General features: G+C 39.1%; 6 protein-coding genes and 4 long non-coding RNA genes across 34 annotated transcripts; 6 read left to right on the top strand and 4 right to left on the bottom strand.

Moving 5' to 3' along the window:
• Positions 1 to 7,225: 7,225 nt before the first annotated feature.
• On the bottom strand, positions 7,226 to 354,834 carry ZSWIM6 (zinc finger SWIM-type containing 6). 8 transcript variants are annotated; one of them, XM_085002300.1, is made up of 18 exons: positions 354,521 to 354,834; positions 332,669 to 332,779; positions 328,929 to 329,210; positions 295,024 to 295,081; positions 292,753 to 292,875; positions 80,092 to 80,448; positions 60,738 to 60,886; positions 58,792 to 58,942; positions 30,495 to 30,674; positions 25,374 to 25,550; positions 24,957 to 25,103; positions 22,765 to 22,911; positions 21,475 to 21,735; positions 17,432 to 17,567; positions 14,377 to 14,534; positions 13,552 to 13,715; positions 11,722 to 11,803; positions 7,226 to 9,962 (listed from the first exon to the last, which is right to left on the bottom strand). In XM_085002300.1, the coding sequence occupies exons 6-18, from the start codon at positions 80,219 to 80,221 to the stop codon at positions 9,100 to 9,102; spliced, it is 2,745 nt and encodes a 914-aa protein (XP_084858426.1). In that variant the 5' UTR covers positions 80,222 to 80,448; positions 292,753 to 292,875; positions 295,024 to 295,081; positions 328,929 to 329,210; positions 332,669 to 332,779; positions 354,521 to 354,834; the 3' UTR covers positions 7,226 to 9,099. The 8 variants fall into 8 exon arrangements, with proteins under 8 accessions (XP_084858426.1, XP_084858425.1, XP_084858427.1 ...); XM_085002299.1 differs by having other exon boundaries at positions 332,729 to 332,779; XM_085002301.1 differs by lacking the exon at positions 328,929 to 329,210 and having other exon boundaries at positions 332,729 to 332,779.
• A 144-nt stretch (positions 354,835 to 354,978) lies between these two features.
• Positions 354,979 to 361,506, top strand: SMIM15 (small integral membrane protein 15). 6 transcript variants are annotated; one of them, XR_014831381.1, is made up of 4 exons: positions 355,017 to 355,468; positions 356,168 to 356,307; positions 357,400 to 360,721; positions 360,873 to 361,506. XR_014831381.1 is itself a non-coding variant. In XM_085002336.1 (2 exons), the coding sequence occupies exon 2, from the start codon at positions 357,412 to 357,414 to the stop codon at positions 357,634 to 357,636; it is 225 nt and encodes a 74-aa protein (XP_084858462.1). In that variant the 5' UTR covers positions 356,167 to 356,307; positions 357,400 to 357,411; the 3' UTR covers positions 357,637 to 359,175. The 6 variants fall into 6 exon arrangements, 1 of the variants encoding a protein (XP_084858462.1); XR_014831383.1 differs by lacking the exon at positions 360,873 to 361,506 and having other exon boundaries at positions 354,979 to 355,017; positions 357,400 to 359,175; XR_014831380.1 differs by lacking the exon at positions 360,873 to 361,506 and having other exon boundaries at positions 355,017 to 355,225; positions 357,400 to 359,175.
• Positions 361,507 to 362,737: 1,231 nt separating this feature from the next.
• NDUFAF2 (NADH:ubiquinone oxidoreductase complex assembly factor 2) lies at positions 362,738 to 549,177 on the bottom strand. 2 transcript variants are annotated; one of them, XM_021077006.2, is made up of 4 exons: positions 548,985 to 549,177; positions 441,343 to 441,432; positions 404,233 to 404,273; positions 362,738 to 363,076 (listed from the first exon to the last, which is right to left on the bottom strand). In XM_021077006.2, the coding sequence occupies exons 1-4, from the start codon at positions 549,109 to 549,111 to the stop codon at positions 362,825 to 362,827; spliced, it is 510 nt and encodes a 169-aa protein (XP_020932665.1). In that variant the 5' UTR covers positions 549,112 to 549,177; the 3' UTR covers positions 362,738 to 362,824. The 2 variants fall into 2 exon arrangements, with proteins under 2 accessions (XP_020932665.1, XP_084858461.1); XM_085002335.1 differs by lacking the exon at positions 404,233 to 404,273.
• Positions 496,369 to 504,700, top strand: LOC146395573 (uncharacterized). Its single transcript, XR_014831398.1, has 2 exons — positions 496,369 to 499,836; positions 503,523 to 504,700. It is a non-coding gene; the product is annotated as an uncharacterized LOC146395573 (long non-coding RNA).
• Positions 521,122 to 525,861, bottom strand: LOC146395572 (uncharacterized). The gene is made up of 2 exons (XR_014831393.1): positions 524,372 to 525,861; positions 521,122 to 523,876 (listed from the first exon to the last, which is right to left on the bottom strand). It is a non-coding gene; the product is annotated as an uncharacterized LOC146395572 (long non-coding RNA).
• Positions 531,921 to 535,722, bottom strand: LOC146395571 (uncharacterized). Its single transcript, XR_014831395.1, has 2 exons — positions 534,441 to 535,722; positions 531,921 to 533,051 (listed from the first exon to the last, which is right to left on the bottom strand). It is a non-coding gene; the product is annotated as an uncharacterized LOC146395571 (long non-coding RNA).
• A 123-nt stretch (positions 549,178 to 549,300) lies between the features above and the next one.
• On the top strand, positions 549,301 to 615,742 carry ERCC8 (ERCC excision repair 8, CSA ubiquitin ligase complex subunit). 3 transcript variants are annotated; one of them, XR_014831379.1, is made up of 13 exons: positions 549,301 to 549,431; positions 564,460 to 564,555; positions 567,840 to 567,941; positions 569,960 to 570,083; positions 584,910 to 584,991; positions 586,019 to 586,087; positions 588,060 to 588,126; positions 591,980 to 592,080; positions 593,833 to 593,957; positions 597,272 to 597,468; positions 599,224 to 599,421; positions 608,732 to 608,812; positions 614,594 to 615,742. XR_014831379.1 is itself a non-coding variant. In XM_003133989.7 (12 exons), the coding sequence occupies exons 1-12, from the start codon at positions 549,355 to 549,357 to the stop codon at positions 614,660 to 614,662; spliced, it is 1,191 nt and encodes a 396-aa protein (XP_003134037.3). In that variant the 5' UTR covers positions 549,301 to 549,354; the 3' UTR covers positions 614,663 to 615,742. The 3 variants fall into 3 exon arrangements, 2 of the variants coding, with proteins under 2 accessions (XP_003134037.3, XP_020932662.1); XM_003133989.7 differs by lacking the exon at positions 597,272 to 597,468; XM_021077003.2 differs by lacking the exons at positions 567,840 to 567,941; positions 597,272 to 597,468.
• Positions 615,743 to 639,927: 24,185 nt separating this feature from the next.
• Positions 639,928 to 731,957, top strand: ELOVL7 (ELOVL fatty acid elongase 7). 3 transcript variants are annotated; one of them, XM_085002333.1, is made up of 8 exons: positions 639,928 to 639,983; positions 695,318 to 695,415; positions 710,097 to 710,287; positions 713,144 to 713,224; positions 715,166 to 715,222; positions 717,690 to 717,795; positions 726,255 to 726,391; positions 729,347 to 731,957. In XM_085002333.1, exons 2-8 carry the CDS (start codon positions 695,352 to 695,354, stop codon positions 729,362 to 729,364), a joined length of 654 nt encoding a protein of 217 aa, XP_084858459.1. In that variant the 5' UTR covers positions 639,928 to 639,983; positions 695,318 to 695,351; the 3' UTR covers positions 729,365 to 731,957. The 3 variants fall into 3 exon arrangements, with proteins under 3 accessions (XP_084858459.1, XP_084858458.1, XP_020932767.1); XM_085002332.1 differs by having other exon boundaries at positions 729,026 to 731,957; XM_021077108.2 differs by having other exon boundaries at positions 728,872 to 731,957.
• Positions 700,925 to 705,473, top strand: LOC146395570 (uncharacterized). Its single transcript, XR_014831396.1, has 2 exons — positions 700,925 to 704,399; positions 704,711 to 705,473. It is a non-coding gene; the product is annotated as an uncharacterized LOC146395570 (long non-coding RNA).
• A 30,314-nt stretch (positions 731,958 to 762,271) lies between the features above and the next one.
• Positions 762,272 to 853,627, top strand: DEPDC1B (DEP domain containing 1B). Of its 8 annotated transcripts, none has more exons than XR_014831377.1 (11): positions 762,272 to 762,371; positions 773,269 to 773,534; positions 795,549 to 795,684; positions 803,608 to 803,735; positions 805,795 to 805,925; positions 808,473 to 808,520; positions 814,008 to 814,148; positions 842,213 to 842,379; positions 845,831 to 848,493; positions 849,138 to 851,165; positions 852,646 to 853,627. XR_014831377.1 is itself a non-coding variant. In XM_085002330.1 (11 exons), the coding sequence occupies exons 3-11, from the start codon at positions 795,682 to 795,684 to the stop codon at positions 852,805 to 852,807; spliced, it is 1,143 nt and encodes a 380-aa protein (XP_084858456.1). In that variant the 5' UTR covers positions 762,272 to 762,371; positions 773,357 to 773,534; positions 795,549 to 795,681; the 3' UTR covers positions 852,808 to 853,627. The 8 variants fall into 8 exon arrangements, 4 of the variants coding, with proteins under 4 accessions (XP_084858456.1, XP_013838145.3, XP_003134035.6 ...); XR_014831375.1 differs by having other exon boundaries at positions 845,831 to 848,502; XR_014831376.1 differs by having other exon boundaries at positions 845,831 to 848,505.
• The last annotated feature ends 1,066 nt before the right edge of the window (positions 853,628 to 854,693 follow it).

Genomic DNA, 854,693 nt, shown 5'->3' with positions numbered 1-854,693 from the left:
AAGGCTGGTTTGGTGTACTGAATTCTTTTAGCTTTAGCTTGTATCCATCAAATACGAGTGAGAGACTTGCTGGGTGGAGTATTCTTATTTGTATGTTTTTCCCTTTCATCGCTTTAAATATATTGTGCCACTCCCTTCTGGCTTGCAGTTCTGCTAAAAAATCAGTTGATAGCCTTATGGGAATTCCTTTGTATGTTATTATTTTTGCTTTATCCTTGCTGCTGTTAATATTTTCTCTTTAATTTTTGTCATTTTGATTACAGTGTATCTTGATGTGTTCCTCTTTGGGTTTATCCTCTGTAGGACTCTCTGTGCTTCCTGGACTTGGTTGACTATTTCCTTTCCCATGTTATGGAAATTTTCAACTATTGTCTCTTCAAATATTTTCTCAGGCCCTCTCTCTCTCTTCTCCCTCTGGGACCCCTATAGTACAAATATTAGTATGCTTAATGTTGTCCCAGAGGTCTCTTAAACTGTCCTAATTTCTTTTCATTCTCTTTTTGTTTAGTAGGAGTGATTTTCACTACCTTGTCTTCTAGCTCACTGATCTGTATCTTCTGTATCATTTTCTTTAATATTGATTCCTTCTAGTAAATTTTTCATTTCAGTTACTGTAATCTTCTCTGTTTGGTTTTTCTTTATGCTTACTAATCCTTTGTTTAAAATTTCTAACTTCTTGCTTCTTCTAACTTTCTGAGTTCCTTGATTGTCTTTACAGTCATTCCTCTGAACACTTTCTTGGGTAGATTTTCTAACTCCACTTCAATTAATTCCTCTGGGGTTTTATCTTGTTCCTTCATTGGAACATACTCACCTCCCACCTCATTTTGTCTAAATTTCTATTTATATTTTTATGCATGTGGTTGGTTATTTACATTTCTTGAATTTGGAGAAGTGATCCTCTGTAGGAGATGTCCTATGTGTCCCAGTGGTGTATTCTCATCTCATTACCCAAGCTTTATGCTCTAGGGGTTCCCCCTAAGAGGGTTGCATGTGTTCTTCTATTGTGATAGGCTAACTATGTGGGTGGTCTTGTAGGCTTGGTTGACCCCTAGTCTGGTTGATTGCCAGGCCCTGCCTTGCAAGGCTACTGCAGGCTGCTGTTTAGTGGGGCCTGGATGTGGACTCTGGGATAGTGCTGGCTCACTAGTAAGTGGAAACAGCCTACCCCAAACTCTGGGGCCATTACCAACCCACTAGCAGGTGAAGCCAGAACCTAGAGTTAGTGCTAAATGACTTGCTGGCAGAGCTAGCCCCTGGGCTGCAGGGCCCAGGGATCCCAGATCTCATTTCAGATTATTAGTGGGGATGTGTTGGTTCCTGATACAGTTGGGTGTAGGGCCCATGGTGTCCCAAAGGTTGTGTGGGCCTGTTGGTGGGCAGGGTCAAAGTCTAACTGGTTCCAGAATAAAGTCTGGCCTGCTGCAGACTTGGTTTGTAGGCTGCATGATCATAATTTTCTTGCTTCTGGTATCTGTCCCCTGGTGGGTAAGACTGGTCTAGAGGCTTGGTCTGGCTTCCTGGCAAGAGAGTCTAGTGTCTGCCCATTGGTGGGTGGAGCTGGGTCTTGGCCCTTTGGTGGGTAGGACCATGTCTAGAGCCACATCTGGAGGTGGCTGTGGGCTCAGGAAGCCTTTAGGCAGCTTGTCTGATGATGGGAAGGTCTGTGTCCCCACCTTGTTAGTTGTTTGGCATTAGAAGTCCCAGCATGGGCACCTATTGGGTAGGGCCAGTTCTTGGTCTAATGAGCCAAGATGGCACCTGGCACCAGCTTGGTTCATATTGATGAATGTTCCCAATATGTCTAAAGCCATTGTCTTTTTCCTCAGTGTGAGCTGCAGATACCCCTCATCTCTCTAAACTTTCCAAGATACAGTAGGTCTGGCCCAGGATCCTATCAAATTTGGGTCCCAGTGCACATGAGATTTTGTGTGCACTCTTTAAGAGTAAAGTCTCTATTTCCCCCAGTCCTCTGGAGTTTCTATGATTAAGCCCCACTGGCTTTCAAAGTCAAATATTCTGGGGGTATCTCTTCCCCATGCTGTATCCCTGGTCGGGGGAGACTGACATGGGGCTCAGAACTCTCACTCCTGCGGGAGAACTTCTGCAATGTAATTATTCTCCAGTTTGTAGGTCTCCCACCTGGGGAGTATGGGTTTTGATAATGTTGCAACTGGGCCCCTCCTGCCCATCTTGTTGTGGTTCCTTCCCTATGTCTTTAGTTGTAAAAAATCTCCTCTGGTTGCAATCATTATTGTGATTGCTATGGTGATAATAACCAAAACTATACGATAGAACCAAAGGATGCTTGCACTGGTTCCTGACATTGTTTTGGTATCTGTAAATATGCACATTGTACCATTCTAAAATTGAAGCAATGTTTAAATAGTTCTAAAGTATATTTCATATTTTCTACATTCTGTATTACTTAAAGGATTGTATTTACAAGGTAGCAGCCCATTTCAAAACCACCATGGAGGAAAAGCAAAATTCCTTGCGTATAGTTCTGTTAGAAGGTTCCACATTCTTTAAGTTGGGGTTTATCACTAGATCTGAAGGTTTGTCCTGATTGTTAACACACAGAGAAAAACTTGGCAATTTGTTTTGAAAAGCAATTTTTTTGTTTTCATATTTCTCCCTATCTAGAGTAGGAAGCTGTTTTCAGTTTGGCTCAGATGCAAAGAGAAGAAAGAGGCTTTCTTCCTTTTCGATTTTAGAACGGGGTTACCTGTGCAGGAGTGATTATATCACAAGACTTATGAACACAAATTGTCAAACATGCCTCACGTTTTACAGTAGGTATGGTCATTTAGGAAGTAACATTTTTCACTACTCTTTCAACTTTTCTGTATGATTGAAAATTTCAGAAAAATAAATTGGGAAAAGAGTTCCCATCATGGCTCAGTGGTTAACAAACCCGACTAGTATCCAAGAGGATGCAGGTTTGATCCCTGACCTTACTCAGTGGGTTAAGGATCCGGCATTGCTGTGAGCTGTGGTGTAGGTTGCAGACACAACTCTGATCCCATGTTGCTGTGGCTATGGTGTAGGCTGATAGCCATAGCCCCAATTTGTCCCTAGCTTGGGAGCCTCCATATGCCATGGGTGCAGCCCTAAAAAGACAAAAGACACCCCCCCCAAAAAAAAAGAGAAAAGAAAGAAAAGTTGGGAAAAGAAAAACAAACAAAAAAATAAATAAATAAAAATTGGGAGGAATAAGTTCCTTATCTGACTTTCAAGCAACTCTATTCTCCCAAATGTTGAAAGTTTTACATTATTGTCAAAGATAGCACAGGGCAGGAGAAAGTCAAAATATTCATAAGGCAGTTATATTTATAAGGCTGCCTGTCAGTGGGCTATTACATTTCCTGACATAGAAGACACCAAAAATGATGTTTGGAAAGTTGAAAAGAAATCTCTTTTCTCTGGAATCCCACACTTCAATAAATAGGAGCCCCCATTTGGCCATGTCTGTGACCTCTGACCTTTCCTATTATGTTAGGGGCCATGTTATAAGGGAGTTCTTCTTGGGATTTTCCAAACTGGAACTAAGAGAAGATAGTCCTTCTCTTGTGGACAGCTGTGACATGAGAGGACCAGAAGCTTGTTTTCTCTCTGTGGTGAAAGTATTTTGAGAGCATAGAGCCAATACATAGGGAACAAAAATAAGAAGCACCCAGAGGACTGAGTACTAGAAAAAGCCACCAATTAGAGGCCAGGGAGATGAGAAAGGACTGGCAAAATATATGTTACAGTCATAATTCAATCAGGGAGATGAACATTTTTATAGGATCCTCTATTTTGGATCAAATTATCTTCATTTACTCCCTGATCTTTCTACTGAACTTACTCCTACTTGAAAGCTCCATTTGGGTGTCTTAGAGGTATCTCGAATTTAGTGTGTTCAGAACTGAACTCCTGATCTTCCTTCCAAAAATTTGTTCCCTGGCATCTTCTCCATTTCAGTTCCTGGCAACTCCTTCCTTCCAGTTGACTCGAGTTCAAACATTTGGAGTCATTTTTGATGCCTCTTTCTCACATAACCACATCTAACATCAGGGGTTAGCTCAACCTTGCCAGATATACAGACTCTAACCAACCACTTGTCACCATGTCCATTGACACCAAACTGCATTTTTTCTTGCTTGGATTACTAGAATATTCTGCTTCCTAATCTGTCCCTCAGCTTAATCCTGCCCTCCTAACCACATGGCTTCTCATTTCACTTATAAGCCAGATCATACGATTCTTCTTTCTACCTTGGATCCTTCAAATACATAGTAAAAATCTTTATGACTTCAAGCCCTCATAGCAATAAAAAGTAGTTTTTATTCAATTCTAACTTAACTCCTCCTTAACCTTATCTGCTCTCTCTCTCTGCCCATCTCATTGTCCCCCACCCAATTCTATCCCAACCACGGTCCCTTTCCTTTGTGGATCTCAGACAAGGCAAGCACACCCCCACACTTCTACCTTGGGGATTAGCATTTGCTGTTCCTTTTGCAGCAAAAACATCTGCTAGATGTCAGCATGGTCAGCTCCCTCCCTTACTTCTTTCAGGCATAGTTCTTCCTATCTCACCACACAAGAGTCTTCTCTGGTCATTCTACCTAAAGTAGCACCTCTTCCTCTGCTTTTCCCTATATCACATATTAGCAGCTAATACATTATTTGTTTTTCTCTAATTTAAAATATATACTCTATGAGAATGGGCATTTGTGTGTGTGTGTGTGTGTGTGTGTGCGCATTACTTGTCCTCTTAGCATCTATCACATAGCAGGCACCCAAAAGATGTTTTCTGAATGAACCATTCAGAATCCTTCTAATACAACTCAAATTTCATTTCCTTTTACCCAAACTAGCTTGAATCCATCCTCATACGGTATAAAAAGTTCATCTTAAACTTTACCTCACTCACAATTTCTTTCACTAAAATTAATCAGATTACATGATAATTTTTCCCTACATATTCCTATCTTTTGACCACTTATTAATTCCTACAATAGCTGCCACTTAACAATTTTTTCCAGCAATTTGGAAAAAGCTCTGTTCTCCTTTGCTACTATATTGCTATATTGTACTACTATAATATTGTGACTACAGTGATTTAATAATTTTTATTCAGCTGACTTAATATTTGAAAGTCATGAAACATTCATTTTCCCCTGAAACTATAGCCTCTGTTCTCAAACGAAATCAGAAATCAAGTGCAGTGAAATGCAGAATTCTATAGTCCAGGCTTCAGTTAGGAACATATTCTCCTACCTTTGAATTATTTAAGCTCGTCACCTCTTCCATTTCTTCTTTCTGCTATTCAAATTTTAACACTATTAGAGCTTTTTCTAGCACTGGCTCACTTGAAGGTTAAGAAAATACATACATTATCAAATCAGTTTGTCTACTTGACCACAGTCCTAACCAAGGAATTGAAGTCATGGTGGTTCAAGAATATTGGCTAAACTGTGGACGAGAAAGTAGTGAGGTCACCTGCCTGACATCCTTGGTCTCCATCTCCTTTATAAAGGCCCACGATAACTTTAAAACTTCTCAGCAAAGATGGTCAACAAACACCAGCTTAATTTTTTCTTTTTTCTTTTTGTCTTTTTGCCATTTCTTGGGCCACTCCCACGGCATATGGAGGCTCCCAGGCTAGGGGTCCAGTCGGAACTGTAGCTGCTGGCGTACGCCAGAGCCACAGCAATGCGGGATCCAAGCCGTGTCTGCAGACTACACCCACAGCTCACGGCAACGCCGGATCATTAACCCACTGAGCAAGGGCAGGAATCGAACCCGCAACCTCATGGTTCCTAGTCGGATTCGTTAACTACTGCGGGAACTCCCCAGCTTAATTTTCCATCAGCAAAGATCTCAAAGTCTTTACTGCTGCAAGTCACCTTTGTTCTTTTGATGCTGCTCTCCTGACTATTTAGTGTCCCCTTCACTATGATACATCCCATCTAATAGACCCAGAAGAATTTACATTTACACTTGGGCAGTATCAACTTTCTAAAAAGTGAGAATAACTTACAAAAAAGAACCAATCCTCATACCACTTTATATAGATTTTTTTAAAAAAATTTTTGCTTAGCACTAATGTGATCTTTGTATGTCATCATGGACCCATTTATTTTAACTTCCATGTATTGACCTTGCCTCTAGCCATTTAAGACTGGATGTCAAAGAGAAACTTTTAAAGTATTTCAAGGGATTGAATATTCTGAAAACTGTAGCTTTAAAAAACCTATTTTTCAGTACTCTGGGTGTACATCCACACACTGAAAGCAGAGTATCAGAGATGTTTGCACATCTGTGTTCACAGCAGCACTATTCACAAGAGCCTACAGGTGAAAGCAACTCAAATATCCATTGACAGATCAATAAGCAAAACATGGTATTATATACAATGGAATACAATGCAGCTTTAAAAAGGAAATCCTCTCATGCTACAACAGGGATGAACCTTGAGGGTACCATCAGTGAAATTAGCCAGTCATAAGAGGATAAATACTGTAATAATTCCATTTACATGAGGTCTCTAAAAGCAATCAAATTTACAGAAATGGAGAGCAGAATGGTGGTCACCAGGGTCTGGGGGATGGGGGAACAGGTTGTTTAATGGGTGTAAAATTTATTTCTGCAAGATGGGGAAGTTCTGAAGATCTTTTTCACAACAACGTAAATATATTCAACACTACTGAACTATACACTTAAAAATGGTTAAGGTGGTACATTTTATGATGTGGTTTTTACTACACACACAATGTATTTGTATCATTTTGCATTTAGGTTTTTGGAGGAGATGGGCTGGGATAGATGTTATATGCTAAAATGTACATGTAGCATTTACCCCTTGAACTGCAACATCCTTTTAAACCGCACACACAAAACCTCTCATAAACTTAAGCATTTATTAAACTATCAAGTACTGTGAATCTTATAGTTTATTAGGGAGGAATGACCAAGTGCACAGAGTGAAGAAAAACTGGCTAGTCTGTCTTATATTTTATCTTTGTGATTATCTGATTTATGTCTGTCTTCTCCACTAAGCAGACAGTAAGCTTCAGTGTCTGGTTTTATCCACCATTTTATGTCCAGGGCCTAGGAAACAGTAAATGAATATCTACTGAATGAATGAATATGGTATTAATAAACATTTGGAGATGTGGTAACACCCATAGTCACTAAATTCAAGTGTAATTAGAGATATATCATAAAGGAGGCAGAATCAACTTTCAAAAAACTAATTTTAATCAAAACAAAAATTGTTGATCATTAACAAGTTTATAAAACAGTGATTTTAGTTACATAAATAAATTGATATCAGTGTATCAAATCTTAATTACTTTCAACTTCATGAGCATGTTTACATGAGTGATGAAGTACAACCTTTTTTTTTTCTTTTTACCTATTATAATAAATAAAATGGAGCACATGAAATAGTTCTTCTAAACAAAAATACCTACAAACATACCTCTAGCATGTTCTCTAATGAAGGGAACAAGAGACACTGGACAACTTTTGCACCAAAACATAAAAATTGCTTTAAAAAGCACAAGGTTACAGAACCATCAGCTAAAGGAAAGACACTATACTGTAACCAAAGTTGGTATTTAATAATATAATGAACAGTTTGGTAGTTAGATCTCCAGTTTGGTTATTTTAAAGCATTAAGACAAGGCAAGATAGAAGGCTGCTTTTGTTTTGAGTAATTCTAGAGAAAATAAAATATATTTAAAAAAAAGAAAGAAAAACTGAAAAGTAGAACAGTCATACCTACACAACTTTCTGTCCTGCACAAAGTCAAAATACCTATGCAGAATAGATATATAATATATATAATGTTATTTGTGCACAAAGGTTAGCTTATTATTAGCTCACTGCAAAGGCGTAATGTATCATATGTCAATTGTTTTGGAAAACATTTTGCGTTTTGTGTCAAAAGGATATTTCTTTTAAGTTTCCTAGGCTAGGAGGCACGAACCCCAAATTCCGGCATACTGTATATTCTTAATGCTAAGGCTTGCTGCTCTGGCTGTGTGTTTTGTTGTCCCTCTTTATTCTAGTGCCTGTTACAAGCATGTGTGGTGTAGTGGTTGTTGTTGGTGGTGGTATGTGTCTTGTGTCTGTGTGTATACATATATATATGTATACATAAATTGTATAAATATATATACATATATAATTTCTCCCAATAGATCTCAGTCCAACCATGCAATCCAAAAGGTGGCTCTGCATAGATGCCCAGCATGAAGTTCACCGCCTGAGCCAACCCTGAAGCAAGGCGCACTTTTAGTCCTTCTGATAGGTTTTCTCTCCATTGTTTTTTTGTTTTTGTTTAAAACCAAGCTACTGCAGCTTCAAGTATTTTGCATTACATAGAATATTTTTATAAATTAGTTAATGTTATATTTTCAATATTCAGACATATACTATAATATATATACAGTACAATAAATGCTCTCATTCTTTTTTTAATTTTTTTTTTTTGATAAATCCCTGAGAATGTATGTTGACAGTCGCTAAGTTTCCACATGCACAAGCATTGTGTGCCATGCTTCTGGACGAACAGCACTGCAAAGCCACGTGGGTCAGCCTTTTAACTATTAGTATTTCATTTTGTTGGTTTGTTTAAATATGCTGAAAATGCAAAGATGAGTTACAAAGGAGTAAAGCTGAATCCATTCGAGGTACTTATCACAGGATGGAGGTGTTTTGTTTGGTTTTTAAAGCCATTTCAATTATTTTTTTTGAGGCTGTGAACGTATACAGAAAACAGGAGAGCTATGTGGACTTTTGCCACTTGACAACATATACTCAGTGTAAACCAAACCTTTTAACCTCTCTCTCATACAAAACCAAAAGAAAAAAAAATTAAAAAGCATAATAAAACAAAAGAAAAAAAAGGAAGAAAAAGGGAAAAAAATTAAAAACACACAAACTTTCACAACATGACAATTTAGTCTGCAAACGCAATATAACTATACACATATAATACCGGTGTGGCTCTGTTCTTTAAGTTAAAAAGGGTACAAAGGCAGGCTCAAGTAAAAACGAACTGTCCCTCCCTCCCCACCCCCACCCCCACTCATACAAGTTCTATCAACCAAACCTCTCCCGAACCAACATCATCAGTTTCTTTTTGCCTTTGTAGATTTGTTTCAGGTTGTCGATAAACTGTGTAAACTGAATGTGTCCATCATGCGCCATTAAGAAGGTCTCTCGGGCCTTGCTGAGGAACTCTATGAACTCACTATAGTGCCGAGGACTGATGTGTGTGAGCCGTGAGTGCGTCGTGTTGATGTAGGCCCCGATCGTGGCATCCAAGAGTTGCCGCAAGGGGGCTTTGTCCAGTGACATGAGCTTACCAGAGTTCCTCCTTCCATGAAGTCCCACCATGCCAGGAGTGGTCAGAGTGCATCTGCGCAAAATGTCTGACAGTACCGTGGCACACTTGACACTCTTGACCACCAGAGGTATTATAGCTGCAAGCTCATTTTTACCAAGGGAGTGGCTAAGTGCACAGGCCCACAAAACGTCATTAATGGCAGGGTGTGTGTCCTGATTGTAGCTCAGGTTGAGATGGGTCATGGCCAGGGTGGCCAGCTTGTAGGCCCTCATGGGATACCCGCGGTGCTCCATGTACCGTGCTATCGTAAAGAGCTGGGTGTAGCTCATGCCGGTTGTAGCAGCGTCGAGAACAATTTGGTACGCCGTCTCAAAAGCTATGTGATCCTTTTCACACAAGGTCAGGGCAGAGAGGGCACAGTTCTGAGGGTCCTTCATGGCGCACTGCAATGCAAGTGTCCGCGCGCTGCTGGCCAGCTTTTCCTGCTGGTGGCAGTCCAGGTGGAGGCGGACGATGGTGCTGTTGGACATCACGGTGGTCGCAACAATACTTGTGGCTTCAGTGGGAGTAAAGAGCGTAAACCAGCTCTGCATGATGCTGTCCAGGGCATAAACACCTGCAAGAAACAGAGAAGCCCTATTACTGACGAGAGGCTGCCCAGAGGTCTTGCCTTATTTCTACTTTGTAATCAGTGCTTACATTGTTAACCATCACAGGACATGAGCTAGACCAGAAAATCCTGTAAGGTAATGTGCCTGGGAGCAACCTTTTAGAATAAGGTTATTATAGATTGTTATTCAGTGAAATGCCTGAAAGGAACATGAACTTCCCGTAATAAAGAACTAATCCTCTCGGTAGCTGGTATTTGCACTGTGCTGCTGCTTGCTTGCCATTTCAGACAATGGCTTTTTGCTAATGAGTTCTAGTTCACTGGGGCCTTCTGTCAGTTACCCACTACGGAATCTGAGTCACAAAAGCTACAACCCTGACCAAAATAGGGAAATTTTATGTGGTGTGTGTGTAAGTGTAAACAATACAAAATGATTAAACAAAAAGCAGCCAGAAAATTTGACCTATAATCAAGAAAAAAAGTCAACAGAAGCAGACGTAGAGATGACCCAGATGTTTGAAATGGATGACATGGTTTAAGTACACAGACCCAATATGCCTCAGCTATAGGAAAATCCTAAATATGAGCAATTTAAAGAGCAGGTACTAAATCTAAGAGAAATTAGGCCTATGTGTTTGTGCAGGGGTAGGGGAGTTATGCAGCAGATCTTGAACTGGTATTATGTTGCTTTACTAAAGCATCACCTTAGTAATATAAACATTTTTATATTTAGACCAATTTCCCTTTTTCCAAAATAACAAACCATTATAGATGAATAAAAGTAACAAGGAAAATGCTTTTACAGTATCTGCTGTGCCTGTCTTTTAGATAAACACCGAGGCATCATCAGTGTCTTCTCAGCAAGAGTGTGTACTCTTTTCTGATGCAAATAGGAAGACAACAGTTTAACCAACATTTATTTTAGACAGCCATCATTTTGTTTGCATTCACACTCTTGCTGGGAATATATGGGGTTTTTTTCAGTTCTGATTTACTGCTGGCGAGGGGAAATAGTTGGTTGATGGGTTTCACCAACTGCATCCTATGGTCAACCAGGGGATCTTCTTACAGGTACTACAAATTCTCACACATCTGAAAGCTCACATAAACCACACCCAGTGGTCATTTCTCTTGCTGGATACCATGACTAATGCCCTTAAGATGATGGGGAAAAAACTCAGTGCAATTAGATAACTTTATATCATCTTCATTCAAGTGCCCTGAACCACTAAAGCCATAGTCCCAAGCTAATTTCAAAGATGGTTTCCAACTAACCAAAGATTCACTCTGGAACTGTTTAATATAAAACTGTAAACTTGATTATCACAAAAAGTTACTAGAACACCTTAAGAATGACAGAACAATTGAATACAAAGCGCTTACTCCCTGACTTATTCCATTTTAACTAAGAGGTTGGAGGGAGTTCCCTGGTGGCCTAGTGGTTAAGGATTTGGCATTGTCATTGCTACGGCTTGAGGAGTTTGAGCCCTGGCCCAGGAACTTCTGCATGTTGTGGGTGTGGCAAAAAAAAAAAAAAAAAAAAAAGTAGGAGTCCCACAAATGTGAAAGTAACAATGCAAATGTTTATAATTGAAGGTTGGAGTTTGGGGTTGGGGGAAGGGAGAGCCTGTAGATTATTAGAAGGGGCAGGAGCACTGGAGAAGTCAAGGTAAAAGAGTGAAAATGTTCTTGTATGTATCTGGAAATGGCAAATTAAATCTGACCACAAGACACCTGGTCAAGCTTCTCGTCAGATTTTACCTACCCACTTCAGTAGCACACGTTACCAGCCACCTCACCATCTCCCGCCGTCGCCAGTTTAAGGTTGACAGTGTCATTCGCATAACCTATAAAAACAGGATGACAAAATTTGGGTGGAAGATTATCCTGAGTCAATGGGAAAATAAAACAATTCATTCCAGGTGTAAATTACTAAGCATACTCCCTATGACCAGGAAGGTGATCTGGAGCAAAGCTCTGCATATGAATTTGGATCTGTCCACGGCTCCCCTTGCTGGCCATGCACCAGCCTGGGAGGCAGGAAGTCCTAGTGGGTCAACTGACCAGATGGGCCCATTAAACACAGTCCATGCCTTCTTCTCCTCCCCAGCTTTAACATTCCATGGTTCTGACCTAGAACCCTGAGCTGGCAAAGAAGTTTTTAAAAAAAAAAAAAAAATTGTTTTAGTCATTCCTTCAATCTCTGGTTGTTTTTTTCCCTGGCAATTAAGAGATAACTGCAGGTCTATGGCAGGAAATCACTTCTGGCATCATTAATAATCTGATTTTGTTTTTCATTTTCTAATAAGAGATTCCAAGATAAAATTAGCCATCTCTTCCTGCTTCTCTCATTTTTAAAGATTCAGAACATCTAGGGATGAAATGCCCCTAAAGCCTTGTAAAGCCCTGTGGGAGTTCTTCCCAGGTTCTAGGAAGAATGAGGCAGGGTGTAATCTCTCAGTAACCCAAAATTTATCAAAGAAATTTGCCAAAATTCCAAATAACCAAAAAACTCATGTTAATGCCTCTTTCAGAGGCAAATGATAACAAAAATAAGCCAAATAATAAGAATTTCTTTTTTCAAAGAAACTTCTAAAATGTCATTGAATAGGCATTCCCTGGTGGCCTTGTGATTAAGGATTTGGTATTGTCACTGCTATGGATTGGGTTTGACCCCTGGCCCAGGAACTTCTGCATACCCTGGATAGAAAAAAGAAATTAAAAAATAAAATAGTCATCATATAGCTTAAATGCAGTCTCCCATCCTTCTATTGTACAGTAGTATATATGGAAAGTGCATATTCTTATTATCTAATTCTTTATTAACCACTGTAAGGAGAATTCATAACTAGAAAATCATATTAATCATCCAGGGCATTCTAGTCCTCATACTTTAGGAAATTAGAAGATGACAATTGCTTTCCCTGCTTTCTTTTGTAGGGGGTGATTACAAATGATAATAGAGATTCCCTGAGAAAAGTAGAAATACAAACTTCTCAGTTTATGCCTCATACAGTAATGTTTTCAGACATTATAAGGCAACAAATATCTATCTGCATGATTAACTCAAAATGTCCTGGTAACTTGTCAAAACAGGCTTGCTGAAACTGGACCCTGGCCCAATCCATCTTCCTTTACCTAATTTTCTCAGGGTTAGAAAAAAGGGAGCTGGAATTGTCCTTCTGTTATGAAAATGCAAACATCAATAAAAATCCATACTACTCCTAAAAATTTAACCCTAACAAATGAACCTTTATTATATATGAGGACTTGATTTATATCTCTTGCTAGTAAACATTCTTCTTTAATCATTAAAGGAGAAACAGTGATGTTAAGGCTCTAATGCAGAAGATGATTTTTTATTGAAGACACAAGTTGGGCTTGTAAATGTACAGTCCTGCACATCAGGCAGCAGGCTGGTTCAGCTGGGAATGACCACAGCTGGGAAATACGGTGCTCTCCTGAAGTCTAACAGATCTGTGCACCAAAGAGTCATGTACCAGCACTGAAAGAATTCAAACAATCAGCAACAACCCTAGGATGGTGCCTTTATTTAGCAGTCCTGGTGCCCCAGGAAAGACCACCAGTCATATACCTGCAGGCCCAGCTCCAGAGACACTTTCAAAAGTGTGATGTCTGGCAAACTGTCCATGAGAGTTGCTATTTTAAATGCATCTTGGGCAAGCTTGAAGATGTGGGATGAGGAGTGAATGTTTTTCTGGATGGATTCTAATACTGTTTCCAGCCTCCGAACATCGCCTGCAATGAACAAGGGGAAACCAAATCAAAGCAAAGCAAGGCAAATCAAAATGAACAAAAAAAAACCTCACACACATAACCACACACACACACACACACACACACAAACACACCCCCGTACATGCACACACAGGGAATAAAAAAAAAGGGAACAAAACATAGAGCACAAGTTAATTTACATGAAATGTTCACATATGGCACAGATGTTACAACTAAGTGTCCTAAGGTTATGAATGCCTGTGAATCTTGGCTTCACAAAAAAAGATACACTGAGACATACGCTCAATGACTAAAAGCACATGTGAATCAGAACCAGCATGAGACAGACAGCAAAAAGCTCTTGGTTCCTACTTATGTATTTCTGGTGAATATTCCAGGGAGAAAAAAAATTTAACCCATCTTTTTAATTTGCTTCTGAAGCTCATCCACCATTTACATGGCATGGTAACTAAAACTCTGCCAGCAGCAAGTTTAATGATACAGTTAAATGAGGAAAATGCCAGCTCAAATGAGTGGCACTTGTTTTACCTCATAAGCTAACATCTAAAGAAAAAGATCCTTACAACATTTGCACTACTATAGAAAATTTGATAGAAAACATGACCCTTTAAAGAAAAAAAGGCAAACAAAATAATCATGAATTCTCAGAACAACTCAGTACCTTTGGCTGCAGTTAGCATGGTGGACGCCAGCTCACACTGCTGGGATTCAATGTGGCTTAGAGTGAACCAACGAGGGTATCGGTTGGGAACAACTGACGCAATGTGGTGGGGGCGGGTGAGGTCTCCTGTTGGAGCAGTAGATTCCAATACTAGCAACCTGTAATGACAAGACAAGGCAAGTGGCTCTTAGCACGTGTCCATCACCTTGGCCACAGGGACTGGCCAGAGGCCAGAGGAGTGGGTAGTTTCTAGAAGAGACTGTTCAGGTCACGGTGAAAGAAGTGCTGGGACATCTACACTCTGCTTTCTGGAGCTAAAGTTACCTCATTAATTGCTCATTACTCAAACCAAGGATATTTCCTTTTGTTAGCATCATTCAGAAAATGGCAATATTCAAGGAAATTAAGAAATGTAATGATGGAGAGGTTTGAAACACAGGTCTTAATTTTTACCTACTGTCAAAGTTCTCAATCTTATCACTCATTAAAAATAAAAATCAAAAAACTGATACTGAAGTGGATATTTAAGACTGAGGTTACAACAGAGATCAGTAGACAGCTGAGACAAATAAGCTTATTAAAGCAAAATAAAAGGGGAAGTAAAATAAAAATTACTTCTTTTCCATATATTCATACTTTCTGTAGAAGTTGTTCCGTATTACTTCAGAAAGTTGTAGTCAGAATATGTTCTATCAATCATACCAGAGAGGATGAATGCAAATAATCCCAGTATCTGTCCCTTGACAGTATCACATAAATTCAGCATGATTTCTTATTTCAATCTATTTTTAAGAATATGTTGACAAACAAAGAACAATTATTGAAAGAAAGCACAGGCTTAGCGGTCTCTTCCAAATCTAAACACCAAAGAGATTAGTCGAGTAGCTACAACTGCAATTAATTCCTTTACAATCATCAAAGCATTTGACTTTCACTTAAGTACACCAGTGTTGGGACTACAAAATAAGAGCTGGGGACCAGGGGAAATTAGCAGGCTCAGGGTGTGATGTGGGGCTTGGGGCCCCATCCAAGAGCAATTGTTGCTCTGGTAAGCTAAATGCCTCAGTCCCTTTTTCTTTTATCTAGGGATAAAGAGATGTTAGCAGTAGATGGTGGCAATCAAGTAAGAAGAATTTTAGTGGGGTTGTTAGTTATTAGCTCTTTAAAAAACCCAGAATGTCCTTGTTTTCACAGGCAGATCCTTCCAGAGCTGCTGTAGAGGAGACTAATCAACTTCCCTGGAAAGATAAGAAAATGACTATGAAAACGCCCTTCCCTCAGCACACTTCATGGTCTAGAAAGACTAAGAAGCAAGTAAGCTGTCTCTTTTCCTTCCTGGTCCCCTAGCTGCCTTGAGATGCCCTGAGTTCACGCCACTTACCATCCACAGCAGTCTTTTGGCTGGGGGCATGAGGCAGGTAGAAGAGAAGAGGTGGAAACCAATTCCGGGGAGCCATGCTACTATCTCCCATGAACAAGCTGCCTTGGCAGTAACCAAGGGCAAACATAAATGAGTTTCTGAGTGTTAGAAAAGCAAACATCCTCACCTGACAGATACCTTCACTTAAAGCCAGAACCAGAGAGAAACTTTATGCTATTTTACCCTTAAACTTTATAGTAGTCATATCAGAAGCATCTCGTGGCATCATAACATTAGCATCCTTTCCTTTGCCACAGGAGCAGAATTCTTATGATTTGAGTAAAGCATCTGTCTTATCTGACAACTTCTATTTTAGCTCTCCAAAATGGGAAGAGGAACTTATAAATTTACGCTCTAAGACACAAACCAAGTATACTAAGTAATTTCATGGGTTACCTTTACTTTTGTTAGTTATTTGTTTTTTAGTATTTTAAAAATAGACAAGAGAGAACTTTTAAGGTTTCTCTATAGGTTAATATGATTCCATGTTGCCAAGGAAAGCACGTCAAATTAGTCATATTAAAGGATGTCAGCCTCAATACACAATGACACACAGGTATACACACACACACTCGATCACTGTGTAAAAAAGAGTTCTCCTGAGATCGATAAGCTATATTTATACAAGCAAGGAATTGTTTTTGAATCCACTACACTGGTTGCAGACATAGTATGATGAAAAGCTTCTGTGAAATCAAACTATTCTCCAGAACCTCAAGCTTTTAGGTATGTACATGGTTTGTCTTTAGGTGGCACTTAACAGGGTCTAATGTGCACTTTATCAATGACTGTATTAATTAAAAAAAAAAAAAAAACAGAAAAAAGGAAAAAAATTCGTATTTTAAAAAAAGGTGGATATTCCTTTCAGGTCCTTAAAATTTAGAAGGCTACATATAAGACTGAAAGATGTAAACCTGAATTCATTAAAAAAATTCACCTAGAACAAATTCGTGATAAAAATAATCATTTGGTGAATTGACTTTAAAAACGGTGAAAACAGGCAGAGAACAACATATTCTAACTGTATTACTGAAAAGGACTAAGGAGGAGACAGACACAGAGCAGAGGAGAGCAGATCCTGGAAGATCCCCATATAAGTAATGCCTTCAAATACTAGATACAGCTCCCATTTTCTCTCGTTCTCCAGTTGAGCACAAAGGTTTTTCGGTGCTGAATGGCCTTCCTGCACTACTGATGGAACGTGTAAATAAGTGGATGTGAAGGACTTCCTCATTTATTACATTCAGTGTAAATATGTATTATTTACCACTGTTTTAAAAATCTATTTTTTTTTCCAAAACAATTATTTAAGAAGGTTTCAACTGTTGCTGCCCTGTGGTTAAACTCGACCTGAAATTGTTCTCTATTCCCAAATTCTAGCCTTATGTAAAAGAAGGATGAAACCACCATGAGTATTAGTGTGACAGCGGTCGAGGAGAGAATTCTTACTTTAAAACGAAAGCCAAACAAAACAACAAACCACCACCATCACAACCCAAGAAGCATGAATAAATAGTTTCCTTAGGCTTTCTGCTGCCTATAAGAAACAAGAATGAGTAAGAAATCAGTTAACAGCCATTTTTTCCAGTGGGGAATTTGGATTGCCCCTGCCCGGCTGGGCTGTGAAATACGTACCGCATTGCTCTCAGTGCAATTTTGTATGCCAATTCAGCATCATGAGGTAGGAGAGAGGTGAAGAGATACTTGGCAAATGTGTGCATTGGAACACTCTCCCGATGGATTATTTCGCCTAAACCACTATACGGTCCAGCTGTAGGAAGAGAACATACACCTTTTACACTCCTAAAAAAGGAACTGACTTTGTGTATACTTTATTTTTTTTTGCTTTTTAGGGCCACACCTGCAGCATTCGGACATTCTCAGGCTAAGGATCAAATTGGAGCTGCAAGCTCCTGACCTACGCCACAGCCACAGTAATGTAGGATCCGAGCCAAATCGGCAACCTACACCACAGCTCTTGGCAATGCTGCATCCTTAACCCACTGAGAGGGGCCAGGGATCGAACCTACATCCTCAGGGATACTAGTCCGGTTCACTACTGCTAAGCCACAACAAGAACTCCCTAATTTAAATTTTTGATATAAAGTTATAACCAATACTAATCTAGTTATGAATATAATCTAAATGACCCAGTAGAAATGAAGATGATTCTTAGTCAAAAATGATTCAATAGAATATAATATCCAATACCAAATTCACTTCAGAAATACTCAATTCCTTGTACCACAGCTAAACGGACAATCAATCTTGCTGTGGCTGTGGTGTAGGCCGGCAGCTGTAGCTCTAATTTGACCCCTAGCCTGGGATCTGCCATATGCCATGAGTGCGGCCCTTAAAGGGGGGGAGGGCACATAAATAAATAAATAAACTTCTGAAGCAGGAAACCTGACTGAATTTAATAAAGACCCTCTTTCAATGTGTGATAATCTGAGCATCCAGATTTTCAAATGCACAGATGACTCTACAGCTTAACTCTGGAACCTGCTCCAGACCCAATCAGTCTTAGGGGCACAGATAAAGCAGGTTCCAGAAGAGTGTGCTCTGTCTCTTGGGGAGGTATGAGGAGGACTCTAAACCACAAACCTCAATACAAAGACTTTATTTGGGCTTCCAAAGACCAATTTTAAAAGCAAAATTACATTTAAGATGTCAAAATCCATTTCTTAGTAGTTTAAGACAGCCATGGTGGCAGAGCTGACTTCCCCTGTGTACTTTCTGAATGTTACCCTAAGAAGGGCAATATAGACTTTTAAAATAAATTTTGAAAGGAAACCACTGTGGTTAGTTCAACTACTTTCCGCTTAGGTGCTTTGAGGTTTAGTTACTGTAAAGTGTTTAATAAATTAGTTTCCATGTCACCTTTGGGTAACATCTGTTTCATGAAGTCTAGAATTATGAACCATGACACTACTGCTCAAAGGACATAATACATTTGTTTTCTGTGAGAAAAATCAGTCTGGTGAAGAGTTTAGAATACAAGAAATGCAGCTCAGAAGAAATGATGAGAAGAGTTACTGAAGCAGGCAATGTGTAGGACTATGATACATTTTAGGTCATTTTAATAGAAGTTGTTTTTGCATTTCATTGTTCTAATTAGTATTTTTTATTTGTTCCTTATTTAAGTACTTTGAAAGTACAAACAACTTATTTTTTTATGTAGACAGACTAAAATCCATCCCATATTTCAAATTTTACCAATCTATTAATCTTTCTTTGTTGTTGCTGTTAGGACATTTAGTGATCTGATGTTCTTCAGAAGTTGAAGCACCATTACAGTTTTACCTGTCATTCATATAATGAGGCCAAACTATTTATTATACACTAAATGTTTATCCTTCCCACCAAATTTCTATGTTAAAGCCCTAACTTCCAATGTGACTATTTGAAAATAGGGCCTTTATGGAGGCAGTGAAGGTTAATGAGGTCACGAGGGCCCTGATGTGGCCCAACAGAGTATGTCCTATAAAAAGAGACATCAGAAAGACTGCTCCCTCTGTCTCCTTTGTGAGTGTACAGGGTGAAGGCGGCCATCTACAAGGCAGGAAGAAGGTCCTCACCAGAAACTCAATTAGCCAGCATCTTGAACCTGAGCATCTGGGCCTCCAGAACTGTGGGAAATAAATTTCTTTTGTTTAAGCCACCTAATCTATAGTATCTTTTTATGGCACCCTGAGCAGACTAAGACACTGACTCTATTGTTTTATTAAGGTCTAATTATAGTAACCTTGAATATTATCCATCTTCATTTCTCCTCTATTTCCTTTCAGTGTTTCCCTTAAACCATCCAGTTTTCTTTTTGTACTCTTCAGGAAAAGCCAGGATATATAACCAACATAATGACACATCCCAACAAGCAAAACATTCAGTCAGGTATCAGAATTATTTGTAAATTAAGAATCAGTGTAATCCTTGAACTCCAGTGTACTGATAATGAAAAACTGAAATTTGGTATCTAAGTTCCCCAGAGGTGCTTTTCCAATATGCCAAATGATCCATTATGCCTGAAGTGACTGACACTCAGCAACAATACAGGGTTATTGCTTCCGCTATTTCAGATACCTGAGTCTGCTAACTAATTTGCCCCTAAAATTTACAAGGAGTAAATGCATAAAGAACTTGGTGTGCCAGTGCAGTCATCTCAATCATGAAGTGCTTATCTTTCAGAGTTTATAGAAATGGTCCCCTGGCTTCCCCGTGGACTTCTTCCTGTTCTGTGCCACCCACTCCTTGTAAGCCTAGAAAGGGTGGGAGAGAGGAGGCTGGGAAGAGTCAGTGGAACTCCTTATCGGGCACAGTTCTCACTAAAATGTTTAATGGGAAGGTATGGACTAATTAAAGACTAAGGTAAGTTTAAAAATACTCATATGAGTAATGAACATGGAGACATTTTAAAAAAGCAAGTGATAAACAGATATCAGACACTATCAACTTTGAAAAGCACACATCCTCTTCTTTCAGGATAATGAAAATCAAAAGTTAGTTACCAAGAGTTACTGAGAGCCAGCATAAAAAAGTTCATGGCTAATGATACTACTTACAGCAAAAGGAATTATATGAGAGGAAATGAAAACAGTAATGAAAGAATCAGGATAACCTGAAATTTGCCAAGACAGGCTTTTATCTTTAGAAGAAAAAAACAAAAATCAAAAAAACTTCAGGAGAGTGCTTCAAAAAATTATTAGGAATTTTTACCAAAATTAACTATGCATGTTATTCGGGAGAACATTTTCCATTTAAGATGCACTTCTAAAACACATAAATGTATAACATATTTGATGAAAATATTTTTTCAAATAAATCTTTAGCTCTGGAAAAATAAAAGAGGGCTTTGGGGAATGCTATTTTCTCTAAGTCTCTTCCCTAAATAACACATATAAGATACTATATATCACAGAGAACTCCACAGTAATAACACAAATGCACTTGAAAGACAGAAGCAATTTAAAAAATTTGACATCACCTAAGTCTGTGTAAAAGATTAGGCTATCACGTTAGTTATACTTATTTTTTTTCAAGAAGAAAATTTTTTTTTCAAAGCAATGCCAGCCAAAATTTGTTAGGCCCTTTAGCTCCTGACCTTATAAAAAAAACTAGACTTTGCCTTAGTGATGCTATGATTCTATGAAACTTTTAACTTGATGAATCTATACCTAATGAATTCTCTGAAATAATCAGTGCTGTCTTTGGTGCTTTGTTAGCACGTGCAAATGACATATTCAAAATCCAGATGTCATGTAACAGCCAATAACATGGAGGATGCCAACCAATTTCCATTTTATTACTTAACCAATCAAGCAAAGAGGAATATGGCTATCAGCAATAACTCACTAAATATCAAACTTGCATTTACCTCAGGAACAACACAGGCTAAATAAAACATCCTTTCAAAGCTTGTGGCATTTAAATGGGGCTCATTTCTAACAGGTCATCTTACATGACCACCTAAATCAAATGATAAATGATTTTTTTAAATTAAATGATCCTGTTTTTTTATTAAATGATCCTATTTTTGGGAAATGGAACATGCCAATGTACTCAGTGACCATACCAATCAAGATAACTACCATATTAAAGGCATTCAAATAGTACTTTCAACATAAAAGTTTAGTGCTTAAATAAAATGGACTAAACATGTGGAAAAGTTCTTATCATACTACCTTCTAATAGGAAGACTGCTTGCTTGCGAAAAATTTTCACCAGTGTGTCATCCAATTCAATTTCCTGAAGCTTGGAAATGAGTTGCTCCTCATTTCGGCAAACCTTCTCCTGGGTGTACAGCCCATCAGGCATGATACGCTGCTGTCCCAGTCCTATCAGGGCTACTTCCACAGCTAGCGTTAAATAGGATTCCCCTTCTTCTAGGAATTTGTGTGCAGGTAGATGCTGGTATTCCAGAGACTTGCACTGTCCCATATTCTCTGTCACAAAAGAAATCAGAGTTCAGAAACTGCTTTTGCAGGTACTCTGACCTGATAGTTATTACAATTATTTATTTTACCCCATACTCTTAAAATTCTCAACTTAATTCCAAGAAGGCCAGAAAACCATGTTTCTTAAAGTATACAGTTTTCTAATATCTTTTAAAAAACTGATCATGAATAAATATGTATGTTATAGGGGATAAAATATTATATTTTTCTCTCCTTAAAAAATGAATCACCAAAGAAAACTGTAAATCTAAGAAGAGATACTAAGAATACTTAAGAGTGAAAAAATTTTAAACAGGAGTAAAACTGCATGCAACAGTTACCAGTTTTTCAAAGCCCAGCATTAAAAAATTTTTCAGTATTTTTAACACAATGTTATTATCATTTATTATAAAAACAATAGAGAACACAACATATGTAACCCAAGATCATGGTCCTTTTGGTATCAAAGAGTCATCAGTTATCACAAGAGGATGATCCTTTAAGCATTCTCTCATCTCTGATGAGGTGTGTTCCTATTAGACATTTTTAACAAACTTCAACTGTCAAACTCCCAAGGAAAGTGAATTCAGAGTCATAACTTCCACTCTCCTAAGAGAGTTTGGGTCACCCAGAAACCATAAAGACAACCACCATAGGAGAAATTCTGGAGGGTCAAGATAAGTAATCCTCCAAGCTTTCCCTGCCATGGGACAGAAAAGGGACAATCCTTCTTCCCTTCCACATGATGTATGTCCTAATTTCTTCTGATGGGAAATAGTCGTAAATGCAGATAAACTCTTAGATGCATAATCACTGACTAGAAGGAAATAAATATTTTTAGGTTCTTGACACATGCTGACAACTCTCAACTCTAAGACTTTCCCCCATTTTTAAAGGTCTGCCTGAAAAGTGTGAGGGTATCCATTTCCTTGCTCTCTTGTTAACTGCTAGTCATAAAACAAACTGAAGAAAAACAATGACCAATACCAATTCAGGGTTTAGGGGAAAAAAGCATGAGACAAATGTCAATGGTTTTACCTGTAAAATCTGAGAACACTGAGAAGCTTTCATCATCAGTGCGGCAGGCTTCCATAAGGCTGCTGAAAAGAGTACCCACAGGATCCAGGGGGTGTCCAACCCAGCCCTCCAGATTGGTTATTGAGGTTATGCTTTTATGGGGTAGCTCTGTGGAAGAAAAGGGAATTGAGACATGGAGAGAAGTAGAGGGCAGAGAGGCTTTACCCTTTAAGAGCAGCATCTTGACAAATTAATACTAAAGTCAGTTCAAAATTCCTCTTTAATCAAAAAATAAGGATATATATTATTCCCAACTTATGAACTATTTTAAGTTCTAAACGTTCATCTGTAAGTCAGTATAAATGGTACTAACTTCCCAGGACAGCTCTCAAACATCTATTTAATTCATGTGTCCAGGGTACTAGGGTAACATTATTACTTACATTAAAAGATCATGTTGTATGAGGAAAAATGAATGCCAAATTTTCACCTGAGAAGCTAAGGACAACTCCCCTCATCTCCTAGGAGTGGCTTTGGGGAGAACTGAGAAGTCCCCTTGGAATTCACATTGGATAGCTAACTCTAAAACTATACTAAGGAGATATTTTCATAGTCACTGCTCAATAGGTCATCTAAAAGGGAGTCTAGAAGGCAACTGTAGCCTGGGTCAGACATGGACTCCCCTATGAATATTATTAAATTACTCCCCTCTCACCTTATAAAAATCTCCCTAAATGTGGATCTACAAGCCAATTAAAAGAGGACCTTTGTCACAAAGGAGAACTACAGCAGAAAATAATATATAATTTGGTTGAAATATATCCTTTTCATTTTCTTGGCCATAGATTGTGTGTTTAGGGAAAGGGAGATCTCAGAAAAATTTTCCAAATGACTAAGCAACCTGTTTTTCAAATACATCTAGCAGCCTGTGATGATTAGATGAATATGAAGACTTATATACCCAATGTCAGGGGGTATCACATTCTAATCCCATCTGAGTTCCCCCTTCTTTGATTCAAATGTGAACTTTGGAATTTTCTTTCATCATATAAAAGATAATGTTAGTTAACATTTATAATACTTCAAATATAGAGGGTATTAAGAATTAGAACAAATATCTCGCTCCAACCTCCACTCTACTTCTGCAACTTTTGATAATTTGCAGCTGTACCCTAGGTGTGTGTAAAATTACCCAAAGAAAAAAACAAAAACATAACCAAAAAAAACCAAAAACCAAAAACCAAAACAAAACAAAAAAACAAAAAACCACCATAGCAAATAAAAATACTTCTCCCTGAATGAGAAATAAAATTCCAGAGTAAAAACAAAACAAATCTACCAAAGAAACATAAAAAGATTTATACCTACAGAAGAAAAAGAAGTACACACATTCATCAGAAAAGGCATACATATTTCTTTTTTCTGATCAGGGCCTTATACATGTCAATACAACCCTTCTGCAATTATTATTACTCAGTAATGCTTGTATAAAATTTAAAAGTTTAATAAACTGAGATAAAGGAGAATTAAATGTGTTCTCTAAGTTAACAGCTCATCAAATGTTACTTACAGAATTTGAAAAACCCAGGAGTTCTGTTTGATTATTCTAAATACATACCATGTCCTGATGTACAAATCACTATAATTAAAATGTTTTGTTCTACGTGCTTCCACACTATGTCAGGCCTGGCTTTCAGTGCTTTTCAGGAATTAACCAGTTTAATCTTTTCAACAAGTCTAAGAGACAGATCCTCAAGTGAGCCTCATTCCATAGATGAGGTCAAGTCAATGCCTAAGGTCTCCCAACTGGGAACTCTTGCCAGGATTTAAACACAGGTGGTCTATCCCCAGAGCCCTTACTGTCAGAACTAAAATGCTCTTTCACAAAATGAATTATTTGCTTAATTTGCATGTTAGATAATTCAGACATACTAACCCAAACAGTAAGAAAACAAAAATGAAAACTCTCCCTTAAAAAATTAACTAACCTAAGAAACTTGTTGAAAAATCATATTTCTTAAAACATTCAACATTTAGGAAAAATGCCTAAAATTTTTCACAATTCAGCTATTTAATATTTCAAATGAGTGGTGAGTAAAGCAATTTCCATGGCCTAATTTTAAAAAGCTCTCTCTCTCCAAGGAGGATAAAGCCTAATGACATCATCACCAAGAATCCCATTCCAGTGGAAATAAACTCCTTCACACAGTCACCTTTTTTTTGAGTTCGGAACATTTCCAACTGTTTCTGTTGCTGTCGTCTTAACGTGTTAACAATGGCTATTGCCAGTCTCAGTGCTTCTCTGGGGTACCCATGAGAACGTAATGCATCCACTCGTGCACAGGCTGTAGGAACATGTTCTAAAACAGAAAGTTGGGGGACAGGGAGTTGCCATTGTGAGATAGAACTTTAAAAACAGGATCCAACAGTGAGATGTTTTTCCCAAAAATACTATTAAAAAGACACAAGAAACGATTCCTGAACTTGGATTTGAAAGAAAAACTCCTACTGCCAAGCATTCATCCATCTCCCATTGAATCCCTCAACTCTCCACCTCCCACTTCAATAATGCTATAGAAACTAAACAAAGAAGTAAGTCATGGAAATGTCTTTCCGGTTTGGCCACTTACCATGCCAGAGGGGCCACCCTCGGGAGTCAAAGAGGGAGTTTTCAGTGTCGTCATGGTAACAGTAGTTGGTGTATAGGTCACTGCTGATAATGTGCTGCAAGTGGCTATCCTGCCAGTGGAGATCGCATGCCTCGATGGCTCGGGTGAACACTGTCCGATGTGGCCTGCTCGGTGAATCTGTTTTTTCCACAATTTAGAAAGTCGTGTCAGCTATTATTCACATGTGAATAAATCAGTCATACCATTCTGTGGCCAGATGTTCATGAACACACCCACACACACTGTCCTGCACCCCCTAAGCAGAAGAATGAAGAATGACTACTCTTATGTCCTAAGTACTAGGAGGCAAGTCAGCCCAAAGAGCCACCATTCACTCACTTGTTTTATCAAACACAAACACTCTGCAGCCATCAAAGCTAAGGTTAAAGGCATCCTGCAAAAAGAATTGTCAAGTCTAGTTTTCATGCCAAATACACTCGAAGGAGGCACTCGGCAAAAAACACATGAAAACTCACTGCTCCCCACTTCTGAGGTGCTGTGGTGGGCTGCCCTGATCGGATCAACAGCTCTCACAAACACTATGCAAGAGATGAAACACCAGCCATGGAACCTTTCAGGAAGATGCAATCAGCCTTTAAAAATATGCAGAAGGGTTGTGCTTTTGGTTGTATTTTTTAACTATATTGTGCGGTTTTGCACAATTAAAACTATTATGCTTCTTGGGATATAATGATCAAATGCCACTTTATATCCCAAGGGGCATAAATGCATATATTTAACATTTCACAAAGCCACACAACATAGCTACAAAACAAACCAGTGCACTTACCTTGCCCCTACAGGCTGCCTCCTGACTCCTGTGCAGGTTCCATGACTGGTGTGATGTCCCCAGCATAGTGTATGCTGGGGCATCACAAAAGAGCAGAAGCATATACTCCGAAGAGGATTCAAGTTTCAGGACCTGACGGAGAAAAGAAATGTTTGGGGAATCAAGGATATTCTTACCCCAGGTTCTGGAATTATTCAGTTCCTCTGGAAAACATGGTTCAAATTCTATCTGCACTCCCATCCCTTGTTTCCTCACTTCAGACTTACCTTCCTCTGTGGCACAAACCTTAGAGAGCCTCAACTTAAAATCAGGGTAACAAACTATTTTTATTTATGTGTGCCTCACTTAGTTCAAGAATCACCCCTCACTGTTCTGAGGCTTAACTAAATGAGAAGCAAAATGTGGAGCTTCCTTAGTTGGTAAAGTTTCATCTTCCTGTCCCTGGAGCTCTGGCTATACACAGACATAAAGGAAATCATAAAAGTCAAAACACAACAGAATCAAGAAGCACTCTGAGAACTCATCTAGTCCAACCTCTATATTCTGCTGATGGAACTGAAAATTGAGAGAAGTAAAGTGACTTGCCAAGGTCACATGGCCAGGCAACGGCAGTCAAGATCAAAACACAGATATCCTCACTCCAAATTCAGCTATGTCAGCTCTTCTGAAAGGCCTCTGAATGGTCTTTAACAGAAAGAGAGACGTTACTTCAGCTTGGTCTCAGGTGGACTGAGACATCTGTATCTGAATGGCAGAGATATCAAAATGCATGGATGACAGATAATATGAGAGGCATAAATACTGTTGTATCTGTTCTGGCTCCCATCCAGATTTCTTGTTAGCAGCAGACAGATATACACTTTGCAAATGGGAAGAGTGGGTCCTATATTTAATGGCCTTTTGAACCTACCAGGGCTTTTTGCAGAGTAGAATAAATAAACCCATAGCCAATAAGAAACTGGTTCCATGACTTCTTACAGTCAATCAATCAAATATTCCAAACTTCAAACCTCACACAATTATTTTCAAATGGCTTTGTCACAAATCATGGAAATAGACTCTAAGACTAAAAGGAGACTTTAAAAGAGCAACTCAGTATTATGTATGTATTAAAAGAATGAAAATTCTACCTGTCTATTTGATACACTGTGGTACTGAAAATAAAAGCAAGCAGTAGAGTATGATTCCATTCAAAAAATTAAAATATTAATTTTTCATGTTTTTATGTGACTATATGATCACAGAGAAACACAATGGACAAACACTGGGCTTTTAACAGTGGTTAGCTCTAAGAGACCAGTAAGACCAAATGTAACAAAAAAGATTAAATACAAATTATATATAATATTTAATGATACTAATGGTATCTTAATATTTAAATGAGGAGTTCCCATCGTGGCTCAGCGGTCAGCGAACCCAACAAGCATCCATAAGGATGTGGGTTCGATTCCTGGCCTTGCTCAATGGGTTAAGGATCCAGTGTTGCCATGAGCTGTGGTGTAGGTCACAGACGTGGCTTGGATCTAGTGTTGCTGTGGCTGTGGTGTAGGCTGCCAGCTACAGATCCGATTGGACCCCTAGCCTGGTAACCTCCATGTGCAGTGACTGCAGCCCTAAAAGACAAAAGGACCACAACCAACAAAATAATAATAATATTTAATGAAAATGTAAGATATAAAGCTCCATAGCAGCATAAGAAACAAAAAATAATTATGTACATACACAATGACTAAAAAGATACACTAACAAAAAGTGATTTGATTAACTATCAAAATCATGGTCAATTTTTATCTTAAATCTCTGTGGGTTTATTTTTGCAATAACATGGAAAAAGAGATAATCTTAAATTGTTAAAATGATAAATACAGGAACTTAGAAAAAATTTTAAATAAAGTGTATGTATTAATACACCCTACCTTTTCAAAGGGTATAGATTCTAATGTTGATGTGAGTTAATGCCAACAAATACTCTCAGCCAAGACAGGGCCTGATTTGCGTCTCATATTCACCCCAATGTGCAAACACACAATTCTGCCTGTCAACTGTACCACATGCATATTCTGCCCAGCTGCATGGTTTCTAGGCTCTGCAGGTCACCAAAGTCTCTCCCCTAGCTAGTCTGCCCAGTCCTCCAACAAAGCATTGCAGGCTGAGCACCAGAGCGCCTCTGTAGGAATGTCTCTTCTGACAGCCCCTGTGGAGGATATGGGTATTCTGCTAAAAGCTGGAGTCCTGGTGCCTGCAGGCACAACAACTATAAATATTGCCCTTATAAACTAGTCCTGACTTCATAACCCTGGGCCAAACCATAAATGAAATGAACTGTTTCATCTGGAGGCTGGACCACTACTCTCTTAAGGGTTTTCTAAAACCTATGGAATATTTACGTTTAACTGAGGGAAAGTAACCAAATAATGAAAGTAAAGTATAAAAAACTTTAGGATGGAAGTTGCAAAGGGGGGGGGGGGGTAAAAAAGAGAAACTTCTAAATATTATGAAGTTAAAAAGAGATTGAAGATACTGCCAGCGCAGACGTAAGCATGCCCTTGCCTAGCAATGGAAGAGAATAAATGTTGAACTGTTAAACTAGAAAATTCTGAGCTTCTGGAAAAAAACTTGGGGTGTAAGAGACAGATTTATTTTTTTGACGTTATTAAATAATATCATCATGGACAATAAAGATACGACAGATTTCAAATACTGAATTCCCAAGGCAAATATCTCCAGACAAAAGAGTGCCAGACAATCATCTTTCCCAAGTCCTGAAACTTCTTTTTGATTGGACAAGTCCCTATGGAGTAATATACACCATTTTCTCTCTTCGTAGAGACTGAAAACACAGTGCTAACACTACATTTCATATTCAGCATACTGTCCAGTTCTTTCTTAGGAGCACCAGCTCCAGATGGGGCCACCACACACACAAAGACAGTCTTGATTCCTGAATCCTTCTGATGTCATTTGACTCCCACCATGCACCTATCATAACTTTATTTTTTTGATTTTAGGGCCACACATGCAGCATATGGAAGTTCCCAGGGTAGCGGTCCAATTGGAGGTGTAGCCACAGGCCGTTGCTACAGCCACAGCAATGTGGAATCCCAGCTGTGTCTGTGACCTGCACCACAGCTCACCACAACACCAGATCCTCAGCCCACTTGAGTGAGGCCAGGGATTGAACCTTCGTCCTCATGGATACTAGTCGGGTTCGTTACCACTGAGCCACAACAGGAATTCCTATCATAACTTTAAAGTCTTTCATATTTTCTCAAAAAAAGTGGGGAGCACAAAATCACACAAAAATTCTGACATAGTTAGCGAAGGAAATTTTTATTTTCAAGGGTTAACTACTTTAAGGATTCAGATCTGAAAGAGAAGAAAAAACTGCGTAGAAGCTAGAGAGTAAAATGGGGGCAAGGAAGGATTTTTTTAAGATGAGAGAGACTTGAGCTAAATGAGTGGGTCCAATAAAAAGGGAGAAGCTGAAAAAGAAAAAAACAGTATAGAAATGAGAGACAGAGGTTCTTTTTTCTTTGCTTTTCTTTGGCCATGCCTGAGGCATGTGGAAATTCCCAGACCAGGGATCAAACCTGAGCCACAGCAGCGACCTGAGCCACGGCAGTGGCAACAGTGGATCCTTAACCCACTGAACCACCACAGAATTCTGAGAGACAGAGGTTCTTAATAGGATATATGGAAATGTCTGGGAACATTTGTTTGTTATTCAAAGACTGGAGGGCACATTTAACCTATAGTAAGTGGGAATAAGTATGCTAGACAGTCTTTTACAATAAATAATTTTCCTGGCCTGAATGCTAGCATCACCCCATGCCCCTACAGCCCAGTCACAGACTGTTTACTTGCTATATTTTAAAACTAAGAGTTTTTAACCGATTAATTGCACAGTAGCCCAAATATGAATTGACCAACAGATATTTTTTAAAAAATGCAGCTCCTCAAACCTCCCAATATTTTGCCTTACAAAATAATATACTAACTCCTATTCCATGATTTAAAAAAAATTCAAAGTAAATGATTAATAGGCAATTTTAACAAATACAAATACAAGTAAGTATTATAGCCATCTTCACTCTGAGAATATGAAAAAAAATTACACAAACGTCTTACATAAAAATTACACACACGCATTCAACAGTCAAAACATATTAAGTCCCTGAGTTATAGTAAGTTCTTAAGTGAGTTAAATAATTTTCCCAAATTATTAATCACTATTATTAATATATATGCACAATTAGGTAGATACAAAGTGATCAGACTATCACTAGACTCACCTTGGTTGGCATTTGCACCCTGAGGCAAAGCATTGGTTAAGTTGGGTAATTCACTGCCATGATTTCCATCTTCCCAAGGACAGACATCAACACCATTCCACTTTTTTAGCTGTTTTAACCAACTGGATTTCTGCTCCAACTTACAGTGGGGATTTAAAACTATACACATCCACAGGGCACCTAATTTAAAGGGAGAGAGGGAATAAAATTTTTCAAAATTTTACAAATATCCAATTCCAAGAGCTAGTGATAAACCACTTCAAAATGGACCCAAGTCTGCCACTTTTATAACTCAATTCTCCCTTAGTCAAAGCAACAAAGCTCTATACAGAGCTTAATGAAAGAAGGACAACAGAGTCCAAATTTGAACCAAAAATCCAAACACAGTTACACATAAAGATGAAAGCTATTTCAAATGCTAAATGTAATCACCTTCCTACTTGTGTGACATTTTCAATGAAAGTCAATAAAGAATAATACAACCTTAAGGACCAATTTGTTACTTTAATTCACAAGCAGATTTTTTATTCATTGATGCCACAACAAACCACTCTAACTGGTTCTTCCCTGCAAAAATTATATTTACTTTTGGAGTTCCCGTCATGGCACAGTGGAAATGAATTCAACTAGGAACCAAGAAGTTGCAGGTTCGATCCCTGGCCTTGCTCAGTGGGTTAAGGATCCAGCGTTGCCAAGAGCTGTGGTGTAGGTCGCAGTCGTGGCTCAGATCCCACGTTGCTGTGGCTGTCGCTGTGGCTGGCAGCTGTAGCTCCGATTAGACCCCTAGCCTGGGAACCTCCATATGCTGCAGGTGCAGCTCTAAAATAAATAAATGAATAAATAAATAAATTTACTTCTAAGATTATCTTTTTACAATAAAATCATAAAGGCATAAAACAGACTCAAGCCATTTTCCAGCCTCCTTATAAGCATTTCAAACTTTATTATGCTTATTAATTAGTATGCATATCTATATATCAATAGATCTTTTAAAAATAAAATTTATTTAAACATACATCCTTAAATGATTTAAGCAGGACCTAACCTTCATATAAATGAAATTACTAAATTTATTTCTTTTTATTAATGAAATCACTAAACATTTATCAAACCTACAGACCAGGAAAAAATATCCACAAATGTTGCAACTGACAAGGGCTTTTAATATCTAAAATAAACAGCTCATTCAGCTTGATGTCCAAAAAACCCCAAACCCAATCAAAAAACGGGAAGAAGATCTAAATGGACATTTCTCCAAAGAAGACAAACAGACCAACAGGCACATGCAAAGATGCTAAACATCACTAATTACTAGAGAAATGCAAATCGAAATCACAATGAGGCATCATCTAATAGCCAGAATAGCCATTATCAAAAAGTCTACACATAATAAATACTGGAAAGAGGGTGGAGAAAAAAGAACCTTCCCACACTACTGGTGGGAATGTAAATTGGTGCAGTCACAACAGTGAATAGTATAGAAGTTCCTTAAAAAACTTAAAACACAGTTACCCTATGATCCAGCAATCCCACTCACTCCTGGGCATATACCCAGAAAAGGCAAAGAGACACATGCACCCTAATGTTCACTGCAGCACTATTTACAATAGCCAAGACTTGGAAACAACCTAAGTGTCCACCAACTGATAAATGGATAAAGAAGATGTGGGTGCATGTGTGTTTGTCTGTGTGTGTGTGTAATATCAGCCCATCAAAAAGAATGAAATCATGACATTTGCAGCAACATGGATGGACCTTGAGATTATCATACTAAGTGAAGTAAGTAACTCAAAGACAAATATTATATGATAGCACTAATATGTAGTATCTAAAAAATAATAGAAATGAATTTACAAACCAGAAACAGACATAGAAAAACCAAAGGGGAAAGGGGGGAAGAAGGGATAAAAAGGAATATGGGATTAACAGATATACACTACCATATATCAAATAGATAAACAACATGGATTTAGTATATAGCACAGGGAACTACATTCAATATCTTGTAATAACCTATAATGGAAAAGAACTGAAAATAAGAATATACATATTCTTTTTATTTTTCCTCCTTTTTTTCCTGCCCCATGGCGTATGGAGTTCCTGGGCCAGGGATCAGATTTGAGCTGCAGTTGCAACCCATAGCCACAGTTGAAGCAACAGATCTTTTAACCCATTGCTCCAGGCCAAGGATCAAACCTATGTCTGGTGCTGCAGAGACACTGCCAAACCTGTTGTGTCACAGGGTTTATATATATATATATATATATATATATATATATATCACTTTGCTGCATACTGAGAACTAATACAATATTATAAATTAACTATATTTCAATTTTTAAAAGTTCCTTGTTTTTCAAAAGAAAATCCATAATGAATTCAGAATGCATAACTCATAATTTGAATAATCAAGGTACTGATAAAATTTATCATTCCTTTCTACATTCTTCAAAAAGGTAATTAATTCAAGCAAACAATTCACAAGTTTAAAAAGTTCAAGTTTTACTTTAGTAATTTCAAAACAAGACAGATACCAGCACTTAAAAGCCACTTACAAACTTTTTCTTTGAAAAGGTCTGTATATGTATCTGTGTGTATTTTAATCTGTTGTGTTAACCAAGTGAAGAATAAAGGTAAGAATGGTCAGTTTATGATTTGCTTGTCCAAAAAAGATGCTTTACATTCTTCTACTAGAGAATCTGGTATTTTACGTATCAAATACTGTTTACCCACAAAAAACAAAGATGGCCACAACCTAAGCCAGAAATATTTACAGTTTACATTTCCATATTTTAAAATGCCAATTAGAAACAAGATGTGATTAGTCAAGACAGAGTTAAAGCCCATTATGGCTTATCTTTCCACATAACTACAACTAAAACCAGACAAAATACAAAATGCAGGAATCTGAGGACTATGAAAACAAGCAAGCAGATGAGGGAGATAAAACTTGAAGTAAGCCCTATGGGAGTGAATTTCCTATTAATTTTCCCCCTCTCTTCTCTCCTGGCTTGCATGTAAGATTAGCCTTGCTTGGGGAATTACTATGTAGAAAGCATATGGAGCAAAAACTTGAGAGAAACCTCATCTATCTACCTGGTGAGAAGACTGATAATGGGGAACCCCTGCCACTACAAAGGTGAGGGGGGAATCCCTGGATATTTTGCACAAAAGCATGTACAAGTACTGGTCACATATCACATGCCTGAGACAGACCCAAGGCAACGTAATCAAAGCTTTGAAAATTTAGTATACTGACATCACTCAAAGAAGGTAAATAAAACTTATGATTGAATCTATCCTGGTTGACTGTATGATTTAAAAAAATTATAATAGAACCTAGGGTCTTACAATACAACATTCAAAATGACCAGGATCCAAAATTACTTGGCTTACAAAGAAATGAAACCAGTTCTCGAAGGGGAAAAAAGAAAAACAACAATGGACCAGATGTTAGAATTACCAGAGACTTTATGCAACTATTATAATTACGTTCCATGAGATAAACACTAATGAAAGAAGTGAATATTAACTATGAAAAAAAGTAAACAGAAATGTTACAACTGAAAAAACAGTATCTGAAATTAAAAATTCACTGGATAGGATTAATAGTAGAATGGTTATGAAAGAGGTAAAAGTCAATAATTTGAAGATAGAAATGATCTCATCTGAAGAACAGAGAATAATAATCAGAAGAAAATGAACAGAGCCTTAAGACAGGTGGGAAGTATCAAAAAGGAACATTTGTATCATTGGAGTTCTGAAAGAAGATGAGACATAGGTACAGAAAAAAAACTTGAAGGAAATAATGACTGAAAACGTCTCAAAATTGAAGATATGAATTTACAGATCTAAAAAGCTGAGCTAACCACAAAAAACATAAATAAAAACATACCTAGCATCATAATCGAATCACTGAAAACAAAAGATAGAAAAAAATTTTTGCAAGTACTCAGAGAAAAATAAAATACTTTATAAAGAAGGTGACTCAGAGTTCCCATTGTGGTGCAGCAGAAATGAATCCAACTAGGAACGATGAGGTTGCAGGTTTGATCCCTGGCCTCACTCAGTGGGTTAAGGATCTGGCATTGTCATAAGCTGTGGTGCAGGTCGCAGATATGGCTTGGATCCCGAGTTGCTGTGGCTGTGGTATAGGCCAGCAGCTATAGTTCTGATTAGATCCCTAGCCTGGGAACCTCCAAGTGCGGCCTTAAAAAGCAAAAACTATATATATATATATATATATAAAGAAAGAAAGAAGAAGAAGATGACTCAAATAATTAGTGATTTTTCATCAGAAATTATGGAGGAGAGAAGACAGTGGGACAAGACTTGGCAAAAATATCATTCATGAATGATGGTGAAATGAAGGCATTCTCAGATCAGGAAACACAACATATATTGTCAAGAGACCTATGCTAAAAGAAGTTCTTCAGGCTGAAGAGAAATTATATCAGAGGCAAACTTGAAAACTACAGGAATAAAGGAAGAGCAACAGAAATGATAAATGTCTGAGTAAACGTAATAAACTATTTTTGTCCTTTAAAGTTCTTTAATATGACTACTGAAAGCAAAAAAAGCTTGAACATTGTCTTGTGGTGTTTTACGTGTGTGTGGAGATGTAATACACATGAAACCTGTAACACAAAGGAAGGAGAGTAAAAGGGCTTATGTGGTTGTTAGAGTCTACATTCTACTTGAAGTGGTAAAATATTAACTCAAAATAGATTAAGGTTAGGTATATTTCTTACAATACTGAAACCATTAAAAAATATACAGAGATACAAATAAAAAGGACAATAGATAAATACTAAAAAAAAATTTAAATAATCCAAAGAAGGAAAAGAGAAGGCAAAGAGGATAAATAGAAAAAAATGATTAAATGGTAGACTTAAATTCAAGCACGTCAATAATTATAGTAAATGAAAATGGTCTAAACATACCAATTAAAAAAGATGGTAAAATCAGATTAAAAAACAAGACCCACCTCTATGCTATGTATAAGAAACCCACTTCAAATATAATGACAGAGATAAATTAAATAGAAAAAGATAGGAAAAGATATACCATGCAAACACTTTAAAAATAAAAGCTAGATTGGCCATATGATTATCAGGCAACATAGACTCTGGAACAAGGAATAATATCAGACCAGATAAAGTGAAACCATAACGTGATAAAAGAGTCAGTTCTCTGAAAGATCTAACAATCTTAAATGAGTAGATGCACCCAATATCAAGACTTCAAAATATATGAAGCAAAAACTGACAGCTAAAAGTAGAAATAGACAAATCCACAATTATATTTAGAGATCTCAATACTCCTTTCTCAATAACTGACAGAACGAGTAGACAGAAAATTAGCCAGGATAAAGAATACCTAAAACAACACTACCAACCAATTCAATCTGACATTCACAGTCCGCTCTATTTAACATCAGTAGAAAAAACAAAACAAAACCAAAGCTTACACTTTCTAAAATGCACAAGGAACATTTACCAAGATATTTCATATTCTGGGTCACATAACAAACTTTGACAAATATATAAGAAGTGAAATCATAAGCATGTTCTCAGATTCAGGAAAATTAAACTAGAAATCAATAACAGGAAAACGTGGAAATTCCCAAATATCTAGGAATTAAACAACACATTTTGTACTGAATGAAAATGCAAATAAGAACACACCAAAATTTGTGTTCTACAGCTAAAAAATATTAAGAAAGTTTATAGTATTAAATGCTTATATTGGAAAAGGAAAGATTCAAATCAATAATCTAAATACCCACCTTAAGCTAGAAAAAGAATGAGAAACCAAAGCCAAAAGCAAGGAGGAGTTTCTATTGTGGCTCAGTAGGTTAAGAACCTGATGTAGTCTCTATGAGGATATGGGTTCAATCCCTGGCCTCGATCAGTGGGTTAAGGATCTGTCATTGCACAACCTAAGGGGTAGGTGGCAGAGAGAGCTTGGAGCTGGTGTTGCTATGGATGTGGCAAGGCCTACAGCTGCAGCTCCAATTCAACCCCTAGCCCAGGAACTTCCATGTGCCACAGGTGTGACCATAAGGAAAAAAAACAAAAAACAAAAAAAAAACAAAAAAAAAACAAAAAAAACCAAAAAAAAACTAAAGAAAGCAGAAGGAAGAATATAACATACCAGAAATCAATAAAATGGAAAGCCACCCTTCCAAATTTTTAAATAACATCAAAAGATAGTTCTTTTTTTAAGGCTAGTTCTTTAAAAAAAATGAATAAAGCTATAATCAGACTGACTCCCCAAATAGAAGACAAAATATCAGTATCATGAAATAAAAAAGGGCACATCATTATAGATCCTAAAAGCATTTAAAAGGCTGATAAGGGAATACTATGAACAACTTTATGCCCATAAATTCTACAACTTAGATGAAATGGACAAATTCCTTGAAAACTACCAACTTGCACAGTTCTCTCAAGAAGAAATAGTAACCTGAATAGCTTTAAATTTATCTAAGAAATTAAATCTGCAGTTAAAAATCTCTAATAATGCAACTCCAGGTGTTTCCCTGGAAAACTGTGCCAAGAGTTAAAGAACGAAATAACACTAATACTATATACATCTTTTGGGAAAAAGATGAAAATGGTTTTCATGAGGCCAGAATTAATCTGACAACAAAATCAGGTAAGAAACATTACAAGTAAATATAATTACATATCAAAGCAGAGCACCTCAACAAAATACTAGCAAATCCAATTAAGAAATATATTAAAAAACAAAACAAAACAAAAAACCAGACCACAACCAAGTAGGGTTTATTTCAGGAATGTAAGGCTTGATCAACGTTAAAAATCAGTGTAACTCACTACATCAACAGACTAAGGAAGAAGACCCATTTGATCATTTCAACAGATGTAGAAAAAGCAAGTGACAAAATTCAACATTCCTTCATAATAAATAAAACTCTCAACAAATCAGGAATAGAAGATAACTTAATCTGATAAAGGTTATCTGCAAAACAAAAAAGCAAGCAAAAAGACACCCCCCCCAAAACCTGCAGTTAACATCATAATGGCAAGACTGTATGTTTTTCCTGTAATTTAAAGACAAGGCAAAGATGTCTGCTTTACTAATCCTACTCAGCATCACACTGGTAATTTTAGCCAGGCCAGTAAAGCAAGAAAAGAAGACCAATGGCATAGATTTGCAGACAACAAACTTACAAAAAAGCTCTTAAAAACTGATTAGTAAGTTTGGCAAGGTCATATGATACAAGTTCAAAGCAAGAAACCAAATGTGCATCTATTGCTAAATTGAACAATTACAGATCAAAATTTACTCCCCAAGCACCATTTATATTATTACAGAAAAACACAAAACACTTTGTTATAAATTCACATGTACAGAGTCTCTGCTAAAAACTACGAAACACCAACAAATCAAGGACAATCCTAAAAAGCAGATGGGAAACCTCAAAACTGTTAAGATGTCAATTCTCCCCAAAATGATCTCTGTATGTATTCAATACTACTTTACTCAAAAACCTAAAAGGCATCTGTGTACATATTGACCAAAAATAAATACAGAATAACCAAAACAATTTTAAAGAAAGACAAAGTTGTAAGACTCCTAGTACCTGATTTTGAGACTTTCTATAAAAGTTAAGAGTAATCAAGACAGTGCATGATTTGTGAAAGAACAGGCACATGGATCAATGACATAAATTAGAGAGCTCAGAAACAGACCTAAACAGATATGGTCGATTCAAAGTTCAAAGTCAATCCAACGGAGAAAAGATAAATCTTTTCAACAACTAATGCTATAACAATTGGATATTTATAGAAAAAATGGGAACTTAAGTCTGTAATATAGTTATTTAAAGGTTAACTGAATTAGCTTATTTTAAAATACTAACTCAAAATGGATCATATAGACAAATCACTGACTGAAAGAAAATATGTGCAAATCATACATCTGACAAAGAACCTGTATCTAGAATATGTAAAGCCTTCTCAGAACTCATCAAGAAAATGAACAACTCTATTAAAAATGCACAAAAAATCTGGAAAGATACTTCACTAAGGAAGATATACAAATGGCAAACTGCTGACGAAAACATGCTCAACATCACTAATCATTATGAAAATGAAAATGGAAACTGTTTGCAGATGACATGATACTATATACAAAAAATCCTGAAGATAGCATCAGGAAACTATTAGAGCTCATCAACGAATTCAGTAAAGTTGTAGGACACAAAGTTAATAAAAAGAAATCTGTTGCATTTCTATATACTAACAATGAACTACTAGAAAGATAAATTAAGGAAAAAATCCTATTTACCACTGCATCAAAAAGAATAAAATTCCTAGAAATAAGCCTACCTAAAGAGGTAAAAGACCTGTACTTGAAAAACTATAAGACACTGTTAAAAGTAATTGAAGACAACACAAACATATGGAAAGACAGACCATGTACTTGGACTGGAAGAATTAGTATCGTCAAAATGACTACACCACCTAAGGCAATATAGAGATTCAATGCAAATCCCTATCACAATATCAATGGCTTTTGCATGGAAACACAAAAGCCAACCCCCAAAGTATCCCAAAAGACAAAATAATTTCAAGAAAGAAGAACAAAAAGCAGGAGAAATAAGATAACTTTACCAGGCTTTAGATTTTGGACTGATAGACAACCTAACAACACACAAAACAGTTACATGTTAGTAATTAAATGAAATCTAATGAATACTATAGATTGGATCAAAAACTGGCATTTCAGGGGTTCGGTGGCTCAGTAGGTTGATGTGGCCTTTGTCACTGTTGTGACACAGGTTCAATCCCTGGCTAGGGAACTTCCACGTGTCACAGTCACGGCCAAAAAAAAAGCTGCTCTGAAAGATGTGCTCTAACACTAGTAGTTTCATTATCAGGTTGTTAGTAATACCAAGGTTCTGTGTAAACGGGCAGCCAAGTAAATTAATGACACATAAGATGATATAAATGTCTATCCAAAATAAGTGATTTATCTTCAATGTGTCTATTTTATAATTCAGTATTCTATATTTCAGTCCACCTGTGTGAACAATATTTTGAAAATTAGCTTAAAAATACACCATGCCAACCAAAAGCTAAACTAGAGCTAACTTTTAGATGTAGAAATAATATACCCTAATGTTAAGTATCTCAAATCTATTTTTTCCACAAATTTTTTCTTCCTTTTAAAGATATGAATGCCCAATACAAAGTTTTAAAAACAATTAAAAACTAAATTTATACTAAGCACTAGCTCTTTTGAAGTAACTCAAAGATAAAATTAGGAAAATACTAACCAATGTATATAATGCTGAAGGACTGATTGATTTGCATATAAATAACTTGACAATGTGATAAGGAACTAGTGAGTTTCACCTTCACTTGTTGAGAAATCAGTTTATAGAAGCTAGCACAATACTGACAAAAGCATATAATTCTACTTTTTAAAAAGTTCTTTTGAGGAAAGAAATGTAGGAGCACCAATTACAACTTCAATTAAATAATCATTATTATCACTAATAGTCACTATTTCTTGGGTGCCTATTATGTGCTATAGGCACTATATTTAAGGCTTTAAAAACATTTCTTCATTAATTCATTACAATCCTCCTCCATGATCAGAAATAATACTTGCACTTTAAAGATGATAAAACTAAAATGCAAAAAGATTACTGTCCTTAGAAACAAGACCCTAAATATTCTTGGAAACTTTAAACAATGACTTCTACTACTTGAGGAAAACTTAAGCATGAAACTAGATTTTCCTGCTTACATTTATCCAATTAGAAAATTTCCACTGCAGAATGAGACAAAAATCTCAAAGCCAAGCCTTTATTAATTTGCCCATAACATTCTTTTATTGCTCACCTCCCTAAAGAGAGGTTTCATCTTGAAAGGATGTTCTTAATATTAGATTCAAGTTCGGAGCTATAATAGATATGGTCTTTTATCTTAACAGTCACCATTACAAAAGCTGTAATTAGCTTTAATAACCAAGTTAACCAAATTGAGTAAGTCATTCTCCAAATTTTATTAATTCAGAGTCCCACTTTGGGTATTTATCTTCTTCCCCTCCAACATGCTCCTGAAACATTTGTAGCTTTAAAAATAAAGCTCTTTGATGATCAAACATGTCATTCTGTTATCCTTCAGAAATATTAACCCTTTTTAAAGGACTCAAGCAAAAATACGAGAGAATACACCTAGCAGAGGACCTAGCATCTAGAAAGGTGTTACTGGTTCTTTCACTTAATTATTTTCTATGAATTACAATGAAAACAAATTCAATACTTTTAAATTGCTTTCCTAGCTTCAATGCCTCAAATATATAAAGGCAATTATCAAATCACTGGTGTGTGCATCATTCAGTTTCTGAATTATCCATGGCACATTTCAGCTCTAGTCTAGTTTTTTCTCCACCTAAAAACACTTTTACTCTTTCTTCCACTGCTCCACCTCATCTGCACTCAGTGATTTCAGCAAGAATATGCACTATAACATACAAGCCAAAGCAAAGCAAAACTAGGAAGGCAACTCCCCTGGGATGAAGAGGGAAAAACAAACAACACATTTTTTTTGCACAAGATGGAATGGTTCCAATCCACTCAGTGGTTGTAAATCTATTCACATCCTATACATGACCAAACAGGCAAAGAAACATGGGCAGAATCACACAGAGGCAGAAGGTAAATCATCACAAAGGCCCTTTTCGTGGCTTCTGCATTCTACCAGTCACACTGCCAATGAACAAGCACCCACACTCCCAGGAACTGTAGGAAACAAGAATTAATGATTTTTATACGTCCTGAAGGCCAGGCTTTTCCATTAAACATTTTGATGTACAAATTAGCACCATTTCGCCCTACATACCCAATGTTTTACATTTCCAACTAGAAGAAAGATTTGATCAACAAGCGCTGATCTAGGAAGGACAAGATATGGATTACCAGGCACAAGACCTCAGGCAAGGCCACTTAATCTGTGGTGGCAGTTTCTGATTTAAGCAATAGGGATAATAATTCTTGCCTAACTCACTGGGCTGTTTACATTTCAGTAAGGTAATACGTGCAGAGATGTTTTGAAAACGTAGTTTCGCGCAGCAAGAAAAAGTGCACTCCAGCAAACTCAGGTGTAGAAGACCTTGATGTTGAGGAAACTGAGACTCAAAAGGTAAAAACAGGATTGGAGGACTCAACTTGTAAATGATTATCTGAATACCCTTATAAATATTTTTACATTTAATAAAATAATACAATTAAAAAGCATAGTAAACAAAATATCAGTGACATTAAACACTTAGGCTAGTAATAATAAAAAGTCTAATAATAATAAAAAAGGTTCTTGTACAATCGATTTCCAGTTGCTATATGTTTTTAGCTAGAAACATCTTTAAGTCTCTCCTTTTACCTTGGTTTCAGTGATAGGCTTTTAAATGTGTTTTGTCTTTCCGTAGGCTTCCCAGGCCCACAAACGCTTAGAGGTCTGAGATGCTTTGGGTAATTCTATCCTTACCTACTTGCATAGAAGAGGCATTTCTCAAACTCATCCCAACCCTCAGGATTATATAACATTTTCCCTGCCCACAGTAACTTCACACCAAAGGATGGGCACGACTGCAGTGCTGAAGCCTGTGCACACTCTTCCTTCAGCCTCCCATCTCCTCCTCTCCCACCTTAGCATCTCCACCAAAGCTTCTAGTCTACTGTTCACTCTGCCTCCCTTTTTAATATCAATGCCCAGGAGTCTACAGTCTTCTAAAGGAACTCAAGAGTTAATAGAACCCAAATTCTTATTTTTGGAGGGGCAAAATCCAGCAGTCAAACCAGGTGAAATCTGGAATAAGGAGAATATGAAGGTGAGGAAAAAAATACCCTAAAATATTAAAAATGGGGATGTAGAATACTCTCCATCTCTAGATGTTTCACACTACTCTGGGGCTGTTTCACACTACTCTAGGGCTGTTTCACACTACTCTAGGGCTGTTTCACACCATTTCCTAATAATTCATAATCAGTTCCAACAAACATCTGACTTAGTCCCACATAACAGATAAAGTTATCTGAAATAACAGAACTTAATTTTTACACATTAATCTATTCTAAACTAATAGAAACATTTGGTATTTAGAAAATAACCATTAGAAGAAGTATGAAGTATTGTCAGATACATAACCACTGCTCTGGTTATCTATTACTACGTAAAACAAAAACAAAAACTATCCTAAACCTACTGCCTTCATGTAACAATGTACCCCTGTATCTCATGATTCTGTAGTTGGGAAATTCTCTCCTCATTACTGTCCACTGCCCTGATAAATGGCCTCTCCATGTGGAGGGTGTGGGCTTTCTCATAGTATAGAAGCTTTAGAATAGCCAGACTTTTTACATGAAAAATCAGGACCCCAGGGGTAAAACCTTCTAAGAGACAATAGATACTGCCAGTCACTTAAGGCTTGGCCCCAGAAACTGACCCATCATTTACTTTGTCATATTCTGTTGCTCAAACTTCTATAAAAATGAGAACAGAGACCCCACATCTTAATGAAAGAGCAGCAAAGTCTCTGTGGCCATTGTAATCTATTACAATTACCAGGAAATAATATAAATCTGCTAGATTACAAAACAGAAAACTAAGGTATTTTACCACTGGGTGTGAGAACCAAACAAGCCACTCAACAAATGAGAAGAACTCTAAGTCGAACACAAAACAGAAAAGTCATTATGAAAACTTAACAGCATAAAAGTTATCCCAACACATTCTGTAATATTAAGGGCTGATATGTATGTTAATTTCTATCCCTTCAAGGAAAATCCTAACAATATCATGTTATTTATACATGTTAGGTTTCTTTTTAAACTTTTTAAATGTCTGTCTTTAGGGTACAAAGATCACTTCATCTAGTTCAGCTAACATATTTCTAAAAGTGAATGGCATCTGTATTTATCCACTTGACAACAAACGATACCATTTATTGAATATACTTCACACTAACCCCATGTGAAGTGTTTTATATACATCATCACATTTCACACCCACTGAAGGACTCACTTTACAGATAGGGAATCTAAGGTTCAGGGACAAGTAGAAATGCTGTGCTATAGGGAGCCAGAGAGTCCTCTTGTGGCATAGGAGGTTATGCATCTGGCACTGTCACCACAATGGCTTGGGTCGCTGCTGTGGCACGGGTTTGATACCTGGTCTGGGTACTTGGCATGCTGTGGGTGTGGCCAAAAATAAAATAAAGATGGTAGCTAGGATCTGTTACCTGGGCCCATGTTCCCCTCAAACCAATATTCTTAAACACTCTGGAGTTTATTAGCCTTCTGCCTAGATACCTGGTCAAAAAGTAGCTCTGTAAGTTAGGATTCATATGTGAAATTAACCTACAGGAACTCCACAATTAATTATTTTAGTCTTTTGACAGAATCATTGTTCCATTCCTTATATTTTAGCAGTGTAAGACCAATGGTATATTATTGTTGAAAATTATGAGGTAGTCTTAAATGTACAACAAATAAACCTTGTACTTTATTTAACCATCTATTCATATGTACTTAAAACATGCCATATTCATGTGTGCATATGCATATATATATATAATATATATATGCATATCCAACAAAAACCTATACAGGTCCATCTAAAAAGATCTAATTAAACAAATGAAAATTCTGCATTTTTCAGGATGACAGGCAGAGCAAATAAGTAACTTCAGTGCAGATTAAAACAGCAGACAGGAGTTCCCATTGTGGCTCAGTGATAATGAACCCCACTAATATTCACAATATTGACCCCGCTCAGTGGGTTAAAGATCTGGTGTTGCCATGGGCTGAGTGATCTCGTGTCACTGTGGCTGTGGCATAGGTCAGCATCCATAGCTCTGATTTGACCCCTGGCCTGGTAACTTTGACCTTTCGTGAGTGCAGCCCTAAAAAGAAAAAAAAAGAAAAAAAAAAAAAAAACCAGCAAAAAAAACCAGCAAACAAATGCTCAACCCGCAATTCATGATTGATTATTCAAGTCAGAAGAAATCTGCTTTCTCTAAAAATATGATGATGTACTACTATGAGGTCTGTTAGAGTGGAGTCACATCAGCATTTCTGGGATAATACACTTGTGTGTAGACTGAGTGTGCTCTTTGCTTGCTGGGTGTTTTTCTGGGTGGAGCATTATGATTTGTGACTGAATAAATCAGCTGGCCATTCTCTATCTATTCCTGTTTCCCAGAGTCAATAAAATTTGTTTTCAAAGTTCTTTCCACTTCATGTGTTTTTGTTAATATGCAAATCAATTCAGTAATTAATATAAAAGCTAGGCATTTTCTATAAAAGACACTCTGGAATTTTTGATAAAGGTTGATGTTCTCCCTATTTTCCAGAGATACTGTAAGGCTATTGGTGAGAGTACAGGCGCAGTGGGAAGTGGGAGACAGATGGGTAGGGCAACCAACACTACATTCTATAAAGGTGAGACTAAGAAAAGCCAGTGATTCCCTTTTCTTTTGTCTCAAAGGTGGAAAATGAAGGCTGTTATATGGAAAATTTAATTTCTACTTTTTAATATTATGTTTATTTTTATGAAATAGTAGCAGGCAAAGTAAAACAATCACTTTTAGTACTTCCCAGGGTTCCACAGTTATAAAACAATTCATAATATTTATTATATTTATTTTTGTTCTCAGAGGCTATTATAAGAGGCTAGAATTTCATGCATGATCCAATTAACTAATTATACTTATTTAGAGGCCATGAAATGCATAATTGCAGTCACAAATAGGACATCACTGGCATAATTAGTTGTGCTAGCTAAACTACAGTCACAAAATTTCTTGGGTCACACCACACAAAAAATTGTGGCCCTGATTATAGTATTGTTCTCAGTGCAATTCAGTCTTACTATGTTCGTAACCCATGTTTTGAAAGTAAGTGTAACTGGTGAAAACATTCTCTTCACTTCAAATTTTGATGCTAGTTCCTCATTCACTAAAATCCTTCTGAGGAAATTTTAAAATAAAGCCTTAGGGATACTGTGAAGAGAGTTTTTGAGATCACTTAGATTAAGCAGGGGTAACTCTCAGCAAAGGGGCACACCATCAGTTATCATTTAACCAGGCTCTGAGAAAAGACTGAAGTAGAATAACCATCTTTTTGTGGTCAAGAAGGAAAATAAACGACAGATGTTCTAAAACAGCTAACTGGTATCTTGGATGTTTCTTTCAAACAAACCTGTGGCCCCCATCTAATTAACATGCAGCCTTTCCACCCAATCTGACTTGTCAGTGCTGTTGGGCCAACATGCACAACTCATTGAAAACAACCTGACTTCCTTAGGAACCAGGTTCTACAGGAAATGACCAGACACAGCTCCTCCACCACTCACCACCTTTCTTTTTAAGGGAAGGAGGAAATGCAAGACAGAACACATAAAAAGGAGAAAAAAAGACACAATGACAATGTCTTAGTCTGAGACACAAAAAGGGCAGTCAACAGCAAGAAGGCATGTGAACCGTGGTAACCTGCAAGAGCACTTCCCACGTGCTTTGCCTGGCTGCTTATCTTAACTGTCTTCATAAATAGTTCCATGATTTGGGAGTTCCCATCATGGTGCAGTGGTTAATGAATCCGACTAGGAACCATGAGGTTGTGGGTTCAATCCCTGGCCTTGCTCAGTGGGCTAAGGATCCGGCATTGCCGTAAGCTGTGGTGTAGGTCACAGATACGGCTTGGATCCCGAGTTGCTGTGGCTCTGGCAAAGGCCGGCAGCTACAGTTCTGATTCGACCCCTAGCCTGGGAACCTCCATATGCTGCGGGAGCGGCCCTAGAAAAGGCAAAAAGACCAAAAAAAAAAGTTCCATGATTTGTCTAATAGTCATGACTTCAAGTCTCCATAAATCTAGTTCTGAAAATACTCTTTAGGTCTTCAGGATGCCTCTCGCCTACAAACTTCCCATTGGGCCCACTTTCCCAACATAAATAAAAGACTTGGAATGAAAAAGAGTTGTAAATTATCTGAATTATTTTAGACCTCATGAATCCACATTAGGCCATTTTACAGATAAGGAAACTGGGCTTCTACCTAGGATAAGGAACTTGTCCAGGGCTACACAGTAAAGATGAGGATCAGAATCCATACTTACAGCGCATCTGGCTCCAATAACCCTGTTTTTTATGAGATAATTATAGGCTCTAAAAACTAAAATAATCCTGTTTATAGATAGAGCTTATCTCCATTTGGCTCTCTGAAAAAACATGTCCAGTTAAAGCAGGATATTTACTTTTGAATAGATATCATAAACTGATATAAAATAGTAACATAAAATGTAGGATTTATCCTTAACCTCACTTCTTCAGTTGTCTTACTTGGGCTGATTTTTATTTTTCACTCACTCATTCTGCTTTCTAAGTAAATCATAAGCTTCCCAATGGCAGTGCCTATCACAGGGCACTGTGAACAGCAGGCTCCTCTTAATTTACCTCCTGTTCTGGTAAGACATTCTACTGTCCATCATTACAGACAGGTGCTTCCCTGAGCCACTGGAACAACCTTTCTTTCACTTACCATGGAGAACCAATTTAGAATAAAAGATAATCAGCAGTCCTACCAAACAAAAATAACTGAACTTACCAATGGTTATGATTATAGAATATTGAAAATAGGTAAATACTTCAGTACTATTGTTGTGTAAGAACCCCAAGGAAAAGCATTTACAGTATTCTGTCTTATTGGAACTGCAATCTTATTCATAAAAACAATTTCCTTTTTTTTTCTTTTTAGGGCCGCACCTGTGGCATATGGAAGTTCCCAGGCTAGGGGTCAAATTGGTGTTACAGCTGCAGGCCTACGCCACAGCCACAACCACAATGGATACAAGCAAGCCACGACTGCGACCTATACCACAGCTCATGGCATCACTAGATCCCAACCCTCTGAGCAAGGCCAGGGATAGAACCCCACGTCTTCATGGATACTAGTTGGCTTTGTTATTGCTGAGCCACAAGGGGCAAATGCTTTTTTTCCCCCCCATAAAAAAAAATTTCTTAATATTCTGACTTTTCTACAGAGTTCAGAAGGAATCTGTAATGGATACTGAGTTTCCTGGAGAACAGAATGTTTCATTGTGCTCTAATTCATTCTATTACTGAATTAAACTTTGATGTATTAGTCTTGACAAGTGCTTCATGCTGATTGTATTGTGTATGATAGTATAATCACTCCCCATGCATTTCCCACTGGCTGGCTGATTAATGCAATAGATTACCTGCAGCACTGATGGCAAGGGGGAATCATTGGCCTTCTGTACCCTAAACTGTTTATATTTCAGTGTGCGTGTGTGTGTGTGTGTGTACATGCTTGTGTTCCTGAGTACACAGGCATCCATGAAGATTCACCTGTTCATAGGCAGAGAAGGCAGGAAAAGCCAGAAGGGTAGGAAAAGAAAACTGAGTACACAGTCAAGATCAATGTCTTTCAATCATCATATTCAGTGCACTAAAATTGTTCCCTTTTCAATGCTCCCAAACGGATGTCTAGCATTACATTTCAATTATTCAATCACTTTCATTCACAAATATTTACTAAGCACCAACTCTATGCCAGACATGTTTTTCTTCTCTATTAGAAAACTAACTTTAAAAAATAGATCACTTTCGGTGTTCTAAATAGTGGAAAAGAAGGAAAAATGTGGGGCGAGATTATCAAAGGGACAATAATACAAGGATGAACAAGGATGGCCATGAAATTAGCTTAAATGCCCCCAGAAGACAGGAACTAACAAGAAGACTAATAATATTAAATACAGTGAGTGGTTTAACAGTTTCAAAGCAAAAACAAAAACAAAAACAAAAACCCAAAAAAAAACAAAAAAACCTCTCAGATTACTTGGTCTACACAGCATTTTAATGTTTAGCAAAGAGCATTTTTTGTGTATGATCAATATGTATAGTGAAGAGGTTGCTGAATATACTAATCTCATCGGTGTGTGTATGTGTGTGTGTGTGTATGGATGGAGGGGGAGGGGTGAAATCACACTTCTGTGCTCTTGATAGCATTTTGAAAGCGTTCCTCCTCACAGAATTTTCTCTCAGTTCTAAGCTTGTATTTGACTCATGAGGCCTGTTTAAGCTCCGCCCATCTAACCCCCTCATCCCTTCCTCATCCACAAAGGAAGACTAAGGCTTCCAACCCAAGCCATTTTCAAGGTTGTTAATCTCTTAAGTCTGAATCCTAATTTATGAATGATTTCCACTCTCTCCTCCAGGTTTGCTGAAGCTAACTCTGAAATTTACTAAAGTACCCCAGAATGAAAGGGGCTGGGAAGCACGATCTGAGGTCAACAAGGTTTAGCTGGTCATAGTTCAAAATTACAGATTTAGATTTCTATTTCAAAAGTTATCTTTGCAACAGAAGGCACAGAGTTGAGCGAGTTAGCCACATTTTGTACCAACACTGCTATCACTACTCCTGGCTAGTCATCTCTAGATCAGAGCCTGAGAAAATAGCCCTAAGACCAGTTACTAATTCATCCAAGCAATTGAATGTCAGAAGGCACCTGTATTTTACAGAGTCATATTTCTATTTCAACTTGGAATTTTAAAATTGAATACTAAAAACATTAATGCAATCATAAGACAAGCTTACAACAGCCTCACAAAAATTCACATGCTGCAAGTCATTTACCAGCCTACCCTCCCCCTCAAATATCTAAGAAGTTATTCATATAAATAAAGTCATTCTTAGGTATATCTCTAAGACGAGTAGCTATTTAAAAGCCTAGTGAAGAGAGTCATTATCAAGCATGTATTTTTAATCTCAAAATCCTTTGTTCTAAAGAAATCTTAGAAAACCTAGTGTGTAAAGTGGTAAAAGTCACTCTACTGGGAATGAGAAGGACCTGCCTCCTCCCACCACCCTCTTCCTCCTCACCCCACCACTGGGGCTCTGTTAGGCGGTGTCTGAACCCCTGTCTAAGGGACAACCATTATTCCTTTCTTTGGGGTTTCCCCTCACTTCATCAGCTCATGTAAGTTTAAATGAACTATGACAACATCTGCCAAGCACCTTGCTAGGTGCCGGCACACGTAGAGAACAGCCCAAGTGGCTGCTTCAGTCTTCCCTTGGCTTCCACTTCTTTCATTCTAGCTCCTGGCATCCTTGATTTCCTGTGACGCTCTTGGGAATCGCAGATGGCTTAAGAGGCTTCTCAAACCTCGTTAGTTTTTGTATGTTGCTACTTCAGGATAAAAAATGGTGAAAGGAAATGATCTCTGGCCTTTCTTCATTTTCACCCCCTCACTCCTCCTACTCTCTACCATGACGGCAGTCTCTAGAGATCCACATTCTACCAAGGAGACTCCCCCAGCCAGATTTTCCTTTGGTGGCAGTTTCTTGAGGGCAAGTATAATACCAACTCTTAGGAAGTGGGATAAGTAAGGAGAGAACATTTTTGAAATTGCTGTGAGGAAGAAAAAGGACAAATTATGCCAACGCTATGACATTCCTATTAGCCACGAATGTGAAAACAGAATCTGCTACTAATAGACTCAGAAATAGAAACGAAACATAAAAGAAAGTAACTGAAATGTATTATTGGTACAAATGATGCTACCAGAACACTACATATATAATACGTAGAACACTAATGTGTACTACATCTTAACTTGTAGTAGTATCTTCATGGTCTGTATTTAGAAGAGTTTTTAAAAAACACACAAGGGGATTATCTCCAAGTATTGTCACAAATTATCCAATTGTATACCTAAATAATTTAGACAAGAAATATCATTAAGAGTCTCCAATTGGTTAATAAAGTCAAATCATCTGTAAAGATCTCTCTTTTTTAAGATCTCTTTTAATCCAAAAATCTACTGTTTTCTATGAACATGTATTTTTAAATGTTTTTCTTTATTTCTACTCTTTCCCACACAGGGTATTGAGTGGATAATTAAACCCTAGCATTTGCAGTCAAGAGAAGGATGGTTGATAGTATTACACAGCAAGTATTTATCATAGATTTGCCCACTGTATAGAAATATGCATTCTCTCTTTCGGTTAACTTCTGACCCAAACTGGAAATTACTCCGCCATCTTAAAGCAGCAGAGAATAAACTCCTCTTCCCATTCCCACAGTGGAGCAGAACTTAGAGGCCTCTAACCCCAAGAACACAGAGGTCTCAGTTTTAAGAGACAGAAGGCAGTAGGCCCACACAACAGAGAAAGAAACCAGGCCCCTGGCAATGAGAACCCAGCAGCAGATAGACATTCTGAGAACAGTGCTGGAGGGAAGCAAAGCCTCCTGAGCAACACAATTGACAAAGCCTCTGTATTTAGAGGGAGCTCTGAATAAAGAAGGGAAAAGCAGAGGCTGAGCATACACTCTCATTCCAGAGCAGGACCACCCAGTCCATATGCAGGAGGGGTCTGCAGAGCCTATAGACCACACGAGGTAAACACAGGCCAGGACAAAAACAGTGACCTAAGGGTTTTCACTGGCTCCGTAACAAAAGGGACTGGAAAATGAGACCAAAATCTCCATGTATCCCATCTGCAGTATGTGGTATCTTTATTTTATGATATGCTTATTATATAATACATTTATATAATACAATTCTCAATCAATAGCATGTATTTAATTCTTCTACATAACCGTGTTTTTTTCAGAGTCTGAAGTTAGAGAGTCCTCGTGAACACAGATGGGCAACTAGACAAGGTAAGCTCTGCTGACAACTGCAGGACTGTGGGATCATGGGCAGGCATACCAGGCTAGGTAGCACTTACAGGGTTTATTGTCATTCAGGTGAGCTTCACTTTACCCCTGCTTCCCTCTGAGTAGAGAGACTGCCAGGCAGAGAGGCATATTACAGTCTTTTAAAATAAACAAGGATGGTGTCTAGTTTGGTGGTCACTAGAATCAGATTCCTGCTCTGCTGGGAACTTAGGTAAGTTATTTGATTTCCCTGTGTCTTGGTTTTCTTGGCTGTAAAATTGGGGCTAATGACTGTACCTATCCCACTAAGCTGTTTTAAGAATTAAGGAAAATAAAGCATGAATTAATTTGCTTAGCATAGTGCCTGTAAATAAGCGTTAGCATCTGTGTCATGTGTAGTAGCTGGACAAAAATGGGAAATAAAACAAAGCAAAAATCCAGACCTGTGATGTCTACTATCTCTCTCTCTCTCCTTTTTAAGTAAAAACCAAGAGTAACAAGTTTGGATGAAAATTGTAAAGACAACATTTTGAATAATGAGTTTAAACCCTTTTATCCTCCCCCTTCGCCCCACTGAGCTCCCTGTCTTTGTTCGTGTTATTCCTTCTTTCTGGAGTAGTCTCACTACTTCTTCCCTACAACTCATCTCCATAAATATCCGTAAAACCATGTTAAGTTCAGTCCATACAAATATTTGTACTAACACGTGACTATATTACTCTATTAAAGTGCTCCTCAGTTCATTCACACCTATTCTAATTTCTCATGTCTCCTGATGTTGCATTTCTCTACTTACTCCATACTCCTAGTACCTTTATCCATCAATGATAAATTTTAATACATCTATTCATCCTGACATAGCAAGTGCTAAATACGCAGTGATAGAGAAACCATAAGACTTCCAGAAAAAAAAGGGTTATCAGGAAGGCATCAAAATGCTGTAAGTGATAAAGGTGTATTCTCCTTGTGTCCAGGGAAGACAAACTGGTAGGTGACAGGTGATCCCTGATATGTGGTTCATTAGAATTACATACTACACTTAGAGCTTTTTGCAAGTCTGTACTGACATCTTTTTGGTGCAAGAGGGCTTTGGAAATTGCAGTTTCCTCCGTGGCACTACTAAAGAGGTATATAGGGTAAACTACGTTGCCACCATCAACTTCAAAATGTTGCAGGGCTGGGTTTGTGTTTACCACATAAATTAAGTAAGAGCTTAAAATAGTGGAGGAATTACTAAGCCTACTGCTTTTGGAGATGTAAGATGGCATTTCCCAGAAATTTCTCCACAGTTACCTCCAAAGCAGAACCTTTACAATCTTGTTTCTGGCTGTGCACAAAGGCCCTCCTAAGTTACTTAGAGCGCAAATTTGAATGTGTGACATAAGCATGTTTCTTCCTTATTCAAGAATAATGTGAGTGGGTGCAAAAGAGGCCACGAGATGACTACCTGTATCTGGAATGTTAGCTGGAATAGGGTTCTAGGTCCACAGAGAGGTAATTTTTAGTACTTTGCAATAGATGTGGTCCCAGTGGATGCGCCAAGTTCTCTACTGCTAAATTGTAGATTTATCCTATTTCAAACTCCCTGAATTGTTATAGTGATTCAATTTATCCAGTACCCTATCCAGGAATACTATAGATGTTACTTAATAACAGTATACAAGGAATGCAAACTAGAAAGAAACATCTAACTATGGCTATTTCTGCTCATACACAATTAGGTATCTAGATCAAAAGCTTTGAAAAGAACTCAGAGATACACCACTTGTTACTCTGAACTGAGTGAACACAGCTCAGAGCAGCAAGGCTCTTGCGGGACAGCCCAGCTTCTTGCTGAGAAACAAAGTTAACATGCTAGAAGGCAAAACACATGACTCAGTTCAAAGGAAAAGTATTTAAAATTTGGGGGAAAAACATATTATGTTATACATGCTATGAAAATAAAATTTTAAGAATTTTTCTCTGTGCTAAAACTTTAATTAATTCTTATTTAACTGTTTCCTCTAATGACATTCATTTTAATTAGGTTTTAATAGACTGGCAGCCACAACCTATAGTTTTATGAAGCAAAGTAAAATTATGGTCTAGGAAGACATTTAAGGAAAAAGACCCATCCACAGAGATGAGAGGTTACAATATATCCCCTCATCCCTAAAGACCTCCACAGTAATTAAGTTGCTGAACAGACAGCCATTATGGCTAACAGTAGGTGTGCTTGCCACCAATCAGCACTGGGTGTTCCTTGAAATCCAAGGGTTATTTCTGGGATCTGCTTTCCAGAAAATTTGCATGGATATTTTTTCCCCCACACAACTGAAGAAGTGTGTACTCTAGAGCTCTACTAAAGATGTGTAGCCTCTACCAAATATGCAGTCTCTATCAGTGTAATGGGCTTTCTGTCTTAAGATACTAATATGTACATGTTCTTATAGCTGATCATGATTCAACAACATTCATCTTGAGAAGACTGCCATATGTTTGGGGAAATGAACATCATGTAGAGAAAGTAAAATTGATATATGAAACACTGAACATATGAAAAACTGATTCACATACAAGGTAAGTGTATCTGCAAATGAGATGCACTAAATAGGATCTTAATAGTATGCATCTATTTCTATTTCATACTACATTATGAAAATCAAGGAGTAAATCACAAAAATTAACACAGACCAAATGAATATCATAGGCATTTATTTTAGCAAAGAACTGAGCATAACCATCCCTTTGTTAGTCAGAGGATGGGGAAATGAAAACTGGGCCTGTTGCTACCTCAAATAAGTTTGTATATATTTATTGGAAAGAAATAGTTAAATGAATCTATGTTATTTTTAAGACTAATTTTGAAACATCAGCACTTAAATTTTAATAAATCATATATACTCAGAAAATTGTAAATCTTGGGGAGGGGGATAGTTGATCCTTTGAAAAAAATAAAATTTTGTAATCTGGCTGACAATCTGATGCCTCCAAATCCCTCTGCCAAGAAACAGTTACTTGGCTAAGACACTTACTTGTACACTTTCATCAGATTAAGGCTTTCATGCCAGGAATTTTTTTTCTCTTGGTGTATTGGCCATTGCCAGAAACGTACCCATCGAATCCACCGGTGCTAAGGAGTTAAGCATCTGAGATTTAATTTAACAGTTTCAGCTTTATTAAGCTGTCACAGAGCGGCCCTACTTTGATAACAGTAGCTACTCCAATTATGGCTTGGTTTAGGGTTGACAAGTATAATGATTCATTCGTGGCACATGAGAAGCAATAAAAGGTTGTTTTGCATTACAGCTTTAAAAATGTGGGCACTTTTTTCATTTAATTTGTCACTTAGCTTTTGCTAAGAGGACATTTAAATTGCAGTAAAAGGCAAATGGGGCTTTTAGTTTAAATGTAATCCCCATATTTAAATGATCTGTAATGGCACAGTGTTGGAGTGGGAACACTATTGTCTCACAGTGGGTCCTGATGGTGACATGTGACATTTGTATTCAGGTCCTGTATTATCCATGTGGCTAAAGGGCTTCCAATTTCATTTCACAGCCAGAAGCCTGCAGAAAACACCAATTAACTTGCAGATCCCATTTGCCGACAAAACTCAGCCTCTTCTCAATGTCTGGCATCTGGCAGTGCTCAGCATTTAATTCCAAAGCAGAGCCTTGAAGCAATGTGAGCCCTGTGCAGGGGCACAAAGTCAAATTCCCCCATTTTCTTAAGAAGCAAAATTCTTTCCTTTTGTAGTCCAGAAGCAACTTTCAGTTAATTTTTTTGGCGAATGAATACTATAGCTTTTGTTACTCATACATGAGATTCTTCACAGAACTTAGATCTTATTAAAATGAGAAGTGACCTCTGTGCATCATCAGAGTATGTAGGAGAATTTAGAGCAGTCTAGTAATGACTGGATGGGGGGCAGGGAGGGTAACTTGTGAAAAAGGAAAATACATATGTATTCTTCATTCCAGACTGAAATAAAAAAATTTGTATAAGGCCTGGCCCATAACTAGAAAGGTAGTCCATCAGAGGGTATAACTGAAATCAGCTAGCTGGTGGAAACTTTCACCTAATGAAAGTTAATACTTTGGAATGAGGGTTAAGGTACATAATTTTCAAAGCCAACATGCAAAAGTGAAATATGACTAATGAATTAAATGCAAACATTGAAAATTTTATTTAACTATAGCATTTGTACTTTTTATTGGTAACCCAAAAATTAAGTCAGTATTTTCTTCCTAATTAGCTATTTGTCCTTCTAAGCCTCTTTAAGTACAAAAGCTCTGTAAACTTTATTATTTTAATATTAATCCAACAATTTTTCCTTAAATGATTCTCTTCATTACAGTATCTTAATGCTAGTCCTTTTTATTTTTCACTGCCATAAACCAATTAGTCAAGTCAATACTGTAGAGTTACAAAATTGAGGAGGCTTTACTTATAAAAGTAAATCACTCAGTATTATATAAAAATTTTTCTTTCGATATACTGAAAAGATCCACTCGGGTACAGAATGATTTAAATTCTGATTGAGGAAAACAGCTGCTAACCATTATTTCAGGTGACCCAAGGAAAGTACTAAGATGAAGTTATTACAAGATACTTAATAAAAATACTAGGGCAAGAGGTCAACAAATATCTAACAATTGGCAAATAGCAGACACACATGTTAAAAACAAACAAAAAACAAACAAGAGCTGTCATCCATAGCCCAGTTCCTGAATATACATCTTATTAATGAAAAGGAAACTCTGATGCCCAATTCTTTTATCAGCTTGCTGTACAATCCTAGGTTACACTATATCATTTTGTGGGCATTTCCTAACCTCCTCGGACTTCAGTTTCCTTATCTGTAAACAGTTCATCTCAAAGTTTCCTTCCAAGTATTATAATCACGTAGTATCTTCACATACAACAGTCTCCTCTAAACTAGACCTGACATGGAATCAATACGTGATGTAGTCCCTGGCTAGCCAAGAGGAAGACAGAAGGTGAAAGTACAAAGGGTTCTACTATTCAATTTCACTGAAACTAGGATCTTCTCATAAATATATCCAGAACATAAAATAAATATAGGCACGACAAAGTATTTGCCAAAAATTCCATTTGTCACATCCAGATTTCTTAACAGTCAAGATAACAAATACATTATTAATTCCCTAGCAATGAGCATTCAGTAAGAAGAGCATCCCCCCAAATATCCTGGGTAAACATATTTACTGTACCTCTCATTTTTTCAACCACTTCCTATATTTATATCTTTACCACCAGGGATTTGGGAGGCGATAAAAACTGGAGTTTGCAGAGTTCCCGTCATGCCTCAGTGGCAACGAATCCAACTAGGAACCATGAGGTTGCCTCATTCAGAGGGTTAAGGATCTGGCATTGCTGTGAGCTGGGGTGTAGGTTGCAGATGTGGCTAAGATTCTGCGTTGCTGTGGCTGTGGTGTAGGCCAGCAGTTGTAGCTCCAAATTGACCCCTAGCCTGGGAGCCTCCATATGCCACAGGTGTGGCCCTAAAAAGCAAAAATAAATTAAGTAAAAATAAATAAAATTTTTAAAAAAATTAGAGTTTGCTTCTTGAGAAAGAAAAATAGAGCTGGAGGAATGAGGCTCCTTGACTTCAGACCATACTACAAAGCTATGGTCCTCAAAACTGTATGGTACTGACCCCCCAAAAAACCAGACATAATGATCAAATGAAACAGATCAATGAAACAGGATACAAAACCCAGAGATAAACCCACATACTTATAGCCAATTACTCTATGACAAAGGAGGCAAGAATATAAAACGGAGAAAAGACAGCCTCTTCAGTAAGTGGTGCTGGGAAAACTGGACAGCTACATGTAAAAGAATGAAATTAGAACACTCTCTAATACCATACACAAAAACAAACTCAAAATGGGTTAAAGACCTAAACATAAGGCTGGATACTATAAAACCACTAGAGGAAAACATAGGCAGAACACCCTTTGACATAAATTGCAGCAATATCTTTTTTGGATCCACCTCCTAGAGTAACGAAAATAAAAATAATAATAAACAAATGAGAACTAATTAAATACAAAAGCTTTTGCACAGCAAAGGAAACCATAAAAAAAAAAAAAAAAAAAAAAAAGAAAAGACAACCCACAGAATGGGAACAAATCTTTGTAAACAAAGCAACTGACAAGGGATTAATCTCCAAAATATATGAACATCTCATCAGCTTTACATCAAAAAAAATCAAACAACCCAATTAAAAAATGGTCAGAATTTCTGAACAGACATTTCTCCAAAGAAGAAAGACGGATGACCAAAAAGCACATGAACAGATGCTCAACATCACTGATTATTAGAGAAATGCAAATCAAAACTACAGTGACGTATCACCTCACACCAGTCAGAATGGCCATCATCAAAAAGTCTACACACAAATGCTGGAGAGGGTGTGGAGAAAAGGGAACCCTCCTACACTGTTGGTAGGAAAGTAAACCGGTAAAAACACTAAGAGGTGCCTTTAAAAAACTAAATATAGAACTACCACATAATCTAGCAATCCCACTCCTGGGCATATTTCTGGGGGGGGGGGGGGACACGATTTGAAAAAATACAAGTTCACTGCAGTACTATTTATAATAGCCAAGACATGGAAGCAACCTAAATGTTCCATCAACAGAGGAATGGATAATGATGTTGTACATATATATAATGGACCATTGGCCATAGAAAAGAGTGAAATGCCATTTGCAGTAACTGGGACGGACCTACAGATTATCGCATAAGTGAAGTAAATCAGACAGAGAAAGACAGGTATCACATGTGGAATCTAATAAAAATGATACAAAATAACTTATTTACAAAACAGAAATGGACTCAAAGATTCTGAAACTATATTCATGGTTACCAATGGGGAAACAGTGGGAGGAGGGATAAATTAGGAGGTTGGGATTGACATATACACACAACTATATATAAAATAGATAATCAGTAAGGACCTACTGTATAGCACAGGGAAATCTGTATTCTGTAATAACCTACATGGGAAAAGAATGTGAAAAAGAATGGATATATGTATAACTGACTAACTTTGCTGTACACCTAAAACCAACACAACATTGTAAGTCAACTATATTTCAATAAAATTATCTTTTCCATTATGACAATCAACAGTGCATCTAAGACTGTAACAGCCAAAAAAATAAAATGAATATTCAAGCTACTTTTAACGTAAGCAAAAGGGAAAAACAGCCAAATTTTAGCTGTACTGAGTACAGTATTATTCTAGAAATAAGTAATCAGTTCTATTACACCAAATACCTATTTTAAAATAGAGCTTTTCCCTCCAAATATTTAAAGGCAAATCCTCCGCTTCCTTTCCTCAAGATCAGATGATTCCTCCAAAACACTGCCAAGATTGTTTCCTGAAAATGCCGGCCCAAGTCCTCATTCTTCCCAGTCCTCTAACCAGAGTATAATGGCAACAAGTTCACCTAAGAGCTGCAGCTCTCTCTTTAGCAATACTCTGACCATGTTCTTTAAAGCATTCAATCATGGTCTTTATCCATACACAACTCAATGGCAATCCATCGGGAAATTTATACTTACCCAGCTCATCCCAGAGCTGCCTATATTTGTCAGTCATTGCAGTGCCTTGTTGCCTCCAAAGTGACAGACGAGGGTCAGCCATGAATTGCTCTGTTATCAAAGTCAACATCCGGGCCCCATTTGAGTCCCTCATCTTCAACATCTCCCGCACCTAGTGGGGAAAAAAAAGAGACCTTCAGAAAAACATTTAAAAAATAAATAAATAAACAGCAATACTTAGACAGACCACTTTGTTTCTCTGGGTAAGCAAAGAGGGGTGGTGGTGGTGGTGAAGTCTTGACACCATCTGTCTTAAACAAAAAAGCTGTTAAAAAGAATTCTCGGTTCTAAATGGCAATTTAATCAGAGACTCGATTGTTAATTTTTTTAAGTTATGTTTTAGAATCCACATGAGGTCAAGAAATTTGCAAACCTTGCCAAATCCTCCCCAAAAAATGTTTTTCCAGCCTACAGAAAAATAATACCAAAACAAACAAAACAAATCAATGGGCACCTTCCTGACTCCCCAACTGACTGCACTTACCACCAGAGTGGCAGAGTTCAAAGCAGTATACTAAGAACTCTTCAGGGATCTTCTAAATTGATCTGACAATGTTTATAATACTAGCATCCATCCTTCAGATTTTTAAAAAAGCTTTATTGAGACATAATTCACATAACATACAATTCCCCAACTTAAACTGTACAATTCAGTGGTTTTTACTGTATTCAAGTACAAGTTGTACAAGTCCTTCACTATTTTCAGTAAATTTGTAATTTCAATGGATTCTGTCTCACTGAAGGTTTCATCATAAAGAGTAGCAGCATACTTCTATTCATTCAGATGGGATTACTTCTGCAATGGTTAACAGGAAATAGGGCTTTAGGTTCAAGAACTCTCTTGCTCCAAATGAACAATTCTTGAAGCACAATCACAACCACCAGCCTAGTAAGTTAACCCAGCCTCTCTGCTGGAACCTTAAGCTCTGTCCATTATTCTTCTGTTACATTTCCCAAATAAGTGACAAAGCCAGAAAACAAACACAAGGCTAAGCTGTTCTACAGGAAATCCTAAACAAATCCTAAAGTGTCTACTGCTATGTGTTCAACAAATAAGAATGCCAGCTGAACACCATCCTCCAATTTGAATACATTACCTATAATGTAATGTAGTATATTTAATATTACTTAAAAAGCATTTATCGAGTATTTAGAAATGTGTGCTACTTAAAAGTTGTGAATAAAGCAAAAGACACAGCTTCTGATGACACTGGACTTATAACAAAGATAACTTTTTTCCTTAGGCCATCAAACTTAGATGATGAAAATTAACATCTACCAAGGTCCAAGTACTGTTAGACACCATTATCTTTAAATACCATAATCACAACTTGAAGGGATATGTTATTCTCAGCTAATTTTATAGATGAGGAAGCTGATTTAAGTAACTTGCCAAGATTCCTACACTCAGTAAGATTTAGAACTGAGATTTAAACCCAGGTCCATATGACACCAAAGTTTATGTGCTTGAAACTAATTTAAAGAGAGTAACATTATTAAGCTAAATACATAAAGCACATCTTTAGGAATGTATTCGAAGTTACATTTTTACTTGGGAAAAGTAACTAGAAAAAGAAAAACTTGAAAAGATGGCATTTAAGTAACACAGAGCTATTTTGTTTCTAATATTAAGCAGTTTTTCAAATCGTATAAAATGCCACCATTTTATTAATAAGAATTGAGAAAGAAAAAAATGGTCCATATCTTCTCTAAGGACACCTATGTAAATTAACGCTTGCATTGAAACACAGAAGTCTCTATTGGCTGATTATAACTTAAGTCTATTCTTAAAAAATAAATAAGAATTTAAAAAGAAGCCTTTATCCTACTATAAACATGATTATATACAGATACTTTCTATATATGTATATATGTTAAATATTTCTTTAAAAATAAAACAATCATACCTTTGCAAAGAGCAAATTAAGCTGCTTCCCTGATCCGTGGTACCCGCCCTGGGAAAGGAATAGTTTAACCTGTTCTTGAACCTGCTCTTCATCTAAGTGCCAGCAGTTTTCATCATCTATACTAGCACCTGCTGTTGGATCAGGAGCACCTAGAAATAGAAAGAAAAAATAACACATATGCTACATAAAAACTCTGTGCTAAGAGGGCTCTCCTAAGAGACTTGAATAGAATTAAGATGCTTACTTTTTGCCTAAAAATTTTTTAATCAATATACATACAATGTATGACCAAAACTAAATGTAAAAATTATTCTTTTACTTCCAAGACTTTGCTGATTTGTACTAATCCAAAAGATGATGACTTTGGAGCTATTTCCTTTTTTTAAGATCAGAGACTATACCTTTGGAGAAGAGTTTACAGGTTCTCTAAAGAATAAAAAAGTCACAAAAATGACTCATTGTAAATACATGATGTTTATAAAGCTCTACTGTATAGGACATATTAGGAAAATGTTTTCCAAAGACGTTAGAAAAAATATGAAACCAAGTAAACTGAGCAGAGTATTTCCCTTTACTATGTTAATTCAAGAAGCTTTCACCATTATCTGCTGCTGTATAAACTACATGCTGACATAAGTCTTCAGCTGCAGAAAACCTAAGATTAAAAAGGGAAATTAAGCCACATGGGAACAGGCAGTGCAGCTGTTGTACTAAACCAGGTTGTAGTATCACCTTGCCAAACTGCATAAATATTTTATTGCTGAAGTACACACAAATGATAACAGCTATGTAACAAGCTCTGTGTGTAGACTACCTTAGATATTAAAAAATTACCCAGATATTTAGGCAGGTGAAAATTAAGTTTCATTACTGATTAAGAAAATAAAATAAATAGTATTTTAAGGACTAAGATTCATAAGTAATACAAAAACTAAATCTAAAACCTCTTATCAATAGTGTTTCATCTCCTTATCAACTCTCAAAAAATAATTTGTGGGTGTGATTCTACACTTCTTTTCTTTCAGTGATCCAATGCAGACTCAGCTGGCCAAGGAAATAATCACTAACATCTGTAGAACCAGGGTGCATTAGTCCCTAAGAGGAAGGCAATGGGTCTGTGAAACTCACTAGAAAAGTGCACATTCATTCATTCAGCCAGCATGTTTACTAAGTGCCCTGTGCCAGACTTGGTGATGGAATGAGGTCAAAACAGAATTCCTGTCTTTACAGAATATATCATCTAGTTCAATGACTTTCAAACTTTTTTGACTAATACCCACAATAAGAAATATAGTTTACATCGTGCCCAATATACCCGTGTATCTCGACACTTATATGATCACATCTCTCCATTAAACTGAAGCAAAAGTATGATGAAAAAATTCCCTTACTGTAAGTGAAGAGGTCTGATATTTTCTATACTATTTTATTTTTTTAAAAAAAGAATTGTCATAATTTTTAAACTGCTTTCATAAGGCATAATGGGTTACAATCCACTATGTGAAATGTTGTTTTAAGTGTGTGAGATAAATGTCAATGTAATAATCACACATACAAACACACCATGATAAATGAATTAATTATTCATTGAAATAGACAAAGTGCCAGGAGACTGTATCAGAGAGTCCTGACTTGGCCCTGAATTGGCAGAGTAAGCATACCTTGAGGAAATGGAATTTGAGCTGAGATCTGCCATAAGTAGATTAGAAATTAATTAAAGGCAAGAAAAGAAAGCACTGGGTCTGTATGTGAGACAACAAGCTTGGGCTGAGGTCTCAGGGAGAAACGAACATGGTACATGGATGAAACAAAAGACAGTCTATGTCCATGAAACTCAAAAGTAGGGGATGAGGGAGAAGAGCAATACAAGACAACCCCGGAGAAGAGAAGAAAGGCCTGAGAGCCCTGACAAGAGAGAATCCTAGCTTTTCTCCCTAAAAGTAATGAATGGGAATTCATGGCAATGTTACCCAAAGTGGAAGAATGGAATACTCTAGATAGTAAAAGATGTTCTGGCCTTTTGTACATCAATTTCAACATTCCTCCCATGGAATATGATGCAGCCATAAAAATGAATATGAAAATTCTTTAGGTACCACAATAGAAAGAAATCCAGGATATACTGTTGAGTGAAGAAAAGCATACACATTATGCACATTTTATGTAAAAAATGAAGATTTCAAAAGTGCTTATGTAGTAAATAAAACCATAAAAACGTAAAAAGCAAAGAAAAGCATTTATGTTAGTATTTCCTTACATATGCATAAAATACCTTAGAAGAGTATTTAAAATGAGTAACCTATTTACATGAGGGAAGAAGGTTCTTCACTGAATACCATTTTCATACTTTCAAAATTTTGGAACCACATGAATATATTCACGTATCTAAAAATAACTCTAAAGTGTGGAGGATGGATTGGGGAGAAAAAATGTTTAAGAGTAGAACAATGAGGGTGATATTTTGATGGTCTGTACAAAGGATGATAATGGTAGCTTAAAAACAGCAGTGAAGAAAGAAACAATACAAACAAACAAAAAAAGCAGTGCGGGAGTTCCCGTCGTGGCGCAGTGGTTGACGAATCCAACTAGGAACCATGAGGTTGCGGGTTCGGTCCCTGCCCTTGCTCAGTGGGTTAACGATCCGGTGTTGCCGTGAGCTGTGGTGTAGGTTGCAGGTGCGGCTCGGATCCCGCGTTGCTGTGGCTCTGGCGTAGGCCGGGGGCTACAGCTCTGATTGGACCCCTAGCCTGGGAACCTCCATATGCCGAGGGAGCGGCCCAAAAAGAAATAGCAAAAAAGACAAAAAAAAAAAAAAAAAAAAAAAGCAGTGCAGACAGAAATGGAGAACCTGACAGAAGTTTAGGATATAAAAAAAAAGCAACAGAACTTAGTGAAGTAGATATATGCAGTATTTGAGATAATATGGCCAAGAGAAACGTGGATTTCTGGATTAAACAACTGGATGAAATCATGGACAGCTCAGTGACTGATACACAGACTGCCAGAGTGGGACCATGTTTAGGGGTGGGAGGAGCAGTGTTAAGATCTTGAGTTCAGGAGTTCCCGTTGTGGCGCAGTGGTTAACGAATCCGACTAGGAACCATGACGTTGCGGGTTCGGTCCCTGCCCTTGCTCAGTGGGTTAACGATCCGGCGTTGCCGTGAGCTGTGGTGTAGGTTGCAGATGCGGCTCGGATCCCGCGTTGCTGTGGCTCTGGCGTAGGCCGGTGGCTACGGCTCCGATTCAACCCCTAGCCTGGGAACCTCCATATGCCGGGGGAGCGGCCCAAGAAATAGCAACAACAACAACAACAAAGACAAAAGACAAAAAAAAAATAAAAAGATCTTGAGTTCAGCTTTGGATGTGGCGAATCTGAAGTGCCTTTGAGATAGCCAGGCAACAAGAGGGAAAAGGATTTCAAGTAGGGAGCTACATATGTTATGGGAAGCAGTACAGGGTAAAAAGAGCATTGAAGATTGAGCCCTAAGGAAGATCAACATTTAAAGGCAGGGCAAGAGAATGAGGAAGAATGGCAATGGGAATGAGAGGACTCTTAGGAAGGGCTGGGGAGACTGGCTCTTCCAGAAGGCAGAGAATGCTGTTACAAGTAGGCACTAGGCAAGGAGGTAGATATTTAAGTTCCCAAAGAGCAAGGATTGTATTTGCCTTGTTCACCACTGCTTCCTAACATCAAGCCAGTGTTTGCCTCTATCAGGCAATCAAGTACTGGGGGTAGGGGGGGAAGAGAGGAGAAAGGCACATATACATCCTCCCTTCACCCCTACTGAGAAAAGGAATCCTATCAAAAAGGAACCATTCTTAAAGCATCCTCATGTACGTTATTTCATTTTCTTCTCACAATGTCCCCTGGAGGTAAGAACAGCTCATGATCCCCTTTCTATAGGAGAAAACAGGTTCAGGGTGGTTATGACTTATATACTACAGCCACACTGACAAATCCAATCTCCCAATTCTCTCCTCTGCTGTAGAATATATCCCAGAACCTTGGAACTAAAGTTGAACCCTGACTGCATCAAGGCACTAGTTATCAACTCTAAATCAAAGATAAATTTAAGGAAGGATGCTAGGATCTGTTAGCATGTTTTTTTCTTTCACAGGACAATGTGAGGACACAATGTTGTAAAGAGTTATTTAACTACTGCAGTTACTTCTGTATTCCACAAGGATAGAGAGATCCTAGTCCAGCTCATCCCCTTGATTTTAGGGCAAGACAGACACAGATACACAGACAAATATGCAACTGCACAAAGCCAGCTAAAGATTCGTTATCTAAATGCATTCTCTTTGTAGGGCAAAATTCTGACAAGCTATAGATTATCTTCTCTCATTGTTCCTTCCGATGAACTGAACTCAATAAATCTGCTATGAATCTTCACAGTGGTTATTTCTCCCAATTTTTATGATTTTTTAGTTGCTCTCTGTTGGGCACTAAGGGTCAAGGTCTAAAAGGAGTCCTGCCCCAAAAAGACCCTGATAGGCATTCACTGTCTCTGTCCTGTGGCATCAGGGATGCCATGCTACCCTTCTAGGCTTGTGTCAGAGCCCTGTGAGACTTGGAGTTTGTTTGCCACATAAATATCCAAATACTTTAAATAGGTTTGAGTTTGGTTTGGAGACTGGGAGAAAATCCTAGTGTTCTCCTTGGCCTGAAGTTGCAAAGGGGATTGACAGACACTCTCAAAAACTTCAGAATACATTCTCTCTCTTTTTTGGTCATATTAAGAGGCCAAAGTACAAGAAAGAATAATCCAGGAGCCACTTTTATTTCACTTAAATTATACAATGGGTTTTTTCTTAAAATATAATAGGCTTTAAAACACTGTATTTTTAAAATTCCTTTAATGGATCATTTAATTCACAAATACATACATTTTTTGTTCTTACCCAACTGGTGAGACATCTAACAGCAAAACAAAACAAATAAAACAAGCAAAAAAAAAATAATAATAATAGCAAAAAAGATATCTAATAGCAAAAAAAGAGGGAGAGTTCCCACTGTGCCACAGTGGGTTAAGAATCTGACTATTCAGCAGCTTGGGTCGCTGCGGAGGTGCAGGTTCACTCCCCAACCCAGCAGTGGGTAATGGACCCAGCATTGCTGCAGTAAGCAGCACAGGTCACAGCTGCGGCTTAGATTCAAGCCCTGGCCTGAGAACTTCCATATGCTGTGGGTGTGGCCATTAAAAAAAGTATAAATATATGAATCATATTTCTTGAGTTTTTAAGAAACTTATGTTTTTTGTTTTTTGTTTTTTTTGTCTTTTTAGGGCCGCACCTGCAGAATATGGAGATTCCCAGGCTAGGGGTCTAATTAGAGCTGTAGCCACCGGCCTACACCAGAGCTACAGTAACTCCAGATCCAAGCTGCGTCTGCAACCTACACCACAGTTCACAGCAATGCCAGATCCTTAACCCACTGAGCGAGGCCAGGGATAGAACCCACAACCTCATGGTCCCTAGTCAGATTTGTTTCCACTGTGCCACGACAGGAACTCCAGAAACTTACGTTTTTTGTTGTAAATTAGATATCAGAATTAACTCATTTTCTGAGAGTATAGGGAAAGACGAGGCAATGCAGAGGGTAAATGGCCCACAGACAATATTTTACTGCAAATAATCTAAAAAAGTCTACACAGGAGTTGAGAAGATGTACGGAATTCCCTAATCCTCGATCAGAAGACTTCAGGTCTAAGTACAGTCTGTGTCCTTCAGCAAATCACTCAAGCCTCCATTTCTTCAACCCTTAAACTTCTATAATGTAGGAATAAAAAACTAAACAAGTAATAAAAATTAGAAATCTTTTCATGTGACTATATAGAAAACATCCTTAGTCATAAGAATGTAAGCAAAGATAATTAGTTGATAAGTAAAACAAATTGACTCTAAACACAACATTTTAGGAATAAAGACACATACACTATACATTATAGACTGGAAACTAATGTCTACAACAACAACCCCCTCAAAAGAGTAAATTCATTTATTAAACTTTAGTGCTAAAATTTAAACACTTTACTCCTACCATGACTTGATTACGAGCATTTAAGTGCTGTCTAAACCTTTTATAAAATGCACATTTGCAAAATGTCTTTCTACTTGCTAATGGCTGTCTATAGTCAAAGACAAACCCCTAAGCATTTAGCTTGGAGAAAGGTAAGCAAAGAGAAACATAATTCATGTATTTATATATTTGCTGTTAGACATTCCCCCGGTTGGGTAGGAACCAGAATCTGTGTATGTAAATTAAATGGTCCATTGAAGTATTTTAAAACCTATAATATTTTTTATCCTTATTTATATTTATAATTTTAAATGCTATAATTTTTACAACCGTACAATTAATCTTTGTGAGCATTTTATTACTAAAACTTAATTTTTCAAAGTTTCAAGCCTTCAGGGAAAGTGAAATTATCTGCTGAAAAAGTGAAACAGTTTAATTTTCCCAGCTAGGGATGTGTGAATTTGATTTACCCTCCTACCTTGGCTACATAATGCCATAGGAGGAGATCAAACAAGTATTTACGAACATAAAAGACTACTGCCCAAGTCTTTAGCTTTCCCTGTCTGCTACTTGATTTGGTTTTGATTTATTTTTTTTTTACCCCAATACGAAAACTCTTACCTCAGCAGTTCTCAAAATTAGGAGTATATCAAAACTTCTGAGGCACACGGTGAAAAACAGATGTTTAGATAACACTTTAGACCTACTCAATCAGAATCTCTGCCGCAAAAAAATGGTAGGGGGAGTGGGGGTGGGAAATGACACGAATTTGGAGAGAATCTCAAATATGGTGGCACATTCTAGATCTTCATATTGAAAAGTATGAAGACTCCTAAGGCATCAAACAGATGCCTCTCCAGTAGCTTACTGAAGCAATTTAAGACATACTGACTGAGATATCTTATCACAGAAAGTCACTTCTAAGCATTAGGAAACATCAAATCTTGATGTTTTTAAACTGAGATATTAAGACATGTTCATAACTGGCTTATCCTATGTTTGGTATATGGAATTATTCACTTTTGGGTTCCAGTGGGGAACTTAATGCTTTCTCTTCTCTTAATCTGCTGGAAAACAAATTCAAACAAGAAGTGAAAGGCTTTAGTTAACATCTTCCTCATTAACTGTGACCCAACTACTTTAGTAATTGTCCAAATAATGCTTTAACAACACTTGTATTTATGTAGCAGTGGGGTTTTTGTGTGTGTTGTTGTTAAAATTAAATTGTCAAATTCAGTCTATTATGGCAGAATGCAGGCAGCAGATGTCTACACTGCAGAGGTGATTAATTCAGCCTCTCTTGCAGGATGTATAGAAGAACGACATCTCCTACAGTTTTAGAGCCTGCTGTTGGAGTGGAAACATGAAGTCTGTGGCTTACAAAGACACCAGTACACCTGTCTTACAAGCTGAAGGCAAAATCCTGACATCAACCATTGGCACCAAGAGCGAAAGGGCAAGACAGCAAACTTCAGTGATTCAGACTCAGGAAAAAAAAAATCTTTCTCTGGTAAGGACAAGAATTAGAAGACCATTGAAAAATAATATGCATGGAATAAACATACAATTGAGAAAAGTAAATTTTATTCTTACTTAAATCCCCATTTCAAGGCAATATTAATACCTTCATTTCAATGTACAATTTTGTGGTAGTTGAAACAGCTAGATTCTCAATCCCCTATTCTCAAAGAGCAGTCCATGTAATTCTACTGCCATGATACAATGTGGCATCCTCTCCAAGAGCTGTTAAGAGGACAACTTGTTTTTCTCATCCTGGAGGCTATTCTTCGATTGACAGAGAGTCCTTGCATGCAGCATGCCCTGCTCCTGTAACAAGCCACCTTCCCGTTAGCTAAATCTCAAGGAAATAAATAAGTAGCACTGTAATCAGGATGTGTCTCAGGGAATTCAAATAGCCTTGTCAGGGTTTATAGCCCCTCCTCTATTATTTTCCTCTCACCTGACTTTATTACTCTTTTCTTATTATCATTTAATTTACTTCAGAAGTTCAAAAATATACTTACTCATGTACAAAGATAATCACATATTTATATGGATAAAACGCAATAAATTATTTGTACATTCACCAAATGCTCATGTAAAAAATGAAGAGTATAATAAGCACAGACCACCTAACAAGCTATTTTCCATTACTTAGCTAACAAGTATATTAATGTATTAGCAATCACTTGGTACAAAAATATAAATATTTAAATGCAAAGTCCTCAGAAGGTCTCATTTTTACATAATCTGACTCTTTAGATTTATTAAGAGATCTATTATGTTTGCAAGGTTGAAGAATAGTTTGCTCAGATTATTTTTTTTTTTGTCTTTTTGCTATTTCTTGGGCCGCTCCTGCGGCATATGGAGGTTCCCATGCTAGGGGTCGAATCAGAGCTGTAGCCTCCGGCCTACGCCAGAGCCACAGCAACGCGGGATCCGAGCCGCATCTGCAACCTACACCACAGCTCAAGGCAACGCCGGATCGTTAACCCACTGAGCAAGGGCAGGGACCGAACCCGCAACCTCATGGATCCTAGTCGGATTCGTTAACCACTGCGCCATGACGGGAACTCCCCAAATGGTAAGTTTTTTTTTTTTTTTTTGCTATTTCTTTGGGCCGCTCCCGCGGCATATAGAGGTTCCCAGGCTAGGGGTCGAATTGGAGCTGTGGCCCCCCGGCCTAAGCCAGAGCCACAGCAACGCAGGATCCGAGCCATGTCTACAACCTACACCACATTGAGCAAGGGCAGGGATCGAACCCGCAACCTCATGGTTCCTAGTCGGATTCGTTAACCACTGTGCCATGACGGGAACTCCTGCTCAGATTATTTTTAAAAATTTTCTTAAAAAAGAAACAGTTCACAAATATTTTCCTCAACTATCTACCACTGCATGCTGAAGACTCACGTCAACTGCCACATCACAATGATGGAGATAAAAGTAACCCAAATTTACCCCCTTTTAACTCCTGACTTTATGAAATATGCACTTTTTATTGACTATGTTTTACAAATAACAAAACTGAGCCCTGAAGACCCTGAAGAGATTCAGGTCCTTGCCTGTAGTAAAAGAGCTAGAAAGCAAAGAGACCAGTATTCTAACGTAGGCTGTCTAACTTCTAAGCTCTTAAACACTCTGAACACTCTTAACAGTGGAAGGTATGAGAACCACAGTCAGGGAGATGGGAATAGTAAGCCCATCTAGCTGACATGGAGAGACTTAGGGTCAGTAAAGGAGAGAGGGATGGTGAAGAAACTGATCACATTTGGTAACAATTCTTCCAAAATTAGGATAGTTGAGGTAGTGTCAGAGATGACTATAGGGTATAAGGGAAGGCTTTGGAGATGAAAGGATAAAGGGCTGCTTCTACATCACCTTATCAAATACCTGATGGGCCAGAGACATGACTCCTCCCAATTAAGAGACATAAGTAGGAGTTCCCCTCGTGGCTAGTGGTTAACGAATCCGACTAGGAACCATGAGGTTGCGGGTTTGATCACTGGCCTCACTCAGTGGGTTAAGGATCCGGTGTTGCCGTGAGCTGTGGTGTAGGTCGCAGACATGGCTTGGATCCCGCGTTGCTGTGGCTCTGGCGTAGGCTGGCAGCTACAGCTCCAATTAGACCCCTAGCCTGGGAACCTCCATATGTCATGGGTGTGGCCCTAAAAACACACAAAAAAATTTAAAAACTTAAAAAAATGAGACATAAGTACTAAGAATACTTCTCTTTTTGCTAAAATGAAATGTTTTTTTTTCATGAGAAGATGATAGTGTGTACATGACAATTTTTAGAAGAAATTTAAATCATATTATGGAAAAATTCTCCAAAGAAGACATATGGATGGCCAGCAGGCACATAAAAACCTGCTCAACATCACTAATTATCAGAGAAAAGCAAATCAAAAACTACAATGAGGTACCACTTCACACCAGTAAGAATAGCCATCATTAATAAGTCTACAAATAACAAATGCCAGAGAGGGTGTGGAGAAAAGGGAATCCTCCTACACTGCTGATGGGAATATAAACTGGTACAACCACTGTGGAAAACAATATGGAGGTACCTCAGAAAACTAAAGACAGAACATATGATCCAGCAATCCCACTCTGGAGTAGGTATCCAGACACAACTACGATTTAAAAAGATACATGCACCTGTATCTTCATATCAGCATTATTCACAAAAGCCAAGACATGGAAACAACCTAGATGTCCAATGATAGATGAATGGATTAAGAAGATATGATACATATATACAATGAGATACTACTCAGCCATTACAAAGAACAAGATAATGCCATGTGCAGCAACGTGGATGCAATGAGAGACTCTTCATACTAAGTGAAGTAAGTCAGAAAGAGAAAGACAAATACTATATAATATCACTTATATGTGGAATCTAAAATGTGGCACAGGAGTTCCTGTTGTGGCGCAGTGGTTAACGAATCCGACTAGGAACCATGAGGTTGTGGGTTCGGTCCCTGCCCTTGCTCAGTGGGTTAACAATCCGGCGTTGCCGTGAGCTGTAGTGTAGGTTGCAGACTCGGCTCGGATCCCGAGTTGCTGTGGCTCTGGTGTAGGCCAGTGGCTACAGCTCCGATTGGACCCCTAGCCTGGGAACCTCCATATGCTGCAGGAGCGGCCCAAGAAATAGCAAAAAAAGACAAAAAAATAAAATAAAATAAAATGTGGCACAAATGAACCGATCTGCAGAACAGAAACAGACTCATAGACATGGAGAACAGACTTGTAGTTGCCAAGGTGGAGGGCAAGGGAGTAGAATGGACTGGGAGGTCAGGGTTAGCAGATGCAAACTCTTACATTTAGAATGGATAAGCAATGAGGTCCTACTGTATTCAATCTCTTGTAATAGCACATGATGGAAGACAATATGAGAAAAGCAATGTGTATTTATATATGCATGACTGGCTCACTTTGCTGTACTGCAGAAATGGACGCAACACTGTAAATCAACTATACTTTTAAACTTTTTAAATAAATTTAAAAAATAAAATAAAACTTGAGTAAAACTTGTAATTTTGGAGGGAAATTTGGCAGTAATTACCAAACCCAAAAAGCTAAAACCAGTTATTTTACCACTTATACTACTAAGAACCTGTTACTCAAAGTCACTTGCACAAAGTCACACATACACAAAGAATGGTCACAGAAGTACTGCATAAAGTAGGAAAAAAATGAAAATGCCACGATATTCAGTAGGTTAATGGTTAAATATATTCATACTATGGAATACTACACAATATTTAAAACAGTTAACAGACCTATTTGCACTAATATGAGAAGAGATTCAGGATATATTGAGAAAAAAGAAAACTGCAAAAAAAAAATGTTTCCCAAAGAGTTTTTTAAAATTACATACACATGTGTGCACACAAAAAAATCAACAACAAAAAGCTGTCTCAAAGACTACAAACCACACTGTTAGCAGTAGTTGCCTTGGTGGAATAAGGGAGCTATTGGAGACTAAGGGGAGAGCTAAGGGAGAAGCCAAGGAGGCTTGTCTTTTTATCTTCACGTATTTCTATACAACTATACGATTTATTTTTATTTTTATTTATTTTTTTGGTCTTTTTGCCTTTTCTAGGGCCACTTCCCGTGGCATATGGAGGTTCCCAGGCTAGGGGTCCAGTCAGAGCTGTAGCCACTGGCCTATGCCAGAGCCACAGCAATGCAGGATCAGAGCTTCGTCTGCAACCTACACCACAGCTCATGGCAACGCTGGATCCTTAACCCACTGAAAGAGGCCAGGGATTGAACCTGCAACCTCATGGCTCCTAGTCAGATTCATTAACCATTGAGCCACGACGGGAACTCCCTATACATTATTTTCAACATGCAATCTCCTTTTTTTTTTTACTTTGAAGTTTCACACGACTGTACACTGAGATACATATTTAAAGCAACTTCTATTCTCTACTATAGGTTTGCTAATTATATTGCTCACCAGTAGGCCATACTTTTGTTTTACCAAAAGTCAATGCCAGAATGTTCTACAATAGAAAGGATAATGTTTATAACCAAATCATCTCCCTAGGATAACTGCAAAAACTGGTTGCTAATGCAAGCCTGATTACAATGAACATGATCATCACAGGGAAATAAAATGAAGGGAGATATGACATGAGGCCTCTATCAATGACTCCAACTGTCACTCACTGCTAGATCTGGAGCATGTATGTGTACAGGAATAAATCTCCAAGTTCCTACTAAGAACAAAGTGGAATTAAAAAAAATGATACTGCTACTTTTTTTGTAGTTGATTTACAATACTATAACAGCTTTAGGTGTACAGCATAGTGGTTCAGTATTTTTACAGATTATACTCCATTAAAAGTTATTACATGATAATGGCTATAATTCACTGTGCCATATAATATATCCTTATTGTTTATCTGTTTCATGCATAGTAGTTTATACCACTTACTCCCATATTCTAAACTTGCCCCTCTCCTCTTCCCTCTCCCCTCTGGTAACACTAGTTTGTTTTCTATATCTGTAAGCCTGTTTCTGTTTGCTACATACATTTGTTCGTATTATTTTTTTAAGGTCCACATATAAGTGATATCACAGAGTATTTGTCTTTCTTGTCAAATTATTTCAGTAAGCATAACAGGCTCTAGGTTCATCCACGTTGCTGCAAATGCAAAATTTCATTCTTTTCTATGGCTGAGTACTATACCATTGTATATATAAATACCACTTCTTTAATCATTCATCTGTTGATGACAACTGGGTTGCTGCCACATCATGACTATTCTAAATAAACAGTACTGCTATGAACACTGGGGTGCACCTGTCTTTTCAAATTAGTGTTTTTTTCATTTTTTCTGGATATACAGCCAGGAGTGGATCATATGATACCTCTATTTTCAGTTTTTTGCAGAACCTCCACATTGTTTTCCACAGCATCTGCACCAATTTACATTACCACCAACAATACATGAGAGGGTTCCCTTTTCTCCACATCTCTCCAACATTTGTTCTCTCTAGACTTTTTGATAATAGCTTTTTTTTTTTTTTTTTTCAAATGGCCAAACCCTCAGCATATGGAAGTTCCTGGCCAGGGACTGAATCCAAGCTGCAGCTGTGACTTACATCACAGCTCTGGCAACACAAAATCCTTTCACCTACTACATCAGGCCAGGGAACAACCCACACCTCCACAGCAACCCAAGCTGCTATAGTCAGATTCTTAACTCACTGTGCCACAGAGGGAAATTCAATGATAGCCATTCTGACAGATGTGAGGTGATATCTCATTGTTGTTTTAATTTGCATTTCTCTTTTTGTATGCCATCTGTATGTCTTCTTTGGAAAAATGCCTATTCAGGTCCTTGCATTTTTTGACTGGGTTTTTTATATATTTTTTGATACTGAGTTGTATGAGCTGTTCATAGATTTTGTATATTAACCTTTTGTCAGTTACATCATTTACAAATATTTTCTCCTATTCCATAGGAAGAATTATCGTTTTGTTGATAGTTTCTTTTGCTATGCAAAAGTTTTTAAGTTTAATTAGGGCATTTGTTTATTTTTGCTTTTATTCCTTTTGTCATAGAAGACAGATCCAAAAAAAAATTGCTACAATTTATATCAAAGAGTGTTCTGCCTATGTTTTCCTCTAACAATTTTACAGTATCCAGCCTTACATTTAGATCTTTAATCCATTTTGAGTTTATTTTTGCATGTAGTATAATGTTCTGATTTCATTCTTTTACATGTAGTTGTCCAGTTTTTCCAGCACCACTAATTGAAGAGGCTGTCTTTTCTCCATTTTATATTCTTGCCTCTCTGTCATAGATTAATTGACCATAGGTGTGTAGGTTTATCTCTGGGTTTTCTATCCTGTTCCATTGATCTTTTTGTTTGTTTTTGTGCCAGTACTACACAGTTTTGATGACTGTAACTTTGTAGTATGGTCTGAAGTCAGGGAGCCTCATTTCTCCAAGCTCTGTTCTTTCTCAAGATTGCTTTGGCTATTCTGGGTATTTTGTATTTCCATACAAATTAAAAATTTTTCTTTGTTCTAGTTCTGTAAAGTGCCATTGGTAATTTAATAGGCATTGTACTGAGAAGATGATACAGTATCTTGCTTAGAAAAGAAAAAGTCAGTTGGCTCACAGAATAACTATTTGTACTTGGCATACACTTCAAAGATTTGACTCTAGGTAATAAGAGTGTGTTTGTTTGGATACCCCAATATAAGATAAAACTCTATCTTGTCTTTAATATTTTACATACATACATATTATATCATTTAAATTTTTCCAACACTGTTAGTGAGGGTTATGAGCATTTTAAATGAGAAAAAAATGAGTCTTAACCAGGGTCAAACAGGTAATACACAGCAGAGACAATACTGGACTCTAAGGCCTCCAGATTTCAAATTCAATGTCCTGTCCCTATACCACAATTTATAAATTTATAATACAGCTCCTTTAATAAGAAGTGTAAAGAATCAAAAAAGGCTGAGTTGAATTAACCAAGAGAGTAGGTTAGCAATTAGAAATCAACACATTTCTAGATAAATATTTAGCAAGGACAAAAGCCTCTTTTCTAAGAATATGGAAGCTAGAAAGTTTTATTATAAAACAAGACAAACAATTTTTCTTATGAAAGCAAAACTACAACTGGCAATCTCCTTGGGCCAGGCCATTAACATTAATTAACTATCTTTGATCCACTATTTAGCATACAATGATTGATTTTATTCTAATAATAATTACATGGGAAGTTTTATGAAAACAAAATGAAATGTAAAAACTGACAAGGACTGAACTATTATGATGACTAAGTCTATATTCCAACTACTTTCACTCAATCTGTGACTCTGTTTAAGTCACTAACCCATTCTTAGTTTCTCCGTCTAGCAACTATTAGAGTTACATATAAGTTTGCAATATCTAGTTAACAAAGAAATTGTAAGAAACAAGATGCCTGAAACAGATCTGAAAAAACTTTTAATTCCTCAGCATAAAATTCTTTTAAAAATAATATATTTCAAAATAGTAAGTAAAGCAACTAATAGAATTTTAAGAAGCATTATGATAAGTTCATGAGGCAAAAGAAAAACTTACAGTTTCATATAGTTTGTATTTACTTAAAAACTTTATTATGACTTTCTTTTAAAAAGGATTTAGATAAACTAAATCTCATTCTCTTTAAGATACCTATGAAGAAAATCTAAATCCTATTCATCTAGCAAGGTAAAAGTGATGCTTTTCCTTACAGAGAAATAAATTCTTTCCAATATTCATGTTCAAGACATTTTTCTCAAAGAAAAAAATGCATCCACAAAACCATAGAAGAAAATACCGCTTTAAAAATGAGTTATAAGGAAAAAAATCAGCTAGAGAATGCTTAATGCTAGAGAGGTCTGAAGGCAGGTGGGACAACATAGTCAAATAACTGCAAAACATTTTTAATCCCACCCCCTACCAAGTCATCGATCTAACAGTTAAAATAAGACCCTCCAGGGAGCAGATTTCCCATTTCATCACTTAAGGTCATGGCCTGCTTTCTACCTCTCTTCTTTTTCACCATTTGTCACACTAGAATGGAAGGCAGTAAGGCAGCTTGTGTAATTGGCCCATTTCCAAGCTAGGAACAAATCTGATGATAAATTAAGTGGAGAAAAAGCTGGCAGGGTAAAACTGCTCAAGTTCACTGCTCTTGTGAAGCTGTTCTCATACAAAAGGTATCTGAAAATCATGGTAAGTCTAAAGCTAACTTGTATTGTCCTTGATATCTCCTTAGACATCTTTTTCTTCTAATTTTAGAAAATCTGAAAGACATATGTCATGTGAACACCTTGTCACATCCAACTTTAGATTATTTAATTAGTCCTACTATTTAAATACAGAAATGGGTTTAAAAAGCTTTTAGATAAGAAACTTTGGGGGCTTCAAAAGGAAGACAAATGCAAAACAAACAACTGATTGTTGATGTAGACCTCTGGTTAAACTTAAAACCAAAAGAAAAAAGTGACCTTAATGAATTACAAGAATTTTTTAGAAAGGAAAAAGAGAGAGTGCATAGAAGTTTGAAGAAATGGGGAGTTCCTATTGTGGCACAGTAGGTTAAGAATCCAACTGCATCAGCTTGGGTCGCTGCAGAGGTGTGGGTTTAATCCCTGGCCTAGCACAGTGGGTTAAGCATCCAACATTACCGCACAGATCACAGCTTTGAGGAGTTCCTGCCGTGGCTCAGTGGTTAACGAATCCAACTAGGAACCATGAGGCTGTGGGTTTGAACTCTGGCCTCTCTCAGTGGGTTAAGGATCTGGCGTTGCCGTGAGCTGTCGTGTAGGTCGCAGATGCAGCTCTGATCCTGCATTGCTGTGGCTCTGGCATAGGCTGGTGGTCACAGCTCCAAAATTAAACCCCTAGCCTGAGAATCTCCATATGCCGTGGGTGCAGCCCCAGAGAAAGACAAAAAAAAAAAGAAAAATCACACCTTTGACTCAGATTCAATCCCTGGCCTGGGAACTGGCATATGCCACAGGTACAGCCATTAAAAAAAAATTTTTTTTTTTTTTTGAGGAGATGGCATATCCTATTTTCTTCCTTCACTGAACAATTTAATAAAAAGTCACAAGTAGGCTTCTGAGAAATCTCTGAATGACAGCTGGTCTGAATTTTCACAAGGCAACATCATTGGGGCAGATGATATGACAGAGCAGAAGCCTACTTAAGAAGTCCTTGAGTGCATGTGCTTTTGGTGGGTCTAATGTACTGCTGTGGCAGAGCTGTTTACGATCCTGTTATTTAACCCTGGCTAACTCTTATCAAGTAAAATGCTATACATACCTTATAACAGCTACTTTTAATAAGGCTGAGCCCCAATATGCGGAGCCTAGAAGAAATATGGTTATGTGGATTTTCCCATGACATAAAAGACATGTTAAAAGTATCATCCGGCACCAGGAGACTTGTAAAAGAATGTTCACAGCAACTCTATTGAAAACAAGGTTCATCAACAGTGTTATGGACAAATAAACCATGAATACTCTACAGAGCTGTGCCATTCAATATGGTAGTCATTAGCCATGCAGCTACTGAACACTTAGGTGTGGCTAGAGTTTGATTTGAGATGTGCTGTAAGTATAAAACAGATACCAGATTTTCAAAGACTTAATATGAAAAAGAAGTAAAATATGTTACTATTTTTGTTGAATTGATATTTATGAATTTTGCACCATTTAATGAATATTGTTGAACTGATTTTTAGACACATTGAGATACATAAAATATTATTTTTACTTCTTTTTAAATGAAGCCAACAGGATATTTTAAATTATTCATATAGCTCACACTGCATTTCTTTTTTTTTTTTTTTTGCTTTTTAATACACTATTTCTATTGAACAGTGCTTTAGAGCAATGAAAATAAATGAACCAAGGGTATATGAAATGATGTGTAAATCTTATAAACATGATTTTGAGTGAAGAAAGTCAGATAAATAATTTTTAAAATTCGGTAAGACTAAACCAGTGATTAATGATGTCTACATCAAAATACAAACCACCAAGGCAGTGATTACCATGGGGTAATCAGGCCGTCATTACCATGGGGAACAGGAATGAGCTTGTGATGGACTAGGAGGGGGCATGTGGAACCCAGCGCTAAGAATGCTCTATTTCTTGGCCTGAGTGTTGGTTTACTTTGCTAATCTGAACATTCGTATTTTACGCACTTTAATTTGTTACAATCTCACAATTTTAAAAGTTTTTAAGAAATGATCTTAAACTGTGAACATTTATATTTACCATATGAAGGACTCTGAAGAAAGCCTAAAAGGATACAGCTGAGTATCTAGTCCTATATGTTAAATCATTATAACTAAAGAAATGTAAGAATATTACATACAGCTGCTTAGTCAAAACCGTGTTACATTCTTCAACTTCTTAAAAAAAATTTTTTTTTTTAATTTTCCCACTGTATAGCAAGGGGGTCAGGTTATCCTTACATGTATACATTACAATTACAGTTTTTCCCCCACCCTTTCTTCTGTTGCAACATGAGTTAAAAATATTTTAAAAATTATGTCTAAATGTCTTAAAAGCACAGGAGCCTATAATTTAACAATACTATTAATTCTATATTAATGTACTATCTGAAATCAGTGTGGATATATTTCTGAAAATTTTCACATATATTCTTGTGAGTTAACATATTTGCAATTCACAAAATAAATAGGTGATACATGCATTTACACAAGAGATAACATGTTCAGCATATAAAAGATTTGAAAGAAACCCTTTGAAATGTCTTATATACAGTAACAGTCATATCCTAAACTCTCTCTAAACAAATTGTAATATTTTTCCAAGAATAAGATATTTTCTTTCTTTCCTCCCTTCCTTTTCTTTTTTTTGTCTTTAGGGCGGTACCCACAGCATACAGAGGTTTCCAGGCTAAGGTTGAATCAGAACTGTAGCTGCTGGCCTACACCACAGCCACAGCAACGTGGGACCTGAGCTGTGTCTGTGACCTACACCACAGCTCACAGCAATGCCAGATCCTTAACCCACTGATCAAGGTCAGTGATCTAACCTACGTCCTCAAGGTTACTAGTCAGATTGATTTCCACTGAGCCAGGACAGGAACTCATATTAAGATATTTTCTCTTTTTTTGTCGTTTTAGGGCCGAACCTGCATATGGAAGTTTCCAGGCTAGGGGTCTAATTGGAGCTGTAGCTGCCAGCCACAGCCACAACCACGCCAGATCCAAGCCCCGTCTGCGACCTACTCCGCAGCTCATGGCAATGCCAGATCCTTAACCCACTGAGCGAAGCCAGGGATCGAACCCGCAATCTCATGGTTCCTAGTTGGATTTGCCTCCGCTGTGCCACGAGGGGAACTCCGATATTTTCTTAATATAACACATCATATCAGAAACCTCCTTCCTTGGAACATACATCTTTAAAAAAAATGAAAAAAAATTCTGAATATGCACAAGCCAGTTTACTGACAACAGAGGGTAAAAGTGAATTAAATGACTAAGTAAGTGTTTACAATTAACTAACATTGAGTATTTGATGAAATTTTACAAAGTATCAAAGTATAAGAGCCAAGCATTAAAAAAATGAGATTTTCATTTGAGCACAAAAGGTTTGATATCTAGTAAATGCACAAAACATGTCAAAAGAAATGTTTTAGGATGTGAAACTAAACTTAAACTCTCAGCTACCTAAGAGCAACACTGATGACTTAATTCATATTTATCTCATTTTTATGCAGAAAAATCAAATTTATAAAAGAAAAACAACCCAGAGACACAATCTAAAGAATGAATGTCTATACTCACCATGAACTTGGTTGATTTCTGAATTCTGGGAAAGAATTTCATCTGCTAATTTTTGAGCAGTTGGCAAAACTTCTGTGTGGTGCACTGTGATCAAATACTGTACAAACTTTTGAAGCTGGTCTCTATTCATTTGAAAGAGAGTCTCTGAAATGGGAAGATGCAATTTGACCTGATCTGGCTTGCGGATGCGGTATAAAGACAATGCCACAACATGGGCACAATAAAATATGTCCTTATTTCCACAGCTGCAGGTCACTGAGGTAATCTTGCAACGATCAAAGCTGATGGCCACGTTGCAAACAGTTTCTGGCTCCGATTGTATTGCAGGTTCTGTTACTGTGCCACTCAAGTGGAAACCTATGTGAAAGAAAGGGAAGAGAGAGTTCAGCTTCTGTATTTAGATGCTAGAAAATATTTTAATTCTTTGAAACATTCAGTACTTGACAGCAGCAAGAAAAAATATGACAGCTTTTATTTTCAAATAAAAACATTCAGTCCATTCAAAGCTTCCTCTCCTTGTACCTTGAAAGTAAAAAATAAATGGTATTCAACAGACATGCTGAAATATTTTACACAGCCATACAGAAATACTTGTTGAAGTATTTTACACAACCATACAGAAATACTTTTGCAATACCATCACACACACACACACATCATACCTATACCTAGATAACAATGCTGATAAACCATCAATAGTCTATGGCATATCTGACCAAAATCCCCTAGGATCAATAGTTTTCTTTTCCATCTCCCAATCCTATCCCTTTTCAAAAAAATATTTTAAAAGAGTAGGCCTGCTTGGCTTTCTTTTCCACAAACTTCTCCCCTCCTTCCACTTTTATTCCAGGCAGTCCCAGTATAGCAATGTCTCTGAACAGTGTGTGCTGGTGGAACTGCAAAGCCCACCAAATCTCATGCATACCACAGCAGAAGTAGCTCACAATGAGTAAAGCTTCACAGATGTAAGGCTGTTAATGTTAAACAAGCTCGCATGCACACATGATCACCAAACCACCAAGTGGCAAGAGGCACTGCAAACCTTGTAGCTTAAACTTAGGACCACCCAAGAATCTTCCCCAACCTCCCTGACCAATAGAATTCGACCACAGCTTATACGGATCCAGAAATGAAACACTCAACCCCCAAAGGTAGCAATTCTCTCTTTGATAGCTCTGGCTCTAGCTCATAGCCAACTGAAAACTGCTTCCCATGCCACTGCCACCAGTCAGTCCTGTCCTGTCTGGCCAGGGCATAAGTCCTTCTCACTCCTTCTCCCTAACCTTCTCACAAATTTTGGGGGGCATACCCATTTATTTCTGCCTACTCTCTCTGAAAGCCACATGTAGAAGCCAGTGATAAACATTAAGAGGAAGCTCTTTGGAAACTTCTAGGCCACAAATTTACCTCAGGATTTAAAGTACCTGACAGAAACTTGAATGTTACAAATGTAATGAAGTCTCTGACCCTCACCCCCGCCTTCTACTATCTATGCTACTGAATGAAATTGACCTAGCAGGCCACTATTTCTCCAGATTCTCCTTCATTCACAAAGAGAAGGATTTTTACCATGTGGAAACTCTGGATAGTGTGCTGCATTTAAGAGCTGCAGAGATGTGACATGAGAATGACAACCAGATGATGCCTAGAGTTCACATACAGGGCATCTGAACCCCACTTACAGTCTCCTTCAATGGGGGAGTTCCTTCAGGCCAGGGAATTGGAAGAAACATTATTCAACTTATAATAAATCTTTCAGAATAATATGACTTCATCTTGGTAATTTATATTTCAGTAACATAGTAGAAAGAGAAAAGAGCTATAGTATCTTTTTACCAAATTAATCAATTTTAAATGTGCATTCCCAAAAATCAAGTTACCATTATTGCTTCACAATAAAAAATTCTGAGAACTGTAATATAATAACCTTTGGTGTTCTTCAGGATTATCCCTGTTCCCAAATGGATATTCTAGTCTCTCCCATCTCTTTTGGTCAAGAAGTTTTGTGTTTTGTTTTTTTGGGGTTTTTTTTGAAAACTACAATTAAAGACACATAGGAAATGTAATCACATTAAAAAAATTTTAAGTATTTTCTCATGAGGAAAAAGTAATATAATAAGTAAATACCCAAGAGAATTTCAGAAATGAAAAATAAGAGCAGTTTTGCCTTATATACACGAGTGCACTAAAAGCTTACAATAATTAAAAACCCATGGGACAGGCACACATTAAGGACCCCCCCCCAAAAAAAATAGCCCTTAAAGTTTTCCAAGTATATTCTGCACATTTAGTGCAAAGGATCTATTTTCCACTTGTCACATATACACGTGTACAAAGAAACTAGTTGTCACTATAGGAAGATAGTTATCATAAACTAACCATTTATAAAATTGATCCCTCACAGCTTAACACTATTTTATTTCTCCTTACCAACTAAGTCAATATCTTTGTCTCTCACCAAAGGGATACTGGAGAACTTCCCCAATCACAGGCAAAGGAGTATCAGAAAGATCAGACTTGGTAGTTATTTAGTCTACAAAGCTATAGTGCAAACAGGTATTTCAAAAGAGACTGATTTAACTATTAAAGAGGACCTCAGCAAAACCTCAAACAGTTTTCCAAAACTGACTTTCTTCACTCATGTGAGGTATACAAGTCAGGACTAAAGTACAATGCATCCTGCTTTCATACAGTTATGCCTGGGGAAAACCCCACATAATAGCCAATTTCGTTACACTGAATATTTACTACTCTCATAAAATTTTTTTTAAAGTAAACTATATTGTGAGCTCCAAAGAAATTTAATTCAAAAGATATGTGAAGGCACCAATAAACACATTCATGTCTTATAATGTATACTTCATTAGTATGATACCATCAAAGATGAAGGCATTTCATTAATGTTCATTTTCCAAGTAATTCTACGTTTTAAGTACCCAAACTCCCTTATATTCCATTTCTGTGGGAGTTATTTCCAAATGCTTCAAGTTCTACCCTGCCTTCCTAATCAGCTGACAATTTAGGGTGTTACCAAGTGAGTGAAACAGTACTCCCTGTAACAGACAACTGCAGGTGGCAGTATCTTTTAAAGGGACTCTTTTGGCTACTTCCCCCCCCCACCCGCCCACTATCAGCTATCACAATGATACCTCTCCTCTACTGCTACCCTTTTTCATAGAAAATTATTTACCCTCAGGTCAGCTGCATCTCTAATTTGACTAGCTTTGTGGCAGCTACTGAATAATCAGAGGCCTCCTTGGGGAATTTACCCCTTATTTTTAGATTGGTATAGTTGAAGCTGCTAGAGGTAAAAAGGCTTTCCTTTGGACAAGAAAACTACATACACACTTAAGAGGACAGAAGGTATATTACTTTTTAAGACAACACAATATTGAGTCAATATGTAAGAGGTCCATCAAGCCTCATGTCAGGATTGTGTGGTCAAGAATTTCTGCCTCTCTGATTTGAGAAAACTTCTTGGAAATTCCCACAACCACTCTCTCTGGGTTCAAAATCATACAGAGCACCCACAGAAGAAACAAGGAGAATATTCTTCCTTCGAAGATCCCTAGAGGATTATAACATTCTCCCCCTCCCCAACTCTCTCCTCACCACCCCACAATGTTCTTATCCCTTAGGTATGGGTGACTTGAAACAAAATAATGTTCCTGTGAATGGACTGTCAAAGAGTTCTAACAATCCCGGACGACCACCTCTTCTGGGGCTGTAAATGCAAAATCCTCTGAGATAGTCAGCTATTCTATATGACAGACCTGAGGACACAAAAAGGGCTGCACTCTGTGGTAAAACATGAATAATGGGAGTTCCTATCATGGTACAGTGGCAATGAATCTGACTAGGAACCATGAGGTAGTTTGCTCAGGGGGTTAAGGAGCTGTGGTGTAAGTCACAGACGCGGCTCGGAACTGGCGTTGCTGTGGCTGTGGTGTAGGTCAGTGGCTGTAGCTCTGATTAGACCCCTAGCCTGGGAACCTCCATATGCTGCCAGTAGGGCCCTAAAAAGACAAAAAAAAAAAAGAAAAAAAAAAAAAGAAAAGAAAAAAAGAAAAGAGAATTAACTTCTATTTTCATACAACTAAAACTGAAGTACATAAATCTTTTCTTATAAATGTACTTTATTTGACTTTACAAAATATAAGCTGGCAAAGATAGTTAATCCCTAAAAGCAAACCTCACAGGGCAATTATACTGTTTTGTCATCAGGCCACCACAGAGCCCAATATGACGCTAGTATTCACATTCTCAATCTGCAGGAACTAAAGGAAAACAAAGCAAAAACCAAGGCACAGTATTGTATAAGCCTTCGTAACAGACTTTGATTTGGATCAGGTTTTGTTTGTCCACTTAAATGCTGTGTGATCTTGGTATGCTATTTAACCTCTCTGAGACTTGCTCTATTCTTGTGCAAAAATGTGGCTACAAATACCTCCTAAGGTTGTTTTGGGGATTAAAATGAAACAACATATGTAAAGCACCTGGCACATAGTAAAAGTGCTCATTAAATTTTATTTCCCTCTCCTTCCCTTCCCAGCTGAAGAAACAGGGGAGGGGTGCTGGATACATTCCCTTCATCCATAGCACTGCCACTGGAATCTTGGGGCAAGTGGGTCTCGCTCTTGAAGTGACATGGAAAACAAGCATAAAAGAGTGTTACCTTCACATACAGAGAACCAGAAAATTTTAGGGGAAAGATATTTCTAGCAACCGTAGATATTTCTAAAATATTATAATGCAATGAGTCTCAAAGCACGGTCCAGGGATACCCAGAGGTCCCCAAGAGCCTTTCAGGGGAGTCCACAAGACCAAAACTCTTTCCTGTTTGCACCTGGACCTTGGTCAGTAGTTTATAAGACTCAGCAGAGAAACATTGAACAGGCAATTTTCTCACGTATGAAAACACAACTAAATCGTCTACATTAATTTCACATTAATGAGGATTAATTAAGATTTTCTTTTTTTTAAGATTTCTAGAAAGCAAATACAAAATTCTTCACTGGTGTTCTAAAATAAGCTTTCCTTGAAAGCAGATTTTCTGCATTTAAGATTAGATTTCAGCTGCATTTTAAAGATAACAAGGAGACCCATGATATCAGACTGGAGAAACAAGTGTTTTAAAATACACAAAGAATTTCTAAAGGTTGCCCGTTTTGTGCATACATGCATATGTACTCAGTTAACTGAAAAATGGTTACAAACTGAAAGCATTAGAAAATGTCTAGCTAAAATAAACTGGTAGACATGAAATAAATACACACTAAAAACTACTTCTTTCGGGGCACATTCTTTTCAGAAAAATATGTACCCTGTGCATGAGGTGCTCAAGTAACATATTCTTTGTTGAAAAAGAATTTAACAGAAGCACTGGTGTAGCACTTACACAAATACATCTTTCACCCTTTTCCTAAATAAAAAGACCCCCCGAGGAAATTAAAGGCAGAAACCAAAGCAATGTAATGTTATGGCTGAAAGAATGGCAAGGGTTGAAAGAGGTTTCTTGTAAGTTTTTAAAGCTAAATCTAAAGATGCAAAAGTGTTAACATTTAACACTCTCGTAACAAAGAATTCATTGGTTAACTAAACTCAATGCACTGGTTAAACACATAGTAACTAATACCTGATTATATGCCCTGATATAAAATATATGAGTTCATCACTGCCCCCCAAAACTCAACTTTCACCTTTCCTAACTGAGAACCACTGCATACGATCCGACATACCATGTTGCAGTTACAGATTTTAAAAACTAAAAGTTTTAATTCAAACCCAGCGTAATTTCCAGATCAGCAGTATAGACATGTTAATGGCCCAAGATACAGGCAGTAAACTCAGCTCAAAACCACCTTGTCTAAAATATGATATTCTTTCTTCAACTACATAATTTTCTCAAAGGGAAATTCTAAATTAAAGAAACTGAATCCTGTGAGCTGACTAATTAAATCCTCTAGCCCTAATTTCTAATACTAAGCTTAAACAGCTTAGAGAAAGACATTAGGAGATTTCGCCAGCGATCATTAATGAAGCAGTTTCCACCTTTCAGAAAAATTATTTTTTAAAGGAAAACCTTTATTTTGAAGTCCACCTTAAAAATACCTATTTGGAACAGCTTCACTCCTACACTTCATTAATATTTGAGAGAAAGACAATGGCAAATTAATGCAAAGATCAGACTGTAAACCTCAGCACACCATATAAACAACATAAAAATTTACGGAGCATGCACTGGATAGGCCCAACCAAGAGTTCCCAGAGGCATTCTGTTCAGTATTGGTTTTGTTTTCTTGTTAATGTAGATTCTCATACTACTTCATACAAGGATCCATATGGTCTAGGAATAACTGTGTTAGGTATGAATGGCATTAGACAGTTATTTAAAATTATTTCTGGGGAAAAAAAGACATTTATCCACTAATTTAGCCACCTGTAATTGGCACCTATAAAGAAAATGTGTTAGAATAAGAAGAAAAAAAAAAAAGATAAACCAGAAACAGGAGTTGCTGTTGTAGCTCAAAGGCGACTAGAATCCACAAGTACACGAGTTCCATTCGTGGCCCCAGTGGGTTAAAGATCCAACATTGCTGTGAGCTGCAGTGTAGGTCGCAGATGAGGCTTGGATCCTCGTTGTGGTGGCTGTGGCGTAGGCCGGCAGCTGTGGCTCTAACTTGACCCCTAACCTGGGAACTTCCATATGCCAAGGGTGCAGCCCTAAAAAGACAAAAAACAACAAAAACATCACTTCGTTTCATCCCTTGAAGTACGTAAGGGCTCCACCACCATCCCCACCATCATTACCATCAAGTAATTTTCCAGAATTTATTTCTGTATTTTAACATGCATATTTGAGGGAAACAACCATTGCCCAGCCCCGGATTCTGGGTGGGCTGAGGTGGGGGCGGGGGGGGGGGGTGATAAACAAATTAGGTAGAATTTGAGTTATGTGTACAACTATAAAGCCACAAAGTGCTTAGGAATTTAAATTATTTGCCCCAATTTTTAAATTCCACTTTCTCTAATGCCAACCTTCTCTAACGTAAGCAAAGCAGTTCCAGATTTCCACCCTTCTTAAAGATCAGATCAGCTAGGCTCCCTTGCCCCATCTGTAGAGACCCCAATGCTGCCCTACAATTCAGAGCTCCCTCCTCTACCCCTCCCTCATTTGGCCTCTACCCTGGGTCCCCAACTTCTGAAGTGCAGATTAAGTTTATTTCAGCCCTTTGGTGTCCAAACACCAACCCCTAGCACCTCTACACACCTTTGTCTTACTTCCCCTAAAGGGGAAGGGGACGGAAGATCCTTTTACCTGTTTATTTCCTGTGAGGCTTTCAGAAAAACAACCTTCAGAAATGCTTGGCTATTTGCTTTAGGAGCTGAAGTAAAGGAACTCTGGAAACTAATTCTTTTTACCAGAGTCAAGGAGTAAGGAGAAAAGTGTGCTCAGACCCCAGAAGGGACAATGCAGGCCTCAGTCAAATTCCCCCACTCACACCCTGGAGCCCCAGCTTGACCCTTCAACTTTAAAAACTAAAGACTATTTCTAAGAGTCACCTCTCTCTTATACTAAGTTAAGGAAGCAGAGGTCTGTGACATCATCTGGGCAGCAGAGTTCTTCTGTAGCACTCTTGTCACAGAGGACTGTCCTGGAGGAAACACTCAAGAAGCATTTGTTAGATGCAAGAACGCACAAGCCTCTGACACTCATGGTGTGTGGAACACACAGCTCTGTGTTTCTCAGACTGGAAGGTGCATCAGAATCACATGGAGGGCTTGTTATACTACAGATTGCAGGGCCCCACCCCAACATCCCAGGTGATGCTGCTACTTGTTCAGGGATCACTGACCTCAGATGATTAGAATTCTGCCTAAACAAGGCTTTTCCGTAAAAAAAAAAAAAAAAAAAAAAAATATATATATATATATATATATATATATATATATACACACACACTTAACTAAACTTAGTAAATAGAATAGTAAAGAATATCTAACTTTAACTGTGATATAAAAAATGTATATATTCCTAGCTTACCATTATAATCTAAATGCTCCCTATAACCAAGAGGTCAGAGATGAGATATTAAACTGGTCCGAGCATTAAGAAAAATAAATGAAAAAAATTATAATAAAATGTATTACTCTCATAATTGTTAATACTTATAGCTATTTAAAAGTAAACATCCTGATCATTATACAACCACAGATGTGATAAATTCATTTGAGTAATTAAAAAAATTTTAAAAAGTAAACCAACCTATTTAAAGTAAACCTTCATTAAAATTTAAATTAAAATATCAAAAATTTTAAATGGTCTGAGAGTATTCACTTTTACAAAGAGACTGTTTTACAATGTCCCATGGGATCCCTCATAACTGAAACTTCCCTGTGTATTCAAAACAATCCAATTAATGAGGGAAAAATATTGGCAACTATTTTAGTAACACATTATTTGCCTAAGGCAAAACGTACCCTATATAAGAAAGTCAGAGGCAACCGAATATGCAGTATAACACGATGTGAGGCAGAATTTAGAGACTTAGAACCTTCCAAAATAAGATTTTTTTTTTAATTCCAATACATCTCAGTTAAATAACTTTAGGCAAGCAACAGCCTTGATTTTCTCATCTATAAAAAGGGATTACTAATATCTTGCAGGACTGCTAAGAACTGACAATGTATATAAACTACCACAAGGATTCCTTTTATGGAATGCCTGCTATCATCACTGTAACAGAAATGTCGGAGTTCCCGTCATAGTGCAGTGGTTAACGAATCCGACTAGGAACCATGACGTTGCGGGTTCGATCCCTGGCCTCGCTCAGTGGGTTGAGGATCTGGCGTTGCTGTGAGCTGTGATGTAGGTCGCAAATGCAGCTCGGATCCCACATTGCTGTGGCCCTGGTGTAGGCCAGTGGCTACAGCTCTGATTAGACCCTTAGCTTGGGAACCTCCACATGCCCCGAGAGCAGCCCTAGAAATGGCAAAAAGACCAAAAAAAAAAAAAAAAAAAGAAATGCCACATGCTCTTGGAAGCATGGCATTTCCAACATGTGCAGTAAAACCCTAGTCCGTTAGGGTAAGTGCACATGTTGTTGTAAATGCCAAGCTCCAGGAACACACTAGCATTTCTGTTAAATTAATGGACAGGGTTGGATGTTGTTGCAGTAACTTTATTCTAACATATTCACACTTCCAAATTAATGGAATTGCTATGATTTCAAAAATTTGTTCCCATTTTACATAGCACATTCTTAAAATGTGATTTGATTCCAAACAGAAGTAAAAAGCAAGGAACTCAGACAACTTAACATTGTCTCAAATAATTTTGTTTCCCTAATGTTTCACTCCTAACTTTCATGATCTCTCTACTAAAATATAAAACATCTTTTTATCCCGTAAGTTTACCTTCCACATCAAGATATGTAAAATTATTTTTACAGCTCAACATTATCTTGTCACTGAGCTGGAGATTAATTGAAAGTCGGATGCAACAGTAAGCAACTTGCAGTTCTTGTTGTGGAAGAAAAAGTGACCAATGCTTTTTGTTTAGGCAATTTATGTTCTAACAAGCCAAGTGAAGTCAGAGCTCTTGCTCGCCCACAAAGACTCTCAAGGAAGACTAGACCTGTCAGAGCTGTAAGTATTGTTATTTCCCTGCCTGTGGAGATCCAGCTGAGAAGAAAATCCTCTGTTCTAAGAGCGTATCTTCAAGAACAACAAGGTAGACATACTGATACTTTGCCTAAGAGGTATGTTTTTTTCTTAAATACACAGTGATAAAAGAGAAGCAAAGGGACAGGTCATCTGTTCAAAATGTGGGTGAAACTTACTAAGACATTCTCACCCATATCTTGGAGCAATGCAATTACAGATGATTATTTTCTTTGTTTTGGTTAATGTAGGGGAAGTATATTTTCTAATATTTCTACAATGAACAGAAATTACTCATAAGAAAAAAAAGTGCTTTGGCTAAAATGGGAAAAGTGTTCCAAGTCTTCCTGAGTAAAGAATTTGCCACATAACTGACGTCCAGCACACATTCTGCAAGCCTGGCAATGACCACACACCAAGTTCAAACACTGATGGTCATCAATGCCATCTATGCAGCTCTGTCCAACTTACTGGCCCAGCCTACTTTGCCAACAGGACACTCCCAGAATCTCTTTAGGTCACGGATGCTCAGCCCTCCTTTGGCTCAGCCACACTCCAGAGAAGAAGATGGACTATAGCACTCAAATAAGACCAGGCAGGGAGAGACTAGGCACCTGGTTCTAACTTCAGCCATTATTAAATGTTAGTCCCATGAGCAAGTTACTTATTACTATCTATTTCTAGTTCCCTCTTTTTCCCTCATGTATTAAATAAAGGAAAGAGATTATATAAGATGATTTCTTAAAAAGGACATATATAGGCAGCAATAATGGACAACATGAAGGGTGGTAGTTACCACACCCATTCACACAAGACCTTTGACCTGCTCGGGCTGCTACAGAATTGAAGCAATGGTCATCTCAAAGGGCTTGGAAGCTATGGTTCAGAGAAGGGGAGAAAGGATAGATACCACTATAGCTCCAGTCACGTATACGTTACTGGCATGTGGGGAGAATTTTTTAAAGCTCTGAAATTTAATATAAAAGCAAGGAAATGTTTAATTTTTATCCACATAGTTTCTAGCCATGTATCTCTTACTATGATTCTTAAGGAATATCTTTATGTTGCATTTCATATCTAAAATCTAAATCTAATTTTAGGAGTTCCCATTATGGCTCAGCAGTAATGACCCAACTAGTATCCATGAGGACTCAGGTTTGATCCTTGGCCTCACTCAGTGGGTTAAAGGATCCAGCATTGCCGTAAAAAGTGGTGTAGGTCGCAGACGAAGCTTGGATCTGGCGTTACTATGGCTGTGATGCAGGAGAGCAGCTACAGCTCTGATTCCACCCCTAGCGTAGGAGCTTCCATATGCCTCGGGTGTGCCCTTAAAAAGACCAAAAAAAAAAGGAAAGGAAAAAAAATCTAACTTTAAAATCTCTTATTGCAAAACTCTAGGTGGTTTATGTATGTAAAACATATAAAATACAGAGTAATATAAACACAAAAGAAATCCCAGTAAAAATGAAATGAAGCGAATGGATGAGATCACACTGTCTACCCTGCCTTCACCACCTAAATGGCTGTATTCTTTCCTTTATGATCCATTAAATATTATGAACATGAGTGGCTAACCACTCAATAACCACTTTGCTAATCCCTTAACTTCATAACAGGTAATATACAAGCATCCATGAATAACACAAGGGTTCCATTTCTCAGAAGTCACTGGATTCCTGAGCAACTGACAGCTAAGAAGTCAGATCAGAGGTGGATTCCAGAAATAAAAAAGAGAAACAGTACAAATCTCCATTTCCCAAATTGAGTTCTACGTATGTTAACAGGTATTTATCAAAAGTGGGGAGGGGATGTGGTTCCTAGAGTCATGTAAGTTTGGATTAAGTTGCATCCAGCACCACCCTTCTGGAGGTTCAGAATCCACATCAGAATGGTATTAGCTCTAATAACTGATACAGTAAAGGGACTCCTGTCTGAACTTTGCTTACTAGAACTTTAGTAAAAGAGATGAAAAAAACCTAAACGTTCAAGATGAACAGTAGGGTTGGTAAACAACGAAAGGTTTAAGAGTTTAGAAATCATAAATCAGGGAATTCCCATCATGGCTCAGTGATTAATGAATCCGACTAGGAACTGTGAGGTTGCAGATTCAATCCCTGGCCTTGCTCAGTGGGTTGAGGATCAGGCATTGCCATGAGCTGTGGTGTAGGTCACAGACATAGCTCAGATCCCGCATTGCTGTGGCTCTGGCGTAGACAGGCGGCTGCAGCTCTGATTAGACCCCTAGCCTGGGAACCTCCCCCTCTAGGAACCCCCTCTAGGGATCCCAGCAGCCCTAGAAAAGGCAAAAAGGCCAATAAAAAAAAAAAAAAAGAAATCATAAATCAGCATGGGCCAACTGACTAGCTTTTTATGACTTTTCTCTAGGAGTTTAAGCCCACATGGACATGTGTGGCTTAAAAGCTGGAGCTGCCTTGTCATCAATATCTCCTATCTACCAATAAATAACCAATATTTATTAGGAAAAATAAGCCTATTATTGTAAATTGATCTTCTTATAATGCAGTGCAAAAGAAAATACACCAGTGTTGTTATCTGTACCATAATTATAGTTAAAAGTTCATCTGGCATTATCTCAACTGGAAATATCTGTTGATATTTGATTATCCAGATTGCCATATACTCTTTACTCACAATAGCCAAGAAAAGTGTTTATAAGGAGTTCTCTGATGGCTTAGCAGTTAAAGACTTGGCATTGACGCTGCTGTGGCTCAGATTTGATTTGAGGCCCAGGAGCTTCTGCACGCTGCAGTAAGGTCAAAAAGAAGAAGAAGAAGAAGAAGAAGAAGAAGAAGAAGAAGAAGAAGAAGAAGAAGAAGAAGAAGAAGAAGAAGAAGAAGAAGAAGAAGAAGAGTGTTTACAATATTTTACCTCCAAATCCTCAAAACCTAAGTGGCAAGGCTCAAATATCTTTTTAAAAGAGAACCTGAGAGAGTGTAACATGCAGATCTTGCATTAGAGCTTATTTAATAACACAAAGAAAGAGAAACAGTACATGATGTCCTATGAACCAAGGACTGATGAGATCCTGGTGGCAGTATTTATAAGTACCTAGAATATTGCCTTGCATAACACATGCTCAGTATTTATTGACTGAGAGAATGAATGAAAAAAGTAAAAATTTTAATTTAGCAGAGGTTAAATAAAATCTGAATATTCTACCAAATTCTAGCATGAATTTGAAGCTACAAGATAGAAAAATCTGAAAATAAATGATCTATGTACCTTAGCCAGCAAGTATATGTGAAGGAGTAACGAGAATTTAACTTTTATTGTAGATAATAACCCTGTTTAAGTGTGACTTTTTCAAAATCTCACAAAAATGCCACTAATAATAAATACACACTACTTTAAAAAGCAATTTGGTTTTATTTATTTCTTTTGAAAGTAAAGTATTTATAATGTAAACGAACAGATATATTCCATTTTAGCCCAGCAGAGTACTGGCCTCTCTTCAAAATTTTCCTTTCAATATCAAGTAATTATTAAATAAAGCTATTCAAGAATAATGATGATCTGGGAGTCCCCATTGTGGTGCAGCAGAAACAAATCCAACGAGAATCTATGAGGATGCAGGTTTGATAACCCTGCCTCACCCAGTGGGTTGGGGAATCTGATGTTGCCATGAGCTGTGGTGTAGGTTGCAGATGCAGCTCAGATCCATTGCTGTAGCTCTGGTGTAGGCTGGCAGCTGTAGCTCCAATTTGACCCCTAGCCTGGGAACTTTCATATACTTCGGGTGAGGCCCTGGGGAAAAAAAAAGAATAATGATGACCTGATGTTATACCAAACTTCAGGATATAAACAAATACAGTTCAAATAATTAAAAATAGATAAGAGAACTCCAAATCCAAATTTGGGACTACTGTTCATTTTAAACAAGAAATATAAACCCAAATGACTTCAAATATGAAAGAGTGCTAATCAAGTTGCAATTTATGTATATAGTGGCTTAGCATGTGTTGCAGAATCAAAATAATGTGCCTGAGGATTGTCAATATAACGGAATAAGAACTGACCTGGGAAAGAGAAGTAAGCTTTAATCCCAGCTCTGTTACTAATTAGCTGTTTGACCTTGAATCTTCAGTTTCATTTTCTTATCTGTAAAAGGAGGCTAAAGGGACTAGATCAGTAGTCCCTAACCTTTTTTTGGGGAGGTGGGGATGGGCTAAATCCATTGACAACCCTGAAAAGGGGCAATAAATGCTTCCCCCCAAACTTGCATAAAATTATGCAGAATATTTCATAGTTTAGCATTTGTTATCTACCTATTTATTTATTTAGGTTAAAGGCATCCTTGTAGATCTCCCAATTCTCTAAACACTTTAGATTCTAAACGAAGCAAAAGCAACCAAAATATATATACTCATATTCAAAATATATTAAAAAAAAACCTAGACTCTGCCTCAAAGTATTTTTTTCTTTGGTTTAAAATGGACTTTCAATTTTAGAGCATTTATGCTCTAAAATTGGGTTGTGATGATAATTGTACAACTATAAATGTAATAAAATTCATTGAGTTATAAAAAAATGTCAAATCAGAAAAAAAAGTGAACTTTCAAGTGCTTTTTAAACAGAATTTAATGTTTTTAAAAGGTATATTCATTTTATTTCTAAGATGTTTAAATGCCTATCCAAGTATTCACCTATTTGGAGACACCATATTTATCTAATAAGTCCAAGAGACTATGTTATCCATTCTTGAGAAAAGGGGACTAACAGCCCACATCATTAACACTGGGCATCAAATGACGAAACAAGAATAATTCTTTTTTTTTTTTTTTTGTCATTTTACCTTTTCTTGAGCTGCTCCTGTGGCATATGGAGGTTCCCTGGCTAGGGGTCTAATCGGAGCTGTAGCCACCAGCCTACGCCACAGCCACAGCAATGCAAGATCCAAGCCCCGTCTTCGACCCACACCGGAGCTCACAGCTTTGCAGCTCACGGCCATGCCAGATAGTTAACTCACTGAGCAAGGCCAGGGATCGAACACCCGCAACCTCGTGGTTCCTAGTCAGATTCATTAACCACTGTGCCACGACAGGAACTCCGAATCAAGAATAATTCTAGAACAGGTTTTTAACGGCAATTAAAGGAGACTACATGATGAGAAATAACTGGCAGTACACACATGACCAAATGACTGATTACTACTCTGTTTCATCATAAAGATAACATACATATTAAATGCAGATAAAAATATACTAATTCAACAACATAAGGGACTAGTAAAAAGATATGTGGTCTACTTCTTTAATTAATGAGAATTATTTTTATAAAAAGCTACTTCAATTCCCTAAAATACAGGAGAAAATTGACAGAACAGTGTGAACCAGCTACAACGGGGGAAAAAATCATTAAATAAAAAAAAGAAAGAAAAAATAAATAAATTGAGTATATAGAGTCAAGGTAAACTCCACATTTTAAAGCAAAAATAAAAACCCTGAGAAAAAGGAACTGTGTGGCTAGTTTTCAGGCTTTTGAATTTTGAGGGAAAAAGCATATGGCCATATATTATAAACCAAGCACATTAGCTTAACAAATGTTTTGTATCATTCAACCTAATTTTTCTAGCTGAATGTGAACCCTGCTACTTGAGACAAATAAATTTGCCTCTTTTCTCTTACTTAGAAAGGTAGTCAGAAACTGGAAGAGGTCTCATCTCCAACAGAAATTTATTTCCCTGCTTCAGAAAACCTATAAATGTTAGGATTATAAAATATGGCAGAGACAGAGGACTAAGACAAGATGCATGACAGCTACCACAATCTCTTTAACTGCTCTATCTGGTCCTTCGTTTTCATTTTTCTCTCTCCTAGCATTTGATCTTTCAAATTCTTTCCACACTTTCCACCTTTACCAAACACATTTATACCTTGCCTCATTCCCTTATCCTTCACTCCACTCTCAATATTACCTTTCTATGCATATACACAGCAGGAGGAAATTCATTAGAAAAAGCTATGTGGCACCTATATTCTCTAGCAACTCCAAACTCTACCCAGACCATTTATAAACTAACTCTAGAGACATGTGCAATTATGCTGGGCTAAGAATAAACTTTTTTTCTTTTGTGGACAGCTCTACAGGTCTACCAGAAACACAAGTCTAAGTTCACACTTTTTTTTTTTTTTTTGGTCTTTTTGTCTTTTAGGGGCACACCCGTGGCAGATGGAGGTTCCCAGGCTAGGGGTCCGTTCAGAGCTATGGCCACCAACCTACTTCAGAGCCACAGCTCGTCTGCAACTCACACCACAGCTCACAGCAATGCCAGATCCTTAACACACTGAGAGAGGCCAATGATCGAACCCATGTCCTCATGGATGCTAGTCGGATTCGTCAACCGCTGAGCCATGACAAGAACTCCTAATTTTACGTATTTTTTTTAAAAAAAATCAAAATTCAGCATTTTATTAAAGAAGTTAAAAAATCTAGGCAAGCCAAGAATATTAGCCTTAAAATAATTTCTAAAAACCTAAGGAATTCCACTTCATTCTGATGGTTCTTTCTCAGACATATTTTTGTCTTTTCCTAAATAAATATATGAAAATTACAGTTACACTTTCTTTTTGAGGTCCCTGATATATCAAATCTTTCTGTGAAACTGAATTCTCCTGATATAACAATGACAGTCATACTAATGATATAATTTTTAGGGAAGAAAATCAGAAGTGAAAGGTTGATACCTTAAGGGAATACTAAGCTGGTATAATCAGATTAAAGGAGGATCTAATTTCAGGATCCTGACTTCACTTAAAACAGTAGTACTGCATACTCAAAAAATTTGGCTCTTAGTAATTCCTTTTATTTTATTTTAAATTTTGGTTCTTAGTAATTCTTAAGAACAAAAGGTTCAGCCTGAAAACTGAGGGAAGATTTATTTCTGATACCAGCATGTTCATTTTAATAGGTTGATGAAAATCTTTGAAAAATGCATCAACACTTCCCCAGCTTTATAAACATTATCAAAAAAATCTAATTTAAACACTTACTTGATGACTCAAGGTTATCATGATAAACATTCACTATATTATGTCCTCCCAGCAATGCCCTCAACAGACTGGCTTAGCTAGATTATTGGCCTTTTAGTTAAAGAACTCCTGCACTGTTCTGATGGCCGAGAACCAGTCTGCTCTTTTTCTCTCTCCTTCCTTGCAGAAGTCAAAACCCTCTTCTCATGCTGACATTTTGCTTAATAGTGACATCCCCTCCTAGTTCTAAGATGCTGGTTTACATCTTCTAGGACTTTGGAAACTAGCTAGCCATCATTTTTAGAGCTGTATAAAAATGAGGTCTGAGCAGAGGCTTAAGGTTTTCTACTCTAAACCTTAAGCCTTACTTTCTACTCATAGTAGAAACTCATAGTAGAGTTTTAAGTGCTTACATAGTAAAACTTACATAGTAAAACTCATAGTAGAGTTTTAAGGGCTTACATTTGAGTCAGGGGATATTTGGTGTATTTAGCTTTGGTAGCTTCAAGGGCTCTTCTTTTGTCCTTAATTCATTGTTCTCAATTATATCCCAGATAGGAAGTAAAAATTTAGAGAAAAATGAATAAATTACTTTCCAAATTTTCCACAAAAGTGGCATGAGCTTGACAAGATAAATTTACTTCTCATTACTAGAAATAAGTGACATGGTAACACATCTGATTACTTTAATCACTACTGCCAACATAAACAAGAAAATTACCTGTTACCATATGAATCTTAACTTTCAGACATTAAAAAAAAAGGCTTTTAAGATAAATATATTTTAGTCTAATAGGAGAAGGCTGTAGATTTTTTCAAGAAAAACACTATTTAAAAAACACAAGGCATACCCAAGTCTAGGATTCTAAATACCATTCTCCAATAAAAGAAACCCAAGCTTTTTGGATAAACAGCTGATTCTAGGTCTGGAATGAAGAAAATACTGATGCCAGAAAGGAGGTGCTTAGGGGAGGGAGTTGGGATGGACAGGGAATTTTGGATTAGTAGATGCAATCTATTGCATTTTGAGTGGATCGGCAATGAGATCCTGCTGTATAGCACAGGGAACTGTATCTAATCACTTGTGATGGAATATGATAGAGGATAATGTGAGAAAACATAAATCAACTACAATAAAAAAATAAAAATAAAAAAATAAGGGAACTGTCCCCTTCGGCCAAGATGTAACTATCTGAGCACCAAAATAAATTAGTATTTAGTACATTAGTACTGGATTATAAATCAAGAAATAAAATATCTGTGAGCCCATACTGACACAAATAAATTACTGAATGAATGAATAAATAAATGCAGAAGGGACACATCTTCCCTACAGAAGAATTTCAATTAATAATGTAGAGGGATAAGAGAAATAAATTATCACCATTAAAACACCAAAATAATATTTGCTGCAGGCTAAGACATACTGATGAATGATAAAATTCATAAGTAAAGCTTTAAAGAGAAACAGAATATCTGCGGAGGCTCAGAGAGTCTCACCTCCAGATATCTAACTTAATTTTCTGATGCTCCTCCTTCTGGGAGGTGAAGCTTAATTCTCCCTTGAGTGTGTACTGGTCTTTAGCAATTCCCTTCTCCCGAAAAGTAAAAAACAGTGGCCTTATAGTGGAGAAACCTGTTAGATAACCACCTTAAGCAAGTGATCATGGTTAGCATAACCAAGAGTAAGTCAAGGTGGTATCATGTTGCCCATGAAACAATGCAATGAGAAGCGCACATTACTACTTCTGTAATATTTCTGCAAAAAATGCATGGCCTCAATCTAATCACAAGAAAAGCATCACACAACTCAAATTAAGGGACATTCTGCAAAAATACTTGCCCAGTTTTCTCCCAAAGTGTCAAGGTCATGAAAGATAAAGACAGACCAATGAACTGTCACAAATTAGAAGACTAAGGAAACATAACTAAATCAAACATGGTATCCCAGACTGGGTGCTCAAAAAGGAAATTAGCAGAAATGCTGGGGAAATCTGAATAAAGACTATAGTTTAGTTAATATTATTGGACCAATGTTAATTTTTTTTAGTTCTGATAAAAGTACCATGGTTGTACAAGATGTTAACACCAGGAGAGGCTAGGCCTGTGAAAGCTCTCTCTGTTATCTTTTCATTTTTCTGTAAATCCGAAATTACTTCAAAATAAAATTTTTTTAAAAAAAGAATCTGATATGGTTACTTAATTACTTAGTATGGTTACTTAGCCCTTAGCAAACAGGTAAAAAATTAAGCTACAAAGATCATTTTAGCTGCTTTAAGGTGAATTTCTAATGCTTCATTTTAAAGATAAAGAGGATCTGTCAAAGCAAGAGAAAGGGTAGGAGGATGCTAGACAAATACCAGCACATATGTACCAGGAGACATACACAATAATTCAGCAGCTTTGTAATATAAAACTGGAAATTCAAATATCCAGCGGCAGCAGACTGAATAAGCTGTAACATACTTATATAGTAGAACACTTTACAGTTATGAAAATGAATGGACCTTAATCATTTCTGGTTTTTCTTTCTTTTAATTGAGGTGTAACTGATATATAATACTGCATTAGTCTCATGTATATAACACATTTATTCCATATTTGTTTACACTGAGAAATGATCACAATAAGTCTGTTATTTAACACCCATAAACATTCATACTTATAAAAATTTTTTATTGTGATGTGCCCTCTTAACATCCACTCTTCTAACAACTCTCAAATATGCAATACAGGATTAATAACTACAGTTACTGGGCTGTACATTACATCCACATCATCCATTTATTTTTGGAAGTTCATACCTTTTTGCCACAATTTTACCAACCTTCTTTCTTTTGTCTTTTGAGGCCACACCTAAAAAGTGGAAGTTCCCAGGCTATGGGTCAAATCAGAGCTATAGCTGGTGGCCTACGCCACAGCCATAGCAACGCCAGATCTAAGCTGCATCTATGACCTACACCACAGCTCTCAGTAACGCTGGGTCCTTTACCCACTAAGCGGGGCCAGGGATCAAACTCAAGTTCCCATGGATACTAGATGGGTTTGTTACGGCTGAGACACAACAGGAACTCCCAATTTTACCAACATTTGACCAGATGTCTGTATCTATGAGCTTGGGTTTTACTTTGTTTCATATTCTACATACAGACGAGATCATATGGTATTTCTCTTTCTCTGTCTGACTTTTTTAACTTAGCGTACACGCCCTGAAGTTGTCGCAAATGGTTAGGATTTCATTCTATTTTATGGCCAAACAATATTCCATTGCATATTTTCTTAATCTGTATATCCATTGATGGACACTTACTTAGGTTATTTCCATATCTTGCCTGTTACACATAATTCTATATAATGAACACAGGATTGCAGATGTCTCTGTGAGATAGTGATTTCATATTCTTTGCATATATAGCCAGGAAAGAGATAGCTGGGTCATATGGTGATTCCATTTTTTATTTTTACTTTTTGTCTTTTTAGGGCTGCACTCACTCACTGCATTTGGAAGTTCCCAGGCTAGGGGTCAAACTGGAGATGTAGGTGCCAGCCTACACCATAGCCACAGCAATGTAGGATCCAAGCTGCATCTGTGACCTGCACCACAGCTCATGGCAATGCTGGATACTTAACCCATTAAGCAAGGCCAGGAATTAAACCCATGTTCTCATGGATACTAGCCAGGTTCATTACTGCTGAGCCACAGTGGGAACTCCCTATTTTTAAATTTTGATGAACCTTCTTCATAGCAGCTGCACCAATTCCCACTCACAGTGCATAAGGGTTCCCTTTTCTCCATATCCTTGTCAACATTTGTTATTTCCTGTCTTTTTGATAAAAACCATTATATTATATGTAAGGTGATATCTCACTGTGGCTTTGATTTGCATTTTCCTGGTGATTAATGATGTTGAACATTTTTCACATGCCCGTTGGCCATGCGTATGTCTTCTTTGAAAAAAATGTCTATTCAGGAAGCAGGATCAAGACAGCAGAGGATTAAGACCTGGCACTCACCTTCTCCCACAAACACATGAAAAAAAAACCCATCTACATGTAGAACAATTCATATAGAACATCTATTGAATGCTGGCAGAAAATCTTAAACCTCCAAAAAAGGGCAAAAAACCCAACACATAACTGGGTAGAACAAAAGGGGGGGAAAAAGAGAGAGAAAACAATCAGGACAGGACTAGCACTCCTGACAGGGAGCTGTGAAAGAAGAAAGGAACCCACACCCTGGGAAGCCACCTAATTGACAGAAAGATCAGTCAAGATGGAAGGACCTCAAAGCCTTGGATAAAAGCACAGCAGTGGGACTGAGGAGGGCAAAGCAGAGAGACAGCCTCACAGAGCACTGGTACTACCAACGACTGAAATGCTCAGAAGGATGCTGGCCAATGAGACTCAAGCTCTGGAGGTAAGTTCAGGGAGAATACTAGGGTTGGCTGTGGAGAGACAGCCTGAGGGGCTAGTGAGTGGTGAGCCAAGGGCTAGGGAGCAAAGCGCCACAGTGAGGCAATCTGGGAGGAGGCCTGGGCTGGCAGGAGAAACAAGGCACCACTGTTGGGGAGGGCAAGAGGAGAAGGGGCAGACCACCAGAGGAATACCTTTCTCTGCCCACTCCCAGATGCTTGGAAGGCAGGGCCATGAGCAGTGAAGTGCCTCCTGTGTGGGCTAAGCATGATGGGGCAACTCTTGCATGATCTAAAGGTGGTGGAGGCAAACCAGCCAGAGATGGGCATGGACCACCACCACCACTAGGGGTCTGTGAACTGACACCACCTGCAACCCCAGTCACCTCAGAGGTTGGCATAGAGGAGGGCACTGCAACCAAGCATCACCCTTTGTTGCTTTTACTCCCCTGGAACACGCATGCTCTGCCATTGTCAGGGCACTGACTGGGCACTGCCTATACCTGCCTGAGAGTCACTGCCACTTTCCAGGGTCCTGCAAATATGAGCAGCCTGCACCACCTTCCAATGGGTCTTTGCCACTGTCAAAGTCCCAGCAATCAGGCACTGGCTATTAGCCCTACCCATTGCCTCCATACCCCTGGAAGTACACACAGCACGCTATCAAGGGGATAACAGCCTGCAGACAGTAAGGAAAGGGCGAGCAAGCATCCAAACCAAAAGCAGCCCTCATGTCAAAAGTAAATATAAGCCCTCAGAAAGTATCCAGGGCCACTCTCGCATATACACAGACCTCCAAGGCTATGGAAGTTGTTTTCCTAAACTCACAGAATAAGAAAAATATACATAAGCAAAGTGAAGACGCTCAGGAACCATTCCCACGTAAAAAGAACAGGAGAATTCTGCTGAAGGAGCAAACAATGAAACAGATCTCTGCAATCCAACAGACACTGAGTTCAAAAAACAGATAGTGAAAATACTGAAGAAATTAAGAGTGAAGAGTGGATATGAACAGTAGTGCAAATTACTTTAGAGAGGAACTAGAAAATGTAAGGAGGAGCCAAGAAAAATTAGAAAATTCATTTGTAGAGATGCAAGCTGAGTTAAAGGCAATGAAGAACAGAATGAATAATGCACAGGAACAAATTAGTGACTTGGAAGAGAGTAATGGAAATCACCCAATCAGGACAGTAGACAGAAAACCAAATGAAGAAAACATGGAAGCAATATAAGAGATCCATGGGATAATATAAAGCGTGCCAATCTACATCTAATAGAGGGTCCAGAAGGATAAAAAAAGAAAAAGGGATTGAAAATATATTTGAATAAATTATGGCTGAAAACTTTCCAAATCTAAAGAAACAGATATCAAGACACAGAAAGCACAGAGGGCCCCAAACAAGTTGAACCCAAACACCAACACCCATAATAAAAATGGCAAAAGTTAAAGAGAGAATTCCAAAGGCAGAAAGAGAAAAACAAAGAATTAATTACAAGGGAACCCCATAGGGCTATCAGCTAATTTCTCCACAGAAACACTAGAGGCCAGAAAAGAGTGGCAAGATATATTCAAAGTTTTAAAAGGGAAAAATCTGCAGCCTAGAATACTCTACCCAGCAAGAATATCACTTAAAATAGAAGGAGAAATAAAACAATGTAATACTCAAAGGAGAAAAGCTGAAAGCATTCCTGCTAAAATCTGGAACAAGACAAGGATGCCTACTCTCACCATTTTTATTCGGCATATTACTGGAAGTTCTAGGCACATCAATCTCACAAACAAAAGAAATAAAAGGTAACCAAACTGGAAGAGTAGAGATAAAACTGTCACTGTATGCAGATGACATGATACTATATATAGAAAAGCCTAGGAGTCAACCCAAAAAATTGATCAAGGAATTCAGCAAAGTAGCAGGATACAAGATTTAACATTCAGGTATCAGTTGCATTTCTGTATACCAACAATGAAATATTAGAAAAGGAATACAAAAATACCTTTTAAAATTGCACACCCCATATTAAATACCTAGGAATAAACCTAACCAAGGAGGTCAAAGACTTATATGCTGACAACTATAAAACATTAATCAAGGAAATTAAAGAGGATTCAAAGAAATGGAAAGATATTCCATGCTCCTGGATTGGAAGAATTAATATTGTTAAAATGGCCATACTACCCAAAGCAATCTACAGATTCAATGCAATCCCTATCAAATTACCCATGACATTTTTCACAGAACTAGAACAAACAATCCAAAAACTTACGTGGAACCACAAAAGACCCAGAATTGCCAAAGCAATCCTGAGGAACAAAAACCAAGTGGGAAGCATAATTCTCCCAGACTTCAGGCAATATTACAAAGCTACAGTAATCAACACAGTGTGGTACTGGTACAAAACAGACATACAGACCAATGAAACAGAATAGAGAAACCAGAAATAAACCCAGACACCTGTGGACAATTAATCTTCAACAAAGGTGGCAAGAATATAAAATGGGAAAAAGTCTCTTCAGCAAGTGGTAACAGGAAAACTAGGCAGCTGCATGTAAATCAATGAAACTAGAACACACTCTCACACCATGCACAAAAATAAACTCAAAATGGCTTACAGCCTTAAAAATAAGACAAGACATCATCAAACTCCTAGAAGAGAACGTAGGTAAAACATCCTCTGGCATCAATCGCACAAATGTTTTCTTAGGTTGGTCTCCCAAAGCAATAGAAATAAAAACAAAAAACAAAAAACCACTGGGACCTCGTCAATCTTACAAGTTTTGCACAGCAAAGGAAACCCTTAAAACAAAACAGCAACAACAAAAACTCCAAAAAGACAACCTATGGAATGGGAGAAAATAATTTCAAACAATGTAACCAACAAGGGCTTAATCTCCAAAACATACAAACAACTCACACAACACAAAAGCAAAAAATCAAACTACCCAATTGAAAAATGGGCAGAAGACCTGAACAGGCATTTCGCCAAAGAAGATATACAGATGGTCAACAGGCACATGAAAAAAAAAAAAAAAAGCTCACATCGCTAATTATTAGAGAAATGCCAATCAAAACTACAATGAGGTAGCACCTCACACTGGCCAGAATGGCCATCATTAGTAAGTCCACAAATAACAAATGCTGGAATGGGTGTGGAGAAAAGGGAACCCTCCTACACTGTTAGTGGGAATGTAAATTAGTACAACCACTATGGATAACAATAGGAGGTACCTCAGGAAACTAAATATAGAACTACCATGTGATCCAGCAATCCCACTCCTGGCATATACCTTGACAAAACTTTCACTGAAAAAGATACATACACCCCTGTGTTCACTGCAGTACTATTCACAACAGCCAAGACATGGAAACAACCTAAACGTCCAATGACAAATGAATGGATTAAGAAGATGTGGTATGCATACACAATGGAATACTACTCAACCCTAAAGGAGAACAAAATAATGCCATCTGCAGCAACATGGATGGGATTAAAGACCCTCATACTAAGTGAAATAAGATAGAAAGAGAAAGACAAATACCACATTATATCATTTATATTTGCAATCGAATACACAGCACAAATGAACCTATTCTATAGAAAAGAAACAAACTCATGGACATGGAGAACAGACCTGTGGTTCTGGGATGGGAGTGGAGTGTGACTGACTTAAGAGTTTGGGGTAGGTGGATGCAAACTATTGTATTTGGAGTGGAAAAGCAATGAGATCCTGCTGTATAGCCCAGAAAATGATATGTAATCACTTGTGATGGAACATAATGGAGGATAATGTCACAAAAAGAATATATATATATGTATAACTGGGTCATTCTGCTGTCCAGCAGAAATTGACAGAACGTTTTAAGTCAACTATAATAAAAAAAATTTTTTTTAAGGTCTATTTAGACTTTCTGCCCATTTTTAAATCAGATTTTTTTTTTTTTTTTTGCTATTGGGATATGAGTTCTTTCTATATTTTCTATATTAACCCCTTATCAGATAGATATGTGATTTATTAACATTCTCTCCCATTCAGTAGGTTTCCCTTTCATTTTGTTGATTTCCTTTGGTATGCAGAAGCTTTTCAGTTGATGTTGGTCCTACTTGTTTATTTTTGCTTTTGTTGCCATTGCTTTTGGAGTCAGATTCAATAATCATCACAAAGACTGAGGTCAAGGAACAAACGTATGTTTTCTTCTGAGAGTTCTATGGTTCAGGCCTAACATATAAGACTTTGATCCATTTTGAGTTAATTTTTGTTTATCATGTAAGATATTGGTCCAGTTTATTCAAGAGACTGTCCTTTTCCCTGTATATATTCTTGGCTCCTTTGTTATAAATTAATTGACCATATGTGTGGGTTCCCTATGCTGTTTCATTAATCTGTTTGTCTATTTTTATGCTAATATCATACTGTTTTGATTACTACAGCTTTGCAATATAGTTTAAAACCAGGTAATGTGACACCTCCAACTTTTTCTCTCAGGATTGCTCTGGCTATTTGGTCTCTTGTGGTTCCACACCTATCTAGAGGTTTGTTTTTTTTTTTTTTAACCTCTATTTCAGTAAAAAAATGTAATCACATCTGTTTTAATGAATCTCAAATACAATACTTCAGAGAGGAAAAACTAAAAAAAGGCAAGTTACAGTATATAAAGAAGTAGGTAGAACATTAAATGGGAAAATTTTTAAGGCAAGGAAATGGTTAATACAAAACTCAGGGTGCTTGATAATTTCTGCTGGCGGTAGGAAGTAGGAAATGAAATAAAGGTGTCTGGGAAGAGCACACAAAGTGTTCCAAAAGCCCCAGTAATGATATATTTTTAAGGTGAATAGTAGGCAGACAAATGTTCCTTGTACTGTTTTGCTTTGTAACTCACAAACGTATATATCTACTACACATTTTAATTACAAAAGGTGTGAGGAGGAAGTTTATCTTTTAACAGATACCATATCCTGCCCACTAAACATAATTCATTAGGCACTGAAACCTTTTTAATTTCTACTAAATTCCAAACTTAAAAGGTTACATTCAACTTTTTTTGGATTTAAAAACAGCAATTTCTTAAAAACTACTGAGAAAGTATGTCACCTATTTGCATCCTACAATGTAAAGCAAATTTAGTCAATGAAGTCCATTATTAACTGGGATGTCTATCTTCTTTCATTTAAAAGGAAAGAACCAAACCTTTCCATTATCTCTGTTGCCCTCCTGAGATAAAGTATTTTCCTTTCACAAAAACAAGAAGTTTATGTATGCTCAGAAAGATAATAAGGAGAAACTCACTTGAGTTACCACCACATAATTCTGAACACCCAGCCAGACCAAAGTTAACTCAGTACTCTAATTTAAATGTCTTTAGATTTTGAAGTATTTTCTGCATCTCGTTTTTCAAACGCTCCAAGTTAGTAATAAAATGTCCTCAAAATAAATTTGGGGTTAAGTATTAAATTAAAGAAAATATACTCCTAGAGTAATTGCCATAGGTTAGTTATCACACCTGGGTATAAAATACAATATAAAAAGTCAAGTATACAAAAGTCAATATAAATTAAAAATTTAACTTTTTAATTATGTCCGTGATCAGTAATAATAAAAGTAGGTTTGTTCTAAATACAAAACACAAAAGTGTCCCTAAGCCCAATAGCCAGACCTAAATATAGTGCTCCTAAGAGAAGCAATTGGCCAAAATCCATCATTATGACAAGACTGAGCTATAAGACATTAAAAGGCTGCCTATAAAGACCTAGTTTTAGTCAGCATTACTCTATTTTCTTAATATAAAGTTAACTCTAAGTTTACTATATCCATACTCAGTGAGAAATATTTGATTCCACGTGAAAATAACCATTTACTTATGCTGCTTTCTACTCAAGTTCTGATTTCAAGAAGAGAAAAACAAAAATCCCCAAACACCAAGAGAGTACAAAGATAACCAAGGTAGGTAAAGCTTAAAAAAACACATTTCCTTTCATGGGAGGATTTTATTGCAATGTGAAATTTTGTTTTTGAAAAACTATAAAGTTGAAAAATTAAGGTCACTGGAGGCATTAAAATAATAAAAACAACTTATAGGAAGTTTTATTACTTCCTACAAGTCTCTTGCTATTGGAATAACAATCTTCAAATAATGTATTTAAAATAGGATTATCATTTAAAATACAAGTTGGATTTAAAAAAATAATAACCTAGTTACTCTGTCAATCTAAATTACTCTGACATTTGTACCTTGATTTCCTGAATCTAACTAAAACATTCCTGCCATTATGCCAACTTCCTAGTCAGGCTCTTTGAAAGGACTAAGGAAGCTCAAGTTCCCCCAGCTGAACAAGAGCCAAAACTCAAACCATTGCCTCTTCTGTGCAGTTGTAAGCAGTTAACACTCAGGATAAATCACTCCTAAATCAAAGCAGCCTTTATGGATCACAATGACAACAACCACACTAGCCAGACGGTCAGTCTTCAGGAATCAGGACATACTTTTTGAGGTAACAGGAGCTTCAAACTACAGTCTCTGGAAACAGACTTCTTGGAACCACATTATCCTTAAATAAATAAACCTCAATTGAATGAAGTAAAACTACAGATAAAGTATAAAAAATACACTTGACTACTTAAGTGTTCCAAAAATGACCAATGGCAAATGTTCCTGAGGCTCATTCTCCTATTCTCATTTATTTCTCCCTTGAATGCAGGATTTTCTTTGCCCCAAGCTTTACCTTCATGAATCATTTGCTCAGTTCATGGGTATTTTCTTTGTATACTATTTACTACTTTGGATTCTTGTAAATATTTAGTAACAACAATAATAATCAACTGATTATGCAGGTCAAGCACAGATAGTTCAGAGAGAGTGCACGGCACCAGGAAGTGATAAAATCTACAACGGACCTGTAACTGTCAGAGGGCTTTATTAACCCACTTACGTGAAATATGTCATGATGGTAATTTAGTAGAGTGCACAGCAAAACTTAAGCAGCCTTTATTTGGCATATCAGTTACTTATTTTTTAAAATAAATTATACAAATGAGAAATCACTTAAAGAAAGAGTACACTGAGTCTCTGGGATGCATTTCCATTTTGTCCCACTCCTTCCCCTTCCCAGTAGAATGGGAAGGCTAATGGGTCAAAAATCAAACTACCTATAGTCATCCATTTTTACCACCTTCAGTGACAACCCACCTCACACTTAGGGAAAAGAAGAATTTGAAGAAATCACTATTTCCCCCCTCACCTTTCTACTGCTACCAGATTGTTGGAGGGGAAAGGTGAGTGGAAAGATAATCCAGGAAGGAGGGAGAAAAATAAGGGACTGAGGATGTTAGAAGCTAGGAGGCTTCTGGATTGCTACTAGGTTCAGAGTTTCTTTGTAGAATAGGGGTATTATTAATTTGGAACACATAATATTTCTAAAAATAAGCTGTTCTTTCATTCTATTGACATATTTAGCAGAATCTGTCCAAAACGCTTAGCACCCTAGCCCAACTCTGTGTGCCTTTCTGGTTAAGCTGGCAGTGAGGTAACCAATTTATATTTCCACTCAACCTTCCTTTTACTGCCCGAATCACACCTGGAGATCGATCAGGGGACAGGTGTTTCACTCAGACTGCCTTCCCATCTGCTTCACACCTGTTACTCCTCTAAAACATTCACATTTATAAAGAGGAAAAGAGTATGAAAGGAATGGAGTGGATTCCCCACAAGCTTTGTACAGTTAGCATCATCATCCATCCCAACTATGCTAGGAACATGAATCTTGGAACTATGACAACAAAATCTCATATGAACTGAGACTGCTACTTCTACAAACCAAATTAGTAAACATCTTTTGAGATGCAGACTGTATTCATTCATTCATTCGCTTTTTTAAGGCCACCATGTTTGGTATATGTAAGTTCCTGGGCTAGGGGTGGAATCAGAGCTGCAGCTGCCCATTTACACCACAGCCACAATAATGAGGATCCAAGTCACATCTGCGACCTACACTGCAGCTCATAACAACATTGGATCCTTAACCCACTGAGCAGGGCTAGAGATCGAACCCTCATCCTCATGGATACCCATTGGGTTTTGTAACCTGCTGAGCCACAATGGGAACTCCCCAGATTGGCATAATTTAACCAGAGGAGAGTTATGACATGGTATAAATGGCCTTATTCAAACCCAGGCTATTAAAAACAATCAAATAAGAAAGCATTAAAACTCAAGAAATTTAAGAAAGTTAATTAAAATTCAGCTTGGGTGAACCAGAATGAGAAACCAATGCGACTGAAAAGAAAGTGAGTATATCCTATGGGTACTGGTGCTATTTTCTGATCTGTTGTTCTACTCAATTATTGGGATTGACCTAAAACTTTACAAAACAACAGGAACCAACCTTCTTAGATGTAAACGCCAAAAAGAAATCTTACAGGATGACCAATGGGATGCAAAGGGGAAAAGAAGATGATGCTCTGATTACAAAGACTACCAGTGTGACATTGCTGCCATTTTATGAGGTTTCCCAACACACTCCCCTAGAAGGTGGGATTCCAGGTAAATAATGTCTAACTATCCTGTATATATCTATTACTCTCTATTCTAATCTCTAATTTTCTCAGACTACTTCACTATTTCTAGTCAAGGCTAGTCTCACTCAACTTCACTCCCAACTATGTAATTTAGCCTTACCAGTTTTGACTTCCACATAACAAACCTTGCCACCATAGACACATACAAGTATATACTGCTTGGTTCAATGCTTGCTGCTTTTACTATCTCCAACTGCATCAGAGCAAAGCCAGTATATGCCCCTCTGAAATTACAGATTTCTCAAACAATTTTTTCAGAATGCCTACCAACACCTCTATCACCTCTCCTTCTCTAAATAGAAACTTTTTTTGTTCACATACACTATCTCATTTACTAGAGAATCATGGGATTTAGTAAAATAAACATAAAGTTTCATAACCAGTTTAATGAAGTAATACTGCCATTCAACAAACTATGGAGAATCAGTGAATGCGAAGAAAACTATTTTTTAACCTTTTACTGAAGAATAGTTAATTTGCAATGTTGTGTTAGTTTCAGATGTATGGCAAAGTGATTCAGTTTTACACATATATATATATTAAATACATAGTTTGTTCCTATTAATTCCCTACCCCTATCTTGCTCCTCCCCCTTCAGAACATGACACTCTGAAAATTAATTTCTAATCTGTGATCTCATTTGATCCACATATCCACATATACAAAGAAAAAACACTGGTAGCAATCAATAGCCAAGAACTGTTAGGAGCTTTTATGTTTAAAAATTTTACGACTCAATAAAACATATACTACTTCCCTCCCAGTTACAGATACGGAGCTATGGTGCTGATGTGCTAAATGCTAGGTTCATCTGACTCTGCTGCACCATGTTGCCTTCAATCTTGCTTCATCAGATAAATTTTTTAAACCATAGTTACAATAAATATGAGAAGACTGAGCTGTGGCATATTCAAACCTTGGCATATAGAAACTATGAAAAAGTCTGGACCTGAGCATGATCCTAACAGGATTATCCCATCTCCTCATCCAGCCCCAGCCTACAGATGAGCTCTGCTGTGTGGCCCTGAATGAGTTTACCCAATCAGGCCTGAGGTTCCCATATGTAAAGGATGGGAGGAAAACTAGATGATCTTTAAGGTTATGTTCACTCCCTGAATGGAATATTCACAACTGTACAGATTAATTTTTTAACAAATATGTGAAACATATAGGGGAGGGCTGGAAATCACCACCCTATAAAGCAAGGACTAAGTTTATTAAGTCTTATATGCCCTTTGACACAGATAATTGCACTTAAGCATTTAATAAGTGGCTATGAATGATGAAAAGTGAAATGACTAGTTCATGAAACTGTTTACATCCAGGAGGGGTCTTTGAGGTGAGTCTACCTAATACCAAACTGACTGAAAGAAAAAAAGTCATAGGTAGTTATAGGTATGGGTATTTTAGTGATTAAAAAAAAAAAAAAAAAAGACAGGAAAGGCTAAGAATTTTAAATTTGGAATCACAGCATAAATGGCAACACAATTTTAACTTTCACACATAATATAATCTCATGTAGATTATCCATAATCTAACATAACATAAACCCTTCAGCTCATGCAATTTCCTCTGCTAAATATGCCCCTTCTCTCTTTAGAAGTCCTAGTCATCTGTATGACTTATTTCAATCCATTCGTCCCAGTGAAAGACCACCACTACCTAGAACATCACCACTCATCAAATACACAAAAAAACTAATTGTTCTCTCTTTTGTGCACCAAAGTACTTTCTGCAAATTGTTATTACAGCCTCTTATCACACAACACTATGGTGAATTGTTTATATGCCTATCTGTCCCAGTGGACAGTAAGCTGTTTTATTCATCTTTGTGTCCCCAGTAACCTACCAGGACCAGGCACATGGCTGGCCCGCATTAAATGTTAACTGAATTGAAGAGAAAATTTCCTATTCACTCAACAAACATAGCTTTGGCCCTGAACATCCCAAACATTCACAGTCCTGTTTTGCTAACACTAGATGTAAAAGCAAGCTCCAAGCACCCTATAAATTCAGTTCCTAGAGGCCTGTGAGGAAAAAGTATTTTAAAAAGTAGGTTTTAAAAAGCCTTCGTACTTCTTATGGATTTGTGTGCTAAGAAAAGGTAGGTTGTATGTCCCAGTATCTTTTCTTTTTTCTTTTTTTTTTTTGCTTTTTTAGGCCCGCGCCCATGGCATATGGAGGTTCCCAGGCTAGGGGAGCTGTAGCTGCCAGCCTACACCACAGCCATAGCAATGCCAGATCCGAGCCATGTCTGTGACCTACACCACAGCTCACGGCAACACCAGATCCTTAACCTACTGGGCGAAGCCAGGAATCGAACCCACAACGTCATGGTTCCTAGTCGGATTTGTTTCTGCTACGCCACAAAAGGAACTCCCCCAGCATTTCTCTGCTAATTGTTCTAATATTCAGTAATACAGTAATATTCTAATATATATAAGTAAATATTCTAATATTCAATAATATAGTAAGTAATATAGTAATGCTCTGCTTACTGTTCTAATATTCATGACATTCTTTCTCCTACCTAGGAAGATAAGGGGGATTGATAATGTGAAATATCCACAACCTCCCCATTACCTCATCTCCTACTATACAGAGTCAGTACTTCCTTCCTACATACATCCTCTACCCCCATAATGAAAAGCACCTAAGAGACTGACATTTTCCTATTTCACACAAAATCTGAAAAGATATCTGGGCCTCATGCCACATAATTGTGAATTTTTCAAACAAAATTACCCTACCAAATCAGTCATCTTTCTTCTTCCATTAGGAAAGAGATTAAAATAGAATTACACTTAGAATGTAAACTCAACATTTTAAAACCACTAAACTTTTTGTATCCTTAATATACTCTAGCTCTCCCCCACCACCTTGTCTTTATAGCATTAAACAAAACTATGGCATGCTTTCTACTCTCAAAGATCTTTTCCATGTTCTCCAATTTATTAAAGATTTTTCCAATTACCAGAGTAAAACACTAAGTCACTATTTGGCATTTCACGCATATTCCTGAAATCCAAATGAGACTGAAAGGACATCAGAACTATATGTTAGCTACACATAACTAACCCCACCGTATTCTCATGAGAAAATCAAATCCTAGAATATCTGACTTTTTAAAAATCAGCAATGCTCAAAGTCCTTCAAAAGTCTTTTTACATTGGGACAAATCACTTAGAAATAATAGTTTGTCCTTATCTAGTAAAGGTGAAGCTATGGGCACTCTATGACAATTCATTAGTAGGCATACGTATACTAAAGAAATGTGTGTACATATATACCAAGATACGTATGAAGGAACTCTTAGCATCATTGTTAATGATATCCACAAACTGGAAGTAATCACAAATGTCCACCAACGGTAGAATGAATACATAAAGTATGGCAGAGGCATGAAATACATTATTATACAGCAATGAGAATGCTATAAGCAACCACACAGATGAATCACATAATGTTGAATAAAAGCAGCACAAATGCATAAAGTATAATTCCATAACTATCTATTCAACTGTAGCCATATGTTTTATGGTATTGGTCCATGTGTATTTCATACTTCACAATAAAAAAGCAGACATTTAGCTTAAAAACTCTAGTCTCCACACACACACACAAAATCCTTATTTTCATTTTAGTTGAAGGATTTTTAAGTCTATCTTTCCACTAGACCATAAACTGCTTAAGGGTGAAGACTGACTTCATTCATTTGGGGGATTCTAGAACATTACGGTATACAGCAAATGCTCAACAAATATTGACTGGAAAGATGGATGGAAGAATTATGGACACAGGGAAATCTCAAATGACAAGGAAATCTCTATGAGGCAGAAGAATCAAAGTCATCTTCCTTTCCTGTATATAGTCAAAGGCTAGTTTTAAAAGTCAGCTCCAAATTTCAACTAGTTAAAATACATTCTCAAATGCTTATTTCCAATAAATGGCTCCATTGGACATAAGATAGTTTTAGCACATATATTATCAAAAGTGCAAGCTATTTTTGAGCTTAGTTTAGTAGCCAAATTCTGATTTTTTCCTTCTGCAATACAACTGCCAGATTCCCAGTTGTCTAACCATATTAATAATTCCTTAATTTAAACACAAAAACACATGCACAACTCTCTTTATGAATTTACCCCCAAGAGTTCTAAAATGTTTCTCCATTAAAAAGCATATCTCAGCACATCCTGCTGTTCTCAGAGCTGGAATGCCTTCCTCCTCCTAGTTTCCCAGTCAGTCTCCTATGAACCATAGGACTGAAATTAGCTATTCATTACATGTGAAGGAGCGCTGGCTAGAGCAGAACCCTGCAGAGAAAGACTGCTATTTTACACGTCAATTTCAGAACCAAAGCATCTGCTACCTTACTAATATGTATATTTAATGTCTCTGCATAATGTGCAGAATTATATGCTGTTCATTGCCTGTTTGTTCTGATATTAGGTGCTCTTAAGTAGCATTATTTTAAATTATTCTCTTTGAAAAATGTGGGACTTTTTATTAGGTCTCTTCCCAGGTGTTGTCTGTAACACGGCCCAAATGAACAGCATACTGAATAATGAAGACCAAAAAATCATTAATCAGAGTAAGATAACTAAATATGACAAGTTTCTGGCCTGCAATTACTAGTAATTTACTTCATATCATGGGCTCCCGACTCCTTGATATAGTTTTACATTAGGATACAGGGTAGGGTTGAGGGGGTGTTAAATTATTAACAGCTGTTGGTAAACCTAGACTATTAGAATTGCTTTTATGGAAAATCTGTACACTCATGTTAAAAACCATATTTCTAGCATTCCTCTCTCTCTCATCAGCAATTAATTACACACTAAAGATACAAGGTTTTTTGGGTAAATTATGGTGATACATGTCATTGAATAAGACACTGAATGGGGTGGGGGTGGGGAAGAGCTTTACGCTATAAGGTCCTCATACCATAAATTACAATTGCTTTTATTCATTAACTTTCATACTCAGCAAGAAGTTGAGAATGTTCAATATTTAAGAACCACAATAGATAGTAATCAAGCCTAAGTGACACTAGATGTACAATAATGAACTAATGCATGTGTCAACAGAGTTAGAAGTAACACACTGGTATAATAATCTGGATTGCTTTATCACAGTTAGTATTGCTGTGACTAATGATGTGCTCAGATTAATAAAGTTCTACTTTTATAAGTCATCCACATTGGTTAGTGAATACTCCTTTTAGTCACAGAAGGCAACTAGTGTACTTTGTTTTTTTTTATGTAGTTGGATGCTAGATAGAGGCTTGTTGATGTGATGTAGAACAGTGACCATGTGAGGTGCACACAGTAAATGATGGGCACTGTACCATTTGACTTTTACTCACAAGTCTAAAACATGAGGCCTAAAAACTTTAAAATAATAATATATTTCTCAGATGCGTAAGTTTAGATTCTAATACTCCAAGAAAATAAATTTACAAGTGCATGTCCATGACCACCCACTCCACACCATCTTTTACAAGCTCCCAAGGGTGCTCCAGAGAAAGAGGGTTATCTATGTGTTCTATCACAATGCCTAATACCTAATAATGATGATTCAATACATACTTATTGTGAATGCATGCACATGAATGCTAGAAATAAGTAATATGAGAAATAGTAGGAACTATCAAACAAACCCACTGAAGGAGACAGAACCTATAATCACATCAGCAAAGAGGTGGTAGTGACCAGGGCTTCCATGAATAAGTTAGCTCACAGTCCGACTAATATCAGGATCTGAAACCATAGAAAGTTCATGTATTTGGTGAATAGTATAGCACCTACCTAGCAAAGGTCTTAACAAATAAACCATAACGACAATACAAATGTAGGAGGAAAAAAATACAACTGGAGGAAATATTCTCCACTACTACCAACCTGTAAAATTTAAGATTACTACTACTACTGTATCGCTTAGTTAAAACACAGGTCAGCTGATGTCCAAACTGCCACGAACATCTCATTTGCTGAAAGCGGTGACTAAAATTTTTTAATATAATTAGTTGCTCATCTTAGATATACATACTGAACTGCAGACCAGAAAAAAACTTTAACTGATGATATCCCATGTTTAATCAGCATTTCAAAACACAAAATTAAGTTCTCTGTCATCAAAATCACTACAAACCAACAATCTGAGAAAATATGTCAGCTTATTTAATCAACAATTATTTAAAAATATAATCCTAACAGTTATTTAAAATGTGCATAACTACATTTGCAATAGTTATCCTAATTTAAAGCAAAAGCACATCTGTTTATGAGTAAGTAAATATAATCTGACAGCAATTTGGAACATCTTATCAGAAGGAATCAACTGCAAGCTTAATAAGCATTATTTGTATTCCACATAATACTCTATTTGTTCTTTCTAGCCACTGCAGTAATAAAACACACTCAAACTCATTTACTGTGCACTAAATCCAATATACCTAGGCAAAACACTGAAAATTCCATTTGGATGGTTCCCAGCCCATATAGCCCAACTTTTTAAAGTATTACCACCATCTGGTTACTAGTCTGTATTTACCAAAACAGTAGCTGTGCACACATTTCTGTAGCAGCTGTGGTCAAAATTTTTAAATCAATCCATTTGGCTAAATGAAAACTTTTCAAGGGAAAAACAAATACAGTATTTTGAATATATATATATATTTAAAATAAATTCCATTTCTGGTTTTAATAACATTTCCCAAGGACAAAAACAGTAAAAATGTAAGTGGTATTTGAGACATTAACTTAATTATTTATATTTTCAATCATTTATCAAACGATAGAAGGTCCATGGAAGTTAAATGAATCATTCGGCCAGTTAGTAACTGGATTCTGTACAGAATACAGGTATCCCCTGGTGTCCAAAACAAGGATCTTTTCACTAAATTGTTCCAACCAAATCCTGGGTCCTTAGGAATAGAATTTTGTCAAAGGAATATACCATTTAATAAATTCAAGTTAAAATTATTTTAAGCATTTTCATAAAATAGCTCATCACAAACTATGAAACCTGACATTTGTTTCAGAACTGTGGTAAGAACTTAAAATGATCTGTGAAATTTATCAGAATTTTAATTTTACAAACTTTTCCCTTTCTTTTTCGCATCCTCCTTCAACCCCTACCATAAAAATTAAGTCTACATACCAATCACATTACTCTGGTCAAGAAGTTAAGCTATTACTTTAGCTCTAAAGGTAACTTCTTAGTTTCTACATATACCCTAATGTTTACCTTTCTATTATAACAATATGCCACACTGCATGCTTCTTTGTAAATAGAAACCCTTTTCATAATTAGAACTATCAAACTTCCAAATGACCCCCTTCTCCCTAAGAAACAAACCTAATCTCCAAATATAAATTAATATAGAAATTTTCTCTGCATTGCTTAGGGGGAATAAAAGGCAATAAGCCAAATGTACTCTATATAAATCTTTTGTTGTTACAGTACTAGCAATTTCTCTAATTACACTTAAGAAAAACAAATTTTCAGGACATAATAGAAACTGTTTTAAACTTATATGGGTTAATGAGCCACTAGCTTTGCTTTGACAAAAATGAACTGTTTCCTTCTTTCTTCCTTTTTCATCATATCTAAGATGAAAAAGTAAACTAACAAACAACCCACAAAAAACAAAAAATGTGTTCTACACTTCAACATGGAATATTACACTTTCAAGGGAAGTAACTGGACATTAAATTATTTGGGGGTAAGGGTACAAAGGGGTGGCTTATATTTACAGGTGGACTCTTTTTCATGTTGTTGGCTTCGTGATTTCCTGGTCATTTATTTTAGAACATGACAACCCAGTGAAAAACCACCGAAATTAAAACTTTGACCTACTTCTTTACATCATGTCCAGGAAAAGAAGAGTTTAGTATCACTGGACAACAACTAAAATAAGCTGGTGGTAAGCTAACATAATTACTGAGACAAATGTGCAACCGGGTTTTACACATCCATCATTCAACAGGTGCCTCTCAACAAATATCCTCGTACAGAGTTGGTAATAGAGCAGGACAAGTAGTATTATTCCCATTTGACAGATAAACTCATGAAGGTTATATGACACACCAGAGGCCAAGATTAGTAAGCCAGCTGTGAAGGTATGATGAAAACACCCCCTCTGGTGCCAAGACCAGCAACCAATCCAAAATACTCCCTCAGTTCATTTCTCTAGTTTCAGTTAATCTGCAACAAGAATAATAAAAAGCAATGTGCAAGAGCTCACTCTGCTCACCTACTATTTTCGATCTTCCTTTCTCTTTCTCTGCTCCAACACTCTAGGAACTCTTTGGCTTTGTTTGAGCCCAATATCAGCCTGAGAAGCCAGGCGTGCACTATACACATTTGTAGATTCTACAAGCTGAAGCCTATGGTTCATTTTGCACAGGTGGTCAGGATTCCACTTAACCACTGTGTGTATACAATTCTTCCTAAATTCAAACCTAGCAGACTGAAGTTGAATTTAATGTTTTGGAGAAGAAGGGAAGCAAAATTGTTTTGAAATTCTCTGTGAAAAACAGCCTGTTGTATTAGAACAAACAGCAGCTTGTTTCTATCATTCCTTTGTTTGACAAGTCTGGGCTGGCTAGAAAGGTCATTTATGCCTCAAAGCATCAAATTAACATTTGAAGACATGAATTTTAAAAATGGCTATTTGCTTCTGTTCTATGAATGGCTAATGTAGTTCAGAAAAACAGAAAGGATAAAAAACCCTCTACAGCCTTAGCCAAGTCCCAAAAAAGACTTCAAAACAATAACAAAAACAGAAAAGGGAAACCAAAACTTTCCTACAGCAAACTAAGCACAGATTTTATGTCCACATCAACATATGCTGACTATATCTTAATTAAGCCTTGTTCTTTAACAGAAGAATTAAGAAGGTAGATGAAATCATCAAACTTACAAGCAATAAATACAGAGGAAAAAAATCACTATTACCCTAAGACGGCTTTTGAAAAATCATAAAGTTTTTCCCTCTCCTCCATAACCCTTCTGTCCAAACATGAGCAATGGCTGCACAGAATAAACTCTTAATTTACTTAGCAATATCTTGGTTCAAGCACATCTTTTTTTCTTAGGTTCCTGTATTATTTTCCCAATACAAGTCTATGTCACTCTATATTTGAAAACCATCATTACCAACTACATACTCAACTAGATAAATTCTTATTCAACATGAGAAAAATATCTTGGTTCCACTGGAAAGATCGAGTGATGTGAAGTCTGAAATTCACTGTACAACCTTACAAAAGTGATTCATTTTCATTAGAGCTTGTTTTCCACAGATGTATATATACTAGGAATACCACAAACCAGTTTCTATAATATTATAATATTTAAAATTAGTATGTAATTTAATAATATAGACATAATGGGAAACAAAATTGAGAAATAATATTTCCTGAAATATTATAGAAAATTTTGACAAAATTTTTAAAATGAGGAAAATTATAAAACATCAATGTAACAATTCAAAATAATCTTTAAAATGCAAATTTCTTTTAAAATAACTACCTTATCTAGAAATATTCTATTATAATATAAAGTTAGTTCATAAAATCATGTCTCAATGATGCTGCTTCCTTAAGCCACTTCCCATCACTCCTTTTCTCACTGCTTAACTCCTTGCAATCTGGCTTCCATTCCAAGGATTCTCTCGGGAGTAATTAATTAATGATCTCATAAATGCAGAACACAGAGGCCTCTTCTCGGGCCTCATTCTCCTTGACCTTTCTGCATCATCTGCCACTACTCTATAAAATCCTTTCACTAGGATTCTACAATACTGCATTGGCATGATTCTCCATGAACCTCTCAAATATCTCTTCTCAGTATAATTCATTTATCATTCATGGATCTAACTGATCCTAAATCTGAGTGCCCTTCCTGTAGACTGGTCCCAAGTTTCAAATCCAAGGGGTGCCATTCACACAAATGACAATGTGATTGGTACCCAATGGAGTATAGCAACGGAGTGGCCCTGTCTTTGGCTGTCCTTAGGCCTTTCCACAGATGACATCCATTCATTCCCACACCTTCCTTCCAAACACACACATAGACACACATCCCAAGTCTGTACCTTCATCTCTGTTTTCTTTTGAAGACCAGTATCTCTCTGCCCAAGTGTCTGCTAGCTCTCTCCCTGTGGACAACACATACTTACGTTCAGGAGAACCTTATGCAACTTATTTCCTGTCAAAACCAGCACCACTTACAGGCCATGTCAGACTCCTTCATTTTCTTCATCTTGGCCACAGCAGATCTTTCCAAGGCCTTCCTCTACATTTTCTGTTGTATCTACTGCCTCACCTTAATTCCCAATCCCCTTTTTCTAAAACAGGCTTCTCCTCTCACCTTAACAGATGAGGCCCCCACCTCCACCATCCTGCCACTCCAACTCCAGACTGCCACTAAAACACAAGTAGGAGCACTACATTCATACCCTGTTAAGACTAAAAATATATGCTACCCTGAGTCTATATTCTGTACTGTGACTATATTCTGTACGAAAATTGAGGGCCTAGCGACTACAGATCCATTTCTTTCACTCTCCTTCCTAAGTTCTCCACTCTAAGTTTTACTCCCATTTTATAAATGTTGTCTATAATAAATCCAGAAAACTCATAAATTTCTCCATTAAATCCCACAGAAAGAATTACTATAACAAGATAATACGAAACAAGTTGACTTTAATGTATACTGTTAATTAACCACGTCAGTGTACACATTTCCAATTAAAAGCAGATGATTAGTTCAACTATTTTTAAGTTTGCTTTTTTTACAATAAATTTCAATTTAAAAAAAAAAGCAAGATAGTCATTCCACTTGATCAAGGCAAGAAGCACATCATTAATTTCTCTGTGACAAACTCTACCCCCTTGCATGAGCAGTACTTCATTCAACAGATCAGAAGATTAAAAGGAGGCATCAATAAAGGTCTCAAAATCTGCACTTCAAATGAGTGGTAACACTTGACTGTCCCACCTCAGTCACTAACAAGGGTTGTTTTTAACTGATGTGTCCCAGCCCTCTCAAAACATAAAATAATAAAGGTGAAACCTCAAAAATGAAGTATCTTTTTCTTTAATAGTATACTGAGAATTAGTTTTAACACAGTAGCAAGGGGCCTGTAGTAAGTCATGCACAATATTTCCTCTCCCTCTCCTCATGACTAAGAGTAACACAATCAGCCAAAATGAGAGGTATAGGTCACAGTCTTTAAAAAGCACAAAACTACCCAGAAAACAAACAAGCAAAGACCATCACTGAGATCCAATCAGAAAAAAATTATTTTAAAGCAGAAAACCTAAGAAGCAGAGCAAAAGACTTTACAACAATATATGGACATTTAATGAAACTGGACCGTGTTCTCCACCCTTTCAAATATTTCTGGCATCTCTGTAATTTGGAAGATGAAACAGCTTAAGAGAACCACCAAAATGGCTTTTAAAACTCAGGAAAATGAGTTCCCGTTGTGGTGCAGTGAAAACGAATCCGAACAGGAACCATGAGGTTGCAGGTCTGATCCCTGGCCTCGCTCAGTGGGTTAAGGATCTGGCGTTGCTGTGAGCTGTGCTGTAGGTCGCAGATTCGGCTAGGATCCCAAGTTGCTATGGCTATGGTGTAGGTCGGCAGCTGTAGCTCCAATTAGACCCCTAGCCTGGGAACCTACATATGCCACAGGTGTGGCCGTAAAATGACACAAGACCAAAATAAAACAAAACCTCAGGAAAACAACTAGAGAACTAATTTCAGTTATAAGATTCAAACCAGGCCAAATGCTTAGTCTTAACCATGCCTGTGTCTTACTCCTAACAAATGTCTTATAAGTTCCTTGCCAGAAACTTAGAGATTAAGAAAGTTCTATGTAAATTAGAGCTCTCTTATACACTGCCCATTGCAGATGTAAAGTCTTCTGCGGTGCCCCTTCCACTGATAATGTTAAAATCTAACGGGATCATACCTCAGCCATCCAAGAGCCATCGTCAACGTGCAGAGAAACTACGGAAACCATCTTCAGTAGCTAGAAAAGGAACTCTCAATATGGCAAGGTGGTATGGACAATAACATTCCATTTTTATGAAAAGAGTCAGAAAGAATCATTGCAAATACAAGAAGTTTAACGATTTAAGAATTTTATTAAAATAAAATTGATTACTATTAGAAAAGAAACATATACACCAGAATGCATACAAACACCAAACTTAAAAAAATATAAACAATCGTATAAACATTTTTGTAATCACTGCAGAAAGATTAGCTCCATTATGAATCATCAACAGATATTAGGTCTAGGGAGAGGTTTTGATGAAGAGCAGGGTATTTTCATGGTCTTGAAGCATCTCCCCAGAGATCACTTACTAGTTCCAAGGGAAAAAAAATAGTAATAAATATAGAAGAAATTAGAAAACACTTTGACCAAGGGATGATCACAATTAATATTACCAATGAGGGGCAGATGGGTTTCATATGCCTCCAAATGTACCCTGAGAAGGACACATTACTTATGCAGCATTCTGGTAGGGAATACATAACCTGAATCTTATCATAAGAGAATATCAGAAAAATACTAAAATAAGAAATGTTCCATTAGAAAAAGGAGAAGACTCTAACTCTTTAAAAATGCCAATTATCATAAAAGATAAAGTCTTTGAAAATATTCCAGTTTAAAGAAGGTTAGAAACAATTGTAATACCTGATCTAGACTGAATCCCATTACTGAAGGAGGTAAAAAAAAATAATAATATAAAGAATATTACTGAATCAAGTGATAAAATTGGAATATAGACAGAAAATTAGTTAAAAGTTCTCATCAAAATTAAATTTACATAAGATGACATCTGTACTGTCTCTACTGAGGTTTTTTAAGAGACTATCCTCATGAAACTCTCATGTGGTTCGTAAAAAACACTGGGGGTGAGGGGGAGACAGAGATAGAGATAAAGCAAACTGACTAAAATGTTAAGTGAATACAGGCAAAAAAATTACAGGTATTATTATTAATGCACAATTTTTCCATAAGTTTGAAATTATCACATTTTTAAAAATTAATAGTAGAAAGTTTACATTCATCACTCCAGTATTCTGCCACTTAATCTGGTAAATATAGTGTTTGAATTTAAAAAGCATCGTGAAAACAAGACTTTATCATATCATAATCTTAATAGCCTTACATATTACATAATGACCTGAATAGCCTTACTATGTCAGAGAAGGGGTACCTGTGTCAAAGGTTTTAAAAGCAGCCTCCACATTTCCTTCTTTATTATTATTTTTTTCTTTCTCAGCCACACCTACAATATATGGAAGTTCCCCGGCCAAGGATCAAATCCAGCCCACAGCTGTGGCAATTCCAGCTGGATCCTTAACCCATTGCACCACAGTGGAAACTCCCAGCCTCCACATTTCTACAGCTAAAAGTAAAAGAGCAGATCTATGAGTCATAAATATATAGTAACAAAATAAAAAGAAAGAGCTATTGTGTTCACATCACCCCACTGTTTAAAACCTCCAAGTATCTGCCTATTTCTTACTAGGCAGAAGGCCCTAGCTCAGCATACAAAGCCCCTTAAAATCTGGGGAAGCTTTATCTCTTCAGATTTACCATCTGCTACCACAAGCCCCCAATACACACATCTTCAACATTCTAGCCATGCTTATTATAAGCCCTGTGCCTTTGCACATGCTGTTTCCTCTGCCTAGAATGATCTTCTCTGATGACCTCTTTTTGATGTACTCTTCCTCATGCTTTCTGATTAAAGCTTAAATGCCACTGCCTCTATCAACCTTTTCCTGACTTTCCCAACAAGAGTAAGTCTTACTCTGCTCCCTCAAAATTGTGTCCCCATTCCTGGGTGTATGAGGATTTCTCTTTCCCTGAATTTCCCCATAACTAGAACATCAGGTCTCTCAGAGCAGGAACCTTGGTCTAGAAATGCAGTGTCTTCCAAGCACAGTGCTCCATAAATGCAGACTAGATGACTAAATTAACCTCTCTGACTAGGACAGGTTCAACATTAAACAAGAGCTAACACTTGGAATGCTTATTTTATATCAGATACTACAAGAAAAAGTACTCTGCAAATATCAACTTACTCATCACAACAATTCTAAGAGGACGGCTTTCATTTGTTTTAACCTCCCTGAAATTGGGATATATCAATGATATAATGTATTACAGCATTTTTTCTTTCTTTCACATTAAGAAAAAAAAGATGCATTTTATAATCAATGGTCTTAATTTTGATAAAATATGGTATTATTCCTAGATATTCCGTCATATTTATAGATGAAGAGAATGAGGCACCAACGAAAAATTAATTAACTTGCTGAAAGTTGCAGAGAGCAGTCAAGATTCAATCTGAAACAAAATGACTCTAGAATCCACTCTTGACTCCACTTCTCCCTAATAAGAGTGATCCCATAGCATGAATGGACTACTGGCACCAGAGCTGGGACAAATCCAAAAGTAAGGCTTGATATTTGAAGTTACCAGGATCCTGGGAAATGGCCAGGAGGAAGCTCAAGATTAGAGGCAGTGAATTAAAATGGATCTTGAAATGCCTGAGAGAGGCATTTGAGTTCTTGTCAGCATCTATTCTCTCTGGGGAAGGTCTGGGTCTGAGTCCTGGTTCCTCCTCTATTGCAACCTTAGGAGATATTCTCCTCATCTTTATTTTCTACCTTAGCTTTGTCCTGAAGTTCCCAATGACTATAATCATAATTCTCTCAGAGCTAGTAATTACCAAAAGATGACCTAATTAAGCCCTCTGCCTTATATCTTAATCCCTGTAATATCATCTCTGGTAAGTAGTTATCTAGCCTCAGCTCAAACACTTAAGCAGTTCCTTTTATTTTTAGAAAGATGGAAAAAGATACTCCTTATAATAAAGTTCATCTCCTTCTAACTTCAAGCCCTAGTCCTACATCTGCCCTCAGAATCTGCATAGCAAGTTTTTAACTCTTCTTCTTCACGACAACCCCTGTCTTTCTTTGAAAACTATAGTCCTAAGGTAACAACACATCCACACCCTGCCTGCTTCAAAAATTTGCCATCACTGGAAGTAATAGGCAGTAACAGCAAGTGGTAGTGAAAACAAGCAAAGTGCTAAGAAAATAGAGAAAGGGAAGCTCCTTTGTGGGGGACAGAGGGTGAGGGCCAGGGAAGGAGTAAAAGTTCACAGAGCAGGTGGCCTTGAGGGGTAAAATGTTGTCAGCCAATTTCAAAATTCAGTATCACACTGAGGGAAAAATTTCATAAAAACAAAAAGCTGAACTTTAAAACATACTGAAATGTTTTTGGTTTCCAACATTTTTGCTTTTTTGTTTTACGATTCTAGGCAGAAGGCTCACTGGTTTGTACAATTTGTGCAGTGCTAAATGCATAGATAACCATCCTACTGACAGTGGAATTTAGAGTTGGAATAAACAAAGTGAAACTTACCATCTATGTGGTACCACCTGATTCGTGGCAATATCACTTGCTAAAGATTTTGCTAAGGTACTTCGTTTCTATCCATCTAAGGTAAGAAACTAGCACACATGCAGTCTTTGTAACTGCTTCTTAATAATCAGTGGCCAAGTCATTCTAGTCTAATATATACCTCCCTACGCACTACCCACTGCACTCCCCATCAGCCTTTGTTTCACTGGAACTTATTTGACCCACTATTATAACATGGATAAGTGCCTAATGCTACTAATCGGAGACCAGAAAAAAAATACATATACCAAAAGCTGCCATACTGAGAACATTTAAAAACCTTGTAAGTGATCCTTTCTTTCATCTCATGTTAAATGAGTCACTTACTGGTCCAAGAGCAAGTGAAATGTCTATAATATTGCTGTATTGTCAGAACTTTTAGATATACATTCTATAAAAGGCTGGGACATTTATGATTTTGTAAATACTTTATTTCATTTCATTTCATTTTCTGTCTTTTTAGGGCTGCACCCGCAGCATATCGAAGTTCCCAGGCTAAGGAGTAGAATCAGAGCTGCAGCTGCCAGCCTATACCGCAGCCACCCCAACATGAGATCCGAGCAGTGTCTGTGACCTATACCACAGCTCATGGCAACGCTGGATTCTTAACCCACTAAGCAAGACCAGGGAGCAAACTCACATCCTTATGGATACTAATTGGGTTCGTTACCACTGAGCCACAACAGGAACTCCAATTTTGTAAGTCTTTAACATGCTCCCTAATTTAGACAATTTGGTGATCTCTCCTAAAGCTCATGTTGACTCCTGTATACGATCTAGTTTTCTATCAATCACTTCAGTATGCCTTCTAAGCAAGAATAACAAAATTTAAAGATTACCATTGCAAATTAACACCACTGGTGCTTACAGTTCCTACAGACCATAAAAATACTGGTATAGACTTCACAATTACACAGTAATTTCCAATTCACTTGACACAACAATCTTGTGAGATACAATCTTTACTTTCAAGTGAAGAAACTTAAATTCAAAGATATCAAATGAGTAGCCCAAGTCCCCAGAGCCAGTAAGGAGTAAAGCTGGATCTCAACTTCTGATTGCAATTTACAGGATCTTTCTATTAATAAAACTATGGCTAGCTGCACACCTAAGTCTATCCCACATCATCCTATTACCTCTTGCATGTTCTCTTCTATAATGAATCCAACCAGATGGCAGTGGGTATATACTATCATTTTCCTGAGGAGCTTTCAGAGAGGCTTGGAGTAAGTGGATGCAGAATGATACCCCAGGTCCATGCTATCTGATAGAACCTTCTACAATGATGCTTTACACATGAGCTATTTAACACAGTGGCCAACCACATGTGGTTACAGAGCACATATTAAAGGCATAACTGAGAAACTGAACTTTTAATGTTATTTTTTTTCCCTTTTTATGGCCACACCTGCAGCATATGGAAGTGCCTGGGCTACAGGTCGAATTGGCAATACAGCTGCCAGCCCTACACCACAGCTGCAGCAACACTGGATCAAACCTGCATCTGTGACCTACACCAAAGCTTACAGCAACAAGGCCAGGGATAGAATCCACATCCTCATGGATACTAGTTGTGTTCGTTATCACTCAGCCACAATGGGAACTCCTAGTTTAGTAATCTAAATCTGTGCAAAGTAGATAATCATGCTTACTAAGCAGGACCCTGTAGCAGAGATAGGCAGTGAGCTCCTGGTGAACTGAATCCTTTTCATTTCTACAACTGTGTTCCAAGTTTATTTCACCTAATCCATAGGCCAATGTTAAAAAAGGTAAGCACTCTCTTTGACTCCTTCTGTCCATTCTTGTCATTCATTCTCTTCACACCTGTTCACTTCCCTCAGCTTCTGTTCTTTCATGGACTTTGGGCTTTGTGTTCTTCTAGTCTTAGTAACTTATATTTGATAATCCATCATTTCACTTAATTCTGTTTTGTAATCCAAGGGTGGCAGCAGACAAGTGCTAGTGGGCTATGTGAGGTCAAAGGAGGCAGAAGAGCTAAACACTCATAGAGATGGACCTACAGGGATCAAACCCTTAGTCTCACTGGCATGAGGTTCCTAATCACCTGGCTAAAAGGCCTACCTACCTACTGGTCACTCATCACTTGTGAAAGAATCAAGAAACAGGATGGCGATCAAAGGTATATATAAGCTCTGACAGGTATATAATCAGCCAAGAGGAAGATCAAAAGCAGCATGATAATCAGAGGCTGAGGCTGCTGGAAATTGCTGCTGGAGTATCTAAAATTCTTATTAACATTTTCAAGGAGTTTTATAGTTTCTGGAGGGAAAAGAAACCTCTCTATATGAAGAGAGGTTTCACTAGTAGGGAAATCTCAAAGGTAACCAGAATTGGCTCATCTTAAGAAAGGCTCCATGATGTGTCAGCAGGTAGAACAGCAAGCACTGTGAGAACCAAGTCTTTCCACTTCCTTTCTATTCTATTCCTTCTCAGCATTTGGACTCACTGTTCTATAAGCTTCTGTGCAGCACTTACTTCCATCTCCCTTTTTGCCCCCAGTGATTCCTAGGATGTGCATTCTTCTCTACCCAACCTACATGTAAGAAGGTTAGACACAGATTATGACCTATGCTTTTGATTTTACAATAAAATCAGACTGCTAGTATTTTATGCCCTGATAAGCTTATCTTGAATAACTTAAGCTCCCATTACCCTTCATTGGTAAATTTTTTATGAGGGCTTTTACCCTTAAAGTTCCTACTTAGTTAAAACACAAAGCAAAAAAAGAAAAAAAGAAAGAAAAAAGCAAAAGAAAAGAAAGAAAAGAAAAAGAAAGAAACAAAAATTCTAAAGACACAACTATTCCTTCTGAGGTAGAGTACAGCATATATTTCAACTGACTTGAGCTCGTCTAGCAACACAAACTGAAAGATGGCTTTCAGGTGACTAGTGATACTATCTTCTAACTGTGATCTTTGTGAGTTGTCGAGGAATAGGGCTCAGATCCTTTACGTGGCCAATCCCAGTTCTCACTTAATATCCATCCCAACACACAAACATACTCTTAAATAGGAATCAGTAAGTCCTTCTACCTTAAATAGTCCTGTGCCCTGCATTAAAATAACACTCGCTTCCTAACACAAAAGACCTCTAAACTAACTTATATACTCCATACATTTCAACTTCTAAAGTAACAAGCAAAAGCCTATTTGAGCTCTACCACATTAACTTCTCTGTTTACCATATTACTCCAGAAAAGCCTGCAGAAACGCAGAACAGTTAGTGCTGTGTTCCAGCCATAGAGAACAGTGAATGAGAGCATTGGAGCCAGTGAAACCTGGGTTCAAGTTCCAACTTTGGAATTTGTTAGCAGCTGTGTATCTTTGAGCAAGTAAAAACCTCCCAGCAACCTACTTTCCTCATTTATAAAAGTACCTCATATGTTCAAATACCATCTATTTCACAACCTTTCTTTAAGGATTAAGGTTTGAATAAAATAACACAGAGATAGGGATTAGCACAGTGCATGGCACTAGGGTTCAAGCTCTATTATCCTATGACCCTATTTGCTGTATTCCCAGCTTCAAGCAAGTCTTATTTTGGACTAAACTCAGCATTTTCAATCCAGTTATACAGAATGAGGTATCTCAGCTCCTTAAGAGAAAAGTGCCAAATGAAGCATTATTTGTTCTGCTCCATGGCCACAAATATATTAAGTAGCTCTATCATAAATGTACAACTAGTTTTAAGGAGGATCATAAGAAAATGTCTGGACACAGCAGTGCCAGAAAAGCAAGTCAAGGGCAGGTTCTACTATGTGTAAGTTAGTGGCATCATTTACAGAAATGAAAAATAATTTAAAAAACTACCAACTTTCCAGCCTTCTAATAAAGAAACGTACTTAGATTGAAACAAGGTCCTGATTTTAACACTATTCCAAAAACAAACCTGTACACTATTTTTCATTTTCATAAACAAGTCAGCTGGAAAGTCTCTATATTTTTAATTTTCTATATTTTATTATTTTATTGTATGATGCACTTTTCTTTAAGCTATGCAAAATCCCTAAAGAAAAAAGAATATAAAAATAAGCAAAGAAATACTTAAAAATCGATTACTCATAAGAGGTATTGAGTGCTCCCTCTTCTGAAACATACACAGCCTTATTTACCTTCCAATCATATTTAATGAGCATAGTAAGTTCCTTCATGCTGAGCCCTTCAGTTCAAGGATTGTTTGTTGTTTGTAACTACTACAAAACATTTCCTCTTCCACAGAGGAAACAGAAGTCTCCTCCTCTAATGTATTTCAGTCTCAGTTAAAAAGACGCCCCAACAAGTACAGTTAAAATGCTGTATCTTCACATTTTAAAAGCATAACTAATTCTATAGTGCAAAAGAGAAAAGAATTTCAGTCACTCTACCTATCTGACCTCTTTGTTGAATAGCTCAAACTTAGGTGCAAATCCAAATCCAATATTTTTCTCCTCTTCACCCACCCCATCCAATCCCAACATTAAATGCTACTAATCTGTTCACTTTCTCCACTTCCACTGACCCACACTACTCCAAGCTAAGTCTTGCTTCCACTCCTGCCCTTTCGAATCTATTCTCCACACTGCAACTGGGGGTGATCTGCCACTAAGAATAAAAGCCAACTCCGTACCATGCCCTAGAAACACCTCACAGGATCTTGCCCTGCCTATTTCTCTTAACAATCAGGCACTGATTTCCTTTCATCTCTAGTTCACCATCCACACAGGGTTCCTTTCAATTCCTTGCATACATCAGTCCTTCCCCCTTCAGGAACTTTCTTTAGACATACTTAATTATCTCTAATTTCTAACAGACTACCAAGATAATGCTAATTTCCTTTAGATTGCAAGAGAATTGCTTTTATTCAGCCATATGTACCCAGCAACTGACATACAGTTTGGCACACATAAGGTGTTTAAAAAAAAAAATCTGGGGAGTTCCCATCGTGGCACAGTGGTTAACGAATCCGACTGGGAACCATGACGTGGCGGGTTCGGTCCCTGCCCTTGCTCAGTGGGTTAACGATCCAGCGTTGCCGTGAGCTGTGGTGTAGGTTGCAGACGCGGCTCGGATCCTGCGTTGCTGTGGCTCTGGCGTAGGTCGGTGGCTACAGCTCCGATTCAACCCCTGGCCTGGGAACCCCCATATGCCGCGGGAGCGGCCCAAGAAATAGCAACAACAACAACAACAAAAAGACAAAAGACAAAAAAAAAAAAAAAAAAAAATCTGCAAAGAGTTCCCTGGTGGCTCAGAGGGTTTAAGAATCTGGCATTGTTGCTGCTGTGGTGTGGGTTCAACCCCTGACCCCAGAACTGCTGCACGCTGCAGGAGCAGCCAAAAAAAAAAAAAATTGAGAAAAGGATGAGTGAATGGAAACACAAAATGTTTTCTTTCTTTTTTAAGGCCACACCTGTGGAACATGGAAGCTCCTGGGCTAGGGGTTGAATTGGAGCTGCAGTTGAGCGCTATGCCGCAGCAACACTGAGGCCTATATCACAGCCACAGCAACATGGGATCTGAGCCACATCAGCAATTTATGCCGCAGCTTGTAGCAACACTGGATCCTTAATCCACTGAGCAAGGCCAGGGATGGAATCCACATCCTCACAGACACTGTGTCAGGGTCTTAACCTGCTGAGCCACAGTGGAAACTCCAGAAGATAAATTTTAATGTCAAACCCATTCAACGGTAAAATGGGAAGCCATACAAGAAACCAGCATCAATGAGAGGAAATCACAATAAACCATTTTAAATTTAATATTCAAGATGGACACTCATAGAAAACAGATTCTTCAGCAATGCTTTTAGAAACAAAAATAGAGCTTAACAGAAGACTTTTGAAAACCGAGCACGATGTGCCTCTTTTCTGGTTTTGACAATCTGTTTTCACTGCTGAACTTTCTTCAATTCTATCTTAAAAGAAGCCAAGAAGTAGCCAAAAAAAGGAATATGCAATTAGTTAAAACACTAACCAGAACTAAGACACAAATGTGCTGCCAGCTGCTCCAAATAACAAATAATAAACACTTTCACATCACTAATTCCTGATATGCAAGGAAACAGGAGGGAAAAATTCTAAATTCAAGCTCTGAAACATACTGAAACTATAATACTATGCCTGAGCCATCAGCCTTCATAGGATCAAATCAAAGCTATTGCTTTCCCTAACCCCATTCCAAATAAACAAGATGCTAGATCTAATATATGGTAGTTGAAATTCCCAGCTACCCAATACAGTCCTATTCCTGCATGTAAAGTAGCTCAACATTCTCTCTCCAGTGAGGTTTTTCTATTTTAATCATGAGGTTTCATGTGTGGGTGCCCCAGCCTCAATCCCCTAAAGTTCATTGAAAACAGTAATAAAGTATCTACATGTTTTGCCCAAATTTTCAAACCATCTAATAGAAATAAAAGTTGACTAAGGGTAAGCTACAAGGTTAATAAACATTCTTTGGGCAGGAGAAGGGCTGGAACTGAGTCAACTCTGTGTGATCTGTTGTTTATCACAGAATATAGGTCCAAATATGTGGAAAAGCATTTCTTTTCATTTGGAGTGTTGATTTGAAGGTTAATGTTATTTGCTTCTTTCCCTATTTTTCCACTATTTATTTTTGATATAATTGATGAAAAATTTTAAAACTGGGAAATATCAACAGAGAGGAACATTTAATGCAAGTCACCCACTCCGGAAAAATGGCAAGGGTATATATAAGTGCAGTTTCCTTAATAGTATGGATAATTATAAAAATTATAAATTAAAAAAACTGTCCTTCCTGCCATGAAAAAAAAAAAATCAACTCTGTGGTTATATTAGTTATTTGCAGTTGTTCAATAGTCCCTGCTATAATGTTTAATTGAATAACATAATAATTACAAATGTATTTGCAGATAGTATCTTTTAAAACATAGGTTAACTAAACAAAAGAAAAATATTCTCACTAAAGACAAGGTTGAAACTTCCTGAAATACAGTATTTGGGCAGCAAAAACACACTGTAGTTTTGGGTAAAAGCTTCCAATTAAGTTCCTTCTTTACTAACACAAGACTTCTGGGCAGCAGTTTTTGCCATGGTCCAATCCTTTATAACCCCAAATGTGCTCACCTTAGTTGATATTAAAAAGAGCTTAAAAAGCAGACTATTAATAACTAAGTTATACTTTTCTTCTACAGGGTCCAAATATAGACTCAATAACAAGACAGAAGCATTTACTCTGTATTTTGAAAAGGTTTTATCTTATTAGAAATGACAACTACTTCTGCAAAAACAAAGAAAGGAAACTCTAATTCAAAATCCATATTCAAATCACTCATGTCCTCACTCCCAGAGCACAGGGCAGAGCCAGTGAGGACTTCACATCAATGGTGCTAGGTTGCTTTACATGAGCAGGGAGCATTCATGTTAGGTCTTAATTTCTTCAGCTGTCTTATTCCTAGGGAACCCAATCATACTTGATCACTATGCAGAATTTTTTTTTTTTTTTTTAATGCTTTGACAGTAGGCTTTTTCACCTTGCGTCCCCTTATGGGAGAACTAATTAAAAGCATTTCTCCCTGGAGAAATCAAGATACAGTGAGGTCAAAACTGAGTGAACAACGGCATATGATTGGTGACTAATAATTCACAACCTCTGCCCTAAATCAATGTTCAATACACCAAATATTCCTGTTGGAAATTCCATGTTAAATGAAATAACCTTAATGTCTGGACCCAATATAAAAGGATAGTTTATAGTTCTTCATAATTTTATTATTATTCTGCACTAAGTATATTATTGCCAAAGTTATCTAAGTAAAAAACACAAGTAAAAAAACACAAGTTCTTAAGTCTAGCCTGATGCTTTAAAGAAAATAAATCAATTATAATACTATTCACAAACTCAGAACACTCTTGAATTCTATGAAATTGTCAATTCAGGCCTGAACATGTTGTCTTTTGCCAAAAAAGGTCCAGGTTTTTTGTTGTTTTGTTTCTTCCTGGTCTACAGGCTGACTTAATCTTAGCCAGGCTGCTACACATATGTGCAATTATAGTGACCAACTCCAGAAGGTAAGTGCAATCAATGCCTAAAGAAATGATCAAGATCATGCATAAGTGGCTTAACAAGGACAAACAAGCATAAGGCTCATGGACTAAAACCTCCATCCCTGAAACACACAAATCCAGTCTATTAAATTATCTATACCAGATAACTTCAGTAGTCACTCAAGTCTTCCTTTATTGGACTGATCAAGCAACAAAGTTTTCCATGAAATGTAATGGCTCTGTTTTAGACCCTTGTTTATAAACTTGTATTGTACTCCATGTTCACCCCCCACACCACTCACCTCCCCACGTACAAAAGGCTAATAAACTTGCTTTCCTGACTATAACTCACATTAACTGTGAACCAGAAGATTGACAAAAACCCTTGGAAATGACCAAGCAAAGTGATCTAATTAATAAATAGTCGAGGAAAACGCATGTTTTTAAAAATAAAATTAACCGTATGAAAACAGGAAACAAGAAGGGAAATGCAGCTTTAAATGTGACCTTTGTAAGTTGTCCCCAGAAAAAAGCCCACATTTTTCTCTGGGGGCTGAAGAATCAGCAGCAGTAACTCAAACCTACTGTGCCCATAGGTGGTTTTAATAGAGCTGTACTCGATATTGGCAGTTATTGACAACATTTCTTCTTGACGTTCTTTTTAGAGAATTGCGTTCGACAGTTTTTACAATTTTTTCTCATACCAATTCTGAAATGAAATGGACTTTCGGCAAGAAAAATCCAGAACCTCTTACCCAGCAAAAATCATCTCTCTAGCCCCGCCTCCATTAAGCATCACCATAGTTTATACTCTCTCCCTCCCTGAAATAAAAACAGCCCGCGAAATTTGACAATCTGATATATGTTATAAATATTTAACTTTATGCTTATACTTACTATTCAAACTGAAGAAATAGAGAGCCTTGGCTTTCAAAAACGATAGAAAAGAAAGTGTTCCACCTTTTTTACAAGGAAAATATATAATCATAATTTAATATTCATTAAGGAACCTCAAACCAGCGCGCCGCCCCGCCCCCGCTGTATCACTAACACACATGCGTTCCGCCCCGCGCCGTCAGTCACATACAAGCCCCGCCCTCCCGCGTGCCGTCAGTCCTGGCTCTGGCCTGAGGCTGAACCGGCGGCGCTGACGTCAGCTGGCGACCGAGGCCGCATTCCTAAACAGTTCAGACAAACCCACTGGTGGGAAGCTTAGAAAGCCCTCAGCTGTAGTGAAGAAAGCAAAGGCTTGGCCGACAGCCAGACTCCTGAGCTCAGCATTTTGTAATGCACTTCCTTTTTACTTAACAGCTTGCATAATACTTTTAACCCTTCCTTTACCTGCATCACACCTTTAACCCCTTCGCTTCCCAGTTGAAGTTCAAAGCAAACTTCCAAACTCTATCATCCACAGGATTTTAATGTATTCTGCCCAAATCACAAATGACTGATTTTTAATATTGCTGAAGAGGCAATTTAATTAAACATATGTTCCCCTCAAACCGCGCACTTTTTTCCCGGTAGAGCAATGCTACTTTTCAAGTAAGGAAACTAAACTATTTCATTAAAACAATATATTTTATTGTTCAATTTTTTTCAAGACTCTTCCTTCATAAGTTCTCTCTCAGAACTTACTTTTTCAAAAGATAATTACCTTCAAAAATACAAACAGAAAAGTACAAAAAGTACATGCTGTGACAAAACTCTCCCTCCAACTCTTCCCAAGTCATCCAGTTCTCACTCCATGAAAACTAATGTGACTTATTTCCCTTGTATTCACTCAGGAGTAGTTTAGTTATATATAAGAAAATACACATATACTCTATTTTCTCCTTTTTTGCACAAATGGTAAACATGTGCTGCTTTCTCCGTTGTCTTTCTTTTTCAAAACTGCAAGGAATCCCACAATTTACAGTAATTACCAGACCCCCATACATGAGCATTTAGGCCATTTCTAATTTTTCTGCTAAAGCCACAGTGAAAATCGTGTATGTCCATTTTCCTAGAATATATTCCTAAATTAAGATTTGCTAGGTCAAAGCAAATACGTATTTGCAATTTTGAGCAGTGCCTACATACAAACCGCCACTCCACTGGAAGTGTATCTCTTACCCGCCTACCAGCAGTGCATGAGGATTCTATATCCCTAACACTGTCTCCTGAATGAAGAGCCTCTCCTTTATTTCATAGCAGTTCCAGATCCCAGATCTTTTGCCAGGCCATTGTTACTAAGCTTCTTTATTTTTTGAAAACAGATCTGTGGGGAAAAAATGGTATCTCAGTGTAGTTTTAATTTACATTTCTCATGTGAATGAAGTTGAGCATCTTTAAATATAATAAAAAGTCATTTGTATTTCCCTGTGAACTACTAAAATCATCACTTTTGCCCATTTTTTTGTTAGACTGTTGTCATTTTCTTACTATTTTGTAGGTAGCCTTTCTCAATGTTTAGGAAAGTAGCCTCTTGTCTGTGATGAGAGTTTGAAGGAACATTTTTATACATGAAGGAAATTTAGCCTTTTGTCTGTGGTATGAGCTGCAAAAAATATTTTCCAGTTAAGTGAATTTGGTAGTTTCTGTCATACAAAAATTTAGGGATTTTTATGTCGATGAACTGCTATCAATCTAGTCTTAAGGCTTCTGATTATTATTATATTATGAAAGACATGACTTTCATTCCCCATGCAGTTTATAAAAGAATACTCCTGAGGTTTCTTCTAACTTACTATGTTTTCAGTTTTACATTTTAGTATTTGGAGTTTGTACTTTGTTTTTTCCTAGATGGATATTCACTAGTCCCAGCACTGTCTATTGAATAATCGCTTTCCTCACTGATTTGAAATGCTGCCTTTATTATATTTACTAGATAATTTTATGCGAGTTGGGTTCACAGGATTTTTCTGCTGCATTTATCATCACTGATATTTATTTATTTATTTATTTATTTATTTTTGTCTTTTTAGGGCCACACTTGCAGCATATGGAAGTTCCAGGGCTAGGTTTCCAATCAGAGCTGTAGTTGCTGGCCACAGCCACAGCCAAAGCAACACCAGATCCAAGCTGTGTCTGGGAACTAGACCATAGCTCACAGTTACGCTGGATCCTTAGTCCAGTGAGCGAGACCAGGGATTGAACCTGTGTTCTCATGGATTCTAGTCAGATTTCATTTCCACTGAGCCACGAAGGGAACTCCCATTTTTAAATATGGAAAAAGTAAAATATGTTTTGTATAGACAACAAGATCCAGTTTCAATAAATACATCTCAAGATTTGAGTTTTGCCTATTTTTAAACCAAACTAATCCTTTTCAGAAATTCTGGGTTAAATTAAAGCATAACATCATGTTGCTACATTTCAAAACTTATACTACAATAGTATCTAATGTGATTTCAAAGTAATTGGCTCTTTGACAAATGAGCACAAGGGACATTTTTAGGAGTGATTTAAAAGTTCTAGAACTGGGAGTTCCCACTGTGGCTCAGCAGGTTAAGAACCCAAAATAGTCTCAGTGAGGATGCGGGTTCAATCCTCTGGCCTCACTTGGTGGGTTAAGGATCCTATGTTGCTGCAAGCTGCGGCATAGGTCACAGATACAGCTCAAATCCCAGTCTTGCTGTGATTGTGGTGTACACCAGCAGCTGCAGCTCCAACTCGACCCCCTAGCCCAGGGAACTTTCATATGCCGGGAAAAAAAAAAGCTAGAACTGTAATGTAATGTATTTATGGTTGCAAAGTCAAATAAGCTTACTAAAAATTATTAAATTATACATACACAATGAGTGATTTTTTTGTAAGTTAATTGTACCTCAAAAAAGCAATTAAAATATAATTAAGGGCAAAACAAAAAAAAAAGTAATTGGCTTTTTGAAAATAAATATCCATTCAGAAACACTCCTCTTGACCAATTACGGCAAGTACTTTTAGTCTTCATAAACACTTCAGATAATAACCATAAAGATTTTGTGTTGAAAACATTGTTAAAGCAAAATTCTGATACTGACTTTGACATTTAATATACCCTTTAAATAACATTTTTTAAAGAAAAGTGAATGATGAATGAGGATGAACTAGTCCTTTCAACTAGTTTTTGTCCTCCTTTCCATATCTGTTAGAGAATATTATGCTAGTTGTCTATGAAATTCTTAGGTTTTACATTTACGTAAGCTATCATACTGATAAACAATTATTCTATTAAGGATACAAGTTATTAAGCATACGCATGATTTGAACTTTAAGGAAATGTTAAAAGACAGTTATATGCTGGAGTTTCCTTGTGGCTCAGTGGGTAAGGATCTGGCATTGTCACTGCTGTGGCACGGGTTCAGTCCCTGACCTGGAAACTTCCACATGCTGCAAGCATGGCCAAAAAAAAAAGAGATAGTAATATGCAACAATTATCAGTCGCTGAAAACAAAGTAGAATCTACTGTTTTGAAAACAGAACCTCGGAGTCCCCATCATGGCTCAGTGGTTAATGAATCTGACTAGGAACCATGAGGTTGCGTGTTCGATCCCTGGCCTCGCTCAGTGGGTTAAGGATCCAGCGCTGCCATGAGCTGTAGTGTAGGTTGCAGACGGGGTTCGGATGCTGTGTTGCTGTGGCTCTGGCGTAGGCTGGTGGCTACAGCTCCAATCCGACCCCTAGCCTGGGAACCTCCATATGCCACAGGAGCGGCCCAAGAAATGGCAAAAAGACCAAAAACAAAAACAAAACAAAACAAAAAAAAACCTCATCAGGTGAGGCACCCTAAAGGGATAGGAAGATGACAGAGACCTTCAGATCTAAGGTTAAAAAAAAAACCAGTATGTCTCTGGTGGAGGGGAGGGCAGGAAGCAAGGAAGAAGAGGAGAATATAGATCTGCCAAAGCAAGGAGTAGCCCCAAGCCTTGAGAGGCAGAAGGTACTAAGGCAGTTCAGGCTGTCCTTGGGATGATGAGGCTATCGTTTATTTCACAGTCATCCCAGGTCCCAGTCCTCTCAGTAAAGACCTACCACAGAGTCACAGGACCACAAACTACATGTCAAGATAAAGCCTTTAAAGGTATTTTCTTTGTGTGATATACCTGCATGTAGTATACAGTTTTTAAAATTCTTAAATATTAACTCAAAAGCTTTACCCTTCTAAGATATGGTGCTACAATTATATTTACAAAGTTATTATTGTAAACTCTGAACCCATTTCCCTATTAAAAACTATGATACTCAGGATAAAGTACAAACAGAAATTAGTTTACAGCTCCTGACACTCTGCCCCTAATCTACTCTTCTACTCTTTTCTTTCAAGGAGCTTATACTTTGGCCCCAAGGGAGCAAGGCCTGCTACTTCTCAAACATGCCTGTTGACTTTGCTCATATTTTCCTGTATCTGGAATACCCTTCCAACAACAGAGAATACCAATCTCTAAACTCATTTCTTCTCCTGTATTTTAAAGGCTCAGCTCAAATGCCACCTTCTCTGTAATTCCTTCCCCCTCGGAGGAGTCAGCCCCTCATAAATTCTATAACCTCTCCAATATGATGACAATGATGGTAATGAAGAATGTTAAAGAGAAATGTCATCAAAATACAGGCTTGCCCTTTTTTAACATAAAAATGTGATACATACAGAAAAGTCATTAAAATATAAATATCCTCATTAATAAATGATGATAAAGGAAAAATACATGTTTAGAATTCTCATATTAATATGAATATGAAAGAAACTAAGGAAACCTCATACACCACTAAAAAGATGGACCATTATAAAGAAAAACAATGTAGATCCTCTTTTCTAAAAAATACATTTAGACACACCTTTTATGTGAACAATATGTATTTTTTCTTAGTCTCATACTGGGAGAGGGGTGAGGATGTCAGCTTACCTATGACATCTTCAAGTGCAGCTTTCCATTCACTTACAAGTTAAAAGGAGTATAAAAGAAGACAAAGTGAATATCCTTTAAATATGGCACTATAAAAACCAACCCCACAACAGGATGATTTCAAGTTAAGCTGAAGTGCTCTCTCTCACTCCTTGAAGCTTTGGCTGTCAGTTCATGAATCCCTGTACCTGTGTCCCTATCTGCCATGTTGTAAGCCCCACTGTTAAACTCCTTATGTTATTGACTCCTCCTATGACTTAGAACTCAGAACTCCTAGGTACCTAAGGTATACGCATATCTAACAGTTCTCAAATCAAACTGGGCATCAAAAACACCTGCATAACTCAAGAAACATATGAACTCTAAGGACTCAAGCCCCAGACTTCCTGAAGCACAATAACTGATAGCAGAATCTATTGTTTTTAAAAAAAAAAAAAACCAAAAAACTCCTAGATCTGATGTATAAAGAAGCAGTTTGGAAAAAAAAGAGAAGATGGGGCAGGGCCATGAAGGAGGATAAAAGAGATGGTGAAAATCCCTCTCCTCTCTTGGATTTAATGTCTCTCTCCTGTGTTTCCCCTGAAAAAAGAAGAGATTGCTACTGCAAGAAAAGAACAACAAAAACAAGAGTTGCAGGAATGGTGACTTTCTCTTGAAAACAGGAGTTTAAATAGCAACTTTCTCTTAAAAGCCCATCTGCCCTTGTCTACCTTAAAGTCTGCTACCTTTGGTTCAACAAATATGAACCAAAAAGAACAAAACAGGAGGGGGAGTTTCCCCGCAAGGGGTATAGCCAGAGAGGAGGTGGACACATTATAAGCTTTCAGAGAGTGTGGGGGTGGGGGGAAGCCCTTTGAGGTTTTCCATCTGCCCAAATTTATGCCGTTATTTGCCTAAAGACTAGAAAATACATAAAATTCAGTCAAAGGGAGCAAGAAAAAATGTAATCATTTAAATAATTCAACTGACAAATAAGAAAATAAAGAGGTAGGGGTCCTGCAGCATTAAAAATACTTTTCAAAAATCTCCCAAAGTGGCTATAAAAGACACTTTATGAGACCATCTAATTCATCTCTTAGTAGACAAGACTACAGTCAATAGTATCCAGGAAAGATACTGGAAAATATACTTTAGAGGCTAAATTTCCACATAATTTAATTGTCCTCACTGTCAAAAAGATTATTTAAATACCAGGAAGCTCACAAGATTGGAAACTAAGAACTAAGCATTAAAACCTGCTTCCTCTTATGACAAACACATCTTACACTTGCCAAAAAAGTTTCAACTCTTATGCAAAGAAGTCTGAGTATGTATTGTTTCGTAGGATTCCGGAATCTTGTCTGCATGCATATTTTTCCCTTCTGATTTTATTCAAAAGATTCTCTTTTCTTTTCCAAGTGTACTTTCTAAGTCTGAAGACAAAGTGTTCCTTTTCCATGGCTCCTCCTCCCCGGCCTCCATGTGATGAAGCACCCATGCGAAAACTAAAGGAGGTATAAGGCTCAAAGTGATCTTACTTGTTAACTTGTGAAAGACTGAAGCTGCCAGCTGCATATGGATTAGAATGGTCCTGTTTACAATGGCTCCCTGCTCTATATCAAGAAAAATGGGACTGACTACATGGCACATGGTTTAGAAATCCCAGGCCATTTTTCACATTCTAGTTTTTTATTTTTATGGACAACACCATAGCTTTAATAGCTTCAAAGAAGGTCTGAACCTTAAAAACTCTAGATTTTTGGTAAAATAAAAACCATGCCCCACTGAATAATCACTAAATCGTAAATTACTGCCTCAACTGGAGGCTTTTAAAATTAAGTCCTGCTGATGGTTTCATGACTTTAAGAACTAGAAAGATTTACTGCAAGAAAGATACCAAAGACATGTGTCCTCAATTAAGCCTGAAATCTTTGTTTCCTCTAAATCAGATGTGCAAACTTGGCAAGCAACAGCATTTATAAACAGTACATTATTCCTGGTGCAATGCACAATTATCCCCTTAATTTTATCATGGGATCACAGAGTTAAATTCCTGCATTTCCCCCTATTATCTAAGTATACAACATAAGAGCAGGGATTTTTGTTTATCTCATTTCTATATCCCTAGGGCCTATCACACATTATATGTTCAAATCACTACTGATTAATGAATATTGCCTAATTAAAATATACACAAAAGTGAAGTTAGAGAATTTCTCTCATTTGTTAAATATAAGACTCAATTATATATACAGTGAAGTATAAATCAGAAATTACACCCAACAATGCAAATTCTAAATCTGCCCATAGAAACCAAGTGACTATTACTGCCAAAATTATAACTCTAAATTTCCTAAGTTGGATGCAATTGGATATTTAACCTTTAAGGTGAAAAACTTTATGTTTTAATAAAACTGAATCCTATTAGAGTTCCAATTTCCATGTGTACCCCCTAGAGCACTGTAATCTAGAGGCCATACTGTACAGTATCTTGTTCTATACAGAAAGTTAATCATTAAAAGCACCTTCATTTGGAGAGCTTCTGGACACAGCATTTCCTACATTAAAAAATGGAATCACTGGAGATTCCGCTATATACTGCTCCTAAAATCTATGCTGCAAAAGTTTAAGTTTATACTTCAAATGATAAAATAAAGCTTTATATAAATTAAGAGCCAAATATAACTAAGGCAAAATTCCAATGATAACTGATATAATGGCAAAACTCAACTTTATTTTTAAAAGTTCTATTTTAACTAATAATTAAAATTTCAAGTATTTATATATACATCTTCAAAATCATTCTCACAAGTCCTTCATTTCCCCAAATGTACTTATAATTGATATAGTCATCTTTTCTAACTTCACAAATAAGATTCTGTAACTCAAGAGTATGTGTTCTATTATTGCTTAATATTTGACACAAAAGAGTATCTCAAACACAAGAAATATCTACTAATTGCTATCATAACTCGAGATGTACATGTTCCATTAAAGGATATTTTAAGAATGACAGAATAATAGGATAGTCCTTGAATTTTGTCCCATCTTTATAAGACCTCTGAGATGCTTTTCCAATCTCTTCTTTTACCCTTGGAGCTGGGGTGACAACAAGGATAGTGGGTATCACTGTGGTAGTATATACTTAAGCATACAGGTATGTGCTTACTTGGGGGAGGAAGAAAAGGAGAAGGACCAAAAAATTGATAGAAGGGAGAGATGAGACTGGTCTTGGGGATTCATAATATGCGTGGCTTAATAGGACATTTAGGCAGTGATATTATTTTGTAAATACAATGCTAGAGCTTCTTTTGTAATATATTAAACTAAGGTCAAATACATTGATGTAACTAAGGAAATTATATTACAAAGTACAGTATAAGCTACAAAGTAAAAAATATGCAGATGTGGCCTATTCTATGTAACTATCTCCATGTCAAACTCTAGTACTTCTATTCAGGCAGATCAATAGAGAATTTATGTGGTATTTTCGATGTAGTAACATCCTATTACATACTCATAACTTATGTTTTTTACCAGCTATTCTTCTGGTAAATTTTATTCTGATTTTTAACCTACCTCATTATACATCCTTTATTTTCCAAAAAAAAAAAAAAAAAAAAAAAAGTTGTTTGCAAGATACTGCATTGCTCAAACTACCTAGAATAAGATTTCAGTATATTCTTCTTGTAAATTGCGTTTTAAACCTTACCTCCCCATGGAATATACTTAAACTGTCTAAAGCTAGTCTTTGGAAAAACTGTAATGTGTATTTATAATGGTACTTCTGGGAGAACACTGGAAACCTTAACATAAGAGATTTTCTCCTTCTGCTGTTCTACCAGCTCCCCTTGTTTAGCACTCAGTGCTGGGCACTCCATTCCAGAGGTCAGGAAACTATGGGGAGACTGAATGAAAAGAAAGGATGGGGGCTAGGGAGCAATTATTAGAGATCACCAAAGTAAAAGCTAACTAAAACACAGTAACTGTGAAAAAAGCTAGCACTGGGAGTCCAAATGTATGCAAAAGTAAGAACTTATAAATATAGAAGGGTCAAGATAAAAGACAAATTAATGAGAAATTCAAGGCTTCAAACCAAGACAATTATATCTAACCATGTTTAACACATTGTCAGCTGGAGTCTGGAACCACTCTTAAGGTTCTCTACAAGTCAAACATAAAGAGTAGAAAGACCCTTGCAGGAGTTCCCGTCGTGGCGCAGTGGTTAACGAATCCGACTAGGAACCATGAGGTGGTGGGTTCGGTCCCTGCCCTTGCTCAGTGGGTTAACGATCCGGCGTTGCCATGAGCTGTGGTGTAGGTTGCAGACGCGGCTCGGATCCCGTGTTGCTGTGGCTCTGGCGTAGGCCGGTGGCTACAGCTCCGATTCAACCCCTAGTCTGGGAACCTCCATATGCCGTGGGAGCGGCCCAAGAAATAGCAATAGCAACAACAACAACAACAACAACAACAACAACAACAAAAAAAGACCAAAAAAACAAAAAAACAAAAAAAAAAAAGAAAGACCCTTGCAGGAAGCCATAAGAGGCTATATTTGACTTCACCTAGTCAACGTTTTCATCAACAGATAGATTTGGGTTGGACTCAAAGGCAGGATCAGTGAGAGCAAGGAGACAACAACCTGTGGGGCTCTCTAATACCCAGGGAAGACAGAAAATTCAAAAGGATTTAGCAGTCCAGAGCAAGGGACAGATATAAAATAACTTTCAAAAAGAAAGATAAACATAAAGTACAGCCCTGGAACTAAAAATGTAAGCTGTTCATCTGTAACATAAAGCCTTACTTATGAGCAATTCATAAGAAAAACAATAACAAAGGCGACAGTTACACAGATGCTCAAATCAGGACATGACTATCTATAAACCAACCAAAACATCAACTGGGGCTTTATTAATGAAACCACAATTTTTAAAACTTAGCATGCCCTATGCTGGTCATATCCTATTTCAAGTACTATATGCTCTTCTGAGGACCAGATTTTAAAACTGGCAGTGAAAAACTGGAACATTTCAGGCAAACTAACATGATTATAGAGGGCATGAAACTACATCAAAGAAGGACAGCAGACAAAGCTTTCGCAGCATAACCTGGAAAAGAATCAACATAACTCTTATTCAGTATGTGAAGATTTGTCATGTAAAAGATGGAAAATATAGAATTAGGACTACTGGAGGACTAGGAATTCACATAATCCACTTAACATTAAGTTGTTCAAACATGCCCTGAAAATCAGTAATTCTGCATCTCTAGAAGAGAAGGCAAGTCAATGAATGAATCAGCCAAACAGATTTGCATGACAAGCTGCCAAGGATGCTTCAAGGATGTCTACCTATGCTCTTAAGGAAGGGTGCACAAACTATTTCCAACCCATAACCCTGGAAATCATCTAAAGCCACTGACTATATAGACGGAAAAAGTGAAACCAGACAAGGGAACTGCCTTGCTCCAGTATCATAATCATAAAACAGCAAAGCCAGCAGCCAATTTTCTGGACTCCCCTGATGCATGTTCTTCATTCTGTTCCATCTTCTCACTTTAAGTATCAGGCCATTTTAACCTTCATCCACAGAGAAAACATTCTCTTCTTAAAAGTTCATTCAGACTTGGGAAGTAGGGGGTTTGAAGAACCAATTACCTTGTTCAGGACAAATGATTTTACTTGTTTTTCACTTCTTTCTGTAATCTATTAAGTTACTCAAATAGTCCAGAAAGCACCAATCCTTAGTGTACATGGATCTTGTACATGTTTTCCCACTAAGAATTCAGCTCTGACGGCTTTGCAACAAGAGGATTCAGGTCATTCAGGCTCCAAAGAGAAAGGCTTCAGTGCTTTAACTTTTCACCCAATTCAGTAAGTGATGATAGATTCTAGAAAAAGCAAAAGAGGATTTTATTTTTCCCCTCAGTGAAAAAGACAGAGCGGAATGTGCACTTGCAGAGAAAGAGTAGGTCTCAGTGTGTAAGAGAAAATGGAACGCCAATATCAGTAATTTCCTCAATCCAGTAGCATATAATAAAGATTTAATCCGCAATCAGGCAAACTCAATGGTTTCAATCAAAACACATTTTCAAATAATAGTTGCTGACTGTTTTTCCAAAAAACCATACAACTTACTCTCTTTCAGCCTCTTAAACTGCCATTCAGCCACAGAAGCCAAGTCATCCTTCCTTTTCTCACAACCAGCACCCTAATGACACTAGTCCACAAATTCAGCTTGTTCTCTAACTCAAAAAATTATTCTCAAGATTAAAATCCCACATGAGTTCCCATCATGACTCAGCAGTTAACGAATCTGACCAGCATCCATTATGATGTGGGTTCGATTCCTGGTCGCTCAGTGGGTTGGGGAATCTGGCGTTGCCATGAGCTATGGTGCAAGCTGCAGATGCGGCTCGCATCCTGCATTGCTGTGGCGGTGGTGTAGGCCAGCAGCTACAGCTCCAATTTGACCCCTAGCCTGGAAACCTCCATATGCCCCCACCCCAAAAAAAAGATGAAAATCACACAATACTTGGTTTCATCATAAAAGTCACAATCTTAAAAAAACCTCTACCAAGACTGACCATGTGCCAGATGCTGTACAGCGCATCAAACGGAACCATGGAAAAGGGGTGGGACCCATGTCCATTCAGGAGTTTCACAGGTACCAGATGGCACCTGTGAAATACTATAAATACTGCTGAGATGCTATTTTATAATCAGAGGCTAAAACTGCAGCAAGAGGGACTAAGTGTAAACATGAAAATGAACTTCCTCTGTTGTGAAGGTAAACTAGAAGGCCTCTAACAGTTATAGTAACAATGGCTAAATCTTTACTGCTTTCTATACTAGGCACTGGAATCAAACTCCTTCTCTTTTCCTTCTCAGTATATTAAGTGGATTTGGACTGCAGAACACATTCTCCACACCTGAAGTTAGTGAGATAAACAAGCAGCAAGGACTCTGTCCCCTTCAGATGTAACCTCACAACAGCTTGGCTGTCACTGATGGACTACTAGTGCCACAGTGCCATAGTCCATAGTCCCTGGAGGACTCCTGCTGCCAAGTTCAAGATGCACAGCGTATGAACAACAAAACAAACTGCCATTATCCTCCTGAAATGTGGATTTAGTCACAACTGCCACCTTCCAGAGGACTTCACTGATTCCCCAATATAACACTCAAGGCAAATCTGATTAAGATCAAATTTGTCAATAGTAAATCCAACGTACCTAAATTTTTCTAAGTTAAGAAAAATTGTGATTACTGGTCTATACAAACACATTTTTGTAGGATAATTTAAAATATATATTACATACAATTGAGGTAATAGTTCATGGGGGAGGGTACATTCTAAACTACTTTAATGTTTTTTAGATTAAGTCTAAATCAATGTCCAAAACTGAATAACCTTATTATTTTGGTTTTGGGGTTTTTTTATTTGTTTTGTTTTGGCCAGGCCAGGGATCAAACCCAAGCCACTGCAGTGACCTGAGCCACAGCAGTGACAACGCTGAATCCTTAACCTGCTGAGCCACGAGGGAACTCCTAACCTGGTTATTTGGCACCACAAACAAACTCAGATATTGACAATAAGGCAACAAATCAAAAGACTCAGGTTTTATTTAATTCCAGATATCCTCATATACTTACTATTAAGTAAATCATGAGTAAGTCATTAACCTCTCTGAGAAACCCTTCCCTAACCTGTAAACAATATTTTTTAAATACCCTAAAGGGCAAATTTATGGATATTTATACTGTTCCCAAGAAGTTAATTATCTGCGTTCAAAAATTTAATAAGGAATATTTGGAAAACATGAGATAATTTATTTAAAGCTTTCCCTCTCTCCCTCACAAAAATCCCTGTTTTCAAATTTTTATTCAACAGCAATTTTCAGTAAAAATTTTATTCAGCAATCTTCAGTAAAAATTTTAACCAAAACCTAGAATTTGTAAATATCTAATTAGTTTGTGAATGTAGACTTTTTCTTTTCCTTACAACTATTTAAACTATGCTAATGTGAAGTTAAAGTATGCTATTTTGCTAAAACAAACTAAAAAAATCTGACACCTAACACTGCCTTCTTACATTTGTACAGCATTCTGCAAGCTAAATAAAAATGTTCATTCACATTTGAATTAAAACATTCAATTCTCTCTCACACACACACACACACACACACACACACACACACACACACACACACACACAAAAACCATAAAAGGTCAGGAGGGTTAAGAGTTATCAGAATAATTTTGCAAAAGAAGATGAAGTGACAGAGGTAAATAAGACATCCAGGGCAGACACCTCAAAGTGATGAAGACACAAGTGGAAGGCTAGGCCTTCCGGTCCGCATTGCCCAAGATCAAGTCTGCCTCCCAATACCAGACTGTACCTTTTGACCTCAGTGTTATGTGGCAGACTTGCAAAGAAGCACAAACTTGCCCAAATTTTTTGTTACCAAGCAATACACTGATTTAGAACGCCTAAACCATCACCTACGCCCTCAAAAAACATATATAAAGCTTAATAAGATATTCAAGTTGACAGCCCACTGACACCCCCCCAAGTAAAGCCATTTTCTTTACTTCACTGAATAATTTATAAAGAAGTAAATTCTCTGAGAACACTTTAATATCAGATTACTAATGTAGTCCATGACCTATTGAGTCTTACTTGCAAAACTTTGCTTAAAAAGGTCAAGTGAATAGAATATTTTAACTTACAAATTAGAAGTTCTGAATCTTAATCTCTCCAGATAGATTTTTTTAAAAAGATTTTTAACCAAGTGTTTTTCAATTTTTGAAATTCACTTTGTTTTAAAGTAAGGTTTTTTGAAATATCGATTAAGTTTTTACTGAGTTATAACCATGTGTCTAGTCCTATGCTCATTTAATCAATTGAAAACATTGATTTTTATTTTAACTCTGATATTGCTTAACTCAGTATTCAAAGATGACATTCTGGCAGGTCTGTATCTGTGTGCAGGTATATAGAGAGGGGGAGAGAATCAATGCACAGCAAATGGTCTTACTGCACTGCAGAGCCTGCCATCTGTCCTGCACCGTGCTGTCAGGCAAGGCCGTGCAAGGACACACCCTGTGCCAACTCCACCAGACAGGACTACCTGCAGAGAAGGTTTTTCAGCACTAAGCAGTTATACCACCTCTCTGAAATGTTGTCCCCTTTATTAAAGAAGTTCTCCTGGTCATCTTATAGGCCATGATGGCCTTGCTGAAATGTTGAGTGACATTATAAACATACTCCCTCTGGTATTAATGTTTAGAACATCCTTAACTCATAAATGGGATTTTATGACTCCATGAAAACAGCACAATAGGCTTTCATTTGCTCTTCATTACTGTGCCCATGAATCAAGGCCAATTAAACCTCATGATGGCATTCCACCATCACTAGAAGAGCAAGTCCAACTCCTCATCCTGGCACACAAGGTCCACCGTAGTCTGGCCTGCCTCTACCATCTCTCTTCCCCATCACTCCCAGCCTGCCTTTCTCTAACACTTGATGCTAGTCATGGCAACAGTGCAGAATCTGAATCACAAAAGGGAGATGACTGTTTCATACCCCCACACTTCTGCATGAGCTTTATCTACTGCCTAAAATGTATTTCCACAACCCCTCCTCTAACTAACCCCCTCTTCCCCACTCTCCTAACAGTATTTGCCTGTCCAGTTCCTCTGATTTCCTACCATTAGTTCCAAGCTTCCTCTTCTCTTCTAGAAGCCTTCACAGATCCTCCTCATACATACAACTTAGAGGGCATTTAATACATTGTCAATAAAGTTACATGCCTTAAGGCTGTCTTACTCTTCTTCCCAGTGAGCTTCAAGCAGACAGGGAAGAGGCCTAAGCTCTGCATTCCTAGTACTCAACTAGTGCAGGCACAAATCAAATGTCAGAACGGAGAGCGGACCAATACTGCTCAGTAGCTCAAGGCTTGGCTATCCCAGGGAACTCTTCCAAAGCAGAAGTGCTAGGGCCCAAGCAATCAGTTCCTGGCTGACTCCCTCACCACCAGCCCTGGAGAAGACACTGAGGGAGCAGGCCCAGAGATGAGGACACACTTCCCCAAGGAAGAGCACTACATGTGGGCTATGCCAGGCAGAGACAAGTGAGGGGGCAGTCACTCCACCCACACTTCCATCAACTGAAGGAGTGCAATTTTCTAATCTTAGAAGTTTGCTTTTATTTCACTTTATATGTGCCCTTGTCTTCTACACTGAGCAGTAAATTGCTGCTTTGTCACAGAAATTAATCTAATCCAGTGGAACACGGACATAAAATAATAGCCTCAAACTAAAAAGAGTCCTTACCTATCCTAATGCCAATTAGTCAACAACTTCTCTATCCTACCCCTGTAACTGGAACATTCCATAAACTGTGACAATGCTTGCTTTTTTTTTTTTGTCTTTTTGCCTTTTCTAGGGCCGCTCCCACAGCATAGGGAGGTTCCCAGGCTAGAGGTCTAATCAGAGCTATAGCCCTGGCCTACACCAGAGCCAGAGCAACACAGGATCCGAGCCGCATCCGTGACCTACACCACAGCTTACGGCAACGCCGGATCCTTAACCCACTGAGCAAGGCCAGGAATCAGACCTGCAACCTCATGGTTCCTAGTCAGATTCGTTAACCACTGCACCACGACAGGAATTCCAATGCTTGCTTTTATTTTATACATCATAAAGTAAGATTGGTTATCTTGTTTGAGAGCTCCCTACAGATTAAAAACACTTGAAAAATAAATAAATAAATAAATAAATAAAAGTATCACATTTGAGAAAAGATTTGTATAAGGAAGAAGACCAAAAAAACTATTAAAAAAAATAGGCCCACCAACCCCAAAGTCCAGCAGTCAGACTATTTGGCCCTATATGTCGGGATGCTCAGTACATTCAACCTGAGCACAGTTCAGATTCTTAAAGGCAAAAATTGTCAGCTTTCTGGGAATGCTGTGCACAAAATTATACATTTCTTGATACTCTGCCATAGCCAAAGTATAATTATATTAAAATGAAATACTGGCAATTTCAGTTACACAAGTTTGCCCCTAGAATACAAGAGTGTAAGATGAACAGGGCAATATGCTTAGTGCAGCACTGTTCACAATAGTGAAAAACTGAACACTAACTACCTATTAAAATGGTACTGAGAAACAGATTATAATCCATACATAAAAGGGAACACAATTCAGCTATTTTAAAAGATCATATTCAGAGGTCCCTGGTGATTCAGTGAGTTAAGGATCTGGTGTTGCCACTGTTGTAGTACAAGTTCAATCCCTGCCCCAGGAAGTTCTGCATGCCACAGATGTGGTCAAAAACTAAACAAAACAAAAAATAAATAAAAAAATAAAAGCTCATATTCATTAACCTGGGAAAATACCACAACAAAGTATTATGTGAAAAATAAACGTTGGTAAATAGCATGTGTGATACAACTTCGCTCATATTACACTCAAGTGCACGTCTACGCTTGCATATATGCACATGGGCATGCTTGCAAGCCAATTTCCAAACTGTTCCCAGTGATCATTCCTATATAATCAAACTGTTAATCGTGATTCTGGCTTTGTCACAATTTTCTATACCGTCTGAATTCTCTACAGAAACACAGATCTTGTATATGAGAAAAAAATTACTTTTGAAAAATACATTCCCGCATGTGCATATACATCTTAAACACTGTTTTTGCTTTGTTTTTTATGGCCACACCTGCGGCATATGGAAGTTCCCAGGCCAGGGACTGAATCCAAGCCATAGTTGGGACCTATGCCGCAGCTGTGGCAATGCTAGATGTGGCAACCCACAATGCAGCTGTGGCAACCCACTGTGCCTGGTTGGGGATTGAACCCATGCTTCCACAGCGACGCAAGCTGCTGCAGTCGGATTCTTAACCCACAGTGGGAACTCCTATCAAACACTGCTACAGAGGATAAAAGAAAAGGGAGAAAAAGGCAAGTAGGTGCATGTATGTAGCTAGTAGCTAGCCTGGATGCAATCACCATGCTTTCCATCTACCTGCTGCAATAGAGAAATCAGCAAATGGCTATATACTCATCACTACAAATTCATCAATACTACTGAGTAGAAAATTAAAGCTCAACTACTTCTACACACAAGGATATCTTGCACATAGTTCCAAATCATCCAAACAATTTCAAACAGTTTCTTAGTTTTATCTGGAAGAAGTACTTCATCAAATTTTCAGTGATAAAAAACACAGTGGCGTAATTTGCAACAACCAGGGATGGACCTAGAGATTATAATACTGAGTGAAGTAAGTCAGAGAAAGAAAAATATCATATGATAAATCACTTATATGTGGATCTAATAAAAAATGATACAAAAGAACTTGTTTAAAAAACGGAAACAAACTCACAGACCTCAAAACCAATCTTATGGTTACCATAGGTGAAACCACTGCAGGGAGGAAAGAATTAGGAGGGTGGGAATAACATATACACACTACTGAATAAAACAGATTAACGAGGAGTTCCCGTCGTGGCTCAGTGGTTGACGAGCCTGACTGGCATCCATGGGGATACAGGTTGGATTCCTGGACTTGATCTGGAGTTGCCGTGAGCTGTGGTGTAGGTCAAGGATGTGATCTGGATTTGGCACTGCTGTGGCTGTGGCGTAGGCCAGCGGCTACAACTCTGATTCAAACCTTAGCCTGGGAACCTCCATATGTTGTAGGTGTGGCCCTAAAAAGCAAAAAAAAAAAAAAAAAAAAAAAAAAAAAGACAAAAATAAAAAATAAAACAGATTATTGAGATCCTACTGTATAGCAGAAGAAAATCTAGTTACTAGTTTGTAATAATCTATATGGGAAAAAAGAATGGATATATTTACATGTATGACTGATTCACTTTGCTGTATACCTGAAACTAATACAACACTGTAAGTCGACTAGACTCTAATAAAATTAAATTTTAAAAAACCCCACAGCGGCATAAATCAACTATATGTCAATAAAAAATTAAAAATAAAAAAACACAATGTATCTCAATCACCGAGGGAAGTAACAATATCGCAGGAAAATATATGCAAAATGTAAGTGGCCCTAGTTGAACAGCCAAAGAGCCTTGGCCTAAGAAGTTTTGAAAATACATTTTCTAAGATTGCCCCAACTGACAATGCTCATTCACAAAATTTTATCACGTGTGGGCTCTCCAAAGCATGAGGCAAAGACAAGGGGAGGAAAAGAAACACTGGGCATAAGAATTTACGTTTTCACTCAGAAAAAAATTTTGAAAAACATAAAAGACACAAAAAACTTTGTTATAAGCTCAGGTTGGTTGGTTGGTTGGTTTGTTTGTCTTTCTGTCTTTTTAGGGCTGCACCAGAGGCATATGGAAGTTCCCAGGCTAGGGGTCCAACTGGAGCTATAGCAGCCGGCCTATGCCACAGCCACATCAACTTGGGATTCGAGCCACATCTGCAACCTACACCCCAGCTCATGGCAACACAGGATCCTTAACCCACTGAGCAAGGCCAGGGTCGAACCCACATCCTCATGGATGCTAGTCAGGTTCGTTAACCACTGAGCCACGATGGGAACTCCAAGCTCAGGTTTAATAAGGAGGGAGGAATAAGGTATCTGAAAATATTTAAGCTAAAAAAAAAAAAAACCTGTGGTTTAGGCACAATGCTAGTCACATTATTTCTGAATTCTAATAATTTTCCTCCTTATAAAAGCCATAAAGATAGAGAAATGTTTGTGAGAGTAACCTTCTTAGTCAAAATGAATAGCCCTAGATTGGGGGGGGGGGGCTAAAATATGGTTAAAAAAAAAATTTCTAAACTATCATACCCTCTTCATTACAGCAGACTAGATGCCCTAGAATTCTTTGAGGAAGGCCAGACACACCTTCCAGTAGATTGATAGGCTGGCAGGCAGGCTGGCTAGCAGAGTCAAGGAAAGGAGATAGGAAATGAAGATGAAGAAAGGGAGCTCTGTAGAAAATGATAGACGAAAAAGAAAGAAAGAAAAATTCAACTCTGCCTCATTCTGCCAGTGCCCTTAAGAAAGGTCATTAATGACATATTCTCATTATAGAAACCCCTCAGATTGGCCCAACACGTGCTTTTTTTGGTTTCTAGATCAAAAACTACATACACTATTATCAAAGTTAGTGTGGTAAAGAAATTATTTTTGGAGTTCCCATCATGGCTTAGCGGAAACAAATCTGACTAGTATTCATGAGGACACAGGTTCGATGCCTGGTCTCGCTCAGTGGGTTAAGGATCTGGCATTGCCGTGAGCTGTGGTCACAGATGCAGCTCGGATCTGGCGTTACTATGGCTGTGGCACAGGCTGGCAGCTCTAGCTCCAATTTGACCCCTAGCCTGTGAACCTCCATATGCAGTGGGTGTGGCCCTAAAAAGACAACAACAACAACAAAAAAAAAAAAAAAAAAGAAAGAAATTATTCTTAGCCTACTATGTCTGCATCAATATACATCTGTGGCGGGGAGTTCCCATTGTGGCTCAGTGGTTAACGAATCCGACTAGGAACCATGAGGTTGCGGGTTCGATCCCTGGCCTTGCTCAGTGGGTTAAGGATCCGGCACTGCCGTGAGTGTGGTGTAGGTTGCAGAATTGGCTCGGATCCCGCGTTGTTGTGACTCTGGCATCGTCCGGCAGCTACAGCTCTGACTCGACCCCTAGCCTGGGAACCTCCATATGCCATGGGAGCAGCCCAAGAAATGGCAAAAAGACAAAAAAAAAAAAAAGATAAGTCTGTGTCCCTATAACCTCTAATGACAACACTGACTTGCTGCACAAAAGACTAATACAGATGCAGAACAGACAGATATAGAATGGAATTAAATGTCAAAACTATATTCTGAGACTCTTCAACTGGGTTATTTTCCTCCACAAGATAGTTTCCAAATGCATTTAGTCTTTGAATCAATGCAGACTTTATTTCCCTAACTTCTCCAAAGAGTTGCAGCATTCTTAAAGTTTTAAGAAAAGTACACTTCCACTTCAGTACACAAGTGTGGTACCACGACAAATCTCACGTGAGGAGGGCCTTCCTCAAAGGAGTAGCCTGATTAGGTGGGAGGAGTTCCCCAGAGCAGGAGCCTCAAGGACCGGAGAACAGACCATGGTTTCACTGACAGATGGTGACTTTCATCATCTTTTGTCTGTTCTCTCATTTCTTCTCCCCAAATGAGTGTCCCATTATGCCATGATGCAGATCTTCAAGTGACAAAGAATAAACACTGACCTAGAATGATTTAAAAGATAAGTTAAAGGCAGTCTTTTTTGCTGACTTCAGACCAAATTCAGAATTTCCCCAACTTCAATTGTGAAATTGCTAATTTCACAAATATTCCTACTTCTATGTAAAACAATATTGATTTCCATTTTAAGGTTTCCTGGTACCAAAAATAGCCAAAGTCACAATTCTAACACAAGAAAACTTAAAGCCTCTCAGTTACTACACAGCAAAGTGGTTAAGGCCATAAATGTTTTAGGCCACAGAGTGGGCTCAAATTCCAACTCTTTCATTTACCAGATGTGTGACAGTGGGCAAGTTACCAAATGTCTGTACCTGAGCTTTCTTAGGTATCTCTTAATTTAAATAAATTAATATAGGGAGTTCCTGTGGTGGCTCATTGGAAATTAATCTGACTAGGAACCATGAGGTTGCGGGGTTCGATCCCTGGCCTCATCCACTGGGTTAAGGATCTGGCATTGTCGTAAGCTATGGTATAGGTCGCAGACGCGGCTCGGATCCCACGTTGCTGTGGCTATGGTGCAGGCCGGCAGCTATAGCTCCAATTAGACCCCTAGCCTGGGAACCTCCATATGCCACAGGAGCAGTCCTAAAAAGCAAAAAAAAATTAATCAATTAATATATGTAAAGTTCTTAGCCCACAATATGCAGCACTTAATAATAATGACTCTTACTATTATTACTATCATCATCATCATCCAGAAGGTTTGCCATGAGTACTTCAACAGACCCTTTCCCAGAACAAGACTGTCACCTCTAAAGCATTCCAAATATTTCCCAATTTGAAGAGATAGCATATATCCAAAATGTTTCTTACATCTGAAAAAACATTCTGGTACGTAACTTTTTAGCTCAGAGTGGTCTTTCAAGGAGTTACACCCATTAAGTAAAGAAGTAAAATGTGAACTGTTTCGTCTTCCATCTTTCAAGAAGAAAAAAGATAGTTCAGAAGTAAAGTTTTGAAATGAACTGTTCCCTTTTGCATCCTTCAAAGAGGAAAAGGAAAAGGAAGAGATAGTTTGGGAGACAGTTTTGTTTTGTTTTGCAAAGGGTAACTCTGACAGGCCATTAATTCAAACTAATCTTAATGAAGTTCTTCTCCTTTACAGTTCTAGGGTATAGACTGTTACAAGTACCAAATTACCTAAAAAGCACTTTCCTACTACGTAACTTTTATAGCTGAATCTCACAAGTGCAGTTTTATCCTTTTTCTCTATCTCCCACATTTAAAATATTTCATTACTTTTAATACTGCAGGAATGGTAATTAAAATAATATTAAATTTCTCCAGTGTGAGGTATGGAAGAGAACAGGGAATAAACATGATCTTGGTTTTCAGGCAACTTATGTAAATATGCTGTCTTGAGGGATAACAGATTCACTATACTTATTATTGATATTACCCATTTGCTGATTTGGGGAAAGTATAGTTTCTCCCAAAAGCAGATGACCTCTCTATTGCAGAAAGTTGTTTTGGATACAAACAGCTACCACCAGAGAAGTACAATCTCAATAATCAGAACAAGCCTCTTTGAACTCTACATAGTTGGCACTATCAATATAATAAATAGAACAATAAAAGCAAATGCTTTCTTAATAAGTCTTAGCAACTAGAGATAAAGGGATCTGCTGTAACTGAATCAAATAGAGAGCATTTGGCAAGAGTCAATGGGTAAAGAGCCTCAAGAACAAATCATAATTTTGTTGTGATACAAAATACAAGAAAATGAGAGCTAGCAATATTCTTTGAGAGACTAAGATATTCAAAGACATGAAAAATATTTTTCAAATCCACACAAAGGGGTTCTAAAACAAGAAAATCTATTAACCCACAAGTTGTTGGATTATTTTTCCTTCAGAATAACAAAATATATTCCTGATTAGCCACACTCCAATTTCCAGCTGCCTTTACATTTGTGCACTTTGTCAAAGCCCTAATTCTATAACAAAGTCCTTTGTCTTACTCAAACTCCAGCTCAGCTCACCTTACTGGAAAGGCTCTTGTGGCTTTGTCAGCTGTGCCCATGATAAGCAGCTGGGAAGTATGGAAACAACATTAACCATAGACTGAAAGAGTGTGAACATGGAGTTTTTTACCATTTGTGGCAGGAAAGGTTATAAAAAATGTAAATCCAAAAGAAAATGAAATTTAAAAGACTATTCATTGCTCCACACTTGCTCAGAAAAAGCTTTACAATCACCAATCTGAGTAAATTAGCCCCAGCTCAACTAAAGGAAATATTAATCCTTGTTTAAACAGAAGGGGGGAGAAAACCTACCAAGGCACAAAGGCAAAGACAAAATCACTCAGAAGCAGGAAGAGAAATGTCCACTGATGTACTGGGGATAAACCAAAGGTCTCTCAGAGGTCTGTGTTTCCCTGATGTAGTAACTTAAACAAACGGCAAAACTCAAGGCAGATAAACATCAATCTGGAATGTAAGCAGGAGAGCTTTTCACAACTTCAAAGCCTAAGAATGTGTTCTCAATTAGTATGGAGTAAATGAAAGCCAAATGCAGATTAGGCCTCAAATATTTCCCATCTTAGCTTGAGATTTTCCCATCTTAGCTTGAGATTTTTCCCATCTTTAGCTGGCCACAATTCCACTGTTCCCATGATCTCCTATGCCTAACTTGTGCCCACCACTCCAAGTGTTATAGCTATCAGGAGGGTTCTCTCCTGAGTGTGAGTGCAAACTCCATATCTGGAGCCATCAGTAAATTATATCCAAGCAGGAATCAATAGTCTGTGATATCTGCTTCTATTTGAAAGACAAGGAAAAGAATGTATATATACATATGTATGACTGGGTCACTCTGCTGTACAACAGAAACTGACAGAACATTGTAAATCAACTATACTTTAATGAAAGAAAGGAAAGAAAGGAAAGGAAAGGAAGGAAGGAAGGAAACGAAGGAAAGGAAGAAAAGGAAAGAAGGAAGAAAAGAAAAGAAAGGAAAGAAAGAAAAGAAAAGAAAAGAAAAGAAAAGAAAGAAAGAAAGAAAGAAAGAAAGAAAGAAAAAGAAAGAAAGAGGGCCCAGCTGGTGTCTGCTCCATAAAACCCTGGAGAAGTGGGCATGATTCCCAAAACTAGCAGGGTTACGCAGAGCCCTCTGCCCCTGGGGCACAGGGGCTGAGAGCAGGTTCCCAAAACACCAAGATCCTAGTGGACTGTCAATGGTGGAGAAAGTACACTGCTGGGCCTGGTTTATGTGAGAGAGTAAATGCTGTACAGAACATGTCCACTCACCATGAAACAATGAAGGAGGAAAAGAGCATTAACCCTAATAAAGCCCCAATGCTCTGGCTTAAATATGAGACATGTATTACCTCAATTAATGCAACTAAGGCCAAGAGAAGTTTAAAAAACTTGCCTAGGTCACAAAGGCCATCAGGGTTACAACTAGAATCCAAACTCAGATCTACCTAACTACAAAGCAAGTGTTCTATCAAATAATAATGCCTTCTACTGTTTTTTCATCATCATGTTTCCCCCAAATAGTTAGGCTTCTACTGCAGGTATCTATAAAGGTGGTTTAAAACTCAAAAGAGGAGTTCCTTGTGGCACAGAGGGTTAAGGAAGGATTCAGCACTGGCACTGCAGCCACTTGGGTCGCTGCTGTGGCATAGGTTCAGTCTCTGGCCTGGAAAATTCACATGCCATGGAAGTGGCAAAAAAAAAAAACCTCAAAAGAAAACTGCGCATTTCCACAACGGCTTGAGAGAACTCCTTTAAACATTAAAATATTTCTATTTTTACGACTTTCAAGGAAAATCTTTCTCAAAATATGTAACAGTTTACTTAAACAGAATATACGGAGTTCCCGTTGTGGCGCAGTGGTTAACGAATCCGACCAGGAACCATGAGGTTGCGGGTTCGGTCCCTGCCCTTGCTCAGTGGGTTAACCATCCGGCGTTGCCGTGAGCTGTGGTGTAGGTTGCAGACGCGGCTCGGATCCCGCGTTGCTGTGCCTCTGGCGTAGGCCGGTGGCTACAGCTCCGATTCAACCCCTAGCCTGGGAACCTCCATATGCTGCGGGAGCGGCCCAAGAAATAGCAACAACAACAACAGCAGCAAAAAGACAAAAGACAAAAGACAAAAAAAAAAAAAAAAAAAGAATATACCAGAGTTCCCACTGGGGCTCAGCAGAAACAAATCTGACTAGTATCCATGAGGATGCAGGTTCAATCCTTGGCCTTGCTCAGTGGGTTAAGGATCTGGCACTGACGTGAGCTCCAACAAGATCACAGACATGACTTGAATCCAGCGCTGCTGTGGCTATGGTGCAGGCCAGCGGCTACAGCTCCGATTCCAGTAAAATGTGTTACACTGTGTCCATAGTGTTCTATCAATTGGGAGGAGAGACTGCACTCATCTTAGAGGGGGCCACACAGAGACCACCTAGTCAAATTCCAAGACTGCAGGATCCTCCTCATAAGGTATGACCAAGGCTAAAATGTTAATGATATGAAAAGAAAGCTATCTGCATATAGCTCACTGGATCTAAAATTTATTTAAGATCCACTAACATTTGAGTTTCATTCCAGCAGATTAAACCATAGCCAAATTGCTCACCTATCAATCTTAACGTTTCCTAAATCCAATAATCTTGTAAATTCAGATTCAACTATACAATATTAAAGGAACTGTTCATAAAGTTTTGTAGGGTGATAGTATTCTTTCACACTATTTGAATCTTCTTTCCTCCCTGTCCCAACTCACAGAGCTATGTATACTTTTCACTGCGATACCTATTCTAAAAACCTGTCAGTTTGGAAGACTTTTTAATCAATAAAAATCAGACATTCTCTGTTTTAACAAAGAAAGCAACATTTTGACACTGAAATTCTGATCCTGAACTGAAAGAAAAAATTTTTTTGCATTTTAGGGCCACACCGCCAGCATATGGAAGTTTTCAGGCCAGGGGTCGAATACAAGTTGTTGCAGCTGCTGGCCTACACCACAGCCACAGCAAAGCAGGATCTGAGCTGTGTCTGTGACCTACACCACAGCTCAGGGCAATGCCGCATCCTTAACCCACTGAGCAAGGCCAGGGATAGAACCCATATCCTCATGAATACTAGTTGGGTTCGTAACCCACTGAGCCACAATGGGAACTCCCCGGAAAAAAATTTTAAGTGGCACTGAAGTAGTAGTTTTCCTCAGAAACATTAGTGACTTTTGTATCATGTTTTTATTTTTCTAAATGAGGTAGTACTTACCAATCCCAAAGGCATTAGCATGTATAAGGAAAAGGGGTTTTTATTTTATTGAAGTACAGTTGGTTTACATTGTTGTGTTAATTTCTCCTGCAGAGCAAAGAGATTCAATTATACATATATATTTTTTCATATTCTTTCCATTATGGATTATTACAAGGAAACTGAATATAGTTTCCTGTGCTTGTATAGTAGGACCTTGTTGTTAAGAAAAAGTTCTTATACGTCAATTGGCACCAGATTAAAATAAGAAATGTTAAAATAATATTACGTGCTAGAGTTATTAACCTTTCCAGGACTTCATGTGGTCAAAACAAGATTAAGATTTCAATTATGACTCTATCCAGTTGGTACAGTGAAAAGAAAGCCAGCCACAGCACCCTCCACTCCCATCATCTGCCCCTCTTTATTCTCCCACCATCCTAAATTTAAGGTGCAGCTCCAAGCTGCCTAGAAGACCTTGACCCTAATGAGAGGGGACTGCTTTTTAGCTGCCTGGTCTCTGTGTTTACTGAACAGTTGTTTTAGTACTATGCCTGAAACACGAAAGGAAAAGAAATCATAAACAGAAAGAAAACATATAGTGTGTGAAACAAAAATACATACATACATAAGATAAACTTTTTTAAAATAGTGAGTTATGTTTTCAAATAATATGCTCAATTGATGAACACACCATCTTCCCTGTGTGTTCAAACTTTTTGGAAACACTATATTTACTCAACTTCTTTCAGATTAAGAACTTGATTCATTCCTCTGAATTTAGAGAAACTTCAACTGGAAAGGTTTTTGAAGATTAAAGAAAATTATACCAAACATGTTATTTGAAAGTTAAACATGCTGTTTAAAAATAAGTCTAGCTTACATTTCCTGACTTTTTGGACACTTTGTATTTCAATTCACTGAACTGAATTAACTCCCTTCATTTCCCCACTCCCCCCAAGCACCAAATTAAATTTCTCTCTCTACTGAAGGCATCATAATTTCACTGCTTATGGTGTAACACTTTTAGGAAACTGAAAAAAAAGTTGTTAAAGAGAGGCTTATTGACTCCATTAGAGCCCAGTTAATTTTGCCACGGATTTCTAACTAAAGACAAGTACTTAACCATAGATGAAACTATCTATGTTGAGATTATGGATGCTGATGGGAGTGCCCAAACCGAGGCAGTAGGGTACTCACATAATTTTTTTACAAAAATAACAGAAAAGTTTAGATGAATGAAAAGGATTATCCTTCTCTGCTCCCAAATATAAAAGACATGTATTCTGGCTATTTTATCACCAAATTACTGAAAGCTATGAGTAGAAAGAGGGAGAATGTGCCTAAGAAAGTATGCAGGACCAACCTCCACCAGCCACACTTGTCTGTCAGATGAACACGATGCTACTTAGTCTTGGTTGCATTCATTTGGAATAGACCAGCTTTTGGCCTGCATTCCAGTTCTCATTTTCCTAGCATATCTATATTACTCTATTTTCTATTCCTCAACAAAGAACAAAAAGTCAAACAGGTGAACCTTTGCTAGTGTAACACATGTTAACTATAACCAACTTCATCTGTTATATCAAGAAAGATTGTCTACATTCCACTTCTACATGAAAAGCCCTAATGAATTTTACATTTGTCTTGAACAGACTACATTACATGTATCCACAGAGTAAACTATATAATGCACTGAAATGGAGGGATCTATTAACTCCATACTGCAAGAATACTTCAATTACTGAAGAAGAAAAAAAGTCCTTCTCCTGGCATTCAAAAAGTTACCTACGCAGAGTTCCAGCTGAAAAGGGGGGGGCGGTAATCACTCCAATGACCAAACAGTAATATATTGTACTTTAGTTTTCCACAGCCAAGAGGCCACATGTCACAAACTAAAACAAAATAAACTACAGACAACTGCTCACCAATGAGACATGTGTGTGCGTGCCTTCCCTTACATTTTGAGATTAAGCCATGACATGCATCACAATTTAGTTACTTTGAGCTCTTCAGAACAGATATAAAGTAAATTCAGTACCATCATATACAAAATAAAAATTTAGAAATGATTTACACTTTAAAAAAAATTTTTCAGGGGAGTTCCCGTCGTGGCGCAGTGGTTAACGAATCCGACTAGGAACCATGAGGTTGCGGGTTCGATCCCTGCCCTTGCTCAGTGGGTTAACCATCCGGCGTTGCCGTGAGCTGTGGTGTAGGTTGCAGACGCGGCTCGGATCCCGTGTTGCTGTGGCTCTGGCGTAGGCCGGTGGCTACAGCTCCGATTCAACCCCTAGTCTGGGAACCTCCATATGCCGTGGGAGCGGCCCAAGAAATAGCAACAACAACAACAACAAAAAAGACAAAAGACAAAAAAAAAAAAAAAAAAAAAAAAAATTTCAGGAGTTCCCATTGTGGCTCAGATGGATAGGAATCTGACTAGTATCCACAAGGATGCAGATCTGATCCCTGGCCTCGTTCAGTGGGTTAAGGATCCAGCATTGATGCAAGATGCAGTGTAGGTCACAAATGTGGCTCAGATTCAGGGTTGCCATGGCTGTGGTGTAGGCCTGCAGCCGCAGTTTCAATTTGACCCCTGGCCCAGAAACTTCCATATGCTGCAGGTGTGGCCATAAAAAGAAACAAACAAACAAAAGAATACATGAAGGAGTTTATGATTGCAATTAACAATTCCAAACTAGGTATTAGTAATCACTGAGACAAAAACCAAAGAGAGCAAAAGTCATTACCAAAGAAGACTCAATGGTCAAGGCACAGGAGTATAATCTCCCTACCTGGCTTACATTTTCCACATTCCCACCTCCTTACCTGACTCCTAGAAAAGACTCTCAGACTATATACATGATGTTGACCTTAATGCAATACACTCAATATTCTCAGTTTTGTCAAGATGTAAGTTCTTAGAATTGTGAACTAGTACTAGTTTTCAACACCTAGATTTAAATATGGTGAAAAAACCATTCTAAAGATCTGTTAGCAACATTTTCTGAAGCTGTACTACTGGAAAAGAGTACATGACTACAGCTGATGGTCCAAATCCTGAGAATAATTCAAAGCTTATATCAAATCTAGTGTGAGAATAGTGATAAACAGAACAGAACAGTTCCAAGGCTATTCGGAGCCACAAAGAATAGGCAAAAAAGCCTTTTTCTCATCTTAAATATCATACAAAGAGACTTAAATTTTGTTTACTATCAGATGTAGCTTGGCGTTTGCAATGCTAATAGTCATTTTTCAAAGTAAGCTCACACTTTTAGTTCCTTCTAAATAGTAATAACTGATCTCCTACCTACTCTAAGACTCAAACATGCAAATAATGTCAAGCTGCACATAAGCATACTTTCACATTCAGAGTACTACCAAAATAGAAAACTTTTGAGGGGAGTGTTTATTTTCTTTGGAAGGTACTGTATATAGGAAGATTCATTCTGCTTTGTTCTGGTTTTCACTTGATGCTCTATAAAGAGTAGATCCAAAATATAATTTATTCCTTGTTAAAGACATCCCTCAGAAGGCAAAAACCAGAGAGAGTCATTTTTCTGAAATGCACTAGAAGAAAAGGGGGGCTTCAATTATTTGTTGTATCAAATTCTTTGTCTCCATACAGTTATCAACTCAGAACTAGTCAAAGGACCCTATGGAAAAATGAAACTGTAAAAGGAAATGGATTGCTAGACCACAAGTAAATCCCTACAATTTTAAGGTGAAAGTCTACTTCTGGGCAGTCATTTAGACAATAAAGATTTAAAAGAAAAAAGAAGTAATAAAACATACTTCACAAATCCAAAAGATTGTTCCCAGGATAGAAAAGGAATTCCCTTTACAAGGTCTAGCTCAAGAAATTGCAGTAAGAAATAGAAACATTTCTGAATTTATAAATGAGATACAGACCTAATGTTAACTTCCAAATAGTTCTTTATTTACCTTTCTAATTTTTATGATTATTTAAAAATGAAAAAATTTGAAAGTGTATGTTTGCCCTTGCCTCTCCCAAGCCAATTTAAGATTATAATTTTCTTGTGAATCTGTCCAAAGATGTTACATGCATATATAAGCAAGGCAGAAATGTTTGCATATTTATTCTCAAATGGAAGAATGACACACATTATTATACATCTTTTGTTTAACAAATATCTACACCATTCCTTACTAGTATAGCTTCCTCATTCTTTTTACAACGACACAGTAGTCCATTATATGAACAGACCATAATTTATTTAACCAGTCTTCTATAATGAATATTTAGGTTGTTTCCAGTGTTTTGCTACTATAAACAGTGCTTCAATAAACTACTGCATTTCAATTTAGCATAAGACATATTCCCGGATGTGGAACTGGGTCAAAGTGGTCTGGGGATTTATTCTTCTTATGGATACTGTTAAATTATCCTCCATAAAAACTGTTTCAATTTATATTTCCACCAGCAATGTATGAAGGAGCGTCCATCTTCACACCCAGGCTAATAATGTGTTAAATTTTTATTTTATTTTTATCAGTGTGATAGTTTTTTTTTAATGGCATATGATGCAATTTTAATATGCATTTCTCCTACAAATAGAGCACTTAATTTTTTTAATTTTGTTTTTGAAGTATAGTTGATGTACAATACTATATAAGTAACTGAGCACTTCTAGATTTAGATTTAGAGCCACCGGTATCTCATTTCTATGAAATCTTTATATATATATCCTTTGCCCATTTTTCTACTGAATTGTTGGTCTTTTTATTATTTTGTAGAAATTTTTTACACATGAAGGAAATTAGTCCATTATCTTTGATGAGTTGCAAATGTGTTTCAACTTGTCTTTTTCTTGCCTTAGTTTTTGATATGCAGAAACTTTTATTTTTTAAGTCTAATTTATGAATCTTTTTCTTTCATTGCTTCAGAATTTTATGTCAAAGTTAGAAAAACTTTCTCCATTCTAAATTATAAAAATTTTCTCCCCTTAATTTAGTTCTATTTCTTGTTTTTAAACTTAAAATTTGATCCAGTTAAAATCCATTCTGGTAGAGGTATGAATTATAGATCCAATTTATTTTTTTTCCAGATGGTTCCCAGTTATCCCAACACCATTTACTGAATGCATTTCATTACTCATTTAAAAATGTCAATCTCATCATGTCCCTTTCCAGGCTTAATATTTTATTCCACTGACCTATAGATCTATGTGTGTGCCTTCACTACAGTTTTAATTAATGTAGCTTAATAATATCTTTCAAAATCTTATACGGTTGTTCCTACCTCGCATTACTTTTCTTTTTCAGAGTGTTCCTATTATTGTATGAATGTTTCTATACTAATTTTAGCATTGTTTTATGAAGCCAAAAAAACTGTTAGTATTTTTTTCAACTGGGGTCATTTTCAATTTACATACAAGCTTCGGGAGCTTACTTACCTTTAAGTAACAACCCTAATATCTAGCAATTTTGTTCCACTGAGTACAAATGGTGTGATTCATGACTTAGCTAAAGCAAGCCTATTTCATATTATTATGTCTCCAATCACATGACAATGGTTTTCCTGAGAGGTAATAATCGTGTTTGGCATTAACCTTCCTCCTGCAGCCAGAAGGATTATATGAAAAATATATGAATGTGATAAGTACTATTAAAAGAGACTGAGTTTATCCATAAATTAAATATAAATAAAAATAACTTCATGGTCACCATGTTTTCTTAAAATGAAAGCTAAAGACACAGGAGTCCTCTCTCTACAAATGACGCAGACTAGATTCTAAGCAATCTTTTCCTCTGGGCCCATCACTCCTATCTTAACGGTTTATTTTATGGGCTATTTATTTTTTATTTTTTTTCTTTTTCAGCCCCACCAGCAGCATATGGAAGTTCTCAGGCCAAGGATCATATTTGAGCTGCAGATGCAGCAACACTGGATCCTTAATCCACTGTGCTGGGCCAGGGTTTGAAACCAGGCCACCACAGAGACAACTCCAGATCCTTACCTCACTGTGCCACAACAGGAATTCCTGGACTATTTCCTAATTTTTAATTCAAAGGACATTCTAAATTGAAAAATCATGTCCATTCTACCCCCAACATTCCTATAGAACTGTTACCACATGTACAGTAACTTTTATCATCACATAGATGGAAGCACACAGAATGGGAGCAAAAAGTTGAAAAAAAATATTTTAATCAATATTACAATTTAAAAACAGCTTATCATACACTGATATCAAGTTCCTGTTGATATACATAAAAGTATAAGTTCAAAGAAGACTGGACTTACCAGAGAGGTAAGAGAAAAACCAGGAGAGCTTGGGTTTATGAAACTCAAATCTGTGACTGAGTGGTCAGATGAGCTGAGTGTTGTTAAGCTTTCAAATTAGATGAAGAATGAGAAGAGCCCACTGCAGTAGTAACACTGGTATCCTTAATAGGGACAGCTTCAGAGTGCAGGAGGTTGAAGAGTGAAGTGGGAGGGAAGAAACAGTGTGAACACTCTTTCAAGAAACTTGAATATGGGGGTGCTGGGGGGGTGGCGACAGTCACCGAAGAAAAGAATTGAAGGGGAAAGCCCAGTGTGTCAAAGGAGGATTTTTAAGGTGGAAAAGATTTCCTAATGTTTAAATGGTATTTATGGACACTAAGAGTAAGACAAATAATTCCTTCCTTCCCATAATGGCCCAAAATTAATTTAGGAAACAAACTGGAATAATGCTCATTTCTGAGGATGGTCTTATGGAAGTGAGAAATCTCAGCCATCCATAAATGGAATTCATTTGCTCCTAAATATAATCTCTAGTAAATCAACAACAAAAAAAATTTAACGTCTTTCTAAAAAATCAGCCAGAAACTTCTTTCATACAGACACAAGAAATTTCTTAAGTGTGATCTGCTTACATTTAAATCATAACAGAACTTTAGTATGCTCACATCAAAATACAAAATGGAATTCAAAGTTCATATGCCTAATGTTCAACTATTAATTTATAAACTCTGAATTAATCTCAAAATAATCAGGTGAGGGAGAATAATCTGTGAATCCAATAGGTCAACTTACTGATTCTTCTGCAAATTAAAGGTTTTACAGATGTCTTGAAATGAAAAGAAACGATTACATGAATAGTTTGGTTATTTACACCCCCTGAGGCTCATACACAGCACACCTAATGGTTTTGCCTTGAGGCAAAGATTTAACAGATTGCCCTCCTAATTGCTCCCTGGACACACTGTACACAAGGCCAGGTGATTCTGAGGTGCAGGTTCCTATATAAAACTCATCTTAAAAAAAAAAATCAAAGGTATATATCTTACCAACTATCTCTGAACAAATAAAATTGTTTATAATACCCAAAACCTAATAAATCACTATGCCAAACACTAGCCAGTATACCTAATACATTCTGTCCTGGTTCTCTCTAAAATAAAAGTAATTTAACTAAAGCCATGAACCTATTATTTAGCAACAATATTATTCCAACAAACTGCTGAACATTTAGCTGTATTAGCTGTACTACAAATACAACGATAATTACAATTCCAAACATGAGAAATTTCACTCCTGAACACTGTCTGTTATGTGTTAAGCACAGACACTTGGGAAAGTCATCAGTTTTAAAAGAGCTTAAAATATAAAATAAAATCTAGGTAGAATAAGGAGATAAAAGAATTTTTTAAACTAGAAAAAAACAGAACTGAGTATTAAATCTCTGGAAAGGTGAGGAAAATCCTTTAAATTTAGAAAAGAAATTCCAGTGGGGAAAAAAGTTCAAATTCCTAAAAAAAATTTTTAACTTTTCCAAATGCCCCCAAATGGCAATTAAAATCTCAGCTAGGTGCCAGCACCTGCCCACATTCCCATTCCTGGGGCAGATGCAAGGTATGGACTGGGCCCTCTTCTCTCTAGAATACATGTTCTCCACCACTATGCCCCTTATCTGACCTTCACCAACAGGTGAAGAAGACAGGAATAAAATTCATAAAATAGGAAACGTGACAAATAGGAAAACATATGTGAAAATATTTAATTTCCTAAGTAACCCAAATTTTTCACATTAAAACAGGTAACCTGTTTTTGGCAAATTTTTAGTAAATTGACAAAAATATTTAAACTATGGTAATATTTAGAATTGGTAAGAGGCATGTGAAATTGATAGGCAAATTGACATTGTGTATACAGAGCCATAAAAACATCCCCATGCCCTTTGGCCAACAGTTCCTTCTTCTGGAAGTTCTACACTAAGGAAAAAAAAATATATATATGGGCAGAGTAGAGAGGGGGTGCTCACTGAACATGTGCAAAGATCCTCATCTGACAATTATTTACAAAATGAAAACTTAGAAACAATCTATTTCTCCAAAATAAGAGCAAAGTCATGTAAAATATGATAAATCCATTGGTTTATTACATATGATTACTATAAATAATTATAAAATGTTTATAACATGAAAAATGCTTTTCATTAAATGTCAAATCAAAAAGAGCTGTATATAAAGACATGATTTTGGAAACCCCTTTTTTTTTCCCTTTCTTTTTAGGTCTGCATCTGTGGTATGTGGAACTTCCAGGGCTAGTGGTTAAATCAGAGCTGCAGCTGCTGGCCTATGCCAGAGCCACAGACAACACCAGATCCGAGCAGTGACCTACAATGCAGCTTGCAGCAACACTGGATCCTTAACCTACTGAGCGAGGCCAGGGATCAAACTCGTATCCTCATGGATACTTAGTCAGGCTCTTAACCCACTGACCCACAACAGGAACTCCTAGAAACCTTTGTGTGTGTGTGTGTGTGTGTCTTTTTGTCTTTTTCCAGGGCCACACCCACAGCACATGCAGGTTCCCTGGCTAGGGGTCTGATCAGAGATGTAGCTGCCGTCCTACACCACAGCCATGCAACATGGGATCCAAGCCACCTCTGTGACCTACACCACAGCTCATGGCAACACCAGATCCTTAGCCCACTGAGCAAGGCCAGGGATCGAACCCGCAATCTTATGGTTCCAAGTCGGATTCGTTAACCACTGAGCCACAACGGGAACTTCAGAAACCCTTTTTTAAAGCAAAGAAAAATTACAAAAAGGAAAAACACTAAAACTGTGACTGTGGTTCGTTATGACAATGATTTTTCCATTTTTAAATATTTTCATAATGTGATTTAATTACTTGCATTATTTTAATAAAGCTTTGAAAAATGGATGGTTCATGGAGCACCTGCAAATTTAAAATATAAGAAGAGGAATTTGAATTTTTTTGACATTTTTTTCCAAAAGTGAAAAATAACTGTCGAATAATATATCCCAAATAATTTGTTCTACATGATCCAAATTTTAATGTATAGAAACTGCAAAAAAAAAAAAATTCATTGTGAACTTACTTAGGGCCTTAGAAGTTATTTCATTAGTTATTTTATTTTAAATGCAACTGGAAAGCCATTACGCTGTTTTATCACCTGATTTATGCTACAGCCTCCATTTTCTAGTCTTTTAGTAAAATCTGGCATCCTAAATGCTTAACAAAATCTTTGATGGAAAAGGAAGAACCATTTACACCATCTGACTTTTGCTTAATCTAAAAAATAACTTCATAAAAAGGGGAAAAACTAATATCCCCTAAGTCAGGAAAATCAAAAGCCACCAGTCAGGTAAGCAGACATACATAAGGCTATCCAAGTCCAAAGATACCTATTTTTGTAAGATACTAAAATGCTTATGAAAGAATTGGGTGGGCTACCCAAAGGACCAAAGCAAAAAAGTTCAGCCAAACCTGTAAGTCACCTAGGCCTAGTGCCAGGAAGACTCAATTCCAGCCAACCATAAAGCCCATACTTACTACAAAAGATGGTGAGGATTTTTTTTTTTTTTTTTTTTTTTGGTCTTTTTGCTATTTCTTGGGCCGCTTCTGCGGCATATGGAGGTTCCCAGGCTAGGGGTCAAATCGGAGCTGTAGCCACCGGCCTACGCCAGAGCCACAGCAACGCGGGATCCGAGCCGCATCTGCAACCTACACCACAGCTCACGGCAACGCCAGATCCTTAACCCACTGAGCAAGGGCAGGGACCGAACCCACAACCTCATGGTTCCTAGTCGGATTCGTTAACCACTGCGCCACGACGGGAACTCCTGTGAGAATTTTTTCACTTAGCTATTATATACTACAGTGGTTAACACAGAATGCTCATTTACTACCATGTTAAAAGATGTACTTGAGTTTAATCCAATGATGAAATTATTTCATCCTGAAATAGTAACTTGGATTTCATTTACCTATGATCCAAAACCTATTTGGTTGTTAACATGAGATACATTTTACAATAGCGAGTAAGAGATTTAGCTCACCAGGTCTGCCACGTTTACTACTAAAACCACTGGGTCTTTAGGTCTTAGAACAATACAGGAATCTATATCCAGGACCCAAGGAAGTAATCATACATCATTAAAACCACCAACAAACATTTGTATACCACTTATGGTTTAAAAAAGGCATCATACAAATTACTACATTTAGAATGTGTAAGCAATAAGGTCCTACTGTACAGCACAGGGAACTATATCCAATCTCTTGAGATAGAACATGATGGAAGACAGTATGAGAAAAAGAATGTATGCATATATATGAATGACTGGGTCACTATGTTGTACAGCAGAAACTGACACAACACTGTAAATCAACTATACATACTATAAAAAGGGGGGCATCATATATAAAATATTATTTGATAACTAAAATGTATCTAGACCTTTCTTCATCGCTTTCTTTATACCACGTTGCTTCCTTCACACATTATATGCCACCTCACACTCAAACCAGTGTTTTAAATTAAGCAAAGCAGGTATTATTACACCACCATAGATGATGAGACTAAGACTCAGAAAGCTTATGTGATTTTCCAAATACACATACATGTTAAATGGAAAAGCAGAAACTATACTTTGGGCAAAGTACATTCTCACCTCCCGCTCTTCCGCATGCCAGATCTCCATCAGAGTACTGACCAGCTTGCACCTTGTGCAGACAATGTGATCAAAGGAAAATGATATGGTGGCATCCCAAACATACATCCTTTTCTGGGTAGTCAGCCAGCAGTAAGTATTGTTTCATCTACTGACACACATAATAGAAAACCCACAGTTCTTTACCCAAAGGGCAAACTGATAATTCAAAAGGTAAGCTTCAGGAGTTCCTGTTGTAGCGCAGCGGAAACAAATCTGACTAGGAACCATGAGTTTGCGGGTCTGATCCCTGGCCTTGCTCAGTGGGTTAAGGATCCAGCATTGCCATGAGCTGTGGTGTAGGTCGAAGACACGGCTTAGATCTGGCATTGCTGTGGCTGGCAGCTGTAGCTCCGATTAGACACCCTAGCCAGGGAATCTCCATATGCCAGTGTGGCCCTAAAAGGACAAAAGACCAAAAAAAAAAAAAAGGTAAGCTTCCCACTGAGCCAAAGCCCAAACTTTTATTTTTTTAGGAATTTATTTAAAAGTTCAGGGGCAAACACCATACAGGAATATCAAAGGCAGACTTTTCAAGGGTTTTGTTTCTACTTCTTTTCTGCTATTTACATCAAACAAAACAATAATTCAGTATCTAAAATGATAATGCCAATTATCTTACTTTAAATGATGACCGTTTTAAGCATTAACAATTCTAAAATATTTTAACTGAGTAAAATGTTTCTAGAATTTATTAAACATCTATCTTCTTAAATATATATGGGAGTTCCTATCATGGCTCAGTAGTTAACGAATCTGACTAGGAACAAGGCAGGTTTGGTCCCAGGCCTTGTTCAGTGAGTTAAAGGATCTGGCAAGCTATGAGCTGTGGTGTAGGTTGAAGACTTGGCTCAGACCTGGCATTGCTGTAGCTCTGGCATAGGCCGGCGGCTACAGCTCTGATTCAACCCCTAGCCTGGGAACCTCCATATGCCACAGGTGCGGCCCTCAAAAGACAAAATAATTAGTTAAAAAAATATATATATATATATATATGTGTGTGTATATATAGAATTACTGGTGTATCTACTATAAATCATTATTGTATTTTATACAAAATATAGTAGCTAATATTTTTGAGCTCTTAAGCAGATGCTGTGCACTGGGCTAGCTTCATAGTCTCACTGGATCCTCACAATAACCCTATGAAATTACAAACAACTTTAAAATCTACTTTATAAATGTGGAAATGAGGGCATTGAACATCAGTTAACAAATCAGGGAGTGAACATTAGTTAACAAATCAGGGAGTTCCTGTTGTGGCTCAACAGCTTAAGAATCTGACCAGTATCCACAGGTTCTATCCCTGGCCTAACTCAGTGGTTTAAAGGATCCAGTATTACATGAGCTATGGTGTAGGTCACAGACATGGCTCGGATCCTACGTGGCTGTGGCAATTGTGTAGGCCGGCAGCTGCAGCTCCAGTTGGACCCTTATCCTGGGAACTTCTATTTGCCTTGGGTGCAGCCCAAAAAAAGACAAAAAAATTTAAAAAGTGACAGAAGTTGGATCTGAAGCTAGAAAGTATAACCACTACCTTGCCGCCCAATTCTCTTGTAGGGGTTGGCGCTAATGGGAAAGGCACGGACTCTGGAATTTAATTCTCTGGGTTAAAAAACTAGCTCCTGCACTTACTGATGAATCTTGGAAAAACCAGAGAAAATCTGTTTCACTTTTCTCAGACACAAAAGGAATGTAAGTGATATAGTAGTTCTTGCATCACAGAACTGTTATGAGGAAAATATGTAATGGCTAGTAAACAGCAACTGGCTCAAAATGAGGACTCAAAAAAAGTTAGTAAGCAATAACACAGTGTTCCTCCAAGGAACAGTGAGGTGTTTGGGGCTTTGGTCCCACACCATATGGCCTCAAACTGCTCTTGCTGGGTTCTCAGATCTTTTTTTCTTTTTTAAGGTTTTATTTTCTCAAGCTATAACTTTCTTAAGCTGGCACTCCTGGATGCTGATGTACCTGTATGGGGCATCCCCTTTCCTTCCCCTACTTCTACACCTCTTTCAAATATGCTATACCTAGAAGACTAAATAGTTAAGACTTTCTAAAATGATTTCTAAGTAAGAATATCCAGATTGTGAAGAAGGATCCAGGCTCTCTCTAGTTAGTTAAGAGGAAAACTTTAGTGAATGGACTTTGCAACATCTGGTTTGGGGTTTTCAGGGTTCTTTTTGCCTATTCAGTTCTTTGTCAGTTTTCAAGAGTGTTAAGGATACCATACATTTTAGACCTACAGATAAATGTGATCTTGCTGGAACATACTAGAATACAGCACTACTACTATTCTGTCAAATCAGATATACAAAGAAAGGGGCTGCAAGCGAATACATCAAATTGCTCAAAAAGCCTTTATAAGCAAAAACAATCTTTTTCCTCGGGCTAACTACCTAAGGGCTAGTAGAGGTTAAGAAGTGACAGCTAATACAAGATAGGGTTTGAGATGTGAGGCACTTTGTGGGACAGGATTTAAGGCAGCACACAGACACCCTCACTTTAGATACTTTTGCCAACTTAACTGCTAAATGTGGTGGTTCAATAACAATTTTTCTCCAAACTCTGCCAATTCAATGCTATGCGCGCATGCTCTCCTGCTCTCTAGCCAAGCAGTAAAGACAACTGACTTCAACTTTCCATGATGAGCCTATTAGTCAAACAAGTACCAAAAACCCCTGTTAGAAGAGAACACAATCACACTATTCACTGTAAATCACATCTTCACTAGACGAAAACAAAGGCACACAAGGAAGAGTGAAATGGAGGTATCAAAATGTATTTGAGATGCCTCAAAAAATAGAAGAAAAGCTGTCAAATCTGAAACAAAGTTTAGAAATATTCTCTTCTTACCAAAGCAACTCCATCAAGCACTGCTGCATTTCTGCCATTTCCAAACATGTCTCAAATTTCAGCAAGTCATTCATTCCCTACCCAAGAAGCTGGTTTACAAACTACATATATATATAGGAACAAATTTATATTTTTAACCTCCAAAGCCTTCTTATTCCAATGTTTATGAACATGATATTCCACACTGGAACTTCTTAAATAATCAAGTTCACTGACATAATTGATGAAATATGTTACAAAGCCAAAAGGCGACAAAACATATGGATTGGGGTGAGCAAACTTTTCTGTGAAGGGGATTTTTCCGCTGAAGGCTTTGCAGTCCATAAAGTGTCTCCCACATTACTCAACTCTGCCTTTGTACCACAAGAGCAGCCATAGACAATAGGTAAACTAATGAGGATGGAAATACTCCACTAAAATTTTATTTTTGGACTCTGAAATCTGAATTTCATACCATTTTCACATATCAACACATTATTCTTTTGACTTCTTTCCAACTATTAAAATAATGTAAAAGTCATCCTGGGAGTTCCCGTCGTGGCGCAGCGGAAATGAATCCAACTAGGAACCATGAGGTTGCAGGTTCCATCTGTGGCTTCGCTTAGTGGGTTAAGGATCTGGCATTGCCGTGAGCTGTGGTGTAGGTGGCAGACATGGCTCGGATCCTGCGTTGCTGTGGCTGTGGCGTGGGCTGACAGCTGTAGCTCCGACTGGACCCCTAGCCTGGGAACCTCCATATGCCGAGGGTGCAGCCCTGAAAGGCAAAAAAAAAAGTCATTTTTAGTTTACAGGCTCCACAAAAACGGGTGGCAGGCCAGGTTTGCCTGAAGAGTCATAATTTTCTGAGCCCTGATATGATTTACTCTAAAATTTTAAAATGGAAATACAAAAAAACTCCACCTCAAAACTGTAATTTTGAGATTAGGTTCCCTTCCCTTTGAACCTGGAGGGGGTTGTGGGATAGTCTATAGGTTAAACAATGTGCTACTATGCTTCTGAAACAGAAAACATACAGACCATTTAAAAATCCAAATTTCTAAAGTTAATACCAAAATGTTAAATAAGAGAGTGTATCTTTTTAATAAGCTTTAAACATATTTTAGTTTCCCTCAGGAATAATTCAAACCTCTGCAGTGTTCATATTATTAGTGAAGTATTTTTAGGTCCATCCTAGCATAGCTAGGGTCTGCCCCACCACCTACAAGTCAAATAATGATTAAGTCACAGTGCCAAATGTGAATTTCCACAGCATCATAAAAGCTATTTCCTGAAGCTTCACTGGAATACATGTTGTATTGGGTCTAAAATACGAAAATACTCTTAAGATCAGAGATGAGGCTTTGAGAACATTGGATTAGTCAACCTTCTGTGAGCTTAGCAGAAGCGTGCAAGGTTAAGTACCTATAAGATCTTATTACAGGGGAGCCTTCTTAGCGATGCTATACAAATTTGGTACTATATAATCCAACAATTTACACATGTCAATAGATGACTGACAGTATCCTCACCAATTCTAAATAATAAATAATTCAGAATAACAAAAAGCTTGCTCTGATTCCATAGTGACTCTTAGGTAGGACAGTCCATACAACTGGTATTGTTGCCTGAAATTAACGTTTTCCATTTGGTTGGCCTCAAAGAGCTCCGATCAACTGCATTCCCTGTTTGCAGTGTCTCCTGTGGTGTGGAGAGAGGAGGATGTAGTCAAAAATAGAGAAAATTCCTCATTTTAGCAACTTCGCTCAAACAGGTGTCAGAAATCTGCTAACCAGATAATTAATGGGGAAAAAAAAAAAAAAAAGAACTTTCTATCTTGAACCTCAGAGGAAAAAGAGGCAAACTGAAACCAGACTGACTTCCTTCAGTTTTTGAAAATAAGTGATTCACTGGAAACATACATATTTTGTTTGAGGATACCAAAATATCTTAAGTCAGCATTTGGGAGAAAAAATATATATGGGCCAGACATTTGTTTCAGACCTGGGAATTCTGATTGGTTTCATTTCAAAAAATGTTTAAGTCATTAGTATTTCCATTTATCCACATCTTGCTTAGAAAGAAAAAGGGCAAAAATGTCATTTCTTAGGAGGGTCATCCAGCTAGTAGTTGGATTATCAGTGACCTAGATAAGAGTAGAAACAGTCCAAGAAATTTTGGCTTCCTGATACAGAGGAAAGCAAGGAATCTGTTCATCCTTTCATCCTATAATTATTTATTGTACTCTAAATATTTATGGGCTCCAAATATGTGGGCAGGCTCCCCACAACATGAAACATCTTAAACATCTACAGTGACTCAAGAACAGTGCTTATCAAAGAGTGGTTCACAACCCCACTAACAGAGACCAATGTTGTGGGTCACAAACAACATATTTTAATGAAATGAAATGATACTTTTGAAAAAACCAGCAAGTATGACATGTTTTAAGAGTAACTGCTGTCTTGTAAAACTTTTTAGTCTCTTTTATAGTAACGTATTTGTGTACTGGGTTGTGGCATAAAGTTTCTTACTTTAAGGAGGAGGGGTGGGGGGGCTGTAGTCTAAAAATAGCTTGAAATACCTGCCAGACATAAGTAGACATATGAGGCAAATAAGGAAGTAATCAGGATGACAGACTTGGAAATAAAAACTGGGAAGCCATCATCATTTGGTAGCTTAGAAAGTTTTAGGGTAGTTGACATCCTCTATGAAAAAGGCACGAGGTAGAAGAAAAGAGTCCAGCCTCAAACCCTGGAGGCATCAACATTTAGAGCTTGGATAGAGGAAGAATCAATCTAAACCAAATGAAACCATGGCCAGAGAGGCAAGAAGAAAACCAGGGAGCGGAGGTTCCCCCTGTAGGCTACTTCTGATGCAGGGAAAGCCAGTAAAATTAAAAGTTAAAAAAGAGGACTCTCTCTTTCAATTTCCCAATATTCAAAAGTAAGATGTGAAAGAGGGGTTCGCCTTGTGGGTCAGTGGGTTAAGAACCTGACATAATGTTGAGGATAGTGTGAGGATGCGGGTTCGATGCCTGGCCTTGCTCAGTCCATGAAGGATCCAGTGTTGCCACAAGCTACGGTGAAGGTAGCAAATGCAGCTCAGATCCCACGTTGCTATGGCTGTGGCATAGGCCAGCAGCTACAGATACGATTCAACTCCTGGCCTGGGAACTTCCTTATGCCACAGATGCAGTTGTAAAAATAAAAAAAAATTTTAAAATGATATGAATGAGGAAAAGCTGTAGGATGATTATGAGTAAAGAAGGTAAAACAAATAGATGCTACCAAGCCTGGAAAGGTACTTATTCCGCTGATACATACATACCCAGGAATACTTGCTCAGTATTTTACGGTGGGTACTGTATACCAAGAGAGGACAATGGTTTGCATTTAAACCTCCTAGCTGAATGTTTGAAGACAACTTGTGGGTGAATCACATGACAGTTAATCATTTTAGGGTTGTCCATTGGCTTTCTAAGTTGTCAAATCACACTGCAATAATTCTTATCTTCAAAATATATTTTTACTATCTTCTTGCAAATCTCACATTAAATCCCCTTTAAGGAAAGAAGGGATTCTTAATAATTTGGAAACAAATGTTCTCAACAGGAAGTATAAGGGAATAATAAGGTTGCCCTTTGTTTAGACTGGAGTTGTTCCAAAGCTATTATCCTGAGCCCCTGTCAATAAAAGCCCCAGCCTCTAATGTTCTGGCAGCAGCCTCATTTGGAGGTAATGGGGCTTTTTTGAAACTCACAGGAAGATCTATCACAGTGACTACTTTAACCTTCTTTGCCTTACTTCATAACTTCTAGAAATCGCATGTTAGTACTCCTGGTCTTTATAAAACAGAACATTTCCTAGAATGAGATGGCAACTTCCTTTTTCTATATTAAAAGCAACTACTGCTAGGGATAACTAGTTTGAGATAGAATCAGACTGATGGTAGTGAAATGGACCTTAAAAATTATCTTGCCCAGTTCCTTTATTTAATAGATAAGAAAGTGGGTACTTGTCCAGGCTGTCTTGAGGAAAGAACCTGGCTATCAGAGCAAACCAGATGGTTTCAACCCTAGTTCTATTACTGGTTCATCACAGAAGTCAGGATCTTCATTGTAAAATAAGAGTGATAACAACAATCAATCTCACACAGGAGAATTTAAATGAAACAATACATTTAAGGCACTCAGCATAGTGTGGACAACATAGTATGTACTCAAAATGAGTACTTCTCAGCGTTCCTTGGTGGCCTAGAAGTTAAAGACATGATGATGTGAGCCACTGCTGTGGCAAGGGTTCGATCCCTGGCCTGGGAACTTCTGCATGCCTTGGGTGCAGTCAAAAAAAAAAAAAAAAAAATGAGTCTCCCTCCCTTAGTTCCCATTCACTTTTCCTCTCTGCATAAGAGAGAGCACAAATTGGGACACTACTCTTATTCCTCTGTGACTTCAAGCACACAAAAGAAAAAGGCCACAGAATTGCATCCTTGATGCTTTTGTTCTGATTTAAACATGAAATTAACATTAAGTAGCTTCTTATAATATATTGAAACCCAAATTCAAGCCAAGAGATGGCAACAGTTTAAGGAATGGGAAGATCAAGAAGAAGGAGCCTTAGTGAGGTAAGAGGAAAATGGAGCAAGTCAGTGTCACAGAGGTCAAAGTTGGAATTCTATACAAATGAATGTCAGTACCAAAAGCCAGAAATAGATTAAGGAGAAACAGACACTGAAATAACTCATTGCACTGGCTACAAAACCAGTAGTGATCATGAAAAGAGAGGTTCCAGAAGTATAGGTGAAAAACTAAAGATAATAAGAGGTACCAAAAGAAAAGTAAGTGCAGGAGAAATGAAATCAATGGAAACAGCTGCTCATACAAAGTAACTGGCAATAAGAAGAAAAATCAAACAATAACTGTGTGAAGTAAAGATCAAAGTACAGAAGCTAAGAACACAGACTCTGAAGCCAGTCTATCTAGAGTCACATCCCAAGTCTGCCAGTTGTTGCTGTGTGACCTTAGAAGAATGAGTTACCGGCTCCATGCCTCAGTTTTCATACCAAGGATAGTAAGGATAAAAACAGTACCCACTGTGCTGGTTTTTCTGTCTGGGCTCATCTGGTGTCTATATTAAAAGGGACTAGAACTCTATAAACTGTATTTTCCAAACTCTGTTGCCAACTAGCTTCCCACTGGGTATTGCCCATGGGAAACAATGAAAGGAGATTACAAGGTGAGAGAAAGAAAAAGGTCTTCTGTTTCCTGTTTCCGGTGGTAACTCCAAAAGTAGCAGACAACCACAGGCTCCAGCAGCTTCTGTGGGGCTCCAAAGCAGTAGAACCAGAGAAGATCTCCAGAAAATCTGCAGAGTAGGCAATTTATGCAGCAGCTCTCTGACATCTGAGCACAATCTCCTCCCCTTTTTTGCTCTTTCAACATTCACCTACGCACTCACACACATTCTAAACACACACGCATTCTCCTTTTTTGTTCCAACATCCACCCCCACCAAAAGTCTTTCCAATTAACACTGCGACCAATTCCCTGCATTAAATCCTTCTGTGCTTAAAACATGAAGTGCTTTTTATTTTCCTGATTGCGCACTAACTGATAACACCTACTTCTTATTGCTGTTGTGAAAATGTTTTTCTAAAAAGTAAAAGCTTGGAGCAAGTACCTGGCCACTAGAAGGCATTTTATAAATGTTACTAATTGTTACACTCTGCAAGGATCTTAAAATCCATGTCTGAAATCAAGCTCCTTACCCTGCATAGAGACTTTATTTCTGAAAATGGTTCCATCATCCTTTCCTTCATTCAGGCTCCAAATCTGAGTCACCTTTCAGCTCACCAATAAGCACAATCTTGTCAGTTCTCACTGCAGGGAGCCCTCCAAATCTCCGTTCCCCAGCTGCAAGCCTTTATTATTCCTTATTGAGCCTGGATCAATGTTTTTCCCTCCTCAAGGATTTATCTGCTTGCAGGCTCCTGTTCATACTACACTGCCCCAGGAGGATTATTACAGAGGGAAGAGGGGAAGTGTTAGATCTTGTCACTACCAGTGGTGCCCAAGGTTGCTAGCCCATTCAGTGCCATAAAGGCCTTCTTGAAGTTAGCCCCTGGATATTTTCTTAACAGTAGCTCCTGAAATACTTCTTCCTATTTGCATCCCCAAATCCTATACCCCAACCACATCAGAAATCCTTGGCATTCCCCCAAACTCTCTCTGCCCTTTGGTTCCTCCATACCTTTCTTTGCACAAGATAATTCCTCTGGAGAGAATGCCTTCCATGCCCCAGAGTCCTTGTTAGATCCCTTCCACCTCAAGCAGAACTAATCTAATGATTCCCTAGCATTTAACCAGCCCAATACTATTACTTAGCACTACATGCTTGTGTTGTAAGTTGTAAGTATTGAGTTCCTCAAGAAATTAGGATCCATTACCCCTTTCATGTGCTCCATACAGTAAAGCTTCCCAGTAGGAGAGTTGAAAGTTGTGAGATATTGATACCTCAGCTCAAGAACAAGCAAGTAGGGCTACTGGCCCTCAAAACAGTGGTCATCACCCACTAGCCCACTGACAGTTCTTCTACAGTTACAAATCTCCTACCCCAGTCTACTGTACAGAGTATTATTTTCTGTGTGGTATGAAGTGAAAGAGGTTGGAATCACTGCTCCATAGCATCCAGTTCAGCACTCTGCACACCAAACAATAGCTCTGGTCCTCCACTAGACCTCATGAAACAGAACTCTTGCTCCATTTCCAAGCTTTTACTGGCAGCATTCCCTACTTATAAAAACTTACAAGTAAAATGAAAACTATACCAGTTCCCCACTTACCTACACTTTTTTCTTAATTTGGGGGATGGGAATACAAGAAAGTTAGAAAATGAAAGTACAGATCGTTCAAATGCTAGAAAAAGATATATTCTAGACACATTTGCATTCATAAATATTAAATTTTATTTTGGATCATAAAAACACATAATTGGATTCCAAGACAGTCTGTCAATTGGAATTCAGAAGAGAGTTCCCCTCAAGGGGGAAAACTGTGGGTAGCTTCAGAGCATCCGTTTGATATAAATAGTATAAAACAATACCGTTTCAAATAACAGCAGTTAAATACTGATGTCTGAGAAGAAATTAATTCAGAAGGACTAGGAAATGCATAACTTGGAAAAATTCTGAGAGATCTTCAGGATCCTTTCAAGAGCCTAAAAGGTTCAAGACACTATTTCTAACTTTACTTAGAAACTCTACAACTTATATTCTCCTTGTCAGAGACCTGTCATTATAATTACCCTTCTCCCATCAGCCATGCATTAATTATAATTCAACAACAAAAAAGAAAGAGAACACTGGACAATTTAGAGGGAAAAATACATAAACACCGGAGCAAAGAGGACATACAAAAAAGGAGAATTAAGCTTTAGGCAACGAATGAAAGGGAACATATGAAAAGAAAAACATTCAAGGTGTTCCTGGAAAAGTCCGCAGAGAAACTAATGAAACAAACCGCACAGCTACCACAAGGTGGCACTAACAACCAAGGACAGCTTGGTAACTCCTCAAATAGGAAGAGTAAGGTTAAAATCGGTCCTGGAGTAAACAGATAATAAAAAGTTTTACAAATGTTTAAGGTAACAGTCCCCAAACTCACAGATGCTGGCTCATGAAAAGACTAGCCAACAGTGAAATAATAAAAGGACAGTTTCATTTTTATAAAGCTATGATCTTTTTATAAAGATTGTCCTATGGAGGAGTTCCAGTCATGGCTCAGCAGTTAACAAACCCGACTAGTATCCATGAGGACACGGGTTCAACCCCAGGCCTCACTCAGTGGGTTAAGGATCCAGCATTGCCGTGAGCTGTGGTGTAGGTTGCAGAGGCAACTCAGATCTGGCACTGCTGTGGTTGTGGCATAGGCCGGGGCTGTAGCTCTGATTGGACCCCTAGCCCGGGAACCTCCATATGCCGCTGGTGCAGCCATAAAAAAGAGAGAAAAAAAATTGTCCTATGGAGTTCCCGTTATGGCTCAATAGGTTAAGAACCCAACATAGTGTCCATGAGAATGCAGGTTTGATCCCTGGCCTCACTCAGTGGGTTGAGGATCTGGTATTGCTGCAAGCTGCAGTATAGGTGGCAGATGCAGCTCAGATCTGGCATTGTTACGGCTGTGGCATACGCCTGAAGCTGCTGCTCAGATGCAACTCCTAGCCCTGGAACTTCTATATGCTGCAGGTACAGCCCTAAAAAGAGAGAGAGGGAAAAATAAAAAGGAGATTGTCCTATGAAACTAGAACACACCCTCACACCATACACAAAAATAAACTGAAAATGGTTTAAAGATTTAAACATTAAGACATGACACCATAAAACGCCTAGAAAATAACACAGGCAAAATATTTCCTGACATAAACCATACAAACATTTTCTTAGTTCAGTCTCTCAAGCCAAAAGAAACAAAAGCAAAAATAAACCAATGGGACCTAATCAAACTTTCAAGCTTTTGCACAGCAGAGGGAATCATAAACAAAAAGACAACCTACAGAATGGAAGAAAATAGTTGCAAACAATGGAACCAACCAAAGTTTTATCTCCAAAATATACTAGCAACTCCTAAAACTCAACAACAACAACAAAAACAAACAACCCAATTGAAAAATGAGCACAAGATTAAATAGACATTTTCCCAAAGAAGATAGACAGCCAGAAGGCACATGAAAAAAATGCTCAACATCAGTAATTATTGGAGAAATGCAAATCAAACTACAATGAGGCACCACCTTACACCAGTCAGAACGGCCATCAATAATAAGTCTACAAATAACAAATGCTGGAGAGGGTGTGGAGAAAAGGGAACCCTTCTATACTGTTGGTGGGAATGTAAACTGGTGTAACCACTCTGGAAAACAGTATGGAGGTTGCTCAGAAAACTAAACATAGAACTATCGGCAATGCCACTTCTGGGCAAAAATCCTGGCAAAACTATAATTCAAAAAGATTCATGCATCCGTATAGTCATAGTAGCACTATTCAAAATAGCAAGACCTGGAAGCAGCCTAAATGTCCATCAACAGATGAATGGATTAAGAAGATGTGGGGAGTTCGTGTTGTGGTGCAGCAGAAACAAATTCTACTAGTATCCATGAGGATGCAGGTTTGATCCCTGGCATTGCTCAGAAGGTAGGGATCTAGCATTGCCATGAGCTGAGGTTAGGTCCAGACGCAGCTTGGATCCTTAGGTGCTGTGGCTGTAATGTAGGTCAGCAGCTATAGCTCTGGTTCAACCCCTAGCCTGGGAATTTCCATATGCCATGCGTGGTGCCCTAAAAAGCAAAAAAAAAAAAAGCAAAAAAAAAAAAAGAAGAAAGAAAGAAAGAAAGAAAGAAAGGAAGGAAGGAAGGAAGAAAGATGTAGTACATATCTACAATGGAATACTACTCAGCCATAAAAAAGAACAAAATAATGCCATATGCAGCAACATGGATGCAACTAGAGAGCATACTAAGTTAAGCGGGGTAAATCAAAAAGAGAAAGACAGGGAGTTCCAATTTTGGCGCAGTGGAAACAAATCCAGCTAGTATCCTTGAGGATGCAGGTTTGATCCCTGGCCTTGCTCAGCAGGTCCAGGATCTAGCATTGCTATGAGCTGTGGTGTTGTTTGCAGACAAAGCTCAGAACTGGCACTGCTGTGGTTGTGGGGTAGGCCAGCAGCTGTAGCCTGGATTTGACCCTTAGCCTGGGAACTTCCATATGCCGTGGGTGGGGTCCTAAAAAGCAAAAAAAAAAAAGGCCAGGCTTAGGAGTTTTTTTAAAAAAGAGAGAGAGAGAGAAAAGATAAATACCATATGATATCACTTATATGTGGAATATAAAATGTGGCACAAATGAACCTATCCACAAAACAGAAATAGACTCAAAGAATAACTCTTTCTCCTGAGCTTCATGAGTGGGTACTATTCTTTTCCTACCTCACCATCCTATCCTGCTGTCTCAGTTCCCCCGCTACCTGTGTTAATAACCAAACCCCCTGAACTGAATTCCTATTTTTAAAACTTAGGAGTGGTTTCCCTCTTCCTGGATGGGCCCTACTTAGTACATTAAGCCAGGAGTTTTGCATGTATCAGAATCATTTGAGGGGCTTATTAAACCCCAGATGCTAGGCCCCATCTCTAGAGTTTCCCGGTCAGTGTACCTGGAGTGAAGCCCAAGAATGTGCATTTTTAAGAAATTCCCAGGTAATGCTGATGCTACTGAACCAGGGACCACATTTCTAGAAAACAGACAAAACATAGAATTGGCCATCTTATGTTTGTCTACTTTTCCATTTGACAATAAAATCCAAAAGACACTGTAAAAATAAAGGAAATTCCACCCTTCTGTCTTCATATGAAAAAAAAAAAAAAATCAAACCTTTGAGATAGTTTACTTACATTATTTCAGAGCCCCATAGGTTTCTAAGGAATACTTTGCAAAGGTAAATATAAATTTAGCATTTACTGTATACCTTACCTGTAAATTAAAATCTCAATCTTAAATATCAGAACCAATCTACTGAACTTTTCTATAAAGATAAAACTGATTTAGACTCAGATCATTGGCCAATGAAGTCTCAAACCTAGAAAACAATCAGCTGGCAGATAGTTCTTCTACCTTAGAAATTAAATAACAGTCCTAAATAATTGAAGGGGAATTAAAGCACAATGTCTTGGAATCAAGGTTTAGGAATCACTATTTGATGTTTAGATTTATATCAGCAAGAAGTTAAAATCAAGTATGTAAGCAAATCATAGCTGAAATGTGTACACACACACCAAAAAAAAAACCAAAAAAATACCAGAAGAAAACTTACAAGACCAAAAAGTCTACAGACCAGCATTAATAGAAAAAAGTGAGCCACACATGTAATTTTAAATTTTCTAGTAAAAAAATATTTTTTAAAAAAGGTGAAACTGATTTTAATACATTCCATTTAACCCAAAATACCCAAAATATCATTTCAACAAATTTTTAATGATATATTTTACGTTCTTTTCATTGCATTGTCTTCAAATTCGGTTACATGTGTTGCATTTCCAGCACATGGCAATCAGGCTAGCCACATTTCAAATGCTGTCACATCAGACAACACAAATATAGATGAATAGAAATTCACCAGTCTCTTTATGGTATATACTGATACTTAAGTAGTAGTATCCTAAAATATTGATCCTTAACATAGTGGCAGTGTTCTAGTATGCTGTTTTCACAAATTACCTGTGAATTATATTTTTTAAAAATGTAAAGCTTTAAAGGTTTGTACCGATGTCAGACACTTAGTTACAAAAGTATGTTAAGATTTGGCTTCTGCAGCCTACTATGCATTTAAAAAAAAAAAAAAAAAAAAAAAAAAAAAAAAAAAGCCTCTCAAGGGAGTAACATTGTAAACAGGTAAGCTACCATCACCACTATTTTACTTAGAGTCCCAAAGCTGGCAGACTCTCAACTCACCTTTCTCTAGCCCAAGGGAAACCCAAGCAGCCACTACAGGCCTCCACTGGTCCCGAAGCTAAGGAATTCTCATCTCCTGGGTTTGTGAACAGGGAGCTAAGTTATAACTAACAACCAAATCCCCAACCTGAAGTGTATATGGTCCTTTGATGGGAAAAACTGATGTAACTTCATCATTTTACTCTATTCAACGGCAGCAGAGTTAACACAATGGGGCTAGCAGAATTGTGATAAACAAAAAATGTCAGTCACTTTTTTCAATGTGATTAAAACATTATTTTAACACTGAAATAAAAATAGAATAGACAAATCAGCTTGAGATACTACCTTTAATTCTTCATGATCCACAGAATGAGACCAGGCAGATAACTTGTACACAAAATCGAAAGTTTAAATAGACTACAAAAAGTTTTTATTTTTAGGAGGAAGCCAGAGTGCAACATTTATTGCCTTTAATTAATATAACTGATGATCAAAATAAGAGCCTAAGAATGGAGCATGTAACAAGTCTCTGAGTACAGAGGTGGACCATAAATCATAAACATGGTACTTTGAGAAACTCCCTAAATTTTCCTTAATATTTGAAATTCATAGTTTGACACCAATTTACTATAGGAATCTAGTAAAGTATGAATTTAAATTATACCCTAAAGAAATGCAAGGAGATTGAAATGGTGCCTCTAATATCAAACAATCTCTGAGCCCCTAAAAATAATGGACTGTTCCTTCACTTATCAAAAAATATTTTCTTTTATACATAAAACTCTTGCAGTAAGCATAAGTGCACTTGTGCGTATGTGCAAGAGTAGTGAGATAATTACATATCTTTAGGGGTTAAGTACACCTGATGTCACATCACACTTTAGGCATACAGTTATTTCATTTTGAACCATTCACTCTAGAGAGTAATTACTCATCCTATAACTTGGCGATAAAAAGCAGAGCTATTCAGCATTTCAGCAATTACACAGCACTGGTGGACTTTCATATGAAAGTGCTAAAATTAGGACCAGCTATATATAAATTTGCTAAACTTTTTAACTTGTGACCAGCCCACATAGTAAGCTACAACTGCTGCAGACACAGCTAAACATAGAATAAAAGTTGAACCCACAAGCCATTCACTAACTCAAGAAGAGAATATGGTGCCAGCAGGAATGAAGTCAGAAGGCAAATCTAATAATCCATGTCTTTCTATCTTTTATTAGACAGTCAGGTTGCACACCCTTACAATGCCTATTCCCAACTGAAAAAATTAAGGTCTTTGTATCTCAGACTAGTGGATTAAATAGCCTCTAGAAATGTTCCTTTACACAGTTTTCATAGTTACACACAGGAGGGAATAGAAGAGAAAGACCTTGGATGTTGTCTGGAAAGATGTATCTCATCTTACCTCGCATGCAAATGGATAAGTTTCCTAAAACGAAAGGCAAGAAATATTTTAAGGCTTGCTCTAAGAGTTAGACATGTACTCAGGCTATAACTTAGTAAGTAAGATGAGAATGTCCCCAGTACTTTAGCAAACTACTAAATCTCTCCATCAACAGAGCTAACACAACCCACTAGCACCTGGAACTGCCTTCCAGTAATGGTGCTGTGTGCACTTCAGCAGCCCCACACAGCTAAAGCACCTCCTACATAAACTGCCCCCAAATCTCCCACTAAAATGAAGGAACTGATAAAAGAGAAAATGGTAATTGTTTCAAGCCAAAATATTAATGTTATCAAATAAGGAGATTAAAACTTTTTTTAAAAAGCTCAGCAAAGAAGAAAAGTCAAGTGAGTACTGTATCAACTCCAAGAAGCAAGAAGGTACTACGGATCATACATCCATTACTACTATCATAGAGGGAAAAATAAAACAGTACATTCCAGAAATCATGGAATACTTTTCAAAGGTTGGAGCTGATTTTGAATGGTGTTACAGACCAAGGAGGTCTCTGAATGGTTTCCTTTGTGCACATGCAGGCAAAGAACTGCCTGGCAATACCGAGAAAGAAGATGGGACAATGAAAAAAATCGCACTTGAGAGGCCGTCTAGCACAGACCCACTGGGTGTTCCTCGACAAATAACTTAGCATTTCAAGTCTATTTCTTCAGCCACAGAATGAAAAGAATACCTTCTTCCCAAAGTTGTTATGAGGGCTGGAAACAATGCTTGTAAAGCACAGAGCTGGTAGTCAAAAGTGGTAGATATTACAAGCTGCAACTATATAAAACAGCAAATGAACACATATTTCAAAGAGAGTTTAGCCCCCATCCCAACCCAAATGAGATAACTGAAAAAAGTTCAAGTTTGTCCAAGATCACTTTAATGGGATAGAAATAAATTTATATGACACTTGATTGATATTTCCTACATGCATCATTCTAGCCGGCTCCTTTTGAGTTCGATTAACATGCATAATCAAAGATTAACATGACAAAAAAAATGAAAGAGAAAAATTCAAGCATAGTCAAGAATACACAGAGTAACAAATAGAAAAAGATACTGAAGGCAGACCCACTGTATGGCCCAAGCGACCCTGCACAGGAGCTATGTTCAAGGCCAGTGCCCTGCCCATCATGATGATCAGCTGTTCCTATGCAAGAGAACTGACCTACATATGTGGGTGAGAGTCTCCTGCTCTAATTACACACCCTACCATCCTCTCAAAAGCTTTGGCTGTTCGGTTTTTTCCCAGATTATCAAATGACAAATTCATGAATTTCTCAATTCATGTTATATAAACCTACATACCAATACAACTGATCTTGATAAGAGAGCTTCTCAAACTCTTCTAAGGAAGTCCCTCTAACAGCATAAACAAATGAAAAAGTACCTTTGGATAGTCTGGGAGTGGCCCAAAGAGGCCACAAACACAAACTTAGACTGTTTTTCAAACTGACATACTTTGTAGGATAAGTATGAGGTAGATGGTAGAGAGAACCATTGAGTAAAAGCACTAAATCTTCCTGGAGAGTCAGAAAAATATTTCCCAAGTAAAACACCACTGCCTTCACACATTTATTCAACAAATTTTTTCTGAGAGTCAACTATGTGCAAAGGGTTGTATTATTAGGAGGGGTGAATATAAAAATACATACATAAAGGCATACACAATTTAATGGGGAATACAATCCAAAACCACAAAGGAATCTATGATTAGTGTTACAAAGGAGAGAACCCTTTGCCAGGAACTTTCTCTACGCTAAGTTGAAAATTAGGCATGAATCAGGCAAAGAAGAGTACTCTAAGCAGAAAAAAGAATACAGGCAAGGGCAGCTGAAAGGCAAGAGAGAACAGTGTGCAAAAGGTAGCTGAGGGTCCAGACTAGATCGTGCTAGACCTTGCACATCCATGAATGACTTTAGTCTTCTAAGTAAAGGGAAGTCACTGAAGGTTCTGCACAGGGAGAATACCGACAACACCATCCTGTATCACAATCTTGTATCATAAGAGCTGGTCCCTGCTTGCTAAGTTTACAAGCTGATAGTAACACTCTTAAAAAAAGCCCATCTTACTCATGCATGTGTATATACACATAGAAAGAGCATACATTATAAAAATAGGGAATTCTCATTGTGGCTCAGCAGTTAACAAACCTGACTAAGATCCGGGAGGATGTGGGTTTGATCCTGGGCCTTGCTCAGTGGGTTAAGGATCTGGCAGAGCCGTGAGCTGTGGTGTAGGTCACAGATGCGGCTCAGATCTGGCATTGCTGCAGCTGTGGTGTAGGCTGCAGCTGTAGCTCCAATTTGACCCCTAGCCTGGGAACTTCCATGTACCACAGGTGTGGCCCTAAAAATGAAAAGAAAAAAAAATTTTCTTTCTCTGATTACAAAATCAATATACAATAATTGCAGAGTTTGGGGGAAATAGAAAAAGCTAGAAGAAAATTACAATAAATGGAGAAAATTAGGTAAAAACCAGAGCATAAGAGAATTTATTTTCCTCTTGTGTAACTATTTAGAGTTCAAGGACTTTCATGTATTGCCATATAGGTCTCTTACAGCCTCATGATAGAGGTGACAGAGGTGTAATTATTTCCATCTTATAAGGACTCAAGGAAATCCCGAGCCAGGAAGAGATCTGCCTAAGGGTAAACGGTAGTAAAGATAAGACCCAGGGAAAAGGATTCTAGTCTCCTGATGGGTCAGGCATCTACTTCAGCTCATGGCCATGTGATCAGTAAATGGTACACACACTCACAGAAGTGTCTAACTGCAAATACCTAAAATGAGCAGTACCCATAAACATCAATCAAAAGAAATGTGTAAAACAGATTTGTATCATTAATACAAACATATGCTCAAGCACTAAATATCAAATAATGAAAGGAAAATTTACATATCTTTAAGTTAACAAAAAGTAGGGGGGGAATCAAACCCATGGAGATCAAGAATCTTTTCATTAATTGCTTCCTTTTGGTATGAATTAGAACACAGAGCAAAATCATCTATTTCCTATCTGAAAGAGTGGAGCCCACTCATGAAGACGAAAGGTAAGCCAAAGGTCTACTTTCAGTCCCCAACAACTCTTCTTTCCCTTCCTTCCTATCTCCCTACACACATGCTGTAGCAATGTGTGCATGCAGAGTATAATTTTAAACTGATTTATCTTTCTGGAAAACAAGATATACAACTAGGGTAACCATGTATTTTATCATCTAGCATGGAACATTCATAAGAGTAAAACAGGTTAACTGTTCCTGATTATGCCAGAAAAAAGAGGTATAAGCCAAACCGACAGGGCAAATGGGAACACGAGGTCTTCAAGTATCTGGATCCGTCCCGTTTCATGAGTCAAGTTGGGAGTAACACTCTATTGCTCAATTATTGTTCAAAAAACTGCTTGGTATGTCCCATTTCATGCAAAACTAAGTCTTAAGGATGACTCTCTCCACTTAGCTGTTCTTCTAGGGTTTTGTCTTGTTCCTTCGTCTGGAACATATTTCTCTGCCGTCTCATTTTGTCTAACTTTCTGTTTGTGGTTTCCTTTCTGCAAGCTGCAGGGTTGTAGTCCCTCGTGCTTCTGATGTCTCCCCCTGGTGGGTGAAGTTGATCTAGGGGCTTGCACAGGCTTCCTGATGGGAGGAAATGGTGCCTGCCCACTGGTGGGTGGAGCTGGGTCTTGTCCCTCCGGTGGGCAAGGCCACATCCAGGGGTGTGTTTAGAGCTAACTTTGTGCCCAAGACAACATTGGACATCTGCTGATGGGTGGAGCTGTGTTCTCACCCTGTTGGTTGTTTGGCCTGAGGCTTTCCAACACTGGAGCCTACAGGATGTTGTGTGGGGCCAGGTCTCATTTCCAAAATGGTGACCTCCAGGAGAGCTCATGTCAAAAATGATGATTATTTTCTGGGGCCTCTGCCTCCAGTGTCCTTGCTCCTGCAATGAGCCACAGCAGACTCTTGCCTTCCCAGGAGACCCTCTAAGATGCACAGGTAGGTCTGGCCCACAATCCTATGAAGTCACTGTTTTGCCCTGGGTCCCAGTGCACGTGAAACCCTGTGTGCATCCTTTAAGAATGGAGTCTCCATTTTCCCCAGTCCTGCGGAGCTCTTGTCTTGAAACCCTGCTGGCCTTCCAAACCAAATGCTTTGAGAGCTCCTCCTCTGAATGCCAGACTCCCAGGCTGGGGAACCTGACATGTAGTTCAGAACTCTCACTTCTACGGGAGAACCTCTGAAATATAGTTATTTTCCAGTCTGTAGCCACCCAGTGGGATGGGATTTTCTCACATCACTAAAGCACCCCTCCTACCATCTCGTTGTGCTTCTTCTTTGTCTTTGGGTACAGAATATCTTTTTGGTAGTTTCCAGTCTTTTTTGTCAATGGTTGTTCAGCAGTTAGTTGTGATTTGGTGTCTTTGTGAGAGGAGATGAGCTCAAGTTCTTCTACTCTGCTGTCTTCGAAAGATTACTGGCTTATCACACAAGGATATAAGTCAGGAACAGCCAGATGGAAGAGCATAGAGAAATGTAGGATGGGACACAAAGCTTCCACGCTGTTCTAGGCACTCCCCTCTCCCCAAATCACCACACATTCACCAACCCAAAAGCTCCTAGAAGATTTTCTTATCAAAATTGAGTCTTAAAAAAATTCTACCTCAAGAGAAAGTCATCAGTATTTTGTAGGCCAGTTTAATAAACATTCCTATCAATTAGAGAATGTCTTCCCACAATGTGTAAGATCTTGTGGGGTGTTTAAGTTACATGTGCTTTGCAAGTCATCTGGAAAAAAGCTTTTAAAAAACCAGTTTATATAAAAAGTGAAATATCAAATAAAAGGAAAAGTAATTTCTTAATCCCTCAAAGGTATTTAATACTCAAAGTTATTTTCTTTGGTAACCCTAAAGTACTGTTCTGAACAAGAATGACCAAATTATTTCTTTAGAAGCTGGAATCATCTAACAAATAAACTGCCTTCAGAACAGTTTTTCAGCTGATGCTGTTAATAGGTTAAATAGCTAAAAGGAAAAAAGTCCCCTCAAATAAGAAAAGGAAGAAAGCAATCTTACATGGTATCCGTAAAAGCATACTGGTAATAATAAACCAAGTCTTAAAAACCAACCTTCCCATCTTAAGATCATATTCCTTTCGAAATATCTCCTTAAAGACTAAGTTACAGCAATGCAGATACAGAAAATCAAATATAAATTAAAATTTGGAGCTACTTTTTTCAACTAAGAGAAGTTCACACAGGTACACACACGGAGACATATAAGCTAAGCTTATCATCCTTTCAAAGGACATTTCAATGTCTACTATATACACACTGCAAGAGCACTATTAATAGGTGACTGTCCTGAATTTAAAATTCGCCAGGATTTCTTTTCAATCTAGCAAATTTGTCTCTCAACTCCAAAAAGGGACTTTGTATTTAAATACTCGTGAGTCTCACCCCAAAAACCAAGCTCAGAAATATCTACTCAACAACAGGAAACTTAAAATGAACCCATAACAGTACATGGAAGAATATTTTTCTTTGTTAGCATTTCATATTTGGAGTTTTTTGATAGCTTATTGTTCCCTCTATTAAAGATACATAGAAACCTACAATTCTACACACTTCAATTTCTCCTAAAAACACTTATTTCCTCCAACGTGTACATCAAAGATGAGCGCCACAGCTGTGTTCTCAAGTTTGGAAGAGGCCATGAATCTGACAGGCCAATGTCAATCCCCACAACAACCCCTTGTAAAATGTTAGAAGGTCTACCTACTTGCACTGAAAGAAACTGAGAGTATATGTGAACTTGACATACTACTTTATCTTTTCTTAAAATAGTATGACAGTTCTATATTTCTTAAGTAAGGTTTATTGAAAGAGTCAAGACAAAGAATTTTTTGGATTTATTAACAAATAAGGTTTCTTGAAAGATCTGGGTTCAAAGCTCAATTCTAAATGATTAAAAGGGCAAACCAAAACGAAACAGAAAAGCAGCTGCTCCACAACTATAAAGGATCAAAGAGAGAAACTGCACCTCAAGGAGTAAATTTTTAAAACTAGCTCTTTGGACATGCAGTAGCCAATCCACGCACAGAACCACCAACTGTCACAAATTACATTCTGATTTGAATGTGTTAGGGGGAGAGGAAGGATAAGTAAAAAACACATTATGAGCTACTAAGGCAAAACAGACCTAAAACATACACTGAATTTTGAATAAACTCAGTCACTGGCTCTTACATCACCAATTTGTTTAACACACCTAAAATTATAAATTATGAAAGGAAATTATGATAAATGAGCATGAAAAAGCATGGATGAAATTTAAATCACTGTTGAAACAATTTTTTTTAAATCTTAAAATTTTAAAAGTATTTTCCACAAATTATTAAAATAAAAAGTTTCCAAAACAATTTCCCAATTGCAACAGTACTTATTAAAAGCAAAAATGCAATACTATCCAGTACTTTGGAATTTCCTGCTTTTTAATGAAACAGTTTAGACAAAAAACCTTTTTAATAAGTTGCTAAGAGAGATGTACAAAAACTTCAAAGAAACTGCTCTGACAAGTTTCAGTAAGGAACATCATTTGAGCACTTTGCTTATAAGACTTTAAACAGCACTAGTCAAACTACCTTCTGGTCTTTAGTTTTAGTTAGCTTGTTAAACTGGAGACGACGTCATTCACATGACTCATGCAAATAAAATCTAAATTACATTAAGGATCCATAGGATAGTCACTTACCTACTACCATTAGGTAGATTACAACGTTCCAAGCATCATAATAAATTGTGTGTGTGTGTGAAAACAACACAGTTTTGAGTGCAACTGATAATCAAGTAAATTCTTAAATTCACATGTGCTTTCAAAAGTTTAAAACTCAGTTTGCAAATACAACCCACATAATACTGTCTCTAGGATGTACAGAATCTAGACCTAGATATTGGTATTTCAACCAAAACTCACCTACTACCTACTAAATAGTAAGCCTTTTTTCTTTCTTTTTTTAAAGAAGAGTGGGGTTTTTTGTTTGTTGGTTGGTTTTGTTTTTGCTTTTTAGGGCGGCACTCACAGCATATGCTGGTTCCCAGGAATGGGTTGAACTGGAGCTGTAGTCACTGGCCTACTCCACAGCCAAAGCAATGTCAGATCCAAGCCATGTCTGTGACCAACACCACAGCTCGTAGCAATGCCAGATCCTTAACCCACTAAGCGAGGCCAGGGATCAAACCTGCGTCCTCATGGATGCTAGTCAGATTCGTTTCCACTGAGACACGATGGGAACTCCAATAGTAAGCCTTTCTCAAAAAAAAAAATCTTTTGTGTTTTTTTTAGGGCCACACCCACAGCATATGGAGGTTCCCAGGCTATGGGTCTGGCAACACCAGATCCTTAACTCACTAAGCAAGACCTGGGATCAAACCTGCATCATCATGTATACTAGTCAGATTTGTTTTGGCTGAGCCACAACAGGAGCTCCTAATAAGCCTTTTTATTTGCTAAACATGTTCTTCTAGCATTACCCAAACCTAAACACACACAACTGTGTCAGCAAGAATACTGACAATTGTAGAAAAAACAGTACATGTGTTTTTTTAATGTACAATAATACCTATAATTATATAAACCAATTCAGACTCAACAACTTCAACAAGAATGGTAATTTTAAAGACGCCCAAGGCATTTTAAATCAATCTGGCAAATTTCACACCTCTTGGTGCTGCTACAAAACCAAAATTATTGAGCTACATATAAGTCTGATCTAGTGAGGCAATTCTTAAATCTTTCTTCTTTAAGTCTGATCTAGTGAGGCAATTCTTAAATCTTTCTTCTAAAATAGTTATACTACGATGACTATTAAAAAAAAATCAATGGTTTCTTTGATTGAAACACAATCAAAAAGCACATCCCATTTCAAAAAAGTAGAGGTAAGTGGAATATCATGGCACAGAATATATATGAAAATTAGTTCAGTTCGATAACTGGAAAGTTAAGTTTTTGACATTTACCAAGCAGTCCCCTAACATGCTGGCCCTACGCCATCATGGCCTGGTGCCAACTTGATGTAGGGCCAGGCTAAAAATAGTAGCCCAACAGCAGCTGGAACACCATAGGTCCTTGTGATCTCAGCTTTATGTTCCTAAATCAAGGAAGGTTGAAGGGGAGAGGATAACGGTTGGGAAAGAAAGGAACGGAATACACTCTCTTGGCTAGTATTTCCTACCACTTCACATTCCTTGTCTTTTTCCCTGCCCCTCCCTCCTACTCCTCAGCCCCCACCCCCACGGCCCACCACTCCCCCATGCCCATGAAAGGAAGGGACAGAGAATGGGCAGCAATACAAGGAAGGAAAGAAAGAAAGAAACTGGAGCTCTGAGGTAGGTTAGATTCAGAGACTCTCCCATCTCCTACCCTCAAGTCTCACTTGATTCTACCATCATCGCAAAGCAGTCATTGGTCATTTCAGTCCTCAGCTTTACCACGGTCTAGAGAAAATATAAGACAAAAATTACACAGATGATAATTCTAGGAGAAAAAGAAAAGAGAACTAGAAGATGGTGTCAAGAGATCAAAATCATAAATGCTAAGGAAGCTTGAAGAAAAGCTTTAAAAAAAAAAAAAGTCCTAAAGAAATAAGGTAGGAGTTCCCACTGTGCCTCAGCAATAATGAACCCGACTAGTATCCATGAGGTTGTGGGTTCGATCGCTGGCCTCACTCAGTAGGTTAAGGATCCAGCATTGCTATGAACTGTGGTGTAGGTCAAAGATGTGGCTCAGATCCTGCGTTGCCATGGCTGTGGTGTAGGCCAGCAGCTGTAGCTCTAATTTGACCCCTAGCCTGAGAACTTCCACATGCCACACGTGCAGCCCTAAGAAGTGGAAAAAAAAAAGGAAAGAAGGTAAACAAAGCACTCTGTCCCATATATCTGATTACAAACTTCTGGTATTTGAGTTTTAGAGGTTTATTTTATGACAAATATTTACAAAAATCATGACCATTTTCTTTACAGAAATGAGTTAACATAAAGCAGTAGCAGAAGCAATGGTTCGACATAACCAAATTCTACTGAACTGCCGCCAACTTCTGCTTGCCTTTACCAAAAAGACCAACAGCAACAAGAGAAGAGGCTCTAGGCTCTGCCCTGTAATTACAATGAAATGATAAAATACCTATACTTCATTTATGAATATGCTGATCACTGTCAGCAAACACTAACAGTTACAAGGTAACACATATAGCGTTCTAAATTGTATTAATGTAATTAAGAGAATTTAAATCTTGCTTCTGTGTACTCATTCTATGTACTATCCACTTATGCATATTTTCCGCATAGTATCTTCTAATATTAGAAATCTGACAGCAATTAACAATTAAAAATGCTTTAAGTAAACAGACTGTTAAATAAGGTAAGACCAGGCAGTGAGTCATCTGAATTTTAAGCACACTGGTTTACTAATTGAGCTTCTGATTTATCTTATCAGCTTATTTAGTTAGTAAGGGTTTAAATGTACTGACAGGTTCTACATCCTTCCAACTACCTATCTCTTCTAAGAAAAATCTTTTTATCAGCACAAGAAATAGTGTAATTTTTAGTCATAACATTTGAAAATTACACAAGATATATATACTACATATATACAATTAAATCTAACATTTAAGTTATCCTCTTTCAAAAGTTAAAGATGTCTAATGGATGATGATCGAAATCAACCCAAACAACAATCTTCCAAAGCCGAAATTCATTCACAAAAGGCATTTTTAGAATCAAATTTTAAAAATACATGTTAAAAATCATAGCTCTGATCACAATTTAAAATTCTGGCCACTGTGAAAAATCACTCTAGAAAATAGCAAGAGACTATAAACATAAAGATGAAACTTCCAGAATAGTTAATGAGGATGCATCACATATTACTTAAAGGATAAGAATACCAACCCAAAAGGCTGGGTCTAGCTCCATAATTTGCCAGTCTATGTGACCTTGGACAAAAGTTACTTGCACTTTTCCCCTAGCTTCAGTTTTCTCATCTATAAAATAAGAATAATAAAAAAAAGTCTAACTCAGAGGGGCTGTTAAGAAATATAAAATGCTTGGAGCAGTATCTGGCACATGGTTAAGCACTATGAAAGTGCTGACTGTCATTATTATCACTATTAGTAAATGTTGTTGCAGTAGTATTAAGAGGCTCACCATAAATCATACTCAGCTCAATAAACAAAAACCTCAAATCATACAACGTCTTAAAAAAGTTAGAGATGTTAATAAAGTTTTGAGGTCACATCAATTCCATAAAAAAAAGTGTATCCAGATGTTTCATACATAGTACTATTTGCCAGCAATGAGGGTGGGAGGACACTGACAAAACACTAAAAAACGTACAAAAACTGTCAAACACAGACACTACTGAATAAGTATTCATAAACATAATAAGTTCAGAGCAGATAAATTTCTTACTGGGTACTAACCTCTATTATTCTTCATGAGTATTTTCAATTTTCCATGAATTCTTTATTACAAGGGGGCATGCAAACTATTGTGTATATTCACACCAGTTGTAATAGTTTCATACATACAGCAACCATAACTAACTTTTCCTGAACTTGAATCTCATCAAAGAACATCTCTACCATTTCCAAATGTCTAAACCTGTTACACTTGCACGTACTTAGCAAGCTAGAATCGCTGCTTAACTGAAGCCATTAGAATCCGGCCTGTAACTAAAATGCTACCTAGAAATACTTTTATAACACTCAATGAAATGTTCTCCAAATAATGTCTCCAATAGTACAGCCAATTAACATTCAAAACATGTTTATTCTAATTTCTGAGATTTTATGAAACTTACCAAACATTCCCAGCAAATTAAGAGGCAGCCTGAGATTCCATGTTTAACTTTGCAATTTACTATGTCTCTCTGGATAAATTAGTCAACATGTCTGGGCCTCAGTTTTCTCAACAGCAAAATGCGAGAAGCTGGCATTGATCTCTAGAAATTTCCAGGGTGCAATAATTAGGTAACAGCTATCATGAAAGAGTATTTTGTAAAAATAGCACCTCATCTGTCAGCATGTTTAAGAAGAAATAGAACAGGAGTTCCCGTCGTGGCGCAGTGGTTAACAAATCCGACTAGGAACCATGAGATTGCGGGTTGGGTCCCTGAGCTTGCTCAGTGGGTTAAGGATCCGGCGTTGCCGTGAGCTGTGGTGTAGGTTACAGACACAGCTCGGATCCCGCGTTGCTGCGGCTCTGGTGTAGGCCGGTGGCTACAGCTCCGATTGGACCCCTAGCCTGGGAACCTCCATATGCCGCGGGAGCGGCCCAAGAAATGGCAAAAGACAAAAAAAAAAAAAAAAAAAAAGGAAATAGAACAGTGTACCTGAATACAAGGGTCACTGAAACATGCTTGCAGTAATAATACTCAAATGACACATAGGTTCCATTTATCCCCTTTTTGCTCATCTGTGAACATAAAATTAGTTTCAAATACATAAATAAACATATGAATATATGTAACATATGGGGACAGAAAACTAGTAATCACTTAAGAATTACACAAATATAAAACTCTTAGCATACGCTTTGCAATAGAATTCACTTTCTATCAGCTACAAGTCAATTTTTAAGTTCAAAATGAAAAGGAGATTTTGCACTGCATTCTCTTCAAAGCTTGTCTTGGCTACTACCTTTTCTTTTTTTTTTCTTTTTTGTCTTTTTGTCTTTTTGCCATTTCCTGGGCCGCTCCCTCAGCATGTGGAGGTTCCCAGGCTAGGGGTCGAATCGGAGCTGTAACCGCCAGCCTACGCCAGAGCCACAGCAACACGGGATCCAAGCCTTGTGTGCAACCTACACCACAGCTCACGGCAACGCCGGATCGTTAACCCACTGAGCAAGGGCAGGGACCGAACCCACATCCTCATGGTTCCTAGTGGGATTCGTTAACCACCGAGCCACAATGGGAACTCCTACCTTTTCTAGATTAAAAAATAATAATAAAGGAAGCATCCTATTTTTTAAAGAACTGAAAACCATGTACAAAGCATATTCTTAACAGAACACAAGGCACTGAAAGCAAAAAGTGGAAAGATACTCAGGTTTTTTAAACAAATCTAACCAACATACTTTATTTTTGAGACTCTGGCTAGGATTGAGTAACAAGTCTCTGCATGGGACAAGGCAATGCAAAATATTTCTCCAAATTATCATTTGGTATTGATTTCTCAGAAGGACATGAGTCTTTTCACCTATTTAAAGGAGGAAACAGCTCATGTTTTCTAATTTACAGTAGTCCCCAAACATTTACATTTACATATGTTAAAAATTTAATAAACCAAGAAAATTAAATTAGTTTTTTTGTTGGGAGAAAGTAAGGTTCTTCAAATTAGATGACAGTAATTTGAAAGGTAACTAAAAATGGTTTTGTGGGTTCTACGTAGTTTATTACTATTTTAAAAATAGCTGCCTATAATCTGCTTTGCTTCTAAGATGTTTATACTTACCTAAAATCTGCTTTTCTTTTCTAGGGTATTTGTCCTCTTAAATACGGCAACTGAAAGTTAGCAGCAGTTTAGTGGTTTAATGGTTGCCCCTATAAAAATCTCTAACACAACTTGAGTTTGTTCTACCATATGTATATATGTAAGCTTCTTAATATAAAGGTACCAAATTCATTTTGCATTATCGAAGAAAACTGATTTTCTAACACAAAAACATAAAGCCCATAAGCATTTAGAATTAGTACAGACCCATTTGTAAAATTTTCAAAAGGGACAGCTTTCTTAAAAGCAAACATGTCCTTCTTTCACTGCCATTCTATTTACTGAACATATTACTAGCTGAAATCACACACTCTTTTTTTTTTTTTTTTTTTTGGTCTTTTTGTCTTTTTGCCATTTCTCGGGCCGCTCCTGTGGCATATGGAGGTTCCCAGGCTAGGGGTCGAATCGCAGCTATAGCCGCTGGCCTACACCAGAGCCACAGCAACGCGGGATCCGAGCCGCATCTGCAACCTACACCACAGCTCACGGCAACGCCGGATCGTTAACCCACTGAGCAAGGGCAGGGATCGAACCTGCAACCTCATGGTTCTCAGTCAGATTCGTTAACCACTGCGCCACCATGGGAACTCCTGAAATCACACATTCTTTTTTTTTTTTTTTTTTGTCTTTTGTTGTTGTTGTTATCTCTTGGGCCGCTTCCGCGGCATATGGAGGTTCCCAGGCTAGGGGTCCAATCGGAGCTGTAGCCACCGGCCTACGCCAGAGCCACAGCAACGCGGGATCCGAGCCGCGTCTGCAACCTACACCACAGCTCACGGCAACGCCGGATCGTTAACCTACTGAGCAAGGGCAGGGACCGAACCCGCAACCTCATGGTTCCTAGTCGGATTCGTTAACCACTGCGCCACGACGGGAACTCCCTGAAATCACACATTCTTAAGAAAACTTAATACGAGTCTAAGTAGAGAAGACATGCTAAAAAAAAATACAAGACAAGACATGTTGACCTGCATCTTTCCAAGTGAAGCATTCAGAGTTGGAATCGATAGCAAATGATTACCCATTGTGAAAAGAAAAGAAGTCAGGGATAAACATCTTTAAAATTGTCCAGGACATACTTAAAACAATACTGACCTCAAGATGCAATAATCTGTCTATTAAAGGACACATTCCAGAGCATTGTGCTTTTTTTTTTTTTTTTTTTTTTTTTGGTCTTTTTAGGGCCACACTGCAACATATGGAGGTTCCCAGGCTAGGGGTGGAATTGGAGCTGCAGTTGCCAGCCTACACCACAGCCACAGCAACTCCAGATCCAAGCCATGTCTACGACCTACACCACAGCTCATGGCAATGCCAGATCCTTAACCCACTAAGCAAGACCAGGGATTGAACCTGCATCTTCATGGATACTAGTCAGATTTGTTTCTGTTCAGCCATGATGGGAACTCCCTGATTATTATGAAAAGGAAAGGTATCTGAGTCTTGGATCTGCAGAAAGGCTGAAATTTAATGCACAGTTGAAATAAAATAATGGGGGTAAGCCTTTTTATCCTCAATCCCAGGATGTACTCAAAATACAGGTGTGAGGCAAGAAGTTAAAGACTAAAGCAAGAATATAAATGTTTGCTTAATTCAAATCTGTCATTCCACCTTCCAGTATTGCTAAAATCTTTTGGCTATGGAAAGTATTATCTCCTGAACACTTTAGATTTCTTCACTGGACCAACACTAACCATCAGAGAACTAAGCTATTATCATAACAAATTCCAAGATTTCTTCACCTAAAATTGAAAATTTAAACTCCCTCACAACAATGCTGAGCATATCTGAGATACTCAAATACTTTCAAAAATCAATTATAAGCAACTCAAATATCTCAACTCACAGAAAAATAAAAAATATACATGCAACTAGTTTCAAAATTTCTTTTGTGTAATTTTTCATTAACCGAAAGGCAGAAAAAGTATAGGATCTATTTCAAATTTATTTTAGATCATTACTTTAATATGAAAATACATTCAATGAACTGTACTATCATCAATAAACAAAACACCCAACTCTAAAAGTGCTCTTAGAATCACATCTTTCTATAATAATCTCTGCTCTGTAAAGAAAATCAAAATAATCAAAGGCCAGCAAGTTAGCCCAAAGTAAATTAGCTGATTAAAATTTTAACCATCTTAGGAGTTCCCGTCATGGCACAGTGGTTAACGAATCCGACTAGGAACCATGAGGTTGCGGGTTTGGTCCCTGCCCTTGCTCAGTGGGTTAACGATCCGGCGTTGCCATGAGCTGTGGTGTAGGTTGCAGACGCGGCTCGGATCCCGCGTTGCTGTGGCTCTGGCATAGGCCGGTGGCTACAGCTCCGATTGGACCCCTAGCCTGGGAACCTCCATATGCCACGGGAGCGGCCCAAGAAATAGCAACAACAACAACAACAAAAAAGACAAAAAAAAAAAAAAAAAATTTTAACCATCTTAAATCTAATAATGATCACCTTTTATTGCCTTGCTAATTCTAAATCATGAAATTTTAGGTTATGAATCTTAAAAGACCAAGGGAATGTTTATCAAAGTATTAACAGAACCTCTCTCCCAAAAGTAATCAGCTCCCCCCCACAAAAAGCAGCTCCTTTTAAAACTTAGTTCCCACATTCTCCTACAAAAGACCCTAGTTTCTAATTTTTGTTTAGACATTTCTTTAAATGATTATTTAGTCACAAATAAGGAAACGGTGTTTCAAAACAAAAAAATGTGAGGGCATGCCAGATCTTCACAAAGGGGGAACAGAGACACACAAAGCCGAAAACAAAAAATATGCATTACTTAAAAACAAAAGGATTGAGTTCCTGCTGTGGCACAGCTGGTTAATGATCCAGCTTGTCTCTGTGGCACTGCCAGTTTGATCCCCGGTCTAACGCAGTGGGTTAAAGATCCCATGTCGCTGCAGCTGTGCCATAGGTCACAGATGTGGCTTGGATTCTATCCCTAGCCTGGGAACTTCCATATGCCCCAGGGTCGGCCCTAAAAAAAAAAAAAAGACCAAAAAATAATAATAATAATTTTAAAAATAAAACACATTTAAAATAAAAATAGGGAGTTCCAGCTGTGGCTCAGTGGGTTAAGAACCCAAGATAGTGTTGTCGAAGAGGTAGGTTCAATCCCTGGCCCCATTCAGTGGGTTGAGAACCCAAGATAGTGCCAGTGAGGATGTAGGTTCAATCCCTGGCCTCACTCAGTGGGTTAAGGATCTGGCATTGCCAAAAGCTGCAGGGTAGTTTGCAGATGCAGCTCAGACCCTGTGAGGCTGTGGCTGAGGCATAAGCAGGAGGTGTAGCTCCAATCTGGCCCCTAGTGCAGGAACCTCAATATGCATAGGTTCAGCTGTAAAAATAAAAAATAAATAAATGTTAAAAACACATTTTTGTAAAAAAAAAAAAAGGATATTTTCTAATATTTTTATTACAAAAATATATGCTTCTAGTTTTAAGAAAAATTCAACCATTAAGACAATAAAGTGAAATGTAAAATTTCCCCCAAAACCTTCCCCATCATCTGAATGCCCTTCTCCAGCAATAGTCACTTTTCAATGACTTTGGGTAGCCTTTCAAGGTATGTTTATACACATATATGCAAGACTATCTTTTTTTTTGTTTTAAACAGAAATTGCAGTATACTATATAAACAGTTGACTTGTTTTTAAATGAAATATGCTGGTCACCTCTTCTTGCCAGTATATAAAAACCCATTTCCATTTTTTCATGATTGCCTAGTATTCCACTGAGTATTCATAACCAGCCCCCTTCCAATGGAAATTTAGATCGATTCCAGCTTTTCAGTATTGCAAACCATACTTAAATGAGCACTGCTCACTGTACTGAACATCTTTGTACACTAATATCCATGTATCTATAGGATAAATTCCTAGAATTGACCCAAAAATACTGCACCAGGCATCAGGGAATGCAGCATCTCATCTTCCCACTTCCTCAACCAATTCTGGGTACTGTCTACCCTTAAGTATGCACCAATGTGGCAGATGAAAATGGCATGTCATTTTTATTTGGGTCTCTTTTAGTAAAGATGAACACATTTAATGATTTGCATTTCTTTGTGATGTCTGTTGCCCATTTTTTGCCAGGTTATTCATCTTTTTCCACAATTTTTAGGAGTTCTCTGCCACACTTGGGTCAAACAAGTTGCAAATATTTGCCCCAGTTCATTGCTTAACTAGCTTCATCATGTTTTCAGTCTTACAGAAATTTTGTTTTTAATCAAGTAATTTACATACATTTTTTCCTTTATAATTCAATTTTCAAATTCCTTTAGGAAAGCTCTTTCCCAGGCAAAATTTTTGGGAAAATTTTTTATATGGCTTCTAAATCATTACTTAAATGCTGTCAATAACATTTACATGTTCTTCAGTGATACTCCCTTACAATATATCCTTATTTAACAAAAATAAGCCAACTATGCTTTCTCTAAAACTTCCCATAATCAAGTGATGAACAGTTCTGCACCAATTAAATATTACTTACAACCACTACACCAAAGGTTTAATTATTTTCCTTTAAATTTCTTCTTAAACTCTAGGAGTTGAAAAATAAGCAAGTATGTTTAATTTCTGGGAGGTCCCAATGCTCTGTCCCTTGATCCTTAAATAATCTTCAACAGTACAACTGTAAAATAAAGTCCAACAACTAGACTGTCTGTAGCTGCAATTGAGTAATCTCTACAAAAGTCAATGAATACTTTCTGTACAAACTTGTACTTTTGCAATACTAGAAAACTACTTATGATGCTATCAACACAGTATTCTGACCTTTTCCATTTCAGGTTATGAAGTGAAATGGAGTTCTACCTCAAATCACAAAATTATAAAATAAGCCTCACATTAGTTCCAATTCAAACCACCACTTGGAGCTAAATTAGATGGTTAATCTAGCCACTCTCTCCCTTCTTCATCAAGAAAAGTCCTGGTCATAAATTTTCTATCTCACAGTGCCAGCTGCTAGGCATTCAACAGCCTTCCATCTCTAAGCTGACTGGCACAACAAGTAATACAACTTGGAAGTTAAGGAAACTGCCAGAATTCAGAGGAGGAAAAAAGAACATTTTCCACAATATGTACAGCACTTGTTTAGCTGTAAGTGTTTCTGAACGGGCGGTAAACCTTCAAGCTATATGAGAAGCATCATACTACTTCATATCAACCACTGCCAACTCCATTCAGTGGCCTTCTTCCCCTCTGGGGACTATTCAAAAAGTTACTATTTTCTTTTACAACTCACCCAGGCCTCTTCACCAATGAAAGCAGGCAAAGCCCACGCTGTGTGTCTGTCTCCTAGAGAAGATTGCATCTTTTATTTATCGTCCCTTGGCTTTATTTTCACAGTGAATTCCTGGCTTAAATGCAATCAGCCAAGAAACCCTCCCTATGTGCTCTTCTGTCATTCCTCATTGCTTGCAAGCAGAGTCAAGCACAGAGAGGGAGGGAAAAAAAAAAAAAAAAAAACTCAACACTGCCAGCCAAGCCATAAGAACTCACAAACTCTAGTTTGTTATACTGAGAAACTATGGATGTGTTTCAATCCATTTCAACCAGGCAGAAAACGAAAGGGGGGGGGGGTGATACGCTGTGTAACATGAAAGAATGTTAATTAGATTTTTTTAAAAAATGGATGGATGGATAACCTCAGAAGTTAAATCCTCCTCTAGATTTAGGAAAGGGTATCTCACCTAGAAAAGGCAACACTGGGGGCTGCCTTAGAAATAAATGACCATGCAGAAAATCACATTTGCAGATTGCATTAGAATTCAAATTAACCAGACAGGATTAAAACAAATCTTAATTCTCTCTTGGGGCCCCTACCCAGACCCCCACCCGACTCCCAAAAAGAAAGATAAAAGGAACTGACTAAGGAAAGAAGATTAAATTAAAAATCAGAGACAGTGACGCTTGCAAATCTCGCCCCATTCATTAGGAAAAATGTTCACCACCACAATCTAAATAGACAGCAATATGAGAGGGAGTAGAAAATACACTGCTTGCAATTAGAACAAAAATATGGGGAAAGGGGAGCTTCACTACAGCATTGTTCTTTTCAGTCCAGCTCAAACACCCATGACTATAGCTTTAAAAAAAAAAAAAAAATTGACCAGAAAAACACACTGGAAGGTGGGGGGAGGGGGGAGAACAGAGAAAGCTCTTAAAACTCGGTATTTGAGAAAACTCTCATGGTCTGTCAGAGAAAGGAGGGCTGTGCAGCTTTAAATCACAAGTCCTTCTCTCGCCTTTGTCAAATATCTTCTACTTTACAAGCCCTGAAAAGAAATAGAGACTCTTTTGTTTGGTTTCCCCTTTTCGGAGGTGACAGAAAACTGAAAGGAACACAAATAAACCTGAAAATGAGAACAAAGTGCGAGGTCGTGCCCGGCTGCCAGGCGGTCGCTCCGGGCGGGACGCGGGAGCAGCCTCGGAGCCCCTCCGCCTCGCGCTCCTGCAGCCGCCGGCCGCGAGCCCCGGGCCGTCACTGCTCCCCGCGGCTCGCACGGAGCGCGACCCCCGGCCCCTCGCGCAAAGAGAACTCTGGCGGGAGGAAACCCGGGCATGCCTCGGAAAGGGGAAGAGCCAGCCGCTCCCGGCCCGGCTCGCGCCCTTTAATTCGGGGGGCGTCTTCGGCGGGAGAGATCCCTCAGGAGAGGCGTCCAGCCCGCCGCCCGCGCAGCTCCCACAGGGCAAGGCGCGGAGCGAAGGACATTTAAATCCCGGGGCGACCGGCGGAGCTCGTCCGGGCCAGCCCAGACGCCGCAGCGACCCCTGGAGCGCCGCGGCCGCCAGCCCGTCGAAGCCCTGAGAGGAGCGGCCGCCGAGTGGCATTAAAATGTATTTTCCTCCCCTCAAATCGAGGGGGCGGGGAGGGAGGGGGAGAGGAGAAAGAAAGACGCTCAGCGAGCCACAGACAAGGAAAGAGAGGAGAGAGAGCATAGAGCTCGGCCCGGCCGCCCGCTCGGCACCGGCCGGCATTGTCTGTGCGGCCCGCGCCCCCTCCCCCGCCCCGCACGGCCCCGCCACACACACCCTCCGCCGGAGCCCGGCCGTCCGCCGGTGCCTTTGTCCACATTCACCCCCCAAAACAGGCGAGCAGGGCTCCAGGACGTGCTCCGGGGGAGGAGGGGGAGGAATGGAGGGGACCGGGAGCACCCGACACCCACCCCGCCGACCCCGCGGCGGGGCGCGTCCTGCTGATTCATTTCCCACTCGCGCTGGCCCGTCCGGGGAGACAGGGGGCGGGGAGGGGCGGGGAGGAAATGGGCGCTCCACTCAGGAGGACTGTCCGGGCCGGTGAGGGCACCGGGCGGGGTGCGGGCGCGCGCTGCGCTGAGGGGCTGCCCAGAGGGGAGGGGGCGGGCGCCCCCCTGAGGGACTGACCGACGGACAGACGGCCCCCAGACTGCCCCGTGACTCACCGACTTGCAGGACGTTGTCGACGCAGCCGCTTTCCAGCAGCGCGATGCCCCGGCGGAAGGGCAGCCGTGTCTCATCGCCGCCGTCCGCCGACCCGGCGGCCCCCACCGACGGGGCCCCGGCCCCGGCGGCGGCGGCAGCGGCGGCGGCGGCGGCGGCCGAGGTGGCGGCCGGCGAGGACGAGGAGCCGCCGCCGCCCGCGCCGCCCGCGCCGCCGCCGGGGCCGCCGCTGTCGTCGCCGGGGCCGCCCGCGGCGCCGCCGCCGGTGTTGAAGGACGAGTACATGCAGATCTCCCGCTCGCTGCGGGGGAAGGACCAGTAGACGATGCGGCGCTGCACCGGCTCCGGGATGCGCTCGAAGCGCTCCTCCACGCGCTGGAACGGCCACTTCTCAGCCACCTTGCGCGCAGCGATGTCCAGCAGCGACTCGGGGCTCTGGGTCTTGCCCGGTGGCAGCAGCCCCAACGCTGCGCCGCCCCCGCACACCGCTGCCGCCGCACCGCCCGCCCGCGGGCCCGGCCGACAGGCAGAGCTGTAACCGCCACCCGCTCCTCCGCCGCCGCTGCTGGCCCCGCCGCCGCTGCCGCCGCCGCCGCCGCCGCCGCCCGGCCGGCAGCAGAGCCGTTTCGCGGGAGGAGGCTGCTGTCCGCGCTCCGCCATGACCGCGCCGCTTCTAACCCGACAGCGGAAGTGCCGAGACCCTATAAACGGCACAAGGAAGCGCGACACGCACACGCCGCCGCGACGCCACGCTGCCATCTAGGGCCCGCCGCTCCTTGTATGGGCACAAGAGGCGAGGCCTTCTCCATGACGTCCTGGCTGAGGCGGGGCACCGATAGGGGGACCTAGGGCCAGGGGCGGGCCCTATGCAAATCGCTGGGCTGAAACATAAATAGAGCACTCCGCGGACACCAGGGTAGCGGGGGCGGTGGGGTTGGGTGCCGGTGGGGTTGTGAGAATGTCAGGCTGCTGTGACGCGGAGGGGCGGGGCTCTGGCAGGGTTCCCGCGGGAGGGGGCGGGCCGCCAGGCCTGGCCTAAGGTGGGTGGGTCTTTGCGCCCCTAGCCTACTCAACTTACCCCTCCAATTCCCTGCCATCCTTTGATGTCCTGCAAGTGAGGACGCGCCTCGTGGGTCGCAGCGGGGAGGGAAGGGGAGATAGGAGGTGAGTAAGGAGGAGGTGTCCGAGCTAAATGGAGGGCGGGGCCGGCGGGTCGATGCCCCACCCCCCCATCAGAGCCTGCCCGCCGGGGGAAAAGCCTCTGGGCGGAGGAGGCGCTTTCAAAACAAAGAAATGCGGCGTGGAACCCCGGGGACCGGGGTGGAGAGGAAGGCGGAGGAGGTGCGGCTGAAGCTGCCCGGCCGCCCGCTTCCCCTCCAGTCAGACCGGAGGAACTCCCCCCACCCCCAGCCCAGGCTGCGGCGCCGGAGAAAAGGGAGGAGGCTGCGTTCCGCGGCTGTTTTCCAGTTCACTTTTGCAAACCTAGGCGGAGGAGGAGAGCACCAGCCCCGCTGCCCCTCGTGGCTGCAGTGCACCCAGCCCCGAGCTCCAAGTCCGCTCTGTCTCGGCTCCTGAGCCTGCCAAAGTGTCCGATAAAGCGCAGAGCGCTCCGAACCTGCCCAGTAGCAGTGCGACTTGCGTCCGGAGCCAGCCACAGCCGCCCCGCCCTCGCGCTTCCTCAGCCCCGCGGGCGAGGAAGCCGGCCCGCTCGCCGGCGCGGAGCTGGGGAACTTGAACCGGCCCTTGTCGCCCCCGCGGCCGCGCTGCGGATACACCAGTCCATGCCTGAGAGTGATCGGGCTCGTAGTGGAGGGCACCCGGGGGCAGTGGGTTTAGCAAACACACCTTTGTGAGTACAGACACCACGGGCGGGCGCGCGCGCGCGCGCGCACACACACACACACACACACACACCCTACGGGCCCGAGCGCACAGCCCAGCAACTGCAGACGGCGCGCCCCGGCTGCTCCGCAGCGGACGGCGGCTGCGAGCGCGCTTGGTGCGCACTTGAATCTGACACGCCTCGGCCCCAGGCGTCGGGCTGAGGGGAGCCCTGGCGCTCGGGATGTGCGCCGCGCTCTCTGCCGCCCCGAGCGGCCCATCCTCCAGGGTAAAGGCAGCGTGCAGGGCGGGCGAACAGAGGACACAGCTTGCTGGGGCCAGGGCCAGGGTAGAAGCGGAGAGTCCCAGGCTGAACCAGGAACGCTACGGACGTTGTTTTTCGCACTCAGCAGAGCTCCGTCGAACCTGGGTCCAAGACACAGACTTAATTATCACGTTAGAGACACCCTTACTCTTTGCCCTGCCTTCTGTTTTTGCTGTAAACCATGTCACTGATACTGTCGCTGTTGTAGAAGATAAACCCTATCTTCTTTGACACTCGCATCTTTTAAGGTTATTGGAGGAGAGCCACCTGCCTCCTCGTTGCTTGGATTTAAAGGGGTAAGAGCGCTCCTGAGTTTTAAAAAATCGTCCACTCAGGGCCGGGCCCCGGAGACCTAGAGCTCCACGTCTTGGTTCTTTCCCTCTTCAGGCCTCACCAAGCCCCAGACTGCAGGTTCCCAGGGGACCTGATGCTGGCCGACTTTCCATAGCTGCCTTACTTGTTAGGAAAATTTTGGTGACATTATGTTTTTGTATATCCATCTGGTATTTTTCTGGGCACCTCCTCAATGCTTAGGAAAAGGCCTGGGCAGAAAACTGGAAGAATATCTTTATGGGCAAAAGGGAGGGGGAAGGTTTTTCCTCCAGTTGTTCCATTTCTGGGTTTCTTGAAAAATAAAAAGATTTTAATTTTTAAAAATATAGGTGATAAAAGAAGAAAGTCGAAAAGTAAAATGTGGCTTCTGTTCTATCCTCAAACAGTAATGACAGGATTTAGGTTTGTGTAATATTGTGTAGATTACCAAGCATATTCATACACATACAGGCAGAACCGCTGAACTGGAAAGTTAAAGATGACAAAATTCATACCTCTAGACAGGATAAGTGACTCATTCAAGATCCTGTGAAGTGTCAGTGGAAGAAATTAATTCATATTGCACAGGAAAGTAGACCTCTTTGGCAGTGCCTAATGTTTAGAGATCTTGATTTTGTATTGAACCAAAGAGACTGTATTTAAGGCATCATCCTACACTGGAGGGATTTCATTCAACTCTCTGTTCAAAGATGAATCCAGAGCCACCAACTCAGCCTAACCCAATTTTCCCTCTCTACTAGTCTCTCTCTTTCTCTTATTTATTTATTTATTTATTTATTTATTTATTTATTTTTGTCTTTTCTGTCTTTTTAGGGCCACACCCACAGCATATGGATTTTCCCAGGCTAGGGGTCTAATTGGAGCTGTTGCGACCAGCCTACACCAGAGCCACAGCAACGCCAGTTCCGAGCCATGTCTGCGACCTACACCACAATGCCAGATCCTTAACCCACTGAGCAAGGCCAGGGATTGAATCCAAAACCTCATGGTTCCTAGTCAGATTCGTTTGTGCTGTACCACGAGGGGAACTCCTCTACTAGTCTTTTATAATGAGACTACTCGCTCTGTCTTGAGCTGTCCTCCTCTCTCTGGTTTTCCTGACACTCTTCTGTCCCTTCAGTGTCTCCATCTCATCTTTCTCTGCCTTATTTTTAGGTTTCTTTTCTGCCAAACTGTTTAATGGACACCCTGCCCTGAAGCTTATAGAGGGGTCCTCTTCTCCATTTTTAGTGGCCTGCCCCTTGGAGAGTTTCCACCCAACCCAACTCACAACCGTGGTCTCTGCTTCAGTTCACTTATTTCTTCCTAGTGGCCAGCACCTTTTACCATTGTCACCTGAAACCCAAAATACCATATTTCCCAGAAACCAGGTTCTCTTACTTCCCCTAGATTGTTGTTACTCTTGTCACCTGATCACAGGCCCCCGAGATTTATTCCTCTTCACCTTTGCCTGCAACTCCCATATAGGTTTACTTCCCACATTATCTATCCCAGCCCCTCTCACTCAGTCAGTTATTCTTCCTCTTCACTCTGCACAGCCTCCTCACTGAAATGTCTGTATAACCTTTCCTCCTGCAAATCCTCCTCCACCCAGCTGCTGTGCTTCCTAAAGTGTAATTCTCGTTGTGTCACCCTTCTGCTCATGTCCCTCTAAATGACTCCCTACCACCTACTAGGAAAAGTCCAAATTCAGATATGATCTTGACCAAACCCAAATTTCCAGCCTCATCTTTACTTAAAATCTCACAGAACTTCCAGTTCCTCAACAGGAATTCTATTATGTCCCATCAGGACTTCTCCGTGTTCCTCAGACATCACCCCAACCTTCCCACTCTGCACATTTGTTCAAAACGTTCCTGCTACCTATAACCTCTCTCTCTCTCTTCCCTTGTGACTTGTCAAATTCCTACCCTTTAAGGACTGGCTCAAATGCCACTTCCTCTGGGAAAATCTACCTGGATATGTGATCTCTCACTCCCCAAGCCCCTCTAACATTTTGGATCTTTCTTGTGACATTTATACCGTTTTGCCTAGCATCACAGCTATGTTTACACTTGCTTGAGACATTCATCTTCTCTCTCTTCCCTGGTTAGAAATTCTCAAGGGTTGGGATTACGCCTTAGCCATCTCTGCAGTCCCAAGTGCCTAACACTGCACTGCAAGGCTTCTGTCTCCCCAGAGGTCAGCTGTGCTCACGAGCCAAGGGAGAAGTAAGTGACATTATGTGATCTTTGGCTGATACTTTTGCCACATCTCATTTTTGAGATATTTACAATGGGTTTTTTTTTTTCTAGTGTGTAAAGAAATTATTACTAAATTATAATTGCCCTTTTCAAAGAGGCCCCTACCCTAGGGACCACATCAGGGCTAGAGGCCTCTGGTTATGCTCCAATGTTTACCATTAGGCAATGGTAGGAAATCAAAGTACAGAGAGTCTGCAACTTCCCAAATGCAGTGACTCATCATATCGTATCACACCACACCACATCGGCCAGTGTGGTCAGGAGCTAGGCTCTTAGGCAGACTTCATAAACAGGACTCCCAGATGCTAAACTCATAGCCACAAAGAAGAGAGATGACCCTCTCCCCCAGTACCACACCAAGCACCTTGCCCTTTGCAGTTGAATGCATCAATAGTTGGATAGATAAGGAATTTATTCAAAAGCAACAGTGGAGTCCCAGCCAGACATCTGTCATGGCTCCTTTACCTGTCTTTAATCTAACCATAAAACTTTGAATTAAATTCAGTAGGGATGTATCAAATTCCTAGAGCAGTGGTTTTCTAAGATACCTCCTTAGAATGCCCCAGAGCATAACACACAATTTTGGAGCTGGGAACCAGAAATTAACACTCACTCCCCACATGAGTCTTCTTCACGCTCAAGGTTGAAAACTACCCGTTGGTGACAAGAACTTCACACAGTCCCAGCACTTAAGAGGAGGCCAGCAGAAAGAAAGTGGCTTGGCCTCATCACTATTGCTAGTCACCTCAGCTAATTAAGAGAATGATTTGCCATTAATGGGAAGATTCCAAGGCAGGAGAATCAGGTTAGTTCTAAGGAACCTCAGGTCATTCGAAGATGGACACAAAGTTATTTCCATTTCCATGCTTTTCCTCACACTAAGATATACTTTTATATTATAACCAAAGCCAATTAAGGTTCCTGGGATAAAATTAAGTTGTTTAGAGAGGAAGAAAAACCTAAAATAGAGTAGTTAGCCTATGAATTAGGCATTAGTCTCCCCTTCAGTGGAATGACAGAATTCTATGTGGCTAAAAAAGAGTGAAGAATGAGGTATTGGAGATGACACTTCATCAGGGCAAAGTGTCCAATAACAGGGAAGAGTGCCGAAAGAATCTCCCTGGTCAATCATTTCCACCAAATAGATTACTGGGCAAAATAAAAAGTGGGCAGGTAATGATCAATGCAGAATTCATCAATTTAAAACAATTGGTCCATCTTTGAGGAAGGGGAAAATCTGATCCATTTTAACTTTGTTAAGTTCCAGAAAAATCAAACCACTAATATTTCACTATTATTGTTAAGGGACTGGGTGCAGACACAGTGCTAGGTCCTTTATAAGCAATAACTCATTTGGAGTCTCCCCTCCCCCTAAATAAGAAACAAATAAAGAAGTGGAGGCTCAGGGAAATTCACCAAAGTTTATTTAGCTCTAATCTGGCCAAGCAGGGATTCAAGTTCATCTGTCTAATGATAAAGTGAGAACTTTTCCCATTATCCAGTATTTCCCCAACTTGCTAGATCATAAGAACAGCCCTGTGTACTTGTTTCAAATACAGATTTCCTTTACCTTTCTCCTGGAGAAGGCTACGGTGAGACTTGGAATCTGTTTTTAATGTATGCCCCGGATAATTCTTCAGAATAAGCAAATTGGGAAACATCATAATTCCATGGCCATATTATCACTTAACTATTCCACAGTTTCATTCCTTAAAATTTACCCTTATCGAGTTTTCTATAATTGTAGGAAAGTGTATTCAACCACAGGTCAACCAACCAACCAATCTTTTCCATCTTAGAAATATCTAAGAACAGTGTATTCTCTTAAGACAAAAGCATTCAAAGTTGCAATCCGGAATTTTGAAAAATAAATCATTACATCTTCAACGTATACAAAAAATCAGGTTGGCAATTGCTTATAAATTAATTTGCTTCAAATTTTATAATTTGGACAATAATTCCTCCCTCCAGAGGTAAATGGTGTTAGCTTTTGTTAAATATTAGGTAATCTACTCTTGTTAATTTTTTCACAAAAATATTTTAGTGTAAATATAGTCTGTGTACAATTTCAGTATGTGAAAACTGACCAGAGTATTATTCTGCTATTCATTCCAATCCAAAGTGCAATGGAGAACGTCTCATCAAATGAAACCACCTCAGAACTAAAATGTCTAACAGGCTTCCAACATGGCTTAGAACCTAGTGATAGCCAAAAGAAATAGAAAGTGCTACAATTAATTGTAACTTGTAATCTTTTCCCTTTTTAATAACTGTAACTTTTTCCGTATTTTGTTAAGCTTATCACAAGATAGACACAAGAATACTATTTAATTGAATAACATAAAAATATTTACTTCCATATTTATTTACCTGTGTCAACAATTTTTAACAATTAAAACAATTTTAAACAATTTTAAACAATTAAAAAGCAGCACTATGGAAAAATCATAACAGGAAATGAATGATTTCCTCAAAATTGCATCAGTCTGTCAGTTCACTCTTTACAAATATCTCTGGTAGGTGGCGTGGCAGGACGAAAACACATTTATGATATTAAATGCTACAGTATGAACATATTCTCTAGGGAGACAAAAGATGCTCTGGCATGTACGAATGATGCAGTTCCAGAAAAGAATGTCATCTCCCAAATCATGTGATAAACATAGAGCATGAGCACTTTCCAAAGTGGTCAAACAGTATTTCATTCATTCTTATTCCCATCAGGAGGAAGTAAAGACATACAATTCAGACAACTAAGTAACTTTAGGGGGCACCTTATGCCTAGATGAAGATTTATTTGCATTTAAGAGACAAGCATGAAAATTAAAGTTAAAAATGTGAAAGCCAAACTTATAATGTATTTATTAAGGGCATTTTATCACCTATGATATTTTTAAATAGTCAAGAACTCATTCCTTATCAAGAATAGCATCATGACAATAAAGATATGAAAAGTGTCACTTCCAAAGACTTCGTTCAAACCCAGAATTAAATAACTTGTGAAATGAAGCAGTCTCAGCCAAAGCTGATATGTCAGATATTTTTTCAACCTGAACTCTATATTAACTAACACCTCTACAGACCTAAACTGCAATGAAACCATGGTAATGCAGAACCTTTATAAGAACCATCTTGAGGAGTTCCCATCGTGGCTCAGTGGTTAATAAACCCAGCTAGCATCCATGAGGATGTGGGTTCAATCCCTGGCCTTGCTCAGTGGGTTAAGGATCTGGCATTGCCATGAGCTGTGGTGTGAGTCGAAGACACGGTTCAGATCTGGTATTGCTGTGGCTCTGTAGGCCAGCGGCTACAGCTCCAATTCAACCCCTAGCCTGGGAACCTCCATAAGCTGCGGGTGCAGCCCTAAAAAGACAAAAACACACACACACAAAAAGAACCATCTTGAATTCATGAATAGACAATTTTCCCAAATAACTGTAAATTTGCTGTTGATTACCAAAACTTTTTTTTTTTTTTTTTTTTGCTTTTTAGGGCTGTATTTACAGAACATGGAAGTTCATTCCCAGGCTAAGAGTTGAACTGGAGATGCAGCTGATGGCCTATGCCATAGTCACAGCAATGCCAGACCAGAGCCACATTTGCAACCTACACTGCAGCTTGTGGCAATGCCGGATCCTTAACTGAGCAAGGCCAGGGATCAAATCTGCACCCACATGGATGGCAGTGGTGTGGATATGATGGATACCAGTACCACTGAACCACAACAGGAACTCCCTCAAAACTCTTTTAAAAACCTTAACTCTGTAGTCTAAAATATGACTTCCTTGACTCCTTAAGCATAAGGTCTCACTATAACCATGATGATGTTGTCATGATCCACTAAAGCATGCGAGATGGTTTGTCCATAACTAAAAGCTCCAGATTGCTTTCATTCTTTCTTTCCTTCTTTCTTCTTTCTTTCTTATTTCCATTTTGTTTTTACTTTTTATGTCTTTTTTTCTGCTAATTTTTTTGGGTCTCCTCCTCCACAGCTGTGCTGTTCCTTGTTACTTTTAATTATTGTCATATAACCCCATCCCTCCTCCCATTCTGAATTATTGCATCCCATTTGCTGTGGCTTTGGAACCAAAAAACCCACTTGTTAGAATTACATGTAAAATAAGAATCAACTAAGTTCTTAATTAGAACATACCCTCTGGTTAAAATATACAATCTTTGTCACATTTTTTTGGCTTCTAGCAGACCTCCTGGGTCCCAGGTAAGTCCCAGATAAAGGGGAGATTAGATGATCAAACTCTGGCTTCTGAGGGGCAAATATATGATGATCATTGAAATTCATAATGATGGCTCTGAGATGCTTATTGAATGATCATACATAAAACATCTCAAGTACAATTTAGGTTTGAAGTCTTCATAAAATTACAATCCTTCGAAGCTTGGTGGCTCACATTTGGAATTTATGACAATATCCTGATGGATTTTGGATGAACCAGAAGCTGCCATTCTGAGACCACATATAAGAGGGGCCTGTCATGCATTACTGTTTCAGCTTGAGTTCACCCTGGAGTGAGGCGGGTTAGAGAACAAAATCCTCAACAAGCCTACTCTGTAAGACTCAAGGCTGTACACTGGAATGAGCTGAGTCTTATTCACCTCTCCAGCTGGCCTTGCCCCAAGTTCATTCTGCTCACTCTCTGGGGCTCAGCCAGCACAGGCTGCTCAGGCCTGCTTTCACTTCCTTGAACACTTGAGGCTCACTTCCCCCAGAGCGCCTTTGCCCAAGAGTTCCCACTGCCTGGAATGCTCTCCCTCCCCAGGCCCAGCAATCACTTTCCTCCTACTCAGCTTAATCATACTTCCTTAGGAAGGCCTGGCTGCTCTGACAGGTCAGCTATGCCTATTACACACTCTTGTAGTTAATGTACTTCCTCTAGGAATCCTTCCAGAGTTGTAATTTTTCGTTTAGTTGTGTATAGGACAGACTACCTAGACAATAGTAGGTGCTCAATAAATATTTGTTCATTCCATGGAAGGGAGGGAGCAAGGGCACTTCAGCCAGACTGGCCTCCTCCTTGTTGTTAATATCATGGCCCTCCAAGAGAGCAGTTGCCAACATCTCACTTTCACATGACCACTGCCAAGGCCCATGGGTCTCTCCTTCTCTTTCAAGAATAGAATAAAACTTATTCAACAAACATGTGGCTGCATGCTCTGAAGCTATTACCACTACATTCTGGACATTGTGGCATTATTCCAAGCAAAGAAATAAGAAAATCTTCTCAGACAAATTTCAAAAACCTTGCCATACTGCCATACATGCTCCCTATAATATTTGTCCTTTGTTAATTCTATTTTTCTGGGGTTTGTCTCAAGTTCTGGTAATTTCCATTTTTCTGGTTGCCATGGAGATAATGATCTCTCAGAGATTAAGAGGGGGAAAATATCCACTCTTTGGGGTTTTAGAGTTTCTCCCTTTTTATCAGGTTTGTGAAATGAGAGAATATTTTTTTGGAGGCAATGCTTCTGTGACATCAATAAATATTTTTGTGTCTGTAATGTGCCAATCATTGCTTTCTGCCAGGAATGACCCCACCTCCAAACTGTTGCATCGAAGACATATGTGCCCCTTCCCAGATGTAGCCTCTTGGATTTATCCTTAAGACAAATTCAAATTGCTGAGCATGAACGATTAGCTCTAAGAACCTTTACCTTCTTTCCTCTAAGCACCTTCATAACATTTCTGATATTTTATTAGTTCTTCCTGACACACGGGAAAATTAAGTTACGAAGAACCATAGTATAAACATGGTCAATTTCATTTTTTCTTTCACTATTTCATAGGTAGATAAAAATTTCTTAACTGCCAGAGCAAGAAATAAACATTAGATGTTGCCTTTTTGTTGTTGTTGTTCTATAGTCTTTTTTTTTTTTTTTTTTTTGTCTTTTTGCTATTTCTTTGGGCCGCTCCCGCGGCATATGGAGGTTCCCAGGCTAGGGGTCCAATCGGAGCTGCAGCCACCGGCCTACACCAGAGCCACAGCAACGCAGGATCCGAGCCGCGTCTGCAACCTACACCACAGCTCACGGCAACGCCGGATGGTCAACCCACCGAGCAAGCGCAGGGACCGAACCCTCAACCTCATGGTTCCTAGTCGGATTCGTTAACCACTGCGCCACGACGGGAACTCCCTGTTGGTCTATAGTCTTAATGGCTGTAGTCTGAATAGTTGTTAGGCCTAATAATTAAGTTTTTCATAGAAAACTTGCTCAGTAGTAACTGAAAATTTTGAAAAATCTGGAAAAGGAAGAAAATCATTTACTTGTTTCCTGAAGAGGCAAATATCCTCACACTTTTGTATCTTCTCAGAATGGCTTTATTTCTTTTGGACTTTGAACTTAGAACCTATGTGTGTGTATCTGGCTATATAAGACTTGATTTTTAACACACAGAATATCCTGTGTTGTAATTTTCCATATCTCATGTCACTAGAAAGTTTCTAAGTTCCCTGAAGGACAGATATGGGTGATTCTCTAACACTAACTCCTGCTTTGTTTCTATGTGGTTGCCTGGTCTGCTGCCTCTTCTGAACTATCCAAGGCATCATCCTCCCAGAGAGCATCCATTGGACAGAATGCTCCCCATTACACTTCCCCACCCCATTCTCACTACTTTTCCTTGCCTGAAATTCTGGCGTTAGGAATATCCAGAGGAAGCTTCTACCTTAAAAGTGCATTTGAACAAGGTCAAGTCTCCAGACTGAAGATATCCCTCTCAATTTTCAATTCAACCATTAGAGATTTAGTTCTTTTGGATTTTCATAAGCCCCCTTTAAAAAACATCAATATCTGGAGTTCCTGTTGTGGTACATCGGAAACAAATCCAACTAAGAACTATGAGGTTGCCGGTTCGATCCCTGGCCTCCCTCAGTGGGTTAAGGATCTGGCGTTGCCATGAGCTATGGTGTAGGTCACAGATGTGGCTCGGATCTCGCATTGCTGTGTCTGTAGCTAGGCCGGCAGCTACAGCTCCAATTCAACCCCTAGCCTGGGAACCTCCATATGCGGTGGGTGTAGCCCTAAAAAAGAAAAAAAAGAAAAACGTCAATATCCCCTGAAGGGCAAAGACTTGGTCATTATCAGTGTACAATCCCAAGGGATTAGTTAAATGGACTCAGTGTCAACCCCTCTGCCAATTCCCATAGAAAATTAAATTGAGGACAGGCCCTACAGGGTGGTGCTAATAGGGAGAGGATTGCTAGGGTGCAGGTGGAGGGTGTTGAATGAACTTCACTAATTTCACAATGTTACCTCGGCTTTCACGCTCTTCACCTCATTGCTCTCCTTGAAGTTTCTTTTTTCTTTTTTTTTTCCTTTCCCCCACATTGTTCCACCTTTGTTCCTCTTGCCTAAGTTTATCTGTGTGTGCAAATATCTCTATATATGCCCAGGTCTGTCTTTGTCATGACACCAAATTTTCTAGCAATGTAACCATAAAAAATTAATTCAGACTCCTTGTTGGATGATTTAGGTATTTTCAGCTTCATTAACAGCTAATCACCACACAATGGATTACTCAACCAGGGTTTGCAATATGCCTCCAAGGTGGCTAGACTAACTGGAATGATCATGTAAGGGGACTTCAGGAGGGTATCATATACACACAGCTATTATGTCTTTGTGGGAACATGCATTTGCCTATGAATTGTCTGTGCATGTTCTTGGCAGTTCCTCTTTTTATCCTCTGTACCCCACCCCCACCCCACCCCAGCCTCTGCCAGATCTGCCTTCAGATCCCTCAGTTTCAAAGCCTCCCAGAAAGAGGTGAGAGCTTATTCAGGTCCAACTGCGTCCTGAGAGGAGTGTCCCAATGTGCCCGCAGGTGAAGCAGACAACTGCACCTCAGCAGGGTTCAGAGTCAAGCTGGGAGGTAAAGATGCATAGCTGGAAGGCTTGGAAAGGTGCCACTGGGGACACAGCCAGGTATTTTGCCACCCTCAGAAAATTCTCCTCTTGCCCTGCCCTAAAGGACAAATTAGCCTCACAGAAGCATGACTCTGGAGCTACAGTTTTATGTGGGCTCTTTCTCCAAGCACTGAAAAGACTCTGGTAGGTATGGGGGTTGGTTGGTGTGTAGGTTATGTTGGTATGGGAGACAACAGGACCCTCCCCTGCCTCATAGATCCCCTGCTCCAACACTGGCTTTGACCAACTGACATCAGCTTGGCGGGAGTGACAGCAAATAGGGGTAGGGCACTCGGTGCAAGCCTCTGCCTCCACATGTAGGTTCTGTCTTTGCAGGTCTAGTACAAACCACTAACTCTTGGGACCACATAAAGTGCTCTGTGGGTGAGAACAGCCCTGTTTGCCCTCCATGGGGATCATTGTCAATGGCTGGTATTTGTCAGGTTTGCTAGCAACTTGTCAATAACCATTGTCAGGAGTTGCTAGGGTTGCAGGAGAAAGGTTTCACTTGATTGGCTGAGCAACTGTATTCCATAACCAATCCAAAAGCTGTGCTTGGGGGAGGGGAACTCAATGTGATAGAGCACTATCAAGCACAGGCAGACACATTCTGGGTACTAATAAGGTGTCTGGAAAAATGGAATTATAGTGTGCAGAAGTCCCATGCCCCTTGACAGCTCCAGCCCTGGCATGGTTGCTCTTCAAAAATGTTACAGCCCAAGTTAAAGTCATTCCCACTGATTGGAGGATATCAAGATTTCAAAACAGGGAGTAGCAATTGTAAGGAGGAAGTAAAACTCCTTGCTCATTGTGTTTTACAGCCTTCCTTAGTAAAACTGCTGAATTGTAATTTAAAATATTCCACCCTTTCAAATAAATTAAGTGCAGCCCTTAAAAACAGGAAACGAGAGAGGCGCGCACGTAATGTCAACTAAACACTCACAGACCTAGTACCACAATTCGAAGTCAAAAATCACAACAGTCCTATGAATTCACTTTAGAAGGATGACAACAGGGGTCACCGCTGAGGGAGACGTTATGCTTTTGGCAGTGTATTCTTGAGCTGAAAGCAGAATGCTAATTAGAAAGCAAATGAAAGACAAACATCAGCTAGAAGGGAATTTTGGATCTTGCATGATCATAGATATTCTGAGGTTCAGATAAATCTTATGGTACTAAGGGAAGTTAGAACATACTTGATGGTAGCAGTGGCTGAACTCTCCACTTAGAAAACATAACTGCCAGACAGCCAGATGTTCCTGCAGAACTCTAGTAATATATCAAAAGCAAACAGAATTATCTTGTCTGAAAAGTAAATTAAGTTTCTATACAGGACTGATTTCCCATTCAATTATCGATATAATCACCAAACTTTAGCATTTTTACTGTCAGTTTTTATTCAGTCACAAGGAAAATTTTTTAGTCTTTTTCCATTTCATGTCATGTCTCCCTCTTTGCTCTCAGACCTGTTCCTTTGAAAGATGGAGCAGCTATGCAAGAATACTAGTGGAAGAAAGGAAGGAAGGAAGAGAGGCAAGGAGGGAGGAAGGAAGGGAGGAAAGAAGGAAGCAAGAGGAGGAAGGAAGATACATTAATGTATGTTTCTCATGGGTCCTATCCTCTATTACTCATTTCCCCTTTCCAAGCCAGACTCTTCTGCTCATGAAAGACCCTACATTCAAGCTGAGGAGCTTGAGCTCAGTTTCAGACTGAAACAGTGCTTTGGGATTCTGCACTTTACTTTATATACATTTTGAAGTAGAACAAAATGAGAAAAAATAAGATTCCAAGACTGAGTTTTGGACAGTTTCGCCTTCCACTTCATTGGTATAAAGACGAACATGTATAAGGAGAAAATGATTGTGAAGAAGCCTGGCAACAGGACCACCTTACAGAAAGTATGGCTTCACAACCCTCCCCATCCAACTCCCCCAACTTAACCCACACAGGCCAGTGGGACCTACTAGCTCATTTTGCCAAGATCCTCTGTGTCTTAATGGAGACACTATACTAGCAGGAATCACTATTCTAAAGGGAAGGAAACTGAGTATTTGGGGTTCATTTTGTTTTTGTTATTGTATATGGGATGTTAAATGCAGATATTTGTGCTGTCGGCAACACCTTAGGAAGTGATTTAACCCACTTGCATAGCCAGGTATCATGTGGGTCTGTGACTTTAATTCTATTCATTTCTCCTTTCTGATTATTTCAGTCATGTTTATGTATTAATCACTTAGGGCCTAGCTTTACTTCAGAGGCTCTGAAGTCCTACTTGATTTTTCAAACTCAGAACCTAGCTTTCTCTTATCCTGACCTTATCTGTTCTCTTCAGGAACAGATCCAGAAGGCCAGAAAAAATAACCACCCACATCTACTCTCCACAATCAAGCAACTGGAGGAGGACAGGTGGGCTAGGAAAGTCATTGTTATCTTAGATCCTAGCCTTGCTTGGCAGGTATACCCACATAGTCATCGGTGAGTATTCTCCAGGGTTAGAACTGCCCAGAGCTTTGGAAATTGGTGTTCTCTCTCCACAGTTTATATTTCAAGATAAATTCCAATGAGAATCATATAGTCAGAAGCCAAAATGGTAGGTTATACAGGCCTACTAGATCAATGAAAAACAAAAATCTGACTGCTAATTTCAGCCTACAATTAAACGATAAAGGTCATCCATTTAAGTTTCATCCCTTTCCTTTCTGAATGACAGTCTCCAATAAAGGGAACACAATTTTTAAATAATAAAAAGTAGGAGCAAAAGGCGGGGGATAACCTACAACTAAATAAACAGTTGCAGAACATTAATGATCATGAGAAGAAGGTGAAATCAGAGAGGGAGAGACACTCAAGGGAGTCAACATGGTGTTTGAAAGACCACATTCAGCCAGCACCCTCAAGAAAATGTCTTAGAGAAAGTAGGCCAGAACAACAATGAAGGTAGGGTGAAAAAAATGTGACTTCAGTTTTCAAAATGTTATGTCTGTACTGAGTGTCACTTTGGTCGAAATGAGAAATAAAGGGAGAAACCAAATGGCTTCTCTGACAAGCAGAGGAGTTGGCAAAGAGTCTGGGGTAAAATCTTGGGCAAAGTTTTAGTGTGCAGCCTAAGAACAGGTGGGAAGTATCCCTTCGGCTGGTCTATTTCTCTAATCCTGCTTTTCTCATTTTTCTTGTTGCCTACTAGGCATCTTCAACCTGCTCTTAATTTTACCGCATGCCATTGCTGACACATGGCTCTCTCTGTGAATTTTTTTTTTTTTTTTTTTTTTTTTTGTCTTTTCAGGACTGCACCTGAGGCATATGGAGCTTCCCAGGCTAGAAGCTGAATCAGAGCAGCAGCTGCTGGCCTACACCACACAGCCACAGCTATATGGGATCTGAGCCATGTCTGTGACCTACACCACAGCTCGCAGTAATGCTGGATCCTTAACCCACTGAGAGAGGCCAGGGATCAAACCCATGTTCTCATGGATACCAGTTGGGTTGGTTAACTGCTGAGCCATGACAGGAACTCCTGGACTTTTTTTTTAGGCCTTTCTGGGTAAGATTTCATTCATTCATGCTATACATTCAAACAATTTAAAATGGACTTTTTAAATAACATATGATTAATTTATAATAAAAAGCCATTTACTTATATTATTATTTGTAAAAAGCCATTTGTGGTTCTCGTAAGCAGAAGGGCTGACTTGATTCCACAACAAGGCTGTGACCAGGTGGTTTCATTGGTGGTGACTCTTTCTAGCCATCAAAATGAAAGGTTTGTTATTATCAAGCATAGCGAAAAGGGAGGTCTAGTCTTCGCTTCATTCTCTGGGATGCCCTTGAAAGTGAGTATTGACAGATCATTGGCTTTTCCTTAGTTGTTCACAGTATGTATATAAGTGGACATTTTTTAGGTAAACACAGATATCACAATGAACCAGTGAAGCTTTGAATTTCCACGGGCCTAAATAGATTTTTGGGAACAGCTTTTATTAAGATCAATGTGCTTTGTTTAGGTCAGTGAAAGCCACAACCATAAAAGAAAAATGATACATTGGACTTTGTTGAAATTAAAAACTTCTCATCAAAAGAGGCCATTAAGAAAATGAAAAGACAAGCCATGGACTGGAAGAAAATACTTGTGAAAAAATTTGACAGAAGATTGATATCCACAATGTATAGAGAACTCCTACTCAGTAACGAAGACCAAGAAATTGTTTGAATGGATAGAGGACTTGAATAGATATTTCACTAAATATGTACGAATGGCAAATAATCACATGATGATGATGTGTTGCATGTTCTTAGCCATCAAGAAAGTGGAAATTAAAACCGCAACAAGATATTACCACCCATTCACCAGATGACAATGCTAAATGCAAGCAAAGATGTGGAGAGACTGGAACTCTCCTATATCATTGGTGGGAATATGATATATCTGTTTTGGAAAAGGAATAGCAGTTTCTTTAAAAACTAAACATACATTTACTCTGTGATTTAGCAACTATACAAGTAGGTTTTTCCCAAGGGAAGTGAAAACATATGTCCATAAAAAGCCTTGTGTAAGAATCTTCCCAACAGCTTTATTCACAACAGCCAAAAGCTGCATACATCCCAGGTGTCTAAGAACTGGTGAGTGACCATATACACTGTGGTAGAGTCATGCAGTAGAATACTACTCAGCAATGTGAAGGAATGAACTACTGTCACACAGAACAACGACTCTATCTCAAAAAGAGTATGCTAAGTAAAAAAAAAGTCTTACATGGAACAGTTTATTCTATTTGATTCCATTTTTATATGAAATGCTGGAATAGGTAGAATGAATCTGTGGTGAAAAAATCAAAACAGTAGTTGCCTCTGGAAAGGGAAACAGGGGTGAGGATTGATGGGAAAGTGGGAGGGAAATTTCTGGGGCAACAGTAATGTTCTGTGTCTTGATAGGGCTTTGGGTACACAGGTATACGTTTGTCAAGACTCAGAAAACATACACTTCAGGTTTTATATTTCATGGTATATTAAGTTTACTTTGAAAGAAAAAAAGTAAATATTGAACTGAAGTTTTTAGGTAGAAGTTGGTTCATGCCTGCCATTTACTTTTAAAGGCATGAAAAAGGCAACATGGATTAATGGAGGAGGTATGTATAAATATATGATAAAGCAAGAGTAGCAAAATATTAATGGTAGACTCTACAATTAAATGGTGGGTATATTTTCACTGTAGAATTCTTTCAACTTTGTGAATATTTGGAAATAAATCCATTGCTGGGGGAAAATCAATGTGCCGGTCTTACCCGTGGACCCTCTTCAGTTGTTTGTTAGATCTAAATGTTCCATCTTTTAACATTCATATCAGACTATAAATGCAAAAGGTAAAGGCTTGGGTTTATAAGAATCTCATATCTGACTTCTTTTCTTTTCAAGTCTAGTCTTCATACCTTTTATTTTAGCAGACAAAAGAGGCCAGGAAGTGGTTATTATGAGAGGAAGGGAGGGGGAGAGACCTGTGACCCAAAAAAAAAAAAAAAACCCAAAAACTCCTATTGTAAAATATTGAGTATCAAGAGGAGGCAACCACTTCAGACTTGTAGAATCAAGAAATTAATGAAAGCACCAAGACTGCATCCTTAGAACCACTAGGGAGTGATAATTACAGACAGTATTTCTGGAGCAGACACATAACCTTGATTCCCAGGATACCCCCTAAAGCACTCTAATAGTGTGCTATTTGTGGAAGGTTTTTCCACCTTTAATAACAGAGAAATAATGTTAGAAGGAAAGAAATCCCTTATTTAGCCACTAGGGTGTCATTATTGAGCCCCAGCTGAAGGCCCCTTTAAAAGCGTCCATATGGTAAAAGAACATGTTTCCCCACAAAATCAAAACTGAGTACATCTGAGACTTCTGAACATCCTTTTTTTCTGGGATCTTAAAATGGATTTGTGCATATTTGTGAAAAAAAATTTATGATGTGCTATCTTCCAAAGTGAATGGTTATTTATAATTCATAAAAGACCTGAGCACAGGAAAATTCTTCCCTTTTATTAGCCCTATAAAGTTAGACCAGCTGATCTTTTAGTACATATTAAAGACATCAAGTTCTCCGTATGGTTGAAGTTTCTCTCCTCAAACTGAATGCATAGAGGCAGTGCTACTGAAGCTGTTTTTCAAAAGCTGGTGGGGTCCACGTCTCTTTTGATTAAATGTTAAATAAACAAAAAAATCATTCTCAGAGCTAGTCTCTAAAGACACAGAAGGAAAAATACTTGGAATGCTAAACATGCTTTTTAAATCTTGCACAGCCTTTGTAAAATACGACGGCATATTTTTAAATAAATTTTCTGTTTCCAACGTTTTAACCATCGTCTTCGGACACAGTTGCCACATCACTTCCTTTCAGCTGCCACTGGCTGCCTGTGAGTCATAGCACAGGTTCATGAGCAGAAGTGACTTGGGTCAAGGAGGATGGTCACCAGGGATTTGGACCCATTACAAGGAGTCCTAGTGCCAGGGGCTCCCACCCAGCTGCACCTGCACATCCCTGTCATGATATCACAGAAAGTTATCTCCTTCAAAGAATCCAGCGTTCTAGCTCACCCTACCAGAGTCATGTCCACCTCAATTAGTGGCGTGCCTCAGACCCACATTAGAGAGTTTCACAAAATTTTTAGAGATCTAAGTTCAATCTGAAAATACCCCATGGTTTTGTTTCCTTTGAATTCCCTGCCCTCTAGTATTCCAGATGAGCATTTTAAGCTCTGTTATAGAACTATCAGGAGATAGAAACTCTTTCTGTATCCTGACTTTTAAATACCTTAACTTAAGATATAGATCGCTAACTCCTAAACACAAAAAGCCAACTATAGGATAGGATCCTTCCTTGGTCAGAAAGAATTGTCTCACCTTGCAGGGACAAGGGATGAAGGATTCAAATGCTTTTTGAGCAAATTTTCCACCAACTTATGCTGCCTGACTCAGAAGATAAGAATGAGATCTCAGCCTCTTGACAATATGCCAGCTGCACTGTGTGGTACCAGCAGTGGGAATGGAAAAGGCAATATTTATTCTGAGGGCCCTGACAACATCATCATGAAGTCATTCGTCCAGTCCTAAGTGGTTTGCATTTCCAAGATCCAGAGAGAGAGAGAGAGAGAGAGAGGCCCATGAGCTGTAATTCTAGGCATTTTTTTGCCCTTTCTACCCATACTCTTATACAACATATCTAAGCATTCTTCGGAAAAGCTAGATAGTTGACAAAACCAAATATGCGATATGCTGTCATATGTTTTAGTTTAATACTTTCAGAATTTATTTTCCTGTCACATAAATGAAATCTTTCAAGTTCTTCTTCCTCATCATCTACCGCCCCAAATGCTAAATCATTACATGACAGAAATGTTAATTATCTACTGTGTCATATCCTGCCCTCCCTCCATCCATCCATGCTACAAATATTCCTTGAGTATTTATCATGTGCCAGTCCCTATGGTGAAGATATAGACAATAATTCATAATCTTGTCCTTCAGGAGCTTACAGTCATACCTAAGATGCTCTCCTCTGTGTCTCCTGTGCCTTCATTGAACACAGTTAACTTTCTGCTGTTACAGAACAAGAAAACAGGAGGTCTTACTCTGCCCAGACAATACTCTTAGGTTCATGGACTTTGTCTACCCCACATTCTCTGATCGCTACACACTCTGTCCACTAAAACCCAATGCCCGGTCAGTCGTGAGAGAAATTGATGTTAACTGCAGTGGGAGCAAATTTTAGGACATAGCTTGGATAAGACACAAAATAGTGTCAAACACTCACTTTGCAATTTTAAAATTTAAACAGCCACTGCCAAGTGCAGAGTATTTAATTTTCTCTCCCCTTTCTAGGGTACTGACTGCCCCCCGACCCCCTACCGCCACTTCAAAACTAGACCTTTGGGGTTAAAATACCTCCAGCTGATTCACCCCACCCTACCCTTCAGTACAAGCATCTCTCTGGTCTCCAGAGATAAGCTATTGGGATCCTTCCTTTTAGGAGACCCTAAGTGGGCCTTCCCTACCATCATTCACCAAGCTGTGTCCTTTGAAATACTGTGGTGCTTTTTTTAGAAGGGGAGGGGTACTGAATTGGAAAGAAACCTGGTTTGGGGAGAGGATGCCAAGAAGGCAACCAGAGCTTCCCTTTATGTTGCATCCAGCCAAGCCTCCAACCAACTCTAGGGTTTGTTTATGGCATTTCATAAGCAGACCAGAAAAGCTCCTCTGGCAATATTTCATGACAAAGTTTCTATCCCCCAGGACCAGGCCAGAGCTTCCCAGTCTGCCTGCTGTAGCTCAGCAAGGCTAGGTTCCAAGTACGCAAATGTATTATAGGTGGGTCAAGGTGTGGACCCTGGGTCAGGGGAAGCTGGGGCAGCCAGTTGTGTGAGGCAGGGCTGGGCTGATAAGAGTTCTTGTAGAGAGGTGACCAAATGTGATGCCCCCTCTTTGCCTAAGGGCCAGAAATTCTACTTTGCCCTCAGTCCCGTGTTGACATGAGGTGCAGACACCTGCCCCAATCCTGGAGTTTCATCCTTATCCTCAAAACCACCCAACCATCCAGGCCAGGTTCTCCTCAGCCCTCACTCCTCCTTGCCCTCCACCAAATCTGACCACTTCTGGCTGCTTTTCTGCCCAATGCTTATGACCTTCATTTTGGGTACAACTAGCCCTGGGTGGTCTTCACCCTCAATCCCCTCAGCCGAACAGATTCAACAGAATATAATGACAGCCACTTACATAATTTAAAATTTTCCAGTAGCTACATTTTTAAAGTTTAAATAGGTAAAAAAAAAAATTGCATTCAAATGTTTATTTTAAACAGCTTTATTTAGATATAATTCACATACCATACATTTCATCCATTTGAAGTGTATTTACAGAGTTGTACAACAAGTACCACAATCAATTTTAGAACATTTTCATCACCCCTTAAAGAAACTCCATACCCACTGGCACTCACTTCCCATTGCCCTCCAAAACCCCAGCCCTAAGCAACCAACCATCTACCTTCTATACGTATGGATTTGCCTCTTGGCCATTTCACATAAGTGGAACCTTACAATGGTGGGCTTCTGTGTGTGGCTTCTTTTGCTTAGCATTGTGTTTTCAAGGTCCACTTGTGTTGTGGTATTCACTTTAATCATATATTTTATCTAGTCCAATCTATCCAGAATATCATTTCAACATGTAGTTGATCTTAAATATGATAAATGATGTATTTTGCATTCTTTCTTTTCCCCATAGTAATTCTTTGGGCTCTGGTGCGTATTTTACACTTAGAGCACATCTCAGTCAGAGCAGTAGCCACATGTGGCTAGTGGCCTCTGTGTTGGAAAGCACAGGCCTAGCCAGAGTCCTTTCCACCACTCTCTAAAAACAACAGCTTCCTCTGTTCACCATCACATACCCTCTCCGCCCCACCAGCATGGTCACAGGTGGATTTAGGATTTTAAGGCCAGCCCCACACTTTTCTTCCCTAGTGGAGAGCCTTGAGCTCATGCTTCCATGTGGGCAGTGGCCCCTCAGACCAGAGCCCGCATGCAAATAAGTGGAGCTCACTCTGCCAGTTCACCTTCCTTGACTAGGTGTACGGCTGAATGATGTAACCTGCTAGAATGAAACTTTCTGCTTTCAAAAACTTAACAAAAGAAGCTTTTCTCTTACTTTTTAAAAACAGGTCTGTCATTTCTTCGTTTTCTCCCTGGTACATTTTCCAGCCATTGTTTCGCTAATAATAGCTCTAAGCACACAAATAAAGCTCACTGGTAGTGGTGGGTTTGGGAAATTGCTACAAGCTTCCTCACAGCTTTATCCTGCTCCTGTCAGCCATTTCCCCAAGAAAATGGACATTTAATCAGTGTGAGGCTGCATCTTATTAGTCTTGCTCATCACCTCCTTCCAGGCTCGAGAGAAAAGACAGAAACCTACGGCGCTGCCACCAACTACCCAGGATGCAGGGATTTCACAGGAAGCGAGCTCTTTATGAAAGAAGCACATTATTTATCTCAGTGTGGCTATGTCTACATGGTCATATGCTATTTTCTAAATATCTGTGATTCTTAAGATGGGCACATGGGAATGTTTGTGTAATTGTTTTTTATAAGGAAAAGCTTACAAAATAGGGGTTATTTACTCCACAATATGGAAGATTGAGGGCAGGTTTCATATGCACAAATTTAACAGAGACGTAAGAACAGCAATATCAGTATCTTCCCTGTTTTTCCTCAGAGCAAGAAGGGAGAAAAAGAGCTAAAGTTGCTAGAGAAGGACTTGAGGTTGACTTCAAGAAGGACTTCCTGTCAATATCATCCAAGCTCTGGAGAATCTCAAGAAAGGAGCTTCAGGGTTTTGGTCAACATTCATTCCACCCACATCCACGAAGCACCTTCTGGGCATTTTCTGGTTTGTGTCTAATCAGTCACAGAACTAAAATGAGAAGATTTCACCCAAATGTTTCTCTGGAGACTTTTCCTAACTTGAAGAATTGCTATCTCTCTCTCTCTCTTTTTTTTTTTTTTTTTCTGGCCTACATTTTATCTTATTCTCTGCCATCTGTGAAGGTTCACAGAACCCAGTCCTGGACCCTGCCCCCCTCAAAAAAAAAAAAAAATCCTTAAAATTCAAGAATTGTTCTAAAAGAAGATCTGTCCCACTCCACTAGTTGAGATTCCACCTCTTGGTCAAACAGCCACTACCTATAAGGCAGTGGCATATGCTGAGAAAATCAGGCAGCAGTGGTAGCCAGCTCAGAGGTGTGGGGACTTGCTAAGAACTGGTTTATTCTACCTAACTTCTTTTGCTCAAATGAAACTTTCTTCTCTACAGAAAATGACAGCACCACTGCCATTCTAGGATTCCCTGTGTTAGGCCTCACCCAACAATTGCTGGGCTGTCTATTCAGAACAGTTAAAACAGCCAGTGCCCCAGGGGATGTCATAAAACTTCACTATATTCAGTGACGCCCTGTTCAGTGAAATGTAGAGAACCAAGTCTTCTTTTGCACACCTGGCTATGAATCACTGACTTAGTGTCCTCCACTTGGAATCTGCTTTCCTGATGTAATTAATTTATCCTTCCAGAGATGGAGGTACCTAACCTTTCTTAGGGGATGCAGGTCTAATTTCACATAACTCTGAAATTACTTCAGTTTACACGGCAGTCTTGTGGAATCCAAGCAACTCTATTGCTGTCATTTTAAAATTGTTTGAAACATCTTAATAACCCCCTTTTTTCCTCCTTTTCCTCTTGCTCATTTCCAAATGGAAGGAATTCTTATGAGGTAATAGGGTGGTGGGGAGACAGACAGTTTGCTTTAGCTCCTGCTAGTTATTCCATGTTATGCTTGAGCAGATTATTTGCATCTGGTCCCTATTTGTTAACATCAATGGGCTATGTTTGCATAACTAGATTGAATTAGAAAAAGACTTCCATTTTGAATGGTTAACTTTCTCACACACACACACACACACACACACACACACACACACACACACACACACAGAAAGAAAGAAAGATGGAAAGAAGAAAACATGCCCTAAACTAGAGATATCGGCTTTGGGAACCCTGTACTGGGGGAAAAAAAAAAAATCTCTTAAAGTTAATCACAAAGCATTTCTGGTTTCAATTTCCCCTCTTCTTTTGAAATAAGATCCAGTCCTCCACCTAAAGTAGCTGGGACTTGGCAGGAAGCGGCGTGGCAGACCACCCAAGAATGAGGGGTGTCTGATGTGGAAGGGAAAAGTTAAATGAAAATCTGAAGATGATGTCAAATAGATGAGAATGAGTCATCAATACTCAGCTCCCATTTCCCTCCAGTGAAGATCCCTGTGCTGGTTAATCATCCAGCTAGAAAGGGTTGGGCTAAGTCACTTCCAGTCCATACCTCAGGCTCCAGGCAGTGTACAATTAACCCTTTTGGAAGACCTTCAACACTCTCAGGTTCTTGAGAATCGTTCCTGTCCTATAAACTCCTCAGGCTCTCTTCCATCAACACACCTCCTTTCCTTTTACTCACACACATTTCCTTGTCACTATCTGATGTGTTTTGCCCATTCCAATAAATGATGAAGTTCTTAAAGCCAAACAACATCTCTTGCTCCTCCTGTGTCCCCCCACCCCCAAGCCAAGACCTGGGACAGGGGGGTAACTCAGTCCACATCACTGAGCTTGACTGAGCTACTTGATTTATTATCACTCTGGATCCAAGTGCTCTTTTTTAGATTCCAAGATTCAGGAGAGTGGGGACCTTAATTAGTGAAAAGTGCAAGTGATTTCCTGCCAGAGTCAGCCTCACTGGTAGACAAATGAAGCAACCACACTGTGGGGGGCGGGGATTGTGATTGGAGTGGTCTTAGAAATATCCTTCCACCCTCACCTTCCGAAATTCCACCAAGTGACATCTTTTCACTTAAGGTTTTGATCTTTGTTAAAATACAGATTCCCCTGAGGGAGCAGTAACATGATAAGTTATCGGTGGGGTAGTTTAGAATAGATAAAGGAACAAACTGAGCCTGGGGAAAAGAGAAGAGATATCAGTGGAGGGGAAGTTTGGGTGTCAATTAGCCCCATTCACACTAAAATCTTTTCAATAATATGTGATGGTGGTGTTGATATGAAGAATTATTCTCCTGCCAAAGGCCCAGCCCAACACCTCAGGTGTTGAGTATAAATAAAGATGGGGGACATTTAGAGAATGCTTACGATGTGCCAGACTACGCTCTAAACACTTAACAAATAGTAACTTATTACAACTCCCTGAGGTTAGCTCTGTTATAATCTCAGTTTTATAGATGAGGAAACTGAGGCACAATGGGTCCCAAAGTCACACAGACAGAAAGTGGCAGACCCAGGAAAAGAGTAAGAAGGATTGACACTTTTAAATACTCAAGCTTGCTGTTCTCATGTTGCTTCCCTGATTTTCATCCTCCTCTCAGCCTTGTCAATGGACTTACCTTAGATAAACCTAATGAATCCTAAATATGGAAAACAAAACAAAACAGGCAGCTAAGAGAATAGAAACAGTGGTCTGAGCACGGATGTCTTTCCACAAAGAAGTGTTTTCAAAAAATGGCAACCAAGACTTGCGTTTATGAGGGGGGAGTAGGGGAGGGAGAGGGAGGGGGACAGATTGGGACTCTGGGGTTAGTAGATGAAAACTTGCATTTGAAGTGGATGGGCAATAGGGTCCCACTGTATAGCACGGGGAACTATATCCAATCACTTATGATGGCTCAGGATGGAGGATAATGTGAGAAAAAGAATGCATATATGTGTATAACTGGGTCACTTTGCTGAACAGCATAAATTGGCAGAACATTGTAAATCAACTATAATAAATTTTTTTTTAATGGCAACCAATATGCTGCCATTGAAAACACTTTAAAAAAATGTGATTGTGGAGTTCCCGTCGTGGCGCAGTGGTTAACGAACCCGACTAGGAACCATGAGGTTGCGGGTTCGGTCCCTGCCCTTGCTCAGTGGGTTAACGATCCGGCGTTGCCGTGAGCTGTGGTGTAGGTTGCAGACGCGGCTCGGATCCCGCGTTGCTGTGGCTCTGGCGTAGGCCGGTGGCTACAGCTCCGATTCAACCCCTAGCCTGGGAACCTCCATATGCCGTGAGAGCGGCCCAAGAAAACGGCAAAAAAAAAAAAAAAAAAAAAAAAAAAAAAAATGTGATTGTGATCTAATGCTTTAAAAGTACCCAGGGATTTTTCTAAATTGCAATTTGCTCATCTGGGGTGCTTTCCCCACCCTCCTCCACACTATCAATGAAAGAGAGATGATAACTGGCCACATTTAAATCACTTGACAGGGCCCGGCATCTGTGTATACACATGCTGTTTACAAGACATGTATAAACTTATATACAGGACTCATCCAACAACTTCTTTTCCTTGAGGAGAATGAGTTGAGAAAGTACATCTTGTGTGTCAGAGTAGAGAAGATAGACCCCTTATTCATCTTTAGACTAGAAAAAGAAAATAAGTACTGGCTCCCTGGAATTGGAGGTGGTTGCCCAGTAATTAGAAGGAGACCAAGTAAAAGGAAAAAAGCAGATAAATAGCAGAGTGGGAGGGAGTTGGCACATGCTTTGCTCCCAGTGGGCGCTCGGGTCTGCAGGATTTCATTCGGTGGAAGGGTATGGGATTGGAAAGTGGACTGCTTTGAGGATGCTCTCACAGTAATGCTCTGTGGGTAACACGACTGGGACACCTACGCCCCCGCCAATCTCCAGAGAAGGAATTCCAAGGACAACCTTGCTGCCAAGGGAAGCCAATCTTTAGGGGCAGAGGCTACTAACATTCACCTTTGAGGCAGCTCTTCTCCAAGGTTCTGCTGGGTCCTTCCTGGGAACGGCTCCTTCCCGGCCAGCATAAGAAATCAGCAGCAGAGGCCAACCATCTGGCCTTTCATGCTAAGATCTACAAAATTCCTAAGGAGCCTGAGGTGTTCTTATATGCTGTGTGACTTTAAGATTTTTTAATGATATTCACAAAGTTCACATTAACAAAACAGTTCTTTGAAACATACCTCTTAAACCTTCAAAAATTGTCTTTATAATTTGCAGGCTTTGGATTGATGAATTTCTATGACAAACTATGCAGAGAATTTCCAAAATTTATTCTTTCCTTTCATTATTATCATTAAAGGCCACATTATATGTTCCTATAGATATGTAGTATAGGTTCAAATTGTTGAGATTTTTAGAGGCTTATACCTACCAATAAAGCACTGACACTTACTGTGCTTTACTCTTGCACTAGTAAAACACAAATAGTATATTTTCACTTCGAAAGAAATTTTACTTTCATAATGACCTTGGCCCGCAGTATATCCAGTGCTACAAAAAGCACTGATAGCTGCCTATAGTGGGTATTTTTTGCTTTCTGCCATTCATGCTTAAGAGTAGTGACACCGTAAGGACTCTACAAGCCCCAGTATGTCTATAGTTAACAGAAGTTAGAAGAGTTCTCCTTCATTCTGAAAGGAAAGCGATTTTTCACTTTGAGAATGACAACCCACATTTGGTGATAAGCCCATTATATAAAGGGTTCAGAGATCAACCTTCAGCTTTTCCTTATGGAGAAATGGGGGTGGAGATAAACCTTCATTGATGGGGCAAGGGAAATCCAACTGTTCACGCCTACTCTGGAGAACTTTTGAAATTCCCATGAGGTCTTATTATTAGGTCTGTGTCGAAATGTCAGCTTCTTTCTTGAGGATCTTTAATTATGGATTCATTTCTTTTTTAAAGTACTTTTTTAGGTATTCAGTCCTTATCAGCTTAATCCTAGGGAAGGCTTTGTGTCTCTAATATAGCTGTTGCTGAGTGACACAGCAGCTCTTCCTGTCTCTAACCTGGGCACTCCTGTCACAACCACAGACTCCTGATGAGGTCAGAGATCTCAAAGAGCCCGGTGGCATGAGCAGGGGAGATTTAAAGGTTTATTTCATGGGAATAATTTTTTCTTGCTTGGAGTTTGAAGGGGTTCCTTCTTTGGGAGAATTATAAAGAAGATCACTGACCAGCCTTTGTCTCTCATTCAAGGTATTGCTGTTTGAATACTCATGTTCAGTATCACCTTGATACACAACTCCCAAGGCCTTGAGAAAACTCTGACATATATTGAGGCAGTGCTGATAAAGTGGGTGGGCCAGCCCAGTCATTTGGCTCTGGTCTCTAGCTCAAGAGGATCCCAGATTGTGGCTGCCATTCTGTAGCAAATTCGTGCAGAAAAGCAGAGAGTGTATCACCATCACGTGGATACTAAATTCATCATACTCCCAGCTCTCATGATATCTTCAGGAGCAAGGCCAGATCCAGGAGTGAGGGGCGTAAAACCTGTAAGCTTTTTGGTTCTTTCAGAGGCTCTTGGACAGCCTAAATACATGTTGATGCAGTAGCACTTTGCCAATTCCTACAGCCACAACTGGGTAGAATGTTGTGATATCAGCAGCTGTCAGTTAACAAACCTCTCTCATTGGTAAGGTGCATCGAAGGCCATGACAAGACCAGCAATGACTATTAAGTGTCTCAACAGCAAAATGAGGCATTGTCACCCACGTTGCTGGCCAACTGGTAAGAACCAGGGCTTATGGAGAAACACTGCAGGCCAGAACGAGGAGTGAAGAGATGAGAGACAGCTGATCTCTGGCAGGGCTCTGCATTACCTCGAGGGGAGAGCCAAGCTCTGGCTCTTGGAAGAACTGCTCTCTGCACTTGCAAGCAAAGGCCAGGCACACAGGAAGGGCCCTGGGACTGTGCTCGGGCAAACGTGAAACTCAAGCTCTGAAAGCTAAGCCTCAAATCCAAATATGCTGTTATGCAAAGCGTTCGCAGCTTGGCTCACATTTGATTATCATATGAGGTTACTTGTTGGCATCTGCTGAGTAATTCCCTGGCAAGCCCGTGGCTTGTCAGTGGCATTCCTTCCTAAGTCACAACTGGACCAACGGCCTGGCTCAGGGAGCAGAGGCCAACACTGTGCAAGAGGCCATATTCTCCATGAAACCTACAGCCCACAGTCCTGATTTGCTGATGTCACCATGCCTGCTTTTCCATATTCAAAGATGAGCTGGTAGGCAGTTCCAGTGAGTGTCTGACAGACTCAGGGAAATCTTTTGGGGGTTGCACGTAACTGTTGAAGTGAGGAATATTTGTCTGTCATCAGTTGGATGAGAAAAGTTAAAACTCCTGCCAGAACTTCGGAGGCCTAGGGAGATGGCATCTCTCGCGGGAGCAACATTAGGCCAATTACAACGCTCAGCATTTTCCCAACACTCTGAGTTCAGAGCTCTTTGCGATCCGTTTGTTTCTTTAGCTGAGTTTCTTAAACACACACCGCCCCTTGTAGAGCTCTCTGGGCCTTCACCCAAAAGCTGAAGGATACAAAGAGGAGGAAGAAAAGACAGAGCAGCCGCCTCTACCCAAAGAGAGAAACCAAGCCAAATATTTCAGCGATTCATTATTCTCCAAAAGCTTGTCAATACTTACAATGGGAGAAACGAAGAACAGCCAATATGTGTGGCAATAGAAGACTGGCCGCATACAATATGGAAAAAATAAGCAGTCATTAAAATCATGCTGTAGACTGTAGAAGAAACATTAATGACATGCAAACCTAGAAAGAATATATGATTAAGTAAAGCCAATTATAAGACATTTTGGGCAATATGATTACATTTTGTAAATACATATGTACATTTCTAGATGATATATACATATAGAAAAAAGACTGAAAGAATAAAAGTTAAACTGTTAATAGTGATATTTCTAGGTTGGGGTGGATTATAAGAGATTTTTCTTTCTTCTTTCCTCCAAATTGTCTACACTGAAGATGTTTTTAAATTTTGTTAACATCTTTTTTTTTTTTTTTTTTTTTTTGCCACAGCTTTAGTGGCTGGATGTGGGATCTCAGTTCCCAGACCAAGGATCAAACATGGGCCGCAGCAGTGAAAGAACCAAGACCGAACCACTAGGCCACCAGGGAACTCCCTAATTTTGTTTACATCTTTGTTATTATTATCATTTTATCAAAGAAAATATGCTCACAGCATAAGTTCAAACAATACAGACATGTTTAAAATCCAAAGTAAGATTTCTCTTAATCATGCATATACTACCCTGTATTTTAAATTTTTCCTAGAGTATTTATGCAAAGAATTACATATAGGTCTTCAATTTGCCTTTTTTTCACCTAAAGTATCTGGAACATCTTTCTGGGTATGTGTGAGCACTTTTCTTAGTTTCTTGTAAGGTGATCACCAGGGGCCCTGGCAGGCCAGCAAAGAGTGGGAGCTATAGCCGCAAGCCCACCAGAGTGAGGGTCTCCCCCTTCCTGCCGTAGATAGGCAGGGCAATGAATGGGCACTGAAGTCCCAAGATGTTAGAGCTGAAAAAAAGACTTGAAAGAAGACTTAATTAAACCCATTCCTTAAGTGATGAAGAGATGAATGTCCACAGACCAGAATCCAAGTCTTCTAACTCTGTGTCTAATATTGTTTCTACCATGACACACTGCATAGTATAAAATAGATAATATTAAGTACTTTAAAAAGAGCTCTTGGAGTTACTGTTGTGGCTCAGTGGGTTAAGAACCCAACTAGGCTCCATAAGGATGTGAGTTCAATCCCTGGCCTCGCTTGGTTAAGGATCCAGCGTTGCTGCAAGCTGTGGTGTAGTTCACAAGATGTGGCTTAGATCTGCTGTTGCTGTGGTGGCACAGCAGCTCCAATTGGACCCCTAGCTTGGGAACTTCCATTTGCCGCAAGTACGGCCTAAAAAGAAAAAAATAAAAATAAAGAGCTCTTATCTTGCTAACCTTTTGTTTCAGCCCTTAAGGGAACTGGGGAGGTTCTCCCTTGCATTGTACAAATGATGACACACCAGCTAACCCTTGCTAAGCACTATGTGCCAGGTTCTAAGCTAAGCTATTTGCCTGCGTTACCTCATAGAATTCTCACAAGAGATCTTAGGAGTTTGTCCTCTTATTATATCCATTTTACAGATGAAAAATTTAAGTCTCAGAGAGACTGAGTAATGTCAAATGTTCCACAGCTAAGACATGATGGAGACAAGACTTGAAACCATGGCTAGCCCTAGATCTCTACTTTTAAACGTTACACTCTACTTCCTGCAGGCTTAGCATATAAAGTTGTCACGAAACACACTTTAATTACTCTTTCCCTTTCCCCTTTGTTATTATCCAGTCCTTCTCAAACAAAGCAAAACAGGAATGACATTGGAGAATGCAATTTGGTGTCAGGCAGGGTTCAGGGGCCCCACTCAGTGTTCAGGACTCTGTGCCAAACACTGGGGTAAAAACAAAACAAAACAAAACACCCAGTCCAACCACAGCTATTCTCACAGTTGGCAAGAGTTGCCTGGCACTTTTCCTCTAAGGATCCTGAATGTCCCATACAAGGTGGTAAACTGCTTGCTCCCCAGGTATTTTCATTTCTTATGTAATAGTGCACTCGTTTCAACTTGGCCAGCATGTTAGCACTTGTAGGCAAAGCTGATCTTTTTTTCAATCAGACACACAATGCACACTGAATCATGTGTAGAAGTCCTGTACAATGTTTTTATTGTGAGCAGAGCCCCAAGGGCCTCGTCTTATAATCGTCACATGTGTGTCACCCCCTCAGAGAAAGAGCCTGCCTGATGTTGCTGCATGTGGTCGTCGTGGCACAAGCTGCCAGAGGCTGGGGTGTGCCGTGGGCTGTCACTTCATCCCACCTACCCTGCCCCCCGCATAAGATGGTGGTCAGGACTTTCCCAGACATTTATACTACGGTTTTTTTTTTTATAACTTGTTCACCTTTCTCTCTTTTCTTTTTTCCTTTCTTTCTTTCTTTCTTGGTCTTTTTAGGGCCTCACCCATACATGGAAGTTCCCAGGCTAGGGGTCCAATCAGAGGGGCAGTCACCGACCTATGCTACAGCCACAGCGACGTGGGATCCGAGCCATGTCCGCGACCTACACCACAGCTCACGGTACACCCCAACCAGGATCGTTAAACCTGCATCCTCATGGATCTAGTCAGGTTTGTTACCGCTGAGCCAAGAGGGGAACTCCCACCTTTTTCTCTTTCTTTCCACTCTGAGTTCTCTTCCATCTCTCCCCTCCATGCTTCTGTACACTCCCTGCCTTTTCTATTTTCTGATTTGTTTCCTCTTCTTGTGTCCTAGAAAGCTGCACTACCTCCACTACTTACTGTTCCTTAAAGCACAGAGCTGGTCCCCTTTCTCTTTCTTCCATATTCCCTAGATCCTCATTTGTATTCTCTTCTCACCCAAGTGTCATTTCACCTCCATTCTCTGCTCACCAGCCTCTTGGTCACTGTTATAGCCATTATCAACAGACAGGCTGGAAGAGCTGTCCTGAACATGGGGAGTGCATGGAAAAGATTCAGTGCATGGGCTCAGGGGCCATGGCTGCTTGTGTAAACTTCTCAGCACTGCTATTTACTAACTAGGTGAGCTCGAAGACATCACCAAGCCTCTATAAATCTCATGTTCTCTGTAAGTCAGATGGGGATAATGAAAGCCCTACTTTTTATAATTGCTGGAAGCCCATCATTAGGCTCTATAGCTCTAGGGTTTGGGTTCTAGACCAATTTGCCTTACTAGTTGGGTGATCTTGGCCAAGATACTGAGTTTCTCTCTGCCTCAGTGTCCTGCTTATAAGATGAGAATAATAATAATAGGACCTACTCGATTGGTGGATTGGTTAATAGATGTAAAAACACCTGGCATAGTGCCTGGTATACAGAAGCCTTCCTCCAAAGTTGTCCATTGTGACATTTATTCATGGATGTAGGATGCCTGGATTAGTTGGAGACACTCAAGAGATGGTAGTTATCCACTTGCTGGAGATCTTTGTTCTTCTTGTTCTCTGCTCTTTGGCTGCCCCTCTCCCAGGAAGCCTGATCATGACAATTTTATCTAGAGTCTGTTTTCATAAGAACTCTCCCTGCCTTCTGCACCAAGTGAAATGGACATACAACTAAAGAACTGAAACAGGAAGGGAGTAAAATAGCAAGTTTTTTATGGCAGCTTTGCTTTTGTGCTGATTTTATAGGTGGAACAATGACATCTTCCTCTATAGTTCTGCAAAATGACTTTTGCAAATCATATCATATTTAATTTCTCTCTTTAAATGAGAAACTGTTTATAAAGAGCTTAGAGCAGGGCTTGGAGCCCCATAAATTGTAACTCTTGTTTGTTTTATTCTTGTAAGACTGACCTAGTCACATTATAGGAAGTTTAGAAGAGAAAGAGGAGTTCCCGTCGTGGCGCAGTGGTTAACGAATCCGACTAGGAACCATGAGGTTGCGGGTTCGATCCCTGCCCTTGCTCAGTGGGTCAAGGTTCTGGCGTTGCCGTGAGCTGTGGTGTAGGTCGCAGACGCGGCTCGGATCCCGCGTTGCTGTGGCTCTGGTGTAGGCCGGTGGCTACAGCTCCGATTCAACCCCTAGCCTGGGAACCTCCATATGCCGCGGGAGCGGCCCAAGAAATAGCAACAACAACAACAACAAAAAAGACAAAAAGACAAAAAAAAAAAAAAAAAAAAAAAAAAAAAAAAAAAAAAAAAAAAAAAAAAAAGAAGAGAAAGAAAAGGAGAGGTTCCCGTCATGGCACAGTGGTTAATGAATCTGACTAAGAACAATGAGGTTGCGGGTTTGATCCCTGGCCTTGCTCAGTGGGTTAAGGATCTGGTGTTTCCGTGAACTGTGGTGTAGATTGCAGACGCGGCTTGGATCCCGAGTTGCTGTGTCTCTGGCGTAAGCCGATGGCTATAGCTCCGATTTGACCCCTAGCCTGGGAACTTCCATATGCTGCGGGAGAGGCCCCAGAAAAGGCAAAAAGACAAAAAACAAACAAACAAACAAAAACACTTATTAAGTTTATTTTGTACTCATATTTTAAAGCACTACAAGAACCCATACTTTTTTTAATGGCTAAATCTGCAGTTTATGGAAGTCCCCAGACCAGGTACTGAATCTAAGATATAGATGCAACCTACACCACAGCTATGATCACACCATTACGCTGAGCCAGGGATCAAACCCACACCTATGCAGCGACCCAAACTGCTGCAGTTGGATTCTTAACCCACTGCACTGCATCAGGAACTCCCAAGAACTCATACTTTAAAAGAATCCTATTGAGATAATTTCAGAAAATGAAGATTCTTATATTATTAATACTTATGTTAATAATATAAGGAGTACTTCTTGTATTATTAATTTCTTTAAGATTACAAAAAAAGGATGTACATAGATTTTCTTTGGTAATGTGAGGAAGCCTAGAGTATCATCTCCTGAAGTGACCTCCAGGCCAGAACATTCTCAGCATCCCTTGGCAGATATTCTGAGCATCAGTAACCTTAGTGTCTATATTTCCCAAATAGGATTCATTTGTCATCAACCAACTCAGGGCACAGAATATAGCATCAGATGGCTTCAGAAACACTTGAGTTCACTTTTCTCAGAGGTGAGCCATGGGTGTGGGGTGTTGGTTAAGGCTCATGGATCCCTTTTATGGAAACAGAAGTCACCTCAGTTTACCATCTGTGGGACTTCAGCTTTCCATGCTGTGGGTTCACTTCAAGTGTGGTGAACTCGGGTAGCTCTTCCGATTAGTGGGGCCTTATGTTCTGTGCATTCACTGCCCACCTCCACCCACATTAAAATATTTTTTATTATGGAGCTCCCATTGTGGCTCAGCAGTAATGAACCCCATTAGTATCCATAGGACGCAAGTTCAACCCCTGGCTTCGCTCAGTGGGTTAAGGATCCGGTGGTGCCGTGAGCTGTGGTGTAGGTTGCAGACGTGGCTTCGATCTGGTGTGGCTGTGGCTGTGGCTGTGGCCAGCAGCTATAGCTCCAATTCATCCCCTAGCCTGGGAACTTCCATATGCTGAGGGTGAGGCCCTAAAAAGACAAAAAAAAAAAAAAAAAAAAAAAAAGTATTCTTTATTAAAAGCCACTTAAAGAATTTATTTCATAGGAGGAGAATATGATGACTAAAAAAAAACTTTCAATTTGGAAAAATAATTGAAACTCCTTAGAGTATAATGTCCTAAAGGACAGGAGAACACTGTAACAGCAATAAAATTGTCAGCTCTTAATAATAAGCTGCATTTTCATAGCACTTTGTCATTGGCAAAGCTTTTTTAACAGTCATTAAGTATTTACTCTCATTTACTTATTCTTTCAACACCAGGATCACATTATGACTTTTGTGGTCCCTAGGTACTTTTGTCTTCTTGGGCCCCCTCCTCCATTAAAAAAAAAAATTAAAATAGTTTGATAGATTTTGTGGGTCCTAAAAATTTATTTATTTTTGTCAATATGAGGAAAAATTAAAAATACCTTTTCTACTCTGACAGCTTTTTTTTTTTTTTTTGCTTCTCAGGGCCACTACCTGTGGCATATGGAAGTTCCCAGGCTAGGGGTCAAATAGGAGCTGCAGCTGCCGGCCTACACCACAGCCAGAGTAATGTAGGAATCGAGCCATGTCTGCAACCAATACTGCAGCTCACAGCAATACTGGATCCGTAGTCCACTGAGCAAGGTCAGGGATTGAACCCGCATCCTCATGGATACTAGTTGGGTTTGTAACCCGCTGAGCCACAATGGGAACTCCTTGACAGCTCATTTTTTCCCCCTGATTTTAAGAAAAATTAAAACATTTGCATGGGTCCCTAAAAAACACTGTGTGCCCTGGGCATGGTGGATAGTCAGCCTGCACCACGAGTGGGCTGGGTGTTAGAAATACAAAGATGAACACATGTGGCTCCTGCCTGCCCAAAGGAGCTCAATAGCCTCAGGGAAACTGACCATCAAACAAGCCATTATGATAAATGCTCTTAAACCAGGTTGCAGCTGAAGGCTGTCAACCATCCAACAAGAGCATGGAGGGGACAGCATCCAACTCTAAGGAGATTGAGAAAATGGTTTTGTGGAGGAAGCATTGCTTGAATGACTCTTTAAAGCAGTATTTTTCTGGAGTTCCCGTCGTGGTACAGTGGTTAATGAATCCAACTAGGAACCATGAGGTTGCGGGTTCAATCCCTGGCCTTGCTCAGTGGGTTAAGGATCCAGCGTTGCCGTGAGCTGTGGTGTAGGTCGCAGACACGGCTTGGATCCAGCGTTGCTGTGGCTCTGGTGTAGGCTGGTGGCAACAGCTCCGATTAGATCCCTAGCCTGGGAATCTCCATATGCCTCGGAAGCAGCCCTAGAAAAGGCAAAAAGACCCAAAAAAAAGCAGTATTTTTCAGCAATTTTGTCTTTTTTTTTTTTTTTTTTTTTTTTTTTGTCTTTTTGTTGTTGTTTTTGTTGTTGTTGTTGTTATTGTTGCTATTTCTTGGGCCGCTCCCTCGGCGTATGGAGGTTCCCAGGCTAGGGGTTGAATCGGAGCTGTAGCCACCGGCCTACGCCAGAGCCACAGCAACGCGGGATCCGAGCCGCGTCTGCAACCTACACCACAGCTCACGGCAACGCCGGATCGTTAACCCACTGAGCAAGGGCAGGGACCGAACCCGCAACCTCATGGTTCCTAGTCGGATTCGTTAACTACTGCGCCACGACGGGAACTCCGCAATTTTGTCTTTGATGCCCCGTTTCAAATTTTAGAACTCTAGCTGGTGACTTGAAAAATTAAGACGTGAACATTAGGCCAAAAAAGCAAGTTTCAGAAAACTGAAGAAACTTGCTACTAATCTCAGTAAATGGAGATGTACACAACTTTATATTCTGATCAATACCCAAGATTTATCTTTGCCACAAGCATGGGGACATACGGCTACCTCTGTGTTTGAAGAGTGTCAAGCTGAGCAGCTCCTGTGGTACTGGATGAAGGGAATATAATGGGCTGGGAGGAAGGGTGGGAAGCTCCGGGTGTCTAGCTGGTTACACAGGGAGACCACGTGCCCAATGGGGTGTGAAAAACCTTTCCCTTCTGAATTTAAATTGATGCAGCCACTATGGAAAACAGCATGGAGGATCCTCAAAAAAACTAAAAACAGAGTTGCCATATGATCCAGCAATCCCACTCCTGGGCATATATCCAGACAAAACTATAAATTGAAAAGATACAGGCACCCCTATATTCCTAGCAGTGCTATTTGTAATAGCCAAAACATGGAAACAACCTAAATCTCCACTGACAGATAAATGGATAAAAAAAATGTGACATATATATATATATATATATATATATATATACACACACACACACACATGCATATATACATTTATATATGATGAAATACTGCTCAGCCATTGAAAAGAATGAAATAATGCCATTTGCAGCAAATGGATAGACCTAGAGACTATCATACTAAAGTAAGTCAGAAAGAGAAAGGCAAATACCACATGAAATCACTTATATATGGAATCTAAACTATGACACAAATCAACATATCTATGAAACAAAAACAGACTCATAGAGAACAGACTTGTGGTTGCCAAGGGGGAGGAAAGTGGGGGAGGGAAGGATTGGGAGGTTGGGATTAGCAGAGGCAAACTATTATACATAGGATGGATAAACAACAAAGTTCTACTGTATAGCACAGAGAGCTATATGCAATATCTGGTTATAAACCATAATGGAAAAGGATATGAAAAAGAACATATATAAATGTATTTATGTATAACTGAGTCACTTTTCTGTATAGTAGAAATTAAGACAACATCATAAATCAACTATACATCATTAAAAAAAAAACAAAACCTTTCCCTCCAAACTGTATAGAAGATGACAATCGGGCAGAAAATAATTCTTCTCAATGATAAAGAACAACCAAATGAACCAGATAATGATGATCATCTAGCCTTATTTATGGGGAAAAAATATTTTAGATATTAATCAAATTGGCAACACAATCAGTTTCAAGGTGTTCAAGATACATCAGCCACCAAGTTCCAGTAGTGAAATCTGCCACTCTCAGGATAGCAAGAGCAGACGCTTAGGATGTCCCAAGGGCCACTCTGATAGCTTTATGTTTGCTTTCAATCTTCACAACAAATCTACTGTGTGAGTATTATTATGATTCCCCACTTTTAAAATGAGGGAAATAAGACATAGAAACTAGGTAACCTGCCATAGTAAGTGGCAGAGCTGCGATTCGAATGCAGGATCTACGATTTGTCCTCTCAGTCACCTCATTTCACCATCCATGTGATGCCTGTAGTGCACCTCCTACTGTCTCACATCTGACTGCTGCTGCCTCTGCTCAGTCCCATGTGAGCAGTGCAAAAGGGTTTGCAGAAGTTGTGATCTCTGGGGAACATTCACTTTGACCAGAGGGCGATGGGGAACAACAATGGCTCAATCCCAAGATGGATTTCATACAACTTCTCAGTCCCACAGGATCCAGCAAACTAGTAGTGGTGCCAGGCTTGCCAGATACAGGACGGAATGCCTAGTTCACTTTGAATTTCAGATAAACAACAAATAATTTCTTTTTTTTTTTTTTTTACTAGAAGTACGTCCCAAATATTGCATGGTGTGTATCTATAGTAAAAAATTCTTTGTTGTTTATTGGAAATTCGAAGTTCACTGGGTCTTTTGTTTTATTTTTTGCTAAAACTGACAAACCTAAGCAGTAGCTATCTTGATGACACATGGTTTTACAGGCCTGCTTCCTTCCCTGCCTGACTGCCCCATCTCTCATCCAGCTCCCTGGGATCACAGGCACTATAAGGAACTTGCATGGGAAGCTCTGTCTCAGCCCCAGCTTTCTGGGAATCCAGACTATGACCCAACTGGGCAAGGATTTTGCCAAGCAGATGAGGTAGCCATAATGATCACAGCCATCCTGTGAGACATGCACTGCTATCGGCATCATGACACTCAAGTTACATATAGGGAAACCCATTTGCCAGGACTCCCTCAGCCACTCCAGCTCCACCAGTTTCCTACCAGAAAGGCATGTTTTAGGCTATTCTTGAGAGACAGTGAAGTATTATTGGAATGATCACTAATTGGCTTAAATAATCATTGATTCCTTTAAAGCTACCTCCATTTGTTGAAAGAAACTCTCTTGCTCTCATGTAAAGGAATATAGTGACATCTGCACTGATAGAAATCATTTCTTAGCAGCTGTAACAGCAAGATGCCCAATTTCTCCTGTTTTATGCCAGTTGGAATGATCAAAGTCAAAGCAAAATTTTTCAACCTTAGCTCTTCATAATAAAACTAGGAGCACATTATTATTTTTATATAAATATACATACAACTATACATATTTAACTAAATGTAAATGTATTCATTCTAAAAGCAATGACTGATTACAAAGACACAAATTCAGAAAGCCTTGAAATATACTTGCCTTTGACCCCATTAGAAACTTGATTTCCTTTCTCAGTAACATTTCCTTGTAGATTAACCTCTTAAAAAGGTATACGTATATTTAAATTATCAGTTTGGACAATTAAAGAAAAATAGCAAACACTAGAGAAAACCTGGGCCAAAGCACTTGCACCCAGTGAATTTACACAGGAATGAACCCTCCTTGCAAACTTTGAAATCAAGCAAAGCGAAACCTTGGCAGCAAATAAGCCTAAAATGAGAAAGAAGGTAGTGCTCTGTTCTATATAAACCTTATGAAATAAACCCTTCTTTTTGTTCCTCTTTGTCTGCTGGAATCTTCGTCATGAAGGAAGGAAGCTGCAAGCTTATGGATGTGAGAAAATCTTTTTCAAAGATGTTGCTAGAGTTGCTCCTAGAATCAGCCACCTCTGCAGCTCTGTCCTGTGAGGCTTTTTCTCATGGCAGCCCAGGGAAGCAAATGGATTGGACGGCTGGCTCTGGTTACCTAAGGCTGCCAGCCCAGTCCCCTGGGCCTTCCAAGGCCCCACTTTCCACTTGGCCCATGACCTCTGATCTTGGTCTTGTGGCCAACATGAGAATGGGGGATGCAGGGGGTGTATGTATCAGGCTGCCTGGGTCAAGGCACAAATGAAAGAGTTGGTTGTTTCCCCATCTTGTGCTCACTTGTGAGGTCCTGGGAGCTGTAGAACTGGTATTTCTCCAAAGCCCAGCTGCTCACATGGCCATGTAGACAAGCTGTACCTCCAGCTGTACACGTGTATGTGTGCTGCACGGGAGGCGGCAGTCTGGCTTCAGATCCCAGCTCTGCCCGACTCGCTCTGGGACTTCAGTGAGCCCCTTCGCCTCTCAGGAGCCTCGGTTTTCTCATCTGAGTAACAGGACAGTTGGATCCCCACTGGTGCTTGGGCAGGGGTTGGGGAGTGGGGTGCCGGGCAGGGGGCTGCTGAGGAGGCAGATCCCAGTCATCTCCTATAATCCTCCTCACCACCGCCCACAGAGACAGCTAAAAACATTCCACTTTTTTCTGTCTTCTATTATGTACTTTCATGGAAGATTTTCTTTGAAAAGTTTCTGTTGCTTCTGAAAACCAGCGGAGTAGGCTATCTCTAAATGACCTTCCAAACTTACTATTTTATACTTCCATGATTCCAAAACAAAAGTTCATACTTGGCTTTTTTATAAAGGACTGTGTGCTGCTTGGGAGAGTGAGAAAATTATGAAGTATGTGATGACACGTTTCTGATGCTGAAGATCCTCTTATGCAGCCTCCTCTTGGAGACATATAAAGTTTCCAGGGCCCAAGCCCCCTTCTTTGTCACACCCGATAAAGGTTCACATGTTAATTATTTAGCCACTGGTGCTAACTGGAACAAAGTCTTATAATGAAACTGCCTTGAAAACATTTCCGCGTCACACAAGACTCTGGCAATTTCAACCTATCTTTTCTTCTTTCATATCAGCAGTGATTTTATGGACTGGGCTTAGGCAGTTTAGCAACAAAGGGCATGGGATTGGTGAATTATTCATGTAATCTGCATTTCCTGGTTGCTGTGGATAATTGACAGGTGTCATGTCACCTTTAGCAAACATCCCACAATTAGAGACTACATATCAATGTTTGACTTCGATGTAATGCTCCCTTTCAGAGCTAGTTTCATATTTTATTTACAGCTTGGTGGTGTTTTTAATTTGGCTGCCTATTTCTCTCACTTTCAATTCCAAGCCTTTTTTGCTCCACTTAATATAACCAGGAAAACATTTAAATAATAAGACTCCCCCTCAGTTTGCTAAAGGCAGTCACTCATTGTGGCTGTGTTTTATTCATTCAGCTATTATGCTAGTCGATTTCTTGATTTAAGAAACCTAGGATGAAATGCAGCTGTAAGGAAACCAAGATATAAATCTGTTTTTATGACTTGTTTGGTTCACAGGGAGAAAACTAAAAGCAAATCTTCCCAGGGCCTGACACAAGTTGTAAACTGTGGGGAAAGTTAGCTAGTTAAAGAATGTGACTTAATAGGAGCAAGGGAACATTTCAGATCTCCACCGGAGTGGGAACATTTCTGGCATTAGGAATAAAGCCAAGTTGATTCTCTTGGGCCCAGTGAGAAAAGTTAGGTAGGAAAATAAACCTGGAATTGATCATTCTAAAGACTAGTGCGAGAACACAGCCATAAATTAAACATATTGAACAAATGGAACCTTCGGAATCCTGTAGTCCTACGTTTCCACTTGACCTAACTGGAAACTGAGGCCTAAGGCAGGCAAGGGCTTGCCTACCATCCCAGCGCCAGTTAGTGGAGAAGCTAAAAGCTGGGTCAGCTGATTCCCACTCCAGCACTTTTATCACTCTGCAGTGCCACAGATGCTTCTGGTTACCTCTCAAGTATCCACTCACCTCTTATGCGGCCGTTATTTGCCGTTCCTTGGGAGAATTCACCTTTCCACATTCTCAGTTGTGTGCACTGTGTGGCATTATCTCATGCTGACTCTAGGCAGGGTGAATCCATTTTCTCAAATGGATGCTTCAGGAGTGGCCACGTGACCTAAATCTGACCAGTAAGAGACAGTGATTCCCAGCACTTGTGTTGGTGCTGTTGGAAGAGCATTTTCTGTTCCCCTAATTGGGTTGGATTAGGCTGTGAGGTCTGCAGCTGCTGCAGATATTTTGCTATCTACATGGAAGAGCTGGAGGGAAACATATCATGTGATACCTGAGGGTGAATCCTGCAACACAAAAGCACTGAGCCATGAGAGCAAACCTTGGTTAAGTAAACCTATCATTTGTCTTCTAAACTAGGACTGCTTTGAAAATGAAACAGGACAAGATGAATGCCAAACCAGATAAGATGCATAAACTGGACCATCCTGGGCAAAGAGGACACATGGCCATCCTGCACTATGATGGCAGCACTAGGCCACTAGATTAAGCTGGCACTCTCTTTGATCTTTTCAGTCCAGGTGATGATGAACTCACTTCATTGTTGAAGCCAATTTGAGTCAGGCGTTTTGTAACTTGCACATAATAGTTTTAACTGACACAGATATACTGCTTCCTCTGCTTTCTGAAATTTTGACCTATATCATACCTTAAGCTAGGAATTAAAGGCGTTCATAACATACTTGACCATTTTTTGGGGGGTGGTCTTTTTTTTTTTAAGGGCCACAACCACGGCATATGGAGGTTCCCAGGTCAGAGGTTGAGTTGGAGCTATAGTGCTGGCTTACACCACAGCCACAGCAATGTCAGATCCATGCCGGGTCTGCAACCGAGACCACAGCTCATGGCAATGTAGGATCCTTAACCCACTGAGTGAGGCCAGGGATTGAACATGCGTCCTCATGGATGCTAGTCAGATTCATTTCCACTAAGCCACGATTGGAACACCTATGCTTTACATTTAATAAATGTTAAATTTTTTACTTCAAATAAGTAAAACTATCACTTGCAGAATCTTTATAGAGAACTTCCAAGTTAATTGTCTTATTTACATAGATACCTCTGTGAAATAAACATCACCTATGGTTTGCAGAAGTTAAAAAATTTGCCCAAGTCCCCACAGTTGATGTGGCAGACATTCAGTGGTGACTTTCTGCAGTGGGGGCAGAATGTGACAACAATGAGTTTTAATGTTCGATGGTTTCTGTGGTGTAAGTATACCAATGATGGCCAATTTCAAGGCATCAACCGGACATCACTGGCAAGAGCTGCACTGGCTCTCACAAGCCAGTTACAAAGCCCCACTGCATGGAAAATGAATTCAAGACTTCTGACTCTGTTTCTAAATTCATCCTTTTTCTGTTCTAGATCTTTGGTGCGAGATAGTTCTAAATTGTGCTCTCTCTCTCTCTCTTTTTTTTTTTTTTTTTTTTTTTGTCTTTTTTAATCTAGGGCCACACCCACAGCATATGGAGGTTCCCAGGCTAGGGGTCTAATTGGAGCTACAGCTGCCAACCCACATCAGAGCCACAGCAATGCGGGATCTGAGCCGAATCTGCGACCTACACCACAGCTCACAGCAATGCCGGATCCTTAACCCATGGATCTTTAACCCACTGAGCGAGCCCAGGATTGTACCCAAAACCTCATGGTTCCTTGTCGCATTCGTTAACCACTGAGCCATGACGGAAGTCCCCTGAATTGTGTTCTCTTAACAACAGCAGATGTGCCCCAGGGCTTCGAGGCTTCCAAAGAGATTTCCCCAGAGGAGAATTGCAATGAGCAATCCAACTCAGACCTTGTGTTTCAAGCCTGTCTCCACTAATATCTGCCCTCAGCAGGAACCACCTCTGGGTCTTTAGCATCTGCTTTGCTCCCCACTTGGATGTGGCTGCTTGCCTGCTCCTCACTTCACCTGCTCTGCTTATGCTCATCCTGCAGCTGGATTATGTGACCTGTCTGGACCCTCTGGCCACTATGTGGAATAGAGGCAATAATAGTGAAAGGTCCTGGTTTCCCTTTACCCCTGAGAGAGAAGTCAAGGCCTTGGTCCAGATTCCCTTGGGCTAGATTAGCGACAGCAGCTTTCTGTGCTACTCTGGTCACTGCTGTCAGACCTAAGCCCCCACAGTGAAGGGGACACTCATAAAGCCTGTTCACATTCATGATCTCATTTGAAGGTATTGCTGGAATTGTGTGCCAAATGCTTTACTTCAGCAGAGAGAGCTTGGAGAAGAACTGAGTCACGTGAAAACCTTGATGGCAGCACCTAATTTCCAGTCCTGGGGCTTAGGGGAAATTAGCCAGACTTTGCAGGGCTTGCTTATTAAATTCAAACCTGCTGGTCACAAACAAATGCCACAGTAACTTTTTTTTTTTTTTTTTTTTTTTTTTTTGGATTTTCAGGCCGTACTTGCGGCATATGGAAATTCCCAGGCTAGAGGTCAAATCGGAGCTGCTGCAGGTGCCAGCCTACACTACAGCCACAGCAATGCCAGGTCTGAGCCATGTCTTCGACCTACACCACAGCTCACTGCAACGCCAGATCCTTAACCCACTGAGCAAGGGCAGGGATCGAACCTGTATCTTCATGGATACTAGTTGGGTTCGTTATGGCTAAGCCGCAATGGGAACTCCCAATTCATAAATTATTTAAAGTTATGAACTCTATGTGGCAGGTATCCTAGGCCCAAAGAACGTAAAAATAATAAAAATGAAGAGCATTACATATTTCTAGGGGCTTCAATGTCTGCATGTGTGCACGTCGCTGCGACTCTAATAAATGAAGAACAGTAACGAGCATGATAACCCAAGATGCACAGGTTTAGCAGAACCCCCAAGGCAATTGAGGTTCATCCCTATTCTTCTCTTATAGGAGGTGAAAGGAACAAAAGTTCTCACGATCTCTATAGCAATGTATATCAGTTTGACAATGTTTAAAGGTTAAAAAGATTCAGGTTCCTCACATGTAGAAACAGACCGATATTCCCCCTGGATAAATAGGCCCCTTGTAGGGAACTGAGCCCTAGAAAAGGAAGCCACTCACTCAAGAAACACATTGAGTGGCGCCTGGGGGGGGGGGGGCATGTCTGAGGGAGAAGTAGTGCCAAAAAGCCAGATATTCTACCCAAAGCAATTAGAAAAAGAAAACACTAGTATGCGCAAATATCAGACGGTGGGGCCTCACGGCAGATGAGTTCTACCATTTGTGAGAATATTAAGCAAACTACCAGAGGAAGTTTGGGAATCCTTTCCCATAAATATTTAGGAATTTTTTATATAGTATTTATTTGGAGACAAGAAAATGTGAAAAATTAGCCTTTTCTCTTTGGTTTCTATTAAACTTCTGCTCCTGAATATTTTTCCCTGAGACAATAATTTTTAACTCTTATCAAAAAAAAAAAAAATGAAAATGCCCAAAGTGGTCAAGTAAAAACTTTATAATAAAATGCAAACAGGAAGAAAATGCTTTTGACACATGCTGAAAATCTTGACTGCAAACAACAAAGGCTCTGTCATGTTTTCTTGTGGAAATGAGACGTTTACTAGGAGACTCTATATAGACTGGAAGCAGGTAGGATCCTCGATGAAGAGGGGAGCCCCGTGTCTGGCTCTTCTCTCATCTCTGCCTGGTGGGCCAGCCTAACTTGTCCTCTTCTTCTGAGCAGTTTGACTTCTTTTGGAGTTTCTGCTCCCTCATAACCAGCTTACACATGGCTTTATGGCCTCTCAGGCCCTTTTCTAATCAAGTTCCTTCATTTCCATCTTCTTCATGCTAACGAGCATATCTTGCTGCACTTTAAATTCTTGGAAGATTGAATGTGATGGGCCCAATTCACCTGTTGATGCCAGGTGACAGTGTAGGCCATCTTCTGGCCACTGTAAGGGTTGCCATCAAGCCAGATGCCCACCACTGGTCCAATTCCTTGGTGTAAACGAGGGGTGGGAGGTAAAAGGATGTGGCCAGGGCATTTCTCATCAGAAAGGGCTCAGGCATGAGCATGCTCTGATTGTTATCTCCATTAAAATGTAATGGTTACTGGCTCTCCTTCAGAACTAGCAGAAGTGCTCTTAAAGTGTTCTGCAGCTTACGGGCATGTTTTATTATTTTATTTATTTAGTTATTTATTCATTCCAATCTATCTCCTATCATAAAAGACTTCAGGTGATTTACAAAATCTACATACAAGTATCAAATGGTTGAGAAAGGTAGGCAAATTATTTCCCCATGAATAAGAAAATTAAAAGCTGGGGCAAAATGATGACCACAAACTCCATAGCATTCAACATTGGAAAGTTGCTCAAGATGGGCTTTGAATTTATTTCTAAACCCGAGACCTGCCAAATTTAATAGAAAGTGGGTGAATACAAGTCCTGGCAGTAAGTTTTATTTATAGTCTAACAGGTTACTAGCCAAGCTTGTGGAATCCTGTTCTTCCAAAGAGACAGATTCTCTCTCTTTTTTTTTGATAATTTCTGGGCCACCTTAATGGGGTAGAAGACTCCAGGCTATGTCTCAAAGCTTCTTCTGGCCCTGATCTCATAACAATAGTTATGATTTCACTGAATAAGCAAGACAGCAAATAGTTAAGAAGGCAAGATTTTATGAAGCTAAAGACAACCTCTAATACAACTTCATTCCACTGAAACCTTAGCCCCCAGTCCCCTCCAAAATTGGAGACATAGTTTGAAAGCTGAAAAGGCAGATCATAAAACTCTCATTTCTTTTTTATTGTGCATTGTAAGGCAAGAAATACATAGGAAGCCCGACTTGGTGACTTTTTTGCTGTTTTTTTGGTTTTTTTTTTTTGTTTTTTTTGCCTGTAGCATTTCTGATATCCTCAGATCTTCTGAAACTCTTTATTTACTTTTTTTCTTCTTATTTTGATTATAGAAGAGCAAAAAGTCCTAGAAAGCTTGGTCCTGGCTCATGACAATGGAAGAGCTCTGTCCTGGAGTATCAGACCTGCTGTGCTGGATGAGATGCACTGTGCAAGCTCTAGAAAGTGGAATGGGATGTTCCCTCTCAGACCGGAATTGAGAAACATTCTGTTTAAAATGATAGCTGTCATTTACTATTCATTGAGCAGCCACCATATTCTTAGTGCCATATGAAGCATACATATATACATGATGTTTGAAAAGAGGAAACTAGTTTTTTTATAGGAGCCAGTTACCAGTGATACTTGATTTGGAAAGGGATAGAAGGAATAATTGGTGCTTTACCTTTTGCTAACTGAAAAAAATGCCACATGAGAGGAAAAAAAAAATGCTACATGGATTGCCAAGATGGTGATCCTGAAAAACCATTTACAATATTCAATTAACAATAATTAAGGTACTCAGTATGATGCTCCTTGCTGACTTTCTAAATAGCAAAAATTGGTACTTGGAATTCCCAGTGGATGAGAGAAAAGATAATAAGTACCCAAAATATAAAGACAATCGAAATGAAACCAATTATGACCAAATTATATAACACAAATAGACACACAAGTTGAATTAGGAATATTTAAGGTTTTGACAAGAAATATTAAAAAGAGATATAATAACATTTAGCCATTAATTGATCATCCAATCTAGTTTAGTTCCGGGAAGAGAGCTGGTTTATAAACCCTCAAGTTTTACATGTGTTCATAAGGGACCACAGTTTATTACAACCACCTCATATTTCTAGGAGCTAGTAAAGGCTAATTTTATGTTAATGTAGTTAATAATGAACCATAATTGATTCTATTACCAATAGTCTTAAAAAGACAGTTAGCTAGTCATTTAGGCCGTCTTTCCACAATCACATACTCACAAGATATTAATGCTCATTTGATTTACTATATTCAACTTTGTAATTTTAAACTATTCTCCACCAACTAATTTTCTAAGGCATTAAAGAAGATTCTTCTTTATAGTTTTTCTCACATACTCTTACTACAACTGATTTCTCCACCAATTTCTCCTCCATATATTTGAAATTGTACAATCATCTCCAATAATCCTCCAATATCCAATTAAGGTATAAATCCAGGGTTGCTGGTATATGCTTGTAATGCAGTAAATCTAAAGCATGGGAGACTTGTTAGATTTCACTAATCCAACCTCCCCATTCATATGTGTATATTCATATTTCAAACTGACTAATATTTTAAGTCTAAAAAACTAACACAGTCTGATCTCTAGCAAGGAGAAAAACAATAAAAGTCCTTTTTCAAATCCTCTTCTCTACTCCTCTGTATGTCCAAAACTCTGTTAAGCTCAATTAAATCTTTGCTTTTTAAAACTTAATGAGTATGTTTGAATAAAACCCTCATACTTATTATCAGAGAGCTAAGTCAGCCAGTCCTTTCATATGAAAAAAACTCTAAGGAGTGCATAAATTATGGCTATCATACTGGTGAAAAATGTATATTTGTGTGTGTGTATATACATATAAATGTACATATAAATATAGGTGTATTTATATAAAAATATGTTTTTCAAAAATTTGATCCTACTTTTCTGTGGCCTGCTTTTATTCATTTGATTAATCCTTTGTTCAACATTTAGGATCTTCCAGTTTGCTTGTACATACATCTTTACACACTTATCTGATTGTTTCCTTGGGATGAATTTCTTCAGGTCATATGTTTAAGCCTTCAAATATATATTGACAATTTGCTCTCCAGAAAGGTGGTTTCATTTTGCATTGCCATGGGCTGTGTATCTACGTGTCAAATAACCCACATCCCAGATAGCGCTGATTTTTCCTTATCTGATAGATGAAAAAAGGTATCTGGCTGCCATTTGTATTCTTTGGTTACTGGTAAGGATGAAATGCTTTTGTATTTTAAATAGTCATTTCTCATATTGTAAATTCCCACATCATGTTCTTTGTTCAGTTTTTACCTCGTAAGAATACTGACCTGTTGTTAGTTACATCTACAGTCTTACCAATGCTTTTCCTGGTCGTATTTGTCTCTAAAATTTGTTCACAGTATTTTTTCTATTTTTGTATGCTTGTTTTTAAAAAATAAATACTCCTAGAAGCAGTTTTTAACAAATTGAAAAAATCCACTTGGGAAACCGGTAGACATTTGCCAACTTTTAAAAACAGTTTTTAAATGGCTGTAATTCAGTATGGACTTTGGAATACAGAACCTCTCTTCCAATTCTTTCATCCACGGAGTGTCTCTATGTGAAAAGCACTAAGATAGCCATTGTGGGGTTGGGTGGGTACTAGGATGTTTACACCTGATCCCTGTCTTCAGATCTATGCAAAATAAAGCAACAGCTACACATGGTTCAACACGAGTGAGCATAAGAGGATCTTATGATTGGATCTGGGGGATGGGCCATGCACAGGCATTACAGTTCAGAGTTTTAAAAAATGGTTGTTCAGTGGAACTTGTGGGAAGATGTATGGTTGTTGACGAGCCAGTTGGTTTGCTTCAGTGGCATGACTGGTTTAACTTGGGGATTAGATGAATGTGCCACCCTGAATTATATCCTGTGTCTCCTTTAGGGTATATATCAATTCAGATCCAGTAATGAACTCTCATTTGGAGCAGAGTACAGACCTGACCCTACTAATCCTGGCTATCAGGTTATTTTCTCTATGCAAGTAAAAGCAAGGACCTGATCTAATACACTCTACTAGGAAGAACGTCTGCCGTCCTCTAAGATTTCTATCAAAATCATAGTTTGCCAAGGTGTAAGCTGACTGCAGTCTTTATTGGAGTGTGGATCAGCCAGCTGGCAAGCCCTGGCCACCACTCTCTCCAGGCTAACAGCCAACAACCCAGCACTCCAATCAAGATTTATACCCTCTGCAACATTTATTTAATTTTATTTTTTGAGGCATTCTATTAATTGGGGCCTTTTGCAGAGTCTCAGGCACTTTGAAGTGCCCATTCTCCCATCACTTTCTGGTGAAAATTTATAGTCCTGTCACATGTGTCTTCAGCAAGAAATCTGTACAAAGACTGAAGTTGATTCTTTTTTTTTTCTTTACCTAACTCAACTTAGCAGAAATGAGACAGAGGAACTGTCAGTCATTTCCAAGGATGACAATTTTCACTGCTTGACAATCTTAAACATAAAATTCCAGCTATTTGATGATATGCCTGTGTATGGCCCATCCCCCAGATCCGATGGTAAGTGTTGAACAGCAGGTTTAGGGCCCTTTGCTTAGGCATGATAATTTAGGGAAATAGTTAGCTCATCAAAATTGGCTAGGCGCCCTGTTTTCATATTATCCAGACAGAAGTCACTGAACCACAACTTTGCTGCTTAGAAACAGGCACTAAAAGGGAGGGAGTGGGGGAACTATGAATAGTTAGCCAGTTACCGTATTCAATCATGAAGTGTACTTTACACTCAAGGATAAACTGATACATGTTAAATTATGCCTGAAGAAATGTCTGGAAGAGCGCTCTGGAGATCTGCTGGCTGAACTCTGGTTTTCTCTAGCCAGGTGACCTTTAGTAAGCCCAGGGTTCTTTGAACCAGAGGTTCTCCTCATATGAAAGAGAGTCTGAATCGAAATCTTCCAAGTTCTAAAGCTCCAAGTTTTGAGGACTTAATCAAAAAGCCACATTAATCATCCCTATGTTCAGGTACACCCTACTTTTAAAAAGTCACTCTTTAAAACTGTAAACTTATAATTCATTAAGTAATTACTATCTTTTTGTCTACATAGGTGGTTTAGCAGAGTATATCCTCTGTCTCATCTTAAGATGTTCACAGAGCACAAACACCCACTAGAAAAGATAACAGAGGCCCAGAGTACTACGGAGTTTGGAAAACCAGATGTGACCCTTTCCAGCTCCTTTGACCTAAGGCTAACTCCATGATATCTGGTTGGAGACTGCTAGCTGGGTTTCATGGAGCAATTGGCATTTAATGAGGACCTTAAATGAACAACGAGATTTCCAAAGAGATATGAAATGGAGGAAATTCTAGGCAGAGAGAACAGAATACACAGAGATGCAGACCCAAGAAAGTTTGGGCAATAGTTAAAGAACCCCTGAATTCAAACACCTAGAGACAAGAAATCCAATTTGTTTGCAATCCAAGTTAGAGTATTAATTTATCTTTTCCACAAATATTGATTGAACACCTACTCTGTAGGACACACCATGCTTGTATGTCTTTAGGACAGCTAAAGATGACTCTCAAAGTTCAAATATAGGTTTAAGCTAGACTTTTAAATACTAAAAGAAATATGTGCATATTTGGCACAAAATACAAAGGAGGACAAAGAGCTAAATTAAAAATCACCTACCTTATTTATAGACTTTGAAGGTAATATCTCATCTAGTACGCAGAATCAAAGATATAAATTTGTATGAATACAGAAGCAATCACTGATTAGCTCAAAGCAACATTTAAACCGATCTTTGCAGTGAAAAGGCATTAGAAAAAGCAATCTAAAGAACACCTGTTTAGATGCACTAGCATCAAAAATTAGGTTCTTCAGGGAATGAGGAGTTTTCAGCTGCCTTCATTCCAGTGGGAGGCAATAGAGCTTAGCATTTTTATTACTGTAATCAGGAACATTTAAGGGGGCCAGAGGAAAATATTCACACCCACCTCTTAATCTTGAAGAGGAGGCAGGCAAGTCCCTTAAGCCACTCAATTAGCATGGACTGGGGCTGAGGGAGGAGATTCTGTGCTTGACAATTTCTCTTTAAGAAATCTGAGCCCTAGACTTACCAGTAAAAGATAAACTAATGGCCAGTGTAAACCATGTGACCCAAGAAACCCCAGGCAGTGAATCTGATTGGTGCAAAGGTGGAGGGGGCAGATTTGATGCCTCCACATGACCTCTGGTCTACAGTGGCTGGTGCATCCCCTAGGGGTCAGTTTGAAGGCACTAAAGTTGGCACAGCACAACTCTAGGGAAGGGGAATGTCATTCACAGAGACTATGATAGGAATGTCAAGTGGGAGAGCTTGGCTTCATTCCTGCTGCCCCTCCACAGATGCCTTCCTTATTATAACAGTAACAATAGTAGCTAGTGCCTACTGAGTGCTTACTATGTGCCAGATGCCATGCATTTGATGTGCAAAATCCCATTGAGTCCCATGAGCAGGTAATATTAATATCCCCACTTTGCAAGTAGTAGAGTGATCATACCATAAATTTATTATCCCACCTGAGGCATTTCTGAGAGAGAAAGGAGGTGCTATTGCTAACGACATTGGGACTATAGGTATAAACTGGGGATTACTCAGCTGAACCAGAGTATGTGGTCACCCTGTAGATAAGGGGGCTCAGGGGCAGAGTCAAGGTCAAAGAAACTTTGCAGTGTCAGACTCAAAATGTTTCTATTGAACAGCTTTCATTTTTGGGCCAGGCCTTTCTCAGCTTCAATATTTTTGTCTATTGGAGTTCCCGTCATGGCTCAGCGGAAATGAATCTGACTAGCATCCATGAGGATGCGGGTTGGATCCCTGACCTCCCTCAGTGGGTTAAGGATCCGGAGTTACCATGAGCTGTGGTGTAGGTCACAGACGCGGCTAGGATCACGCGTTGCTGTGGCTGTGGTATAGGCTGGCATCTACAGCTTCAATTCGAGCCGTAGCCTGGGAACTTCCATATGCCACAGGCGCAGCCCTAAAACAACAAAAGACAAAAGACCCCATTTTTGTCTATCAAATGGATGTAATGAAACATCATACAAGGATGTAATTAGAGCAAGGTACCCACACTGTGAGTGGGAGCTTAAAGTACTAGTCACTTCAATCTTCCTTTAGAATCCAGGATTCTTTGGGACCTCAGGCAAGCCCCTTCACTTCTCTGGCCCTCAGTGGCCTCATTCATACAAGAATAGGGTTGGATTAAGGACAAAACACCCATTTCAACTTTGACCTTGTTTCTCTTCTGGTTCCTCTGGATTCCATCTTTGTTCACTCAGAGCAGCAGGAGAATGCCCTTCTCCTCTGCTTTTAGTTCAGAGAAGACACTTCTTTTGTTTATGCCTACTTTCATTCTCTAGTGACTTCTCCAGGAGGTTGAAAATGGTGGCTGTGGGGAGACTTTCTCCCCTATTCTCTTCTTTCCATTGCCTTTGCTTTTGTTGGACCTCCTTATGTAGATCTCTCCTCAATTTGAAATGCCAGGGAGTAAGCTGACAAGCTGGACAAGGAAGCCCACTTGGATCTGGTCAGGTGGAACTTTTCCCTGCAACTTACCACTCTGTCCTTTCTCTGCACTACCAAACATCTGTACTGGGGAAACTATGCCACACATTTTATTCAGAGGTCACACAACAATGTTAATGAAAGGACCATTTTTCTTAAGAATAAATGCTGGAATTGAATTGAGACGAGGTCTTAAACGCCTTAATGAAGCAAACGCAGTGGGAGGTGGGAAGAGGACATAGGGCTTGTAGTGTTGGGTGGCTCCTTGTGATCGCCATAAATCCTTGCAACAGTGCAGCCACCAGAACTGGCAAGAACACTTGGGTGTGCCTTTTTCTTTCCTTCCTCCCTCCCTTCTTCCTTCCTTACTTCAAAGATGTTAACTGAGTACCTACCATGTTATATTCAGAAACTATGTTAGGCCCTGAGGGTTGGAATAAATGAAAAAATAGGCATGGTCTCTGCTTCACAGAGCTTCCACTGCAGTGGTGAGAAAGATGCTAATCTAATAACCACCCACAAAAAAAGTGTCAGATTAGGATTCTAAGAAGTGCCATGGAGGAGAAATACAGGGTGCTATGGAGAGGTTGACCTAGTTCGAGAGGCCAGGCAAGGTTTCCCTAAGGAAGTGATGAGGCTCCGGCCTGAGACGGGAAGGATGAGTTGGTGTTCCGGGCAGAGGAAGCAGCTTGTGTAAAAGCCCTGAGGTGAGAGGAAGCTCAGAGGGTTTGAAGAACCGAAAGAAGGTCAGAGTGTCTGGAGCCCTGAGAACAAGGGGAAAGGGTGCAGGTCGGGGCTGGAGAGGGAGATAGAGCCCAGACCACACTGGGCCCCCGAAGCCTCTATAAGCATTCAGTCTTTTCCTCAGAGCCTCAGAGAACTTCTGCAAGTGTCTTCAGCAGGAAGGTGAAGGATCAGAGTTTATTTGAAAATGATCGCTCCTAGAAAATGGATTCAAACGTGGCAAGAAATGAAGCCAGGACATAACACGGAGTAATGATATTTAATGTTTATGGAAACACAAACCATGGACCAAGTATTATTTTAGGAAATTTATTCACATTATCTCTAATTCTCATACAGACCACAGGCCAGGGTGCTATCATCCCCTCTTTTCACAGATGAGAAGATTGAGACACAAAACAACTGGGCCACTGTTGCCTGGCTAGTAAGTGCTAGAAGCAGGCTATGACCTAGGCAGTCCATCTGTGGAGTCCACTGCTTGACTGGTACAGCACAGAGGCTCCTTCCTGCCTGTGGGCCAGACAGGAGACAGAGCAGGGGTCTGCACCAAACTGTTGGCTGTGGACAGACCCTGGAGCTAGTAAGCAGGAAGAACTGGCAGGACTCAGACCAGCAGTTGGGGTATGGGATGTCCCAGGTTTCTGGGTAGATAAGGTGGGAGGGGATGCAGCTCCAGGTCTAGAGAGCCTTCAAGGGGCCAGGTTTGAGGTGGAGAGCGTGGTTTTGTTGGTAACTTCTTTACAAAACAGCTTTGATAATTCATTGTGAGCACTCAGCATGTTTGCTTGCTTTCTCTTCCTCTTACTGGGAATTCCTGCTAATAACTAACTACTTTAGTTCTCTTCTTTCAAAAGCTAGATCTATGTCATTTTTTTTCTGCTTTATTTATTTATTCAACTTGATGTTTAATTCTTTTAGCTTCTAAAAATTTTACTTCCACTCTGACTGCATTCCTAGAAATTCTGTCTGAAGATTACTTGGATTCACATGTTCATTGATTTTATTCCCCGCTTCCCAGAATTAATTTGAGAAAAAAAGCCATGTTTTCTAGCTTCCAAACACCTTGTCTTCTGCCAACAGCTGGCATTCTTAATCCCGACATTGGTCAGCCTTGAGCCTTGGAATGTATCTATCACTTTATTTCAACAATGCACTTTAGGTATTTACATGTTTAAATTTCTTAAACAATACAAACTCCATTTGTCTATAGCTGCCACTAAAGTACATTTTAAAATACACAGTTATTTAAGTCTTGCCTCAGGATAGTTTTTGGAAAACTTCCTAAAGAACAATCTTTTCACAGATTTCTGGTTCAAACTACTGGACTACAAAGACCAATTTGGCAAGGTTATTCTCTCTCCCTCTCTCCCTCTCTCTCCCCCTCTCTCTTGCTCACTCTCTCTCTCTCTCACACATACACACACACACACTCACAGTTTTAAAAAGGAAGATGAAGTCATCTACTATTGCAAAATTTCTTTCAATTCTAAAATATATCACCAGAGGGACAGTTCTAGCAAATTAGTCAGAATTGTAATTCTAACTCTGTAGGGTACCTCTGGCTAAGCTATTTCCCCCTAGTGATTCCACAAAAGCAGCAAGACTCCATTTATGCTTCTTTGTTAAAATGCATTGTGAAATGGAGGTTGATTATGCTTTCATTAATTCGTGCGGTGATGATTTGGCGCTTACTATGTGCCACAGACTGTAGCAGGGAGCACAGTGATGTTCTAGGAGGGCATAAACTCCACCTTAAATTTCAATCATGTGGAGGAATCAGAACTAAAGAAGCAATTACATTATAGTTTCTGGAGGAAGAAATCTTTAAGCTCAGACTTGAATGATGAGTAGAGTTATTAAGGAGAAGAGAAGAGGAAAAGAGACTTCCAGTCAGAGGGAGCAACGTATTCAAAAGACTCAGAGGTGAACAAGAACAAGGTATTAAAAATTTTGCAAGTTCAGTAGGGCTGGAACTTAGAAACAAGGGGGTGGTTGGTGAATCAGTCATACTGACTTGTCGTGAAGGGCCGTGTAAGCTTGTTAAGGAATTTATCCTGAGGTTAGGAGGAACCCATTAAAAAGGTTACAGCAGTGAGTGTGGAGAATTGATTGAGGAGAAGCTGTTGGAATGACAGAGAAAACAATGGCCTGAACTAGGATAGTAGCTGAAGGAGCAGATTCATAGGGTAACTGGAAGGTTGGTTATGGGAGAGCAGGAGACACAGAAGGTAACAGGATGACTCCCAAGTCTCGGGCTTGGCCCATCAGATGGATGACAGAGACATCCACTAAGAGAGAGAACACTGGGGCTGGGGTGGGTGGAAACAGGTTTTGGCAAGCTGAGGTCGATGTGCCCGTAGGAGAGAGTATATAGTTAGTTAGTTCATTGAAGAATCCAAATTAAAGACATAGACATGGTAACTGAAGTTAACTGAAGGAATAAATGAGCATGCTCAAGAATAGGTGTAGGTGCCCAAAAAGAAATGTCTGATGATTTTAGCAACGCGGAAGTCACTTGTGATTTTGAAGGGGCAAGTTCAGGGGGATAGTGGAGGGAGAAGCCAGGCTGCAGAGTGAGCACGAGGAAGAGAACAGTGTAGACAACGCTCTCAAGACGTTTAACCATAGAAGGGAAAAGAAGGGGCGGGGGAGATGCTGGGGGTGGTTTAAGATCAAGGAGACTCTGGAGAATTTAAATAGCAATGATAAAAATTTGGGAGGACACAGAGGGGCTGAGGGTTCAGCAAAAAGAGGCTTGGTCTTGAAGGAGGCTGGGGAGGGGACTCAGGGACTAGGGAAAAAAAAAAAGAAAATGTGAAAGGGTTTGAAGATGTTCTCACTGAGGATTTTTTTCTGTTAGTGGAAGGCAAGATAAGGTTAAACATGAGAGGGAAGTTTACAGGATAGGAGGGTAGAAGACAATGGAGGTTTGCTATAAAAAAAAAAGAAAATTAAAAAGCGAATATTTTTAAATCAAAAAAGAAACACATGTCATGATTTAGAAATATCGCAGGGTATAGGTTGACCTGTATGTCTGTGCTCAATCCCAGCAGCCCAGCTCTCCAGTCCTTCTTTCTGGAAGCAACCCCAGTGGCCTGTCTCTGAAACCTCCTTTCAGAGATATTCTATGCTCTGCTCTGAACCACACTTTTTCACTTAACATTACATATTGAGGATGGTTTCATAACAGTACAAATAAATCCATCCCATTATTAAATATACTTTCTTTAACCAGTTCTTGTACATACGTCTTGGCTCACAGGAGGAAAAATGCATAGGGACAGAATTGCCCTATAAAGATTTATAGGTCAGGAGTTCCCATTGTGGCACAGTGGTAATGAACCCGACTAGTTTCCATGAGGACCTGGATTCGGTGCCTGGCCTCACTCAGTGGGTTAAAGATCCAGCATTGCCGTGAGCTGTGGTGTAGGTCACAGATGTGGCTGGGATTCCCGAGTTGCTGTGGCTGTGGCTTAGGCCAGAGGTTACAGCTCTGATTTGACCCATAGCCTAGGAACTTCCATTTGCCATGGGTTCACCCTTAAAAAAAAGATTTACAGGTCAGTCTGAGTGGCTATGAGGTGTCCGGATTAAACATCATTTTTGGCTGTCTATGAGGTTGCTTCTGGATGAGGTTGCTTCTGAGTTTGTGGACTCAGTAAAGTAGATCATGCTCCCCAGTGACGGTGGCCCTCATCTTATCCACCAAGGGCCTGAATAGAACCAGAGGGAGAAAGAATTTGTCCTTTTTATCTTGCCTCACTGCCTGACCTGAGACATCCCATCTCCTGCTCTGTGACTGAGATTTACACCATCTGCTTCCTTGGTTCTCAGGCCTTCAGATTTGGACTGAATTACATCACCAGCATTCCTGGGTCTCCAGCTTGTAGACAGCAGGTTGTGGGACTGCTCCATCTCCATAATCGCCTGAGCCAATTCCTCCTAATAAATATATCCTGCTGGTTCTATTTCTCTGGAGAACTCTAATACAATATCCTTGCCTGTTTTTCTGTTGGGTTGTTGGTCTTTTTCCTATTCATTTTTAAGAATGAAGAAGGTTTGCAGGAGGCTCCCTGAAAGACAGGAAAGGGCTTAAGAGGGTTGGTGGTCAGGGCAGCCACCAGGCTCCTCCTTCTCTGCAGCTGAACTGAATGCAGAGCTCTTCAGGCACTCCTCGAATTGAATAGGTTTTCACTAAATTGCCCGTTTGCAGCCCTGGCCTGTGATTTCTTTTTCCAGAAGGATTACAATTCCCTGAGGTTATTGCTGACCAACAAGCCTGCAGTCAAGAGAAGGAAGGAAGGAAGGCCTCCATTCTTTGAGTTCCATTGTCGGCCTGTGAGTGGGTGGGTGAGGGGGAGCTGCTGGAATACTTGAATTGGCCTGGGAAGGGACTTGGGGGCCTCCTTGCTGGGTCTTGATGTTTACTCTGGCCACCAGTTTCCTGTACTTGATCTACCGGGTGTGTCCTTTCAGACCTGGAGGGAAACTACCATGTCAGTTCTGATAGATGCTGGTTTTCTGGACATAGCTCTGATGCCTGCATCCACCTGGCTGCCTTCACACACAGACTGTCTCCTAGGATATCGGCCACTCTCCTGGACCACACACACAGTCCTAGGCCCAAGGGCTCAGGGCAGGGGCTTGAGGAGACTGAAGATGAAGGGGAGGCTGGTGCTTCCTCCTTCTCAGCAGGTAGTTGGCTCTGCTCACCCTTTTGCATTTCCCACAGTTCCACAGATAGATTCAGGGCCTGAAAGGTGTGACAGGCCACTCTAAACCCCTCAATGGGAAGCCATTTGGCTAAGAAAGCACCTTTTCCCAAGCTCCTGGAACTTGGAGCTTCCTGTTACCCATGAAACATCTAAATGGTGTGAATTCTTTTTTAAATTGTCTTATCGCACATACAAATCATACAGTTAAAATGACCTAAGTAATAGAAGGATAGAAACCCATGTTAATCTTTTAGTAGCATTATGTGATGTGCCGGGTGCTGGCTAACAGGCTTTACATACAACACTATAAGGTAGTAAGTATTGTTACCCCGTTTTACAGATGATAAAAATGGGGCTTGGGGTAGTAAAGTAACTTTCCCTAAATCACAGGTCTGATAAGGGGCAAGTCAGGCATTTGAATTTAGCTCTAATGGGGAAATGTGTAAACACAGCTTCAGATGGCCAAGTGCACCCCTGTTCATCCCCCACCAGCTATAGGCAGCTATAGGCAGGGAGGCCCTTATTGACTGGCAACTATTTCATGTTTCTCTCTGCTGTGTAAAAAGAGGCCTGCCTAGGACACTTAAACCCGTCACAGGTTATCAAAAACAGGCCTGCCTTATTGAACAAGAACTTTTTTACCTGAGTCCAGCTAGCCTATCCTGTCTAGTGACCAGGTAAAGGACTTGGGGTGGCTGGATGATTGCTTAAACTCCTGAAATAGTTATGAAAGGGGGCGTTCACATTATAACTCCCAGTATTCAAATGCATCAGGCAGTCTAGCATTTTTCAGCTAAACTTTTATAACCATTGCTTTTAGATTCCATTTCTTTAATGAAAAATAATCTATTGCCCCCACTTCCTACCCAACTCCTTTGCTTGTAAGCAGAGGTTTACACTTAGAATCCTGACATCGGTGGAGCTTTGCCTCTGGGTTAACAGGTGCTGGGGTACAGATCCCTAACCCACAGAATCCTGAGAAGTATATTATTTTCTTTTTCAATCTTCTTGATGCCCAAATGTGCTAAACATGTCCCAATGCAACAGCTGAAAAGGAAATTGAAACAAACAAAAAAATGACACAGCCCCAACCCATGATTTAAAAGGCAACCATTCAAAACCCCAACCCATTATTTAAAAGGCAACCATTCAAAGCATCATTCAAAGAAGATTTTTGTTTGTTGTTTTTTAACCTTGTACTCCATAAAACTTTCTAATGAAAGGATTCATTAAAGTTTTTTTTTTTTTAAGTTTTTACTTTTATTGTTTAGTTTGATGCTAATCAGAAAGTACTACCTTTCTTTATACACACACTTACCAGGGGCATTTACGGAGAGTAAACAACACAGCAATGGGTACATGTTCCCAACGGTAAAGATTACCACAGTCTGTTAACTCCTCCAAAAGAACTGCGATTTTGTGAAATTGTTTCAGTATCTGTTTCCTCTTCCTCTCTAGAACCTAACATTTAGAGAGTTCTTTCAAAATTTCTCAAACCACGAATGGCTTCTCAAATGCTAAAAATGCTGAACGAGTATCTTGATTTTTCAGTGCTCTCTAGTGAGTTTGTAGGTCATTATCATGAGTATCTTTGGGGTTAGGGAGAAATGAAGCTTTTTTACACAGGCAGGGGAAGTGACCCCAGTCATAAATTTTAGTTCCTAATAAAGAAAAGCGCAGCCAGTTGAAGTGGCCCAAATACTCTTTGACATAAATCGCAGCAATATCTTTTCAGATTCACCTCCTAGAGTAATGAAACTAAAAACAAAAATAAACAAATGGGACCTAATTAAACTTAAAAGCTTTTGCACAACAAAGGAAACCATAAACAATACCAAAAGATAACCCACAGAATGGGAGAAAATCTTTGCAAATGAGGCGACTGACAAGGGATTAATCTCCAAAATATATGAACATTTCATGCAGATTTATATCAAAAAAATGAACAACCCAATTAAAAATTGGTCAGAAGATCTGAACAGACAATTTCCAAAGACAGACAGATGACTGAAACATACATGAAAAGATGCTCAACATCACTAATTATTAGTGATATGCAAACCAAAACAACAATGAGGTATTACACCAGTCAGAATGGCCATCACCAAAAAATCTACAAACAATAAATGTTGGAGAGGATGTGGAGAGAAGGGAACCCCCCTACACTGATGGTTGGAATGTAAGCTGGTGCAACCACTATGGAGAACAGTATGGAGATTTCTCAAAAAACTAAAAATAGAGGAGTTCCAGTGGCGAGGTGGAAACGAATCCAACTAGGAATCATGAGGTTGCAGGTTCAATCCCCGGCCTTGCTCAGTGGGTTAAGGATCTGGGCGTTGCCATGAGCTGTGGTGTAGGTCGCAGACACAGCTCTGATTTGACCCCTAACCTGGGAACCTCCATATGCCACGGATGAGGCCCTAAAAAAGCAAAAAGCAAAAAAAAAAAACCACTAAAAATAGACCTACCATATATATAATCCAGCAATCCCACTCTGGGGCATCTACCTAGAGAAAACCATAATTCAAAAAGATACATGAGTGCCAGTGTTCATAGCAGCACTATTCACAATAGCTACAACTTAGAAGCAACCTAAATGTCCACCAACAGAGAACTGGATAAAGAAGATGTGGTACATTTATACAGTGGAATATTTGCCATTAAAAAAAAAATAATGCCATTTGCATCAACATGTATGGACCTAGAAATTATGCTAAGTCAGGCAGAGAAAGACAAACATCGTATGAGATAAGCAATATGTGGAATCCTAAAAAAAAAAAAAAAAAAAAGATACAAAAGAACTTACAAAACAGAAACAAACATAAAGATTTAAAAATCAAAATAATGGCTACCAAAGGGGAAACATCAGTGGGAGGGATAAATTAGGAGACTGGGATTAACATATACACACCACTATACATAAAATAGATAAGTAGCAAGGACCTATGGTGTAGCACAGGGAAATCTACTCAATACCATGTAATAACCTACATGGGAAAAATATAAAAGAATACATATATATCTAGGTATAACTGGTTCACTTTGCTCTACACTTGAAACTAACACAACATTGGTAAGTCAACTTACTTCAATAACATTTTTTAAAAAGAAATGGCCCAAATAAATTACTGTTGAAACAAGCATTGAACAACAAAAACAACAAAAAAACCCAAACCTGGATGGTTGGAATCTAAAAGAGTTGGTACTAATTTACAAAAGACAAGTCAGAGAGGAAGCTGAAATGGGTTGACTTTCCAGGTTGGTATCAGAACGTCTTGGCCACTTCTGTGGGTGCCTATGAGTAAGACAACAGAGACGGTCCACAGGAGGTCCCTATATTTTGAGGAGCACACCTCTGAAAGTCCCCAATTCTTTTTGTGTTTTGTTTTTTTCTCTTAAGGGGGATAGGTGTATAGGGACAAACTAGGAAAAGGACAAGAAGGGAAAATACATTTCCAAGTTAGAGCAAATTTGTAGCATGATATTGTAATGGATGTGAACTGAATTTCATTGGCAACTGCATCCGCAGTCAGAGCAACTAAACAAGGTGACTGCAAGAGGAAAATTCCATTTTCTGCAGTGCCAGGATTAGAGATCAATGGCAACTCCCTGGAAGGCCTGAGAGCTGTTCCCTTGGTTCTCCTTCCTCTCCCACCCTTCCCACCTCCAATCCCTCCCACTGTTAGGCTATCTTGTACTGTGACGTTAAGAAAACCACAACTAAGGAAAATGCCCTCCCTAAGAGGGGCATTATATTGTTAAAGAGGAGCAGACAGGGTCTTTGGAAACAGGTTCAGGTATGAATCTTAGCTCTCCCCCTTAGGGTTTTTATCTGTGGAAAAGGACAACAGAAACTACCATGTGTATTTTTGAGAGAAACTGTGAAGACGTACATAAATGAAGCCTTTTGTGTCAAACTGCCTGAATTCTCATTTTTCTCTGACTACTTTCCAGCTGTGTGACCTCATGTAAGTAAATAACATATATGCCTTAAATACGAGTTTCCTCATTGTAAAAACAATAATACCTACCTTATAGGTTCTTTTAAAGATTCAATGAGGAATTCCCATTGTGGCTCAGCAGATTAAGGACCAGATATTGTCTCTGTGAGGATGTGGGTTCAATCCCTGGCCTTACTCAGTGGGTTAAGGATCCAGCATTGCTGCAAGCTATGGCAGAGGTTGCAGATGTGGCTTGGATCTGGTGTTGCTGTGGCTGTGGCGTAGGCCAGCAGCTGCAGCTCTGATTGGACCCCTAGCCTGGGAACTTCCATATGCCACAGGTAGAGCCATAAAAAGAGAAAAAAAAAGATTCAATGAGATTTTTGATATACTTCTTGCAAATATCTGGCACAAAATAAATGCTTGATAAATGCTAGCTAGCTCTTATTAAATAACATGTGTAAAGTGCTTAGGACTTAGCTGAGAAGGTATGTTCTGTAAGTGGTGAAAGCTATAACTGGTTATATTTTGATAAATCTTCAACTAATCAGGCTAAATGCACAGGCATGTATATCTACTTTTTTTTTTTTTTTTTTTTTTGCCATGCCTGAGGCATGCAGAAGTTCCTGGGCCAGGGATTAAACTCAAGCCAAAGTAGTGATAATGCCAAGTCCTTAACTGCTAGGTCACCAGGGAACTCCCTATATTTACAATTTCTTAATGTCTTATTGAAGTATAATATGCATACAATAAAGTTCAGACACCTTAAATATAAATTTAATTATATTTAGCTCTGTCTTAGGTGATTTAAAAAGCTAGAAGCTTTCTCTGCTGACTCTGACAAGTAGAAGAAAAGAGATTAATTTGCCTAATTAAAAGTTTTGTTCTGGGAGAGAAAAGTGCAACATTCAATATACTTTTTTTTTTTTTTTTTTTTTTGCTTTTTAGGGCCACACCCTTGGCATATGGAAGTTCCCAGGCTAGGGAGGTCCAATTGGAGCTGCAGCTGCCAGCCTATGCCACAGCCACAGCAAGGCCAGATCCAAGCTGAGTCTGTGGCCTACACATCAGAGTTCCTGGCAACGCTGGTTCCTTAACCCGCTGATCAACCCTGCAACCTCATGGTTCCTAGTCAGATTCGTTTCTGCTGCGGATGACAGGAATTCCACGCTTTTTTTTTTTTTAAACCAAAAAAACAGCATACATTTTATTCATATAATTACCCACCATCTTCACTCATATTCCAAAGATTTTCTGGATTCCCTAGAACATTGAAGTTGCTGCCTAGCAGAGGAGATATTCTCATAAAAGTGCCTGTTAGTTTGACATCTGTAGCACCCCTGACTTAGAATCTTAATTTTTTTTTCTTTAATTGATTACATCTTGCAGGAAGTTCAACAGCTTCTCTTGAAAGAACTTGACAGACAGATATTTTGCATGTGAGTGAAGTGTAAACACCAACATCTCTTAGCTTTGAAAATTCTTTATTCTGAAAGATTTGGCTGAATTCACCCATTACAAGCAAATGAAAATTCCTCCTAGCAACTCCTCTACCTGGCAGTTGACATGTTTATTTTGACAATGATTGTAAAGCTCATTCTGATTTCCAAAACATTCAAATGTGAAAAAGCAGGTGTCTTAGAATTGAGGAAACTGTATTTTAATTCTTTGCAACATACATCTCACCAAAAGCAATACAGGTTGTCTGTTTGTAAAGATTAAATTGTACAGGACGTTGTCATTATGACTCTTTTTTTTGGCTTCATTATTGGGAGCTAAGTTGTAATAGGAGCCAGAGATTCAAAGGGAAGTCCTGAGTGTTTTCTCCAATACAAATATTACTTCAAGACAACTTATGTTTCATGCTAATAATCATCATCATTTTGGAGTGATATTATTATCAATTTTTACAGATGGAGAAACTGGAGTTCTGAAAGATCGTTGTTTAGGCTAACTCATCTATAAGGAAGGTCCTGAGAGTTCCCGTTGTGGCTTAGTGGTTAACGAACCCAACTAGCATCTGTGAGGACTCAGGTTTAATCCCTGGCCTTGCTCAGTGGTTAAGGATCTGATGTTGCAGTGAGTTTTGGTGTAGGTTGCAGACATGGCTTGTATCCCGCATTGCTGTGGCTGTGGCTGTGACTATGGCCCATGGCTACAGCTCCGATTCAACCCTTAGCCTGGGAAGTTGTATTTGCCAAGAGTATGGCCCTAAAAAGACCAAAAAAAAAAAAAAAATATATATATATATATATGTATAGAAGGTCCTGAATTTGAACCCGGCTGTCACACTTCGACACCTAGACTCCCTAGACTCTTTTAAGTAGACATAACAACTTTATAAAGTTGTGCTGTGTTAAGTACATTCAGAATATCAAGAATAATTCCAGGAGTTCCCGTTGTGGCTCAGGGGAAACAAACCCGACTAGTATCCATGAAAATGCGGGTTCCATCCTTGGCCTTGCTCAGTGGGTTAGAGATCCAGCACTGCCATGAGCTGTGGTGTAGGTCAGAGACGTGGCTCGGATCTCACATTGCTGTGGCTGTGGCATAGGCTGGCAACTACAGCCATGATTTGACCCCTAGCCTGGGAACTGCCATATGCCGAGAGTAAGACCCTAAAAAAAACAAACAAAAAAAGAATAACTCCAAAGATCTGTTAGGGCAGAGGCAGTGAAAAGAGAGACATAAGTGTTTATATCCATATGTGTAGGTATATATATGTGTGTGTGTCACACACACACCCACACATAAAATTCGTTAGGGAATTTCCTTTCATTGAAGCTGTGTAAAGAGAAAAACCTTACCAGTGTAAACTGTTGGAGAGAAGATTGGATTGAATTAGTGAAAAATATGAATTTGAAATTCATTTTATTTTTGGCCACACCCACCACATGTGGAAGTTCAGGCCAGGGATCGAATCCAGGCCACAGCAACAAATGGAGCAACTGGAGCCAAAGCAGTGACAATGCTGGATTCTTTATCTGCTGAGCCACCAGGGAACTTGAAATTCATCTTAAATAAAATAGATTTTCCTATTTTATTTAATCTATCAAAATAGATTCCTACCCATTCTCTTACTTCATGTTCATAACAACTCCTGAAACTAGGCAAAGTTGGTATCAATTTTATAGGTAAGAAAAATAAGGGCTGAAAAAGTTAAGTGCCTTGCCTATGGTCATAGAGCTATTTAGTGATAAGCCCACACCTCCCTATTCTGCAGGGTGACCTAACAAATTCCTTCTGAATTATCAGATAATTATAGGATAAGAATGATATGTATTCTTGTATTAATTATTCATATATAAGAGATTGCCTGAAGTGCTCCAAGATGTATTTCAAACATTCTCCTTGTAATCTCATTTACATCATTCTTCTGCACTACTTAGCAAGACAGGATTTGCTAAATGAAGGAAAGTTTCTGTCCAGATCACAATCAGGTTGTTATAAATTCCAAATTAATAGAGTCTAAATAAATAAAAGCTTATTATGGGGCTAAAAGCTGATAATGTTATTTGTTTCTGATATCTTTTTCCATTTGCTTCAGCCCCAATTTGTGCATTTTATCTACTGTAATTTTTTGTTTCCTCATTAGAAAAACAGGGCAAGAGAAGCATACCAGGAAAGAATTACTTGTATATGAATAAAACTAATAACCTGAAATTATAGAAGGGGGTGGGGAGGCATCTTTTTGGTAATTTATCATAATGTTTAGTGACAGCAATTTGCAGTAATGAAATAACTAATCTTTACTTGTCCTGGGTATGTGTTATGTTTATCGGTTTATGCTTTACTTACATTTTTTTATTACTCCATTTGTTAAATTATTTAAACTTACAAGCCAACCTCTAACTTATTAATGGTAAGGCAGCCTTCTGAAATGGGAGTCATGTGAATAATTATTTCATCTTTTATCTGTATTTTTAAGGGGCCAAGATATTTTTATCATTTACCCTAGAATTTATAGGGACTAAAAAAGCTCGTGATCATTGACCTCCGGGGACAGGTAACCCAGCTTGAACTTTAAGGACTGTGAGGACTTATCTCTCTAAAATAAACTTTATATAAAAGTCATCTAGGTGGAAATTTGCTTTTCCTCACACTGGGTTTCCTTCCATTTTTAAAAGAGTCCTACGGGATTAAGATGAGTGAGAGACAGGCCAATAGCATGAAAGGCCCAGTGCTCTTAGAGATATTTCTTCTATGATTAAAAAATAATGAATTTTTTTGTTTGCCAGGTGTGAGGAATAAACACTCCTGGATTCCCTCTGTTCTGTCGTTTTCCCTCTAAACTACAAACACACCACAAAGGCTTCTCTGTTCTTTCCCTCAATCGCATTTCTCATTCAGACGTCCTTCCTGTTTGGGGTTCTATTTCTTACTTCCATTCGGTCCTTTTCTTTCCTGTATGGGCTTCTAAGTTAGTTTGTTTTCAGGATTTCTCATATTTTTCTATTTTTGAATTGTTTCTTTCTGCAGGACTATCTCCGTGCCTCACTCCTTTTTCATTTTGCTCCCTGTCTGTTACGTACCTGGCATTATTCATCATCTTCCTTTCTATTTATTTCTCTCCTCCTAGCTCTTATTTCTTTATCTTTGGCCCCTTGTTTCCTCTCCTTGATTCTCCTGTTCCCATCTCAATGCTCTTTGACCTAACATCCTCTTATACCCACTGCTTAAAGCCATTGAAGAAATGCTCCTGAGTAGAATGGAATAGAAAGACTGGAGTTGAAAGAGCATAGAAAGGTGGCCCACTGAACCTGGGAAGGGTGTGTCTAGTTATGTTAACGACTTCCCCATCCTCTTTGGTCCCTGGCCTGTCGGCCGCCAATGTCTGTCTGCATCCCGGCCAGGATGAGGCAGCATAAAGGGAAGGAAGTAAGAGAAAAGGTGAGGGTTTGGGGCCACAGAGACTACGATGAGCTGTTCTTTAAATATTGCAGGGTCAGCATTCGTCTCAGAAACTCTACAAAACAGGACTATATTCAAAGCACAGAACCACTCAGATCAGCTTCCCAGCAGGCTAGACTCTGTATTTTTGCATCTAAGACTGAAGTAAGTATAATCAGAATGTTTCCACTTGACCCTGAATTACTTTAAAACTACCTGTGGGAGGGTGCTAATGCCCACCTCCAGAATAAACATCTTACTTCTCATGACTTGGCTCTGACCCAGCCCCACCCTTGGCATTTTTTATTTTAAAAATATTTCCAGATATATTTATAAATAAATCACACCTCTTAGTACTGCCTTGCTGCCACGCAGTTGTACAGTGGAGGAAAAATCCGTGACAGTTAACACTGTGGAAAGTTTGCTTCTCTCTCAACACTCAGGAAAAAAAGAAAAAAGAAAAAAGGAGAAGCATAATAAGTATTTAAAAGCCAAATGAACAAGAAGCTCAGAGAAAAACAATTTTACCAGCCTAGCAGCAGTAAGACAACCAACTGCACAAACAATGTGACCTTTCTTCCTTCCCCTCGTGCCACCTGGGTGACAACTGACCAAGGAGCATTGTGCAGTCTGGGGCAGCAGGAACCCAGGAGGTGCAGGGACCTTGGGAGCCCCGCTGAGGACCGATGGTGACAGAGTTGACTCCATTTTTCCCTGATCAGGCAGGTGTCAGTTTGTTGATTTTGAAACTGGGTCCCAGGGAAAATAACTTGCTATTCAAATTCTTCAAACGACAACAAACCTAGTCTTTTCACATTTTCTCTTTTGACAAAAGAAGTCTCTCTTTCTTAGGCTGAGGTAAATAGGGAAAAATACCCTAAGTTTGTAACATTGTTTTTAGGATCCTCTCTGAGGTCAGCCCTGGCATCCCTCCCACCCTGGCCTACTCTTGGGACAAAAGAGAGAGGAGCTTTCATTTTAGGACAAATGAAAACAAAGGTTCCGAGCTGAGGCCTTTGTCTAACTCTGCACTAAATGAGGCTGGGTCCCAGGCAGCCAAGAGTCCTTCCTGTAAGACAGCTTCAGGCCCAGGGTGGGTCTGTCCACTCAGGACTGCCATCATGTGGGAGCCTCTTGAATCTGGACTCTCTTTCTGATAACATCTGAGGATATTTTTTCCCCTGGCTTCAAAAAGATCACAAATGAATGAGCTGAGAGTCATATAGTAGAATCACACACACATACACACACACACGAGTTAGGAATAAATTACATTCTGACAAATATACATATAAAAATTATGCACTAGGGTTTCAATTTTAATGCTAATTTTCTCTCTCTAAGGAATTTTTAAAGTAAAATAAAAAGAAATAAGAAACAAAAATAAAACAAGAACAACAACAAAAAAAAATCCTTGTCCAGATAGTGTCTAGTTCCTGGTATTCTTGAGATTTTCAGGTTCTGTTTTACTTGTGGCCCCATGCCTCTGACTTCGATCTCCATGACTGGCATTAGAAGCATCACTGCCCAGTCTCAAGGCTTTCATCCCCTTTGGGGAGCCCTCTTATAGTCTTGTCTCCACTCGCTGAAAGGTCGCACTTTAAAGCAGCTGTGTGCATAGTACTAGCTATTGCACAGAGCCAAGCAGTGGCCCCAATTGGGACAGTGTGCTCTCTGCCAGCCTGGACTGGGCTCTGGACCTTGCCTCTCTGCCCCCTGAGGAGGGAGGGGTTCCTTGGCTCTCTGCCTCCCTTCAGGCCAAGTGTTCCCAGAACAACCCGTCACCTCAATAGTGAAACCATGTGTCCCTATTACTCATTTTGTCATACAAACATCCCATCCTGGAATAGGCTGAGGTTGTGATCCTACTACATTTTCTGACCATTGTTAAGGACATGTGACTAATGCTAGATGTATTAGTTTCTTAGGGTAGCCGTGACAGAGTATCACAAACTGGGTGGATATCTATATAATAAGTAGAAACCTTTTATCTCATAGTTCTGGAGGCCAGAAGTCCAAAAGCAACCTGTTGGCAGGGCCATGCCCCCTCTGAAGGTGCTAAGGAAGGATGTTTCATGCCTCTCCTAGCTCCTTGGTAGTCTCAGGTGTTCCCTGGCTTATAGATGCAGCACTGCAATCTTCTCTCCTCCCATAGCATTCTCCCTGTGTCTACATCTTCTTCTCTCTGTGTCTGTTTCTGTATCCACATTTTCTCATTTTATAAGGACACCAATTGTATTGGATTAAGGCCTACACTGGTGGCCTCATTTTAACTTGATCAAATCTGCAAAAGCCCTGTTTGTAAATTATGTCACATTCTGAGGTTTAGGGGTTAGGACTTCAGCATATCTACTGTGGGACACAGTTCAGCCAATATCAGTAGTCTACCTTGTCATTTAAATATTGTCCCAACTTACTAAAAAGACTACTTCTATTTTGTGGGTCAGCATGTGGAATGTTCTGTAACTAGAATCATAACTAGATTCAAACAAATGGCAAAGAACTGCTGGGTAGGGTCAACAGTTTAGAACGTCTATTTGGCCCCTTCTCCCTGTTGGAGACTGCTCAATCTCTTTGTGTTTCCTTGAATGAAGTGGGAATCTGATCTGTACTTTCAGCTGAGGTTTCTCTTTTCTAAGTTCTCCTCCAACACCGGGACACATCTGAGGAACTCTCACCAGTAACAAAAAAATGTATCCTCATTAGTGATGAAGGGGTGGGAAGTGCTGGAAAATGTGTCAACACAAGTATCAACGGTTGCCCAAGAGTAATTCACACCCATCTATACCATTGTGATATAAGACTGAAAATGACACAAGTGTTTTGAAATTCTGAGATGAAAAGCAATTGAAAAAAGTAGTTGTTGGCATTGGATTGTCATGGCATTTTCTTGATAAAATCAGAGCGTATTTGGGTTAATGAACATCTTGGATTTTCCTAATTTTCTAGACAATAATCATTGTCTAGATACAAGTCTTATCCTCCAGGGCTTACACACTGAGGCAGTAAATCACCTTTCATTCCCATAGCAGTCCTGCCTCACATAAGTTCTCATATGAACCCCCTGGTAGGGTAACCAGATAGGATGAGTAGGTGAGAAAATGAAGTTCAAACTGGGTAGAGGGGGACCCTTTCCAGGTGGTCTCTGGAGGCACCTCAGCTGGCTACTAGCTCCTTGCACAAACTGGTGGCTCACTAAAACATTTATTTACAGGTTGGGCTAGTTTTCAGTGTCTGGTTTGAATGTTCTGTTTTTGATTTCTATTTTCCAGTTTTTCTAGTTGGGTAAGACTTACGTAGATATGTTGGATCAGAGGAGAGATTTCTCACCTACTACAAAGGCTTCACTAGCAGGTGGTATTTAAAAGGGAAATAAGTGAGAGTAAGCCTAGAACAGCCAGGTGAGAGACATAGCCAAACCCTTGTTTTTGCATAGAGTAGACAGGAGCACTTCATGCAAAAGGGAGGGAGAGGACTGAGAGCCTTTCTTTTTTTACTTTTCCTCCCCTTTTGGAAAAATTTATTTTTCTTTTATCAGCACTGTACAGAATTAAATAGTACAGAGGAAGTGAAGTTTTCTGCAATCTTACTACTTCTCCACTCTGCTGGGGGCGGCCGCAATGATGATAGCTCAGGATATTTCCTTCCAGGCTTTTTAACACAAACACTATGTAAGTCTACATCTGTATCTATAAATAAAATCATTAGCAGAGTCATCTCATTCTGATTATTCTGTAATAATATTATTGCCCATATTTTTCCATGTCAAACCATGAAGACGTAACCTATTCTCTTTAAATCAAACTACCTTTCATGTTTCAAATAAAGCAATTCTTGACCAGATTTAAACCACACAGAAAGGTACAAAGTGAAAAGTAAGTCTTACATTCTTTACCCCAGTCCTTTCTTCCAAGGGTAACCACTGTGACGTCTGTCACAGTTTCCCACGTAAACTTCTAGAAAGTATAATTACTAATATTTCCACATATGTACATAAAGAAAACTTTTTTTTTTCTTTTTATGGCTGCATCTGTGGCATATGGAAATTTCCAGGCTAGGGGTCAAATTGGAGCTGCAGCGGCTGGCCTAAGCCACAGTCACAGCAACACCATATCCACCGTATCTGTGACCTACACCCCAGCTTGCAGCAACACTGGCTCCTTAACCCACTGAGAAAGGCCAGGGATCAAACCTGCATCCTTATAGATTCTATGTCAGGTTCTTAACCCACTGAACCACAGTGGGAACTTTCAGAATATTTTTTTCTGTTTGTATTTTGCTTTGTTTATATAGTATATCTTGAAGTTTTAAAGAATCAGTATGTATCGATATACTTCATTCTTTTTAACAAATGTGTAGTATTCCATTACATGAATATACCATTATTTAGTTAATCATGTCTCTATTAATGGACATTTGTTTTAAAATCTTGTACTAAAAAAAAAAAAAAGTGCTAGTATAAACATCCTCATACATACATCTCTCATACAGAATAAAACATAAGTTCTTATTTCTTCACGCTCTCATCAGACCTGGGCATTAGAACTAATTTATCTTTTTACGAAAACTGTTACCAGAATTCCTGCTGTGGCTCAGTGGTAATGAACCTGACTAGTATCCATGAGGACATGGGTTGGACCCGTGGCCCCACTCAGTGGGTTAAAGATCTGGTGATGCCATGAGTTGCAGTATAGGTCACAGATATGGCTCAGATACCACATGGCTGTGGCGTAGGCCAGCAGCTGCAGCTCTGCTTTGACCCCTAGCCTGGGAACTTCCATATGTCATGGGTGTGGGCCTAAAAAAAAAAAGAAAGAACAAAAAAGTTACTCATTTGATTGGTGATGTCTTGCTTCAATTTTTCTTTCTTTCATTATAATGAAATCTAACCCTATTTAATATGATTTGTTACCCTGAATTGTCTGTTCATGACTTTTGCCTGGATGTTTACTGGAATATTTAGCTTTTTCTTACTGATATGTAATGGGAAGATTGTATTCTCATATGAAAACATGCCTAAAGAACTCCAGTGTTGGATTTAAGATTTTTAAAAGCAATTATGACTTATTTATTCATAATTCTCTAATAAAATCAGTAGAAGCCAAGCTAAAGTTTACATCTGTTAAGGTAAAATTTTTTAAATAAAGTGTAAATAGTGTAAAAAGAAGAAAGACATAGGAAAAAAGAAGCTTGTTTTCCAGTGTCTCTTGCTATCTGAGGAGTACTTTTAGGGTGCTAATTTCTAAACTCTATAAATTTTTAAGGAAATTATTCTTACCTACTTAACACTCACTCCTCATAAGCAACTCTTTGCTATCCTAAGATACACATGAATAAAAGTAATAAAATGATCTATGTGAGAGACTTGCACTCATTCTGATTTCTCTCAGTTCAAATTACTGTTTTCTTATCATACTTAAAAACAAGTCCATTTGCAAAGCCAGTGACATCATAACGATCAGAATTGCACTCATTTTCACTCCCTCACACATTTTCCTACTGGATGAGTGGCTTCCTTGTTTAAGTGTGGAATTCACTGATCATAAAGTGGATTTCATCCAGATACAAAATGTGAAAAAATGAACTCATGGGAAATGACCCTTGAAATGCACACCACCCTCAAGGCTTGAAAGGATTTTCTATTTCATCAACTTTAGATGAGCCATAATAATAAAACATAAAATATTATACAGACTAGAAAATCCAGAGCTGCATACCTCATGGTTCTTCCCCAGTCTCGTTTTCTTAGCCTAACTCATTCTCAGCCTTTAAAGCCAGTCCACCTGGTCTCCCCCCAGGAATTGCACCCCTTGGTTGGATGAAGTGTTCCTTCTCTGTGCTTTGAGAATACTCTGTATGCCTCTCTCCTATGACTCACTGTACAGTTTTGAAATGACCTGGGATTTGATGACCAGTTTTGTAGGTCAAGGACCACATGGTGTTCATCTTTGTGTGTCTGCCAGCTTTCATGGACCTTGGCACTTGGTAGGTTCTCAGTAATTACTTGTGTTGGTGTGTTATTGTTAAGACGTTGAATGATGTGGAGAATGGTTTGTTCCAATATTTTTGTTCAACTGTAGCAAACACAGCTGATTGCCCACCTAACAGCCATCACTGACCTTTCTCCCTTTATCCTTGTTGGAGGATCCTTAATTTTGTTTGCAGTTTCACTCTCCACAAAGCTATGTGCTCAGGATGTGACTCCTCTTGCCTGGCTGAGGTGAGAACATCCATGGTGATTGGTCTAGGCAATATCTGCAGTCCCATTCCCCTGGCCTGTGGCCCAATTCCAGCCAATGAGGTCTGAGAGCAAGTCATCTGGGGATCTTTGGGAAAAGGCTCTCCTTTTATTGTAGAGAGATTCATGGGAGGAGACTACCTCTTTTTCTGGTCATTGCTGTATTGCATGGGATATCTGGAACTGTTGCAGGCATTGTGCAACACTAAGGAAACATGTCCAACTTGCTAAAGACTGTAGAGACATCCTCCATGGTGTGGCTGGGCTGGAGTCACCTGCCTGCAGACTTTCACTGAGATATAATTATCCCATGAATGTCTCCTAATAGCACAGCACCACACTAAATAAAAGCAGGGAGAACCCAAAGGGGATTTGGGAGTCCTCTCCTGGGGGAAACAGTGTCAAAATGAAAAGTTAAAAGGAATCAGCTTTCATCTTAGGGTAGAGAAGCCCATGGATAAATCTAGTAGCTATTTTCAAGTTCATGAGGGTTTTATGGATGGAATATCAAACAGTTATTCCCCATGACCTCTGAAGAATTAACTGAAAGAAGAGACTGAATTAAAGCAAAAAAGATTCTGGTTGGATTTAAGGGAGAATTCGCCTGAGGAATGATAACAGTCTGATCCGGGACATTGAAAATGAGAGTCTGTGCCTTTAGAAAAGGACAAGAACAGGAGTTCCCACTGTGGCTCAGTGGGTTAAGAACCTGACTAGCATCCATGAGGACACTGGTTCAGTCCCTTGCCTTGCTCAGTGGGTTAAGGATCCAGCATTGCTGTGAGCTGTGGTATAGGTCACAGACTCAGCTTGGATCCCATGTTGCTGTGGCTGCGGCATAGGCCTCAGGTGTAGTCCCAATTCAATCCCTAGCCCAGGAACTCCCGCATATCTGCAGGTGTGGCCCTAAAAAGAAAAAAAAAAAAAAAGAAGAGAAAAAGAAAGAAAAGGACAAGAATGAAAATCATGAATCTTTGAGCAGTTTTATTATTCACCTACCTAAGGCGATGGGAAGAGCCAAATGACTACCTGAAGTTTGTAATTTTATGCTAATCTAGAGAAGAAAAGCTACTGAAATTTAAGCAGATGAGGAATCAGGTACACATCTCCAAAAGTATCTCCTAGTAAGGTATAAGTTTGATTCAACAAAGCTGGAAATACCTGTTTCATCTCTATCAGGCCAAAATGTCAGCGTGACATCCAGTTTATAATTTACGTTGAATACACATTACTTATCAGGGCTTTGTGATTAGTCACATGCCCTGAACGAGGACATTGCATGAGAAATGCAGCCTCAGGGAAGGAGGATGATTATATTTCTGGAGTGTTTATTAGTAAGGCTGATCCTAATCTGAATCCACTTTTCCATGGAAAAATGTAAAAATGAGTGTTGATTTGGTCAGTTCCTCTGACCATGTCAACACGCTGAAGAAGAACACACAGTATGCAGGTCACCAGGCAGCAGGTGTGGAGCAGCTTGGCTTAGGGCCACCCATTCCTGAGTCCAAGGCCTGGGTTAAGGGAACTACTCAAACAAAGGATATTGCGAGTTGATTTACTAACTGTAAAATTGTGGCATAGATCACAATTAACCTGGGACAATAACTACCTCCCCTTACAACCAATTTTTGCATAAAAGCTAGTATTAGCAAGACTCTTACTTTAACCCCTGAAGCTAATGTAAATACAAAAAAAAAAAAAAACCAACAAAAAAAGACACATTAAAACCAGTTTTAAAAGGCATGTTCTTGTTGATTTGATTTGATTATGTGCACGTCCCCACCTCATTTTACTGAGATTGTTGCTGGGGCATTTCTTTTCCTTTTCAACTTGGTTGGATAAATCCTAAAATGCAGATTCTGTGTACTGAAACTCATTCTTTCACAAATCAAGTGCTCATTCGGTCATACAGGCATGGTCCTACTGAGGCTCCTGAGGGAACAGCATGAGCTGACAGACACCACGGGGAATGTGGGTTCCCTCCCAGCCCTCTTTCTCCTCTTCCCTTGCAGAGTTCTCCACCTCCTCTCCTCTCATCCTCTTTCCTCATGTTTTTGAGAATCCCTTCATGCCCTGCCTAATATTCTGCTGTACTGCACCTTGCATTCTCTGAGGGTCTGGGGAGCCCTGGAAACAGCCTCTGGGTTTTGAAATTCCTGACCTCAGGTAAGGGGCCCACCTGCTTAGGTGCTGGAAGGGGCTGTGTGGGATGCTGCTGTCCAGTCCCCTTCCCTTTACACCTTCCCTCTCCCACCTGACAGTTGTAGAGGATGGAGGGAAGTCTGCAAGGTTAGTTGGTGCAAGTTAGATGGTGTTGTTTGAGGCCTCAATCTTTCCTTTCCACTCCTGGGGTCAAACAATCCTTTCTTTATACAGGAAGTTAACACAGCCTTACATCTTGGCTTTGAGGTCATCCAAACCAGGGTACAAGCCCTATTCTGCCATCAAATATGGGTGTGTCTTTGTACTTAATCTTTAATAACCTTGGTTTATAAAAAGAGGGATAATAATATCTACTTCCAATGTTGTTAGGATTAAGTAATAGCCATTTAAAAAGCACTTATTATTCAGTATCATTATAGAGAAGTAAACCCCCTTTCATGGCAATAAGAAACTTCTAAATACCTGTGATCAAAATATAGGTAATATTTGCCGATTGCACTCCTATCATTTCCTTTCAAAGGAAACCCCAGTCTTGGGCCTATGACCCCAGCAAAACAGCTGCAGAGCTGATGGACCTCATAGTGGGGGACAGAGAAGGGCTATCTTCTCGAGAGTGATTTGAGGCTACAGCAATACTGCATGTAGCACATGCCTCGCTGGGACATGGGGAAGGTTAATGAGATAACATCTAGGTGGAAAGTGCTGAATGTGCTAAATATTATCATGTTGCAATTACCCTGCTACTGGTGCAGGTGTGCCTTTGTCCAGAGTATTCAAGAGCAGGCGGCTCTGAGAGAGAAAGTGGAAGATGAGATGTAATTTAAGTGAGTCAAATATACCTTATCCCAGGAACACTTCAGTGATGTTGGGAACCCCAAAACAGGGAAAGAACTTCAGCCATCATGGTACTGCAACTCAACTGCTTATCTTTCTGGGTTTAGAATTATTTCTGCCACATTTCTGCAGAGCTTCCTAGAGGCCACAGGCAACACGACCACAGTGGACCTGCTTATCAGCCTTGCGACCCAAGGCAACTCCTCTCTAAGCCTTGGTTTCCTCACCTAGAAAACAGGGAAAATAATCCCTATCTATTTCATATGGTCTGAGGCTACACAGCCAAAGTGCTTTGAAAATTATAACGGGATACATAGTAAGGTGAACTATTAGATGGTACTTTCTCTTCTCATTTCTTATCTGGCCAGAACCAATCTTAGGAGATAAAGGTCTCTGACTTTACTTGCACGTTACCAACCATTATACATCACAAATTCTAGCTGAATTTCCACAAGGCTGAATTACGGATTAGGAGCACTGAGAAAAGATGGTAATATTAGTCCTATTTTTAAGGACCAGCTTATCCTTATATGCTATAGTGCTTATAGTTTGTGGATCCACTAAGCCATGCTATTATGCAGAAATAACATTAGTTTCGTAGTTTTTGGTTTTTTGGGGCTTTTTTTTTTTTTGGCCACACCAACAGCATGTAGAAGTTTCCGGGCCAGGGATCAAGCCTGTGCCACAGCAGCAGCTCAAACTGCAGCAGTGACAATGCTGGATCCTTAATCCTCTGAGCCACCAAAGGAACTCCAAATATCAGTTTTTATTTATACAGCACTTGGAATTTTAAAAAACACTTCCATGTATATTATCCCATGGTGTGGTTCAGTGTCCTGTCTGTAGATTTCTGTTCTTCTCAACTAAATCTTTAGCATTATCTGCTTTTCCTCTTACTGTTTTTCAGCACTTTGCCTCTAAAAGAGGCAGAAGCCTGGGGCTTCAAGGATTCAGGGCATGACCCTGGGAGTCTTACTGGATGTGGCCTTGGTGGCATCAGTCATTAAGGAAGTGAAGACAGATCCAAGCGGCCCAGCCTGTCTCATGACCCGGACACAGACAGTCCTGTTCATTGGGAGACAAGCATCCCTCCACGACCTGCGGTTACCACAGCAGTTTCAGGAAAGGCTCCCATGTTCCCAGAGTCTCGGCTGCTGCTTACTGAACAAACCAGCCCCTCAATAATCTTATTGTATGTTTTCAAAATAATTCTCTGTAATGCCCCAAGAATGTCTGAACTTCTGTGTGAACTCACTAGTTTGCATATTTTTCAGCTTATTAGTGGGAATTCCGATAGACAAGGCCCATGACCTTGCCTTTCCATGGATCTCTCGGGTGGGAAGCAAGGGCAGTCTCTCCTGCTGGTGAACTCAAGGGCAGCACCCTCCTGTCTCCTTCTGATTCCCCCTCACACACAATCCAGCCTCTTTCTTCCCTCACCCTCTTCACCACCAATATTAAGAAAAATTAGCTTTGCTTCAGTTACAGTTACTCATTAAAGAATGTCATTAAAGAATGTCACGAGATGCTGTTTCTGAGTTTTCATGAAGCTAGATTCTGGAAAAAGAAAGAGCAGAGATGGTGCTGCCCTTCATGACCTCTGACCCCATACCACTGAGAAGGGAACACTCACTTTCTGATTTCCGGATGGCTACACAGGACCCCATCTCTAATACAGCCTGTTATTCATAACCCCCCGAGATATCACAGGCCCAGATAGATGTGATGTGGCCTGGCCTAGTCCTGTGGAGATGAAGGGAGAGTGGCAGTTAAGCCCTAATTGGAAATGAGATTTGATATTGGAAACTTAAAGTATTAAAAATGCTTTGAATGGGCCTATTTGGAAGTGTATTCAAGTTCATGGAAATATCAGTTCGGGAGATACTGTTATCTTATTTTGTTAGATACAGCTAGAATAATAATAATTTTTTAAAAAGCTATTGAACAAAGTGCTTCCCAATACCTTCACCTAAGCTTTTGCCTTATGTAGCATGATACATTTTGATCTACATACGCAATTCTTCTCTGTGTATTTCCAGGTGAAGGTATCTGTCCCACATATGAAACCAATTGAGTTAGGGACCTACAGCAAGAACAGGGGGTCACAGGTAATTCCCAAAATTTTGCTTACATCATCCATTCACTGATATATTTATTCATTGTTGTTTCAATAAACCTTTACTTATAGCTAATTTTGTGTACAGTACATTGTATGTATGCTCTATACAATGAGAAGATATTAAGTCATTCTGGCCATCAAACAACTGAAAATCATGGTAGGGCAGTGAGAAATTTCCCTCTCATTTTAAACACCATTGCAAGAAATTTCATCACAAGTGTATTATTTAGAACCAAGTGAGGAGTTCCCACAGTGGCTCAGGGGAAATGAATCTAACATCCATGAGGATGCAGGTTCTATCCCTGGCCTCGCTGAGTGGGTTAAGGATCTGGCGTTGCCATGAGCTGTGGTGTAGGTTGCAGGTGTGGCTCGGATCTGGCATTGCTGTGGCTATGGTGTAGGCCAGCAGCTACAGCTCCAATTCAACCCCTAGCCTGGGAAGCTCTATATGCCGCAGGTGCAGCCTTAAAAAGACCAAAAAAAAAAAAAAAAGAAAAAGAAAGAAAAAAGAACCAAGTGACTGCTACAGAAAATGAGGCATGAGAACTGAGAAAGACTAAATCAGAGCAGTTAGAAGCCTTGAAGGATAGAGTGAAGAATTTCAACCATGTTTCCACTTTTCCTTCCCAAGGGAAGGCAGAAGGAACTGTGCTCATATTTCACTACTCCTGGCTCTCCCCAGTGAGAAGTCCAAGGTTTAGTAAAACGCCCAAAAGACTTAGACCCAGAGAGAAGTAGGAGATTCAAGGATGCACAGATGGAGTATCATCATAGCCCAAAGAGTCAGAACTGACTCTTACTTGGAAAGCTAATGCTTTCAACTATTAGCACCTGCTACAGAAAAGGCCTCCAGTAACTATTAACTGAATGAACGAATGATCAAGATGATTCCCAGAACTTCCCTAGTCCCAACTTTCACTGCCTCTTTCCACGTACCCCTGTAGCCTCCTGAAGTGAACAAGGCAGAACTTACCCCACAGGGCTTTGGAAATGACTAGATTTTTGTTAAGTGTTCCTTTCCGGCAGAATGAGACTATGCAGTGAATTTCATATATATATATATATATATATATATATATATATATATATATATATATATATATGATTAAGTTGTTTTTACTCCTTTGCTAGTATGATAAGTGCGATGATGAACATCCTTGTACACATTTTCTTGGGTACCTGAATTAGAAAGTTTCTAGGGTAGGCACCTAGATACATGTTCAGCTTTTCTAGACATTGTCAAATTGTTTTCCAAGGCACCTGTATAGGAGTTCACTTCATGGCTCAGTGGTTAACGAACCTGACTAGGATCCATGAGGATGCAGATTCGATCCCTGACCCTGCTCAGTGGGTTAAGGATTTGGTGTTGCCATGAGCTGTGGTTAGGTTGAAGATGAGGATTGGATCCAAATTGCTGTGACTGTGGCATAGGCTGGCAGCTCCAGCTCCAATTTGACCCCTAGCCTGGGAACCCCCACAGGCTGCGAGTGTGGCCCTAAAAAGCAAGGAAAAAAAAAACTCACCTATACAAATTTACACCCCACAAGCAATGTAAAATAGTTCTTGTTTGCCTACATCCTTAACAGAACTTCATATCATGAATTTTACCAAGATAAGAAGGGTAAAATAACATCTCATCGTTGTTTCTCTGCATTTCCTGATTACTACTGAAGTTGAGTCTGTTCTCTGAAACTTCTATTAGACTCAGGTAAGGTCTTATCTAATCCCTAATCTCTTGGCTTCCTTTTCATACTTTTCATATTTTTGTCTCCCTGTTCTACCTGATGAATAATTTCTTCCAGTTCACTTGTTTTTTTTGGAATCTGTCTACTTTTCTATTTAACCAATGCATTACAGATTTTTTATTTCAACTATAATTTTTTAAGAATTCTGTTTGTTTTGCAAATTTGAAGGATCATTACCTTTAGACTCTTTTTCCTTATGCATTTTTATTTATTTTTATTTTTTTATTTTATTTATTTATTTATTTTTTGTCTTTTTGTCTTTTGTTGTTGTTGTTGTTGCTATTTCTTGGGCCGCTCCCGCGGCATATGGAGGTTCCCAGGCTAGGGGTCGAATTGGAGCTGTAGCCACCGGCCTACGCCAGAGCCACAGCAACTCGGGATCCGAGCCGCATCTGCAACCTACACCACAGCTCACGGCAACGCTGGATCCTTAACCCACTGAGCAAGGGCAGGGACCGAACCCGCAACCTCATGGTTTCTAGTCGGATTCGTCAACCACTGCGCCACGACGGGAACTCCATTTTGTTGTTGTTGTTGTTGTTGTTGTTGCTATTTCTTGGGCCGCTCCCGCGGCATATGGCGGTTCCCAGGCTAGGGGTCCAATCGGAGCTGTAGCCACCGGCCTACGCCAGAGGCACAGCAACGCGGGATCCGAGCCGCATCTGCAACCTACACCACAGCTCACAGCAACGCCGGATCGTTAACCCACTGAGCAAGGGCAGGGACCGAACCCGCAACCTCATGGTTCCTAGTCGGATTCGTTAACCACTGCGCCACGATGGGAACTCCCCTTATGCATTTTTATATTCTCTATTATTATTTTTGCCAGTTAAACATACACTTATTTTATGTATGTCGAATAATGATAATATCCGATGTCATCTGAGGTCTGATTCTTCCATTTTATCTTCTGGATATCCCCCATGGTGTCTTTATCTCTTGTGTGTTTTGTGAATTTTGATGTTTAGGCCAGATTTTCTGATGTTCAACTGTGGGAATTTTTTGAGGCCTGATTTGAAAGTGGGTTACTTCAAAGCATAGAATAGTGCTTTTATTTCTGCCATATGCCTGGAATCACTTAAAACCTGAAACCACTTTAAAACAAAATTTTTGACTTGAGGTTTTTTTGGTTCTCACAGATAACGTAAATTTTGGACCACAAATCCCTGGGTAGATTTGCTTGTGGTTATAAATTTTCAGGAGAGATTCTTCCCCCCTCAACCCAGCACAATGGTCAAGATAAGCAAGTTTTCTTGCTAGCTCTATCTGTGGACTGAATTCATATCTAGTTCACTCTTGTACTGAAGGTGTTGCCCACTGGGATCCCAGCTTTACATGTGGGTTCTCCTGTTAGACTTCACCTTGGTTGGGCCTAAGGCTTGGTCTCCTGCCAGCTTTACCCGCTGGCGTCATCAAGATCTCTGGTTAGCAAGACTCTACTGATGCCTCCATAGAGAAGGCTAAATTCAGAGCACTCTAAACTTTCAAGATTCCTGCTTTCACTTTATTTTCCTCTGAACGAATACTTCTTACTCTCCTACTAGCTCAGTGATGCATTTAAAAATAATTTTTAATTCTGATATTTTATTTCACGTTTTTAGTGGAGGGATGTTCAATTTGCCATACTGATGCAAACAGAAGTCCTATCATATTATTTATTATCATTTTCTGTGTGTTTGTAGTATTTTGTATTAAAAGGAATAACAATTCTGAGAAAAAATCCCAGAAGGAAATAGACCAAAAGAGTGTTAAATAAGAATGGTGAGCTTATTGGTGAATATTCCCTATCTCCATTGTCAGTTCTATGTACCCCTCCAAAAATTAAAGTTGGTAACCAAATGAAAGTCTTAAGAATCATATCTCAAATAGCAGTTCATTTCCATAAACTGAATTGCCAAGTAATTCTTAGCTTATTTTAATCAAGAAAATTCAGAGAGCAAGTATACCCTCCCCCTGAGAAAGATCCAAGAAATGGCTAACACTGAGCATTACTAAATGTAGCAAAACTACTACCCAACTTTAAAATACATAAAATGATCTTATCTAGAACTTGTTCTGGAAGAACTGGATACACATTTTCTCCTTAAAAAATAGTAAGTGAGGAAGTTCCCTTGTGACACAGTGGGTTAAGGATTCAGTGTTGCTGCAGCTATACCATAGGCTACAACTGCAGCATGGGTTTGATCCCTAGTCTGGGGAACTTCTACATGCTGTGGGTACAGCCAAAAAAAAAAAAGGTGATAATTCCAATAAAAACATCTTAGGAATACTAAACTTCAATACTTGCTCATTAGATAGTATAATCCTTTAAAATCTATTTTTGGATCATATATATATATGATCACTTATATATATGGCTTCAGAGTATTTTTTAAGTAAATAATTCAAGTTCATGTAACATTGATAATAGCACCTCAGTCTCCTGAATATTTATGGACTGGCAAACCTGATGTTACCCAAACCTTTCCACATGCCCAGAGAAAACCATCCAGTGAGGTATTTGTCCATGTCACTTAAGACCTCCTCATTAACCTATACTCACCAACAGCAGGTTAACAAATTCTTAAATTGTTTTGCCTATGGTAGGAGAAAATGGTATCTCACTGTGGTCCTTTTACCCCTTTTGAGAGTAGCATAATATTTCATTGTGTGAAAGTAAAATAATCTATTTTTATTTTTTATTTTATTTATTTATTTATTTGTTTGTTTGTTTATTGCTTTTTAGGGCGGCACCTGTGGCATATGGAAGTTCCCAGGCTAGGGGTCTAATTGGAGCTGTAGCCGCCGGCCTACGCCACAGCCACAGCAACGAGGGATCCGAGCCGCATCTGCAACCTACACCACAGCTCACGGCAACGCCGGATCATTAATCCACTGAGCGAGGCCAGGGATCGAACCCGCAACCTCATGATTCCTAGTCGGATTCGTTAACTACTGAGCCACGACGGGAACTCCAAATACTTCTCTGTTAATGGTGTTGTAGATGACTTCCAATTTTTGCTATCATAAACAGTGCTGCAATCAACTTTTTGGTACATATATCTTTATACATGTTCTTTTACATCCTTCGGATAATTCAGTATTTTGCTCCTTGTTGCCAGACTGCCTTACTTTCGGGTAAGCATAAGTCTTGTTCTAGGTAAAGGTTCTAGAAAGAAGCCTCAATTTCTAGATTAAATTTCTAAGACAAAATATTTTCATTTATATTTAAAAATTTTATGTTTTATTACTTGTAAATTAAAGTCTTCCTGCATGCCATTATCTATAGATATAACTTGTTTTTAGGAAAAAATGTAAATATAATAGTCCAAACTTATGAAACAAATAAGGTAGGGAATGACTATCTGCATTACAAAATTATTTTCTTTTTACAAAATGGTACCAATTTAAACTGAAATCACCCTGAAAAGACTTGAAATATGACCAAATTTGCAATCATTCAAGTCATACATAATATATCAAGAACATATCAAGCACACAAAGTGAGGTGTATTTATTTGAACATGATTTAATGAATCTGAGGAGGTTGATTAAATATTTTGCTGGTTTTTGAGAGGTCAGTTGTATACAGTCTAAGAAATCCATGAAGGTTTAACAAATTTAAACTGTAATTTTGTGATATTTTTTCTCTAAAACTCTTGGGTTTTTTTTTGTTTTTTGTTTTTTTTAAAGACTGTGCTTCAAAAGCAGAAAGAATATCCATTTCCCCTCCCTTGTTTGTCAAGCTTCCCAGTGCATGCCAGCCAACAGAGTGGCATATGGCACATAACATGCATAGTCAACCTCCCACCAGCATATTTGCAGAACCAACAGTACATATTGAACTAAACCACACCTCATGTAAAAGACTTTTAATCATCCTTTACTCTTTGGTGTAGGAGAATGGTGGTAGTGGGGGTTGAGGGAGGGAGAGCTGCTAGTTGGCAAGACAGCTGAGGGGAATGGAAATATATCCTTACTGAGGGGGGTGGTGGCCTTCTTATTCATTGGCTCTAATTCCCTCGCCAGACAAATGAAATGACAATGCTGTAGGGCTTAGAAAAACTGGGGCAACTTTGGGGCAGTGGGCGGCTGAGAATTAATGACAGCCTGCCTGGGCCTTTGAGTGGCAGATAAAACACACAGATATACACTTTGCACATTTAACCAGATCCACTCCTCACAGAGTTTCCCAATCTTTTGTCCCAGTCACTCATCTTCTTAAGCCTGATTCAGAAAAATGCATATACCATGTCAAATACTTTTGTTTTTGTAGGAAGACTGTAACATAGATGTTTGAGGGGATAGTTTGGCATTTTCCCAGCACATTCGGGAATCCCTGCCTGCACTCTGACCATAATTAGTGTGTGGCCTTCAGAATGTAGGCCCAGGAGGAAAGAGGCCCACATAGGCCAGGCCCACTTGGCTCTTCCCTCTTTCCCTTCCTCACTTCCGCCCCTCTCCCCCCATCAGGCAGTCCAGCTGTAAACCATGCTTACCAGGTGCCTACTGGTCATCCCTAGAAGGCCACACAAAGTGTTGCACCCAGGGGCTTGTTTGGCACTTTCAGAGTTTATAGCCTCTGGACTAGAAAAGGAATGACCCATTTTATTTTATGAGGTCAGTGGGAAATTAAAGTAATTAGCAGGAAAAGGACTGGACTGGGTGTCAGAAGACCTGGTTTTACTTCCAGCTGGGCCACTACTTAGCCATGTAACCTTGGGCAAGAAACTTAGTCCCTGCAGACCTGTTTTCTTTTTTTTTTTTTTTTTTTTCCCAGCTGAAAAATGAGGTCTGAATGAAGTCATCTGGGGAGTAGAACTGAGCCAAGTGATCAATTTTCTATGTGGGTGGCTGTGCCTATGTGGCTGTGTGTGTATATGTGTAAAGTATGAAAAGATAAACCCAAGAAGATATGGACTGAAGCAACTACAGCACAAACACTCAGAAGTGAAAGTGAGCAGCTGGAATGGTGAGGAGGTGTGTCAAAGGGGAGAAACTTCTTTCCCAATGGCACTGTAAAACAAATTGCCCTAAAACTTTAGTGGTATGAACCGAAAACCAATTTGTTAAAAACGATCTTTTTAAATGATTTTGTGGGTTATGAGTTACGGAAGGGCTTGGCTGCTTTGCTGTCACAAGGCATTTCTCAAGAGGTTGCAGTCAGATGTTGGTGGAGACTGCAACAATCTGAAGGCTCCACTGAGCTGAGTCGTCAACACATCTGGGGACACCCAAGATGGCCTGTCCACATGGCTGGCAGTGGATGCTGGCTGTTGCTGGAAGCTGAGCAGGGCTGTGACCAGAAGGCCTTTCCAGCATGACTTTCTTAGGGGAGATACACTCTATGTGGCAGCAGACTTCTCTCAGAGCAAGTATCCAAAGAAAAGAAAGCAAAACTGGCATGGCTTTTTCAGATCCAGCCTGAAAAGTCACATAGCAACCTTTCTATCATACTTAATTGGTCAAAGCAGTCACTGGCTCATCCTGGTTCAGAGAAGCGTGTGGGGCACTCTTGCTCTTGATGAGAGGATGTTTAAGAATGTTGGGGTCAAGTGCCAAAGTGCCACAGACACCTGACAAGAATGCTCTGATTTTTCTCAGTATCTTTGAAATAAATGCCTTGATAATTTATATAATGTAATCAGCTTTCTGAGATAAGAGGATTCTTGAATAACCTGGTTTGCTGAGTGCTTATGACGTGAATATACTTAAAGAACCACAGCGCTTCTTAAGTAATGTCTATAGCTCCGAATCTGAGATAACTTTAACTTCCATAGCTGTTTGATGTGAATAAAGTTAGCTACCTAACTCCTCAGTGCAAGGAAAAGGCAAAGAGCTGTGAAAAATCAGATAACTAGACTATTATTTCTAGACTGATTGGATGCTTCAGAAACAGGCTTCTGCTCCTGGGAATCGGACAGCTCACTGTGAATATGGGACAATAATGCTACACAACATGTAGGAAAGAGACCCAACTCACCAGGAGTGCCTGGGAGCAGGCTGTGACCAAGGGAAGACACCCCAGAGTAGATCTCAGGTAAAATGTACCCTACCTGGACTTGAGCTCTTCTGAGGCTGGTGGCTGAGAGCAAACACACTTCACGTGCTTCCTTGGTCTAATTTCAAGGATTACTCCTTCCCATCTTGTGCAGCTGCCATCAGACTGATTTTAGTTCCTGGGGATTAAACAGTTTCTGAAGGTTGTTATCACTCCCCTTCAGTGGAGCATATCTTCAAACACCTTCCTGGATAATTACCATGGCCTAGTGATTGGGCAATCACCAGAGTGGCTTCAGACACACACACACACACACACACACACACACACACACACACACACCCCTCCAGCATATTCTTTTGTGTTTGTTTTGTTTTTGCATTTTCAAAGCCCAGCGGTTTCTGAGAGACAGTAGAAGGACAAAATAAAAAGACATATGGTAGTGCTTAAATTATTCCCCCAAAGGGAAAGTGTCCAATATGAAATTATTCCATCTTCCTACTATTCTGGGGTGGGGAGGGAGGCCTTTCAACCAAGAAAATCATAGTATACCCACAATACCCAGAGGAGAACTGAATTATATTATCAACTTCCAAATACAGTCAGCAATATTTTACCAGAAAAGCTGTTTTGCAAAAATTAAACCTCTAATGTTTACACTGGGAAATACCTCCAGTCTTCTCTGCCATCTCCCCCAGTCCTCTGCACACATACCCACCCAACCCCCCACCCACCCACCATACACAAACATACATACACAATCTCTTTTGCTTCCCAGAATTCTTTGTTTGGTTCACCTCTTTTATACTAACATGCGCATAGGTGATTCTGTAGTGAGATGCCCAAATATCTCCAAAAGGAAAGATTACACAAAGTAGAATTCTGTCTCTCATTTTTCAAAATGTTCTAAGAACCGGGAATTCCCGTTGTGGCTCAGTGGTTAATGAATCCAACTAGGAACCACGAGGTTGCGCGTTCGATCCCTGGCCTTCCTCAGTGGGTTAACGATCAGGCATTGCCGTGACCTATGGTGTAGGTCACAGACGAGGCTCGGATCCTGCATTGCTGTGGCTGTGGCATAAGCTGGCGGCTACAGCTCCGATTCAACCCCTAGTCTGGGAACCTCCATATTCCACGGGTGCGGCCCTAGAAAAGACAAAAAAAAAAAAAAAAGATTGTCAGTTTGGGGAGTTCCCGTCGCGGCTCAGTGGTTAACAAATCTGACTAGGAACCATGAGGCTGTGGCTTCCATCCCTGGCCTTGCCCAGTGGGTTAAGGATCCGGCGTTGCTGTGAGCTGTGGTGTAGGCCGGCGGCAACAGCTCCGATTCAACCCCTAGCCTGGGACCCTCCATATGCCGTGGGAGCGGCCCAAGAAATGGCAAAAAGACCGAAAAAAAAAAAAAGTTCTAAGAACCTATAGACTCCTCTGATATGAGCCATGGAACATGGCCAGAAGGAAATCAGCGAGACAATTTTGTGAGATCTTTTTTTAAATTATTCCCCCAACTTGATAACTAGAGGAGGGAGGTGGGGGTTGGGTTTGAGCTTTTTGTTCTTTTACCCAGTTTGTGCAACTTCAGTCCATTTAAGCCAGGCTTATGCATGCTATATAAAGGTTTTATAAACTTTGAGAAGTATTTTTAAACTTCGATTTTAGAAACAAGTGATGCATTCACGGTTCAATATGAAAATACTGTAAAATGTATATATTGAGAGATGTGTCCCCGTCTACTCCAGTCCCTTCCCATCTCACCCCTGCTCCTTATAGGTAAGCACATTGCTAATTTCTTGTGTATCTCTCCGTTGTTCATGCTAACACAAGCAAACGCAAACATGTCCATAATTTCCTCCCCTTCTCATTGTTTTTGAGATGGAATTTAAGAGAGAAAGAACTGGCTTTTTTTGCTCTAGTGGTGGGAACACAGAAGTGGAGAAAACATAATGGGATATCAGAAGGTCTTAAGAATGGAAGTGATTTCTCAGTTATTTTGATTCCCCCAATCACTTTCTTTGACATTACTTCTTTGATTCAATCTATTCTTTGTGCCTCTTGAGTCTTTAAACTTCCAAACTCTACTGTCTACAAAAGGAAGATTTTAGATAATTTATGTAGTTCATCTCTTGCTTAATAACAGAGACTTGTATATGGCATCTCCTTAAGAAAAGAACAAAAAGCACAACAGCATGTTCAGAACAGGGTCCCCTTGAAAACAGCTCCCCTCAACCAGAAGTCTGACCATGGACACTCAAGTGCGGAGGCTCATCATGATCTGAAGGAAGAATATACATTCTGACCCAGAATCTTTTCTGTGTCTTATACGTACCCATGCACAGAGAAAACGAGGGCCTTAGAAACATCTCACTCTTCTGATACTTGGGAGTCTACAAAATTAAACAATTTTGTGGATTTTAGAACAACCACAGGAATATGCAGGTAACCAGATAACTGACATTAGCTATTGTGTGGGACTCTACCAGACCTCAAAAACAAAAAATTTAAAACTCATATTTTAGAAATAAACAAACAACAATGACAACAATCTGTCTTTCGAGCAAGTTGAACATGATAATGATGTAATTTACTATCATTTTTTTGGTATGCAGTATTACATTCCAGTTGAATAAAAGACAAACTAAATTGTGAGTGACATATAGAGTAAGTGATTGCATGGGTCACATCATAACAATTGCTTTACAAGCTGATACTCTCCTAAAGAGTCGTAAGATAGATGAGTTTGGCAAAATCAAATAAAATTTGATTAAGCATTTAAAGAAATCCTTAAGATGACTCATTTATTTTGATTTTTTATTTAAAATGAAATACATATGAACATTTTACAATGTCGTAATAGGACAAAAAAGCATGCAATAAAACTAATCTCCCTCCCACCCCATCGCAGTTTGTCAGGCCTATTCCTCAGATACAACCAACATACCACTTTCTAATGTTTCCCACAGAAATATTCTGCATATTGTAGTACGTAAATCTTTTTTTATTAAAGTATAGTTGATTTACAATATTGTACTAATTTCTGCTGTACAGCAAAGTGATTCGGTTATATATATTACATATATTAACAGTTTTATATACACACACATTCCTTTTACAAAATATTCTTTTACATTATGGTTTATCACAAGATATTGAATATAGTTTCCTGTGGTATACAGTAGGATCTTGTTGTTATCCATTCTATATATTATATTTTGCATCTGCTAACTCCAAATTCCCACTCCATCCCTCCCCCACCCTGCTCTCCCCCTTGGCAACCTTAAGTCTGTTCTCTATGTCTGTGAGTCTATTTCTGTTCTGTAGACAAGTTCATTTATGCCATATTTTAGATTCCACATATAAGTGATATCATATGGTATTTGTATTTATCTATCTGACTCACTTCATTTAGTATGATAATCTCTAGGTCCATCGACATTGCTGCAAATGGCATTGTTTCATTTTTTATGGCTAAGTAATATTCCATTGTGTATATGTACCACATCTTTTTTTAATTTTATTTTTTAAATTATAGTTGATTTACAATGTTCTGTCAATTTCTGCTATACAGCAAAGTGACCCAGATATATATACATATTCACACATTCTTCAATGTACCACATCTTCTTTATCCATTCCTCTGTCGATGGAATTTAGTTTGCTTCCATGTCTTGGCTATTGTGAACAGTGCTGCTGTGAACATTGGGTGCATGTAACTTTTTGAATTATAGTTTTGTCTGGATAAGTATCTCTTTTTTAAAACACAAACAAGAGCATGCCATAAACCTATTCTTTACTTGGCTTTAGTCTCTATCAGCACATGCACACCTATGCTGCCAGATATCTAGCTGAAAGGAAGGACCTCAGGTTATTCAGCCAGGCGCCCAATGTGTGACGATTCCTCTATGATGTGATTAAGAATGTTGGTAAAGTAAAACAAAATCACCTTCTCATGATATCTTTTTGTAAGTGTATTTGTCATACACTGAGTGTTGTCCCCTCTCCTTTTCTGGCATCTGTAAACTCATATGTTCCCCCCAAGTGATCACGTGTTGCCTGATAGCTAGGGCCTGAAAACTGCTCTTTTAAACATTTTGTTTTAGTTTTTTAGTTGTTTCAGGCAGGAGGATAAAATCAAAACCCTGTTATTCCATCTTGGCCAGAAGCAGAAGTGTCATATTTTTTAAACATCGAAGTGTTTCCTAAACTTGGATGTATACAATCATCTGAGCAACTCACTAAAAATGAAGATTCCTTGGCTCCCACCCAGAAATTCTGATTCAGCGGGGCTGGGAATCTGTATTTCTAATCAGTGGCTCAACTAACATAGCCCTGCCATGGACCAGACTGGTTGTTTGGGAACCACTGGCTTTAAGGATGACTGTATTTATTTGTCAGCTATCCTCAAGTGATACCACCATATGGACAGTTTGTTTTTCAGATGAACAAAATAGAAGTAAATGATGAGATAGATTTCTTGCCAGACTTTGAATTACTGAGTTTTTGGAAACATACTGCTGCCTCTGAAGAGTGTCTGAAGGGGCCAGAGTTCTCTTCCAGAGGGACAGCTCCACTTGGCAGGTGACACAACAGACGCAATGAGCTTGAAGGCAGGTTAGAGATGAGGTGGAAGGGGCGCATTTACTTGTCTGCACAGAAAGGGCACAGATCCCAGCAGCTTCAGCTTAAACTCATTTTGGGCAATATTTTTGGCTTGAGTGGTTTTATGCTTTTAGAGTTCCATTTTTAAGCACTGGGCCTGTCCAAACCCACTGAAGCTAAGCTGAAGCGTCCAAGGAAGATGCTGAGTTTCACACTGATCTCTGCTGAGTCTGGAAAAATTTCTCAGATTTGTCCAAACTGCTTTGTTGAGAAACCAAAACAAAAATCACTAATCCCAGTGGGGTTTGTAGGATCCTGTGGTTTTCATCCCAAACTATGGCAAAAGCAATTGTCAGTCATGTGACTTACAAGCCCAAAGGTTTCATTATGAAACCTGAAAGAAACCCACAAACTTCAGTCTTAAAATACACTCCCAAGAGAAAAAGTGGGAAAAAAAAAAAAAAAAAAAAAAGAAGGAAAGAAAGAAAGAAAAAAATCTTCTTAGCGTTGGCCTGGAAGCACAGACTAAGGAAACATGTCCAAACCAAATGTTGTCAGGGCTCACTACATTTAAATCCTAAACTGAATTTTATTCCATTGGGATGACATTGTTTATTAACACTGTAGAAACTGGATTGTCTAGAAAAGTTCAGGAGAGCTGGAGGCTCTCTCTTGTTTGTGCTATGAACAGAACTGGCCTGCTGTTAAGTAAACAAAATTAGTTCAACAACATAAATGATGTTTTATTTTGCCGTATCTCCCTTCCCCTAGGATATGTGGACAATAAATTATGAAAGTACTTATACTTTCTATTTTTTAATATAAAATTTTAGTCATCAAATGTCAGATCCTTTTACAACAATAATTCAAATTCTAAGATACAAAAGAATAACCTAGAGAATTTGTGACATCTGTATATTCTTGTTATCCATCACATTGGGATGTGACAAACTATTTCAAAATGTAGAAGTTTAAGAAATAAGCATTTTACTAAATTTCAGGATTTTTTGGGTTAGGAATTCTGACAGGGCTTAGCTGAGCAATTCTTCTGCTCAATGTGATCATCTGGGTCACCAACTGGTTTTTAGCTGGTGGCTGGTCTCACCTGGAAGATCCAAGACAGCTTCACCCTCATCCCTGGAAAATTGTAGATAGACTGAAAAGCTGGCTCAGCCGGGCACTTCTCCCTCTCCATATAGCCATAGAATCTCTCCACATGCTCCAGAGCTCCCAGAGACCACCTAGGCCTGGAACTGGCACAGCATCACCTCATTGTTCAGAACAGCCATGGGCCAATTTTGATGGGGAGCAGAAACAGACCCCACATTTTTTTTTAATGATTTTAATTTTTTCCATTATAGCTGGTTTACAGTGTTCTGTCAATTTTCTACTGTACAGCAAGGTGACCCAGTCACACATACATATATATATATATATTCTTTTTCTCACATTATCATGCTCCATCACAAGTGACTAGATATAGTTCCCAGTGCTATAAAGCAGGATCTCATTGCTTATCCATTCCAAAGGCAACAGTTTGCATCTATTAAACCTAAATTCCCAGTCCATCCCACTCCCTCTCCCTCCCCCTTGGCAACCACAAGTCTGTTCTCCAAGTCCATGAGTTTCTTCAGACCCCACCTCTTAATGGGAGAAAAGTCAAAGAATTTGTGGCCATCTTTTATCCACTACAATGCAAATACCAGAGTTATTCCTAGAAATTCTGATTTAGTCGGTATGTGGTAGGGTCCAAGATCCTGCTTTTACTTTTTGGCTGCACTCCCAGCATGTGGAAGTTTCAGGGCCAGGGATTGAACCTGTGCCACAGAAGTGACTCAAGCCACAGCAGTGACAACACTAGATCCTTAACCCACTAGGCCACCAACTCCAAGATTCTGCATTTTAGAAAATAACCCAATGAGATTCTGGTGCAAAGAATCCTCATAGCACACTTTGAAAAATGCCACTTTATAAGATGTGATGGAAAGTGTGTTATCGGAGTTCCTGATGTGGCTCAGTGGTTAACAAATCCGACTGGGAACCATGAGGTTGCGGGTTTGATCCCTGGCCTCGCTCAGTGTGTTAAGGATCTGGTGTTGATGCAGCTCGGATCCCACGTTGCTGTGGCTGTGGCGTAGATAGGTGGCTACAGCGCTGATTCGACCCCTAGCCTGGGAACCTCCAGCCCTGAGAAGACAAAAAAAAAAAAAAAAAAGAGAGTGTGTTATAATGAATTTGTCCATCAATTAACAAACATTGACTGATTGTGTGATGTGTGCCCAGAATCTCTTTAGGTGCTGTGGAGAGTAGAAAAGGATCATAAGGAAGAGATCTCAGCCCTGAAGGCGCTCACACTCCTTGAAGCCAGGGTGCAGGGGAGTCTGAATGCCAGGATCCCCTGTGGGAGAAGGCAAAAGGGAGGAGGGGGTAGTACTAAGTGGGTGTGTCACCAAGGTGACTGAGGCAAGCACCTGAAGCAGAACCATGGGAATCAGATCAAAAAGTGTCGCAATGAGTAGGTGGGTAGAATAAATTATGGGGGGAAAGGGAGCTGTTCTCGGAAAAGTTTCTAGACAGAAATAGGGATGGAGCAGAGCAAGGAAGCAGGGGGCATGACAGCTCCTAAGCAGATTTTTCAAAGTGTGATCTTTTTTCGCAGGTGTTTGACAGGACCACTTCCCCTCATCTTTTATTCCTCCCCAATCCTGGCTTTCTTTCTGGTCCTATTTGCCTGTGCTGCTGCTCCTGTTTCAACATGCCAAGCAGCTCAGCTCCAGGACAGGACAGCCAGTTCTCTCAGTAACAACATGGACCTTCAGGGTGGGCTTTTGACTCACCCTGCATATGGCCTCAGCAACCAAATCATCTCTGGATCCTACCCCAGAGCAGACACTGTATGCATGTGTGTGTGAGAATGTGCATGTAAAGGGGTGACTCCTGGGGGAGGCATAGGGTTAGGAAGCCTTCAGGAGCTGGGTCAAGCTATGAAGGGTATAATCGAGGGTCTGAGCACACTGCTGAAAATAATATTGAGAAAGATCATTTGTAATCTAGAGATACATGGGATGAGAGATAACAGCGAAATGAACTTGGTGGCCTCAGACTAGAAGAATGGGTTGGGACAAGTGCTGGAAGAGAAGGCCATCTGTAAACAGGATTATGTTGTAGGATGGCACAGGGGATAAAACCTGGCTACTAAAATGTCTTATTTGGCTGGATAAAAACACTTCATCCCGTGGAAAATAGTCCCTTTTGTCCTGATCAGAGGCTGTGGTCAGCGCTAAGTCTAAGTTTTGAAAAGCCAGTACTAAAAGCCAGGACAAGTAGTAGCCAGGGACGGTGTCAGCAACCAGGCAGGGACCTGGGCACAAAGGGAAGTTCAGTGTTTATGGTGAGCCAGGCAGGAATCAGCCAGGCAAGGAGTCAGAGGATAGGCCGAAAGCAGGCTGGGCAGCCATGGTCTCACAGAACAGGGAGCTCTCTGGGCCAGGGGATGCTCACATACAGGCAGCACAGGGAGACACAGATTTCCAGAAACTGGGTCAGAAAGATAGGCATGGATCACACCTTTTTGTACATGGTCTTATTCCCAGCCACGGCTAGGGCAGGAGGCAATCACAAAGTCAGTCCATGGAGTTCCTGTCATGGCTCAGCAGTTAATGAACCCAACTAGTAAGTATCCATAAGGATTTGGGTTCGATTCCTGGTCTTGCTCAGTGGGTTAAGGATCTGGCATTGCCGTAAGCTGTGGTAAAGGTGGCAGACGCAGCTCGGATCCTGTGTTGCTGTGGCTGTGGGGTAGGCTGGCGGCTGTACCTCTGATTCGACCCCTAGCCTGGGAATCTCCACATGTCACAGGTGCAGCCTTAAAATGACAAAGACAAAAACAAATCAGTCCAGGGCCACTGGGTCCATCTTCAGGACAGGATAGGAAGGGAGGCCTCTGCCAACTAGATGAAGGTGTCCCTCAGGCAAGCAGCTGGTGCTGCTATGAGCTCTAGGGGCCCTTTCCTCCAGGCAAAGGATTCAACCCCCACTGCAGGTTTATCAAGCAACTGCAGTCTGGACTAGCCCTGAGCAGGGCCTTTGTGCAAGGCAGAAAGTACGTAACCATACAAGGTGACCCCAGTGTAGAGGCAGGGATGAGGCTGATTTCTGTCCTGAATGTTTGAATCCACTGGCCAGAATTTGATTTTGTTTTTTTTTTTGGCTAGAATGCCGAACCTGGGCCTGGGATCAAACTTGTGACGCAGCAGCTACCCAAGCAGCTACAGTGACAATGCCAGATCCTTAACCTGCTGCACTACAAAGGAAACTCCCTAGAACTTGTTATTTTTTTTTTAAACCATAAGTCAGGAAACGTTGGGGTTTCTCCGTACCTCATCAGACACAGGGGTGGTAAATAAGTCAGCACCAGAGGGATACAAAACATTAACACCGGGCTAATTGGGAAAACAGGGAGCAAGTGACTAGGTCCAGGGCATCTGGTGCCTACGTACTGTCACGCCAGCCAGCTATCCAGTAAATGGCTGCTTGAATAAGGATGAACTGAGAAAGGCTACTGAAGGCACTGCTGCCAAACATATTGTTCCAGTTGAATGGTAAGCCATGTTCCACACCCTGGCAATTGGAGGACGAAAGCGTCTGCTGAGCTCCTTTTAAGATCAGGAAAATACCACCTCATTGTGGAGTTACTGCTGAAGATTTCAGGACAGTCACATCAAACACACCAGTGCTCTATTTTGCCAGCCACTCCGGGTGGGGGGTGGGGGTGGGGTGGTGTCTTTGACCAAAAAGCTTTTCTTTTGCTAGTCAAATAAAAACCCTTAAAATACCTCTACTTTCTAATTCATCCATCCACCCATTTCCTTATCTGGAGATTCCAGCTTTCCCTGTGAGTGTGTTGGTTCTGGCAAGAGGGCTCTTGACCCGATTTTTTTTTTAGTCGGTCCAACCAGTTAGTTTTGACTTAGGCTAATCTTTTGTTCAGTATTTCTTGAATGCTTGAGGTGTGCCAGACACTGTGCTCAGGGAATGCAGAGATAATTATGACATGGTCCCTCCCTCAAGGAGTCTGTAGCATGGACGGAAGGAGGGACTGCTGGACAATGGCTGCCTACCCAGCACCCATTCCTTCTTTCTTCCTAGCAGAATCCTAACCCTCCTTTCACCTCCCCTAAACACACACACACACACACACACACACACACACACACACACACACACACACAGAGCCTACTTTGGGGATAGAGTGCCAGGAGTGTGAAGCCAGAAACAGAATAAGTTCAGAAGCTGAGTTTAAGGGGAAGGGAAAAGGTCTGTGCTGAGAGTCCACATTGTTACTGGGCGGACTGACTGTCCATCTTGGATCTAACCTGCATGATGAGCTGGGATAGGAGCAGCGCCAGTAACAGAAGAAGGAAAACCAGAGTGTACTTGTGGTTCATTCATTTTCACTGTTTTTAAATATTATATTGCATGAATATACATAACTTATTCATTCATATAGTCAATGGACACTGGGTTATTTCTCTTAAAATTGTGTTTCTTTGAGTTTTTCTTTTTTTGGCTGTGCCCATGGCATGCAGAAGTTCCCAGGCCAGGGATTGAAGCCAAGCCACAGCTGTAACCAGAGCCACAGCAGTGACAACACCAGATCCTTAACCAACTGAGCCACCTGGGAACTCCTGTGGCGAGATGATTTTTGTTATTATAAACATTCTTAAACAGGTCTCCCAGTGCCCATGTGAAAGTTCACATTTAAAGGATAATTCTTTTTCTATGATGGTACCTATTAACATTTCTATCGGCAGTGTGAAAGTGTACCATTTGCTCCACATTCTCATTCATACTTCATTTCATAACACATTTTTTATTTAATTAATTAATTAATTTATTTTGTCTTTTTGCTATTTCTTGGGCCGCTCCTGTGGCATATGGAGGTTCCCAGGCTAAGGATCAAATCGGAGCTGTAGCCACTGGCCTACACCAGAACCACAGCAACGTGGGATCCGAGCCGCGTCTGCAATCTACACCACAGCTCACGGCAACGCCAGATTGTTAATCCACTGAGCAAGGGCAGGGACCGAACCGCAACCTCATGGTTCCTAGTCGGATTCGTTAACCACTGCACCACGATGGGAACTCCCCTTTTTTATTTTAGAAAATCTAATATTTGCCTTAAATTTGATTTTTAATACAAATTGAAATTTGAATTAAAATATGAATTTGAATTTTTCTGATTACTGAAGAGATAAAGCATATTATCATGAATATTGGTCATTTGTGTTTCTGCTTCTATGAAAGCTGATTCAAGCCATTTGCCCATTTTCATTTTGAGATACTTGTATTTTTCTAATTGATTTCTAGGAGTTACTTATCTATTCTGAATAATAATCATCTGTCAGTTGTATTTGTTTCAAATAACTTCTCCCATATTATAATATATTTTCACTTTTTCATAGTGTCTCTTAATGAACAAACGTTCCTCAGTTTTCATGTGAGTAGACTTATCAATGTTTTCTTCGTGGTTTATACTTGTTTGGTCTTTTTAGTAAGTCCTTCCCTATACAAAAGTCATGAAGATACATTTTTCTATTTTATGCTAAAAATGTTAAAGTTTTACTGTATGTATGTCAGTTTAATTCACCTGAGATTGATTGATTATGTGTATGGTGTGAAATAGGGATCCAATTTCACTTGTTTTCCATTTATATAAGCAAGTATCCCAGGACAATTTCTTGAATTACTCTCCCTTTCTCCAAAGATTGCAATGCTACCTCTGTTGTATATTGTTTCCACATGTACAGGTCTGCTTCTGGTTTTTCTATTTTGTTCTTTCATCAGTTTGTTTATTTAGTCTTTCTTTTTTTTTTTTTTTTTGATCATTTTATTTCTTTAAATATTTTATTATTTTTATTATTTTAGGTTTTTATTTTTTTCTATTATAGTTGATTTACATAGTTCTGTCAATTTCTGCTGCACAGCAAAATGACCCAGTCATACTAAATATATGTACATATACATCTATACATGCATATATGCATATTATCTTTCTTACATTATCCTCCATCATGTTCCATAACAAGTGACTAGATATAGTTCACTGTGCTATATAGCAGGATCTCACTGCTTACCCACTCCAAACGCTACAGTTCGCATCTACTACCAATACCCCCTGGCCTTATTTGCCATAACTTTATGAAAAAATGTTGCTATCTGGAAAGGTAATTTTCTAACCTTATTCTTCTTCAAGACTGCTTAACTATTTTTAGGTTGTGCTCATTAATATACACTTAGAATCAATTTGTCAAGTTCTTTGAAAACCTCTGTTGGGATTTTTATTAAAATTGAACTGAGTTTATGGATCAATTTGAGGAAAATTGACATTCTCATAATAGTAAGTTTTCCTATCCATTAAAACAGTGTATCTCAATTTATTTAGGTCTTTTAAAATTGTTTTCATTCACTCAAAATTCAACTGCTCTGTGATGGATACTTACACTGAGGGGCTAAAATCCTTGCCCTGATGGAACATACATTGGGGAGGTAGGGAGAAGACAACAGAAAAAATTAAATAAGCAAAAATAACAAATAAGTAAACTAATAAATGCAAGATCAGAAGTAAGCAAGGAAACCAGCCACCTGCCTGTCTAGGGGCAGACAGAAGAAAAGCAAGTCTGGGAAGTTTCAAACTAGGAGTCTGGGATAGCTGGAGTGGAGACAACAAAGGCAGGAGTTGCAGAAGATAAGGTCAGAAAGGAGACAGGGACCCATTCACATGGGTCAGAGAAAGGCTGGACTGATGAAGCAGGACGTAAGCAGGGAGGCCATACATGGGGCTCCAACAATAATCAGATGAGCTGTGATGGTAGCTTGGACAAGAGTCCTGGCAATGGGGTGGAAAGAAGTGGCCAGTGAGAAGCAGCACCAAGAGGATTTGCTAATGAACTAAATGTGAGGTGGGAGAGGATCCAAAGACTGATTAGTCCAAGAGATATGCCTGAGCAACATGGAGAGATTTTGTTGCCATTTACCAAGATGGGGAAGGATAGGTCAGAGGGATAATATAGGAACTCAAAACTGGGCATGATATGTTTGAGATTTCTAGTAGACAGCTCAGAGGAGGTGCTCTGTGGCCTGCTATTTTTTTTTTTTTTTTTTTTTTTTGGCTGCACCCCGAGGCACGTGAAAATTCCTGGGTCAGGGATCAAACCCCCACCATAGCAGTGACAGTGCTGGATCCTTAACTCACTGCACTACAAGAGAAATCCTCCATGGCCTGGTAAATATAGAAGAATGAAGTTCAGAAGGGAGACTTCAGTGAAGTTATACACTCGGAAGTCACTGAACCAATCAGTCAGAACCCCAGTAAAAAATAATGGCATATACAAATCAGGAATATTTAAGGAAGGTTTAGTTACAGAGGGACTATTTTTAGAGGCATGTGTATATGTAGGGAAACCCAAGGAATTGTGGAAAACTCTGGGTGTTGCAAAAACCTACAAATATGGGAAATAGGAGGCCACAGGAACTGTGAAACAGGTGGGTGGAGACGGGGGTCTTGAGAAGAGACATCTTTAATTAAGAGTCCTTACCCAGCAGAAGCAGAAGGAATAAATACCCCAGTGTCACTCTTCTCTCTCCCCTTAATATCCTGCCACCACACACAATTGTTTATAACCAACCAGAAGCCAGAAGTTAAAGAGTCCTGTTGATAAAATACGTACAAGCCAACCTCCTGAGGCAAAGAATAGGAAGGAGAAAGATGGAGGACAGATCTAGAGGAAAAGAGAGGACACCTGGAGCAAGCTGATAAGATGGTATTTGAAGCAATGAGACTGAACGAGATGACTAGGGAATGCATGTAGACAGAAAGGAGGACAGCTCCAAGGACTGAACTCTGGAACATTCCAATTCTTAGAAGCTGTTTGTTGCTAAAGTATAAAAATAAAATTAGTTTGAATATATTGATCATATTATCAAACTGGCCTGATAAAACCCCAATATTTTGCATACAGTTTGCTTTGGGCTCTCGTGCAGATGGTCATAGCCTCCACAAATATTATCAATCAGGTTTCCTGCTTTTCAATCCTGATGTTTTGCTGTGTTGGTTAGTAACTCCAATATAATGTTGAATATAGAAGTGATGATAATGACTACTATTAGCTTATGAGTAATTTAAAATGGAATGCTTTTAATGTTTTATAATTAATAAAGATCTTTACGGCAGGTTTTTGGTAGGTATTGTTTGTGGATTATGTTTATGTGTTTGTTTTTTCCTTTTTAGGGCCACACCTGTGGCATTTGGAAGTCCCAAAGCTAGGGGTGAATTGGAACTGCAGTTGTGGACCTACTCCACAGCCACAGCAACACCAGATCTGAGCCCACATCTCTGACCTATACTGCAGCTTGCAGCAACACTGGATCCTTAACCCATTTAGCAAGGCCAGGGATCGAACCACATCCTCGCAGATAGTATTTCAGCTTCTTAACCCAACGAGCCATAACAGGAACTCCAATGTGGTTTTTAAAATACTAAACTACTCATCTATTCCCTGGATAATCTCAGCTTGGTCATGATGTAATATATTTCTTTATGTGACTAAAGTCTGAATATTCACAATCTAAGAAGGTGTGATTTATAATGCCCGTTTTTACAGATAAGAAACTGAGACTTATTATGTTTAGAGAAAAACATAATATGCCTAGGTTTATACCCAGTAGATGGCAGAACAGAGTCCAAACTCAGGTCTGTTTGATTCTAAACTTATGCTCTTTCCACTCACTGTCCTCCTTAAGGGCAGATACCAGGTCTTTTCACTATGTCTCAAATGCCCAGGACAGTGCTTACTCAAGAAATTTGTTGAGTGAACATTGAATGGATGCTTCAGGACCCTATAGATTCTTTGAAGTTTCCTTAGCTGTAAAAAAATTAAATAACACTTTTCCCATCTTAGGTATTGGTCACAAACTGATGTTCAATGTAAACAGAAGAAAAGATCTACAGAAGTAGACCTAAAGATAATCTTAGTAGTTCTTTACTACAGTTCTTTAAATTCATCACTGGAAGAATTTTAATCCATTGGAATGGGTTTAAAAGAGGCCAGTAGGAGACAGTCTCTTAAAATGCACCACATCTTCCTTAGTCAATGTTTATACTAGTGTGTTCGTACTCAAACCAAAGAAATCAAAACCACTGATGGTTAAGTCTTCGTTGAAACGTCTTCATTTCTTCAGTACAAAAAAAAAGTGCTATTTCTTAGGCAGATATGTTTTAGAAAGACTGGCAATAAGCCGCTCCAATTAGAAAAAGAAGAATGTGTAAAGACATATCCAAGCAAGGTGTCAAGCAGAAAACCAAGTCACAAAGGCTTTGGGAGGGAAATCCTCCTCCATCCTGCAAGACCCTAGGATGAGCCTCTGTGGCATAAATAAAGCCAGGAGAATTTCTAACATAAAATATTGGCCAAAATAATATGAAGGAGTCAACAACTGTAGCCAAAATAATATTTCACTGCTTGTTGAAAAACAGGCAGGGAAAACTACACTGTCACCTCTTCTGGGAAAAGCAAAAATAAAGTTGTATTTCAACCTTAATTTTCCAGCTTGTGGGCAAAAATAAAAGGAAAATTACTTCTGGGCAATACTGCATGTATTATAGAATAATGAGCCATCTTGGGCAGTTGAGCAAGAAGCAGAGCAACCAATGTTCTTTTCTCTAAAAAAGAATAATGCAGTGAGTTCCTTTAAAATAAACCATAAAAAGAAATGCTACCTCCAAAAGGAGATACAATGATATATACATCAAGAGCCATCTCAGAATGTCATACATCTCTATTGAAGAGACAGTGTGACACCTGGGAATAAATAAGAAGTAGAGCATTTGGGAGGCTGATCTGTTGACACACAGCTCCATCACTGCCTCATGGCCCTTGAAGTTATTTCATGTCAGTCTTCTTCTTTCCTCCCTCCCTCCTCTCCTTCCTTCTTCCTTTCTTCCTTCCTTTCCTCATTCTCCTTTTTTTATGTTTTAAATGTTGATTCATTGAACAATCCAACAAACTTATTTGTGAAGCCAGTTATTAAAATAGTACCAAACATTACTAGGTTTCAAGACTGGCTTCTAAATGCACAGATATGGCCCCCTCTATGACTCTGTGTTGGCAGACTCTAAGATGGTCACCAAGATTTCTGCCCCCAATGTACATGTCCTATAGAATCTCCTCCCCTTGACTGTCAGAAGAACCTGCCAATATAATGGGATATCATTCCCGTAATCGTGCTATGGTATACGACAGAGGGGTTTACAGATGTAATTAAGATGCCTAATCAGTTGATTTTTGGGTTAGTCAAGAGATTATCCTAGGTGGGTGTGACCTAACCAGAAGAGTTTTAAAAAGTGATCAGAGGGATTCTAAGTGAAAGAGATTTCTCCTGATAACCCTGAAGAAGTAAACAACCATGTTGTGAACTGTTTATAGGGGAAGCTGTGTGGTAAGGACCTGAAAGTGACCTCTGAGAACTGAGACGGTTCCTGACCAATGGCCAGCAAAAAGGTGGGGACCTCTCTCCAACAAGTCCAAAGAACTTAATTCTGCCAAACAACCAGTAAGACTGGAAGAGGAACCTAAGCTTCGGATGGGATTGAGCCCTTGTTGACACTTTGATTTCAGCCTGATGAAACCCTGAGCAGAACACCCAGCTAACGCATACCCAGACTTCTGATCCTTGGAAACTATGAGATAATGTCATTTTAAGCCACTAACTTTGTGCAGTGACAGAAAACTAATAAATCTATCCTTGAGCCTTAAAGTTTGATGACAATATCCCTAACCTGAGGTTTTGGGGTATGGTGAGGACTTACTAGGTAAGGTAAGAGAAGAAGCTAATGAGCTCCTTCATTTAGCTGGAAATAGTCTCTACTGTTTTAGTGGAGGGCATGTGATAGTCATTCCTGAGGCTCACCAAGTACTTCTAACTCTCCCTCCATACCCATGACAGCCATGGTGCAGTCCTTGTTAAATGGACCACATACATCATGTTTGTCAGTGTGGATCACTTGGAATGACCAAGGCAGAACTCCCCAAAACTCCCTTTCCCTCTGCTGCAGTCATCATTGTGTTCCTCATAGCCTGTGCCCTAGAGTGAGGATACACAGGCAGAGCCTATCTTGCTAACCCATGCAGTCGCCTATAGAGTGAAAATTAAATCTTATCTGCAAACACTACAACTTTACAGTTGTTTGTTACTGCATCATAACTTAGTCCATGCTCTCACATGGTGAATTATTGAGCCGCATAGCCAAAAAGAACAGCCAGAGAACCGGGCATGAGAAGATAAGAAGACAGGAGAATGCTTAACCTCTTACAGTATTCACATGCCTAAATTAAGAAATAAACAAAGAAAAAACAAAGAACAACAAAAGGGCCTTAAGTGCAAGCAGAAGAGAAGAAACATGAGAACAACAACCATCACTCATCTATGCTGAAAAGCACAAGGATCACAGGATCCATTAAAGTCTGAGAAGGCAGAACCAGTGAAGTGGCCGGCTCTTTACTTTGTGGGGGGGAAAGTGGAGGAAGCACTTCTTAGACAATTCTTGTTAGGATAAAGGCCATCACCAGTCTTTGCGTTTGCATGTTCCCTTAATTTCAAGGGCCTAGAGGACAGTCTTCATACCCTGCTCAGCACGATTGTCAAAAGATAATTTAGAAGGAGTGTATCTACTCAGTGGGAATAAACAATACAAACAAAAGGTCTGATTAAAAAAAAAGTGCTATGATAGTAGAAAAAAATAGATGGGCAGTACAACCCTGTTTTTAGCATCATGTTGATTGGGAGATGTTAATGTTAAACAATCAGTTTGATCAGTTTTAAGTTCCTTTTCAAAAACCATTCAGATGGTTTCTGTGGCAAACACTTATCTTAGATTTTAAAGATAGAGGTTCTGATGAAATGTTCTTTGGGAAATTAACAGAAATTCCATTCCAACAGATTTAGATTTTGAAGATAAAAATATCACTGGCTCTGTGAATAGTGGGATAGTTAAAGCAGACATGTATAAATTAAGCTAACCCTGTGTATATCTTTTCAAAATGTTATTCTGTTCAGACCACATCAATAATGCAGAGCTAAGGAAATGGACTAAGGTATGAAAGAGATATCTTGACCCTAGAGTCAGTGTCTTTGACCAATTATTACAGAAGTAACTAGATTATATTTCTCAAAGTTAAATCCGATCAAAAAGAGACACCACCCAGGAATTTCCTGGTGCACAGTGGGTTAGGGATCTGGCATTTTCACTGCTGTGACTTAGGTCACTGCTGTGACATGACCCCTGGCCCAGGAACTTCTGCATGCTCAGGGCCCGGCCAAAAAGAAAAAGAAAACAAAGAAAAAGACACATAAGATACATCACCAAGAACTAGAGCTTGACACTATTATACTACTTGTGGAACATTTTTCAAGCTGAATATATTATCTATGTCTACATAGTAGGAGGAAATGGAATACTGAGTCAATGACTGGGTATTTTAGGCTATAAGTTTATATTTACAATGAAAGCATAAAGTAATTGTGACAAAATAGGTTGTTAAATTGAATCACCTAAGGTAAATGCTTTAATTCCGTCACCCCACCTTTTTTATAGATGTGTGTCATAGCTTTGGGGAGAGATAAGGATATTGTGGGTGCCTGAATGTTGGACTTAGGTGCCAAGGGACGCACTCCTACTGATAGTCCAAAAGCTATTCTGGGTGCAAAATACTTGCTTGCAAGTCATATGTTCTTCTCACTCCAGTGCTAGGTGATGTTACCAGCATATGGCTTCCATAGACAAGCTGGTTGCTATATTTTTTAGGTTCTATCTATATTTCCTTGGATCTGTGCAATGGAGTCATTTGGATGATGAAAACAAAACAGCTTTCTCTTGAAAGGAATGTCATTCTGCTCTCACAACACAGAGAAGTACACTTAGTGGATATTTAAATGTAAATAAATGCATCGGATTAATGCTCTCGGCACCCAAGAGATACTAAAATAGGCCACTGATGACCTTTCATGCTCCACCTGAAATTGTAAAAAGGCAGCCCAAGAGGTAGTTTGGATCTTTTTAAAGAATCACCACCTTTCTAGAACCAGTTATCCCACTTGGTTTCTCAGTTTTTCCTCTAAATAGCAATGTTGATGCTTTATTAGTTAATCAATAAGACATGATACAGAGCATGGTTATCATAAAATAATCATACCCTGGAGCATTTTGAGGCATGAGCTACTTGCCTCTAATCAGATTGGGTTGAGATTACCTTTGGATAACCACACTCTTGGGAACTGTCTCATTTCTATTATGAGTACATTTTATAATAGGAAAAATGTACATTCCTGTAGGGGGAAAATGAAGTTGGCAGCTTATACCTAGCAATCATTTCAGTTGAGCCGAGAAAAATTCCTCTATTTGAACAAAGTCAAACCGTGCACCGTCTATTCAAGCAATGTCAGAGAAAAGAGGCAGCTCACATGCTACATGGGTAATGCGATACAATGGAGACTGTATTTTACTTTGGCATTGCAAGCTCCAAATTACATGCAAACATTCAAAAGGGGCATTTGAAACTTGGCATGCATGTTTATAAATGGTACATTATGAGTCTGGAGTGGGTTTAGGTGTGTAGGTTACAGTAACAGATGATCTTCAACGTAAAAATGGAACAAAGCCTTTCTTTAACTTCCTACAGAGAAAGATGTTCAACTTTCTGCTTCAATTATAATCCCAGGCACACTGGAGATTCCGTTAAGAGCAATTTCTCCCTATTTCTCCTTATCCTGACCAGCCAAAAATTTTAATCAAATTACACATATTGGAAAGTTAAAGACAGAAAAGCCCAGTGAGCCATGAAATACACTTTACAACAGTGTGCACAGCACTTATCCTATTGGTTTAGAATGGTGGAAAAATCCATTTAAAATGTTAGATGAACATACTGCAGAGATAATAATAAATTCTTAGAGCTGCAGGCTTTTAATCCTATTTTTCTATGCATAGGACTTATATCCAGGAATTTTTAACATGAGATTAAATGATAAAGAAAAAAAAGATGGTGAAAATACTTATATGAATTGTTCTGTGATGGAAGTAAATATTTGTAACTAATAATGAAACTGAGATACAAGAAAGCCAGAAAATATTATTGCCATATTGATAGAATCAAATGTACTATTTATGTTTGTCTTTGGTAGCTATATGGGTCTCAAAATAAACACAAAATTATTTCAGGTTGATCTTCAAGGAGAGATGGTAGACACAATCTTGGGATACCATAGAGAAACAGTCTCATTTATAGACTTGTGACATTATAATTAAAATTAGCTTCTACATGGCAGTACTGCATTTGGTTATGACACCCCTTTTCAATACTGGTTATTTCAAGAGCCTCAGAGTATCTGTCTTGGGTCCAAAAATTGCTTAATGGTCTTACTTATTTGCTCAGAATTGTACTTGATTTCTGCAAAACAGCTAGGACAACTAGGCTCCTGGCTTGAAAGAAATAAGGGCTGGCCAAAAAGAAACCATGTAAGGCTTTTACTCATCTTTTAAAATTCAACTCACAGAACTAGATGAAAGAGTCCATTTTTAATTATTCAGAGAGCAGAAAGGCTCCCTACCTCAGATTTCCCCAAGTTGGCAGATTACTCATATTTTCTACTAAAAGTTTCATTTCGTCTCGCCCAAAGGAGGCCAATAACAGTCTATAAGCAAAGTATGGTGCTACCTTATACATCTCAGAATGAAAGTCAACTGAGGGCTCTGTAGGCGGAGCTAGACTGAAAAAGTCTAGGGAAGCTCCTTTTCTTCTGGCAGCAGTGACTGCTGGACCAGCCTTGCCTTGACTGATGTGGGAATTCTCAGAGGCCTGAATCAAACACTCCTCTTCTCCACATCCCCTGCTCCATTAATTTCCTACCACCTTGACTCTGCCATTACGGTTGAACCGCAACAGTTTTCCCTAAGGTCACTGCATAGTCAAACAAGTGGCTTCCCCAAGGTTCTCCCTGAGTGCTGTCACACTCACCTCTACTAATGACCAGGCTCTTGGATTTCCTTCCTGCTTATGTGACCATTCATTCTGAGTTCCCTCCTAAAGTCTGCTCATCTTTACTTGCTAGATCCCTTTCCCTTCTTAAATAGTAAACCTCTTCTCAAAACCAAGAATGTCTTTGTCCCTTTGCTTTCCTCTTTGGGTAATAAACCCTCTTTTATAGTATCAACTGTGTCAATACCATAAGTTCTACTTTGACTTTTCACCCCTCAACAACTTCTTATCTCTCACTAACACTCAAATCTGAAATGACTGAGGTGCAGAATTTCAAGGTGACTCCCTGTGATTACTGCCCTCTGGTATCCACACCTTTGTATCATCCTCTCTTCCCTTCAGGGCAGGTAGAGCCTGTTACCTGCATCTAGCCAAAGAATACGGCAAAGGTGAAGAGACTGAACAGGTGGAAATAAGGTCCCTAATCAGTTGACTTTGAATTCATCAAAAGGGAAATTATCCTATGTGGGCCTGACCTAAAAGAGGGTGCAGGCTTACCCTAACAGAAGAAATGTGAAGCAAGAGAGACACTCCCTGTTTACCTGAAGAAGCACACAACAATGTTATGAACGGCTTAGGGAGAGCACAGACTCTCGGTGATGAGCCCAGTCCTCTAACTACAAGGAACTGAATTCTGTCAACAATCAGAATGAGTCTGGAAGGGACCTAAGCTCCATATAAAAATGTCAGCCCTGGCTGACAACTTGACTGCAGACAGTAGGACCCTGAGCAGAGGACACAGTTAAATTCTGTCCAGACTCCTGAACCACAGAAGTTGTGTATTTTTTTCCTTCCTTCCTTCCTTTCTTTTCTCCTTTCTCCCTCCTCTCCCTTCTCCTTCTTTTAGGGCCACGTCTGTAGCATATGTAAGTTTCCAGGCTAGGGGTTGAATCACAGCTGCAGCTGCCAGCCTATGCCACAGCTACAGAAATGCCAGATCCAAGCCATTTCTGTGACCTATGCCACAGCTTGTGGCAACGCTGGATCCTTAACACATTGAGTAAAGCCAGGGATCTAACCCACACCTTCACAGACACTATGTTGGGTTCTTAACCTGCTGAGCCACAATGGGAACTCCAAGTGTGTATTGTTTTCATCACTAGGCTGTAGTACTTTGTTTTGCAGCAATAGAAAACTAATATATTTATCTTCTCAATTTCTTCACTATTGTCCTCTCAGGCTCAAATCTATAAAGTTACCTATGACTCTTTCCCTTCATCAGATACAAAAGAGAAAGACTTGTCATTTATTCTTGACCAGTATCTACTGAATTAAAATACATTCCTCTATTGTGTTCAAATTTCTCATTTATTCAGCAAATATTTGCGAGATACTGTGTCCAGCTCTGGTTACACAATGCTGAACAAGGCATAGTTTCTACCCTTAAGCAAAGTTAAATTTAGTGGCCAAAATGAACACTGATCATATAATTGTAAGGTGCTTTGAGAGTTCTGCAGGGACTCTAACATAGTCTGGATGGGGAAGAAGGCAGGAAAGGCCTTATTACCTCAAGCTCGAATTATTGTGCCAGCCCTCTACTGTCTACGCCTATTTCTTATCCCTCCAGGGAGTATACTTATAGTTACCAGGTTTCCCTTTCTCAAAGATACTTTAAACCTAATGGCCTCTGTTTAAGTACTTTCAATGGCTACTAATAATCTCATAGATATCATAAGCAAAATATTAATAAGATTGTGGCAAATGTCAATTGTTCCTTATCTAACAAAAGCCCAGAAAGATTTAAATACTTGACCGAAGCCATAGAAGTAGTAGAAATAGGACTGAATTCCCTGTGAGCTAACTCTGAAACAAATTCTTTTTTCACTATTGCTACTTCTTTTGATATTATAAAAAAATCTAATGAGTATGAAGCTTACAAATGTCATAGATAAATCAGGTACATTCCCCAGAGGAAAACCACATTACCTATTTTTGGTCTACATGCTTAAAGTTAATCAAAGATCAATATTTGGTTATGGAGTTCCTGTCATGGCGCAGTGGAGATGAATCCAACTAGGAACCATGAGGTTGCGGGTTCAATCCCTGGCCTCGCTGAGTGTTAAGGATCCAGCGTTGCCATGAGCTGTGGTGTAGGTCACAGATGTGGCTTGGATCCTGAGTTGCTGTGGCTGTGGCATAGGCTCATGGCTACAGCTCCGATTGGACCCCTAGCCTGGGAACCTCCATATACTGAGTGTGTGGCCCTAAAAAGCAAAAAACAAACAAACAAACAAAAACAAACAAAAAAACTGGTTAATACAGCTGGCCTCATAAGACTGAGACTATAAAATGAGGGTCACATTTACATTTATAACTGGATTACAATAAATCTGAGACTCCTACCTGCTAGAGGAATACAGCAGCAGTGTTGATGTTCCTGGTGCTCCACCCAGCTCGCTTTACTGGTGGCACTCACTACTATGGTTTGGATTTTATTTTAACAAGGCACAGCTCCCCTTTTCTCCAAAGAATTGCTCTTAGAAGCTTCTTCATTTGGAATGCTGTCCCAAGCCTATTTGGGCCAAACTTCAGGCAATGACTGGCTGATACACGCTCACAGAAGACCAGCACCCCTAGCCTCAAGGGGGGACCAGTTGTGAGATGCAATCTACCCTCCAGAACTTTTGTGTGAGGTTTGACTGAAGCTTACCTCCAGCTGAGACCTCACTTTGGGATGCTGTCCTCCCCCTCTTTATCATGCTTCCCTCATGCCCTTCTCCTGAGAACAATCCTCAAATCAATCACTTGAATAAGAATTTTCACTTTGGAGTTCCTGTTGTGGCTCAGTGGTTAATGAATCCGACTGGGAACCATAAGGTTGCAGGTTTGATCTCTGGCCTCACTCAGTGGGTTAAGGATCCAGTGTTGTGGTAGGCTGCGGTGCAGGTCGCAGATGTGGCTCTGGCATTGCTGTGGCTCTGGCATAAGGCTGGTGGCTACAGTTCCAATTAGACCCCTAGCCAGGGAACCTCCATAGGCCGAGGGTGCAGCCCTAGAAAAGACAAAAAGACAAAAAGACAAAAAGACAAAAAAAAAAAAAAAAAAAAAAGAATTTTCACTTCAGGCTCTGCTCTTAGAGAATATATTCCCAAACAATAAACTTATTCAGTGTCCCTCATCTGTTTCTATGAACAACGAAAGGAAGCCTCACCTATGTTAACTAGACAGTCTGTCATGGCAGCATCACAACAAATCTGTCACTTTCCCCTCTCCCATTTAGATGTCCTCACCACTGCCCAGGAATCTGCTTGAATGAACCCCACTATGGTCTCTGCTCAAGGCTCTCACTCTGGGAACAACAATGTCCAAGACAATGATGCTGCTTCTGGATATTCCGTAACAGCTGACTTGACTTCTATACTAATTGGGAGAATGGCCTCTACCTTTACTTTCTAGATACTGGATATTTTCTAAATGTAGACTCCACAGCAGCTCTGCTTGTGTCCAAAGTTTCAGGACCATTATGTCTCTAATCCTGAGGGATCGAACCCATTTCTAGAGGCAGGGAACAAAGCTGACACCATCCTTTTAAAATCTCCTTGCAGTATATGCCCCCAACCAAACACATCCCACTTGTTCCAGCTAAAAAAACAAAGCCCTATGGTGTGCGTGAGTATATAGAGAGAGTGTTGTCTTATACTAGCACCTTCTGGCATCCAGTTCAAAAAACTTTTTTATATTTGGTTTTTATTTTAAGCCTATGTATCAAAGAAACCTCCTTCCTGAAACTATTTTGGATAGAGAACTTCTGTAAAGAAGAACAGATACAACCTGTTTTTAAGAAATTCTTTCATAAAAGTTTTTAAAATGTGTTAAATAGACACAGAATACACTTCCAAAGTATAATTCTTCTAGCTTTACAAAGTTGGTTTTACGTAGGTAAATTCTAGAGTGTTTTCCATTTCTGTTTCACAGAGATTTAACATTTACGATGGCATTTTCTAATATTATAAATATTTTCAAGTATACAGCAAAGCTGGATTGTACAGTATACATCCCTCCACGCATCATCTAGATTCTACCATTTACATATTTCTATACTTGCTTTATCATGTGTCTGTACATCTATCCATTCTTCTATTCACCCATCCATCAAGTTATGGTAGCATTTTAATTATTCTTTAAAAAAATTTTATACTTTGATTTAGACAAGGAAGTCTATATGAAAATAAATTCTCCTGGATATTATCTCTTCAACAATAAAAGTATTGTAAGAAGAGGTCCTTGACAGAGTGGTCTGGCAAAGAACTCTTAAAATATCTTTAAAAACACTAGTTCTGGATGTGAATATTGTTTTAAAGCCCTGGGTAAATTGGTCAGAAAAAAAAATCTCATGGAAAATTGAAAAGAATGCCAGGTGAAGTTTTAAGTAATAATTCTCTAAAGCCTGGCCTGTTTAATTGTCAGTGTGGGAAGCTATTTTTATTTAATCAGTGGTAAATGTGCCTATTCATTAGCACTTGTGTATGAAGTCAGAAACTGAACTTCACTTGCAGTCTTAATGTACTAAATGAAACCATATATTTTAACACAATGATTTACAAAGATCTCAATCACGTCTCCCACATCTACATTTATATGATCTAATCACCCACAAAGTGTTAAATTAGGAGCAATATATTCCATTCTGTGATGTCATTTTTGATTGGGCTCCAAGAACAGACACAGAAGTTTGGTTTAGGAGAAAGCAGACATACATTTTTGTTTCGCTCTTGTAAAAGTAAAATTTGATCATACTGTTACACCCAAAAGAGTTTTATCACTTCAAATAGAATACACAGACAGTTTATTCAAAAAGAGAATTGGCTGATTTATTTATGGATTACAACTTCTATTTCCTTGAGGATGTTCTAAAAGATGGAGTGGTGGTAAAAACCAAATCCCTATATAAAAAGAGAGCAAGTAGATAGCACACCTCAAAACACATGGGTTATATTTACAACCAAACTTGGTGACAAGTTATTTCTATGAACCTCAAGATGTAAGCGGGGTTCAAACCACCCAACAACCACAAGATCTGTCTAGTATCAGGATCTATGGAAGGGGAAGTACAGAAAAGCAATAGGCTATCTGTCAGATGTGAGAACAGGAGATTTCAAAATTGCTTAGAGGAATTCACCGAAAGCACAGCAGGTCAATTTGAAGACAGCAGCTGAAACTGGCAGGACCTTACTTCCATATTGAGTGAATACAAGGTGCACGACAGCATCTGAAGGGGTAGTTAGAGGCTACGAACTTTTGAAAATGATCAGCCAGTACTCCCTTCAGGGCCAGAACCCTATACCGTAGCAAACTGGCTGACAGAAGAATTTACCTTGCCAAGAAGAGGACAGTAGAGATCATGTAAAGGGGTGGTCCAGATAAAAACAGAAGAAAACAAAATCAGGAAATTTAAGAACACAAGTTGTTATATCCTAATGCTTTATGAAAGCAAGAGGGAGCTCTCGGAAATTACAAAAGCTACCTGAACCAAGCCTCCTTCTAAAAGTTAAGGGAAACTCACTTAGAAATAAGCAACATAAAAGTACTGAAGTCAAATACCATACTAAGGTATTATTTCAAAATACAAAATAAGCAGCAGAATAACATCCCTAAATAAGCACCAGAATAACATGGCCAGAAAGACATGCCCATAAAACATATAAAACTTACCCTACTATTTCAAAATGATCTAAAAAGCATCAAGAAAATAAGATATAAAAGAATAACAGATCAAAATTCGAAAAACTAGGTGAGAAAATTCAAGAACGAATTGGAAATGAAGGGAAAATTTATTTTAGAAATGAAGGCTAAACTAGAAGGAACATGAGAATGAACAGAAAACAAAATGCACTAAGAGAAATGGAAAATGAAAGGGAATTTTTTTTTTAAGTGAAAAGAGATGAAAAGTATTTGAGAAAAAGTGACAAATAATGAAAGCAGTCAAAGAAGATGCAATATGTGAACAACAGAAGTTCTTAATGGTAGTTCTGTGGTGGCCAAGTGGTTAAGCATCTGATATTGTCACTGCCATGGCTTGGGTCCTTGCTGGGACACGAATTCAGTTCCTAACCCAAGAATTTCAGCATGCCATGGGCATGGCCAAAAAAAAAAAGTTCTTGATGAATAAAAGCAGAACAAAACAACAGAACAAAAAATACTAAAAACTCTAACTTAAAAATTTCCTAACGTAAACATTTGAAGCTACATTTTAAACTCAACGAACTTGCAATAAAAAGAAAAAATTGGGCATCTAGAACAAAAAGAAAAGAAAATTACATTATAATGGGACATTCTGACAATAACGCTTTAAGTCAAAAGAAAACTGACTAACATATTTAAGACACTCAAGAGAAGAAAATATAAGCCAAAGATATGTTTTTGAGCAATACATACCTTCAGGAACAAAGGGTACTATCACTATGTGAAAACTCAAGGAATGTTCCCATAAATGCTTCCTCAGGAATCACAAGAGAACAAGCTTCAGACAAGAAAAATGATTCAGAGATAGCTAAATAAGAACTGATGATGAGCACTAAATATACAATTACTTGTAGAATTACATAAAGTTGTATGCTCTGACAGTGTAGATAGATATAGTTCAAAGCATAAAAAATGAGGGTGGGTGAGTAGGTAGTAAAAATACTTTATGCCAAAAAAGAACTTGGCATAAAAAGAATTACTGCTTTCAGTAATCACATTTGATGGTGGTAGTATGAGTAACATTAGTATTATTTTATTAATATTAGCAATAAGTATTATTAATATTAATATTATTAGTACTATTATTCTGATACTATTGTGTTACAGTTAGGGTATTATTACAGGACATTCTATCATCTTTTGTACCCAAGATTCATGGTGTGGAAAAAGGAGATACAGGTATAGAAGATATGGGTAATCAGAACTTTTTACCAAGGCTGGGGCAAACCTTGAACATTCTGTCAGAGAGTGAGAAAGCTAACAAAGATCACTAAGGTCATGTCAAAAGGACTCAGGAGGTGACTTAAGGAGGCACCCACTGCCAAAAATGGAACATTTTGAGCTTCCATGAAGCTAAGTATTGTAGTGGATTTAAACCTCAAATCTATTCAATTCATTTGCTTATAATGGTATCTTTAAAAAAAATTACCTCCTCCAGAGGATGACAGAGAACCAATTCATTATCTTGCAAACTGGTAAATTAAGGAAAATCAAGCATTCACCTTGCCTTTCCTATATAAACTGCACTACTAAGTTACCAAATAGTAGATGAAAAGAAGTATCTCTTTTAAAAGTTATTTCAGCTAATAAATGAAAATAAAATCACTGAAGAATAACACCATTTTGCAACCCCAGGAATGAATACATCTAGACAATGGTGACATTACAAAAGAGGGACAAGACAATCACCTGCAATCTTACTAAAGCAATCTAACCTGAGTCTGATCAAGTGTCTGGATGCAATTTGCAGGAAATACAGAAGAGGAATGAATGGAACCATGAAGAAAAATCTAGACTGCTGGAAATACTGCAAGTCAAAATTGCATAGGGCATTTAATGGCTAAACTATGAGGAAATAAAAATCAGTCAAGACTAAACTATAGAGTCTAAGGATGCACACACCTTCAGGAACAAAGGGTACTATCAACATGTGAGAATATCATAAAGGAAACATAAGAGAGAGGATGCTATAGTCAGGAGAGTGGTTACTTCTGGAGGGAGATGCGAGAGCATGAAAGGGCTGGAAAGACACATAGTGGGGCTTTGGGTCTATTTCTTGACCTGGGTAATGATTACAAGGGTATTAATCTTATAATAATTGCCTAAATGATGAGAGGAAACAAGCAGACAATTAGTTACACAAGTCTGGAGTTGTAGGGAGGTGTCAGGGCTGTATCTGGGAGTCAAACAGAATGACATTTACATCTATGGGGCTGAATAAGTTCTACGAAAGTGGTCAGATTTTTAAAAGACTAGCAGCTCCAGGACAGAGCCATGGGAATGTCTGCATTGGGTGTGAAGCAGAGAAATCAGAAAAAAAGATGGATAGTTAATTGGTAAGTGTGGTGTTGGGAAGCTTATGACTCCTTTAAGTCTTCTCAATCCCAAAGTTTACTCCACTCACTGCTTTAATGACAAATCCCACGAAAGCTTCACTGGCTTCACAAAGGTGTAGTCAGACAGTGCCTGCTTCAGGTGGAAACCAGGTACCTCTCCCCCCATTCCTGCCCTGGGGAACTTCTCTGACCCGTGGAGTGGAATCCTCAGGAACCTACTTGATACTTCTGCATGAGCTGGGTCTGGGATGATAGGATGAGTAGGGCCATACTCATGAGCTATGGTGGATGAGATCTGATGGATACATGCTTCCCTTTTTATCCCCTAGGCAGACAGTTCTGAGGAACATTTTGTAAGGCTCTTCAGGATCTTATAAATCAGTGTTTTATGAATCAAGCACTATTGTATCTATAGGCACATATGGGCACAGCCCACTCCCATAACACAATCTTATTTTGGCTTTCTCTCCTTTTCTGTGATCTTTCACTTTAGGTCCCTTGAATCTTTACCCAAATAAACCATCTACACAGAAGTCTTTGCCTCAGATTTAGCTTATGGAGAACTAGTATTTCAGGGAGAGAGGACTCAATTGTGTTGAATTCTGCTGAGAGATGAGGATGCACAGAATGTGGCTAGATGGAATTCCTGGGTGCCCTGGCAAGAGCAGTTTCAGTGGAGTGAGGGGGCAGAAGCTTGACTGGGTGGTCAGTGGGGCTGGCGAGAACAGATATGGAAATAGCACTCTTTCACTGGTCCAAATTCTGTGGACATTTGCTCTCTCAGGGCATTCAACTCAATTGACTGCTCTCTCGTTTTTGAAATATATCACATTTGCCATGTCTGGGGAGAGAAAAATGGGCCAGCAGCTGGAATTATATATAGGGTTGGGGAAAGGCTTTTTAAAAACAGGAGACAGTAGATGACGGGGATGGTGATACTGTAATGCAGAGAGGGGAAAACTCATACAAAAGAGAGAAAACAGAATATTGAGAATGAGAAGGGATAGGATCTTGAGCCCAGGTGCAGGCGTTTGCCTTTCATTCAATGAACTGGAGAGAAGAGAGTTCCCGTCGTGGTTCGGTGGAAACGAACCTGACTAGCATCCATGAGGTCTCAGGTTCCATCCCTGGCCTTGCTAAGTGGGTTAAGGACCCGGTGTTGCCGTGAGCTGTGGTGTAGGTGACAGATGAAGCTTGGATCCCGGGTTGCTGTGGCTGTGGTATAGGCCAGGAGCTACAGCTCCGACTGGACCCCTTGCCTGGGAATCTCCATATGCCATGAGCATGGCTCTAAAAAAGCAAAAAAAAAGGAAGTGGAGAGAAGGCAGAATATAGACAAGTTTGGAGGTAGGTTGGTTTGATGGTTTAGGTGGTGGAGAAATAACAGAACTCATGTCTAAATGCTTCTATTTTCTCAATGAATTATATTGTCAGGTCAAAAGCTGAGGGAGAGCATCAGGGAGTACAGCAAGTTTGAAAAAGAAGAGAAGGGAAATAATTTTGGAAACAGAATATAAACATATTAGGCAAGTGACTGATGAGCTGAACTGAGTGCCCATTTGTTTCGCTGGAGAGACTGCTAACTCATTTCTATCCTATTTTGAAGGCAGTGTGCTTTTTTTAATTTTATTTTTTATTTTAGGACTGCACCCATGGCATATGGAGGTTCCCAAGCTAGGGGTCCAATCAGAGCTGTAGTTGCCAGCCTATGCCATAGCCACAGCAATGGCATATCTGAGCCAGGTCTGTGACCTACACCACAGCTCACAGCAACGCCAGATCCTCAACCGACTGAGCAAGGCCAGGGATTGAATCTGCGTCTTCATGGATGCTGGTCAGATTTGTTTCCACTGAGCCATAACAGGAACTCTGCAGTATGCTTTTTAAGGCCGAAGGTTAGAGCTGGGTACTGTTTATTTCTAAAAACTCTTTATTATCAGTATGGCGGAGTTGGGAAGAAGATCACAAGGAAGAAAAGCAAGACAGAGATCTAGCCTCTCAAACCAAATGCAAGGTGGTGGTAGAAAGGTCAACTGAAGAATGGCTGCCCAAAGACGCATGCTCTAAAGGGGGGGGGGACTATTTAATCTGGGTCACACAATTGGCTCAATCTTATTAAGGTCTATCAAAAAAACCCTGCTGCAAATGCACAGATGATTTTTCAGAACGAGTACACTTAAGAATATATATTTTCCTTCAGACAACACATTAAACAGAATGATAGTTTCCTCCTTTAAACCCCTTAGAAAAATTAAAATTACATGAATTTATTACAGAGGTGGAGGTAAGACATATCAAATAACTTTAGGCTTCCCAAACTATGACCCTAAACAGAGAAGTTAAATAAGTGCCACACTAAGCAGTGACATCATTGTTTCCCTAGTTACCTAATGTGGAGGCAGAAATGAATAAGCTAGATATAAATGCAATATCTAATAGGGTGGGAGTGTTAGAACTTTTTATGGCCATGAGACTGGTAAACCCTGTAACTCAAAATGTGGTCACTCAAAACATGTAACCAAAAGATGTCATGGGGCCTGTCAACTCACTGCACTGGCAAAATATGTTCTATATTCATGTACTTGGGTGGAAGCTGAATGTAGCTGGTTCATTGGCTATACCTAAAATCCTGAATTAGAGCTTTGTGGATATGTCAACACAAAAACACACATATTTTGTATTTTATACAGAGCCAGCAGATAACAAGTATATAGTAAATATCACATGATTTTAAAACATATATGTGCTTATTTATATAATACACATGGTTCATTCCTTTTAGTTAAATGTCTACTCATGTAGATACTCTCCAAAAAGCTGAAACAATCCTACTCCTATCTTGATATGAAACTCTACTTTTCCTGTGTGCTTATTTTAAAATGTAAAAATCAAATAGTCTTTTTTAAAAATGTGATTGTCTTTGACAGTCATCTTACTTACTTTTTAGAGCAACTCTAATAGCTAAACTAGAATGATTATTCCCATTTTAGAGTTGGCAAAACTAAAGTATAGATGGGTTAAATTTCTGTACACACTTGGTTTTTACTGTTGTGATTCAGCATAGTACTTTTGGTTCAGACTGGATGTAAGATCAGTGACCAAAGAAGACAGCTTCTGAATGTTACCTTATCCTACATTCTAGATTCTGGAGAGTTGTATTTAAGCATCAAATTTGATATACAGAAGCTAGAAGATAATATACACTATCTGTGGCTAACAGACACAGTGCCAAAAATTTGGCTTAGGAACTACCAAACATGCCTGAACAAAAATTTATCTTCCATCAAAAGTACAGAATAGAATTTGGAAAATTTGCAGAAATCCTCATTTTCCGCACTATTTTACAGTGGCACATTATTTGGACAATAATTTTTATAATATTCTGTTTATCAAAAAGTAAGTTTTCAATTATTTTAATAGAGCTTTTCCTTTAACCAGAGCAAAATCTTATCTATATTTTCAACTCATGATTCCCAAATAAAAATGTAACCTCTTTTGTGAACTTTTAGGGCTGGGCACTATAGGTTATCAATCTAACAAAATCTTTGCAGATGGACAGCACATACTTTAAAAAGCTTTTTCTTTTCTTTGAAAAAAATCTGCCATGAGGAAAATGGCAAAGAAATTGGCTGAAAAACAACTGGTTGAAATAAAAGACCAACTAATAGAATAAGTTTTATGCAAAACATCTTCAGGCACAAGTTTCCATTATTTTCTACTATATGTTTCTTTTATTTTTACTTAGGTCTGAAATCCTTTTTTATTATTTTTACTATTTAACCAAAGTTAGAGTTCTTTTTTTTTTTTTTTTTTTCCTTTTTCTTTTTAAGGCCACACCTGCGGCATATGGAGGTTCCCAGGCTAAGGGTCTAATCAGAGCTGTTGCTGCTGGCCTATGCCAGAGCCAGAGCAATGCCAGATCTGAGCCACATCTTTCGCTTACACCACAGCTCATGGCAACACTGGATCCTTAACCTACTGAGCGAGGCCAGGGATAGAACCTGGTACCTCATGGTTCCTAGTCAGATTCGTTTCCATTGTGCCATGAGGGGAACTCCCAAAGTTAGAGATTTTTATAAAAAGTTTAAAGAGTCAAGAAGCTTTAAAAACCATACCATAAACTTCATTTCTCACTCCCAATCCCACAACACATCTCCAGGCAATCATTTTGAACTCTTGTAGCATATTCTCTTGTTTACTTTCTTAGTTCCCATTTTAGGCGTTATCTATTGATTTCCCAATACAGAAGATGAGGATCCAGTTATCTCTTGCTCTCTGTGTCTCCACACAAATACATACTTTTAATCCCCAAATTTGGCCCTATCATGATTTCAGTTAGATCACTACTCAGTACTTACACTATTAAATGTTATCACCACATAATAAACTATGATTATATTTTCTTTCTTACATAATTCTTTTTTCTCCCTATCCACAACCAATCCACCTTTCTCCCTCCCTTTATCTAAGTTAACCATGGTCCTGAATCTTTTGTTTGTCATTCCTTTATAAAACTTTATTGCATCTATATGTATTCCTGCATAAAGGATACAGAAGAGTAGTAGATTAAAATTATCTCTGTGGGCCGTATTTAATGGCAAACTTTCTAATTGGGACCAATCTTTTCACTAAGAACGTGCTGAAACGCTTAGCAAAAATATTTTCAAAAATCTGCTTGAAATTATCAAAGAGATAACAAAACAGTAAAAAATAGTGAGAACATTATCAGGGAAAGAAACCTAGAGACGTAAGGAATTTGAGGCTATATTCCTCTCATTCATCTGCTGATTTTGGAAGAGGTGACTAAATAGATGATCAAAGCTTCTTGTAGACATATAAGACCAACAGACCAAACTGGACTTCAGTCTTCACCAATGAGGAGGGTGTTTAGGATATCCTCCAGGTTTTTTAGACTGAGATCATAAATGCTAAATCCTAGGAGTAAAGAATGAGCTGGAAATAGACAAGCCCTCAGAGATGAAGGCTCAGCTGGAATTTTCTCAGCCCTCTAAGGGATTAAGGCAATCCAATATTGCCAATGCCTTTAGCAATCTTCTAGAAAGAAACTCAAATTTTCATTGGAGCAGGACAACCTCATTTTAGACCTCAAAGTATCCGCACAAGCTTTCACATAAAAATGCCTGGCATTCAATAAAAGATAACCAAGCAGGTATTCCCACTGTGGCTCTGCGGTAACAAACCTGACTAGTGTCCATGAAGATGTGGGTTTGATCCCTGGCCCTATTCAGCGTGTTAAGGATCCAGTGTTGCTGTGAGCTGCAGCTCTGATTTGACCTCTAGTCTGGGAACTTTCATATGCTGTGGGTGTGCCCCTGAAAAAAAAGATAACCAATCATATGAAAACATGATGAAAAACAAGAAAAAGTGAAAATAGAGATCAAAATGATAGAATTATCAAAGATAGACTTTAAATTATTACACTTCATATGTTCAAAAAAAATTCTCAAGACAGAATTCTAATAAAGAACTGGAAGCTATAAGAAAGAATAGAAAAATTCTGAAAAGTGAAAACAGTAACTTTTATGAAAACCCCAATGAATAGATCTAACAATAGAATAAAAATAGTTGAAAAGAGAATTAGTGAATTGGAAGACAGATCAGATAAAAACATCCTAAAGGAAGCAATAAAGAAAAAGAGTAAAAAAGAATATATTTTTTTTCTGTTCTTTCTTGTAGCTTGTTCTTTCTGCAAGAAATACAGAAGACATGGGGCGAAGAAGGAAAATTGGACAGAAGTAATATTTGAAGAAATAATGCTTTAATTTTTTTCTAAAAATGATGAAATATGCCAAGCTACAGATTCAGTCATATTATAAATTACATACAAGATAAAATTCACACACATACAGGCCTAGGCATATCAATATAAGTACTAAATACAAGGACAAAGAGAAAGAGAAAAATGACAGATTGTCTTCAAAGGAACATCCAGTTAACAAAAGCAGTGGAAGCTGGAAGACAATGAAACAATATTTTCACAGCACAAAAAAAAAAAAAAAAAAAAAAAAAAAAGAAAGAAAGAAAAGAAAAGAAAAAGAAAAAAAATCCCAGCCTAGAATTCTATTCCCAGAAAAAGCATTATTTAAAAAAGGAAGTAAGATAAACAGATTCTTGGAGAAAAAAATGAGATTAGCTGATGTTCATTAAGCAGAAGGAAAATTATTGCAGTGGAAATTTAGAAATGTAGAGGAATGAAGAGCAAAAAAACAGATAAATACGTGAGTAAACCAGGTCAAAACTGATTGCAGAAAACAACTGTCAAAATGTATTGTGGAGATTAAAATATAGAGATAATTAAAATATATGACAACAATAGAAAACTGTAAGAATGGTAAACAGGATTTTTCAAAAGTCTTTAAATTGTCCAGGAAGAGATAAAAGTGCTAATTTATATTAGACTTTATATATTGATACAAGTTACAATCTCTAGGATAACCACAATAAGTAAAAGAATATACGACTAATAAGTGAACAGAAAGCTGGAGGATTAAAATATTTTAAAATTTTATATAGGAATTCCTGTCGTGGCTCAGTGGTAAACGAATATGACTAGTATCCATAAGGACGTGGGTTCAATCCCTGCCCTTGCTCAGTGGGTTAAGGATCCAGTGTTGCTGTGAGCTGTGGTGTAGGTCACAGATGTGGTTTGGATCCTGTGTTGCTGTGACGTAGACCAGTGCCTACAGCTCTGATTCGACCCCTAGTCTAGGAATCACCATATTCCATGGATGTGGCCCTAAAAAAAAAATAAATAAAATAAATAAAATTTTGTATAAATACATGAGACTGTATGTAATATTTGAGATTTACTTTTTCTAGTTATGATAGAATCACTCTGATTCATCTATATATTTATTTATTTTTTTAAGTGCTTAAACAATCACAGTTTATTCAGCCATTTCCCACTGATGGGTGGCTTTGAGGTAATTTTCAGGTTCTTCCTGAACAATGCTGTGGTGAAACTTCTTATACATTTCTCTTATTATATATATTTAAAACTTTCTGTTTCCTTCTAAAAGGAAATTGCTGGGTCATTCTTCAGTATGTTTTTCTTCCGCTTTGCAAGGTAGTGCCAACACATTTTTCTTTTTTAATCTTACTAGCAATACATAGAAGATTTTGTGAATCTATATCTTATCTGATATTTGCTATTATAAGTCTTTTAAATTTTGCCAATTGTGATCTTGATTTGTATTTTCCTGATCACCATAATTTTGAACATCTCTCTGTATTTATTGGTCATCTGCAATTTACCCTTCTGTGAAATGCTTCTTTATATCCTCTGCCTATTTTTAATTGGGTTATTTGCAGTCCTCTTAATTGACTTTTAGAAGTTCATTTTATATTTTTGATATTATTTGTCATTTGTATATATTGCAAATATTTCCTCAAGAGCTTCACTTTTTTCACTTGCTTTTGATGAGTACAAGTTCTTTCTAATAAGCCCTGCACAACTTATTAGTTTTCTCTAAAATTAACAATGGTCTTTTGGTAGATTTACTTACATTTTTATGGACTTGTTGCTAATTTAATCCAAATTCTTCCCAATGTGTGCAAGTTTCCTCAAGAGATTCAAATTAAGTATTCTATCAATTTAATTTTCCTGAAGAAATCCTTCCTGGAACTTTGCGATCTGTTCCATTCTGGACATGTTGCTTCCTTTCAGGTACTGCTCACAACTTGAGTCTCCATTTAATGCATCCTGGAGACTCGTCGGCTCTATGTTTCTTGGATCTAGGTCTTGCTCTTTCTTACTTCATTTCCATGTTTCGATGGAGCATATCTTCCTGGGAAAAGGGGCAAGGGAAATAAATTTTGAGAGATCTTCATTCTGTCCTCACACTAGATAAAAATGAAGTTTGAAGGCATTGTTTCCTTGTCTTATAGCTTCCATTATTGTATTGTGAGGCATTTGGTACCATTCTGATTCCTGATTCTGTTCCACAGTCCTCTGGAGATTGTAGAATTTTTTTCTCTAGTACTTTGAAATGTCATAGTATGTTGTGGTGTGGGTCTATTTTAGACCACCATGCTGGGTAAGCATGCCTTTCACTTTTAAAAAACTTTCTTGAATTACTTTTGATAATTTCTTTCCCTCCATTTTCTCTGTTTCCTCTTTCTAGAACTATTATTATTTAGGTATTGAATCTTCTGGATTAGTTTTAATAATTTTCTTATTTTTCTCTATTTTTCTGTATCTTTTTCTTTTTATTTTCTGGGAAATTTCCTAAATTCTACCTTCTGTATTTATCTTCTACTTCATCGAAACCCCTTCATCTCTGCTATCATAATTTAAATTTCCAAAACCTTGTTTCTTTGTTCTGTTTTTCTTTTTAGGGCGGCACTTGCGGCAAAAGTTCCCAGGCTAGGGGTCGAATCAGAGCTGCAGCTGCCAGCCTAAGCCACAGCCACAGCCACATGGGATCCAAGCTGCTTCCGTGACCTACTTGAGGCAATGCTGGATCCTTAACCCACTGAATGAGGCCAGAGATTGAACCTGCATTCTGATGGACAGTATGTCAGGTTCTTAACCTGCTAAGCCACAATGGGAACTCTTTTTTTTTTAAACATATCACGTTGTTCTTCATTTGTGAATGTAACAACAATCCTTTTTTTTTTATTATTTAATTTTGGTCATAGCACAGGCTTTCCTTCTCCTTTTGGCATTCTTTTTGTCCACCAAAAGTTGTCCCCCCAAAAGTTGACTAGAAACTCTGTGTGTGGCTTGTAGCTTATTGACTATAGTCTTCATTGTAAGATGATCTAGCTGAGCCTATTCCTTGGGAAATTCCCAATGTCAAGATCTTATTTCTTTTCTCTCCCCGAGAGAAGATTTCTATTTTTCTGCCAGTGGCATGTTGGTTGACAGCCGGCAGTCTGAGACCTGAGAAGGTCAGGAGCAGTTTTTGTGTAAAGTAGGAAAGGAATAAAAGAATAATTGCTTCATTAACACACTGTCAGGGAAGACTTAACCCCATCTTCACCCCTGCCTTCCAGAGATACTTGGGTCTTGGGGGATTTTGCAATGTAAATTGAGTTTCTGTTCAGCTCTCCTCCCTGCCAGTTTAGGACTGCTTTCTCTAGTCCAATACATCAGTACTTACATACTTGCTAGCCTCCAAAATTTTGAGGCTGCTGTCTTTCTTCCTGTTTTCTCTTTTATTTTAGGTTTGTGCCATTAGTTGGAAATTCAACTTAAGCTTGTAAACGATTGTCAGGTCAATTCAACAAGTACATAGAGAGCACCTATCAGATGCCTGGTTCACAGATCCATCACAGCATTAAGGGATCTGTGGGTTTTGGGCTGTTATTAAATTCTGAACTGGAATGACAGATACTTCTCAAGTCTTTACTGTTCTTTCAACCACTGGGCTACTTCTTCCAGCTCTGAGGTATTTTGTTTATTCTCTTATCTCTGATATCATTAGTTCTTTTCATCCTCTATCAGCTGGAAACATTTTTTCTACCTTAAATTTCCTTTTAGATTTATGTAATAACCTATTTTTGAGTCTATGTAAAAATGTCCCCTTTACCAACCTGGAATAAATAGAGAGGATTTTAAACTCTGTCTAGTAAGAAAAATGATTTCCAATTTGTGTTCAAGCTAAAACTGGATCATCTTCCCTACTCCCATCAAACAATGCCATGACTCTTCCTATGTCATAGACCTGGCAATGGTAATTCAGGGCTGTTACAATTAATCACTATACATCAAAATGGTTATAATTTACTAATGTCCACTATATACTAAAATTTTTCATGCTTGGGAAATACTGGGTTCTAAATTCCAGTTTCAGGAGTTCCCATTGTGGCTCAGTGGTAACCAACCTGACTAGTATCGATGAGGATGCGGGTTCAATCCCTGGCCTAGCTCAGTAGGTTAAGGATCCGGCACAGCCTTGAGCTATGGTGTAGGTCGCAGAAGTTGCTCGGATCTGGCAGTGCTATGGCTATGGCCAGCAGCTGCAGCTCCAATTTAACCACTAGCCTGGGAACTTCCATATGCCATGGGTGCTGCCCTAAAAAAACAAAACAAAACAAAAAACCCAAATCTAACAATATAGTAAAAGGATAGTACATCACAACCCAGTGAGAGTTATCCTGGGAATGTAGGGCTGTTTTGACATTAGAAAATCAATAGAATTCATCATGCTAACAAACTAAAAAAGAAAGACACAATCATCTCGAGAGATGCAGAAAAGATATTTGACAAAATCCAACTGAAATCTGCTACCATCCTGTCAAGAGAAGCCTTTGTGGAGAATCACAGTTTTAGAGGGAATAAAATACAGACAACTATCTGTTTTATTTTAGAGGATGTGAAAAGTGGGACTTCCTAGCCATTCTTCTTGCTAACATAAGCTCTAACTTTAATTATCTTTTACTTAGGTTACATTGTGCTACAATTTAACTCAGTGTTTCCAAAACTCTATTCCTTAAAACACTAGCATTGTTTGAAATACAAGGCTCCCCGGAACCTTCAAGACATGTATTAAAGGTTCTAATGGATTCCAGGGAAGAAACCAAGCCCGACTTTTTCTTTCACGTGAATTTCAATCATTGCTGTCCCATCAAGATTAATTATTCCATATTTGCTGGGAAAAGCATTTTATTTTGACCCACCTGTTTATTATTGCTCATATATTATATAATATTTGTAGGCACTCAGAGAAGAGCACGGTTAGAGCAGTCTGGGACAATTTCATGGAAGCTGGGTAGATGTTCTTGACGCTGGGCTGCTGCCAGTAGAGTTTTCTGTAAGCACGACTTTTATCACGCCACTCCTCTGCTCATACACCTTCCTTCATACACATACAGGCCAACTCTTTACCACTACTCTGCAGAGTGGCAATTTTTCTTACCTACCTTTCTAAGTCTTTGCTCATAATATCTTTTAAGTTCATACAAGAATCTAAAATGTTTACACCAGATTAATAAATGCAGTAAGTTTAAAAAATATATTTAAAACCACAGAGGGGATCAGTCAAAAAGATACTTTCACCTGTCTGGTAGAAGCCCTTTACTTCTCTCCATATATCAAGAGAAAGAAATGCAGTAAAAATGAAATTTTCTACTGGTGTGTGCTAACTGCTATGGTTTGAATGTTTGTGTTCCCTCAAAATTTATATTTTGAAATCCAAACCCCTTAGGTGATGACATTAGGAGGTGGGGCCTTTGAGACATGATTAGGTCATGAGGGTGGAGCCTCGTGAATGGAATTAGTGCCATTATAAAAGAGACCCACCTTTCCATGTGAAGTTATAGCAAGTTATAGAAAGTTATGAACCATAAAGTGGACTCTCACCAGACGTCAAATCTGCCAGCACCTTGATCTTGAACTTCTCAGCCTCCAGAACTGTAAAAAATAAGTTTCTGTTGTTTGAAAGCCACATAGTTTATATATTTTGTTAAGTAGCCTGAACAAACTAAGATACGAACACAGTATTTCTTTCTATAAGCATGGAAAACATTTTAAACGGAATTGTGTCCTATACGAGGTAAATCTTCCTAGTTTGAGCAATAAGTCATAAACCAACCATAGAAAAAATAAAATAAAAAGGGAAACCCAGCTGAGCATTTTCCTTTTGTGTGTTTAGGGGATTAGTGACTTTGTTCAAAGTACTGCATTTCTTGGAAGCAAATCGTTTAAATAAGGTAGTAATATATTTAAGAGTATCTTTTGAAAGTTACAATTCCCAAGATAGACACACCAAAAGAATCTTTTTTTTTTTTTTTGCAAAAAGAATGCTAACATGTGTTACAGCAAAGAAGCAAAATGAATCATGGTGTGGGTAGTATGCTGGATTCATAAGAAGCAGTGTTCTCTCCCAGCCTGATACTGGATATGCAATTTTTCTTTTTCTTTTACTTTTTACAACTGCATCTGTGGCATATGGATTTTCCCAGGCCATGGGTTGACTGGGAACTGCAGCTGTGGCGTATGCCACAGCCATGGCAACGCCAGATCTGAGCTGCATCTACACCCAGTCCTTAACCCACTGAGTGAGGCCAGAGATCGAGTGGGTCCTTAACCCACTGAGCTACAATTAAATCACCTTTTCCTTAATAGTTTAAATGGTTCTTGGATGAGTTATAGTGTTCATGTTGACTGCATTTGTATGAACAGGAACAAGACTTCAGTTAATCCAGAACAGTTTGATTCTTCAGCTGAAGCTTTAGAACAAAGCCCATTAAAAAAAACAGGAAGATAACTGAAATCAATTTACCATGATCTGGCCTTAACTGGCAAAATCAGCTAAGGCCTAAAATATATTTAATTTGAAGCACAGGTCTATCATGAGTGATATACTTTCATCTTAGTGTATTGTTCATTTTGTCTTTCATTTCAAAAGGCAAACAAAAGGTCCAAATTATAATTTTAAAAGCCTCAGAAATATACTGCCTGCACTTAGGACATATATGAATTTGGTTAAAAAAAATTATGAAGAAAAAAGATGGACTCACCCACAATATTATTTTCTTATTTTTTCAAGAAAGAGGCTTTCAAAACCAAAGAAGTGGAGCTCTCTCATAACGCAGCAAGTTAAGGATCTGGTGTTGTTACTACAGTGGCTCAGGCTGCTGCTGTGGCACAGGTTTTATCCCTGACCCAGAAACTTCCACATGCCACAGGTGTGGACAAAAAACAAAAACAAACAAACAAAAAAAACCCAGAACATAAAAAGTTTTAAGTTAAACTAATCCACTCTTCTCCCCTTTTGTGGGCCTGACACTTGAAAATTATAACCGTTTGTACAAATAGTTTTACTCCACAGAATATTTATTAAGGCAATGCATAATTAGTGGAGACTTAACATCTTTCCAGCATTGCCATGGTCCCTGTGAAGAACATAAAAGACAAGTGAGATATACTCTCTGCCCTCCAAGGATATTTCATCCTATTAATTTTGGAATTCTAGAACTAGTACCAGGGATAGTTTAAAAACTAAAACATTTTATTTTCTTAATGAAACATAACTTGCAGACATGAATCTTAAGCAAAGATACAATCTTGGATACTCTTTTTTTATTCACCTGGATGGAAATGGCCATCTCTGTGTTCAGGCGGCATCTACAACCTTAGAATAACCAAAAGAATGGTTGTTTTCCTTCATTAGATTACTGGCTCACTGCACTTTCATTTAGAGTAAGTTAGATTCATTGCCCATGGTCACATTTTTAATTTGTATTGACCAGGACTATGTCCAACAGAAACGCATGTCCTCCATGTTCCAACAAGTGCATGTAGTTATATGTCTCTTAATTCCACCTCTGTTATGAATAAGTAGGGTGACCTCAAGTGTGTTTTGTAAACTGTAATTTTTCCTACTCATAAAATGGCAATAATAAAAGTATAGGTTGAGGAAAAAAAAATACATGTCCTGTGCACCAAAAGTGTAAGAATAGTTATGGCAACATTATTTGAAGTTAGGGGCAAACTGTAATCAACCCAGGTGTCTAATATAGCAGAGTAGATACAGGAATTGTGGTACACTTTTACAGCATTTACTACAAAACAATGAAAATCAACAAACCATAGAGGTATTCAACAACATGGGTAACAAATGGAAGAAACAAGACTAAATACATCCAGGATGATTATACTTACATCAAGTTCCCAAACATACATCACTAAACTGTATGGACATATATGGAGTATATGGGCACACACTAAAGTGGCAAGACTATAAAGAAAGCAAGAAATGACTACATAAAAAGTGAGGCTAGGGCTTATTAAGGGAAGAGCGTGAGGAGAGGGTTGTGATTGGGAATAAATTCACAAGACTTCTGATATGCCAGTCAAATTTTTCGAAAGCTTCTAATTCTTCTCTTTCTCATCCTCTATTTCTCTTCTACCTCCTATTCCTCCACTTCTTCCTTCTCCTCTGTCTCCTCTTTCTTTTTCACATGGGCAGCAGTTATAAGGGTTGTATCACTTTTTTATGAGTATGTTATACTTCAAAATAAAATACATTTAAAAAAACCCACAGGTTACTATGCTAAATATTAAATACATACATTCATATATGTGTATACATAATACATACACACATGTGTGTATATAGTGCATACAATTAAACTCTATTGGTTTCAAGGGTAAAAAAGAGTGATTCTGTATTGTGCGACTTCTCTTGTCACCTTCCTCCCCCTGGCATCTGTTGAACACATGCTAAGAGCACACATGCACTTAAAAAATGAAAGAGATGAGATTTAAAAGTACACCAATGGGGAGTTCCCTCTATGGTGCAATAGAAACGAATCTGATCAGTATCTATGAGGATGCCGGTTCAATTCTGGGCCTTACTCAGTGGGTCGCAGATCCACTGTTGCGGTGAGCTATGGTGTAGGTCACAGATGCAACTCGGACCCTGCATTGCTATGGCTGTGGTGTAGGCCAGCAGCTGTAGCTCTGATTCGACTCCTAGCCTGGGAACTTCCATATGCCACAGGTGTGGCCCTAAAAAGCAAAACAAAAGTACACCAATGTGTTATTCCCTATCATGAATGTTACTTTAGAGTCTGAAAGACTTATATGGCTTTTTGGCTGATGGTGGAATTGCACGTATACATTTCTAGTCTCTCCTTTTCTATTGATACAGCTTACTGATATAACTATTCAGAAGCAGTACTTGAGAAAAATGGGTATGTTCCTGTCTTTACAGCTGAGATATAGAAGCTATACTTTGATGTTACACTTAATGGCTTGCCCCTAAGTTTCCTGCTTCTACCAGTAATGTTGATCTAATCTTAAAAAGTCTGCTTCTTTGAAGAAAAAAAAAAAAAAGAAAGAAAGAAAGACAAAAAAAAAAAAAAAAAACAAAAAACCCTGAGTTAACCCAGCCATGTCCACCCATAATACAAGTTATCTGACTTGAGTTAAGCTTTAATAAACCTATTTCCTTCATGCTCTTGACTTAGTTGGGTGTTAGATAATTGTGTTACCCTTTCATCTGCCCTGGATGAAAACTTACAACACCTAAATACTGGTGATAGAATATTCTCAAAGCCTCTTTCAGCAATGATCCCATTACAGATCTTGGTTAATAGACTGACAATATCAAACTCTGGCATGTCATACAAGAAAGAAACTGGGTTGACCAACTACCCACCTATACGCTCCAAGATACATTTTCTAAAAGGAGAACAGAAAAATCTGTATAGCAACTTATTCTCCCCTCTGTGATGATTTTTATTGGATAGGTCCTGGGTTGGTCAAAATCAATTTTACATTTAAGAATACCTGAATCTTGGAGTTCCCATCATGGCCCAGTGGTTAACGAATTCGACTAGGAACCATGAGGTTTCAGGTTTGATCCTGGCCTCGCTCAGTGGGTTAAGGCTCCGGCATTGCCGTGAGCTGTGGTGTAGGTCGAAGAAGTGGCTCGGATCCCAAGTTGCTGTGGCTCTGGTGTAGGCTGGCAGCTACAGCTCCGATTGGACCCCTAGCCTGGGAACCGCCATATGCCATAGGTGTGGCCCTAGAAAAAAAAAAAAAAAAAAAGAGAGACAAAGAATACCTGAATCTGATCTATGCTCTTATAAGTTAAATTTCACTTTTCAAAATCAATACACCACATGTTTCTGACAGAAACAATGTAGAGGGCAATACAGTTCACTCTTGATCTTCCAAAGATTTATCCACAGCATAGCTTATTTCAAGCAAACCTTGATCCGAAGTTTGGTAAAATAACCACGAATTCTGCTCAAGTCACATGTGGTCAACACTCTGTCTAAATATTTAATCCAACATCCAGAATCAAGGCCTTAAAGGCAAAATAATTATTTGCCTCACTGTAGCCTGGCAAAGATAAACACTGAATGAAAATAGGCATCTTGTTTTAGGCTGGTGCTTTATTTCACCCTGAGTTAATAACTCCTCTTGTTCTTTAAATAAGGAGACTAGGAATGCATTCTGCAAAAAGGAAAGGAGAAAGACAGAGATACAGAACAATCTTCCAATGAAGCTGAATTATTCTATCTAAGTTATATCTACATTATAGCTCATTATGTGGCACAAAATTACTATAGGTGAAAGGATATTTCCGTAAATAGAACTACATACATTAAGAACATGATTTAAAAGACATAGACCGTAACTGGTAGCCCTGTTCCCCAATATCACTGCTATAAATGGTGTCGCACTGAATTAGAGTTTCCCAAAATATCACTCACATTCAAATACAAATTCTAAGATATTTTATTTATTTATTTTTCTGTTGTTTTTGCTTTTTAGGGCCACACCTGCAGCATATGGAGATTCCCAGGCTAGGGGTCTAATTGGAGATGTAGCCGCCTGCCTACGCCAGAGCCACAGCAACATGGGATCTGAGCCGAATCTGTGACCTACACCACAGCTCATGGCAATGCTGGATCTTTAACCCACTGAGAGAGGCCAGGGATCGAACCCGCAACCTCATAGCTCCTAGCTGGTTTCGTTAACCACTGGGCCACAACAGGAACTCCAAATTCTATGATATTTTAAAATCAAATCTCATTATGTTGGAAGTAGTTACCATTTATAATGAAATTAAAAAAATAACACATAACTATTTTCATGGAGCAGAAACAAATGTGTTCTGGGATCAAATATAAACTCCATATATTAAAACAGCATTTTAATTGAGGAGGGATAAAAACATTTGTCAGTAACTAGATTTCAAATCCAGGCCTCTTGAGTACATGCCTAGTGTGCTTTCAACATACCACAGCTGTCTTTAGTTTCCTTGATAATGATTTATCCCAAAATCTTCATATGAAAAAAGTCACTTTAGTAAATAACTGCAACATCTCAGGTTTTTTTTTTTTTTTTTTTTTTTTGTCTTTTAGGGCCTCACCTGTGGCATATGGAAGTTCCCTGCCTATGCCAGAGCCACAGCAACACCAGATCCGAACCGCGTCTGTGACCTACACCGCAGCTCATAGCAATGCGGACTCCTCATGGATGTTAGTCAGATTCATTTCCACTGAGCCATGATGGGAACTATCTCAATCTTCCTGTTTTTAATTAGACAGACATGCATTCTCATTTGTTTCTACCACCCCTCACAAATGATTATTTATAGAATAAATCTCAGTTTAAAAAGGTACATTTTCTAAGCAAATTTTTTGCTAGTTTCCACGTGAAAAATATTATGAGAAATTGGAAGAACACAGCCATATGTCTGCTTTTTCTACTCCTCAGGGGCATTCAGTGACCAAAAAGTGATATATACTAAAGCAAGAATAGGATTGAGAGCCTGCACATAATATAGTATAGATGATTTTAATTGAACACTAGACCATAAATTAAGTGTAAATGGTTTCTAATCAAATGTGGTTTAAAATTAATTAAATACTAATAGCAAGAAGCTTAGTTGTTAATTCATTAACGTCAAGATCACACTTACTCAGATAATTTCAACCATCAACTGTGATTTTATTTCCTTTAATTAATCTCTCTCAAGATATATATAAGCATATAGCAAAATAATTATTTTATCAGGGTATGCTATTAGATTTAAAATTTTATAGGTCAGCACGGCAGTTATTTGTACAAATGTTAGTGTTCTGATAAAGGATGTCAACCATGTAAATTCACTTCCTATGAATAAACAGTTGTTATATTTAAAATCAAGCTTCCTTCAGTTTTGGCAGTGATTGCTTAAGTAAGGTGTTGTGTGGCATAGAAAATAAAATTTTAAATACTTTTCTTTGTGTGAAACTGTGTTAAAGAAGGCAAACAAACAATTCTCACTCAATGTGTAACCCTCTCTGAGTTAGATAGGTTAAAGATGGCTAAGTCAAAGAAGGGGTTCTAAAACAATCACTGTGTTTTACAACCAGAGTGTCATAAAACTAAACTGCATAAGAACCTATCAGCATATGAAAATGGAACAGAAAAATCTGAGACACAAAACTGGCTATCAGGAAAAATTTTAACACATAACTTTTTCTTTTTCTTTTTTGTCTTTTGTCCTTTTAGGGCCACACCCGTGGCATATGGAAGTTCCCAGGCTAGGGGTCTAATTGGAGCTGTAGCCTTCGGCCTGTGCCAGAGCCACAGCAACACCATATCTAAGCCACATCTGCAACCTACACCACAGCTCAGGGCAACGCCGGATCCTTAACCCACTGAGCAAGGCCAGGGATCAGACCTGCAACCTCATAGTCCCTAGTTGGGTTAGTTTCCGCTGAGCAACGACAGGAACTCCACATAACAATAACTTAAAAATTGTGCAATCTACTACTGTATATCCATCTGTGGTCTTTAATTGTTAATTGTTCCCTTTCAGTGACTGAATTACCTCTCATGTAGTAGGTTTGCTTAGGCTCAAAGTTGATGGAGTTGATGGAGAAGCTGCACAGCAGAGAACCCCCCCAACCCCACCTAGGGCAGGGAGGGTAGTCTAGGAGAAGCTACAGCTGGTTTTCGTAAAATCACAATGTAGTGGAATTGTCGAGGTTAGTGGTTCCCATCCTTGTCTGCGAATTAGAATCATGCCTGTGTTCCACTTCCAGAAAGTGTGATTTGATTGGTCTGGGGTATGGCCTGGGCGTTGGAATTTTAGAGAGATGTACAGATGATTCTAATGTGTAGACAAATTTGGGAATAACTGATTTATATTCTTTTATGTTTTTATCTTAAATTTTTTTGACAAATTAGATTCATGTCCACTTTCTCATAATTCCTATATTAATCTCATGGCATTTTGGAAAATCCATGGAAGTAATAAGTGTTCTGGAATGTTCTCACAAATGTAAATTCACAGAGATTCAACACCCAAAAGCAAAAGTACTGTACAACATAATTGAATTATTTATCATTGTCCAAAGAAAATAAGAGTTGGAAGAATAAAGGCATAAATGAGCTGAATTTCACAAAATGCTTTTTCATGACAAGAATTACTACTCTTAAGGATTTTTTTCAAATCCAAGTCCTTGAAACTGTTTCCTATCCTAAAACCAGGCAGAAGACTTAGAAATACTGCCCACAGGAATGTGGGCTTAAGTAATGATGTGGATTTGTGTGACCTATTCCAACTTTCCACTTTATCAGATGGAGGAGAGACAGCTGCTGGAATGAGGAATAAGGAATTGGGTCTTACACATGAATAAACCTGTAGAGATACTAAGTTCATTAATGTTCTTGTTGGCAGGAATCAAAGTGACTTAGAGGCAGCCAAGTTGAATTACAGGTTTGATTTACTTGAGCGATACATGCTATGCGGACATCAGCATTTTTTTACACCAGCCTCAAGGCAGGCCTGACAACCAGCGTGCAATTCTTCCTTTCACAGTAAGATCCAGTTGTAGTTCCCTGTGGCTTCCCTGCCTCCTGTGGGGGCATATGAATTGTCTAGATTAGAGAGGAAAGAAAATAGTTTTAAAAGTTAAAAAGTGTCAGTTTATCAATAATGAATAATGGGGATACTAGATATCTTTGCTCCTTAAGAAAGAAAGAAAGAAAGAAAGAAAAAAAAACCAACATAAAAAAAATCCCTATAAGAGTTGAGGAGATTGAAAGCACATGTCACACTGTCAGGAATTCATAAAAAGAACACGTAACTTCACTCTGATATGTGGGATTAACATGCTTTAAACAGACTGAGGTACTGAGCTGAAGGTACTGCTCCTTTGAAATTAAAACAATGACCAGATCATAATGAAGATATGTGGGTGTCACCATCAGAACCTTCCTACCTTATGACACAATGTAATCTGATGTCGGTTCAAAATTCTACTAATAGTTGGGCAAACCAAGGCGTTACTCACATAAGTGGGAAGTGGGGCAAAGGTGCCCAACGAGAAGTATATGATATGAGTGAATGGACAAAAGTCAATGGTAAAAAGCAGGCAATATGGTTCAATTTTAAAGGTTAATTTGGTTTAATGAAATAAAATGCTTTCTAAAAGCCAACATAGCTAATTCTCAAAATCTTCAAGTCTTATTGAAAGTTGACTGCAAATCACCAAAACACAGAGACAAAATAGCAGCTATGTTCTCCATTATTTCCAAATACACAAAATCATCCACAAAGGTGCTATTCTGGCAAGTGACACAGTAATTTGGTGTTCATTTCTCCTGCCAACTGCAACCAGTTGTTTGTTGAATCTTTAAACTTAGGTTTGAAATTGAACTGTTCATTTCCCTATCTTCTGCTTCTGCTTCCCACATATTTGCTGCCAAAGTTACAGTCAATCACCACAATGGCCAAGCCAGAAGCTGGGAGTCATCCCGGCTCCTCCCTCTGCATTTCAGTGCCTACCTCCAAGTCCCATCCATTATGTACACTGAATAGCATAGTAACCCTCTTCTCCAGCCCTTACTCCACCATCATAGGTCATGTCCTCATCCTCACTAGTCTCTGTATCCTAATTTTGTGTGTTCTGTCAACACTCCCCTTACCCTTCTGTTTTGCTTTTTTGTTTTTTCTTCCTGGAGTTGCCAGAAAATAGGCCACTTTAAGGAATTAGGGTAAATTTTGTTTTTAGTGAAGAGCAGGTAGCAGTAAATCTAAAGGTAAAATACCAAGCAAAGTAGGTAAGTTAATGTACTGACTTAAGCTGATCAATCAATTTTAATTTCACTTCACAGTTTATGTATGTATGTATGTATGTATGTATGTATGTCTTTGTATGACTATACCCACGGCATATGGAAGTTCCCAGGCTAGGGGTTGAATCAGAACTGCAGCTGCTGGCCTACACCACAGCCACAGCAACGCCAGAGCCGAGCCATGTCTATAATCTACATCACAGCTCACGGCAATGCCAGATCCCTGACCCACTGAGGCCAGGGATCAAACCTGCATCCTCATGGATACTAGTAAGGCTTGTTAATGCTTTGCCACAATAGGAACATTTTACAGTGAAACGCCAACATTGGACAATTCTGAATACTGATCTTGGTAACAAAAATTTAAGCCTTCTTCAAAGACCGTATCAACACGAAAGATTTCACTTGTCTTTGGACTACTCACCATTTAATGTTAAGATGGTGAACTGAAATTTCTTAACAATATTTAGCAAAACTTGGGAGTTTCTGTTGTGGCTCAGTGGTTAACGAATCCGACTAGGAACCATGAGGTTTCGGATTCGATTCCTGGCCCTGCTCAGTGGGTTAAGGATCCGGCGTTGCCTTGAGCTGTGGTATAGGTCTCAGACTCAGCTCGGATCCCTAGTTGCTGTGGCTGTGTAGGCCGGTGGTTACAGCTCCGATTCGACCCCTAACCTGGGAAACTCCATATGCCTCGGGAGGGGCTCAAGAAATTGCAAAAAAAGACCAAAAAAAAAAACCCCAAAACAATATTTAGTAAAACTCTACAAAGTAATAAAGGCAAAAATAAATGGTGTTAAGGCACAAATGGACTTGCATCCTTGAACCTAATGTTGACAGATCATTTACATGAAACCCTAAATTCTTAATTTATATTCAACTACAGAATGCTATCCCCCCCCCAAATCAACTGGTTTTTGGTGCAGGAAGTGCTAGCCTTCCAGGTTAAGAGTACTGTCTGTGATAGAAACATTTTACTTGAATCATTTCCTAAATATTTGTCCAAAAGTATTAGTAGCTCATAAAACATGATATGATCTTTAAAAGGATATGATCTTAATGCAGGGTTGTAAAAGATGTAACTGAGAAATTTTGCTTTAAGTACTTTGTACATGGGCATAAATGACTTATCACAAACCTATGTAGTTTGCTTTTAGAAAGATAAAACAGCATCATGGAGGAGAAATTTGCCCTTTCTTTTAGCTGAGTTGGCAATTCTCCATGACACGATTATACTAAGACCTGGAAGATAAAGCTATGATCAGCTACTATTACCCAACATAAACAATTCTGGGTCAACCATTGTGAGTTACAGTAGACATGAGGATTAAAGCTAGTGACCTGGACTACCGAAGTCCTTTAACCTTTCATTCCTTGAGTCATGCAATGCTTATGGCCTAGACATGCTTATTTAGGGCTTAAGTTTGAATTTATTAACCTTATTTAAAAGATGGCTTATCAGCTGAGAAGCTGATTGAAAGCAGGTCATCTAAAAATCTAGTAAATTTTCTTTTTTTAAAGGTAGTATGAGTTAGCAAGTCTAAAACTACTTTCCATTTATTCTGGCCTTGAGCAAATGAGTAAATATACTGAGGACAATGGTAATCAACTTCATTTCTGTTGAGGGAGTTACAAATATGAAAAAAAGTAAAGACTAAAAAGTAGGGAAAAATTGGAGTTGAAGGCATCAGTGTAAATTCATAGTTTTTAAACAGATATAGAAATGAATGGATATTTGTATGAATATCTGCCTGGTGAGAGGAACTATAAGCAATGACACACCAGTAGCAATAAGCAAACCTAGCATTCAGATCATGGTTCCTGGATACCATTCTCCATGAAAAGAAAGCAGAGCTCCTTGAAAAAACAGTTGATTCCAGGGCTGGGCAGGGAAAGTATAAGATAAGCTGAGAACATCTGGTTGTACCAAAAAGAAAGGCTCAAAGAATGATGAGGACATGAAACATCTGGGGATCCTGACACACCTGGGACACATTCTTATTGGTCAAATCTAGGACAATGAGAACATCAAAATAAATAACAACAGTAATGGATTTTAATCTGTTAACTAATAAGAGTCCATGAATCCATCTTTTATAAATAAATGAAAGAAGGAGAAAGGAAAACACTTCCTTTTATTACAATGTCAACTAATAAATATAGACGGAGTGAGAGAGTTGGAAAAGTCAAGTCACTCAGTTGGACAGGGACTGCAGGGAGGGATGAGTTAAAGTGTCTAATGGTCAACTGTTCAGTTTCTACAGGGCCCATTCATATGCCAAGAGCTGTTTCTCAACAAGCATACAACAATCTGCTAGAGATGGCATGTCCATGGTTCCAAAATCCCAGGGGCCTTGGTTTTGATTCTTCCACTAGATTTACCATAACATTCCACACTGTATCTTTTCCCACCACTGACATCACAAGGGTCTGCTGGATCATATGGCCAAAGTGTTAGTTAGGGCTGACTGCACCGAAGCCCGGAATTATTGCAGAGACCTTTTCTGTTCTGGGCCCCATTCAAAATTGGCAGCCTTCCATGTCACCTGGTACATGGGCCAGGGCATTATTCCTGTTGCAGAATGTGTTGATTCCAGAAGCAAAAGAGACTGACAAAGTGCCCAACTTCCTTTTTTGTTATAAAGGCAGCAAGAGACAGCAATTTGTCTTTCACTTTAGAGGGGATATCCTGGCAGTCCCCTAACCACTGGATCTCTAAAAACTTTATTGAAGTAGCTGGTCCCTCAATCTACATAGTGCTTATCTCCCATCCTTTTGGAGTGCATGTATCTTACCAATGTCTTCAGCATACTAGCCAATTCTTGTCTGTTCAATCAGCATGATGTTCTCAATATAATGGACCAATGTAGCATTCTGAGGGATATTTAAGTGGTTCACATTTCACTTTACATTATGGTTGAGGACGGAGAGTTAAAATAGCCCCAAGGCAAAACTCAGTCTAAATAAATAGTTAACTGTTCTTTGTGAATGTTAACTGTTTCTGATCCTCTTTTCCACCTGGGATGGAAAAAAACCCATTATTGCCAAATAAATGACAGCCCATGTATCTGAGCTCTTATTAATCTGTTCTAGCAACAAGTCCAGCACAGAACTGCTGCTGTGACCAGGGTCATTACTTGGTTAGGTCAGCAGTAGTCTATAGTCATTTTCCAGGAACCATCCAGTTTCTCCAGGGATCAGACTCATAAATTAAAATAGGATTGGTATTAGCAATCTTGTGTATCCCTTAGGTCTTAAATGGTGGTACTAATCCCCATCATTCCCCTAGGATGCAATATTGTGCTTGATTTACTCTCAGGGCAGCAGTGATGTGGAGTTTTAGAGGGTTCCATTTGGCAATCCCCACTCTAACTCCTACCTCCACCGACCAGGGACCCATTGCAGTAGTTACTCCAAATGCCATAAATATAATTCCAACTGTGTACCTGGGTACTGGGAAATGACCTCTGAGTGGGCCCATGGATCCAGTGGGCCTACTGTGAAACTAACTTTGGCCAGAACATCTGGTCTAGTAGGCTCCCATTCTAACAGGAAGGCTGTGATGTTGCCTTAGATCTCTGAATATAAACACTGGTGCTGATCCTATAGTCAGTAGTCCTCAAAATATCCAATCATTCTTTTCTCAGGGTACAGTCACTCAAATAGATGGCCATAAGAGTCCTTTTGGGGGAATCATCATGTATTTATGTACTTGCCATGGTGTGGTAGTTCTTCTTCCTAGGAACCTATATTCAATTCTGAATCTGAAAATCGCCTTAGGTCTGGGTACCAAGCAAAGGATCATGACTTTTTATTGTAATGACTGCCCTCAGCCTCCTGCTCCTTTATTGCTTTTTATGGTAATAGATGTTAATGAGCACCCTTGTGGACTGCCCATCTATTTTCTCCCTAGGGAGACAATTCTCTATTAGCTGTCTCCACAACTCCTTGTGGGTCAAGCTCTTTTGGCTGCAAGAATGACCTTGCCAGTCATTATGGTAATTGGGGCCTTCTAGCTTCTGGCAGTTAAGCAACAGCACCTGGCCTCTATTTCTTCAGGGCTCTATTATTCCCACGGATGTTAATGAGCCAGCTCTGTGGCTGCTTCTCTTACCTCCATCCATGGCCTGCAAACTCCTACTGATGCTAGTGCCTCTCTCATCACTGTTTTCCTGATGGCCTTGGGTGACTGGCATATCTTCTTGGCACTTTCATGGAGCATAATCCTCTGATGGGTCTTCCATTCTGCATTTGACTTTGCTCAGTCTCTTTATTCCTTCCCCTACTGTCTGCCAGTACCACTCAGACATTTTTCACTTTGCTGAGAAATGGATTTTTTTCTTCCAATTTCTTCGCTTTCCTTCCTTTTTATTCCCCCTCTCCCCCTTTTCTTCTCAGGGCTAAACCTGTAGCTTATGGAAAGGTCCCAGGCTAGGGGTCGAACTGGAGTTGCAGCTGCTGACCTATAACACAGCTACAGCAACACGGAATCTGAGCAGTGTCTATGAGCTACACCACAGCTCATAGCAATGTTGGATCCTTAACCCACTGAGCAAGGCCAGGGATTAAACTCATATCCCCATGGATACTAGTTGGGTTCATAACTTGCTGAGCCACAATGGGAACTCCCCTTTCAGTTTCTTTTCTTTTTCTTTCTTTTTTTCTGACCATGCTCTTGGCACGAGGAAGTTCCCAGGCCAGGAATGAACCTGTGCCACAGGAGTGACCCAAGCTGCTGCAGTGACAATTTGGAATCCTTAACTGCACCACAGGAGCACTCCTTCCACTTTCTAAAAGCCATCCCATTAGCAAGTCTTTCCCAACAACTGGGCACTGACTTAGTTTGAGCTGCTATTATAACAGAAGACCACAGACTGAGTGGCTTAAACATCAACTTTTTTATTTCTCACAGTTCTGAAGGCTGGGAAGTCCAAGATCCAGGTGCTAGCAGATTTGGTGTCTCATGATAGGCCACTTTCTGGTTCATAAACAGCTATCTCTTTGCTGTGTCCTCACACAGTGGAAGGGAGACAGGCGAGCTCCCTGGGGGCCTCTTTATAATCCCATTCATGAGAGCTCCACTCTCCTAACCTCTCTCCCAAAGTTCTCACCTCCAAAATCACATTGGGGATTAGGTTTAAACGTATGAATCTTGAAGAGATACATTCAGTCCATAGTGGGATTCTTAACTAGGGTATCAAATCCCCATACCTAAGAAAGTGCCCCCAAGTCAACAAATTCTTACTCATCTAATCTCACATTCTTGCCTCTTTGAAAAAATACCTTTAAAATCCAATCCCAGGAGTCCTCTCCTAGTTCCTCCCAGTACATGCCACTGAAATAGTGCAATTTTTTTAGGGGAATAGTCTCTTTTCTTCCTCATCAGGCCTAGCAAGTCCCAGGTGGGTTTTGTTGGGACTGACCAATGACTAGATTTGTTTTGGTTAGTTATTGGCTTGGGAGCCAGGAAAGGAGTAGGTCAGCACAGGGGAGGAGGGCTATTGCATTGTGGGCAAGATGCTTCTGCAAATATGCCAGTTCTTACTAGAGAAAGCCTATCTCTGCAAGTCCTGATGGTCCAGAGGGAGTCATAGGAACATTCATCCAGAAGACCCCATCTCATGTTTAGGATCCTAGGTTTCTCTACCTTCATATTACCTGCCTTGGCTACACATTCAATGCTCAAATGTCTCTGGAGCTCTGTAATGCCAATCATTAGCTGGCTTGTCTGCTTGAGATTCAATTGAGTCTTACCCCTCCACTACAGGTGATAAAGTCCCCTTTATAAGCTACCACAGAGGTTCCACAGCTCTCACACTTAGCTATTAAATGCTTGTTAACAGCTCTGGTTCTCATTTTCCTTTAGCAGTACTCTAATTCAACTTCTCAATAAATAGCCGGTTTCACTGTCTTTGTTAGTATTATTCCTCACATATTTTTCAAATACATGTATAATCACACCTACCACAGTTACCCTCCACTTGGACATTGTCTCAAGTCAACATTGGCCGAAACCTTAACAAGTAATCTGCAACACTATGTCAGTGGTGATAAGTGCCCCCACCTACCCACCACCTTAGCATCTTCAGGCCAGGTAATGGATGAGCCTGTTCTGAATCCCAATTTTACCATCCAGGAAGCCAAAATGGGATTAAATGTGTAAGATTTATAGGAAATATCTGAGATGAACACTGGTTCAATTTTTATTATTATCTGATTATTAAAGAGAAGAGAAAACCAATTGATTAAGGTCAATTTTAAAAATCAAGGAAAACTCCAAATTCAAAACCTCCAGAAACTCATCATATGTACCACTATCATTTACTACAGTTCCAGAGAACATATGTGAATCAGAATGGAGTTTCTGGATTTCAGACTGTTTCACTTCCGGACTTAAAGCCTGAAAACATAAACAGTGAACTCAGCAAAAGCAATTTATGAATTCAGGACTAGGATATGTCTCTAAGTGACAGTTTAGGGAACTATATTTATAGCCCGGCACCAGTAAATTTTTGTTCACTTTTAAAACTAGATTCCAAATATACACATTATTATACTGAGGGCTATTAAAGGCACAAACTAGCTTTTAGAATTAGACTTTGGGATGCAATTCCAAACAATAATTTCCTATGTTCCCTAGTTCTGAATGATACGATTATAGTACAAAATTTAAAAATAAACATAAAAATATGAGGTGCTGCAAGAATTTTACTAGTAAATCAAACATCTTTGTAAAGTTCTGGGTTTCAAATACTCGATCTACAGGCAAACTATACTGTGCCTTATTTCAATAGGGACTTGAGATATTTTACTACGTGAACATATACAATAATGATAGGTATAGAATATCTGTCCTAGGAAAAATATATTTAAAAAGAAATGCAAGTATGCAAGTCAGGATGCATGTTAGACATGAATTTCAAATTTGGCTCTTGAGTTTCCTGTCAAGTCAAAGAGCAGCAAATTCTTCCTATCAATAGTGGCTTCCAAATTTTTTTTAGAATTACATTCTTTTTTTTCTTTTCCTTTTTTGGCTGCACCTCAAGATCCTGACCTCTGCGCCAGGCCAGGGGTCAAAACCATACTTGAGCAGCAACCTGAGCCACCAGAGACACAATGCCTTATTAACCTGCTGCACCACAGCAGGAACTCCAAGAATCACATTCCAAAATAACTTACATGGGACTTTTTATACAGAGCACTGTATGACACAAGGACAAGTAACCTGGCAATATCATATAGCAAGTAAGGTTGTCTAATATGGTTACTTTGAGTAGCTTGCTTAGCTGAAGTTGAAATGTATCAAATTAAAATGCTGCTCAGCAAAGGTGATGCTGCTAGAGACAGCTTTTGCAATACACACTGTTTTTTTTCACAATGAAGGATTCCCATACATGGACCAGTTTCCTCAATTGGACAGCAACTCCTATTTAATGGCTTGGAGACCACAGCATAGAAATTAGAGGTGACTTGACATAGTTAATATAATTACATCATTTATGGGTAAGTCTAATATTTGAATTTCTAGATTCAGCAGGAAAGCTTAGTGTCTCTCACAACAGTAACGTAAACCAAGGCTTCAAAAGAATTTACTGGGAATTTTACCCTTCCAAAAGGCTGCCCTCTAATTAAAGGAAATTAGTTTGCTGCATATGCATGTATAGTACATTCTAGAGATAGAGAATTGTAAACAGTTTCGGTATTAAAAAAGCAGAAACACCCAATTTTCAGCATTATCTGAAAAGATTGCTTTTAACTACCCAAAGCAGCAATACATATCACTCATATTGACTGTACTCAAACACACCAAAATGTTTCTAAAACGTCCAGAAAAGGCCATGGGCAGCAAGGAATAATCAGAAGAGAAGCATCTGCTATCTAATCTTTCTTTTGTACTCTGCACTGGGAATCATAATGCTGGGAACTATCTAGAGAGAGCATCCAGTATGCACATTCACTCTTAACACATTTTCAAAGATCCCTATTTAGATCTCTAGTCTAGCCTGTTCTTATCTTAAATCTCAGCACCAACAGTATAGGACTAATTACTTTTATCAGTGAAGATGATGAATCACTATGTCCCTTGAACATTCTTTTACATACTTGAAATCCTTAAGCAACTAGTATTCTTCTTTTAACAAGATAACCACAGTTATTTTTATCTTTCCCCAAATATCTTACTTACTAATCTTTAGACCTGTTCTTACTAGGGCATCTCTTATTATTGTCAGAACATAATACAACAGTTTGGTACTTTAACATGAGCTTCACAAATTCCTGAGATTTAAGATTATTTCTTGATTTGTTCAAACACTTAACAGTTTTATTTGTAGGTGACAATGCCATATCTTGGATTCAATTATTCAAAACAATATTCTAAGTATTGTGGTAACTGATCTCATACAGCTTACATTCTAGTGGGAAAAAATAAACAATAAATCAGTAAATAAGATGTCAGATGGAATTGCTGTGGAAAAAATAAAAGTGATAGGGTTAGAGAGGGCTTTTGTGAGGAGCTATCACCTGATTTGAAACCTCTAGGAAGTTAGTAACCCTGCCAAGATATGAGAATAATGTTCCAAACAATATTTCGCTAAGGTAAGTTTAACTAATTATTTTGATATATACTTGCATGCTTTTGAATTATATTACTTTTCACTGCTTTCTGTTGAATATTTTTGTTCTTATTTTGAAGACAAATTCTATCTTTAAAAAGCTTTTCATTAGCTCTTTAGTTGGTATATTCCATAAAGTTTAAGATGCCTGCACTCTAATTTAATCAGATATTTCATTATATTAGCTAATTATTTAGTTTGGATGTGCTTTTGCCAAATTACATTTAACAATGGGTGAAAAATAATAATACTTAAAAAAAAAGTCTTTGTGTTACTGGTTAGGTCTAAATGAATTTTGCAGAAAATAATAATTTGGTGATGCTTTCTTTGTAGGTAAAATACCCTGAAAGCAAACTGGCAGAGTATGACCCACTCAGATGAGGCTGAAAGGGGGTTGGAAGATGGAGTGAATCACTGATAGGCTGGTCTAATAGTAGTGAAAATGCCCAAGAGAGAAATAGAGACTGACAGACAGGTCTCGTATATGGGATGAAGAAGTAAATCCACTGGCAAGGTTATAGAAAACCTACATCACGCTATCTCTCTGAGACATGCTGCCACCACCTGGGCAAAAGGCAATTTTGAAGAACAGGAAGACTTTAGTTGTAATTAATTAATTAACAACTGTAGGATAAAAAAACATTTTCAATCAGACACAACTTAGAATAGATTTACAAGGAGATCCTGCTGAATAGCATTGAGAACTATGTCCAGACACTCATGTTGCAACAGAACAAAGGGTGGGGAAAAAATGTAATTGTAATGTATACATGTAAGGATAACTTGATCCCCTTGCTGTACAGTGGGAAAATAAAAATAAATAAATAAATTTAAAATCGTGGACAAAAAAAAACAACAAACAAAAAACAAAAAAACATTTTCACTTTATGAAGCCAGAACTTTTGTCTAGTCTTTGGACAATAAAAAAGAGCAGGGGAGTTCCCGTTGTGGTGCAGTAGAAAGGAATCCCACTAGTATCTGAGGATGCAGGTTTGATCCCTGGCTTTGCTCAGTGGGTCACTGATCTCGTGTTGCCGTGAGCTGTGGTCTAGGTCACAGATGCAGCTCAGATCCCGCGCTGCTGCAGCCGTGGGCATAGGCCGGCAGCTGTGGGCATAGGCCGGCAGCTGTGGCTCCAATTCGACCCTATCCTGGGAACTTCCATATGCTGCAGGTGCAACCCTAAAAAGCCAAAAACAAAACAAAACAAAACAAAAAAGCAGGGATTTGGGGGGCCAGATCAGTTTAGAATCCTGCTCTACTTAAGTCTCTGGTTTCTTACCTGTAAAATGGGTATAAGAGCTATCACCCTGCAGTTGTTTACCCTCAGGATTAGTGAAAACAGATGCAAAGCATCTAGTCTACTCAAAAAATAGCTTTTAAAAAATTATTATTCTGCAGTATAATCTTCCAAATATCACTAAAACCTGGCTATTACTTTTTTTTTTTCTTTACATCTAGAAAGTGGGGGACCAGGAGACACTCTGTTCCACAGAACAAAAGGCACCTAGGCTTTAGCCCACACGCCTTTTATTAAGGAAGGTATGTAGGTGAATGGCTATTACTTTTTAGTAACACAAATGTACCTATTAGGAAATACATCTGCATTGTGTTTTATGGAAGGAAAAAACTCACAAAATAAAACTTAGGGAAGAAACCAATTCCATCAAAATACATCAAATATGTGAAGTGTTACTGCAGGGAAATAAGCACAAAACTTTCAGCAGGTAAGAAAGTTCTCAAAATCTTAAGTCAGGTCTAGATTATTATAATAGAATCTTATTCAGGTTTTATTGATTCACAATTTTGAGTCAGAGTGAAATGTACCATTCAAGAGAAAAAGACTTTTAAACAACAAATGAAAGACTAGGACTTACTTTCTTAAGAGGAGAAAACTCAGATATTCATAAGGCTCCATTTTCAAAATATAAATGCAATAGAATAATTGGTGCAGATGGTGCTCATATGCCACAAAGACTTGGTCTTATCCAAAGACAAACCCTCCTTAATAGTGTCAGGTTTAATGTGGATAAAGTTACATAAATAGTAAGATTTTATTTCTTAAAAACAAATACAAGCAGACTTGCCTTGTTTAGAATAACAAGGTACTCTGAAAGACATGTGAGAGAATAGAAACCCAATTAAGTATCTTTCAAATAGAGAATAAGCCCTTAAGAAAACTGGCTAAGATGTTTACACTAAATTTCTTATTCGCTGCTGCTCAAGCCTAAGTCAGAAAAAATGGCCAAAACAGATCCAACAAACAGAATTTCCAAGCTCAAAGAACCTCAGAGATAACTTAGTACCTTTCCACATATAAAAGAGGAAACAGGCTTAGAGTTTTAGAATGACTTATCAGATCAGCAGAGACAAGGTCTGTGAATCTCAACTCATAAGCTAAGGCTCCTCACTCTAAAAAGCAGTCTTCAGTATCTGAGCCGATCTTGATGCCATCTTTTATTAAGGCAACGCAGGTAGCAGTAGGGCGCTCAGCTCTGGCAACCCATATGCTATTCCTGGGCTTGCAGGCTGCCTTAGAACTAGAAGCTAAATAAGTAATTAGAGTATGAAAGCCTGGTTTATACTAGAGCCGAAGAGCTACAGAGGATTCCTTCTCATGTGCCTTTTCTTCAGGTCCAAGACTCCTATGCATTTCTTTTTTTTGTTTGTTTTGTTTTTTTGTTTTTTTGCCATTTCTTGGGCCGCTCCCGCGGCATATGGAGTTTCCCAGGCTAGCGGTCAAATCGGAGCTGTAGCTGCCGGCCTACACCAGAGCCACAGCAACGCGGGTTCCGAGTCGCATCTGCGACCTACACCACAGCTCACGGCCAGATCAATAACCCACTGAGCAAGGGCAGGGATCGAACTGAGACCTCATGGTTCCTAGTTGGATTCGTTAACCACTGCGCCACGACGGGAACTCCCTCCTATGCATTTCATATGGGATGCAGCAGAGCAAACTATTGGGAAGGCAGTAATTAGGGAAACTGTCTAACCACAATTAAAATAACACACATATTGGCCTCTGGAGTGAAGGACGTTAAAAATAAATTATGATCCTCTTCTGGAATTACTATTTGAGCAAGTTTTAAAAAAAAAAAATCACGTAAGATTACCAGCAGCAAGTCAAGTTTTCAATACACAAAATCCAGTGACTGAGTCTGCTTTTTCTGGCTACTACAGGTACAGGCTAGGTCCAAGCAGCACAAGCTTTGAAACCATCATCCAAGTTTTCAAACAAGAATGAGTAAGAAAAAAACTGCTGCTAATACAACATACAAACATTAACATATGCCCAACGAACAGTATTTTAGATCATTAGATTATTTGCCAAAAGACTGTTCCCTGGTAAATAATAGTTACTGTTGTTATACCTAAACTAGTTATACATGTTACAGCTTGCTCCTCAAAGGGAACATTCTATAGTCTTTGAAGAATAAAAACCTGCTTTATTTGGCACACAAGAGTGAAGAGGTCTTGCAACATTTTAAGAAGTAGTCAAACAGAGCAGTTCAGTGCAAGCGATCACAAAATTTGATCACTAACCAAACCAGAGTTAATCTCTCAATTCCTGTAGATTAGAAGACAGTATTAACTTACTCTGCTTGTTTACTTTTGCATCCCTTTGTGTATTGTAAGAACAAGTACCTCTGTGGGAACTCTATGCTCAGACAGCTTAACTATTTATCAAGTTTACTTTGGACAAGTATCGATCATTCTTTTGTGAAATGAGTGAGGTTCTTAAAATAAAACCCTTCTTTACACAGCATGGCTGCATTTTCCCTTAGTAAGAAGGTTCAGTGGATCCACCAAGGGCCGGCTGCTGCTTTGTCTCCTCGATGTGAGGCTTTAATATTGTCCAACTAGAAGATGAGAGGGGCAAAGGGTGGAGTGTGAACCAGAGGGACTCGCTAGAATCCTTCAGGAGTCGCTGTGTGACCCTCACCTTGACTCTGGGCGGTTTGTGGGAACCAACTCCTTTCTTGCTGCAGCTCTTTGGTCGGAGTTTTCGGGGGTCACCGATCTCACCCACCGGGGCCCTCCGCCCACGGCCCGGCTCCTGCAAGGGAGCGGCTGTTGCCCCGCTGACTTCGGGGGCAAAAGTAGGGGCCCCTCAGTGCTTCCAGACCGGCTCTCGGAGGTCGGAACCCACCCGCGCCTCAGGCAGGGGGCCGCCCCTGTAGGAGGCTCGGGTCTTGGGCCCAGAGCCACAGACCAGCAAGGAGCCGCCGCTGGCCCCACGCGGCCTCACCTGCCACTACCCGGAAGCCGGGCGCCGCCCCGCCCTCCCCGCGTCCTCTAAGTCCGGATCTTGGGACCCACAGAGCAATGGCGCAGCCGGAAACTGGCCCCTCGACTTCCTCAGGCCGGATCCAGGCGAAGGCCGGCCTGTGGGCGGGTCGGGAAAGCCGCCGCTTCCGTCTTCCTGCTTCCGGCCTGGCGGTGAGTGGGGAGCAGGGTTAGGAGCTCAACGTTCCGGGCACGATGTAAGGAGGCTGGTGGCGCCAGCTGCCGAGATCTTGCCCCCATGCCCAGCGGTCGCGGATAGTGCGCCCGCTACGCGAGGTGTGGCGGGGACGACCCTGCATACCCGCGGACTGCCCGCTCTGCGAGCCCCGCTGGGCCCGCGCTCCCAGAGGCGGAGGGTCGGGTGAGCTTGGCCCCAGGGGCGGGCGGCCGGGTTGGATCAGGAAGAGTGAGCGAGGGAGACAAGTTCGGACGGCAGTGAGGTGCCATCAGTTGCATCTTTAGGCCCCGCGCGGGTCTGGTACGGAGAGCAAGTCCGGTTGACCCCTTTCGGAAGGTAGAAGAGTAATATTTATTCCTTAAAGTGTAGAGGAGCAGACGTTTGTGTCGAAATTGAGGGGCACCGAAGTTGCGTGTCCTGTGAACGGTAACTCTTCTCTGTGATAATGGCTAAAACTTTGCTAGAACTAGGTCTTTTACTTCCGCTTTCCTTTTATTGCAGAGTTCTTTTGCTTATTTCTGAGTATTGCATTAGTTAATTCATTAGTGGGCTAGAGAAGCTAAAGAAACATATCAGTAGAGCCTAGTTTAGGTGGGAGCGGACGAATTGGGGGGCAGGGGAAGCTAAGACGGTATCTTAGTCACTTTAATGTGTCTTCAGTTGAAAATACGGAGAAATTGTGATAGGATATAATTAAAGCCAACGATGGTAGTTTTATTTAGGTGATGAGATTGTGGGTGATTTGCTTTACTTATCTCTGATAAAGAACACAAATTGTATAATAGAGAGACAAAAAAAAAAAACCTTTAAAGAGTAAGGCAGTATTTGATTTTGCGATTGTATACCTAACCCTGTAAGCAAATAATTGACGTTTTTAGTAAATGTTATTGATCTTATGAGTAAAAAATTTTATTGTTGAAATGAGTAATTTAGTAAAATATTTGATCTCTAGTAATTAGGATTTTCTTAGAGGGCATTTGCAATTGTGTAATTATTTCTTTCTCTAAATTAGAAATAGCTATTAAATGTATATAATGTGCCAGGCAATTTTACATGTCATTTATAAGTTGTATAGAATTATAATTATCCTTAAAGATGTGACTTTAACTTTTTTCTTTTATCTAGTCTTTTCAACCCAACCAGGACATAGAATTTAAGCCTTCTCTCCTAAGTGTATGGTAGAACTAAAGACGACAACTAAGGGTCACCTGACATTGTGATTGGCTGATAATCCCAGGACAACAAAATTACTATTCAAGCATAAGGTAGATGATTTTTTTAATCCCAGGTGAAATTTTAAGTGACTGTATACACACCCATTCCTACCCAGATATTCTAATTCTACACTTTGAATAGAGATGACACAAACCTGAAAGGCTGAAAAGCCTCTGAAGCAAAAGAGAAAAATGTCACTCAAATCCATAACATCCGAATTTGCTAGATGATCCTTCCTTACCAACCCCAAATGGAACAAAATGCATGGCACCTGTAATTTTTTCATTTATTAAATGTGTTCTCATTTACTGAATCATGTCCTTAAAGCTGAAAGAGGTCATAAACTAGCATGTCACACCTTTTGCTTATATCTCTTTATATATGAATGGATATTTCTGTGGTTTTCTCTTTTTTTCCATATTGTAATATTCGAAATGCCCAGGAAATATATTTTATTTTATTTTATTTTCCCTCTGTGGTTTTCTTACTCTCTTGTTTCATTCCTGGTCACACCCATCCATTATCTCCCTTTCACCAAGCATTTCACATACTCTGTGCCTTGTTCTTTGCATACACCAAATTTGATGATTGTGCTTTTGTTAATTAGTACTTAATATGTTCTTGCATACACCAAATTTGATGATTGTGCTTTTGTTAATTAGTACTTAATATGTTCTTTGCATACACCAAATTTGATTATTGTACTTTTGTTAATTAGATTGTACTTTTGTTAATTAGTACTAGGACTATGTCAAAAAAAATGACAAACAGAACTCAGCTGTTTTTTGGAATGAGCACATAAAACTCTAGATTCTTATAAAACTCTGCTGCTAAGTTTGTCTTGAATATAGGAGGCATGTGAGAATGCATAGTCCTTATGACAGATTCCACATGGTTTTTACTTGTACCTCCTATACCGTCACATCTTTTAAGTGTCATTTTTCTGGTTGTCTAGTTGAATTATTTTTTCTTATTGGAAATATTAATTCTTATTAAAATAGTACTAATTGGTACTTTTTAAAAACAAAAAAACTGTTGAGTGATAATGGAATTTTGAGTTAACTGTCTAACTTTTTCAAAATGTGATTAACCATATAGTCTTTTCTCTTGTTGTCCCCCTCCCCCACCCTCCTTTTCTCAAGACCGCTACAAAGATGTTTGATATAAAAGCTTGGGCTGAGTATGTTGTGGAATGGGCTGCAAAGGACCCATATGGCTTCCTTACAACAGTTATTTTGGCCCTTACTCCATTGTTTCTAGCAAGTGCTGTACTGTCCTGGAAATTGGCCAAAATGATCGAGGCCAGGGAAAAGGAGCAAAAGAAGAAACAAAAACGTCAAGAAAATATTGCAAAAGCTAAACGACTAAAAAAAGATTGAAGGAATGAACAAGCTCTGCAACTAGAGGAAAATCGTTTGGAAAATTATGCAGCTCTGGAAGGACCACTAAGGTTTCTTTTCTGGACCTTATGACAGTATTATCTAGTAAACGAAGCCTGAGCATATGGAAGAATCATGTTAGTTCTCACCTGTACTATAGCAACTTTTAGGCTTTGGTGTGGAAGTCTCTTGACAGTTATTGTAAATTGGCATTTATGCTACAAAGTATTTAGTCATTTGTCTTTTTGCAGTTTAAGTACTAAAATGAAAACATCCTGTGGATAAAAATGACTTTAGAACGTGAACTCTATTCAAATAATGGCTTAAAATGGGGTCCTGTTCTGGACAAAGGAAGTTAAAAATGTAAAAATCAGAATTGTCCTAACATGAAAAGTGTGCTTTAGCTGAAAAGAGATAGAGTATATTACTTACATCTTTTATCATAATTGTTTATTTCTTGGAATAGAATCATTTCTGGCTTTCTTAGAGCAAAATAATCAATGAGTATTTCTATTTTCTGCATTTTTTTCATTTTGGCTTTTGAGATACTGGTAATTATTAAACATTCTGCATTTTTTAAAAATCTAATTTTATACAGAATTCTCTTAACTATGTAGTATAACACTTACTGGATATAACAATTTTTGTACTTATGAACACTGCCATTTTCTTAGAAGTGACTTGTTGAGTAGAGTAACACTATGATTTAAAGCTTGCAGTAAAAAGGCCAAACTTGGTAGTACCTTGGAACCAGCTTATTCTCACTTGTGCTAAGTAGAAATGTGAAGTTAAAATGTCTGATCAGGAGTTCCCATCATGGCCCAGCAGTTAATGAACCCGACTAGCATCCACGAGGATGCAGATTCAATCCCTGGCCTCTCTCAGTGAGTTAAGGCATTGCGGTGAGCTGTGGTGTAGGTTGCAGACATGGCTTGGATCCTTCGTTGCTGTGGCATAGGCTGGTGGCTGCAGCTTTGATTGGACCCTTAGCCTGGGAACCTCCATATGCTGCAGGTTCAACCCTAAAAAGACAAAAAAAAAAGTCCGATCAGATAATTTGCTGATTATATAGATAACACTTTTGTTTTTATTTCCATTCTTTGTTAATTTAATTCATGTGGTAGTGATGCCTTATACGTTTTGGTCAAACAGGTTCATGGTGAAAATTAATATTTCAAATTTCTTAGAAGGAATTTTTAAAGAATAACAGTTAAGTCATATTTCATAAATGGTAAAGAAAGGCTTATTTAACATTTGGAAAAATTTTGTTCAGCGTAGTAGTTTTTGGGTAAAAAGGTGTAAATTATGTCAGAATGAGAAGGAGCCTAAAGGCTATTTCCTTTAAATAGTATTACTGGAACTTCTTAACATGGTTTTTATAAATGCATGGTTAATAATTTCATTAGCTGTTGGTAATTAATAGCTCATTAATGTTTTCCTCACCTCTGATAATGAATTTTAAATTACAGAAACTAGTCCAATAGCTTTAATTTAAAAATGAAACTAGATATTGAAATAAATTTGATACTTTTTTATAAAGAGGTTCTGGACTTTGTTTTTTGGGGGAGGGTGATAATAATTCAGTAATTCAAGTTAGATATGTTATAGAAGCTTTTTCAAAGGGCTACAAACTTCATTTATAGATAAGCATACAGTTATTTGACCCTTGAACAACAGGGGCTTAGAATACTGACCTTTGAAGTTAAAAGTCCCCATATAACTCATAGTGGGCCCTCCATATACACATTTCCTTCCTACACACAAGTCCATATCTGCAGTTCCAAGCTTCCTCTGTAGGCACAATTCCTCATCCCCAGATTCCACCAATGCTGGATCATGTACCGAAGTATTTACTACTCAAGAAAATCTGTGTATAAGTGAACCCACACAGTTCAAACCCATGTTGTTCAAGGGTCAACTGTACTTGTAAAAGTGGAGAGCATGTTTCTCCAGTACAATAAAGTAAGGCTCCCTGAAAATGTTTATTGACTGGTTTGAAGAATACTTACTATTATTACTTCCTACTTTCCTAGTAGGAGGAAGGTTGGCACTTTCCTAGTGCTAGTGTAATCAACACATTGCAGCTCTAGGCACTGAAATAATTCAGTATTTATGAATTAGTTATTCAGGTGATCTAGGATATACTTTTTATATTGTGACTGAGATTAAAACAAAACTTAAGAGTTATCTACTAAAGTGGTTCCATTTTTCACTGGAAAAAGGAGGTCCTATTGTGGCACAGCAGAAACGAATCTGACTAATATCTGTGAAGATAGGGGTTCAATCTCTGGCCTCACTCAGTGGGTAGAGGATCCAGTGTTGCTGGTGAGCTGTGGTGTAGGTTGCAGATGTGGCTCAGATCCTGAGTTGCTGTGGCTGTGGCGCAGGCAGCTGTAGCTCTGATTTGACCCTGGGAACTTCCATATGCTGCAGGTGTACTTAAGGTATATATGACACTATTTCAAAATAAGCATTTGAACTTTTGAAATTTAAAAAGCTACATAGGTTTGAAGTTTGTCTTGAAGAGAAGAATAAAAAATTTTTATTTAAAAAAACTTGTAAATGCCTCAAATATAACTTTAAAAAATGAAATATGGGAGTTCTTGTCCTGGCTCAGTGGTTAACGAATCAACTAGGAACCGTGAGGTTGTGAGTTCAATCCCTGGCCTCCATCAGTGGGTTAAGGATCTGGTGTTGCCGTGAGCTGTGGTGTATTGTAGGTCGCAGACGCAGCACGGATCTGGCGTTGCTGTGGCTTTGGCGTAGGCCAGCGGCTAGAGCTCTGATTAGACCCCTAGCCTGGGAACCTCCATGCCACAGGTACAGCCCTGAAAAGACAAAAATAAAAAAAAGAAAGAAAGAAAAAGAAAAAAATATGGTAGGCCAGTGAATATATTATGTAAAACTTTGATTCTGCTTTGCATGTGTCTGGCCTAAAACCCAAGCATGAAAGTATGATTGTTTAGAAAAGCAGTCTTAATTAGGCCAAGATTATATATAGTTCAGTTTTTATGCAGGACTAAGTGTTCTCAGAACTCTGTTGTGATACCACCTAAGAGTTTAACCGGTTATCCTAAAAATATTAGTCTTTTTTTTTTTTTTTTTTTTTTTAAATCTTTTTGACTGCACCCAGGGCATGCGGAAGTTCCTGGGCCAGGGATTGAATCTGTGCCACGGCAGTGACAACACCAGATCCTTATCTTACTGCACCACCTTGGAACTCCTAAAAATATCAGTCTTGAGGAAAGGAATGTGGATGGATTACTATAAACTTCATTCCCACCTCTCACTATCACTTTGATAGGCTCTACTAATAATGGGTGGGCCAATAGTATCATTTTACTATAACAGTTAATTCTTGGCCAAGATTTTCTTTTAAGTAAGACAGGTATTTTAAAATGAAAACCATAAAAATTAAAATTGATGTAAATTCTGTCATAAGATACTTGTGAACACCCTATATGACAGACATTCATAAAAGATACATATAGAATACAATTAATAAGCTAGCAGGAATTTGGTAGTGGAAATATTCTATTCTAGCATGTTAGAATTTACAGTTTGTCCTATAATTTGGAATTTAAGATCTTAATTTACAGTCATTTAAACAACAAATTTTACCTCACAGTCATTTATACAACAAATTTTACCTCTTTTAACATTGCCTAGTGGCTAGTTCCTTTTTGCCTCTTTGGTAAAATGTAATACTAGTTTGTAATGATGTAAAAGAATTATTAAGTTGATATTAACAGGGCTGCTGGAATGTTATTACCATGTAGGGGCTTTTTTGTCACTCAATAAGTATTATAGTGATTACATTTGATTATGTGTCTTAATATAATATTTTATAAAGTATTTTTCTGAACTTTATTTTTTAATCAATTAAAATTTTAACCTATTATGTAAAAATCTTGGAGTTCCCACTGTAGTGCGGCAGGTTACAGATCCAACTTTATCTTGTGGTGGTGTGGGTTTGATCCCTGGCCCTGCACAGTGGGTTAAGGATCTGGCATAGGTCATAGTTGCAACTCAGATTTGATCCCTGGCCCAGGAACTTCCAAATGCCCTGGGTGCGACCATTAAAAAACAAAACAAGGAGTTCCCGTTGTGGTGCAGTGGTTAACGAATCCGACTAGGAACCATGAGGTTGCGGGTTCGATCCCTGCCCTTGCTCAGTGGGTTAAGGATCCGGTGTTGCCGTGAGCTGTGGTGTAGGTTGCAGACATGGCTCAGATCCTGCATTGCTGTGGCTCTGGCGTAGGCCAGCGGCTACAGCTCCGATTCGACCCCTAGCCTGGGAACCTCCATATGCCATGGGCATGGCCCAAGAAATGGCAAAAAGACAAAAACAAATAAACAAACCAAAAAAACCCCTATGTGTTTTTAGGAATTCACTGTTAACACTAAATCAAGGGTTTCTTTATATTATTCCGAGCATTAAAATTTGGGTCATTTATTCAGTACACATATATTGAGTGCCTATTTCAATGCCAAGCACTGTGAGAAGACCTCTATATTAGAATCAGAGCTCCATTAGCAACAAAAACTTGGTTGTGCACTTCAGAAAATATATGACCTTTCAAAAACTTTTGTATATAATGTTTTAATATTATCTGTCTATAATTGTCTTCAATATACAAGCCAGAGGAATCACTTTCTAAGAAGCCTCTCCTATTTTCTATTTTCTCAAAGTAATTTTAAATCTCACAGAGCTATTATTATTGTACCATTTATGTTTACTGTCCTTTCAGATTTTTGTGATCTGTTGTCTTTCTGTTGTCTACTTCTATTGGTCCTAATTCCTCCCTTCAGACTCCAACCACAATCCCACCATAAACTAGCTTTCTCCCATCTACTCATCAAGATCTTTATGGATTTTTTTATTTTGGGTAGTTTCTAAATGATTATTAAGAATCCAAAATGTACAGAGCATTTATAGCTACAAAATACTCCTCAAGGGAGCAATCCAAGAGAGAAACAGAATGAGGACTAAGTCAAGTGAAGGATTTAAGTTTAAAAGGAGTTAGGTTTCTATAGTTCATACCTTCATACTTCTTATGCATACTAAAAGTCAATAAGCTTAATGAAATAGAGAACTGTATAGTTGGAAAATACAAAATAACTTTTTTACTTTTATTTGTTGAAATAGTTACATACATATAAATGAAATGATTTTACCACAGTGCATTCACTGATTGCGGTGCTTGCTGTCTTGTGGCATCCAGGATCCTGGTTGAAAGGTTTTACCAGTGCTGGTGGGAGCCACTGAGGGTTCTTCCTTTCCAAAGTATGGAGCAGAGGCATGTCCTTTAATCTGTGTTTGAACTGGTGAAGCTAAGAGTTCCTTGTGGCTCTCTTCACTAATGAGTTTTTCTTTTTTGTAAAAATCTTTGCTTTTTGTTTGCATTTCTTCTCTATATTTTTCATTCTTTAGTATTTCCTGTATGCATAAATAAATGGAAGAAATCATTAAATTTCTAGTTAGCAGAAAACCCAAACTAAAGGTTTTATAAAAATTAAAAAGCTAGTAAAAAAAATACATGATATTTGCTTTTCATTTAAATAATATATAGGTATGTACAGGGTAAGTCTGAAAAAATTTTGTTATTTGAATTAAACACCCCGTCCTTGTATACTATGACAAAAAGATGGAAAGGATCACAAAATAGAAATATTTACTACACAGTAAGTGAAACAAACCACTTAACGCCAGTTCCCGAGTAGCGCTTTCTTACTGGAAATGTTCCTCAAATCACTGCAAACAATTTGTGCAATGCAGTTCTGTCATTCAGATTTGCTATTCTATTTGTAAGGATCTATACCCCAACAATAAGTCTATTACTGTATTTCACTGAATATAAGACCATCAAATTTAAGATGCATTACTGTCATGTGTACCACTAAAAAAGGCAATTAAACTCCTTCACACACCCTGATTTCAGACATGCTAAAATTTGAAAAGATACACATCTTAAAAACAGATGAAATGTAGTAAGTACATCTTTTTATTGATCCCTTCTTCCTCTTCTATCTTAAAAAATGATTATTTCCAAATGGGTGAAAATTTTAAATGTTCTTTTTGCTTATTTTCTAATTTTTCTTTAAGAATATATAATTTATAACATAAATGAGAACATAACTAATATCTGACAACACTGACAAAAAATAAGTTCTCCCAAGTTATTTTTAATTTCAACATTTAAAACAAGGGCACATCTGGGGATGATTGCAGCCTTTCTGTTTCTAGTGTGAATTTCAAGCAATAATAGTCCTTTAAAAAGGTAACTTCTGATACTTAAAATCACATTTAAAATAATTGTAATGATGAGAAAATATTTCGGGAGGTTACTGTTTTAGAGACTTTTAGTTTTAGATACAAAGAAGAGCAATCTAATGAAATATGTGAGGGAAAGGATATTTATAAATAGTCTTGTAATTTCCACAACATAAATCAATTCCCTATGAGTAGTTTATTAACCACAGTAAGTATGAGTTCAGGAACAGCATCTATGAATGAGGGTGAGAGTAATCAGGCTTTGCCTTTCATACACCCTATAGAATTCTCAAGTAAGGAGATCATATGTCACAAAGAAAATCCCTCTAAGATTCTGGAAATAATGAAAGTAGATGGAAATATTTTTCATTCTGAGGTCATCTCATCTTTACCTCATCTTTATACTCTTTAAGGCCTCTATGAACTGCATGGAAGCTCTTTATCTTGAGCAGAATGAAAAGTTCAGGACTGGGTTGAACTTGCACTGGCAACCTGCCGCAGGTGGCAAGATGCCTCAGAGAAGCTGGTAGGCAGCTCAGCTAGCTTTGGTTTAAGAGGATCAGTCATGTTGTTTTTACAGATTCCAGCTCTACTGTAGTAGTGATGCAGCTAGCATAAGCCTATGCCTTCTCCATAAAAGGAAAGCGAGGGCAGAGAATTGTTCTTTTTTCTCCCTGTCTTCACATAATTTCCCTTTACTCACCATTACTCAGTCAAATCAATTTCTTTCTTATAATGGCTATTTAGGCAAATAAAAAGCCAATCTGAGTATGTTGATTATTTTAATATGAAGATTAAAGATTTCAGAGTTGGAATAACATGGAGACTATTGTTTTTCCTGGAAATTTTTGGTCTTTTTAAAAAAAAAAAAAACTAACACTTACCAGACCCCTGCCAACAGCTTCCAGAAAAATTAAACAGAGCATAAATCATTTATGAAAGGAAATCTAGTTTTGTAAATATTTGGAAGAGATAAAATGGAAGTAGCTAGGTGGAGAAAATAGGAACCTGTGGATTTAAACAGAAGTAATTTTATAACAAAGCCTATTTTACAGCAAAAGTTACTGTAAAGCAAGGAATTTTCCTTACATTATTTCCTTAGAATAATAACACCTTAAGTCTCAACGTGTTTATTAATAAAAACATTGTTTATTTGTATAGGGATAAACCAAGAGTAACTAAGTCTTCACATAAATGTTTATGTGTTTAAAACAAACATTTATCCTTTCACATACCACATTTCTCCCTGTTAATAAATACTTTGACATTAAAAAAATAGTTGTATGGTATTTTATCACTTGCATTATACCATGACTTTATTAAAGACTATCCCTATTGTTGCCTCCAATATTTCACCTTTTCATTTAAAAAATTAGCACTCTGATGACTCTCTACATAGAGTTCTTTAACCTAAATACACATTGTTTCAATCCAAAATCTACCTTTTACTAGCTGTGACACCAAGAAAGTCACTTAACCTTTTTGCAATCTGTTTCTTTATCTGAAAATGGGAATACAATGACCATGTGTAAACATTTATACCTCAAATACTTATATGAATATATCTGTGTGTGTGTGTGAGTGTGTGTGTATGTATATACACACACACTCACACACATATATATACATATATATACTGTTCATATTCTTAGGTCTTTTGAAAGTTTACAGTTAAATACATGGACTCTGAATCAAGACTAACTGTATATGAATCTCAGTTTTGCCTATTACTAGCTGTATGACCCTGTTAATATTGCTTAACCTCTCTGTGTCTCAGCTTCCTCATGTGTAAAATGGAGATTACAATACTGTCTTTAACGGGCTATTGTAAAATCTGGGAAAGAGCTGGTTACAGGATAGTAATAGTATAACAGGACAGGGTACAGGTGGATTTTAAAATAGTGATTATTTATTCTATCCCATTAAAAATAAAGATACCATATATACACAATGGAATACTACTCAGCCATAAAAGAGAATGACATAATGCCATTTGTAGCAACATGGATGGAACTAGTGAGTCTCATACTGAGTGAAATGAGCCAGAAAGACAAAGATAAATACCATATGATGTCACTTATAACTGGAATCTAATATCCAGCACAAATGAACATCTCCTCAGAAAAGAAAATCATGGGCTTGGAGAAAAGACTTGTGGCTGCCTGATGGGAAGGGGAGGGAGTGGGAGGGATCGGGAGCTTGGGCTTATCAGACACAACTTAGAATAGATTTACAAGGAGATCCTGCTGAGTAGCATTGAGAATTTTGTCTGGATACTCATGTTGCAACAGAACAAAGGGTGGGGAAAAAAAATGTAATTGTAATGTATACATGTAAGGATAACCTGATCCCCTTGCTGTACAGTGGGAAAATAAAGTACAATAAAATAAAGATACCAAACTTATATCTCAATACTTAAGCTTTTTTAAGTACTTAAAATTTTAACCCATTAATTTGTGACATACATTGAATAACTATTTGTGTGAAATTTTTGCAAATAAAATCCCCACATCACCTGCTATCCTTATGAAGAATAAAGAAACTCATAATTTTGCCAGAATGAAAAAATATGCAATTTGACATGCTATAGTCTCCAGCAAAGGCAGTAACCATCACCACTGGATTAAGAACAGAGGTGTTACTGGATCATATGATAGATCTTGGGCATCTATCTGGAGAAAACCATAACTCAGAAAGATAATAAATCCCAATGTTCACTGCAGCATTATTTACAACAGCCAAGACATGGAAGCAACCTAAATGTCCAACAACAGAGGAGTAGATAAAGAAGATGTAGTGTATAAATACAAAGGAATATTACTCAGTCATAAAAAAGAATGAAATAGGAAGCAGGAGCAAGATGGTGAAGGAGTAAGATGTGGCACTCACCTTCTCCCACAAAGAAATTAAAAAAAAAATCTACATGTAGAAATTCATACAGAACATCTACTGAATGCTGGCAGAAAACATCAGACCTCCAAAAGGAGCAAGAAAACCTCATATGACTGCGTGGAACAAAAGAAAAAAAAATCAGGATCGGAGTTCCCGTCGTGGCACAGTGGTTAACAAATCCGAATAGGAACCATGAGGTTGCGGGTTCGGTCCCTGCCCTTGCTCAGTGGGTTAACGATCCGGCGTTGCCGTGAGCTGTGGTGTAGGCTGCAGACGCGGCTCGGATCCCGCGTTGCTGTGGCTCTGGTGTAGGCCGGTGGCTACAGCTCCGATTCGACCCCTAGCCTGGGAACCTCCATATGCCGCGGGAGCGGCCCAAGAAATAGCAAACAGACAAAAAAAAAAAAAAAAAAAAAAATCAGGATGGAACCAGCACTCTTGAGAGGGAGCTGTGAAAGAGGAACGAAATCCATACCCTGGGAGCCCACCTAACTGATGTGGACATCAGACAGGGCAGAGGGGGAACCTCAAAGCCTTGGAGAAAAGTGTAGCAGCCACACTGAGGAGGGCAAAGTAGAGAGAGAACCACACAGACCATTGGTACCATTACCCGGGAAGCCACAGCCTGAGACATTTGGGTGGGGAATGAGCTGAGACTTGGGCTATGGAGATCAGTTCCAGGCAGAGGACTAGCCTGGAAATAGCCTGAGGAGGCTAGGGAGTGGTGTACCACAGGCTAGGGAGTAGAGTGCCATAGCTGATGGAGTGTGGGAGGAGGCCTGGGCCTGCCAGAGAAATAAGGTGCCATTTTTGAGGAGGGCAAGACAAGGATAGGCAGGACCACCACAGGAACTTCTTTCTCTCGATGAGCGAGCTCTTGAGCAGTGGGGTACCTCTTGCATGGGCTATGGGGTGCAAACCTTTCAGCCATATCAGACTCCTGCAGTGAGCACAGTGAACCACCACTAAAGGTCCCATGAACAGGCACCATCTGTGGCCCCAGTCACCTGAGGAGTCATTGCCACCATGGAGGGCCCTGGGACAGAGCACCACCTGTTGCCCTCACTCCCCTGAGAATAGACATGCCCCTCTGTTGCTGCTGCCAAGGGTTCTAGGTACCACCCCCACCTCTCTGAGGGTCACTGCCACTGTTCAGGGCACTGCAACCAGGAGCAGCCTGTGTCCCCCCACCCTTCCCATGGGCCCTCACCACTGCCAAGGGCCTGGCAACCAGGCAATGCTACAGGCACTGTCTACTGCCCCCACCTCCCTGGAAGCATGTGCAGGCCATACACTGGCACACCCTCCATCAAGGGGATAATAGTGTGCACACACTGAGGAAAGAGAAAGCAAGCATCCAAACCAAAAGCAGCCCTCACAAGCTACCCAGGGATACCTTCACATATAAATAGCCCTCCAAGACTATGGTAGATAGATGTTTTCCCTAAACTAACAGAATTAGAAAAATATAAGAAAAATCAAGAAGCACAGGAACCATTCCCAGTTAAAAGAACAGGAGAATTCCCCTGAAGGAGCAAATGATGAAACAGACCTCTGCCATTTAACAGACACTGAGTTCAAAAAGGAGGTAATAAAAATACTGAAGGAATTAAGAATGGATATCAACAATGACACAGATTACTTTAAAAAGGAACTAGAAAGTAAAAGGAGGAGCCAAGCCAAATTAGAAAGTTCATTTGCAGAGACAAAATCTGAGTTAAGGCATTGAACAGCAGAATGAATAACAAATTAGTGACTTGGAAGAGAGAATAATGGAACTCACCCAATCAGGAAAGCAGATAGAAAACTGAATTAAAAAAAAGAGAAAGCAATATAAGAGATCTATGGGATAATAGAAAACATGCCAATCTATGCATAATAGGGATTCCAGCAGGAGAAGAAAAAGAAAAAGGGATTGAAAATATATTTGAAGAATTATGACTGAAAACTTTCCAAATCTAAAGAAGAAAACAGATATTCAGATACAGGAAGCATAGAGGGTCCCAAACAAGTTGAACCCAAACAGACCTCCACCAAAACCTATTATAATAAAAATGGCAAAACTTAAAGTTAAGGAAAGGATTCTAATGGCAGCAAGAGAAAAACAAAGAGTTAATTACCTACACAAGGCCATTAGCTGATGGCTTTACATAAACTCCTCAGGCCAGAATAGAGTGACAAGATACAAAGTTCTAAAACGAAAGAATTTTCAGCCTAGAATACTCTACCCAGCAAGACTATCATTTAAAATAGGATAAATAAAGAATTTCTCAAACAAAAACTAAAAGAATACAGCAATACTAAACCCATTCTAAAAGAAGTATTATTTAGATCTCCTCTAAATAGGAAAGAAGTAAGAAGATATAGGATGGAATAATTCACAATTGGAAAGTAATTACTTAAATAAGCCAGTATACAGATCAAAAAAAAAAAAAAAAGAATGAATCCATTTGCAGTAACACGGATGGACCTAGAGATTATCATACTAAGAGAAGTTAGACAGTGAAAGACAAACATCATATGATATCACTTATATGTGGAATCTAATAAAAATGATACAAAATAATTTATTTACAAAGCAGAAACCAACTCACAGATTTCAAAACCAATCTTTGCCATTTTTTTTTTTTTTTTTTTTTTTTTTTTAGGGCTGCACCCTAGGCACATGGAAGTTTGTAGGCTAGGGGTCAAATTGGAACTGCAGGTGCCGGCCTACACCACAGTCACAGCAACACCAGATCTGAGCCACACTGTAGCTCACGGCAACAATGGATCCTTAACCCAATGTGTGGGGCCAGGGATCAAACCCAAGTCCTGATGGATACTAGACAGGTTTATTACCAGTAAGTCACAAAAGGAACTCTTCAAAACCAATCTTAAGGTTACCATAGGTGAAAATGTTGAGGGAAGGAAAGAATTACGAGGGTGGGAATAACATATACACACTACTGTATAAAATAGATGATTAACGAGAACCCACTGCATAACAGCACAGCAAAATCTACTCAACAATTTGTAATAACCTATATGAGAAGAAAATGGATATATTTATATGTATGACTCACTTTTCTATACACCTGAAACTAATACAACTTAGTCATCTATACTCCAATAAAATTAAATTTAAAAAAAGAAGAATTAAACACACACACACCCCAGAGGTGTTAGTAAAACATAATCTATTAGCTTGAAAACAAGATGGAGTTGACTGGTGCCAGACTAGTTCTTCAGCCATAAACAACTAGAAAATTGAACAAAAAATAATAAACTTTTCATATACTAAACAACAGTCAATGCAATACCGTGAGACCCTCTAGAGGAGGGAAACAAATGAGATAAACCCTGTATCACCTCAGCTTTTTGTCTGGAGGCATATTATAGGCTGCTGCACAGGGTAGGAGAACTCAAGCAGAGGTTGGTGATCTTGAGCTAAAGAGATAGAGATGGTTGGTTAGAGAGGCCAAGGAAGCTGGGATTTGTGGGGCAGAGAACCAGAACAAACAGAGAGAGAGAGAGTTCTAGAAACCTGCATAGGAGTCCCCTTGAGTGTTCAGCTGAATATTAAACTGCATGTGGGTAGGGTGAGACTCTACAGGACCAGGAAGATCAATTTCTTGCCAAAGAGTAACTACTTGGGAGCTGTAAACTGAACAACTGCTGCTGCTGGTATGAGACTAAGAGACATTCAAGTTTTAATCAGCCAGAGATGCTTCACCAAACCTACAGGGCATTCAGTAAAAAGACTTTAGAAAAATCACTCCTTAGTTGCTTAACATTAGACGCATTTCAGGTGTTTAGTAGCCAAATGCAATTACTGGAAGGTACATATTGGAAAGTACAATTATAAAACATTTCCATTATTGCAAAACTCCTATTGAACAGTATTTCTCTAGATGCACTTTAACAAAACTTAAGGATAAGCCTCTAAAAGTTTGGGCTGATTCACATGTAAATTAATATACTACAAAATAAAACTCAACATTTTTTAAAGGAGAAAAACAAAACCCAGACAGTAAGCAATAAACTATTTCAATGTTCATTATCCAGTCAAGAAATGAAGAAGGAAAGTGTATCCAAAACCAGTCAACCAGAAACAGACCCAAACATGATAGAAATGATGAAATTAAAAAATAGGGTTTTATCATAACTACTATAAATATGTTCAAAGACTTAAAAAGAAAAATGAACATAAAGAGAAAAGAAAAACTATTAAAAAGAACTAAATGGAACTTATAGGGACAAAAAATATACAAAATACAAAATATAATGGATAGGCTTAATAGCAGATTAGACACTGCAAAAGAAAAGAACAATGAATCTGAAAACAAAACAATGGAAACTATGAAAACTGCAGCGAGAGAGAGAGAGAGAAAGAAAGAGAGAGAGAGAGAAAAAAAAGCTTAAAAACTTAACCATAGCCTCAGTGAGCTGTGGGACAACATTAAGCTGGCTCACATACAGGTAACTGGGAATCAAAAAAAGGGAAGAGAGAGGGAGGAAAACACATAATGACTAAAAAAATATAAAACCAAAGCACATCAAAATAAAATTGCTAAAAACTAATGATAAAGGGAAAATCTTAAAATAAGCTATTTAAAGAATACATATAACAGACAAAGAAATACTACTGAGTTTGCATCAGAAACAATGCAAGGTATAAAACAATGGAATGACTTTAAAATGCTGAAGGAAAATAAAAACTGGAAATTTAGAATCCTATAAACAGTAGAAGTATCCTTTAAAAAATGAAGGTTAGTAATATTTTCAGACCAAAAAAAAAAAAAAGGTTGATTTTGTCATACACACACAAAAACCCTTTATTAAAAGAGTGTTAAAGGAAGTACTTTAGGTTGAAAATTGATATAAGATGGAAACTTAGATTCTACATAAAGGAATGAATAGTGCCAAAAATATCAGAATGAAGGACTTCATTGCAGTCCTAGAAAAATGCTAGATTCTGGGACACTCTGCTAGGTAGTCAATGCCCTGGAACTTTATGTCCACCCACTCCTAACTCCTTGAGCACACGCAAAAATCATCACATTGTGCACTGTAACTACTGCTATAGATTTTGGGGGTTATCATGTTCATATTCCCACCAGAGGGACTTCTCAAGCTTTGCAAAGATATCAGTTACCAGTGAATGGAAGAGAAGTGCAGCCTGAAGGGTAAGAGGACTGTTCTGACCATTTGCAGCCCTCAAATTAATAGCATCAAACTAATGATGCTTCATTCCAGCCCCATTCCCATCTGACAAAGAGTCTTTGGCCACCAAACCTTCTATGTCTTGCACCATTGTCCTGGCTGCCCTGGCCTGGAAAAAAATTTTTTTTTCCATATCCCCAGCCTGAGGAAGTTCCTAGGCAAGGGATCAAATCCATGCTACAAGCAATATCTTAAGCCACTGCAGTGACAATGCCAGATCCTTAGCCCACTGAGCCACATGGGAACTCACTGGCCTGTAATTTGAAGCAGTAAGTCAACAGTGGCCCTTCTCCATTGAAGCTGAGCCATATGGAGTGGACAATCGGAAAGTCATGCATGAAAGAAAAACAAAAAAAGAAGTCATGCATGAGGTCAACTCCTTTCTGAGAAGGTCGCATCAAAGAGTTCCCTTTCAATGAATTGAAAGATATCATTTCAACAAATCTCAGTGAAAAAGAAAAAGAAAAAGAAACCATACTGACAACAGACAAAGCACAAGCTGTACCAAAATCTGATATTTCAGAATTTTCCATAAATATATTGTTTATTGTCCTGACAATCCCTCCCATTTCATCAGACACCAGGGGTGTTCAGTGGGAGCAAATTAGCTTAGGCTTGAATTGCTTATGGAGCCTTAATATTGGGAAAACAGACAAATTCAGCTGTCAAAAGTATTATGTATTAAATGTCTGAGTCTATATATTGTTCTATGTCAAATTACAAAGTACTATAGATTGTGAGGATTACATTTTGAAAAAGATATTTTTTAAAGGAAAAGCTATGGATGCCTTTAAGAAGCTCACCCCTGTATATATAGTGAGTAAAAATTCATGTTATTTATTAATTCAGTGATGAACTCAAGCCCCCTTAAAATTATGGCTCAAGTCATAGATATAGAAAAACTACTGAAGGGGAAAGAAGGGGGGAAGGATAAATTAGGAGACTGGGATTATCATATACACACTACTATATATAAAATAGATTACCAACAAGGACCTACTACATAGCACAGGGAATATAGTCAATATCTTACAATAACCTATAATGGAAAATAATCTGAAAAAAAGATATATATACACATATACATTCAGCTTATAAATGTATGTTCAGCTTATACATATATACACACATATATAATCACTTTGCTATACACCTGATATTAATATAACATTGTAAATCAACTATATTTCAATTAAAAAATAAAAACCACTTTATAAATAAAAATAATTTAAAATTATAAATTAGCAATACATTTGTGGCAAAAGCTTAATGGAAGTATACTTTCCATAACTACTGAATGTAGGAATATAATTTTTCAAAATGCACATAAGATAAAGATACAATGAAAGTCTGGTCTTAGACCAATTTTCTAAAATATTTAAATTACTAAATAGAGTCTCCCTAATCTATACATTTTTCGCCTCTCACTAGACTATGTGCTATATATATAAGATAAACATATTTGACTTTGACAGTTCCATTTTCTCTCCATAAATTAAACTCTGTAATTAATAATTCTTATTTTAATGAATATTAAAAATTTTAAAGTATGAATAAATTGGCTTTGAGTCTTTTAAGAAAAAGCATTTTGAAGACTATAAAAAGATTTAGTAAATATATCATAAGTAAAGACTTGGCATAAAGTACAGTACAGGTCCTCAAACCATAGAGATGTTTGGTTAGTGTAAAATGGTCTCATCCAGAAATTAGCCACTCAGTATATGTCACACACTCCACACCACGATCAACATAATTATTATGGGAATTTGGTTTATATCTGTTTAAAAATGTTCTAAGATGAATGTTCTCTTTATAATGTCAATTTTGTAACATACCAAGAAACAATTCAGACCTATGAAAAGCAGCAGTAGTAATGACTAAACCTGAAAACATTGCAAAATTGTTTAATTAAACTACATTTTCTAGTTCTACAAGTTAAACTGCCAGGATGAAACAAGATGTTAGATCACCTTGTTTCAATATATGAAAGAGAGTAGAGAAAAAAAGGAAGGAGGTGCATAGGTCACCAAAAGATACCCTACGTTCAGACCAAAGGCAACACCTGCTAGATTAGTAATCAAAAATGAATTTAATCTTGCTTGATGGGAGTAGAAGCCAAAAGAGTAAATAAATGAGAGAGCTTGGGTTAGTATGATAGCATTGGGTTGCTAAGAAATCTATTAGAATGAAACACCAACCAAGCAAATTCTGCTTTAACAGAAGCTGCTCCTGCTACGTGTTCTTGCCAATCACTAGTGTGCCTCTGCCAAATCAATGTCACATTTAATTTATTCACATTCAAATCTATTACAAACAGACTTTGATCAATTACAATAATGAACATGTAGGCCGAGTTTTGTTGTTTTGACACGCTTCCTTGAACTCTTCTCCCACATTTTTTCAAAACAGTTCTAATTGCAAGAAGTTGATCTCAATGGCTCTTGTTATTTGAGGGAACAATTGTAAGGTTTGTTTATATTCCTTGCTGGCTAGGAATTTCTGGCTTTGAGTTGTCTTTCTTTGAACTTGAGCCAGATTAATTATTAAATCTTAAAATGTCACTAAAATGAACTAATCACAGAGCACAAGTCATTAACAGTTTTGCAGGTGGTATTTTCCTTAATAACTTCTATATACATAAAAAAAGACCTTTGAGCATAAAGACACAATTATTTAATTGACAAAGGAATTTAGTAGTTAAGCCTTAAGAAAAATAATTAGAATCATTTAATATTAGTCCTATTTAATTGATCTGCCCTGGTGGGAGACAAAAGAAAACCCTTGCTTCCCTGTGTGAGAAGGGAAAAGACCATAATCCCTGGAAGAGAAGGCAATGGCAGGTCTCCATGGCTTCCCAGGCATGGGCTCTGAAAGTGGGAAAGAAATGGCAGAGAGGCTGGAGTATGGAAGAAAAAGGAGGCTCCATCTGTGAATGAATGCTAATATCTAATGAGCTGTTATGTGCCAGATGCTGTAGGGAAAAAAGAGTTCTTTTGTTGGTTGAGAGGAGGTGGGCAAGAATTGAGACACACTGTTACAGAAGCTGCAGCTCCCCCCTTATGGAGTCTTCCCTGAGATTCAAAACTGTCATGGCTGGAGGATTCCCTCCCTAGGACCTGATGCAGGGGTACAATGCAAGGGACAACAGATATACTGGAGCCCTGAAGATATACTCATTCATTCATGCATTTTTCATTCAATAAATATATACTAAGCACCTACAATTCAAAACCCTGGGGGATACAAAGAATAAAACCTGTCTCTGACTCTAATGGAGCTTCTTGGCAGGTGGAGATGATGATAGGCAAAGGTGGTGACTTGCTGCAACATGGACTTCCCCAGGAGTCAAGGTAGGGAGGAGAGCTGGGTTAGCACCAATGGCCAAGTATCAGGCTAATGCTTACAGGGTCTTTCCTACTTTCTCATTGACTCATTTACTGGTTCATTCATACATTGAGAGCCCATTATGTGCCAAGGATACAGAGTTAAAAGACACAATTTTTACTGTGCTCTTAAGGAACTCACAATCTAGGGAAGAGAGGTACAAAATTAATTAAAGTACAATAATGATAAGTTCTGTGATAATATCAAGTAAAGAATGTTATGAGACTACAAAAGAAAAGCTGTTGTTCCTATTATTATCCACAGGGTGGGGAGTAAGGGCTAGAAATGACTTTCTAGAGAAGGTGATGCCTGAGTCTTATTAACAATAGGAATTTACCAGAAAACTGAGAAAAGGGGGCATTCTGGGAAAGGTAAACACAGGTTTAGGTATGGAGGAATACAGCAAATTCAAGATACTGTAAGCTGTTCAGATGGCATGCAGAGGTTCAGAATACACTGAATCTTACAACGCGATGTTAGGACATTTAGATTTTATCTTGAATGCGATGGCAAAATATTCTGACTCTGAAGCAAGAGTAGGATTTCCAGATAAAAGGGTAGAATGCTCAGTTAATTTGAATTTCAGATAAGCAAAAAAAAATTTTTTTAGCGTAAGTATGTCCTAAATATTGCATGGGACATATAATTATTCATTGTTTGTTTGAAATTTAAATGTAACTAGGTGCCTTGTATTTTAATTGCAAAATCTGGCAATCATAGCAGAAGACTTATGTGTTTATACCACATTAAAAAAAAAAAACGACTCTGGCAACTGTCGAAATTGAATTACAGGGAGGTGAGCCTGGAATATAGAAATCAGTTAAACTGTTACTGTTGAAATGCAAATGAGAAATAATGAGGGCAGGAATCAAGGCAATAGCAGTAAGATGGAGAGAAAAAGAAGAAAAAGACAGACTATTAGGATATTCACAAGGAAAAAGATCTTGGTCATCAAGTATGTGGAGGTAAGCAAGGCCAGGACAATTCCCAAGTTTCTGATGATGATGGATAATGACAATAATCGTGGCAGAAAATAGAGAAAAAGAGGAGTTCTGGTTCAGACTTACTGAACGTGAAATGTCTGTAAAATATCTAAGTATTCTGTATTGAATTGTTAGCTCTTCCTTCTTAGCCAAACCTCTGAAGTGCTTCAGGACTTACTTCTAGGCCCCCCTTTTTTTTCCGGCTGTGCCTGTGGCATATGGAAGTTCCTGGGGAATCTAACCTATGCACAACAGCAACCCAAGTCACACCAGATTTCTAACCTGTAGAGTCACCAGGGAACTGCTAGGCCTTCTTCTTGGGGCCTAGGAGTGTACACTCTCTACACTCTGTCCTTAGGTAATCATTTCCATATATCCTGAAGAATCTCCAATTTGTACTTTCTGAGTGCTCTCCAAGCTCCAGAATCATAACGCCAACTATTTAACTGAAGTCTCCACCTGAATCATCTAAGGGGATATTTTATTTTATTTTGTCTTTTTGGAGTCACACTCATGGCATACTGAGGTTCCTAGGCCAGGGGTTGAATTGGAGCTGTGCTATACCACAGCCATAGTAACACAGGATCTGAGCCACATCTGTGTCCTACACCACAGCTCATGGCAATGCCAGATCCTTAATCCACAGAGTGAGGCCAGGGATCAAACCCACAACCTCATGGTTATTAGTCGGATTCATTTCCGCTGCACTACGATGGGAACTCCATCTAATGGATATTTTAAATTAAATATACCTAAGATCAACAAGGCTCAGAGGACTATCTCAGGGTCACACAATTAGCCTAGACTTAAAATGAAGCTTGTGTCTTTACTATCTTCTACTACTTAAAACTGCCTTGCACAGTTCTCATCAAGCCCCAAGCACACTGCACTGTTCCCCTGACACCTGGCAGCTTCGCCTTGTTTCAATTGGGCCCCACCCTATTCCCCTTTCCCTTACATGGTAAGATCCAGACAAGCTCCAAGGTGACTCCCAACTGCACATACACAAAGGGGCCATTCACCTAATTGGTGGCCCTGAAAGTTAACTCTATACTCTCAAAGAAGCCTCTCTGCCATAGCAAAGGCAAACCAGTGGGTAGGCCCTGGGGAGGAGGAAGAGGCTACTGGTACGCCCTCATGGTGAGAAGCAACACTTTAGCCAGCAGCAGCTGAATCTGCCTCCCTACACAACTGCATGCATTTATGAAAACTATTCCTATTTTCCCTTACATCCTACATCACCTAGCACTAAATTCTATCAATTCTTCCTCCAAAATGTATCTTGAATTACACGCTTCTCTCCATCTTTGTTGCCAACGACATTTCTTGCCTAGACTATGATTCAAGAGATCCTTAAAACAAAACCCAAACCTACCCATGACAGACATGGAGATACTCTGATCAGCTACCCCTTTAAGAAAAGGCTTGCTTCCCAGACACAGAAAGCCTGGTGGGCAGGCAGTCTCCAACATACAGCCATACCATGGCTTTCCAACAGATAGACATTTGGGTTGTTTCTAGTCTTTCACTATGCCATATTTACTATTTCTGCATCAAATGGCCCTGTAAATCAGGCCAAACTATATTTTCACCGGATAGTTTTGAGTAGATTTCTAGAAGTTGGATTGCTAAGGAAAGATAAATGCACATATATTTTTCTGTCTCAAAGAGAGTGGGTTTTTGAATGCCCTTTCTACATCCTTTCTTTCCTCCTTTCCCCACACTCAGTGCCTATAATTGGTGTGCAATATATATATGTTGGATTAATTAATTTGGCTCTGTATATGCAATTTACTAATAGCAGATTAACTTTGTATTTTGCAATTGTTTTATAAATCCAAATCCAAACTTCAATAGATAATAATTGCAGACAAATAATATTCTATCACTCATAAAACAAATTCTGATTCTAAATGATTTACAGCCCTTCTCTTCATATGCTGAAAAAGGCTTAATAATTTGAAAAATGAGGAAAGACAGATACAAATTTATTTATACTCTTGGGAGCTTATTCTAGTTTTTAAAAAATCAAGTGTAGTAAAGATGCCTTAGCTTGCTCTTTTGAAAAATAAGAAAAAATTGTCTCTCTCTTTGTGTACCTTTTACCCATCAACAAGTTAAGTATTTGACTTAAAATATACCACCACTTAAATACAAAGCCCCTAAAGTATTAAGAAGAGAGTGTGGTGGTATTAAGAGAAGAAAGTATTAAGATAAAAAAGTTTAATAAAAAAAACAATTATTTTGGACCTAAAATCCTTTTTTTTTTTTCCTAGAGACAGTGTTATAATGATGGTGATAGTCCCTGCCTAATATATATTAAGTAATTTAACCACAGTATTTGCAATAAAAAATACAATGTGATGGAATCACAGTACATTATCCACAGTGACTATGGGTGACTAAGACTTGAAAACAGGCTGCTGACATCTCAGAGCAACAGCTAGAGTGCTTTCCCCAAAGAAGCAAGGGTTCTGTGGGGAGGTAGACGGGTAAGTGACTCTCAGCTACTTCAAATGGAGCTCAGGACTCCACTCCATCCACCTCCAAAGAGTGTCCAAGCATTTCCCTTCCTATTAGGCGACTGCAGAAGGCAGAAATAAGAGGAAAGGCTTGGGAAAGGGTAGGTAATGGTGAGAAGGTGATCATATGGCTAACTAGAAGTGCAGCAGTCAGATAAGCAACCACGACTACACCGGCAATAACAATAACATCCACTTCGGGCAACGTGAGTAGCACCGACAGACAGGCAGAGAGGTCTGCAGCAATTACAACAGGAAGAGAGTGGAACTCCCAGAAGAATATCGGCTGATGAAACCAACTAAAATGACACGGTGGGAAGAAGGGATGGTAAAAGGGAGGAACCACAGTAAAACACCTTTTCTCCTAAGAGGAAAAGGAAAAGACTAGAATATTAATTAGGATTATAGAATGAGTTCTAAAGGTCAGGGAAGCAGGCATAAGCTCAAGTAGCTATCAGTGGTAGCTCAGGAGCCAGGTTTCCTTTAGGTTTTGTGCCAGGAGAAAAAGAAAGGCTCAGGGGGTGTCCCGGCAATGATGGAAACAGGAAAATTAAGAAACAAGGTAGGGTGAGAATTCTCTTCTCATGGCAGCTGGGGAGGGGGAGGGGAGGGCAGCAAAATAGTTATTGACAAATAAGAACAAAGGCAAAAGAAAATCAAGGGTAGAGAAGGAAGGCACTCACCAAGAGATCTTAGCTGGAGCCTCTATTTCACTTTAATTTACATATTCATGGTTGATACGATTATTTTAGATCTTAGAGAAATGGCAGGGGACATGAAGCAGTCTCTGTTCTCATGAGGCTTAAATTTTAGTAGGAAGAAACAAATGATAAACCAACAAATAACACAGCTAGTGAATATCAGCTAACAGGTGGCTGCTTGCTATCGCTATATCTTTCCCATTTAATCAGTCTGTCCTTTGGGTTTACTAAGAAATAGAGAACTTGAAATAGTAAACTACCAAAGGAGTAAACAGAACTTTTAGGCTTTTTTTTTTTTTTTTTTTTTCCTTTTCACGGCCGCACCTGCACATACAGAAGCTCCTAGGCTAGGGGTTGAATGGGAGCTGCAGCTGCCAGCCTATGCCACAGCCACAGCAACACCAGATCTGAGCTGTAGCTGCAACATACACTGCAGCTTGTGGCAATACTGGATCCTTAACCCATTGATGGAGGCCAGGGATTGAACCCGCATCCTCATGGACAATGTGCTGGGTTCTTAACTCACTGAGCCACAACAGGAACACCTCAGCTTCTTTTGAATGTTCTTTTTCCCCTCAAAAATCACTTTCTTTTTTTTTTTTTTTTTTTACAGAATACAACTTGAAACAAATATTGAAATTTAAACAAAAATCCATGAAATAAAAAAATGTAAATCTCTTTTTCTATTTTATTTATTTCTGCTCTGACCTTTATGATTTCTTTCATTCTCCTAGCTTTGTGTGTGTGTGTGTGTGTGTATCACATCTTCTTTATCCATTCATCTACCAGTGGACACTTAGGTAGCTTCCATGTCTTGGCTACTGTAAATAATGCTGCAACAAACACTGGGGTATCTTTTTGAATTAGAGTTTTCTTCAGATATATGCCCAGGAGTGGGATTGCTGGATCATACCGTAATTCTATTTTTAGTTTTTTAAGGAACCTCCATATAGTTTTCCATAGTGGCTGTACCCATTTGTGTTCCCACTAACACTGTAGAAGGGTTCCTTTTCCCCCATGTCCTATCCTGCATTTACTATTTGTAGACTTTTTTTTTTTAATAGCCCTGCCTGCGGAATATGGAAATTCCTGGGCCGGGGTAGAATCAGAGCAGCAGCTGCGGGCCTAAGTCGCAGCCATGACAATGGATCCAAGTGGCATCTGCAGCCTAAGCTGCAGCTTATGGCAACGTCAGATCCTTAACCCACCGAAGCCAGGGATGGAACCTGCATTCTCACAGAGACAATGCCAGGTCCGTAACCAGCTGAGCCATGATGTGAACTCCCTATTTGTAGACTTTTTGATGATGTTCATTCTGACTGGTATGAAATGATACCTCAGGGTAGTTTTGGTTTGCATTTCTCTAATAATTAGCAATGTTGAACATCTTTTCATGTATTTTTGGGCATCTAACTTCTTTGCAGAAATGTCTATTTAGTAGTTGCCATTGTCGCTTAGTGGAATAAGGATCCGGCAATGCCACAAGCTGCGCCACAGGTCTCAGATACAGCTCAGAGCTGGTGTTGCTGTGGCTATGGCACAGGCTACGGCTGCAGGTCTGATTTGACCTCTGGCTTGGACACTTCCATGTGCCATAGGCACAGTCAGAAAAAGAATAAAAGAAAAAAAGAAATGTCTATTTAGATCTTTCCCCCATTTTTAAATTGGGTTGTTTGCTCCTTTAATATTGTATTGCATGAGCTGTTTGTATATTTTGGAGATTAATCCCTTGCTGGTAGCACTGGGATTTTTCTCCCAGTCTGTGTGTGGTCCTTTTGTTTTTCTTTTGTTTTTTTTTTTTTTTTTTTTTGCTGTGCAAAAGCTTTTAAGTTTAACTGGGTCCCATTTATTTCTTTAAAAATTTTTTTAAAAGTATAGTTGATTTACAATGTTGTGCCAATTTCTGCTGTAAAGTGACCCAGTCAATATATATATTTATACACACACACACACACACACAAACACACACATTATTTTTCTCATATTATCTTCCATCATTTTCTATTCCAATAGATTGGATATGATTCCCTGTGCTATGCAGCAGGATCTCATTGCTTATCCATTCTAAATGTAATAGTTTGCATCTACTAATTCCAAACTCCCAGTCCATCCCACTCCTTCCCTACTCATCCTTAGCAACCACAAGTCTGTTTTCTATGCCTGTGAGTCTGTTTCTGTTTTGTAGATAGGTTCATTTGTGCCATATTTGGATCTAAAAAAATACTGTTGCACTTTATATCAAAAAATGTTCTGCCTATGTTTTCCTCTAAGAGTTTTACAGTATCTAGTCTTACATTTAGGTCCTTAATCCATTTTGAGTTAATCTTCTGTATGGTATTAGAGAATGTTCTAATTTAATTTTTTTTCTGTGTAGCTGTCCAGTTTTCCCAGCACCACTTATTGAAGAGAATGCTTTTTCTCCATTGTATGTTCTTGCCTCCTTTATTGTAGATCAATTGACCATAAGTGTGTGGGTTTATTTCTGGGCTTTCTATCATGTTCCATTGATCTCTGAGTCTGTTTCTGTGCCAGTACCAGATTATTTTGATTATTGTAGCTTTGTAGTATAGTTCAAAATCAGGGAGCATGGGGCATGATTCCTCTAGCTCCATTTTTCATTTTCCAGATTATTTTGGCTACTTGGGATCTTTTGTGTTTCCATACAGGTTAAAAAATTTTTTTTTCTATTTGTGTGAAAAATGTCATTGGTAATTTGATAAGGATTGCACTGAATCTTTAGATTACCTTAGGTACTAAGTTCATTTTAACAATACTGATACTTCCAATCCAAGAACATGGTATACCTTTCCATGTATTTGTGCTGTCTTCAATTTCTTTCATCAGTGTTTTATGGTTTTCAGATTATAGGTCTTTTGCCACCTTAGATATTTTTAGTCCTAGTTATTTTATTCTTTTTGCAATAAACTGTGGTGTGATTTGGCAACCACATATAATGCAATTAGTCTGACTTTATGGGGGAGACGATTACTAAACCCTTATGGGTTTAGTAATTATGCTTATTAGTCCTCACTAAATTGTAACTTTTCACTCTTAAGAAGAGAGACTGCCAAAAAACAATTATAAAAAAGATAAAAATACTTTGAACTTTATTTTCCTCTTTAACATTTCACCTTATATTCAATTGTGCAATTCAGAAAAATATTTAATTTTATTATTACCTATTGAAAACTTCATACATTAAGATAAAAAGCATTTTTAACCCAATAAAAGTATTAAAGCATAAATAAATGAAAAACATTTTATTTTTTAATAAAAAAGAAATTAAGCAAACACCTAAATCTGTGGCATTTTTTTCAAGTAAAAAGTATTTCTATATTTTCCATTAGAAATGGATCTTTCAGAGTTTCCACTGTGGCTTAGTGGGTTAAGAACCCAACATAGTATCCATGAAGATGCAGGTTTGATCCCTGGGCTTGCTTAGAGGGTCAAGGATCCTGCTTTGCTGCAAACTGTGGCATCGGCCAGCAGCTGCAGCTCTGATTAAAAGCCTAGCCTGGGAACTTCGATATGCTGTAGGTATAATCACAAAAAGAAAAAAAAAAAAGAAATGGATCTTTCTTTTAGTACTACTTTATTTTGGCTCAGTATATCAAATTTCTAAGTTAATTATATGATTGGATGCACAGGATTTGGCAGTACACTTAATGTAAAATGCATTTATTTACCTATACTATACTACTATGTTATGATGTGTGGGTTATTCATTATCATTGTAGCTAGGCTTTAAGGTTATGTGAGAGCAAAAGAACAAGAATTGGCCCATAACAATGAAACTAGTCATTTCTAAACTTTAAATATGTAAATTACTATTGTTAATATACAACTAGCAATAAGCTGTTTTTTTAAAATATTCAATTAGTTTTTTACAGTTATTAATTAATTAATTAATTTTATTTTATGGCCATATCCACAGCACATTGAAGTTCCTGGGCCAGGGACCGAATCTAAGCCACAGCTAGGACCCATGCCATAACTGTGACAACACCAGATCCCCTAACCCATGTGCTGGGCTGGGGATTGAACCTGTGCCTCTGCAGTGACCAGAGCCACTGCAGTCAGATTCCCAACTGAATGCACCACAGAAGGAACTCTCTACCATTAGTTATTCAGGTTCTTTGCATTTGTATCCAGGGAGGATTTCAGCTGTCCCCTAGAGAGTGTGCTATATTAGAAACCTGACCCACAAGGAGAAGATTTCAAAGTATGTAGATGGGCCTCTTTCAGAGAAATGGGCATTTCTACTTGTTCCCTCTGCAATGAGTCCTAGAGGCCCAGCTGTGGTGCCTACTCCTGCCCATAACAGCTGATTCTTTGTTTGCTGTAGTTTTGTGGGTCTCATGGATACAAATCCCATTGGCTTTAATAGCTATATGTTTTGAGGCCCCATCCCTTAGGTGAGAGTCTTAAAAGTTGGGGTGTTAAATGCGGCATCTAAATGCTTCAGTCCTCAAGGAGAAGCCATGACTTAAAGAGTTCTTTCCCCATTGTATAGCATTGTGACGCGAGCCGGGGGGTGGGGGGGAGGGGGGAGTGGTAGTGGTATTGTTAGACTGTGTAGGGTAGGACAATTTTGATGTAGTGTTTTTTTTTTTGTTTTTTTTTTGGTTTTTTTTTGTCTTTTTTTGCTATTTCTTGGGGCGCTCCCGCGGCATATGGAGGTTCCCAGGCTAGGGGTCCAATCGGAGCTGTAGCCACCAGCCTACGCCAGAGCCACAGCATTGCAGGATCCGAGCCGCGTCTGCAACCTACACCACAGCTCATGGCAACGCCGGATCGTTAACCCACTGAGCAAGGGCAGGGACCGAACCCTCAACCTCCTGGTTACTAGTCGGATTCGTTAACCACTGCGCCACGACGGGATCTCCAATGTAGGTATTTTTTTTATCCACCCTATGTATATGAGCCACTCATCCACTTTCTGGATTCCTTTCAGAAGTAGTTGCTCCATGTTCAATGTGTCCAGGGAGGAGGGGAGTTGGGAACCTCCTATGACTCTTGGGCTGAACCACTGCAACAAGCTTATCTTCCATTTTAATCTGAAGGTCTGAGAATCCTAAGTTCTTTAATTAAACCCAGTTTACTACATCACATGGTATTTCTATTTTTAGACTGTTAAGGAACCTCCATACTGTTGTCCATGATGGTTATATCAGTTTACATTCTCACCAACATTGTAGGAGGGCTCCTTTTTCTCCACACCCTAACATTTATTATTTGTAGACTTTTTGATGATGACCAGGTGTCAGGTGATACCTCACTGCAGTTTTGATTTGCATTTCTCTAATAATTAGTAATGCTGAGTATATTTTTATGTGCTTTTTGGCCATCTGTCTTTCTCCTTTGAAGAAATGTCTATTTAGATCTTCTGCTCATTTTCTGATTGTATTATTTGCTTTCTAAATATTAAGCTGCATAAGCTGTTTTATATATTTTGGAGATTAATCCCTTGATCCAGCAATCCCACTCCTGGGCATATATCCAAAGAAAACCAAAATTCAAAAAAATGTATGCACCCCAATGTTCACAGCAGTGCTAATTACAATAGTCAGGACATGGAAGCAACCCTAAATGTCTTATAGAAATGGATAAACAAGGGGCTGTGGAGAAAAGGGAACCCTCCTGCACTGTTGGTGGGAATGTAAACTGGTACAGCCACTATGGAGAACAGTTTGGAGATACCTTAGAAATCTATACATAGAACTTCCATATGACCCTGCAATCCCACTCTTGGGCATCTATCCGGACAAAGCTCTACTTAAAAGAGACATGTGCACCCACATGTTCATTGCAGCACTATTCACAATAGCCAAGACATGGAAACAACCTAAATGTCCATCGACAGATGATTGGATTCGGAAGATGTGGTATATATACACAATGGAATACTACTCAGCCATAAAAAAGAATGACATAATGCCATTTGCAGCAACATGGATGGAACTAGAGAATCTCATACTGAGTGAAATGAGCCAGAAAGACAAAGACAAATACCATATGATATCACTTATAACTGGAATCTAATATCCAGCACAAATGAACATCTCCTTAGAAAAGAAAATCATGGACTTGGAGAAGAGACTTGTGGCTGCCTGATGGGAGGGGGAGGGAGTGGGAGGGATCGGGAGCTTGGGCTTATCAGACACAACTTAGAATAGATTTACAAGGAGATCCTGCTGAATAGCATTGAGAACTATGTCTAGATACTCATGTTGCAACAGAACAAAGGGTGGGGGAAAAAATGTAATTGTAATGTATACATGTAAGGATAACCTGATCCCCTTGCTGTACAGTGGGAAAATAAAAAAAAAAAAAAAAGAAAAGAAATGGATAAACAAGATGTGGAACATATATACAATGGAATATTATTCAGCCATAAAAAGAATGACATAATTCCATTTGCAGCAACATGGATGGAGCTGGAGATTATCACACTAAGTGAAGTAAGTCAGAGAAAGACAAATATATGATATCATTTATGTGTGGAATGTAAAAAAAAAGATATAGGAGTTCCTGTCATGGAGCAGCAGAAACGAATCCGACTAGGAACCATGAGGTTGCAGGTTTGATCCCTGACCTCGCTCAGGGTTAAGGATCTGGCATTGCCGTGAGCTGTGGTGTAGGTTACAGGCGCGGCTCGGATCTGGCGTTGCTGTGGCTCTGGCATAGATCGGCGGCTCAGCTCCGGTTAGACCCCTAGCCTGGGAACCTCCATATGCCATAGATGCGGCCCTAAAAAGACAAAAGACAAAAAAAAAAAAAAAAAAAAAAAAGAAAGAATGAAAAAGAAAAACAGTGATACAAACAAACTAACTATAAAACAGAAAACACATTCATAAACTTCAAAAACAAACTTAAGGTTACCAAAGGGGAAAGGTGGGAGGGAGGCATAAATTAGGAGTTTAGCACATATGCATTACTATCTAAAAAAAATTTAATCAACAAGGTCCTACTATAGCATAAGGAATTCTACTCAATATTCTGTAATAACCTATATGGGAAAAGAATCTGAAAAAGAACGGGTATATGTATAAATGAATCACTTTGCTGAACACCTGAAAGTAACACATCGTAAATCAACTATACTCCAATATAAAATAAAAATTAAATTAAAAAAGGAAAAAACTCCTGCTGTGACAACATAGACAGTTTAAAATGTAGATTTTATTCTGTTTTAAAATTATTTGTTGGGTTATCTTTTAGACATAGAGGTGCTAATCTTCTAATTAAATATTAAGCAAAATTACTGATGTGGTTCTTGAATTTATCGGTTAGAAAAATTATTTTTTAAGGACTAAATATAGGAAGATGGCATAAAATTTGAATGATTCAAAAAATTTAGAGTTAAAAAGTATTATTTCCCCTCACATATGCCCAGCTACCTAGTTTTCCTCCCAGGAGCAACCACTGTACTCTTCTAGAGATGCTAATACAAGCATACTTTCACGTTTTCCTTGCATTGATAAAACCTGTTGAAGAATACCCAGATTTTTAACATGTAAGGCTCTTGGATAATCAAAGACTAGTCTACTCTACAATTATACATATTGTATTGGCCAAATATAAGGCTTAAGAAGAGAGCTGACTGTATTCAGTGATTAAAATTACGAAGCATCAGAGAGTTTAGGAGTGGGAATGGGAACATTTATAATTCAAAATATGTGTCAACAAAGTCTGCTTATAACTTTCTGATACTGTGGCCAAGTATATAAGATCTGATTCCACCTACCAAGAAGAGTGAACTAAAAATTTTTAATAGAGTATGAAAAGGAAACTAGAAAAACAGAAATATCGAAACAAAGTGAACAAAGTTTGGAGCAAAATATGCCATGAAGCTAAGTAGCACAATCCAAAAGGATATCTATGATGATAGAAATGTTCTAATCTGTGCTTAGAACCAAATAGAACCATATGTCCTTGTAACCATATGTGGCTACTGAGCATTTCATATGTGGTAGCATGACTGAGGAACTAAATTTTAAATTTTATTCAATTATAATTAATGCAAATTGTAATAGCTAAGCTAAGTGGCTAGAGGCCGCTGCACTGGACTAGAGGTTTTGGACTAGACAGGGCTCTGCAGTCTAGACCAAAGATGGGGAATATTAGTAACTATTAGGATAAATTTTAAGATGAAAATTTATGAATTAAAACAATATAAATAAAATTTGAGCATCATTATAAGAGAATAATACATCCAAAATAGAAATTCTTTCACAATTTGGCATTTGAATAAAAATCTTTAGAAAATGGAAACAATACCCATTCAAAGGGTACAGAAGAATAAGTATGTAAAAGGATAATACAAGAAAGAGTAAAAGTTAATTTATATAAACAGTCTTGTTAGATTAACAAGGAAAAGTGTTAATTACCTGATAAAGAGAACATGATAGCACTTTATAAATATTTGTTAAACTGAAATGACTTTTGTGGTGGTTAACAGAGAGCACTTGTTTCCTTAAGGCTACAAATAAAACAGCCTCTACAGTTCCTGTCATAGCGCAGTGGAAATGAATCCGACTAGGAACCATGAGGTTGCACATTCGATCCCTGACCTTGTTCAGTGAGTAAAGGATCTGGCTTTGCTGTGAGCTGTGGTGTCGGCCACAGAAGCGGCTTGGATCTGGCATTGCTGTGGCTATGGCATAGACCGGCAGCTGTAGCTCCAATTCGACCCCTAGCCTGGGAACCTCCATATACCATGCCTGCGGCCCTAAAAAGCAAAAAAATAACAACAATAAACAAATGAAACAGCCTCAAGGTTTTAGATAAATAAGATAATAGATAAATAAGGTTTTAGATACATAAGAGACTAGTATTAAAATAGAATTTCAAGGTACAGTCCCAATCAATGCCCAGTGATGGGTATCATGTGGGCTCTTCCTCATCATGTCCTCTGCACTACCTGTCCTTGGCACTACCTGTCAGATCACTTAGTAGGAAGAAGAACACCGAACTGCCATTCTTAATATCCTTTTTAAAAGTGAAATATTTTTCTGATTATACAGAAATTTTTTCTCTATGAAGCAAATTTAGAAAACACATAAAAGCATAAAGAAGAAAATCAACTCACCACCCAAATAGTCATTATAATTTTGTATTTATATTTCTTTCCAATATTTTTTTTTCCCGCCTTTTCTAGGGCTGCTCCTGTGGCATATAGAGGTTCCCAGGCTAGGGGTCAAATCAGCTGTAGCCGCCAGCCTACACCAGAGCTACAGCAACTCGGGATCCGAACCACATCTGCGACCTACACCACAGCTCACGGCAACGCCGGATCCTTAACCAAGGCCAGGGATCGAACCCGCAACTTCATGGTTCCTAGTTCATGGAATCGTTAACCACTAAGCCATGACGGGAACTCCTCCAATCTTTGTTTTATACAGCAACTCCCGTATTTTAAAATATAACGGAGCCAAGATTATGTGGTATATTTTATAATTTTCCTCTTTTTAAAATTCATTCTCATACAATGTCTTCATAAAGGTAAAGCATATGAATATATAAGTTGGGAAACAGGCTAAGCCAGCTGACTATAGATTCATATTTACACCTTCATTGCTAATTGTGCTAACTTATTTGAACTAAGGTCTCCAAGGTTAATTAGCCTTTCTTTTACTGATAAGCAGTACTTATCAATAAAAGAAAATGTAATTAAATTTTATAAGTATGTGCAAATTTATGTTTTTCATTTCCCAATAAAAATCTGAACTTTTCTCATATTGATAGTTGGTATTAAAGACAGGGAATCTTACCTAAGAAATAACTGTCTTAGAAAATAGAGGTACAAATAAAACACCAATTAATATGCTAATTGTTTCTTGTTTTAAAAAATTCCAAATTATAAAATATACTAATAACTAGAAAAAACAGAATAAAAGATTGATTCAAATTATCATGGCCTAAATTATCACAATCGTATGAGTAGAATTTTCTTCACTGAGTCACATTATTACCTTCCTGACCAGGAATTTGAAGATCAAAATTGCTGAGCATTCAAGACCTACTAGGTTTTAAAGCAAAAAACATAACTAAAACAAATTTATATCATCAAAATATAAAAACTAATTATTATCTGTGATGGTTAGTTTTATGTGTAAACTTGGCTAGGCCATAATATCCAGTTACTAAATTAAACACTAGGTAGAACTGCGAAGGTATTTTGTAGATTCAGTTAATATCTATAATCAGTTGACTTCTTATAAAGGAGATAACCTTTATAATTTGGATGGGCCTCAACCACTCAGTTAAAAAGCCTTAAGAGCAAAACTGAGAGTTCCTTGAGAAAGAAGAAATTCTGTTTCAAGGTGGCAGGGTTTAGCTCTTACCCAAGAGTTTTCAAACTGCTAGCCTGCCCTACAAATTTCTGACTTGCCACCTCCTACTATAGTATAAGCCAATTCTTTAAAATAAATAAATCTCCTACTTACATCTGTACTTAACCTCCCTCTTTCCTTCTCTCCCTTCTTCCCTCTCTTCCTCCCACCAATGCCTCATGCCTTTCTTCTTTAAGTAATGCACATGCTTTGTAGCTCCCTACTACCATCAGTAAGTCAAGTCCATCGCCACTGTACCACTTTAGTACTGAAATCTGCATATCTGACAAGCATCACAGACTAGAACATTTAACAGAACGACCTCAAACATCTCTCTCTCTCTATTCAAGGTATATTCATTTAATCAATCAACCTAAGGATTCAGTTTAAGGATTTGAGGTGGCTTACACATGTATCCACACATGGCCATACACATCTGTGTGCACATGTAAAATAAACATGCTAAAATAATCAAACCATGGGGAAAAGGAGGAAAGTTATCTGATAACACTAAGTGTTAATACAGTTACTGTGATTTAACATTACATTTTACTCTGCACTTCATAACAGCCAGGACAAAAAGCAAAAACTAAACTATATAACCCTTTCTATCTAGTAAGAGAAAACATATTTCTTCGAGAGGAAAAACTTTTTTTCTGGTAAAGACTTCTGTGAAAAATTTGTTTTTAAGAATCCTTAAATAAGACATAAAGAGCAAAATAACTAACAATTTCGCTAACAGTTTTCAAACAGAAGTGAATGTCTTCCAGTCGTTTCACTTACTAATCAAAGGCCCAAAACATAAAAGCTACAGCTTAATGATGAAGTTATAGTTCTGATGATCTTACTTGATACAAGTAGAGATAAAGCATATTCCATCCCCTAGATCTGCACTGTTCAATAGTGGTCACTGGCCACACATGGCTACTGAAAACTTGAAAATGTGACTAATCTGAATAAGATAACCTATAAATGTCGGATTTCCCATCGTGGCTCAGAGGAAATGAATCTGACTAGCATCCATGAGGAAGCAGGTTTGATCCCTGGCCTTGTTCAGTGGGTTAAGGATCCAGTGTTGGTGTGGCAATGGTGTAGGCCAGCAGCTACAGCTCCAGTTCGACCCCCAGCCTGGGAACCTCCATAATGCAGCAGGTACGGCCCTAAAAAGACAAAAAAAAAAAAAAAACAACAACAACAAAAAACCTATAAATTTAAAATAAACACTGGATTTCAAAGATAAGCATTTTTTTTTTTTTTTAGTAGTCACAGCAATGCCAGATCCAGGCTGCATACACCATAGCTCATGGCAATGCTGGATCCATAATCCATAATCCACCGAGGGAGGCCAGGGATAGAACCTGTGTCCTCATGGATCCTAGTCAGATTCGTTTCTGCTTTGCCACAATGGGAACTCCAAGATTAGTATTAAAAATATAAAATACCTCAATAATTTCCATATCGATATCAAGTTGAAATGATAATTTTTTCTGTCCACACCAGTGGCATGTGGAAGTTCTCTGGCCAGGGACTGAACCCATGCTGCAACTGCAGGCTGTGCCATAGCTGCGGCAATGCCACCAGATCCTTAAACTGCACCACAAGGGAACTTCAGAGATGACAATATTTTTACACATTGGGTTAGCTAAATATATTATTAAAAGTAATGTCACTGATTTCTTTAATTTGGGTCTTTATATTTGTGGCTAACATTACATATACGTGTGTGCGTGTATATTTGTTTGTTTTTGTCTGTGCCTGCAGCATATGGAAATTTTTTGGACAGTGGAATTTTGCCACACCTGTGACACATGGAGGTTCCCAGGCTAGGGGTTGAATCAGAGCTACAGCTGCCAGCTATACCACAGCCACATGGGATCCGAGCCGACTCTGCAACCTACACCATAGCTCATGTCAACGCCAGATCCTTAATGGACAGTGGAATTTTTACTGGACAGTGCTGCCTTAGATAGTCCTTCCCAACTTTTTTTTCACAATAGCAAGCAACTAGCCACTAAAGGACTAGAAGTATCAATACCCTGGGCATGTCTTTAACACAGCTCTGGCTCACCAACTGGGAAGTTCTACCCTAGTTCGTTAGAAATAATTTCCCTCAGCTAAGCTTCTGATTTCTGATTTTTTTATAAGATTTCTGATAATCTAAGGTACCCCTCTGCAGAGGATGGTTTGTTAGGAGTATTCGAGATGAAAAGAAGATGCCTACTTCTACTCTCTATTTCTCTTTTTTTGTCTTTTTAGGGCTGCACCTTCAGTATATGGAGGTTCCCAGGCTTGGGTCAAATCTGAGCTGTAGATGCTGGCCTATACCACAGCCACAGCAACGTCAGATCCAAGCTGCGTCTGCAACCTACACCACAGCTCATGGCAACGCTGGATCCTTAACCCACTGATTGAGGCCAGGGGTCAAACCTGCGTCCTCATGGATACTAGTCAGATTCGTTGTTTCTGCTGAGCCACAACAGGGACTCTGCTACTTCTACTTTCTAAAGGACAGGAGCAATAAGGCCACTTTATTATCAAACTTGTTAAGTACAATTAGGATTCCTACTGGAAAACAAAAATTACTGGACTCCTGCATGAGTTAAGCTTTGGGGATGCTTGCAGGTTAACTAAACTGTTCCTAAAAAATTAATCTCAGGATCCCTCAAGTATCTAAGCAACTATTACAAAATGAATTGGCCTGTTGAATGTAATTACTTGGTATTGACCATTTAAATTTTGGGCTCAATTTTGTCTGCTGAAGACAACAATTTTGATTTTTATAAAGCTGATGTTGAATAAGTGATCCCAGGGAAGAGAAGCAAGATACTGGAGGGAATGAAACAGGAGAGGAAAGCCAAAACAAAGGTTCACTCAGGTGCTAGTCAGCGCTCAGGACCTGATATCTGCTGGAAACTTCTGAGGAGTCATGTTGAATGTGTGTGAACTGTCTGCATGTACTTGAACTGTTTGCCCAAAGGACAGAACGAGTAGCACTTATTCATTAACTCCTATCCCTCATGGGTCAAGGGTTACTTGGTATGTTACCTCACACATTTCCAGGTTGGTCCCCATGGGCATTCCATGCCACAGTGTCAAAGCAGAAAGTTAAAGTGACTCTACAGTAGAGTTGTAGTGAGATTCTAGTATGACTGACGTAGCTGCAGTTCTGCTGGAGTAAAAGATAAGCCCAGAGGATGTGGGGGAAGGCTCAAGAGGTGTCTGATACAAGGTTCTTATATGCCTGTCCCTTTTTCCACTGGGACTGAGAATTTAAAATCATCTTGAATTACTAAAAAAAACTTTTCAAAATCCAAACATGTTAAATTGTTCTCAATATTATGGTGGAAAAAATGGCAGCTCTTCAGGCCATACAAGTAGAGAGACAAAAACGTAGTAGAAAATTCCACAATAATTTCTGCAAACATTCAAAATATTATAGTATCATCATCAAATATACAGTAATCTTTTAAAATTAAAAGACGGTTTAAATGAGTATAGATCTTAGAATTATTTCTGTAGAGCTTCACATCAAATTAGAATTCTTAATATACTTTTTTTTTTTTTTTGCTTTTAGGGCCACACCTGCAGCATATGGAAGGAAGTTCCCAGGCTAGGAGTCGAATCAGAGCTATAGCTGCTGGCCTACACCACAGCCACAGCAACGGGGGATCCGAGCCACGTCTGTGACCTACACCACAGCTCATGGCAATGCTGGATCCTTAACACACTGATCGAGGCCAGGGTCGAACCTGCATCCTCATGGATCCTAGTTGGGTTTGTTAACTGCTGAGGCACAAAGGGAATTCTTACACACATTAAATAACAAGTAGACATATAAAATAATAGCAGATCTCATTTAATGCTTAATTTAAGCTAGGCATTGGCTACGTACTTTATGTATACCAGTTTACTAGATTAAAAAACTACTTTCAGGAGTTCCCATTGTGGCTCAGTGGTTAAGGAATCCGACTAGGAACCACGAGGTTGTGAGTTCAATCCCTGGCCTAGCTCAGTGGGTTAGGGATCTGGCGTTGCCGTGAGCTGTGATGTAGGTCAAAGATGTGGCTCGGATCTGGCATGCTGTGGCTGTGGCATAGGCCGGAGGCTACAGCTCCGATTTGACCCCTAGCTTGGGAACCTCCATATGCCGCGAGTGTGGCCCTAGGAAAGACAAAAAAAAAAAAAAAAAAAAAAAAAAAAAGACAAAAACTACTTTTAGGATTAATACTTTTCAACTTCTTAGACTGTGATCTTTAGTGAGTGTATTAGAGTTCTCTAAAGAAAAAGAACTAGTAAGATGTGTATGGGGGAGTTCCCGTTGTGGCGCAGTGGTTAACGAATCCGACTAGGAACCATGAGGTTGCGGGTTCGGTTCCTGCCCTTGCTCAGTGGGCTAACGATCCGGCGTTGCCGTGAGCTGTGGTGTAGGTTGCAGACGCAGCTCGGATCCCGAGTTGCTGTGGCTCTGGCGTAGGCCGGTGGCTACAGCTCCGATTAGACACCTAGCCTGGGAACCTCCATATGCTGCGGGAGCGGCCCAAAGAAATAGCAAAAAAGACAAAAAAAAAAAAAAAAAAAAAAGATGTGTATGGGAATTCCTGCTGTGGCTCAGCAGATTTAAGAACCTGGCATAATGTCCCTAAGGATGCAGGTTCAATCCCTGGCCTCTCTCAGTGGGTTAAGGATCTGTCATTACTACAAACTGTGGCATAGGTCACAGATGTGGCTTGGATCAGGTGTTGCTTGGCTGTGGCATAGGCCTGCAGCTGCAGCTCTGATTTGAGCCCTAGCCAGGGCACTTCCATAAGCCTCAGGTGTGGCCATAAAAAGAAAAAAAGAAAAGATGTGCATGTATGTGTGTGCGTGTGTACATATATGTTATGTCTATACATGGGGGGGGGGAGTAGAGAATCACTGATGTTAAAGAATTGGCTCAAATAATTGTAGAGGCTAGTAAGTCCAGATCTTCATGGTAAGCTGTCAGGCTAGAGACCCAAAGAAGCAGATACTGAAGCTCATGTCCCAAAGCAGTCTACAGGCAAACGCTCTTCTTCCTCAGAATATATTCATCTTTTTTTCTTAAGGTCTTCAACTGATTGAGACCCACCCATGTTACAGAGGATAATCTGTTTTACTCAAAGTCTATGGATTTAATTCTAAAACAAGAATTCTGGAAAACAATACTCCTAGTAAGGTTTTGTGTGCTGGAATTTTCTATTCCATATTATTTGTACTTCATTAAAAAGAAAAAAACTACTTATAACTCACTAAACTGATTTCATAACCCACTAATGCATCACATAAATTGAAAAACCCTGCTCAAGATGACACATACTTTTACACATTTTAGAATACTGGTAAAGAAATGTATCACAGTGACAACAGAATGTGATATTTGAGAAGGAAACTGAGCATATTTGAACACATGAAACACAATGAATATATGTAAATAAGAAAAAATATATAATGCCCAATTCCTTATTACTATAGCAACAATATACAATTGGCAAATGTGAACAGTATTCTACCACTGTCATAATAAATGTTTGAGGATAAAAACCGGCATACCTACAGATACAATAAAATCAGAGGCAATCAACTGTGGCTTAGTATCCTAGAGGGTACATCACCAGTATAATGAAGACAGTTTTCCTATTCACCATTATTCCTCCCATTTAAAGAAATCAAATTACATCTGATAAAAGTGATCAGCAGCAATTTATTTTTCTAAAATTTAGATTGTGAAGACTATCAAAGTAATGAATAAAGAGAAAGTCATAAATTATTTCTGCGAGATAAATGAGAAAAAGTGTGGATTAAAAAAAAGCAAATCCTAATCTCATTTTAACTCCCTTAACCTTTTTCACTCTGGATGTAAGCCCAGTTTTAAAACCTAAATGCGACTTGTCTTAGTGACTGATAATATGACTCAAAGGTTAATTATTCAGAACTAATTCTGTATATTTTTTAATATGCAACCAGTAGGTTATGACAAGTCTCAGAAGAATCTGACCACAAGTAAATCTAAAAACAATAAATAATAGTACTTTATAGGGAGTTCCCGTCGTGGCGCAGTGGTTAACGAATCCGACTAGGAACCATGAGGTTGAGGGTTCGGTCCCTGCCCTTGCTCAGTGGGTTAACGATCTGGCGTTGCCGTGAGCTGTGGTGTAGGTTGCAGACGCGGCTCGGATCCCGCGTTGCTGTGGCTCTGGCGTAGGCCGGTGGCTACAGCTCAGATTCAACCCCTGGCCTGGGAACCTCCATATGCCGAGGGAGCGGCCCAAGAAATAGCAACAACAACAACAACAACAACAAAAAACAGTACTTTATATACAACTTGAAACTTTTGTATTCTGCTTTAAAAGTCAGATAAAGGTCAAAGTAGAAGGAAAAATGTGCTAAGAATAAACTAAGGCCAAACTCAAACCTTGGTTTTGTATAGAAGTATATAAGAAGAATTCCTTTGAGACCGAGAAAAGTGGAAGTCTGGAAATTTGAGATACGACTTTTTAGTAACACCCATCTAAAAATAAATGCTTTGAAGACCAACAGGATTTACAACATAAACTAGCATAAAAATTTCTCACACAATTAATTAGTAAATAAGTACCTACAGTTAAAGATGCTCACTAGCTTAAGAGTACAGAGGAACTCAAAATACTCAAATGATTCACTTTCATTTCTTACCACATTTTTCTAGAGAACCATGGCAAGTTTCTTATTTTCTTGGTTTTTACAAAGTGAGAGGTCAATACCAAAGAAGGTACATATAAAAGGCATCTCTAAGTGTTATGCTATTATGTTTCAAGTGCTTGTTTTTATTCCTTTATTATGATAGTTAAATGAAAATACCAAAATATAAAACAATAAACATACCAAAATCACAATTATGGGCCAATGTATACATGTACTAATTAACTCCTTGTAAAATTAAGAGTTATGCCGCAAGCCATAGGATTTGGGGTAATTTATTACTTATATTAAAATTATTGTTACATTAATTTGTTAATAAAACAAAGGAAAAAACCAAGTAAGGTCATAGTGTATAGGCCAAGCCAGAGAGTCATAAAAGTGCCCAACAATTACTCTGGCAAATAGAAACTTAAGAGCTTCTGGCACGCCTGAATGGGGACAAGTTTGCTTCTTGGTCTGGTTAAAGGTAGTCACAAATGGATTAGGTATGAGGGAGGTCAAATGACTGTCATAAAACTTGGTCCGAAAGGGACCTCTCATTGTGGGTGGTGGTAAACCCATTCAACCACATCTTTTCCTTTGGGGAGTCAGAGAAATGAAAGCAGGTAAATAAAGAATGGTACAGGAGTTCCCGTCGTGGCGCGGTGGTTAATGAATCCGACTAGGAACCATGAGGTTGAGGGTTCGGTCCCTGCCCTTGCTCAGTGGGTTAACGATCCGGCGTTGCCGTGAGCTGTGGTGTAGGTTGCAGACTCAGCTCGGATCCCGAGTTGCTGTGGCTCTGGTGTAGGTCGGCGGCTACAGCTCCGATTAGACCCCTAGCCTGGGAACCTCCATATGCCGCGGGAGCGGCCCAAGCAAAAAAAGAAAAAAAAAAAAAAAAAAAAGAATGGTACATTGATCAAGTTCAGGATGTATTCTTTCCAATCTTGGAAACAAAAGATCTCAGAATGACTATACCACTGAAGACATAATGCTCCTGAGTAAATTTGCAATAAGACCTATTTTATGAAGGCAATGTATAAATTTTTCTTCCTTGCAACTTTGAAGAATCAGACTAATTTAGTTGCATGGAGGGAAAAAATATACTAAGAATAGAATTTACATCCAACCAACCTAAAACAGGTTGGTATGTACAACATACATCTGCTAATAATTTATGCTACCTATTATGTACATACTAGGGGCTTGATAAGTAAATGAATTAATAATAAAACTATATAAGCATTAAGACTTAAAAAAAATTCCGAAAACTAAACCACACTGATTGTTTCTTACACATATTGCTATGCAATTCCTTAAGTAACTTCGGTGTTTCCGAATTTCAAGTATTTCATTTTTCAGTTTATTCTGAGTATCTATCAGCGAGCCAATATGTTCTTTCAGCATATATGATTAAAAGGTTTCATTGCATTCTTTTGAAATGAAATACTTCATGCATATAAATAAATATAGCTAAATAATATAACATATACCCATGTGCCCACCATACTATTTAAGAAATAAGTCAAATATGACCAAAACACTACAGATATGACCCACCATCCAACTTAAGAAATGAAACACTACTGGTATGATCAACCTAAGAAAACACTACAGATATGATTACTATCCAATTTAAGAAAAAAACCCCACTACAGATATGAGCAATAAAATACTGTGACCCTCCCCTCCCCATTCTCCTTCCCTAGTGGCAACAATGACTTAAAATTTCTTGTCTATCATTTATATGCCTTTTTTTTTTTTTTTTTTTGCTTTTTAGGGTCACACCTGTGGCATATGGAAGTTCCCAGCCTAGGGGTCAAATTGGAGCTACAGCTGCCGGCCTATGCCACAGTCACAGCAACTCGGGATCCAAGAATCTGCGTGGTGCACCACAGTTCACGGCAACCCTGGATCCTTAACCCACTGAACAAGGCCAGGGATCAAACCCCCATCCTCATGGATACTAGTTGAGTTTGTTACCACTGAGCCACGAGGGGAACTCCTTCATGCCTATTGTTTATACTTTCACTATATCTTTATATATCCATACACAATATAGCAGTATCTTGAAAAAAAATTTATGTACTTACCTCCTATGTACCACCTAGCATATTTAAGTTGACACTTAAATAATGGCAAAGGATGTTACTTTCCAGTTTATTGTGTATCACATGCATGCTCTAAATATGTTTTTGTCAAAGCCTTGGAGCTGCAGTTTAGCTTATTCAGTTTACGGAAAATATAACCATATAACTTAATTCGCAAAGCCAGTCCTCACTGTCAAATCCAATCAAATAAATCTGACTTACTCTGCCAGAAAAAGTCTAACAATTTTTAATTTCAAATAAATGTGTTAATATGTGTCCACATGACAAATTTCTCACTTGTGAATTTTAATTTTAAGATAGATAAATGGATTGCTGACTAGCTAGGTAGACAGAAAAACCATAAGGCATGGAACTTGCCATGAGTTTGTCGCCTGGATGAAATAATGTGTTTCTCTTTCAATAATGTGTATTGAAGCTTTCTGTTTTGCTCTCAAGGGACTCTCCCTCAGGAGACACTCTCCAATAGTCTCTGTGCTTGGTGACCTGATTTTTAAATTCCAAGGCAATGCCCCATAGTAAGATTTAGGATGGACAAGGGATAAGCTTTTCTTCTGAAGGAGAGATGGTTATAAAATAAGTCAGAAAGGAGAACTGGGAGACCAGAATTCTCAGGCAGATCTTTTTTATTTTTATTTATTTATTTATGGAGGTTTAGCATATGGAGGTTTCCAGGCTAGAGGTCAAATCGGAGCTGTAGCTGCTGGCCTATACCACAGCCACAGCAATGCCAGATCCGAGCTGAGGCTGTGACCTACACCGCAGCTTGTGGCAATGCTAGATCCTTTAAGCCATTAAGCAAGGCCAGGGATCGAACCCATATCATCATGGATACTAATGCGGTTCTTAACTCACTGAGCCACAATGGGAACTTCAAGGTATTTCTTTTTAAGGAAGGACTATATATGGAAAGAGAGAATATGGAAATTAATTGCTTTAAAGCTACTCATACCTGAATATCCCACAGGAAGTTTTTGTATACCCAGGGTACAGATATCCCAACTTGAAAATCACTGATCCATACCAGAGGTTAACAAATTAGGATATAGCTGCTGCTTGTTTTGTAAATGAAGTTATATTGGGCACAGCCACACTCACTGATTTACATATTATCCACAATTACTTTCACACTACAATAGCAGAGTTAAATAGCTGCAATAGAGACTGTCTTACAATGACTTAAATATTTACCATCAGGTGCTCAAAAGAAAAACTTTGCTACCCCTCATCTACAGCACTGTGTATATGTTTTTTCAAATTCTTTGCTTTAAATCAAAGTTATATATTTACATAGTTTGTAGGCCCACATCATCCTCAAAGGGTTATTATGAGCAATAATATTGCCTTCTCCACAGAAGCAATTACTTTATATTCTTTTAGGTGATATTTATCCTTATAGCACAGGCCGAACCACAAAAGTGTTTGACAGTAATCAAGTAGACTTTGCCCTGATCCCTCCATAACATTCTTATGTTATCATTTATTTTTCAGTTTCAAGCATTGTATAATTAACTTCTCATAACTGAAAATAAGGATTTGTATCATCCTTTTTGTGACCTAATAGTCTCAACACAGTTGTAGAACAATATTCAATATTTATGAGTAAACACAATGAATGAGTGAATTATCTGTATACTAGGATTATTTTTCCTTTTCCCACCCAAGTTTTACTTTTCTTGGAGAAAATAAATTGTTTATTTTCCATGTACTTACCTATAATTCAACTTTACATATTCCACATATTATGTGTTCATTTTATCTCTCTATTTTTCAGATTGGTTCCTCTTCTCTCAAATTTGTCTGGAAAACAGTCTCTACTGTTTTTCCTTTCCCAAGAATAAATTAATTAGAAGTTGCCTGTTTTTCAGACTTACACAAAGGGAATTTAATAGTGTCCTTTCTTTTTCTTCAGGAGATTTATCATTGATATAATCCTATTACTTAATATATAGTTCATGTTAAAACTTAAAGAAATATCCCAATATTGTCCTTTATATCTAAGTTTTCTCCCCAATTCAGAATAACATGTCACATTTCGCTGTCATGTTGATCAGTCTTTGTCACTCATTACACTGACATGATTGTTCTGGTATTTCATGAGATGTGTCCCAATTTAGGTTTTCTGGTTGCTTCCTCATGATTAGATTAAGGTTGTGTATTTTAAGAAATACTACATGAATGATGTCTTACTCTTAGAACATCATACAAAGGGAATATGTAATGTCAAGTCTTGGTACAACTTCTGACACCTGGTTAAGGTGGTATTACCAGATTTGCACACACTAAAGTTATCTTTTCTTTAAAGTTATCTTATTGGTAGCATCTTGAAAACAAATTAGTTCCAATAGGTATGTAAGAATAGTGAGGTTGTGGGAGTTCCCATTGTGGCACAGTGTAAACAAATCCGACAAGGAACCATGAGGTTGAGGATTCGATCCCTGGCCTCGCTCAGTGGGTTAAGGATTGGGCATTGCCGTGAGGTGTGGTGTAGTATAAGTCACAGATGCAGCTTGGATCTGGTGTTGCTGTGGCTGTGGCTGTGGTGGAAGCTGGTGGCTATAGCTCTGATTAAACCCCTAGCCTGGTAACCTCCATATGCCGCAGGTGCGGCCCTGAAAAAAAAAAAAAAAAAAAAAAAAAGAGTAGGAGGCTGTTGGCTGTTTCCAATGAGTTGACATAGGCATTAAGCATGCACAAGTGCAATGACCACAAAAAGAGGGACAGCCAGAAATAATGCTCTCTTGTAGTCTTGCCAAACATTTTCTACATACGTGACAAAAAGATCAAACATGAATACCTAGCTTCTGGATCCAGCTGACAATTTGGAGGAATATGGGAACATGTTTAATTACACAAAGAGCATAATGTCAGCAAAATCTAGACTGTGGCAAATTCTAAGTCAAAAAGCCTGGGTTTTTCAACAGATAAAATGTGTAATGAATTTAAAAAGATGGAGGAAAAACATATAAACTGAAAAACATTTAAAACAAATATTATGTTTTTACAAAATGGACAAGATTAGGGAGTTCCCACTCTGGCACAATGGGTTAGGAATCCAAATGCAGTGGCCCAGGTCATGGCAGAGGCACAGGTTCAATTCCCGGCCCAGCACAGTGGGTTAAGGATCTAGCATCATTGCAGCTGTAGCATAGGTCGCAGCTGCAGCTCACATTCAATCCTTGGCTGGGAACTTCCATATGCCGGAACTTATGACCAAAAAAAAAAAAGAGACAAGTCTGTAGTGTACATTTGGGTGATACAATTATTTAAACATGCGGGGAAATGATTACAATGAAAGTCAGCTTCAGGGTTGTTTTTGTGGGGAGAATGGAAGTTGTATTGAGATGGGGCACATGAGTGACTGGCAAAGTTCTATTTCTTGACCTGGATGGAATTTGCCTTATAATAACCCATTAAGCAATACATTAAATTCTTGTGATTTTCTGCATACACATCTTATTTTACAGTAAATAGGTTTTTTTCTCCCTTAATATATCTAGAATCTGGGATTGTGAGTTTACAAGTGTAAGTGGTAGAATGGCATTTGGTGATGATAAGCACTAAGGTGTGGCTATGGAAGTGGTTGTTCACTTGAGGTAAGGATACTAGTGTAAATGAAGTCAAAGAACTAAATGGGGAAGACTGGGGAAGACACTGATGGGAAAAGATGCAAGTCTGGTTCTAATCTCTGCCATCAGTGTGGGAGAGTGCCCTGGAGGTTAGCAAAGACAAAAATTATGAAAAAGCCATGTTTTAAAAACACAAATAGGGGGAGTTCCCGTCATGGCGCAGCAGAAATAACTCCAACTAGTACCCATGAGGATGCGGGTTTGATCCCTGCCTTGCTCAGTGGGTTCAGGATCCTGCACTGGCAGGAGCTGTGGTGTAGGTCACAGATGCAGCTCAGATCCCACATGGCTGTGGCTGTGGCTGTAGCTGCCAGCTGTAGCTCCAGGTCCATCCCTAGTTTGGGACCTTCCATATGCCATAGGTGCAGCCCTAAAAAGCCAAAAAAAAAAAAAAAAAAAAAAACAAAACCCCAAAAAACCCCCAACAAAACCCAAAAAACCCACAAATATGACAGCAAGCATTGTTATGCTTGTTATTCTGCATACCACCAAGACTATGTTTCTAAAGTTTTAATAGCTTTTTTCTTTTTCTTTTTAGGGCCATACTTGTGGTATATGGAAATTCCCAGGCTAGGGATTGAATTGGAGCTGCAGCTGCAGGCCTATACCACAGCCATAGTAACACTGGATCCGAGCTGCAGCTGTGACCTACACCACAGTCTGTGGCAATGCCGGATCCTTACCCACTGAGGGAGACCAGGGATCAGACCCGCATCCTCGTGGATACTACTGGGGTTCTTAACCTGATGAGTCACAATGGGAACTCCTAAAGCTTTAAATAAAAACTCACTTTAGGGAGTTCCCCTTGTGGCTCAGTAAGAAACCCGACTAGTATCCATGAGGACATGGATTCCGATCCCTGGCCTTGCTCAGTGGGTCAAGGATCTGGGGTTGTCATGAGCTGTAATGTAGGTCACAGACATGGCTTGGATCCAGCATTGATATGGCGGTGGCTGTGGTGTAGGCCAGTGGCTGCAGCTCTGGATTCGACCCCTAGTGCAGGAAGTTTCATATGCTGCAGGTGCAGCCCTACAAAAAAGACAAAAAAAAAAATCAACAATTAATTACCAAGTGTTGCCTATTACATGCTAATTATACATTATAAAGTTTCTTCAGATACTTGGTGGCATTAAATTCAAATAAAAATTATAAAATTTTATGTTTTATATAGGGCAAAATAAGCAGAGCACTATTTGGAGAGAACCAAGAGAATCAGTATTTCTCAAACTTTTCCACCAGAGCATCCATTAACAGAACAGAGAACGCCCAGGGGCCAGGGGAAATGTCTTGACACAAGGTACTATAAGTCTAAAAATTCTCTAAAGTGATTTTATTGTTATAAATTTTTATTATTTAATTTAAAATACACAAATTTTGGAGTTCCCGTCATGGCGCAGTGGTTAACGAATCTGACTAGGAACCATGAGGTTGCGGGTTCGGTCCCTGCCCTTGCTCAGTGGGTTAACGATCCTGCGTTGCCGTGAGCTGTGGTGTAGGCTGCAGATGCGGCTCGGATCCCGTGTTGCTGTGGCTCTGGCGTAGGCTGGTGGCTACAGATCCGATTAGATCCCTAGCCTGGGAACCTCCATATGCCGCGGGAGCGGCCCAAGAAATAGCAAAAAAAAAAAAAAAAAAAAAAAAAAAAAAATATATATATATATATATATATACACACACACATACAAATTTTATGTTACATCCCATAATTTGTGTATTTATTTTATTATAAAAGTTTTGAAATTATTTTCTATGAAGTAAAAGTAACACTTTGGAAAGGTGGCATCACATATATTTTGAGGCTTCCTGTATCCCTAACAGGACAAACTCCCAATTGAAAACACAGTACTAGAAACACTTATATGAATATCTTCCCTGTGTATTCTTACCTCCATAGTAGGTGGAGTTTTTCTCGTTCTTCTGATCCAAGCTAGAAAGAAAAATAACATTTAACTCTAAGTTTTCTATACTTTGCACAAAAGTTTTATTCATTTGTGCATGAAAAAAATAGGTATTGAACACCTGTTATATACTGTTTTATGCTCGAGAGATACAACAGGAAACCAAACATGAATTCCCTCCCTTTCCTGTAGCAGATATACTAGTGAAGGGGGTACAAAAAGGAAATATAAAAACAAGCCAGGTGGTGATTTGTGTCACAAAAAATACTTAAGTGTGGGGAAGATGTGGAAGGTATAGTTTCATAACTAAAATCATACCTCAGAATCATCTGAATTCAATTTAGTATATATATTGGTCAAATCATAATACAGTAAACTTCAATGCAATATTAAAATTATATTATCCTGGAAATGTGAATTGATTATTGCTCAATATATAAAGGAATGGATGTAGAAAAATTTTCATTTACAGAATTTCTCTTCTGATAGCTCTAGCAAGCAGTGTATCTCTTAAGTTAGTATCATCAAGCTTTAGCTCTAACATTTGGGAGATAAGCTGCATTGCAGAAAGAGCCCATATTTGTTAAGTGTCTAGTGGACACTGGGCACTGTGCTACATGCTGTATGGCAATAGAAAGGGAGTAGAGCAGCTGCCTCTAGGCAAGTGTATCAGAATTACATGAAGACATGTATATAGTCCTTAGCAGAGCAAAGGCAGATTTTCTGGGTTCAAATCCCAACTTAAGCACTTATTGGCTCTGTTACCTGGGGCAAGTTAATTTTCTAAGCATCAGATTTCCCATCTCTAAAGTATAAATTATAATACTAGTATCTATATTTAGGGTTGTTGTGAAAGCTATATGAAATAATATATATAAACTGTTAGCTTGGTACTTGGCATACAATAAACATTCAAGGCTAAGTTATTACTATTACTATCATTCAATAAGCCTGTATTATCTCTTCTTTTTATAGCTGCATCCATGGCATATGGAAGATCCTGGGCCAGGGACTGAATCTGACCACAGCTGTGGCAACGCTGGATCCTTTAAGCCAGGGATCAAACCCAAGTCTCTGCAGCAACCCAACCCTCTGCAGTCAAATTCTTAACCTACTGTGCCACAGCAGAAACTCCCAATAAACCTGTATTTTTAATAACCAACTAATAAAAGCACGATCAATAATATCTGCTTGGCCTATGAGGATATACAGGAAACTGAGAAAATATACTGTAGGGAATATGGTCTTTGAAAAGTAGAAAACCACTATTTTTTTTCCAGCTTTAGTTGATTCAATCTTCATTACAAAATTGTGATATGCTTATTTTATAGAGAAATTAAACAATTTTCCCAAATATGCAGTAAGTAGTAATGATAGAATTTGAATCCAGATCTGACCCTGTCTCTGGCTCAAAAACCATCCATGCTCTACTAAGCAGTCTCTCAAACTTTAGTAATCAACACTAAACTAGGAAGAGGAAATAGGTCACAACACTAACTACATGTCAGGAAAAAAAAAAAAAAAGAATCACTAATCCATTTTACAGATTTGGAAACTGAGGTTCAGAAAGATTAGGCAACTTGCCTAAACTCCTGTAATTAGTAGCAGACTGAGAATCAAATGCTGGTTGGACTGGCTCTAAAATCCGAGCTCTGCCCATTCACCAGCCACCTGCCTTCTGGCCAGCTAGCTCTACCAGCCCACCTTCTGTCATCCAAGTAATAGTTCCAGGAGCTATCCTTATGACAGGCCCCGGAATGAATGGTTTGGTGTGGGGAGTGGGGAGGAGAGCAACATTCAATTGTAATTAGCTATTTATCTCTGCTCTGTTCTCTCTTGCACTGACCCCATACATGTATTTTTAATACAGACACAGTATTTTGCCTTCTCTAGTCCTGTTTCTGAACTTCCACCCATGTTATTATTACCTGCATTCTACTTCTAGCCACAACTTGCACTGATTTTATATTCCTTGTTAGGCTGGAAGGCTGTCATGCCAAAGGCAGGATGAATCCATGGGAAATTTATTTTTCTACCCGCTAAACACCTCCAAAGGGCAGGTACTTAAATACAGCTACTGAATGAATACTTGCATTATTAAAAATATTCATGATAATGTGATTTTGAAAATCCAGCTCTGTATGATAAAAAAAGACTCCTCTGCATGACTGAGGAAATAAGCAGTTTATGGAATTTTTTAACTGCCTCTTTATAGTCAAAATAAAAGTTATTTATCTTTATTTATGGGCATTTTCCCCCAGGAAAGACTTCTTTCAAAATAATTCACCATGAGCTATATACTTCTAAAAGTTTTAAGGCATAAATCTTCAGTTTTAATTTAGATTAGAAAGTTAGTTCAGGAGTTCCTGTTGTGGCGCAGTGGAAACAAATCCAACAAGCAACCGTGGGGTTGCGGGTTTGATCCCTGGCCTCACTCAGTGGGTTAAGGATCCGGCATTGCTGTGAGCTGTGGTGTAGGTTGCAGATGTGGCTTGGATCCAGTGTTGCTGTGGCTGTGGCATAGGCCAGCAACTGTAGCTCCGATTAGACCCCTAGCTTGGGAACCTCCATATGCTGTGGGTATGGCCCTGAAAAGACAAAAAGATTAAAAAAAAAAAAGAAAGTTCAGAAAAATCAACTTCCAGGACAGGGGTTGGCAAACTATAATAGCTTGTAAGCACAATTCAGCCCCTGAGTTATTTTTTTGTTTGTTTGTTTTAATGGCTGAAAAAAATAACCAATGTAGAAAAATATTTCATGACACATGAAAATTATACAAAATTCAAATTTCAGTGTCTGTAAATAAAATTTTATTGGAACACAATAACATTTATTTACATATTATCTATTACATTTAGTGCTACAACAGCAGAGTTGAGTAGCTGTAACAAAAACCATGTGGTCCACAAAGCCTAAAATATTTATGATCTGATCCTTTGAGGGAAAAGTTAACCTGCCCCTGTCCTAGGGCTACCAAAAGTATAATCCTTTTAGCAATAACTATATTACATGATTCAAAAACACTTTTATAAAATCTAAAATAAAAATCATTATTAATTACTACACTTTTTGCCTGATGATTGCCATGTAGAGTCTTTGAACACTACTGTTGGCATCAGATTATGCTGAAAAAGTGTAATAGTGTGATGCATATTTACTATCACCATGAGAAAAACAACAATCTGTCTTATTGATCAGTCTATAAAACAGCATTTTCATTTCTGTAAGGCTAGAAAAAGAAAAATACTTCTATAGAAGCCAAATAATTTTTTAAATTCCAAGGTAGATTGATAGATTGAGGAAGCTCTGATATGTGTTTTCTAAACCTTACTGGTTTTGTATAAGTTTATAAAATTCATTCATAGACGTAAGAAAGTAATATAACTCAGATAATGTGTTAAATATCACCTAGACTACTCATTTTCAAGAGATACTATTCTCTAGGGAAAGCGATAAGGGCTTCCTTTAGCTTTGTTTTAAACGGCGCAAGTAAAAATAATTTTTATTTGAATAGATAAATGCAACTGCTGAATAATTCTATAATATAATTTACAATATTTATAATTCTACAAAAAACAGATCTTTGAAATGTCATCTTGAAATGATGGTTCATGACCATTACCTGTTACATATTCAATAAAGGTTACAGGTAGAAATTTTCAATGTGATCACTCATTTATATAATCATCCCTTGTTTCCCAATCACTACAGAAAAGGAAATGTCCTGATTAAGGCTGGCAGAGGCTAGGAGGAGGAAGTAACAGAAACAGGCATTAATATCAAATCACTACATGGAGTTCCCATTGTGGCGCAGTAGAAATGAATCTGACTGGGAACCATGAGATTGCAGGTTTGATACTTGGCCCCACTGAGGCCAAGTATCACGGTGTTGCCGTGAGCTGTGGTGTAGGTTGCAGAAGTGGCTAGGATCCTGCATTGCTGTGGCTGTGGTGTAGGCCAGCAGCTGTAGCTCCAATTTGACCCTTAGCCTGGGAACCTTCATACGCCACAGATGCAGCCCTAAAAATAAGCAAAAAAAAAAAAAAAAAAAAGCAAATCACTACATTTTTTTAACCTCAGAACGATTTGGAACTGAACTTCCATTCAATTATAAATTATATAATGATTTTGCCATTACTAACTATACTGTATGGTGGATTCTGTATCAGTCTTCACTGTAATGTAACCATTGTTTGAATGAAATTTAGCAAGATAACTGGACAGTTTATAAGACTTAAGATCCGAGCATTCTTTCATCAATGTTCATTTGCACTCCCATCAGGATGCATGAAATTTTCATTGAACTTTAATATTCTTACTGGAATATAACACACTATAATGAATGTAAAAGTGAACCTGCAAGTTAAAGGTCCCATTAATCAGTAAAAAAGACCAGAAGAAGCCATAGAATACTTCATGAAGCGTACATTCTTCAAAATTCTATAGGCATTTAAAATGGCTAAAACACTTTTAGAAGTATTACCAAAAGGGATTAAGGTAAATGAGACATTTATCACCAGATTCAGTAGGTGACCATTCAGAACTAAAATTATGGATAGGTTATAAACAAGGTGCATCCAAAAGATATATTAGAAATGTGCTATACTAAAGGAAAAGATATTTAAAATGAAACTTCATCTTTCAAAAAATGATCTTTGCTAGTTCTGAGTGCTGACACATCATAAAGAACTAAAAAAAAAAAAGAAATCCACAATTTTATTTTATTATTATTATTTTGCTTTTTAGGGCTGCACCTGCAGCATATGGAAGTTCCCAGCTGCAGCCCTACTCCACAGCAATGTGGGATCTGAACTGCATCTGAGACTGGCACCACTGTTCATTGCAACGCCAGATCCCCAACTGAGTCAGGCCAGGGATCAAAGTTGCATCCTCATGGATACTAGTTGCGTTTGTTACCACTGAGCCACAACAGGAACTCTGAAATTCACAATTTTAAATGTGAAAATTCTTCAAATGATATATTATACAATTAGCTATTTCCTTCCGTTCTTCCTTCCTTCCGTTCTTCCTTCCTTCCTCTCTCTCTCTTCCTTTCTTTCTTGTCTTTTTAGGACCACACCTGTGGCATATGGAAGTTCCCAGGCTAGGGGTGGAATCAGAGCTGTAGCCTCCAGCCTACACCACAGCCATAGGAACGCCAAATCTGTGCAACTTACTCCACACATCATGGCAATACCAGATCCTTAACACACTGAGTGAGGCCAAGGATTGAATCCACGTCCACCTGGATACTAGTCGAGTTCATTACCACTGAGATACAACAGAACTCCCTAAAATGAACTATTTTCCGATTACTGAGCCTTAAGTGTTTCTTAAGGATATTATTAGATTCAGTTGGCATAATTCAGTTAAAAATTTTGTGATGCTCATGGCCATTACTATTCTTTTTTCTTAAGCAACTTTATTAAGGTATAATTTACATACAATACAGTGAAACCATTTCAAGTATCTGACTACATGCAAATGCCCACCTTAATTCATCCACAGCCCCAGTGTGTGATATACTTTGACACTGTTGATTAGTTTTGCCTTATCTATAAATTCATATAACTGGGTTCTTATTGTAAGTACTCTTGCACTTTAGGTTATTTTACTCAACATAATGTTCTTAATCCATGTTATTATGTATAGAAAACAGACTCTGAGGGTAGTCCCCACAACCACCACTTCTTGGTGTTCATGCCTCTATATGATCTCTTTCCCCTTCAGAGAGGACAGGACCTGTGACTTACTACTAATTATGAAAATGTGGCAAAGGTCATGGAATATATGTGATTACATGATTATGTTATATAAGATTATGGCATGTTTCTTGCTGGAGTCTCTTTCCCTTGCTGGCTGTAAGGAAAAAGATGCCCATGTTTGGTCTCATGTGGCAAGAAGCTGCTAGTGACCTTCAGGAAGTTATGGTGGTCTCTGCCATCATTAAGCAGAAAACTGAAGCTCACAGTCTTAAGACCGCAAGGCAATGAATGCTGCCCAAAACCGCATGTGTGGGAAAGTGGATCTTTCCACACTCAAGCATAGAGGTGAGAATGCAGCACTGGCTGACACCTTGATTGCAGACTCAGACCTTAAGCAGAGAACTCAGCAAGGCCATACCTGGACTCCTGAACACAGGAACATGGAAAAAATGTGTGTTGTTTTAAGCTGCTAAATTTGTGGTAATATTAATATGGAGCAATAAAAACAAATACCTTAAGCACAACAGCAGTTTACTCTTTTTATTGCTGGGTGGTATTTCCGCTGTATGGAAAAACAACCAGATGTGTTTAATCCACTCGCTACTTGAGTGGTTTGCATTTTTTGGTTGTTATGAATAAAGCTCCTATGAAAAAAGTGGAGTACAAGTATTTGGGTAGACTTACTTCTTTGTATCTCAGGGTAAACATAAATATAGGAGTTCCCATTGTGGCTTAGCAGAAACTAATCTGACTAGCATCCTTGAGGATGCATGTTCGATCCCTGGCTTCACTCAGTGGGTTAAGGATCCGGCTGTGGTGTAGGTCACAGACATGGCTTGGATCCCCCATTGCTGTGGCTGAGGCACAGGCCAGCAGCTACAGCTCTGATTCAATCCCTAGCTTGGGAACTTCCATATGCTGTGGGTGTGGCCCTAAAAAGACAAAACAAAAACAAAAACTAAATATAGAACTATCATATGATCCAGCAATCCCACTCATGGTAAAAACGAACTACCACATAATCCAGCAATGCCTCTTCTGGATATATGTCCAAAGGAAATGAAATCACAATTTCAAAGAAATATCTATGTTTCCACATTCATCACAGCCTTTTTCACAATAGCCAAGATAGGGAAACAGCCTGGGTCCATTAACATATGAATGGATAAAGAAACTGGGCTGTATGTATATAGAATGAAGTATTATTCAGCCTTAAAAAAAAAAAAAAAGCCATTTGTGACAACACTAGTGTATCTGAAGGACATGAGGCTAAGCAAAACAAGCCAGACACAAAGAAAAATATTGCATGATTTCACTTTTAGGTGGAATGTAAAAAATGTCAAATTCATAAAGGAAGAGAGTAGAATGGTAGTTAACAGGGGAAGAGAGGGGAATAAAAGGGGAGACGTTAATCTTCAAATGTTAAACCAACGTATATTACTGGGATAAACCCCACATGGTCAAAGTATATTACGTTTTTTACATATCATGGGATTCAGTTTGTTATATTTTGTTAGTGAGTTCTCCATCTATGTTTATGTGAGATACTGGTTTGTAGTATTCTTCTATTGTCTCTGGAGGAATTGGTTTCAGGGTAAACTTGGTTTCATAAAATGAATATAAGTTACTCTTTTCTCCACATTTTGGAAACAGTTTGCAGCCCATCCTAAATACATATGAAAAAGAACGTAAATTCTGCAAGTGCCCCAGTGGAGCAATTCTATAAATGTCAATTTGGTCAAGCTGTCTGATATAGTTTTCTTTTAAATCATGACAATTTCTTACTTTTACATGTAGTTTTTAGACCACTTAAATTTACCACAACTATTTTGATAATTAGGTTTTAATCTACAGAAAATTTTATACCTATGTTCACAACAGTATTATTCAATAGCCAACAGATGGATAAAATGCAAACGCCCACTAGTGGATGAATGATAAACAAAATGAGTTATATTTGGTCCTCCATATCCACAGGCTCTGCATCCACAGACTCAACAAACCATGGATCAAACATATCAGGGAAAAAAAAAATTCACAAAGCTCCAAAAAGCAAAACTTGAATATTCCACAAACTAGACAGCATTTACACTGTATTAGGTACCATAAGTAACCTAGAGACGATTTACAGGGTAACTATCATTTGGTAACCATGAGAAGTTGATTCCAGGACTCCCACAGATATCAAAATCCATAGATGTTCAACGCTCTTATATGAAATGGCATGGTATTTGCTTATAACCTACACATATCCACCTGTATACTTTAAATTGTTAGTACATTAGGGAGAGTTCCCATTGTGGCTCAGCAGAAATGAACCTGACTGGTACCCACGAGGATACAGGTTCAATCCCCGGTTTCGTTCAGTGGGTTAAGGATCTTACATTGCCATGAGATGTGGTGTAGGTTGCAGACATGGCTCGGTTCCCTCATTGCTATGGCTGTGGCACAGCCTGGCAGCTGCAACTCTGATTCGACCCCTTGCCTGGGAACTTCCATATGCCACAGGTGTGGCCCTAAAAAAAAAAAAAAAGAAAAAAGAAAAAATTGGAATATAGGGAAGAGAAAAAACAGAAATTGTTTATGTAAAAACAAGCCAAAGTCTACAGTAAACTACAACTGATAAGTGTACTTAGTAAGGTTGTGTAAGGTACCCCATTGATATACAAAATTCAATTGTATTTCTATGTGTTACCAGTGAATAATTTGAAACTGAAATGAAAACCAATCAGTAATAGCCCCTAAAATTAAGAAACACTTATATTTTAATAAAATATGTGCAAGATCTGTAAACTGAAAACTATGAAAACTACCAATGAAAAATGAAAGAAAGACCTAAAGAAACATTCTGTGTTCACAGATTAGAAGACTCACTCCTCTTCAATCTCATGGATAGATTCAATGCATTCCGAATCAAAATACTAGAGGGAATTTTTCCGTAGTAATTGAAAGCTGATACTAAAAATCATATGTAATGACAAAGGGTGCAGACTAAAACAATTTTGAAAAAGAAGTTGGAGGACTCAAATTATCTTATTTCCAGACTTACTACAAAGCTTCAGTAATCAAGACAGTGTGGCACTGGGAAAAGGAGAGACACATATTCATGGATAGAATAGAGAATGCAGAAATGGATCCACAACTGTATAGCCAACTTGATGTTTGACAAAAGTGCAAAGACAATTCAATGGAAAAAAAAATGACAGTTGTTTCAAAAAATAGTCCTCAGGGAGTAATCATAATCCTGAAGGCAGAAAGTATAACGGTGGTTGTCAGGGTTGCTAAGGCAGAAGGAAGAATGGGAAGTTATTGTTTAATAGGTATAGAGTTTCAATTTTATAAGATGTAAAGAGTTATGGAGATGGATGGTAGTGATGGCTTCATAACACTGTGAATATATTTAATACCACTTAACTGTATACTTCAAAATGATTAGGATGATAAGTTTAATGTTATGTGTATTTTAACAAAGTGAAAACAACAGTGCTTCATGGAGTTCTCTGGTGGCCTAGTGGTTAAGGGTCTGGCACTGTCACTGCTGTGGCTCAAGATAAATTCCTAGCCCAGGAACTTTCACATGCCATGAGTGTGGGCAATAAAAATAGTGCCAGAAAAATAAAAATTGAAACTGACGGATATCTACACTACATATAGGATTTAATTCAAAATTAATCATAGATAGGAGTTCCCATGGTGGCATAGTGGTAACAAACCCAACTGGTATCCATGAGGACACAGGTTCAATCCCTAGCCTCGGTCAGTGGGTTAAGGATGTGGCATTGCCCCGAGCTGTGGTGTAGGTCACAGATGCGGCTCAGCTCTGGTATTGCTGTGGCTGTGGCATAGCTCAGTAGCTACAGCTCTGATTTGACCCCTAGCCCGAGAACTTCAATATGCCATGGGTGCTGCCCTAAAAAGACAAAAAAGCCAAAAAAAAAAGAAAAAAAAGAAAAGAAAAGAAACACAGATATAAATGTAAACTCTAAATGCTAAAACTTCTAGAAGAAATTACCAAAGAAAATACTCATGAATTTGAGTTAGGCAAAAACTCCTTACACAACACCAAAACCATGATAATGCACAAGAGGAAAAATGAAAAATTTGACTTCATTAAAATTAAGAATATGTGCTCTTCAAGTGGCACTATGAGGAGAATGAAGCCACAGACTGGGAAAATAATATTTGCAAATCATATATATGGTAAAGGACTTGTATTGAGGACATATAAGAAACAGTTAAAACTAAAGAAATAGGAAAAAAAGCCAACCAAATAAAAGACTTCTGGTCAAAAAGAAGAAGATATACTGATGGCACAGTGGCTCTACTTAACAACTGCTATCAAGTGTAAATGACCCACATGTCTTTCAGCTGGTGAATAAACAAGCTGGTATAGCAATATGATAGAATTCTACTCAACAGTAAAAAGGAATAAACTACTGATTCATGCAAGTCCACAAACGAATCTCAAATGCATTAAGCTAAATAAAAGAAAGCTGCCTTCTGCTTTTAACCAAGAAGTAACAACAGGGACAAATTATATGAAACAGCAATTTTCAAGACAGTGGATATTGAGTAACGAATCCAGTGGGGCCCCTGAAAATATTAAATAAACAAACATTTCCCTTACAACTGCCTCAGCTTACCACTTTCACAGTTTCCAGGTGTGGCACCCTGAGGGGACGAAGCCAAAACCCACCATACTACCTAAATTAATGGAGATGGAGCTGGGAGACTAGGTAGAACAAGGTGATAAAAATTCACAGGATAGAACAGGAGACAGATACACAGAGAGCATACTCTGGATGGAGATGAGCAGAAAACCAAGTATTCAGCAGAGCACTGAGCAGTTCAGGTGAGTGAGGAACTCTAGAGGCCGGGAAGAGAACCGCCTGAAAGGATCAGAGGAATAGGATTTACAGAAGGATTTACACAAGGACAAGAGGAGTTCCCTTGGTGGGATGTCAATTCCCACCACTAAGAATGGAAAACTTTATGACTGATGGAGCAGATTTGTATCAACAATGCAGAACTATTAATCCCAGATTAAACTATGCTCTAGAACCACCTAACAAATCTAAAAAGCCAGCCCGGAAAGGATGAAACTGTTTCTAAGTAACTTAACTATGTCTCAGAACAAAGCTCAAGAATATATATAGGAATATAAAAATATTCAGTATCCAACTAGGCAAAAATTCAAAATGCCTAACATCCAATCAGATATTGCCAAGCAAACAAAGAAGCAAGAAAATATTTCCCATATTGAGGAGGAAAAAAAAAAATCAACTTACCAAAACCAACTGAAAACAGATACAGATGGTAGAATTAGCAGACAAGAACATTAAAACAGTTATAACTGTACCCCATATGTTCAAAAAGCTAAAGGAAAGATTGAACATGTTAAGCAGAGAGAGACCTAGAAGATATAAGGCAGACCAATAACAATCCTATGGGGATGAAGACTATAATGTCTAAAATGAAAAATACCTGGATGGATTAATAGTTATTTGACACTGTAAAAGAAAAGATTAGTGAACTTGAGGATATAGAAAGAGAAACTATGAAAATTGAAACAAAGAGAAAAAAATCTCTACAAGTGAACAGAACATCTATGAGCTGTGACAAAACTTCAAGCAGCCTAACACTGTTAGTGGAGTACCCAAAAGAGAGGACAGAAAGGGATAAAGGGAAATAAAATGTTGGAAAAAAACAGTGGCTAAAATTTTTTTGAATTTGATGGAAACTAAATCCGCAGGTCTAAACAGCTCAAGAAATTTCAAGCACAAGAGAATATATCATGGTACATCATAATCAAACTGCTCAGAACTAGTTTAAAAAAGAAAACCTTAAAAACAATGATAGAAAAAGACATACAATACATACAGAGGGATAAAGATAAGAATTTCAACAGATTTTTCAACAGAAACCAAGTTAGGAAAAAGATTTTTAAACTGCTGAAATCAAAGCAACTATCAACCTAGAACACCACACACCCAGAGAAATATATTTTAAAATATATTTCAGACATATAAAAGCTGGAAGAGTTCAACACCAGCAGATTCACACTTAAAGAAATGTTAATGTCTTATAGACCAAAGGAAATGATTCCAGATGGAAATCTGGGTCCACAAAAAGGAATGAAAAACATTACATTACAAATAGTAACAATATGGATATGTTATGTTTTTCTTATTAATAAAATATCTCTAAGTGATAGTTCATATTTTAAATAAAATAATGATGCATAGTTTGTAAGACATGTACAACTAAAATACATGAAAATAAAAGAAATTGGGAAAAAAGATGATATACTGTTATAAGGTTCTTGTACTCTACGTGAAGTAGAATAGCCACACAAAGAAAGACTCTAGTATGTTGAAGATGATAATCTATAAAATCTAAAGCAACAGGAGTTCCCATTGTGTCACAGCAGAAACGAATCTGACTAGGAACCATGAGGTGGCAGGTTCAATCACTGGCCTTGCTCAGTGGGTTAAGGATCCAGCATTGCCCTGATCTGTGGTGTAGGTCGCAGATGTAGCTTGGATCTGGCGTTGCTGTGGCTGTGGTGTAGGCCAGCAGCTGCAGCTCAGGTTGGACCCCTGGCCTGGGAACCTCCATATGCCATGGGTGCGGCCCTGAAGAGACAAAAAGCCAAAAAAAACAAAAAAACAAAAAAAAACACTAAAGCAACAAACCAAACTAAAATAACAAATTGAAGAAATATAGCTGATAACTCACAAAGGGGAAATATAATTGAACCATAAACAATTCTTAGAACTAGAAGAGGGGAGTGATCAAGATAGCAAAATAAAAGGAAATGGGATGAGACCTGTGCCCCTAGGAGGGTAGCTGTGAACGAGGAAAGATACCCTGGGAAACGTCTTCAAAGGATAGAGATTAGCCAGGACAGATAGGGAGCTCCAGGAGCTCAGAGGAGAGTGTAGCAGCAATCACAACAGAGAAAGAGACCAACACAGATGGTCCTAGTCACCTCACTGCAGTTCCCAACCCAAGACATGTCTCCTGGTGTGCACAGGTACTGACTCCTGAAACTCAGGCTTCACTGGACAGAAATAGTCCAAAGCAGCTGGAGTGTGGCCTGGGCCACAACCCTGCCACAGCATCCTCATTCTCATTCTCAGTGTACTCACAATAGGCACAACTCTGCCTCTATGAGCTCTGGGAACATTCAAGTACCTATGGGCTACTCCTACATGGAGATGGGGCTGAAATCTCAGCTATGTCCTGGAAGCTTTGGAGGATTTACACATCGGTGCTTTTGTAAACATTGTACCTATAGGGCATCCAAGTGGATTACTGATACTCCTATGGCTGGATGGGTCTATTGTTAGCAGCTGTGGGCTTTGCAGGCATACACGTGTATAGGCAGGACTGTAGTCTGGGCTGACCCCATAGGTATCAGTGGTTGGTCCAGATAAGAGAATACATGCAACTATGGCAGTACTTGGTGCCTGACTTTAGTGGATCTGCACCAGTGGGTCTGTGCTGGTGGCTTTGTAAGCATAGCTCCCAAAAGATATCCTGGTTGACTGCCTGCATTTCCACAAGTTAGGTGGTGCCCAGGGCAGTGCCAACAACACTGTACTTTGTGAGCACACCCAATGGGTAACTGGTGACATCACAGAGTGAACTTCCTGGTAGATAGCTCCTGTAAAGGAGTATTCAGTAGATCCAGTCCCACCTAACTCACATCATAGCTCAGAAACAGATCTGGGGATTTCTATTCCAACAACAGGGGAGCAAATGCTGTCCCCAAAAGAGCTGTGAAAACCACAGCGCAATGAAGAGGCCCAGCTAAACATCCAGTGCAGGATCTGGTCACCACCAAAACAACTACATCCCCATCAAGGGGATAATGGACAGTATACAACGAGGAAGAACGTGGCATCCACACTAAAAACAACCTTCACACCAAAAATATTAGACTCATGCAGGCTACGCTAGGATGTTTCCATATAAAAACAGTCTTTCAAGACCACAATAGACGACTGTTTCTCCTAAATTCAGAGTCAGAGAAATATAAGTAGAATAAAGAAGAAAAGGAACAATTCCCAATTAAAAGAAGAAAAATTGCCCAAAAGAACAATGAAACAGTGCTTTCCAGTCTACCAGATCCTGATTTCCAAAAGAAGGTAATAAAAATACTACAGGAATTAAGAAAAGTTATGGATAGACATGCAAATCACTGTAACAAGGAAATAGAAACTATAAAGAGAAGTCAATTAAAATCAAAAAACTCATTTGCCAAGAAAAAAGCCAAGCTAAAGGCAATAAATACCAAATTAAATAATTCAGAAGAACAAATAAGTGATCTGGAAGACAGAATAATGAAAATCATCCAATCAGAACAGCAGAAAGACAAATGAAAAAAATGATGACAATATCAGACCTAAAGTTAATATAAAACAAAAACATTTAATAGATTCACAAAAACCAAAAAGAAAACATAGCTTATTACAAAAGAAAATTATCAAACCACAAAAGAAAAAAACAAATGCAAAAAAGAAAAAGAAAAAAGAAAAATACAAAATAGGAGTTCCTATTGTGGCTCAGCAGTTTAAGAACCCAACAAGCATTCATGAGGATGTGGGTTCAATCCCTGGCCTTGCTGAGTGGGTTAAGGATCTGGCATTACTGCAAGCTGTGGCATAGGTTTCAGATGCAGCTCAGATCCCGCACTGCTGTGGCTGTGGCGTAGGCTGGCAGCTGTAGCATAGGCTGGCAGCTGTAGCTACAATTCAACCCCTAGCCTGGAAACTTCCATATGCCACACATGCAGCCATACCAAAAAAAGAAAGAATACAAAATCAACTGGAAAACAAGGTTTAAAATGGCAATAAATATATATCTTTCAATAACTACCTTAAATGTCAATGGACTAAAGGCTCCAATAATAAAAACACAGAGTGTCAGGTTGAATAATAAAACAAGAGCCTATAATATGTGGCTGACAACTCACTTTAGGGCAAGGGAGACATACAGATTGAAAATAAGGGAATGGAAAAGAAGGACATTTCACACAAACAGAAATGACAAAGCAGGGGTTGCAATATTCACATCAGACAAAACAGACTTTAAAGAAAAGGAACTATATATTGATAAGAGGATCAATACAATAAGAGAATATTAAACTCATTAACATATATGTAGAAGCACCTAAATACATAAAACAAAAACTAAAAAAAATAAAGGACATGGGTACAACCACAATGGACAGCAGGATCGAGCACAATTCCCAATAGCCAAGACATGGAAATAAGCTCAAGGTCCATCAAAAGAGGAATGGATTAGGAAGAGGTGGTACCTATACACAATGGAATACTATTCAACCATAAAAAAGAATTCCCCAAAAGCCACTGGCAGCCAAAGAGAAGGAACTCAAGACTCACACTGAGGGAAAGAAGTCCGAAAGAGAAAGACACATCCCTTGGCACACCCCTCTTACTGGGAGTCTAACAAAGGGCACACATGGCTTTCAACACCAAGGAAAGGCATTGACTGGAAACCAGGCTGGTGGTTGCCAGACTGGAGGGGGAGGGTGTGGGAAGGACTGAGATTGGTGGGGTAAGAGATGCACATGGTTGCATGTGTAGGGGGTAAGCAATGAGATCCTGCTGTATAACACAGTGAACTTATCTCAATTTTTTGGGAACAACATGGAGGCAAATGTGAGAAAAAGAATATCTATATTTATGTATGGCTGGATGACTTTTCTGTTAAAGAGAAACTGAGCATTCGTAATCAGTTATCATGGTAATAAAAAATGATTTAGGGAGTTCCCATCATGACGCAGTGGTTAATGAATCCGACTAGGAACCAAGAGGTTGCAGGTTCGGTCCCCGCCCTTGCTCAGTGGGTTGATGATCTGGCGTTGCTGTGAGCTGTGGTGTAGGTTGCAGACGTGGCTCGGATCCCACGTTGCTGCGGCTCTGGCATAGGCCAGAGGCTACAGCTCCAATTCGATGCCTAGCCTGGGAACCTCCATATGCCACGGAAGCAGCCCAAGAAATAGCAAAAAGACCAAAAAAAAAAAAAAAAAAAAAAAAAGATTTAGGCATTCCTGTCATGGCTCAGTGGTTAGAGAATCTGACTAGGAACCATGAGGTTGCGGGTTCAATCCCTGGCCTTGCTCAGTGGGTTAAGGATCCAGTGTTGCCATGAGCTGTGGTGTAGATTGCAGACACAGCTTGGATCCTGTGTTGCTGTGGCTCTGGCGTAGGCCAGTGGCTACAGCTCCAATTCGACCCCTAGGCTGGGAACCTCCATATGCCATGGGAGCGGCCCAAGAAATGGCAAAAAGAAAAAAAAAAGACAAAAAAAAATTTAAAAAAACATACACATACACAAAACATAAAGGAAGAATTTTTGATGGGATTATAATGATATTAAGAGATTTGAATACCCTACTGACATCAATGGATAGATCTTCCAGAGAGAAAATCAATAAAGCAACAGAAATCCTAAATGACACAATAGAACAGTTAGATTTAATTGCTATTTTCTGGATATTACATTCCAGAATACAACTAGAATATACATTTTTTCCAAGTGCACATGGAACTTTCTCTGAGACAGACTACATACTAGGACACAAGCCTCAACAAATTTAAGAGATAGCATGAAATTAGAAATCAATACAAAGAGAAAGGAGAAGAAAATTACATGGAGATCAAACAACATGCTACTAAAAAAACTAATGGGTCATTAAACCAGAGAAAATTAAAAAATACTTTGAGACAATAAGAATATAACCATATAATATCTATAGAATGTAGCAAAAGCAGTTCTAAGAGGGAAGATCATAGTGGTTCGGGCCTGCCTCAAAAAACAACAAAAATCTCAATTGAGCAATCTAAACTACCACCTAAAAGAATAAGAAAAGAAGAACAAAAACTAAAGTCAGCAAAAGGAAGGAAATAATAAAGATCACAGAGGAAATAAATAGAGATTAAAACTGAGTAGAAAAAATCAATAAAACCAAGAGCTGGTTCTTTGAAAGGTTAAACAAAATTGACAAATATCTGGTTAGGTTCAGGAAAAGAAAAAAGAGAGAGGACCCAAATAAAATAAGAAAGGAAAGAGGAGAAATAAAAACTGATTTCACAGCAATACAAAAAAAAAAAAAAAAGAAAAGAAAATACTATGAACAATAATATGCCGACAAACTGGACAAACTGGACATGTTTTTAGAAACATAATACAGCCCACCAAAACTGAATAAAAAAAGAAATACTTTTTTTCTTTCTCTTTTTACAGCTACACCTGTGACATATTAGACTAGGGATCCACATATTAGACTGTGCAGCTGCAGGCCTATGCCACAGCCATAGCAACACCAGATCTGAGCTGCAACTGCAACCTATGTTGCAGATTGCAGCAATGCTGGATCCTTAACCCACTGAGCAAGGTCAGGGATCAAACTCGTATTCTCATGGACACTATGTCAGGATCTTAACCTCCTGAGCCACAACAGGAACTCCATGTCATTCCAAATCCTATGTTGAAGTCTTAACCCCCAGTACCTAAGACTATGTTTGGAAACAGTCTTTAAAGAGGTAATTAACTTAAAACGAGATCATTAGGACAACTTTTAATCCAATTTGACTAATGTCCGTATAAGAAGAAATGATTAGGACACAGACTTTACATGGATGGAAGACCATGTGAAGACACAGGGAAAAGACTGCCATCTACAAGCCTAAGAGAGAAGCCTCATAGGAAACTAACCATACCACCACCTTCATCTCAGACTTAGAGCATCCAAAATTGTAAAAACATTAATTTCTGTTGTTTAAGCCCCCAAATCTATGGTACTTTGTAATGAGAGTCCTAGAAAACATAGATTCTGAATATTTTTTTTCTATTACTTTTTTAAAAATTGAAGTATAGTTGATTTACAATATATTTAGTTTCTGATAGAGCAAAGTGATTCAGTTTATACATATTTTTTTTCTTATGCTTTTCCATTACAGGTTATTACAAGATATTGAATATAGATCTCTGTGCTATACTTATTGTAGAGGTTATTTGTTTAATATACATAGTTTATATCTGCTAATACCAAACTCCTAATTTATCCCCCCACTTTCCCCTTTGGTAACCATAAGCTTGCTTTTGAAGTCTCTGAGTATCACTCTGTTTTCTTTCTGTCTTTATTATTATTTTTTTTAAACTTTTTAGGGCCACACCTGTGTCATTTCTAAGTTCCCAGGCTAGGGGTTGAATCGGAGCTGCTGGCCTACATACACCACAGCCATAGCAACACCAGATCTGAGCCACATCTATGACCTACACCACAGCTCATGGCAATGCTGGATCCTTAACCCACTGAGTGAGATCAGGGATTGAACCTGCATCCTCAGGAATACTAGTTGGGTTCATTAACCTCTGAGCACTCCTTTTTCTATTTGCTAAATAAGTTCATTTGTATCTTTTGTTTTTTCTTTGTAGGGCTGAGCTAGCAGCACATGGAAATTCCTAGGCTAGGGGTCTAGCCTAGGAATGCAGTGGATTCCATGCAGCGTGGCGCAATGGATCCCGATTGAATGCAGTGGCTTCCATGCAGCGTGGCGCAATGGATCCCGATTGAATGCAGTGGCTTCCATGCAGTGTGGCCCAATGGGGCTGAGCTAGCAGCACATGGAAGGGCTGAGCTAGCAGCACATGGAAGTTCCTAGGCTAGGGGTCAAATCAAAGTTGCAGCTACAGTCCTATGCCACAGCCAGAGCAATGCAGGATCTGAGCAGCATCTGCAACCTATGCTGCAGCTTGTGGAAACATCGGATTGTTAACCCACTGAGTGAGGCCAGGAATTGAACCCACATCCCCATGGAGACTACATCAGGTTCTTAACCTACTGAGTCACAATGTGAACTCCAGAAATAGATAATTTGAACAGACTAATCACTAGGAGTGAAAGAGAATCTGCAAACAAAATAAAACACAAACAAAAACTCCCTGCAGACAAAAGTCAAAAGACCAGATGGGTTTACTGAGGAATTCTACCAAACATACAAAGAACTTATACCAATTCATCTCAAACTCTTCCAAAAGATTTAAGAGGAGGGAACGCTCCTAAAGTCATTCTATAAACCCACCATTGTCCTGATACCAAAACCAGACAAAGACACTACCGAAAAAGAAAATTATAGGCCAATATATTTGATGAACATAAATGAAAAAATTTTCAACAAAATAATAGCAAACTGAATCCAACAATACATAAAAAGGATCATACACCATCATCAAACTGGATTCATTCCAGGGTCACAGTATGGTTCAACATAAGCAAATCAATCACTGTGATACACCACATCCACAAAAATAGACAGAAACCACATGATCATCTCAGTAGATGCAGAGAAAGCATTTGATAAAATTCAGTATCAGTTCAATAAAAAACTCAATAATATGGGTATAGAATAAACATATCTCAACATAATCAAAGTTATTTATAACAAACCCACAGCCAACATAGTACTCAATGGTGAAAAGCTGAAAGTCTTCCTGCTAAAATCTGGAACAAGACAAGGATGCCCAATCTCACTACATTTTTTTTTCATTTTTTTTTTATTACTCAAATGAATTTATCACATCTGTAGTTGTATAATGATCATAACAATTTGATTTTACAGGATTTCCATCCCACAGCCCAAGCACATCCCCCCACCTCCCAAACTGTCTCCTCTGGAGACCGTACGTTTTTCAATGTCTGTGAGTCAGCATCTGTTCTGAAAAGAAGTTCAGTCTGTCCTTTATTCAGATTCCACATGTCAGTGAAGGCATTTGATGTTGGCGTCTCATTGCATGGCTGACTTCACTTAGCATGATAGTTTCTAGGTCCATCCATGTTGCTCAAAATGCCAGTATTTTGTTCTTTTTAATGGCTGAGTAATATTCCATTGTGTATATGTACCACGTCTTCTGGATCCACTCCTCTGTCGATGGACATTTAAGTTGTTTCCATGTCTTGGCTATTGTAAATAGTGCTGCAATGAACATCTGAGTACCTGTGTCTTTGTGGGTCATGATTTTCTCTGGATAGATGCCCAGGAGTGGGATTGCTATATCAAATGGTAGTTCTATTTTTAGTTTTCTGAGGAATCTCCATACTGATATCCACAGTGGTTGCACCAATTGACAATCCCACCAACAGTGTACTAGGGTTCCTTTTTCTCCACACCCTCTCCAGCACTTATTGTTTGTAGACTTTTTGATGTTGGCCATTCTGGCTGGTGTAAGGTGGCACCTCATAGTGGTTTTGATTTACATTTCTCTAATAATGAGTGATGTTGAACATCTTTTCATGTGCTTTTTGGCCATCTGTAAGTCTTCTTTGGAGAACTGTCTGTTTAGATCTTCTGCCTGTTTTTTGATGGGGTTGTTTGTTTTTTTGGTATGGAGCTGCAGAAGGTGTTTATAAGTTTTGGAGATGAATCCCTTGTCAGTCGATTCATTTGCAAATATTCATTGCAACCCATTCTGTGGGTTGTCTTTTCATTTTGTTTTGCTGTGCAGAAACTTTTAAGTTTGATTAGGTCCCATTTGTTTATTTTTGTTTTTATTGTCAATACTCTAAGAGGTGGATCTGAGAAGATGTTGCTGTTATTTATGTGAGAGAGTGTTTGGCCTATGTTTTCCTCTAGGAGTTTTATAGTGTCTGGTTTTATATCTAGGTCTTACATCTAATCCATTTGGAGTTTATTTTTGTGTATGGTGTTAGGGAGTGTTCTAATTTCATTCTTTTCCATGTGGCTGTCCAGGTTTCCCAGCAGCACTTATTGAACAAGCTGTCCTTTCTCCATTGTATCGTCTTGCTTCCTTTGTCATGGATTAGTTGGCTGTAAGTGCATGGGTTTAATTTAATTTAATTCTGGGCTTTCTATCCTGTTCCACTGATCTATATGTCTGTCTTTGTACCAGTACCATGCAGTTTTGATGACTGTTGCTTTGTAGTATAGTCTGAAGTCCAGGAGCCTGATTCCTCCAGCTCCATTTTTCTTTTTCAGGATGGCTTTGGGTATTCTGGGTCTTTTGTACTTCCAAACAAACTTTAAAATATTTTGTTCAAGTTCTGTGAAAAATGTCCTTGGTAATTTGATAGGGATTGCATTCAATCTGTAGATTGCCTTGGGCAGTATAGTCATTTTGATAATATTAACTCTTCCAATCCACGAGCATGGTATGTCTTTCCATCTATTTGTGTCATCTTTGATTTCTTTCATCAGTGGCTTGTTGTTTTCAGAGTACAGGTCTTTTGTGTCTTTAGGTAGGTTTACTCCTAGGTATTTTATTCTTTTGGATGCAATGGTAAACGGGATTGCTTCCCTAATTTCCTTTTCTGCTTTTCCATTGTTAGTATATAGAAACGCTATCGATTTCTGTGTATTGATTTTGTATCCTGCAACTTTGCCAAATTCGTGGATAAGCTCTAACAGTTTTCTGGTAGAGTCTTTAGGATTCTCTGGGTATAGTATCATGTTATCTGCAAATAGGGATAGTTTTACTTCTTCCTTTCCAATTTGGATTCCTTTTATTTCTTTTACTTCTCTTATTGCTGTAGCTAGGACTTCCAGAACTATGTTGAAGAGCAGTGGTGAGAGCAGACAACCTTGTCTTGTTCCTGATCTCAGCGGCAATTCTTTCAGCTTTTCACCATTGAGAATGATGTTCACTGTGGGTTTGTCGTATATGGCCTTTATCATGTTGAGGTAGGTTCCCGTTATGCCCACTTTCTGAAGGGTTTTTATCAGAAATGGGTGTTGGATTTTGTCAAAGGCTTTTTCCGCGTCTATTGAGAGGATCATATGGTTTTTATTCTTCAGTTTGTTAATATGGTGACCACTCTCACTACTTTTATTCAACACAGTTTGGGAGTCCTAGCCACAGCAATCAGACAAGAAAAAGAAATAAAATGTATTCAAGTTGGAAAGAAGAGGTAAAACTGTCACTATATGCACATGACATGATACTATATATAGAAAATAGTAAAGACTTCATACAAAAACTACCAGAACTGACAAAAAAATTCAGCAAGGTAATAGGATACAAGATTAACATACAGAAAACTGTTATATTTCTTTACACTAACAATGCTGTGGCTGTGACACAGGCCTGGAGTTGAAGCTCCAATTCGACACCTAGCCTGGGAACTTCCATGAAAAATAAAAATAAAAATAAATAAAGGAAGTCATTAGAAAAAAAAGACTTCCCCTGCAGCTCACCTAATTACTCACCATTGTCTCTGCAACAGCTCTGGTTTGATCCCTGGCCCAGGAATTTCCATGTGCAGTGGGAGGGCCACATGTTTAAAAGGGCAGGATACAATTCAGTCATAACAACTAAGAATGAAAGAGGTAACATCACATATATCCTGAAGATAATTTTTTTTTTAATTATTTTCCCACTGTACAGCAAGGGGGTCAGGTCATCCTTAGATGTATACATTGCAGTTACAGTTTTTTCCCCCACCCTTTCTTCTGTTGCGACATGAGTATCTAGACATAGTTCTCAATGCTATTCAGCAGGATCTCCTTGTAAATCTATTCTAGGTTGTGTCTGATAAGCCCAAGCTCCCGATCCCTCCCACTCCCTCCCCCTCCCATCAGGCAACCACAAGTCTCTTCTCCAAGTCCATGATTTTCTTTACTGAGGAGATGTTCATTTGTGCTGGATATTAGATTCCAGTTATAAGTGATATCATATGGTATTTGTCTTTGTCTTTCTGGCTCATTTCACTCAGGAGGAGATTCTCTAGTTCCATCCATGTTGCTGCAAATGGCATTATGTCATCCTTTTTTATGGCTGAGTAGTATTCCATTGTGTATATATACCACATCTTCCGATCCAATCATCTGTCGATGGACATTTAGGTTGTTTCCACTTCCTGGCTATTGTGAATAGGGCTGCAATGAACATGCGGGTGCATGTGTCTCTTTTAAGTAGAGCTTTGTCCGGATAGATGCCCAAGAGTGGGATTGCAGGGTCATATGGAAGTTCTATGTATAGATTTCTAAGGTATCTCCAAACTGTTCTCCATAGTGGCTGTACCAGTTGACATTCCCACCAACAGTGCAGGAGGGTTCCCTTTTCTCCCCAGCCCCTCCAGCACTTGTTATTTGTGGATTTATTAATGATGGCCATTCTGACTGGTGTGAGGTGGTATCTCATGGTAGTTTTGATTTGCATTTCTCTTATAATCAGTGATGTTGAGCATTTTTTCATGTGTTTGTTGGCCATCTGTATATCTTCCTTGGAGATATGTCTATTCATGTCTTTTGCCCATTTTTCCATTGATTGATTGGCTTTTTTGCTGTTGAGTTGTATAAGTTGCTTGTATATTCTAGAGATTAAGCCCTTGTCAGTTGCATCATTTGAAACTATTTTCTCCCATTCTGTAAGTTGTCTTTTTGTTTTCTTTTGGGTTTCCTTTGCTGTGCAAAAGCTTTTCAGTTTGATGAGGTCCCATGGGTTTATTTTTGCTCTAATTTCTATTGCTTTGGGAGACTGACCTGAGAAAATATTCATGATGTTGATGTCAGAGAGTGTTTTGCCTATGTTTTCTTCTAGGAGTTTGATGGTGTCCTGTCGTATATTTAAGTCTTTCAGCCATTTTGAGTTTATTTTTGTGCATGGTGTGAGGGTGTGTTCTAGTTTCATTGCTTTGCATGCAGCTGTCCAGGTTTCCCAGCAATGCTTGCTGAATAGACTTTCCTTTTCCCATTTGATGTTCCTGCCTCCCTTGTCAAAGATTAATTGACCATAGGTGTCAGGGTTTATTTCCGGATTCTCTATTCTGTTCCATTGGTCTGTCTGTCTGTTTTGATACCAGTACCACACTGTTTTGATGACTGTGGCTTTGTAGTATTTCTTGAAGTCTGGGAGAGTGATGCCTCCTGCTTGGTTTTTGTTTCTCAGGATTGCTTTGGCGATTCTGGGTCTTTTGTGGTTCCATATAAATGTTTGGATTGTTTGTTCTAGTTCTGTGAAAAATGTCATGGGTAATTTGATAGGGATTGCATTGAATCTGTAGATTGCTTTGGGTAGGATGGCCATTTTCACAATATTGATTTTTCCAATCCAGGAGCATGGAATATCTTTCCATTTCTTTACATCTTCTTTGATTTCTTTGATTAAAGTTTTATAGTTCTCGGCATATGGGTCCTTTACCTCTTTGGTCAGGTGTATTCCGAGGTATTTGATTTTGTGAGGTACAATTTTAAAAGGTATCATTTTTTTATATTCCTTTTCTAATGTTTCATTGCTGGTATACAGAAATGCAACTGACTTCTGAATGTTAATCTTATATCCTGCCACTTTGCTGAATTTATTAATCAGTTCAAGGAGTTTTGGGGTTGAGTCCTTAGGGTTTTCTAGGTATAGTATCATATCATCTGCATACAGTGACAGTTTGATCTCTTCTCTTCCTATATGGATGCCTTTTATTTCTTTTGTTTGTCTAATTGCTGTGGCTAGGACTTCCAAAATTATGTTGAAGAGCAGTGGTGAGAGTGGGCATCCCTGTCTTGTTCCAGATTTGAGTGAGAAGGCTTTCAGTTTTTCCCCATTGAGGATTATATTTGCTGTGGGTTTATCATAAATGGCTTTGATTATATTCAGGAATGTTCCCTCTATACCCACTTTGGCGAGGGTCTTGATCATGAATGGATGTTGAACTTTGTCAAATGCTTTTTCTGCGTCTATTGAGATGATCATATGATTTTTGACCTTTTTTTTGTTAATGTGGTGTATGATGCTGATTGATTTGCATATGTTGAACCATCCTTGTGAACCTGGGATGAACCCAACCTGGTCATGGTGTATAATTTTTTTGATATGTTGTTGGATTTGGTTGGCTAAGATTTTGTTGAGAATTTTTGCATCTATATTCATCAATGATATTGGCCGATAGTTTTCTTTTTTGGTGGTATCTCTGTCTGGTTTTGGAATGAGGGTGATGGTGGCCTCATAGAATGTCTTTGGGAGTATTCCTTCTTCTTCAACCTTTTGAAAGAGTTTAAGGAGGATGGGCACCAATTCCTCTTTATATGTTTGATAAAATTCACCTGTGAAGCCATCTGGTCCTGGACTTTTATTTGTAGGGAGTGATTTTATGGCCTCTTCAATTTCATTTCTAGTGATCGGTCTGTTCAGTTGGTCTGTTTCTGCTTGATTCAGTTTTGGCAAGCTGTAAGATTCTAGAAAATTGTCCATTTCTTCCAGATTGTCAAACTTGTTGCCATACAGTTGTTCATAGTATTCTCTTATGGTTTTTTGTATTTCTGCTGTATCCGTTGTGATTTCTCCTTTTTCATTTATAATTTTGGTTATTTGGGTTCTTTCTCTCCTCTTTTTAGTGAGTCTGGCCAGGGGTTTGTCAATTTTGTTCACCTTTTCAAAGAACCAGCTCTTGGTTTTATTAATTTTCTCTATTGTTTTTTGAAGCTCTATTTTATTGATTTCTTCTTTGATCTTTATAATTTCCTTCCTTCTGCTGACTTTAGGACTTTTTTGTTCTTCTTTTTCTAATTCGTTTAGGTGGAGGGTTAAGTTGTCAATTTGGGATCTTTCTTCTTTTTTGAGAAAGGCCTGGATTGCTATATATTTCCCTCTGAGCACTGCTTTCGCAGCATCCCATAGATTTTGAGAGGTTATGTCTTCATTATCATTTGTTTCAAGGTAGTTTTTAATTTCCTTCTTGATTTCCTCATTGACCCATTGGTTTTTTAGTAGCATGTTGTTTAGTCTCCATGGAGTAGGTTTTTTCTCTTTGCTTTTCCCATGATTGATTTCTAATTTCATGGCATTGTGGTCAGAGAAGATACTTGAGATAATTTCTACGCTCCTAAATTTATTGAGATTCGCTTTGTGTCCCAATATGTGGTCGATTCTTGAGAATGTTCCATAAGCATTTGAGAAGAATGTGTATTCTGCTTTTTTTGGATTTAGTGTCCTGAAGATATCAGTTAAGTCTAACTTTTCTATTGTTTCCTTTAGGATCTCTGTTGCTTTATTGGTTTTCTGTCTAGAGGATCTGTCCATTGATGTGAGGGGGGTATTTAGGTCTCCTACTATGATTGTATTCTCATCAATATCTCCCTTTATGTCTGTTAATATTTGTTGTGTGTATCTGGGTGCTCCTGTATTTGGGGCATATATGTTGACAATAGTAACATCCTCTCCTTGGATGGATCCCTTAATCATTAAATAGTGTCCTTCTTTGTCTTTCTTTATGCCTTTTGTTTTAAAGTCTATTTTGTCTGATATGAGCGTTGCGACTCCTGCTTTTCTGTCATGTCTATTGGCGTGAAATATTTTTCCCCACCCTTTCACTTTCAATCTATATGTATCTTTTGTCCTAAGGTGAGTTTCTTGTAGGCAGCATATTGAAGGTTTTTGCCTTTTTATCCACTCAGCCACTCTGTGTCTTTTGATTGGGGCATTCAGTCCATTGACATTTAAGGTGATAATTGATAGATGATTATTTATTGCCATTTGAACCTCGTGTTCCAGTTGATTCTATGGTTCTCCATTTTTTTTTTTTTTTTTTGGTTGGATGGTCTCCTGTTATTATCTGCTTGAGTGGTTTTTTTTTTTTCATTTTTTGCAAATGCAATATTTGGTTTTGGCTTGTGATTGCCCTGTTTTTTAAGTATGCTAACCCCTTCCCGTAATTGTGTGTTTTAGCCTGATGGTCCTGTAAGTTCAAACACCTCATTACTATATTAAAATTAAGAAGAGAGACATACATATAAACAAAAAGGGTTATTTACCTCCTGACATCCCTTGCCCACATTTTATGGTTTTGATGACTCTTTTTTATTTTTTTCTTTTTAATTTTATTTTGTTTGAAGCATATTCATGATTAAATCGTTTTGCTGGCTTATTCGAGTGACTGCTCTCTGATTGCCGTTTCCTCAGTCCTAGTTCTTCCTCCTCTTCTTCTTTTTTTTTTTCTTTTCTTTTTTCTTCCCTTTCCTTCCTTTCTTTTTGGTTTAGAGAAGCCCTTTCAGTATTTCCTTTAACCTGGGTTTTGTGTTGCTGTATTCTTTAAGTTTTTGTTTGTTGGGAAAAATTTTTATTTCCCCTTCTATTTTAAATGATATTCTTGCTGGATAGAGTATTCTAGGTTGCATATTTTTTCCTTTTAGCACTTTAAATATCTCTTGCCATTCCCTCCTGGACTGTAGTGTTTCTGTAGAGAAATCAGCTGATATTCTTATGGGGGTTCCCTTGTAGGTAACATTCTGTTTTTCTCTTGCTGCCTTGAGGATCCTCTCTTTATCACTAACTTTTGCCATTTTTATTATGATGTGTCTTGGTGTGGGTCTGTTTGGGTTCAGTTTGTTTGGGGCCCTCTGTGCTTCTTGTATCTTGAATCCAGTATCCTTTAGATTTGGGAAGTTTCCAGCAATAATTTCTTCAAATATATTTTCCATTCCCTTATCTTTTTCTACTCCTTCTGGAATTCCTATTATGCGTAGATTGGCTTGCTTTATATTATCCCATAGGTCTCTTATATTGCTTTCCAGTTTTTTGATTCGGTTTTCTGTCTGTTGACCAGATTGAGTGATTTCCATTATTCTATCTTCCATATCACTGATTCGTTCTTCTGCATTATTCATTCTGGTTTTTACTGCCCCTAGTTCAGTTTGCATCTCTGCAAATGAATGTTCTAGTTTTTCTTGGCTCCTCCTTATATTTTCTAGTTCCTTTCTGAGGGTATCTGCATTACTGTTCATACCTTCTCTTAATTCCTTCAGTATTTTCACTATTTCTCTTTTGAACTCCAGGTCTGTCAGACTGCCGAGATCTGTTTCATTGTTGACTGTTTTAGGTGAGTTCTCCTGTTGGTTTGACTGGGAGTGGTTTCTCAGCTTCTTCATCTTGCTTGTTGTTTTCTTTCTCCTGAGGGAGTTGTACTCTCCGTGATCGGGCAGTGTTTGCCTTGTCACTGCCGTGGAATATTTCCTGAGGGCTGGCGTTGTTGGTCAATCTTTTTTGAGGCAGTGTGGCTTTTCTGGAGTGTTGATGGGGCTAACAGTGTTTCTTTGAAGCAAAGGAAGACTTCCTGAGGGCAGACAGGACTGAGAGGTCCACACCGTGATGGTAGCAGATTTCACTTGGCCATGCAGAGCTTGCTCTGGTGTTTTTAGGCTGTGGGGTTCTTGCAGGGGGTTGGCGGTGTTGGGCAGCTGCTTTTTAGGGGTGCATCACCCCCTGGGGGCTGGAGCAGCTATCTGGGGCACTGAGAACCTGAGAGGCTCTTCCCTAGGGCAGCCCAACTCAGAAGGACAGCCTGAGAATGTAGGCGGATCTTTTCACAGTCTGGCTGAGCTTGTTGCAGCTTTTCTGGGCTGCAGGGGGTCCTGCCTGGTGCTGGCAGTCCTATGCAGCTGGTCCACTAGAGCATCCCCTGGGGGCTTGGGCGGGTAGCAGGGCCGTTGGAAACTGAAGAGGCTCCTCCCCGGGGCAACCCGACTCAGAAAAACCGTCTGAGAATTAGGCCGATCTATTCACAGCCTGGCTAAGCTTGTTCTAGCTTTTCTAGGCTGCAGGCCTTTTCTCGGGGGCTGGTGCTGTTTGGTGCTGCTCTGCGGAAGTGTAGCCCCTCCAAAGGGCAAGCAGGCCTGTGCAGGGACAGCCCCTGCGGTGGTAGGCTTCAGGCAATTGTTGAGGCCAGCCCTCCTGGATGGCAGGCAGCCCCAGGTCCCTGAGAGCGTAGGGCGTGGTGGGGGTGGGGGGAGGGGGATGCACTGGGAAGCAGAGTTTTCAGCTAGCTAGCGGGCCTGTAAGCTTGCTGTGGCGTGGGGGGTATTCTATGGGGACCCACCCCTTCTTCTCTCCCCTCCCCAGCACGGGCGCAGACCAGGCTCTTCTCCCAGGTTCCCTCTGATGTGGCTTTCCCCTTCCCCACTCCTGGAGTATTGTCCCCTTCCTCTGCGACAGCTTTGTTTTCTAGTCTCCCAGGCAGTCTCTGCCCTGTCAACTGGTTTCTAGACCTCCCAAGCAGTTTCCGCTCTTCCCCGCCCCCCTAGCCCGGGGACTAATCTCTGGAGCCGAGGTCTCGGTGCCCAGCCCACCCCCCAGGCGTCCCCCGGCCCTTTCTCAGGGATTAACCTTCGGAGGCGAGGTCTCGGTGTTCAGCCCCCACCCAGGCGTCCCCCGGCTCCCTCTCGGGGACTAACCTTCGGCGGCGAGGTCTCGGTGCCCAGCCCCCACCCAGGCGTCCCCCCGCTCCCTCTCGGGGACTAACCTTCGGCGGCGAGGTCTCGGTGCCCAGCCCCCACCCAGGCGTCCCCCCGCTCCCTCTCGGGGACTAACCTTCGGCGGCGAGGTCTCGGTGCCCAGCCCCCACCCAGGCGTCCCCCGGCCCCCTCTCGGGGACTAACCTTCAGAGGCGAGGTCTCGGTGCCCAGCCCCCACCCAGGCGTCTCAATTTTTGGTGACTCTGCCTGTAGTTCAGATGGTCCGTTGGGTTCTTGATCGGCTTTTCCATACTCCAACTTACTGCCACACTCCTCTCTGCATCTGGAGATTCCTCCGGTTCGTTTGATCTTTCGCCCGGTAGGTGACTTTCCAGGGTGCGGGATCCCTTTCTCCTCCGCAGTTCCCTTTCGGGAGCCCCCGTCTCGCTCGGATTCGCCTTCTCTCACTCTCCTCTTTTCTCCTGTTCTGCCCAATAATGTCACGAATTTCTTGCCGTTATTGGAGTTTAGGTTCCTCTGCCAGCGATTGGTTGCTGTTCTGTGCGAGTCATTTATTCTGTAGATGTGCTTTTTTTGTTGTGTTTGTGGGAGAGGGCGAGCGTGTCTTCCTACTCCTCTGCCATCTTGTCCTCTCTGAAGATAATTTTTTAAAATGAGGAAATATTATGGTTGCCTTTATGCCAAAAAAAACCATGGAAACTTAGATTCTTCGGAAAATACAACCTACCAAAGGCTACTCAAGAAAAAAATCAATTAACCTGAATATCCTAATAAAGAAACTGAGCTCGTAGCTAAAAACTCCAAGCTTAGATGGCTTCACTGGTGAGGTCTATCGAATATCTTGAAAAGAATTAATATTACCTCTATACGAACTCTTAACAGAATTTTAAAGAAAGATATGTCCAAACTTATTTCATGAGATTAGAACTACCCTGATACCAAAACCAAGCAAAAACAAGAAAAAAAAAGAATTACTACTAGTATCCCTTAAGAACACAGATATTAAAATTCTAAACAAAATTTTAGATAACCCAATCAGAAATACATAAAAAGAATAAAATATCAGGAACAAGGCAAGACTGTCCATTCTTATCTCTTCTATTAAACAGAAGAGGGGGTTCTAGCCAGTGCAAATAGGTGAGATTAAAACAAATTAAAGACATCCAGGTTGGAAAGAGTTAAGAAAAATGTCTTTAATCACAGGCAACATGATCTTCTATGTAAAAAACCTGATATAACTGACAAAAAAAGCTACTACAATAACTGAGTTTAGCAAAGTCATAGGATATAAGATCAATATTCAAAACCTACTGAATATTTATTTGATAGCAACAAACAGTCAGAAATTAAACTTGAAAAAACATTATCAGAGTTCCCGTTGTGGCTCAAAGGAAGTGAATCTGACTAGTATCCATGATGACACAGGTTCAATCCCTGGCCTCACTCAGTGGGTTAAGGATCTGGCGTTGCCATGAGATGTGGTGTAGGTCGCTGACGTGGCTCAGATCTGATGTTGCTGTGGCTGTGGTGTAGGCCAGTGGCTACAGCTCCAATTTGACCCCTAACCTGGAAACCTCCATATGCCGCGGGCATGGCTCTAAAAAGACAAAAAAAAAAAAAAAGAAAAAACATTGTCATTTACAATAGCATCAAAATATGAAATGTTTAGGGATAAATATGACAAAAGATTGCAATATATGTGGAATGAAAGCTATAAACTTTGATGAAAGACATTAAAGAAAGTCTAAATTAAATGAAGAAATATACATTATCTGGGGGTCAGAAGATTCTCACTAAGATGTCAGTGCTTTGCAAAGTGATCTGTAGATCTAACACAATCCCAACCAAAGTCCCAGGATGGATTTTTGCAGAAATTAACAAAAATGATCCTAAAATCCATATGAAAATGCAAAGGACCTAGAACATTCAAAACAACTTTGAAAAAGAATAATGATGGTGGAGGACTAACAGTACCTGATATCAAGATTTAGAAAGCTATAGTTATTAAGGAACTAAAGCCCTCAGTCCAATAAGTGGAAGATCCTGAAACCAGGCAATAGCCACGCCAGTGAACTTGGAAGATCTTTGTGGCCTACAAAGCTATAGGAATGAGCTTGAAAGCCCCGAGACGAGCCGTGACTGCAGTGAGAGACTCTAAGCCAGAAGATTCACTTAAGCCATGCCTAAAACAAAAGAGATGGATGGGGCCTTAAAAGATACTGAACCCAGCTTTTTAATTTTACAGATGAAAAACAGAGAGATAAATCAATTCCCTCAAAATGACCAAAGTAGTATATAACCATTGGAGGACCAGAGCATAACCTATGACTTCTGATGCTAGGACAAGTAAAGCATCATGCCCTGTACATTATTTTATGAAGGTTATTTTTAAAATTCTTTATTGGGAGTTCTTGTGGCTTAGGAAAAACATATTAAATAATTATTAATAATAATGAAATAATAAAAGTACAAATAACATTTTATACTGAGATACTCATTACTGTGTTAATGATGGACAGGTATGGTCTAATATATCTAAGAGGTAATTCTTACCTGTCTTTATTCTGAAATTTTATTCGTAAATTTTAGTAAGTATATGCGGTAAGCTTAATGCTCCAGTAAAATGAAATACTGGATCAGAACCTTTCTGTCTCTTGCTATTATATTTTACTTTGCATGTATTTTAGGGTTGTCATCAATAATGTTTATTATTGTTTACAAAAAGCAAGCTTCAACTTAGCACAAACAACAAAAAGGGAACAAAATTGGAAGATAAAGTGTCATGTGAATTATGAAGATAAAGCTTTTGAGAGGCTCTAGCATAAGAACTACACATCATGCCATGGACTAAACTTATTAGGTTCTCTGAAACTTGATAAAATTGTTCAGTAGCTAGTACTATATTATCTCCCACCTTTGTCTAAATGTCCTTTATGTTTGGAACCAATTGTTCTGGTATGCTATTCTATGTCTTTCTCTCTCTCTCTCTCTCTCTCTCTCTCTCTTTTTGTTTTTTGTTTTTATGGCTGCACCTGCGACATACAGAATTTCCCAGGTTAGGAGTCAAATCAGAGCTGCAGCTGCAGGCCTAGGCCACAGCCACAGCAACTCCAGATCTGAGCTGCATCTGTGATCTTGAGACAATGCTAGATCCTTAACCCACTGAGTGAGGCCAAGTATCAAATCCACACCCTCACGGAGACTATGTTGGGTTCTTAAACCGCAGAGCCACAAAGGGACTCCTGTTTTTCTTTTGTAAATAGACTATTTTCAGCAAGTCAGCAATGTCTCCAAAATGTCTCTTCCTTATGTACTTACAATTTAAAATGCCATTCACCAAATACTTATTGAGTCCCATTTATTTTGTATTGAGCTAGGCTCTGAGAATATAACAATGAACAAGGTAAAGAGTCTACACTAAAGAATCTTCAAGCCCAGAAAGAGGAAGTAGATGAGTAAACAGGTAATATCCTACAGTGTGTTGTGTTATTCTTGGTGGAGACATAAAGTGAGATGAAAAACAAAACAAAACAAAAAACCCTGCTTAGCACTAGGGGGTGTGGGGTGGGGTCAGAAAAGACTTCCAAAGGACTCCATGTCGACTTTAAAACTTGATGCACAAGTAGGAATTCGCCAGGTCATTATGAGGGAGGCAATACAAAATAATATCAAGAGTAAGGACTCTGGAGACAGATAATTTGAGTTCGAATCTTGACTACAGGTTGCTATTTGTACTTAGGTAGTTATTTCATCTCTGTGCTTCATTTGGAAGAACCAAAAGGGAATTACACAAGTTAGCACCACCACATTTACTGATCTTCCTGCATCTATGATTTTATACTTTTCTGCTATTACTCCTGATGAAGTTTCCATGCTCAGGTCAAAGGCTAATTTTTCCGTAAGTGTGCTACCCCATATTGCTTTCTCAAAGTCTCCCTCTCCTGCATCATTAACGCTTCCTTCTTGATGGGATCTTTCTCATTGCTATCACAAAATTTAGTTACTTCTACTGTCTTTAAAACAAAACAGGAGTTTCTGTCGTGGCGCGGTGGAAACGAATCTGACTAGGAACCATGAGGTTGCGGGTTCAATCCCTGGCCTTGCTCAGTGAGTTAAGGATCCGGTGTTGCCATGAGCTGTGGTGTAGGTCACAGATGTGGCTCCGATCCTGTGTTGCTGTGGCTCTGCTACAGCTCCAATTCGACCCCTAGCCTGGGAACCTCCATATGCCGCTGGTGCAGCCCTAAAATGACAAAAGACAAAAACCAAACAAAACAAAACACAATAACATTCCCCTCCTGACTCCACTTTCCCATCCAAGTATTGCCGCAACACTCTCCTTTCTGTTACAAGTAAACTCCTCATTAGCATTGCCTATACTTATTCTCACCAAATTCTTTCTTGCTATTCTTTTTTCTATCAGGCTTTTGTTCCTAACACTCTACAGAACTATTTTTATCAAGATCACTGACTTTCTGTTCAAAGAATTAATTCTTAGTCCTCATTTGATTAGTTGATCACTTCTTCCTCCCTGACATTTGGCTTCCAGCACATCATACTTTTTCTTTTTTCTCCTGCTTCTCCTCTGGTGGCTCCTTTTTTTGCCTTCATTGTTTCTAAACCTTGCAATAGGCTAGAGGTCAGCCTTTGAACTTCTCATTTTCTATTTACACACAATTCCTTTGTGATCTCAAATCACCTGGCTTTTCAATATCATTTATTTACTGTCAACTCTCAAGTTCTATCTCCAGCCCAAACTTTTCCACTAAATTCTTGGCTTATATACAACTTAATATCTCTTCCTGGATGTCTAATAGGTATCTCAAATTTCACATTTTCAAAATTGATCTCATCTTCCCCCATAATTTGCTCTTCCCCCAGTCTTAACCCTCTCAATGAACAGAAACTCCACTTTTTCAGGTGAGGGCCAAAAATTTAAGAGTCATCACTGACTGCTCTCTTTGTCTCACATTCCACATACAATCTATTGGCAAATCTCATTGGCTCTATTTTTACAAGAGATCCAGAATCCAACTACCACTTTCCACTTCCACTGCTCCTCTGGTCCAAGCCACTATTAGCCCTCGCCTGAATTACTACAAAAGTGTCCTGTCTTCATGTTTTGTTTATGCCTCCCTTGGTCTCTATGCAGCCAGCGTGACCCTATTCAATGTAACTCAAAGCATACAACTCTTCTTTTCAAAACCTTCCAATGGCTTTCAATCTCAGAGTTAAAAGCCAGAGTCCTTACAATGGCCTATAAAGCTCTATGAGACTGGGCATCCTGTTATTTTCTAACTAACCTCATCTATTACTTTCCCTCTGACTCTACTCCAGTCACACTGGTTTCTCTGCTGTTCCTTAAAAACCTGAGCATGCTCCTGCCTCAGGGCTTTTGCACTTGCTCTCCAGGAATGCTCCTCTGCTTCTTATCTGCATGATCAGGTCCTTCTTCTGCCTTTATTCAAAAGTCAACTTCTCAACAAGGCCGTTTCTACACTTGATCTTAGCCAAAAGGCCGAGAAGCAATAAAGGGCATTTCCTTACGCTATTTAAAACTGCAAAACCCTCCCGAACACTCCCTATTCCCTTTCTCTGCTTTATTTTCTGTGACCATTAACATACTATATATATATATTTATCTGATTTACTGTCCTCCCACCCTCCCACCTTCAAACCAGAATGTAAACTTCCATGAATTCAGAGGTCCTCAATAGATGTTTACTAAATAAATGAATACAAGGGCACTCTGTCTAATACATATTGAGGTGGGATACAGCTTGTACCTATACTCTGCTATTAATAATTGACAAATATAATATTCACCTGGACCTGAAAATACTGTGTTTTCTCTTTCCTTCCTGTATACAGTTTATTTATATTTTACTTCACTTTTTTTAGGATTTAGAGTTCTCTCTCTCTCTCTCTTTTTTTTTACATTTAATTGATGTGCAACAATACAAAAATAATTTTAGTTTCGGTGTTTGGTGGATACACTTGTTTTAAGGGTATACCCCACGAGACAGTTAAACCGAATTACTAGATCAGGACAGAGCCAGAAAAAGCATTAGAACTTCATTCTAATTCTCTGAAAGTCTCAAAGGCTGAAAAATGAGTCATTACCTATTTGTTTATTTATAACTTAATTTACCCCATAAACATTTTAATTATATACTATTGTTGGGAAAAAATGATAAAATAGGCTCATTATAAGACAGTGTAAGAATTATTTGAGAATTGCAAACGTAGCTTATAACATTGGAAAGTCTGTTAAAATAAGAAAGCTCAATTAGTCCCAGAAGTTGCTGGTTTATATTTTGTATTTCTTCAAAAAGTTTCTGGTTACATTCTTTTCTTATAGTTCTACCATTTTCATAGCTAATAAGGAAAAATGGAAAAGGTATTTCCAGGGAAATATTTACACTCGCGTGTTGACATAAAAATAACTTAATGCCTATAGCTATTATAAATAAGGCATCATTTTATACCCACCAGGAAGCAAAGGGTATACTAAGGCAGTAAGAAAAAACAGTGTGTAGCTGTATTACCCAGGTAATTTATTTAATCATTCTAGAAGCTAGATTCCCTGTCTATTCAATGGGTGTAACTACAGTGTCCTCCTCATAGGGTTATTGTGATGATTAAAACAGTATAATTATTGTAAAGCAGGCATAATACCAGACATACAGGTAAACACTTGATAAAGGTTAGGCAATATAAAAGTATTGGTATTTTAGTTAAAGTTTTTTTAGTTGCAAATAACAAAAGTTACTCAAGCTAGATTTCATGTATTCAATATACACTTACTGAGCACTTACTGTGTGCCTTCCTATGTGCCAGGCACTAGGCTAAGAGGCAGTAAGCAAAAACGGGAAATTTATAACACAGATATGGGATGGCACCTAGAAGTCAAATGCAGACTTTCAACTGAACTTCATTCAAAAAGCAATGGAACTGGGAGCTGAAAAGCTGCTAAAAACCCAGGAAATATTGACTGTCTTGCTACATGGAGTTCACTCCTGAACAACACAGGCTTGGGGCACTGACTGCCTTGCAGTCAAAAATTCACCTATAACTTTACAGTCAGACTTCTGTATCTGCAGTTCAACATTTGCAGATTCAACCAACCACAGTAAGTACAGCTTGTGCACTAACTGAAAAAAACCTGCATATAAGTGGACCTGCTTCAAACCTGTGTTGTTCAAATGTCAACTGCACTTCTCTTTGCAGACCAGTTTCCATTCTTAGTAGAGCATCTTTTTCTGCAAGGAAGTTTAGACAATGCATTGAAGAAAGCCACCCCCACACTACTAAGTTCCTATGTTACTATCCCAGCCACATAGAAAGACTGCTACTATTTTCTCTTTCTTTTATCTTTTACCTTAATTCCAAAGTCCTCACAGGGATCAAGAGTCTATCCTTTGGAATTCTCATTGTGTCTCAGTGAGAACAAATCTGACTAGCATCCATGAGGATGCAAGTTCGATCCCTGGCCTCGCTCACTGGGTTAAGGATCTGGCGTTGCTGTGAGCTGTGGTGTAGGCCACAGATGCAGCTCAGATCCCGTGTTGCTGTGGCAGTGGTGTAGGCCAGCAGCTATAGCTCCAATTCAATCCCTGGCCTGGGAACCTCCAGATGCCAAAGGTGTAGCCCTGGCCCTAAAAGACCAAAAAAAAAAAAAAAAAAAAAAATCCATCTTTGTTTAAACAGGGGGTCAGCTAACCAGGTCATTGTGAGATGATATCCAAGCTAGTATTATCTAACATTTATAAAAGAGGAAACTAACACTCAGAAGTATGAGTTACTCTCCCATGTTCACATGGGTAGATAGTGTCAGAAATGAAATTCAAACCCTGAGCTTGTGCAAGCGCAGGGCCAGCACATCAAAGTGAGTTCCTCCTTCAATTCTGCATCTAAGTTTTTGTTTGCCTCATGCTAGGCCCAGCTCTGCTAAAGCATCATAGTTCTTTTCAGTATACACATGTTCCCTTACTAAAATGTGGCACCTTTACAACTTTCAAAGAAATGCAAAGTTTAAAAAGCCTTTCATGCATTTAGATTGTAGAAGTTTTTGCAAAGAGAATAAACATGAAATTATATATGTTCTTGATTTTGTATATATACAATTTGCCTTCCAGAAGATATCACTAAAAGCAGAAACTTACCTTCCCATTCTGCTGGGATATCCCCTACTTCATAGTCTATTTCTCTTTTATTTGATGCTTCTACAATTCTTTTCTCTCGAACAGTTTGTCCTATAAAACAAAAGTGATTATTATGTTTTTAAATGAACCCATGACACAATAGTTACTAGAAGAAATATTTTCTCTTTGGATATCGCGCACCTCTACATATGATAAGAGAATTAACAGGAAAAAGAATAAATTCCATTTAGAATTAGATATATTAGAAAAAGCAGTTTTTGAACTACTTCAGAAATTTTAGATTTCCTACCATAGCATACAAAATTAATTTTGTAGAATAAATCTGGATTCTGTGTACAAAAAGAGAAACCAATTAATTTGCAGGCCAATTTTAAAAAATTCTGATAAACAACAGTGTTTAACTCCTTCAAACTCTTGCAAGTATATATATTAGAGGTTCCAGAGACTGTTGCTACTGCCCAAGTGAATCAATATTCATGGCCTCACTATGGAAAACAGTATAGACGTTCCTTAAAAAAACTAGAAATAGAGTTATCATATGATACAGTAATTCTACTGCTGGGAATATATCTGGAAAAGATGAAAACCCTTAATTTGGAGTTCCCGTTATGGCTCAGTGGTTAACGAACCCAACTAATATCTGTGAGGACATGGGTTTGATCCCTAGCCTTACTCAGTGGGTTAAGAATCCGGCATTGCTATGAGCTGTGGTGAAGGCTGCAGATGCAGCTTGGATCTTGCATTGCTGTGGCTGTGGTGTAGGCCAGCAGCTACAACTCTGATTCAACCCCTGCTCTGAGAACCTCCATATGCCACAGGTATGGCCCTAAAAAGACAAAAAAAAAAAAAAAAAAAAACCTCTTAATTTGAAAAGATATATGCACCCCCATGTTCATAGCAGCACTGTTTTTTTTGTTGTTGTTGTTGTTTTTTTAGGGCCGTACCTTCGGCATAGAGAAGTTACCAGGCTACGGGTCAAATCATTTGAGCTGCAGCTGCCACCCTACACCACAGCCACAGCAACAGAGGATCTGAGCTGCATCACTGGCCTACATCACAGCTCACAGCAACACCAGATCCCCAACCCAATGAGCAAGGCCATGGACGAAACCCACATCCTCATGGACACTAGTCAGATTCGTTTCCACTGAGCCACGATGGGAACTCCATTCAAGTTTTATCTTATCCAGTAAACATACAATAAGACAAAGAATTGGCAATAAAGTCCTTAGGTTGTAGGGATAAGAAGTCAACAAAAGCAACCTATAATAAGGATAGCTATATTGCTCTTGCATTAGAGGTTCAACATATATATGTATATTTTTACTCAAATGCTATTTATATACACACATTTAAACACAGCATAATAACAAGAGTTGCCATAAATTTAGCATAAACTAAATTTACTAAAAGTATGTTTACATGGCAATTTTCAAATGTTGGGAAGAGTCAAAATATCTGCGTCTTCATACAATCCTTATCTAAATACCAGGATGTAGGTATGTCTTTTTAGCAATAATAATTATAGAAAACTATCATCTAAAATACAAATGCAGGAGTTCCTGTTGTGGTTCAGCAATAATGAACCCAACTGGTATCCATGAGGACACTGGTTTGATCGCTGGCCTTGCTCAGTGGGTTAAGGATCCAGCATTGCCGTGAGCTGTGGTGTAGGTTGCAGATGCAGCTCAGATCCTGCATTGCCATGGCTGTGGCATAGGCAAGCAGCTACAGCCTTGATTCAACCCCTAGCTTGGTAACTTCCATATGCCGTGGGAGCAGCCCTAAAAAGACAAAAAATTAATTAAATAAATAAATAAATTATAAAATGCAAACAGATGGGCTTTTAAAAGTACATGTGGAGTTCCCATCATGACTTAGCAGAAACAAATCTAACTAGCATCCATGAGGACCCTGGTTTGATCCCTGGCTTTGTTCAGTGGGTTAAGGATCCGGCATTCCTATGAGCTTCGATGTCAGTCGCAGATGTGGCTCAGATTCTGTGTGGCTGTGGTGTAGGCCAGCAGTTGTAGCTCTGATTTGACCCCTAGCCTGGAAACCTCCATATGCCGTGGCTGTGGCCCTAAAAAGAAAAAAAAAAAAAAGTACATGTGTGTTCTATAAGCTTTTAAGTGTATATCAGTAAAGTTTAACACAAGAGAGAGGAACAAAGGTGTACCATTCCCAGCAGCACCACTAAATGCATATATACTACAAATAAGTATATCTATATGTCTGTGATATAAAAGTTAACTTTTTACTCCTATCCTCAAGTCTATAAACTTCATTTAGGGTATCCAAAGAATTTTAAAAATTAAGTCATACCTATTTGCATGTAGATGGGAGGAGAGGAAATAAATTCATGAGTTAGTCACTGATAATTGCTGAAAAAAAAAACCTTTGTTTAAAAAATGATGACACCAAAGGTTTATAAAATACAAGTACACATCTTTAGCAATATAAAATAAGGTCATTAGTTTACTGAATAAATTCTGTGTAATCAGATATGGGCTTTCCTCTCCCAAATAAATTGTTTTAAGACTATTTCATTCTCTGAAATAAATGCTAATCATACAATTTTTATTAATTGGGAATAAAACTTATGCCTCCAACTGAGTAAGAAATTATGCACAGATTGTACACATTTATTCTAAGATGCTTTCATACAAGAGTTGTAATGACGATCCTACTTATAGCAAAACAAAAATTTCCATCTAGTAAATAGAACAAATGTAAGTACTTGTTCAAGAGTCAAAATTTTAGGATCTAATTTACATTTAAAAATTAACTTAATAACAAAAACATGTAATCTAATATATGAATAGGTTTAATAAGTCCTAATATAATAATAAACAATTGACAGTGGTATACTCAATGAGCATTATGCAAAATAATGTGTAATTATTTTACTTAATATTAAACAGTATTAGATTTAATAAAACAGTCAAAAGTATGAATTCAGGTAGATCAAAATCATCAATGGCATAGGGATTTAAAGACTGTGTAAGTAACAATACTATTTCCAAAACTTAAAAAAATTTAAAGCTAGCTGCCATTGAGCTAACTGATCTACGAGAACAGCAGATTTCCTATTCCTTTGTTTAAAAAAATATGGAATCCATTTAGTAGAAAGAAGAGAAAAAGGCAAGATACCCAGGTAGCAGGTATATGACAGGTTTAGGTAAAAAATGGATTTCATCTGTTCTACTGGGTTCTGGAGTATAAGAGTATAAAAACAGTATATAGAGTATGAGAATCCTGGACAGATGGAGTTTCTGCTGTGACACAGTGGCTTAAGGACCCTGTGTTGTCTCTGTGGTGGCTCAGGTTGCTACTGAGGCACAGGTTTGACCCTCAGCCTAGCACAGTGTGAGTTAAAGATACAGCATTGCCCTAGCTATGGCTCAGGAATTCAATATGCTTCGAGTGCAGTCAAAAAAAAAAAAAAGAACCCTGGACACAGACATGAGAAAGAGGAGCCAGAGAAGAGAGTCCTAAACTTTAGTCATTCAAGTGTCAGCTTCGAAATTTTTGTCACACTTTACAGAGTATTATATTTCTGGTATTTTTCTTTAATTTCATTTGCTATTTTCCTTCAGTATTCACTTTTACCTTACCCTTAAAAAACCCATGAAGGCACTGACTTAATATACTAGTTGTATATTGTGTTCAAATATACATAAAATAGGTATATGCCTTAAAAGGGTGATGAGTTGTCTTTATATCCCCTGAAGTCATCTTATAGACTGCATTTTAGAAATCACACTGGTCCACAGAGATAGGCCCAGTAACACATATTGTGAGGCAGGACATAGGAACCAACATCCCAGTAAGAAATTCCTGTGGATGTGAAATGGCTGATGAACACCAAAGTCTCGCTTGGATTGTGTTTACCCTTCATTTAATAAAATTCTGTGTTATATGCAACGATCTTAAGTTTGAAAGAAGCGGGCAGAGATCTTAGAAGTGGGAAGGCAGTGGTACTTGTCTGAGTATATACTTCTGAATAAATATGAAAGCATGTTAATCTTTTATATATTCAAAAAATAAAATTGAATCAACATGGAAGTAAAAGGAAAAAAGGAAATGAGAGTAAACTGAAACAAATAAACCCAACTTTATTTCAGACTAATAATATAACCACACTGAATGGGAAAGAAAAGAACTATGTATCAGGTAACTTATGAACATGGTATCTGCCTATTTCCTAGGCAGGAAAACAACTGAAAATACATCCTGAACTTTCGTTTGTTTGTTTTCTGTAGTAGTGTAGGTGACAGCAACTCTGAAATTATTTTAGATATATTATAGGATTCAGCAAATAAGTGAACATGTTAATGTTATTGGAAACCAGGGTTCTCACTGAGGAAGGACATACACATATGCAATGGGGAAAGGCAAAGAAGAACAATGTGGGTCAGACTGAAAATGGAGATATCAATTACTTATGATAAATAAGATAGACATGTATTTGTACACAGGTATATGTATTTCCATGCATACATGTATATATTCCTGGTTCTATTTGCAGGAAAAGCCTAGAAGCAAAGACCCTAATGGTAATAATGAGTCCTCGAATTCCAATTTTGGTCTCTATGCTGTTATCTACCAAAAGAAACCAGGATTCGTCAGAAAAATGGCAGATTCCAGGCCTAGGGCCAGATGAGTTCAAGATAAGCCTGGAACATCTTGCTGTGCCAGAAAACAAGAGCATTCTCAAAATAATAATAATGATAGTAGGGGCCAGCTTAAAGGGGCTGATATCAGCTAAGTCCAGGATAATTTGAGCACCAAAATAATCCAGGAATTGCAGACCAGCAATTTTCAAAGTGTGATAGGAAGCTCTACAAACACTCTTTTAAGGTATCAGTGAAGCAAACCTATTTTAATAATACTGAGATACAATTTGCCCCTTTCGCTTTGATTTTTTTCATGAATGTATAACGGAGTCTTCCAGAAGTTACATATACATAATACAGTAACATACTGAATGAGGAAATAGATATGAAAAATCCAGCCACATATTAGGGAGGTTTGTAAAGCAAAGCAAAGCTTTTCCCTAAATGTTTCTGTTTTTGAATAGTTATCTCTGATATACATGTATTTTATGGCCACACCTGTAGCTTATGAAAGTGCCTGGGTCAGGGACTGAATCTTAGCCGCAGCTGAGACTCAGAGCTGTGGCAATGCCAGATCCTTTAACCCACTGCACTGAGTCAGGGTTTGAATGCGTGCTTTTGCAGGAATCTCAGCCACCACAATAAGATTGAGCCATGGCATGAACTCCAAAAATATACTCTTTATGAGAATATGCAATGAATTTATTAGGGTTTTGGTTTTTTTTTTTGTTTTTTTTTTTTTTTGCTTTTTAGGGCCACACCTGTGGCATGTGGAGATTCCCAGCCTAGGGGTCTAACCAGAGCTACAGCTGCTAGCCTACACCACAGCCACAGCAATACCAGATCTGAGCCGTATCTGCAACCTACACCACAGCTCACAGCAACACCAGATCCTTAACCCACTGAGCAAGGCCAGGGATCAAAACTGCAACCTCCTTGCTCCTAGTCAAATCCGTCTCCACTGAGCCACAACAGGAACTCCTACTAGGGTTATTTGTAATGAATTAATAAAAACTTTAAAAATTCTGTTTTAGCTTTAATATGACAAATATTAACACAGATCTCATAAACATAGCTCTTTCAATAACTGAAGAATTTAAAGGGAACTGGAACCTGAGATCATAATGCTTAAGAATAAGATACCATGGGGGAAAAAAAAGATTCCATAAAGCCAAACCACCAAAATGTATAGATAAATAGATGGATTAATAAATACACTGAGATAAAAGGGCCCTTGCTTACCACAGTGCTGAGGAGTCAACATGCAACAAGTGCCGGAGCTGGAAAATCATCATTTTGTAACCATCAGGCTAAGGAATGGTTCTGGTAAGAATTATTAATGGAATGGGATTTTGTCCTTTGTTTTTATTTGGAAATAATTTCCTTTTCCTCTATATGCAGAGTGTTATTACACATTTGAAAGCTGAGTTAAGACCTACATAGTAAAAGGATGACTGGATTAGAAACAATAAAATTTCTAATTTGATACCTACAAATAATGCCTTCCTGCAGTCTTAGTGACTTATAGATGAGTAATACAGGTGCCAGTTTGAGGCAGGTGACACCAATGGTCCAGATGAGTGAAACAGCTGACTCAGACATCTCTGCTTCCCTGGAAAGACACCGCTTCTTTCCTAATCCATCTATACAGGCCAGGGCAGATATTTAAGAAGCCTTTAATCTTTAAATTTTGAAGCACTGGGTCAGGATCAAGATGGCAGAGGAGTAAGATGTAAGGAGTAAGACCTTCTCCCATAAACACATCAAAAAAAAAATTCCACCTACTTGTAGAATGATTCACACAAAACATCTACTGAACTCTGGCAGATAACTTAAACCCCCCTAAAGGGCAAGAAACCCTCCAAATAACTAGGCATAACAAAAGGGGAAAAAAAGAAAGAGAAAAAAGGAACTAGGATAGGACTAGCACTCCCAAGAGGGAGCTGTGAAAGAGGAAAGGAACCCACACCCTGGGAAGCCAGCTAACTGATGGGGAGATCAGCTGAGATGAAGGGACCTCAAAGCTTCAGCAAAAAGTACAGCAGCTGGACTGAGGAGGGCAAGGCAGCAAGAGCTGCACAGACCATTAGTACCACTGTCTCTGGACACCACAGCTTGAGACTCTCAGAAGAGGGCTGGGCACTAAGACTCAGGATCTAGAGATCCCAGGGAGAGGATTAGGGCTGACTGTGTGAAGACAGCAGTGTGCCAAGGGCTGGGGAGTGGAGCACCACGGCCAAGGGAACCAGGAAGGATGAGGTCTGGACCCAAAGCAGAAGCAAGGCGCCATTTCTGGGAAAGGCAAGAGGATGAAGGGTGGACCACAATAGGAATATCTTTCTCTGCACACAAGTGGGGTTCTAAGAAGGTGGGGCTATAGATGGTGAGGACCATATGGACATCTTGTGCAGGCTACAGACACCTCTTTACAAGCTACAGGTGGCAGCATCTTCTGTGCAGGCTAAGCATGATAGGGCACATCTTGTGTTGTCTACAAGTGGCGGGGGCAAACCACCACAGTCATCTCAGATTGCAGAGGTGGGTGTGGCCCACTGCCACTAGGGGTCCGTGAAGAAGCACCACCTGCAGCCCCAGTCAACTCAGTGGTCAGCAAAGAGGAGGGAACTGCAATCAAGCACCACCTGTTGTGGCTCTCACTCCCCTGGGAATGCACATGCCCTGCTGCTGCCACTGCCAAATACTCTGGGCTCCTCCTACACCTACCTGAGGGTCACTGCCACTTCCCAGGGACCTGCGACTAGGGGCAGCCTGCACCACTTTCCATGGGTCCTTGACACTGTCAAGGGTCCAGCAATCAGGCACTGGCTACTAGCCCTGCCCACTGCCTCCATATTCCTGGAAGTATGCGTAGCACCTTACCAAGAGGATAAAACTCTGCACACACTGAGGAAAAGGCCAGCAAGCATTCAAACCAAAAGCAGCCCTCATACCAAAAATAAAGAGTAGGGCTTCACAAAATACCCAGGGGTGCTCCCACATACAAATATCTCTCAAAGACTATAGCAGTTGTTTCCCCTAAACTCACAGAATAAGAAAAATATAAGCAAAATGAAGAAGCTCAGGAATCATTCCCACTTAAAAGAACAGGAGAATTCACCCAAAGCAGCAATCGATGAAACCCACCCCTGCAGCCTAACAGACACTGAGTTTAAAAAGGAAAGAGCGGGAGTTCCTGTCATGGCTCAGTGGTTAACGAATCCGACTAGGAACCATGAGGTTGCGGGTTCGATCCCTGGCCTTGCTCAGTGGGTTAATGATCCGGCATTGCCATGAGCTGTGGTGTAGGTCACAGTCTCAGCTCAGATCCGACTTTGCTGTGACTCTGGCGTAGGCTGGCGGCTACAGCTCCGATTCGACCTCTAGCCTGGGAATCTCCACATGCCGAGGGAGCGGCCCAAGAAATGGCAAAAAGACAAAAAAAAAAAAAAAAAAAAAGGAGAGAATGAAAATACTGAAGGAATTAAGGTGAATACAAAGGAATTAAGAGTGGATATGAACAGTAATACAGATTAGTTAAGAAAGGAACTAGAAAATATAAGGAGGAGCCAAGAAAAATTAGAAAATTCATTTGCAGAGATGCAAGCTGAGCTAAAGACACTGAATAATGAATAATGAATAAAGCACAGGAACAAATTAGTGACTTGGAAGAGAGAATAATGGAAATCACCCAATCACGACAGCAGACAGAAAATCAAATAAAAAAACATAAACACAATATAAGAGATCTATGGGATAATATAAAGTGGGCCAATATACGCATAATAGGGATTCCAGAAGAAGAAAAAGGGGATTGAAAATATATTTGAAGAAATTATAGCTGAAAACTTTGCAAATCTAAAGGAAACAGATATCAAGATACAGGAAGCACAGAGGGCCCCAAACAAGTGGAACCCAAACAGACCAACATACTAAGACATATTACAATAAAAAAGGTAAAGATAAGGAGGGAATTATAAAGGCAGCAAGAGAAAAACAAAGTTAATTATTAAGTGAACTCCCATAAGGCTATCAGCTGACTTCTCTACAGAAACACTACAGGCCAGAAGAGAGTGGCAAGATATATTCAAGGTTCTAAAAAGGAAAACCCACAGCCAAGAATACTCTACTCATCAAGAATATGGTTTAAAATAGAAGGAGAAATAAAGAATTGCTCCAGTAAACAAAAACTAAAAGAGAAGAACAATACTATACCCATTCTAAAAGAAATACTGAAAGGGCTCCTCTAAATAAAAAAGAAGTAAGAAGAAACAGAATGGAGAAAATCACAACTGGAAAGTAATAACTTAAATAAGCCAATATACAGATCTAAAAGGAAATAAAAAACTGTTGTGAAAGCAATGATAAACACAAGGAACAGCAAAAGGATAAACATGAAGAAGGTAAAAATGGACATCAAAATCATAAAATGGAAGTCTAGAGTCTTTTTAAAATGTGTTTGAGCCTATATGACTATCAGGCTAAAGCAAGCAGATACAGGAAGGGGTTAACATACTTGAAAAACAGGGCAACCACAAATCAAAACCAAACAATATCATAAAAACTAAAAAGAAGAGGACAAAAGCATAAAATAAAAGGAAATCATCCAACCAAAAAAAAAAAAACAAAAACAAAAAACAAAAAAACAAAAAAACAAAAGGAACAAAGGAGAAACACAGAATCAACTGGAAAAACAAGGTCTAAAATGGCAATAAAGACATATCGATCAATAATTACCTTAAATGTCAATGGAATGAACACTCCAATCAAAAGAGAGAGTGACAGACTGGATTAAAGAACAAACAAACAAACAAAAACCAGAAGCCTACAATATGCTTTCTACAAGATACTCAACTTAAGGCAGAGGACCTACATAAATGGCAAGTGAGGGGATGGAAAAATATTTTATGTGAATGGAAAAGGCAGGAAAGCAGGAGTTGCAATACTCATATCAGACAAGATAGACTTTAAAACAAAGGCCATAAAGAAAGACAAAGAAGGACATTATTTAATGATAAAAGGGTCTATTCAAGAAGAGGATATTACAATCATCAATATATATACCTCTAATATAGGAGCACCCAAATACATACAACAAATACCAGCAGACATAAAAGGAGAAATTTATGGGAACAAAATAATAATAGGAGATTTTAACACCCCGCTCACATCAATGGACAGAGCCTCTAGACAGAAAATCAGTAAGGCAATAGTGATCCTAAATGACACAAAAGAAAAGTTGGACTTGATATATTTAGGAAATTACATCCAAAAAAAAATCTGAATATACATTCTTTTCAAATGCATATGGAACATTCTCAAAGACTGACCACATACTGGAGCATAAAACTAACCTCAACAAATTTAAGAGTACAGAAATTATTTCAACTATCTTCTCTGACCACGATGGCATGAAACTAGAAATCAACCACGGAAAAAGAAATGAGAAAAAAACCAAAAACATAGAATGGACTAAACAACATACTACTAAAAGAACCAATGGGTCAATGAGGAAATCAAAAAGGAAATTAAAAAATGCCTCAAAACAAATCATTAAGAAAACACAACCATTCAAAATCTATGGGATGCCGCAAAAGTGTGTTTAGGAGGAACTTCATAGCAATACAGGCCTTCCTCAAAAGAGAAGAGAAATCTCAAATTGACAACTTAACCTACCACCTAAAAGAATGAGATAAAGAAGAGAAAGCAAAGCCTAAAGTTAGCAGAAGGAAGGAAATCATAAAGATCAGAGAGGAAATCAATAAAATAGAGATTCAAAAAACAATACAAAAAAAATCAACAAAACCAAGAGCTGGTTTTTGAAAGGGTAAACAAAATTGACAAACCTTTGGCCAGAATCACCAAGGAGAGAGAGAAAGAACTCACACAAAATAAGAAATGAAAAAAGGAGAAATCTCCACAGATACTGCAGAAATACAAAAAACCATTAGAGAATACTATAAACAATTATATGCCAACAATTTGACAACCTAGAAGAAATGTACAACTTTCTAGAGACTTACAGCCCGCCAAAACTGAATCAAGAAGAAACAGATCAACTGAACAGACTGATCACTAGAAATGAAATTGAATATGTAATAAAAACACTCCCTACAAACAAAAGTCCAGGACCTGATGTCTTCGCAGGCGAATTCTACCAAACACACAAAGAGGAACTTGTACCCATCTTCCTTAAGCTTTTGCAAAAGGTTGAAGAAGAAGAAACATTCCCAAAGACATTCTATGATGCCACCATCACCCTAATACCAAAACCAGACAAAGATACTACCAAAAAAGGAAAATTATAAGTCAATATCTTTGATGAATGTAGACTCAAAAATTCTCAAGAAAATTTTAGCCAACTGAATCCGACAACATATAAAAAATATCATACACTACAGTTCCTGTTGTGGCACAGTGGTTAACGAATCTGACTGGGAACCATGAGGTTGCGGGTTCGATCCCTGGCCTTGCTCAGTGGGTTAAGGATCCAGTGTTGCCGTGAGCTGTGGTGTGGGTCGCAGACGCGGCTTGATCCAACGTTGCTGTGGCTGTGCCGTAGGCCGGTGGCTACTGCTCCAATTCGACCCCTAGCCTGGGAACCTCCATATGCCGTGGGAGTGGCTCAAGAAAAGGCAAAAAGACAAAAAAAAAAAAAGAATCATATACCATGACCAAGTGGGATTCATCCCAAGTTCACAAGGATGGTTCAACATATGCAAATCAATCAATGTCATATACCACATTAACAAAAGAAAAGTCAAAAACCGCATGATCATCTCAATATATGCAGAAAAAGCATCTGACAAAATCCATTCATGATAAAAACTTTTACCAAAGTGGGTATAAAGGGAACATATCTTAACATAATCAAAGCCATTTATGACAAATCCACAGCCAATATAATACTGAATGGAGAAAAGCTGAAAGCATTCCAGCTAAAATCTGGGACCAGACAAGGATGCCTACTCTCACCACTTTTATTCTACATAGTATTGGAAGTCCTAGCCATAGCAATTAGACAAACAAAAGAAATAAAAGGTATCCAAACTGGAAGAGAAGAGGTAAAATTGTCACTGTACGCAGATGACATGATACTACTTATAGAAAACCCTAAGGACTCAACCCAAAAACTACTTGATCAGCAAAGTAGCAGGATACAAGATTAAAATTCAGTTATCAGTTGCATTTCTGTATACTAACAATGAAATATTAGAAAAGGAATACAAAAATACAATACCTTTTAAAATCGCACACCCCATATTAAATACCTAGGAATAAACCTAACCAAGGAGGTCAAAGACTTATATGTTGAAAACTGTAAAACATTAATCAAGGAAATTAAACAGGATTCAAAGAAATGGAAAGATATTCCATGCTCCTGGATTGGAAGAATTAATATTGTTAAAATGGTCATACTATCCAAAGCAATCTACAGATTCAATGCAATCCCTATCAAATTACCCATGATATTTTTCACAGAACTAGAACAATCAAAAATTTATATGTAACCATAAAAAATCCCGAATTGCCAAAGCAATCCTGAGGAACAAAAATCAAGGAGGAGACATAACTCTCCCACACTTCAGACAATGTTACAAAGCTACAGTAATACACACCGTGTGACACTGGTACCAAAACAGACATACAGACCAATGGAACAGAATAGAGAAACCAGAAATAAGCCCAGACACCTAGGTCCTTCAACAAAGGATATAAAATGGGAAAAAGACAGTTTTTTCAGCAGTTTGTGCTGGGAAAACTGGACAGCTGCATGTAAATGAATGATACTAGAACATACCCTTACACCATGCACAAAAATAAACTTAAAATGGCTTAAAGCCTTGAAAATAAGGCACAACACCATAAAACCCTTAGAAGAGAACGTAGGCAAAACATTCTCTGACATCAACTGGACAAATGTTTTCTAAGGTCAGTCTCCCAAAGCTATAGAAATAAAAACAAAAATAAACCAATGGGACCTAATCTAACTTAAAAGATTTTGCACAGCAAAGGAAACCATAGGGGGAAAAAAAAAAAGACAACATACGGATTGGGAGAAAATAGTTTCAAATGATGCAACTGACAAGAGCCTAATCTCCAAAATATACAAACAACTCATACAACTCAAAGGCAAAAAGACGACCCAATTGAAAAATGGGCAGAAGACCTGAACAGACATTTCTCCAAAGAGGACATATAGATGGCCAACAGGTACAAGAAAAAATGCTCAATGACACTAATTATTAGAGAAATGCAAATCAAAACTATCATGAGGTACCACCATACATTGGTCAGAATGGCCATCATTACTAAGTCTACAAATAACAAATGCTGGAGAGGGTGTGGAGAAAAGGGAACCCTCCTACACTGTTGGTGGGAATATAAACTGGCATAACCACTATGGGAAACTGTATGGAAGTACCTCAGAAAACTAAACATAGAAATACCATATGATCCAGCAATCCCACTCCTGGGCATATATCTGGACAAAGCTTTCACTGAAAAAGATACATGCACCCCTATGTTCACTGCAGCACTATTTACAACAGCCAAGACTTGGAAACAACCTAAATGTCCATTGACACCTGAATGGATTAAGAAGATCTGGTACATACACACAATGGAATACTATTTAGTCATAAAAGAAAACCAAACTAATTCCATTTTCAGCAACAGGGATGGAACTAGAGACTCTCATACAAAGTGAAGTAAGTCAGAAAGAGAAAGATAAATACCATATGATGTCATTTAGATCTGGGATCTAATATATGGCACAAATGAACCTAACTACAGAAAAGAAACAAATTAATGGACATAGAGAACACATTTGTGGTTGCCAAGCAAGGAGGGAGTGGGATGGAGTGGGAGATTGGAGTTAGTATATGCAAACTATTTCATTTGGAGTGGGTAAGCTATGAAGTCCTGCTATATAGCACAAGGAACTATATCTGATCACTTATGATGGAACATGACAGAGGATAATGTGAGAAAAAGAATGTGTGTGTGTGTGTGTGTGTATATACACGTATGTTTGACTGGGCCACTTTGCTGTACAGCAGAAATTGACAGAACATTGTAAAATAACTACAATTAAAAAATTAAAAACAAAATTACATGAAACAAAAATGACAGAACTAATAAAAGAAATGGAAGAATCCATAATAAAAAAAAATTATTTGAAGCAGTGTAACTACAAAATATCTACTACAGTGGAGAAGGAATTTTCTTCCATCGGTACCAAATTAAAGGTGGAAGCCTATATTAGTTGTGACCCACAAGCACATGTAATCTTGGTTAGGGTTTTCAACCAGCTTTTTACTTCCAGCCCAATATTTCTAACTGGTGGGACACCGCAAGGAATGATGAACGGAATTTGGAGGTGACTTGGGCTTGGAAAGAGAGATTGTCTGAGTAAAACAACACATCTCTGAGATCACTATTCCCTTATAAACAAGCAAGATTCAGGCCTTTGATGCCTGACATCAACCCCTGGCTTGGAGGAATGGTAATGAAGTAGGTAGAATGGCCAATTTAAGACCTTTTTGCCTGTCTGATGTCTGGCCCTTTACCCTAGTGGCAGGGATCAGTGAAAATTAGGTTATAATTGTAAATCAGTTAGTGTGGTGATGTATGAAAGGCTGAACTTTGCATACGAAAGGAAGCTTAGAAGTGTCAATGCATAATATATGAAAGCGAGGGCTACTGAAAACCAAAAACCACACTACATATATTAGATTTGGGGACTTAAAACCTTGTTATTCTGCAGTATTGTAAATTTTTTTAAAACATCAATTAAAGTACTAAAACAAGAATTCTTACACTGAAAGCCATTTTTACATAAGACTTAAAGCATAATTTGACTGAAGTTACTCAGATGTAGCCTCCATTTACTAAGCGCCTGCTATGTTCCAGGCAATGTTTAGGTGTCTTTCATATATTATCTCTCATCTTTAAAAACAATCTTTCACAGATTAGGAAAAAGAGGCATAGGGTGATTAGCATATCCAAAAATACATAGCTAAGTAATATAGCCAGTATTTGCACCTAAAGACTTTTCAGACTCTCAAGCATAAGCATTTTCCATTTAAGATTTTAAAATTAGCATTTACAAAGTTTGCACATGGTATTATTACAGATATCCAATTAAAAACTAACATTTTATTCATAACTATCATAAGCTATTATTTTCCCATAATGATCAAATGAGGTATTTCCTCCTTGAAAATGTGATGATTCTATAATTTGACATATTCTACATATATTTATGTGAGCATGGAAGACTATCTCAGCAGGTCTCAGCAGGTAATACTTTTTTTTAAAGCAATTAAAGAGGCCTTCCAGATAAGCTTTCAGAATTTTTAAAACTGCCAACTAGTTCAATGTATTATCTTAAATCTTATTATCTTCTCCATACTTTCCTATTCTTTCCCATAAGGAATCTGTTTCTTCTTAGAAAATCCAAAATTATATAAAAGTGCTTGGTTATTCTAAAATAACTTATATAGTGGTTTAACTTTTCAAGACCCAAATGCTGAAAGGTCTTCAACTATACCCAGAACGGCAGCAGAAAAATACCAACCAGGACCTATTTCTTGTATAAGTGCAAGCATTCTGTGGCAAGTTTACAGCACACCAATATTCTTTTGTTTAAATGCAATTTCACTAATTTTTTAAAAGCCATAAATAAAATTTGTAAAATTTAGTTCTGGAAGTACATATAAAGAACATCACAATTTATATGGAAGGGATGATCAATGAGGACCTGCTGTATAGCGCAGGGAAAGCTACTTAGTGTTCCATGATAAAATGGAAAAGGATATGTATATATGTATGGCTGAATCATTTTGTTGTACAGAAGAAATTAACATTGTAGATCAACTACACTTCAATAAAACTAATTTCTTTAATTTTTAAAAAGAACATTACAATTCAAGAAGATGACCCTACTGCAAATTTGTGTCTGTGCTTTCCATATGAAAAATATAGTCTTCTTCATTGTTTATTTTTTAAAGTTCTATAGTGATATTACATGCAAATAAAAATTTCAAGTTCCAAAAATGTTATTCAACTAACAAATTTATTTTGAAGTCTATTACAATAATCTAGAAAGATTCATAGCCAAAAGTTAAATAGGTTTTCAGGTTCTAGTCCCATATCAAGCACACAAGTCTTAGAAATGTCTAGCATTTTATTTCATTTACTTCCTTTCCATTACCATGGAAATCAAGCATTGAAAATAGCTGTTTTTAGAAATAAATAAAAAATATTTGAACATTAAGTAAAAAAATCATTTATTTTCCAAACTGCAAGGAATTTTCAGTCCTCAGAAGACACGCAGCTGTAATTATACTTGCCTCCCCAACACCCAAAAGGAGGTAATCCTTAAAAAGAAAACTTCCAGGAGCTCCTGTCATGGCTCACCAGTAACAAACCAGACCAGTATCCATGAGGATGTGGGTTTGATCCCTGGCCTGATTCAGTGGGTTAAGGATCTGGTGTTGCCTCGAGCTCTAGGTCACAGATGCAGCTCAGATCCTGCGTTGCTCTGGCTGTGGCACAGACTGGCAGCTGCAGCTCCAATTGGACCCCTAGCCTGGGAACTTCCATATGCTGCAGTGCTACCCTAGAAAGTAAAAAGAAAAAAAGGAAAAAGAGAAAAATTCCAACAACAGGTTCATACTATTTAGTCCATGTAATAATGTGTTCACTCTGAAGAGCTGAAAGCGAAGCAGCCATTTCAGGTTTTGATTGCTATCTAAGAAATCAGAATCTTGAAGTATTTCCTTCATCTAACAGTCTACAATTCTATCTTCAATGCATAAAGTATATTTACGTTGAGAATTTGAGCATTTAAGGAAGTAACACAAAAAACTAACATCAGGTGATTCTGCTAAGATTACATTTGAATTGTTTGAATCATGAGAGATAAGTTCAAGGTCTTTTTTTTTTTTTGTCTTTTTAGGGCTGCACCCGCAGCATATGGAGGGTCCCAGGCTAGGAGTCTAATCGGAGCTGTAGCTGCCGGCCTACACCACAGCCACAGTAACGTCAGATCCTTAACCCACCGAGCTACAAGGCCAGGGATTGAACCCACAATCTCATGGTTCCCAGTTGGATTTGTTTCTGCTGCACCATGACGGGAATAGGTTACAAATCTGACTAGTATCCATTACAATGAGGGTTCAATTCCTGTCCTCTCAGTGGGTTAAGGATATGACATTGCTGTGAGCTGTGGTGTAGGTTGCAGATGTGGCTCAGATTCATATTGCTGTAGCTGTGGTGTAAGCCAGCAGCTGCAGCTCTGATTGAATCCCTAGCCTGGGAACTTCCATGTGCCACTGGTGCGGCACTAAAAAGACAAAAGAAAAAAAAACAGGAAGGAAAATCAAGGGAAGGATTACATTTGGGAGGCCAAATTAAATAAGTTTTAAGGGAATATCATTTAGGGTATACCATATGGAAATTCCAAGTTTTGTGGGAAGGTTTTTTGGCTTTTTAGGGCTGCATTTGTGGCATATGGCGATTCCCAGGCTAGGGGTCTAATCGGAGTTACAGCTGCTGGCTTACACCACAGCCACAGCAATGCCAGATCCTTAACCCACTGAGCAAAACCAGGGATCGAACCCGCAACCTTATGGTTCCTAGTCAGATTCGTTTCCGCTGCGCCACAACGGGAACTCCGAAATTTCAAGTTTTAAAAAGACTACCTTAAAATGAGGAAATTTATGACTGACTGAAAACAAATCTTCATTTTATAGTGAAAGTTGCTAATAAAAGAAAGCAAATTCTGTTATGGTACACCATTAAATAAAAAGGAATAATATTTTCTCCTCTCAAAATTACCAAACATTCATAGTGTGGTATAAACCAATATAATTAAATATTTGATTTTCACTTTGAGAATTGAATTTGAACACTTGGGGCTGTCATTAGAGAGGTAAAAAGAGAAACTGAAGAAATTAACTTTTTAAAATGGCAACTATCACCAGAATTTCAAGAATTATAAAGTTATGCCACTTATAAAGCTTGGGCTTAACTTTATTTTCAGGTTTGAAATGCACACAATGTGGGTGATTATTTGATTAATTTTTCCATCCAAAGAGTTTCATAGAAATCAAGTAGTACTTGGTTATCTATCAAAGATCATAAGAGTCAAGGCCTGCATTGTTAGCTACCATTACTAATTCACAGACTATATAAGTTTTAAACATGGATAATTTTGTGAAAATAAATACAGTACATTTTGTGGTGCATTAGTCTTAATTTTAAAATATACATATTTATTTACTAGTCCATGAAATTACTAATACCCTTCATTATTTTATTTAACTTGATTACCATCAGGCACTACTTATCATTAATGAACCAGAATTTATTCTGATATGGAATAAGACCAAATAATCATCTAAAGAAACATGAAATTCATCAGCTTCATAGGAACTACTAGTATTTGTGAACCAGATTCCTGAGTATAAAAATTGGGCTCAGTTGCTAAGAGGCTGAGGTGTTAATAATTTTCAATCTCTTTTCTTTAAAAAATATCTTCAATAGAGGTTGAATTTATGAAACTGTTCAAAGCAGAGCTTCTCTGGTTGAGGGAGGGGTTCAGAGTACAATTCACTTTTTCTCGTCTCCCCATCCTTGGAGGCAACTTCCTCACAAGGCTGGAGAGCAAACACTCTGAAAATCACTGATTCAGACCAATTACTGCACTTCTAAACTTGCAAAATCCCTCCATGAACATATACTGGCTCTCTAAACAAAAATCATGGTCTTGTAAATAGCAGAAGGACTATCATATTGCTTCTCTCCCTACCCTATCTTTCACATAGTTAATCACTCGATCTGCCAGAAATTCCTAGGTAATCAATCATAAGCCAATGTAGGATATTTCACCAGTTCTATACCCCAGCTCTAACCTTCAGCTATGGAGCTACAGTTTAAGGCGGGAATCTGACTTAAGGTTTGTTTCCAGTGTTTGGAAAGGATGAGTTCAGTGAGAAAACATTCTCTCACTTTGGAGCAAGAAGTCTTGAGGAAGAGACAAAGAACTCATCAGCAAGCCTTCCTGGAGCGGCATTCTCAATACTTCCTTCAGACCCTCAGACCTGTAGGCCCCAGTGAAGGGGGACAGACTGAGGTAGTTTGAGGCCAGTCACTGAAAAGAAAGATAGGAAAGAAATTCCAGCCTGAGGACTTTACTTATAGCACCCCGTTATTTTAGTCACTAGTTTAACCTTTCTCTGTGACAAAACTTTACTGTGGCTAATAACTTAAAAATTAGATTAAATTTTCCTTCATTGTTTACTCCAGTTTCACTGACAGAAAGACAGTCTAATAATTGTAATTTCACCAAGAGAAAGGCTGTAGGAGCATGAAGGGATTGAGTTTGCTAGTCAAGATTCCAATAAAGATCATTCATTCTGCTACTTTTACCTACTTATGCTTTATTTTCCATTGATATTCAAAAATATCAGTCCCAAATAGTGAAGATCTGCAAAATGGCAATATTATTTAAAATGAGTATCTCCAAAAATACTGTGCACGTAAAAGTGATGACTGCGTCTACTCAAGAATATACTGATAATGCATAACAGGGTATCTACCCACAAAAGAATCAAATAATTGGACTTAAAAATTCTTTATTAGTAGTAATTAATGAGAACACAACAATTTTCCTACTTCTTACTATTTCTTTATAAGCTTCCAGCATCCAGAGATCATATAATTTAGTCTAATTTAGCAACATATCAATAACATTATATTAATCATCAATATTATCTGACTTATTTAGGAGATGAGCAGAATTACATTTACTGAGCAACAATTATGTGTATGGTATTTATTTGACACTTTTATTTTTATTCTCTTGTTGAATACTTACAATAATTACCTGAAAGAAAATGCTATGGATGAGGAAAGATGTACTTTGAATTACATAATTTTCACATGAAAATTTAAGAAAATGTACTAGTACCTCCTACAAAAACTGATGTGTAAGCATCATCCACATAAAATCAGGTTCCTGCTACCTCCCTTTTCTTCCCCCCTGGCTTCAACAACCCAGTTTAAAACTACTTTTCATGCACTTCCCACAGCCTCTTTTGGCTTAGAGCCTTAGGGCAACTTAACTATTGTATGACAACTATACCACCTATTGGCTGACACAGGGATTGGAATACGCCAAAATAGCTTCTGCTTCCTTGCTGAAAGACTATGGCATAATTTGGGCTCTTCTTTCCTTCTGCCTTAGTTAAACCCAACTGAAAAAAAAAGCTTCTCATATATAGGTCTCTTTTGTTCTCTTCATCTCTCCTTTTAAAGACCTGTGGAATAATTCACAAATCCCTTTAACCCTCATTTCATCTGAATTTATCTCTATGATGAAAATTACCAGGACTGGAGTTCCCATTGTGGCTCAGCAGAAGCAAATCTGGCTAGTATCCCTGAGGATGCAGGTACCATCCCTGGCCTCGCTCAGGAAGTTAAGGATCTGGCATTGCCAAGAGCTGTGGTGTAGGCTGCAGACACAGCTCAGATCCTGCATTGCTGTGGATGTTGCATAGGTCAGCAGCTCCAGCTCCAATTCGACCCCTAGCCTGGGAACCTCCATATGCCATGGGTGCGGCCCTAAAAGACAGAAAGGCAGATAGACAGACAGACAAAGAAAGAAAATTACCAGGATTATATCTATAACTCTAAGACCACTTAATGAACTCCAATCATGACCTTTTATTTAAAGGAGTGCTCTACTTAGATGTCTTTAAACTTCTGTTACACAGAGTTCCTGTAGTAGATCCTTAGTGTCTAGCCCTTGAAGTTGTCCTATCTTCATGGGAAGCCCTATAAATTCTTATCTGTGGGAATTTTGTGTTGAAGCAAAGGAAACATATAAGACATCCCAAGTTAAGTAATTGATACGAAGTCATTTTTGTTGCTGGTATCAATCAAAGAGCATAGAGTTTTGTCCCTCAGCCTTTGCCCAACATCTCTTCCAATCAGTGTTACGACCTCTAACTACTGTCTACCATCTTTTTACCAATCTTTTATATGTAGAAAATTAGGGGGGAAATTGACAGAGAAATGAATATTACTGAACTTGCTAAATCCCTAATCTATTTTTGCACACTATCCCAAGTCAGTAGCTCTGATCAGAGGATAGCTGTATTCTGAGTAATGTTCAAAATACATATTTTTGTGATTTTTTTTTTTCACAATACCTCAAAAAGATTTTGATTTGGTCAATTCCCAGGAAAGTTTTCCTGACTTTTCAAGCTGTCATAAGCCTTCCTCAAGGACTATCATCTGGAGTATAGAGAAGTAGAAAAATTGATTGGCACAGTATTCGAATTTAGACTCTGCCATAATCTCAAAATGAGACTGTACATTCTATCATAAGAATCTTTGCTAAAGTTTGATTTTAAAATATATTATTCCAAATTACACTAAGATGGTTAATATTTTTTAAAGAAACTGTGAAAACAAAACAAAACAGAAAATAACAAGTGTTGACAAGGATATAGACAAATTGGAAACCTTATGTACTGCTAATGGGAATGTAAAATGGTACAGCTGCTATGGAAAATAGTATGGTGCTCCTCAAAAATATTAAAAATAGAATTATCATATGATCCTACAATTCCACTTCTCAGCATATAAATAATCAAAATAATTGAAACCTGGATCTTGAAGAGATTTTTGTACACCTATGTTCACAGCAGCACTAGTCACAAAGTCAAAAGGTAGAAACAACCCAAGTGTCCATTGACAAATTAATGGGTAAACAACACTGTAGTGTACAGATACAAAGGCATATTATTCAGCCCTCAAAGAAAGGAAATTCTGACACATGCTACAACATGCAAGAACCTTGATAGCATTATGCTAAGTGAAATAAACCATTCACAAAAAGATATGCACTGTACAGTTCTACTTCTATGAGGGAACTATTTTCTATTTCTATATTCATATTCATAGAAATAGAAAACAGAATGATGGTTGCCAGGGACAAATGAGGAAGGAAGGGAATGGAAGTTGTTTAATAGGCATAGAGTTTCAGTTTTCCAAGATGAAAAGAGTTTTGGAGACTGGCTGTATAATAACAGAGATGCACTTAATACAACTAAGCTGTACACTTAAAAACTGTTAAGATGGTAAATTTTATGTGGATTTTAACACAGTTACATATAAATGTGCATGTGTGTGTGTGTGTGTATAAAATTTACAGATTTTGTAGCCCTGTTTTGACAATTTGACAATGTTTCAATTTTGGGCAATTAGAGACTAGTCCTTTCAAAGGAAGAAAATGGACACATTTAAAAGGTCTATAAGTTATCACAGTAATAAGAACAAGCATGTTTTTCTATTTATTTCATTTATAGCATATTCTCCAAGTGAATTACAAACTCCTTATGTATAAACAGTGCCTTCTGCTTGTTTTATTTTATTTTATCTTGAGGGCTGCATCTGCAGCATATGGAAGCTCCCAGACTAGGGGACAAATTGGAGGTGCAGCTACACTACAGCCATAGCAACATACCAGATCTGAGCCACATCTGTGACCTATGCCATAGCTTGCAGCAACACCAGATCCTTGACCCACTGAGCAATGCCAGGGTTCTTAACCTGGTGAGTCACAACAGGAACTTCTTTTTTTTTTTTTTTTTTTTTGTCTTTTTGCTGTTGCTTGGGTCGCTTCTGTGGCATATGGAGGTTCCCAGGCTAGGGGTCCAACTGGAGCTATAGCCACCGGCCTACACCAGAGCCACAGCAACGAGGGATCCGAGCCACGTCTGTGACCTACACCACAGCTCATGGCAATGCTGGATCCTTAACCCACTGAGCAAGGCCAGAGATCGAACCTGCAACCTCATGGTTTCTAGTCGGATTCATTAACCACTGAGCCACGATAGGAACTCCAACAGGAACTTCTTCTGCTTGTTTTATTTGTTTGTTTTTGTTTTCTGGGCCATGCTTGCAACATATGGGAGTTTCCAGGCTAAGGCCAATGAATCAGAGCTATAGTTGCCAGCCCAAGCCACAGCCTTGGCAACACAGGATTCAAGCCAAGTCTGTAAACTACACCACAGCTCATGGCAACATCCACCGAGCAAGTCCAGGGATCAAACCCACATCCTCGTGGATACTAGTCAGATTCGTTTCTGCTGCGCCACAATGGGAACTCTGTTTGTTTCAGATAGCCAATACTTTATGCCAGGCAAATAGAAAGCAATTAATGCTGGCTGACATGAGAATATTTAGGTAATATTGTTACTCATACCTTCAAATTGTCACCATATAATTTTAAAATAAGCTAGAACTTGGAATTCTTTTGTGGTGCAGTGGGTTAAGGATCTGGCATTGTCACTGCAGTGGCTTAGATCACTGCTGTGGTGTGGGTTTGAATCCTGGCCCGAGAGCTTCCATGTGCTGTGGTCATGGCCAAAGAAACAAAACAAAACAAAAAATCTACTTCTTAAAGTTCTTAAAAACCAAAGAATGGGAGTTACCATCGTGGCACAGTGGTTAACGAATCCGACTAGGAACCATGAGGTTGTGGGTTTGATCCCTAGCCTTGCTCAGTGGGTTAAGGATCCGGCGTTGCTGTGAGCTGTGGTGTAGGTCGCAGACACAGCTTGGATCCCACATTGCTGTGGCTCTGGTGTAGGCTGGTGGCTACAGCTCCGATTAGACCCCTAGCCTGGGAACCTCCATATGCCACAGGAGAGGCCCAAGAAATGGCAAAAAGACAAACAAACAAACAAAAAACCCCTAAAGAATGGAAACTTATTCCTTCATCCCTCATTATAGGTTTAAAAATGTCCTTATAAAATATTGTGGAATTAGAAAGAGGTGATGGTTGCACAAGAGTGTGAATGAACTTATTTATGCCACTTAAACTTGGGTCAAGGTCACACAATTTGGTAATAGAGAAAGTAGAATCTAAATTTTGGTCTTTATGACTTCAAAACCTGTATGTGTACCATTTTCTACTACCATGTGGTATCAACAAATATATAACCAAAACAGTTAAACTGCTTTATACAACTAAAATGTAAGTTTAGGTACACTGAATATTTCTCGTCAACAACAAAGTTAGCTATGATGGAGGATAAAAACCCACGTCTTAGTCCTTAAATTCTGCAATACATCAAGTCCTTTTTAGTACTTGATGAGATCCTAAGTGGACTAAAACCAACTTTTCTCTGGAAGTGAGTTTCATTTTTAATCTTTCTTAATAATAGAAACTCTCTGCATCAAGAAAGCCTAGGTTTATAAAAAATTACTATGTCTTCGTGTGACCTATTTGTACCATTTTAGTAAAGGGTTACATGAATATATTGACTCAAATAGAACATAATTAGGGGCTATTATACCACAGGGAAATATTTAATTTTAAAACTGTCAAAGTAAAATCCTTTCTATATCTATTACAAAGAATACAAAATTCTGATACATATCCAAAATGCTTGATTTTTTTTAGATTAATATATATAAGCCTCTTTAACGTACCTTGACTCCCACAGAGAGTTGGTAGGGATGGATAGTTTTAACTTGTATGTTGTGTCAAACACAACTTGAGATGCAACTGCAGAGCTTGAAAAAGTAGACCTGATTGTGAATGTTCTTCTGCCCCCAAGCCCCTCTCATATCATCCATCTTAGTCCACTCTGGTCAGACTTTGGTGTCCTTACAGTCGCAAAGATGATAATTTGCACTGCTTCATTGCCTCTAGCAAAAGGAGGAATAATGTCTAAATCACAAAGAAGAATAAGGACTGACACTTCTCCACTACAATGTCTCCAAGAAAAAAACACAAAAGTTACAGGAAGAATTCTTACTCAGGTATTAGGATGAAGATCAACTTTTCTGAGATTTATAAATAAGGTGAATAGCCCAGGTATAGGGATTGAAGAGAATTGCCTGGGAGATAGCTTTTGACAACACTAACTTCTCCACGTAAACTGTTAAACATTTCCATTACCCCTATCCTTAGGAAAATTCATTTACCCCCCCCCAACAATTATCTTCATTTTGTAATGCTAATGCCTCATTGTTCACTTCATATAAAAACAAAAACTGTCCATACCTTTGAAATAGTTGAAGGCACCCTATCGGATTAAAGAACATCCACATTTTAAACTCAATCTCCCTTTTAAAAAGTCTAATCTGAGTAAGTACTAACCCCAGGATACAAAAATAATTTGACAACTGAGTTATTCTCCAAGAAAAGATATGAATATTTATTTGACTTTTTTTATTTAAAATGGATAAACAAACAAACATATCTCCTCAGCTGAAAGCCATCCAAACATAATTTCAAAACTCTCCAAATTATAAAGGGAAAAAAGAGTCAAGGGAATGAATTTTTAAACTTAGTTCCAGAACATATTAGGAATTAAAAAAAAATTAGAACTGGGTCTTATTCAGTTAAATAAGTTATTCATATTTAAATCCATGATGTGAAAAAGAAATGAATTTATTTGTCAATAAGAATGCTAAGAATGCAATTTTGAAGGAAAAACATGAAAAGAAGCAAGTCTGTCTTGATTTTTTTTAATTCCATGTTTAATAAACTGCTTTGAAAGTAAATTTTCTGGAGTTCCCATCATGGTGCAGCAGAAACAAATCCAACTAGGAACCATGAGGTTGCAGGTTTGATCCCTGGCCTCACTCAGTGGGTTAAGGATTCAGCATTGCCATGAGCTATGGTGTAGATTGCAGATGCAGCTTGGATCTGGCGCTGCTGTGGCTCTGGCGTAGGCTGGCGGCTATAGCTCCAATTAGACCCCTAGCCTGGGAACCTCCATATGCTGCTGGTGTGGCCCTAAAAGGACAAAAGACAAAAAAAAAAAAAAAGAAACTAAATTTTCTTTGTTCTTTTATTCCATCTTCCATGAAATAAGGACTATAAAACCATTGATAAAGTGACTAGAAATGCTTTCCTTGACCAAAGTGAAAGAATATACCCCTACATTAATGCCACAGGCACAGCACCACCAAACACTCCATTTTACTCCTTTTACTTTTCCTGACCTTAATATCTCAGTAGGAAACCCAACTGGGTTGAGTTAGTATTCTGGGAATAGCTGGGTTGATTCTTTTTTAGGCTGTGGGCTCTGTGGCAGGTTATAATCCTACTTGACAAAGACAAAGATCTCATCATGGTTTAAACAACATGAAACATCAGAGAGAAAAAAAGTAACTGTTACATCACTGAGGTTCACAGAGTACACCTAGTGCAAACCATGGGATAAAATTGCTGAGGTCAACCCTCATCTCAAATAGTTATAGTAGGGTTACTTTGTAGGTCTCTACAAATAGCTGAGACTATGAGACTATCTTGGAATGCCTTGACAGCAGCTAACCTTAAAAATGCTAAATAAACTTAGAGGTTTTGTTTGTTTGTTTGTCTACTGCATAGACAAATGGTTAAGAGCACAGATTAAGGAGCCAGACCACATGACTCTGTAATTTACCAGGTTATATTCTTTGGTCTTACTTAACATCCCTGTGCCCTTAGTGTCCCTGTCTATAAAATAGGAAAAATGAGATAAAATATGATAACAGGATAAATTCAGTGACTGTGAAGCACTAAAAATAGTACTTGACCATTATTATTACATATATTAGCTATTACTATAAATTATTCTGTTGGCTGATGATAGTTTAAAAATCACACTAAAAACCAAAAAAGAGTATTCATACTCAACTTAAAGAGAGAACGTTCAGATATCAAATGAGGCCTCCCAACAAGAGTAACACATAAGTTTGTTTTAGTGCTCTCCCTAGGTGTCATGAGACCAGTAAGAGTAGAAGGTTTTGACCAGAGAGTGTAAGATTATGTTTAAGAACTGGCAGTTTTGGAGTTCCTGTCATGGCGCAGCAGAAACGAATCTGACTAGGAACCATGAGGTTGCAGGTTTGATCCCTGGCCTTGCTCAGTGGGTTAAGGATCTGGCATTGCCATGAGCTGTGGTGTAGGTCACAGATGTGGCTTGGATCCCACGTTGCTATGGCTCTGGTATAGGCTAGCAGCTGCAGCTCCGATTCGACCCCTAGCCTGCGAAACTCCATTCTGATTTTGGAGAGCTCCCAGAAACTCAGGGAGCTATTAGGACTCCTCCTGGGGACACAGATTCAGGTGGCAGTCAGTTTGGGGAGTTCTGTTCTATGACGAGGACACTGGTGTTGGCAAGCACTGCTTTAGAGTCCTCCTTCTAGCCTTTTAGTGACAGGGGATTACTCATCCATCAACAGGCCAGCATCAACAAGCTGCACAGGTACCCAACTCCAACCACCAGAAAGCTGGCACAAGCCCCAAGGCCTCTGGTGTCCACAGCCAGTGGTGCTTGGATCCCAGTCCACCCAAAAGAGGGTCAGCAGCCATAGCACAAGGCAGGACTTGGGAGCCAACGAGGCCAGAGGCCAACACCGCCTACAAGCACACCCATAGTAGTCAGTGCTACACAAGGGCCCATGCAGCCCACAAGGAAAGCATCCCTAAAGCAGACAGCTCTGACAACCAGAGGAGAGTGTGATACTGGGCCCCAGAGGATGCCTCCACCCTACCAGATGTCTCCTACAAAAGGTGACTTCTCCAAGATTGGGAAACTTAACCAATACCTAATACACAGAAGTAAACACAGAGAATTGTGCAAAATGAGGAGAAAGAGGAATATGTTTCAAATGAAGCAACGAGACAAAATTCCAGAAAAACTAAGTGAAGTGGAGATAAGCAATCTAGAGTTCAGGGTAATGATCTAAAGACGCTTGATGAACTAGGGAGAATGGATGAATACAGTGAGATGTTTAACAAAGTGTTAGAAGATAAAAAAAATCAGAGCTGAAAAATACAATGACTAAAATAAAAATTAATATTAATATTAGATTAGATGATAAAAAGTAATAATTTATGAACTGGAAGACAGAAGTAAAAATTACCTAAGCTAAAAAGAAAAGAGAAATTTAAAACACTAGGACAGTTTAACAGGCCACTGAGATAACATTAAGCATACTAACATTCACATTATTATAGGTGTGACAGAAGGAGAAAAGAAAGACAAAATGGCAGAGGACGTATTTGAAAAAATAATAGCTGAATAATTCCCTAATCTGGGAAAGGAAGTAGGCAGCCAGGTCCAGGAAACAGAGTCCCAAACAAGATGAATCCAAATAGGTTCACATCAAGACGCATTATAATTAAACTAATAAAAATAAAAAAGACAAGAGAGAATCTTAAAAGTAGCACGAGAAAAGCAAAAAGTTATACACAAGGGAACTGACTTCTAGGCAAAAACTACAGGCTGGGAGTGGCATAACATTGAAAGTAATGAAAATGACTGAAAGTGATGGCACAATATTGAAAGTGATAAAAGGGGAAAACCTACAACCAAGAACATTCTACCTGGCAAGGCTTTCATTCAGATTTGATAGAAAGATCCAAAGTTTTATATGAACGAAGGAAGGGAGGGAGGAAGGAAAGAAAGAATTCCCATCATAGCTCAGTGGTAACAAACTCAACTAGCATCCATGAGGATGCCAGTTCAATCCCTGGCCTTGCTCAGTGGATTGAGGATCGTGCATTGGCCTGAGCTGTGAGTTTTGGTGTAGGTCACAGAGATGGCTCAGATTCCACAATGCTGTGGCTGTAGCACAGGCCGGCAGCTGCAGCTCCAATTTGACCCCTAGCCCAGGAACCTCCACATGCTGCAGTGTGACCCTAAAAAGCACATATACACACAAAAAAAAGTTTTTAGGACAAGCAGCACCAAATCACTTTTACAATAAATTTTAAAGGGAGTTGTTGGAGTTTCCTTTGTGGTTTAGCAGTAACAAACCCAACTAGGATCAATGAGGACATGGGTTCTATCCCTGGCCTCACTTAGTGGGTTAAGGATCCAGTGTTGCTGTGAGCTGTGGTGTAGGCTGGCAGCTACAGCTCTGATTCAACCCCTAGCCTGGGAACCTCCATATGCTGCAGGTGCACCCCTAAAAAAAAATGAATGAATGAATGAATGAATGAATAAAGAGAGTTGTTTAAGTAGAAAAGAAAAAATAAAATTAGAAATAAAAAAAATTGAAAAAGGAAAAATCTAATTGGTGAAGGCAAATATACAGTAAAGGTAGTAGAGCAATGCTTATTAAGATAGTGGGAAGTTTAAAAGGCAAAATTAATAAAATTAAAAGACTACTGTATCCAAAAATAGTAATCAAGGGATACACAAAACAAAACTTGTTAAATATAATGTCAAAATAAATAAATATGCGTTGGAGGGAAAAGTGCAGGGCTGTTAGAATGTGTTCCAACTTAAAAGATCAGCAACTTAAAATAATTATTCACACACACAAACACACCCCTCATGGTAACTACAAATCAAAAATGTATAATAGATATAAACACACAGAAAGGAAAAAAAATCCAAACATAACTCTAAAGACAGTCATCAAATGATAAGGGAAGAAAGCAAAAGAAGAAGAAACAAAAAAGAATATAAAACACTCAGGGAGTTCTCATTGTGGCACAGCAGAAACAAACGTGACTAGGAACCATGACATTGTGGGTTTCATCCCTGGCCTCACTCAGTGGGTTAAGGATCTGGTGTTGCCGTGAGCTGTGGTATAGGTCACAGATGTGGCTTGGATCCAGCATTGCTGTGCCTCTGGCGCAGGCCAGCGGCTACAACTCTGATATGACACCTAACCTGGGAACCTCCATATGCCGCAGGTGCAGACCTAAAAAGACAAAAAAAGAAAACCAACAACAGAAAACAATGAATAAAATGGCAACAGGTTTAGATCTCTCAATGTAAGTGGACTGAATGCTCCAATCAAATGACAGAATGGATGAAGAAACAAAAAAACAACAAACAAAAGTCCAGGACTAGATGCCATTAATAGATGAATGGACAAAAAACATGTGGGATTACACACACACACACACACACACACACACATACACACAGATATCATTCAGCCATAAAAAAAGAATGAAATCTTGTCTTTTGAGGCAACATGGATGGATCTGGAGGTTATTATGCAGAATGAAATAAGTCAAGAGAAAGACCGTATGATTACACTTACATGTGGAATATAAAAAACAAAACAAATGAACAGAAATAAAAGAGAAACAGACTCACAGATACAGAGGGTAAACTTGTGGTTACTAGAGGGAGAAGGATAGAGGAATGAGTGAAATAGGTGAGGGAGATTAAGAGGTACAAACTTCTAGCAATAAAATAAATCAATAAGGTATTTAATGTACAGCATAGGCAATATAGTCAGTATTACTGTAATAACTTTGTAGGGTGACAGGCAGTAACTAGACTTATCATGGTGATCATTTTATAATATATAAAAATACAGAATCACTATGACATACCCTCAAACTATACTTAAATTAAAATTGAAAAAATGTCAAAAGGGAAATAATGTGGATGTAGGGGGAGGGAAACAAATGCAATTGTGGTTACCAAGCACAGGGAATCTCCTTTAATTGGGGTGCAATTAAGGTGCAAAATAGAGTAGAGGAAGCCACCATGTTGCCCACCCTCAATCTACAAAGCATGGGATGAGGTTTATTTGCTAAGCATGCTGAAAGTATTCTCTCTTCACTTTGGTTTTATAAATTACTTTGCCACAAGGTGATCTTGAACTGTGGTAAGTTGATGCTTCTGGTTCCTTTACAATACATACATGTAAACTGTGAACTTTGATTCTTTCCCAGATGTACTATCACTACCCATCCAAGCCTCTCAGAAAAGATTCAATGATAAATAAGAAAATACATAGCAAAATTGATATCAGAGACTACAGTTAAAATATAACTGTAAGAAGTCCAAATGGGAGTTCCCTGGTAGCCTAGCAATTAAGGATTTGGCATTGTCACTGCTGTGACTCATCTCTACTGTGGCTCTGCATGCCACAAGTGCAGCCAAAAAAAGAAGACAAAATGTGCAGAGGAACCCCCCAAATAGACTCTGGGGCCTAGGGAAAGCAAGCCCTTATAGTTTGGCAATACCTTATTTGAAGTTTAATATTTCAGACATAAAGGGATATGACTGGAATTTTTAAAAAATAACCTTGGATTGAGAATATAAATGACAAGAAACACAGAAACTTTAAACAAAAGTGTTGCATAATCTTCTTTTAAAAAATAATTTTAGGGAGCAATAAAATTCCATTAACCAAAGTCAAAAAACCAAGGGAAAAAAAATGGAAAAAGAAAAAAGATGTTTAACCAAATGAAAGTCAAAGGGCTAAATATTTCTAATAATATAGAAATATGCTGAACAAAAAAGGAGTACAGACTTAGAAAACTAGACAAAAGACATTAAAATTTTTTATACAGGAGAAGAGTATATAAATATGCAGATAGATATGAACAACCTAACTAAAAATTAAAGCATAGATAAAAAGAAATTCTATTCCAGAGCTCTTTCCCTACCAAAGTATCTGAAGAAGCCACATGTTCTAGATATTGAAGCTACAACATAGTGGAATCTTTCCATCAGCCTGGTTCTCTGTACGGAACTGACAACATTCTTACCCTAACAGGAGTAGGCAACTGAGAAAGAAACTTCTGTCATGTTAATCCCCTGGGATTTAAACAGTTATTTTTGCAACAGAACAAAGGGTGGGGAAAAAAATGTAATTGTAATGTATACATGTAAGGATAACTTGATCCCCTTGCTGTACAGTGGGAAAATAAAAAATAAGTAAATAAATAAATAGTTATTCTTTCCTGAGGGCACAACTAACTATCCTGACTTGTATAAATAAACCCCAAATTGCAAAATGGTTATTTCAAGGGGTTGAGGAAGGATTTTGATGTCTATATAAAATCTTTTTTTTTACTTTTATAATTAGAAAAAATTAAAAAGTAAAAATGCAATAAAATGCTGACACCCAGAGTTCCTGCTGTGGCTCAGTGGGTTAAGGACCTGACGTTGTCTCTCTGAGGATGCGGGTTTAAGCCCTGGCCTCGCTCAGTGGGTTAAGGATCCAGTGTTGCTACAAGCGGTGGTCTAGGCTGAAGATGTGGCTTGGATCCCGTGTTGCCGTGACTGTGGCATAGGCCACAACTGCAATTCTGATGCAACCCCTGGCCTGGAACTTCCATATGGCTATAAAAAGAAAAAAAAAAAAATACTGACACCCGGAAGTACAAACACTGGTAACAATTCCCTCCAATTTGCATTACATAATTTGGAGAATTACATATTATTTAGGTTAATACCCCTATCTCTAAAAGACTGTCTACAGAGAAGGCATCCTTCTATGCATAAATGGCTGTTGGTAAAGCTTTACTGGACTTAATTACCAACATTCAGGCCCTGAAGATGAGTATTTCCATTAAACACACAGAAGTGGAACGGGTTACACAGAATAACATTCAACAATCAAAAAGAAAGGTCATAAGTTTCACTGGACAAGTAAGTATTTTGATAAAAGAGAGAAATTTACATTAAGAAAGTATCCCAGGAGTTCCTGTCGTGGCAGAGTGGTTAACGAATCTGACTGGGAACCATGAGGTTGTGGATTCGATCCCTGGCCTTGCTCAGTGGGTTAAGGATCCAGCGTTGCCGTGAGCTGTGGTGTAGGTTGCAGACGTGGCTCGGATCCAGCGTTGCTGTGGCTCTGGCGTAGGCTGGCAGCTACAGCTCCGATTAGACCCCTAGCCTGGGAACCTCCATATGCCACGGGAGCATCCCTAGAAAAGGCAAAAAGACAATAAAACAAAAAACAAAACAAACAAAAAAAAAGAAAGTATCCCAGGAGTTCCCACCATGGCACACTGGGTTAAGAACCTGACTTCAGCAGCTTGGATTGCTGTGGAGGTATGGGTTCAATCCCTGACCCAGTACAGTGGGTTAAAGGATCCTGGGTTGTGACGGCTGTGGCTTGGATTCAGTTCCTGGCCCAGGAATTTCCACGTGCTGTGGGTATAGCCATAAAATAAAAAAATTTAAAACAAAAGAAAGTATCCCAATTTGCTGGTAATCAAAATTACTAACTATGAAATGGAAAGTTCTACAATATCCTCCTAGGGTTGTCAAAACTTATGTAACCTATTAATTTGATTTTTCTAGACACAACTATGGAATCAAATTAAACCTAAAGCATTTCATGAAAATATTTCAAGGGCAGTCTTGCAAGGCACGAGTTTCCAGGGAAATCCCTTCCTTCTTCCAACAAATCATTTCAACCAAAAAGACCTCCATTTTTAGTTTTTACCCCACTGGTATGCAACATAATATTTTGTCTGAATAAATGACCTGGAGCTAAACAAATGAAAATTCTTCATCTAAAATTGTGATTGTAGGAGTTCTTGTCATGGTGCAGCGGAAACAAATCCAATTAGGAACCAACCATGAGGTTGCAGGTTCAATCCCTGGCCTTGCTCACTCAGTGAGTTAAGGATCCGGCGTTGCTGTGAAGTGTGGTGTAGGTCACAGACATGGCTCAGATGCTGCAATTCTGTGGCTGTGGCATAGGCCGGCAACTGTAGATCAGATTAGACCCCTAACCTAGGAACCTCCATATGGCTTGGGCGAGCCTCTAAAAAGCAAATACATAAATAAATACATACATACATACATACATACATACATAAAATTGTGATTGTAGGAAGGTAACTGACATTAAAGATTAACCCTCAAAAAAGAATCTGCCACATTAAAGTGTTTATCCTTTGAATACCAAGCAGTTAATTAAAACTAGTAAAGGATTCTAATCACTACAAAGCATACATGACCATAAAAGGTCAAACAAATGAACATATGAGCATACTATATGAGATATTTATGTCCAAGCTTCTATTGTCAATGGAATGATACACTTGATGATCCAAGCTCATCTAATCTAAGAGCCTATACAATTCATTCTTTTTTTTTTTTTTTTGGTCTTTTTAGGGAAACACCTGTGGCATATGGAGGTTCCCAGGCTAGGGGTCAAATCTCAGGCAAGGTGTGGCTGTCAGCCTACACCACAAACACAGCCACTCAGGATCCAAGGCACATCTGTGATCTACACCACAGCTCATGGCAAAGCTGGATTCTTAACCCACTGAGCAAGGCCAGGGATCGAACTCGAAACCTCATGGTTCCTAGTCAGATTCATTTCTGCTGTGCCACAACGGGAACTCCATAACAACTCATTCTTCATAACAGGGAAGCCTGTACATTTTATGGTTCAGTTCATCAGTACTGGAGATACAGAGGAAGGTTCACTGGTAAAGCCAGCCTGAGCTGAACTCAAGAACAGACATTGGGAAGATATAGTTGGGTAAATGGTGAGATTGTTAGTGGGCCTTGTGTTTCAGACAGCAAAGGGTTACCTAAGAGTTCTATTTCATCAAGTCTCACAATAATCAGTAGGTTCCTTTGCGGGAAGATTGCTTTATGGAATAGATGAGAATATTTTGTGGAATAAAACTGCATGTTTGTTGTCCCTAGAGGGCAGAGACTACTTAGACAGACATATCCTACCCACTGGCAGAGGAGCAGATTCAACAGTTGATAGCTGTCAGTATTTTAACAAAGATATCCTCAAAGATAGTAAAACTGCAAAAAATGTAACCAAAGCTAGTCACACAAATTTGGAGTATTCATTTTTATTCTTTATCCTGGGTTTTTACAAAGCACAATGGAGGATAACTCAGGGGAGGTCACCAGGATGCTATGAAATTTAGAAACTACAACTTCTAAAGAAAAGTTAGAACTACAAAGTTAATCTATTAATAGACTCTGAAGGGAGATCAAAGTCATACCATGATTCAAAGGGACAGTACATGGAATCTTTAAGTTGCCAGTACCTGGCAACTTAATAACAGTTGCTCTAGGAGTTCCTGTCATGGCTCAGTGGTTAACCAATCCGACTAGGAACCATGAGGTTTCGGGTTCGGTCCCTGGCCTTGCTCAGTGGATTAAGGATCCGGCATTGCTATGAGCTGTGGTGTGGGCTGCAGATGTGGCTCGGATGTGGCATTGCTGTGGCTCTGGCGCAGGCCAGCAGCTACAGTTCCAAATAGACCCCTAGCCTGGAAACCTCCATATGCCACAGGTGCAGCCCTAGAAAAAAGACAAAACAAAACAAAACAAAAAACAGTTGCTCTATATATTTTCATGACTAATTCATATCAATCTCCAAATGCAACTGTTTTTAAAGTTGGTTTCTGCAAGCAGAATTCACCAGCGTACTTTTAAAAACAGAACTTTCTCTTTACCCACTTTCTTTTCCTCTTTTTCCCTCTCTCCCTTACCTCCCTTTCTTCCTGTAATACATTCACATGGTACAAACATAAAGCATAAAATGGTATACAGTCCAAAAAATCCCTCCCATGCCTATGTCCCACTTGCTAAGTTCTCATCCCTGCACATACACAGAACTGGTAACTCCTCTTTATTAATTTATTCTTCCAGAAATTGTTTTTATGCACAGAGAAGTCAATATAATTGTATGTATATATATGACACACATATACACACATAAAATTTTAGCCCATTTGCTTTCCCACAAATTACTTACTCTACAAACTTTTGGCACTTTTCCTTTTTATTGAGTAACATACATTGGAATTCTTCTCATATTAATACATAAAGTATACTCTTACTATTTTGTACAGCTGCATTCACTAGGTATATATGCCATAATTTATGGTATTAGCTCTCTAATGATGAGCATTTGGGTTAAGAGGAACTTAAATTACAATCGTGGAATTATTTGTTTATAAAGGACCAATACATTTCAAAAAAAAAAAAGGTAAATAATCTCCTATGGTTAAAATAGTACTATCACAGTTAAGGAAAAGCAACAAATAACATAAAAGGGAACCCTAACAAGGCAATCAGCTGGTTTATTATCAGAAACTTTGCAGGCCAGATGGCTGTGGCACAATATACTTAGAGTGATGAAAGGAGAAAACCTATAACCAAGAATACTCTACTCAGCAAGTCTCTCATTCAGATTTGAAGGAAAAATCAAAAGTTTTACAGACAAACAAAAGCAAAGAGAATTCAGCACTACTAAACCAGCTTTACAACAAATACTAAAGGAATTTCTCTAGGTAGAAAAGAAAAGGCCACAACTAGAAACAAAAAAAATCACAAATAAGAAGGCTCACTGATAAAGGCAAACATATAGTAAAGGTAGGAAATCATCCACACACAAATATGATACCAAAATCAGCAACTGTGAGGAGGGTACAAATGCAAGATACTGCATCTACAATTAAGAGACCAGAAACTTAAAACAATCTTGCATATATAGAGACCCCCAAATCAAAACCTCACGGTAATGACAAACCAAAAACCTACAATAGATACACACGCAGTTAAGAAAAAGCATTCCAAGCACAACACTGAAGTCATCAAACCAAAAGAGAACAAGAGAAGAAGGGAAGGAAAAATACCAACAAAAACAAATTCAAAATAATTAGCAAAATGGCAATAAGAACATACATATCAATAATTACCTTAAATGTAAATGGACCAAATACTCCACTGGCTAACAGACTGGCCAACTGGATATAAAATACTAGTACCGGAGTTCCCGTCGTGGCTCATGGTTAACAAATCTGACTAGGAACCATGAGGTTTCAGGTTTGATCCCTGGCCTTGCTCAGTGGGTCAAGGATCTGGCGTTGCTGCGAGCTGTGGTGTAGGTTGCAGACGTGGCTCAGATCCTGCCTTGCTGTGGCTCTGGTGTAGGCCAGCAGCGACAGCTCTGATTCGACCCCTAGCCTGGAAACCTCCATGTGTCACAAGTGCAGCCGTAAAAAGACAAAAGACAAACAAACAAACAAACAAAAACTACTTCTAATTAAAGAGAGACAAAAAATGATACTAGCAAATGGAGAATACATATAAATTGAGATATAAGGATATTATTTACTGACCATTTTCATTTCTTAAAAATTTAGGCAATAAGCCAACCCTTTAGGATTAAAAAATTTTAATTTATACATATCCATTTAGATGTTCTTTTGAAAAATCAGTTCTTTATAAAATACCACGTAACTTTAAATTACATTTTTTAGTCTTTTTACTAAAATTTTAATCTTTATAAATGATCTGTACTCTAGACAAAATTTTGATAATTAAGCAATTGTTTTTTCAACTGTGCTCTATAATGTTAGAACAAAATTGTGACAAACTGGGTATTCTCTGGAGAATTCAGATTGACAGACCTCTAGAAATTTCATTTACTTCAAAATTAACTTCAGATCTTATCTTTCATATGAATGGGATCTAAAAGTGTTAGTAACACTTAGCATACCTTTGCTAACTATAGAAACCTAAGCCTGGTAATTACCTCCCAACTTTTTCCATACAGAATATCCTTATGATTATTTATACTCCTGTCTTCCTCAAATATGAAAATTTAATAAAAAACTAACATGTTTATTCATGAAGAATACATTTGGGAACCTTAAAAAATAAAAGTACCCATACACTTATATGACATATATTTGGGAGATATTGAATGGTGTGCCTGCTAGGGATGACATGGTTTTTCCCTTGAGGACTTCACAGTATCGTGGATAAGATAAATACATACAAATAAGAAGTAAAGTATAGGTTATAGGAGAATGGTTAAAAACACTGTCTTGATTTCCTAGGTTGCCATAACAAAATACCACAAACTGGGTAGCTTAAAACAATAGGAATTTATTCTCTCATAGTTCTGGAGACTAGAAATCCAAAATCAAGAGCCAGGCTCCTTCTGAAGACTCTACAGAGGATTCCATCTTTACCTCTTCTAGTGGTGCTGGCATTTCTAGGCTTGGAGCTTCACCACTCCAGTCTCTCCCTCCATCTTCAGAGAAGGCCTTCTCTGTGGAGTCTCTGTGTGTTCTCTCTTCCTCTTATAAGACACTAGTCATTGGATTTAATGCCCACTCTTAGCTGCTAAGACTCCATTTTAACTAATTACATGTACAAAGTCTATTTAAGGCAAACAGGAACTTCTGCAGGACACTATTCAACCCATTAGATTGACCATGTGTAAAAGAAAAAGCAAAAAACAAAAACAAATTAAAAAAAAATCTTGTCAGACTATGTAAACTTCAGGTTAAACTGTTCTACAATTTATGTTTCAGGGTTGAAGCTAGGGAAAGAGGACAACTTAGCAACTTCCTAAGTTCTTAAAGTAGCTAGGGGTTGTGTAAATCTTCATTTCAACGACAGAACTGAGGTAATTTAGAGTAACCTCCGGAGTTCCCATCGTGGTGCAGTGGTTAACGAATCCAACTAGGAACCATGAGGTTGCAGGTTCGATCTGTCCTTGCTCAGTGGGTTAAGGATCTGGTGTTGCCGTGAGCTGTGGTGTAGGTCGAAGACACAGCTCAGATCCCACATTGCTGTGGCTGTGGCATTGGGCCGGCAGCAACAGCTCTGATTAGACCCCTAGTCTGGGAACTCCATATGCCGGGGGAGCGGCCCTAGAAAAGGCAAAAAAAGGCAAAAAACAAAAAATAAAAGAGTAACCTCCAAGTCCAAGAAAGTTATTCTGTCTTAATCTATTTCAAGAGCCCTTCAAAATTCCATACTGTAGCAAGAAAAATAACAAACCAGGACGAATGTTCCATCATTCCTGCTTGCAGCAGAATATATCTCATCAGAATTAGGGCAAGGCTGGTTTTCTCTTTGATGAGATCCAAGTGAGATGCAACTTGATTTTTATTAAATATATTTATTCATACTTGCCAGAAAGAACAGAAATGTGATTATAATCATTACAATAAAAGAACCAGCTTCCCTATCACCTGAGGGATTCTTAAAGACAACAAATCCCCAAATCACAGTTTGACAAAGAACATCTGAGTTAACTGGCAAAACAGAGGTTAAATATACATTATATCTTTACTTGTACTGTTTACAAAATAGTATTTCTATGGTAGAAAAAAGAACAAAATTATTCACTAACATTCAGTTTGAAAGTTGGGCTTAATTACTATTTTCTAGGAGGTAAATATATTTTCTTTTAATAAAAAAAAAAGATTCATGTCACAACACTCATGATTTCCAGCTCTTTTTGAGAACTATTAAACTATTATCTATTTGTTTTGTGTGCACTTTAAGATGTCTGATAGATGGTATACCTTCTTCAAAAACATGGTTCTTTAGAAAATGAATTCTATAATACACTTGCTACAAACATGGTCTGTTCCCACCCCTTTTTTCAAAAGTAGCTTAAATAATGCAAGTACAAATGCCACTTCTTTAAATATCTGAAGGGTCCTCAGCACTCTGGCATGTGGTAGCTTTGTCCCCAAGCCTTTTTTTTTGTTTTTTTTTTGGGGGGGGGGGCTGTCAGCTGTGAGAAACAGTTTTCTACCAATTACTGTCACAATATGAATAAATTCAAAACTGAAAATATAAGCACTGAATATTTTCAGTAAATTCATCGCAAAGCTACATTAAAATAGGGATTTAACATGTAAACAAGGAATTTAGCAAGTAATAAGGAAGAAGCATCACACTGTATTTTATCTTCTATAAATAAAAACACTATCAGAAGATAAAGAGAAGCATTTAATGCACAGAAGAGAAATGGGCAAATGACAACAAGTGTATGAAACGAAAAGAAAAAGAAGTTACAGATGTGTTGTGAGACATGTTTCCCTAATCTTCTTCCTTGATTGTTGAGAGACATGTTTCTCTAGTTTTCCTTGATTATCTACCAATAGCCCCTCCTCACGTGATCTCATTTAAGAAACGCAATAAAAGCGGTGTGGTTTCTGGAGGCATGGCTCTTGGTCCCTGAGACCTTGAGTACCCTGGGTTCCCACCTTTACTCTCTCTCTCTGTGTCTTCTTATTTTTGTTTCTTGTTGTTTTGTTATTTTTTCCTTAAGTTCCGTAGCACCAGTTCTTCAGCCCCATCCTGCTGAGCTGGCCTCGGCACAGATGCAAAGAAAGCATCAATTAAGAAATATAACTCCTGGAGTTCCCATCATGGCTCAGTGGTTAACCAATCCGACTAGGAACCATGAGGTTGCGGGTTTGATCCCTGGCCTTGCTCAGCAGGTTAAGGATCCAGCATTGCTGTAGATCACAGATGTGGCCTGGATCCCACGTTGCTGTGGCTCTGGCATAGGCAGGTGGCTTCAGCTCCGATTAGACCCCTAGCCTGGGAACCGCATATGCCCACAGAAAGTGGCCTTAGAAAAGGCAAAAAGACAAAAAAAAAAAAAAAAGAAAGAAAGAAAGAAATATAACTCCTAAGAACAGTGTTAGAGTTCTTGCTGGGGTTTTCCCCCTTTTTGAATGTTTAATTATAATCTAGTAATAACTTTTAAAAGATTATATAGCATTTCTTTATTTGACACTAATTTTTTAAAATATATGGCTCTAAACAAACAGTAGGCCAGAAGCTGGTTGCTAACATGATAGTGGTTTGAAAGATGTTAAGAAACATGCTACACAAATTAGCAATGTTTTTAATTATTACTGTTAATAAAACTCAAATAAACAAGATACAGTTGGCTCTTACTCTAGACTGGTTCTGTGACAAAAAATTGGAGGGTGAGGGTTAGTAAAAAATCCTAAATTTACAAGTACAATGAATAAATATACAGTTTGAGTTGGCTACATATATATATATAATCCCAGTGGTCTGGTCCATCAACCTAGTTTGGTCAGAACACTACTCTTCTAGTCCTGAACTACAATCAGTTTGGACACCAATGTGACAAGGTATAATTATTGCCAGGACACATTATTTTAAACTCATTTTTAGAATAGGCATTATGTTGTCCTTTGTGTACACTCACTCACTCTTCTCAAATGTTTTTAATACTTTCTTTGTGATGGTCTGTATACATTATGGATTACAGTTTAACAAACTGACATAGAACTAGATTTGGGCCTGAAAGTCAATTTGTGTCATTACTGACTTCTACCTCTCTCTCTCTGACTTTCTTTCCCTACTTCTTATCACCCATTTTCAAAGTCATATCATCATTTCTTTCCTGTGAATGCCCCTCACAAGTGTGTATCTTTTAAAGACCACGACCTGCCTTTACTTCAGACTAGCACTATGTGCCTGCATCACTGCAGTGGCATTAGCTTCCTAAGCGACTATTTGCACTCTAGGTGATCTTGCATAATACTTACAGAATAATCTCCCTAAAATACCCCTTTAATCATGTCATAACTCTTTTAGAACTATTCAAAGGCTACGACTTACCATTACCTATAGAAGCATTTTCCAAAACATGTTTTACACAATACCAGAGTTTCACAAGATTTTAACATGTTTTAGTTTAAAAAAAAAAAAAATAAATAAGAAAAGGAGTTCCCGTTGTGGCTCAGCTCTGACTAGCATCCCTGAGGACGCAGGTTGGATCCCTTGCTTCACTCAGTGGGTTAGGGATCTGGCTTTGCCGTAAGCTGTGGTGTAGATCACAGACATGGCTTGGTTCCCATATTGCTGTGGCTGTAGTGTAGGCTGGCAACTGCAGCTCCAATTTGACCCCTAGCCTGGGAACCTCCATATGCTGCAGGTGCAGCCCTAAAAAAAGAGAGAGAGAGAGAGAGAGAGAAAGAAAGGAGGGAGGGAGGGAGGGAGGGAAGGAAAGATGGAAGGAAGGAAGGAAGGAAGGAAGGAAGGAAGGAAGGAAGGAAAAGAGAGAAAGAATTTTTCCATGCGGTTTCTGTACAGCAAGATTTTTCAGGGCTTTCAATACACTAAAGACACATTGCATATACTCAAGTGTGAGAAAGTATGCATTTCCCAAATTTATTTCATTACATAATTCTTTTACCCCCCCCAATATCTTGTAATCTCTCCTAGAACACTATGATGGCTTTATCTATCTATCTAGATATCTACTTTTTAAGGGCTGCACTTGCAGCATGTGTAAGTTCCCAGGCTAGGCGATGAATCAGAGCTGCAGCTGCCAGCTTACACCACAGCCACAGCCACAGCAGGGATTGAACTCTCATCCTCATGGATACTATTTGAGTTCTTAACCCAATGAGCCACAAAAGGAAATCCTATGACGGCTTTAAAAAGCATAAACTTTGGGAGTTCTCTTATGGTACAGCAGGCTAAGGATCTGGCATTATTGCTACAGCAGCCTGGGCCACTGCTGTAGTGCATGTTTGATCCCTGACCCAGAAACTTCCACATGCCACAGGGTGTGGCCAAAAATAAATAAATAAAAGCACAAACTTCCTATTTTGCTCTTCTTGACTCTCTAATGTCTGACCTTAAATATTTCTAAACTTATCTCTAACTTCTGTATGAATTTCCACCTTCAACTAACTAGACTCTACACTCACTATACTCTGAACAAGCTATATATATATACACATAACTCTGTCCTCCTGCTTGTCTACAAAAACTCTGTCAATTCTTCATAGCCAGGTTTCAGTTCTTTCACAAAAGTTCCCCTAATAATTCAGAACACAATAGCCTTTTTCTCTTCTGAACTGCACTACTCACACTTCATCTGATGCTCCAAAGGCACTCAATTACTGCTTGAACACAAATCTTCTAAAGATTTGACTTTGAATTTAGTTTTTGTTTGAGGTTCCTTCTCCCTTACTAGAGAGCAAGGTTCTTGAAGGAACAGGCATTATCTTTTGTATGTGTCCCATAGTATTAACACCTTTGCAACGAACAGGGCCTAGAAAGTATTTATCAAACAGATGAAACAAAAATTTTGAGGATAGTGTGCCACTTGTCCCTTTAGAACCAGTCTCCACCTTTCTGCCCTCTGTGGTAGAAAGTTGACCCATATAGATTACATCAAAGGTTCCCTTGCCCTCTGGCTTCTACTGGGATTCAGATATTAGGGAATACCAACAGGAGACTAGAGGGAAGGTGAAGAATGAGGTCAAAGGATTAATTATGTTGATTCACTCCCTGAAAGGTCAAACGGACCTGGCTGTTTCCCTTAGCTCAAGGTCACAACTCCAGGTCCCAGAAACCATTTCTTCTCACCCTTTCAGGCTTGGAAATGGTAAAGACATGCTGCTGTTAGCCCTTCAGTATTACACTCATGGTTTCCCTCCTAGTTCCTGTCCAAAACTTTACATAAACACTTTAGTACCTAATTTGAATGTGCCATCTGTTTCCTGCCTGAATCCCGATACAGGTGGTATACTATATCGTTTGTTTGTTTTAAAAACTACTAGGAATTTCCATTGTGGCTCAGCCTGACTAGTATCCATGAGGATGAAGATTCGATCCCTGGCCTTGCTCAGTGGGTTAAGGGATCCAGCGTTGCCGTGAGCTGCAGTGTACGTTGCAGATGTGGCTTGGATCTGGCGTTGCTGTGGCTGTGGCGTAGGCCAGCAACAGCAGCTCTGATTCAACCCCTAGCCTGGGAACTTCCTTATGCCGCAGGTGTGGTCCTAAAAAGACAAAAAAATAAAAAATACTTACTAGTAAGAACAGGCAACAGCTTTGTTTTGAAAATCTAAAACTAGACATGGGCTATAGTCTACAGTGAGTTTTGGATTATGAGCTACTTGAGGGAAGAAACCATGACTTAATCATCTTTCTATCCAACTCTGTGCTTAGAAAAGTCACATGCACACTGTTGAAAATAAACATTCATCTAACTGAATTTAATCAACTCTGGCAGAGACAGTTCCTGCTCACCAATTATGCACAAGCTCCTCTACATTTTCCAGCACCTCTTGCAGTTAGGTGGGGAACACATGACAGGGTTCTGGCCAGTGGAACATGGACAGAAGCAACAAATGCGTTTTCCAGGCCCAGCCCTTAAAATCATCCCAAGTGAAGCTTGACCTCTCTTCTCCCCTTTTCAACCTTGAATATTTTTTCCAGGTGATGAAAATATAAGATAAATGACAGCTTCCTGATTCAAAAAATAAATTCTTGTGTTAAGCTGCCAAGTTTTATAAGTTACTTATTATTTACCTAATAAAGTTCAAGTATCTTCTACTTACAACATTTTTTGCATTTTTAAATAACTACTGATTTTTAACTTCTATTTGGATATAATAGCTTTGTAATGAATTTGTTAACTATTTCAAGATACAGTGAAGAATAATCATATGCTCTAGACTACACAGTGAATGAAAATAAATGCCTTAGTAATTTATTACTGACAAACAGAAAAAAAAAGCCTGAAGGTATTTTTATTATCTGTTTAGCATTAAGTAAGCCTAAGAATAAAATGACCATAAAATGAGGTGACGATGATCTGAGAAGTTCTACCTCCAGGATGAAACCCAGGAGCAAGTCCATGTTTTTTCCATCCTCTTGGCGTTATAGCAAACAGGAGAGAAGGGGCTGTTCTGTGGTTGAAAAAATAAGGCATAAAAAATGGTCTTTCCAGAAGTTTGGAATATTTTTAGATTATCTGGGTCTTGTCTATGTATGTTTTATATTTTCAGCTTAAAACTAAGCACTTCTTGAAAAATAAGAGAAAAAGAAGGGAACAGAGCTGTCTTGTTCTCTTGCATCTATTAAAAATATACTGCTTTCTCAAGAAACAAGTTAAGCTTTCGAAATTTTTTATGCTCCCAAATGTTTTTAGCAATTTGTGACTATTTAATACTCTTATTTAGTCTAAGGGATATTATCAGAAAAGAACATATTTGTTACCTGCATGTATTTACCCATCCAAAAAAAAAAAAAAAAAAAACCATATATACACAAATTCATACATAAAAGTAGAGAGCCATTTTGTGTCATTTGAGTTTTTAAAATCCCATCTCTTTGAGATTGAGTCTTGCTAGTATGTTTAACTGATTTGAGCGACTGTCCCTGGCTTTGCGTACCTTTTAGAGTTTGAACATGTCATTTTGTTGAATTTTGATGATTATGTTGGAACACATCAGGCCTCCTATCTTGCCATCCATATTTCTTGTGGCTATAGTTATAGAAATTTTTATGAACTTGCTCTTTTATTTTTTTCAATTTTTTAATTTTGCTTTTCTTTTTTTAAAAAAAAAATTATTGTTATTTCCCCAATACGATTTTTCTTTCTACTGTACAGCATGGTGACCCAGTTACACATACATGCATACATTCTTTATTCTCCCATTATCATGCTCCATCATAAGTGACTAGACACAGTTAGTTCTCAGTGCTACACAGCAGGATCTCATTGCTAATCCCTTTTATTATTTATTTATTTATTTTTGCTTTTTTTAGGGCCACACCTGTGGCATATGGAAGTTCCCAGGCTAGGGGCTGAATCAGAGCTGCAGCTGCTGGTCTACACCACAGCCACAACAATGCAGGATCCGAGCCACAGTTGCAACCTACAGCACAGCTCACAGCAATGCTGGATCCTTAACCCACTGAGCAAGGCCAGGGATCAATGGATACTAGCTGAGCCACAATAGGAATTCCTGTACTTGTCCTTTTAAAACACTAACTAGTTAAGACTGCCTTTTTCCATCTCCATCTGTTCATCATCAGGATCAGTACCAGATATACTGTCAGCAATTTTTTTTAGATCTTTCCATTCCTCTTAAAACACAAACAGTTGCCGATTTTTCCTGCAGAGTTTTCTGAAGCTTCCCCCTCTAACGAAAGGGTTAGAATATACATCTAACTCTCTATAGCACAGCTTTCCTTAGCTACCATAAAATCTACATACTGGTTTCTTTCAAGTTTCTACTTTACTGATCAATTTTCTCCTTAATGATCAGAACTAGGCCACAAACAGCAGATGTCTCAGTCTCACTCTCCTTTTGACAAATGAGAACCTCCGCCACCAATCTACCACATAAAACAAATATGTGTGTGTGTATTCAGAGTTAAATATAAAAGAGTTAAATATAAAAGCTTTCCCATGTTCATCTAACCTTTCCCTATTCCTTTTTTTTTTTTCTTTTTTTGATGAGAAGCTTTAAGTCCTCTGAAGTAGTCTTCTTAGTATAGCTCTGGTTTATCCCTATTCTGATTTTTAAAAACACATATGAACCAAAACCCTTTACAAGAATGAAATAATTCTATCTAAGGAGAATTTAAGATTATCATATCCAGAACAATGTGAATTTCTGTTGAACAAATACTAAAATAAATATAATTGTACAAGAAGCATCCTAAGTAGTTCTAGGTTTACTTATTATAAGTACCATTAAATAAAAATGTAAACAATTTTATGATGAAAGTTAAATCTAAATCACAAAATGGGTATCTTATGGAATATAAATTAGTTTTATATCATGAGGAATAATATATAATATAAAGCTCCTACTTGAAATGATGCTTTAATATTTTCTATAGTACTATAATAATTATATACTGGCATAAATAAATGGCATAAAAAATCTACATCACTGTCTTCATATAGTATAATAATTAAGATTCAAAAAACCCAACAAAAAACCAACTTCTTAGAAGTTATCTGTGTGAAAGCACAATGGTTATTTGACGGTTGCTGAGAGGTACTTGTCAATCACATTCATGACTCTCAGATGAGTTGCAGTGGTTGGTAAGCATGATGGATACTATAAAGGGGTCTATCCAAAACTAGTAAGTTTAAAAGAGTAGTCAAAGGAACTAACCAGAAGAAATGATGATGATATTGTAGGCAGCCAGTAAAAGGAGCTAAGGAGATAGAAATGGTAAACCTAAGGCAAAGAATAATGGTAACTAAAGAAGAAATAGGTGTTTGGTAGAATCAGGTTCAGGGAAAATCTTAATGGTCTAGTTTAAAATAAAAAGGTTGTATTATGTAAACTGCTTGACCTTTTGCCAAGAGACCTAATCAGTTATTTGAGGAATTAGAAGTACTTTTCAATATGCTTTCAAGTATGAAAAAAAAATAAATAAAGAGGGAGTTCCCACAGTGGTTCAGGGGTAATGAACCAACTAGTACTCATGAGGACATGGGTTTGATCCCTGGCCTTGCTCAGTAGGTTAAGGATCCCACGTTGCTGTGAGCTGTGGTAGATCACAGACATGGCTCAAGATCCTGCGTTGCTATGGCTACGGTATTGGCCAGCAGCTACAGCTCCCATTCGACCCCTAGACTGGGAACTTTCATATGCCACAGGTGCATCCCTAAAAAGACCACCAAAAAAAAAAAAAAAAAAAAGAGAGAGAGAAAAGAAAAGAAAGAAAAAGAGGAAGAGGAAAACAAAAGTAAATAATTGTTAAACTATTTAGATATCAGAAAATATCTCGGAGTTCCCGTCGTGGCGCAGTGGTTAACGAATCCGACGAGGAACCATGAGGTTGCGGGTTCGGTCCCTGCCCTTGCTCAGTGGGTTAACGATCCGGTGTTGCCGTGAGCTGTGGTGTAGGTTGCAGACGCGGCTCGGATCCTGCGTTGCTGTGGCTCTGGCGTAGGCTGGTGGCTGCAGCTCCGATTGGACCCCTAGCCTGGGAACCTCCATATGCCGTGGGAGCGGCCCAAGAAATAGCAAAAAGACAAAAAAAAAGAAAAAGAAAAAAAAAGAAAAGAAAATATCTCTTACTTATGAATTTAGATTTATTGGGCTTTTAATAAACTAAAAACATTCCACATTTTTAAAATGCTAAGAAAGAGGGAGTTCCTGGTGTAGCTCAGCCATAGCAAACCTGACTAGTATTCATAAGGATGCAGTTTCAATCCCTGGCCTTGCTCACTGAGTTAAGGATCTGATGTTGCCATGATCTGTGGTGTAGGTAGCAGACATGGCTTGGGTCTGGCGTTGCTGTGGCTGTGATGTAGGCCAGCAGCTGCAGCTCTGATTTTGACCCCTAGCCTGGGAACTTCCATATGCCACAGGTGCAGCCCTAAGAAGAATAGAAAAATAAAAATAAAATGCTAAGAAAGAAAATAGTTAAGAAAAAAAAACATGAAAAAAACACAAAGAAACAAAAAACTAATTGGAAAACATAATCAATGATTTTACACTTTTTTTTTTTCCTTTTTTCTTTTTTTTAGGTCTGCACCCGAGACACATGGAGGTTCCCAGGCTAGGGGTCAAATCAAAGCTACAGCTGCCAGCCACAGCCATACCAGATCATTAACCTACTGAGTGAGGCCAGTGATCGAACCCACAACTTCATGGTTCCTAGTCAGATTTGTTTCCGCTGCACCAAGACAGGAACTTCTGATTTTACACATTTTAAAGAATCTAAGAAGCTGATAGATACCTCAAAAGAAAAGTGCTCCAAACTAAATCAATAAAGGACCTAATAAACTCAATAAAGGCTTTAAGAACTGAGGTCTGTTGCTGACAACAGAGCTTGGAAGAATTTCATTCCAAGTCTCAGTTTCTGAACCACACTGTGAATCTCTAATGAATAAGTAGAAAAGCAGCATCTACTTGGATCACATTAACATAGTAAAAATGAGTAAGGTGGGTGATGGGAAGAAAGGGACTCCGAAGGCGAAATAGATTTGGCTACTCTGCATAAGGAACTCCTGACTTAGCTTGAGCATAAGGTTTCCTACTCATCGTGCCCTTTCTGCATATAGTCTCAAAACATATTTGTCAGAATTTTCTTAGATTAATGAATAATATTTTGTCCCTACTATCTATCTAACATAGTGCAGCATATGTCCAAAGGTAACTATATGTGCCCTATTATAAATCCAAATACCTTCATGCTCAATCCTAAGGTAAAAATGTGAAACACCATCTGGCCTTTTATACTTGTGAAGACTGAGTAATCTTTGAGATCCACCATTTAAAGGCATGATCACAGTCAACCAGAGCTTCAACAGGATTTCATTTTCCTTTTTCTGTAGAGTCCAGCTGCTAATTCGGACTACCTCTGTGGTGACTCAGGCTCTTGTGGGATTGCCATTGCTCCCAGTTCCCATAAAGAAGAAATAAAGGCAGAAACCAAAATACACTATAAACATAACCTGGAATGGGTGGCTGTGAAGAAAAGATTGAGCTAGCTGATAGCATAGGGTTATTTCAACATCAAGATTTGAAAATGAAGGGACTGGTTGAGATGAGATGTACTTTGTTTATACTTTAAATCTAAGAATGGGAATACACTTTTGTCTAGTTGTAACAAAGCTTGGCAAATGACAAACAGCTTTCCACCTAACCTGACCTCCATTCACTGGTGCACATTATACAGGAGGGTGAAAACACTTGCCCAGTAAAGTGTCAACAATACTACTCAAAAAAATTTCAGAAGCCAGGCCTAGAATATGTATGGGATTTCAGAGCCAGAAAAAAAAATGCAGAGTAGCCAGCAACAATATGACAAACAGAAGTGTATCTTGATCATAGTATTACCCTAGGTAGGAGAAATACTTGCATAAACCCTCAAAGAAAAACAGTGTCAATGAAAGAACATGTCTGACCTACAAGAGGTAACAAGTTTTTTAAAAATTTAATTTTATTGGAGATAGTTAATTTACATTGTAACAACTTTTTACATTTTTTTTTACCTTTTTTTTTTTTAAATCTTTTTTTTTTTTTTTTTGCCATTTCCTGGGCTGCTCTCGCGGCATATGGAGGTTCCCAGGCTAGGGGTCGAATTGGAGCCATAGCCGCCGGCCTACGCCAGAGCCATAGCAACGCAGGATCCGAGCCGAGTCTGCAACCTACACCACAGCTCACAGCAACGTCGGATCCCTAACCCACTAAGCAAGGCCAGGGATCGAACCCGAAACCTCATGGTTCATAGTCGGATTCATTAACCACTGAGCCACGACGGGAACTCCCATTGTAATAACTTTTAAATGTAGTGAACTCTCACCTGCAATAACAAAGAGAAACCAGTGGTGCAGATAATCCAACAGGCTTGGCAATTAAAGATCTCATACATTTGGTTTTGAAAGCAAGTCTGCTCTCCTACAGTGTGCCAGGAGTGTTACTGAGCGCTGAGGGTCAGAGTGGGTAAAGAATATATAAACAAGTGATGGAATTCCCATAGTGGCTCAGCAATAATGAGCCCAACTAGTATCCATGAAGCTGTGGGTTCAATCCCTGGTCTTACTCAGTGGGTTAAGGACCCAGCATTGCCGTGAGCTGTGGTGTAGGTCACAGACATGGCTCGGATCCCACGTTGCTGTGGCTATGGTGTAGGCCGGCAGCTGTAGTTCTGATATGATCCCTAGATAGGGAACTTCCACATGCCGCAGGTTCGGCCCCCAAAAAAACAAACAAAAAAATGTGTTAAAACCCAACATGGTAAGATTTCTAAAAAGTGATCCATACAGATCTAAAAGGGCACAAGTTCCATTGTTCTTAAGTGCATGCCTAGGGTACACACAAGCTGAGCATCAAGGAGATAAATGGTTGTTGGGTTAAAAACAGAGGTAATTGAAATTCTTGTCATGGCTCAGTGGTTAATGAATCCAACTAGGAACCATGAGGTTGCAGGTTCAATCCCTGGCCTTGCTCAGTGGGTTAAGGATTTGGCGATGCCGTGAGCTGTGGTGTAGGTTGTGGATGCGGCTCGGATCCTGTGTTGCTGTGGCTCTGGCATAGGCTGGTGGCTGTAGCTCTGATTAGACCCCTAGCCTGGAAACCTCCATATGCCACGAGAGCAGCCCAGGAAATGGCAAAAAGACGAAAAAAACAAAAACAAAAACAACAACAACAACAAAAAAAGAGGTAATACACAAAGCCCAGAATTAAAGCCATGTACCTACAGCCAACTAATCCATGACAAAGGAGGCAAGGATATACAATGGAGAAAGGACAGCTTGTTCAATAAGTGCTGCTGGGAAACCTGGACAGCCACATGGAAAAGAATGAAATTAGAACACTCCCTAACACCATACACAAAAATAAACTCCAAATGGATTAGATGTAAGACCTAGATATAAAACCAGACACTATAAAACTCCTAGAGGAAAACATAGGCCAAACACTCTCTGACATAAATGACAGCAACATCTTCTCGGATCCACCTCTTAGAGTATTGACAATAAAAACAAAAATAAACAAATGGGACCTAATCAAACTTAAAAGTTTCTGCACAGCAAAGGAAACCCTAAACAAAATGAAAAGACAACCCACAGAATGGAAAAAAAATCTTTGTAAGTGAATCGACTGACAAGGGATTCATCTCCAAAATTTATAAACACCTTCTGCAGCTCCATACCAAAAAAACAAACAACCCCATCAAAAAATGGGCAGAAGATCTAAACAGACAGTTCTCCAAAGAAGACATGCAGATGGCCAAGAAACACATGAAAAGATGTTCAACATCACTCATCATTAGAGAAATGCAAATCAAAACCACTATGAGGTACCACCTTACACCAGCCAGAATGGCCATCATCCAAAAGTCTACAAATAATAAGTGCTGGAGAGGGTGTGGAGAAAAAGGAACCCTGTTACACCATTGGTGGGACTATAAATGGGTGCAACCACTGTGGAAATCAGTATGGCGATTCCTCAGAAAACTAAAAATAGAACTACCATTTGATATAGCAATCCCACTCCTGGGCATCTATCCAGAGAAAACCATGACCCACAAAGACACAGGTACTCAGATGTTCACTGCAGCACTATTTACAATAGCCAAGACATGGAAACAACTTAAATGTCCATCGACAGAGGAGTGGATCCAGAAGACGTGGTACATATACACAATGGAATATTACTCAGCCATTAAAAGGAACAAAATACTGGCATTTTTAGCAACATGGATGGACCTAGAAATTATCATACTAAGTGAAGTCAGCCATACAATGAGATGCCAACATCAAATGCATTCACTGACATGTGGAATCTGAAAAAAGGACAGACTGAACTTCTTTGCAGAACAGATGCTGACTCACAGACACTGAAAAACTTATGGTCTACAGAGGAGACAGTTTGGGGGGTGGGGGGATGTGCTTGGGCTGTGGGATGGAAATCCTGTGAAATCAGATTGTTATGATCATTATACAACTACAGATGTGATAAATTCATTTGAGTAATAAAAAAATAAATAAATTTTTAAAAAAAGGTAATACAGTTAACCTAGTGCCAGTAAGGCTGTAGAGAAAAGGGACACACACTTATACTGCTGTGAGAAATGTGGATTGCTAAGACTTTTTTGATAATTATCCTCATAATATGTCCAATAAAAATTGGACATATCCTTTGCCACTGCAATGCCACCTCTGGGAATTTATCTACAGATGTAAAATTTGATATATCCATATTATGAAAACAAAAATTTCAAAAGGAATTGCTTTCAGTCTGTATCTTCTGACTTAAGTAATAGTCAAGATTTACTGCTGAAAAAAACCACAAGAGTCAGGGAACAGTATATATATTGATTCCATTTTTATAAAAAAAATTCCCGGAGTTCCCGTCATGGCGCAGTGGTTAACAAATCCGACTAGGAACCATGAGGTTGCGGGTTCGATCCCTGCCCTTGCTCAGTGGGTTAACGATCCGGTGTTGCTGTGAGCTGTGGTGTAGGTTGCAGACTCGGCTCGGATCCTGAGTTGCTGTGGCTCTGGCATAGGCTGGCAGCTACAGCTCCAATTGGACCCCTAGCCTGGGAAACTCCATATGCCCCGGGAGTGGCCCAAGAAATAGCAAAAAGATAAAAAAAAAAAAAAAAAAAAAATTCCCCCTCCAAAAATCTTATTTGTATGCATTTGTGTGTGTGTGTGTGTGTATATGTGTATACATATATATATATATACATACATATACATACACTAACCATGTGAGCATGGAAAAGCTACAGGAGCTGTGGAAGCATAATTCTAGGCTACTAATGTTGAATGTGGCTAGAGGATGGGCATAAGCGAAAAACACTTATACAGCAAAATTAAGGAAAATGTTCATGCTATATAAAATAAAAAGAAAATATGTAAAATTCCAAAGTATTGCATATTCCCTCACTTCACTCAGATTTCTTTCCAAATGGAACATCCTCAGAGAAATCCTTTTGGGACTTCCTATTTAGTCACCATATCCCCATTTTGTCACATTCTAGCCCCTCATCTTGCTTTACAGTTTTTCATATTCCTGAATGACATTACATTACACATTCATTAATTTACTGTCTCTCTCTCACCACTAAAATTCAAACTCCAGGAAGGTGGAAAGAGGGCTTTGTGTCGTTTACTATTGTGTTCCTAGCACCTAAAATAGTCTGATACAGAGATAACAGTCAATAAACACTTGTTGAGTAAAGAATAAATGTATATCTCGGTGTTCCCATTGTGGCGAAGTGGAAACGAATCTGACTAGGAACCATAAGGTTGTGGGTTTGATCCCTGGCCTTGCTGGGGGGTCAAGGATCTGGCGTTGCCGTGAGCTGTGGTGTAGGTTGCAGACAAGGCTTGGATCTGGCGTTGCTGTGGCTGTGGCACAGGCCAGCAGCTACAGCTCCGATTAGACACCTAGGCTGGGAACCTCCATATGCCGCAGGTGTGGCCCCAAAAAGACAAAAAGACCAAAAAAAAGAATAAATTTATATCTCATATATATAAAAACTAAAAATACAAATGAGAAGAAGCTAAAACAACAAATAAAGGTATTGATTTGATTGAGTGACAGAACTGGTAGCAACTTAAAACAAAGAAAAAGATGACTTTTAATAAGCAGTAAATTAAATTAGTTAAGCTCATATGTCTTCAAATGTTGAATACCACAAATTCTCAAATGGCTAGGCAGGGAAGGAGAAGAAGGAAGAAAGAAGGGGAAGTCTAGATCGAATGAATCATCCAAAATGTGTATGTCTGTGTAATGCTAGGAAGAAAGAGCACAAATGAGGAAACAGTTTTTCCAAATACCTGCAGACTCAATGCTGGACACATGATACTTCTCTCCTAGAAGAGTACTGCTTTGGTTTGTAAATTAATGCATAAGAAGTAAAAGTATATTTAAATGGCAAATTCTGATATTTACACAGAGAGTAAAAAAATAGGAATAGTCAAAAAAAGGAAGCCTTCATAAACTCCTAGCAGAGTAAGAACACTCTGGTTATCTAATCTGAAGGTGCTTTTTTAACACCTCAAGCAGATTCTGAAACTGAAAAATGACCATGGGTATATTTTAAGCACAGATATCAGAAATGCATACTGTTCTTCTCAAACTAAAAGTTTTCAATATACATATTTGGAGTTCTCAAATATAATTAAATATAACAAAACCAATGAAATCAGTTTCTATGTTTTTATACTTTTAAATAATACAGTGCATTAAAAAACAAAGGCTAACAACTATGTACATATTTTCTGGGTACAGTCTCACTTTTATATTTAGACTACAAAATTGTAAACAAAATTTAATTTCTTGTCACCATAAGGATACCATTTTTACATAGAGTTGTGCAAATACTAATTTTCAAATAAAGCCATCTGAGGGCATCCTGTTATGGTTAAAACACACACTGTCCACAGAGACAAAGAACTCTGTGGGAACAATGAACACATTTTGAAGCCCTTTAGTTCACCTACAGTCCACAAATATTTTAAAATCATGTACAATATGAAATATCTATAAGACAAGCATTAAACAAAAGAAATAACTTTTGTCAATTTTGCTAAAAATAAAAAAACCCACTTCAAAATGAGAATGAAATAATTTCCTTGAAAACGCAACTTGTTATCTGTGATTGCGACTTGGCTGTCTGTTCAAAAAATTTTTTTAATATTTAAAAATAATGAGTTGGTATTCTCAAAAAAGTGAATTGCATGTTACTTGCAAGAACATGAAATGATTTTTCAATCCCATAAAAAAACAAGCTTGTACTCTGTCCCTGCAATACTCATCTTTTATCTTGAAAGGCTCTTATGAAAATAACCCACACAATAAAACCTTCTATAACTTCAAGAACTACCTTATTTCTCCTGTTTAAATAGTAAAGATGAATAAACTGACTTTTAGGTACATATTACATTTTCTATATATGGCTAAACATATATTTAGATATCAAATGTAGACATATTTAGTTAAAATCAATTAAACTGAGAAGTCCTTCCCTTCTGGCTGTCCATATTTTTCTTTAATCCTGGTCAGTGTAAACCCTTATTACCAGTAATTTGCCACTATAACGCTGAGGAAAAATGCTAGCCTCACAATTTTTGTCATTTCTCCCCCACTCTTCCCCTGCAGGCTGCTACTGTTGATGGCCTTTATGGAAATATAAATTCAATCAGCAGCTGCAAATTTCATGAGACGTCCATCTTCATGCTGAATTTCTAACTGAGTGTCAAAACAATCTGTGGATTTCTCCCTGATGAAACACACATTGAATTGTAAATTTCTGCAATTTCCTCATGTTTGAATTTCAGCTGCAGCAAAATAGTGCTAGCCCAGATATACTGCCTATCAGGCTGAAACAAGTAATTTTCTCTTCTTATCCCTGCATGCCAGTTAAAGAGTTAACTGTTTTTAAAAGCCATGAAACAAAATTTCCTCCCAAATTAAACAATTAAATTTTCTATACAACTATAAGAAAACAAGGATATAAAAACCATTAAGATATTTTATATGTTTTTTAAAAGATTTTTTTCCTCAATAGACTTACTTGTTCTACATGGTTGTCTCTCCTTTTTTTTTTCTTTCTTTCTTCCTACTATATTTGGTGGTGAATAATGCTATGAGCTTTGATAAAATTAGTATTTCTATATACAGTGCAAGATAGTACATAAATGAAATGCAGTCACAAAATAATTACTAGTAACTTCAAGTTTAATAAGATAGATTTTCATTAACTATTTCTAAGAGTGAAAATATTATAACTAAGTATTATAATAGCTAGACCAGGCATTCTTCTTAATACATACTTAAAACTGAGTTAATTTTTTCATCAAAGAAACATTTTCAACTGAGGAGCTATATAGGACTGCTTTTAAATTATGTGCTATTAAGGAGATTACATTATTTTACAACTAAATAAGCAAAAATATTATGTAATTTAAAAAGATAACTTAAGAAACTCATTAAGTGACTCATATTCCAAGACAGCAACATCTTACAAACATCTTTTCATTAATGTCACAACAAAATAATTCATAGTGCTATTTTAAAATTCAACAAGACATTGTGGTAATAAGCAAACCTTATAGATGGTCTGTAAAACAAGTAATCAAATAGGAATCATTCATTCGTTCAACAAACATTTAGTGAACATCTCCTACGTGTCAGGTAATTTTCACCAGGCCATGGGGACAAAGAGATGTGCAGAACATAGTTCTTTACCTCAAGAAGTTAGTAGAGTTGAGAAAGAAGAAAATTATTTATTAAAACACAGCAGAAGAAGTGCTATAAACTGGTACATTAAGGGAGGAAAAATTTAGGAGGGCACTGAGGAGAGAGACAACTATCTCACGAGCAGTTATGGAAGCTTTCAGAAGGAGTCATAGTTTCTAAGGACATATAGGAGTAAGCCAGGAGAGAAAAAAATGGAGATGCATTCCAGCCAGAGGGCAGAATATAATAATTTTAAAAAGGGAAGCATGAAATAGCATAGCGCCTTTGGAAAATTGTTAGTAACTGGAGATGGAAAAGAGGGCGGATATGTGATGAGGTAGACTAGGGTAGGCTCAAATGAGGTTATGAAGAGCTATGAATACCATGTTAAAATATTTATTTAAACATCATGCAGAAGGTTATGGGGGTCCTCTGAAGGATTTGAAAAAGAGGTGTAATAATAATGAATGATATCTCTCAGCAGGATATAAAAGTTAAAGTATAATGATTAAAAACACAAACTCCTGGAGACAGGTTCAGTTTTCAAATCCAGCTCTGCTACCTGCTGGCCCTGTGGTTTGGTACAAATTACTTTCTCAATGTCTCAATTACCCCATCAGTAAAACAGTGACAATAATACTACATATGACAAGATCAACACTAGAATTAAAGGTCTTCTACATATTTGAAGCTATAATTATTACCATCACCATTTTATAGTTTGGTAGGTTCTTTAGGTCTAGCTCTAATATACAAGAATCCCAAAGAAAATAGTCTAATTAAAATAAGCTAAAACACCATTTGGCACAAATTACACATCAACTTATTTTCACCTAGAAAAAATTTACATAGAGTTCCCTTGTGATACAGTGGGTTAAGGATCCAGTACTGTCACTGCAGCAGCTCAGGTGGCTACTATGGCACAGGTTCAATCCCTGGCCCAGGAACTTCCATATGCCATGGATGCAGCCAAAAAACAAAAACAAAAAAAACCCCGTAATAAAACAAAAATCATTTACTGAGTATTTATGTACAGATCTTGCAAAATATAGTTTTTTAAAAACCCACTAGAAGAGGAAAGGTTAAAATAACTTTATAAAAGATTTTTTAAGAAGTTAATATAGAAAAGTCAATCAATGTTCTTAAAACATGACAACATTGGTTCAATGAAATTTTTTCAATATTAAAAAAAAAAAAAAAGGAGTTCTGGTCATGGCACACCAGAAACTAATCAGACTAGGAACCATGAGGTTGTGGGTTTGATCCCTGGCCTCATTTAATGGGTTAAGGATCTGGCATTGCCATAAGCTGTGGTGTAGGTTGCAGATGTGGCTTAGATCCTGTGTGGCTGTGACTACAGCTCCAATTCAACCCCTAGCCTGGGAATCCCCATATGCCATGGGTGTGGCCTTAAAAAGCAAAAAAAAAAAAAAAACACAAACAAACAAACAAACCCACGGACAATTCTTATAACATGGTAGTCCAAAATAATGCGTAGGGTTTCCTTCATGCTTCAAACACGACAGATGAAATAACTTTAAAAATAACATAGCTAAAAAATCTTTTTTAATTTAAAGAAAGGAAAATTCCTCAAGTGTTAGAAGCAGATGGACATCAAAGCCAGAGCCCTAAGCTTGAGGTGAGATAACAGCAATGCAGAGTGTTTCAGACTCAGCTCTAGGCCCTAAGGGTTGAGGGCTTGGATATATAGTTTTAAAACCCCTTATGGGAAAGTGAGGTGGTAAAGGGGGATGCAGGTGAAGACATAAATGTACTGTGAGCATCCATGCAAGGCTTTTCGCATGAAAAGGTAACTAAAAAAAAAAAAAAAAAAAAAAAAAAAAAAAAAAAAAAAACCCCAAAAAACAACAAAAAAAACACTATCCCATGAACTTTAAGAAGGAACAAAGAAGTCATTAGTTTGAGGCCTAGAATAAGAAGGGGAAAAGTAGTAACAAATCAAAAACTCTAGAGTAGTATCACATGTACACGAGGCTTTCAAATTTACACAGGTGCACAGTGTGAATATCATAAACGTAAAAATAACATAAAATCTTACTGTATCTTTGAAATCATTAAAAATACAGAAGTAAGTGTAAAAAGCCCCATAGGTTTACTCAGATACTACACTGGATTTCCGTGGAAGAAATAATTCCTATTAGAGATGAGCTCATAATAAAAAATTATAATTTGAAGAAGCCACCATGAGGGGAGAGTTTTAGCTGGTGAAATAAAGAAACAAAGAAGTCTCCAAAAACTACAAACAGAATAACGTGAAAAGTGACTAAAACAACAAGAATGTTTACAATCATTAGATTTTTTTAAAGGAAAGTAAAAACAATTTTAAAAAAACTACTCATGGAGTTCCCGTCGTGGTGCAGTGGTTAACGAATCCGACTAGGAACCATGAGGTTGCGGGTTCGATCCTTGGCCTTGCTCAGTGGATTAAGGAGCCGGCGTTGCCATGAGCTGTGGCGTAGATCGCAGACGTGGCTCGGATCCCTTGTTGCTGTGGCTCTGCTACAGCTCCAATTCGACCCCTAGCCTGGGAACCTCCATATGCTGCAGGAGCAGCCCAAGAAATGGCAAAAAGACAAAACAAACAAACAAAAAACAACAACAAAAAACTACTCAGCTAGAAAAAGAACTAGAATATTTTTAAAAGAACCAAAGAGAAATTTAGTGACTAAAAAGTCATGATGAAAAAAGAAAACCTCAAGGGATACAGAGGATAGAAGACAAACCTTATCTTTAATAGACATTTCAGAAGAAAATGATAGAAAAGGGGGAGAGGGGATGCAATATTTGAAAATATGATGACCAACAGTTTCCAAAACTGATGAGCTACAAGAGACACTTTCCAGGTCCAAGAATGACAAAAATCAGGATAAATAATAAGAAATTCATACATAAATAAACTGCAATTAAAATGCAGAACATCAAAGACAAAGAAAGGATTTAAAAAACAACCAGCAAAAAAACCAGCAGTATGCCTACAAAGGTGACAATCAGATTGAAATTATATTTCTCATAAGCAATAACAAATGCTAGAAAACAATAATAATACCTTTGAGGAGCTGAGTAGACATGTTAATCAACAATTCTATACCCACCTAAATCATCACTCAGGTTTGAGGGCAAAATAAAAATGTTTTTTCAGAAAAAAATGAAAACTGAGAATTTATTTCCTACAGACTCTTTGGAAAGATCCACTAAAGAAAGAAAACTGAACAAAAGAGCATGAAATGCAACAATAAACTATGTGAACCGATACTGGCAAACCCATCAGTAAAGCTAAATAAGCACAGAATCTTAATAACAGTAATAGTGACAGTGAGTAATTTGGAGAGTGTGATGGTTAATTTTAATATGTCAACATGACTAGGCCATGGTGCCCAGATATTTGGTCAAACATTATTCTGGATGTTTTGTTGATGGTACATTTTAGATGAGATTAACATTTAAATTGGTGGACTCTGAGCATAGCAGATTACTTTCCATGATGTGGGTGAGTCTTACACAATCAATCAAAGACCATAATAAAGACTGACTTCACCCCAGCAAGAAGAAATTCTGCCTATAGTCTGCCTTTGGACTTGAACTGTAATTCATTCCTGGGTCTCCAGCCTGCTGACCTAGTCTGCAGATTTTGGATTTACCAAGCCTCCACAATTACATGAGCCAATTCTTTAAAAAAAAACCTCTCATCAGTTCTGTTTATCCAAATAACCCTGTCTAATATGGAAGGCATTTAAAAACAAAGGGAAACTAAAATGCTAGAGAATACAAAGAAGGGGCAAAAGAGGATGGCATTCAAAGATGAAATTTCAATGTCTTTATTTTGTTTTGTAGAAGTTCAATAGAGACTTCAGACTTCAAACTTCATACTTTAAGTCAAACATGCATGTTACATGCCTAATAGTATACTGAAAAAGAGAAACAGAATGTATAACATCCAAAAGAGTAAAAGGAGAAAGACTGGGGAGGGGAAATAACATAGAAAAGTGTATCAATCATAGAAGGCTGGTAAGGATAGAAGAAAGTAAAGGCATGATTAAGAGAAAACATGAATAAAGTGACAGAAATAAGTCCAAATATATCACAAAATAGAAAGTAATAAATAATAAAAAAGATTACAACCAGTTAGTAAATGACTGAAAAAAATCTCAGAACATTCAAAAATATATACTTATATGCTGTTTATAAGAGATTTACCTGAAACATTAAAACATAGAAAAAAAGAAAACAAAGGGGTAGTTATCTGATGGCCTAGTGGGTTAAGGCTTCTGCATTTTCACTACTGTGGTTGGTCAGGGCTGTGTGGCACAGGTTCAATTCCTGGCCAAGGAAATTCCACATGCTGCCTGTGTGGCAAAAAAAAAAAAAAAAAAAAAAAAAAAAGCAGGAGTTCCTGTCATGGCTTAGAGATTAATGAGTCTAGCATTCATGAGGACACAGGTTCTATTCCCGGCCTCACTCAGTGGGTTAAGGATCCAGCTTTGCCATGACGTGTGGTGGAGGTTGCAGACACAGACCAGATCCTGCGTTGCTGTGGTTGTGGCTGTGGCTGTGGCTGGCAGCTACAGCTCTGATTAGACCCCTAGCCTGCAACCTCCATATGCTGCAGGTGTGGCCCTAAAAAAAAAAAAAAAAAAAAAAAAAAAATCAACAAAAATTTTGAAAATTTAGACACTATATATAACAAGTTTGTACAAATATGATCTTGCAGAAAACTACATACGTGCAACTAAGTTCTTGTAAAAGCACGTACGGAATCTTAATAAAATCTAATGATGCACTAGGCCAAAATGACAGTCTCAACAAATACCAAAGAATATACGTCACATGAACATACTCTAAACATAATGCCTGTGATAGGCAGAATAATGTTCCCCCCATAGATGTCCAGGTACTAATCTCTGGAACCTGCGTTACCTTATATGGCAAAAAGGACAAAATGTGACTAAAGTAAGACCTCTTAAAATGGGGAGATTATCCTGGATTACCTAATAGACCCATTGTAATCACAAGAATGATAAGGAGGAAGCAGAAGGGTCAGAGTAAGAGAAGAAGCTATGAGGACAGAAGAAAAGATTTGAGGGTCAGACAAAGGTAAAAATGGAGCAAGGAGGAATTCCTGTTATAGCTCAGCAGTAACAAACCCAACTAGTATCCATGAGGATGCAGGTTCAATCCCTGGCCTCACTCAATGGTTTGGGGATCCAGACCCAAATATAAGGCCAGATACTATAAAACTCCTAGAGGAAAACATAAGCATGGCACTCTTTGACATAAACCACAGCAACATCTTGTTTGATCCACCTCCTAGAATAATGACAATAAAGACACAAATAAATCAACGGGATCTAATTAAACTCAAAAGCTTTTGCACAGCAAGGGAAACCATTAAAAAAACGAAAAGTCAACCTACAGAATGGGACAAAATCTTTGCCAACAATGCAACAGACAAGGGCTTAATCTCCAAAATACACAAACAACTCATACAATGCAACAACAACAACAACAAGAAAAAACAACCCAACTGAAAAATGGGCAGCAGACCTAAACAGACATTTCTCCAAAGAAGAAATATGATGGCCAAAGGCATATGAAAAAATGCTCAACATCACTAATTACTTGAGCAATGCATATCAAAACTACAATAAGGTACCACCTCACACCAGCCAGAATGCCACCATTAACAAGCCAACAAAGAGCAAATGCTGGAGAGGGTGTGGAGAGAAAGGTATCCTCCCTCACTGTTGGTGGGAATGTAAACTGGTACAACCACTATGGAAAACAGCATGGATGTACCTCAGAAAACTAAATAGAGAACTACCATATGACCCAGCAATCCCACTGCTGGGCATATACCTGGACAAAACTTTCACTGAAAGAGATACATGCACCCCTATGTTCAGTGGAGCACTACTCAACAATAGCCAAGACATGGAAACAACCTAAATGTCCATTGACAGATGAATGGATTAAGATATGGTACATATATACAATGGAATATTACTCAGCCATAAAAGAGAACAAACCAATGCCATTTGCAGCAACATGGATGGAACTAGAGATTCTCAAATTAAGTGAAGCGAGCCAGAAAGAAAAAGACAAATACCCTATGATATCATTTTATTTGTGGAATGTAAAATATAGATGATCCTATCCAAAAAAGAAAAAAAACAAAACAGAAACAGATGATTACCAAGAAGATCAGACTTGAGGTTTCTGCAGGGGAGAAGGGGAGGGAGTGGGATGGATGGGCATTTTGGGGATTTTTTGGATGCAAACTGTGAGGGCAAGGGGGCCCTACTGTACAGCACAGGGAAATGTGTGTGATTGGGTCACTTTGCTGTACCACAGAACTTACAGACACATTGTGTATCAACTATACTTTAATAATAATAAAGTTAATTCAACAACAACCCCAACAAAAGAAAAAGAAAGCAAAGGCGGGAGGAGAAAGAAAAGAGGAGGAAGGCAATGTAGTATGTTCTTTGAGCCAGAAATTCTTTTAAACACTAACATATTTACCTACTGAAATGCCAAAATAACACTAAGATGATAGGTACTATTATTATCCCCATCATACAGTGAAAGAAATAAGTGATAAATTGCAATCACTCTAATTTCTTTGTGGGTTAATAGTCAGTGGACTCAGAAGCAGCACCAAAAAATAAATCCCCATGAATGAAAGGTACTATTTTGATAAATCAAAAATCTTTTCTACCTTAAAGATTATCTAGGATAATCTCCTTATATAATAGATGAGGAAATGGAGGCTTTTAAAGAGAATGAGATTTACACATACAAGGTTAACAGAATCTCAAAATCACAGAATCAGGACAAGAATACAAATCTTCAAACTCTGTGTGTGTGTGTGTGTGTGTGTGTGTGGATACTTTTTCAGATAAAACTTTCTTAGTGATAAACTAAAAAGATCTTCACAGTATATGGCTCATGATATTCTCATAGTACCAACATGAGTTAGGCAATAAGGTCATTAAACTCAACAGATGAATAGCAGAAAGTTTGCTTAGCGATTCCTAAGCCTGGGTGATGACTGTTACCATCAGGGGAGATTAATAAAATACATGTTCTTAGGCCAAACATAAACCTAAGGATCATAATCTCCAGGATGGAACCCATGTTTTTGTTATCCTTGTTTTTAAAGTTTCTGTTACTTTGATCAGCCACTTAGGGAACTTCTAATATAGAGGTTATTGAGGATTATTAAAATTTGAGGAACTGTAAGCTGTATTTTTGTCATAAATGCATACATACATCTCATGTTCTGGGTAGTAACTGATACGAATGAACAAAGATTTTTTTTTTTTTAGTAAAATTGATTGACTGATTAATTTTTAGGGCCACACCCATGGCATATGGAAGTTCCCAGGCCAGGGGCTGAATCAGAGCTATAGCTGCTGGCCTTCACCACTGCCACAGCAACATGGGATCCAAGTCGTGTATGGGACCTACATCACAGCTCATGGCAACACCAGATCCTTAACCTACTAAGTGAGGCTAGGGATCTAACCCACATCCTCATGGATACTAGTCAGATTTGTTTCCATTATGACATAATGAGAACTCCCTGAATAAAAATATTTTTATTGCCATTTGTATAGCTTAAATTTAAAGCATTTACATTAAATCCTATTTCATTAATTAAAAAAATAAAGTTTGATGAATTTAAACCAATGATATGCTGGCAAATACTTAATAACTGGTTAATTCCATGAATGTTGATTGGATTATAGCTGTTTAATACTGAAAGAATATTTCCTCAGTTTTTATATAATTTATAATATAATGACAATAGGCACACTATACATTTAACTTTTTTACCCTATTACTTTAAATGCAGGCAATCAACAAAACAATATATCAAGCTCTGATTTATATAGCATGTGCCAATTTTTGTACCCCACCATGGCCAAACAAGCTACTAACATGATCTCACTGAACATGGAGTTTGAAGAGATGCACGGTAGTCCACCATTACACAGTGATTTTACCATAAAGAAATAGTAGGCAAAAATAACCTCAAGAGCACAGATAATAGTGAAATGTAATCAACTAATTATAAAGTAATGAATTTTAAATATTCACTATCTTTGTTCTTAATATAACTTAATTATACATTTACACGATTTAATTTGGTTTAGTTTTGTTTTGTTTTTGTCTTTTTGCCATTTCTTGGGCCGCTTCCGTGGCATATGGAGGTTCCCAGCCTCAGGTCGAATCAGAGCCATAGCCGCTGGCCTACGCCAGAGCCACAGCAACGCGGGATCCGAGCCGCCGCGTCTGCAACCTACACCACAGCTCATGGCAACCCCAGATCCTTAACCCAGTGAGCAAGGCCAGGGATCAAACCCAAAACCTCTTGGTTCTTAGTCAGATTCGCTAATCACTGCGCCATGACAGGAACTCCCGATTTAATTTTTAATAGTGTTTGTGTTGAATAACCAGCACACAAAATTGCTGAAAAGTTAACAATTACCTGTTATAAACCAGTGCAAGCCGGCTTCAATACACCTCTGAAACACTTATAAATATTACTACTGTTTCTAAAATTTTGCATTCAATCACACATTTATTTTAGTCCAAAAAATTCTGAAGTTACCTGATTTAGCAAAAGTCAATTTATAACAAATTACTAGTATGCCCAAAGAAAATCCAAATCAATAATCCATTTGATTACATTTTAGTTCAAAATTTCTACAAAGATTTTTAATTTAGATTATAAGTTTATACAGAAAGAACTCCCATGCTTAACTCTCTGAGTATGAGGTTTTTATTTTACTCTTATACAAACTGTCAACATAACATTAATATGAACTTGTACTATTTCAAAACAATTGTATACGGACAGTCAAGTCTTATAGGACCTACTAGTTACTGTAAGCTGTCTCATGATTAACTCATCACAGTAGGAGTTAAAACAAACAAACAAACAAAAAAAAAAAAACAGAAAAAGAAGATATTTATGACCGGTGCTAAATGTTGAGCCCCTAAACTACAAAAGAGGGATGGAGAGGAGAAAATTAGGTACTTTCACTGAGATAGCACTGTCAGTCATTAAGAGTGGCCAGGTTCTCAAGGGCTAGACATCCCAGATACATCAGAGGTGCAGTGAGAGGTACAGGCTATCCAGTCACAAGCAACATACCAATTCTTTAAGAAACACACAACTAAGATTCATTGCTATTTTCTATCTTTCCAACATAGGATTGGCCCCTAATTTTTGTTATAATCTAGATTCATAAATTAGGTTCCTATCTAAAACTACAAGCTTCAGCCACACTAGGTGATATTTAGATGATTGAAAAATGAAGAAACATTTGGTCTAGGATCCTCCAGCTTTGGGAAGAGAACTGTCCCAGAGTCTCTAAGTCAGCTGTCCCCATGACAGCAGGGGAAACCATGGTAACTGTTGAAACTTTTCTCTCTACCTTAAGAAATATAACACTTCAAGATAGAATATATTAGTGTGGTAGAATACAAAATGAGTCAAAAAAAGCCACAGCTCCAAATTCCCTACTGACAGTTAATCCATAGTTTTCCCACTTCATACTTACTTGCTACTAGCTTTCATGCTACTTGGCTGCCACCTACCAGAAATCACATTACTATAATTTCAATACATGTGCAACTACAGCAATCATTCAATAGGATTTCATTGAAATTAGTCCTATTCCCCCAATACATAGTTGTGTAAATTCAGCCTTTTGCATCTCTAATTTACAAAGCATTCCACTCCCTACCTCTGCTGCCTTTTGTCTTTTTCTACTTTTACATTAAAAAGTGAATTATTTTTACTTCTGTATGAATCATTTAAAAATCCTAATAGCAATGTATGTAGGTATTAAAATATAATTCATAATTATTGTTGTTTAACCTCTTCCTTTCAGATTTTAAATCACCCTTTAAATAGAAGCTTGGAAACTTACAGCATGATTGCTATTCTGACACAGAATTTTCTGTGCAACAATGTGAAAAGATTTCTGAGCACTGGAGTAGGCCAACACACTTACGTAATCTACTTATTTCCATAAGTCTCCTATTAAATACAGAAATCTATACAAGAGATTGGATATTATATTCAGTGACATTTTTAAGTAATTAAAATAGTATATAAACTAAGTAAATATTGGTTCAGTCATTCAATTAAAAAAAAAATCGGAGTTCCCGTCGTGGCGCAGTGGTTAACGAATCCGACTAGGAACCATGAGGTTGAGGGTTCGATCCCTGCCCTTGCTCAGTGGGTTAACGATCCGGCATTGTCGTGAGCTGTGGTGTAGGTCGCAGACGTGGCTCGGATCCCGCATTGCTGTGGCTCTGGCGTAGACCGGCGGCTACAGCGCTCCGATTGGACCCCTAGCCTGGGAACATCCCATATGCCGCGGGAGCGGCCCAAGAAATGGTAAAAAGACCAAAAAAAAAAAAAAAAATCTACTATTAGTAATACACACTTTCAGAGTTAACAGGAGTTCATACTTAAGTGCATCTATTTCAGAACAAAGTCAGAAAATGTCCCAAAAGTCAACATTGCATGGAGTTCCTGTCGTGGCGCAGTGGTTAATGAATCCGACTAGGAACCATGAGGTTGCGGGTTCGGTCCCTGGCCTTGCTCAGTGGGTTAAGGATCTGGTGTTGCTGTGACCCGTGATGTAAGCCGGCAGCTACATCTCCAATTAGACCTCTAGCCTGGGAACCTCCATATGCCTTGGGAGCAGCCCTAGAAAAAGCAAAAAGACAAAGAAAAAAAAAAAAAAAAAAAAAAGAGTAACTATTATACCAAAATAAAAACTGAAAAATGGTCTGTAAGTTCAGCCATCTCCAAAAGGAACTCTCCCAAAGTCAGCTGCATAAAGCAGTTAGAATACCTATAAAACTCATCAAAACTTCTCAGTACATTTTCAAATTTCTAGCTTTGTTTTTTCTACTACTCCTTTGAATGCTGATTTTATTCTCATGAATTCCTAAGTTTACAAAAGGAAGAGATGAACTTGGGAACAATCAGAACCAAAAGATATCTTGGCTAAGCTCCAGTGATGCACAGCAATAGTCCATAGAATACATGACTGTACAAGTGTATTCAATGTCACATGATTCACAGCAATGAATTTAAAAACTGGCTTTATTCAGAATCTTCAAACATTCAAGCAGATGTCTAATAGAAAAGAATAACAGAAATAAATCCATTAGCTTCAATATAGTCCGAGTATGCAATGCACAGAGCATTTTATCAACATATCAACAAAGGAACTCTTAAATACCTTATTTTAATGGAGTTGAAAGAAATTATTATAAAGGGAAAAATTTCTTTTTATGTACTATTGAACAAAAGACATTAAACAAAATTAAAATACAAATGAAACTACCGTTCTTCCATAAATTGTTTGAAAAAATCTAATTAAGTTTAAGGGTTTCAAATGAACAAAACTGCACAAACATATTTTTTGCATCAGCTGTTTTCTGAGGGTAATTAAACATAAAAAGCTACTCTGCAAATTTCAATAATTTCCGCAACTTCTCTGTTTGAATGTTTGCAACATTAACAACCAATTTTTATTTCTTTATTTGTTTGCTTGTTTTTGACCACACCAGAATATATGGAAGTTCCCAGGCTGGGGATCTATGTGGCTCAATAATTCCCCAATAGGAAGGTGTTTTTCTTACAAGGTAACTAAACTGTTGAGGAAGTTTCTAACTGAAATTGCTTGTCATGCTATTTACATGGTTGCTACTTAGAGAGTTCAGGCAAGATACAAATTGGTTAAAGCAAATTATTGTTATAATTTTTAAAACAATTTAATTGAAAATGTCAAAGTAAGTAAATGAGCTTATAGGTGAAATTTTTATATAAGAAATAAATGTGACTTAGTTTGACCACTTTGTCAATTACTGTCCCATTTTTTTGTATGTTTTAAATCATGTTTTTCTGAAAGCCAAATTCTACTTTGAAAAGATTAAAAGTTCTACTAAATAAAAATAAAAAAATGTTTAAAATATAATTAAACATTTTACATTTTGGACAAATACAGATGCAAATGTATTATATGTTTAAGTCTATTCAACACTCAATACTAATATATATTATTATTTGTGTCTATACTCAGTAGTAAAGTCCTGGGAGTAAACAGAATATCAGAAATTATAAATAATCTTAATTGTACACTAACTGAAAAATAGAAAGTACTTGATCAAAGAAAGAAAAAATATCTGAGAATAAATCAACTGAATTTATACATGCATATCAACTTAATTTCAACTAATCAGTTGATAATTAGGTTAAGCAAATGATTTAGATAACAATCATATCTACACATTATCTGTTGAAGATGGACAACAAAATTTGTTTCATTTCAGACATGTAGGATACGTTTGAGTTTGAGAGGTTTGTGGGGATATCCAGAAGGCGATACTGAGTGAGCACTTGGATACAATGGCTTAAAACTTAAAAGAGAGATCTGGCTAGAAGGTAACTTTTGAAGTCATCATCATGTATAGTAACTGATGCCAAAGCAGTGAGTAAGATGAAGAAAGAGTGCTGGGGGAACATTGAACTTGAACAGTTTGCAGATAACAGGAATATCTTCAAAACCTGACAGAAATAGTCAGAATGGTAAAATGAGAACCAGGAAGGGATAGGGTGACCATGTTAGAGTGAAAAATATACACTGGACTTGGAAAGCAGAATATTGATGGCAGTCTTACCAAGAGCAATTTCAGTAGATTAATGGAGCTAAAGTGGAAGTGTGGGGTATGTAAGAGAGTTGAGATCAGAGGCATGGATTCCATATTTATGTTAAAAAAATACTGAGCACCTATTTAATTATCAGGCATTGAGCTAGGATACACTGACATGCTAGGCACTGTGGTGATATACTGCTGAGAAGACAGTCCTTACAGCATTTATTAATCTGCTAGGGAAGACCAATCATGGCTCTTTTAGTAAAACATTTTAAATGCATGAATAGAAATATTTGCTTAGTTTCAACCAAAAAGAAAACTGTTGGCATGCTGAAAAAACAGGATCAGAAACTATTTAAAGAAGATAAAACTGTGAAAAATGATGCAACAGAACTAGTCTAGTGAAAACCTTACTGCTGCTATCAACAAGCATTAGCTGCTACAACTGGCATCTCACTGGCTCTAAACAAAGGATGAAGTCTCAAACCTGAATGCTCTATTGGAGCCTGCCCCCGAAAGCCCTATCTACCTACAGCCACTGCCAGGTAGGTAACTAACTCATGAATTCAAAACTCTTCACATAGGTTAAGTCTAGATCATTCATCATATCCCAGCTACAAAGGAAGTTAGGGAAGTGATTATATAGTTCTTCCACTGTGGGAGGATGGCTCTGTCTACTAGTGAGACTCATAACGTATAAAATTATTCAAACATAAAGAGGCTCAGATGAAAAGCAGCTGTATCAGAGCAAATATACAGACTGAAGTAAGTAAATAATACTAGCCTAAACAAGACGGAAGCTTATTTTTTTCTCACCTTATGTAAATATGGAAGCCAAGAGTCCAGGGCTGATATGATGGTAAATTGCAGTCACAAGGACTCTAAACCCCATCTCTCTGGCTGCTCTGTTATCTTTAGTGCCCACTTCATGACCCAGCATGGCTACTCAATGGCCATACAGCACATTCACATACTAGTCAGCAGAAGGAGAAAAGGAAAGGGACAAAGGAGAACATGTGTCTTCCCTTTAATGATACTTTCCAAAAGTCATACTCAACTTATCTCATTTCCCAAGACTTAATCATAAAGCAAACATAGCTATAAAGGAAAAGAGAGAATACAGTCATTGCTACACAACAATGTGCCCAGCTAAAAGTAAGAATTCTTATTGCTAAGAAAGAAGGAATGAATGTCTAACTGGGATTAAACAGCAGCATCAATCAAAAGTGAAGGATGGGTACTTAGCTGATAGGAAGGTTGGAGTCAGAAAGGTGAGAAGAAGGAGAAGGCAGTTAGAGGTGAGGGAAATGTGTATAAAGGACTGGCATGATACACAGAGAAGGAACTGAAAAATCTCTAGTTGGGTGAAGGCTACAGTAGAGAGCAACGGGAAGAGAGGAGTGAGATAATGCTCTTCAGAGAGGCAAGGCTCAGGAGTTCCCATTGTGGCACCAAGGAAACAAATCCAACTAGAATCCATGAAGGATGCATGTTCAACCCCTGGCCTTGCTCAGTGGGTTGGAGGGATCTGGCATTTCCATAAGCTGTGGTTTAGGTAACAGACGCAGCTCAGATACCACGTTGCGGTGGCTGTGGCGTAGGCTGGCAGCTCTAGCTCTGATTCAACCCCTAGCCTAGGAATTTCCATATACCACAGGTGTGGCCCTAAAAAGCAAATAAAGGGGGGGGGGGGCTCCCATCCTGTGAAACACCACTTAAACTCAGCAGCTTGGACTTATTCCTGGGGTGATATGAAGTCACTGATTAAAGCAACACAATGATAGAATCATATTTGAGATGTAGAAATATCAGTATGTAAGGCTGGAGGTAGAAAATCAAGAGAAAGTTATAGTCCTAGAGAGAAGAAATGGAGGGGTATGGATACTGATGATAGAACTGGCCTTCTCTTCAAGAACTATTTAGAAAGTATAATTGGCAGGCCTGGTAACTGAAGGGATGCTGGCAGTATGGGAGAAACCTGACTCTGAGGTTTCTCACTTGGATATCTAAATACAGGGCAGGTATCATTTGCTAAGACAAGATTCTGGAGGAGAAACAATTTGTTGTTGCTGTTTGAAGAAGGAAATCATCTCAGTTTTAACATGCTGAATTTGAGGTCTCACTGAATTACAGGAATGACCTGTCTCCTAGTGTTTAGAGTAAGAAAATAGGGGAAATGGATCTAACATGTTTTAGAGCAATGAGCATTGAAACCAGAGGAGTGAATTCCACTGCTTGAAGAAAATGTACAGTAAGACCAGTAGATAGCTGGGAATAAAGCTCCAATTAGCCCAATCATTTAAGAGATAGGAAAATGCTAAGAGAGCAGATCCTAAATGTTCTCACTACATAAAAAAAATTAAAAGGTAATTATGTAAGCTGATGAAGATGTTAACTAACCCTATTGTGGTACACATTAAACTCACACAAGGAGTTCCCGTTGTAGCTCAGCAGGTTAAGAATCTGACTAGTATTCAAGAGGATGCAGCTTTGATCCCTGGCCTCACTCAGTGGATTAAGGATCCGGTGTTGCCACAAGCTGCAGCGCAAGTCACGGATGAGGCTTGGATCCAGCATTGCTGTGGCTGCGTCGTGTGCCAGCAGCTGCAGCTCCAATTCAACCCCTACCCCCTGTACCCTAACTTGCACATGCCGCAGGTGTCACCCTAAAAAGAAAAATTAAATTAAAAACTCACAGAATGTTATATGTCAATTATATCTCAATAAAGCCAGAGGAAAACTTAGAATGCCATGAAACATACCTTTTATATCTTGTTTATCACAGTATCCCAGCACTTAGAATGATACCAGGCACATAGTAGGTGCTCAATAAATATTTATGATTGAGTCACAGAACCACTGAGTGTTGAGCTAGGATTCAAATCCAGGTCTGGTTGGATGCCGACCCTTAGAGTCTGTCAACTATGTCAGACAGCTTGTGAGGACAAGGTTAGACCTGATTTATTTTCATGTCTTTCATATCCCCTGGTTCATTGCTCTGTGTAAAATATGCTATCAATATATACTTACTGAATAAAATAACATTTAGATTTTATACTGTAAGTTCTCAGGTACTAGAATTACAAACAAAAACAGTACATGAGTATCTGTAAGAACAGAACCAATTCACACCATTTCTTCTTCCTAGAATATATCCTCAATCCCACTCCCTTCTATTTTCCATTAAAAAAATTCTTACTTTGCTTTCAAGACCTACACCTTGTTTTTGTTTTACAGTTTTCCTCAACATCGAAAGAAAGAGACATACAACTTCTGAATTCTCATTGTAATTTTCTCTCTTATTATATGCCTGATTTTTCCCACAAGACTATGAGCTAAGGCAAGGACCTGACTTCAACACTTTTCTCCTTTCTTTTTGTTTTTTTCATTCCTCCTTTCCCTCTTTCCTTTCCTTTTTTCTCTCCTTCTCTCTCTCCCTCCCCCTCCACTCTTCCTTCCCTTTGTTTCTTTTATTTTAGGTGATTGAGAGTTTTAAAATGTTTTTAAAACATAAACCTCTACAGTCTTGAAATTATATGAAATTAAAATTCTTTAAATGATGTGTCTGTCCTAAATGAAATCTAGTTACATTTCTCTAAGAAAACTGTCCATAAGGGTAGATTTTACAAATTAAAGCATTCCCAATGAATCTGAGACACCATTAACAGTTTAACAGGAGAATTTCTAAGATCACAAGATCCCAAGGACCTTAAATATTAGATTTAAATTTACTTAGCCTCCCAAAAGGATACAAAAGAATCAGAGTTCCCGCTGTAGCTCAGTGAAAATGAACCTCGCTAGTATCCATGAGGACTTGAATTGGATCCCTAGCCTCACTCAGTGGATTAAGGATCCGGTATTGCCCCAAGCTGTGGTGTAGGCTCCGATCTGGCATTGCTGTAGCTGTGGCATAGGCCAGCAGCTACAGCTCTGATTCAACCCCTACCCTGGGAATTTCCATATGCCATGAGAGTGGTCATAAAAGGTCAAAAAAAAAAAAAAAGTTTACAAAAGTATGTATTTTCATATTATTACAGATAAAAAATGTCTTAAGATCTAAAATTTTTTAGTTCTAATGTTTAACTCAAGAGTGTTCTTTTTCTCCCGTATATGGTATTTCAATGAACTTCACAATCAAACTTTTGAAATAGTCCATATATTGAGGAGTCTACATTTGATTACCCATTATGTCAAAGACTCTGGACCAGGAGAAATCATCAATTTCAATTTTGAAGTATTATTCCTTACATTGTGCAGCATAATATATCATTGGCATAGAGTACTCTTACTCATTTATTTGATCCATAAGAAACCATTTGCTATGGGAAGGTACATGAGACATAGACAAGAAGGTAAAAAGGGTATTTGTAAGCCAACAGCATGGGAAAAGAGAAAAAAACTTAAAAAACAATGACAGAAAAACTTAGTGAACACAGCCACGTAGGATAAATAAAATGGTTGGAAACAGCCCAATATACTTCAAAAGGGCTATGGAGACACAGATATTTTATAGGATAGAAAGATGATGGTCATTATTATAATGTAAACTATGACTTCAAGAAGACAAGAAAGGGTACAAGGTATCAAAGATGTTTATCAACAGTGCAGATATTACAAAGAAACCTAGCTATCTAGAATAATTTTTTCTGGGGTCCAGGATAGCTAAAGTTTTAGTATATTGCAATGTCTATTTTACATTGTTACAAAAATTACTTATTGTTATTCTGATCATGGTGCTCCAAGGATATAACCCTTGATTTGAGAGACAAGACCTTGTTTAATTCACAACACCTAAAAATTTTACTTGGTTCATAAATAGAAAGGGCTTTTTGAAGGAGCTAATTTATTTTTTTTTCTTTTTGTATTTTTTTCTTTTCTTTCTTTCTTTTTTTTTTTTTTCCCCCGTCTTTTTAGGGCTGCATCTGTTGCATGTGGAAGATCCCAGGCTAGGGGTCAAATCAGAGATGAAGCTGCCAGCCTACACCACAGCAATGCCAGATCCAAGCTGCGTCTGCAACCTATATACCACAGCTCATGGCAACACAAGATCATTAACCCACTGAACAAGGCCAGGGATCAAACCCATGTCCTCATAGATACTAGTCAGATTCGTTACTGCTGAGCCACAATGGAAACTCCGATGGAGCTAATTTAAATTGAAATGGTAATAACAGAACAAAATCTTTCTGCCATTTCAGCAACAAAACTCATTTGAGGCAATATTCTTAGTTCTTTAAAGAGTTAAAAATTTTAGAGACAGTATATTTCAAAAGCCTCCTTAGTCAATTTTCTAAAGTACAGAATGATCAATAAAAATCAGCCTCTAAGGGTACCTTCCAAACGTTAAATGGAAAGAGTCTGTATTCAATGGAATGCAAAAGAGTACTGCCAGACATTTACTCTGATAGAAAGAGAATGCTATGTTTGCATTGTTCTGTTAATAGCATGCTAAGAAGTATGTTTCCTGTAGGGTCACTAATGGACAGAAAAAATACATAATAAAGCAGTGGACAGCCATTCACGCTCTACTGGTCTACAGTTACTAGAGAGAAGAAAGAGTAAGTCCTATAATCTTGGGCAGCTAAAAAAAAGAATACTCTCTTGTTAAAGCTCAAGAGAATCTGAAGAGGGAATAAAAGAGAAAAAACTCAGACAGATTATGCTGTCAATTTTAGTTGTCATAATGTGCCTCAGAGATAAAACATTCCTCTGAATGGCAATTGAACAGATGGAAATTTTCATTTTTGGTTAACTGGATGGAAGAATTGGACCAGTACCTAAAATGACATTGAAATGAAGCACAAACCTCCTCCCACTAGAAGGAAACAGATGCATCACTCTAGATACAAATAAATTATTGAACAGTACATATATTATATTGGCATCATTGTATCCAACTGTACATCTGCACAATGTTTTAGTCTCCTGGTGAGAGAACAGACATTTCTGAAAGGGAAAATAGGCAACTATTGAAGTGAATCAGATAAGTATGCCGTTTGGGTAAGAAAAGCCAAACAACACTTCACTGAATTTGAAGTTATTCATGCTGAGATGAAAAAAGAACCATATATTATACTGATTCCAATGCCCTTGAACTTATACATTGATTTAAATGTAACAGATTTAGAAATATAAAGCCACATTTTCAAGATTTCTATAATCTTAAATCAGAATAAATAAAAAAATATGACTACTTAAGACTCTAAGAAGTTAGGATTGAATACCCGCCTTGCTTGAGTTGACAGCAAAGTGGGTGACATATTAAACTAAAGCAACATTCTTTATCTTAAACTGTGATTCGAAAGGATTCACAGAATTGGTAACTAAAGTGAGATATGTCTGATAATTTAAAGTTAATAACTGGCTTTATGAGTTGTGAACCAAGGAAATGAGGATGAGATGAACTCCTTCTAAGTCCCAATTCCACCTTCTGACAATACTGTCCTGGTTGGCGCTTTCCCACTGCTTTCCTAGCCAGCTCTTGCAAGTTAATTCATGCAGGCAGCTTATATCATCCTACACTTGCACCTCGGTCTCCCTATCAATCCTTTCCACACTTTCCCAACTCATTAAATCCTCAGTCCAGCTACAGAGAAAATAGGAGATATCAGTTTTAGATGGTAGGTAAACAAGCAGATTTGTTATTTTATTTTATTTTTTATATAATGATTTTTTTTTCTATTATAGCTGGTTTACAGTGTTGTCAATTTTCCACTGTACAGCATGGTGACCCAGTTACACCCACGTATACATTCTTTTTTCTCACATTATCATGTTCCATCATACGTGACCAGACATAGTTCCCAGAGCTACACAGCAGGATCTAATTGCTAATCCATTCCAAAGGCAATAGTCTGCATCTATTATAATCATGGTTGGCACTGGGCCAGCAACATTCCTAAATTTCAAGGTGACTTTATAAGAAGGTTTGATCAGGGGATGTAGATGATGCCTGAGAATGCCAGAAGGATAAATTCTAAGGTTAGAACCTAAAAGAAAAAGAGGCAAAAGAAAAAAATGTCTCTAATATAAATAGAGTTCCTCTTGTGGCATAGCGGAAATAAATCTGACTAGTATCCATGAGGATGTGGGTTCAATCTCTGGCCTCGCTCAGTGGGTTAAGGATCCAGCATTGCCACGGGCTATGGTATAGGTTGCAGATGCAGCTCAGATCCTGCATTGCTGTGGCTGTGGTGTAAGCCAGCAGCTGTAGCTCCAACTCGACCCCTAGTCTTTGAACCTCCACATGCTGCAGGTGGGGCCCTAAAAAGAAAAAAAAAAAAGATTCTATCATTAAATAACAGAAATTCTGACTTCTTTTTATTTATTAAGTCATTAGTCACAATGTAATAAGATTTTACTAAATATCTAAAGTAACAGAACATTCTATCAGATATGACTTCCAATCAAACCGCATTCAATAAGGGTTCGCTATCTTGAAGATCAACTGAGTTATGTCTCACAGGACTATTAAAAGAGCACAGGTGAGAAAAATAAAATCAGTGCAATCCAACCAAATATTAATGGAGAGCAGATATCATCGGCACAATGAATTACAAGTCTGTTACTACTGTACAGTATTCACAATTGCATTTCCTCTAGAAATAAAGTTGCACAAGCAAGTCATGCTTTGCATCCTCCCATTTTTAAACACAGGCAAATGTAAAACAGAGCTCATTATAAGATATAAGACAAACATAACCTAAAAGTGAAAGTAAAGGAGGTTGGGCCCATCTGGACCTATTAGACAGAGAAAAGCCTTGAGGGAAAAGGCTGAGAATGTGGGATAGAAGAAATAGTTAGAAGGTAATTGGGAGAGGGGATCTCAAGTTGGCTCCCTCTCTGGGGTGTTTCTGCCAAGGGAGGAGAATAAGAATAGAACCTTCAGGAATAGTATCATGTGGTGGCTAGATGCCCAAAGAGAGTTTGCTGCTACAAAAAGGCCATGGTAAAATATGGTAATGATTCACATAAGAATAAAAGAAGTGGACCAAAAATCATGTTTATTTTGTTCCTCTGACTCATTCTGATACTCTGTTTCCAGCCACTCTACTACTCACTGCCTGTTATCTCTATCTCTGTCACTCTGCAATCATTCTTAAATTAATATTAGCAGAGATTTCATTTAAAAGATAACCTAAAACAGGAGTTCCCCTCGTGGCGCAGTGGTTAATGAATCCGACGAGGAACCATGAGGTTGCGGGTTCGGTCCCTGCCCTTGCTCAGTGGGTTAAGGATCCAGCGTTGCCGTGAGCTGTGGTGTAGGTTGCAGACGCGGCTCGGATCCCGCGTTGCTGTGGCTCTGGCGTAGGCCGGTGGCTCCAGCTCTGATTCGACCCCTAGCCTGGGAACCTCCATATGCCGTGGGAGTGGCCCAAGAAATAGCTAAAAAAAAGCCAAAAAAAAAAAAAAAAAAGATAACCTAAAACAAAAGGTTTCATAAAGTATTTTATAGATTCAGATGGCTTAGAATCATTGGTCATGGGACTAAAAGAGATTGATGGATCATCACCAAGGAGTTAGGTGGAAACTTCTCATCCAGAGGGTAAGAGAACAGGTAGGAATCACAGGTCTTCTTAAATGAGGGAAGAAAGAGCATGAAAAGAGCTGACCTAAGGGAAGCAGAGTATGTTTATTTCAAGTTCACCCCTAATTGCATTTGTCATTAGAGACAGATATTAAGATCCTTATTTTGATATCTGTATGTTTTCTTATCAAATGCAATATCAGCATATAATTTATTGACTTTAAACATTAAATAAGCTAATTTTTGAATAAAGCATTTAACTTGCTTTAGAAAGTGTTGAAAGATAACTTTTGAATAAACAGTATGTAAAAAAACCAGAAACTCTTGGCAAGTCTGAAAGGAGGCTAGATTACCTAAATGTAAAGTCTCAAATGGGGCAGAGAGAAGCTAAAGTGTTATTAATGAAATCGTGTGTCAAATGAACATTAAATCTACTCATCTCTCATTGAAAAGGAGCACTAGAGACTAAAGCTCTTTTAATCCCTTTGTTCCTCTTTTTTTGTTGGGCAGATGATTAGCACATTTTCAATGCTGATAAATTACATACTCTGTTAAGCAGTGGATCCTTCAACATGATGAAGATTTTATTATGCTCTTTAGCAATCATTTACAACAATTTCAATTTTTTTCTTCTATCATGTTGTCCTCTAACATTTTTTATTTTTCCCCATCAGAAATCATTATGCAAATTCCAGCCACAAAAGATAATTCTCTCAATCTGGAATTCTAAACATTGTTAGCTTTTCTGTAAAAGGCAAAAAATAGAAACAAATACCATTCCATACAAGGTAAAATAATAGGGCATCTAGTTTTTTAATAATTTTCTTTAAACAGTTCCAGAATAAGTACTCTAACTCTACAACAAATATTTTCCAAAATACACTGTATTTGAAGATGCCAATAATATCGCTTCTCGGCCTTTTGGCTAAGATCAAGTGAAGATGCCAATATTGATAGCATTATCCTTGTGTATCAGTATAACTAGTCTCCTTTATTAAAAAATTGAGGTGAGGAGTTCCCATCATGGTGCAGTGGAAATGAACCTGACTAGGAACCATTAGGTTGTGGGTTCCCCTGCCCTGGCTCTGCAGGTTAAGGATCCGGCATTGCCATGAGCAGTGGTGGAGGTCATAGATGCACCTCGGACCCCCATTGCTGTGGCTGTGGTGTAGGCCGGTGGCTACAGCTCCTATTGGACCCCTAGCCGGGGAACCTCCATATGCCGCGGGTGCAGCCCTGAAAAAAGCAAAAAAAAAAAAAAAAATTGAGGTGAAATTCATGTAACATAAAATTAACTATTTTAAAGTGCACAATTCAGTGGCATTTACTACACTGGAAATGTTGTTCAACACCCTATCTAGTTCCAAATTATTTTTATCACCCCAAAAGAAAACTCAGTAACCATTAAGCAGTCACTCCTTGTTCTCCCCTCCCCCTAGCCCCAGCAATCTGTTCCAATGGGTTTACCTATTCTGGATATTTTCATACAAATGGAATCATATAGAGATGCAAACTATTGCCTTCGGAATGAATAAGCAATGAGATCCTACTATATAGCACTGGGAATTATACCTAGTCACTTATGATGGAACATGATGGAGGATAATATGAGAAAAGGAAAGCATGTATGTATGTGTGACTGGGTTACTTTGCTGTACAGCAAAAACTTCACAAAACACTGTAAACCAGCTATAACAGAAAAAATAAAAATCATTTTAAAAAATAAATAAGGAGTTCCCGTCGTGGCGTGGCGGAAATGAATCCGACTAGGAATCATGAAGTTGCAGGTTCGATCCCTGGCCTTGCTTAGTGGGTTAAGGATCTGGCATTGCCTCAAGCTGTGGTGTAGGTGGAAGACACGGCTCGGATCTGGCGTTGCTATGGCTCTGGCACAGGCCAGCAGCTGTAGCTCCGATTAGACCCCTAGCCTGGGAACCTCCATATGCCATGGGTGCAGCCCTAGAAGGACAAAAGACTGGAAAAAAATAAAATAAAATAAAACAAATAATTACAAAAAAACCACAAACAGAATCATACATGTAAACTTTAATGTCTAGAATCTTTTATGTAGCATATTAATGTTCACAAGTCCACCCGAGTTGTAGCATTTATCAGTAATTCATTCCTTTTTATGGTTAATATTCACTGTGTTTTTCAATTTACCCGCTGCTGAACATTTGGGTTGTTTTCACCCTTTGGCTACTGTGAATAGTATTATTAATATTCGTGTACAAGAATTTAGGTACGTGCATCAGTTCTTTTGGATATATACCTAGGGGTAGAATTGCTAGATCATATGGTAATTCTATGTTTATCTTTCTGAGGAACCACCAAACTGTCCTTGAGCAGCTGCACCATTTTACATTTCCATAAGCCATGGATAAGGGTTCCAATTCTTCCCATCTTTGCCATCACTTTTTAAAATTTTTTTATCTTAGACATCCTTGTGGTTGTGAAGTGGTATCTTACTGTTGTTTTGATTTGCATTTCTCTAATGACTCATGATATTATGCATCCATTCATGTGCTTGTTGGTCATTTGCATATGTTCTTTAGAAAAATGTCTATTCAAATCCTTTGCCCATTTAAAAAATTGGTTATCAGTTTTTTGTTTTAAATACTAGACCCTTATCAGATATACGATTTGCAAATATTTCCTCCCCTTCTGTCATCTAAATTTCACTTTGTTAATAATGTCTTTTGATGAATAAAAATTTTTAATTTGGAAGTCCAACTTTTTGTTGTTCACTGTGTTTTCAGGGTCATACAGAAGAATCCACTGCCAAATCCATGGTCATGAATATTTACCTGGGTCTTCTTCTGGGAAGTTAATAGTATTAGTGCCTTCATGTAGCAGGTTGATTCATTTTGAGTTAATTTTTGTATGTGGTGTGAAGTGGAAGCCCAACTTCATTCTTTGGTATGTGGATATCTAATTGTCTCAGCACTATTTGTTGAAGAGACTATTCTTTCCCCCACTGAGTGGTCTTAGCATCCTTGTGGCAAATAACTGGCCATGGATAATGGGTTTATTTCTGATTCCCAGTTCTAGTCTATTGGTCTGCAGTTACTCATTTACACTATTTATTTCTCTATGTGCTCAAAGCTTAAATACAAAAGAGTTTGGATAAGAAACAATACTCCAAGATCTTCAGTTTGATCTAAAGTTTCCCACCAGACTGGTGACATGTTTCTCAATAGTACGCACATCTGTGACCTGGGTTATATCTTCAGTAGGGATGATACCCTGAGGGCTGGCATTGATTTTTAGCATCCTCTTCCAGGAGCTGACATGAAGAAAAATGGAGATTCCTTAGATTTTTGCAAATCAGTTTCAGGCACTCCTCATCTATAAATGTGTGTGGCATTGAGATAGCACTACCAACCTTCCTCTTTGTGTAGCTCATCATCACTGGGAGCAGAAAGGATGGTAAAAAAGGAAAGGTGTCAAAAATAAGGCACAAGCTTCTACTCTCAGGAGATCTGTATCACTTTTTAATAAGAGCTAAGAAACTTGGGCAAAGTGACCAGTTCACCACATAACTATAGGCATCTACAATGATTACTAGCAAACTCACAACCACAAATACTGTAAATATTTCACTGCAACTTGTGAGAACACTTGGGGTTTGCTACAAATGGCATGCATGTTCTCTTGATTTATTAATGCAGGAAACAGAACATGGAAATGGGCAAAGGAAGGAAGTAAAGGGGTAAAACACTCTTTTATGTTAGTTCCAAAAATATCTTTTTGAACTTACTTTTTAAGATTTCCTTAGTTTTAAAGAAGAGTCTTAGAAATTATTTTACAAAATGCAGGGGGAAAGTATAAGAAAACAAAAAGTATAAGAAATTACTTTTTCCTTTCTTTTTATTCTCACTAATATTCTAGTAGCTGAGAAACAAAACCTTCATCTACCAAATCCGCTATTGTCAACAATGAATGCTGCTGATGGATTTATTTACAGCTCACAGTACAGTGACATTAAAAGGTAGAAAGAGGGTCATAAATTTTAAAACTGTGGTATGATTATGAAAATAACCATCAATTTTACTTTTAAGGAGGGAGGTAGCCTCTTTGGTGCCAAAGATGCCATTAGAATTAGATGGTGCTTGAACTTTACTCACAAGATACCAGAAGTCTGCTTCTTTGCTCATATCAGCCAGAGAAGTAGAACACTTTAAGAGCAGCATCAGAATTAGTCATCTAGCTGGAAGCTGTCAGGCCTTGTATTAGGTATGAGGAGAATACTACTATGCAAAAGCTCTACCCCAGACTGTGCCAGGATCTAATAATCCCACTTCCTTTCGTGAGAAGCTCTCTGATTTATTAGGAATATCTTCTGAAAGTCTGTACATAAGAAAATCTTTTACCATCTGATAAATCATAAGGTAGGTGAGGAAGGTCATCTGAGAGGGAAATTTGACTTATTTCACCAACCTCTTATAGGTGGTAAATTCCTTAGCACATTCTTCTATCCACATCTCAACAGGGAAATATCAAGGCTAAAAACCAAGAGTCTAGAATAACCTGAACAGGGAATATCAAATCAAAGGGGTGGAGGAAAAAAGTGGGGCATGAATGGTGAAAGGGTTACTTTCTAAACTCACCAAGCTTGCTTATCAGATCAGGTACATCAGCCACTTGGAGCAGTGTTTCTCAAACTTTAATATGCATGTGAATCACCTGTGGATCTTATAAAAATTAATATTCTGATTTAGTAGGTCTGAGGTGGGGCCTAAGATTCTGCAAGTACATACAGAAGATCATTATTTGACAAAAAGAAATGTGATTTTCAGGGAGACACTACCAGGACTCTTCAACCACGAAGTCTATATTGACCATTCTACTTCCAAGTGTCCTCTCCGTTTTATGGTTCCTCATTCCTTCTATATCTAAAAAACTCTACCTCAAAAAGATAAGCCTCACACATAAGAGAGATGAAGATATCCTCTCAACTTAACCTTCTAAAAGAACTTCCAAAAAACTGGATTAAAGGATATTGCTATCCTTGATGATAAAGGCAATACAGACTAAAATAAGAATTAATGATAACTGTACTCCTCCAAAGGGGTTCTTGTATTTTAAAAGATTATCTAGACACAAAGGAGTTCCCATTGTAGCATAGCAGAAACAAATCCGACTAGGAACCATGAAGTTGTGGGTTTGTTCCCTGGCCTTGCTCAGTGGGTTAAGGATTTGGCGTTGCCACGAGCTGTGGTGTAGGTCACAGACATGGCTTGGATCTCAAGTTGCTGTGGCTGTGGCATAGGCTGGCAGCTGTAACTCCGATTCGACCTCTAGCCTGGGAACTTCCATATGCTGTAGGTGCAGCCCTAAAGAGCAAAAACAAGCAAAAAAAATTATCTGATCAACTACATTACTATCTAGTAGGGAGACTGCCATGTAGAAAATATTTTCAAGATCCTCTGCTCCTCATTCTTCTGGTAACATGCCATTATTTTCACTCAAGTTTAATTGTTCTGCTGGGGTTTTAAATACATGTAGCCTCAAAGCCTCCAATCTCACTTCCTCTACCATGGTAAGAGGTTTCATACTGCATATTATACTGAAAACAGGAGCGATACAATGCATTCAAATACTCAAAAAAAAAATTTTTTTTTGGAGTTCCTGTCATGGCTCAGCAGAAACAAATCTGACTAGCATCCATGAGGACGAAGGTTCGATCCCTGGCCTTGCTCAGTGGGTTAAGGATCCAGCATTGCCATGAGCTGGGGCGTTGGTTGTAGATGCAGCTCTGATCTGGTATTGCTGTGGCATACGCCTGCAGCTACAGCTCCAATTCAACTCCTAGCCTGGGAACCCCCATATGCCACGGGTGCTGCTTTAAGGGAGAAAAAAATAGAAAGGAAAAAAAATTTTTTTTTTTTATTTTTAGAGCTACATTAGCCTATGGAAGTTCCCAGGCTAAGAGTCAAATTGAACCTGCAGCTGAAGCTTTCGCCATAACCACAGCGACACTGGATTCAAGCCTCACTTACACCACAGCTTGCCATAACACTGGATCCTTAATCCACTGAGCAAGGCCAGGGATCAAATCTCTATCCTCAAAGAGACAATGTCAGGGTCCTTAACCTGCTGAGCCACAACAGGAACTCCCAATACTTGAAATTTTAAATCGTAGATCTCCAAATACAATGGGTCTCCTATGCTGAAAAATCTCAGCTTAACAATAAATTAAGGAAGGAATTTTACAGAGTTACATCATGGTAGCCAGAGAATGGTATCACCTGCTATGTAAGATACTATCAGAAGGAGAGAAAAATGGAATTTTTGTGGAGAGAAAGGGTGATTATAGAGATTAGAGTCACAGTATCTTTCACTTTGAAGGGAGCACATGACTCAAATCTCTATGACACGTTTGTAGCTTATTCATTAATAACCAAAGCCTTTGTTAAATCTGATTCCAACATTCATGCCTAGTCATAGAGTAAAATATGTTTTCAGCACATTGAGAGCAAAGAAAATTTTACAAGTCCATTATAGTTATTAAACAAAAACAAATTTTTTAAAGGTCATAACACTTCTATATTTCCAAAGTAGCAATAATTTTTTATTGCTAAAGCAATGTATTTGAAGTTTTCACATATCTTATTTAGCAGTTTTCAGAAAAGTATCATATAAGAACAATCCTTCAAAATAATATATTCTAGTACGAAAATAAGGTGATCATTAAATATTTTGTTCCTTCAATATCAGTTTCTTAAAGGACACAGTTAAATGTTAACGATTACAACTACCCTTATTAAAATTAAAGCCTTAGATTTATTGGTTTATTTATTCATTCATTCGAGTTTATAGTTGTCCCAAATGTTCCTAAATATGTTAGTCTCCCCATAATTTAAGCATTAGCTACAAATTTAACTCTACTGACCCTCATTTTCAAGACTCCTAGAGTTTAAAATTCTGACTATTTTCTATGCTTCAACCCTCCTCCATCAAAAGATACAGGTTGGTGCCACTTATTGGCTGAGAGTCATATTAAATATCTGCTTGCCAATAATTTAGAAGGATACTTGGCAAGTGGCCAGAAAATAAGCCTTCTCCAAGATGCTAATACTAGACATACACAGGCTGCTATTTTAAACATTTAAAAATGTTTGTTCTTGCACAAGCATATAATTAAAAAATATGAGGGAGTTCCCACTGTGGTGCAATGGCATCGGCGATGTCTCTGCAGTGCCAGGACACAGGTATGATCCCTGGTCCGGCTCAGTGCATTAAAGGATCCAGCACTGACGTAGATATGGAACAGGTCACAACTGTGGCTTGGATGTGATCCTTGGCCCAGGAACTCCATATGCTATGGGGCAGACAAAAAAGAAAAAGAAAAAAAGGACTGGGAGTTCCGGTTGTGGCTCAGTGCGTTAAGGACCCAACTAGTATCGATGAGGATGGGGATTCAATCCCTGGCCTCGTTCAGTAGGTTAAGAATCCTGTGTTGCCACAATCTGTTGCAGATGTGGCTAGGATCCTGCATTACCACTGCCATTGCTGTGGTATAGGCTGGCAGCTGCAGCTCTGATTCAACCCCTAGCTCTGGGAACTTCCATATACTGTAGGTGTGGCCCTTAAAAAAAAAAAAAAAAAAAAAAGAGGAGGAGCGAATCCAAGCATAATAAAGTTAAGAATGGAAAAGGAAATCTTAAAAAAATTTCATTTGCTAACTACTGTAAGACGGTGGTCATTAAAATCATACAAAAAAGGAAAAATAAAATTTTAATGGTTGTGAATAACTTTCCCTAATTCTTTTAAATTCTAATATCATAGCAACAGTTATCAAGACTTATTTTCCAGGAGTTCCCACTGTGGCACTGTGGAAATGAATTTGACTAGTAACCATGAGGTTGGGTTTGATCCCTGGCCTCGATCAGTGGATTAAGGATCTGGGCATTGGAATGAGCTGTGGTATAGGTTGCAGACAAGGCTCAGATTCTGTGTTGCTGTGGCTGTGACGCAGGTCAGCAGCTGTAGCTCTCATTTGATCCTAGCCTGAGAACCTCCATATGCCATGGGTACAGCCCTAAAAAGAAAAAAAAGATTTATTTTCCAGCTTATGAATCAAAAGTAAGTTATCCAAGGAGTTCCCACTGTGGGTCAGTGAGTTAAGAACCAGACATAGTGTCTGAGAGGATGCAAGTTTGATCCCTAGCCTCACTAAGTGGGTTAAGGATCTAGTATTGCTGCAAGCTGCAGGATAGGTCGAAGATGAGCCTCAGATCTGGTGTTACCATGGCTGTGGAATAGGCCAACAGCTCAGCCCCAATTCAGCTTCTAGCCCAGGAACTTCCATATGCCACAGGCGCAGCCTTAAAAAAAAAAAAAAAAAGAAAAAAGTAAGTTATCCAAGAGGGTTAAGGATCCAGCATTGTCACTGCGGCAATCAGATCACTGCTGTAGTACAGGTCTGATCCCTGACCTAGGAACTTCCACACGCCATGAGCATAGCCCAAAAAAAGTAAGTTAGACCCTTTAACCCACTGTGCCAAATACATCACAAAATTTAACTCCAGTGTTAGCAGCCTTTTCAGCATATCTAATTTGAACTAGATAAACTATTATATAGCTGACTAAAATCTTATACTGGTTTTGACCCATTTTCCTTTCTTATAGCTTAACCAACTGGTTTTACAGTTGTTTCCAATGTTTCAGTTATTTTCCCCATTTGGACAACCCGCCTAAATGAAAACATCTTAGTGAAGTCATACACAGTCATATAAATATTGCTCAACAGGGTCAGACAAACTTTTTTTTTTTTTTGTCTTCTTAGGGCTGCATCCACAACATATGGAAATTCCCAGGGTAGGGGTGGAATCAGAGCTGCAGCTGCCAGCCTCCACGACAGTCATAGCAACACCAAATCTGAACCTTGTCAGCCACCTACACCACAGCTCACAGCAATGCCAGATCCTTAACCCACCGAGCAAAGCCAGGGATGGAACCTGATTCTTCATGGACACTAGACAGGCTCGTTACCATTGAGCCACAATGGGAACTTTCAGACAGACTCTTTTAAAGAGTTTCAAAATAGACTGATTGGAAACTACACTTCAATCACTAAACCTTTGTATTGACGAACATATGCCACAGTTAAAATATAGTATTAGGCTACTATTGTTGTTATATGTTAATGCTTCCACACCTTCCTGTTTTCATAGTTTTGTGACTAAGTATAAAACTTGATGTAGTTCTGATAAATAGAAGACTATTTTCAAAAATAAAACAGCAAAAAGCTGTAAATGCATGTGGTACATGTGTGCATGCATGGGTGCATATGTGTGTGTGTAAAATAATAATGGCACTAAAGAACATGCAACTGGTATAAAAGAAGAGTAAAGTACTTATTGTGTGGTGCATACTAATAAAAAGTAGCATATTACACAACCACTTTAAAGATCATTTTTGTTAAATTATAATGAGAAAATAAAGCCTGGGTTCTTAGAAGCTTAGAGACAGTAATAATCTCCCTCAGAACACCATTGCCTCCTTACAAGAAACAATGAACAAAGAGATACAAGGTATAAAACTTAAACAAGAAGAGATGCAAACTACAATAACTGAAATACAAAATTCACTAGAAGCAGCTAACAGCAGAATACAGGAGGCAGAAGAACAAATAAACAAGGTGGAGGACAGATTAGTGGAAATTACGGATGTGAAACAGAAAAGAGAAAAAAGGATTGAAAACAAATGAAGAGAGTCTCTGGGACAATATTAAATGCACCAACATCTGTATTATGGGGGTGCCAGAAGGAGAAGAGAGAGAGAAGGGGACAGAAGAAATAGTCCAAGAGATAATGGCTGAAAACTTCCCTAACATAGGAAAGGAACCACTCACTCAAATCCAGGAAGCACAATGAGTACCATATAAAATAAACCCAAGGAGGAATACACTGAGACACATAGTAATCAAACTAACCAAAATTAAAGACAAAGAGAAAACCTTGAAAGCACCTAGGGAAAAGAAGTAACATAAAAGGGAACCTCAATAAGGTTACGGGCAGATGTTTCAGCAGAAACTCTGCAGGCCAGAAGGGAGTCCATGATATACTTCATGTGATGAAAGGAAAAAACCTCCAACCAAGATGACTCTACCCAGCAAGGCTCTCATTCAGATTTGAAGGAGAAATCAAAAGCTTCACAGATAAGCAAAAGCTAAGAGAATTCAGCAACATGAAACCAGCCTTACAACAAATACTAAAGGGACTTCTCTAAGCAGAAAAGAAAAGACAGCAACAGGAAACAAAGATTCACAAATGACAAGGCTCACCAGTAAAGGCATATATACAGTAAAGATACGAAATCATCCATGCACAATTATGCCACCAAAATCAGAAATCACAAGAAGAGGTGGGTACAAATGCAGGACACTGGAGATGAACTTGCAATTAAAAGAACAACAACTTAAAACAATCTCATATACATATAGACTCATATCAAAATTCAGAATAACTGCAAACCAAAAATCTACAATTGATACACAAACAAGGAATCTCTGGAGAAGAAATATATCTCAGTAAATAAGTGCCTAATCCACCATGAAGGGGGTCATTTGACATCATTCTTGGAATGCTGAAGTCTTCTTACATCTGATTCTGATTTCCTCTCCATAAAAGAATTTATGATAATTATAATTAAATAATGCAGCTGTACCATTAAATAATACAGTTCTACAATTGTATTATTAATAACTATTTCTCTCCATGGTACAATGTAAGGTCTATAATGTCTTCTTTATCATATCACCTAGAATGGTGTAATGCCTATATTGAAGAATCAATAAGATGTAACAAATTGTGAGGACATATTTATATAGTTACACTGTTTTTTAACCAATTTATGCATTTTATTTTACTTATTTTCAGAGGGTGTATTATTTTTGTTATTCTTACCAGTTAAGTTATTCTTTTTATTATGCTATATAAAATATTTAATGGTATATAAGGCTTTCTTCTTTATAAATTTTAGTTGCATAATATACACAATTTTAATATAATGCTAATTTTTAAAGAAAAATTGAAATGTAATAGATACTACTAAATAGTAAAGATGAAAGCCATGCAAAATGGGATAAAGTATAGAATAAATTTCCTATTTGTCTCAGCATATTCCACTTCTCCAGAGGGAGTCACTTAATCTGTTTCTTAAGATCCATGATATAATAATCTGTGTGAACGTAATTGTGTTTAAATATATGCATTTTATTCTGTAAAAAAAATTAAATTAAATTAAATTAAAAAGAACACAGTTGCCTCCTCTGTAAATGAATGAAAGCACCCATTCAAAAGGCTCTCCATTTACAGTTCATATTTGAGAGGGAATAACAGTGTCTTAAAGTTACACACATGTACATACACAAAGACAAACAAGGTTAAAAATTTAAACAACTTACAGGAGAAATTAGTACAACATTGTAAATCAACTATACTTTACTAAAAAAAACCAAAAAACAAACTTAAATCAGCAATATATTCATTGCCTGCTCAGGCTAAATGTAACCTATGTCTGCACTGCCTGGCCAAATTTGTAATTTTTGCTAATGCAATTATAACAATGAAAAAAAATTTAAACAACTTGAAAGATTTCTTCATCACTGTTCTTCAGGTTGGTCATGTATTTAATGATATAATAAAATCAGAGATAAATATTTTAACTCTAATTTTCTATCAGAGTAGCTTTTAGTATTAAACAGAGATAGAAAAGGAAAAAAATCCAGATGTTACTTAAATTAGAAGTACTTTTTAAAGTAAATTATGCCAGATTATTATTAGGTTGCTCTTTGGAAAACTACAAATGCAAAGTCAAAGCTCTCATGTGGAAAATTCAAAGGTCAAGCAAGTGAATTTAAGATTCAGAAGAGGAAAATACCTATGTTAAAGTCATGAAGGAAAATATACTTAACTATTAAAAAATAATAATAACAACAACAAAAAAGAAAAATATACAGTGCCTCTATTAATAGTGGATTTAGAGATGAGTTGTGCTATTGTACGAGTTAGCACTTGGTTCAGTGGTCAAAAGAAGCCTTGGGGGTAAGATTACTTCAGAAAATACCAAAAATACTTGTGAGGTGAATGTCTTCTAACGATGTGTTCCAAAAATTATTTATATTGTTATTCCATAATTCAGGTCATTAATTAAATATAATTACATGAGAAAGTCTGCTTAATAAAAGTACACTTCCTTCATCGACATAAATGTTACCATTGATTTGAAGTATTTTGCACGTGCTCTAGCTTTGATAAAAGCTGGTCATTTTAAAAAATATTAAAATATACATAAAATTTAAATATCTCACTGCTACCTTTAACAACATCTCAATGGCTCATAATTTTACTTTTTAGTTTCAATGACAATATATACTAATCTCCAATGTTTGAGGAAAAGCATTTTCATTTCTAAAAATGACTATATTTTATTATATTTATGTTGTATTTATGATTTTGATCATTAACTAAATTACTTGAAATATCTGATTGGAAACTACATCTTTTTTTTTTTTTTTTTTTTTTTTTTGGCTTTTTAGAGCCACACCCATGGCATATGGAGGTTCCCAAGCTCGGAGTCCACTTGGACTGTAGCCACCGGCCTACACCACAGCAACAGCAACTCGGGATCTGAGCCATGTCTGAGACCTACACCACAGCTCACAGCAACTCTGGATCCTTAACCCACTGAGTGAGTGAGGCCAGGGATCGAACCTGTGTCCTCACGGATGCTAGTCGGGTTCGTTAACCACTGAGCCACGACGGGCATTCCCAATTAGAAACCAGATCTTAATAGAAATATTAGATTAGAAACTTAAGTCATGAAAATGACATTCTTAAGCAATGAGCTATTAATTTAAACACACATTTCTAGTAAATACCCGATGATATTCAATATCAAAGAGATGAATGAAAGTGGCAGAAGGTTCTAATCTTATGGACCGCCCTTTTCTTCTCCTATTATACCATCTGTCTTTTGAGATGGCACAAAGGCATAAAACAATGTATCTGATTACTTTTAAAAAGAAGAAAAGCATTGCTAGGAACAGTCACTATATGTAGGTTCATTTCAAAAGCAGAAAGGGAGATCTCAGAAATAACGTACTAGAAAAAGGAAATCAAATTATAGAGGGAAAATAACAAGAAATCTTTTAAGGTTTAAAGTAAAACCATCTCAAGGGCTTTTATATTCTCAGAGGGACTACTTTTCTCTTTATTCTTCAGTTGCTTAAGAAAGAAAAGCAGCAAAAGCACTGCAAGAAAAGAAATAGATAACTGCAGTTTTATAGTCTAATCTTAAGTCTGGGGTTGTGATAACTCCAGCTTTGTTCTGTCTTCTCAAGACTACTCTGGCAATTTGGGGTTTCTTATGGTTCCACATAAATTTTAAAATTATTTGTTCCAGCTCTGTGAAAAATGTCATGGGCATTTTGATATAGATTGTGCTGACTCTGTAGATTGCTTTGGGTAGTCTGAATATTTTAACAATATTAATTCCTCCAATCCAAGCACACAGGGTATCTTTCCATTTCTTTGTATCTTCAATTTCCTTCATCAATGTTGCACAGTTTTTAGAGTGTGGGTCTTTCACCTCCTTTGTTACATTTATTCCTAGGTATTTTACTCTTTTTGATGTGATTTTAAATGGGCTATTTTCTTGCTTTCTCTTTTTGATAGTTTATTACTAGTATACAGAAAAGCAATGGATTTCTGTATATTAACGTTGTATCCTGCAACTTCACTGAATTAATTTACTGGTTCTAATAGTTTTTTAGTGGAGACTTTAGGGTTTTCTATGTGTATTATCCTGCCATCTGCAAATAGTGACAACTTTTCTTCACTTTCAATTAGGATGCTTTTTATTTTTCTTCTTCTCTGATTGCTGTGGCTACTAGCACTTCCAAAATTATGATAAACGGAGGTGGTGAGAGTAGGTATCCTTGTTTCATTCCTTAAAGGAAAGACTTTTAGCTTCTCACTGTTGAATATGATATAAGCTATGGGTTTGTTATAAATAGGCCTTTATTATGTTGAGACATGTCCCCTCTACACGCACTTTGATGACAGTTTTTATCATGAATGGATGTTGAATTTTGTCAAATGCTTTGCCTGCATCCATTGAGATGATCATGTGATTTTATCCTTCCTTTTGTTAATGCGGTAGACCACAGATTGATTTGCAAATAATGAATCATCCTTGTATCCCTGGGATAAATCCCTCTTGATCATGATGTATGACATTTTTTATATATTGTTGAATCCAGTTTGCTAATATTTTGTTGAGAATTTTTGTGTCTATATTCATCAGAAGTTTTCCTATAACTTTCTTTTTTTTGCAGTGTCTTTGCGTGGTTTGAGTATCAGGTTAATGATAGCCTTGAATGAATCTGGGAGGGCTCTTCAATTTCTTGGAACAGTTTGAGAAGGAGAGGTATTAGCTCTTTCTATATTTGGTAGAATTCCCCCATGAAACCATTGGATTCCAGACTTTTGTTTGCTGGGAGTTTTTTTTTTTTTTTTTTTTTCTTTTAACTACAACTTCAATTTCACTATTACTGATTGGTTTGTTTAGACTGTCTGCTTCTTCCTGATTCAGTACTGGAAGGTCGCACGTTTCAGGAATTTGTCCATTTCTTCCAGGTTGCCCCATCTGTTGTTATATAACTGGTATTCCACAAAGAATGCTGGTAATATTCAGTGTTCACTGAAAAATTCAGATAACAATTTTTTAGTGTTTCTGTGATACTGATTGTAATTTGTTTCATTTTTTATTTGGGTCCTCTCCCTTTTTTCCTTTCCTTGATAAGCCTGGCTAAAGATTTATCAATTTTGTTAACCTTTAAAAAAAAACAGGTCTTGGAGTTCCCATCGTGGCGCAGTGGTTAACGAATCCGACTAGGAACCATGAGGTTGCGGGTTCGGTCCCTGCCCTTGCTCAGTGGGTTAACGATCCCACATTGCCGTGAGCTGTGGTGCCGGTTGCAGACGCGGCTCGGATCCCGCGTTGCTGTGGCTCTGGCGTAGGCCAGTGGCTATAGCTCCGATTCGACCCCTAGCCTGGGAACCTCCATATGCCGCGGGAGCGGCCCAAAGAAACAGCAAAAAGATAAAAAACAAACAAAAAAACCAAACAGGTCTTGGTTTAACTGATTTTTTTCTATGGGTTTTTTGGTCTCTATTTTATGTATTTCCTATTTTTTCCTTCCTTCTGTTCACTTTAGGTTTTATTAATTCTTTTTGTAATTACTTTAAATAATAGTTTCAGTAGTTTTAGATTTTAATTGTTTTTTTTTTTTTTTTTTTTTTTTTTTTTTTTTTTTTTTTTTTTGTCTTTTTGCCGTTTCTTGGGCCGCTCCCACGGCATATGGAGGTTCCCAGTCTAGGGGTCGAATCGGAGCTGTAGCTGCCAGCCTACGCCAGAGCCACAGCAATGGGAATCTGAGCCATGTCTGCAACCTACACCACAGCTCACGGCAATGCCGGATCGTTAACCCACTGAGTAAGGGCAGCAATCGAACCCGCAACCTCCTGGTTCCTAGTCGGATTCGTTAACCACTGCGCCACCACGGGAACTCTAGATTTTAATTGTTTCTTGAGAAAGGCCTATATCACTATAAACTGCTCTCTTAGAACTACTTTTGATACAACCTATAAATTTTGGAAAATTGTTTCCATTTTTATTTCAACATATTTTCTGATTTCCTCTTTGATTTCTTCATTGAATTATTAGTTTTTAAAAAGCAAGTTCCCCATGTGTTTATACTTTTCCCATTTTTCTTCCTACAAATGATTTCTAGGTGCATGTCATTGTGTCAGAAAAAAAGGCCTGATATAATTTCCATCCTCTTAAATGTGTTGAGGGTTATTCTGCGATCTAGCTTGTGACTTATCTGGAGAACATTTCATGTACTTGAAAAGAATATGTATTCTGCTGTTTGGGGATGGAATGTCCTGTTGATATTGATTAAGTCCAACTGGTCTAATGTGTCATTTAAGATCATTTTTCTTACTGATTTTCTCTCTGGATGATCCGCCCATTAATGTAAATGGGGTGCTAAAAGAACCTACCACTATGTCAGTCAATTTCTTGCTCTTTGTAAATATTTGTTTATATATTTAGGTGTTCCTATGCTTAGAGCATATATGTTAATGAGTGTTATATCCTCTCCTTGTATTATTCCCTTTACCTTATATAATGCCCTTGTCTTTTGCTATAAACTTCATTTTAATGTCTATTTTGTCTGTTACAAGTATTGCTCACTTTTTGCTCCTGTTTCAATGCAGTATCTTTTTCCAACCCCTCTGTCAGTGTGTTATGTCTGAAGTTGGCCTCCTATAAGCAGCATATAGACGGCTCTTTTCTTTTTATCCAATCAGCCACCCTATGTCTTTTGAATGGAGCATTTAGTCCATTGAGGTTTGTTTTGGGTTTTTTGGGCCACACTCATGTGGAAGTTCCCACACCAGGGATCAAATCTGAGCAGCCTATGCCACAGCTGGGGCAACGCCAGATCCTAAACCCACTGGGCCAGGCCAGGGATTGAACTTGCACCACTTCAGAGACAATGCTGGATCCTTCCCCACAGTGGGAACTTCAGTCCATTGACATTTAAAGTTATTATTGATAGCTATGTACTTATTGCCATTTTGTTACTTGTTTTCTGGTTGTTTTTGTAGTTCTCTATTCTTTCCTTCTTTTGGTTTCTTCTACTTGTGGCTTGATGATTTTCTTTAACAGAATGTTTGTGTTACTTTCTCTCTAGTTTTGCATATCTATTGCAGGTTTTTGATTTGTGGTTACCATGGGGTTGATATACCTTGACCTCTAACTATATCTATTTGTTTTAATTTAAGTTCAAACACATTCTAAAAGATCTACATTTTTACTCCCCTCCCTACATTTTGTATTTTTGATGTCATATTTTACACCTTCATGTTTCCCTTTACTGATTAGTCTAGTTATAATTGATTTAACAATTTTTTAATTTTTATACTAGCTTACTTATGTTGTTGATCCTCAGCCTCCACTATATATTTTCCTTTACTAGCGGGATTTTCCCTTTTCTATACATACTTCTTTTCCACTTAGAGAAGACCCTTTGATGAACTCTTAATTTTTGCTTGTCTGAGAAGTTATCTTTCCTTCAATTCTAAATGATAATATTGATAGGCAGAGTATCCTAGGTTCCAATTTTTTTTCCCTTTCACCACTTTGAATATATCACCTCACTCTCTTCAGGCCTGAAAAATTTGTGCCGAAAAATCAGCTGAGAGCCTTATGGTGATTCCCTTCATATAATCCTTTGTTTTTCTCTTGTTGCTATTAGAATTATCTCTTTAACTGTTGTCATTTTAATTAAGAGATGTCTTGGTGTGGGTCTGTTTGGATTTATCTTGTTTGGAACCCTCTGTGATTCCTATACCTGGATATCTTTTTTCTTCTTCAGACTGTGAGAAATTTTCAGCCATAATTTCAGCAAATATATTTTCTCACCCCCTTCTCTGACTCTTCTCCTTCTGGGACTTTAATGCAACTGTTGGTATGCCTGATATTGTTTCAGAGTTCCTTAAGTTGTTCTCATTTTAAAAAAATTGTCTTTCTTTTTGCTGTTCTGATCGGGCAATTTCCATTACTCTATCTTCAGGATCACTTACTCATTTTTTTGTTATCACCTAGTCTGCTGTCAAATCTGTCTAGTGTATTTTTCATTTCAGTTACTGTATTCTTCTGTTCCAACTGCGTCTTTTTTATATTGTCTAGTTCCTTATTACAATTCTCACTGTGTTTATTCTTTTCCATAATTCATACTAATGTTTTGAACTCTTTAACTGGCAAATCATTCATTTCCGTTTCATTAGCTACTTTTTTGGGGTTCTCTCATGCTCTCTCAATTCAAACAAATTTTTCTGCCTTCTTATTCTCCTTAACTTTCTCTGTCTCTATGAAATTAGGTGGAAAAGATACTTATTGTAGTCTTGAAGTGATGTCCTTGTATGGGAGCATCCCTACCCAGGTTGCATATGCCCAGTGGCTTTGGCAGGAGAACTAGGTCTGAAGTGAATACAAATCATGTCTCTCCCCAGGTTAGGCTGGCAGCTATCACCTTGATAGGAGGTGATGCTGGAGACAGAGGGGCAAGAGAGCCAGGTGAGAGTCAGGGCTTCTCCTGTGATCAGTGTCCAATACTACCCTATGGGGGTAGGGGACATGAATCCCAAGCTGCTGGAGCAGAAGCTCTGAAGGTTAGGTTTGAGCTCACTACATTCCCTTTAAGTGTATGTTCTCCCCCCCTTCTCCAGTACCAACACCCTCACCCCAGAAGCAAGCAGTGTTAGAGCAAGAGGGACTGGTGTGGGTAATAAGTGTGGGTCTGGGCATGGGATATATTGGCCCCAGCTGCAGTCATCAACCCAGAGAGCTTCTGATGGACTCCTTGTGTAAGCATCAGTAATGGCTGACCCCGCCCTGCTCAGACACCACTCCAAGTCTGAAACACCTTTGCACCTCATAGCCAAGCTCTCCCCTCAGCTGCTGCAGCCCTCACCCCAATATGGAGCTGTTTTATCATGGAACAAGCAGGGCTGGAACAAGTGCCAAGGCAGTCATGAGAAACTGCCCTGTGACCCATGCAATGTCAGTAAGTTCTGTTTTAGGAGTAAGCAAGCATATGCACACTCCTCACAAGCAGAGTGCAGGCTGTTATCCCACTGGCCCTCCAACCAGACAAGGGGACTCAGCTTCCCAGTGTCAAACTCCAAGGCTGGGGCACTCAAAATATGGCTCAAACTGCTCGCACCCATAGAGGATTCTCCTCTTCTGAGTCCCCTCCCAGGGACACAGGTCCTAATCTGATCACCTCTCTTCCCTTCCTACCAGATGCTGTGTGGATCTTTCTTACAGTCTTGGTTGTATGGGAGTTTTTCTGCCACTCTCCAAATAGTTTTCAATGAAAATTGTTCCATACAGAGATGTATTTTTGATGTGTTCATGGAAGGAGGTGAGTTTTCTATTCTCCTACTCTGCCATCTTGATCTCCTATTTCAATTTTTTTTTTTTTTTCTTTTTCAGCCACACCTGCAGCATAGGGAAGTTCCGGGCCAGGGGTCAACCTGAGCTGCAGCTGCAACCTATGCCACAGCTGGGGCAATGCTGGATCCTTAACCCACTGCACCAGGCTGGAGACCAAATCCATGCTAGAGATGGAAACCTCACTGCCTCAGAGACAACACCAGGTCCTTAACCTGATGCACCAGTGGGAACTCCTCAATTTTGTAATTCTTATAGAATAACTAAAATTTAAAAAGTCTCCAAATAGCAGGAGAAACAAATTGTTAAACTGAGTAGTACTTTGGAAAGTGTGAGGGTTAAGCAGAAAAGTAACAGTTTCAAGTGCTTTACCTTGACACTGAAAAACTTGGGTCTGTGATGAACACAAATGGAGCTCACCACTAAATGACCTTGACAAATCAACACTAGATATATTTTTTTTCATTTGTTGTAATTCTTACATGAATACAATGAATCACAACAAGTGCTAGGAATAGTGTCTAATTCACAGGACTTAATAATACTAATTATAGTTATTGCCGTTACTGACATTACTACTCTTAATATAAAGCAGTCTTAAAATCCTCAAAAGAGAAGAGTTTTTTCTCTTAACATGAAATATTTTCAGCCTCATTTAGATATAACATAGCTTAGTCACTCATTTATTATTAATTTCCAGTTCTGATCAAAACTGGCAGGGAAAGGCAGAATTGAAGATTAAGGTTCCTTAAATTCTTTTTAAAGCCAGTATAAAGAATTGCCTATATTACTGTGAATAATTTCATCCTGCTGTTTCTCTCTTGCACGAAGTATGATAGAGATGTGGTTCTACAGATATGAGATAGGAATGCAATCAAGGACTACGGGGGGGGGGGGGGGGAATGTTGCTATTTTCCCTTTACCAAAATACAGCTAAGTGTTTCAGTTCATGCATGCATACACACATAAACTAAGGGATTTCAATAAGCAACTGAAATAATCTCAGAGGAGAACACAATTAAAAAATGAAATTTCAGGATTTCTCATCGTGGCGCAGCAGAAATGAATCTGACTAGGAACCATGAGGTTGAGGGTTCAATATCTGGCCTCACTCAGTGTTTTAAGGATCCAGCGTTACCGTGAGCTGTGGTGTAGATTAAAGACGTGGATCGGATCTGGTGTTGCTGTGGCTGTGGCATAGGCCAGCAGCAACAGCTCTGATTAGACTCCTACCCTGGGAACCTCCATATGCCGCTAGTTCGGCCATAAAGGGACAAAAGACAAAAAAAAAAAAAAAGAAATGAAATTTTGCAATGAAGATAAGAAAATGAAAATTCCAACATTGAGACCACACTGAGATAACCTATATTAAAAATTAATAATTTTTATTATTTAAATTCAAAAAAGGATTTTAAAGTAAGTCCAACTATTTTTAGGTATCCCTAAACAGAAGGCAGGTTTTAATTAAAATCATAAAACATTTTAGGATATTCCAGAAATTTAATGAGTCTGGTTATTATTATATTATCTCTGACAACTCAAGATAAAATATTACTTACTGTTGTAAAATTTATATGTATGATTTCTTTAAAACTTTGGTCAATTTTTCAAAACAATTGTCACTTACATCACTGTACATTACTGACTAGGAATAATCCATAGTGTCATTTTGAAACCCTTGTCTTAAGATTAGCATTTCATAAAGCAGTTGTGCAGGGTTTATTTTGAAGAAAAAATGTAAATCCAATTATTTTAGAGAAAAGATTCCTTCCTCAAATCAGCTCAAAGGAAAATATTTTATAAACTGAAAGATTATATATTTAAGACAATGCTGCCACCTGCTGAAAAACATGAAATGTCTTTGTTATTTCACAAACTATTATATCACATTCAAAAGAACTGTATCATGATCTTCCAATTACCTACTACTTAATAATTCTGACCATTTGGTTTGTCTGACTTTCAATAACTACATCTTAATTGAATACCAATTAATTATAGTTTTTAGGATTTTTAAATACTAAATACAAATAAGTTGAGGTGACATCATCAAAAACAATGCAGCTCTGTTGCAGGTTTTAAATTATCAGATGACGATATATTTGTCCTAGAAGCAAAAAAAATATAACTGGGTACATTTTTTTCCTTTTTAGTGCCACACCCACACCATAAGGTAGTTCCCAGGTTAGGGGTCGAATCAGAGCTGCAGCTGCCAGCCTATGCCACAGCCACACCAAAACCATATTCCAGCTGGGACTTCGACCTACACCACAGTTCATGGCAAAGCCAGATCCTTAACCCACTGAGTGGTGCCAGTGATCGAATCCGAATCCTCATGGATACTAGTTGGGTTTGTTACCACTGAGCCACAACGGGAACTCCCACGACTGGGTATCTTAACAGAAGTTTGATGCTAGCAACGAAGTTAAGTTCAAACTAGAAACACACTAAAAAAGTTATAGAAAAGACGACTTTTTTTGGCTTCTCTGCGCATATGTAGTTCCCAGGCCAAGGAACAGATCTGAGCCACAGTTGCGACCCAAGACACAAATGCCAGATCCTTAAATTAACACACTATGCAGGTCTCGGGATGGAACCTGCATCCCAGTTCTCCCAAGACGCCACTGATGCCCTTGTGCCATAGCAGGAACTCCAAGATACTCTTATTTCAGTCCCTGAAGAATAATTTGGTCCATTTATCAGAATAAAGAGAAAAATATATCTTAATCACATGCTTTAAGATTTTGTACATCTAGCTCATCATTTACTATGGTTTTTTAAAATCTTACTTTGTTTTTATACTTCTGGCTCTGTAAGTATCTCAATTCATTAAAAAGCTGTCTTTTGAGCACCTACTCTGTACGCAGGCAAACAAACATGAAATTCATTTATGTATTCAAAATGAGACAAACAGCTCATGTTTAAGATAAGGATAATAATCCCTAGTTATAAAGTTGTTGTAATGACATGAAATAATTAGGGTTAACACTTGATGAATGATAGCTATCATTAATGGAAATATTACAAAAAAGACTAGAGGCTATGGTAAGTTGGAAACAAACAGAGGAAAAAATGTGTTCCTAATTTGTGTTACAAATTAAATATGTAAACTTCAGTTTAAAACAGCCATAGATTCATGTTTATCTCATTTATCTCCCCAAGTCCTATTGAATTTATTAAAGAACAGAGGATGTAGCTACACTGGAAAACTGATAAAGGAAATCATCAAAAGGTGAGAAACTGTGACCAATAGATCTGAAATACATAAAACAGTTTTGTTTTGCATAAAGCAGTGCTGAACAAATATTTGTTCACAAGAGAAAATGAATGAATGGTAGGAGATGAGGTGGAAGGCAAACTCAACAATGCTGACTGATCTGTAAATCAGCACATACATAACAGGCCATCCTAGAAATAATTCCTATGGATTTTCCCAAAAAGAAGTACTGAGAAAACTCCAAGCTTAGAGCAGCAGGTCTGAGAGCAAGGGGGAAATGAGTCAAGTCAAAGGAATTTGGAAATGCCACCAGTGCTCCTAACAGGGAGGCCTACTTATTAGTGACATGAACAGCTTGTAAAATGTCACAAAGTAAGATTTTTTTTTTTTTAAGGCACCAAACAACAGCAGGTACTAAGCATCCCAATGAGCTCCTAGCCTATTTCTCAAAGGCAACTACAACTCTGACCTGATACTGACATTCTTAAGATTCCCATGGGGCTGAAAGCAAAGGCATCCTGAGCACTGTGTGTACACTCTCCCAGAGAAATTCTATCAGAGTCCTACAGGAAGCCACAGGCCTGTAGCACTCACTGAGGTCTCAGCACAGTCAGTGAGAAGTAAAATGAGGGCTATGCTGCAAAAGACATCTAAAAAGGTAGTCAGGAATAAGAAGACATGAACAACAAAGCATAGAAAATAAGATGACTCAAGTAAGACAAAATACGACACTTCTTACAACAAACATAAGTGGGTTAAATGCTTTTTTTTAAGTAACTTTTTGTCAACACCCACTCCCAGAAAAGCAGGGGTGTGTGTGTGTGTATGAGAGAGAGAAAAAATTAACATAAAGAGGAAACCTATTAGTGATAATAATGTAAAGACTTTGGAGCTCAATTTATATCAGCTGCAAAAATAAATAAATGAACTAATCAATAAATAAGAGCATTATATAGGACAAACTGTGAAATGTGAAGGACAGAATATCTGATATTAAGGAATTGCTGATTCTTTTTTTTTTTTTTTTCTTCTTCTTCTTTTTGTCTTTGCTAGGGCCACACCCAAGGCAAATGGAGGTTCCCAGGCTTGGGGTCAAATCAGAGCTGTAGCCGCCGGCCTATGCCAGAGCCATGGCAATGCGGAATCTGAGCCACATTTGTGACCTACACCACAGCTCACAGCAACGCCAGATCCTTAACTCACTGAGTGAGGCCAGGGATTGAACCTGTGTCCTCATGGTTCCTAGTCAGATTTGTTTCTGCTGCTCCATGACAGGAACTCCAAAATTGCTGTTTCTTAAATGTGATAGTATTATTGGACGTTTATAAACAGGAGTCTCAGAGTTCCCGTCGTGGCTCAGTGGTTAAACCAGTATCCATGAGGATGCAGGTTCAATCCCTGGCCTCACTCGGTGTGCTAGGAATCCGGGGCTGGCAAGAGCTGTAATGTAAGTTACAGACAGGGCTCGGATCCTGTGTGGCTGTGGCTGTGGCTGTGGCTGCGGCATAGGCTGGCAGCTGTAGCTCTAATGGACCCCTAGCCTGGGAACCTCCATATGCCACAGGTGCGGCCCTAAAAAGACAAAAGAAGAAGAAGAAAAAAAAGAGGAATCTTTGTGTTCAAGAGATATATACTGAAATGTTTATAGGTAAGTTGGTATTTGCTTCAAAATAAGGATAGATGAGTAGGGAATAGAGAGAAAATAAAATTTAGCTGAGTTGATAACTGTCTAAAGTTAGTAATAGGTACATGGAAGTTTGTTTTATCATCTTATTTTTAGTGTTTGAAATATTTCATAATCCAAGAAAGATAAATAAACAGATAAAACTGAAGTGATTCTTCACTTAGAAAAATGGTAAAATCCAACTAATTTTTTTTGAAAGGAAGCACACGGGAATATTTTTTTTAAAAACTTCAATTTTAAACCAAGTTAAATTATAGATTGACAAACCTCAATTTTAAATTATCACCCTTAAAGTGTGGTTTATACCTTCCCTGATTTGGTTTCCCAAAAGTGTCTGGGAACTCCATATTTTAAAGGCCATTTTTTTTTAATCAAAAAGCATGAAATGTCAAATCTATGAAATGTTATTATAAACAATGTGTTTGGCACACTGATAATCTAAATATTCATGAGTCTAAATTTACTCATAAATATAGAACATATAGAAAATATAATTTGGCAGTAAGTGCTTTCACTAAAATCTTAGCAGGATTTTTCTTTGCTCACAATTTTTATAAATGTAGAAATAATGCTTCATTTAAAAACAGAACAAAATGAAAAAAATCCTTTAGAATGCAATATTTCCTAATAAAATGCTGAATTTGAAATGATTTATTTCATAATTATTAGTTTTAAAATCACTGCCAGTAGCCTAGTGTAAACAATTCACTACACCTAAAGCCATAATGAAGGTTCTACAGTTTTTAAAAATGTGTTCCAAAAATATATCTACCAGGTTTGATAAAATATGTGTCCTGGATTCTAAAAGACGGCATCACTGTTACCTACTGTCTAGTGCTGTCCCTGCCTTGCCCCCAAACCAACTCCATCTTGGAAACATCAACTGAAGCTCAGTATTATGAAAAGTAACAGACTGGATGTAACTCTTAAATAGCTACAATCAATTAATTTTAACATTTTTTTTGGTGCTGAAAATTATTTATCCAGTTCAATTCTCTGATAGAAAGTCATGTAAGCTTTCAGGTTTGAGTTCTCTTAATGGCATAAATTTAAAGACTTCTTATAGAACCAATGATCTAAAGATTACATTAAAAACAAATACCATGTTCAAGATGGTCTCAAAGATCATGAGTGCCAGCAAGGTAGTTAGCATTTATTCTCAGGCAATGAGAAGCCACTGAAATGACGGAGTACCCAAATACCTGTTTCTTAATCTCATGTTATTATTATTCTTTCTCTGCTTGAATCCAACTATCAGTTGTACAGACCACCTATATTAAGATGGCTTCCAAATTTGTATTTTAATCACTTACATCTTTGGAACTGCACTTCTAAGTATATAATTGCTTGACTATACAGTTGCTCTGTTACAAGCAACAAGCTCTGTGTACTCTTCCATCAACCCAACGCTAAAGTCTGCTTCTCTATTTGCACTAGTTCCTTTTAGCCTCTATTTACATGAATCAGTACACCACCATCCACCAGTACTCCAGAATTAAAACAATGAAATCATGTTTGGCCTCTCCTGTTTTCTTTCTCTTTCTACCAGTCTAATTCATTATCAAGTCCAAAAATTTTGCTAAATCAAAACTTTTTCCCCCACTTCCATCACTTCAGTCCAATAAGATCTCTTTCTAGGATCATGGTAAATCTAACAATGCTCCCACCTAATAGTACTTTAGAACCCTCCCTCCCCCACTCTAGCTAAAATTCCATAGGGCTTCCAGAGTCATTTCTCTAATAATCATGTCAGAAACTTTTCTTTGTTGAATAGCTTTCAATGGCTACCTACTACCTATAGAATGAAGCAAGGCTTTTGATAATCTGACCCCTGTCCATTTGCTCACTAGAAGAACTTTCTCTTGTTATTTTACACTGAAGTCTACCCACAGGAGACTATCCTCTAATGTCTGTGGTATTTCCTACCCCTTTCCAGGTCCGACTAGGAATACTCTTGTACCAGTCTTTGTAAAATCATATCTATCCTTCAAGGTGCTAACCATATGTTTCCAGCTACTTATCTCCCTAACTTCTCCCAGCTACAATCAAACATAAGCCACACTCTTCTTTTTTCTAGCATAGTTCTAGTAATCTAAAAGTTGTTTCTTTATTTTTTTGTAGTTGATTTCCAATGTAGTGATAGTTTCTGACATACAGCAATGTGAGTCAGTTTTACATATATATATATATTCTTTTTCATATTCTTTTCTATTATACGTTATTACAAGATATCGAATATAGTTACCCGTGCTTTACAGCAGGGCCTTGCTGGTTATCTATTTTATATATAGTAGTTTGCACCTGCTAATCTCAAACTTCTAATTTATCCTGCCCACCCTGAAAGTGGTTTCTTTGTAAACATCTACCCTCTGCTCTAAATTCTGAGTAAAAGGACTACTCAGATGAGCCTAACCCTTTTCTATACTACAATTTTTCAAATACTTGAAGCTCCTCCTAAATCTTCTCTTCACAGAGTAAACTTCCTCAAGACTTAGATATCATAGATATAATTTCTAGAAAATTTAATCATCTTAACTACCCCATCTGGACACTCTACATTTTCAAGCATCTCTCCTAAAGTGTGGTGTCCAGAACCAAATACAATAAACAGATGTTTTTGCAAATTATGCACAATATTCACCCCACTCCTCAAATCTGGACATTCATGATATCTATTAGCAAATTAACAACTCAAAACAGTTCTTCATAATAAACTTGTTAGTTTTTATCTGGGTGCAGATGCTTAACAGATGTGCAAGAAGAGGAGATAAAAATAATAAAACAAGGTTCGAAGAGGTTCTAGTCAGAATCAAGTATACAAATACAAGAATTTATCTTAGAAAGGACAAGAGTTTAAACATGAGATAAGTGGAATCAGATGGATAAAGAAGAGAAATTACAAATAAAAAGGGTGCAATAACAAAGGAATTTTCTAGATAAAGTTTATTTGAGGAAACTTTTACTAAGTAATCTACCACAGAGCAAGCAAACTTTCAATAAAAATGTTGATCAACACTTTATTATTGAAAATGCTGAGTACATGCTATACTCATAATATTTTTATTCTGAGAAGTCAATGTGCTTTTTAAAAAAAAAAGTTAAAATTTCAACAATTCTAAACTTAAATTCAACTGACTAGAAAAACTCAAGAGATTTATTTTGAATTGCATAACAACAGATTTTTCTTATTAAATAACAGCCTACTGGAAAATACAGTAGTTCTTTGAAGACTGACACCACAGTAATTAACTGAATTAAAATAAAAATTAATTTCCTCTAAAGAGTTCTTAAATACTCTTCATTGGTGGTGTTAAATGCTCAACAATTTATGCAATTCAAAGAAAACTCAGGGAGCCCTCTAAAGAACCACCTTTCAGGGAGTTTCCTAGTGGCTCAGCAGGTTGTCACTGCTATGGCTCTGGTCACTACTGTGGCTCGAGTTCAATCACTGTCCCTGTCGTATCACAGTGGAAACGAATCCAACTAGGAACCATGAGGTTGTGGGTTCGATCCCTGGTCTCACTCAGTAGTTTGAGGATCTGGAGTTGCCATGAGCTGATCTGCTGGTGTAGGTCGCAGACACAGCTCAAATCTGATGTTGTTGTGGCTGTGGGGTAGGCTGGCAGCTATGGCTCCGAATGAACCCCTAGCCTGGGAACCTCCATATGCTGCAAGTGCAGATCTGAAAAGCAGGAGAAAAAAAAAAAAAAGAACCACCTTTCATATCAAGGAAACAGAAAAGTTAGATGACTTATTTTTTGAAAATCTGCTTTAAAACTAACAATATCTTCCCTAAGTCTTAGGAAACATGTAATGGTACTTATAGACTATACACACAACACATCTGTGCAACAGGCCACAATTATCTAAGAGCTGAGGCACACAGAGATTAGACAGCAGCACACAGTGATTCTAATACATCATCAATAAAAGCCTAATTTTCTCACAACCAAGAGTATATGGATTCAAAATATCAAGCTAATCAAAGCCTAAGTTGGCACAAGCACTTTGGAAGAACAACTTGATATTATAATAAAAATAAACATATCCTTTGACTCATAAATTATATTATTTTAGAATACATACCGACTGTGTTAATTTAGTCTTCCTAAATGATACTGTATTTTCAATGAAATGAAATTGATACAAATTTTTTTTAATGGTCAAAAGATTGAATGGCTACTTTGTCAAAGCTCTATGGATGGCAAATAAGCACAAGAAAAGATTCTCAACATCCTCAGTCATTGGGAAAATGAAAATGAAAACCAAAATGAGATAACACTATCCACCTATTAGAATAGCTAAAATAAAAATAAAAAACAAAAAACTGACAAAACCAAATGCTGGTGAGAATGTGAAACTAGAGGTATCCTGCATTGCTATTAGGAATGAAAAATGGTACAATTTGGAGAATAGTTTGGTAGTTACATATACACTTACCACACAACTCAGTAATCTCACTCCTAGATGTTCCCCCAAGAAAAATTATGTTCACACAAAACCCTATATAGGAATGTTTTTAGAGGCTTTTCACAATCACCAAAAACTAGAAACAACCTAAATAAATGTCCATCCTTCAGGTGATGAATGGATATCAAACTATGATAAAGCAATTCAACAGAATACTACTCAGTAATAAAAAGGAACTACTGACACATGGATGAATCTCAGTTGCACTATACCATGTGAAATAAGCTAGATTCAAAAGACTACATCCTGTGTAACTCCATTTATATGATATTCTAGAACAAGCAAAACTTTACGAACATAAAACAGATCAGGGGTTGCCCAGGGCTGGGTATAAGGTGAGGGAATGAGCTACTAAGGGGTAGGAGGGACTTTGGTGGTGAGGGAACTGTTCTATATGTTGATTGAGGTGATACTTAAAGGACTCTATGCATTTGCAAAAATCATAAAATCCTAGGAGTTCCTTGGTGGCTCAGCGGGTTAAAGACCAGGCGTGTTCACTTCTGTGGCTATGGTTACAGCTCTGTGGCCCTAGAACTTCCACATGCCACAGGCCCAGCCAAAAAAACCCCCAAAACCCTACATCAAAAAGAACGAATGTTACTGTATGTAAGTTACATGTTAATAAAAAGAAAAAAAAGGAGGTCTATCTAATGTTTTCTTTTCTTTTTCCTTTTTTTTGGCTGCTTGTGGCATCTGGATGTTCCTGGGCCAGGGCCTGAATCCAGAGAGGCAGCTGTGGCAAGGCAGAATCTGCTGGGTGGAGGATCAAACTGGCTCCTCCACAGCAATGGGAGCAACTGCAGTCTGATTCTTAACCCACTGCGCCACAGCAGGAACTCTCACTGTCTTCACATTTTTTAAAATGTTACTCAATAATTTATGGAGGAGTTCCCGTCGTGGCGCAGTGGAAAAAAATGGGACTAGGAATCATGAGGTTGCAGGTCTGACCCCTGGCCTTGCTCAGTGGGTTAAGGATCCCACATTGCTGTGAGCTGTGGTGTAGGTCAGATCTGGTGTTGCTCTGGCTGTGTCATAGGCAGACAGCTGCTGCTCTGTTTAGACCCCTAGCCTGGGAACCTCCACATACCCCAGGTGCAGCCCTAATAATAATAACAACTTATGGAAAAGAAACACCTTTCACCCTGCTTGCAATCTGTCAAGAAATACTTCACCACCAAGCTAGGTTATTTACTGCTCTGTTAGAATCTACATGTTCATTAGAGAAACAAGTCTAAAATATTAAGTTACAGAAAAGGGCTAGGCAAAACAAGTTTGAGTAATAAATCCAGCAACACACTTTACCTGTGGCTCCACTAGGAATGAAGGAGAAATCCTCTGTCAGGCGTTACAGGAAATGAACAGAACACAATTTTGAAAGGTCTTAGTGCTTCTCAATATTGTTGCTATTATTATCATCTCTAATTTTGAGGTGAAGATACTAAGACTTGGGGAGGATATTTTGTCCATGATCCCTCAGCTATTAGGTATCAAAGTCGAGATTCTTACCCAAACGTTTCTAAACCCAAAGCTTGAGATCTTCTGAAATCGTGATGTTTGAACAATACAGCTTATGACGGCTGCCACGTGGTGTGATTTCAATGGACAGGAAGGTCCCTACCTCCCCAAACACCAAGACTTTGCACATTCCTACACAGAAGCACGGTTAGAACCATGTATCTTAAAGTGAGCTCAACAAGTTTCTGGAGGGCAACCTCGCAGTAAAGGTAACCTGGAGCCTTGCGGGTATCTTCTTCCATACTGTCACTGTACATGGACCTACTTCAAACAGTTTTGGCCATAAGGAAGGTGACGCATGGGGCCAATGCCAAAGTCACGGGGAAAAAAAGATTAACGCTAAGAAAGATGAGAGCGGAGGCGCTGAAAATACACCTCTTAAATTACTTCACGCCGGCCTGCTCCCAAAGCCGGCACGGAGGAGGAAAGGCACTTCCCCGCCACTTCAAGCACCTTTGGTAAAAGGCCTCAGTGGACTAGTCCCCGTCTACGTCGCCCCATGGTAAACACCCACACTGGGGCGCCCTCCACCGGCAAGACTGTAGGTGCTGGGCGAAGGGTGAGTGCGGTGCTAGCGCCAGCCGCGGCAGGCTGCGGACCCCGGCGCTGCAGCTGAGGTACCTCGGTCACACATGGGGCCGCTCACCCAGAGCGGACGCAAAGCCAGCGGCCAGAGTGGAGGGGGCGGCGAGATAACCAACTCGGGTTGTGCACTCTGGTGATTATCACAAGTGCCGCACGTCGCTTTAGTTAACTAGACGCTCCCCCTTTCCTCTCACTTCGTGACCGCGCAACCTGCGCCCCTGCCCACATCTCACCTCTCCAGTTCTTGTGCTCCGGGATATAGTAGTATTTGTTCCCGAACCGGTCTGTGCCCACTTGCTCCTTCACTTCCTTCGACAGTGCTCGCCACAAGACGCGGAACAAACCCTGAGGCCAGCCCATGTTTCCGGATCACCTTCCAGCGCCAGTAGCGGTAAGACCTGCCGGGATCCAGGCTACCAAGGGGAGAACGCCCCCGCCGCCGACCCCGCCCACCGGCTCAGAGCAATCCACCCTCTAGTAACGGCACTCACCATTGGTGGGATCGCATCATGCTTAACCAATGTGAGACTCCGCTGCTACACCCGCTGCCTCCGAGTTCTGTCATGGCGGCGTCCAGCTCTCCACCTGGGGTAAAAGGAAGGGATGCTAGGGTTTTTGTCGGCGCGACAAGCGGGTTTGGAGGACCCTCTTCGCCTACGGAGAGCGGAGTCCACACGGAGGTAAAGAAAACCTTAGTTTTTTTCTAGTACGCCAGTTAAAATCTGAACCAATGGCTATGTTAGCCTTGCTCATACTTTCCCTCCTCATTATCCTTTTACTCCCACCACGCTCGACTTTACTCCTGTGTCTTGAAAAAATAAAATATCTGTTGTATACCTGCAGTCAGGTGGGTACCATCGTGAAATCGGGTGAAGGCGCTATAAACCTAATGAGGATATTTTTGTGGTTTTTTTAATTCGCTATTTTATGATTGAGTGTTGTGCCAATTTCTGCTGTATAGAAAAGTAACTCAATTATACAGGCACACACACATTCTTTAAATTTGCGGGTTTTTTATGTTTTGGTTTGTTTTGGTTTTTGGCCCGGCCTGGGACATAGGGAAGTTCTAGGGCCAGGGATCCAACCCTAGCCACAGTTGTAACCAGAGCCACAGCAGTGACAAGGCTGAATCCTTAACCGACTGGGCCACCAGGGAACTCCCGAGGATATTTTTGTTTTACTTTATTCCTTCTCCCTCCTTCCTTCCTCACCTCCCAAGGAGTAACTCTCCTCCAAGAATTCCGTCTTTCATTCTGTCGATGTATTTAGTGAGATCCTTCTGTGTGCTAAGCAATATGTTAAAGGCAGAGCACGGGCCAGAAATGAACAAAGTTTAACGTAACTACAGCAGAGGATTCAGCAGAGAGAGGGCCACTGACAAAAGATGAAGCTGGAGAAGTAGGCAGAGGCAAGATGAGGAAGAGACTTGTGTGCTTGGTTGAGAGGTATGAAGATGAGAATAAAGTGACAAGTATTGCATTTTGTCATCTGCTTGGAGAATGAATTGAAGTTCAGAGCAAGACTGGGAGCTAAGTTAGGTAACTTGCAAGGAGAGAGTTGAGCCAGGGACTTGGCAGTTGGAACAAAGAGGATGAAGATACTTGAAAAATAAGAAATGCAGTCACCATGGAAATTAATTGGATATAGGAAAATGATGAAAAGGGAGGAATCAGCAATGATTCCCAGCTATGTGCCTTGTGTGGCAGGGTGAATCATGGTGTTATCTTTTCCCAAAGAGGGAGCAAGTTTTACTTTAATTTTGCTCATACTGATTTTTCCCATATTGCTGTCAAGGAACTTGTGAAGATTTCACTTGGAGAGTGGAGTAGACAGTTGCATATATACGTTTGATGCTCAGGAGAAATTTAGGTATCTTTAATGCAAGATGATATGTGAAGCAAGGGGGACATAAGATTTCCTAGCCACTATTTGTGGAGTAAAGAGAGAGAAGCTATTCAATGATAAAAAAAAACCTGAAAAATATTAACACTTAAAGTTAAGCAGAAAATGAGATTGCAGAGGAACTGAAAAGGAGTAACCGGAGGGATAGAAGGAAAATCAGGGTAATGAGGTATCATGGCTGCTAAGGGAAGACTGTCTAAAGAGGAAGTTATCAAATGTGTCAGTCGCTGCTCCCAAATCCCTTCTTTGCTCTCAATGGTTCTCCATCCCATTACTCTGCTTTATTTTCTTCATTCAGTTTATTGCCACCGAAATTGTATATGTGTTTATTTTCTTGGTAGTATATTGTCTCCTTAATCCTGGTATTCCAATTGCCTGGAAGAGGGTTTGGCATTATGATCTTAATAATAATCTTAATAATTAATGGGGAAAATTACAGTTGTTCTGTGACTTTAAAATTTTTTCGTCAAAACACTAGAATACTCTGTTATGTATGGATAGGGAAATGAAAAAAATAGTAAAACTAACATTTAATACACTTTAAGTAAAATACTATGTTTCAGCCCTAAAAAAAGGCCAAAAAAAAAGTAATTTGAATAGTGCTTGTCTTTCTAATCATTGCACAACTTACAGTATAAGCTGAGCATCTTTTCTATACATTAGCTAATTATTACATTCCTTTCTAAGTTTGTATCAGATTCCAACATTTTTTCCTTTACATCCTCAATGTCATGAAATATCTCAGAGCTTTTTTAATGTGAAGATTTTTGCCAGTGTCTCTTCCTCTAGGACATCTTCAGCCTTTTCATCACAAACACTTTTCCTCATTTATATTGATAAGTTTGCCTTCCTTGGTCTGCTCATCTAGAGTTCCTAAAATGGCAGCAGAGTCAACAGTCCCATAGTCACCTATATCTTCCATAATTCCATTTACATTCAATTTGAGTTTCACTTCCAGCATTATCACTTTGTGTTGCTTTCGTACACTTTAGTTTTATTTCCCGGTTCCTTCATTCAGTTATGTGTTTTGAGAAATTCCTTGTGGGTTTATCTCAGGGACATGATGGTAACAAAGCTAAATGCTGTGTATGAACTGAATAACAAATGTACAGTGATCATCCAAGACTTTGAAGGAAATCATTCCAAGTGGTCACCAATTATAATGTGCATGTTATTTTCATAATCTTTTGTGAACTGAAAAGCAATTACCAAACCTTGTTCTTTATGCTATTACTCACAGTAAATATACCACAATAACTGAGATTTAAATCATGTCATGGTCTGGTATTAACTCAATCATGCTAGCTGAAATTCACATATATCAGACGATGCGAAATAAGAACTACTTGTATATTTAAGTTAAAGTGTTTAAGGTAGTTTGTTTTTTTTTCTTTGATTCCCCTCATTAGTTGTGTGGGGTTCTTTTGGGGTTTTTTTTGCTTTTTGGGGTCTCACCCGCGACGTATGGAAGTTCCCAGGCTAGGGGTCAAATTGGAGCTACTGCTGCTGGCCTATGCCATAGCCACAGCAACTTGGTATCGGAGCTGCTTCTGCACCCTACACCACAGCTCACGGCAAGGGTGGATCCTTAACCCACTAAGCGAGGCCAGGAATCTACTCCCACCTCCTCATGGATCCTAGTGGGTTTCGTTAACTGCTGATCCACGAAGGGAACTCCCGAGTCGTGCTTTAGTTTAAATAAACAACTATACAGTCCTGTTTTAGTCAAGAATATATCTACTGTAATTTGCCCTAGCTTCTTGTCATTGGCTATGGTCAAAGGTATGAACACTAAAATGCAGGGTTTACAATTCAAAGTCTCCTTTTTTATTTTACAACTTTTTTGAGGTACAATAACATATAGTAAATTGCACATTAAGTTAGAGTATATAATTAATGAGTTTTGACATAAATAAACACTTCCGATGTCATCATCATAATCAAGATAACAAACATCCACAAGCCCCCAAATTTCATTGTGTCTCTGAAATCCCTCTCTCCCTTCTTTCCCTGTTGCACACTCTTTCTACTCCAGCAAACCACTGATCTGCTTTCTGTCACTATTGATTAGTTTGTATGTTTCAGAATTTCATATAAATGAAATTTTGTGTAGATTCTTTGACTCAGAATAATAGAAATTTGTCCATCCTGTTGCATGTATTCATTCTTTTTTGTATTGATGAGGAATATTGCATTGTGTGGATATACCAGGACTTACTTATCCATTCATTTCTTAATGGGCATTTGAGTTGTTTCTAGTTTTTGGCTATTATGTATAAAGTTGCTCTAAACATTCATGCACAAGTCTTTTTATGGACATAGGCTTTTATTTCTCTTGGGTGAATACCTGGCACTTTTTAAGAAGCCGACGGTTTTCTAAAAGCTTACATATCTATCAGCAGTGGATGAAAGTGCTGATTGTTTCACATTTTTTATTTCCCCTTTCCTGCTTTCTTTTGGATTATTTGAAAATTATTTAGTATTCCATTTTAATTTATCTATTATGATTTTAACTGTATATCTTTGTATAATATTTTTTGTGGTTGCTATAGGAATTATAAAACACTGACTTCTCATTTTCTGCTTAGAATCAATATTTTACTCTTTCATTTGGCATATTGAAACTTTATCACCCTTTACCCTCCACCATATATGTTGCCATTTTATATATAAACTTCATTGGACAATGTTGCAGTTTCATCAAACATATTTTAAGGAACAGCATTGTCTATTTTATTTACCTAGGTATTTAATATTTCTTTTGTTCTCTCTTCATTCCTGATATCCCAACTTTCCTTATATCACTTAACTTCTGTCTGAAGAACTTTATTTAGCAATTCTTTTAGAGCAAGTGTCATGGATCTCTGGTTTCTGAAAAGGAATCTTCAGTCATTTGAATCGTTGTTTCTCTATAAGTAATTTGCCATTTTCACTAGTTGCTTTGAATTTTTCTTGGTTTTTTCAGTTTTCAGCAGTTTGATTATAATATGTATTTGCAAAATATATATATAATATATATTTACATATAGATTTCTTAGAATTTATCATAGAATCTTCTGCCCTTTTTTTTTTTTTTTTTTTGCTTTTTAGGGCCGCACCCTGGCATGTGGAAGTTCCCAGGCTAGGGGTCAAATCGGAGCTACAGTTGCTGGTCTATACCACAGCCACTGCAACACCAGATCCAAGCCATGTCTGCAACCTACACCACAGCTCACAGCAACTTCGGATCCTTAACCCACTGAATGAGGCCAGGGATCAAACCTATGTCCTCATGTATACCAGTTGGATTCGTTTCTGCTGAGCCACAAGGGGAACTCCTATTTTGCTTCTTATAGTTTATATTCTTCTACAACTTGGGATGTTTTCAGCCTTTATTTCTGTCCAGTATTGTCACTGACTTTTCCTCTGTCATCTCTAATCTGCTATTTAGTCCATAAGAAAAATTGTTTTTTATGAAAATTAAATTTTTTGATGAAGAATAATTTTATATTTTTCAGTTCTAAGATTTCATTTAGTTCTTGATTATATCTTCTGTTATACCTTAATTACATCTTCTATTTATTTGCTTCTTTTTATTACTTTTTTCACATTTGTTTCAATTGTGTTCACAATTGCTTGTTTAAGCATATTTTAATGGCTACCTTAATCTCTTTGTCAGATAATTTCAACATTTGTTTCATTTCAGCTTTGGTGTCTGTTGATTGTCTTTTCCCATAGCAGTTGAAATGTCCATGATTTCAGAGTATGCAGAGTAATTTTGGATTGTACCCTGGATATTTTGAAATGTTCTGAGACTCTGGGTCTTGCTTCAGTCCTGTGAAGAACAATTTTTTTTTTTTTTTTCAAAGAGGCAATTGGCAAGGTTAGGTTCAAGCTGAAAGTTCTTACCTTCTTATGTGTGTTGTCCCAATGTCAGTTCAGTTTTCAAAGCTGTTTCACATCTGCCCCCAGTATGCCACTTTGTAGTCTGTGAACTGAGTGGTGCTCTGTTAGTTTAGTTTTCAAAATCTTTTGTAAGCTACTTGAAGTTAGCTAATGCATGCTCCACTCAATGATGAGTCCTGGAGTTCATAAAAAACTTCATTGTGAGGTTGCCTTCCTGAGCTTCTCTGTCTCAGTGATCTTTCTGTTACCTCTCTTCACAAGGACTTCTTTTGGTCCTCCTGCCAGAAACACTGGCCCTAGTGACCCAGTTCTGCCATATGCATCTGGGCCCAGATCTGGGCCTGTCAGTGAGAAGACTGAGGAAGAAAGCAATGGGAGTTGGACCCAATCTGGTGGGATCAGAGCTTTGATGAACAGAGAAAACAGATTCCCTCCCCTAAAGTTCTGGCAACCCTTAGGCCATCATTTCCAGCCATTGCCATTACTGCTGTCAGATTGCCAGGTGCTGGGCCACAAGAGAATGGAGAGAAGAGAAAATATATATGAGTGATTTCTGTATGACCTTGATTACTGCAGTTCCCTCTTTTGCTTGTAAAACTTTGTGTCACAGTGCTCACTTCCTGGTTTCTAACTATATTAAACTGGGGCCAGGAAGTAGCAGAGGAGAAAAAATAATAATAAACTAGCAGTTGGTTTGGTGGTATGTTGAATTTTGGTGTTTTCCCCCAATCCGCCTGCTGCTGTTTACTTATCAGAGTCCTCAAATAGGTATTCCATGCATTTTGTTTGATTTTTGTAGTTGAATTTCTAGAGAAATGGTTGGCATTTGCTTATTAATCTTACCCAGAACTGGAGTGGCTCCTTTTTTTTTCATCTTTTTAGGGCTGCTCCTGTGGCTTATGGAGGTTCCCAGCTAGGGGTCAAATAGGAGCTACAGCTGCCAGCCTACACCACAGCCACAGCAACACCAGATCTGAGGTGTGTCTGTGACCTGCACCATGCTTGCGGCAATTGCAGATCCTTAACCCACTGAACAAGGCCAGGGATCAAACCAGCATCCTCATGGATACTAATTGGGTTCTTAACCTATTGAGCCACAATGAGAACTCCCAGATTAATTTTTTAAATAAAATAAAGCTAAACACAGAGTTCCCGTTGTGGCTCAGCGGGTTAAGGATCCATTGTTGTCTCTGTGAGGATGCTGGTTATATCCCTGTCCTCGCTCAGTGGATTAAGGATCCAAAATTGCTGCAAGCTGCAGCATAGCTCACAGATGCAGTTTGAATCAGGTGTTGTTGTGGCTGTGGCATAGGCCTCAGCTGCAGCTCCAATTTGATGGCTGACCCAGGAACTTCCATATGCCACAGGTGCAGCTGTAAAAGATAATAATACCTCCAAATATGTTTAAAATAATTTATAAATTCTTAAATATTATAAATTAATGTAGAGATAAAAAATTAGACAGTTGTAAGCAAAATGCAGAAGTCACTGTTATATTAAGTTAGGGTGAGATTTTTTGGTTAAAAACACCAAACATTTTGTTTGTTTTTTAAATTTTTTTGGAGTATAGTTGATTTACAATGTTATATTAGTTTCCACTGTACAGCAAAGTGAATCAGTTGTACATGTACATATATCCATTCTTTCTCAGATTCTTTTCCCATATAGGTTATTACAGAGTATTGAGTAGATTTTGCTGTACTACACAGTAGACCCTTGTTAATTGTCTATTCTATATACGATAGTGTGTATATATTAATCCCAACCTGCTAATTTACCCCCCGCCCCACATTTCCCTTTTGGTAACATAAGTTTGATTTCAAAGTCTTTGAGGCTATTTCTGTTTTGTAAATAAGTTCTTTTGTATCATTTTTATTAGATTCCACCTGTAATTGATGTCATATGTTATTTTGTCTTTATCAGACTTACTTCACTTAGTATGATAATCTCTAGGTCTATCCATTTTGCTGCAGATGGCATTATTTAATTCTTTTTAATGGCTGGATAATATTCCATTGTATATACATACCATGTGTTTTTTATTCATTCATCTGTTGACGGACATTTAGGTTGCTTGCATGTCTTGGCTATTGAAAATAGTGCTGCAGTGAACGTAGAGGTTCATCTATCTTTTTGAATTATGGTTTTCTCCAGCTATATGCCCAGGAGTAGGATTGCTGGATAATACAGTAGTTCTATATATAGTTTTTTAGGGAACCTCCATACTGTTCTCCATAGTGGTTGGTAAGAGGGTTTCTTTTTCTCCACAACCTCTCCAGCATTTGTTGTTAGTAGACTTTTTGATGACCATTCTGACTGGTGTGAGGTGATTATTTATTATAGTTTTGATTTACATTTCTCTCTTAATTAGTGATGTTGAGCATCTTTTCATGTGCTTTTTGCCATCTGTCTTCTTTGGAAAAAATGTCTATTTAAATCTTCTGACCCTTTTTTTCGGTTTTTTTTTTTTTTTTTTAAACTATAAAGCTGCCTGAGATATTTGTATGTTTTGGAGATTAAGACCTTTTTAATCACTTCGTTTGCAAAGATTTTCTCCCATTCCGTGGGTTATGTTTTTGTTTTGTTTTGTTTTTTATGGTTTCTTTTGCTATACAGAAACTTAAGTTTAATTAGGCCCCATTTGTTTATTTTTGTTTTTATTTTCCTTATTAGGGGGTGGGTCAAAAACGATATTGCTGCAATTTATGTTGAAGAGTGTTCTGACTATGTTTCCTCTACTAGTTTTATAGTATCCAGCCTTACATTCAGGCCTTTAATCCATTTTGAGTTTATTTTTGTGTATGATGTTAGAAAATGTTCTAATTTCATTATTTTACATGTAGCTGTCCATTTTCCCAGTACCACTTATTGAAAGGACTTTTCTCCATTGTATATACTTGTCTCCCTTGTCATGGATTAGTTGATCTTGTATTTGTATGTACATTTATCTCTTTCTTTTTTTTTTTTCTGTCTTGTTACACTGTTACACTGATCTATATTTCTGTTTTTGTGCCAGTACCATACACTTTTAATGACCTTGTAGCTTTGTAGTATAGTCTGAAGTCAGGGAGCATGATTCCTCCAGTTCTTTTTTTTTTTTTCAAGATTGCTTTGGCTATTTGGGGTCTTTTGTGCTTCCATACACATTAAAAATTTTTTTTGTTCTAATTCTGTGAAAAAAGGGATTGCATCAAATCTGTAGATTGCCTTAGGTAGTATAGTCATTTTGATAATATTGATTCTTAAAATCCAAGAGCATGATATATAAAAAGCACCAAATATTGTAATGGACTGCATTATTTAAAGCACAATAATGTAGAATTAGTATACAGAGTTCCCATTGTGGCTCAGTGGATTAAGAACCCATCGTAGTGTCCGTGAGGATGTGGGTTTGATCCCTAGCCTCACTCAGTGGGTTAAGGGTTCCATGTTGCCACAGGCTGCAGCATAGGTTGCAGCCCAAATCCACTGTTCCTGTGGCTATGGCATAGGCTGGCAGCTGCAGCTCCAATTCATCCTCTTTCCCAGGAACTTCTGTATGCTGCAGGTGTGGCCTTAAAAAGGAAAAACAGGAAAAAAAAATTAGTATCATAAAACATGTATTCAAGCAGTTAACAATATAAAGCAAAATGTAAGGAAAATTTGACACTAGTTTCTTTTCTAGAATGGTCCTGAGTAGATAGTAAATACACACATATGGAGAAAATTAATAAACAACACACCAAACTTAACACACATATATAACTTTACATCTCTTAAATGGAGAAGTATATATTTTTTTAGATGTCAGTGGTACATTTATTAAAATTTCATATGCTTGGCCACAGAGAAAACTTAGACAAATTCAAAATGATAGCCATCTTGCAGGTCATACTCTTTGATCATAAGCTAAAGAAATTGGAAGTAAATTAATTACTGAGAACATCATCATCACTTCTAATTTAATGTTTGAAGACTTAGGAATTACATTCCAAATAACTCTTGAATCAAAAATGAAATGAAAATTGAAGTTATAAATTATCTGGAGAGCCAGGAAAACTATTTCCATGACTTAGAGGACCCGGGAAAGTTGTATTCAAAGAAATATCCTAGCCTAAAAAAATAGAGATTTCATCATTGAAGAATGTGAAAGAATGTAATAGAAGTTATTTAAGCCATATTAAGACATCAAAACAAAAAGTTAATATGAAAGATTGAAGCTGAAATTAAATAGAAAATTTGAGTAACCATTTGCCATAGGAGAGATAAGTCAGTAATAAAATATTTAGCAATCAGCATGGCATGGAAACCAACTGATCAAAATGGATTCTGGCCATTAATAACCAGTATGTGATATTTCACAGCAAAGAGATTGAAAGAATAATTTTTAAAGACATCGGGACTTGCTCTTTTCCGTACTTTCTATACCTCAATTTCCTCTGTCTTCCCTCATCACTTCTCTTTCGCTCCTTTCCCCTTCACCCTTTCTCCTTCACTTTCTCTCCTTCTTTTCTCTCCTATTCTCTCTATCCCTCTTCCTTCTACTTACATGCTTTTGTGTGTGAAGAGTCCCCAAGACCACTCCCAGATTTGAGAATTCTCTAGAAAGAGTCAGTATGTAGCTTATTGTTTTACCAAATTACTCATGCCTGTGATTTATTACAGTAAAAGTATGTAAGGTAAAATCAGCAAAGGAAAAGGCACATGGATGGCTTGTGAAGGAAACTAGGCACAAGCCTAAGAGTCCTCTCCCAGTGGAGTCACACAGGACACGCTCAATTTCTTTAGCAATTAATTGTGACAGCATTGTTGAAATGTCTATCAGGGAAGCTCATTAGAGATTGAGTGTCTAGAGTTTTTAAGTGGAGACTGGTTACATAGGCACTTTCTGCCTAGCATGTACCAAAATTCCAGACTCCCAGAGGAATGTAAGTACTCATGATAATGTACAATGTTTGCTCCAAACAGTTTAGGCACAGTGAGCCACTCTTATCTAGAAATGATGAGAACCCTCCTGAAATCCCAGAAGTCAGGTAAAGGCCAATCTTTAAGCAGACTTTTCTAAGGATAGTAATCTCGGGCCTGCTGTTTTAACTATTTTTTGCACACTTTGCCCCCTTCTGCACAGATCCTATCCCTGTTTCCCTGAGGGATGTGATGGGACCCCCCTTTCCCATCATCTTAATCATTCCTTCTAGTCGCCAAACAATTCAGACCCAAAGTATTTAGGTTGAGTAGAGGTAGGCTGTCTGCAAGACAGGGACTAGGTTGGCCTTGAGTGAGATTTCCCAGGCTGAGCAGGTTGTGAATGTAGTCTAAATGGGGAAACAGACATGCCCAGGTGATCAGGATGTTGAGGGGAACAGAAATCAAAGCCAAAGCCTGGTGAGCAGCATCCATTTGGGGAAGGAACAGTAGTGGAGATGGGAGATTGGTTACATATAGGGATATTAATCAAATAAATATATTAATGATAATATATTCATTGCTAAGAGAGGAAACTTGAGGAAGGGCTGATTCTCTTTGCCCATGTTTATATGATATTTTACTTGTTATAGGAAGTAAAGATTACTATTATCATTTGAAAAATCATCAAATAGAAAAATTTTTTAAGAAATGAACATTTCAATGGAAAATATGAAATATTATTTTCTGGTGAAATATTGAAGTTCAGAAATGTTAGAACAGCATAATAGTCTGGAGAAAAAAATGTCAGTATTTACATGCAGCTCAACCAATTATTAGTTATGTGATTTGGGGGTCAAATTACTTATGTCTTAGTTTTATAATAGGTAAAGTGTTTAATAATCTTGTAGTAGGAAACCCTCTACTTAGGATTACTATTCATTATACTTATTACACTTGATTACAATCCTAGCACATAGTAGGCTCTTAGTTAATATTAGCTATTATTGTTATTGATCAAGGTCAGACAAATAGTAAGTGTTAGGCTGAATATTTGAATCTAAAGCTAGACTGTCATCCAAGAGAGAAAGAGTTTTTTATATCTTTAAATCAGACACTACTGTTAAAACAATTTCCAAAATGCTTCTAAGTAATAGTACTGCTTAGTCACTGTATAATAGTTTCAGTGTGTACATTTTCTAGCACTGTGCATTTTTTTTTAATTATGATACTTTGGTAGGTTAAAAAAAATCTCATTTAGGAGTTTCTGCTGTGGCACAGCAGTTTAAGTATCCAGCATTGTCTCTGAGGTGGCACGGGTTCGATCCCCAGCCCAGCACAGTGGGTTAAGGATCTGGCATTATTCCAGCTGTGGCACAGGTCACAGCTATGACTCTGGTTCCATCTCTGGCCCAGAAACGTCCACATGCCATGCATATGGCCAAAAAAATAAATCTCATTTAATGCAATTTAACCCCTATCTTACACTACTCACAAAAATTAACTTGGAATGTATGAAAGACTTAAATGTAAGACCTGAAACCATGAAACACCTAGAGGAAAACAAATGAATAAAGCCCTTGACATGGGCCTTTGTAATGATTTTTTTTGGGTATGACGCTTAAAGCACAAGCAACAAAATCAAAAATAAACAATCGAGGAGTTCCCATCGTGGCGCTGCGGAAATGAATCCAACTAGGAAGCATGAGTTGCGGGTTCAATCTCTGGCCTTGCTCAGTGGGTTAAGGATCCAATGTTGCCGTGAGCCATGGTGTAGGTCGCAGATGTGGCTTGGATCTGGTGTTGCTGTGTCTCTGGCATAGGCTGGCAACTGTAGCTTTGATTAGACCTCTAGCCTGGGAACCTCCATATACCGTGGGTGCTTCCCTAAAAAGCAAAAAATAAAAATAAAAAAATAAATAAGCGAGACTATATTAAACTGGAAAGCTTCTGTACAGCAAGAGAAACTATCAAGGTGAAAAGACAACCTACAGAATGGAAAAAATATTTGCAAACTATATATCTGATAAGGGGTTAATATCCAAAATATATGAAAAATTCATACAACTTAATAGCCAAAAAAAATTGAAAAATCGGCACAGGACATGAATAGACATTTTTCCAAAGAAGATGTACAGATGGCCAACAGGTACGTGAAAAGGTGCTCAACATTACTAGTATCAGGGAAATGCAAAGCCAACAGCAATGAGACAACCCTTACGCGTGTTAGAATGACTGTTATCAAAAAGATGAGATAACAGATGCTAGAGTAGATTTGGAATAAATGGAACCCTTGTGCACCTTTCCTGGGATTTATAAATTGATACAGCCACTGTGGGAAACTGTATAGAGGATCCTCAAAAAATTAAAAAGAGAATTACCATGTGATCCAGCACTTCCACTTCTGGGAATATATCCAAAGGAAATGAAAACAGTAACTTGAAAAGATACCTGCACCCCCATGTTGATAGCAACATTATTTACAATAGCCAAGACATGGAAACATAAGTGCCCATCTGTGGATGAATAGGTAAAGAAGTTGTGGTATATATGTACAATGACATATTATTTAGCCACAAAAAAATGAGAAATCCTACCATTTGCAACAACTTGGATGAACCTTGAAGGCATTATGTGAAATGAAATAAGTCCATCAGAGAAAGCCAAATACTGTATGATCTCACTTAAACGTTTAAAATCTAAAAACAAAAACAAAAAATACTCAGAAAAAGAGATCAGATCTGTGGTTACCACAGGCAGATAGGAGGAGGAGGTATCCTTGCAGGAAAGTGGTTGAAAGGTTCAAGCTTCCAATTATAACATATGTTGACTATAATTAACACTGATATATGTTATATCGGAAAGTTAAGAGAGTAAATCCTGGGAGTTCCTATCAAGGTGTAGCGAAATTAATCCGACTAGGAACCATGAGGTTTCAGGTTCAATCCCCGGCCTCTCTAAGTGGGTTAAGGATCTGGCATTGCCGTGAGCTGTGGTGTAGGTCACAGACATGGCTCGGATCTGATGTGGCTGTGGCTGTGGCATAGGTCTGCAGCAGTAGCTCTGATTTGACCCCTAGCCTGGGAACCTCCATATGCCAAGGGTGCAGCCCTAAAAAGCAAAACAGAAACAAAAAGAGAGAGTAAATCCTAAGAGTTTTCATCCTGCAGACAAGGTTTTTCTCTTTTTTGTTGTATCTATAGGAAATGATGGATGTTAGCCAAACCTATTGTGGTAGTCATTACACAATGTATGTAAATTAAACCATCATGCTGTACACCTTAAACAGTGATGTATTCATTTATTTCTCAATAAAACTGGGAGGAAAATCTCATTTAAATTAGCATCATTTTGATCAATAATGAATTTAGAAATCATTTCAGTTAAATTAATATAAATGCTTTTTAACATCCAAAAGATTGAGACAAAGTCTAATAGTTAACATTCTTTAGGCACTTAACTATGTGCGAGGCATTGTTATGAGCACTTTTTATGTTTCAACTCATTTAATCTTAATATCCTCACCAGAATAATGATGGTTTACTGTTATCAAATATCAGAAATTTTATTTATCTTAATTTTTGAGCGTATTTGTTAATCATTTTTATTTATAAATATTTCATTTGATTTATTTAAATGTATTTAATTGTTAAATTGTCTTTTTTTTTTTTTTTTTTTGGTTGCATTTTCTAGGACTGCTTTCGTGGCATGTAGAGGTTCCCAGGCTAGGGGTTGAATCGGAGCTGTAGCCACCAGGCTATGCCAGAGCCACAGCAACGTGGGATCCGAGCCGCGTCTGCAACCTACACCACAGCCCACGGCAACACCAGATCCTTAACCCACTGAGCAAGGCCAGGGATCGAGCATGTGTCCTCATGGTTCCTAGTTGGATTCGTTAAGCACTGTGCCATGACGGGAACTCCCTTAATTGTTAAATTGAACATACTCATTTCCATAAGACTTGAAAAATAATTCAGGGAATTTTTTTAAAAATACTGTAATTTGGAGTTCCTGTCGTGGCTCAGTGGTTAACGAATCTGACTAGGAACCATGAGGTTGCAGGTTCGATTCCTGACCTTCCACAGTGGATTAAGGATCCAGAGTTGCCGTGAGCTGTAGTGTAGGTCGCAGACGAGGCTCGGATCCCATATTGCTGTGGCTGTGGTGTAGGCCAGTGGCTGCAGTTCTGATTAGACCTCTAGCCTGGGAACCTCCATATGCCTTGGGTGAGGCCCTAGAAAAGACAAATAAATAAACAAATAAATAAATAAAATACTGTAATTTAAGATTTTGTCCACTTGGTGTCCTCAGTTAGGTTTAAATTACCAGAATTTAACTTTTTGTTCATGAAAATATGTTTCAGTTTCTGTATATCTAAGTTAAAAAATTAATAAAATATGCTCTTTAAAGTTTAAGATAATGTTTCAGGAGAAATTCTTTACATGTAATTGTTAGTACTATTGTATTTTTAAAATTTGTATAAGGTCTTTAACAATCTAAAAATGTCTTTTTAGATGTATGTTAGATGATGTAAGCATTGCAGATTTTTTTCTTGGCCATACCTGAGGCATGCAAAAGTTCCAGGACCAGAAATTGAACCTATGCCACTGCAGTGACCTGAGCCACAGCAGTGACAATGCCACATCCTTAAGCTGCTAAGCCACCAAGGAACTCCGCTTGCAGTTTGTTTGTTTATTTATTTTGTCTTTTTAGGACCACACCTGCAGCATATGGATTTTCCCAGTCCAGGCATTGAATTTGGAGCCACAGCCACAGGCCTACAGTAGTGCGGGATCCAAGGCACATCTGCGACCTGCTCTACAGTTCATGGCAACACTGGATCCTTTAACCCACTGAGCCAGGCCAGGGAGCGAACCCGCATCCTCATGGATACTAGACGGGTTCGTTACCACTGAGCCACAACAGGAACTCCCCCTTGCAGTTTTTTGAATCCATGTAATATTTTTTATGTTAAATTACTTTCTTAATGTTTAGTTTTATCTTTTTCTTCCTTTTAATTTTTATGTTTTCTTACAGAGTTTTGGGACTGGAGTTAAACAAGGACAGAGATGTTGAAAGGATCCATGGCAGTGGAGTTAACACCCTTGACATTGAACCTGTTGAAGGGAGATAGTAAGTTTATCATAAAATCATTTTTCTTTTTAAATGAGATCCAGGAGTTGCTGTCATGGCACGGCAGAAACAAATCCAACTAGGAACCATGAGTTTGCAGGTTCTATCCCTGGCCTTGCTCATTGGGTTAAAGGGTCCGTCATTGCCGTGAATTGTGGTGTAGGTTGCAGACATGGCTCGGATTCTGCATGGCTATGGCGTAGGCTGGCAGCCGTAGCTTAGGCTAGCAGCTGTACCTTCGATTAGACCCCTAGCCTGGGAACCTCCATATGCCATGGGTGCGGCCCTAAAAAACAACAACAACAACAAAAAAAATTTCTCTCTAAATGAGATCCAGTAAAATCTTACTTTGAGATTAATTTTGTAAAATTTCATAAAAATTATTAAAAATTCTAAATTGTAGCCTTTTAAATCTGGCATTATTGATTTCAAATAAATACAGAACATTGAACCTATGAAATCTTGCCAAATAAACATTCCCAAGCTACTTTTATTTAAATATAATCATTGTTAAATCAACAAACATTGAACTTCCTTTGGATGCAGAGAATGTTTAAGTGTAGAGGTATGTTTTTAGGTGCTGTTTCAAAATGTAGCTGCATAGTTATTACTCTCGGGGAGTCTAGTGGGAAAACAAATATAAAAAGCAGAAATATATTTTGGAAAATTAAGTCTGAAGCACATCAGACTTGTATTTGAGGTTTCCCCTAGCTGTATAATATCAGCTGTGTGACTTTGAGCAATTTACCTAACCTTTCTAATTCTCAGTTGTGTTAGCTGCATGATGGGAACAAAAATACCTAATTAACAAGTTGTTGTGAAGATTAATTGAAATAATATGTATAACATGAGTAGCATAGGACCAGGCGTATCATAAATGGTTGCCACCACTGTTGTTATTCCAAAGCATCATCACTTATACTTCTCCTCCTTTTGATCTGCTTTCTACACAGCTGCTGAAGCGCTTTGATAAATGCAAATCTGAACATGCTATTCCCCTACTTAAATGTCATCTACCCCACATTACTCTAACAAAAAAGTTCAGAACCCTTCATATGGTCTATAAATAGGTGTAAAAGTAACTAAAGAAAAGTTTGTCTTGTCATGTTCCGTTTACCCTGCAAATTTTATGGTATAATGAGTTATTATTGTTTTAAAATAAGCCAGGATAGGCTTACTGGAATTTCTTTCTTTTTTTTTTTTTTTGACCACACTAATGACATGCAGAAGTCAGGAATTGAACTCATTACACAGCAGTGACAATGCCAGATCCTTAACCACTAGACCACCAGGGAGCTCCTAGAATTGCATTTTTTTTTTTACTTCCAGCTTCTGCTTCTGCCATGGTCTCGCCTAGTAGCATGTGAGAAGCATGTACAGTGAATGAATTCTAACTTTAACACATGGTAAAATCCAAAAGACGGCCAGTGATAATTCTTTTCTTTTTCTGGACCTTTTCCAAGTTCAACATAACACCTCCCAATCAAGGACAAGCTGCAAGGGATAGCTGATTTCTTTTGGTCTTGCATGCTGGTGGAAAAAAAAATATTCAGTACCCAGCCAGCTATTTGGGAAGGTGATCAGTTGTTGTTGTGGCTCTGTGGCTCTGGAGTGGCCCTAGAAAAGGCAAAAAGACCAAAAAAAAAAAAAAAAAAAAATCTTTCACATAGCATTACTTGCTATCTTTCTTTGCTACCCAATCATCAGTCAGATTTAGAACTATTTGAGCAAACAACTTTGAAGAACTACTTTTAAATTAACCTAGAGGGTTCCTATCATGGCTTAGCAGGTTAAGAACCCAACTAGTATATTCATAAGGATGTGGATTTGATCCCTGGCCTCATTCAGTAAGTTAAGGATCCGGTGTTTCCATGAGCTATGGTGTAGGTAACAGAAATGGCTAGGATCTGGTGTTGCTCTGGCCATTGCATAGGCTGGCAGCTGCAGCTCTGATTCAACCCCTAGTCTGGGGAAGTCCATATGCTGCAGGTACAAATTAATTAACTCAATTGTTCTATAAATTGATACTGAATTTTTCTTAAGACTATAGGAGTTCCCATTGTGGTGCAGCAGAAACGAATCCGACTAGTATCCATGAAGATGCAGGTGCAATCCCTGGCCTCGTTCATTGGGTGGGGGAATCCTCTGTTAACCGTGAGCTGCAAATCAAAGACAGCTTGGATCTCATGTTGCTGTGGCTGTGGCGTAGGCTGGCAGCTGTAGCTCCGACGTGATCCCTAGCCTGGGAACTTCCATAAGCTGTGGGTTCGGCTCTAAAAACCACACACACAAAAAAAACAAAAACCTATAAATCAGTGTTCCTTGGACATGCTGCTCTTTCATGAACCCCTTGAAACTGGCTCACAACAGGATAAGTCACTTGTACCAGAATGTAAATCTACTAAGTCACTAACAGTTTAGATGAGCTGAGGGTTTTTTTAGAGCAAGACTTTCTCAGTGAAGAAAGAAGTATATTCATTTCTAACACAAGCTCCTTATTTTGCACCTTAAATAGCAAAGAAACTAAAGATGGCAAAGTAAGAAACCAATGACAACACTTCTAACAAATATAAGTGATCAGATATCCCCACAAACCACAGAATATGGGTGAGTGGGAGCAAAACATTGATAACTAAGAGGTCTGGTAGTAACAGAGCTTTATGCTCAAAGAAATGAAGTTTCTTATCTAAGATGTTCAAAAAAATAAAATTTGAGTCAAGGGTTTTATATCCAACCAGACTGATTTTCATTGACAAAAGAACAAAATGTTAGTAACATATAAGAATTCAGGGAATATTGTTTTCATGAGCCCTTTCTCTCTCCTTTTTTTTTTTTTGTTTGTTTGTTTGGTTGGTTGGTTGGTTTTTTTTGGTCTCTTTAGGGCCATACCCCTGGCACATGGAAGTTCCCAGGCTAGGGGTTATATCAGAGCTGCAGCTGCTGGCCTATGCCACAGCCACAAACACAGGATCTGAGCCATGTCTGCAACCTATACCACAGTTCATGGCAATGCCAGATCCCTAACCCACTGAGTAAGGCCAGGAATTGAACCCACATCTTCACGGATACTAGTTGGATTTGTTACTCCTACACCACAATGGGAACTACAGATTGAATCTTCTCACAAATATTAGATAAAAATGTTAGTTTATTGCAGTCTGTACTAATGAATATTTACTCTGTAGGCATAATGAGCTTGAGTGTTTATGGATCAGTAATTTTCAGAAATATTTAATCATAAATGAACTATATAAAATGATTAATGTGAACTTTTTTATTATTAGCATGTTATCAGGTGGTTCAGATGGTGTGATTGTGCTTTATGATCTTGAGAACGCCAGCAGACAACCTTATTACACATGTAAAGCAGTGTGTTCCGTTGGCAGGTGTGTATTAAAAATGTAATATATGAATTTATAAACAACAGAGTATTTTTTGCATCAAATGCAAAACATGAAAGTAGCAGTCACATGAATGTCTCAAATTGTTCAAGTGATATATTTACGTGACTATCCCTTGACAATTGCTTGCAAATAATAACTGAAATTCGGGCATAGCTATTTTTAACATGTGACTTCCCCAAAACAACTTGGGTATCAATTTTCAAAAGGATTTTATTTTAAAGTGTTTGATTATGTTTTTTTTTTAATCTACACCTATATAGCACTCCTCAGTAACTAATTTTAGTTTTTAATACTACTTAGCATAAGATTCATTTGAATCTTTTCAGCTAAATATAAACACAAATTAGATTTTTCAACTGTTGGAGTTCCCGTTTTGGCTCAGTGGAAACGAACCTGACTGGTATCTATGAAGACGCGGGGTCAATCCCTGGCCCTGCTCAGTGGGTTAAGTATTTGGCATTGCTGTGGCTATGGGATAGGCCAGCAGCTGTAGCTCTAATTCAACCCCTAGCCTGGGAACTTCCATATGCTGCACCTACGGCCCTAAAAAAAAAAAAAAAGAAGGGGAAATGTGTTAAAATATATAAATATATACATGACATAGAAATAAATGAAATATGAATAGGTGCTGTAGTCCCTTTTTTGCAGCTGTCTCAGAAGGCCAGAACTGGCACATAAGATTTTCCTTCTTCGTATCTTATTTCTTCAGGTAGCACCACATGTGTTCAAGGTCCTTTATCCTATATTGCAATCTAAACCTTTGCCTTAAGGAATCAGAACTCTTGATGGTCCTATCTGCAGAGGGTTGTAGTAGTATTCTGTTTTTTCTCATTACTGGAAATTTCTAACATACAAAAATAAGTGTATGTTAATGAACTAGGTACCCATCACCCAGCTTCAACAACTATCTGTCAAACCAATTTTGTTTCATCTTTACCCATCTACTCAGGATTATTTTGAAGCAGATCTCAGAAGGGTATCATTTCATTCATAATTATTTTTATCCCTAAAAGATAAAAGATGCTTTACAAGTATAACTCCCGTGTCACCATCTCACATTCAGTAATTCCTGATATTAAGTATCCAGTTGGTGTTCCAGTGTCTCCATTGTCTCAAAAGTGTTTCTAAACAGCCAGTTTCTTTGCATTAAGATTCAGTAAAGACTGGAGTTCCTGTTGTGGCTCAGCGGTAAGAAACCTGACTAGTATCCATGAGGACACGGGTTCAATCTCTGGCCTCGCTCAGTGGGTTAAGGACCTGGCATTGTCGTGAACTGTGATGTAGGCTAGTAGCTACAACTCTAATTCGACCCCTGGCCTGGGAACTTCCATATGACCTAAAAAGCAAAAAAAAAAAAAAGATTCAGTAAAGGATACATATACTGTGTGAATGGATAACTGGTTCAGAACATTTACTGCATCCCTCAGGATAGCACAGTATCATCACAAGGTGATATATGCTGATATCATAACTGGGTTTTTAACAAATCATGCTTCTGTGGGTGATGGCTTACATAAAAGTAGTGAATCCCATGAGCATCTACCAGTTGTGTTCTTTTTTATAGAAGTAAGGTCTTAATCAGAAGCAGTGCTGCTGTGTGGAACACCATGGAGGTATGAGAGGCAACAATTCTAAGAATGACAGTGCTAATAAAATGATACTCAGGGAAAGCAAATCCAAAACCAGAATAAATATCTTGCGCAGTAGGGAAAAAATCACTGTCCCCTTCATGAAGAGGTCCAGTATAGCTGGCTTATCCCTCCAGGCTATAGTACAGAAATAGCAAGTCCCTCACTTGATGAGCCTTAGTGAGAATCAAGCCTCCACATCATGCTGTGGAAGCCTAAAAGTAAAAATGCTTAGATATTCTCTTTCCCTGGACAGCTAGGACATGGTGTGCGATCCAGGTTTCACCATTCCTGAGACTGCTACTTGTTAATAGTATCAGTTTTGAGACTCAAATAAATCATTATCTCTACATTTTGATTGCTGTTTTGTAGAAACCACCCTGATGTTCACAAATACAGTGTGGAGACTGTACAGTGGTATCCTCATGACACTGGCATGTTCACATCAAGTTCATTTGATAAAACTCTGAAAGTATGGGATACAAATACCTTACAAGTGAGTACATTAAAACTTTTCCAGGTTGCTCTGTACAATGAAGGAGAATTTAGTCCTAAACCATTTTAGTGTGATTCTTTGGTAAGATGTTGTATATGTTAGATGTGAAAGGAGTATAGTGTGTAAGGTGAGCTAGACTGCTTGAGTTCATATCTTGGCTCTGCTTCTGACTAGCTTTATGATATTGGCAAGTGTCTAAACCTCTCTGTATTTATCTTTAAAAGGTAATGATTGTACTTTATAGAATAGTTGTGAGGATTAAATAGTTCAGTATCTAGAACAGTGCCTGGCCTATAGTAAGTGCTCAAAAACATCAGCTATTATTACTTACTTTATTATTCAAAAGCAACTATGGTCTAGTGGTGTAGGAAAGAATATTGGATTTATCTCCTATTGACCTAAAAACTTGAAGGAAAAGGAAGTTATTAATATTATAGCTTAGTAAACATAGACAATAGGTAATCGTTTTTATGATATTTCATCATATTTATATTTCTAGTGCTGATTTTTCCCTGAGCTGTACTCCCAATGTCTTTAGCTGTCTATAGAACCTCTCTTACTTAAATGTAGTGGCGTCTCCTCAAACTTAACGTGTTCCTCCTAATATTCATTTAGTCCTCAAATCCTAGCACCTCTTCCTTCAAACTCTCAGATTTTTCTTTTCTGTTTTTTTTTTTTTCACCATAACTGTACCTCTATACAATAACTAAAAACTCCTAAATGATTTCCCTGCATTATTTTCCTTCCCACATTTTCCACAGAATTAATCAGAGTAAAGCAGTTCCATCCTCTCCACCCAAACCTTCTAGTGACTCCATTGTCTAAATTCAGCCTGGCAGTCTAAGTTCTCCATTACCTCACCTCCTACTTTCTCAACCTTAGCTTCTCCCTCTTTTCAACATAAATGATGTATTGCTGCTAAATTGAATCTCATTTTGCCTTCTGAACATACTATATATTGTACTCCCTGTCTCAAGTCCCCTTCACTATGAAACTTCTCTGTTCTCTTATTCAACTTAAAACTGGAAGCTTGTACCCTTTGACCAAATTTTTTTATTTTTTCCACTACTTCTCCTGGTAATCATCACTTTATTCTCTGTTACTATTAGTTTGTTTTTTTAAGATTCTCCATGTAAGTGATATTATAAAGTATTTGTCTTTCTCTGTCTGTCTTACCTCACATAGTATAATGCCCTCAAGTTCAAGTCATGTTGTCACAAATGGCAGGATTTAATTCTTTCTCATGGCTGGATAATATTTCATTGGGGGGTGTGTGTGTGTGAGATATCTCCTTTATCCCTTCATGCATTGATGGATACTTAGATTGTTTCCCTGACTTGGCTATTATAAATATTACTGTAGAAAGCATGAAGGCACCGATATCTCTTTGAGATAGTGATTTCATTTCCTTTGGCTGTATACCCAGAAGTGGAATTGCTGGATCATATGACTCTATTTTTTCTTTTTTTTTTTTTTTTTTTTTTTTTTTTTTTGGTGGGGCGGGGGGAGAACATTCACCTGCGGCATATGGAAGTTCCCAGGCTAGAGGTTGAATGACAGCTGTAGCTGCCAGCCACAGCCACAGCCACAGCAATGCAGGATTCAAGCCACATCTCCCACCTGCACCACAGCTCACAGCAACGTCAGATCCTTAACCCACTAAGCAAGGCTAGGAATTCACCCCACATCCTTAAGGATGTTAGTCAGCTTTGTAACCCACTGAGCCACACTGGGAACTCCAATTTTTAATTTTTTGAGAAACCTCCATATTGTTTTCCATAGTGGCTGCACCACTTTACATTCCTACTAACAGTCACAACGGTTTCCTTTCCTCCGTATCCTCACCAACGCTTGCTATCTCTTGTCTTTTTGATTGTTCTAAGAGATGTGAGGTGGTAGCTCAATGTGGTTTTTATTTGCATTTCTCTGGTGATTAGTGATATTGAACACCTTTTCATGTTTCTTTTGGCCATTTGTCTATCTTCACTGAAAAAATGTCTATTTGTGTCCTCTGCCCAGTTTTTATTCAGATTGCTTGGGTTTTTGGCTGTTGAGTTGTATGAGTTTTTTATGTATTTTGGTATTATCCTTTTATCAGATATGTAACTTGCAAGTATTTTCTCCCATTCTATAGGTTGCCCTTATACTGTTGAGTGTTTGCTTTGCTGTGCAGAAGCTTTTTAGTTTGATGAAGTTCCATTTGTTTATTTTTGCTTTTGTTACCTTTGTTTTTGGTGTCAAATCCAAACAGTCTTCACCAAGAGCAATATCAGTGATTTCTAGGAGTTTTATGGTTTCAGGTCTTAGGTTCAAGTCTTTAGTCCATTTTGAGTTAATCTACCTCTGTGGTGTAAGATAGTACTCCAAGATAGTGGTCCAGTTTTATTCTTTTGCACGTGGTTGTTCAGTCTTCCCAACACCATTTTTTGAGAAGACTATCCTTTCCCCATTGTATATTATTGGCTCCTTTGTTGTAGATTAATTGACTATATATGCCTGGGTTTATTTCTGGACTCTATTCTAGTCCACTGATTTCTGTGTCCATTTTTATGCCAGTACCATACAATTTTGATTACTATAGCTTTGCAGTACAGTAGTGCTCCGTTATCCATGTGGAATGTTCTGAGACCCCTAATGGGTGCCTGAAACCACAAATACTACCAAACCATGTATATATACGTACACATATACTGTGTTTTTTCCCATGCTAATGTGTGGGTAGTGTATCTAGTGTGGATCAAGTAGGTAATTTAACATCTGGGCAGGACAAGCAAGATTTCGTCATGCTGCTCAGACAGCTTGTTATTTTAAACTTATGAATTATTTATTTCTGGAATTTTCCATTTAATATTTTCAACACACAGTTGGCCTCAGGTAACTGAAACTGAGAAAAGTGAAACAATAGATAAGGGGGGCTACCATACAGCCTGAAATCGGGAAGTGTGATACCCCCCACACTTTGCTCTTCTTTCTCAAGATTACTTTAGCAATTCAGGGTCTTTTGTAGTTCCATGCAAATATGAGGATTTTTCTTTCCTATTTCTGTGAAAAATGCCATTGGGAATTTGGTATGGGTTGCATTAAATGTGTAGATTCCCTTAAGTATTATGGACATTTTGACATTGTTAATTCTTTCAGTCCATTGGTATGGAATATGTTTTTATTTATTCATATCTTCAGTTTCTTTCATCAAGTTCTTATAGTTTTCAGAGTATACCTTTCATCTTCCTAGTTAAATTTACTTCTAGGTATTTTACTCTTTATGCTGTAGTTGTAAATGGGATTGTTTTCTTAATTTCTCCTTCTGATAGTTTGTTATTAGTGTATAGAAATTCAGATGATTTTTTTTAATATATTTTGAATCCTGCAACTTTACTGAATTCAATTTATTCTAACAGTTTTTTTGGTGAACTCTTTAGGGTTTTCTGTGTATAGTCTCATTTCATCTGCAGATAGACAGTTTTATTTTTTTAATTTTTTTATTAATGATTTTTATTATTTTCCATTATAGCTGGTTTACAGTATTCTGTCAGTTTTCTACTGTACAGCAAGGTGACCCAGTCACACGTACATATATACATTCTTTTTTCTCATACTATGCTCCATCATAAGTGTCTAGATATAATTCCCAGTGCTATACAGCAGGATCTCACTGCTTATCCATTCCAAAGGCAATAGTTTGCATCTATTAACCCCAAGCTCCCAGTCCATCCCACTCCCTCCCCCTTCACAACCACAAGTCTGTTCTCCATGTCCATGATTTTCTTTCTGTGGAGGTTCATTCGTGCCAAGTATTAGATTCCAGATGTAAGTGATATCATATGGTATTTGTGCAGATACAGTTTTACTTTTTTCTTTCTAGTCTGAATGCCTGATATTTCTTTTTCTTGCTTAATTGCTTTGGCTAGGACTTCTAGCACTGTTGAATAAAGTGACAAGAGTGGGCATCCTTGTCTCCTCCCTGATCTTAGAGGAAGAGCATTCAGCTTTTAACTGTTGAGTATGTTGAGTTACCTATGGGCTTATCATATATGACTTTTATTTTTTTTATTTTTTATTTTTGTCTTTTGTCTTTTTAAGGCTGCACACATGGCATATGGAGGTTCCCAGGCTAGGGGTCGAATCGAAGCTGTAGCTTAACCCACTGAGCAAGGCCAAGGATCAAACCCACAGCCTCACAGATACTAGTTGGGTTCAGTAACCACTGAGCCACGATGGGAACTCCATATACGACCTTTATTATGTTGGAGTACTTTTTCACTCTATACCCAGTTTATTGAGGAAAATAATTACACTTCTTAATATAAGTCTATACCCATTCATAATTTTTTTTAATTCCTAACATACCAGGAATAATAGAAGGGAAATTCTTTACACTGTCATTTACACATGACATGAACATGGAAAATCCAAAAGAAACTCTAGTTAAATTATAATATAGAAAATTTAGGAGTTCCTGTGGTGGCTCAGTGGTCAACGAATCCAACTAGGAACCATGAGGTTGCAGGTTCAATCCCTGGCCTTGCTCAGTGGGTTAAGGATCTGACGTTGCTGTGAGCTGTGGTGTAGGTTGCAGACGCAGCTTGGATCCTGTGTTGCTGTGGCTCTGGCGTAGGCCGGCAGCTACAGCTCCAATTCAACCCCTGGCCTGGGAACCTCCATATGCCGCAGGAGCAGCCCTACAAAAGGCAAAAAGACAAAATAAATAAATAAATTAAATTAAATTAAATTTAGCAAAGTTGCTAAGTATAAGGTCAGTTGTATTTCAGAATTCCAGGTACAAAGAATTATAAAATGAAATTTTAAAATTAATTTAGTTTACAATTGTAGCACAAGTCATCATATACCTAGTAAGAAATTGAAAAGTTTATAGAACCACTCAACACTGCACAGAAAACTGTAGAATAGTATTGAGAGAAACTAGGACCTAAATAAATTGTGGGATATAGCACATTCAGGAATTCAAAGCTTGGAGTTCCTGTCGTGGCTCAGTGGTTAACAAATCCAACTAGGAGCCATGAGGTTGCAGGTTCAATCCTTGGCTCTGCTCAGTGGGTTAAGGATCCAGCGTTGCTGTGAGTTGTGGTGTGGCTCAAATCTGGTGTTGCTATGGCTGTGATGTAGGCTGGCGGTTACAGTTCTGCTTGGACCCCTAACCTGGGAACCTCCATATGCTGCGTGTGCGGCCCCAAAAAGACCAAAAAAAAAAAAAAAAAAAAAAAGAATTCAGAGACTCAAGAGTATCAGCAAGATGGCGGAGTAGAAAGACCCTGAGCTCACCTCCTCTCATAGGCATATCAAAATCACAACTACTTATAAAACAGCCATGAGAAATGAAGAAGACCAGAACCTACCAGAAAAACTCTCCTTCATCTAAAGATAAAAAAGGAACCACCGCAAGGCCGAGGCAAATAGGAGGGATGGAGTCACAATATAGTCAAATCCCATACACCCTGGTGGGCTATCAAAAAATGGGAGAATAATTACAACTGCAGAGGTTTTCCCAAAGGAGTGAGAAGTCCATGCTACATATCAGGCCCCACAGCCCAGGGGTCCCTACCAAGAAGACAAGCCCCCGGGACATTTTGCTTAGAAGGCCAGTGCTTACTTTTGAAAGTCCCCAAGGGTTGTGGGAAATAGAGACTGCACTTTTAAAGGGTGTACACAAAATCTTACACCCTCTAGAAACCAGGGCAGAAGCAGTGATTTGATAGAAGTTCAGGTGAGACCTACCTACTGATTTTGGAGAGTCACTCAGGCAAGAGGCAACTACAGCTCATCCTAGGAACATATACACGGGTAGCATCCACTTTTGGGAGCTTCTTCTACCAAGTGAACACTGGTGCTGGCAAGTGCCATTTAGGAATCTTCCCTCTAGCTTCTCAGCCCTAGACCCCAGCCCTGCTCTGGTCCAACAGTCTGCAGGCACTGGTGCTGGGATGCCTCGGGCCAGTCAGCTGGATGTGGATATAACATCACTTACCATCCGACAAGCTGTCTTAGGACCCCTTTAGCCTACAGCCACCCCTGAACAAGACAGCCCTGCCCACCAGAGGGCCCAGGACCTGGCTGCACACACCACTGCACAGGCACTAGACCTGACACCTATAGGGACCTATAGCCAGAGACTAGGGCACAGCACCACCCACTAGTGGGAAAGCGCCAGTCACAGAATTCCTGGAGCCTTGCCTTCACCAACTAGCAGTCAGACACCCGCCACAAGAAAACCATAGTCCCATAGTCTGCAAACCTCACCACTCACTAGCAGGCCAGATTCTGCCCTGGTAGCAGCTAGGCTGGGCCTCACCTGCTAGCAAGCCAAGATAAGCTTTAAGGCACCGCAAGCCCCATAGCCAACTGTGTCAGGAACCAGCCCCATCCACCAGCAACCTGATACTTCCGCTAGAACCCCCTGGCCCTTACAACCAAACCCCAAGACCTAGCTTTGCCTGATAGTAGGCTGGCACTAGTCCCAGGACCAGACTTTACTTACCAGTTAGCAGGCAACAGCCCCAGGGTTCCACAGTTAGCTACCTTATGACCCATTCCCAACAACCAGTGGCCAGCACACTCCACACAAGGCAGGACCTGGCAACCAAACAGACTGAGGACCAACCAATCCTACCAGACTGTTCACACAGTCAGCCCACTACAACAGAAAGGCCCTCATGGGGGAACCCCTAGAACATATAAAACTGTAGTGATAAGGGGAATGTGCTGCTGGGAAGCATAAGCCATTTCCTACAAAAGGCCACTTCTTCAAGGCTGGGGATCATAACCAACCTACCAGACACATAAAAATAAAACCAGCAAGTTAGGCAAGATGAGGTGACAGTGAAACATGTTCCAAACGAAGGAACAACATAAAACCCCAGCAGAAAGAGCTAAGAGAAATGGGGATAGGCAGTCTACCCAACAAAGAGTTTGGGGTAGTGATTGTAAAGATAATCACAGAACTCCGGAGAAGAATGGATGTACAGAGTGAAAAGTTAGAAGTTTTTAACAAAGAGTTAGAAAATATAAAGAACAACCAGAGATGAAATAAACCTAAAAGAAATCAACAGTAAGCTAAATGATACAGAGGAACATATCAGTGCACTGGAAGACAAGATAGCAAAAATCATTGATGCTAAGCAGAAAAAGAAAAAGAAATGAGGACAGTTTAAAAGACCTCTGGGACAACATCAAGTGTACTAATATTTGCACTGTAGGAGTCCCAGAAGGAGATGAGAGGGAGACAGGAGCTGAGAACTTAATTAAAGACAGGCTAGCTGAAAACTTTCCTACCTGTGAAAGGAAATAGACATCTAAGTCCAGGAAGCTCAGAATTCCATACAGGATTAAGCAAAATTGGAACACACCAATACACATTGTACTTAAAGTGTCAAAAATTATAGATACACAGAAAATATTTAAAGCAGCAAGGGAAAAGCAAAAATTACATATAAAGTGAATCCCATAAGGCTATCAGCTGAATTTTCAGCAGAAACTGTGCAGCCCAGAAGGGAATGGCATGATTTATTTAAAGTGATGAAAAGGAAAAAAAAAAGACCTACAATCAGTAATCTTCTACCCAGCAAGACTCTTATCCAGATCTGATGGAAAGATTAAAAGTTTCACAGATAAACTAAAGTTAAATTAGTTCACCACCATCAAATCAGCTTTACAAGAAATGTTAAAGAAACAACTTCTCATTTACAAGAAATGTTTAAGCAAAAAAGAAAAGAGGATACAGCAAAAACATGAAAATCACAAAAGGAAAAAACTCATTGAAATGACAAACATAATAAAGGCAGGAAATTGTCCAAGCACAAGACTAGTAGGACGGTTAATAGACAAAAACAGTAAAATCATCTCTATCCACAATAATAAGCAGTTAAGGGGTACATAATTACATGTAAACAGTGATATCAAAAACTAATTATTAGGAGAGGAGAGTACAAATGCCCAGTTGTTAAAATGCATTTGAAATTAGGAGATCAGCAATTTAAAGCAATCATGTATATAGAGAGATTGCTATACATAAACTCCATGTTAACCACAAGCCAAAAATCTATGGATAAACACACAAAAAAGAAAAAGGAATTCAAACATAACACTAAAGATAGTCTTCAAATCACTAGACAAGAGGAATTCTCTGGTGGCATGGCAGGTTAAGGATCCAGTATTGTCAGTGCAGTAGAGAGTGTTCAGTTCCTCCTCTGGGAACTTTTGCATGCCATTGGCACAACCAAAACAAAAACAAAACAAATACAAAACAAATCACTAAAGAAAAGAACAAAAGAGGAAGAAAGAAACAAAAAAGAAACAAACAAACAAAAACAAAGACAACCCTAAAACAACTGACAGAATGGCAATAAGAACATACATATCAATAATGACTTTATATGTAAATGGACTCAATACTCCAATCAAACGACATAGAGTGGCTAAGTGGATACTAGAAGACTCATATATATGCAGCCTATAAGAGACTCCCTTGAGAGATAAGACAGATTGAAAGCAAGGGCATGCAAAAGGGGCCAAAAGGGATTAAGAGGTACAAACTACCATGCATAAAATTTAAGAGATACAAGGATATATACTACAACACAGGGAATGTGGCCAGTATTTTATAATAACTATAAACAGATTGTAATCTTTAAAAATTGTGAATCACTATGCTGTACACCTGAAGCTTGTATAATATTATACATCAACTATACCTCAATTTGAAAAAGAAAAAAGAATTAGAAGGCTCAATAATGTAAAGATAACAGTTTCCAATATGATCTATAGAATCAGTGCATTTCTCAGCTATCCAGACAGAGAACATAGTATTTGTGCAGGGAGAGGGTGGACTTTCTCTGAGTGGTAGTTGAGTGGGGGGGTCAGAGGGCCTTACTCTGGTTAGGTTAGAATTTCTCTTCTTGGTTGGTAGAAGTTCCATTACTTAGAAGGTTAGAACCAACTTTCTTTTAAGGGTGAGAATTAGGGGAGAAGGAAGGGTGGGAAATCAGATAGGAAAATGCCCTAGATCTGGTGTGGTGCTTCCCTTGCCTGGGGCTAAACTCCCTGATAAGTTCAGCTTAAATGGATGGATAGTCCTACCTTAAAAGAAAAGGTTCTGAGAGTTTCCATCGTGGCGCAGTGGTTAACGAATCTGACTATAACCATGAGGTTGCAGGTTCAGTCCCTGGCCTTGCTCGGTGGGTTAAGGATCTGGCATTGCTGTGACCTGTGGTGTAGGTCGCAGACTCGGCTCAGATCTGGCGTTGCTGTGGCTCTGGTGTAGGCCGGTGGCTACAGCTCCGATTAGACCCTAGCCTGGGAACCACCACATGCCATGGGTGTGGCCCTAGAAAAGGCAAGAAGACAAAAAAAAAAAAGAAAGAAAAAAGAAAAGAAAAAGTTCTTGTTGTTTGGTCCTCCATTTATAACACAAAGAAGAGTAGTATTTTTCTATGTAGATGTAAAAAAAAAAATTATATATACAGGTGTGCAGATAAATGTGTGTTTTTTTTCCTTAGGAGAAAAAACTATTCTGGTCACTGGGAGCCAAATTTGAGAAGGTAGTCTGGTTAGAAATAAGGATCTTCTAGAGTTCACGCTGTGGCATAGTGGGTTAAGAACCCCACTGGAGCGGCTTGGGCCATTGTGGAGGTGCACATTCAATCCCAGCCCAGGTGCAGGGGGTTAACGGATCTAGAATTGCTGCAGCTGCAGCTTTGGATTCAGTCCCTGGCCAGGGAACTTCCATATGCCATGGCTGTGGCCATTAAAAAAAGGGACCTTGGAGTTCCCATCGCAGCTCAGTGGTTAACAAATCCGACTAGGAACCATGAGGTTGCTAGTTCGATCCCTGGCCTCACTCAGTAGGTTAAGGATCCAGCTCAGATCCCGAGTTGCTGTGGCTGTGGTATAGGCCAGCGGCTACAGCTCTGATTAGACCCCTAGACTAGAAACCTCCATATGCCACGGATGCGGCCCTAGAAAGAGACAAAAAAAAAGACGATCTCCTTCTGAGTGGGATGCATGAAAAGTTAGCTATTTGGAGCTGTTATTCCCTCACTACTACTACAGGGCCTCTCTCTGCCCAGCCCACCCTTCTGAGGGGGGCCAACACTAGTTGGTTAACAGGTGGAAGCCCCTGACAACAGGAGCTGTCACCTGCTCTCTGGGGCTTTTGGTTTAAAAAGATACACATGTACTTATACACACAGGGTTTTGGAAATCGGAGTTGTCTGGTCAACTTGAGCATGTTGACAAGGGGGTATTAGGGTTATTTTCCAGTGGGACTAGCATGTCACTAAAGCAGGCCTTTTGATATATTAAAAAATTTTTTTCTTAAAAGAAAAGTTTAGATTTTAATCATATTCAAAGGGTTTCTAAGTCTTTGTTTTACAGAATTCCTTGTTTGCTTCAGCTGTCTCCTTCCTCTCTGTTCTTGGAGGAAGTGGGTCCTGACTGGAGTCAACACACTTGTAATTTTGTATCCTGGTGTCTATTCTTTTGGAGTGTGAAGTATTCCCTTCCTTTGTTAAGATTCCTGAGGAGTTATTTTTTTCTTTTACAACAAAAACCCAACCTTTTGTCCCTTAAAAAAAAAAATCAGTGCATTTCTGATTTAAAACTTTGCAGAATTCTTTTTGTGGAAACTGACTAGCTAATTCTAATGTGTATATGTTAAGTGCAAAGGGACAAGGGACTCTTGAAGAATGAAGTTTGAGGACTTCACTACCTAGACTTAACCATAAATTAAATATGCTAACTAAGGCATCATCATATTAGTACAAGTAAACACACGGGAACAGGGTAGAGAATCAAGACACAAAACTATTACTGTATAATCATTTGGGTTATGGTAAAAGTAGCTCTGCAGTGAATTAGGGAAAGGAAAGCCTTTTCCATAAGTGGTGCTGGATCAACTAGATATCCATTTTAAAAAATGAATCTTAACTCTTCCCTCACACCAGACACAAAAGTCAGTTTTAAGGTAAGTCAAATTTAAGATAAAGCTTAAAGGTGAAAAAGGAAAATATGTCGGTGGCTTAAGACAGGTAAAGACACAAAAATTATAAACCAGAAAGACAGAGTGATAATTTGAGCTACATTAGAATTAGGAATCTCTGTTTATCAAAAAACACCATTACAGGAGTTCCCGTTGTGGCGCAGCGGAAACGAATCCAACTCGGAACCATGAGGTTGCAGGTTCTATCCCTGGCCTCGCTCAGTGAGTTAAGGATCCAGCATTGCCATGAGCTGCAATGTAGGTTGCAGATGTGGCTCAGATCTGGCGTTGCTATGGCTGTGGTGTAGGCCAGCAGCAACAGCTTGTATTAGACCCTTAGCCTGGGAACTTCCATATGCCGCAGGTGCAGCCCTAAAAAAGACAAAAGACAAAAGGCAAAAAAAAAAGCACTGTTACAGAAGTGTAAAAGTAAGCCATGGAATGGGAGATGATATATATGACAGATGCATATATTTGAAAAAGGGGAGTTCCCGTGGTGGTGCAGTGGTTAACGAATCCGACTAGGAACCATGAGGTTGCGGGTTCGGTCCCTGCCCTTGCTCAGTGGGTTAACGATCCGGCGTTGCCGTGAGCTGTGGTGTAGGTTGCAGACGCGGCTCGGATCCCGCGTTGCTGTGGCTCTGGCGTAGGCCAGTGGCTACAGCTCCGACTCGACCCCTAGCCTGGGAATCTCCATATGCCACGGGAGCAGCCCAAGAAATAGCAAAAAGACCAAAAAAAAAAAAAAGAAAAGAAAAGAAAAGAAAAAGGACTGGTGTACAGTTTATAATCTACACAAATTAAAACAGTCCTGTAGAAAAATAGGCAAATCACTTGAATAGGCACTTCAAGAAAGAGGATATCCAAATAGCCAATAAATAAAAATGTTCAACTTTATTAATTTTGTACCTGGATTTGTTCTTTAAGTGTATGAGGTACTTTTCTGTACCCTCCAGAATGACCAAACTTAAAGAGGTTGAGGATAACAAGTACACATGTTGCTAGTGAGATTACAAATTGGTACAGATATTTGGTATTGACTAAAGCCAAATATGTGTCCACCCTTTTACCCAGCAGTTATACTTTTGAGTATATAAATGCATGTGTATGTGTACTAAAGGATATGTATAAGAATGTTCATAGCAGCACTGTTCACAGTAATCAAAAACTGAAAAAACTCAAATATCCATTAACAGCCAAATGAAATCTGATAAATTTTACATTAAAATACTTCCCAACAATAAGGGAACCCTTCTATATTAGCAAAATATATGAATCTTACATAATATTGGACAAAATAGCCAAACACTAAAGAGTGCCTATTACATAATTCTCTTTGTAGGAGGTTCAAAAAGACAAAACTAACCTAATGGTGATAGAGGTCTGTATGGTGGTTTTCTTGGTGCGATTTGTAAGGGGATTCTAGGAAGCCTTCTGGGGTATTTGTAATGTAATGTTTGTAATGTTCTTTTTGTTTGTTTGTTTTTTCCCTTTTCTATGGCCGCTTCCTAAAGCGTTTGGAGGTTCCCAGGCTAGGGTCTAATTAGAGCTGTAGCCACCGGCCTACACCAGAGCCACAGCAACGTGGGATCCGAGCCACATCTGTGATCTACAGCACAGTTCGTGGCAACACCAGATCCTTAACCTACTGAGTAAGGCCAGGGATTGAACCCGCAGCCTCATGGTTCCTAGTCGGATTTGTTAACCACTGAGCCATGACGGGAACTCCTGTAAGGTTCTATTTTATAATATAGATGGTCATTATTTTGTGAAAATTCACCTTGTGAAAATTGACCTGTGCAGTTATGATTTGTCTACTCTTCTGTATGTTTCTGTTGTTATACCTCATTTGAAAGTATGACTTTGGAATGTGGAACTAATGGTTAGGACTCTATGATTTCACTACCACAGCCCAGGTTTGATCCCTGGTCTGGGAATTGAGATCCCAGATCAAGCTACTGCTTGCTGTGGCAAAAAAGGCAAAAAAAAGTGTGGTTTTTAGTTAAATTTTTCAATTTAAGTAATTGAAATTAATAAGGCATACATTTGAATTTTCTTTTTTTAAAAAAATACACTTTTTTTTCCCCCATTTTTGGCCATACCCACAACATATGGAAGTTCCCAGGCCAGGGATCAAATCCGAGCCACATCCATGACCCACGTCACAGCTGTAACAATGCCTTAACCCACATCACCGGGCTGAACTCCCTGGATTTTCTTTCTTTAACATTGACCTCTGTTAAAAATCTAAGATATCTTGGAGTTCCCATTGTGGCTCAGAGGGTTAAGAACCTGACATAGTCTCCATGAGGACGTGGGTTCAATCCCTCGCCTTGGTTAAGGATCCAGCATTGATTCATGGCAGTGGTATAGGCCTACAGCTGCAGCACCAATTTGACCCCTAGCCTGAGAACTTCCTAATGCTGCAGGTGTGGCTGTAGTAAGAAGAAAAAAAAAAAAAAAAAAAGAAATTAGAGACAGTCAAAATCTGGATTTAAAGAGGAAGGAAGAAGATTAATTAGGAGGAACTTGGGTGAAAAGGATTTTGTTTTCTTGTCCTGGGAAGGGGCTGCTATTAACATGAAAGAGACTTGAACATTTTTTAGTGCTAATGGTAATGAGCCAGAGAGAGAGAGTTTATAGATACTCCGGATAGAGGAAATAATGTATAGGGTAAGATTTCTGACAGTATTGAAAGGGATCTGAACACAGGTGAGGAAATTAACTTTAAAAATGAGGAAAGGGAGTTCCATTGTGGCTCAGTGTGGTTAATGAACCTGACTAGTATCCATGAGGAAGTGGGTTCGATCCCTGGCCCTGCTCAGATGGTTAAGGATTTGGTGTTGTGGTGAGCTGTGATGTAGGTCATAGACACCGTTCGGATCCCATGTTGCTGTGGCTGTGGTGGAGGCCAGCAGCTGCAGCTCTTATTTGACCCCTAGCCTGGGAACTTCCATAAGCCGTGGGTGTGGCTCTAAAAAGACATACATAAGAGGAAGGATCATTTTTTTTTCCATGGTAACAGAATGAAGAAGGTGAAGAGATGGTGGAAGCAAACGTGTTTATAGGTTTGTTGATACAACATGAAGGGAATTCTCATTGATGGCCCCTATTTTCTCTTTGGACTAAAAGATCAGATCACCTGTTGTGATGAAGTGGTAATGTTTGTGGAGAGTGAAGAGGTTTGAAATAGCTGCAAATATTGCAGAGACAGTTGGTGAAATTGTAGTATCAGCAGTCAATACAAAAGCTCAGTTGAAGTGACTTATCTTTTATAGCGATACTAGTCTGCCCTATTATAAGATTTTCTTCATCTGGACTGGGCAGAGATCACTAACTCTAGACTCTGGCCAAGTCTTTTTATGAACTCTTTTTGCAAATAAAGTGTTATCGTAACAACTTGCATATAGGTGCATGGAAGGCAGGCATTTGGAGTCTTCCGGGGTTGAGGTCTTGTCAAGTAGGATGATAACAACAAAGGAGTTAAAGATATTGGCAGCTAAAGTATTGAACCTTGAAATCCAGCTGAAGAAGGAGAAGTAAAGCCGATGATGAGAGTGCCTTGGGTGTAGTAGCTAAAGTTGCATGGAACTGAGAGGCACAGTACTGGCTAGATCATCTATGTAGATGCTAAAGTTTCCCAGAATGGAGTAGAGAGGAAGATGGTGAACAAGGTAGTTGTCTTAATCTCTGGAATTTATTACAGAAAAATAAATAAATTGCTAACAGTTGACTTAGAAATTGCTAACAATGTGAAAATAAGTATATAGAAAATGTGTTGCTTTTGTGTTTGTAATTAGAACTTACCCTTATTTTAAATGTCTTTTGATTACCAGACTGCAGATGTATTTAATTTTGAAGAAACAGTTTATAGTCATCATATGTCTCCAGTTGCCACCAAGCACTGTTTGGTAGCAGGTTTGTACACTTGTTCTTTTGTTTTCTACATATTAAAAACTTTCTCCCTTTTAATATCTAGTTAGTTTTAATATAAACATTTTAACCCAAATGAAAAGCAAAATTCTTTTTTAAAAAAGTATATGTTACTGTTTATATTCAGTTTAACAGATACTGTGCAAGTCAGGCACTGAGCTAGATTTCAAGTGGCTAGAATTCAAAGATTAAGAAAGCACATTTCTGTTCCCTTAAGAGTTAATTTTAAACACCAAAGTTTCAAAAATTTTGCAAGAACAAAATTTGGCAGTTTTTTCAATTTGACACAGTAAAATAAGAAAATGACTTCCTTTTCTCTAATTAAACATGTGATTCAGATTAAACATCCAATTTTATGAAAGCATTTTTCATATATGAAGAAAAATGTTTTACTGGTATTGGGAATGAGGTCCCTGTGATAACATTATTGCTTTGACACAGCATGGATTTCCTCACTTCTGGGCATCAGTCCACTGCTTCGTATATAAAGGGTTCACTAACCTGTTTTTGAGATCCATTCATTCTGTGTCCAGAGTTTCTGTGAATCTATTTCTAGTGGAAAAGCAAAGCTATTAAAATAAAATGATTTGACTGATAAAATAATGCATATATTTATAATGTATATAAATGTGCATTATACCAATACACATTTCCTGGTTCTGATACTGTGCTTTAGTTACCTAACACATAACCACTGGGACAACCAAGGTGAAGGGTACACAGAGCCTTTCTGTACTATCTTTGCAACTTACCATGAATCTATAATTATTCCCAAGTTAAGTGTTAAATAGTGCAATAATAGAGTTCTCTTAATTGAAGTGTAACTACAATTAAAATGCTTTTTCAAATTATAAACACTAAAATTATTTAAAGTACACTTTTAGTATACATTTTTATATTTCTGCATGGATACAGTGAAAATTTCATGATTCCTAATGGTAGCTTCTTGTTTCCTCTTAGTGATGATTTATAATAAAATTACCTTAAACAATTTTTGTTTTTGTTTTTACAGTTGGTACTAAAGGGCCCAAAGTACAACTTTGTGACTTAAAGTCTGGATCCTGTTCCCACATTCTCCAGGGTATTTTTTATTTGAAACAACAACTACTTTGAGTAAACCATTCAATAAAATGAAACATTACTAACAATGTAGTCTTTGTAAGTGATATAACTGGTGTATTTTGTGCTAGTTTTCAGAAGTCAACAGGGAAATAAAGATCCTTCTGTGCATTATTCTTATAAAATTGAACTATTGAGACATTTATATGAACAATGGCCACAGGGGAAGCTCAAAGGATATAGAAAGGCTAACTCAAACCTTGTGTTATTCCTACATTGAAAAAAATGAACTACTTATTTTTTGTTGTTATCTTTTTGTCTTTTAGGGCTACACCGGCAGCATATGGAAGTTCCCAGGCTAGGAGTCAAATCAGAGCTGTAGCCACCGGCCTACGCCAGAGCCACAGCAATGAGGGATCTGAGCCTAGTCTGCGAACTACACCACAGCTCACAGCAATGCTGGATCCTTAACCCACTGAGCGAGGCCAGGGATCAAACCTGCATCCTCATAGATGCTAGTCGGGTTCATTAACCACTGAGCCACCACGGGAACTCCTGAACTACTTATAAAACTTACATCAGTACATATTTCTCCATGAGCGTTGTTTAATATTGCTCAAGCTAAGTAAACATTCTTCATATTTTCTCAGTAAAAATATTTTAAAGGAAGATATTAAAATAATACTTTGGTAAAAGTTTACTAGCCTAGATTGTTTTTTGCTACTTTTTATCAGATCATCTAATTCTAAATGAAAAAAATGGGATGTAATTCAGAAATAATATTTTTATTTATCTCTGAGGAACACATAATAACTGTATCAGGAAAACTTGGTGAGATGGATAACATTTGTTTTACATTATCATGAATTTCTATTAGTACAAGCTAGGTGGATAAAAATATCTCACTTGAACAGGTTAGGTAGAAGTGAATTAAAATGCTAAAATCACTTACCCAAGAGTTCCCGTCATGGATCAGTTGTTAATGAACCCAACTAGTATCCATGAGGATGTGGATTTGATCCCTGGCCTCAATCAATGGGTTAAGGATCTGGCTTTGTTGTGAGCTGTGGTTTAGATCGCAGATGTGGCTTGGATCCCACGTTGCTGTGGCTGTTGTGTAGGCGGGCAGCTGCACTCTGATTTGCCCCCTCACTTGGGAACTTCCATATGCAGCACGTGCAACCCTAGAAAGACCAAAAAAAAAACCACAAAAAAAAAAAAAAAAGAAAACACTTACCCTATGAAATTATCACCTGTGCTTTCTAGATAAAAATTTTTATATAAATGCCTTTTACAGTCATGAATTAAAATAATTATTTCTGTTATAACTTTGAACAGTTAGAAAACATTTTTATTCTTTAGAATGTTTATCTTGTATGGTTTATTGAAGAGATTTTGTTGTTGAGATAAGTGAACTCGAACTACATCACTTATTGATGGATTGACTTGCTAGAGTAACAGCTCTAATTTTTTTTTTTCTTTTTGGTCTTTTTAGGGCCACACTCACGGCATATGGAGGTTCCCAGGCTAGGGGTCGAATCAGAGCTGTAGCCACTGGCCTACGCCACAGCCATAGCAATGCCAGATCCAAGCCGAGTCTGCAACCTACACCACAGCTTACGGCAACGCCAGATCCTTAACCCACTGAGCAAGGACAGGGATCGAGCATGTGTCCTCATGGATGCTAGTCAGATTCGTTTCCACTGAGCCACAACGGAAAGTCCTAACAGCTCTATTTAAAAAGATAGACTCACTTGCTCTGACTGTTCCATCCAAACCAAACCCAGGCCTTTTATAGTAAAATACCATGTGTGAAAAATGCCCTAGAGACTTCACATTAATATTTAAATATAGATTATTATAAATGTGGAAATGATTATATCAGTTTACTTTTAACATTTAGTCTATGCTTTCTTCATAATCAGACAAAATTAATTGTGCTGTTGTTTTTTTTTCAAATATTTTCCAAGTAATTTTATACAGTTGCTTTGCAGGTCACAGACAAGAAATATTGGCAGTCTCCTGGTCACCACGCTATGAATATATCTTGGCAACTGCAAGGTAAGATGTAGATACATTATTTGGTTTTAAAGTTAATAATTAATGATAAAAATTTTGAGAAGACTTTTTATGTAAGATGCATATTTAGTTGTTAAGTAGGCCCTGAAAAATGAAATAGAGTTATAGATTTTGATTCATATTACCAAAAGAAATCTTCCTTTGTGTCATAATCCTAATCTGGACTATCCATCTTGAATGTGCTCACTTTTTAAAATAGAAAAAACAACAGAATCTGTGTAGCAATGTGAATCTGTTAGTACGACCCATGAAACAACTGTTGTGTCATATCTGCATACAATAGTATAGCACTCTATTTATTTAAAAATAGAGCATTTTGGAGTTTCCTGGTGGCCTGGTGGGTTAAGGATCCAGCATTGTCACTGCTGTGGTGTGGGTTCCATCCCTGGCCCAGGAACTTTCACTTGCTGGGGCACAGCCAAAATAAATTTTAAAAATAAATAAAAATAGGGAGTTCCCGTCGTGGCGCAGTGGTTAACGAATCCGACTAGGAACCATGAGGTTGTGGGTTCGGTCCCTGCCCTTGCTCAGTGGGTTAACGATCCGGCGTTGCCGTGAGCTGTGGTGTAGGTTGCAGACGCGGCTCGGATCCCGCGTTGCTGTGGCTCTGGCGTAGGCCGGTGGCTACAGCTCCGATTCGACCCCTAGCCTGGGAACCTCCATATGCCTCGGGCGCGGCCCAAGAAATAGCAACAACAACAGCAACAACGAAAAAGACAAAAAAAAAAAAAAAAAAAGAAAAAGAAATAAAAATAAAAGCAGTAGTATTTTAATTCATTTTCTTTAATCCAAAATTATTTTGAATCTAATTCAACACATTCATCTAGTCATTGATTCAATTTACTCATATGTAATGACTCCTATCTATGCCAAGCATTGTGCTTTGGACACAGAGGTAACACAGGCATAGTCCTTTCAAGAAGCTAAAAGTCTAATGAGGGAATATAGTCAGAAAAATCAGTGATTACAGGACTTCCTGAAAAATGCTTTAATAGAGGTACATCTCTGGTAGGTATAATGTGGGCAGAAAGAGCCAGAGCACTTAACTGTTAAGGATAAAGGGATTTGGGGGGATTGTTTGCTGGAAGAAAGGATCCTAGATGTTTAAGTGCTAAGGGAAAAGCACCAGTAAAGAGAAATTATTGAAAATAAGAAATGGAGGTAATAGTTGGTATATCAGGACCTTGAATGGACAGGAGAGGGTAATATCAAGGGTTCTGATAGAAGGGGCCACTTGATTTAACATGTGAAAGGCATCATGAAACTAAATAGAAGGAAAAAAGGTAGATGTGAGTACAATTAAATTTGTGACTTTTGCAGAGGAGCTCAAAAAATGCAAACCCAGTGGCCTGTGTTGTTTTTCAGTGAGTAGAACTTGATGTCAACTATTGAAAATACTGGAATGGGATGCAATTTTCAGGGAAAGTAGTAAAGATTTGGAATAACAATTTTAATGAGTGGGCAAGGAATCTGATAAGGTGCACATATGATTGTGTCCTTTGTTTAATGTGTAGCTTTAATAGTTGTGCAAAAATTGTTAAAAGTCATGGGTATAAGGAAGGAAGTAAAATCACAAAAAAAACTTTTAAGAGGGATCAAGGATCTAAGGCGGTCGAAGCATGACTGTTAATAAGAAAATTTTAAATCTGGGAGTTCCTGTCATGGCGCAGCAGAAACGAATCTGACTGGGAACCATGAGGTTGTGGGTTCAATCCCTGGCCTCGCTTAGGGGGTTAAGGATCCAGCATTGCCATGAGCTGTGGTGTAGGTCACAGACGTGGCTCGTATCTGGCATTTCTGTGGCTGTGAATAGGCTGGCAGCAACAGCTCCAATTAGACCCCTAGCCAGGGAACCTCCATATGCTGTGGATGCAGCCCTAAAAAGACAAAAGATGAAAAAAAAAAAATTTAAATCTGAAGAGATAGGAAGTATTAATCAAATTTTGACATAGACATTTTAATAAAGCTTTATTTGCAGAAGAATTATAAAAACTATTTTTATTAGTTTTATAAAGATATGTGTCTGGATTTTTGTACGGCCACCAGCCCTTCCCCTTTGCCACAGTTTAGTTCACAAAGAAGCTTCTGCCAATAGTTTGCAGACGGTGACATTGAAATTTATTATTTCTAAAGTAGAAAAAAGTCTTGAATGTGGCCGTAAGAAGGCTGGCTAAAGAGGTGTTAAGGTGAGGAGGTAGATTCTGGTTGTAGGTTCATGCAAGAGTGGATTTATATTATTCTTTTTCCAATTTGATGTTCCTCAAATCAAGAGGGAAACTAAGAGGCTTTCAGTTCTCAGAGGACCCCAGGAATTTGAATCAGTTCCAGAATGAACCTGGTAATCAGTGTTGGGAATTGAGTATATCCAAATCTAATCTGTTTCAGAAGAGACTTAAATCCTTAGGCTCATCCCATTGCAGACTTTTTTCCCAGCTAGAAAGAAAGAAAACCAATGGGAATGGGAAATGCTAGCTTTTTGCCAACTCTTTTAATTGGCTAGGTTTGATGGTGATCTGTGAAAATAAAGTTTTAGAAAGAGATAAACCCTATTTTATTTATTTATTTATTTATTTATTTATTTATTGTCTTTTTTTATTTCTTGGGCTGCTCCCGTGGCATGTGGAGGTTCCCAGGCTAGGGGTCCAGTCGGAGCTGTAGCCGCCAGCCTACGCCAGAGCCACAGCAACTCGGGATCTGAGCCACGTCTGCAACCTACACCACAGCTCATGGCAATGCCGGATCGTTAACCCACTGAGCAAGGGCAGGGACCAAACCTGCAACCTCATGGTTCCTAGCCGGATTCGTTAACCACCGCGCCACGACGAGAAGTCCAAACCCTATTTTTTAAAAAAAAGGATTTTGGAGTTCCCACCATGGCACAGTGGAAACGAATCCGACTAGGAACCATGAGGTTGAGGGTTCGATCCCTGGCCTCACTCACTGAGTTAAGAATCCAGCATTGTTGCAAGCTGTGTCATAGGTTGCAGCAGCAACTCGGATCTGGCGTTGCTATGGTGTAGGCCTGCACCTGTAGCTCCGATTAGACCCCCTAGCCTGGGAACCTCTATGTGCAATGGTGTGGCCCTAAAAAGCAAATAAATAAATATTTAAAATAATAAAAATTTAAAAAAGGATTTATAGGCATTCCCGTCATGACTCAGTGGTAACGAACCCAGCTAGTATCCATGAGGGCATGGGTTCAATCCCTGGCCCTGCTCTGTGGGTTAAGGATCCTGTGTTGCTGTGAGCCTCAGACATGGCTCAGATCCTGTGTTACCGTAGCTGTGGTGTAGGCCAGCAGCTGCAGCTCCAATTCACCCACTAGCTTGGGAACTTCATGTGCCTTGGGTACAGCCCTGAAAAGAAAAAGGGGAAAAAAAGATTTGTAAATGAGAAACAAGCTTATTAAATGAATAATTAATGCTCTTTCTAATTAAAAATGGCCTGGATAACCCAGTGTGTTAGGTAATGTTGAGGTCTTTGTGAAGATATGACAGCATCAATTGAACGGATCTATATTTTCTTTGGGCATGGTTTAGAAGCTAAAATTGATATGTGATCACGGTTGTACCTTTTCTCTTTTCACTTTAAATAAAATGAAAATGTGTCTAATTCTGTCCTTGTGAATTTTTTTTAAAAGTTACTTTTTTTCCTATTTTTCAATTATTTGTGCTACTCTTGACTATTGAATATTTGCTGGAAAGGCAAAAGTACAACCACCCAAATGTACAAATACATTTGCCCTAAACTACTGAGACCTCTGTATGCCATAATACTGGAAAGGTAGGTGAGAAGTACAGTCCTTATCTTAGCTGTAACATTTATTTCTTCTCAGTGCTGACAGTAAAGCAAAATTATGGGATGTGAGAAGAGCATCAGGATGTTTGATTACGCTTGATCAGCATAATGGGAAAAAGTCACAAGCAGTTGAATCAGGTAATGAAAAATCCATTTATATAGAAATATGATATTGATAGTATTTTTATATTGAAAGTTCTTAACTGAAACCAAATAATAAACGTGAGTAGACAAATTATAGATCTTATGGTTTTTTTAAAAAGGCATTCACAATGAATCAATTTCTAAATTTACATAACCAAATTTTAGTCGTCTTTTTTTAAGATACAACTAAGTATGGCATTTCTTCTGCCCCTGAATTTTCAAATGTAGAAACTTTCTGGATTAACTTCTTAACCTTTTTGTTTCCTTAATTGAGGACAACTAATACAAATTCAGTGCCATTTAGGAAATTAAAATAAAGGAAATGGTAATATTTTGTAGCCATTTTTTCAGAATAAAATTTTGCAAGTTGTGTTAAATTTCAGTCCACTGCAATCCAGGCAACAAAAATGCCTCAATTGTGTTTTTACAATAGATTTTTAATTTCTTGTAGTTTAAAATTCTGATTCTGGAGTTCCCGTCATGGCTCAGTGGTTAACAAATCCAACTAGGAACCATGAGTTTGTGGGTTCATTCCCTGGCCTTGCTCAGTGGGTTAAGGATCCAGTGTTGCTGAAAACTTTGGTGTAGGTTGCAGACGTGGCTTGGATCCTGTGTTGCTATGGCTCTGGTGTAGGCCGGTGACTACAGCTCCAATTAGACCCCTAGCTGGGACCCTCCACATGCCGCAGAAGCGTCCCTAGAAATGGCAAAAAGACAAAAAAATAAAAATAAAAAATAAATAAAATTCTGATTCAGAATTAATTTTAGACCAAATATATATTAGGATGAACTATATAAAAGCTGTCATTGTTTTAATCTTTTAAATTAAATTAATCAGGCTGTTGAGAATTGTGCTTTCTCAAAGCTGTCCATTTTGAAAGTAATATACATTTAATTGAGACTAGAACTGTTATGCTTAATATTAATATTAAGGATATTAATGTTTTTATTTGTTTGTTTTTGATTTTGTGGGGTTTTTTGCCGCCCTCGTGGCACATGGAAGTTCCTATGCCAGGACTGAACCCAAGCTACAGCAGTGACACCTGCTTCTTAACCACTAGCCAGGGAACTCTGAAGTAGTAGTTTTATTTATTTTTAATAGTCTATGAAGTGGTTTTTAGATTAAAAATGGAAATAGTATATAAGAAGTTTACATTTAAATTTAAAATTTTAGTGTTAGGTTTACACATTTAATTGAATTTATTAGCACAGCTTACTATGTGAAGAAAAATTGTATTTGGCAGTATTTTTTCCTTTTGTTTTTCCTCTCTTTTTATGGTTCTTTTTTTTTTTTTTTTTTTCTTCATCTTTTTGTCTTTTTAGGGCTTCCCCGGGGCATGTGGAGGTTCACAGGCTAGAGGTCTAATCGGAGCTGTAGCCTCTGGCCTATGCCAGAGCCACAGCAATGCCAGATCCGAGCTGCATCTTCGACTTACATCACAGCTCACGGCAACACCAGATCCTAGACCCACTTAGCAAGGCCAGGGATCGAACTCACAACCTCATGATTCCTAGTTGGATTCGTTTCTGCTTCACCATGATGGGAACTCCTTTATTGTTCTAATCTATGTGGTTTATCATATTGAAATAATCCAAAGGAATCATTAAATTTAAGTATAAAAATAATTTATGTTTTAAATAATTCATGTAATTGTCCTTTAATATGTTTAAATAAGTATGTCATCAAGCATTAATGTGTACTGAATTTATAAGAACAGATAAACTGAATTGTGTTTTTCATTGCAGCAAACACTGCTCATAATGGGAAGGTTAATGGCTTATGTTTTACAAGCGATGGGCTTCACCTCCTCACTGTTGGTACAGATAATCGAATGAGGCTCTGGAATAGTTCCAATGGAGAAAACACACTAGTAAGAGATTTTAAGTACCTCAGACCTTTTGGATATACGTTAAAGAAATGAATCTGTAACATAACACTTGATGTTTTTCTGTAGATTTAATTTTGTGTTCCCATTTGAATCATAGCTCTCTTTTTATACTATTTCTCCATTATGTTAACTAGTAATTCTCAACTCAGGACAACCCACCCCACCTTACCCATACCACATTCTCCCTGATTAGTGGAGAATCACTGCTCTACTGAGCCATTCTGCATAATGCGAGTGTGCCATATCTTATGCATGTTGGAGAAGAATAAAAGATTGCGAACAACTGATATAAATTAAAGCTATAAAGTTAAATAGTCAAATTTTATTCTGTATCTGACTTGTAAACCAAATCCAAAATGAATGTTATAGTACAAAAACATATGGTACTTTAATACTGCAATGAATGTGTTCTAAAAGTGCTAGATTCTTTTTTTTTAATTAATTGAAGTATAGTTCATTTACATTATTGTGTTAGTTTCAGGTATACAGCAAAGTGATTTGGTTATACATATGTGTTTGTATATATAGTTTTAATTTTTTTATCTTTTTCCATTATAGGTTCTTATATAGAATATAGTTCCGTGTACTACACAGTAAATTCTTGTTGTTTATTTTTCTGTATATGATAGTATGTTTCTGTTAATCCCATACTCCTTATTTATCTCTTTTCCCCTCCCTTCCCCTTTGGTAACCGTAAGTTTGTTTTCTGTGTCTGTGAGTATGTTTCTGCTTTGTAAATAAGTTCGTTTGTACTATTTTTTGGATTCCACATGTAAGTGATATCATACAATATTTATCTTAATCTGATTTATTTCACTTAGTATAATAATCTCTGGGCCCCTATGTTGCTTCAAATGACATTATTTCATTCTTTTTTATGGCTGAGTAATATCCCTTTGTGTTTGTGTTTGTGTGTGTGTACACACCACATCTTTTTTATCCATTAATCTATTGATGGACACTTAGGTTGCTACCATGTCTTGATGGTTATAAATAGTGCCACAGTGAACATTGAGGTGCACGTGTCTTTTCAAATTAAGAGTTTTCATCTTTTCTGGATATGTGCCCAGGATGAGGATTGCTGGATCATATGATAACTCTATTTTTAAGGGAGCTTTTTACAGAAACTCCATATTGTTTTCCATAGTGGCTGCACCAATTGACATTCCCACTGACAGTGTAGGAAGATTCTGTTTTCTCCACATCCTTTCTGTAAAAAGTACTAGATTCGTATGTGGTATTTAATCTTTAGTACTTTTTAAAAATTTTATGTTATGGTCCTTACCAGATGTACCTGTCATTTAGTAACTTTGACAATAAGCTACCAAAAGTTTATAATTTGGTAATAATGCTAATAGCTGATATTTATTGAGAGCTTATATGCTACTTACTATGCTAGTAAAAACTAACATTTAATATATGTGCCAGAATATATATGGTCTTATTTAATCATCAAATCAACACTATGAAGTTAGTTACTATTATAATACCCATTTTACATATACGGAAAATACGACATAAAATCAAGTAACTTGCCTGATTTTACGTTGCTAGAAAACAGCAGAGTTTAACTGTAGATTCCACTCTTACTATATTGCTGATTATACCCAGACTCCTTAAAGCATCTATTTACTACGTTCAGGTTCATATTAATATTAATCATATTCCTTTCTTTAATCATCCTTTCTGGGTAATTCTCTCTTAAATACTCTAGGTATCATTTGTATTATTAAAAACTAACTTTGATATCAGAATTTTTTGTGCTGGATTACTTTAGGGAGTTTGCTAATCCCTCTTGTTCTTTATGAAATGCTTCTCTATCATGTCTTAGGCTAAAAAGTCAGGCATTGCAAATTTTAATTTATAATATTATAATTCTTCCATTTATAATATTGTACCATGTCCCTAATTGCATCACACCTTCCTTCTCTCATTTTATTCATTTGTTTAATATTTTTCGAGTACTTCCTATTTGCTTGGCAGTTCTCTACAGCAGTAAAAAAACATAGAAATCTTGTGGAACTTAGATTCCAAGGAGAGAAAGAAAGATACCCATCAGTCAGTCAGTAAATGGGTGGATGGATGAACGGATAAAATATACATTAGGTACAGTAAGCACTATGAAGAAAAACAAAGCAAGGAAAGAAGCACAGAAAGTACTGGGAAGTTGGAGTTGATGTTTTACGTAGGGTAATTGGACTAGTTCTCACTCAGAAGATGACATTTGACCTAAAGGAAATGAAGGAGTGAGCCATCCAGCATCCGGGAGGGAGAGTATTCCGGACAAAGGAAGGAGGGAAGAAGGAAGTACAAAAATCCAGGGGAGGAGCAAGCTTGGGATACCCAAGGAGCATCTATATGGCCTTTATACTGGACTAGATTAGGCACAGGGGAGAATAACAGATGAGGAACAGAAGGAACAGGACACCAGACCTTACAGGCTTAGGAGTTCCTTGTGGCTCAGCAGGTTAAGGATCCAGTGTTGTCACTGTAGCAGCTCGAGGCCACTGCTGTGGCAAGGGTTCAGTCCCTGGCACAGGAACTTCCACATGCCATGGACGTGGCCCAAAAAAATGCAGTTTCCAGATCTTACAGGCTTATAGGCCTTCCTAAGGGCTTTGGCTTTTTCTGAGCAAGGTGGAAATCCACTCAAGGCTTTTGAGTGGAGAAGTGACAGGATCATTTTGGAAAAGTAGGTTGGCATGTGCATCAAAGATGAATGTGATAGATATAAATGGTGCTGAGTATATGTATAAATAGTTACTGTGATTTTATTTCATTTTTCTCTCCTTCTTGAAGGTGATACTCATATGGATTCTATGGATTTTTGCTAGTAACCCCATATTTTGAATAGTGTGTTTAGAATGGATTTTATATATATATAAAATATATTTGTCTTTTTAGGGCCACACCAACAGCATGTGGAGGTTCCCAGGCTGGGGGTCTAATCGGAGCTGTAGCCACTGGCCTACATCACAGGCACAGCGACACGAGATCCGAGCTCTGTCTGCAAGCTACATACACCACAGATCATGGCAACGCCAGATCCTTAACCCACTGAGCGAGGCCAGGGATTGAACCCAAATCCTTGTAGATACTAGTCGGATTTGTTTCCATTGCACCACAACAGGAACTCCTGGAAATGTTATACTTTTAAATACATATATATATTAATAAAACTAGGCACTTACTGAATTATTTTATATCCTAGATATTATCTAATGCATTATTTCATTTTTTCATTTGATTTTTCATAATAACTCTGGTAAATGTGTTATGTTACTTCCTTTTAACAGACTAGAAGAATGAAACTCACAGGTTAAATCATTCATCACTCCTAAGAGGCAAAAAAAAAAAAATGAGGACATGGAGTGGGTTTCAAAAACCCAAATCTACTGACTTTAAGTTTCATTTTTTCACATTTCACTGTACCACTGCTGCAGTGAGGTAGCTGAATACCTGTGCTCATTTCTGTCACACGTTAACCTCAAAGGTGGGTAAGCAGAGTTTACACACACACACACACACACACACACACACACACACACACATTCCCACCCAATCTTTAGAAAAAGGTAAAAGGCAAATCACTCAGCTGCTTGTCTAAACTCCAGTATAACTGACAGCGAAGGGAGATATTGGTGGTCTACGTGCTCATAATTCCCAAAGGATTAGATTCTGATTTTACACTTACCCTAAGTTGCTTATCTAAATTATCCACAGGAAGTAAACCTGTCAGTTTCTTTAGCACAAAGCTTCTCAGACTTTGATGAACCTGCAGACCATTGAGGGAACTTTTTAAAATAAAGATTCTAGTTCAGTAGATTGATTGGGATGAGGCCTGGAATTCTGTTTCTGACTGCATAGGTAATGCTGATCTTGTTGGGCTTGTATCTTTGACATATAGGTGCAGAATTTTTTTTATCTCAAATACATAATTATTTATATAAAGCTTCAATTATAGGGAGTGCCAGTTCTGGCTCACCAGTAACGAGCCCAACTAATACCCTTGAGGATACAGGTTCAATCCCTGGCCTTGCTCAGTGGGTTAAGGATCCAGAGTTGCCATGAGCTGCGGTGTAGGCTTGCAGCTACAGCTCTGATTTGACCCCTGGCTTGAGAACTTCATATGCCATGGGTTCGCCCCCCCACCGCCGCCCCCCAAAAAAAGCTGTGATTATAATATACACACTCTGGAGTTCCCGTCATGGCGCAGTGGTTAACGAATCTGACTAGGAACCATGAGGTTGCAGGTTTGATTCTTGGCCTCACTCGGGGGTTAAGGATCCAGCATTGCTGTGAGCTGTAGTGTAGGTTGCAGCCGGGTCTCAGATCCTCGTTGCTGTGGCTCTGGCGTTAGACCATGGCTACCGCTCTGATTAGACCCCTAGCCTGGGATCCTCCATATGCAGCGTGAAGCAGCCCTAGAAAAGGCAAAAAGACAAAAAATAAAGTAAAAATAATATACACACTATGTTCTTTGCTATTTTATACTTAGCTTTTATCCCTATTTTCAGCATAATTTTCATACTTCAATTTTTAATTGCCATATAAACTCTAGAGTTAATATGTGTTAGTAATTTACATCTATTTCAGTTACTTTGCCATTCGAGATAATGCTGCATTGAATTCCTCTGGGCATATACCTTTTTGCTGCTTAATTATTTCCCTAAGATAAATTCCCAGGAGTAGTTACTAGGTCAAGGAGTAGGAATATCATTGTTGTTTAATGAGTACAGAGCTTCCGTTTTGCAAGATAAAAAATAGATGGTGGTAATGGTTACGCAACATTGTGAATATCACTGAACTGTACAATACATTTTTTGCATAATAAAGCATTTTGCCTTTGAGAAGAAATGACCAAAGTACAGTGCACCTACATGTTTACCTCACTTGTACTGGTATTGAGTATCTTAACAGTTTCTTAAAATTTTTACTAAATGGTCCAAAATGCTTCTTCAGAGTTGCCTTAATTTGCATTTTTATTTCAGTCAAGATTGAAATGTGACCATTTGTTTTTGTGGGTCTTTTTACTATTTATATTTCCCTCTTATATGAAATGTACATATATGTTATTGGCCGTTGTTTCTATTAGGATGTTAATCATTTTCTGTAGACTTTATTGGGGCTGTTCCTATAGTATATTATAATATTTTAAGTAAATTTTTTTCCTGTCTTTGTTGTCTTTTTTTTTTTGTCTTTTTAATTCAAATTTAAGTGAATAACTTTATATTTTAACATCCTGCAGGTGAACTATGGAAAAGTTCATAATGACAGTAGAAAAGGATTGAAATTCACTGTCTCCTGTGGCTGCAGTACAGAATTTGTTTTTGTACCATATGGTAGCACCATTGCTGTTTATACAATTTACTCAGGAGAACAGATAACTATGCTTAAGGGACATTATAAAAGTGTTGACTGCTGTGTATTTCAGTCTAATTTCCAGGTAAGAATGATACTTAAGGGATTTTAAAATGTTGGGTAGCTAACTTGCCATATTAGTTATATATAAAAGAGTAAATTACAATTTCACTCTAAGGAATTAAGCTGGAATTAAGCTTTTTATCCAGTTTTGAGCTAGAGTATATTAAATAGAGGATAATAGAGGATAGATTTTATAGGTGGCATAGGATGTCTCAATGAATCAACATAATACTATGCACCTTTGACTGGGATAAATTCTTTCTTTTGAATATGGATCTGGTGTTGCCCTAAGCTGTGGTATAGGCCGCAGACTCTGCTTGGATCAGGCATTGCTGTGGCTGTGGTGTAGGCCGACAGCTGTAGCTCCGATTGGACCCCTGGCCTGGGAACCTCTATATGCCGCAGGCGTGGCCCTGAAAAGACCCCCAAAAAAAAAAAAAATTATCAAAGGGTGATATTCCTTGCAAAGATGCATCACCTAAGTTTAATGGTAATGAAACGAGACAAAATTCAAGTGACATTCTACAAAATAACTGGTGTGTGTCTTCAAATGTCAGTGTCAGTGAAGCCAAGGAGAGACTGAAAAACTATTCTAGGTTGAAGGAACGTAAAGAGACATGACAGCTGAGTTCAGCATGTGATTTTGAACTAGACCCTTTTGCTATAAAGTATGTTATTTGGAACAATTGGTGAAACTTCAGTGGGATCTAAAAATTAGCTAGAGAGTTCCCTTATGGCACAGTGGGTTAAGGATTAAAATTAAAATTATCTGATAGTGATATATCAGTGTGAATCATCTGATTTCATTGATTGCATTATATTTATGTAGAAAAAGTCCTTGTTCACAGGAAATACATACTACTGAACTCTTCAAGAGTGATACAACTTCATGTTGGCAACTTATACTCTTGTTTCAAGGGGAAAAAAAATTCTTCATACTCCACTTGCAACTTTTCTGTAAACTTTGAGATTGTTTTTGGGTTTTTTTTTCAGTCTCATTTCCCAACTGAACCGCTACGTTAATCTCAAAAATGTCAAGATTCAATTCAAATCCCTTTATTTTTAAAAATCAAAGTATAGAAGTTCCCATTGTGGCTCATCAGTGATGAACCTGGCTAGTGTCCGTGAAGATGTTAGTTCGATCCTCAGTGGGTTAAGGATCCTGTGTTGGCCATGAGCTCTGGTATAGGTTACAGACAAGGCTTGGGTCCTGCATTGCTATCACTGTGGTTTAAGCCAGAAGCTGCAGCTCCAATTCAAACCCTAGCCTGGGAATTTCCATATGCTGCAGGTGTGGCCCTAAAAAATAAAATAAATTTTTTATAAATGAAATAAAATATAAAAAATAAAATAAAAATTGAAGTATAGTTGATTAACAATATGTTTGTTTCAGGTATACAGCATAGTGATTCAATATTTTTTAGAGTCCCCATATCAGTGATATTGTCTTTGTCTTATTTCACTAAGCATAATATTCTCTAGGTCTTTGGAGAAATATCTATTAGAGTAGAGCAGGGAAATATTCTTAGAAATATTTCTGTAAACATATATTTGTGAGAAAAAATAAAAATTTAGTCAGAGTTTCATAACCACTTAATATTTTGCTGGTTTTTCTTTTTAGCCCTTTCTCTTCACTTAGTAGCTTTTTTTGAAAATTGTCCTAGTATTTTACAACCTGTTTTTTCCCTTCACACTATGAATATTTGATTTATATCCTACTCTTTTCTTATGACAATATAAATATTTTCCAATGTCATCAAATGTTCTTCAAATTAAATTTAATGATTATATAACATATTAATGCAACAACAAAACAAAACTATATATATATATAACCATATATATATATAACTATATATATATATATAACCATATATATATATAACTATATATATATATATATAACCATATATATATATAACTATATATATATATATAACTATATATATATATATATATATGTATGTAATTACCCTGGACAGTAGTTTTTAGACAATTATTCCTGGTTTTATTATTATGAATATAATATTGATAATATCCCTGATTTTCGTGTGTCTTTGGCATGACTTAGAAATGCATATAGAAACTTGGACACATTGAAATTTCATTCTCGGAAAAGATTATACCACTTTTGCCCTCTATATGTGAAAGTCTCTCTTTCACTGCCCCATGAGAATATTTTCAATACCAGCCAGTATATTTCCTAAGTTTTATGGGGAGGAGAATGAACATTGTTCAGCATATGCAGATAGCATATCCATAAAGACATTGATAGGCTGTGCATCGGCCCAAGCTTCCCCTTATAAAATAAACTTCTCAGCAGGCATAGCATATGTCTTAATGCTCTTCAGTTGCAGCCAGTCAGGCAACTATGAGCTAAATAAAACTTTCTTTGAACTTTTGGCCTATTTTATCTAGAAACTCATATGATTTCCTTACTGAAGCCTTTATTAAAACTCAGTTATGGAGTTCCCGTCATGGCTCAGTGATTAATGAATCCAACTAGAAACCATGAGGTTGCAGGTTCGATCCCTAGCCTTGCTCAGTGAGTTCAGGATCCAGCATTTCCATGAGCTGTGGTGTAGGTTGCAGATGCAGTTCCGATCCCGCATTGTTGTGGCTGGCTGTGGTGTTAGCTGGTCTAGGGGTTCCAAAACTAGTTCCAATTCGACCTAATAGCCTGGGAACCTCCGTATGCCGTGGGTGTGGCCCTCAAAAGACAAAAAGACAAAAAAAAAAAAAAAAAAAAAAGCTCAGTTATTAAAAAAAGGACAAACTCTTATTTCTACCATTTTTTTCATTGTGACTACTCTGACATTTGAAATAAATGGATGCTATGATAAAAACTACAGTGATTATTTTTGTGAATTTTAATGTATTAGTGAACTCTATCTAACATATCCTAATACTATTTTATTATTGCTCAGTGAATTTATTACATTTATAGCTGTACAATGTTCATTACAATCCAATTTTATAGGATTTCCATCCCACAACCCGAGTGCATCCCCCAACCCCCTGAACTGTCTTCCTTAGAAACCATAAGTTTTTCAAAGTCTGTGAGTCAGTATCTATTGTGAAAAGAAGTTCAGTCTGTCCTTTTTTCAGATTTCCACATGTCAGTGAAAGCATTTGATGTTGGTGTCTCATTGTATGGCTGACTTCACTTAGCATGATAATTTCTAGGTCCATCCATGTTGCTAAAAATGCCGGTATTTCATTCGTTTTAATGGCTGAGTAATATTCCATTGTATATATGTACCATATCTTCTTGATCCACTCCTCTGTCAATGGACATTTAGATTGTTTCCATGTCTTGGCCATTGAAAAGAGTGCTGCAATGAACATCAGAGTACATGTGTCTTTGGAGACATGGTTTTCTCTGGATAGATGCCCAGGAGTGGGATTGCTGGATCAAATGGTAGTTCTATTTTTAATTTTCTGAGGAATCGCCATACTGTTTCCCACAGTGTTTGCTCCCATTTACAATCCCACCAACAGTGTAACAGGGTTCCTTTTTCTCCACACCCTCTCCAGCACTTCTTGTTTGTAGAATTTTTGATGCTGGCCATTCTGGCTGGTTTTAAGGTGGTACCACATAGTGGTTTTGATTTGCATTTCTCTAATGATGAGTGATGTTGGACATCTTTTCATGTGTTTTGTGACCATCCATATATCTTCTTTGGAGAATTATCTATTTAGATCTTCTGCCCATTTTTTTGATGGGGTTGTTTGTTTTTTTGGTATGGAGCTGCAGAAGGTGTTTGTAAATTTTGCAGATTAATCCCTTGTCAGTCAATGCATTTGCAAGTATCTTCTCCCATTCTGTGGGTTGTCTTTTCATTTTGTTTAGGGTTTCCATTGCTGTGCAGAAACTTTTTAAGTTTGATTAGGTCCCATTTGCTTATTTTTGTTTTTATTGTCAATTCTCTAAGAGGTGGATCCAAGAAGATGTTGCTGTCGTTTATGTCAGAGAGTGTTTGGCCTATGTTTTCCTCTAAGAGTTTTATGGTATCTGGTCTTATACCTAATCTTTAATCCATTTGGAGTTTATTTTTGTGTATGGTGTTAGGGAGTGTTCTAATTTCATTCTTTTCCATGTGACTGTCCAGGTTTCCCAGCACCACTCATTGAACAGGCTGTCTTTCCTCCATTGTATATCCTTGCCTCCTTTGTCATAGATGAGTTGGCTGTAGATGCATGGGTTGAATTCTGGGCTTTCTATCCTGTTCCACTGATCTCTATTTCTGTCTTTGTGCCAGTACCATACAGTTTTGATGACTGTTGCTTTGTAGTATAGTCTGAAGTCCAGGAGGCTGATTCCTCCAGCTCCACTTTTCTTTCTCAGGATGGTTTTGGTTCTTCTGGGTCTTTTTTGCTTCCAAACACACTTTAAAATATTTTGTTCAAGTTCTGTGAAAAATGTCCTTGGTAATTTGATAGGGATTGCATTGAATCTGTAGATTGCCTTGGGTAGTATAGTCATTTTGATAATATTGACTCTTCCAGTCCAGGAGCATGGTATGTCTTTCCGTCTATTTGTGTCATCTTTGATTTCTTTCATCAGTGTCTTATAGTTTTCAGAGTACAGGTCTTTGGTCTCTTTAGGTAGGTTTACTCCTAGGTATTTTATTGTTTTGGATGCAATGGTAAACGGGATTGCTTCCCTAATTTGTCTTTCTGATTTTTCATTGCTAGGGTATAGAAATGCCATTGATTTCTGTGTATTCGTTTTGTATCATGAGACTTTGCCAAATTCATGGATGAGCTCTAACAGTTTTCTGGTAGAGTCTTTAGGGTTCTCTAGGTATAGTATCATGTCATCTGGCAATAGTGGTAGTTTTACTTCTTCCTTTCCAATTTGGATTCCTTTTATCTCTTTTATTTCTCTGATTGCTGTGGCTAGGACTTCCAAAACTATGTTGAAGAGTAGTGGTGAGAGCAGACATCCTTGTCGTGTTCCTGGTCTCAGGGGGAATTCTTTCAGCTTTTCACCATTGAGAATGCTGTTAGCTGTGGGTTTGTCATCTATGGCCTTTATTATGTTGAGGTAGGTTCCCACTATGCCCACTTTCTGAAGGGTTTTCATCAGAAGTGGGTGTTGGATTTTGTCAAAGGCTTTTTCCACGTCTATTGCGAGGATCATATGGTTTTTATTCTTCAGTTTGTTCATGTGGTGTATCACACTGATGGATTTGTGGATATTGAAGAACCCATGCATCCCTGGGATAAATCCTACTTGATCATGATGTACAATCTTTTGAATGTCTTGTTGGGTATGGTTTACTAGTATTTTGTTGAGGATTTTTGCATTGATGTTCATTAGTGAAATAGGCCTGTAGTTTTCTTTTTTGGTGATATCTTTGTCTGGTTTTGGTATCAGGGTGATGGTGGCCTCATAGAATGAGTTTAGGAGTATCCCTTCCTCTGCAATTTTTGGAAATAGTTTCAGAAGGATAGGTATTAGCTCTTCTCTAAATGTTTGATAGAATTCACCTGTGAAGCCATCTGGTCCTGGACTTTTGTTTGTTGGAAGTTTTTTAATCACAGTTTCAATTTCAGTTCTTCTGATGGGTCCATTCATCTTTTCTACTTCATCTTGGTTTAGTCTTGAAAGATTGTACTTTTCTAAGAATTTTCCCATTTCCTCTAGGTTTTCCATTTCATTAGTGTATAGTTGCATGTAGTAGTCTCTTATGGTCCTTTGTATTTCTGTGATGTCTGTTGTTACTTTTTCATTTCTCATTTTATTGATTTGAGTCCTCTCTCTTTTTTTCTTGATAAGTCTGGTTAAGGGTGTATCAATTTTGTTGATCTTTTCAAAGAACCAGATTTTCATTTTGTTAATCTTTCCTATGGTTATGTTTGTTTCTATTTCATTGATTTCTGCTCTGATCTTTATAATTTCTTTCCTTCTACTAACTTTAGGTCTTGTCTGTTCTTCTCTCTCAAGCTGCTTTAGATGTAAAGTTAGCTTGTTTATTTGAGCTTTTTCTCGTTTCCTGAGGCAGGCTTGTTTTGCTATAAACGTTCCTCTTAGAATGGCTTTTGCTGCATCCCATAGGTTTTGGAGTGTCATATCTTTGTTGTCCTTTGCGTTTAGGTATTTTTAAATTTCCTCTTTGATTCCTTCAGTGATCCATTGGTTGTTTAATAGTATGTTGTTGAGTCTCCATGTGTTTGTGTTTTTGCAGTTTTTTTCTTGTTGTTGATTTCCAGTCATATAGCATTGTGGTCAGAAAAGATGCTTGATATGATTTCAATTTTCTGAAAGTTACTGAGGTTGAATTTGTACCCCAGGATGTGATCAATCTTAGGGAATGTTCCATGTGCACTTGAGAAGAATGTGTATTCTGTTGCTTTTGGATGGACTGTCATATGAATATCTATTAAGTCCATCTGGTCTCATGCTTCGTTCAGGGCCTATGTTTCCTTATTGATTTTCTGTTTGGATGATCTGTCCATTGCTGTAAGTGGGTGTTAAAGTCCCCCACTATGATTGTGTTATTGCCGATGTGTCCTTTTAAGGTTGTTAGCAGTTGCCTTATATATTGTGGTGAACCTATGTTGGCTGCATGGATATTTAAAATTGTTATATCTTCTTCTTGAAGTGATCCTTTGATCATTATGTAGTGACCTTCCTTAAAATATTCTTAAAATATTCTTCATTTTCAAGTCTGTTTTGTCTGATATGAGTATTGCTACTCCAGCTTTCTTTTGATCCCCGCTTGCATGAAATATTTTCTTCCATCCTCTCACTTTCAATTTGTATGTGTCCCTAGAAGAGAAGTGCGTATCTTGACGACAGCATGTATATGAATCTTGTTTTTGTATCCATTCAGCCTGTCCATGTCTTTTGGTTGGGGCATTTAGTCCATTAACATTTAAGGTAATTATTGATATGTATGTTCTTATTGCCATTTTATTCATTGCTTTGGATTTGTTTTTGTTGCTCTTTTTTCTTCCCTTCTCTTGTTCTCTCCTCTTGTGGGTTGATGACTATCTTTAGTGCTGTATTTGAGTTGATTTTTCTTATTAGTGTATCAATTGTAGATTTTTGGTTTTTAGTTATTCTGAGGTTTTGATATAAGAGTCTCTATATATATGAGATTGTTTTAAGTTGTTGTTCTTTTAATTGCAAGTTCATCTCCAGTGTCCTGCATTTGTACCCACCTCTTCTCATGATTTCTGATTTTGGTGGCATAATTGTGCATGGATGAGTTCAGATCTGTACTGTATGTATACCTTTACTGGTGAGCCTTGTCATTTGCGGTATTTTTGTTTCCTGTTGCTGTCTTTTCTTTTCTGCCTAGAGAAGTTCCTTTAGTATTTGTTGTAAGGCTGGTTTCATGTTGCTGAATTCTCTTAGCTTTTGCTTATCAGTGAAGCTTTTGATTTCTCCTTCAAATCTGAATGAGAGCCTTGCTGGGTAAAGCAATCTTGGTTGGAGTTTTTTTCCTTTCATCGCATTAAGTATATCATGCCACTCCCTTCTGGCCTGCAGAGTTTCTGCTGAAACATCTGCCCGTAACCTTATTGGGGTTCCCTTGTATGTTATTTCTTTTCCCTACCTGCTTTCCATATTTTCTCTCTAGCTTTAATTTTGGTCAGTTTGATTAATATGTGTCTCAGGGTTTATTTTATATGGTACTCATTGTGCTTCCTGGATTTGAGTGAGTGCTTCCTTTCCTATGTTAGGGAAGTTTTCGCCCATTATCTCTTGGAATATTTTTTCTGTCCCCCTCTCTCTCTCTTCTCCTTCTGGCACCCCTATAATACGTATGTTGGTGCGTTTAACATTGTCCCAGAGTTCTCTGAGACTCTCTTCATTTGTTTTCAATCTTTTTTCTCTTTTCTGTTCCACATCTGTAATTTCCACTAATCTGTCCTCCACCTGGCTTATTCGTTCTTCTGCTGTATTCTGCTGTTAGCTGCTTCTAGTGAATTTTTTATTTCAGTTATTGTATTTTGCATCTCTTCTTGTCTAAGTTTTATATCTTGTATCTCTTTGGTCAGTGTTTCCTGTAAGTTATCCATCTTTGCCTCCAGTTTATTTCCAATGTCTTGCATCATCTTCAGCATCAACAGTCTAAAATCTTTTTCCTGGAGGCTGAGAATCTCCTGATCACTTAGCTGATTTTCTGAGGTTTTTTTCTTTCTTCCTCATCTGAGTTATAGTTCTCTGTCTTTTCATTTTTACAGGTTTTTGGTGTGGGTGACCTTTTTACAGATAGTAGAGTTGTAGCCTCTCTTACTTCTGGTGTCTGTCCCCCTTATGGCTGAAGTTGGTATGGGGGCTTGCTGTAGGCTTCCTGCTGGGAGGGACTGATGCCTGCCCACTGATAGGTGGAGTTAATTCCTATCCCTCTGGTGGGTGGGGCTTTGTCTCTGGGTGAGATTAGAAGTGGCTGTGTTGCCTGGGGTGTCTCTAGGCAGCCTGTTTACTGCTGGGCAGTGCTGTGTTTGCCCTGGGGCCTCTTAGCACTGACTGATGGGTGGGTCCAGATTTTCCCTAAATGGCCATCTCCAGAGAAAGGCAAGGCTGCTGAATATTCCCAAGAGCTTTGCTTCCAATGTCCTTCCCCCACAGCAAGCCACATTTACCCCTGTTTTCCCAGGAAGTCCTCCAGGAACTGCAGTCAGGTTTGACCCAGATTCCTATGGAGACTTAGCTTTGCCCTAGGACCCAGTGCATGTGAAAGTCCATGTGCACCTTTTAAGAATGGGGTCTCCATTTCCCCCAGTTCTGTGGAGCTCCTGCACACAAGCCCCACTGGCCTTCAATGCCAGATGCTCCAGGGGCTCTTTCTCCCATTGCCAGATCCCCACACTTGAGAGTTTGATGTGTGGCTCAGAACACTTACTCCTTTAGGTGAGTCTCTGTGAACCAGTTAGTTTCCAGTCTGTGGAGCTCCCCACCCGGGAGGTATGGGGTTGTTTGTATCATGTAATCGCCCCTCCCACCTCTTGATGTGGCCTCCTCTTTTTCTTCTGGAGTAGAATATCTTTTTGAGAGTTTCTGGTCCATTTGTTTGAAGATTGCTCAGCATTTGGTTGTAAACTTTGTTGTTTTTAGGAGAGAAGTTGAGCTCTAGTCCTTCTATTCTGCCATCTTAATCCTTAATACTATTTTGAAGTAGAAAACTAAGCTTTACTACATCTTAAACAAACAGAATAGGGCATCAGCTCAGTTTCTTTGGGTAGTAGAAATCTAATTAATCTAATTGCTTTAACCTAAGAATTAATAAGTTTAAAATTTGATGTAGTTCCTTTCAGATTGGCACCAACTTTAAACTGACCTACAGTCCATATCTTTGCTTTCTGTGTTACAGGAACTTTATAGCGGTAGCAGAGACTGCAATATTCTTGCTTGGGTACCATCCTTATATGAATCAGTTCCTGATAATGATGAGGTAATATTACTTTTTTACCTCACATACACATGAGCATATACAATTTGCACAGTGACTTCTAAACCATAAAAAAAGGTTTTTTTAAGTTTGTATGGGAGAGACTTGTAAAGTATTTTTTACTATTTTCTGATTTTAAAACATAATAATTTGCCTCTAACACATTTGAAAAATTCAAAAAAAGAACATAAATTTCTGAAGTTGAATTAATCACTAGTAACATTTTGATTTATTTCATTCTTGTTTTATCCTATGCACATTTTTAACATAAATTGTTAACAGACAACTCAGCATACTACTGGAGTTCCCATCATGGCTCAGTGGAAACAAATCTGACTAGTATCTATGAGGATGCAGCTTCAATCCCTGGCCTCACTCAGTGGGTTAAGGATCTGTTGTTGCCATGAGTTGTGGTGTAGTTCTCAGACACCACTCAAATCTGGCATTGCTGTGGCTGTGGTATAGGCCAGGAGCTATAGCTCCGATTCGAACCCTACCCTGGAAACCTTCATGTGCCATGAGAACGGCCCTAAAAAACCAAAAAAAACTTAGCATACTACTTTTCTCAATATTATATGACTTCTTCTATGTTGTTAATAACTATTCATAAATATTGTCTTAAATAGTCTAGCATTCTGTCACTTAAGTACCACAGTTTACTTAAATATTTACCTATTTGAAGATATTTCTTTTGATCATTATAAACAAATCAAGGTAAATATCTGTTCATAAATTGTTTATATTTCTGATTACTTCTGATTAGATTCTTAGAAGTAAATTTATCTCTTGAGTTATCGTGTATGACATTTTTCAAGCTCTTTATTCACACCATCAAATTTTGTCACTTTACACTTCTACCAACAGTTAGTGCCTATCTTAGCACATAAATTGGTACAAATATGATAGTGTGAATAGAGGGCCTAAAAAATGAAAGTTGGATAAACAAAGATAAATAAGACATGAACTCTGGTCTTAGGTAGTATGCTCTGAATTTTTTACTTTCATGTCAAGTTACCTAAAAGTGAACTTCCAGATTTAGTACATGTCTAATATGGTTTGTTATGGCTTTGATTAGTTTTAGTGTACAGCTGCTTTAAATGACTAATTTTTTTTCTAGAAAGCTTAATATGTTCAAACAAATTGGTTCAGCCATTTATTTTGTATTATAGTTTAATTACTATGTCCTGCTATGTGGGAATTACTGTGTACATTAGATCTAATTTATAACACTACAAGCCATGTTAGATAGTTTGACAATTATTTACCAAATGAAAGCTATAAAAATAAAGGTAAAACATCTTTGACTTATGTGTGAAAAAAAGAATATTAGAAGAAAATTAAATTCCTTATTTTATACAGAATATTTGATTCTGATAGTTTATTTTCTTATTATGTAGTTATGGTAATAGTTTGAACTCCCTATCTAGAAGAATTTATGTATATGGAAAAACGAGCCGATTAAGTAGAAATCAAATAGATATACACAAGAAACAAGTTAGCTTTATAAGTTTTAGAGATTTACTTTTGAAATGTTTATATGCCTAAGATAGGCACTTTTCTCATATTAACATAAAATGTTGGGAGTTCCAGTTGTGCCTCAGCAGGTTACAAACCCAACTAGTATCCACGAGGATGCAGGTTCGATCCCTGGCCTAGCTCAGTGGATTAACGATCGGGTGTTGCCGTCAGCTGTGGTGTAGGTCTCAGATGTGACTTCCATATGGCATAGGTATGACTCTAAAAAGCAAAAAAAAAAAAAAAAAAAGCACTAAAAATATTTCCACAAAACTTTAATTTGAAAGATTCTTGTGAATGAAGGTAGAATATGAATATGATCATGATGCAGTCCCAGTAGAAAAGACTGCACAGAACACACGGTTACATGCTATTTACTATTTAACTCATATTTTAAAGTATTTTCATCTCAACTATCAAATGAAAGACTACCGCAGGGCCCAGAGAGGCAACTTAACACAAAATAAAACACATACACACACAAACACTTGGTGTTTAATTTCAAGTAAACTAAATAATAGTAATACTGGTAACTGGGTTGGAATCCCAGTTCAGCCATTTATTAGTGATCTGTGGCAAGTTGATAATAACTTCAAATATTAGAATCATTAAAGCAAAATTGTTCTTAGGTTTCCTTTCAAATACCCCCTTGAGATAAGATTTACTTCTCCATCAGCCAAGATATAATAATATCTTAGGGGTGTTTCTTCTGATAGCTAGGATAGAGGAGGGATTTAGTTCCAACATAAGAAACTGAAAGGCATTGGATGATAGGAACAGGTTTTATAGTCTTTGAGTACAAATCTTACTATTTTATTGTAGGCTCTTTTCTCGATTCTGAAGAATCTGCCTTTTGCCACTTCTAAAATTTGGCTATGGTCAGGGCAAGCCTATGTAACTCCTACTCACTTTTTCCTGCCTGAAATGTCTAGAGTGTCTATATTACAGTTTAAATCTGACTTCTTGGAGTTCCTGTCGTGGCTCAACAGAAACAAATCTGACTAGTATCCATGAGGATGTAGGTTCAATCCCTGGCTTCTCTCAGTGGGTTAAGGATCCATGTTTCTGTGAGCTGCAGTGTAGGTCGCAGACACGGCTTTGATCTGGCATTGCTCTGGCTGTGGTGTAGGCCACCACATATGCTGCGCCTATGACCCTAAAAAGATAAGAAAACAAAAACAAAAACCTGACCTCTCATCAAGAATCTTACTTTATTTTGACGTCACACAATACATAGGTGTTTTATTTACCATTTGTGTGATGTGTAATCAGTGCTGATACAGACAACCTTATATTCTACCTATAAAGATTTTCCATTAATTACCAGTAAGAAATTTAGAGTTACGGAGTTCCCATTGTGGCTCAGTGGTACCAAATGTTACTAGTATCCATGAGGATGCAGATTCAAATACTGACTCTACTCAGTGGGTTAAGGATCCAGCATTGCGGTGAGCTGTGGTGGAGGTCGCAGATGCGGCTCAGATCTGGCATTCCTGTGGCATTGGCCAGCAGCTGCAGCTCCAGTTCAACCCCTCTCCTGGGAACATCCATATGCTGCAGGTGCAGCCCTCAAAATATGAAAATAAGAAAGTAAGGAAGGAAGGAAAAGGGAAGAAAGAGAGAAAGAAGGAAAAAGAAGGAAAGAAGGGGAAGGAAAAAAAATTAGAATTTATCAAGATGTATGTGTGCTAGATGTTATTTTTGGTTTTATTCTTCCTTCCTTTTATTTGGACCTGAACTAGATTTGCTTTAAACTTCCCTACCTCCACAACATTCACAACTGTTTGTCAGTAGAACGGGCAGGCTGGCCATGTTTGAGCAGAGAAAGAATGTCCACTAGGAGGAGATGTTGTAGAGAAAACTGAAGTAATAGATGGCAGTTAACACTTGATCAGTGATTCTCAAGCAGTAATGTGTACTGCATTATATATATTTTTACTGAAGCTTTTAACTACAAGTAAGATGTTTTATTTGTGATTTTTTTAACAATAAAATACATTTCTAATAATACTGTAATACATTCATATTGTTATCCTTTACTGCTATAAACAGAATTTATATGCAGCATTTCCAATTTTCACTTAATTATTTTTGTTTGCTCACCACAGTAACAATAATTTATATTAAAATGTAACTTTGCCTGAGAGTTCCTATTGTGCACAGCATGTAACAAATCCGACTAGTATCCATGAGGATGTCAGTTTGATCCCTGGCCTCGCTCAGTGGGTTAAGGATCTGGCACTACCGTGAGCTGTGGTGTAGGTCGCAGATGCGGCTCAGATCCCGCGTTGCTGTGGCTCTGGCGTAGGCCGGTGGCTACAGCTGCAATTCGACCCCTAGCCTGGGAACCTCTGTATGCTGAGGGAGGGACCCAAGAAATGGCAAAAAGACAAAAAAAAAACTAAGTGACAATAGCCAACGTAAAGTTTGTTAATGGTGACAATACCCAACATTAGGTTAATGCTGGATTCTGATCTATAGTTTTAATATTACAAAGAATACCTAAATTAATATCTTGTTTTCTGGCTATCCTGGCTGATACCTGGGGAATTTACTAGAAACACCCGCTTTTTCTACTGTTGTCCTTGTTTGAGTTATGAGATTCTAAGTTATCATGTTCATCAAAAAAGGAAATGAACTTTCTCAGACATGCCGTAGGGGTTACCCTTGATATGAAATATTGTTATGTGTTGAAAAAGACAATACATCTAAGTAATCTAAGAATAATTTATGTACATTATTGGATTTGGGTTTTAAAAATGTGTAGCAAATGTAAAAGCTGCACAATAAGAAATAAACCTGGTTCATGATGCCCAGATACTTTTAAAAAATGAGGTCATCTTAAAGTCCTTTAATTATTTGCCTAAGAAAAAGAAGGTGTGTTTAAAAAGTGAATTGGTTCGAAATACCAGAGATAATTACAGTTCCTCTAATGCTGATTATATTTATTAGGTACAGCTCTAAAGTTAAAGGAGTACTATGATGTTTTCTGGTTTTAAATAAATACCATTTAAATGAATGCTCTCTTTCAAAGAAATTTCCCAGGGAAACCTGTGTGCTAACAACAAACATGTTGCCATTTGTATACATTTTGCATGTGTTTCTCAACTACTTAACTAGTGATGATAGATAGATAGACAGACAGAGACAGACAGAGCTACCTCATTATTTAAAAACCACATTACTTTTTGGACCAAAATGGCAAGTAGAGGTTTTCAGCGATTTCTCCTGCTGGCTGTCCCATCACCTTGCTTATTTTCACTTTCAAGAATTACTCTATTTAATAAACACCTTATTCCCCATTTATAGATATTTGCTTCTTTATAAAATCAGATCCATCTACAATGAAAAGTTACTCACATTAATATTTTGGGCTGTCAAGTCAGACCATAGACCTGAGTCCAGTCTTAGCCACATGGATTTTACTGTGCACCCTTCTCCAGGTAATTCCAAAAAGTTGTAAAAATGCCTTGAGTAATCGGAGTTACCACTGTGGCTCAGAGGAAACAAATCTAACAAGTATCCATGAGGACTCAGATTCGATCCCTGCCTTGCTCAGTGGGTTAAGGATCCAGCGTTGCCATGAGCTGTAGTGTAGGTCACAGACAAGGCTCAGATCCCATGTTGCTGTGGTTTTGGCATAGGCCAGCAGCTACAGCTCCAGTTCAGCCCCTAGCCTGGGAACCCCCATATGCTGTGAGTGCGGCCCTAAAGACAAAAGACACCAAAAAAAAATGCCTTAAGTGGTAACAATTAAATCATGTGTGTATGTGTTGAGGGGGTTGTTAAAAACTTTGAAGGAAACTTAATTTGCATGAGTCTGATATGTCTATTTCTTTTTTTTTTTTTTTTTTTTTTTTTTTTTTTTTTTTTTTTTTGTCTTTTTGCCCCTTCTAGGGCAACCTCCCATGGCATATGGAGGTTCCCAGGCTAGGGGTCTAATCGGAGCTGTAGACGCCAGCCTACGCCACAGCTCACGGCAACGCCGGATCCTTAACCCACTGAGCAAGGCCAGGGATCAAACCCGCAACCTCATGGTTCCTAGTCGGATTCGTTAACCACTGCGCCACAATGGGAACTCCTGATACGTCTATTTCAAACAAAGTTACAGTATTTTATGTTGTATGTAGGGTGTTACTTTTGGTTTAAAATTAATGGTTATATAGTTTCTTTCAAAACAATCTAATCTAATCTATTTCATAACTGCATTGTGAGCCTAAACTATGAGGTAGAATAATCAAATCTTTCCTTTTTTGTCCCTTTTTTTAGGCTACAACCAAATCACAGTTAAATCCAGCATTTGAAGATGCCTGGAGCAGCAGTGATGAGGAAGGATGAATATCAATTCTTAGTACCTTTTTGTCTTTACTGATGAAACTTTTAAAACAGGACTGTTTTGTTTTATTTTTTTAATTGTCCAGTGACCCCTAATTTAGCCCTGAATTGGGGTGGTTTTTTTTCCTTTTGTTTTAAAATGAGGTGGCATGAAATTCTGAAACAGAGTTCTGTATAGTTTATTCAAGCAGAACATATCTCCCCAGTCCCAGTTTCTGTGGCCTGCCCCAGCCCCTGTAGCTACAGTACAAGAGACAGGTCATGGCACCCCCAGTGTAGGAACTTGAGCATAGTGTGCGAACAATAAGTTGCAATCTCAAAGAATAAGCAAGTAGAAGTTATCAGCGATTTCTCCTGCTGACTGTCCCATCGCCTTGCTTATTTTCACTTTCAAGGATGATTTTACTGTGGAGTATAACAAAAATTATAACTGAAAAATTAGCATCAAAATGTTTTATTCTTATTTATGTATTCAGTTTTTGCAGCGATTTCGTTTGACCATTGTCTAGCTTTATGTTAAATTTTTTTGAACCCAGTACCTTCCACAATCTAAAAAGTGCATCATAGGAGGTTTTTAACTTAGGGAAATCCCATGTTTCCTTTATTTTAATGTGTTGAATGGCAGCTTCAACTACTTTTCTATGAATCTGGTTAAGATGTGACCAACTCCTAATTCATTCATCAAAGCAGAAAATGTTCTGGCAGTGAATCTGGTTTAAACATGAAAATGTCATAAAATTTCTGTTTTATTGTCTCATCGTCTTGTGTCATAACCTACAAATGATTATCATGAAGCTAATCTCATATTACTTTCTGATTCTTAGCAGTAGGAGACTAGTTAAAAAGGTTTTTGTGAGCTTGAATACCAAGTATACAGTTGTTGAGTTTTTAAGTTGTGTGAATGTTAGGCCTCATATAAGCCCTTTCTGGCCAAATGTGTTCTATACATTTACTTGATAATTGATTTTCTTAAGCCTTAACCATTGTACTCTCACTTTTTCTCCCCTTAGTGAGGATGCTTATGATCTTTGAGAATGCTGTTGAAATCAGAAATTTCTAATAAGAAAAAAGCCTTCCATCAAACTGCAGTTAGTATTGCTTCCTTTTAGTTATATAAATATACATAGTCATTGTAAATAATTTAAGCAGTGTAATACCTTACAAAAGTATATAATAGTCACCTGGAATTAAGCCACCCTAAGGTAACCACTGTTAATATTTAGTGGCCATTCTTTCATGCATCTCTTTATGACATATAATTTTATACAGTGGGATGTTGGTTATGCTATTATTATCATGGAAATTCCTCTCCTCCCATAACAGCACCCCCCTCACCATCCCTTACTCCTCCTGCCACAGTACAAGTTATTAACCAGGTACAATCCTATATGAACCTATGTAGACAAAGGTGGGAAAGTATTTTGATTTTGCAAAAATGGGATATACGCAGTTCTGTTTTGATTTTTTTTTTTCCAGCTTTAGCACATAGAAATTTTTCTGTGTCATTCAGTATAGCTAAGTGTATTGGCTGGGCTGTATTTTCTTATTTTCTGTATTCTTGATACTCTGGCATTTGGTACCTTGAGATAGATAGCAAAAGGCTCCCCTTGGGAGCATGCCTTTAAAATGCAAAGCAATCAATCCAGAGTGTACACACCCAACCACCTCCTTCATCAAACACACATGCAAAGCCACTCTTCCCCTTAGCCTAGATTATGCCAGGGCCAGATACCAGACAACTAGGTACCAAAGTCTACTGAAATTATTCAAACTGTCTAGTACTAAACTTACTCAGTAATTTGGTACAAAAAGGAGATGATATTCCTTGAGCTGCTCTTAGCTTACTAAGTGGATCCAACGGTCAGAGGCCACCGCCTGAAACGGAACTCTGGTCTATTGGCACACTTGCTGCTTGGTGGCTACTCCATTATGTTGTTTTTTTGTTACTGTGATTGCCCAACCTAAAGAGGGCACTCAACTTACTTCCCACGTTTGTGGAGAGCTCAGGGTCCAGGACAATACTACTAGAAGTGTTTGGTAACCAGCTACATTTCAAAAAGGTCTGTCTGCTGGGGATGAGGGTAACTACCCTGCTTGTGCCATGGGATGAGTCTAATCCACTGACAAGACAGTGCTGACAAGAAGTGGGGCCATCTTAGTACCTAGTGTCTGGGATGTTATATGTTCCTGGAGGTATCCATAAACCATACCCCTTTCCCACTCTGAACTTTCTTCTTCTTTTTTTTTTTTTTTTTAATGTTTTAGACCAGAGGCATGTAACAATTCCTGGGCCAGGGATCAAACTCGAGCCACAACAGCGACCTGAGCCTCTGCAGTGACAGTGCTGGATCCTTAACCTGCTGAACCACTAGGAAACTCTTCACTCTGCTTTTCTGAGTCAAATTTCAGCCTATTTCTCAAAATAGTAGGAGATGGCTCAACCTGAACGCTCGCTCGAGTGCTGTAGGCCATTTGTGGATTTGGCATGAAGGTCTTCTCAGGAGATCCTGGCTTCCCACAAGCATTATTGTTTAGGTCACAAGCCTCTCTGCTGTGTCTGCTTGCTGCTGTCACAAGCAATTCATTCCCCAGCCTATTAGGGTATAAGAGGTCCCATCCCTGAAGACCAGTGGCTCAATGTTTAATGAAAAAGGGGAGAAAGGGAAAGGGGCATCTAGTTCTAGTGCCTCCCACACACACCAAAAACCCTGAAGAAAAATCCAGTTAATTTTAGAAATGCAAAGCCCTTAATCCATGCGCCTGGGCTCTCATAAAACTGGTCCTCATCAACGTGCAAAAAGTCTCATGCTCAAAACCAAAATATAAAAGATAAAGCTGATACCACCATTGCTTTCCTAGATATAGACCCCCAGCCCTCTAAGGTTGATTATGACAACCTAGAGAAGGAAGACTTTGTTCACAGGCCCCTCAGGACCATCAGGAACTTATTAGGTAAGTACCTAAAAGGAAAGGGAAAAAAGGGTCACCTAGAGAGAGATACAAGCCATTCTACAAGTTTAAAAATTGGTGAGGGTGTGGGGAAGGGACTGATTGTTCATGGACAGGGACTGTCCCAGGGATGTTGCCTAGAGGCACCTGGCCCCTTCAGCCTCCCTCTTTTCCATCTAACAGCCAGAAAAAGAAAATAAAGACTGCACCTTCAGGGCGCAAAAGCCTGAAACAGGAAGAAAACAGGAAAAATGACTGCCACTTTAGGTGGCTATAAGCTAAAGGGGAAAAAAACACAAGAACTTTAAATCTTAGGTACAAAGCAAATGGCAGTCTAGCAAACACAATGCTAGTTCTAGATTACTGATTTAAAAGCAAAAAGAGGGAGTTCCCATTGTGGCGCAGAAGAAAAGAATCAGATTAGGAACCAAAAGATCGTGTGTTCAACCCTGGCCTTGCTCAGTGGGTTAAGGATCTGGTGTAGGTCGCAGATGTGGCTAGGATCTGGCATTGCTGCAGCTGTGGTGTAGGCTGGCAGCTGTAGCTCTGATTCAACCCCTAGCCTGGGAACCTCCATGTACAGCCTTAAAAAAAAACCATTATTGATGTCGTCCCATCCATGGGAGCACCCATACTCAATATCCACTATTATTTATATGAAATCACTCATTCTGCTCAATCAATAACCAGTAAATATTTTACTCCTATAAATTTGGCTGACATGTTCTGTTCAATACTATTTCAGCAGCCTCCAGCTGCAATTTGCCTTCACCTCAGAGGGACCCAATACACCTTTTTCAGACTTCCGCAGTTATCTCAGCAGCTTTCCCATCACACATGATCTTTGCAGGCAAGATCTCAACTGCATCTACTTTGTTTCAGGAGCACAGGTGTGACATTACATTGATGACATCCTCCTCCAAGGAGACTCATTTGGTACACATTTAGGATTTACAGAGCCAACATCTTTTAGTACTTTTGGGGTTCTGATGGTGACGTATTTACAAATTTTACTTCCAAATAAAATCAGCAGATACTCCCATTTGTGCCTTAAAGGGCTCTCACTAAAGGGATTTTGGCAATCTCTTGTCATGCCTCCTGGAATCTCTAGACCATTTCAGATGGCCATAAGTTGCCCAAGGGCTTCTGATGCTAGAAACTGCCCCTCTTAGCCTCATACTACGTTCTGTTGAAACAAATAAAATACTCTGGAAAACAGGCTCACACAGACCCTATGCCTGTGACCTTCCATACCTAGCTACCTGTTAAGCTTAGGGTCATAGAACAATACACCAGAAACTTGGCACAGCTACCAAGGCCTCTTTAGACAGGTTGGAGCCAAACCTGAGCTCTCTGAAATAGTCTGCCTGCAAGAGGAGGTGGTTTCCTCTGTCCTCAGTCCCTTGCTAAATGCTTTGGTACTGGAGGGTGTCACTCCTCCCCTAGACAACTTGGCTGCCTCAGAATCGACTTGGTATTAACTGAACAGGATACAAATGAAACGGCTAACCACCATGCATGATGGAGTTCAATGGAATGTTGCTGCTTTCCATCTCTTAGCTGCAATGTCCCTAATAAAGGGCAGGATCCAAGAAATAACACACTTAGCCAAACTTCAGGCAGTAGTCTTAGTGCTGGATGCCTGGCCAACAAGTAGCCCTATCTTCACATTTATTAAAAACTGTTGGGTCATTACCTAAAATTGTCACTTGCAGGCAGAAAAAAACCTAACAAACTCAGACTCTTTTGCTTCACAGATATCGAAAATATAAATCAAAATCATACATCTCCATATATATTAAGCCCACAATACAAGACCTTGGCACTGCACCCCAATACTATATTGATAATAACCAAAATATACTCTTCTCAAAATAGACCATGCTAGTCTCTTGAAAAATGTATTCACTAGAACTTTCTTGTCCCTGGTAGGTATTAAATACCCAGTTTAATTAAGAGACCTAATGATCATTTCACAAGCTCCTTTTCAAATTCCAGTTAGGTAAATAGGCCTCTAAATGAGTCTCTTGCTCTAGGCCTTAACCTCTCTTAATTCAAGGCCCCCTGGCCAGTGTATGGCTCATACCAGCTTAAAATTTTCCCTTATATTTAAAGGTGACATGCATTGCTTCATGTACATAAAGAGTCATTATATATGTGGTCCATTTTATAATGTCTTTCCCTATCTTTATACATTTTTAATCATTCCTCTTTCCCAGAAGAGCTGGAGGCCAGATCAAGGGCCCATTAACCAGATTGTTCATGTACCAGATGGCTGTTGATCTGATAGGGGACCTATTTGAGCCTAAACTTCGAAAAAACAAAAACCCTGTCAGTGTAGCTGCACACCTTCCTATTGACTGTTGGTCTTATTGCCACTGGTCTGGGTGCTTTCATTAATTTACAGTCAGAACCCTCTAAATGAGACATTGTTTCCACCAAACATAGCAAATGCTGAGACCCATATCATCTCAAGCGGGCGCCCTCTTGGAAAGGATACCCTGTCCCACATCCCAGAGGACATCTCCTAGTCTAAGACCTCACTGTTGCAGATGACTTCACCCTGACCCTAAAACCTTGGCCCCAGCAGCACACATGGGCTGCCTCTCCTGAGGCACAAATTGAATGCAGGACATTTTCGCTTTTCTTCCCTCAATATTAGGGATCCTAGTACATTTCTGAGATTACTTAGCCTGTGATCCTGCCATACTACTTGTTCTCTGCTGAAAGGCATAACCCCACACTCCTGCGCCAAAAGAGTAAGCTACTAGAGATTACTCTAAAAGTCTCCACTAACATCATCCCCAAAGATTCCTTAATATGATGTCAAAACATAGGGTTAGTTTTATTGAGAACATTTTCTTATTTTCTGTATCCCGGGTACTTAGGCATTTGGGTCCTTGATTCTGGTGATACCACCCTTTCCAGGACTAGCTAGTTCCCAGTGATGGCAACACCACCTGGGAGTGTATATTTAATATCCAAGCTAACCAATCCAGAGTTCTCACCTCAATCATCTCCTTTATCAAATTCTCCCATACCAAGCCAGTATTCACTTGCCCTGAATCACCCCAGGGCCAGTACCAGCCAGCTAAGGACAGCTCCTACAGCCTAGAGTCTACTGAAGTTATTCAAAATATGCAAACTTACCTGGTGTACCTGCCCTATCTCACCCATTCCTTCCCATAAAAACTTCAATAAAACCTCTGGGCCATGTCCACCCTCTCCCTCTTGCCTCCTGACTGATCCTGGTCATTCCCCATGTGGCCCTGCCCAGCATGGTGTACCATTATTCCTGGTTCTGCAGATATTTGAGTATAAACTTAATGCTTTACAATGATCATTTCCATGTTGGTGTGTCTTAGAACAAATCCCAGGTACAAATTTTAACACATTAAGTCATTTTTTTTTAATTGCACAATACTCCATCTTGTGAATGTACCACTTTTTTTTTTCCTGCCGATCCCCTATTTAGGCCACATGTGCAGTGGTAAAGATTGTGAACTGCACTATGTTTTCCTTAGGTAATGTATTTGGGTAATACAGTTTCGTTATTGAATATCATCTTTTCCTCTGGCAAAGAAAATGGTAATTTTGCTGTGTAGAATTCTTGGGTTATAGTCCTTTTGTTTGTTTGTTTGTTTTGTTGTTGTTAGTCTAACTATTATGTCTCCTTTCTTCTAGCTTCTATATTGTAGATTAGGATTCTAGATCTACAATTTGATTTTTTTTTTTCATCTCTGTAAAGAACTTGTTCTTGGAGTTCCCATGGTGGCTCAGTGGTTAACGAATCCAACTAGGAACCATGAGGTTGCGGGTTTGATCCCTGGCCTTGCTCAGTGGGTTAAGGATCCGGCATTGCTGTTGCCGTGAGCTGTGGTGTAGGTCACAGACTTGGCTCGGATCCCGCATTGCTGTGGCTCTGGCATAGGCCAGTGGCTACAGCTCCAATTAGACCCCTAGCCTGGGAACCTCCACATGCCACAGGAGTGGCCCTAGAAGAGGGAAAAAGACAATAAAAGGAAAAAGAAAAAAAAGCTTGTTCTTTATAGCTGAAAGCTTGTCAACTGTGAGAATTTTTTTTCTTATTATCTAATTTTACCAGATATCTGATAAGTCTACACCTCCCCCCTCACTTCCTGGACCTCTTGTGAGATTTTATATTATTTTATTTTATTTTCCACATCTGTGGCATGCAGAAGTTCCTTGGCCATCAATCAGATGCCCTTCACAGCAGTGACCCAAGCCACAGCAGTGACAATGCCAGATCTTTAACCAGGGGACTCCCTGTAAATTCTGTTAATCTGAAGCCTCAAGCCTTCTCTCAGCTCGGGAATATTTTCTCCTATTATTTATTTAATTGCTGCTTCTCTCTTTTTTTTTTCTCTCTGCATCACCTAATAATTGCGTATAAAGTCTACTCTATCCTTCATGGTTTTATTTTTTCCTTTCTGCTGGTCTTTAAAAAAAAAAAAAAATCCTAGAACAGTTCCTGCTACTTAGTAGATGCTCAGTGAATACTTGTTTTGTTTCTGTACTATTCTTCCAGATTTTGCACCTGATCTTTGAGGTCACTAGTTCAGGCCTGTGATCATCAGGAGAGACTTTAATTATTATTTAATTCTCCTTCCACTCTAAACCTTTGTTTTGTTTTTAAACACTTGAAGAAATAGGGGAGGTCTATAGAGGCTTCCACTTGGAACTTTTCTTTGTTTCATTCAGTTAATATTTGTCAAATCTTATTGACAGTATTATGTAAATGCACATATTACAGAGATAATGATCACCTGTAACTTCTTTCCATTGCCTTTTACATTTTACAGATTTTCTTTCCACAGCGTCTTGCTAAAAGTATATGTCTTATAGTCATACACAGTACTTGTATCCTGGCTTTACTTCAAAGGGCACATATGTCAGGTGTTTCTTGCACTGCAAATAGATTTCAGTTTTAAAGTCATTTATGGAACATATGTGAAATGCCTAGTTTTAAAAAATATATAGAAAACAATAAATGCATATGTTTTATTTGCATAGTGCTAAACCTATGTTTAACAGGAAGTCTAAAAACATCATGGATAAGCTTTTATATTTCCTACCAAGTCTTTTTTTTACAATTAATTAAGCAAATACCTTAACAGAGAAAAAAAAGTTTTTCAACTGAAGCATTCTTTCTGTTTAGTTTATATTAAAAAGCCCCATTTGGAGTTCCTGTGGTGGTGCGGCAGGAACAAATCTGACTAGGAACCATAACGTTTCAGGTTCAATCCCTGGCCTCGCTTAGTGGGTTAAGAAGCCAGTGCTGCTGTTAGCTGTGGTGTAGGTCGCAGATGTGGCTTGGATCCCGTATTGCTGTGGCTCTGGTGTAGGCCGGCAGCTGTAGTTCCGATTAGACCCCTAGCCTGGGAACCTCCATATGCCCAAAGTGCGGCCCTAAACACACACATACACACACAAAGCTCCATTTAAACCTGATTTCAAAAACAAAACCTTTAAAGAAAGCTCTGAAGACAAACCCTTTAATTGTACTGGTTGAATTAACAGAAAAATATTTCAAAACTGGAGTTCCCATTGTGGCTCAGCAGTAATGAAACTGACTAGTATCCATCAGGACATGGGTTCAATCCCTGGCCCCACTTAATGGGTTAAGGATTTGACGTTGTGGTGAGCTGCAGTGTAGGTCGCAGATGCAGTTCAGATCCAGTGTTGCTGTGGCTGCAGCCCTAAGAAGACCAAAAAAACCAACCCTCAAAATGATTCTTCAGTAAAGGACAGGAAAGTATATAGCACCCCCTTTTTTTTTCTTTTTAGGGTTACCTGCAGCACACAGCATTTCTCCGGCGGGGGTTGAATTGGCACCACAGCCACAGCAATGCCCAGTTGGAGCCACATCTTCGACCTATGCTGCAGCTTTTGGCAATGCTAGATCCTTAACCCACCGATTGAGGGCAGGAATCGAACCTGCATCCTCAGATACTAGCAGGGTTCTTAACCCACTGAGCCACAACAGGAACTCCAAGCCTATTCTTGATGAGACACTGGAAACAAAAAACTTTAGCTCTGTTATTTGAAATCTGAATGAAACAATAATAGAAAAAGTGGGAGTTCCCGTTGTGGCGCAGTGGTTAACGAATCCGACTAGGAACCATGAGGTTGCGGGTTCGGTCCCTGCCCTTGCTCAGTGGGTTAACGATCCGGCGTTGCCGTGAGCTGTGGTGTAGGTTGCAGACACGGCTCGGATCCTGCGTTGCTGTGGCTCTGGCGTAGGCCAGTGGCTACAGCTCCGATTCAACCCCTAGCCTGGGAACCTCCATATGCCGTGGGAGCGGCCCAAAGAAATAGCAAAAAGACAAAAAAAAAAAAAAAAAAAAAAAAAGTTCTCATCACAAGAAAAAAAAAAGTTTAAAAAAAAATAGAAAAAGTGTATCTTAACAAAATAATCTGTTATCTTTCAAAGAAAAGTCACCATCTCACAAATTAAATATTAAGCCTAATGGCTGTGTAGTTCTAACTCAAATATTTCATTAATGTTCAGTCATATATTAATACTTGGTTATTTCTATAAAAATGATTACTGAAAATTAGAAAAGCAAAAGACACTTCTGTAAGTTACAATTTTTTATAAACATACATTGATAGATTTCCTTTTTAACTTAGTTTTTTTCTCTATATTCAGATCCTATTTACTGACCCTGAATTTAAAAGCTATTGAGTGTCATTAGAACAGTAAACTTAAAATCACTCAAACCATGGTAGAAATGAAAATGGCAAAAGTCCTGATATGCTGCAGATTTTTCCTTTCAACAGGTATAGCAAGGAAAGCTAATTACAGAAAGAAAAATAATCACTTTACTTTGTGTTGTGATAGAGTCTAGACATCTGAAGGTTAAATCTATTGCTAGGTCATATTTGTTTCTTTTATTTTAGATTCAAAAAAAATATTAAATTCAGGGGACATATCTAACAAGGTCAGTCATGAACATGGCTTTTCTTTGTGAAAAATACCTTCAGTTCTTCTATGCTGCCTAGAATCACTGTACTAAAAACTTGGTGTCTAGAATTTATTACAGGTCATTCATTATAAGGTATATCTTATAATGTGTAGCAGTAACATCCTTAAATACATGAAGCATAGTTATTTTGCTGCCATCTAGTTATTTTCTGCATTAAAAAAAAAATGGACAATTAAGGGAGTTCCCATCATGGCTCAGCGGTTAATGAACCAGACTGGTATCCATGAGGATGCAGATTCTATCCTTGGCCTTGCTCAGTGGTTAAGGATCTGTGGTTGCAGTAAGCTGTGGTGTAGGTTGAAGGCAAGACTCGGATCCCAAGTTGCTGTGGCATGGGCTGGTGGCTACAGCTCTGATTCAACCCCTAGCCTGGGAACCTCCATATGCTGCGGGTGCAGCCCTAAATAGACCAAAAAAAAAAAAAAAAGGACAATTAAAAGTAGAAAGGGAGAGTTCCCGTCGTGGCACAGGAGAAACCAATCTGACTAGGAACCATGAGGTTGCAGGTTCAATCCCTGTCCTCGTTCAGTGGGTTAATGATCCGGCATTGCTGTGAGCTGTGGTGTAGGTCTCGGCATTGCTGTGAGCTGTGGTGTAGGTCGGAGATGAGGCTCGGATCTGGAGTTGCTGTGGCTATGGTATAGGCCAGCAGCTGTAGCTCCGATCGGACCTCTAGCCTGGGAACCTCCATATGCCGCAGGTGTGGCCTAAAAAGCAAAAAAAGGGGGGGGAATAATAAGACAAAAATGTTTGTCTTTTTTTTTTTTTTTTTTTTTTTTTTGTCTTTTGTCTTTTGTCTTTTTAGTGCTGCACCCTCTGCATATGGAAGTTTCCAGGCTAGGGGTCGAATTGAAGCTGTGGCTGCCAGCCTACGCCACAGCCACAGCGATGCCAGATCCAAGCTGCGTCTTCAACCTACACCGCAGCTCATAGCAATGCCAGATCCTTGACCCACTGAGTAAGGCCACGGATCAAACCCATATCCTCATGGATACTAGTCGGGTTTGTTACCACTGAGCCACGAAAGAAACTCCCCTGGAAACTCTTACCTATACCATTTTACGTTCTTACAAGCGATATATGAAAGTTCCAATTTCAATTTTCCTACATTCTTACTAACATTTGTTATTGTCTTTCTTTTTGCCACACCTGTGGCATGCCAAAGTTCCCAGGCCAGGGACCGAATCACCACAGCAGTGACAACACTGGATCTTTAACCCGATGAGCCACCAGGGAACTCCTATTGTCTTTTTAACTTTTGTCTTTTTTTTTTTTTTTTTTTTAAGGCTGCACCCGAGGTATATCGAGGTTCCCAGGCTAGGGGTCTAATCAGAACTGTAGCCACAGGCCGATGCCACAGCCACAGTAGCACAGGATCCCAGCCACGTCTGTGACCTATACAACAGCTCACAGCAATGCTGGATCCTTAACCCACTGAGTGAGGCCAGGGATCCAACCCATGTCCTCATGGATGCTAGTTGGCTTTGTTAACTGCTGAGCCACAATGGGAACTCCTTGTCTATTTTATTATAGCTATATTAGTGGGTATGAATGGTATCTCACTGTAGAACTCAGCTTCTCTTAAGCCATATGCCCTAGTCACAAACCTACCCAATTCCTTTAAACTAATTGATAATTTTATTTTTTATTTTTTTAATTTTTTAAAATTTTTTTGTTACTCAAATGAATTTATTACATCTGTAGTTGTATAATGATCATAACAATCCAATTTCACAGGATTTCCATCCCATAACCCAAGCACATCCCCCCACCCCCCAAATTGTCTCCTCCAGAGACCATAAGTAATGGCTGATGTTTTTAAGCAGTTCAAATTCCTTACCAAATGAAATGCAAATGTTCCAATAATTTAAACATTTGTTATAAAGTTAAAATTACAAATGCAGTAAAACAACTTTTCATTTCAAACATTTTAACACTTTTTTATTAACTGTTTACATTGCTTTTTTTTTTTTTTTTTTTTTTTTTTTGGTCTTTTTAGGGATGCACTTGCAGCATATGGAAGTTCCCAAGCTAGGGGTCAAATCAGAGCTACAGCTTCTGGCCACAGCCACAGCCACAGCAACACCAGATCTGAGCCACATCTTCGACCTACAAAGCAGCTTACGGCAACACTGGATCCTTAACCCACTGAGCAGGGCCAGAGATCAAACCTGAGTCCTCATGGATATTAGTCAGGTTTATTACCGCTGAGCCACAACAGGGAACTCCAACATCGCTAATATTTATTTATTTATTTGGCCAGGCCAGGGTTAATGCCGGATCCTTAACCCACTGTGCAAGGCCAAGGATCGAACCCATAACCTCCTGGTTCCTAGTCGGATTCGTTAACCACTGAGCCATGACGGGAACTCCTATTGTGGATATTTAAATCTGAGGTGCTTGCTACACATCCCAAGGGAGAGGCTCAGGAGGCACTTAGGTATACAGATCTGGAGTTCAGGAAAGAGATACCACCTAGAAGTATATGTTTGGTAGTTATAAGTATACAGACGGTATTTAAAGCCTTGCGATTTGTTCTGATCCCCTGAGGAAAGAGTGGAGAAAGATGAAAAGAGGACCAGGACTGAACCCTGGGTGCTCCAACAGGGCAGGAGGACAGGAGATGTGGGGGAAGCTGCTAAGGAGCCTGGGAAGAGATGGCCAGGAGAGCAGGAAAACAGCCAGGCAGGTGTTGTACCCTGGAAATCAAGCGAAGACTGCATTTCAAGAAAATAGTCATCATCTGTATCAAGTGGTATTGATAGGCCAGCTAAGAGAAGGACTAAAAAGTGACCAATGGCGTATGCTCTCTGCAACTGTATCAGCTTCTAGTCCCAGAAGAGTAAGTTTCTCCAGAAGAATTTTCCTTGCCAGATCCCCGTGTGAGTTAGGAGTTTCTCTTTAGTGCTCCTCTGGCACGTGACACTTGTCTATATATGAGCATGTAGTCATTGAACAAAAATGTATCATTTATTATTTGCCAAGTACTACTCTAGGCTGGCAATTTAACAAAAAAGTCAAAATCCTTTCTCACAGAGCTTTAATTTTAACAAGGGTGTGGAGGGGAACAGACAAATGTACAAGATTAAAAAGAAAAAAAAGAAAATGTGTATAATATGTTAGAAGGTACTAAGTGCCACAGAGAAAAATAATAGAGGGAAGGGAATTGAGAGAGTGAGGTGTCATTTTAAGCAGTGTGCTCAGAAAGGCCTTTTGGAGCAGATTGGAAGAGCAAGCCACTGTGGGAGCATTCTAGGCCAAGGGAACAAACACAGAAGCCTGAGGCAAGAGCTTGCTTCTCTGTTCAAGGAATAGCAAGGAAACTGCAAGGCTTGATGGGAGTAAGGGAAGTGGAGAGTATTAGGAGAGAACAGAGAAGTTATGAGTAGAGGCAGCAGGTTGGAAATGATTTTGTAGGTTATTGAAAAGCCTTTAGCTTTTTCCCTGAAACAAATGGAGAGCTTGGAGGGATTTGAGAAGAATGATTCAAGAGTGCTCTGGTTTCTGTTTTGTTAATAAGGTGTAGAGGAGGGCACCAGCAAAAGTAGAGCTGGTTAGGAGGCAACTGCAATAATGAAGGTGAGGTTAGGAAAACTTGTCCAGAATAGAATGCCAAAAAAGTTGCCAGGTTTTATCCAGCAAATACAAATAGGCCAAGTGAAGGGGCAACCATTTCCTGCTTTATGCAGGGTGAGAAAGAAAATTCTCCACCAGCAGTATTATTCTATCAGTTGGGGCAGGCTAACTGCTCTTGCAGATGAATTACAAAATTTCTGGGACTTAATGCAATATATATTTGTTTATAGCTAAATCCTTCTCTGCCAAATGGTAATGTGAGAACTTTGGATCCCTCCATCTTGTGGCTCCATCACATTCAGCAGGTTTCCTTATGCTGCAAGGGAAAGAGCCAGACCCATACATGCCAAGCCCTTCTGTGCAAATTCCATTGGTCAGAACTCAATCGTATGGCCACATCTGAACTGCGAGGAAGGCTGGGGGGCGGGGGAGCCCACTGTGTGCCCAGGAGGAAAGAGAAGCTGACCTAGTAAATGGCTATTCCAGCTGTGAATGGACCTGCTTTCCATCACCAAACATCGAACATATCGGGACCTTTTTTTTTTTTTTTTTTTTTTTTTTTTGTCTTTTTAAAGCTGCACCCACACCCAAGGCATGTGGATGTTTCCAGCCTAGGGAGCTGTAGCCACCGGCCTACACCAGAACCACAGCAACTCAGTATCCGAGCCCAGTCTTCAAAGACCTACACCACAGCTCATGGCAAAGCCAGATCCTTAACCCACTGAGCAAGGCCAGGGATTGAATCTGCATCCTCAGGGATGCTAGCCTGGTTCGTTAACCACTGATCCATGATGGGAACTCCCCAGGACCTCTTTTTTCAATGCACCTAGAGCTAATTCCTTTGCAGATTTTCAACTTCAAGGAGCTGGCTATTTCTGTGCCCATCACTGTTTTTACTTACCTGCTTCAACTCATCTTTCTAAGTCAGTCTAATTTTTCCTCAGCCTAGTCTAGAAGAAAGAAGTTGAAATGAATGAAATTGTAACAAACTGAATGTCTAACAAACTTTGGGGAATAAAATCAGCACCTGCTCCACCCCCATTTCCTAGAGTGCTTTATCTGCACAATTGCTTTATCACTTAGATAGGGAACTCATTTTTACATACATTAGAATGGAAATGTAAAACCAAGAACAGAGGTGAAAGATACTCCTTTTATACTACATTTGTGTACACAGTCAGCTTTTAGTAATCTGTGGGAAAGAAAAAAAACATGGATAATATAAAGTAATACACAGTATCTTTTCTTCACATCCCAATTTAACCAACACATATTTACCCATCTCCACTTGGTCTGATTTTCAGAGCTGGCCCCCATTGTCGTTTATGACAAATGATCTGTAAACACCCATTGACTGCAGCTTACATTCACTGGAGAGATTGTCTTGAAGATACAGCTTAAACTGTAAAATAAAAACATTCCAGTAACAGCTGAAAATGCCCATTTCAATTAAAGACAGTTTAATTATTGATATTCTTGTAGGCAACCAAAATTCACACATGTTGTTTATTAAAACATAAACCCTGGTGCCTCTTTGTGCTTATTTATTACAAATTTTATTACAGTAGTATTCTTCTGGAAATACCCCAAAAGCTACAAAACATTTTTATTTATTTAATTTTGTGTGTTTTTAGGGCTGCGCCTGTGGCATATGGAGGTAACCAGGCTAGGGGTCTAATTGGAGCTACAGCTGCCAGCCTACACCGCAGCCACAGCAACACCAGATCCTTAACCCACTGAGCAAGGCCAGGGATTGAACCTGAAACCTCATGGTTCCTAGTCAGATTCTTTTCCGCTGTGCCACTATGGGAACTCCTACAAAAATTTCTTTTTTTTTTTTTTTACTTTCCTACTATACAGCAAGGGGGTCAGGTTATCCTTAGATGTATACATTACATTTTTCCCCCAGCCTTTCTTCTGTTGCAACATGAGTATCTAGACATAGTTCTCAATGCTATTCAGCAGGATCTCCTTGTAAATCTATTCTAAGTTGTGTCTGATAAGCCCAAGCTCCCGATCCCTCCCACTCCCTCCCCCTCCCATCAGGCAGCCACAAGTCTCTTCTCCAAGTCCATGATTTTCTTTTCTAAGGAGATGTTCATTTGTGCTGGATATTAGATTCCAGTTATAAGTGATATCATATGGTATTCTACAAAAAAAATTTTTAAACAGTGTATCATGTAAGTTTTAAAATGTAATGAATAAATGTTTTTAAAAAATCTTATGTGATAGCCTATTAGTAGAAGTGTCCTTAGAAGTTCCCGTTGCAGCTCAGCAGTTAACAAACCCAACTAGATCCATGACGACCTGGCTTCGATCCTTCGCCTCGTTCATCGGGTTAAGGATCCGGTATTGCCATGAGCTGCAGAGTAGATCAAAGACTCAGCTTGGATCCACCCATGCTGTAGCAGTGGTGCAGTGATTCAACCCCTAGCCTGGGAACCTCCATATGCCACAGGTTTGGCCCTAAAAAGACCAAAAAAAAAAAAAAAAAAAAAAAAGTGTCCTTAGTTTCTTCTCTTACCTCAAATTGATAAGCCTTTCACAAAAATTAAGTGATTGCCTAATCATCCTGAATGGGTAATCAATTATATAGGTTATCATCTCAGTAGCAGGGGGGAAAAGAGGCAATGCTTAAAAATAGAGAGATAGGAGTTTCCGTTGTGATGCAGCAGAAACAAATCCGACTAAGAACCATGAGATTGCAGGTTCGATCCCTGGCCTCGCTCAGTGGTTTAAGGATCTGGTATTTCCATGAGCTGTGGGGTAGGTCACAGATGTGGCTCAGATCCTGTGTTGCTTTGGCTGTGGTGTAGGCTGGCAGCTGTCACTCCAATTGGACCCCTAGCCTGGTTATCTCCATATGCTGTGGGTGTGGCCCTAAAAAGCAATTAAAAAAATTTTTTAAATAAATAAAAAGAAGAGAGAGATGAAACTGATCAAGATTTGAACCACAGGCTGTTTCATAGCTATTTCAGGTAGGATTGGACCACTATTGGAGGAAACTAAAAATCTGTTTTTTTGGGGGGTTTTTTTTGTCTTTGCCTTTTCTAGGTCACTTCCCGTGGCATATGGAGGTTCCCAGGCTAGGGGTCGAATCAGAACTGTAGCTGCCAGCCTTTGTCACAGCCACAGCAACTCGGGATCCAAGCCACATCTGCAACCTACACCACAGCTCACAGCAACACCAGATCCTTAACCCACTGAGCAAGGCCAGGGATTGAACCCGCAACCTCATGGTTCCTGGTCGGATTCATTAACCACTGCGCCACGACAGACACTCCCAAAATCTGTGCTTTTTAGTGTTTGTTTCCAGTGATTATTAAAATCAGGCAAGTTTAGGAAACACCAACCTAGTGCAAATGCAACTCCTCCAAAAAGAGCTTCCATTTGATAAATAGTTTTGTAAACCTACAAGGTACACTGAACAGTTATCAGTACATAAATTTAGAGCAATGTAGTGCAAATACAGTATATGCTAAAAAATTCCAAAAAAAATCGTAACTGCTAAATAATTTTACAATGTAGATATTTTTCACAGTTTCTCAATTGTTGTTTTGTTTCAATTACATCATTAAAATATAGCCTCTTGGGGAGCTCCTGTTGTGGCTCAGAGGTAACAAATCCGACTAGGAACCATGAAGATTCAGGTGCCAACCCTGGCCTCACTCAGTGGGTTAAGGATCTGGTGTTGCTATGAGCTGTGGTGTAGATCAAAGATTTGGCTCAGATCCTGTGTTGCTGTGGCTGTAGCGTAGGATCTGCTGTAGCTCCAATTCAACCCCTAGCTTGGAATTTACATGTGTTGCAGGTGCAGCTATAAAAAGCTGAATAAGAAGTTCCTGTCGTGGCTCAGTGGAAATGAATCTGACTAAGCATCCATGAGGACACAGGTTCGATCCCTGACCTCGCTCAGTGAGGTTAAGGATCTGGCATTGCCATGAGCTGTGGTGAAGGTCGCAGATGCCATTTGGATCCTGGTTACTGTGGCTGTGTCTTAGGCCAGGTGCTACAGCTCTGATCAGACCCCTAGCCTGGGAACCTCCATATGCCACAGGTTTGGCCATAAAAAGACCAAAAAAATTTTAAAAAGCTAAATAAATAAATAGAGTTCCATCTATTTGAGAAGCATTTCATTATGAGAAATATACATAGAACATTTTTTTTACTGCTCAAATGAATTTATCACATCTGTAGTTATATAATGATCCTAACAATCCAATTTCACAGGATTTCCATCCCATAACCCAAGCACATCCTCCAACCCCCCAAAATGTCTCCTCCAGAGCCCATAAGTTTTTCAAAGTCTGTGAGTCAGCATCTGTTCTGCAAAGAAGTTCAGTCTGTCCTTTTTTCAGATTCCACATGTCAGTGAAAGCATTTGATGTTGGTGTCTCATTGTATGGCTGACTTCACTTAGCATGATAATTTCTAGGTCCATCCATGTTGCTAAAAATGCTGGTATTTAGATCCTTTTAATGGCTAAGTAATATTCCATTGTGTATATGTACCACATCTTCTGGATCCACTCCTCTGTCAATGGACATGTAAGTTGTTTCCATATCTTGGCTATTGAAAATAGTGCTGCAGTGAACATCGGAGTACCTGTGTCTTTGTGGGTCATGGTTTTCTCTGGATAGATGCCCAGGAGTGGGATTGTTGGATCAAATGGTAGTTCTATTTTTAGTTTTCTGAGCAATTTCCATACTGATTTCCACAGTGTTTGCACCCATTTACAATCCCACCAACGGTGTAACAGGGTTCCTTTTTCTCCACACCCTCTCCAGCACTTTTTGTTTGTAGACTTTTTGATGCTGGCCATTCTGGCTGGTGTAAGGTGGTACCTCATAGTGGTTTTGATCTGCATTTCTCTAATAATGAGTGATGTTGAACATCTTTTCATGTGTTTTTTGGCCATCTGCATGTCTTTGGAGAACTGTCTGTTTATATCTTCTGCCCTTTTTTTGATGGGGTTGTTTGTTTTTTTGGTATGGAGCTACAGAAGGTGTTTATAAATTTTGGAGATGAATCCCTTGTCAGTTGAATCACTTGCAAAGATTTTTTCCCATTCTGTGGGTTGTCTTTCTGTTTTGTTTAGGGTTTCCTTTGCTGTGCAGAAACTTTTAAGTTTGACTAGGTCCTATTTGTTTATTTTCGTTTTTACTGTCAATACTCTAAGAGGGGGGTCTGAGAAGATGTTGCTGTCATTTATGTCAGAGAGTGTTTGGCCTATGTTTTCCTCTAACAAAACTTTATTGAAAGTTGATCAGAGCTGGCAACACCTGATCAGAGATGCATCTGTGACCTATGCTGCAGTTTGCAGCAATGTTGGATTCTTAACCCACTGAACAAGGCCAGGGATTGAACCCACATCTTCAAGGATGGTATATTGGGTTCTTAACCCACTGAGCACGACAGGAACCCCTAGTGCAATTCTTTGTATATAGAGGGAAATTTGGTAGTAACTAGCATAATTAAAAATGTACTTACTCTCTAAATCAGCAGATCCACTTATAGGACTTTACTTAATGTATGCAAGTTTATTCATTGTAGCTCTGTATGTGGTTAAGGATATGAGTGCTAAAGCCTAATAGCCTGGTTTTATTCTAGCTCTACTACCTATTAGCATTATGTTCTTGGCTGACTTACTAGACCTCCCTGTAAAATAGAAGTAATAGTATTATCTATCTCTTTGGGTTGGTATATGGATTAAATGACTTAAATCTATGGAGTGCCCACTGTGGTGCAGTTGTGTCTCTGGAGCACTGGGATGCAGGTTCCCCAGCCCAGCACAGTGGGTTAAGGATCTGGTGTTGCTGCAACTGTGGCATAGGTCACAACTGCGGTTACAACTTCAGCTTGGATCTGATCCCTGGCTCAGGAACTCCATATGCTGAAGGGTGGCCAAAAAAAAAAAAAAAAAAATTAGTTAATCTGTGTAAACAGTACTTAGAACAGTACCTGGCACGTACTATACGTGTGTTAGCTGTTATATTAACATCACAAAATTACAAACAACCTACATGTTTATCAATAGGGAACTTAAATAAACTATGGTAGAGTCATACAACATGGATGTTGGAGAGGAATAAATAAGGTTTTTATGGAAGTATCTCAACATATATTGCTTAGTGGAAAAAAAGTAGGTGCAAGCAATGTGTGTAGTATTTACTATTTGTATTTTAAAAAGCAGAACCAGGAAGAATATGCTGTGTTTAAAAAAACTTGTTAATTTCTCAAAGTATATCAGAAAGGCATGGATGGATGGGAGACAAGGCAGAGGGAGATTTTTTTAAAAATAAATAATAATTATTATTATTTTGGGGGTGCTGTGGCATGTAGTGGCTTGATGTGGTATCTCAGTTCCCAGATCAGGGATTGAAACCAGGCTGTAGTGGTGAAAGCACAGAGTCCTAACCACCAGATCACCAGGGAACTCCCGAGGGAGACATCATTGTATGAATTTTTGAAATGTAAGGCATGTGAGTGTATTACCTGTTCAAACATAAGAATTTAAAAACAATTACAGATGGGAGTTTCGGTCATAGCACAGCAGAGTCGAATCTGACTAGGAACCATGACATTGTGGGTTCAATTCCTGGCCTCGCTCAGTGGGTTAAGGATCTGGCATTTCTGTGAGCTGTGATGTGGGTCGCAGACTCAGCTCAGATCCTGCGTTGCTGTGACTGTGGTGTAGGCTGGCGGTTACAGCTCCGATTAGACCCCTAGCCTGGGAACCTCCATATGCCACAGGTGCAGTCCTTAAAAAAAAAAAAAAAAGAAAGACAAAAAAAAAATAGATTCCTGAAAATGTATATTAAAACAACAGTGAGAAACCAATTCACCCCCATTGGACTGGCAAAAATATAAGGTCTGAAGACAACAAATTTTGGCAAGGATTTAGGGAAATGGGAACTATTAATATAATGTAGTTGTGGTATAAATTGGCACCATTTAGGAAAGTCTGTCAATCAGGATCCTCGGTTGCAAGCAACAGAAACTAAGTGACTAATTTAAACAGAAAAGATGTTTATTGTAAAATATCAAGAGCTTACAGAATCTCCACAAAGCCTGGATAATAGATTTGGGGAAAATGGGGGAAAAGGTGAGCTTTGCTGACAAATTAGAACTAAATTTATGCCAGTGATTCAGTTTAGGGAGCCACCATTGCAGACATAGCTTGTTGTGTCCCTAGCTTCAACTTCAGAATCCTGGGGTGTGGGAGAAGGAACCAGGAGTGGGGGTATCCCCTTGACCCAGCCTCCATCACACCTTTGTAACTGCCTAAGGGGGTGGCAAAATGAGTATCATGCACTTTCAGCTTCTATAATGGAAGGTGAGCTCTGCTTTTTACAAAGTCATAGTAAGAACTTCCTCAAATATAAAAAGAGGGTTCAGATAAAGGGCAGCCAAAAAACAGCAAATGTCCACAGCAGAGAATAATCTATTCCATGACAAGCCATTCCATTTCTAAGTATATAAGCCCTAGAAAATTTTCTCCATGTGTACAGAAAGTATTTACTTGTATATTCCTTGACACAATGTCTCCAGAAAGGAAAAGTTAGAACCAACACAGTTTTGTTCATTAGCAGACAAGTGTTTAAATGGTTAAGTCATACAACAGAATACTCTAAAGTAATTATAAAAAAAAGAGATCTACATGAATCAACACGAATAATCTCAAAAAAAGTGCTGACTAAAGAGCAAACTGCAGAAGAATACATACAGCATGTGATACTATTTACATAAAACTTAACCATATACAAAATTACAGTGTATATTGAGATAAATGTAAGTAATAAAGTTACAAACACATACATGAAAATGATACATAACTATTTCAGGATACCTTTGGGAGAAAGGGATTGGGATAGGTTGGAGCTTTAACTGTAACATTTTATTTCTTTAAAAAAAACCCCACCAAACCTGGAAAATACTAACATTTGCCTAGTGGACAGTGTTACTGATCACACAGATCCTTTTGGATCCCTTATTGACCTCAATAAATCACTTGCACACTACTTTCTGTTTTGGGTCTGTTTCTGGGAAATCTGACCTAAAACAATCTACTAACACAGGCTCCTAGCCACATCCCCCGCCAAATCTGAGCCCATAACTCTGCCTTCCCTGTGGGTGAAAGTGTATGTTTAAATCTCAGGCCAATGATCTACCTGTGAGCCAAATCCCATCCCTCTCACATACCTAAGGACATCCCTACAACAGTTTTCCTTCCTTTCCAACATTATCAGTTTTTCCTCCTCTACTAAATTTTTTCGAAGTATGCAAACATGGAGTTCCCATCACGGCTCAGTGGTTAATGACCCCGACTAGTACCCATGAGGACACAGGTTTGATCCCTGGCCTCGCTCTGTGGGTTAAGGATACCATGTTGCTCGGATCTGGCATTGCTGCAGCTGTGGTGTAGGCTGGCAGCTACAGCTCAGATTCAACCCCTAACTTGAGAAACTCCATATGCTGCGGGTGCAGTCCTAAAAAGACAATTAATTAATTAATTAATTTAAAAAATGCTGAGCCACAACAGGAACTCCCTGGAGGTATCCTTGACTTTTTTTTTTTTTTTTTTTTTGTAAATCTCTTTCATACCACATATCAGATCCTTGGGAAATCCTGTTGATATTCCCTTCAGAACATAGTTTTAAATTTTGACCTCCTCTCACCACTACCAATCAACCTGGTCCAAGCTACTTATATCTTCCATCTGGATGTTTTAAGAACCCTCTAGGGAGTTCCTTTTGTAGCTCAGTGGTAAAGAACCCAACTAGTATCCAGGAGGACATGGTTTCAATCCTTTGATCCCTGGCCTTGCTCAGTGGGTTAAAGGATCCAGTGTTGGCATGAAATGTGGTGTAGATGCAGCTCAGACCTGCTGTTGCTGTGGCTGCAGCTGTGGCATAAGCCAGTGGCTATGGCTCTAGCCTGGAAACTTGCATTTGTCCAGGTGTGGCCCTAAAAAGACCAAAAAAAAAAAAAAAAAAAAAAAAGAGTCTTCTAATCATCTACCTGCTTCTACCTTTCCCATTCCACACTCATCTTACTTTTAAGAAAGATGCCAGGGTATTTTTTTTTTTTTTTTAATTTTTCAGTTAAATGATGTCACTTTTGTACCCAAAATGCTTCCCTTAACTCTCTGACCTCACTTATTACTACTGTCCTCACTCCTTCCAATTCAACCACTCTGGCCTCCTTGCTATTGGGTGCCTGTGATCATCCAGGGCATGCTTATGCCCTCCACCTTACAGTTCCCACTGACTAGAATGCTGTCACCCAGAGAGACACATAGGCTTGCCACTTCATTGTTTTACAATTTTGGCACAAATGCTACTTTAATATTGCAGCTCCCCATCTCCAAAAGCCCCATTCCTTCCACTTCTTTATCTTCATAGTTCTTATCACAACATGAACACTTGTATTTTACTTGTTTATTCATCTGTGATCTGTTATCCCCAGCTAGAAGGAAGGTACACTCCACAAGAACAGAGGATTTTGGAGTTTCCCTTGTGGCTCAGTGGAAATGAATCTGACTAGCATCCATGAGGACACAGGTTCGATCCCTGGCCTTGCTCAGTGGGTTAAGGATCCCAAGTTGCTGTGGCTGTGGCGTAGGCTGGCGGCTACAGCTCCAATTAGACCCCTAGTCTGGGAACCTCCATATGCCAGAGGTGCAGTGCTAAAAAAAAGACAAAACAACAACAACAACAAACAAAAAAAACAAACCCAGAGGATTTTTTTGTTGTTGTTTTTTTATATGTTGAATCTTCAGAGCCTAGAACATATATGTGTTAGGTGAATGAATCCATTCAGAGCTGATCCAAATTCGGCTTCCAGCTGGCGTTGGGTCTAACTTCCATTTCATTTTAGATAATGAGATAATCTTCTGAATCCATAAGACCTCTTTCGTACTTGAAATTTCACAACTACATATAGATAGGTATTAGCAGACACAAATATTGTTTTTTTTTGTTTTTTTTTTTTTGGTGTTTTTCCCTTTTCTAGGGCCGCTCCCTTGGCATATAGCGATTCCTAGGCTAGGGGTCTAATCAGAGCCATAGCCGCCGGCCTACGCCAGAGCCACAGCAACACGGGATCCTCAACCCACTGAGGAAGGCCAGGGATTGAACCCAAAACCTCATGGTTCCTAGTCAGATTCGTTAACCACTGTGCCACGATGGGAATTCCCAGACACAAATATTGTTAAGCAATTGTCTCTAGTTTTCCACATCTACTAAATGAATAATACATTTACATAATTTTTATTGTGAAAGCAAAGTTTATCTAAAAGGAAAGAGAAATCTTTGGTTTCCCTCAAGCTGGGATTTTCTTAAATTTAAGCTTTCATGTTTTTTGCTTTTTCCTCAGTGGCCACTATGGGGGCTCTCCAAGGTTTGTGTAAAGCATTTAAAATCTCATATTGGAGTTCCTTGGAGGCCTAGCAGTTTTGGATAGGCATTGTCACTACTGTGGTGGAGGTCAGTCCCTGGCCTGGGAACTTTTGTATGCCACGGGTGCAGCCCACAACACAGCAACAACAGCAACAACAAAATAAAAACTCTGTTGACTACCTAGAATTAGGTGGTGGAAAGCAACACCTGCATGTGAGGAAAACAGCTTGTGGCTCATTAAGTGTTCTCTTTACCCTCCCTCCTGGATTATCCGGATCTTTTTGTTCTGATCCAGGCTTAAAAGTCACAGGTCACATTAATGAGGTGCACTGGTTAGGGATTGCAACCCCTCACGTTATTTTTCACTTTTCTAGAAACAGCTCAAATCTAGTTCTTGGTTTTTGCCTCCTGGGCAAATAACTTCTTGGGACTCTTGTTTTGTCTTCCAGCTATTGATGCCAGGGTTCCAAAACATGACAGCGATTTGGAGGATCATGATCAGACACAAAGCCAAGTCAGTTAAAAAATAATGGAGCGCGCATAACGCCTAACATTCATCCTCCCCACAACTCAGCCCAAGAGTGGATAAGGAGACATCAACGTGCCAGATTTTGTTTGCTGCAGCAGCTGCCGTTACTAACCAGAGCAAAAAAGTTAACTTAGATTATATACAATTTGCTCTTCATTGCTCTAAAAGTCCCCTTCGCTCCGCAATATTTGCGGCAATTCTCCAGTTTTTAATAAGCAGAGGACGGAGCTGATCCAAATTACGCTTACAGCCGCTGTTGGGTCTGGCCTCCATTTTAGATAATGAGTTAACCTTCTGAATAGCCTTTTCAGGACCAAGAACCTCTTTTTTCTCGCTCTCCCCCACCGGCCTCAGATTTTTCTACAACTCAATCCTGAGTCATGCATGACGACAGTTTTCACACTATGTTAAGGCTCGAGATGACCTGAGGTGATAGCATTTGTGCTCAGAAGGCAATGTAATTACTCCAGAGGCCAGAACGGATCTCTCCAATCGGTCTTGGGTCCCCTGTCCCAGCCGCGCACCGAGTCACAGGGCTTCCAGCTAGGCGGAGGTGGGGCAACCGAGGCCGCGCGCTCTTCCCGGCCGCTCCCTCCCGGCGGGCGGCGGGCTCCTCCCCGCGGCCCTCGCGGGTACCTGGCTGCAGAGGCGGCGGGCGGGCGGGCAGGGGGCGGCGCTGCGTGGCGTCACGCGGCGGGGTGGGAGAGCGGGCAGGTGACACCCCGGCGGCCTCCGCCTCTTTTCCAGCTTGGTCTGCGGCCGGGGCAGCAGGGGCCGCTGTGAGGAGCTCCAAGCTCGCGCCGCAGCCCGCCGCCGCCCTCTGCTCCCGTGTCCGGGGATTCGGCTCCACTCTCAGCCGGGTGAGTACGGGGCTCCCAGTAGGTGGTTTGGGGCCGAACTTTTCCGGGTCGGAGAGGCGATGGAAGGAGAGAGACCCCGGGGGCTGGGATTCGGGGGCGGCCGGGTGAAAAGAACTCGGGCGCGGCGCGCGAGGAGCGAGATCCGGGTCCCGAAGACTGGAGAGCCCGGCCAGGCCCTGTCTGGACTCTGGGGGGCGCTTCTCAAGTGCCCGCCGCACCGACTGCGGGTTCCCCGGGCTGGGGCCCTTCCCGCTGGAGGGCGGGGCCGCCGCGCTCACCTGCGCCCTCCGGGGGAGACCCCGCGGATCCCAGCATCCCAAGGGGACGGCGGTCCCAGCCGCCCCGGGGCTTTGAGCCTCCAGCGAGCGCTCCCTTGGGATGCGGCCCTGCTGTTCCGGGTGGGAGGGCAAAGGTGCTCGCCTGTGGGACTGAGAGAGGGACCTGCTCGACCTTGACCGTCGGGGTCACTTTCCCAGCTCTGGGATCTGGCCTCGCTCGCCATCCCTCCAAATCCCCAAGCCCCTTTCTTTCTGTTACTTTTTTTTCTGGGGCGCTTTTGTGTCCTCAAGGCTGGAATGAACTTGGGGCGCTGCTCTTGCAGCGGGGCGCTGTCTCTGGCTTCTCGAACTGCATCCTGTCCCGGCGGCGGCCGCTTGAGAGTGATGAGTACAGAGCGGTAGAGCAGGTCGTGCCGGAGATGGAAATCGGAAAGCCTGTTGTTTCATCTCCCAAGGTATCGGTGGTTAGGAAATGGGCCTTACCCCCTAATCAGCCAGCGCTGATTCAAACTTACCGGATGCCGAGAGAGCGCTCTTTCGTGCTCCCTGGGGGGGAAGCTGGGACAGGAAGGATTTGGTGTCTACTCTGTCCAGCTCGCTGTGTGGTTGGGAAAACAAGTCCCACACCGACTGAAGAATAGTTTTGGCGAGCCAAGCCTTTTTCCTCTTGCTAAGATATCCCCTCGAAAAGCGTTTTCACTTAACCCTATACTCGCAGGTTACTCTTTATGGACTCCTCGCTTTTAACTGCTGTGAAAGAGTCGTGAATATACTTTGTGGTTGCCTCTGCCTTCTTATCAATCACTTACTTGTTAATTCTCTTACTTTGTAGTTTCTGCTCCTACTGCTGGCCAGAAATTGTTGCCCCATCAAGGTCACTAAAAGTTAAATCTTCTCCCCGCAGTGGCAGGCCTTTATCGAGTGCTTCCCTGCCGGGCACTGTTCTTGCATCAGTGAACTTGTATCAACTCTTTTAATCCTTGCAGCAATCCTATGGGATAAATGATAACATTATCCTCATTTTACAGATGAGGAAGCTTGAGACACAGGAACTTGCCCAAGAGACACTAATAGCTGAAGGGGATTGCAACTCAGGGAGTTCTGGTCTAGCACTGGGGCTGTTGACCACTGTGCTTACTGCCTCACCTGGAGTTCCTTTCTTCCTCCTTACTTTCCCAGAGTCCTGTGCTGTTTCATGCTTCACCGACCAGGCTCCCATTCTCAAGGTCCCTCTTTCCCTTCTTCTATAACTTTGTACTCATTTAGTTTTTTGTTTGTGTGTTTTGTTTGTTTTCACACAGAACTTTGTTACTTCTGTTATGGCTGCTACTTTCCATGTATCTTCTTCACTTTTAGTGTAGCATGTAGTGTCTGTTAGTGCATAGCAAAACTTTCCATTTGAACTTGTCCCAAAGCATTTCTAGTTAAGATCATTTATGTCAGCCTCCCTCCCTTTAGACTAGGCACCCAGGTGCACAACTCAGCTTCACGTTTCTCTCAGTCTTGAAATCTCTATTAAACTTTTACTTTGTCTCTTCCTTCTAGCCTTTGTCAATCTTACCCCCTTCACCTTCTTCTCTTACTCAGTCTCCCTCTTCCCCACTTCTGAACATTCACTTAACACTTATATCATTACTTTACTGTTGGTTGACTTCTTTCCTAAATGTTTGGTGTTCACAGAAAGGTTGTAAACAACTTAGGAAAGTGACTCTTTGCGCCTTATGATTAATAGTTGCTTGATGTGTGTTTGCAGAATATGGTGCAAAATGAATTAAGGGAGCACAAATGGAGTGGGTTGAATGATGCTGGAAAACTTTCTGAAAATTTTAAGCCAAGTTTTAGAGGAGGTTAGGGAGTTTACACTGGTAGACATGGAGGAGCTGGCAGGCATTGTAGAGGAAGCGTGGAAAGTCTCTGCCATCTCTTTTGCTGCAGACAGGAATCTGGCCATCCTGGCTAAACATTCCATTTAGAAATATAATGGGAGTTCCAGTCGTGGCTCAGTGGTTAACAAATCCAACTAGGAACCATAAGGTTGTGGGTTTGATCCCTGGCCTCACCCAGTAGGCTGGGGATCTGGCATTGTTGTGAGCTGTGGTGTAGGTTGCAGATTCATCTCGGATCTGGTGTTACTGTGGCTGTGGCTGTGGCATAGGCCGGTGGCTGCAGCTCTGATTGGACCCCCTAGCCTGGAAACCTCCATATGCCATGGGTGCAGCCCTAGAAAAGACAAAAAAAAAAAAAAAAAAGAAGTGTAATGAAGTGGGGCCGAATTGGTAGAGAACCAAAGAGAACCTTGCAAAACAAGATATGAAACCACCATGAGTTACAAGCAAAAACCTAGTTTTTTGAAAAATAGAAACATGCATAAAAATGCATAAAACATAAATAAGAGATTACCACAGCGGATATATTTAGCAATAGAATGACTGTCTTGTTCTGGCAGTAGATATGATAGTTGGATGAGACTGCAGAAAGGCCAAATGGGAATCTTTTCTCAAAGCCTTGACACAAGGTAATGTGGGCCCGAACTAATCTGAGAGGCATTGTCAAGGAAGAATTGGTTATGTTTGGGGAGGTTCGAGGTGAGGGGAAATGAAAACTGGAAGGAGGACTAAAATGGTGAGGTTAGAGAGCCAAGAGGAGAGTTTTGACCCCCTGAGCATGATTCTACCACAATAAATATTTTTTGGTTTTACCTTTGCCTCTTTCCATTTTTCTATGTATATTTTCCTACATCATACTACATATAGGATTTGAGTATTTTGTATTTTTCCTGTAGTCATAGTAAGCATTTTTCATCTTATAGAATTTCCAAACTGCTATTGTTTGGATTATATTTCCAATAATTATAACATAATTTTCTTAACTAATCCACTATTGAACAGAAATACTAGCAGTAGTTATAAACAACTCAGGTTACAGTGATGTTTACCTTGGCAAATATGTCATTTTACAAATTGAGGTTTGCTTCTTTATGCTAGACATTGGAATTACATTAAAAAAAAAAAAAAAACAACCTCTGTCCTCAGAGAATTTCTGATCAAGTTGAAGAAATAGGGCTTTTTTCTAATTTGTTTCATTGTTTATTCTCCCTGGTGCACTATACATACAAACATCGACTTTAGAATATGGAAGAATAGCTATTTATCAAACAATCTTGGAGCCTTTGTATATATAATAGCATGTTAGACTGAGAACTAATCTTGAATTTTAATAAAACACACCATATAGCATGGAAAGAAGCATGCCATAAACAATATTTTTAGAGAGAAATGTATCTTAGATATATTTTAAATCTATTTCTATATATATTAGATATATCTTTGATATATTTCTGTGACTCATCCAACTTGGACCACTCACACGTTATGAAAAAGCTAAACACTCATGCAAATTTAGCACTTTATAAGAGTAGTCTTTTCGTAATTGAGATTTTTAGTAACTCCTAATTGATTTGGATATATTAAAAGCACAAGTTACTGCCTTGAAAAGTAAAATTATCCTTTTTTTGTTAGTGATAAATATTTCTAAACAGGCCATTATTCAGATGAATAAAGTTGCCATGTAACATATAACTCATAAATCTGCCATGTTAAAGACAGATTTTTTAAGACATGTCTTCGTCCACTTGGAGAAGCAACCATATGTCTTGAGCACCAGCAGCCTACCTCCTTTGTTCCCTCTAGTATAAGGTGTAGAGCCAAACCTAGTCACCATTGGGAGTTTCAGAGGTTGCATATTCAACAAACATTTGAGTGTCAGTTTTGCATCAGGCAGTGGTCAGCAGGTTGCTGAAGCCCATCTAGGCCTGTGAGGGTTCAAGGGAGGGAAAGACAGTACAGTGTGAATGTGATTGAAACAGAGTATTGGGAAAGCCAAGCAGAGTAAGGCAGAATTGGCTTGCTGAAGTGAAAGAAGAAAAAGTGGAAGGTGGGGCAGCAGAAAAATAGGATGAGGGCAGGAAATCAAATTCAGGCTGAGAGAATGCAGGTATGTTCAGAGAATTGGGAATGTTATAAACACTGCATAGGAGGTTGCCTAGGCACACAGGGCTGAGCTAATGAGAACCTAGTTTGATCTAGTAAAGATTTTGTATTGTACCCTACAGACAGTGGGGAGCCTTTGGAGACCTTTAAAAAGGGAAGGGACCTGTTAAGATTTGTAATTTTTTTTTTTTGATAGGCAAGAAACAGATTTATTAGGATAGAACACTTGTGAGAGATGCAAGCCGGCAGGCAAGGAAGCTCTGCCAAGATTTGTATTTTAAAAGCACCCCTCAGGCAATTGCAGCTTCACCTTTCTGGCTTTATCTCCTTTCTGTCTCTGAGGAAAGGAGAGCTACCTTCACTGTTTACAGTAGATATCTTGATTATGCTTAGTTTTTGTAATTAGTTTGGGAGTAGAAAATGATCTTGTGCCACACATTTACAGAATGCTGTAGCCTGCATTTAAGTGTTTACCCTTTTATTGACAATCAAGAGGTGAAATGTTTGGGCATCTTTTAGGTATCGGTCTTGGTTGCAAAAAAAGGCGCTTTCTGTGTGTTTTCTCACCACTCCTCTGAAGCTAGCAAGGTCTACACCAGAATCCTCACAGCACAGCTGGGTGCAGAAAAATCAAGAAAGGTGTGTAAGTGAAGAAGCAGAAAGGATTCTCAATCAGGGAACATTTAGAAGTGCATAGCTAGGATTTAAACCCAGGTAAAGTTATAGTGTTTATAGGCTCTTCCCACACTTCATACTAACCATGAGCTAACAATTTAGAGAGTATAAGAGGTATTTGGGCTGTGATATCTAATGATAGTTTTGTGAGGGCATAAGGATAACCATAAACTAAACCTGATTTAGAGTTTAGGGCCAGTGGTAGAAATGTGAGAACTAGAACTAGAGGATTTAGCTAGTTGTCCTCATCTAAATACAGTGCCTCCTTCCAGCCAAAAAGATTTGTCTCAGAAGCAAACAAATTAATGCCAACCTCACATTTGAATCCCTCTGCTGTTAATCTTTTAGTTTGCTAGAAGGCACATGCTTATACCTTCAGCCTTTGAAGAATTTCTTTGAAATTCTAAGAATAACTTTAACCTGAAGAAAGAAGGTAGAAATCACATTTTTAGGAAACCAAAGTACTGATTATTGAATAGCTTGTTCCTGAGCAAATGTGGCATTTTAAAAATAAAGTTGTGAGAGCCACTATTCATTGTTCAAGGGGAGAAAAAAAGGGCAATAAATGTAATAGTGAACATTAAATATTTTTAAAATTAAGAATAGAAATATTTAGGTCGAACATATGCAATTGCCATTTCTCTAGGAAAAAAATAATTGGATATTGGCAGTTGCACATGGTTCATCCTAATATAAGGACAATCTTCTTCACATCTAACCAGTTGACCCTATGAGCCCAAGCTCTTCATTTCCCCCTAAAGCAGACCAAATGCTTCCCAGGCCTGGTGACACAGGCTCCTTGTAGCCTGCTCACTGCACCGTCGTCTGGGTCTCTGGTTGTGTTTATTGCAAACGTGTTGGTGCTAGTTAATGCTTGTTATTGTGATTAGATAGTTTAAATGGGTGTATATCTATGAAACATAAGTGCAAAAGGAAAGAGTATTATTGCTTCTGTGAATGGAATGTTGAATTCTTCGGAAAGATTCCATGTAAGTGAGTGACTAAAAAAGTGATCAGAACTGTAAAGAATAGAAGAGAAAAATTGTGAAAACTTAAACGATAAAATCCTGAACTTGCTTTACAAATTGTTCTGTTTTTGTTTTTTAGAGTTTTCACTTAGAACTTTATAAGTGGAAATTGTAGAAAATAAATCCTGAGTAGGGTTTACATGAGAAAAATGTTAGGGAGGAATTCTTTCTCAAGGAAAATCTTGCAGCTACTTTGGAAAATTGGGGAATGAATGCATGCTTATGTGTCTTAAGGTAAAGTAAATGTTTGTGGTGTGTACATAATTTTTTGATTCTTTAAATATGTTTTTTTGATTAACCAACCAGAACCAGTCAAAATTGCTGCTGCTGTTAAGTCTGCCTGTAACAATTTATGCTGTGGCATAGTAAGCCTTCAGAACCTTTGCCTCTGTAGTTATTTTATGCACCACATTAGTAAAGACAAGTGAAAGTTTGCCATTTGGAATGTAAAAAGCAGAGTGCATGTAGATTTTTTTTCCCTTTGTTTAGCATACCATGTTAATGGTACACAACTGCTTAGCGTATTTATTTCAAATTAGATTTTTAGTATCCATATAACATAAGTTTATTTTAATAATGTAAACCAATGTGTAGAATCTAGAGCTAGTTCTTGCCTCCCTTAAATGACTTCCATAAAGATTGAAGGCAGAAATATAGAGGATAGCATTAGCTAGACTCTATTAAAATTGGTAAATTTTTTAGTGCTATTAAGCTGACACGTTGAATTGGGCAAAGTGTAAATTACTCTAGATTCTAATATTAATTATAGAGGTATAGTAATTGTTTTCTGAAGCATTTCAACAAATTAGTTATTTGTTGAAAAAAGACCAAACTCATAAAATGAGAAAAATAAAAGTACATTTTATGGAGTTCCCGTCCTGGCACAGTGGTTAACGAATCCAACTAGGAACCATGAGGTTGTGGGTTCAATCCCTGATCTTGCTGAGTGGGTTAAGGATCCGGCATTGCCGTGAGCTCTGGTGTAGGTTGCAGATGTGGCTCGGATACCGCGTTGCTGTAGGCTGGTGGCTACAGCTCTGATTAGACCCCTAGCCTGGGAACCTCCATATGCTGCGGGAGCAGCCCTAGAAAAGGCAAAAAGACAAAAAAAAAAAATACATTTTATTATAATAAAATGTATAAAGTACATTTTATTTACTGAGCACTTACTATATGCCAGGCACTGTGATAAATTCTCCACATGCCTTATTTCATTTAATCTTCACAAAAGCACTACAAGGTGATATTGTTTCCATTTCATAGGCAAGGAAACATGCATATATAAGTTGAGTAACTTGCCCAGGATCGCTTGGTTAGAAACAGCACTGGAAGTCAGACCCAATTCAGTCTGAGCTCTAATACACATGTGCCCATGCTCTTACCACTTTATAATGTGGTACTTTTAATCTGAATTTGTAACATAGGTCTTTTTTTTTTCCTTTCTTGTAAGCTGTTTGAGAGGTGATCCTAGACAGTAGAGATGGGAAAGAAGCAGCCAGTACAGGATGTGTTCATAAAGCTGGCACTACTACCACTCTGGGTGTCTGGTCCTCCTTCCCACTGGGGTACACTTTAGGGTTATCCCACCTAAGGGGCAAAGAAGTCAAACTTTTGCTGAGTCTGAGCATGTCTTTTTTTTTAATTGTTTTTTTTTTTTTTTATTTTTTTTTTATCTTTTTGCCTTTTCTAGGGCTGCTCCCATGGCATACGGAGGTTCCCAGGCTAGGGGTCTAATCAGAGCTGTAGCCGCTGGCCTACACCACAGCCACAGCAACGCCAGATTGGAGCTGTGTCTGTGAGCTACACCACAGCTCATGGCAATGCCGGATCCTTAACCCACTGAGCAAGACCAGGGATCGAACCCGCAACCTCATGGTTCCTAGTTGGATTCCTTAACCACTGAGCCATGATGGGAACTCCGGGGGTATTGTTGATTTACAGTGTTGTATTAGCTTCAGGTTCATAGGAGCATGTCTTTTTAAAGACATATTAAAGTGTTTTGAGCTAGAAAGGACCTTACAGGTGCTGCAGATCTGCTTCCTCTTTTACAGATGGGAAAACTGAGGCCTAGCAAAACCAGGTCATTTGGCAAGCTTATTTAATATGATGGGACCAGAAACCAGTTCTGAATAGCGTTCACTTGTTTTTCTAACTCGTTAATGATTTCTCTTTGTTAACCTTAACTCTGAATATGGTGTCACTTCTGAATTTTTGAAGCTCATAAATTGCCACACCCCATCCTTGTCTGTAAGTAACAGCATTGATTAGTCCTGTGGACACAACTGTTTATCAGAGAAAGGGCAAGGATTATAGGTGGGAAAAGTGAAACGCAAGGCAATGCCATGATGTACCTTATCCTGATAAGATCTAACCCTGAACCACAACTGAAAGTGTAAAAAAGAATACATTATCTTAGCAAATGTGGCTAAACTGTCCAGCCCAAGCCATGCTATCTCATCTAGCCTTCCACCCCACCCCACATCCTCATTCTCAGTCCTTAGCCCAAGTTCTTCCCCTTTAGATGGCTGCCTGGGAATGTCATGGAGGTAGTACCTGCGGGGCTGGCTAGGGGTGACATCACGAGAGAGCTGGTGCTTACTGCTTTGCTGGGTACTCCCTAAAAACCTGTCAAATCTCAGTTTTTTGCGGGGAGGGGAGGCTCCCTGAGGCACATAGAGCTCCCAGGCCAGGGATCAGATCTGAGCCACAGTCTCAAACTAAGCCACAGCTGTGGCAACGCCGGATCCTTAACCGACTGTGTCAGGCCGGGGATCGAACCTGTGTCCCAGCACTCCCAAGATGCTGCCAATCCCGTTGCATCACAGTGAGAACCTCAAACCTCAATCTGTGATCTTCATTTCATTAGTAGACAGAGCAAGGGTGGGTTGTTAGCCATTTCCTTACTAACAGGCAAGTATGCGCTGCTGCTGTTTCTCCTCCTTGTCCTTCTTTGCCTTTATGTGTCACGAAAAAACTTTGCATGTATCATCTTGGTTCTTACTGCAACCCTGTGTGATATGTGCCTTAACTCAATTTTAGAGACAAAAATGTGAGACTCCAAGAAAATTAAGTGATTTTTTTTTTTGCTGAAGTCACCTGGGTGGTGATTGGCAGACTTGGGTCTAGAATACAGATATTCTGAGTATACACCCTGCCATTCTACTTACGTGTGTGTGGCCTTAGAGTCTGTTTTCTCATCTTTAGGAAACATGCATGGGTGAGGGCAGACAGTATGCCTATGAAATAGGAGAGTTGCAGCAATTACATGTGGTAGTATGTGGTTTACATTCCACTTTTTTCCAAAAAAATATTTGAAATGCCGACAATAAATATATTGAGATCCAAGCACAGATGGGGAAAATCTAGGTGATATAGTTGTGGTAAACAGAACATTAAATTTTAGCTATTAGCTGGGAGCTCATAGTGAAAAAGAGAATGTTTCCACAACTTTAATTTTTTTTGACATAAAGCATCAATTTGTAAAGTAGTGTTACTTCCATGAGAAATGAATTGTAAAAGGAATTTATCAAGTAGGTTCTTATGAAGAGGATCTTTCTTTCTTTTTTATTTATTTTTATTTTTTACTTTTTATTACACATATATATATATATATATATATATATATTTTTTTTTTTTTTTTTTTTTTTGGTCTTTTTGCCTTTTTCTTGAGCCACTCCCGGGGCATATGGAGGTTCCCAGGCTAGGGGTCTAATCTGAGCTGTAGTCACCGGCCTACACCAGAGCCACAGCAACGCGGGATCTGAGCCGCATCTGCAACCTACACCACAGCTCACAGCATCGCTGGATCCTTAACACACCGAGCGAGGCCAGGGATCAAACCCGCAACCTCATGGTTCCTAGTCGGATTCGTTAACCACTGTGCCACGACGGGAACTCCCTTTCTTTCTTTCTTTAGGGTCGCACCCATGGCATATGTAAGTTCCCAGGCTAGGAGTCAAATCAGAGCTACAGCTGCCTGCCTACACCACAGCAACTTGGGATCCTAGCCACGTCAGCAACCAACACCACAGCTTGCAGCAACACCAGATCCCTAGCCCACTGAGGGAGGCCAGGGATTGAACCCCAACCTCATGGTTACTATTCAGATTCATTTCCACTGAGCCCCAACGGGAACTCCAAATTAATATTGGTACTTGATAACTCATTTTTTATGGACATTAATGAAAGCAGACTCTTTGAAAGCATTTCTCCAAAGGCACCAGGGCTAGGCTAGTAAAGTTGAGATTCTCATAGTGATCTACAATAGTAATTCATACTAGGTAGAGCAGGATTTCTTAAACCTGAGATTGGTGTATGGATGAACTTCAGAAGGGCTATAAACTCTCCAAAACTTCATATTTGGGTATACATCATCTCTGGGGAGGTAGCCCAGGGCACCATAATCTCAAAGGTGGAAAGCTATTGACTTAGGAAAGACATAAATAAAATATATAAAATGCTTAATAAAGTTTAACTTACTGTGTACATGTAAAACGCTTAGCCTTGGAGTTTCTGTCGTGGCTCAGTGATAACGAACCCGACTAGGATCCATGAGGATGTGGGTTCGATCCCTGGCCTTGCGCAGTGGGTTAAGGATCTGGTGTTGCTGTGAGCTGTGGTGTAGATCACAGATGTGGCTCGGATCTTGCATTGCTGTGGCTGTGGCTGTGGCATAGGCCAGCAGCTGTAGCTCCATTTTGACCCCTAGCCTGAAAACGTCCATATGCTGCTGGTGCGGCCCTAAAAAGCAGAAAGAAAGAAAGAAAGAAAGGAAGGAAGGAAGGAAGGAAGGAAGGAAGGAAGGAAGGAAGGAAGGAAGGAAGAAAGAAAGAAAGAAAGAAAGAAAGAAAGAAAGAAAGAAAGAAAGAAAGAAGGAAAGAAAGAAGGAAAGAAGGAAAGAAGGAAAATAAAAATAAAAGGCTTAGCCTTTAATGTTAATGTTGGAATTAGGCATATATTGTTGACATCCATCAACTGTGTAGATTTTACCCATGGTACAGGGACACAGTACAGCTAGTTAAGTCCTAGAAAAGAGCTGTCTCCTCTATTCATCCATGGTAGTTTTCACTTCTGTTTTCCTGGTTCTCTAGGAAGAAAGATTTCTACTTTCTTAAGTGTAAAATCAATATTCACACATTTATGAAATAAACATTGGCTGTTTTCTGTGTGTTAGACCCTGAAGATATAGAAATCTAGAATTCAGCTTCTCTCCTCATTTTTTTCTCTACCTTAAGCCCACATCCAAATTAGCAGCAGTCATGACAGCTTTGCCCACAAAATGTATCCTGGATCCATCTACTTCAATAAACCCCTAATCTTACTGTCTTCCTACCATCAATTTTCTACCAAGCAACCAAATTAATTTTTAAAAGCATAAGTCAGATCATGTCACTGCTTTGCTTAAAAGCCTCTGATGAGAGTTTTAGTTTAAAAGATGTAAAAGATTCTAGAGCTGGATGGAGGCGATAGTTGGCACAATAATGTGAATGTATTTAATACAACTGAATAGTGCACTGAAAATGGTTAAGTTGGTAAATTTGATGTTATGTGCATTTTACCATAATTTTTTAAAAGAAAAATAAATATTCATAGGAAAAACCCCCATACCCTTTGATGGCCTCCCATTATACTTAAAATAAAACCCTGGCTCTTTCACTGAGGCTTCAGCACTGCGCATGGCCATGTCTCTGAGTCATCTAGCATCACCCTCCTTGCACTCTGCTAGCTGTACCTTTGACATGCTGTTTGTTCTTGCCTCCAGGCCTTGGCCCTTGCTGTTGTCTCCTCCAGGAGTACTCACCCCTCAGATCTTTTCAGATGTCTTTCCAGCCACCATTCTTTTTCTTTTTCTTTTCTTTCTTTCTTTTTTTTTTTTTTGCTTTTTAGGGCTGAACCTGAGGCATATGAAAGTTCCCAGGTTAGTGGTCGAATTGGAGCTACAGCTGCTGGCCTACATCACAGCTACAGCAATGGCAGATCTGAGCCTTGTCTGTGACCTATACCACAGCTTATGGCAACGCTGGGTCCTTAACCTACTGAGCGAGGCCAGGGAGCAAACCTAGATCCTCATGGATCCTAGTCAGGTTCCTTAACCTCTGAGCCATGAAGGGAACTCTTCCAACTACCTTTCTACTGTTGCAGCCCTCTGCTTCTGGTGACTTTACCATATCAGTCTGTCATGTTTCATTTCTTCATACCTTTTGCCACATTTGTTTTATTTATGTTTGTGTTTATCTTTGTTTGTCTATCTTCCCACAAGAAAATGAATTCCATGAGAACAGGGATCTTGTTGTATCCCTAGTGTCAAGAAGCGGGCTTCTGGAGTTCTGGAGTTGTGGCTCAGTGGATTAAGGGCTGGACATAGTCTCTGCAAGGATGCAGGTTTGATCCCTGGGCTTGCTGAGTGGGTTAGGGATCTGGTGTTGCCACAGCTGTTGTGTAGGTTGCAGATGTAGCTCGGATCTGGTGTTGCTCTGGCTGTGGGATAGGTCAGCAGCTGCAGCTCTGATTCGACCCCTAGCCTGAGAATGTCCATATGCTGCGAGTATGGCTGTAAAAAGAAAAAAGAGAAGGGTGCTTGGCCCATAATGGGTACCCAGATATTTATTAAATAAATGAATGGAGATGTGGTCTCTTTCCCCAAGGACCTTTCAGTTTCTGATAGTGAGTCTTAGGAGCTGTGCTTGTGAGCAAGTCTTTGAGAGCCTCTGGGTTAGGTCTTACATGGAGAATGGTTAACTAGTTCTGCCCCAAATAAAGTTATGTGGGGAAGGAGGAAGAGAGAATGATTTTGGGGGAAAAAAGAGACAAAAACATATGAACTGTGTCCACTCATTCAAGGATGGAGAGAACCTTTTCTTCTTTTCTATCTCCCTTTTCATCTAAAAGAAAAGAGAAAACAAACCTATGGCTACATTATCAGAATCCAGGCATGAACCATGCCCAAGCCAAGCTTAAAATGAAAATTGTATGAGATATTGTATCTCACATTCCCAGAAACACCTGACACTCCTGGATGGTTTATTCTTCAACTAAGGAGTTCTCTCTCTCTTTTTTTTTTTTTTACCCTTAGAGGATTCATTATGTGCATTCAATTGTATTAGTTAAGAAGACTGTTTTGCCAAAATGAGACCAAATTCTTCTAAATCTTTATATCATTCCAGAATTATCTTCTCCAGCACACGTTTCCCCAGTGACAGTCAAAACTTACCTTGTCCATCATCAAGGTAGTTTTTTGGATGGATAACTGGAGTTCTGTGGTTGTGTTTTTCATTAATATTTTTCATGGTAAATATCAGAAAAGATACAGATTCTCTGTGCTTCACATGGAAACTCATACTTTAATATAATCAGAAAAATCAGACTGCTTTCTGACTATAAAAATAAGATTGTATGCTGATTTCAGAAACATAGGAAACCTGTAACAAAAAAATGACAAAACAAAACAAACTTGTAACAAAAAGAAAACAGACATCATCCATTATCCCACCAACTAGACATTACTATTGCTAACATTTCGGTAAATTACTTTGTAGTCTCTTATAGGCATTTTTAAAAGATTATCAGAGTTTTTCTTGAGAAAAAAAAAAAAAGAGAACTCCTTAGTTGAAGAATAAACCATCTCCTAGTATACTTAAAAAAACCCTTATAAACATTTTTAACGTGAAATTTTTTTTTTCTTTTTTAAAATACTCATGGAAATTTCCAAACACTTATGAAAGTGGAGAGAATAATGAACTAGAGGTGTCTGCCACCAAGGATCATGGTTAATCTTATTTCCTCTGTAAATACTTCAGTATACCTCCAAGAGATAAGGAAGTATAAATCAGGTTATGACTAAAAGGGCAGTAGTGTAGAAATTCTTAACTAGGCTCAGTAAGTTAAGAACCCTATTAGTATCCATGAGGATATGGGTTCAATTCCTGGCCTCACTCAGTGGGTTAAGGATTCAGCGTTGCCACAAGCTGCAGCGTAAGTTACGGATGTGGCTCAGATGTGGCTCAGATCTGGCACCGCTGTGGTGTAGGCCGGCAGCTGCAGCTCCTATTCAGCCTCTAGCCTGGGAACTTCCATATGCTGTAGGCGTGGCCCTAAAAGGAAAAAAAGAAAAAGAAAGAAACTCTTGACTGATAAGATGATATGCAGTCCACAACAAATTATATAAACAAAAGAAGAGATTAAAGACAACAGAAACTTAGCAGTGCTTATTTCGTGTAGGTAAGTATTAATGTTATTAAACAATCTGATATTGTATTTCAATAACTTTGCTGTTTCTCTAAAAATTCAGTTTAAAATGCAGTTTCCACCTATACCAAATGAATTTTTAAAACCCGTCTATTCTGGGGGCTAGTATAGGGCAAAAGTGTGAACTGGGTACAAAAAAGTCAGCAGTTTAAAATGTTCTTATAAGGTCCCATACTATGTTTATTTAATACATTTTCTTAAAGTTATAAATACCTCATCTGAACTGGAGTAAAAACAAGACAATTTTAAGCATTAATAATGCAGGGTAAAACCATTTATATTCATCTGGGTTTAAATGAGTAGTAGAAATAATTTTTATTCTCTTAAAAATACGTGATAACTTTTAAAGAAAAGGAGCAAAATGCTGAAAGTCTCTGGATAATTTATTTATATTTCACTTATCGTGAGGTATAACAGAATTCAGAGAATACCAAGAAAATTTACTTGACAAAGAGAATTGCTGGGCCAATCAGATTGCTGGCTTGTCACACTGTCATTGGAGACAAAAGTAGGGTGTGAATCAGAGAAGGTTGATCCTTTGGTCCAGCCCAGAACCTAGACAGGTATTTGCATGTATGGATGGAAAGAAATGAGAAGGGCAGAGAAAATGAAGGAAAATTGAAGAAGAGGAAGGTCTGAAAGAGGGAATGGTAGGAGGCCAAGATTTGGAGGCTGGGAACATGGTAGATTGTGGTGCCAAAATTGGTCTTAGGGAAACTGGGTCAGGGAAGGTTTTGGTTGAGATTCTGGAAATTCCATTTCTGTTCCTTGGTAATTACTGCAGGTTAAGCGAACACATTACACGCCTATTTGTAGAATTTGAGACTTCTATTTTTTTTCCTTTTTTGTTTTTTTGTTTGTTTGTTTTTGCATTTTAGGGCCACACCTTCGGCATGTGGAAGTTCCCAGGCTAGGGATCGAAATGGAGCTGTAGCCGCCAGCCTGTGCCACAGCCACAGAAATTCGGGATCGGAACCGAGTCTGCGACCTACACCACAGTTCATGGCAATGCCGGATCCTTAACTCACTGAGTGGGGCCAGGGACTGAACCTGCAGCCTCATAGTTACTAGTAGGATTTGTTTCTGCTGCACCACAACGGGAACTCTGAATTTGAGACTTTTAATCAGTGGCCTTTTCTAGGCACTTTCTTCATGATGGGGCATTTAGAGATTCAGCAATGTTGAAATATTTCCAAAATGAAATGGTTAAAACTCATAATGGTAGACAAAGCCAGAATCATTAGAATTTCTTCCTTGTCTCTCCTCCCCCACCAAGGGAAAAATCCATGGCAGTCATTTCATGTAAAACTAACTAGAAAGAAAAAGTCTTTCTTTGTTTACTTAGAAAGACATTTGTAAATATTCACTGTGACCACTTTTATAGGGCAGTCATTGTTTTAATCTTGCACTGTCTGCAATTTCTGTTTGTTGATGTTGAGCTGTTGTTTGAAACAGCCATAGCTAGAGGGGCCCACACTGAGATAATATTGAACTAAACTACATTTTTCCATGAAGATAAATAGTGGGGGATATCTTAGTCTTTCAAAGTTGTTGCTTCTGGAATCATTCACATCAAAATTATTTAACTTCAAAATTAAATAATGCTATTTAGCAATACTATACTTTATTATAAACATATTTTTACCTCCATTATGCATTAAATCAGTTTGTCTACTAGCCTAGGAGTATAACTGTACTTTCCTTGGGAAAATCTTTTCCTCCACTAAAATAAATTACAAATTTTGTTCTCAATTGGAGGTGTCTTTTGAAGACATGGAGTAAATGCAGTTCCTCTGCTGTCCTAAATCTATGTTAGTTTTTAATTTGTTAAACAGCACTGAGATACCTTAATAACATTAGAACTGAATGAAGAACATGTTATAGGTACAAGAACAGTTTGTCAGGAGTTCCTGTGGTGGTGCAGTGGAAATGAACCTGACTAGTATCCATGAATACTCGGGTTTGATCCCTGGCCTTGCTTAGTGGATCAAGGATCTGGTGTTGCTGTTGCTGTGCTGTAGGCTGGAGCTTTTGCTCTGATTCTACTCCTAGTCTGGGAACTTCCATATGCTGTGGATGTGTTCCTAAAAAGAAAAAAAAAAAAAGAGTCTGTCAATCCAGAGTCCATTTATCATGAAGTGTGTAAGATGCTATTGAAAATCAGTAAGAAATCAGTGAAATTATCCTTGAACAGAGAAGACTGTGTCCTAAAGTCCACAGTAGATCTGTACTTGACCCACTGGGAGAGCCTCTGGTTTTTAATTACAGCCCAATAGCATTATTTTAAGCTTTGCAACATCATTGGTTATCTAATTTCTCATCCCCATGGTAGAGTAGGGACAGCAAATTAGAATGAATGGGATCTAATAGAAACAGGAATGCTGGTAACAGTGTAGTGGCTAACAAGCTGTTAGGGAGGGACAGGGAATCTCTCAAAAGCTGATGCAGGTATTTATTTGAAAGGCCTGGCAATTTGGAAATTTTTAGTGTAGGGCAAAGATCCATAGCCATAGATCTGGATGGTCCCAGAGAGCATGACAATGATACTACCGCTCTTAATAATATCCCTGAATCATCCAGAAAAGTCAGTGTATAATGATGATTGAAATCTTTTAAGAAGTATTTTACGATTTTTTTTTTTTTTTTTTTTTTTTTTTTTTTTTGTCTTTTGCCATTTCTTGGGCCGCTCCCGAGGCACATGGAGGTTCCCAGGCTAGGGGTCTAATCGGAGCTATAGCCGCCAGCCTACACCAGAGCCACAGCAACGTAGGATCCGAGCCGCATCTGCGACCCACACAACAGCTCTTGGCAACGCCGGATCGTTAACCCACTGAGCAAGGGCAGTCGGATTCATTAACCACTGTGCCACGACGGGAACTCCGATTTTACGTTTTTCTATCAGAAGCACTTTTTGAAGTGATTACACCTACAGATAAGCATTTCGATTATCTAAAACATTCACTTCTATGGAATACTGCATTCCTGGATGAGGTTGAATAAATGAATTATACCCAGAAATAGAAAGCAGGATGAATTAATTTAATGTTACTGTTACTTTTCTTTCTTTTTTTCATTCTTTTTAGGGCCCACCCGAACGCAGCATATGGACATTACCAGTCTAGAGGTCAAACTGCAACTGTAGCTGCTGGCCTATGCTACAGCCACAGCAATGCCAGATCTGAGCCTAGTCTGCAACCCACACCACAGCTCATGGCAATGCTAGATCCTTAACCCACTGATCGAGGCCAGGGATGGAACTCACATCCTCATGGATCCTAGTTGGGTTTGTTACTGCTGAGCCGTGGTGGGAACTCCTACTTTTCTTTCTTTTTTTCTTTTTTTTTTTTCCCTTTTTTTGGCTGTTCCCCGGCATTCAGAAGTTCCCAGGCCAGGGATCAAACCTGCATCACAGCAGTGATCTGAGCCATAGCAGTAATAGTGCTGGATCCTTAACCCACTAGATTACCAGAGAACTCCCCACCCTCCGCTCTTTTGTCCTTTGAAACCCTCTTTCACTGTGTTCACATTCTGTCATATCTTCAGTGCTATCATCTGTAAAATAACTGAGTCATGTCTCTCTTCCCTACCCCATGCCCATACACTCTTTGTGAGAAAATTCATCTATCCATCCACTCAACAAATATTCTCGTGTCAGACTTATCCCAGGCATTGTCTCAGGTTCAAGAGAGGCAGCAATGCCCAGAATGCACAAAGATCTCTGCCCCAAGGAGCTTATGTTTCCAAAATGTTTTTGGGGATTGGGGGGTAGGAGTAGGGGATTAGACGTTAAACAAATATAGACTATTGGATGGAGTTCCAGTCATGGCTTATCAGTTAACGATGACTAGTATCTATGAGGATGTGGGTTCGATGACTAGTATCCATGAGGACGTGGGTTCGATCCCTGGCCCTGCTCAGTGGGTTAAGAATCTGCCATTACTGTGAGCTGTGGTGTAGTTCGCAGACGAGGCTTGGATCCCATGTTGCTGTGGCTGTGGTGTAGGCCGGCAGCTATGGCTCCAATTAGACCCCTAGCCTGGAACCTCCATATGCCATGGTGCAGCCTTAAAAGACCAAAAATAAGTGAATAAATAAATAATAAATAAATAAGTAAATAATAAATAAATAATAAATAAATAATAAATAATAAATAAATAAGTAAATAAATAAATAAATAAAATATTGGTAAAAGTGACACTGTAGCAGACATCTGAAGGAAGTAAGTTAGCCATGGTTGGTTTCTGCAAGAAGAGAATTCTTCGTTGTTAGGACAGTGGTTTCAGATGCTTTGAGGCAGGGGTGTTCTTGGGTGTTCAGGAAAGGGGAAGGGGGAGTTCCTGTTGTGGCACAGTGGAAACAAATCCAAGTGATATCCATGAGGCTGTGGGTTAGATCCTGGTCCTCGATCAGTGGGTCAGGGATCTGGTGTTGTCATGAGCTGTGGTGTAGGTCGAAGACACAGCTCAGATCTTGCATTGTTGTGGCTGTGGCTGTGGCTGTGGCTGGCAGCTGTAGCTCCCAGTGCAGGCCTAAAAAGCAAAAAAAAAAAAAGGAAAGGGGAAGGAAACTACTGTGGCTGACACTAGCCAAGTAAGAGGAAAGGGGAGAAGGAAAGATCAGAGAGGTAGTCAGGACCACTTAGGGTCTTGTAGCCCCTTGTAAGAACTTCGACTTTTGGAGTTCCTGTTGTGGTTCCGTGGTTAACAAATCCGACTAGGAACCATAAGGTTGCGGGTTCGATCCCTGGCCTCACTCACTGGGTTAAGGATCTGGGGTTGCTGTGAGCTGTGATATAGATTGCAGGTGTGGCTGTGGCTTTGGTGTAGGCTGGTGGCTACAGCTCTGATTAGACCCCTGGAACCTCCGAATGCTGCGGGTGTGGTCCTAGAAAAGACAAACAAAGCAAAACAAAATAAAAAAAGACCAAAAAAAAAAGAACTTTGACTTTTGATGTGAGTGAAGTGGGAAGATGGCACATTTTAAGCAGAGACGTGACATGACTTGTGTGTTTTTATTTCTCTTTGTTATTTATTTATTTTTTGGTCTTTTTTAGGGCCACACCCGCGGCACATGCAGGTTCCCAGGCTAGGGGTCTAATTGGAGCTGTAGTCGCCGGCCTATGCCACAGTCATGTGGGATCCGAGCTGCATCTGTGACCTTAACCCGCTGAGCGAGGCCAGGGATCAAACCCGCAACCTCATGGTTCCTAGTCGGATTTGTTAATCACTGAGCCACGATGGGAACTCCTGTTTTTTCTTTAATGTGATGGATACATTACAGTGACAAAGGTGAAATCAGACCATTTGAGAGGCTCTTGCAACAATTCAGATAAGGGAGAGCCATTATTAGAGTGAAAAGCTAAAATATTTAAAAGACAGAGTTGTCAGGATTTGCTGATGGGCTTGATTTAGGGGTGAGAGAAAGGGAGGCTTCTCAGATTCAAAGACACTACCTGTTTGAATGGACTGGCCAGGATTCCCCTATCCTCCCATTGCCTCATCTCACTCAGACTGTTACCTTTTCACTTCCATGGGCAAGAAAAACAAAACTCTCCCTTTTTTGGAGGCTTTCTTTGGCTTTGCTCCCTCTGCCTGCCTGCCTTTCTTTCTTTCTTTCTTTCTTTCTTTCTTTCTTTCTTTCTTTCTTTCTTTCTTCCTTCCTTCCTTCCTTCCTTCCTTCCTTCCTTCCTTCCTTCCTTCCTTCCTTCCTTCCTTCCTTTCTTGTCTTTTTAGGGCCGTACCCACAGCATATGCAGGTTCCCAGCCTAGGGGTTCAATCAGAGCTGTAGCCGCCGGCCTACGCCACAGCAATGCCAGATCCGAGCCGTGTCTGCACCCTGCACCACAGCTCACGGCAATGCTGGATCCTTAATCCACTGAGTGAGGCCAGGGATTGAACCTGCGTCTTCATGGATGCTAGTCAGGTTTGATAACCGCTGAGCCACAACAGAAACTCCCTGTCTGCCTTTCTTAATCCTCTTTATCATTTTCCTCTTCAGTCATCTGGCATCTGTCTTGACCCCCATCCACTATCATTCTGGGAAACATCAAAATCCTTTCAGAGGCCAACTTACAAGGAGCCTTGTTAGACAGAGATCATTGTCTGACCCAGCTGTGATCGGCTCCACCACACTGTAACTGCCTGCTTTAATAGCCTGTCACTGTACCTTTTCACCTGGAAATGTGCTAAGACATCATCAGCTCTAATATCCCTTCTTCAAACCCAGTCTCTGGCTTGTCAGCTCTCTTACACTGTCCCTTCTTCCCCCCACTTCCAGTTTTATTGAGATATAATTAACATACAGCACTATGTAATTTTATTTTTTTAATTTTAATTTTATTTTATTTTACTTTATTTGTCTTTTTAGGGTCGCACCTGAGGCATATGGAGGTTGCCAGGCAGGAGTCAAATCGGAGCTGCAGCCACCAGTCTACGCCACAGTCATAGCCATGTCAGATCCGAGCAGTGTCTGCAACCTACACCATGGTTCACGGCAACGCCAGAACCTTAACCCACTGAGGCCAGGGATTGAACCTGCGTCCTCATGGATGCTAGTCAGATTTGTTTCCGTTGAGCCACGATGGGAACTTCCAGCACTGTGTAATTTTACAGCATAATGATTGGCTTCATATACATCCTGAAATAACTACCGCAATAAGTTTAGTGAACACCCATCATCTCATATACAAAATTAAAGAAATAGAAAAGAATTTTTTCTTGTGATGAGAACTCACCCTCTCCTAACACCTTTTATATGTAACATATGGCAGTGTTAATTATATTTATCATGTTGTACGTTACATCCCTAGTACTTTATTTTATAACTGGAAGCTTATATCTTTTGACTACCTATATCCAATTTCCCTTCCTTTCATCCCCTGCCTTTGGTAACCACAAATCTGATCTCTTTTTCTATGAGTTTGTTTGTTTGTAAAGTATAATTGACCTCCAACAGTATTAGTTCCTGGTATACATCATAATGATTTGATATTTGATACATGTCAAAATGATCACCATGATAAGTCTAGTTACATTTTGTCACTGTATAAAGATGTTACACATTGTTATTGACTCTATTTCCTACACTTTACATTTTGTACCCATGACTCATTTATTTTTTTTATTTTTTGTTTTTTTGTCTTTTTGCCATTTCTTGGGCCGCTCCTGCGGCATATGGAGGTTCCCAGGCTAGGGGTCTAATCGGATCTATAGCCACTGGCCTACACCAGAGCCACAGCAACGCGAGATCTCAGCTGCAACTGCGACCTACACCACAGCTCACGGCAACGCCGGATCCTCAACCCACTGAGCAAGGCCAGGGATTGAACCCACAACCTTATGGTTCCTAGTCGGATTCGTTAACCACTGAGCCACAACGGGAACTCCCCATGACTCATTTATTTTGTAACTACAAGTTTGTACCTCTTAACCGCCCTCACCTATTTCTCTCCTTCCCAAACTCCTACATCTTTCTTCCTTACTCTCAGGGAGGCCTTTGTATTCCCTTGGTCTCTTCAGCTCTCTTCTGTATTTATCTAGCAAACCCCTAATTACAAATTAACCCTACAGTCATCCTCTGTGTGTACCGGCAGCTGAACAGTATTGCAGAAAACTAGGTAAAAAGGTAAATTTGATAATCTGTCAATATATGGTTTCCAGTCTCAGCTAAATTCTGACCAAGACTGCTTCATCCTTTCACTCAGTGTCTCAACCTTGGTTGTATAACAGCATCTTCTGGGAACTTAAAAAAAAAATCTCAATGCCTTGGCTGTCCAGGCCAACTAAATCTGAAATTTGGGAGTGAGATTCTAGCAACAGGGTTTCTTAATGTTCTCTAGGTGATTTGATAGGCAACCAAGATTGCGAACCACTGCTTTCACTTTGGCCTTAAAAGATTTTCATGTTCCATTCCTCTCAAAACCTACTGCCTTCTTTCACTGCTCTCCAACTAGCCCTCCACTCCCACTTAACCTATTTATAAGCTCTCAGCAATCGACTTCCCCTCCTACTTTGCTAGAAATATTGAAGCTTTGGTTGATGAATCCTCTCTTTTTTTGTCCCCACTTAGAAAACTAAGCTTCTAGTGAGGGCCTGGTTAGTGCTGGGCACTGTGCGGGGTATTGGGCAGAGAGTGGTGGACAGGATCAATACAGCCGAGGCCTTCCTGGAGCTTACAGGCTAGTGCCGGAGCAGGCAGGTGAATGAGGTAGTTACAACACATGGTAAATGCTCTGGTGAGGCAATAAGGTGTCACTGGGGCACATGGGAAGGGCCCCAATTCAGATCCAGACCTTATTAATTCATCTCTGTCCCGCCCATCGTTCTCATTCCTTTCTTGGAGGATGACCAGGTATCCTGTTCCTGCGGAGGCGGAGAACCACTGTGCAGGCCTCCCTTTACATCCCCTCCCTTTCTCCTCCAGACCTTCCTTGGTTGTTCCTCGCTGTTTCTATTGTTTGTTCTTCTTCCTGTAAAAACACTGAAGGTTTTACCAGCACAATAAAGCTAGATCTTGCATCTCCTTTCTTGTCTCTAGCCATTACAAGCAGGACCCTGAAAAGTGACCTGTTCATGTCTTGTATTCCTCACTTGCCTTTATATTTGGCCTCTGCCTCCCTCATCATTGTCTATCACTTTTCTCCCCTAAAGTCTTGGTGGCTCCCAGGCTAATGCAAGTTGGTAGAGACCCTTCAGCCTTGTCACACTGGACCTCCCTGTGCATTTGACTGTGTTTATCACTGTCACCTTCTTCAGAATTTCCTCCACTTTTGTTTCTGTAATTCTGCATCTACCATCAGTTCTCCTCCGGTCTTTTTTTTTTTTTTTTTTTTTTTTTAAGCCATCCCTTTTATTTTTGGATTATATTGTATGGCTTTTCATTGCTACTTTTCAAACCCTCAGCAGTGTTTTATATCCAGATTCCTGCTTGAGAATTTCCTTGTTTGCTCTTGGTCCAGTTGACCTGCAGTGTTGGTGGGCTTCAGTCAGAAGTATTCTGCAGAGGCCATGCTTTCTTCTTCCTCCTGTCTTTATTTTATTTTTGCTTTTTTTTAGGGCCACAACTGCAGCATATGGAAGTTCCCAGGCTAGGGGTTAAACTGGAGATACAGCTGCTGGCCTGGGCCACAGCCACAGCAATGTGGGATCTGAGCCCTATCTGCGACTTACACCACAGCTCATGGCAATGCTGGATCCTTAACCCATTGAACAGGGCCAGGAATCAAACCCAAAACCTCATCAATACTAGTCGGATTCATTACTGCTGAGCCATGACGTGAACTTCCTCCTCCTATCTTTTTGACTCTCCCTTTTTCATGTTCTTGGTGAGATTTCTTCTCTTGGCTACCCATTAAATGATCCTATTTTCCAAGGGTTTGTCCTTAGATCACTATTTTTCTCATTCATCCATAACCAGCTTTAATTACCATCTAGATGTGAGAGCTTCCAAAATCTGTATTTTCAGACTTGACCTCTCTCCCAAGTGCCTGCTGGCCACCTCCGCCAGAATGCCCCACAGGCTTGTCATCCTGGAATGAATTCCCTGCCTCTTAAACCTTTTCTTCCTTCTTTGTTCCTTGTCTTGTCTCCTCTAGTGACAACACCATGCATATAATCACCATAACCAAACCAGAAACGTTACTTACGCTACCCTGTCCCTTTATCCCATTTAGTGAATCACCCCTTCCTGTATTGCCTCATAAATATTTCTCGACTTTGCATCTACCACCACTTTGTTTCACCCAGTTACCTCTGCCCTGGTTAAGGCCTTTCAGCATTTCTCATTGGGATGATGGCAGTTAAGTTCTAGTTGGTCTCCCTACCTTTAAGCCTCACACTTCAACATTCATCCTTCAACAGCTAGGTCACAACACTTTTTAAAACCCTTCAGCAGGAGTTCCATTGTGGTTCATTGGTAACAAATCTGACTGTAACATGAGGGCACGGGTTCAATCTCTGGCCTCGATCAGTGTGTTCCAGTGTTGCCATGAGCTGTGGTGCAGGTCACAGGTACAGCTTAGATCCCCAGTTGCTGTGGCTGTGGTGTAGGCTGGCAGCTGCAGCTCCGATTCAACCTCTAGCCTTGGAACTTCCATATGTTGCAGGAGGTTCAGTCCTAAAAATAACAACAAAAAACAAAAAAGCAAAGAAAACAAAACAAACAAACAAAAAACCCATTCAGGGACTCCCTCTGCCTTTGCTAAGGCTTGCAGACGATACTTGAGAGGGTGCTTCTGAGGTAAGCTTGGGGAAGGGGACTGTGGCTGAACTGTCTGGTTGAACTCTTTTACATAATTATACTTCAGCATAATATCACTTTTTGAAAGTTTTCTATTGCCCATGCACCATCTTTTCTTGCTATTCCTCATTTGCACTCCTTCTTCAGTGCATTTGCCCATGCTTCTTATTCTGAAGCGCTCAGTTCCTGCCAATCATAAGAAGTAGCTCAGACCTCATGTCTCTTAGGAAGTCTTTTTATTATTCACATTAAGAATTTATTAATTTATTCACTGACATTTATTGAACATCTGCATTGTCTCAGGCAGCCAACAATATCCCAAAAGGTGAAAGATAGGAACCTGAATGCTAGAGCAGGGCTCCTTCGATTATCCATGGTGGTGGACCAGTTTAGTTAAGTTTGTTTTTACTCTATCACAGTGGTCCTATTGCACATAATTAAAATGCAGTTTGTGCCACATATGACTCACCACACTAATTCAACAACACCCAAACTGGTCTATACCTTGCTTAACAGGTATCACATACTCGGATGTCACCACAATGTTAGTTGCTATAAACATTTCTGAATACTTAGACTTGATTTCTGGATTTAACTTGGACCAGAATAGTGATAAACCATTTGTACATCAGCACCAGTCCACAGGCCAGCTTTGAATAGTGCTGCACTAGAGGGTTTGCTGTACATGTGAAGAGGAGACAGTTTCATCAGGGGCTCAGAAGAGACTACACAGAGCTGTAAGAGGAATGGAGCCCTCTCAGAGGGGGGGCAATTTTTTTAAAAAAATGAGCTCTGCTTACCAGCCAGGTGAAACAAGACTTTTTAGCCATGAAGAGAAGTTGGAGTCTAGAGAGGGAGAGAAGGTGGAGTTGGTTGGGACTACGAGGGCTGGGATCATAGCAAATAGGGGCTGCTACAAGGGAAGAGTTGGGGCTGCAGAGTCAACAGTGGGAGATTGTATTCTTCAGCAATTTCTGAGAATTCTCTATGTGCCAGCTCCTTCCCAGGCACTGGAATTAGAAGCCAAGCAAAGACTGGTTTTTTTCGCTCTAGTAAAGCCTAGAAGAGTTGCTCAGCATAGCCAAGGGCTTAAGACTTTTAACTGTAGGCAGTCTTTTAAGGCTCTTGAGCCGGGGCATGATCAGCTTCTTCCTTGTAAGAATGACTCTGGTGGTTTGAGGAAAATGGATGCTATTGAGTCAGGAAAATTAGTTGGGTCTTATAGTAATCTAGATAAGAGGTGATAGGGGTCAGGGAGTAGCAGGATGAGGGCAAGAGAAAGAAACTTTAAGGAGAAATATTAGGGTCAGATGGAGTACCTGTCGTGGTGCGGTGGTTAATGAATCCAACTAGGAACCATGAGGTTGTGGGTTCGATCCCTGGCCTTGCTTAGTGGGTTAACGATCTGGCGTTGCCGTGAGCTGTGGTGTAGGTCGCAGACTCGGCTTGGATCCTGTGTTGCTGTGGCTCTGGTGTAGGCTGGTGGCTACAGCTCTGATTTGACCCCTAGCATGGAAACCTCCACATGCCACAGGAGCAGCCCTAAAAAAGGCAAAAAGACAAAAAAAAAAAAAAAGAAATATTACGGTGAGATAAATCACCCTGACCCTGGAGGGGTTCAGTCAATGGAGTATAGGATGGCTTAAACTTTCTGACTTGCAGTAGGTTGTTGGTCCGATTCTTTAGGAGAGGGTATTAGAGGAGTGGTGAGTAGAGCATCTGAGGATACTGCACCGTTGGGGCTCTTCCTCTCTGCACTCCTGTGGGGAGTGGTGCTAACCTTTAACATGGAATTGTTCGGTGAGCTTCTGTGCTTTGGGAGCTCCTTGAGAACACATCCCTACTTTTCTACCCTAAACACTTGGCACAGGGCCTAACGTGGAACAGGCTCCACAGATGGTTCTTCAACTGAATAGATAGAAATAATCTTCATTGTCTATTGCTGCCATAACAAATCATACTTAGTGAAGTTCCCATTGTGGGTCATTGGGTTAAGAATCCAACTAGTAGAGTTCCCGTTGTGGCGCAGTGGAAGCAAATTCAACTAGGAACCATGAGGTTGCGGGTTTGACCCCTGGCCTCACTCAGTGGGTTGAGGATCTGGCATTGCCGTGAGCTGTGGTGTAGGTCACAGATACGGCTCGCATCTGATGTGGCTGTGCCATAGGCCGGCAGCTGTAGCTCTGATCAGACCCCTAGCCTGGGAACCTCCATGTGCTGTGGGTGCGGCCTTAAAAAGCCAAAAAAAAAAAAAAAAAAAAAAAAAAAGAAGAATACAACTAGTATCCATGAGGATGCAGGTTCAATCCCTGGCCTAGCTCAGTCGTTTAAAGGATCTGACATTGCCACAAGCTGAGGTGTAGGTCCTAGATGCGGCTTGGATCTGGTGTTGCTGTGGTCGTGGCGTAGGCCAGTGGCTGCAGCTCCAATTTGACCCTTAGCTTGGGAATATCCATATGCCACACATGCGGCCTCTTTTTTTTTTTTTTTGCTTTTTGGGGCCGCACCTGCAGCATATGAAGTTTCCCAGGCTAGGGGTCTAATTGGAGCTACCGCTGCTGGCCTATGGCACAGCCACAGCAACACCAGATCTGAGTTTTGTCTGAGACCTATACCACAGCTCACCGAAATGCCAGATCCTTAACCCACCGAGTGAGGCCAGGGATCAAGCCCGCAACATCATGGTTCCTAGTCGGATTCGTGTCTGCTGTGCCATGATGGGAACTCCCACAAAACGCATTTATTATCACACAGTTCTGTAGGTCAGAAGTCCAGGTTGGCAAGGGCGATTACACTGCTCTGTGTTTTACAAGGTTCTAGCCATCCTGGCTCTCATCGAAAGACTCTAGAAAGAATGTTTCCAAGCTCATTATTCAGGTGGCTTGCAGAATTCAGCTCTTTGTGGTTGCAGGACTGAGGTTCCTGTGACCCTGCTGGCTGTCAGCAAGGGCTGCCTTTAGCTCCTAGGGAAGCTCTTTCCAGTCCCTTAAGGCAGGCCCTTACACGTGATAGCCAGCAGTGGTACACTGAGTCTTTATGCTTCCAGTCTCTCTGTCTTCCTCTCTTCCAAACAGAGACAGTTTTTTGTTTGAAAGGGCCCATGTGATTACCTTGAGCCCACTTTGGATAATCCAGGATAGTCTCCCTACCTTAAGATCTCCAGCCTTAATTATATCTGTAGAGTTATACTTTTGCCATGTAACGTAGTCTCAGATTCTGAGGACTAACGAATGATGTTTTGGGGGCGAGTGGGGGAGCATTATCTTGCAACCTTATTAGTCATGTGGAGATTACAGATCATGCTTCTTTTTTTTTTTTTTTGTCTTTTTTGTCTTTTTGTCTTTTGTTGTTGTTGTTGTTGCTATTTCTTGGGCCGCTCCCGCGGCACATGGAGGTTCCCAGGCTAGGGGTTGAATCAGAGCTGTAGCCACCGGCCTACGCCAGAGCCAAAGCAACACGGGATCCGAGCCACGTCTGCAACCTACACCACAGCTCACGGCAACGCCGGATCGTTAACCCACTGAGCAAGGGCAGGGACCGAACCCGCAACCTCACGGTTCCTAGTCGGATTCGTTAACCACTGTGCCACGACGGGAACTCCAGATCATGTTTCTTAATCATATCAGAACCTCTCATTTTTACAAGGAAGCCATGGGAAACGAACGCTGGTCCAGTGTCCGAAGGAAATAGGAGTAGAGGTAGATCGCAATCCTTCAGTTTCTACTCTTTCTTCCAGTCATTCATCTTTTTATCTATGCCATTCATCCATCTATCCATTTATCCTGTACATCCCAGTCTATCATGTATTCCTAAACATTTGAGCACCTGCTTTGTTTTAAGAGTCTAGGTTGGGAAATGAGGAAGTGAGTGAGCCACAGAAATAATGAACACCTGATTTCTGCCAGCTGGTTTTCAGCATATTGATGTCTACATCAAATTTTCTCAAATCCCTAAATCCATACTATCTGCTGGATGTGCTCATCTACTCATCTACTGATGAGTTTGGCTTGTCTTGATAATTTTTTCTTACCTGCTTAGTGAATAATCTTTTTTTGGCATGCTTGATTTTTGTTGTTGTTGTTGTTGTCTTTTTAGGGCTGCACCCATGGCATATGGAGGTTCCCAGGCTAGGGGTCGAATCAGAGCTGCAGCTGCCAGCCTCCACCACAGCCACAGTAACACAGGATCTGAGCTGTGTCTGTGATCTACGCTACAGTTCACGGCAACACTGGATACTTAACGTGCTGAGCAAGGCCAGGGATCAAACCCACATCCTTGTGGATCCTAGTCGGTGTGTTAACCGCTGAGCCACGCAGGGAACTCCTGGCATGCTTTAGCTTCAAACTCTATACCAAGGACTCAAGAAATGTAAGTGATTATGATCATTGCTGCTTGGCTTACTCCTTTTTTTTTGTCTTTCTTGCCATCTCTTGGGCCGCTCCTGCAGCATATGGAGGTTCCCAGGGTAGGGGTCGAATCAGAGCTGTAGCTGCCGGCCCACACCAGAGCCACAGCAATGCGGGATTCAAGCCGCATCTGCAACCTACACCACAGCTCATGGCAACGCCAGATTCTTCACCCACTGAGCAAGGCCAGGGACCGAACCTGCAACCTCATGGTTCCTGGTCGGATTTGTTAACAACTGCGCCACGACGGGAACCCTGGCTTACTCCTTTCTATCTGTGGCCATTAATATTTAGGAAACATCAATAAATATATTATTGCTGTTTTAATTTTTTTTGTTTTACTTTTTCCATTTTTTTTAGAGCCTATTGTTTTAATTTTTAACTTTACTAAAATAAGTAACCAATGTTACCAATTTCTTACCAATCTTTCCAGAAACATTCTGTGCTGTACAAGGAGGTATTTGTCTGGTACCTGGCATTAATTATATATCTTAGTGATTATTCCCTAGCAGCTTTTTTTTCCCTGTATCTATGAGTCTGTTTCTGTTTTGTTTTTCAGATTCTACATATAAGTAAAGTAATATTTGTAATAAAGCAATATTTGTCCTTCTCTGTTTGACTTATTTCATTTAGTATAATACTCTATAGGTCCATCCATGTTGTTGAGATGGCAAGATTTCATTCTCTTTTATGGCCGAGTGATATTCCATTGTATTTATATGTATCTTTTTTCATTCATCTATCAGTAGATGCCTAGGTTGTTTTTATATCTTGGCTATTGTAAATAATGCCACAGTGAACATGGGGGTGCATATATCTTTTCAATTGGAATTGCTTTTTTAATTTATCTTTCATATTGTTCATTGTTAGTATACAGAAATTACCTGGTATTTGTTGTGTGTTGATTTTTTCTCAATCCTGTCAATTTGCTGAACTTGAGCATTAGCTACAATAGATTTTGTGATTGTAGAATCGTATAAATATGTAAATAGATAACTTCTTCCCTTCCACTTTGTATGCCTTTCATTTCTTTTTCTTGCCCAATTGCTCCTCTTCAGAACTCTGCCTTCAGAATGTTAGTCACCTCAGTAGCCTTGAACTCAAATCCCTACCTTTGTGCTCATCGAGACTGCTGTGTTCTGCTTGGGTTCCATGCTGGTCTGAAATGTGCCTCCAAGCATAAAGCTGGGCACTTGTAGAACATCATGAATTTTTCTTTTTTCAGCATTGGCATTATGAGGTTTCCAGTTACTCACTTGTCTACTGTCTGAAAAAAGTTGCTTAAAATAACTTTTCCAGTTTTATAGCTTGCTATTATAGCAGTAGTGGTAGTCTGGTACCTGTTATTCTATCATGGGTCGCAGTGAAAATCTATGAACCTACATTGTGACAATCTTTGACAATAATGGCCTTAATGAATCTTTTATCTTTTCTAAAATTATTATTTTATGGCTGCATCCATGGCATATGGAAGTTCCTGGGCCAGGGATTGAATCCGAGCCACAGCTGTGGCAATGCCAGATCTTTTAACCCACTGTGCTGGGCCAGGGATTGAACCCACACCTCTGCAGTGATTCTCAATCCACTGTGCCACAGTGGGAACTTTTGAATCTTTAATTTTTAAACCAGTCTTTAATAATTTTCTCAGTTATTTATGGTCTCAGTTCTTTCTAGAAAACCCTTTACCAACACCCTGTAGCTCTCATTTTAGTATACCGCCAGACTTCAGCTCTCAGTAATGAGTCATGTGTTTACCATCTCTGTGACTTTAGATACATGGGGGTTTTTTGTTTGTTTTATTTTTCGATTTTTTTTTGGCTGCACCTATGACGTGAAAGTTCCCAGGCCAGGGGTGGAACCCTTGCCACAGCAGTGACCCTCGCCATGGCAGCAACATGCCAGATCCTTAATCTGTTGCACCACAAGGGAACTCCTAAATACATGTGTTTTTTTTTAATCTTGCTAATATTTTCCATAGTTTTATGTTCCTATACAGGAAAGAGTGAACAAAAGCATTTAAAGAATGACAAGTATTTTCATGTGGGTTATTTAGAGGGAAAACATGCTAGAAATTCTTTAATCCAATTAAAAATCACATCTGTTAGGGGAAGTCCTGTGGGCTGGTTATTGTATAGTATGAGTCTTGATTTCAGTTCATTATAGTAGCTTCTTGCTAGCATCTATTTAAAAGCCATCGCTTAAAATTCTGTACATTTTAATTAAGTTTCAGGTTATCAATTCACATGTCCTGTTAAGAACCTCTTACAGTCTCCTGTTAGCTGCAGTATAGTCCATTCGATGTCTTTCATGGGATAGGGATTTTAGGAGAAGTAAGACAGGTGAGTCTCCAGGCCTGAATTTTCTACTTACTGTTAAGCATTATCAGTGTAGCAAAAGTAAGGTCTTCCAGATGATTTTGTCCACTTCCCTTGGAAGCCATGTTCATGTATGGCCTCAATGGACAGTCTTCACATTGGCCAATTTTGATATCTAGATACAAAACTTGTCTAGTGTATTTGGTAGGGAGATCTGCTCAAGAGATCCAGGTCTCCCTGAGATCTTTTGGTCAAATTAGAGCAAAAATGGCTAATTCTATTCTCCTCTCTAGAGATGATTCTTTCTTTTTCTTTTTTCTTCTTTTTTTTTTTGGTCTTTTATGTCTTTTTAGGGCTGCACCCACAGCATATGGAGGTTCCCAGGCTAGGGGTCTAATCGGAGCTACAGCTGCCAGCCTATGCCAGAGGTGCAGCAACGACAGATCCAAGCCATGTCTGTGACCTACACCACAGCTCATGGCAACGCCGGATCCTTAACCCACTGAGCAAAGCCAGGGATTGATCCCGCAACCTCATGGTTCCTAGTCAGATTCCTTTCCTCTGAGCCACGACAGGAACTCGTGATTCTTTTAAAATCTTCATTTACAACACCCTTCTCTGCAGGGTTAGAAAATCTGTATTTTTCTAACTGTATTTCTGAGACTTCGAGGGGAACTCTTGTTTATTTTAGTTTGCACTCAGACTTATGTCACCTTCTCTGGTTCAGGACTGTTGCAACCTACAGACATACCTACCTCAGAGATGTTGCAGGTATGGTTCCAGACCACCACAATAAAATGAGTCTCAAAATGAAGTGACTCAACGTGAATTTTTTCCTTTCCTAGAGCATATGAAAATTTTGTTTACTCTATACTGTAATCTCTTAGATGTCTAAAAAATGGACTTAATTTAAAAATACTTCATTGGTTAAAAAAAATGTTTATCTGAGCATTTGGTGGGTCATAGTCTTTTTGCCAGTGGAGGGTCTTGCCTTCAGGTTGATGGCTGCTGAGTGATAAGGGTGATGGTTGCTGAAGGTTGAGGTGGTTGTGGTAATTTCTTTTTCTTTCTTTCTTTTTTTTAATTTTTAGAGATGCAACTTTGGCTTATGCAAATTTCCAGGGTAGGGGTCAAATCGGACCTGCAGCTGTGGACCTATGCCACAGCCACAGCAATGCCAGATCCCAGCCACATCCCACAGCCTGTTTCACAGCTTGTGGGAATGCCAGATCCTTAACCCACTGAGCAAGGCCAGGAATTGAACCCACATACTCATGGATACTAGTCGGGTTCTTCACTGCTGAGCCACAGTGGTAACTCTGACAATTTCTTTTCTTTTTTTTCTTTTTTTCTTTTTAGGGCCACACCCATGGCATATGGAGGTTCCCAGGTAGGGGTCTAATCGGAGCTACAGCTGCCAGTTTACACCAGAGCTGCAGCAATGCCAGATTGAAGGCACGTCTGCGACCGAGGGGTCAAATAGGAGCTACAGCTGCCGGTCTGTGCCGCAGCCACAGCAATGCAGGATCTGAGCTGTGTCTGCAGCCTACACTACAGCTCATGGCAATGCCAGATCCTTAACCCACTGTGCAAGGCCAGGGATTGAACCCACATCCTCATGGTTCCTAGTTGGATTCATTTCTGCTGCACCATGACGGGAGCCCCTGGCAATTTCTTGAAATAAGACATCAATGAAGTTTGCCACATCAACTGACTCTTTCATGAATGATTTCTCTGCTGCATGCAATACTTGCTGATTGCATTTTTTCCACAGTAGAATATCTTTCAGTATTGGAGTCATTCCTCTCAAACCCTGCTGCTGCTTTATCAACTAAGTTCACTTAATATTCCAAATCCTTTGTTGTCATTTCCACAATCTTCACAGCATCTTCACCAGGAGTAGATTCTACCACAGGAAACCACTTTCTTTGCTCATCCATAAGAGGCAGGTGCTCATTCATGAAAGTTCTATCATGAGACTGCAGCAATTCCATCATATCTTCAGTCTCCACTTCTAGTTCTAGGCCTCTTGCCTATTCCTCCATGTCTGCAGTGATCGCCTCTGCTGAAGTCTTGAACCCTTCCATGTCATCTATGAGAACTGGAATTGACTTCTTACAAACTCCTCTTAATGTTGATATTTTGACCTCTTCCCCTGAATCACAAATGTTTTTAATGTTATGTAGAATGGTGAATACTTTTCAGAAGGTTTTCTACTTAGTTTGCCAAATGTATTAGAGGAATCATTCTCTGTGACAGCTATGGCCTTTTCACTTTTATATATATATAAATTTTTTTTTTTTTGGTCTTTTGTCTTTTTAGAGCTGCACCCATGGCATATGGAGGTTCCCAGGCTAGGGATCTAATTGGAGCTGCAGCTGTCGGCCTACGCCAGAGCCACAGCAACACCATATCCAAGCCACATCTGTGACCTACACCACAGCTCACGGCAACACCAGATCCTTAACCCACTGAGCAAGGCCAGGGATTGAACCTGAAACCTCATGGTTCCTAGTCAGATTCATTTCTGCTGCGCCATGATGGGAACTCCTTGTCTTTTATTTATTTATTTTTTTTTTTAATTTTTTTGTCTTTTTGCCTTTTTGAGGGCTGCTCTTGCAGCATATGGAGGTTCCCAGGCTAGGGGGCTAATCGGAGCTGTAGCCACCGGCCTACGCCACAGCCACAGCAATGCCGGATCCTTAACCCACTGAGCAAGGCCAGGGATTGAACCCACAACCTCATGGTTCCTAGTTGGACTTGTTAATCACTGAGCCACGACGGGAACTCCTCCTTGTCTTTTATATTTTTATTTTTATTTTTTTGCTTTGTACCCAACCAGACATGTTTTTTTTTTTTTTTTTTTTAAGCACTGCACTCGAGGCATATGGAGACTCCCAGGCTAAGGGTCAGGTTGGAGCTGTAGCCGCTGGCCTATGCCACAGCTACAGCAATACCAGATCCAGCTGAGTTTATGACCTACCCTGCAGCCTAGGGCAATGCCAGATCCTTAACCCACTGAGTGGGGCCAGGGATCGAACTGCGTCCTCACGGATACTAGTCAGATTTGTTTCCACTGCGCCGTTAACAGGAACTCCCGACTTTTATTTTTTGAATAATAAGACTTGAAAGTCAAAATTATTCACTGGTCCATGGACTGCAGAGTGGATGCTGTGTTAGCAGGCATGATAACAGCATGAATTTCATTGTACATCTTCATCAGAGCTCTTGGGTGACCAGATGGATTTTCACTAAGCATTAATATTTTGAATGGAATCTTTTTTTCTGACCAGTAGTTTTGAACAGTAGGCTTAAAATATTAAATAAACCATGTTTTCAACCAGTGGGCTATCATCCAGGCTTTGTTGTTCCATTTATAAAGCACAGGCAGATTAGATTCAGCAGAATGCTTTTCAGAAAGATAAATGAACTTTGGCCTCAATTTAAAGTCACCAGATGCATTAGCCCCTAACAAGAGTCACTCTGTCCTTTGTAGCTTTGAAGCCAGACCTTGACTTTTCCTCTCCAGCTATGGCGTCTTCTTATATAGGTCTGTTTGGTCTCCATTGAAAATCTGTTTTTTAGTGTAACCATCTTCATTAATGATCTTAGCTAGATCTCAGGAATTTGATGCAGCTTCCATATCAGCACTTGTTGCTTCACCTGGCACTTTTATGCTATGGATATGGCTTCTCTTCTTAAACCTCAGGAACCAAAGTTTGGTAGCTTCAGACTTCTGCACCTTCCTCACCTCTTTCAGCCTTTTTAGAATTAAAGAGAGTAAGGGCCTTACTTTGGATTAGGTTTGGCTTAAGGAAATGTTGCAGTGGTTTGATGTTCTATCCAGACCACTAAAACTTTCTCCATATCTACAATAAGTCTGTTTTACTTTCTTATCATTCATGGAGTAGCACTTTACATTTTTTTTAAAAACATTCCTCTGCATTCACATTTTTTGGCTAACTGGCATAATAGTGCTAGCCTTCAGCCTTTCTCGACTTTAGATGTGCCGTCGTCCTTACTGAGCTTAATAATTTTTAGCTTTTGATTTAAAGTGAGAAATATGTGCCTCCTCCTTTCACTGGAGCATTTAGTGGCCACTGCAGGGTAATCAATGTAATTAGTGGGTCTAATTTCACTACTGTTGTGTCTGAGGGAATAGGAAGGCCTGAGGAGAGGTAGTGAGATGGGGGAATGGCTGTTTGGTGAAATAGAACCACATACAATATTTATTGATGAATTTTGCCATCTTGTAGGGGTGGGATTCATGGTGCCCAAAGCAATTACATCAATACACTGATCATAGATCACCATAAAAAAATACAGTAATCATGAAAGTGTTTGAAATTGTGAGAATTACCAAAATGTGACACAGAGACACAAAGTGAACAAATGCATTTGGAAAAATGGTGCTGATAGACTTGTTCTGCACATGATTGCCACAAACCTTCATTTTGTAAAATGAGCAAATCTGTGAAGCAAAATAGAATATAGTATTCTTGTATTTTGATGAATTGTCAAAATGTTTCCCACAATGGCTGCACCATTTTATAATTGTATGATTGTATAATTATATGATTGTATAATTGTATGATGACAGCAATTGTATGATTGTTCCAGGTTCTCTCCATACTCACCAGCACTGATTATGGTCTGTTTTTTGGGGGGTTTTGTTTTTCATTTTGGGAACTCCATATGGAGTTCCTGGGCCGGGGATCAGATCCAAGACATAGTTTTGACCTAAACTGCAACTGCAGCAACCCAGGTCCTTAACCCACTTTGCTGGGCTGGGTTCGAACCTGTATCCCAGTGCTCCCAAGATGCTGCCAATTTTGTTGCACCACAGTGGGAACTCGTTATGGTCTGTCTTTTTGATGATAGCCATCGTAGGCAGTGTGAAGTGGTTGTCTGGTCTACTTCTGAATCTCCAGCATTGGGCTTGCTCTGGTGTTAATAAATGTTGGTTGATTGGCTGAATTTGTTTCTCCATCTTTCTGCTCCTACAAACCTCCACTCGGGAGAGCTGTGTGCTGTGCTAGATGAGTATAGACCAGAGTTCTGTCTTTGAAGAGCTGCTCTGTAACATGGTAACTATGTGATAACTATGTGATCAGGGGAAGTTCCTGCTGTGGCTCAGTGGTAAAAAACCCAACTAGTGTCCGTGAGGATAGCTTTAGATCCCTGGCTCTGCTCAGTGGGTTAAGGATCCTGCATTGTCACGAGCTGCAGCATAGACTGTAGATGTGGCTGGGATCCAGCATTGCTGTGGCTGTGATATAGGCTGGCAGCTGCAGCTCCGATTTGACCCTTAGCCTGGGATCTTCCATATGCCACAAGTGCCGCCCTAAACAAACAAAAAACCAACTATGTGATTAGGAACAAATTACTTCTCTTGACCTTAATTTCCTTATCTGTACATAGACAATGATACCTCTTTGCTAGGGTTGGTCAGGTTCAAGTCGATAATGTGAATGAAACATCTAGCACAGCATTGACCCAGAGCCCTTGTTAAGTAGGCACTGTTGTTATTTTCTTGGGAAACTTGGGTAGCAGCTTACTCTGCTCATGTACCTCAGGAAATGGAGGCAACAGTGACTTCAAATGGGCCTAGTTGCACTGCCTGTGGTATGCTGGGTTAGCTTCCTATCTTTCCGAGAAAACTCCCTGCAAATCTCCTCGTAGGATCTGTTAACACCTCTTCCGTTTTTGAGCGAAACTACTGAGGTCTGGTAAGAGAGCCGATTGTCATTGTGGTTTCAACTCTTCCTTGGGAATTTCTGTTTTAGCCTGAACTGGCTCATGTCATATATTTGCTTGCTTCTCTTAACTCATTATTAAAAGGATAGTCTTTTCAGAAGCGCTCATTTTTAAAACTTTAATCAAAACAGCTTTTTAACTGAAAAAATCCCCTACAATGAGGATTCCAGGTTGGCATGGGTTGATTTGGGCCACTGAGAAAAGTCTTTTCAATCTCTGCTAGAGAAGTTGCTTAGCAGAACTTCTTGATTAATTTATGAAAGCAAAGGAACTGCTTTCATCTGAGACATACAGTGGCAAGGTTCCCATGGCAGGAAGTGTTTGTCTTACAAATCTCATACACAGTGGTCACAAGGGAGACCTTGGTATTTTGTTTTACTTGTTCCTGCTTTATGGGGCCATTGTTTCAGTGTTTTTACGTGGGATCTGTCCAGTTTTATTTGCCTCTTCTTGACTTTACAAATCCTTAAGTGAAGTCAGCTGGACTATGGTCTTTGGAAAAGCACCCTCTGAAGTTTCCAAGTCCCTATTTCTCTTAGTAGGAAAAAATGTGATAGGAGCAAAACCAAAGTTAAGAGTGAGGGGAGAAGACAGGTGGAAAACAGCTTGCTGGGAAAGAGAGAAAGATTTTAACATCAGAGAGTGGTAGAGAGTGGTGGGAGGTAAATTTGATGGTGTGTGGGGGGGAATCAGACAGTGCAGCTGAGTACTTGGAACTTGGTATGATTTGTAATAGTGCGTAATTGTATGTTCTTGAGAAGGGAGAAAATGGTCTGAAAGTGGTATGTTGGGGTGATTTTTTTTTTTCCTGGAATTAATATAAACCCAAAGCTTGAATTTAAAGGAAATAAGAGTGAAGGCAGGCGTTGTCCCAGCCTGGTTGCAGAAATACAGGATGAAGTGAGGTTTTGGTAGTTGGCATGAAAGTGGTAGAAAAAGGTTTAATCTAAGAAAGAAAGAAAAATCAAAGTATTCATAGCAGTTTGCAAATCATAGATGAAAGAGCAGAGTCAAAGATGAGACCATTGTTTTATTTTTTATAATTTTTATTTTTACCTTTTGTCTTTTTAGGGCCGCACCTGGGGCATATGGAGGTTCCCAGGCTAGGGGTCAAATCGGAGCTGTCACATCACAGCCACAGCAACGCAGGATCCGAGCTGCATCTGCGACTTACACCACAGCTCACAGCAAGGCTGGATCCTTAACCCACTGAGCGAAGCCAGGGATTGAACCCGCGTCCTCATGGATACTAGTCGGGTTCCCTAACCCCTGAGCCACGACAGGAACTCCAGAGACCAGTATTTCAGATCAGAAAAAGTCAAACTGTTAACATTGGTGTAGGTATTGGATAAAGAAAACAACTGGTGGGAGTTCCCGTCGTGGCTCAGTGGTTTAACGAATCCAACTAGGAACCATGAAGTTTCGGGTTTGATCCCTGGCCTTGCTCAGTGGGTTAAGGATCTGGCATTGCCGTGAGCTGTGGTGTGGGTCGCAGACGCGGCTCGGATCCCGGGTTGCTGTGGCTCTGGTGAAGGCCAGTGGCTATAGCTCTGATTAGACCCCTAGCCTGGGAACCTCCATATGCTGCGGGAGCGACTCAAGAAAAGGCAAAAAGACAAAAAAAAAAAAAAAAAAAAAAAAAAAAGAACTGGTGGAAGGTAGAAGTTAGGCAAGATGAGCTCCTTTGGGGATTAGTTAAGTTTCCTGTGACAGTGGCTTGTCCAAGTTGGAAATAGTGGCCTCTGGCGTGCATGAAAAGTTAGAGTTCAGAGTGTAGATTTGGAAGTCATTACCACAGTAGTAAGAGCACGTAGACAACAAGAAAATGCCATGGATTGAGGGGAGAAAGTCCCGGAGCAGGGGTGTGAAAAAAGGAACCAGCAGAACAAAATGATTAAGAGCAGCCGGTGGAAAGGCATGTGGCCAATTAGAAAAGCACTGTTTTCTAAAAGCCAAGGTCAGGGTTTCTGGAAGGAAGAACTCAGCAGTGTGGGATGGCAGGGGAAACGGCGTAGATAAGAACTCAGGAAAAGCCTTTGGGTTTAGCAAAAGGGAGCTCTCTTAACCTTTATATGTAGGACACCTTTAACCAAGAGAGGGTTCTCTTGAGCACAGTCACACCCTCCTTCTAGCACCCTTTAGAGATAGTAGGGTCCACAATCTCCACCGTGATAAATCACAGCATGTCAGATCTACTGGGGCACAGTCCCTCTGTCTTATGTCATATCACATGCCTAGCCTTTATTTTTTACATTTGGGTTAGCAGCTTTTCTGCTCCAGTGTGGACAGAGGCTTATTGCTATTGTTGTTGATTTACCAGTGTAGGCCACAAGAAGTTAAGCTTTTCCCTATCACAACACATCTTAGGGTGAAAATTAAATGTATACCTGGAGTTCCTGTTCTGGCTCAGTGGTAACAACCCTACTAGTATCCACGAGGATGAGGGTTCCCTCCCTGGCCCTGCTCAGTGGGTTAAGGCTCTGGCATTGCTATGACCTGCAATGTAGGTTGCAGACATGGCTTGGGGCTGTGGCATAGGCCAGCAGCTGCAGCTCCAATTTGACCTTTAGCCTGGGAACTTCCATGAGCTCCATGTGCCGCCCTAAAAAGAACAGAAAAAAAAAAAGAAAAAAAGAAAAAAATTAATGTGTAACAAACAATAAGTGGCTATTTTCACACTAGCAAGGATCCTTTTGTAACTTTGTGCTCTTTACTTTTAAGTCTTTATTGTTTACATTTCCCATTTCCCCCTTTTTCTAGGACTTGTCTTCAGTTAAGACTGAAATTAGATAAATAGAGACACATTCTTAGAAGAGTATAAAGGAGAGCTAGGGTCATTAAAAGGGCTGACAGCCCTGGCTGGGAAGGGATTTTACAGAGTTAATGAAGAGAGGTTGCATTGTTAGTATCCTCAAAGCCATAGGTCAGCCTTCCAAGAATTCCATGAGTGATGTTTGAATGAGAAGTTTGAGATTAACACCTTTAATAAAAGCATGATTCAAGGTTTCATTCCTTTTGTGTGTGTGTGTGTGTGTGTGTGTGTGTGTGTGTGTGTGTGTGCTGCACTAGCAGCATGTGGAGTTTCCCAGGCTAGGAGTCAAATCAGAGCCGCAGCTGCTGACCTACACCACAGCTCACAGCAAAGCCAGATCCTTAACAGACTGAGTGAGGTGAGGCCAGGGATAGAACCCACGTCCTCATGGATGATACTAGTCAGGTTCGTTAACCACTGAGCCATGACGGGAATTCCTATATTCCTAAATTTTAAGAAATCACAAACTCTACGGCTCAGAATTAGCTAAAGGTAATTTAACTGTACTAGTCTCTATTCTATATAATACAGAGTATTAAACATATATAGTAAAATATATACTATCATTTATATTATAATTTAAATTAGATGTTCACATCTTCTTCAAGCCATGAGGATTTCCTTAAATGGTCACAATTCAAATGAATAAAATGCAACTAATCTTACTTCTAGAGTTAAAAAGTACATGAAAACACATTCCTCAAGTTTTTCAGCATCAAATCCAGTTAGAGGAAATCTTTTGAGAAGATCAAGTACACTCCCTCAGTAAAAGGCAAAACCACAAATAAATCCAATCAAACTTCAACTGATTGAGAAGTTGACCTTGTCATGTGAGTTATTTATAGATACATACGCCTTCTGCTTTAACTCAACTTGATGCTGAGAAAATTGGGCCTTCTTGCTAGCCAGTACAGCAAAATGTGAATATCAGCTGTGACTGTTTGCTTAATTGATTGATTGATTGATTAATCCTAGGGACGTTTATTTCTTGCCTCATTTGTATGGAATCTCCATCATCAGAGTCCCTCTGATTGTTACAGTCTCCAGCTGGAGAAGAGAAAGATAGGATTTTTAGTGCATGTGCTTCTTACCAGATTTGGGGGTACATGTGCGAGTTCTCAGGCTCTTTTGCAACAACACTGCAGCCGGGGAGGAGGCCGTATTGGATTGGGAGCTTTGCCACGCTATGGGTGCTACTCAGCTCCAGAGCCTTTCCTGGACCACACAGACTTTTGAAATTTAGAACGTTTTTCTGGGTCCCTTCCTTATTTGGCTCCTCTGTGAAATTTTGTGGGTTGTTGTTGTTTTATTTTTTTCGACTTATTTTACCTCTTTCAGTATATGGAGGGAGATTCTACCAGGTAGCTTTATTCTGCTGCTTTCTGACTATTGCATCTTTGTTTTCTCTGGCTTCTCTGTTTTTCAAAAACAGGTGTTCACTGAGATGCTGCCCTTTGCCGTGTTTCCTCCTACATTATTTATCACAGAAATGTATTCTGCTCCCACGTTCTCACGTCTCTCTTTTATTTTTATTTTTTATTTTTTGTCTTTTTTTAGGGCCCTACCTATGGCATATGGAAGTTCCCAGGCTAGTGGTCGAATTGGAGCTGTAGCTACTGGCTTACGGTACAAACCACAGTAACTCCAGTTCCAAGCTGTGTCTGCCACCTATACCACAGTTCACGGCACCCCAAATCCTTAACCCACTGAGTGAGGTCAGGGATCGAACCCACATCCTCACAGATAACTAGTCAGGTTCATTACTTCTGAGTCACAGTAGGAACTCCTTTTTTTTTTTTTTTTTTGACCATTCCAGCATGCAGAAGTTCCCAGGCCTGGGATTGAACCCGAGCCACAGGAGTGACAATGCCAAATCCTTAACCTCTAGGCCATCAGGGAACTCCATCACCTCTCTTTATTTATAATTAATGGGGACCCTTATCCTGAGTTCTGATTCTGTGTATTTCTCCAAGTTGACTGAACATTTATACTTACTGTATTAGTTTTCTAGTGCTGCTGTAATGAAGTTCCATAAACTGGGTGGTTTAACACAGTTCTGAAGCCTAGAAATTTGAAAGCAATGGGAAGGTAAGGTTGGTCTCTTCTGAGGACTATGCTAGTAGGGTCTGTTCCAGGCTTTTCTCCTTGGTTGGTAGATGGTCATCTTCATGTTCACAATAGGTTCTTATATGTGTGTCTGTCTCCAGATTTCCCGTTTTTATAAGTACACCAGTCATACTGGATTAGGGCCCACTGTAATGATTTTTTTTTTTTTTTCCTTTTTGGCCACACCTATTGCATGTGGAAGCTCCTGGACCAGGGATTCTGCCTGCCACAGAAGCAGCATGTCCTGCCACAGAAGCAGCATGTCTGGTACTTAACTGGCTGTTCTACCAGGAAACTCCGTAATGATTTCATTTTTAACTTGATTATCTCTACAAAAACCCTTTCTCCAAATAAGGTCACATTCTGAGGTACTGGAGGTTAGGATTTCAACTATGAATTTTCAGGTGTCACAATTCAACCCATAACACTATGATTCACTTCATGCCACAAATATTTTCTGTTACATGCCAGGCACCTGGGAACACAAAGATAATTAGGTCCATTGTCTTGCTCTTGATGGATGAAAAGATAGGAGTGAATAAACAAGCTTTGGCAATACTGTGCAATAAGTGTTTTCACAGTGAAACCAATTACCTTGAGAATACTTTCATGGCATGCCTAAGCCTGACTGAATCAGGTGTGGTATCTTATGTAGGATTCCTCTCAATAGGATGAAATCCCTGTGCTGTTGTTCCCCCTGCTTCCAAACCACACCCTCAGTCACCCAGCCCTGGACTCTACCACTCAGGTAATCTTTCTAAGCGCCATTTTTATTAAGACATACCTTGGTTATGAAACCTCTAATAACTCTTACATTGTCAACAGAACTAAGTCCAAAAAAATTCTTTTGCATGGCTTTTGTTTTATCCACAGTCAAGTACCAACATTGGAACCTACCTTTCTTGTGTTGACCTTTCTATTGCTCCCACCTTTACTCTGTCCATTATCAAAATAGACTGACAGACATTCTAGAAGCACACTGGGAGCTTTTCTGTAATTTCGTGAAGGCAGGGTTTTGGTTTTGTTTTCTACTGTATCACTGGCGTCTAAAGCAGTGTGTGACCTATAACAGATACTTAAGAATATTGGTTGAGGAGTTCCCATCGTGGCTCAGTGGTTAACGAATCCGACTAGGAATCATGAGGTTGCGGGTTTGATCCCTGGCCTTGCTCAGTGGGTTAAGGATCCGGTGTTGCTGTGGGCTGTGAGGTAGGTCGAAGACGTGGCTCAGATCCCGAGTTGCTGTGGCTCTGGCATAGGCCGGTGGCTACAGCTCTGATTAGACACCTAGCCTGGGAACCTCCATATGCCATGGGAGTGGCCCTAGAAAAAAAGGCAAAAAGACCAAAAAAAAAAAAAAAAAAAAAAAAAGAATATTGGTTGAGGAGTTCCCATCATGGTGCAGCGGAAGCAAGTCTGACTAGGAACGATGAGGTTGTGAGTTTGATCCCTGGCCTTACTCAGTGGGTTAAAGATCTGGTATTGTCAAGACCTGTGGTGTAGGTTGCAGACGTGGCTCAGATCCTGCGTTGCTGCGGCTGTGGTGTGGGCCGGCAGCTGTAGCTCTGATTCTAAGAATATTGGTTGAATATCACAGAAGAATTTTCCCTTGGAGGGCCCTCTGCTTGTGATGTGTACCTTTCCTCTTTCCCAGGTACACAGATTTTTGCCTATTGAAATCTTATATTCAAGGCTCAGCTCCTATGTCTTCCATTATGCCTTTCTTCTGTGTCACGTGTCCCAGATGTGAATATTCCCAGAAGCTGTAGTATTCTGTGCGAAGTGTTTGTGTGACCCTGTATTCTGCTTTGCATTTTATTTTATTTATTTTTTTTGCGCATACCTATGGCATGCAGAAGGTATTGAACCTACACCATGGCAGTGACCACACCAAATCCTTAACTGCTGGGCCACCAGGGAACTTCTGCTTTGCATTTTAGATATCTGTATGGGCATTTATTTCTCCTGCCAAATTGAAAGTTGTTTGAATTAAGGGAATATTTTTATTTTATTTTATTTATTTTTGGCTGCACCTATGGCATGTGGAAGTTCCTGGGCCAAGGATCAAACCCTTGCCACAGCTGTAACCTGAGCCGCTACAGTGTCAATGCTGGATCCTTAAGCTGCTGAGCTACCAGGGAACTTCTCAGGGACCACATTTAAAAAATAATATTGTAGGAGTTCCCGTCATGGCACAGTGGAAACGAATCCAACTAGGAACCATGAGGATGTGGGTTCCATCCCTGGCCTCGCTCAGTGGGTTAAGGATCCGGCATTGCCATGAGCTGTGGTGTAGGTTGCAGATGCGGCTCTGATCTTGTGTTGCCGTGGCTGTGGTGTAGGCCGGCAGCTATAGCTCCAATTTGACCCCCAGCCTGGGAACCTCCATATGCCTCGGGTGTGGCCCCAGAAAAGACAAAAAAGAAAGACAAATAAATAAATAAATAAAAATAATACTGTATCCTGTTCAGCACTTCCTTGAACAAAAGATGCTCAAAAATACTTTTTGTTTGATGAGGAAGTAAATGAGAGGAGTATTCATTTGAAAAAAAGTAGAGCCTCCAGATATGCTGTGAGTGCAGCCCTAATAAGCAAAAAGAAAAAAGTAGAGAATCCCTAAGCCCCTTGCCTTGCCTTTTTTTCTGAGTTTACACTTAAAGATTAATTCAGCAGATATTTATTGAGTGCTTACCTATTTTACTCAAGGCATTGAGCTAGAACTTAGATTACAAATAGAATTAAACTGCCCTTGAGGTACTTATCATCTCTTCTGACAGAGAAATGAGTCCCAGTGGTCCTGGTGGTCACTTTAATCTTAGTGTAGTGGATTTTCTCTTCTCAGATTTAGCGAATTTTCTAGAATTCTTCTACATATTGAGACTACCTGAGGGCAAGGCCATATCTTCATCCTCCTATCCCTATTGCCAGGCACTGAGTTTTACACCTGCTAGTGATTTGGGCTGGTCTTTCATTCACCCTAAATATTCTCTGACTTTTCTCTAAGTTGTCCTTGTCTTTCCATTTGTAGAATGCTGCATTGGGACCAGAGACGTGGCAAGGACACTGATTGCTCTGCTTAGCTTGGGAAGCCCTCTCTTTTCATGATTAATAGTGAGCACAGTAAATAGTGCATTCAGCATTTTGCTAAAGGTTTTACATGAATTCTATTTCCTAGTGGGGCCTGTTGCTAATATCGTTGGTTTCTAGGACTCGTTCATTTCTAACAAGTTGTATTAACATGTTAAGGTTGTTAAATGAATATCTAAAGTCTGTCTGCTTCCTTGTGTATAACATGAATCAAGATTAAGTTGCAGACTAGTTCCTGTGGTGGCGCAGTGGAAACAAATCAGTCTAGGAACCACGAGGTTGCAGGTTTGATCCCTGGCCTCCCTCACTGGGTTAAGAATTCAGCATTGTCCTAGCCACAGCAATTAGACAAACGAAAGAAGTAAAAGGCATCCCTATAAGAAGAGATAAAACTGTCACTGTATGTAGATGACATGATACTATACATAGAAAACCCTAAGGACTCAACCCCAAAACTACTTGAACTGATTAATAAATTCAGCAAAGTAGCAGGATATAAGATTAACATTCAGAAGTCAGCCGCATTTCTGTATACCAGCAATGAAATAGTAGAAAAGGAATACAGGAGTTCCCGTCGTGGTGCAGTGGTTAACGAATCCGACTAGGAACCATGAGGTTGTGGGTTCGGTCCCTGCCCTCGCTCAGCGGGTTAACGATCCGGCGTTGCCGTGAGCTGTGGTGTAGGTTGCAGACGCGGTTCGGATCCTGCGTTGCTGTGGCTCTGGTGTAGGCTGGTGGCTGCAGCTCCAATTCGACCCCTAGCGCCTGGGAACCTCCATATGCCGAGGGCCCAAGAAATAGCAAAAAGACAAAAAAAAAAAAAAAAAAAAAAAAAAGAAAAGGAATACAAAAATACAATACCTTTTAAAATTGCACCTCAAAAAATCAAATACTGTGGAATACACCTGACCAAGGAGGTAAAGGACTTATATGCCGAGAACTATAAAACCTTAATCAAAGAAATCAAAGAAGATGTAAAGAAATGGAAAGATATTCCATGTTCATGGATTGGAAAAATCAATATTGTAAAAATGGCCATACTACCCAAAGCAATCTACAGATTCAATGCAATCCCTATCAAATTACCCATGACATTGTTCACAGAACTAGAACAAACAATCCAAACATTTATATGGAGCAATAAAAGACCCAGAATTGCCAAAGCAATCCTGAGAAACAAAAACCAAGCAGGAGGCCTAACTTCCCCAGACTTCAAGAAATATTATAAAGCCACAGTCATCAAAACAGCATGGTACTGGTATCAAAACAGACAGACAGACCAATGGAACAGAATAGAGAACCCAGAAATAAACCCTGACACCTATGGTCAATTAATCTTTGACAAGGGAGGCAAGAACATAAAATAGGAAAAGAAAGTCTATTCAGTAAGCATTGTTGGGATACCTGGACAGCTGCATGCAAAGCAATGAAATTAGATCACATCCTCACACCATGCACAAAAATAAACTCAAAATGGTGGAAAGAAATATAAGACAAGACACCATCAAACTCCTAGAAGAGAACATAGGCAAAACACTCTCTGACATCAACCTCATGAATATTTTCTCAGGTCAGTCTCCCAAAGCAATAGAAATAAGAGCAAAAATAAACCCATGGGACCTCATCAAACTGAAAAGCTTTTGCACAGCAAAGGAAACCAAAAAGAAAACAAAAAGACAACTTACAGAATGGGAGAAAATAGTTTCAAATGATGCAATGGACAAGGGCTTAATCTCTAGAATATCTAAGCAACTTATACAACTCAACAGCAAAAAAGCCAATCAACCAATGGAAAAATGGGCAAAAGACCCGAATAGACTGTTCTTCAAGGAAGATATACAGATGGCCAGCAAACACATGAAAAAAATGCTCAACATCGCTGATTATAAGAGAAATGCAAATAAAAACTACCATGAGATACCACCTCACACCAGTCAGAATGGCCATCATTAATAAGTCCACAAATAACAAGTGCTGGAGGGGTTGTGGAGAGAAGGGAACCCTCCTGCACTGTTGGTGGGAATGTAAACTGGTACATCCACTACGGAGAACAGTCTGCAGATACCTTAGAAATCTATACATAGAACTTCCATATGACCCTGCAATCCCACTCTTGGGCATCTATCCGGACAAAACTCTACTTAAGAGAGACACATGCACCCGCATGTTCATTGCAGCACTATTCACAATAGCCAGGACATGGAAACACCCATATGTCCATCAACAGATGATTGGATTAGGAAGATGTGGTGTGTATATATATATATATATATATATATATGCACAATGGAATACTACTCAGCCATAAAAAAGGATGACATAATGCCATTTGCAGCAACATGGATGGAACTAGAGACTCTCATACTGAGTGAAATGTCAGAAAGACAAAGAAAAATACCATATGATATTACTTATAACTGTAATCTAATATCTGGCACAAATGAACATCTCCTCAGAAAAGAAAATCATGGACTTGGAAAACAGACTTGTGGCTGCCTGATGGGAGAGGGAGGGAGTGGGAGGGATCGGGAGCTTGGGGTTATCAGATACAACTTAGAATAGATTTACAAGGAGATCCTGCTGAGTAGCATTGAGAACTATGTCTAGATACTCATATTGCAACAGAACAAAGGGTGGGGGAAAAATGTATACATGTAAGAATAACTTGATCCCCGTGCTGTACAGTGGGGAAAAAAGAAAAGAAAAGGAAAGAAAGAAAGAAAGAAAGAAAGAAAGAAAGAAAGAAAGAAAAGAAAAAAGAATTTGGCGTTGCTATGAGCTATGGTGTAGATCGCAGATGCAGCTCAGATCTGGCATTGCTGTGGCTGTGGCCTAGGCTGGCAGCTGTAGCTACGATTCGACCCCTAGCCTGAGACCCTCCACATGCCACAAGTGCGGCCTTAAAAAAAAAAAAAAAAATAGTGTCTACAATGGAGATCCTATGTGGTTCTGTGGGTTACAAACCCTACTGGTATCCATGAGGATGTGGGTTCAAACCCTGGTGTCACTCAGTGGGTTAAGGATCTGGCATTGCCACAGACTACTCTGTTGTCACACAGTGGCTTGGATCCTGCCTTGCTGTGACTGTGGCATAGGCCAACAGCTGCAGCTCCAATTTGACCCCAGCCTAGGAGCTTTGATATGCCACAGATATGGCCCTAAAAAATAAAACAAAAGAAACCCTGATTGAAGGGCAGACCCGAGTCTTTTCATAAAGAGAGTGTGTTAATATGTCACTCCCATGTCACTGTTATCAGGAGTGGGGAAACCCCCGTTTTACTTAAACATGAGATATATCAGACAGAACATTAACTTCGTGGAAGTGGTAATAATAATTACAAGTGTGAGTCTAGCTCTGTGCTGTCTGTGTTGATGGACTTATTCTCTGTATCATCAAAAAGACTGTGGCACAAGATAATTTCAGATAGCAGACGAAAAAAGACCACTAGAAAGTCTTATATGGTGCTGCAAAATATGCCTAACTTATTAATCATGTTGTGTTTAAACAAGCAAAAACAAAATCAAGATTAGTTTGTCCTGAGCACACATCACCAGGATGAACAGAGAGCACTTAAGTGGATCAGTTCACTGTCAGAGCTTCAGTGCTTATCTGAAATGTCACTGCAGTGTGATCTCTTTAAGTCACAATTAAAGCAAACATTGTTTCTCAAAGATAACCCCCTTTCTTCCTTTAGGCTTAACCACTCCCCTCCCTTTTTCAGACTCCTCCTTCCCGCAAACCATGTGCTTCCATCTCTGTAGGAGGAGGTGGTGGTGAGGGGGAGTCAATATAATACCAGTTACTCTACAGAAACCACTGCAGGCCCAATCCTTTTTCAGTACTTGGTTTGGATATTGACATGTGATACAATTCTGGGAGGAGGTGTTCAAGAGGCCTCTGAGAGCACTGGGAAAGGTTTGAAAGCTCCAAAAAGAGACACAAAGAAAACACCCTTTTACTGCTCTGGAAGAAAGTGTATGAGAATGTGGTATTTGGAATGGCTGTCACCATCTTGTCCCACAAAAATGACAAATCAGAAATTAACCCGCAAGTTTCCTATCTTTGGACATCTACAAGATAACACTTCCTCTTACTGCTTAAGCCATTTTGAATTGAGTATTCTTTTACTTGCAGAAGAAAGCATCATCCCTGATACTATAATATCACCATTTTAAAAATAGAAAGTTGGTATCTTTATCTGATATTTTTGTTGTTCGGTTCTGTTTTCCTAAAACACAAGGCTAGGAGTTCTCTTGTGGTGCAATGGGTTAAGGGATCCTGCACTGTCACTGCAGGCTTGTGATCCTGGCCAGGGAATTTCCAAAGACAAGCCTTATATTCTAATTTTCTGTAATTTACTAAGACCTAAGATATAGTAATAATTTTCTTTTCTTACAAATGCTTGAGAACTTCAAGCTTACTTCACTTTTGAAATAGAAATTTAGTTTCCATACATCCTGGGCGTATATGCTGACTCAGAGTTCTGCCAGATTTTATATCTGTTGCAATTGTTTTGAATCACCAGAGAAATCTTTTCCAGTATTGATTGCACTTCTGTTCCTGCCCTTCTTGACCCAGATGTTTTATCTTATCCCAGTGAATCCTTTGTCATAAATTTTGTGCCTGTTCCTCATATTGTGGATGTTGTCATGTCTGAGAATAGTTTATGAGGTATTAAAAAGAAGTCCTCAAACCTGACCATCATCAGAATCTCCCCAAACTTACTAAATGAATCCAAATATCTCTTTTTTTTTTGGTCTTTTTGCGATTGCTTGAGCTGCTCCCGAGGCATGTGGAGGTTCCCAGGCTAGGGATTGAATCGGAGCTGAGGATGCTGGCCTACGCCAGAGCCACAGCAACGCAGGATCCAAGCCACATCTGCGACCTACACCACAGCTCACGGCAACACCGGATCCTTGACCCACTGAGCAAGGCCAGGGATCAAACCCGAAACCTCATGGTTCCTAGTCGGATTCGTTAACCACTGAGCCACGATGGGAACGCCCAAATATCTCTTTAAGTAATTATAATAATCAGGTCTGGCAACCACTAGCATAAGGGCAATAGAAGAGAGGGCATTTGTACCCTGATCCCATACCTAAAATAAATGGTTTTAAACCTCCCTTATAAAGTCAGCTATGTAAGAATATGTATGTTCTTGCCTCCTTTGTCATAGATTACTTGACCTAGGAACTTGAATTTATTTCTGGGCTTTCTAACCTGTTCCATTGATCTGTACATCTGTTTTTGTGCCAGGACTCTATTGTTTTGATGACCATAGCTTTGTAGTATTGTCTGAAGTCAAGAAGGTTGATGCCTCCATTTTTGTTTTTCTTTTTCAATATTGCAATCAAGGGTCTGTGTTAAATCATGTTAAAGGGGATTTCTGGGGTGGGAGGGGGTTGATATTCTTGGATTGAGTCTGGGGGTAGCCCTCAATTTAGAAGACAACTCAGGTTTCCCCCAGTTCATTTATGAACAATTTTCTGGACTGATCTCTGCAATGTAATATAGGCTTCTAGTCCTTCAGTGTCCCAGCTTGTAAGGAAATTCTCATCACTTTTTTAATTCCATCATGCTCAAAGGGATCGGGTGTTCTTTTCATGCCCAACACAATTATGCATGTTCCTTCTCTTCTGGTGGGCCCTCATGTGTTAAGGACTGTTGGATGGCAGGTTACCCACAAGCCAAGGCTCAGTGAGAGGGTTCCACTCCAGTAAGTGTGGGCCAACAGAACCCCTTTCCTGCCTCTCCAGGCCTCCTTCTCTCTGCTTGAAGGGCATCTGCTTCTGCCACTCCTTCCCATCCAGTGTGAGTTATTTCTCTGATGACCTCCTTCCTCTTCCTCCATCTCAGTCTTCTGCAGTCTTTTGAATTAGAGAAACCAGCTCTCTTTGCTGCCTGTGACTGTTACTGACCTGCATTAGGCTGTGGTGTCTTTGCGGCTTTGGGCTTTAGGGAGGGCTGGGGAGAGGAAAATGGCCTGTGTGGAACCAGTAGGGGTATGGTGGGGAGGGCAGGAATTGCACAGAAAATAGAATAGTACTTTGAAATGTAACCCATTGTATGCCCTGTATCATTAGTGTTTCATTCTGATTCTGAATAATTTAAACAGCATTATTTGGGCGGTTTAAGTATGAGAATAATGGCTCAAGATCTGTTACATCAGTGGTTAAGGGGAGCAGGAAAGTAGCTTTTATCACGATCTACAACAATCCTACCCAAACCATTGGAAAACATCAAGCGGAGCATCATCTATAATCTGTGACATACCAGCTCTTAAAATAGAAGTAGAGTTTTCTCTCAATTTGTTCCATACCCTGCCATTCAACTGAGTTTGGCTGGATGTTTTCCGCTTAAATTGGTATAGCTTATCTCCACAAATGACAATATCTGAATTTGATTGAAGGTTTATTCTTTATCAGATTCTGTACTCTAAACTTTATGCATATGTACTTACCTCATACGGTCCTCTAAATAACTCTGAGTTTATTTTTTCTCAGTAGGTGGTAGAAATGCCATTTTACAGATAAGGAACTTGAACTTTAATTTCACCCAGGGTCACACAGTTATTCAGTAGTGTGATTCAAACCAAAATCTTTGTGATCCCAGAGTTTCTGCTCTTACCCTCATATCACACCTTCACAGGAATACTAGAATCCAGTCTATCTCTGACAAGATCCTGGCATCACCACAGCCAATCTTAATTATGAACTCTGCGTGAAGACACACCATGGTTGTATCTGATCAGAGGTCATGCTGAGATACCACCCTGGACTTGGACAGATCCTCTGGAGTAGACAGATCCTTGAGGAATTAAGATTAAAATTTCTCTTTTGTGTTTATGTGCATGTGTATATGGGTGTATACGTAACAGCATCCCAGCACAGGTACAGCTAATTCCATTGTTTTTGTTGTTGTTTAAAATATTCTTTGTTTTTAGACAGGTGATATAGTCACATGAATCAAAACCCAGACAGTATAAGGTCTTCCTTCCACCACCCCTTCAGCCAAGTTTATACCCCATTCCATTCCCCATGGATATTTTTTCAGAGTTCCTTATTTTCTTTTTAGGGCCGTACCCATGGCATATAGAAGTTCCCAGGTTAGGGGTCAAATTGGAGCTGTAGCTGCTGGGCCATGCCACAGCCACTGCAGCAGCAACATGGGATCTAAGCTGTGTCTGTGACCTATTCCACAGTTCACAGCAAAGCTGGATCCATAACACACTGAGCAAGGTCAGGGATCGAACCTGCATCCTCAGAGAGACTACATCGGGTTCTTAATCTGCTCAGTCACAACAGGAAGTCCCAGAGTTCCTTTTATGCTAATATAAATAAATGTAAATTTTTATTCTTATCCCTTTCTTCCTTTCATATGTAAAAGATAGTCATTTAAAAATTCTGTACCCTCCTTTGCTTTTTTCCCATAGATGTCTTGGATGTCCTTCCATGCTAGCACACAGAGAGATCCCTCATTCATATTAACAATGGCATAGTATTTCCTAGATCATCATTTACTAACCAGAACCTTTTTGATAGACCTTTCTTTCTTTCTTTCTTTCTTTCTTTCTTTCTCTCTTTCTCTCTTTCTCTCTTTCTCTCTTTCTCTCTTTCTCTCTTTCTTTCTCTCTTTCTTTCTCTCTTTCTTTCTCTCTTTCTTTCTCTCTTTCTCTCTTTCTCTCTTTCTCTCTTTCTCTCTTTCTTTCTCTCTTTCTTTCTCTCTTTCTTTCTCTCTTTCTCTCTTTCTCTCTTTCTTTCTTTCTTTTTCCCCTGCTGCTCTCATGGCATGGCATGTAAAAGTTTCTGGGCCAGGGACCGAATCTGAGCCATGGCTGTGACCTATGCCACCGCTGCAGTGACGCTGGATCCTTAACCCACTGTGCTGGGGATAAAACCGTAGCCACCACAGAGACAAATTAGATCATTAACCCACTGCCACAGCAAGAATTTCCTTGTTTCCAGTGTTTTGCTCTTAGTGACTGATGCAGTGAATAAGCTCGAATAGATGTCATTGTGCATATGTGCATATGTATATCGATAGAAGTTTCTAAAAATACGATTACTGGACTTAAAAATGTGCATTTATAATAATTTTTCACAGATAATGCCAAATTGCCCTCACCAAGGGTTATGCTAGTTTGTACTTCCACCAGCAATGTGTGAGTTTACCACAGTCATTTTAACTTTTTTTTTTTTTGTCTTTTTGGGACTGCACCTGCTGCATATGTAAGTTCCCAGGATAGCGGCTGAATTGGAGCTATAGCCGCTGACCTACACCACAGCCACAGCAACGCCAGATCCTAGATGCCTCTGCGACCTACACCACAGCTCATGGCAAGCCAGATCCTTAACCCACTGAGTGAGGCCAGGGATCAAACCTGCATCCTCATGGATGCTAGTCAGATTCATTTCCACTAAGCCACAGTGGGAACTCCCATTTTAACTTAAAAAATTTTTTTTCTTTTTTTTTAGGGCCTTACCCACGTCATATGGAATTCCCAGGCTAGGGATCAAATTGGAGCTGTGGCTGCTGGCCTATGCCACAGCCATAGCAACACAGGATCCGAACCGAATCTGCAACCTACACCAAAGCCCTTGGCAACGCCGGATCCTTAACCCACTGAGTGAGGCCGGGGGTCGAACCTGCATCCTCATGGATCCTAGTCAGGTTCATTAACCACTGAGCCATGAACAAAACTCCCTCATTTTAACTTTTTAACTTCCAACAGAGTGAACACATTTTTGGATTTTGGCCCATATGATTGATAAAAATGTACTTTAGCCCATTCAGTGCAATAAAATATTATAGGTTTCTTACTATGGTTAAAGTAAAACAACTTTTCGTATGTTTAAGAGCTATTTGTACTTCCTTTTCTGTGAAATTTACCCTTTTTTTTTTTCCCTTGGCTTATAGGTCTTTTTCTCACCAGTTTCTAAGAACTCTTACTATATTAGGGAGAATAGCATTGGTCTGTATTATGAATTGAACATTTTTTTTCCTGTTTGTCATTTGGCTTTTTCCTTTTTGATTTTCACATGATTAAGTTCGTTAGTCTTCTCTTATGTGTTATGGCTTTTAAGTCAAAGTTAAAAAGACATTTTTTACTCCAAGGTTATAAATGCGTTTGCCCTGTGTCATCTAGTACTTTCATTTTTTTAAAAAACATCTTATTCAAATCTTTGATCTACTTGGAGTTTATCTTGGTTTGTAGTACAATCTTTGGGTCTACCTTTTTTCTTCAGATGACTTTCTAGTTGTATCACAACATTTACTCAATAATTTGTGCTAATTCAGTGCCTACTGGTTTGAGATGCCACCTTTATCAGAGATGATATGTCTCTTAAAAGATACATATATCTTATATATGTATATTCTAAAATGGCTTTATTTTAGAATGCTAGAAGAAATTATAAATTTTTCTGTTGCAGATCTAGAGGATTTATTTTTTATTGGGGTAACATATGCATAGTGTGTGAAATTTACCGTTTTTAACATTTTTAAGTGTAAAGCTCAAAGGCATCAAGTATATTTGCATTTTTACACAACTGTCACCATCACCTATCTCCAGAACTTTTTCATCTTCCCACCATATGACTTGAATGAAATATTCTGTTCATTTTATGTTGCACCATTCATTTGTAAGCCACGTGCTGTTTTCAAAGATGTTCAAATTTTGTAAAGTGTACAACTTAGAATTTATGAAATATGGTACTAAACTCCCAAGTGTTTTTGGTGTGTTTCTGGATGTTCTGTTCTAATCCATTCATTTGCCTCTTTGTGTGCTAGTGTGTCACACTGTTTTAGTTACTGAAGATTTGGTATATCTTTTAATACATATAGAGCTAGTTTTTCCTCACTTTTTTTTCAAAAGGCTTCTCTTTCAACTATGTTTTGTTTATCTGTCCTCCCTCTTTCTACCTCTATTTCACTTAAATTATAAAAACTTGAACACACAAGACCTTTTTATGCCTGAAGATCAGCTAAAAGTCTGGGTCAGAGTCAGTTTTCTAAAAGTTTATCTTTCTGAGTTTCTTCTGGTTTTTACCTCAGCACTGCCATAGGAGGTATAGTCCATTCCTGATCTATGTTACTGCCATAAAAGGGAGCCAGATGATCCAATGAAAGTTCTTAGAATCACTTACTCATTTTGCATCTTGTACATAGAATGGCAGTCTTTTTCAGTGAAGTAAGCATTGTCCTTATGATGAACATTCGTAAATGTTGGCAACTGCATCAGGGTTTGATGTGGTTCACTAATGCATTTACCCTCAGTAAGTTTGTTGTTTTGCCAGTTAATCCTATTAAATTTTTAGCATTTTAAATATTGTATTTCTAGAAACTTGGCTCTTTTGGCATCCATAGATCATAAACACATTTCTTTTTTGTTTTATTGAAGAACCCATTGTAAGAGCCAGTCAATCCTGTGGAAAATGGCCTTCAGTGATCTTACAGCTAGGACTGTGCGTCTTTATGATAATTGGATCAAAGATGCTGGTAAGTAACTGTATTTCCTAATTGTGGCTCATCTTTCCTTTTTCTGTTGTATATAATAGGATTTCATTGAAACAGAATGAGAGACTTTGACTTAACAATCCCTCCTAGACGCTCAACATAATGATTTTACTACTACTTAAAAAAGAAGTGTCAGGAGTTCCCATCATGGCACATTGTAAACGAATCCGACTAGGAACCCTGAGGTTTCGGGTTCGATCCCTGGCCTCGCCCAGTGGATTAAGGAACCGGTGTTGCCATGAGCTGTGGTGTAGTTCACAGATGCGGCTTGGATCCTGCATTTCTGTGGCTGTGGTGGAGGCCGGCAGCTGTAGCTCCGATTCGATCCCTAGCCTGGGAACCTCCATATGCTGTGAGTGTGGCCTTGAAAAGAAAAAAAGACAAAAACAAACCGAAGAAGTGTCAAGGATTTCATTGAAAATATGTGCAAAGCTTGAGGTTCAGAGCTATTCATTACAATGTTTATTTTTTTTATTTCCCCAATACATTATTTTTTTTCTACTGTGCAGCATGGTGACCCAGTTACACACACATGTATACATTCTTTGTTCTCCCATTATCATGCTCCATCATAAGTGACTAGAGATCGTTCCCTGTGCTACACAGCAGAATCTCATTGCTAATCCATTCCAAAGGCAATAGTCTGCATCTGTTAACCCCAAGCTCTAAATCTAGCCCACTCCCTCTCCCTCCCCCTTGGCAACCACAAGTTTATTCTCCAAGTCCATGATTTTCTTTTCTGTGGAAAGGTTCATTTGTACTGTATATTAGATTCCAGATATAAATGATATCATATGGTATTTGTCTTTCTCTTTCTGACTTTACTCAGTCTGAGAATCTCTAGTCCATCCATGTTGCTGCAAATGGCATTATTTTGTTCTTTTTTTTTTTTTTTGTCTTTTTGTCTTTTTAGGGCCTCACTCACAGCATGTGGAGATTCCCAGGCTAGGGGTCTAATCAGAGCTGTAGCCGCTGGCCTATGCCACAGCCACAGCAACGCAGGATCTGAGCCGCGTCTGTGACCTACACCACAGTTCATGGCAACCCCAGATCCTTAACCCACTGAGCGAGGCCAGGGATCAAACCCACAACCTTATGGTTCCTAATCAGATTTGTTTCTGCTGCACCATGATGGGAACTTCTATTTTGTTCTTTTTTATGGCTGAGTGGTATTCCATTGTGTATATATACCACATCTTCCTAATCCAATCATCTGTTGATGGACATTTGGGTTGTTTACATGTCTTGGCTATTGCGAATAGTGCTACAGTGATCATGCAGGTGCGTGTGTCTTTTTTAAGGAAAGTTTTGTCCAGATGTATGCCCAAGAGTGGAATTCCTGGGTCATATGGTAGTTCTATGTATAGATTTCTAAGGTATCTCCATACTCTTCTCCACAGTGGTTGTACCAGCTTACATTTCCACCATCAGTGTAGGAGGGTTCCCTTTTCTCCATACCCTCTCCAGCATTTGTTATTTGTGGACTTATTAATGATGGCCATTCTGACTGGTGTGAGGTGGTACCTCATGGTAGTTTTCATTTGCATTTATCTAATAATCAGAGATGTTGAGCATATTTTCATGTGCTTGTTGGCCATCTGTATATCTTCCTTGGAGAACAGTCTATTCAGGTCTTTTGCCCATTTTTCAGTTGGGTTGTTGGCTTCATTACAATGTTTATAATAGTGAAAATAGCTTTAATATCCAGAGAAGGGACTTAGTTAATAAATGATGGTACATTCCCATTCAGTAGCCATTAGAAGTGGTTGTATTGGCACAGTGCCCTTAGGCTTGATTCTGTCCTAATGCTCCTAAGGGAAATAACAGCTATTGCCAACAGTGACTCTGGGAGTTCTTGTCATGACTCAGCAGAAATGAATCTGACTAGTATCCATGAGGACGCAGGTTCAATCCCTGGTTGCTCGGTGGGTTAAGGATCCGGGTTTGCCATGAGCTGTAGTGTAGATTGCAGATGCAGCTCACATCCCACCTTGCTGTGGCTGTGGCATAGGCCAGCAGCTGCAGCTCTGATTAGACCCCTAGCCTGGGAACCTCCATATGTGGCAGGTATGGCCCTAAAAAGACAAAAACAAAAAACACACAAGTGACTCTGTCTGGGATGACTCGAGTGGGAAGAGCTACACCTCCTAACCCCTGGGCTGTATCGGAAAGGGTGGGGAGCATTTCCTAGCTTAACCTCTGAGTAATTTTGAAATGCCTACCTTCTCCCCTTGCCCGCTAAAAAAATAAAAATGAATGTTACAGAAGAACATTTTATGCCATAGCAAGAAATTTAAAATACACTAAGTGAAAGCAGGTTATGAACACCACATGTGTTTTTTCTGTGAGTATTAGAAGTTATCTCTATGTTGTAGGGTTATGGGTCATTTCTATTTTCTTATCTGTTTCTGTCTAGGGTTTTTTTGTTTTTGATTTTGTTTTTGTTTTTTGCTTTTCAGGGCAGCACTTGCAGCATATGGAAGTTCCCAAGCTAGGGGTTGAATCAGAGCTACAACTGCCGGCCTCTACCGCAGCCACAGCAATGCCAGATCTGAGCCACATCTGTGAGGCCAGGGATCGAACCCGCAACCTCATGGATCCTAGTCTGGTTTGTTAAACACTGAGCCACAAAGGGAACTCCAGTCTGTGTGTGTGTGTGTGTTTTTTTTGCTTTTAGGACCTCACTCACAGCATATGGAGGTTCCCAGGCTAGGGGTCTAATTGGAACTACAGCTGCCTATGCCACAGCAATGCCAGATCTGAACCACAACTGGGACCTACACCACAGCTCATGGCAACACGGGATCCTTAACCCACTGAAAGAGCGAGGCCAGGGATTAAATTTGCAACCTCATTGTTCTTAGTTGGATTCGTTTTCACTATGCCACAACAGGAACCCCCAATCTACATTATATTTCTAAACCACACAAATATATGTTGCTTTTACAACTATGACAAAATGTGGGTTTTTTTTGCCTTTTCTAGGGCTGCTCCTGTGGAGGTTCCCAGGCTAGGGGTCTAATCAGAGCTGTAGCCATCGGCCTATACTAGAGCCACAGCAGCACCAGATCCTAGCCACGTCTGCGACCTACATCACAGCTCACGGCAATGCCAGATCATTAACCCACTGAGCAAGGCCGGGGATCGAACCCGCAACCTCATGGTTCCTAGACGGATTCATTAACCACTGCGCCACGATGGGAACTCCAACAAAATGTTTTAAAAATATAACAAAGGTAATTTAAAAAAAAAATAGATACAGAATCAGAGCATTTTATTTATGTATTAATTTGTGGAGCACTTTAGAGCTGAAATGAACTCAGCTATCCTCCAAGCTACTTCCTCAGATTAGAGTTGGAGAAACTGAGGCCCAGAGGTGTGACCTTCCCAACGTCTTGGTCAGTAGTTAGCAGAAAAGTTTAGAACCTGTGTTTTCTGATAAGGATTAGAAATCTGATGTTCAGCACTTGACTTACTTTCCACATATTCACCAGCATCACCACTTTAGATTAGTTCTTACCTGTCAATTAGAAATCACACATTCAGCAAATTCAGGAGGAAAAAGTGCCACTTCTTGGTACCTACATCAGTTGAAATTATATTTCAGTTTGCACTGATTTCAGCAAAGATACACTGTTTCATAGTTGCCATATTCCTCAGTAGACTGCTAAAGACCAATCTTATTTCACTAAAAGAAGTCACAACAGTTTTGTACCTGAAGATGCCAAGAACTTAAAAAAGATCCGTAAATAGAAAAGCTTCACTCTGGTGACTGGATAGTGAAGAGAATGGTGAATGACCTTTTTATTTGGAGGAGGGGGGTTATGCCCCCTCCCGCCCCCAGCATATAGAAGTTTCCAGGCTAGGAATCGAATCAGAGCTGTAGACACTGGCCTACACCACAGCCACAGCAACGTGGGATCTGAGCTGTGTCTGTGACCTAAACCACAGCTCATGGCAATGCCGGATCCTTAACCCACTGAGCAAGGGCAGCGATTGAATCTGCATCCTCATGGATACTAGTGAGATTTGTTTCCACTGCACCATGATGGGAACTCCAAGAATGACCTTTTTTAAATTTTCTTATTTTTTTTCTTAGTTTTTCAACTTATGTAATGGTTCAGAGAACATACAGGTTTCTTTAGAGATTATCTTTCTCTGAAGTTGTGCAATTGTTTGTTTTCATAAATTCAGTACTTACTTAAAATACTTTTTTAAATTCGAATGGTTTTTATTTTATTTATTTATTTATTTTGCTTTTTAGGGCCACACCCACACCGTATAGAGTTTCCCAGGCTAGGGGTCAAATTGGAGCTATAGCCATAGGTCTACACCAGAGCCACAGCAACGCAGGATCCAAGCCACACCTTTGACCTACACCACAGCTCATGGCAATGCCGGATCCCTAACCCACTGAGCAAGGCCAAGGATCGAACTCTAAACCTCATGGTTCCTAGTCAGATTCATTTCTGCTGTGCCACAACGGGAACTCCCTAATGGTTTTATTTTATTTATTTCTAGAAATACTAGTATTTAATTAATTAATTAATTGATTTTTTGGTCTTTTTTACCTTTTCTAGGGCCCCTCCCGTGGCATATCGAGGTTTCCAGGCGAGGGGTCTAATCAGAGCTGTAGCCACCGGCCTACACCACAGCTCACACCAATGCTGTATCCTTAACCCACTGAGGGAGGGCAGAGATTGAACCCGTAACCTCATGGTTCCTAGTCAGATTTGTTAACTACTGAGCCATGACAGGAACTCCCTAAAAATACTAATATTTTAAATCCTTTTCAAAGTAGAAGTATATCTTGTCACCTGAACTCTCATGATTTAAACTTGGGCACCAAGTAGATATGGGTCAATTTTTTGAAATAGACCTGTTTTTAAGAGCAGATCCCTTGCTATCCAGCTCTTGCTATGCACCATCCAAAATGCAGCAACCCAAAAGATGCAGTTAATCAATATCCTTGAGTCCCCATCGTGGCTCAATGGAAACGAATCTGACAAGCATACATGAGGACGTAGGTTCGATCCCTGACTTTGCTCAGTGGGTTAAAGGATCCGGCATTGCCATGAGCTGTGGTGTAGGTCACAGGCACGTCCTGGAACTGGTGTTGCTGTTGCAGTGATGTAGGCCGGCGGCTACAGCTCCTCATTCAGCCCCTAACCTGGGACCCTCCATATGCTATGAGTCCAGCCTTAAAAAGAACAAGAACAACAACAAAAATCAATATCCTAACTCAAGAGCCAAATAGATTTAGATGATGATGAGTATCTATATAGTGCTAGCCTTATAAAATGTTTTAAGATGAACTACGCCCAAGAGTTCCCATTGTGGCTCAGTGGTTAACAAATCCGACTAGGAACCATGAGGTTGCAGGTTTGATCCCTGGCCTTGCTCGGTGGGTTAAGGATCTGGCATTGCCGCCCAAGAGTTCCCATTGTGGCTCAGTGGTTAACAAATCCGACTAGGAACCATGAGGTTGCAGGTTTGATCCCTGGCCTTGCTCGGTGGGTTAAGGATCTGGCATTGCCGTGAGCTGTGGTGTAGGTCGCAGACACAGCTCAGATCCTGTGTTGCTGTGGCTCTGGCATAGGCCAGCAGCTACAGCTCCAATTAGACTCCTAGCCTGGGAACCTCCATATGCTGTGCAAGCGGTCCTAGAGAAGGCCAAAAAAAAAAAAAAAAAAAAAAAAAAAAAAGATGAACTACTTCTGAATTCCACTTCTGTTTTTATTTATGGATCAGTTCTTTATTTTTATTGGGAATAGTTACATTAAAAAGCTGAATAATATTAGGTCAGAAAAAGGTACAACAAAGGGGTGGTGGTAGTAAGGGAGAGACAAGGAGAGCTCTGGAAGCAGTGTTAACAAACAGTGCAGAGGGGATGAAAGGGAGAGGCAGGCCATGTACCTATCTGAAGCTACTATGCTAATTTAAAGTCTTCAGACTGCTGGGAGAGTATGGGGATGTGTGATGAGAAGACCTAGATTTAAGTTCTGACACTACTATGATTAAACTCGGTTATCTGAAACAAATTATTTATCATCTGTGAGTTTCAGTTTCAGTTTCTTTGTTAACAAAACAGAGATGAGAATGGTATCTGCCAGCTACCAGATACCATGCATGAATGCCCATTTATTTGGAAAGTATCCCAATATGAATGGTGGTGGTGGGTGATGATTGGTAGAGCATTTCCATCTTCAAATACTTTTAATATAGCATAACACTTTTTTTGTTTGTTTTGTTTTCTTTTTTTTTTGTCTTTTTGCTATTTCTTGGGCCGCTTCCCATGGCATATGGAGGTTCCCAGGATAGGGGTCAAATCGGAGCTACAGCTGCCGGCCTATATCACAGCCACAGCAATGCTGGATCCAAGCCGCATCTGTGACCTACACCACAGCTCAAGGCAATGCTGGGTCCTTAACCCACTGAGCGAGGCAAGGGATCGAACCTGCATCCTCATGGATTCTAGTGGGGTTCGTTAACTGCTGAGCCATAAAGGGAACTCCCACATGATGCTTTTTGAAAAAGTTTCCTCACATTTTTTTTTCCTTGTCAGGATCTAGAAGGGTTAAAACGTTTGTGTTGAGATGTATAACTTTTGAGAACACTATCAAGTATAAGAGGAGAGGTTTTTGCTTCTGCTTAGTGTGGTATTGATCTCTGAGAGCCATTAGGAATCACTTCTGGGCATCTTAGTCCAGTTCTACTTTGCTTGTCTTGCAAAGGTCTGGGTTCATGACCAAGTGCCAAGAATTTCGAGTGTATTCTTGGCTTTTGCTCTAATCCTCAGTAGCCTTTGGGAAATTTACTGATATTCATTGGTTTTCTGATTGCTAGAGAAGTGGGGGTCATGCCTAATTATTTCATGTGGAAAAATTCCACAGCTACAGAATTTTAAAAATGGTTTATTTAATACTTAAGCTATAAGAGGATTTATTGTGATTCTTGGATAAGAAATGTCAAAACTCGAAATAATGCTATGCCATTTTTAATGTCAAAAAAGCAGTTTTCCTTTATTTAACTTTCTTTTCTCTCTCTCTTTCTCTCTTTCTCTTTCTTTCTTTCTTTCTTTCTCTCTTTCCCCCTTTCTTTCTTTCTCTCTCTCTCTCTCTCTGATAGAGAAATGTGAAAACTCAAAATAATGCTATGCCATTTTTAATGTCACAAAAGCAGTTTAACTTTCTTTCTCTTTCTTTCCTTCCTTCTTTCTCTCTTTCTCTCTCTCTTTCTTTCTCTCTTTCTCTCTCTCTTTCTCTGTTTCTCTCTCTCTCTTTCTTTCTTTTCTAGGGCCGCTCCCGCGGCATATGGAGATTCCCAGGCTAGCAGTTTAATCAGAGCTGTAGCCTCCGGCCTACGCCACAGCCACAGCAACTCAGGATCCGAGCCGTGTCAGCGACCTACACCACAGTTCATGGCAATGCCAGATCCTAGACCCACTGAGCAAGGCCAGGGATTGAACCCGCAACCTCATGGTTCCTAGTTGGATTTGTTAATCACTGCGCCACGACGGGATCTCCCGTTTTCCTTTATTTTGATAGTAATGGTGACTTAGTTGTAATCTATTTGCAAGAAGATGCTGTCTGAGTAAGATCACCATAACTCTTGACCCTTTAGTACCTCAGAAAGCACCAGAGCTACACATTTGTTTTCCCTTCCAGCTTCTTCACCAACTATACCTGACTGTCTCATGGGGAACTTTGTCCATCAAAGGAAAGTGGGCTCCCTATTCAGAAAGGTATCATTGTTGCCAAGAGAGAAGGCAGGAAAAAAGAGCAGTCTTCAGAGTCATGAACATATTAAAGACTTTTTTTTTTGTGGCCACACCCATGGCATACGGAAGTTCCCAGGCTAGGGATCGAATCCAAGCCACAGCTGTGGTGCAATGCTGGATTTTTAACCCTACCGTGCCACAGTGGCTACTCCAGAAACTGGATTTTATTTGCTCATAGGGAGAACTAATTTAAGCAGGGGAGTAAACTGAGCAAAGCTTTACTTCTAGAAAGTGAACTTGGCAGAAGACAAGGCATAGCAGATTGGATCAGGAGGCAGGAAAACCACTTAAAATATAACCGAAGAGCACCTAGCCAGGGACATAGGCCCTCAGAGTAGGTGAAGGAAGCATTGAACCCCTGGTCCATAATGCTGATTGTCCATCATGGTCACCTCTGCCCCTTTTTTTCAAAATATGGATGCCCGAGGCCCATACCCTAGGGTTCTGACTTTGACTCATTTGGATCAGAGGGTTTTTGTTTTTGTTTTTGTTGTTTTTTTCCCCATTTGATTCTTAAATATTCCAGGGGTAATACCTGCTATGCTGATAGAATTGAGATCTGCTGAAATAACAGTAGCAATACTTACTAACCACTTATGTTGTGCCAGTCTCTTTACCTGTGATAACTCATTAAATTCTGAGATACTTGCTATTTTAGGCCTGACTCACAGATGAGAAAATCAAACACAGAGAAGTTCTGTCAGTGGCCTTAGATCACATAATGATTCAGGAGGAGGGCCAGAATCAGAGCCCAGGCTGGCAGACTTCAGAGCTTTGTTGAAATAGGGTTTAAAAGCTTGGTGTTTTGTCCTCTTATTTGCTTTGAAAATAATATGAAATTAAATTAACTTTTCCAAAAAGATAAGATTTTTTTTAAAAAATTCTGTAGAACTTGAAAGTCACACTTGGGATTTTTTTTTTTTTTTAAAGCTGTGTGCTTAAAATGTTAAATTATAGGAAAAAATGATTTATTTAAAAATTATTTTCTTCTGCTTCCTGAGCCAGCCCAGCATGCTTCTCCTGGCTTTTTGTTTTCCTTACTGCTACCAGTGGAAGAACAGAAAAGTGATGTCATTTGATGCCTGCTTACCCCCCCCACCCCCGAGCTGAGCCAATGAAACAGTAAAATAAAATAACTCTAATTCAAGAATGCCTTTACTGACAAAAACTAAAATAAAAAAAATTAGTTCTAGGAGTTCCCGTCGTGGCGCAGTGGTTAACGAATCCGACTAGGAACCATGAGGTTGCGGGTTCGGTCCCTGCCCTTGCTCAGTGGGTTAACGATCCGGCGTTGCCGTGAGCTGTGGTGTAGGTTGCAGACGAGGCTCGGATCCCGAGTTGCTGTGGCTCTGGCGTAGGCTGGTGGCTACAGCTCCGATTCATCCCCTAGCCTGGGAACCTCCATGTGCCGCGGGAGCGGCCCAAGAAATAGCAACAACAACAACAACAACAAAAAGACAAAAGACAAAAAAAAAAAAAAAAAAAAAAAAAAATTAGTTCTAAGTCATCACTGTGATATCTGTTAATATCAGAAATATTTAAAACATCTTATTTAAAAAAAGAAAGAAAATCATCCATATTGTCATCATCCAAATGTATTCACATTCTTCCTGAAGCCTTCTTTTGGTACTGGTTTTAAGTTTTTATTTCATTGGAGATAAAAACTAGACATATTAATATTGTTTATGATGTTCATACATTTAAGGCTTGTATTATCCACTGATGGAAAAAATCCATTAAAATTCTAAAACTGCAGTGGTATATCACCTCATACTTGTCAGATGGCTATCGTCAAAAAGAATTCAAGTAGCAAATGTTGGTGAAGATACTGTTAATGGGGATGTAAATTGGTGTAGCCATTGTGGAAAATAGTATGGAGATATCTCAGAAAACTAAAAATAGAACTATTGTATGACCCAGCAATTCCACTCTGGTATATATCCAAAAAAACACTAATTCAAAAAGATTCATGTGCCCCAATGTTCGTAGCAGTATCATTTACAGTTACCAAGCTATGGAGGCAACCATAAGATAAGGTGTTTTAGGAGTTCCCATTGTGGCTCAGAGGGTAAAGAACCCAACATAGTCTCCTTGAGAATGCAGATTTGATCCCTGGCCTCACTCAGTGGGTAAGGATCCAGTGATCTGATGTTGCTGTGGCTGTGGTGTAGGTCTGCAACTGTAGCTCTGAGTCAACCCCTGGCCCAAGAACTTCCGTGTCCCGAAGGTGTAGCCGATAAAAGAAAAACAAAACCAAAAAGACATTTATACACACACACACACACACACATATACACACACACACACAAATGCAAATGAATACCACTCAGCCATAAAAAAGAACAAAATTTTGTCATTTGCAGCAACATGGATCACCTTGAAGGACATTGTGCTGAATGAAATATGTCAGAGAAAGACAAATACCGTATGATACCATTTATATGTGGAATCTAAAAAAATTCAACAAACTAGTGAATTTATCAGAAAAGAAGCAGACCCATAGATAAAGAGAACAGACTGGTGGTTACCAGTGAGAAGGGGGAGAGGCAATATAGAGGTGGGGGTGTGGGAGGTACTAACTACTGGGTGTAAGGTAGGCTACCAGGATGTATTGTACAGCAGGATAATGTGGCTAGTATTTTGTAACAAATGTAAATGGAGTGCGACCTTTAAAAATTGTGTTAAAAAATGTTAAATCAGTTATAATTCTGACCTTTGGTCCTTAGTTCTATGACAATTTTCTTTTCTTTTTATTTTTTTTGTCTTTTTGCCTTTTCTAGGGCCACTTCCCATGGCATATGGAGGTTCCCAGGCTAGGGGTCTAATTGGAGCTGTAGCTGCCAGCCTACACCAGAGCCACAGCAACGCGGGATCCGAGCTGCTCCACAGCTACACCACAGCTCACAGCAATGCCAGATCCTTAACCCACTGAGCAAGGGCAGGGATCAAACCCACAACCTCATGGTTTCTAGTCAGATTCGTTAACCACTGCGCCACTACGGGAACTCCACAATTTTCTTTACTGAGACTTCCCTTGTGAGTTTTTGGCCTGTGGCTGGAGTTCCTCATGACCCTTTTAATTGCGCATGGCACCCAGATGTTCTGGGAAACTTGCAAAAGAAAGGAAGGGAACTAATAGAAGCAATAAAAGATTTCAGTGATGTGTACCTCTGGATAGCTGATTTCGAAGCTTTTCCTAATTTAAAACTGTGACAGTCAATTGGGGTTGGTAGATGCTGTTACATTTAGAATGGATAAGCAGTGAGGTCCTACGTACAGCGCAGGGAACTATATGATCTCTTGGGATAGAACATGATGGAAGATAGTTTTAGAAAAAGAATATTTATATATGTATATGTGGCTGGGTCACTATGATGTATAGCAGAAATTGGCACAACACTGTAAAATCAACTATACTCTAGTAAAAATGAAATTTTAGGAAAAATTGATAATCTTAACATGAAAAAATTTTTTGTAGTTTCCGTTGTGGCTCAGTGGTAATGAACCCAACTAGTATCCATGAGGATGAGAGTTCAATCCCTGGTCCCCACTCAGTGGGTTAAGGATCTGATCAGGCACTGCCATGAGCTGCCGTGTGGGCTTGGATCTGGCGTTGCTGTGGCTTAGGTATAGGCAGGCAGCTACAGCTCTGATTCCACCCCAAGCCTGGGAACTTCCATATGCCGCAGGTGCATCTCTAAAAAATAAATAATTAATTAATTAAAACTTTTAAAATTTATTTTGAGAACTTTGTGCTCTTATGAATGTCTTTCAGCAATCTTTTGTTGGATGTCTATTTTGCACATGATACTTTACTGAAATTGTTCTTGCTAAGAGCATCAATTCCAGGGGCACTTTTCAGCCCACATTTTACTTTCCTTTTCTGCTACATTCGTTACTTTGATTCCTTCCAGGAATTCACTTTTCCCCTCCCTTCAGGATATCTTACTTTTGTGGTTTTCCTTCCACCTCTTTGGCTGTTCCTTCTCAGTCTTCTGTAGTTTTATTTTCTATTGCTCCTCCTTTGAATGTTAAGTCCTCGGATTCTGACTTTAGCCATTTACTCTCCTTACTCTACAGAATTTTCCTAAGCCAGTTATCTAAATAAAAAATCTCAATGTTTTTCTTAACTTCCACATGTCTCTCATTCCCCATACTTGACCATTTATAAAATTTTCCTTCTCCTTACTATGTGTCAAAATAATCTGATACTATTGATTTTCTATTGCTAATTTTTTTGTTAAATATTTTCTTTTTTAAATTGAAGTATAGTTAATATACAATGTTGTTTTAGCTTCTACTATACAGCAAAATGATTGAGTTATATATATATATTCTTTTCCAGATTCTTTTCCATTATAGGTTATTACAAGGTATTGAGTATAGTTCCCTATATGCTACAGTATGTTCTTATTCTTTACCTATTTTATATATAGTAGTGTGTATCTGTTAATCCCAAACTCCTAATTCCCCCCGACTCTGCCCCCTGCCCTGCTGTCCTCTTTGGTAACCATGTCTGTGTTCTACCTCTGTGATCTATTTCTGTTTTGTAAAGAAGTTTGTATCATTTTTTTTACTACCTAATTTTTTATGGTTTCATTTATATGTTTATATTTTAAGGGCTGTCTTTCCTAAATGGTGTTCCACAGAATGTTAGGTCCACAAGGTGTTAAAGGGTATTCTACAAAAAGACAGGGCTCCATGGTCAAGTAAGTTTGTGAAATGCTGCCTCACCATTCTCATCTTGACAATTCACAACAAACACGAGTCACTAAGAAACCCTGCAGAAAAGCACCTTGTTTGTTTAACTTAGCATTTCTAGCAGCCTTTCTCTACTTTTTGTGGAAAGACTTTGAGTATCTTTCTTGTATTGTATAGTTTGGGACTTGCTTGGATAGGATACAAGGTAAGGCACAAACTCATTTATCAAACCATCTCTCCCTTCCTGCTTATTTATCAGGCTTTCTTTATCATATGTAAAATTCCTATGTATATATAATATTTTTAATATTATATATATATATATATATATATATATATATTTTTTTTTTTGTAGGGCCACACCTGCAGCATATGGAGATTCCCAGGCTACAGTGGAATTGGAACTATAGCTGCTGGCCTACACCATAGCCACAGCAACGCGGGATCTGAGCCGCATTTGCAACCTACACCACAGCTCACCTGCACCGCTTGGTCCTTAACCCACTGAGCAAAGCCAGGGATCGAACCTGTGTTCTCATGGATGCTAGTCAAGTTTGCTAACCGCTGAGCCACGATGGGAACTCCTTAAATCATCTTTAATAGCTACAGCCATGCCCTAGTATATCTGAGTATCAAATTTGAGCTTTCCAAGCAATAAAATTGAAGCCAAGTGAGTCATCCATCATGGTGTCTATTAAAGAAGTTTTTGCATTGGGTAGGAAGTCACACTTGAAGGGATATTCAACACGTTTTGGTAATTGGCTGTACCATTAGTAGTTCAAATGGGCAAGAGTTGTATTCCCCCATCTTTCTTTTCCAGTTAAGAAAGGTTATGGTATTTAGCAACCTAAGATTAGTCAAAGCTCAATTTTGAGTCAGATACACCTGAAAACTTGTCCATACTTATTTTCCTTTATAATATTCTGACTTCATGAGGCAATTTAGTAAAATTACTTTTGAACTACCTAAGAATATAGAAGTAATCACATCTCATCTTGAGTTGCAACTTTTTTTTTTTTTTTTTTTTTTTGTCTTTTTGCTATTTTTTTGGGCCGCTCCCGCGGCATATGGAGGTTCCCAGGCTAGGGGTCGAATCGGAGCTGTAGCCACTGGCCTACGCCAGAGCCACAGCAACGCAGGATCCAAGCTGCGTCTGCAACCTACACCACAGCTCACGGCAACGCAGGATCTTGTTTTTTTTTTTTTTTTTTTGTCTTTTTGCCTCTTCTGGGGCTGCTCGCTTCTGTGGCATATGGAGGTTCCCAGGCTAGGGGTCTAATCAGAGCTGTAGCTGCCAGCCTACACCAGAGCCACAGCAACATGGGATCCGAGCCGTGTCTGCGACCTACACCACAGCTCACGGCAAAGTCGGATCCTTAACCCACTGAGCAAGGCCAGGAATCAAACCTGCAACCTCATGGTTCCTAGTCAGATTCATTAACCACTGAGCCATGACAGGAACTCCATAAATTTGTTTTTTACATAATTGTGGGACTACTACATTTTATTTTTTTATTTTATTTTTTTTTTGCTAAAATATCAAGTTGGTTAGCCCACACTTTGGACACTTAAAACCCACACTTTAGATCTTAAATGATGCTAAACTCCTTTTCAATTCTATGATACAATGTATATGGAAATGTCTCAGTTTTCTTGGGGGAAGAAGAAACAGCAAACCCAAACATATTTTTATATATAAAAGAATGTTTGGATGGAGAAACTCTAATAGGTTATTGGTGGTTATAGAGAGATGGTGAAACTTTCCTGGGTGTCTCTGTTCTCCAGATCCACTCTGTACCCTATGCTGGACCCTGGAGAATGACCAGTATGAACTATAACCATGGCTTGCTCCCGCGCCTTCTGGTTTCTGGTTGGTTGGAGATTGGAGAGAGGGAGGAGGGTGGGGCTGGGCTATTGATTCCAGCTCCTCACCTGAAGGGCTTCTCCCTATGACTCTCCTGGGTCCTGGTGATCACTAGCTCCCTTTGTCCTTTGAGGCCTCACTGTTTCTTGCTCCATCACTATTTCTGGTGATTTCCCTTCACTTGTCGTGAAGATAGTAGTGATCACTGACCAAATAGTCCACTGTCAGTGTTAGGATCAAGGTGCCTCCTTAAATGCTGGCGCTGTCAGTTATCTCCTGGCTGAATGGATGTGCACTTACATCTTATTTTCCTTTTAGATCCAAGAGTTGAAGACTGGCTGCTCATGTCCTCGCCTCTGCCACAAACCATCATCCTGGGACTCTATGTCTATTTTGTCACTTCTCTGGGACCAAAGTTCATGGAGAATCGAAAGCCCTTTGAACTCAAGAAAGCGATGATAACATACAATTTTTTCATAGTACTCTTTTCTATGTATATATGTTATGAGGCAAGTGTCTAAAGTATTCCTAATGGGAGAACCTTGTCTGAGTCTTTACGTTTATCTGTCATGATGTTTCCTGTTATGACTGTAGGATAATTCTCTGAGATTTAAGGAATTTCAGAAACTTAGCTCACCAGAGCAGGTATTTGCTAAAAAATAATTATATGTAGACCAGGTATTGAACTCCTTAGAGGATCTCGTATAGTCCACCTCACAGGTAGTGAGAGAAATTAACATTTAATCCAGTGACTTGCATGCAGGTAGCCATAAAAGATGGTTGAATGAATCTGTAAATGTTAAGTTTTAAGGAATCTCATAGTTGGAGAAATGAGGTAACTTACTCAAAGTAGTGGAGCTGGTAGGTGAAGGACTGATGTGAAACCAGGTCTGTCTGACGTCAGAGCTCATCGTGATTCTGTAATGAGTTGTCATCATCATGGCAGGAACCTTTGGTTTCTACATACCCTGATGAGCTATGGAGTGGTGGAGGGAGATGGAGAACTTAGACTTCTACAAAGCAGTGGGTGACAGAAGCTGTCCTTAATTGTCAGTAAGACAAGTGGAGATCTTCCAGGCCCCAAAGCAATCTCATGGTGTCTTTCACGCCTGCTCTGCTGATAATGTATCTCAGCCACGTCCCTGTATCTACTTTTCTGGGATTCCCTGCTTCTCTCCCATTGCTGGCTGGCTTCCCCATCCTCTGTTCCTTACTTATTTCTTCCCCAGCACACTCTGTGCCTCCTCATACCTGGGACCAGGAGGGTCTGGCATGACTTTTCTGGACATCATGGCCTCTATACATGCATCCTTCCAACCTGATTCCTGCCGTGGATCCACCGGAAGGATGCTCTAGCCTCATTTCTCACAGCCTCCCTGCAGTCCTGACTTACTTTGCTGCATCCTCCTGGATACTAGTTGGGTTGGTAATGTGCTGAGCCATGAGGTGAACTCCAGGGATAGTGTTTTAAACACCACAGTCTAGGTAGTTTTTCTTTCTCCTTGGTTTCTTTTCTTTTCACTATTAAAATATCATACTGATGATGCCTCATAAACTTTTGCCTTTAGAAGTTAATTTATTGTAACGTTTTTATTTCAGCTTTAATAGTAATTAAAAACAGAAACTTAAAATGTAGTGTAATAGGAATTCTCCTTATGGCTTAGTAGGTTAAGAACCCAGCTTAGTGCCCATGAGGATGCAAGTTCAATCCCTAGCCTTGCCCTGTGGGTTAAGGATCCATCTGGTGTAGTTCACAGATGTGGCTTGGATCCTCCATTGCTGTGGCTGTGGCATAGGCCTGCAGCTGCAGCTCTGCTTTGACCCCTAGCCTGGGAACTTCCATATGCCATAGCGCAGCCATAAAAAGGAAAAAAAAATGTAGTGTAATAGAAATGATATAATCATTATGCTGAGAAAGAAGACATTCTAGGGAAAATGTTGGCACTTGTGAGAATAGGATGCCAGAGAACCAGTCATATTGTCAGAATCTTAAATTAAGTCTACCATTTAATGTATACCTTAATTTTAAGTTAAAGCCCTTACCTTATCACTTTCAGGTAGGTACTGTTTTCCAAGGAGACCTTCCCACCATCAGACTGAAAGAATGTCAATATAATCTTTGAATTATGGTCCAGACTTATCAACAATAAGCTTTTTCTTCTCACCAGTTTTCTAAGGTCACTTTGTGGGTGTGTTGGAATTAAGGCTTACCAGACTGAACTCTATTGTTGATTTTTTTTTCCTTGCTTTTTAAAATTAGGCCATACCTGCAGCATATGAAAGTTACCAGGCTAGAGGTCCAGCCACAGCCACAGCAGCACCAGATCTGAGCCGTGTCTGCAACCTACATGACAACTCATGGCAACACCAGATCCTTAACCCACTGAGTGAGGCCAGAGATTGAACTAACATCCCTATGGATACTAGTCAGGCTTGTTACTGCTGAGCCACAATGGGAACTCCTATTATTAATATTTTTGTCTTTCACTTTTCATGTGAATCTAAAGCAAAACTGATAGGTGAGTCTTGTGTTTGGTCAATCTTGATTTAAAAGCCACAGACTACTACTTCACATTGCATTTACTAGCCAAGACAGGAAAAACCGAGTTGTTGCAGCCATCAAACGACTACCTTGAAAATGTTGGTTCGCTCATTTATTTGTTGACTAATTGCAAAGATTGGAAATCATCAGAAAAGACTGAATTCAGACCCCCACTTCTCCCCTTGAGAGTATACAAGCATGTGCACAGGCACGTATAGATATACCTAAAGTCAATCGTATACCAGTATTTGCTCTTTTTTTTTTTTTTTTTTTTTTTGGTCTTTTCTAGGGCCGTACCCGTGGCATATGGAGGTTCCCAGGCTTGGGGTCCAGTCTGAGGTGTAGCTGCCAGCCTACACCAGAGCCACAGCAACGCAGGATCCGAGCCGTGTCTGTGACCTATACCACAGCTCATGGCAACGCCAGATCCTTAACCCACTGAGCAAGGCCAGGGATCGAACCTGCAACCTCATGGTTCCTAGTCGGATTTGTAACCACTGAGCCATGACACGAGCTCCCCAGTATTTGTTATTTAAACAAAACACTCTCAGTGTTTTGTTTTTCACTATATTGGAATAATCACTCCAAGAGGTAGCCATTTTAGTCAGTACACTATTTATATGAATATGACTTTCCATTTTTGAAATTTCTTAATGCTTTGATAACAAACAAGTTCTGATTTGCATTTGTTCCATCCTGCTTTTCCCTCTACACTGACTGCTGACTCAGCTGAGAATGTAATGAAGAGACACAATCAAAACTACCTATGTTGCAACTGTTGAGCAAATACTTCCTTTTTTAATATGCATGTGCTCTCTTGCAGTTTGTGATGTCTGGCTGGGGTACAGGTTATTCGTTTCGATGTGAAATTGTTGACTATTCACAGTCACCTACTGCACTGAGGGTAAGTTTCTCTTTGGAAAACTTGTGATTCAAAATCAATGTTAAAGCTTTTGGGGAGTTCCTTGGTAGCTTAGCAGGTTAAGGAGCTGCTTTGTCACCGCTGCGGCATGCAATTGATCCCTGGCCCCAGAAGTTCTGAATGCTGCAAGTATGGCCAAAAAAGTAAATAAAAATAAAACTTTTTGAACTCTGTGCCTTTTTTTTTCTCTTTTTTTGACTACCCCATGGCATATGGAATTCCTGGGCCAGGGATCAAATCTGAGTGGACTCTCTTTGTAAACAATGAGTAAGTGACTCTATCATCACATTACATGTGTAGAGAGGAAAAAAAGCTAAAAATTATGAGAAAAAAAATCAAGGAAAGTCAGGTGTGTGGTTTTCCATAAAAGGAAAATTGGTGCTTTTCTTTTTGAATTTCTTGCATTAAAAGTAAATTTACTTTACAACGAAAGTAAATTTCATTGTGGCACAGTGGAAACAACCCGACTAGTATCCATGAGGACTTGGCTTCGATTTCTGGCTTTGCTCAGTGGTTCAAGGGTCCGGCATTGCCATAAGTCTTGGTGCAGGTCACAGATGTGGCTCGGATCCTGCGTTGCTGTGGCTGTGATGTAGGCTGGCAGCTACAGCTCTGATTTAACCCCTAGCCTGGGAACCTCCATATGCCATGGGTGTGGCCCTAAAAAATAGATAGATAAATAAATAAAATTTTTTAATGGAAGTAAATTTAGGAGTTCCTATTGTGGCTCAGTGGTAACAAACCTGACTAGTATCCATGAGGATGCAGGCTCTGATTCAACCTCTAGCCTGGGAACTGGGAATTTCTATGCCACAGGTGTAACCCCCAAAAGATAAAAAAAAGTAAATTTAGGGAGTTCTCTTGGTGATGTAAGTAGTAAGTAGTTAGGACTCAGTGCTTTCGGCACTGTGGCCCCAGTTTGATTCCTGGTCTGGGAACTGTGATCCCACATCAAGCCGCTGCACTCCACAGCCAAAATAAAGTAAAATAAAATAAAATAAAAGGTCTATTTATATCTGGTTCCTTATAAAGTTAAAAACATAATTACCTTATGATCCAACGATTCCACTTCTGGGAACATACCTAGAACAATTGAAAGCCAGAATTCAGGGAGTTCCCATCATGGCCCAGTGGTTAACAAACCCGACTAGCATCCATGAGAATGTGGGTTTGATCCCTGGCCTGGCGCAGTGTGTTAAGGATCGAGTGTTGTCATGAGCTGAGGTGTAGGTTGCAGGTGTGGCTTGGATCCCAAGTTGCTGTGGTTGTGGTATAGGCCAGCAGCTTCAGCTCCGACTGGACCCCTGGCCTGGGAACCTCCATGTGTCATGGGTACGGTCCTAAAAAGACAAAACAGGAAAAAAGCTAGAATTCAAAGAGATATTGTACACCTGTGTTCATAGCGTTCTTCACATTAGCCAAAAGGTAGAACAGCCCCTGTCCACAAACCACTGAATAGATAAACTGTGGTACCTTCATACAACGGAGTATTTTTCAGTCTTAACAGGAAGGAAATTCTAACATCTGCTACAATATGGATGAGCCTTGAGGACATTATATTAAGTGAAATAATCTAGGTACAAAGGGACAAACAAATACTGTATGATTCTGTTATGTGGCATACATAGAGTAGTCATATTTGGAGATAAGAAGTAAACTTGTACTTGTCAGGGTCTGGATTCCCATATGAGGACTTATCATTTAATGAGTACGCAGTTTCAGTCCTGTAAGAGGAAGAGAATTCTATGGATAGATGGTGGTCATGGGTGTAAAAGAATGTGAATGCATTTAATGCCGCTAAATTGTACACTTAAAAATGGTTAAGATGGTAAATTTTATGTCCTAAGAATTTTGCCAAAGTGGGAAAAAATAAAATTTTCTTTCATATAAAATAATAAATTCATATCTCATGTGTTTCTGCAGATGGTACGCACCTGCTGGCTTTATTACTTCTCCAAATTTATTGAGCTATTAGATACTGTGAGTATGTGATCACCACACTTGGTAAACATTTGATATTTCAATGAAAGCAGTAAACTGTGAGTGTTCAGTTGTCTGATAACTTTGGTTATCTCGCTTCCTCAAGCAGACCTATTATCTTTTATTTTATATCAGTAATTTTAGAGAATAGATGGGATATCTTTATTTTTCAGTCTTTTGCAAATGTCAAAAGATTTTCTTGTGTATCTACCCTCTGGTTTAGTTAAGAATGTAACTGTCACTACACTACAAAACTGAGCTCATTATATAGATGGATGATAGTTGTTCTGTGAAGTAAATTCAGGAAGCAAAAGAGCCGATAGTTTGTTATCTTGGGTTCTTTATATCAAAGCACTGTGTCATTCATACTCCTTTAAGAGGATAAATGCTTAAAATTCATAAAATTATGCTAAAATGTTAAGTTATCCATGGGGTACAAGTAATTTTGGTAATATCAAAACTATTTCCAGCTGCCTTTCTGAAGTCCACGCTTTCTGGGTCTTCTCCCTTCCTGAGGACCGACTCTGACTTTCAGTGACTGGGGCCTTGGGAGAAGCAAGTGTTATGGATTAGGATCCATGATGAGAGGAGAAAGCCATGTGCCTTTGCTTCTAGAAACAAAGGAAAGCTGGATATTTGTTATATCTTTGTGGCATGTGGATGTAAGTTACCTGGAATCAGTTCTGGGCCTAAGACAGACAAGTGTGTTCTTTCTTCAGAATGTATACCACTACATTTCTTGTAGCAAATCTCAGCATGCTTTACCTTCTCAGCTTGTTACACATAATATTAGAATTAAAAGGGAGAATTTAGTTGAGTATAGAAGCCAGTGGTTCTCAAACGTAAGATGCAGTAGAATCACCTGGAGGACTTGTTGAAAACACACATGCCTAGACCCCACCCTTAGAATCTCTGATTATATTAGGTCTTAGGTGGAGCTCAAGAATTTGCATTTCTATCAAGTTCTCAAATTATGTATTGCCATTGGTTCAGAGTCCACACTTTAAGAACCCTTGCCATAAGTCAGTGGTTCTCAACCCTGTGGTGCTGTAGAACTTAATTGTAGAAAACAAAACCCTGGGCCCCACCCCCAGAGATTTGATGTCAAATGGTCTGGAGTCTTGGCATAGCTGTTAACAAACAAACAAGCCTTCTTGGGCATTGTAATATGCAGACAGGGTTCAGAATCATTGATCTAGCCCAGAGCACTCAATCTGAAAAGAAATGGAAGCCAGAAAGTGAGTGTCAAGGCTCACCCAGAAGAAGGCCACTCCTGAGTGGGACTAGGACCCCAGGTTGCTGGTTTATGGCTTTTTCTGTTGCACCATGTCACCCTCCTCCATGTGCATAAGCAAATGCATTTTGACTTCATTGTCCCTGCTTTGCATGTTCTCAGTGTCAGCTTCCATAAGGAAAGTTGCCTCCATGTCTTTTCCTGAACCACATTCTCAAATACCCTTATAAATACTTGTGTTTCTGCTACTCTGTTTAGTCCGATATTTAAAGGTCTAACTCAACACTGGTCTTGTGCATTTTGAGTATTTTTTTTTTTTTTTTTTTTGTCTTTTGCCATTTCTTGGGCCACTCCAACGGCATATGGAGGTTCCTAGGCTAGGGGTCTAATCCGAGCTGTAGCTGCCAGCCTACGCCAGAGCCACAGCAACGCAGGATCCGAGCCGCGTCTGCGACCTACACCACAGCTCACGGCAATGCTGGATCCTTAACCCACTGAGCAAGGGCAGGGATCGAAACCGCAACCTCATGGTTCCTAGTCGGATTCGTTAACCACTGTGCCACGACGGGAACTCCCATTTTGAGTATTTTTGAATGTTTACTTCTGGTTTTGAATTTGTTTTGGAAAAAAAAAAAAAATCCCCCCCAAACCTTACTTTTCTGCCTTTTTGTTTATACAGTTTCTGTAAACTACTAGGTACTGGATGGTGCCTTTGCTGCCCTTCTTAATTCTTCAAGTATTTTCCTTCTCATCTTTCTTTAATAATAATTTGCTTTTGATTTGCTGGAAATCCTCTTTCAATTTGCTTAATCCCTTGTCTAAATTGGTAGGATGAGTTAGGGAGCAATGTAGAATTTTAGTCCTAGGACTTAAAAGTCTTTGTTTTCCCATGTATTTCAAAAATCCACATGGATTTTTTTTTTAAACCAGTAATATTTTTTCAATAACTTTTTATCATATTCTTTATGTCTTTGATTTTTAAATCTGCATATGGTATCTTTTCACGTTTTGATTGATTCTTCCATGACTAGGCATCATACCTAAGTTCTCTCATACTAATTAGCTTTTAAGCAGCCCCTTGGAGAATCAGCCGCTTCTGTTAGCATTCTTTAAGGCAACTCTGTCATAGCACATTATGATGTGAAATAGTTTACACTTGGCCAATATTTTTGTAACACTAGATAAATTATTGCATGATGTTATATGAACTTGATTTTCTTTAAATTATTTCAGATCTTTTTTGTTCTGCGTAAGAAAAATAGTCAAGTGACTTTCCTGCATGTCTTCCATCATACCATCATGCCATGGACCTGGTGGTTTGGAGTCAAATTTGCTGCAGGTAGCCAAGGGAGAGTTGGGATCATATGTTATAATTGGTAACGTTTCTGTATGCTCTAGGCATAAATTCTATCCTTAAATGCGATTGAAGGAATCTCAAAGCATCAAAGAATCACTTTGATCAAACTGCGGGCCTTCATTAATTATCTGACACATAAACATAGGACTCCTAAGTAGATCCCACCTCCCAATACTCTTTAATATGTAAGACCTTAAGGTGTAGGCTTTTTAGGGCCGCACCGTGGCATATGGAAGTTCCCAGGCTAGGGGTTGAATTAGAGCTGCAGCTGCCAGCCTACATGACGGCCACAGCAACGCCAGATATGAGCTGCATCTTCGAACCTACACCAAAACTTGTGGCAACAACAGAGATTCTTAACACACTGAGTGAGGCCAGGGATCAAACCTGCATCCTCATGGATGCTAGGTAGGTTCTTAACCTGCTGAGCCACAGTGGGAACTCCTAGGTATAGGCTTGTATTCATATCCTTTAGTTTTGTTTGATTTTATTGTTTTCCTATGTAGTTCTATGAAATGTCTTTAAATAAATAATAAACAAATAAAATGGTAAAATGCTTGGTTTTATAGGAATATTCCCTGTATGTTTCCAGGAAGTTAGAATGTTTATCTCAAGTTCCTTGTCTTCTTTGCTTTCGCATTTCCCAAAACTGATACACATTTCAAACCCTAACAGCTCTTTAAAGATGTGTCAAATTGCAGTTGTCTCTCCTTTCCTAAGCATCCTACCATATTAAAGGATGTTTTGATATTGTTTTTTAGGTCAAAAGTAGTTTAACTCAAAAGTTTGGCAAACAGGTTCTTTAGTTGGTTTTGATTTTATGCTTCTGAATACCTAAAATATGAAAAAAGAAAGGTAAGTAATTATTTCCTATCACAAAGTTTTAAATAAGTGATATCCTCAAGGATATATTCTTATCTTATTAGCAGAAGTTGGTTGGGGGATTTACTTATGCTAGTTTCTGCAGTTTAAGAAGTCTTCTATCTTAATAGAATTTTTTCATGAGTTTAAATATGTAAAAAAATAGTTAATACATGTAAAATATTGAGATTAGGGCCCTGCAAACAGGGCACTATATAAATATTTCCTTATGATTATTATCTTGAGTTGGTTGTTGCTTCATGTTAAAGGACTTCTTATTTTGTAGTTATACATTTTTCTTGGTTTTATTTAATTGTATATGTATTTTTGTGGTTGCTTTGTTAATCCTATAGTGGACAGTGATACATATTTTCATCGATAATGGCTTTGGCCAACAATTTTTCACAATCAGAGCTTCAGATATATATTGACTTGTATAAAATCATCCATGTTCTTATTACTAAAACAGATGTATGTGCAATTTCCCTCGAATTTCCTTGTCACTTTATTAGATGGACTTCTCTTGAACTTGTGTTATTGGAATGACTTGCAACAAAATCTCAAAATATGTATAATAAATTGCTCAGTTATTTTTAAAAGCCTAGAGCATAGTGTTATAACATATAATCAAATATAGGCCCAAATTACTTAAAAAAAAAAGAAGCAGCAGTCTTCATATAGGTCTGCAGCCATACTAGACAAGGGTTTAATATTTCTGTGACTTGCCCACCTCTATTGGACATTCTGACTTGTGTTAAGATTAAAGAAAGGAGAAACTGCAATTGAGGAACTCTTGTTTGAGTTTTAGATTCTCTAGGCATGGGGGGAGGGGGGAATCGCATGTCTCTGAGTATAAGGGGACATGGATAAGCCAATGCTAGAAGAAGATGCGAGAACGCAGGGGAGCTGGGCTAGTTGGCCTAAGGGCATTGGATTTTCCAGTTTGTAATGTAGCTCCTTGCCCAAAATTGGTATTTATCTTTTGAGAATTTTTTTAAAGTAAATGTAGCTCTTTTTCTTATAATTTATGTATAGTTTAAAATTTTAACTCATAACAAGATTACTTCATCTGTGTCCATTTTCACAAATTAAATTATATGATTTAATCTCCATTATTTTACTTTGCTTTCTATGTTTTCGTTTTCTCTCACTTGCATGTTGTACCTCTCAGTTCTTCTTACAATGATATTTCTTGACACTTTATTTCTGTTGGTGAAAATCTGAAAATACCTAAACATCCAATAATAGAATGGCTATGGTGTCTTGTGTGTATAATTGTGAAATGCAAATGATATTGAGAGGCATTTAGTGCATTTTCTGTTAAGCAGTTTGATTCCTAAATTATCAGAAATCAATGACTGTTATGACTATGCTCTTTTCAAAGTTTGCTAAACAAGGTGCTTTCATAGCCTTAGAATACGTTTATTCAGATTTCTTCCATGAGATCAGAATAATATATGACAACACTGAAAAATAAGTATAAATTAAAAAAAAAATACAGGCAGACAAAGTACCCCTAGATACAGTGATTTAGAGATACTGGCACAAAAGTGATCTCTCTCTCCATCTCTGTATTTTCTAATTTTTCTTTTCTTTTTTTTTTTCCATATACCCTCAACATATGGAGGTTCCCAGGCTAGGGGTCAAATTGGAGCTACAGCTGCCAGCCTATGCCACAGCCACAGTAACCCGGGAGCTGAGCCACATCTGTGACACTGGGTCCTTAACCCACAGAGTGAGGCCAGGGATTGAACCCAAATCCTCATGGATCCTAGTTGGGTTTGTTAACCATTGAGCCACAAAGGGAACTCCAAGTATTTTCTAATTTTTCTAGTTTGTACATCCACTAGTTCTATAATGGGAAAAATAAATTTTATTTGAAGCATAGAGGTGAGCACTTTTTAATTTTTCTCTTTGAATCCATTGAGAGTCTGGTTTCCACATAAAAAATAAGCAGTGCTTTCAATAATGAACATTTAAACATATAACATGCCTCAATTTTTCAATGTTACCATGTTTATGGACATTAAACATTTTGTAGTAGATTCATTGTTCAAACTTTAATCCTGTTCTGCATTACAAAACATCAATAGTAAAAATAACGTTTTTCTTCTCTCTCGTATGTTCCATGAGTTGGCACTTCTGTTCATTCTCACATGTGGAAGCTAGTAAAACACACCTGATATCTATTCGGTGACAAGGACAGCAACAAGAGCTGAGGTTGTTTCCAGAAATGTTGTGTGGCATTGACTTTCATTCCTAGAATAAAACAGTCCAGTTTCAACTATCCTTTCAAAAACTTGAGCACAGCTGATCTCTATCTAGTATTTAATTTCCTGTTTACCTATTGTATTCTTCCCTGGGATAATAGCAATTCAGCTTTTCTTTTCTTTTTTTTTTTTCTTTTTATTACTCAATGAATTTGTTACATTTATAATTGTACAGTGATTATCACAATCCAGTTTTATAGGATTTCCATCCCATACCCCCAGCACATCCCCCCACCCCCAGAACTGTCTCCTTTGGAAACCATAAGTATTTCAAAGTCTGTGAGTCAGTATCTGTTCTGAAAAGAAGTTCAGTCTGTCCTTTTTTCAGATTCCACATGTCAGTGAAAGCATATGATGTTGGTGTCTCATCATATGGCTGACTTCACTTAGCATGATAATTTCTAGGTCCATCCATGTTGCTAAAAAAATGCCAGTATTTCGTTCCTTTCAATGTATGAGTAATACTCCATTGTGTATATGTACCACATCTTCTTGATCCACTCCTCTGTCAATGGACATTTAGGTTGTTTCCACGTCTTGGCTATTGAAAATAGCGCTGTAATGAACATTGGAGTACATGTGTCTTTGCGAGTCATGGTTTTCTCTGGATAGATGCCCAGGAGTGGGATTGCTGAGTCAAATGGCAGTTCTATGTTTAGTTACCATACTGTTTCCCACAGTGGTTGCACTATTTTACAGTCCCACCAACAGTGTAACAGGGTTCCTTTTTCTCCACACCCTCTCCAGAACTTACTGTTCGTAGACTTTTTGATGATGGCTATTCTGGCTGGTTTTAAGGTGGTACCTCATAGTGGTTTTGATTTGCATTTCTCTAATAATGAGTGACGTTAAACATCTTTTCATGTGTTCTGTAGCCATCTGTATGTCTTCTTTGGAGAACTGTCTGTTAGGATCTTCTGCCCATTATTTGATGGGGTTGTTTGTTTTTTTGCTATGGAGCTGCAGGAGATGTTTACAAATTTTGGAGATCAATCCCTTGTCAGTTGGTTCATTTGCAAATATCTTCTCCCATTCTGTGGGTTGTCTTTTCATTTTGTTTAGGGTTTCCATTGCTGTGCAGAAACTTTTAAGTTTAATTAAGTCCCATTTGTTTATTTTTGCTTTTACTGTCATTCCTCTAAGAGGTGGATCCGAGAAGATGTTGCTGTCGTTTATGTCAGAGAGTGTTTGGCCTATGTTTTCCTCTAAGGGTCATATAGTATCTGGTCTTATACTTAGTCTTTAATCCATTTGGAGTTTATTTTTGCGTGTGGTGTTAGGGAGTGTTCTAATTTCATTCTTTTCCATGTGACTGTCCAGTTTTCCCAGCACCACTTATTGAACAGGCTGTCTTTTCTCCATTGTATATTCTTGCCTCCTTCGTCATAGATGAGTTGGCTGTAGGTGCGTGGGTTGAATTCTGGGCTTTCTATCCTGTTCCACTGATCTCTATTTCTGTCTTTGTGCCAGTACCATACAATTTTGATGACTGTTGCTTTGTAGTATAGTCTGAAGTCCAGGAGGCTGATTCCTCCAGCTCCACTTTTCTTTCTCAGGATGGTTTTGGTTCTTCTGGGTCTTTTTTGCTTCCAAACACACTTTAAAATATTTTGTTCAAGTTCTGTGAAAAATGTCCTTGGTAATTTGATAGGGATTGCATTGAATCTGTAGATTGCCTTGGGTAGTATAGTCATTTTGATAATATTGACTCTTCCAGTCCAGGAGCATGATATATCTTTCCATCTATTTGTGTCATCTTTGATTTCTTTCATCATGTCTTATAGTTTTCAGAGTACAGGTCTTCTGGCTCTTTAGGTAGGTTTACTCCTAGGTATTTTATTGTTTTGGATGCAATGGTAAACGGGATTACTTCCCTAATTTGTCTTTCTGCTCTTTCATTGCTAGTGTATAGAAATGCCGTTGATTTCTGTGTATTCGTTTTGCCAAATTCATGGGTGAGCTGTAACAGTTTTCTGGTAGAGTCTTTAGGGTTCTCTAGGTATAGTATCATGTCATCTGGCAATAGTGGTAGTTTTACTTCTTCCTTTCCAATTTGGATTCCTTTTATCTCTTTTATTTCTCTGATTGCTGTGGCTAGGACTTCCAAAACTATGTTGAAGAGTAGTGGTGAGAGCAGACATCCTTGTCGTGTTCCTGATCTCAGGGGGAATTCTTTCAGCTTTTCACCATTGAGAATGCTGTTAGCTGTGGGTTTGTCATCTATGGCCTTTATTATGTTGAGGTAGGTTCCCGCTCTGCCCACTTTCTGAAGGGTTTTTATCAGAAATGGGTGTTGGGTTTTGTCAAAGGCTTTTTCCGTGTCTTTTGAGAGGATCATATGGTTTTTATTCTTTATTTTGTTCATGTGGTGTATCACACTGATGGATTTGTGGATATTGAAGAACCCATGCATCCCTGGGATAAATCCCACTTGATCATGATGTATAATCCTTTTAATGTCTTGTTGGATGTGGTTTGCTAGTATTTTGTTGAGGATTTTTGCATTGATGTTCATTAGTGAAATAGGCCTGTGGTTTTCTTTTTTGGTGGTATCTTTGTCTGGTTTTGGTATCAGGGTGATGGTGGCCTCATAGAATGAGTTTAGGAGTATCCCTTCCTCTGCAATTTTTTGGAATAATTTCAGAAGGATAGGTATTAGCTCATCTCTGAATGTTTGGTAGAATTGTCCTGTGAAGCTGTCTGATCCTGGACTTTTGTTTGTTGGAAGTTTTAAATCACAGTTTCAATTTCAGTTCTTGTGTTGGGTCCAGTCATCTTTTCTATTTCATCTTGGTTTAGTCTTGGAAGATTGTACTTTTCTAAGAATTTGTCCATTTCTTCTAGGTTTTCCGTTTTATTGGTGTATAGTTGCATGTAGTAGTCTCTTATGGTCCTTTGTATTTCTGTGATGTCTGTTGTTACTTTTTCATTTCTCATTTTATTGATTTGAGTCCTCTCTCTTTTTTTCTTGATAAGTCTGGTTAAGGGTGTATCAATTTTGTTGATCTTTTCAAAGAACCAGATTTTCATTTTGTTAATCTTTCCTATGGTTATGTTTGTTTCTATTTCATTGATTTCTGCTCTGATCTTTATAATTTCTTTCCTTCTACTAACTTTAGGTCTTGTCTGTTCTTCTCTCTCAAGCTGCTTTAGATGTAAAGTTAGCTTGTTTATTTGAGCTTTTTCTTGTTTGCTGAGGTAGGCTTGTATTGCTATAAACTTTCCTCTTGGAACAGCTTTTGCCACATCCCATAGGTTTTGGAGTGTCATATCTTTGTTGTCCTTTGCTTTTAGGTATTTTTTTAAATGTCCTCTTTGATTCCTTCAGTGATCCATTGGTTGTTTAGTATCATTTAGTAGCATTGCTGTTTAGCCACAGCAATGCAGGATCTGAGCCGATTCTGCGACCTACACCACAGCTCACAGCAATGCTGGATCATTAAGCCACTGAGCAAGGCAGGGATTGAACCTGCAACTTCATGGTTCCTATTCAGATTTGTTAACCACTGAGCCACAACGGGAACTCCAGGAACTCCTACTATGAAATAGTTTTATGACATTTCTCCTCAGAAGATTATAGTCGATGTAATAAATTGCTACTTTGCTTTAAACTTTCTATAGGTCATAGTGTTCATGAGTTTAGTCATTCTAACATATGCAGATTCATTAGGTTTTTGCTTTATTTCTGAAATGAAAATATCAGAATAAAGAAAGTAGAATTTTTTGGAAACAAATTTAAATTCCAGGTCAGCATTACTAAGCTGAATCAGGTACACAAAAAAATGATTTTTCTAGATTGTGCATCTTAGTAAAGAGACACTAGAGAAGAGGTTTTTTTTCCCCTCATCATCAATTCAGTGCTCTGTTGCCCCTTCCACTACACACTGATCCAACAAGTGAAGCTGTCTTTGCTTATATTCCCCCCAAGGGTACTTTCTTTTATTCTAAATTGAAAGTGATCATTTGGAGATATGGTGAGATTAGAACAAGTAAACCAAAATAGGAAGGCCCGATTGATAAAAGTCAAATGGAAGCAATAAACAAAGATGGTTCAACAATTAATAAATGTTTATTTTGGAAAAGTGATAGGTGATTAAAACAAACAGTGTAACTTACTAATGAAAGCCAGTGGGTTTACTGCCAAAATTTCGTTGCACTTAAAATATTTATTGAAAACCATTGAGAGTGGAAAAAGTGAATTTGATTCCACAGAATGATATGTGAAAAAAATATTCTTAGTGGCTTTATTCAAATAACACAAATTGGAAACAACCCACAGATCTTTTAATAGGAGAATGGATAAATACATAATTATTTATTCACATCACATAATACTACACAGCAGTAAAAAGCCAATCTGTATGGATGAATCTTAAAAACAGTATGCTTATTGAAAGAAGGTAACTGCAAAGAATACATCCTATGTAATTCTGCCTATATGAATATAGATTACAGGCCTTTTGTAACAGACAAAACTATAGTTGATGATGGAAGTCAGAATAAAGGTTATATTGGGAGGGGTATATTCTTGGAAGGGGCACATGGGAACTTTATGTGGCATCAGAAATGTTCTATAACTTGAATTTGATGGTGGTTACATAGGCATATACATCTGTAAAAGAATTATCAAGTTGTACACTTAAGATTAGTGTAGTTTAGGAGTTTTCCTGTCGTGGCTCAGGGAAATGAATCCGACTAGGAACCATGAGGTTGCAGGTTTGATCCCTTGCCTTGCTCAGTGGGTTAAGGATCCGGCGTTGCCATGAGCTGTGGTGTAGGTCGCAGATGCGGCTTGGATCTGGCATTGCTGTGGCTGTGACGTAGGCCAGGAGCAACAACTCCGATTAGACCTCTAGCCTGAGAACCTCCATATGCCACAGGTGCGGCCCTAAAAAGACAAAAAAAAAAAAAAAAAAAAAAAAAAAAGATTAGTGAGGTTTATGTGCTGTATATATGTTAACCCTCACTAAATAATGAATGTGATTACTATTATGATCAGTATATTATATTTTGAAGGTAATGCGACTTAGTTTGTTGAAACAAACCCAAATCATAAGACCATCCTAAGGTTAAGGTATAACAGAATAAAGTCATGGTAATTTATTTTCCAAGATTTGTATTTTATATTTTACTAAGTGAATGTATTATCCAGCTCCCTCTAACTTGATAGCTGTTTAACAAGGGTAGTATTTCATATATGTTTTTCTTCCTACTAAAATTAAGAAATAATTATACTAAAATCTCAGTTCAGAGAAAAACATGACTCATTTTAAGGAACAATGGCTCCATTTTACAATAATTTTTTTCCAGGTGGTTTGGGGACGTTCCACGCCTTTATAAATACAGCTGTACATGTAGTCATGTATTGCTACTATGGACTGTGTGCATTGGGACCAGCCTACCAGAAATACTTGTGGTGGAAAAAATATCTGACGACATTACAGCTTGTGAGTAATTAATTTTCTTTCTTTCTTTCTTCCTTTTTTTTTTTTTTTTTTTTTTTTTTTTGTCTTTTTGCCATTTCTTGGGCCTCTCTCGCGGCATAAGGAGGTTCCCAGGCTAGGGGTTAAATTGGAGCTGTAGCCACTGGCCTACGCCAGAGCCATAGCAACATGGGATCCAAGCTGCATCTACAACCTACACCACAGCTCACGGCAACGCCAGATCCTTAACCCACTGAGCAAGGGCAGGGATCGAACCCGCAACTTCATGGTTGCTAGTCGGATTTGTTAACCACTGAGCCATGATGGGAACTCCAGTAATTAATTTTCTTTAAAACCAGATGTGAAACTAAACTGGAGTCCCTTGTTTTCCTTATGAATAAGGATACTAACTAAAGAACTAAGTTTACAAAACTTAGGGATATAAATTGTCTGGCCACATATGGTGTCCCATCATTATCCTTTCTGTGGTATATGAACCTTTATCAGGAACTTTATGGAAAACAAAGCATATTTGGTAGCCAAGGGGCTCAGACAATTAACCAGCATGTGTATCTTTATATCATCTTTTCACTATTTTATGCATTTATGTAAATAATTATATTTATGATCAAGATAATCTCAAAATTATGTGAACCTTGATAGGCATAATATTAAATTAAAAGTTAGAAACTCCCTATTGTAGATCTGAATCACTTTGAGGGAATTAAGAGCCTTCCCATGTGCGTCCCTATCTAGTCCTTACATTGGTAAGTCTGTTTGTCCTCCAACTAGTAAAAGTAATGTGAGAACTAAAGGTGTAGAGTGGTGATATAATATACATAATGATAAAAGTGACAACACCCTCAATAACCAACCATAAGGAAAAGGGTGAAGTAAATTATTTTAATTCCTTCTTGGGAATATTACCAAGTCATGAAAATTATTAACAATTCCTTTCTTTTTAAGCATTTTTTTATGATTGTAAAGTAGTACATGTTGATTGAAAAGAAATGAGAATATCTAATTAAGCAAGAAGAAAGAAAAAGAAACATAATTCCACCCCCCAGGGATAATCAGAGCTGATATTTTATATTATTCTCATCTAGCTTTTCTCAAAAAAAATTCCATCCTATATATGTATATGTCTTTTGCCTGATTTATAGTATACTACATATAGATTTTTGTATTAGGCTTTTTAAAATTATTTCAAATGTGTTGAAATACACAAACACACCTGTATAGAATGTTGAAAACATTGCTTAGGCTTTTTAATGTTTCATTTCCTTGTCTGCAAAATGAGAGGCATAATTGTAGCTACTGGACAAGAATGTCATAAGTGTTCCTTAAGATAATGCAAGAAAAGATCATCATGATACTAACAGGTACTATGTGACAATCTGAACTAGGGTTATAACAAGATGGATTGTGTGTAATTGTTATTTATGTGTATACTTTTACTTTTACAGAATTTCCACAGTACTTATGTTGCCTTTTAGTCATAGGGAGCAAAAAAATACCCCAAAAATCTGGACTTTGGCCCAGAATGGGTCCCTCTTAAGATTTTGTAGAACATTCTTCTGGAACACAGAGCCCTTGGGCATTGCCAGGAGGGTCACCAGTACTCTCTCACTCTTGAAGATTCTCTGCTGCAGTTGACAGATAGGATATATTTTTATCTATGACACTGGAGGACAGGTGCAGATATGGGGACTCAGCGAGGCTCTCGCTGCTACAATATTAGTAGGGCCCTAATTAGAATGTTTTTATTTCCTCCCAATTAAAATATATGGCCTGGAGTTCCTGTCGTGGCGCAGTGGTTAATGAATCCGACTAGGAACCATGAGGTTGCGGGTTCGATCCCTGCCCTTGCTCAGTGGGTTAAGGATCCGGCGTTGCCGTGAGCTGTGGTGTGGATTGCAGACGCAGCTCAGATCCCGCGTTGCTGTGGCTCTGGTGTAGGCTGGTGGCTACAGCTCCAATTCGACCCCTAGCCTGGGAACCTCCATGTGCCGTGGGAGCGGCCCAAGAAATCTCAAAAAGACAAAAAAAAAAAAAAAAAAAATATATATATATATATATATATATATATGGCCTAACAACAGGACAGAATGTTTGAAATCAAAACTGTCCTAGAAAATTAAGCCATAAGGTGATGGTCCTGTGTACGTTTCGTTAGTCGAGTACTCAAGTCAGAGGCTAATGGTTCTCAGGGTGTGAAAGGGCTGCCGAACTGCACCGCTCTGGGGACATGTACATGACACCCCTGGCGTTGTGCCCTTTGGCGGGACTGAATAGTTGTTCCAAATTCCTATCTGCATTTTGACATTGTTCTACCAACTGTAAGTGCCACAGAGGCTAGATTGAAAGATAAAATTCCCTGTCCAGCAGTAGCCTAGATGAGACTGGAGAGTGTTTAAACATAAGCAGGCAGAGAACGCATTAAATAATTGCTCCATTGTGACACTTTACAGCTGAACAATACTTTTCATTCTTCCATCTGTTAGGTCCAGTTTGTTATTGTCACCATCCACATAGGTCAGTTCTTTTTCATGGAGGATTGCAAGTACCAGTATCCAGTCTTTCTGTACATCATTATGAGTTATGGGTGCATCTTTCTTCTGCTCTTCCTTCATTTTTGGTACTGTGCTTACACCAAAGGTCAGAGGCTACCCAAAGCTGTGAAAAATGGAATCGGCAAAAACAAAGACCACTGAAACTCAAGCACAACATAAGTCTATGAATAAGACTGATATCTTGTCTTCCTTGACAATCAAGAGATATTTCCATGTTCAGTGCATTTTGCATATTTTTCAAAACCAAGAGCTTGTATTTTTATGATAAGTTATTGGGATTTCTGATATTTGAGAGCCCAAAGCTCCTAGAAAACACAGTCTTCTGATAATTAGGGCCTAAAGCAGCCAGTTTTTCAGCTGCTTTTAAACCTAATCTAAAGGTTTTGTTGAATGAATTTTTTTTTAGAATGAAAAAAGGATGTGAAACAGTACAGTAATCTTCAAAGAAGTCCGGTATAGATGAAAAATATCATTAGATATTTTGAGCACGGACAGAGATCCATGCCGTACAGTAGATTCCTTCTGCCATGTCTGGAAACCTCTAACTGTGGGATCTGGCTTTGTTGCTCATTGACTATATTCAGAAGACATTATATTTATTCCAAAGTTAAATTCCCATTCTAAAAAGCTAACATGGGTAAGCGTTAAGTGAATTTTTGATCAGTTATCATTTAAAATCACTAACAATAATTTTTGATGGATCTCTTGAGTAGTTGGCACCAGCTTTGCTTGTAAGACTTTCTCACAACACTTTCATTGTGTGAACTGTTTAAAAGTAGCAATGCTTTAGGTTAGTACATTGATGCACTTGAAACTAAATATTTTGGAAACAAGGTGATTTGTTCTGAGGGCTTAATGAACACTTTACTATTATTCCTTTGCAATGAACTTCGTGTAGTTCGGGAAAGAGGTGAATTTGTCAGTGGAAAACATATTCCAATCCTACTGCACAGGAAACTATATCTGGTCACTTGTGATGGAGTATAATGTGAGAAAAAGAATGTATATATGACTGGGTCACTTTGCTGTACAGCAGAAATTGACAGAACAATGTAAATCAACTATAATTGAAAAAATAAAAACCTAGGGGGAGAAAACAATATTCCATAGTTCAGTGGGAAAAAATCTGTTGTTTGTAGTATTGTAATGTCACTTTCTCATATTGTCATGGTTTAAAGGATTATCTTGGTTAAATATATTTTTGTTATTTGTATAAATATTCATACATTAGCACACATTAAATGATTTTATTCCACCATTATATACAGTTTCCCAGAGATGGGTTAAGAGTGGCTTGTGAACCAACTGGAGGCAAGTAGTGGCCCAGAGACTGTCTAGGGAAGATTTGGTGATGTGGGTCTCTCCCATAAAGAGCAAGCAAGAGAAACTGCACAATAGTTAGTGTTATAAATTCACTACATGGAAAAATATGTTCCAGAATTATGAATTAATTAAAATTCCAGATTTTTTTGAACTTATGAACTATGTAATAGAAGGACTGAAATTCATTTTGCATAGCTTTTGTTTCTTTGAAAATGCTCTTCTCATATTTTCTTATTGGAGAATTCAACTAGTTTTGTCCAAGAAACAGCAATATTTGGACCTTTCTGAATTTTTCCTTAGTGCTTTTTTCTTGTTATATTTATCCTTGATTTTGAAGGATTGCTTATGCTTGTATGACATTAAGCAATTAGTACCCCAGTAGCTGTATAACACACAGTTATACTTATTGTACAGCAAAAAAACCTGAGTGTTTACTACCTACACTCCTAGCATTAGGTGTCTCCTTCCTAATCCATTCATCTGTACCATGGCCTTTTCTCCTCACACTCACTGCATTCATAAAATTATTTGCCTTTAAGTGACCTTTAGTGATTTCACTTGCAAATGGTATGAGAAGATGAGAGTTGATAAATGGGGAGAATTTCATTTTTAAAAAATAAATAATGGGAGTTCCCATCATGGATCAGCAGTTAACGAACCTGACTAGTATCCATGAGGACATGGGTTCAATCCCTGGCCTTGCTTAGCAGGTTAAGGATCTGGTGGTGCTGTGGCTGTGGTGTAGGCTGGCCTGTGAACCTCCATATACCACAGGTGTGGTCCTAAAAAGACAAAAAAAAGAAGAAGAAAGAAATAATAAAGAACAGGGGAGCAAAGCTGAAAGAAACATAGCTCTAAATTATTTCTCTGCGAGAGTGTCAGGATTCCCTACATGTTTTCCTGTTTTGACTCTTCAAGTCGAGCCTGTGCTAAAATGAGGAGGTATGGTAGATGCTATTACACCTATGCACAATTCCCAAAGACCCCAGTAGGGCAAAGAACAAAAGGAAGCAAAAATTAAAGAGGATAAAACAGGAGAATTTGATTTCTTCTTTGGCATACTTTGGCCTGCACTGTACAACCTTTCCTCGCCTCCCTGTGGTCTTTAAAGTGTTGACATTCCTATGAACTAACAACAATATTGCGATGGAACCACATTCCACACTATATGAATAGGAGTAGAGAGCTAAAATATTCATGAAGAGAAGGCGCAGCTGGCAGAAGTAACCTCCACATAAATATCAGTATAGCAGAATGGGTACCATTGGACGTGGGACTGGATGGGCCTTGTTTTATTAAAGGGCTGGGTGGGTCACAGAGAGTTTTTTTTGGTTTCATCCCACTTTTCAGGACTTCATTGCCTTTGGGTTTGCTTACCTAATAAATAAAAAGCCCAGCTACAAAATCTGATTTAGGATATAAAGCTCTATGAATCCTTTAGAATCTGTCTATATTATAAGCAAATACAAATGTAAGATTTTAAATATCTGTAGAACATTGACATTTTAGTCTTGATTGAGTAGAATTCATAACTGAGCATACTACATTGTGACATAAATTATAAGGTTACATTTTTTCAATTATCCCTTATTTCTGTCAAATTTTTAAAGATTGTGGAAAACTTCATGGATATTGTCAAAGCTTGGGTTTGGTTTTTGTCTGTGTATTACAATAAATTTGTGGTATTACATGTATGTGTGTGTGTGTGTCTTTCATTTTGGAATTTAACTGCATATGCTTGCATGGATAGGTGGTTTTTAATCTGAATATTCATTTAGCCAAAGCATTGTACATTTGTTGTACATTTGCCCTGTTCAGCGCCCTGTACTAGACATTAGAGTGGTACAAAATACAAAGATGCAGGAAGTTTCCATGTGGCACAGTGGGTTAAGGATCTGGCATTGCTGCAGCTGTGGCTTGGGTTTGATCCTTGGCCCGGGAACTTCCACACATGCCACAGTTGTGGCCAACAAACAAACAAACAAACCCCCAAATCCAAAGATGCTACCACACAGTGGGGACTCTAGTCCTAGAGCTTGCAGGCTGGCAGAAGAGATTATGTCATAGGGCAGTATATGATTGGTGTCAGATGAGTGAAAGTCCTGGCAATAAGCCTCTGTGGAGGCATTTAAATTTGAGTCCTGTGTTGGAGATAGCAGAATGGGTGTTGTGTGTTAGTGGGCAAGTTGTTCTAAGTGAAAAGAAATAACAAATTAAGACCCAGGGGAAGGAAAGTATTAGGAAATTGTAGGGAATGGCCATCAGCCCAAATTAGAGTGGGGCATCCTGTAGGTGATAGAGATGAGGCCAGGAGAGAGGAGGGCTCTGACATTGGAGACAGGCTGCTGCAGCCTTGATGCCCCAGGAAAATGGGACCATTCAAAATTTGCAGGAGAGGAGAGGTATGGCCAAATTGGTACCTCAGGAAGAGTTACCCAGTGGGGTGAAGTGGCATCATGAGACACTAAAGCCAGAGATAAATGTGTTGGTTAGGGTGAGGTAAAGAGAGCCAGCTTGTGTGACTGGGAAGAAAGAGGCTGATGTGAGAGAGCTTCTGATGAGAAAGTGTAAGCTAGCAACTGCAGAGAAGCAGCAGTGGGGTGTAGAAAAGAGGCTGAATCTGAAGCTTTGAGGCATGGACATTAGATGCCAGATATCCTTGGAAAGCCAGTTGATCTCAGATTGTTTTTTCTTCTATAAAATGAGACTAATAATACAAGTTCTCCTTGCTGGAATTGTTGTTTGGCTTAAATGAGATAAGGTATTTAAAAGCTTTTTAAAAATATGAAATAAACACAGAAAATACAGACACCAGGAGTTCCCGCTGTGGCACAGCAGGTTAAGGATCCAGCATTGTTGCAGCTGTGACATAGGTCTCAGCTGCTATTCAGCTTTGATCCCTGTCCTGGGGAATTTCCATATGCTGCAGGTGTGGCCAAAAAAAAAAAAAAAATGCAGACATCAGATTTGAGTGAGGAAGAAAAAAATGTGCCCGAGAGAGAGAAAGGATACTGGCACTTCCACTCCAGGTGGAGTGAGATATGTGTTTATTAGGAAGGGATGGGGGAGGAGTTCCCCTTGTGGCTCAGCAGAAATGATTCTGACTAGTGTCCCTGAGGACACAGGTTTAATCCCTGGCCTCACTCAGCGGGTTAAGGATCCGGCATTGCTGTGACCTGTGGTATAGGCCGGCAGCTGTAGCTCTGATTGGACCCCTAGCCCGGGAACTTCTGTATGCCACGAGTGCCTCCCTAAAAAGACAAAAATCAATCAATATTAGGAAGGGGAAACATTACTCTAGACATTTCCAACAGATGCCATCACAATGGAACAAGCTCACAACACACCCTGTTATGCCAGGCTGCCCCAGAGAGAGGACCAGAGGGCTCTCACTTCTATGTTGCTAGCTGGGTGTGGTCATGGCTTTGACTGACAGCTGGCCTCAGGTCAGGCTGAACATGCACATATAACTCAACAATCCTTACAACCTGCAACACCCTTATCATCTAAAAAAGCATTTTGAAAACATTGTTGTACCTTGTGTATATTCTAGGGTCCATAGAATTCAGTTAACTTAGGTACAGTCTGGTTACTAAAGAGAGAGGGCTTGGAACAAGATAGGATTGGCTGCACAAGGGGGCATTCTTTGCTTCATATTTACAAGTTCAATAAATAGGTGTGATGTGAATACCTGACTCTGACCATGAAAGCTGGAAGTTTCAAGCTGCTACTATATAAATCCTTATCATTGCATCTTTGGCTTGCTTTGTGTTATCTTGCTCATGAATCTGTTCCTTTCTTTCTTTTTTTTTTTTTTTTTTTTTTGCTTTTTAGGGCCTCACCCTCAGCATATGGAGGTCCCAGGTGAGGGGTTGAATCAACCATAGCTGCTGGCCTACACCACAGCTACAGTAACACAGGATCCAAGCCGCATCTGCGACCTACATCACAGCTCATAGCAATGCAGGGCAGATCCTCAACCCACTGAGCAAGGCCAGGGATCAAACCTGTGTCCTCATGGATGCTAGTCAGATTCGTTAACTGCTGAGCCATGACGGGAACTCCCAATGTTTTTTGTTTGTTTTTAATTTTTGCTTTATAGGGCCCAACCTGGCTAGGGGGTTCCCAGGCTAGGGGTCCAATTGGAGCTACAGCTGCTGGCCTATGCCACAGCCACAGCAATGCAAGATCTGAGCTGCGTCTGCGAACCTACACCACAGCTAGCGGTAACACCAGATCCTTACTTAACCCTCTGATTGAGGCCAGGGATCGAACCCACAACCTCCTGGTTCCTAGTTGGATTGTTTCCACTATGCCACAAGGGGAACTCTGTTCCTTTCTTTTAATTCTTGTGCCAAACATCCTATTTCAGGCCCAGTAGTTTTGTCCAGATAAGAGAATTATCCTTGGGCTTTTTGCATTTTTACCCACTGCTTTAAGAACCTTTTATCAACTAGACTGCTCTTGTGGAGGGAACCTTGGTACAGTGTTTGAGAGCACTGACTCTGGAACTAGCCTGCCTGGTCAGATTCTGGCTCTGTTACTTAAAAGCTGTATGACCTGGACAACCTCTCTGTCTTAATTGTCACCAAGAACGGGAATCGTGGCACCACTCCAACATTGTGTATTTTCTTTTCTCTTTTTCTTCAGGCTGAACCTGTGGCATATGGAAGTTCCCAGGCTAGGGGTCTAATCAAAGCTGCAGCTGCCAGCCTATGCCACAGCCATGGCCAACACTGGATCTGAGCCACATCTTCAACCTACACCACAGCCTGTGGCAATGCTGGGTCCTTTGCCCACTGAGCGAGGCCAAAAGTTGAACCCACATCCTCTCAGAGACTATATTGGGTTCTTAACCTGCTGAATCAGAATGGGAACTCCTCCTCATCAGTTTAGCATGGAGATTAGATGGGTTAATACAGGGGAAACTTTTAGGGCAAATGCCTTCCTTCCAGTTCAGGCCCCAAACCTGGTCATCCTGGACTCCTCTCTCTCTCACTCAAAATCAAAGGCTTCGTCTTAAAGTATCACCAGAATCTGACCACTTCTGGGCCTTCATCATGTCAACCTGGATTTCCGGAACCGCTTCCTATCTGACTCACCCCTTTGCCCCGGCCTCCCCATGATACATTGTTGACACAGCACCCAAAGTCATCTATCTCTTAACATAAATCGATCTTGTCACAATTTTACTCAAAACCGAGCAGTTATCACATGGTGGGTTTTGAGTAAAATTCCAGAAAACCCACCGGATATCTAACATGATATCGCTCAGAGAAAAAGCCAAAGTCTACAATGGGCTACAATGCTTCTGTCTCCCCCTGCTATTGCCCCTCTATCCTCATCTATGACTCCCTGGTTTGCTCCTCTGCCATACCACACTGGCCTCCTTGTGCTCACTGGACTCAGCTAAGCACATTCCCATCTTAGGCCCCATGGTTTAGCTTTTGCCTCTGCCTCAGGGGCTCTTCCCCTTGGCTAAACCCCTCATTTCCATCTGGACTCAGCTCTTGCTTTCTCACCGAGGTAAGCCCTATTTACCCTGTTTACTAAAGCCACTGGTGTCTCTCTGCCTTGTTCTTCCTTTTCTCCATGCAGCTCTTACTACCTTCCAGCATGCTACGCAATGCACTTAGTTATATTGTTTATTGACTGTGTTTCTCATTAGAAAGTGACCTCCTCTGGATAGACATTTTTGTCTGTCTAGAACAATGGCTGCTATATTACAGGAGCTCAAAAATTATGTATTGAATGAATGCATGAAGCACCAAATAGGTATTTACTACTGTTACAGATTCTCTTCCTCTGCTCATTGTTTTACTTATATTCATTTATTGAACAACAGAATGTTAAACGCCTAGGATGTACCAGGTTCTGTCATATAAAACAAATGAAATAATAGCAATCCCTGGAGTTCCCCTCGTGGCATAGCGGAAATGAACCCGACTAGGAAACATGAGGCTGTGGGTTCGATTCCTGGCCTCGCTGAGTGGCTTAAGGATCTGGTGTTGCCATGAGCTGTAGTGTAGGTCACAAATGAGGCTCAGATCTGGCATTGCCGTGGCTCTGGCATAGGCTAGCGGCAACAGCTCCAATTCAACCCCTAGCCTGGGAACCTCCATATGCTGCAGGTGCGGCCCTAAAAAGATAAACGACAACAACAACAACGAAAATAGCAATCCCTGAAGAAATTCACATTTGAATAGAGGGAGACAAACATGTCACAAGTCAAGACAATGTTCCAGTTGTGAAAATGGCAATTTATTTATTTATTTATTTATTTTTGGTTTGCATTCGCAACATGTGGAAGTTCCCAGGCCAGGGAGAGAAACAGCACCACAGCAGTGACCTAAGCTGTTGGGGTGATGCCATATCCTTAATGTGCTGTGCCACAAGAGGACTCTAGTGATTTTAATCACATAATGTAGGGACACAGAGTAGAAATAGTTCTCCCTGGCTGAGCCACAGTGGGAACTCCTGTTACTCTTTGTTGTTGTTGTTGTTTTATTTTATTCTTTGGAAGGGAGACGCTGTGTACAGTCACACTTAAGTATACCCCCCCTGAAGGCAAAGTATTTATATAAATTATTTGGAATTCTTCTGCTTAAGTAAGTTGGCTATTCTCTCCCATTCATTCATTCTCTCATTTATTTATATTAGTATGGACTCATGAATATCTATGTTATACTTTGGGTTATAATCTAATACTATCCTATTTATTTTATGGCTAAATTCTTTGAACTTTGGCCATTGGGTGCTCTTCCATGTTGCTCCTGTGTCACTTTGACATATTTTCACTTCCTTACTCTCTGACACTAAAAGATGATCCATATTCATCTTGCATATGTACACCACAGCCCTAGAATCAGACAATTTTCCAAGGGGCCCTAGTTCCTTTGACTGGAGAATGGTATTAGAGACCAAATGCTGATACCAGGTGTGCTCACTGCTACTGGGGTGTCAGAGTAAGGAAGTATATGTGTGTATACTAATTAGTGTATATGCATATATCTCTAAATGTTTCTATATAGAACCATCTGTATCTATATTAAGATAAGCATAGTTCATATTGATATCTTCAATTCTAAACCATTACTAAATGGATCATTCTAGCCTTTGCCCCTTGCTTATCTGTAACTCCACAAGAAACTTGGCCCCAACATCTGCCTTCTATTTACTTAATGGTTCAATTCTTTTACACATGGGAAGTGCCTTCAGAACTGTTAACCCATACCCTACCTGATGAACTAGAGTTCCTTTTGTCTGTACAGACTCCACTTATTTCCACAATTACGAAGGTAAGCGTCTTCTCCCCTCATCCTCTTCAATGAGGTTGTTTCATATATTTTTAATACAATTATATTATTTTGTCACATTCTACCTTCCATCCTGGGACCCTCTCATCTTCTAAACAATAAAATTTTTTTTTGTGTCTTTTAAGGTCAAATCTTGTGCTTAAAACTCTTTGAGTTTTGACAAATGTGTGGTGTCATAGCCACCATTACAGTATCACACAGGATAGTTTCACTGGTTCAGCCCTTTCCTATCCTGAATCCCTATCATCCACTGATCTTTTTGCCATCTTCATAGTTTTGCCTTTTCCAGAATGTAATATAAATGGAGTCATGAAGTAAGTAGCATTTTTAGATTACTTTCACTTATAAATATGCATTAAAGATGCCTCCATTTCTTTGTGTGGTTCGACAGCTCATTTCTTCTTATTGCTCAGTAATAATGTTCTCTGGATAGCACACTTTTTTTTTTTTTTTTCTGCTTTTTGCTTTTTAGGGCCACACCCACGGCATATGGAATTTTGCAAGCTGGGGGTTAAATTAGAGCTGCAGCTGCAGGCCTGCAGCACAGCCACATCAATGTGGGATCTGAGCAAGCCACATCTGTGACCTACACCACAGCTCATGGCAGTGCCAGATCCCCAAACTACTGAGCAAGGCCAGGGATCAAACTCACATCTTTATGGATTCTAGTCGGGTTCATTACTGCTGAGCCATGACAGGAGCTCCCTGAATAGCACATTTCTTTATTCATTCACCTATTGAAGGACATCTTGGTTGCTTCCAGTGTGGGAGGACTATGAATAGAGCTGCTATAAACATTCACATTCTGGGTTTTGTGTGGGCATACACTTTCAAATCAGGTGAGTAAGGAGCACAATTGTATACAGTAAGGCATTGTGTAACTTTGTAAAAAACTGCCAAACTGTCTTCCAAAGTGGCAGTACCATTTTGCATTCCCATCTGCAATGAGGGTTCCTGTTGCTTCACATTCTCACCAGAATTTGATATTTTCATATTTTTTGATTTTGGACATCTTAATAGGCATATTGTTTTAGCTTGCATTTACCTCCTGACAAATGATAGTATAACCGAGCTCTTTTTAACTCACATGGGATACCTTTTGCTTTCTGATCTTTGCAGATTTCCACACATTATCCAGCCTTTGTTCAAATGCTTTCTCCTCCATGAAATCTTTGCAAACTTCACGAGCCCTTAGCAGCACCTTCTTCTTTCGACTTTCTATTGCACTGTAGTGGAGTTACATCATACTCACGTCTAACTTGCTCAAATTCAGCTTTAGATCCACAATCTTTCCTTGCGATTATGAAACTCAAAGTTTTATATTTGCAGCGCATGTATTTGGTGCTTAACTTGAGTTGGGCACGGAAAGACTATTTTTTACTTCATCCACCTAGGGTGAATATTCATATATTTTACTGCAGACATATCTAGTGTAGTACTGCCCAAAGCTCTACTGTGATGTTGAATGATATACCATATATGTACAACATATTCCCCACAGGAACCTCCTAGGTTGCATTTAATAATCCTCAGAGGAGCGGTGGTATTTTAATTTTCTAGGGACAAGGAGGAAATGCATCTGAAGAAGCTCAGAGATACCTTTGGCTTCTGGGAGCACAGGGGACCTTCGCCTTCCTTTGATAGTGTCTCTGGAGAGAAATGACTGCAGGTGGCATCTGGTCAGACAGGTCCAGAAAGAGCCAAGTAAGTTTCCTGGGCTTGAGACTGACCCTAAATGAAGAAAGGAGCTGTTAGGGTGTCCCCATTGTGGCTCAGCAGAAATGAATCCGACTAGTACCCAGGATTCTGGTTCAATCCCTGGCCTTGTTCAGTGGATTAAGGATCCATGAGCTGTGCTATGGTCGCAGACATGGCTCAGATCCCTGGTTGCTGTGTAAGCCAGCAGCTATAGGTCTAATTGGACCCCTAGCCTGGGAACTTCCATGTGCCACGGGTGTGACCCTAAAAAGAAAAAAAAAAAAAAATCAGGGTTAGAAATTAAGTTGGACTGTAAAAACCAGAAAAGGTTCTGTTTCTTGGAGTCATGAGTCTGTGGGCTAGGAATCATGCCTGACATATAGAGGTAAAAAATTACATCTAGTCCTCAGAGAGAGTTTAATCCATGTTATTGAAATACACTGCCCAAGGACTCACATCTTGATGGTCTTTGAATCAGCACTGAAACCTGACTGCTGAGTCACCGATCAATGCAGCTGCTTCTGGTTTTCATTAGTTGCTAGCCCTGGGCTGTCATGTGGACTGATTACTTACATTATGGTACTTAGCCATATATTTTCCCCACCTGTGTGCTGTATATAACTCTCCAGCTTTCTTCCTTGTCCAATTTTGTGAAACAAATCAAGATAAAGGCTTTCCACATTTCCCCTACCAATTGTAAGTATAATCATAGTTGCTTTTAAGACTGGTGATTTTTTAAGAATATAAATTAGTTTCATACCTACAGGCAAAGTAGCCTAGCATAGCAATTCCTCATGTAAAGTACATTTCCTTTGTCATTATTTACCTCTTTCCCTGGAGAGCACTTTTGCATAAAAGTACAATATATTTTGTCCTAGTCAAATCAAACAGAGGTACTTTATTTTTTGTGTCCTTCTAGGTCCCCACCTGCAGCATATGGAAGTTCCCAAGCTAGGGGTCCATTCTGAACTGCAGCTGCCAGCCTACACCACAGCCACAGCAATGTGGGATCTGAGCCGAATCTGCAACCTATGCCACAACTCATGGCAACACTGGGTCCTTTAACCCACTGAGTGAGGCCAGGGATCATAACCCACTGAGCCACAATGGGAACTCCAGTTCTCCGATTTTTTTTTTTTCCTTTTTCTTATGGCTGCATTTATGGCATTTGGAAGTTCCCCGGGCCAAGGATCAAACCTGTGCCTCAAGCCACTGCAGCTGGATTCTTAACCCACTGCACCACAGAGGGAACTCCAAAGTTCTTTGATTTTTCTTAAGCACCTAGAACTCCACTAAGTCTTCTACTACACACAGGTGAATCAATTGTAACCAGTCGTTGAAGTTACTTTCTTTGTAGCGCTAGTAATTTAACTATTTGGTTTGGTTATCTACTGTTGCACAACAAAACATACCAAATTTGGCATTGGAAGCCAAACAACTGCAGGTTCTGTGATTCAGGAATTCAGGTAGGACACAACACACATTGTTGGCCTGTGTTCCAAGATGTATGGGGCCTTTTGTTCTAAAGAGACAAAAGCCTGAGGATATCTTGAAAGGCTGAGGGTTGAAATCATCTGGAGGCATGTTTATTTACATGTCTGGCACCTGGGCTGGGATGACTCCAAGGCTGGGCCCAACTGGCCTATCAACTGGCACCAACACTTGGTCTCTCCCAAGCTTGCTTGGCTCCTCACAGCATGGCGGTTGGGTTTCCAGAGCAAGGACCCAGTGGAGGAACTTTTATAGAGTGAGTGGTCCAAGAAAACTGGGAAGAAGCTGCATGGACAAGAGATGTTTCAAAGTGTTTGGGGGTTTGTTCTAAAACTACTGCGTGACTTCAGATTCCAGTGGGACTGGCTGTGTTTTCAGAATTACCCAGGTGAGGTGCTTAGCTACCAGCATGATAACCAGCCAAGTGCAGTGTTACCTCTGTCTGGCATTGCAGTCTGGACAGAGAGCTTTAATATTTTTGCTTCTTTTCCAAAATTCTCTCCCAGCATTCTTGTTTCTGAAACAAAATATGTAGTTTGACCATCTCATTTGTGTTGTCAGAGCTTTTTAAGGGCTCAATTCTCATCTATATCATCTGTGGAATATTCCAAACATATCATCAGTTTTGGTCTAAGGCGAGGATGTCTAGCCTCCGTTTTCTTGTATTCAGTGTATAAACCAATTGGGGTCATGGTCCTTGCAGGGCAAAACGAAGTGAGGTTTTTAAATTTTTGTTTTTGTTTTATGGCCATTCCAGCAGCATGAGGATCAAACCCGTGCCTTGGCAATGATCCTTAACCTTCCATGTCTAGAACATCAGAGAACTCCAGAACAGAGTGTTTTTGACATCCCTCTAGCTGTAGTAGTGGCAGGAGGCCCCTTCACCCTGTGTCCTCACCAGTTTGTTGGAAGTAGCCAGAGAAGTAGGCAGGCTCCCACACTTGTCTCTTCAACATTCGATACCAATCCTTTCACATAATTACGGGCTACATCTGTTTTATCCCTGGCAACCTTCCTGTGCCTCTCTTTTGCTCATATTTCTATTAATGAATCTATTTGCAATTTTTTTCTTTTTACAGCTGCACCTGTGGCATATATGCAAGTTCCCAAGCTAGGGGTTGAATCGGAGCCATATTTGTGACCTATGCCACAGCAACGTGGGATCCTTAACCCACTAAGTGAAGCCAGGGTTTGAACCCACATCCTAATGGACTCTATGTCGAGTTCTTAACCCACTGTGCCACAATGGGAACTCCTACATTTTTTAAAACTATGGCTTTTTTTTTTTTTTTTTTTTTTTTTTTTTTGTCTTTTTAGGGATGCACCCACAGCATATGGAAGTTCTCAGGCTAGGGGTTGAATTGGAACTATAGCTGCTGGCCTATGCCACAGCCACAGTAATGCCAGATCCACATCTGCAACCTATGTCACAGCTCACAGCAACTCTGGATCCTTAACCCACGAGTAAGGCCAAGGATTGAAACCGGGTCCTCATGGATACTAGTCGGGTTCATTACCATTGAGCCGTGATGGGAACTCCAACAATGGCTCTTTTTATGTTTACATAGCAACCATATGCTTTTTCATTTTAAAATGGAACATTTAAAAACAGTTTCGTTTTTATCTTCTTTTCATTTTTTTCTACATCTCTAATTTCCACAATGCACATGTATAGGTAATAAAAAATAAACACACATTCATTAAGATAGCTACTATTTAAAAAAAAAAACAGGACAGGAGTTCCCTTCGCGGCTCAGTGGTTAGCGAATCCGACTAGGAACCATGAGGTTGCGGGTTTGATCCCTGGCCTTGCTCAGTGGGTTAAGGATCCAGCGTTGCCGTGAGCTGTGGTGTAGGTTGCAGATGCGGCTCGGATCCCGAGTTGCTGTGGCTCTGGCGTAGGCCAGTGGCTACAGCTCCGAATAGACACCTAGCCTGGGAACTTCCATATGCCATGGGAAGCGGCCCAAGAAATGGCAAAAAGACAAAAAAAAGAAAACAAAAAAACAAAAAAGAGGACATAACAAATATTGGTAAATTAAAGAAATTAATATCCTTTTGCAGCTGCAATGGAGAAAAGTTTGGTTGTTCTTCAAAAAATTAAAAAGAGAATTACTGCATTCCCTTCGTGGCTCAGCAGAAACGAGTCTGACTAGCATCCATGAGGACGCAGGTTCGATCCCTGGCCTTGCTAAGTGGGTTAAGGATCTGGTGTTGCCATGAGCTGCAGTGTAGGTCACAGATATGGCTCAGATCCCATGTTGCTGTGGCCGTGGTGTAGGCTGGTAACTACAGCTCCAATTGGACCCCTAGCTTGGGAATTCCCATATGACATGGGTGCAGCCCTAAAAAGACAAAAACAGAATTACCATATGATCCAGAAATTCTCCTTTTGTGTATGTATACAAAAGATTGAAAGCACGGACTCAAAGAGCTATTCGTAGGAGTTCTCTTGTGGCACAGTAGGTTAGGGATCCAGCATTGTCACTGCAATGGCTCTGGCCACCGCTTTGGCACAGGTTCAATCCCTAGCCTGGGAACTTCCACATGCTATGGACGTGGCCAAAAAAAGAAAAAAATGATGGAGTGTCGCCCTAAAAAGACAAAAAAAAAAAAAAAGAGAGAGAGAGAGAATGAGAGGGATTTGTACAATGTTCATAATATTCCACCTTCAGCCAAGGGGTAGAAGCAACTTGAGTGTCCATTAGCAAATGAATGGATAAACAAACTGTGATATATACATAATGGAATATTATTCAGCCTTAAAAATGAAGGAAATTCTAATCCATGCTACCACATGGATGGACCTTGAAGACATTACGGTAAGTAAGATAAGCCAGATGAAAAAAGACAAATCTGTATGATTCCACTTATATGAGGTACTTAGACTAGTCAAATTCAGAAAGACAGAAACTACTACAGCGGTTGCCAGGGGCTCGGGGAAGAGAATAACAGAGAGTTGTTTAATGAGTACAGAGTTTCAGTTTCACAAAATGAAAAGAGTTCTGGAGATTGGTTATACGACAAGGTGAACATACTTAACACTACTTGAACTGTACACTTGAAAATGCTTAAGATAATAACTTTTATGTTACTCCTTGCATTGCCTTTACTACCTCTCTCAGGTTTGGTTCCAGTTATGTAGCATTGTAAAAGGAGCTGGAAAGTTTTAAAATACTTTTTTTTTTTTTTTTTTGGTCTTTTTAGGGCTCCACCCTTGGCATATGGAAGTTCCCAGGCTCAAGGTCGAAGTGGAGCTGTAGCTGCTGGCCTACACCACAGCCACAACAACGCAGGATCCAAGCCGCATCTGTGACCCCCACCACAGCTCACAATACCACCAGATCCTTAACCCACTTAGCAAGGCCTGGGATTGAACCTATGTCCTCATGGATACTAGTCAGATTTGTTTCCACTGAGCCACAATGGGAACTCCTAAAACACAATTTTTTTTTTTTTTAAGAACACTTGCACATGGCTTATAAATTGTATGTAGCTTTAAAGGAATCATTCAGGTTATTCTTTGGCCTGCCTTCCTCCCAGCTATCACTGCTAAAATTCTCCATCTCTCCAGAGCTGGGCCAGACCAGGTTTTCAGTAGTGCCACATCTTATGAGGGCAAAAGGGCAGATTCTTCAGAGTCAGGGAAGGGTGAAGTTCAGCCTGAGCTCAAACTCTTCCCTCCCTTACCCTCTCAGCCATTCTTTCTTCCTTCTGGCAAAAGATCCAAACAGATTTCCAGCTCTTATTCCATCTCTTTCCCTTCCCCCAGAGAGACCTCTACCCTGCCTTTGAGGACTTTGAAACACATTTATCAGCTTTGTGTACCTATGTTCCTAAACTCTCAATTCCAATCTCACTTCTGTGTTTCCCTTCTTGGTATCAAAGAAAAAAGGGGAACGTGGGAGTTCCCATTGTGGCACAATGGAAACAAATCTGACCAGGATCCAGGATCCATGAGGTTGCGAGTTCGATCCCTGGCTTTGCTCAGTGTGTTAAGGATCCGGCATTGCCGTGAGCTGTGGTGTAGGTCGCAGACATGGCTTGGATCCTGCGATGCTGTGGCTGTGATGTAGGCTGGCCACTGTAGGTCTAGTTAGACCCCTAGCCTGGGAACCTTCATATGCCATGGGAAGTGGCCCTAGAAAGACAAAAAAGAAGGGGGAACATAGGGAGTGGGGGCTGTGAGGCGGGGTGGGGAGGGAGTTCAGGGAGGAGCCCTTTATCTAGATTTCCCATTATAGAGATCTTTAGAGAGCCACGCAATGGGCGTGTGCTAGCTTCAGTGACAGGAAGTGACAGTAATATTTCACTGCCCCACCCTAGAACATTTTACTTGCCAGCTCTCTGTGCACTATTGCAAAGAGCCTTCCAGCTAAGGTGGGCAATTGCCCCAGCAGATCTTTTTTGCTTTCCGCAATACTCATTTTAAAATACAGGTCTAATTACGCCTCTTTTCTGCTTAAGTCTTTCAATGGCTTCACATTACTTGGAAGAGAAAGACTAAAACCCTTAACTTGCTCTCAAGGTTCTTTGGAATCGGCCTCTGCCCAGCCTTCCAGCTACCTCATAGTCTCTTACCCTAGCTTATGACTGAACAAAGACCTCAGCATTCTTCTTTTGTTTTCTCAGAACCAAATGTCCCAAGTTCCTCATTTTACCTCTGCCCAAGCCTGCTAGACTCACTACTCCCATACTTTCTGTTGCCGCCACCACTGCCTCCAACACCTCCAGCAGACGCACACAAACCCCTTTCTTTTAAACTGAGTAACTCCTATTTACTTTTCAGATCTTAGATCTCAGTTCCTATTTTAAGGGAAGCCTTCCCAACCCCGAGTTTATCAGCTGGGTTCTTTACTGCTGAGCCACAGCAGGAACTCCTACAGTGTACAGTCCTTGAAATAGGTATAAAGGAAATTCTGAAGTAAATTAGAGACATTTAAATATGGATTGTTTATGTATAATAATATACCAATGTTAAAGTTTCTGAGGGTAAACTGCATCATGGTTTAAGTATAAAAATGCCCTTGTTCTTTTTTTTTTTTTTTTGCCTTTTCCAGGGCTGCTCCCATGGCATATGGAGATGCCCAGACTAGGGGTCTAATCAGAACTGTAGCTGCCAGCCTACACCACAGCCACAGCAACACAGGATCCGAGCCACATCTGCGACCTGCGCCACAGCTCACAGCAATGCCGGATCCTTAACCCACTGAGCGAGGCCAGGGATCAAACCCTGCAACCTCATGGTTCCTAGTCAGATTCATTAACCGCTGAGCCAGGACAGGAACTCCAAAAAAAATGCACTTGTTCTTAAAAGATATCTGTTGAACTCTATAGGTTCAGCCAAAGAGAAGGGGTAGGGGGAGGGGGAGAGAGAGATGGCAAATGGAGCAGCATGTTGACAGTTGATGAATGTATTGAAAATATGTGGTGAGCATATAGATGTCACTATTCTTTGAACTTTATTTTTTTCTTTTTTTGTCTTTTTAGGGCCACACCTGAAGCATTAGAGGTTCCCAGGCTAGGGGTCGAATTGGAGCTGTAGCCACTGGCCTACACTAGAGCCACAGCAATGCCAGATCCAAGCCACGTCTGCGACTTACATTACAGTTCACAGCAACGCCGGATCCTCAACCCACTGAGCGAGGTCAGGGATCGAACCCAAAACCTCATGGTTCCTAGTCGGATTCGTTTCCACTGTGCCCCAACAGGAACTCCTCTTTGAACTTTTTCCTAATAAAATGGGTAGCTTTAAGCCTGCTAAGTAGACTTGCTGATACTTATGTCTAACTTAGACTTAACCTTGTCATAGTCACTCCTGGACAACCACAGTCTTCTCCCGCCTCCTGTTGACTCTACCTCTTGCCACAGGGCCTGTTATCACACAGTTTATGGCTCAGAGTAGCAGAATAGAATTGGTAAACTTTGAAGGCAGGCAGATCCCACAGAAAATCCAGTGACTCCTGCGCCATGCTGGCCTACTTTCCCCTCCTAGACTCCACTGTTCAGAGAAGTTCCCGGGCTAGAAATATTCCTGTAGGGCAGTGGTTCTCAAAATACACTGTACATTAGAATTGGAGTTTTTTTTTTTTTTTTTTTTTTGTCTTTTTAGGTCCACACCCACAGCATATGGAAGTTCCTAGGCTAGGGGTCGAATTGGAGCTACAGCTGCCGGCCTGCACCACAGCCACAGCCACAGCAATGCTGGAGCCTTAACTTACTGAGTGAGGCCAGGATTGAACCTGCATCCTCTTGGATACTAGCTGGGTTCATTTCTGTAGAGCCACGGGAGGAACTCCAGAATTGGGGATCTTATGCTCAGGCCATACTCCAGTACAGTTAAATCACAATCTGGAAGTTGGAACCAAGGCGTCAGTAGTTTTGAAGCTCCCCAAGTGACTCCAATGTAGACAAGTTTGAGAACCGCTGCTCTAAGGGAGTCTATTTGCAGAAATATAATTAAGGAATATGTATTCACTCCCAATATCAGTTAGGGAAGGCCCCCAGATTGTTATGGGATACAGATTCAGAAGGAGAAAAAGCTTCTAGATGTTTTAGAGAATAAAGATAGGCCTTCCCCACAACCATCCAGCCTCTACATGGCTATAGGGTCTATCCTTGGCCACAGCATTGCAGAAATTTCTTATTAGTTCTAGCAGCTATTTTGTAGCCCTCATAGGATTTTCTACATAGGCTGTCATGTTGTCTGCAAATAAAGACCACTTAATTTATTCTTTCCAATCTGGATGTTTTTCTTTCTTTTTCTTGCCTCATTTCCCTAGATGAAACCTCCTGTACAATGATGAAATGTATGGTGAGAGCAGACATCCTTAGGAATAAAGTATTCAGTCTTTCACAATTAAGGATGATGTTACCAGAGGATTTTCATAGACTCTTATATAAGGTTTCCTTGTATCCTCTAGTTTGTTGAGAAAGGTGTTTGCTTGTTGGTTTTTTAACAGCTGCACCCACAGCATATGGAAATTCCTGGGCCAGGGATTGAATCCAAGCCACAACTGTGACCTATGATGCAGTTATAGCAATGCTGGATCATTTAACCCACTCTGCCAGCTGGTGATTGAACCCATGGCTCCGCACAATCTGAACCACCGCAGTCAGATTCTTAACCCACTATGCCACAAGACGAACTCTGAGGTTTTTTTTTGTTTTGTTTTGTTTTTTGTTTTTTTGGTTTTTTAAAATCAGGAATGGATGTTGGATATTGTCAAAACTCTTTCTAGGAGTTCCTGTCATGGCTCAATAGAAACAAATCTGACTAGTATCTATGACGATGCAGGTTTGATCCCTGGCCTCGCTCAGTGGGTTAAGGATCCAGCATTGCTGTGAGCTGTGGTGTAGGCCAGCAACTACAACTCTGATTTGACCCCTAGCCTTGGAAACTCCATATGCTGTAGTGCGGCTCTAAAAAAAAAAAAAAGCTCTTTCTATTTTTCTTCTCCTTTATCTTAAAAAAATTTTAAAAAGAGAAATTTCAGCAGTTACCATTGTGGCTCAGTGGTAACAAACCCTACTAATATCCATTAGGATGTGGGTTCAATCCCTGGCGTCAGTCAGTGTGTTAAGGATCCGGCATTGCTCGGATCCAAAAAAAAAAAAAAAAGAAATTTCAAACGCAAGTACACAGAATAGTAATAAAGAATCCTCATGTACCCATGATTCAGTCTGTTAAAAATGGAAATTTTCAGGCCAACCAAGTTCTATAGAATTAGAAACACTTGGGGTTTGGTCCAGTTTATTTTAACAGGTCCTCCAAGTGATTCTGATGCATGCTAAAGTTCCAAAACCACTCTTAAAGATTGAGTCTTTCACTAAGAGATAACTACAAAATTTTTTTTTTTGTCTTCTTAGGGCCACACCTGCAGCATGTGGAAGTTCCCAGGCCAGAGGTTGAATCAGAGCTGCACCTGCCAGCCTGTGCCACAGCCACAGCAACGCCAGATCTGAGCTTTGTCTGCAAATTTCACCAGCGCTCATGGCCATGCCGGATCCTTAATCCACTGAGTAGGGCCAGGGATGGAACCCACATCTTCATGGATATTAGTTACATTTGTTTCCACTGAGCCACAGTGGGAACTCCTACAATTTTTAAGCTATAATTCTTTTAAAAAAATATATCGGAGTATGGTTGATTTACAATGTGTATGAGTTTCAAGTGTACAGCAGAATGAATCAGATATATATATCTTTTTAAGTTTCTTTTCCCATCTGGGTTATTACAGCATATGGAGCAGAGCTTCCTGTGCTATAAAAGTTAGATCTTTGCTAACTTTTTTTATATAGTAGTATGTATATGTTAATCTCAAACTCCTAATTTATTCCTCCCGTCAATGTTTCCCATTTGGTTTCAAAATCTTTGAGTCAGTTTCTATTTTGTAAATAACTTCTTTAGTATAATTTTTATTAGATTCTTCAGGTTAGTGATATCATAGATACATCATCCTCTGTCTGACTTATTTCATGTAGTATGATTATCTCTAGGTCCATCCATGTTGCTGCAAATGATGTTATTTCATTTTTTTTTAATGGCCAAGTAATATTACATTGTGTATATGTACTACTCTTCTTTATCCATTCCTCTGTTGATGGACATTTAGGTTGCTTCTATGTCTTGGCTATTGTAAACAGTGCTGCTGTGAATATTGGGGTTCATGTATCTTTTTGAATTATGGTTTTCTCCAATATATGCCCAGGAGTAGGACGGCTGAATCATATGGTAGTTCTATATTTAATTTTTTAAGGAATCACAACACTGTTATCCAAAGTGGTTGCATTAATTTATTTATTTATTTATTTATTTATTTATTTTTTGTCTTTCGTCTTTTGTCTTTTTGTTGTTGTTGTTGCTATTTCTTGGGCCGCTCCCGTGGCATATGGAGGTTCCCAGGCTAGGGGTTGAATCGGAGCTGTAGCCACTGGCCTACGCCAGAGCCACAACAACGCAGGATCCGAGCCGCGTCTGCAACCTACACCACAGCTCACGGCAACGCCGGATCGTTAACCCACTGAGCAAGGGCAGGGACCGAACCCGCAACCTCATGGTTCCTAGTCGGATTCGTTAACCACTGCGCCACGACGGGAACTCCCTGCATTAATTTACAATCCCACCAACAGTGTAGGAAGGTTTTCTTTTCTCCACACCCTCTCCACCAGCATTTATTGTTTGTAGACTTTTTTTTTTTTTTTTTTTAGCTGCACCTGCGACATATGGTAGTTCCCAGGCTAGGGATTGAACCCACACCACAGCAGCAACCGGAGCTGCTTGTTTGTAGACTTTTTGGTGATAGCCATTCTGTATGGTGTTAAACTATAATTCTTTTTTTTTTTCTTTCTTTTTTTTAAGGCTGCATCTGTGGCATACGAAAGTTTCCAGGCTGGGGGTCAAGGGTAGAATCGGAGCTGCCTACACCTCAGCCACAGCAATGCCAGATCCCTAAACTATAATTCTTTTATTTATTTATTTATTTATTTATTTATTTATTTATTTATTTATTTATTTTTTATCTTTTTAGGGCTGCACCCAAGGCATATGGAGGTTCCCAGGCTAGGGGTCCAATTGGAGCTGTAGCTGCCAGCCTTTGCCACAGCCAGAGAAATGTGGGATCTGAGCCTCGTCTGCAGTCTGCACCACAAATCACAGCAATGCCAGAGCCTTAACCCACTGAGCGAAGCCAGGGATTGAACCTGCATCCTCATGAATACTAGTTGGGTTCGTTAACCACTGAGCCACAGCGGGAGCTCCTAAACTATAATTCTTGATTACCTTCAAATATCTGTTCAGTATTCCAACTTCCAATTGTATCACAATTGCTTTTTCAAATTTTTAGTTTTTGGAGTTCCTGTTGTGGCTCAGCAGGTTACAAACTCAACTACTATCCATAAGGATGTGGGTTCAATCCTTGGCCTCACTCAGTGGGTCAAGCATATGGTGTTGCTGTGGCTCTGGTGTAGGCTGGCAGCTATAGCTCCAACTGGACCCCTAGCCTGGAACTTCTATATGCTGCAGAAGCAGCCCTAAAAAAGCAAACAAACAAACAAAAAACCCAGAAACCTGTTTTTACTTTTTATAATTTTTATAGTATGTTGAAATATGATCAAATAATGTACACATCCTATGATAATTGATTTATTTCAAATCTCTTATGAATTCTCTCTCCACCCTCTACTTCCCTTCCTTGTAATTACAGATATCTGGTCATTTCTAGACTCTTCAACATTTCAGATGTTGCTGGTTGCAATCCTCCCCATATTTTTTCCATCCTCTGCATTTCCTGTAAATTGATAGTTGCATTATAAAAATGAGGTATGGTCAGGTTTAGCTTCAGTCTGAGGGACAAGAATCCTTAGTAGATGAAGCTGTGGTCCTTCTGTCTTTGAAAGCTCCTGGCTGAAACTTGGTTCTAGCTACTTGCACTGCAGCTCTGTAGTTACTTCAGGTTCTCCATCAAACCTCCTATTTCATTGCACCTCCCCTGTTCCCATCTCCTGGGCTCTGTACTTTTCCTCACAAAGTTGGGAACCGTGACTTGACTCTCCTCATGACCTTTATCAACATTCCCTTAGGATGTTATTCCTGGTAATGTCATCATCAAGCATACAGGAACAGGTAAGAGGCACTTTTTCCTAGGATGCTGCTCAGGTCCTCAGAACACTTCTGGAAGGGCCCTCAGAACCCCACCTCGAGCCCTCACCTTGCCTTTGGGAGAGGATCAGATAATAATGGCATTTCCACGGTCATTTCCTTGGTGCCCCAATGCCCCAAAGTAGCTACTTTCAGAAGACCTGGAGTCAGACTTGGCATCTACTTTTTAAATAAGAATCTCTAAGAGTTCCTGTTGTGGTGCAGCTGAAACGAATCTGACCAGGAACCATGAGGTTGTGGGTTCAATCCCTGACCTTACTCAGAGGGTTAAGGATCTGGTGTTGCCATGAGTGTGTTGTAGATTGCAAACACGGCTTGGATCCTGCGTTGCTGTGGCTGTGTGCATAGGCTGGCAGCTGTAGCTCTGATACCACCCCTAGCCTGGGAACCTCCATATGCCGAGGGTGTGGCCCTAAAAGATAAATAATAATAATAATAATAATAAAAAGAGTCCCTGGGGTTCTGGTATGTAGACAGGTTGGGGGCTGCTTCAGAGTGAACTCTGAGCTCTTCTCTTTCCTGGTCCTTCACTGGAGCTGAATCAAAGCACTGCCCTGTCATTAATTCCAGGAGCAACCCAATCAGGGATTCTTCAGAGACAGCTAGACAAGAACATGCAGTCAAGCATGTTTAAATGTCTACAGAGTCTCTCTTTAATTTTTAATGAAAGGGGGAAATCCACAAAAATCCACAAATGGTGTATCTGTTCAAGCTTGAAATGGAATGCTATGTTTTGTCCACTAAATAAAATCTTTTCATCCCCTCCCCTTTCACTTTTTATAGTTGGCTTTTGAGTTACAGTGTAGATGGGCTAAATTCCTCGTAATTTGTGAGTTGGCTCATGTTCCTTCTTTAGTCTGGGGTAAACTCTTGTTTCTTTTTTCTTACATAGTAGAAGATCCACACCAGTTATCCTTAGGGGGGTGGAGTTTGGAGGTCTGCCTCAGGTCCTGGTCATGCTTTGTTTCTTGATCTGGGTGTGGTTATAAGAATGTGATCAGTTAGTGAAAATTCCTCAAACCCTATACAAATGATCTCTGTGCTTTTCTCCATATATTATAACCTGATGAAAAGTTGGAAAGAAATATCTGTGTCAGAAATAAAAGGAAAATATAAAGTAATCATCAATAAGGACAAATGCTTAAAATAACTTTATTTTTTTATACCCAATCCAGTTTCTGTTACTTGGCTCTGAAAGAAAATAAGAGTGGCAGTGTTTTAGGCGAACACAATAACCATTGTTGGCTTTGTTAGCCCTTCAGATAGCCCAACACATGCAGACACCCTGCCCCAGGCCCAGCTCACAGATCTTCCTTGTTCCCCAACTGCTTTTGCCTCACAATCTCATTTTCATCCTGCTCTGGCTTGGTGCTGCCAACCACTGTCCACTTCTGACTCTCTAGGCTCTTGTGTTTGTTCAGCATCCATGGACCTTCATTCTCAGGATCCTCTGCAGCTGCTGCCAGGAGTAGAAAATTCCCTGTTAAATCTTGCCTCACAAGGAAGCAACATTCTGCACATTCTTCCCCACCCTACTTTTTCCCTTATTTTTGTAAATTGAAATCTTTTGGGCTATACTAAGTATTTTGCTATTCCAGGGACCATTTATGATGAATCTTTTGAAAGTGCAGATGTTTTTATCTTACATTTTAGATTTTTCTTAAAACTGAGCTTAGAGCTATGGGTCAGACAACTGATGTACTAATACTGGAGTTTATCATTTGACTATTTTTCTGCCATGGAAATTTCAAGAACATGTAATGTTTTGTAATTCTATTGATGTGAAAACTTGAATCTTGAGCCTTTGACAGTGAAATAGAAAAGAATGTCTTTGATGGATGTCCAGAGTTGAAGCCTCTAGGGAAGGAACCAAGAAGTAATAACCTAATTGAGCCCTCACTGACTCAGGGCAGGTAGAGGAATTATAGTAAATGCAATGCCAGGAGTGGGCAGACAATTCTAAATTCAGAGGTGATGCAGCAGGATTGAGGGCCAGAGAAACAGGACAGTGATGGTAGTAAGCTTAAGGGCTGAAAGGGAACAGTGAGGGTCTCTGTTCTTCTCTCTGTATTCTTCCTTCTTCAAAGTCCTCATTTATCTCTAGGCCTTCAACTTCGCCAACTCTACTCTGCCCTTTTGACCGAATATTCTCAACCGTGGGTCATCTCCACTGGGATGCTTCACTCTCAGTCAAAGCCTCTGTATCCAAATCCCAACTCCTTTTGGCTTTTGGCATTTACAAGGGATAGGTCCACTGACTTGGGTAATTCTGAAATACAAATATAGCATAAACACTGTCCCCATAAAAGGCATAAACAAACAGAGTAGAGAATATCAAGGTCATATTGAGCAGGAGATCCTAGGGGTTGGCTAGGCTTATGTACAGGTTCTCACATACCAGCCTCCAAGGTGGGAGTTTTAAGGTTTTGTCTCATAAAAATTAGAAATATGTATGTGGATATTTGGAGCTGCTGGTGAGGAGTCAAAATCATAAATCACCTGTGGAATCTAGGTACCTCTATGGGTGGAATCCACAGAACTGAATTTTAAACAAGCTACCTTGAGATTCCTGTGCATGATAAAGTCCCTTCTCTGTGTTCCTTCTTGTGTACCCAATACAACTCTAGCTTCATTGTGGTTAATGTCACAATTTGCCTGCCAGTTTCCCAAATGACATCTGGAGCCATCTTTGACTTTTTCTTCTCCCTCATCCCTTACAGCCGCCCATTCACTAACTATTGGTATGCCTTCCATCTCCTCTACTTCCATGTAGGAGCTAGAATAAACCTTATTGAGGGCTTGTATATACAGGGTGTTTCAGTTTTCTATTGCCACATAAGACATTACTATAAACTTAGTGATTAAAAACAATATCGATTAAAATTTTTTTATTTTTTGTCTTTTTGACTTTTCTAGGGCTGCACCTGCGGCTTATGGAGGTTCCCAGGCTAGAGGTTCAATCAGAGCTGTAGCTGCCGGCTTACGCAACAGCTACAGCAACTAGGGATCTGAGCTGTCTGCGACCTACACTACAGCTCACGCAAGGTGGGATCCTTAATCCACTGATCAAGGCTAGTGATTGAACCCACAACCTCATGGCTCCTAGTCACATTTGTTAACCACTGAGCCATGACAGGAACTCTAATACCCATTTTTTTAACTCACAGTTCAGTAGTTCAGAAAGCATGAGGTGGCTGTGCACTCAGTATACCAAGGGTCAGAAGACTGAAATCAAGGAATTTTGAGCTCCCCCATATAGGCTCTGGTGAAAAATCTGCTTCCAAGCTCATGCAAGGTGGCAGAATTCAGTTCCAGTTTGAATCTCTGACTTCTACAATCAGCTGGAGAAAATCCTTTCTCTTTAAAGGGCCCATGTAATTAAGTCTGGCTCACCTAGAAACATCTCCCCTTTCCAAGGTCAACTGGACTTGGGACCTCAATTACACGTGAAAAATCCCTTTACTAGATGTACTAAATGAGTGTTTGATTGAATAAGTAGGGGAAGGTGTATATACATCCAGGTTGGGAATCTTGTAGACAAACTTAGAATTCTGCCTACCATACAAGAGAAACAGACTTCTAAGAAATTTGCATGTATTTCCTCAGTTAAAAATTTCAAGGAGTTCCTGTTTTGAGTGGGTCAGGATCTCAAGCAGGGTTTTTTAAACATCACTCTGGCCACTGTGTGGATAATGGACCAGGATGGGTGTGGAGTGGAAACAGGAAAACCAGCTAGGGATACTGTTGCAATACTCTAGTAGAAAAAAATAAATAAATTTGGTTGGTACAGTGCTTGGCACATAGTAACATTCAACAAATGAATGAGCAAGTTTCAAAAAGTTCTTCTTCTTGTCATTTGTAGGGCTGTACCTACGGCATATGGAAATTCCCAGGCTAGGAGTGGAATTGGAGCTACAGCTGCCAGCCTATGCCACAGCCACAGCAATGTGGGATCTGAGCTGCATCTGTGACCCACACCATAGCTCAGGGCAATGATGGATCCTTAACCCACTGAACAAGGCCAGAGATCGAACCTACATCCTCACGGATACTAGTTGGGCTCGTTACCACTGAGCCACAATAGAAACTTCCTGGGGCATTTATTTTTTTAATACTGAAACAAAAATATTCCACAATTTCATTGAAATAGGATGGCTTTATATTTTCTATATATTTTTATCCTTTCTTCTTTATTCAGACCCCAAATAATATGATACTCCCGGATTAATTAGTGAACAGTATTAATCCAACCCCTGGAGGAACATTTCCTAATAGAATAGTGACAGTACAGACCAACAGCCATGGAAATCAAGTCACAGATTTTACAACTTTTAAGAACTTTGGCAAATGAACAGTTTTGATGGCTTAAATGCCAACAAACACAACTAAATGTAGTTATAGTACAGTCTGAAAGGCTAAGGTTGAAAGTAAGCAGGGAATGACTTGGGTTTCACAAGAGGAATTTCAAAATGACCCACCCAAGCAGCTGGGAGACCTTTCAGGCAGGAGAAAGACTGCATGGAGCAGTCAGGAATCCACTGAGGAGTGAAGGCATGGCTCACAACTGCCCCCTACTCAGTGTGATTGAGAAACCGCGCTTCCAACCAAGTAATATACTTGAGGCCTATGTTGCTTTTTGCTCCACAGCTTGGAATTTCCTAACATCATTAACAGGTTAGGCGGTGAGGGTGAAACTGCCTGTTCTCAACATGCTAATACCTTATAGAATGTTCTGAGTCTGAGTCAGAACGCCTACAGAATCTTAATGACCTCACACCTAGATATGCCAAGAAAAGTATGCACAAACATATATTAAAATTGCTGCACTTGGAGTTCCCATCGTGGAGCAGCAGAAGCGAATCCGACTAGGAACCATGAGGTTGCAGATTTGGCCTCACTCAGTGGGTTAAGGATATGGTGTTGCTGTGAGCTGTGCTGTAGGTCACAGATGGCTCGGATCTGGAGTTGCTGTGGCTGTGGCGTAGGCCAGTGGCTACAGCTCTGATTAGACCCCTAGCCTGGGCACCTCCATATGCCGTGGATACTGCCTTAAAAACAAGCAAAAAATAAATAAATAAAATAGCTCCACTTGTCAGAAGTTCCCATTGTGGCTCATCAGTAATGAGCCTGACTAGTTATCCATGAGGATGCAGGTTTGATCCCTGGCCTTGCTCAATGGGTTAAGGGATCTGGGGGTTACTGTGAGCTGTGGTGTGGGTTGCAAATGTGACTCGGATCCTGTGTTGCTGTTGCTGTGGTGTAGGCCAGCATCAGCAGCTCTGATTAGACCCCTTGCCTGGGAACTTTCATATGCCGTAGGTGTGGACCTAAAAAGAAATAAAGAAAAAAATTGCTACACCTGTAATTATTTAACTGAGACATAACTGAGAATTCAGTTTTCTTGGGGGGTAGATTCTGATTAAATTTTACATATTTCATATGTGATTAGTCCCAATTAGTACAAACATAATAACAAGCCAAACCATAATCACAGGGTTGAAAAGAACTCTAGTGAGTAATTTTTATGAAACTGATTCTCAGGAAGGGTCTTTTGGATAAACTTATAAAAGTTTGACATCTTCCCTCCCCCTCTTTAAAAAAAATTTTTTTTTCTTTTTAGGGCCATACCTGTGGCATATCGAAGTTCCCAGGCTAGGAGTTGAATTGGGGCTGTAGCTGCCGGCCTACACCACAGTCACAGCAACACGGGATCCAAGCTCCATCTGCAAATTAGACCACAGCTCACCGCAATGTGGATCTTTAATCCGCTGATTGAGGCCAAGGATCAACCCTGCATCCTCATGGATCCTAGCAGGGTTCGTTATTACTGAGCCACAACAGGAACTCTCTCCTTCCTCCCTTCTTGAAATGCATCTTTACATCAATATAAAAGTGAAATTCTACTCTTTTTGTTTGTTTTTTTCATTTTTGGCTGCCCCACGGCATATGGAGCTCTCAAGCCAGGGATCAGATCTGAGCTGCAGATGTGACCTAACCACAGCTGTGGCAACACTGGATCCTTAACCCACTGTGCCAAGCCTGGGATTCCTTTGTGCCACAGTGAGAGTTCCTGAAATTCTACTTTGTCTTTGGAAAATTATCCTTTTTGATTCTGAAGGCATTGCAACCCAAATAAGCAGCCAAATCAAAGCAAAACAAACTCCACTCCACAGGTTTTGGCAGTAGAAGGTCTGGGTTCAAGTCTAAGGTCTGTCAATTACTGGCTGTGGGATACTTAACCTCTTGGGTTAAGCAAAGTCACTTAACCTCTCTAAGTTTAGCTTAATCAATAGTAGGATGGGATCATTCATATTCACATATCCATATAATTCTGAGGATTAAGGGAGATAACATGACAAAACTGGGAAAGCAGTTTTACAAATATAAAGATTATAATTTATTTCTTACAAATAGTGGGTGTCGCTTTCCAAGAAGGAACTAAATCAGCTTATAATGTATTTATTTAATGCCAGAGAATAAGTAGAAAATAAAAGTAGAAAAATAAAATATAACTTACCATTACATTCTTTATAGTTGTTAGGAAATGTCCACAAATTTGGGTCCAAGATCCTAGTAGCTAAGTCAGAGATAAATATTCAGTTAGAGTAATGCTGAGTCTATTGGACAAAAAAACAGCGTTTTGTTTTGTTTTGTTTGGTGCTTATTCCTTTGGGATAGGTATGGATTTGGAGGGAAGATTGTGCTATGCTCAGGCATGGAGAGCAAGAGCATCAACTGCAGAATTTCCCTCCTGCTTCAAATTTTTTTTTTTTTTTTTTTTTTTTGTCTTTTTAGGGCCACACCTGTGGCATATTGGAAGTTCGCAAGCTAGGGGTTGAATCCCAGCCTCATCTGTGACCAAGGCCGCAGCTCGTAGCAACACAAGATCATTAACCCACTGAGCAAGGCCAGGGATCCAACTCGCATTCTCATGGATGCTAGCGGAGTTCTTAACCTGCTGAGCCACAACAGTAACTTCTTCGATTTTACCTGATAAATTAAAAAATGTTTACATTAAAACAGATATATCATACATTAAAAATTTTTTATTGAGTATTTTCTATGTATCAGATACGGTTGGGCTTCCCTTGTGGCTCACAACGTAACTGCAGGGCATCGCTTCTACAGTGGCTGTGGCTTGACCCCTGGCTTGGGAACTTCCATGTGCTGCAGGTGTGGCCAATTTTTTTTTTTTTTTTTTTTTTTTTTTTTTTAAGATACTGTTCTTAAAATTGGGTTACAGTGGGAAACAAGAGTCCCTGATCTCATGGGGTGTATAATCTGGACAGAGCAAAGGTTCACAGCTGGATCAGGGCCAGTACTTTTTTTATTCTGCTGAAATAAAATTCATAAATGGCCATGCATACATATATACCTACACGTAATGAAAATTAACACAATATTCTTTTGTGCAAAGTAAAATTTAAAGGAAGTAATTTATAATAAAACAATATTCATTTCAAAGTTTAACTAAATATCAGAGTTTTCAGTGGGTTAAGGATCCAATGTAGTCAATGCAGCAGCTCGGGTGGCTGCTGTGGCATGAGTTAGATCCTTGGGCTGGAAACTTTTCTGCATGCCACAGGGGTGGCCAACATTTTTTTTTTTGTGTGTCTTTTGTCTTTTTTAGGGCCACACCACGGCATATGGAGGTTCCCAGGCTAGGGGTCGAATCGGAGCTGTAGCCACAGGCCTACGCCAGAGCCACAGCAACGCGGGATCCGAGCCGCGTCCGCAACCTACACCACAGCTCACGGCAACGCCGGATCGTTAACCCACTGAGCAAGGGCAGGGACCGAACCCGAAACCTTGTGGTTCCTAGTCGGATTCGTTAACCACTGCGCCACGACGGGAACTCCCCAATTTTTTTTTTAAATAAATACCTAAGCATGATTACATCAGAAAGAAATAATGAAATAGGCAAGTACTTACATCTTCTTATAAAAATTAATTTGGCTTAAAGAGAAGTAAAGATAAAGCCAACTAAATATTGTTGTAATTTTCCCTTATATTTGGTATTTTGAAATAAGGACTAAGTAAGTATATAGCATCTTTATTTATAATTTCCATGAACTGAGCAGTTACAGATACAGAATGACCCAAATATGTTTTAAACATCACAAACTGCACTGCCATCATTGATGATCTTGTGACATGGTGAAAAACTTTTAGTACAGTCCCAAACGAGACAGAGTATGATATTCCTGGAAACTTCAGTGTGCATTCAAACTGGCCCAAACTATTCTTTTTTTTTTTTTTTTTTTTCTTTTTTGTCTTTTGTCTTTTTAGGGCCACACCCCGTTGCATATGGAGGTTCCCAGGCTAGGGGTCAAATTGGAGCTTTAGCTGCTAGCCTACACCACAGCCACAGCAACTCAGGATCTGAGCCTAGTCTGTGACCTACACCACAACTCAGGGCAACACTGGATCCTAACCCACTGATTAAGGCCAGGGATCGAACCTGCGTCCTCATGGATACTAGTCAGTTTTGTCAACCACTGAGCCACAACAGGAACTCCTGGCTCAAACTATTCTTTATTTTACACGTAAAACAGAGTTAGGTTCTAGGCTCAGATAATTACAAACAGGTTTTTCACTTACCTGAGTATCCAATGGACACTAAAAATCACACAGAACATGGGCCAATTGTAGGTTGTGTGCCCTGACTTAAGAATCAGAGGATATCTCTCCCCTAGTCTCTACCCCCAAAATACCAGTGTGGCCCTCCTCTCTTTTTGAAAACCAGAAAACCTAACAAATGCCCCAGATGCTCCCAGAAGCTGGAGCTCCTTCATTTGATAACCATTATCCTAGAGGTAGAAGATAAAAAAAATAAGTAAATATATTTAAGTGCTCAGAAGGAAATAAAATGGTGCAAGAGTGTGTGAGTGTGTGTGTGTGTGTGTGTGTGTGTGTGTGTGTGTGTGGCTTTTCTATACAGGAAGGTCGAGGAAGGCTTTTCTAAAGTTGGCAGCATATGATTTGAGACCTGAATGGTGAGAGACGGCCTTGCAAAGTACTGGGGCAAGAATGTTCCTGGCGGGGGAAGCCAGCAAAGACTGTGAGGTGAGAACCCAAAGAGGATCATCATGTTGCCTAGGGCAAGAGACAGAAAGCACTGATATTTTAGGGCAGAGAGAGGGTGAGAAATTTCTCAGTTATTTTTATGTGATGCTGAAAAGCTGGTAGATGATCAGCTGCCCAGTTTAAACTACATTCACAAAGACTGTCTCAGTGGCCTCTGATATGTGGATTATTGGGAGATATGCCTTTCCAGTAAAAGGAATTATATTTATTGTCTACGGTTCATGACAGACTCTTCAGAAAATGCTCAGGAAGCAGGGCATAATGTTTTCTTCCCTCCTTTTTTTTTTTTTTTTTTGTCTTTTCTAGGGCCGCGCCCATGGCATATGGAGGTTCCCATGCTAGGGGTCTAATTGGAGCTACATCTGCTGGCCTAAGCCACAGCCACAGCAACTCCAGATCAGAGCCATGTCTAAGACCTACACCACAGCTCACAGCAACACCAGATCCTTAACCCACTGAGCGAGGCCAGGGATTGAACCCACAACCTCATGGTTCTAGTTGGATTCGTTAACCACTGAGTCACAACGGGAACTCCCCTTCCTTCCTTCCTTTCTTGTCATTTTGTCTTTCTAGGGCCACACCCATGGCATATAGAGGTTCCCAGGCTAGGTGCCCAATTGGAGCTACAGCTGCTGGCCTACACCAGAGCCACTGAAACAGGGGATCTGACAGCATCTTTGACCTACACCACAGCTCAGGGCATCTCAGGATCCTTAACCCACTGATGGAGGTCAGGGATGGAATTTGTGTCCTCATGGCTGCTAGATTTGTTTCCTCTGAGCCACGTGGAAGATGGGAACTCCTGTATTGCCTTTTCTGATTACAAAAGTAATATATATGTATCATCTCAGGAATTTTGAGGGCTTTCTAAAATGCAGCTGAGGACATACCTAAAGCAGCAAAGGGAGGAAGAGTATTAACAGAGGGTGGGAGTCTGATCCTTTGCTCTTTCTCATGATATTGCATCCTGAATACTCGCTCAGGTGACCAGATTTGAATTTTGAACTCTAGTAGTAGGTATAGAGTGGTGACTTCATTTGTCCCTTTAAACAATTGCAAATTAGACAATCAATTCCTAGCGGGAAAATTCTAAGCAGCAAAAAAAAAAGGCTCACAGCCCTGTGGCAAAAGACTGAAAATTTCAGTCCAGTCCAAAAAAACAAAGAAAAATTCCAGGGAAAGATGAGTCTACCAAAAAAAAAAAAAAAAAAAACAAAAAACAAAAAACCCCACAAAAAACACACAAAAAACAAACAACAACAACAACAACAAAAAACTACACAGGAAGCTGAATCGGGCTCTTTCCCAGCTCTTTAGTGTTCTAATTCGCTGTCGACACTCCCTGTGGCCAAGTGCTCTTATCTAGCTTTTTCAAGCGTTCCTCCATTTGAAGAGTCTGTCCACTCGCCTCATTTCACCACCTGCTTCTCCCAATCTCAGTTGCACCGCCAGGTTCACGGTGCACTTGGAAGGGTGGACAGGAATTTATCTATTCAGTGCGGCTCGGCTTCGGTCACTGAATTACACAGGTCCATCGATCCTTCGTGCGGAGACTGCCTGCGACTGGGTGCGGGGGCTCCTCCACTGTAGCTGTGAGCCTAATGATCGCAAGCCTGCGGGAGGTCTCCGAGGAGACGCCCACCTCCCGCTCCCTGGGTTACCGGCGGTCCCGCCCCTCAGTTCCCGTCACGTGCCGCCGCGCCGCCCAATCAGCGCCCGAAGCGCGCACGCTCAGGATTCAAACTGCGGCGCCTGGGGCTTTCGGGGATTCCACTTGGTGCGGCTGCAGCCCCGGCTGCGTGAGGGCCATGGAGCACCGCATCGTGGGGCCTGGGCCATACCGGGCCACCAAGCTGGTGAGTATACGTGCGGGAGTCTGGGCGGAGCCTCCGGCTCCGCGATCTCTGGCCTGACTGCCAACCGCGTACTCAGTCCTAGCTTCTTCAGGGCAGGCCAGGCCTACCTAGGTCTGGGGGCGGAGGTGTTTCAGGTCCGCGGCGGTGTTCCTGGCAGATGCCCAAAGAAAGGCTAACCAGCCGGCCCCCTCCTGTCGGGGGGAGGGGGCAGCTTTAATCCCGAGAAATTGGCTGGGTTGTCGCCAATCAACGGCTTCTCCCAATTTAAAGCTCCGGGAAAACAAGGGTGACACTCCCGCTCCCTTCTCCTTGCCCTCCGGAGTCCAGCGCCTCCAGCTGGGAGAGGAAAGGCCCAGTCCGTGACTTTAGGGCCACCCACCTCCTGTAACTCTCACCCTTCGCTGAAGTCCTGGCAGGGCGTGTATCCGTCCTGAGTGCCAATTGTGGTGACACTTGAGGTTCTAACGGTGCCCACAATATAAGAGAATCGCCCTGGCAGTTTCCGGCTCCTGACGTTTCTGTTTTTGTCAGCACCCACCTTAAAGAGGGGTGTGGCCCCGGACTGGTGGTTTTAAAGAGCCTTTGCTGACCCTGATGGCCATGGTTGCTGCCTTTTTTCCTGGGTGAAGATATTTGGTAATCACAGTTCTGAGGCATACTTCCTATCTTTGTGACCTGGAGCTTTTGTGATTTTAGCGATTTCCGTTTCAACGGATTACGTGGTGGAATAAGTGGTGATAATTTGATAATGTCCCTGGCTGGTTACAGATGACTTTCTGTGAAAGCTTAATGGTGATTTGGGAGGAAGGGACTGCTCTCCTTGGTCTTCACCTCTTCTGGCGACAGCTGACTTTGGAATTAGGCTCATTGTTCTATGCAGCCTAGTGGATTTCCAGAAAGAGTGAGAACAGGATAGGAGGAGTTTTTGCACTCTTTGCAAACATTCTGCTACAGACACCCATAATGATTCATTCATTAAAAAAAAATTTCAACACCTAAATTCAGGTTTTCCTTGGGGCTGTTGTCTAAAAGGTATGGATGGTGGTTGCAGGGAGTGAACAGTTTTTTCTTCTTTTTTTTTAATAGTGTTTCTTATTTATGGTATTTATTTATTGATTTATTTATGTATTTATTTTGCTTTTTAGGGCCTCACCCTCAACATATGGAGGTTCTCAGGCTAGGGGTCAAATTGGAGCTGTAGCTGCTGGCCTATCTGCAGCCACAGCAAGGCAGGATCTGAGCCGAGTCTGAGACCTATCCTACAGCTCACGGCAATGCCAGATCCTTAACCCACTGAGATAGGCCAGGATCAAACCTGCGTCCTCATGGATGCTAGTCAGATTCGTTAATCGCTGAACCACAGCAGGAAGTCGTGAAAGACTTTTTTTTTTTTTTTTTTTTTTTGTCTTTTTAGGGCTGGACCCATGGCATATGAAAGTTCTCTGACTAGGGGTCGATTTGGAGCTATAGCTGTGGGACTACACCACAGCCACAGCAATGTGGGATCCCTGACCCACCGAATGAGGCCAAGGATTGAACCCATGGATATTAGTCGGATTCGTTTCCTTTGCGCTACAATGGGAACTCCCATGAAAGATATTCTTGATTCTGAATCACATTAAAATATTATCAAAGGAATTTACGAAAAAAGTACTTTGTTCTTCAAAAGTCTTCAGTCCTTAAGTGATATTCAAGTCAAATTTAGCCAAGACTACTGAAGTTAAGGAGAAAATTAAATTATGTGAATAATGAATAAAAACATCTCAGTTTCACCATAATTTCTACTTGTCAATTCAGTTCTCAACATTTTTTCGAGAATCTTGATCTTCAACTAAGATATTTGAAAACATGGAAAACAATAGTTTTTTTTTTTTTTTTTTAAAGTGAGAATTGCTTTACTTATTTATTTGTTTTTTTCTTTAGGGCCACAGGCACGGCTGAAAATTACTTTAAAGTGAGATTTATCAGTGATCTCCCTAGTAATTACAAGTGCTTTTGCCCCATTGTAAAATGTTTCCCCAAGCATAATTCAATTGTGTTTTGAAGCTTTTATCAGGTAAATCATAAAGCTTGTGATGGGTCCTCTTTACTAATCTACCCCATTGGCTTTTCCTCCTTTTTCTTCCTCGTTTATCCTTTCCCTCTTCTCCCATCACCCTCAAGCTAATCTTCAGGAAACACTGGAGGTAAATCTTTTGGCTTACAAAGAGTAGGCCTTTACTTCCTCCTTTCATGGGTCACTGCATCTTCTCAAACCATGAATAGCTCCATTTTCTAGGGCGCCAAAGTCTTATCTGAAAGTAACATTTTATGGACTGGGTAGATATCTATGCTCCAAATCAAAGGACAGACTCTAAGTTAGTTCATGGTGAGTATGGAAACACTTGTTCATCTTCATTGAAATAGCTTTCATTTTTCGTAGCCCACATATAAATAGTTCATTATTTAAGAAGAAATAATGAGAAAGAAAATCGCTTTTTCTGAAGACTGCTTAAGTATGCTGATCCTTTCTTAGAACTTGATTTTGAGTTGTCTGTATCACCTGATGCAACTGGTAAACTTTAAAAGACTTAAAGCTATCACTGAATCTGAGAGTTTGAATGAATTCTAAAGATTACCTAGTTGAATTCTCTCATATTTATTTATTTATTTATTTGGTCTTTTTTTAGGGCTGCACCCACAGCATATGGAAGTTCCCAGGCCAAGGGTTGAATTAGAGCTGTAGCTGCCCAGCCTATACCATAGCAACATGGATCTGAGCTGCTTTGCAACCTATACCACAGCTTATGGCAATGCCTGATCTTTAACTCACTGAACAAGGCCAGGGATCGAACCTGCGTCCTCATGGATATTAGTCGAGTTCATTACTACTGAGCCATAACAGGAACTCTTCCAATTCTCTCATTTTATTGAGACCTAAACAGGTGAAGTGTCTTGATCAAGTTCATCTAGATCTAGCATTTGTTTGTCTCTCACATCCCTGACCAGTCGCTACATTATAGTACCACTATCATAATATTTTTGGTACTAAGAAGTAAAGTAATGGAATAAATGTTCAGGAGAAAAGAACAGGAAACACATTTCAATACTCAGTGTTTTATTTATATTGCTGGCTTTGACCTACCAGAAGTTTAACTTTAGTATTAATTGACTGTAATCACACTTGCGTAGTATTGCACAGAAATAGATAAATAGCTCAGTGGGATAAAAAGAGAGTTTTGGAAGCAGAATCAAGATGGGCTGCAGTCTTTAAGGCATTAGCCTGCTGTGGTCCCCTTTGCCTGGCAAAGCAATAAAGCTATCTTTTTCTCCTTTACCACCCCCACTCCCAAAAAAGAAAAGAAAAGAAACTGTAATTTTTTTTTTCTTTTTTTTTTTGCCTTTTTGCTATTTCTTTGGGCTGCTTCCGCGGCATATGGAGGTTCCCAGGCTAGGGGTCTAATTGGAGCTGTAGCCACCGGCCTACACCAGAGCCACAGCAATGCACCTACACCACAGCTCACGGCAACGCCGGATTGTTAACCCACTGAGCAAGCGCAGGGACCGAACCCGCAACCTCATGGTTCCTAGTCGGATTCGTTAACCACTGCGCCACGACGGGAACTCCAGAAACTGTAATTTGTAAGGTAACTTAACATTTCAATTCAGTGAGAAAAAGTTAGCATTGGGAGAAAATAAAGTTAGAGATCTCTCTCCTCCCATTAAATATTAAAATCTCTCTAAAATATCAAAAGCAAAACTTGATAAATATTTTTAATACCTCAGGATGGTGAAACTTTTTTTCTTTTTTAGGGCTGCACCTGTAGCTTATGGAGGTTCCAAGGCTAGGGGTGGAATTGGAGCTGCAGCTGCTGGCCTACACCACAGCCACAGCAGTGTGGGATCTGAGCTTCGTCTGTGACCTACACCACAGGTCATGGCATTGCTGGATCTTTAACCCTCTGAGCAAGGCCAGGGATTAAACCCTCATCCTCATGGATGCAAGTAGAGTTCATTACCGCTGAGCCACAAGGGGAACTCTGAGGAAACTTTAAGTGAATAAACCTTGAAGCTATGAAGAAAATATCTATTTGTTTCCTTAAAAAAATAACATCAGGAGTTCCCTGGTGGCTCAGTGGGTTAAGGATCTCCTTGTCACTGCTGTGGCTTGTGTTGCTACTGTTGGTGAGGGTTTGATCCTTGGGAATTTCTGCATGCCTCAGGCATGGCCAAACTAATAAACAATATTGTCATCAACAACAAAACCTTTTTATAGCTAGAAATGGCATAAACAAATGGCAAAGTGAAGAGAAAACATTTCTAATATAGTTGGAAGGATTAATATTCTATATTTATTCATTCAATGCATATTTATTAAACACGAGTATTAAATGTCAGGCACTGTCCTCAGGTGTGGGGACCCTGAACTGAGCAAAATAGAGTAACTTTTTTTTTTTTTGCTTTTTAGGGCCATACCTGTGGCATATGGAGGTTGCCAGGCTAGTGGTCAAATTGGAGCTACGCTGCCGGCCTGAGCTACAGCTGCTGGCCTATGCCACAGCAATGAAGGATCTGAGCCGTGTCTGCGACCTGCACCACAGCTCATGGCAATGCCAGATCCTTAACCCACTGATCGAACCCGCAACCTCATGGTTCCTAGTCAGATTCTTTTCTGCTGTGCCACAATGGGAACTCCTAAATAAATCTTAAAATTGATTAAAGAAAAAAGAAAGACAACCCAGTAGAAAAATGGCAAGTCTCAAATGAAGAAATGAAAATAAAGGCAGGAAAATGCAAACAAAATATAGAGATAAAATTTCTTATACATAGATTGACAGACATAAGAAGAAAGGTGTATCTAAGAATGGCCGAAGATAAGGCAGGAAATAAGATAAGGCTTATACAGTATTGGTGGGAATGTGAATTACTACAGCTAGTTTAAATACGCTGATACTCTAGAAATCGATCAAAAATAAATAAAAGCATTGGTATCGTAGGTTATGTAAACAAGAATATACTTGTGCAACGACAAACTAGAAACAGCTGCATGCCCATCAGTTGGAAAATATTTGAGTAAGTTATGAAACTCATTGATTCATAAGAATGAGCTAGATCTGTGGGTACTGACACGAAGATCCTGATATGTTTAATGCAAAAGCAAGTTGTAGGACAATATGTACATTATCTCATTGCAATTGATCTCATTGCTTTAAAAAAGGAAGCAAACAGTGATAATAAGCATCACATACATAAATTCTATATGTATGTGTGTATTGATCTCATTGCTTTAAAAAAGGAAGCAAACAGTGATAATAAGCATCACATACATACATTCTATATATATGTGTGTATGATCAATAGGTATATGGGATTGGATAGAGGGCAAACTCTTGTCTATACTTCTGCATTTAATGCTACAATGTGCATTATTCTGTAATCAAAGTGACAAGTAGATGAACTGTTAACCAGCATAAGTAAAATAATAGGCATATTTACTTATATTTTAGAATACTGGGTCCCAGAGAGCCATGTCTTTTTTTTTTTTTTTTTTTTTTAAGGGATGCACCTGTGGCATATGGAAGTTCCCAGACTAGGGGTCAAATGGGAGCTACAGCTGTCGGCCTACACCACAGCCTCAGCAACGGTGGATCCGAACGAACCCTGTCTGTGGCCTACACCACAGCTCACGGCAATGCAACGCTGGATCCTTAACCCACTGGCGAGGCCAGGGATCAAACCCGCAACCTCATGGTTCCTAGTTGGATTGTCTCCGCTGCGCCATTACGGGAACTTGCTTTATCTTTTACAAAGGGTCTTTATAGCCATGATCTTACGAGACTTCACAGTATCCTGGTGAGGGAGGTGGGGAGATTGTCAAACTTAAATCAGCATTCATGGACTTTTCATGGGCTCTCACTGTTCATTATTTTGTTTTAGCCAGTTTGCCCTGTTTTTCCTGTTTGCATTCAGTTCCTCTTTCTTCCACTCATTTGTTTCTTCTCCTGCTTCCCTTGCTATTCTCTTCCACATTCAATTTACCAGCACAATCAGCTAGCTCATGTTTATCAACTTTCAGATTGGTAATCTAAAATTATGGATTGCTCTCAAGGGAGGATTTTAATATATGAGCACATATGTGCATATGTGTATGTGTGTTGTGTTTTTAGCGCTTTATTCAGCATAATGTACAGAAAAGCGCACAAATTATAGGTGTACAACTTCGCGAGTTTTCACAACATGAGCACCCCATGGCACCAACGCCCAGATCAAGATATGTGACATTGAAGTTCCCGTTGTGGTTCAGTGGTTAACGAATCTGACTAGGAACCATGAAGTTGCCGGTTCCATCCCTGGCCTTGCTCAGTGGGTTAAGGTTCTGGCGTTGCTGTGAGCTGTGGTGTAGTTTGAAGTCTCGGCTCAGATCCTGTGTTGCTGTGGCTCTGGTGTAGTCTGGTGGCTACAGCTCTAATTCGACCCCTAGCTTGGGAACCTCCATATGCCGTGAGAGTGGCCCAAGAAATGGCAAGAAGACAAAAAAAAAAAAAAAAAAAAAAGTGACATTACCAGCACCCCAGAAGTCCCCTCACCCCTCCCAGTCTCTACCTCCATACAAATTAACCACTATTATGATTTTTTTTTTTTCTGTCTTTTTCTCTTTTAAGGCCTACATCCACGGCATGTGGAGGTTCCCAGGCTAGGGGTACAATCAGAGCTGTAGCTGCCAGCCTACGCCAGGGTCACAGCATCATGGATCCGAGCCGCATCTGCGACCTACACCACAGCTCAGGGCAACGCTGGATCCTTAACCCACTGAGCGAGGTCAGGGATCGAACCTGTGCCCTCATGGATGCCAGTCAGGTTCGTTGCTGCTGAGCCACGATGGGAACTCCTAACCACTATTATGATTTCTAATTCCATAGAATGGTTTTGCCTTCTTTTAAACTTTATGCAAATATAATCATATAGTGTTTTTCATATAAGGCCTTCTTATGTCAGTATTATATTTTTATTTATGTTATTCATCTATGTTATTATATGTAGCAATAGTTTATTCTCATTGTTCTGTAGAATTCCAGTGCATGAATAAATCACAGTTATCTTATGTTATGTTGTTTTTGTTTGTTAAGAATAGTGCTATTGGCATTCCGTTTGTAGCTCAGTGGGTTAAGAATGCAACTATTATCAATGAGGATGCGGGTTCGATCCCTGGCCTTGCTCAGTGGGTTAAGGATCTGGCATTGCTGTGGCTGTCAGTTTCAGTTTGACCCCTGGCCTGGGAAACTTCCATATGCCAAAGGTATGGCCCTGAAAAGAAAGAAGAAAGAATAGCGCTATTGTGAACAGTGTGGTTTTGGGTGAACATATTTCTGTTGCATATATACTTAAGAATGGAATTGCTGGGTTATATGCTATGCATATATTTAGCTTTTGTAGATATTGCCAACTTGTTTTGCAAAATGATTGTACCGACCTATGTATTTATATTCCCTCAGGCAATGTATGAAATTTCCAGTTGCTCCACATTCCCACTATTACTTAGTATTACCTGTCTTTCATTTTAGCTATTCAGTAAGTATGTGTTGCATTGTAGACTTCTTTTTCATTTCACTGCTAATTAACGAGCTTGAACATCTTTGCATATGTTATGGTAAATTTGGAGATCCTTTTATGTGAAGTACCCATGTAAGTGTTTTTACATTATTCTGTTGGAGTCTGTCCTTTACTTTTTTCTTTTCTTTTCTTTCTTTTTTTTTTTTTTTTTTTTTTTGCCACACCCATGGCAAATGGAAGTTCCTGGGCCAAGGATCAAATCCAAGCTGGTGCTGTGACCTATACCATAGTTCTGGCAATACTGGATCCTTAACCTTGCTGCACCACAGTGGGAACTCCTGTCTATCTTTTCTTTTTCTGTTTTTGCTTTTTAGGGCCATACCTGCGGCGTATGGAAGTTCCCAGGCTAGGGGTTGAACTGGAGCTATAGATGCCAGCCTACACCACAGCCATAGCAATGCTGGATCTGAGCCAAGTGTCTGCGACCTACACAACTCATGACAATTCCAGATCCCTTAACCCACTGAGCAAGGCGAGAGATTGAATCTGTATCTTCATGAGTACTAGCAGGGTTTTTAATCCCCTGAGCCACAATGGGAACTCCTCTGTCCTTTCTTGATTTGAATGTTTGGTTTTAGAAATCGTGGCTATATGTTAACCTACTATTCAGCTTGTGTTGTCTTTGTGTGGTTTTAAGAAGTTAAAAAAAAAATTAAATCTGAACCAGCTTAATTTGGAGCATGGTTTATAATAAGTCTTAAATAAAGTAGGAAGATTGGCATGCATGGGGCAAAAAGGTGTTTGAATTTGGCGAGGAGGAAGACATGATTGGGAATCAGAGCAGAATTAAATTGCATGAAGTTAGAAGGTAGTTTGTTTGTTTATTTATTTATTTATTTATTTTGTCTTTTCTGGGGCTGCACCTGCGGCATATGAAGGTTCCCAGGCTAGGGGTCGAATCAGAGCTGTAGCTGCCAGCCTATACCAGAGCCACAGCAACGTCAGATCCAAGCTGCGTCTGTGACCTACACCACAGCTCACGGCAATGCCGGATCCTTAACCGACTGAGCAAGGCCAGGGATTGAACCCTCAACCTCATGGTACCTATTTGGATTTGTTAACCACTGAGCCACAATGGGAACTCCCAGGAGGTAGTTTAAAAGAGTAGGAAAAGGAGCTCCCATTGTGGCTTAGCAGGTTAAGAACCTGACTAGTATCCATGAGAAAGAGGGTTCCATCTCTGGCTTCTCTTAGTGGATGAAGGATTCAGCATTGCCACAAGATGTGGCATAGGTCACAGATGCAGCTTGGATCTGGCGTTGCTGTGGCTGTGGTGTAGGCCTGCAGGGGCAGCTCCGATTCAACCCCTAGCTTGGGAACTTCCATATGCCACAGGTGAGGCCCTTACAAAAACAAAAAAACCCCAACAACAAAAAGTAGGAAAAGTGAAAGATCAGGTAAGCGTTTGCTTGTTGAGTCCCTGCTCTCTTGTGTCCGGTGTTGCATATCCAGAGTGCGCAGACCCTTCCTGGACCCTTGAAGCACCTGGTGTTACTGTGGCTGAGAAAGCCATCAAAGAGAGGAGCAAAATGGGATAACAGGTACAGAGGGGACTGGGGAGTAGCAAGTGTGAAGAGAAACATAGAAGAAAGGTATGGTTGGAGGAGAAACAGGAGCCAGTGTTGGGTAAAATAAAAAGATGATGCTGGAGTTCCCGTTGTGGCGCAGTGGTTAGCGAATCCGACTAGGAACCATGAGATTGCAGGTTCGGTCCCTGCCCTTGCTCAGTGGGTTAATGATCCGGCGTTGCCGTGAGCTGTGGTATAGGTTGCAGACGTGGCTCGGATCCCGCGTTGCTGTGGCTCTGGCGTAGGCTGGCAGCTACAGCTCCGATTAGACCCCTAGCCTGGGAACCTCCATATGCCGTGGGAGCGGCCCAAGAAATGGCAAAAAGACAAAAAAAAAAAAAAAAAAAAAAAAAAAAAGATGATGCTGAGGCCTGAACTACCATTGAAAGAAAAAAGTGAAATCAGAAGAGTTGACTGCAAAAGGAAGGTGGGTGAAAAATGAAAGATTCAGAGTCTGTAAAGTGGTACCCTTGAAGATGAAGTGTGAGAGAAGAGAGTGGTCATAAGAATGAGACTCAATTTTTAGGACTTTTAGGAGAACCGGTGGGAAGCTGAGGCTCCTAAGAGGATGTTGGAGTAATCGGGTAGGAAGAACACTGTGTGTGAACATTTCATTTAATTTACGGATGGCTGATGATGGTGTAGATGCCTAGATCTTCCTCCCACCCTTCCTTCCTTCCTTTTTAGGGCCACACCTGCGGTGTATGGAAGTTCCCAGGCTAGGGGTTGGAGCTACAGCTGCCAGCCTACACGACAGCCACAGCAACGCTAGACCTTCCTTCCTTCTTCCCCTCCTTCCCTCCATCTTTACGATGCCCTTCATGTAATAAACAGTAAATAGTTGCTGAATGAGGTAAAGTCATATTAAACATAGGGCTCTGAGGAGTTCCTATTGTGGTTCAGTGGGTTAAGAACCTGACATAATGTCCATGATGATGGGGTTTGATACCTGGCCTCGCCTCAGTGATTTAAGGATCCTGTGCTGCCACAAGTTGTGGCCTAGGTCCCAGATGTGGCCTGGATTGTGCGTTGCTGTGGCTGCGGCATAGTCTATTCCACTCCTAGACCAGCAACATCCATATGCTATACAGGTTTGGTGGTAAAAAGGGAAAAAACAAACAAAACAACCCCATAGGGCTCCGAGAAGTGAATTATGCACATTGGACTCAGTTTTACCATTATTTTCGGTCAAATGTTTCTCCTTAATATGAAAATCCATTAAGTTCACCCCATAAGGACAACTTGATAGCAATATCTTCAGAAAATATTTATTGAATGTATAAATGCGTTTTTATTTTTTATTTTTTTGCCTTTTCTAGGGCTGCTCCCACGGCATATGGAGGTTCCCAGGCTAGGGATCGAATCAGAGCTGTAACCACCAGGCTCCGCCAGAGCCACAGCAGCGTGGGATCCTAGCCTTTTCTGCAACCTATACCACAGCTCATGGCAACGCCGAATCCTTAACCCACTGAGCAAGGGCAGGGATCAAACCTGCAACCTCATAGTTCCTAGTCGGATTCGTTAACCACTGAGCCACGACGGGAACTCCATAAATATGTTTTTAAAAGCTGCTTTTTCTTTCAAGTGTGAAGATTTTAAATAAGAAAATTTCAAGGCTCAGTTATTAATGTAGTCTTTTAAATGGAAGAACTGCAGTTATTGTCTCAAATATTTGGGATGTAATAACCTTTTAAAAACTCAGTTTCTTACTAAATGCCTTCGTGTCTTTTTGCCTGTAGTGGAATGAGACTGTTGAGCTTTTTCGCGCTAGGATGCCATTACGGAAACATCGCTGTCGTTTCAAAAGCTATGAACATTGCTTCACAGGGGCTGAAGCTGTGGATTGGCTGCATGAGCTGCTCAGGTGCAGCCAAAACTTTGGCCCCGAAGTGACCCGCAAACAAACGGTCCAGCTGCTAAAAAAATTCCTGAAGAATCATGTTATTGAAGACATCAAGGGAAAATGGGGTCAGGAAGACTTTGAAGACAACCGTCACTTGTACAGGTAAAGGCAGTGAGTTAGCCCTGAGGGGAGGAGTTGAGGGAGGGCAGTGGATCTGTTCCATCTGTTGAAACTTCCTCAGGAGGAAGCTGTCCCTTGGGGTGATGCTTCTGCTTGTGATGTGTTGAGTGGAGAACTGAATCTGTGGTTACAGTCACACTGATGGCAGTTTTTCTTGGCTTCATAGCGCACCCCAGTAGTCATCTTTTGTTGCTTGACTTTTCAGGAAGGAAACCGTGTTGTGCCTTTCGCACTCCTGGGAGGATGGCTGCAGGTGTTTAGCACCTCTCTGAAGGAATCTGAAAGGGTGAAGCAGTGGCTCTAGCTTATACCTTTTTAATGTAAAGGGGTGTATTCAGGGGGTTAGTGGCCAGAGGTGTCTGATCTTTAAGCAGAGCTCAGGGCCTAGAACAGAGACTTGTACTAGAATTCCCTGACGTCTCAGATTAACCTTGCAGTGCATGTCTGCTTTTCCCCAGTTTTGCTGATGATTCAGTGCTGCTGTAGGATTGCTCACTTACTTAATCTGAGGGCAAGGATGTCTCTCTGTTGACTCCTCACTGCATGCTACCCTGTTTTCTTACCAGAGAAATTCAGGGAGTAGAAGAGGAGTAAAGAGGATGAAGTCGCATCAGTCTAGAAAAGAGGAATTATCAAGTTTATCTACAGACAGGTCTATCTACCAAAGTACCAAGAACCTGAGAAGGATTCAAGGAAGAAATGGAGACGATGGGCTCTTAATATTTACTGCCTTTCACTCCAACAGCAGAATAAGGAATGCTCTTCCAGAACATTTAGTGAGAGGATTGGGGGCCACTAGGACACCTGCTTTGAGCAGAGAAAATGTGACTGTTTCCTACCTGAGTCATTTCTTTGGTTCCTCCATGGACTAGCTGCTGAGAAAGGCTGCAGAGCTGAGTGAGGGTGGTCACCAACACCAAGGCTTAGACCAGGCAGTGCTGTATCTTAGGGATTGAACTTCCCAGTGGAATTTCATCAGCAATCTCCATCTTCTAAATATCAAGGTTGTCAACTGGGTGATGAGTTGTCTCTCCATTTGGCAGTTATTCCTGGCCTGCTGAGCCAACTTTTAATTAGGATCTTGGGTGATTTAAGCCCGTTCTGAGGCCATAGTGCTTTTTGGTATCTGGTGGTGGAAACTCTAGCCCTGGTTCCACATGCCACACTTCACTGGGGATTCTTAAGTGTTGATTTCTCTTGGGAAGCTCTAATTGCTTGTATCCCATCAAAGACTTAGCTAGCCCACGTCTAAAAGATGGCCTAGTTGAGGAACTGCCCATCTGTTCTATTGTGACCTTAAACTGAGTACCATCCACTGAGTCCCATGAGGCTTTAAAAGTTGCCAGGAGAGTAAAGTAGGAGCCTGCTCTTGGAGCCAACCAGCCAGCACTGACTGTCAGCATGTTTCCCTTCACTGCAAAATTTAATCACTGTTCCCCTTTAAAAAATAAAGTATGCGTAGATTAAACTCACCCATGAGATAATGATTTTTTCACCCCTAGTTTCTCTTATAACATACTTGTGAGTAACAAAGGGAACAGTATTTTCTTCCATTATTTACCACCTGAAAACTCATAGCTTTCCTTTTTTTCTGAGTGTAAGTTCTGTAAGTTAACAATTGATATTTGCTGTTCCCAAATTAATCTGGGATGAAATCTATGTGGACTTGTAAGCCATTTGTTAAGAGGTATGTGCCTCGAATTGAGAGGTAATGAGTGTGGGGGCAGCTGTTGCAGGCAGGCGGCCAGCTTCCAGGGCTGGGTGTACAGCTTAGGGACATCACTGTTAGCTGCCAGCGCCCGAGGGAAGGTTGGGGGCAGGCTGGCTGGTCTGCATTGTGTACATCTGCTTTTTTTCTGTAGTTGAGTAACACCACTGCCAAATTACAATTAGAGCAGGTGATGGAGATTAGAGGCAGATGAGATGTGAAAATAGATGGAGAATCAGTAAGGTGGAGGAATTCCCAAAATGCATCCAGATATCGAGCTTAATGGAAGAGGAGTCTTTATAAGTAGCATCAAGAAGATTGGGATGGCTCAGCATCACTGATTATTAGAGAAATGCAAATCAAAACTACTGTGAGGAGCTACCTCACACCAGTCAGATGGCTATCATTAATAAATCCACACAAATAACAAATGCTGGAGGGGGTGTGGAGAAAAGGGAGAAAACACCTACACTATTGGTGGGAATGTAAATTGGTACAACCACTATGGAAAACAGTATGGAGGTACCTCAGAAAACTAAATATAGAACCACCATATGACCCAGAAATCCCACTCTTGAGCTTATATCCAGACAAAACTTTCCTGGAAAAAGACACATATACCCGCATGTTCACTACAGCACTATTCACAATAGTCAAGACATGGAAACAACCTAAATGTCCATCGACAGATGAATGGATTAAGATCATGTGGTATATATACACAATGGAATACTACTCAGCCATAAAAAGAACAAAATAATGCCGTTTGTGGCAACATGGATGGAACTAGAGACTCTCATACTAAGTAAGTCAGAAAGAGAAGGACAAATACCATATGATATCACATATATCTGGAATCTAATACACCGCACAAATGAACCTTTCCATAGAAAAGAAACTCATGGACTTGGAGAATAGATTTGTGATTGCCAACGGGGGAGGGGGAGGGTGTGGGAGGGACTGGGAATCTGGGGGTAAGAGATGCAAACTATTGCCTTTGGAGTGGATAAACAATGAGATCCTGCTGTATATCGCTGGGAACTTTATCTAGTCACTTATGATGGAGCATGGTGGAGCTTAATGTGAGAAAAAGAATGTGTATATGTATATGTGACTGGGTTGCCTTGCTCTACAGTAGAAATTTGACAGAATACTATAAACCAGCTATAATAGAAAAAATAAAAATCATTAAAAAAAAAGGTTGGGGAGTTCCCGTCGTGGCGCAGTGGTTAATGAATCCGACTAGGAACCACAAGGTTTCGGGTTCGGTCCCTGCCCTTGCTCAGTGGGTTAACGATCCGGCGTTGCCGTGAGCTGTGGTGTAGGTTGCAGACGTGGCTTGGATCCCGAGTTGCTGTGGCTCTGGCATAGGCCAGTGGCTACAGCTCCGATTCGACTCCTAGCCTGGGAACCTCCATATGCCGAGGGAGCAGCCCAAGAAATAGCAAAAAGACAAAAAAAAAAAAAAAAAAAAAAAAAAAAGACTGGGGGGAAAAGAAGTAAAACATAAATTAAAAAAAAAAAAAAGTTGGGATGGATAGCTGAGAGTTCTTGCTGAGAAGAAAGGAGCTAACATCCAGAAGCACCTGCGATGTGCTAGACTCATTGCATGATCATCATTTCACTCAGCACCTGTAGGTGGAGGTGGTATTATCCTTATTTTATTTTATTTTATTTTTTTGGTCTTTTTGCTATTTCTTTGGGCCGCTCCCGCGGCATATGGAGGTTCCCAGGCTAGGGGTCGAATCGGAGCTGTAGCCACTGGCCTACGCCAGAGCCATAGCAACGCAGAATCCGAGCCGCGTCTGCAACCTACACCACAGCTCACGGCAACGCCGGATCGTTAACCCACTGAGCAAGGGCAGGGACCGAACCCGCAACCTCATGGTTCCTAGTCGGATTTGTTAACCACTGCACCACGACGGGAACTCCGGTATTATCCTTATTTTAAAGATTAGGATATTAATGAGTCAGAGTCCAGAGTCACTCAGCTGGTAGTAAAAGAGACAGGATTTGAACTGAGGTTTCTTACCACTTCTTTCCTGTTAGTGACATCAATGACCAGAAGGAGTTCTGGATTTGCTGCTAGTGAAGACAATTTTAGATAGTTCTAAAGGGTCCTCATGGTCAAGCCAGACACTGTCATCTGTGTCTAGCAAAGCTGTGTGGCCTTAAATTTCTGATGAAGAGAGACAGTTACACTACCTTGTATTTTTATAAGAAATTTCAGTTTGGAGTTCCCGTCGTGGTGCAGTGGTTAACGAATCCGACTAGGAACCATGAGGTTGTGGGTTCGATCCCTGGCCTTGCTCAGTGAATTAATGATCCGGCGTTGCCGTGAGCTGTGGTGTAGGTTGCAGATGCGGCTTGGGTCCCGCGTTGCTGTGGCTCTGGCGTAGGCCGGTGGCTACAACTCTGATTCAACCCCTAGCCTGGGAACCTCCATATGCCATGGGAGCGGCCCTAGAAAAAGCAAAAAGACAGGAAAAAAAAAAAAAAAAAAAAAGAACTACTTCTGCTGCAGTTTATGAAGCAATTTCCTTTTATGATCTCATTTAATCTTCATGATAACCCTGTGAAATGGACAGGGTGAATATTTCATCGTCAGAGAACCAGACTCTTCTCTCTTTGAAACATCTAAACCAAACACCAGGAAATTCCATACTGATCACTGAATCAGCCTATTTATGTTTGCAAACAGATAATTACATAGGATTATTTAAAACCTAATGGAGTGGGTTATATAAAAATAGTAGTGTCTATAATGATAATTGCTTGTTTTGGCCTATTTAATGAGGAAAGTGTTTGGCCTAGTTTAGATCTTTATGCAGGATGGGTCCCTTGGTCTGGAACCTCCACCTGGCCCTTGGCCTGTTCGCCTTACTGATTCTGGCTGTGTATGCGGTTGTAACCAAGAAGGTGTTCACGGTTTACAGAGAGGAATCCACTGGCTCAGGCAGAGTGGCTGTGATCTAATGTGCAGGGAATCATTTTTCTTTTTCTGGCTACACCTGTGTTATGTGGAAGTTCCCAGGACAGAGACTGGACCTGCGCCACAGCAATGACCTGTGCTGTAGCAGTGACAACACCAGATCCGTAACTGCTAGGCCACCAGGGAACTCTGGGGAACCATTTTCTTTTTTTTTTGCATTTCCAAAGAGAACATGAATTCTATTTTTATTTATTTATTTATTTGATATATGTATATTCATTACTCAAATGAATTTATCACATCTGTAGTTGTATAATGATCATCACAATCCAATTTCACAGGATTTCCATCCCACAACCCAAGCACATCCCCCCACCCACCAAACTGTCTCCTCTGGAGACCATAAGTTTTTCAATGTCTGTGAGTCAGCATCTGTTCTGCAAAGACGTTCAGTTTGTTCTTTCTTCAGATTCCACATGTTAGTGAAAGCATTTGATGTTGGCGTCTCATTGTATGGCTGACCTCACTTAGCATAATTTCTAGGTCCATCCATGTTGGTAAAAATGCCGGTATTTCATTTTTTAATGGCTGAGTAATATTCCATTCTGTATGTGTATCACCTCTTCTTGATCCACTCCTCTGTCGATGGACATTTAGGTTGTTTCCATGTCTTGGCTATTGAAAAGAGTGCCGTAATGAACATTGGAGTACATGTGTCTTTGCGAGTTGTGGTTTTCTCTGGATAGATGCCCAGGAGTGGGATTGCTGGATCAAATGGTAGTTCTATGTTTAGTTTTCTGAGGACTCTCCATACTGCTTTCCAAAGTAGTTGCACCCATTTACAATCCCACCAACAGTGTAACAGGGTTCCATTTTCTCCACACCCTCTCCAGCACTTCTTGTTTATAGCCTTTTTGATGTTGGCCGTTCTGGCTGGTGTAAAGTGGTACCTCATAGTGGTTTGATTTGCATTTCTCTAATGATGAGTGATGTTGAACATCTTTTCATGTGCTTTTTGGCCATCTGTATATCTTCTTTGGAGAACTGTCTGTTTAGATCTTCTGCCCGTTTTTTGATGAGGTTGTTTGTTTTTTTGGCATGGAGCTACAGAAGGTGTTTATAAATTTTGGAGATGAATGCCTTGTCAGTCGATTCATTTGCAAAGATTTTCTCCCATCCTGTGGGTTGTCTTTTCATTTTGTTTAGGGTTTCCTTTGCTGTGCAGAAACTTTTGTTTGATTAGGTCCCATTTGTTTATTTTGGTTTTTACTGTCAATACTCTAAGAGGTGGATCTGAGAAGATATTGTTGTCACTTATGTCAGAGAGTGTTTGGCTTATGTTTTCCTCTAAGAGTTTTTTTTTTTTTTTTGCTATTTCTTGGGCCGCTTCCGGGGCATATGGAGATTCCCAGGCTAGGGGTTGAATTGGAGCTGTAGCCACCGGCCTATGCCAGAGCCACAGCAACTCGGGATCCGAGCCGCGTCTGCAACCTACACCACAGCTCACGGCAATGCCGGATCCTTAACGCACTGAGCAAGGCCAGGGATCGAACCTGCAACCTCATGGTTCCTAGTCGGATTCGTTAACCACTGTGCCATGACGGGAACTCCTCCTTTAAGAGTTTATAGTGTCTGGTCTTATATCTAGGTCTTTAATCCATTTTGAGTTTATTTTTGTGTATGGTATTAGGGAGTGTTCTAATTTCATTCTTTTCCATATGGCTGTCCAGTCTTCCTAGCACCACTTATTGAACAAGCTGTTCTTTCTCCATTGTATAGTCTTGCCTCCTTTGTCATAGAAGAGTTGGCTGTAGGTGCATGGGTTGAATTCTGGGCTTTCTATCCTGTTCCACTGATCTCTATTTCTGTCTTTGTGCCAGTACCATACAGTTTTGATGACTGTTGCTTTGTAGTATAGTCTGACGTCCAGGAGCCTGATTCCTCCACTCCACTTTTCTTTCTCAGGATGGCTTTGGTTCTTCTGGGTCTTTTTTGCTTCCAAACACACTTTAAAATATTTTGTTCAAATTCTGTGAAAAATGTTCTTAGTAATTTGATAGGGATTGCATTGAATCTGTAGATTGCCTTAGGTAGTATAGTCATTTTGATAATATTGACTCTTCCAGTCCAGGAGCATGGTATGTCTTTCCGTCTATTTGTGTCATCTTTGATTTCTTTCATCAGTGTCTTCTAGTTTTCAGAGTACAGGTCTTTGGTCTCTTTAGGTAGGTTTACTCCTAGGTATTTTATTGTTTTGGATGCAATGGTAAACGGGATTGCTTCCCTAATTTGTCTTTCTGCTCTTTCATTGCTAGTGTATAGAAATGCCGTTGATTTCTGTGTATTTGTTTTGTATCATGAGACTTTGCCAAATTCATGGATGAGCTCTAACAGTTTTCTGGTAGAGTCTTTAGGGTTCTCTAGGTATAGTATCATGTCATCTGGCAATAGTGGTAGTTTTACTTCTTCCTTTCCAATTTGGATTCCTTTTATCTCTTTTATTTCTCTGATTGCTGTGGCTAGGACTTCCAAAACCATGTTGAAGAGTAGTGGTGAGAGTGGACATCCTTGTCTTGTTCCTGATCTCAGTGGGAATTCTTTCAGCTTTTCACCATTGAGAATGCTGTTAGCTGTGGGTTTGTCATCTATGGCCTTTATTATGTTGAGGTAGGTTCCCGCTCTGCCCACTTTCTGAAGGGTTTTTATCAGAAATGGGTGTTGGATTTTATCAAAGGCTTTTTCCACGTCTATTGCGAGGATCATATGGTTTTTATTGTTCAGTTTGTTAATTCGTCTGTGGATGAATGGGTAAATACTGAACCTATGGAATGCTTTTGTGTGTGATGAGTGCTGTGGGAGGTGTGACTATAGTCAGAACAGGAGAGTTTTTTTTTTTGAATAACGAACTGTTTTGTTTCCTCATTGTGATGGTAGTTATATGCGTATATGTGTGTTACAATTGATAGAGGGGTACATTCACAAAAAAAAAAAAAGATCAATTTTACTATATGCTGATAACATTTTTTTTAATGCTGGTGATTTGGAAAGTCTCTATTTGTCCCTCTAGTGAAAGAAATCTAAATTTACATTACTTAAGGTATATGGCCCTTTGGTCATTTTCTGTGGCCTTGGGAAATGGTCTTCATTATTTCCCAATAGGTCTTTTTAAGGGGCTGGTTTTTAGGAACATCTTTGAGTTAATGGACTATTGGCTCCCTCTAGTGGACACCTTTTGTTTTTCTCATAAAGCTCAAAATTGTGATGGTGATTTTGTTTTTGTTTTGATTCATTTCCTTAAGTCCTGAGTTCTTGTCCTGTAATAGTTGGATACATTTCTTACCCTTCTTATGTATCAGTGTTTTTTTTTGGTCGTCTATAAAATGACAGGGATGGGAGCTCCCATTGTGGCTCAGCGTGTTAAGAACCTGACTTGTATCCATGTGGATGTGGGTTCAATCCCCGGTCTCACTCAGTGGGTTAAGGATCTGGTGTTGCTGCAAGCTGTGACATAGTTTACAGATGTGGTTTGGATCTAGTGTTGCTGTGAAGTAGGTGACAGCTGCGGCTCCATTTCGACCTCTGGCCCAGGAACTTTTGTACGCCACACGTGCAGCCATAAAAAGAAAAAAAGAAAAAAAAAAAAAATGACAGGGATGGACTAATTTGTTAGTGCCTTTTTTCATTCTAAACTTTTATGATTCCAAATATTGAGTATTTATGGGTGTTTACCAAGTTGAAGGCAGTGATGGAGATAAGAAAGAAATATAACATGATTCTTTTCTTCCCTAACTTTGCAGTCTCTCCTGAGATATACCATATATAAACATGAAAAAAATAAGCAGCAGAACCAAGGCAGTATTGAGTTAACTAACTAAAATGAACCCATAACAAAAAAATTAGATGGAGTCCTTGGGTTCACAAGCTGTTTTGTTTGACTGGCATAGTGTTTTTAGTCATTGAAATTTTTAAAAATTTCATCTTTATTTTTCAATTTTGTGTATTTTGTGAAGGCAATACATTCATGTGGTTCACAATTTACAAAATACAAAAGTATACAATTAAAAATCTCCCACCTTGCTCTTCCAGGTGGAGTTCAGGGTTTGAATTGAATCTTTCTTATTTTTATTGTTTATTCTAAAGTTGCCTTTTTTCTTTTTTTTTTTTTTTTAATATCTTATATACCAGTTTGTCCTGGATGAGAAGTTAACTTTCAAATGCACACACAAAAAAAAAATATATATATATATAGTGGGGAAGGAATTCCCTTGTGGTGCAGCAGGTTAAGTATTCAGCTTGTCACTGCAGCAGCCCAGGTCCCTGCTTTGGTGCAGGTGTAGGTGCAGTCCCTGACCAGGCTTGCTGCAGGTGTGTGGTGGGAGGGTAGGGGTGGGGTTGGGGGGTGGAGAAAGGGAGTGGTGGGGAGGGGGAGAAAGAGTAGGATAGAAAATACTTCATTCTTACTTTTTCCCATGTAAAGTCTTAAGCAAAAAGTATAGAACAGTCACAATTTTAACAGTAATTTTTTTGGATAGAGGGTTTAAAGAGCATACATTATTCTCTTCTTTTAAATTTTTAAAAAATTTTTTTAATTTTTATTTTTGTCTTTCTGTCTTTTCTAGGGCCACACCTGAGGCATGTGGAGATTCCCAGGCTAGGGGTGTAATAGGAGCTATAGCCACCGGCCTATGCCAGAGCCACAGCAATGCCAGATCCGAGCCGCATCTGCAACCTACACCACAGCTCATGTCAACGCCGGATTGTTAACCCACTGAGCAAAGCCAGGGATCGAACCCAAAACCTCATGGTTCCTAGTTGGATTCGTTACCCACAGAGCCATTACAGGAATTCCCAAATTATTTTCTTCTTATTTTTACACCTTGAGTATATATTACTTTTATTTTCAGTTTTAAAAATCATTCTAGTAAAAGGGGGTTAAACTTGTGCTGTTTGGAAGTTTACAATGACAGGATGAGTTGTTTTAGGCACCTCTAGTATGTACCACCATTCTACTGGCTTTCTGGATGCTGTGCTCTAGGTATATTGCCTGCTGTGTCAGTAAACAAAGGATGTTGTGGCCATCAAACCATCAGCCACTGCAGCTGCCCCCAGTGGTGCACCCCGTGGGGACTTGGATGGGAAAGATCAGGATTCCAGATAGTTAAGGTGCATATCAAAGGGGTAATTTCAGTAAGCGCAGACTCTTTTGTGTCTTTCCCAACATAGAAAAGTGCTAAATTCATTAAGTGATCTGTTTTTTTTTAATTAATGGTAATCTTTTGATATTCGTACTACCTGGTCTTCGTTACAAAGCTCCTGTGTATCCTGGTTCCTCCCTTATCTCTTTGGAGCAGTCCCTCAGGACTATCTGAGAGGTTCCCTCCCAGGCCTGAAGTCCTCAGAAAGTCTGCAAAATAAAACATAATTCTCAACTTTTAGGTTGTGCATTTTTTTTTCCAGTGGACAATAATAAAAATTGACCCAGAAGAGAAAAGGCACAAAAGTAGCCAAAAAATCTTGGACAAAAAGACTTTTTGCTTTGTCAGAAACTAAAGTGCCATTGGGCTATAATTCAAACAATGTGATAATAGACCTGGAGTAGAGAAATATAGAACTAATATAGAATAGAAGAGAGTAGAGAAAACAAACCTTCCACACAGTTCCCTTCCCCACAGGCACCTAATGTTATTAGCTAACACAGTGTCTTAAAAAACTGTGAGCCTGGGAGTTTTAGATGGAGCAAATCAGCAGTTGCCCTACCTCCCACCACTTCCCCGCAGCAGGCAGACTGCACCATGGTTATACTGTCTGTCTGCTCAGTGCAGGAATTGTGTTTGTGACAGCTTGTGTGGACTGGAGCATTGTGAGGCCTCTTGAGGTGAAGGTGAAGGATATCCACCTGGGTCCTGAGAAGGGGGTAGGATCTGGATGATAAGATGGGATGTGAAGGCAGAGGTCATTTCAGGTTACAAGGATGGCGGGACCACTTCTCTCAGTGAGATATGTCTGAGTCAGCTTTGCTGGGGGGCAGCCTTGCTGGGAGAAGAGGGAGAAGACTGACGTTGCTTGAGAAGAGCTCTTAGATCAAGAAGTCATAGCACTAAATGTGGGGCTATTACATAAATGCCTGGCCGTGGAGTTGACATTTATGTTAAAAGGAAAAGGCAGCCAAGGCCCCTGTTTTGAGTAGGAGTGAAGTCTATGTTTTAGGATAATTAAATAGTAGTAATAGAATCGATTTTTTTTTTTTTTTTTTTTTTTTTTTTTTTTTTTTTTTTTTGGCCGGACTTGTGGCATATGGAAGTTCCATGGCCAGGAACTGAATCCAAACCACAGCTGCAACCTATGTCACAGCTGTGGCAATGTCTGATCCTTAATCTGCTGCACTGGGTAGAGGATCAAACCGGTGCTGCCACAGAGACAATGGCAGATCCTTAAGCCACTGTGTCACAGTGGGAACTCCCTAGAATAGTTTTTAAAAATTTTTAAAAAAATTTTTTTGTCTTTTTGGCTTTTTAGGGCCGCACCCTCGGCATATGGAGGTTCACAGACTAGGGGTCTAATCGGAGCTATAGCTGCTGGCCTACGCCAGAGCCACGGCAATGCCAGATCCGAGCTGCGTCTTTGACCTACACCACAGCTCATGGCAATGCCTGATCCTTAACCCACTGAGTGAGGCCATGGATCGAACCTAAAACCTCTTGGTTCCTAGTCAGATTTGTTTCTGCTGCACCATGATGGGAACTCCAAGAATAGATTTTTAAGGCAGAGAAATTGGTGAAGTTTTTAAAGTAATTGAATGAGAACACCAGCTGTGGGGCTGGAAAGGGAAGAAGGGCCCACATTTATAGCCAAATTCCAGGCTAGATCCTAACTGTTCTGTAGGCCTTAAGATTTATCTGAAATCTGATTTTTCAAAAATGTATTATTCATTAATCTGAAATCACTGTTTATTTTATCATTTAGGATCTTTGTTAATGTTTAGCATTTTCTTTTATTGCGGCCTAGAATGTACGGCATGTCTTTTTCTTTCTTTCTTTCTTTTCTTTTTTTTTGCTTTTTAGGGCCATACTTGTGGCATATGGAAGTTCACAGGCTAGGGGTTGAATTGGAGCTGCAACCACAGCCACAGAAACACCAAATCTGAGCCACATCTGTGACCCACACCACAGCTCACAGCAATGCCAGATCCTTAACCCACTGTGCGAGGCCAGGGCTTAAACCGGTATCCTTATGGATACTAGTCTGATTGGTTTCTGCTGCACCACAACAGGAGCTCCCTACTTCATGTCTTTTTCAGGGCAACTGTCAATCCTTCAATAATACCTTGCCTTCTTCAAACATATCTGCACTGTTTAGTGGGTATCGAAATCTTTGGAATGGCTTTGTTTCTCTTTAATGTCTCAAGGAGTTTGGAGCCTCCAGAGCTGGGTGAGTGTCTCAGAGTTTGTCCTTATACTTCCCGCAAGGGTCAAGCATGAATGTCCAAAAAAGGGAGAAAAAAAAAAACAAAAACCCAGGTTGCAGTATCATAGTTGTGGAGTAATGATGGAAAAATACATAGTGGACATTTGACTTTTTTTACTTCCACGTATTCTAAACTCCTTTTCTGCTTTGTGGGATTCCTTGTTTGTGTGAGCCTTGGTGGGAGGCAGCACCCACCCCCCGGCAGTGGAAGCCCGGGTGGGTGAGCAGTTAGAGTGCAGACACATGTCCTACCCTTGGCTGTTGGCATACTCTTACTTAACACTTTGACTTTGAGGGATACAAAGGGGAAGGGACAGCTTAGAATTTCTCATGATAGCAGTGGTGGCCAATGGGAGCAAAGACGTGTGTGCAGAGGCATCCAGAGGACCCTGGGCCAGCAGTGGCTTTCACACTACCCTGTCACTTGTGGTTCCAACGAGGTGTATGTGGGCTTCCTTTTCTCTCTTGTCCCAGCTTTTTTTTTTTCTTTCTGATCCTTGTCCTCTAGCTCTCCTATTGATTTTGTGACCCACTAAGGTATCTTCAGGTTCCTCTCTGGTTTAATTAGCCGGATTTGGTTTTCGCAACCTGGAACTTAGACTAATGTAACAAGTGATGCCTATAGAGGTAGCCAAACTCGGGCAACTTTTTGGGCCTGGGAAATAGTGCCACAGTTTTTATGTGTATGTGTGTTCAGACTGCCTGAGAATTAAGCAGCAGATCAGAGATAAGGGAATGGGTTCAAGCTCAGAATCCCTGAGGCAAAGGCACAGCATCTTCTAAGAGTAATGGTTATATATGGCCTGGGGGCTGAAATTTCTACATTAGGCTGTTTAGTATGATTCTAACTGAAGTTACATTATCACTGCCATCTTTGGATGTAAAAGATGCGAGTACACTTGGGTGCATTAAATAGAAAGTTGAAATAGACTGTCCTGATTCACAAAAGGCAACTCCTTGTAGCTGATAAACTTTTGTTTTATAACATCCTTTTTTAGGCTTTTTGGTGATGGACTTGTGAAAATTTCAAACCTGTGATTGATCTATTTTGGCCCTTCATTTGTGGTCATAATTTCACTTTCCCTGTCAGGTTACTTTATCCCTTCCCTTTATATTTGTTTGTTTTATCCATTTGATTTTCACCAACTTACCACTGACATTCTTCTTTTCTTTAATCCTTACCCAGGTTTCTTATTAATTCATGATGCCTGGTTATTAATGTGGAATGGTGCGACATTAGTAAGGAATAGAGCAATGGAATCCAGAAAAATCAAAAGAGCGTGACTCATGTTTGCTCCCATTTAGATGGAGAGAAAACTCTTTTTGGCAGAGAAGGCAGATCTGAACAGGGGTAATGAGGATCCAGCTTTGCCGTGAGCTGTGGTGTAGGTTGCAGACGTGGCTTGGATCCCATGTTGCTGTGGCTCTGGTGCAGGCCGGCGGCTACAGCTCTGATTAGACCCCTAGCTTGGGAACCTCCATATGCTGTGGGAGTGGCCCTCAAAAGACAAAAAGACAAAATGAATAAATAAAAAAATAAAAAACACTGGAGTCCCTGTTGTGGCTCAGTGGGTTAAGAACCCAACGTGGTGTTCCTGAATATACAGGTTCGATCCCTGGCCTTGCTTAGTGGGTTTATCTCTCGTTGCTGCAAGCTACAGCGTAGGTCACAGGTGGCTTGGATCCCATGTTGCTGTGGCTGTGGTGTAGGCTGCAGCTGCAATTCCAGTTTGACTCCTGGCCTGGGAACTTAAATGCCATAGGTGCAGCTGTAAAAAAACAAATGGAAAAAAACAACAACAACCAAAAAAATGCTTACCTGTGACGACAGGCTGTTAGATAATTTCTCCAAATGAGGGGCATGGGGATGCTATAGGATAATGTAATTCTTCGAAAGCAAAGTTATAGAACAGTAAGAAGACTAACATGTTATTAATTTTACACTAAATATCACTCATCGTATGCCTATGTAAGGCTGGGCTGTCCCCTTCAATGCAAGTCGTACTCACAATGTTCTACACAGTGAATACGTAGGTGATGATAATGATGACGCAAAAGGGTCTCCTACAGGTCTTGCTGTACAGTTACTAGATTTTTCACCAGAACATACACACACACACACACACACCAGATAAATTTATTAGCTGTATAGCATGAAGATTTCTCTTTGTTAAGTAGAAGTGGTGGGTCATCCTCACGGAGTAGGCAGAGGAGGAGGGGGTGGTCTTGTGTTTCAGGGACAGAGGGGGAAGAGGAGGAGGAGGTGGGAGGGGAGGCAGGAGAGGCAAGCCCAGCTGGTGGACTTTACAAATTACATCATAATTTCTGACTTTTTTTTTGCTTTTTCATTTATCTAAAGATATTTCTATATGGTACCAATCCTTCTTCCACCATTTGCTTTAGTTTCAGTGCTTGTATGATAGGAGGATCCATGTCATAAAAGAAGTAAAAGCAGTCTTGAATAATCAGAACCCTCTGCCAGATTGTCAGATGTCAATGTGTTTTCTGGTGCTGCTTCTCACCGCCTGGCACTGGTTTAGAAGCACTCATCTCCATCAAGTCATCTTCTTTTAATTCTTCTGATGTGGTGTCCATTAGCAGTGGAATTCTCCAAGATCCGTATCTTGAACCCTTCGCATTCCCCCCCCCCCTTTTTTTTTTGGCTTTTTAGGGCCGCACCTGAGGCATATGGAAATTCCCAGGCTAGGGGTTGAATTGGAGCTACTGCTGCCGGCCCGCACCACAGCCATAGCAACATAGGATCCGAGCAGCATCTGTGACCTACACCACAGCTCATGGGAACACCAGATCCCTGACCCACTGAGTGAGGACAGGGATTGAACCCACATCCTCACGGATACCAGTTAGATGTGTTTCTGCTGTGCCACAATGGGACCCCCATCTTGACTTTTTTTTAAGCCAAACTTTTTTCTAAAATTATCAAACGATCCTTTGCTAGCATTACATTCTCAAGCTTTAGATCCTTCACCTTCCTTTTGCTTTAAGTCTTCATATAATCTTGCTTTTTCTTGAATCATATTAGAGTCTACAGATCTGCCTTTCTTATAGCAATCCTGCACCCACATCAAAGCTGCTTTTTTCTTTTTATGGCTGAAGGTGTGGCATATGGAAGTTTCCAGGCTAGGGGTTGAATTGGAGCTGCAGCTGCTGACCTACACCACAGCCACAGCAATGCCAGGTGCAAGCTGTGTCTGTGACCTACCCTGCAACTTGCGGCAACTCCAGATCCTTAACCCACTGATCAAGGCCAGGAATTGAACCTGCATCGTCATGAATACTAATTGGGTTCTTATCTGATTGAGCCACAATGGGAACTCCAAAAGCTGCATTTTCTTTTCTTTTTTGAAAGCTGCATTTTTAATACAAGAAAAAAAGTGCAAGGCTTTTGTGTCTGATGACATCATTGCAACAATGGCTTTGCAAAATTCCTTTTCTTTCTTTCTTTTTTAACAATGGTCCTTGTGCTGGATTCATTTACCTTTAAATGGTGGAAACCACAGTTGCAGACCCCAATCTATGGTACAGATGAAGCAATGTTTTCTTGTCACATCCTGACTTTTCCCTGCTTCTTGGGAGCACTTCCAGCATTACTGGTGGCCCTTCATGTGGGTCCCGTGATGTTATTCAAAGTTCATGGCACTAAATGTGATGAAAAATACATGAGAACTGTGAGTGATCACTTTTTACTTCGGAACTCAGTTTCCTGGGGAGATGAACTGCTCATGTGGAGGTAATTAGTGTCACAGGGCACTTTAAGCAGGCACTAGCAATGCTTGAGCTCATGGTAATGGCAGCAGGAAGTGGCTACAAAATTATTATGGTATCACAGTGTGTACTGTAGGTGGTTTTATGCAGTTTTGATTTACTACTGCATCTTTATATTTGTTTACTTTTCTTTCAACTGCAAATGGTACCATGTATGGTTTGTAAGAGTGTAAGTTTTGATAAATTTTAGCTTTTTATTTTTTTGGCTGCTCCTGCGGCATGCAGAAGTTCCTGGTCTAGTGATTGAACCTGTGCCACAGCAGTGACGATGCTGGATCCTTAAACAGCATTCCCTTCTGTCCTGTACCACAAGGGAACTCTTCAACTCTCAGATTTTATAATAGTTTTATAATAGATGTGCATATATTTTATGGTAGTAAGTGATAAAACAGACTAGTTTCTACAGACGGTTTATGCATTCAGGACATACCTAACTTTTTCTTTTCTTTTTTCTTTTTTTTTTGATATTTCTAGCCTTCATGCTTCATTTGCAAGTTTTTTTTTTTTAGATGGTTACAAATCTCCAAAAAATTTCCCGCTGTGTTTATTGAAAAGAATGCGTGTATAAGCAGACTCATGCATTTTATTTTATTTTTTTAATTTATTTTTATTTTTATTTTTTTTGTTTTATTTTGTTTCGTTGTTTGTTTTTGTTTTGTTTTTGTTTTTTTGTATTTTTGCTATTTCTTTGGGCCACTCCCGCGGCATATGGACCCCTTCCCAGGCTAGGGGTCTAATCGGAGCTGTAGCTGCCAGCCTGCACCAGAGCCACAGCAACGCGGGATCCGAGCTGCATCTGCAACCTACACCACAGCTCACGGCAACGCCGGATCATTAACCCACTGAGCAAGGGCAGGGATCGAACCCGCAACCACATGGTTCCTAGTCGGATTCGTTAATCACTGCACCACGACGGGAACTCCCAGACTCATGCATTTTAAACCTGTGTTGCTCACAGGTCAACTGTGATGTAGATCCTGTAGGCATCAGTCAGTTCTTCTCAGTTAATTCTAACCCTGTAACTTTCTAAGAAGAGTGGGAACTTGCCTTGAGATGTAGGTTATAAGGCTAGATTTATAAAAGTCATAGAAAGGTAAGGTGTACACCTCTCTGAAAGTGGGAGTTGATAAATAAGCTGGCAGGCACACTGGGAGTGGGAGAGGGCAGACAAATCCTTTATGTATCAGAAAGCAGTCTATTTAAGCATTTTAATGCAACTGGTGTCTAGTCACATTTCCCATTGGCTTGATAAATGCTTATGTTCTGGCCTCTTCTTAGCACTGTTTAGTGTGTTTTGGGGTCACTGTTAATTAGGTGCTTACATGCTTTTCCTCCCTGTCCTCCTCCTTTCCTGCCTCCTTTTCTGTCCTCAAGCATTATAGAGTGTCTCCTGTAAGCCAGGCACAGCACTAAGTACCTGTAGCTGGCATATTGGGATATATGACCCTGTCTTCAAAGAGGTACATTTTAGTTAGGAAGACAGATCGGAATTCATTGTCACAAATGTGATTATAAGGATGAGAATTCAGTGCTCTGGGAGGACAGTCAGAGAATATTCTGCTCCACAGGTGCCACTTTCTTTTTTTTTTTTTAGGGCCGTACGTGTGGCATATGAATATTCCCAGACTAGGGGTCAAATCAGAGCTACAGCTGCCAGCCTACACCATAGCCATAGCAACATGGGATCTGAGCTGCATCATTGACCTACACCATGGCTCACAGCAACAATGCTGGATCCTTAACGCACTGAGCAAGGCCAGGGACCGAATCTGCATCCTCATGGATATTTGTCAGGTTTGTTACTGCTGAGCCACAATGGGAAGTCCCTAAATGTGCCAGTTTTAACTGAGCATTATGCTACTGCATAGCATGGGTCTTCTTCCAACCTCCGGTAACTTCCTCACTGTTTTTCAGCCTCCACTAACAAGTCTCTCTGAGGCCCTTCAGGCCTCTAACTCACTGCCAGGGCCTGGTGCCACAAATTTCTGTTCTGGTTATCTATTGTTGTATAACAAAATTATGCCCAAACATGGCTTAAAAACAATCATTGTAATTTTTACATAACTTATGGGTTGGGAATTTGGAAGGGCTTAGCTGAACATCTGCTGAGGCTGCTGAAGAAGTAATGATTTCTTCATTTACAAGTCTGGAACTTTGTTGCTCCTTGACCTCAGTTTCTCTCCATGCAGTTTCATCTTCTAGGGCCTCTTCCTGTCACTTAGACATCTCACAACATGTGGGCTTAGGATAGGTAGTCTGATTTTTTACATGATGGCTGGTTTCCAAGAGGGAGCTTTGCAAGAATGAATGATACAAGAGTTCCAAGAAGCAGGAAGAAAGTTTCCAGCCAGGTAAAGGCTAGTGTCCAGAACTGCCACAGGGTCACCTCTGCCATCTTATGTTTATCAAAGCAGTTAGAGAGGGCTCACCCCAACTCAAATGCATTCTACCTCTTGTTAGGATAGGGCAAGATCACATGGCAGAAGTACATGTAGGTGGATTGTAACGTTGTAAGACATCTTTGGAAGTGCTATCTGCTACAGGCATACAGTTTCATTTTTCCCAGATGAGTAACCAATTGGATCAGAACTCTCTAGTGAGCAGTCTATACTTTCTTATTGACCTGTAATGTCTGTTCTGTCATAAATCAGGCTTCTAAACCTGTGTGTATGTTTGTTTTAGATTGCCTGTTTGCATTCATGGTTTTCAATTTGGGGGCCATTCTGCAGGGGACAACATATGGAGACATTTTTGATTGTCACTCTTGGGACAAGATGCTACTAGCATCTAGTGGATAGAGGCCAGCAATACTGCTGAATGTCTTGCAGAAGATGACTGCCTGCAACAAAGAACTATCCAGCCCAAAGTGTTAATGCTGAAGTTGAGAAATCGTAGTCCATGCCACTAGAATTGTCCTATCGTATTATCTTAATTATCTTAATAGTTGATAGAGTAAGTCATCTCACTTTACTTTTCATCTTTAAGAATGTCCTGATTATTTTTGGACCCTTGCATTTCCATATAAATTTTAGAATCAGTTTGTCATGAAAAACTTAGTATTTTGATTGGAATTTCATTGCAGCTATATATTTTGATGAAGAAAATTTCCATGTTATTATATTAAGTCTTCTTATTCATACATGATATCTCTATCAATTTAGTTCTTTGATATCATTTAATAAACCTTTATAGTTTTCTTATTAAAGGGCAAGGGCTTGCAAATATTTTGTACAAGATTTGCTCTCTTGACCAGGTAGCTGTGAGGCATTTAATAGGCTGTGTTCCTCTTTTGGGCCTTACTTCCCTTAGTGAAAAATTTGTCATTTGGAATAGACCATCTCTAGCAGGCTTTCGAGCTGGAGATGACATGATTCAAATGATAGAATTAAATTGAAAACTTTCTATGCATAAAACACAGGTAGTCCACCAGAGGGAGCCCTTCTGTGTTTCTTTTTCTCAGGCCAGTTGCCAGTTGGCTCTGAAGATACTACATCAGCTACTGATAGCTACACATGTTAGAGCACAGACCTCATTTTTTCAGGGCGGAGAGAAAAAGTGACTCCCTGGTATCTCTTCAATCACAGTCTTCCGCATAAGAAATTCTGCTTTGGTCTTTGGAAGATATTACTTGTTTCTGGGTGTGGAAATACAAGAAGCATATTTTGGACTTCAGAGGAAATTTATTGATCATCCAGTTCAATTCCTTCACTTAACAAGTGAATAACCTATGATTTAGAGACACTTTCACTTTCCAAAGGACAAACAGTTTGTGAGAGGGCTGAGACTGGAACTCAGATCCATATTTTTCACATTATGGTTGAGGCAATGGAGAAGGAGAGTAAGCAGTGGGTATTAGTGGTGGGGTGGGGGTAGGGATTTTGTTTAATTTCTAAAGGATTGAGAGGTGGGTGCTCTGTGGATTCCCAAACATTATGCACAATATTGTACATGTATGTGAGTGTGTGTGTGTTTGTTTGTGCAAACACATTCTATACTTTGGATGGAAATGGAACTTTTGCTGAGATTGTTGGCTTCTAAGAAATAGAATTGGGCTTCAGTAAGCCAGCCTTTACTTACAAAGTAGAATACCTTTAACTGACATTAGAGATTAATTTATATTTTGAAATCATTTGAAAATACTTGCCTTGGTAACTTGATTACCAAAAATTTAAGTTATCTTTTAGTTTATTTATCTTTAACTTGATTAAATGATTTTGAGACCTCATTTTTTTCTTATCAACTCAAAACTAACCTTTCAAATAAAGTGAGTTGTTAGATGTTCTTTTCAGAGAAGATGAAACTCAACTTCTCTCTGTTAGTCATCCTTTTTCAAGTCTACTGTGGTTGTTTTGAAATACTTCCCCATAGTACTCTTATTATTTATGATTCTCCTGGTTCATCTTGATACAAACTTTCCTTGTAAACTGTAGACATTTTAAAATTCTTTATTTCTGCACTTGCCTTATCTATAAGATCTTTATTGTTTATTTGGGTTATTTTTCCTGTGGCTAACATGGACAAGATCTTATACCTTTATTTTGGCTTAAATAAATAATAAATGAAAATAAAAAGTCATTACCTACTGACTTCTGTGTCAGCCTTAAGAACTAGAGTTCTTACATTGCTTTTTCAGTGCAATGCAATGTATCTTTCTCTAGCAAGATAACAGAAAAAGATGCTCTGAGAATACGTATTTAATTACTTCTTTTGCTTATCAGGTATGACCTAGATCAGTTTAAAGAAAGTCAGGCTGTATTTAGATTTCTATGTGCTTGTCCAAGGAGTGATGATGTTGATACCTGGGGGGATAAAAACAGAGGAGTATCAAAGTGCAGAATGAGAACACCAGGGAAGCTTTCTGTCTCCTCCAAGATGGATTTTTAGACTGAAGCTTCAATCTCAGTGTGAACCTTTTTTTTTTTCTTTTTCTTTTTTCTTTTTTTGCTTTTTTAGGGCCACACCCTTGGCATGTGGAAGTTCTGAGGCTAGGGGTCAAATCAAAAAGTGACTGTTTGTTTTTTTTTTTTTTTGGTCTTTTTAGGGCCACACCTGCAGCATATGGAGATTCCCAGGCTAGGGGTCTAACCGGAGCCATAGCCACCGGCCTACACCAGAGCCACAGCAACTCGAGATCCAAGCCATGTCTTCTTCCTACACCACAGCTCATGGCAATGCTGGATTCTTAACCTACTGAGCGAGGCCAGGGATCGAACCGAGTCCTCATGGATACTAGTTGGATTCTTTACTGCTGAGTCATGATGGGAGCTCCAAGGATTAATCTTTTATTAGAAATAGTTCTGAAAATGAACACTAGGCCAAATTATTTTTGTGCTAACGTTTGTTTCCTTGGCAAGTGTTACTGAAGGTTTAACTATCAATAATTTCTATTTGTACACTTAGCACCTGTAAATTTTAGCTAGAGTTATGAGGCAGTAAGAATTTTGAGCTGGTTGAAAGATATGGCTTACCCTAGCATTAGAGTATCTTTAATAATGAAAATGAAATGACAGTACAAGGCTGCTTTAATTAATTTAAAAATGTGTCACATGTTTCATTCCTGTTTTTCTTCATAAACTTCATTTGATGGGCATATAATGAATGAATGTTTTTTTAAAAAATTAGGTCTGGAGTTCCCGTCATGACTCAGCAGAAATGAATCTCGCTAGGATTCATTGGAACTCAGATTCGATCACTGGCCTCGCTCAGTGGGTTAAGGATCTGGCATTGCTGTGAGCTGTGGTGTAGGTTGCAGAAGAGGCTGGGATCTGACTTTGCTGTGGCTGTGGTATAGGCCAGTGGCTACAGCTCCAATTCGACCCCTAGCCTGGGAACCTCCAAATTCCCTGGGTGTGGCCCTAAAAAGACAAAAAAAAAATGAAAAAGAAAGAAGAAAAAAGAAAAGAAGAAAGTCCTCTTTATATTAAAAAAATAAAAAATTATGTCTGGTTGGGTATAATTAGTCATGTGTGGTGATTTATGTATGAATTCATTTTCTGAAGCTTTGGAATTATATAAATTCTCAAAGATACAAGAAATGGGGACTGTTGTTAAAATATTGGGGTCTCCTGCTGACTGCAATAATAGAGATTTTCTTCTTGGTTTTTAGATTTCCTCCTTCCTCACCCCTGAAACCATACCCAAAGAGGCCCCCATATCAGAAGGATGTTATTAAATTTCCGGAATGGAATGATCCCCTACCAGGCACTTCACAGGAAAATATCCCGGTGAGGCCAGTTGTGATGGTAAGTGATATTATAAAGACAGAGAACTAGCAGCAGGAGAAATAAGAAATAGTCTGTGATGAGTTTTTCTGTCGGTCCCTGGCTAACAATGATCTGAAAGCACTTTAAGACAGTATCTTATCTGCCAATAGCTGAGAGATGGGTGAGAAAGGAAGGTTGGCTTTTGTGTTTTTTCACTCTTGCCTATTGACACTTTGAATATATGATAGCTATTTTCATATTTTTGACTGAGCATTCTTCTCTTAAAACTCTCTTAAAATTTCCTTTTCGTCATTGTTCTATACTTTGTTCTTCTCCCTCTTTGTCTCCTCTTCCTGAACTTCGTTATAATTATTTACCAGTTGAAAGTGTAGAAGTTGGGGCATGGAGTATTGTGGAATGAGCTCTTATACAACATATGAACAAAGGTAGCTTCTGTTAAGCCCATTTAGAATAAATTACTTTTGGGGGAACATAGTTTTCCTTGAAATACCCCCAGTAGAAGACTACCAAGATTGGGATAATGCTAAAAAAATAAAATGCAGACAGAACCTTTTTTTTCCTTTGAAAAATATATGGTGTTTTTTTCATCTTTTAAAGTTTTATTGAAATACAGTTGATTTACAATGTTGTCTTAATTTCTCCTGTACAACAAAATAATTGAGTTATGCATGTACATACATCCATTCTTTTTCAGATTCTTTACCCATACAGATTATCACAGAATATTGGGTAGAGTTTCCTATGCTATACCGCAGGTCCAGTATATGGCCAGTTATTGCATATACCACAGTGTGCATATGCCAATCCCAAACCCCTAGTCTATCCCTTCCCCCACCACCTGTCCCCTTTGGGAACCATAAGTGGTTTTTCAGAGTCTGTGAGTCTGTTTCTGTTCTAGAATAAAAAAGTTCATTTGTATCCTTTTTTAAGATTCCACATATAAGTGATATCATATGATATTTGTCTTTCACTGTCTGACCAACTTGACTTAGTATGATAATTTCTAGGTACATCCATGTTGCTGCAAATGGCATTACTTCATTCTTTTTTATGGCTGAGTAATATTCCATTGTATATTCGAACCACATCTTTATCCATTTCTCTGTCAATGGGAGACAAAAACTTTTACAACAGTTTTAAGAATTGTACTAACACCAATGTTTGAAGTTACTCTAGTCTCAAAGGCCTAGATGTTCAGTTCATATGTTTGCAAAGATATCTTGTAAATATTTTTAGGCAGTGTGCTTGAAAGAAAAAATTTTTTTTTGTCTTTTTAGGACTGCACCCTCGGCATATGGAGGTTCCCAGTCTAGGGGTCTAATCGGAGCTACAGCTTCCAGCCTATGCCACAGCTACAGCAACGCAGGATCTGAGCCGTGTCTGCAACCTACACCACAGCTCATGGCAACACCAATCCTCAACCCACTGAGTGAGGCCCAGGATCGAACCCGCAACCTCACATTTCCTAGTTGGATTCATTTCTGCTGTGCCATTACGGGAACTCCAAAAAAATTTTTTTGAAGTTGTACTGTGTCTCGGTTTGGTGAGAATAATTAAGCAGCTTAGGCTTTATCAAAGGTAATACAAGAAAAAGAGTGATACCTGTGACAGAAATGCAGACTACATATGATCTTGCAGATTTGTCAGGGACAGTGATGAATTTTATTTTAAATATTTGATGGTAAATGTAGGTTGTATTCAGTGGAAGTGTTTAGGAGGCAGATGGAGATAATGGCCCTGTAACTTAGCTGAGAGGTCATACTCGAAAATCGCTAGTTTATTCATTCAACAAAGGTTTATTGAGAAGTTCCCATTGTGGCACATTGGAAACGAATCCAACTAGTAAGGTTGCGTGAGGTTGCAGGCTCGATCCCTGGCCTCGCTCAGTGGGTTAAGTATCCCGCTTTGCCGTAAGCTGTGGTGTAGGTCACAGATGAGACTCAGATCTGGTGTTGCTGTGGCTCTGGCGTAGGCCGGTGGCTACAGCTGCGATTGGACCCCTAGCCTGGGAACCTCCATGTGCCGTGAGCGAGGCCCTAAAAAGCAGAAAACAAACAAACAAACCCCACAAAAACAAAACCAAAAAAACCCCAAAAAACCCCAAAGGTTTATTGAGTGTCTGCTGTGCCATGCTTTGTATTGGGTTCTACAGATGCAGTCGTAGGTGATAAATGGTCCTGAATTAACAGAATCTTTTATTACTTAGTACTTGTCTCTGTGTGACAACTTCAAATCAATTCAAACAACATTAAGTACCTGCTATGTATGAGACACTACTAGGTAACAGAAATATGAGAATATGCCCTCAAGAAATTTAGTCTTGGGAGTTCCTGTTGTGGCTCAGTGGTAACAAACCTGACAAGTATCCGTGAGGATGTGGGTTTGAGGATCCAGCAATGCTGTGAGCTGAGGTGTAGGTTGCAGACTCGGCTTGTATCTAGTATTGCTGTGGTTGTGGCTGTAGCTGTGGGGGGTAGGCTGGCAGCTGTAGCTCCAATTCAACCCCTAGCCTGGGAATTTCCATATGCTGTGGGTGCAGCCCTTAAAAAGAAACAAAAAAGAAAAATAAAGAAAAAAAGTGGAACTACTCCAAAAAAATGAGCGAGCAAAGGGTATTTGAAGACTATTTAATTCATTACTAATGAGGAAAACTTAATTAAGTTCTAGCTAATAGTTCCTGTACTCGAGGAAATTAAAACATAAACTCCATGAGATCAGGTTCATTTTTTTTCCCCTAAACATTTATATTTCGGAGTTCCTCCTGTGGTGCTTGTCTGGCTTGTCTCTGTGGAGTTGCAGGTTCTATCCCTAGGTCAGCACAATGGGTTAAGGATCTGACATCACCACTGCACTGGTATAGGTCACAGATGCGACTTGGGTTTGATCCCTGGCCCTGGAACTTCTATGTGCCTCCGGGGCGGCTGAAAAAGCAAAAAAAAGCAAAAAAAAAAAAAAAAAAATTGTATCTATTTATTTATTTATTTCTGCGTTTTAGGGCTGAACCTGTGGCATGTGGAAATTCTCTGGGTAGGGGTCGAATAGGAGGTATAGCCGCCAGCCTACACCACAGCCATAGCAACACGAGATCCGAGCTGCATTTGCAACCTACACCACAGCTCATGGCAACATCAGATCCTTAACCCACTAAGAGAGGCCAGGGATTGAACCTGCATCCTCATGGAAACTAGTTGGGTTCATTCCTGCTGAGCCACAACGGGAACTCCTGAACATTTGTATTTAAACACATAATATAATCCCATCCCCATCAGTAGAGTTGTTATTCAACAGACATTTTTTCATTATAAAGATCATCTAATATTGTTTATACAAAAGAGGTACAGTCTCATATTAAACTAATGTGTTTTTACATCATTGATATAATGATTTCCCTTTTCTGCTTTCCTTGGTTCTGTGAAGTGGTAATATTCCTGGTGTCACCTCTAGGAAGACCAGGTGCTTATTAGCATACTTCCATGCACCGATGACTGTGTCTTTTTTCTCTTCTATTTTCAGTTCTAAGTTTTCGGCCGCCCGAAGTGGTACATCAGTGTCTCAGATTCATCATCCATTTCCTCCAAAGCTTGTCACGTCCCTGATCATTTGGGTGTCTATTTCTGATAATGTTGTTCTTGGCTTTTCTTGTATTTCCCCTTAAATTAACTGGTGGAAGTTTGAGCCCTGCACTTGTTAAAACTCCACTAAAGCTTGTCCAAAGACCGAATGGCAGAGCAGGATCTGTTTCCCCAGTTGGGCCTCAGTGCGGGTTTTAGATGCTGAGGTTAGTAGTCAATAGAGAAACAGTCCATCTTTCTGACAAGATTGCCGCTCATCTTCATTTCTTCTTATTTCCCTCTTTCTACCTCTGCCTCCACCTTGCTTTTGTTATTTTTTTGTTTGTTTTTGTTTTGTTTTGTTCTGGCCTTTCTTCTCTCTTGTCTAGCCATTATGTAAAATCAAATGAAGTGCAGCAAATAAAAAGATTGTGTTTGCTGAGAGGCAGTGTAATGAGGAGAGTAGGAGTGTGGGCTCTGGAGACAGACTGCTGGGTTTGAATCTTGGCTCTTTCATTTATGGGCCCTTCGAGCTTGTTTCTCTGTTTTATTCACTGTGTTTGTGGCTCAGTTTTCTTTTTTGGTGAAAGTAGGATGATAACACCTCTCTGGGGTAAGGTTGTGAGAATCAAGTGACTTCATATCTGTAAAGTGTTGCGAATGGTGCCTGACACAGGTTTTCAGTAATTGTTAACTGCTATTGCTATTATTAATGTGTTTACTAGAATTGTTTACAGGCAGAGACAGAAGAAAAAACTATTCATAAAATCATCCAGAGAGAATTAATATTAACATTTTTTGTGTGTTTTCCTTTTTTCCATGCAAGACTTTAACACCAAAATGAATTCAAGCTGAGCTGTTTTGTAGCCTGTATTCTTCACTTAGAACAGTGTATTCTGTCCATTTTTTCATGTTGTTAAACATTCAACATCATTTGAATTTATTTATTTTTGGCTGTGGCCATGGCATATGGAAGTTTCTGAGCTAGGGATCGGGCCTGTGATATAACAAAGACCTGAGCCACTACAGTGACAATGCTGCATACTTAACCCACTATGCCACAAGGGGACTCCCCCAACATCATTTTTTTTCTATGAATGTGATCTTTTTTTTAATGATTTTTATTTTTCTATTATAGTTGATTTACATTCTTTCAATTTCTACAGTATATCAAATTCACCCAGCCATACATATATATACATTCTGTTTCTCACATTATCTTCCATCATGTTCCATCACAAGTGATTAGATATAGTTCCCTGTGCTATACAGCAGGATCCATTGCTTATCCACTCCAAATGCAATAGTTTGCATCTACCAACCAAACATAATTTTTTTAAAAAAATGAGAGTATAGTTGATTTACAATGTTGTGCCAATTTTTTCTGTACAGCAAAGTGACCCAGTCATATACACACATATATATATACATACATACATTCTTTAAAAATTTATTTATTTATTTTTAGGGCTGCACCTGTGGCATAGGGAAGTTCCTGGGCTAGGGGTTGAATTGGAGCTGTAGCTGAGGCCTACACCACAGCCATAGCAACACTGGATCCGAGCAGTGTTTGTGACTTGTGGTATTTGTGACCACAGCTTGTGGCAATGCTGGATCCTTAACCTACTGAATGAGGCCAGGGATTGAACTCTTATTCTCATGGAAACTACATCTGTTGCCTAACCAGCTGAGCCACAATGGGAACTCCCACTTTTAAATTTTATTTAATTTTATTTTTTCCTTTGTCTTTTTAGGGCCACACCTGTGGCGTATGGAGGTTCACAGGTTAGGGGTCTAATCAGAGCTACAGCTGCCAGCTTATGCCACAGCCACAGCAACTCGGGATCTGAGCCACATCTGTGACCTACACTGCAGCTCGTGGCAATGCCAGATCCTTAACCCACTGGGCAAGGCCAAGGATCCAACCTATGTCCTCATGGATGCTAGTCAGGTTCATTACTGCTGAGCCACAGTGGGAACTCCCAGTTTTAAAAAAATGTTTTTATTGTAGTTGATTTACAATGTTCTATCATTTTCTTCTGTATTTTTTTTTTTTCCCCAGTCCTGGTCTATCCCAGGAGATTGGATATAGCTCCCTGTGCTATACAGTAGGAACTTGTTGTCTATCCATTCTAAATGTAATAGTTTGCATCTATTAACCCTGAACTCCTAGTCCATCCCATTCCCTCTACAATCCTCCTTGGCAACCACTCCCAGTCCATCCCATTCCCTCCCTACTCCCCTTGGCAACCACAAGTCTGTTCTCTATATTTGTGAGTCTGTTTCTGTTTTGTAGATAGGTTCCATTTGTGTCATATTTTAGATTCACATATAAGTGATATCATGTGGAATTTGTCCTCTTTCTGACTTTACTTACTATGAGAATCTCTAGTTGCTTCCATGTTTCTGTAAATGGCATTATTTCATTATTTTTTATGGCTGAGTAGTATTCCATTGTATATTATGTACCACATCTTAATCCATTCATCAGTCAACAGATATTAGGTTGTTTCCATGTCTTGACTATTGTGAATTGTGCTGCATTGAACATAGGGGTACACGTATCTTTTTGAATTACAGTTTTGTTCAGATATATGCCCAGAAGTGGGATTGCTGGGTCATATGGTAGTTCTAAATTTAGTTTTCTGAGGAACCTCCATACTGTTTTCCATAGTAGTTGTTCAAATTTACAACCTCCATGCTGTTTTCCATAATAGTTGTTCCAATTACATTGTAGGAGGGTTCTCTTTTCTCCACACCCTTTCCAGCATTTGTTATTTGTAGACTTATTAATGATGGCCATTCTGACTGGTGTGGGATGATGCCTCATTGTAGTTTTGGTTTGCATTTCTCTAATAATTAGTGATGTTGAGCATCTTTTTAATATCTGCATTATGTCTATAAAGAATTATAGTTTATTTATCCATTCCTTTATTGTTAGATATGTACCATTTTTCCAGTTTTTCAGCATGTGTAGAAACAATGTTATGAGTGGCATCTTTACAGATAAACAGTTGAATATATTCATGAATATTTAAAAAAAATATCTTTCGAAAGTGAATTTAATGCTTAAAATATATTCACAAATCCTGCTGTGGCATGGTGGGTTAAGAATCTGACTGCAGTGGCATGGGTCAATGTGGAGGCTTGGGTTTGATCCCTGGCCTGGCACAGTGGGTTAAAGGATTTGGCATTGCTGCAGCTGTGGCATAGGTTGCAGCTGCAGCTTGCATTCAATCCCTGGCCCAGACATCATGGGTACAGCCATTAAAAAAAAAATTCACCTACCCTTGAGAACTTCAAATTTCTTTGACAATTCAGCAGTTCTGCAAAAGCAAAACCAAAAACCACATCAAAAAACAACTTTCCAGCTCATTTTTTCCCATTAATAAGATTTTTCTGTAATGTCACTTCTGCAAATAACTGTTATAGAAACTCTTTGTGGATTATTTATGTTTTGCCTTTAAAAGTTCAAAGTTCCCTTCTGTAATTACCAAAAGGATGTTTTAGACATCTGGTAGCCTAAAGATGAGAAGGGAGATGTTAAGAATGTTGAGGTAGTAAAGCTGTGTGACTTTGAGCAAATTACCTAACCTCTCTGGGCTTTAGTTTTCTTCTTACCTTTTCCAGTTGTCTTTGTGGAGCTCTTGTTTTTTCCTGCCTTCTTCAGATGCCTAAGATATGGGGATTGCTATCTAATGTTGTAATTATTTGATCTTTCCTTATAAAAAAATAGAAAATTCTTGAAAGTAATAGACCTTATTGTTATTTTATTTATTTATGATTTTTGCTTTTAGGGCCACATTCACGGCATATGGAGGTTCCCAGGCTCGGGGTCTAATCGGAACTGTAGCCGCCAGCCTCCACCACAGCCACAGCAACACCAGATCCGAGCCACGTCTGCGACCTACACCACAGCTCATGGCAATGCCAGATCCTTAACCCACTGAGTGAGGCCAGGGATCGAACCTGCAACCTCGTGGTTCCTAGTCGGATTCATTTCCATTTCTGTTGAGCCATGACTTGATTGTTATTTTAAATGATCACTTAATTTGGACAGTGTGTGAATTTGGAGAGATGGTCCTCAAGTTAATTTTGAATTAATAAAATGTTATTGCACTGCTACTTCACTGATTGTTTGGTACTTCCACAGGAATAAATAGCTAGTGTCAGGCATATTGCCATAGTCCTTTTACAATTCTTGAGTATTCATTTGAAGAGTCATACTTTATTATTCTGCAGTCCATGTAAAAAGTTAGTTTATACTTCTGATTATTTTAAATCAAATCAAAAATAACTGAATCAAAGACATTTCTCATAAAACATACCACTGTCTGTTGAAATATTTATTCCCTCTCTTTTTATCTTATCCCTCTCCCACCCCAATTAGAATTCTGAGATGTGGTACAAGCGTCACAGTATTGCTATTGGAGAGGTGCCGGCTTGCCGTCTCATCCACCGCAGACAGCTGACAGAGGCCAATGTGGAAGAAATATGGAAGTCTATGACATTATCATAGTATGTGCATTTGGTATTAATGAGAACTTTTTTAAGTGTTGTGTTTTTTCTGTTTTGCTTCTCTACTGCTCTGAATATTTAATTTTGTGAAATTATGTATAAAAATCTCAACTTTGATTTCCAGGCATGCTGTTTAACAAACATAATTTAACTGAGTCCTAGAAATTTTCTATTGTCATTTATATAATGGTTGAGAATAGAACTTAAAAAATTTTTTTTTTGGCGCTGGACCAAAATTATCTAATGTTTAATTGTTATTATTTTTAAAATGTAGCTATAGTTGATTTACAATATTGTGTTAGTTTCAGCTTTTCCATTATAGATTATTATAAGATACTGAATATGGTTGTCTGTGCTCTTTAGTAAATCCTTATTGTTTATTTTATATGTGCTGGTGTGTATATGTTGATCCCAAACTCCCAAGTTGTCCCTCCCCTTCCCCTTTGCCCTTTGGTAACCATAAGTTTGTTTTCTGTGTCTGTGTGTCTGTTTCTATTTTGGGAATAAGTTGATTTGTATTATTTTTTTAGGTTCCACAAATAAGTGATATCATATATTTGTCTTTCTCTGTCTGACTCACTTCATTTAGTATAATAATCTCTAGTTCCATTCCTGTTACTGCAAATACCGATATTTCATTCTGTCTTTCTTTTTTTTTTCTTTCTTATGGCTGAGTAATACTCTATTGTGTGTGTGTGATATATCACAGTTTCTCTGTCCATTCTTCTGTTGATGGACACTTAGGTTGCTTCCATGTCTTGACTTTTGTGAGTGAGGCTGCTATGAATATTGGGGTGCATTGTCTTTTTGAATTGAGTTTTCATCTTTTCTGGTTATATGTTCAGGATTGGAGTTGCTGAATCATACAGTAGTTCAATTTTTAGAACTTCCAGGCTGTTTTCCAGAGTGGCTGCGCCAATTTACATTCCCACCAGCAGTGTACAAGGGTTCCCTTTTCTCCACACCATCTCTAGCATTTGTTATTTGTAGAATTTTTGATGGTGGTCATTTGGACCAGTAGTTTTAATTTGTTTTTCTCCGATAATAAGTGATGTCAAAGTTCTTAAACTTTCTAGCTACACTAAAATCTTAAGCTTAATGAAACATTCAGTGGAAAACTTGGTCTCCTGGATATTTGATGTATAATAAGTAATTAAAGTTAATAATATCATAGCGAGTTTTTTTTTATTCTTTAAAAAGATATACTAGTAGCAGTTTCTCATTATTGAATAAGCTAGTTTTTGTTCTAATATTTTATTTATAAAATCATTTTCTTGGCATTCAGTGTGTTATTAAATTAGTGAAGCAAAAAGTTAATGAGAAAAGAATCTCTTTTAAGTTTGTGTTCTGGTTTTTTTTTCTGTCTTTTTGTCTTTTTAGGGCTGCCCTGAGGCATATGGAGTTTCCCAGGCTAGCGGTCAAATTGGAGCTGTTGCTGCCGGCCTATGCCAGAGCCATAGCAATGCCAGATCCGAGCTACACCTGCGACCTACACCACAGCTCATGGCAATACCAGATCCTTAACCCACTGAGCAAGGCCAGGGATCAAACCTGCAACATCATGGTTTGTAGTCGGATTCGTTTCTGCTGCGCCACGATGGAAACTCCAAGTTTGTTTTCTATACTCTATTTCTAACCCTTTGCTCCACAAAGATTGGGTGAGATGCATAAAGCAGCACATTTTATTTTTTTAATTTTTAACTTAATTTAATTTTATTTTGTCTTTTTAGGGCTGCACCCTTGGCATATGAAGGTTCCCAGACCAGGGGTAGAATCGGAGCTGTAGCTGCCGGCCTATGCCACAGCCATAGCAACATGAAATCCAATCCTCGTCTACAACCTACACCATAGCTCAAGGCAAAGCCAGATCCTTAACCCACTGAGTGAGGCCAGGGATCCAAACTTGTGTCCTCATGAATACCGGTCAGATTCGTTTCTGCTGAGCCACGACGGGAACTCCAAAACAGCACCTTTTAAAGATTGATCTTTTATGGTACTGGTTCTTGGCCAGATAATGATTTTTTAAAAGTGACTAACTAATTATTATTTATCTTTTTAGTTTACAGAAAGTCCTTGGCCTGGATTCCTTAGAAGAAGTTTTAGACATTAAACTCGTCAACTCCAAGTTCATCATCCATAATGTATACAGTGTGAGCAAGCAGGGGGTTGTTATCCTTGATGACAAGTCAAGTAAGTGCATAAAAGCCCATTTTCTTCCTGGTTGACCCAATATGTTGGCTGCACAGGTCCTATTTGACTCTTCCATAAACCTCACATAAGTTTATCCCCTCATAATATATAACCTTCTCTCACTGCCTAAGACCTTTTTTATTTTTTTAACCACATCTATGTCATGCGGAAGTTCCTGGGCTAGGGGTTGAACCCGTGCCACAGCAGCAACCCGAGCCACAGCAGTGACAAGGTGGGGTCCTTAACCTGCTAGGCCACCAGGGAACTCCACTAAGACCTTCTAACTAATTGTTTGCATTCAGGAAATGTCATAGGAAGATAAATATCCAGGAGCGAAAGCCTCAGCAAGATCCATCCAGAGGCTAGTTAGCCACATGACACCAAATTGTCCTATATTATCCCCAGAAAATCACTGAGAAGTGAGTTAGTTTAATGCCTAAAAGACAGTCTGAGTCAGTTTTTAGGTGGGTCCCAGGGTCTGACTGGTTTTAGGGTTCAAATTTACCTCTTTATTATGGTGTCTCTTCATCAGATTTTCTGGGATGGTCTTGGTTTATGTCATTTTTTTTCTTACTAATAAAGATAGTTCTTTAGATTTTGAAGGTGCTTTAATTTTTTTTATCTTTTCCTCCAAGCCAGTTTACAAATTAGGGAAAAAAAGGCATTGAGTAGCCACTTGTCTTGATTTTTCATTCACAAAAATAAGGTCATGGTAACTGTCGTGGGCTAGTATCCCTGATTTTAACACCTCCTTCCACTGAATAAGGAGTGGATCAGAACTGGGTGGGCTCTTTGATTGGTTCTTCTTTTACTTCAGACCCTTGATCCTGGGAATTAACTGGAACTAGAATGATCTTTGGATGTGGGAAGATGGTATTTTTGGGTTTTTATAAATTATCATTAAATATAGACAGAGCTGTTCTAGAAGGAGCCCAAGCACTGAGAGGGGAAGAGGTTTTTCTAAGCCATGTTTCCTGACAGGAACAGAACGTGGCTTTGAAGCCTGAAACACTTTTCCTTTAATATAAAGCCCCCGCATCAGGAATGGAGGATGTTAGGAAACAAGTACATTTCTGACTTCCTAAGAAGTTGTTGGGTTAATCAACATATAATATAATTAGATAATAATATAAACATATAATCAACACATAATATAATTCTGTAATAATATATAATATAATCATAATGATATAAACATGTAATCAACATATATAATCAACATAAAATTAAGTTACATAGAATGAGGGGGTGGTTGTATTTGAAAAACATCTAAAATCCTTCCTATTCTCTGAATACAGCAAACATGAATACTTTCAGTTACGAATTGGATGGCCAGTTTTCTTTCATTTTAGTAAATGGTTCTTGGAAAAGAAGAGATCTCTTTATAAGCCTCAGGTTATTAGCTGTAACACAATTTGACCAGTGTCTTTGCAGTTTCACAGAAAGTGGAGAGGATGAGAAGGGGAAGCATGAGTTTGGCCCATCTCATGAGATGTCTGGCAGGAGGCAGAGACCCTGCACCAAGAGGCTCAGCCGGGGTGTTGGAAGTGATGTTAACCCTTAATATTTTAAGTTTGTCCAAATATTAATAGCCTTTATTGATATGTCAATGGAACTTTCTTGCCTTAAGACATTTTGAAAATTGAAACATGTAAAATGATACTTATATTGGATGTTACATAGCAGAATTTACTTTTTTTTTTAATGAGAGACAAAACCAGATGCATTTATTTTATTGTATCACAGTTTTTTTTGTGGGGGGATGGCACCCTGTGCCTTCTGAGGGGGCTGGGAATCAGATATGAGCCACAGTTGCAACCTACGCTGCTGCTGCGGCAATGCTGGATCCTTAACCCACTGTGCTGGGCCAGTAATCAAACCTACATCCCAGTGCTCCAGAGATGCCGCCCATCCTGTTGCACCACAGTGGAAATTCCTTTATTACAGTCTTTAATTAGCCTTTGTGGGAAATCTTCCTTAAGATTTCAGATGATATCTCTGGAATATCATCCATCCATTCAGACCATACTTCTGGACACACTGATAATATAGAATCTTATTTCTCCAGACTCAGATGCCGTCATTTTGGTTCTCACTGAGAGCTCTCTTTCTGCTTACATATAGCTGCTTTCTTGCTATATTTTTACATGGTGATAAGCAAAAAGAGCCTTTTTTTAAAAAAGGTATTTGGTGAACTGGTTTCATAAGTGCATTTGATGACTCATATTTTTCTTTTTTCTTTTTTTTTTCTTTTCTTTCTGTAATTCTTAGGATAATTTCTTCTTTTTCCTAAAGGTTTAAGAAGCACATCTTGTCTTTAGAGAAATTTATAGGCATGATTTATATAAGCAAGTGTTGTAACATTGCTACTAAGGAAAAAATTTTAATTTTTTAAATGTTCTAATAAATAAACAGGTGATTTGTGATTAGCAGGTATGTTTCATATTACCTGGGCAAGCATCATTCTTATGATACCAAGTGTGTATATAATACCTGAGTCATTTGCAATTGAATAAATTGTCTTCTTTTTATTTTCCTTTTCTGCAGAAGAACTTCCTCATTGGGTCCTGTCAGCTATGAAGTGTTTGGCAAATTGTAAGTGCTAATTATCTGCCAGTTTTATGAAATTAACAGAAATTAGTGCCCTGAATTAGAAAATATTTTTCTCAGTGGCCTGAACATTTATTTGACAACTGTGAGACTGGCAGTTAATTGTTTGGGTATTACTGTGCTTTCAGTGATAAATTTGTGACAGCGAAAGGGCTGAGTTTTAGAATCTTTTTAAAGGTATTTTGTGTTTCCATTTTCTAGTGGATATAATCACTCTGCATACAGATAAAGTCCACACTGCTGCTTCTGAATGCTTCATCATAGGAAAGAGTAGTTAGTAATTTTGAATGTAGTAGTGTAATAGATAAAAACATGTTACTATTTTTTAGGTTTTTATTACTAAAACCTATATTTTTATTCCTAAAACATGTATTTCTAAGTATGTCTTATATTTATATCATCAGTTGACTCAGCAGATTCTGTTTTCTAGTGGCTTTAGTTTAAGTTAGAAATAAATGTTTCAGAAGGCTAATTGGTATGCAGCGTGGTTTGGAAGAACCTGCATGCAGAGAAATAAGAAAGGCTGTTTCAGTAATTTGGCTGTAAGGTGAGGGGGCCTGGACCAGGGCCATCCCTCCGAAGATTTTCACTGGCATGAAACTACCTCGCCTGATATAGGCATTGTGAAGAAATGAATTATTATGGTTATCTCAATAACACTATGATTTTCCTGGGATTTTCAGAAGGCTCAACCCAAAGAAGGGATTCTAATTATTACTGGCTTAACCCAAACAAATGATTTTAATGAGAAGACTTGTAGTTATTTTGGCTGATGGATAATGGTCATATTTGATGTATAGGGTCTTTTGAGTATCAAAGATGACCTCAAAGAGGTGGTTTCTTCCCTTTTGGATAAGACTAGCGTGCACAGAGATAGGTGTATATATTCTTGAATTAGTAGGCTCTGAGTTATTAATTAAACTGAAATCATTTTTAAAAAATTTATTTTATTGAAGTGTAGTTGATTTACAAGATTGTGTTAATTTCTGCTGTATAGCAAAATGATTCAATTTATATATATATGTAAATATATATATATACACACATATATATTCAAATATATTATTTTTCATTATGGGTTATCACAGGATAGTGAATATAGTTCCCTGTGCTGTACAATAGGACTTTATTTTTTATCTTTTTTTTTTTGGTCTTTTTAGGGCCATACCTGCGGCATATGGAATTTCCCAGGCTAGGGGTCATTCGGAGCTGTAGCTGCCAATCTATGCCACAGCCATAGCAGTGCAGGATCCAAGCCACGTCTGTGACCTAATCCACAGCTCATGGCATTGCCCAATCCTTAACCCACTGAGTGAGCCAGGGATCAAACCTATGTCCTCATGGATACTAGTCGGGTTCCTTACCACTGAGCCTTATTTATCTATTTTATATATAATCTGTTCATCCCAAACTCCAAATTCACCCCTCCCTGATCCTGCCTCCTCTGTGGCAACCACAAGTCTCTTTTCTATGTCTGTGAGCCTATTTCTGTTTCATAGATAAGTTCATTTGTGTCATTTTCTTTTTTTGGGGGGGCCACACTTGTGACATGTAAAAGTTCCAGGTCAGAGATCGAACATGCACCACTGCAGAAACAGCTACAGCAGTGATAAAGCCAGATCCTTAACCCACTGAGCCACAAGGGAATTCCTGATTTTAGAGTGAAACTAAAGTAACTGTTTATCTCACTGTGGGTAATCTCAGTGGCAATATATAGAAAATGATTACATACCATCATCTGGAATATGAATAGCAATATTAGTTTATGTGAAGCCCAAAGTTCTCTGTTTAACTTTTTTTTTTTTTGTATTTTTAGGGCCACACCCATGGCATATGGAGGTTCCCAGGCTAGGGGTCTAATCTGGGCTGTAGCTGCCAGCCTACGCCACAGCAATGCCAGATCCGACGACAACGACGGATCCCTGACCTGCTGAGCGAGGCCAAGGCTCAAACCCGCAACCTCATGGTTCCTAGTCGGATTCATTTCTGCTGCTCCACGATGGGAACTCCTGTGTTTAACTATTAAGATTTCATTGTTTTGGGTTAATATTTTGGAGCCTCTGAGATGTAGAATCCTGTGGTTTTATTTTGGCGGAGTGCTCTTTATTCTTGCTCAGTCATTTGAAGTAAATTAATCTAAATTATATCTTTGGCTAGAGTTGGCAATGACAAAATAGAAAGTATAAATGAGTTAAATGACCCACTTATGGATATTTGGAAAATCAAAGATTTAGAAGTTGATCAGCTGGGAATGAACAGAGAAAGCTAATATTACAAATCTAGGCTATAATTCATTGTAAAGTGTAAAATAAGGTGTGTATAGTGTATATATGATACATTGTAAGTGTATATTATGATGTTGAATTTTCAGTGGTGATCAAAATGTAATAAAGAGTATAATTTTTCCCTCAAGCAAGATATGTACAGAATGCCACAAAACTTCTGCAGAAAGGTTAGAGTAACTGGAATACCTTATCAGTAGAGGGGAAAAAACCGTGAGGATCCACTTAGTGACATTCTCCATGTGTGTGAAGTGGTGTTATGTTAGGTAGAAATTCTTGGCAACAGGGGCACAGGATTCACTGCACAGGATTCCCAGTGCAGTGCTTTACAGATGATTGGCACATAAAGATGCTTGTTTATGTGTCAAAAAAAGGCTGCCGAAGGGCAAGGTCAGCCTCTTGAATAGTTTTATAAAATTACTAATTTTTCTACATTCTCATTGCCCCCCCCTTTACTTTGAGTCTATCAAAGTCATGGTCTGTTCCTATCCTTCTTATCCTCAGTGAGTCTAGGTTCCTGTTATGGAGGTCTACTAGGGAGCAGAAAGAATAGCCTGGTTACATGAGATTCTGAAGGCCTCCTGCCTCTTTTTCTGTAGGTTCGCTGCTCATCTCTTTCCTCTGGGCCTGTCTGCATTTATTATAGACCATATGCCTGGGCACTTTCTTTGTTCGCCAGCCTCATGGTTGGCTACAGAATGAGGGACTGATACTAAATAAATACAAAACCATGTTAACTGTCTTTCTTCTTTGTACACATAGATTGCAAGAATCCAATAAAGAAATGGATGCAAACAGTTCTTTCCCAAAGTCTTTCAGGAATAACATTTATAAAAACTAGATTTAAAAAAAAATTCTGAAATTCAAGATGATTGAAACACAAAAGATCTTAGAAATATGGCCTTCTCTCATAGGGCTCGCCATGCACTGACATTTTTAGGGAAACTTTTTGTTTGTTTTTGCATATTTTAAACAAAAATTATGAAATGCTCACAGAGGGTACAACTGCTTAGAATAAACTGCATACTTATCCTAGGAGGGAATAATTCAAGGTAATGTATATATTGCTTGCTGAAACATAGCAAACTATTTCAATTGACTAAACCTGGGATATTTTAGAGGTGGAAGCAAGTAAAAATGGTGGCTTTATTTGCTGCTAGGTTAATGAGGTACCACACATATAGATCTTTCGTAATTTTCATTATTTTAGTCAAGTAAATTAAGTTATTTTATAAAAAGTGTACAGAATGTTGAAAGGTAAGAGAATTTTTAGGGAGACTGTCAAAAAGCCATATTTACTATGTCCCAGTGACCTTGAAATGTGAAGCCTAGAATGCTTAAATGTTCTTTTTTTTTATTTGATCCTTTCTTTTTCTTTTTTTTCCCTTGTCTTTTTTTTTTTTTTTTTTTTTTTTTTCTGCTTTTTAAGTCTGTCCCCACAGCATATGGAAGTTCCCAGGCTAGTGGTTGAATCCGAGCTACAGCTGTTGGCCTACATCACAGCCGTTGGCCTACATCACAGCCACAGCAACTTGGGATCCAGAGTCTGCAACCTACACCACAGCTCATGGCAATGCCGGATCCACCACCCACTGAGCAAGGCCAAGGATTGAACCCGCATCCTCATGGATATTAGTCGGATTTGTTTCCCCTGCACCACAATGGGAACTAACTCTCTGTTTGATCCTTTCTCTTTAGTGACAGTGATGCTGTAGGAAGAATTTCCTTTCAATTTTTACTGGCTTCTTTTGCTCTCCTGAGAGATCTGTTGGGGTACACTTGTTTAGTCTTGTGCTCTGCCTGTCCAGAACTGGCCAATGCAGTTATGTCCCTTTTTTCTTCCATGATGCAATGGAAATAGATGAGACTGGTCAAACCATTCCTCTTGGGATCACTTGCTGTTTCCCTCAGGCATGGATAACTCCAGTTGGTCTCTCCACTTGGCAGTGTCAATCCCATGGTCTGTGTATGGGTTGTTGGGGTGTTTGCTACCAATTCTGCAGAGAGCTAAGATTTCTTGTTCCTCTTTGGTCCCAGGTACCAGTGGATTTTTGCCTCACTTGTTCCAGGCTTTTCTGTTCCTCAGTTGTTCCAGATTTCCAGATTTACTTTGCAATATGACTCTGCTTGATAAATTATCCTTTTTTTAATTTTTTTTTTTTTTTGGTCTTTTTAGGGCCACCCTCTTGCATATGGAGGTTCCCAGGCTACGGGTTGAATCAGAGTTGGATCTGCCAGCCTTTGCCACAGCCACAGCAACTCGGGATCTGAGCCACATCTGTGACCTACACCACAGCTCACAGCGGCACAGATTCTTAACCCACTGAATGAGGCCGTGGATCGAACCCGAGGTCCTCATGAATACTAATTGAGTTCTTTAACCACTGAGCCACAACGGAAACTCCTAAAAAATTTTTTTTAGCAGAAACATCAGTTTGTTTCTGCTTTCGTGTTATTTTCAATTGTAATTCTGTTTAATAAAAAACTCATTAAATGCCACTATTCACTCAAAAGCATTATTTGGTAAATAAAACTTGGAATCATAGATCAAGAAATTGAACAGGAATTTAGAAGTTGTCTTATCTATAGCCTCTGTTTAAGCACCTTTTTTTTTTTTTTGATGAACTATCTTTTGATGGTTGAGGATCAAATGGAGAGTTTAATGATCAGACTGAATTATAAGACACAATGTAAAATCTTTTCACAATAACTTTAGGAGAAAGAGTATACATTCTTTTCAGTCTAATATATTTTAGAGGCAGAAATTTTTTAATTTCACTCAACTCTGATTCTGGGATTTTATAATAAATATAGCAATGATGAAATAATGAAAAGTTTTAAGATTTGTTTATTATGTATGTGAGGTAACTACTATATTAGTTAGCTATATCAAGATTAGGACAATATTATGAATTATAATTGTTTACATTTAATAAAAATGCCTTTCAGAAGGACATAAAAGAGAGTGGGTTTCTTTGAAAATGGAAGTAAGCTAGTGATTTTCCTCATTGTTTTAGAATAGATTTCAACTTAGACATAAAGCAGATTTGTTTAAGTAAAATGCATAATGTCAATTTTCCCCTCGAGCTTTTCTGATCTTGAATGTCTGTACCCACCACATATGCACAGTGACTAATATTTAGAGGCGATTGACCCATTAATGTTTTTCTTTCTTTCCCTTTTTCAATAGGGCCTAACTGTTCAGATTTGAAGCAGCCTATGTATTTAGGATTTGAAAAAGATGTCTTTAAAACTATAGCCGATTACTATGGTAACTTGAAAGAGCCTCTGCTTACATTTCACCTCTTTGATGCCTTCGTCAGTGTATTAGGTAAGTTGGAATGTAATTAATGAATGTATATCCTCATTAATGATATTTTTCACTGTCTCGAGATTTCTCTTAGCCCAACTTCCATAAAAACTGATGGGATGCCTGCCTAGTTGGAGTCCTGCTCTATGAAGGAGGAAAAGAAAATGGTTAAGCTCTGTTCCAAACAAGGACCAATAATTTTTACTTCTTAACAAAGAATAATATGTTTTATCTCATTTTTGTACAAAAAGGAATAATTTTATTGGTAGAGAATGTAAAGTTAACATTTACTGTTTATGAGTAAGTCTACCACTCTAGAAATGACATCATAACAGTCAAGTGTGAGAGATATATTTTCATTTAGACATCTAATTTCTTTTTATATAAGGAACAGGTTTTTGTTTTTGTTATGTTAGGGCCGCACCCACAGCATATAGAAATTCCCAGGTCCAATAGGAGCTGTAGCTGCTGGCCTACGCCACAGCCAATATAATACGAGATCTGAGCCTCATCTGTGACTTATACCACAGCTCATGTCAACGTTGGATCCTTAACCCACTGAGTGAGGCCAGGGACCAAACCCGCATCCTCATGGATCCTAGTCGGGTTCGTTAACTGCTGAGCCACGAAGGGAACTCCCAGTAAGAGGTTTTTTTAGGACTATTTTTTATTTGTTATGTGTAAAATGAATATAGTAACTATTACTTTCTAAAACTTGTTGCTATTTCTCACATAGATTCATTTATGTTTCAGAATTTATATTGTCAAAGAAACATTTTTTTAAATCAATATTATTGATATAGTTCTTTTGATGTAGTTCCTTTTTTCATGGAAATCAGATTTTTCCTGTTGCTGTTGTGTTTGTTCAATATGTATTATTGTTTTCTTCTGAAAAGACTTGCTTTCATGACCAAATTGCTGTGGGTATCATATCATTATGTAAATTCGTAGGAATTAGCATACTCTTGGTTTTGAGTGATGTGGTTTTAGCAGTCTTCACCTTCCCATTTCTTCTCTTCCCTTTCTTCTATCTTAATTTCTTCTGGAAAAGTTTAGATGCTGCCTAGTGTCCTAACAAAATGAAATATCAGCAGTATGTGAATAGTTTACCTAATCTATTAGCTCAATATTTTAAATTTTAGGATTTTTAAAAATAGGATTTCTGATAATAAGCAAAATAGAACAATAATAAATCATGTACATAAGAGAAGTTTGTTTTCGGAGAGACCAATAAGGGGATTAGGCCAGATGAGAAACAGATGAGGGGATTAGGCCTATCGCTGTATTTTGAGCACTGGGTCTTCTTGGTATTTTGTTTTCCACCAAGGAGGAGTGGAGGCTTATGTGAATATCATGCCTAAAGATGAGTACTTGCTGTTGTTTAATATGCATAAAGACTAATTGAGTAGATTCTCATTATAGCCACTTAATGCCATTATGACCCTGGTGAAAGAATTCTAAAGATGTATTAAAAGAATACCTCTTAGATATTTTTCTCATTTTCCATTTCCATAATGTTTTATGGTAAAATGATCTGATTTGGAAACAAAGAACTTGGAACTTAAAAAAAAGCCAAATTCCAGTTTAAATCAGCTATGTTTGTGATGTCGCTGGTCTATTCTACCCCAATTGTTCATTTTGATCTCAGCTAGGAATTAAAGCTGTTTTTTTTCTAAGTTGATGTCAGAGTCAACCACCCTCTAAAATATTATCTGTTGAGGGTTTAAGGTGGAGAAGAATGGATAGCATGGAGAATGTATTGTACTTACTTATCAGCAATAGTAGACTAATGTGTATAGATGGTGACAAGTATTAACTTTCCCTGATCCAATTCTTCTCAAGTGAATATATTTCAGTTTCTCTGCTTTGAAAGCATAGTGAAGGAAGAAAAAAAGGATGGTCTTCTAGATTATGGAAGACCATAATTTATTCATATGAAGAATAAAGATTATATAATGTAGCAATCCTGTTAGAATCTGTGGGAAAGGTATCATAGGTATGTACAAACTGGATATGTAGGTTGAATCCCAGGAGGACTGGCTTATTCCTTAAACCTTTTGACCAACTTTGGCTGGAATAGGATGCCCTTAGATAAAATACTTTAAAGTAGGTAATCAGTCTACTTTGTGTAGAAGTAATTTCTTTTCTTTCTTTTTTTTGTCTTTTGTCTTTTTAGGCTGTACCTGGGGCATATGGAGGTTCCCAGGCTAGGGGTCTAATTTTTGCTATTGCTGCCAGCTTACACCACAGCCACAGCCATGCCAGATCCGAGCCATGTCCGCTTCCTACACCACAGCTCACGGCAACGCCAGATCCTTAACCCATTGAGTGAGGCCAGGGATCGAACCCGCAACCTCATGGTTCCTAGTCGGATTTGTTTCTGCTGTGCCACAGTGGGAACTCCGTATAATTTTCAATTTTCTTTTTCTTTTTTTTTTCTTTTTTTAGGGCTGCACCCTCGGCATGTGGAGGTTCCCAGGCTAGGGGTCAAATCACAGCTGCAGCTGCTGGCCTACACCACAACCACAGCAACCCAGGATCTGAGCCGAGTCTGCGACCTACACCACAGGTCATGGCAATGCTGGATCCGTAACCCACTAAGCGAGACCAGGGATCAAACCCGAATCTTCATGGATCCTAGTTGTGTTCATTAACCACTGAGCCACGAAGGGAACTCTGTGTAGAAGTAATTTCAATGGAAATGATTTTCAGTTTAGTTAATGAATTTCTTTTGAGTGTTATCGCTTTGCTTCTAGTATGAAATAGTGCTAGCTCCATGCCAAAGCTGTGACCTTGTGAGTATTTACTCTTTGGTACATGAAACAGGACATTGAAGAGTTCTTAAAAATAAGAGAGAGAAAGAGAGAGGAAAAAAGAGAGTTTTGGAGTTATAAGACTTATTCTTCACCTTAAAATAAAATAAAAAAATGTTCACTTTGGCTTAGCAGCCTAACCTAATGACATAAGTGGTCCATAGTAATAGATCCTCATTTCCGACATGGTAGTTTCTTGTATTAAGATCAGAGTTTGGCTGACTCTTGAATAGGGTGAAAATGAGATGGGATAGTGGCCTTTACTTATATTTCACATGCACCCCAGAATTCACTGAGCTGTGTGGCTTGCAATAAGTGAGAACTGAGGAAAGGAGAAGGCAGGAAACAAACACATAAGGGCATGGGAGCAGGGGAGAGTGCTTTGGAAAAATTGGGTGGCTTGTGTGTTTTATGATGTTATAATCTGAGATCTGAGTGATCTCTAAACCAAATCTGACTCATAAGTACATCTGATTTAATGTATGTGTTTTAAAAAGAAAATTTAATTGTCAAACTTGAAGAATCAGGAAATTCACGTAAGAATTTATATTTTTGGCTTCTTTAAAAAATTGGAAAATCTGGCAGTTGTGGACTTGAATTTTCAATGGTACACGCTGCTCTGTCTGTGTAATGAGTGCCTGCCTCCACCAGAAGGAGCTAGCGTTTCAGAGACATGAACTCCAATTTGTGGAGGCTCCAGGGCGCCCCGTTTTCTCAGACACTGACACCCTTTGCTCATTTATTCCATTTATCTGCTCCAAAAGGCAGGTGAGCTTGCGGCTCCTGGTTTATGTGCTAATAGGCCTGAAGGCTGACACAGTAGCTTTTTGCTGTTTCCTTTCTCCTTGATGTTAAGTTGAGAAAATGCGTTGAAATTCACTAGACTGGTTATACACTGGGTTATCTAACTCCTCCTGTGTTTTTTTTAACCCAGAAATATCCATAAGGTTAGGTTTTCTGCTCTTGGGTTCTTCTGTGTAGAGACTTCTAGGAGATCCTCTGGAGCTGTGTGCCATCTCTGCGTTGTTACATCTCTGCCCTGGCGTGCTTCAAGCTATATCAGGGTCCTCATCCTTAGGGGAAAAAAGTTCTTTTTTTCAGAGACTGCCCAGTTGGTGGACTTGACCAGACAGAGGGCTATTGGACACATGGGTCAAAAGTTCTTGCTGGTGGTGCTCCCTGCTTTCAGGGCCCAGGGTGTATGGCCCAAGCTTTGGAAGATGAAGGTGGGCCAAGGTAAAGATATTCAATCACCTTCAAACGTTATGGCTACTGTTATGTCAAGACTGGGAATAAAGTCAACTCAGGTACTTCTTAAAGATGGAAATTTAGGGAAATGCCTAGGTATTTCCTGGCTACAACTAAATATTTAACCTCTTTATAAGTATATTGGTAATAACTAGGATAATTGACAAAACTTGGGAAAAAATTTAAGACCTTCCTCATACTATTCAGCAGGATAAATTCCAGCTGGATCATAGAATTAAATATAAAGATTACAAAATTTTAGGAGTTCCTGCTGTGGCACAGTGGGTTAACTATCTGACTGCAGCATCTCAGGTTGCTGTGGAAGTGCGGGTGCAATCATTGGCCTGGCACAGTGAGCTAAAGGACCTGGCATTGCTGCAGCTGCACAGTAGGATGCAGCTGCAGCTTGGATTCAGTCCCTGGGCTGGGAACTCCCATGTGCCACAGGTGTGGACTTAAAAAAAAAAAAATGCAAATTTTTAGAAAAATTTGATGTTTTTCTGATGTTGATGTGGGTGAAGGACTTTCTAAGCATAAAAGCAAAATAACTCATAAAAATGCTATAGCCGTTTGGAACTTTTACTTTAGGAAAGGACATCATCTTGTGTATAGGTGAATCCATGTCTACCTTGAGGCAATTCGCAAAGGCAATGTGTTTGCCTTTCCCTAAAAGCCTCCAGAGAAGTAGTCCCACTTACTGTCTCTTTAGTCAGATAGTTCTTGCCAATTGATGTGTATTTGAATTCTTTTAGCTTAGTGTAAATTACTTTTTATACCACTTCTCAGTGAAAATGAAAATGACGTAAGTTTTTATTCCTTTAACTGAAAACTATAACGAACCCTTCCTGAGTCTCTTGCTCTCTGGCTGAACAGACATGGTCCCATTGGCTTTTCTGGGAACTCCAGGCCTTCTCGAAAGTCTTCAGATTTCACTCTTGTTTTTAAGTTCCCATGAGGAATAGCTTATTCTTAACATTGTCTATGTCAGTGGAATGATCTGGTCTACTTTGCAAAAATGAAAATTTGTGATCCTAATGAGTTGAAAATAGAAATCTGATGTCACCTTTGCAGAATGGGAAGGAGGGTGATAAAGTAGGTGTCACACAAAGCACTGAAGAGTTCTGAACCTGTCACTTGGTCATTATGGCCAAAGTATCACCTAACTTCTAAAACATAGAACATAGCACCTTTCCAATGATTTTGATTTTATTTATTACTTTCAAAAAGATCAGTTGAGTTTCTTTGAGATTTAATTACTTATTCGCTTATCCTTCCGAAATCCAGCTAAATAATGAGATGTTTCCCTAATTGATAAAAAGTCTCACAGATGAATTGCTTAAGTAATTTGGCGGATAGTTTATATTCTTTTCATGATTTTACTCTTATTTCACCAATGAAAACATCACCAAGTTCAGGAAGCTTCGTTTGTTGACCTAGTAGCTCCCACTCTGCTAAATCACTCTTCCTTTCTGGGCCTGTTTTTGTGTGGATAAATGGCAGTAATGCCTGTCATACTTATAGATAGGGAAAAACATGAAAATTAAAGCAACGTGTAAACTTATTTCCTATTAACTACTTGTTTTGAAAACTGCAAAAAATTGGACCAGTGCATAATTTGAGCTGGGATTATCATATCTTGCTATTTGGCCATTTATTCTCTCAAATGATAGGAATTTTTTTTCCCCTGTATTGGTGGTAGATCTATACAACCTATGATTAGGATAAGCCCTATTAGGTCATTCTGAAATGCAAGAAACAAGTTACCTCTGAGACTACAGAAGGTCCTTGTGATTTTCTCAAGAGGAGGAAGATTCAGTATTTTTATGATGACATCGAGATGTAGAAATGATGAGAAATGAAAGTTACTCTTTGAGATTTTGTTTAGCAAAATGAAATGAATCCAAAGAATAAAATAGTTAAAACATTGAAACTCTTTGGTTATAAATAAGGACAATGCTAATGTCCCTCAAAAGTTCTTAAAACAGAACCTTAAGAATAACCAAAACGCTCTTTAAAATTAATAATACTTTATGATCTTAAGGAATCTGCAAGTACTGGTTGAAGATATCTCTTGATATCAACTGTAGACTGTAATGTATATTTGAAAGCTGAATTATCTTGCAATCATTTTTTCCTGAATCTTGTAATGTGTTTTTGTTAATAAGCTTTTAACGAAGAAAAAAAAAAAGATTAGGTAATGGTCAGCAGTGAGAAGGAACTTAGGAAATAGAAACAGAGAGCTCAAATTGTTTTTGAGAAGTTAAGTATTCTTGCATGTATTTGAACTGAGGAAAGCAATATATAGCGTCCCAAGATTCAAAGGCAGAACTAAAAATGAGTCCTGCCTTGACATTTGAACAGATTGAAAAATACCATCCTTGGGACAGGATGCCAGGAAGGAGTTAAGTAGTATAGATATTTCTTTTTTTTTTTTTTTTTTTTTGTCTTTTGTCTTTTTAGGCCGCACCTGGGGCCTAGGGAGATTCCCAGGCTAGGGGTCTAATCAGAGCTGTTGCTGCGGGCCTGTACCACAGGCATAGCAATGCCAGATCCGAGCCATGTCTGCTTCCTACACCACAGCTCATGGCAACGCCAGATCCTTAACCCACTAAGCAAGGCCAGGGATCGAACCCACAACCTCATGGTTCCTAGTCAGATTTGTTTCCGCTGTGCCATGACAGGAACTCTTATTTCTTTTTTTTTCTTTTTTTTTTTTTAATATCTTTTGTCTTTTTAGGGCCACACCCACGGCATATGGAGGTTCCCAGGCTAGGGGTTGAATTGGAGCTACAGCTGCCGGCCTACACCACAGCCACAGTAATGTGGGATCCGAGTTGTGTCTGTGACCTACACCATAGCTCCTAGCAACGCCAGATCCTTAACCCATTGAGCAAGGGATCAAACCTGCGTCCTCATGGATAATAGTCAGGTTCGTTAACCACTGAACGGTGACAGGAACTCCAAGTAGTATAGTTATTTCAGATCTTCCCTTTGGTCACATCCATACCCTTTCATGGACCACCCACGTGCTGAGGATTTTCAGTTTTTATCTTCCTCTCAAATCTATCTGTTAAACTCAAGCCTAGAATATCTGTGTGACTGCTGGCTGTGTATTCCTGGATGTTTGTTATATGAGAGCCTTGGTTCAAACAGTAGTCCCTAAGCGATTGTTTCAGAAAAGGCATGTTGGATGTGAATTCTGTGTTGTAGAACAGCGTTATAAAAGCAAACAAACCCATAGAATAGTGTGCAAAACATCACAGTGCATCATATATAATGAGTAGGTAATTTTATAAATTTTTAATCTTAAATATAATCAAAAAAATATTTTTGTGATATAAAATATATTTTGTAATTTTGGTCATAATAAAATTAAAAAAAAACCTTGCTCTAAATTTCATCACTACCTACCTACATAGTAAGATGATTTGAAGATTTAATGAATGTGAAGACTTCTAAGAAAGTATTAATATTTCTCAACATTACTAGTAATAATAGTTAATTGTGAAAGATGCTTATATTACACATGGTTTATCCTTTACACATAGTTAAAAATCTCATGGTTTGTCCTTTATGTTTAGATAAAAATACCTTTTACCTAGAATTATTTTCAGTTTTTTTCCCCTAATTGTTGTGGAAGTAGCATTTTAAAGTGGTTTGAGGGTTTCTTCAGGGATAAACTACATTCTATTTTTATTTTATGAAAGGGAAACTGGCAGTAGTTTTCATTTTAAAACGTGGTTTTCATTTTGAACTCTCAAGAAAATAGTTTTGTGTGCTCTTACTGGTGTAAAAGACCTAGTTTGAAATTTAGCTACATTGAGAAATTCTCTTTTTTTGCTCTCTAATAATTGCCTCAAGTTGAAGAATGCAGAATGGCATTTTATTTGACTATCTACTTACTGAATATTTGTGCATACTCTTTGAACCAACATTTCTACTTCTGTGAATTTATCCTTAGGAAATAACTGGCCAGTTGGTAATATAACATGGCATTTAGGGCGTACATGTCCTAGATTGTCAGGGCTCAAATATACTCTACTATGTGTGTGTGTGATTTGGGCAAATGGTATGATGTCTTTAAGCCTCACTTTTTGTTATCCGTAAATGGAAATGAAAATAGTATCTATCTCATAGAGATTGTTGGAAAGATTAAATGAGATACTGTTAGTGTTTAGCACACTATTAGAGACATAATAAATGCTAAATAAATATTAGCTATTTTCATAATTGTTATAAATTAGGTTCATCATTATAAATGTTAGCTGTTATTATTAGTTTGAATTTTTTAAACTCAAATAATTTTATTACATTTATAGTTGTACAACTATAGCATTTCCATCACAACCCCCCAGCCCATTCCCCTACCCCAAGCCTGTCTCATTTGGCAACCATAAGTTTTTCAAAGTCTGTGAGTCAGTATCTGTTCTGTAAAGAAGTTCATTGTGTCCTTATTTTAGATTCCACATGTAAGTGATAGCATATGACCTTGGTGTCTCACTCTCTGACTAACTTCACTTAGGATGATAATTTCTAGGTCCATCCATGTTGCTGCAAATGCCATTATTTCTTTCCTTTTAATGGCTGAGTAATATTCCATTGTGTATATGTACCACAACTTCTTTATCCACTCCTCTGTTGATGGACATTTAGATTTCCATGTCTTGGCCATTGTAAGTAGTGCTGCAATGAACTTTGAAGTACGTGTATATTTTCCAGTCATAGTTTTCTCTGGATAAATGCCTAGGAGTGGGATTACTAGATCAAATGGTAATTTTATTTTTAGTTTTCTGAGGAATCTCCATCCTGTTTTCCACAGTGGTTGCACCAATTTACACTCCCACCAACAGTGTAATAGGGTCCCTTTTCTCCATACCCTCTCCAGCATTTATGGTTTGTAGACTTTTTTTTTTTCCTGTCTTTTCTAGGACTGCACCTGCAGCATATGGAGGTTCCTAGGCTAGGGGTCTAATCACACCTGTAGCCACTGGCCTATGCCAGAGCCACAGCAACACCAGATCTGAGCTGAGTCTGCAACCTACACCATAGCTCACAGCAACCCCAGATCCTCAACCCACTGAACGAGGCTAGGGATTGAACCTGCAGCCTCATGGTTCCCAGTCAGATTCGTTAACCACCGAGCCATGACGGGAACTCCTGTTTGTAGACTTTTTGATGATGGCCGTTCTGGCAGGTGTAAGGTGGTACCTCCTAGTGGTTTTGATTTGCATTTCTCTAATAATTAGTGATGTCGAATATCTTTTGTGTGTTTTTTGGCCATCTGTATGTCTTCTTTGGAGAACTGTCTTTTTAGATCTTCTGCCCATTTTAATGAGGTTGTTTGTTTTTTAGGTATTGAGCTGCAGGAGGTGTTTATAAATTTTGGAGATTAATCCCTTGTCAGTTGCTTCATCTGCAAATACTTTTTTCCCATTCTGTGGGTTTTTTTGTTTTGTATAGGGTTTCCTTTGCTGTGCAGAAACTTTTCAGTTAAATTAGGTCCCACTTGTTTATTTTTAATTTTCATTACTCTAGGAGATGGATCTGAGAAGATATTGCTGCGGTTTATGTCAGAAAATGTTTGGCCTATGTTTTCCACAGGAGTTATAATAGAGTTATATAACTATGGTATATAGTATATAGATACTATAAGATACTATATATATAGATACTATAATATACTATAGATAACTATAAGAGTTTTATAGTATCCGGTCTTATATTTAGATCTTTAATCCATTTTGAGTTTATTTTTGTGTAAGGTATTAGGAAATGTTCTAATTTCATTCTTTTACATGTAGCTGTCCAGTTTTCCCAGCACCACTTATTGAAGGGACTGTCTTTTCTCCATTGTATATTCTTGCCTCCTTTATCATAGATTAGTTTATCATAAGTGTGTAGCTTTAATTCTGGGCTTTCTATCCTGTTCCACTGATGCACATTTCTGTTTTTGTGCCAGTACCATATGATTTTGTTGACTGTAGCTTTGTAGTATAGTCTGAAGTCAGGGAGCCTGATTCCTCCAGCTCCATTTTTCTTTCCCAGGATGTCTTTGGCTATTCTGGGTCTTTTGTGCTTCCAAATACACTTTAAAATATTTTGTTCGAGTTCTGTGAAAAATGTCTTTGGTAATTTGATAGGAGTTTCATTGAATTTGTAGATTGAGTAGTATAGTCATTTTGATAATATTGATTCTTTGGTCCAAGAGCATGATTTGTCTTTCCATCTGTTTGTGTCACCTTTGATTTCTTTCATCAGTGTCTTACAGTTTTCAGAGTACAGGTCTTTTGTCTCTCTCTCTTTTTGTATTTTCTAGGGCTGCACCAATGGCATATGGAGGTTCCCAGGCTAGGGGTCTAATCGGAGCTGTAGCTTCTGGACGATGCCAGAGCCACAGAAACGCCAGATCTGAGCCGCGTCTGTGGCATACACCACAGCTCATGGCAATCCTGGATCCTTAACCTGCTTAGCGAGGCCAGGAATTGAACCCGCAATCTCATGGGGACGAGCCACGATGGGAGCTCTGGTCTTTTGTCTCTTTAGATAGGTTTATTCCTAAATATTTTATTCTTCCTGATGCAATGGTAAATGGGATTGTTTCCCTACTTTCTCTTTCTGAATGTTAGTTGTTAGTATATAGAAATGCAGTTGATTTCTGTGTGTTCATTTTGTATCCCGCGACTTTGCCAAATTTATTGATGAGCCCTAACAGTTTTCTGGTAGTGTCTTTAGGATTTTCTAGGTATAGTATCATGCCATATGCAAACAGTGACAGTTTTACTTCTACTTTGTGGATTCCTTTTCTTCTCTGATTGCTGGAGCTGGAACTTCCAAAACTGTGTTGAATAGTAGTGGCGAGAGTGAACATCCTTGTCTTATTCCTGATCTCAGCGGGAATTCTTTCAGCTTTTCACCATTGAGAAGATGTTATCTTGTCATATATGGCCTTTATTATGTTGAGATAGGTTCCCTTAATGCCCACTTTCTTGAGGGTTTTTAGATTGGGTGTTGGATTTTGTCAAAAGCTTTTTCTGCCTCTATTGAGAGGATCATATAGTTTTTATTCTTCAGTTTGGTAATGTGGTGTATCACTCTGATTGATTTGTGGATATTGAAGAATCCTTGCATTCCTGGGATAAATCCCACTTGATCATGATGTGCAATCCTTTGAATGTATTGTTGGATGCGGTTTGTTGAGGATGTTTGCATCTATGTTCATCATTGGCCTGTAGTTTTCTTTTTTGGTGGTATCTTTGTCTGGTTTTGGTATCAGGGTGATGGTAGCCTCATAGAATGAGATTGGGAGTGTTCCTTCCTATGCAATTTTTTGGAATCGTTTCAGAAGGATAGGTATTAGCTCTTCTCTGAATGTTTGGTAGAATTTTCTGTGAAGCCATCTGGTCCTGGACTTTTGTTTGTTGGAAGTTTTTTAATCACAGTTTCAATTTCAGTACTTGTGATTGGTCTATTCATCTTTTCTATTTCATCCTGGTTTAGTCTTGGAAGATTGTACTTTTCTAAGAATTTGTCCATTTCTTCTAGATTTTCAGTTTTATTGATGTGTAGTTGCATATAGTAGTCTCTTATGATCCTTTGTATTTCTGTGATGTTGTTGTTACTTCTTTTTCATTTCTAATTTTGTTGACTTGAGTCCTCTCTCTTTTTTTCTTCATAAGTCTGGCTAAGGGTTTATCAATTTTGTTGCGCTTTTCAAAAAACCAGCTTTTTGTTTCATTGATATTTTCTATGGTTATGTTTGTTTCTATTTCATCGATTTCTGCTCTGATCTTTATGATTTCTTTCTTTCTACTAACTTTAGGTCTTGTCTCTTCTCTCTCAAGCTGCTTTAGATGTAAAGTTAGCTTTATTTTAGCTTTTTCTTGTTTGCTGAGGTGGGTTTGTATTACTATAAACTTTCCTCTTAGAATGGCTTTCGATGCATCTCATAGGTTTTGGAGTATCATCTCTTTGTTGTCATTTGCTTCTAGGTATTTTTAAATTTCCTCTTTGATTTCTTCAGTGATCCATTGGTTGTTTAGTAGCATGTTGTTGCGTCTCCTTTTGTATTTTTTGCATTTTTTTTCTTGCATTTTTGTATTTTTTGCATTTTTTTTCTTGTTGATTTCCAGTCATACAGTGCTATGGTCAGAAAAGATGCTTAATATGATCTCAATTTTCTTAAAGTTACCTAGGCTTGATTTGTGGCCCAGAATGTGTTCAGTCCTCAAGAATGTTCCATGTGCCCTTGAGAAGAAGGTATATTCTGCTGCTTTTGGCTGGACTGTCATATAAATATCTATTAAGTCCATCTGGTCTCATGCTTCATTTAGGGCCTGTGTTTCCTTATTGATTTTCTGTCTGGATGATCTGTCAGTTGCTATAAGAGGGTTGCTAAAGTCTACCACTATTATTGTGTTATTGTCAATTTCTCCTTTAAAGGTTCTTAGCAGTTGCCCTATATATTGAGGTGATCCTATGTTGGGTGCATATATATTTACAATTGTTACATTTTCTTCTTGGATTGATCCTTTGATCATTATGTAATGTCCTTCTTTGCCTCTTAAAATACTCTTTATTTTAAGGTTATTTTGTCTGATGTTAGTATTGCTACTCCAGCTTTCTTTTTTTTTTTTTTTTTTTTGTCTTTTGTCTTTTTAGGGCTGCACCTGCAGCATATGGAGGCTCCCAGGCTAGGGATCTAATCGGAGCTGTAGCCGCCAGCCTACACCACAGCCACAGCCATGCCAGATCCGAGCCACACCTGTGACCTACACAACAGCTCACAGCAATGCCGGATCCTTAACCCACTGAGAGAGGCCAGGGATCGAATCCGCAACCTCATGGTTCCTAGTTGGATTCGTTTCTGCTGTGCCACAATGGAAACTCCCCAGCTTTCTTTTGATTCCTGTTTGCATGGAATATTTTCTTCCATCCTCTCATTTTCAGTTTGTATGCATCCCTAGAAGTGAAGTGGTTCTCTTGAAGACAGCATATATAGGGGTCTTGTTTTTGTATCCATTCAGCCAGTCTGTGTCTTTTGGTTGGGGCATTTAGTCCATTTACATTTAAGGTAATTATTGATGTGTAAGTTCTCATTGCTATTAACTGTTTTGTATTTGTTTTTGTTGCTCTTTTTTTCTTCTCTTCTTCTTTTGTTCTCTCTTATGGTTTGATGACTGTCTTTAGTGTTATATTTGATTTGCTTTTTTTTTATTTATATCTGTATCAATTGTAGAGTTTTGGTTTGTAGTTACCCTGAAGTTTTGATATAGGAGTCTATATGTATCTGAGATTGTTTTAAGTTGTTGGTCTCTTAATTGCAAGTGCATCTACAGTGTCCTGCATTTGTACCCTCCTTTTCTCACAGTTTCTGATTTTGGTAGCATATTTGTGCATGGATGATTTCCTCCCTTTACTGTATATATGCCTTTACTGGTGATCCTTGTCATTGCAGTATTTTTGTTTCTAGTTGTGGCCTTTTCTTTTCTACCCAGAGAAGTTCCTTTAGTATTTATTGTAAAGCTGGTTTAGGGCTGCTGAATTCTCTTAGTTTTTGCTTGTCTGTAAAGCTTTTGATTTCTCCTTCAAATCTGAATGAGAGCCTTGCTTGGTAGAGTAGTCTTGGTTGGAGGTTTTTTCCTTTCATCACTTTTAATTATATCATGCCACTCTCTTCTGGCCTCCAGAGTTTCTGCTGAAACATCTGCTGATAACCTCATCGGGGTTCGCTTGTATGTTATTTGTTTCTTTTTTCTAGCTGCTTTCAAGATTTTCTCTTTGTCTTTAATTTTGGTCATTTTGATTAATATGTGTCTTGGTGTATTCCTTCTTGGGTTTATTTTATATGGTACTCGTTGTGCTTCCTGGATTTGAGTGAGTGGTTCCTTTCCCATGTTAGGGAAATTTTCAGCTATTATCTCTTGGAATATTTTTTCTGTCTCCTTCTCTCTCTCTTCTCCTTCTGGCACCCCTATGATATGGATGTTGGTGCATTTAATGTTGTCCCAGAGTTCTCTGAGACTCTCTTCATTTGTTTTCAATCTTTTTTCTCTTTTCTGTTCCACATCAGTGATTTCTACTAGTCTTTTCTCCACCTTGCTTATTCATTCTTCTGCCTCTGTATTCTGTTGTTGGTTGCTTCTAATGAATTTTTTATTTCGGTTATTGCATTTTGCATCTCTGCTTGCTTAATCCTTAAATCTTGTATTTCTTTGCTCAGTATTTCTTGTAATTTATCAATCTTTGCCTCCAGTTTATTTCCAGTGTCTTGAATCATCTTCATTATAAGCAGTCTAAAGTCTTTTCCGTGGAAGTTGATAATCTCCAGATGACTTAGCTGTTTTTTTTTTTTTTTTCTTGTTCCCTTATGCAAGTCATACTTCTTTGCCTTTTCATTTGTATAGATTTTTGGCATACTCTTCCTTTTTTTTTTTTTTCTTTTTTCTTTTTGGCTTTTCAGGGCCACACCTGTGGCACATGGAAGTTCTCAGGCTAGGGGTTGGATTGGAGCTATAGCTGCTGGCCTACACCACAGCCACTTGGGATCCAAGCTATGTCTGTGACCTTCACCACAGCAACGCCGGATCCTTAACTCACTGAGTGAAGCCAGGGATCGAACCCACATCCTAATGGATCCTAGTTGGATTTGTTAACTGCTGAGCCACGAAGGGAACTCTCCACCTGTTCTGTTTTTTTTTTTTTTTTTTGTCTTTTTGCCATTTCTTAGGCCGCTGTTGCAGCATATGGAGGTTCCCAGGCTAGGGGTCTAATCGGAGCTGTAGCTGCCAGCCTACGCCAGAGCCACAGCAACGTGGGATCCAGATCCGAGGCGTGGATCCGAGCCGCGTCTGCGACCCTACCACAGCTCATGGCAATGCTGGATGGTTAACCCACTGAGCAAGGCCAGGGATTGAACCCACAACCTCATGGTTCCTATTTGGATTCGTTAACCACTGAGCCACAGCAGGAACTCCTGGCATGGTCTTCTTTTTGCAGACAATAGAGTTGTAGTCTCTCTTGCTTCTGATGTCTGTCCTCCTTGTGGCTGAAGTTGATACTGGGGCTTGCTGTAGGCTTCCTGATGGGAGGGACTGGTGCCTGCTCACTGGTAGGTCAAGCTGATTCTTATCCCTTTGGTGGGTGGGGCTTTGTTTCTGAGTGTGATTAGAGGCAACTGTGTGCCTAGAGGTTCTTTAAGCAGGCTGTACTGATGGGTGGGGCTGTGATCCCACCTGGATTATTGTTTGGCCTGGGGCTGCTCAGCCCTGATAGGTGGGCCAGACTTTTCCAAAATGGCCACCTCTTGAGAAACACACGCTGATGATTGTTCTGGAGACCTTTGCCTCCAATGTTTTTCCCCCACAACGAGCCACAGTCACCCCCTGTTTTCCCAGGGTATCCTCCAAGAACTACAGTCAGGTCAGACCCAGATTCCTATGGAGACTTTGCTTTACCCTGGGACCCAGTGCATATGAAAGCCTGTTTGTGCCTTTCAAGAATGGGGTCCTTGTTTCCCACAGTCTCGTGGAGCTCCTGTGCACAAGCCCCACTGGCCTTCAATGCCAAATGCTTCAGGGGCTCCTTCTCCCAATGCCAGATCCCCAGGCATGGGGACCTGACATGGGGCTCAGAACTCTCACTGCTGTAGTTGAGTCTCTGTGATACAGTTACTTTCCAGTCTGTGGGCTGCCTGCCTGGTGGGTATGGAGTTGCTTATATCACGTAATCGCCCCTTCTACCTCTTGATGTGGCCTCCTTTTTGTCTTCTGGAGTAGGATATCTTTTTTTTTTTTTTTTTTTTTGCTATTTCTTGGGCCACTCCCACGGCATATGGAGGTTCCCAGGCTAGGGGTCCAATTGGAGCTATAGCTGCTGGCCTACGCCAGAGCCACAGCAACTCGGGATCCGAGCCGCGTCTGCAACCTACACCACAGCTCACGGCAACGCCGGATCGTCAACCCACTGAGCAAGGCCAGGGACCGAACCCACAACCTCATGGTTCCTAGTCAGATTCGTCAACCACTGCGCCATGACAGGAACTCCAGGATATCTTTTTAGATAGTTAGTAATCTATTTGCTTGAAGGTTGTTCAGCAGTTGGTAGTAATTTTGTTACATTTATGAGAGGTGAGCTCTAGTCCTTCTACTCTGCCATCTTAATCCCATCCTAGTTTTAATTTTTTTTTTAAATTTTATTTTCCCACTGTACAGCAAGGGGGTCAGGTTATCCTTAGATGTATACATTGCAATTACAGTTTTTTCCCCCACCCTTTCTTCTGCTGCAACATGAGTATCTAGACATAGTTCTCAATGCTATTCAGCAGGATCTCCTTGTAAATCTATTCTAGGTTGTGTCTAATAAGCCCAAGCTCCTGATCCCTCCCACTCCCTCCCCCTCCCATCAGGCAACCACAAGTCTCTTCTCCAAGTTCATGATTTTCTTTTCTGAGGAGATGTTCATTTGTGCTGGATATTAGATTCCAGTTATGTTACCTACAAGGGAACCCCCATAAGAATATCAGCTGATTTCTCTACAGAAACACTACAGTCCAGGAGGGAATGGCAAGAGATATTTAAAGTGCTAAAAGGAAAAAAATATGCAACCTAGAATACTCTATCCAGCAAGAATATCATTTAAAATAGAAGGGGAAAATAAAAATTTTTCCCAACAAACAAAAACTTGAAGAATACAGCAACACAAAACCCAGGTTAAAGGAAATATTGAAAGGGCTTCTCTAAACCAAAAAGAAAGGAAGGAAAGGGAAGAAAAAAGAAAAGAAAAAAGAAAAAGAAGAAGTTTTAATTTTTAAAGAAGGAAAAATAGCTCTAAAACCACTATAAAACCTTTAAAATTCTTTTCTGCTGTAGTGGAAGATCTACTGAAGTTCTAAAATATTTTGAGACATTCATGTGCTTTTACAGGTGACAGAAAAATTTGCTCCCATCATGGAAATATTGCAAATCTCTGCTTTATGCAACATAACTTCTATTTTACTTTTAAGCTATTCTCCTAGTTTTATTTGGTATGTGTAATGATGTGATTAAACTGGAACACAGCTAGGTGTCTTATGACCCAATTTCCCCTCTTGTCTGTAGCATCCGTGTTTCTAATGTGAAAGGAATTATGGGATTATGACTTTTCGCACTATTGCCTCATTAAACATTTTCTTAACATTAAACAATCTCTTTCAAAATATATAATGGCCAGTAGAGCTTTAAGTTTTTTTTTTTTCTTTTTTTTTTTTGTCTTTTTGTTGTTGTTGTTGTTGTTGCTATTTCTTGGGCCGCTCCCGCGGCATATGGAGGTTCCCAGGCTAGGGGTTGAATCGGAGCTGTAGCCACCAGCCTACGCCAGAGCCACAGCAACGCGGGATCCGAGCCGCGTCTGCAACCTACACCACAGCTCACGGCAACGCCGGATCGTTAACCCACTGAGCAAGGGCAGGGACCGAACCCGCAACCTCATGGTTCCTAGTCGGATTCGTTAACCACTGCGCCACGACGGGAACTCCTAGAGTATGATATTAAGTAGAGAGTGTAATCTTTTAATTCATAACAGTTTTTGTTGGCCATTCCTTGTTTTTTGTGTGTGTTTTTTTTTTGGTGGCTGCACTTGTGACATGCAGAAGACCCCAGGGAAGGGATCGAACCTGAGCCATAGTAGTGATGCCAGATCCTTTAACCAGTAGACCAATAGGGAACTCTTGACCATTCACTTTTTTTTTCTTTTTTTAAAATTAAATTATAGTTGATTTACAATGTTGTGCCAATTTATGTTCCCAATGCTCAACATCATCATATACTCATTTTAAGTGTAGTTCAGTGAGTTTTGGTCAATTTATATTACTGTAATTACCATTACATTTGAAACATAGACCATTTCCATTCTCCCTAAAGTTTCTCTTGTCCTCTTTTTTAGTCGGTCCCCAGCCTATAGCAGGCACCAGACAGCCAGAAATAGAAGCTTTCTATTTATGTAGATTAGGTTTTCTTTTAAGGCATTTCATACAAGTGCAGTTATACAGCGTGCCCTTTGTATCTGGCTTCTTTTGCTCAACATAATATTTTTGAAATTTTGTTCTTGCATGTGCTAGTAGATTGTCACATTTTAATAAGGAATATAGTATTGTATGGATATACCATGATTTATTTGTCCATTCACCTTGAAGTACCTGTGAAGTTGTTTCCAGTCTTGGGCTATTATGAGTATACCTCCTATGAACATCTGTGTACTAGACTCTGTGTGAACATATGTCTTTCTTCATAAGGGAAAATAGCTAGAAATGGAATTTCTAGATGATATGGTAGGTGTATATTCACTTCTATATGATACTGACCATCTCTTTTCCAAAATAGTTGTGTGATTTTACATTCCCATTAGAGATGTGCAGGAGTTCTGGACGTAATACTTCAATGTTGGCAGTCTTTTAAATTTTAGTTACCCTAGTAGTATTTTTTTGGTTTTAGTTAGAATTTTTTTCATGACTACTAATATTGGGCATCTACTCATTTGTTCAGTTGACATTCATATATCTTCTTTCATAAAGTGACTGTTTTTTTTTTTTTTTTGTCTTTTTAGGGCCGCACCCTTGGCATATGGAGGTTCTCAGGCTAGGGGTTGAATCGGAGCTCTAGCCGCTGGCCTACACCATAGCCACAGCAACGCCAGATCTGACCTGTGTCACAGTTCATGGCAATGCCGGATCCTTAACCCACTGAGCAAGGCCAGGGATTGATCCTGTGTCCTTGCTGATACTACTCACATTTGTTTCCTCTGATCCATGTCAGGAACTCTTAAAGTGATTATTGAAATCATCATTTCTGTCATTTTTAAGTTGGCTTGTTTGTTGTATTATTGAGTTGTACTAGTTGATATGTTCTGCATGTAAGTCCTTTGTTAGATGTATTGCAAATGTTTTTTTTCCCAAATTGTGTTTTTTTTCCCTCTTCTTAACAATGTCTTTCAAAAACAGAGGTAGTCAGTTTTAATGAGGGTCTATTTTATGATTTTCTTTTATGGTTTATACTTTTCGTGTCTCAAGAAAATTTTGCTGACTTTTAAATATTATACTGTTTCACTTATAATGTTACGACCTCCTGCTCTTTGTGCTATTATTGTCATACATTTTATTTTAGTCCTACGTTTTGTTTTTTTTTGTTTTTTTTTTGCTGCTGCACCCATGGCATATGGAAGTTACCAGGCCAGGGACTGAATCTGAGCCATAGCTGTGACACAGCTGTGGTAACACCAGATCCTTAACCCACTGTACTACAGCAGGAACTCCTATTATTTATTTATTTATTTATATGATGATTTTAATTTTTTTTCCATTATAGCTGGTTTACAGTGTTCTGTCAATTTTCTTCTGCACAGCAAAGTGACCCAGTACACGTACATATATACAATCTTTTTTCTTACATTATCATGCTCCATCACAAGTGACCAGACATGGTTTCCAGTGCTATACAGCAGGATCCCATTGCTTATCCATTCCAAAGGCAGTCGTTTGCATCTATTAACCCCAAATTCCCAGTCCCTCCCACTCCCTCCCCTCCCTCTTGGCAACTACAAGTTTGTTCTCCATGTCCATGATTTTCTTTTCTGTGGAAAGATTCATTTATGCCGTATATTAGATTCCAGATTTAAGTGATATCATATGGTATTTGTCTCTCTCTTTCTGACTTAACCTCACTTAGCATGAGAGTCTCTAGTTCTATCCATGTTGCTTAATCCGATCATCTGCCAATGGATATTGAGGTTGTTTCCATGTCTTGGCAATTGTGAATAGTGCTGCAATGAACATAGGGGTGCATGTATATTTTTCCAGGAAAGTTTTGTCTGGATATTTGCCCAAGAGTGGGATCGATGGATCATATGGTAGTTCTATGTATAGTTTTCTAAGGTACCTCCATACTGTTCTCCATAGTGGTTGTAACAGCTTACATTCCCACCAACAGTGTAGGAGGGTTCCCTTTTCTCCACACCCCCTCCAGCATTTGTTATTTGTGGACTTCTTAATAATGGCCATCTGACTGGTTTGAGGTGGTATCTTATGGTAGTTTTGATTTACATTTCTCTAATAATCAGAGATGTTGAGCATTTTTTCATGTACTTGTTGGCCATCTGTATATCTTCTTTTGAGAAATGACCTTTTAGGTCTTTCGCCCATTTTTCCATTGGGTTGTTGGCTTTTTTGCTGTTGAGTTGTATAAGTTGCTTGTATATTTTAGAGATTAAGCCCTTGTCAGTTGCATCATTTGAAATTATTTTCTCCCATTCTGTAAGTTGTCTTTTTTTTTTTTTTTTTTTTTTAATGCTTTCCTTTGCTGTGCAAAAACTTGTCAGTTTGATTAGGTCCCATTGGTTTATTTTTGCTTTTATTTCTGTTGCTTTGGGAGACTGACCTGAGAAAACATTTGTAAGGCTGATATCAGAGAATGTTTTGTCTATGTTCTCTTCTAGGAGTTTGATGGGGTCTTGTCTTACATTTAAGTCTTCAAGCCATTTCGAGTTTATTTTTGTGCATGGTGTGAGGGTGTGTTCCAGTTTCATTGATTTATATGCGGCTGTCCAGTTTTCCCAGCACCACTTGCTGAAAAGACTATCTTTTCCCCATTTTATATTCTTGCCTCCTTTTTCAAAGATTAATTGGCCACATGTGTCTGGGTTTATTTCTGGGTTCTCTATTCTGAGGAACTCCTATTTTTAAAAATAATGTTATAACCCTACTCTATATTGTTGTTATTTTTTTTCTTTGAGTAGATGATTTTCTCTTTTTTTTGTTTTTCTTTATTCATTTTTCTTCCAGTTTTATTGAGATATAATTGATATACAGCCCTGTGTAAGGTTAAGGTATACAGCATAATGATTTGACTTGCATACATCCTGAAATGTTTACCAAAATAAGTTTAATGAACATCCACCATCTCATAGATACAAAATTAAAGATATAGAAAAAAAACTTTTCCCTTGTGATGAGAACTTTGGGAATTTACTTTCCTAACTTTTCATACATAACATACAGCGATGTTAATTATCCTTACCTTATTGTACATTACATCCTTAGTATTTATTTTATAACTCATGTTTGTACTAGTTTATCCAGTCTCTGCTCCCCGCCCCTCCAACCACAAATCTAATCTCTTTTTCTATGACTTTGCCTTTTTTTTTTCTTGTCTTTTTAGGGCTGCACCTGTGGCATATGGAAGTTCCCAGGCTAGGGGTTGAATTTGAGTTACAGCTGCCAGCTACACCACAGTCACAGCAATGCCAGATATAAGCCAAGTATGCTACCTACACCACAGCTTGAGGCAATTCCAGATCCTTAACTCCCTTAGCAAGGCCAGGGATCAAACCCACATCCTCATGGATTCTAGTTGAGTTTTTAACCTGCTGAGCCACAATGGGAGCTCCCTGTTTGTTTTTGAAGTATAATTGACCTACAACACTATTTTAGTTCCTATTATGTAGCCTAATGATTAGATTTTCTATGCATTTCAGACTGATCACCAGGATAAGTCTAGTTATGATATATCAGCATTCAAAGATATTACATTGTGATTGTATTCCCTTAATATATATGCACATTTCAAAAATGTGCCTCATTTATTTCGCAGCTAGTAGTTTGTACCTCATAGTCTCCTTTACCTATTTCCTTCCTCTCCCCACACCCCTTCCCTCTGGAAACCACCTGTTTGTTCTATGTATGTATAGTTCATTTTTTGTTTTGTTATGTTTGTTCACTTGTTTTGTTTTTTAGATTCCACATATAAGTGAAATCCTACAGCATTTATCTTTCTCTAACTTATTTCACTTGGCGTAACATGCTCTACGTCCATCTATGTTGTCATAATGGCAAGATTTCATTAATGGCGGTGTAATATTCCATTTGTGTGTGTGTGTGATAATCTTATTTGTCTGTTTATCTATTGGTGGCACTATTGGTTGCTTCCATATCTTGGTTTTTGTGAATAATGCTGCTATGAACATTGGGGTAGATGTATCTTTTCAAATTAATATTTTGGTTTTCTTCAGATAAATACCCAGGAGTGAAATTGCTATATTATATGGTAGTTATATTTTTAATTTTTTAAGAAACCTCTATATTGGTTTCCTTAGTGGCCGCACCAATTTATATTCCCAGTAACAGTGCACACATGTTCCTTTTCCTCAATATCCTTGTCAACCCTTATTTGTTAACTTTTTGATAACAGCCCTTCTAACAGATGTGAGGTGGTATCTCACTGTGGCTTTAGGTTGCATTTCCCTGATGATGAATGATGTTGAACATCTTTTCATGTGCTTATTGCCATCTGTATGTCTCTGGAAAAACGTCTATTTAGATTCTCTGCCCCCTTTTTAATGGGGTTGTTTGGTTTTTTGAAGTTGAATTTTAGGAGTTCTTTATATATTTTGGATATTAATATCTTATTGGATATATTGTTTGCAAATAATTTTCTCCCATCTAGTAACTGGCCTTTTCATTTTGTTGATAGTTTCCTTCACTGTGCAAAAACTTTTTAGTTTGAGTTAGTCCCATTTATTTATTTATTTTTTTGCTTTTATTTTCCTTGCCTAAGGAGACATATCCAGAAAATATCATGAAGGCCATTGTCAAAGAGCACACTGCCCATGTTTTCTTCTAGAATTTGTATGGTTTCAGGTCTTACATTTAAATCTGAATCCATTTTGATTTTATTTTTGTGCATGGTGTGAAAGATTAGTTCATTTTGATTCTTTTGCTTGTAGCTGTCTGATTTTCCCAATACCAATTATTGCAGTGGCTGTCTTTTCCCCATTGTATATTCTTGCCTCCTTTGTTGTAGATTAATTGTCCACAAAATATGGGTCCATTTCTGGGCTCTCTATTTTGTTCCATTGATCTGTGTGTCTGTTTTTGTGCCAGTACCAAACTGTTTTGATGACTGAGCCTTATAGTATAGCTTGAAATTAGGGAGTTATGATACATTAGCTTTGTTGTCTGTGTTTTGTGTATCCCTCAACTACTTATTGCAGATATAAGTGATTTTTACTATTTTGCCTTTTAAACTTCCTATTAACTTTTAACTGTTAATCCACTGCCTTTATTGCATGTTTGCTTTTACTAATGGGATTTTTCCCTTCATAAGTTTTGCTTTTTTTTTTTTTTTTTTCATTTAGAAGTTCCTTATGATTTTTTGGAAGGCAAATTTAGTGGTGCTGAAGTCTTTTCACCTTTGGCTTATCTGTAAAATTCTTTTATCTCTCATTCAAATCTGAATGATAACCTCATTGGGTAGTGTATCCTTGGTTGTAGGTATTTTTCCTTTTATTCCCTTCTGGCCTATAAAATTTCTGCTGAATGTCAGCTGATAGTCTTATGGGACTTCCTTTTTACCTAACTAGTTGATTTTCTTTTGCTGCTTTTAGGATTTTCTCTTTATTGCTAATTGTTGCCTTTTTAATTATGATGTGTCTTGGTATGTATCTTTTTGGGTTTATCTTGTTTGGGATTCTCTGTATTCCTGGACCTGGATGTCTTTTTCCTTTGTCAGGTTAGGGATATTTTTAGCAATGATTTCTTCAAATAAGTTCTCTGCCCCTTTCTCTCTCTGTTCTTCTTCTGGGATCTCTATAATTTGAATGTTAGTACATTTAATTTTTTCCAGAGTTATCTTAAACTATCCACATTTTTATTTTTTATTTTTATTTATTTATTTTTTGTCTTTTTTTTGCCTTTTCTAGGGAAGTACCTGCGGCATATGGAGGTTCCCAAGCTAGGGGTTCAATCAGAGCTGTAAATGCCAGATCCGAGCTGCCTCTGCGACCTACACCACAGATCACGGCAATGCCGGATCCTTAACCCATTGAGCAAGGCCAGGGATCGAACCCGCAATCTCATTGTTCCTAGTTGGATTCGTTATCCACTGAGCCACTGCAGGAACTCCTATCCACATTTTTAAAAGTTCTTTTTCTTTTTCTTTTTTCCAGCTTGGTGAATTTCCACTACTCTGTCTTCTACGTCATGTAATCTACTGTTGATTTCTTCCAGTGTTTTTTTTTTTTTTGTCTTTTTAGGGCCATATCCACAGCATATGGAGGTTCCGGGGCTAGGGGTCTAATCAGAGCTGTAGCTGCTGGCCTACACCACAGCCACAGCAACACAGGATCTGAGCTGCGTCTGTGACCTACACCATAGCTCACAGCAATGCCAGATCCTTAACCCACTGAGCAAGGCCAGGGATCGAACCTGCAACCTCATAGTTCCTAGTTGGATTTGTTTTTGCTGCGTCACAGTGGGAATGCCTCTTCCAGTGTATTTTTAATTTCACCTATTGTATTCTTCCACTTTATTAAAACTCTGTTCATCCATTTTTCTCCTCAGTTCAGTGAACATCTTTATTATCATTGCCCAGAACTCTTTATTGGTTAGATAACTTATCTCCACTTTAAGTTCCTTTTCTAAAGTTTTGTCTTGTTTCTTCTTTGGGAATATACTCTTATCCTCATCTTGCCTAGTTTTCTGTTTTTATTTCTACATATTTGGTAGGTTGGTTACATTTCCTGATTTTGGAGAAGTAGCTTCATGTAGGAGATATGTTATGGGGCCCAGCAGCACACTCCCTTTGGGTCACCAGAGCTATATGCCCTGGGAGTGCTCCCTCTGTGGGCTGTGTTTGCTCTTTTGTTGTTGTGAGGCCAACTACAATCTACCAGTGTGTGCACTGGTAGGTGAGGCTGCTCCCCTCCACCCCTAGCCCAGTTGACTCTAAGGCCCTGATTCATGTGGTGGGTGTGGGCCTGCTAAAGGATGGGGTGGCTTCACACATGGCTGAGTGGGTGGGCCCGTGGTCCGTGGATGTTATGGGCCCACTGGTGAGCAGGGCAAGCCCCTGGCACTAATAAACTAGAGGGAAGATTCCAGAATAATGCTTGTGAGCCTTGGAGTCATCATGATAGAATGAGCTCCCGAAACTGGCTGCTCCCATCATCTCCATCCCCAGGGAGAACCCCAGTCTCCTCCTCCTTCTCCAAGATGAGTAGGTGGGTTTGACCCAGGCTCCTTTCAAACTGCTGCCTCTGTGCTGGGACCTGGAACACGTGACATTTTGCATGTGACCTTGAAGGGCAGAGTCTGTTTCCTACTGCCCTCCAACCCTCTTGAATGTAAGCCCTGCTTGGTTTCAAAGCCACACATTCTGGGGACCTGTGTCCTGAGTGCAGAACCCACAAGCTGGGGAGCCTGTTGTGCGGTCAGACTCTATACTCTCTGGGGAGTATCTCTGCAGTTGTGATATTCCTACTGTTTGTGGGTTGCCCACCCGTTTATGTGGGTCCTTGTATATTATGTCTCTGCTCCTCCTACCTGTTTCATTGTGGCTCCTTCTTTATAGTTGTGGAAAATCTTTTCTGTTAGTCCTCAAGTCATTCTCATAGATAGTTGCTCTAGAAGTATTTGCAGCTTTGACGTTCCCATGGGAGAAGGTGTATTCAGGGTCTTCCTACTCTCCTAGCGTGTCCCCTCCCTCCAAATGTTTACTTTTATGCTTTGTACCATATACTAGAAAATAGGGCTTGCCAAAAGAAGTGCATTGGATTTTCAATCATCTTGCATGCTCATTCATAAAACTATATATATGAAACATACAAAGATAAGGTGAAATCGGGAGTTCCCGTCGTGGCGCAGTGGTTAATGAATCCAACTAGGAACCATGAGGTTGCGGGTTCGGTCCCTGCCCTTGCTCAGTGGGTTAACAATCTGGCGTTGCCGTGAGCTGTGGTGTAGGTTGCAGATGCGGCTCAGATCCTGTGTTGCTGTGGCTCTGGCGTAGGCTGGCGGCTACAGCTCCGATTCGACCCCTAGCCTGGGAACCTCCATATGCTGCGGGAGCAGCCCAAGAAATGGCAAAAAAAAAAAAAAAAAGACAAAAAAGCCCCCCAAAAACAAAAAAAAAAACAAAGATAAGGTGAAATCTTACTCTCCAAAGGTGTTTATAACTGGATAAAAGAAGGGATTTGTGGCCTACTGTGATGGTAGGCTTCATGGAAAAAGTAAAATGCTTTGTGGAGAACTGGATCTGGAATTTAATTAGTTTTTACCAGCGCTCCAGTTGCCACCAGTTCCAACCCCATCCAGACTGTCATCATGTTTTGCATCTTCCTTCCTCCCGGTCACCTGCTTAAAATTTATTACAGCTGCCAGAGAAGACATAATTCAGATCAAATGACTCCCCTTCCAAGAACCCTTCAATGGTTTTTCAGGCCACTTACCATAAACCTGGAGTCCTGAATGATAGTCTAAAAGGTTCTGTGTGACCTGGCTCCTGGCTTCTGGCCTCTTTTCTAACCTCATTTTTGACTTGAATATTCCTTGCACAGTCCTCTCCTCACTCAGGCCTCACTGCCAGTCCTCAAACCCTCCCTTAACACGGTCTTTGCAATTGTTATTTTCTTTGCCTTGAGAATTTGTCTCTGTGATATTTCCCAGGCTTATTCTCATTTCCTTCAGATCTCTGCTCACATGTCCTCCTTAGAGAGTGACTTTTCCCAAAATTTTGGGAGTGTTTTCTCATCACTCCCCACCTCCTTCCCTTCTCTATTTTTTTTCAAACCTGTACTCCTTAGTCTGGTGTTCAGGGCATTCTAAGACTCATCTCTGCTAACCTTTCCAGTTTCATTTCTAATGACTCCCACAGCTTACATTGCAGTCCTATTGAATGACTTATAGTTCCCCTATTATGCCCCTTGCAGATGTCTCTTGCAGCATCTCTTGCATTTTGCAACTTATTTTTTATGGACCGTTCCTTCTCACAGTGCATAATCTCTTCAAAGGAAGGGACCTTGCATATTTTTATATTTCTAAGACCTGGCATTCCTGGCATACTGTACACGGCTAGTAAAGATTTACTGAATGTAAAAGATGGTTTTGTCTCCAAGTTGGAGCTGGACAAGGTTGAGTATGTACTGATAAATTGCTGAAAGCAGTTTCATCTCTTTAGAAGATGTGAGGATGTGTGTATCTGGAGACAAATATGAAGAACACAATATTAGAATACCCTGTTCCTTTTCCTTTTTTGTTTTTGTTTTTTTTTTGTTTGTTTGTTTTTGTTTTTTTTAGGACTGCCCCCGAGGCATATGAAGGTTCCCAGGGTAGGGGTTGAATAGGAGCTATAGCTGCCAGCCTCCGCCACAGCCACAGCAACCTACACTGCAGCTCATGGCAGCGCCGGATCCTTAACCCACTGAGCAAGGCCAGGAATTGAACCCATAATTTCATGGTTCCTGGTCGGATTCATTTCCATTGAGCCAGGGCGGTAACTCCTAGGATACCCTTGTTCTTAGCAAAATCATACTGTGTGAAGAAGGCTGACATGTAACATGATTGAATCAGTACACTTAGCTGGAAAAACAGCTTCAGTGGGAGGAAGTGTTATTTGACAAGTGTTAGTTAGAAGGAAGCAGAGCCATTTGGCAGTGGCATGACTCTAAGAGCATTAGTCCTATTATTTCATCTATGAGAGTCATCCATAGAGCAGCCCTGCTTATCATGAGGAAATAGTACAAAGGAGAAACTTTGGGGCAGTGATGGCGCATTCGTGTTTTTGCTCATGCTATCTTGAACCTCTTAACAGTGTGAGTGTTGAGGGTTAGGTTAGGCTTAACCTGACTGCTCTTGGTCCAATGGGAAAGAATGCTATGAAAATTTATTTGTATCTGTCAAGGTTGTGGGAGGGGAAAATGGCTGTATTTGTTTTATATATTTGCCATCCCTGTTTGATGGTTTGTATTTTCTGTGCTAATTTGTGAGTGACAGTGGGTCAGTTGGCCCACTATAGTTGAACATGTGAACATGCTTTATATAATTTTAGTAATATATATTACTATATATATTTTAATAATATATGTATTTTATAACATATACTTTAGTTATATATATTACTACATATATAATTTAATAATATATGTATTTTCTAAAACTGTAAACATAATAGTCAAATAGGCTGTAGGTTTTAAAAGGTTTAAAACTTTTTTTTCTTCCTAAATCAGGTTTGTTACAGAAAGAGAAAATGGCCATTGAAGCATTTCAGATTTGCTGTCTCCTCCTGCCCCCAGAAAATAGGAGAAAGTTACAGTTATTGATGAGAATGATGGCAAGGATCTGCTTAAATAAGGAGATGCCACCACTGTGTGATGGCTTTGGCACCCGAACACTGGTAGGTTGATTTCTAACATCTAACAGGACATGAGTTTTTGGGATAAAATCCACATGAGTAAAATTCACTAGCTTGGTACCCAGTTACAATGTGGGCTTCCTTAAAGAGCCATGGCTTGGAATCTACCCAGACTGGTGTTTGCTTTTGCTCTTAGTGACTTAGAGAAGGTAATAAAAAGTGAAGAGTGAGTAGGGGTAGACTCAGTGTAGAGGTATCTGCTGCTTCCTTCCTGCTGTCAACACAGAGAAGGAAGTATGGGCAGAAGGAATAACTGGCTTCTCAGAAACAGAATTCTCCCTCCAGGACAAAAAGGGTTGCAAAGCCTTTGCTACTCTGACCAGTTGGAAAGACGAAGCATATATCATGCGTTAAAGGGGGAGGAGGTGACATATACAGATGTATCAGACAACTTGGAAGGAAGGGGAGAGGGAATTAGTATCTCTTGGGTCCATGAGTGAGGGTATTTCTTAATATAGTCTCAGTTTGGCTTAAAAACATAAACTAATGTTGAATTCTACCCTGTCATATCAGCATATGGTTTTTTAATTAAAAATTTTTTTTTATTACTCAATGAATTTATCACATCTGTAGTTGTATAATGATCATCACAATCCAATTTCACAGGCTTTCCATCCCACAGCCCAAGCACATCCCCCCACCCACCAAACTGTCTCCTCTGGAGACCATAAGTTTTTCAATGTCTGTGAGTCAGCATCTGTTCTGCAAAGAAGTTCCGTCTGTCCTTTTTTCAGATTCCACATGTCAGTGAAAGCATTTGATGTTGGTGTCTCATTGTATGGCTGACTTCACCTAGCATGAGAGTTTCTAGGTCCATCCATGTTGCTAAAAATGCCAGTATTTCGTGTTTTTTTTTTTTTTTTTCTTAATGGCTGAGTAATATTCCATTGTGTATATGTACCACATCTCCTTGATCCACTCCTCTGTTGATGGACATTTAGGTTGTTTCCATGTCTTGGCTATTGAAAAGAGTGCCGTAATGAACATCAGAGTACTTGTGTCTTTGCGAGTCATGGTTTTTTCTGGATAGATGCCCAGGAGTGGGATTGCTGGATCAAATGGTAGTTCTATGTTTAGTTTTCTGAGGACTCTCCATACTGATTTCCAAAGTAGTTGCACCCATTTACAATCCCACCAACAGTGTAACAGGGTTCCATTTTCTCCACACCCTCTCCAGCACTTCTTGTTTGTAGCCTTTTTGATGCTGGCCGTTCTGGCTGGTGTTAGGTGGTACCTCATAGTGGTTTTGACTTGCATTTCTCTAATGATGAGTGATGTTGAACATCTTTTCATGTGTTCTGTGGCCATCTGTATGTCTTCTTTGGAGAACTGTCTGTTTAGATCTTCTGCCCGTTTTTTGATGGGGTTGTTTGTTTTTTTGGTATGGAGCTGCAGGAGATGTTTATAAATTTTGGAGATGAATGCCTTGTCAGTCGATTCATTTGCAAAGATTTTCTCCCATTCTGTGGGTTGTCTTTTCATTTTGTTTAGGGTTTCCTTTGCTGTGCAGAACTTTTTTTTTTTTTTTGCTATTTCTTGGGCCACTCCCGCAGCATATGGAGGTTCCCAGGCTAGGGGTCTAATCAGAGCTGTAGCCCCCGGCCTACGCCAGAGCCACAGCAACGTGTCTGCAACCTACACCACAGCTCCTGGCAATGCCGGATCGTTAACCCACTGAGCAAGGCCAGGGATTGAACCCGCAACCTCATGGTTCCCATTTGGATTCGTTAACCACTGCGCCATGACGGGAACTCCTGTGCAGAAACTTTTAAGTTTGATTAGGTCCCATTTGTTTATTTTTGTTTTTACTGTCAATATTCTAAGAGGTGGATCTGAGAAGATGTTGGTGTTGTTTATGTCAGAGAGTGTTTGGCCTATGTTTTCCTCTAAGAGTTTTATAGTGTCTGGTCTTATTTACTGGAAAAATTCATTAACTTTCTTCAAAAAATAGCTTAGAGCAAAATTGATGTTTCATTGGAATGTATATCCTTTCCATATGCTGGTGAACCACCATGTATGCCCGAGAATCCACTGGCCCACTTTTAGAAGTATGGCATAAGATCAGAGAACCAATGAGTGCCCAGAGTAATTCTTGACCTTTTTTGGGGGGAGGGGGGTAAGTGGATGAGTAGAGGGCTAATGGACCATTCGGAAAAGCTGAAGAAAACTTTGCATCTATTCCCTAGAAGAATGCATGTATAAAATTTTGCATACATTTTCAAGGCATTCACCAGTTTCCTGGAGTCCATAGTCTCCAGATAGAGTCTTTGTGTGTGTGTCTCGCACTATATATAGATGTGAGTGAAGATAAAGTATCTTATGCAGTATGCTGAAGAAGTGAAGTCTTATTAAACAGAGCTACATGATATCATGCATATAGGTTTTTTTAAAAAATTGAAGAATATTTGATGTACGATATTATATGTTACAAGTGTACAATATAGTGATTCAGTTTTTGAAGATTATACTCTATAGTTATAAAACATTGGCTATATTCCCTGTGCTGTACAGTATGTCCTTATAGTTTATTTTATACATAATAGTTTAAACCTCTTAATTTTCTATCCCTATAACCTACCCCTCCCAACCACTAGTTTGTTCTCTATATCAGTGAGTCTATTTCTTTTTTGTTATGTTCACTGGTTTTTCTTGTATTTTTTAGATTCCTTATACAAGTGATATTGTATGGTATTTGTCTTTGTCTGGCTTATTATATTTGCATGCCTATAGGTCTTAAAATAAGATGGTCAACGATAAAGTTAGTAGGAAAGGAAAAAAAGTCCATCCAAAAGGTAGTGTTAAGAATGGAGTAGTTAAAATGAATTCTATGGAAGCAACTGCTGTAATATTTTTTTATATTTTTATAAATACTTAATGTATTTATGAAGTCTCGTGGTTTTGTTCAAAGGTGATTGTCAAATGTACATATAAAATCCTAGATAAAATAGCAGTTAACTAGGAAAAACTGTAATGGTTGAGACACATAGACTGTGCTAACAGATTTTTTTTAAAAAAAATGATGAAATTAGGAAATTATTACACTAAATTTGGCTATAAGTACTTTGAACTTAAAAGTGCTACATGATCCAAGTTATGGTGGTGATAATAATTTTTAGAATTTGTTGAAGTATGTATTTAAAAGTGTCTGTTAAAGGGGGTACCTTTAAAACTGCTCACCCCAGTATTTCTGCTAAGTCTCTGAGATGCAGTGCATCTGTTCATGCTGATGATGAGAAGATCAGCCCACCTGAGATGGTCAGGTCTGGCCATTCGTTGGGTAAGATGTGTTCCTTGTGCTGTGTGTTGTTTCTCACTGACTTTTTGCCTTTTGCAAATTAGATCGCACTCAGTTCAGAGTAGGAGAAAAACCTTCATCTCTATTTATTTAAAAATCACACCCTCCCATTTTTTTTTTTTTTTTTTTTTTTTTAAGATGGTTCAGACATTTTCCCGTTGCATCTTGTGTTCCAAGGATGAAGTGGACTTGGATGACTTATTAGCTGCTAGGTTGGTAACGTTTCTGATGGACAATTACCAAGACATTCTGAAAGTCCCTTTGGCCTTGCAGACCTCCATAGAGGAGCGTGTGGCCCATCTACGAAGAGTCCAGGTAAAGGAAGGGATAGTATCAGTTCTCTAAAATTGCCACAGAGAAATTAGAGCAGTAAGTCATGTAAGTTTGCTAGACTTCTTCGTACTTTTTGTTATGAGGAATAAACAAATTGGTATTTACAAACTGCCGACAACAGGGCTTGGCACATAGTAAGCACTGCATGTGTTTGTTATTATCTTTGAAAATCTATGAGTGCCCACTAGGTTTTGTTGTGTCAATCAATGCTTCATACTTGTGATTGCGAATTCCTTAAAGTGGGTTTATTCAGAATCTGCATATACTTCCTGATGAAAGTGATGTCTGTGTAATAATGTCTTGATTTGTAATAGCTTTGCAACCTAGATATGATTTTTTGAACAAGAAAGCTGAGGCACAGAGAATGTAAATGATTTGTCCAAGGTCATGGAGGTAGGATTCAAACCGATAAATCATTCTCTAGAATCAGTGCTCTTTTTTTTTTTTTAAAGGTCTACATGTGCAACATATAGAAGTTCCCAGGCTAGAGGTTGAATTGGAGCTGCAGATGCTGGCCTACACCACAGCCACAGCAACGCGGGATCCAACCCTCATCTTCGACCTACACCATAGCTTGTGGCAATGCCGGATCATTATCCCACTGAGTAAGGGATTGAACCCACATCCTCATGGATACTAGTCAAGTTCGTTACCACTGAGCCACAGCAGGAGCTCCCAGAATCAGTGCTCTTAACTACCATGCCATACTGCCTCACTGTAGAATGAGGTATGGTAGAAGAACCTGGCTTTAGAGCTGTAGGGACCTGGGCCAGACTCCTGGCTCCCCTCTTTCCTGGTTGTGTGGCCCTGGGAAACTCCCTTAACCCCTCTGGATTTTGGTTTTTGGAAATGTTAAAATGGGCCATACCTACTCTGTGAAATTGTTGTGGAGACTAGAAGTCTCTGCTTTAGCATCAGTCCCATCATCTCTTTTCTCATCTATAAAATGGGATAATTATAGTTAACACATACCTCCTAGGGCTATTTTGGGGATTGAGTGGCTTAAAACATTGAAGTGCTCAGAATAATGTTTACTACATAGTAAGCCCTCATTTGGTAGCTGCCGTTGTTATTATTATCATTGTTATGTTATTCCACAATATTATTATTTTTTAAATGATTTTTTCCCATTATAGCTGGTTTACAGAGTACTGTCAATTTTCTACTGTACAGCAAAGTGACGCAGTCACACATACGTATTTACATTCTTTTTCTCACATTATCCTCTATCATGCTCCATCGTAAGTGACTAGACATAGTTCCCTGTGCTATAAAGCAGGATCTCCTTGCTTATCCATTCCAAAGGCAATAGTTTGCATCTATTATCCCCAGATTCCTAGTCCATCCCACTCCTTCCCTCTCTACCGTGGCAACCACAAGTCTGTTCTCCAAGTCCATGAATTTCTTTTCTGTGGAAAGGTTCATTTGTGCCGTATATTAGATTCCAGATGTAAGTGATAGCATGTGGTATTTGTCTTTCTCTTTCTGACTTACTTCATTTAATATGAAAGTCTTCTAGTTCCATCCATGTTGCTGCAAATGGCATTATTTCATTCTTTTTTATGGCTGAGTAGTGTTCCATTGTGTATATATACCACACGTTCTTTTTTTTTTTTTTTTTTTTTTCCGTCTTTTTGTCTTTTCTAGGGCTGCACCCACAGCATATGAAGGTTCCCAGGCTAGGGTGTCTAATCAGAGCTGTAGCTGCCAGCCTACACCAGAGCCACAGCAACACAGGATCTGAACCTCTTCTGCAATCTATACCATACTTACAGCAATGCGGGATCCTTAACCCACTGATTGAGGCCAGGGATTGAACCCTCAACCTCATGGTTCTTGGATTCATTAACCACTGAGCCATGATGGGAACTCCTATACCACATGTTCTTAATCCATTCATCTGTCGATGGACATTTATGTTGTTTCCATGTCTTGGCTATTGTGAATAGTGCTGCAATGAGAATGCAGGTGCATGTATTTTTTTTAAGGAAAGTTTTGTCTGGATATATGCCCAAGAGTGGGATTGCTGGGTCATATGGTAATTCTATATTTAGTTTTCTAAGGTACCTCCGTACTGTTTTCCATAGTGGTTGTACCAATTTACATTCAACCAACAGTGTAGGAGGGTTCCCTTTTCTCCATACCCTCTCCAGCATTTGTTCTTTGTGGACTTATTAATGATGGCCATTCTGACTGGTGTGAGGTGGTACTTCATGGTAGTTTTGATTTGCATTTCTCTAATAATCAGAGATGTTGAGCATTTTTTCATGTGCTTGTTGGCTATCTGTGTATCTTCTTTGGAGAAACATGTCTTTGGTTCTTTTGCCCATTTTTCAATTGAGTCACATTATCATTATTATTGGTAACGTAATATTCCATAATATGGATATACCATAATTTATTTAAATGATTGATCATTTCCATTTTTGCAAGCATTCTAATAGTAATTTTCTTTTTTTCTTTTTAGGGCCACGCCTGTAGCATATAGAGGTTCCCAGGCTAGGGGCTGAATTGGAGCTATAGCTGCTGGCCAACGCCACAGCCACAGCAATGTCAGATCCCAGCCGCATCTTCGACCTACACCACGGCTCATGGCAATGCCGGATCCTTAACCCACTGAGTGAGACTGGGATCGAACCTGCAACCTCGTGGTTACTAGTTGGATTCGTTTCTGCTGTGCCACAACGGGAACTCCATAATAGTAAATATTTTTGTTAGATTAGATTAGTTTTTTGCTGCTGTTGTTTGATCTGCAATTATTTTCTAAGAATAAATTCCTAGCAGTTTGGCGTTGCATGGTCAGAGACCCTGAATGTATGTTAAGGACTGATTGCATATCATCAAAAAAATTTTCATTTAGAGTGATTGTTCCAGTTTACATTCCCCTCATTGGTATAAGAAAGTGTGTATTTCTGGAGTTCCTGTTGTGGCGCAGTGGTTAGCGAATCCGACTAGGAACCGTGAGGTTGCGGGTTCGGTCCCTGCCCTTGCTCAGTGGGTTAACGATACGGCGTTGCCGTGAGCTGTGGTGTAGGTTGCAGACGCGGCTCGGATCCTGCGTTGCTGTGACTCTGGCGTAGGCCAGTGGCTCCAGCTCCGATTAGACCCCTAGCCTGGGAACCTCCATATGCTGCGGGAGCGGCCCAAGAAATGGCAAAAAGACAAAAAGACAAAAAAAAAAGAAAGTGTGTATTTCTTTATACCCTTGCCTACTTTTATTATTAGTGTGCATATCTTTGCCATTTTATTTTTATTATTTATTTAATTTTTTTGGCCATGCCTATGGCATGCAGAAATTCCCAGGTCAGGAATTAAACCTGCACCACAGTAGTGACACACTCTCCATAGCAGTAACAGCTTAACTGCCCTTTGCCATTTTAATGGGTATAAAGTGTAATCTTACTGTTGTTTTAGTTTAACTCCCTACCTTCCCCTGATATTTTATGAGCCAAACTTAAAACATTAAAAAAAACCACTAAATTTCTTCAAGGAGAGGTGATAATGGTGAGTCCATTGGTCTGTGTCTTTGCCAGGCTTGTGTATTCACATGGCACAGGCATCCGTTGCAGACACTTGGCTCTGTGAGCCCCTTACTGTTGGTTGAATATCAGAAGGCTGAGCTCATATGATGGATTTAACTGCAGAGCAGTACAATCTTATGAACAGGCACTGCCATAGCCCTGAATAAAATCTCTAACTACCCAATTGTCCAGTTACATTTTTTTCTTAGAAATACATACTCAGTAGAATTGCCAAACGCTTGTTTGTTTTAGCGCCTGGAGCCTTGCACAGGCTGCTGAGCCCCTTCATCATATCACATTTAGGGTGATGCCTCTCTAAAAAAGAAGTGTTACTTGAACTGTTGTGGTGAGTTGTTTGGGGGCAGTTCCAGGGCTGATCCTGGATTAGATAAACAGTGAGGTTGGCATTGTTTTGACACCAATCTTCTATTGACCTTGTCTGCGACCCCCTTCTTCCTCTTGTGCTCTTTAATCATAGGTATCCAGTGGTTTTCTCTTGCCCTAGTTCGGACTCTTAGTTTTTACCTGGGCCTCATCCTTTATTCTGGCCCTTTTCAGCTTTTTCCAGATTTCCTAATTCAAATGAAAAAGAAAGGGTTGTGTGTGTTCCCCTTTAACTCATGGTTCTGGTCTATCTCCCTTAGGTTATCTCTAAATGACTGGGTACACTGTTGTTGATGCATGGAATGTACTTCATGTAATAACCCTTCTTGGCACCATATTTATTTTTAACTGTGGCTTCTGGAAAAAGAAACGTAAACCAAAGACATGAATGTAATGGTAGGAATTTTACCCACTGCAGAAGAACAGTAGATGCTGCATTTCTGAGAAGATGAGTCTTCTGAAAAGGGCTCTGACAGTCCTTTTTGGTCTCTGAAATTAAATATTTCTAATGGATGCCTTTATTTACAAATCTCGGTATCTTTTTCCCTCTTATTTCTCCCTTCTCCTTTTCGTCCTACACATTGTCTGCACATTTGTTTTCAGTTGTTTTACACTATTAACATGTGTGGAGATGGGTGCAGTATTTCCTTCTGCATGGGAGCTGAGCTAAATCTGTGCCTCTTTCTATCCCCAAGGGAGGGAGGATCAGACTCTCCAGATGTGAAGGAACCTCCATAGTTTCATAGTGTGTGTTTGCACTCACTTGAGTCGACATACTTAGTTTATGTGTAAATTTCAGATCTTATTAGAAGAGAATGCAAGGATTTTTGTTTATGAAAATTGCTTTGGGGTTAAAAAAATTAAACACTCATATTTAAAACTGTGACTTTACATTTTTTTTTTCTTTTATGAAGTTATGGAAACACTTTTCCTTGTCAGTATAGAGTTTTTCCCAATCAAGTTGAATGTCATAGTGTTTCTCCCGGGAGATATACTATATGATCTGAACTGGTAAACATGCACTTTCACTAATAATCCCTTTGCCTCAGATAAAATACCCAGGAGCTGATATGGATATCACTTTATCGGCTCCATCATTTTGCCGCCAAATTAGCCCAGAGGAATTTGAATACCAAAGAGCATACGGCTCTCAGGAACCCCTGGCTGCCTTGTTGGAGGAAGTCATCACAGATGCCAAACTCTCCAGCAAAGAAAAGAAGAAAAAATTGAAGCAGGTAAAAAGCATATTTATAAGTCATTTCTTCTCCCTACTGTTCTTATGTTATTTTTCCCTTTTTATTCTCTATTTTAATAGATTTCATATGAATCTCATCTTCTGAGACATAGCAGTTTTGAAAGTAAATTACTTAATTCATTAATTGACACAACTGTGGTCTGTTTTCCAGATCTTTATTCTCTGATGTAGATCTTTTACCATTATTGAACTCTTCATTTGTGAAGCCATTCTCTAATATTTGTCCTTGGTTTTGATATGTGATAGGACGTGAGTTAGTGGAGTAATTACTTCAAATGCAGGGAAACTATCAAATGAGGATGGTTTCTTTTGATTTTTTTGAAAGGCATGTCATACTGAATTCACACATGTAAAATGTCCAGAATTTAAAATGCTTTGGTTTTAGATATCAATATCAAATTGGTTTCTTGCCTGAGACATCACTAGAAGTTTTTATTTCCTATTAGGCAACATGGACTAGGGTTTCAAAGACTAGTTTCCAACTCAGAATTGGTTTACCTTGATCATTTTGAAAGTATTCTTTTAAGAGCTAGTGAATGGTGTTTCTATTTAAAGACTGAATCCTGCATAACTTGATTTCTGATCATATCATATTTATGTATAAGATTATACACAATTCTAGATTCCCATAATATTTTTCTCATAGTAATTTTGGAGAAGAGTTCAGTGGTGTGGATCAAAGGAAAAACATACTGCTTCTTTGTAAGCTTTTCAAAAAGAAATGTATACCAGCATCTTTTCTCTTCTACTTGGGCAGAAGCAGGTGGGGCTGAGCTAGAGAAGCAGGGAAGTGATGAAACGTTGGGCCCAAATTTTCTTTGAGTAGAAAATAAGTCAGTTACTGGTGAAGGCATATTTATAGTTTGCAGGGGAGAAATTTGAAGAAATATGACCCAAATGAGAAGTTTACTTGAAGATTAGATCAAATTAGGAGTTCCCATTGTGGTTTGTGGTTAACGAACCTGACTAGCATCCATGAGGGCATGGGTTTGATCTCTGGCCTCACTCGGTAGGTTAAGGATCTGGCAATGCTGTGAGCTGTGGTGTAGGTTGCAGACGTGGCTCGGATCCAGGGTTGCTGTGGCTGTGGTGTAGGTCGGTAGCTACAGCTCTGATTTGACCCCTAGCCAGGGAACCTCCGTATGCCGTGGGTGTGGCCCCCCCCAAAGACCCCCCCCAAAAAAGATCAAATCAAATTAAAGATGAATTAGATCTACAGAAAGTTGGAATCTAATGGTTTAACAAAAAGAAATGAGTTTGTGTTGAAGTGAACCTGTAATCTGTTTTCTTCTTGTTCTCTTTCCTGATGGAAAGCAGGAAACGTTAAAACAAAACAAAAATATGAAAGTATTGGATCAGGAACTCTTATTTTAAAATTAGAGTGCCCAATTTTATCGCCTCTTGTCTGTTTTTTTTCACTTTTCTTGGATTTATGTGTGTGTTTTGTTTTCGTTTTTTAGTTTCAAAAATCCTATCCTGAAGTCTACCAAGAACGATTTCCTACACCAGAAAGTGAAGCACTTCTGTTTCCTGAAAAGTCTAAAGCAAAACCACAGCTGTTGATGTGGGCACTAAAAAACCCCTTCCAACCATTTCAAAGAACTAGAAGTTTTCGGATGTAGTACTTTGATAGCTGTTAGAGACCTCTGTTGATGCTGTTGTTTTGAGTTAATGGGTGGTTGGAGGACTATACTGGTGGAATAAAGAAGCATGTAAGCCGCAGACTACTGAATTATAGAGATTACCTGACTTCAAAAAATGTTGAGCCATTGTCAGTATTTTTATAAAACTCAGTGCTATTTTTAAAGTGTACAAAGCAGTTAAAAATAAGGAGACATATATATGGTGGTAATGTTAATATGCTTGTTATAAAATTTAATGGTCTTTTCATTTTTTTATTTGTTGTTTTTTACAGTGTTTATAAAATATTTGTGTGTACACCTGATTACTGATGTCTTTGTGATAACCAAGACTGAAAGATAATGTATATACTTGGATAAGAAAGACACTGGATACTGTTACTGTGATGCTATTGACTTAATAGCCAATTGTGATTTCTGCTGTGTAGATTGTTTTTCCTTGTTGCACAAAGATTCTTAATGTTCTATATTACATTGGCTGTGTCTTTTATTGCAGATGTGTTGGATGCTCTGACAGATTTTACTTTTATGACATATATATTATAATTAAACACCACCTAAATGAAGTAGATTTTCATTTGCCTACACTAGTATAATTTCAGTCTTGGCTAAAGATGGAAAATGGAACAGGATAAATTCTTGCAGTCCTGTTAGTCCTGTGATTCTAAGTGGATCTTTGTTGTTTCATGAAAAACACAATGAGTTAAGTAAAATGAGACAACTTCCTTTATATATTTCCCTAGCTTTCTCATCCTTTTGAAAGTAAATGGAATGTAAATAAATATCATTTTTTAAAATACCATACATGGTGTTTCTTTTTTGGCATTTATCCCTGCCTTGGCTGGTGTTCTCACATCAATCATTTATTTCTATTATAAAATAAGAAGTAAGATTTGGGTTTTTGTACTGGATTTTAGGAAGTACATTTCTTTTGCTATGTTTTGCCCTCTTGCAAATAGTGGAACACTTAAAAATTAGAGCAGCTGGAAGGCTTTTTCTGAGAGCAATTACCCCAAAACCTAAGAGCAACCCTTACTAACTGGCTTGCTCTGGTATTGGGACTGATATTTCCTTGCACTTGAGATCTGCTTCTGTTCTTTTGTAGCAGACTGCTTCTTGCCATTGACTCTGGTTTTGCCCTCTCAAAGATGGAAAGAAGTATTCCTATTTGTTTGAATACCCCTTATCATAGAAATATGGGAAATAATGGAAGATTTTTAGTGTTTCAGGATTTATTCTCAGACTTTGGAATTTTCTTTAAAGACTGGGTCTACTTTCTGCACTGTTTGTTCTTCAACATAGAATTTACTTCCCAGAGTCTCCTCTTATAATGCTATAGTTTATCTTTGGAAATATATGTTACTGTTTTCTTTCTTTCCTTCCTTCCTATTTTTGTCTTTTTAGGGCTGCACCTGTGGCATATGGAAGTTCTCAGGCTAGGGGTTGAATTGGAGCTATAGCTGCTGCTATAGCAACGTGGGATCTGAGCCACATCTGTGGCTCATGCCAGATCCTTAACCCACTGAGCAAGGCCAGGCATTCGTTGAACCTCCATCTCACACATGGATACTAGTCAGGTTCGTTACTACTGAGTCATGACAGGAGCTGCTATATGTTACTGTTTTAAAAATTTTTTTCCTGTTAAGATTACTTTTTTTCTTTTTTTTTTTGGTTAAATATACCATACTTACGGAGACATCTTAAGACACACATGTGAAATTGAGAGGTGGATAAAACCAATTTTTCAAAGTGATTGTGTCAATTAAAAACCTATCAGCAGGAGTTCCCCTCGCTCAGAGGAAGTTTATCTGACTAGTATCCATGAGGATTCAGGTTCGATTCCTGACCATACTCAGTGGGTTAAGGAT

Source organism: Sus scrofa, chromosome 16 (assembly GCF_054392235.1).
Source record: "Sus scrofa isolate SSC_HxYL_T2T_F1_AM1 chromosome 16, Sscrofa_HxYL_maternal_Yorkshire_Landrace_v2.0, whole genome shotgun sequence".
NCBI classification, from domain to species: domain Eukaryota; kingdom Metazoa; phylum Chordata; class Mammalia; order Artiodactyla; family Suidae; genus Sus; species Sus scrofa.
This window is presented reverse-complemented; position numbering and strand designations above follow the sequence as displayed.

Coding starts and splice junctions, on each gene's coding strand:
- ZSWIM6 (XM_021076973.2), bottom strand. CDS start 206,924: ATGGCGGAGCGCGGACAGCAGCCTCCTCCCGCGAAACGGCTCTGCTGC. Junction 13,716..14,376: donor CATGCTAACTGCAGCCAAAG/GTACTGAGTTGT, acceptor TGTTCATTGCAG/GCGATGTTCGGAGGCTGGAA. Junction 9,963..11,721: donor AACGTGTGCTACTGAAGTGG/GTAGGTAAAATC, acceptor TGTTTCTTGCAG/GTGTTTATGCCCTGGACAGC.
- NDUFAF2 (XM_021077006.2), bottom strand. CDS start 549,111: ATGGGCTGGCCTCAGGGTTTGTTCCGCGTCTTGTGGCGAGCACTGTCG. Junction 441,433..548,984: donor GGAGCACAAGAACTGGAGAG/GTGAGATGTGGG, acceptor TTTGTTTTATAG/GACAAACTGTTCGAGAGAAA. Junction 363,077..404,232: donor AAACTCCACCTACTATGGAG/GTAAGAATACAC, acceptor TTATGCATACAG/GAAATACTAAAGAATGAAAA.
- DEPDC1B (XM_003133987.7), top strand. CDS start 762,324: ATGGAGCACCGCATCGTGGGGCCTGGGCCATACCGGGCCACCAAGCTG. Junction 773,535..795,548: donor GACAACCGTCACTTGTACAG/GTAAAGGCAGTG, acceptor CTTGGTTTTTAG/ATTTCCTCCTTCCTCACCCC. Junction 805,926..808,472: donor TATCCTTGATGACAAGTCAA/GTAAGTGCATAA, acceptor CCTTTTCTGCAG/AAGAACTTCCTCATTGGGTC.
- ERCC8 (XM_003133989.7), top strand. CDS start 549,355: ATGCTAGGGTTTTTGTCGGCGCGACAAGCGGGTTTGGAGGACCCTCTT. Junction 570,084..584,909: donor GGGATACAAATACCTTACAA/GTGAGTACATTA, acceptor TTTGATTACCAG/ACTGCAGATGTATTTAATTT. Junction 608,813..614,593: donor CAGTTCCTGATAATGATGAG/GTAATATTACTT, acceptor CCCTTTTTTTAG/GCTACAACCAAATCACAGTT.
- SMIM15 (XM_085002336.1), top strand. CDS start 357,412: ATGTTTGATATAAAAGCTTGGGCTGAGTATGTTGTGGAATGGGCTGCA.
- ELOVL7 (XM_021077108.2), top strand. CDS start 695,352: ATGGCCTTCAGTGATCTTACAGCTAGGACTGTGCGTCTTTATGATAAT. Junction 710,288..713,143: donor CTATGTATATATGTTATGAG/GCAAGTGTCTAA, acceptor GCTCTCTTGCAG/TTTGTGATGTCTGGCTGGGG. Junction 713,225..715,165: donor AGTCACCTACTGCACTGAGG/GTAAGTTTCTCT, acceptor GTGTTTCTGCAG/ATGGTACGCACCTGCTGGCT.